Below are 1,153,433 nucleotides of genomic sequence, written 5' to 3' on the forward strand. Positions count from 1 at the left end.
CTCTTTCTTTCTTCTTTCTTTCTTTCTTTCTTTCTTTTTTTGACAGTCTCACTCTGTCACCCAGGCTGAAGTGCAGTGGCACGATCTCGGCTCACTGAAGTTTCTGCTTCCCTGGTTCAAGCGATTATCCTGCCTCAGACTCCGGAGTAGCTGGGATTACAGGCATGCGCCTCCATGCCTGGCTAATTTTTTTTTTTTTTTTTTTTTTGTATTTTTAGTACAGATGGAGTTTCACTATGTTGGACAGGCTGGTCTTGAACTCCTGACCTCTGGTGATCCACCTGCCTTGGCCTCCCAGAGTGCTGGGATTACAGGCATGAGCCACTGTGCCTGGCCCCCGCTCACTTCCAAACTTGCTCCAAGTCTTCAACGTTTCAAACAAAACAGCAGTGGTGCCCAGGCTCTCTGGAAGCCAGGCCATCCTCCCAAGTTGGCCCACTCCTCCACCCCTTCCTGCTCGCTTGCCCTGCCCTGCTGCCTTCCCGTCCTTCTTTTCTCCACTGCTTAGAGTGAGCTTCTGAAGTCTCCTGTCCCTAGAAACTGCCCTTTGTCAAGGTCATGAACAAGCCCTGGGGCCAAATCAAGGGGTGGAAAATGGAGACAGGCAAGGGAGGCAGATCTCAGGGAAGAGGGAGAGGGAGTGGCCTTGTGAGTGTGGACTGAGCTCAAATTCTAGCCAGGGCCTACCAGGAGACCTTGGTCTTCCCACTGGTCTTCTTCCTTTCTTGACCTCTCACAGCCTCATCCCCCACCCATTGACTCAAAACCCGTGTCTGTGACAACCTTGTCTCAACTTCTTGTCCTTGTGTCAGGGACCCAGGAGTCCCCGAACTGGAGACGTTACTGAACTTGTGATGGACTTTCCTAACTGGCTGCAAGGAGCCTCTGGTGGGGAGGGTGTCCTGAGGGGGGAAACGATGTGGAATATCATTAGCTCCCCATGGCCCCTCACTTTCCTGGCAGAGACTCCAAGGACGGGGTGCAGCAGCAAGTCTCATCCCCTCCACACTGTGGCTGGTCCTCAGGGCCAGGGCACCCTGCCCTTGAGACCTCTTCCCACGTGTCAGCTCGTCCTGGAACACCCAGAAGCAAAACAGGATCAGGCTTCTTGGAGTTTTCTTTCCAGTAAGGAGCTGGTCACTGACCAGCAGTGCACACTGAGCAGAAATTGCCATTGGTTTCTTTTTTAGAGATAGAGCAAGTGTGTGTGTTTGTGTGTGTGTGTGTGTGTGTGTGTTGTAATCAGTGAATCAAAAAGATTCAAAGAGGAGAGAGTAGTGACTCCACCAGAGCTCAGAAAGAGGAGGAGGAAGAGGAGGAGGTAGCGGTGGCCATGGCCCAGCTTGTCAAGGAGCCGGCTGGTGCCCCTGAATCACGGAGGGCCTCCCATCCACCCACGCCATCACCAGCAGGTGGGGACCGTCAGCCACTTTCTGGCAAATCTCAGCAAGTCAGCACTGCAACTTGAAAGGAGTCAGTACCTCTCCGGGAGAGCCTTCCCTCCAGAGCCTGCTGGGGAAGAAGGAGCCTGGGAGCTGACTTCAGGCAGCGAAGTAGAAGACTCGCAGGGCAGGAGAAGGCCCTGAAGCCCTGGCTCAGCCCTGGCAAGTCGGGCTCCACGGGGTGCTTGTCCTGGGCCTCGGCTTCCACATACAGGAGGTGCTGGCTGTGCCGCCTGACCCCTGAGCCGCGGGGATTAGATGACTTGCCCCGGGTCCTATTACTGGGACTTTTCAGAACCCAGCGGGAGCCCGGGCCTCAGACCTGGCTGCTCTTCTGGGCACCAAGCACTGCCACTTCTCTCACGTTCTGACTGCCCCAGGCCCCTTCTCTTTTGGGACCAGTGCTGTTAAGCCTCCGAGGGTCCAGGAACCGGGTGTGGTGAAGTGCAGGGGTCCTGACTATGGGTCTGACTCTGGATGGCGGGAGGACAGCGTTCCTGGGCCCAATCCCCTTCCCCTGCCTGCCTGCTCTGTCCCTGCTCCAGCTTGCGTGCCTCCACCCCCTGCTATCCCCTACTCTTAGCTGTCCTCTCACCCTCTCCACCCTGCCCCAGATCCTCCCTCACACACACAGGTTCTAGGCTGGCGGCTGGTTTGGTTGTCTCCCCCATGCTCTTGGAACCCCTAGGTGCCAGGTTATCATATCCGACCAAGAACAAAATCCACCCAGCAGTGAGCTGTGAGCACTTTCTGTTTGGCTGCTGAAGCATGAATTTGTTAGAAATAACGGCGGCTGACACCACAGTACGGCCCCTCAGCCATTCCTCCTGCACGGTGGAACCTTCTGGAAGGCTGGATATGAGCTACGCCTGCCTCTTTTCTTGGTTCCTCCTGCTGCCCCCAAGAACTGACTGCCTCTGGGGCTCACCCTTGGGTCAGAGCTGATGCCCTGAGGTTCAAGTATTGGCCCTGTCATTCTGGGAGCAGGTGTTTTCTTCCCACGCATCTGTCTGTCCCAGTTGCTTCAGGTCCACAGCCATGAGCAGAGCCATGACAGGGGCCGCTGCTGTCCATGAGAAGCACAGAACTTCTGGCTGGGGGTTGCCTCTTCCCTCCCAGGTATTAATTATAATAACTGAAATGTGCTTAACGCATGCTGGCCTCTACTTAAGCACTTTACATATATTAATCCATGCAATCATGCTACAAAATGGATGCCACTATCATTCCCATTCTACAGATGAGAAAACAAAGGCTCAGTGCAACTGTCTAACTTGCCAGGGTCACCCATCCATCCAGAGATCAGCAGAACTGGGCCACCCAACTGGCTGGCCTGAGTCTTGTCTTCTATCTGCCTCTCAGGATGGCCATCCATCCACATGACCATGTGGCTTTCAAAGAACCTGGAAAAAGACACCTGTTCCAGGTGGAACAGGCACTATCTGCCTGTTCATGTGGGCATAAGCAGCCCACCTGTGGGGACTGCTTGGTTCTCCAGCCTTCCACACATCCAGTGCCCACGATATGCCCATATACCATATACTGTAAGGCGCTTGGGGAAAACCTTATTCTTGGGTCCCTGGCAAGGTCCTTGCCTTACTTCTCCTTAGGACGGGTGAGGGGAAGTGGCCTGGAGGGTCTACTTCCTGGCCTGGGGTGGAGATGTCACCTGGACTCTTGGCAATGGGGGTTCCACCCCCAGGATAAGCTTACTACCTGAGTCTTATAGGTTGCAAGTATGCTTATGATTTTCCTCTCAACCTCACATAACATTATGTAGGCTTTGGAGTCCAGAACCTGCTAACAGTTGAAACAGCCACGTTGCAAGTAACTGTGCGGACTTATCCTGACCTTATGCAACAGATTCTACCACGAATATGGAATAATGTGGAGTCACTCAGCAAATGCGCCCTGAAGGCCCACTGGGCATTGGAGAAGCAAAGGTGAGCAAGAGAGACGCAAAACCCTGTCCTCGGGTTGCTTGGAGTCTAACAGGGCATTGAGCACCATGAGGGCCACGCTGTGTTGAGGACATACTCTGGACATTATTCATGAATAGCTTGGTTTATTACTGAGAAAAGTATACAGTGTAGGGTTCCCCTGCCTCTCTGGCTGTTTGTCAAGACAGTGAACAGCCGCCGGGCCTCCTTTTCAACAAACCAGCCAGCGCTGTGATGAACTCCGCCCCGCGTGCACCTGGGCAAGGCTCTGTCACGAGGTTCTCTCCATCACTGTATGGCTGGGCAGGACAGAAGGAGGGACAGAAAGCAGCCATGCCTGGGTTCTCCCAAACCTTTGACATGTCCGGGTTCTCCCCAGCTTTGATGTGGCAGAAAACAGCTCTCTGTAAGGCAGACAGCTGCACAGACAGAAAGCCCTGCTATTTGTCAGGGGCTGCCATAGACTGAGGCTGCACACTGAGAACCCTGTGTTCTGAATGCTGGCGCAGGCCTTAGGGGGATGCAACCCCACCTTCCTCTGGCTCGGGACCCCAAAATATGGGCTGGGCATCGGTGAGAGAAAGGATACTCTTTCATTGTCCACCTCCACCCCTGTTCCCCACCAAACAGATGGAAGATCAGCAGACTCGAGGGATCTGCTGGGCAATGAGCTTTTCTGCCTCAGTGGGTTTTCGCTGGAGTCTGGGGAATGGAGCATCCCTTGCAGGGATGGAGAGGACTCAGATTCAGGAAGCAGGGACATGGAAATGGCCCTATGGTGCCATTCAAACCTGAGGCAAAGGCCAAGGGGGAGGCAGGCTTCCCTGCCTATTGTCTCAGCGTCACCCTAACACAGCGGAGAGGGCACTCACTGTCTCCAGAAAACCAGACCCCTGTGAGGTCAAGTGGCCCATCCAAGGTCAGTGCCCTGCTTGCTTACTCATGATCCTCTCTGTACTAGTCAGGGTTCTCCAGAGAGACAGGGCTAATGGAATATAGATATATAGATGTAGATCTGTAGAAAAAAGAGACAGAATGTATTAGGGGAATTGGCTCACACAATTATGGAGGCTAAGAAGTCCCATGACAGGCCATCGACATGCTGGAGACCCTGGGACGCTAGTGGCGTGGCTCAGTGCAAATCTGAAGACCTAAGAACCTTGGTGGGCTGCTGGTGTAAGTCCTGGAGTCCCAAGTCAGGAAAGCCTTGAGTTTTTATGTCCAAGGGCAGGAGAACAGTGTATTCCAGCTCTAGGAGAGACAGCAACCAATTTATCTTTTCTGTTTGTTCTATTCGGGCCTTCATCCAATTGGATGGCACCCACACACATCGAGGGCAGATCTTCCCCCCCCTCGTCCACTCAAACTCATGCCAATCTCCTCTGCAAACACCCTCACAGGCATGCCCCAAAATAATGCTTAACCAGTTCTCTAGGTATTCTTTAATCCAGCCAAATGGACACCTGACGTTAACCATCACACGGTGTCGTCTATGTCAAGTTCACTAAGGAGGATAAATCATCCTACAGTATGCATCAGAAAGGTGTTTGGGGAAAACCGGACTTGTTGGAAGGAACTGTGGGCTCATCCAAGGGTTTGCCAGTGTAGCAAGTGAGTTGTGCTCTTCACGCTGGGTTGTTGGCACTCGCTGGTCTCCCTCCCGCTGCTGCTAACCTGGGATCCTCCAACCCTTGATGACGATGCCACTCAGGGGTCTGCTGGGCCACTCTCCCTGTGATATTCACAAGTGGGGACTTGAACCCCTGACTGGTGATTTGTGGGGGGCTTGCCGCTGTAGGATCCTCTTTCCACCCCTCTGAGTGGACGAGAAGGAGCAGGACAGGGAGCTGGCATTGTGTCCCTGGGTGGCTCCTTCCAGGTGGGCAGCGGGGAAGGGCTGCCCAGCCAGTCAGGGCAAGTGGGAGCTCAGGGCTGGGTTGATGGCCAAGGCTGTGAGGCTCAGAGCAGATGCCGTGAGCCTTCCTGCATGAGCCCTCGGGCCAGATGGAGTAGGTAGGCAAGGATCTCAGTCACACAAGGCAGTGTCCACCATGACTTCTGCCTCCTGTCAGCCACCCTCCCTCCAAGCCAGGTCTGCTGCTGGTAATCAAAAGAAGTAGGGTTTGTCAGAATTTCTGTTTGTGGGGCATAAACTTGTAGCACTACCACAGCAAAAGCATTTGTGTGTGCAGTTGTGTTCTTTATACATTTCATCTTATCACATTATGTTTTAGTGTCTCAGATACATCTGGTCCTGATGTCTGATGGCTCCAGTTAAAAGCATGCAAAACTGCCACCAAAGCAGTGAAATGCAGATAACAGTGACAAACGGATTAAGAGGCATTATCCCTTCAAAGTGTGTTTAATTAAGATGAATCTCTGTACAAGAAAACCTGAAAATGCCTGGAAACCTTACAGCTCATATAGAGAAAAAAACGTATTAGAAAAGGTCCCAGCCAGGTGCAGTGGCTCACACCTGCAATCCCAGCACTTAGGGAGGCCGAGGAGGGCGGATCACAAGGTCAGGAGATTGAGACCATCCGGGCTAACACGGTGAAACCCCGTCTCTACTAAAAATACAAAAAATTAGCTGGGCGTGGTGGCAGGCACCTGTAGTCCCAGCTACTTGGGAGGCTGAGGCAGGAGAATGGCGTAAACCCAGAAGGTGGAGCTTGCAGTGAGCTGAGATAGTGCCACTGCACTCCAGCCTGGGTGACAGAGTGAGACTGTCTCAAAAAAGAAAAGAAAAGGTCCCAAATTTGAGTCTTAAAAATGTACATGATATTACTAATAATGGATTGTGAAGCTGAAAGTTTTCTAAACTTTTAATTAAATTTATTATTTTGATGCTAGACTATCAATTGAACTACGTCCTGGAGGCTGTCACTTGTTTTTGTAAATACAGTTTTATTGGAACACAGCCATGCTCATTCATTTACAAATTGTCTATGGCCACTTTCCTGCTACAATGGCAGATATGGGTACTTAATACATAGGCTTGGTCCCCAAAGCCTGAAATATTTGCTTTGGTCCTTTACAGAAGACGCTTCTGGCCCCCTGTGCCAGATAAAAGATTAAGTTACCCTTTTATGTGTTGTATAGGAAATATGACCAAAAAACCTGCCATATAAAGGATGACTAAAGAATTTGTAGCCAAAAATGTAGGAAAACACGTATTATATAATTATGTCAGGCAGTCAGCTATAAAAAGATGTTATGTTATATTTCTGTACTTTACGATGTTTGTGATGGTTTTCAGCTCTTTAAAATTTGTAAGTTTTATTATTTTCTCATTCTAAATATTTGCTTTTATACCTAATTTTTTATTTTCAAAATTTTTAATTCTTAAAGGAGTCTTATGACTGTATAATCTCCAGACCTCACAAAACTTGGATCCACACCTAACCATTGAGAACTAACATACTACATTTGCATTTTAGAGAATAATTCCTATGCTGCATGCAGGAAATTGGTGTATCTCAATTTAACTTGCTTGCAAAGACTTCAGAGTCTTATTATTGCACAAACAACAGTATCTAAGAGAATAAAAGTCAGCGAAGCCTTAAAGGGGCTGATCAAGTGACAGTATGAATGACAATAAAATCACAACAGGGTGTGGCTGCAGACACCAAATCAAGGGGGTCCGTGGGACTGTCAAAACTGCCCTAGTTTCTATTATAAAAAGCCCCTTCCCTTTGCCAATTACAAAATGAGTAGCCTGCCCTGCCCTCTCTCATTCCCGTTGCAATGGGCATGGCAATGCCAAGGGGGCATCCTCCCTTCACATTTGTGCAGGGCAAGAACCAAATTCCTTGATTCTTGGAGCTCCAGAACTCCAAACAGTGAGGGGCCTATAAGGTACCCCCAGCATGGTCCCTTCCCGTGGACCTCAAAGGAAGAGCGTGATCCTCTCTGACAGGATGCCACTGACGGCAAGCCACAGAACGTCTGGTCATCAGTGGTGTCTGTGATAATGACTCTGAGGGACGCCCCTTTGCCAAGGCTCAGAAATGCTCCCATGGGCTGCTGGGCCTATTCAGCATGTCTGGGGTTTGGGGTTTCTCCCTCATAAATCACGGAGGGCTGCTCCCACCCTCAGCACTTCACACCGCACAGGGCCCCAGCAGGAGGGAAAGTGTGCTTTTTCCTCACCACCTGGAAAAGCTCTCACTGTAACACTCCTCTTCCTGCTCACTGCATCACATGCCCACCCTGAGCCAGTCACAGGAAAGCCCAACACCAAGCCAATCCCGATTCCCCGGGCGTCCTGGGCACACATCATTAAAGAAAAAGGCAATGGTGTGGAAACAGGTAACCCTCAGTGTCATGTTTCGTAGGCTCCAGGTACAAACCATTCCCATGGAAAGACTAAGCCTCTACAAAGGATTTGGCCCAGTCAGCATAACCCTGGGGAATCTTGAAAATATCTCAAGCTGGTCCATAGGACACGGAGGTCACTGCCCCAGCTCTGGGTGGGTTTCTGAGTGTGGACCTGGACGGCTCCCAAGGCTCTTTGGGGATGCTTAGATAGTATCTCCAGCAGCACCTGCGAGTCAGCAGAAGATGAGGGAGCTTCTGGAAGCATATAGACCTAGATGCTAAGATCAAACCCCAGACCACAGAGAACCTACCACAGCAGAGAGTGGCACTGTTTAGATCTTCTGACTTCCACTGTCACCTGCCTTAGAGACAGGTGAATGCCAGGAGAGGTTAGCTGCTGATGCCTGAGAAATCTATCAAAGGAAAAGGTGGGCTTGTCCCAGGAAGCCTAGGGCATGATTCTCTAAACAGCAGGCAGAATTACAGAATCTTGGTGCCAAAGGAACCTTCAGAATTAACTAATCCAGGGTTTGTCAAGTTTTTTTGATGACGAACAAATAGATTGCACTATGCTATGGTTCGAATGTCTCCTCCAAAACTCATGTTGAAATTTCATTGCCATTGTAACAGTATTAAGAAGTGGGACCATTGAGGGGTGATTAGGTCATGAGGACTTTGCTCTTATAAATGGATTAAATGCCACAGAAAGGAGGAGTTCAGTCCTTGCTCTCATTCTGGCTCTTTCTTTGCCCTTCCTCTAGGGGGTGATGCAGCAAGAAGGCCCTCACCAGATGTCAGTCCTTTGATCTTGGACTTCCCAGCCTCCAGAATCATGAGCCAATAAATTTTTGTTCATTACAAATTACCCCACCAGGCTGGGTGCAGTGGCTCATGCCTGTAATCCCAGCACTTCTGGAGGCTGAGGCAGGCAGATTACCTGAGGTCAGGAGTTTGAGACCAGCCTGACCAACATGGTGAAACCCTGTCTCTACTAAAAATACAAAATTAGCTGGGCCTGGTGGCAGGTGCCTGTTGTCCCAGCTACTCAGGAGGCTGAGGCAGGAGAAGTGCTTGAACCTCCAGGAGGTGGAGGTTGCAGTTAACTGAGATTGCACCATTGCATTCCAACCTGGGCAACAGAGCGAGACTCTGTCTCAATGAATAAATAAATAAGTAACCCCACCTGTGATATTATTATGTTATAGCAGCACAAAACACATCAAGATGCACTGTAAAAGAGTACATACACCGGGCATGGTGGCTCACGCCTATAATCCCAGCACTTTGGGAGGCCGAGGCAGGTGGATCATCTAAGGTCAGGAGTTTGAGACCAGCCTGACCAACATGGTGAAACCCCATCTCTACTAAAAATACAAAATTAGCTGGGCCTGGTGGCTCATGCCTGTAATCCCAGCTACTCAGGAGGCTGAGGCAGGACAATCGCTTGAACCCGGGAGGCAGAGGCTGCAGTGAGCCAAGATCACGCCACTGCACTCCAGCCTGGGCGACAGAGCAAAACTCTGTTAAAAAAAAAAAAAAAAAAGTACATACACAGGTATATAAAACTAAACAATGGTTACACACAAACAATACTTACTCTTTTATTCTATTTCATTTACACTTTAAGCACCATTAAAACAATTTCAAACCCATGGTGGGTAGCAATGCACAATGTGGACACTCCTCTTCTCACCCTGGTGATCCCCACAACAGACCACTGGATGTCGGTAAGAAAGAAGTGCTCCTGATGCCTAAGGAAGTGCTCTTGCAATGCAGTTTCAAGTGAGAAAAGGAGGGTACAGAAAAGGGGAGTAGGGAAGCGTGGGGGCCTGGGATAGAAGCCAGGTTCCTCTGATCACACTTTGTCTTATAGATTGGACTTTGAAATCATGTAAATGTTTCACATAACTATAAAACAAAATTAAGCCAAAAGGAAAAAGAAAGCAATTTCAAGGTCAAAAGTAACATGACAGACATAAAGCTATGAATCAACTTGGTAGCTTAACCCACGGAGAAAAATGGTTTCCAGGGCCCTTTAACACAAGGCCTTGTGTAATTGGGTGCTTCATCCCTAGTGAGATGTATCCTAAGGGCAAAAAGAACTGCAAAGACCAAAAAATCTTAAGCTCTCTTTAGTAATCACATTGTTGGTACTAATTTTCATATTATTGTCCTGAAATTATTATTGTTAGTTCTAAAGCTGTAATTCTCCAAGACATAGAAACAATGACTAATTTAGTCACAAATAACTCTCCTCAACCCTCCAACCCCACCCAGTGCCCAGACTGTGGTCTCTAAATTGCATTTTCCACTGAAAGAAGCCATGCTCTCAGAGAAATGCCTAACTAACTCCCAGTGCAGGGCAAGAAATGGACAACGTGAGCCTTGGAAAGACTCCTTAGAGTGAGTAAAAAGGACTCAAGAGCCAGCTTGAAGAGCCTCATTGGCCAAAGATGGGAGAGTTTGAACATTAAAAAGAATAAAACCTGAAGTATTCAGAAACATTTCAAATGTGAAAACAAAAGAAAACCAAAACCAAATATGGCTTCATCATAATGCTCAAACGAAACAAAAGGAAGCAATCTTAATTGATCACTTTTGGAGAATGCTGGAAAGTCAAAATATTTTCTGAAAACTGGTATATAACGGGGAAGAATGGGGACTTTTCTTGCCTTTTGTATATAAACAGTACCCCAGGAGAGCCAAACTGTGGATGAGCTAATCCATGCAGAGGAATGATAGAATTAGAAAATTCCACATTGAATTCCCCACTGGAATATCGGATGAAGGTCATGATTATCAAGGGCTAAAACCCCTCAACAAAAAGCTGATGGGTTGGCCGGGCGTGGTGGCTCAAGCCTGTAATCCCAGCACTTTGGGAGGCTGAGGTGGGTGGATCACCTGAGGTCAGGAGTTCAAGACCAGCCTGACCAACATGATGAAACCCCATCTCTACTAAAAATACAAAAATTAGCTGGGTATGGTGGCAGGTGCCTGTAATCCCAGCTACTTGGGAGGCTGAGGCAGGAGAATCACATGAACCTGGAGGCGGAGGTTGCAGTGAGCCAAAATCATGCGATTGCATTCCAGCCTGGGTGACACAGTGAGATTCCATCTCAAAAAAAAAAAAAAAAAAAAAAGCTGATGGGTCAGGCTGAAAACACCCGAACCCTATAGTATATCCTACCATCACTAAAAGAGATACAACCAGACATTATGTGTGTGCTGGTGGAAATGCCTAACATCATCTATGACACATTTCCAAAAACCTACACTGAAATCTGATGGGTCCTCCACGTCTAATCCCCTAAATATATCAGGAAATGCAGAGATGGAAGAACATGTTAAACAGAAACGGGGGTGCAAACAACATAATCCAGAATGTGACACATTCTTCAGGAAAAACAACCTAGGTTCTTCAATAAAGTACCATAACATTCAAAAGAGAGAGAGGCCCGGGTGAGGTGGTTCACGCCTGTAATCCCAGCACTTTGGGAGGCTGAGGTAGGCAGATCACCTGAGGTCAGGAGTTCAAGACCAGCCTAGCCAACATGACAAAACCCTGTCTCTAATAAAAAAAAATAAAAATTAGCCTGACATAGTGGTGCATGCCTGTAGTTCCAGCTACTCAGGAGGCTGAGGCTAGAGCATTGCTTGAATCCAGGAGGTGGAGGTTGCAATGAGCTTAAATCTCACCACTGCACTCCAGCCTGGGCAACAGAGTGAGACTCTGTCTCAAAAACAATAAAATAAAATAAAATAAAATAATAGAGAGAGAACAGAGGATCTGTAGATTTAAAAAGACTTAAGGGACATATCCAAATGCAGTGTGTAGGTTTATTTGAACCCTGATTCAAACAACTATAAAAAATAACAAAACAGAAACATTTATGTGTCAATTAGGGAAATGTAAACACCAAGTGGATATTGTCAATATTTAAAGATTTATGGTTAATTTTATATGCTATGATAATGGAATTGTGGTTATGTTTTTTAAAAGGGTGTATGGGAGGGAGTTTTTATATTTTAGAAGCATATTCTCTTGATACATTGCTACAGTAATGGCCCCCAGTGGATTACTCCTCATTTCTATGCCCTTATGATTCTCCTTCCCACATTAATGCTGGGCTTGGTTATGTGACTTGTTTTGGCTAATAGGATATTAGCAAACATGATGCAGGCAGAGACTTGAAAAGTGCTTGGGCATTTGGGCTTGCCCTCTCTCGGAAAGCTGCCACCATGAAAGCTTGCCGAAGCTAGCCTGCTGGAGAGGCCACTTGGAGAACCGAGGCACCTTAGCTAACTACCCAAACATGTGAGTGAGGCCATCAAAGACTGTCCAGCTCCAACCAAGTCACCAGCTGACTGCATCCAAATGGCAGAGCCCAGACATAACCAACAGAAGAACCATCCTGCTGATCCCAGCCCAAATTGTTGACCCACAGAATTATGATCCAATAAATGATTGCTATTTCAAGCCACTAGACAAAGCCACTAGATAAGAAATGTAATTCTGTAATATGTACAAATGAAACTACAGATGTCTGGGGATTTGCTTAAAATAAAGCCAGGGGTAAAGTGAGTGGAAATACACACACACGAAACAAGATTGATTATTTGCTGATAATTGTTGAAGCTGGTGAGGAGTATGTGAGGGCTAATTTTACAAGTCTCTCTGCCTTTGGTTTTGTTTGAGAGGGAAAATTTCCATAATGAAAAGATAAAACAGGCTGGGTGTGGTGGCTCATGCCTGTAATCCCAACACTTCAGGAGGCCAAGGCAGGCAGATCACTTGAGGCCAGGAATTCGACACCAGCCTGGCCAACAAGGCAAATCCCTGTGTCTACTAAAAATACAAAAAATTAGCCAGGCATGGTGGTTCACGCCTGTAGTACCAGCTACTTGAGTGGCTGAGGTGGGAGGATCGCTTGAGCCCTGGAGGTTGAGGCTGCAGTGAGCCGTGATCACGCTGCTGTACTCCAGCCTGGGTGACAGAGCAAGATCTTGTAGAAAGAAAGAAAGAGAGAAAGAGAGAGAGAAAGGAGAGAAGGAGAGAGAAAAAGAGAGAGAAAGGGAGGGAGGGAGGGAAGAGAGGGAGGGAGGGAGGAAGGAAGGAAGGAGAAGGAAAGAAAGAAAAGAAAGAGAAAAAAAAAGAAGAGAAAGAAAGGAAGAAAGAAAGAGAAAGAAAGGAAGGAAGGGAGGGAGAGAAGGGGAGAGAGGAAGGGAAGAGGAATTACTCTTCTGCCCACTGACAGATAAAGCAATCGAAACCCAAAGAAGGAAAGTGAGTTCTGTGATGTAACACAGCCAAGTCACAGCAGAGTTCATTGCTGAACTAGAGCTTCCCCGCTGGCTCCTGGGCCAAGCCCTTTCTATTCTCCCCCATGCTCATAGGCAGGGAAGTTGGAAAAAAGAAGCAATACGAGTAGGAATAATTTCTTCTGTTGCTTGAGAAAAGCCTGGTAGCAGCCCTAAGACATTAGAATATGATGAGACCGTTCATGACAAATGATGATCATTTGTGGGATATACTGTTTATGTAGTGTTTAGGGAAGAAATATTTGTTCTGCCATGTATGTGCATTACATTACATAAAAGGACAGGCAGGGAATCCCTCCTTTCCACACCCTGCCCTGTTTGGCACCAAACGCCTGTTCTGTTTTGAAAGGTTCGTAGATAACCAATCAGGGCTGTGTTATAGTGTGTCAGGACAGCAATACTAAAAAGCCATTTGCAAGTTCAAATATATTAAAGTTGTCTCTTTCCCACACATACAAAATGAGCAAAGCTTTCATTATTCATCAAATGAAAAAATTAAGCCCTGCAATTATCTGTCTATGGCCCCAGGATAGGCTGTGCATCATTTAATCAGACGTTACTACGTGAAGCCGCAGACTACGTCTGGCCACGAACAGACATAAAAGAAGGGCTAGTTGATGAAAAGAAGAAGAAAACCAACTTCCAGGTCTTAATATCCAATGTTGCTTTGCCTGAAAACTTCTGAGCCTTAAAACTCAGCTGGAGTTTACAAGGAGGAAGGGAGATTCCAGAAGGCGATAACTGGGCCCCTGACACAAAAGCCAAATACAACAAAGCTAATGAAATCTTTCTCATAACCAAACTGGCAGGGCCCCCGCCTTGCTTTTTTTGAGAGGATCCATAGGGCTCTGTGTTTATATTTGAGGATTTGTCTGAAATCCTAGAGGCTTAGAGCTAGTGGGCAGAGCTTGGTGAGGCCCATGTGTCATCAAGGCAGGAATTGGCACTCCTTGCTTTAGCTCAAATCCAGTCCTAGGCCAGGCGCAGTGGCTCACGCCTGTAATCCCAGCATTTTGGGAAGCCAAAGCGGGCAGATCACCTGAGGTCGGGAGTTCAAGACCAGCCTGACCAACATGGAGAAACCCTGTCTCTACTAAAAATACAAAATTAGCCGGCGTGGTGGCGAATGCCTGAAAACCCAGCTACTCAGGAGGCTGAGGCAGGAGAATCACTTGAACCTGGGAGGTGGAGGTTGCCATGAGCCAAAATCATGCCATTGCACTCCAGCCTGGGCAACGAGAGAGAAACTCTGTCTAAAAAAAAAAAAAAAAAAAAATTCCAATCATGCAGGAAAGTGTAATGTGGATGTGTATGATGGGGACCCCCAGCAGTTCTCCCTTTTTCTGAGGGGCCTCCACGACCCCTGCCCAATTCCCTGAGGGTACTGAGTTTCTGAGGGTCACACTCAAAAGAGATTTTTCTGGGCCGAGCGCTGTGGCTCACGCCTGTAATCTCAGCATTTTGGGAGGCCGAGGCAGATGGATAATGAGGTCAGAAGATGGAGACCATCCTGGCTAACATGGTGAAACCCCGTCTCTACTAAAAATACAAAAAATTAGCCAGGCGTGGTGGCGGGCACCTGTAGTCCCAGCTACTCCAGAGGCTGAGGCAGGAGAATGGCATGAACCCGGGGGGCAGAGCTTGCAGTGAGCCTAGATCGAGCCACTGCACTCCAGCCTGGGCAACAAAGCGAGACTCAGTCTCAAAAAAAAAAAAAAAAAAAAAAGTCACAGATTTTTCTGATTTAATTGCCATTTATTTAATATATAGAAGTTTTCAAAACAAGGGTCCCTGGATGAGGGTGGTAAGAAGGTTGGGGTCCTAGTCCAATGGGTTTAAGGTTCCTTTCACCTTGGAGCACCCAGGCTTGCTTGACCAGGGTGCCCACTGGCTGAGCACCTGCCTGGAATGGCCCAGTGGGGGTCTCCTCCTCCCTCCCAGGCCAGGGAGAGGGATGAAGCCGGGAAAGATGGCCCCCTCCCCCAGGAGAGCAGTGTCTGGCTCTCGGTGCAAGAGCCCCTTCTCTCCCAGGTGCTGGAAAAGGTCGTATTTTACTGATTTTCCCCTTCTCCCCATTCCCTCCTTCCTCTATCTGTAGGAGGCTTGCAGGTGTCCAGCTGTCCTCTCGCAGTAGACGCATGGTGGTCTCAGGAGCTAACATCGGCCCTTCTACAAGCCAGGGGGACACCAAACACTTGCCTGTCAATCAAGCTCCACTCAGCTGGGTTCAGACAAGCTCAGGGGCTACCCCAGGCTCAGCAGTGCCGACTATAGCCTTGTGCAGTTACTGCTGCACACACGTGAGGACACACAGGAAGGGTACGCATTTGGCACAAGCTTCCCATGGAAATACCTTCTCAAACCTGGAGCGGGGTGAGAATGTTGCAGCCCTGGGCCCCTCCTGAGTCAGAAGCTGGCTCAGCCCAGCGTTCACAGAGGCCAGCCTCCCAGAGCCTGAGAAGAGGCCTGCACCAGGCGTGGGCACAGAAGGATGCAGATTGTGCAACAGGAGCCAAGGGCTGGAGAGGCATTCTGGCGAGAGATTTGGAAAGCTTCTGGAACAGGGTGAAACATTCATCAGGTGACCCAGGGGATAGGCTCTCCAGGAAGGAGGCCCAGCTCCAGCAGTAGCCAGAGTTCTGGGCATGTTAGGACGGTGAGGTCCTAGCACGCGGGGGGCGGGGGGGCACAGGACAAGGTGTGCGGCAGTGTAGGAAGCCAGCTGGGGCACCCTGACCCTCCGGCCATGCCCTTCTGCTCCTGTGCAGGGGACAGCAGAGGGGAGCTTGGGGACTGACATCCCAAAGGCCTGGTCCCCTCCTTGCTCTCGCAGCCAGTCCTTGCTCTAGGACAGTGACCCATGTCTGCAGCCCGACCCAGCCCACCCACAGAGCCCGGCGTCCCAGAGCTGCTGGGGTGCACGGTGGTCGGGATGTGAGTGGCTGGGCAGTCCTCCGCAGGGCTGCTGCCAGGTATCAGCCTCGGAGGTTTCCCTGAAACAGAGCCAACGCCCCCCCAGACCTGGGCAGACCGCATGAGCGTAGGGGTCAGGGGACCGGGTCCCCCAGAGGTGTCAGAAAAATGCTCCCAGGAGGAGGACGCCAGGCTGCTGAGGCCTGTGGCTGACACCAGGGGGCAGGGCGGGGCGGCGGGGACAGCGTCCGGAGGAGGGAGCCGCCCAGACCTAGCCCGGGGGGGCGAACGAAGAGCGGGCGTGGTGGGCGCCTGCTAGCTCCGGCTCGCGGTGTTAGGCCTTGGGGACATCGCTCGGGGACAGGAGAGCCCCAGGCCCCCGCCGCCCCGAGCCGTGGCCGGGAAGGGGAACACAGTCCATGCGTGCGGCGCCCGACGGCCTCTCCCCGCACGCCCGAGCCCCAGTGCAGGCGGCGGCCCGGCCCCTTTGTGCCTGGAGTGTCACGCGCGGGCGCTCCTGCCGCCGCGCCTGGGAGAGGCCTCCGGCACCCCGGGCCCCTTTCCAAGCACAACAGCAGCCCTGCCGCGGCCCCGCGCTGACCCACTTTCCCTCCTGCCTCCTCAGCCCGAGGCCGAGAATCCAGCAGCCGCCGCCAAGCAGGTGCGAGCCGTCGGGCGGCGCGCGCGGGAGGCGGAGAGGATGGGCCCCTGAACCACCCCGCGCGCCCCACCTCAGCCTCCCGGGGCGAGCCAGGTTTCCGGGGCGGGGGCCGCGAGGAGGAGGAGGAGGGCAAGGCGGGGGAACGGGAGGAAGAGGACCCGGGGAGGGGGAGGGGGAGGGGGAGGCGGAGGGGAAGGGGGAGGCGGAGGGGGAGGGGCAGAAGAAGGGGGCAAGGAGGGCAGAGAGATGAGCGAGAAAGAAAGGAGGGGTGCGGGAAAGGAGGAGAGGAAGGAGCGGTGGGAGGAGGAGGAGGGGTGCGGGAGAGAAGGGCTGAGGGAGAGGCGGAGGGAAACCGCACCCCTGCCTCTTTCCTGGGCCGAGGCCAGCCGGGGAGGAAATGTTGAAATGGGCGAAGTGCACATCCGCCTCCAGGCCTAAGGGGTCTAGGGGTCAGGCCGCATCGACCCCGCCCTTCCCAGCCCTTCCTGCCAGACCTCTGCCTCCGATGGGCGAGCCCCGTTGCTGGGAGGCGGTTCACTATGGAGCCTGGACCCACCCCACAGTTCAGCCCGCCGGAGGCGTGTGCGCTTCCAGATGAGAGCACTTGTTCACTGAATGACCGTGCGTACTTGGGGGGACATCTGGCCCCAGAACCTCCAGGAGCAGGGTGGCTAATGCTGAGTGCCGTGGCCTGGCACTGGGAAGCGCCGGTCCTCAGTCCCTTTCCCTGCTCCTGGGCACCCCAGGCCCCTTGGGGCGTTCTTACACTGCCTGAGGCAGACCTGGAAGAGTCCCCTGTGCCAGGGCCGGGGCTTTGCCTGCTTGGTCCTTGTTCACCCCTGTGTATAGCTACTACCTATTACCTACCCACCTGTCCACAAGTGTCAGTGCCTGATGTAGGAAGTTACAGTAATTCACAAATAAATCTATCACAAAGGGACATGGATACTCACACTTCCTTCTTACCCCTACTTCCAGGCAGCCATTGTTAATGGGTGCGTGTGTACAGTTCTGGGCACATACCAACATGCACGGATGCGTGTTAACCTGCTTTGTATAGAAGAAACGGGGTCAGAATATCATAAAAAGAATTAATGGGTAATCAGTATTCATCAAATGCCAAGATCTTGGTCTGAGCACTTTGCAAATATTAATTTAATCACCACGAACCTCAGTAAAGTTTATTACTATTACTCGCATTTTTCAGATGAGGCGCCTAAGGCACAGAGAGGTTAAGTAGCCTGCCCAGGATCACATAGCTACTAAGTACAGAAGTCAGAATTTGAGCCTGACTCCAGAGCTCATAAGGTTAACAACGAGGCCTCCCACTTTTATATGCGTATTATTCCATGAATTACTGTTTACACTAAGAATATGTTCTTTTCTGCAACCAATGGAAGATTCCTAGAAGAGGAACTGCTGGCTATGTGGCATTGAGATTTTTCTTTTTCTTTTTTTTTCTGAGATGGAGTCTAGCTCTTTCGCCCAGGCTGGAGTGCAGTGGCACGATCTCAGCTCACTGCAACCTCCGCCTCCTGGGTTCAAGCGGTTCTCCTGCCTCAGCCTCCCAAATATCTAGGATTACAGGCCTGCCACTATGCCCAGCTAATTTTTGTATTTTAAGTAGAGATAGGGTTTCACTGTGTTGGCCAGGCTGGTCTTGAACTCCTCACATCGTGATCCACCCGCCTCGACCTCCCAAAGTTCTGGGATTACGAGCATGAGCCACCACGCCCGGCCGTGTGTTTGAGATTCCTAGAGACATTAGTAAAACCCTCCAAAAGAGTGGGGACCTTACACCAGCCTGCCCGTTCAAGCTCCACACTGGACCTCCACCTCCCCAACCCCCACCCCCGCCCCACCAGAAAAGGACCCTCCATCCCCTTCAGGTCATAGAGTGAGGAAGAGGGAAGCTTCAACAGGCCCATTATGGCCCTGGTAATGGGCACGGTGACATTTGGGCAGAGAACCCCAGGGCCCTGCATCTGCAGACCTGGGACACGCAGAGAATGTCCAATGGGGGTGCTAGTGGCATTGCCTGGCCATGACTCTGTCCAGCTGTGGCATCATGTCCCATGGCCAAAGTGTCTGAGCAAGCCTGCTTCTGCCATTGACCTAGGGAGGCCTCTTGACACCTGCTCATTTTCCAAGCCTGTTCCTCCTGCATCCTCAAGATTCGGAGTGCCCTCCAAAATAAGATCTTTTTCTGTAGTTGTTACTATGGGTTAAGAACCCTCCTGTCTGATACATACAACTGATTACAAACTTTTAATTTTTGCCAATCTGATAAGCAAAAAAAAAGAAAGTAGTTCATGGATTTAGTTTACATTTCCTTTTTAATAGGGAGGTTGGGTAGAGACTTCTTGGTTTGCTCATGCCTGTAATCCTAGCACTTTGGGAGGCTAAGGTAGGAAGATCGCTTGAACTCAGGAATTCAAGCCAACCTGGGCAACATAGCAAGACCTCACCTCCACTAAAGGGAAAAAACAATCCATGTTCTTTTCTTCCAGCCCAACAGATCTGTGGCTGGGCAGCAGCTGCTGAGCTCAGCTACAATTCCAGCCTGCTTTACAGTTAGGCTTGTCCACAGGACCAAGTTCTCAGTGACAGAGTAAGAGCAGACCTGTGATAGGAGCCTCTTCTGTACCTGGGCCTCCAAGCTGCCTAGAATCTGGCTGTGGCAGTGCCCAAGGGGAGGCGAGCAGCAGGAGAGGAGGGTCCTGGGGTTTGGGGGGACCAGGAGGAGCAGAGCTGCTGCTCAGCTCAGACCCAGAACCTGAGAAAGAAAGAGCGATGGCTCATTTTATGTGTTAACTTAAATATCTGGCCACATCGCTCAGATATTTGATTAGACACTATTCTAGATGTTTTTATGAAAGTATTGATTAATTGATTGATTGATTGAGACAGTCTCACTCTGTTGCCCAGGCTGGAGTGCGGTGGCACAATCTTGGCTTACTGCAACCTCCACCTCCCAGGTTCAAGTGATTCTCGTGCCTCAGCCTCCCAAGTAGCTGGGATTACAGGCATGTGCCACCATGCCTGGCTAATTTTTGTATTTTTAGTAGAGATGGGGTTTCACCATGTTGGCCAGGCTGGTCTCCTGACCTGAAGTGATCTGCCCACCTTGGCCTCCCAAAGTGCTGGGATTACAGGCCTGAGCTACCACAACCGGTGAAAGTACTTTTTAAGATAAGATTAGCATTTAAATCAGAAGATTTTGAGTAAAGCAGATTATTCTCCACAATGTGGGCAGATCTCATCCCATCAGCTGAAGACCTTAAGAGAAAAGAGACTGACCTGCTGTGAGCAAGGAGGAATTCTGCTGGCCAACTGCTTGTGAACTCCAACTTGTAATATCGGTCTCCAGCCTACCGGCTTACTCTGCAGATTTTGGATTTGCCAGGCCTCCACAACCGCAGAAGCCAATTCCTTAAAATAAATCCCTTACAACAGTTCCCTAAAATAAATTCTTCAAAATTCCTTAAAATAAATGTGTGTGCATGTGTGTCTGTATATATATATAGCCTATGTAATGTCTAATATAGATCTATAATATATATTAGATAAATATACACATACTTATCATATATATATGTGTGTGTGGGTGTTTCTCCTATTGGTTGTGTTCTCTGAAGAACCTAATACAGAAACAGATCTGTTTATTCTTCTAGCCTCTGTATCATCAGGCCTCTTTTTTAGAGCAGGTGAGCTTTACCCTAACTAATTCAGAGGTTGATTCGTTTTCATGCATGTAGATACTTGTCATTTAGCTTCTATTATCTGCCTGTATTTTAAGGTTCTTTGTCTTAAAATGTTATGACTCCAGGAATGTAATATATTAAGTATATTAACCTTTTGACTATTATATATCTTGCAAACATCTTGTAATCAGTCACTTGTCTCTTTATTTTATTTGGAGTGGCTTTCAACCTAGAGCAGTGGTCCCCAAACCCGGGGCTGCAGACTATTCCCTGTCTGTGGTTTGTTAAGAACCAGGCTACGTAGCAGAAGATGAGTAGCAGGCGCGGGAGCATGACCACCTGAGCTCCGCCTCCTGTCAGACCAGCAGCGACATTAGATTCTCATAGGAGCACAAACCCTATTGTGAACTGTGCGTATGAGGGATCTAGGTTGCACATTCCTTAAAAGACTCTTAATGCCTGATGATCTGAGGTGGAACAGGTTCACCCTGAAACCATGCCCCGCTCAGCCCGGGTCTGTGGAAAAATTGTCTTCCATGAAACTGGTCCCTGGTGCCAAAAAGGCTGGGGACTGCTGACCTAGAAGATATATTAGTTATGACTCTTGGTGCATACTCGTGACAGAAATCCCACTCAACCTAGTATAATGCAGAGGACAGTTCACTGAGCAACTCAAATAATTGCCACTTTTACAATATTGAAGCTTCCTATGGGAAACATAATATATCTCTCAATTTATGTCCTTTAATATGATTAAACATTTTTCTTCATGTAGGTTCTCCAGAATTTTGGTTATGCCTATGCCTAGATTATTTATGATTGTTGTTGGTATTGCAAATGTCCTCTCCTATTGATTATTTAATGGTATCTATGGAAAGTATTGATTTTTGTGTATTTGCTCTGTGCCCACTTACCATCTAACTGGTTGTTATATTTTATTGAACCTTTCAAAGGATATGAATTATGCTGATTTTAATGTCTTCTTCTGATTCCTGCATTATTATCCTGTTTTCTCCAGGGTTCTGTCTACTTCTTCTGCAGGCTGTTGGTTTCCTTCAAATGTCTGGGGATTCTTGATTGTCTGATCCCATTTGTAAATGAACGTCCAGAGAGTGGTTTTCAAAGTGAGATCCATGGACCCCTAAGGGTTCTTAAGACTCTTTCTGGGTGTCTGCAAAGCCAAAACTATTTAATAGGAATAAAAAAGACTTGTTTTTCCTAATGGGTGTTCAGGTGCTCACTTCAGCAGCACATATACAAATGGGTGTTCAGTGGAGTTTTCCAGAGTCTACATGATGTGTGTTATCACTACAGCTTGAAAGAAGGAGGTATGAAAATCCAGCTGTTGGCTGGGCATGGCGGCTCCTGCCTGTAATCCCAACACTTTGGGAGGCTGAGGCAGACAGACCACTTGAGGTCAGGAGTTTGAGACCAGCCTGGCCAACATGGTGAAACCCCATCTCTACTAAAAAAAAAAAAAAAAAAAAAAAGCTAGGCGTGGTGGTGCATTCCTGTAATCCCAGCTACTTGGGAGGCTGAGGCAGGAGGATTGCTTGAACTGGGAGGCAGAGGTTGCAGTGAGCCAAGATTGTGCCACTGCATTGCAGCCTGGGTGTCAGAGTGAGACTCTGTCTCAATAAATAAATTTAAAAAATTAAATACATAAAAATACATAAAAATTAAATGCATAAATACATAAAAATAAAAAAATACAACAACAAAAAAGAAAATCCAGCTATTAAGCCAGACATTGGGGAGTTTTTTTGTTTTGTTTTGTTTTGTTTTGAGACAGAGTTTCACTCTTGTTGCCCGGGCTGCAATGCAGTGGCACCATCTCAACTCACTGCAACCTCTGCCTCCCGGGTTCAAGCGGTTCTTCTGTCTCAGCCTCCTGAGTAGCTGGGATTACAGCCACGCACCACCACACCTGGCTAATTTTCTGTATTTTTGGTAAAGATGGGGTTTCACCATGTTGGTCAGGCTGGTCTCAAACTCCCGACCTCAGGTGACTCGCCCGCCTCGGCCTCCCAAAGTGCTGGGATTACAGGCGTGAGCCACCACACCCAGCATGTATAAGTGTTATTTATGTTAACATGCCATTATTATTATTTTAAGATAAATGAATATTTATTTTTTTTCCACTTGAACTTCTACTACCGTAAATATTGATAGATAAACTCATATGAATGAAAGCCCGCTGAGACCCTCAGCCATTTCTAAGAGGGTGAAGGGTTCCTGAATGCAGTGTGTTTGTGATCTGTCAGTCTCAACCAATCATTCTTGCTGTGCAGAGTAGTTCTTGCACACAACTAAACCACCACTGTCTGGCAACCCTGGCACCACTGGGCACTTGTGGTCATGGAGACAGGCCAGGACGTTGCAAAGGCAGAGTGCCTTCCTGGGCCTCTCATCTGGGCCACTCTCCCTGTCAGTGTGGCTGACAGTGCCTGGCAGTCACCTGGGCGGGCCCCTGCTTCTCTCTTTGGGCCAGTGTTGGCTCTGGAGGCTCCCGGTGCATCTTTGTCTTCAGTCTGAATGCTGCACTCAGACTTTACCCTGGGGACAGGCAGGACACTGCCTCAGCCACCTGGGTAGCCCTTTGTGTGATTACCGCATCCAAGCTCCATGACTCATTCCTTCTCCACTGCCCCCACCCTACCCCATTTCCAGACTTGAAATGGTCTCCCACCTGCAGGCCATTGGCTCTATTGCGTTTCACCATGAATCTGATCTCCTCTGCTTTATATCTTCCAGAAATTCTCCAATGTTCTAGTCTGTTGGTGGCATTTTTCCTGGTTTTCAAGGATTTCTAAGTGTTTTTATATTTATCCTACTACATCAGAGGGTGGGGGAGATAGGTAGGAGAGGTGCAGTTGAGCCTGGAACAATGTGAGGGTTGGAGAGCCAACCCCTCACGCAGTCAGAGCTTGTATAACTTCAGGCTCCCTCCAAACTTAACTAATAAATAGCCTACTGTTAACTGGAAGCCTTACTGGTAACATTAAAAAATCAGTTAACACGTACTTTGTATGTGTATTTATACTGTATTCTTACAATAAACTAAGCTAGGGAAAATAAAATGTCATTAAGAATATCATAAGAGAAAGCATTTACTAAGTGGAAGTGGATTATCATAGAAGTCTTCATCCTCGTTGTCTTCACGTTGAGTGGCTGAGGAGGAGGGGCTGGTCTTGCTGCCTCAGGGTGGCAGAGAGGAAGACATGGAGGAAGTGGGAAGGGAGGCAGGAGAGGCAGGGACACTTGGTGTAACTCTGATTGAAAAACATCCCTGTGGGTGGACCTGCACAGTTTGAACCTGCGTTGTTCAAGGGTCCGCTGTGCTTGAAAGTGTTTAGTCAGCAGTCCTGAACGACATGTAAACAATGGTTGAATGAAGGAGCAAGGGAGCCTAAGGGTGGGGAGAGGCGGGTGTCGGCAAGGACCTTCCTCCAAGACAGGGTTGTTGCGAGGGGCAAATGGTGACTGATGATCCACAAGAAGGCGTACCTGTGTGACAGCACCTGTAAGCTAGGTGGGATCAGTGCGGCCTGTCGTCTGCTGTTGTCATGTGGAGCTCAGCAAACGGTGGGAGTCCTAGGGGACAACATACACAGCTTAGCAGCAGGTGCCCCTCTCTTCGGGCCTAATTTAGCCAATGGGAGTTTAATTTAGCCACGGGGGCGTAACTGCTAGAAGCAAAGAGAAGAAAAAAACCTGATGCCCTCACCGCCTTCCAATCCTGACTCTTTAGGAAAAGCCTGGATCTCCGCGACATCTCCAGAGCGCCTGGCCAAGCGTGAGAAGGCGGGGTGTAGCCGGGGTGTGTGTGTCGGGGGGTGGCAGGATGCTCCCCAGAGGCGGAGAGCGGCGCGTGGGGGGTGCTGCAGGCGGCCTGGGAGTTTGGGGGCGCCGCCCTTCCTCCTGCCTTGGGCCCAACCGGTGGATACTGTCGAGTTTGTTGTGGTCCCCTTCTTAGGAAAAGCACAGAGAGCCCTTTAAAGATATTGACCTGACAGCAGCAGGGGGCCCAGGGTGACCACGGAGCAAATCAGGGAAAGGAAACTTAGGTCGCCACACATTTGATTTAAAAGAAAATAACTTCCCTCCTGAAGCAGGGGCTGGGGTAGGTGCCCTGTCACAGGCACAGAACCAGAGAGAACCCTTGCCGCTGCTCCGGAATGTCGGGCCACACCCTCCGGATATGGGAAAGGCTTTCTTCTCTATTTCAAATGACCCTGTTTCGCCTTTTTTAGATACAAATGTTTATTTGGTCTGACTTTGAAATACCTCGGAGCAGCTGAAATAATTGAAGGCAGCCCTGTAAGAAGCAGCACTTCCAGACCTTCTCACAGGCAAACCCTCTGCTGGGACCGCCAAAGGCCCCCGCGAGACACCTGAGGGGCAGCACAGCCCCTCCCTCCCTGTGCCGTGCTGGCCGTGCCGCAGCTGGTCACCCGCACGAGGACCTCGAGATTGCCCTGCAGACTGGCACCTCTCGAGGGAAGTGATCGCAGCTGCCATGGAGCCAGCATTTGTCGGGGACCTGGCACGCAGGCCACCGGCTCTGGGAGAGGGCTGAGGAGCCGTGGGGCTCACGTTTCAGGGATTAGCTTGTGTAACTTGACTTGTTCCCCCAAATTCTACAAGTACAGAGAATATGCAAAAATCTGTGAGAGAAACAACCTTCTGCAGCTCGTTCTTGTGGGGATTAAATTAGTAAGATGCCTAGAAAATACGATTCAGAAGGAGTGTGGGTGCGTGTGGCTTGGTGCTGGGTGGGCTCCACTCACCACCCTCCCTCCGCACCTGTCCGAGGCATTTGAACCAGAGCAACTCCATTTCGAATAGCGGCCGGTAAAATAAGGCTAAGACCTACTGGGCTGCATTCCCAGATGGTTAAGGCATTCTAAGTCACAGGATGAGATATGAGGTCGGCACAAGATACAGGTCATAAAGACCTTGCTGATGAAACAGGCTGCAGTAAAGAAGCCGGCTAAAACCCAAAATGGCAACAAGATGTGTCCTCTGGTGGTCCTCACTGCTACACTCCCACCAGCACCATGACAGTTTACAAATGCCATGGCAACATCAGGAAGTTACCCTATATGGTCTGAAAAGAGGAAGCACGAATAATCCACCTCCTGTTTAGCATATCATCGAGAACTAACCATAAAAATGGGCAACCCACAGCCCTTGGGGCTGCTCTGTCTATGGAGTAGCCGTTCTTTTACCCCTTTACTTTCCTAATAAACTTATTTTCACTTTATTCTGTGGACTCGCCCTGAATTCTTTCTTGCCTAAAATCCAAGAACCATCTCTTGGGGTCTGGATCGGGACCACTTTCCTGTAACACACCCACTGAGAAGTGCTTGCTGATGTGAGGGTTCACAGTGTCAGGGGCTGCCGTAGTGTCACCCCATTCTACAGATGAGAAAACAGCATCAGAGTTTTTTTTTTGTTGTTGTTGTTGTTTTTTGAGATGGAGTCTCACTCTTTCCCCCAGGCTGAAGTGCAGTGGCGTGGTCTTGGTTCACTGTAACCTCCACCTTCTGGTTTCAAGCGATTCTCCTGCCTCAGCCTCCCGGAGTAGCTGGGATTACAGGTGCCCGCCACGCCCGGCTAATTTTTGTATTTTTGGTAGAGACGGGGTTTCACCGTGTTGGCTAGGTTCGTCTCAAACTCCTGACCTCGTGATCCGTGGGCCTCTGCCTCCCAAACTGCTGGGATTACAGCCGTGAGCATCAGAGTTTTTAAGTCAGAACTGGAGCCTGAGCCCGACAGGTGACACAACCCGGCCTTCCCTGAGGGCAGCTGGCACGCCGCAAAAGGTCGCCAAGCTCTCCCTCTTCCGGTGTGAGGTGTAGCTCGCCGGTGCGTATGCACCGGGGGGGTCCTCTATTTTGCTCGGTTTTGCCTGGGACCATGTGCTCTGTGTGCTGCGTCATGGTCTCCAAAGTGGATCTCGGTAGGCACAGCTGGACTTGGTCCTCAGTTGCCTGCTGTGCCCTGCTGGAGATCTTTTTGCACGGGCCATTCCCCCTCGCAGTTGCCTTCCCTCCCCCGGTCCTGGCTGGCTCCCACTCGTGGCCGGGGCTCAGGCAGGATTCTCTACTAGACTCAGCAAGGCACCTGCAGTGGGCCTGTAATAGGAGGGAGTGGTGGGTCTGGAGTTGGTTCCTTCCAGTGGGATTGTAGTCTTGCTGATTTTGAGAATGGAGCCCCAGACCTTCCTGGTGTTACAGCTCTCAAAAAAGGCAAGGACCCAAAAGGTGAGCAGCAGCAAGAGCTATCGTGAAGAGCAAAAGAACAAAGCTTCCACACCATGGAAGAAGACCCCAGCAGGTTGCCTCTGCTGGCTCCGTGTGGAGAGGGGTTGGGGGGGAGGCAGCTTTTATTCCCTTATTTGTCCCCGCCCATGTCCTGTTCCTGTCCTATCAGAATGCCCTCTTCTCAATCCTCCCTGCGATTGGTTACTTTTAGAATCCTGCTGATTGGTCCATTTTACAGAGTGCTGATTGGTATGTTTTACAAATCTCTTGCTAGCTACAGAGCACTGATCGGTGAGTTTTTACACAGCACTGATTGGTGCATTTTACAATCCCTTGCTAGCTACAGAGCACTGATTGGTGCGTTTTACAATCCTAGCTACGGAGTGCTGATTGGTTCGTTTTACAATCCTCTTGTAAGACAGAAAAGTTCTCCAACTTCCCAGTGGACCCAGGAAGTCCCGCTGGCTTCACCTTTCAGTGGGACTGTGTTTGGGAGACAATTCCACTCAGGCATAGTGGCCCGATCATGGGGTGCAAAGCTGGGGGCCAGACAGCCTTCCAGGTGGTGACTTTTACTATACTGGGGATGTGGCTTTATGGAGCTATGCTGGCCCACTCCCTCCAGAAGGAGCCTGATGGGTCAAAGATGGAAACCAAAAAAATACTGGAAGAAAATGATTAAAAACAAAAAACGAACAAAACAAAACTGTTGGCCAGTTGCGGTGGCTTAAGCCTGTAATCCCAGCACTTTGGGAGGCCAAGGCAGTCAGATCATTTGAGGTCAGAAGTTTGAGATCACCCCAACAAACTGATGAAATTCTGACTCTACTAAAAATACAAAAGTCAGCTGGGCATGGTGGCGTGCTTGTAGTCCCAGCTACTCAGGAGGCTGAGGCAGGAGGATCACTTGAACCCAGAAGGTGGAGGCTGCAGTGAGCCAAGATTGTGCCACTGCAGTCCAGCCTGGGTGACAGAACAAGACTCTGTCTCAAACACACACGCACACACACACACACACACACCCCTGTAATCTTGCAAAGGGGTGAACTCTTAAATGATCTTGCAAAACCCTGTGGCCATAAACAACATAATTGATTTATTCTACCAGATAAGAAAAAAAATATATCTGCATGGCAGAAAACATCCTGCTTAAAGTTAAAAAAAAAAAAAGATAAACAGAAAAAAATTATGGCACATTTGTAAGATGGAATTTACCCTGCAGTCATGAAAAAGAATAAGGTATACTTATGTCTATGTGAAAACAGAATCACATGCATAATAATATATGCAACTTATGTCACAGGCAAAGGGCCACTAAAAATCAAAGAGAAAGAAATCCAACAACTGAATTGGAAAATGGGCAATGGGAAGAAATCCTTCCCAGAAAAGAAAAATGCCTCTAAACATTCAAAAATATGCTGACTGTCATCACAATAACAGAAACGCAAACTGAAATATCAATGAAATCCTACTTTCTGCCATCAGATCAGCAAGTTCCAAACTTTGACAATCGCCTCTCAAGTGAGCTGAAGGGACATGCTCCATGGGGGAATGTAGTCACATTTACCAGAACTGCACACATATGTGCTCTGGCCCAGCAAGCCCACTTCAGAGTCTTGTCAAGACATGTAATACAGAGGCTCATCAAAGCATTGTAGTGATTGGAAAAGGATAGGAACAACTTAAGCACTATCAAGATTAATTACATCACATCCCTAGGTCTGCATTACCATGCAGTCATTAAAAAAGAGGGAGGTGGCCATGTGTGTTGGCTCTCGAGGTGTAATCCCAGCACTTTGGGAGGCTGAGGCAGATGGATCACTTGAAGTCAGGAGTTCGAGACCAGCCTGACCAACATGGTGAAACCCCATCTGTGCTAAAAAATACAAAAACTAGCCAGGTGTGGTGGCGGGCACCTGTAATCCTGGCTACTTGGGAGGCTGAGGCAGGAGAATCACTTGAACCCGGAAGGCAGAGTTTACAGTGAGCCAACATCACGCCCCTGCACTCCAGCCTGGATAACTCTGAGTGAAACTTCAGAGTGAAACTCCGTCTAAAAAAAAAAAAAAAAAAAAAAGAAGGAGGTATATTTAGGTCTATGAAACACAGCAATCTTCAGAGTATATTGTTTCATGAAAAAGAGGAAGCTAGAGGGTATGTGTATAGATTTATCTCATTTGTTCGAATGAGTGTATGTGTGTGTGCACACAGAAACTCCTGGTAGGATGCATAAAATATGGACGTTAGCGTGTTTTCTCTGGTGCTATGAACTGAATGTTTGTGTACTCCTCCCCCCAAATTCATATGTAGAAATTTTCAGCCCCAGTGCGATGGCATTAGGAGGTGGGACCCTTGGGAGTTTAGGTCAAGAGGATGGAGACCCCAAGCTCTCTTCCTCTTTCCCTGCCATGTGGCCATCTGCGACCTGAAGAGAGCCCTCCCCAGGACCTGACCATACTGGCACCTTGATCTGGGACTTCCAGCCTCCTGAACTATGAGAAATAAATACCTGCTATTTATAAGCCACCCAGTCTATGGTCCTTTGTCATAGCAGCCTGAGCTGACTGAGACTGTCAGGTAAGTGGCCTGGGGTCTGGGGTGGTAGCATTCCTATTGTCTCCTTTATTCTGTTGGAATGTTTGACTCCAAGCATAAAGGACATTTTTAGTTCTTTTGTTTTTTTGGGTTTTTTTTTGAGATGGAGTCTCACTCTGTCACCCACGCTAGGGTGCAATGGTACAATCTCCACTGCAACCTCTGCCTCCTGGGTTCAAGCAATTTTCCTGCCTCAGCCTCCCGAGTAGCCAGGATTACAGGCGCCTGCCACCATGCTCAGCTAATTTTTGAATTTTTTGTAGAGATGGGGTTTCACCATGTTGGCCAGGCTGGTTTTGAACTCCTGACCTTAGGTGATCCACCCACCTTGGCATCACAAAGTGCTGGGATTACAGGCGTGAGCCACCATGCCCGGCCATTTTAAGTTTTTTAAAACAGTCAAAGCCATGCCTTGGGGAGGCTGCAGTCTGGCTCTGTCCCACCCTTGCCTGCTGCTGGTTGGAAGTGGGGCCAGCCCAGCTGCTCCTTGGGTCAGGGTCTACAAGGCCAGCCCTGGAAAGGCAGATCCACAACACAGCCAGTGCAGCACCAGGAAGGGTGCCCTGGGCTGAAGTCTGCATGGGGCAGCAGAGGCAGAGCCTGCCAGACCTGCAGACATTTCTGCAGTTGATTATGTTCTTACTTGTCCCTAAGATGAGCACTTACCTAGGCATAGCTGATGCCCTCTGGTGGGGCGGGGTGGGGGGGGGGTGTCCCAAATCTGATGCTGGAGCAGCAGAGGATCCCCTGTGGGTAGAGACCAACAGGCAGGCTCTGTGCCGTGGGCTGGCTGGTGTACCCAGGAGACCTCAGCTCACACCCTCCTGGGAAGGACTGCCGGCCACTTCATAGGTGGAGCACAGAGGTGCTGGCTCCACCCCCTGTGTGTGGGTGGCACTCTGTAGTCACCAGCCTGGCTGTCTGCCTCCGTGTTCCAGGCATGGTCTCAATGGCCTCAGACCCTCCCTCCTGAGCCTGGTTAAGAAGCAAAGCACCCTGCAGTAGAGGACACTCTTCTTAGGAGGAGGCGGCAATTCTCACTAATAAGTGCTTTTCTTCTACCACATCATGTACATTAAGTGTTTTTTTTTTTGTTTTGCTTTTTTGTTTTTTTGTTTTGTTTTTGTTTTTGTTTTTTTGGATACAGAGTCTTGCTCTGTTGCCCAGGCTGGAGTGCAGCGGTGCAATCTTTGCTCACTGGACCCTCCGTCTCCCGGGTTCAAGCGATTCTCCTGCCTCAGCCTCCTGAGTAGCTGGAACTACAGGTGTGCGCCACCACACCCAGCTAATTTTTGTATATTTAGTAGAGACAGACAGGGTTTCACCATGTTGGCCAGGCTGGTCTCGAACTCCTGACCTCAAGTGATCTGCCTGCCTCGCCCTCCTAAGTGCATATTTTTCTTTTTTTTTTTTTTTTGAGACAGAGTCTCGCTCTGTCACTAGGCTGGAGTGCAGTGGTGCCATCTCGGCTCACTGCAACCTCTGCCTCCCGGGTTCAAGCGATTCTCCTGCCTCAGCCTCATGAGTAGCTGGGATTACACACGTGCGCCACCAAACCCAGCTAATTTTTGTATTTTTAGTAGAGACGGGGTTTCACCATGTTGCCCAGGATGGTCTAGATCTCTTGACCTTGTGATCCACCTGCCTCGGCCTCCCAAAGTGCTGGGATTACAGGCATGAGCCACCGCGCCTGGCCATGTATATTTTTCTAAATAGACACCTGACCGTGCTTAGGTCATCCATCAAAATTCCCTAGCACTTGCTGGCTTCCCTGAATTCAGCTGAATTGCGCGTGCCCACTGCTGCCGCATAACCTGTGGCGGGCACAGCCATGGGATAAAGCGGGCAGTGTGCACACATTCCCCGCACAGTCTGTGGCCTGGCCAAGCCCCTGGGCATTTGAGGCTCCAGGCAAGGCTTCGTGTCCTGACAGTTTTGGGTAGGGGCACGAGGTGGGTGAGCCCGGATCCCAGCAGCAGGCATGGCTCCCTGGGTTTTCATGTCATCTGTGCCCCCTTCTACCAGGATCCTGCAGCAGCTGAAGGGAGACCCCTCTCCTTTTAAGGGTTAAACCCCCAGTGGCACAGAGCAACTTACCTGCCCTTGCATGGTGAACACTCCCATCTTTATCACGTCAGTAATTCTTGCTAAAAGCAGATGTAATTTTGAAGGTGGGTAAAAGTAACTAGAAAAGTCAGTGGGCAGATGGCAGAGAGCCTGCTCATCCTTCTTTCAAACTGTCATCAGCTGCACAGGTCTCAGCTGCCATCTCATACTATTATTATTGCTATTTTGCATGTGTGCACACCTCTTTCTGTGGGTGTGGAGGGAGGGGACTGAGCAAAGCCTCAGGGAGGCCACATACGTTCTCAGCGCCATGCTTGGCTGGTGACTGGTCATGCACCATTGGCAGGGCCTGGAGCACGTGCAAGCAACAGAGTTCCCGGCTCTGCACACTCAACATGTGTGTTTCATACTGTCACCTGGCTGGCTCCTCTTTCTGGGTCTGTGTGAGCAGAACAGAACACACACTGGGGACAGAGCTTGCCCGAGGGGCTGCCCAGGTTATTTCCATCTTGGTGATGATGACACCTCCCTGAGCTCATTTCTTCTTCACAGCAATCCCAGGAGATGGGAACCACCGTTATCCCCATTTTCTTGATAGGTAGACTGAGATGTGAGTGAGGGGAACAGATGGGACAAAGCTAGGACCCAGGGACAGGTGAAGGCAAGGAGGGACGATGCTGCTAATAATCAAGGCCATTCATTTGGTCCCACCCAGAAGCCTGGGCAAGTGGAGACAGCTGGCACTACAGAGGCCATGGGGCAGGGGCAGTGGAGGCCAAACCAGGGGGCTTGATCAGCACTCTGTCTGGGAAGCCATTGAGATCCCAGGTTCCTTCCACAGCATGCCTCAGACAAGCCTGGAAGTTTGTTCTTTGGGGAAATTGTAGAAAGGTGGCTCTAGGCTCAGGGACTGAAGGACAGCAGAAGGCAGGGGTGGGGTTCTGGACTAAACAGGGGTCGAAGTATAAGAAGAAAGACTTCACCTACACTGAGGAGATCCCCAAGACCCCCTCCCGACTCTACTCCCAGGAAGTTGGCAGCATGACCTACAAGTACCAGGCAGGACATATGTACCTAGAGAGGAGACCTAAACATGTTTGCAGGTAAGGGTTGCCCAACAAAGAATCTGCTATAGCCACCCGTCTAAAACCATCCCCTGCCAGCAAGAAGTCTTCAGTGAGCTCTTCAGGGCTGTGCCCTTGGAGATGAACTGACTGCCCGGGGTCACTGAACACAGGAGTGAAGCAGCCAACATGGAGCACAACCAGCAACACATAGGGAAGAGGCACTCAGAGGAAGCAGAGGGAAGGGGCAGAGCAAAGCTCAACATGAAGCCCCTGTCAGTCACATTCTTGGGAGCTGACAGAGGAGATTGCATCCAGGAAACAAGATTGGCATTCTAGACTGGGTGCGGTGGCTCACGCCTGTAATCCCAACACTTTGGGAGGCTGAGGCAGGCAGATCACCGGAGGTCAGGAGTTCGAGACCAGCCTGGCCAACATGGTGAAACCCTGTCTCTACTTAAAATACAAAAATTAGCTGGGCATGGTGGCGCATGCCTGTAGTCCAGCTACTCGGGAGGCTGAGACAGGAGAATCACTTGAACCCGGGAGGTGGAGGTTGCAGTGAGCTGAGATCATGCCACTGCACTCCAAACTGGGCAACAGAGCAAGGCCACAGACACACACACACACAAAAAAGATTGGCATTCTAGGAGAAAGGGATCATCAAAGCACAAGAAAGAGGACATTTAATAAGTAAGATGGAAGGTGGAGTCAAGAAAATTGCTAGAAAAAAGACAAAAAGATTGACAATAAGACACCAAAGACAACTAGCATGTCAATCAGATGATTTGGGGTTCCACTAATTAGAGTTACGAAAGGTGAGACCAGATACAAGGGGGAGACATTTTCAAATAAATAATACAAGAAAATTACCAAGTGAAGGATGGGAGCCTCTGAATGGAAAGAGCCTGTTAAGGGCCACCATTTTAGAATTCTACACCAAGGGATGTCACCATACAATCTGAAAGCATTCAGGATGAAGAGAAAGCCTCGCAAGCTGGAGGTTGCAGGGGAGAAGAACAATACACACAAAGATTTAAGGATGAAATGTCATTAGACTTCACGATGGCAGCACTGGAAGACAGGTGACAATAGAATAATGCCTTTGAAACTTTGATGGAAAATCATTTTCCACCTAAATTTCTATATCTTTCCAAATTATTTTTCAAGTATAAAATAGTATAACTGCATTTCTAGGCATACAACATCTTTAAAACCTTTGCCTTCTGTGTATCCTTCCTCAGGAGATAGTGGAGGATGCGTCCCACCCAAACAAGCAAGTAAACCAAGAGACAGGAGGACCTGGGGTGCAGGAAGCAGGACCTAGCCCAACGGGGAGACCAAGAGAGACCCCAAGGTGGCAGTTTGTAGCAACAGAACAGGAAGTCAGAGGGCCCTGGGAAGAAGGCCTCCAGGGAAGGCGGAACTGCCAGCCTATGGGATGTGCTAGAGTTTGAAGCAGTTGTTGATAGGTGTTTGGCAGAAATATGGAAGTATTTGGGGGAGAGTTAGCCTTAAGGACCTTGACAACTAAGTGAATGATAGAAGGAAGCATTTTCCTCTGGGGCAGGCGGCAGGAGTGGATAATGAGAAAGGAACAAGTTCATTGCACACTATTGGGCTCTGCAATTAACACAATTTGATAGTCCTAGTAATGTAAACACTGATTATTAACCCAAAATTATGATCTAAAGATATATTGGGATGATGGGTGGGGGAGGAAAGTGGGAATACAGTGGAAAGCAAGTGACGAATCACCACTATTATGGTAGAAAGTCAACAAATAATGTCAAAATATAGTAAATAAAAATAGCCATATTTCCTTATATTTTCCGAAGCAGATTTAAAGAAGGAAAGTGGTGGCCTCTGGACTCTGGAATGAGAGCGCCAGGGAGAGAATGCTGCATAACTGTTTGGACTGTATACTACATGTGTGCATCACTTTTCTAAAAATACAAAATTAATGAGGAAAGGAAGAGGCAGCCCTGCCAGTTGCTGGCTGCCATTGTGAGCTCTTTGGAGAATGGGATGCGGGTGCAGGAGTGAGGGCAGTCAGCATCAGGGGGGCCAGGAGACTCTGGGGAGTTTGAGTCTTTAAGAAATGGAAGACGTTTCCATCCAGTGGGCAACTAGAGGCAGACATCCTGGGTGTGAGAAGCCAGCGGGGCTTTTCTCTCTTCTGCAGGAACTCCTGCCAAGCTGTGGCAGTTGCATTTGTTGGTGGGAAATGGCCCGCAGAAGAATCCAGCCCCCAGTGCTGAGGTGCATGGGAGAGACTGTGGTGGGACTAGGAGAGTGATGGTCTCTAGGCAGCTTGGAGAAAGCAAGGGATAGCATGGCTCCTTTGTGGTGGGATTGGAAGGATGGAGGGGAAAGGAGGTTGGGTGAGGGCCTCTGCCTCTCAGGAAACAAGGCTGAGTCAAGGTGGTGGGAGCAAGGTCGAGGTTCCATCTCATGCCAGGAGACAGAGCCATGAGTCCCCCGAGTTCAAGGACCAGGTGAGATCCTGGTTCTCGTGGCCCTTCTCTTTCCTCCGTTGGGGTCTGTGCTGGCCCCTGTCAGTGGCCCTTGCTGAGGAAGGGGCAGAAGTGTGGTCTGCAAGGGAGGGAGGAAGTGGGAACCAGAGAGGTGGGAGGCAGAGAAGGGGCTTGACTGCTGGAGGCAGCTTAGGGGGAGGCTGAGCCCCAGCCCCAATTCAGCAGAGCCAGGAGGCAGAAATGTGGTTGGGTGGTGTATTAGTTTTCTATTGCTGCATAACAAATGGCCCCAGAACTTAACAGCTTAAAACAACACACATGTATATATCACATAGTTTCTGAAGGTCAGAGATTTGGGAGCAGCTTAGCTCATTATTCTGGGTGTCGAGGACACGTGTGAGATTATAGTTGAGCTGTTGACTGCGGCAGTGGTCTCTGAAGACTGGACTGGGGTGGAGGAACTGCTTTTATGCTTACTTACGTGACTGTGGGCTGGAGGCCTCTGTTCCTCTCCACATGGGCATCTCCAAATGGCTGCTCAGGAGGTGGCTTTTCCTGGAGCAAGTGATCATACAGAGATAGAAACAGAGAGACAGAGAAACACTGACAGAGAACATAACCAAGAGAGAAGCCATGGTGCCTTTCAGAACCCAGCCTTGAAAGCGGCATGTCATCACTTCTGCTGTATTCTCTGGGTCCTAGATGCAGTGTGGGAGGATTCCACATGAGGCTGTGAAGGCTGGGAAGCGAGATCACTGGGGGTCATGCTGGGGGTCATCTTGAAGGCTGACTGAGCGCAGCTCATCAACTGGGCACCTACTGCGTGAGAGACTCTGAGCTTCAGGCTGTGGCTGTGATAAGGTCTTGAAGAAACACCTGCTCCCAAGGTACTTAGGCTCTCAGTGGAATTCCAGTTCTTCTGTCTGTATCCCTCACTCCAATCAATCTATCTATATCTATATCTATATCTATATATTACTTTTTAAAATTGTTATCTATTTATTTTATTTTTGAGACAGGGTCTCACTCTGTCACCCAGGCTGGAGTGCGGTGGTGCCATCACAGCTCATTGCACCCTTGACCTCCTGGGCTCAAGTATCCTCCCACCTTAGCCTCCTAAATAGCTGGGACTACAGGCGCGTGCCATCACTCATGGCTAATTTTTGTATTTTTGGTAAAGATGGGGTTTCACCATGTTGCCCAGGCCGGTCTCGAACTCCCAAGATCAAGCAATCGGCCCGCTTCGGCCTCTCTAAGTGGGATGAGATTATAGGTGTGAGCCACCGCACATGGCCTTCAATTCTAATTTTAAGAATAGAATAGTTGGCTCCTATCTGCTTCCCCTTTTCAGTCTTATCACACTTACATGTTCCTTATTAGTCTCGTGCTATCTCTTTGCTGTAAGTTGGGCATATTTTATTAATTCTGTTCGTCAGATGGGAAAACTGAAGTTACAGAGATAGGCCAAGTATCGGCCAAAGACTTTCAGTGGTGATGAGCCCAAGGGTGGGAGGACCGGGAAGAGAGCTAGAGGCTGCAGGTTCCTTAGACGCCCACCTCCAGTGGTGGCTTTCCCATTCCTTCTTACGTTTCACAGATGTCTCTGTTCTAGGCACTGGGGACATGTCATGAACAAAAAAAACTCCAGCCCCTTCTCTGTGGAGCTTATGGCCCAGGAGCGGGACAGGCATTGGTCCAAGTATTTCACAGATAAGTACATAATTACAAATGGAAAACACCGATTTGAAAGCAAGTGCAGGATGAAATGAGATTGCACAGAGCCTGACTTGGCTCAGGGCCCGGGAAGCACCTCTGAGGAGGAGGCCTGGAGCCGCGGGTCATTCCCGCCTGACACTCAGATCAGAGAACAAAGAGGCCCCAAACCTTTCAGTTATCTTCAGGCTAATATTAGCGTGAGAGACATGTGAATAATTTACTCTTTCTCAACACATGTGGTTAATACTTAAGGGTAAAAAGGAAAAGATTGAGCCCGAAATTAAAAAATGAAGACAACCTTCAATGATGTATTTCTGCATCAGGCAAGGTGTCTTCTTATGGGAACAGCAGAGTCACCCAGAAACAAGGGTGTAATTATAGCAGTGCCATCTGTGGCACTAAAATAAGAATGATTATCAACACTATCTTTCAGGTTTTTCACTAAGTCAGAACAATTTGCTAAAAATAATCTGTACTGTATCCGCAACGCCCCCAAACAATGTGTGTTTTCCCGTCACCGCGGCTGCCAGCTCCCCATGGGCCGGGCCAGGGGGCCGAGGGGGCTGTTCAGCCCCGCTGGCAGCCTTGTCCCCTGTTGGCTGGCTTTCATTGTGAGCATTGTCACTGGAGCAGTGGGAGATGGGTGGAGGGAAAGTTAAGGCTGGATTCCAGCCAGCTCGGGAGGGCCACGCAGACACCAGCTTGATTGAAGAAGGCTGGGTGCATTTCCCAAGAGCCTCCTGGTGGTTTCAGGGCCCATGGCCAGATCATCAGTTCCTGGAATCCTGCTTGGTCCAGAGGGAATGAGTCATACCCCCAACCCCCAGCATAAGGGATGAAAATACAGAAGCCAGACACGAGTTCCCTTGTGCTCCATGCAGAGGTTTCCTTCCAGATTAGAATACTTAGGTCCCCAATCCAGAGCCCCCCTTCCTGAAGTCAGAATTGCCGTGGAGTCTGCAGGGTCACAAAGAGGCGCAGTAAGCATAGGGACTGAGCTCAAAAAGGCGGGTGGAGTGATGATGACATTTCATCCTGATCATAGGGCCACTGTTGCCTATATGGAATATTCGTGGGAAAAAAAAAAAAAGAGAGACCTAACCTAATCTAGTGCAGGGCATGCACTAGATTTCAGAACCTGCTTGCCCCCTGACTCAAAGGAGTCTTTGAGTAGTGTGCAACCTGTACAACTGTTCATGGTGCCCTGTGGTTGCCATAGTCATGAGAACTCCTGTATGCCCCACAGCACCAAGGGCCTCTTCCCCAAGCAAGAAGAGCCCCTGCCTCAGACTCAGCAACTCTTTTCCCCGAGCAGAGCAGGATGGACGCATTCAACACTGCCCTTCGGATTTCCTTAGGGTATGGGCAATAGTGAATTCATGTTGATTTACTAATCAACTAATCAACTAATTACTAAGTTCTTAGGGTAATGATTTTCGAGTCCCAGGAATGTTTCCAGGAGGAGCTCAAGGCTGATGGGGTAGGGGAGGTAGGCTGAGCAAAGAGAGTTCTGGACCCTCACCCCTGCTTCACCCGGGAGAGCTCATTTTTGATTTCTGCCTTACTTGTTGGACTGCTAAGTAAGAGTTACTTTGGAAGAAAAGATGCAACAGAAAAACTGCCCTTAAAGAGCCGCATCCCAAAATGTTCATCATGAGATAGGGACTAAATCATGTGTCCAGATGTGTCCAGAGAAAAGTAACAGGAAATATGAGGTGACATCATCTGGACCCCAGTCTGGGAAAAGGAGCTGGGTAATTCAGACAAACCTGCCTGCTGGAAACAACTGGAAATGTTAGAACATATTTAAAATATTCTTTAAAAATTTTGTATTTTATTTATCTTTTAATTGATGTATGATAATTTTAAATATTTTGGGGATACATAGTGATGTTTTAATACATGTATGGTGATCAAATCAGGGTAATTAGCATATCCATCATCTCAAACATTTATCATTTCTTTGTCTTGGGAACATTCAATATCTTCCTTCTAACTACTTGAAACTATATATTATATTATTGTTAACGATGGTCATCTTATAGTGCTAGAGACCATTAGAATTTATAATTTATTCCTCCTATCCAGATGTAGCTTTTTTTTTTTTGAGACTGAGTCTCACTCTGTCGCCGCCCAGGCTGGTGTGCAGTGGCATAATCTGAGCTCACTGCAATCTCTGCCGCCCAGGTTCAAGCAATTCTCCTGTCTCAGCCTCCCATGTAGCTGGGACTACAGGTGCACGCCACCATGCTGGCTAATTTTTGTATTTTAAGTAGAGAGGAGGTTTTACCATATTGGCCAGGCTGGTCTCAAACTCCTGACCTCGAGTGATCTGCCCACCTTGGCCTCCCAAAGTGCTGGGATTACAGGCGTGAGCCACTGAGCCCAGCCCAGATGTAGTTTTTAATCCTTTAACAAATCTCTTCCTAGCCCCTCCTTCCCCTACACTTCCCAGCCTCCAGTGTGCTCTGTTCCACTCTTTACTTCTATGAGATCAACTTTTTTAAGCTTCCACATATGAGTGAGAGCATGTGGTGTTTAACTTCCTGTGCCTGGCTTATTTTACTTAACATCATGTCCTCCAGTTCCATCCATGTTGCCATGAATGACAGGATTTGCTTCTTTTTTATGGCTGAATAGTATTCCATTGTGTGTATATATCACATTTTCCTCATCCATTCATCTGTTGTTGGACAGATAGGTTGATTTCATACCTTGGCTGTCGTGAATAGTGCTGCAATAAATATGGGGGTGCAGATGTACCTTCAATATTCTGATTTCCTTTCCTTTGGGTAAATGCCCAGTAGTGGAATTGCTGGATATATGGTAATGCTGTTTGTAGTTTCTGAGGAACCTCCGTACTGTTCTCTATAGTGGCTGTACTAGTTTACATTCCCACGAATAGTGTATAAGAGTTTCCTTTTCTCCATAGCCTCACCAGCGTTTGCTATAAAAATACTATCTTAAAAGTGCCAAAGAACCAGCAAGATAATGAAGAACTGCCAGGCCAGCTTCTGGGGAAAGCATGCATTAAGAGGGATAAGAATACTGGGGCCTTTGAAGGCTCTTTGGCCTTAAGGGACAGAGTTGAGGCTCAGGGGCCACCCAAGGTGGGGAGTCAGGGTGGAGGCCCTTCCCACACTGAAGGCCAACACCTTTGGGGTAAGGGTGAAGCAGCAGGCAGCCACCTCAGGCAGCAGTCGGGGCACCTGCACCAGGTACTTCAATCAAAGGTGACTGAAGACAGGGAAGTGGGAGGCAGGTTTCATAGGGCTGAATTTTCTACCCAGGGAAAAGTTTTTTCAAGAATAGGGGCAGTATAAAGACTGAGGGAGTTCATCACCAGCTGACTCTTCCTGAAGGGATTTCTGAAAGATGCATTTCAGTGAGAAGGAAAGTGGTCTCAGAGGAAGGTTTGAGGAGGAAGAAGGAGTGAAGAACAGGAAGTACTGAGAGGGTGAATAAAAACAACCATTGATTGCATAAAGCAATGTCTTAATCTGTTTTCTATTGCTTAGAACAGAATACTTGAAACTAGGTAATTTATATAGAAAAGTAATTTATTTTTTTCAGCTATGGAGGCTGAAAAGTCCAAGGTTGGGGGCCGCATCTGGCGAGGACCTTCTTGCTGGTGGGGACCCGTGGCAGAGTCCCAAAGCAGCTCAGGGCATCACAAGGGGAGGGGACTAAGCGCACTAGCTCAGGTCTCTCTTCCTCTTATAAAGCCACCAGTCCCACTCCCATGATAACCCATTAATTCATGAATAGACTAATTCTTTTATCAGAGCAGAACCTGCATGACCCAGGCACCTCTTAAAGGCCCTACCCCTCAATACTGCCACACTGGGGGTTAAATTCTAACATGAATTTTGGAGGGGACAAGTATTCAAACTATAGCAAGCAGTATTAATAATGTCTAGTGGAATTAAGAAAACCAAAACAGAATTAAAGATCTAGATGAGAAAACTTATATTCCAAGCACAAGTTACATGGAGTTCATGGGTTCCAAGGCCCTTCTATTATCTGAGTGGAGGGCAAAAAGGTATTGAGTTCAGAGTCTTATATACTAAGAATTCATAGTATATGTTAATACATTATTCTAATTCTTAATTTTATATTTGGAATTCTAGGGTATTCACTAAAAGATTGGAGCAAGGGTATGGAGAAGAAAAAAATAAGTATACTTAAAGAAGGGAGAAAAGATAAGGAAACAAAGCAAGTATACAATTACAGGTTAGATTAAAATCCAAATATATAAACAATTACTTTATATATATGGACTGAACATTCCAGTTAAAAGACTAAGTTGCTCAAACTAGATTTTTAAAATTACAGCTATACAGTTTTCTTTCTTTTTTTTTTTTTTTTAGACAGAGTCACTCTGTAGCCCAGGCCGGAATGCAGTGGTGTGATCTCGGCTCACTGCAACCTCTACCTACTGGGTTCAAGTGATTCTCCCACCTCAGCCTCCCACACAGCTGGGATTACAGGCGCTCCCCATCACGTCTGGCTAATTTTTGTATTTTTAGTAGAGATGGGGTTTCACCATGTTGGCCAGGCTGGTCTCGAACTCTTGACCTCAAATGATCCTCCTGCCTTGGCCTCCCAAAGTGCTGGGATTACAGGCATGAGCCACCTCGCCTGGCCAGCTATGAGAGACTTGTAAAACACAAGGTTACAGGACTGTTGAAAGTGAAAGGTTGGAAAAAACATATGGGTTCAAAGAAAGGGGATGTCATTATATTAATATCAGACAAAAGACTATTTTGGCATAAGCATTTTATTAGAGGCAAAGAGCATCAAGTAGTAACAATAAAAGACCCTGTTAAAATCGAGGCTTAGCCAGGCGCGGTGGCTCACGCCTGTAATCCCAGTACTTTGGGAGGCCGAGGTGAGCGGATCACGAGGTTAGGAGATTGAGACCATCCTGGCTAACAGGGTGAAACCCCATCTCTACTAAAAATGCAAAAAATTAGCCGGGCATGGTGGTGGGCATCTGTAGTCCCAGCCACTCAGGAGGCTGAGGCAGGAGAATGGCGTGAACCTGGGAGGCGGAGTTTGCAGTGAGCCGAGATCACACCACTGCACTCCAGCCTGGGCGACACAGCGAGACTCCGTCTAAAAAAAAAAAAAAAAAATCGAGGCTCAGACGTGCACGGCCCCTGCCATGGCTCTGTCCTCCATCGCACTAACACTTGGGTGGCAAACGCAGAGGAGGACTGGCATCTACTGGCCAAGTAACCTTGTCCATTTGATTACTTAGTGCCTCTCCTGGGTGGATTCAAACATCCTTACACCCTGTGCGCACCCTCATACGTCTATCCACTGCCTCTTCCCTGGGGCCTTTCTGTCCCTGAACTTCTGGTCTCCTCCCAGGCTCCTGACCATAAGCCCAGCCACTCCCCACTGCCCATAAATCCACGGATGTTTTTACCTTGGGCCTTGGAAACATGAAGTGAATGACCAGGTGCACCACAGAATGCTCTGCCCATTAGGAAGATGTTCATCGTCGGCAGATGGTGACTACTGCAGCAACCCTGCGTGGTGCTGTGGTGCAGGTACTGTCTGTCTTTGTCTTGCCCTGACATACTGGGTTGATCCATCCATGAACTGAGCTCGGGCTTTTTCCTCCACTGTTACCTGATCATGGAAAGCCCCATGAGGTGTGAGGAATGAAGTTAGAGGTGAAGGAAGAGATGGCAATGCCCAGAGTTGGATGATGGGATCTGGAGTCTGCCTGTGGTTCATCTAGCCCAAGAATCAAAGCTGCCTGTTCTGTAGTCTGGCTCCTGCAGAGTCCCTTCTGGATCTGGGAGCCACTCAAAACTAGCCCAAACTAGCAACATTCTGTGTCAACTGGAGAATGGGTAGACCAGTTGCCACATGCAGAGTATTATGCCTCCAAAACCGAAAAACCCCACTACTCATTGCTCTTTTTCTTCTCAGACCTAGAAGTCCAAGGTGGAACAACTCACCCTTTATTTGCAAGTGTAATACATCATTCCCTAGACTACTGGGCTCCTAGAAACACTACAAATGGGACAGGCCCCTGAATCCTTCTAGGGTTTATCTCCTACCCTCAAGAGGTCGTATCTTCCGTGGTATCAAGAGAACTTGTCACTTCCTGCTCTTCAGGTCTAGTTACCATGGTATCACCAACACAATGGACCAGTGAGCTGCTCTGCGGAAAGTTCATAGAGCCCCATTCCCTTCCTGAAGACCGTATTATATCAGAGGACAGGAGAATCAACCTACCCCATGGGCAAAGCTCTGAATGTTTGCTTTGTCTACCACACGTGAATACAAGCTGCTTCTGACCCTCTTTCTGATTGGTATGGAACAGATGGCGTTCACCAGATCAACAGCTACATACCCATACCAAAGTCTGTGTTCATCTGCTCCGATGAAGAAGCTCCATGTGGCGCAGCAGCTGCAACTGAGCTACTGCATGGGAAAGTTTATGGTAGTCCACTCTCATCCACCATAATCCATGCGGTCTCTGCAGGGAAGATACTAATGATTCAAATTCTAGTGAATTAAATGGGGATAGGATGGGGACCACCACCTTGGCACTCTTAAAATCTTTGATGGTGGTCCAACTAACTGATAGTCCTCCATTACACCTTCCTGGGCATAATATAATTTTTAAAGTTTTTTACTTTGTTTTTGTAGAGATGGAGTCTTTCTTTTTTTTGTTGTTTTGTTTTTTGTTGATTTTTTTTTTTTTTTTTTTTTTTTTTTTTTTTGAGATAGGGTCTTACTTTGTCACCCAGGCCAGAGTGCAGTGGTGCAATCTTGGCTCACTGCAGCCTCGGCCTCCCAGGCTCAAGGGATTCTCCTACCTCAGCACTCCCAATTAGCTGGGACTATAGGTATGTGCTATCACACCTAGATAATTTTTGTACTTTTTTTTTCTTTCTTTTTTTGAGACGGAGTTTTGCTCTTGTTGCCCAGGCTGGAATACAATGGTGTGATCTTGGCTCACTGCAACCTCTGCCTCCCAGGTTCAAGCGATTCTCCTGCCTCAGCCTCCAAGTAGCTGAGATTATGGGCATGTGCCACCACGCCTGGCTAATTTTGTATTTTTAGTAGAGATGGGGTTTCTCCATTTTGGTCAGGCTGGTGTCGAATTCCCGACCTAAGGTGATCTGCCCGTCTCGGCCTCCCAAAGTGCTGGGATTACAGGCATGAGCCACTGTGCCCAGCAATTTTTGTACTTTTTGGAGAGACAGGGTCTTACCATGTTGCTTAGGCTGGTCTCGAACTCCTGAGCTCAAGTGATCTGCCCACCTTGGCCTCCCAAAGTTCTGGGATTACAGGTGTGAGCTACCATGCCTGGCCTGAAAGATAGAGTCTATGTTGCCCAGGCTGGTCTTGAACTGCTGGCCTCAAGCAATCCTCCTGCTTCCACCTCCCAAAGTGCTGGGATTACAGGTGGGAGCCACTGCGCCTGGCCCCATCATTTTTGATTTACTCTCTGTCTTGGCTGACGGGGGAAATTCAGGGGCTTCCAATTGGCCTTCCCCAATAGGCTCCACAGGTCAAAGAAGCAATTTGTGGGTTCTGCCAACTGCCAAGTAAGTCCATACTAATTAAACTAATTCAGGACATAACCACTGGTGGTTTCATGGGCCCAGTGGACACACTGTGAGACGGATTGGGTCATTTGTTACCTGATTCCCACAGTCCCCGTCCTAACAGGAGAGGCATGATGGCACTTCAGATATGAGTATTGGCTCAGACCATAGCCAACTGCCCTCAAAAACCTGGTTACTTTTTCCAGAGTGTGGTGGTTACTCAAGTAGAATGCCATGGGTCTTTATGGAGAAAGACTGGAGGCCTCGCTACTGTATATGCTCACCATAGTGTTACGGGGTTCTTCCTAACAGAAACCAGGCCCTGCTTTAGTCAATGTCAATGGGTTCTTGGTCCAAAAACAGGTTCAAGACTGGAAAATGGGCAAAGGACCACGACTTTCTGTGAACTCCTCTTGGTTTTTTCTTTTTATAACATAAAATTCATCATTTTAGAGTGTGTAATTCAGTGGTGTTTAGTCTACTTCTCTTTGTATGGATTTTCCAGATACTGGACATTTCATACAAATGGAATCCTACAATGTGTGTCCTTCTGTGCCTGGCTTCTTTCACTTGGCATGATGTTGAGAACAGCTTCATCTGGGTTGTAGCATGTGTCAGGCAACATCCCATTTATGGCTGATTGATATTCCATGGTATGAATATGGGACATTTTGTTTGCCCATTCATCCACGGTTGGACATTTGAGTGTGAATCCATTCTTAACCCTTTTATTTATGTATATTGAGCAGTACTCTGGATAGTTGCCCATCTACTCTGCCTCTAGGGACATCCTGTCCTATTGGCCATCTTCAGTCCATGTATCTCTGAAAATTAGAACACTTACCCCCTTTCTCTTTGTTCTGACCTTGTGGCTCATTCTATTACAGTAATTATACCCACCTTGAAGAAGCAAGTGCTGCAGTGAAGTGCTGCTGCCTGGTCCTTGCTAGTCAAGAGTCTAGCATCCCTCCTGCTCCTGGAGAGCCCTGCTCCGTGGTAGCATCTCCGACCACCAGACCTGGCTTGTTGAGGATGGCTACCACTGAGCTTTTTAGCAATACTGGTGCTACCCTCACCAGCAAGCTCCTTGTCACCATGGTAAGTGTCCTCCAGCCCTTCCAAGGAACACTGGCAGATGGTGGGGTTTCCAGTCTCCTAGAGCAGACCAATTCTTCCAGCTGCATCTCTGAGCCTTTTGGTCCCTGATCCCTTCCTCCACAGTCAGCCTTGAAAGTTCAAGCGTGACTTCTCTGTTGCTTTTCTCTTTAGAAAGTGGGCCATTGCTTTTGCCCAAGCTTCCAGAGTCATTCCAAAAGCATACTGGAATCATTCTAGGGCCCTTCCCTAGATGTTAAATTTTGTGCTATGGTCGAATGCCCTCCTATCAACAAAGCTCTCTTCTCTGGCTCACTCTTCTGTTGCCCTTGACCCAGCCCCTCCAGCACCAAGTCTGTGCTGGTGAGCATTAGCCAGATCCTGTAGCTCTTTCTGTGCGTATCCCTCTCCTTCCTGGGCAAGCCCAGCACAAGCCAGGGGCCAGCTAGGACCCTGACACTTGGGATGGTGATCTGTGGATTTGAGAACCTTGAGCCCCCAGGTTCCCTTGCAACCCTCTGGGGCTCCCTAGGGTTTTGTCTCACTTGCTGGAAGATCAAGTCTTATTCACCATTTGAAGACAATGCAAAGGCCTCAAAGGTAGCCTTTTAAGACCATGCTGGCTCCCTCTGGGACTAGCCCCAGCTCCCCTCCTGAGCACCAGACCAATAGCTAGAGCTGGAGGCAGGCATCACAAACCAACTGGGCTGGCTCAGCAGAAAGGACCTTTCTTAGGAGGGTATTGGGCAGCCAGGCTGCAGAACCAAGCTGGGATCAGGACCAGGAACCCAGGGAACTTTGGAGCAGACACCACGTTCGAGGCCACGTCACTGGAAGGGGCCAGGTAGGATGCTGTTGCTGTTAATTTCTGAGGCAACACACTCCCCTTTCTGTGTACAGATTCTAACCATCTCTTCATGACCGCATCTCTCATAATGAGTCTAAGCCCCATGCAGGAGCATCCTGGAGCCTGAGCCTAAGCCCAGGTCACTGGCCCATGCCCTGCTGGGGTGGGTGGGCAGGTGAAGACGATGCTTTTGGTACTTGGGCTTCAGAAGTCACCTCCCACCCAATTCCCACCATGGCAAGTTCCCTTCCAATGCAGAAAGAGATGAGAGTCTTGGTCAAGTTGAAAAGTTTTCTTTGTATCTTTTACCTGTCACTCGGTGAGAGGCACATGGGTGGGGGTGCTAGGCTATTCCTTCAGCTTTGCCATCAGACCACATGCGTCTCTGCAATGTGGGATTTTCCTGAGGACTTTTCTATTCAGTGAGAGCATTCCAGACTTCATCTACAGGACTGAAGACCTGCTGGAATGTGGGAATGGTGCCATGGGGTACAGAAGGATGAGGAAAGATGCCAAAACCTTCTCAGCCTCCTTGGAATCACCACATGGGTTGGGGGCAGTGGCTTCTCACCACGTTTGAGCTTGAGGTTGGTCCTGCCCGATGGCCATGGTGTTGGCTTGGAGTGTGGAGCAGATGCAGGCCATCCCCAGGGACTTCCTGCAGCAGGGGGTACAAGAATGTGCCATGTGGGGCTTCCAGATTCAACCTCTTTGCTTTGGGTGACAGATGAAGTCAGCCAGGCATTGGCATGTGGGAAGTGGCCTGGGACCAGAGCTCTGTACTGGGTCGATAGACATGTCTCTTCAGGTCAGTAAAATGAAGCACAGCCTCAATAAAATAACCCAAAAGGGTGCTGAGTTACTGTACAGTCCATGCTCAATTGAGAAGAGGAGCCCGGGCCACAGCAGCCTCTTCATGCCCCCTCATTGCTGGGTGCTGCTGAGCTGGTTGTGCTGGGGAGGGATCATGTCCCCAAAACATATGGACTTGCTCCAGACAATAGGGTCACCCTAACTGATCATTTTGCTCTGAGCTCTCTGGCATCCCTGGCAACAATGGAAACCCAGGGACTTATGTAGCTGGCATAAGCAGGTGACAAACTTTGCTGGTGCATGTATTAGTTTACTAGAGCTTCCATAAAAAAAACCACAGACTAGGGGGAGCTTAAACAACAGAAAGGTATTTTCTCACAGTTCTGGAGGCTGGAGTCTGTGAACAAGATGCTGGCAGGTTTCTAGTGGTTTCTAGGGAGGTCTCTCTCCTTGGCTTGCAGATGGTCATCTTCTGCCTGTGTCTGCACATGGTGTTTCTCTGTGCGTCCTAACCTCTTTTTCTTCTACAGATACCACTCAGATGGAATTAAGGCCCCACTCTAATAATCTCATTTTAACTTAACTACCTCTTCAAAGGCCCCATCTCCAAATACATTCAAATTCTGAGATACTAGGGGTTACGACTTCAGCATATGAATTTGGAGGGAATGCAGTTTGGCCCCTAACAGCATGAAATTTACTTGCACCCTGACAAGGAACATTGATGGGCAGTTGGTCCTGTGTCTCCTCCTGGCTCTGCCCATCTGTGGACTGCAGCGCACTGCTCACGGGCCCTTGTTGGATGACGATTCGTGCTTCAGCAGCATCCTTCTGCTTTCCGTACAACCTCCCTGCCTAGTCACAGCTGAACGCAGCGTGGAGAGTTTATTCTCAGTAGAGTGTGAGGGGCTTATAGTTCCTGACGTGCTCTCCCTTCCTGAATGATACACTTTGGAAAGAGTGAGGGAGCAAGGTAGAGAACGTGGTTTTTGGACAAGAGCTAGGTCAGACTAAGGAGGGAAAGACTGTCTTCCAGTCGCCGGTTCCCTCCAAGCCCTTGGGGGACTGCTTGTATCACCGAAACCTGGAAACTGAGTCAGGGTCCCACTACAGCGCCGACTGCCTGTGGTCCTTTAATTGTTCTGAACATCGTTTCCCTCACCAGTAAAGCAAATGCTGCCTTCGTATCTACCCTCTGTGTTCTCATCGATGTGTGTGATGTTTCACGTGACAGATCAGTGCTTGTCACACGGATGCCGCAATACCCTGACTGGCCAGGGATCACTGATGAGGGCTTCCATGACCACTTGCCTTTTGCTCCCTCATCTCGGGATGGCCTCTGAAGGCACCTGCTCATGTTGGGGGCTGCGTCCCCTGCAGTTCAGCGAAGGCACCTCTGTGCTGCTGAGCGCTCAAGAGGTCATGAACCAGGCTTTGTAGGGAAAGTGTCAGCAGGATGGTGGCGCAGTCCTGGATCTTGGAGGAATGTTAGATGCTTTCCGTGAAATCCCCTCATTTTACAGCTGAGAACCCTGCACTTTGGAGAACCCCAGAGCTGCTTTCTGTGAAGCATGGAGAAAATAAGAATGTGAACACAGGCGCCTGGACTCCCTCCAGAGCCTCGGTTTCCCTCCCACTTCACTGAGAAAGAAACTATGAGGTTGGCTGGGTGCGGTGGCTCATGCCTGTAATTCCAGCACTTTGGGAGGCTGAGGTGGTCAGATCACCTGAGGTCAGGAGTTTGAGACCAGCCTGGCCAACATGGCGAAAACTTGTCTCTACTAAAAAAAGAGATCGGCTCATTTAGATCTTTGTGAATGATAAATACAAATTTTAAACACATAGCTGCATTTAACAGTTGAAACAAGCCATTCTGAGTTTGAGAACACAGCCTTCCCAGGTCCAGTTGAACTGGATGGGGCCTTGTGCCGGGGTCTGCTCTGAATAGCAGCCTTCATGGAGTTGCCTTGTCTGTGTCAGATGTCCCCTTGGGCCTTTCCATAGCCCAAGGGGACCAATGGTGGCACCAATGGGCTGACAGAGGAAGACTGGGAGCCCAGTGGCTGCACATGTCCCACGGACACCCACTTGTCTAATGACAATGTTTGAGCTGACTAAATCAGCAGCTGAGAGGGAACCTGAGAGGCGGGAGGAGAAGCAGAGCAAGGCAGAGTCGGGGGACCGAGTCCTCCAGGAGGCAGGGCCAGCCCAGCATGGGAATTGGGGGCTGGGGGAGGAAGGGCAGAGCCTGGCCCAGGCCTGGCACACAGCAGATGCCATGCTGTCAACTCAGGGCTGGTGTGGATAGGCTCAGCCTCTCTCTGGGGTCTCTCTCTGAGCCTCTGAGCAGGTGGGCCCTGCAGAGGCCCTCAGAGGCCATTGGAGTCCATGAACATTCTCCAGGGCCAGAGAAGACCATAGAGATAGCAGAAGAAGGAATGCCCTCCTTCCACCAGAAGCTCAGCGCTTTGCAGGGCCAGAGGGCCGTTATTGTGGTAGGGTGGTGGTGATGGTGACGATGATGACACTCAAATCCATGGACTAGGGGGAGACTGTCACCTCACATACCCCCTGACACCCAACTGCCAGCCCACGCTTGAGATATGATGACAAAATCTTCGTGCTTGGGCTCCACAGGCTTTTGCTCCCGCTAAGGGACAACTCTCCCTGGGATAGGGACTTATCTCATTGGGCTGGGCTCAGGGAGTTTCCTGGAGGTGTGCTTTGCTGGGGAAGATGGCAAAGAGCAGGTCCCTGGGGTAAAATAAGGAGAGAGGGGCTGCAGAAAGCGTTCTGTGCCCCAACAGCCTCCACCCCTCCCTGCAGCCAGCGAGGGCGGGTGGGAGGCTGTCTGCCACCAGAGCCTGGCCTGTGCCTCTCTGGAGGGCCTCCTGCCTGTGCCTCTAACACTGCACTGTTCACCATGCCTGGGCCTGGGCACACTCAGAGGGTGTGCCCAGCAGAAAGCTTCAAGAACACTTTACCTGCCCCAGGCCATTCCAGGTTGACCTTTAGAGGCCAGGCAGGCACAGGCTGCCCCTGGGCCACTCTCGGGTAGCCCCTGCAGATTTTGAATTAAACATTTGAGGATTTCACATAGCAGAAAACCAGTTTTTTATCCTGCCAGGAAAAACTTGATGATTTGGCATTCCCACAGGCTGCCATTGGTGGGAGGGGTGGGCTCAGGTCCAGGTTTAGTCCCTACAGCTGGCCTCACTCACCCACCACACCCCTGCAGGCCTCTGAGTAAGTGCCCTCCACTGCGGCTCCGTGCAGAGAAGTGTATTTTTTATGTATTTTTATTTTTATTTTTTTGAGACGGAGTCTCGCTCTGTTGCCCAGGCTGGAGTGCAGTTGCACCTCTCGGCTCACTGCAAGCTCCACCTCCCGGGTTCAAGCAATTCTCCTCCCTCAGCCTCCAGAGTAGCTGGGATTACAGGTGCCCGCCACCACACCTGGTTAATTTTTGTATTTTTAGTAGAGATGGGGTTTTGTCATGTTGGCCAGGCTGGTCTCGAACTCCTGACCTCAAGTGATCCGAGAAGTGTATTTTTTAAATAACGGAGTTGAAGGGAAGCTATGTTCCTTTTTCATCCCTCATGTTCATTCCTAGGGGCTGCATCACAATGGTGACGCTAGGACTCAACTAATAATGACAACATCAGGCCCTAGGTAGCACTTACCCTCTGCTGGGCATTACTCTGTCTCAGGAAACTGAGGCTCAGCGAACTTGAGATCCCTCACCTGAGCCCTGCAGCTGGTGAGTGGTGGAGCTGGGACTCACACCCATGCAGAGGAACACCAGAGCCTGAACCCTCCATGTTCGGGCGGATATTTTTCCAAGCATTCTCCTCCAGTCGGTCACTTCATGAGCATAAGGACATGGTCCTCCGCCTGGGAACCCCGGGTGCCTGACGGTTCCCACAGCTCACAGCCTGCCCCTCTGTGTAGTCTTTGGGCTGTGGTCCCCCTCTGATCTGAGGCCAGTCACCTCTGCATGTCCAGGTTTCTGCCTGATTCCAGTCCCTGCCAGGGCAAAGGTGGTCCCCATGTTGAAGGGCAGGGAGGGAGGCAGCCTGTAGCCTGTGCTTTCTGCTGTCTCCATGTGCAGCCTGCGTGAAAGCCAGCAGCTTCATGGTCCAGTCATGGCACAGTGTGACAGTCACAGACAGAGAGGCAGAAAAGACACACAGAACAGACAGCTATCTTTGTTTAGGCTGCCTCCTTTCCAGCCCTGATTACTGCAGGACGACTCTTGGATCTAACATAACAGAGTGGTCTCCACACTTGGACACAGGAAGGGGAACATCACACACCAGGGCCTGTCATGGGGTGAGGGGAGGGGGGAGGGATAGCATTAGGAGATATACCTAATGTAAATGACGAGTTAATGGGTGCAACACACCAACATGGCACATGTATGCATATGTAACAAACCTGTATGTTGTGCACATGTACCCTAGAACTTAAAGTATAATTAAAAACAAACAAACAAACCAGAGTGGTCTTCTTCTCTGCACATTCCAGTGGCAAGACAGAGTTTAGGGGATGCCAAGAGGCCAGCACCATCCACGACTCACTCCTATTTTCATGTAAAGACTGGTGTGCCAAGTACCGCCTAGATGTGAGCTGTGCTGTCCAGCATGAAGGTGAGACTCTCTAACCCTTAGCACCACTCCATGCCCAAGACTGGAGTCACTGACCCAGCCTGGGGCCAATGGCAGAAGGGCTGCCTGTACCCACACTTTACTTCTGGGGTCCTGAGAGAGAGGAGTGTCCCAACCTCTTATTGCCCCCTTGGGGCAGAGGTTGGGCCCTGAGGTGACAGACAACCTCAAATCCTAGGCTCACTTCGGGTCTTGAAACGTGGGCTTCTCTCCATTCTGCTTTAGAAACAAAAAAAGTAAAAATGCATGATTTCAAGGCGGAGAGGAAGTCTTTGGCTGTTCCATGTTCTTTTCCCTTGTCTCAGGCATGCAGCCTTGCCTGGGAAGGGGCCTGCAGACCTTGGAGGACTTGCTCAGTGCAATGGACAAGCAGCCCTTCTGTCAAACACTCCCCATAGGAAGGTAAAATCAGGTCCCGTGGGTTACCAGAGGGTCGAGCCTCTCCAGTGGGGACTTGCCCAAGGAGCTGTGCGTGCAACTGCACATCCTTGCAGGCAGTTTCTTGCATATTTCCAGTTTCCAGCAGCACCCTGCATTACAGAGCCTGCTTGAGAGTAAGCCCCTAGACCCAGAGCTGGCTCCCAGAGGAACAGGATCGCTAGAACTTATTAGAGCCCCTAATAGAACATCCTGCCACTGACATGCTACTCGCCTTCCAGAAAAACTTGAAGATCCTCAGAGATAGGTGCCCAGAAATCATGGGTTAAAACTGATTTTGGACTTCACAAAAGTTTGATTCTGAGCCTGGAGCACCCAGTCCTGAGCCGAGCATTCTCCTCAAAGCTGGGACTCCAGTCTCCATGTGCCCCATGTGCACTCCGAAAGGTGGCCTCCAGAGTGTTCCAAGCCACCAGGGTTTGAGCAGGGCCATATGACCACATTTGTTTGCATGTATCTCCAAACAGTGAGAGATCATAGTGAAGGGTGCCTTTGGCTTCAGTCTGGGGATAATGCTTTTAGTCCTAGGAGCAGCTGAATTCTTCCCCCAGATCCAAAATTTTGGTCATGTTCCCAGAAGGCAGCCCAGCTGGGGAAAATGATGAAGGCGGAGGCTGGCTTCCTGTGGGGTCACAAGAACCTGCAGGTGATGGGGCGAAGGTCTCCTCCAGCATGTTCTTCCACTGGTCGCGTTACATGCAAAATGCCTTCTCAACACCCCTTGTCTTCTCCAGCAAATAGATGTCTCTGGGCTGGCTCAGTTTAGACTCACTCAAGACCAATTCTCTACACATACTTGCCTCAAGTTATTTCTCCACAAACCTGGCATGTAGGTAATGATACAGATGAGGAAACTGAGGCTCAGAGACTTGAAGTGGTGGGGGCAGGGATTTGATTCCAAAGCTCACGCCCTTGACTCAATTGCTATCTGCCTCCCTGCTGTGTTGAACAACTGGCCCTGTGACAGATATAGTAGCATCATCTCCAGACTGCACGAGAGAGACTGAGCCCAGGGAGTTAGCTAATCAATTAGGATCACAGAGCTTATTAGTGATGGATCAGGACCCACCAGCTGTTAGCTGGCCCCGTGTTTGGTCCCCCATCCCCATTGTGATGGTTTTAAAATAGTCCACAAATGCTTTGCTATTCTTCCCATCAAATCTCCTCTCCATGAGTGTGGGCTGTACTTAGTGACTCACTTCTAATGAATAGTATGTAGAGAAATGATAGTGTGGAAAAAATAGTTACTTACGTTTAGGGGTTGTTCTCTCGCACAGCGTGTGTCTATCTGCAAATAACTCACAGCTCCTGGAGGACAGTAATCTTGTCATAGTCATTTCTTTTATTCCCAGTACCTTGCGCTCTGCCTAGCATATCATAGCTGCTTGATAATTATTTTAATACACAAATGAATGAAAGAAATCATGCAAAATGTTGTCATTGTCATTTCTCCAAAGATATTTATGGGTTCAGATACATCAGCGACTTAGAAATGTTGTTAAAGCTTAGATTTCACCAAGAGAAATCATTAGCAACTCTCTACCATGGTAGGGTCAAGCTGGGGGCTTACAAAATACAATGTTCAATGTGAATCCTCTAGCTTTTCCACCTAAATCTGTGAAGAGTCCAGATGCTAACTTAAGCCAGAATTATTTTCTTCTTTTTCAGGAAAATCAAAAAATTTTTAGACTCACAAATACTATGAACTCAGAGTAAGAGATAACTTTCCTATGAAGAGCTATTCCAAAATTTTTATTTTTCTTTTTTTCCTTTTTTTTTTTTTTTACACCGAGTTTTACTCTTGTTGCCCAGGCTGGAGTGCAATGGCGCAATGTCGGCTCACTGAAACCTCCACCTCCCGGGTTCAAGTGATTCTCGTGCCTCAGTCTCCCAAGTAGCTGGGATTATAGGCGTGCACCACCACACCTGGTTAATTTTTGTATTTTTAGTAGAGACAGGGTTTTGCCATGTTAGCCAGGCTGGCCTCGAATTCCTGACCTCAGGTGATCCGCCTGCCTCAACCTCCCAAAGTGCTGGAATTACAGGTGTGAGCCACAACACCCAGCCTTTTTTTTGGGGGGGGGGATGGGGGGTCTCACTATGTTGCCCAGGATGGTCTTAAACTTCTGGCTTTAAGCTATCCACCTCAGCCTTCCAAAGTGCTGGGATTACAGGCATGAGCCACTGCACTTATCCTCCAATGTTTTAATAAATAATAAAGCATTTAGGCCGGATGCAGTGTCTCATGCCTGTAATCCCAGCACTTTGGGAGGCCAAGGTGGGCAGATCATGAGGTCAGGAGTTCAAAACCAGCCTGGCCAGCATGGTGAAACCTTGTCTCTACTAAAAATACAAAAATTAGCCAGTCATGGTGGCTCGCGTCTATAGTCCCAGCTACTCAGGAGGCTGAGGCAGGAGAATCACTTGAACCTGGGAGACAGAGGTTGCAGTGAGCCAAGATCACGGCACTGCACTCCAGCCTGGGCGACACAGCAAGACTCTGTCTCAAAAAATAAATAAATAAATAAATAAAGCATTTAATAAAATGCTATTTTGCAGGGGGATTTCTTTTGTCATTTGCCAATGAGTGTTATATATTAAATATTTTAAGCAAACATACTAACTTAAAATTGTATAATAAAATATATATAATAAAATTATGCTAATCCAAAAACTTCTTATGCAAAGCATGAAAACTAATTCTTATAATTAATGCACAATAATATATTTAGCTATATTTTGAGTTCATTAAACAAAATGAATCATTATAGCACTTTCATACTGTATGCAGAAAATTACATTATGTGGAGAATATATGTATATGTACATCATATATACATAATATGTCTGTGTCACTGATCCTTCATTGAAATTGAATTATCTCAGGCAGAAAATTCACTATGAAGTTGGTGTCAGTGACACTACACAAATTGTGTTATGATATATTATTTATAAACAATAAAGTTCAATAAAACAACTTAAAAAAAAGAACATGGTAGAAGTGACTGAGTGTGACTCTGGAGACCGGGTCCTGAAAGGCACTGTGGCTTCCTCCTTGCTTGCCCTCTCTTGTCTCTCTTGCTCTGGAGGAAGCCAGCTACCATGTCTTGAGCATGCTCAATGGCCCATGGAGACCTCTAGTCAACAGCCACCTGGGTAACGTTGGAAGCAGACCTCCAGCCCCAGTCAAGCCTTCAGATGCCTGCAGCCCTGACCAGTGTGTCTGGACTGCAACTTGATGCAATGCTGAGACTGAACTGCAGAGCTGAGTAACTCCCAAATTCCTGACCCTCAGAAACTTCATGAGATAATAAAAGTTTGTTATTTCAGCTGCGAGGCTTGGGAGTAACTGGTTACACAGCAGCAAATAGCTAATAAACCCATTCCATTTCCCGTTTTTATGATCTTCTGTCATCATGTGCTTGGCACCACTCCCACTCCACTCCAGAGAAAGTCCATGCCATGAAGAAGTGAGGATGTTTTTGGACGTTCTTTTGCACAATAGCATGGTACAACTGCTCGAGCCGTTTCTGGAATATTTTCCAAGAAACTCACCTTCTTCCAAACGATGAAGAGATCCCAAGGCTCCTCCAGGCCACAGCCTAGAGCTATTCCTGATCTTTTTCATCCCAGAGGACACTCCAAGGCTCTAAAGTAACTACATTGAGTCGTAAATGAAAGGGAGCCATGCCCAGGGTACTGGTGCCTCTGGCTTGTTGCCTGGGGCACAGGAGCCCCCTGTGAGGAGCAATAGCAGCACCTCCAGGTTCTGAAAAAGTGGACAAAAAGGGATAAATGTGGGCCCAAGGCTAGACAGAGCAGAACAGTGGCGGCCACCATAGCAGGCTCATCTATGGGAGGAGCAGGGGCAGCCAGGAGCAGGGGCAGCCAGGAGCAGGGGCAGCCAGAAGCAGCCACAGCCCTCCTGGAAGCCTCCATCTTGGGTGACAAGCTGTGCCTCATTTCTGAGAAGAAACGCATGCTGCTACTGACAGCGGTTGCCTCTGGGGCGGGGGACTGGGTGGCTGGCCGGGAAGGAAGACACATTTTTTATTCTGTATACCTGACTTTGTCTATTGAGTGTTGTTCTATGGGCATGTGTTACCTCTTTAAAGATAGATCAATTACATATATTTAAAGTTATAACTAATCAATTACGACACTCTGCTTAGGTGTTCCTAAAAAGAAGGAGTTTGTGGTTCCATAAGTTTGGGGAACTGAGCTAATGAGCCCCCTTTATGGAGTGACACCTTAATGTCTTCAGGAGCTGAGAAATTCTGTAGTAGAGGATCATGTTTAATCTGCTTAAACCTGAATTTTCCAAGTTTGTTCTACCACATAACTATTTTTTCATAAACTCTGTATAAATAGCCCTGACTATAAATAGCTAGTTGTGTGTTTTATGTCACAAAGCTCGGGTCTGGGCCATTGACAACATAGTTCCAGTTACACACCCTTGGACACCAGGTGCAGGGCCAGAAGGAAGGACCTGAGGGAGGGCGGTGTGGTGTGGCCAGATGTCAGGACGGGAACTTGAAGCAATAGAGAAATTGGGAGTGTGGAAAGGGGATCTCCAGAGAGAAAATCCCCCAACCTACTCTATAATTTTCCCAACGGCAGGCCTGTGAGTTTTCACGCTGCCACCCAGGCTGGAGTGCAGTGGCGCAATCTATGCTCTCTGCAACCTCCACCTCCTGGGTTCAAGTGATTCTCCCCACTCAGCCTCCTGAGTAGCTGGGATTACAGGCACCTGCCACCAAGCCCAGCTAATTTTTTGTGTTTTAAATACAGACAGGGTTTCACCATGTTGACCAAGCTGGTCATGAACTCCTGACCTCAAGTGATCTGCCCGCCTCAGCCTCCCAAAGTGCTGGAATTACAGGCGTGAGCCACATTCCTTCATTCTTAATTCACAAATTCACTAAACATACACCGTGTTTATGGCCTGGGCCTAAGTGAGGTTTGTTTCCTGCCCTCAGGAAACTCACCTCTAGTGAGGAAGATGTGCAGAAAACAGCAGCAGGAGACAGTGCAGCCCCTGTGGGCTTAGGAAAGCCTCTTCCAGAAATGGCCTATGTGCCACACCCAGAGTGTGAGCTGCACTCAGCCCAGGGGAGAAGTGTGGAGGGCGTGCCAGCTGCCCTGGGGAGCCCGGGGCTTCAAGGAGCCAAGAGCAGGCAAGTGGGGCTGGAGCCTGGTTGGGGCTGTGCTGGTGGCTGCCAGGGTCGCTGCCCACACCCGCTGTCTGTGCTTTGCTCTGGGGCTCCGGGGTTTCTGCATGTGCCAGGCACCTCACCCACTGGCTTCTGGTTAGGCCCTGTGGTAGCACCTAACATAGGAGGTGTGGCAGGAGCTCCAAAGGCAGGAGGAAGAGAGGAATGTCCGTATCACAGCATGGCAGTTGTAGCAGCAGGAGCTGGATGATTATGGACCCCAGAAGCCTGAGCACAGGCGGCACCTTTATCAGCAGTCACAGCTCTGGCAAAGAAGGTGCATTCTCCTCGATACAGAACAGCAGTGCCAGCTCCTCCCACAGCCCCTGCTTCTCCACCAGGGCAGCAGCAGGTGCTGACTCTGGGCTCTAGCCCAGCGGTGCAATGGGTTGAGTGTTTGTGTCCCTCCCAATTTCATATATTGAAATCCTAACTCCTGTGGTGATGGTGTTGGGAGGTGAAGCCTTTGCTGGGGGTGATGAGGCCCTGAGAGTGAAGCCCTCATGAAGGGGATGAGTGCCCTTATGCAAGAGGCCCAAGAGAGACCCCTCGTCCCTTCTACTATGTAAGCACGCAGCAAGAAGTCACCGACTGTGAACCAGGAAGCCCTCACCAGACACTGATTCTGCTGGTACCTTGATTTTGGGCTTCCTAGCCTCTAAAACTATGAGAAATAAATTCCTATTTTTCATAGACCACTCAGTTTATGGTATTTTGTTATAGCAGCCAGAATGGACCAAGACAAAGGGTACTAGTGATTCTTATCTGTGGGTACCTCCCCTTCTTCCTCTTGTTCCCTGGCCTGCTCCTCCCTTCTACTCCTTTATCCTTCCAACACCTTTGTAATCGGTTCTCTGCATAATATGTGAAATACCTAGCATGGTTTCTGTCTCCCAGGCTGAGTCGGTACTGCTTCAGGAAACAGACCCTCCAAGCTGGGTCTTTGTGGTTGGGTTGTTGACCTGTGTGAGTATGAGAATATGAAAGCAGAGATAAACTCATTACCCATGGAAAATAGGACATTGGTGACCTGTGGCACTGCAATTACTTAGTTGTCACCTGTGGTTGCTTGGAAGGGAGCATCTACTGAAGATAAGACTTGGGGACAGCGGCCGGGCATGGTGGCTCACGCCTGTAATCCCAGCACTTTGGGAGGCCGAGGCAGGTGGATCATGAGGTCAGGAGATCGAGACCATCCTGGCTAACATGGTGAAACCCCGTCTCTATTAAAAATCCAAAAATTAGCCGGGTGTGGTGGCGGGCGCCTATAGTCCCAGCTACTCGGGAGGCTGAGACAGGAGAATGGTGTCAACCCAGGAGGCAGAGATTGCAGTGAGCCGAGATTGCACCACTGCACTCCAGCCTAGGCAACAGAGCGAGACTCCATGTCAAAAAAAAAAAAAAAAAAAAAAAAGAAGACTTGGGGACAGCAAGTTGCCACCATACTTGACCCTTATGGCAAAATTGATGTCCACAGGGACTATGGGTGGATGGCTTCTGAGGTCACTGAAGGGATTCCAAATAGGACAATAAAGATAAAGATGAGGAAGAAGAATAGAATGAGAAAGAGGAGAGGAAGAAAATGGATAAAGTGGACCATATTAAAATGAAGAACTAATTTCAAGAGATTTATTAAGAGAATAAAAAGAAAAACCAAACTGGGAGAATGTATATGTGACACACATATTTGATAAAGGACTTATGTCCAGAATATATAAAGAGCTTCTAGAAATCAACAAGAAGAGAGAAGATAATCCAACAGAAAAACTGGTTAAAGAGCTTGAGTGGGCACTTCACAAAAGAGCGTGTCCTAGTGGCCAACAAACATATGAGAAGGTGCTCAACCTCATTGGTCATCAAGGAAACACCTATCAAAACTACAGTGTGTCAAAACCACAATGAGATATCACCTCACACACAAAAGAATGGTTATAATTTTTAAAAAAGGAAATAAATGTTGGTGAAATGTGGAGGAATCAGAACCTTTATACATTGCTAGTGAGAATATTAAATGACGCAGACACTTTGGAAAGCAATCTTGTAGTTTCTCAAAAGTTTAACCTAGAGTTACCATTTGACTCAGCAATTCCACTCCTAAGTAGAGTTTCCAAGAGGAATGAAAATGTGTGTTCACACAAGAACCTGGACGTGAATGTTCATAGCACCATTAGTCATGTGCTGCTATGTTCATTGGCTGCAATGTTCACAGGAGCCAAAAAGTGAAAACAATCCAAATATCTACCCACTGATGAATGGATTAACAAAAAGTGATGTTTCTGTACAACAAAATGGTATTTGACCATTAAAAGGAATGAAGTACTGACAGACATGCCACAACATGAATGAACCTTGAAAACATCATGCTAGGTAAAAGAAGCCAGTCACAAAGACCACACATGACCTAATTCCATACATATGAAATGTCCAGAATAGGCCAGGTGCTGTGTCTCACACCTGTAATCCAAGCACTTTGGGAGATGGAGGTAGGTGGATGGCTTGAGCTCAGGAGCTTGAGACCTGCCTGGGCAACATGGCAAAACCTCATCTCTACCAAAAATACAAAAAAAAAAAAAAAAAAAAAAAAGCCAGGTGTGGTGGGGTGTACCTGTTGTCCCAGCTACTCAGGAGGTGGGAGGATTGCTTGAGCCTAGGAGGCAGAGGTTGCAGTGAGTCGGGATCATGCCACTGCACTCCAACCTAGGTGACAGAGTGAGACCCTGTATGAAAAGAAAAGAAAAGAAAAGAAGAGTCCAGAATAGGCAAATCTATGGAGACAGAAAATAGATTAGTGGTTGCCAGGGATAGGGAGAATCGGGTGTTGGAGGTGATTGCTACAGGTTTTAAGGTTACTTTTGGGGGTGATGAAAATGCTCTAAAATTGATTGTGGTGATAGCTGTATGACTCTGCATATACTAAAATTCATTGAATTGTACGCTTCAGATGGGTGTTAGAGCTCAGCTATAATAAAGAAAAATAAAGAGAAAAGGAAAGGGAAAGAAAAGAAGAAAGAAAAAGAAGGAAGGAAGGGAGGGAGGGAGGAAGGAAGGAGGGAGGGAGGGAGGGAAAGAGAGAAAGAAAGAGAGAGAGAGAAAGAAAGGGAAGGAGGGAAACAAGGAAGAAAGAAAGAAGAAAAGAAAGAAGAAAAGAAAGAAAAAGAAAGGATGGAAGAAATAATGAAAAGAAAGAAAAAGAGAAAGGAAAGAAAGAGGAAAAGAGAAGAAAGGAAAGAAAAAAGAAAAAGAAAGAAGGGAGGGAGGGAAAGAAGGAGGAGGGGAGGGATAGAGAGAGAGAGAAAGAGAGGAAAGAAAGAGAAAGAAAGAAAGAGGAAGAGAAGAGAGAAGAGAAAAGAGAGGGGAGGGGAGGGGAGGGGAGGGAAGGGGAGGGGAGGGAAGGGAGAAAATGCAATGCCACCACCTACCCACTAGAAAGGCTAAAATGTAAAAGACTGAATCCCAAACATAGTTGAGGATGGAGAGAAACCAGACTGCAGTGGGGAGAGTGGCTTGGCGTTATCACTTTGGAAGACAGGTGCATGACCAAAGCTGAACATGTGCTTGCCTATGACCCAGCAATTCCACCCCTAGGAATATAACCAACAGAAATACATATGTGTGTGTGTGTGTGTGTGTGTGTGTGTGTGTGTGTGTGTGTTCACCAAAAGATAGGTCCTAAGAATGATCAAAGCAGACCGGGCATAGTGGCTCATGGCTGTAATCCCAGCACTTTGGGAGGCCGAGGTGGGTGGATCATGAGGTCAGGAGTTTGAGACCAGCCTGGCCAATACGGTGAAACCCCGTCTCTACAAAAAAAAAATACAAAAATCAGCTGGGCTAGTGGCGCGTACCTGCAGTTCCAGCTACTCAGGAGGCTGAGGCAGGAGAATCACTTGAACCTGGGAGGCAGAGGTTGTGATAAGCGAGATTGCGATGAGCCGAGATTGCGCCACTGCACTCTAGCCTGGGTGACAGAGTGAGACTCTGTCTCAAAAAAAAAAAAAGAAAAAAAAAGATGAAAGCAGCACTTTGTAGTAGACAAACACCGAAAACTACCCAAATATTCATCAACAGTAGAATAGACAAATAATTGCTTTTATCCTCGTACATGAAATCTTCATAACTACGGGTATCAACCATGCACAATCACACAGAACCACAGAGATGACTCTTAGACACAGAGAGTTGAGAGAAAGAAGCCAGGCCCTAAAGTACAGACTATATGCGTCCATTCGTACAAAGTTCAAATAGGCAGAACTGCCACCTGGGGTTAGGGTCAGGGTGATGGTCACTCTAGGGGGTGGAGGGTAGGCCTTGGAGGGGCCCAGAAGGAGCTCTAGGGTGCTGGCCATGTGCTTTTGGCCTGGATGCTGTTACACAGATGTGTGCTTTATGTCCGGTTTCACTTACAATTCGTGTACTTTTTCTTTTTTTTAGGCAGAGTCCCACTCTGTTGCCCAGGTTGGAGTGCAGTGGCACCTGCATCGGTTCACTGCGGGCTCCGCCTCCCGGCCTCAAGCGATTCTCATGCCTCAGCCTCCTGAGTCGGTGGGATTACAGGCATGCACCACCATGCCTGGCTAATTTTTTTGTATTTTTAATAGACGGAGTCTTACTAGATTGTCCAGGCTGGTCTTGAACTGCTGGCCTCAAGGGATCCTCCCAGCTCAGCCTCCCAAAGCACTGGAATTATAGGTGTAAGCCATGAAGCCCAGCCCCTATAAGTAGTCCTGAGGCCTGTTGGCATCTACAACTTTGTGTGCCCTCCAGCCAATGCAGCTCTCCTTCGCCTTCTGCCTGCAGCTCAGCTAGTCGGGGCTCTTTACATGATGGGATCATTGAGGCTTTATTTGTGCCTTTGGTTGTTGCTGCACTTCCTCACTGACCTTTATGACCGGACAGCAGGTACTTGTAGGAACCCCAGAGACTCCCCCTGGCTTCTGGACCTTCCTTCTGCCTTGGTGTATAGCAGCACCCAGCTTCCCCTTGGTACTCAGGGTGGACCACCCCGGATGAGAGGGGCACTCAAGGCAGCAGGAACAGCATGTTTCAGGGTATAGAGCAGTAAAAGGCATGCACCTTTGGGGTAAGTCAGTGGAGCTGAAAGACGGAGCTTTGCAAGCAGCAGCGCCTGTGGCTGGCAGGGATCCAACCTCCCAGCTGTTGTTTGATGGGCACTGGGTCCCTTTCAGGATTCTAAGTCAGGAGGGACAAGGTGAGAACTCACCATGTTTTGTCAAAGATGCATGGATGGGAGATGGGGCCTGGGATCCGTGTCCTCCGCTTGCCACTGGCAATCCATGCTCCTTTGTTGCAGAGTGAGGGCTTTGAAATCTCAGAGATCTGGTCTAAACTTCCTGCTCAGCCACACCAGTTGTGTGAGCTTGAGGACATGAGTGAGCTCAGACTCCAGATTATTCAGGTGTAAAGACACAGGTGATTGTGGGGATTAATAAGGTAATGTAAGTGACATATGGCAGAGTAGACACGGTTTGCCTTGGCTTCCTTTGGCTTATCTGGAAGTTATTTCCTCTGTAAAATGAGGTAGGCACATCGATGCTCTACGGGGTGCAAGAGGACTTAGGTGGGTCAGTCCAGTGGGGAATCATGGGCTGGCTGTGGTCTGAGGGGCAGCCCACAGGAGTCCAGGCAGAGGAGGGTCTGGAGGTGGGAGCTGCAGGAGCCCTGAGTCAGCACCACGGGGCATCTTCACCAGCTCATCCCCAGCCTCTCCATGTATGGCCCAAAGCTGGCATTTCTGATTTCCAGGCTCTGCCTCTTGGCACCCAAGGTCTTTGTGGATCCCAGAGAGGCTCACCCTGGGATTCAGAAGAGGTGTGCTGTGGAGAGGAAGGAGGCCGAGGCAGCCTGGGGGAGGAGGAAAAACCCAGCATTGGGGGTGTGAAGACCCGTTTAGCTTTCAAACTGGTTCCAAAGATTTGTTCAGGAATTACTCCAGGGGAGGAGTCACCCCTGTCTTTGGGGATGTCTCTGGCGTGTTAAGAGTTTCAGGTAGCATTTTGCTTGGGGAAAAAAGTTCTTCAATAAACACACACACACACACACACACACACACACACACGCAAAAACAACCAGGGGCAAGTTAATATCTAAGCTCTCTTTCTAGTGCACATAACAGTGACCTATCACCAGTTCCTCCTGGATCCTGGGTAATCCCTTATGGACAGGGACCTTATTTTACATTGTACCCTCAGGGTACAGCCTGGTGTGGCAGGCAAGCCCTTGATGAGTGTTTACTGTCCAAGCTGAACACCTGAAGGGGTCACACTACAGGCCAGGCTTGTAGACATCCGACAAAAATCAAGAAGCCTATCTGGCCCTAAATCTGTTGCTGTTCATCCATGTCACACATATCACATGCAAACAAGGCTGCATTGAGATTCTGGAAGGCAAACACACGGCCATATGCCATCTTCTCTGGGCATAGTAAATCAGGTTCTGGGGTGCATGTATATGAGCCCCACACCTTCAGCGCCTCTCAGCACTTTCCTGGGGTCTGATCTTTCTGATCCGGATGAGGTGACTTTGCCCCAGCTACGCTGGATTAGCGCAGGGATGTGCACTTGACCAACCAAAGCCCCCTCCTCAGGAGTGCGGAACTGGCCCCAGGAGATCCTAGCTCACTTTACCGAGACATAAACTTGGGGGGATTTGGGACAGTCATTTCCCATGGCAGGGTCTGGGAGCACAGGGCATCTGTCTGCAGAGGAAGGAGCTCCAAGCCAACGCAGAGAGAGTTTGAGGTGATTCTGCTGCACCCTCCCCAGGGCTCTCTGGAGCTCCAGCGTGGCTTCCTTGTCTCAAGTTCCTCTTTCGGTGTAAAGTCAGCTAGAATTGGTGACTTGCAAAAGACCTGAATCATGCACTGACTTTTTTGCAGACCCTCTCTTGCTCTAGAGAATCTGGCCTAAGCATGCAGACCCTGGAAATTTATACCACAGCACGTGCATAGTTTTCGATGCGTCATTTACCCAATTGAGGCTGAACCTGGAATTGGACTTCTACCTGCCCGTCCTTTCCAGGTTTTAACTATGTCCTAGCTCTCTTGACTTGAGCTGGGAAATTCCCTATGCCACTTAGACTCTGCAGCTCAGCTCAAAGGCCCTGATGTGATGCCCCCCTGAAAGCCAGGGCAATCCCACCTCCGCAATGCTGCCACCGCCACCATGCCATCTTCCCGAACCTCTGCTCTCAGCTTGTCTCTCCCCAGCCTGGGTCCTGAAAAGGTTCCACTGAGCACAGTGCCTGCTCCCAGCCATCTGTCTTGCCCTCAGCTGTGTGCCAGCCACATGCTAGCCAGGCCCGGCCTGTCCTGCTCTCGCCCTGTTCCCTCCCTGGCTGATTCGAACCCCACACTCCCCTCCCCACCCAGCCAACATCTGGGGACTGCTTCTTCGGGGACCAGCCCCACTGTGTCAGGTCTGATCTCCACGTGTTTCTGCGGTGGCCCTTTCCTGGGTGACCCGTCTGCTCAGAGCAGAAACTGAGATGGGCAGGCCTGCGCCACCTTCCCCTTGGCGCCTTTCCAGTGCTGAGTGTTCTGCCTGGCACAAAGCCAGGGTTCCGCAAACGCTGATTGAACCGAAACCCACTGTGGTTGCCGGTTCCTGAGCTGGTCTTTCTTCTCGTTCCCATGCCCAGCTCCCAGCCACGAACTGTGGGCTGAGCCTGTGGCTGGCTCCCTGTCCTGTGGCCCAGAGAGTGTCTTCGGCTGGGGATCCTGCTGTCGGGGCCCTGCTGTGCCTGCTGCCAGGGCCTCACCAGCCTGCTCTGAGCAGCTGGGCCACACTGAGCACCTGCCCTGCCCTGCTTGGCAATCAGGAAGGACTTCCTGTTTCTGCTTCTGAAATGGACTGCCAGCTCCAGGGGGCGGCAGGGGACCGGCCCCAACACCCCTGCCATCCAAGTGGCACCTAGGCTGCCCGGCAGCCCTCCCTCACCCCTTCTTGTGTCTCCTGCTATGGGTGGGCTTCAGGAAACGTGCACTTAGCAGGCTGAGGCCTAAACTCAGCTATGGGCTTAGGATCCAGAGGAGGAGCCCTGGAGAGCAGCACGCAGAACCTTTTGGCTTTGAGAAGGAGGGGGATGAGGGGCAGGGGGCAGGGGCGACTGTGAGGTCCTGGGCTTGGGGACCCTAGGGAAGGAGTGGAGCAGCTTTAGGGACCCCATACAAAGGTCCCCAGGCCTCACATGAACCCTACCTCCCCAGCACCTCCCATGATCCCCATCTCCCCACCCTGGACTAAGCACTGGGAGGGGGCTGCCGGGAGGAAAGGCCCCACTGTGGGAGATAGGGGAGTAGGGAGTATCAAAGGGGCACAGACAGAAGGCATTTCAGGAAGCACCTTCACCAGGACTGGCCACAAATAATCCCCAGGCAGAGTCCATTCCAGTGGTTCTCACCTGCAGACCTGTCCCTGCCTCCTGCCTTTCCCTGTGCATGCTCTGAGCCAGAAAGGACAACTAAGAGAGGGTGACAGAGGGGCTTCAGGATGCCGCCTCCGTGGGGAGCTGGTGGGCTGTGGCATCCCTTAGGGGATAACCCCACTGCCCAGACTGCTGGGCTCCAGGGAGTGGAGGGGGCAGAGGGCACCCGCACCCACCTCTGCACTCGGTGGTCCTAGGGCCCCCGGTCTGCAGGGTCCATTGGGGCAGCAGCTAGAAAAATGTCTGGCTACAAGGGACAGGGGCCCACCCCAGAGGCTTAGGGCAGCAGCTCGTTTTCTGCCACAGAGAGAGGTCTGGGGCAGGCAGCTGTGCACGTTCAGCTCTGCTATTCGAGGGCCTTCCGGGGGGCCTCCCTCCTGGTGTGGTGCTCTAGACACTGGGCCACCAGCAAGGGGTGAGGAAGGCAAAGGCCTTGCCTGCTGCGGCACTGCTGATATCAGGGAAGCAATAGATTTTCCCAGCCGACCTTGTTTAGGGTCTCAGGCCACCCAAGCTGTGAGCTAGGCTGGGAGAGCGAACGGGGCTGTCGAAATGGACTTTGACCGCAGCCGCCCAAACAGCACTCAGGAGTGGGCGGGATATTAGGATATTGGAGGGTTCTCCACAGCGAGGGCTCTTGTGGCTGCCACCAAACAGGGCAGGGTCTGGTGGGGGGGCAGGAGGATCAGGGACCTGGAGTCTGGCATGGGGTGGCCTGTCTGGGCAGAAGCTCTGGGGAGTCCCTGGGAAGGCCCCAAGCCCCAGGGTCAGGAGTCTCTTTTTAGGCTGAGGGGGCATCCACACCCGGGTGCGGGAGTCTGCATGGGTTGGCCGAGCACACAGGTGTGAAGGCAGCCCTTTGATGCGCCTTGATGGTGCAAGGAGAGAGCTGGGTGGTCTTGCAGTCACCAGGCTGGGGCTCCAGCCCCACGTTGCAGCCTTGCTGTTGCCCTCTAGTGACCCCTTGCATCTTGGAAGTGAGGCGACATGTGGTAAACACCTGGCACCTGCGGGGACTCCCTGGGTAGCCCTCAGAGGAGGCCACAGGTTCAGCTGGGGACACAGAGGGTGAGACAGAAGAGAAACTGGGATGGGGCTGACTTCCAGGAAGCCGGGACATCATGGGGCCCCAGCTTAGTCTGGCCCAGCTGTCAGAGGGGCTGCTGGTTCAGAGCCTGGGGCCTTCTTAGTTGAGATGCCAGTGCCGGGCGACTGGTGATAAACGTGGCCCCTATCCCAGAGCAGTGCACACTGCCTTAGGCATTGGCTGTGTCCTAATCTCACTAGAACACCCCTCGGCCAGCGTCCCCCTCCACCCAGCACCTCTGGGGAACACTGGGGCTTCCTAATGAGTTAATCTGCTGGGAAGGAGTCCAGAGGCAGGCACAGCGCAGCACCCCCCCGCCCCGCCCCAGCCCCCTCCACTGATGACACTGTTGACACCGCGGAGAGAGGCCTGCTCAGTGGGTCGTTGTGCTGAGAAACGAAACATTGCCTAACCCCAGGGAGAAACCACAAAAAGACAAAAACACGCAATGTCGCTGCAGCTGGGCCTGAGGGCTCAGCCCAGATCCTGCTGTCTGCAAGGCGGGTGCAGCTGTTGTGTGGTTTGTGTTAAAGGCAAGAAAAAGAAGGGTGGGATCATGTTCAAATCCCCAAAAGATACCCCTCTGCCAGAGGACGAGTGGCGTTTGTTTAGGGACAGTGGGGCCTGGTTTCTTTGTCATTGAGTGGGTTAGTTCCACTCTCTGAACAGCCCTGACTGAGTCTCACACCTGCGCTGGGGTCCCCACTTGTTCAGAGCTGGGGCTGGAGAAGCAGTGCGTCCCTCTCCCGGACCTTGCACGCTCCCTCACGCCCTGCCCCCTCCCCCTCCAGTCGTGGGACACTGCTATATTGCCGAAGGGATCTCAGGGTACACTGGGACCTGCTCCGAGCAGCCCCCTCAGGCGTCAGAGCAGAACTGGGCAGTGAGGTGAACACAGTGATGTGCCAAGGCAGATGGCAGGGCAGAGGCCGCTGCAAAGGTGGCTCCAGAAATCAGGAGGGCTGGAAAGGAGCTGCTCTCATCCCGAAGAGGTGCATGTCATGAGTTTGCAGCTCAGGCTGGAGTCCACCATTCTTTATCCTTCATGCACAGGTCCCCCAAGGGCGTCTAGGGCCGGGGCTACTGACTGGAGGCCCTGCTGTGACTCCCCACCTTCCAGAAGGTGCTCCGGTCAGGCCTGCCCACTCCCACCCACAGCCCAGTCTCAGATCTGCCAGTTCTCCTCAGAAGGCAAAGTTCTGGGGACTTGGGGCCACTCATGGGTTGGGGACTGAGTTGGGGGCTAGAGGCATGCTTAGGGCCCAGCCTCCACGGCAGGGCCAGGAAGTGAACCCCAGCCATCAGTGGGGCAGGAGCCAGGTGCCTCCCAGCAAAGCCCCAGCCCCAAGGGCTCCTCCTATCCGCTGCTGCCCTCTCAGGGGCTGCCAGACCAGCTGCCCCACTCCCATGCTGCCGCCTGCCTGAACATCTCTTTTCTAGGCCCCGCCCAAACCCTGAGTCTTGGAGCCCACCTGCCATGCAGAAGCTGCACTGCAAACACAAATACACACACACACACAAATACACACACGCACAAATACACAAATACACACGCACGAATATACACGCACATACAAATACACATGCACAAATACACACATGCGCACACGCGCACACACGTACACACACAAGCACACACACATGCACACATGCACACACCCACACCGGGAGCTCCCTCCCTGGAGCCTCCCCTTCACATGGTCTCATCCTGCTTGTGCCGGCAAAGTCCTTTAAGGCCACACCTTAGTGATATGTTCTGTGTCCCTGAGGGTGGTGGCCCTGTGGTTCCTGGCTCCAGTCTGGTCTGACTGACCCCCCTGCCCTCTGCTCTCTTCAACACTTGGCACCTTAAGGCTGAAGGCCCCTGTGGAGACAGCGGCAGTCCGTCCACCCAGATAAGGGTAGCGTTTGAGTCCAGCTGCTGCACCTGTGGCCCTAACCTCAACACATGCCGCCAGTTGCAGACCTGGGGAACAATGCCAGTGCAGCAGGAGAATGTCACCAAATGCCTGCTTCATGACAGAGGAGGTCCTGAGGAGCTGAATTAGGTCTTGAAAAAGTTTTGTCCCACCATCGGGGACAAAATGGCATTGCTTTATGTGTCACTAATCCTTGGAGAGGCTCCTTAAAGATGGAAGAGACTAGGGGATCTAAACACAGCCTGGGTTGCCCAGGCCTCACTGGGACACACCCTGGTAGGAATGAGGGTGAGATGCCAGTGCTGGCCTCTTGCCTCTCTCCAAGATCAGCGAAGCTGGGCACTCATTAAAGGGGTGAGGACAGACTTTATTGAGTAAGAATGACTGCAATCCAGAAGAGGGGCCAGGGTGAACTGAGCTCAACTTCCCTGAAACAGAAGGCAGGGGGTAAAGGTGCATGTACTAAGAAGACACTGGGGATGTTAAGGAGCTTTGGTCCATGAGACTAGGCCACCTGGGTGTGATAGTGACTAGGCCACCTGGGTGTGATAACTGGTGCTCATCTGGAGGAGAAGCAAATTCCTTGTGTCTTTAGTGTCTTTTTTTTTTTTTGAGACGGAGTCTCACTTTGTGGCCCAGACTGGAGTGCAGTGGCGTGATCTTGGCTCATTGCAACGTCCACCTCCCGGGTTCAAGCAATTCTCCTGCCTCAGCCTCCCAAGTAGCTGAGATTACAGGCGCCTGCCACCATGCCCAGCTAATTTTTTTTTTTTTTTTTTTTTTAGTATACAGGCGTGTCCTGTATACTAAAAAAATCTCTTCTCTTGACCTCATGATCTGCCCGCCTCGGCCTCCCAAAGTGCTGGGATTACAGGCATGAGCCACCACGCCCAGCCTTTAGTGTCTTTATGACAATGGTGCAGGTTAGAGCAAGAAGCCCACCCAAGTCAGCCCCGTTGCCTCCCACAGGGACTGGGAGCAAAGCCAGAGTGAGAGCCTCTGGAAGTTCGCATTGCAGAGGCAGCTCCCAGGACCTTGTGGAGACAGTTCTGGGTGGTGGCAGATTTACATTCTCAAGGGGCAGCGAAAGGCTTCACAGTTGCAAGCTTTCCGAAGTGGCTGCTCAACAAGAGGTTTCAGGGGCCTATCCGCCTGTCACCAGGTTGTGGCTGTGACAAACAGTAAATTCTCCTGGCAGCACTGCGCTCTCTCGGGCAGGCCCCTGAGGGTGACTTGGGGCATCATCCTAGGGACACGCCTGTTAACAGCTATGCTGGTATTTTTATAAGTCTCTTAGTGATGGGTGGGGGGTGCAGAGGGACAAAGTCATTTGCGCTGAGAGTCTGCAGTTTTTATAGAACAAAGGTGATGCTGAGTGGAGAAGAGGGCTCAGTAGAGGCTGACTGGTTTGGTCAAGGAGAGATTCTTTGCCAGCTCCTGCTGCTGCCGTATCTGTAGACTCCTCCCCTCCAGGGGACATCACCCTGGCACTGCTGGTCACCTTCTAGGCACTGCTGTTCCCAATCAGGCATTGTTAACATGCACAGGAGCCCATGGTGGTCAAGGGAGGGCTAAGAGAGAGTGTCCTGGGCACATGCATTGGATGGGCCCCCAAAGAATGCAGTCTGGGCCCTGATGCTGGGTCATGGTTTCTCGAGAAGTCCTGAACCTTTTCACCATTTTCCTGAAGTCCTGCCCTCTCCTTCAGCTCTGCAGGGCACACAAACCCATGTTTCTGCACCATGTAAGAAGTCATATTGCCTTGGGGCCACCAGGCTGTGAGGAATCCCAAGCTAACCACATAGAAAGGTGATGTGGAGGACCACTAAGGCACCAAGCAGGTGAGCGAAGGCTTTGGGGACCTTCCAACCCAGCCTGGTAGCCAAGTGAGCACAGCCAAAAATGTGACTCTAGTCAATGCCATGGGATGATAGTAGCCAAGAGAATCATGAGAAATAATAGATCACTGTTTGGGGTGGTTCAGCAATATGTCCTCTGAACCCCAGTGAATGTCATCTTCCAGAGAATGCTATCATTAGTAAGGATGATGTGGCAGCTTTCAGGACCACATCGTGATCTTGTTTTTTGGATATTATCAGCAGAAATAAGCTGTGAGGGAGAAGAGTGAGCTGGGGAAAGAGAAAGAGAGTGAGCAGGGGAATGGAAGTAGTGTTCCCTAGAAGCTAGGGCCCCGAGCTCCTAGGGAAAAGGATTGGAATGACAGCAGCTCCCTCCATGTAGAAGCCAAGAGATCCTTGGGGTCCACAGGAAGCTGAAAAGGTGTAAACATGGAGGCCTCAGGCCCAGAATGGCTCAGGGAAACTGTCCTAGAAGGTCCTGAAGCATTGTGTGTTCCTCCCCACTGACCAGGGCCCCCAGGATGGCAGGAGCCTGTGCTTCAAGAAGGGTAAAGCATGGGCTAAGGGAAAGTGATTCCAACTGGGGTGAGAGTGGAGGGCTTTGGGTGCAAGTCCAGGAGGGATAGGAAAGAGGAAGGGCCCAGGATATGGTGGCCTCTGGAAGAACCAGGGGAGTTTAATGCCTAGGGGGTTTAATGCCCAGACCTGGAAACATCTAATTGGCAAACAACTCTATAATCAGTTAATTTCTAGCCAGGAAAACAGAAACTATCCCAGGCATTTTAAGCAGAGGGTATTTAGTGCTGGAATCGATGACAAAGATGTTGTAAAAGCTGGAGGAGCAAATGGGCCAAGAGGGTGTTACACAGAGATCTGAGGCTGCTCCTGCTCTGTGCCTGTATTGAGCTTCTGCAGACACCAACTGTGTCCCAGAGAAGGGGCCACCCTGATGCCCAGCCTCTTGTCCCCATTGCCTCTGTTACTAATGCTGCTGGGGCCACTCCCATTGTCACTGCAGGAGCAATCACCCCACTGCCACCATTGGAGCTACAGCCAGGAGCAAAGTGGCTTCCTCCTATCTCCCACCCGTCCACTTCCCATTGGCAGCACTTAACCAGAAACCAGTTGCAAGGGAGCCTGGGAAATGTAGTTTTCAGGCTTCTAGCCCCTTGAATACTAAGGAGAGCAGGGCGGGCAGGCATGGAGCTGAGGGCCAACAGAGTACTCTGGCACAGAAGCTGCCAACTTAACTCAATGGCTCTTATTTTTACTTTGAAATGCTCCCATCCTTCCAGCAGTACAAGCCATTTGTGGTTGCATCCCCCTGTGCACAGCAGAATTCATATAGTCAGAACCGGCCAGGGGGACTCTGGAAAGCACAAGTATGAGTCTAAGCGCTGCGACCTCGCAGGGACTTCTCCCACATCTGGGCCTCCACATGATGGTGGTGTGAAGCTCCAAGGTGGATATTGACCGAGTGACTCCTCTTGGGGCCGGGGTTCAATGTGGGGAGGCAAGAAGCAGTTTCTTTCTCCTCAGAAGACACTAAGACCAGTTAAGTCTTGGGAGTTGATGCAGCCAGATTTAAGAAACCAGAGGCCCTTGGGATAGCAGGCTGCAGATAAAATCGACTTACAACTTAGCCACGGCTGGGGCATGGTTCAGGCTGATGTTTAGTGTAGTGATGTAGAGGCCAAATGTGACCTCAGAAAGCACCCAGCAGGCGGAGTTTGAGACATCCCCGTGGGCAGAGCTGGTGCTGAGGCTCAGGCCGTGGGGTCGTGGAAGGGATGCAGGAAAGAAGGTTCTAGACCAGGGCTTGACACTTCACTCTCTGGGGCCACATGGGCTGAGGCCTGGGCATGCATCCCTGGTGCTGATCTGCTCTGTGGATATTAAGGTGCCTACTGTGTGCTGGCTGTAGTCTCTGTCATGCCGGGAGGTGACGGTGTCTTCTCTGGAGCCCCTTGCCCTGGCCCTCTGCCCAGTGGTTCTGCCTCTGCCACGTGGAGGCCTTCAGCTCCCAACAGGGGTGGAGGACCTCAGCTGCCCATCTCTGCCTCCCCAGCCCCAGCCCAGTGTCTGGCAGTGAGTGATGAATGCAGGCACGCTGACCCCTGTTTGCAAAGCTTGGTCAGGAGGCCCAAGTGGAATCTGGGCCAGCCTCGTACAAAAGGACATGATGGACACCTCAGGGGATCCTAGGCCACCAGAAAGGCTCTGGGTGGCCCAAGGTTTCAGTCCCAGAGCCAGCCTTTTTGTCTTTGGCTTCGAAAACCTCAATCGTAAAATGGAGCTAATAAAAACACCAAGCCCAGGTTGGAGGACGAAATGGCATATGGCCCTGGTGGGGACTCCACCAGGGGGGAGGCGTGGCCCAAAAGGCTTGGGTTGCGTCAATGATTCCCATTCTGTTTGCAGGAGCCTGGCATGAGCAGAAGTTCTGAACCCACTGGGCTGTGCGGTGGAGGAGCAGGTGGGCTTTCCACACAGAGCCTGGCCAGCATGGAGCAGGGGGAAAGGGAGACTCACGCTTTTCATTCCGGGGGCTGCAGGTGACAGTTTGGCAGAGGCCAGGCAGGTCTGGCTGCCAGGCTGAGGAGTTTGGACTTGGAAATCTAAGGCCCTTCAGGAAGCCTCTGCAGAAGACTGGCCTGTCATTGACAATTAAAAGAAAAAAATAGACCACAATGCAAGGCAAGGAGTGGCCTTTGGTAGAAGCCGGACAGGATCCAGGTGGGTGTGGCTGGGCTCAGGCGTGGGCAGGCCCAGATCCTGTGCATCCTGCTCTCGGGGCCTCCCACCTCCTTGCCCTTGACACCTGCCTCACCCTGGTAGTTTCCAAAGAAGCCCCAAGGCCCCCGCCGTGGCCCTGCCCCCACAGGTGGAGGAGCTCCAAGCCTCCTGTGGGAGATGGAGCTTAGCTTGGGCCAAGGAACCTGCACCCGTGGAGGATAGTGGGCAAGCCGCTCTGCCCTAAGCAGGGAGGCTATTTTGGGTTCAGAACCAGGCTGGATGAATTGTGTCCTTCTGCCGGCAGCCCTGGGAGCTCCATCTGCTCCAGGGAACAGGTTGAGAGCTTCATCAGATGGTCCTTAAAATCCAGGCCCTCTGCGGAGGCCTGCCTGGGCCTGAGCCACTTCTGACCACGTCCTCCTGAGGAGAGAGGCCATTTATTTTACTGTCTCCGGTCTCTGAAGGGAAGGAGGAAGTAAAAGTTGAAAAACAACAGGAATGAAGTCAGTGGCAAGACCAGCCGGTGCCACTGGTGACCAGGCCTGAGGTTAAAAGATTAACCCCGCCCCCACTCTAACCACATGTGCTCTCAATCTATCATGACCCTTTCACGTGGAACCCCTTAGATTTGTAAGCCCTTCTTGAGACGTGAGTCTGCCGAAGCTCCCGGCCAAATAAAGCCAAATCCTTCCTTAACCGGGTGTCTGAGGGCTTTTGTCTATGGCTCATCCTGCTACACTCTAGCTGGAATTGGAGACTGCAGCCCCTCTCCGACCTGGGCCGCCCCACCCAAACAGCGTCTCCTGCCTCCTGCACAGTGGCCAATACCAGGCCAAGAGCTTCACCTTTGTTACCCGGCTTCATCTTCACAAAACCCTGGGGGCAGTAGGTGTGATTTTAATCCCATCTTATAAATCTGGAAACTTCCATTTACAGAAGTGACACGATCCTCTCAGAGGATGAGGCCAGCAGGCAGTGGAACAGGGATTTGGACATGAGTTGTATCCCCCAGATGCCATGCGGTTGACCAGGCTGCCATCCGGAGCTTCCGTGGGGCCAGGAACTGCCTCTCAGGCCTGACGGGATTCAGATATGCACCAATGCACTCCTCAGAGGAGAGGTGAGCGAAGGGGGACCCCATGACCCTGAAGCCTACAGTCTCAAAGGGAAAGAGGACCCTCCACCCACGTGTGGATTGGCAGGCCTGAGTGAGGCACTGTTCTCTGTTACAAGTGCTGCCCTCCCCCGCCACAGCCATGGGCTGCACTTCCGTCCTTTGGGCAGCCTCGAAGGCTCTGCAACTCTCCCTAAAGACACTAATTTCACCCCCAGGGCCATCCAGGCCGGGGGAGCCTCTTGACAGAAACCTTGCATGTATGCGGTGTCTCTCACCCAGGCATCTTCCTCCTTCTGCACAGAGCCCTGTTCTTAGGGCTGCTTAGGCACACAGGTGACCTGGATATTCTCTCTTGGATGCAACCTACTGTGTGTCTTAAGTTTCTGGGGCACAGTCAAGAAAACAGCATGGGCCAGGCGCGGTGGCTCACGCGTAATCCCAGCACTTTGGGAGGCCGAGGCGGGCGGATCACAAGGTCAGGAGATCGAGACCATCCTGGCCAACATGGTGAAACCCCATCTCTACTAAAAAAAAATACAAAAAATTAGCCAGGCGTGGTGGCGGGCACCTGTAGTCCCAGCTACTCAGGAGGCTGAGGCAGGAGAATGGCGTGAACCCAGGAGGCGGAGCTTGCAGTGAGCCGAGATCGTGCCACTGCACTCCAGCCTGGGCGACAGAGCAAGACTCTCTCAAAAAAAAAAAGAAAAGAAAAGAAAAAAAAAAGCATGGTTTAGCCTCCTAAACCTTTTGGACAAATAAACTTCGCACCAACACGTGAAAGGGCAACAGCTGATGTTGAGGAAACATGGCTCTATTTGTTCTCATAATCTTTATTCACAATTTCAGTAAGATCTCCTTTGAAAACAAACAATAGAATAGTGTCCTGGGTGCGTGGCACAGTCAAGGGTTGCGAGAGCCTGCAGTCCTCTACTTGCAGGGCAGCTGTTAAGGGCTTGGGAGCTGCCCTCATTCACCTCTGCTGGGTGTCCCTTGGTTCCTGGTGTCTGTGAGGCTCCAGCAGACCCTAATCCAGCCTTGAGCATGTGAGGCCCTTTCTGAGCGCCCTCATGGGCCAGAGGCAAAAGCACTGCTCCTTTCTTCAGGCAGGGCTCCAGCCAGGGGCCCCACAGGAAGGGGCATTTCCTGAGCTCCCAGAACAGCTGGAGAAGGGGATGATGCATCTGTTGGGGAAGGTGGAGGAGCCTGTCGGCCTCATTACCGTCACTTCTCAGAGACCATGAGGCCTAGGGGTGGTGATTGGCTGGATGTAGATGCAGGGAGAATGGACTCATGCTTCTGCCCACTGGCCAGTTCACAGCGCCACAGCTCCTTCCCTGCTCTCGGTTGGTTCCCAAAGGAAAAAGTGGAAGCATTTTTATTATCCTGCTATCTGGCTCTGGAATTCCCCTTTGGAAGGAGCAATGGTGGGATAAGCCCCCATGGTGGAAGGAGGATCCCAGAGGCCTGGTTGGAACCGACTGCTCTGCTGCCCTGAGCCGCTCACAGAGTAGAATGAAGGAGAGGATTGAGTACGGGGCAGGAGAGCCCACCTGTGTGTCTGAGGGTGTGCGGCCAGTCCATCCATAGCATTTGCTCCACTTGCGGTCAGCACATGAGGGACTGTAGAGGAGAGGGACAGTGGCTCATGCCTGGACACTTATAAGGCAGAAGACGCAAAGCTGGGCTGGCAGCAGAGGGGCTGGAGGAATGCAAGCCTCACGGTCAGCTGCAGTCTCCAGGCCATGCCCCGGGTGCCTGTCAGCTCTTGAGTGCTTGGCACAGGCTCTGGGTGCTGCTGTGCAGGTTGAGTCCCACCCAGAGTCCTGCCCTTCATTCTACAGGAGAGGGGCCATTTCTGATTGGATCACAGAGTGGCCACATGGGCTGTGGGAGCTCTGCCAGGCTATTGTGCACAATGCTCCACTACCCCAGCCTGTCTTGGAGACCCTCCAGCATCTGCCCAGTTGTTCCCTAAAGTGATCCCATCTCCTAGGCCTGGAACAGTGCCTGCCCTGCTCCCATGTCAGACACGAACCCCACCCGGCTCCGGGTTCCCTGTCCTCTGACATGCATGGTGACACTCTCCAGCACCCCTTCCTTTGCCAGGTTCCCCCAACCTGGGGCTGGCCTCCTGCCCCTGACTCTAGGGAGCAGGCCTGCTGGACGCATCACCCCTCAGCTGGCTCCCACCGTGACCATGGCATGAGTGATTTTTATTTTATTTTTTGGACTTGCCAAAGAACCACCACATCGTTGTGTGGTGAGCCTGGAGGACAAGCCATCTGCGGGTAGAACCCAATAGACATGAATCATCCATTCATAGAATGACCAGATGGTCTGGGCTCCCCTGGATAACGGTGTGTTGTTGTCCACCCAACAGGAATACAAATTGCTCCTGGTCCCCCTCTTATGGGAATGGAAAGGATGACAGTCCCAGATGGATGGGTTCATGCCACGCCCCTGAGCTGCATTCTTCTGCTCTACCCTAGACACTGCTTCTGATGCCTCAGCTGCAATGGGCAGTACTTGCTTCAGTTTGGATGGTCCACTGCCACTGATATCACGTATCTGGTTTTTGTAGAAACTAGGCTTGTAAATTAAATGGGGATGTGACAGGGACCACCACCCCTGCACTACTGAACTTTTTGAGGGTGGCATTAATCTCTGCCACTTCCCCCCTGCCATGTGATACCATTTTTGATTTGCTATCCTGGCCAGGGGAGGGGAGACCCAGAGGCTTCCACTTGGCCCTCCTGCTCTGATGGCTCTTCCCCCACAGGTGAAGGAATCCATGTGGGTTCTGCTGACTGCTGGGAATCTCCATCCTAAGCATATGTGCAGGTGGTGGAGAGGTGACCCCTGACCACAGTGAGCCAGACCCGAGATCTGGTCCCTCATGCTCCTCCCCACCATGGGCCCATGGAGATACTGGGACCTCCACTCATCAATGTCAACTCAGATCCTGCGTCCAGCAGAGTCCCACACATTTCTGGATGTCTCCCTTTCCCCTGTGCATGGAAATGCAAGTCCATGGCTGAGGAGCCCCTTGGGGAAGGCCTGGAGGAGTCATCACTGCCCACACTTGCCAGGGTTTGCAGGTCAGTCTTCACAGATCTGGTATCTCCTTCAGTCTGGGTTCTGGGTCTGAGGACTGGCTCGGGGCCAGAAACCAGCCAAGGGATTGTGATTTGGGGGTGGGAGGTGGCTGCCCTCAGCCTCCTGGTCGTCCATCCTGGGTACTGTTTATCGCACAATTAAGCCATGCCCTTGTTAACTGCCTACCCAGCTTGCCTCTGTGGACTCTGGGTTTGAGGAACCATCTCTGCAGCTCTCTGCACAATGGGCCCCAGATGCTACTTGGAGTGGCCACCTGCTGAGATAATTGCATCCACCTCGCTTCTGAAGGTTAAGCAGCACCATCTGTTCTCTATGCCATCGAGACTTTGTCATCATCCCTGTTGCTATTAAGGTCCTCTAGAAACCTCTACTGTCAGCCCTGACCCTCAGAGGACAGGACCACTGAGCTTCTCAACCACGTGCCACCCCCTCACCAGTGCTCTTTGTCACTTTGGTGTATGGGGGTCCATCAGCCCTCCTGGGTTTTCCAGCCTTACTCAGAGCCTTTGGTCCTGAGCTGTCCCCTCCCAGGCATTCCAAGAATCACTCTAGCACATGGTAACACCATCTCCTGGGGTCCTGGCTGGGTTGTGACATTGCACATCAGGGGTCTCCTGGGGTGCTGGCCAGGCCGTGAAGTTCCGCATCAGAGATCTCCTGGGGTCCTGGCCGGCTGTGAAATTCTGCCTCAGGGTGGGTGTGCCCACACTGACAGGCTCTCCCTCATCCTGTGCTCCGGCATCCTCAGGCCCAGGCCCAGGCACACTCTACTGGTCTTCCTGGTCCAGCCTGGGCCTGCAGCTTCTTTGGCATCAAAGCCTTCCCTGTCCATGACCCAACTTGGATGAACCTTGAGGACATTACTTTGAGTGAGATAAGCCAGTAGCAAAAGGACAAATCTTGTATGAACCCACTTACATAAGGAACCCAGAGTAGCCAAATCCACAGAGACAGAGAATAGAATGGTGGCTGCCAGGACTGGGGGGGAGAGGGCAATGAGGACTTAGTGATGAATGGGGAAGAGTTTCAGTTTGGGAAGATTAAAAAGTTCTGGAGATGGATGTGGTGACGGTTGCCAGTGTATTTACTGCCAGGGAGCTCTACACCCAGAAATAACAACTTTTATGTTACATGTATTTCACTCCAATTCTTTTAAAAATCAAAACCAGGCTTCTACTCCCTTAGCAGGTCCAGCCCTCTCCAGTTGGGCTGCATTGGGGTTTGACCCTTCCCATCAGTCTGGCTGCCTGGAGGGATGGTGGAGGTGGGTCTGAAGGAAGCACTGTCTTGTCAGACACCACCAGCTTGAGGCCATTATGCAGTCTTCAAGCTGGCTGGGGGAAGGGACACTATTGCCTAAGGGGGAGTGGTCACTTCCACAGGCCTTGCATGTACATAGGAATCTGAAGCTCTAGGTCCTCACTTGCACCTCCCCAGACTCCCCGTCCCAGATCTCAGGGTCCCTTCCCTTCCCTACCGAGGTCCTGACCTAGCTTGGGACACCCCTGGAGGCTGAGAGCTCCACTTTACCTAGCAGTAACTTTGCGCCATGTCCTTGGCGTGATCCACCTCTCACTTCCATCCCCCAAATTCCCCAAATGCCGGAGATCAGGGAGGACTTCTGACTTTCCCATTTTGATTTCATTGGTTGTCATTCTCCATCATCTTCTGAGTGGTGCTCAGAGCAGCCCCGTCCTCCGGCTCCAGGTCCCTTACCCACTAGGATGTTGCGTCAGCTGGTCGGACCCCTTCCCCTGGCTAGAGTCCCCCTGGTTCACCACCCATGCTCCATACAGTGAGGACGGCAGGACAGGGTGCAGAGAGAGACAGGCTCACGATGCCCTCGCACCCTGAAGGGGCTGGTCCTCTGCACCAACAACATTGGCGGGTCATTGTCCCACTGGTGGCAGCATTGTCTCAGGAGGGACTTTCCCTGAGGCAGAGGACAATTACCGGGGAGGAACAGGCTGTGAACCAGTCTCTGCCCAGTGGGTGGGGTGGGCATGAGGGCTCTGAGGAAGGCGTGGGGCGGAGCACCTGGTGTCCACTCCCACCCTCCATTCAGCAGCCCTCGCTGTCTCCCCTCTGCTCTGCACTGTGGCTGCCTTGGGCCGCCTGGGGCTAAGGCTTGTCCCAAACCTCCAGTCCTGCAATGGTGCCCCATCCCTGGCATGGTCCCCACTCCACCCTGCCCCAGCAGGAGGCCAGTTTGTCCTGGATGGGAAGAAGCCCTCACGGGCAGGGGAGGCTCCCATGCATGCCACCCCTTCGGCCGTGCCCTGGGGTTCTGCTCTTGGGATTCTTAATGAGTTTATCCTTGAATGTGTGTTTTGTAAGTGAAGTCAATGGGACAATGGAGCATCCACCAAGGCTCCTTTCCCTGCTTCCTTCACACACCCTGTTAGGTGTTCTGGGCTGCCACCTGCCCTGCCACAGGCCCAGGCTGTCCTGCACAGACACTCCACGGATGAGACAGAGCCCTGGGCACCTGGGAGGTCTGCACATGCCCCACAGGGATCCCTGAGCCCAGGGCTGATTTTAAATAGCAGAGAAAAACACCCTTCCTGCTTTCTGAACAACAGCCCACACTTTCATTTGCTACCTGCCCTGCTCTCAGAGTGTCTTCTCAATGGACAAACCAGAAGGGCCTGCAAGCTGCTGACTGTGGCCCACACAGCCCACACACTGGTCCCCAAATCTCACCTTCTTCCCTATCTTCTCTTCATCAGGAAGAGGCTCAGCCCCTTTCTCCCTGCCCAAACCTAGAAACACACTCCAAGGCCGAGTCCTATTAACTTGGGGAGGGTGGGAGTGTTAAACTTGAGCTCACCAAAGATTTCTGTGATTTTCCGAGATTGCATATATGACCGATTTGGGAAAACTTGCAGGGAACACAAGCCACATCCTGCCCGTAGGCCCGGTTTCTGTAGCGCCTATGGTGACCAGGTTGGCACTGACACCGCTGTGCCGCTGCCCTGTCCTGGCCCAGACATGCTGTCATGGCCTTGGGTGCCAAGTTAAATGAGGTCTGTCACCTGTCCCCTGCTCATGGAGCTGAGTATGTTTGAAGTTCATTTACTGTGTATTTTCCCCTCGGGGTGTGACAAATGAGCCCTACCCCCAGACAACAGTGCCAGAAATCCAAACAGGGTTGGGCTCTATCCCATCTGCCTGGGGCTCAGGGAGTCCCTCTGCTGTCCCCAACACCCACTCCTCATGTCCCACCCCCCAGCACATGGAGCTGGAGCTGGGAACTCGCAGGCCCCTGGGGACCCATCTGCGCTGTTTGTTTGGGTGAGAGCTCTGTATTGACAGCAGCTCTCCTGGCAGCCCTCGGCAGAGAGGAGGCTGTGCCAAGTGGGTATCAAGCAACGGTCGGGCACACGCTCCAGATGACACATGCGGGGGTGGGGGCGCAGCCCTCTCCTACCCTGGGGGAGCCACCTCCCGATAATCCCTCCCATGGCTCCCCGGGGAGGGGCAGGAGAACACAGGATGATTGTCACAGATCATGTGCTGGGGAGGAGAGCCGCGCAGACCTGAGGCCGGGAAAGGGGGCAATGAAAACAGCCCTTTGTCCAGGGCCTCATCTGCCGCACACTGGGCTTGTGTTTCTTGCTTTATGACAATTGGGCGAAACATTAGACTGGGCATCAATTATTCAGATTTCACTGTGAGGTCAGAACACAGCAGCTCCGTCCTGTCCCCACCCAGAGAGAATGAGAATGCCGGGGGAGTCAGTTCCAGGCTGTGGGAATTTAGACAGACTCCTGGGTGGGGTGCCTGAGCCCCCTGCCCCCACACTTGCACCCTCAGGTCTCAGCTGCCCAACCCCCACCAGGTCTAACCCTCCTCGACCCCCACTGACCAAACTGCTTTCCAGGTATTTGGGTGGCACTGAACACTAGAAGGCATTTCTCCATTTTCAGGCAGAAAGTGCAATTGAAGGAATTCTCTGGTGCTCAGCGACCTTCTATCCAAACCCAAAACACACACACAAACACACACACACACACACATGCATGCACACACACACACGTGTGTGTGTTTGCATGTGCAAAAGGCACAGACATTTCTCTGGCTCTGTTTGCTTAGGACCCTGAGCCTGATCCCTTGCCTGGCCAGCTGCCCCTCATGTGCTGTCCTGGAGCCCCTTCCAAAGCATCATTCACACACTGCTGTGGTCCTGGCTGCCACCCACCTTTCTCCTTTCTAATGTAAGTGTTTCGAGCCACACGTTTCCCTCCAAGCACTGTTTAGCTGTATCTGGAGATTTCGACAGGTTGTATTTTCACTACCATTCAATTCGAAAGATTGTAATTTTTCTTGTTATTTCTGCTTTGACCCGTGGAATTTTTAGAAGTATTCTGTTTGACTTCCAACTATTTGGGGGATATCCAGACAACTTTATGTGATTTATTTCTACTTTGATTCCACGGCGGTCAGAGGATATTCTTGGTATAATTTCCAGCCATTTAAAATGTATTGAGACTTGTTTTATGATCCAGCGTGGAAATAATGTGTCGTCTGCAGTGGGAGATGAAATATTGTGTAAATGTCAATTCGGTCAAGCTGGTTGATGGTGTTGTTCAAGTCTTCTCGATCCTTGCTGATTTTCTGTCTGTTGGGTGTTGAAATCTTCCACTGTAATCGTGGATTTGTCTGTTTTCTCCTTTCAGTTCTAGCCGTTTTTGCCTCATATATTTTGAAGCTCTCTTATTATGTGCATGCACATTTAACATGGTTAAACATAACCACCATAACAAAATCCCATAGGCCGCGTGGCTTGAATAACAGAAATGTATTCTCACAGTTCTGGAGGCTGGAAGTCCAAGATCAGGGTGGCAGCATGGTTGGGTCCTGGTGAGGGCTCTCTTCCTGGCTTGCAGACAGCTGCCTTCTCACTGTGTGCTCATGTGGCCTCTCCTCAGTGCATGCATACACAGACCAAGAAGAGTCCCTCTCTCTTCCTCTTCTTTTTTTTTTTTTTTTTTTTTGAGATGATGTCTCACTCCATCGCCCAGGCTGGAATGCAATGGCGTGATCTCAGCTCACTGCAACCTCCATCTCCCAGGATCAAGCAATTCTCGTGCCTCAGCCTCCCGAGTAGTTGGGACTGCAGGTGTGCACCACCATGCCCAGCTAAGTTTTTTATTTTTAGTAGAGACAAGGTTTCACCATGTTGGCCAGGCTGATTTTGAACTCCTGATCTCAGGTGATCCGCCCCCCTCACCTCCCAAAGTGCTGGGATTACAGGTGTAAGCCACTGCGCCCAGCCTCTCTCTTCCTCTTCTTACAAATACGCTAATCCTTTCAGATCAGGGCCCCATTTTTACAACCTCATTTAACTTTAATCAATTCCTAAAGGCCCTTCAAATACAGTCACCACAGGGGTTAGGGCTTCAACATATAAATTTGTAGGGGACACAGTTCAATCTATAGCAGAAGGTTATACCTTTGGATGAATGGACACTTTTACTAATATGAATACTCCTCCTTATTTCTAGCAGTATTCCTTTTACTGAAGTCTATTTTATGTGATATAAATGAAGCAATTCTTACTATCTATGATTAGTGTTTACATTATACATATTTTTTCTATCCCTTTACTGTTTATCTCCCTGGGATTTAGATTAAAAGTATATTTCTTACAGATAACATGTATTTGGGAGTTTTTTTTAAATTCAATATGGCCGTTGCTGCTTTTAGTTTAGTTCTTCTTTTTTTAGATATTGAAATAGTTGGCTTTAAATTTGCCATCTTGCTGCTTGTCTACTTTTTGTCTATCTGTTCCTTTTTCTCTTTCTGTTTTTTTGAATTGTGTATTTTTCAATATTCCATTTTTATTTCCTCCATTGGCCAATTAGCTATATGTATTATCTTTATTCTTTTACTAGTTGATTTAGAGTTTACAAGATCTGTCATTAACTAATCGAATAATACTATACTTGCTTACATAAGGTGGAAAACCTTAAAGTGATATACTTTCATTTCTTTCATCCTTTGTCTTCCCATTGTTAGCCTTCCATCCCACTGCTATCGGATATATTATGTCCACATATTTAATAAATTCGACAGCATATTAATATTATTATTGTTGTAAACAGTCCATTGCTTCTGAAGACTTTTTTTTTTTTTGAACGAGAAAAGTTAACAAGTTGTCTTCCACAGCACTTAAAAAATATCCATTTGACTGTCTCCTGCCCTGCATTGTTTCTGATGGTCATTATTATTTTTGTTCCCTATACGTAAGGTACCTTTTTTAAAAAGAGACTTTATTTTTTGGGGTCACAGCAAAATGGAGTGAAAGGCACAGAGATTTCACAAATGCTGCCTGCCTTTACACACACATCACCTCCCCCCACATACGCATCCCCTGCCAGAGCGGTGCATATGTTACAACTGATAACCTACACTGACACATCACTATCACCCAGAGTCCACAGTTTACATTAGTTTTTATTCTTGGTGTCATTAATTCTCTGGGTTTAGACAAATGTATAATGGTATTTATCCACCATGATAGTATCATAGAGAGTAGTTTCACTGCCCTAAAAAAATCTTCTGTGTCCTGCCTATCTATCCCTCCTTACCTGAAACCCTTGACAACTGCTGACCTTTTTACTGTTTCCATAGTTTTGCTTTTCCAGAGTATCATATAGTTGGAGTCACAGTCTGTAGCCTTTCACATCAGCTTCTTTCACTTGGTAATATGCATTTAAGTTTCTTCCATGTCTTTTCATGGCTTGATATCTCATTTCTTTTCATCACTGAATAATATTTCATTGTTGGGATGTACCACGTTTTACTTATTCATTCACCTACTGAAGAGCATCATGATTGCTGCTAAGAATAAAGCTGTTATAAACATCCATATGCAGGTATTTCAGACACAAATGAACATCCAGTGGACTAAAGTTTTCAATTCCTTTGGGTAAATACCAAGGAGCACATTGCTGTATTGTACGCTAAGAATATGTTTAGTTTTGTGAGAAACCACAAACTGTCTTCCAAAGTGGCTGTAGCATTTAGAGTTCCCCACCAATAAATGAGAGTTCCTGTTTCTCCCCCTCTTCATCAGCATTTGGTGGTGTCAGTGTTCTGGATTTTGGCCATTCTGATAGGTGTGCAGTGGTAGCTCACTGTTGTTGTAATTTGCATTTCCCTGACGACATGTGATGTTGAGTATTTTTTCATGTGCCTATTTGCCACCTGTACCTCTTCCTTGGTGAGGGACATAATGTGTCTTTTATTGCTGGCTGATTTTGAGATGTTCTCTTTATCACAGGTTTTTAGCAATTTGAATATAACGACCTTGCCCATGATGCTTTTTGCATTAATTCTTCTTAGGTTTCAATGCATTCTTTAGAATAGTGTGTTTATATTTTTCATCAAATGCAGAACATTTTCAGTTATCGTTTCTCCATACATTTTCTCTGCCCTTGACCCCTTCTAGGACTGCAATTAGAGATAAGTTACACCCCTTGACATTGTTCATCTTTAGAGATGTTACACTCCTTCACAAGTTCATTTTTTTCCAGTCATTTTCCTCTCTGTGCTTTAGCTTGGATAGTTCGAGTACCTTGTCTTCCATTTTACTGCCTTTTCTTTTGTCACGTCACATCTTCTGTTAAGCCTATCTGGTGTTTTTTCAGACTTACGTTATTTTTTAAAATTAACGTACAGTACAATAAACTTTTTTTTTTTGGTGTACCATCAAAACTGACAAGCTGATCCTAAAATTCATAGGAAAACATAAGAAACCCAAAATAGCCAAAGCATTCTTGATAAAGAACAAATTTGGGGGTTCACAGTTCCCAGTTTCAAAACTTACTATAAAGTCATGGTAATCAAAACTATGTGGATGTAAAATAGCAGTAGACATATAGATCAATGTAATAGAATTGAGAGCCCACAAGGAAACCCATATATTTATGGGCAATTGATTTTCAACAAGCATGCCAAAGACAATTCAATGGAAGAAGTAATAGTTTCTATAATAAGTGGTACTGGGACAACTAGATACCCACACAGCATAAGAATGAAGATGGACCCTTAGCTCATACTATTTACAAAAATTAACTAAAAATGTTTCAAAAACCTAAACATAAGAGCTAAAACTATAATATTTTAGAAAAAAAATAGGCATAAATCTCCATCATTTTGGATTAGGCAGTGGTTTCTTAGATATGACAACTAAATCATAAAAGAAAAATAGATAAATTGGCATCAAAATTTAAAACCTATGTGTTTTATTTTTTATTTTTATTTTATTTTATTTTATTTTATTTTATTTTATTTTTGAGACAGAGTTTCACTCTGTTGCCCAGGCTGGAGTGCAATGGCATGATCTTGGCTCACTGCAACCTCCGCCCCCTGGGTTCAAGCAATTCTCCTGCCTCAGCCTCCCTGGTAGCTGGGACTACAGGCGTGTGCCATCATGCCTGGCTAATTTTGTATTTTTAGTAGAGATGCGGTTTCTTCATGTTGGTCAGGCTGGTCTCGAACTCCCAATCTCAGGTGATCCGCCCACCTCGGCCTCCCAAAGTGCTGGGTTTACAGGCATGAGCCACCATGCCTGGCCCTAAAACCTATGTGTTTTAAAGGACACTATTACAAAGAAAAAACAGCCCAATGGAATGGGAGAAAATACTTGTAAATAATATATTTGACAAGTGTCAAATATCCAGGAAAATAATATATATATACAACTCTTACAGCACAATAATTTAAAAAGCTAAATTATGAGCAAAGGATTCAAATAGACATCTCTCCAAAGAAAAGATACAAATGATCAATAAGAACATGAAAAGATTCTCAACGTCATTACCCATCAGGATAAATGCAAATCAAAATGATAAGATAACAGTTCACACCCACCTGGGTTGCTATAATCAAATATCTCAGACAGATAACAGCAAGTGGTAGCAAGGATGTGGAGGTATTAGCACCTTCATACACTGCTAGTGGGGATGTAAAATGGTACAGCTGCTTTAGAAAACAGGCTAGCAGTTCTTTAAACAGTTAAATACAGAGTTACCACATGACCCAGTAATTCCACTCCTAGGTATAGTCCCAAGAGAAATAAAAACATATGGCCACACAAAAACTTGTACACAAATGTTCCTAGTAGCATTATTCAAATAGCCAAAAGTGGAAACAACTCATGAATGGATAAACACAATGTGGTATACCCATACAACAAAAAATTCTGCAGCCATAAAAGGAAGTACTGAAACATGACAACATGGCTGAGCCTTGAAAACATTTAGCTAAGTGAAAGAAACCAGACACAGAAAGCCACATATTATATGATTCCACTTATACAAAATGTTCAGAATAGGTGAATCCCCACAGATAGAAAGCAAATTGGTGGTTTCCAATGGCTAGAGGAAGGGACAATGAGAGTCACTGGTAATGAATACAGGTTGTTGTTGCTTTTTAATCTTAGGAATGATGGAAATGGTCTGGAACTGGGCAGTGAGAATGTTTGCGTATCTTCTGAATATACTAAAAACAACTGAACTGTACACTTCAGAATAGTTTTATGGTGTGTGAATTATATCTAAATTTTTTAAATGTTTGAAAAAATCATTTGGCCATTTTCATGTGAGTCTATTTCTGACTCTAATCTATTTTATTGGCCTATGTTTCTGTCCCTTCACCAATATCATACTGTCTTCATTGTTGTAGCTATAATACATAGTAAGTCTTAAAACTGGGTAGTGTGAATCCTTGATCTTTATTCTTCTTTTCTAAAATTGTTTAACTATTCAAACATCTTTTGCTTTCAATATAAATTTTAGAGTTATATTGTCTATGTATATAAGTACTGCTGATTTTAAAAAATTTTTAATGTTTAATTTTTATGGGTACATGGTAGGTGTAGATATGTATGGGGTACATGAGATATTTTGATACCGGCATACAATGCATAATACTTACAGAGTAAATGAGGTATCCATCATCTAAAGTATTTATCATTTCTTTGTTCTGTAAACAATCCAATTATACTTTTATTTTTAAATGTACAGTAAATTATTGTTGACTGTAGTCACCCTGTTGTGCTATCAAATACTAGATCTTATTCATTCTAACTTTATTTTTGTACCCATTAACCATCCCCATTGCTGGGATTTTGATTGAAATTGTGTTGAGTCTAGAGATCAATCTGGGAGAAAACTGACATATAAAATATATTGTCTTCCAATCCATGAACATAGCATGTTTCTTTATTTATTCAGGGCTTCTTTTATTTCTTTTGTCAATATTTTGTAGTTTTCTGCATATAGATCTCAACCACGTTTTGTTATATTTATCATAAATGTTTCATTTTTTGAAACTATATGTAATTTTTAAAAAATTTGTGGTTAAACAATTTTTTAAGAGTTCAATTTTATTTATTTTTTCATGTGTTTCAAAGTCATTCACATGATCCAAAATCCTAAATGTACAAAAGAAATTTGTACACTGAATTCTTTCTTTCTTCCCAGTCTCTCAATCATCCAGTTTCCCCACAAGCCGCAGTGTTAGCATTTTCTTGGACAAGCCCATAGTTATATTTTATGCATATCTCATGCTCTTCCCTCTATCTTATTTCTCTAATAGTTCACTATATTCACTCTAAGTGATACCTCAGTGTAGTTAAAATTTCATCTCTCTTATTGTAAATGAGGTTGATTATACTTTCTGAAGCTTCAAGAGACATTTGTATTACATTTTGGTTTCTAAATGTACATTTCTAGTAAATAGAAATACAATTGACTTTTACATGTTGACCTTTTATCCTGAAACCCTGCAAGACTCATCAATTAATTCCAAAATCTTTTGTGTAGATTCATTAGAATTTTCCTCATAGGCAGCTACCAGTGAATAGGAACAGCTCATTTTTCTTATAAAATTGTTGTGCTTTTATTTCTTTTTCTCACCTAATTGCACTTGCCAATACTTCCAATACAATATTAAATAGGGGTGATGAGACCAGACATCTTTGCCTTGTTCCTGATTTTAGGGAGATGCATTCAGTAATTTACCATCATAGATGTCCTTGATTATATTAAGGATTTTCCCCACTATTCCTAGTTTGTGCAAAGATTTTTTTTAAATCATGAATGGATATTGAAATTTTTCAATACTTTCTGCATGAATTGACATTATCATATGGCTTTTCTTCTTTAGTATGCTAACATTGTGAATTATATTGACTAATTTTCAAATATTGAACCAGCCTTGCATTCATGGGATAAACCCCATTTAGGTATAAGGTATTTTTAAAAATATATTTCTGGATTCTATTTGAGACATTTTGTTGAGGTTGTTTGTGTCTCTGTTCATGCGGGATATTGGTTTGTAGTTTTCTTTTCCAGCACTGTTCCCTGGTTTTAGTATCAGAGTAGTGATGGCTTCATAAGTTGAGTAGAGAAGTGTTTCCTCCTATTTTATTTTTCTGGAAGAGATTGTGTCAAATTGGTGTTATTTCTTCTGTAAGTGTTTGGTGGAATTCACCAATGAGCCTAGAAATTTCTGTTCCAAAACAATTTTAATTGCAAATTTAATTTCTTCAAATGACATAGGACCATTCAGGTTGTCTGTTTCTCCCTGGGTGGGTTTTGGCAGTTTGTAGCTTTTAAAGAGTTGGTTCAGCCAGGCGCAGTGGCTCATGCCTGTAATCCCAGCACTTTTGGAGGCTAAGGCGGGCAGATCATGAGGTCAGGAGTTCGAGACCTGCCTGGCCAATATGGCGAAACCTGTCTCTACTAAAAATACAAAAATTAGCCAGGCGTGGTGGTGGGCATCTGTAGTCCCAGCTACTCAGGAGGCTGGAGTAGGAGAATCACTTGAACCCAGGAGGTGGAGGTTGCAGTGAGCTGAGAGCATGCCACTGCACTCCAGGCTGGGCAACAGAGTGAGACTCCATCTCAAAAAAGAAAAAGAGTTGGTTCATCTAAAATTTAAAATATAGGTACGTACATAAATTTGTACATGGAACTCCCTTATTATCTGTTTAATGTTTATGATGTGTAGTGATATCCCTTCTTTGCTGATATTGGTAGTTTTTATCTTTTTTCTTCATCAGCCTGACTAGAAGTTAGCTAATTGTACTGATCTTTTCAAAGAACAATTATTCTGTTTCATTTATTTTCTCTATTATTTTTCTGCCTCTGCTGATTTCTTCTCTCATTTTTATTGTTTCCTTCCTTCTCCTTGCTTTGGGTGTATTATGCTTTCCTTTGTTTACTTGATTAAGGTAGAAGTTTAGATTTAATAATTTTGAATTATTTCTTTTTTTCTAATAAAAACATTAAGTGATAAAAAAATTTTCTAACCAATGCTTTAGCTATACCCTCAAATTTGGATATATTTTCAATTATATTTAGTTAAAAATATTTTCTAATTCCCCTTGAGACTTCTTGTCCAATGAGTTATTTCGATGTGTTAATTTACAAGTGTTTGCTGACTTCCCACTTATTTTTCTGTTACTGATTTCTAGTTTAACTTCATTATTGTCAGAGAACATACTTTGAATTATTTAAATTTTTAAAAATTAGTTAAGATTATTTTATGATGCAAGATATAATCCATCTTGTTAGATATTCCACATGTACTTGAAAAGAAAAAATGTGTGCTCTGCTATTGTCAGATGGAGTATTCTAAAAGTGTCAACTGGATTCTTTTGGTAGATGGTGTTGTTCAGGTCTTCCAAATCCTTACTGATTTTCAGTTTACTTCTTCTATTGGTAATTGAGAGAAAGGTATTAAAGTTTCAAACTATGATTGTGAGTGTTTCTATTTCTTCTTACAGTTTTATCAGCTTTTGCTTCATTTATTTTGAAGCTCTGTTGTTAGCTGTATACATATTTAGGACTTTTATGTGTTCTTAGTGAATAGACCTTTATATCATTGCTCTGATGTCTACTTTTTCTAATATTTATATACCCACTCCAACCTATTTGTATGGTATATCATTTTGCATCCTTTTACCTTTATCTTATCCATATAATAATATTCTAAATGGGTTTCTTATAGACAGTATACAATTGGTTCTTGTTTTCTAATTCCATTCTTATAATCTCTCTCCTTTAATTTGTATGTTTAAACACATTTAATGTAATTTTTGAAGTTTGGGTTTAGATCTACAATTTCTTTGTTGGTTTTCTATTTGTTCCTTGATTTTTTTATTCTGGTATTTTCCCCTCCCTTCCTTTATTTGGATTATTTAAATATGTTTAGTATTTAATTTATATTTAATTCTTCAGATTTTTTAATGATATCTCTGTACTTTCTTAAGTGATTGCACTGTGGATTACAATATTCATTGTTATATGTATATATCTTTTTTGTAATCTACATAGAATTAGTATTTTACCACTTTAGGTGGAATTTTAAAAATTTTTTTTTTTTTTTGAGACAGAGTCTCACTCTGTGGCCCAGGCGGGAGTGCAGTGGCACAATTGCAGCTCTCTGCAACCTCCACCTCCTGGGTTCAAGTGATTCTGCTGCATTTGCATTTCAAGTAGCTGGGACTACCGGCGCGTGCCACCATTCCTGGCTAATTTTTGTATTTTTAGTAGAGACAAGGTTTCACCATGTTGGCCAGACTGGTCTCGAACTCCTGACCTCAAGTGATCTACCCGCCTCAGCCTCCCAAAGTGCTGGGATTACAGGCATGAGCCCCTACACCTGGCTGAAATTTAAAAATTTTACTGTCATACTTTACCCTTTTCCCTTTATCATATAGTTGCCATATATGATACATGTGTGATACTACCCCCAGTGAAAATCACATCAGTGTTATACTTTGACATTAAATGGTCATACATATTTTAATGAATTTAAGAGGATAAAGATAGTGTGTTATATTTACCCATATATTTGCCATTTCTGTTTTTCTTCTTAAATTCCCAATGTTTCAAGTTTGCCTCTGGCGTCATTTTCCTCCTATCTAAAAAAAACTTCCTTTAGATTTTTTTTTCTTAAAGGAGATCTACTGGCAATGAATTTTCTTAATTTTCCTTCATCTTACAATATATTTATACCATTTTCATTTCTGAGGAATATTTTCACTGGACAGAAAACTCTGGGCAGACAGTTTTGGGGTTTTTTTTTCAGTATTTTTTAAATGCTGTGCCACTTTCTTCTATCCTCTGTAATTTCTGATGAGAAATCCATCATCATACAAATACTTGATCCCCTGTTTAATGTTTCATTTCTGTTTGGCTGCTTTCAAGATTCTTTTCTTTGTCGTTGTATTTAGCAATTGATTATCCTGTGTCTGTTCATTAATTTGTTTAAGTTTATCTTGTTTGGGATGCACTGAGCTTCTTGAATGTGTAAGTTCATGTCTTTCACCAAATCGGGAAATTCTCAGCCAGTAGTCTTTCCTTCCTTTCTTCCTTCCTTCCTTCCATCCATCTTTCTTTTCTTTCTTTCTTTCCTCTCCTCCCCTTCCCTCCTTCCTTTCCTTCCTTCCTTCCTTCTTTCCTTTCCCTTCCCTTCCTTTCCTTCTTTCCTTCCTTCCTTCCTTCCTTCCTCTCTCTTTCTCTCTCTCTCTCTCTTTCTTTTTTCTTTTTCCTTTTCTTTTCTTTTCCTTTTCTTTCTTGAGACAGGGTCTTTCTCTGTTGCCCAGGCTGGAGTGCAGTGGTGTGATCTCAGCTCACTGCAACCTCTGCCTCCCTGGTTCAAGCAATTCTCGTGCCTCAGCCTCCTGAGTAGCTGGGATTACAGGCATGAGCCACCATACTCGGCTAATTTTTGTGTTTTTAGTAGAAACGGGGTTTCACCATGTTGTCTAGGCTGCTTTTGAACTCCTGACGTCATGTGATCCACCTGCATTGATCTCCTAAAGTACTGGGATTACAGGCGTGAGACACCACACCTGGCCTCAGCTGGTATTTCTTCACATATTATATCAGTACCACAGTCTTTCTCTTCTCCTTCTGTGTTTCAATAATACAAACATTAGATCATTTCATGTTATTCCATAGGTTCCTGATGCTCTGTACATTGATTTTCTTTCTTTCTGCTATTCAATTTCTATTGCTCTAGCTTCAAGTTTACTGACTTTTTCCTCTGCTCTCCATTCTGTTATTGAGTCCATCCAGGGAATTTTTAATTTCACTTGTTGCAGCTTTACGTTCTAAAATTTTCATTTGTTTCTTGTTTGTATTTTCTATTTCTTTGCTAAAATTTTCAATCCTTTCATCTCAAAAGTTTCCCTTTAGGTATTGCAGCATGGCTACAATAGCTGCTTTAAGTCTTTAAAAATTCCAACATGTGTCATTTTAGGGTTGATGCCTTTTGATTGTCTTTTTCCTTTTAGCTTGAGATTTTTCTGGTTCTTTAAATACAAGGCATTTTGGGTTGCATCCTGGACATTTTGGATATTATGTTATAAGGCTCTGTGTCTTATTTAAATCCCAAAGAGAATGTTGACATTTTTGTTTTAATACACGATTGACCTGATTAGGTTTGGGCTACAGGTTCTGACCCACCACCTGTGGGCTGTGGTTCCAATGTCAATTCAGTTTTCAAAGGCTTTGCAATAATACTATGTGACTCTGCTCTGCCTGTGCATTCTCCATGGGCTTGTCTGGGACCTGGGGTTGTGGTCTACCTGTAAGCTCAATTCTCAAAGCCTGTGGTGTGCTATGAGGAACAGATCCATGCCAACGCAGCTCAGAAGTGAGCCTAGAAATTCATACACAATTCTATGGGCTTTCTCTCTTGAGACCTTTTCTTTCCATTATCTCCTCTGGAGCCTCCCTTTCTCATCCTGTGGCCAGAAAGGCCAGGCTTTAGTTTCTCACTCTGCTACACACTTCCCACAACTGTGACTGCATCCAGAGCCAATCTGTGGGAGGATCCAGGGAGAGAAAAAACAATGACACTTTGTCTTACACTCCTGGTACCATGGTTCTTCTGGTCAGAGAGAAGGATTCCTGTCCATTAGAGTTTTAGGCACCCTTCCAACAGCCACTGCCCTTGTCACCCCTGCTGCTGTGGGATTGCTTGAGGCTGGGAGGGAGAGGACAGAAAAATAACCAGGGTATTCCTCTCACTCTCTGGCTCTCAGGATTCCCCTTTCCTGCTCTTTTAGCAGAAAGAGAAGGCTTCTCTTGGAGTGCTCTTTGTCCACACCCATTGTGCCCTCCCAGGTTTTGGGGGAAGGGGCTTTGAGTCCAGGCTGGGTAATACTGGAGGAAAAGTACATGGGAAATACATCACTAATTTGGTGGCCCCCCGGCTTCTGGCCTCATTCCCGTCAGCTTACCATTGCTTTTTCAGAGTTCTCAGGCGGCTGCCCCTTGCCTTCTGTCCAGGAAGCATCATTTCACTCAGTGGAAAGACAGATGAAAGGTGCTTATTTCATCTCGCCCAGATCAGGAACCTACCTCCATCTAGTCAATTTTTCATTTCAGATAGGGTATTTTTCCAGCTCTAGAGTTTTCTTTTTTTTTCTTTTTGTGATTTCAATGTCTCCCCTTGTTATGTTTGCATTTTTTTAAAAAATCCTTGAATATATCTATAATAGTTGTTTTAAAGTCCATGATTACTAATTCTATCACCTCTGCTTTTTCTTGGTCTGTTATTATTGATTCTTTTTTTTGTTTGTTTGTTTTGGGTTACATTTTCCTGCCTTTTGCATGTCTAATAATTTTTATGGAATGCTGGACTTGAGAAAATTGCGTTACTGAATATCTGGATTTTGTTGTCTTCCTTTAGAGAGTGTTGCACTTTGTTCTGATAGGCACTTAATTCCTTTGCGCATCAACTTGAAACTTTCAAGATTTGTTTTAAAACTTTGTTAGGGCTTTATCTAGGGTCATTTCTTTCTGTGTTCTCTATTGAACTACAGGCACATGCCACTATAGAAGGGGGATACATTCTGAGAAATGCATTATTAGGCAATTATGTTGTGCAAACAACATAGAGTGTTGAGTGTGCTTACGCAAACCTAGATGGTATAGCTTGCTACTCACCTAGGTTATGTGGTACAGCCTATTGCTCCTAGGCTACAAACCTGTGCGACGTGCTGCTGAATACTGTAGGCAACTGTGACACAATGGTAGGTATTTGTGTATCTAGACATATCTAAACATAGGAAAGGCAATGTGTTGTATTATAATGTCACATGGCTACGATGTCACTAGGTGAGAGGAATTTTTTAGCCCCATTATAATCTTATGGGACTCCTGTCATATATGTGATCCATCGTTGACCAAAAATATCATTATGTAGTGCATGACTGTAATTTGGTGTTCAGTGAGGACTCTCTCCTCTGGCTGGCCAGAACTTGAGGGCCTCCCAACCTGTGTGAGCTCTGGTTACTGCAATGTCTACAGCTGCCTATACCTGTGCATTGTGGTTGTATGCCCATCCCATGGAGTCTTGCCCTATATAGGTACACATCTGTGTTCATCTGAGACTCAGGGTGACCCCATGCAGATTCATGAACCCCTTTTTCTTTTTTGTTTCTTTTTTTTTTTTTTTTTTTGAGATGGAGTCTAGCTCTGTTGCCAAGGCTGGAGTGTAATTGGCATGATCTCAGCTCACTGCAACCTCTGCCTCCTGGGTTCAAGTAATTCTCCTGCCTCAGCCTCCCGAGTAGCTGGGACTACAGGCACTCACCACCATGCCTGGCTAATTTTTGTAATTTTAGTAGAGATGGGGTTTCGCCATGTTGGCCAGGCTGGTCTTGAACTCCTGACCTCAAGTGATTCACCCACCTTGGCCTCCCGGAGTGCTGGGATTACAGGCAGAAGCCACCATGCCTGGCCTATGAACCCCTTTTTCTGCCTCCTCAAACTCCAGTTGCAGTTTCCTCAGCTCGGCAAGACCACTGTTCTCTGCTGGATCCCCTCTCTGCCCCAGGGCTGGGAAATGCCTGCAGGCAAGAAGCCAGGTCGATTGTAGGGCTCATGCTCTCTGCCTGGCTGCTCTGAGGGATCATGTGCCTGCACTGCCTGTTATTTGCAAATAGTTTTTTCATATATTTTGTCTGGTTTCCAACTTGTTTGCAGCAGGAAGGCTAGTGTGATGCCAGTGCTCTGTCTTAACTGGAAGTGAAAGTCTGCTTATTTTAATCAGAATTATTGAATTATTGGACTGCTTTGACAGCATGTAGACAAAGCTCTAAGTTGCTTTTTAAATATGTTACCTGGTGGAGCATGATGACTCATACCTGTAATCCCAGCACTTTGGGAGGCTGAGCAGGGAGGATCACTTGAGCCCAGGAGTTCAAGGTTAGAGCGAGCTATGATTGTACCACTGTACTCCAGTCTGGGTGGCAGAGTGAGACCCTGTCTATAAAAAAAAATACATAAAATTAAAATGTTACCTGATAAAAGAGATAGCCTAAGAAATTTAATTGAAATAAATATTGTACAGCCTGATTGCATTTTCAGACTTCTGACACAGTCCCGTGAAACTGTCTTAGGGAGATCCAGGGAAGCCTGTTTCTTAGAAAAAGGCTGCCATACTCTAAGAAGCAGCTCTATGATAATATTTGCAAAGCAATTAAACACAAACTTGTACTCCTGATTGTTACTGCAAAAGTAATACCTATCCATCATTGAAAATTTAGAATGTAATGGCAAGTCCCCCAAAAGAATCACCCATAGTCCCCATCAGTTAGCACTTGTCACTCTTTTTATTGTAGCACTAAACATGTATACTCTGTTATCAATATATCCACACAAATAGTCTTGTATGAAAAAATTAGCTCATAATGTACGACTTCTACAAATGCTATGTTTGGGTCTCCCTAGCAGGGTGGATCTGATGGAAGAATTAGGGAGGTTGTTAATGATGCAAATTTACAAGCCAGTTATTTGCTGCACTGACCCGAAGTAGGCGTGTTGTTGCATGTGGATGGTGGCAGGATGGATGCGGGATGGACGAGTTCACTGAGAAGCCTCCGAGGGCTGTGGCTGCTGGGATGGCAGGGGAGTGTCCCTTGTTTCCTCTGGACATGCAGTGAGGCACAGGGAGAATCGATGCACGGGGAGAATCAATCCACGATCGGACCAGCCCCCCTCTCCTTCCCCCTAGGAGGTGGGATGGCAGACAGAGACACTTACGGACCATCTGTCCCAATAGTCCATAGAAGCCTTCTGGAGTCACAAATTTGCTGTAAGTTTATCTTCATTTAAAAAAATTATGTTGTAAACCAGAATTAAATAAAAGACACCAATTCAAGAAAGCTATATTGTGGAAATAATTTTTTTAAAGGCAAGTTATAAAAAGACAGGATAATTGTATTAAGAAACTTGAGACAAAGCCTTGTTGCTGTGAATAAGCTTAATTATTTAAATTTGACCTTCTTGGCAGTCAAGGCAAAAAAAAAAAAAAAGGAAAATAAAGAACATTTACAAAGCGCTTGCTATCTAACACAGTTCCGTGATTCTTTATTAGAAACCCTTGGGGGTGGATGCTTTTCTGATTCAGAACATTTGGATTTTAGACCAGTAATAAACTGCATATGTATGTTAAGTAACACCCTAACAGGATCGGGGTGGCAACTCATGACCAAGCACATTCATACATTTTTGCTGTGAAACATGCAAATATTCACACTAAGACTTTAACTATCCTTATATCTGACCAGGTCAGGTTTTGCCACAAACTTATGGAAAAAGTCTTGGTTTTCAGGAATATTTAGATTTTGGAACTGTGAGTTAGAGACTGCAGACCTGTAATAGAAGCTGTTAATTAATCTCTAGGGAGGGAGAAATGTTTTCCTACTTCACAAATCTAATACCATGTGGACTTTAAAGATATTGCACAACAAAAGGAGCAGGTTCACAGTGGATGTTTTACAAAAAAAAATGCATTGTGTCAACAAACTCAACTGAACTCTATTGGACGGGCATCTGGCCTGCCACCAGGACGCCGGGAGGGGCAGGAGAGGGCAGGACGCAGCCCTGGATGCGGGATGACCTTTGCCTTTCAGGTACACATTGGCGGGTGGTGTTCTGCCTCAGGGGGCCAGAGCACAAAGGCAGCAGGGATTGAGTCCTGGGAGGAGGCCAGGGACAGAATCAGACGAGGCTCTGCAGGGCAGTGCCAGGTGTAGGGTGTTTGTTTGGCTGCAAGTGACAAAGACCCAGGCTCAAGCTGGAGGAGCAACGGGGACTGAGGATCTTGTAGCAGAAAGTGCAGAGGCAGGGTGGCAGTGGGCACCCTATGCCAGGCTCCAGGGTGTCTCCCTGAGTGTGGCCCTCCTCAGGGTGTGGCCTCACCCTTGGCTGGTAAAAGATGTGATGTCCTGACAATGGCAAAAGTCCAGTGGAACATGCTAGACTATTTCTTCCTGTGGGTCTCTTTTATCAGAGAGGAAACCTTAGCCAGGAATTCCCAGCCGACTTTTGTTTATGTCTCATCAGCAGGACAGGGTCCTCAGCCCCTCTCAGCAAGTGGGGAGAGAGTCAAACAGCTGGTAGTGGCCAGCCAGGACGGTCCCCACATCACTGGCAGGGAGGAGGGGGCACATCAAGGTGAGCCTCAAATAGTGGGGAAACGGGGGTCACAGCCAATGGGCCGGCCACCCATTGAGCTCACCAGGGTTGGGGAGAAGGGTATGCGGGGATAAGACAGAGCTAGTGGGAAGTCAGCCTTAAAACCCTGGGGTGGGTTGCAAGGACATGGGTGATGACAACCAAGAGAAGTCCTAGGCCTTGAGCTCGTGGGGAAAGGGGCCAAAAGGGCCTGGGTGAGTCTGGTCAGAGCTGCAACTTCAGCATGGAGAGGCTTGGGAAAGCAGTGGGTTTGGGACTAGCGGAAGTGAGGGGCTGAGCCTCAGCTCAGGCAGTGATACGGGGGCCAGATCAAGGCACCTTTCAGGGCTGCAGGGCTGAGCGCACCCCAAAGCCCACCTGCTCCACACCTGTGCAGGAAGGGCAAGCCATGTGTCTTCTGTACCTGTGTGCACCACTCCAGTCTCTGGAAGTGTGGGTTGCTTCTCCCACACCAAGCAATGCAGTTCTCTACAAATGCCAAACAGGTGTCCTACAGTGTAACTCAATTCTGACTCAATCTACTTTGATAGCATCAGACCCCACAGGTTAAGGGCTGGGCTCAGTCCCAGAGAGCTGCCCCGCCCCGTCACATGCTGATTGCAGGTCCAGGTTGTCACTTCTGTTTCTGACAAACAGGCTGTAAATCAGGGGTTCCCAGGACTCCCTCCCTGGGTTCAGTCATTTATTAGAATAGCTCACAGAACTCAGGGAAACACTTTACTTACGTTTACCGGTTTATTTTAAAGGATCTTATAAAAGATACAGATAAACTGCCAGATGGAAGACATGCACAGGTGGTCAACGTGGAAAGGGGTGGGAGCTTCCGGGCCTCTCTACGTGCCACCCTCCCAGCCCCTCTGTGTGTTCAGCATAGGGTCCTCCCAACCTGTCATTTCAGGTTTTTATGGAAGCTCCATTACATAGACTGATTGATTACATCACTGGCCATTGGTGATCAAGTTGACCTTCAGCTCTTCTCCCCTCTCTGAAGGCGGGTAGTGGAGCTGAAATCCCAACCCTCTGATTATTGGTTGGTTCCCCTGGCAACCAACCCCGCTCCTGATTCTACCCAGGAGTCCCTAGCCACCAGTCCCTCCCATGAGCACCCAAAAAGACACTTATGGCTTTGGAGATTCAAGAGTTTTAGAAGCCATGTGGCAGGAAAGAGGGTGGGGAGACCACAAAGGCCAAATGCATATTCCTCATTATAGCGCAATGTCACAATGTCCTGGTGTAGGAAAGTGATGGGTTCAGCTACCGCACTGCTGATGGGATACCTTCTATCCGTTTACCTTGACAGCTAAGTCTTCACAATGACTGGAAGGCCAGCCTCAAGTGTAGGATCCTGGAATCCGTTCTGCACAGAAGTGTGGCCTAGGCCCCGCCGGTTCCCCTCGGCTCCCACTCCTTGCCCGTCCCACAGTCCCGCTAGCCCAGCCCAGCCGAGCCCAGCCCAGCCCACATGGGGATTATCACTGGAAACAGCTGCCCCTTCTGGCGCAAGGCCCACAGCTGTGCACCCCTATCAGGAAGAGACCCGGGGAGACCCATGAGGCCCAGGTGGAGGTGTCTGGGGGGAATTCTAGGCCCCAGGGCCAGCTGCATGGTCTAGAAGGGGCACAGGTCTGGGTGGGCAGATCTCCTGGGCCCACAGACTCCTTGTCTGTGGGGAGGGCACCACTGGAGGAGCGCCCGGAATAGGAGCTCTGATGGTGGCACTGGCCTCCATACAGGGGGTGACAGGGGAATGCAGGGAAGGAGGGGAGGGAGGACTCTAAAGGAATACCGCATCACCTGGCCTGGGCCAGGAGGAGCGTGGTACCCCCTTCACCAAGATGGGGCCTCCCAGGGAAATGGCTGGGCATGCATTCTTTTCTTTCTTTTTTTTTTTTTTTGAGACAAAGTCTCACTCTGTCACCCAGGCTGGAGTAGAGTGGCGTGATCTCGGCTCACTGCAACTTCCGCCCTCTGAGTTCAAGCGATTCTCCTGCCTCAACCTCCCGAGTAGCTGGGATTACAGGTGCCTGCCACCGCTCCCAGCTATTTTTTTTTTTTTTTTTTTGTATTTTTAGTAAAGACGGGGTTTCACCATCTTGGCCAGGCTGGTCTTGAACTCCTGACCTCATGATCCACCCGCCTCGGCCTCCCAAAGTGCTGGGATTACAGGCGTGAGCCACCGCACCCAGCCGCATTCTTTTCATGTTAGTGTGGAGTCTTGGTATTTTTGAATGGCATAATATTCCACCGTGCAGATGGTGCCTCATCACACCCGGGCATCCCCGTCACCCCAGGGTGCAGGCTGTGCTGTTGGGAGGTTTGGAAAGGAGAGGAACCCAAGGGTAGGCTCCAAACAACACTCGGGCCAGGGAGGGCTCTCTCTTCTCCATTTGGGGTGTTTCTTGTTGATTTGTTTCCTTGTTTGTGGGAGCCTTGAGCAGGACTGGGAGCTTGCAGGAAGGCATGGGCGGCATGGGCAGAGCAGTCTTGCTCGTTTTGTTTGTGTGAAAGCTGCGCTCCTGGAGGCAGACCCCCAGGTGGCTGCAGGCCCTGAGGTCTGGAGCTCCCTTTTCTCCTTGCAGCCGAGTTGGCCCGGGCTGAGGCTCTAAGTCAGAGCCGTCCATGCATCAACTGCAAGAGAAAGGGAGAGTGTGGGGGCCCTGGGCTGGAGCAGAGACAGAAGGACCAAGCTCTGGGCGAAGTTGTGGCCTGGGTGCTGGCCGCCCCTGGAAGGAGTGCAGCTGGGGGCCCCTGGATGATAGCCCTCCTCCAGGGTGCTATGATTACAACTCGGTGTTTGTTCATGCCCCCACCCAGGCCCCAGAGCCTGCCTGGCCTGGCTCCTGCTATGTGGGGTCAGATGCGAGGATGCTGAGCCCTGACCAGGAAGAAGGCAGTGGGGCACACCCGCCCAGCCCACCACCCACCCTCTGCTGTCACATGTCTGCCAGCCAAGAGGAGGCCCACAATGCGGCTTTGTGTGGCAGCTGGCTCTGAGCACACTCAGAGTGTCTGGGGCAGTCCTGGCCAGCAGTGCCAGCCCTGGAAGCCAGAGATGCCAGGTCAGGGAGGGAGGATCCACGCCGCCCAACCCCTCCAGGGCCTGGGGCCAGGCGCTCTCCAGGAAACACCTGGGCTGGCCAGGCTTCTTCAGGGGTCACCCAGGACCCCTGGAGGCTGTGTCTGGGGAACAGGAAACTTTCAGCGGAGGCCTGGCTGTCAGTCCCCAACTAGTAGGGCCTGTGGGGTACCCTGGGACCGCCAAGCCACTGGTTGGACCAACTCAGCCTGCCTTGGGATTCCTAACAGAGCTCCCTGGTCCTGGGTGAAATGAGAAAAAAGAGGACAGCTTTGCCCATGTCTGTAATGCTGAATGTTTCTATTATTTTTAATATGAGTTTTTTGAAATGTTAAAACATCCTTTTTAAATGAAATTATTATAGTGCCTAGAGATTGTTTTTATGACAACATCCTTAATCGGCAAAATTAAAAGTCTCCAACTCTATTTTCAGCCTGTATAAAAATGTGGCTCCTGAAGCCCCCAAACATCGACCCCTCAGTGCTGGCTGGGCTGGCTGGGCGCCTCGTGCAGGCGCAGCTGGGCAGCCGTGGGGAACAGTTGGTGGGCAGCAGCCGGGAAGTCACGTCTGGAGGGCCCTGTGTGGGATGCCTCAGAGTTTCCCAGAGCTGGGTGGGGGTGGGGGCTCTCCTGAGCTGGGATCTTCTCCCCTCTGGACCAGGGATGGCGTTGACTCTCCCTTCCCTGCCCCTCCCCACCCCCACTGCCTTTGTTCACCTTGAGAACGCACACTTGTGCAGCCCTGCACAGCAACCCTGCAGCCTGTGTGGGGCAAGGGCAGGGCCCTGGTGTCCAGCCCAGCTCTCAGGAACACCCTTGGCGATGCTGGGCAGGAAGCCCCTCCTCAGCTCCTCCCTTGGCAGATAAGGGTGGTGTCAATGGGCTCTCTACAGAGTCCGTCCTCTTTGGGTTGCCCTAGCATTGCTACAAACAGAGCATTCAGTAGGAAGGAACAGACCTTTTGCCCGAGTGACTTGGCCTGGATCTGAGAAAAACAGCCGTCCTTCAGCCAGCAGGGACCATCCCCTGCCTCGTGGGGATGGCTGCTGTGTGTGGGCAGGCAGGGACAGCCCATCTGCCACGGCTGCCCAGTGGCGAGGTCCCTTGGGGACCCTGCCGAGAAGTGAGTGCAGGGCCTTACTGTGACCAGCCCACCAAGAGATGTTATCGGGCCTGAAGCAGGTCCCGAGGGGATTAGGCCATCTGGAGTGAGGGGCTGGCAGAGAAATTGCTTCTCGTTCACAGAAATGTTTAAGAAACAAATCCAGGAAAGGCCTGTTTTGGTTATTTTTTTTTGAATGACACAGTAACGTGTCAAACTTAATTTAAGAAACACCCTCAGATATTTTTATTTTCTTTTTGCATTGGATTTGCATTGAGGTTTTTTAAAAATGCAAAAGGGCCTTTCTACTGGGCCTGAATCTTGCAAGATTTCTAACCCATTTCAGTCCTGTAAATAATTAGGTGCAATTGGTTGCTGAGACTGATTTTCCCAGACCCGTGGAGAAAGGCCCCGGCCATGAGGGGCTCTGGGAACTTAGGGGACAGCACCTTATGGACACCCCTACTCAGGAAGGGATCATTGAAGAGATGCTTCTGGGCCTGGAACATTCTCCGCCATCTGGACCTTTCTGTATGCATAGAGGGGACCAGTGGGAACTGTGGAACAGAGGGAGGTCTGCACACCCTCCCTGGACACCATGAGGCCCATCTTGGGTCTCCTGAGTCCAGACCAGCCCCCAAGAAGCTCACAGTCTGGTAGGAAGCCGAGGAGGCAAACGAACAGGAACAGCCCTAAATAACTGCACAGTGCCCAGGCTGCCAGGAGAGTGTGTGGGCAGAGAAGTCTCCCAGAGCAGAAAAAGGATGCTCAAGGATGTATTCCAGGCCAGGGAGCAGCGTGTGCGGGGGCCGTGCGGAACGGCGCATTCTGCAAAATGCAATGTGGCGTCTGGCTGGAGGGCCACTCCGCACTCCCTGGCCTGGCTATGAGTCCAAGCCACCCAGGGGTGAGCTTCTGTAGAGCAGGAGTCCCTGGCTCTTCCCTGAGAGGGGACGTCATGGCCCCAGGTGTGGCTGGCAGAGGACCTGCAGGCTAGGGAAGAGGGCATGAGGTCGGCAGGTTAGAAGTGGCTGGGGAAGCACACGCAGGTCGCCTCTCTGTGGCAGTTGTCTCTTCTGTGAAGTTGAGACCGATGGGGGAGATAAAGTAGTAAGCACTGCAAATACAGAGATCCTTGGAGAAATCGAGTCACTGGAGTCTCCTCTAGGAATGGGGGGCTGCTGGGGTGGGGCCAGTTCCAGGCACGGAGGGGGCTGAGGGACACAGCAGGACAGGCTCCAGACCATCCCCAGGTGGCCTGAAGGTGACCTCGACCCCCTCAGCTGCCTTGTGTGTGTCCCTCCGGCCCTGGCCCAGAAAGGAGATGGTGCATGCCTGTTTCTAGACCTCTAGACCCCTCGTGGGGTCCCTGGGCTCTCTCTGCCAGGGACAAGCAGGGGCACCTTGCTCCGTTTACAACTCCCACTGTCCAGCGAGAGTTGGAGCTCGCTGAGTGCCACATGCCGTTAGGACCTAGGTGGGAGATGGGGGTGCCGAGGAGGGGATGGGGACTGTGGAGAAGTAGATGAAATTTCCCTAGGCTGGCTGGACGTGCCGCAAGTGTCTGAGCAGGGGCTAAGCCCACCCCCTTGAATCTCAGACGGAGCCACTGGGGCCCGGTGAGGCCCAACAATTGTCCCCAGAGCCTCAGAGTGCCTACAGGGCACAGTGGGAGGCAGCACTGAGCTGAAAGGAGCATAATCTCTAAGCAGGTTTAACCTAAAATAGAGCCTGATAGCTCAATGACAGATGCTTAATTTGTCACAATATTTCTGTCATTATGCTGGGACAGATATTCTTGGTTTGTTCAAGAACAAGGTCTTTTTTTTTTTTTTTTGAGTCATTATACAGCCTAAAAGAGACCACACCCCAAACAAGATTGGGACAGCGCTGGGCCCCTGAGCCAAGCCAAGAGGAATCACCCCGCCCACACAACCACCCCGCCCACACAGCCTTCCCTTCCCGGAGCCACGAGCCACAACCAGGCCTGCCTGGCTGGAAGAGGGTCTTCAGGGGCTGACTCCACCTGGGAGTGGGTGAGGGGAGGTGACCTCAAGCTCCTTTAAAGCCTTGCCTCTCAACTCCTCACTCCCAAATCCCTCCAAAGGAGATAAAATGACTCCTATAAAGATTAGAGATCATGCACCAGCACGAATGCATGTGAAAAGTGACAGGAACACAAATTCATGCCATGGGGGTCTCAGACTTTTGTCTACCACCAACTGAGAGTGATAAGGCCCAAGAGGGCCCCCTGCAGAGCTGCCTGCAAGAGATGTTGCTCTGCCTTCAAACGTCATGGGATGATGTGTGCTATTTAGCATACTCCTGTGTTTGTTTTCACTAGTTTGTAAAAGGCGTTTTCAAGCACTCACCATTGCCTATGGAGTGTGGCTCACCCTCCCTGCCCACCCCAGAACACAGTTTGAGAACTAAGCTATTGAAGATGGACCCTTCCCCAAGCCCCAAGCCTAGCACCTCTCCGTTTCTAGCCCAGCTGAGGGATGGGACCATAGCCCTGTAGCACTAGTGTGAGTGGGAGCCGGAGCCAGCCTGGCCTGCACCCCCACCCCCCAGCCAGGCACAGCCCGGAGTGGGAGGGCACCGCCTGAGAACCTGCAGGAGGAAGACCACTGGGGACGTCGCCAGAAACTGGCAGCCATGGAGACAGTGGCCCTTCCCCTCGGTGAGGCCCTGAATAGCCTTGCTACTTCCTGCCCCCTGTATAGCCCACAAGGCCAGTCTCACCAGGGAAGATGGGACACTGCGTCCCAGGCCCATGGGGACAGAGGGGTGCTGCCCGCTGGGCCTGGCTGGGCTGGCTGGGGTGGCTGCACCCAGGGGTCAGAGTTCATCTTCGGCCTTTCTCTGCAGGGTCAGGCCTGGGAGGTGCTGGCCACCACGGTCATAGTCCAACCAGCTCAGCCAGCAATGTCCAGAGTGACGCTGGCTTCATGCCACGGGACAAGGCCAGTGGTCAGGGTGGTGCCTTCCTGGGAAATGGCTCTTTTTTGGAGAGACAGCCATGATAGAATGACTTTGCAAGCTGGAAGGGCTGGGATGGGGCTGGGGTTGGGGTGGAGGTGGGGGCGAGGGTACTTAGAAAGCAATGAACAGCATCTGGTGGGGACTCACACCTGTGTTCACACAGTGGGCACCTGTGGGCAGCTTGGCCAAATAGCCCCGAGAGACCAAGCAACTTTCCTGCCCAATGAAATGCAATCTGCTTTCTTCCTTTTCTCTAGTCATTATTTATTCATTTGAAAGATGCTTTTATGATAGAAATTCAGGGCTGCACACAGGCATCTCTAATGAGGGCATTCGGGAGCAGAGAAGGGGACCAGGCATCCCCCCTGGGCGTGCTGGGAGAGGCTAACAGCCTTCACGCTTTGGAGAGCCCTCAGCCTGCTTCAAAGCTCCTCCTAGCCTTTCTCAATTTCTCCTCCAAGGCATCACAGGGCAGCGGTGTGCGGATCAGATCCTACTTTTACAGGTGAGGTGGCTGAGGCCTCCATTCCCCGGGTTACAGAGACACCTGCCCGGAGGGAGCCCTGCTGGTGGCCTGCATCCTCTCCCTGGGTTCTGGCGCAGCTCACAGTCTGAAAATTACAACTCCCTGTTGTTGCTATGGTGACTGGTTGTGTTATTCTAGCCTACAGAGCTGTGTGCTCCACCTTGCCCAAGATGGTCTGTTTTTGCAGGAGAAAGTCTCTATCTCCAAGTCTCTCTCTCTCTCTGTGTGTGTGTGTGTGTGTGTGAGAGAGAGAGAGAGAGAGAGAGAAGAAAGGAGAGAGAGAGAAATGGGCACACTGCCCTTCCTGCTGCCCCCACATTTTCCCTGGGCCCAGTGGACCTTCTGTCCCTGCCCAGCAGGCTGCCTGGGTCCCCAAGATACTGGCCCCATTCCTTTCATAGGACACCGACTCTGGGCCACAGGCACTGGCTGTGCAGGGGTCCTTCCTTCGTGTCTCCTTGTGAGGTCAGATCCCTGTGTCAGTGCACAAAGGGCACCCCGTTCTTGTTTCATTTGCAGACTACTCTGTGACATGGATGGACAGACCATCATCTATTTAACCAGGCTCTCTAGATGGACAGTTGGGCTGTTTCCAATCTCTGGTCATCACAAATCTGTGAAAAATAACCTTGAACATATGTCATTTTGCACATGTGGGAATATGTGTAGAATAAACTCCTAGAAGTAGCATTATTGGGAAATTAGTATCTGCATTTCTAAGTTTGGAAATTTTTGCAAATTGCTGTCCTTTGATATCATCCATTGTGAGCCTAGTACATGCTGAACACTGAACTCAACATTTTATCTGGATTATTTTATTTCGTCTCACCGTGGCCCTAAAATGGAGCTTATTCCGATGCTGGTTTTACAGATAAGCACACAGATGCTCAGAAAAACTCAGCAACGTGCCAAATAGCCATCTGGGCTGGTGGGGTGGGGTCGGGATGGACCCTGAGTCTCCAGGCCCCTGTCAGGCCCTTTCCTAAGGGCACACAGGCCCAGCCCTGGGGCACCTGCCCCGCCCAGAGGGCCTGGACCCTTGACCTGTTCTCCAAGCCCCATTCAAGCATGCAAGCCTTGTGCACCAGGAGCCCGCAGACGGGCCCTCCTCACACCAGCCAGGCTCTCCTGGAACCAGTCACCGGCCACCCCATTGGGGCCTTGGGATGCACAGTCCTTCTGCCCCCGAGGCTCTCCCCCATGAGATGCTGTCCTCAGCCGGGCTGGCTGGTCCGAACTTGGGAGCTTGGCTTGCTCGGAGGAGTCTCCTCGCTCAGCCCTCTCCCAGCTCCCCAGTCTCCTTCTTCCAGGCCAGCTGCACACTTTGGGGTGATGTCCTCCATCCTCTGCATCTTTCCTGGTCAGACTGTGAGTTCTGAGCCTCAGGGCCTGCGTCCCAGGCCCAGCTTGATGCTCACCAAGCCGGGAGCAGGAGAGGACAATGGGAGAGGCAGGGCAGGCCCAGGGAAGCTAGGAGCCACCGCCTTTCCCGGGAGGGCCCTGGCTTCCTCTGAATCACAAAGTGGTTAGCATGCAGGGGAGTGCGCCGGTCCCCCGCCTGTATTTGCATGACAAAAGCGCCTGCCCAACGGCTCTCGGCGGCTTTGTTGAGAGCTGCAGCCTCGCTCAGGCTGAGCCTTGGGAATTGTTCCCCGACATTGGTTGTTCCTGGGCTCCACAGCTACCCCGGCCGACAAAAGCCACATTGTGGGGCTGACGGCAGCTGCCAGCACCTGCTCCCTGCACCGCGGCTGCCTCGAGGCTCTGCGCCGCGCCTGATGCCTTTGCTAGGACACAGCCAGGGGCAGACCCCGAGGCCCTGGGCATCATCCAGAACACATTGTGAGGGGTGGGGTGGGTGGTGGGGGAAACTTGCCTGGTTCCCAAAGGGCCTGGGGGGATGGCCTGGGGCTGGCCATGGCGAGGTGAGGACTCCAAGGTCACCAGTGTAGGCTGGAAGAGGGAAGAAAACCACAAACCCCAAGCGTGCGGCGCCCATGCTGCAGCATTGCATTATTTGATGCTTCGCTCACAACAGGTGTTTTTCTTACTCTTCAAATGGGGAAACAGGCTCAGAGAGGTTCACTAGCCAGCCCAGTATCACACAGCAGAGCCGAGGTTTGAAGGTCCCGGCCCCTCGGGGCATGCTTCTCACAGCGGTCCCAGAGTTTCCCCTGGCCCTTTCCCCTTTCCCTTCTGAGCTTCTCAGTCCTTTCTCTCTCTCCTCAATGGCCTTGCCACAGCATCCAGCTGCCTTGGCGGCAAGCACAGTGCCCTCCGCCCTCGCTGCGTCCCTGGGGTGCCTGCCGTCAGCGGCATCCCCTTCCTTGTGGAGCACTTCCCCCTTCCTCGCTGGTCCTGGGGCTGTGTCCATTACATACCACTCCCTTGTGTCTTTTATGGATCCACAAACTCCTGTTAGCCCGCCGAGCCCTGTGCACCCCTCCTCTTCCCCAGAAGCCCCTCCTGAGCCCTGCTGCCTTCTCTCCATGCATGGTCCTGTGTCCCGGCTGTGAGCACCTGCATTTTGGCACCTGGTACCTAGCCCAGAAGCTCCACCTCAGTGCCGGCAATCAGCCAGCACTCATGAAACTAAATTAACTTCACGACTGTATTCCAAATGCAAATGTTGTCGCTACTCTGACTTACAGGAGAAAGTCTTAACTAGTGCTTGCCTCTGGCTCACCTGAAGGGGCTAGGGCCGTGCCAGTCACAGATGCGAAGGCCTCCGCACACCCGCAGGCAGCGGCCCTTCCTGAGGCCTTGACAGAGACAGGAACTGTGTAGGAAAAGCTGTGTTGAAGGCCATCCCCTCCAGAGATCAGAGCAGGGAAGGGGGCCATTACCACTGAGTCACCCTGGGGTGGGAAGGCTGTGCAGCAAACCTGGAAACAGCATGAGGAGAGGAGCCCTGAAAGCCACCGCCTGCTCCTGAGGGACACAGCCCACCTGCAGAGACTCTGGGGGAGGCTCCCTCCTTCTTTCTCTGGGGATCTCCTGCTGGGACTCCCTGAAGTCCAAAACCAACCAGAGGGAGGTCAAAGGAGTCCATGATGCACCCAGTGGACTGGGGTAGAGGTGTGTCCTCTGAGGAGCCAGGAGCACAGCCCCCAGGGGAAAGGTTGGCCCAGCTGGAGGTGACACTATGACTAGGAAACAGGGCTGTGGGAAGGATCAACATGCAGCAGGTGCAGAAGCCAGAGCTCAGGAGGAGAAAGGCCCTACAGCCTCAACAAGAAAGGGAGGTGTGGGGAAGACCCCAAGGAGAGGCTGCAGGTGGGCCGGGCCAGCAGGAGAGCTGTGGGCGGGACCTCAGTGTCACAGCCCAGGAGGAGCTGAGCCCTTGCCTGGGCCCCACCCTCCCCTGCCTGCACCCCTGCTGCACAACCATTCAGCTTGTGGGGGAAGACAGAGCCAGCTGCAGGCTGTGGGGAGAAGGACCGGTGCTTGCCCTCCTTTTAGGTCCCAGGGACTCCCCCATCGCACCTGCGAGGAAGCTCTTGGGGGTCAGAGCTGCCTTGATCAAGCTTACAGTGAGCTTGAAAACCCTCAGACACACAGGCTAACAATTCTCACCAGGAAAACCCTAGGACATCTCAGAGAGGCAGAAGGGAGATGTGGAATTAGAAACATTTCATCCTCTGCTCCCCCACTACTGGGAAAGCAAAAACCCACACCTCAGAGCATGCTCATTTGCTACGTATCCAATTAAACCTTAAAGGGCACTTGGAATTTGAATGAGTTCCCCAAATTGTCCCAAGTTATGCAACTGAGTCAGAATTCAGGGTCTGTAATAAGACCCCGGGGGTGGCCCACACTGGATGGGCTGATCCAATGTTCGTGCCTAGCCCCTCTCCCGTGCCGCCTCCCCTATAAGAGCTGCCAGGTCAGAAACTTGCTTCCCCCATCTCCCCCAGTGCTGGCGGGGCCAAGCACCCTGTGGCCAGTAAAGTGAAGCAGAAGTCTTCTGGAAAAGCAGCTTCTTCTTACGGAGGGCACAGGTTGCTGGCTTCTACCAGCCTCCCCGGGCTTCTGACTCCAGCTGCAGACCTGGAGCAGTGACAAGTGTCTCTAGAGCAGAAAGCCAACACTTTAAGGATGGTAGAGGAGCCAGGTCCCTGTGGGCACCCCTGAGCCACTTCCCTGGCCCTGGGAAGGCCCACCTGCCAACCTCTTATGATGGGAGACCCCTGTTTGTTTAACTGGCTGTCAACTGATCTGACAGATCAACAGGCTCCAACATAGGTCCCGGGCGTGGCTTTGTGTGGCCCACTGTGTCTCTTGCAGCAAGTTTCCCTCCTGTGCAGGGGGCCTAATTCCTGCATCATGGAGTGTCTTATCAGCTCAGGAGGCTATTACAAAATAGCACAGACTGGGTGGCTTATTTCTCACTGTTCTGGGGCTGGGAAGTCCAAGATCCAGGCGCCAGCAGCGGCATGGAGATGGCCGTCTTCCTCCTGTTACCGCACATGGTGGAGATGTTCTCTCTCTCTCTTCTCTCTCCTCCCTCTATTCTTAAAAAGTCACGAATCCAGCTGGGCACGGTGACTCATGCCTGTAATCCCAGCACTTTGGGAGGCTGAGGCAGGTGGATCATCTGAGGTCAGGAGTTCGAGACCAGCCTGGCCAGCATGGCGAAACCCCAACCCTACTAAAATCACAAAAATTAGCCGGGTCTGGTGGTGGGCGTCTGCAATTCCAGCTACTCGGGAGGCTGAGGCAGGAGAATCGCTTGAACCCAGGAAGTAGAGGTTTCATTGAGCTATGATAGTGCCACTGCACTCCAGCCTGGGTGATAGAGCAAGACTCCATCTCAAAAAAAAAAAAAAGGTCACTAATGCTATCATGAAGACTCCGCACTCATGACCTAATCACCTCCCAAAGGCCACCGTCAAACTGGGGGTTGGGGCCTCAACATATAAATTTGGGGATGTGGGGACCAAATTCAATCTGTGGGGATGAGACAGGAGCCTGAGAAGCCTGAGTGCTTGGTGTCATGATGGGTGGACAAATGTAGACGATTTCCTAGTAATCACCAATTTCTTCCAGACATAACCCCCTGCCTTCTGGAGAGCACAATGGGGGAAGACGAGGGGTACTCTTTTTTTGTCTTATCTCTAAGAAAGGATGGGAGGGTGACTGGGTGGGGGCAGGGCTACAGATGGCTGTGAGCCTGAGAACAGCCCCATGGCCTAGGGTCGCTGAGAGTGGGGCTGGAGGTCTGTGGTCCTGGAAGCAAACTTCTTAAAGGGCAGGAAAACCAACGGTGCCTTTGTCAGAGCTTAGCTGTATCTTTACGGACAACGGTGCAGTGAGAGGATGAAATGTTCTGGTCCCTGCAGCTCCCTTCTCCACCCTCACCGGCACTCTCCCAACACACCCTGAAGAGGTGGGTAGGCTCCAGAAAAGCCCTAACATGGGGTATGACCAGGGTGAGAGTGCAGCATTCTGAAGACAGAGATCTCAGTTTGGTTGATAAAGAAGCAATATTTAAGCCAGGCTCAGTGGCTCACGCCTATAATCCCAACACTCTGGGAGGCCAAGGCAGGCAGATCACTGGAGGTCAGGAGTTTGAGACCAGCCTGGCCAACATAGTGAAACCCCGTCTCTACTAAAAGTACAAAAATCAGCCAGGCGTGGTGGCAGGCGCCTGTAATCCCAGCTCCTCAGAAGACTGAGGTGGGAAAATTGCTTGAACCTGGGAGGCGGAGGTTGCAGTGAGCCAAGATCACGCCACTGCACTCCAGCCTGGGTGACAGAGTAAGACTCCATCTCAAAAAAAAAAAAAAAAAAAAAAAAGAGCTATTTGGATAGAAAAGAGATTAGGAGTCCATTGCAAAAATGTAAATATGGTCTGCATATTATACAATATTCATAGATTAACAATAAAGTTCTTCAGTCCAATACAGGCTCTGTGGCTATCCAAGAGCAAGTCCTCCTTTTTTGCAAATGTGTAGGGCAAAGTGTTGTGATGTCAGCAGCTGACTTTCAAATCATTTCAAAAAATATAGAGATACAGACAGAGAGATGGAAAGAGAAATACAGTGAACATGGCAATCACTGAAGAGCCGGCAAATCAGAGTAAAGCGTGTTCTTTGCACTACTCTTTTGGCTTCTGGTTGATTTATTATTATTATTATTATTATTATTATTATTATTATTATTTTGAGACAAAGTCTCCCACTGCTGCCCAGGCTGGAGTGCAGTGGTGTGATCTTGGCTCACTGCAACCCCCACCTCCCAGGTTCAAGCGATTCTCCTGCCTCAGCCTCCTAAGTAGCTGGGATTACAGGCGTGTGCCACCACTCCCGGCTAATTTTGGTATTTTTAGTAGAGACCGGGTTTCACCATGTTGGCCAGGCTGGTCTTGAACTCCTGGCCTCGTGATCCACCTGCCTCGGCCTCCCAAAGTGCTGGGATTACAGGCGTGAGCCACTGCGACCAGCTGAAAATTTTTGAAACAGAATGTTGAGGAGAAAAACAGGAGCTGCTAGGCCCTCTGCTGCATCCCCTGACTTTGAAGGCATGTGTCCTGGACAGTCCTGGCATTCTGGGCACTGCCCTCTCACCCTGCTGCAGCCCCGGGTGGGCGTCTCCTGTGGATCAAGTGCCTTGCAGAGCCCTCTTCAGCACCGAGGAGATATTTATGTGGCAGCCCCATGAGAGGCAGGATGATGCTCCCCACTTTAGGATGAGGGCGCCAGGCATTTGGGGCAGTCCAGCCAGGACTCCAGCCCAGCCTCTGCCCTGCACAGCGCACCTTGGGCAGCCCCTGGGGGCCACAGAAGCTTCTTGGCTGCAGCTGCGTGCTTCTCACCGTGCTCCCCTGACAGACTGGATCTGAGATCTTCCCCGGGGCAGCCCACTCTGCTGACCAGGGCTGCATGGTGGCCTGCTGGGAGAACCAACGGCAGAGCCACCAGCTGCCCACCAGATCTCCCCCAATGGGTCTGTCCCTGCAGATTCAGAGAGTCAGCAGAGGGTGCTGAAGCTGAGCCATGAGGCTGCTAGGAGAGGAAGCCCTGGGATGCTAAGAGCCAAAGGGGCAAAGCCAGCAGAGAGGGGCAGCTGCAGCATCTGTAGGAGAAAGGATGAGAGCCAGGAGAGGGGGCTGCCCACAGCAGTCACTGCCAGGTGGTCCTCCTGTCTGAACATCCAGTTGTCCTTCCCCAAGCCTTGTTTCTGCAGGTCCCTCCAGCAGAGCTCCCAAGGCCCCCTGGTGAGCTCTGCTCACTGCATCCTTGCAAGGGGCTGCGTTGGGTCCAGACGTGGCACTGGAGAGGGCCGTATGTGCGAGGGGCAGCCCTGCTGCAGGAAGAGAGGACCTCCTTATTCTCTCTTATTACGCAGCCGGAGGACGCAGCAGGGTGGGTGCAGAAGCTCCTCTGCCCATGGGGGACTCCTGGACCACCGGCAAGGCTCTGGGTCCCAGGCAGTGGGTGGAGGGAGAGCAGAAGGCAGCAAGGGTTCCTCTCTCCCAGTTCGGGGTCTCTTGGAAATCACAGATATCGTGCTGGGCCCTTAGATCCCACGGACCCAAGTGTGGCCTCGTGGCACGCCCAGCTGCCAGGGAGGTTGGCGAGTCAGGGATTTGTATTTGTTTCCCCCTTATCTCTGCTCAGAGGCCCTTGGGAAGATATACCCACGGTGAAGGAAGAGGGCCTAGAAATACCATGATGGAGTCTATATAAGCCAGTTGTGAAAAAAGAACTATGGTGAGCTTATCTTTTAGGATCTGTGGGTTTTTTGCTTTTTTTTTTTTTTTTTTTTTTTTTAGACGGAGTTTGGCTCTTGTTGCCCAGGCTGGAGTGCAATGGTGCGATAGCTCACTGCAACCTCCGCCTCCCAGGTTCAAGCAATTCTCCTGCCTCAGCCTCCTAAGTAGCTGAGATTACAGGTGCCCACCACCACGCCCAGCTAATTTTTTGTATTTTAAGTAGAGACGGGGTTTCACCATATTGGCCAGGCTGGTCTCGAACTCCTGACCTCAGGTGATCCACCCACCTCAGCCTCCCAAAGCGCTGAGATTACAGGAGTGAGCCACCGTGCTCGGCCAGGATCTGTGTTTATCTGGTAGTAACCTTGGCTTAAATATCAAGAAATATTAAGAAATGTCAGTCCTCCACCCCCCTCAATAAAAGAAGTTCAGTGTTAGGCAGTCCAAGTAAGTTATGGGAGGCTCCATGATGTCACCAGGGACCCAGGCTTCATTCCACTTTCCCTTTGATTTTTAGCATATGATTTCCAGTCTCAGAGTTGCCTCATATTCACAAAATGGCTGCTGGAGTACCAGCTATCACATTTGCATTCCAAACAGCCAGTAACAGGAAGAGGCAAAGGGTACATTTTAGCTACTTGTTCCCATTCTTAAAAAGCTTTTGGCAAGCCTTACCTAACAACTTCTGTTTATATCTCAGTAACCTCCAATTCTTTCAAGGGAGGCTGGGAAATGTTTTTTAGCCAGGTACCTTGCTGCTTAGAATACAGTTACAGAAGGAAGGGAATAACAGATACTGGACAGGTGTGGTGGTTTTGAAAGATGTCTCCAAATGTTTGGAAGTTTCTCCCTTCAAAAGGCAGAGCCAAATTTCCCTCCCTTTGAATCTGGGCCAGGCTTAGTAACTCAGAAGAGCCAACTAATAAATAGGGTAAAAGTGATGCTCTGTGATGTCTGAAGCTAGGCCATAAAAAGAACAGCTGTTCCCTCTTGATCACTTGCTCTAGGTCAGGAAAGCCAGCTGCCATGTTATGAGGATGCTCAAGCAGCTCTGTGGAAAAGTCCAAGTGGGAAGGAACTGAGGTTTCCCACTAACGGCCAGTGCCAACTTTCCAGCTGTGTGAGTTACTGTCATGGAAGCAGATTCTCCAACCCCAATCGGGGGCAACAGCAGCCCCAGTCAATGTCATGACTATAATCTCATGAGAGACCCCAAGCCAGCATCCCCCACTGTAGCCACTCCCAAATCCACAGAAACTGCAAACATGGTAGTAAATGTTTATTGTTACTTTAAGCCACTAAGTTTTGGGGTATTTGGTTATGCAGCAATAGCTGCCTAACAGTAAACAATTAGCAGTGGCCGTCATAATGTATAAAAAAAGAAAACTAGTCTGTTGATGGCAGAAAAGAGTGAAGAAATGGTTCTTTCCTGAAGAAAATGAAGGTTATCAGCAATTTTTAACTTATTATGCTTTTAAGTACTTTTCCATTTAAATAATGATACAATAAGGAAGGTACTGAAGCATGGGGCTATGGAGACTGTGTCAGAGGGGCCAGGTCTGAGACAGCCATCATCCCTGTCATCTCCCTGAGGAGGTGACTGGGCCGCAAGGACCCCACGTGGACAGTGGCCAGGTGGAAGACTGGTGTGGGATGGGCACCCCTCCTCCCTTCAGAGGAAGCTGGCTGTGAGGAGGCAGATAGCTCACCAGCGGGGACCCACCCGGCAGCCGCAAGTACTGGGAAGTCTCAAGTCGGTCCCCAAGTCAAACGTGGTATAGGTCAAATCCCCGTGAAAATGCCTTAGCCCACCCATCAAGTGCAGACGTCAGACCCAAGGCCAGCAGCACCGGTTGTTCCCCCACAACTGATTTGGGACCTTGATCACATCTGCAAAACCCCTTCACAGAAACACCGAGTATTTGACTGACTGGGAGAAAGAAGGTGAGTACAGACCACAGGCAGGATGCTGGGGCCATCTTAGAATTCTGCCAGCCACAGCACGATTGCATCACTGCTTCTCAGTTTTTCAGTTTGGAGCCTGTCTGTTGACTACATTTGTTCCCCCCAGGGTTGAAAGGGATCCTTTTCTTGTGATTGAGCACTAGACCAGTAGTTTCTTGGTTTATAGAAACTATAGGCTGGGCGCGGTGGCTCATGCCTGTAATCCCAGCACTTTGGGAGGCTGAGGCAGGTGGATCACGAGGTCAGGGGATCGAGACCAGCCTGGCCAACATGGTGAAATCTCGTCTCTACTAAAAATACAAAAAAACAGTAGGTGGGTGTGGTGGCGTGTGCCTGTAGTCCCAGCTACTCGGGAGGCTGAGGCAGGAGAATCGCTTGAACCCAGGAGACAGAGGTTGCAGTGAGCCAAGATCGTGCCACTGCACTCCAGCCTGGGTGACAGAGGGAGACTCCATCTCAAGAAAAAAAAAAAAAGAAAAAAAAGAAACTATAAACCAAGTTGTTTGTTCCAGTTACTGTTGCTGTGTAACAAACAAGCCCAAACGTAATGGCCTAAAGCAATAACCATTGCTTCTGTGGGTCAAGAATTTGGACAGTGCCCAGCAGGGATGATCTGTTTCTGCTCCTCCCATTTGAGGCCTCAGCTGGGAGGTCTGTAAGGCTGGATGATTCCAACAGATCAGGGCTGGAACACCCAGGGCTGGAAAGCTAAGGACCTGCTGCCCCATGCACATGCCTGGCACTGTGTCAGGGATGGAGGGAAAGCTGGGCTCAGCTGGCCCGTCCCCAAACATCCACCAGATTGAGTAGTTGGACTTCTTACATGAAGCTCAGTGCCCCAAGCAGCGGTATGTGTGAGTGCCCGTGCCCAGGGAGCCAGGAAGAAGCTGCCCCACCTTTTATGACCCAGCCTTGGAAGTCACAAGGCTGCCCTTCTAGGCCAAAGCAGTCACCAGTGGCCCAGACTCGATGGCAGGAGCATCAAATAAGTGTGTGGCCATTTTGTTTTTTTTTTTAGACGGAGTCTCACTCTGTGGCTCAGGCTGGAGTGCAGTGGTGCAACATTGGCTCACTGCAACCTCCGTCTCCCGGGTTCAAGCAATTCTCCTGCCTCAGCCTCCTGAGTAGCTGGGATTACAGGCGTGCACCACTATGCTCAGCTAATTTTTTTTTTTTTTTTGGTACTTTTAGTAGAGATGGGGTTTTGTCATGTTGGCCAGGCTGGTCTCGAACTCCTGACCTCAAATGATTTTGCCTGCCTCAGCCTCCCATAGTGCTGGGATTACAGATGTGAGGCACCGTGCCCGGACTGGCCATTTTTTAAGAAACTGCAACAACACTGTATGAACAATCTCTGCCTTGAAGCAGGGGGTTCCTTCAGCTCAGCAGGGCCATGAGCTCAGGGGATCCCTGGTCCCTCCTTGCTTGCACTGAAGGTCTCCCTGAGATCAGGGGCAGCCCCCATGCCAGCCGGTCCTCTCTGTGTTGCAGGCACACGGTGGAGCCTGCAACACATAGTAGAGATGTGTGCACACCACTGGGGTGGTTACATTCATGGGCAGCTCCCCTGGATGTCTCACTGTCAGCAGGCCCAGGAATCCAGGCTGCAGTTCCTGAGCTGAGCTGTCTCAGTCCAGGATTACCGCTTCATAATGACACCTGGGCAGATAAAGGTCTTTGAGGAGAGACTTCAAGGAGACCACAGACGTGGCTGGAGAATTCCCCCATTGACTGGGCACCTATTTCCTGAATGGCTGCTCACCCAAGGCACCGGGCGCCAAGGGGAGATGGCTGGTGACTGACCCCAGAGCTGGCTGAGAGCCGTGGGCATTCTTACCCCATTGGAGAGGAGTTGTTTAAGGATCTACCTTGTATCCACCCACCAGACCCAATGCAGACCCCTCAAAGGGTCCCAGTCAGTGGTTTCCAGTGGGAATGATTTCTGGACTTTCAGGAAGTGACATCAGGTTGGAAATGGCAGCCTTGTGGCTGCTCTCAAGTTTCCTGTAATATGATTAAATCTGATTTTTAACTTATTCTCCTTTCTCTTTCATTGAGGGGAAAACAGTCTTTTTTTTATTCCTGGAATATTAACACCCCTCTTGGTGCAGTTCTCTGCTCTACACAGGAAACAAGTTCACACCCCATACCAAATCAGAAAGCTCCAGTTCAAAGAGGCTCAGATAGAAAGAGCTACTGAGACCTATATTCTGAAAATATTTTAAATCAATTTGTTGAACTATAAAATCAGGGCAAGAGCTCCTGACTCTTCAATATACTGTCCTACAAAGACAGCCCAGGGCCCATAAAACTAACTGAATACATGAAGAACATGATAGATTGAGGATTCACTGCCTGCCGCCCCCAGGTTAACAACAGACCATGTGTGCTGATTGCTGAGCTCAACCTGACCATGAGTGACCTAGCAGTTCATTTCCAGCTCCACTTCCTGTGATTTGATGGTGCCTAGATGCTACTGACTGGTACTCACTTTAGCAGTAACAAAAAGAAAAACCACTTCATGTGTATCAGAACGGCTAATCCTTGCCATCTTTCAGCTCTAGATGCAAACAGCCCAGAATTCAAGGCAATCATAGCCTACATTGTTCATGATAAATCCTCCCAATCCCATTAATAAGAACACTCATTAGAATGGATTCCCGTGACAGCCCAGAATGAACCAGCCTGGCTCTCCCTGAATTGATTTGGTAAGTCCCTGCGTTAATTGGCTAGCTTCCTGTAGGCTGGCAGTGGGGGCACCAGTGTGAGGTGAAAGGACTCTAGGCCAAGAGCCTGGGCTCTGCATCTTGCTACGTGTGGCTCTGGGAGTCTCTTGGCCTGATGGAGGCTGAGTTTTCTCACCTGGACATGTGAATGAATGGCACCTTCTGTGTAGAGTTCCTGTGTGTGTCAACGTGCCTGGTGAGCGCTGATGGGTGGGGGTTTATTGCCATTGATCAGAGGCTTGGCAGGAATCTCAGAGTCAATGGGATAAAACGCAGCATTTGACCCTGAGACCTAACTGGGGAGAGGATCACCAGTTACGAATGGCAGACAACCAAGGAGTGAGAGTGGAAGGGGACACGTAGAATGGATAATTGTCATCAAGGCTGGAGATCGTCCCAGATCACGACGGAGGGCAGGGATCCCATGTCAGTTTTCATGTTTAGGAGCGGGAGCCATCTGCTCTGGCAAGCCTAGAAGGGATCGTCCGTCATTTTCACATGCTTCCCTTGTACATTTGTTGCAGACACTGTAAATACCTCTCCAGTGTTTCGATGGCTCGGATTCAGAAGCATTGCTGGTTTTAATCTTTCCCCGTGTAAATGTGCACCAGATGTGAAGTTGGCTTTCGTCCTTTAGAACTTGATCAATTATTTTGCACTCTGGACTAATGGGAGACAGGGCATGAAAACAGAGTTTTCTACCCCAATCCCATGTCATACGACAGAAAATGGCTCGTTCTTTGTACAACGCCAAACCATCAGTGACTGAGATGAGGTTTTTCTCAGAAGTTCCTCATCCAACAACCCTATTCTGAAATGGTCAGGCTTGAGGGCTGCAAAAGCTTTGGGGTCAAAGCCCTCCTTGGATGGAAGGATTCCTTGGTGACATTATGAGTACGTTAGGAGACAGGTCAAAAGCAGATAGGAGAGTGTGTGGGGGGCTTGAGCACTTACACATGACTCCTGGGCTGAGGAGGACATTGCCTGCCCTCTGAATTGGGGGGCACTGAGCGCTGACGCTATGAGACATCCTGGATAAACCAAACCACCCTCAGCTCCAGGCTGGGCTCTGTGAGCAGAAGCGGGGCTTGCAGGCAATGGCTGCCCTGGGAGAAAGGGAGGACGGTGCCCAGAGTGGGCATCTCACAGCCTGGCTGTCACCAGGAAGCCTAGAGAGCCACACTCCAGAAAAAAGTCCAGCCCCACTCTACCTGGCACCTGTTGTTTTTCTTCCCTGTCCCATTTTCCACATTGATTACGGTAGGCTAAGTCCCAGTAACAGGTGGAACCCAATGTACATTGTGGTTCAAACACAGTGATGGTTCGGGAGCATGTTCTTGGCCAAAAGACTTTTGCGTCCCAGGCTCGTTCTATTTGGTGGCTCCATCATCCCCTAGAGCTCTGTCGCCATAAGCATGCAAATGGCAGGCAGGGAAGGGAAGCTACAGCATGGAGACCTGCTCTCTTAAAAGCCCCAGCGCAGAGGTGACAGGCAGCCCCTCCACTCATACTCCCATGTTGAGAATTAGTCACCTGCTCACAACTAACTACCAAGGTGTCTGGGAAGGCCGGGTGCTGTGGCTCACGCCTGTAATCCCAGCACTTTGGGAGGCTGAGGCAGGCGAATTACCTGGCTAACACGGTGAAACCCCATCTCTACTAAAAATACAAAAATTAGCCGGGCATGGTGGCATGCACCTGTAATCCTAGCTACTCAAAAAACTGAGGCAGGAGAATCACTTGAACCCAGGAGGCAGAGGCTGCAGTGAGCAGATTGTGCCACTATACTCCAGCCTGAGCAACAGAGCAAGGCTCTGTCAAAAAACAAACAAACAAACAAAAAGGTGTCCAGGAAGTGAACTGAGTCGCAACTGTGGAAAGAGAGGAGAGATTTCACTGGGCAGCTAGTAGTCTCTGACCCCATCTTTTGATTTTTGTTTTTCCTTACATCTAAGTTAACCATGCATATCACTTGAAGAGTCAAGTCATTCTACAAGGTTTGTTAGGAAACACAGCAGTCCTTCCCTCCTTTCCTCCCCTTTCCATCCCTAGAAATTATCTCTTTTTCCTCTTTTACCTAAGTATTTCCACGACTCAAACAGCATGGGTATTCGTTTTCCACTGCTGCATAACAAAACAACACAAGCTTAGTGGCTGGAGACAGCACCGGTTTAGCATCTCGAGGTTCTGTGATCAGAAGCCTGGGCAAGGTGCAGCTGGCTTTCTGCTCAGGGTCTCAAGAAGCTAAAATCAAGGTATTTCCCAGGCTGTGTCCTCTGCAGCTTGGGTCCTTGTGCAAGCTCCACGTGGTAGAGTCTTCTTTGTGGTTACAGGGCTGAGGTCTCCATTTCAGTTGACTGCCATCCGGGGGCCACTGTCAACTACCAGAGGCTGCTGGAGTTCCTTGCCATGTGGCCCCTTTGTCTTTAAAGCCAGCAATACAGACTCTTCCTCACTTCAAATCCCTGTCTTGCTTCTACTCTCTCTGAGCTCCCTGTCTCTGACCTTTGACCCAGATTGAAAGGGTTTACAGGATTAGTACAGGCCCACCCAGATACCGTCTCCCTGTCTTCCAGTCAACTGATTTGGGACTTTGATTACATCTGCAAAACCCCTTCAGTGTTTGACTAACTGGGAGAAAGGTGAGTACAGACCACAGGCAGGATGCTGGGGCCATCTTAGAATTCTGCCAACCACAGCACGATTGCATCGCTGCTACTCGGTTTTTCAGTTTGGAGCTGTGTCTATTGACTTCCCATTATGTAGACAGGGACTTCCCTCCCACCCCTGTGCCATGTGTACACCTGAGTGCCCAATTCCCCTACCAGATCCATGCAGAAAAGCTTGTAAGATCAGTGTTCAGTATTCATCATTACCATTATGAAAACACTATTTGCAACTGTGCCAAGTAGTCAAATATAACGGACTTTCCTTTTGTTTTCTTTGGAGCTCTTTATTGTCTTTTCTCTTCATTTAGTTTTCTGTCTACTTATTATTTCAATCCCAAACCCTTCACCAGTTTTCTCAATCTTCTCAAGTCAGATTGGGTATTGGAGAAACTCTTAATGTGTCCCTGAATAGCTCAGTTCCTTGCCTTTTGGGGACATCATGGGTCTACTCCTGGCTCCCTGTGGACAGGATGGTGTCTTAGTCTGTTCAGGCTGCTATTACATAATCACCAGAAACTGGGAGGCTTATGAACAACAAAAATTTGTATCTCACAGTTCTGGAGGCCGGAAAGTCCAAGATCAAGGAGCTGGCAGATCTGGTGTCAGGCAAAGCCCTACTTTCTGGTTCATAGAAGGCCATCTCCTACTATAACCTCACATGGTGGAAGGGGCCAGGGAGTACTCTGGGAGTACTCTGGGGTCTCTTTTTTTTTCTTTTTTTTTTTCTTTTTTGAGACAGTCTTGCTCACCTAGGCTGGAGTGCAGTGGAACAATCTCAGCTAACTGCAACCTCTGCCTCCTGGGTTCAAGCGATTCTCCTGCCTCAGCCTCCCAAGTAGCTGGGATTACAGGTGTGCACCACCATGTCTGGCTAATTTTTGTATTTTTTTTAGTAGAGACGGGGTTTCACCGTGTTGGCCAGGCTGGTCTTGAACTGCTGACCTCAAGTGATCCACCTGCCTCAGCATCCCAAAGTGCTGGGATTACAGGCAAGAGCCACTGCGCCCTGCCTGGGGTCTCTTTTCTAAGGACACTAATTCCACTATGAGGGCTCCACTCTCATGACCTAATTACCTCTCAAAGATCTCTCCTCCAAATATCATTATATTGGGATTAGGATTTCAACATACGAATCCTGGAGAAACACAAACGTGCAGTCTTTAGCAGACGGTCCATGTGACCAGTTATGAGCAGAAATGATGTGTGTCACTTCTGTGCCAATGCAAGACCTTACAGAAAGTCCCTTTTTCCTCTGCCATGGTGACTGTCAGGGAGTGGCTGCTTTGTTGATCTGAGTGCTGGGGTGAGGATGATAATGACAGACAGCAACGTCTCCATCCAACCCTCAATGTACTGAGAATTAGGCTTTTGTTATTTTAAGCCACTGAGCTTCAGGAACTATTTGTTATTGTAGCATACCTTAGCTGATCCTGACTGATCCAGAGAATAGTAACCAGGAATGGGCACTGCTGCAACAGAAAACAAGATATGTGGCTGATCAAGCAGGCAGTGGGAAAATGGATTCTGAAGGCTCGAAGCATGGCCATCCATGTATTGAATGGCATAATATTTAGTAAATTGTCACCTTGGATAACTTAAAAGGTTCAGGGAAAAGAGACTAAGGGTGTTACTCTACCATCAAAGACTGAGAGGCTCAGAGGATCTGCAATCAAGTTGAGAGACAGGCATGTCTTGAAAAGTACTGTGAGTAGATACTGACAATGAAACCAAGTGAAAGCAAAGAGACTAGGTAAGATGTTAACTACATTTCTGAGAAACTAGCAGTGCCCAAAACTAGGATTAATACAATCTGTGGCTGGAATACAATTTCCGGCCTCCAGAACTGTGAGATATAAATTGCAAAACGAAAAACTTCCCGAGGGTGGAGTAAAGTCCTGACTGCCCCATCCTCAAACTCCACAGTGAGCAGATTTGAGGCTATTCAAGGACTAGTCTCACTTTAGGGCAGGGGGGCAGTATCTGCCCAGCAGGGTTTCAGGATTGCTATGGATACTGTCTACTGTGTGTCTCCCCCTCCTCCCTTTTCTGAATTAGGCTGTTTGTTGTGTTATTCTGTCTCCTTGCACTTTCAGCATTGGGTGTGCATACGAGCAGCGGGGGCCCAGGCAATTCATCTTTAGGCCGTAGGTCTCTAAACCAAGAGGAACCACATGAGCCACGTGAAGAAGCCACTGTTCCTCCCACGGGGGTCCTGGGCTTTGACTGGCTGCTATAGAATGTCCCTCACCTCAAATTCCTGTTATCCTGTCTCTGGCCTCTAGACCCAGGCTAAAAAGGCATGTGAGATGGGTCAGGCCCACCCAGGGAGGGGTAAAATGTATTTCGTGTGTGGGAAAGAAGGGACAGTTAACACCCTTGGGTCCACGCTATCCCTTGTCTTCTGTGCGGCAACCAGCACATTCTAGACAGAGGCTGCTCCATCAAACTGCTGTCCCCAGGTGCCTCCCTATGGACACGCAGCATGGCCAGAAATAAACCTTTGAGCTTTGCAGTGTGGCCCAGCCTCTCCTGACTGATACAGGGACTCTGTTCATCCTACCTCTTGAAGACGTGTTCCTGGAGCTGCCGATCTGCTCCAGCCTGGGCTGCTGACCCTCTGCACCTGGCTGGGCAGCTATCACCTGGGACTTCCTTTCCCTTCCACCCTGCAATGACTTCCCTGCTTTCTGGATCACATGTCTCCTGCTTTCTTGGTTTACATCTTTGTTTTGATGAAGTATAATCTCTGGTGGCTTCCTACTACGAGAAAGGATGCATGGGAGATAAATTTTTTGAAACCTCATGCATCTGAAAAATACTTGGTTTATAGTTTGGCTGGGTGAAGGCTGGAAAATAATTTTCCTTTACATTTATTTCCCATGGCTTTGTTCCCGTCCTTCTAACTTCAACTGGTTGTTGTGGAGAGGCCCACAGTCATTCTGACCCGACTATCCGTAGGTGACCTGTTTTAATGTTAGGACACTTTTGTCCCCTGCATTCTGAAACTCACCAATGATATGCCTTGGCGTAGAGCTATTCTTTCCCACTGTGTTGGGCTCTCTCCCTTTCAGCATATGTCGTGAAGATCTCTCTTGGATTAATAATTCATTGACGATTTTCTCTCTTGTGTTTTCTCTGATCACCTGTTTGGGTCCCTACTCATTGATGAATAATTTTTTTGGTTGGTCCACTAATTTAGCTTTTCTCTATTTTCCATTTTTTAAAAAAAATTTTGGTTCTACTTTCAAGGAGGTTTTTTACTTTTACATTTCTGCTACCTTGTAAACATCTCAAGAACACTTTTTGTTTTTCCCCTGAATGTTTCTTTATATATGTTCTCCCTTCACAGGTTGTATGTCTTTTAAAATTTAATGACACTATTGATGGTTTTGTTGATGTTTCTTTCTTTCTGCATAGTCTGTTTCTTCCAACTTGCTTTTTCAAAACTCTATTGTGGCTTTGTATTTCATGACACAGGGTTTCCCGAGACGCCGGTCAGCTCTGGCTCCCTGCTTGTCCTTGGCCTGGGAGGGACTGAGAGGCTGATGAGAACTTCTGTGCACATGAGTGGCAGTGTTAACTGTGGCCTTCCCTATAGGGTGAGCTGGCTGTTTAATTGGGCAGCCACAAATGTTAGAATGTCTGGGTGTTTCCCCTTGGCATGGTTGGCTACCCCAGGAAAGACCCTTCTAGTCTCCTGGCTGCTTGCATTCTGAAATCCCAAAAAGGGGCTGTGGGTCTCAGCATCCAGTATCCACGTGTGTATTTAATCCCCTGATCCTATTACCGTACCTCTGTCCTTAATTGTGCCTGGTGTCCACCTACCCAAGATGCTGCCTTTTAGTTTTTTCAGGTCATAAATATCCAGCCTTTCGCCAGAACAAGGAAGGGGCAGTTGTCAGGCTGCATGAAATTGGGGTGCAGATATGGGCATCTGAGTGCTCCTCAAGCTGACGTTCTGCCAATCTTATTTTCACCCCCGTTTACTCTCACATTCAGAGGTACGTAGTGCCACCCATTAGTGAACCTTCTGGGGGATTCCATGGAGTATGTTCTTAGCTTTCCTCCCTAGCTACTATCTCAAGGTTTCATTTTCTTGGATCTGCTAAGTATTTTAGCTTCAAGAACTGCGTTGCTGTTACTTCCTCTCTTGTTCTCCCTGTCTTTGTGGATTTCTGCCTTCTAACAAATGCTCCAGAAGGAAGTTAAAGTCAATACATACTAACCATCCACCAACTTTACCCAGAAACTCAACCACCCTTTCAGCCTTTAGTCTCTATATTCCCCAGACACACCTGCTCTGCTTTTCTGTTGCTTCCATTTGAAACGAGACGACCCAGCCCTCACATATACATAGGCCATCTCTGTCAAAATCTTACTTAGAAAAGAAAACATGGACTCTTAGCTAAGAGAAGATTTTCTTTGGGGAAGAGCTGTCTGTCCGGAAGACCCTTCCACGTAGGTTTGGGATAGTCAGTGAACACCACGACAATCATCAAATGCTTGATGAGTGGATTTTTGAGAAACCAGCCAAAGGGCTCAGTTTTCTATACAGAATGCCACAGGGCACAGTCAAAATTCTTTGGGACCCACATTCTTGGAAAACTCTTGGGGGGGGTGCATCAGTGCAGAGGACCCTTGACCACGTAGGGCATCCCCTCACCCAAGGCAGGCCTGTTTTGTTCATGGCTGTAGTAGCCTAATACTAGAATAGTGCAGACTCTAGAGGGCCTACCATTGTGTATGCCGGCTGGGGTGACCCAGTGGGGAGACGTGGCACCTTGAAGATTGGGGAGAATTCTGCTGGCTGGAAAGGGGCCAGGAGGGTATGGGTGGCTGATAAGCTGGTGTAGGACCACTCCTTCCTTAAGAAGTGACTAATTGTGACATGTGGTGGGAATAGAGGAACATTCCGAATCATTACTTGGTCAGGACACACGTCTCTTATTAAATGTCATCAACACAATCTGCCTGGAAGAAACACAATTACTTTCTACCAAGCACAGACCCTCCTAAAGGGACCAGACCCAGTCCAGCACCTTTAGTCTCCCCAGAGGGTAGCAACTCAATCAGCGAGACCGCATTTCAGGGTTTTAGTTACAGATACTGAGGGTGCTCAAACATCCATGCAGTTTGCTGTTCACCGTAACACGCAACCCAGAATGGCCGTTTCGGTCCCTCGTCGGTTACCTGAAAACCAGTCTTACTGAGCTCCAACCCCAAATTAATTTGGTGAGAACTCGAACTCGGCTATTAACCTTAATTCTGAGAGAAGAATGACACCCCCCTCCCACTGCGAGGGTCCACTGAGGGTGAGTGCCCGGGCTCCTTCATTCTCCAGGCTCCTCTCAGAACACAGCAAGGGTGGCTGATTCCTTCGAACGTCCACTAAGCACAATGCACCGGGGCGAGGCAGTAGGGGGTTTGCTGAGCCCGGTTCCGCGGCGGTGGGAAGTTATTCACCGGCGTCTCCGAGGACGGCCCAGGCCTGGAGAATGGCTGGGGCCGCGGGCTGGGGTAGGGGTTACCGTGAGAGTCAAGGGCAAGGTGGCCCGGCCCGGGCTGGGAGGCGCGGGCTGGGCGCAGCCGAGCATTTCCTCCGGGAGGCCCAGACAGCGGGCGGGTGGGGCGCGGTGGGCGGGGTCCTCGCAGCTGGTGGCGTTTGAAGCCCCCCCGACCGCGGTGGGAGAGGGGCAGCCTAGAAGAGTTGGCAGCGGGCCTGCGGCGGGAGGGGGAGGAAGGGGCCCCGCGTTCCCTCAGCAGCGGCGCCGGCCGCCCTGGCACGTAGTTCGCTTCTGGAGGCACAGGCCGCGGTGGGCGCGCCACCCGGGCTGCCGGGCTCACCGCCAGCCGAGGCCAGTCCTGCTCGGGCTGACCCGAGCTCAAGGGCAGCGCGGCCGCACTCCGGACCCCGGCCGCCAGGAACGAGCCCGAGTCTGTCCCTCCCGCGGGAGCTGCCCCGCCCGGACTCCCGGAGCTCTGCAAGGCAGGGGCGTGGGGAGGGCGAGCGGCCTGAGGCTCTAGGCGCGGCCTCCCGGCAAGCCGGCGGCGGAGGGCGCGGCGCGAGTGCGTTCCGCCCCTAGGCAGCCCCGCGCCCGGCCGGGCAGACACGCCTCCCCGCCGGCGCCCATCGCGGGAGGAACAAATGGCGCCCTCCAGAAACCGCTCCCCTCCATGCCGGGGGCCAAGGCTGTCACCACACAAAAGCTCCGGCAGAGAAGTGCTCGCTGTGTCCCCGCCGCGGGGGGTACAAGCAGCCGCTCCGCGCCGCGACTACCCGGCCCGCCGCCCCCGGACGTCATGCGTCAGCGCGCCCCGCTCCAGTTTCCGCCCCTCCTCCCACCGGCCCAGGGGACACGCCCACTGGCGCGCGCAGGGCCCGGGACCGGGCACGCCCCTCTAACGGCCCGGATTGGCCTGGCCGTGCACTCACGGACCAATGGCGTCTGTCCCGGCCCTCTGTCACGCCCCCTTGCCCAGGCGCGGGCACGCGACCGCTCCGTTCCGCCGGTGCGCGCTCTGGGGTCCCCGCCCCCTCCGCGCGCGCAGCTCCCCGCAGCCGCTGCCGCCTGTAACCTGCGCCGCCAGGATGTGGCTGGGGGCTGACGTCGGGTCCAGATGTGGCCCCGGCCCCGCCCACCCCCGGGGCCGGGCCGCCCACACGGAGCCGCGGCGCGCACGGCAGCTGTCCCGCCTGCCACAATGCGCGGCGAAGCTGCGGCCGCGACTTGGCGAGGTGGTCCCTAACGTTGCCGCTCGGCATCCTTAGAACCGGCCGCCCCTGACGCCGCGCGGGGACCCCAGTCGCCCGCGCGCCCCATGCGCTCACTCTTCGGTGCCCGGCCGGGCCGGCGCCTCGCAGACGCGGAGCCGCGCGGGTGACGGCACAGGCGGCTGCGCGCCCAGCCCAGCCCAGCCCAGCCCAGCCCAGCCCAGCCCAGCCCAGCCCAGCCCAGCCCGAGGAGAGGGCGCGCCGCGCCCCCGCCCCCCGCCCGCTCTCCCGAGGCCGTGGGTGCGGATGCGCGGCTGACGCCTCGCAGCAAGAGCACCGCCGCCGGTCCCAGCCCGCAGCATGGCAGCCGCCGCCTATGTGGACCACTTCGCCGCCGAGTGCCTCGTGTCCATGTCGAGCCGCGCGGTCGTGCACGGGCCGCGGGAGGGGCCGGAGTCCCGGCCCGAGGGCGCGGCCGTGGCCGCCACCCCCACGCTGCCCCGCGTCGAGGAGCGCCGCGATGGTAAGGACAGCGCCTCGCTCTTCGTGGTGGCGCGGATCCTAGCGGACCTCAACCAGCAAGCGCCGGCGCCCGCCCCAGCGGAGCGCAGGGAGGGCGCCGCGGCCCGGAAGGCGAGGACCCCCTGCCGCCTGCCGCCGCCCGCCCCCGAGCCCGCCTCCCCCGGCGCCGAAGGCGCGGCGGCCGCGCCCCCCAGCCCGGCGTGGAGCGAGCCGGAGCCCGAGGCGGGGCTGGAGCCCGAGCGGGAGCCGGGGCCCGCGGGGAGCGGCGAGCCCGGCCTCAGACAAAGGGGCCGGCGGGGCAGAAGTCGCGCCGACCTCGAGTCCCCGCAGAGGAAGCACAAGTGCCACTACGCGGGCTGCGAGAAAGTTTACGGGAAATCCTCGCACCTCAAGGCGCACCTGAGAACTCACACAGGTCAGTGGGGCGGCGCGGGCGCCCGGATCGCGCGGACGGGGTCGGCGCGAGCTGCCCGACCACGCCCCCGGAGCCGCCGATGGGGCGCGAGGTGGGGGCCGGGCGGGCCGGGACGCCGGGGGCCTCGCCCCTTCCCCTGCAGCTCCGACCGGCGGCTGGCCCCGCGCGTCGCGCGAGGCGGGTCCTGGCTCTCGGAGCCGGCGCCCGCCAGGCGACCGCGCCCCCGCCGGGCACGCCCCCTCCCCGGGCGCGCTCGGGTGGGGCCGCGGGGGCGGATATAGTCATCTGGGCTGGGGGCGGGGACCCCTCCCGGCCGGGAGGCGGCGCGGGCAGGTGCGGGCGGCCTGGGTGTGGACCGCAGGCGGCACTCGTGACGGTGGGGCGCCCGGAGCGGGGGCAGGAGACGCTCTCCGGGGTCCCTCCTCGTTTCCTCCCCCGCTGCCCGTGCGCGCGCTCAGGAGGGGAGGGGCCGGCCCCGGCGCGCGGCGGGCGAAGTTCACGCAGGGACAAGGTTTCCTTCGCCACTCGGCACATTCTTCGCTCTCTTCTTCCTGTAATTTTTCCAGCGCTCTAAGGTTTAATTTGTCGTAACCAAAGTCAGCGGCGGCGCTGGGCGATGCGGGGGGCGGTCCCGGGTCCCGCTCCCCGCCTGCGGCTCTTTGTGGGAGCCCCCGCCCATCCGGCCCGGCGGGGGCGCGCCCGGCCCTAGGGCTCCTGGGCCTCGAGGCTCTCTCCGGAAAGGAATGCCCTGGCCGCTGCCCATCCTCCGTGCTGCCCTCTCGCCTGCCCACCTCTCGCCTGCCCACCTCTCGCCTGCCCTGGGCCGGTGCGGGGCGGGCGGCACCTGCGCCAGGGCGGGCGCTGAGCCTCCAGCCTGGGGATCACCGCCCGCCCCCGCCAGCCCAGCCGCAACAGTTCCCACGCGCGGCCCGATACTTTGTAGTTGATTCATCTGTGGCGGTTCCCTCCCCCCTTTTTGTTTCGTTTTTAACATAAAGATGAAAATATTTTAATGGACGGCAATCCTTCCCCATTTTGGTGGAAAGAATTGTATGCTTCCTCTGAGCTCACGTGAGTTCTTCTGTGACACTCACCTCTTCTACCTTGGGGGCAGGCTCAAAACCCGTCTACTGAATACTGTTGTCTAGTGACCAAGGGTGGTGGTCTCTCATTTGTAAAATAGTTCACATAGTGATTAAAAGGCATAAAAAGAAGCTGCAGCCTTGGATACCCTAGAGCTGAAGGCCCCTTTTTTTTTTACCATTTGGAACTGAAAGGGCCCAAGGTCTGCAGGTGAGGCTTTCGGATCTCGGACTAACTTTCCCCCGGGAGGCTTTTGTGGCCGCCCCAAACCACGTGGCAGGTGATGGGGTAGAGAGTGAGAGCGGGGCCACTTCTAGGCATTCGGGGTCAGTTAAGGGTGTGGGGGCTCAGAGTTCAGCTCGGGACGCGGCTGCAGGGTGGGTGTGGCCCTAGGGGAGGGGCCAGGCTAGGCTCAGCTCGGCTCCAGGTGGATCCTGAGTATCGGGTGGGGGCAGCGATTGGGGCGTGGCTGGGGTTGAGATCCGCTTTGGGGGATGATGCCCGTGCTGGGCAGGATACTTAATGTTTGGGAAATTTTTCTACGGCTCCTGTCAGGGTGGCCTGCCACTCGGCAGCACCGGCAGCGGGGAATTGAGGAGGGGGGTGGCCGAGGGGAGGGGCTCGCCGTCGTGGGCGGGGCCGGCTTGTCAGGGCCTCAGCCTTGGGATGTCTTCCTGGTGGGTTCATCTCCTGCTTCAGGCTCTGGCCCCGCGCGAGCCTCTTGACTAGAATATTGGCGCAGGGGCGCTGGAGACCCGGGCCTCCCACTGTAGGTGGGGCCAGTTTCCTCGGAGCGCCTGGAAACCGAAGGCAGGCAAAAGAGAATGGGACCAACCCTTTGAGTGTCTGCAGTGTGCTACAGTGCTCGTTCTTGAAGCAGAGAAACTATTCCACCCTTCAGGTTGCAGACATCAGAAGTCCTACCTCCACGGTGGAAGCCGGCCTCCAAGTTGGAAGTGCACAGGGCTCCGGCAGCGGGGTGGCGGGGAGTTGGGAAGAATGCAGATTTCCGGGCCCCTGATGCCGACCTAGTACACACAGTTCCAGCCTGCAGTTGGGAGTGCATGTTACCGGTACCCCAGGTGACCCATTATGAGAGTTGAACTGCCCAGAAACCTGCCTCTGGAGGGAGTCTGGTTCAGCATCTGGTGGAGGGCACCCCTGGGAAGCCCATTTCCAGCCCCTTCCCAGGTGTGCAGAGCGTAAGTAACTGGTGTTCCTCAAGGGAGAAGAGGAGCTTGCTGTTGGGGGAGAAAAGAGCATCTTGCAGAAGGGAGAAACCCAGGCAGGCCTCAGGGATGCCTGAGAAGACAGGCCACAAGGTGATGGCTTTGCTGCAGCCGTGGGCTCTGAGGTGTCCGTGGTTTGTGGGCCTCTAGCAGCATTGTGGGGTCTCTGCAGTCAGTGACTGAGGTCATGCCGGGCCCCGTACTCCATTAGGCTCGGGAAGGTGCCCCCGCCCCACTTCCCGCATTTCCAGGATCCACAGTAATTTCATGGCAGAGGGTGAATATCACAACCAGGAAGGTGGCCAGCTGCTCTGTGCTGTTCCTCTATGTGACCAGGGACCGGTTCCCAGATCTCCCTGCAACTTTGTGATGTCTGCCCTGACCACCTGCAAAGTCTTCAGGGAAATGAGGTCAAGTATGTGAAGACCCTTTGAGAAGTGCAAGGGTCAGCCTTGACTCTGGAGGCACTTGTGGTCCCTTGGCCGTGGCTCTGCTCTGATTTTCCACCCCCACTCTCTGAACAGCTGCATGCTAAGAGCTTTCTGTCCTGGTTAGCTGTGTAGCAGTGTGGTTTCCCACTCCCACTCTTCCAGGAGTTATTCTGTGGACACATTGGTCTCTGTCACATTTAGGTAATTGTTGATGTTATAACAATGCATAATAACACAAAACCAAGAAAAGCATCTTTGCAGCTCGTGCTACTTTATTATTTGGCCAATTAGAACTTCCGAGTCCAGACCTGGAAAGTTTGCTAAGAGGGGCTTAGGGGAGCAGCAAGACCAGGAGCAGATTTTCTTGGAACCTGAGGTGCTTTGATGCAGAAATTCAAGGACTCACCTTCGATAGGTCAGGCTGGGGCCCTCTTGAGGGCAGACTGGTTGCCCAGATCCTGCCTCTGGAGAGTCCTGCGTGTTGTCCTGAATGGGGAGACTTGGCAGGCCCCCAGCAGAATGGCCACTTGGTCTTTCTTGGCAGAGAGACCCTGAATGCATTTCTACCTATTTGTTCCCACAGAGAATTGTTTTCAAAACTGCTCTGTGCCCTGTTTTCCCTCCAGCGCTGGAGCCAAAACATCTCTCTGCATGCTGGGCCCTCTCTGGGTTCTGGGGGTCCCATGGAAAGGTGGGCACAGTGGCGTGCCCAGCCTTCCCTCCTGCAGAACCCTAGGCATGTTTGTGGTCACCTGGCCCTGTTTGGGGTGGAGGAGGGTAGTAGAGTAAGATCACATTCTGTCAGCCATTTCCTGTGATAATTTGGGTGGGGTTCACCTGAAATTTATCTTTACCCACTGAAGCAAGGATTTGATCCTGACAGATTATTGCGACCCCTCCCCCAGGGCACACTCTGGCTTTAGAGACTTGTTTCCAAGCACACCGCCCCCTGGGCTCCCTGCAGGTCCTCCCTGATGCTGCTGCCTGGGAAAGCAGAGCAGAGGGCATCTGGCAGAGCAGAGGGCATCTGGGTGGGATCTCCTTTACCCAGGGCAAAGCCAGGCTTGTTGGTGGCCTGTGCTTTGTTCAGAGACACACACAGGCCAGTGGCTCAGCACGCCCACCCCTCCCTCTCATACCCTCGCTGTCCCAGGCTGCCAGTGGCCCTAGTTGTGAAACTCCTCAAACAATGCAGAAGTGTATGCAGCATGGGAGGTGCCAGCCTGCACCACCACCAAACCACTGTTACCCCACGTTGGTGTTTTTCTTTACAGACCTTCTAGATGGATTTGCACGTATGCATACGTGTGTGTCCACGTAGACATTTTGAAACATACTTAAATAGGATCCTAGCAAGTATCTCACTGCTGGCATTTTGTTCTGTGTGTTTGCTTAAATGAGGCATCTTCATTCTTTTTCACAGCCGCATGGTATTCCAAGATGTGGTTATATGGCTGCATTGTAACTTATTTACCCTTCACTTATGGAAAGGACAGCTACATTGCCTTTTTTTGTTTTTTCTGCTATTACAAGTTGTGTAGCAGTGGACTCTGGTGTGTGTGTGTCTTGGTGCAGAGGAGCTGGCATTTCTGTAGGATTGAGACCTAGTGGTGGTATTGACAGGGTTGATAAGTGTTGGTTAAATTTGTTGTGGAGTTACTATGTTATGTTTTTCAAGGAAAGAGACCACACTTGTTAGTCCCTGCTCTGAGGGAGAGACCTATTGTGTCGCCACTCCACCTTCTTGAAAATGTTTACTTCTCCCAGTTCTCCTTTTGCATGTGTGAGAACATTGAGAACGTTTAAAACAGTACCAGCAAAACCACTGTCACTCCCGCACGCCTGGTGGCTGGCTCTCTTGGCCATCTTCAGTTCTGGTTTTACAGAGATTGGAAAGTGTGTGGTGGGCACTCAGCCCTGGAGCAGTAGGATGGGGGCTGGTGTGGCGCCATCTCCACCCCCCCCCTTCACCCCCTGCTGAAAGAAGGCTGGAAGCTGTGCTGCCTGAGCAAACTGATAGGACGCAGTTCATTAAACCAGTAGCCTGTGTCTGGGGCTTCACATGTCTGGAACACAGCAGAGATGGGGGCCTGATCCTTCTGAGTAGGTGCCCTGAAGCCCAATTCTCAAGCTTCTGACAGCCTCCTGCCCTTAGATCCTGTGTGCTCCCACTTTACACATAGCTTTAATCCGATTGGTTACTGGGGAAGGGCAAAAGACATGGATGGCAGCTAAAGGCAGGGGAAGAAACAAACCAGCAGGTTGTTAACATATGCGTGTGTAAGTGTGTGTGTTTAAATGGGTCATGAAGAAGCCCTACAGTCAACCAGCACTGGAACAAGCATGGGGCCATTTGTGGAGAGGCACATGTTTCTCCGCAGCAATCCCTGAGGTCTGCATGAGAGACCCTGGAATAATGAACACTCTAGCAGGGATCTTGAGATACCATGGCACTGTGAAGTGTGTTCAGTTTGTGCTTTCAGGAAGCAATTAAAATAGTTTTAAAAATAAAAACTTCTAGAACGGTACACTCAACTTTCACAATCCTAAGACTTCCAGACTGTTTGCTCTAGGGGCCAGGCATCGTTCTGTTTGTGTTAGTTTACATCAAGCTATCTAATCTTCACAAGGACCCTATGAAGTAGGCTCTATTATTAATACTAAATTTCAAATAAGGAAGCTAAGGCTCTGATGCCTTAGGAATCGTGCCCAAGGTCACACAGTAAGTGAGGGTGGAACAGGGATTGGAGCTGGGGCTTGAGCCTGGGCAGCCGCCCCCGAGGTGGGTGTACCTGCTGTGTCCTACTGCCACTCCTGTCTGGACCAGTGTTTCAGGTGACTGCAGGTGAGCAGGGCCCTGTGGTAGTAGAAATCTGGATGTCCCCAGCACACGGCTTCCCGCACAGATTTTTGCTGCTTCTTAAAGGTTGAGGGAGTAGTATAGTGAACACTCCTATACTCTTCCCATAGGGTCATTGGGTAATATTTTGCCACATTTTTCTCCTTTCCTCCTTCTCTTTTTCTTTCTAAAGAAAGAAAAATTAATTTTTTGTCTATATTTTTCTCCCTTTTCCATCTCGCCTCTCTGTTTAAATATTATATATTATCTGATACGCAGTCCATATTCAGTTCCCCTGGTGATTCCTAAAATGTCCAGTATAGGATTCAGGATCCAGTTAATCACACATTGCATTTGGTTGTCCTCTCTAGTTTCCCTTACTTTAGGATAGTTTCCCATCTTTTGGTCCTTTATTATGTTACGCTGGCATTTGAAGGCCCAAAGCCAGTTGTCTTGTAGAACAACTCACAATGTGGATTGGTCTGATTGTTTCCCGTGATCAGGTCTGGTTTAAACAAATTTTGGTCCAAAATATGGCACAGGTGATACTGGGCACTTCCATCGCCTCATGGTGGGGGGGCATGGGATATTAGCCTGTCCTACTGCAGGATCACATGGTTAAGGTGGGCGGCCAGGCTCAGCCCCTTCTGTCCACCTGGTTGGTTTCTACTCCATCTTCCAGCTTCCTTGACTGGAGAGATGTTGGGGGTTGGGTTCAGCTTTGGAAGGCTTTTGAAGTCAAAGGACCACCTGGAGGAGGCCTAGGTGCTCCTTTCCCCAAACAGACAAGACACCCTGATTTTCTTTTGAATGAAAATGGCTCCAGATGGTATTAATAGCCAGCTCAAGGGTAACTGTGAGTGTGTTCTTGGTCAGCCCACCTGAATGCTGGCCCTGTGGCCACAGGCAGCCTGTCTCCTAGGGCTGGGGAGGGCCTACGGCGGGTGACACTCTCTAAGTCCTGGTGAGTCTTTATGTGCTTTCAAGAAATAAACAAAAATTGTCCTAAGTCCACACACCTGAACCTGTTTTTCTTTCTTTCTTTTTTTTTTTTTGAGACGAAGTCTTGCTCTTGTCCCCCAGGCTGGAGTGCAATAGCACAATCTCGGCTCACTGCAACCTCCGCCTCCCGGGTTCAAGTGATTCTCCTGCCTCAGCCTCCCAAGTAGCTGGGATTACAGGCGCCTGCCACCGTGCCCAGCTAATTTTTGTATTTTTAGTAGAGACGGGGTTTCACCATGTTGGCCAGGCTGGTTTCGAACTCCTGACCTCAGGTGATCCGCCCACCTCGGCCTCCCAAAGTGCTGGGATTACAGGCATGAGCCACCACACCCGACCTTTTCTTTCCTTTCAAAGCCCCAAATGGGATTATTTTCTTGAGAAGTCAACTTCCTGTCGAGATGGGAATAAACTTTTCTCCAGCTTGGCAATTCAGAAGCAGCCACTGTGCTGTGTGGCTGATGTTGGGGTCATGGAGACAGCCACCAGTGCAGTCCTCGGGGTGGGAGATACTGAGTTCAGAAGGCTTTGGACACTTCTGGGCCAAAATAACAGAAACTCGAACTTGTTTTACTCTTGGCATCAATCGGGCACTGGGCACAGAAAAAATCCTCACCCAACCAAAAGCTCTGCCATTTGGCCATAAACACGTATGCCTCCATAGCCACGTACATGTGTAGAAACACATATGGGTGTGTGTGTGAGTGGACGTGGCACCCTGCTCATGCTTGCTGAATGGGGGAGCATCCACACCTGGAACATAGTGGCTATGTGGAACTTCTGATTTCTAGTTCAGTTTTAGATCTTAGGTCCGTCTTCATCCCCAGCAAATGTTACCAGCTGTTTGTGAGGCAGGCTTTTGGGGGAGACATGGAGTTTGTTCAGTTGAAACTAGGGCTGTGGTGGAGGGGCTATGCCTTCACACCCTGCTGCCCTGCCCAGCAGAGTGACCGGCTCCTGTGTCCTCCACACTGCTTCAGTTCCCCTCCTGATGCAGGGCCAGGCTGTGATCGCCATTTGCTGTTGGGCATTGTGTGTGTGTGTATGTGTGTGGGGGTGTGTGTGTGTGTGTGGTGGCGGGGCAGGGGGCGGGGGGAGGGCACAGCATGGCACCGAGCACCAGAAACACAGCCTTGACCAGTCCCTGGTTTTTACCAACATCTTTCTGGACAAACAAGACAGCACACTTGGCAGGGGGAGTATTCTGTTTATTGTTCTCCATTTTTGAAGTTCATCACACAAAAACACTTGCTAACCAGAAACTTGGCTGCACTCCATGGCCATTGGCCAGTCTGTCCCAAGGTGACTTGTTTGGGGAAGCACTGAAGCTTGATGTCTCAGATTAAATGTCCTTATGCTGGTGCCACAGGGGTGTGGCCTACTCTGCATGGATGGGTGACCCTGGGTCCCCAGGCACAGGGCACAGGCTCGTCTCCTTGAAGCTGGAGCCCACACTGCATCATGAAAGAGCTCTGCAAGAATTGAAGGCCCAGAGCAAAAATCGCTTATCAAAGAGCATGTGGCTCAGAGCCTACCTTGGCCTCCTGTCTCAGGAGAAGCTTCTAAAGGTGGAGTTGTGTCACGTGCTTGTCTCCTGTGAGCACAGGCCAGGTGGGAGGAAGCTTGGGAGTGGGGAGAGGATGACGTGGGCTCAGAGGAGCCACGAGCTTCTCCCCTGACCCCAGCGTACACTGGACACACATGGGAGGTGAGGTGATGCCTGAGCAGCCTGGCGAGTGGTCAGGGCCCTGGGTGGGGCCTCCTCATTCCCTTTTGGAGCACTGGCAGCTAATGCTTGGGGGGCCACCATCCTTTCCCGGTCTGGCCTCGTTGGGGGACACATCTGTCTTCCTCCTGGAGTAAGGAGAGCCTGTGAACAAAGCAGTGACCCCAAGACCTATGGCCACTGGGGATGGCAGGGGCCTTGTGCTTCCATATGTGGGTCCAAGCTGTGGATGGGGAGGCCAAGTGTCCTGGCATGTGGGAGGTGGTCAGGTGCTCCCTGGAGATCTAACAGGTATGCATGGGTTAGCGAGACCTGAGAGTCCTTCTTGGGCCACACCTAAGTATGTGCAGGGCCTGTGATACAGCCAGAATTTCCTCCTCTGATAAACTTCTCTGAGCCTTTCTACTTGTCTTTAACCCTTTTATTGTCTAAATGCTCACTAAAAAAGAAAAATAATAAAGGGAACTTGGTTTAGGGGTATTGGTAGAAGTTAAAGTTGATGGCAGAGCATGAATAGGGGTGTCTGCAAGGAATTGTTGGAAAAGAGATTGGAAATAGAGCGAAGGCGTATGTGAGTCTTAGAACCTGACTCCTTTGTTGACTGGGAGTGGGGCAGAGGGCATGGGTCCAGCAGGTCATTGGTCTCGGGTTACCAAAAAGGTTAAGGCTATTCACCTGGGCCACTGGCTGGGGTGCTGCTCAAAGCCAGGATCTGGGAGCCGGGGTCAGCACCTTGGGTGCACCTGGGCATCATAGCAACAACAAACCCCAACACATTTTCAGGGACCAGGGCGGATAAATGGGAATTAATGACATGGTTCCCACACATCTGAATCTGGGATATGTAAATGTGACACACAGTCTGAGCATTTGGCAGGCTCTCCATGGTCTTGCTTTGCATAGTTTGGCCTATCTGCTCTCCAGACGTACTGCCCTGTTGTCCTCACCTGCATGACTGTCCATGTCTGGTTTGTTTACTCGTCATTGAAGGCATCCACAGGGGTGCCATCTGCCCCCGTGTCCCTCTCCCACTAGGCATGCTAAGTGGCCTGCGGCAGGGCAGGCAGGGACTCAGATTCCCTCCATCCCATCGCTGAGGTCTTACTTCCTTCTTCCGCCCGCCTTACACGTGGAAGGTTTCTCCTGTGCTTGTCCACCAGTTGTTGTTTTTGTCTTCTAGCATGGATGGTGTGGCAGAAGGAGGCCTTGGACAGCAGCACGTTAGGACCCACAGGGGCTCTGGCCCCTTGCAGCTGTGCGTTCTGAGGGAAGATGCCCAAGGTTTTATTATCTTTTCCAGAGTGCCCTTTTTTTCTGCTTGCATGGCAGGCCCTTTCTAAAATTACAGTCATAGGTTGCTTAATGACAGGGGTGTGTTCTGAGAAGTGTGTTGTTAGGCAGTTTCATCCTTATGTGAACATCATAGAATGCACTTACTATGCACACCTAAATGGCATAGCCTACCGCACACCTAGGCTGTATGGTGTAGCCTCTTGCTTCTAGGCTGCAAGCCTGTACAGTATAGTACTGTCCTGAATACTGTAGGCAACTGTAACACAATGGTAAGCATTTTGTATCTAAATATAGAAAAGGTACAATTAAAATGGGGTATCGTCTTATGGGACCAGCCTCTCGTCCCACGTGGACTGTCATTGTTTGAAACGTCATTATGTGGTGCATGACTGTACTTTGCTGCTTGGCCTAAGGTGCCAGGGCATTCTCTGGGTAAGCCTGAGGGGCTTTGCAGGATACCATCTTTTATCAAGGTTGAAATTAGTTTTAGCACTTTATACTGTGTCCCCTTTGCGGCTGACAGAGCAGGAGCCTGTCAGTGTCTACTGTCACAGGTGTAGAGCTGCTGTGTTGGCGAGCAGGTAGGTGGTTTTCCTGAATTACTGTCAGGCTTTAGAGTCTTACAGGAAATACAGCCTTGGCTACTTATAGCTTGTGATTTGAAGTTTCCTTAATGATGGGCTGGGTAGTACACTTCAGCAGTTTGCTTTGGACAAATTGTATCATTCTTAAGTTCACTCACTTTAGCCTTTGAGAAATTTCTAAGTTTGTTTCCCTGATCTTCCTAGTTGCCCTGGATTATGAGCCAAGCGTTTGAATTCCTTTGCACATCTAGCACTGCACATGGCCTTGGAAGATGGACATTTATGTGAGTGTGTGCATGTGTATGTGTATGTGTGTGTGTGTATATGCCCATATTTGCAGCATGCGTGTATGTGCTTGTGTATGCGCATGCACACGTGGTCAGCCATGCAGCCAAGTCTCAGAACAGTCGTTCCACTGGAAGTAACCCAGTCTTGAGGCATCTGGCCAGGTGGTGCGGGCTGCAGCACAATGTTTGTTTCTCCCAGCCCTATGAACCCCAGTGGGGCTGCATCACTTAAAGGCCGGTCTCTACAAGAGCAGGGTAGGAAGCAGCAGTGTGTGCCCAGCCGTGGCTGTGTAGGCAGAACCAGCCTTCAGGATGGAGGGTGGGACCCTGGAGCCAAGCCAGAGGGTGTGTACCCTTGGTCCCTGATGAGGTACTCCATATTGGGCCATTCTGCCCCCTGGTCTCTCTGCTCCTCCTCTGCAAACCAGGGGGGCCAGCAGCCTGCTGGGATCCTGGCCCTGGCCGGGTTAATGGATGGGAACTGAGCTCCTTGGCTGCCAAGCTGAGGTTCAGTCTGGCCCCATTCTCACTTCCTCTACTCCCCCTTGTACTGTGGGATCTGAGCATTTCTTTAACAGCCTTCAGGGGTTTCCACCCCTCAGGACAAGCAGCAGGTGGGTATACAGGGGAGCAGACCCCAGGGGGGCCTGAGGAGGGAGGGCGAAGGCACCCCTCCTTTGTGCTGTCTGTAGCTGCTCATCCTGGGAGACACTGTGGGGGAGGCTGTGGCTTCCTCCTTCCGCCCTCTGGGGATGCCCTGGCGGCCTGTCCCTTGGGTGTTGGGAGGAGGTGGCTTGGCTGACTGTCCCTGCTCATGGTCAGGGTCCTCCTACACAGCAGAACTAGAGGTAAACACTGGGTTGCCTTGGCAACTGGGCTGTGCCATGGCTCCAAGTGCTCCTGGCTAGAGAAGTTCCCATTGTCTCAAGTTTCTAGGATGGGTTTCTATTTTGATTTTTTTTTTTTAAATTAGCAAGAATGACTAAGATACCAAAATGTCTGACCTGGTTTCTATAATTTCTTAATAAACATTTGTCTTCCCTTTATAGGAGGAATGTTTTAGTGATTCATTGACTTTTCTTTTAGACGGTGGCAAGGCCCTGGTGAGGCAGTGCGGGGGCAGCACAGAGGGCCCCCCACTGCCGACAGCTGGCACGGGAGGCTGGGAGAGCACTGGCCACGATCCAGGGACCAGGCGTGCTTACGTAGACACCACACCAGGATTTTATTGGCTTCGAGGCTAATTAAGTTCCATGGAAAATTTTGGGGAGATGCCTCTCCCCTGTTGGGTGTTCAGATACCCACAACTGGTGCTTCCAGAAGCTGTCTGAAGGCTGATGCGTCTGACTGAGCCCGAGGAGCGCCCTCCCACCCAGTGCTGGACTCTCCCGCCAGAGGCCTGGCCCCCTCCCTGCAGGTCAGGGCATGTGCTTGTTTATACCTTGTTGGTGTTTGCTGTTAAATTCTAACTGCTCACCTAGGTAGCCTGGGCTGGCTGCGCCCAGTGGATGTCCTCCCGCCCCCCGCCTGCTGTCTCGTGGGAGTGCCCCAGGTGGCACTTTGCTGTGGGAGATGCAGCAGCGGGCTCTCGTGCAGGCCTGGCCCTTCACCTTGGATTTCACTGGGCTTCCCTGCTCTGCCCACCCATGGGTTATCTTGTAAAGAGTCACCTGCCCCATGGAGGAGCCAGGTGAGGATCCAGGGAAGTGGCTTTGTTTATTTTACTGTCAGTAGGGCTGACCCAGGTTGCCCTGGTGGGTGGTGTGTCCTGTGAGCCTCTCTGCCTCTAGGCCTGTTTCCAGGGTCTCGTCTTCGTTGTAGGCCTGCAGGTCTATTTGGGTCCCTTCTCACGACTCAGGCAGGCTGAGGATGTACCCAGTTGGGCTGGGCTGCCTCATGGGTCCTCTCTCCACTGCCCTCATGGCCAACCTCAGGCGTGAACCTGCCTACAAAGCCTCTCTGTGCAGCAGCTGCTGTGGCAGTTGCCAAGGGAGCTCAGCACCAAAAAAGATGTTCAGATTTGCTGCATTTGTTTTGGAATGAGTGCCTGGTGTTGCTTGTGCACACCCCAAGCCTCCTGGCCTTTCCAGGTTTCCCTGTTGAACAGGCAGCTCTCCTGTGGTTGGGTGGCACAGGGCTGTGGTGAGGGCCCCAGCATCCCTCCTCACCTGGGTGCTCAGTTCCTTTCTTGTCATCCTTTCTCTGTTTGTAAAGCAGAAACAGTCCTGCTAACGTCACCCCCTTCAAAGATGTATGCAGAATTTGATTTTTTTTCCTGGAAAATATACTTTTTTAGTGTTTAAGAAAAAACTCGTGCTGGGCATGGTAGCTCATGCCTGTAATCCCAGCACTTTGGGAGGCTGAGGCAGGAGAATTGCTTGAGCCCAGAAGTTCGAGACCAGCTTGGGCAACATAGTGAGACTCCACTGGGCATGGTGGTGCACACACCTGTACCAGCTGCTCAGGAGCCTGCAGGCAGGAGGATCACTTGAGCCCAGGAGGTGGCAGCTGCAGTGAGCCACGATCTTGCCACTACACTCAAACCTGGGCGACACGGGGAGATCCTATCTTAAAAACAAAAGAAAAAAATCTCAAGTCAAAGGTATTGAAATAGTATTGGAAAGTGTTAAAGGAGTCCAAAACATGAGCACACTTGGGAGTTTCACGGGAGACCCAGCGCCCCTGTGCCCTGTGCTCATCCTGACAATTTGGGCTCTGGACCTGGAGCCCCGAGACATTGCTGTTTCTCTCTTATTGGATCGCCTCATGGAAGCTTGACTCCACAAATGTTGTATTTGCATGACCTTCCTTGGGAGGCTCTCAGTGTTTTATTTTTCATCAGAGAAAGGCCTTCTTGTCTGTTGGTTCTTTGTTATCTAAACAGAGGCACTGTGGTGTAGTAATGAGGAGCCCTGGCCTCAGAGTGGGACAGGCTGAGCCCATCTCTGGGTTTTCACTGTGAAGTGGGTCTGGTCATGCTGCCTCTAGGAGCAGAGGGGTAGAATGTGGGTGAGGCACCCAGTAGGAGGGGTGTGTGTGCGTGTGTGTTCACGTGTGTGTACGTGTGTGTGTCGGGTAAGTGGTGATTAACTTGCAAGAGCAAAATTTCACCCCCTGCAGTATTGTTCATGGGTACCTGAATGAACAGACAGGTTTGCTGTCTTCTCTTTTGAAAAGAAACAGACACATAGACAATTCAGAATCTTTTTTTTTTTTTGAGGCTGGGACAATTCAGAACTTTTTTTTTTTTTTTTGAGGCTGGGTCTCAGTCTGTCACCCAGGCTGGAGTGCAGTGGTGCGATCATGGCTCACCACAGCCTCAAACTCCTGGGCTCACACTATCTTCACAGCTCAGCCTGCCAAAGTGCTGGGACTCCAGGTGTGAGCCACCACACCCAGCCCAGAACTACTGTTTTAAAGCAGGTGCTGGGTCACTTTCCAGGATCCTCACAGCCTGCCCTGAGCCCCCCTTCCCAGAGTCACCCTGTGACACAGCATGTGGGGTGATGCTCCTGGCATCCCAGCCCCAGGCGCATCCAGCCTCAGCTTCCGCGTCTGTATCCTCCTGGATAAACCCAGACTGGCTGCAGAAAAGTGGTACAGTCTGTGAGCTTCTGTGAGCATCCTGTTGTTGCTATGGAGACCCTGTTGCTAGACATCAGGCATGCTCAGACTAGGGAGTGGTGACCCCGTCTTAGGTGAGCCTCACGTGTTACCAGGTAACCAACCCCTCTCAGGTACCAACAGGCTGTACCTGGCTAGACTCTTTAATTAGCAGAAGTAGATGAACTGAAACCTCAACCTCAAGGTGAAAGACTCAGTCACCAGTCATCAGAACAGTTTTGGACAAGTCCATCTCTCTGAGGTGGGCTTGAAAGTTGCCCTGCACCCTGTGTCAGTAGTCTTGGGCCGTCTTACAGGGACAGGAGAGATTGTGTCTGCAGGTGGCCATGCTAGTCCTGCCGAGTGACCCCACCCCAAGGGAAGGACTTTCGGAGAACAGGCATTCTCTGGGTGAGACTCCTCACACTGGGCAGTCTTGGGTGAGGATGTCGGCTGCCCTCCCAGGGACGCAGTGCCCTGCTGGGTGCCCCGCCTTCCCTCCTGAGACCCAGGCACCATGACGGGTTTCTTAACTGACAGCTCTTTAGTAGAGAACAGAAATCCTGTTTGCAGCAAAACTTGCCTCACTGGATCGCTTCATAACAGCTCCTTCAAGTGGGGCGAGCTCATCGCTGCCGTCGGCATCTCAGCCATCAGCAGCCCGGAGAATCCCACTCAGGACTTAGGTTTGCTATTTTTGTGTCTCGCCTGGGCTTCGCTCGTTTCCACAGGCATTCCACTTCTTGTTTACAGGAGTAATTGCCTTCATGAGCTTTGGGCCATCTGCGGATATATGTATTTTTTTCTTTATTTTCTTTCTTTTTTGGGGCAGCAGTTCTATGTTTGCAAATATGAGGATTGTTTCCTAAAGGGAAGCATGAGGCCTTCTTGAGGCTGGCCTCTTGGCTGCTGAGCTGGGCCTTCGCACCCCTTTCCTGCTTTATTTCCGTCTTCCTGTGAGTGTATTTTGTATAGAGGTGCTTCCTGTGGTCGGAGGTGAACATTTGGAGTGACTAAGGAGAGCATGGCCTTCCTCGCTCTCCCAGCGTCTGATTGCTCCGTGGACACTTGTGCCTGTTCCCCAGGCAGGGCCTGCTTGCTGGAGGGTGTCGGGGCCGCTCCTGGCCATGGAGTTTCTGCATCCCCCTGCTGGCCAGGCTCCTGTGCTTGGGGAGAGGAGGATGCCGAGGCACATACTGTCTCCGTGCCCTGCTCTTGTGGTCATGAGTGGCCTCTTCTCTCTTCTGCTTTGAGTGACTGGGTGTAGAGTGGCACCTGAGCTGGGGACTGTCTTGCACCCTTGCACAGAGCCCGCCGGCTCAGGTGTGCAGCAGACACCATCCTGGGAGAAACAGCAGCAAGGTCTGGGGTGGCCACATTTGCATGTTCTGCAGAGGCAGTTGCCTTTGGGACTTCAGACTTGCCCCCAGCCGTAAGGCGGGGTGCAGCACCCACAGACAGGCTGGGTGCACACAGCCTCCCAAACAGCATCCTGCAGTCTGAAGTCTGCACACCTCCCACCAGGTGTCGGCCCCCAGCAGTGGGAAGGAGACCAGCCTTCAGGCTGCTCACCTGAAGGGAGAAGGCAAGGAGGCATGAGGGGTGCATCCAGCCTCCAGTGGGGACCCACAGGTGGCCTGGGTGCTGATGGGCCCTGGCAGAGTCTGTGTGCCCACCCATGCCGTCAGTCTCCTGAACCGCAGGAGCAAGAACTGGATTTCATGTTAGGAGATGATTTCCAACTTCAAGAAATGACCTGGAAAAGTTTTCTACTTAAACTGCCTGTTGTTGTTAAGAGCTGGCCAGCTCTGGCTTTCCAACAGCACACACAGCCCTCGGGCCAGGCTGAGTCCTGATGTGGGGATGTGCCCACTGACTGTGGGTCACCATGACTCCATGGGGAAGGTCTCCTCGGAGAGGTCTGAGGCTCTGGTGCACGAATTAACCTGCTCATTAGTCTTCCCTGGGAGACCTCTTGATCTCCTGTCCCCACCCATACTTCTGGTCACTTGTCAGTCTTTGTATAATGTGTTCAGTGTTCCTCCCTCTGAGACGGCAGCAGAGACAGGAGAGCCACGCGTTGCAAGTGGCCCATGCCTGGTTGCTGCCCTAAATACTTACTGTGCACAAATGGCCTGGCTGTCAGGGGTGACTTTGGCCCTGGGGGATGTTTTCCAACCCCCCTGGGACAAACACCTGCCAATACTTAGCAGCTACCTCCTGCTAGCGCTGGGCACCCACACCACCCTGAGCCTGTCACTCCAGCTCCAGAGGTGGGGCTCTCCCCACACCCATACCCATCTCTGTGCAGATGGAGACATCCCAGATCCACCCCTCCAGCCTGTGTCAGGAGGGGAGTGGGCACCTAGGCTTTCCCCTCTTTGTGGCAGGACTGGAGGAGTGTCAGCAGAGTGGCCTCCTTCCCCTTCCCTTTAAACCAGGGCATGCTCTGAAAACACGCCATGGCTGGACGTTTTCATGTGTCTGGCTGGCAGGGGCTCCAGGGGAGGTGGCAGGGGTGCCAGGCACCAACGCCAGGAATCCCCAGCCACCCAGACATTTGCCAAGCTTGGCTCCTCAGTGCCTTGGCTGGTGGCCTTTGGGGGTGACTTCACCCTACTGTCATGGCTGGCCCATGGCGAAAGGGTTCACCTGCTGCTTAGGAGCTGAGACTGGGCTGGGCCAGGCCAGGGGCCCTATTTCTCTTCTGGACTGTGGGGGTTTGGGCCAGTGGGGAGGGAGAGCTCCCGCAAGGGACCATTACAGAATTTGCTGTAAGAATGTGGAGAAGGAGTTCTGGTCCTTGGGTTTACAGATTTTTATTCTAAACCTAATGGAACCTTTCTTTTAACAAAATCTCCTGGAATCCAGTGCAGAAAAGAGCTGGGAGGATTGCTGGGTGGGGCAGGATGAGGGTGGGAGGGGTTTTGACTTTGTCCTGAGGCTGCGCGGGATCCTCCCTGGGTCCCCCAAGGAAGCCGCCTGAGTGGGGAGGGAGGGGCCGCAAGTAACCAGGAGCAGGCCAAGGTTCCAGGGTTCAGCCCAGGACAGCCAGGCTAGGTGCAAGCCAACCCTGGGGGCTGGCCAGGGAGTGTGAGCTGTTGCAGTTTGGGGCAGGTGCCTTCCAGGCTCTGTGGGTCAGGGTCCTCTCCTGGCCCTTCTGAGGGTGCCACCCTGACCTCCCCGCCTTTGAGCAGGTGGGGGTTGGGTCTGGGTTCCATAGGGCTGGGCAGGAGGAGGCAGCTGTGAGATCCCAGGCAGAGCCAGGAGAGGAGCAGGACAGATGGCAGGCAGGCGTGCTGCATCGGGCTGGGATTGTGGGGTGCCAGCAGACAGGGGTGGAGTGGGGACTTGGGCATTCCTCACTCATTGCCTGAGTGTCATGAGGGGCCTGGCTTTGGCTGGTGTTTCTGTCCCTTGAGGGCGTGGTGTCTGAGGGCAGGGCCTGTGGCTCCACCCTGTGTGCTGCTCTGGGGGCCTGGAGGCCTGTGCCCCCGCCTCAGCCTGCCTCTTGCCCATTCGGGCACCTGCCTGGAGAGCACTGGGGTGGGGGCAGATACTGCCTTGAGTGAGCACCGCGTGCCCAGCAGGAAGCAGCAGGGGATCTCCAGGAGCGTGGCAGGGTCCCATCCTGAAACTGACAGGAGATCCGTGAGTGTGAGGGTGGGACGGAGAAAGCCCGGGAGGTGTACTGTTCCTTTGGCCCCCATCCCCCTCACCAGGGGACCCTGCCCTGCTCACTGTCTTCCAGTGGCCCTACATGGGCAGCATCCTGCCTGGCTGTTGTGGTTGTGAGGCCGCAGCCTGAGACTGACCACACCAGGGCTTAGTGTGCTTAGTTCTGACCCGGGTGTCTGCCCTGCCAGCCTGGTGTAAAGTCGTCAGATGCTGTGGGCCACGCGAGGTCATATTTGCACCGTCAGTTTACCGGGGGCAAATGACCTTCTGGGGAGGGCTGCAACTGCTCCCCACCTCTCACCCCTGGTTGTCTCTGTTTCCCGGAGGGTTCCATTTGTAGGCACTGATGGGGGTTCTGGTTCTAGAGGAAGAGTATCTGAGCTCAGAGGGAGTGCAGCTCCACAAGTGTGCCCCTCTGTGCCGGCATCTGGCTCAGGCATGCGTGAGCCCCTCTGTACAGATGCCTGCCTCACGCTGAGATGCCCACGGCCCAGGCATATCTCTCAGGAGCCCCCGAGAACCCTGACGGGAACCCAGAGCTGTTCCGCACAGAACACCAGGTCAATGATCTTGACTCTGTTTCTGGGAAGATTACCCATCTGTGGCTTCCAGAAAGCACCTCTTCCTTTTTCTGAAACTCACAGCCTTCTCCCCCGACCTCCTGTCCTCTGCTTTTCTCTGAGGCCAGAAGGAGAGATTTCCACATGGGCCCTTCACCCTGGCCACAGGCCTGAGCTCCTGCATAGCAGCTGCTGTCCTTCCCCTTCTGGACTAGTCCACTCTAACCTGACCCTTTGGTAAAGAGTATGATGGACCCCCCACCGCTGTTACCAGTATTCAGCCACCCTGGAGCTGCGGCCACCCACACAGCTGTGGAAAGCCCCCAGGCCACAGCCAGGCAGGAGCTCCTCCCCGGGTTCTCTTCTTCCTCTGCAGGAGCTTCCAGGCCAGAGCCCCAAGGCCTCATGCTGCCCCCTGCCCCAGCTTTCTCAGGACATGAGGCGTCCCCTCCTTGCAGGCCCCCCAGGCTGACTTCTGTGTCACACAGCAGCCTTCACTTCCGTATCTTTCTTTCTCTTTTAAAGGCATCACCTTCAACTGGAAGAAGAAATGAAAATACCACCTGTGCCTCGAAATCTTTCTGTTTCTAGCGAGGGACATCCCAGGCACTTGGTGGTGGGGCCAGGGCTCCTGCCGGCCATAGGTGGGCTATTGGCCTGCAGGCCAGGTTCCTGCCTGCCACCACTCTGCACCCCTCTGTGCTGGCGGCATCAGGGAGGGTCTGGGGAGATGCAGACTGGACGTGTGGGTTGGGTGGGCCAGCAGGGGAGAGGGACAGCGTAGGGTCCTGAGTCTGGGGACAGGAGCAGACTGTGGTAGCAAGCATGGGTGAGGACCTCAGTTCCCCTACCTGCTGGCTCTCATCGGGGCTGGGACAAGGTCAGGTCTGTGACAGGGCACGGCACCGAGCCCAGCAGGTAGGAGGATTTGAGGACCTGTGAAGCTAGAAGGTCAAGCAGGGAATTCAGGATTTGGACACCCTCCTGGGATCAGCAGGCGTTCCCCCCTCCATTGCTCTGCTGGTAGCACCAGCCTTCCCAGAAAAAGGCTTCTTTGGCAGGGCCTGGGAACCTCCTGGAGGGAGCAGGGTGACCAGCTTCTCTGCTGAGCCCCACTGGGACAGCACACCTCAGGAAGAGGCCGTCCTTGGTGCTCGTGGTGGGGAAGGGGAGCTGTGAACAAGGCTTCCCCCTGAGGCAGGGCTGGGGGTGGGCAGTGGAGACTGGAGGCAGGGAGGAGCTACCCAGGCTTTGCCGCACGTGGGTGGCAAGCCCGCTAGAACCTGTGTGTGCTAGCGTCAAAGGGCACCCTCAGGGGGCTGGGCTGGGGAGGGGCCCCACCTTGACTGTGGTGATGAGAGAGGCAGGATATGGGGCCCAGGAGGTGACTCTGCCTTGGAGGTGCTGCTCATGAGGGACAAGGGCATCCTATGGCAGGCCCTAAGCCAGCGGAGCCTCAGAGTAGGGGAGAGAGGCGGGGCAGTGTGACTTGGGAAGCCAAGGCAAGAAATGGCTAAAGGAAAAGTGGGTGTCACAGTGGCTGGGCCCAAAGGCTCCCATCCTGCCATCCTGTGGCAGCAGCTTGAGGGGGCCCCAACCTCTTCTGTCTGCCCTTCCACCCCCTCCAGCCTCTGGGGCCCTGGGGCAGCATATAGGCTGCAGGGGTTGGGGGCTGCCTCTGTTGTAGTGGCTGCAGCGCTGGTGGAACAGGAAGGTGTGTTGTTGGCTTCTCCTGGACCACACCCCCTGAAGGTGACACCCTCCTAACACGGAAGAGAGCTGCGCTTCTTAGTGCATTCCAGATCTTAGGCTTCAGTGTCTCCAGCCTGGCCTTCTTGGCCACTCCACATGAGTCTGCCTCAGTGTGGAGGCTTCTTCCTGCACTTTCCGGGGGGTTTATTTCTGAAGGCGGAAGGCAGGCCTCGAACCCCAGGTGTTCTTGCTGGTGGAGGAAAGTGGAAAACACGCAGGCTTTGTGGGAAGAAAGGACGCCACTCCTCCTCCCGTGGATTGCCTGTGGAGCTGGGACAGGCAGCTTGCCACTCTTGTCAGGATGACTGTGGAAGGTGACGTCTAGAAGAGAGAGCAGGAGCACAGGCGCCCCTCTTCAGCTTGGTTTTGCACTAAAGGGACAGCAGAACCCAGAGGGCCTGGCTCTGTCAGCCCAGCCTCCAGTGCCTTCCGAAAGGAAAAACCACGCGTGGTACGTAGGCACACACGCACGCCGCACCACATGCTTTTTATTGAAGTATACGTGTGCTACAGACCATTTAAGTACAGAAAAACTAAAAGAAGAAATTAAGTGGCACCCACAGTTTTACCTCCCAGACAGGACTGTTGCTTGGCCCGGTTCTCGCTGAAAAGCTGCCAGCATAGAGCCCAGGAAGCCCCTCCTGGCAGCCAAGGGTGTGACCCTGCAGTCACGGCAGCCTGCCTGCTCTGGCCACCGATGTCCGCATTTTTTAGACCCTGGGGTCCTGACTGCATCTCAGGCCGCAGTGCCTTGGGCTCCAGTGGGGTGTCTCGGTGCTGGCATTGTAGAGTTTAAGCACCGCCCCAGAGCTGTGGTGGAGGCTCAGTGTGCTGCTGTAACAGAAATACTGGAGATGGGTGGCAAATAAACAACAAGTTTATTTTCATAGTTCTGGAGGCTGGAAGTCCAAGATTAAGGCGCTGGCAGATTATTCTGTATCTGGTGAGGACCCTCTTCCTGGTTCGTAGACAGCTGTCTTCTTACTATAATGTTACATAGTAGAGGGAGCAAAGGGATTTTCTGGGGTCTCCTTTCTAAGGGTACTAATCCCATAAGGAGGGCCCTACAGCCTCATGACATTATCACCTTCCAGAGGCCCCAATTCCTAAGACCATCCATCAAGCTGGGAGTTAGGGCTTCAGGGTATGGGTTTTCAGGAGGCACAAACATTCAGCCTATAGTGCCCAGCGTTCTTGCCTAACCACGGAAGGCAGATGGCGAGGTAGGGTGGGGTACTGTATCCTCTGCAGGCCTACTCCCCCAACTCATGGCAGCTTTTTTGCCCCTTAACTTTGTAGGGCCGAAGCCTGTGACTGTCATTCCATCTGGGGGAATCCCAGGACCCAGGGCAATGCTGCTGCTGCCCATTTAGGGTGGGGAGGCTGACACTGCTTTCCCCATGAGCCGCCACCTGTGCAGATTATGACGTTTCCCCAGAGTATGGGATGGACCAGTGCCCGCTGGGCCACATGGGAGGCGGGTGCCCTGTCAGGCAGTAGTGGTACAGCAGCGCTGTCTTCGATGGAACAGCCACCATGCCGAGGACCTGGGGATCTGGAGGGCACTTGCCTCGTTCTGCACTGACCCTTAACATGAGTCTCTGGGACCCAGTCTGTTCCAGCTGGTGCCAGCCTGTGGTTAGTCACCTTGCCTCTGATACTTCACTGCCCTGGCTGCATGAGCGCAAGGGCAGTGCTGTGTTCTTAGTGCCTAGCATGCAGTGGGGAGGAATTAGGCTGGTGTCTGCAGGAGAAGTCCTCCGGGCCCATGTGAGGCGAGTATGGGCCAAGCCTGTGCCCCTGTGCCTGTGACCCAGGCTGGGAGCAGGGGGCTTCAGGTCCTCAGGCTGCTTTAAGCCTGTTTCTCCTGGGCCTGGAGGGCTTCCTGGGGAGGGGGTTCACAGCTTCCAGGTCCCCTCCTGCCAGTTTGAACTTGGGTGTGAATTAATGAAAAGCAGATGAGCTCAGATGTCCCTGGAATTCCACATGAAGTTGAATGGTATAATGTAACCAGCCATGTGTTCTTGGCGGAACCAGAAGTACTCAGAGTGTTGCTGAAGCTGCCAAGTCCTCAGAGTAGCCTAGCCTTTGCCGAATTTGTGCTTCATGGGATGAATCCCATTTCATGAGATGATGTGCTTTTCTCCATTGAGTGAAGCCCTAGAGAAAATGGCCCCTAACCCTCGGCCATTCCAGCCTTGGAGAGTAGTACAGCATGCGGCCCCTGCTTTTAAGCCAATATGCCCATTACAGGGCAGGAAGCAGCCAGGGTCTGCCTCAGTTATGGTAGGATATTGGGCATCCTGGACCCACGGATCCTGGACAGAAAGATGAAGCTTTGGGATTGGGGAGGGAGGGGATGAGCCGAGCAGGCCCTCCAGCGTGCAGGGCACCTGGATGCCGACCACATTGGTCCGTTGTTCGGAACCTCGCCCTAGCTCTCTTCTGCCAGGGCCTGATGAGAACAGTGGTCTCTCAGCTGAGCAGGTGGACACCTGTGAACTTCATCTCATTACAGATCTCAAAGGAGGGAGTCTATGTGGTTCTGGGCAAGGATGCTCCACTTCGCTTCCGTCTTCACCAAACTCTTAAAATATGAAGTGTAGGAAATTATGCCCCTGCAGGGTTCGGGATAAAGGAAATGACACCCAAGCCTTGGTTCTTTGTACCTGTTCCATCCACTGGGTATTTAGAGAAAGTAGCTTGGCGTGTAAGGTGGTCTCTGGCCCAACTTCACCCCCTTTTTTGGTGAAGTCTGGGACTTGCACAAGGACTGGTTCTTTGGCTCAGCTTTCAGACCTTGAAGGATCCGCAAGGAAGCTTTGGTCTGGGTACAGCCCTTGAGAAGGGCCTTAGAGGTGGCCATGCCAGTGGAGAAGGTGAGGCTAAGCAGGCTCTTGAGGTGCGCCCATGGCCAGGCCAGAATGCAGGCCTGGCACTCTTCGCCCAGGCGCCTTCTGGGCAGCAGCAGTTTTGAGTAAGTAAGGAGCCTAATGTTTAATGGCCTTTGTGTAAGAACATGATGATGATGGCGAGAGCAGGGAGGCTGGGAGGGAGTGTGTGGATGGACATCCGAGTAAGAGTTCCCCAGTGTCTCCAGGAACCACTTGCTTTGTAAAATGACCCAAATCCACCATCCCTGGACCTGGCGCAGATTCTGAGTTGGGCCAAGGCCTGGGAAACCTGAGTTGGAAAGTCTTTTCTCAGCCCGTATCATGGACTTGCTTTTGGTGCTCTGGGCTGGGGTCAGATTTGTAAGTGTGTTCCTGTTGTAAGAAGTTGCCTTGCCAAAAGATCATCATTTGAGTGCCTGGCATTTGTTTTTATTTCTATTTGTGAAAGTCAAGCATGTTAATTAAGGATGATTTGAGAAACAGGAAAGTATCAAGAAAAATTAATGAAGAGGAAAATCAATAACTTTAATCCCACCACTCACAAGTCACCACTGTTAAAACGTGGGATCATTCCATACAAGTCATTTTCTGTTCTACATTTTCCTGCTTTAACATCCTGTTAGGCTCATAACCCCAAGGCACTGACTGGTTTCTAACCTGGTCTGAATGGTTGCCCCGTGTGCCCTTGTCTTGCACTGAGAGCTCCAGTGATTGGCTGTCCTGGGACAGCCGTCCACCTCATTATTTTCAGGGGGAGTTCCCAGGAGCCTGCAAAGGAATGTGCATTTTCAGGGCAGGTTGCTTCTTTTCAGAAAGGAAGGATGAGTGTGCTACCCACAAGCAAGGCATGAGAGTGCCCAGGTACGCACCCTGGCAGGGAGAGTGGGCGGGTGGCTGTTGGATGTCTAAAAGGGTTTTGCACACCGGGCGCGGTGGCTCATGCCTATAATCCCAGCACTTTGGGAGGCTGAGGTGGGCAGATCTTGAGGTCAGGAGTTCAAGACTACTGGCCTGGCCAACATGGTGAAACACCGTCTCTACTAAAAATACAAAAATTAGCTGGGTGTGGTGGCGGATGCCTGTAATCCCAGCTACTGAGGAGGCTGAGGCAGAGAATTGCTTGAACCCGGGAGGTGGAGGTTGCAGTGAGCTGAGATCACGCCACTGCACTCCAGCCTGGGCAACAGAGTGAGACTCCGCGTCAAAAAAAAAAAAAAAGGGAGGCGGGGGGAGTTTTGCAGTGAACAGAAGTCACTGTTTAAGTAGAGTTTACACACAACAACAAAAAAAGGGTTTTGCAGTGAACAAAAGTCACTGTTGGAGTTTACACAACAGAGGGGTCGCCACGCTGCCCTGTACCTGGGAGCTTCAGACTGTTCCGAATAGGCCTCCCCTGGACCCTGAGATCTTGGAGGCTTTGTGATCCAGCCTTGGATGCCGGGTCCTGAGATCTTGCAGTCCAGGGAAAGGTGAGATTGTCTCACAGCAGAGGCTTGCGTGCTGCAGGCCACACTCAGGGGTTTCTACCTCCCTCAGTCCCAGTGTCTGCCCTACAGGCTCCCTTGGTCCCGCTCAGAATGCACAGACCTGACCGTACCAGTGAGAAAGGACAGGCTGTGTGAGCTCTGCCTGGCCCAGGTGTGGGCTGGCCATGGGCTCCATGCCTGCCTTCTCCATAGGCCATGAGGTCGGCCAGCAGCCTCAGCAGCTGCTGAGATTAGCGTCTGTATGTGGTGCCACTTGGTGTGCCTCTGGCTCCTGGCCCTGTGCTGGCCCCGTGGAAGGGCCTGTCAGCATCTACTCTTTCCTGGGGACAGGAGCAGTATCTTCAGGGCTGGGTCTACCAACCCGGTCTGTGCATTTCCAGCCTCCTGTGTGCTTCCCAGCTCTGAATTATGACTACTGGGCTGATTTATTTCTTCTGACATTTGCAAGCTGTTAGGTGGCAGAGATCAATGAATAAAAACTTAATAAAAGGCTGTATTTAATCCCATGCATCCTAGGCTGAGCCAAGTTCCCTTAGGATTGAGCATCACCAGATAGAACCCAGAGACCACTGGCATTGGGACCTCCAGGGTGGCTACTTGGAGTTTTTGTGGGGAGGGCAGTTTCTTGACCGTGGAGCACGACGAGGCTGGACCCACCTCCCCGTCTGTATGCAGCCACCATGCAGCCCACCTAGGCTGTGGGCTCTGTTGATGCCGCCTTGGAGTGTGCGGCTTACTCTGGGCGGGCCTTCCAGGGGAGGAGGGACTGCGGAGGTAGTGACAGGGAAGGGACCCTGGGCCAGGGGGCTGGGCTCAAGGGTGGCTCCACATGTGCTGACTTTGTGGCCTCATTTCCTGGTCTGTCACTTCGGGAGTTTTGCTGGGGCCTGTTAAAGGGGGATGCCTGGAGGTATCAAAGCAGGGGCTTGTGGCCCTGGTCATCCAGTAGTTACTGGGGGTGTTTACAGCCGCCTGTGCTGGGCCTCCCCTGGAGAGGAAGTCACGCCCACGTTAAGTGCGTGGGAAACCTGTCCCAGGCGTTCTGTAACCGTAGCTGCAGGTGCTCTGGGTGTTGCCTCCTGGCTGTAGAGGGCCCCCTTGTGAAGAGGGGAGCCCCAGGTTGGGGGGCCTGGGCTGGGCAAAGTCCCTGCCATCTGGCCTGCCCACTTGGGGCTGGCTGTGTTGGGCCTGGTCCCACCAGGGCTTGGGCTGCTTCCAGATCTGTTTTCATTTTCAATTCCCTTTATTGCTATAAAACCACTTCGGGGCTGCAGAGAACAAACTGTTGTCCTCAGCTGACCTCAGATTCCTGGCCTCAATTGTTTGCCTCTTGCTAATTTTAGCTTCTGATCATTTCCACCCTTATCCTCCCCCCAAAGGGAGACACAGACCAAGAATAGCTGCTGGGAAGGGGGGCTGTGGTGGCTGTGGCCAGAGTTCCAACAGTGAGCTGGCAGGGCTGTGGAGTGGCTCGCTGTGGCCAAGCCTGGGGCAGGGGGCTCTCGGCAGGCAACCCCCACACCCTTCCCCTCTCTCACCGAGGACTCTGTACTGCAGGCATGGGCCTCAGAGGAGAAGAGGACTTCACTGTTCCTTCTTTTAAACAGAAACCAGGCTGCTTCTGGGGAAAAAGTACACCCCCACAACCCTGCCTAGCTTGAAGACCCCTGAGAGTCCCTAACTCCCCTGAGCCCTTCAGACTCCAGGACCCAGGTTGTAGTGTGGGGTCAGACATGGCACTTGACTACAGCCAGGCCCTGGAGACAGCGTCAGTGTAGAGGCCTCAGGCCTATCCAATCCCTACCCAGCTTGGCCCCGGAGCCTGGCACAGCTCTGCCCTCCCAGTGAGTGTCAGGCTGCAGTTGACTGACAGCAATGTCCAGTCCAGGGCATCAGCCCAGGCCTGCAGGATGGGACTTTGCCTGCCTGGGGCAGGGAGAGAAGCAGCTGACCAAACCCCAAACCATGGTGTGCTGGTGAGCAGGCCTGGGGAGAGCCAGAGGAGGGATGGGCTGAAATCCAGCGAGGAGGAATGGCCTCCAGGCAGGGCCTAGGGTTGCAATCCTTGTCCATATATTAATAGTTCTGTAATTTTTGTTTTTGTTTTTGAGACAGAGTTACACTCCTGTTGCCCAGGCTGGAGTGCAATGGCGCGATCTCAGCTCACTGCAACCTCTGCCTCCCGCGTTCAAGCAATTCTCCTGCCTCAGCCTCTCAAGTAGCTGGGATTACAGGCACCCACCACCACACCCAGCTAATTTTTTGTATTTTTAGTAGAGATGGGGTTTCACCGAAATGTTGGCCAGGCTGGTCTTGAACTCTTGACCTCAAGTGATCTGCCCACCTTGGCCTCCCAAAGTGCTGGGATTACAGGCGTGAGCCACTGCACCTGGTCATATTAATAGTTTTTAAACTTCTGTTTGGAGAACTTCAGACAGATGCCCACATCTTCAGGACACCCACATCTTCAGCACCTGCTAGCTCCCTGCAGTCTTATCTCTGCCCCTCCCCCACCACCGTCCTCTCCAGTTGTTTTGAAGGAAATCCCAGATGCAATATCAATTTGTCCATAAATATTTCAGTGCCTTACATCTTCAAATGAAAGCCTGATACGTCTAATTTTAATACTGGGCTAACAGTAAGTGTGAAGCAAAGAATCCAAAGCCTGAAGTCACCCCACATGACTTGGTATTGGGAATTGTGTGGGTCCAGCCCTAAAACCCCCGAGCTTGGGGTTGGAGCCACCATTTAAAGAAGTGTTGGAGCCTATCTCACCATCCCTCAGCCTCGAGTTATAACTAGTCATAGGTAAAAAGAAGGCAACCAGGACACAGGTGTTTATGAGATCAAAAGCAACAACAACTGAAACAATCAACAGTGCTACTAAGGTAACACAGATAGGTGAGGAAGAGGCTAGGTGCTCAGTAAGTGTCTCCTGTGGACGGTCCCTCACCTCCCCTGAGCCAGAAGGGCAGGGTGTCATCTCCACATGCCTTGGGGAGATGGCAGGGCCAGCACCCTCCAATGGCTTCTGAAGAGGAGCTACTAGGAGAAGAAAGTGATGCTCTAAGGAAAGGCTGGACTGCCGAGAGCAGTATACCCATCCCATTTTGTAAATTATGTTAAAAATTGTGTTAGAGTAGTGCATGTGGTAATACACATAGCTTAAGGATCCTGTCATTCTGTACGTTCATTGTGATAAGCAGGTCACCCCCACCATCTGCCAGCTTCTTCAGCTACTGCCTTTGGTATTTACCTTTCCCAGCTCGATAACGTGCTCATAGGGGCTCTTCTTGATGGTAGAAAAGTGTTAGGCATTATCTCCTGACTTCCCGTGATGGCACATGAGCGCCTGCAGGCACCCTTCTCCCACCCATGTGATAATTGGATATTTAGGATGGAGCCAGCATGCGGTATTTTGGGGGATCATGACAGTAAATGCTAGTTGCAGGTGACCCATACATTACACGTGTTTCTTTCCCTTAGACTCAATAGTTGCCATTTCTGCTTGGTTTTCCCAGTGCTGTTGTCCCCACACCCCCAGCCCCCCATTTGTCCCCACACACCCAGTGTGGCCTGCTCCGTGTGGCCGGGATAACATCTCTGTGGGGGTTGGCTGTCATCCTGGGACCCCTCCCCTACCATCCAGGCCCCACTTCCTGGAGCCCCTGCCATCTGCTTCTTGGCAGAGCTCCTGCTGCATAGCCTCCTGGAAGGGGTGCACTGGAGGCCATTTTTCCTTTCCTTCTGACTTGTATTTTAGGTTTGGGGGTACATGTGCAGGTTTGTTACATGGGTAAATTGCATGTCACGGGGTTTGATATTCTTCTTTCATCACCCAGGTAATAAACATAGTACCCGATAGGTAGTTTTTCAGTCTTTCACCCTCCTCCCTCCCCGCTCAAGTAGGACCTGGTGTCTGCTGTTCCCTCCTTTGTGTCCCTGTGTACTCAGTGTGTAGCTCCCACTTATAAGTGAGAACTGGCCGGGCGCGGTGGCTCACACCTATAATCCCAGCACTTTGGGGGGCCAAGGTGAATGGATCACCTGAGGTCAGGAGTTTGAGACCAGCCTGACCAACATGGTGAAACCCTGTCTCTACTAAAATACAAAATTAGCTGGGCGTGGTGGCGGGCGCCTGTAATCCCAGCTACTCAGGAGACTGAGGCAGGAGACTCGCTTGAACCCGGGAGACAGAGGTTTCAGTGAGCCAAGATCGCGCCACTGCACTCCAGCCTGGGCGACAGAGCGAGACTCCGTCTCAAAAAATAAGTGAGAACATGCAGTGTTTGGTTTTCTGTTCCTGCTTTAATTCACTTAGGAGAATGGGAGGCCATTGTTTTAAGGCTTATATGTCTGGAAATGTCTTGATCCTGGTCTGAGGTTGATTCACGTTTCTCTGGGTTGAATCATAGGTGAGAATGGTTTACTCGTGCGGTTTGGAGCTCTGATGTTGCTGTGGAGAAGACTGAAGCTGTTCTGATTCTGGCTGTGTGCACCTCCTGGTCTCTTTGCCTCTCAGGGCCTTTTGGGCTTGTGCCTTTACCAGGGCTTGGAGGTGTGCACGTGTGTGGAGGTGCTTGGCCAAGCTCTGTCCTCTGCAGCGGGCCCGTCGGGTGGCATCTGGAAAACATTCTTGCCACTTTCTTCACGATCACCTCACCTCCTGTGTTCTCAGGGCTGCCTGCAGTTCCTTTTATTTGGAGCTGTTGGTCTGATCCTTACATTTTCATATTTTTTCCCTCTTACCCATCCATTTGTATTTTTGCTCTGTTTTCTGTGAAATTCTCTCAGTGTTCTCTCCCAACCCTGCTATTGGGATTTTTATTTCTGCCACATTTTTCCTTCTGTATCTTTATTTTCAGACTCAGGTTTCTAAGCCTTTGCTTTCAAACTCAGGTTTCTAAGCTTCCCTTTTAAAGGCGCATGCGGTTCTTGCTTCCGCCAGGCTGTCTATGCGGTGAGGATGTTAGTGACAGCTCTGGAAGTCTTCTCGTTGCGTGGCCTCTGCTCCCTCCACATCACCTGTCTCTGCTCCTTGGTCTGGGTCTCTTGCCCACCCACGTCAGGCTCTTCTGCATTGTCTGCTGATCCTTGATGTCTGGTGACACGGCCCAGAGAGCCTCGAGCTGCATGGGGGCTTCTGGGTGCCCATCAGGCTCAGCAACGGTGGCCTCCTGTGGGTGGTCTACTGGGCCATCTCCTTCCGGGTTTTCCCCCAAGAGGAGTGTTCTGCTCCTGCCTGGGGGAGGGAGGGTGGTCCTGCTGCACACTGGGAGAGAAGCTGGGAGGCAGCACTCTGTGAGTGGGCTGTTCCCCACACCCCTGTTCTGGAGGCTGCCCCACTCTGAGCTGGGTCTGGAGTCGTCAGTCCAGAGCTCCCTCCTGTGTAGACCCTCCCAGAAAGTCAGCCTCTGGTTCCTGGCAGGTGCAGGAAGGGCAAGCAGCCATCTGTAAGGTGAGGAAAGACCTTGTGTCCACAGCTGCTTTATCTGATGTTCAGGTGCCCCCCACCAACTGCACCCCCACCCCCGCCAGAGACTCCCGAGCCTTTGTGGGGAAACGTGGATTGCTTCCTTGCCTTCTCTGCTGTCTTTCTAATTTCTTGCTTCCAGATTATTTTTGTTACTCTCTTTCCCTTTTGCTTTGTCTGTTAAAATCCACTTTCTTTCATTGTAGTGGGATCTGGGGCTGGAAAGGTCGTGGGTGCCTGTGCCTGACCTGCCAGCTTTATCCAGAGTTCCTGTTAGGCCTTTGGTCCAGTGCAGGAGGCGTGGGGAGAGATGGAGGGTAAGGTAAGCACTAGGTAGGGGGTGGCTGAGAGTTGTCCAGCTGTTGGGCAGCCAGCATCTCCTTTGTTCTTGCCCAACAATGTTATCCAGGAGTTTGCCAGAGATACATCCAGCAATATCCTGGAAGCAACTGAAGGCAGCTCACAAGAAGACAGTTGTGCAGTGGAAGGAGGGGGTCCAAACCTAAGGTTGGCAGGTTGACTATAGTACAGTTGCGATTGTCTGCATTCTTACAGTTTCCATCAAAACATCGTTTTCCCAAGTGGCTGGTCAGCTCCCCTGTGGTTAACATGCTTGCAGCAATGGATGAGAGCTCCAATTGCTCCACCAGCATTTAGTATTGTCAGTGTTTTGGATTTTAACCATTCTCATAAATATGTATAGTGATATCTCGTTGTAATTTGAATTTTCATAATAACAAATGACACTGAACACCTTTTCACACAGTTGTTTACCATCTCTCTATCTTCTTTGGTAGAGTGTTCAGATCTTTTGTTCATTTTTTAAATTGGCATTTGCTTATTGTTGAGATTGAGTTCTTTATGTATTTTAGATACAAGTTGCCTTTACTTTTGATCGGCCTCAAATGAAGAGCATTTTTATCAGCTAAATAAACCTGGCTCTGTAATTGTGGATTCCAACCTCATATTCCTGTCTTGCCTTGTGTTTCAGAAAATCTCTGAAGAGGTGCATAGGAATGTCATCCCTGGGCTATCACCAGCCGTCAGGGCTGTGTTGGTATGCAAGCAGTCACATTGCCTCCCGATGCCCAGAACAAGGATGTTAACCGCACACTGGCTCCTGAAGCCAGGGAACATTCCCTTCAAGATGGCAGAGGAAAGGCGGGGGCAGTGGGGTCAGCTGGACATGCGTCACCCTACCGTGCTCAGGGAAGATGCTTCTGGCTTCCCCTGGGAGGCAGCTAGTGATGAGGGTCTCACAATGGAAAGGAAATGGAAATGTCTGTTCTTTGGGTTCAGCTCTCATGAGTCCACAGGTGGCACCGTTCATCTAGAGAAGGCCTTCACTTGCACAATCCATGATCTGGAAGCTTCTGTGGCAAGGGGCCGATATACGTCTCCCTACTTATCCATTCAGGAGCAATAAGGGTTGTGACTCGGGTGTGCGTGAAGGAGAGAAGCTCCAGAGCCCTTGTCTCAGGTGGCTTCTGGCCTTCTGTTGGCAGAAACCATTGGTATTCTATTCTGTTTTTAAAAGGGACCTTGAGAACGGAAATTTTCAAATGTGTTTTGTAACCCTTAGCAAAAGGAGAGCAAACACCTTTATGAAATTCTGGCATGTGGTCCTTTTAACCTTTCCAGGCAGTGTACTGGTTCATGCAAACTAGTGCTATTCCCTTCTTAGGGATTGGGGTGCTGGGTTCTGTGGAAGCAGTCCCAGTGGTGAGCTGGAGCTTGGGTGAAAGGTACGTGTGTGTACATACACCACTTTGTTACATAGTGTTATTGCATTAATTCTGACTGTCCAAAGTGATTCATTTGATGAAGACAGAAATGCAGAAAGGACAGTCACACACAAATCCCATCTTTCTGAGGTAACCTCTGTTTCCTTCCTGCAATTAGAGCTCTGGCATATGCATTTCATGTGTGCATTTGAGGGTGGGGCTCAGCCACTTGGTAGTCTGTTTTCTTCCCTGTCCACGTTCCCAGGGGCTGTTTATCAGCAGCTCACATTGGTGGTTCAGAAGAACATTCGAGAGAGACAGCTGGGCTGGCTCCGTGTGCTTACTCTCCCTCGTCCACCCCATCCAACAGATTGTGAAGCCTGGTTCCAGTAACCTTGGGGATGACACCAAGGAGCGCTGAGCCCTCCACCCCGCATGTTGTGGTCTTGGGGGAGGGAGGCAGGCAGGACACAGAACAGGGTTCCTGCCCCAGTGGCTCCTCCCAGCTCTTGCTAGCCCTCCCTTGGCATCAGGCAGACCTAGGTAGCCTCAGGTCTTGGAGTCCCGTACAGAGCTGTTGCAGAGGGGGTCACTCCAACCTTGAAGCTTCTGGGGGCCTGGCCGTGGGATAGTGCAGAGTGTGGCACTGCTTTTCTTCCCGGCTGGTGTCCCTGGGGTCAGCTGCCTTAAGGTTAGGGCCCTGTTCTAGGTTAGGACAGGGAAGGGCTTAGGAAACAGGGCCAGCAGGATACAGGGAGGAAGGTGTGGGCACGGACATGCGGCGGGCAGGCCTGTGCCGGGAAGAGGTGGGCTTTGTCTCCTGAGAAGAGGTGGCCCCCCAGAGCACTGGTCTCCCCACATGGCAGGCAGTGGGGCTCTGTTTCAGGCCCTCTCCAACGCACTTAGGCTGCGACAAGCCTGAGCAGGATGTAGGGGGCTACTAGACCTGTGGGCAGGGCTGAGGGACAGGGCCTGGGGCTGCCAGGTCACCTGTTCTCTGCAAGAGGGTTTTTGAACACAAGGGCTTTCCCAAAAGGTAGGGGGTAACTTGCTCCTAGTGGGCAAGACCGAGAGCCCCTGGTGGCTCCATGGGCCTGGGCTGCTGCAGGAGAGGTCTGGGGGCTTTCTAGCTCCTCCCTGGGGGTCTGGAGGTTCCTAGCAGAAGCCCTGGCACTGTTCACCTGTTTCAGAAAAAACAGACCGTTGTCTAATTTGTTGTTGTTGTTGTTTTGTCTCGGCTCCCTCAAAAACCAAAGGCGTTTTTTAGGCCCGTCGTCCAAATTCCAAGCTCATTTTAATTCGGATGTATTTACTTTGTGAAACCAACCCTGAAGAATATATTGTTTTGTTATATTCTGCTGGAAACCTTGCCACATTTTTCCTGAGAAAACTGAGCCTGCTGTGCACCTGGAGCCGGCCAGGTGGCAGGTGCTGGGCCTGGAAGAGGAGCCTGCCGAGTCTCCTCCAGGGCTTCTGAGTGCCATTGTTTTGAGTGCGCTGCCTGGTAGCGCTGGGCGCTTCCAGGGAACTGCCTGGCTCCTTCCTCAGCTGCAGCCTCCTGCTGCAGGGGAGCTGGGGACCGTGGAGGTCCCCCACAGGTCCTCAGGCCCACACGCCCCCAGCCTGGGCAAGCCTGCAGTGAAATAGGCCTCGTAGAGCCTGGCTGTGGGGGCAGCAGGGGCCCCTGGGTGCAGAGGGTAGCCTCGCCGCACTGTGGGTGGGTGCCCCTGCTTGCTCCTCCTGGAACGTGAACGTGGGCAGCAGTGTTCCTGTTCCATGCTGGGGAGGGGCTGTGACAATGTCTTTTCTTCCCGGTGTAGCCTAGCCTCAGGCCCACCCTTCTGGGTGTGTTACCTTGGTGAGGTCACTTGGTTCCTCACCTCTGACAAGGGTTTCACATCAACACTTTCCTGTCTTCCGGGTTGGTAGAGTCAGATGAGCCCAGTGCAGGCCAAAAGTAAAAGCTGCGCCCCTGTAAAGAGTGTACATGCAGCTGTTTGTGCCATTGAGTGTCTGTAGCAGAGCTTAGCAGGGTGGGGTCCCTGCAGGCAAGGTCCCCCCCAGGAGGCACAGAAGGAGAGGGCAGGGGGAGGAAATGAAGGCTGGGGGAGGGGAGACACAGGAAGAGGAAGTGGGCCACAATGGTTGCCAAAGGCTCTGCAGACGGGGGCCCCTCCCTCAGTTGCCTAGAGAGCCGGCTGGGAGCACGGGCACCTGGGGTGCAGAGCTGGGGCTGGCTGTGCAGGTGCTTGTTCATGTCAAGAAGCAGTTGGACTTCTCTGTGAGATTCTGCAGATCTCCCCTGTGACTGCCAAGGCTGGTGCCCCCCACCCCCCACCCCAGACGTCACAGCCAGAGGCAGGCCCAAGAGGCCTTTCCATACTGTGTCCTTTTCCCTACCCACCACGTGCTCTGCCCTCTTTCTTCCCTCCCTCCCTCCTTCCTTTTCTCTTTTGGTGCAAGAGAAAACCCTTTCCCAGTAGTCCACAGATTCCCTGGTTCCTACTCCTCATGAGCCCCTACAGTGGCACTTGGGATCTGCATCCTAGTGGCTGGATGGACTTGGCTCTCCTAGCTGCCAACACCTGCCCCATCCACCTGGGCTAATTTTCAGCCCACAGTGGTGTCACAAAGTGGTCTTATGGCAGGAGTGTGGTATTCAGGAGCCTGAAGGGGGCTTCTGACGTGGAATTACAACTCTGGAACTGCTTCTGTTTAAATCCTTTGCTGAATATTTGTCACTCATAGCCTTTTAGGTCTGACCCGTTCTAAACTGCTGGGCCTATCAAACAATTTATCAGGGAGGGCCCTTCTCCAATAGGACAGTTTGCAGCGTGACCCAGGGGCTCTAAAGCCCTGGAGCCCTGCCCTGGGAGCATCTCCTACAAAGCTAGATTGGACTTTATTGCTATTTTTGAGTTTCTCATCCTGGAAGCCACTGCCCAGCACATTCTGAGGAGAATCTGCCTGGGCGACCATTGTTATTTTAAGAGAGCTCTTGGGGTAATATGAGGAACTGTGCTTTGAAATAGGGAATACAGAATGGGGCCAGTAATGTGCCCAGAGTGTTGAATGTCTGATTTTTAAATTGGCATTATTGATGGCTAGCATTTTCTAGTTTGCTATGGATTTTTTGTTTTGAATTTAACTTTTTGAATAGGAAATGCATTTGTGTGTTTCAGAATCTAAAAGATTTAAGTAGTTTCCCCAGGGAAAATTCTGTCAACCTTCCCTGTTCTCCATCTGCTCAGTGTTCCCCTGGGTGATCTCTGTTCCTACTTTCCTAGGGACCCTCTCTCTGCACATACAGGCCAAGGCGCACGTAGATCCTTGCTGGTCATCTCTCCTCAACCTTGTTTTCCTCACTCAGCTTGGAGATCTTTCCATATCAGTTTGTAAAGAACTCATTCTACTTCTTTGCGATAGTGTTCTGTTATATGCGCGTTCCATAATTTATTTGACAGGCCCCAGTGGAAGGACATGAGTTGTTTTCAGGTTCCTGCTGCATTGACTAATCAGGAGCACATCCCATTTTGTAGGTGTGCAAATGCGTTTGTAGGCTAGGATGTCAAAAGTTCAGATGTGGGTAAAAGGGTGTGCACATTTCTAACTTTAATAGGTATTGCCAAATCGCCCTCCATGGAGGTTGTAGCAGTTTGTACTCCCATCAGCAAAGAATGCCTGCTTACCTGCAGCCTCACCAAGGTGATAGCTACCAAGCTGCATTTCAGTGTGTCTCATCTGCCATTAGCTCCTGATGGATGAGGTGGAGCATCTTTTCATGCACTTGAGAGCCATTTGTAGTTCCTTTTTTATGAATGGGCTTTGCCCATTTTTCTGTTGGATATTTTTCTTTTTAAAATTCCTGTGAGCTCTTTCTGTATTGGAGATTAGCCGTTTGTGATAGGAGCTGCAAATATTTTTTCTCTCAGTTTTGTCAGTTATCTCTTGCCTTTGTTTATGATGACTTTGTTCATGGAGAAGTATAGTATACTTTTTTGTGCAGTCAAATTGATTGATTGATTGATTGAGACTGAGTCTCACTCTGTCACCCAGGCTGGAGTTCAGTGGTGTGATCTCAGCTCACTGCAACCTCTGCCTCCCACGCTCAAGTGATTCTCCTGTCTCAGCCTCCTGAGTAGCTGGGATTACAGGCGCTCGCCACCACGCCCGGCTGATTTTGTATTTTTAGTAGAGACGGGGTTTCACCATGTTGGCCAGGTTGGTCTTGAACTCCTGACCTCAGGTGATCCTCCTGCCTCAGCCTCCCAAAGTGCTGGGATTACAGGCATGAGCCACCATGCCCAGCCTTTAGTCTTTTCTTTTATGGTTTGTGGACTTTGATTCATAGAAGGAACTTCTGTCTTACAGTTTTCTCCTAGAATGTTTGTGGTTTTATTTTTCACATTTGAATCTTTGACCCATTTAGAATTTATCCTGGTGTAGGGTGGGAAGAATGAACCCAGCCTTTCCAGATGCTACCGAAGTGTCCTGATAACATGTATTGACTGCTCCCTGCCCTAGGGGTTCGAGATGTCACTCTATCCTTTGCACAGTTACCACTACCTTTCGTTCTAATTCTGCCATTTCTGCTGGGCTTCACTGGCCAGTGATCAGCTTACGAAACTGTGTTGAATCCTGGTGGTCTCGTTTCCCCCACGTCATTGTTTTGCAGGATTTTTTCTGGCTATTACTGTGTGTTTTTCTGTATGAATTTTTAGGATCAAGTTATCCTATTCAAAAACAAAGCAAAGCAAAGCAACAAGAAAAATGCCTACTTTAAAAAATATCTTCGCAAGCATTGTAGAAATGTGGAGCCACACATTTGCCCAAGGAGGATTCTCTCATTGAAGCAGTGTTGCCTCCGACACTGTGGCAGTCTCCAGCCAAGCTTCAGCACCCTGCCAGCTCTTGCATGTGAAGAGTGGATAGTAGTGTGTGATCAGCGGCACTAGACCAGAGCGCCTGGGACAGGGCACACCTGCCCCCCATGTCTCTTTCACTACTGGGCGGCTCACAAACATGCTTCCCGGGGCCCCTTGGCCCATAGGTGATAACATTGTTATCTCCTCCAAGCACCACTGTGCAGCAGGCATGTGCCCCACGTATTCTCCCACTTAACCCTCACAGTGACTGAGAAACAGGCTGGATGACAATCCCTGAGGCATCAACAAAGGAGTGGAGGTGGAGCAGGCTGCTTCCTTGCCCCAGGCAGGTTCCAGCTGCGGCTCTAGCTCTGGCGCCAGCCAGCTGAATGACAGCTCACTCTCTTCTCCTGGGCCTCACTTCCCTTACCTGCTCAGTGGGTGGGTAAGAGCTTCCAACCTGGACTTCCTGGGAGGCCATGTGCATGTCAGCTCCATGTGGCTTAATAAACCACTAACATTTCTAGAGACGAGCAGGACAGTCAAATGGCCTCCTAAGGAGTTAGGAAGTCCACCCCCCACCACGGAGGCCAGGCCTTTCTGCTACCCCTAAGGCTGTATGCCTGAGTTTCATTGGAGGCCAGCAGTTGATCAGCCCCTGTGTTTGGCCATGCCGACCTGCTCCAGAACAGGAGGGTGAACAGTCTTCCTGGAGTGAAAAACATTGCACTCTTGAGGTTGGGAGCTAGAAGTGGCCCCAAACCAGTGCCCACAGGGCAGAGCTGTCCATCAGTGAATGACAGCCCACTCACTGGTGGGGAATACCTGGAGACTGGGGACAGTGGCCTGGGAGCCTGAGGGCAAGCAGTTTCTCTTTGGAAGCCTCTCCCTGTGCCTCCGTTTGAGTCTGACCAGCCCTGCCCCTGCCATTGCCTCCAGATACACACCCACATGGACCCTTGCGCTCCAGAGGTCTGTTGTATCCAAGACATCCCTGTGAGGGTGATGGCTCATTTGCCTTTCCAGGACCTCCCGGTAGGAGTTGCATTTCTTCCCTTCTCCCTTCCATGAAGGGGAGCTCAGCGAGGCTTCCTAGAGAAGACCCAGCAGGAGGCCGGCAGAAGAGGCCCTTGCGGCAGACGCTGCTCTGGCCCCAGCTTGGTACCGGGCATTGGAAACATTGCAAAAATGACCCCTCAATAGGCTTCCCACAGGAGGTTCACAGACAGAAAGATCTGCAGTGTGGTTTATACAGGTGCAGCTGGAGCCGGGTGGGGTGGGGGGGCCCACTCACCTGTGGGGGGGGGGGTGGGAGTTTGGCTAAGGCTGGATTGCAGGAGATAACTTGGAGCGTGCCCTTTGCGCAGGAGGGCAGAGCAGAGTGGAGTCCATGCCACAGCCCGAGTCTGAGCTCAGGCTTTGAGCTGGAGCACGCACACTCCTGAGCTGGCTGCATTTGCATGTGGCTGCTGTGGGGGAGAGGGGAGGGCCTGGGACTTGGGTGTTGAGGCGGATTGGGGGCTCAGCTGAAGGAGAGAGAGCCCCTGCGCCCCCCTTCCGGCTGGCTCTCTGAGAGAACACGCTGTCCCCGCCTGGGCCTGCGGCTTGGGCAAGAGCAGCATGTGGGACGCTGTGTTCCCTGATAAGATGAGGCAATTGCTCTCACTCGGGGCGCTGCTCCGCTCGCGGCCTCGCTGTGGCGCCAGGGAACATTTACGTAACGCGCAGCCCTGAGCAGCTGCCCCGCCCAACCATACTCCAATCCCCACCCACCCCACTCTCCCCGCAACTCCATGCGGTCCCCTACCCTGCATCACCCGGCCATGCAGCCTGGTACCCGAAGAGTCCCCCACTGCTTGGCACCTGTAGGACCCCCAAACCCCAGCATGGCTTAGCCCCTCTCCCAGCTCCCCACAGTTCCCCCAACCCTCCTACAGCTTCCCTTCAGGGCTCCAGGGCACCTAGTGCCCCTCCAGGCTTGACCCCAGCCCCCTTCCTCTCACCAAGTCTTCTCACAAGGCCTAACCCCGCCTTGTCCCACAGCCCCCACCCCATGCACAGGCACAGGCACACATAGCCAGAACTCCTGGGGCCCTCCCACCTGGGGAGCTGGAGTGGCTCTGAGATCCGGCAGGAAGGCTAGGAGCTCCTCTGCAGGAGTCTGGAATCTCCTACCAGTTCTCTTGTCATTTTGGAGCTAGAGGGAGCTCCTGTCCTGGTGAGTCCCTGTCTTGCTGTTGCTGTCTGTGTACCACATGCCCGGGTGGAGGCAGATGCAGGGTTTGAGCCCAGCAAGGAGGGTGCTTGGATTTGTTTAGGCCATTGGGCTCCCTTTGCCTTAGAATGGGAGGCGGGCTCACTCCCTGAAGGGCCGGGCCTGGCTGGCCCCTCACCTCACTGTGTGCCCCCCTGTGCTCACTGTACTCGGCTGCACGCAGCCCCGCCTGGAGTCTGTCCCCAGAACAGCAGTTTTTAGAGTGAAGCTGGAGGACACTCGCAGGTGCCTCAGACCCTTCAGAGGGGCCATGAGATCAAAACTGTTTTCATAACAATAGCACTGTTTGCCTCATTCTCCCAAAAGAGTACAGTAGGCTATTGCAGATGCTACAGGATGTGTGACAGCACCACGACGACTGGAATGCGTGCTTGGGTTGAAGACCGTTTTTCCATTTTAATTTGTAATTTCTAATACGATGAAAGCAGTGGCTCCCGCCCACATACAGGAAAGCTCCTGGGGCTCCCTGCGGATCATGTGCGTGAAAGTGGCCTGGGGCATGTTGCTCCCTGTTCCCGCCTCCACCCGTTCTCCCTTCTCTGGGCTGCTCCTTGTCAGCCTCCTGGGTGCTGCCTGAGTGTCACTACCAGGGGACCCAGCCAGACCCAGTGTTGCTCCTTGCTAGCCTGAGCCATAACTCCTGTTGTGGGCCAGTTCATTGGCCGTCACCTCTCTGCAGCAGGCTGAGGGAGGAGCAGAGAATGGAGCCGTGGGGGCCGCGTCTGCCTGGGTCAGGACCATGTCTCTGGGCCAGGCACCCAGTATGTGCCCTGTCAAAGCATAAAGCTCCTGATATATAGGGAGGCCAAGAGCTGTGCTGGTGGAGTGGCTGCACCCGACACCCACCTTCCTCCACTCCAGGCTGCCTGGCACCAACGTCCCATCCATTGGATGCTGCATTTCTCTGCGGCCCCAACACCATGTGGTCCACCTGTAGCTCTATGTACCTCACATGCTTCCCCAGCCTGCAGGCAGAAGAAGCTAAAGGACAAGCCTCCTCACAAGGGCTATTAGGAAGCAAGGCTGAGTCTGAATTTGGGTTGGCTTCCCCCCACATCAACAGGCCCAAATCAGAGGAGACCCAGTTGACAGGGCTAATGACTAAGAGCAACAATAACAGCTGAGATTTCAGGAGTGGACCTTTGGAACGTGCCAGGCACTGTGCTGAGGCCGGTTGTGCGCAGCCCCATGGGATCACTGTATGGACCCCCCGCATGAGGACGGGGCAGTGTGCTCACTTCCTGTGGCTGCTGTCACACATTACCGCAAACTGGGTGGCTGAAAAGCAACCGAAACTTACTCTCTCACAGTTCCAGAAATCAAGGTCTTGGCAGGGTTAATTCCTTCCAGAGGCTCTGAGGGAGAATCCACTCCATGCCTCCCCTTCCTTCCCCTGCCCCCTTTCTCCCCCTTCTCACTTGCTCCCTTCCCCCTCTCCCTCACTCCCCTCCCCTCTTCTCCATGCTCCACACTTGGGAGCTCATCTCCAGATCCTGACCTGATTACATCTGCAAAGACCCTTTTTCCAGATAAGATCACATGCACAGGTTCTGGAGGGTTATCACTTGGCTATATCTTTTGGGGGACCATTATCTGCCCTACTGCAGGCAGCACGGAGCTTTTTCGAGGCCATAGTGTCACAACTCAGGGCAAACAGGGTCTGAACCTCATCTGTCAGACCTGACATGGTTAATGCTAAACCATTTAATGCTGGACTTTCCCAAGCTTTTAATGACTAGTGTGCGTTGTGAATCTCCAAGAGTGGAATTACCATGCAACATTTTCACTCTTTAGTTGACAAAATTTTTTTTCTGGAAACGATAAACAGTTTTATACAATGATAACATTTCTTTGAACATGTTTTGGGAAATATTGGACTAGATATTTAAGGAACTATATTTAAACACTTCTTCTTATTGTTATGGAAGAAACAAATACATAGGATTTTTTTAAAAGACCCAAGCCAGGCATGTGGCTCATACCTGTAATCCCAGCACTTTGGGAGGCTGAGGAAGACAGATCACTTGAGGTCAGGAGTTCAAGACCAGCCTAGCCAACATGGTGAAACTCTGTCTCTACTAAAAATATAAAAATTAGCCGGGCGTGGGTAGGCGCCTGTAATCCCAGCTAGTCGAGAGGCTGAGGCAGAAGAATCACTTGAACCTGGGAGGAGGAGGCTGCAGTGACAGAGCAAGACTCTATCTCAGATTAGATAGATAGATAGATAAATAGGTAGATAGATAGATACCCATAACACAGAGGAGCTTGCAACAAAAAAAAATCCTCTCACCAGTCCAGCCCCACTCCCTAGACAGCAACACTTCTTTTCTGATTTTAGTTGTCTTGATGGTTACTGCCATAAATGAACTGTATTTTACTGCTGTTTCTTGATTTATCAAATTTAGATATTTTCTGTTATCCTCCTGCCATGAAATTTAAGGATTTACCTGACTCCTATCCCTCCCCTCCAACTCTTCCTAAATTGATGGATGTATTATTTTACTTATTTTGTTGACTGTCTTTGTAATTTTAAATCTCTGTATTTCATTTAGATACGTTCTTTGCACACTGTGTGCATTCCAACTTTTCCCTTAAATCCATGTTCTCTGCTGGGCCCACAGGTCAGTTGTATGGCCTTTGTTTATAGGATTGGTTCTGAAACATTGACAACTAGTGCTAAGGTTAGCATGACCACAACTGTGTAAAGTTTGCTTCCATCAGCAGGGCCTGTGCTGGGATTACATTTCCTGCCACCACCTCATGGAGTTGTTGTGAAGAATAAATAATAGAGCATAGGAAAAACCCCTAGAACCGAGCTTGGCTCGGAGCTCTTGACCCATAATCATGAGGCATTTTCGTTTACATCTAATTTGAACCACAATTTTTTTGTATGTCTTTTATTTTTCCTGGAGTTTCTAATTGCCTCTTTTTTCTTTTAAACAAAGAAGAGTGGTGTGTCTTTACTGTGTCCTGAAGTTTACCCAGCCTTTTGATGGTACTCTCTGGTGCACAAAACTCACTTTCCTCCTGGAATTTTCCCCCGTGAGTCTTGGTCCTGTGCTCCAGTGACCTCCCGGGGTCTCTGCCTCGCTCTTGTCATGCAATGGCCCTTTACTATTCAGTCATGTCCCTAGCTCCTTGGTTTTATCTCATTTTAGCTGGAGTGTGTGAGACATTAACTTGGAAGGCCCTGTTCCTTTGTCTTCAGGATCCAGTGTGACTTAGGAAAAGTCTGATGTCTGTCCCAGCCTTGTTCCTTTGTGGATGACCTGGTGTTTGTTTCTTCCCCCTCTCTCTATTAAGCTGTGAGAGCTCCTGTTTTTACTCAGTGTTCTGACATTGCAGAGCTTCTGGCAGCAGAGGTCTTAACTCATTTACCTGGTCCACCTCTGTGCAGCCTGTCTCATGTTAGTTTCCTGTCTCCTTTTTCTTCTTTTTTTTTTTTTTTACTCTTTGACAGAGACTGTTCTATTATTTCTTTTGTAATTTCTTCTCCATGTTTTCTGTTTTCTCACTTGATTGTAATTGTCATGTATTTGGGAAATCGTGGTGGCTACTTGATTTTGAATCCCCCCAACACCCTTTCCCCCAACATGTAAAATCAATAAAGAGAACAAGTGTACCCACACATGGCCCCTGCTTCAGCAGTACCAGGAGACGGAACACCGTGACATCCACATATTTTCCAGAACTGTTTTTTGGTTCTTTTTTTTCTCATATATTTGCTTTGAGTATATTTCCAGCTTTTATATGAAAGTTTTATATGCACACAATGCTGTTTTCAATTTCTAAATGCTGTTGTTCTTGCTTTTTTTTTTTTTTTTGAGACAGACCCTTGCTCTCTTGCCAAGGCTAGAGTGCAGTGACACAATCTTGACTCACTGCAACCTCCACCTCCCAGGTTCAAGTAATTCTCCTGCTTCAGCCTCCCGAGTAGCTGGGATTGCAGGTGCACACCACCACACCTGGCTAATTTTTGTATTTTTAGTAGAGACGGGGTTTCACCATGTTGGCCAGGCTGGTCTCAAACCCCTGATCTCAAGTGATCCACCCGCCTCAGCCTCCCAAAGTGCTGAGATTATAGGCATGAGCCACTGCGCCTGGCCGTGTTTGCTCTCTGAACTTCTTTGTATGGTATCCTCTTTGCTTTTGCATCAAATTTCATCTCAAATTCCTCAGAGAATACTAATCAGAAATTTCAAGTTAAAATTTTCTTCTCTTTCCTGGCTTCACTCTTTTCCTCTAGAGTTGGTGGTTGCATTGCGCTTGGGCTTTCTTTTCCATGCTGCTGGTTCTCCCTGGCTGTCTGGCCATCCCTGGGTATCTGCTTGTGTTTAAGGTGGGGGGTGAGTGGGTTTCCTCTGTTGAACATGGGTAGACCAGCTTCAGTGACTGGCAGTCACTTTAGGGTCTGTATGGGGGTGAGAGGGGATGAGACCGTGTAGGAAGGGCAGCCCTGCGGCCACCCCTAATACAAGAAGGGCTCGTTTCTGGGGTGCCAGAGCCCCCCACCCTGGTTCTTCCTGAGCAGTTGATGTCATTTTTGTGATTGAGAGTTTTGTGTGTTGAGTTTGCCTGGGTAAATGCTGGCCTGTCTCCCGCTCCGAGTGAGGGATGGGAAGGAGGGAGCAGCATCCTGACTGTAGCCAACCTTCATTACCTCCCACCCCATTGTGTTCTGCCTCCTCCCTACTGGCACAGGCCCCTATAATGGGGTGCTCTGGGTTGCTGCCCTTGTCTGTCACCACACTTGGGTCTGCAAGAGGCTGTTTCATTCTCCTGCTCTGCCAGCCATCCCTGGTTGGCCACTTTGGGACTTTTGTGAGAGAAGGAGCAGCAGACTGGTTGTAGAATTCCAGGCCCCGGAACTCACCTACGCTGACCCTCTCATGTTACAGACTAGACTGAGGAGGGTCAGAATGGGAATTGCCTTCCTGCCCTGCAGGGGTGCAGAGTGTGGCTCCCATGGAGCAGCATGGGTGGGTGGACTCCGGGAGGCCTGTGAAGCCAGGGCATGGGCCTGCAACCCCCAGGCGTTGGAGACCACTGGCCCGGCATGGGTGTGTAGTGCAGCCTGCTTTGTGGTGTACTTAGGGGGTCCACTGCCAGGAGCCTGGGGCCCTGACCTGTACCTACCCGTGGGCCCTGCAGCTTCAGCACCTGAAATGCTGTTTTATCCTAGGCCGTGTCCTCTGCCTCCATCCCAGGCGTGGGCGGGAGGGCAGGGGCCCACCTTCATCTCTGCCTTGATGGATTTGTCACAGAAGCTCTTGGAGGTGGGGCATGTGGGAGGGGTGTTGAGAGACCAGGGTGTTGGGTGTTGCGGGCCCTTCCCCAGAGAGGGTGTGAAGGCGGGGCCAGGTGCGGATACTGATGCTCTGCCCCTGTGCCCACAGGTGAGAGGCCCTTCGCCTGCAGCTGGCAGGACTGCAACAAGAAGTTCGCGCGCTCCGACGAGCTGGCGCGGCACTACCGCACGCACACGGGCGAGAAGAAGTTCAGCTGCCCCATCTGCGAGAAGCGCTTCATGCGCAGCGACCACCTGACCAAGCACGCGCGCCGCCACGCCAACTTCCACCCGGGAATGCTGCAGCGGCGCGGCGGGGGCTCGCGGACCGGCTCCCTCAGCGACTACAGCCGCTCCGACGCCAGCAGCCCCACCATCAGCCCGGCCAGCTCGCCCTGAGCCCGCCACAGCCATGAGCAGCCGCTCCCACCCCCTCGTGAGTCCCTGGCCTTTCCTTTTGTAATAAGAAAGAAGAGAGAGAACTTGATGCAAAGTCCACGAAAAAACAATTTTTTTCACCTCAGGTGTCAAAGTAAATTTGTTAAAAAAACAAAAAAACACACACAAAAATTTCAAAAAACACCACCCACCAAATTGCACAATAGATACACCCACAAAGTTGAGATTCAGCGTTGTTGAACCCCCTTTCTCAGGGATGGACACGTTCCACGAGGTCAGTGAGGACACCCCTTCCTGCCGCCTTACTCTGTACATAGATTTGCACTCTGGAGTTTTCTGTTAGGTTCGGGAACACGCTGGGGACAGAGCAGGCCAGCCAGTCTGGTGGAGCTCAGCGTCTGGCTGGCTGGCCAGCCTGTGGGTCTGTTGGGAGCAGATGTGCTCACTGACGTTTGTGCCTCCAGGGCAGATTCCTAAGCAGCTGGCCTGACCTCTTCCTGCCCAGCCCCCAACCCAGTCTCTGGCCTCTGCCCAACGAGCCTGGCTGGGCTTGCAACGCAGCTGATTCTGAGACAGGCCCCTGCAGAGGGATGCCTTAAAGCTGTCCCTGGCTGGAGGAGCACTCCACCTTGGGGACAGTGGAGGGGGCCTTCAGCCCTCTGCACCCTGCCTGCCTCACACCCCGCCTTCAGGAGCCCTCTCCTACGGCGCTAGGGAGCACTGGAAGCAGAGATGCCAGCCCTGGCTGAGCGTAGCACTGCACCGTCCGACCTCCGAGGCAGGGGCCGGGGTCACACCTGCCAGGACTCCGCTTCTCCGTGTCCCTGCAGAAGGCACGCAGGACCCTGTCACTATTATACCTGGGCCTCTGATGGGGAATTCTGGTCTTCTAAAAAGATGTTAGAAATTCCTGGTGGCACATCCAGTTCCGGAGTTTGCCCGCATGGGCACTTTTGTTGGAAACAGTGGGCAGGTCATGGGGCCTCCTCATCAGAGGGTCTGTGTGAGCGGCTGTGCATGTGGCAGCGCACCATGCTTCACAGAGACCATTCTGTAGCAAGAGACCGGAACATTGTGACTTGGACCTTTTCAGGAGTGGCGCGGATGTTACAGGAAATGCAGTCGGAGAGGGCGCATTCTATTTCCTCCGCAGGGAATGCCAGATAGAAAGTTGCAGGCAACACTTTTCTCAGACCCACCATGTCCCCAACTCAGACTTAGCAAACCTCCAGCCTCTCCGTTTCCCCTGGACTCCTCCTCCCTTTTCCTCCTGCTTCTCCTTGTCCTGCCTGGAGGCTCCAGGCCACACCCAGCTGGTGGGGCTGCTCCAGTGCCCCATCACCGGCCTTCTCCTGGCAGGAGAGGAGGAGCAGAGAGCTGGGTCCTGGGCTGGGATTCGAGCCCTGGGTGGGGGTCAGTCAAGCCGTGGTCCAGCAAACTCCTCTGCAGATGGCTGGAGTGTCGACCCCAGGCTTGTGGCCCAGGTATCACCTTCCCTTCCTCCTGAGAGTTGAGGCCTGTAAATACAAGGGCCCAGGACAGAGTGTGTGCGTGCGTGTGGGTGTGTGCGCGCGTGAGCACACACGCGTGTGTTGGGGGGGGTGGGGGGATTGGGGTGGACTCAGGGTATCTTGCCAGAGATACCTGTTTTGATGAGTACCTATTTTGATGCAAAGGAACGGCCCTGGGACCTCAGAGGGCCACAGATGGGCTTCCTGGGCCTAGCGTGCCTTGGTTGTGGCCATCCTGCTTCTACTCAGCCCTGCCATGCTATGGGGTGCAGCACAAACCCGGGACCCAGGCCTAGCCACTGCCCACAGCTGATGGTCACTGTTTTGGCTGGCTCCAGAGTGGACAGGTACGCTCTGTCCACAGCAGCTGCTCAGGCACAGTATGCCGTCAGGTGCCCGCTTCTTACCACTGTGTGTCAGCTGGGATTGGCCGACAGCGTGGTGGTGACTTCTAGATAGACCGATGGGCCCTAAATTGGGCGGTGGCATTGTTTCTGCTGTGGTGGGAACTGGCAGGGAGAGGGTCACCTCCACTCTGGTTGGATGCGGAGCTGGTCCCTCTGGCTGCCATGCTGTGTTGGGGCTCCCTGACCTCCCTGCTTGCATTGGGTCTGGGAGAGAGAGTGGAATATTTGGTAGGGACCTTGACAGAAGAGAGCCCTGGGTGCTTGTGGTGCAAAGATCTTCATGCCCAGTTCCAAAGTGAGGTCCCTCCCAAAGTTGTTTTCGTGTGAGGCAGAGAAAGCCACACTCTGAATACATTTTATGTCTCAGGAATTCACATTCCAGGTTCAGGAATTTTATTCCAAAGTCCTTTGGTGCACTCACCGTCCACCGTTCCCCAAGGCAGGGAGAGGGAGCGGCCCGTCCCTGGGAGGCTGGCAAAGTGCTCTCCAGGGAGGGGTCAGACGTCCTTGTGATCTGCCCAGGGTGTCACGGAAGGAGATTTTCTAGCTCCACATCTGTCTGCACATAGAAAGGAAAAGATAGGACTCTAAACCTAGTCATCTTGGAATAAAAAGAAGAGCTGGTTTGTTTTAGAGCAGGGCGGGGGGTGGGGGAGGGAAGCGGGTGTTGGCTGTTTCCAAAGAGAGCACTTAATTTAATTTTTCCTTTAAATGACCCAGGGCTGTTCCGTCTGATAGATGGAAGGGTAACATTGCCTTAAAACAGAAATATGCAGGCGTTGGCTATTTTTGGCATAAGAGTGTGTCTTCATTCCCAAAGTGGTTCTCTTTAATGGCAGGGTGCGGTCCTTAGGCCCCAGCCTGGACTGGGAAATGGGGGTAGGGCACCAGGAGAGAAATCCTCCTGGGTACTCCTGGCCAGACCCTCCTGAATCATCTGCGGCTTAAACTCATCTCGCTTGAAGGGCAGGGAGAAACCCATGAATCTCAGGCACGGTTCACACGGGTCCTCAAGGGCAGATTTCCATTTCATCATGAAGTGAGGGACTCCTGTGGAAGAGGGTGGTGGGCCTTGGAACGCTGCCTCCACTGAAGCGGGCACACAAGGCGGACCCTCCTGAAACAGCCTTCATTTTCTTCAAACATGCAGAATGTTTTCCCAGACTGCGTCTATTTCAGGGTCTTCCATTTTTGTGGTTTATGGCCATGCTTGCCAGTTTTGGTGGGGTTGAGGAACCCATAGGACTCATAGAAATAATAGTGAAAACTCAAACCCTTATTTTGGGACTTCAGTTCTCGTGGTCCATAGGGGCAGAGATGTCAAAGTGAAGGTTGCCTGAGTGAAGGGAGAGTTCCCCTATAAAAGGCCTAAAATTGATTTGGGGCTCAGCCATCAAGGGGCTGGTGTTGCTCCTGTCCCAGACAAGGAAGCCCCTCTTTACATCAGCCATATTAGGGGAACGGTTGTCAGCTCCCCAAATGCCTACTGGATCCTACAGCCATACAGGAAAACAGACGGACACAGCCCTTTCCTCAAAGAGCCCTGGGGTCCTGTCCTGCAGGATGCTGCGTAGGAATGGGCAGAGATGTCCTGGATGGGAACGTGGTCCTGGAGGTGCCCTACCTGCATCCTGCTGCACCCCCACCCACGACACTCGAGTGCAAGATCGCCTCACTCCTAACCCTGACTTTATTCCCAGGCCCCACACCAAGGCAGGTGCAGGATTCGCCACGGTGCAGCCTCCGGGTACAAACATCTGAGGCACTGGCGATCCCAGTCCTTGCAGCACCCTGAACACAGCTCAGACCAGTGAGGGGTGATTCAGAGGTGGGGATGGGCAGAGAGGGCTGGCCACTCTGCCTCAGGACTTGACCTCAAGTGTTCTGTCTCCCCACCCGGTGTGTCCAGAAGACCAGCCTCTTTCTTGCCAGAAGCAGGTGCTAAGATGGACTGCACAGGGTCCCGGCACTCCCTCGGGACCCATTCAGGATCTCAGCTGGGCAGGGGTGCCACCCAACAGGAAGATGTGATCTGAGCAATAGTGTGGCCTTGTTTCTCCGCTTCTGGTTGTGGCTGTGTGTACAGGGCTACCTGACTATTTTGACTTCTGACTGGTGTCACTAATTTTCTTTCCCCCATTTAAAAAAGGTCATTTAGTCAAAGACACAGTGCTAGAGGTTTAAAGGGTGTAATGTGTTGGTCACATCACAACCAGTAAGAAACGCTTGGTAGGTTATCCACATCTTTTGCTGACTGTTTCCATATACAATTCTGGTCACCATATTTTCCAAAGCTAAAATCTGAGGCGTGGGCTGATGGTTTTTGAAATCAGGATTACCCCAGGAAGAACCAGGTCCTATTACTAATTTTCCTGATTCTGAGGCTCTGAAGGCTTGTCTGAGACACATTCCGGAGACCTTTGTACCAGAACTTGGATGCACAGTCCACCTTACTACTGATACACGCCTGAGCACCCTTTAGGGCGAGGCGCCGCCTCCTGCCTGCTGTCCTGTCCCTCAGCATCAGAAGAGTAGAATTCAGCAGGAGACGGGAGCCCGGTGTCCATGAGGGAAGAGGGGTCGCGCTTGGTTTCTACTGACCCCCATGAAGATTTCAGACTTGCAGTGCGGCCACCTGGCCCTGCCCTGCCTCTCTCTTTCTCATACAGCTTTAAAACTTTACTACTTTTATTTAAAAATGAACTGGATGGGAGAGAAGTAGCGTCCCCTACCCTACAAGTCACACATTCCGGGGAGGGGGGTGGGGGGTGGAGGCAGGAAGTCATGGGGGTGGGGGTGGGAGCACGGGAACAGCTTTCTTAAGGCCTCAGGGTCCTGTTTTCCCTGGCCTCTTCTAGAGGGCCCGTGGACAGGTCGCAGTGCGTGCTTATTTGGAAACCAGGTGTGTGAGCCGAATGCCTGCGAGGCCATGCACTCAGCAGAGGAGCCCTTGTACCTGGCTGCCCTGAGAGGAGCAAGAGGCCACCTCCCATGTGGCTCTAGACACCACGTGGGCTCATTAGCCCCAGCGTCTGTGCCGGCTCCAGGTGCCTGCCTCTGGGTGTGTGAGTGGGAGACTTTGCTCCCTGGCCTCATCCTAGAGAGGCCCCTGGTGCCTAGTGCTGAGGCCTCCGGGGCTGGAAAGCCTCAGCAGAAAGGAGGCACTACTGAGCAACTATGCATTGTCATTGTCGGGTTTGGGGCTTGCGGTGGTTCCTTGGTGACTGGGAATTGCTTGTGTGCATGTGTTGGGTGCATGCTTCCGGGTCTCAGCTGCCCCAGGCCCGCACAGGCAACCCCTTCCCATCCAAAGCCATTGGTGGAGCTTCTCTGGAATCATTTGCCAAAAGCCCAAGGCAGAATCCAAGGGTCCAAGACCATTTCCATGGAGCTCATGTTTTTCTTTTCTGTAGGAACTTTTTTTTAACCAGCACCCACCATAATTCCGAAGGCCACGTTTCATCTTTCCTGGATCACTACAGTGAAGTATTACAGTTGTACAGTTCCCAGTCTGGCCTTGGCTTGCTCGGATAAAACTTTGTATGTATTTTGTATGGCATAGATTCTATATTGTAATGATGTCCTATGCAAAAAGAAAAATTAACGAAATTGTAAATTTTATTGTTTTAACGTGTATGCATGTTTAGTGACGTTTACATTTTGAAATAAAATTTATGATTCATTATTTTATTTGCTGGAGCTAGTTTCTTTGAAGAGCATGTCTTGCAGAGGCTCTGGGAGGGGAAGGGAACTGAAATGCACAAACTCAAGCAGTTGCAATTGACTGAGGGACTGAAGCTTGCCTGGAACTTGGCGGGTCCTATTTTGGAAGGAAGGCTTTGCAGAAGAGCTCTTGCACACAGTGGGTGCTCTTCTGGCTTCCCCTCCTGCCCATGGGAAGCTATTTCAGCTCTTCACATTCCCACCGCTCCGTCCATCCGAAGGAGCACGGAGGAGAACGGGATGTGGCGATGGCAGATTCCCTCAAAGGGCACAGCACCTTTCCCTCAAAGTCCCCCCAGAACACCTGGACTTCCTTTTCCTGGGCAGCAGCCACTGCTTCTTTCAACCCCAGATGCGCTGCTTGCCTCACCCGTCAGCCTAGAGTCTAGAAAACTCCCCTGTTTCTAGCTACCAAAGTTCCTACAACCTACCACGGGCACTGACCCCAAAGTGTGCTCCAGCAAGGACGGGTCCCAGGACCCTGGGAGTCTGGGGAGTAGGAAGGCAGGTGTTGATAGCAGAGCCCGTTTAAGTCCCCAATGAACACTAACTGCCCCTGGCTGTCCCCAGGGCAGATGATGTCCTCATCAGAGGCAGTGGGAAGCTGGCAGCTAGTGGAGGAGGTGGCTGCTGGGGTGGAGGTCTGGCCCGAACCCTGTTCTAGCCACAGCGCGTAGAAGGGAGGTGCTGGTGCAGCCGCATCTCAGCCTCACCCAGGGGTAGACCAGCGCTGCATCTGGGCTGTACACTGTTCATACATGACTACCTGTTCTTTTTTCTTTTTTTTGAGACACAGTCTCGCTGTGTAGCCCCACTTGTTGCTGTCACCGAGGCTGGAGTGCAATGGTGGCAATCTCAGCTCACTGCAACCTCTGCCTCTCAGGTTCGAACGATTCTCCTGCCTCAGCTCCCTGAGTAGCTGGGATTACAGATGTCTGCCACCACGCCCAGGTAATTTTTGTATTTTTAGTAGAGACGAGGTTTCACCATATTGGCCAGGCTGGTCTCAAACCCTTGACCTCAGGTGATCCACTGGCTCAGCCTCCCAAAGTGCTGGGGATTACAGGATTGAGCCACCATACCAGGCCTGTGATTACCTGTTCATAGGGTAAATGAAAACCACCACAAAATGTGAAGTGTTAATAACAAATACAGGCATCGCAGTTGATTAGACATGGTTTTTCCTGAAGCTACCCTGACACCAGCTGGCATTGCCTGATGAACGTTTGTTTTCTGTATCATAGACTGGGGGGAGGGAGGCGTGAAATGAATGCACCCAGGCACATACTGAACAGTCATAAAAACAAGCACACATTTTTCAAACAAAGTCTTTTTGGTACTGAGACGTTTGGAGCCCATTCTTGGAGTATTTTCCCAGGACAGCCACTGCTCCGCCTTCTCAGAGCCATTTATTGCTCAGTAACTTCCCCAGATAGCAGCAACTGCAGGGTGGATCCGCTTCCATAAATAGTTGTCAGAGGATCCCAGATGCTTAAAAAATATTGACAGGAAAAAAAAAAAAGCCTGTCAGTTATGTCACTGCTGAGATTTGAAACCCCTCCTAGTATTTCTTTCCAGAAGACTGGGGGACCCACCATTCATGGAGCCCCCATCCCAGGAATGAGGGGTCTCCTAAGGCCTTCAGAGGCCCCCGGTAATGGAGAAAAAAAGCAAGCAATAGATTTTCCCGGCGTTTGAAGAACAAATGTATGAGTGTCTCTGGCATGCGCATAGCACATTTTCTTCTCACACTTTCTTTTTGGACCAGGTCACAAAGCAGTTTCGGGTGGCGGGGAGGGTCTGTGGCTGACAGGTCCTCTGTGCTGAGCAGAGATGACAGTGTCCTGGAGGCAGGCCTGAGAGGCCAGCCTCAGGACACTCCTGGACCTGACCCTTTTTCCATATTTCTCAGGACTTGGATTAGAAGTCAGGTTTGTGGCAGTTAGGCGAAGTGCTGTGTCTGGCTGCATAGTGACCCAGGTGAGGGGAAGCATCTGGTGGAGGGCGGAGGTGCACTCCCCAAGAGGGTCGAGCCTGGCAAAGGTTCACAGTGACATCTGCCCCTCTAAAGAAAGACTTCTGGCCGGGCGCAGTGGTTCACGCCTGTAATCCCAGCACTCTGGGGGGCCAAGGAAGGCAGATCACCTAAGGTCAGGATTTCGAGTTCAAGACTAGCCTGACCAACATGGAGAAACCCTGTCTCTACTAAAAATTCAAAAATGTGGCTTGTGCCTGTAGTCCCAGCTACTTGGGAGGCTGAGGCAGGAGAATCGTTTGAACCCGGGAGGCAGAGGTTGCAGTGAGCCGAGATCACGCAACTGCACTTCAGCATGGACAACAAGAGCAAAACTCTGTCTCAAAAACAAATAAATTAATAAAGAAGGACTTCCCAACCCTTGGTGCTGGCCTGTAGACAGTGAGCACCCTGTCGCTGGAGGCATTCAAGCAGGGGCTGAAACACTGCTTGCCAGGAATTCCATGAAGGGACTGGTGTTCTGGATGGGGGCCCAGTTAGCATTCAGAGGAAGGGCCACAGTGTTTTCCAAGTGGACTCACTGGGGTGTAATCATCAAGACCCTCTGACACTTTTCTCCTAGCCTTGTCGGTCATGTTGGGGTGTGGACTGGCCTTTTCTGGGTTGGGTTTGGCTGCAGAAGGCCTTGAATAACAGACTAGGCGATGTGTAGCTTATTCTGGGGACATGGGTGGCTCAATCACCCCCAATCAAACCTCATCTAGGCCATGCTAAAATTCCTGCCATTAGCACCACTCCTAAAAAGTCTCCTACGTGGAAAGCAGTAAAGACATGCGGCTACTCCTGGCAGGGCTGCTATCTCTGCACCAACTTTCCTCCACCGTTACGCATCAGAGACCAGCATTCCAATGGTACATAGGACAGGCAGGTTTGTACAGAAGACAGTGTTGGAAACAGAAGGCCTGTATTAATTGCCAGTTGCTGGCCGGGCACAGTGGCTTATGCCTGTAATCCCAGCATTCTGGAAGGCCAAGGCAGGCAGATCACGAGGTCAGGAGTTTGAGACCAGCCTGGCTAACATCATGAAACCCCATCCCCACTAAAAATACAAAAATTAGCCGGGCATGGTGGCGGGTGCCTGTAATCCCAGCTACTCGGGAGGCTGAGGCAGGAGAACGGCTTGAACCCGGGAGCTGGAAGTTGCAGTGAGCGAAGATCGCGCCATTGCACTCCAGCCTGGGTGACAGTGCAAGACTCTGTCTCAAAAAAAAAAAAAAAAAAAGAATGCCTATTCCTGCTGTAACAAATTACCATAAGCAGTGGCTTAAAGCAACACAAATTTATTCTTTTATTCTCTTGCAGCTCTGGAGGTCAGAAGTGCAAAACAAGTCTTACAGGGCTAAAATCCAGGTGTCATCAGGGCTGCTTCCTTCTGGAGTCTGTTTTCCTTCCCAGCTTGTAGAGGCCACCTACGTTCCTTGGCTTGTGGCCTCCACTGTCTTCAAATCCATCAGAGTAGCGTCTCCTCTCTGACCTCCTAATCTCCCTCTTATAAGGACCTCTGTGATTACCCTGTGAGGCTGAGATGTGGCTGCACATCAGGCTGCCCCCAACCCTGAACTAGTCCAGGATGAGCCCCCCATCCACCCCAGCCTTCATGTCCTTCCTGCACTCCCCTGAGCTGGGGGGAGCAAACTGGCAGCTTAGGCTGCAGGGCTTGATGAACTCCTGCCTAGTGGAAGGAGCCTGCATCCCACTCTCCATGACCCAAGCAAATTCACAAAACATAGTTGAATTAAACTGGACTGAGCATCTCTTCCACCTGTGTTTTGTCATCCTTCATAGTATTCCCTATCAACTATTCAGCTTTAAAAAGTAGGAGTAATAGTAAAAATAATTGTCACTTCACTACAGTTCTTAAAAGCCGATCAGTTCTTGAAGACCTGCACCCCAGTTCACCTGCCGCTGCCTGCACAGCCGTTGCTCAGGGCGGAGAAAGGTCTGGTGTCTCCATGCCAGACACAGCTGGGCCTTCAGCTCTGAGCAGCCTGCCACGCAGCTGTGGAAAGAAGTCTTTTCCTGAGCCTTGCCTTCACCTGGGAAGCAAGCTTGGCATGGTCTGTGTGGGGTCATGGTGAAGTTCCCAGTGGTGTGCAAGATGTCAGATGCTGGGAACTGTACCCATGCCAGATACTCAGGCCCCCAGGCCAGGCCTCCACTCTCACATGCCACTGGGAAATGATCCCTGTGGACAGAGACTGGGACTGACCTGGGACACAGAGGAAGGCTGTCCCACACTGCACTCCCTGTCCCAGAGGCCTGCCGGGCAGCAGCCACTTGCCCAGATCCTGGGCCAGAGGGTTGCTTGCTGAGCTGTACCCTCTGAGCACTCTCAGAGGGAGGTGTGAGTAGTCCCAACTTAGGGCTGCAGAGGGTACGAGGCTCAGAGGGTTGAAGTGGCCTTCTCAAGGTCACACAGCTGGCAAAAGTCACGGAGGGACCCTGGCCTGATTGGACCACTGGCCACAGCTGCCTTTTAAGCTCTGAGTTCTAAAGGCTTCTAACCTGTCTAGGGGTACCTTTGTCTATTCTCTGGCATTGTGGGACAGGCCCAGAAGACTGACAGGCCCCATGACACAGGGCTGGTGACTTAGCATTTTTCTGGCTGCTGCATTTCTGGGGCCTGAACACTGGCCAGTGTGGGCCTGCACCTGGCAGCTCAGTGTGTCCAACACAATGTCCTCTAAAAAGATGAGCAAGCTGCCCTCAGGGGGGCCCAGTCCCAGGCACTGAGAGGTTCAGACCTCCCTTCAGGGCCCACCAAGCAACCAGGCAAAGCCCTTTCCCCTGCATAGCTGTGACTCCCTGTGCCCAGGCTGCCAATGTGTCTAGGTACCGCGTCCACTCACTCAGACCTCTTGGAACTCAGAGACAGACAGTACAAAGTCGTGACGGGCGTTGCCCTCATTTACAAGCACATGATAGGCCCAAGGAGCTCAGTCTGGGTGTCCTGACCCCAGCTCCAGGGCTCATTCTTGACCCCTGCCCCATCATAATGTCTTCCATTCCCAACCTCACAATTAGGTAATCATTTACTTATGAATGGGCCAGGGGACCAGGGAGAATCAACAGTAAATATCAAGATGGCCTGCATAATCAGCAGACTTCCTCTGCACCTCCTAAGAGGGGTCCTCACCTCAACACCAGCAACACAAGGTGTTTTGGGAAAGTGGTTATTGCATGCTTACCCTGATGAACACAGCTGCTCCCTGTCTCTTGTCTGTCTCCTGCTCTTTTAACCATAAACACACTCCAGTGGGTTTTCTGAGATCGACTGTTGGCCTGTGGGGGCTGAACATGCTCAGAGCAGGGAGGATGGCCTCCTTCCCGGGCTCTGCAGTGCTCTCCCACCGTGGCCCAGTGGACTTTGTACATGAACCTTCCACTTTGGGAAGACCAGCTACTAGTTTGTGGAACCTGGATTACAATGGAAACACAACCTCTAAATCCAAGAGAACAGGTGCCTCTGCAGTGAGGGTCACAGGGCCAGGAGAGGCACACACAGGAGTGTCAGCGATGATGACAGCCTAGTGCTGAGGACAGGGTCGCACTCACACTTTCATTACATATGTTCTTGTGAATGCAGCGAATGTCACATAAGAACAACATTAAAAGAAAGTTATCTGTTAAAAATATCAAGATGGGCCGGGCGCGGTGGCTCACGCCTATAATCCCAGCACTTTGGGAGGCCAAGGCGGGCGGATCACGAGGTCAGGAGATCGAGACCATCCTGGCTAACACGGTGAAACCCTGTTTCTACTAAAAATGCAAAAAAAATTAGCTGGGCGTGGTGGTGGGCGCCTGTAGTCCCAGCTACTCGGGAGGCTGAGGCAGGAGAATGGCGTGAACCTGGGAGGCGGAGCTTGCAGTGAGCCGAGATCACGCCACTGCACTCCAGCCTGGGCAACAGAGCGAGACTCCATCTCACAAAATAAATAAATTAAAAAATATATATATATATCAAGATGTTTCGAATAGCTTAAATGTCCAGGAATAGGAGACTAATTCAATGAACCACATAACCTCCATTATCACTAATACCCAATCTATTATTAAGTGAAAGAGGTGAGGTAGGTTGCAAAACAGTACAGAAGTATGATCATGATTTATTAAAACATTTTTCTCTGTAGCTATATTGTGTTTACATGTTTAAATGCATAGAAAAAGGGTAGGTAGGCCAGGCGAGGTGGCTCACGCCTGTAATCCCAGCACTTTGGAAGGCTGAGGCAGGCAGATCACCTGAGCTCAGGAGTTCAAGACCAGCCTGACCAACATGGTGAAACCTCGTCTCTACTAAAAATACAAAAATTAGCCGGGTGTGGTGCCTGTAATCCCAGCTACTCAGGAGGCTGAGGCAGGAGAATGGCTTAAACCCTGGAGGTGGAAGTTGCAGTGAGCCGAGATCGCACCACTGCACTCCAACCTGGGTGAGAGCGAGGCTCCTTCTCAAAAACATAAGGACAGGTAAGAGACAGAACCAACTCAAGCAATTGTTACCTTTAGGTAGAGGACAACAGATGATTTTTATTTACTTATTTTTGTATGCTCTCTAAATTCTCAAAACTACTCAGGTATCACTTTTGTCATTAAAACTCACAATAGCACTTTTGTGAGGCTAAGAGCTTGCCAAAGGTAAGCTGGCTCAGTGTGTCCCCACTTCATCCCCCAAAAGATGTCCACCAACATTCATGAGCGTACTTTTGGACATACCCCAAATGCCCTCAACATGTCCACACAAGGACAGACACGCCCAAAGGCTGTCCACACGTTGATGCAAAGGGATGACGTAGAGCTGAGTGTGTCATCCCAAAGTCACCCAAAAACCATGCTGCACCACAAAAGCAAGCTGCTAAAGGAGCACCAAACACACCAAGCAACGCCATGTGCTACTCATGCATCCATACCTGCTATGGACTGAATGTTTGTGTCCCTGCCAAACTCACGTGTTGAACTCTAACCCTCAATAGGATGGCATTAGGAGGTAAGGCCTTTGGGAGGTGATTAGACCATGAGGGTGGATCTCATGATTTCATAATCCTCATGAATGGGATTGATGCCTTCACAAGAAGAGATGTGAGAGGGATGATCTCTCTCTCATCCATATGAGGATATAAGAAGGTGGTGGCCATCTGCAAACAAGGAGGAGAGCCCCCACCAGACGCTGGATCTGTCCGCACCTTGATCTTGGACTTCCCTGCCTCTAGAACTGTGAAAAGTAAATGTTTGTTGTTTAAGTCATCCAGTCTATAGTAATTAGTTTTAGCAGCCTGAACTGATAAGTATCTATAGACCAAGAGCATGAAACCTACATGATGAAGGTTAATCCCAAAGTCAGGACAAGGTGACTGAGAGGGGCCCAAGGGAGTTGCAACATTAGATTTATTTAGGATTTACAGGTATACCTTGTTCTAGTGCACATGATTTTATTGCACTTTGCAAATATTGTGTTTTTTAGAAATTGAAGATTTGTGGCAAATCCACCTTGAACAAGTCTATTGGTGCCATTTTTCCAACAGCACATGCTCACTTTGTGTCTTGGTCACATTTTGGTATTTCTCAAAATATTTCAAACATTTTTACTATTATTACATCTATTATGGTGATCTGTGATCAGTGATCTTTGATGTTACTCTTGTAATTGGAGTGCCATGAACCACTTCCATATAAGATGGCAAATTTAATTGATAAATGTGTGTGTTCTCACTGCTCCACCAACCTGCCTTTCCCTGTCTTTCTCCCTCTCCTCAGGCCTCCCTATTCCCTAAGACACAATATTGAAATTAGGCCAATTAATAACCCTACAATTGCCTCTAAGTGTTCAAGTGAAGGGAAGAGTCACAGGTCTCTCACTTTAAATCAAAAGCTAGAAATAGTTAAGCTAGTGAGGAAGCCATGTGAGGAAGTCTCAAAAGGTGAGGTAGGCTGTGCCAAGTAGTTAGCCACATTGTGAATGCAAAGGAAATGTTCTCGAAGGAACTTAAAAGTGTTACTCCAGTGAACGCATGAATGATACGAAAGTGAAATGGGCTTATTGCTGATATGGAGAAAGTTTCAGTGGCTTGGATAGAAGATCAAACCAGTCACAACATTCCCTTTAGTCAAAGCCTAATTCAGAGCAAGGTCCCTAACTTTCTTTCAATTCTACAAAGGCTAAGAGAAGCTACAAAGCTAGAGAAGAAAAGTTGGAAGCTAGCAGAGGTTTATTCATGATGTTTAAAGAAAGAAGGTATTAGGCTGGGCGCAGTGGCTCATGCCTGTAATCCTAGCATTTTGGGAGACCAAGGCAGGAGGATCACCTGAGGTCAGGAGTTTGAGACCAGCCTAGCTAACACGGTGAAACCCTGTTTCTACTAAAAGTACAAAAAATTAGCTGGGCGTGGTGGCGTGCACCTGTAATCCTAGCTACTTGAAAGGCTGAAGCAGGAGAATCACTTGAATCTGGGAGGCGGAGGTTGCAGTGAGCCGAGATCGTGCCTTGCACTCCACCTTGGGCAACAAGAATGAAACTCCATCTTAAAAAAAAAGAAAAGAAAAAAGAAAGAAGGCATCTCCACAACATAAAAGTGCAAGGTGAAGCAGCAAGTGCTGCTATAGAAGCTGCAGCAAGTTATCCAGAAGATCTAGCCAAGATCATTGATGAAGGTGGCTTTACTACACAACAGATTTTCAATGTAAATGAAACTGACTCTATTTGAGGAAGATCCCATCTAGGACTTTCAAAGCTAGAGATAAGTCAATGGCTGGCTTTAAAGGACAGGCTGGCTCTCTTGTTAAAGGCTAACACAGTTGATGACTTTAAGTTAAAGCCAGTGCTAATTTACCATTCGGAAAATCCTGGGACCATTAAAAATACACTAAATCTACTCTGCCTATGCTCTAGAAATGGAAGAACAAAGCCTGGATGACAGCACGCCTATTTACAGCATGGTTTACTGAATATTTTTAAGCCCACTTTGAGATCTACTGCTCAGGAAAAAAGACTCCTTTCTGATGAAACTTGAATGAATGAGGAGTTGCTTTTGTATGGATGAGCAAAAACAGTGGTTTCTTGAGATGGAATCTACTCCTTGTGAAGATGCTGTGAACATTGTTGAAATGACAGCAAAGGATTTAGAATATTCCATAAACTTAGTTGATAAAGCAGTGCCAGGGTTTGAGAGGACCGACTCCAATTTTGGAGGAAGTTTTACCGTGGGTAAAATGCTATCAGCATTGCACACTACAGAGAAGTCCATCACTAAAAGACTAGTCAATTGGGTGTGGCAAACTTCATTGTTGTCTTATTTGAAGAAATTGCCACAGCCACCCCAAACCTCAGCAACCACCACCTTGATCAGTCTGCAACCATCAACATTGAATCAAGACCTTCCAGCAGGAAAAAGACCAAAACTTGCTGAAGGCTTAGATGATTGTTAGCATTTGTTAGTGAAAAAAGTATTTTTAAATTAAGGTATGTACATTATTTTTATAGACAGAATGCTATTGCACACTTAATAGGCTACAGTATAGTTTAAACATAACTTTTATATGCACTGGGAAACCAAAAAATGTGTGTGACTCACTTTATTGTGATATTTGCTTTATTGCAGTGGTCTGGAACCAAACCCACAATATCTTTGAGGTCTGCCTGTACTAGAACTGGGTGGTGGGAAAAGTGGGGCTTGTTTTTCCTTTCTTTGTATTCACTGTAGGTGTGAAATGTTTGACAATTTGACAGTCTGTGACATGGTTCACAGATGTGGTTCCTGCATGTTATCAGGGCTTGGCCAGGTTCAGGCAGGCCTGCAGGCTGTCCCTACAACGGGCAGATTGAAGTGTGCACAGATGTCTGTGACAGGGCTGTGACCAGCCTGTGATCAGGCTATGACCAGGTTGCTGCCTGGACCAGGCAGAGCTTTGTCCCATAATAGGGGTGCTGCCAGGGAGTCTGGCACCTGGAGCACAGCCACTGGCTTGGACATGAGCCATCAAACAGCATGGAATAAAAATAGAACTGCTTCAGCAGGAGAGGAGACAGGCTGAGCTCCTTGCTAGGAGGCCTTTAAAACAAGAACAGGTTTCATTGATCTGAGACTAGGTAAGGATGCTGCTACGAGTCAGGAAGGAGTCGAAGTCATCTGTCCTGGTACCTGGAAGTGCCTGAACATGATGGGGCTGGGTGGTTATTATTATTCTCATCAGCTGGCACTGTAACTTTAGGTAAGCATTAGAAACTGTTTGTTTGTTTGTTTGTTTTCCCTTCATGTCTAGGGTATAGAATGCATGCTCTGTGTACAGTTGGTGACAGTTGTAAAACTGAGAAAGTGCCAGTGAAAATGATTTTAAAAATGAAACAGAAAGGCTGGGTGTGGTGGCTCACGCCTGTAATCCCAGCACTTTGGGAGGCTGAGGCGGGCAGATCACCTGAGGTCAGGAGTTCAAGACCAGCCTGACCAACATGGAGAAACCCTGTCTCTCCATGTAAAAATACAAAATTAGCCGGGTGTGGTGGTGCGTGTCTGTAATCCCTCCCAGCTACTCAGGAGGCTGAGGCAGGAGAATCGCTTGAACCCAGGAGGTGGAGGTTGCGGTGAGCCAAGATTTCAGCCTGAGCGACAAGAGCGAAACTCTGTCTCAAAAAAAAAAAAAAAAAGAAAAAGAAAAACAGTAAAATATGTTTATTTTATGGAGTATTGAGTCATGATGTTCAAGGACTTTGGAGGTAATTTGATTGTTGGTTTTATTTTTAAAATTCAGGAATTCTAATCATACATACGAACAAGGTTAAAAAATACCAAACAAACAAACAAACAAACAAAAACTAATGATAAGAATGTCTCTTTACCCATTCCCCGCCCCCCACACCAGTTCTACCACCTTGGGACTAAACTTTTTTTTTTTTTTTTTAGGGGACTAAACTTTTTATCGCTTCTGTTTTTAATTTGTTTTTGTCGTTATTCCCTTCAGTGTCAATAAAATACTTGTCCTCCTACTTTGTGATTTATGAGTATTTGACAAAATACACTGGCTTCCTAATATGAAAGATGAATACCGTTGACCATTGAACAACACGGGTTTGAACTGCGTGGGTCCACTTCCATGTAAATTTTCTCTTGCCTCTGCCACCCCTGAGACAGCAAGACCAGCTTCTCCTCTTCCTTCTCCTCCTCAGCCTACTCAACATGAAGACAATGAGAATGAACGAACACCTTTATAAGGATCCACTTCTACTTAATGAATACTAAATATATTCTTTCTTATAATTATTTTCTTAATAACATTTTCTTTTCTCTAGCTTACCATATTGTAAGAATGCAGAATATATCTCACATACAAAAGATGTGTTAATTATCTGTTCATGTGATCAGCAAGGCTTCTTCTCGTCAACAGGCTATCAGTAGTTAAATTTTTGAGGAGTCAAAAGTTTTATGTGGATTCTTGACTCAATGGGGGAGGGGATCAACGGTCCCAACCCCTATGTTGTTCAAGCATCAACTGTAATTACCTCCAGTCCCCTCTACCCTCTGCACCTTCTCCCTCCTCCCCCTGTGTTTACATTAGAGGAGTGTTTTAACTCTTCTGCAGATTCTCTCTGAAACTTTACATTAGCTCTTACTCCCCTATATTTACTACCATACCTTTGGTCTGCGTCTTGACTCCCCTTCATGGAAGGTGGGAGTAGGATGGCCTCTGCTATCCACTCTCTCTAGGTCCCACAACACCATCCTCCTCAGCCTTTACTTTTGCAGCTTAGTCTATAGTAAAAGTGGAGCCCAGTGGATTCGAACTGCAACAGTGGGAGCCTCTACACCCCTAGGCAGTTGGGCATGTCACTGTTACATGTTACTCACTGCACAGCTAACCACTGGGCCAGGGGCACATTTCTTTCTCTATGGGCCTAAAGTCATCAACACCACCACCACCGTCTCCAACCACATAAGGAAGATATTCTTAGCATCCAGAGCAAATGGGGCGAACTCATTTTGCCTTCCCTCGGGAACTGAAAATCCTATCCTATGTTAGTTTGCTTTACAGTGGAAGTTGAATTTTGTTATATACATTTTCCCTATAGCTTTTATTTGCCTTTCTTCCTTTTTATTAACAGAATAATATTAATAACAGAATAATAATGTGCCTTTGATGTGGCCTCAGTTTTGCCACCCTTTTATTCTCAAGACCTCCCCTGCCCTCTCCTACCCCATGGATCTGCACCCCCACTCCTTGTCCCTGAGTGGGAGCACAGCCCCGGACTCCCTTTACCACCCTCTGGTGGATCACTCAAGAGTCAATCCCAGGTCTTTCTCTTAGCTTTCTTTCTCACTTTGCTGGAATACATCCTCAAGTAACTATCCAAGAAAGGATGCATGGGATGATGGGTTTCTGCTTTTTTGAGTCCTTGGAAGTCTAACAGTATCTTTTTTCTACCCCATGCTTGATTCATAATTTGGCCTAGTATAGAAAACAAGGTTCAAAATTACTTCCCAATCGTCTTCTTACAACCATTGCTACTGATGGGGATCTGATGCACTGCAGTTCTCAGCCTTTGCAGTGAACGTTTTATTTTTACCATCTTCAAAATCTGTCAACCAATCTTACTCCCTGTTGCTCTGCACTTTTGTTCAGATATTTTTAGAGGCAGGTCATTTTTTCCTTGATCCTGCATTCCACGGAGCACTCCATCTGCATACCCATGTCTCCTTAGGTCTGTTCCTTAGGTCTGCAACGCTTTCCTCTAATCTTGTACTGTTAATTGCCCTCCCTCTACATTCTTTTCTTTTGGAATTCCTATTAGTTGAAGGTGGATTTACTGAATCAGGCTTCTGTGTCCCTTATCTCTGTGTTCGGCATTATCCCTGTGTTTATTTTCCTTCTTTTCCTCTGGTCTGCTCCCTGAGCTGAAACAGGCTTCCTTACTCAAATCTCACTCATCCCCTAAGACCCAGACCACAGGTCATGTCTGGTGGGAGCCTTTCTGGCCATCCCTGTCCCCAAACAGTGTTCATGGCACTCTTGGCCATGGCATTTTGTCCTGACCCTTAGTAGGCTGTTGAGTCAGGAAAGGATGTACATTCTCAACTGCATGGGGCTTCTCTATGGGGTGGAGGGCTGTGGGGACTATGGCGGGGGTGGATAATGTGGGGGACTATGGGGGGGCTGTGTGGGGCTGAGGGGGCTGTGAGGGTCTCTGGGGAACTCTGTAGGGCTGAGGGGGTTGTGTGGGCCTCTGGGGGTGCTCTGTGGTCCTGTGGGGGGGCTGGGTATAGGGCTGAGGAGGCTGTGGGGGTGGATGCTGGGTGTTGGGCTGTGGGGGGCTGAAGGGGGCTGGGTGTGGAACTGTGTAGGCTGTGTGGGGCTGTGGGTGTCGGGGGTGTGGGGCTGTGCGGGGCTGAGTGCGGGGACCTGGGTGTGGGGTCTGTGGGGGCTGGGTTTGTGGGGCTGTAGGGCTGTGGAGGGGGGAGCTCTGTGGGGGGGCTGTGCTCCAAATTTCCAAAACTCCACGTTTTGGAAATTCAGTGGAGTCTGCTCGCGGTATTTTAACAATGGGGGCCCGGCACCGGCCCAAGACAAGGGTCAGCTCGGGGCTGGGCCAGGAGCCCCATCTGGGGCCCCACACCCATTTCTGGGATTGCCCCCCACCCCGCCCCCGCCCCCACCCCCGCCCCCACCCCCGCCCCCGACGCTTCTGGGAGGTCTAGGCGGCTGCCGTGGGCCGGTCCGAAACGGCTCTAGGTGCACTGCTGGGGGGCTGTGTGGGGGCTCTGTGGGGGGCTGTGGGGGGGCTCTGTGGGCTGTGGGGGGCTGTGTGGGGCTGTGTGGGCTGGGTGTTACTGCGCTCCTCAGGCAGTCAGGAGCCCTCGAGGAGTCCGCGGAGTTGGGTTGGGGGAGGCGGAGCCCGGCGGGAGGCGCTTCCCGGGCTTCCCAGGCTCTAGTAAGTTCCGGAATTCGTGAACTGCCGGCCCGGGGGAGGATCTGTGAAGGCCCCGGGAAGGCAGAGGATTCCTGCGCGGACTGCCGCGCCCGGAGGGCAGCCGGGACGGCTGGGCCGGAGGCGGGGGAGCCCTCGGCTGGGCGGGCGCCGAGCCCGGCCGGGCCATTCACTGCCTCCGAAGCGAGCGGCCAGACCCGCCAGCTGCCCGCTCGCCCCCGCCCCCCGCGTCGCGGTCTCCATCCCCCTCGGACCCCGGCCAGCCCCAGGCCCTCGCGGCCGCCGCAGTACGTCGTCTCCACTTCGCAGCGCCCTCTGCCCACTGCGATTCCTCCAGCCCACGGCGAGCTCAGATGACACAAGGATGAGGCTGTGGTCCGGGAGAGAACGATAAGGATTGTCACTGTGCTTTGCACTCTGTCATTCTAAGTTTCTTCTCCTCACGTGAGCTCATGTAACGCGGGCAGCGACTATCAGTGAGACTGGGGGAGACGCCACCTCTTTGGCCGCGGGCTGGGGCGCCGAGTCACGGGTCATGGGGACGGGGCGGCGGTGCTGAGCCTGGAGCCGCCCAGGCCACGCCCCTCCTGATGTGGCCCCGCCCTGCTCTCCCCGCTCTCACCCGCGTCCTTTTCCCCCGGGTCCCCTGCGCTCCTCAGGACCCTGACGGCGCATCCTGGGTCCTCTACGCGCGCGACTGTCCCGCCCCTGAAGGGGCCTGCAGGGTGTCCACGGGACTCGGCTCTTCCTCCCTGACCCCTCAGGCCTGTCCTGGGGGTCCGCCCTAGAAATAGCTCGGAGGAAGGAGCCAGTGACTTGGGTGACGTTTTGGAAATTCAGTAGAGTCTGCTCGCGGTATTTTAACAATGGGGGTCCTGCACCGGCCCAAGACAAGGGTCAGCTCGGGGCTGGGCCAGGAGCCCCATCTGGGGCCCCACACCCATTTCTGGGATTGCCCCCCACCCCGCCCCCGCCCCCGACGCTTCCGGGAGGTCTAGGCGGCTGCCGTGGGCCGGTCCGGAACCGCTCTAGGTGCACTGTCCGGCTCCAGCCAGGTCCGCTACGCCTGGAGAGCATGGAGGCAAGTTCTGCCGGCTCCACGCAAAGCAGATCCCCTTTCCACGACTGTGCAGCACCGCTCGCTCCAGCCCCACCATACCCGCCTGGACGGAGACCGACCGCAGCCTGGGAGAGCCTCCAAGCCTGGAGGCGGGCGCGCGAGCCCTTTCCAAGGAGAACCCACAGCGGCTTCCCCTCTTGCTCCAGGGGCCTCTAGATACCCCCCTACCTGGCACCTGCGTCTCTCCCAGAACTCGGCCTCCCCCTACCTTCCCGCCAGCCCCCACCCTGCTGGGGCTACTGGTACCTCCTAGCAGCATGCAGCGTTCAGTAAGCAGCCGCCGGGCCCGGCCTTCGGCCTTTGCATTTCCCGGTCGAGATATGGAGGTGACGGAGGTGTGCTGCGCACTCCCTGCACGCCTCTCCTCCACTGCTCCCCCGTGAGAGGCCTTCCCTAAACCCGACTAAAGAGTACCTACCCCGTCACCCCCGGCCCGTCCCCCCCATCCCCCTCAGACCTAGGATGCACCCACCCGCCAGGGGGTTTCAGAGCCAGGGCAGGGTGCCGGCCATCCAGCCCCATCCCAGCACCCTTGTCCCTCGGTCCTCCCACTACTCGTCTAGTACTCCCTACACGCCACTCCGCAGGGCTCAACCCCCGCTGTGCTCTGCGGTGGCAGCTGCAGCCGCTTTGGTGCTCCAAGACCAGAGAGGAAGCAAAGACAGAGCTTTCCCAGCCAGGCATCGCTGCTTTGGCCTTGAAGGTGAGGTGGGTGATGATGAGAGTTCCCACTGAGATCATGTTCATTATGGCCCAGGCATCGTTCTGAGTGCTGGACCTGTATCCATCCTCCCGTCTCATTACTACCACAGCCCTGTTCACAGAGCAAACAGAGGCCTCTATGGAGAGTCAAGGACATGCTGCCTGGCCGGAGGGCACCGGGTCGGGCTTCTGTCTGCGAGGGTGGTGGGTGGAGAGGTGGGGGGACAGGCAGCCGCATCTGCCAAGCCTGGACTGCCTTTGCCCTTGCATCTCAGGGGGCTCCCACAGGGATCACCTGGACAGAAAGGAAGCAACTTGCAGGCAAGGTTGTTCCTGGTGGCGCGGTCCATGAGGCTAACATCTCCACAGAGAAGCGCTGTGCACTGGCCAAAGAGAGATGCTGACAGCGCTGGGGTGCAATGTTAAGTTAAAGGAAAAAAAAGGAAGGTGCCAAGCAGTACATGGAAGACAATCCTACTTGAGTAAGAATGTAGGGAGTATTTTGGCCGGGCGCGGTGGCTCACGCCTGAAATCCTAACACTTTGGGAGGCTGAGCAGGCGGATCACGAGGTCAGGAGATTGAGACCATCCTGGCTAACACGGTGAAACCCCATCTCTACTAAAAAAAAAATACAAAAACAAAAAATTAGCCGGGCGTGGTGGCGGGCACCTGTAGTCCCAGCTACTCGGGAGGCTGAGGCGACACAATGGCCTGAACCCGGGAGGCGGAGCTTGCAGTGAGCCGAGATTGGGCCACTGCCCTCCAGCCTGGGTGACAGAGTGAGACTCCGTCTCAAGAAAAAAAAAAAAAGAAAGAAAGAAAGTAGGGAGTATTTTAAAGAGTGTGGGTGTGTATTTTATATAGATTTTGCTTATTTTTTCAAAAAGAAGTCCTGTGGATATGGGCAGAGAGGATGGAGGTGGAAGTGAGACTTCCCTAGGTGCATTTTTTCTATAACTTTTTTGAGATATAATTCACATATATAATTCACCCATTTACTGTATGTAATCCATTGGCCTTTAGTATATTCACAGACGTGCAACCATTACCACAGTTAATTACAGAATATTGTCTCAAAATGAAACCCTGTACCCTTTAGCTACCACCCGATATTCCCCCATTTTCCCTGGCCCTAGGAGCCACTCATCTACTTGCCTCTTCTGAATATCTCATATAAATGTAATCAAACAATATGTGGCTTTTTTGTGTCTGTCTCATTTCACTTAGCATACATTTTTAAGTTTCATCCATGTTGTATCATGTGTTAGTACTCCACTCCCTTTGTTTTGTTTTGTTTTGTTTTAGAGGGAGTCTCCCTCTGTTGCCCAGGCTGGAGTGCAGCGAGGCAATCTCGGCTCACTGCAACCTCCACCTCCTGGATTCAAGCGATTCTCCTGTCTCAGCCTCCTGAGTAGCTGGGATTGCAGATGCCCGCCACCACGCCCGGCTAATTTTTGTATTTTTAGTAGAGATGGGGTTTCACCACGTTGGCCAGTCTGGTCTCGAACTCCTGACCTCAAGTGATTTGCCCACTTCTGCCTCCCAAAGTGCTGAGATTACAGGCATGAGCCACTGTGCCCGGCCCCTACTCACTATTATGGCTTGATAATACTCTGTCGTATGGATATACTATTTTTTTAAAGTCCATTCATCCACTGATGGATGTTTGGGTTATTTCTACTCCTTAGCTGCTATGAATGCTGCTGCTATGAACATGTGTGTACAAGCTTCTGTGTAGACATAAGTTTTCTTTTTTCCTTATTTATTTATTTATTTTTGGACATAAGTTTTCATTTCTCTCGGGTATACACCTAGGAGTGGGATTACTGGGTCATGTGGCAACATTATGTTTAGTTTTGAGGAACTGCCAGACTGTTTCCATCTGCACTATTTTACATTCCCACTGGTGATCCATGAGAGGTCCAGCTTCTCCATATCCCCCGACACTTGTTACTGTCCGCCTTTTTGTTCATAGCCATCGTCACGGATGTGAAGTGGTACCTTATTGTGGTTTTGATTTGCATTTCCCCGATGGCAACATTTCATCTACAGTTTTGACATTTAATTTCACTTAATAATATCACATCAAAATTAATTTGATAAAATAAAAATGGGGGAGGGAAACCCCCAAAGTATACGGAATTGAGTTTCCCAAGTCATGCTGCTGCTTGGTGGTGGAGCTGAGGTTCCGGCCCAAGAAGTCTGCCTCAGAGTCCCTGATCCTCCATCCTCTGCCTACTGGACATTCACCAGTTTTTCTGGCTGTTGTCCCCTCAGGGCCTGTGATACACGTGCCCTGGGAGGGTTGGTTTTTTTTTTTTTTCTTTCTTTCTTTCTTTTTTTTGAGACGGAGTTTCGCTCTTGTTTCCCAGGCTGGAGTGCAATGGCGTGATCTTGGCTCAATGCAACCTCCGTCTCCTGGGTTCAAGCGATTCTCCTGCCTCAGCCTCTCGAGTAGCTGGGATTACAGGCATGCGCCACCACGCCCGGCTAATTTTGTATTTTTAGTAGAGATGGGGTTTCTCTGTGTTGGTCAGGTTGCTCTCAAACTCCCGACTTCAGGTGATCTGCCCACTTCGGCCTCCCAAAGTGCTGGGATTACAGGCGTGAGCCACCGTGCCCGGCCTAATTTTTGCATTTTTAGTAGAGACGGGGTTTCACCATGTTGGCCAGGATGGTCTTGATCTCTTGACCTTGTGATCTGCCTGCCTCGGCCTCCCAAAGTGCTGGGATTACAGGCTTGAGCCACTGCACCCGGCCTAGGGTTTTTAAGGATAATTTGGTGGCTGGGGGGCAGCCAGTGAGTTGGGAGTGCTGATTGGTCAGGGATGAAATCACAGGGAGTCGAAGCTGTCTTCTTGCACTGAGTCAGTTCCTGGTTTGGGGCCACAAGATCAGATGAGCCAGTTTATTGACCTGGGTGGTGCCAGCTGATCCATGGAGTACAGGGTCTGCAAAATATCTCAAGCACTGATTTTAGGGATCTTAGGCTTTACAATAGTGATGTTATCCCCAGAAGCAACTTGGGGAAAGTCAGAATCTTGTAGCCTCCAGCTGCGTGACTCCTAAACCATAATTTCTAATTTTTTGGCTAATTTATTAGTCCTAGCTACAAAGGCAGTCTAGTCCCTAGGCAAGAAGGAGGTCTGCTTTGGGAAAGGGATGTTATAGTCTTTGTTTTAAACTATAAACTATAAACCAAGTTTCTCCCAAAGTTAGTTCAGCTTACAGCTAGGAATGAACAAGGACAGCTTGGAGGTTAGAAGCAAGATGGAGTTAGTTAAATCAGATCTCGTTCACTGTCTGGGTTATAATGTTGCAGTGGTGGTTTCAACAGTGGCTCAGGGGCTGGTGCCTGTCCCTACCCTGAGCCCAGAGGACACTTTCCCTCCTCCAGTCCAGGTTTTTCATTTGACTTTGCCACAGGAACATTTGCCAGGGGTCATTTCCCAGGCGGAAATGGGCAAAGGGGGGTTGGGAACAAGCCTGAGGCCCTGAGGCCAAGAGGGTGTCCAGGTTCAGGGTGGGGCGGGGTGGGGTGGGGTGGGGCGGGCAGGGCAGGTCAGGGCAGGGGTGCACGTGGCAGGGTGGGCAGGCTTCCCCGCGCTCCGCTCAGGCCACGCCCAGCGCCAGCATAATTACCGGGAGAATAATTACGAGCCCAGAGAGCCGCCGACCCCGCCCATTGCCGACCATTCTGAGGCCTGGGGCGGTGGCGCCCTCTCCTCCTCAGTGACGCGCACTTGCAAAGGCTGCAGGCCAAGAGGTCCAGACGCCTCGGAGTGGGAGGGGCCGTGGCCTGCCAACGTTGTCTGTCCTCAAGGGAGGGGCGCTGGGAAGTTCCTGGGCCTGTTTCCCCTTTGGGGTCAGGGCTGCCTCTTGGTTCCAGCTCTAGCAGCTGCTAGCAAGTCCTTTAACATCCCTGAGCCTCAGTTTCCCCAGCTATAAAATGAAGATGGATTTGTTGAGGACTAAATGAGCTACTCTTTGTACAGTGTGAGGCTGATTTTGTAACATCATTATTATTATGTTATTTTCAACCATACCCAGTAGCCAGCAGCTCCTGGCACATCATAAATGTCAGAGGGATGAACTACACAGATGAGGACATGGAGGGGGTCAGAGTTAGGAGCTGGATGTGGGGTCTGCAGACTTCTCTGGTCTTTGGGGGCGGCAGCGGGGTGCGGGGGGTGGTGATCCACTCTCCCTGGGGAATTCTTCAGTCTTTCTCTCCTGGGCCTCAGCCTGAGGGCCTCTGGCAAGTGCCTCTCCAGGAAAACACCACCTCCCAGCTGCTCTCGGGTCGACCCTGAGTTTATCTTGGGTTTTACGCAGTCCTGGGCCAGTAATTAGCCTAATAAGGAGCCTGCTAGGCCTGCGTCTGTACTCAGGCTCCGATAGTTACCTAGTAATTTACCTGATCTCTCGGATAAGGCCTTTGCCTGGACAGGTTCCCACCACAAAGCACAGGATGCTCCTGCTCGGGCGGGGCCTTAATTGGTGGTGTTTTCAGAGATTCTCCAGCCCTAGTTGAAAGGAGCCCAGGCCTCAGAGGCACAACCATGGCCATCACAGCAAGGAAACAGCCCAGGTGTTAGGGGACAGGGCTGCACCAGGACACAACAGACCAGACACGGCAGCACTGACGAGTTTAGAAGGCGTATGGGGGTGGCAGCAGAAGCTGCCAAACCCAAACAGCTGCTGGAATTTCGTGTGTAGTGGCTGGGAGCAGAGCGTGGTGGGCAACGAGGGAGCCAACTTGGCCCTGGGGCCAACCCCGCAGCCTACACCCAGGCTCTGGCCAGCGCCTATTTCAGGGGCATGCTTGGTGCTGCTGCCTGGCCCCCAGGGTACTCCCAGAGCAAGAGCCCACTGGCTCCTGGACCCCAGTGGAGAAGCAGCGACCCCTTCCATCCCAGGGCTCAAGCTCAGGGCTCCGAGCCCTCCCAGCCACCTTTGTCCCCAGGCACAGTACCACATCAGGAGTGTCTGACTTTGGAGTAGGCCCCCAGGCCTTGGAAAGATCAAGCAGGAGGCCAAGGCTGTTGGAGCTGAGAAGCAGGAAGAGACAACCATGCACAGTGCCCTCCTCCCTCTCCCCCAGGGCAGCTATAGGACTCTGTGGGTGGGAAGAGCCTGCAGCCAGGCCAAGAAGCCGTGGGCAAGCCCTACAGTTGCCTAGTGCTCGCCTACACAGCTCCCTTTGATCTGCCCCACTGGGCGGGGCTGTGTCATCTACTAGGTTTTCCCTGGAGCCTGTGCCCAGGGAAGCTCAGTGTCACACAGCCCCAAGCATCCTGTGTGTCCCTGGCAGAGTGCGAGCCCCTTATCCTGCCTCAGTGAAGAGGACGGTGCTGGCTGCCCTAGAGGATGTCAGCACCAGATGGAGAAGCAGAGCAGAGACTCCACTGGGCAAAGTTGCAATCACCCTCTGAGAGGAGCTGAGCTCCCTCTGAAAACAAGGGGCCCCTTAGCCCCACAAATGTGGGGGCAACCCACATGGCAGGGAATTGCATCCCTGAGTTTTCCCCCTGCGGCTGGAGTGCAATGGCGCAATCTTGGCTCACTGCAACCTCTGCCTCCCAGGATCAAGCAATTCTCCTGCCTCAGCCTCCTGAGTAGCTGGGATTAGCCCAGCTAATTTTTGTATTTTTAGTAGAGACGGGGTTTCATCATGTTGGGCAGGCTGGTCTCAAACTCCTGACCTCAGGTGATCCACCCACCTCGGCCTCCCAAAGTGCTGGGATTATAGGTGTGAGCCACCGTGCCCAGCCTATCTCTGAGTTTTTTGCAGTCAGCTGTGCCAAACCACCACACACTGCCCTTGGTTTCCCAGAGCCATCCTGCCCACACAGGGGATTCCTTGACACCCACTGCTCCAGGTCCAGGCCTAGGCCTGCCCCCTCTACTAGATGAGGTCCAAGGGTGCTGAAACCTGCACTAACCTCCGCCTCGTGGCTGGGTGCGGGACAAGGGGTGTGGTCTCAGAGTCAGAGCTGGCTCACCTTGGGTGGATGTGTCGGGTGGGGTCGCTGTGGGGCAGAGGGGCACCAGCCACTGGGAGGGAGGGTCTTCTGGCTTAGGGCTTTTTTGTGCATGTGCACACCTGTCTTGCCCGATCTGCCAGGGCAGGCCACAGGGAGGGGCTGAGAGCCTGACTCTGGGCTCCAGGGCTTCTGCCATGCTGGGCCCACACCTTGGTGCCTTTTGCTTTCCTAGGCCCCTTTGCTCAGTGGCTCTTCAAAGCTTTAGCTGCCCCCTTTGAACTTGACTTCTGCTCTTCACCCAGGGGCTTCCCACTAGGGAGGGTGACTCAAACCCTCAGGCTGCCGTCAGCACTGCTTGGACCCACAGAGGCCACAGCACATGGTCTCAGGCCAAGCCAGACTGGAGCCTCCCCATGGGGTTCTTGACAGCCTGCCAGGAGACGAGTCCTACTCCTGTTCCACCCCCACTCTGCTCTCCCTCCACCTGGCCTTCCTCAATGGGGAAAAGGTATTCCCAAATCCATTTTCTGCAGGGAATCCACGGAGCGAGAGCGGTGAAACTGATGACAGGAAAGCCCTGCCTTCATGTTCATGCTTGTATTTTAACTGGGGAGAGGCAAGAAACCATCCTCAGCATTGTGTCAGATGGCAACCACTAAATAGAAAACAGTGAAGGACAGAAGGGGACCCCACATGGAGGGGGTGGCGTGCAGTTTAATTAGGTTGCTCAGAGAGGTCTCCGTGAGTGGATGACATTTAAATAAAGGCCTTAAAAAGTGAGTCAGCCAGCCTTACGAAGTGTGCCACAGGCAGGGAGAACTCAAATCCCAGGTCCAGAGCTGAAGGTGGCTGGTCCCAGAGCTGGGACAGCGGCAAGGCAGGGGGCTGGAGCAGAACAGGGAGGTCAGAGCTGGGGGTGAGGTGCCCTGCAGGGAAATGGGGAGCCTTGGGGCTTCTAGCAGAGGGGTGGCAGGCCCCAACTTGGGTTTTGGGTTTTACTCAGATCACTCTGCTGTGTGGAAGGTGGAGGAGGGTGGAGGAGGGTCGAGGGAGGGGGTGGAAGCCGAGAGACCAGGCAGAGGGCAGATCCAAGAGAGAAGGGACAATGCCTCGGACCAGAGTCAATTGTGCTGGTTGACTGCCTGTGAAGGTCTGGCTGGCTGGATGCGATGGCTGTGACATGTGGGAGAGAGGGGCAAGATAAGCTGACCCCGAGATTTGGGTTTGGGCACCTGGAAGTGTCGCATCGCTATCATCTTCTTGATGTCACCAGGTGACCTTCTGAGGCAGGTGCTGCAATGTGTCCCGTCGATAGATAAACAATTTTTTTTTTTTTTTGAGATGGGGTTTCGCTTTGTTGCCCAGGCTGGAGTGCAATGGCACAATCTTGGCTCACTGCAACATCTGCCTCCCGGGAGCAAGCTATTCTCCTGCCTCAGCCTACCAAGTAGCTGGGATTCCAGGCATGCGCCACCACGCCCAGCTAACTTTATATTTTTAGTAGAGACCGGATTTCACCATGTTGCCCAGGCTGGTCTCGAACTCCTGACCTCAGGTGATCCACCCACCTCAGCCCCCCAAAGTGCTGGGATTACAGGTGTGAGCCACTGCACCTGGCCGAGACAAAATCTTCTAGACTGCAAAGTTATGCTCTTTTCACGAAGTCCTTGCCCACCTGCCCAGGGTCCCTTGGGCCTGCTTTTTGTCCCCTGGGGGGGGTGTAACATCCCAGCTGGCTTGAGTCAGGGCACGGCACGGGTAGGGGTGAAGTGGGTAGTGGGCTGCCTGCTCTGAGGGGAGCAGGGGTCAAGGGTGTGCCTAAGGCTTGCATCCCGCCCTCTGGGCACAGGGCCTGTGCTTGGGGTGAGAGCCTGTGCTGTGGAGCAGGAGCCAGCATTGAGTGGGGGCCACCTGGTGTGTGGGGCTGGGCTGGTCCCTTCATGTGGGAATTTGATCCTCTTAATAACACTCAGCGGGAAAGACTATATTATGCCCATTTTACAAATGGGGAAACTGAGGTTCAGAGATGTGGTACTTGCCCAAGGCCATACTGGTGCAGGGACCTGAATGCAGCAGTGCAGCTCCAAGGTCTCTAGCTGTCCTCTGGCTGCATGGCCCACTTCAGCATGAGGGCTGAGTCTCCAAGGGCAGTCCCAAGAGAACCAGCAGACACTGTCTCACCATTTGTGACCCAGCCTCAGAAGCCACATAGCATCACTTACCTGGAGTGGCACGCGAGCCTGCCTAGAGTCAAGAGGAAGAAAGGAAACCCCACCTCTCAGCAGAATTGCCAGAATCTCCATGTCAGAAGAGCACGTTCGGAGGCAGATCCTGCTGCCATCCACTTCGCAGAATGCAGAGCGTGCCCGAGGAGAAGTGGGGTCTGGGTGAGCAGCACCAATGTCCACTCCAGTAGGGGAGACACCGCATGTCCAGGACACAACCTCTGAGTGAGGCTGTCAGGGGGCCCAAAGAAGGGCTGTGGGGGCTGGGCGTGGGAGCCACAGATGCGGGTTCAGCTCCAGGCTCTTCTGCTCCCTTGCCTCTTGACACTGGGTAGGTCCATGGCCTTCCTGGATGGAGAGCCCTCTGGGAGAAGATGTGCCCCGGCCAGCCTCTGAAATGAAGATGAGGTTTAGATGAGGAGGGGAGGTTGGAAGGAGCTCTTGGCTGGGGACCCTGCCCCACAGGGGCACCTCTAGGGGTGGGAGATGAAAGCAGTGTGCTTGGGGCACCTCAGATGCCGTGGAGATGAGGCTGGGCTGAGACTCAGTCAGAGGGTTCCCAAGTGGTCCCAGTGACAAAGGCCCAGAGAAACAGTTCCATTCAGGAAACATGTGACGGCTCAATGTGGAGAAGACACTCAGGAAGTCCACAGAGCCTGAATGTCCCCGCTCTGGTGCAGGGTCTCGTGCTCAGGTCCGACCTGGCTGTCAGCGGCACTGGGACCCAGGGCTGCCCCGCCGTCCCACCGCCAGGAGCGGAGGAGCTGTCTCCAGCAGCAGCCGCTGCACAGAGCCCCAGGTGGAGCCTGGGGAGGCAGGCTCAGTGTTCTCAGTTTATCACCAGACACTCAGTCCTGCGGCTCATTAGTCTAGACTTGTTTCCGTCAGAGAAGGTCCTCTTTCCCCTGGGATGTGTAGGCTGTTCTGGCTCAGCCAACAGCAGTATATGGGTCTTATCAGAATATGAAATACTAAAATGTGGGGGAAAAAAAAACTTTTTAAAGTGTTTGCCTTGGAGGGATGGGCAATGGGACTCGTGAACTGTTTTCTTCTTTCGTAAGCAGCCTCGCTAGCATCCCTTGCAGCCGCAGAACTGACGCACAGGGCCAGGTCCCTTGGGGCCCAGCAGGAAAAATGGATACCAGGAAGGGCATGCTAGTCCAGGCCTGGGGAACACAAGCTGCTTCCCATTTGCTCTCTCTCTACGGCTCGATTGCCAATTCCAACTGTCAGTCTATCTTGATCCCCAAAATGTTTGAGTATAGATATGTCTGCTGATTCCCCTCATTCTTTTAGTGTCTTTTCTACTGTGAAGCAGTTTTGGGGCAAGATCTTTTGCTCTGGTCCGGATCTCTGGGGCAACATACTCCAAGTCAAAGGCTACAGTGAAACTGGGTGACTGGCAAATAATCGATGAATCATGACTCCAGAATTCTTGTCTCTAGATGGGGGAGTAAAATCACAAACGAGATATGCTGTCGGCTGGGGATGCTTCAGAGGCCCCACCATACATGTTCCCATCTTTAATAATGAAACCCTTGATTTTTAGCTCAGCGTGTGGCTACCTGGACCAATTCTGTCTGATGGGGTATGCAGTAGTGTCATGAACAACTTCTGTCCCAGGAAGTAACTTGTAAATGAGTGGATGAGCCAATTCTCCTTCTTTCTCTTCCTGCTGGCTGAAGTGTGGACATGATGGCAGGAGCTGCAGCAGTCACATTGGACCATGGGTCATCGTGGGAATGGAAGTCACACAAGGGTATTTAAAGCCACACAAGGATAATGAGCACTGGATAGATGGAGCCCGAGTCCCCATCACAGTGTAGCCCCTGTAACAGATCTAGACTTCCTGCCTCCCACATTGAGTAAACTGCTCTCTTGCTTAAGCCACTATTACGTTAGGATTTTTTCAACCCATAGTCAGAGATAGTCCTAACTGATTCACCACCCTCAGAGAGTTTACAGCCAATTATGTTTCTCATGAGAAAGGTTAGCCAGTGGTTGTAAGTGATCCCGGACTGGAGCGCCAGCTGCGCTAAGGCAGTTCGTCTGTGGGATGGCTCTGTCCTTGTCAGGGAGAGGACCCCTCCTACACACTGGCATGTTACCACAAGTACAGTGGTAACTAAGCAGGTCGGCATAGGTGCCCACAGAGCAGACTGAACACCCCGTTTGCTTCCCTCTCCTCTCCGAACTCCCTGGACATGGCCAAGTAGCATACGCCAAGCAGAGGTGAGAAGGAGAGTGGGGCACAGGCAAGTTACCAGTGGGCCCGCGGCTATCATGGACTTCCAGAAAATAAAAAACAGGCATGATGGTGTTGGTTTATAAACCAAAGCAGAGGGCACTGGAGCCCCGTAAGTGTGCAGGAGTGAATGTATGTGGCAGGGAGAAGGGTAGAAGGGAGGAGGTTGGGTAGAAGGCTACCTCTACCAGCTGGAAATGAGTGGTGAAGTCAGCTGGACTTCTGGGTGGGGCGGGGACTTGGAGAACTTTTCTGTCTTACAAAGGGATTGTAAAATGCACAAATCAGCACTCTGTAGCTAGGATTGTAAAACGCACCAATCAGCTCTCTGTGGCTAGCTAGAGGTTTCTAAAATGGACCAATCAGTGCTTTGTAAAGTGGACCAATCAGCACACTGTAAAATGGACCAATTAGTGCTCTGTAAAATGGACCAATCAGACCAATCAGCACTCCGTAAAATGGACCAATCAGCAGGACATGGGTGGGGACAAATAAGGGAATAAAAGCTGGCCACCCTCCAATCAGCAGCAGGCAACCCACTGGGTTCCCATCCCTGTTGTGGTGTATTTGTTATTTTGCTCTTGGCAATAAATCTTGCTGCTGCTCACTCTTTGGGTCCGTGCCACCTTTAAGAGCTGTAACACTCACTGTGAAGGTCCGGGACTTCATTCTTGCGGTCAGCGAGACCACGAACCCACTGGAAAGAACCAACTCCCGACACGGAAAGGCTGCAAGGTTAGGGTCCACAGGTTGGGAAGAGTGGAGCCTAGGGTCTTCACTCAGGGGTATGGATGGAGAGAACAGTGGGGGGAGCTCTTTGCTCTAATCCCAGGCTCCACCCTGCCTCAAAGAGGCTACGAGTACTGTTTTGTAGTAGGATAGAACCAATGATATGCTTATGCTGTAGATGGAACCATGTGCCCCCAAAACTCATATGTTGAGTTTCACCCCAGTGTGATGGTATTAGGAGGAGGAAACTTTGGGAGGTGACTAGGTCATGCGAGCAGAGCTCTCGTGAATGAGGTTAGTGCCTTACAAAACAAGAGCCTGCGTAGTGGTGTGCGCCTGTAATTCCAGCTACTCTGGAGGATGAGGCAGGAGAATTGCATGAAGCCGGGAGGCAGAGATTGCAGTGAGCCGAGATCGCACCACTGCACTCCAGTCTGGCCAACAAAACGAGACTCCGTCTCAAAAAAACAGAAGGGAAAAAAAAGAAAAGAGCCTGGAGAACCCCCTCTTCTCTTCTGCCAGGTGAGGCCACAGCAAGAAGACTGCGGTCTACGAACCAGGAAGAGGCCTTCACCAGTCACCAAATCTGCTGGCGCCTTAATTTTAGACTTTCCAGTTTCTGGAACTGTGAGAAATGAATTTCTGCTGTTTATAACCAACCCTGGCTGTGTGATTCTATTGTAACAGCCTGAACTGACGAAAACATCTTCCTAGGAAATTGAAGTGAACTTAGGAGGGTTAGTATATGCTGGAGTAAAGCCTTCGGTAGTTTGGTCTTTCTGTAGAGATGAGGAAGCTGGGTACCCTCTGGTGAGGGCTGCCAGGTGTGACTCACCCGACTAAGCAGAAGTCAAGCCAGCCTTCCCAGGAAGGGGAGAGGCCTGCTGAGTAAACAGACCCCGGAACCACAAAGGGGACCCTTGGCAGCTATCTGTATGCATCAGTCTTATCTTTCATCTGTGTACATAATAGGCAAACAAGGAAAACAGTCACAAGACAGAAGGACCAAGAGGAACAAAAGTAACAGTTGTCCCTGGAAGAAATAGATACTAAAGGCAATGAATAGAATAAGAGTCATAATTAACATCTCAAGAGATGTTTGAGGAGATGTTGCATCCACAAAACAAGAACAGGAAACTAGAGAAAGGACAAATCAGGGAATCAAAAAAGTTTAGAGACATTAAAAATGTGATGATAAAAATTAAAAACAAATCAGGAGGAGGATAGGAAAGTAAAGTTAAACTTCCCAGACTGTAGGGCAAGAAGACAAAAAGCTGAAGAGTCTGACAGGGCAGGTGAGAGATGCATAGCATCAATCCAGGGTGTCAAAATGTGTCTGATAGGCCCGGCACAGTGGCTTACACCTATAATAGCACTTTGGGAGGCCAAGGCAGGCGGATCACCTGAGGTCAGGAGTTTGAGACCAGCCTGGCCAACATGGCGAAACCCCATCTCTACTAAAAATACAAAAATTAACCAGGTGAGGCAGTGGGCACCTGTAATCCCAGCTACTTGGGAGGCTGAGGCAGGAGAATCACTTGAACCCGGGAGGCAGAAACTGCCTTTCTGCTGTTTATAACCAACCCTGGCAAGATTACGCCACTGTGCTTCAGCCTGGGTGACAGAGTGAGACGTAAAATGTGTCTGCTAGGAGTTCAGAAAGAATGAACAGAAAAAAAAAAAGAATGGAGGGAAGTGCACTGTAACCAATAACCAATAACCAGTTGGTAACCAATAACCACACACTTAATGGCTGGCAACAATATAAATTTATTCTCTTACAGCTATAATGGTCAGAAGTCCTAAAATCAAGGTGTCAGCAGGACTGCATTCCTTCTGGAGGCTCTAAGGGACAATCTGTTTCCTTGTCTTTCCCAGCTTCTAGAGGCTGCCTGCATTCTTTGATTTGTAGACCTATACATTTTCAAGGCCGTCAGTGTATCCTCTTTAGATCTCTCCCTCTGACTCTGACTCCTGCCTCCCTCATTGCATCACCATCTCCTCTGCTTCTGCTGTCACATCATCTTCTCTGACTTTGGCCCTCTCGCCTCCCTCTTATGAGGACTCTTGTGATTACATTGGGCTCCCTGGGATAGTACAGAAAAATCTCCCCATTTCAAGATTTTAAATGACATCTGCAAAGTCCCTTTTTCCATGTGAGATAACATATTCGTAGGTTCCAGGGATTAGGATGTGACACCTTTGGTGCACCATTATTTTGTCTACTACATGGGGAAATAAAGAAATGTTTGGGGAATAATTTCCCAGAGCTAAACAAGGAGGAACAGTTTTTAAGTTAAAACTTTCTCAAGTTATTTGATAGGATGATTGAGAAAAGATAGCTGGGTGTGGTAGCTCACACCTGTAATCCCATTATTTTGAGAGGCTGAGATAGGAGGATCGCTTGAACCAAGGAGTTCAAGACCAGCCTGGGCAACACAGGGAGACCTCTTCTCTACAAAAAAGAAGTAAAAAGAAGAGAAAGGATCAATACCTGGGCATTTTGCCATGAACTACGAGAAAGATAAGGGGAGGGGGTGGCACAGGTCATGGGCAGAGAAACAAGCTCAGCAGCAGGATGTGCTAAGGAGAAATAGAAGGCTTCCTTCAAGGCTGGAGGGAAAACTGTCTTGTCTCAAAAATGATACAGTAAGCTGAACTATTAATCATGAAAGCAAAAATAATGTTTTATGTATAAGAAAAGATTTTAAAAGTTAACCACCCATGAACTCATTCTGGGGAAATACATACACTTGAGAAATACTCTGGTCACGAGAAAGTGAAAATCAAGAAAAAGAAAAATAAAGACTTCCCCAAACTACAGAACGAAATCAATATTGCAGTGAAAAGCAAATCCATACCAGGAACTCAAAGATGATTCAATAATAAGAAATATACTATAAAATGAACCACATTAATAAGTTGAAGGAGAAAAAATTATTTGACTCTTTCTACAGAGACCAATAAAGCCTTTGGAAACATTTTGCACCCATTTGTACTTACAGACTTGAAAAAATGAATGGATATATCCTTATCATGATAAACTATGTATATACCTCATACTAAAATCACTGATTTATTTAATGAGGAAACACTAGAGACATTCCTACTAAGGTTAGGAACAAGGCAAACATTTTCTTAGCTCTATTATTACTTAATATATTAACCAATGCAATCATGTAAGAGGAAAGAACTGGAGGCATAAAACTTGAAAAAGAAGAACTATCTCTGTTTGCAGATGACAAAATGGTACATCTGGAAAACCCTAGAGAGCAAAATTGTAAAATAGTTTGTAAAACCACCACAAAAAATAAAAGAATTCTGCAAGACAGCAGGTTATAAAATTAATAGAGCAATTAATAGATTTCATATGTTGCATATAATATATAAATTGCACATATGAAGTTAAAAGATGAATTGTTTCTCACCAGGTAGTCACAGAGAAGACCAAGGAGACTCTTGAAAAAGCTTCCTGTTCCTGGTGGTATAGGTCATTTCTCCCCTATCCCTCCCTTGTCCCTCACCATCCCTGGGAAAAAACTTAAAATGTGGGGATGGAGGAGTGCCAACAGTGTCATCCTTATGAGAAAGGGAAGTTAAAATTCTAGCAAAATAGCCCCCATTCTAAACACAAGGTAACAATAGAATTTGAAGTCTGTTATATAATGAGAATAACCATTGCAATGTTAAATCTCAAATCAAACTCAACTCCTGACTAGATTAATAGAACCCCCACATTAAAGACCTAGAAGGAAAGTTGTGCTCATTTCCAAGTATGAAAATTATTTACCTCTGTCACTACTGTTAAATGTTTGTTTTTAAACAAAAACTCTGAGCCATATGAGAAAGCAAGAGATGTTGGAACTATCGGACAGGGAACTTAAAATTGTAATGATTAGTGTGTTAAAGGCTCTAAAGGAAAAGCCGGTAACATACAAGATCAGGTGGATAATTCAGCAGAGAGGTGGAAACTGTATGAAAGAATCAACTGGTGATACTAGAAATGAAAAACACAGTGAGAGAGATGAAGAATGCCTTTGACTGGCTCATCAGTAAACTAGACACAGTGAAGATAAGAATCAACATGAAGTTGAACATAAGTCAATAGAAAAACAAAGAACAACAAACAGTTTAAAAAAAACAAACCAGCCAGGCATGGTGGCTCATGCTTGTAATCCCAGCACTTTGGGAGCCTGAGGTGTGTGGATCACCTGAGGTCAAGAGTTCCAGACCAGCCTGGCCAACATGGCGAAATCCTGTCTCTACTAAAAATACAAAAATTTGCCAGGTGTGATGGTGCATGCCTGTAATCTCACCTACTCGGGAGGCTGAGGTGGGAGAATTTCTTGAACCCAGGAGGCGGAGTTCACAGTGAGTCAAAATTGTGCCATTGCACTCCAGCCTGGGCAACAGAGCAGGACTCTAACTCAAAAAAACCCCAAAAAACAAACAAACAAACAAAACAAACCAGTTCATCTAAGAGCTGTGGGACAATACCAAATGATGCAATATATGCATTATACAAATCCCAAGAGGAGAAGAGAATGAGAATAAGGGGAAGAAATATTTAAGAAATGTTGGCTGGGAATTTTTCCAAAAATAATGACAGACACCAAGCCATAGATTCAAGAAGCTTAGATAACACCAAGCAGGAAAGAAAGAGAGAGAAAGGAGGAAGAAAAGGGAGGAAGAAGGAAAGAAGGAAGAGAGAAACCACACTTACGTATGTCATATTCAAGTTTCCAAAAACAAAAAACAAAGAAAAGACCCTGAAGACAGCCAGAGAAAAAGGACACATTACATACAGAGAAACAAAGATGAGAATTGCAGTGCACTTCACCTCAGAAGCCATGCAAACCAGATTACAGTAAAATGACATATTTAAACTACAGAAAGACAAAACTGTCATCCCAGCATTCTGTATTCAGCAAAATATCTTTAAAAAATGAAGAAGACATACTTTCTCAGATAAATAAAAACTGAGAAAATTTGCTACTAGCAGCCCTGCAATATAAGAAATGTTAAAGGAATTTCTTCAGGCAGAAAAAAATACGATACCAACAGAATCTTGAATTTACAGAAAAACATAAAGCATTCTGGAAATGAAGTAAATGTACATAAAATAAAGTCTATTTAAAAATTTTCTTAATTTTAATTGCTCTAAAAGACAACGGTCTCAAGCAAACTATAAGATCAATGTATCATGTGTTTATAGCATATGGAAAAGTAAAATGTGTGACAATAGCAGAAAGGATGGAGGAAATAATTGAGAATATAAAAATAAGCTCCTTATACTACATGTGAAATGGAATAATATTGGGAGGTAGACTCTGATTAATAAAATATGTATATTATAAAACCCAGGAAAACCACCAAAAGTATAAAGAAGAGTTATAAATAATAAGGCAATAATGGGGATCAAATTGAACAATAAAAAGTCTTCAGCAACCCAAAAGACTGCATTAAAAAAAGGAAAGATAAAAAAGTACAGAGGGACCAAAAAGAAAACAGGTAGCAAGATGAAAGATTTTAATCAAAATCTATCAATAATCAATTTAAATTGAGAGGGACTAAACGCATCAATTAAAAGACAGAGACCAAGTGGCAGAATAAAAAGGCAATCCAAATTGTATGTTGTCAACAAGAAACTTGCTTTAAATATAAAGATATAAATGAGTTAAACTAAAAAGATGGAAAAAGATATACCATGCAGACAGTAAACACCAACCAACACACACACCTATAACATCAAAGTAAAATTCAGAATGAGAAATATCATCAGAGATAAAGGAGGACATAATGTAATAATGAGTCAGTTTTCCAAAAAGCCACAACAATCCTAAACATGTATATGCCTAACAACAGAGTTCGAAATACATAAACTAAAAGTGAATCGAACTGAAGCGAAAAATAAACAAATACACAATTAGGCTGTAGATCTCCGGCCATACTGACCAGTATCAGGAATAAAAAAGTGGACATCATTACAGACCCCTATAGACACTGAAAAGATAATGTGAAAATGCTTCAAATAAGCAGAGTAAAATGGATCAATTCCTTAAAAGATACGATCAAAACTCACTGAAGAAAAAAACCAGTCTTCTATCTATAAAGAAATTGATTTTATGGTTAAAAGCTTTCTATATAGAGAATGCCATGCCCAGATGTGTTTTCAGGTTAGTTCTAAAAACATTTAAGGCAGAAATAATACCAATTTTACACAATCTCTTCCAGAAAATAGAACTCATCTTATCAGTCCAGTATTCCAATGAGATGAAGAAAACTACAAGCTGTTATCCCTCACAATTATAGATGCAGCAATCATCAATATAAATTAACATATTGAATCCAGCAATATATAAATCTTTTTTTTCTGTTTCAGTTGATGCTGCTATAAAGTCAACAATATATTACAATCTAGTGTGTCTATCCCATGAATGCAAGGCTCAATCAACATTTGAAATTCAATCAATGTAACTTACCATACCAACACATTTTTTTTTCTTTTTTTTTTTTTTTGAGACGGAGTCTTGCTCTGTCGCCCAGGCTGGAATGCAGTGGCGCGATCTTGGCTCACTGCAAGCTCCACCTCCCAGGTTCACGCCATTCTCCTGCCTCAGCCTCCTGAGTAGCTGGGACTACAGGCGCCTGCCACCACACCTGGCTAATTTTTTTTTTTTTTTGTATTTTTAGTAGAGACGGGGTTTCACCATGTTAGCCAGGATGGTCTCCATCTCCTGATCTTGTGATCCACTCACCTTGGCCTCCCAAAGTGCTACGATTACAAGCATGAGCCACTGTGCCCAGCCCAAACAAAAATTAAAAAAAAAAAGAAAACCATATGATTATCTCAATAGAAGTATAAATAGTACTTTACAGTATTCACAATCTATTTATGATGAAAAAATAAATTCTCAATCCAATCTGTCAATCTATTTGGAATAAATAGGACATTTCTTTATATGAAAACAGGTAGGTACAAAAAACCAAAGCTAGCATCATATTTGGTTGTGAAAGACTCAATATGTCTACCCAAGGATCAGACACAAGTCAAGGATGTCCTCTTTTACTACTCCTATTCAACATTGTGCTGGAAATCATAGCTAGCTGCTATGGTCTAAATGTTAGTGTCTCCCAGGAAGTTATATATTGAAACTGAATTCCCCAATGTAATTATGTTAAGAGGTGGGCCTTTGGGAGGGGATTAGGTCATGAAGCTTTCTCCTCTCCTCAGTGGGATTAGCGCCCTTATAAAAAAGGCTCAAGGGAGCTTGTTTGCTTCTTTCACCATGTGAGAACACAGCTAGAAGCTGCCATCTTTGAAAAAAAGGAGCTTTTGCCAGACACCAAATGTGCTAGCACCTTGATCTTAGACTTTCTAATTACCAGAACTGTGAGCAATAACTTTGTGTTGTTTGTAATGGTAATTTGTCTATGGTAATTTGTTACTGCAGCCTGAATGGGCTAAAACACCAGTGTAACATGGCAAGACAAGACATAAAATATCGTAGTTTGTAAAGGAATAATTTGCCTGTAGTAACAGATGACATGATTGTACATGCGGAAAAGTCCAAAAAAAAACCACTATGAAAAAAAACACTTCTAGAATTAATAAAAGAGTTTAGCTAGGATACAAGGATACAAGTTTAATAAACAAAAATTAATTGGTTTGCTACTAGTCATGCACAACTGCAATTAAAAATTTTAAAATCACCACTTTAAAAAGCAAAGAGGAGGAGGAACTTCTACATGTTTAGGTGTCACTGAAAGAAAAACTTATCATGTTCCACACCTCCAGCTCGTGATTTCTTTTTAAAAATTTTGCCCGATTGGAGACGAAGGCCGTAAAACAGATAGCTTCCAATCTCTTCTCATTGGAATTGACTTCTTGTGCAACAGAATGTGGAGAAGTTTAAACCCAAGGGCCTCTAGAGAACAGTGTAAGTTGTAGTGAAAGACATCTGAAAGGAGATTCATGAATTTATGAAGAGAAAGCCTAAACCAGGCTGGATAGTTTTCAGGACAGAACTGAGGAACATGACAGTTGGGAGGAGCACTTCTGAGTTCCTGGGGAAAAATATGAAGCTTAGACCTCAGAAACGGTTCCTTCAAAGGAATCACAATTTGATTGGATGTCTTTGCAGAGGCATCAATGCCCCAGGGCACTCTTGAAAACAAAAGAACAATCATTGAGCAATTAGTGGTTTCACATCTGGATGTGGCCAGAGACAGAAAGAGAGTGCTAACAATACCACAGTCAGCTCACTATTCAAGTTGAAGAACAGAGAGAAAATGAATGGACAAAACAAAAAACAAAAAACAAAAAAAAAACCAGCCTCAGAGATATGCGGGACACCATTAAACATAACAACATATACATAACCATGTACCAGAAGGAGAGGAGAGAAAGGAGAAAAAAGTATTCAAAGAAATAATGGCAGAAAACTTCTCAAATTTATTGAAAACAACAACCTACTCATTCAGAAAGGTCAATCAACTCTAAACAGGATAAATTAGAAAAGATTTACAAACAAAAACATCATGGTGAAAACCAAAGACAAGAAACAATCTTAAAGGCAGCAAGAGAAAAATGACATATCACTTAAAAGAGAACCCCAAATACATTAGCAGCTGACTTTTCATAACAAAACACAAGTCAGAAGGCAGTGAAATAACATATTTGAAGTGTTCAAAGAAAAAATCATCAAGGAAGAATCCTATATACATCACAGCTATATTTGAAAAATGAAGGCAAAATAAAGAAATGCCTAGGTTAAAAAACAAAACAAAACAAAAACCCAGAGAATTTCTTGCTATTAGGCCTGCCTTCAAGAAATACTAAAAAAAATTCTTCAGGTTGAAAACAAGTTACCTTAAATGGTAATTTGAATCCACAGAATTTGTTCCACAGAAACAAAGAGTATCAGTGAAAGTTACTGTCTTTTAAAAAGACACTATAAATGCATATTTTCTCTTTTGTCTCATACTTATTTTAAAAGCAATTATATAGAATAATATGTATAGCATGCATTGTTGACCCTATAACATATATGTCAAATATATTTGCCAATAACATCACAAAGGAGGTAAGTGGGAGTAAACATGTAATGGGCTAAGAAAATGATTATAACAATGTATCATTGAGTTTGTAAAATTAATAGATGTAATGCATATAAAAATAATACCACAGAAATGGAGGAAATGGAACAGGGCTGTATAGGAGTAGTGTTCTTAATAGATCACTGGAATTAAACTAGTTTAAGTCTCAAGGTGATTATGATCAGTTAAATATATATGGTAGGCCCTAGAACAACCACTAAAAAATGACATAAAAATATAGTGGGAAAAAATCCTAATGAAATTAAAATGCTACATTAGAAAATATTTACTTAATGCAGAAAAAGCAGTAAAGCAGCAATGGAAGAACAGAAAAAACACAGGACATATGTAAGACAAAAATAAAATAGACATAAATCTAATTATATCAATAATATCGAATGCGAGAATGAATTAAACATTTCTCAAAAGGCAAAAATTGTCATACTGAATTACAAAAAACATGCTTCTACTTACTATATGCTGTCTGCAAGAAAGACACTTTTAATTCAAAGATGCAAATAGATTGACAGTAAAAGGATGGAAAAAGATATGTCATGAAAACAGCAACCATAGGAAAGCTGGAGTGGCTACAGTAATAGACAAAATATACTTTAAAACAAAATATGTTGCTGGACATCAGTGGGAATACTTTATAACAGTAAAAGGATTAACCCATCAGGAAAATATACCAATTATAAATATATATTCAGCTAATAACAGAGCACCAATACATGGAAAAAACTGACAGAAATGAAGAAATAAATAGACATTTCAATATCCTCTCTCAATGATAGAATGATTAGACAGAAGATCAATAAAGAAGTAGAAGAAGACTTGAATGACACTATAAACCAACTACACCTAACAGACAACTATAGAACATGCTATGGTTTGGATATTTGGCCCCTCCAAATCTCATGTTGAAATTTGATCTGCAATGTTGGAAGTAGGGACTAAATCGGAGGCATTTGGGTCATGGAGGTATATCTTTCATGAATGTCTTGGTGCTATCCTCATATTAATGACTGAGTTCTTATTCTATTAGTTCCCATGGGAGCTAGTTGTTTAAAATAATCTGGCACTTCCCTTCCTCCCCTCTCTGTTGCTTCCATTCTCTTGCCATGTGATCTCTGTACATGTCCACTCCCCTTTGCCTTCTGCCATGAGTCCATGAGTGAAAGCAGCCTATAGCCCTCACCAGAAGTAGATGTTGGTACCATGTTTCTTGTAAAGCCTGCAGAACCATGAGCTAAATAAAACTCTTTTCTTTATAAATCATCCAGCCTCAGGTATTCCTTTATAGCAACACAAATGAACTAAGACAGAACATTCCACTGAATTACGACAAAATGCATACTCTTCTCAAGTGTACATAAAACATTCTCCAGGATAGACCATATGCTAAACCATAAAGCATACCTCAATAAATTTAACAGAATTGAAATAATACAAAATATGTTCTCTGACCACAATGGAATGAAATTAGAAATTTATAGCAGGAAAATAATTTGGTAAACTCAGAGATATGTGGAAATTTTACAAAACACTCCTGAATAACCAATAGGACAAAGAAAAAATAAAAAGGGAAGTCAGAAAATAGATTGAAGTGAGTGAAAATGAAGATACGACATCCCCAAAGTAAAGGAATGCGAGTAAAGCAGTGCTTAGAGGGAAATTTATAGCTGTAAATAACTATGTTAAAAAAGAAAAAAGATCTTAAATCAATACTCTAACCTTTCACCTTAAGAGACTGGAAGCTAAACCCAAAGCAAGCCAAAGGAAGAAAATAATAAAGATTAGAATAGAAATCAACGAAATAGAGAATAAAAAACAATAGATGGACAATAAAAATAATAGAAAAAATTGATAAAACCAAAAGCTGGTTCTTTATAAACATCTACAAAATTGATAAATATTTAATTTTTAGGTTGAAATTTTCAGCTTCTAGGTTGAACAAGAAAAACAAGAGGGCTCAAATTACTAGAATCAGGAATAAAAGAGGAGACATTACTACCGACTTTACAGAAGTAAAAGGGATTTTAAAGAAATGCTATAAACAATTGTATGCCAACAAGTTACGTAACAACAAATTAGATAAAACTGACGAATTTCTAGAAAGATACAAACTACCAAAACTGATTACACAAGAAATGGACAATCCGAATATACCTATAAGAAGCAAAGTAATAAAAAACTACCCACTAAGAAAATCTTAGGCCCAGAATACTTCATCACTGAATTCTACCAAGCATTTAAAGGAGAATTAATGCTAATATCTCACATTAAAAAAAGGGGTGGGAACACTCTCCAACTCATTATGAAGCCATTATTATCCTTATACAAATACCACAGAAGACATTACAAGAAAACTACAGAGCAATATCTGTTATGAATACAGATATAAAAAATTCTAAACAAAATAATAGCAAACCAAATTCAGCAATATATAAAAAAATTATACACCATGACCAAGTGATATTTACAGCAGAGATGTAAGGTTGACTTAACATTTTAAAAATAATTAATGTAATACATCACACAATAGATTAAAAACCAAAAATTACATGAACATCTCAAAAATCATTTGAAAAACTCCAACACCTTTTCTTGAGAAAAACACTTACCAAACTAAAAACAAGGAAACTTCTTTAATTAGATAAAGGCATTTATAAAACACCCATATCAAATATCATACTTAATAGTGAAAGGAAAAATGGACCAAAATACTCTCAAAGGAATCAAGAAAAGAGAGAAAAATTAACATAGAACAAATGAGACAAATAGCATCATTGAGATGGTAGCTTTAAATTGAAATATATTAGAAATTTCATTAACTTGTGTGTTGCATGTTTGCTTTGTCATGAACTGTTAATATGTTTCCTAGAGTTCGAATGTGTCCCTCAAAGTTCATGTGTTGGAAACTTACTCCCCAATGTAAAGCATTGAGAGGTGGAGTCTTTAAGAGGTGATTAGGTTATGGAGTGCTCTGCCCTAATACATGAATTAATGGCAATGTTATGAGTAATTATCGTGATTAGTTATCATGAAAGTGGGTTCCTTACAAAAGGATGAGTTTGGTTTGCCCCCTTCTCCCTCTGTCATCCATGTGATGCCTTCTACCACATTATGAAGCAGCAAAAAGGCAATCACAAGATGCTGACCCCTTGATCTTGGACTTCCAAGCCTCCAGAACTATGAGAAATAAATTTCTTTTTAAAATAAATTATCTAGGTCGGGCACAGTGGCTCATGGCTGTAATCCCCAGCACTTTGGGAGGCCGAGATGGGAGGATCACTTGAGGTCAGGAGTTCAAGAACAGCCTGGCCAACATGGTGAAACCCCATCTCTACTAAAAATACAAAAATTAGCCAGGCATCGTGGTGTGCACCTGTAATCCCAGCTACTCAGGAGGCTGAGGCATGAGAATTGCTTGAACCCGGGAGGCAGAGGTTGCAGTGAGCTGAGATCATGCCACTGCACTTCAGCCTGGGTGACAGAGTGAGACTCTGTCTCAAATAAAATAAAATAAAATAAAATAAAATAAAATAAAATAAATTATCTAGTCTCTGGTATTCTGTCTTTTTTTTTCCTTTTTTTTTAAAACAGAGTTTTGGTTTTGTTGCCCAGGCTGGAGTGCAATGGCGTGATCTCAGCTCACTGCAACCTCCATCTCCCAGGTTCAAGGGATTCTCCTGTCTCAGCCTCCCGAGTAGCTGGGATTACAGGCGCATACCACCATGCTTTGCTAATTTTTGTATTTTTAGTAGAGACAGGGTTTCATCATATTGGTCAGGCTGGTCTGGAACTCCTGACCTCAGGTGATCTGCCTGCCTCAGCCTCCCAAAATGCTGGGATTACAGGCATGAGCCACTGCGCCCGGCTTTCTGGTATTCTGTTACGGCAGCACAAAATGGACTAAGACAATGTTAAATGATCCAATTAAAGTAAAAAGTTTGTTAAAGTGTATTAAAAACCTAACAAACTTTACCTTTTTTTAAATGACAAAGTGCACATTCAACACACAAGGATACAGGGAGCTTGTGAATAAGAGAACTGAAAAAGATTTACTGTGCAAACACTAACCAAAACCCACCTCTATATATAAAAAGACAAAATAGAGCTTATGACAGAGCTTTACTTCTAAGTAACTCAAGGTTTAAAGAAGAACCGTAATTAAAAATTTGCACTCAATTACATAAAAGCTCTCCATATACTGCATATCAAATCTTGTTGGAAGCAGCTAAAGTTGTACTTTAGAGGATTTTTTTTAGCCTTCAAACATAAAAAGAAAGAATAAAGGCTGAAAGAGTGATTATCTATTCGAAGAAATTAGGGAAACAAAATATCCATTTGAAGAAATCAGAGAAAAAGTATATTAAATCTAAAGAAAGTAGAGTGAAAGACACAGGGATGACAAGAACAGAAATTAATGACATAGAAAACAAACATAAATAAAAGGAATCGACCAAACCAAAAGTTGCTTCTTTGCAAAAAGTAATGAGATGATATACTTTAGTAACAGTGTTCAAGAACAAAAACAAAGAGTGCACAAATAACACTATCAAGAATGAAAGCGGACCATCACTATCAATCCCACAAATAATAATATGAAAAGTAGAGGACATACTGAACAACTCAACACCACAAAACTGTGAAAGATAGTTAACTGAAAAAATGCTAATTACAGAAACAAACACAGTAGAAATAGTACTAAATAAATTTAATCAGTAAGCAAAATTTTTTTCTACAAAAATTTTTATACAAAGCTACCATGGCTTTCCTAGCAGGATTTATGTATCAGTCCATTTTTGTGTTGCTATAAAGAAATACTCAAGAATGAGTAATTTATAATGAAAAAATATTTAGGTTTGGTGTGGTGGCTCACATCTGTGATCCTAGCACTTTGGGAGACCAAGGCTAGAAGATCCCTTGTGCTCAGGAGTCTGAGACCAGCCTGGGCAACATAGAGAGACCCTGTCTCTAAAAATACATACATATATACAAACATAAATAAGAAAGGAGATCTAATTGGCTCACAGTTCTGCAGCTGTACAGGAAGCTTGGTACTGGCATCTGCTTCTGGTGAGGGCCTCAATATGCATACAATCATGGTGGAAGGCAAATGAGGAGCTGGTGTATTTCATGGTGCATCCCCCCAGAAAAGGCTTGAGAGGCCCCCAGAATCCCTAGCTGGGTGACTAGTGAAGATCTTTCCTTGTATAAAGCCAGGCCACAAAGACTGAAGAGTTGCCTGTTTTTCAAAAGCACAAATCCCAGTAAAAAATAATAAGGCATGTGAAGAAATAGGGAAAAATGGCCCAATCAAAGGAACAAAATAAATATTCAGGAACTGACCTTAAACAAAGAGATCAATTAATGACCTGAAAAAGAATTCAAAATAATTGTCTTAAAGAACTTCAATGTGATACAAGAGTACACAGATAGACAACTAAAAACAAATCCAGAAAACAATGCATTAACAAAGTGACAATATGATCAAAGAGACAAAAACTAAGGAAGAAAAAACAAATAGAAATTCCAGAGCCGAAGATTGCAATAACTGAATTATAAAATTCGCTAGAAGGATTCAATAGACAACTTGATCAAGCAGAACAAAGAATCAGTGAAGTTGAAGACAGATAATTTGAAATGATCAAGTCACAGGAACAAAAAGAATAAACGATTAGTAAAAGTGAAGAAAGCATAAGGGACTTATGAAAAATCGTCAAGCCTATCAATATACATGTTATAGGAGTTAAAAAGAAGAAAGAGAGCAAAGGGCAGAGAGCTTATTTGAAGAAATAATGGCCCAAACTTCCAAATCTAAGGAAGAAAATGGACATCCAAATTCTAGAATCTTGAAGGATGCTGACAAAGAAGAACCCAAAGATGCCCACACTGAGACATATTGTAATCAAACTATCAAGGACAGTTTGATGTATCAGAAGTCAAGGATAAAGAGAGAGTCTTGAAAATAGCAAGAGAAAAGCCACTTGTATGTACAAGGGAGCTACTGTAAGATTATCAGCTGATTTCTCAGCAGAAACATTATAGGCTGGAAAGGAGTAAGATGTTATATTCAAAGTGCTGGAAGAAAAAAACTTTTGTCAACCAAGAATATTATAACCAACAAAACTGTTCTTCAAAAATGAAGGAGAAGGCAGCCAAGTGGTCTCCTAAGACCATAACCCAGCCGCCACTAGTGTCGTCGCCACCCATAAAAGAGCCGAGCTGAGTGGGGGTGCTGCCCAGAGTCCTGTGGGCAAAAGACTACAGCAGGAGCTGATGACCCTCATGATGTCTGGTGACAAAGGGATTTCTGCTTTCCTTGAATCAGACAACCTTTTCAAATGGGTAGGGACCATCCATGGAGCAGCTGGCACAGTGTATGAAGACCTGAGGTATAAGCTCTTGCTAGAGTTCCCCAGTGGCTACCCTTACAATGAGCCCACAGTGAAGTTCCTCACACCCTGCTACCACCCCAACATAGACACCCAGGGTAACATATGCCTGGATATCTGGAAAGACAAGTCGTCTGTACTGTATGGCATCAGGACCATTCTGGTCTCCATCCAGAGCCTGCTAGGAGAACCCAACGTTGATAGCCCTTTGAACATGCATGCTGTTGAGTTCTGGAAAAACCCTACAGCTTTTACCTTCAAGAAACCTATTCAAAGCAGGTTACCAGCCAGGACCCCTGACCCAGGCTGCCCAGACTGTCCTTTTTTTTCTTTCTTTTTTTTTTTTTTTTTTGAGATGGAGTCTCGCTCTGTTGCCCAGGCTGGAGTGCAGTGGTGAGATCTCAGCTCACTGCAACCTCCACCTCCCAGGTTCAAACGATTCTCATGCCTCAGCCTCCCAAGTAGCTGGGATTACAAGCACCTGCCACCATGCCCGGCTAATTTTGATATTTTTAGTAGAGACAAGGTTTCACCATGTTGGTCAGGCTGGTCACAAACTCCTGACCTCAGGTGATCTGCCCCCCTTGGCCTCCCAAAGTGTTGGGATTACAGGCATGAGCCACTATGCCTGGCTTCCCTGCCTATCTTTGTGTTGCCTTTTTAAGTTTTCCTTCGATGGTCTGTCCTATCTGTGATTTCTGTATAGGACTCTGTATCTTCAGCTGTGGTATTATTTTTGTTTTGTTTTTGTCTTTTAAATTAAGCCTCGGTTGAGCCATTGTGATGTATATTAAATAAATACATTTTGGTTATTTAAAAAAAATGAAGGTGAAATAAAGACCTTCCCAGAAAAATAGAAGCTGAAGGTGTTTATCCACACTAAATCTACCTTACAAAAAAATGCTAAAGGGAGTTCTTCAAGTTGAAACAAAAGGACACTTGACAGCAACACAACGGCGTAAAAAATATAAAGCACTCAGTAAAGGGAGGTATATGGAAAAGTACAGAATTGTATAATATTCTAATGGTGGTACATAAATCACATTTAATCCTGGTATAAAATTTGAAAAAGTATAAATAGAACTATAATTATCAAACTTTGTTAATGAACATAAAATATAAAAATATGCAATTTGTGAAATAAATAACATAAAGTAGGCGAGATGTAAAATTTTTTATGTAATTGATATTAAGTTTTTGTCAGTTTAAAATAAATGGCTATAATGATAAGGTATTATACTTAATCCCCATGGTAATCACAAAGGAAATATCTGTAGAAGATATACAGAAGAAAATGAGAAAGGAATCAAACTTGTCACTAAAAAAAAATTAACAAAACCTAATGAAAGGCAGCAAGAAAGGAAAAGGGACAAAATAACTGCAAAGTATACAAAAAACAATCAACAAAATGGCAAAGTAAGTCCTTTCCTGTCAGTAATTTTTATATATGTAAATCAAAAGAAATAGAGGGCGGGCTGAGCGCGGTGGCTCACACCTGTATTCCCAGCATTTTGGGAGGCCAGGACGGGCAGATCACCTGAGGTCAGGAGTTCGAGACCAGCCTGGCCAACATGATGAAACCCCATCTCTACCAAAAATATAAAAAATTAGCAGGGCATGGTGGCGTGCACCTGTAATCCCAGCTACTCAGGAGGCTGAGGCAGGAGAATAGCTTGAACCTGGGAGGCGGAGGTTGCAGTGAGCTGAGACCATGCCACTGCACTCCAATCTGGGTGACAGAGCAAGACTCCATCTCAAAAACAAACAAACAAACAAAAAACAAAAAAAAGAAAGAAAAAAGAAATAGAGTGGTTCAATAGATTTTTCAGAACCTCAAGACCCACTCACCTTAGATATAAAGACACATATAGGCTGTGTATTAGTCCATTCTCACAGTGTTATGAAGAAATACCCAAGACTGGGTAATTTATAAAGGAAAGAGGTTTAATTGACTCATAGTTCTTCATAGCTGGAGAGACCTCGGGAAACTTACAATCACGGTGAAAGGCAAAGGAGAAGCAGGCACCTTCTTTTCAGGGCAGCAGGACAGAGTGAATGAAAGCAGGGGAAATGGTAGATGCTTATAAAACCATCAGATCTCCTAAGACTCACTCATTACCATGAGAATATGGGGGAAACCACCCCCATGATCAAATTACCTCCACCTGGTCCTGCCCTTGACATGTGGGGATTATTACAATTCAAGGTGAGATCTGGATGGGGACACAGAGCCAAACCATATCAGGCTGCAAGTGAAAGAATGGAAAATGGTATTACATGCAAATTGCAACCAAAAGAGAGCAGTGCTGGCCAATTTATATCAGACAAAATAGACTCTAAGACAAAAACTGTCACAAGAGACAAAGATGAACATATAACAATAAAAGAATCAATTTTCAGCTGGGCGCAGTGGCTCAGGCCTATAATCTCAGCATTTTGGGAGGCTGAGGTGGGCTGATCACCTGTGGACAGGAGTTTGAGACCAGCCTGGCCAACATGGCAAAACCCTGTCTCTACAAAAATACAAAAAAAATTAGCTGGGCTTGGTGGTGGACACCTGTAGTCCCAGCTACTCAGGGGGGCTGAGGCAGGAGAATCACTTGAACCTGGGAGACAGAGGTTGCAGTCAGCTGGGATCATGCCACTGCACTCCAGCCTGGGTGAGAGTGAGACTCCTTCTCAAATAAAAAAAAGCAAGAATCAATTTTCCAGTCATATAACAATTACATATATATACATATATATATGTATATATATATATCAGTAGCTCACTTAAATATATGAAGCAAATGTTGAAAGAATTGAAGGGACAAATAGGCAGTAACACAGTAATAGAAGGAGATTTTAGTACCTTGCTTTCAATAATGCATAGAATAACCAGACAGAAGATTAATAAAGAAACAGATAACTTGGGCCGGGTGCTGTGGCTCACGTCTGTAATCCCAGCGCTTTGGGAGGCTGAGGCGGGTGGATCACCTGAGGTCAGGAGTTCGATACCAGGCTGGCCAATATGGTGAAACCCCGTCTCTACTAAAAATACAAAAATTAGCCGGGTGTGGTGGTGGGTGCCTGTAATCCCAGCTACTCAGGAGGCTGAGGCAGGAGAATGGCTTGAACCCAGGAAGCGGAGGTTGCAGTGAGCCGAGATTGTGCCATTGCACTCCAGCCTGGGTGACAAGAGTGAGATTCCATCTCAAAAAAAAGGAACTTGAACAACATTATAGACCAGTTGGACCTACAGACATATACAGAATACTCTAAGAACTACAGAATAAATGTTCTCTCAAGCTCACATGGAACATTCTTCAGGATAGATCACATGTTAGGCCACAAAACAAATCTTAAATTTAAGAAAATTGAAATCATACCAACTGTCTTTTCTGATTTTGTTGGAATAAAACTAGAAATCAATAGCAAAAGGAAAATGGGTAGATCACAAATATGGGGAAATTAAACAATACACTCTTGAACAACTAATAGATCAATGAAGAAATCACGAGAGAAATTGGAAAGTGTTTTGAGACAAATGCCAACAAATTTGATAGCCTAGAAGAAATAGAGAAATCTCTAGAAACATACAACCTACCAATATTGAATCGTGAAGAAATAAAAAATCTGAACAGATTTAAAGCTAGTAGAGAGATTAAATCACTAACCAAAAACTTTCCCATCTAGAAAAGTCCAGGACCAGGTGGCTTCACTGGAGAATTCTACCAAACACTTAAAAAAGAATTAATATAAATTATTTGCAAACTTTTTAAAAAATTGAAGAAAAAGGAATTTGATGAGACCAACATTATTCTGATTCCAAAATTAGACAAAGATACTACAGGTAAAGAAAACTACAAACATCCCTGATTAATATCAATGCAAAAATCCTCAACAAAATACTAGCAAACCAAATTCGATGACACATTAAAAGGTTTATACACCATGACCAAGTGGGATTTATTCCTGGAATACAAGGATGGTTTAACATATGAAAATCAACAATGTAATATCACATTAAAAGAATAGAGGACACTATGTTCCAACTGTTCTATATATATATAAGTAAAAAAAGAAAAAAGAATGAAGGACAAAAACCACATGATCATTTCAATTGATGCAGAAAAAGCCTTAGAAAAAAATTCCACACCCTTTCATGATAAAAACACCTGACAAACTATCAATAGAAAGATATTATCTGACCATATTAAAGTGTATACAAAAAGCCCACAGCCAACATCAAACTCAGTGGTGAAAAACTGAAAGCTTTATCTCTAAGGTTAGGGACAAGACAAAGATGCCCATTCTTGCCACTTCTATTCAACATAGTAATGGAAGTTCAGCTAGAGGAATTAGACAAGAAAAAAGAAACTAAAGGCATCTAAATCTGAATAGAAGAAGTAAAAATACTTCTGTTTATAATATTATATGTAGAAAATTCTAGAGATTTCACACACGCACACACACACACACACAAAGCTCTTAGAACTAAAGAACAAATTTAGCAAAGTTGCAGGGTACAAAAATCAACACATGAAATTAGTTTTATTTCTATATCTAACAGTGAACAAATTTAAAAAGAAAATTAGGAAAACATCCCATTTACAAGAGCATTGAAAACAATAATATACTCAGGAATAAGCTTAATCAAGGAGGTGAAAGACTTATATACTGAAAACTACAAAACATTGCTGAAAGAAATTAAAGAAGGTATAAATGCAGGTAAAGATATTTCACATTTATAGATTAGAAGACTCAATGCTGTTAAATGTTCATACTACCCAAAGAAATTTGCAGATCCAATGCAATACTTATCAAAATCCAATGACATCTTTGAAGAAATAGAAAAAATTTTCTAAAATGTATATGGAATACTAAAGAATCCTAAGGAATAGCCCAAATAATTTTGTAAAAGAAAACAAAACTGAAAATCTCACACTTCCCAATTCAAAATATATTGCTACTCTGACAGTAATCAGAATAGTATGATACTGGCATAAAGACCTATAGACCAATAGAACATAAGAGAGATCCCAGAAATAAATTTTCACATATGTGGTCAAATGATGTTTGAGGAGGGCAAGACTGTAACCAAAGCCTGCTTTCTGGAATAGTACCAATGCCAGTGTGGAAGATCTGTGGGCCTTATTGATGAATATAAAGATTTCAGTGGCTGGGTGCAGTGGCTCACACCCGTAATCCTAGGAGTTTGGGAGGCTGAGGCGGGCAGATCACCTGAGGTCAGAAGTTTGAGAGCAGCCTGGCCAACATGGTAAAACCCCGTCTCTACTAAAAACACAAAAATTAGTTGGGCGTGTTAGCACATGCCTGTAATCCCAGCTACTTGGGAGGCTGAGGCAGGAGAATTGCTTGAATCCAGGAGGTGGAGGTTGCAGTGAGCTGAGATCGCGCCACTGCACTCCAGCCTGGCCAACAAGAGTGAAACTCCGTCTCAAAAAGAAAAAAATTCTAAATGCCTTTAACAGCACCCAAGTCACCTCTTGAATGCTTTCCTGCTTAGAAATCTCTTCCACAAGATACCCTAAATTATTTTTCTCAAGTTCAAAGTTCCACGAATCTCTAGGGGCAGGAGCAAAATGCCTCCAGTCTCTTTGCTAAAACATAACAAGAGTCACCTTTACTCCAGTTTCCAAGTTCCTCATCTCCATCTGAAACCACCTCAGCCTGGACTTTATTGTGCATATCATTATCAGCACTTTGGGCAAAGCCATTCAACAAGTCTGTGGGAAGTTCCACACTCTCCCACATTTTTCTATCTTTTTCTGAGCCCTTCAAACTGTTCCAACCACTGCCTGTTACCTAGTTCCAAAGGAAAAGTGTAAAATAATGAAATTTAATTCTTATATCATTTATAAAAATTAACTTAAAAAAAGATAATAGGCCTGAATATAAGACCTGAAACTTTAAAACTCCTAGAAGAAAACACAGAGGGAAAGCCTCCTGACATTGGACTTGGCAATACTTTCCTGGATATGATACACAAAACACAGGTAATAAAAGCAAAAATAGACAAATGGGACTATATCAAACTTAAACCCTGTGCATCAAATAAAACAATCAAGAAAGTAAAACGCAACCTACAGAATGGAAAAAATATTTGCAAGCCATTTGATTGGTAAGGACTTAATATCTAGAATATATAAAGAACATTTACAGCTCAACAACAATAAAAACGCATAACCTGATTAAAAAATGGACAAATGACTTGAGCAGACATTTCTCCAAATAAAATATATGTGATGGTTAATTTTATGTGTCACCTTGACTAGAGTAAGGATTGTCTAGAGAACTAATAAAGCAATATTTGTAGGTGTGTTTGTGAGGGTGTTTCCAGAGGAGATTGGTGTGCAAGTCAGTGGACCATATAGGGACAGATCCACCCTCACTGTGGGCAGGCACCCCAGGCAGCTGGGGTCTGGAAAGAACAAAAAAGGCAGTAAAGAGGCAATTATCTCTTTTTCTCTCCTAGAGCTGGGGCACCCTTCTTCTCTTGCTCTTGGACATCAGAACTCCAGTCTCTCCAGCCTTTGGAGTCCAGGACTTATGCTAGTGGTCCCCTGGGTTCTCAGGCCTTCAGCCTCGAACTGAGATTTACATCATCAGCTTCCTAAATTCTGAGGCTTTTGGACTTGGACTGAGCAACGCTATTGGCTTTCAGGAGTCTCCAGCTTGCAGACAGCCTATTGTGGGACTTCTCACTCTCCATAATCATGTAAGCGAGTTCCCCTAATAAATCCCCCATCTATCTATTATCCATCCATCTCTCACTGGTTTTACCTCTCTAAGTATATGAAAAGATGCACAGCATCACTAGTCATCAGAAAAATGCAAATGAAAACCACAGTGAAATACTGCTTCACACCCCTTAGGAGGACCACTGTAAAAAAAACAAACAAACAAAAAACAAAACAAAAAACAGAAAATAACAAGTGTTGGCAAGAATGTAGAAAAATTGGAACTAGTACGGCAATTCCTCAAGAAATTAAAAATAGAAGTATCATATGATCCAGCAACCTGACTTCTGAGTATAGATTCAAAATTGAAAACAGGCTTTCAAAGTGATGTTTGCACACCCATGCTTATTGCAGCAAAATTCACAATAGCCAAGATGTGGAAACAACTTAAATGTCCATGGACAGATGAATAGATAAGCAAATGTGGTATACACATACAATGGTGTATGAGTCCTTTCTCGCACTGTTATAAAGAAATACCCAAGATTGGGTAATTTATAAAGAAGAAAAGTTTAATTGCCTCACAGTTCTGCAGGCTGTGCAGGAAACATGGTGGCTTCTGCTTCCAAGGGGGCCTCAGGAAACTTACAATCATGGTGGAAGGCAAATTGGGAGCAGGTATGTCTTACATGGCCCAAGCAGGAGCAAGAGAGAGAGGGGAAATGCTATACTTTTAAACAACCAGATCTTCCAAGTACTCACTCACTATCATGAGACCAACACCAAGGAAGAAATCTGTCCCCATGATCCAATCACCTCCTAACAGGCACTGCCTCCAATACTGGGAATTAGAATTCAATGTGAAATTTGGGTGGGGACACAGACCCAAACCATATCAAATGGAATATTATCCATTCTTTTAAAAAAAGACATGTTGTCTTATACTACAACATCCATGAACCTTGAAGACATTATGCTAAGCAAAATAAGCTAGTCACAAAACGGCAAGTCTTGCACGATTCTACTTATATAGGGGTATCTAAAGTAGTTAAACTCTTAGAAAGTAGAATGGTGGTTGCCAGGGCCTGGGAAGAGAGGGGAAAAGGATCGTTGTTGTTCAGTGGGTATAGAGCTGCAGTTTGCAAGATTTTTCTTACCACAATTAAGAAAAATCATGTCTCTCGCACAACATGTGTAGGGATAAAAGTACAAAATATTTTGTAATGTTAAGAAACTTCAATATTAGGAGGAATTAACCATGTTTATGGATTGCAAGGCTCAGTATTCTAAAGGTCAATTTATCATAAATTCACCTTTAGATTTAATGTAACCTCAGTCAAAATTTCAACAGGTTTTTTGGTAGAACTTCAGAAGCTTATTCTAAATTTTATATAGAAATGCCAAGGACCGGCCGGGGGCGGTGGCTCACACCTGTAATCCCAGCACTTTGGGAGTCCGAGGCGGGCGGATCACAAGGTCAGGAGATCAAGACCATCCTGGCTAACACGGTGAAACCCCGTCTCTACTAAAAAATACAGAAAAATTAGCCGGGCGTGGTGGCGGGCGCCTGTAGTCCCAGCTACTCGGGAGGCTGAGGCAGGAGAAAGGCATGAACCCAGGAGGCTTGCAGTGAGCCGAGATTGCGCCACTGCAGTCCAGCCTGGGCGAAAGAGTGAGACTCTATCTCAAAAAAAAAAAAAAAAGAAAAAGAAAAAGAAAAAGAAAAAGAAATGCCACAGACCAAATATAACCAGGACATTCTTGAAGATATAGTGGAAGAAAGTAGCAAGATTTGCTCTACCAGAGTTCAAATTTACCATAAAACTAATTTACTATGAAACTATCATCATTCAGACAATGTGTAGTTGGCAAGATGATCTACATAATTTGCAGGACTCATACAAAATGAAAATGCAAGGCTCCTTGCTCACAAACTATTAAGAATTTTGGGACAGCACCCCTAACGCATTAAGTCAAGTACAGGAGTCTTCTAAGGATGGGGCGCTGTACAGTGCTGCATTCTGTATGTTCATTTAATTGATGACAAAAAGTGGCAGTGCAGAGCAGCGGGGAAAGGACAGCGTTTTCAGTGCACGGTGAGGGGACAATTTGTTATTCAGGTGGAAAAAAATGATAGACTTAAAACCATGAGAAGTCCTTAAAAAGGAAGGGAATTCTGACACTTGGTACTACACAGTTGAACGTTGAAGACACTATGCTAATGAAATAAGCCACATACAAAAGGGCAAATAATGCCCGATTCCGCTTACATATGATACCAAGAATGGTGAGATTCATAGAGATGGAAAGCAGAATAGCAGATGCCAGGGGCTGGAAGAGGGGGGAATAGTGAGTTATTATTTAATAGGTACAGAATTTGTCTTTGGGAAACTGAAAGTGTTGTGGAGATGGATAGTGGTAAAGGCTGCACAATAATATGAGTGAACTTAAAGCCACTGACTTGTACACTTAAAAATAGTTAAAATGGTAAATGTTATGTATATTTTACCAGAATTAAATAAAGATGAAAAGCAAAACAATGTATCTGTAGAAGAAAATACAGGAGACTAACTTTATGATCTTAGCACAGAGAAAGATTCTTTTATTTTATTTATTATTTATTTCTTTATTTCTTTATTTATTTATTTTGAGATGGAGTCTCACTCTGTCATCCAGGCTGGAGTGCAGTGGCGCGATCTCGGCTCACTGCAAGCTCCGCCTCCCAGGTTCACACCATTCTCCTGCCTCAGCCTCCCGAGTAGCTGGGACTACAGGCACCCGCCACTATGCCTGGTTAATTTTTTGTTATTTTTAGTAGTGACAGGGTTTCATCGTGTTAGCCAGGATGGTCTCGATCTCCTGACCTTGTGACCGCCCGCCTTGGCCTCCCAAAGTGCTGGGATTACAGGTATGAGCCACCGCGCCTGGCCTGATTCTTTTATTTTAAATTAAAGATCATGCTCTGTTGCCTTGGTTGGAAGGGGAAGATTGTTAAACAAGGTCCAAACAGCACTAATGATAAAGGAGACATTTGATAATTTTGATTCATTAGAATTAAGAAACTTTTCTTCATCAAAGGACACTATTAAGAGAGTGAAAAGCTAAGTCACAAAGTGAAAGAAGATATTTGCAGTACATACACCCGGCAAAGAGGTCATATCTAGATATATAAAGTACACCTAAAAATCAATAAGAGAGAGAACAATGAGTAAAAGGGGAAAAAATGGGTGTCTTAGTCTGTGTCATGCTGCTATCACAGCACACCAAGGATTGGGTAATTTATGAAGAACAGAAATTAATTTTCCTACAGTTCTGGAGGCTGGTAAGTCAAGATTAAAGGGCCGGCATCTGGCAAGGGTCTTCTTGCTGCATCACGACATGTTGGAAGGCATCACATGGTGGAAGGGCAAAGAGAGGGTGAGGGAGAGAGTAAAATACCCTTGAAAACAAACCCACTTCCATGATAACGGCATAGATTCATTCACTCGGCCCTCGTGGCCTAACCACCTCTCGTTAAGGCCCCACCTCTCAACACTGTTGCTTTGGGGATTAAATTTCCAACATATACTTTCTAGGGGACACATTCAAAGGTTAGCAATGGACAAAATGTTTCAACAAGTTGAAAGAGAAGATATCTAAATGGCCAATAAACATGTAAATGTTCCTTAATCATGTAAATTCAAATCACAATGAGATCATTCCATATTCTGAAAGTCTGACAGTGCCAAGTATTGGTGAGACCTTGAAGTCATAGGCACTCAGAACGCTGCTGGTGGTAGAATCTCCATTCTTTGGAGGAGGATGTAACAGTATCCACTAAAGCTGAAGACAAGTACACTCATGACCCTCCAATTCATCATAGCCCCTGCTATGGACTGAGTATATATGCACCACCCCAATTCATACGTTGAAATTCTAACCCCCAAGGTGATGGTATTTGGAGATGGGGCATGCAGCAGATGATTAGGTCATAAGGGTGGACCCCTCAGGTGGAGTTAGTGACCTTATAAAAAGAGACACAAAAGAGCTTGCTGCCTCTTTCTCTCACTCCACCATGTGTGGACACAATGAGAAGATGGCAGTCTACAACCTGGAAGCGAGCCCTCACCGAGAACCCAACTATCCTGGCACCTTGATCTCAGACTTACAGCCTCCAGAACTGTGAAAAATAAGTGCTTGTTGTTTAAGCCATCCAGTGTGTGGTATTATTATTTTTTATTATCTCAGCCCACACTGACTAAGACAGCTCTCAAATGGAAACAACAGAAATGTCCACCAACAGTAGGGTGGACTAAAAAATGTATATTCATATAATGGATTTTATGCTGCAGCAAGAATGAATTGCAAATGCCTACAGCAACATGGTTAAATTTTTTTTTTTTTTTTAGACAGAGTCTCCCTCAGTCGCCCAGGCTGGAGTGCAGTGGCGTGCTCTCGGCTCACTGCAACCTCCGCCTCCCAGGTTCAAGCGATTCTCCTGCCTCAGCTTCCTGAGTAGCTGGGACTACAGGCACCCGCCATCATGTCTGGCTAATTTTTTGTGTTTTTAGTATAGATGGGTTTTCACCGTGTTAGCCAGGATGGTCGCTATCTCCTGACCTTGTAATCCTCCCGCCTCGGCCTCCCAGAGTGCTGGGATTACAGGCGTGAGCCACCACGCCCAGCCTGGCCAAATCTTAAAAGCATAATCTTGAGAGAAAGAAGCCAGATCTCAAACCATGCAAACACTGCACGATTCAATTTCTATACCCTGCGAAGACTTGCGGATGCGACCTTATCATTTAGGGATGCTTGCTTATGTGGTCAACTCTAAAGCAACTGAAGGAAGGAAGTGTTGACTGGGAATGCCAGGTGGCAGAGATCTGGGGAAGGGCACGGGGATGGAGGAGGTGTGATACAGATGGATGCAAGTGGTGGCTACACAGGTGTTTGCTTTACAACAACTTGCTAAGTTGAACATTTGCATTTTAAACATTTTTCTGGATGTATGTTATATTTCACAATAAGGAGGAAGACGAGAGAAAGGAGGAGAGAAATCAGAGCACTTACAAAACCTTTCATGTCATTTTGCTGAAAAAGGAAGGTTGCTGGAAGGGGAAGTGAAGTTGAGAATTTTTTTTCCTGGAGCTCTTGCACTGGAAAGGGGGCTCCTTCCTGACCGCCTCTCTCTGCTCCCTGTTTTCCTATCTAGACATGGCCTCTGCCCTCTGTAGACGGTTCCATACCAGCCAACCGGGCCACACCTTCTCCTATACCTGGTCATTTTCTTTCTCTGTCTCCTTCCCTCCCTCCCTCCCTTTTCTTGCTTTCTTTCTTGTTCTCTCTTTCTTTCCTTTTTTTTTTTTTTAAATAAGGTCTTACTCCGTTGCCCAGGCTGGAGTGCAGTGGTGTGATCACCGCTCACTGGAGCCTCAGTCTCCTGGGCTCAAGATATCCCCCTGCCTCAGCTTCCTGAGTAGCTGGGACTATAGGCATGCACCACCACACCCAGCTAACTTTTAATTTTTTTTGTAGAGATGGGGCCTTGCTTTGTTGCCCAGGCTAGTCTTGAACTCTGGACTCAAGCGATCCTCTTGCCTTAGCTTCCCAAAGTGCTGGCATTACAGGCATGAGTCACTGCACCTGGCCTGGTCATTTCCATTTGAAGCTGGATATTGTGAATTTTACCATGCTGGATGCTGGATATTTTTGTATTATTATAAATAATCTTAGGCTGGGTGTGGTGGCTCATGCCTGTAATCCCAACACTTTGGGAGGCCGAGGCAGGCGGATCACTTGAGGCCAGGAGTTCAAGACCAGCCTGGCCAACATGGTGAAACCCTATCTCTACTAAAAATACAAAAATTAGCTGGCATGGTGGCACATGCCTGATTCCAGCGCCCACTGCACTCCAGCCTGGGCGACAGAGCGAGACTCTGCCTCAAAACAAAGCAGAAAAATAAACACATAAATAATCTTGAGCTTTTTTTCTGAGATACAATGAAGCTACTGAGAAACTGTTTGATCTTGTTGGGTCTTGCTTTTATGATTTGTTAGGTGGGCGTGGAGCAGTGCTTAGTCCAGGGCTGAGTTTAGGCTACCCACTGAGTACTGTGCCCAATGGCCAGTGAATCAGGAGTTGTGCGTTCTGGCTGGTGGGAGCCCCCTGGGAGCTCCAGCTACTGTTCTTTACTTCCATGCGGTGGCTTTTCCCTGGCCCCAGGCAGTTTCTCCACACACATGAGGTGAATAACCGAGGAGTCCCTTTGCAGATGTCCAGGGCTCTGTTTTGCCAGCTCTCTCTGTTTAGGTCCTCTGTCCTAAAAACCCTAGCCACCTTGGTCTCCCTGGGCTGTCAGCTGTGTTCCCTTCTCTCAGGGAGTCCACTCTCTTCCACCAGGGTCCCCCCCTTCCCCAGTCCCTGTGTGCTCTGCAGCCTGTACATGCGATCAGGGCAGTGAGCCAGGGCTGTTGAAGGACTCACCTGTTTCCCACCTCCCGTTCTACTGAAGGCTATGGGCTAGGATGCCCGTCCAGCCTGTGGGCTCAGACTATGGCACCTTTGTGGGCCCCAGGGAATGTCATCTCAAAGATACCCCTGCCCTGAGAGCCCAGCCCTGTGAGGTCTCCCTGAGCCCTTGGTCTGGAAGCAGTGGTGCCCCTGTGTGGGCTGACACTGACTGGCCACTCAGGCTCCATGCAAGGGACATCAGTCCCACGCCAGTCCCTGGCAGCCGAGGCCACAGCTGCCCCACAGCCGCTCTTGCCCCTCCTGCAAAAGGTGTGGTTTGCCAAGCTCAGGGTCTTAGCTGCCCTCACCATGCGAAGAATCTTCTGGCCCCAGACCACCAGGAGACACCACCCCTCACATTTCTTTTTTGAGCACCTGCCAGATGTAGGAAATCTTTTTAGAACTAAGAGAAGATGGAGAGAGAACAGCCAAGTCCTACCCCAGAGAGATTCCCACCTAGTGGAGGGTAAGAGGCCTGCCATCATTGCCACTGGTGGTACAATGCTGGTGCCAGGACTGTGTGCCAGGCTCGTTGCTTCGTGTCCGTTCCTTCATCTCAGCAGACAACTCTCAATATCCCCATTCTACGGATGGGGAAATGAGGCTCAGAGAGGTAAGTGACTTGCTCAGGTTCACACAGCTGCACACAGCTGGACATACAGCTGCCCACACAGTAAAATGCAGGATCAGTGACAGCAGGAGAGAGACTTGCCAGTTGGAGAGCCAGGAAGGTGCACAGAGGAGGTGGCATTGAGCTGGCTCTGGGGATGGGCAGGCCTTTTATAGAGGACTGGGAAGAAGGGCCGGGAACCAACAGTACCCCCCAAGGGAGGTTCGAATCAGGTGTTTGCCCCCAGTTGAGCCAGAGTTGGGGTGTGGAAAGGCTTGGAAAGCATGAGAGGCTGTGGATGGAGGTGGGAGAGGCTTGGAACTGGGTCTTTGCTATCTCAGGGGCATGGAAGGGACTTTTGAGTTTGAGAATGACGTGTCTGGAGCTCCCTGGTTCCACAGGGCTGGACCTGCTAGGGCCTGAAGCGGGTTAAGAGCAGAAATCAAAAACAGGTTTGTTTGTGAGTCAGTAGCTGGGAAAATACTGGGAAGCAGGCTTCTTGGAGCTCCTCTTCATCCTCAGCCCTGTGGATTGGGCAGCGGCCCACGCCTCCCCGCCCCGGCCACAGCCCCCCGTCAATGCTGGCGAGCAGCAGCTTTTGCTCATCCTGTCTGGTTCCAACCCCAAGGCCATGGGGCAGCCCGCTGGGCGCCTTCCTGCATGGGTGTACCCCCTTGCTGCTGTGTCTAGACTGCAGACACAAGTGCTGGCGGGGGCCGGGGGACTGGCCAAAACTAGGGCTGAAATCATGTTCAAAACCACAGTCAAGGCGGACTTGTCAGAAAATATTCCTTTCCTTGAGCCGTCGCAGCTCAGCCTCCTTGAATCACCCTGGCCACTTCCTTCCTGTGTATATCTTACGCACGCTAAGGGACGGGGCGGGTGCAACGTGTGTGTTTTTACTTCTTTTAAGTTTTGTCTATGTTTTGTCCTTTCAATGTGTTGTAGGCTGTGGGGGCGGGGCTGTTCCGAGGGGCTTTGTCACAGTAAGGGACACTGGGGACAGCTCCGGCTTTCTCTTCAAGCTGAAAACTTTTGGTTGTGAGAATGACTAGGAGAAGGGTCTCGCTAGGGTCATGCTTAGGACCCTTCGCAGGTGGTGTGTTTAATCTCAAAACGGCCTCAAGAGGCTCTCAATCTTTTACAGGTGACAAAGAAGACAAGGAAGACAAGGAAGGTGATCCGGGAGGCTGGAGAGCTTGTCAAGGTCACAGACCCACGGTTTTCCGCTCCCCAGGTCCAAGCTCTTTCCTGGACATCTGCAGGCAATGTCGACACGCCCTCCAGTGTCTGTGGCGGGCAAAGGATGTGTCTCCACCCCCAGACCTTCCGATCCTGTGCTGAAAGTGTCCCTCAGCCTGTTTCCTGAGAAGCCCAGGGGCTTTTGGCTTGTTACTTTTTCTTTCTCTTGAAGTAAACAGAATAAAAGAGAGTTGCTCAGATGTCTTTGGCTGTGACCCACAGGAGATGATGCAATCTCCACGGCACCCCCACATGCATGTGTATGCACAGGCGTGTACAGATATCTAAAACTGGCACCAATTTCACAAAAACACTCACCCTTATGCGAGACACATTCACCCGACACTCATCCCCCATCTCTACAGAAAATTAAAGTATACATTCATAGTTGCTGTATTCATGCATGTACAGATATATGTACATTTATTCATGTATGTGTATAACTGATGCCATTTTCATGAAACACTCACCCTACGTGTGATACACTCCTATTTTCTAGGAATCGCCGCCCACTGAGCTTATGTCCAAACCTTAGTGGATCATAGTCTAAGTTTGGCAAACACTGAGCCGGGAGGAGTCATGTCTGCAGGGCCCCAGGAGTCCCTTAATTTGGGTCCTGATCACTCTGCTCCACCCAGTGGAGCAGGCACACGCACTTGGCCCATAAGGAAGGAAAGGAGGGCGGGGGAAAAAGGGAGGGAGGGAGGGAGGGAAGGAGGGAGCACCTCCACCATCGTAGGCAGGACCTGTGAGAGCTGAACAGGGCCAGGCAGCTAGGCACCACTCTGGGACTCTGGGGTTTCTTAGGGGATGACTTGTTTCTGGGGTCCCAGTAAGAGGAACTCAGGGTGACGCCTCCGAGGATGTGAGTGCACGTGGCAGCCGGGCCCCTCAGCCCCTCTGTGTCCTGGTATCCTCTAAATGCAGATGATGGTGAGAATCCATGCCCAGACCGTGGCTCGGCCCATCTCTGGGAGAGTGTGTTTACCACAGCACTTGGTGTGGTAGGAGGTGAGCAGGGTGGAAGTGCTTTGCATTCACGTGGGACTTCTGGCTCTCAGTTCATCCCACCCCCAGGGCCCGGCATGAGTGAGGCAAGGGTGGGTGGGAGGGTGCAGGATGTGGGAATGCCATGTGCTGTGCACTGCTCACTTCACCCCTCGCTCGCCCCAGTTGGGGTCCCAGACCAGGAAGCTCCCTTCACAGAGATGTGGCCTGGGGCTACTGCACTGCCCAGCAGGTTGTGGGGTCCCTTTACTCTATGCTGTGTGACAATGTTACCTTCCTGGAAAGAACCCGACCAGCCCCCTTTTGCTAGTCATTACCACAGACAGGAGAGAGAACTAAATATCTAGCCAGCCATCCTCCCGGAGCTCCGGAGCTCAGGTCACCAGGCTTCAGGGACTCGCTGCCATCCTCACAGGCTTAGATCCCTGCTGCAGGGTCAGCTAGGTAACCCCTGAGGGTGGGGTGTTCAAAGTTCAGGCTGCCCCCCAGACGTGTGGAATGCCAGCCCTGACTGCCAGGGCGATCTGAGGTGGACTGACCATCCCCTGGACACTTTCATGAAGTGTGGGCACGGGCGGGACAAGTGGCCATTTATCATCCTTCCCTGCAAAGACTGGGCCAGGTTAGAGATGGACCCCAACAGTTTCATACCCACCAAGGGCACTGGGAGCTTCCACGTAGTCACTGCCAGTAGTGGCTGCTGGCTGGGGAGAGGATCTTGGAATGCTGGTCATCGGAGGCCCTCACAGGTGACTGGGAATGTGGAGGAGCAGCAGGGTGCCTCTTCTCTGCCATGCCTTATGTTGGGGTTTGCTCTGGTTCCCCTCGCAGCCACTTACAGCTCCCACATTGAGGATGGGGCACTGCCAGCCCAAGGCCTGCCTCAAAGTCTAAATATCTGTGGGGTGGGGTGCAGGGAGGCGTGCACCCCAGAAAGCAATCCTGGGATCTCCCTTTCTACCTTAACCTTTCTTCCCACTGGGGGGCTTCCTCCCATGAGTGTTGTCAGGTATTAGCAAATAAAAATACAGGATACCCAGTTATATTTGAATTTCAAATAAAAATTTGAGTAAGAGTTTAGTATAAGCACATCCCAAATGTTGCATGTGTGTTCTGCATTTTATCTGGAGCTGTACCTGCTAGACCTTGGGCTTTGTGGTCAGGTCTTTGGACATGACATCTGCACGGGCTGGGGGGCTAAGGCTGCTGGCCAGGGCGAGCCAGGGCAGGCCACCAGGCTGCAGAACCCACATGCAGAGAATGGATGTGAGGAGAAGGGGCCAGAGGAACCAGGCCCTGCAGGTGCAGGAGAGAGAAGCTGCGCACGCTCCCAAGGACCCGAGAGCACTCATGTGGGTGGGCCGTGGTCTCCTGCGGCCTGCTAGGAAATCCCCCTCCGCCTGAGCTCACTTGAGAAGGTCTCTGTTTCCCAAACCCTGTCCCCCATTGCACCCAACCCTGCAGTGAGTCACGAGGAGCTCTCCCATGAGGGGCAGATGAGGCTCACTCGGTGACCCCTGTGCCACCCCACATCAGAGGAGATGGGGCTCTCTAGTGGTCCTAGGAGCACCTCATTTCTGTCACATCCCCACCCCTGGGCCCATAGGACATGAGCTTGAAGGGAAATGGGAAGACTGGGCATGAGAGGGAAGGGCCAGGATAGACACACCCCCAGCAGAAGGGCCTGTGTCTTCCTGCTCCCACACAGAGGCCGGGTAACTTGCTTTTTTTACTAACAGGTTGGCCTTAGGGGAAAAGGGGGCCTCACCAAAGGAGTGCTACTAGTGGGTCAGCCTAGCTTAGGAGAATTCTGTGTTGGGCTTTGTACCAAAGACCAATTAGTAATTGGAATTTTTCATTTATAACTGAGGATATGGCTCAAGCTAGCTTAAACAGAAAGAGGACACGTATCGGCTGTGTAATGGGTCGTAGCTTCAGGCACAGTTGGTTCTAGAAGCTCAAGTTGGATCTGTATTCTCTCTCTCTTTCTCTCTCTCCACAATTCTATTCTGTTTCCCCCCTTTTTAGGCTTCTTCCTCAGACCAGCTTTCCCAGCAGCAAGCTGATCATCAACAACTCCAAGGTCAGAGAAGCTAGAGCTTCCAGAGCAGAGAGCTCAAGAAAGTCCCCATGGTCTTTCTGACTCCTCTCCCTTGGGTCATGTGCCCAGCCCTTTGGCTGGAGAGGCAGAACTGGGGCCAGCCCAGTTCTTCACTCAGCCCAGTCACATCTTCACTCTTGTACAGGTAGGAGGTCCATGTACCAATGGGGAATGGGAGTGACCTCTGCAGGCCACACCCATGCTGAATTCTCTGCCTGCCTCCCGAGTGCATGTGTTCCTAAGTGAGGCTGAGTGCGGCTTCCCCTGATCTTAAGTACTTCACAAGAGACCTCTTCTCCATAGCACTCTGCGAGCACCCATTGTTGTGACTTCTAACAAGCCAATCAGATGGCCATGTAATTACAGTTTCCAACTTATGATGGTTCCACTTATAATTTTCCTGATTTTATAATGGTGAGAAAGCAATATGTATTCAGTAGGAAGCGGTAAGATACTCTCTCGATGCTGGACACCAGCCACGTGATCACGATGGTAAACGACCTTATAGGGGACTGTGCGGCCAGACACTTTGCCCAGCTGTAGGCTAAATGAGTGTTCTGAGCATGTGTAAGGTAGGCTGGGATATGATGCTCAGTAGGTTAGGTGTATTACATGCAATTTCACCTTATGAAATCTTCAACCTACAATGGGTTTATTGGGATGTGACCTCATAGTAAGTCCAGGAGCACCTCTATGCAGCTGACAGGTGACAGAGTGCAGCCCCAGGCAGCAAGCCAGCCTCCTGTGAAAGCAGGGTGTAGGTAGAATCAGTCCACAGGCTCCGGCCCTTTGCTGATGGAGACTTTCAGCGCCGACCCCATCTGACTCTCCTCTCCTTCCAGACCCCTGGGAGATGACACTCCTGAATCCCTCACAGGGAGCGAGGTCATGTCATGGATGAAGGCTATGTCACCTCCAGGGGGGAGGCATTTACCCTCTAATCTGACTCTCCAGGTCCTCTCATTCTTCCCACCCACAGTGACCATGGAGGAGGCCTCGGATGGAGACCTGCCACCAGGGCGACTGCTCCTCCAAGAGTTGCCTATGTCTGAAGTGCACTTTAAGTGAGGGGAAACGCACGTTCGCTGTGCTCAGCCTTGAGGTTAGGTGCTGTTTGGTGCTGCAGCACGTGTTGGCCTCTCCTGACACCTCAGCTATCCCTGGGCAATCTGAGGCCCCACCGCCCCCATGATAGCTCCTCTGCTCCTTCTCTCAGTCTCTTGGGATCTGCACCCTGCCTCCCTTCTCTATCAAATATTCCTGGGCTTGCTGATTGAAATACTAATATGAGCTAATATCTTTTTTTAATTTAAATTGACGAAATTGTATATATGTATCGTATATAACATGATGTTCGATATACAGTATGTATACATTGTGGGTGTCTAAATCAAGCTAATTAACATATCCATTACCTCACCTACATTTTGGTGGTAAGAACACTTAAAATGTACTCTCAGCAATTTTCAAATCTATAATACGTTGTTATTAACTATAGTCGCCATACTGTACAATAGACTTCCTGAATTTATTCCTCCTCTTTAACTGAAATTTTGTATCTTTTTTTTCTTTTTTTTTTTTTTGAGACGGAGTTTCGCTCTTGTTGCCCAGGCTGGAGTGCAATGGCATGATCTCGGCTCACGGCAACCTCCGCCTCCCGGTCCAAGCGATTCTCCTGCCTCAGCCTTCCGAGTAGCTGGGATTACAGGCATACGCCACCACGCCAGGCTAATTTTGTAGTTTTAGTAGAGACGGGGTTTCTCCATGTTGGTCAGGCTGGTCTCGAACTCCCGATCTCAGGTGATCCGCCCGTCTTGGCCTCCCAAAGTGTTGGGATAACAGGCGTTAGCCACCGCGCCCGGCCGAAATTTCGTATCCTTTGACCAACATCTGGAACCCCTTCCCCCTCCCCCTACCAGCTAAGTTCTTAATGGCTGATGTGGGTTAATCGTGTTATGCTATTGGTTAGCCTTATTTCCCACCAAACCTTCCTTTAGGCTTAACCTAGCCCCTTGAGCTTCCTCCGGGGTCCTCTCCTGGGCCTGCGCTGTCCTGCTCCCTGCGTGGGCCTTGCTCCCGGGTGCACAGGTGCACTACGGCCATCCTTCAAGGCAGGATCAAATTCCTACTCGTGGACTTTCCCAGCGTCCAGACCCCAAGCCTGGGCTCTGGCAGCTGGCTCCTTTCTTGCAGGTCTCTTGGAATCGCTTCGCGCTTGCCAGCCTGGTTGTGGACTGAGGGCTCCTGGAGGGCAGGTCAGGGGTCCAGCCCCACCCCCCACGCCTGTGGATTCTCGTCTGCACTTGGGTCCCGCGTTGGCGGAACTGTGGAAGCTTCAGGCCACCCATCCGAGTCACGCGGACTAGGATGCCCCGCCCCAGTCTTTGGCTGGGGGTGGGAGGGTAGGGGGAAGGGCCGGAGTACCGGGGGCCGCTGCGCAGTCCCCGCTCCTGTGGCCGATGTGGCTGCCGGGTGGGCAGCAGGAGAGGGTGGTCCGCGCTGACCCGCCGGCCCTTCGCTGTCCCGGCACAGCCTCAGCGGAGCCAGCGGAAAGCGCGAGTCAGAGTCGCGCGGTTTCGAGGTCAGGGTGACCCGCGAGCGTGGGCGGCGCCTGCAGACCCGCTCCAGAGACGCCCGGTGCCCGCGCCCGGGACCCCGTCCACGCGGCCTCCGCGCTGCGCCGCACCTCCCCCCGCAACCCACCCGGCCTCAGCTTCTCCAGAACCTAGATTTAAATCGGGAAACTGGCTGGACACCAGGATGCAAAGAAAGTCCTTTAATTAAAAAAGAAGCACATGAATGAAAGGAAAAGCGAGGGACATTAGGGTGGGCGAGTTGGTCCCAGAAAGCCCTTAATGTCTTTTATTTTTTTTAAGACGGAGTCTTGCTCTGTCTCCCAGGCTGGAAGTGCAGTGGTGCGATCTCGGCTCACTGCAACCTCTGCCTCCCGGGTGCAAGCAATTCTCTGCCTCAGCCTCCCGCCACCAGGTCCGGCTAATTTTTGTATTTTTAGTAGAGACGGGGTTTCACCATCTTGGCCAGGCCACTCCTGACCTCGTGTAACACCTGCCTCGGCCTCCCAAAGTGTTGGGATTACAGGCGTGAGTCACCGTGCCCGGCCCTTTATTTTTATTATTCTTTTGAGGCAGTGTCTTGCTCTGGAGGAGTGCAGTGTGGCGATCTGGGCTCCCTGCAGCCTCAGAACTCCTGAGCTCAAGCAAGCCTCCTTCCTCAGTCTCCTGAGTAGCTGAGACCACAGGCACGCACCACCACACAGGTTGTTTGTTTGTTTTTGTAGAGAGGGGTCTCACTATGTTGCCCAGGTTGGCCTTGAACTCCTGGGCTCAAGCCATCCTCCTGCCTCACCTCCCAAAGTGGTGGGATTACAGGTGTGAGCCAGGGCGCCCGGCCCCTGTTGATGATGTTTACATGGCTACAGGGACAGGATAGCTAGTTCACATGAATGCCACTGGCTAAATACGTCCTTGCCAGTATTGGGAGAAGGGCTGCTGCCGGCGGTGGTGAGGGTGATGATGGTAGCCACTGTTTCTATCTTGAGCGCCTAGTGTGTCCAGAGACTTTGCTGAGCGGTTTGCGTACAGGGTCTCTATCCTGACTACAGCCCCGCGAGGGTATATCAATTCTTATCCTAACAACAACATTTTACATTGCTGTATAACACATATCAGTCTAAGGCACAATCTCTCGGCCTTTGACTTCACACTTGCTTTTCCTTAATTTCTTCCTTGGTGCCCTTTTGCAGTCACTATGGCTGTGTGCCAACCCACCTGGAAACTTAGTGGCTTGACAATGATAACATTTCTTTTACTCTTGAATCTGCAAATTGGGTGGGGTTGGCTGGCGGAACGGTTTTAAAGACCCTGCTCTGAGGAGTGTTTTTCCATGACAAAAACCAGTCTCTGTCTGGGGCCACCGAGGCTTGGAGGAAACTGACTGCCAGGACCCAGAGAGCCACATCATGTTTGATAATTCTGCACCCTAATGCTGGAGGGGGCGCCGATCAGGAGCCTGAGCCCCGCAAATAATAAATGACCCGATCCAAGTCATGCAAAATTACAAAGCAGTTACATTAGGTAGGAAGAGGGGAGACTTGGGTACAAATTGGTACCATAGGCTTCTCTATGACGGTCTGATTTACACTCATCCAGCAGATGGAGGGAGACAGGGAGCTCAGAGAGGCTTAGCTGTCAACAGCTGGGCTGGGATCCTAGTCTCCCCACCCTGTGCCTGCAGGGGGACCAGTTTCTTCTCAGAGCAGCCCTTAGTGTTATTTATCAAGACTAGATATTTTTTTCTCATGTAATTCACTTACAACTTTTGTTTTTGTCCTGACGTGTGTGTCTTTTAAAGCACATTCCTCGCATCTTATTTCTGTTTTTCTGACTTCATCTGTTGACTACGCATCACATGTCTATTCATTTCTTCTTGCTTAGTAATAAAAACAGGCTGTGGCCATGTCCCATAAGTTTTGCTGGGCAATTTTCTCATCATTCCCGTCTCATGTAAATACAGTTTTGTTTTTCTTGGTGAGCTGACATTTCTTTAGGACAGTGGTTTTATTTCTAAGTTTCAAGGGGTTAGGTGTTTAAAATTGGGGTGTGATTTACATACATAGCATTTTAAAAATTAAACTTTTAGTTATTGACTTGAAGATTTATTACATTGAGGTTTTTAACCTTATTACCTTTTTTGCTTTTTGGTATTTATTGAGGTTTCTCTGTGGCCCAATATTTCATCGATGTTTATAAATATTGCTTGAATTCTGGAAAGGAAAGTTCTCAGTCTTTGGTGTTTTTTTTTTTTTTTTTTTTTTTTTTGAGACAGAGTCTCGCTCTGTTGCTCAGGCTGGAGTGCAGTGGCACCATCTTGGCTCACTGCAACCTCTGCCTCCCAGATTCAAGTAGTTCTCGTGCCTTAGCCTCCCCAGTAGCTGGGATTACAGGTGCCTGCCACCATGCCTGGCTAATTTTTGTATTTTTAGTAGAGACGGGGTTTCACCATGTTGGCAAGGCTACTCTTGAACTCCTGACCTCAAGTGATCTGCCCCCACTTGGCCTTCCAAAGTTCTGGGATTACAGGCGTGAGCCACCATGCCTGGCCAGTTCTCTATTTTTATATAAAATTTAACATAGATATGACTCACATGTCATAGCCTATAACCACAAAGTCATATGCACACTCATGTTACACCCAGATTATGAAGGCCTGTTGAGACTCCCACCCTCCCTCCCTCCCGTCCCATTGCCAAGGGCACAGTCCTCCATGGAATATGGCTGATGTCCCTACAGCAGTGGAAAGATCAAAGGTACAAACCCTGCTCGAAGCTAGACTTTCTCACCTAGACCAAGTAAGGCTTCCTTTGTTCCCTAATCTGGCCTCTAAGACTTCCTCTTCAACAGTTAGATGACCTCAGACTATGACCTCATGGCCTAGAAATTTACCAGATTGCTCAAGAAAATCTTGGTTTTGGGCCCTCAAACCGATCTCAATCCCAGGAGCTCAAACAGAGCCCAAAAGCCCCAAGAGAGAACCTTTGCCATGGTGTTTCTTCAACCTCACCCACCCACCAGCCTGCATGTGGTCCTCAAGAAAGACTGCTTCCCTTAAAAAAAGAAAGATTTCACATGACAACTGATGTCTCTGAACAAACGTGTGTGTGTGTGTGTAGGTGTGTGTCGGGGGGGTCGGGGGGTGGGGGTTGACTTCATTAGCAGTGTCTATTCAATCAGCGATATTGATTACATTATTCAAGGCCTTCATATGCCTGTGGATTTTTAATATACTGCCTCCATCAAAAAGTGTGAGTGAGGCTGGGCGCAGTGGCTCACGCCTGTAATTCCAGCACTTTGGGAGGCTGAAGAGGGCGGATCACGAGGTCAGGAGCTCGAGATCATCCTGGCTAACACAGTGAAACCCCGTCTCCACAAAAAATACAAAAAATTGGCCGGGCGTGGTGGCAGGCGCCTGTAGTCTCAGCTACTCCGCAGGCTGAGGCAGGACAATGACCTGAACCTAGGAGGCGGAGCTTGCAGCGAGCCGAGATCACGCCACTGCACTCCAGCCTGGGCAACAGAGTGAGACTCCCTCTCAAAAAAAAAAAAAAGTGTGAGCGATACAGTAAAACCTCCCCGTGCAATTGCATTTTTGTCAATTTCCCTTTGTATTTTTTAAAGTTTTCATTTAATACATTTTAGTGGAATAATATTTCCCATGTAAGAAGGATTGTGGAAGTTGTCATTTCATGATTTAGAAAAATAAAATGACCACCTTTGCCTTATTTTCATAGTTGTTGTTTTAGATTCTATTTTCTGTGAATTTTTTTTTTAAATGTGACATCTGTTCTTTTCACTTACTTGTTTGCAGTTGACCTAGGACATTTTCATTTATTCCTTTGCTTTCATTAGCAAATCCACAGTGAGCATCTCCTATATGTATGCCACGTGGTGTCTCAGAACTGGGCTTTGCAGAGTGTCATAGAGACATGGTTCCTACCTTCGTGAATCACATTCCATGCCTCACTCTATTTTAACTGTATCTCTTATAGCCAGCATATAGTTGGATATTATTTTTTGAGTTTAGTCAACCAATTATGTCTTAGTATAGAGGTATTTGAACTACCCACATTTGTCACTATAACTAATACTTTCGGTATTATTCTTGTTATGCTGTTTCATGCTTTCTGATTTTTTTTTTTTTTTTTTTTGAGACCGGGTTTCACTCTGTCACCCAGGCTGGAGTGCAGTGGCACAATCTCAGTTCACTGCAAACTCCACCTCCCAGGCTCAAGTGACCCTCCCACCTCAGCCTCCCAAGCAGCTGGGACTACAGGCCTGCACAACCACGCCCGACTAATTTTTGTATTTTTAGTAGCGACAGGGTTTCGCCATGTTGGCCAGGCTGGTCTCGAACTCCTGACCTCAGGTGATCCACCCGCCTCGGCCTCCCAAAGTGCTGGAATTACAGGCGTGAGCCACCATGCCCAGTTGCTTTCTAATATTTATGCTTACTTACTCTTTCCTTTGTTTTCTGTCTTTCACTGTCTGGATTTTGTCATCTTTGGTTGTTACATTATTCTGTATTTTATAAGGCATCGTCTCTGCTTCTTTTCTATTAGTAGAGCTCTTTTAGATTATTGCCTATATTAAAAATAATAAGTTTAGAAAAGATTCCTCTTCACCTGGTCTCTTATCCACTCGCTTCTTGGTTCTTAACAAAATAAACTGGCATTGACATCTAGACCACTGGCATGGGACCAGTGCTATGATGTTATGTACTTTTAGCCTTAAGAATAATTCTAAGCATTCACATTCAGTTGTGGAACTGAATTCACAGCACCAGTATAGATTGATCTCTTCTTTCAAGTGATTTATCTGCTCACCATCCATCTTTGACATCATATCACTCTCGTTTTTTGAACCTTTAAATAATTTCATATGTTATTCAATTGGGGTTATGTTTTCAAGAATTTTTGGTGATATAATTTCTAAGCAAGATTTTGCATATAGTCTTTTAGTTGGCTTTTTCACATAAGATGAGATACAATTTAGTTAACTATATAATTCTTGGGTCACAGGCACTCCTTTTTGTAAGTTTCTTAGAAAGAACTTTACTGCCTTCTGATATTTAGCATTGTGGAGAAGTCCGATTCCCACCTTAATTTTTTTTCTTTATAAAGAAACTGTTTTATTTTTGCTTTCTGCTTAGATATTGGAAGGATGCTAAAAGTGAGGATGTAAAACATTATGGCCACTCTGGAAACCAGGATGGCAGGTTTTTTAAAAAAAAACAAAAGTAAGCATGCTAGAGGTTTATCAATTTTATTGTTTTGATTAACCAGCATTTTACTTCATTGATTTTAATTTCATTGGTTTTTCAATATAACAACTGTTTTGATATATAATTTGTATGCCGTACAAGTCACCCATTTAAAGTGTGCTGTTCAATAGTTTTAACAGATCCGCTTAAGCCATCACCATAATTTTAGAATATTTTCATCACCCCATAAAGAAACACCATATCAGGCTGGGCGAGGTGGCTCATGCCTATATTCCCAGTACTTTTGGAGGCAGAGGCAGGAGGATCCCTTGAGCTGAGGAGTTCGAGACCAACCTGGGCAACACAGGGAGACCCCACCATTGCACCACTGCACTCCAGGTTGGGCAACAAAGCCAGACCTTGTCTCAAAAACAACCAAACAAAAATCTTATTTGAGTTCGAAACGCATGTCAATTAGCAGTCACGCCCATTCTTCCCATCCCTCACAGCCCTGAGACAACCACCTGTCTCTTTAGATTTGTCTATGCTGGATGCTTCATATAAATGGAGTAATACAGTATTGGCTCTTTGCCACTGGCTTCTTCCACTTAGCGTGTTTTCAAGGTTCATCATGTTGTAGCATGTGTCAGTACTTCCTTTCTATTTTGTATATTATTCCATTGTATGGTTATACCACATTTCGTTTACCCATTCATCAATCAATGCATATTTAGTTTGTTTCCATTTTGGGGGCTGATACGAATAATGCTGTTATGAACATTAGTGTACAGGTTTTTGCGGGGCGTATGTTTTCATTTCTCCTGGGGATATACCGAGAAGCAGAATTACTGTGCCACACAGGAACTCTCCGATTAACCATTTAAAGAACTGCCAGACTCTTCTCCAAAGTAGTGGTATCATTTTACGTTCCTGCAACAGTGTATTGATATAAGGGTTTGATTTCTCCACATCTTTGCTGACACTTGTCATCTGACTTTTTTTTTTTTTTTTTTTTTGAGTTGGAGTCTCGCTCTGTCGCCCAGGCTGGAGTGCAGTGGCGCGATCTCGGCTCATTGCAAGCTCCGCCTCCCGGGTTCACGCCGTTCTCCTGCCTCAGCCTCCTGAGTAGCTGGGACTACAGGCGCCCGCCACCACGCCCAGCTAATTTTTTGTATTTTTTAGTAGAGATGGGGTTTCACCGTGTTAGCCAGGATAGTCTCGATCTCCTGACCTCGTGATCCGCCCGCCTAGGCCTCCCAGAGTGCTGGGGTTACAGGCGTGAGCCACTGCGCCCGGCCCATCTGGTTTTTTAATCGTAGCCATCATAGTGTTTGTGAAGTGGTATCCCATATCCCACTGTGGTTGAATTTGAATTTTCCTGATGGTTAGTGATATTGACCTTCTTTTTTTTTTTTAATTATACTTTAAGTTCTAGGGTACATGTGCACAAGGTGCTGGTTTGTTACATATGCATACATGTGCCTTGTTGGTGTGCTGCACCCATTAACTTGGCATTTACATTGGGTCTATCTCCTAATGCTATCCCTCCCCCTTCCCCCCACCCCACAACAGGCCCTGGGGTGTGATGTCCCCCTTCCTGTGTCCAAGTGTTCTCATTGTTCAATTCCCACCTATGAGTGAGAACATGCGGTGTTTGGTTTTTTGTGCTTGCGATAGTTTGCTGAGAATGATGGTTTCCAGCTTCATCCACATCCCTACCTTCACAGCACGTCTACACTGATGTTGTGGCCAGGCAACTCGGCACTATAGCCTAGCCACGTCGACACACAGAATCAGTCATCATAGTTCACCCCTTGTCACCTTGGCACCCAGACGCATTTCCTTTAAACTGTACTTCATCTCCAAACAGAGGCATTAAATAACAAGGTCATACTTCCACCTAGCATGATACAACTATTCTGCCTACAACCAAAAATGCACTAACCCTTACCCCAGAAAAAGACAGAAAGTCCTTGAATGACATTTACTTTTCTTTGATATCCTATAACTTAAATACTAAGATATAAAACTAATACATCTTATATGATAAGGCAATAAGAGATGGAAGAAAACAAATGCTTTTTCAAATACATACACACAAACATATTTGTAACAAAATAAGGAAGAAGCACTTATAACAATTACAGTCCTTGTTTCTGTCACGTGGTCATAGCTGGTATTTCCAGTTACCCTTGTCTTCTGTGCATTCTGTATTCCCTTTGCCTTCGGCGAGCACCTGATGAAGTGACCTGAACTTCATTATTAAAAGGTTTGGGCCATTAGTAGTTCTGCCTGCGTTGTGTTCTGTTTTTTTTTTTTTTTTTTATGGACTTTAATCACAGGGCATGGTAGTATTAAGAGATGCTCTAAGGGAGCTCTTCTATTCCACACTTGTTCTTCCTTATCTTCTGTGTGCAGTAGCGGTCCGGTTTCCTGTTTGTACTCCAGATCAGTTTCCCCAGCCAGTACAGTAACTCTCTTCTTTGCCTGTTAGTTCATTTGCACAAGGAGCTCAAAGTGGCCGGGTGGCAGTCTTAACTTCCAGTCCAATGGAATCAGTATTGTGTCTCTTGGTGGAAGCATTCCTTGCTTTGGAACTAAAACCTCTAGATGAGCAGAGCACAGCACAAAGTTGCAGAGACAGGAAGCAAACAATGTCCTAGTGGTTACTACACGTAATAGTGAATGGTGCCACTCCCATTTCCATCCTAGATTCCTGGACTATTGAAGAAATCCTGACTATCAGAGAAACAGCACCCTATATGGGACACGGATTCAGAGAATACACAGCCTGCTGGAGAACCTTGCCCCAGCCCCACAAGGTGTTGCCACCTAGTAGGGGCTGTAACTGCATTTTCAAAAGGCCATTCCACCATTCTATGAAGCCAGCTGCTTCAGGATAGTCAAAAACATAATAAGATCAGTAGATTCCACGAGGATGAGCCAGGGCCACACTTCATGTGCTGTGAAGTAAATTCCTTGATCAGCAATACTGTGTGGAATACCATGATGGTGGATAAGCCATTCTGGAAGTCCACAGATGGTAGTTTTGGCAGAAGCATTGTGTGCAGGGAAAGGAAATCAATATCTAGAATGTCTATTCCAGTAAGAACAAAACTCTGTCCCTTTTGTGATGGAAACTGTCCAACATAATCAACCTGCCACTATGTATTTGGCTGAACACTTTGGAAAATGGCACCATGTTGAGGGCTCAGTGTTGTCTCTGCTGAGGGTAGATGGGGCACACAGTAGACTGGGTATATTGTCTCTCTTGAGGGTAGATTGGACACACAGTGGGAGCAATTGCTGGGTCAGCCTTCGTGAGTGGCAATTCTGTGTTGCTGAGCCTGTGCATAGCTTCCATCCCTGCCACCATGGCCACTTTTTGCTCAGGAGCCTATGGATGATGACAAGGGTGGCTGGACAAAGAGGCTGACTGGTGTCATCCTATCCACCTGGTTATTGTTATTATTATTATTTTTGAGATGGAGTCTCACACTGTCGCCCAGGCTGGAGTGCAGTGGCGCGATCTCCGATCACTGCAACCTCCGCCTCCCGGGTTCAAGTGAGTCTCCTGCCTCAGCCTCCCGAGTAGCTGGGATTATAGGCGCCCACGACCACGCCTGGGTAATTTTTTGTATTGTTAGTAGAGACGGGGTTTCACTATGTTGGCCAGGGTGGTCTTGAACTCCTGACCTTGTGATCTGCCTGCCTCGGCCTCCCAAAGTGCTGGGATTACAGGCGGGAGCCACTGTGCCCCACCTCCACTTGATTATTAAGCTCCTCCTTTTCTGAGGTCACTGTTTGGTGAGCTGTCACATGGGACACAAATATCTTCACTTTTTGTGCCCATTCAGAGAGATCTATACACATACCTACCTTGACACATAATATCAGAGATCTATACACATGACCTCCTTGTCACCAATTTTCCAGTTATATTCCCTCCAAGTCCCTGACCATCCATTCAGACCATTGGTCATAGTCCATAATTGGTAATTGGTACATAATCACATGTCTGGCCATTTCTACTTCTAAGCAAAAAGAACGAGAGAGAGAGAGAGAGAGAGAGAGGCTTAAGGGGGAAGGGGAGGGAGAAGGGAAAGGGAAGGAAGACGGGGAAGGGGAGGGAGAGGGGGAAGGGAAGAGGAAAAAGGAGCGGGAGGGTAGGAGGGAGGGAGAGAGAGATTTTAAGAAATTGGCTTGCATTGTTTTGGGGACTGGCAAGTTTGAAGTACGCAGGGCTGGCTGGCAGGCTGGAAATCCCAGCACAAGTCAGTGTTGTAGTCTTGAGTCCAACAGCAATCTGGAGGCAGAATATATTTTTCTGGAGACCTCAGTCTTTTCCCTTAAGGCCTTCAACTGATTGGATGAGGTCCACACACATGATGGTAGGTAATTTGATTTTACTCAGTCTATTGATTAAATTATTAATTTGAATTTAAAAAATAACTTCACAGCAACATCTGGACTGATGTTTGACCAAGCAACTGGCCCCTGAGCCAAGTTAACCATCACAGTCATGGTGTCTAATCCTTTTTGTAGTTACTGGATTAGTTCTGCTAGTATTTTATTGAGGATTTTTGCATTTATATTCATGGGAGATACTGGTCTGTAGTCAATTTAATGGATTTATATTCCTCTACTTCTTATTTCCTTCTTCCTTGCTTTTGGTTTAATTTTGCCCCTTCCCCGGTTTCTTGAGGTAGAAACTTAGACTACTTATGGGAAACCTTTTCTCTATTATTGAAAATGTGGTATTGAAATCTATAACTCTCATTGCTGAATTATCTGTTTCTCTCTTCCTTTCTGTCAGTTTATGCTTCCTCCATGTTGGTGCTTCATTATTGGGTGCATATTTTTTAAATAATTGCTTTATCTTCCTGATAGATTAATCCCTTTATCACTTTTAAATATCTCTCTTTATCTTGACAAACTTTTTTTGGTTTGAAAGTCTAGCTTGTCTGATGTCTGTTGTTAGTATAGCCACTCCAACTTTCTTGCGATTGCTTTATGCATGGTGCATCCTTTTTCTATCCATTTACTTTCATCCCACTGTGTCTTTGGGCCTAGTGCATCTCCTGTAGAGAATACATAGTTAGATCATGTTTTTTTAAATCCAGTCAGATAATCTTTGCCTTTTGATTGTATTATTTAATCCATCCACATTTAATGTTATAGTTAGATTTGCATCTGCTATTTTACTTTTTGGGTGCTATATGTTATACGTCTTTTCAGTCCTCGATTCCCTTTTATGTTAAATATTTTCTAATGTACCATTTTAACTTCATTAATTTTTTTTCACAATTCTTTTAGTTATTTCCTTAGTGGCTATTCTAAGTCTTACTACATACGTCCTAAATTATTAGCATCAGTTTCATATTTATACTAGCTTAGTTATAGTGATACATAGAAACGTTACTCTTATATAGCTCTGTTCCTTTTATCCCACTTTTGGTGATATTACTGTTATACATATTACATTATTGTTACAAACCCAGAGACTCTTTAATAATTATTACATTATATAATTTTATGTCTTTTAAAGAAGTTTAGAGAAGAAAGAAGACTGAGTATATATTAATAGCTTCTGTTATATTAACCTTCTTCCTTATTTCTAGTTCTTCTCTTTTGTTCCTGTGGACTCAAGTTACCCTCTGTAGCCATTTCTTTAGCCCAATACAGCTTTGTTGCCACCTACCTCCTTTTTATTGTTATTGGCAAATATATTGCACTTCTATATGTTATATGTCCAACTATACATTCTATATATGTAACTTTATATAATTGCTTTTAAAATCAGTTAAGAGAACAATGAAAAAAACATGCATTTTATATTGTCTTTTGCAATTATACGATGTAATTACGTAATTACCTATACCAGCACTTTTTGGGTTTTTTTTAGGGTAGATTCTAATTACCCTCTGGGGTCACTTTGTTTTAGCCTGAAGAACTTCTTTTAGTATTTCTTGTAAGTGGGGAAGTGAAGTCGGGTAGCAACAAAATCTGTCAGTTTTTGTTTATTTGAGAGTTTATTTTACCTTCATTTATTTTTCGTTTTATTTTTTGTAGAGATGGGGTCTTGCTAAGTTGTGCAGGCTGGTCTCAAACTCCTGGCCTCAAGTCATACTTCCACCTCTGCCTCCCAAGTGCTGGGATTACAGGCATAAGTCACCATGCTCAGCTCATCTTCATGTTTGAAAGATAGTTTTGCTGGATATAGTTTTTTTTTCTTTTTGAGCATTTTATTTTATTTTTTATTTTTATTTTATTCATTTTTTTTCAAAGTAAACTTCTGCATTTATTTTAAATCACATCCTTGGTGTGACTGCACCTTTTCTGTCCAGCTGTCAGGTGGCCCAATAATGCCTTGGACTCCATCCCCTTGTCAGTGCCACTGGCTGTTCCTGACTCTAGTTCCCAGGGGAGCCTCAAACTGGGGCCTAGCCAAGAAAGCTACCGGCTAGCATCACATAGCTTCTCCAGCTCAAATAGCCCAAGGTCGGCATGTCTGCCGACCTCCAGGAATAACCGCAGTCACCGTGCCCAGACGACATATCCTCGTGCTATGGGGAGAAGCCTCTGCTGGGTGACCCACCAGCCAACCCTGGGCCAATTTAATTTAGATAAACGCTCAAAGTCCAAACGGCCACAGGAAACCCCTGATGTGACACCTGTTGTGCCGGCCAGCCGTGTCTCAGGAGCTGACTGCAGACACCTGGTCTGGGTCCCTCAAGCCCAGCAGAGCTTGTTATGTCCCCTAAGACAAAGGAGGAAAATGTGGCTCCCCGAGAGGAAGGTGCTGAGCACCTCACCCCAGGGTGTCACTGAAGATGAGCGGTGACAGCACCGTTGTTCCTTCTGACAGTGGTTCCTTCTGAACAACTTCAAGCTCTTCTCCCTGCTTGAGGTTCTCAGGCTGAATCCCACTGACCGCTGTCCTATAGTCCGTCACGGGCTCGGTTGGTTTGACTACTTGTCATAAACGCACTTCCCCTACTGGTTCATGATGGACACACGGGCGGCCACGCTCTCCTCCCCTTTAGGACTCACGCCCACCATCTCACAGTCCAAGGCTAAGGCTCTTGTCAGGCCGCCGAAGGCCTGCTCTTTCACGAGTCTGAGGCTGACGCTGCCCTCGCTGTGACCCAACTGTTTCCTCGCTATCTTGGCCACCTCTGGACCTATGGCAGCTTCGATATCCGCCGGGTCCACGTCGTCAAACCACATGTGTTCCTCGGTGGGTGGGGCAGGGTCTGCCTCCTTAGCTTTCTGCTTCTTATGCTTGATGTCCCCTCGTTCTGGAACAACACCACCATTTGTCCTTTCCTTGGTTCCTTTCTTATTGTGCTCTGCTCCACCGGCCTTGGTGCGAGGTACTGACGCCTTCCTGTCCATCTTGGAGCCTGAAGGAACAGAGCCCCTGCTGGCCTCTTGGTCTTTTCCCGCCAGCATTTCCTCTCCCTTCACTTGAGGCGAGATCTCTTTTTTGTTTTGCTGGATAATTTTGGGCTTCTTTTTGGAACCCATCTGAGAGATGACAAAAGGCTTTTCTGGGGCCTGAGATTTTTGTTTCAGCAGCCACTCTTGCAGCACCTTCCAGTTTTGAGAAAAGTCTTCTGGTGCCTTTGGAGGTCGCACCACAGCACCAGGGCCGCTTCCTGGCTTCTTGCTTACTTCCTGCGCCTTGCTTTTCCAAAACCTTTTTTTCTTCTTGTTTTTCTTCCAAGTGAGCGTCTTGACAGGACCCGGCTTAGCCACGGGGCTGCTCGGGGCGCGCTTGGAGGCGGGGACCTTCGCCTTCCCCATCCTGCTGCAGTCCAGCGCCTGGGCCGGCGGCCACCCGAGACCCCGACCTCCCCGGGCCCGGCGCCCTGGCAGCACAAGCGCCTGCCCAGGCCAGGCCGAAACACACCCGCCGCAGGGACCTATTTTTTATTTTTTTGAGACAGAGCCTCACTCTGTTGCCCAGGCTGGAGTGCAGTGGCACAATCTCAGCTCACTGCAACCTCTGCCTCCTAGGTTCAAGCGATTCTCCTGCCTCAGCCTCCCGAGTAGCTGGGATTACAGGTGTGTGCCACCACACTTGGCTAATTTTTGTATTTTTAGTAGAGATGGGGTTTCACCATGTTGGCCAGGCTGGTCTTGAACTCCCGACCTCAGGTGATCTGCCTGCCTTGGCCTCCCAAAGTGCTGGGATTACAGATGTGAGCCACCATGTCTGGCCTGTTTGAGCATTTTAAATATGTGATTCCAATGCTTTTTGGCCTTTTTTTTTTTTTTTCTGATGAGAATTCAGCTGTGAATCTTATGGGAATTCTTTTGTAAGGGACATGTTTTTGTTTTGCTTTGTTTTGTTTTTTTGTTTGCAGGTTTTCAAAATTGTCTACTTGATTTTGGCTTTCAGCTTTTTTTTCCTCCAGCACTTTTACTATTTGAGATATAGTACATTTTACTCTTTGTGGATCTCTGTGGTTATCCTACTTGGAGTTTGTTGAGCTTCCTGGATGTATACTGTTTTTCAATCAACTTAGAAATTTTACAGTCATTATTTATTTGAATATTTTTCCTTTTCTTCTGTCTGCTCTCCTGGTATTCTCATGATGTGTATACTAGTGTGCTTGATGGTGTCTCATATATCTCTGAAGCTCTGTTCACTTTTCATTTATTTTTCTCTCTGTTCTTTGGCTTGCATACTCTCTGATGATCTATCTTCAAGTTAATGAATTCTTTCTTCTGCCAGTTTTAATCTTCTGCCAGTTTAATCCACTAAAAACTCTAGTGAATTTTATTTCCATTATTGTACTTTCCAATTCCAGTATCTTCATTTAAAAAATAATTTCTCTCTCTTTGTTGCTATTTCCTGTTTGATGTGATATTGTCATCATGCTTTACTTCTTGAATCATGGCTTTCTTTAGTTCTTTGAACATATTATAATGGCCACTTTAAAGTCTTTGTTAAATCTGACACCTATTTAGCTGCTCTTGTCACAAAAAAGTAGCTATAGGAGATGACAGCTATGTTCATCTGCTACACTATTGTAACCATTTTTCTGTGTATACATATAACATCATGTTGTAAACCTCAAATATAGACAAATAAAATTTATTTTTAAAAATCTGACATCGAGTTACTCTCACAGGAAGTTTCTCTTGCTGTTTTTTTCTGAGGTACAGATGATGCTTTCCTGTTTCTTAGCATGTTTCATTATTTTTTGCTGGGATATTTTAGATAACAGATAATATATTGTAGCAACTCTGGGTGCTTGCCCCCATTTCCCCCAGAGGGCTTGCTATTTACTTATTTTTTAGTGACGGGCTGGATTGTTTAAGTGAAACCTACTCCCCCTGGTGTTGAACATTTGCTATTGCTTCTTCAGGCAGCTTTGGCTCCACAGTCACAGTGATGGCAGTGGTTTTGGCAGTCCCTCTTTGACTGTCTCTTTCTCTGACCACACCAGCTTTAAGCTCCAGTAATTGCTGGCTGATTGTGGTGTTGTTCTCATCAATGCCCTTGAGATTCAATTGCTCCACAGATGGAGTCAATCAAATACAGGATCCTTTGAAGGAGTGGTTCTGGAGGTTGGTACTGTTGGCCCTCCATATCATTGAGTTCCACAGCCATCATTTAACCAACCGCAGATAGAAAATACTGTTAGTTTGTTTTTTTTAAAGAAGATGATTGTGTCCATATTGAACTGCCTTTTTTGTCATTATTCCCTATGCAATACAGTATAACAAATATTTACCTAGCATGTATATTGCATTAGTATTTACCTTGCATAAGTAATTTAATGATTCAAAGTATATGGGAGGATGTGTGTATTTTATATGCAAATACTAGGCCATTTTATACAAGAGACTTGAGCACTCATGGATTTTGGTATCCTTGGGGAGTCCTGGAACCAATCCTTGTGGATATGAACTGAATTTGATATCTGTTCTGACTCCAGATGAACTCCTCAGGTTCTCTGGGAAAAATCTCCAAGCAATGGATATTGAGCTGGGGGTGGGGACAAGGGTGCACTTCTCTCCAGGTGATAGTCCCACCTCAGGAGCTAGGCACTTGATGGATGGAGGTGGGCAGTAGCTTTGGGTTTTTTCAGCTTACCTCTTCTGGTGGGGCCTCACTATTCTCAGCAGCACTGTGCCCAAGGCAGAGCCTTCATGTCATGAGTGGTGGCTGGACATCAGGGAGCCCCCACCTCTCGTCACCCTCACCTAGAACTTAACCTCAGGCAGCTGGAGGCAGGATAAGAAATGCTGACCTGCCTCTCCTGGGAAGATACTGCGGACCTCCAGCTGAGACTCCAGGTATAGGGGAATGTGGCTGCTTCTCCTGCATGCAGATGAATGCAGCTGCTTCCCACTCATAATTCTGGAACAGTTTGTCCCCATCCACTGCACCTTGCTCCTCAGGCTGGAGGGTCTACAGGGCAATTGGACTCAGCACCGCTTCTGGTCCTCTCAGCTGGTCCTGGATGGGCAAAGCCTAATGGGAATCTCAGTCTTATTCAGATGCCTGAGTCTCCTCAGCCCTCCTCTGCTCCTCCTCCCTATGGTGGTGCTGACTGTGGGCATTTGTCCTGTCTTCAGGGCATGCTGGCGCTGCTCCTCTGGTGCCCCCTGGGGAGTGTGGCTGAGGTCAGAGGCCCTGTGGCTGGTGTCTGGCCAGTTTTGGTGTGGACCCCTCGCTGGGCTCTGCCCACCTCGACTCCCCACGGCTCCAGCAACATCACTCAAACAAACTGTGTTTGCACACATGTGACTCAGTGATTTCTTCTGTAGGATTTTATTCTGCAAATGTGCTCATGATTGAGTAAAGACAATGACAAATGTGTTCACTGAAGCAGTGTTTGTGAAACGAAAGTCAGGAAACACCCAATGCCCACCAAACAGGATGACTTAAAGTATCATCCATTCACACAATGGCATGTGTCTTTCCAGAAAGCAGGATTCTGTGATCAAGATATTTGGACATGTGCACAGCATGCTCCCACATGTACAAAGCACTCACACAAATATCCTCACGCATGCGCATATGGCCTTGGCTGTCTGGAGGGACACGTGGCACATTGCAGGCTGTGGCTCCTCGGGAATGGGTGTCCAAACCCCAGTTCTCTGCACCACTCTCTTTTAACTAAATCAGCATTTCATCCCTTTTAAGCCTGCTTTCACCGTCCTTCTATTATATGTGTTTAAAACCCATTCATGACTTTATAAAAACATCTCTTTGGGAAAAAGTGAGCCTGGGAAGGAAGTGTGGATTAGGAGTTTTGTTTTTTCCTTAAGATGATCTATTTTCTCCCTGGTGTTTGCAAGTTATTTTCATGAGCCATTTGGGAATGTCCTTTTTATTTACTGTGGATTCCAGACAAACCCAGACTCTTGTACTGCACAGCACAGCCCGAAGCAGCCTTGGCCCAAGAAGCCGTCTGGGCTGGAGCTAAGAGTGTGACTCAGCTGGGGCCTATTTTTCCCAACCTGCCCTGCCTGCCGCAGGGGCACAGGCAGCTGTAAGTAGAGGTGGAGGTGCCCTAAGACAAAAGGGACCCCCCCCCACAGGGTGCCTTCTGGTTACAGAAGGGGTCTGCCAGGATCTCCGCCTGCAGCTGTGAGACACCTGGACTGGCAGCTTTTGTGGGCAGAGATTCCAGGTGCAACTGCGGAGGAAGAAAACCAATGGCCTCTTCATGCAAAGCTGCATCCCACGAGGTGGCCTGGTGAACCATGAAGAGCAGGCCTAGCCAGCTTTAGGACGCTGCAGGCTGGGGTGAAGGGAGTGCGGGGATGTTCTAGGTTAGGGGCCTCAGGGCAGGTCTAGTCCCATTTTGTCAAAGTCCCTCTGATGGCAGCACAGATGAGTGGTGTCACTGACTTTGAAGGGATGGACCTGAGTTGAAGCATATGACAAAATGAGCTCCAGCTAGACCTGGGGCAACCCTGGGGGTCTCCCCCAACTCAGGCTGAAGGGAAGCAGAGATATGCTGCAGCCTCTGCCTTTCTTTCCTGGATTTCTCCTTTCTCCAGGGATCCTGTTTCCTTTGATTGGAAAATGGTATAGAGCCCAAGATCTGGGCGCTGGGTATTCTCCTGGCCACTGGAGAGTTGTTGCTCTAGCCTCTCTTAGTGGACAGAGCTAGGACACATATGTATGTGTACTCACCCATTTGTATATCATGTTAGTCTATTTGCATTGCCATAAAAGAATACCTGAGGCTGGATAATTTATAAAGAAAAAAGTTCATTTGGCTCATGGTTCTGCAGGCTGTGCAAGAAGCATGGAGCCAGCATCTGTTTCTGGTGAGGATGTCAAGAAGCTTTCAGTCATGGTGGAAGGAAAAGTGGGAGCTGGTGCATCACATGCCACAGAGGGAGCAAGAGAGAGGGGAGGGGTGTCAGGCTGTTTTCAACAACCACCTCTCGTGTGGACTGACAGCACGAACTCACTCATTACTGTAAGGAGTCACCAAGCCATTCATGGGAGATCTGCCAACATTGGGGATCACATTGGGATCACATCCAAACCATATCATATCCTGTGCCTTTAGTGATTTCTCTCTGTCCCTCTCTTTGTCCACTGAACTAAGCCTGGATTCACACTGATGTCTCAGACTCAAGGCCAGCCCTACAGGACTCATTCCCGCCCCCACTGTTGATCCATAACCCCCCTTCCACACTCGCCACACTGAGACACTGGCTCTAACCACCCAGCATGCCTCCACTTGTTTGTTCAAGCCCAGTGTACCTGTGTGGAAGCTTCGGAATCATTCGCGGGCTCTCACTTGACATGCATGTGCTGAGTAGAGCATTGCTCCCTTTGTCTGCAGGTGTTTCCAGTAAGAACACCGCTTTCCCAACTGACTTAGGCCAGCTCCTCCTCCCACCCCCTCACGGAGGTCATGTTTGTAATTCAGTGAGTGTCTTGTCACAGTCTGTGTTCCATCCTGGGATTCCCCAACCTACGTTGAGGTTTTGTAATTTGCATGCACTAAAAATGAACTCTTTGTAATGTGTACAGTTCTATGGGTTTTGACAAATACAGAGATACTTGTAGCTAGTACTCCAGTAGCAGACAGAGTAGCTCCATTACCCTAAAAACTGTCCTGTGCATCCCCTTTATAATAGCCATCTCCTGATCCTCTGAATCTCATAACCCCTGATGTGTTTTCTGTCCTTATAGTTTCATCTTTTGCAGAATGTCATATGAATGGAATCATATGATATATAGCGTTTTGGGTCTGGCTTCTTTCATTTACGCTATTTCATTTAAAAAAAAAACAGTTTCAGTTTCACCAGAATTTTTAATTATGTGTTTTATCTTTTTGAAAGTAGTAAGCATAGCTAGTTAAAAATCTCCATGTGATATCCTCACTACTTGGGGCTTGTATGGGTCAATTTCTATTGCCTATTGTTTCTACTAGTTTTCGTTTGTGTTGATTTGTCTTCTTGAATGCTTGGTTCTCTTTCATTTTGAGTTGGATATTATGTATGCAAAACTTTATAAAAATACTTTGAAGCATAGGATAATGATATTATTGTTATTATTATTATTGTTATTTTTACAGAGACTTGCTTCTGGCAGGTTCATAGCATAAACATTCTCTTTAATCCAGCTCAGAAATTGAGGTCTCCTGAGCCACACTGATGACTGAAGCCAGGCTGTAGCCCTCATGAGGGTTAATTTTCTTGTTTTCTTAGAGAAGGCAATCTTTTGGTATCCCCATGCAAAGGGTGACACCCACCCCAACTAGTCTTTCTTTTTTTTGTTGTTGTTGAGACGGAGTCTTGCTCTGTCGCCCAGACTGGAGTGCAGTGGCGCGATCTTGGCTCACTGCAAGCTCCGCCTCCCGTGTTCACACCATTCTCCTACCTCAGTCTCCTGAGTAGCTGGGACTACAGGCACCCGCCACCACGCTCAGCTAATTTTTTTTTTGTATTTTTAGTAGAGACGGGGTTTCACCGTGTTAGCCAGGATGGTCTCCATCTCCTGACCTTGTGATCCATCCACCTCAGGCTCCCAAAGTGCTGGGATTACAGGCATGAGCCACCACACCCAGCCTCTTTTTTTTTTTTTTTTCTTAAAGATGGAGTCATGCTCTGTCGCCCAGGCTGGAGTGCAGTGGTGCGATCTTGGCTCAGTGCAACCTCCGCCTCCCGGGTTCAAGTGATTCTCCTGTCTCCCGAACAGCTGGGACTACAGGCACCCACCACCATGCCTGGCTAATTTTTATATTTTTAGTAGGGATGGGGTTTCACCATATTGGCCGGGCTGGTCTCGAACTCTTGACCTCAAGTTATCTGCCTGTGTTGGCCTCCCAAAGTGCTGGAATTACAGGCGTGAGTCACTGAGCCTGGCCCCAACTAGTGTTTCTATTCTTGGTGGGCCCTGAATTCTGCTTTTTGTCCCCTTAACCCTACAAAAGATCTTCATGTTTCTTTGTCACTCTTCCAGCATCAGCAGTCACCTCTAGACTTTAAATAGTCCTAAACAAGGTCATTCTTTATAATCTCGATAATCTCATATCTTTAGCAGATGTTTCTCATATTTTGAGCATTTTTTTTAAGTTGTTGGCTGGATTGATGGGTGGACAGATTAGCTGGGTTGATTCAGATGAGTTTATTCATCCCTCCTGGCAGTGGAGATCGCTGTTTCTCTCTCGGGCAAGCCCTTCCACCAGATCATTGGCCCCTGAGCTCATTCTCCACTGCAGGCTTGGGATGTGGACTTGTTCTTCACTCTGGGGCACTGAGACCCATTTCTGAGCGAGATCCTTGAACTGAATCTGAGGAACGTTCTTGAGGTGTTGTGCCAGATCCCTACTGACTCCAGTAGCGATGGCAACATGTCTAAGAGCTGGAGCCGGCGAATGAGACCTAGGGTTTATTGGGGCACTTCCAGTGGTGGCAAACTAGACAGGAAGATTGCTACCATTTGTAAAAAGCACACAGTTTATGTAGCATTTTCACTTAGCACCCTCCACCTAGCAACCTCTATTTAACCCAGAACAAAGGGCTCCTATCCCCTGTACAGTCTGCATTCCAAGGGATGGGCCAGGGGTTCGGATGTCCTTCATGGATAAGGAGTGAATCTCCAAATTGGCCACTCCTGGATACCTTAACTCAGAACTCTGCCAACACTCTTCTTAGACCATAGGACCATTCTCAGGGTAAGCGCCAGTGATGGCTGTCAGATGCCTCCGTCATACATAGAGGTGACTCACATACCCTGGTGTTCTGTGACTGTGCCGCTGCTGTTTGTGACCAGCACCCCAGAGGAGCTCCGAGGTGGGTCCTGGCATACCTGCTAACTCACCTCCTTCCTGACCTGCATGTGGCCCCACTCAGGGCTTGTTTCTCTTTTTCCAGAAGGTTAATTAATACATAATGTCCAAATTGAAAAAAATAAGTATTTCCACCATTTTATCACATACATTTTGGAATGACATTATAGAATGCTGTTACAGAATGCCATCTCAGGAGTTCAAAGTCAAGGTGGCAATGATGGAGTCATTTCCTAAAGGCTTGGGAGGGAAGCACAGAAGAGAATTCGAAGTCTTACCTTAAAGCCTTTGGATAGCGACATGAGCACAGCATTCCAGTTCACAGCCAGGTTCTGCCCAGGGCCCTCTGCCTCCTCCTCCATCACTGACCTTTCCTGTTTGCCCTTCAGCCTGATGGGGCTTGGCACCCTTAAAGCAGTGGGTGCCTTGGCCACAAAGCACCTGCTACACGGCGGACCAGAATAGCAACATGCGTGCCAGGAATAACCGTGAGCACGGACAAAGCAGGAAAGGGCCCGGGGTTTATTTCAGGAGCTTGGGGGAGGAGCCATAAAACAGACTCAAATGAGCCCTCACCCCCAGACCATCAAAACCACTTTTAAAGCATTTTCCTCCAGGGGACAGGGTTGGTTACTCTTATTCCATCTCCCCTGGGTAGAAATTCTCCTCATGGTGGCAGTGCTGAGGCTCTTACAAAAGGATTTTTAAAAACCTGGTACAAAAAGGAATCTAACTAATGAAGTTGATGATGATGATGATGATTTTTTTGCCCAGGAGGGAGTGCAATGGAGCAATCTCGGCTCACCGCAAACTCTGCCTCCCAGGTTCAAGCGATTCTCCTGCCTCAGCCTCCTGAGTAGCTGTGATTACAGGCATGTGCCACCATGCCCGGCTAATTTTGTATTTTTAGTAGAGATGGGGTTTCTCCATGTTGGTCAGGCTGGTCTTGATCTCCTGACCTCAGGTGATCCGCCCACCTTGGTCTCTCAAAGTGCTGGGATTACAGACATGAGCCACTGCGCCCGGCCTATGAAGTTGATTATTCTTAAAGAAGTTGTTTTTGAATATGATGTGTTTAGTATCTGTGGTGTTATTATATATATATGTGTTTCTGTCCACGGTTCCTGGCTTGTAACTCCCATAGCCTGTGTTAGGGTCTTTTGTTATAACGTTGGGTGCTTTAGGGCTCAGGAAACAGAATCTCTCTGGTCTTCTCCTGACCTCCTTTTACCTGCCCCAAGACAGGACTCTATTCCTCCTGCACCTTTCTGATTGTGGGTCACCAGACCCTCCCCAGAGGGAGTCCTGCCCTATACCTTGGGAGATGGAATGCTGATGTCACGGAGCTGCCATCAAAACCCAAAAGGAGGCTGGGCGCAGTGGCTCACGCTTGTAATCCCAGCACTTTGGGAGGCCAAGGCGGGCGGATCACGAGGTCAGGAGATTGAAACCATCCTGGCTAACACAGTGAAACCCCCTCTCTACTAAAAATACAAAAAATTAGCCGGGCGTGGTGGCGGGCGCCTGTAGTCCCAGCTACTCGGGAGGCTGAGGCAGGAGAATGGCGTGAACCCGGGAGGTGGAGCTTGCAGTGAGCCGAGATCATGCCACTGCACTCCAGCCTGGGCAATAGACCGAGACTCCATCTCAAAAAAAAAAAAAAAACCAAAAAAAACCCCAAAAAAAAAACAAAACCCAAGAGGACTGGGTTCGGGAGCTTCCCGAGAGCTGAACACGCGGAGGTTCCTGGAGGGTGGCACCCAGGGAGGGCATGGAAACTCCGTGCCCCTTCCCTCGATTTCATCCTATGCATCTCTTCATCTGTAGTCTTTGTAATATCCTTTATAATAATAAATATTATATATAATAGTAAACGTGTTTCTTACTGAGTTCTGTGAGCTGCTCCAATAAACTAATAGAACCCAGAGAGGGTTGTGGGAACTCTAACTTGAAGCTGGTTGGTCAGAAGTTCCAGAGGCCTGGACTTGCACCTGGCGTCTGGGAGCCGGGCAGTCCTAAGAGAGGATCTGCCCCACTTTCCAGGTAGACAGTGTGGGAGTTGAAGTGGAGGACACCCAGCTGGTGTCTGCTGCCTGGTGTGTAGGAGAAACCTCCACGCCTTTGGTCACAGAAGTCTTCTTCTGTGATGATGGTTGTGGTGGTGTGAGAGCAGAGGAAAAACACAACTGAGAGAGTTTTTCCAAAACAGTATCATTGCTCATTCCTATTTTCCGGTAGGAAATGTATGGGTCAGGCGTGTTCCTCCAACTGCTTGCTCGTGACAAAGGAGAATAAACTGCTGGGCTTTATTTGATAATAAACAAAGCATCAAGCCCAGCCTTCCAATTTTATTACTGTTGGGTGTAGCACAAGTAGGTTATGGATTCCAGATTATGAATTACTGATCAAAAACTGCAGTAAAATCTAGAACTACAGAATTAACTCACTGGTTAAGATACTAGATTTGAAAGGAGAAATAAATAATTGGTTGGCTACAGGCAACTTACTTTTTTTCTCCTGGGTGAGAAGAATAAAACATGAAAAACCCTGATGTGGACACAGCACGTGGCCAACCAGGGGTCTCTTCTTCCACGGTGCTCACCATGCAGGTGTCCAGCTCTCACCTCACTGCTTAGGGCAAAGCATTTTCTGCAAACGTGGGAACTCTGATAGCAGCTGTTCCTTGGACTGGCAGGAAATATTCTATGCTTCGCTGGTTCCTACCCCTGAACCAGCCTCTGAGGTGCTCCTGCTGGTCCTGGGAGGTCAACAGCAGACAGGCTGGGGCTCCCGCCTCTCCTCCTCCAGAAATCCTCCTTCCGTTCTGCTGCCGAAGTGCTCAGGTGAGGGCTGCTGAGCTCATCAGAGCAGGGGACACGTGGCTCAAACACCCTCACCCACCCCACAGAGAACTCCAGTTCCAGTGACTGGGATGAGTTATGGAAACCTGGAAAGTCAAAAACACAGAGCACAAATCTGGAACTGATGAGTGTTGGGACTTTGTTGAGACAGTCCATGGAGGAAGGCGAGCTAGCACAGTGGGAGCCATCAGTGGCCTCATGCTGCCCAGCTCTAAGGGCAGGGAGGCAGGGACAGACTTGAGTGCAGGAGGGCCATGCTGTCTCCTGCAGTAAAGCCTGGTGGGGACAAGGACTGCTCTGGTCACATTTCCTTCCCTTCATGGCCCCTGCACTGTTTGTGACAATAGGGTGGACACGAAGGGGCCATGGAGGATGGTGCCCGCCTAGCTCTGATGACCTGAGGGCTGGCCAGCACCACCAGCTACTGATGAATGGCCCCTCGTCACTTCTGGCTTCCTGTCCCTCTGCTGGCTTGTCCAGGACAAGTGCAGATTTAGGGACTCGGCCAAGTTACCCTGCAGCCTGGCTTGGCTCCTTCCTCCCTGTGTGACCCTGGGCAGATGATCTTATCCCTTCTGAGCCTCATCCACAAAGCTGCATTGGTGATCCTCCCCGTCAAGGATGTGAGAGTGGCCAGGCTGTGTCACGACAGCCCTGGGCTCACTGTAGGAGCCCCCAGACCCAGGGGAAAGTGGCCACCACCCTGGCTCTTATTGTCCCTGTTCCTTCTTGTCACAGCAGCGCCTATGCTAACTTTCCTGCCTTCTGTACCACTAAGGGAGGACACTGGGCTGTGTTATTCCTGGACAAATCCACAACACTTAGTGAGCCCAGCACAAAGCAGTCCTCAGGCAGTTTGTGGAAGGAGTGCACGTCCTATCTGCTGGGGTGCCCCTTTGTCCCCTTCTCTGTCTGAGTAGATCAGGGCCCTGTGCAGCCCTCACCTCCACTGAGAAGTCTTCCTTCCTGGGCAGTCCCTGCCTGGGGCAGAGCTGAGCCCTGGTGCTTTGTGGAGCTCCTCCCAGGGCACTCCCAGACACTCCCTGGGAATTGCATGGCAGGGAGTCACCTCTGTTCCCCGGGCAAGGGGCATGCCCAGGCTCAGGCTGCTTACCCAGCTCACCTGGGCGCAGAGGAAGGCTTCTCTTCTGCACCAAAGGAAAGGGTGCTAATCACACCATCGACTGAGCCTTCAAAGGCACAGGGGCAAATCAAGATCCTGGCACCCAGGAACCAAACACCTGAGGGAGGAGAGGAGGCACAGGTGAGGCTGACCAGGACAGAGGGCAGAATGTGAGCTCAACCTCCAAGAGGAAGGGAGTAGGGGGAGGCATGAGACAGGGGAGGCTCCTGGGAGGAGGAACACATGGCACAGGCCTGTGCAAACATGCCATGGGGCATGGCGGGATTCTGTGCTTCCATGCATGTGCCTAACTCAGATGTGGAAAACCCCATGTACAAGGAACAGACAGCTACTTGGGCTGCTCCAGGTACGTTTGTGGGGGCTACTGCATGGGCACCGGAAAAATGGACATGGTATGCTCCTGTCTCAGGTAACTGAATCCATTTGCTGGTGGAATGGAAAACCATGCAACCTGTTTAGATCACTGTTTGGCAATTTCTAATAAAGTTAAGTACACACTTCTCATCCTGTGACCCAGCAATTTTACTCTATGTATTTTTTTTTTTTTTTTTTTTTTGAAACGAAGTCTTGCTCTGTAGCCCAAGCTGGACCTTTGCCTCTGGGTCTCAAGCCATTCTCGTGCCTCAGCTTCCCCCGTAGCTGGGATTACAGGCGTGGGCCACCATGCCCGGCTAATTTTTTTTTCTTTGAGACGGAGTCTTGCTCTGTTGCCCAGGCTGGAGTGCAGTGGCACGATCTGGGCTCACTGCAACCTCCGCCTCCCAGGCCAAGCAATTCTCTGCCTCAGCCTCCTGAGTAGCTGGGATTACAGGGGCCCACTGCTACGCCCAGCTAATTTTCGTATTTTTAGTAGAGACGGGGGTTTCACCATCTTGGCCAGGCTGGTCTTAAACTCCTGATCTTGTGATCCACCTGCCTTGGCCTCCCAAAGTGCTGGGATTACAGGCGTGAACCACCGCGCCCGGCCCTGGCTAATTTTTTTGTATTTTAGTAGAGATGGGGTTTTACCATGTTGCCCAGGGTGGTCTGGAACTCCTGAGCTCAGGTGATCCGCCCGCCTCAGCCTCCCAAAAGTGTTGGGATTACAGGTGAGAGAGCCTCCGCGCCCGGCCCACTCTATGTATTTATCCAGAAGAACTGAAAGCCTGTGTCTACCAAATGCTCACAAATGTTCATAGCAGCTTTATTCCCAAACTGGAAATAACCCAAATGTCCATTAAAAAGAAAACAAACACAAATGGTGGTGTGGCCAATGCAATAGGAGACTATTCATCAAAAAACATTACAAACTGCTGAAACCCACAACAATCACAATGAATCTCAGAAACCTCAGGTTGAGCAAATGAAAACTGACTAGAAACGGCACATGCTGCATGAGGTTTATACAGAATAAATCTAAAGTGAGCACACCTGTGCAATCGCTGCTTCTGAGGGCAGGGGGCAGTGGGAAGGGCAGGAGGGTCTCAGGGGTGGTGGGAATGTTCTGTATCTTGGCTGTGGTGATGACCTGGGGGGTGTCTTTGCCAAAATTAATCAGACTATACTTTGATATTTGTGTATTTTACTGTATATAAAATACACCTCAATAAAATTAATTTTATTGGAAAACACTGCAGATTTGAAGGTGAAATTTCTTACTTAGGTAGCCATATTGTAGACTCACAGCAGTGCATCAGGTTTTCCAGAACTCCGGAGCCACCTGACAGGTATGGAGCTCCTTGACTAAACGTGAGCCAGGCCCCCTGGAGAAAAGTCCCTGGAGAAGGGACCCGGCCATGTTATCCCAGATGCCTACTGCCCATGAGCCTGTGGCTTTTCTCTAGGGTGACTGTGCCCTGGGGCAAAAAGAGTTGTTCTAACAAATGTCTCCTCCTCAATTACGGCAGGGGAAAGGAACGCCTTGATAATCCGGTGATTACCTGGCACTGGCTCTGAGATGTCACCGATTTGGGGGACTTCAAGACACTACCGTGGCCCAGCAGTCAAAGTGGGGGCTTATGGAGGTCAGATGATAAAAAGTGTTTGGTCCCAGGTGTGAATTTCCATGGGACGGTGTCTGCGGGCTCTCCGGGGGTCATGTCTCCCATTTCTGAATGTACAATTGAAATAGTTCCACTCGGCAACCAGCAGAGCCCCCACAGAGCCCCCACATTGGCTCTTCTGCCACGGAGTGAATGCCATTTTGGTAGAAAGTGGAAAGAAAGGGAAAGTGGAAAGAAAGGGAATTTTCCCTCCCTACTTCAATAGTAAATCAAAAGTAATTAACCCCACATCCTAGGGGAGTTGCAGAGATTAGCGCCACTATCAACTACTCGAGAGATTTCAGGGTGGAAGTTCCTATTATGTCTCTGCTTCCCTGGCCTGCTTAACCTCTACTGAAGACAGACGCGTCTTGGGGAAATACAGTGCTCCAGAGTGAAGGTAACCAGCTGGTGACTCCAATTGCAGCTGCTGTTCTGGATGAAGCTTCCTTTTTTTTTTTGAGACTGGGTCTCACTCTGTTGCCCAGGCTGGAGTGCAGTGGTGCAACCTAGGCTCACTGCAACCTCCGCCTCCTGGGTTCAAGCAATTCTCCTGTCTCAGCCTCCCGAGTAGCTGAGATTACAGGCACATGCCACTATGCCCAGCTAATTTTTGTATTTTTAGTAGAGATGGGGTTTCATCATGTTGGCCAGGCTGGTCTCAAACTCCTGACCTCAGGTAACCCACCCACCTTGGCCTCCCAAAGTGCTGGGAATACAGGTGTTAGCCACGGCGCCTTGCCTGAAGCTTCTTCATTGGGAGCCACAGTTGCAGCCCCGCAGCACTGAGAGTTGGCTCTTAATCTCTATGTCAATTTCCAGGAACACCAGAAACAGTCTGCTCATGTCTAGGGCACCCACAGCACCCCTTCCCAGTTTGCCTCAGGGTTATGCCAGTTTTCCTGCTCTCTCTGCCATGATAGCATCCACAGAGATGCCACAGAAAACCATAGTGGGCCACACCATTGACACTATGCTGATTGGTCCTGATGGGACAGGAGTAGCAAGTACATTAGGATCCTTTGTTTCGGGATCTTTGGGGAGTTGATTGGTGTTGATTTTCTTCCTGGAAACCTCCATGGCGTCTTTGTCCGAGTTCTCGTCCTGCATCTGGGAAGAATGAGGTACGCAGACAAGTGAAGGGTGAAGAAGAAGAAGAACTTTATTTAGTATTAGAACAGCTCAGAGAAGACCCACAGTGAGTAGCTCCTCTCTGCAGTTGGTCATCCCATCATCTCTCCGGCCTCTGGCTGACCGTCCTCTGTCCTGCTCTGGCTGAGAGCAGGGCTGTTATGGACCTCAGAGGGGAGGAAGTGCATGTTGACTGGTCCACTGGTGGACATGGGTGGGCCAGAGGAGGCACCACGAGTCCCCACTCTGGTCCATGGGACTGGTAGCCGGGCCCCAGCCTTCAGGCCCTCCTTGACCTGAAGGTGGGGTCTTACAGGGACCCCCCGCCCCCGACTTCTGCCCAGGCCTTCCGTTGCCATTCGTGGCCCCAGGGCTTGGCCCCAACCCAGCTTCGAGATTGGAGCAGGTGCCAGAGAGGAGAGGGGCCAGGCAGTGGAAGCAGACACCCCTGAGCCTGCAGGGATGGAGGATGGGGGCCGAGGCTACAGGCTGCAGAGATGCCCCCGTCCTGCACCTGGGAGGGCTGCGGCTGCACCTGGAGAGCTCCCGCCCCACCAACTTGGAAGGGGCGGGGGTCCTGCTTGTCCCTAGCGCCTTCCTGCTCTGTGGAGTGGGAGGGCCAGGTCTGTAGCCGCCGCTCAGGCAGCTGCACCCAGGAGGGCAGCTCCTACCTGCTCCTGCCCCCCTCCAAGAGCACAGGGAGGCTTGGAAGCACAGCTACAGTTGGGACGGCTGTAGCCTTGTCCAGGAGGGCGGGGCTCCTGCCTTCTTCGAAGCACAGGAGGCCTGGGTCTGCAGCTGTGGGTTGGGCGGCCACAGCGACTTTCAGGGAGCTTCTGCCCCAACTCAGAAGCGCAGGGCTCCCACCAGCTCCATGGAGTGTGCAGCCCCAGCCACCTCCCTTCTGCAGCCAGTGTGATGGCAGCAGCCACTGCCATCACCTTGGTAAGACACAAAAGTAGGAGATGAACCCCATAAATGCTCAGGGGCTTACCCACTTGGTGAAGTGGCTGAGGATCCTGTGGAGCATTTCAGGACACCCCAAGAAAGTGAAAGATAAGTGGTCATACCCCAAAATGAGGCATGATGCTTGCTGAGACTTTTTGCATTTTGAAGGCATCCTATACATGATTTGGGGGTGCTATCCCAATGCATTGACCAGGGTGACTTTGAGACTACTAGTTGCAGGTGGGGTCCCCTGGGCCTCATCACCCAACAGATTCAGTGGTGCTCAAGTGTTTGTGGCCAACAGCAACATAGCAGAGAGCTCCAGGAGGTGAACTGTAGTATTGAACTCCATATTCTGGAGCAAACCCATGCCTTCTTCTATATATACATTCTGCTTTCTAAAAAGCAGCTCCTGGCATACTCCTGGGTCCTGGTAAGGACTGAACAGATGACCGGGGACATCAGCTGACTCTGCAATACTAAGCTGGCCATCAAAGACTGGGTGTTACTCGACCCGCCCATCCATAAGGTTGGGCACACGCAGCTGTAAGCTGTCATCAAGTGAAGATCGGGTATGAGAGGATGGGTTGGAGAAAATCCAGAAGGCACGTGTCAGTGTGTGAACAGGTGGCTGAGACCCCTGTGACATGCACTCCTGCTTGTGTTGACTCCTCTCTCAATCTGTCTGTGGCTCACAGAAACTCCCGTGACCAAATGGCTGAGACCAGACTTCAGATGGTTATCTGGGATAGTGGGTACCAGCTGAGAGTGGGCCCTGGGAATTCTGGAGTGTCCTTGGAAGATGGCAGGGAAGGGAAATTGTCCCAGTGGATGGAACAGAACAAATGGCTCTCGCTTTTCTGGACCGAAAGACAGCCAGAAGAATTAACCTACACTAGTGATTCTCAGCAGTGGGTGCTCTCCAGTTCCAGTTCCCAGGGACATTTGGCAATGTCTGGAGACATTTTCGATTGCCATAACTAGGTGGGGGTGCTACTGGCATCCAGTGAGTGGAGGTCAGTATATTAGTCATGGTTCTCCAGAGAAGCATAACCAATGGAATATAGAGAGATACACAAAAACAGATTTATTATGAGGGGTTTGGTTACATGATTGGGGAGGCCGAGAAGTCCCATGAGCTGCACCTGCAAGCTGGAGGCCCAGGAAAGCCCCTGATGTAGCATCAGTCTGAACCCAAAGCTCTGAGAACCAAGGAGGCCAATGGTGTAAGTCTGGTCTCAGTCTGAGGGGTGGAGAGCCAGCAGAAGGGCAGGAGAAGATGGATGTTTCAGTTCAAGCAGAGAGTGTAAACTCAACCTTCCTCTAGGGGCCTTTTTGTTCTATGTGGGCCCTTAACGATTTGGATGAGGCCCACTCACATTGCTGAGAGCCATCTTTACTCAGTCTATGGATTCAAATGCTAACTTCTTCTGTAAACACCCTCACACACACCCGGAGATAATGGCTTACCAGCTAGCTGGGCATCCCTTAACCCAGTCAAGTTGACACGTAAAACTAACCACCACAGTCAGCTAGTGATGCTGCTGAACATCTTACAATGCACACAGGACTGTTCCCTACAGAAAAGAATGATCTGTCCCCAAATTTCAATAGTGCCACTATTGAAAAACCATGATTTACACTGATTCATGGGCAGGTGAAAACAATTTGACTAGATGCTCAGGAACTTGGAAAGAACAGGATTCCAAGGTTGGTGACAAGGAAGCATGGTAACAGATGTATGTACGGGAAGGTGGGGTAGGATGTATGTGGATGGATCGCTCAGAAGGTGTAAAAAGACTGGAGATATTTGGGTGGCATGTTTATGCTCACCAGGAGCTCCCTGTGCAGAGGAGGCTCTTGAGACTCAGGTGGACAAGAAAGCATGCTCTGTGATGCTAGCTGACCCTCCCACCAGCCATCCTGATGTTTATTCAATGCGCCCAGGACCATGATTACAGGGATGGAGGCTGTGAATGAGCACAATGACATGAATTTTCTCTTGCCAAGGCCAGCCTGGAGGCCACCACTGCTTTGCTGGAGTGATCTTCTGACAGCCTCCCCTGTGGTGCATTCCTGGGGAGGGCCAGCCAGATTCCTGTTGGCCAGCTGGACCCCTTCATAAAGGAAAATAATTTTCCCTCACTGGAATAGGTGTGCCCTGGATTCAGATTTGCTTTCCCTGTCTGCAATGCTGCTGCCAAAAGCCACTATCGTGGACTTAAAGAGTGCCTTATTCATCGCTGTGGTATTCTACACAGTGTTACTTCTGATGAAGAATTTCAATTTTAAAGCAATGAGATCATGCATAAGGATTTCACTTACTCCACATCCCACTGACCCAGAAGCAGCTGGCTTGATAGTGCTGTGGTCCTGCCTAGTGAAGACTCAGTTAGTATGCCAGCAGGGAGACAGCTCCCTGAAAGGTCGGAGTTCTACCTTACAGATGGAGTTTGGGATTTGAATCAGCAACTGCCATATGGTCTGCCATATGGTGGTCCCATGGCCAGAACACATGGTCTGGGAAACAAGAGGTGGGCATATGAGGAGCTCTTGTCACTATGAAGCCTTGTAACCAAGAATCTGTACCTGCCCCTGCCCCATACCTCGTAACCAAGAATCTATACCTCCCCTGCTCCACACCTTAGCGCTTTTCTGTTTTGTAGTTCTTACTTCCCCAGGGAGCTTCCCAACAGGCAGCACAGTGATTTCGCTGAACCTGGAGCTGAGACTTGGCCATTTTGGGCTTCTGAGCTAGGCGAATCAATGCAAAGAAGGTCGTTACTCTATTGGCTGGGTGACTGAGTTGTTGCTACGTAATGGGGGCCAATAAATGATGTCTGAAATCTAGGGGACTCTTTGGGGTGCCTTTAATTTTGTCCACATCCAAAAATAAGTTAATGGTAAATGATGGCATTGAACAAAAGGGCTTGTGAGGACTCAGAATCTACAGGAATGAAAGTTTGGATTGTCCTTCAGGTAAAGAATCCCAACAAGCTGAAGTCTGCCTGAGAGCAAAGCCAACATGGAATGGTTATGGAAGAAGGTAGTTTCAAATACCAACAGTGCTCTGTGGCCAGCTTCAGTTCCAGGGGGCCTGCAGTAGGGAGGCATATTTGCCTATCTTTCTTCTTGCTCAGTGTGCGTGTACACACACATACATGTACGTTCATACATGCATACATGCATATATATGCATGTGTGTAGGTGGGTCAAGACACATAAAGACTTGCTCATTCCTTTTGCTTCCAGTTTCTCTCAATGTTTTCTTAGCAGCAGCTCTTCACTTGCTAGCTGCAGTTTGTTTCAATTTCATTTTTCCCCCCACAGGAAAGAAGCGGCCAAATCACAGCCTCTACTGAGACACCGGCAACCCCTCCCTGGTGATCTGAGCCTAGCACTGTGAGCCTCCTCCTCTGGCCTCCTGAGGCACAGGCACCAGCTGGGAAGAGCTCCCTTTTCAAAGGTCTGACCTCAATGCGGTGGAGCCCCGCCCTATCTGCCTGTGGATTTTAACAACATGCCCTCTTTGCTTTGCCCCTGACCCTGTGAGGAAGCTGCTTCCTGTATGTTCTCTCCGTGGGACGTGTATGTCTCCTTTTTGTGTTTTTTAGGCTTCCAATACCTGCTTGACTAGTTTCCTATATTAAATTCTCTGTCAAAATAACTGAGGTGACTTTTGCTTTTCTAAATAATACACGGATTTTTTGATTTGGTGGGGAAACTTCAAGAGCCTTGAGTCACTTTTTACAGAACAGAAACCTGGGGCGAGATGGTGAGATGCCTTCCTCAAGGTCAATTCTGGGGCCAGCCCAATCCAGGGTTCCTACCACCATCCTATATAGTCTTCTAAGCACGTTTCAAAGCTTCAAATGCAGTATTTTGTCTTTCATATGGGATTCTCTGCTTGTCCTGAACAAACTAAGAACAGTTTCCTGTTTCCTCGTGTAGAAAAACATTAGAGCCAGAAACGGATGGTCCCATTGGCCTTAACAGGATTCCATGGGTATGTAGTGGCCATGGCTCCAGCAAATCCCACAGCCCCGCCAGGTATCTTTCCTGTCCTTCTCCCATCTGTGCTAACTCACCCCCCACCTGGAGCCAGATGGACTTGTGTGTCACCATCCCCTAGACTCTGAGCTCCTCCTGGGCAGGGGCCTTGCCCATTCCTCAGGATGACAATGTACTCTGATGCTGGGAGCACAGACCCTCATGTAAGACACACCTGAGCTGGAATCCTGGCTTTACGACTTACCTCGCCAAACCTTACTTTTCTTGTCTACAACACAGAGATTTTGCTATCTCACAGGGTTGCTGCATGGATTGAATTCCACTAGGCACAGAATGTGCCACCCCCCAATGATGCCTATTCAGTGCGTGAGACCCTGTCATTACCTCCTCCATCACTGTCCCAGTGCATGGCACACAGTGGGTTGGGACTGAGTCCTGGGTGCATCACACCTTCTTTAGATAGGCCTGTGGCCTGGACCCCACCCACAGCCTCCTGAGGGGGCTTCTTTCTTTTACAGAGGCAGCGCCTCTCCTCCATAGAAGAGCACTCACAGATAAAAATTCACGGCAAAATCCTCCTCCTCCTCCTCTATGCTCCCAGCTGCCATTCTCTTGCTTATGGTTGCAACCTCTGGTGAAGACATGTTAAGGACAACCCTATTCAGCTTTTGATATGGTTTGGCTGCGCCCCCACCCAAATCTCATCTTGAATTGTAGCTCCCATAATTCCCTTGTGTTGTGGGAGGGACCTGGTGGGAGATAATTGAATCATGGAGGCGGGTTCCCCCATACTGTTCTCGTGGTAGTAAGTCTCATGAGATCTGATGGTTTTATAAGGGGTTTCCCCTTTCACTTGGCTGTCATTCTCTCTTGCTTGTTGCCACGTAAGATGTGCCTTTTGCATTCTGCCGTGATTGGGAGGCCTCCCCAAACACGTGGAACTGTGAGTCCATTAAACCTCTTTTTCTTTAGAAATTACCCAGTCTCAGGTATGTCTTTATCCGGAGTGTGAAAACAGGCTAAATACAGCTTTCATCCAGATAGAATGTGTCATGGTCATTTTAGAAAGGAGAGAAACTATTTTCCTCTTATATGAATGAAACTTGGCCAGGCGTGCTGGCTCGCGCCTGTAATCCCAGCATTTTGGGAGGCTGAGGCAGGTGGATCACTTGAGGTCAGGAGTTTGAGACCAGCCTGGCCAACAACAGAGTAGTGAAAACCTGTCTCTACTAAAAATACAAAAAAAAAAAAAAAAAAAAAAAAAGATTAGCTGGGCATGATGGTGCGCACTTGTAATCCCAGCTACTCAGGAGGCTGAGGTGGGAGAATATCACTTGAACCTGGGAGGCAGAGGTTGCACTGAGCCAAGATCACGCCACTGCCTGGGTGACAGAGAGCTAGACTCCGTCTCAAACAAACAAAAAAAGAGAATGAAATGGTGACAACTGGGTTTACATCTCATCTGGCTGGGAAAACACTTAAAACAAAACAAAACTGGTATGGATGGATGTCTGATATAGTCCTCTTCCTCTTGGCAATAAAGCTTTTCTTAGATGGCATTTTACCAAGAACACAGGAGTCAGTGGGCAAATAATTGGACCAACCAATACTTTACAAACATGTTAATTTTATTGAGTAGGCATCAAAGCTTCTCTCTGTGTCAGGTAATGGAGAAGCCATGTCACACAGATTACAGAGCTATTTTTACTGAAATAATCTTTCATAAAAGAAAGAAATTAAATACAATTCTTCTATAAAAAGTGCAGTAGTCATTACTGGAAGTTTTCCAAAATGAAAGCAAGATTTACTACATATTGCAAAAACTGGTTTAGTGCTTTAATACTTTACAAAGTAATATCCCAACCACAGAAGACAGCTCTTACAATGGGTTTCTTCTCCAAGAATGGACCGGATTGAAAAGGATATTTGCATTGAATTGGAATTAATACCTGCAGGTAGAAAGGGGTTCTGCACAACTGGGTCAAAGTAATATGATTGACGACCTACTTTTGCCTCAGTGTTTTCCTTTGTCCACAGTAATCAAAGAAAATGGGAGAAATAAAGCAACATATATCACCCAAAAATCAGTCAAAGAAACCAAAAAAGAAAAAAGAAAGAGGAACATTCACTGACTTCATTAGGCCAAACGCACGTTTAATGGAACAAAGCAAACACAGGGTGAGGATGGTCCCTTGTTACAATTAACTTCAACAATCCTTAGTTAAAACAAGGCCAAATTCTCAAAGGTGATGGTGAATGGAGTTCAAACTCCGTAGATGAGGCAGTAACAGGTCACTAAGGAGCTTAGTCCCTCTGTGGACCCAGCTGAGCCTGCTCCTTGCTCCTAACAGCACCTTTACTTGTAGGACTAAGAGCCCAGCCTTTCCCACCTGGGGGCCCAGGGAAGACAAGCTCCTACTGAATGGTGACTGGCTCTGTCAGAGGTGGGGCTTGCCTCTGTGTGTACAGGGGCTGGAGGTCACAGCTGATCTCCAACACATGCTCATGGTGAGTTTCCTAGTTTTGGTCCTAAGTTAGTGGAGACAAGCTGCCCCACTCCCCACTGCCAAGTCATCATTCCATATCAGGCGTTTGGATTCCATTCCTGCAAGCGGGAAGAATGTGTGCAAAGAGCTGGACAGTCCATAGGGCCTGGGAGACCTTCATGGACACCTGCCATGGAGAAAGTTTGCATGGGCCAAGGGGGCAGGCTCTTGGGAAGCACACACTCCCTCCCTGAGTGCTGGCAGGAGCAGGCCTCCAGTCTGTTTGGGCAGCAATGAAAGGGACACTGTTTATTTGGCAATTCAAGCACAGGAATGCACATGTGTGGGCCCACTCACTGCTGGCTGGACAGCTGCAGAGAGGGCGTCACGATGGAGACCTTATGCCCCCTCCCACGAGGGACCTGAAAATATGGCATCAAGAGAAATGACAGCAAAACCACAGAAGTGGATTAAACAGAAGGACAAAGCCTTTAACCAGGCCACAGTAGGACAAAAGTCCCATAAGAAGCTTGTAACAGTATTTTGCCAACAACTCTTAGAAGAAAACGCATTTGGCCAAAGGACCTAGAAGTAAACACCAAAGTTAGGTAGTTGTGAAAATCATCTGGCAGGGGCAGGAAGGTCATCAGAGGACCCATGCCTCCCCTGCTGTGGGTGAGGCCACCTGCCAGCACTGGAGGGCCACCGTGCTGGGGCCTGGGCCCAAGGAGGTGTGTGTTGCTTGGCTCTGTGGTGTCAAGGCCCTGACCTTCCAGTGCACCTCCACCAGTGGCCAATGGGGATACCCAGGGGCCTTGGCTCTCTGGCCCTGCTGCTTCCAAATTTGTCAATGCAGTTACCCAGCCCTGAGCCGGTTAATGTTTGTGACAAGCTCCTCTTCCTCTGCAGCCTTGCTTTGGTGGCTGGAGGATGAGTCCTTCTAATGGTCAGGTGGACTTTCCCCGGGCTGGGCCACCTGCTGCCACCCGTGTTGAACTGGGAAGGACTGGGAGACACCTAAAGACTGATTACAAAGGATTCTCTGGAATGGTCCAGGTCTACAGTGACCTCATGCAGTGATGGGAACCCACTACTGTGCATCTGGCTACAAGAGCTACCTGCAGAAAACTGTCTTCATCCCAGCTGGTTCCAAAATGCTCCCCTGCGAACAGTGAGCCTCATATTTGTGAGGTGGGGCTAGCGGCAGGGCAGGCATTCACTTGTCTGTGAACAGAAGCCACCGCTGCTGCCCGGTGTATCTAACCATCTTGTACCCATAGGAGCCAGGTCACTGGGTCAGCTAAAGTTCTCACAATAATAGAACCTAGATTTGATGAAAGCTGAAATTGACATTTTCTGGCCTCTTAATAGTTTTCAATTTACTGATTTAATTTCCTTTTTTCAATAAATACTTATCCAGTGCCTAATATGTGTCAGGCACTGTTGTAGGCACCAGGATACAGCAATGAGCAGGACATATAAAAGTTCCTGCCCACATGGAGCTTACAGTCTATGGGAGATGGGGAGGCAAGAATCAAATAAATGGATGAATGATTAACATCTGCAGCACTCAGATGGTGATAGGTGCACAAGAAGAAGATGCAGAGAGGTGGGTAGGGAGGGAGGGTGGGGTGTGTTGTCCTTTTAAATAAGTCAGGGAAGGCCTCGTTGAAAGGTGACATTGGAGCAAAGACTGGCAGGTAGTGAGGGGTGAACCATGTGGCTCTCTGGGGGAGAATGTTCAGGTAGAAGGAATGGCATCTGCAAAGGCCCTGAGGCAGGAGGGTGCCTGTGACTAGAAATGGCAGGAAGGCCTACGTCCCAGGGCAGAGCAGCAGGCAGAAGTAGTACTGGGATGGGAGAGGCCTTTGTAAGGACCTGGCTTTTCCTCTGCCATGGGAGGCTGTTTCTTCGTTTAAAGGAGCACTCCTGTGTCTGCAGATAAATTCTAAAACAGCTGGTTTCACTCATTTGTCCTCATTAAATAGGTTGCTTTGGTCTTGAATAAATTCAGCCTATATTTACTCTTAAAACCAAATGGTACTCTTCGCCTTATGTTAAACTAACAAATTATGTATATATATATCCTTGATATGCTCTTTGGGAGGAATAAAAAGATGTAAGCAATGTGCATCATTCTGTATGTACATAATTAGGATTAGTGAGGCCCCCTTTTTTGGCAAGATTAAAATAGCAAAAATGCAATTTTCAACAAATTATTTGGCAAAATAAATAGAAACAGTAACATTACTAGCATGGTTGGAGATGATGGCTTCAGTGCTATTCTGCAATTACGTGTGTCTTCGGCTCAGCCTGGTGGGGCCAAGTTCTTCATACTGCACAGACTGCACATAACTGTTGTTCCCAAGGGGTCCCTGCAGGGCATCTCCCTCGCTCTTTTCTGCTGGGGGTGCAGTGGGGAGGAATAATAGATCTTTTGGCAAAGAAGGGACCTGCATAACTGCTAACAGGCCAATTTGCACAGTGCCCGGAGCTGTCTTTCGTGACAGAAGCTTGCAGAGTGGTCCAGCCTGGATGTGCCGCAGGGCCTCCTGAGGTGAGCGTGGGGGGCTCTCCCCATGGCGTGTGCTAGCCTCTCTATCATGAACTACCCAGGACCCACTCCCGAGTCAGTGAGGCAGCACTGGCAGAAATACACTCCGGGCCAACAGACCCAGAGCTGTGGAGAGGACACGGGCAACAGGGTGGACTTGAATTAAACAAGAACAAAGCTGAGCGCTGGTCACTGCCCCGGCCAGCCACACTAAAACAGGCCAGCTAGAGTTTAGAGTCAGGAGTAAATGGGAAGGTGGTGCCTCAGATCTCTAGAGAGCCACCACTTTAAGGCGTTTTGGAAGGGGCGACCTGCTCCCTGGCATGCCAGCCACCTCTAGGCCCTTTATACGGTGTGTCTGTCCTCAGCTGGCAGCAGAACCGGACTCAACTAGAGCAGGGGCCGCCTCTGCAGCCCAGCGAGGATGAAGCCAGGGCTGGTAAGGTCTGTCTGGCCCAGCAGGGCTTGCTCAGCCACAGAAACAAATTTCTTCTTATCTATTAGAAGCACTGAGGAAAGAAAAAGGACAGAACACTGGGGGTACTTAATTTTAAAGTCCACACCAAGATGAGGAGAAAAAAAATCATGGCCATAAAGAAAGGAGCCCCAAACATACAGTAGATGCCTTCAGCTTTTACTCCAGGTCTCTTCGTAAATAAAAGACTCACATGGAATGGAACTTACACACATGGATTTGGAAAAGTCTGTTTTTTCTTGTACAAATTTCCCACCACTGATAAGTACAGCCCTTTTATCTTAACTAATGGGAAATATATTTTAAGTTTATTTTTGCAAAGTAGAATAGTTCGCAAAATAAGTTTGTGGAAACTAAGTGGGGGTGGGGGTGGGGGTGGGTGATGGGCCCATGACCCCTCCCCAGAGACAGGGCGGGCTCTGCATGGAGGATGTCCACACCCTGAGGTGTGCACCTGGGGGGCATGGAGAGTCCTTTTATCTTCAGACCCCCCCAATTCTTGACAGTAAGCTATGAGAAGTAGTAAATTAAATCATTTGGGAAAACATTCGATTTGTAAATAGATTCAAATGCCACTGGGTGGTAATAGGTAGGAAAAGGTCCACAGTAATTTAGTGAATACAAAGTATTCATTTAAGAGGAAAGGTGCAGTACCAAAATCCATGAACAGAAAAAAGGAAATCAAGCTTTCAATAAAAAAAGACATTGATACATTCCCACTTTCAGAAGGTATTTGAACAAGCAGCAAAAAGCGTTTAACACCCCGGAGCCCAGAGTGGAGCTCCTTCCCACCTCCAGTTACCCTTCCAAGGGACAACCCTGTGACAATAACGGGTGCAAAATATTGCTCTGTGGCATGTTCTGAAAATAATACAAAAATAATTTTTATAGTACAGTTTAAACTTGGCTTGTAAAATTTCAACGTAACACAGCATAAAATCTACAAACAGAATACACTGAAAAACACCTTCCCTTAACAATATATTTAAAAAATCATTTACCCAGATAACAAATGTGCAGGAAATGTAAAGTAAATTTCTGAAATAACCTTCGCAGGGGTTTAGAAGTATCTGGGATCCTCTGGAAACCTGCAGTCCCTTGGAGACACCTGTCCTTCCTAGAAAGGGAAGTGTGGCCAGATCAGGTGGGGAAGGCTGCTCTCAGGCAGGGTCAGCTAGGGCAGCAGGGCCATGCACCCCGGTAGGACTCACCTTCTTCCCTTTCTCCCTGCTCCACAAAGGGCCCTCACGCCATGGAACATGAGGGAAGCCCTTGGCCCACATGCAGTCAACACAGTTTTTAATAGTTTCTGGCCAGCCTGCTGAAGTTGGTCTCTGGCCAGGGACAAGGTGTAAACGCCTCTTCTCAAGGAGCATGCTGTCGGTGCACGGGACTAGCACATTTAATATGACCATCGGCTCTCTCCCCTTTGCATTTTTAATACTGTTTAGAGGAAGGATGGATCCAGCTCTCTCACAAAGGAAATGGCTATTCCTAAGTCATGTGGACTGAGTGGTAATGTATCAGCCTGGAGCAGGTGTCTACAGGCGTCTGGCGCCTCGTTACCACATTGAGAAGCTGGGGTGCAGGATGCAGCCAGTGGCTTTATCTCAGGCTCTTATTTAGGGCACATCTGTCATCAGATGGTGATGGGTGGTGGTAACTTGGAAATGCAAGGGTAGAATAGGTCCTGGTGTTTTGATAATTACGTACTCTGCCTGGTTTGGAAGGTTTTCCTCTATTACAATGGACTGTTTTTATTCTGTTTTTTTTTTGTTTTTTTTTTTAATTAGACAAACCTGGCAGATAGCGTGAGAAAGAAAATATCTGAATTAGCATAGCCAGTTTTAGAAATTTCTGGTTGGCTGTTTTTACATTAAGAAATGAAAAAAACAAGCAAGAATTGACTTTATGCCTCCTTGACATCTTGTGCATATGAGTTTGGTTTCTGAACGGATTATTGGAGCATGTTTAAGGTTGGGTGTCTCAATCTTTTAAGAGCGACGAGCATGAGGAGTGGCCGGCATCCACACCTGAAGCAACACTTTCTGTGATCCCACAGCTTTGGATGCCAAAGCAGCTGCTCAGCGTGACACGAAGAATCAGTCCAGAAAGCTGCCACAGGCCCTCTCCATGAGATTTTTAAAAAACCACTTTTGTTTTCTGAGTAATAAAAGAAACCCCAGTAATATTAGGGACATGGATGTTAGTACAGTAATTACCACACATTGAAAATATTGTTCAGCAGGAAAAGTAAAACTTTCAAAAAATTTCTTAAAGATCCTATTTAATAAATAATTTTTGATTTAAGGAACCACTTATGCAAAACTTGAACAAATTACTGAAAACTCCACCTGCTGTAGAATAATTAAAAACAAAAAGGCATTACTCACAGGAGATACTCAATTATTTTATTATAATTTCTCAAACAAGTAAAAAAAATCCCCTCCCCCCCCCTTTTTTTGTTTTTGCTGCTCTTTAGTTAGGGAAAAAAGCATCGTTTCTAGAGGAGAAGCTGGCTCCAGTAAAGAGATGGTCGACCTCCTGCTTTTTCTGAGGATACACTCACAGCAAAGCCAGGCGCTTTCTCCTGTCCTAGGATTATTAGAAGCTATTCTAAGGCTCTCACAGGTTTTATAGTATTCTTTGTTAGTGAGGATTTTACCCATCTTATCCTCATTTCTTGGAAACAAGCTCGTTCCTTAGTGAGGCAGATTTAGCTCCTCAGTGTCCTTGGCCAAGAACGGTGTTCTCCGGAGGTAATCTTGGAAGGAAGAGGCTGCATATTGCTGCTCAAAACAGGGTAGCTAAGGACACATATTTTTTTTCCTCAAGAAATGTAGGAGGCACCAAAAAAGAGACCGCTCAGGGATCGGGCTGCTCCCTCATTGTGTCACGAGACGGAGGCAGGGTCGTCCTGCCCCGTGGAGGGGCCACGATCACAGTGAGTCCCTTTACCTGGCTGAACCCAGACAGATGCAGGTGTGGGGGTGGGCTTCCTTTCTGGTTCCCCCAGCCCCTTCCCTTTGGAAAGAGCAGCAGCCTAGTGGGGGCTTACACAGTGACCAAAGGGTCAATTCCTCGCTGTCTCCTGGGGCACCGATGGTCACCGCCCAGGGGCCCGCCAGCGACAGTCCACTGTGGAAGTGCCTTCAAAGGAGAAATGTGAGCAGGCTGTCCTATCTGCTCCTCTATGAGCAAATCCAAATTGTGAGATGGGAACCCTGCTTTTTGGACCCTAGGTGTCTTTGGAAAGCTCCTGTCACCTGAGCTGCCCGGCACTGGGAGCCATCGCTGTACCTCACGGCGCCCGCGAGACGGGTGGTCCAGTGCCCTTTCCACGGCCGCCCGCGGCTTGGATGGCAGTGTGAATGGTGCTTGAGCCGGGGCTGGGGGAGGAGGTTTTGCTTATGAAATGGAGCTGTGTGTTTCTAAAGGGCCACAGTGACCACCAGGGCGTCAGCTGGCGGCCAGGTACCCGCCTTCTCCTAGGCCCCGGGATGGGAGGCAGGTAGAGCTCACAGAGGAGCCTCCACCGCAGCCCCGGGTGCGCGCTCGCTCTAAGCCCTGGGTACTACCAACCGCGCACAAGGGACAGCTACCTGGAAGAGGTCATCGCTAGGGTGGGAGAAAAAAAAAAAAAAAAAAGCAAAAAAAAGCATGTAAAACACTCCCTTCTTAAAACAAAGGGCTGCGAATTTCTTTATTTCTCTTATTGAGGAACAAAAATACTCTTGCAATGGCTATTGAGTTTCCATAGGTACGAGGCAGATGCTAGGCTAGCACACCCACTTCCAACAGTATGACTTGTTTCCTATCCGTCTACTACCTGAGTGGCGTCAGTGTAGGTTCAGGCACCATTAGGAACGTTTGACCAAACACGTACACGGCACTGACAGAGGAGGCGCCGGCCTTCCGGTGGACCAGGGCATGTAAAAAAGACACCGACACAATGGAAAAGAAATCCTCGAAGGTAGAACCTCGCCGCCCGCGCCGCGCCGCTCAGGGCCGGGCCCCGCGCGCCTCGCGCCGCCGCCGCAGCTCCTCGCGGTAGCAGTAGGAGCAGTAGTGCTCGGTCTCGGCGCGCCCGTAGAACGCACAGTTCTCGCGCTGGCAGCGCCGCTGCACCGGCCCCGGGCCGCCACGGCCGCACTCACCGTTCGAGCGCGCGGTCGGCGCGTCGGCGTCGGCGAACTCCAGGCCGTCGCGCAGGGCGCCGAAGCCGTTGGTGTAGGTCTGCGACTTGTGCTCGGCCGCCCCCGCCGTCCCCGCCGCGCCCGGTAGGGCCCCGGGCACCGCGCGCGCCAGCGACTCGACCGTGTTGACGGTGCGCAGGGCGGCGGCGCGCGCCGGGCTGTAGCTCTGCGACGACAGCGAGCGGTTCTGCTGCGGGTACGTGGCGCACGGCCGCAGCGCCCCCACGGCCGGCGCGCACGCCTCGTCCCGCGCGCCCGACGCCTGCACGTGGATGACGCTCTGGCGCGCTGGCGCCGGGGGGCTGCGGCCAGGGACTGGTCCGCTGGCGCCCGCACGCCGCGCGCCTCCCCCCGGGGAGGCCGTGCCGCCCGCCGCCGCCCGCGCCGCACGCCCTGCCGCGGGCCCGGGGCTCGGCCGCTCCTTGAGCTTGAGCACCAGCTGCGTGGGTGGGCCCGGAGAGGCGCGCTCCGGGACCGGCGCGCCCTCCGTCTCCGGTCTGCGCGGCGGCCGCTTGGCCGTGGCGGCGGCGGCGGCAGCGGCGGCCGCAGTAGCGGCGTCGCGGCGCCGCTGCTCCTGCTCGGCGCTGAAGCGCTCCTGCGCGCTCGTCAGGTAGTAGCCGATCATCTCCTCGTGGAACTGGTGCCGGTGGCTGGTGAGCAGCAGGCCGGCGAAGATGAACTTGCGCTCCCCCTGCATGGCGGCGCGCAGGATGTTGAGGCTCAGCTTCACATCCGTGCTGTACTTCCAGGCGTCGCCCCGCGGCCCACCGCCCTTCTCCGCCGGCGACGCGCCCGCTGCCTTGTCTGTGGGCGACGGCGTGGTCTTCTCCGACGGCGACGTGCTGGCCGACGCACCAGACTCCTCCTTGCTGCCCTTGCGCGACTTGGCCTTCTTCTCCTTGCCCCGCTCGGCCGAGTCCCCGTTCTTGCCATTGGCGGAGTTGGCGCGGCCCATCTTGCCGTGCACCAGGCCGCCGAGGCCGCCCATGTTTTTCTTCAGCTTGATGCCCAGCGTCTTGCTGAAGCTGCCCAGCTTGTTGGCCACGGAGTCGGCGCGCGTCTTGTCCTTCTCCTTGCGCTGCTTCTCCTTCTCCTTGTCCTTGCCGTTCTTGCCGTTATTGCTGTTAGAATTGCTGCACACCGAATCGCGGTCCGAGTCCAGCGAGTCGGCCAGGGACTGCACGTCCTCCCCTGCCGAGGCCGTGGGAGACTCCGGCTGTGCCAGGGGCGCCTGTGTGGAGAGGGAGGGCCGGATCGAAGGTGGTTAGAGAAGAGCTGTCCACGCGCCAGCGAGGAAGACACACCTTGCCCCTGTGTTGCCGAGGCTAGGGCCCTGGACCTTCACTGTCCCAGTCCCCACTGTCGCTCTGGTGACTGTGACATCCGGATGGGCGGTGCTGAAGGAGCGGATAGGAGTGGGCTCTGATCTGCTGCGGTAGTAAAAGGATGTAGGGACCTCTTAACTGCGTGTGTCTTCTGGCCAGGGAAGCTGGGGTGTACTCATTCTTTCTCTCTGGGGGACCTCAGGTACTTGGTACCCTGGAACCCTGAGTGGGGTATTGCAGCAGGGTGCAGATACCCTACTTGGTCTTGGTCCCCAGAGCCTTGTCACAATTTAGAACAGTCAGGTTCAGACTCTGGCCTTCCCCCACTGGCAAGGCCGCCTGCTTGACCAGACACAGGTCCCAGGCTGGCCTCTGTAAGGATGGAGGCCTTCAGGTGGGGAGGACACTGGGCCTGCACAAAAGTGCCTCCTCTGAAAAGATGTCTCACCTCACGCCAGGCATGGGACAGAAACCTTGCACTCAACCTCATTCATCGGATCTTGGATCAAACACCCCCTTGATTCAGGGATGCCAAATCGCTTCAGGAGTTCCTTTCTCACTCAGTTTGGCAAGGTGGAATGCTAAATTGAGGAGGATTCTGAAATAGGCCTGCGCTCAGCAAAAAAGATGTTCCCATTCCCAGAAAAGTCCCCCTGGGTGGGGTGGGGTGACGCTGGGGAGCACTTCTTTGATGAGACCCACTGATGAGGTCAACCAGTCTGAGGGGGGCACGACCATATCTGGGGTGAGGGGAACCTGAGAAAAGAGGTGGGAGAGCAGAGAGGCAGGCAGCACCTACTACTACTCTGTAGGGACCTCCCTGGGTGAGGAGAGAATTCTGACCGAGTGTCATTGGACGAGAGGCAGGGCCTATCATGCTGGCCGCTGGGTGCTGCAGGAACTGGTGCTCATACCTGAACAGGCGTCCCTGGCTTCCAGGGGATGAGCCTGGGAGAAGGCCCATTGCTCTCCCACTTAATTTTTGTCCCCCCCTCAAACCCTTCAAGCAAGTTCAAGAGTCGGTGACTATCCTATGACCAGGTCACCCCAAAGCAAAGGTGGGCAGAACTGACCCTCACCACCTCCCACTCTGAAATTCCTTTCCCCTTCCCACCTGGGATAGGAAGGTGTGAAGTGTCTCAGACTCGTGCGTGAGACACTAAAGGGTGGACACTCGGGCTGGGCCAGGAAGGGAGGTGTGCCTGGTGCTAGCAGGAGCGCACTGAGAGCGGGCTCAGGAGTCCCTGGCTGGAAGGACCCTTCCCACAGTTGTCTGCTGAGAGCCCTGCATCTAACATGAAGGCACCGAGGCCTGGCAATTGCAGGCAGAGCTATTCTCAGGCCGAGAGCCTCCTGATTCTACATCCCGAGCCGCTGCCATCACTCCCCATGTGGGTGCTGAAGAACAGCCACAGCACTACGGGAGTGCTCCAGGCCTTTGAGACGCAGGACTCAAACTGCCACCGACTGGCTGTCACTTATGCCGTCAGTAAAATGGGGTATCAGTCCCTGCCTCATGGAGCCCTGGGAGATGACATACAGGCAGAGGCTGGAGTCTGAGAGCACTGAGCAGTGCTGGCCACCGCCCAACTCCTTGACTCATGCCACTCCTTTACTGATTCCTTGTGAGCCCCACTTTAAGACTAAGTAAATGTCTGGAGAGGACCAATTACTTGCAGGCTGTTTTTTACAAATCCTTTTCCCTGGCAGTTCACTACTGAGATTTCAAAAAACATCAATCAGTCAGATGCTTAAAATGAATCCCTCAGCGTTTGCAAGCAGGGGCAGCCCCGACCCTCTGGAGGCAGGCAGTCTCATGGGGCGTAGGCCCCTCTCCTCACCTTCCTGCCAGCTCCACCCACCAGTGTGCTGCCTCTGGGAGGGGAGGAAGGGGGCGCCGAGGAATCGCGCTCTCAGTTCCCTGGCTTTTTTTGAGGACCCACACAGTTTATAATTAATTCCGCTCTGCGGCAGCACACTGTGTTCTGATCTTAGCAGATAGTTTTGTGTTGTGACTTGCCTGTGGCTTGTTTTCTGAGTGGGCGTGTTTATTCCTTCTGCAGAAAATAGGGGGACAAAAAATCCCTTTACAAGAGCGCATGCTTGCATGCACACATGCCTACATGTGTGTACACAGCCACTAGGTCCAGCCAGAGCCACTTCAAGCCATAGCCAGGGTGGCCCCAGCTGCATGCAGCTGGGATGGCTAGGTCAAAGGAGGTGGGGGAGCTACTGGGCTGTGGGTATGGCTGGGGTGGGCGGCCGGGCAGGGGCAGGCAAGAATGTGGGAGCATTTGGGAGGATGCACCCTGGTCAGACTGGAGCTGAGCAGCCTGGACCCTGCTGCCAGGTCTGGTCCCAGCACAGCCAGGCTCACCCGTGTCTCGGAGGGGATCCGGATCCACGTCACGTTCATGTAGCTGTGCAGAAGGTTCAGCTTGGCTTCTAGCGACAGGATAAGGCTGGCAAGAGAAGAATATCCTATTGAAATGGTCTGAGCTGGCCCTTATAGCACCCAGTCCACTTGCATGCCAGCTGTCCCAGGAGGAGCAGGGGTGGTACAGTCCCTCCCCAGGATGCCCCAGCCATAGCCCTCCCTGTGGGCGCTGGGGAAAGGGACAGAGTAGGGTCTTACTGGGCCAGCCGGGCGTTATCGTTGTCGTCTTTCCCCCACTCCCAGTCCTTGCCAGGGTCCACTGCAAAGTGCAGAGGCAGCAGCTTGTGCTCAGAATCCGTCAGGGGGATCACGGCTGGAACAGAAGAGACAGAGCCGTGCTTGGAGCCCCGGCAGTCCCCAGGCAGGATGGCAAGGAAATTCCCAAGTCAGGTGTCCGGGTGACAAATGCACCGAGTGGACATCTACACAGATCTGTGCCAGCAGGAGCATGAAGACCAAAACCACTATTGCTAGTTTTTAAATTTTCATATTTATTGCGGACAGTGGAGAGCAGTTGGAAGCGTCACCTGGACCCTGGCTCTCTTTGGGTCTGTCCAATGGCAGATACTCCATTGGGCATCAGAATGGGATAAAAGCTATTGCTGCTTCTGCTATTTCTAGGAAGGATCTAGGCAGGTTAGGCACACTTTGGGAGGCCACCTTGCAGGTGGGCCTGGGGCTCAGCTCTCCTGTCTCATCCCAGAGAAGGGCCGAATGTGCAAGTCAGGTGAGCAAGGGTGTTGCTGACCTCTACTGGTTTGTAATTTTGTGCCACAAGTCTGTATCAGTGCCTGGGACCAATGGACCCACCCGCCCCTGCCCGTGGGAAGCTCACCTGTGCTGGGGACAGATAAGCAGGTTAACAAACATCTCATAATGTCAGGTGGTGATGAGCCCTGGAAGGGTAAACACCAGGCAGAAGGCAGTGATGGTGAAGCCTTTTTCGGATGGGGTCAGGGGGTCCTTTTGAGGAGGTCACATGTAGGTGGAGATTGCAGTGATGTGCCACTGGCTGGTCATTTCTCAGAGGGATTGACTCATCACAAAACTTCTGTGGTGAAACTCACCACCCGTGGGAAATCCTGGCTCACTCCAGAAGGGCTAGGGTGGAGGGGGTATCTACAGGTTTGGGATCTTCTAGGAGCTTCTGAGCTGCTGGGGGACCTGATGAGAGGAGTGCCTAGTGACATGGTTGACTCCTCCCAAGGGCATTGTCAGGGACAAGGGCAGGAGGAACTGGGAGATGGTCTCCCCAAGTCTTTCCTCGCAACAAGCAGCAGCCTCCTCCATGGGCTCCACTTAGCTCCCCTGCAGGCCCCACACCTGGGAGTCACACACAGCGGAGAAGCACAGCCACCTTGGACCAGCTGCTTTGCCTCTTTGCTGGTGCCCATGGTTCATGGCAAGGGTGTCATGGCAAGAACAAAAAGGCAAGGAAATAGATCAAATCGAAGACTGAACACCAATAGTTGATTTGGTAAGAAATTGGAAAAAACTGACTCAATGCTGCCCTCCAGTGTTGCTTAAGAGGAAAAGTGGGTGCAAGTGATTCCCCTCTCCACCCCCGCACCTCTTCTTCTCCAGCTTCCCCAAGCTGCCAATAAGGGAAATGCAGTTTTGCTGACCAATGACCAGCTCCGGGCTTTTCATTAATCTGGCTTGGGATTGGAAAGTGCAGTGCTCTGATTTGAGAGGTCAGGGGTGGCTTGGCCTGGCTTTGCTGCAGCCTGCTGGGTTCTGCCTTGACGTGGCCACCCTTTCCAGATCTGAGCTGCAGGGCAGACACACCCAGGGAGGGCTGCAGGGCTGGCTCAGAGACAGGTCTCCCTTGGGTGGTGCCCAGCAGCCTGTCCCATAGTTCTATGAGTCACTACACAAACAGAGAAGGGGTTAGCCTCGCTTCTTACTCATGGGGCAGGGGGTGGCACAGGCTCTCCCCATCCACAATGTTTCCCAGAATAGAGCAGTGCAGCTCCTGGGAGTTCCAAGCCCCCATGAATGGATGGGCCAAACCAAAGTGTCCAGGAAAGGGACTCAAAAAGCGACATTTTAAATAAGCATCTCCTGTGGCTTTTAAAATCAAGCAAATTCAGGAAATATTGTTCTAGAACAAGAATAATCTGTTAGAAGCAGTTCCTGTGGGTGCAACTTGGACATTTTGGGTCTGGCTGTCCACCCGCTTCCCAGGGTAGAATTGCTGTTGGAGAACATCAGCCCAGCCACCACTCCATGTCTTAGCCACCCCGCCCCCAGGATTTAGGGGGAACAGGCACCTAGCGGCATCCATGGTCTGTGGGCAGAAGCAATGTGGGAAGTGCTGGGTGATGTGCTCAGGCATGGGGGTGCCTCTCCCCACTCCCCTTCCATGGTGCCTGCAGAAGACAGCAGATCTCCACTGAAGAGCTGCCTGACAATTGAGAACACTCCTTTTAGACTTCCACTGTGTTAAGTCACTGTGATTTTGGTTTGTTTGTTTCAGATAAACCACCTAAGCTAAGACGGCACCCCAGACAGTCACCCTCACTTCCCTATCATGGGGTTCCTGGGGACTCCTCCCCTCAACAGCAGGGCTGGAATGGACTCCTTGGGCTGCCCAGGGCTCTGGTGCACGGTGGGAATACCCCTGAAGGGGCTAGTGCCTGTCCACCTAGAAGGGTCCGGCAGCCTTGCAGCCTAAATCTGGCTGGGGTGAAGGGCCAGGTACTGAGAGGCTCTACGGACATGCCTGCTCACAACTGAAGACACCGAGGGGCTCAAAGGAAGGCTCTGCAGAGGGTGAACTGTGGCCTGTGGTGAGGGCTGGGGCTGCAGAGCCCAGGGACAGTTCCGGCCAGGAGGCCATGAAAACAGGTCCTCCTCGTGAGCAGCGGCTGCTCAGGATGCCTCTGCTTCTCAACTGTACACCCTGACATTTCCCTATTGGAAACCTGGCTTTACCAGTGAGGAGCAGCCATGCAGCTGCTTGCCCTCTGGTGGTAAATGTCTAGAACAGCAACTGCTTTTCAAAATGAGCCTAGAAAGGCCGGAAAGGTGTTTTGTTTCTGTTTTTGAAAGGCTTCTTGTATGTCTTTTAGCCTGGAAACATATAGGCATCATCTCATGCTAGCCTGAATATATTCTGAGTACTTATTTTCTAAAAAAAATCAAGATTTCTGGTTTTTGTCTCCGATGTGAAAAGCTGGAAGAGCATTGTTCTGCCATGAAAACATTCCAGTCAAACTGCAAATTCACAACTTATCTTTAACCCACCAGACAGCTGAAGTCACAGGGAAAACGACTTATCCAATATCTAAGGAAAGACAGGTGCCTCCAAGGAGAGACAGACATGAGCTTAAGAAGGGCCAATTCAGCTGGACCCCAGTAAGAATCATTCAGCTAAAATGGTTAAATTGGTAAAGGAACAGTATCAGCTAGTGAAATAATATGGAACCCTGGGGGCTGAAGATATAAAGGAAATTCACACGCACCTGCAGGCTCCTCTCCACAGGACCTACCTGGTTCTCCCAAAAAAGACTGGCAGGAGTTCTAAGAGAGTGTCTCCATAGATATTTCCATCCTACCTCTACCAAGGAATAAAAGCTTAAACTGCAGAGTGTAGGGCAACAAACACTGGGTGCACTAAGGGTCATCTTCTGTTACTCTGATTAAGCATCTGTCTTAGGCAGGCACTGTATCCCTGGATCTGGGGATGGGGGTGACCTTCCTGGGCTATCATAACTAGACTGGTCCAAACCTAGACTCTAAAAACCTAGCAAAAGGAAAGGCATGCTTCTTTCCAGGAATAAAAGTGATTTACTGCAGTCTTTACTGTCCTACTCAAGATGCCTGGCTTTCAGCAACGACAACAAAAAACCTATGAGGCGAAAGGAAAGATAAAAAAAAAAAAAAACCCAACACATTGATAAAAGACAAAGCAGTTGATAGAACAAGACTCAGATATGACACAGGTGTTGAAACTATCAGACAAGGAATTAAAAATAACTGATTAATAAGTTAAGGACTAATAGAAAAGCCGGATACCATGCAAGATTTGATGGTGAATTTCAGCATACAGAACAAATCTACGAGAAAGAAATGAAAATGCTAGAAATGAAAAACACAATAATAGAGGTGAAGAATGATTTTGAGGGGCTGGTCAGTTGAGTTGATATAGCTGAGCAAAGAATCTGTAAACCTCGAGATAGGTTACTAGAAATTACACAAACTGAAACAGAAAAAAAGGAGGTGGGAAACTGAACACAGCATCTAAGAGCTGTGTGACAATATCAGCACCTTAAGTTCTGTATAAATGAAATCCCAGAAGAGAGAAAGAACAATGCAAAATAAAATTTTAAAGAAATAATGGCTAAGAATTTTTCAAAATTAATGACAACTATCAACACAGATCTAAGAAACTAAGAGAACATCAAGCAGAAAAAGTAACACCACCACAAATATTCCTATAATAGCCTCTTAACACTTCTGAAACCCAAAGACAAAAAGAAAGTCTTGAAGGCAGCCAGAGAAAAAAGAGGATACATTATACAGAGAGAAACAAAGATACAAATTACAACAGACTTTTCATGGTAAAACAGGTAAGCCAGAAGATAATGGAGTGACATTTTTAAAGTGCTGAAAGTAAAAAAAACAACTGTTAATCTAGAATTCTATACCCAGCCAAAATATCTCTGAAACATGAAGAAGACATAAAGAGTTTTTCAAACAAAAGTGAGCAAATCATTGCCTGCAGACCTGAACTACAGGAGATGTTAAAGTGCAAGAAATATGGTACCAGTAGAAACTTGTATTTACACAATTAAGAGTGATGGAAATGGAATAAATGGATGTGAAAATTCATTTTTTTCTTCTTTTTAATTGCTCTAACAGATAACTGTCTAAAGCAAAGGGCAGCAGTGCATTATGAATTTATAACAGATGTAAAAATAAAATGTCTGATAATAGCAAAGAATGGGAGGGAGGGATTGGTAATACACTGTTGTAATATCCTTATACAACATGTGAAGTCAAGTAATATTACTTAAAATAGAATCTCATTAATTAGACCAGGTGTGGTGGCTCACACCTGTAATTCCAACACTTTGGGAGGCCAAGGTGGTTGGATCACTTGAGGTCAGGAGTTCGAGATCAGCCTGGCCAACATGGTGAAACCCCATCTCTACTAAAAATACAAAAATTAGCTGGGCATGGTGCTGTGTGCCTGTAATCCAGCTACTCTGGAGGCAGAGGCAGGAGAATCACTTGAACCCAAGAGGCGGAGGCTGCAGTGAGAGGCTGCAAGATCATGCCACTGCACTCCAGCCTGAGTGACAGAGTGAGACTCTGTCTCAAAAAAAAAAAAAAAATCTCATTAATTAAAGATGTTTATTGTAAACCCTAGGGAAACCACTAACAATTAAAAATAGGGATATAACAGGTCCATAGTGGAAATAAAATGGAACCATTAAAAAGCTCAATTAACCCAAGATAAGATAGCAAAAGAGAAACAAAAGGAACAAAGAACTCATACAGTACATAGAAAACAGGTAGCAAGATGGTGGATTTTAATCCAAACATATCATTAATATTATTAAATGAAAATGGTCAAAACATATCTTTTAAAGGATAAAATTGTCAGACTGGATGAAAAAGCAAAACCCACATATATGCTGTCTACAAGAATCTCATTGTAAGGGCCAGGCACTGTGGCTCATGCCCAGCACTTTGGGAGGCTGAGATGGGTGGATCACTTGAGGTCAGGGGTTCGAGACCAGCCTGGCCAACATGATGAAACCATGTCTCTACTAAAAATACAAAAATTAGCTGGGCATGATAGTGTGTGCCTGTAATCCTAGCTACTTGGGAGGCTGAGGCAGGAGAATTGCTTGAACCTGAGGGGTTGAGGTTGTAGGAAAAAAAAAAAAGAAAAAGAATCCCATTTTAAATATAAAGACATATGGAGGTTAAAAGATATTCACTAATGGAAAGAGAGCTAGAGTAGCCATATTTATGTCAAAGTAGGCTCCAGAACATGGACTGTTACCAAAGAAAAAGAGGAACATTACATAATGATAAAGGGGTCAATTTTCCAAGAAGACATAATCATCCTATGTGTATGCATGCTCCTAACAACATAGCTTCAAAGTACATGAAGCAAATACTAACAAAAATGAGAGAAATAAACAAATGTATTACAGCTGCAGACTTTGCTACTTTTTGCTCAGTAATTGACAGAGCAAGTAGGCAGAAACCAGTAAGGATATAGAAGAACTGAGCTGTACTCTCAGAGAATTTGAGGTAATTGACATTTCTAGAACCTAACAAGAGCAGAGTATATATTATTTTCAAATACATATGGAATATTCACCAACACAGAACATATTCTTAGCCAGTCTGAGTGCATTAAAAAGAACAGAAATCATGATGTTTTTGCTCATGTCATAACTGAAACTATAAACCAGTAACGAATATTTGAACAATCCCCCAAAACTTGAAACTCAAACAGCCTGTTTCTAAATAATCCATAAGTCAGAGGAAGTCTCATGGGAAATTAACGAATAGTTTGAACAGAATGAAAATGCAAATATAGCACATCAAAATTTGTATGGTGTAGTTACAGCAGTACTTAGGGGAAAACTTATAGCATTAAAATGCTCATATTAGATGAGAAAACAAGTCTCAAATTAGTAATCAAAATTTCTGCCTTAAGAAACTAGAAAAGGGGTAGCAAATTAAACTCAAAGCAGAGAGGGAGGAGGGAAGTAATTATAGCCTGTACGTGAGGCCAAGGCCAGCCCCTGAGGATTGGGCCCCTAGGCTGGGGCATCAAGGCCAATGGTGGCAGACATACATTCTCTGGCCTAAAGTTTATATGTAGATAAGATATTTGGACTGGTCATTGGTCTATAGACTAAGCTTGCTATTGACTGAATATTTGTGTTCCTCCAAAATTCACTGTTAAAGCTTAGTCTCCATGTAAGAGTATTAGAAGTGTGGTCTTTGGGAGGTGATTAAGGCATGAGGGTGGAGTCCTTGAGAATGGGATTAGTGCCTTTATAACAACAGGCACGACAGCGCTCTTCTTTCTCTCTCTTGGCCATGTGAGGACACAGTAAAAAGTGGCTGTGTGTAGACCAGGAGGAGGACACCCTTACCAGACACCAAATCTGCTGGCTCCTGGATCTTGTATTCCCAGCTTCCAGAACTATCAGAAATAAATTTCTATTGTTTATAAGCCACCCAGTCTATGGTATTCTGTGGCAGCAGCCTGAATTGACTAAGACAAAACTGGAAAAAGTGCTGACCAGAATTAAGGAAACTGTACCGCTGAAAAACCTCTCAGGCTGAGAGAGCGTTCAGCATCTAAGACAATTTCTGGGCTCCTGAACTCATGCCAAAAGTGGGTGGTGAAGCTCTCAGCCCCAGAGGGTGCGCTCTGTGCACACATCAGATGTGGCCCTGTGGGACAATGACAACTGGGGTCTCCTCAGAGAGCAGAACCAGGATGTCACCCTGGCCCACCAAAAACTCGCTCCCCACATCCAGGGCAGTGAGTGCTGGCTGCTCCTGTCCTGCAGGTAGGACAGGTGGCTGGTGCTGCTGCCTCCCAGCCCCTCTCAGAAGCGGTTTTGTTGGAGCACATGTTCTCACTCCAGTACCATGCATGGGAGCGTGGAGTCCTCAGGAGCCTGGAGTGGCCAGATGGAGGAACCTGCACATCACACAGAGATGGCTGGGGCCCTCATTTGGGAATCAGGGGTGATGGTGGCTGGTATGCGCTTCCTGTGGGCATGGACGTCTTGGGGAGGTCTGGTGGGGGATCCAGGTGTCTGTGCCTAATTTGTAGCTCAGGAGGGGACAGGCAGGGCTCCTGGGGGGAGGCTGGCATCTGGGTGCACTCCTGCTTTCTCTTCTCTCCAGGCCTTCAGGCATGACTGAAAAACCCTCAGCCAGTTCTTTCCATGGAGTTAACTGTGGCTGGCATCCCTTTGGAACAGTGCTTTGGGTCCCTGAGTTGATGGTCACTGGGGTAGGGCATGAACCAATCAGCAGATGTATTGTGGATAAACACACCTCGTGCTTTTAATCAGTGTGACTCAGCTCTCTGGGCACGTGCCCACTCTATAAGCTGAGGACAGAGCTCCATAGCCATGAAGTCCCTTCCATAGCTCCTGGCCACCTCATGGTGCTTTGTGATCCGTAGGTCAACAATGTCAAAGATGACAGACTTGAGAAACAAAGGTCTCAGCTAAAAGTCTGGATGCCCCCAACCCCAGCTCCTCGGCCTCTCACCCCTTAGCCAGGGGCCTTTGCAGACGAAGGTTCTTCAGGGTTCTGTGCTCTGGGGCTCCTGAGAGGAGTGGCAAAGAAATATGGCCCAGTGAGACTGGCCACACACCACAAGGGTAGGCGTAGCTGTGCTTTTTACTCCCACTCTGACCCTATCTTTCAGTGGCAACTGACACTTAGAAAGTAGCCAAGAGAAGGGAGACTAATTACAAATGTAATTCAGTTTGGGGGCACTTCTGGTTTCTAAAACCTTCTTGCTGGCCGGGTGTAGTGGCTCACACCTGTAATCCCAGCACTTTGGGAGGCTGAGGTGGACAGATCACTTGAGCTCAGGAGTTTGAGACCAGCCTGGGCAACATGGAGAAACACCGTCTGTACCAAAAGTACAGAAAGTTAGCTGGGCTCGTGGCATGCGCCTGTAGTCCCACCTACTCAGGAGGCTGAGATGGGAGGATCTGTTGAGCCTGGGAGGTGGAGGTTGCAGTGAGCCAAGATCATGGCACTGTACTCCAGCCTGGGTGACAGAATGAGACCCCATCTCAAAAAAAAAAAAAAAAAAAAGTTAAAAAAAAAAACTTTCTTGCCACCATGAACTAAGCTGATTCTTACCGTAATGTCTCGTAATAGGCATTACATACTTCCTCCATTATTTTATTCAGATAGGTACACAAATAGACCAATTTGATTGGTATTTGATAAATGATTTTTTTTTTTTTTTGAGATGGAGTCTCGCTCTGTCGCCCAGGCTGGAGTGCAGTGGCACGATCTCGGCTCACTGCAAGCTCTGCCTCCCTGGTTCATGCCATTCTCCTGCCTCAGCCTCCCGAGTAGCTGGGACTACAGGCACCTGCCACCATGCCCAGTTAATTTTTTGTATTTTTTAGTAGAGACGGGGTTTCACCATGTTAGCCAGGATGGTCTTGATCTCCTGACCTCGTGATCTGCCTGCCTCAGCCTCCCAATGTGCTGGGATTACAGGCGTGAGCCACCGCGCCCCGCCGATAAATGATTCTTTAACACAATTATAAAATCAAGTTGAGCAGAATATGTAATGATACTTGTAACATGTAAAGATACATTTCTATTTAAAAAGAGATTGGATCTGTTTATTATAAATTAATGCTGCAAGAAAAAGCATGGTTCATTGTCAAACATATTGAAAACTGGAATGTTACATTCCATGTGGCTTGGGGAATAGTAGAGCATAGGTGAGCCTTTGATTTAACCACGAGCCATACATCAAATACAGATGGAAGGCTGCTTCCATGGCCCTGTGGGTAGCAGTACTCCTTTGGCTCCCAAGATCCCTAGCAGGCACTTATAAACTTGCTGTGTTGTTTCTAAGCAGCAAGAGACGAATTGGTAAGCTGCTCTTTGCAAAAACTTTTTTTTTTCAAGTATCACATTTCGAATGTGTTGAGTCTCTGTTCCCAATAAAGGGATGGCCAACCTTGGTGTGATCATCTGTAAGCCTCGATCCTTGCAGTCTGCAGCCGTTTCAGAGCTCTCTGTTCACACCAGCATCTTCCCCTCCATCTGTAACCAGTGGACTCCCTCAGGGCTCCTGTGTGCTGCTCTCCAGGTTCCTTAAGTGGGACCCTTGGGGGAAGGCACTGAGGACACACTGAGGGTGCCCTGACCTCTGTGTGGCCCCTGGATATGCCTCAGAGGCTCACAGGCTGTTTGTATATATGAGGGAAAAACTATTTAAATAATTGACTTATATATTAATTTTTTTTTTTTTTGAGATGAAGTCTCACTCTGTCATCCAGGTTGGAGTGCAGTGACGCAAGCTTGGCTCACTGCAACCTCCACCTCCCAGGTTCAAGAGATTCTCCTGTCACAGCCTCCTGAGTAGCTGGGATTACAGGCACATGCTGCCATGCCCAGATAATTTTTTATATTTTAGTAGAGATGGGGTTTCACCATGTTGCCCAGACTGGTCTTGAACTCCTGAGCTCAGGCAACCCACCCACCTCGGCCTCCCAAAGTGCTGAGATTACAGGTGTGAGCCACTGTGCCTGGCCAATAAATATTAATTTTTAAGAAAAGAATAGCCACAGATGGCATTGACACCTTCCATGAAACAAAGCACCCCCTCCCTACCCTCTTCGACCCTGAAGGTTCCTGAGTCCCAGGTCTGAGACGCTATCTTATCCCAAGCAGGCTTTGACTTGGGGTACCACTTCCTGAGCCTCTTCTCTTGGAGATGCCACTCTCTTGGGCCAAGTCTTTGTGGAAGCCTCGCCATCCACCCTCCCAACCCTTCACTGGCTGCAACCATTCCCTGGGGATGGTTCCTCCTTTCTCAATTTCCCCCTCTGTAAAGTGGGGAAGAGGAAATGGGAAGGGTTAAATAGGTATTCCTGGAAAGGACCTAGAACAGCCCTTGAGCACAGGAAGCACCTGCAAATATATGAGCATGAAGGTGGGGTGCAGACCTAGGCAGCACCTGTATGCATCCAGCCCTTCCCAGTGAAACCTGCTGGCCAGGCCGAGAGCTAACATGTACACATGGGTATGCTCTGCACGGCTCTATATCCACCCAAAGGGAAGAGGAGCTGTGGAGATGGGCAAGGCTGTGCTTGGCTTGTTTGGGACTTTACCAAGAGTTAGCTGCCATTTTGGACTGTAGAGCCTCCTGGGGTATTTGAGGGTATGCTCAGCACACCTGTGTCCCCTCTCTGTGTAACTGGGCACCCCACATATGGGTGCCAGGATCTGATTGCTTCATTGAGTTTTGCAGTATGGCTGTGTGAGAATGTTTTACAGAAATGCAGATTATTTTATTACATTGGTTTCCTTTGATTTCTCCTGATGTGGGGGTACTAAATGGACTTTATTCCAACACAGGTAACATTATCCATGAATTTCATTTCAGGATAATGAAGAGTACACTGGACAATGTTTGCTATAAAAGGAGGGGAGTTGGGATTGTTGCACTGGATGATTCCAAAGTTCTTTCCTAGGTTCTATGTTTCCAGGAACTATGCGGCACCTCTGCTTCTCCTGTTAATTGATTTGATTTTTCATAATGTACACATTTGCTCAGTGGCCAGTAGGAACTGATCTGAGCTGGGTGCTGAGAGAATGCCCAGATCTGGGTTTCACAGAGCTCCCCTGCAGGCCATTTTAAGATGTGGCTGCAAGGAGGCTGCTTCCTGCAAAAAGCTGAAGGCCCAAGGCTCAGGTTGTCAGGGAGCAAATGACTAATGTCCTCCCCAGGAGAAAGCAGGTGACCATCATGTGTGGAAGCTACCAAGAAAGAATGCATACATTTTATCTAAAAAGTCCTAAGATAAATTTGCAAAGCCTGGGCCACTGAGGTTGCCCATAGCTGACCAGTCCCACCAGCTCCTGACCTTCCACCTCAAGCCCTTCCCTCTCCCCATGTTGCATGCCTAGCCTGGGAAACGGGGGAGGATTCGTGAACTTGAAGATGGTCAGTGGCGGCATCAGCAGTAGCCGGGCCACGGCAGTAGCACCTATAAAAGGGGGCTTCCCTTAGAGGGAGAGGCACTCGATGAGAAGTTTAAAGAATGCTTCATGGATTTTTAAGCCTCCAGGAGCTGGACACATGTGGATGAGACATGATGGGGCATGTAAACAGAGGAGGAGGAAGTGGGTGGTGGGAAGAAGGGAGCCTTGTCTCAGCCTGAAATACATTTTTTATCTCATTTCCAGGCTCTCAAAGCATCGTTCCGCAGGCACAAGGATGCGGTGTCTGCTCTTCCTGGGGCCTGTGATTATTGTATCTATTAGCCTCTGTCACAGGGTGCTGTTTATAGGACGGACAGGGTACCATGGCAGAGGGTGACACCTGTGCTTCACAGTGGGGGCCGGTGGCATCCTGGGGCTCGATATTCTGGAGTCTCCCATCTCCTGCCTCCCACCAGGTCCTGCGACTTTGCGGTCTGGCCAGCTCACTCCAGCAGGCCTGAGTCTGCAGCTCATCCTGGAAGCTGCAGCCTCACTGTGATTTCCACGTCCCTCTCTGCTGAGATGTCGTGTGACTTGAGAGCACAGCTGGGACTCTGTCCCGTCCCCACAGTGTCCTTTGAGGCACAGAGGGAAGGCTGCAGAGGTGAAGGTCTAAGGGGGCACAAGGGTGCATGTGACAAAGAGCGGGGCCATGGCACCTGCCCTGCAGTGGGTCGTGGGGACCTTATGGGTGAATGTGCAGCCTGGCCACATGATGGTCTTGGAGGCAGGGACCTGCATCACCCCAGGAGGACCCCAGTGGGCTGCTTTGACTGTGAGGGAGCCAAAGACCCACACCACAGTGGCTCTGAGAGGTGCACTGGGACCAGATCCCAGTTTTTAGAAACCAGGTCATCAGAAGTGAAACCACCCACAACTCTGCAAGGCCCTCCTGAAAGGTCCCAAGCCACAGCGCCCTCCATGGGCATCCTTTGAAGGGAGGATGCTTTCATATGTGCCTTGAAAACACCAAGCAGCAGTATCTGGAAGGCCTGGAAGAGTACTCGGTGCCTTTTGGGAGGAGGGGGTCGGGTATCTGAACCCCATGCTCGGAACTGGGAGACGCTGGCCTTGGGACCATCATCTTCTGACCACAGAATCTCCCTGGGGACTGGACAGAGGGCCCCGCCCCTGGCCGATCCCACGTCCTGAAAAGGCCCTTCTGGTCTCCCAAGAGGCGGGGTCAGCCCTACGAAGAGCTAAATCCCCGGGAAGGAGGTGCAGGCATTCCGGATTGAAAGTGGGGAGACAATGGAAAGACCGGAGCACCTCCGAGGCCTTACTGATTAAATCTTTCCTTCTGTGGCCAGTGCCACATCTGCAAATAATAAAGAACCATGATGTGACATTCTTGTCACGGCCAGCTGCAGCCTCCAGTTGTCTCTCTTCCTGTGACTTGGGTTCTGCGGCTGCACCACGCATGTCAGCTCCTGGGAGCTCTGCATCTGCTCTTGGGAAGGGGTCTCAAATGCCCTGTGCATTTCTCACCTTCAGCTTCTGCTCCACAGCCCCAGCCTCATTCCCGACTCAATTGCCAGGCCAGGAAGTGACACGCTGGTGCCGCCTCTGGCGGAGGGCTGGGGGAGGCTGGGTTCTGTTCATTTGTCTGTGTCCTTTCCTTCCCAGCTGTCTACAGGAAGGAGTAGCATTTGGGAGTCCTAGGGGTGCAATCTTGTTGCTGTATTTACTTCCTGAGCTGCACACTCAGTGGAAAAGGTCAGAAGCAGACACCCCTGAGCTTCCTTCCCCGTTGGGCCTGGACAGGGCACTTCCCATTCTCTGGGACCATACCTAATGGCAGGGACTCTGAAATAGTTGGTCTTGCCTGTCCGTCTGTCCCCTGGGGGAGTGAGTCTCTGCCTATACTACAAACAAGAGTGACAACAGGAAGGGGTTTCCTCTCCACTCAGCTGGTCACACATCCATCAGTAGCTAACATGAGAAAACAGCAATTGTTCCAAACAAAATCCCCCTATTTCCCCAGTAAAGACATTGACTGGTGCCCTGGAATTGTGCAGTGCACAGCCTGTGGGCCGGCCCAACATCAGCAGCACTGAAATGGCTGCTTAGAGGAAACTCAGCTGCAATGCTTTGAACGGAAATGTTGACCTTTTGAGTTAAAAGCTTACCCCGGAGCAGGGGTGAGCAAACTCTTCCCATAAATAGCTAATTAGTAAGTAAATATTTTAGGCGCTGCAGGCCTTGGTGTCTGTGGCTGCTCCTCTCTCTACCACTGTAGTGCAAAAACGGCCACAGATGATGCATCTGTGAATGAATGTGGCTCTGTTCCAATAAAACTTTATTTATAAAAATGGGTGGTGGGCCATAGTTCATTAATACTTGCTTTTGAAGTTTTTTTCCCTTTAATTTATATCTAAGACTAATTGCATTCCTATAAAATATGTATACATGTGAAAGGGAAAACAGTAAAAGCTATTTAAGGGTAGGTTGCCTTTGTTTAGTATTTTAAAGAGAATGTTGTCTTTAACATTGTTATTTTCAATGAAAACGTTCACACATGCATAAGGTAGCTTTATGCAAAAACTGTCACTGCTGAGTGTGCACAGATGTGCTTCTAAGGGGAGGTCTCCACAATCCACCTCCCTGTGCAATGGGGTCCCTTCTGATGGCTCTGCCCCCACCCTAGGCTCCTGTGTGCACTCTCTTGGGAGACAGGCATACCTTGTTCTCTTTGCTGGTCTCTCTGTTCCATGGACACAAGGGCAGAGAAATGCGCTTGATCATAGGCCAGAACCAGAGGCGAGCAGTGGCATCTGTTGGGAGGGACCTCCAAGGGCAGGTAGATCCCTCCGAATGGGATGGGTGCGAACGCTGTGGACACAAACCAGGGTGACGGTGTGAGGAGCAGCCAGCTCGAGCTGGGAGGGGAGGCCCCTGCATCCCTGTCCCTCACTAGCCCGGGGGACTCCGTGGAGAAGTGGAGGGACAGGAGGGGTGGATGGAGGCGGTGCTGAGGGATGGGGCTGAGGGTTTCCAGAGTCATCTGTCTGCCCCAGGACTCCTGCTGCCCTGAGACCTGCACAGGTGTACAGGAGCCCCAGGGCTGGGATGACACTGTCACCCGAGATTGGTCAGAGCAGTTGCAGCCTGGAAGCCCACCTTTTTCTGGATGTACTTCTTCCTTTCCTAGTGTTTGGTAAAGCATTTGTATACAACAGAGTATGTGCGCTTCTCAAGGGTGTATATTTGCTCTATGTTTTGAGAACCTCTTCTATTGAATTTGAAGGAACCAGTCAGAGAGCTCCAGGACCAAGATGTAAGTCAGATGGGACCTGAGAATCAGAGGGATCAAGTCCTTCAGTGACAGGGACACAATCTCACTCATTTTCTTACTTGTAAAAAAAGAGGGCAGAAAAGCCTAACACCCTCAGCAAAATAGAATAACTTCTGGAAATATCTGTCCTAAAGCAGCATCTGCTTTGAGGTCATGAAACGTCTTTACTTTTGGCCCTAGAGTCAGTGTATTGCTGCACTCCTTGAGCAGAATTCAGGGACGGTAATTTCAGGGATGTCTTTGATGAACTCTTATGAGTTCCTCCGCCATCCTCACTTTGTCTAAATTGATCACTGTGCTCACAGGAGAGTCCCACTGAGAGGCGACAGGGTGGGGGTACCTGCAAGAGGGCTGTGAGTAGAATGGTAGGAAGCGTGGACCTTCCTCTGCCCCGCAACTCAGAGATCTGATGGTGCTGGGAGCTCAGTCCTGGGCTTACGCAGCAGTGCCCTGATGCAAGCCCTGGTGTTGCACGGAGACCTGCAGACCTCAGCAGGCCCGCGTCCCTGAGCCACACAGGGAAGGGGGTGGGCCAGGCAGGACCTGTGTCCTACCAGTTCCCTGGCTACATAACCATCGTGGCCACATCAGATTTTTTACGGCAGCTGTGATTTAGCATGAAGAGCCACATCCTGATTCGTAGAGCTCCCTGGAAGACCTAAGACTTTTGTTAAGGTGCAGGTGTAAATTCAAACTGGGCAGCTGCACGCTGGAGGGAGGACAGGCTTTGGATCACTCCCTGCCCTGGGCTGATCCCTGCTTGGGACATTGCCTAGCCTCTCTGGGCTTCAGTTTCATCTCTGTAAAGGGGGGAGGGTGGTGTCCACCCTGGGAGGTTGTAGCAAGGACTGAATGGAGGAACATTCGAGAAGGGGCTGTGCACAGAGTGTGGCTTTCGGTGGGCAGGCCATAAACTGCCCTTGCCTCTTTCTCTGCCAGTTCTGATTCTACCATAGCCTTTGCCAAATGACTCTATGCATTCTGTCTTCCTTTCTTTTTAGTCTTTAACACACATGTGGTCTGCGGAGGGGTGGGAACGCACCTGAGTGACTGAGTGCCTCCAGGACATGGCCCAGGGCTGTTGGAGGGCTGTGGGCTGTCTGCTATGCCCTAGGCACATGACAGGAGACAGGAGCCCCTCTGGGCTTGGTCCTGGTCCTCACACAACCAGATTTCTCCTGGCCACCTGCCGTTGATAGGCAGGGCAGCTGGTCAAGAACAATCCCTGCTGCCATCAGGGAGGAGAAAGAAACACGTCGAGGAGATCTTTGCACAGAGTGATGCTCTGTGGCCTCTGGGAGCTCGACCTTGTGCTGTGCTGTCTGCTTTCTAGCTGGGATGCTATGCTTTCTGTGTCACGAATACAACACATCTCTTTGAGGAACTTACCTTCTCCACCTGAGTCTCTTAACATTGTATCTGCCACAACAACGATGGGCCTTCTTAATATATGGGCTAGGACAAAAACGTGGAACTCTTCCAGGCTCTCGTACACGGGGTCCTCAGAGTTGTCCACACTGTGAAACAAAACAGAGCCAGCTGGTCACTGACTAAAACAGGGTGGAGGATGGAGAAAGTGGGGACTGCTTCATGCAGGGGCTGAGCCCTCCCCACTCTGGATATTATCTTCATGGACCCCGGCAGCTGCGCCATCCTGGGCCACTTCTCATGCCATCCGCCAATGGCAAATGCACAGGTCCCAGCTCCCCTACCCCACCGTGGGAGCGGTCTCAGAAGATGAGTTGGAAAGAGCCCGCAGGTGAAGGGTGCCGGCCGCTGTGAAGGCGAGTCTCTCTGCAGGCGGAGGCAGCCCACCAGAGCCTGTGGTAGCAGGGCTATTGGCTTTCTGGGGGTGTTTCACAAGGAAGCAGTGGGGGCAGGAGGGATGGAGGGGTTCCTCTCCTGTTTATTTCTCTCAGGGACCCAGGGGTTCCCTGGGCACATCTGATGGGCTGGTGGGGTCATTACCACCAAGATCTGAGGAGCCTTCTAGAAGACACTCACCCCAATGGAGGAGAACAGTGAGAAGGCTGTCTGGATTTCAATCCAGAGCTGGAGGGGATGCGACGTGAATGTGCAGCCCAGGTGGCCCAGACCCTCCCTGACCATGCCCAGGCTCACGTCTGAGGATCAGGGAAACCGCAGGCTCAAGAATGCTTCCACTCAAACCCTAAGACATTCGGGCAGAAGGTGGCAGCCTCGATGTCCCCCCATAGCAAGGCCACCCAAAAGGGAGGTGCACGTTGAGAGGACAGCCAGAGCTCACAGCGTTATGGAGCCTCGGCTGCACCTGCAGTGCCTGCCAGCTGAGATGACAGCACCAGCCAAGACTCCCCAGAGGTGGCTCTCAGACTTGTTCCTGAGTGTCTGAGGAATGCTCAGAATTAGCTGAGGGAGTCTGTGACGACGGCAGCAGGTGGGGCCAGGGCCGGCAAATGTGGCCCCTGGCATGGCCTGGGGAAAGAGCTTCATGGGTTCATGGGCACAGTTCCCAGCCACCTGGGACTTCCAGAATGCAGGTTGTGAATCCTAGGGAATGCATTACCATCACCTGTGGAATTTTGGTTACATACTACCCATGTTTTTTCTTTTTCTTATGACTCAATTTACCTTTTTTTTTTTTGAGACAGAGTCTTGCTTTGTTACCCAGCCTGGAGTGCAGTGGCGTTATCTCAGCTCAATGCAACCTGCTTGAAATGTTTGTTTTCTGGTGGTGTAAAGAAATAGCACTTGAATATAAATTTTTTTAGTAAGGCTATTTTTATATTTTCTGTAGAAAGGGTATACTTGCTCGCAGTTTTGTTATGACAGTATATTGAATAAAGGAGATAAGGTTATTTATAACCTGACATGTCCACCTTATTGCTGTGTCCAGTTTTTATTGGGTGGAACGGGATTTTACATTTTGTATTTGTTTTGATTGGTTAGTAACTTTGAATTTTTTAAAAGAGGCAAATGCAGAGGATAATAAAGGAAGGAATGTTGAGAAAGGTAAAAATACTTTTAAATAAGGAAGAGGAACAGGATGTGACTTACTGCTTTCTTGGACTAGTATAAGTATGCTAGGGCAAATATTTAGGCTAAATTGTGGGAGCTAAGAATATAAAGTATACTGATTTTTTTATTATGGCTAGCAGATATTTAAGAATCTTAGCACAGGTCTTTGAATAAATTTTGCTTCTAAGAGAAGTTACTATTTATTTTTAATTAGATGGGGAGGAAAGGCTTTGAAGAGAAACCTCTATTTTACTTTTTACAATTCTCCCTCTTATAATTTTTTTTTAATTTGTCTGTTTTAATAGCTTTAAGAGAAGTAATTTTTCGAATAGGGTGGAGAAGAGTTAGGAGTTAACTTTGTAAGAGTGGTAGAGATAAGTATTTGTATAAAATTTTGAAGGCAGGGAATAACATAATAGCTTATAAGTATATTAATAAGAGCGAACAAGGTGAGAATTGAAGTTAATTTTTTTTTTTTTTTTTGAGGTGAAGTCTCACTCTGTCGCCCAGGCTGGAGTGCAGTGGCATGATCTCGGCTCACTGCAAGCTCCACCTCCCGGGTTCACGCCATTCTCCTGCCTCAGCCTCCCTGGTAGCTGGGACTACAGGCGCCCGCCACCACGCCCGGCTAATTTTTTGTATTTTTAGTAGAGACGTGTTAGCCAGGATGGTCTTGATCTCCTGACCTCGTGATCCACCTGCCTCGGCCTCCCAAAGTGCTGGGATTACAGACGTGAGCCACCATGCCTGGCCACAATTTTTTTTTTTTTTACTTATCGAATTAATGTTTTATTATTTTAGAAAAAGGGTTATTTATTTTAGAATTTTTGGCAAGTTTATTGGATAGTGCTGTTAATTTTTGTAGTGCTTTTGTTATAGTTTTGTTAGGGGCAGTATTAGGAATAAAGGTACAATATTGAGTTTTAATTATGACTTTTTTTTTGCTGATATTATATTTAAAGCTTTTTTTAAGGCAATTTGTCTGGTAGGTCCTAATTGCTTAGCTATTTTTTTGATGGCGTTTTCAGTGTAATTTATGAATTGTTGCTGATTGTAACAGATACAGTTTAGTTTACATTTTTTTAATTCATACTTACCAAAATAACGTGGACTTAAATTTTGCAGCTATTTGATTTTGTGTTTTAAATTTATTTGGAATTTTTTTTACAGGATTTTAATAGCATTTATATAAACTTGAGGATTAAAGGACTTACAAGGAATTTTTTTTGGCCTGCGGTGTTTTGTTTTTATTTTTTTAGATTGATGAAATGCTAGAGTGAAGGACAGCTAATTGGATTAGTACTGTTTCAAATATTTGGCACAGCGTTTAGTAAAGGTCCTTTACAGTACTACCATATATTTGCTTGGGGATGGCTAAGCATGGATTGATGGGCGAGCTTTTGGAAAAGCTTGAGCTTCTTGCATTTTTTTTTAATGCTTTTAAGGAATATTAAATTTTTTTCTTGCCATGAGAGGCACAGTGTAAGTTTGGCATTTAGAAAAGGTGCAAGCTGGATTGTCCTCAGGGGCTGACCCGCAGAGTGTTAAATTTTAGGAAATAGCAGAGAGAGCTTGGCATGATGGATTATTTTAAGCAGTGGGATTTTGAAAAAGAGCTACTATATAGTTTATATTTGGTTGATGAGGTGACCATTTAAGTGGAAAGGGGATAATTTGGGCCTCTGGAATACCATGTGTACAAATGTAATAGTGTAATAATTGTTTTTAAAGTGTGAATGGAATATTTATTTTAGCTAGGCATTTGTATTTTGATGTATTGTTTTGATGGCTAAGGTCTGTCTTTGATTTTTTATTTTTATAATAGACATTCTACTTTTATCAGATGTAGGAGTAACTGGTGTGGGATTTAGAACTTAGGCTACTGAAGAAGGGGAAGATGGGGGAATAATGTGTATTTTAAAAATATTTAGGGTTTTTAAAAATTTATGTCAAATTTCTATATTATAGAAGTTATTAAGGGTAGGTTTAGAGTTAGTTAAGGTGGAGGTGGTGATAGAAGGACAGCGTTATATTGAGAAGGTTGAGTAGGTTTTTTAATGAAATAGATGAACGGTTTTAGATTTGTATTTTGTGTGTGTGTGTGTGTGTGGAAGTTTAACTTTGCTCTTGAGTAATTTAAAGGACGTCGTTCCATTTATTACAAGGTTGTTAGGCTGTAGTGTGTCCGGAGTTGGTTCCTTCCAGTGGCTTTGTGGTCTCACTGACTTCAAGAATGAAGTCGCGTGTTACACCTCTTAAGGGTAGCACGGACCCAAAGAGAGAGCAGCAGCAAGATTTACTGTGAAGAGAGAAAGAACAAAGGTTCTAAACCATGGAACAGGACCCGAGCAGGTTGCTGCCGCTGCTGGCTGGGGGCGGGGGGGGGGGGGTGGGGGGGGGGCAAGCTTTTATTCCCTTATTGGCCCCTCCCATGTTCCATTTCTGTCCTATCAGAATGTCCTTTTTTCAATCTTCCCTGTGACTGGCTACTTTTAGGATTCTGCTGATTGGTGCGTTTTACAGAGCGCTGATTGGTGTGTTTTACAGTCCTAGCTACAGAGTGCTGATTGGTGCATTTCACAATCCTCTTGTAAGACAGAAAAGTTCTCCAAGTCCCCACTCAACCCAGGAAGTCTAGCTGGCTTCACCTCTCAGTGGGAGCAGAAAATTAGCATTTTGGCTGCAGGTGATTATAACGATAAGTGTTAGGGGTAATTGTGTTAATTAGAGGGCCAGGACATAAATAGTTGTGTGAAAAGGCTAGCTGTCATTGATTTTTTAATATTTTTACAAGGTATGATAGAGCAAGCATTAAAGGCAATGGTTTGAGGTGAGTTAGATTTAGTTACATTAATAACAAGGGAGCTAGTAACAGAATAAGGAAAGGAAAGGAAGTAATAGAGAAAGTATATGAAAATTAAGCTTTTTAAAATTTTAACTTAGTAGGGCTTGATTTTAGTATAGTAACCTAAGATGTTTTCTTGGTTTGAGTATAGTGGGTCCATTTTTTCTTGGCTGTGTGGACAGGGGTCTTAGTGGTTAACAGCATAAAATAGGGTCCTTCCCAGCCTGGCTTGAGTTTTTTATTTTTTGATAAGTATGTGTTTTTTTGTTTTGTTTTGAGACGGAGTCTTGCTCTGTCGCCCAGGCTGGAGTGCAGTGGCGCGATCTCCGCTCACTGCAAGCTCTGCCTCCTGGGTTCACACCATTCTCCTGCCTCAGCCTCCCCAGTAGCTGGGACTACAGGCGCCTGCCACCAGGCTCGGCTAATTTCTTTTTGTATTTTTAGTAGAGACGGGGTTTCACTGTGTTAGCCAGGATGGTCTTGATCTCCTGACCTCATGATCCGCCTGCCTCGGCCTCTCAAAGTGCTGGGATTACAGGCGTGAGGCACTGCGCCAGGCAAGAATGTGGTTTTTAGGCTGGTGCTGATGTACTAGAAATTTTAGGGTTGGTACCTGTGTTAAAAGATTTTTAGTTTTGAGGAAAGGGAAAGTGGAAGATAAATTAAGTATATAATTTTTGTTGCGTATTCTGGGGCTTGAGGCCCCATGGTGACGTCTTCTGCTCCATTTCTGCTTAGCGTTGCCTAGGGGACATTGTGGCCCTGCCCCCTCTTAAGGTCTTGGCTTTTTTGTGGCCTTCACCGCCCCTGCGCGTTGTGGCCTTGGGGATGAGGGGCCTTGTGACTTATTCGGCCGCCCTCGGGCTTTGAGAAAGTTAAGCACTATTTTATATTTGATAATGCTTTTTGTATGATTTTATTTTTTTACATTAATGTGCTATTAATGTTAAACTTTATTTTAATAAAATTTTGCAGACATTATTTACTTTTAATGTCTGACTATAAGGTAAGGTTTTTATAGACTTTTTTAACTTTTTATTTTTGTTAAAGAGCAGGTTAGTGCTTTAAGAAAAATTTATTGTGCTTTTATTTTAATGTTTAGTTTACAGAAAAATTGGATACCTCTTTAGCTAATATGTTTACATACAGAATTTTCTTTATAATTAATATTTTTAAATTTGTTTAAACTTTTTTTTTTTTTGGAGACGGAGTCTTGCTCTGTTGCCCAGGCTGGAGTGCAGTGGTGCGATCTCAGCTCACCGCAAATTCCGCCTCCTGGGTTCACACCATTCTTTTGCCTCAGCCTCCTGAGTAGCTGGGACTACAGGTGCCTGCCTCCATGCCCGGCTAATTTTTTTGTATTTTTAGTAGAGATGGGGTTTCACCATGTCAGCCAGGATGGTCTTGATCTCCTGACCTCGTGACCGCCTGCCTTGGCCTCCCAAAGTGCTGAAATTATAGGCATGAGCCACCACACCCAGCCTTGTTTAAAGTTTTAAAACAAAATTTTTTTAACCTTTTAATGTAGGTAAAAATTCATATTTTTATGTCTTTTTGTAATTTTATTAAAAGTATATATTTTTACATATTTTGTATATAAACCGTTTTTTAAATAGTTTTACATTTAGGAGGCCTAATTACTTTTAAATTATATAATATTTTTTGCATAAATTTTTAAATAACTTTTATGACTTTTATAGACAATTTTTAACATGTTTTAACGTTCTGCCTTTTACATTATTTCTTTTCCTAATTTTACCGTGTCTTTCTTTGATTTTTGTCTTTTCTAGTTGTTTTTTTACTTACTTTTTTCTCCTTTTTTTTTCTTATTTGCACTTTATTTTCCTTTTTTTTTTATTTGCACTTTATTTTTCTCTCCCTCTCTGTCATTTTTTGTTTCCTTTTTTTTTCCCGGTCTTGCGGCGCAGGCTGGGCAAGGGACGGGCCCCGCCCGCATGTATGCGCTGACGTCTGTTTCCCCTGTTTTTTTTTTTTTTTCCCCCTGATTTATTTATTTTTTCTGCACTTAGTTTTCTGGGCTGGGTGGGATTTGCATGGCTGTAGTCTTGGCCCCCGGCCGGCTGTAGTCCTGGCCCAGGGCCATCACTGGCCCACAGGCTTGGCAGACACCTGTCGTTAGTTGTAAGAGTTAGGTCCTTTCATCTTGTTGGCTTTTCTTTCTGCGACAGTCCCCGCTCTCTTTTTCACACAGAGCTGGGGTGGGGAGAGGGACTTAATTTTTGGTGTGCCTGGCTGTCTGGCGTCATGCTTGGTGTTTTTGCTTTTTTTTTTCCCCTTCCCCTAGAGGAGCGACTGGCAGGAGTGGAGCTTAGTCTTTTTTTTTTTTCCCCAAGAAGAGGGGAAAGGGGAGTTTTGAATATATATATGTATATGTATCTATATGTAACATACATATATATGTATATCTATATGTAACATACATATATATGTATATCTATATGTAACATACATATATATATGTATATATATTTTACTATCGGAGGTTTGTGTGAGGTTCAACGCCCCCCCATGGGGATTTCTCACCTCTTTTTGAGGTTTAACCCCCGACAATGGGGATTTTTTACCTTGAGGCTTAACCCCCCCACCCATGGGGATTTCTCACCTCTTTTTGAGGTTTAACCCCCACTCAGTGGGGATTTTTTATACCTTTTTTTAACCTTTAAGACATCCTGGCTAAGAAATATTTTACCGCCTCCCATGGCTTTTTGTGTCTAGTCCTAAGGAATGTTTTACTGCCCCTGCAGTTTCTCTCTCCTTGGTATGTTTTAACTAAGGAATGCTTTACTGCCCCGCAGCTTTTTCCTCAGTCTTGATTACTAAGGAAATACTTTACCGATGTTTTTTCCTCAATCTGTGCACAGTTTTCTGGTTCACGTGATATGTGAGGATTTTTTTTTTTTTTTGCATTGCTGAGACTCTGAGTTTATTCCACATACCGGGTGGGTTTTGAGCTCGTATCCTTGAGGCCACTGCAATGAGACAGAGGAGCATGCTCCCTTATGAGGAAGGACTGGAGACCACCCCCGGCAGAGAATGTATCCCCATACGGGTCACGAAAATTGTTTGAAATGTTTGTTTCCTGGTGTCGTAAAGCAATATTACTTGAATATAAATTTAATTTTTTTTAGCGAGGCCATTTTTATATTTTCTGTAGAAAGGGTGTACTTGCCAGCAGTTTTGTTATGAGAGTATATTGAATAAAGGAGACAGGGTCATTTATAACCTGACATGTCCACCTTACTGCTGTGTCTGGTTTTTATTGGCTGGAACGGGATTTTACATTTTGTATTTGTTCTGATTGGTTAGTAACTTAGAATTTTTTAAAAGAGGCAAATGCAGAGGAGAATAAAGGAAGGAGGAAGTAACTTGTGGAATGTTGAGAAAGGTAAAAATGCTTTTAAAGAAGGAAGAGGACCAGACTATGACTTAGTGCTTGCTTGGACTAGTATAAGTATGCCAGGCAAATACTTAGGTTAAATTGTGGGAGCTAAGAATATAAAGTATGTTGATCTTTTTATTATGGCTAGCAGATATTTAAGAATGTTAGCACAGGTCTTTGAATAAATTTTGCTTCTAAAAGAAGTTACTATTTATTTTTAACTAGATGGGGAGGAAAGTCTTTAAAGAAGAACCTCTATTTTATTTTTTACAAGCCTCAGCCTCCCAAGTAGCTGGGATTACAGGCATTTGCCACCATGCCCAGCTAATTTTTTTGTATTTTTAGTGGAGACGGGTTTTCACCATGTTGGCCAGGCTGGTCTCGAACTCCTGGCCTCAAGTGATCCACCATCTTTGGCCTCCCAAAGTACTGGGATTACAGGCGTGAGCCACCACATCCAACCCAATTAACCTTATTTTAACAGTTCAAAAAATTGGCAGCAATCGAAACCTCACAAAATAGTTGCGCACATACAGTAAAAAGAGCTTTTGTTTCCCTGAACCATTTGAAAATAAACAGCCAACCTGGCACCCCATCACCCTGGAAAGTTCTTGCTCATTTTCTATGAACAGAACATCCTCCGACACAAGCACCACACGGCTACCGACATCAGGAATTCACACAGTTACATGCAATCACCAGACCCCACATGTGTGTGCCAGCTGTCCCAATAATGCCTTTTAGAACAAAGGTTCCTGCTCAGGATCAGGTGCTGCATTCAGCGGTGGCGTCTCCTTAGTCTCCTTCACCTGGAACATTTCTCAGGATATCCTTGACTTCCATGACCTTGACATTTTTGAAGATTACAGGTTGGGTATTTTGTAGAATGTCCTTCATAAGGGTTTCTCTATTTCCTCACAGTTAGATTGGATTGGGTCAAGCTGAGTCCTTCTTGTGACATCTTATCAGGTTGCGTGAACTGCAGATTGTCCCATCACTGGTGAGATTGTCCCATCACTGGTGAGGTTGACCTGGACCACTCCTTAAGGTCATCTTCCAGGCCTTGCCCCTGCAGACTACTAACTTTTCATTTGAAATTAACAAGCATTTTGTGGAGAGGAACTTGAACCTATGCAAATACTCCATTCCTCACCAAATCTTTATAGGTTTATTGGTATCACTATGGATTTCTGGTTTTCCATTTTATTCAGTGGGTTATAATCCATTAGTGTGATTATGTGGATGCTCAGATACTCCTTGATGTGGTCAGTGTGGCTTCTCTAAAGCTGGATCTGTGTCCTTTTGACATCCTCATCATTTCTTTTTTTCTTTTCTTTTTTTTTTTTTTTTTTTTGAGACAGGGTCTCACTGTGTTGCCCAGGCTGGAGTGCAGTGGTGAGATCATAGCTCACTGCAGCCTCGAACTCCTGGGGTCAAGTGAGCCTCCCATTCTGACCTCCCAAGTAGCTGGGACCACAGGCCACCACTATGCCCAGAAAACTTTTTTCATTTTTGTAGAGACAGGGGTCTCGCTATGTTGCCAAGGCTGGTCTCGAACTTCTGGGCACAAGTCATCCTTCTGTCTCAGCCTCCTGAAGTGTTGGGATTACAGGTGTGAGCCACCGTGCCCAGCTCCCATCATTTCTTAGAGCACTTTCTTGCTTCCTGGTGCAAAAAGATGGTTCAAGTTCACACTCACACATGGATACATATTTTTGCATGTTTATTTTCATCTTTCTCTCCCTCTCCATGTTTATTTTCATCTTTCTCTCCCTCTCAATATTTATAGAAAACCTTGAGTTCATTGATACCTCCAATTCCAATCCAACCCCACAAAGTTAATTCTATTTGCAACTTTCTTCACTTACTTTCAGAAAACTTGTTCGTATTCATTCTAAAGCATTTCCTTATTTGATCAGTCTTCCCATATGTCAGCCATCTCCCACCTCTGCTCCCCATCCGTGAGGTGGCCCTCTTCACCTGTGTGGCTGACATCTGGCTCTGGCCCCTGGTGTCCTCCCATCCCCCACCCACTCCAGATGCCACCTTGCTTTGCCCCGCCTAATGGCTTTAGAACTTACTTTTTCAGCAAGGAAGGAAAGGGAAGTAGAAGAGGAATGTTTTAAATATGTATTGACATGAATACATATTCACACATACACACACATATATTTTATGCCAGGTCTAAATGCAGTGCTCCTGGGTGTGCATTTTGAAACATTGCAGGTGATTAGCCTGCCCAGCCACACCTGAAAGCCAAGCTGCAGTGCCTGGGGGGTCAAGTGCTTTTGGAAGTTGCTTGTTTGTCCCTGTCACCTAGTATGCGTTGAGTGCCAGCGAGTGAATGGTTGAACAACATAATGAACAGCACAGGGGGAGAGAATACAGAGTTAAAACCTTCATACTTGGAGAAAGAAATACCCCAGCTAGAAATGTGGAGCAGTGTTCCTTCCCTAATTCAAGGAATGGAGGGGGCAGTGCTGGAAAGAGAGGAGCTGCTCTTGAGTCAGGTACTAATGCTGAGAAGCGGGCAGAGCAAGGTGAATGGTAGCCCTCTCAGGCCTGGGTTCTGAGTCCCATCTTCACTTCCTGGCAGAACACTCTGGGATCTGAGCAGCTACACAGGAGGACCCCCATGGTAACAACAGCATGAAGGCTCAGTATTAGGCACCTTTGTACTGGCACAGCATTCTTCTCATGCAAAACTTAAAGCAGGGCCATCATATTTCCAACCAAAAAACCAATAAATATTCATTGAGCACTTACTATACACTGGTGCTGTGAAAGGCACTGCAGAGGCCCTCAGAGAACCCTGCCTTCATGTAACATCTACCAACCTATCCATCCTTCTTCCTATCTATCCATCCATTCATCCATCCATCCATCTACCCACCCACCCACCCATCTCTCTTCCTTCCCTCCCTCTCTCTCTTCATCCATCCATCTATTGATCCACCCATCCACTTGTCCATCCATCCATCCATCCATCTGCTGTCTGTGCATCCATCTGTCCATCCATTCATGCCATCCACCCACCCACACAACTGTCCACCCAACCACCCATCCACCTGTCCATCCACCCACATGTCCATCTATCCATCCATCCATCCGTCCATCCATTCATCCATCCATGCCATCCACCCACCCATACACCTGTCCACCCACCCACCCATCCACATGTCCATCCACCCACATGTACATCTATCCATCCATCCATCCATCCATCCATCCATCCACCCACCCACCCACCTACCCACGCATCCATCCATGTACTCATCCTTCAGTTCTTCCATTCAACCATCTATCTGCCCAAGCACCTACTTGTCTGTCCATTCATCTACCCATCCTTCAAGTTCTGTGCTAGGGCAAAGGCATGGAGTTGGACCATGCCCAGCATGGAGCCTCCTGGCAGAACACTCTGGTATTTGAGTAGCTACGCAAGAGGGCCTCCAAGGTAACAACGGTGCAAAGGTTAAGTATTAGGCACCATTGTACTGGCATGGCATTCTTTTCATGGCTAACTTAAGGCAGGGCCATTTTATTTCAGCAGCAATGATAGGATGGCGGGCCCAGCTGAGAGGTGATGGAGGACAGCTGGAGCAGAGCAGCCTTTCTCCATTCCAGTTTTGGTGTTGAGCGTGGGAGCCATGTGAGCAACTGAAACCTGCTCAGTGACCCAGGGGGTGGCGGAGAGGATCCCAGCTCCAGCGGGGGGCAGCTTGAAAATCATAATGATGTTCCCTACTTGCTTCTGGCTCCTTGTCCAAGACTTAGGGAGGGTCCTGGTTCTATACCAGGAGCCTCAGTGTTGAAGGCAGCCAGAGAGCACCTGAGGGTGTAGAGGGTGTAACAGAAACAAAACAGCAGAGGTTGCTGCCTGGGCATTAGAAGTAGAACACCACACCCAAAGACCCAAGCTGGTGGCCAGAGATAAGAACTTAGAGGCGTCTCTCTGCCTAGCAGACTGGGCTTTCCACTTTCCCACCACTTCCTTTAAATGGACCATTCAGACATTTGCCCATGAACTTAAAGTGACCCACATCCTATTCCCCTATATATATTTCTAGCTGGATCTCTCTGCCTGAATCTTAATCCCTGCCTCAATGTGACCCTGGGATGGAGCACTGCCCTCCCAACTCATGATGGCCTCCATGCCCAGGATCTATAAGTAAAAACCTTTGAACTTGCTTCCCATTGTGGCGGTGGATTGAATTTGCACCTTCCATTGGAAGAAGCAGAGGCTACCCCAGGCCATGTTTTCACCAGACGCCAAGGAGAACACAAGGCTGGTCCCAGCCACAGAGCGATGGTCAGGTAAGAAAAAACTAGACACAGGCCAGACAGGAGCCACAAAGCCATCTGCCAGTACAAACAAGCTTCCCATGTGAGGGACATGGGTCATGGGTTAGGCAACCAGGCATTAGGACACCTGCCAGGTAAGAGAAGTATCCCATGAAAGGCACACTGTAAACGCCTATGTCCAGGTCCCTTTTCACTTCTCCTTATTGCAGGTTTTCTAGCTGCTCTGGTACTGGAACTCCAATTTAGCTGGGGGCTCTAAAATGGAGGGCAAACAAGATCTTATCTGGGACGAGAGTTTGGAACTGTGACCTGCACTCTGTGACCAGAGCCCATTGGTAGAAATCAGTTTCAGAAAAACCAATTCTGAAAATTCACTCCCACTTTTAGCCCTGAGACTTCATGTCTTCTTCTTGTGAGTTTGCTGAGCAAATGCGAGATCTGGGATTGTGGGGAGAATCTGGCCACTGAGCAAAGACATAACAATTCCTAAAACGCTTAAAAATCAGTGCTTACTGCAAAGAAGACTGACATGCAATATAATGACTTCATCCTCCAAGATGTGCATGTCCTGAGAACTTCCTAACATGCTTTGGGCCCCACACACTGAGTTCTCCAGGGCACCTACATCTGCTTCTCCAGTGGGTACTTGAGGAGGGAGAATTTCCAGGGTTAGGGATATACCGTCTACCCAATGAAAACACCCTGAGAAAGATGGGGGTGGGCAGAGGCTGAGGAGTCCCTCCTGGCAGGACCAAGAAGCAAAGGTCATGGAGCAAGGTCCAGATGGTATCTCAGGCCCCAGGGAACAGTTTGGGGGCACCCTGGCTTAAGCTGTAGCCACCATCCTTGGAGACCATCCTCGGCAAGAGCGCGTGTCATAGATAAGGAAGCCAGTCTGGGGCTGGCAGGTCTTGTTAAAGGGCAGTCACCCAGCCACCCAGACGGAGAGCCTGGATGAAGCCTCCCAGGTCCCTCCCCATATCCCCTCCTCCAGATGGGGTGTCCACACCTCCTGTTTTGCTTGGGAAAGTCCTGTTCACACATCCCAAGTGGTTAGTGCCCACTTTCCTTCCCCCAAATGAACCAGTTTGGATGATAAATTGTAGTCACCTCACCTATGGGGACATAGGTGTTGGTTTTTGGTGTACCCTTTCATAAAAAAAGTAAGTGCAAGGCTAGGTGTGGTGGTTCACACCTGTAATCCCAGCACTTTGGGAGGCCGAGGCGGGTGGATCATGAGGTCAGGAGATCGAGACCATCCTGGCCAACATGGTGAAACCCTGTCTCTACTAAAAATACAAAAATTAGCCAGGCATGGTGGCTTGTGCCTGTAGTCCCAGCTACTCGGGAGGCTGAGGCAGGATCATCGCTTGAACCCAGGAGGTGGAGGTTGCAGTGAGCCGAGATCGCGCCACTGCATTCTAGCCTGGGTGACAGAGCGAGACTCCATCTGATAAAAAAAAAAAAAAATGTAAGTGCACATCTGTGTGCACACACGTATGAATGTGAGTAAATGCGCATAAACTGTATGCACACATCCTCCCACCTCTAGGTAGCATCTTTATACTCACTATTCCAACCATTGCCTTTTCCTCCTCCTGATGCATCCTGAGACACCCACAGCACAGTATGTGGGGACGGTCCTTACTCCTTTTCACAGGTGCAAGGTTCTCCTCATGCACAGATCTCACGGGCAGCATTTCTGAGTGGTGTGCCTCAACCCCTCTCTCAGGTAGGGCCCTGCACAGCAGAGCCAGTCTGAGGAGGCTCAAGGGGCTGAACCCAGCCTATGTCCTGCTGTGGGCCTTTGCCCCTGGTCAAGGACTGTGCCTGCCCAGACAGGCACCTTTTACAAAAGACTCTCCAAAGGCACAGTACAGGCTAGCAGGGGCTCTGCTAAGAGCTATGGCCTGGGAAGCTGAGATGGAAGGACGGGGGCCTCCCAGTGCTTCGAAGGGACTGAATGGATCTTAGGCTCTGAAAGACCTTCTAGCAGTGGCCAGTGAGGCTTGAGGAACAAGACTTATTGCTTAGGATCAATAAGCTGAGGTCAGTCATGTGACAAATAGTTACTGATTATCCACTACAGGTCTAGCACTGTGCTGTGTGTGTGTGTGTGTGCACGCACGCACACTCACACTTGCCCATGTGTGCCCATGAATGCAGGTTTAGGTAGGGAGAGATACTAACACATGATCAAATAAGAAATTATCAGTTATTTTTCTGCATCTATCAAGATGATCATATGGTTTTTGTTCTTAATTCTGTTTACGTGATATATCACATTCATTGATTTGTGTATGTTGAATCATCCTTGCATCCCTGGGATAAATCCCACCTGATTATGGTGTATTATCTTTTCGATGTCCTGTTAGATTTGATTTGCTAGTATTTTGTCAAGGATTTTTGCATTCAATACAATTCAGCATCACTTCATGATGAAAATCCTCAACAAACTAGGCCTAGAAAGAACATACCTCAACATAATAAAGGTCTTCTATGACAAACCCACAGCTAACAGCATACTTAATGGGGAAAAGTTGAAAGCTTTTCCTCTAAGGACTGGAACAAGATGAGGATGCCCACTTTTACCACTGTTATTCAACATAGTACTGGAAGTACCCACAGCGCAGTCAGGCAAGAGAAAAAAACAAAAGGCATCCAAATTGGAAAAGAAGAAGTCAGATCATCCCTGTTTGCTAATGATACGATTTTATAATTAGAAAACCATAAAGACTCTACCAAAAACCTGTTATATTTGATACACAAATGTAGTACAGTTTCAGAATACAACATTAACATACTGAAAGCAGTAGCATTTCTATATACCAGTAACAGTCTAGCTGAGGACTAAATCAAGAAGGCAATCCCATTTAAATTAGCTACAAAAATATCGAGGAATATATTTAACCAGGGAGGTGAAAGATCTCTATAAGGAGGACTACAAAACACTGAAGAAAAAAATTGTCGATGACACAAATGAATGGAAAAACATCCCATGCTCATGGATTACAAGAATCGACATCATTAAAATGACTATATTGCTACAGTAATCTACAGATTCAATACAATCCCTATCAAGTTACCAATGTCATTTTTCACAGGATTATAAAAAAAATAAATTTCATATGGAACTAAAAAGGAGCCTGTCTAGCCAAAGGAATCCTAAGCAAAAAGAACAAAGCTGAAGGATAACATCATCTAATTTCAAATTGTACTACAAGGTTATAGTAAACAAAACAGTATGGTATTGGTACAAAAACAGACACATAGATCAATGGAAAAGAATACATAACCTATAAATGAAGCCACATACTTACAACCAACTGATCTTCAACAACACCAACAAAAGTATACACTGGGGAAATGACACTATTCATTTTGTGTCATTCACTATTTAGTGTTGGGAAAATTGCATAGTGATATGCAGAAGAATGAGATTGGACCCACACTTCTCACCATATACAAAAATTAACTCAAAATGGATTAAAGACCTAAATGTAAGACCTGAAACTATAAACATTCTACAAGGAAACCTATGTAAAACTCTTTTGGACATTGGCCTATGCAAATAATTTATGACCAAGTCTTCAAAAGCAAATGTAACAAAAACAAAAATAGATGTTGGTGAGGATATGATGAAAAGGGAACACATACTGTTGGTAGGAATGTAAATTCATACAACCTTTATGGAAAACAGTGTGGAGATTTCTCAAAGAACTAAAAATAGAACTACCACTCAATCCAGCAATCCCACTACTAGGTATATACCCAAAGGGAAATGAATCATTCTATCAAAAAGATACCTGCATGTTTACTCTAACACTATTCACAATGGCAAAAAGATAGAAACCACCTAAGTGTCCATCAACATAGGATTAGATAAAGAAAATGTATATACATACCATGGAATATGACTCAGCCATAAAAAAGAATGGAATCCTGTCTTTTGCAGCAACATGGATGGATATCGAAGCGATTATCCTCAGTGATATAACTCAGAAACAGAAAGTCAAATACTGCCTGTTCTCACTTATAGCTGGGGGCTAAACAACGCGTACATATGGACAGGCAGAATGGAATAACAGACACTGGAAGCTATGACAGGCCGGAGGGTTCGAGGGGGTGAGGACTGAAAAATTACAATGTTCACTACTTGGGTAATGGGTACGCTAAAATCCCAGACTTCACTACCACAATGCGATATTTGCATGTAAGAAACCTGCACTTGTATCCCCTAAACATATTTAAATAAATAATAAAATAATAAAAAAGAAACTCTCAGTAGAGTGATAAAAGGTGGATTCTTTAGACAGGAAGATCAGAGAAGGCTCCTAACTTGAGAACCATCCCTAGATAGTCAACTTTGGTCTTATTTTCAATTAGAAATGTCTTTAAAAATTTGAGCCGGGTCCCACATCTGCAAAGTGAGGACACCTTACGTTAGCAGATGCTCTTTCTGCTTGGTCTGCTGGTGGAAGTCATGGCACCTTCAGGAATACACATAAGAATGCCTCCTTTCCTGCACAAGGCCAGCCCATGGCCCGGGAGCACCAGGCTGTGGTGTGGGCATCTCCCAGGAATAAAATGCCTCTTGCTTTTCCTCAAAAGACTGACTGAAATTGACAACTCTCAGACTGTGTGCTAGGAAATCACTTGGGATTCTAGCTACTTCCGAAAAAAGCTAATAAAAAGAAATGCAGCAAACACATTGTCAGTGAAATTTCAGAAACTCAACTACAAAGAGAAAGCAGAGAGGTTAGCATGTGAGAAAAGTAAGGACCTAGACAGAAGATGCCCCCGGGGGCTGCCAGAGGGTCCCCCAAACGGTCCCTCTTGCTCTGCTCTCTTCTCCTCTTTGTCTGTCGGACTGGCCTCTCAGCTTCCACTTAGCCCTTCTCATCAAACAGAAAACAAATAAGTAGTTCTTTTAAAAGTTTAAAGAACAAAAATGATTATTTTCACCATAGTCAAGATAAGTTGTTGATTCCTACTCCTCATGCCTGGTCTGCATTTGTCAAGAGTGTGGGCTTAGGTTTCTTTGGTCAGTTCTAAGTTCAGGTTCTGGCTTTGTGTCTTTCAGGCTGTGGGACATTGGAAGCTAACCTGTGATGGTTAGATAGCTGGTTAAACGTTATTTCTGCATGTGTCTGTGAGGGCATTTTGGATGAGATTAGCATTTGAATTGCTGGAGAGCAGAAAGCAGAGGGCTTTCACCAATATGGGTGGGGCTCATCTGATCTATTCATGATGGGAACAAAACAGTGGCGGAGGGCGGAATAACCGAAACTGTTTGAGCTGGGACATGGACTTTCTGCCCTCGGCACTCCTGGTTCTCAGGCCTTCAGATTCAGACTGGATCCACACCATCAGTTCTCCAGCTCTTGGGCCTTCGTGTTACACCACTGGCTTTCCTGGGTCTCCAGCTGGCATGTGCCAGATCGTGGGAATTCTCAGACACCATAATCACGTGAGCCAATACCTACATTAGATCTCTTTATATGTATGTCTTTTATTGGTTCTGTTTCTCTGGAGAACCCTAATACATTATCTAATTCTCTGAATCTCAGCCTCCTTATCTGTGATTGGTGATGATAATGACAGCTCATAGGCCTGCCTGACACATAACATGGGCTCAGTAGATGACACTGTTCGCATTCCCATCTGACCTCACTAATCCCTCCCCAAGCCCTAGGGAAGGCCTGGTTCTTCCACGTGGCCGGGGCCTGGCCACTGTGAGTCCTCCTGGGAGGCACAGTGAGAGGAAGCAGGTCTAGCTCACACCCACACCTGGTCTCTGGTCCCTGCTGACCTCTTCAGATATGTGACATAGTTGCTTTCTGGGAAAGTAACAAGTTTAAAATGACTCCAGGCCATCATCTGTGTCAAGGACCAATAGTACAGGGGCTGCCCCATCTGTCTCCATACCAGGGGCTCCCAGAGCAGGATGCAGGGCCCGCACTGCACCCTTTACCCTCATCCGTGGGGAACAGGTTCTGGGAAACCCAGGCTGGGATGAATAAAGCCACCTTAGTTCTTCTCGCCATCATGCCTGCAAACTCTCCCTTGACTTGCTCTTTCCTATTCCCGGGTGGCACCCTGGAAATTTTGTGTGGTTCTTCTGGTTACTTTCCTGTGCAGGGGGCTATCAGCCCCAAGCTTGAGCCTCCTGAAAGACTGGGTTAGCTTCCAGCTGGCTTCTCTGTTTCACCTTTTGCCTCCTCCCCTTCTCTGGCTGCTGTCTGTGTCCCCTGTGGGGCCGGCACAGGCAGAGAGGAGGGGCAGGAGGGTGGCAAAGTCTTTCTTGCTGTCTTCCTTCAGGGCCCGCTGGGCTCGCTGGAGGTCCCAGTGCTGACCTGCTGTCTGAGGAAGTGCTTTTTTTGGGTCTTCAGAGCTCTCTGCCAGTTGAGGGGCTGTGACCTTAGGTCCCTGGGCTGCAGTGGTGGCTCCTCTCACTGACTACTCGTGTCCACCCTCAGCCCTGGCCTCAGGGGCTGGTCTTCTGTGTGGTCCCCACCACAGATGAGTCCTGAAGCCAGCCCGCTTGGGGCCTCCTCCCTGAATCCATGCCTGGACCTCGGGCAGCTCGCAGCATCCTGGCCTTACATCCCCTACGGCCCCATGTCCTGGCCTGCACAGCCCACCACAGCCCTGTGAACCCTGAGCTCGCCAGTTTCTGCCTTCAGGCCCTTCAGTCAGGTGTCAGAAACTCATCCCTGCAGCCCTCAAGCCCCAGAGATGATGCCCTACACCTCTCAGCTCAACATGGGGAGAGAAGACACAGGCAAAAGGCAGAGCAACTGTGCTTGTGCACAAAGGCCTCTCTTGTGGACTCTGAACCCCAAGTGAATTCTTGGAGCAGGTGACAGCTCTGGAGCACCCTGTTGGCGAGTCCTGCACAGCTGCACGGGTGCCTTGCTGAGGCGCTCTCTGTCCGTTACCCTAGTCCATGGGACTCAGCCAAAACTCCCCATTCCCAGGAAAATGTTTTATGCCTGGTTCCAAAGGCCTCCCTCCTTGACTGGCCATGCAAAGGTTCCAGGTAACCCAAGGAGGCATCTGGCTACAGAAGCAACTCTGTTTGATAGATTCCTATTGCATATGCTCTGTCCTCTTCTGAGTTTTTTGTGTTTTTTTTCCCCTTTTTCTTTCTCCACTGGAAACACCTGTTGCTGAAACCCTAGAAATGCCTCCTGCATCACTGGCACAGGATTCCGACCTGAGCATCAGTGGCATCTGTGGGGACCAGGTGGCTGTGTCCTTTCTACAGATTGCTGTATTTGAGGGATTTTGTTAGGCTGTAGAGCCTGGTCAAAAGAGGAGACTTAATGATCAGACCAAATTTTGACTTTTTGGCTCCTTCCATTTATCATTTTTGTGGTCTTGGAACAGTTACCTAATCCCATTGAGGCTCAGTTTTTGAATCTGTGGAAGGGGTACTGGAGGCTTGTGAGGCAGAGTTTGAAAGGAGGGGAGAGAGTGCCTAGCACAGGGCCCTCTTATGGTCTCCCCGACCCCACCCCACCCCACCTGTGCTCGCCTCCCTCCTTCCGTTCCCCCAACACCACCCATACCTTCCTGCCTCATCTCTCCATTCTTTCCTGATGGGGTCACTCCCATCCACCCTTGGTTGTTTAGTTTCCCCTCTCTGGCCATTCCCCGGGTTCTTCCTTCTCTTTTGTGATGTGGCAGCCAGAACTATGGCTCCCAGGGGCAGGGGACCAGGCTATCCTACATAAATGGGACAATGTCTGGGCCATTTTGGATATTCCTAAAGGGACCTAATCCTTTTGTTAGATTAAGGTTGATCACTCAGACTCTGTGGGAGATAGGGACAGACACCAAGTGGTCCCTGTGTCCCCATTAGCATCTGAATCCCTCGGGCCCCAGGGAGCAGGCAGCAGGGTACCAGACTGTGGCCTTAGGAGTCAGATGGGCTGACTAGCCATGAGACCTTGGGCGAAGCTCCTCCTGGATGGGGGTACTCAGGAGATGTGTATGTGATGGTCACCTGTGATTGATTTTCACCCACTATCAAAGTCATCATTGCTGCTGTCTTTCCCCACTCCTCCCTGTCCCTGGCAGAGACACCTGGCCTGGATCCAGTCTGCCAGCACCTATCAGGCGTCCTCCCTGTGGCAGGAGGGAGAGAGGCAACTGTGAAAACGATGTCGAGGAACACTTAAGACCCATCACAGGCAGGACTCGGGAGGCGTGCAGAGGAAGAGAGCAGTTTTCCACAGTCAACTGAGTCTTCAGAATGCTTGTCCTCAAATGTCCTACCAAGATAGACTGTTGGTATGGACATACCATAGCCTTAAAACACAGTGACAAGACAGCCCTGGAGGAAGGGTGTGCCAGCGTATGTGGGTTTCTAATGATTTCATCTTCAAACATGGTCTTGGACGCCACTGCTGCAGCTGCAGCTCTGTGGGAGCCTCTTTTCCAGCCGGGGCCTCCAGGGAGAGCTGGCCCATGAGGCACTAGGCCCTGCCTTGGTGGGTGGGTGAGGACCCAGTTGCCCGCTGCAGGGCCCATGAGCCTGAGGGCAGCCTGGAGCTGCATGCAATCCTCCTTCCATGGGTCTCCCTGGTGTTACTGCTCACACTTTCTCATGTTTGGCTGAGACCTTCTCTAGGAGCAACACCTTTGCTTTCAGGTTCCAGAGAATATGAACTGAAGAATAAGCCGTGGCCAAGGCTCTATGGCTGCCCCACTGGTCTGGCCACAGTCTTCATTCCATACTAGAACATCCAAGGTGTTTCTGTAGGAACAAGCTATTCCTAAACATGCACAGATGTGAAGTCTTTTTGCTGGGAACACATATAATATCCATGGAGCCCATCTGGGAAACACCAGGCTAGCTTAATGAGCTTCTGCTTTCAGGGCAACTTCTTGAAGCCACAAATTAATTAGTTGGGGGAGAAAACCCAAACTTCAGAGCCAGGTTCGTGCGATGGCAATGTGTGGGAATGCTCACCATCACGTGTGACCTCCAGAGGCCTGCTGTGCCCTGAAGGCGCACACCCCAACTGTTCTGCACAATAAAGTTCGAGGAAAGTGGCCTGGAGGCAGCTCATGTGAGCTCACCTCTGCCTGCATAGTGCATGTGGGGGCTGCATACCCTTCCACTAGCACCTGGCGGGGCCAGCCATCACCCACAGTCCTCCCGTGCGTCCTTGTCTTGAAGCTAATGCTGGAAAGCTGGAATCTTTCTGTCTTCCACAGCACAAGAGTCCCACATTCCCCCCCCGTGCCATCCCCCCATGCTGTGTGTAGCCCTGGGTGGCCTGGAGCTGGAGGTGACTTCTGGGGAGAGCAGGGGCAGCACTTACCCCCCGCCCGTGCCGCCATTCTTGCTGAAGTGTGTGCGCGGCTCGCTGGAGGCCAGCTTCAGCAGCTCCGTCCACTCCCGCTCCCACTCCTCCTCTGTGTACACCAGCCCTGACTGGCAGAGGGGAGCCGGCTCAGAAGGGGGGGTGGGCCACAGCTGCGCTGCCCTCCTCTCCTCACCCTCCCAATCTGGACCAGCCTCACCGGGACCCAGGCCAGGCACATCTGTAGGTAGCTACCAACTATACCAACTGCACCCTCTTGGCCACCTTTGCTATGCACACTATATTTTCAGAAGCCCCAAGCTCTAATTCCAGAGCTGCTGGGAATCTGCCCACCAACAAGGGTCATTCTCAGGGGCTGGGGATGACCGAGCATTAACCTGTGCCTGCACCTAACTGGGGCTGGCCGTTCAGATTCTTCTAGGAGAGCAAGGTCCTCATGTTTACCATGGTTGGGGACAATCGGGAATCCCTTTGGACTGAGCTCACACACAGGGGCTGGGGCCATGGGCTGCACCTGACAGCAGGCAGTCATATATATAATTCATCATCCAAGCCAGGATGCTTTTGGGAATGAAGGTAGGCAGCTTTCATGATTATGCCTTAAGGAAGCACAAGTGGACGCATAGTTGCTGTCTGCCAGGACTCTGCTATTTTAACAGGCTCCTCCTCTGTGGGCTTAAAAGCAGGAGACTTTCCTGATCCCAGGGGCTGTTTCTGCCTCCCCTCATAAGACCGTCTGGGGCCTGGAGGCCATGCTGTGGACTCGACCATGGCCCGAGGCTGCACCTGGCCTGGGTCCCGGGCTCTGGCCATGCCAGTGGATACCAACCTCCTTATTCTGCTGCGTCTGCTGCCACCTCCACCTCCGCTTCAGGGCTTCCCTCTCAGCTCCCGTCCTCATCATGGTATAGAGAGCTTTCCGTAACACCAGGTCCCGGTCGTGAAACCCCCACATTCCTGGAGCCAGGAGGCCAGGGAGAACAGAGGAGAGAAAGGACATGAGAAAAGACAAGCCAGAGGTGATGCAAACTACCACGACCCACTGGGAGAGCCTCCTGTCTGCACGCAGAGCAGCCTCCTTACTCAGCGGTTCTGTTAATTCCCCTCCAGCCTTCTTCCTGAGGCTTCCCATTAAGGCAAGTAGGTGAATGAAGCAGCACATCCTGTTCTTAACAAACTAATAGTGGGTGAAAATCAAGTGCTTTTCCTCTCTGGTGCCCTTCGCAACCCATTCTCAATGTTGCTGGTTTGCTTTGAGGACCTAATGGTCATTATTCAAGTCTTACATTTGGGTGGGGGACTGACTAGGGGACAGGGACAGGCTGTCCAGTGTCCTTATGGAGGGCTCCAGGCGAGGGAGGCCATTAGCATCCTGGCTTCTCCAGGGTCTGCCATTTCCCTCCTCTCCAGCCCTGAGGCATCTCAGCTTCCTAAGAAGCAGAGCGTCAGTGACACCACTGCACACACCTGGCCCAGGAGAGAGCGCCTGCTTCCTAGTGAGAGGGTCTCACCCTGTGTCAGGTGCTGAGAGGATATAGAGAGAAACCAGCCATCTCTGAGTATGTGCTCTGGGCAGCTTAGATGTGATCAAGAACCCCAACTCATGGGAGAAGTGCTCAAGAGAAGGGCAGCTCTGGCTACAAGGGAAAACACAGGGGAATCCATCCATCCATCCGTCCATCCAGCCATCCACCCACCCACCCACCCACTCACTCATTCTAGGTGCTGGGAATATATGTGGCAGTGGCCGGGACACATGAAGTTCCTAAAATCTCATGGAGCACATGTTGTGGGGAAGTGGGAAGTGAGGACAGCCACGAGGCTGGCACAGAGTGTATGATGTTGAGGGTGGCAGCCCCATGAGGAGAGGTGAGGCAGGCAGATTTGCTGTGGCGTGAATGGAGACATAGGAGCAAAGGCTCAAATGGGTGGAGGGAGGAGCCAAGTTGCTGTCCCAGCACAGGGAAAGGCCAGGGACAGACCCAGAGGGGGCAGTACTTGAGAAAAGGCAAGAGGGAAAGGTGGCTAGAGTGGGATCGAGGGGAGAGGGAGAGTGAAAAGGGGGCTCTCAAGGGAACTGTGAGCCTCTGGAGAGTCTTCAGAAGGAGAGTAATGTGAACTGATGTTTTCAAAGGCTCAACTGGCTGGGCATCTTTGGATATGCAATAGCCCAGGCCTGCCACAAGCTTCTAGCCAGCAAGGCTTCGCCTTTTTCTACAGGATGGCAGGGGAGGGGGAATGACCTTTGTCACTCCTCGCTCATCCTCAGACCTCTTTCAGCTGCCTCCTGGGACTCTCCCACAGCTCCTTGGGCAGGTCTCTCTTGCAGAGATGGCCTCCTTGTCCTGCATATATCTGCCTACAGGCCTGACTCCAAGATGACTGTCATTTCTATATGTGCCCCACAATCCTAGCTCAACGTCAGGCCAGGCCAACAGGGGTTCCACAAGGACTGCTGGTGAATGTCATGTGGCAGCTTTGGGCAGCCCCAGTCCTGCGGAGTTTAGCTATATGGGCACAAAATGAAACAAAGTGCTGGGATAAGAGGACAGATTGCTATGAGCTCTGGGCTTATTGTTGTACAGGGGATTCTTGGAGGGGGGTCTCACAGCCCTGGTCAGTCATGGCCCAGGCTCTCTTGCAGATGGAAATGACCAGCCTGAGGGAGGCTCTCTCTTCCCAGGCAGGCCTGGGAGGCCCACTGTGCTCACAGGGAAAATGCTGTGGGGTGTGGCCTTGCCCCGCTGTTGTGCTGATGGGGACAATGACTCTACATGCTGCAGTTGCTGAGGGACAAAAGCATTTCCATGCCCCAGACTTCACAATGAGGCTGCTGTTTGACACAGATGAGAGATTTATTCTTTTAGATTCTTTCTCCAGGTTTTACAAAGAACAAGGCAAAATATGCTCAATAACAGGGGAATAGTTAATGTTATCCAGTATGATAAAATATGACCCAACTACTTAAAATCATGTGTTTGAAGGATAACAGCAGGGAAAATTCTCAGATTGTAAGGGAAAATGTTGGATTCAAGACTGTGAACACAGCAAGATCATCATTTCACTTGAAGAACCGACAAAAGACCGGAAGATGATGACAATACCAAACTGTTAAGAGTGGCCGCGGCTGGGTGGGGGTCGCTGATTTTCATTTTCTCACCATGGTGAATGCGGAGTACTTTTGCAATGCCAACAAGCAGAATGTGCTCCAATGACATGGAGATGAAGCAGGTAAGTGGCTGCCTTGCCTTTCCTCACTGCAGGTCAAGCCTGGGGAATGTTTCCCTTGCCCTTGGTCTCCATCCTCCTCTGGAACCCTTCAAGACCCTGATGTATTTCCCTTGAAGCCCTTTACAGTCTTATCTCACCTACCTCTTGCTGAATAGCCCTCACCGCAGGTCCAAAGAGAGAGAGGTCTGGGGGCTGGCCCTTGATGTAGGTCATGGCACCCAGTTAAAGCCATGTTTGTTGGGGATGCAAGTTTGACCAACAAGGACTGCATTCCTGTGTGAGGGTTGTGTGTTTTGGAGAGGCGCTATCCTCCAGGGCGGGTAAGAAGCAACCGGCCCTGATGGTCCCTGGTGCAAACCCAGACTCACCTATCAAAATGGATTCAGCCTTGTGCATATAACGCTGGGCCTAAAGGGATAACTGAGGTTCCAGAAAGTCGATGATGATCCTCAATTATCCAAATATTTCTGTGTTGTGTGGCTTTGTGTGATCGGGAAGCTCACGTCTCTATTGGACAAGTGTGCTGATCTCTCTGTGGTATATTCTGACTATGCTGACTCCCCTGTGATTTATCTGAGCAGTACCTACGTCTGTTTCCATTAGTCCATGCCAACTGTTGACTGCTGTCAACACAGTGGACCCTCATTTACCCAACCTCATGCACTGCTCCCAAAACTTCCTACTCCAGCTTTACCTCGTTCACCCCTACCTCCAAACACCCTGTCCATTCCTGCCTTTATGCTTTATCTGCGGGGTCTCCCTGCCTGCAATGCCCTCTTCTAGTCTCTCAAGTTCTTCAAGTTTCAGTAAAGATCCCACCTCCTCCCAGGAAGTCCTTTTTATTTGTACCAGGCAACGGTCTCTAAGTCCCATCCCTGCAGCTATGCTCAAGGCCTCCTTCTATCACGCCAGGTCTTTTCTTATGTGTGTTCTGTCTCTCCACCAAGTGCTACTTGACAAGAAGGGCCAGGATTGTTGGCTCTGTCTCCTGGGGACTTTCTCATGACAGTGACATGGGTGACTCTATTTAGCGTATGCTTTTCCTTCCATAGTGTTTCCTTCAATAGCATATGTCTTTCCTTGCGCAGGCCTGGAGCCTGGCCACCCTCTGTCTGTGCTGTGGAGCTTACCCAGTGAGGCAGCATGTAAAAGGCAGTTCCCATCCCCTGTCGTGGCCAGAGGAAGAAGCCGTTTACAGCTCGTGCACACAGTGGACCACCAGTTCAGGCGACCTGGAAAAGAAGCTCACTTTAGAACAGGATCCCAGAAAAGGAAGGGGCCATTGGGGGTGTTTGCTAAGGAGGCATAAACATCAGGGACAGATTTTCTACAGCTTTCAGTAGAAAGGGGGAACATTATGGCTACTTCTCTCCTCAAATAAAATATAGATTTCTTTTCCCTTTGAAGACAACAAGTGGCCAAATCCTCCCATCAATTAGCATCAGCATTAAGAAACTCAAGGCCAGCACCTTCTCTCCTTGAATCTGGAAACGTATTTTACACAAGATAAAACATTTCTTTGTAATTTCCTTGAACACAGCTTTCCCTCCTGAAAGCTATTTTTTCCTTTCACCATCTTGCTTTTTTGAGGCACACATACCTTTGAAAGTATAGTTCATATTTCATTTGATTCATCAAAACCATTATAGTTACATAGGTGTAGTTATGTTAAATTTCATGAATATTTACATTTAGAGACTTCCACTTCAGGGAAGATAGAGCAGATGTACTTTTTCCTATTTCTCTTACTTAGTACAACGAAAAGCCCTGGAAATTATGTATAAAATCATATTAGAAGACTCTGAAAAGTGGAGAAGAAGTGGCAGACTAACTAGGGATCTTGAGACTTGAGGAATGACATAATGGTGGGTTCCCTGGAGTTTCTTTTTGCCTCTTATATCCCAGATTAGATACTGTAAAAACTGGAACCAATGAGAGTAGGCCACAAAAAAAAAAAAAAAAAAAAAAGATAGAAAAGAAAAAGCACGCTCTCTCTAGACAGAATACCAGGAAAGGGGTAGCTTAGCAAAACGGTAGCTGCTTAGACATTTCCTCTTCTATTCCAGCCAAACATCACAGAAAAAATTATGACCCGACCACCACCCCTGCCAGCAAAGGTCTAGTGAGAAGCCTAGACTTCCACCCTCACCAGGCTGTAACAAGGTGCTCATCACTGCCTGCTCCATCACCTGGGGAGTGTCAGAGAAGGCTGAGTACAAAGCCAAGACCTCAACCCCACTGGGTGGTAATAAGCACCTTGCCCTCTATCTTCAGAGGACACATAGGGAGCCTGAACTTTCACACTCATCTGGCTGTAATGAGAATCTCTGCCTCCTCTCAGCTAGGAAGTACCCCTGCCAAGAAGTACCAAGCCCATTCCCCAGGTATCAACAGGGGCAGAGGGGGAAACTGTACTTCAATTACCCTCTGGCAGTTGTCAGGCAATGGCCCTGTGAACCTACCAGAGTGGTGTCAGGAGGTCTGCTAAAACACAAGATTTAAGTAAGACCCAGAGTCCTATAACTTAATACCCAATATATACCCTTTTAAACAACAACAAAAAAAAATCACTTATACCAAGAACCAGGAAGATTTCAAACAGAACAAGAAAAGATATGAAAACTGAGATGACAGATGTTAGAGTTATCTGACTGGGATTTAAAAGTAGTCATCCTAAGAATACTTCAACAAGCAATTACAAACATACCTAAGACAAATGAAAAATTAGAAAATGTAGTAAAGAAATAGAAAGTCTTACCAAAACAATAGAAGATACTAAACAGAGCCAAATAAAGAACAAAAATATGGGCAGATATAATAGGGACTGAAAAATACAACTCTGATTTTAAAAACTCAATGGATGTGCTGAAAAGCAGATTGGAGAGAGGAGAAAAAGAATCAGTGTAATGTAAAGGTATAACATAGAAATTACCCAATTTGAACAGCAGAGAAAAATTAAACTTAAAAAAAAAAAACACATATACAGAACGCAACTGAGGAACATGTGGGACTGCGACAAAAGTCTGGAGTCCGTAGAAGAGGCGAAATAAGGTAGAGCTAAAAATGTATTCGAAGAGGCCAGGCACGGTGGCTCACGCCTGTAATCCCAGCACTTTGGGAGGCTGAGGCGGGCGGATCACGAGGTCAGGAGATCGAGACCATCCTGGCTAACACGGTGAAACCCCATCTCTACCAAAAATACAAAAAATTAGCCGGGCATGGTGGCGGGCGCCTGTAGTCCCAGCTACTCGGGGGGCTGAGGCAGGAGAATGGCGTGAACCTGGGAGGCGGAGCTTGCAGGGAGCCGAAATCGCGCCACTGCACTTAGGCCTGGGTGAAAGAGCGAGACTCCGTCTCAAAAAAAAAAAAAAGTGTTCAAAGAAATAATCACTAAATCACTAAAAGGTTCCCAATTTTTGCAAATGAACAAACAAACATACAGATTCAAGAAGCTGAGCAAACCCTAAACAGAAAAAAAAACCCATAGAAACTCATGCCAAAATATATCATAGTCAAACTTCTAAAAACTAAAGACAAAGAAACCTTAAAAGCTGCCAAGGAGAAACAACGCCTTACTTATATGGGAAAAACAATTCTAAAGACAGTGCATTTCTCATTGGCCACCGTGTAGGCCAGAAGGAAGCAGGATAAAATTTTTTTTTTTTTTTTTTTTTGAGACAGAGTCTTGCTCTGTCACCCAGGCTGGAGTGCAGTGGTGCAATTTCGGCTCACTGCAACCTCTGCCTCTTAGGTTCAAGTGATTTTCCTGCCTCAGCCTCCTAAGTAGCTGGGACACAGACATGCACCACCAAACTTGGCTAATTTTTGGTATTTTTAGTAGAGATAGGGTTTTACCATGTTGGCCAGGCTAGTCTCGAACTCCTGACCTCAAGTGATCTGCCTGCGTTGGCCTCTCAAAGTGCTGGAATTACAGGCATGAGCCACCACGCCCAGCCAAGATAATATTTTTTAAGTGCTGAAAGAAAATAACTGTCAGCCCAGAATTTTAAAGCTAGCAAAAATATTCTTCAGTAATAAGCGAGGAGATTTTGTTCCTAGCAAGCCTACCTTAAAGAAATGGCTAAAGGAAGTTCTCTAGGCAGAAAGGAAATGATAAAAGAAGGCATTTTGGCATATAAAGAAGGAAGAACATGGAAAGAACAAAAATATGGGCAAATATAATAGACTTTCCTTCTCCTCTTGAGTTTTCTAAATTATGTCTGATGGTTAAAGCAAAAATTATGACATTGCCTATCTGTTTATATGTTTCAATGTATGTTGAATAAATATTTAAAACAATTTTATTATAAATGGTAGAGAATAAAGAAGCAAAAAGGCAGGTAAGGTTTATATGCTTCACCAATAGTAGTAAAATGTCAACACCAATAGACTTTGATAAAGTATGTGTATATAATGTAATAACTAGAACAATTCCCAAAAAGGTTATACCAAGAGGTATACCTAACAACAACCAATATTATACAAGCTCCTCCAGAAAATAGCCAACATTACCCTGATACCAAAATCAAAAAAAGTACAAAGAGAGAAAAGTGCAGAGTAACATCTCTCATGAATATGATGCAAAATTCATAAGAAAATACAAATAAGTAGAACACAGTAACATATACAAAGAACTATATACCATGACCAAGGGATGCAAAGATGGCTCAATATTTGAAAATCAATCAATATAATTCACCATATTAATGGGCTACAGAAGAAAAATCACATAATCATATCATGAATGCAGAAAAAGCATTTGACAAAATTCAATACTCACTCATAATTAAAAATTCCCATAAAACTAGGAATAGGGGGATCTTCATAACTTGATTTAAAAAATCTACACAAACATATAGCTAACATCATACCTAATGGTGAAAGACTGAATGCTTTACCTCTAAGACTAGGAAAAAGACAAAGATGCTCCCTCTCTCCACTGCTATTCAACATAGTATGAGAAGTCCTAGCCAGTGAAATAAGTCAAGAGAAAGAAATAAAATCTGTATTCGCAAATCAGAAAGGAAGAGATAACACTATTCTTTTTAGCAGAGAACATGATAGTTCACACAGAAAATCATAAGGAAGCTACAAAAAACCATAACTAATAAGCAATTTGTTAAGGTCACAGGATACAAGATCAATATACACAAATCAATGGTACAGTCATCCCCAAGTATCTGCACAGGATTTGTTCTGGGACCCAGCCGACATACACCCAAATCTGTGTATACTGAAGTCTGATAGTTGGCTCTGTGGAACTTGTATGTATAAGAAGTTGGCCCTCCATATACATGGATTTTACATCCTGTGAATACTGTAATTTTGATCCTCACTTGGTTGAAAAAAATCCACATATAAGTGGAAGTGGACCTGTGCAGTTCAAACCTGTGCTGTTCAAGGGTCAATTGTATTTTACATACTAGCACAGATGTCTAAGGGGCCATGGAGCAACTGGAGTTTTCATACTTTGCTGTTGGGATTGTAAAAAGGCACAATTATTTTAGAAAAACTTTTGGCAATTTCTAATACAGTTCAACATACTCTGATACGGTTTGGCTCTGTGTCCTCACCCAAATCTCATCTTGAATTGTAATGCCCAGGTGTCAAGGGAAGGACCTGGTGGTAGGTGATTAGATCATGGAGGCGGTTTCCCCCATGCTGTTCTCATGATAGTGAGTGAGTTCTCATGAGATCTGATGGTTTTAAAAGTGGCAGTTTCCCTGTGCTGTCTCTCTCCTGCCACCTTGGGAAGAAGGTGCCTACTTCCCCTTCCCCTTCCGCCATGATTGTAAGTTTCCTGAAGCCTCCCCAGTCATGCTGAACTGTGAGTCAATTAAACCCCTTTTGTTTATAAATTACCCAGTCTGAGGTAGTATCTTTATGGCAGTGTGAAATGGACTATTACCTACCTTTACCATATGACCCAGCAATTCCACGCATGGATATTTATTTACCCAAGAGAAATGAAAACATAAGACTCATACAAGAAATTCAGAGCAGCCTTATTTCTCAATAAAACTAGTTGCTAACACATCTGGGACTGTGTCTCTGAAATAAATAGCCATTGGGAGTTACCTTGGGTTCTGTTTTTGTTTTTGTTTTTGTTTTGAGACAGAGTCTCGCTCTGTCACCCACGCTGGAGTGCAGTGGCGCGATCTTGGCTCACTGCAACCTCCGCCTCCTGGGTTCATGCCATTCTCCTGCCTCAGCCTCCTGAGTAGCTGGGACTACAGGTGCCCGCCACCACGCCTGGCTAATTTTTTGTATTTTTTTTTAGTAGAGACGGGGTTTCACCGTGTTAGCCAGGATGGTCTCAATCTCCTGACCTCGTGATCCGCCCGCCTCAGTCTCCCAAAGTGCTGGGATTACAGGCGTGAGCCACCGCGCCTGGCCGGGTTCTGTTTTCTAGTGAACTCATGTCAAGACATCTTCATTCACTCTTTCTCAGGAAGCTTCAGAAGGATGTACTCCACAAAATGAGGGTGGAAACCAGAACCAGAGAAATACAGGAAACAGGAGGGAAATGGGTGAATAGCACAGAAGCGAGGCAAAGGTAATCTCCAGGCTGATGGCTACAGGAGACTCTGTCCTACCTGATGACAGGTGCATCTGCACTCATGGCTGCTTTTCAAAAGAATGTGTCTATGGAAAGGATAAATAGCCTGGCTCATTTACATGTTAGGCAGGTGACACAAATGTCATCTTACATGTCACTTCTTGGATAATACTAAAATTGTTTAAAAATTGCTTCAAGCTTATGAGTGGTTGTATCAAGCTTCTAATGTTATGTGAAACTTCTAGTGACATATGTATGTTTTTATTTGGAGGATGAAATATAACATGCACCTCCCTAGGGCCTTCAACACTTTGGGAACTTCAATCAAATGAGAATGTTTATAATAGATATTTCCAAGAAATTGTAAGAGCATTTTAATCAAAAATTCTTTAAAAAAGAGAGAAATATTAATAGGATTTGAACAACTGAAGAAGCAGAACATGTTTTACATTTCTACATTCCATCTGTCAATGGCTAAAGAAAACGTGTAAATACACAGGAGAATACTATTCAGCTATTAACAAGAATGATGTCATTCATTTGCAGCAACATGGATGAAACTGGAGGTCATTATCCTAAGTGAAATAAATCATGCACAAAAACACAAATATTGTATGTTCTGAATTATATGTGGGAGCTAGAAATTTGATCACATAGAGGTAGAGAGTGCAAAGACAGATACCAGAGACTGGGAAGGGTGAGTGGTGAGGGAGGATGGAGAGAAGTGGGTTAAAGGGTACACACATACAGTAAGATGGAATCCATTCAATGCTGGATAGCAGAATAGGGTGATTCTACTTAACAAAAATGTATTGTACTCGGGTGATGAACACTCTGACTCAATCACTACACATTATATACATGTAACGAAATTTCAAATACACCCCATAAATTTGTACAAAAAATCTAATAAAAGGTGTTGTTTCTATCAGAATAGAAATAATGAAATATGAAGGATAAAGACTGCAAGTAAGCTTGAAAATTAAGGCCCTCAGGAGTATATTTATTTTAGAGTCAGAGAGTTATTGCCTAATGTGTTGCCATATTAACAAAGTTTAATATAAAAAAACTTCTTGGTTCTTTGTTTAAACTGAATCCTTATCCACTCTTCAGCGCTTTTTGGTTAAGATTCAGTGATTCCATTGTAATAAGTGGCATTACTGATAAAAAATAACTGTGCCCTTAATTCTAAATAAAAGCATGTATTAAAATTAACACTACAAAGTTAAGTAGACGAACGTATATTTATTATATGAAGATGTTAATGCTTACGCTAACAAATTGGTATATTCTTACCACCTACAAGTCACCTTATTAAAGCTAAATGAGAAATGCAAGTAAGGGCTTTAATTGACACTACCACTGGATGGACCGTTGTGGACGTCATTGGAAAAAACATGCAGTTACTTAGTCACTTCTTTTTCTCTAGGCTGTGAAATAGCAACCTGTCTCACTTGACTTTTAAAAAGTGTTTATAACAACCAGGCTGGGATACAGTAAAACTGGGTTGCCACAAAGTAAAATAAAATGGCAGGATCTTTGCTTACAAAGGCATAAAACTCAACGAAATGGCTGTGACACCTGGAAATCCGACACATTTGACACTAAAGTGGGCAGCCTCGTTCATCCTCTGCATTGATCTCAGCTGCTAGTGCTCTGGGCAGCCATCAGGGAGTATAGGGAACATGAGTAGACAATCAGGGAGAGGAGGGACAGGGAATATGCTAATGAGGCACGTGGTCTGCATTTCTGTGGCAGACCTTGTTGTCTTGCCCACCCCATAGCGTTTCCCTCCCATCCTTGCTGACAGAGCCCTGCTTGTGTCTGGGGCTTTTCAGGCAAGCCTCCTTGCCTGCCCCATGGGGCAACGTGCAAATGTTCATACGTCCAAGACGATCTGTGCAATTCCACTCCCCTTGCCATGGACTGCTGTTGCCTGGCTCACAAGATGTAACAGGAGACCTGCTGGGGCTTGCTCCTCCTTCACAAGGGCCATAATCAGGGGCTCTCTCTTGCTGCCCTGAATGATGCAGTGTGAGGATGTGTGGCCTGATGCGGCCACAGCTACACTGCATCCCCAGCTGGAGCTAGCACTGACCCGCTGGGGAGAGAAGAGCAGGGTGCTATGTATGCCTGGGTCCTCCATAACACTGTGCAGCTGCCAGCCCTGCCATGAACATCCCTGTTTTCAGACTCTGAGTTGTGTGGGATAATGATGACCTCACAGTTTAAGCTCCTGCTGGCTGGGTTAGTGTGTTCTCCTGCACACTGCAGGACCCTCAATAAATCAACCAGCTCTGTGTCAGGGGATGTGATTCCCATTTTACAGAGAAGGAAACTGAGGCTCACAGGGAGTAAGTAAACTTGCCCACGATCCGCTGAACCTCAACAGGAGCCCTCACACATCCAGGACAAAATCAGATCACAAAAAAGGCCAGTCTAATTTTGTTTCTTATGGTTGAGTTTGTGGCAAGCCAATTTTAACTTCTCTGACCTATATGATTTCAAAAGCCGTATTACTGAGTAACGAGCAAAACTGGAGCTCAAATTTTGTAAAGTGCCAAAAGAAACACACCCATCACCCAAAACCAAATGAATGTCACCCCTCTGCCATATTTGCACCAGCAGGTTCCTTTCAACATAAAAGAAAAGAAAAACGAGTAAAGATCAAGCTGAAGTTCCCTCTATTCGCCTCCCCCATTTCACTCTCATTCCTTCCTCCCTCGCTGTAACACCAACATGAATTTGGCAATTTTTTTCATTATATCACATGAAGACAGTATTTAAAAATACATTATATATTCAAATCTTCAGATAAATGATACTATTAAATGTTGACGAATATGTGCTGTACACAATGTTGATTCCTCTGCCACAGGTTCTGGGAGGCGCTGGCTTGGCCTCTCCCCTGCAGTAGAGACTGAGGATTCTTCTTTAAGACTTCTGACTTGTTATTCCTAGGTGGGGAGTGGCTATCCAATGGGTCCATATACTGAGCAAGTGCCTCAAATCCATGTTACCCCATTCCTCGCATATCTCTTCCTCCCCACACCCCAATTCCTTTCCCTTGAGCTTTCTCTCTCCCCAACCTGGCTCATTGCCAGTGTCTAGGCATAGCAGGACCTTCCCCTTCCTATCCCTACAGACTGTGCAGATCAGCAGGGCCTCTGCTTGTTCCAGCCTTTATTACAGATATAAGGAGAGTAACCCAGGGTCATATGACCCCGAGGTCTACACTTGGGAGAAGGGTGAGGAATTAACCCCACTGGGGCATTCAACAATGAGATATGACCACTGTACGTGAACTGGCTGGGAATCTTAAAATATCCATTTTCATGAAAAACAAAAGAAGAGAGAATGTTTTTTAAAAAGTGCATAAAGAGCCATAACAACCAAATGTAACGCATAAAGTTGGTTTTTTTGGAATGAAAATAAATCACAAAAATGACTTTGGGGCCAATTGGGAAAATCTGAGTATGGGCTCTACTAGTTGACATTACTAAGTTAGTGCTAATTTTCTAATGCTGTTAAGTCATATAGGAGAATGTCTTTATTTTCAGAAGAAGTGAAGTATCCACAATACACATTCAAATGATTCAGAAAAAGTGTATGTACTTCCATACACATAAAGAGAGATAAAGCAAATGTGACAAAGTCCTGAAAACTGGTGATTTTTGGTGCAAGATATATGAATACTCATCTTTCAATTTTCCTGTAGATGTGAAGATGTTCAAGATGAAGGAAATGGCATGTGGGTTTACTCTATAGTCTTACAATGGAGACATTCTGTTCTGGTGCCAAAGACAATTTCTATGTAAATTAATTCATTTGTCTCGATTAAGTTTTAAAAATGGGTTGAATTCAGTTAAAAATATTTTGGGCGAATGTAACTAATGCAAACTAATGCTAGTTTGACTAAATTTTTCTGCTGTTTCAATAGATTGAGTTGAAATTTTTACAGTTTGGTTATAATTTTCAATTTTTTTGAAGGCACAGAGCCCTGAAGCTAATAGGTGACTTCTCTGAAGTGTCTTCTGTCAATCCCCTCTATACCATAGCAAGCAGCATTGAAAAACCACCACACTTTCCATGGCAGACACGCTAACCAATCATCACTCTTCCCACAAAGGAGGTGGAAGACCTGATTTCCCTTTTCAATTCAGAAGTCTGTGCAATAAAGACCAACTGATTCAAGTTGAAAATGAGGATGAAATAGTGGCCTTTGGAACACCTACCCTTGCAGAATCTGGACTAGAGTGTCTAAGGTAGTCATCAGAGAGGCAGTCAGCAGACTGGTTAGACAGAGAAGCTGGAGTTAGACTTCCTGGGTTCAAATCTCAATTCCACTATTTCTTAGCAGTGTGGTGTTGGGCAAGTTACTTAATCACTGTTTCAGTGTTCAATTCTTAAAAATGGAGATAATAATAGTCCTGATCTAACAGAGTTTTTATGAACATTATATTATTTAATCTTGGGAAAGTACTTAAGATAGGGCGTGGCATATAGAAAGCCCCATATATGTGTTATGCATATACAGGTCCAAAATCCTGAGTTAAATAAAGGAGTATATTTATGCATATACTAAAGAATGAATGAATGAGTGAACCAAAATGCTTTGGCTTAAAAGGTACCTTTATACACCAAAGTCCTTTTTAGAGTAAGCACAACTGCTCTGACATTCATGCAAGAAAGACTATGAACTGCAAATAAAGGGAAGCTTTTGCACACAGAGTGCCTGGTGCTGCTTAAAGGGAGGTCAGCTGGTGCACAATGAGGCAAGTATAGAAAATGGGAGGAAGTGTTTAGGAGCTTTTATAGCAATGCGCTTTGCTGTAATATTTTTATTAAATTTTATAGAAGCATAGGGAGACAGTGAATTGGAAATCTAAAGAAAAGAGTTGTCCTTCAACACAGATTGCTTGAGAAGCACTGTCCAGAGGTTCTCAGAAATGCAAATTATGCTCTTGAATTGGGTAGACATCTAAATATAGCATGTTAAATTTTTTTTGGCCTACATTCATTGGTTAGATTGTAGTATTAGGATAAAGAAGATTTAAAGAAAAAAGATGAGTAGGTCTTGGGGAAAAGGAACCATGTGAGGAATGTGAGGAAAGACCTGGCCTTTAGGTGTTAAGCCTAATGAACCAAAGAAAGCAACTTTTTAAAACCAACAAAAAGATTTCTTATACCCCTACAAACCCTCATTGATTTTTACTTTTGTTAGTTACTCTATGCTTAATTATTCCTGATTTCTCTGTAATACTTAGCAAAAAAAAATTTTAAATAAGATCTTGTGTGGATGTGTGTAGCACTGCAGATAAAGTAGGGGCTGAAGGCTTTGTCTCTGGTCGTTTGAAAAGAGAAATCCCTCTCCCTAAGATGAGCAAGAGGGCACAGATTTAAAGAGGAAAAGAGGTCAGAAAATAAAAATACTTATTTTCAATAATCCTTTCAAATGTATATCCAAGCTTGAAAGAAAGTGTAGTAAATCTCCAACAACCAGAAATAAATATGGGATGGAAATTAGTATGCACCAAACCAGCAACTGCCAACGCGTGAAGACATTTAACTGTTTAATCACTTCATAAGAACTCGAAAAAAGGCTGGAGACCCTGAAATGTGGGGAATTGGGACTGGGGATGGCCTTTTCCTTCCACATAGAGTTAGGATCCTCAAAAACTATATCCTGAATGCAAAGATTAGAAATAATTTTGCTCTGGCAAAGGCAGTTGGGAAGAAAATTTGTCTCTTTTAGCCTAGGCTTAGCAGAGGAAAATAAAAACTTCCCCGGAAATGTTGGCTGTCATGAAGATTTGAGCTAAAATTGATTTGTGACTTGGAACCACTAAGCCAAGAAATTAACATAAAATTGGTTCTAAGTACCAAAAGTAATTCCTCTTGGGAAACTGGTACAAACAAACAAACAAACAAAAACAATCTCTCTAAGAGGAGTACACTCTCAACACAGGCCACACAAGAGTCCCACATATAACATCCTGCTCACAACCCAAAATTACAAACACAACAGAAAACAAGCCATTGTGAGTCAGAGTCATACACACAAAATCAGCAGTTTATAGATACCTATAAACTTGAGGTTAAAAATGATTAGAGACTGTAAACAAGTATGTTCAAAATGTTCAAAATACACAAAAGAATTAAACAAAATATGACCAAAGAATAAGAGGCAGATTTGGAAAACACATATAGAACTTAAAATGAAAGATATAAAAATTAAAGTAAAAAAGTAAGAATCAGTTTAATATCAGGTTGGACACTGTTGAAGAAAAAAGTTAATACATTTGAAGATAAGTAAGAAGCAACAAAGAGGGAAAGAGAAAAGACGCAAGAGAGTTTATGAGACATAAGAATAGACTGAAAAGATCTAACATTGTCCAATCAAAATTCAGAAAGGCATGAATCAGGCAATATTGAATACTGACTGAGGATTTTCCAAAATATGTAAAAATAAACTCACAGATTTAAAAAGTCTAAGACATTCTAAGAACAATAAAATTAATGTCTTCCTTAACATATCCTAGTGAAACTGCACAATATAAAAGACAGAGAGAAAAGATGTTAAAGCACCTAGAGAAAGAAAAAAACCAGATTATCTTCAAAGGAGTGATAGATTGACAGCCTACCTCTTCAAAGGAACAATGGAAAGAAGAAGCCAAAAAAAAAAAATCTTCAATGTGCTGAATGAAAATAACTGGCAATCTATAATACTAGACCCATGAAAAATGTTTTCAAAAAATGAGGGCAAAACAAAGACATTTTAAGACTAACAAAAACTGAGAGAGTAAAATTAGCACTCACCTAAAGAAACTGTAAAGGATGAACTTCAAACAGAAGGAAGATCTGACATGCAAGAAGAAATGAGGAGAAACAAAAAAGGTAAGCATATGGGTAAATCGAAATGAATGTTGACTATATAAAACACTAATGTCTGATGAGATTAAAAGTATACAACTAAAATAAATGACAACAACTTACAAAACAGGAGAGAATAAGGATGAATAAAACTAAACTACTCCAAAGTCCCTGTCTTGCCTGGGTGTAAAGTAGGTTAAGATGTTAATTAATTTGAGATGTGATTCATACGCATGTTTTAGGGGTAACCTCTTAATAATGGAAAGAGAGGGTATAACTTCAAAACTTGTAGAATTTTTAAAAAGACATGATTAAACAATATTTAATTGATTTAAAAGAAGATGTGTAAGGAGAGAATAAACACCACATTGAATGGGGGAAAATGGCAATTGCATTAAAAAAAATGCACCTGTTAAAAGACAAAGGCTGTGAAACTGATTTTATGAATAAATTAACTACATGCAGCTTGCAAGAGATAAATCTAAAACAGAGGAATACAAAAGTGCTATAGGTAAAGGTATGAAAGGTGGCAAATGGTACATCAGGAATGTTTTAACTTACGGAAAGCTAACATAGCTGAATCAATAGCAGATAAAATAAACGAAAAGGCAAAAAGCATTAGTAGAATTTAATAAGCACCCTCTACACTGTTCAACTGCTCAATTCATGAGGAAGAAATCAGTTTAATTGCTGTATTCAATAACATAGCATTATATTTATGCAGGATTAAAAATCCATAGGAATAAAAGGAGATATAGACAAGTACTCAATCATGATGAGAGATTTTAACACATCTCTATCGGTAACTGAGAGAAAAAGTAAAAAATAAACCAATAAATGTACAGAAGATGTGAAAAACATAATAAATGACCAAATGGACAAATACAATACAATGCAGCCAAAACAGAAGACTAAACATTATTTTCAAGCAAACATGGAAAGATTTTTAAAAAACTGATCATATTCTGAATCGTGAAGCAAAGTTCTCAAGAGATTTCAAATCATACAGACAATGCTTTTTGTCCACAATGGAAGTAAGAAATCTATAATAAAAATAACTAAAAATATTTAGTAGTTTTTACATACTTGCAAACAAAGAAGCACTTACAATAATTCATGGGTCAAATAATAAACCAAAATGAAAATCAGAAAATATTTTGAAACCATGTAATAACAAAAATATTACACTCCAAAATTTTGGGGATATAGCTAAAATAGTATGGAGAAAAAAATTAATAACCTTAAATACTTGCAAGAGTTAAAAAGAAAGGCTAGGAATTAATGAATTAATCATCCATGTTAAAAAGTTACAAAGGAACAGTGATTAAATCCAAAGTAGAGGGAGAAAATAATATAGATCAGGAGTCAGTAAACTTTGGTCTATAAGAGGTATAGAGGGAAGGGAAAGAGAAAGAGAGAATGAATATGTGATACAGAACTTACATGGTCTGTAAAGCCTACAACTAGCTGTTAAATATGAAAGTAAAATAATGCCATTTTCAGACAAATGAAAACCTGAGACTTCACTGCCATCGGGGCTGCATCTAACAAAACTTTAGTTTTGTTATTACACCAGGATGGTGTAATAATTCTGTCTATGCATCCACTAACACAGTTTCAAAATATATAAAGCAAAAGATAACTAAGGAAGAAACAGAGAAACACAATCATAGTAGGAGATCTTAACACACCCTGTTCAATAGCTGGTAGAATAAGTGGACAAAAACTTAGTGAAGAATAGAAAAGATCTGAGCGACAAAATTAACAAACTTGATATAATTAACATATGTAAAAAGTACTATACCTAAGAAGGACAGAATTCAAATTTTTTTCAAGTGCACATAGAATATTTATTAAGCTTAATTATATGCTGGGTCATAAAGCAAGTCTCAACAAATTTAAAATGTCTGAAATCATTCATTATACATTCTTTGACCACAGAAGAATTAAGCTAGAAAAAAAAACTCCTAGAAATATCCCCACAGTGATTAAGCAACATATTTCTAAGTAATTTATGAGTCAAAGGAAAAATTATAATAAGTATTTAAAATGATTTAAACTTAATGATAAAGAAGAATAACATCAAAATTGTTGATGGAACAGAACAGACCCAGAATCAGACCCACACCTACACAGTCACCTGCTGTATCTCAAGGTTACACTGCAGCATAATAAAGAAAAGATGATTTCAATAAATGGTACCATGTCAGGTTGATGAATATATGGGAAAATGGACTTTCATTACATAGCACATCATTTATGAAAATCATTTTTAGGTGGATTATAGATTTAAGTATGAAAGGCAGGAGAATATTTTCAGGACCTTGGGGTAGGCAAAGGTTTCTTAAGCTGAAATAGAGGCTCTCAAGTAAGGGGAAAAAAAAGGTAAGTTGAACTATTTTAGTTATGATCTTCTGTTCATCAAAGTGTATCAGTCAGTGAGTGAAAAGGGAACCAGTAGGGTGGGTGAAGATATTGGCAATACACACCTGACAAAGGTCCCATATCTAGAATGTATAAATAATTCCCACAAGTCAATCAAAAAGGCAATCTTAAAAATGGGTAAAAAACCTGAAAAGGCACCCAACAAAAGAGGATATGCAAATGGCCTATAACATGAAAAGTACCTAATTTTACTAGTCATCAGAAAATAAAAATTAAAACCACTGTGTGGATACTCCTACACTTTCAACACAGTAACTAAAACAAAAAGACAAAAAACATGGAGCAACCAGAACTCTCAACAGAGGAAGAGCAACTGGTACATCCACTCTGGAAAACTATTTGGACAACTGTTATAATGCTGAACATATGTAAATCCTATGATCCAGCAATATCACTCCTAAGTACAACTGACCCTCTGTATCTGTGGGTTCTGAATCTGCGAATTCAACTAACTGCTGATAGAAATAATCCAGAAAAAAAAATTCCATAAAGTTCCAAAGAGTAAATCTTGAATTTGCTGTGTGCCAAATAATATGTCAAATCCACATGGATGAAATGATGTAGGCATTGTGTTAGGTATTACAGGTAATCTAGAGATGATTTAAAATATATGGGAAAATGTGAGTAGGTTATATGCAAATAGCACACCATTTTCTACAAGGAACTCGAACATCTGAGAATTTCAGTATCTGGAGGGTCCTGGAACAAATTCCCTATGGATACTGAGGGATGACTGTATGTATCTTTAGAAATGTGTTCATGGCTTACCAGAAACCTGTACAAGAATGTTCATAGCACCCCACTTTTATTATAATAATGACAAAGTTGCAACAGCTTGTTATGGACTGAATGTGTCGCCTCCAAATTCACATATTGAAATCTTAATCACCAGTGTGGCTATATTTGAAGACGAAGACTTCAAGGAAGTAATTTAAATTCATTAAATGAGGTTATAAGGGTGGGGCCCTGATCTCCCAGAATTAGCGTTTGTATAAAAGACTCTAGAGAGCTTCAACTCTCAAACTGTCCCCCACCCCAAGGCATGCACTGAAGAAAGACCATGTGAGAATACAGTGAGAAGGCAGCCGTTTACAAGATAGAAAGAGAATCCTCACCAGGAACTGAATTGGCCAGCACCTTGATCTGGGACTTCTAGCCTCTAGAACTGTGAGAAAATAAATTTCTGTCATTTAAATCACTTGGTCTATGGTATTTTGTTATGTTAGCCTGAGCTAAGACACCAAAAAATCCATCAATAACATAATGGAGAAGTTATTTGTAATACATGTATATACATTGCAGTGCAATACACCAATGAGAATAAATAAGCTATATGGTAATTACACAACTCTATGAATGAATTGCATAAGCTTAATGATAAGCAGAAGAATCCAGAACTTAACCCATTCATGATTCCATTTATATAAAGCTCAAAAAGAGGCAAAATAAACCTATGCTATAAGAAGTCACTTTTCTTGATGTGAGTTTCTTGTCTGAGTCCTTGTTATAGGATGTGATCTGTTCTACACTTATGATTTGCACACTTTCCCACATGTACATTTCAATAAGGAATTAAAACAATGAAAGGGTAATGGGTCTAGCTCCAGAGATGACTCTAAGGGAAAAGACAGCTGGAAGCTGCTTGAACCTGAGACGACATTTTGAAGGCAAAGAAAGGATTCAGGTGGTGAATCTGCTGGATGGAATGTCTTCAGAAAACCCCAATTTGCAAATATTTCCACCTCATCTTATTTTTTCCATAAAATGCAAAAGAGTATGTCTGAAATATTTAAGGGGTACCTTAGATGCTGACTGAGTCTATAAACAAGGCTACAACATAAAACTGTGACTACATATTGTCATTAATATATGCTTTAACATCACACGTTTCTTATTTTTACCCAGAATTGTTGAACAGGCTGGCTTCTCATGGATCTGATACACTGCCAGTTTTATTTTACCACTTCTGAAGACATCTAAAGGTTCTATTTTCTAACCCTCCCTTAACTCCCACCTGAACACATGCTTTTCATTTCCAATACCTAGATTAACAAACAGATTTCTATTTCTTCCTCACAAAAATAAAAGTGAGAACATAATGACAATGCAATAGTGACTTAATGAATATTTTTTGATCTTACGAGCTCTGTTACAGCAGATTCATCACATGACTTGCTTCCAAACTTCAGTCTTGGTGGGTAATAGCACATCAGTAACATTATGTATCCCTGCATTTTACAGGACTGTTAAAGAAAAATAGAGGCCCCAGTTCAGACACACCCCAAGGCCAACCACCTATAACCATGTAGCCAAAACTTAAGTCATCCTGATTTCCCCGAGATATTAGCTCTAATCATAAACAAAACACAAAACATTGGCTAGTCCACATGATTCAGTGAACCAGCTGTAGACAAATCAGCTTAAACTAACTCTGTTTGCCCTAAAAAGAAGGTTAATGTGTAACAGTCAGTCACAAAAATGGTCAAAATGCTTCCTCCTTTACGTTTTCTCAGCTGTGCTGGAACTGCCGCAAGGTAGGCTTCTTGCCACGCTTGGTCTGAAGTCTCCTGGGCTTGTGAACTGTTCTTCTGTATGTACCATATACTCCTAAAAATTTGATAACTTCATTTGATTTTCTTCCTGACAGGACTTGGGGATCAGTCACTCTGTGTGAGGAGTGTTAAATGTAAATCTTGGGGACTGCCGTGATTTGTGGGCCTCCCGGGCCACCCCCATCATCTGTGGGCCCCCTGGGCCACCCCCCTTCACTTTGCCTCTGTCAGATGTTCCTGCGCGGTGCCCTCAGCAACGTGTCCCTCTAGAATTGTGTAACTCGGCCGCTGGCTTTCTACTTGGCCTCTCAAAGAGTGTTCCTTTGGAGATTTTCTCTGGTATTGGTGATTTATTCTTTTAAGAAAATCCAATAAATCATGCAATTCATATTTGGAATGGGTCACGTGGCAGTAAGTATCCTGAGGGAAAGAATGACAGCTCCCAACGCTCTGAGCTGAACTGAGGAGGTCTCGTGGCATGGGCAGGATGAGGACATTTCACAGCCAGGCAGCCATGGGCAAACCCTTCGGCTTCCCCAAGTCTCTTCTGCCTGTTCTGTAAAATGAAGAGCATCTTGGCAACTGCATGCAGCCGATGTGAGATCTGGACATAATTAAAATGGCGTATAATACACCTAGCACATAGGAGACCCCCAATATGTGAAGGCTGCTATTATCAAAAGCATAGTTGCCATAGTGCCCACCCCATCCTATCCCAGATGACCAGATCCATGGTTCTGATTGTCAAAAGAGCCCAATCAAAGGGTATGATATCTTTGGAGGGCACAGAAACAAGTTGTTTGAAATTTGAAGCCATCAAGAGTAGAATTCTGGCTGGACACAGTGGCTCATGCCTATAATCCCAGCACTTTGGGAGGCTGAGGTGGGTGGATCACTTGAGGCCAGGGGTTCAAGACCAGACTGACCAACATGGCAAAACCCCATCTCTACCAAAAATATAAAAATTAGCCAGGTATGGTGGTGCATGCCTATAATTCCAGCTACTTGGGAGGCTAAGGCAGGAGAATCGCTTGAACCCGGGAGACACAGGCTGGAGTGAGCTGACATCGTGCCACTGCACTCCAGCCTGGGAGACAGAGTGAGGCCTTGTCTCAAACAAACAAACAAAAAAAAAAAAAAGTAGAATTCAGTCCAAATGCATGCCTGCCTCCAGGCACAGTGTGCTGTAACATACCAATCCAAGTGAAATGGTTAAACGTGGCACATCAGGAAATCAAGAAAATTCCCCTGACCACAACATATTCAGTATGATTTAATCTCTCATTCTGGATCTTTTAGCATAGAAGAATTATCATACTGCAAGTAATGACACTGTATCTGTGGCAGGCAGAATTCTAAAGTGGTCCTCAGATTCCCACCTCCTGGGGTGTACTCCTGTGTCATCCCTTTCCCTTGGGTGTAGGTGGAACCTGTGACTCAGACGGGATGTCACTCCTGTAATTAGGTTATAATATGGGGTAAAGTGAGGGGATTTTGCAGATGTAATTACTTTACTATTCACTGACTCTGAGTTGATCAAAAGGGAGATTATCCTGGGTTGGCCTGACCTAATCTGAGGACCAAAAGAGGGTTTAGTGGTCAGAGAAAAGGAAAGTCAGAGAGATTTACAGAGAAAGGGTAGATGGTAGAATGTAAAGGCAATAGGGAAGAGGGAAGAGGGAAAGGGGGAGAGAGGAGAGAGAGATTCTCTGGCTGGTCTTGAAGCAGTAAACAACTGCCATGCCAAACAGTAAACAACCCGAAGCAGTAAACAACTCGAAGCAGTAAACAACTTCACTGCCATGCCATAAGAAGAGAGCTAGATGGCAAGGATGTGGTGTGGGGTCCTGGATGGCTTTGGACTGACCCCGTTCTTTCCCCTTTCCTGTAGTTCTCAAACATTACTGTAGGCAACATGCTACTACATACAAAATACTCTATTAAAATACAAAAATTAGCTGGGCTTGGTGGTGGGCACCTGTAGTTCTGGCTACTTGGGAGGCTGAGGCAGGAGAATCGCTTGAACCCAGAAGGTGGAAGTTGCACTGAGCCGAGATCGTGCCACTGCACTCCAGCCTGGGCAACAGAGGGAGACCCTGTCTCCAGGAAAAAAAAAAGAAAAAGAAAAAGAAAAAAGAATGTGCTGGGAATGCAGTATCCTGAGATCATGGGAAACTAGCTGGAACAGTCTGGACTCTGTTCTGGTCCCTCTGAGAACAGGATGTATTTCAATGTTTTAGCCCAATAATGACTGTATCCCCCAGGTATCAAACCCACAGCAGGCTGCTTTCTGGGGTCCCTCAGCTGCAGCACAAGACAGCATGCACCCTGGGCACTGCCCTAAGTCTTGTGTGACTGTCTTGCCCTGAACCCTATGCTGCTATTGTCCCTCACTGCCTGTCTGTAAGACACCTGCTTTGTGCAACCTGTACACATGCATGAGACTTGGCAAGGAAGCAGCGCACAGTGAACCTGCATCACTCCTGAGTCTCTTGGGTACTCTCTAGGCACCAACAGTTAGCAAGAAAATGGGACCTCAGTCATTCAGCCGCAAGGAACTAAATTCTGCCAACCGCAGGGAACTTATGGATCCGCCCCTAGATGAGCACACAGCCAGGGGACACCTTAATTTCAGCCTTGAGAGACTATGAGCAGAGTCTCAGACCCAGCTAAAGCACAGCAGACGGCTGGCCCCCGGAAGCTGTGGGATGATACACTTGTGCTGTTTTAAGCTGCCAAATGTGTGGTAATTTGTTAGGCAGAAATAGAAATGCATACAGCGTCCTTTAGCCCAAGGATATTTAAATAGGAATTCTGTCCATTCATTTCACATGTGTATCCTGGGAGGCGTATCCCGGGAGTGTTCAGCAGGTGTCTGGGAGGTTTACTCGTGTCCCTGAAGTGCATGCTGCTAACGGGAGCTATGCACAGAGAAACACCTGAATGCTCAAGGGCAAGCAGACAGCTCCTGTAACCTGTGCAGATAACAGTGTGGCCCAGGCTGTTGAGACCGTGCACACCTGGGAGAGGGCAGGTAGGCAGGATGCAGCCTGCTAGAGCAGCTGTGTGGATGGAGGGCAAGGCTTAGTGGTTTGATGTAAGCCGGCTTCTAGAAGTTAAGACTCTTACCCAGTTGAGAGCACTCCTAGGGCTGTACATCAGACGTGACCGCCCTGAAAAGATGGCCCAGCCATGGTAAATGCCAGCACTTTCCAGCCTCCGGAGACCCCATCATGGCCCAGTGCTATTCTAACATCCAGCAGAACCTAGAATGTGGTGCCCGAGATAAAGGTGTGCTCCATACAAGGAGTGCGATTGGGAACATGCAAAGTTTCATGGTTCCATGTTTCTATTCCTGGCTTTGACAGAGTGGTCATTCCCAACTCCCCATGACATAACCACAGAACAGGAACAAGACACGGGCACTGGCATTGTGAATAGCTTGAAAACTTGAGGTTCTGCAAATAAGAAAATCACAGGTGAACACCATTGAGGGAGGCAGGTGGTTTCACATGTGGGGAGCTATTAGTCACTTATTCTGACTTTTCTGAGCAATAGTCCTCTGATTCATCCATGATAATGGGACCAATTAACTTCAGCTTTGGAGCAGATGGTTACCACACACTTTAAAATAAGATGTCTTTTTGCTCATCACCCCACGACATTTTGATGAAAGAAAACAAAACGTGACAATTCTCTATCAGAAAGATGAGGGGATTCTTGCCCTAAATGTGACACTGTGACTCCTTTTAATATCACTGGAGTGCACCCTCCCCACCTGGGCCCTCGGATGTCCCCTCTCTGGGCATCACTGTGCTTTGCACGTGCTTCTGTGAGAGCTCCTGCCATGGGACTGCGGTATCGCCTTTATGTCCTTTGCTCCTCTGGGGCAGGGGCCTTGTGTTCCTCATCTTGGTTGTCCCCGATAATCCTGGTAGTTGATATAGTTTGAGATGTTTGTCCCCTCCAAATCTATGTTGAAATGTGATCCCAAATGTTGGAGGGGGGCCTGGTGGGAGGTGTTTGGGTCATGGGGGTGGACTCGTCATGAATGGCAGGGTGCCATCCTCGCAGTAATGAGTGAGTTCTCGTTCTATTGGTTCCCATGAGATGATTGTTAAAAAGAGTCTGGCACCTCCTCTCTTGCTCCCCTTCACATCATATGATACATCTGCTTCCCCTTCCCCTTCTGCCAGGACTGGAAGCTTCCTGAAGCCTTCACCAGAAGCAGATGCTGGCCCCATGCTTCTTGTACAGCCTGCAGAACTGTGAGCCAAATAAGCCTCTTTTCTTTATAAATTACCTGGTCTCAGGTATCCCTTTAAAGCAATGCAAATGGGCTATGACAATAGGGTTTGAGACACCACAGGTGCTCAATGTTTACTAATGAATAATTGTAATGCTGGAGAAGATAACTTAGTATTTGGTCACAATTTAAATTATTTATAGCAAAAAGTGTGAAGAAAGAAAAATAGGAAATACCACTCTATGAAAATAAAAAATTAGTAGAGGAGGCCATTTACTTGATGCTGAGTATGCATCCAGCCCTGTGCACACACGACCTCAGTTCATCTTCACAACAGCCCCACAAGGTGGGCTGCTTCATCACGACGTCACAGAGGAGAGCCTGACGCCCCCTCAGGGGGCTGCACAGGAACCACACTGTGACCACTATGCTGAGGAGATGTGAACCCTGGCCTCTGTCCCCCCACACTCTGGCCCAGGCCCTATGCCCAGGGTTGCCCAACGCTGCACCTGGCCCACAAAGGAACGTGGTATTTCCAGGCTTGCCCAGAGTCGCAGCTGCGACTCTGCCTGACTGATGGGTGGAGGAAGCTCCAAAGCACAGCAAGGATGGGAAGGCAAACTTGGCAACTGGCCATGGGAGGAGCTGCCTTTGGAAGCAAGGAATGGTCCCAGGTAGCTAGGAGGCCAATGGAAGCCTCACGAGATGGAAGGCAAGGGAGTGTAAAAGTAGCTGGAGGAAAGAGATGACTCACAGCAGCCGACGGTGAGATCTATAAGGAGAAGGGGAATGGAAGCCACTTCCTGACCTTTCTCTGTATCAAGCACAGTACAGCATGGCTTCCCTGAGAACCTTGCCCTCACAGTCAAACCCAGCGGTCAGTTTCTAGTGCACACTGACTTACTGGCATATTTGGCACCACTGATTGCTCCCTTCTTGAAACACCTTCCACCCTGGGCGTCAGGGTCACTATCCACCGCTGGTTCACCCTGTTTCCCAGGCCCGCACATTCCCAGTCTCCTCTGCTGGCTCCTTCTTCTGTTCCTGAGCCCTCAATACTGTAGGGCCCCAGCCTGAGTCTTTGGAAAGCTTGTTTTCTGTCCATGCTCCAGACAAGTGTGTCCAACTCATGCTCACCACTGCATGGAGCCAGGTTGGCGGCATGGTGGGAGGGTCCTACGAGGAGCTCACTCCGGGATCCCACGGGTTTCACTTTAGGGCACTAACTCCACATCCACATCCCCAACGCAGGGCTCTCTGTGACTCCAGACCCTCATGTTCATCTGGGCAGCAACTTTACAAGTCTCACTACAGTCTTGGGCTTTGCCTGACAGTGCTGGCCTCTTCTTCTTGCTCTTCCTCCAGGGGTCTGCATCTCCTCAGGCACCATTATCTACCCCCATGTTCAGGGTAACACTCTTAGGGCCATGCTGGACTCTTCCCTGCCTGCCAGAGCCCCAGCCCTCCATCATCAAGGCCTGTAGGTCTGCCTTCAAAACGTACCCCATAGCCGTGTCTCTCTACTGCCCCTCACCTGCACTACCACCCCCACGACCCTGCCAGCCGTCTCTCTCTGCCCTGGCCTGGAGCAGCCGCCTCTCCCTGCTCTTCCAGCTTCTTCTCTTACCACCCCATAGTCCATTCTCCAGCAGCCAGAATCTGTCAGATGTGAATCAAGATGCGTCAGCCCCTGGCTCAAAACCCTCCAGGGGCTGCGTATCTACCTTCAGTGAAGCCTAAAGGACGAGGCTCCCTAGGGCCCGGCTCCCATTCTCCTGCCCTCCTTTCCAAATCCTCTCACCCTCGCTCCACCAGCTCAGGTGACACTGGCTTCCTTAAATATGCCAAGACTTTGATGCTAGACTCCCTCTGCCAGGAAAGCCAGGCCCGCAGGTGTCTGTTGCTGCCTCCCTCCCTGCCCTCCAGCGGCATCCCGGGATTCCCTCTCCTTCCTAACCTCCCCAGAGTAGCCTCTGAGGCCCCACTTAATTTTCATGTTCCCCTTGTTCACTGGCTTTCTTCCACTGGAATTTCACCTCCCTGAGGGCAGGGGTTTCATCTGCCTGGAGTGTGGAGGTAGCCCCAGACCTGGATGGGGCATTTCGTGGGCATTCAACACAGGCTGACACTGGGTCAATCTGTCTCCATTTGGCCGCCGTTACACATCTCTGACTTTCAGAGGGAAGAAAGTGAGGCTCCAGCCGGCCAAGTGACGTGGCCAAGCTCCCCCTGCCAATCCAGGCCTCAAGCCAGGGTCGGGCTGACTCGGAAGCCCACGAGCCTCCTCTGTAACTTACCATTCTCTGGCAGATTCCCCTCAATCCAATTATCCTCCCCTGGAGCACAACTCAAAGGTGTGCCTAGAGATTTTTCAACATGTGTTTCCATCTCCCATGTATGCAGTGACTCCTGCATTACACAAAAATGCCTCTGCCCTCTGCCCCCAGACACACTGAAGAACCACACCATCTCACCCACATGGTGGTTAGCTGCTGCCACAGGCAGCAGATGATACTTCCCAACCCAGAGACCCCGGTCTCCGAGCCATCTCCTGTGTAAATCCAGCAGGATCAGCTGATGGCAAAAGGAGTGGTTTCTTGCCTTCTCAATGGCAGGCTAGTCATTAAAGAACGAAAGATGTTTCCCTTCCTCTCAGGAGGTCAGCTGGTTTTAGGCCCAGACGATCCGGCCTTCTGTTGCCCTGAGACTGTCATGAGGTGGGAGTGGGTTGTGTTTTCCAGGGTTTGAAGACTTGAGGAAGACCAGTCTCCCAGATCTGTGGGTTTTATGGGAGTTCAGACTGGCACCCCACTTGACACAGAGGCCTCAAAGATAGACGGGGCTGCCTATGTGGCTCGGGAGGCCAGGCAGATACCACGCAGGGCCCCAGGAGAGTGGAATCAGGCCCCAGGTTGGACAGCTGGATGGTGGGCAATGTTAACTGAGTGAAGGCCACTGTTTGCCAGTTTTCAGAACCACCTGAGCCCTGGGTTCATGTTCTGTCCAAGGGAAAAGGAAGTCCTCCACCCAAAGTCTTATGACAGAGATAATGTTTCCTGTCAAGCACAGCTAGAACTGTCCCTTAAACAAATGGATTTTTTTTTTTTTACTAAATAATTTTTTGACATCTGTATTTCAATCTCTCATGTATTCAGTAAAATAATACTGCATATAAATAGTTTATTCATAAAGATTCTAAGCACTAAGCTATTAGAAAGAGGAATTTACCCTTTGTACCCAGCAATACTGAGCAGCTTTCTTGGATGGCCACTTCATGATCGAAAAGTGGACTGTGACAGTGGGGGCCACGGGAGCAGAGCCTGGCTGTGGGGTGGAAGGTACAGGAGCTGCCAGTGCTTTCCAGTGACCAAACTCCTCACCCAGATGGGCTGTGGGAGACCCTTTAGCACTGGCCGGCTGAGGGTCTTCACGTGAGTCTGAGCATAGCAGGGCACTGAGAAATGACCTAGTCTAAGACCTCGCTTGAGAGCAGAGGAAAGGAGTTCGGAGGAGTCAGATGGATGGTGGGCAGGGGTCAGGTTCATGCTATCACCCAGCCCAGAGACTGCTTCACTCCTCTGAGGGAGCACACACACAGTTGTCTGCGTACCTCTGTTATTTTTCTTTTTTTTTCTTTTTTTTTTTTTTTTGAGACAGGGTTTTGTTACCCAGGCTAGAGTGCAGTTGTGTGATCATGGCTCACTGCAGCCCTGACTGCCCGGACTCAAGCAATTCTCCCACCTCAGCCTCCTGAGTAGCTGGGACCACAGGCGTGCACCACCATGCTTGGCTAATTTGTTTATTATTTGTAGAGATGGGGTCTTACTATGTTGCTCAAGCTGGTCTCGGACTTCTGAGCTCAAGTGATTCTCCTGCCTTGGCCTCCCAAAGTGCTAGGATTATAGGCGTGAGCCATCGCGCCTGGCCACTTTTATTATTTTTCAGCGTGAGGGACGAGGAAGACATGTTGGCTACTAGGACTCCTGTCCCAGGCAGATCCCTGATCTTCAGGCGCTAATTGCACCACAAGCACCTTTGACCACTCCCTGAAGAGTGAGACCCACTTCCTCAAGGCCTCCTGCGAGTGTAGACCAGATGGCTTCTCCACCGCTGGGTGGGAGCCTGCGCTTCCTACCTTCACTGATCTCTGCTTCCAGTTGGTTCTCTTCGTGGTGCCCAACATAAACAATGAGCTATTCATAATTTAACATCTTAACTCACTAAGTTTGGGTTTTTAAAAGGTATTTTTCAAGACTGGATGAAGTCAGAGTCCCATCTTAAAATGCTAGTCTGGAAGGTAAAATATAAGTGATAAAAATTAAAATGCAAAATATGGAAAAAAATAACAGAAAAGACATTCAAAAGAAGTGAAGGCTTTTGCTAAGCATGGTAGGGCTCAAGGAGAAGGTAACATGGTGGGCTCTACCTACAACCTTGCACGAGACTGTGCTTCACACGAAACACAGCACTCAGGCAGCTGCTATGATCACCCGAGCTATTAGCAATTGTCAGTGCTGAGCTGTATAAAGGTCTACGCCGCCGTAGCATTCAACAGAGAGTAACCCATGAAACTTGTTTCTTTCTTAACAAACACTAATTTCCACTTCTCTATGAATAGTGAGCTTTTTCTATTGAAAGTATCTTATCTGAATTAGTCATATAGAAGCGTCTTTAAAATAGCCAGCCCCCACAGTGAGTGGTTTAGGTTATTGCTAATCTAGCTGAATTGTTTTATGTTTGTTGAGTCTTGCTGAGGTAAGACAGAGCAAGGCTGTGGGTGCCAGTCATTGGGTTGCTCTTGATGGCTGTGAAGCAGCTGAGATGAGAATTTCTCCACAGTCACAACATGAGATCCAGCTGTTGGGAATGTAGAGCCTGTTCTAATGTCAAGCATGCCATTGGTGAGGCTTCTATGAGTCCTGTGGCTACGACCTGACTGCAAGCCTGCCCAACACAAATAAGCCCCACTAGGCACATCTCGTCCTTTGTCTAAACGCATCTTGTGCCTTCCCTCTTGAAAGTAGTGGATGACGACAGCCCTGGGCAAACAATGACAAGCAATGGCATGAAAGCAGGTGTACACGTGTACACAGAAGCCAGGTCTGGTAAAACTTCTCGGCACATTGACTTTCTGGATGTTTCCCATTGGCCCCACAGATCTACTGTCTATCCTTCTCCATGCTGCTCTGTATGCAGAGGGTGACCTGCGTGGACCACATCAGTGAGCTCCCCGCAATCTGCCCTTCTGCCATTAAGAGGCACTGGTCAGAACCTGGATGGTGGAGGAAGAGTGTGGTCAGAGTATTTATTTCCCCAGCATCTTCTCTCTCCCAGATGCCACACCTCCTGCCCGTGGCTATCTCCATCAGCCACTCTCATCCCTTGTCTTTTTGCCAGGCCTGAAGGTAGTCTCAGGAACAGTAGTATCCTTCACTAGTGTCCTTAAATCCTGCCCACTCCTTGGAAAGCAGTCCCTTTATGGAGTCCTTTATCTCACAGTTTTGTGCTGCCTTTTCTTTCCTACCAGGGTCCTGATTGGTCCATCCACCAATATCAGAATCATACCAACCTACAGGTACTTCTCCCCTGTCTTCTTCTGGAACTCTAGAAAGTGCTTGGTAATTTTATTGGGTCTTGGCCGAGGGCCGAGAAAAGCTCTACTCCCTAACAGTGCATTGCTGGCTGCAGCCCTAAACTCCTGGGATGACACATCCGGGGACGTCTCCACGGACCAAGCCTTGGAAGTGGAGGCTCCACTCCACAGTGGACATGAAGAGCTGGCTGAAGGCTGGGTCAGCACTGGAAGGCGATGCTTCCCCACCCAGCAGGAGCAGGGCTTCCCACTGGCTGAGGACATGCTCCATGTGCACTGTCAGCCCGTGCAGGCAGGCGGGGCTCCCACTGGGAGGGGCGTGGTGGGCCTGAGGAGACAGCCATAACATCTTCCACATGCGTGCCTGAGAAACCCCCAGATATGTGATTTTGCAATGTTTATAATGTGAATGATTATGAGTGAAACTGGCATTGCTTTGTCTCAGGAAGAACCTAAATCTGTTTTAGACATTTGTTTTGGACTCATTATTTTCTCCTTAAACATTCCAAAGAAGAGAGTTTGTCTTGCTTCTTGAACGCTTTCTTCATTGGGATGTTAGGGTGGTGAGGAAACACTAAGGAGAAGGAAGGAGACTGAGGTCAGGTTTTGTGCTTCCTTAACCTGGAAGCTGGAAGAGGCTGTGCAGGCAGGGAATGGACAGCTATGGAAAGCACATGTCACTTAGTACCCCAAAGCGTTGCCGGGTCAGCAGTCTCCTCATCTTTGCAGATGGAGAAACTGAGGCTGAGAGAGATCACCTGACTTGCCCAAGTCCACAGGAAGTGGCGGGTCTCCCGTTTTCTCTAAAGCCCATGGTCTTTCCTATCTTTCATTCAACACCCACGGAGGAGTTGTCTGGGGAAAGAGAGAAGCAAGGCAAAGAAGCATAGAGTTCTCCTTAAAGGAGGACTGGGATTTAGGAGCAAGGGGAAAAACTCGAGAGATTTCAGCACCACCTAGTTATCGGCCCCTCCATCCAGCCCATGCTGGCTAGAACACTGTCGGCCCGTAGAGCAGGAGGTGCGGTGCAGCATCTAGAATCCTAACTGAAAACTGCCCAGAGTCTGAGAACATGTGCCCTTCTCTTGCTCATAGAGTAGGTTAGGCCAGCTCACCATTCACCAAGCCTAAAGGGGGTGGGCCTGCTGGCAGGGGCAACTCACCTGCCTGCTCCAAAGCCACCATTGTTGCCTGCTCGATCAAGTCCCGCTCGATGAAGCTCCTGAAATCCTCGCTGTACACGCTCAGGTCTGGCAACTGGAATGTGTAGATTGGCATCTCCAGGGGGAACTGCTCGTTGTTGCATTCACTTGCCACGTGGGACCGGGCCAGGGAGACGATGGCTGAGCTAGCGTGGGAAATCCCCCGGGAAAGTCGCTTTTCTGCAGGGGGAGAAGGAAAGATAGCCCCAAGGGCTGAGTGGGTGTAGGTGTGGCTCTATGTACGTAAACACACATACTATGCACACACAATACACACACACAGGTACACATTCATGGACACAGACCACACACATGCACATACCACACAACACACAAAAATACATATGTGCACACATATGAACACACCATACATGTTCACACATATATACTACATGGCACATGCACACATACATATACATGTGCACACACACTTATAAGCAGAGATATACATGTGTATACACATACTGCACACATACGCATACACACACATGCACACACATAAATGCGCACACATGAATACAAAAGCATACACAGGATCATATGCATGCACACACTAGACACATATACACTGCACATCCACTTGTATACATACATGTGCACACACTACATAGCATACACATACATGCATGCAGACACACACATAGAAACAGATAGTCGGCACATATACTACACACATACATGCCCATGCACATACACTACAGACTATACACATACTATATATGTGTACACATATAGATGTATTTGCACACACAAATACACAGGACACAGTGCACATACATGCACATACATGCACAGACTATATGCATACACACGTACACATACATGTGTGCACACACATACACATGCACACCCATATTCTCTCTGCACCAGCCCTTATATCCTACAAGCCTTTTCTATCCTGCAGGCCTTCCTGCTGCTGGATTAATCACCACCACCTGGTATGTGGCACTTATTCACAAGAGTCATGAAACCACTTAGTAAGTGGGGAGCTGCAAGCCCACAGTACAACTGCACATCAGCACTGTCAAAGAGCACCAGGCTTGCTCTTGGGTCTGAAGTTACCTCTACCTCAATTCCACTGAGTTGTCCTCTCCCAGGACTAAATCGTACAAGGGAGACCGCTCTTTGTCTCGATGCATTTATGCACTTAATGCAAAGAAACAATCATTCAGGCATCCACAGTAGCTCAGGTTTTAAGACAGGTTGTTTTACTAAAGTTACGCTGATAAACGCCTCCTACGTGGCCCTCCCAGGACACACAATATTAAGTCAGTCCATGTGTTTCTCTTCTGTCTGGATATTCTTTTGCCGCAGCACTCTCAAAAATAATGCTCTCCTCTGGCTTTATTCTTCTTGGGCTTTTCAGCCAGGGAATGAGAAACGCAGTGTAGGATTTCTCTAAGGTACAATATGTTACCATGTTAGGAAGTCGATTACCTAGGAAGTAGATGTATCTTCTTGATGCTGCAAAAGCACGCTTGTTTTTATAAGCCCTGTGTTCTAATGACTAACATTGAACATAAAACAAGAATGCTTAAATATATGTTAAGAATAGGTTATCTTTTCTCATAGTCAGTGTTTTCAGTAAGGAGAAGTCTTTTTAGCAGGGCAGGAGATCTTTCATTTTTCTCAGGAAAGCATGGTCTCTGGTGTTTTATTCAAAAGCCTGCTGCCTGTGTTGCCTAAATTAAGTATAAATAAGCATTGTCTAAGCCCTGTGGCAAATTCCTGAGGCTGTTCCCTGAGGTCCCAAGGAATCCCACCGTCCTCCAGTTCAGCCTGCCCACTGGTGAGGTCTGTGCTCCTGCAATGCCCCTCTGAGGTCCACACTGACCAGCACACCACAGTCACACGGAAAACCCAGCCCCAGCTTTCACCCAGAACAGCAGCATTTTCCTTCCCCACTTGCAAGAGCACTGGACAGAAATGGCATTCATGGAGTTTTGTTACAACGGACTAAAAAGCATAGGCTTTTGATCCTATGGCAAGTTAGTTTTAAATCCGAAGCTAATTTCCAGAAGGTTCATGTATTTTTCCCATTAAAATGAATACAGAGTCACAGAGACAGACTACATTTCGCAATGGGTGGTTTAGATTCACCTTCAATTTCATTCAGAGACCAACAGGATTAAGTTCTTTGTATTTTGCAGAAAGGTAAAAAGAGAAGTTAAACCACACAGGACATTAGAAAGAAGAGGGAGGGAGCACATGGGCCCAGCTTGGGTGGTGGGGGACGGCCCATTGCTTCCCACACTGGTTCAGGTCCTTGAGTGCAGGAGCAGTGGAGGCTTGTGTCTTTCTGCCTCGTGCAAGCCATGCTGAGGCCACTCATCTTGCCACAAACTACCATTTTTGTATCTGGGAAAGAAGGAACTGCCCCATTTTTCGGAATCTGATGGAGAGGGACATCAGGCATTAGAGAATCGAGGTGCTATGTGCACCTGCAATTGGTGGGACAGACAATCTCAAGGCTGCTCTCAACAGTGGGCACCTGTTGTCCAGGGGCACCCATGCTCCTCCCGGGCCCATCAATCAGCACCCACATGAGACACTTCGATGGCCTTTGAAACACGGTGATTCCTAGGACAACATGATGTGGTTCTGCAGTTCTAAACATGAAATATTTGGAGTTTGAGGGAAAAAAGTATTTTTGAACTAAAAATATTAATAGATTGTGTTGAAGATTATATAATGAGAAATATATGCTCCTAATTCTAACATTTCCTGTGACACCCCAGGAATGCACACATATCATCTCTCACACACACACACAGAGTCACACACACACACACACACACACACATTCACACACTGATTCTTTAAACGTGAACTCAGTGATTCTACTTTTGGATGTATAAATAAAATGTTTTACAGGAATTACCATGATCAAAGTTATGTCTCAGAAAAATACAGAAAGATTAGAAAACAAAACAAAACATAGTACAAGAATGTACAGAATTTCCCTGCCACTGACAAAGGGGAGATGTATTAACTATATGTTCTTTTTTCATTTATTTTCCTTTTATTTTTAATTTTTACAGAGATGGGGTCTTGCCATGTTGCCCTGTCTGGTCTTGAATACTTGGGCTCAGCGAGGATTACAGGAATGAGTCACTGCATCTGGCCCTGCGTTTTCTTATTTTCTTTGTTTTTGTGGCTCTGGCACCTGGGACGTCCCTGACTGGGGAGAGGCTGCCCCTCCCAGGTGAGCCGATGTTAAGAGATGGCAAAGGCCTTGCCCCGCAGCACACCTCTCCTATGCGGAGCAGCCAATCCAGAATCTACACTCCTGACTACCCTCTCCAGCTGGCTCTTACTCTCCAGGAGGCAACGTGCCTTTGCCCTAAGCACTTCAGGCCAGGTACCAGGCAGCCGGAGACAGGCCCTTTGCCTCTGAGCTGGCTGCCGTTATGCACACTAGCTGGGGTAGGGGGCTGCTCCCCCTGCCCTGCCTTCCCATAGAAACCACCTCAAAGGCTTTGGCCCATGCTTCCCCTCACTCCTATCTCCAGATGACCGGCGCCTCCCTGTGTGGCCCTGCATGCTGTGCTGGGCCTCCTGTTTCCAAGGAACTGTGAGTTAAAAAAAAAAAAAAACTTCCACCTTCATGACAGTCATTTCTGTGTCTGTGTGTCTTATGACACCTGATTAAAACGGATCCTGGGTATATTTTAAAACAGGTGGACAAAACTTTTCCTAAAGGGTGAGATAGAAATATTTTAGGCTTTGTGGGCCATGCAGTCTCAACTACTCACCTCCATCTTTGCAGCACTAAAGCCGTCGAAGACAGTACATACATGAGTGAGCGTGGGGGTGTTCCAATAAAACTTTACTTAAAAAACAGCCCAGATTGGGCTCACAGGTCTTTTTCTGGGCCCTGATTTAGAATATGAAATGTTCCATTTTCCGTTTTGGCACACTATGGTTTCAGGAAGAACTCAACTAAAGGAGACATAAATTCAATTCAGAAACTCTGTAATTCAATAGGAATCGATATGATTGCTCGCAAGCCTCAATTAATAGGATTATGCTGGGATAGAGTCCTATTTTTTTTTTCTTAAATGATATCTAAGAAAAGTCAGATCACAGTATGTAACAGCTACACTTACTAGGCCCTGATTCTGCCAACCTCTCTGGTAGCAGAGAGAAGGGTCCTTCTAGCCCCTGTATCAGGAGGATAAGATAATGGGTTGGTTTGTTTGCTGCCAGCTCAAAAGAGCTGGACTGCCATGTGGCCATCTGTCTGGACTGCTGCTGCCTGAAAGATACCAGCAGCCTTAACCGTGTGGTGTAGTCAAGGAAGGCCCTGAGTACAAGACCGAGCCAATGACTGGAAGGGGTGGTTCCTCTGGAGACAGGTCTAATGGCAGAAATGAAACCGAATTTAAGAATAATCAACAAGAGGGGCAAGACAGTGCATAGCCTCAGTGTCCTGTCCTTACACACACCTGGAAATCCTCAGGGGCAGGAGGTGGGAATGGGTGAGGCCGACAGAGAGGGCCGGGGTAGGGCATCTTGGTCCTGCCTTTCCTCTCCTCAGCATGGCTCCAGCATGGCCTGCCTTCCCTATCATCCCCTAGCCCCAGCCCTGTGCCAGCTGGAGAATGTCAGGTGGTGCTGGAGCACAGCTGGGTGGGGCACCAGTCACCATAAGCACTGCTTCCCTCCTTTCCCTAACACACTGGGGAGCTTGGCGGTTACACCAGAGCAGGGCAGTCCCTACAGGAAACAACAACTTTCTAGAAGAGAGGAGCTGGGAGCAGCCCTCAGTAGACAATCCAGCTATGCAGAGGGGAACAGGCGGGGAACTTCTAGAGCCCAAATGACAACATCTAAGGCTCTCCAGCTTGAGTACCCTTCCCCGACTCTCATCTGGAGGAGCATCCACCAGAGCCTGTGCTCCAGCATAAGTGAAGATGGATGATAACTGCGTGCCCCAGGAGCTTCAGGGAAACTGTTAAAGAAAGGCAACAAAGTACTGGCCAGGAGGACTAGATTAAAAAATGAGCCTAGTAAATACGTGCAAAGAGATAAAGAGAATATCAGAATGCAAAATAATAATAATAATAATAATAATAATAATAATAATAATAAAGACAAAGAATTAACTTGGGATTAAAAAAATGTTAATGGGACTAATAATGCATTCGTGTGCAGAATAAATAGGGATGTGAAAACATCAGGTCAAGTGAATCTCTTAGAAGACATGAGAACAAGATGCAAGAACACGATGGAGGAAGGGTTGGAAAGTGTTCAAAGAAAATAATTTCAATCTAGAGTTTTTAATCTACTAAATGAAAATTTAAGTATACCATGTAAATCTTTTTAGGCACTCAAGGCCTTAGGAGATTCACCATGCAAAAACTGTTTTTGGAAGTAGTCTTTGAGGAAGGTTTTTCTTTTTTCTTTTTTTTTTTAGCAAAAGAGAAAAGAATACACGTGAATAAATAAAGGAGTTAATTGTTATCTAAATAAGCAAAGGCAACAAAAAGTATCTAAATAAGATTGAGAGCAAGTAGGGGCAGGACAGAACAACATAAAATCATATTAATACATGTATTTTGCAGGGGAAAATATAGTTGTTAAGTTTTTAAAAATAATAGGAAGAAAACCAAAATAATGATTTTAATAGAATAGCAGTAATTGCAATGTGAGTAAAAGTAGAATGTGTAACTTGCAAACCAGTAGAAAAATTTAACTAGATAGAGAAGACAGGACAGAAGAATGGATTGAATTAACCACTCAAAAGACAGAGATTCTTGGATTGGATAATAAAATGAAACCTAATAATAAATTGTCTAGAAGAATCACATTTAACATGAAAGGATATGGAAAAGTTGAAATTATATCAGCAGAAAAAATGATATTTCTGGCAAATATGAACCAATAGAAAGCCAGGGTAGCTGTTTAATATCAACAAAAGCAGATTTCAAGAGAAAAACCATTATATCAAATGGCTTGACAAAGAGACAGCCTATATATTGGTCAAAAAACACATAAGAGGAAGATAATCTAAAAAATTATGAATATACATATACCTAACAACATAGCATCAAAACAAATACAGCAGAAAGGATGAAACTCAGAGAAGACACAGATAATATGCATTTAAATTTCTATGGCTTTTCTAAACAACAGAATAAACAGTTGAGAATAATCCAAGATATAGATTCAATATAGCTTGAATAATAAGCTGAGCTAATAGAAACAAAGACAGCATTCATTCGCAACAGTTCAGGAGAGTCTACCTAATTCAATAAAATAAAAAACTGAATTAATTGTATAAATATGAAGAACATACAATTATTTCAGATGATACTATTGCATACTTAGATATCCAAGTGATTCTCTTAGAACAAACTATTAGAACTAATAAGAGAATTTATGTAGTTCACTGGATAAAAGATAAATAAGTAAAAAATGAGTTTCTTTTTTCCATGCTTAAAATCTGAACAGAATCTGAATATGTGGAGAGGCATACATAATGTTCTTGGATAGAAGAACAATATTATAAATGCAAATTATTTTTAAAATTAAATAAAAATCCATTCCAATTCCACTCAGAATTATAATTTTAAGGTTTAGATGGCAAAATAAATATTCAAAAACAGCACACACAGAAAAAGGAAAAGCATAGCAATAGAAGGTGAGGGTGATACCCTGTGAAACCACTGAGTCAAGTGTAACAGGGTGGCAGCCACAGGGGTGGGCAGAACAAGGTATGGAAATAGGTCCAGGTATGTTGACAATTTAATATAAGGCAAAGCTGGCATTTAGTTCAGTGGGAAAATGTACTTGAATAACTCTCTCTCAATCCAGGAGAAAGCAAAACCAGATTCTTTGCTATTTACAAAAATTTCAAATTGATGAAAAGACTCAAAGAACAAAATTTAAATTAAATATAAGAATATATTTCAGGCCGGGCACGGTGGCTCACGCCTGTAATCCCAGCACTTTGGGAGGCTGAGGTAGGTGGATCACAAGGTCAGGAGATCGAGACCATCCTGGCTAACACAGTGAAACCTTGTCTCTACTAAAAATACAAAAAATTAGCTAGGCGTGGTGGCGGGCACCTGTGTCCCAGTTACTCGGGAGGCTGAAGCAGGAGAATGGTGTGAACCCATGAGGCGAAGCTTGCAGTGAGCCGAGATTGCGCCCCTGCACTCCAGCCTGGGCGACAGAGTGAGACTCTGTCTCAAAAGAAAAAAAAAAAAAAGAATATATTTCAGTAATTCTGTAGTCCAAGAAACATTCCAAAGTGAGAGAGAAAGCTCATCAGCCATGAGAGCAAGATAATGTAAACATTGTGTATGGGAAAATATTCTGAAAAGAAAGTCATAAGGCAAGTGATATGTGGGAAAAACACATATACATATAGAGGAAATATATGTTTTAGTCTTTATTACAAAGAGAGCAACAAATTGATAAGAAAAGGCAAACCAATCAATAGAAAAATGGACAAAGTATGCGAACAGCCACGTTACAAGGGGGAAATCCAATGGCCTAAGAAGCAAATGACAAGATGAGACAAGACACCATTTTCCACTCTTCAGAGTAGAAAAACAACATAAACACATTTGATGTAGTCTGAATATTTGTCTCCAAATCTCAAGTTGAAATGTGATCCCCAATCTTGGAGGCGGGGCCTGGTGGGAGGTGTGTGGATTAGAAGCAGATCCCTCATGAATGTCTTGGACTATCCCCTTGGTGATAAGTGAGCTCTTGCTCAGTTCACACGCAATCTGGTCATTTAAAAGTGTGTGGCACCTCCCACCCACCACTCTCTCTCTCTTGCTCCAGCTCTGGACATGTAAAGCGCCTGTTCCCTCCTTGGGATTTTAAGCTTCCTGAGGCCTGCCATGATTTTAAGCTTCCTGAGGCCTCCCCAGAAGCTGAGCAGATGCCGGCACCATGCTTCCTATAAAGCCTGCAGAACCATGAGCCAAGTAAACCTCTTTTCTTTATAAATTACCCAGCCTCAGATATTTCTTCATAGCAATGCAAGAAAGGGCTAACACAGAAAATCAGTACCAAGGGGGTACCTGAAAATGTGAAAGCAACTTTGGAACTGGGTAATGGGCAGAAGTTGGAAGTCTGGAGGATTCAGAAGAAGACAGCAAGTGAGGGAAAGTTTGGAACTTCTTAGGGACTGGTTAAATGGTTATGACCAAAATATGGATAATGAAATGGACAACAGAGTCAAGGCTGAGGAGGTCTTAGATGGATATGAAGAAATTATTGGGGAATGGAGCAAATGGTCACGTGTTTTGCCTTAGCAAAGAGCTCAGCTGCATTCTGTTCATACCCTAGGGATCTGTGGAAGTTTGAACTTGATGATTTAGGGTATGTGGTAGAAGAAATTTATAAGCAGCAAAGTATTCAAGAGGTGGCATGGCTGCTTCTAACAGTCTGCATTCAGATGCTGCAGCAAAGATATGAGTTGGAACTTATATTTAAGGGAAGCAGAATGTAAAAGGGAAGCAGAATGTAAAAGTTTGAAACATTTGCAGCCTAGCCATGTGGCAAAGAAAGAAAAAGCTTTTTCAGAAGAATTCAAGCAGGCTGAGGAGCAACTACTTGCTAGAGATATTTGCATGACGAAAAGGAAGCTAAATGAGTGCTATTACCTAAGACAATGGAGAAAAAGCCTTGAAGGCATTTCAGAGACCTTCACAGCAGCCCCTCCCATCAAAGGCCTACAGGCCTAGTTGGAAAGAATGGTTTCATGGGCCAGGCCCAGGGCCCCGCTACCTTGTGTAGCCTTGGGACACTGCTCCCCACATCCTGGCTGCTCCAGCTCCAGCCTTGGCTCAAAAGGTCCCAGATACAGTTCAGGCTGCTGCTTCAGAGGGTGCAAGCCATAAGCCTTGGTGACTTTCACATGGTGTTAAACCTGTAGACATGTAGAATGCAAGAGTGAATGAGGTTTGGCAACCTCTGCCTAGATTTCAGAGGATGTATGGAAAAGCCTGGGTGTCCAGGCAGAAGCCTGCAGCAGGGGCATAGCCCTCACACACAACGTCTACTAGGGCAGTGCCAAGGGGAAATGTGAGGTTGGAGGCCCCACACAGAGTCCTCATGGGGGCACTGCCTAGTAAAGCCGTGAGAAGGGGGCCACCACCTTCCAGACTCCAGAATTGTAGATCTACCAGTGGCTTGCACCCTCCACCTGGAAAAGCTGCAAGCAGAGAGCAGCCATGGGGGCTGAACTCTGGAAAGCCACAGGGGCAGAGCTGCCCAAGGTCTTGGGAGTCCACATCTTGCACTGGTGTGCCCTGGATGTGAGACATGGAGTCAAAGGAGATTATTTTGGAACTTTAAGGTTTAATGATTGTCCTGCTGTGTTTTGAACTTGTGTGGGGCCTGGAGCCCCTTTCTTTTGGCCAATGTCTCCCTTTTGGAATGGGAATGTTTACCCGATTGTATCTTGGGAGTGAATAACTTGTTTTTGATTTTACAGGCTCACAGGTGGAAGGGACTTGCCTTGACTCAGACAAGAGTTTGGACTTTTGAGTTAATGCTGGAACAAGTCAAGACTTTGAGGGACTGCTGGGAAGGCATGATTGTATTTTGCAATGAGAAGGACATGAGATTTGGGAGGGCCCAGGAGTGGATTGATATAGTTTGGATATTTGTCACCACCCAAATCTCATATTGAAATGCAATCCGCCATCTTGGAGGTGAGGCCTAATGGGAGATGTTTGGATCACGGGGGCAGATCCCTCATGAATGGCTTGGGCCAACCCCTTGGTGATAAGTGAGCTCTCATTCTGAGTTCACATGAGATCTGATCATTTAAAAGTATGCAGCACCTCTGCCTTCCAACTCACTCTCTCCTGCTCCTACCCTGGCCATGTGAAGTGCCTGTTCCCCCTTTGCCTTCTGCATGATTGTAAGCTTCCTGAGGTCTCCCCAGAAGCTGAGCAGATGCCAGCACCATACTTCCTGTAAAGCCTGCAGAACCACGAGCCAAGAAATCCTCTTTTTAAAATAAATTACCCAACCTTAGGTATTTCTTTACAGCAGTGAAAGAACGGCCCAGCACACCATACATTGTAATTTCCAGTGCTGGCAAGATTGAAGGGAAACACCCGGTTTCACACATGGTGAGTAGCAATATATTAGGAAAGAAGCCCTAAAATTATTAAGCTAGAAACACACACGTGTTGGCACAGCAAATCCATTCTGGGAATGCAAACCTATAGAAACAAAAGCACCAGTATGTACGATTAGAGGTATAAAGATGTTTCTTTCAGCATTGCTTTCAGTGGCAATTAACAAATAATAACAACGACAAAAACCCAAGCAAAAACAGAATCACCATGAATACAGCAGTGATTAAAAATTAACACATTATAGAATAAAATGTAGCTATTGAGAGATTATGTTCATCATCTCCTGCTCAGTGAAACAAGCACTTTGCAGTGTGCTGTGCATTTGACTCTGATGTGTTTGATTTTGAACAATATAGCAAGAGGAGCAGGAGGAGACCACCAGAATGTTATCAGCCGTCATTACACTGGTGAGATCTGGGAGGTGTGGAGGCGAATGCTCTTAAGTTTTCCTCATATATCTCTGTATTGTTTCCTTTGTTATAATAAGCATATCTTACTTTCATAATGAAGAAAAAGGATAGAGAAGATGGAGCGCGTGGGACAAGAAATGTGATGCTGAACAGACTTGGAGACTGTGTTACTTTGGAAATAAGTGAAAGAACTAGAGATGTTTGGTCTGAAAAAACCAAGACTCCAGGAGGAATGCTGGCTTTTACTCACTTATTGGGCTTTTGGGGTCCTAGGAAATCAGACTCATTTTTCTGCTTTTCTGAGGTAGAGGTTGGAACCATGGATAGAAGCAACAAAGGACATTTCGGCATAGTGTGAGAAAGAAGGCACTGAGAGGCCAATTTGTCTGCATCTGGGAGGTGATGACCCCACCATTCTTTGTACCACGCAACCCGCCTGCAAGCTGTGGTGCACTGGCCTGGGCGGCTGTGCCCAGGCTCAGTCCCTCAGCGGTACCTTGGGCAATGTCGTCCTGCCTCTGCAGGCAGGGTCGCTCCACCTTGTGCCCGGGCTGTGGCTCTCGCTCTGGCTGCTTGGGACCCCGCCCTTCGTTGAACACATGTGGCAGATTGGCTGTGTGCACCTGGCGGAGCTGCTCATAGTCGCTCAGAGCGGCTGTCAGGTCCCAGTTTTTGCCTGTGGACAAGAAATGACAAGAGGTAACAATACGAATGCATGAATAATGGTCTCATCATAGAGAAGAACCGTGACAAGAAGGGTTTCCCATTAGGACATAAACTAATGAATTTTTACTAGTAGTTCTCATTTTTCAAAGGGGAAAAATGGCCCTCTGCATGACTCTAAAAGTAGAATTTCACACCCATAAGTGATGTCCATCTAAAATATGTGACTATACACAGTCTCAGAGCCTTTAGGTTCACACACACACACACACACACACACACACACACACACATCTAAACACTGCATCCCTGATTATCACATCCCCCTTTGAAAATCAAGTTGTAGAGCTTACTCTCTGAGGGGAACAAAGCATCAATTAAAGAAAAATGAATTGAAATAATTCTCAAAGTTTCTTTGGGCTTTTGCTCAGAGTTTTACTTTTTATTTTAAGCTTAATATGAGAGAAGCAGAAGCTTGGGAGGGATTCTCTTGTTAGTGAGCTTTGGTGGGAGATAGGCTTCTGAGCTCAGGCCCTGCACCGGGTGTGATGCCAGGCTGGGCAGGTGTGCCCAGCGTGGGTACGCACTCAGCAGGGCTCCCACCCCGACACGGGGTGCTGGACTGGCACTTTGCAGCACTAGGCACAGCTACACTGGGGAGTTGGAGGCAGCGTGGGCACTCTGATTCCCGACTCTGAGAGTCAGTGGGCTTGTAACGGCAGGAGGGAGTATCACACACTACACCCGATTCAGTTAGGCATCATCCTATAGCACGATTGGGCAACTATAGTTAACAATAACTTAATGTATATTTCAAAATAACTAGAAACGTAGATTTGGAATGTTCCCAACACAAAAGAAATGATGCATGTTTGAGGTGATGGATATCCCAATTAGCCAGATTTGATCATTATACATTGTAGGCTGGTATCAAAATATCACATCTGCCCCATCAATATGTACAACCATTATGTATCCATAACAATTAAAAATTAAAAATTTTTAAAAAGAAATCAAAGAATTAAAAACTTAGCCTTAATTTTAAGGAGCAAATAAAAATAAGCTCTCTTCTCATCTTTTCCATTTTAAGTTACTGGGAACCCCAACAGATGTCACATCAAGTAAGGATGAGAAGGAAAGGCGCAGAGGCCCATGGTGAAACCTGAGGCTGGAAGACTGGGGCAGCCACAGCCTACATGTCCCTGATGAAGGAATGCAACCCAGAAGAACAGTCAAGAACACAGGTTCTAGGGCCTGGTTTTGAGCCCTGGTTCCACCTTCTAACTAATTCTCTGATGGTGAATATATCGTTTCATCACCCAAGGCCTTGCATTCCTTCCTGTACAATTAGGATAACACAATCCATCTAATGAGAATTCTTATGAGGGTTAAATGAGAAAAGGAGATAGTGTTTGTAAAGTTCTTCCTTTATGGAAAGCACTAATACATGGTAGTTACCATTATTCTCATTAATTATAGGTTTCTGTTTAACTTCCAGCACTCAGAGTTAAAAGCCAGCTAGTAAGCGATGGAGCTGAGATTCAAATACATGGACTTATCTATACTCCGTGAGTTTCTCATTCGACTGTTACTAATGCCATCTCCCAAACACACTGAGGCCATAAAGTCCATGGGAGGGCAGTAGAAGCCTCATTCTAACATGGATATTTTCACACTTCCTCTTCTCCTGCACCCTGGGATACTCTATGGTCCCTTCACTGTTTCCTTTGCCTCTTCCTGCCCTTAAACCACATGGATTCCCCTAATTTTTCTTCTTGCTCTTCTTTTCTCTTAATTTATACCCTCCTTTGAAGATTAATTCCATCTCTATGAGAATAAGCTTAATTCTAGTTACAACTTACATCCTAGGTTTTAAAGCCAAATATTTGACTATGGGAGCTATTAGCTGACTATCCAATTTCTAGTCTCCTTATCTAATTCTATATGCTCAGAATTCTAATTTATTTTGGATAGCAATACACACAGCTGAAAAGATTCCTTTTCTCCTGCAGATCTTCAAACTATATTCCTGTTGTCCTATCTTTCTGTATTTGCTTACTCTGTTTCTTCTTCCGGGAATACTTCCTCCAAGCAGCAAGACAGTAGAGCTGTATGGAAGAAGACCTTAACCAAAAGAATTCAAAGACTGAGGAAGCTTCCTGTGAAGTTTTTCTCCCAGGATGCCTCAATTTCTGATTATCACCAAAAAGCAAGTTATTGGATTACTAGTAGACACAGATTTCATGGTAAGAACTACAACCTCTACTACAGTTTACTGCTGAAAATGTTTCTGCCTTAAACTTCTAAATCATTTGATTTTTTTCATTGTCTTAAGAGGCAGTGGATTTCAAGTTAAACTTAACATATGTATTTTGGCACTCAGAGAGGGATGAGCTGCTTTAATTTAGTACAAAAGTATCACAGCTCTGAAGAAAAACTATAAATCCGATATACATGAACTCACAGGAGGAGGTGAAACAGAAACTGACTAAACTCAGGGGAAAAAGGAGTCAAACTGTTTTAGGAATGAAGTTAAATTATAAGGGAGAAAAGAGAAAACAGACTACAGATAGCATAGTAAGAATGATAAAAATGAAAAGTAAAGTAGACAAAACAGAAATAAAGAAACACAGGGTTAAAGAAAAATGTTAGATACAGAGTATAGGTTAAAAAATCCAACATACTCATAATTTGAGCCCCAAATAAAAAATCTAAAATAATGGAAAGGAAAAAAAATAATTTAAAGACTTTAATTAAAAAAGCAAACTTTTTGAAATATTTGATTTTACATATTTAAAGGGCACACTGTATATAAGGAAACTGTTCTAGTATAGTCAATACCAACATATTTTAAAATTATCCTCTTTTAAAGATAAAGAGAATTTTTTAAATATGTAAGCAAAAAAGAAAGAAAATCAGGTTAGCAACATACTTCTTGGCAGCAACAGTCAATGCCAAAAGACAATAGGGCCACATCTACAAGATACTGAAGGAAAGAAAGCAATATGATCTAAGAAGGTTTTATGCCCATCCAGTCTACTCTTTTCTGTATAAAGGCTGTAGACAAACCATTTTAAACATGAATAGTTCAGAAAACATTTCTCAAATGGACACTTTTTGAGAAAACTAATAGAGGATGAACTCCAGCCAATCAAGAGATGAATAAGAGTTTGGCAAAGGAGCAGTCAGACAGCAGTAAGTTTATTTAACTGCACATCTAAGGAAAAGCAAAGGTAGAGATACAAGTGATGAAGAAGAATATCAATATTCTGTCAAAATGAAAATGACACAATCAACAAAAATGGTAGAATTCAGAAAGCAGAATAAATTTGCAATGCCTCAGCTGTTATACATGAGACTGCAAAGATAATGTTTGCAGTTGACAGGTCAGGCCAGGTGCAGTGTTTCACACCTGTAATCCCAGTACTTTGGGAGGCCAAAGTAGGCAGATCACTTGAGGTCAGGAGTTTGAGACTAGCCTGGCCAACATGGCGAAACCCTGTCTCTACCAAAAATAGAAAAATTACCTGGGCATGGTGGGACATGCCTGTAGTCCCAGCTGCTCAGAAGGCTGAGGTACAAGCATTGCTTGAACCTGGGAGGTGGAGGTTGCAGTGAGCTGAGATTGCACCACTGCATGCCAGCCTGGGCGACAGAGCAAGACTCCATCTCAAAAATAACAACAACAAAAAAAACAAAACTACAGTTGACAGGTCAAATATGTATATGTAAGCATATTTAATAGTAGAAGGGCAAACAATAAGAACAGACAAAAGATATACTATTGGTTAAATTAGATGGTAGAAGAGAGAGGGGAGAATGAAGGAAGAAGATAGAAGCTTGTTTTATTGAGGCATATAGGGAATAAACTGATATTGTCCCAAGAAAAAGGGATATAGGATATTACATAAAGGCAAACTTATATAACCACTAGTTATAAACATAATTGTATTGTTATACTAGTGGTTAAAAAAGTAACCATTAACATAGTTTTTTAAAATATCAGAAAAAATATTCTAAAATAAAAAGCTAAGATAACATAGTGAAAGACATTTAAAATATTTACACAGAAAAATAGAAACTATGACAGAACTAAAACCAACCATATCTGTGAGAGCAATAAATTTAAGTAGGCTTAATGCAACTATTTAAAGAAAAGCATTTTTACATTATCTCTAAAAAGAAAGATGAATCATTTGCTGTATATAAGAGACACACCTAGAGCAAAGTGATTTAGAAAGGTCACAACTAAAACAGATAGATAATAGTTTATCAGGTACACAAGACAAAGACAAAACAACAATAACAACAAAACTGAGATTATGATCTTGTATCAAACAAGGTAGAATTCAGGCCAAAAAGCATTAAGTAAGATGAGGAAAACCACTTTATAAGGCAAAACTGTTCAATTGGCAATGAAGTGTATTAATCATGTTTTTTATTCTTTGTATTTTATGACGCTTTGACATCTTGGGGCCTTTGTGACCTGGGAGAAGCTGCATCTCCTTGGGCTAGCAAATTCCTAGAGATGACAAACTACTTTTCTGCAAGCCTGCCTTTCATATATAAACCCATTAATCCAAAGCCCAGACCCCTCAACCACAGCCTTTCCTACACTGCAGGCCAATATTCCCCTCCTCTAATCAGCCCAGGGCCAGGTACCAGATAACTCAGGACAGCCCCTCCACTTTGGGCCTGCTGGAATTATTCAGACTAGCCAACCCTCAACCAGCTTAGCCTGCTTGCCCTGCCCTGCCCAATCCTTCCCATGGAAACTGCAACAAAGGCTCTTGCTCTGGTTTTCCTCCTACTCCCTCTGCCTCCTGACTGTGAAACAGAAACTGATTAAACTCAGGGGGAAAAAGGAGTCAAACTGTTTTAGAAATGAAGTTAAATTATAAGGGAGAAAAGAGAAAACAGACTACAGATAGCACAGTAGGAATGATAAAAATGAAAAATAAGTCAAGTAGCCAACCTAAAACAGAAATACAGAAACAGGGCTTCCCCATGTAACCCTGTGTGGTATGTTGTGCACCCTGCTTCCAGGGAATTGTGAGTAACAAACTTCTTCCTTTATAACAATAATTTCCATATCTGCATACCTGATTAAAACAAATCCAAAGTACATATGAAAACAGAAGATATAAGAGGTATGAATATCTGCATAGGAAATTAAAAGGCAGAAACTTTATAAAGTGGAAACTACCATGAAACACACCACACTGACACCACAATTACCTAGAGCGTACCATAAACAGCAGGAGTGACTATAACATGGTAACAAACAGCCTCCAAATCCTAGAGGTCGTAACAACACAGGTTTACTTTTTGCTTGTTCCACACATCCACCATGGGTTGACTGAACTCTGTGACATAGCTTGTCATTCCAGGATTCAGGCTTATAGAGCAGCCACTATATGCCTATGACTGTGGAAGAAGGATAAAAAGCCAGGAGCATCTCCCATCAAAAATCAAATACTCTGGTCCAGAGGTGATATCTCACCTCTGTTACAACCCATGGCAAGAACTAGCCACAGGCTCCCTCCAAACACGGGGCCCAGGAACTACAACCTCCCATGTGCCCACAAGCGGGAGGCAGAGAGCTGGACATAGTCCGTGAAGGGCATTAGTGCTCAATACACTGGATGTAAAATGAACACACATAAATAAATAGCCTTAATCTGTGAAGAAAAACATGTTAGAAGACATAATGGAAGAATATTCCATACACAATTGCAACTAAAATGATAAAGTACTGAGGGATACATTTAAAAGAAATGTACACAATGTGAAAGAAAAATAAATCTCAAGACCCCAAAATCACTAAGCCAAAGGGTGTCAGGCAAACCTGCCTCCCATTTTATTCCTAAATAAGATAGCTAAAAAGATAAAAAACACTACATACCTCCCTCACAATTTGCTCACAAGGAAATTCCTCATGGGCCTCAAGATCTTTCTTTAGGGATTCAGAGCCCTAAAACAGTTCTGTGGCATTTTACCCTGGCAATGTAAATTGATAGCTTATCTCCACAGGTGTGGGACAAAGGACAGACAGAACTCTAAGTCATCTCTCTGCTCACCTGAGACAAATGCATATCTGGTTGCTTCCTCTGCCCTATTGTTTATGTAAAAATTCAGATTTACTGAGTCAGACTAAGGCATAAGTGATTATTCCTCTACCTGCCTCTCACATGTAAATTGTGTATTCAGTGAAAGGCTGATCAAAGACATAAAAGAATGCAAACTTTTGTCTCTTATCTACCTATGACCTGGAAGCCCCCACTTCAAGTTGTCCCACCTTCCCAGACCAAACAAATGTACGTCTTACACATATTGATTGATGTCTCATGTCTCCCTAAAGTGTATAAAACCCCACTGTGCCCTGACCACCTTGGGTACATGCACTCAGGATCTCCTGAGGGCTATGTCATGGACCATTGGTCACTCATATCTGGCTCAGAATAAATATCTTCAAATGTCTTACAGAGCTTGAATCTTTTTGTCAACAACAACATAAATGTGGAAAACTTAGAATATTCCTGAAGGGCATAAAAGTTAAACTGTGTATACCGTAAACTGAAAATAAAATCCTAATCCCCACCAACTAACCAAATGAACCCTCTCTGGGCCAAGAGGACCTCAGAGATGCCTGAAAAACTGAATTCCTGGACATGGCTGGAAGGGAGGTCAGACACACCTTGTAATACCGCCTTTCTTTTGGAGTTTAGACACAACAGACCAGCATTAACATTAAAATAGAGATCATAAAATAGAGATCACCAAACAGACTGTGTAGCAATGAGATACCAAATTCCAACCTGACTCTGGTAAGCATCACATGACAGATAGCAGACTCTAAAGGAAATCAAATATATTTTACTCCAAAATATATTTCTTTGAAATATTTTAAAATGGCTCTGCAAAGCTATCTTTGTGGGGGAAATTTGCATCTGTAGAGACTCTCCGTTAACACAGCTAGCACTTTCCTGGATTCAGGAAAGATTAACTAAGAGTCTGACACGTTGTAAGGTCTGAAACATTTTCGATGTATTCTCTCTGAAGGCTGCTAGCTGGAGACTTCCTCTACATAACAAGAACCTCGGCTTCCACAATCCCCTTATCTTAACTCAAGCATTTCTTTCTACTGACTTCAAATCTTTAGGCAAAGCTGAACTCTTTCAACCAATTGCCAATTAGAAAATCTCTCTGAATCCACCTATGACCTGTGACCATCCCCACTCCTTGCCTTTCTAAGCATCTTTGAGACGTCCCACCTTTTTAAGCTGAACCAATGTATACCTTACATATATTGATCCATGTCTTTGCTTGTAATTTCTGTCGCCCTAAAATGTATAAAACAAAACTGTAACCTGATCACCTTGGGCGCTTGTTCTCAGGATCTCTTAAGACTGTTCCCTGGGTCATGGTCATTCGTACTGGCTCAGAAGGGCGACAGAGCAAGACTCCGTCTCAAAAAATATATATATATTTTACAGAATTTGGTTTTTCCATCAACAATACTATGTTCCTAGTTTAGGAGACTTAATGTTGTAATTTATTCCTCTAACTTATACATTTGATTTGATTCCAGTAAAAAAAAAAAAGAAAAAAAAACACAGAAGCAGGTTTTGTTTTCCTTCCTTGGAGTCAGACAAGCTGATTTTAAATTCACATCAATAAATAAGCAAGAATAACCAGAGAAACTCTGAAAAGTAAGTACAAAGAGAAGGAAGGAGCACTCTGAGACACTGGCATGAACTCTACTGCCTCAATGACTAGTCTCTGATCAGACTCAACAATGGAACATAATAGTGTAAACCAAAAATAAAATTTGAAGGCCCCCCGACAACCATCTAAATAGGCTCCCTCCTTGGCCAGGGTACCCTAAAATTTAACCTGAAAGACTGGTTCAGGCCAAGGTGGGAAGTAGGAGTCAGACAGGCCTCATTATGCCCTCCTCTTTTTTGGAATGCAGGAAAAGCCGACCAGCATTTAACATCCAGCATTTAACATTTAAATATCCACATTTAATATCCAGCATTTAAAAGCTGACCAGCATTTAACATCCACATTTAACATCCAGCATTTAACATCTAATTGGACTTAAGTCTGATAAGAAACATTTAAAATCTATTCTCTCTGAAGCCTGCTACCTGAAGGCTTCATCTGCATAATAAAACTTTGGTCTCAACAACCTCTTTATCACAAACCAGACATTCCTTTCTATTAATAACTCTTTCAACCAACTGCCAGTTAGAAAAATTTTAAATCTACCTATAATCTGGAAGCCCCCACTTTGCACTGTTTCACATTTCCAGACCAAACCAATGTCCTTTTTTTTTTTTGAGACAGAGTCTCACTTTGTCACCCAGGCTGGAGTGCAGTGGTGCAATTTCAGCTCACTGCAATCTCTGCCTCCCAGGTTCAAGCAATTCTCCTGCCTCAGCCTCCCAAGTAGCTGGGACTACAGGCGCCTGCCACTATGCCCAGCTACTTTTTGTATTTTTAGTAGAGGCGGGGTTTCCCCATGTTGGTCAGGCTGGTCTCAAACTCCTGACCTCAGGTGATCTGCTGCCTTGGCCTCCCAAAGCACTGGGATTACAGCCATGGGCCACTGTGCCTGGCCCCAGTGTACATCTTAAATGTATTTGACTAATGTCTCATGTCTCCCTAAAATGTGTAAAACCAAGCTGTGCCCCAACCACCTTGGGCACATGTTATTAGGATCTCCAAGACCTGTGTCATGGGCCATGGTCACTCATATTTGGCTCCAAATGTCTCTCCAAATATTTCAGAGTTTGACTCTTTTCGTTAACAATGAAAAAGCCCCAAAGAGAATCAAATATGCACAAAATGTTAAAACACAGTTGTCGATTTGGGAAAATGTTTGCAACTCATATCACATACAAGAGGTTTATATCTGAAGAAGGTCAGGTCCTGGAAAAATCTGAGGAAAAAACATGAGGCAGGAAGTTTGTCAGGGGATTGGGCAGAAAAAGCAGCAGGCCCACAGTGCAGGTGCAGTATATTGTAACAAATACTGTAATAAAAAATATTTTTTTCTTTAAGTCAGGAACTTTCACCTTTTCACTTAAAGGAAGCACACTATGGCTTCTCTTTGTCTTATCCAAATTGCCAGTATCACTGTTCTTGTACTTTGGGGCCACTATTAAGTAAAAGAAGGGTTACTTGAACACAGGCACTGTGATGCCAGGATAGCTGATCCGATAACTGAGATGGCCACTTAGTGATGAACGGGTGGGTGACATGTTCAGCCTGGACCCACGGGACAAAGGGATGATTCACATCAGAGTGAGATTTCATCATGCTACTCAGAATGGTGCACGATTTAAAACTTATGATTTCTGGAATTTTCCATTTAGTATTTTCAGATCGTGATTGACCACAGGTAAAACTGAAACCTTTAAAAGTGAAACCGTGGATAAGGGGGGCTATTGTATGTATGTGCATGTGTGTATGTATATATGTATATATGCACAGGTATACACATGCACACACATACAATAGCTCCCCTAATCCACAGTTTCAATACATATATACTCTCTCTAGATAGTATATATGTGCACTCATACACACTATATATATTATGTGTGCGAGTGCACGTGTGTGTATCTGTACCACACAATCCACTGTTTTGTGTCTTCCATTACTTGGAGCCCAACGCATTCCTAAATAATGTAGGGAAAAATACAGAGAACAAACAATGGCAGTGAAAACTATGTGCTATGTAGAAGTACAGATTCCACCAGGATATCTAGGAAAGAACCACCATAATTTTGGATCCAAGGGGCTCCCTGGGAGAAGTGTCATTTTAGTCTGAGATCAAAAAGAAGAGTAAAAGTTGTCTTGGCAAAGAATCCAGCAGGGTGAGCAGGGAGAGGGGTGTTACTGGACAGAAAGTTGCGTCTGGATAAACCTGAAAGTAGAATGGGCAAGTACATTCAAGGTACTGAGGTCATTAAGTGTGGATGAAGTGGAGGGCAGCAAGAGGAGAGGTCTGGTTAGGATGATGGTAGCAGGGCGGCAGGGAGGATGAGACGCCAGGAGAGAGATTCCCTGCAGGAATTGTACAGTGGGGTTTAGATTTGACCTCAAAGGCAAAGATGAGTCACTGAGGCATTTTCAATAGGGGTGAAACTTGATGAGATTTTTAATTTAGAAAATAAAGTATTTGCATTTAAGAAAAATTACTCTGGTCGCATAGCAGAGACTGCATTTGCATTTGTGCAATACTGGTGCAAAATGAATGTTAGGTGGACACCTGTATTAGTCTGTTCTCATGCTGCTAGTAAAGACATACCAAAGGCTGTCTAATTTATAAAGGAAAGAGGTTTAATTGACTCACAGTTACACATGGCTGGGGAGACCTGACAATCATGGTGGAAGGTGAATGAGGAGTAAAGTCATGTCTTACATGGTGGCAGGCAAGAGCTTGTGCAGGAGAACTCACATTTATATAACCATCAGATCTTGTGAGACTTATTTACTACCATGAGAACAGTATGGGGGAAACCGTCCCCATGATTCAACTATCTCTACCTGACCCTGCCCTTGACACATGAGGATTATTACAATTCAAGGTGAGATTTGGGTGAGGACACAGCCAAACCATATCATTCCGCCCCTGGCCCCTCCCAAATTTCATGTCCTCACATTTCAAAAATTATCATCCCTTCCCAACAGTCCCCCAAAGTCTTAACTCATTTTAGCATTAACTCAAAACTCCATAGTCCAAAGTCTTGAAGCAAGGCAAGTCCCTTCCACCTATGAGCCTGTAAAATCAATAGCAAGTTGGTTACTTCTGAGATACAATGGGGGTACATGCAATGGGTAAACACTTGGCCAAAAGGAAGGGGCTACAGGCCCCATGCAAGTTCAAAATCCAGCAGGGCAGTCAAATCTTAAAGCTCCAAAATGATCTCCTTTGACTCCATGCCACTTCCAGGTTATGCTGATGCAAGAGGTGGGTTCCCATGGTCTTGGGCAGCTCCACCCTGTGGCTTTGCAGGGTACAGCCCTCCTCCTAGTTGCTTTCACAGGCTGGCATTGAGTGTCTACAGCTTTTCCAGGTGCACAGTGCAAGCTGTTGGTGGATCTATCATTTTGGGGTCTGGAGGATGGTGGCCCTCTTCTCACAGCTCCACTGGGCAGTGCCCCAGTAGGGACTCTGTGTGGGGGCTCCCATCCCACATTTCCCTTCCACACTGCACTAGCAGAGGTTCTCCATGAGGGTTCTGCTCCTGCAGTAAACTTTTGTATGGACACCCATGCATTTCCATACATCCTCTGAAATCTAGGTGGAGGTTCCCAAACCTCACTTCTTGACTTCTGTGCACCTGCAGGCTTAACACCATGTGGAAGCTGCCAAGGCTTGGGACTTGCACCCTCTGAAGCAGTGGCCTGAGCTCTACATTGGCCCTTTTTAGCCATGGCTGGGATTTGAGACTGCACAAAGCAGCAAGGCCCTGGGCCTGGCCCATGAAACCATTTTTTCCTCTTAGGCCTCCAGGCCTCCTGTGATGGGAGAGGCTGCTGTGAAGACCTCTGACATGCCTGGAGACATTTTCCCCATTGTCTTGGCAATTAAAATGTGATGCCTCATTACTTATGGAAATTTCTGCAGCTGGCTTGAGTTTCCCCCCAGATAATGGGTTTTTCTTTTCTACTGCATTATCAGACTGCAAATTTTCCAAACTGTTATGCTCTGCTTCCCTTTTCAACATAAGCTCCTATTCCAAACCATATGTTTGTGAATACACAAAACAAAATGCTTTTAAGAGCGCCCAAGTCACCTCTTGAATGCTTTGCTACTCAGAAATTTCGTCGGCCAGATGCCCTAAATCATCTCTCTCAAGTTCAAACTTCCACAAATCTCTAGTGCACGGGCAAAAAGCTACCAGTCTCTGCTAAAACATAGCAAGAGTCACCTTCGCTCCAGTTCCCAACAAGTTCTTCATCTCTATCTGAGACCACCTCAGCCTGAACTTTATTGTCCATATAATTATCAGCATTTTGGTCAAAGCCATTCAGCAAGTCTCTAGGAAGTTCCAAACTTTCCCACATTTTCCTGTCTTCTTCTAAGCCCTCCAAACTGTTCTAACCTCTGCCTGTTACCCAGTTCCAAAGTTGCTTCCACATTCTCAGGTATCTTTACAGCACCACCCCATTCTACCACTACCAATTTATTAGTCTGTTCTCATGCTGCTAATAAAGACATACCAGAGACTGGGTAATTTGTAGAGGAAACAGATTTAATTGGCTCACAGTTACACATGGCTGGGGAGGCCTCACAATCATGGTGGAAGGTGAATGAGGAGCAAAGTCAAGTCTTACATGGCAGCAGGCAAGAGAGCTCATGTAGGGGAACTCTCATTTATATAACCATCAGATCTCATGAGACTTATTCACTACCACAAGAACAGTATGGGGAAAACTGCCCTCATGATTCAATTATCTCCACCTGGCCCTGCCCTTGACCCATGGGAATTATTACAATTCAAGGTGAGATTTGGGTGGTAACATAGCAAAACCATATCAATACCACAGCAATGTCAATGAGGGATGATGAGGATGAAGAAGTGGAGGGTTTGAGAGGAAATGAGGGCAGAATCTGCAGTGCTTGGTGACCAACTGGAGGGAGAAGGGAGGGAAAAGGAAGTGTTCATGATCTACTTGGCGGGCTGAATTACTGAAAGCCACATCTGGAGTATTAATCAGCATTAAAAAGAAGGAAGTTGCATGTACATATGATTTGAGGGATTTCAGTGAAGGATTGTTGAGTGAGAAAAGCAGTATGCTGGAAAGTGTGTTCAACGCAACCCAGTTTGGCAAAATAAAGCAACAGCGTCCTTGCCTGGTCCATGTTGTGCCTTACTGTCCAAGGTCAGTGTCAGTTCTGCACCACCACTGCCTTTCTCTATCCCTGCAGCACTGCAGGAGAGAAGCTTGCAGGACTTTTCCCAGAACTCTATTTCTGGTGTAGTCTAGTGATAGTCTCTAGCAAGAGGCATTCATGCAAGGTGGAAGATGAAGCCAGGCCACTTTTCTATGGATGCAGTTGCACAGATGCATGGCAGAGGCAGACATGAGATTTGCTGCAGCTGCCAGGGAAGCTCCTGTGAAGCACCTGCTTTGTAAATCCAGGCCACTGAGAAGGGTAGTGGCAGAGCTGCTGATATGGTTTGGCTGTGTCCCCACCCAAATCTCATCTTGAATTGTAGCTCCCATAATTCCCGTATGTTGTAGGAAGGAGCCAGTGGGAGACAATTGAATCATGGGGGTGGTTTCCCCCATACTGTTCTCATGGTAGTGAATAAGTCTCATGAGATTTGGTGGTTTCATCAGGGGAAGCCCCTTCGGCTTGGTTCTCATTCTCTCTCTTGCCTGCCGCCATGTAAGACATGACTTTTGCCTTCCACCATGATTGTGAGGCCTCCCCAGCCATGTGGAACTGTGAGTCCATTAAACTTCTTTTTCTTTATAAATTACCCAGTCTCAGATATGTCTTTATCAGCAGTGTGAAAATGGACTGTGTGATGCTCCCTGGGACTCATGAGGTGTCCATGACCTCCAGGGAACCCTGCTGAACCTCCCATGGTTAGCAACGCTTCTCTGATTTCATGCAGTTGCACTGGTTGTGTAAACCTCTAGTTCCCCTTCCTACTTGGAATACCTAGAACAGCTTCTGTCTCCTTAAGCAAATGTTGATGGATACAGAATTTCATACTGGAAATGGTTCCAGGAAAACAGAGCACAGAGATGAGATGAGGTCTCTGTCAGTGCAGGCAAATCAACAGCTGGTATAGATTGACAACTCTGATGAAAAGAAAGAGCACAAAGACAGCAGGGTGGGCTGACCCTTCATGACTGATCTAGAGAGCAACAGGAACACAAGGGAAGCTTTAATTCTCAGCTCCAGGTATAGCTGTAGAGTCACAGCTCCCAGTTCCTTTAAGGAAACTCTTAGCTCTTATAGCCATGGAGGCATTGACCCAAAGAGCCAGACCTTTCTGACACTGCACACTGATGAATTACACAAGTATAATTGAAAGCCTTGCTAGACCTCCTAAGAACATAGTATGGCAGTGATCACAAGACTGGGGCTTTGGAGCTGGATGGGATCCTGAGAACACTTAAGTGGTTTTTGACAAACCAGAGGGCCTTGAAATCCAACATCAACAGCAACTGACCCGCCCTGGGCTCAACAAAGCAGCCTCTGCTCACTTGACTGAGAGAAGCTTCTTCTTGTCTGAAGACCTGCTAATGACCTCGCCTGAGCAGACAAGTTACAGGGGGATGCCTGCGTCACCTTAAAACCCAGCTTGTTTTGGAATCAGATTCTTAACTACAAAGACAGCCTGGGAGGATATACCATACACATCCAAAGAATCGCAAGATTGTTGCCAGTAGAAATCTGAAGAAAGTACATAGGAACATGTCACCAGCAGCAACTAATGCTGAGCTCTTTGGATATGAAAGTCTGGGTGCTTGCTGTAGACAAGGGGTGCCCAATAGGTGCAGTGGAAAAGGGTCACAGACACATCAGCCGGAGTCTGCAAGGTGCAGTGTTCAAGATCATGACGGCCTGCCTATTTCTCTCTGGTTTGGTGATTTATCTAGTGGAGTATAGAAATCCTGTGCGCCCTCTTGCTTCCTTGTCATATGCCATAGGACCTATTGATGAGGAGAAATTAAACTCTTAATTCAGTCTTTAAGGTATAGTTTATCACAAATGGGTTGTGAGTGAGCTAGACGGCAAATGAACAAAACTCAAGATGGGTTTGGTGACTTAGAGGACATTGCGCCTCCCTTTGTTGGTGAGATGCATGCACATTTCCAGTGGAATGAAGAAGAGTAAAATTAGCAGGGCACGATGTTATTGCTGTTGCTTGCTGGTTAGATATGGGCCAAAGGATATGGATGGGTGAGGATTTGACAAAAGGGGTGGATGGTGCTGGAGAGCCTGTGCTCAACCTTTTCCCTCCCTTCATTCTCCTCTGCGTAATTTGGGAACAGCCTGGAATGGCACTTCCCAGAACTGCTTTCCAGACAAGCTCCAGGTTCTCAAATGACAAACATTCATGCGAGGCGTGGAAGGCAGCAGGAGAAGTCTTCGAACACCGAGGTTAGCTGCGAGCAGAAACAGACAGCTTCTGGCCCAGCTCTGGGGAATCCCATCCTCAGCAGCCCAGATGGTGACAGTGGTTCTGCCTGTGAGTCATGCTGCGCCCAGGAGAATACCTGCGGGTGAGCTGCTTCGGTGCTCTGGGGCAGTAGGCTGTGACAGCACAGTGCGTCCCCACCCGGCATCCCCAGGGTTGAGAGCTTGACCTTTGAGTTATGTGTTTCTATCTGTGGCTCCCCTGCCCTTCACTCCTCTACCCTTCCAGCTGGGGCGCAAGCCTCTAAGTGGTGGTCTGAAAATCCTTCTCACTTGCAACCTCCAGATTCTTACGTGCTCCAGAAAGAACCCTGGCTGTATTCATATGTGTATACATATATGTGTATACATAAAGATGTATATGTACATAGGTGTCTATAGACCACTATTTGAGCTTGGAGAAAAATATGAAAGAACACATACTAGCTTGCTCACATGGGTTTCCGGGAGTTGTAATGACATGAACAGAGAGAGGAAGGAGGGATTGGGATGAGCCAAGCAACAAAGAAGACTTTTTCTAGAAACAAATGATATATATGTTATGATACCATTCATGCAAAATGACATATGCATGTGAATATAAATGTATACATTAAAATAGAAGAAAGGCAGTTAGGGTCAGGATGGTCCCTCAGCAGGAATTCTGAAGGTGAGGCTATGCTGGTTCACCCTATGGAGAAAGGCTCCTGCCAGTTACGATTACTATTAACCCTTCCTATTACTCTAGGAGTGAATCCATTTATCCGGTTTCTTCCTCCAGGATAGAATGACCAAAGAAGGGAAATGCAGGCAGAACATAAAGACTGCAGACAGCGCAGATGTGGTGGGTGGGAGGCTTAGCCTCAGCTTTTATAGTCAATTTCTTTAAATGAATTAACCCTGAATTTAAATGAAAGTCTAAATTCCATACATACAGTGTGAATAGCTCACATACCTATCAATTTACAACATGGCTATGGTGTGTTAGATAGCAAGTCCTAGAAGGACTGAGGGGAGGGTTTTCTGCACAGCAGCCCCCCAGGGCTGTGGGTACCACATGCATTCACTCGGGGGTGGGAGTCAGAAGAGCGGGGAGTGTCAGGGGCCAGATTTTGGCCACAGCCCTGCTGTGAGCTTGCCTTGTGACTTTGGGCAACTTCTGCCTCCTCTTTGAGTCCCAGTTTTGGCAATGTTAAGGAGAGATGGTTGAGATTCATCTCTAAGGGGCAGTGTAAGTCTGAAGACTCTGAAAGTTAAAAACAACACGATTGGCCCACTCTCCTCATTTTCCTCTCATTCCCTGACTCCCACCACTCCCCTTACACCACCCATGTCCCTAGCACTGATGGCCTGCACTTTGCCAACCCCAGGAACACTCAGAGCTAGCCACTCCCTTAGCCATGCTCTTCTTGGCATCTGGGATGCCACATTCCCTTGGCTTGCCCCCTCTCCACTACTGCTCAGCTGGGTGTCCCCTGCTGGGTCCTCCTCCTCCTCCTGGCCTCTGCTTGCTGAAGGGCTCCAGCCCCAGGACCACTGCTCTTCTCCACCCGCATTGCCCGCCAGGGCTGCTCGCTGTGAGTGCCATCTAAATACTGATGACTCCTGGAGTTTTGTCCTCAGGCTAACTCTTGACTCGCACATCCAACTCCTGACTCAACACCTCCGCTCGGCTATCTAAGAGCATCCCAAGCCTAACACAGCCTAAGCCAAAGATCCATGCATCATGCCTGACTCTGTTCTTACCCTCACACCCGACATCAGCAAGTCCTTGCAGCTTCACCTTAAAATATGCGTTCTTGATCTAATCATAATCAAAATCTCTACCATTGCCACCCTAGGTTGGCTGCATCTCTTGCTTGGATTATTGCCAGAGGCTTCTGGTTCCTCTCCTTACTTCCACCCCAGTGTGCCCTGTCACCTGTTCTCCACAGGACGGCCAGAGTGGCCCTTTGAAAATGTAAATCTTGGCCGGGCGCGGTGGCTCACGCCTGTAATCCCAGCACTCTGGGAGGCTGAGGCAGGTGGATCACGAGGTCAGGAGTTCAAGACCAGCCTGGCCAAGATGGTGAAACCCCGTCTCTACTAAAAAAAAAATACAAAAATTAGCCGGGTGTGGTGGCAGGCGTCTGTAATCCCAGCTACTCGGGAGGCTGAGGCAGGAGAATTGCTTGAACCCAGGGGGAGAGGTTGCAGTGAGCTGAGATTGTGCCACTGCACTCCAGCCTGGGAAACAGACTGAGACTCCATTTCAAAAAAAAAAAAAAAAGAAAAAAGAAAATGTAAATCTTATCATGTTCCTCTCCTTTGAAACCCCAGGGACTTTCAATCACTTTCCAAATAACTTCGGAGTCTTCCCCATGGCCTCCAGGCCCTTGGCAATCTGGCCCCGGGCACCAAGCGACTTCACCTGCTGTCCCTCTTTGGGCTCCAGCCACTCTGACCTGGGCCAGGGCTTTCTGCCATAGGGCCCTAACGCTCACTGTTCCTTCTGCTTGGATTATGCATTCTCAAAATATCTGCACTCTTTCTCCCTCACTTCACTGTGGTCTCTCCTGAGCTATCACCTCATCAGAAAGGCTCTCCCTGACCTTTTTATCTAAAATACCCTGTGTCCTGGCATCCAGCAATCCCACTTGTTGGTATAATCCCTACAGAAATGCCCGTACATCTGCCATATGCACATAGAGCCACTAAAGATGCATACAGCAGCCCTGTTCATAACAGCACAAAAGAGAAACAAGTCAAATGTTCATCAAAAGTAGAATGAACAAATACATTTGGTTTATTCAAACAATGGAATGCTATGTGGCAATGAAAAAGCAATTTAATTCCATACAACAATACAGAGGAGTCTCAGGAATATCTTGTTGTAGGAAAGGAGAAAGTTCCTAAATATTCATGCAGTCTGGCTCCATTTATTTGAAGGCCAAAGCTTGCAATACTAAGCAACATATTGACTACAGGTGCAGACACACATGGCAACACGCTAAGGGAAAGCAAGGGAAAGGTAAACACAAACTTCAGGTGAGTGGTCGTTTCCCAGGGGGAGGCAACATGATGGGTTAGCAAGAAACACAAAGGGATTTCAAAGTTAATGACAAATTCCATGCCCCTCACCCTTTCTAAGCTGGGTATTTTCATAATGAATTCTGATAAATTAATTTTGTACCACCTCAATATTTAACAGAAATAATGAATCAGGGTAGGTTAAACTGTGGCAATCAGTAGAGCCTCCTGCCTCCCATCAGGAGCTTAAACACAAAAGGCCTATTCCTTTCTGCACACAGCAGTCCAGGGTGGAGTCCAGGCCTCTGATGGTTCCGCTCCACACACTCATCCAGGGATCCAGGTACCATCTTCCACACGTGGCTTCCAAGGCTGCCTGGGCGGCAGCAGCCCACTCAGCCAGCAGGGGCAGGGGAAGTCCCTCACAGCCGAGACTGCTTTTCCAGGGACTATGGCAGCCTGGAGGGCAGGGATTGCTACTCAGACGGGAGGAGGGCCTCTTCCTCTTGGCTTCACTGCAGACTCTCCTCAAACTTCACCTCCTCAGGCAGCCTATGATGGGCCAGCCTAGAAGGGCACATGTCACACTTTCTGTTGTTCCACTGTGGGGTGGGTGACATGGCCACACTGAAGTGCAAGGGAGACTGGGACATGAGGCCTCATAGCCTGCTTAGGCAGAAGGAAGGATGGGTTTTGGAAACAGCTAGTTGCTTCTACCTCAAACATTTGAAAAAGATGTATACCACAAATCCTGTGTATGTATACATATACATACACGCATATTACATCTACACACACGTGTGTATATGGATATGTGTATGGAGAACTGAAAGAAGAGATATCAAAATATCCTTGGGATTCTCTTTAAAGAGTAGGATCAGGAGTGACTTTTATTTTCTCATTTTGTTTTTCTGGGTTTTTTTTTTTTTTGAGACAGGGTCTCACTCTGTCACACAGGCTGGCGTGTAGTGACATGATCTTGGCTCACTGCAACCTCTGCCTCCCAGGTTCAAGCAATCCTCCCACCTTAGCCTCCTGAGTAGCTGGGACTACAGGTGCTCCACTGTCCTGGGCTTGTTTTTTTTTTTTTTTTTTCTGTAGAGATGGGGTTTTGCCATGTTGCCTAGGCTAGTCTCCAACTCCTGGGCTCAAGGGATCTGCCTACCTCGGCCTCCCAAAATGCTGGGATTACAGGTGTGAGCTACCATGCCCACCTGTATTTTCTCATTTTGTTTGCATTTTTTCAATGAATTTATACTAATATCCTCAGGGCCTCAGTTTACCTAAATGCCTGGCGGATGTGATTGTTTGGGTAACTAACTGGCTCCTTTTGGTTATTTTTAATGAATATGCAGACATCCAAAAGCTAAACTAAGTTGTGTACTCAACTATTTCAAACAATTGGCTAAATAATGTAGAAAAGTAAATCATTCAGTTTTAGTACTGAATGATAACTATTTTGTGTTACTCTGTAAGATTAGTATTGAAACTATCAATCTCATGGTAATGTAAAATATAATTAGTATATTCTTATGATAAAAGGATAATAATTTTGGGGAAAAAACCTTTCAATTTGGTTATATATATATCAACTGAGTGAAAGAAGAGCAAGTTATAATTATACACACACATACATACACACACCATCATGTGCTATATGACAATTCCGTCAATGACAGACCACATACAATGGTATTCTCACAAGAGTATAGTGGAGCTGAAAAATTCCTATTACCTAGTGACATCACAGCTTTTGTAACTTCATAGTGCAACACATACCTTTTCTATGTTTAGATATACAAATACTCACCACTGTGTTACAATTGCCTATAGTTTTGTAGCTTACGATCAATAGGTTATAGCCTAGAGCCTAGGTATGTAGTAGGCTATGCCATCTACTTCATGGAAGTGAATTCTAATATTTGTGCAATGATGAAATCACCAATCACATGTCTCATAAGGTATTTCTGTCATTCAGTGATGAATGACTATATATGTGTGTGTTTATTATTGTATATGTGTGTATGTATATAGTATGTGCATAGTGTAATTTGGTGTATGTGTATATACACATACACAATAATAAATTAAACACACATATATCATCATTCATCACTTGATGGAAATACCTTACACACACACATACATACATAGCAGGCATTAACTCATTGTTGACTTATTCCACAGACGAAATTATCTTATTGTTGTATGAATAGATAAAAGAATATGTACTTACAGCCTGAGAAATTCTACTTTTGGGTTTCACACACTCCATATCTTATAAACAAAGTGAATTCTTAAGTATTTCCAGATGCTTGGGTTCTCTGTACTCAGAATACAATTAATCTAAACAATGATGCAAATATATGGTAAAAGCGTTTTCATGGCAGCTGAAGAAATAGCTAAACTGAACAGCCTATAGCTACAGAAAAGGAAGTGCTCCATGCTGTGCCTTAGGGAAGGCTGGCTGGCTCGTGGCCATGGATTCACTGAGCATACCCCCACGAGGCTCCCAGTACGTGCAGGCATCCTTGGGTGCTGATAGCATGGATATGAATAAAGATGCGTATGTGCTTCTTAAGAGGCTGACAGAGTAAGAGGTAAGACAGACATGGGAACAACTGTCATGGACTGGGATGACTGAGAGGTATTGCAGAGGAGCCAGGGGGTCTGCACAAGGGCTGACACATCCTGCTATTTTTGAGCGAGGAGTGGAAGCTTCCCGGGAGAGGAAGAGGGAGGGCAGTATGGGGCATAGAACATAGAAAGGCTCAGAGGCTTACAAAACCACCATCTGCATAGAGGTGTTGGGGGTTTGAGAGATTTGGTGGCTTAACAAGGAAAAGAGATGAGACCACAAGCAGGCAGCGGCATGCACAAGCTTAACTGGGAGAGCTTGGAGTGGTCTGCAGCGGATACATGGGGAAGGGGCACATCCTCAGAGCAGGAGCTTACCTAGACAAGACATTTGCTCAGACATTACTCGAGGTTTATCTGTGAGGGTATTTCTGGATGAGATGAACATTTAATTTTGATTTGTAAACTGGGCAACGCACATTGCCCTCCCCAACATGGATGGGCCTCATCTAATCCACGGAAGGGCTGAGTAAAACAAAAGGCTAAATAAGAGGAAACTCACTCTCTCTGCCTGACTGTCATCGAGCTGGCCTTGGACTCAGCTGGAACTTACACCCCCAGCTCTCCCAGTTCTCCAGCATGCTGACTGCAGGTCGTGAGACTTCTCAGCTTCCATAACCTCATGGGTCAATTCCTTATAATAGGTCTGTCTCTCTCCCCCACTCTCTCTGTAATATACATGTACATGCACACTCACACACAAACATGTATGGATATGTGTGCATATTGCACATTCATGTGCCACTTAACAATGGAAATACCTACTGAGAAATGCATCACTAGGCGATTTCATCATTGTGCAAACGAACATCACCAAGGCACTTACACAAACCTAGATGGCATAGACTACTACACACCTAGGCTCTGTGTACAGCCTACTGCTCCTAGGCTACAAACCTGCACAGCATATAACTGTACTGAATACTGTAGGCAACTGTAACATAATGGTAAGTATTTGTGCATCTAAACATGTCTAAAAATAAAAAAGTACAGTAAAAATATGGTATAAAAAATAAAAAATGGTACACCTGCACAGGGCACTTACCATGAATGGAGCTTACAGGACTGGGAGTTACCCTGGATGAGTCAATGAGTGAGTGGTGAGTGAATGTGAAGGCCAGGACATTACGGTACACTACTGTAGACTTTAGAAACACTGTACACTTAGGCTACACTAATTTTTTTCTTTCTCAACAATACATTAAACTTAGCTTACTTTATTTTATAAATTTTTAAAACTTTTTGACTCTTGTATTACAAAGTGTTACTAACACTTAGACTAAAATACAAACATATGTACAACAGCACAAAAATATTTTCTTTCTTTATATCCTTATTCTATAATCTTTTTTTTAAAAAAATTAAACATTTTTTCTTAGCCTAGGCCCACACAGGGTCAGGATCATCTGTATCAGTGTCTCCACCTCCACATCCTGTCCCACTGGTAGGTCTTCAGGGACAGTGACATGCATGGAGCCGCCATCTCTTATGATAACAATGTCTTCTTCTGGAACACTTCCTGAAGGACCTGCCTGAGGCCATTTTACATTAACTTTAAAAAAATATATAAGTAGGGCCGCGCGGTGGCTCACGCCTGTAATCCCAGCATTTTGGGAGGCTGAGGCGGGCGGATCACGAGGTCAGGAGATTGAGAACATCCTGGCTAACATGGTGAAACCCCATCTCTACTAAAAATACAAAAAATTAGCCATGCTTGGTGACGAGCGCCTGTAGTCCCAGCTACTTGCAAGGCTGAGGCAGGAGAATGGCGTGAACCCAGGAGGCGGCGCTTGCAGTGAGCCGAGATCGTGCCACTGCGCTCCAGCCTGGGTGACAGAGCAAGGCTCTGTCTCAAAAAAAAAAAAAATATATATATATATATATATATATGTGTGTATATATATGTGTATATATATGTGTGTATATATATGTATATATATGTGTATATATATGTGTATATATGTATATATATACGTATATATGTATATACGTATATATGTATATATATACGTATATATGTATATACGTATATATGTATATATATACGTATATATGTGTATATATGTATATATGTGTATGTATATATGTATATATATGTATATATGTATATATGTATACATATGTATATATATAGAAGGCATGTACTCTAAAATGATGATAAAAAGTATAGCATAGTAAATACATAAACCCATTACATAGTCATTTGTTATCAAGTATTATGTACTGTACATAGTTGTATGTGCTAGACTTTTATACAAATGGCAGCACAGTAGATTTATTTGCAGCATCCCTGCAAATACATGACAGCTACAATGTCATTTGGTGATAGGAATTTTTCAGCTCCACTGTAACCTTATGGGACCACCATGGAATATGCAGTCCATCATTGACTTCAAAGTCATTATGTGGCACATGACTACACACAGGACCTACATCTCCTATTGGTTCTGTTTCACCAGAGAGCCTAGACTGAGACACGTGTCCAGGTGATGTCACTCAGAAGTGGGGTCTCGGGGTCAGAGCTCTGAGGGCAGCAGCATCTCGGGGCTTTATAGACACAAGGCTCTATCTTACCAGTGGGCAGTGGATGCTGGGGAGGTTTCATGCTGGACGCAAAGCTGGCAGGCTCTCCGTGGCGAAAACTCTGCTTATAATTGGCCTATGTTTAAAACAGCTGGATATGTAAAAACTTGAGTTTGGGGCGGGCAGACTTCCAGCAAATGGGTCTGCAGTGAATGGGTCCACCAGCCTAGGGGCCAGGACATGGAGGCCACCTCTGGCTCATGTATACAACAGGAGGTCAGCGGGGCTGGGCTGTAGGGCGGGACCAGAGAGGACCAAAATGATAGTCCAGTGGGGGGGACTTTTAGAAAATATATAATTTCATTTCAAAGTGTCAGATGAATTTTTAAAAAACATATAAGTTGATTTTAAAGAGAAATAAATGAATTCAGTGGCTATATTCATATCTACTCAGCCCCACTCTCTGCCATTCCCCCTGATGTGTAAGCAACACTGTCTCTACTATTGCCTCAGTGCAGGTGGGAACCCGTTGGAATAAAACGTCATGCTGCAGAAAGCCAGAGTTCACTTGCAAGTCAATCTTCTCACTGAGCCCGATCATCTTTCTAGACAGCCTAAAAAGCTACTTACTGAAATCAGCAACACCGTTAACTTCATTCACCAAAGTAAGGTCTCCTGGCCTTTAACCTTAAAATGGTTCTTAAAAAGGAATTGAAATACTGATTTTCATAAAAATATCAAAGACAGTGAAGCCAACTGTCAAAATGAATTCAGTCCTAAAAATTAAAGTATGCTTGCCGAGAGTGACAGCAGCCTTCTCATGTGGGATTTACCAGGCACTCTGCACCCTGGTTCTGAGATCTGCACGGTACTTAAGAAAGAAATCCATTCCTTTCAGTTAAATCGTTTCAGTTAAAAATTCCCGAGGCACCTTTTTAAAACTGAAATAAAACTAAATCCCAAAGACATGAGAAATAAATCACTTCATGTCTCTTGAGTGTTTTCCAATCTGGCTTCCAGGAGGAGCTTAATTTGTCACTTCTAAAGAAAGCCTTCTAGCTCTTTCCATCTTATTTTACCAGGAAGTCCACTCGCTTCCTTCCCACAGTGTCTGTGTACGCCAGGGTTAGCAGTGGAGTCTGCTGCAAGCCACCAGGGTCCAGGCCTCACACCCTGGCCAGGTCATCAAGCCCAGAGCACAGTTAAAGAGCTGGCGTGGGTGGCCAACCAGCCTACACAAATGACAGAAAAAGGCTGCTTGTCCTAGGAAATTTCCTGCTTGTTCAGATTCAATGAAATCCTGCTGGATCTCTATGTCTACAAAATAATGAGCCCCCACTCATAGAGGGATCAGAATTTGGGTGAGCAGTGCCTGCCCCGCTCTTCCCAGGTTGCCTGGTGGAGAAGGCTGGGTACCCAGGAGAAGCAGATGAGGGTGGTGACAGGGATGGGTGCAGGTGCAGAACCCACTGTGCTGTGTGAGCCTGAGGGCTGGGAGGCCCTGTCCACCCAGGAGCACTTGTCTTCCCAGGAGACTGCATCCCTCAGTGACCTGCATGCATCAGGGGGACTGTGTCCACCCAGGAACCATGTTCAAGCATTCATCAGAGATTCAGGGGGCACCTACTGTGTGCTGTTTTAATACTCAGGCACCAAACAGTTCCCTAATAAGATGACTTCAGGACAGACATCTGAAGAAATGAGGAAGGGAGTGATGTGGCTATTTGGAGGGCAGCATTCTTGGTCATTAGAACAGCACGGTCAAACTGTGCCCTGGGCCTGTGTGGCTGTAGAGTCTATCGATGAGTTGGACAGGGAAGCCTGTGCTTGGAGTGTGCAGCATGGGGCCATGGTAAGGACGCAAGATTTTACCTTGGAAGAGACCAGACCATTGGCAGATTCTTAGCTGCAGAAATGTTCTCACAGTCTTTCATTTAATTAAAAGTTTTAAAATGTGTCTTTCTGTGCTTGGCTTGTTTCACTTACACAATTACCTCCAGTTCCACACACGTCGCTGCAAATGACAGGGTTTTATTCTCTTTTATGTCTGGATAATTTGCACATGGTAGAATGAATGCCCAGAGCTGTGCCCAGCTGGGTGAACTTCTTCAAGTGTGCACATCACTGTAACCACTAGCATGATCAAGTAGATCACGGCTACATCAAGTTCATCATATCAGATGGCCCCATGCCCCTCCCAGCCAATCCCTCTGGCATCATTTCCTACAAAGTATCACACACATAGTAGCTTAAAACAGTGCAAATTTACTATCTCACAGTTTTGTAGGCCGGATGTCCAGTAGGCTCAGCTGGCTTCTCTGCTCTGAGTCTTACAAGGCTGAAGAGGTGTCAGCAGGGCCGCGGTCCCTCCTGGAGGCTTGAAAGAGAATTGGCTTCCAGCCTCCTTCAGGTGTGCCAGGACCCTGTTCCAGGTGGCTGGCTGTAGCACTGAGTCCCTGTTTCCTTGCAGGCTGTCAGCTGGAGGTCACTGTCAGTATCCAGACGCCACCTATGTTCCTTGGCTTGTGGCCCCTTTCTCCATCCCCAAGCCAGCAATGACTGATGGAGTCCCCTTCATACTTCAAGTCTCGGTGACCTCTTCTTCCTCTTCTCTCAGGGCCCTGTGTCTTCCTCTTTTGCTTCTAAAAGCCCTTGATATTACCTTGGGCCCACCTAGATAATCCAGGATAATCTATTTTAAAGTCACCTGATTAGCGACCTGAATTCCATCTTCACAGTGGTAACCAGAGCAAGTGTTTGGCTGAATGTCAGGGAACAGGAATCTTGAGGGACATCTGTAGAATCTTGTCTTCTACATGGCCCCTGTGCTCTTGAGCTCCATATAAATGGAATCATGCAGTAAGTGTCTTCCGTGTCTCTCCTGGTGTGCTCAGAATAAGGTCTCTAGTTTCATCTGTGTTGCAGCATACATCGGTAGTTCACTTCTTTTAACCATTGAGTACTATCTACTGTGCGGATGCGCTGCAGTGAATTCATCTATTCACTCGCTGAGGGATATGTGCGTTACTTCTAGGTTTGTGTGATTATAAGTAAAGCTGCTATGAACATTCCAGTAAGTCTTTTTGTGGACATATGTTTTCATTTTTCTTTAGTTAATATCCAAGAGTAGAATCGCTGGGTTAAGGGCTTAAATGTATTTTTAATTTTGTAAGAAACCACCAAACTGTTTCCCAAAGTGGTTTTATTATTTTGCCTTTGTAACATTGGAAAGTTCCATTTTTCCACATCATTCTAATACTTGGTATTGTCAGCATTCTTAATTTTTTTTTTGTTTTGGTGGGTGTGCAGTGATATCTCATTGTGGTTCTAATTTCTATTTGCCTGATGACCAATATGAAAATTTCCTCATGTGCTTACTGGTAATTCATGTATCTTCTTTTTTTCTGTTTTTAAGTCTTTTGCTCACTTTTCTATTGTTTGTATTTTTATAATTAATTTGTGGTTGTAATTTATTCATTCCAGATACAAGTGCTCTATCAGATACATGTTTTATGAAAATTATTTCCCAGTTTGTGGCTTACCTATTTATTTTATTTTATTTATTAAGACATGGTTTTACTCTATTACCCAGGCTGGAGTTCAGTGGCATGATCTTAGCTCACTGAAACCTCTGCTTCCCGGGCTCAAGTAATCCTCCTGCCTCAGCCTCCCAAGTAGCTGGGACCACAGGTGCATGCTATCATACCTGGCTAGTTTTTTTCTTTTTTTTGTAGAGACAGAGTTTTGCCATGTTGCCCAGGCTGGTCTGGAATTCCTAAGCTCAAGTAATCTGCCGGCCTTGGCCTCTGAAAGTGCTGGGATTATAGGTGTGAACCACTGTACCCAGCCTATTTATTTTAAGTGTCTTTTGATGAACCCAAATTTTTTGTTTTGGTGAAATTCAATTCATCATTTGTCTTCCTTTTCATAGCCCTTTTTTGGCCTCTCTAAAACATGTTTGCCAACTCCAAGTTCATGAAGATTTTCCCTCCGTGCCTTCTTCTAGAAGCTTTTTAGGTTTTGTTTTTACATTTAGGCCTAACCTGCCTTGAAGTAATTCGTATGCATGGTAGGAGGCAGAGCGTCAAGGCCCTCCTTTTTTTTTTTTAAACATACTATTTTACAGTTGTTTCAGCACCTTTGTTGAAAAGACTTTCCTTTCTTTCCCTTGCCCTTGGTGCAGGCCTCTCTCTGGACTCCACCCTGTTCTGGGATACACGGTCTCTGTGTATGCTCATATTACCCAATCACTTTAGCTGGAAGTCAGGGCCTGCAAGCCCTCCAGCTCTCTTCTGGAGGACTGTCCTCCCCTAGGTCCTCAGAGATTCAGTGCTACTCCAATCAGCTTCCAGCAGTACCCCACCCTGCCCAGCCCTTCTTGTTTTTGGAGAAACTGAATGACTTCTATTTTATATTTGGCTCTGGCTGCTGTCTGAAAAGTAGAAGCAGTGGGCAAGGCAAGGGGCATAGAGCCTGGGCTGTGGACCCCCACAGAGGGGCTGCTGGGCTTCTGAGGGGAGCCAGCAGGATTTCTGATGACCGGCTGTGGGTGTGAATAAAAGCAGTGGAAACTTTCGAGTTTTCAGACAGGAAGAGCAGCGTGTTTCCAGTCCCCGTGGCCAGGGCTGAGATGGGCTGAGTGGCCCTGGAGGTTTATATGATGGCCAAGGGAGCCTGGTCCGGGAGAGCCTGGGAGTTCTGTGGTGGTGATGCTGCCCCTAGGTTAGGGGAGGCTCTGGCTCTCCGCTCGCAGTCAGCCAGTGAAGTTCCACCTATTTGACATGTGGGCACGCCCTAAGATTTCAGTTGAAAACTATATTCAGATTGATGGCAAGATGGTCGAATAAGAACAACTCCAGTGTGCAGTTCCCAGTGAGATCGACGCAGAAGGCAGGTGATTTCTGCATTTCCAACTGAGGTACAGGTTCATCTCATTGGGACTGGTTGGACAGTGGGTGCAGCCCACAGAGGGTGAGCCGAAGCAGGGCAGGGCGTCGCCTCACCCAGGAAGTACAAGGGGTCAGGGAATTCTCTCCCCTACCCAAGGGAAGCCGTGAGGGACTAAGCCTGAGGAACTATGCACACTCTGGCCCAGATACTGCACTTTTCCCATGGTCTTTGCAACCTGCAGACCAGGAGATTCCTTCCAGTGCCTATGTCACCAGGGCCCTGGGTTTCAAGCACAAAACTGGGCAGCCATTCAGGCAGACACCAAACTAGTTGCAGGAGGTTTTCTTTTTCCATACCCCAGTGGTGCCTGGAACACCAGAGAGACAGAACAGTTCACTCTCCTGGAGAGGGGGCTGAAGTCAGGAAGCCAAGTGGTCTGGCTCAGTGGGTCCCACCCCCATGGAGCCCAGCAAACTAAGATGCACTGGCTTGAAATTCTCGCTGCTAGCACAGCAGTCTGAGGTTGACCTGGGGCACTTGAGCTTGGTAGGGGGAGGCGCATCTGCCATTGCTGAGGCTTGAGTAGGTGGTTTTACCCTCACAGTGTAAACAAAGCCGCAGGGAAGTTCGAACTGGGTGGAGCCCATCACAGCTCAGCAAGGCCGCTGTGGCCAGACTGCCTCTCTGGACTCCTCCTCTCTGGGCAGGGCATCTCTAAAAAAAAAGGCAGCAGCCCCAGTCAGGGACTTATAGATAAAACTCCCATCTCCCTGGGACAGAGCACCTGGGGGAAGGGGTGGCTGTGGGCGCAGCTTCAGCAGACTTAAATATCCCTGCCTGACGGCTCTGAAGACAGCAGTGGACCTCACAGCACAGCGTTTGAGTTCTGCTAAGGGTCAGACTGCCTCTTCGAGTGGGTCCCTGACCCCTGTGTATCCTGACTGGGAGACACCTCCCAGGAGGGGCCAACAGACACCTCATACAGGAGAGCTCTGGCTGGCATCTGCTGGATGCCCCTCTGGGAGGAAGCTTCCAAAGGAAAGAACAGGCAGCAATCTTTGCTATTCTGCAGCCTCTGCTGGTAATACCCAGGCAAACAGGGTCTGGAGTGGACCTCCAGCAAACTCCAGCAGGCCTGCAGCAGAGGGGCCTGACTGTCAGAAGGAAAACTAACCAACAGAAAGGAACAGCACATCCACTCAGAGATCCCATCCAAAGGTCACCAACATCAAAGACCAAAGGTAGATAAATCCACGAAGATGGGGAGAAACCAGCGCAAAAAGGCTGAAAATTCCAAAAACCAGAACGCCTCTTCTCCTCCAAAGGATCACAACTCCTTGCCAGCAAAGGAACAAAACTGGACAGAGAATGAGTTTGGCAAATTGACAGAGGTAGGCTTCAGAAGGTGGGTAATAACAAACCCCTCTGAGCTAAAGGAACATATTCTAACCCAATGCAAGGAAGCTAAGAACCTTGAAAAAAGGTTAGACGAATTGCTAACTAGAATAACTGGTTTAGAGAAGAACATAAATGACCTGATGGAGTTGAAAAACACAGCACAAGAACTTCGTGAAGCATACACAAATATCAATAGCCGAGTCGATCAAGCGGAAGAAAGGATATCAGAGATTGAAGATCAAATTAATGAAATAAAGCAAGAAGACAGGATTAGAGAAAAAAGAATGAAAAGGAATGAACAAAGCCTCCAAGAAATATGGGGCTATGTGAAAAGACCAAATCTACATTTGACTGATATACCTGAAAGTGATGGGGAGAATGGAACCAAGATGGAAAACACTCTTCAGGATATTATCCAGGAGAACTTCCCCAACCTAGCAAGGCAGGCCAACATTCAAATTCAGGAAATACAGAGAACACCACAAAGATACTCCTCGAGAAGAGCATCCCCAAGACACATAATCCCAAGATATATAATCGTCAGATTCACCAAGGTTGAAATGCAGGAAAAACTGTTAAGGGCAGCCAGAGAGAAAGGCCAGGTTACCCACAAAGGGAAGCCCATCAGACTAACAGTGGATCTTTCTGCAGAAACCCTACAAGCCAGAAGAGAGTGGGGGCCAATATTCAACACAACCCAGAATTTCATATCCAGCCCAACTAAGCTTCATAAGTGAAGGAGAAATAAAATCCTTTACAGACAGGCAAATGCTGAGAGATTTTGTGACCACCAGGCCTGCCTTACAAGAGCTCCTGAAGGAAGCACTAAACATGGAAAGGAACAGCCGGTACCAGCCACTGCAAAAACATACCAAATTGTAAAGACCATCAACACTATGAAGAAACTGCAGCAACTAACGAGCAAAATAACCAGCTAACATCATAATGACGGATCAAATTCACACATAACAATATGAACTTTAAATGTAAATGGGCTAAATGCCCTAATTAAAAGACACAGGCTGGCAAATTGGATAAAGAGTCAAGACCCATCAGTGTGCTGTATTCAGAAGACCCATCTCACGTGCAAAGACACACACAGACTCAAAATAAAGGAATGGAGGAATATTTATCAACAAATGGAAAGCAAAAAAAAGCAGGGGTTGCAATCCTAGTCTCTGATAAAACAGACTTTAAACCAACAAAGATCAAAAGAGACAAAGAAGGGCATTACATAGTGGTAAAGGGATAAAGGCAACAAGAAGAGCTAACTATCCTAAATATATATGCACCTAATACAGGAGCACTCAGATTCACAAAGCAAGTTCTTAGAGACCTACAAAGAGACTCAGACTCCCACACAATAATAGTGGGAGACCTTAACAACCCACTGCCAATATTAGACAGATCACTGAGACAGAAAATTAACAAGGATATTCAGGACTTGAACTCAGCTCTGGACCAAGCAGATCTAACAGACACATACAGAACTCTCCACCCCAAATCGACAGAATATACATTCTTCTCAGCACCATGTCACACTTTTTCTAAAACTGACCACGTAATTGGAAGTAAAACACTCCTCAGCAAATGCAAAACAATGGAAATCATAACAAACTGTCTCTCATACCACAGTGCAATCAAATTAGAACTCAGGATTAAGAAACTCACCCAAAACTGCACAACAACATGGAAACTGAACAACCTGCTCCTGAATGACTCCTGGGTAAATAATGAAATGAAGGCAGACATAAAGATGTCCTTTGAAACCAATGAGAACAGACACAACGTACCAGAATCTCTGGGACACATTTAATGCAGTGTGTAGAGGGAAATTTATAGCACTAAATGCCCACAAGAGAAAGCACAAAAGATCTAAAATCGACACCCTAACATCACAATTAAAAGAACTAGAGAAGCAAGAGCAAACAAATTCAAAAGCTAGCAGAAGACAAGAAAAAACTAAGATCAGAGCAGAACTGAAGGAGATAGAGACACAAAAAACCCTTTAAAAAAAAATCAATGAATCCAGGAGCTAGTTTTTTGAAAAGATCAACAAAATAGACTGCTGGCCAGACTAATAAAGAAGAAAAGAGAGAAGACTCAAATAGACACAATGGAAAATGATAAAGGGGATATCACCACTCATCCCACAGAAATACAAACTACCAGAGAATACTATAAACACTTCTATGCAAATAAACTAGAAAATCTAGAAGAAATGGATAAATTCCTGGACATATACACCCTCCCAAGTCTAAACCAGGAAGAAGTCAAATCCCTGAATAGACCAATAACAAGTTCTGAAATTGAGGCAGTAATTAATAGCCTACCAACCAAAAAAAGTCCAGGAACAGACAGATTCACAGCTGAATTCTACCAAAGGTACAAAGAGGAGCTGGTACCATTCCTTCTGAAACTATTCCAATCAATAGAAAAAGAGGGAGGCCTCTCTAACTCATTTTATGAGGCCAGCATCATCCTGATACCAAAACCTGGCAAAGACACAACAAAAAAAGAAAATTTTAGGGCAATATCTCTGATGAACATCAATGAAAAAATCCTCAATAAAATACTGGCAAACCAAATCCAGCAGCACATCAAAAAGCTTATCCACCATGATCAAGTGGGCTTCATCCCTGGGATGCAAGGCTGGTTCAATATACGCAAATCAATAAATGTAATGCATCACATAAACAGAACCAATGACAAAAACCACATGATTATCTCAATGGATGCAGAAAAGGCCTTCGACAAAATTCAACACCCCTTCATGGTAAAAACTCTCAATAAACTAGGTATCAATGGAACATATCTCAAAATATTAAGAGCTATTTATGACAAACCCACAGCTAACATCATACTGAATGGGCAAAAACTGGAAGCATTCCCTTTGAAAACCAGCACAAGACAAGGATGCCTTCTTTTACCACTCCTATTCAACACAGTATTGGAAGTTCTAGCCAGGGAAATCAGGCAAGAGAAAGAAATAAAGGGTATTCAAATAGGAAAAGAGGAAGTCAAATTGTCTCTGTTTGTAGATAACATGATTGTATATTTAGAAAACCCCACCATTTCAGCCCTAAATCTCCTTAAGCTGATAAGTAACTTCAGCGAAATCTTGGGATACAAAATCAATGTGCAAAAATCACAAGCATTCCTATACACCAATAACAGACAGCCAAATCATGAGTGAACTCCCATTCACAATTGCTACTAAGGGAATAAAATATCTAGTAACACAACTTACACGGGATGTGAAGGACCTCTTCAAGGAGAAGTACAAACCACTGCTCAAGGTAATAAGAGAGGACACAAATAAATGGAAAAACATTCCATGCTCATGGATAGGAAGAATCAATAGCATGAAAATGGTCATACTGCCCAAAGTAATTTATAGATTCAATGCTATCCCTATCAAGCTGCCATTGACTTTCTTCACAGAATTGGAAAAAACTACTTTAAACTTCATATGGAACCAAAAAAGAGCCCGCATAGCCAAGACAATCCTAAACAAAAAGAACAAAGCCGGGGGCATCACGCTACCTGACTTCAAACTATACTACAAGGCTGCAATAACCAAAACAGCATGGCACTGGTACCAAAACAGATACATAGACCAATGGAAGAGAACAGAAACCTCAGAAGTAACACCACACATCTACAACCATCTGATCTTTGACAAACCAGACACAAACAAGCAATGGGGAAAGGATTCCCTATTTAATAAATGGTGTTGGGAAAACTGGCTAGCCATATGCAGAAAACTGAAACTGGACCCCTTCCTTACACCTTACACAAAAATTAACTCAAGATGGATTAAAGACTTAAACGTAAGACCTAAAACCATAAAAATCCTAGAAGAAAACCTAGGGAATACCATTCAGGACATAGGCACAGGCAAAGACTTCATGTCTAAAACACCAAAAGTAATGGCAACAAAAGCTAAAATTGACAAACGGGATCTAATTAAACTAAACAGCTTCTGCACAGCAAAAGAAACTATCATTAGAGTGAACAGGCAACCTACAGAATGGGAGAACATTTTTGTAATCTTTCCATCTAACAATGGGCTAATATCTAGAATCTACAAAGAACTTATACAAATTTACAAGAAAAAAACAAACAACCCCACCAAAAAGTGGGCAAATTATATGAACAGACACTTCTCAAAAGAAGACATTTATGTGGCCAACAGACATATGAAAAAAAGCTCATCATCACTGCTCATTAGAGAAATGCAAATCAAAACCACAATGAGATACCATCTCACACCAGTTAGAATGGCGATCATTAAAAAATCAGGAAACAACAGATGCTGGAGAGGATGTGGAGAAACAGGAATACTTTTACACTGTTGGTGGGAGTGTAAATTAGTTCAACCATTGTGGAAGACAGTGTGGCGATTCCTCAAGGATCTGTAACTAGAAATACCATTTGACCCAGCAATCCCATTACTGGGTATATACCCAAAGGATTATAAATCATTCTACTATAAAGACACATGGACACATATGTTTATCGTGGCACTATTCACAATAGCAAAGACTTGGAACCAGCCCAAATGTCCACCAATGATAGACTGGATAAAGAAAATGTGGCACATATACATCATGGAATACTATGCAGCCATACAAAAGGATGAGTTCATGTCCTTTGCAGGGACATGGATGAAGCTGGAAACCATCATTATGAGCAAACTAACACAAGAACAGAAAACCAAACACCACATTTTCTCACTCATAAGTGGGAGTTGAACAATGAGAACACATGGACACACGGAAGGGAACATCACACATCGGGGCCTGTTGAGGGGTGGGGGGCCAAGGGAGGGATAGCATTAGGAGAAATACCTAATGTAGATGATGGGTTGATGGGTGCAGCAAACCACCATGGCATGTGTATACCTGTGTAACACAACTGCACATTCTGCACATGTACCCCAGAGCTTAAAGTATAACAAAAAAAGAAAGAAAACTATATTCAGCTGCTTCACAAAAATACTTGCAAATAGCTGCTAGAGCAGTGCCTTTACATAAAGTGCATTAAGTTAGTAACTGGCTCATGCATGTGGCCAGAGAAGTGGGTCAGAGGACAACCTGTGGCTCCCACTCAGGAGCCCAGGGGAGGACTTCCAGGGCAGGGTGGGGTGAGAAGCTCAACAAGATGGGCAAGTGTGCTCAGGGCTTGTGGCAAAGCTGTGCCCCTCACCTCTGTGCCCTGGAGTCCAGACTGGCTATTGGACTGGAAAGGAGGTCCTGCATGAGACTCGGGGTCTAACTGAGCCACCAGGGAGCCAGAAGCTTCTACAAGCAAGAGGCACGACGAGCAGAGCAGCCCGGGAGGCACAGGGCGGAACAAAGGTTCTGCTCTGGGTGCAGTGTGGCTAGGACGCATGGCCAGGCCAGGAGAAAGTAGGGCCTTCCACAGCGTTTGTTTCTTTGCTTTTATATTTGATTTTAGTTTGCTTTTGATGAGATAATTTGCATTTTGGGTGGGAGTTAGAACTTACTCTCTCTGTGCTGTGTAGAATCGGTGTGTGTGGGTGTGCAGGGGGAATGGGTGGTAAATATGTTATGTGGCATGTGTGTGGCAGGTGTGTGTTGGGTTATGTGTGCACAGCCTGAGGCTCTCCATCATTCTGGCTCCCTCTATCACAGCCACAGACATCAAGGACCCTGCATCAGAGGAATGTGGGGGCCACTCTGGACACACAGGGGTGTGCTGGGGACAGTGGCCACGCATCTGGTCACATGGGACCACAGGCATTTGGCACCTGAGTTCTCTCCTCTGAAACATCACCCTGGGCCCTCTGGGGTGGGTGGACGGCTGATTCTCCTTGGTGGCCTCTGGGCCTGCATCCTAACTGGGTAGGGCAAGGAGTGGCTCCAGCTAACAGCATGGAAACTTCCCTGGCTGTGCGGGGCTTCCTATTGGGCAAAGCCATTAGGGGGCGCCTCCGTGCTCACTTTCCAAAGTAGCCTGCAATCATGGAACAAATCGATTAAAGCAGAGCACAATCAGTTATTTTTTCAGACTCATTTTCTTAAATGGCTTAATCTATGCCTCAGGCCGCACAGACTGTTGGTTACGTAAGCAACTCCAGTGACTGCATTCCTGTGACATCGCTACAGTGCTGCATGCAAAAGCTGGCCTCTCTGCTCCTGAGCAGACTCTGCTCTTTCCACGCCCTCTCTCCAGCCACCGGGGAGACTGTGCCACTGTGCCCGTGGACAGGGAGTGACAAAGGACAGAGCTCCCATTCTAACCAGTGAACCATTTCTGCTGGAGCCTGTGGGGAAACCATAAATGCAAACATCAACAGGCCTTTCTGTATACTCTTAGAGTCCAGTTTCCATTTTAGAAGAACATTATTAAAAACAAACCTAATTTACCACAACCAAAATTAAACAGCTAGATGACCTTCAACCAATGTCTCTGGTTTGGATCCAGTGATCTGCATGTGGCCTCACATCCCCATCATAGTTGCTCTTTGCTTGCCATTTTTAGCTCAGTGTAAATGCAGAATAACCTATATTTCACATAAACAACTCTTGCTAGATACGCAGGGTTGTTGTGAAACTTTGTTTAACTATTTTACCATCTTCATGTGCAAAGCTCTGGCAGGTATGCTTTAGCCTCAGGGGAGGGAGAGACGAAGTGGTGCAGAACTGAGGTAGGTTTCAGAGGCCTCCGTTATGAACACACACGTGACCGTGCACAGAGTTAGTAGCTTGAAAAATGTTACATTCCCAACATGGAGTCACTTCTTAGTATTGGTGGCTTTTGGAGTTGTTTAAAATAAATTAGTCAGAAATGGATGAATAACAAAGTTAACTGGATTTTTTAGTATGACTAGTAAAATGTAAACCATAGCAGATCATCTGTGTTCATGACGTTGAAAAAAATCCCTATACTGCAAATATGTACTAAGTCAGACAGTAATGGAATTACACATCCTGTACCAAATTCATCTGTGTAAACTGTAACACTACAAAGCTGATGTCAACATCTGTCACATTAACTGTCTAACGCACGACTTCTGTTTTGGAAGTCAGCAGCCCTTTATTCAATTGGCAAAACCAGATACCCTCTAGGCATTAAATGGGTAATATTTACAAACACTTTTCTTCATGTGTGAGTTAAGTAATAACACTTTATTTCAAGATTAGTTATATAATGCTGACATTATATATCATATAAATCAGTTTAGAATTCTTTCATAAAAATTTTCATACACAAAACTACTACTGTCCGCTTATTCCAGCAATGAAGTAAGTGTTTATCAGTGATAGCACAGTAAACAAATTCAAACTGCCCTGGGGAGTTTCGCTTCTGGAAATGGTGGAGTAGGTTGTTTTACAACAATACTGACACTGGAATAACTAGGAAACATGGCAAAATATAAGAAAGAGATCTGTTTGATGACATCAGAGAGTATAAAGGCAGTGAGGAATGTTAAGCTGAGAACTAGGAGAGGATTAGAGACAAGAGAGATAAACTAGCATTTGGAGTTACTTTCCCCATTGGGAATATTGCCAGTGACAAAAGCAGTGGCTGAGAGGCTGAGGAGCTGAAGAGAGCTTTCAACAAGTCTTATGGATCTGGGCAGATAGAAACTAGTACTCAGGGCCCTCAATGAAGAACAAACCTTGGCCAACACCCCAGGCTTTTGGCTGGGAACTTGAAGGGCTATACCTCAAGAGTGAGAGTAAACTAAAAACAAACCAGCCATAGTAGGGAATCAAGGCCAGCTTCAAATTACTTAAATACCTGATTGGCTTAAAGTGGCCTTGGATTACTAATGTCCTCACCCCGGTTGCCTAAAATAAGCAAACTTCACCTTCTCAGGAAAAAAAATAAAATCACCCATAGCCTAAAATTATATCTCAAAATCTTAATATATAATATCCAAGACCCAATTAAAATTACCAGTGGTCCCTTAAGATTAAAATGGAGCCGAAAAATTCCTATTGCCTAGTGATGTTGAGGGTGACATAATGTTCTAGTGCAATGTATTACCTTTTCTATATTTATATAGGATTACATGCACAAATACTTAGTATTGTGTTACAATTACCTACGGTACTGAGTGCAGTAACATGCTGTACAGGTTTGTAGCCTAGGAACAGTAGGCTATACCATATAGCCTAGGTGTGTAGTAGGCTGCACCATCTAGGTTTGTGTAAATGAACTCTGTGATGTTTGCACAATGGGGAAGTTGCCTAACAATGCATTTCTTAGAATGTATCTCATCATTAAGTGATGCATGACTGTAGTCTAAAATAATTATATTTAATATGGTAGATGTTAAAGAATTTTGGGCTGGGTGCAGTGGCTCATGCCTGTAATCCCAGCACCTTGGGAGGCTGAGGCAGGCGGATCATGAGGTCAGGAGATCGAGACCATCCTGGCCAACATGGTGAAACCCCATCTCTACTAAAAATACAAAAATTAGCTGGGCATGGTGGCACATGCCTGTAGTCCCAGCTACTTGGGAGGCTGAGGCAGGAGAATCGCTTGAACCCGGGAGACGGAGGTTGCAGTGAGCTGAGATTGTGGCACTGCACTCCAGCCTGGAGACTGAGACTCCATCTCAAAGAAGAAAAAAAAAAAAGAATTTTGGCAGGGAATTGAATTGAGAAACATAAAAATAAGTCCAGTCTAGAACTGAAAAATAGATGAGCTAAAAATAAGAACTCGGTGCATATGGTTAAGAGCTGACTGGGCAATCAAGAAAAGAGAATAAATAAAGTGAAAGATAAGTTCAGAAGAAAATATTGTTTGAAGCAGACTTACAGACATGCAGACACACAGACACACAGTGGGAGGTGGAGGCGTGGAATGAGAGCTAAAAGCACAAGACCATACACATAAGCATGGGAAAGGGGCTTTTTGACACATGTGCACAGAAGCTCCTCAACTTGCCATGGAGTTATGTCCCAACAAACCCATCCTAAGTCAAAAATACTGTAAGTGCCTATTATAAAGTTGAAAAATCGTAAGTTGAACTATCATAAGTCAGTGACCAGCTGTAGCTGAGTTCCAGAAAGGAAGAATATACAGGATGGGATAGAAGCAATATTTTAAAAGATAATGGTGGACATGAGGCAGGACTAGACTGTAGCTCCAACTTGGAAGAACAGAGCAGCGTGCGGAGGCTCGCATCATGAATTTTAGATCCAGAATGACTGCAGGAATAAACCAGGAATCCATAGACCCTCTGAAAGAAGCAGACTGCTCCTGCAGGACCGGGGAGATGCCCCAAATACTGGGAGTGCCCAAACTGCAGAAGCAGGAAAGGGAAATCCTCTGCCCCCAAACACACACTCTCACTGGGGAAACTGAAGGTCTAGTTTGTGGGAGAAGTTTCTGACCTTACCTGGAGCAGAGTCAATTTAGAGAGCTGAGTGAAATACAGGGGTAGAGGAAGCAGCGGGAAAGGCCCCGGGAGCTCACTGGGTCCCCAAGCAGGCCATTCCTGCCTGTCACCACAGGGATCGGGGGGCAGTCAGAGGCAAAGGAAAAGGAAGTCTCAAGCTGAACTTTTTAACAATTTGAACTGGGCAAGAGCCTCCTGGCCAGAACTCAGGGGAAGGCGCGAATCTGACGTGTAGCCTCCACAGGATGGGGAGGAACTAAAGCCCTTTTCTTTTGCATCTGGGAGGTGGATAGCCTGGGGTAAGTTCTCAGCTTTGCTTGCCCACTGCCAGGAAACAAACTCGGTGCCGTTAGCAGGCACACGGTGGAAGTGAGACCGGCCCTTCAGATTGTGTGGGAGCTGGGTGAGGCCTGTGACTACCGAATTGCCCCACTTCCCTGACAGCCTGCATGACTCAGCAGAGGCAGCCATAATCCTCCCAGGAACACAACTCCATTGACCTGGGAACCTCACCCCCATTCCCTACAGCAGCCGCAGCACAGCAAGACCCAACGGAGAGTCTGAGCTCAGACACGCCTAGCCCTGCCCCCCATTGATGGTCCTTCCCTACCTCCTCTGGTAGCTGAGGACAAAGGGCATATACTCTTGGGAGTTCTAGGGTCCCACCCACTGCTGGTCCCTCTCCATACTAGCACAGCTGATGCTCTCTCGAAAGCGCTACCTCCCGTCAGGAGGCCAACCGGCACAAAAACAGAACATTAAACCACCAAAGCTAAGAACGCTCACAGAGTCCATTTCACCCCCCTGCCACCTCCACTGGAACAGGTGCTGGCATCCATCGCTGAGAGACCCATAGATGCTTCACATCACAGGACTTTGTGCGGACAACCCCCAGTACCAGCCCAGAGCCGGGCAGACTTGCTGGATGGCTAGACCCAGAAGCGAGATAGCAATCACTGCAGCTCAGCTCACAGGAAAGGGGGAGAATACTACATCAAGGGAACACCCTGTGGGACAAAAGAATCTGAACAGCCTTCAGCTCTAGACCTTCCCTCTGACAGAGCCTACCAAATGAGAAGGAACCAGAAAATCAGCTCTGCTAATGTGATAAAACAAAAGCAGAAGTAGCTGTTCTTATATCAGACAAAACAAACTTTAAAGCAACAGCAGTTAAAAGAGACATGGAGGAGGGGTATTATATAATGCTAAAAAGCCTTGTCCTGGAAAATATCACAATCCTAACCATATATGCACCTAACACCGGAGCTCCCAAATCTATACAACAGGTACTAATAGATCTAAGAAATGAGATAGATAGCAACACAATAAGAGTGGGGAACTTTAATACTCCACTGACAGCGCTAGACAGGTCATCAAGACAGAAAAGTCAACAAAGAAACAATGGATTTAAACTATACCTTAGAACAAATGGACTTAACAGATATATACAGAACATTTCATCCAAGAACTGTAGAATACACATTCTATTCAACAGCACATGGGACTTTCTCCAAGACAGACCATATGATAGGCCACAAAACAAGCCTCAATAAATTTAAGAAAAATGAAATTATATATATTATACACACACACACACACACACATATGTGTGTGTGTATAATATATATATATATATATTTTTTTTTTTTTTTTTGAGACAGAGTCTCGCTCTGTTGCCCAGGCTGGAATGCAATGGCGCAACCTTGGCTCACTGCAAGCTCCGCCTCCCAGGTTCACGCCATTCTCCTGCCTCAGCCTCCCGAGTAGCTGGGACTACAGGCACCCGCTACCACGCCTGGCTAATTTTTTGTATTTTTTGTATTTTTAGTAGAGGCGGGGTTTCACCGTGTTAGCCAGGATGGTCTCGATCTCCTGACCTCGTGATCTGCCTGCCTCGGCCTCCCAAAGTGCTGGGATTACAGGCATAAGCCACCATGCCCGGCCAGAAAAATGAAATTATACTAAGCACTCTGTCATACCACCCTGGAATCAAACTGGAAATCAACTCCAAAAGGAACCTTCAAAACCATGCAAACACATGGAAATTAAGTAACCTATTCCTGAATGATCATTGGGTCAAAAATGAAATCAAGATGGAAATTAAAAAATTCTTCAAGCTGAATGACAATAATGACACAACCTATCAAAATCTCTGGGATATAGCAAAGGAGGTGCTAAGAGTAAAGTTCATAGCCCTACATGCCTACATCAAAAAGACTGAAAGAGCACAAACTGACATTCTCAGGTCACACCTCAAGGAACTAGAGAAACAAGAACAAACCAAAGCCAAACCCAGCAGAATAAAGGAAATAACCAAGATCAGAGCAGAACTAAATGAAGTTGAAACAAACAAACAAATAAATACAAAAGATAAATGAAACAAAAAGCTGGTTCTTTGAAAAGATAAATAAAATTGACAGACCATTAGTAAGATTAACCAAGAAAAGAAGAGAGAAAATCCAAATAACCTCATTAAGAAATGAAATGGGAGATATTACAACTGACACCACAGAAATACAAATGATCATTCAAGGCTACTATGAACATCTTTACTCACATACTAGAAAACCTAGAAGAGATGGATAAATTCCTGGAAAAATACAACCCTCAGCTTAAATCAGGAAGAATTAGATACCCTGAACAGACCAATAACAAGTAGGGAGACTGAAATGGTAATTTAAAAATTACCAACAAAAAAAAGTCCAGGACCAGACGGATTCACAGCAGAATTCTACCAGACAAAGAATTGGTACCAATTCTTTTGACACTATTCCACAAGATAGAGAAAGAAGGGACCCTCCCTGATGCATTCTATGAAGCCAGCATCACCCTAATACCAAAACCAGGGAAGGACATAACCAAAAAAGAAAAACTATAGACCGATATCCTTGCTGAACAAAGATGCTAAAATCCTTAACAAAATACTAGCTAACCAAATCCAACAACATATCAAAAAGATAATCCACCATGATCAAGTGGGTTTCATACCAGGAATGCAGAAACGATTTAACATATGCAAGTTGATAAATGTGATACACCACATAAACAGAATTAAAAACAAAAATCATGTGATCATTTCAATAGATGCAGAAAAAGCATTTGACAAAATCCAGCATCCTTTAAGATTAAAACTCTCGGCAAAATTGGCAACAAGAGACATACCTCAATGTAATAAAAGCCATCTATGACAAACCCACAGCCAACATAATACTGAATGGGAAAAGTTGAAAGCATTCCCTCTGAGAACTGGAACAAGACAAGGATGCCCACTCTCACTACTCTTCTTCAACATAGTACTGGAAGTCCTAGCCAGGGCAATCAGACAAGAGAAAGAAATAAAAGGCATCCAAATCGGTGATGAGGAAGTCAAACTGTCAATGTTGGCTAACAATATGATTGTTTACCTTGAAAACCCTGAAGACTCCTCCAGAAAGCTCCTAGAACTGCTAAAAGAATTCACCAGTTTCTGGATACAAGATTAATGTACACAAATTGGTAACTCTTCTATGTACCAAGAGTGACCAAGCGGATAATCAAATCAAGAACTCAACCCCTTTTACAATAGCTGCAAAAAAATAAAATACCTAGGAATATACCTAACTGAGGAGGAGAAAGACCTCTACAAAGAAAACTACAAAACCCTGGTGAAATAAATCATAGATGACACAAACAAATGGAAACATGTCCCATGCTCATGGATAGGTAGACTCAATATTGAGAAAATGACCATACTGCCAAAAGCAATCTACAAATTCAACACAATTCCCATCAAAATACCATCGTCATTCTTCACAGAATTAGAAAAAACAATTCTAAAATTCATATGGAACCAAAAAAGAGCCTGCATAGCCAAAGCAAGACTAAGCAAAAAGAACAAATCTGGAGGCATCACACTACCTGATTTCAAACTATACTTTAAGGCCATAGTCACCAAAACAGCATGGTACTGGTACAAAAGTAGGCACATAGACCAATGGAACAGAATAGAGTACCCAGCAATAAGCCCAAATACTTACACCCAACTGATCTTTGACAAAGCAAACAAAAACATAAAGTGGGGAAAGGACACCCTTTTCAACAAACGGTGCTGGGATAACTGGCTAGCCACATGTAGGAGAATGAAACAGGATCCTCATCTCTCACCTTTTACAAAAATCAACTCAAGAGGGATTAATGACTTATATATAAGACCTGAAACTATAAAAATTCTAGAAGATAACATTGGAAAACCCCTTCTAGACATTGGCTTAGGCAAGGATTTCATGAGCAAGAACCCAAAAGCAAATGCAATAAAAACAAAGATAAATAGCTGGGACTTAATTAAACTAAAGAGCTTTTGCATGGTAAAAGGAACAGCCAGCAGAGTAAACAGACACCCTCCAGAGTGGGAGAAAAGCTTCACAATCTATACATTTGACAAAGGACTAATATCCAGAATCTAGAACCCAAACTCAAACAAATCAGCAAGAAAAAAACAAACAATCCCATCAAAAAGTGGGCTAAGGACATGAACAGACAATTCTCAAAAGAAGATATACAAATGGCCAACAAACATATGGAAAAATGCTCTACATCATTAATGATCAGGGAAATGGAAATCAAAACCACAATGTGATACCACCTTACTCCTGTAAGAATGGCCATAATAAAAAAATCAAAAAACAGTAGATTGAGGCATGGATGCAGTGATCAGGGAACACTTCTACTGCTGGTGGGAATGTAAACTAGTACAACCACTATGGAAAACAGTATGGAGATTCCTTAAAGAACTAGAAGTAGAACTACCATTTGATCTAGCAATCTCACTACTGGGTATCCACCTAGAGGAAAAGAAGTCATTATATGAAAAAGACACTTGTACATGCATGTTTGTGGCTGCACAATTCACAACTGCAAAATCGTGGAACCAACCCAAATGTCCATCAGTCAATGAGTAGATAAAGAAACTGTGGTGTATATATATGTATACACAATGGAATATTACTCAGCCATAAAAGGGAATGAATCAAAGGCATTCGCAGCAACCTGGATAAGATTGGAGACTATTACTCTAAGTGAAGTAACTCAGGAATGAAAAACCAAACATCATATGTTCTCACTGATATGTAGGAGCTAAGCTATGAGGACACAAAGGCATAGGAATGATACAATGGACTTGTGGACTTGGGGGAAGAATGGGAGGAGGGCAAGGGAAAAAAGACTACAAATAGGGTGCAGTGTATTACTGCTCAGGTGATGGGTGCACCAAAATCTCACAGATCACCACTAAAGAACTTACTCATGTAACCAAACACCACCTGCACCCCAATAACCTATGGAAAAATAGAAAAAAAAAAGACAATGACTGAGAATTTTCTAAAATTAGTGAAAGATATCAAGCCACAGATTCAGAAGTGGTATGAACCCCAAGGAGCATAAATATAAGAAAAATGCAAGTCTGCATGTTATAATAAAACTGCTGAAAACCTATGATAAAGGAAAATATTTTAGAAACAGTATAAGAAAAAAGACTACCTTGACTTTTAAATGGAAATAATAAAGGCCAGAAGAAAATGGAATATCTTCAGAGTTCAAAAATAAGTAAATACATATATAAATGCCAGTCTACAGTCCTATATCTTGTAAAATTATTCTTTAAAAGCAGATGCAAAATAAAAAAAATTTCAGACACTTATCACCAGGGGACCACACTATAGAAAATACTAAAAGGTGTTCTTTAGGTAGAAGGAAATAATTTCAGATTGAAGCTCAGAGCTGCAGGAAAAAATAAAGAACAACAGAAAATCATTATAGCCAAGTGGGTATTGACCCTATAGAAAATAACGTTGCCCTACGGAATTTGAAAGAGAATCAAATTATGGGACAATATTAATATACAAGGCAGAAGGGGCTAAATGGTGTTCAGAAGTACTAAGTTCCTTGAATTGTCCAAAGTATGGTACAAGTACTATTTTAAGGGAAACTCGATAGTCAAGGATGTATATCGTAACCTCTATCGTAACTACCAAAAGAATAGTAAAAGAATGTACTGGGAAGAAGCTAATAGAATAGAACATTAATAAATACTTTGATTTATACAAAATTATGCAGGAAAGATGAAAAAGGAAATGACAGGGCAAACAAAAGCAAATAATGAGATGTTAGATCTATAACCAACTAGATCAGTTATCACATCCAATGTAGGTAAACTAAAATGCTTCAAGTAAAAAACAGATGATCAGACTGGATTTAAAAAACCTTAATTTTACATTGCTTACATCTGAATCACAAACTGTCACAAAGGTTGAAAGTAGAATGATTTTAAAAATATATCATGCAAACACTAATCAAAAGAGCTAATGTAGAAACACCAATGTCAGACAAGTTGACGTTAATGAAAATAAAACTTTAGTAATGACAGAAAAAAGTTTATAATAAAATATCAGTCCTACAGGAAGCTATGACAAGTGTGTTCTTAACTTCAAATTATATAAAGGAAAAATCGACAGAAAATAAAGAGAAATATACAAGTCCACAATCATAGTTGGAGGTTTTAACAAAGTGCTTTCAGTAGCTGATAGAACAAGCAGACAAAAATAATCAGTATGGATTTAAATCACATGAAAAATATGATCCAATTAACATATACAGATCACTGCACCAAGAATCACAAAATCCACTTTTTGTTTCTTTGTGAACATGGAACGTTTACCAAAATTGATCATATGCTAGGCCATAAAGCAAGTCCCAAATTTCAAAAGGCTGAAATCATTCAGACCCTCTTCTCTGACCAACTGGAAGAGGACAGGGAATTGTAGGGGACTGGCTGTGCCACCGTGCCCAGGTGACCTTCCAGGTACCAACAGAGACCCCACAGGCACAGGCTTCAACCGCGGTCTGAGTCTTGGCAGAATGCCTTGGGATCCTTCTGGCACAGGGGCAGATGGGAGGTCTGTCAGGCACTGCTCTGAGGACATCTCTCCCTCACCTTCTCTCTCCCCCGCAAGGCAGTCATGAGACAGCTCCACCTGGCCTCACTGTTCTGATGAGGTATGGGCCTTTCTTCTCCCACCCCCTCAGGATGGTAAACATGAATGAAAATAAAACTGTAATAAAGCGGTGAAACCTCTTAGCTGCAGCGCAGAACAGGCTCCCCAGCAATGGGGTCTTGCACAACTCATGCAGCAGTCCATCCCTTTTGTTTCAGTGTCATGCTTTCTGGCATGTGAAACAAGGACCTGGGAGCTAGCACCTTGGCTACTCTCTCCTTTGCTGTCTATGTAAGTAATAAACCGTCTGCATCTAAAACTGGCCTGTCGCGTCCTTACTGGTTGAATCAGGCAGACCTTGCCCTTGCCTTGTCTGGTGTGTGCGCTTGACAGAAATCAATAACAGAAAGAGAAGTGGAAAATCCTTACATGCTGAGGAATTAACTGGAAATGTATAACCATTTATATATATATGTGAAAAGAAGAGGCCGGGCCTCAACAATCTAAGTTGGGGGTTTGCATATTATGACCCATGGGCCAATTCCACTCTGCCCCTGTTTTTGTACAATGCATAAACTAAGAATAACTTTTACATTTTATTTTTATTCATTTATTTGAGACAGAGTCTTGCTCTGTCTCCAAGCTGGAGTGCAGTGGCGCAATCTTGGCTCACTGAAACCTCCACCTCCCAGGCTCAAGCGATTCTCCTGCCTCAGCCCCCCGAGTAGCTGGGATTACAGACAACCACCACTGTGCCTGGCTAATTTTTGTATTTTTAGTAGAGACGGGGTTTCACCTTGTTGGCCAGGCTGGTCTTGAACTCCTGACCTCAGGTGATCTGCCCACCTCGGCCTCCCAAAGTGCTGGGATTACAGGCATGAGCCACCGTGCCCAAACAGCTTTTACATTTTAAGTTTAAAAGAAAGAATATGTGACAGAAAGCATGTGCAGCTTGCAAAGCCCAAAGTACTTACTATCTGTCCTGTCATGGAAAGAAGTTTGCCAACCCCTGATCTGAGTACCGATCTCAAACAGTTTTAAGAAATAGCAAATTTAACCAACAAATAAAGAAGGAAAAAAGGAGAAACAACAAGACCAAGAAAAGAACTCACAAATGCTGAGAGGGTAGATCTACAACCAAATATATCAAACATTTATGAGGATAACATCAGATTTTAATGGAACAGACGACAAATGATAAAGAGAATCGATGAAGCCAAAAAATGGTTCTTTGGAAAGACTTAGAATAATCGATAACTTGGCCGGGTGCAGTGGCTCACGCCTGTAATCCCAGCACTTTGGGAGGCCGAGGTGGATGGATCACGAGGTCAAGAGATTGAGACCATCCTGACCAACATGGTGAAACCCCGTCTCTACTAAAAATACAAAAATTAGCTGGCCGTGGTGGCGGGCGCCTGTAGTCCCAGCTACTTGGGAGGCTGAGGCAGAAGAATTGCTTGAACCCGGGAGACAGAGGTTGCAGTGAGCCCAGATTGTGCCACTGCACTCCCCTGGTGACAGAGTGAGACTCCATGTCAAAAAAAAAAAAGAAAAAAAGATAACTGATAACTCTGGCAAGACTTATATACATTTATATCTATGTGTCTATGTGCAAAAGAAGGCAGATACACAGGAATATATACTGCATGATTCCATGTATACAAAGCTTAAGCACAGGAAAGACTAACCTAAGGTGTTAGAAGTCGTGACTGTAGTTCTAGTTACCTCTGGGGAGAAAGAAGGTGTAGTGATAGGAAGAGGGAAGGAAAGAGATTTCTGGCTGCTGATAGTCATAGTTTGATTTGATTTCCTTTTTTTATTTTTATTTTATTATTTTTTAATTTTTTTATTATACTTTAAGTTCTAGGGTACATGTGCACAACATGCAGGTTTGTTACATATGTATACATGTGCCATGTTGGTGTGCTGCACCCATTAATTCGTCATTCACATCACGCATATCTCCTAATGCTATCCCTGCCCCCTCCCCCCACCCCAAAACAGGCCCTGGTGTGTGATGTTCCCCTTCCTGTGTCCAAGTGTTCTCATTGTTCAACTCCCACCTATGAGTGAGAACATGCGGTGTTTGGTTTTTTGTTCTTGCGATAGTTTGCTGAGAATGATGGTTTCCAGCTTCATCCATGTCCCTACAAAGGACATGAACTCATCATTTTTTATGGCTGCATAGTATTCCATGGTGTATATGTGCCACATTTTCTTAATCCAGTCTATCATTGATGGACATTTGGGTTGGTACCAAGTCTTTCCTATTGTGAATAGTGCCTCAATAAACATACGTGTGCATGTGTCTTTATAGCAGCATGATTTATAATCCTTTGGGTATATACCCAGTAATGGGATGGCTAGGTCAAATGGTATTTCCAGTTCTAGATCCCTGAGGAATTGCCACACTGTCTTCCACAATGGTTGAACTAGTTTACCGTCCAACCAACAGTGTAAAAGTGTTCCTATTTCTCCACATCCTCTCCAGCATCTGTTGTTTCCTGACTTTTTAATGATCGCCATTCTAAATGGTGTGAGATGGTATCTCGTTGTGGTTTTGATTTGCATTTCTCTGATGGCCAATGATGATGAGCATTTTTTCATGTGTCTGTTGGCTGCATAAATGTCTTCTTTTGAGAAGTGTCTGTTCATATCCTTTGCCCACTTGTTGATGGGGTTGTTTTTTTCTTTTAAATTTGTTCAAGTTCTTTGTAGATTCTGGATATTAGCCCTTTGTCAGATGAGTAAATTGCAAAAATTTTCTCCCAATCTGTATGTTGCCTGTTCACTCTGATGGTAGTTTCTTTTGCTGTGCAGAAGCCCTTTAGTTTAATTAGATCCCATTTGTCAATTTTGGCTTTTGTTGCCATTGCTTTTGGTGTTTTAGACATGAGTCCTTGCCCATGCCCTGAATGGTATTGCCTAGGTTTTCTTCTAGGGTTTTTATGGTTTTAGGTCTGACATTTAAGTCTTTAATCCATCTTGAATTAATTTTTGTATAAGGTGTACGGAAGAGATCCAGTTTCAGCTTTCTACATACGGCTAGCCAGTTTTCCCAGCACTATTTGTTAAATAGGGAATCCTTTCCCCATTTCTTGTTTTTGTCAGGCTTGTCAAAGATCAGATGGTTGTAGATGTGTGGTATTATTTCTGAGGGCTCTGTTCTGCTCCATTGATCTATATCTCTGTTCTGGCACCAGTACCATGCTGTTTTGGTTACTGCAACCTTGTAGTATGGTTTGAAGTCAGGTAGCGTGATGCCTCCAGCTTTGTTCTTTTGGCTTAGGATTGACTTGGTGATGCGGGCTCTTTTTTGGTTCCATATGAACTTTAAAGTAGTTTTTTCCAATTCTGTGAAGAAAGTCATTGGTAGCTTGATGGGGATGGTGTTGAATCTATAAATTACCTTGGGCAGTATAGCCATTTGACGATATTGATTCTTCCTATCCATGAGCATGGAATGTTCTTCCATTTGCTTGTATCCTCTTTTATTTCATTGAGTGGTTTGTAGTTCTCCTTGAAGAGGTCCTTCACATCCCTTGTAAGTTGGATTCCTAAGTATTTTATTCTCTTTGAAGCAATTGTGAATGGGAGTTCACTCATGATTTGGCTCTCTGTTTGTCTGTTATTGGTGCATAAGAACGCTTGTGATTTTTACACATTGATTTTGTATCCTGAGACTTTGCTGAAGTTGCTTATCAGCTTAAGGAGATTTTGGGCTGAGACAATGGGGTTTTCTAGGTATACAATCATGTCATCTGCAAACAGGGACAATTTGACTTCCTCTTTTCCTAATTGAATACCCTTTCTTTCTCCTGCCTGACTGCCCTGGCCAGAACTTCCAACACTATGTTGAATAGGAATGGTGAGAGAGGGCATCCCTGTCTGTGCCAGTTTTCAAAGGGAATGCTTCCAGTTTTTGCCCATTCAGTATGATATTGGCTGTGGGTTTGTCATAGATAGCTCTTATTATTTTGAGATATGTCCCATCAATACCTAATTTATTGAGAGTTTTTAGCATGAAGGGTTGTTGAATTTTGTCATAGGCCTTTTCTGCATCTATTGAGATAATTACGTGGTTTTTGTCTTTGGTTCTGTTTATATGCTGGGTTACATTTATTGATTTGTGTATGTTGAACCAGCCTTGCATCCCAGGGATGAAGCCCACTTGATCATGGTGGACAAGCTTTTTGATGTGCTGCTGGATTCGGTTTGCCAGTATTTTATTGAGGATTTTTGCATCGATGTTCATCAGGGATATTAGTCTAAAATTCTCTTTTTTGTGTGTGTCTCTGCCAGGCTTTGGTATCAGGATGATGCTGGCCTCATAAAATGAGTTAGGAAGGATTCCCTCTTTTTCTATTGATTGGAATAGTTTCAGAAGGAATGGTACCAGCTCCTCCTTTTACCTCTGGTAGAATTCGGCTGTGAATCCGTCTGGTCCTGGACTTTTTTTGGTTGGTAGGCTATTCATTATTGCCTCAATTTCAGAGACTGTTATTGGTCTATTCAGAGATTCAACTTCTTCCTGGTTTAGTCTTGGGAGGGTGTATGTGTCCAGGAATTTATCCATTTCTTCTAGATTTTCTAGTTTATTTGTGTAGAGGTGTTTATAGTATTCTCTGATGGTAGTTTGTATTTCTGTGGGATCGGTGGTGATATCCCCTTTATCATTTTTTATTGTGTCTATTTGATTCTTCTCTCTTTTCTTCTTTATTAGTCTTGCTAGCAGTCTATCAATTTTGTTGATCTTTTCAAAAAACCAGCTCCTGGATTCATCGATTTTTTGAAGGGTTTTTTTGTGTCTCTATCTCCTTCAGTTCTGCTCTGATCTTAGTTATTTCTTGCCTTCTGCTAGCTTTTGAACGTGTTTGCTCTTGCTTCTCTAGTTCTTTTAATTGTAATGTTAGGGTGTCAATTTTAGATATTTCCTGCTTTCTCTTGTGGGCATTTAGTGCTATAAATTTCCCTCTACACACTGCTTTGAATGTGTCCCAGAGATTCTGGTATGTTGTGTCTTTGTTCTCGCTGGTTTCAAAGAACATCTTTATTTCTGCCTTCATTTCGTTATGTACCCAGTAGTCATTCAGGAGCAGGTTGTTCAGTTTCCATGTAGTTGAGCGGTTTTGAGTGAGTTTCTTAGTCCTGAGTACTAGTTTGATTGCACTGTGGTCTGAGAGACAGTTTGCTATAATTTCTGTTCTTTTACATTTGCTGAGGAGTGTTTTACTTCCAATTACGTGGTCAATTTTGGAATAAGTGTGACGTGGTGCTGAGAAGAATGTATATTCTGTTGATTTGGGGTGGAAAGTTCTGTAGATGTCTATTAGGTCCGCTTGGTGCAGAGCTGAGTTCAATTCCTGGATATCCTAGTTAACTTTCTGTTTCGTTGATCTGTCTATCGTTGACAGTGGGGTGTTAAAGTCTCCCATTATTATTGTGTGGGAGTCTAAGTCTCTTTGTAGGTCTCTAAGGACTTGCTTTATGAATCTGGGTGCTCCTGTATTGGGTGCATATATATTTAGGATAGTTAGCTTTTCTTGCTGAATTGATCCCTTTGCCATTATGTAATGGCCTTCTTTGTCTCTTTTGATCTTTGTTGGTTTAAAGTCTGTTTTATCCGAGACTAGGATTGCAACCCCTACCTTTTTTTTGTTTTCCATTTGCTTGGTAGATCTTCCTCCATCCCTTTATTTTGAGCTATTTGTGTCTCTGCATGTGAGATGGATTTCCTGAATACAGCACACTGATGTCTCTTGACTCTTTATCCTATTTGCCAGTCCGTGTCTTTTAATTGGAGCATTTAGCCCATTTACATTTAAGGTTAATATTGTTATGTGTGAATCTGATACTGCCATTATGATGTTAGCTGGTTATTTTGCTCGTTAGTTGATGCAGTTTCTTCCTAGCATCGATGGTCTTTTCAATTTGGCATGTTTTTGCAGTGGCTGTACCAGTTGTTCCTTTTCATGTTTAGTGCTTCTTTCAGGAGCTCTTGCAGGGCAGGTCTGGTGGTGGCAAAATCTCTCAGCATTTGCTTGTCTGTAAAGGATTTATTTCTCCTTCACTTATGAAGCTTAGTTTGGCTGGATATGGAATTCTGGGTTGAAAATTCTTTTCTTTAAGAATGTTGAATATTGGCCCCCACTCTCTTCTGGCTTGTGGAGTTTCTGCCCAGAGATCAGCTGTTAGTCTGATGGGCTTCCCTTTGTAGGTAACCCGACTTTTCTCTCTGGTTGCCCTTAACATTTTTTCCTTCATTTCAACTTTGGTGAATCTGACAATTATGTGTCTTGGAGTTGCTCTTCTCGAGGAGTATCTTTGTGGTGTTCTCTGTATTTCCTGAATGTGAATGTTGGCCTGCCTTGCTAGGTTGGGGAAGTTCTCCTGGATAATATCCTGCAGAGTGTTTTCCAACTTGGTTCCATTCTCCCCGTCACTTTCAGGTACACCAATCAGACGTGGATTTGGTCTTTTCACATAGTCCCATATTTCTTGGAGGCTTTGTTTGTTTCTTTTTATTCTTTTTTCTCTAAACTTCTCTTCTTGCTTCATATCATTCATTTGATCTTCAATCACTGATACCCTTTCTTCCAGTTGACGGAATTGGCTACTGAAGCTTGTGCATTTGTCGCGTAGTTCTCGTGCCATGGTTTTCAGCTCCATCAGGTCATTTAAGGACTTCTCTGCATTGGTTATTCTAGTTAGCCATTCGTCTAATCTTTTTTCAAGGGTTTTAACTTCTTTGTGATGGGTTCTAACTTCCTCCTTTAGCTCAGAAAAGTTTGATCGTCTGAAGCCTTCTTCTCTCAACTCGTCAAAGTCATTCTCCGTCCAGCTTTGTTCCATTGCTGGTGAGGAGCTTCGTTCCTTTGGAGGAGGAGAGGCACTCTGATTTTTAGAATTTTCAGTTTTTCTGCTCTGTTTTTTCCCCATCTTTGTGGTTTTATCTACCTTTGGTCTTTGATGATGGTGACGTACAGATGGGGTTTTGGTGTGGATGTCCTTTCTGTTTGTTAGTTTTCCTTCTAATAGTCAGGACCCTCAGCTGCCAGTCTGTTGGAGTTTGCTGGAGGTCCACTCCAGAACCTGTTTGCCTGGGTATCAGCAGCGGAGGCTGCAGAACAGTGAATATTGCTGAACAGCGAATGTTGCTGCCTGATCATTCCTCCGGAAGTTTCGTCTCAGAGGGGTACCCAGCCGTGTGAGGTGTCAGTCTGCCCCTACTTTGGGGGTGCCTTCCAGTTAGGCTACTCAGAGGTCAGGGACCCACTTGAGGAGGCAGTCTGTCTGTTCTCAGATCTCAAACTCCGTGCTGGGAGAACCACTACTCTCTTCAAAGCTGTCAGACAGGGACATTTAAGTCTGCAGAGGTTTCTGCTGCCTTTTGTTCAGCTATGCCCTGTCCCCAGAGGTGGAGTCTACAGAGGCAGGCAGGCCTCGTTGAGCTGCAGTGGGCTCCACCCAGTTTGAGCTTCCTGGCCGCTTTGTTTACCTATTCAAGCCTGAGCAATGGCGGGCGCCCCTCCCCCAGCCTCACTGCCGCCTTGCAGTTTGATCTCAGACTGCTGTGCTAGCAATGAGCGAGGCTCCGTGGGTGTGGGACCCTCCGAGCCATGCGTGGGATATAATCTCCTGGTGTTCCATTTGCTAAGACCATTGGAAAAGCGCAGTATTAGGGCGGGAGTGACCCGATTTTCCAGGTGCCATCTGTGACAGCTTTGCTTGGCTAGGAAGGGGAATTCCCTGACCCCTTGCACTTCCCGGGTGAGGTGATGCCTCACCATGCTTCGGCTCATGCTCGGTGCGCTGCACCCACTGTCCTGCACCCACTGTCTGACAAGCCCGTGAGATGAACCCGGTACCTCAGTTGGAAATGCAGAAATCACCTGTCTTCTGCATCGCTCATGCTGGGAGCTGTAGACTGGAGCTGTTCCTATTTGGCCAACTTGGAACTGCCCCACCGATTTGATTTCAATGATATTTGCACCGATGCTACATTTTCTGAGAATTCATTAAGTTGTAAAGTTATATTGTAATTTCTAGAGGTATGCAATACTTCAATAAGAAACTTTGAAATATTTTGACTTTGTCTTATTGGCTTTGCTTTGTAGTAGGTTTTGCAGTGTCACTGTAAAGTGGCTACTTGGAATACATTTGATGTTAAAAAGCTGTTACTTTATAACAAAACATCAACAAGCAGGAACTGAGCACACAGGCATGTAGTTTTATATATTTGCACCATTTAGATTAGTCTGACCATTATGATTCACTCTTAGTACAAATTTAACATTAAATTAAAATCAGTGGTACTTATTCCTAGAGGCCTGATTATAATCAGCAAAATAATTCATGCTAAAAGCTGCAAGATTGCAAGGTAAGCATTAATATTTCACAAGAAACCATGGAGAATACTATCCAAGGAGTCACCATGACTAGTTAGGCAGAGGACACATAGAAACAGAAGGAAGAAAACTTTCCAAATATCAAGAAATAAAAACAAAACGATGATGAAGCTGGCTTTTTCAAAGGGCTTCTCAGTGGTGTACTGGGTTGGCCCCAGAGGGACTCTGGCAAATCTAGTCCTCAAAAGTAAAATGAGAGAAAATGACCATTGATGAAGGGCATAAAATTGCATTTTGTATGGAAATATTCATAACTGTTCTCTGTTCAGGCCCTATTATGTTCCATTTCAGTGTTGCAGATACCTTGTTTCATTCATTCATACCACCATTTTATAACTGCAGAAACTAAGGCTTGGCAAGTTAAACTACTTGGTTCAGGAACCCCAGCAGGCCAGAGAAGGGTGATAAATCAGACTCAGGATGTTCTGACTGGCTTCAGCAAACTGCACAGAAACACATGGGCTCCCTGCTGCTCCTATGGGTCCTGATTACAATCTGCCTCCCTGAGGCGGCTGCTTCCACCTTCTCCCCACAGGGTGGCCACCCTCCAAGATAGCCCCCAAGGATCCCTCTGTGTGGCCCCCTCCACTTTGTACTAGGGTTAGTCTGTATGACCGATGGATTATAGCCTATGTGATGGGATGTCACTTCCAAGATTACTCCATGACACACTGTGGCTTCCACCGTAAGCTGTCTCCTTATCTCTCTCTGATCACTCGCTCTGAGGGAAGTCAACTGATGCCTTACGAGGTTGCCCAGGCAGCCAGGGAAGAGGCTGTGGTGAGGCTCTGAGGTCTCCTGCTGACCGCCAGTGAAGAACTGAGGCCACCAGCAGCCCCGCGAGTGGGGATGGAAGAAGGTCCTGCAGCCCCAGCTGGACTGCAGCCTCGAGAAGGACCCTGAGCCAGTTATACCACACTTGGATTTATGAGCCTCAGAAATGGTGTAAGAAATATATGATGGTTATCTTAGGCTGCTAAATTTTGGGATGATTTTGTATGCGGCAATAGATGACTAGTACACCACAATATCAGACTTCAACTAAACATTCCTGATTTAAAAAAAAAAAAAAAAAAGAACTGCGATGGAATGACATACAAATGCACCAGAATGGCTAAAGTTAAAAAGACTGACAACACTAAACATCAAAGACGATGGAGCAAGCAGGACTCTCGTATGTTGTTACAGTGGGAGTATAAAACAATATGAACACAATTGAAAAGGTCTAGCAGTTTCTGTAATACTCAACATACATCTGCCTATGACCTAGCTACATCTACCTGGGATCCAGAGAGTTCACTCATAGGTGTTTACCCAAGAAAAGCAAAGCCACATCTCCATAAAAAGACTTTTACAGAAATGTCTGTAGTAGCTTTACTGATAGTAGCCAAAGCCAGAAACCACCCAGATACCCATCAAATAGTGATGGATAAAAAAACAAACTGTGGTATAGCCACACAATGAAACACTACTTAGCACACTTCATTCTTTCTTCAAAAGAAATGAACTGCTAATATACTCAACATAGATGAATTTCAGAAATGTGCTTGGTGGAAAAACCAGACACAAACCTTGCACACTGTACACTTTCATTTATACAAGGTTATGGAACAAGCAAAATCAATCTAGGAATGCAAAAAAAAAATTGAGAACAATGGTTGCTGAGGGGTGGGCTGAGGTGGGGAGGGGTCTTGACCAAGAAAAGAAGTGAGGAAACTTTTTGAAAGGAAGGTAGTGTTTGATTTTTTTATTACAGTTTCAGACACAAGGTGTGTCTATTTGTCAAAACCTATTAATGGCATACCTAAGGCTTGTGCATTTCATTGCACATAGATTTTACCATAAAGAAGAACCAAAAACATATTGCACTCCAGTTAATAATAGCCAGGCGGAAACATTTAAGGTGAAATGTAAGCTACATATCTACAACTTACCTTGAAATATATAAAAAATTAGATGAATTGATGGATTCATGGAAGAATGGATAGATGGATAGGTACATATATGTGATAAAGAAAGTAGGGTAAAATGTTAATTGTAGAATCTAGGTGGTGGGTATGTGGTGTTCACTGAGCAATTCTTTCATCTTTTCTGCATGTTTGAAAAATAGTATACTAGTGGGGAAAATATTTGAGAGTGGTGAGTTCTGTGTGTGCATAGAACTATCTGTAACTTGGAGGAGCTGGAAAAATCATTTGGAGAATGTGTTCATGGACTCAGAAAATCAGAATATAATTTTTTTTGAGGCAGGGTCTCACTGTGTTGCCCAGGCTGGATTGCAGTGGTGCAATCATAGCTCACTGCAGCCTTGACCTCCTGGGTTCAAATGATTCTCCTGCCTCAGCCTCCTCAGTTGCCAGGACTACAGGTGTGTGCCACCATACCTGGTTAATTTTTGTATTTTTAGTAAAGACAGGGTCGTACTATATTGCCCAGGCTGGGCTCCAACTCCTCGCCTCAAGTGATTCTGCTGCCTTGGCCTCCCAAAGTGCTGGAATTACAGGTGTGAGCCACTGCACCCGGCCTATATTTGTTTTTTTTGTTTTGTTTTTTTGTTTTTATGGTTTTTTTTTTTACACCTTAAAGATACTTTATTGTTAAAAAAAAAAAAGTGCTAACAATCATCTGAGCCCTCAGCAAGTTGTAATCTTGCTAATGGGGGGTCTCTCCTCCACATTGATGGGATCTGATTGATCAGGCTGGTAGTTGCTGAAGGTTAGGGTGGCTGTGGCAACTTCTTTTATTATTATTATTATACTTTAAGTTTTAGGGTACATGTGCACAATGTGCAGGTTTGTTACACATGTATGCATGTGCCATGCTGGTGTGCTGCACCCATTAACTCGTCATTTAGCATTAGGTATATCTCCTAATGCTATCCCTCCCCCCTCCTCACACCCCACAACAGTCCCCGGAGTTTGATGTTCCCCTTCCTGTGTCCATGTGTTCTCACTGTTCAATTCCCACCTATGAGTGAGAACATGCGGTGTTTGGTTTTTTGTCCTTGTGATAGTTTGCTGAGAATGATGGTTTCCAGTTTCATCCATGTCCCTACAAAGGACATGAACTCTTCATTTTTTATGGCTGCATAGTATTCCATGGTGTATATGTACCACATTTTCTTAATCCAGTCTATGGTTGTTGGACATTTGGGTTGGTTCCAAGTCTTTCCTATTGTGAATAGTGCTGCAATAAACATACGTGTGCATGTGTCTTTATAGCAGCATGATTTATAATCCTTTGGGTATATACCCAGTAATGGGATGGCTGGGTCAAATGGTATTTCTAGTTCTAGATCCCTGAGGAATCGCCACACTGACTTCCACAGTGGTTGAACTAGTTTACAATCCCACCAACAGTGTAAAAGTGTTCCTATTTCTCCACATCCTCTCCAGCACCTGTTGTTTCCTGACTTTTTAATGATTGCCATTCTAACTGGTGTGAGATGGTATCTCATTGTGGTTTTGATTTGCATTTCTCTGATGGTCAGTGATGATGAGCATTTTTTCATGTGTTTTTTGGCTGCATAAATGTCTTCTTTTGAGAAGTGTCTGTTCATATCCTTCACCCACTTGTTGATGGGGTTGTTTGTTTTTTTCTTTTAAATTTGTTTGAGTTCATTGTAGATTCTGGATATTAGCCCTTTGTCAGATGAGTAGGTTGCAAAAATTTTCTCCCATTTTGTAGGCTGCCTGTTCACTCTGATGGTAGTTTCTTTTGCTGTGCAGAAGCTTTTTAGCTTAATTAGATCCCATTTGTCAATGTTGGCTTTTGTTGCCATTGCTTTTGGTGTTTTAGACATGAAGTCCTTGCCCGTGCCTATGTCCTGAATGGTATTGCCTAGGTTTTCTTCTAGGGTTTTTATGGTTTTAGGTCTAATGTTTAAGTCTTTAATCCATCTCGAATTAATTTTTGTAAAGGGTGTAAAGAAGGGATCCAGTTTCAGCTTTCTACATATGGCTAGCCAGTTTTCCCAGCACCATTTATTAAATAGGGAATCCTTTCCCCATTGCTTGTTTTTGTCAGGTTTGTCAAAGATCAGATGGTTGTAGATATGTGGCATTATTTCTGAGGGCTCTGTTCTGTTCCATTGATCTATATCTCTGTTTTGGTACCAGTACCATGCTGTTTTGGTTACTGTAGCCTTGTAGTATAGTTTGAAGTCAGGTAGGGTGATGCCTCCAGCTTTGTTCTTTTGGCTTAGGATTAACTTGGCAATGCAGGCTCTTTTTTGGTTCCATATGAACTTTAAAGTAGTTTTTTCCAATTCTGTGAAGAAAGTCATTGATAGCTTGATGGGGATGGCGTTGAATCTATAAATTACCTTGGGCAGTATGGCCATTTTTACGATATTGATTCTTCCTACCCATGAGCATGGAATGTTCTTCCATTTGTTTGTATCCTCTTTAATTTCATTCAGCAGTTGTTTGTAGTTCTCCTTGAAGAGGTCCTTCACATCCCTTGTAAGTTGGATTCCTAAGTATTCTCTTTGAAGCAATTGTGAATGGGAGTTCACTCATGATTTGGCTCTCTGTTTGTCTGTTATTGGTGCATAAGAATGCTTGTGATTTTTACACATTGATTTTGTATCCTGAGACTTTGCTGAAGTTGCTTATCAGCTTAAGGAGATTTTGGGCTGAGACAATGGGGTTTTCTAGATATACAATCATGTCATCTGCAAACAGGGACAATTTGACTTCCTCTTTTCCTAATTGAATACCCTTTATTTCCTTCTCCTGCCTAATTGCCCTGGCCAGAACTTCCAACACTATGTTGAATCGGAGTGGTGAGAGAGGGCATCCCTGTCTTGTGCCAGTTTTCAAAGGGAATGCTTCCAGTTTTTGCCCATTCAGTATGATATTGGCTGTGGGTTTGTCATAGATAGCTCTTATTATTTTGAGATATGTCCCATCAATACCTAATTTATTGAGAGTTTTTAGCATGAAGTGTTGTTGAATTTTGTCAAAGGCCTTTTCTGCATCCATTGAGATAATCATGTGGTTTTTGTCATTGGTTCTGTTTATATGCTGGGTTACATTTATTGATTTGTGTATGTTGAACCAGCCTTGCATCCCAGGGATGAAGCCCACTTGATCATGGTGGACAAGCTTTTTGATGTGCTGCTGGATTCGGTCTGCCAGTATTTTATTGAGGATTTTTGCATCAATGTTCATCATGGATATTAGTCTAAAATTCTCTTTTTTGTGTGTGTCTCTGCCAGTCTTTGGTATCAGGATGATGCTGGCCTCATAAAATGAGTTAGGGAGGATTCCCTCTTTTTCTATTGATTGGAATATTTTCAGAAGAAATGGTACCAGCTTCTCCTTTTACCTCTGGTAGAATTCGGCTGTGAATCCATCTGGTCCTGGACTCTTTTTGGTTGGTAAGCTATTGATTATTGCTAAAATTTCAGAGCTTGTTATTGGTCTATTCAGAGATTCAACTTCTTCCTGGTTTAGTCTTGGGAGGGTGTATGTGTCCAGGAATTTATCCATTTCTTCTAGATTTTCTAGTTTATTTGTGTAGAGGTGTTTGTAGTATTCTCTGATTGTAGTCTGTATTTCTGTGGGATCGGTGGTGATATCCCATTTATCATTTTCTATTGTGTCTATTTGATTCTTCTCTCTTTTCTTCTTTATTAGTCTTGCTAGCAGTCTATCAATTTTGTTGATCTTTTCAAAAAACCAGCTCCTGGATTCATTGATTTTTTGAAGGGCTTTTTATGTCTCTATTTCCTTCAGTTCTGCTCTGATTTTAGTTATTTCTTGCCTTCTGCTAGCTTTTGAATGTGTTTGCTCTTGCTTTTCTAGTTCTTTTAACTGTGATGTTAGGGTGTCAATTTTGGATCTTTCCTGCTTTCTCTTGTGGGCATTTAGTGCTATAAATTTCCCTCTACACACTGCTTTGAATGTGTCCCAGAGATTCTGGTATGTTGTGTCTTTGTTCTCGTTGGTTTCAAAGAACATCTTTATTTCTGCCTTCATTTTGTGATATACCCAGTAGTCATTCAGGAGCAGGTTGTTCAGTTTCCATGTAGTTGAGTGGTTTTCAGTGAGTTTCTTAGTCCTGAGTTCTAGTTTGATTGCACTGTGGTCTGAGAGACAGTTTGTTATAATTTCTGTTCTTTTACATTTGCTGAGGAGTGCTTTACTTCCAACTATGTGGTCAACTTTGGAATAGGTGTGGTGCTGAAAAAAATGTATATTCTGTTGATTTGGGGTGGAGAGTTCTGTAGATGTCTATTAGGTCTGCCTGCTGCAGAGCTGAGTTCATTTCCTGGGTATCCTAGTTAACTTTCTGTGTCGTTGATCTGTCTAACATTGACAGTGGGGTGTTAAAGTCTCCCATTATTATTGTGTGGGAGTCTAAGTCTCTTTGTAGGTCACTAAGGACTTGCTTTATGAATCTTGGTGCTCCTGTATTGGGTTCATATATATTTAGGATAGTTAGCTCTTCTTGTTGAATTGATCCCTTTACCATTATGTAATGGCCTTCTTTGTCTCTTTTGATCTTTGCTGGTTTAAAGTCTGTTTTATCAGAGACTAGGATTGTAACCCCTGCCTTTTTTTGTTTTCCATTTGTTTGGTAGATCTTCCTCCATCCCTTTATTTTGAGCCTATGTGTGTCTCTGCACATGAGATGGGTTTCCTGAATACAGCACACTGATGGGTCTTGACTCTTTATCCAATTTGCCAGTCTGTGTCTTTTAATTGGAGCATTTAGCCCACTTACATTTAAAGTTAATATTGTTATGTGTGTATTTGGTCCTGTCATTATGATGTTAGCTGGTTATTTTGATTGTTAGTTGATGCAGTTTTCTTCCTAGCCTTGATGGTCTTTACATTTTGGCATGTTTTTGCAGTGGCTGGTACCGGTTGTGCTTTTCCATGTTAAGTGCTTCCTTTAGGAGCTCTTTTAGGGCAGACCCGGTGGTGACAAAATCTCTCAGCATTTGCTTGTCTGTAAAGTATTTTATTTCTCCTTCACTTATGAAGCTTAGTTTGGCTGGATATGAAATTCTGGCTTGAAAATTCTTTTCTTTAAGAATATTGAATATTGGCCCCAACTCTCTTCTGGCTTGTAGAGTTTCTGCCGTGAGATGAGCTGTTAGTCTGATGGGTTTCCCTTTGTGGGTTACCCGACCTTTCTCTCTGTCTGCCCTTAACATTTTTTCCTGCATTTCAACTTTGGTGAATCTGATAATTATGTGTCTTGGAGCTGCTCTTCTCGAGGAGTATCTTTGTGGCGTTGTCTGTATTTCCTGAATCTGAATGTTTGCCTGCCTTGCTAGATTGGGGAAGTTCTCCTGGATAATATCCTGCAGAGTGTTTTCCAACTTGGTTCCATTCTCCCCGTCACTTTCAGGTACACCAATCAGACGTAGATTTGTTCTTTTCACATAGTCCCATATTTCTTGGAGGCTTTGTTCATTTCTTTTTATTCTTTTTTCTCTAATCTTCCCTTCTCGCTTCATTTCATTCATTTCATCTTCCATCACTGATACCCTTTCTTCCAGTTGATTGCATCTGCTCCTGAGGCTTCTGCATTCTTCACGTAATTCTTGAGCCTTGGCTTTCAGCTCCATCAGCTCCTTTAAGGACTTCTCTGCGTTGATTATTCTAGTTATCCATTCGTCTAATTTTTTTCAAAGTTTTTAACTTCTTTGCCATTGGTTTGAATTTCCTCCTGTATCTCAGAGTAGTTTGATCCTCTGAAGCCTTCTTCTCTCAGCTCGTCAAAGTCATTCTCCATCCAGCTTTGTTCCGTTGCTGGTGAGGAGCTGTGTTCCTTTGGAGGAGGAGAGGTGCTCTGCTTTTTAGTGTTTCCAGTTTTTCTGCTCTGTTTTTCCCCATCTTTGTGGCTTTATCTACTTTTGGTCTTTGATGATGGTGACGTACAGAAGGGTTTTTGGTGTGGATGTCCTTTCTGTTTGTTAGTTTTCCTTCTAACAGACAGGACCCTCAGCTGCAGGTCTGTTGGAGTTTGCTAGAGGTCCACTCCAGACTCTGTTTGCCTGGGTATCAGCAGCGGTGGCTGCAGAACAGTGGTGCCTGTAGAACAGCGGTGGCTGTAGAACAGCAGATCTTGGTGAACCACAGATGCTGCTGCCTGATCTTTCCTCTGGAAGTTTTGTCTCAGAGGAGTACCTGGCCGTGTGAGGTGTCAGTCTGCCCCCACTTGGGGGTGCCTCCCAGTTAGGCTGCTCGGGGGTCAAGGACCCACTTGAGGAGGCAGTCTGCCCATTCTCAGATCTCCAGCTGTGTGCTGGGAGAACCACTACTCTCTTCAAAGCTGTCAGACAGGGACATTTAAGTCTGCAGAGGTTACTGCTGTCTTTTTGTTTGTCTGTGCCTTGCTCCCAGAGGTGGAGCCTACAGAGGCAGGCAGGCCTCCTTGAGCTGTGGTGGGCTCCACCCAGTTCAATCTTCCCGGCTGCTTTGTTTGCTTAATCAAGCCTGGGCAATGGCAGGCGCCCCTCCCCCAGCCTCACTGCCACCTTGCAGTTTGATCTCAGACTGCTGTGCTAGCAATCAGGGAGACTCCGTGGGCATAGGACCCTCCGAGCCAGATGCGGGATATAATCTCCTGGTGTGCCGTTTTTTAAGCCCGTTGGAAAAGCACAGTATTCGGGTTGGAGTGAACCGATTTTCCAGGTGCTGTCACCCCTTTCTTTGACTAGGAAAGGGAACTCCTTGACCCCTTGCGCTTCCCGAGTGAGGCAATGCCTCGCCCTGCTTCGGCTCGCGCACAGTGCACTGCACCCACTGTCCTGCACCCACTGTGTGGCACTCCCTAGTGAGATGAGCCCGGTACCTCAGATGGAAATGCAGAAATCACCCGTCTTCTGCATTGCTCATGCTGGAAGCTGTACACTGGAGCTGTTCGTATTCGGCCATCTTGGCTCCACCCCCCTGTATTTGTTTTAAACCAATTTTGATCTCTATCTTGGAGGGAGATCCAGTTCATTAGAGATCATTCCTATGGATGCCTCTCCAACTTCTACACTAGATATTCATTTCTCACCTTAGACCCTTCAGATGATCCTCTGCAGTGAATTCTTATAATGTTATGCTTTCTTGGTACCTATTTTGAATGTATGTTGGACTTTCTCATACCAGAAGCAGGGCTTAGTCATCCTTGAAAGTTTCCAGGTCTCCACCTCTTCCCAGGCCCTCAAAATGGTCGATCCAGAGATGTGCCTTATATAGCTGCCTCCTGGTGACCAAGTCCCTAAGGGACAGCTAGATGCAACCTACTTGACCCACCCTGCAGACCCTCACACCCAGCATGGACTGCCCAGATATGCTGCCATGACCACCCTTCACTCACAGCATGGCCTCCTGTAACTGGTGCCTACCTGCTCTAACCCAACGAATTACAACTCCTTGTGGGGAATCTGCTGGGTTGATGGCCTGGACCCCATAAAGGCTTCAGCCCTCAGGGCCCACACTCCATCTCTCTTGCTCCCCACCCGCTGGTGAGCACACAGGTCCTGATGGCTCCCCTAGTCCAGCGTGCTCTTCTCTCCAGACTCTTCTCTCCAGGCTCTTCTCTCCAGACCTGCGAGGAACTCACTGCTTCTGGTATTTCATAGGTTTTGTTGAGTGGCCTCCTCTGTGTCTCACTCGACCGACACACCTGAACCTAACTTCTTTCCAAATTCAGAACTGTCCTAAAGAGTGGCTATCTTGGTAGGCTAAATAAATAAATACACCAGACACAGACAAGAGACTCAAGGGTGTCTAAGAGGGTAAACAAGTTTCTCATGAGAGACCTGGGCACAGGTCAGACACAGGGATTCTGCCATCCACCAGGACAAAGAAGTACCCCGTGAAGGCACATCATAAACATGCACAACCACCTCCCCTGGAGCCCCGTCAGGGCAGGGCTGGACTTCACAGCCACTCTACAGAGAGAGGGAGACCTCAAAAGCAAACTAAAAAGAGAAAAATGCAACCCCCTCTCTCTGCCACTGCTGACAAAAGCCAGTCTATGGCAGTTTCCACAAAGCACGCAAACCAGCCATGACCTCGTGTTGGGTGTCTCCTCTTTCACGACGTTTCTCTACATACACTCTTCCCAGGGCACCTGGACCTACTCCCTGCCTTTACACAGCATACATGTCCCTGCCAGCACGCCACAGCACGTGCTCTGTGTTCTGCTGGGATGTTCTCCACCCGTCTCCACCCACCATGCCTCTGTCTGTCAAGGCCTTCCTTCACTGAGCTCTGTGCATGCTCATGGCCGGAGTTCCCTCCTTATCTCTCCAGGCCTCCCTTCCTACAGGCTTCTCCCGGCACAGTGCCCATCTGCCCTGTATACAGCAGGCAATGTTCCTGCAGGTCTGCACCAGGGCATGAGTGCCGATGACAGCGATGGAGTCCTGTTCCCCTGTGCTTCACAGAGCAGGGGCCGCCCCACACAGAAACTGCCCAAGGCTTCCCCAGTGTCCTCGCCTCAGTCTGGGGCCCTTTTTTCCTGAAGGTTTCTATCGGGCTCTGACTGAAACGTTTAACCAAAGGGAGTGTGAAGCAGGACAGAAGGACAGCAAGCTTTCCTCAAGGTTGGGACCCTGGGGACGCAGACAGGACTCTTCCCACCTTCTGGAACCTGCCTCTGGCACCCAACCATTCCCAGTCTTACTGGATGTGACAGGAAGGAAATCAGCTCTAACTTCAGTTCCACCTTAAACTCCAAAGGCACCATCAGCGAGTCCCAGGTCCTTAGTGGTTCTTGGTTTCTGCCTTCTAAAGCGAGGGGTTTGAGCCCCTCCAAGTCTGTGACTGAAGCTTTTAAACCCCAGGCAAAGCTCCCTTCATAGTCCTTCTTGGCAAGTTTTGACCCACTGCTAGTCCTTCCCTATCTAGAAAGACTCTCCTTTGTTTTGACCCCAAGTAGCCCCCATTTCCTCTTAGGAAAACCTGGTACTAAATACAGCACTACCTTGGTGCTCCTGGGACCTATAGGTCACCTTGCTCACTGCCCTCAATTTTACAGATGAGAAAACAGAGAGCAAGAAGATCAAGAAACTTGTTGAAGATTGCACAGTAAATTAGTAAGACCTAGGAGCTAATTTGCTAGCGGAGCAAATAATATTTCCTGCCTGAAAACACAAAGACCTCCCATCCAAACATCCTTCCCAGCAGCCAATGGAACCAGGCGGGTAGAGACCTGGGGGCAGAGAGCCCCGACACCGCCTTGCCGCTGCACTGAGGATGGCGCCTGGTGCTTCCAGGGAGGGTGTATGAAGGCGCTAACTCCAACCTGGATGTTTTAGAAAGCAGACAGTGGGGCGTGTACTACAACTCTCTTATTCAACATAAAAGAATGCAAATGATAAAATTCTAAGATGTCTAAGTGGGGTTTGAAAAAGTCGATGTAACTGGAGGTTAAATGTGACATGTGAAACCCACAAGCAAGTGAAGATCTGAAAACTGTCTTGTTAATTCACTTCAGGCTGCCCAGTTTTTGCAGGGACAGCTGTGGCTACAAACGGGGGCCATGTGGGAAGGGCACTCTCCCTGCACTGTCACCTGCATGCTCAGGATTGGCAAGAAGAGCCACTGCCCCCCACTTGCCGGCTGGTCTCCGGCAGCATGAAAACAGGGGGCGTGGCAGTTCCTGCCATAAAGAGGAAAATGATACACCTTATCCCAGACGCCAGGTGCTGTCTGCATCAGTCCTTTTAAAAATTTAATCGCTTTATACAATTGACACCGAATAAAATGCACATATTTAAGTTTATAATTTGAGAAGCTGACACGTGTCCATACAGACACACCTCGTTTTACTGTGCTTTACTGTACTGCCCTTTGAAGATACTGCATTTTCTTTTTACAAATTAAAGGTTTGTGACAACCCTGTGCTAAGCAAGTTTATTGGCATCATTTTTCAAACAGCATGCACTCACTGTGCATCTCTGTGTCACATTTTGGGAATTCTCACAGTATTTCAAACTTTTCCATTAGGATTATATCTGTTATAGTGATCTGTGCTCAGTGATCTTTGATGTTACTGTTGTAATTACAACAGTTCTGGTTCTGGGGCACCACGAACCACACCCACACATACCGATGAACTTAATAAACATTGTGTGTGTTCTGACTGCTCCACTGACCAGTGATTCTCCTGTCTCCCTCTCCTCAGGCCTCTGTATTCCTTGAGACACAACATATTAAAGTTGGCTATTAACAACCCTAAAATGTCAAGTTGTTCAATGGAAAAAAAAAAAAAAGAATTTCATGTTTCACTTTAAATCAAAAGCTAGGAATGGTTAAGCTTAGTGAGGAAGGCATTTTAAAAGCTAAGATGGGCCAAAAGCTAGGCCTCTTACACTAAACAGTTAACTAACTTTTGAATGCAAAGGAATAATTATTGAAAGAAATTAGTAGTGCTACTCCAGTGAATACACAAATGATAAGAAAGTGAAACAGTCTTATTGCTGATACGGAGAAAGTTTCAGTGGTCTGTGGTCTGGATAGATCAAACCAGTTACAATATTCCCTTAAGCCAAAGCCTAATCCAGAGCAAGACCCTAACTCTCTTCAATTCTACAGAGGCTAAGAGAGGTGAGGAAGCTACAGAAGAAAAGTTAGAAGCTAGCAGAGGCTGGTTCATGAGGTTTAAGGAAAAAAGCCATCTTCAATAACATAAAAGTTTCATGTTATTGCACTGGGGAAGTGGCAAGTGCTGATGGAGAAGCTGCAGCAAGATCTCTAGATCTTAGAAGATCTAGCTAACATCGCTGATTAAGGTGGCTACACTATACAACAGATGTTCAATGTAGACAACACAGCCCTCTATTGGAAGAAGATGTTATCTAGGCTAGATGAGAATAAGTCTCTGCCTGGCTTCAAAGCTTCTACAGACAGGGACAATTGTAGCTGGTGACTTTAAGTTGAAACCAATGCTCATTTATCATTCTGAAAGTTCTAGTGCCCTTAAGAATGACACTAAATCTACTCTTCCTGTGCTCTGTAGGAACAAAGAAGCCTGGGCACAGCACATCTGTTGATACCTTGGTTTACTGAATATTTTAAGCTCATTGCTGAGATATGCTGCTCAGAAAGAAAGATTTCTTTCAAAATATTACTGCTCATTTGACAACGCACCTAGTTACCCAAGAGCTCTGATGAAGATGTACAAGATCAATGTTTTCACGTCTGCTAATACAACATCCATTCTGTACTCCACAGATCAAGGAGCAATTTTGACTTGCAACTCTTATTACTTAAGAAATACATTTTATAAGGCTATAACTGCCATAGATAGTGATTCCTCTGATAGATCTGGGCAAAGTACATTGAAAACCTTCTGGAAAGGATTCACAACTCTAGAAGTCAATAAGAACATCTGTGATTCATGGGAGGTGGTCAAATTATCAACATTAACAGGAGTTTGTAAGAAATGGATTCTAACTCTCATGGATGACTTTGTGGGGTCCAAGACTTCAGTGGAAGAATTAACTGCAGATGTGGTGGAAGAGAACTGGAATTAGAAGTGGAGTCTGAAGATGTGACTAAATTGCTACAATCTCAAGTTGGGGAGTTGCTTCTTATGGATGAGCAAGGGAAGTGGTTTCTTGAGATGGAATCTGCTCCTGGTAAAGATGCTGTGAACATTGCTGAAATGACAAAAAGGATTTAGAAATTACAAAATGCATTTGATAAAGCAGCAGCAAGGTTTCAGAGGACTGACTTCAATTTTGAAAGAAGTTCCACTGTGGGTAAAATGCTATCAAATAGCATCACACATGCTACAGAGAAATCTTTCATGAGAGGAAGAGTCAATTAAATGCATCAAACTTCATGATTGTCTTATTTTAAGAAATTGTCACAGCCACCCCAACCTTCAGCAATCACCACCCTGATCAGTTAGCAGCCATAAACATTGAGGCAAGACCCTCCACCAGCAAAAAGATTATGACTCACTGAAGGCTCAGATGATTGTTAGCATTTTTGGCAATAAAGTATTTTTTCAAATTAAGTTATGTACATTTTTTAGATATAATGCTATTGAACACTTAGTAGACTACAGAATAGTATAAAGATAACTTTTTTTTTTTTTTTTTTTGAGACAGGGTCTTGCTCTGTCACCCAGACTGGAGTAGAGTGGCGTGATTTCCACTCACTGCAACCTCTGTCTCCTCGACTCAAGCAATCCTCCCACCTCAGCCTCCCCAGTAGCTGGGACTACAGGCATGCATCACCAAACCAGGCTGATTTTTGTAGGTTTTTTTTTTTTTTTTTAATAGAGACGAGGTCTCACCATGCTGCCCAAGCTGGTCTGGAACTCTGGGCTCAAGCTATCCGTCCTCCTTGGCTCTCAAAGTGCTGGGACTACAGGTGTGAGCCACTGTGCCTAGCCAACATAATTTCTATATGCACTAGGAAACCAAAAAATTCATGTGACTTTCTTTATTGCTATATTTATTGCAGTGGTCTGGAACTGAATCTGCAATACCTCTGAGGTCTGTTATCACTGCAAGATACCATACATATCTACCACTCTCAAAAGATTCCTCAGGCCAGATGCGGTCGCTCACGCCTATAATCCCAGCGCTTTGGGAGGCCGAGGTAGGCAAATCATGAGGTCAGGAGATCGAGACTATCCCGGCTAACACAGTGAAACCCCATCTCTACTAAAAATACAAAAAATTAGCCAGCCATGGTGGCGGGTGCCTGTAGTCCCAGCTACTCGGGAGGCTGAGGCAGGAGAATGGCGTGAACCCAGGAGGCAGAGCTTGCAGTGAGACGAGCTCGCGCCACCGCACTCCAGCCTCTGTCTAAAAAAAAAAGATTCCTCAGCTGCTTTGTAATCCCCACTGCTCACTGCTGCCCTCAGCCCTATCTGAGGCAATCACTGACCTGCATTCCATCGCTATAGATCAGTATGCATTTCCTAGACTTTACATAAGTGGAACTGCACAATATGTAGTTTTTTTTGTCTCACTTCTTTCACTTCATGTAATTATTTTGAGAGTCATCTCTGTTGTTGCACGTTATCAATAATTCACTCCTTTGGATTGAGAGCCGAGTAGCATTCCAGTGTATGTATCTACCACCATTTGTTTACCTGTTTACCTGTGATGGGCATTTAGGTTGCTTCCAGTTTTTTAGCTCTTACTAAGAATGCTAAAAACATTTGTGTACACGATTTGCTATGGGCAAAGGCTTTCGGTTTTCTTAAGTAAATAAACAGCAGTAAAATTTGCTGGATTGTACACTAGGTACATGTCTAATTTTGAAGAACTTGCTGAATTGTTTTCTGAAGTGGCTGCACCACTTTCCATTCAAAACCAGCAGCGTACAAATTTACCAGTTTTTCCACATCCTTGCTGAGATTCGGTATGCTCAGTATTGTTGGTTTTAGTCATTCTCATAGGTGTGTAGTGCTATCTCATTCTGGCTTTAAGTTACATTTCCCTATGGATTAATGATGTTGAGCGTCTTTTCACCTGCTATTTGCTATCCATGTATCTTCTTTGGTGAAGTCTGTTCAAACCTTTTGCTTATTTTTAATTGGATAGTTTTTACAAAAATAATTGAGTCATGAGAGCTCTTTACATATTCTAGAAACAAGTACTTTACCAGATATATGATTTGCAGTACTTTCTTCCAACTTGTAGTTTATCTTTTCATTCTCTTAGCACTATCCTCAAAAAGCAGTTTAAGTTTTTAATGAAGTCCAATTTATTAATTTTTCTTTTATGGATTGTTCATGGGGTATCATGTCTAGAAAATCTTTTCCTAAGACAAGGTTAAAAAGATTTTCTCATAAATTAATGGCATTTGAGCGATCTGGATAAGACTGGAGACTATTATTCTAAGTGAAGTAACTCAGGAATGGAAAACCAAACATCGTATGTTCTGACTTATAAGTGGCAGCTAAGCTATGAGGATGCAAAGGCATAAGAATGACACAATGGACTTTGAGGACTCAGGGATAAAGGACTACAAATAGAGTTCAGTGTATACTGCTCGGGTGATGGGTGCACCAAAGTCTCACAAATCCCCACTAAAGAACTTACTCATGTAACCAAACACCACCTGTACCCCAATAACCTATGGAAATAAAAATAATAAAAATAAAATAAAAAGATTTTCTCCTGTGTTTTTTTCTAGAAGACTTTTTTAGCTTTAGGTTTTATATTTAGGGATACCATCCATTTTAAGGTAATTTTTGCATATGAGTGAGATGTAAACCAAAGTTCATTTCTTTTGCATATGAAAATCCAATTATCCCACAATTTGTTGAAAAGATTATTTTTTGCACTGAATTACTTTTGTATGCTTATTGAAGACCAGTTGTCCATATATGTGAACTGTTTCTTAACTTTCCAATTTGTTTCATTGATCTAATTCTCTACATTTAAAAAACTACTTTATTGTATATATTAAGGTATATGATATGATGTTCTGATACACTTATACATAGTGAAATGGTTATTATAGTCAAGCACATTAGCTTATTCGTCATTTCACGGTTACCCCTTTGTGCATGTGTGTGTGTATGTGTATGTGTGTGTGCCTTGAAAGCAAATTTTCTAGTACACTATGCAATATTATTAATGATAGTCCTCATGTTGAACATTTGATCAACATCACAGTTTTGATTACTGTACTCTTATGAGTTTTAATATCAGGTATTGTCAGACTTCTGATATAGTTTGGCTCTATGTCCCCACTCAAATCTCACTTTGAATTGAAATCCCCATAATCCCCACGTGTCAAGGGCATGAGTGGGTGGAGGTCATTGGATCATGGGGGCAGTTTCCCCCATGCTGTTCTTGTGAATAATGAGTGAGTCTCACGAGATGTGAAGGTTTTATAAGTGTCTGGCCTCTCCCCTGCTTGCACTCACTCCGTCCTGCTGCCCTGTGAAGAAGGTGCCTGTTTCTCCTTTGTCTTCCACCATGACTGTAAGTTTCCTGAGGCCTCCCCAGTAATGTGGAATTGTGAGTCAACTAAGCCTCTTTCCTTTATAAATTACCCAGTCTTGGGTATCTCTTCATAGCAATGTGAGAACTAATACGCCTTCTAACTTTATTCCAATTTTTCAAAGTTTGTTTTGTTTATTCTCTGTCCTTGGATTTATGTATGAATTTTAAAGTCAACTTGTTAATTTCTACATAAAAAGCTGGCTTGGATTGTTATTGAGATTATACTGAATTTAAAGCGATCTGGGGAGAACCAACATCTTAACAATATTGAGTCTTTTGACCCATGGATATGGTACATTTAACCCTTTATTTAGGTTTTTCATCTCTTTAAGCAATGTTTTGAAGTTTCAGTTGTAAATTTATTCATATTTTATATTTTTGGATGCTACTGAATAAAGTATTTTTAAAATTTATTTTAAAAAATAATGCAATTATTCATTGCAATTGTAAAAATGCAATTGATTTCTCTATATTGATTTTGTATCTTACAACACTGCTAACTTCACTTACTAGTTCCAAAAAATGCTTTTAAATTCCACTAGATATTCTACATATGTCATCATGTCATCTGTGAATAAAGATAGTTTGCTTCTTCTTTTCCAATCTGGGTGCTTTTTAATTATAATTTATTGTTTGACTGCACTGGCTAGAATGTCCAGGAAAATGTTGGATAGAAGTGGTGAAAGAGGGCATTCTTATCTCCCTCTTGATCTTTGGGGAAAAGCTTTCTTTCATCACTAGGTTGTCAGGTTAGCTGTAGGCTTTTTTGTAAATACTTTATATAAGATTGAGGAAGTTTTCTTCTACTCCTAGTTTTCTGAGTGTTTTCTAAAAATCAAGAACGAATGTGGATTTTACCAAAAGCTCTTTCTGCATTTACTGAGATGATTGTATACCTTCTGTTTCTCAGTATGTTAATATGGAAAATTATGTTGACTGATTTTTGAATGTTAAACTAGTTTTGCATTCTTGGGATAAAACCCACTTGGTCATGAGGTAGTATCCTTTTTATATGCTGCCAAATTCAATTTGCTAAAATCTTTTTCAGTGTTTTCACACTTTTCTTCATGAGGAATATTTGTCTGTAGTCTTTCTTGGTTTTGTATTAGGGTAATGCTGGCGCAAAGAATGAATGAGTTGAGAAGTATAAACCCTTTTCAATTTCCTGGAAGAGCTGGTATAATTTTTTCTTTATATGTGTGGTAGAATTTACCAATGAAGCTATAGATGCTTGCAGTTATCTTTGTGAGAAAGTTTTAAACTACAACTTAGATTTCTTTAATAAATATAGACCTATTCAAATCATTTATTTTTTTTCTTGCATAGGCTTTGGTATTTTGTACCTTTCAAATAATTTGTGAATTTCATTTAACTTGCTGCATTTATTGGCATAGAATTGTTTATCATATTCCTTTATAATCCTTTTAATATCTTGAGAATCTGTACAGAGGTCATCTCTTTCATTCTTGATATTGTTAATTTGTATCTTCTTTTTCCTCTGATTATGTGGCTATGGGTTTATCAATTTTATTGATCTCAAAGAACCCACTTTTGGTTTCACTGACTTTCTCTACTATTTTTCCATTTACTATTTCATTGTTTTTTGTTCTGGTCTTTATTATTTCATTTCTTCTGTCTGGGTTTAATTTGCTCTTTTTTTTTCTAGTTTTCAAGATAAAAATTAAGGTAACTGATTTGAGGCCCTGCTTCTTTTCTAATAGAGGTGTTTAACTTATACATTTTCTTAGAGGTACTGTTTCCTTGAATCATTTCTTCCTATTGTTCATGCCTCTCCTTCAAGGATTCCAATTACACTTATTTTAGGCTGCTTACATTTTTCCACAGCTCACAGATGATTTAATTTTTAATTATTTTATTTTTTTTTAGAGATGAGGGTCTCATTATGTAGCCCAGGCTAGCCTCAAACTCCTGGGCTCAAGCAATAATTCTGCTTCAACCTCCCAAGTAGCTGGGATTACGGGTATGCACCACTGCACCTGGCTTTCACTGATGCCTTTAATATTTCTTTACTTCTATTTTTTTCTGTGTTTCATTTTGGATATTTTCCATTGCTATGTCTTCATGTTCACTAACCTTTCTCTTTTTTTTGTATTAAGCAATGTGCTGTTAATTCCACTGAGTTACTTTTTCATCTCAGATGTAGTCTTCATCTCTGGAAGTTCAACTCAGGCTTTAAAAAGTATCTTCCATAACTTTACTTAAACATCTGAACAGCATGTCAGTATGTACCTTATTCTATTCTATAGAGTACAGTTATAATAACTTTTAGTGCCCTTGTCTGATAATTTTAACATCTCTAGCAGTTCTGGTTTGACTTTGATTGAATAGTTTCTCCTCATTATGGGTCCTATGTTCCTGCTACTTTGCATTCCTGATAACTTCTGATTGAGTGCCAGACAGCAAGACTTTTACATTATTTGGTGCTGGACAAGTTTATATTTCTATAAATATTATTGAGCTTTGTTGTAGAATGAAGTTACATTTCTTGGAAATACTTTTGAGAGAGGAGGTAAAAAGAGACCAGCTAGGCAGATAGTTAGGGCAGAGAGTCCTCGGCAGAACTTCCCTTCTAACAAAAAGCAGCCCAGGAAATCACTCCTCTTCTAATAGAAAGCAGCCTGGAAGACCGGGCTGCAAACAGATAAGGAAGCTGGAGCTTGCATGGGGGGATGCTTGCAGCTGCACAGACAGAAAGGGGTACCTGGGGCCAGGTGTGTCCACCATGGAGGCTCCACCTCCCCCTTTGAAGCACATACACAGTAGGAAAGCAACGTGGAGTAGCTCAGGCAAAAGACCTGCCTGCATAATAAAAGGGTGGGTGGGGGATGCCAGAGATTCATGCTCCATGCAGATGGCACACCTGGGGTTTTTCACACCCTATGTAGGTAAGATAACACCTCACCTCCCCACTAGCTAGCTTATAAAAACCCTTGCATTTCACTGCTGAATGGCAACGTTTTGGGGGACCCCTCTCTGCTGCAGAGAGCTGTTATCTTTCTTTTGCCTAATAAACTTCTGCTTCTGCTCTAACCTCACCCTTGGTGTGGCCGTGTCCTTGACTTCCTTGGCTGTGAGATCAAGAACTTTGGATCAGGCAATGAGGCCATTTCACTGTGATCCTTGTGGATCTTGCTTCTTGCTTTTAAGGTTCATTAGGTATGATCAAAGTGATTTATTTACTTTTATTTTTTTAGAGTCAGGGTCTTAGTGTTGCCTAGGCTGGAGTCAGCAGTGTGATCATAGCTCACCATAACCTCGAACTCTTGGGCTCAAGTGATCTCCTCAACTCAGCCTCCTGAGTAGCCAGGACCACAGGTATATGCCACCATGCCCAGCTAATTTTTAGAAGATTTTTGTAGAGACAGAGGTCTCGCTATGTTGTTCAGGCTGGTCTTGAACTCTTGTCCTCAAGCAATCCTCCTGGCTTGGCCTCCCAAAGTGTTGGGATTACAGGTATGAGCTACTGTGTCTAGCCCTAGAAAAGTTTTCATTACAGGGCTAATTATTCCCAATTACTGAGGCAAGATCCTTCTAGGTATTATATTCAGTGATTGTCCGGCCTGGCTGGTGAGCACAGGCACTTTCCATGGCTCTGTATCAGCCCCAGGCACTGTTTCCTCTAATCCTCTCAGGTGGTTCTCTCCTCAGCTGCACACAGCTTCCTCACACACAGGCACTGATCGGCACTTGGCTGAGTGGCAGAGGCAAACCCTCTGTGAATCGCTGCAGTTCTCTCTGTGTAGCTGTCTCCGCTCTCAGGCTCTGACCTGTGGACTCCAGCCTCCTGGACTCCTGGGACTCTAAGCTCTGTCTCCTTCCACTGTGGAGTCAGGCAAGCTTCCTCTGGGTTCCTCCTCCCTGTACCATGGATTAGAAACTTTCTCAAGGCAGTGAGCTGGGCAATTATAGGACTAACCTTGTTTGTTTCCAATCTCTTGGGGACTACTGTCCTTCACTATCTAACGTTCAGTGTCTTGTTTATCATATTTATCTTTTTCTTTTTCAGGCAGGAAGGCACACCCACATTCTGATACTTCATCTTGGCTGGAAGTGGAGGTTTCCTGGTGCTGTCTGTTTTAAAACTTTTTATTATGGAAACATTCGTACATCACTTATAATAAACCTGTTTGCATCTACTATTCAGGTTTAATCAAAATCAACTCATGGATAATATTGTTTCATCTCCTCTCCCACCCATTCACCTGTCCCCAGAAAACCCCTGCATGATATTACTTCATCCATCCACGTCAGTATGTATCTTATTTTTCTTAGCACTATCATAATAAAAATATCATATCTAAAAGTAGTTATTCTTTAATATCAAATATCCAGTAAATGTTAAGTCCTCACATTTCCCAGATTGTCTTATAATTTTTCTTTTTTAGTTCATTGGAATCAGTATTCAAATAATGTGCATACATTATCACTGTTTGACAGATCTCTTAAGCCTTTTTTAATCTACAGCACAGGTTGGCAAACTACTGCCCATAGGCTGGCTGGCTGCCTGTTTTATAAATAAAAGTTTTGTTAGAACACAGCTGCCTATAGATTGCTTTAGGCAGGAAGGACCCTGAAGGCAGGGCCTACTCTTCTTTCTTCCTGGGTCTCCCACACTCAGCCCAGAGGCCCTCAACGCCTGCTTGGAGATTGGAAACATGAAGGTTTGACTTAAGTGGGAGTTCTTAATATGCAGCAGCCTCCTCTTTCCTGCCTAATCAAAGAAAATAGTTTAAATTGATTTCAGTTTGCACAGCTAATTTTTTATCTTAAAAAGTGTTTAACGACATGACTCTGAATCTGAGGGCTTCTGGTTGTTTTTTTGCTCCTTCCGTCTTCAGCTTGATTCAGTTACGCCCACATTACTGAGTGCCCACTCAGGACAGCTCATCCACAGGGCTGGGGCTCTCGGCCATGTGAAAGGGAATGGCATGGAATTCCTGGACCTCAGGGAGCCCTGGAGTGGTGGGCACATAAGTGAAGCAAAGTGGAAGGACACAAAGTGGTGGGGGGCACGGGGGAATGGGGAGGCTTTATCCATGCACAGACACCAAGAAAGAAGCTGGGATGAATATGACTGGCTTTCCAGAGAGGAAGTGTCTTTCTTTCTCTCTTTCTCTCTCTCTCTTCCTTTCCTTTCCCTTTCTTTCCTTCTTTCTTTTTCTTTCTTTTTTGTTGTTTTTTTTTTTTTTTGAGACAGAGTCTCACTGTGTTGCCCAGGCTGGAGTACAATGGTGTGATCTTGGCTCACTGCAACCTCTGCCTCCTGGGTTCAAGCAATTCTCCTGCCTCAGCCTCTTGAGTAGCTGGGATTACAGTTATACACCACCACGCCTGTCTAATTTTTGTATTTTTAGTAGAGACAGGGTTTCACCATGTTGGTAAGGCTGGTCTTGAACTCTTGACCTCGTGATCTGCCCGCCTTGGCCTCCCGAAGTGCTGGGATTACAGGAGTGAGCCACCAAGCCTGGCCAAAGTGTTTAATCTTAAGCAGCCACAATGGCACAGACTTTTGAGTAAAACCAACAAAATAGGCCAGTGATGGTACCTGGGGGTTACAAGCTTCCCCAATAGGAAGGAAATAAGATCTACTTAATTGATCAGCGTGACACAAGGAAACTCACTGCAAATGGTCTTAATGGGTCTGTTTAAGAGTATTTAAATACACTCATCTCTCTAAAGGAAGAATGTGTCTTCCTGAATGGGGCCAGGTGAGAGGGAGTATCTTAGAATTCTGATCTGGAGATGTTTACTTTTATTTTTTTTGACATTTTTTCCCCAAATATGTCTGGTCTAACGGCAGAGCTCTCTCTAGTGGGAACGGGACACTTGGAAGGGCAGCCAACGGTTTCCTTTCAGTATTTCTAGACCCACTGACAAGACAGTCCCAGCTCCGGCCAAGGGCCATCACACCTTGTGGTCGAGTGTTAACTCCTGCTTAGGATTCATGGTCCCTAGACCACCTTTTTGTTCCCATTCAAGGGTGTGGGATTTGCCCATGGCAGTCCTCTAATCGCACACACTTGAAAACGTCAGAGCCGTGAATTCTGCTAAATCAGTGGCATGTGCTCAAGACTGGGCAAATCCAGCTTGATAAGCATGTGATGAATTATAAAATAAGGCACAACCAAATACATGCTGCAGCAGAAGTCCACAAAGTTCCACAGGAGGGCAAGGAATGATCAGTGAATCCTTACCTCGTCATAGAAACTTCTTCCTCCAGACATCCACGTGGCTTGCTTTCTCACTTCCTCAAATCTTTGCTCAGATCCTATTTTTTTAAGTGAAGCCTTCCTTGACAACCCTAATTTAAAACTACACACACTCATACCTGCTTCCTTCTCCCCGACTTAGTTATCTCCACAGCACTAATGGCTAACACACTATATAACTTATTTCCATCTGTCTCCATGTGAGCAATTTCTGTCTGGCTGCTCATCACGGCACCTCAGCAGCTATTAATAGATCACTCTACTGAGGGACTCATACGTGCTGGGTGTTGGGCAAACAGTGAACAAAACCTTGTATGGTCCTTGCTGTCGGGGAGTTCATGATCCATCGTGGAGGGAGAGCTGAATTTCAACAGGGAGGCAGTGTGTGCAGGGGGAGGAGCAGCAGGAGCAATGGGCGCAGGCAGAAGCACAGAGGTGGGTGTCAAGTCAGGGAAAGGGATGGTGAAGAGATGCCTCAGATAATGAGGGGAGGGACGGAATAGGACTAGATGCTGAAGGGCTGGAGTACCAGGTGGAGAAGTTTATTTTGCAGGTAATGGGGACGGAGTATGAAAAATTGGAGGAAATGGAGTTACCTGACTAGAATTTGTTTTGGAGAACCACTTCAGGGACATGCAAGGGACTGATATGAAGATGAGATGGAGCAGAGACCCCTCTTAGGGGCCTGCCGGGCACCTGCCCCCAAGCATGGAAATAAAAGGAAATCTTGAGTTCCTTCAAAGGCATTTCCAGGCACCTAGCCAGCACTGGGAAGTAAATGAGCAACTGAAGCAAGAAGGGAAGAATAACTTAAAACAATAGCCAGGGAAGTTTAAGTCACAGAATAGACCAAAGTTCCCACAGAGACTAAAGATAACATTTTAACACAAGTCCTTGAGCTGATTTCCAGAAACCAAGACACCAATAAATGAAAAGTGCTATCCGCTGGCATGCAGACCTCAGACAGGGGAAACTGAGGACTGAGTTTGGACCACCACTCTTTGTTCTAAATTTCTTCCTGAGGGGCCTGGAGGAAGTCATGCCCAGAGACCAGAGCTAACGTTCTTTTCTGCTGATCACAAATTTGCAGACAAAGCTTCGTCTCCTTAACCCATTGTAAATCTGAAAATCTTCGAATCTACCTATGACCTGTGCCCTCCGCCCCATGTCTGGTTCAAGATGTCCTGTCTTTTTAGGTCAAACCAATGTACAGCCTCCGTGTATTGATTTATATCTTTGCCTGTAACTTCTGCCCCCTGCCTTTATTTTATTATTATTATGTTTTCAACATGGAGTCTCGCTCTGTCTCCAGGCTGGAGTGTAACGGTGCGATCTCAGCTCACTACAACCTCCGCCTCCTGGGTTTAAGCGATTCTCCTGCCTCAGCCTTCTGAGTAGCTGGGATTACAGGTGTATGCCACCACACCCAGCTAATTTTTGTATTTGCAGGAGAGACAGGGTTTCACCATGTTAGCCAGGCTGGTCTCGAACTCCTGACCTCAGGTGATCCACCAGCCTAGGCCTCCCAAAGTGCTAGGATTACAGGCATGAGCCACCACACCCAGCCTCTTCCTGCCTGTAAAAATGCTTACCTATATGGCACTGGGGGATTCAGGGCTTAAACATGAGCTGCCCAATTCTCCTGGCTTCCTGCCCTGAAATAAATGTCTCATTTTCTCTTACTGCAATCTTGATGCCAGTTTTTGGCTTTGCTGTGCCAGAGAGCCAGACCCAAGTTTGATCTGGTAACACAGGAAGCAGGTGAACAGGCAAGGCCACCCTCTTCTGTTTGGAGACAGGTCAGTGTTCACTTGCCTCAGTTTACCAAGGTTGTGATCAGCCTCTGCTCCTCCTTTCTCTTATTGGCCTCCCTCTGCTGTACTGTGATTCCCATCATTGCAGTGTTTTTTAACTTTTTTTTTGAAATAAATAAAAATACAAGAAGTTACAAATGAGGACCATGTACCTTCCGCTCAGCTTTTGCCACCAGGAGGATTTATTTCCCTTTAGACGTCTCCCCTCTAAATTCCTACATTACTGACATCCTCCCAATACACATCTTTCCAAGGACTTACAACAAAAATATTTCATTCTTTGAAACACTGGGTTTAGAGAAATCTTCACCCAAATAACTTTGACACCTTAAATAATCCATCATACACAATGGAACCACAGTCCTCTTACCTGTGAAAGCCAAGGGCAGGACCCAGCAGTGGGTGAGGTGAGTGAGCACTCACTACTGCCACCCTCTGTCCCACTGGGTGCAGCCGGGACCCCTGGACAGCGTGCAGGCAGCAGCGACCGGGCTCGGGAAGGTGGATCACAGTTGGAGGTGCCGATGCAGAAAGGAGACCACAGCTGGAAGTGCCACAGAGCTGGAGGTGAGCGAGACACTTCCCTTCCTCCAGTCTCCCCAGTGTGGAGTCAATGCAGCTCCTAACCCAGAGTGGGCACTAATTCCAGGAAAAGCCCAGCAACTCGGGTACAGAAGCAGGAAAGGGGTCTCTACCGTTCTGAGAAAGTCTGGAAATCTCTAATTTATCCTTTTTTTTTTTTTTCTTCTAAAATTTTTTCTTCTCTGTGCCCCAGAGCTCAAGAAATTTTGTGGCCCTAGTGAGAAATGGCAGATAATTAAAGTCATCAGGCCAGGCAAACTTCCTTTCCAACCAGAGAGTCTGAGGTCCCCAGAGGATGGGGAAACCTTCATGCTTTTTCTCTCTGGCTTCTCGCTGCTTAGCTCTGACATGGTTCAGTCAAGTGCACCAGAGAGTAGGGTAAATCAAGCCTCAACCACCCAAGCTGGCTGGAGGGCTGAAAAGGTAGAGCCCAGGGACCCAGACACTACTGGGCAGGTTACAAGGAGGAAGGGCTTCGGGAGAGCAACCCCTGAAAGTTGCTCATGAACTCTTGGGCTTACCCTTGAGCTCTACATGTATGGATCCGACCCTACACGGACCACACAGACTTTGAGTGCTGAAATGTGGGATAGATTACCACCAGAGTCCCAAGATGGCCACTAGGTGGCGCTTGTGTGAGACAGATCCACATCTCAAAGACTTTCACAGCAACCACAATCCACACAAGTCTTGCAGGAACTTGGAATTTGTGGTCTGAACCCATTTGGGGTGATTATCTTCTAAAATAAAGTTAATAATGTTCACTGTAAGATTTTAACAATAACCAGAATCTCAAAACATAGTATTTAAAATGTCTAGGATACAATTGAGCATACTGAAACCATACTCAGCATACAAAAAGCCAACAGCTACTCTGAGATGAAACAGATACTGGAATTATTTGACAAAGATTTTCAAGCAGTTGTTAAAAATATTGTACAACTAAAGGAGGGTACTCTTAAAACATATAGAAAGTTTTGCAAAGAAATGGAAGATATGAGGAAGAACTAAGTGGAAATATTAGAAATGAAAAAAATCAACTACGAAAATAGAAAACACACTGGCTGGGCTCACCAATGGGATGAAGATGATGGAGGAAGTAGTCAGTCAGTTTATAAATAAATTAATAGAAATGACTGAATCTGAATAACAGACAAAGTTTGAAAAACTTGAACAGAACCATAGAGACCTTAGGTAATAACAAAAGGGCCGAGCTTCCTATCATCTGAGTCCCAGAAGGAAAGAAAAAAAGGGCAGAACATAGAAACATGGAAAGAAATAGCTGAAAGTCTGGTTTACCACTAGAAGGCAATCAGTTTAATCTAGTATAGCAACAGTTTAAAGCAAAAAACCCACTTGATCTTCATTTTAAAAATTCAGTATCTATTTATTATAAAACTCTCAGCAAACTTGGAATAGAAAGAAATTTTCTTCACCTGATAAAGACCATCTACTAAAACCTATAGCCAACATTCTACTTAATGGTCAAATACTGCTTGTTCTCAGAGATTAAGAACAACACAAGGATCTTCTTTCTTAACACTGCTATTTAACCTTTTGAATAGTCTCCGTCAGTGAAATAAGACAAGAAAACCAGAAAGGCCTAGAGACTGGAAAGGAAGAAATAAAACTGTCCTTACTCACAGACAACATGATCACCTATGTAGAAAATCCCAAGGAACACACAAATACACACACACACACACACACACACACACACAGCCCTCCTAGAACAAACTGAGTTTAGCTTTAGCAAGATTGCAGGATGCAAGATCAACACACAAAAATCAGTTGTATTTCTGTATATTGCCAATGAACAAGTAGAAACTGAAATAAAAAATACCACGTACAATAGCTTACAACCCCGCCCCCCAATACACATATAACAAAACATGTGTAGGATCTATATGCCAAAAACCATAAAATGTTGACGAAAGAACTTAATGGAGGCCCAAGCGAATGGAAATTATGGCACTCCTTCGTGGACTGAAAGACATAACATAGGATTGAGTTGTAGATTTACTAAAATTGTAGTCAAAATCTCAGCAAAACAGTTTAGAGTAGATAGAGGTAAGCAGATCCTAAAGTTCACATGGAAAGGCAAAAAAAAAAAAAGAATAGCTGAAACACTCTTGAAAAAGAAGAATAAATTTAGAAAAATCACACTATCTGATTTTAAGACTCATTACAAAGTTATAGAAATCAATATGGCACAGTTTTGATAAAAGAACAGACATAATGATCAATGGAACAGAACCACTGTCCAGAAATATATTCCTTACAAATACCCTCAGTTGGCTTTTCATCAAATTGCAATGGCAATACAATTTCAATGAAAGAAGGAGGATATTTTCTATAAATGATGTTGAAACAATTGGATATCCGTATGCGTAAAACTGAATCTGGACCTAAATCTCACATATTATACAAAAATCATCTCAAATGGATCGTAGATCTAAATGTAAAACATGAAAGTATAAAACTTTTAAAAGACCAACTACAAGAAAATCTTCATGACCTGGAGTTATGCAAAATTTCTCAGATATGTCACTCAAAGCATGATCCTCAGAAAAAAGTCAGTTGGAACGCATCAGAATTTAAACTGTGCTCTGTAAAAGGCCCTGTTAAGAGACTGAAAAGTCAAGCACAGATTGGGAGAAGATATTCACAAATCACATATCTGAACAAAAGATTTATATTCAGAATATGTAAAGAACTCTTAAAACTCAATCAAACAACTCAATTTAGACATAGGCAAAAAGCCTGAACAGACATTTCACGAAAGAGAATAAAACGATGGAAAATAAACAGCATGAAAATTTTCAACGTCATTAATTATTAGGAAAATGAAAATTAAAACCATGAAGAAATACCATCACACAGCTATCAAATGGTTAAAATGAAAAAACAAAAAAGGAAGAAACACCAAGTGTTGACAAGGATGTGGGGCAGCTGGAGCTCTCAGGCACTGCTGGTAGGAATGCAAAATGGTGCAGCACTCTGGAAAACAGGTTGGCAGTTTCTTACAAGGTTAACATGTATTTAGCCTAGAAAAATTAAAACTAGGCCAGGCACAGTGGCTCACACCTATAATCCCAGCCCTTTGGGAGGCTGAGGCGGGCAGATCACGAGGTCAGGAGTTCAAGACCAGCCTGGCCAATATGTTGAAATCCCGTCTCTACTAAAAATACAAAAATTAGCTGGGCATGGTGGTGCGCGGCTGTAATCCCAGCTACTCAGGAGGCTGAGGCAGGAAAATTGCTTGAACTGGGACCCAGGAGGCGGAGGTTGCAATGAGCCGAGATAGCGCCACTGCACTCCAGCCTGGGCTAGAGTGAGACTCTGTGTCACCAAAAAAAAAAAAGAAAAAACAAAGAAAAATTAAAACTATATTCACAAAATCCTGTTCTTAAATGTTTCTAGAAGCTCTAGTCGTAACTGCCAAAAATGGAAAACAACTGAAATGCCCCTGGACAGATGAGTGGATAAATTGTGGTGTACCTGCAGAATGGAATACTACTCAGCAACAAAAAGGAACCGGCTACTGACACATGACTTGATGAGTCTCAAAATGATCTCCCTGCATGAAAAGGAGCCAGTTTCAGAAGATTAGGCTCTGTAGGACATTTATCTGACATTCTTGCAAAGAGACAAAACTAGTGATAGAAAACAGAGCACTGACTGCCAGTGGTTGGGGTAGGGGAGGGTCTTATTATAAAAGACATCAGGACAGAGAATCTGGAGGGGATGAAGTGCTTCTGTGTCCTGAAAGTGGTAGTAATAACACAAATCCATACATGTGTTAAAGTTCATAGAACTGGACACAAAAAACTCAATTTTTCTGTATCTTAATGTGAAAAATATAAGTAAAAAAAATAAAAGAGATGACAACTCTTGCTTCCTATTTAAGGCTGTCTAGACATTAATACTGATGTTAGTACTAATTACAATAATGGTCACCACAAGCATGGTCTTCTATACTTTTTTGAGCATCTGCTACATGCTGCTTCTTTACCACACATTTTATATCACAACTTCTAATATTCACAGTCACCTTGTAAGGTGGGTTAAGCTCAATGTAGAAGAAATCTGAGGGTAAGGGAAGTAAAACAATTTGTCCTATATCTCATAGTTGATAAGTGGCTGAATCTGAACTCAAACTCGGATTTCACTGCCGACCTTATTCCAAGCCTGCTTCTCCACTCTGCTGCCCACTTAATGAAAATAATGGCAACTGACAGGGAGAATAATATAAATAGCAGGAAGGTAGAATCATATTTTGATTTCCATAGATTGCAAAAACTCTCAGCATATTTTATTCTAAACTTGGAGTTGGTTTGAAATTCTAATAGGTTGGGGAAAATTTAAAAACTATGCTTTTGCCATTGCCATTTTTTGATAATCCTCCAGTAGGTGGTTCTTAATTTTCAATATGATTGAATAGTTCTCTCCACTTCTGCAAATGTACAATAATTCTTATTTTCCCTAAGTGACTTAAAGAATCATTGTGACTTACAATTCTTGACCAAGTATTTACTAACTCCACAAATTGCAGTTTATACATTTGAAGTAAAGAGTAAACATTACAAAGTTCTCTCCTCTCACACAGCTGACTGTCCTGAGAAGTTGTAACTGGTCCCTCCCACCTTTACATACCACTGCCACCATCGGAAAAAAAAAAGAAAGGTAAATCCATTTTAGAGACATAGAAACTACACTTTCATTTTAGTTCACTATGGTTATGGCTGAATACATATCTGAAAACATCATACATACGGAGGATGCACATTTCTCACGCAGCAAATGGTATCTACATGAAAAGCTGGAGGATGAAGGCTGTCTTCCTCCTTTGAATTACTCCCAGTGACTTTCCTGGATAGTAGGTGCTTTTTCTACCAAAAACCCTGGCCTAGAGTATTTTCGTCTCCGCTAACACAGAGATATGAAACTAAGGCCTACCACAAAAGTATTTTCTTGAATGTTTTATAATTTCTGCTCCATTGAACATATTTTCTTAAATATAATAATTAGTGATAAAATTTTGACTTAACATCGGTAAGATGTAACACAAAGCAAAGCCCACTTAGTGCTCAAGTACCACTGTCATCAGGTATTGGAAATCTTCTTATTTGGAAGGTGGTTATGCCCAGAATGGTGGTGTGGGGGACAAGGAGGTGGGCTTACCTTCCAGCAGGTCTCTGGCCAGACCAGGTTCTGCCCCCGTGGACCGAACAAAGTCTGACAGGACTGCGTCCATATCAAGAGTCATAGGATCATGTAGAAGTGCTGCCCAACACTCAGCCGAGGTGGGGTTTGGAAGCACACTAGAAACCATCCATCTGCAGGAAAGAAGAGAAAGGGCATTTTACCACATGATGGAAATGGAGCTGCAAGTGACAACTACATGCAGAGACCTGAGCGAGAGAACCCTCGAGGGTGGAGCCATTTCCACCTGCTGTCATATTTTTTAGAATTGGTTTGGTCCAACTGCCTGATTCTTCATGCAAGACATTATATTATAGAATGTGAACTAAAATATCATCCCTCTGTACATGCCATGTGAGAGAAGGGGTATTATGAGCCGAATGTTTGTGTTCCCTCCAAAAATTCATATGTTGATATCTAATCTCCAAGGTGATGGAGAAAGACAGTGCCATCTATGAAGCAGGAAATGGGCCCTTACTAGACACCAAATCTGCTGGTTCCCTGACCTTAGACTTCCCAGCCTTTAGTACTGTGTGGAATACATTTCTGTTGTTCATAAGCCTCCCAAGCTATTGTATTTTGACATAGCAGCCCAGATAGACGAAGGCAAGGGGTCATCACTATCTCCAGCGCTCCTGAACTTACATTTTATTAATTCCAATAACTGATGAGGAAAAAAAGACTATTTTAAAATTTCAATCACTTAAGTATACCTAGAAAAATTCAGTTGGAGTTGCTAGATTTCTAATCCTCTTCTGAATTGTAGAGACTTGTAATACTTCCACAATGTGATGAATGTTACCCACTCTATTCCAATTATGCCTTTATCAGTGTGGCATCCTACCACCTCAGCTCTCACCCCTTACTTGGCTATTAGGAAAGACTAATAGCCAAGGTTAATCCACAGTTGACGGAAATACCACACTTGCTGAAGATGGCTACTGAACTATCTACCATCCCTCTAAGAGCTGCCATCAATCTAACAACATTCTTAAGAATGTCAGATTTCCCAGGCAGCATGATCCCAGCCAGAGAAATACAACGGATATGCAGCAGGTTGACCCAGGCTGACTGTAGCAGCTGATTGCTGGGGAAAAGCAACTGTGACATTACAAGTGAGAGTAACTTACACTAGTGAATGGTGCTGGGGCCCCAGTGGGTGCTCAATCTTTGCCGGTGGAGTGCAAATGCATCCTTGTGTTTGTGTAGATAAGACGTCTGCAAGTTATAGACCATGGGCCACATGTGGTCTGCCACCCATTTTTGTAAATGAAGTTTTATGGGAACACAGCCATACCCACTCATTTGCATAGCGTCTGTGGCTGCTTTTGCACCTGGCTGAGTTGAGTAGTTAAAATAGAGACCCTTAAGGTCCACAAAATTGAAAAGATGTACTTCCTGGAACTTTATGGAAAAAGCTTGCAGACCCCATTACAGGCAATGGAAAATTGTATGCTAGGAAGTATGTAATTAATTTTACATACTGTGGGGTGAGTTTGAATCCCATGCTATTGATGACTGTCCTCTGTTCTTTCTCTCACAGTAACCCACTGGGATGGGTGCTGCTTGGTGGAGTAGGTCCCGTGTTAGTGACCCATGCTTTAGAGCCAGGCACATAGCCTGATTTCACCCTGGCCCTGCCCCTGTCCAGCTGTGACATGGGCTTCACCTCTCTGAGCCCTCCTGATTTTCTGTAGGAATGCAGGAAATGAGCTCACCTAACGTGCAAGACCCTGAGGACTGAGGGTCTCAGGCAGGGAGGTCTGTACCCTCAGGGACATTCACTGTGACCACCCCATCTTGCACACAGCTCCTATTGGGTATAATTTTTAGTTGATGTGGCTAGAAAATAAGAAAATTATTTGACCTGATGTATATGGTACCAATCAGGAAATTGATTTCTTCCTTCTCTCCATGCACTGGGGCCTCGGCCGGGAGAGTCTCTTCTTTCGTCACTGCCACCTGGGGGACAGATCAGAGAACAAGAGCATGTGATCTCCTTACCCTCAGACTGAGGCCGAAGGCTTGGCTTTTTGTCACAGGAGGCTGGATCTTGGCCTTGGCCAATTGCCTGAGGCATGTACTCTGTCTTCCTGGGCCCTACAGGTCCCCGCTTGCCAGCTGACCACCATCTCCCATGCCCGGGCCTGGCCAGGGGCTGTCTCAGCTTTCCTCGTTTTAGCAAGCACATCTATTTCAGTGAGGATTACTTGCACAGCACAGAGCTGTTTTTTTCTTTTTCTTTTTCTTTTTGAGACAGAGTCTTGCTCTGTCGCCCAGGCTGGAGTGCAGTGGCGCGATCTCGGCTCACTGGAAGCTCTGCCTCCCGGGTTCATCCCATTCTCCTTGCCTCAGCCTCCCAAGTAGCTGGGAGTACAGGCACCCACCACCATGCCCAGCTAATTTTTTTTTTGTATTTTTAGTAGAGACAGGGTTTCACCATGTTAGCTAGGATGGTCTCGATCTCCTGACCCTGTGATCCGCTCACCTCAGCCTCCCAGAGTGCTGGGATTGCAGGCTTGAGCCACCACACCCGGCTTTCCAGATGTATTTCTTAAACCTCACACTGCCACCATCACCACACCCTCACATTCATGTCCCATGATGATATGGGAGGGACTGGGCTGATGGGGACATTTGACCCCCGCCACCTGGGCCATCCTCACCCACTGCCCCGTGCCATCCTCCCAAGCATGCACTGTGCCTCTCGACCTGCCTTGTGTGGTCTAAAGCACTCACTCAGCCGCTTTGAACAGCATGAGGCTCTGGGTGGCCGTGCCCTGGCCCTGCATTCCTGTTCTCCTCAGTGCATCCTAGCCCTTGGACAGAACGTCTCTGAAGGTCTCATCAGCCACCCCAGGGACAGTAATGTGTCCCATCAATGCACGGTGACTGCCTTAGGAGGGGCAGTGCCGTGTGGGGACAGAGGGTTGGCCCTGGAATCAGTCTCTGGGGCCAAAATGGTTCCACCACTTTGTGTGACCTTGGGCATGTTATATCACCTCTCTGTGCCTCAGTTTCCTCATCAACACAATTATAATAATAATTGTATCTCACAGTTATTATGAAATTTTAAGGAATTCATGCACAAAATGTACTGGCCCATAGTACATGCTCAATATACATTAATTGTGAGCCAATGAATGAACTCTCAACAGGGACCCTGAGACCACCCTTGCCTTCCCAGGTCTCCACTGAGCAAGAAAACTGCTGCCACCAGCTTGCTGAAGGCAGGAATAAGGGGCCTACCTCTAGTGCCTTGGCTTGGAATCACAGAGGGTTAAACTGGTGGGGGCTCCTGCCTTCAATTCCGTCTTCTCTCCCGTATCCGAGGTTGCAGTGTTCATTGATTACTTAAGCAACCTTCACGGAGCTGCTAATCTGTTCAGGCCATGACTGCAGGGACTGTGTGGGAACTATGAGCCCCCTGAGCCTTCCCAGGATCTCCCCAGTAAGCAGAAAGGGACAGACACACACATACAGGTCTCAGAGACCAACTGCTGGATTTGGAAGACACTTAGTGGAGGAACTGGTCCAACCAGAGAGAGTAAAATTGCAAGACAGAGGTGTAGCAGGATAAAGACCAAACTACCTCAGGATCCATTTTTCATTAACTTCTGTTTTGGCCAGGTGCGGTGGCTCACACTTGTAATCCCAGCACTTTGGGAGGCCGAGGCTCATAGATCACCTGAGGTCTGGAGTTCAAGGGCAGCCTGGCCAACATGGTGAAACCCCGTCTCTACTAATTTAAAAAAAAAAAAAGCCAGGTGTGCTGGCAGGCACCTGTAATCCCCAGCTACTTGGGAGGCTGAGGCAGGAGAATTGCTTGAACCTGAGAGGTGGAGGTTACAGTGAGCTGAGATCATGCCATTGCACTCCAGCCTGGGCATGAATGAATGAATGAATGAATGAATGAATGAATAAATAAATAAATAAATAAAATAAAATAAAACTTCTGTTTCAATGAAGCTCAAATAAAACACTGCTGCATTATATTTGTAGATGTTATAACTTGACACTGGAAGGCAATAAAACGGGTGGATGGAGAATGAGACTGGGAGATGATGGCAGAGGCTTGTGGTCTGATCCCTGGGGACAGGTACAGGAAGACTATGGGTGAATGAGTGCCTGGAGGTTACTCTTCACTCTCAGGACAGCAAACAGGGTAGTGAATGCTTTTAACATCTCTTTCAACAGAGGGCCAGCTGCCTGAGAGCTGGGATCCACTTCATCCTCCTTTCTATCGTCCTGCCCACAGTGCCTGGCACACAGCAGGGCCAACTCTAAGGTGAGGCGAGGAGGCACCTGCCACTGCTGCAGAATCTAAGGGGGTGCAAAAACACTCAGGAATCGACATAAACAACATTTTAGTGCTATATTTGCAAAAATATCTTTGAGGAACAAAATATCAGCCTTTTAAATGAAGGCAAGGTTGGCATGACCATTTTTCCTTTGCCCCTGGCTCTGCAGGGCTGCCAGGCCCTGGCATGAGCTCAAAGCTGCTGCCTGGGAGGCAGGTGGTTGGGAGGCAGCCCAGTGAACACCCATCACAGCCAGAGAGACTGACCTCAGAGAGGGCCAGCGAGGGCCACGGGAAGGGGCACGCAAGTGAGTGGGGAGTGGGAGCTCACCCTCATCAGGTCTGTTTGATGATACAGCACACTGAACACAGGGATAAGGGAACAGAGGGGTGGATGAACAGATCTGGGGTCGCGCACAGGCTTGGGAGCTGATGGCCTGGCTGGGTGCAAAGCCCCTGCAACCCTGGAAAGGCTACTTCATTTCTTGAAGCCTTGGTTGTCACATCTGAGCAATGAGGGTGAGAACAACCCTGCCTCTTAGAATTGCAGTAAGGATACAGTGAGATGACACTGAAAGAACATGCACTATTACTATTATTACCATTGACATAGATTAAAACAATAGGCAAATGTGCTGTTCTGGTATTGAGAATCCACCCTTGACTACCCATACATTTATACATCCCTGTTAAGGGGGTGAATGGTTAAACATGAAAAAAGGTCAGGCATGCGTTCATCTTGTCCGGCCTGGCGAGGAAGCCCACCCTGGTGAGAAGATCAGATGCCTGGGTTCCCGTGGTGAAATGAATTGGATGTCTCAACTCAGAGGTCAACATTCCAAGAGCCTGCGTGACCCATCCCTTGCCAGACGCCACTGTGACCTTGGGCAAGCGTGGTGCACTAGGGGAAAAAGGCTTCTGTGGATGCCACATTAGGGAAACACATCTTCCAGAGCATCTTCACGGTTCAGATGAAAATTAAGAAAGCCCAGTGTCTTTCAGGGCGGGGGCATGAGTTCTGGGAAGGTTGGTTCTGCCAAACATTCATATGCGTAGAGCACATTCTCATTTCCAAAGCTTGGCCACGTATATTACTTACATAACCTCCACAACACCAGCTAGAGATAAAGATGAGTCTAAGAGTAATTTGGACTGTGATGAAGCAAGTTCTCCAGGAAATTCAATGTAAAAAGCCCTGGGTGAGGAGAGGGGAGGTGCTTCTTACTGAGGAATAAGAAGAGAGGTTTGGCCAGACAGCGACAGATAGGGCTGTGTGAAAATCAAACAAAAGTGGCTATAGGAATGTCTGTGGGGTACATTGAAGTTCTTCGCATTGTTGCAGGATCATTTCACTCTTTAGTTTTCCCCTTGTTGAAGCTGATATTCTCAAACACATTGTCTTGTAGGAACTGAGGAAGGCTCCAGCAGCAACAGTGGGCAGTGCTGGGACCCACCACTTGTACCTGAGGCTCGGAGAAGGCACATGTGTGGGCTTTGAGCCCATTTCACTTGTCCAGCAGGTGCCGCGGGCTGGACACCCAATGGGCCCAATGGGAAGGAGACATGCCTTCTGTTCAGGGGCCATGACTGGGCCTTGTGCCAGCTCTCAGAGCATCTGGTGCCTTTAAAATAAAATATGTGCATAGATGCATGATTGGAAGCAAAACAATTCCTTAGCTGACACTCACTTATTGTACTTTTTCATAATTTTCTCCTAGTATGGAAAGATGGAAGAAAAGTCTCTCCTAAAATGTATAACTTTGGGAATAGCAGTAAGTGTAGGATCTACTGGGGTTTTGTCTTATATGCATTGAAATGATATACTCATCAATGACATATCAAATTCTTCAATGGTTCTTAATACGAGTTAAACAGTAGTTTAACTGACAGGAGAAAGTGGGGCACTAGAAATTGTAAATGGCACCTCAACATTCCAGTCTCTCTACTCTTGAGCTTAGATTTTTAGGCTAACAAGGAGAACACAGAATTACCTGATGGTATATATTTTAAAAATATTTTTCTAATAAAAATTTAAATATGTATAAAAGTAGACAGAAAAGGATATTAAAGCCAATGTACCCATCCCTCAGGCATGACAATCATCAATTCTTAGCCAACCATGCTTCTTCTCTATCTCCAACCCTTCTCCTGCTCACATAACTTTGAAGCAAATTCCAGATAACACGTTATTTCATCCACAACTACTTCCATCTCTCTCTAAGACTCTTTAAAACATAACCACAGTACCATAATCCCACCTAAAAATAACAAAAATTCTTCAGTGCAATATCCAGTGTGCAAATTTCCAATGATATCAAATGTTGTAAGTTCACATATTTACTTTTTCAGTTTGTTTGAATCAGAATTCAAGTAAGATCTCTTATTGTAATTGGTTGATATGTCTTTTTTAATCTACAGATTTTGCCTCCGTCTTTTTTCCTCTGTTTGTTGAAAAATCTTATATATATATTTTTCTCTAGAGTTTTCTATCATCTGGCTTTTACTGATTGCTCGTATGGTGCCATGTCACATGCTCCTCTGTCCTCTCTATTTCATGTAAATCAGCACTGGGATATAAGACTCGATCAGATTCAGATTCAATTTGGGGCACATTTTGGTGCTGTCTTCTTCCATCAGTTGGCACTGAGTATCTGTCTCTGCCTGTGATGGTAGCAGCCACTGATGATTATTGCCTAGACTCAGCAATTCAAGAGGGGTTGCGTATACTGGCAGCATAATTCTTTTATTCATTCTTTATTTATTAGCTGGAATTCTTAAAGGGAAACTTCTACTAATCTACTATTTGGTCACCCAGTGGTAGACATCTAATAGAAAAGGCAAGATAGATGCTTTATTTATGACCTTTTAATTCATCATTTTACTTGGACAAGTTGGTTCACTAGCTTCCTTCCACGGGATCAATTTGTTACTTCTTTTTTTGAAATATTTTGCATTCGTCGATTTAAACATATTTTATGCATTTCAATCTATCCAATATAGAGCAGTTGTTGTCTTTATTGATGCTTAAGTCCTGAATCAAGTTCCCTTGACACTAGTGTAGCTGATAGAGTCTTTTCTACATATCTTGTGTGACAAAATGTTTCAGGTCCCTTTTCTACATTTACTGTTCCGGATCTAGAATTCAACATTTCTCCAAAGAACTATGAGTCTTTTTTATTGAGAATGGTTTTTCAAGACCACAATCTGAATGCTTGGTGTACCCATAACTAGTGGTTTAGTCATCATTTACAGGACTTCTTGGACAGCTAAGAAATATGTTTGTTTTAAAAACAAATTTTGAGTTCATTCTAATATTTCCAATTCAAATTGAAGACTTAGGAGTTTTTACTTAACCTAATCTCTTTTACAGATGAACCTCCTTCCCACACCAAATCCTAGTTCCTAATAAAATCAGGAATGATAGCATATTACACAGTTACTCTTTCAATTTATCCTGCTCAAATCAAAGCTATTGATTTCTGTGTGCTAAATTTATATCTTGCTATTTTACTAAGTTCTTACAATTTATAGCAAATTTCCAGTTTTTTTTAGTTTTCCAGATACACAATCATATCAAATGCAAATATAGTTTGTGTTAACTCTTTTTTTTGAGATGGAGTATCTCTCTATTGCCAAATCCTGTCCGATTTCCTTGATTAATGCATTCAATATAATATTACATACTATGAGATGTTATGGGCATCTTTGGTTTGCTCCTAACTTTAGTGGGAATAACTTTGGTGTTTCCACACTGAAAAAGATGCTGGGTGTGGGGTCTTGGGCTACACACACACACACACACACACACACGTACACACACACACACACACACACACAAGTTTTTAAAAATTTAATTTAAAGTTCCAGGATACATGTGCAGGATGTGCAGGTTTGTTACATAGGTAAACGTGTGCCATGGTGGTTTGTTGTACCTATCAACCCATCACCTGGGTATTAAGCCCTGCACGCATTATTTATCCTGATGCTCACCATCCCCCACATCCCCCCGACAGGCCCCAGGGTGTGTTGTTCCCCTCCCTGTGTCCATGTGTTCTCATTGTTCACTCTCACTTATAAGTGAGAACATGTGGTGTTTGGTTTTCTGTTCCTGTGTTAGTTTGCTGAGGATAATGGCTTTCAGTTCCAACCATGTCCCTGCAAAGGACATGATCTGTTTCCTTTTTATGGCTGCATAGTATTCCATGATGTATATGTACCACATTTTCTTTAAAAAAATTTTCTTTTTCCATAAGTTATTGGGGTACAGGTGGTGTTTGGTTACATAATTTCTTTAGTTGCGATTTTTGAGATTTTGGTGCACCCATCACCTGAGCAGTACACACAGAACCCTATTTGCAGTCTTTTATCCTTTGCTCCCCTCCCATCCTTCCCCCCAAGTCCCCAAAGTCCATTGTATCATTCTTATGCCTTTGCATCCTCATAGCTTAGCTCCCACATATCAGTGAGAGCGTACGATCTCATTCCTGAGTTACTTCACTTAGAATAATAGTCTCCAATCTCATCCAGGTCACTGCAAATGATGTTAATTCATTTCTTTTTATGGCCAACTAGTATTCCATTGTATAAATATACTATCGTTTCTTTATCCACTCATTGATTGATGGCATTTGGGTTGGTTCCATGATTTTGCAATTGTGAATTGTGCTGCTACAAACATGCGTGTGCAAGTATCTTCTTCGTATAATGATTTCTTTTCCTCTGGGTAGATACCAAGTAGTGGGATTGCTGGATCAAATGGTAGCTCTACTTTTAGTTCTTTAAGGAGTCTCCACACTGTTTTCCATAGTGGCTGCACTAGTTTACATTCCCACCAGCAGTGTAGAAGTGCTCCCTGTTCACCACATCCATGCCAACATCTACTGTTTGTTGATTTTTTTTTTTATTACGGCCATTCTGGCAGGAGTAAGGTGGTATTACATTGTGGTTTTGATTTCCATTTCCCTGACCATTAGAGATGTTGAGCATTTTTTCATGTTTGTTGGCCATTTGTATATCTTCTTTTGAGAATTGTCTATTCATATCCTTAGCCCACTTCTTGATGGGATTTTTTTTTCTTACTGATTTGAGTTTGTGGTAGATTCTGGATATTAGTCCTTTGTCAGATGTATAGATTGTGAAGATTTTCTCCCACTCTGTGGGGTATCTGTTTACTCTGCTGGCTGTTCCTTTTACCATGCAAAAGCTCTTTAGTTTAATTAAGTCCCAGCTATTTATCTTTGTTTTTATTGCATTTGCTTTTGGGTTCTTGCTCGTGAAATCCTTGCCTAAGCCAATGTCTACAAGGGGTTTTCCAATGTTATCTTCTAGAACTTTTATAGTTTCAGGTCTTAGATATAAGTCATTAATCTCTCTTGAGTTGATTTTTGTATAAAGTGAGAGATGAGGATCCTGCTCCATTCTCCTACATGTGGCCAGCCAATTATCCCAGCATCGTTTGTTCAAAAGGGCATCCTTTCCCTACTTTATGTTTTTGTTTGCTTTGTCAAAGATCAGTTGGCTGTAAGTATTTGGGTGTATTTCTGGGTTCTCTATTGTTTTCCATTGCTCTATGTGCCTATTTTTATACCAGTACCATGCTGTTTTGGTGACTACGGCCTTATAGTATAGTTTGAAATCAGGTAGTGTGATGCCTCCAAATTTGTTCTTTTTGCTTAGTCTGACTTTGGCTATGCAGGCTCTTTTTTTGGTTCCATATGAATTTTAGAATTGCTGTTTCTAATTCTGTGAAGAATGATGGCAGTATTTTGATGGGGATTGCACTGAATTTGTAGATTGCTTTTGGCAGTATGGTCATTTTCTCAATATTGATTCTACCCATCCATGAGCATGGGATGTGTTCCCAATTGTTTGTGTCATCTATGATTTCTTTCACCAGTGTTCTGTAGTTTTCCTTGTAGAGGTCTTTCATCTCCTTGGTTAGGTATATTCCTAAGTATTTGGTTTTATTTTTGCAGCTGTTATAAAAACGGTTGAGTTATTGATTTGATTCTCCGCTTGGTCTCTCCTGGTGTATAGAAGAGCTACCAATTTGTGTACAGTAATCTTGTATCCAGAAACTTTGCTGAATTCTTTCATCAGTTCTAGGAGCTTTCTGGAGGAGTCTTTAGGGTTTTCAAGGTAAACAATCATATTATCAGCAAACAGTGATAGTATGACTGCCTCTTCACTGATGTGGATGCCCTTTATTTCTGTCGTCTGATTGCTCTGGCTAGGACTTCAAGTACTATGTTGAAGAGGAGTGGTGAGAGTGGGCATCCTTGTCTTGTTCCAGTTCTCAGAGGGAAGGTTTCAACTTTTCCCATTCAGTATTATGTTGGCTATGGGTTTGTCACAGATGGCTTTTATTACATTGAGGTATGTCCCTTGTATGCCGGTTTTGCTGAGAGTTTTAATCATAAAGCGATGCTGGATTTTGTTGAATGCTTTTTCTGCATCTATTGAGACGATCACGTGATTTTTGTTCCAAATTCTATTTGTGTGGTACATTGCGTTTATTGACTTGCGTATGTGAAATCAACCCTTCATCCCTGGTATGAAACCCACTTGATCATGGTGGATTTTTTTTTTGATATGTTGTTGGATTCTGTTAGCCAGTATTTTGTTAAGGATTTTAGCATCTATGTTCAGCAAGGATATCAGTCTGTAGTTTTCTTTTTTGGTTATGTCCTTTCCTGGTTTTGGTATTAGGGTGAGGCTAGCTTCATAGAATGAATTAGGGAGGCTTTCTTCTTTCTCTGTCTTGTGGAATAGCGTCGAATTCTGCTGTGAATCCATCTGGTCCTGGACTTCTTTTGTTGGTAATTTTTAAATTAAGATTTCAATCACACTGCTTGTTATTGGTCTGTTCAGGGTATCTAATTCTTCCTGATTTAAGCTAGGAGGATTGTATTTTTCCAGGAATTTATCCATGTCTTCTAGGTTTTCTAGTTTATGTGTGTAAAGGTGTTCATAGTAGCCTTGAATAATCCTTTGTATTTCTGTGGTGTCACATCTTTTGTATTTCTGTGGTGTAATATCTCCCGTTTGTTTCTTAATGAGGTTAATTAGATTTTCTCTCTTCTTTTCTTAGTTAATCTTGCAGTGGTCTTGAATTTTATTTATTTTTTCAAAAAATCAGCTTTTGTTTCATTTATCTTTTGTAATTTTTTTGTTTCAATTTCATTTAGTTCTGCTCTGATCTTGGTTATTTCCTTTCTTCTGCTGGGTTTGGGTTTGGTTTGTTCTTGTTTCTCTAGTTCCTTGAGGTGTGACTTTAGAATGTCAGTTTCTGCCCTTTCAGTCTTTTTGATAGGTGTTTAGGGCTATGAACTTTCCTCCTAGTATCCCCTTTGCTGTATCCCAGAGGTTTGATAGGTTGTGTCATTATTGTCATTGAGTTTGAATAATTTTTAAATTTCCATCGTGATTACATTTTTGACCCAATGATCATTCAGGAACAGGTTATTTAATTCCCATGTATTTGCATGGTTTTGAAGGTTCCTTTTGGAATTGATTTCCAGTTTGACTCCACTGTGGTCTGAGAGAGTGCTTGATATACTTTAATTTTCTTATATTTACTGAGGCTCATTTTGAGGCCTATCATATGGTCTATCTTGGAGAAACTTCCATGTGCTGTTGAATAGAATGTGTATTCCGTGGTTGTTGGATGAAATGTTCTGTACATATCTGTTAAGTCCATTTGTTCCAAGGTATAGTTTAAATCCATTGTTTCTTTGACTTTCTATCTTGATGACCTGTCTAGTGCTGTCAGTGGAGTACTGAAGTCCCCCACTATTATTGTGTTGCTGTCTATCTCATTTCTTAGGTCTATTAGTAATTGTTGTATAAACTTGGGAGCTCCAGTGTTAGGTGCATGTATGTTTAGGATTGTGATATTTTCCTGTTGGACAAGGCCTTTTACCATTATATAATGGTCCCTCTGTGTCTCTTTTAACTGCTGTTGCTTTAAAGTTTGTTTTGCCTGATATAAGAATAGCTACTGCTGCTTGCTTTTGGTGTCCATTTGCATGAAATGCCTTTTTCCACCCCTTTACTTTAAGTTTACGTGAGTCCTTATGTGTTAGGTGAGTCTCCTGAAGGCAGCAGATAGTTCATTGGTGAGTTCTTATTTATTTTGCAGTTCTGTATATTTTAAGTGGAGCATTTGGGCCATTTACATTCAATGTTATTATTGAGATGTGAGGTACCATTGCATTCATTGTGCTATTTGTTGCCTGTGTACCTTGGTTTTTTCATTTTTTGTTTTTGCTTTTTAACTTGTATTTTTGTTTTATAGGTCCTGTGTGATTTATGCTTTACAAAGTTTTGTTTTGATATGTTTCTAGGATTTGTTTCAAGATTTAGAGCTCCTTTTAGCAGTTCTTCTAGTGGTGGCTTGGTAGTGGTCAATTCTCTCTGTATTTTCTGAAAGGCTGTATCTTTCTATCATATATGATGCTTAGTTTTGCTGCATACAAAATTCTTAGCTGAAAATGGTTTCATTTGAGGATACTGAAGATAGGGCCCCAATCCCTTCTAGCTTGTAGGGTTTCTGCTGAGAAATCTGCTGTTAGTCTGACAGGTTTTCCTTTATAGGTTACCTGGTGCTTCTGTCTCACAGCTCTTAAGATTCTTTCCTTCATCTGAACTTTAGATAATCTGATGACAATGTGCCTAAGTGATGATCTTTTTGAGATGAATTTCCCAGGTGTTCTTTGTGCTTCTTGTATTTGAATGACTAGGTCTCTGGCAAGGCCAGGGAAGTTTTCCTCCATTATTCCCCCCAAATATATTTTTCCAAGCTTTTAGAAATCTCTTATTCCTCAGGAACACTGATTATTCTTAGGTTTGGTTGTTTAACATAGTCCCAGCCTTCTTGGAGGCTTTGTTCATATTTTCTTATTCTTTTTTCTTTGTCTTTGTTGGATTGGGTTAATTCAAAGACTTTGTCTTCGAGCTCTGAATTTCTTTCTTATACTTGTTCAATTCTATTGCTGAGATTTTCCAAAGCATTTTGCATTTCTATAAGTGTGTCCAGTGTTTCCTGAAGTTTTGATAGTTTTTTCTTTAAGCTCTCTATTTCCTTGAATATTTCTCCCTTCCCTTCTTTTATTGTTTTTTGGATTTCCTCACATCGGGCTTTGCCTTTCTCTGGTGCCTCCCTGATTAGCTTAATAACTAACCTTCTGAATTATTTTTCAGGTAAATCAGGGATTTCTTCTTGGTTTGGATCCATTGCTGGTGAACTAGTGTGATTTTTGGGGGGGTGTTAAAGAGCCTTGTTTGGTCATCTTAGCAGGGTTGGTTTTCTGGTTTCTTCTCATTTGGGTAAGCTCTGTCAGAGGGAAGGTCTAGGGCTGCAGGCTGTTGTTCAGATTCTTTTGTCTCATGGCGTGTTCCATTGTTGCAGTACTCTCCTGCTTTTCCTATAACTGTGGCTTCCTGCCAGCCAAACTGCAGCGACTGCTCTCTCTCTTCTGGGTCTAGCCACCCAGCAAGTCTACCTGGCTCCAGACTGGTACTGGGTATTGTCTGTACAGAGTCCTGTGATGTAAACCATCTATGGGTGTCTTAGCTGTGGACACCAGCACCTGTTCTCCTGGAGCTGGTGGTGGGGTCAAATGGACTCTGCAAGGATTGTTAGCTTTGGTGGTTTAATATCCTATTTTTGTGCTGGTTGGCCACCTGCCAGGAGGTGGCACTTTCCAGGGAGCATCAGCTGTGGTAGCATGGAGAAGAACCAGTGGTGGGTGGGGCCCTAGAACTCCCAAGATTACATGCCATTTGTCTTCAGCTACCAGGGTGGATAGGGAAGGCCCATCAGGTGGGGGCAGGGTTGGGTATGTCTTAGTTCAGACTGTCCTTGGGTGCGTCTTGCTGAGGCTGCTGTGGGGGATGGGGGATGAGGTTCCCAGGTCAATGGAGTTGTGTACCTACGAGGATTATGGTTGCCTCTGCTGAGTCATGCAGGCTGTCAGGGAAGTGAGGGAAAGCCGGCAGTCGCAGGCCTCACCCAGCTCCCATGCAGTCCGAAGGGCCGGTCTTCTCCCACTGTGCCTCCCCTAACAGCCCCAAGTCTGTTTCCAGGCAGTGGGTGAGCAGAGCTGAGAACTTGCCCCAGGTTACCTGCTTCCCAGCTGGAAAGAAAAGGGCTTGGTTCTATCCCCGCCTGTGGAGAGTCTGCAGGACAGATTCGCACCCTCCCCTGAGTTCTGGCAAAGAGGCTTCTCACCCAGTTCAAATTGTTACAAAGTTCAGCTGGAGACTTCCTTCTCCCTGTGGTGTTTTTCCCCCCTCCTCTGGCTTCCCTCCCAAAGGATCCCTGTGGTGCCAGGCAGGAATGGCCTGCTTGGGGACCCAGGGAGCTCCCAGGGCCTTTCCCACTGCTTCCTCTACCGCTGTATTTCACTCAGTTCTTTAAACTGACTCAGCTCCAGTTAAGGTCGGAAACTTCTGCAAACAGACCTTCAATTTCTCCATTGGGGGTGTGTGTTCGGGAGAACAGGATCTCCCTTTTCCACTTCCGCAGGTGGGGCACTCACAGTATTTGAGGTGTTTCCTGGGTCCTGCAGGAGCAGTCTGCTTCCTTCAGAGGGTCTGTGGGTCCTCTCAGGATTGCTGGTTTGTTCTTGCAGTCGATCTGGAGCTAAAAATTCACCATGCAAGCCTCGGAATGCTGCTGCGTCCGAGTCAGAGCCATGAAGATCCCATATTTTCTTTATCCAGTCTATCACTGATGGGCATTTGGGTTGATTCCATGTCTTTGCTATTGTGAATACTGCTGAAATGAACACACACATGCATATATCTTTATAACAGAATGATTTATATTCCTTTGGGTATATATAGTAATGGGATTGCCGGGTCAAATGTTATTTCTGGTTCTAGGTCTTTGAGGAATCGCCACACTGTTTTCCACAATGGTTGAACTAATTTACATTCCCACTAACAGTGTAAATGCATTCTTATTTCTCCACAGCTTCACCAGCATCTGTTGTTTCTTGGCTTTTTAATAATTGTCATTCTGACTAGCGCGAGATGGTATCTCATTGCAGTTTTGCTTTGCATTTCTGTAATGACCAGTGATGTTGAGCTCTATTTCATGTTTGTTAGCCACCTAAATGTCTTCTTTTGAGAAGTGTCTGTTCATATCCTTTGCCCACTTTTTAATGGGTTTGTTTCTTTCTTGTAAATTTGTTCCTTGTAGATTCTGGATATTAGACCTTTATCAGATGGATAGATTATAAAAATCTTCTCCCGGCCGGGCGCGGTGGCTCACGCCTGTAATCCCAGCACTTTGGGAGGCCGAAGCGGGCGGATCACGAGGTCAGGAGATCAAGACCATCCTGGCTAACAAGGTGAAACCCCGTCTCTACTAAAAATACAAAACAAAAATTAGCCGGGCTTGGTGGCGGGCGCCTGTAGTCCCAGCTACTTGGGAGGCTGAGACAGGAGAATGGCATGAACCCGGGAGGCGGAGCTTGCAGTGAGCCGAGATCGCGCCACTGCACTCCAGCCTCGGGGACAAAGCGAGACTCCGTCTCAAAAAAAAAAAAAAATCTTCTCCCATTCTGTAGGCTGTCTGTTCACCTGATAACAGCTTCCTTTGCTGTGCAGAAGCTCTTTAGTTTAATTAGATCCCAATCTTTGCTTTTATTGCAATTGCTTTTGATGTTTTTGTCATGAAATCTTTGCCCATGCCTACGTCCTAGATGGCATTGCCTAGATTTTCTTCTAGGGTTTTTATAGTTTTGGGTTTTACATTTAAATCTTTAATCCATCTTGAGTTAATTTTTGTATAAGGTGTAAGGAAGGGATCCAGTTTCAATTTTCTGCATATGGCTAGCCAGTTTTCCCAGCACCATTTATTAAATAAGGAATCCTTTCCCCATTGCTTGTTTTTGTCAAAAATCAGATGGTTGCAGATGTGTGGTCTTATTTCCAAGATCTCTATTCTGTTCCATTGGTCTATGTGTCTGTTTTTTGTAGCAGTACCATGCTGTTTTGGTTTCTGTAGCCTTGTAGTATAGTTTGAAGTTGGGTAGTGACACACACGTTTAAAAGGTATACATGAACCTCTTCTACTGAGTGGTTTTATTATGGATAGATGTTGACTTTCATACTATTTTTTTCATAAAATCTACTAATATGATGAATTATATTAATGTGCTTCCTAATACTGAACCTAACTCATGTTTCTGGAATAAATCTCCTTTAATCATTCATTGATGTTTCTTTTTATGTGCTTTTTGATTTGGTTTTGCTAATTTTTATTTAAAACTCTTTTTTAAATGATTCCCATAATACTTGTTTATTTTTTTCTAACTTTTACTTTAGGCTCGGGGGACATGCACAGGTTTGTTATATACGTAAACTGCATGTCATGGGGGTTTGGTGTAGAGATTATTTTGCCACCCAGGTAATAAGCATAGGACCTGCTAGGTAGTATTTTTATCCTCATCCTCTTCCCACCCTCCATCCTCAAGTAGGTCCCGAAGTCTGTTGTTCCTTTCTTTGAGTCCATGTGTACTTAATGCTTAGCTCCCACTTTTAAGTAAGAACACATGGCATTTGGTTTTCTGTAAAATTCTTAAATTAATATTAATAAACTAGATTGAGCTATGGTTTTTACTTTTATGTGTAATCGTTGTCAGGCTTTATAGTTAATATTATATACATAAAACAAAATTGAAAGTTTCACTTTATTTTCAATGCTCTGGATTAACCTAAGTAGCACCAGGGCCATTCGATATCTGAAGGTTGGTAGATTTGACCCACAAATCAATCTTCCTGGTCCTTCTTTTTCAGGGAGCTCTTTTACACCTTCCTCTAATTTTTTCCTGTGGAAATTGCTCTGCCCAGTCTTTCTATCTCTATATGGTTTAATTTTGTTAGGTCATATTTTCCTAGAGATTTATCCATCTTAACTTGGTTTTCAAATTTATTTGAATGCAGTTAAAAAGATTCTTCCCATGGGCCTAAATCCCCTATCTATCTCACTAAGGAAAATAAATGTTACTTGCTGAGTGCCCACAATTACATTGATCGTGCTTACTGCTTTAAGGGTGAGTTAACTCTCATACAGGCAACAATTCCACAGGGACAGTGGTTTAGTTCCATTTTACTAAAGCCCAGAGTGCCCAGTGGCAGAGTAAGGATTCCCATATAGACTCACTTTGATCCAAAAGTCACCATTATTCCATCACACAATACCATCCCTTTACAATGGAACGGGGTGTCTTCAAAAGGTGTCAGGTCAAAACATCTGGTGCCTTTGAAATATATTATGTGCATAGATGCATGATTGGAAGCAAAACATTTCCTTAGTTGACACTCACTCAGTTGTACCTTTTCATAGTTTTCTCCCAGTATGGAAAGATGGAAGAAAAGTATCTTCTAAAATTTACATATTTGGGAATAGCAGTAAGTGTAGGACCTACTGAAGTCTTCTCCTGTGTGCACTGAAATGATATACTCATCAATGGCATATAGAATTCTTCCAGGGTTCCTCCTATGACAGCAAGTGTACAGCTGTCATTACAGTCATGGGCTTATGATCCCAAAAAGGTTACAGACTGTTCATAAAAACTACAGATGCTCAATTTATGATGGGGTTATACACCAATAAACTTATCTTAAGTTGAAAATACATTAAGTTGAAAATGAATTTAATATTCCAATAAATCCACCTTAAAGTTGAAATAAGTCGAACTATCGTTAAGTCCAGAAGCTCCTTGACTTATGATGGGGTAACCTCCCAAGAAATCTATCCTAAAGTTAGAAAATCCTAAGTCCAACCATTCTAAATTTGGACTAGTTTGTAGACAATTCCTAAAGAATCCACAAGGAATAATAATCAATAGTTTTGAAGAAAAGACTTAATCACGAAAGTGAACTTTGTAAGGCCACGAAACATGGTGACACTTGTTCTGACTTGTAGAAAACTACAATCTTGCAACAGTGTAATGTGCCCCCACCCTGAAAAGATCACCTTACAAGAGAACCTCCATGTCACAGAGATTATCTCATCCCTGAAAATGCGCAGCAGAGCTTGCCTGACAATTCTAAACCTTCAGCATTGGAATGCTTGCAAGGCCGCTTTGCTTTGAAAGATTTATGTTTTTATTCTTCAGGCTCACAAATCTAGCTGTTACACTGGCATAAAATATGTGCCTGAATCAGACCAATGTGCCATTGACAAGGGTTTAAAAAAAATCCAAAAATCTGACAAATCAGGTTGCTACTTTTACTATCGATTCCAATCATTAAATCAGTTCTTCTGGGTAAAGGCACCTTATTTTCAAGGAAAAGACAGCCTAATGGGTCAGCCTCTTTTCCCGGCCTGCCATTGTCATTGTGACAAGTGGTGGGGCACACTTTGCGCATTGAGCTGTCACCCCAACCTACTTGCCTCCTTCTTCTCTGTGAAGGCTGCCCTGGAGGACAGGGTTCATGTTTTATTTGTCTTAACATCACCACAAGCTGGAATATACCAGATAATAAGTATGCTGAATAAATGAACAAAAGGAAACTAAAAACACTAAACCTACCTTCATACTCCATTCTGATGGGCAGACATGAAAATACCCAAAATTCCACCTAGATTGGAATCAGTACTCTAATACTGCTTACAAGTAAACCCATTGGAATATAAGAAAGGAACAGTTCTCTGTGCCTGGCAGATGAAGACAGCTGAAGGTAAGATAAATTTTTGAGGAGGATTAAGGAAAAGTGCAGAGGGCATTCTGGGCTGGATGAGCAGCATGGGTGGTGGCCAGGCACAGATACCCCAGTGTGTCCAGGAAAGCCGGTGGCCAAGAGGCTGGGGATGAAGGTGAGGGTCAGCCCTGGGGGCTGCCAGGGTGAGTAGCTTACCTATGTTATGAGGCCAGTGGGAGGCTGATGAGAATTTCAGAAGACAGAACTGACAGGAATGACATGCTTTAGGAAAATAAATGAAGATACAAAAAATTGGCATCCAGAGCCTAGAAGGCAACAGGCAGGTGCTAGCCCAGCTTCTTAGATGTTGTCCACTGCATACCCTTGCACCTACTGCAGACTGAATCTTGGTTTATCAGGGAGCAGTTGAGACCCTGGATTTCAGAAAAGAAAGACAAAATTCCTAGCACCCAGGGATGAAATGCAACTGGTAAAAGCCCGTTATTCCCCGACTTGTGATTCACCAATCTGCATCTGCCATGCTGGATGACGATTCAGTCTACCTGATGGAAATGGCTGGGTTTCCAACTGGTTGGGTTGAGAGGAAAGCACTTGCTTACCTGATAGAAAGAGACAGGCTTAAATGGAATAGTCCTTTCTCATGATGCCTTTTTCCCCTTCTTTCTGCCTTGAGTGAGGAAATAACATCTGCAAGTCCACCCACCATTCTGGGAGTACAAAACATAATGCAAGAGGACAAAACCCAAGAAAAGTTGGGTGGAGTAGGAAGCTATTTCCGATGGTATCATGGAACACTTGCACCAGCCGTAGACAGTCCACCCATGGACTTCTTATTATACTTCTCATCTAAGTATCTATTTTTTCAAGCCAGTTAAGTCAAATGTCTGGTTACTTGTAGCTGAATGTATTCCTAATTGATAGATAAAGGTAAAATGACTTAGAGGTCTGAACTAGAAAAGAGGCAATAGAAAAAAAAAACCCAAGGCAAATACCATTTATAAACATAGATGTACAACTTAAAATTAAAGATTAGCAAATGAGTCCAAAACACAGAAAAAGACATAAAGAGACAAATTAGAGCCTTGGAGCTGCTGCAGCCATCTTGGGTGCTTGGTTGTGGGGGTTATTAGGGTGGAAGGAGATGAGTCTGTGGGGTTCTAGAGATGCCATTACCAACCCTGGAGTGCCTCATTCTCGTACATGTGAGAGAAGTGAATTCTCCTCTTGTTAAATCTGCCATAATGTCTCCTCTCTGTTACTAACAGCCAAACATGATTCTCATGCCAATACACTATCTTAACAAATTTGAGGAGAAAAACCATATGGTCATCTTAAAAGATGCCAAAAAGCCCAGTTATTCATTATACCACGTTGAAACAAACCAGGAATAGAAGGAACCTTTTTTCTACTTATTAAATGATATTGATTCTAATTTTTTAGGACTTATCAGACCTAATAATGAAAACTTTAGAAGCATTTCCATCAAGGTTTAGAACAAACTCGTGACTAAGTATTATAACAAATGAGAACATTTTAAATGGCTGGAACAAGATCAACATCCAAAAATCAACACTTTTCCTACATGTCAACATTAGCCAAGTTAGAAGTTTAAAAACAACACAAAAAGATCTATTTCATAATAGCCAACCAACCCCCACCAAATATCCTGTAAGTTAATTAGGAAAAACCCACAAAAAGAAGGAAACCTTTATTTTTTTTCCTTTGCAGAAAACAATAAATCTTTAATGAGGTATAGAAAGAGAACTTCAATAAATGGATGGGAAGACTATATTGTTAAGTTGCCAGTTCCTCTCTAATATGTATAATAAGTTGAATGCAATCAACACAGAATTTTTTTGTGGAAGCTGACAAACAGTTTCTAAAACTTAGAAGAATAAGCCAGTAATTCCAAGACAATTTTGATGAAAATAAGTTGGATGTTTGTTCTCCCACACTTCACACATAAAGATATTGTGACTAAAGTGATGGATACACAGGAACAGACAGACACATGGACCCGTGGAGGAGAACAGAAAATGCAGAGATGTGTGAGGGTAGTGGGGGAAGAGAGAGAGAATTTGGTAGATGATAATGGCAGATGCCCTTAACTTCCCATCCAATACCCATTCTCCTTCCTTATTGCCAACAGACCTTTGCTTTTGCTCATGGCTACAATGTGCTCAGCCCCATGTAGTAAATCTGCGGGCTTAATACATGGGCTGATGATTGGGCTAAGTGAATCAAGACAATTCTGACTTCTGCTTTACCAGTTTTTCCTGCAGCTAAAAGTATCCATGTGGCCAGTTCTTTCTCCTCCATGAGCTGCCAAAATGCAACAGGAAATCTGCTAGGCTACTTTTGGCAAATGTTTTGCTTTCCTAAGAGGTATGCATAGAATCCTCCCACCTTGAAGTGATGTGATACGAGAAGCTGTGCTGGTCTGTGACCATGAGGGACGGGTCAAGAGAACCTGAAAGATGCTGCCATGACATCACTGAGCAGTCAACCCAATGGTGCACTGGCTCCCAACTCTGTCTTGTGAAATTAAACATCTCTGACGAAGCTGAAAGCATCGCTAACTGACAGAATGACACACGTGGAGAATCCCAAATTTCTGAAAAACCTGTGGGAAAAGGACCACATTATAAAATTTATAAAATAAGTTGGAAACCTAATTGGAAAAAATAAAGCAAGATTCCCTACATCATATCACTGACCAACAAATTCCACAGGAATTAAATACACATAGACAAGAAGTAAAACTGTAAGTGTGCCAGAGAAAAGTATAGGTGAACACATTTATGACCTTGTGGTAATAAAGTGTGCTGGAGACCCTGCCTGATGTTGACCATGGCCCTTGCCTTTGTGTTTCTAGGTCACATTTCTTGGCCTCCCAAGGCCAAGCAAGGTGTGGCCACGTGACTTAAGTTCCATGAAAATAGAATACGGCATGGAAGGAATGTGAGCCATTTCCAGGCCTGGCCCTAGTCTCCCACTGCATCCCCACTTCTCCCTTATCTCTTATTTGCCAGCTCAGCTCATTAGAGAGGATTCAGCAGGGAGTCAGTGACTCCAGGGGATAGTAGAGCTGCTGGATGGGAGAAATGTGGGTCCCTACATGATGGTGTGGTCCCTATCAGGCTGGCACATGGCAAGAAATAAACCTGCCTTGTGTTAAAGCGCTGAGATTTGTGGGGATGTTCATTTTAGCATGTAGCCAGCCCTAACTAATAAATAAAGCCTTTTTAAGAGCTAAAAAGTGAAGGTCCACCTAATATGGTTTGGCTGTGCCCCCACCCAAAATGTCATCTTGAATTGTAATCCCCATAATCCCCATGTGTCAAGGGTGGGATCAGGTGGAGGTAATTGGATCATGGGGGTGGTTTCCCCCATGCTGTTCTCATGATAATGAGTGAGTTCTCATGAGATCTGATGGTTTTTATAAGTGCCTGGCATTTCCCCTGCTTGTATTTCTCCTTCCCGCTGTCCTGTAAAGAAGGTATCTTGCTTCCCCTTCACCTTCCACCATGATTGTAAGTTTCCTAAGGACTCCCCAACCATGCTGAACTGTGAGTCAATTAAATCTCTTTCCTTTGTAAATTACCCAGTCTCAGGCAGTTCTTTATAGCAGTATCAAAACAGACTAATAGAGTAAATTGGTACCACAGAGAGTGGGGTGCTGCTATAAAGATACCCAAGAATGTGGAAGTGACTTTAGAACTGGGTACAGGCAGAGGTTGGAACAGTTTGGAGGGCTCAGAAGACAGGAAGATGTGGGAAAGTTTGGAACTTCCTAGACTTGCTGAGTGGCTTTGATCAAAATGCTGACAGTGAGATGGACAATCAAGTCCAGGCTGAGGTGGTCTCAGATGGAGATGAGGAACTTGTTGGGAACTGGAGCAAAGGTGACCCTTTTTATGCTTTAGCAAAGAGACTGGTGGCATTTTGCCCCTGCCCTAGGGATCTGTGGAACTCTGAACTTGAGAGAGATGATTTAGGGTATCTGGTGGGAGAAATTTCTAAGCAGCAAAGTGTTTAAGAGATGACTTGGTGCTCTTAAAAGCATTTAGTTTTATTCATTCACAAAGATATGGTTTGGAATTGGAACTTATGTTTAAAAGGAAGCAGAGCATAAAAGTTCAGAAAATTTGCAGCCTGACAATGCGATAGAAAAGAAAAACCAATTTTTTGAGGAGTAATTCAAGCTGGCTGTAGAAATGTACATAAGTAATGAGGAACCAAATGTTAATCACCAAGATAATGGGGAAAATGTCTCCAGGGCATGTCAGAGGTCTTCACAGCAGCCCCTCCCATCACAAGCCAGGAGGCCTAGGAGGAAAAAAACGGTTTTGTGGGTTGGGCCCAGGGCCTTGCTGCTTTGTGCAGTCTCAGGACTTGGTGCCCTGTGTCCCAGCTGTGGCTAAAACGGGCCAATGTACAGCTCAGGTTGCTGCTTCAGATGGTGCAAGCCCCAAGCCTTGGCAGCTTTCATGTGGTGTTTGGCCTGCAGCTGCACAGAAGTCAAGAATTGAGGTTAACCTCTGCCTAGATTTCAGAGGATCTATGGAAATGCTTGGATGTCCAGGCAAAAGTTTGCTGCAGGGGCAAAGCCCTCATGAAGAACCTCTGCTAGGGCAGTGCAGAGGGGAAATGTGGGGTCACAGCCCCCACACAAGAGTCCCCACTGAGGCACTGCTTAGTGGAGCTGTGAGAAGAGAGCCACTATTCTCCAGATCCCAGAATGGTAGATCCACCAACAGCTTGTACTGTGCACCTAGAAAAGTCGCAGACACTCAACACAAGCCTGTGAAAGCAGCCAGGAGTGGGTCTATACCCTGCAATACCACAGGGATGGAGCTGCCCAAGGCTGTAGGAGCTCACCTGTTCCATCAGCATGACCTGGATGTGAGACATGGAGTCAGAGGAGATCATTTTGGAACTTTAAGGTTTAACATTGCCCTACTGGATTTTGGACTTGCATGGGGCCTGCAGCCCCTTTGTTTTGGCTAATTTCTCCAATTTGGAATGGCTGTATTCACCCAATGCTTGTACCCCCATTGTATCTAGGAAGTAACTAATTTGCTTTTGACTTTACAGGTTCATAGGCATAAGGGACTTGCCTTGTCTCAGATGAAATTTTGGACTTGGACTTCTGGGTTAATGCTGGAATAAGTTAAGACTTTGGGGGACTGTTGGAAAGGCATGATTGTGTCTTGAAATGTGAGAACATGAGATTTGATTTGGAAGGGGCCAGATGTGGAATTATATGGTTTGGCTATTTCCCCACCCAAAATCTTATCTTGAATTGTAATCCCCATGTGTCAAGGGTGGGACCAGGTGGAGGTCATTGGATCATGGGGGTGGTTTCTCCCATGCTGTTCTCATGATAGTGAGTGAGTTCTCATGATAGTGAATGAGTTCTCATGAGATATGATGGCTCTCTAAGTGCCTGGCATTTCCACTGCTTGCATTTCTCCTTCCTGCTGCCCTGTAAAGAAATGTGCCTTGCTTCCCCTTCACGTTCCGCCATGATTGTAAGTTTCCTGAGGACTCCTCAGCCATGCTGAACTGTGAGCCAATTAAACCTCTTTCCTTTATAAATTACCCAATCTTGGGCAGCTCTTTATTGCAGTGTGAAAACAGACTAATACACCATCAAAATAAAGTTGATAAAACTGATAATAGCAAAAACCAAAGACAATAAACAAAGTTCTATATGAGAAAAAAATCATAGATATTTTAAAGTTATATAACAGAATAAGAAATTCTGGAAAAAACATAAAAACACGGCATTGGTATTCAAAGGACCAATTAAAAAATTGGCATATTATATGAATGTGTAATTTACAGGAAACTCAAATGACTAGTCAACAAATGAAAAGAGAATCAACCTTAGTCATAATGATGAAAATACAAATTCGACAAGATAATCACTAACCACCCTCACCCAAGCCCTCATGCATCAAATTGGCAAGGGAAAAAAAGCCTGAAAACATCAAGTCCTGGTGAAGTGAAATAGGTCGTTTTTAACATTGCTAGTAGGAGAATATTGGGCTAGTGGTGAGGTCAGCAGGGGGCATTTTTTTAGTATCTAAAATTGTTTTTAATATAGAATACACATTTTAATATAGAATACATATATAGAATTGTAACTGTACAATTCTGCCATTCAGTATCTTCCTGAGAGAACACTCTGCTTATGTGTACAAAGAGGCATGTCTAAGGATGTTCCCTACAGCATAGCTGGAAATGTAAAAAAAGTTTGTCCATAGGAGATTGGCTGAATCAAGCCTATTATATCAGTACCTGGACTACATTACAGGTGTCATCATGAAAGTGTCTCTAAGATATTAATGTGTTATAGCGTGATTAAACAATACTAACGGAAAAAGGTCTCATGGGTAGAAAACTGTCCAGAAGGAAAACTGGCTATGGTCATGAGGGCTCTCAGGAGCTCAGGACCCGGGAGGGAAGGAGCAGGACACTCATCTCTACTTTAAGGCCTCCCAAACTCTTTGCCCCCTGCTCACATAATAAACCATGCTTCAAGCATCATTTCCTACTGAAGCTATTAAATAAGATACAGGAAATGACAGGGGACTGGGCTCCAGATGGAGGCAGATGCAAGCAAGAGAAGAGTAGAAAGGTGCACTTTGTTTAGCAGGTGAAGTGATGTGGGCTGGAGAATCCATGCAGGCTGTGCTGGCACAAACCCCGGGGAAAGGCAGGGCTAGTTTTGAGTTGAAGTTTTGCCATTCTCTTCAAGTGTGGTCTTTAGGAAGTCACTAAACCCCTGTGAATCCACTTCCCCATCAATACATGCGGAAGATACCATATCTTTCTTAGAAATTTGTTAAGTTTAAATAAACCTAAATAAAAATATACTATCGGTCTGCCTGCCTGTCTGTCCACCTATCATCTATCTTCAATCTATATTCTATCTCTCCCTTTCTTGTTCCACCCACCTACCTACCTACCTATGTATCTTTTGATATATATTTTTTCCTGTCCGTATGTATCTATCTTTCTTATTAATTTTCTCATTGTCTGTCTGCCTTCCTCTTTCCTGATTTTCTGTCTCCCCTTCTGTTGGTCATGTGTCTGCTAAGTAGATGTCTAACTATCCACGTTTCTTTCTTTCTGCCATCCTGTCTATTTCTACCTGTCTCCATCCATCCATCCATCCATGCACCCACCCACCTATGCATGTTTCTGGGTGTCTATTTGTCAGTATGTCTGTAGGTCTTTGTGCTATATATCTGTCTACATGACCACCTGTCTGTCTCTCTATGCTAGAAACTCTCTGTTTTTCTGTCTGTCCATCTGGAGTCTCAATGTTTTTCCTTCTTGTCTGTATGTCTTTCAACCTATCTTGTTTGTCTGCATATCTACCCATATGCCTATGAATGTATTTATCTGATTATCCAAAACCTGCCTGAATGTCTGTCTATATATCCCCCTCCCTCCTTTCCTTTCTCCCTCTATACCTTTCTGTCTGACTGTGTTTCACTGTCTAATAATGACTGTCTAATTTCTCCCTGACAGTCTAATTTCTATTGACCACTGTTGACCTACCTTCATGGTGCTTGACACAGAGCAGAGCCTCACTCAAGGCTAGTTTACTTCCCCCTTTTCAGTTCCTTTCACTCCTTCATTGCTCCATTCCTACACTCAGCTGCCATTAACTGGGCCATTGCTCTGTGTTATGTGCTAGGGATACAACCTAAAATTAGGCAGGGTCTCTACCTTCTAAGATTATTTGGGCTGCTGGCCTAAAAAACAAATTAATGAGGCAGTTATATGATGCTTAGAGCTATGAGAGACAAGATGGTGTCAGGCACAAGGGAAGGGCACCCATGCTAGACTGGAGTGGAGGAGAGAGTGAGAGAGGCTCTGAGGAAGTGACATCTCATCTGAAAACCACAGAGGACTGGGGATTTTGCAAAGCAGAGGGCTGAGCTCCATGTAATTGGGGAAGGGGTATGGACAGTGGTGCAAAGCTAGAAAAAGGGAACAGGGTCCATGTAGACCTGGAGAACAACAGAGCCAGGACACAGTCAAAAATTCTAACTAAGGAATTCACAAAATTCAGACAAAAGAGACCAAAATTGACCTAAATAAATAGAGAGATGTATTGTTTTTATGGATTGTAAGATATACCACAGTTAAGATGTCAAGTATAGTCACACTGATCTATAAATTCAGTGCAATCCCAGCCAACATTCCAGCAGGTTTCTTTGTAGGCACAGACAAGCTGATTCTAAATCTATATAGAAAGATAAACTAGATTAGCCAAAACAACATTGAAAAAGAAAAAAGTTAGAGGACTCGCACACTTGATTTTAAGATGCATTATAAACCTCCTGTGGCCAAGACAGTATAGTATTGGGATAGTAAAGGATAGACACGTTTATTACTAAAACAAAAGACAACTGATTTTTGACAAAGGCACAAAGACAATTCAATGGAGAAAAGATAGACTTTTCCAAAAAATGATGCTGGAGCAAATGGACTTCAGTAAAGTAAACTCAATCTACATCTTACACCATATATAAAAATTAACTCTGAATGGATCATAGACTAGGTGTGCCTGTATGTTTAGGTGTCCATGTGCGAGCATGTGCATGCATGTGCTGTGTGTGTGCGTGTCCATGTGAGTGTGCATGTGTTTAATAGTGTGTATGTGTGTTTGTGACTTCTGTGTGCATGTTTATGTTGAGTGTGTGTGAATATATGTGCATGTTTGCATGCGCATGTGTGCGTGAATGTATGTGCACATTCGCATAACTGTGTGTGACTGTGCGTGTTAAAAAGGGACACAGGGAAGGGTGTTTAAGGGACATTTGGTTAGAAATCCCAGTGGGCTGGTTGCTTATACTTGGAAGTTTCCAGACCACTTAGAGTAAGTGGAACCAAGACAGTCAATGGCAGTGGCTCTTTCCATTAAGAAAAAAGAATTTAGATTTCACAAATACAGGAAAATTTCAGCTTTTGGGCTTTCTCATCGGCCCATATTAGTGGACTACTTACACATGTCAGCGACTGGTAAAATTCAGTGTTTTATTTTAGTGTCTATCTTTTCAAATAGAATAAACAATTTTCCCAAATAAAAAAATAAACATAAAGGAAATAAATATCTGTCATCATGTATGGCTTTGAACTTTTAAAATAGATAACAGTGAGATAGGTGGATTCTGAAGAACCCACCCAGCTTTCTATAATACCCTGTCAACTTTATGACCTAATAGATTAATCTACTAATTGTTTTCTTCTTTAGTTTCTTGGGTTTTCATTTTTAGTCACTAGAAACACTTATATAAATACAAATCCATGCAGGTATTCCAAAAATTCCTGGGGACAATTTATGTGTAGTCCCTGGTTCTCACTGCCTCAGTTTTGAAATGAGGATAGCAGTTTCTATTTTAATATGGTTGTGGTGGTGATTACATAGCATAGTGCCTGGCACATAGCAAGTACCAAAAAAAGGATAGGTACCTCATAAATATATACATCTACTATACACCCACAGAAATAAAAAAATTAAAAAGATAGGTATGATTATGATTATTGTGGTCATTATTTATGTATTTATTTGCAACATATTCTTAGATTAATAACCTTGGAAACCTAATAAAACCATCTGGAGTTCTATTCCTTCAGAAGATTTGCTTTTGGTACTTTTTATATCAAAATAACATATAATTTTTAAAAGGTTGGTTCTGAATTGAAACTGATGACTATGAAGTCCAAGTTTATAGGATCAGCTGTTTGAGTCAGAAAGAAACTGCATTCTTAAGCAGAAAATTTATTTGTCCACACTCCCCTGAGGAAAGAATGGTAAAGCCAATTTCATTCAAACACTAAGCATTGGCTCAAGACCAAATAAGAAGCATTGCAGCCCTGGATGATGTAGCCACAGTAAGTTGGAAGCAATAGATTTCAACAAAGAAAACGACTTTGCTACTGGCCAAGGATGGGGAATCTTTCTGACCTGCACATTGTCTCCACAAATAAGGTGCCTCTAGTTAAGCCTCCCTAATCAATGGCCAAGGATGCAATTACAGTTGCAGAGAAGTGGAACTCAAATGGAGTGGGAATAAAGAAAGGAAGATTAATAAATAATAGGAAAGAGGGAGTAGAGAAGCAGGAGAAAGGAGATGGGAGAAGCCGGCAAAGATGAAACACAGCTCTGCTGAGAAGCATATATCCAAGAACAATCAACACTATAAATTTCATGGATGCTGCATCAGTTACCTATTGCTGTGAAATGACGACTCCCAGATTTAGGGACTTAAAATAACACATATTCATAATCTCACCATTTCTGTGGGGCAGAAGTCAGAGTGCACCTTGGCTCAGGGTCTCTCACAAGGCTGCAACCAAAATGTGAGTTGAGGCTGCAGTCTCGTCTGAAGGCTCAAATGAGGAAGCATTCTCTTCCAAGCTTACTCATGTGATCATTCACAGAATTGTTTCTGAGGGTTGTTGAACTAAGAAGCTCAGTTCTTTGCCACGTGGGCCTTTCCATAGGTGAGATCACAACATCAGAGTTGTTTCATCAGAGCAACCATGTGAGAAGAGTCAGAGAGAGCCTGGGCAAGACAGAAGTCACAGTGTTTGTATCCTGGTCTTGGAAGTGACATCTGTCACTTCTGCTGTATTTTGTTTATTAACAGCAAGTCACCATGTCCAGCCCACACCCAAGGGCAGGGGACAACACAAAGATGCGATGTCAGGAGGCAGGAATGGTTGGGAGCTGTGTCAGAAGCTGCCTCCCACACATGGCCTTGCAGTATCTACACCGGAGCTCAAGTGCATTGTGCAGGCCAAAAAGCAGCACCTTCACCTGGAGCTACGTGATCACTCACAACTTGTCAATCACCATATTTTAGCTGATTGTTATGGAAACGTTGATTCCAAACTTGAAAAAGGGAAAAATGATGACTTCTGGAATCTGTGATATTCTGCTAGAATGCAAATAAGTCTGATTGATCCCATTCTGAAGCTCTTGAGCAGTGTGACAAATATTTATCTAATCATTCACAATTGGTTAAAATAAAGAGGTTTACAGCCCTGTGAGATTAGCCTGCAGAATTGATAGCTTATGACTTTAACTGCCTAGTAAACAAGTTAACTCCAAATTTGGCATTTTTTTCATTGCTTTTAGAGGTTTGCCTTAACTTAGCATCTTATTTCCGCATTTGTTTCCCAACTGACCTTAAAAATCCCAGTTACTGGCTGGGTGCGGTGGCTCACGCCTGTCATCCCAGCACTTTGGGAGACCAAGGCGGGTGGATCATGAGGTCAGGAGATCAAGACTATCCTGGCTAACATGGTGAAACCCTGTCTCTACTGAAAAACAAAAAACAAAAAACAAAAAAATTAGCCGGGCGTGGTGGCGGGCGCCTGTAGTCCCAGCTACTCGGGAGGCTGAGGCAGAATGGTGTGAACCCGAGAGGTGGAGCTTGCAGTGAGCCAAGATCGCGCCACTGCACTCCAGCCTGGGCGACAGAGCGAGACTCCGTCTCAAAAAAAGATCCCAGTTACCAAATGCTTGTGGAGCCAGATCATTTGTCTTTTTGCTGGTTCCCTTATTGATGAGTTAAATAAAGCTTTGGAACATGGCAACAGACGACTTTGCCTGAGAATTGAGCTTTTGCACGCTCTAGGAGTAAACCAGAACCAAGATGGACATAGGGAATTCAGCAAAGTGCTGAATAGACACTGGGTTTCTGGCCTTCTCTTGACTGGCTGACCCACCTTCACACACTTATGGGGCACAATGTCTGTGTGGATCGCAAGCCCCCAGGGGATTTAAGAACTGCCCTGAGGGTGTGTCTTCAAGCCTTTTGTGAATTTATACTTATGCCATCTCACGGGGGACTGTGTCTCTTTCCATGGCTCAGCACCAGGGCTTTGAAGAGTAAGCCCCAAAACCAAGTTCTGGGTGTGAGGGTTTCCTGGCTGGTGATGCTGTTGAACCCACACTGGGGAACACATACTGCCAGGCTGCTGCTAAGCAGGAGAAGGGAACAGGAAGAGGGAGATGCAGGGAGAGGCCTGGCCCAGGGCTGTGGAGGAGGAGGGGTCCTTTTCCCCTGAGTGTGGCCAAGGACCTGCAAGCCTCCTGGGAGTGGGCCTCTCTGCAGGGGCTTTGCCTTGGCTTCCAGCCACCTCCATTTGGTTCTCCAGCACACAGGCCATGAGCGTGGAGCTCACTCAAGACTAGAGAGCTCAGGTTTCCAAGTGGATAGACATTCTGCAGGATGTGCTTTGGGAAACTGAAAAAAAGCAGCACTGATATTTCCATCCACACACTCAAGTGAAACTCAGTGATTTCCTTGGTGTTGATGCAGAAGCAGAGGTTTGCTTTCACCTGCACTTCACTCCTCCCATAACCTTTGGGTTTGCTCCTGGGAAAGCAGAAAAGACACAGTCCCATCTCCAAGGAGCAGATCCAGAGGACGAGGAGACAAGCAAGGATTCCTGGCATATAAACCGCTGGTAAGAAGGAAAAAGGAGATGTGGAAAGGCTTCAGGGAAGCCTGGGGCTGGAGCCCACCAGAAGAGTCCTCCGGTCCTGGCAAACCCCAGGCTGGCTGGGTTGATATCGCCCCAGAAAGCAGGGGAACCCCACAGGGCCATCCCTTCAAGCTCAGCCCGACAAGAAGCCGACAGAAAGCATGTCATTTGGATGCAGGACACAGAGCGGTCTTCTCTGTGAGCACCAGCTCTCATCTGCTTTTAAGAGTTGTGGGGAAGAAAATGAGGCAAGTAACCTTTTCAGAGGAAGTATTTTTAAGATATTAACATGTTTTCCAACAGCAATTTTTTTGAAGACTCAGTCTAATTCATATTCGTGTGTAGCTTCTAAAATAACCTATATTTTCACAAACTGTTTTCTTGGTAAAATTTTCAAAACATTCTCAAGGAAGATGCATTCTGTGGCAATGGGATGCCAATAAAACTAAAAGGACTTGATTTAAATAGAAAAAAAAACCCACACATAATCTTCAAATAAAAGCCAAATTGGTTACTGACTGAAAGGCAAACCTGACAACAGACCAGGGAGGTTCAGGCCTAGCGAGGGGAGGCAGTTAAGGCTGACCGAGAGCAGGAGGAGGAAGCCGATGGGGGAGTGCACATCGGGACAGTGTTCGCTGATGAATACTTCCTGCCATAGTGGTTTCAGTCCCTATGCAACCTTTTAACTGCAGGGACACAGAGCGTGGGGCCTCTGCTCTGTCACTCAGATTTATTAGCATTTTTGCTAAAGGTCTTATAAGAGATCTCAGGAATAAAAGCAGCATCCAGTGGCTCTCGCCCATGTGTCTTGTGTCTGATAATAATTAACAGCTACTGCTTAGCAAGGCCAGCCACAGGCTGTACCCTCTGCCATATGCCTCCTGCGATGGTCACTCCCAGTCTCCTAATTGTAATTATAAGGACACTGAAGGTTTGTGAGGAGAAATGTTTGCTCGCAGTCACCCGCCTGTTGTATGACAGAGACAAGATGCATACCTAGATGCCTATCTGAATGGTCTAACTTCAGAGTCCTCCTCTTGACCACCTCAGTATATGCTCCCTTGTGTGATGACCCCACAACCACAGAAAATGTGAAACATGAAGGACTATGTGACAAAGAAAGTCTGAGGTCCCAATAAACTAATGGGTTCAAAATCATAACACAACCATCAAGGGATGCTAAGATCACTGGATGAAAATCAGCCAGGGAAGAGAATGTTCACAGGGCTTCAAAGTTTGCCCCATTGCTTACTAGTAAAAGACAAAGAATGTAAAAAGTGACTTTATAGGCTGGACGTGGTGGCTCACACCTGTAATCGCAGCACTTTGGGAGGTCAAGGCAGGTGGATCACCTGAGGTCAAGAGATTGAGACCATCCTAGGCAACATGGTGAAATCCCATCTCTACTAAAAATACAAAAATTAGCTGGGCGTGGTGGCAGGCGCCTGTAGTCCCAGCTACTCGCGAGGCTGAGACAGGAGAATCGCTTGAATCCGGTAGGTGGAGGTTGCAGTGAACCGAGGTCGTGCCACTGCACTCCAGCCTGGCGACAGAGCGAGACTCCATCTCAAAAAAAAAAAACAAAAAGTAACTTTATAAAGAGAACTCTTGTAGAAACGACCTTAGCCCAGTGAACAAACTTATCACCATGAGCCACGGTGTGCCCACTGATGTGCTGGAAAGAGAAATGGAGGAAATGTCTATCTTAATCTAAGTATGAGGAAATAATCAGACAGGTCCAGATTGTGCAGCACTCCATAAAACAAGTGGCTCAGACTCTTCAAAGACGTCAACATCACGAAAGAGAAAAATGAAAGCAGGCCTTTAGTTCAGATAAAAAGAGACATAACTGAATTCAGTGAGTGATACTTAATTGAACACTAGGCAGGGAAAAACAGCTATGATGAATATTTGGGGGACAATCAGGGGTATCTGGATAGGGACAACATATTTGGATAATATCACTTTATCGATATTATATTTCACAGTGGTAATAGTGCTATACTTTTGTAGAAGGTAGCTGTGTACTTAAGAGATGATGCCAAAGTGTGTCATGATGTCAGCAACTTACTTTCAAATGATTCAGACAAAAAGAATCAAACACACACAAACACATATTTACCATCTGTGTGTGTCTGTTTGTGTATAAACAATTGGTAAATCTGGGTGAAGAATTATGGGTGTTCACTTTTCTATTCCTTCAAGTTTTCTGTAGAATTAAAGCTTTAAAATAAAAAGTAGGCAAGAAGGTATATAAAAATTTTTGTTCCAAGAGTCATAAAGCAAAAGAATGGCTATGCTCTCAGTCAGATTAAAATTGTATTTTTGGATAAGAAGTAAGAGGAAACAGTAAAAGTAAAAATAATTAGTGTGTTAAGATAATGGCACTATTTTTCTTTTGCTTATAATATTTAAAAAATCAATAATGGTTGCAACAGATGACAAATTTTGCACTGGTATAAATCAAGTCACTTGTCAATCACTACAGTTGTTTTTTTTTTTCCTTTTAAAGAATAATGCCTATTATTCCAATCTCAAATTCTAATGCAGTATGAAATACATTTCATGACTCTTTCTCAATGAACCTTACACTTTATCTGGGCTTTAGATCTGATTTCCAGGGAGTCCACAGAACCACTACCAGCTCTATTGTCAGAGGCGGTGACTGCACTTGCCCCTTTGGCCTGCCACTAAGACCCCACGAACACAGGACTTACTTTTCAGACACCTGATTCTGGAGGTGTGTGGCAGTCAGGCATGCAGGCCAACACTGCGCCGTCCCTGCTGGAAATGGCCCATTGTTGCCCCAGTGGAAGGTGAGACCACAGCGCCTGAGAACTCTGGAAAAGACAATGAGAATAAAAGAGAATGTTCACACTTCATGGGAAGTAAGAATTAACAATTTCAATTTTAGGATTTTTTATATTTTAAAAATTAAATATTAATGTTTCAAATTTTTAAATGATTTTAAATATTTAACATGCATTTGAAATTGGCTGGTGAATCCCACAGCCCTGAATCCCACTCCCAACACACAATCCCACCCTTTAATTTTTAAATGAATGTCCCATCAGGAGACAGATGAGGATCAATGGGAAAAGTCTCATCCGTGTGGACTTAACAGACGTGAGGGTGGGCTCAGAGCCCCTAGAAGCTGATGTGCCAGGGGAGGGGACTTGTGCTTCTCAGCGGGGCTCGAACACTGAACTCTGACTTCTGAGATTCTGGGAGAGAGGTTCTGGGGGTGTGATCTGCAGGGAACCTCAAAGTGAGGGGGCTGTTCATATTCCACACAGTGGAACCAGGTGCACCCAATCTCGACTGGGCATCCCCTTGGTCAGCGGATGTCTGTATATTTTTACCTTTTGAGGCCATTTATTTTATCTAATAACTTATACATAAAATTTAATTTTTACTCAGTCAAATAACATATACAACCTCTAATTTCCACATAGGATAAGGTCCCTAGTTCAATCTAATTCCCATCTCTTCCTCTGATACCTGCTATATTTTGTTGAAATCATTTAAAATGTTGATTTGAAATTGCTTTTGATTTTTGTGTTCTACTTTCTTAGGAATCATAATTCTTAACAACTACTTTAAGCTTCAGTTCTATATTATTACTTGTAACACAACTGTGTTTTGGTGTTTGCTAACTGATCATGAATAATTTGCACATCTCTCATTGGTCCTTTATTAATTTTTAATTTTACTAGAAGGCTTGAGTAGTACTTTCAAAATGATTTTGTAGGCAATAAATTTTCTGACTTCTAATGCAAAAGAACAGAATCAATAGCCAAGACAATCTTGAAAAAGAAGAATAAAGTTGTAAGTCTCACACATCTTGATTTCAAAACATACTATGAATCTATGGTAATCAAAGCATGTGGTGTGGGCATAAAGACAGATTTATAGTCCACACAAGGTAGACCAGAAATAAATCCTCAAATACATGGTTAAATCGTTTTCCACAAGGGTGCCACACATGGCCTCGCATAAATGGCCAAAGGTTTTCCACAAGACCATTCCATGTGGAAAGGACAATCTTTCCAATAAATGGTGCTGGGAAAACTGCATATCCACATGCAAAATAATGAAGTTAGACTCTTACCTAACATTGTATGCAAAAATTAACTAAAAATGGATCAAAGACCTAAATGTAAGAGCTAAACCTATAAAACTCATACAGGAAAATACTGAGGAAAAGCTTTATGAAACTGGATTTGACAAGTATTTCTTGGGTATGACACCACCAAAAGAACAGGCAACAAAAGGAAAAATAGATAAAATGGACTTCATCAAAATGAAAAACTTTTGTGTACCAAAGGACATTATCAACAAAGTGAAAAGGCAACCAACAGAATGACAGAAAATATTTGCAAATCACATATCTGATAAGGGATTAATATCCATAACATATACAGAACCCCTGTAACTCAACAGGAAGAACCTGAAAAAATGGAAAGATATCCCATGCTCATGGATTAGAAGAACTAATATTGTTAAAATGTCTATATTAACCAAAGTGATTTACAGATTCAATGCAATTCCCGTCAAAATACCAATGACATTCTTCACAGAAACAGAAAAAAGCCTGAAATTCATATGAAACCACAAAAGACCTTGAACAGCTGAAGTGATCCTGAGCAAAAAGAACAAAGCTAAAGGCATCATGGTTGTGTTTTCAAATGATACTACCAATCTATAGTAACCAAAAGAGCATGGTACTGGCATAGAAACAGACACATCAACCAATGGAACAGAACAGAGAACCCACAAATAAATCCACACACTTAACAGCCAACTCAGTTTCAACAAAGGTGGCAAGAACACACACCAGGGAAAACACAGTCTCTTTAATAAATGGTGCTGAGAAAACCAAATATCCATATGCAGAAGAATGAAACTAGATCCTCATCTCATCATATACAGAAATCAACTCTAAAATGGATTAAAGGCTTAAATATAAGACCTAAAATTATGGAACTACCAGAAGAAAACATTGGGGAAACACTTCAGGACATTGGTTTGGGCAAAGATTTTTGCATAAGATCTCAAAAAGGCAACAACAGAAAAATGGGTTTATATGAAGCTAAAAAGCTTCTACACAGGAAGCGAAACTAAGTGAAGAGACAACCCAGAGAAAGGGGGAAAATATCTGCAAACTTCCATCTGACAAGGGATTAATAACCAGATTATATAAGGAGCTCAAACAACTCAATAGCAAAAAAACAAATAATCTGATTAGAAAATCAGCAAATGACCTGAATAGATGTTTCTCAAAAGAAGACATACAAACAGAAAACAGGCATATGAAAAAATGCTCAATATCACTAATCACCAGGGAAATGCAAATTAAAACCACAATGAGATATCATCTCACTCTAGTTAGAATTGGCTTTTATAAAAAAGACAAAAAATAACAGATGCTGGTAAGGATGTGGAGAAAGGGAATGTAAATTAGTACCACCATTATGGAAAACAGTATGGAGGTTCCTCAAGAAACTAAAAATAGAACGACCACATATCCAGGAATCCCACGGCTGAGTATATATTAAAAGGAAAGGAAATCAGCATATTGAAGAAATATCTGCACTCCCATGTTTATTGTAGCACTGTCTGCAATAGCTGAAATGTGGAATCAACCTAGGTGTCCATCAATGGATGAATGGATAAAGAAAGTGTGGAATATATACAGAATGGAATATTACTCAACCATAAAAATAATGGAATCCTGTCATTTGCAGCATCATGGATGGAACTGGATATCATCATGTTAAGTGAAATAACCAAGGCACAGAAAGACAAATATCACATGTTCTTACTCAAATGTGGGAGCAAAAAAAGTGGGTCTCAAAGAGGTAGAGAGTAGAATAGTGTTTACCAGGGGCTGGGAAGGGAAGTGGGGAGGAAGAGAAGTTGACTAATGGGTACCAACATGCAGTTAGATAGAAGAAATACATTCTTGTATTTGATACCATAGTAGGAAAATTATAGTTAACAATAAACTACTTCCTGGGTCCCTTTCTTTGTTCACATTTTTTCCCTCAGGAATTTTCAAAATTCCTGTTTTCTCCTGGCTCCACTCAAGACCCAGCTCAAATGCCATGTTTGTCACGAAGCTTACCTAAGAACAGCCTTTGACCCAGGGGTCCTGTCTCCCATGCTGGACTTGGTCCCCTGCCCACCTCTGGGGTGTTCACTCCATGGACGTGCAGTCCCCTGGCTGAAAGAATGAAGGATGCCCATCCCCCACCACTAACAACCCTCACACACTTGCATTGGGACAGACACTTTTCCTGGCTTTATCTCTTGGTGTATGGCTTTATCTCTTAGTCTTCCTAAAAGCTTAAGAGAAGAGTGAGTTTCTAGGAAATGGGCTTTAATCCACACAGTGATCACTCGGTCTGTCTCTCAGGAAGGTGCAGGAGAGATGCTTAGGCCAGGTGTTCATCTCTGCCTCAGGCCTGCTGGTAAATGGTTTTGTTTATGGTTCCCTAATGGAATAAAAACTTCAGCATGTCCAGGAAAAATTTTCAGGAAATTTAAATTCAGGAGAAGTCTGTACCAACTTCTGGAAATAAAGAGGAGAGTCTCTTTTTTTTGTACTGTAAGATACTGTAAGTCCAAAATATGTCCGTAATGAATTATGTAAAGATCTGGAAGGCTGAAGTGCTTCTCGAAATGCCAATACCTCTAGAGGGAAATGCAAGAAAATAGCCATTGGGTAAAATAAGTTCAGATCCACAACAAAACAAAAGGGAGGGGTAAGGCTATCAGCTAAACTAAGGGTGGGATGAATGCTTCCTGCACATTTTAATCCTGGGGAGAACAGTAGTTTCTAAAACAAAACAGGCATTTTAGACCTGTATTCTGGCTCTGAAATGCAGAATGTGGCTGGATTGGATGTGGTGATGCCAGGCAGACACACCCTTCTCAAAGCCCCCAGGGCTGACAGCGGGCCCAGGGAGTGCGCTAACGCTGTGGACACACATGTCTGGGGCGCTCCAGGTGAGAGCAGAGATCCAGGTCTGTAAGGTGCAAGTGAAAGCCCAAAGAGGCTGTTCTAGCTGAATCCTCCTCTCCATCCAACCCCTTGGTGTCACTGAAGGCCAGCACACACGGGAAACCCATCAGCCGGGCTTCCCCAGGTCTGGGATCAGTACCAGCCATGTCCCCTACTTGCCTATGGTCTAAAAAGCCATCACAGCTGCTTTGTCCCTGCATCACCACGGGACTTGGGCTGTTCCAAAGGTCCTGGTGAAGATGAAAAGGGACCTCTGAAGATGCTCCAGGGACCCGAAGGATTCACTGCTCTAAGCTGACACTATTGTAAAGTAAAAATACAAGGCACTGAGAAGGGCTTAAGATGAAGGCAGGACTACAGGACCAGAGATGCTTCCAGGACTGACTGCTGGGAAACAGCAGGTACAAAATGAGCAGCAGCTACCCAGCAGGGTGCCAAGTGACCTTAGTGACCCCGGAGTGGCGCTCAGAAGCCAGGACACTGCCCTCACAGAGCCAGTGGAGGGGGCCCACGCAGCGCAGGTGTGTGAAGGGTCAATAGGCACTGGCATGCTCTCTGGCATCCCTCGGCTGGGGGCCTCCTCCCTCAGGCTACCTGGATCCTGGGCTCTTACCGCTCTCCTTGTCCCCCACTCCTTACCTAGGGTTTGCTGTCTTCTTTCATTCAGTTCTCCCTCTCCCTGTCATAACACCCCTCCACCCTTCACAAGCCCAGATCCCCTCAACCCCCTCTTCCCCCGGGAAACCTTTGCTCATCATTCAACCAAAAAACTTTTTGTAACACCAGTTTACTTTATTATTATCTACTCTCAGCAAGTTTCAAGAATTTTTAAGGATACATCGTTATAATAGTTACCATGTTATAATAGTCCCCATATATCCCTTGAACTTATTTATCCTGCCTAAATGAAATGTGTATCCTTTGACCAACATCTCAACCCACCCCACCTCCCCCAGCACCTGGCCAACACCATTCTGCTCTCTGCTTCTGTGAGTTCACCTTTTTCGGATTCCACACATAAGTGAGATCATGCAGTATTTGTCTTTCCGTGCCTGGCTTATTTCACTTAACATGATGCCCTCCAGGTTCATTCTTGCCGTACGTGACAGGATTTCATTCTTTTTATCACTGAATATTATCCATTGTGTATTTATACCACGTTTTACATTTTCTTTTTTTTTTTTTTTGAGACAGAGTCTTGCTCTGTCACCCAGGTTGGAGTGCAGTGGCGCGATCTCGGCTCACTGCAAGCTCCGCCTGCTGGGTTCACGTCATTCTCCTGCCTCAGCCTCCTGAGTAGCTGGGACTACAGGCATCCACCACCACGCCTGGCTAATTTTTTGTATTTTTAGTAGAGATGGGGTTTCACCGTGTTAGCCAGGATGGTCTCGATCCCCTGACCTCATGATCCGCCCACCTCGGCCTCCCAAAGTGCTGGGGTTACAGGCGTGAGCCACCGCCCCGGCCACGTTTTACATTTTCTTTATCCATTCATCTTTGGATGAGCACAGGGTGGTTCCATGTCTTGGCTATTGTGGATAGTGCTGCAGTGAACATAGGAGTGCAGGTAACTCTTTGACGTACTGATTTCATTTCCTTTGACTATATACCAGCAGTGGGATGGCTGGATTACATGGTAGTTCTAGTTTTATTTTACTGAGGAACCGCCACACTTTTTCCGTAATGGCTGCACTAATTTACATACCCACCAACACTGTACTAGTGTTCTCTTTTCTCCATACTTTCACCAACACGTATCTCTTCTCTTGTGGGTAACAGTCATCCAAACAGACATGAAGTGATTGATATTTCACTGTAGTCAGCTAGCAAAACTTTAGTTTATTATTTATTTGCATAAAATCCAGATCCTGCACAAACCAGCAACATTTTAATGAGCACTTACTATGCTAGGAGGTGTAGGCCACGAGGCAGAAATAAAGTTGAGTGGTTTTGCCGTCAAGAGCCCTGTAATCTGAAACAGGAGACAGACCTGGAGACCGACACCCGCAGCTCAGCCCGCTCCCTGGTGAACGCCTGAGATGCAGAGCAGTCCCCGTCCAAGGGAAGTCATGGCTTGCCTTGTCATCTGCCTCCGGGGAAAGGGAACTCTTCAGAGAGAAGGAGATACTTGGCTTGGGCCTTAAACTCTAAATAAGAGTTCCCAGAAGGGTAAGGAGGGCAGAGGTCTCTGGTGTTTGCTGAGGGCCTATTCTGTACCAGGCCTTCACTAGGCAGGCATTGCTAACTTCTCTCAGGTAAATTCTCTCACACACACCTGAGGAAGAGGGGCTCAGGCACACACAGGCCTGTCCTTCTACTGCCCCACGGAGGAGAATTCTCCGCAGAGAACCTCCAGTGCAGACACGGGTTGGGGGTGGGTGGCCTGCACATGAAGGAGTCCCCTGTGCAGGGGGTTGGGGAAGGATTTGGTGTAGCTGCGGGTGTGAGTGACAGGGCACAGGGTTGAGGGGGGCACAAGGGGCTGGGGGTGGACAGGCAGAATGGGCTGTCCCTGCAGCACCATTACAGAGAACTCCTCTACAGAGGGGCAGCCGCTGGCGTGTTGAGGTCAGCAAGGGCTCAGGCCAGAAGCGCATTTTGAGCGTGCCTGCTGGCAGCATGCTGGGGACTGCCAGTCGGGCAAGTCACAGGCAGCACCTAAATCTGCTGAAGGGAGAGGGTCTCTGCAGCTCTCCTGCAGTTCCCTCTGGTCTGAAATCTTGGTGCCTTCCCTGCACTAGGGCAGAATCTGGGCCCATCACCTTCTCGCCATCTAGATGATGCCTGTGTGCCTCTGCATCCGGGCCCCGTGTCCTCCATGGACTGTGCCTGCTCCACTTCCTCCCACACCTGCCTGCATCCCTCACCAACATATCACACATATTCCACTCCATCCCAGTGTGCGAGCCGGCCCTTCAGCTCCAGAGAGACCTCAAGGGCCTGTGTCCCAGTGCTCAGAGGCACGCGTCCTGGTGAGAGGTCAGACCCAACGGCTGCTGGTCCACCACCCAGATGACTCAGAGGGACTCAGAGGGAGTTAGGGGAGTTCCCATGAGTAGCAGCCTCTGTCACCCAGATGGGGGTGGGTGCCCACTTCGAGGGCCTGGGGCCAGGTGTCTGCAGCCTTTCAGAGCAAATGCAGCCAGGAGAGGAAAATAGAAGAGGAGTGGGGAGTCCAAGCATCTTGTTGCTCAGCAAAAGCTGCCTTTGTGCCCAGGCATCAAGGTCAGGGAGAGGAGACTGCTGCTCTGTCACCTGTCCTGGGTGTGGGGTGGCCTCTGCTAACTTCTTCCCTGGGGGAACTATAACTCTAAAATGTGTTCAAGTTTCCCAAGAGAAAGAGGGTGCTGGCTGCTCACCTCTGCTTCCTGACCTCACTGTTAACCCAACTTCTCAGAACCAAGATAAATCATCCCGTTTTTAGCTTCTACTTGTTTTCAATTGCCTAAGCACAACCAACATTGCATTTGACCCGCACGCCAACCCCAGGGCCCGGTGACATGTCCAGGTGACCTGGGATTTCCCGAGCGGACTCCTCCCCTCCACCTGCCTCCTTCCCCAGGCGGCCCCTCCTCACCCTCAGGTTTAATGCTGCTACCTCCTTAGAAAGGCCCTCCTTGGCTGCCCTTTATGAATGATGTTTCTCAACCTTTGCTGTCACTCACTCACCCACATTACTTTCTGTGGCGTTAGCAATCACCCTGTTAATCTGTTTACTCGCATGCTGTCTGCTGAATCTTGCTAGGCTGCTATCCCATTCGGGTTGTGACCAGGGTCCTCCTGAAGCCTGGCCTCCAGGGGGCCACAAAGACCCAGCGTCTGTGGTTTTAGGCTCAGGAGCCACAGAAGACAAGGGTTTCAGAAGAATGAGACTTAGAGCTACTTGGGGTTCAGGAGGTGAAATTGAAAAGATTCTTCTACCTGACCCTGAAGCAGAAGAGGACATTTCTGAGTGTCTCCTCGCACCAGGCATGCGCCATATTCTCTATCATTACATTTTCACAACAACCCCGCGCTGCAGGGGCTAGCTAGCATGCACACCTGCTTAAAGACCACCTGTCCTGAGCCCAGAGGAGTGAGACAACCTGCCCAGGGTCACACAACCAGTCACCTGCAACCTGAACAGCAAAGCCAATGCACTGTGTTAGCATTACGCCACTTCTCGAAATGTGCTGAGATGTGAACAATGCTTTATCCCAGCTTGAAGACACTGGTCACCTTATCTCCACAGCTCCTGAAGCCCCAGAGGCATCTCCGCCATCTAAAAAGTCATTCCCTGATCATCGAGCCCATGGTCCTGCTACTGCTCATCAGGCAGCTTCACTGACTCCCACCAGGACAGCAGCCAAGCATTGTTCCTTCCTCCAACTACACACATTCTTTCCTAACCCTTCCCTCCCCTCCAAGGATATTTTCTATTTCAAAATCGTTAAAATTATGCTAGTGACAATTCCATCTTTTATTAAATATAATTTTTTTCAAACTAGGAATGGAAACAGTCCCTTATTCTCTGGTTATTTGTTCAAATTTTCACCTCAAAGCTAAGCAGCTGAAACACATTTTACTCTAATACCCTGGCATTTATCCAACTTGGTCCCTTTTATTTATGTTCCTTCCCTGGTATCATGACCTGTTGATACTTCTGCAAAGAGACCACCAAGAGGGGTCCCAGAGAGTCATCCCTCCACCCCAGCTCTTCTCCTTCCAGTTGACCCAACCCATGTGGCACTGACAAGCCTGAACAGTGGTTCTCAAAGTGAGGCCCCTGGCCCACAACATCAGCATTGTTGGAGACTTGCTAAAAATGCAAGTTCTCAGGCTCCACCTAGACCTGCTGAATTGGAAGTGGGGGCACTGCCCAGCAAGCTGTGTTTGCACCAGCCCTCTGGGGTGGAGAACCACTGATCTAAAGGCTACCGAGGCCTGGGCCCCAGCCTCTGCTAATAGCTTCATCTTCTCTCTTTCTTCTTAAGCAGTCTCAGGAGCACATTTGTTCTCATTTCTCAGGAGACCCGCCTTTCACAGTTATCCCTTTGCTGCTCTCATACCTGCAAGCTCCTCCTCTCTAATCCTTTTTACTCTCAGCTTGTTTCAAACACACCCGGGGGCCTCTTGTTGTGAAGGCATCTGCCCTCCTGTCCCACAGAATCAGTTCCCGCCTCCCTTCTCCTGGTGGTGTTGCTTTGGCAGTGTACTTATTCTTTTTGAGCATCACATTGCCCTTCTTAAAAATAAGAGTAATGGTACCTATTTAACAGGATGGTGATAAGGACTTACTGAGATAACACTCGTAGAGGGATGTGCTAGGAGGGTTAATTCCAGCAGGTCTGAAATTGGCCTGAGCTGCTTTGCTGAAGTACGAGACATTCTGCATCAAACTATGAAAGGCAGTGATTAATACTTTTTTTTTTTTTTTTTGAGATGGAGTCTCGCTTTGCCACCCAGGCTGGAGTGCAGTGGTGCGATCTCAGCTCACTGCAAGCTCCACCTCCTGAGTTCATGCCATTCTCCTGCCTCAGCCTCCCGAGTAGCTGGGACTACAGGCGCCCGCCACCACGCCCGGCTAATTTTTTGTAGTTTCAGTAGAGATGGGGTTTCACCGTGTTAGCCAGGATGGTCTTGATCTCCTGACCTCGTGATCCGCCCGCCTCGGCCTCCCAAAGTGCTGGGATTACTGGCGTGAGCCATCGTGCCCGGCCAATACTGTTGTTTTTACCCGTGGGTCCGAGGTGAGTTTCAGGGTAGGTTCTGCCTGTTTGTCCTCATTGTTTATGGATGACTGTGAGACTGATGTTTTGCACGTGTTTGGGGAGGGGGCTCTGATGTTAGAGCTGCTCATGTAGCAATAATGTGCTTATGTGACCAGAAGGCTGCAAAAGCCCCACTGAGACTCCACTGGGCTGCTTGGATCTGAGGTGTTCCTTCCTTGCATGGGTATGTGGTTCTGAGAGAGAAAACACATCTGGCTCAGGCCTGCAGAGGGAAGACCATTGGAGGCAGCCCATATCGGCCTCAGTGTGTCCACACTGCTTGCTGTGAGGCAGCCTTTGGATGCAAGGCAGGTCCTTGCCTTCATGCTTGTTGCTCTATCACATCCCTTCTTGTCAATAAACCACAGACTTGTGAGCACTGTCATTCTGGGCCCTGTGAGTCTTCTTTAGCAATCAAATCTGTCTGACTGCACTGTTAGTGGAAGTGACGTTACAGTTATGTTTCCCTCTGCATCATTAACAAAGAAAATTCCCCGTTGAACCGCTCACAATAATTGCTGTCCACTTCTTTCTTCATCACTTACTGTGTTCTCTGCACTCTCCTATCCCCTGCCTACATCTGGATTCCATCCCTACCACCTGACTGAAACCACAGCCACAGAAGTCACCCCCTGCTAATGACGGAATCACTGACCTTCTAGCTCTTAGTTAACACAGTGGTCATGCTGCCATTGTGAACTCTTCCTTATACATGGCACCATCGTCCTTCATCTCCCCACGACTTCAGTTTGTCTCACTGATTCCTTTTCCAACAAACTATGGGTATTCTCCCAACTTTGTGCTTGGCTTGGCTCTTTCTGTTGGATAACTGATTTATACTCACTAAATATTCATAACACCTGTGTTCAGGTGACTCCCAAGTGGCCCTCTCTAGTCTTGTTCTCTTTTCCACCCTTTGCCCTGCTCTCTGATGGGATGTGTACTTATACGTCTCACAGGTACCTCAGATTTCTTAGAACCAAACCTGCCTTCCTTGCAAAACTTACCTGTTCTTCAAGTCAGTCAAGACTGAAAAATTGAATTCTCCCTTGACTTCGCCCTCTCCATCTCAATGAGTTCTGAACTTCAGATCTCTTTCTCTGTGAATCAGTCTTTCTCTTTTCCTCTATCTCTTTCTCTGTATCTCTCACTCCTCACCTCTTCTCCCCAATTCAGGCAATCATAAAATCATGATATTCATAGAGAATGGCCTTTTTCTGCTTTCCTTGTCCCTTGTATAGATGCCCCCATCACAGGCCACCTGATGTCATTCAGTGGTGTAAGAATATGTCTTCAGGATTTTCCTCTGAGCCCCCAAACCTTTCTAACTCAAAGGTGTGATGAGAAAAAGATACCTGCATCACAGTCTCAAAGTATCTCCTGCAAGATATTTACTAATGACAAATGGAAAAATGGTAACTTTGCACTGGAGAAACCTGACAGATAGCACCTTAGTCAAGGGACCAAGGTCAACATGCCAGTATAAGACATATCAATAGCATGTGCACCAGCACAGAAACAAGCAGAGCACATCAGCCGTCTCCTTCCCTGTAGTGCACAGCCTCACCTTGATCTAGTTGTGAGAAAATATTAGACAAACCCAAATGGATAGTCATTCTACCAAATAACTGACCAGTTCTCTTCAAAAGTATAAGGGTAATGGCAAGGAAAGACTCAGGAACTGTCGCAGATTAAAAGCGACTAACGAGACATAATAACCAAGTGCAGTGTAGGACCTAGATTGGATTCTAGAACAGAAAGAGGACATTAGTGAGAAAAGTAGTGAAATTTTTGTAATGATGTTGGTAGAATAGTTAACACGGTTGTGTCAATGTTAATTCTCTGGTTTTGATAATAGTACTGTGGTTTCGTAAAGTGTTAACATTTGGAAAAACTCGGTGAAAGGTAAATGGGAACTCTAAACTTTTTACAATTTTTTCCTAACTTAAAAAATTATTATTTAAAGTTATTATAATTAAAAAATATATTTAAAATAAAAAGTTTTTAAAAGATGACACAAATGATCAATATCTGGAATGAAAAAGGAATATTGGCCCTGGAGGCATCAAAAGGATAATAAGGTAATATTATGAACAATTCTACATATATAAATTTAGCAACTTAGATGAAATGGACCAATTCCTTGAGAAGCCCAAACTACCTTAATTAATCTAATATGAAACCGGTCATTTGGATAGTCCTACAACTATGGAAAATTAAATTCAGAATTTAAAAGCCTCCTCCAAAGAAATGTCCAGGCCTAGATGGTTTCACTGGAGAATTCTACCAAACATTTAAATATGAATTAACACCTATTCTACTGTCTCTTCCAGAAAACAGAAGAAATGAAAACACTTTCCGACACTTCTACGAAGCCACAATTACTCTCATACCAAAACCAGACAAACCCAGTGTAAACAAATAAAACTATAGACCAATATCCCTCATGAATATAGATGCAAAAATCTTTAACAAAATATTACTGATGGGATTCATCAATATTGAAAAGTAATTATATACCATTATTAAGTGGGGTTCATTTCAGAAATGTAAGTCTGGTTTGATCTTCAAAAATCAGTCAATGTAATCCACCATATTAACAGACTAAAAAGAAAAATCATATGATCACATCAGTTGATGAAGGAAAAAAATTCATAAAATTCAACATCCCCTTCATGAAATAAGAATAGAATACTTTCAACTTAACAAAGAGCATTCACAAAAAACCTACAGCTAACATCATATTTAATGGTGAAAGAATGGTTTTCCCCTAAGAGTGGGAACAAGCAAGGATGCCTGCTCTCATCACTCTTATTCAGCATAGTGCTGGATATTCTTGCCAGTGCAATCAGGTAAGAGAAGGAAATGAATGGCATGTATATTAGAAGAAAAGGAGTAAAACTTATTTGCAGATGACAAGATGTCTAATGCAGAAAACCTCAAGGACTCTGAAAACTTTTAGAACTAAGAAGTGACTACGGCAAGGTCACATGACACAAGGTCAACATAAAAATCAGTTGTATCTCTCTGTAATATCAATGAACATGCGGACACTAACATTAAAAATGTAATTCTATTTATAATCATTCAATAAAAATAGTTATATACCTAACAAAATATGCATAGGACTTGTATGCTGAACACCATAAAACATTAAAGATATCAAAATCTACTAATTAAATAAATGTAGAAACATACTGTGTCCACAGATTGAAAAACTCAATACACTAATGATGCCAATACTCCCCAAATTGATGTATAAATTGACAGACAATTCCTGTGAAAATTCAGCAAGATTTTTAATAGATATGGACAAAGTTATTGTAATATTTATATGGAGAGGTAGAAGAATTAGAATAGTTAAAATAATTTTGAAAAAGAAGGATGAAGTGGGAAGAATCAATCTAGCCAATTTTAAGGTTTACCATATGACTACAGTAATGAAGACTCTGCAGTACTGGTGAAGGAATAGAAATATAGATTGAAGGAACAGAATAGAGAACCCGGAACTGATTTTTGACAGAGGTGAAAAAGCAACTTGACAGAGGAAAGATGGTCTTGGCAACAAATGGTGCTGGAACAAGGGACAGGCATAGGCACAAAAAACAAGAAAAAAAGAAAGAAAGAAAGAAAGAAAGAGACTTGACCTAAGTCTCATACCTTGTATACAGTAAAAATTAACTTAAAATGGATCACAAACTTGAATGTAAAATATAAGACTACAAAACTTTTTGAAAATAAACATACGAGAAAATCTTAGGGATTTAGGGTTAGGAAAGAAGTCGTTACTAGACTTGATACCAAAAGCATGATACATAAAAGTAAAAATTGATAAATTTGAACTTTTTGTTCTGTGAAAGAGAGTAAAAAGACCAGCTACTGACTGGGAGAAAATACTTGCAAACCATGTATCTGACAAAGGACTACTATCTAGAATATATAAAGAATTCTCAAAACTCAACAGTTAAATCCATTAGAAAATTGGCAAAAAAACCACAAAGAGACATTTCACTGAAGAGAAGGTATATATGACAAATAAGCACATAAAAATGTTCAACAACCTTAGCCATCAAGGAAATGCAAATTAAAACACAACGAGTTATCATTACACATCTATCAGAACAGCAAAAATAAAAAACAGTGACAACACCAATAGTTGACAAGGACGCAGAGAAACGGATCACTCACTTGCTGTTTGTGGGAACGAAAATGACACAGCCACTCTGGAAAGCAGTTTCTCCTAAAACTAAACATAAAACTACCATGCAACCCAGCAACTGGATTCCTGAGCACTTATCCTAGAGAAATGGAGTCTTAACATTCACCCAAACACCTTTATAAGGATGTTCATAGCAGCTTTCTTCATAATAGCCTGGAACCAGAAATGATCCAGAACCCTCAAGGGGTGAATGACTAAACAAACTGTGGAATGCCCATACCATGAAATACTACTCAGTAAGGAAAAGGAATGAACTCTTGATAACCACAACAACTTGGATGAATATCCAGGGAATTATTCCAAGTAAAAAAAAAATCCCCAAATTACATATTATATGATTCCATTGATATAACATTATTAAAATACAAAATTGTAGAAATGGAGACAGATTAATGGTTGCCAGAGGTTAAGAATGAGGTTGGGTAAGTGACTGTGGATATAAAGAGCAGCACTGGGGATCCTTGTGGGATGGAAATGTTCTACATATTGACTACATCAACATTAATGTCCTGGTTGTGATATTGGACCATAGTTTTGCACAATGCTACCATTGGGAGAAAACGGGTAAAGGGGACACTGGAACTCTATTATTTCTTACAACTGCAGATCAATATACAATCATCTCAAAATAAAATGTTTAATTAAAAACATACTTTGCCCACTCCTGGAGACCCTTTACAGCTCTTCCTTAAATACTGATTTTTCCTTAAGTACTGCCTGTATCAGGGCACTACTGTCACTGAACATTTTGAGGCACTTTTTTTTTTTTATCTTACCAAGTCTCTGCCTAGCTTTATTGGGCTTTCACATCTTGACCTGTGCCGACCTATTTCTCAAATATACATATTTGAGTTACATAAGTTCTGAATTTTTGTTACAGTCACTCATAGCAGTTTAATCTGGACAAATCATGGACTCTGCCAATTTCTGTTTCCTCATCCACTTCCTTGCTGTTCACAGAGCTACTTTAATTAAAGATATCTCTTTAATTAAAGGTACTGTGAAAATTCAGACATATAATGTCCCCGGTGTTCCCCCTCAAAAACATTATCCAGAAAGAAAATGAAGTCAGACCCTATGCTGACTTCTAGCCAAGGCCATTGCAAGCTGACGGTTCACAAGATGCACTCTTTTCTTCTGGAGATCTGTCCTGGAATATTCTGTAACATTGACATGACTGCCGTAATTTGCAGAAGCAAAGTTCTATTCTTCCTCTTAAAACTCCTAAACAGTGTTTATTTTATGAAAATTCTCAGGGTGTGATCAAAGAAAAACCCCCTGGATACGTTGTGGATTTCATACAGTACTTTTGCCCAGCTGTGTTGGCATCTGCTGGTGCTCATCAGAAATTAACGTTCTCAGGCCCCACTCAGACCTACTGAACCAGAACCCACATTTCAACCGTATCGCCAGAGATTCTTACACACAGCAAAATTTGAGAAGTGCTGCTCTATAATGGATATAATGTAATCCCTGGCTCACAGGGTTGATGTGAGAATTAGCAGAATACCCGGTACTTACTCCTTCCTTTTCCATCACAGCCAGCCTAGTGTCAGGAAATTACTTCCCTCTAGCCCTTCCTTGCACTGGCCAAGAAATGAAGACAACCTTTCAGACACGATCGGCCCACAGGATGGAGAAGCTCAAGGCCCTGATGAGTTGGGACCCATTTATCCCGTTCTAGTTTCCTGCAGCTGCAGAAACTCACATGAAGTTGCTGGTTAAGTGACAGCTTTTGCTTCCCACTTGAACAGCTGTTTTTTATTTGCTTCTTTGCTTTTATCTTGTAGTCTATACTCACTGTCCCATTTCCGTCAGTACTGAATTTCATCTTGTTAGATTCAGTGCACAACTCCTGCCTAGGACAAGCCATCTGGACTCCTTTCGGCTCCAGTTGCCCGGCCTAACCTCCAGGCAGAATCACACACTCACAGCTCTGCGTACTCACAGGACCGGATCCACACCCCAGGGACCTCACTATCTTAAGGAGCATCCCATCTCATTCACCTGCTATCTCCTCACTGGGAAGTTCCTGGAGATCAAGAACTGACACATGCATATTTGCAACCCTACGACTTAGTGCTGAATAAAACTTAACCAAATAAATGACAATTTGATCTGTGGGCCATGAATGTTCTCACTGTGCAAGAGTAGGTGTCAGGGCACCTCAGCCTGCCCATCAGCTGCCTGTTTTTTATAAATTAAGTTTTACTGGAACACAAGCACAACTGTTCATTTATGTAATGTCTATTGGCTGAGTTGGCTGGTTGTAAACAGAGACCATAGAGCCTGCAAAACTTGCAATATTTACTGTTGATCCTTTATGAAAAACTTTGCTAACCCTTATTCTACAGCATTTAGAAAATGGCTAGATGGGAAGGAAGACACAGCCTCACAGCAGTCTGCCAGAGACCCCTTTCTAGGCTTAACTAAAGGACTAACAGACAAATGTGTTCTCTGTATATAGTCATTGACAATGGTGACTCCTATCTCATTAAAATGACATTCAGGCTACACTTTTCCCATCTTTACCATAGGACTGTCAAGAGGAATTTACAAGAGCAGAGTGTTATAGCTTGAAGGGACTTTTGAAGTCACTTAGATCCCAAACTTTCATTTTACAAATGGAAAATCTGGTCTTGAAAGTGAAGTGACTTCTCTAAAGAGAATAACAGGTAAGTGAGGGTTTAGAGATTTGAACTCAACTCTTCTAATTCCAAATAAACTTTTTTTCACAATTACACTATGCTACCTCTTTAATCAAATGTACTCCAAAAATTCAGATGTATAATGTCCTCGGTGTTCCCCCTCAAAAACATTATCCAGAAAGAAAATGAAGTCAGACCCTATGCTGACTTCTAGCCAAGGCCACTGCAAGCTGACGGTTCACAATATGCACTCTTTTCTTCTGGAAATCTTTCCCGGAATATTCAGTAACATTGACATGACTGCCATAATTTGCAGAAGCAAAGTTCTTTTCCTCCTCTTAAAACTCCCAAACAGTGTTTGTTTTATGAAAATTCTCAGGGTGTGATCAAAGAAAAGCCCCCTGGACGCGTTGTGGATTTCATACAGTACTTCTGCCACACATCTGCAATCAGCGCTTGGTCCCTGAGGTATCTTTGTTGCCTCTATCTTCTATTTATCCGTATACATGGGATGAGGAAAGGGTCCAATAATTTTCTTCCCAATTTATATGAAATGTTGCTAATAACTTATTAAACATTGTTTCTCCTTGGATTCTATGTATGAGCACCAGGTCTAGTTTACCATGTAGTGCACACTTGTCTTATCCTGAGAGTTGCTACCACGGTATCCCACGTGTCTTGCATGTCAAGATTCTATTCAGATCTATTCAAGATATTATGGAATGTGTTTTCTACTTTTGAAATATAATTTCAAAGAACCGTGGCTTGTGTTTAAAAATGGTAAGTTCTAATTAAATGACAGCACATGTATAAACTGGAACATAGATACTGAAATTACATTTTTGAAGTTTTATATTTCTTGGGGAAACAGGAAGTGAAAAAAATCAAGAGAAAACCATATATATTAAAAAACCTCAAGAATGTAAAACTGCATATGTAAAAGACTAAAGGAAAAGATGCTAAACTGTTTTCATATAGCCATATCTGCCACTCTATTTCTTTATCATTCTGGGATTCCTGCATTATTTAAGAAGACCTCTCTCAATTGAGATTATATGGATCACATTCTACTCTTTTTCCTACTATTTACATAATTGGATTTTTTTGCTCTACATTTAGGTTCAAAACCCATCTGGAATTTATTCATGTGCATGCCTCAGTGTTGGCATCCAATTTTATTCCCTTCCAACATCATTGATTACAACAAGATACTTATTAAATATGCCATCTTTTCCAAGTGAGTTAAAATATATCTATACTTTGATCTGTTTGCAAAATCTCTTCTTTCAGTGATTTTAATTTTTTTCATTTTTGGCACCAATACTATATTTTTTGATGAGTGTAGCTATGTGACACCTTTATAGATGACACAAGATACCTCTTACTATTCTTCTTGAAGAATTTCTTGCTGACATTGCTGGACAGCTTGGGTTCAGTTAAAACAAAAACCTAGAGTACTGACCAAAATTGCATTACAAATACATGTTAATTTCAAAATAACTGATGGCTTCAAATTCAGCTTCCCATCCAGGAGTACAGTATAATTCTTGATTTATCTAGATTTTTAAGTCCTTTAATAAAAAGTCATACTTGTCATACTTCTTGCTTTTGGTATGAATTCCTATGGTAAAACATAAATATAATATATACAAAGTAAAAAAGAGATTGGGAGAAACTTCCAACCCATCTGACCAAAAGTTAGAGTTCCTAATATATAAAGAGCTTGCACCATAGAGAATTAAAAGGAAGAACAGCCTTAGGAGACAATGGGCAGGAGCCACTTCTGTAAAAGAGAGGCTGGGGACAGCTGACAGCCTGTGAAAGCACACACCACCTGCCCCGCACAAGCAGTCAAGCAAATGTGAGATGACACAAGACACTTTTGCTTTTTAATCTAATGAGACTGTAAAACTTAAAAAGAGTTTCTAACATCCGGTGGTGGTAAAGATGTGGGGAAACAGCACTTCATACATTAATGGTGAGAGCATGAATCGAAAAAAGATGAAGCAGCAGATTTAAAAAGTTAAATTGCACATGCCCTTTGCATCACAGTGTTAGGATTTTATTCCACAGAAATTAAGAATTTTAATAAAGAAGAAGACATGTGTAAGAGGCTTTCCCCTCCTCAGCATTATTTGGGATGGCAAAAGCGTGACCACCATCCATAGGGGAGAGGCGGGAGGAATTTGGACGCAGCCGCACTATATTGTAATGAGCATACACTTTCGCACTGTCATATCTTTCTTCCTTAAGTCATGTTTCCTTTGCAGCCCTCCTCTTTAAGACTGATTTATATTCAGAATCAAAGAGGCCACTGATCAGCCCTGAGCCTTAGTGCTGACTTTTCTTAACCTCCTTAGCAAGAATATCCTCTAGAAATCCAGGTTTATTGGAGGAAGAGGAAGCAATTAACCAATTTTCTAAATTCCAATAGCTCCATTAGCATTTCAAGGGTCTTTTGAGGGAGACCCAGACAGAGAATTTTACCATCTGTCACGGACAAGGGGACTTCAAGACTCGATGACTAAGAAATGGAAAGCCCCACTTCAAGGGACTCTGACGGGGAGGAAGCTGGGGAAGGAGGCAGTGAGAGATACAGGTGGCCTGGGCTGTTTCTGGGCCCAAGGCCCCAGTGGAGGGGAATGTCAGAGAAGATGCGAAAGTGACAGCAGTCGAGGAGTAGATTACACTCTGCTCCTCTTTGGGATTGTTGGAGGAGACTAGACAGAATCCGAGCGGAATGCCACAGCATACAAGGTAATGCAAAAGACTTGCAGGACAGAGAGGGAGAGAGAACACAGGCCACTCCCAGGTCGTGCCCAGGAAGAGCTGAGTGTGCTCCTGCAGAGGGCTGAACAGGCCAGACCTCCTAGCTACGCCTGCTAGAGCAAGGATGCTATGGCCTAGGACCACAGGATGAATCCCCAAGACTCAGGGCTGGAAAAGCAGGACTGGCAGACTCAGAAGCAGAGAGCTGAGGGACCCAGGGGCATGAGCACTCACCGGAAAGGGCAGGAGCTCCATGAGATGCAGACGTCCACAAAGGTGCCAGCAGAGCACCACAGGTGTGGACAAACCCAGCATCATTCTCTGGACACCAGCCTGCACACACGTGGGGCACCTGGGAACCTGCATAGGGACAGCTATAAGATCCCCGGATATACTTGTGGCTCCAGTGTCCTTACTAAAGTGCCCCCTCACTCCCAAGAGTTTTACATTTGCACAACAGATGATGTGGCCAGGGAACCAGGAGGAGATGGGGTCCTGAAGAACCGGGCATTCACCAAAGAGGATTTACAGCCGCAGAGCATGGGATGACACTGATGGAAAGGCTGAGGGCGGGAAGAGACAGAACACAGAGCACAGGAGGACACATCAGTTAGAGGAAAATAAAGCTCCATTTGCTTTGCCTATCTGTGTGTGGTGGTTCTATATGCAGGCCTGCTGCCCATGAAAGAGGACTGTGCAGCTGCCTTAAAAAATGTTTTTGTATGTGTGTATATGCAAATATATGTGTATATATATATACACACACATACATTATACACACACATAAGTGTGTGTGTATCTGGGAATGCTTCCATAGTTTATTGTTAACTAAAGAAAACAAGTTGCAGAGGAATATATGGTCTAAGTCCTTTTGTTAAGACAAAACAAACAAAACAAAATAAAACCCTATAAATAGTCACGTTTGTGTAAGTACAGAAAAAGTTATGGAAGTATAAACTGCATCCTGGGAGATAGAACAGAAGTGGGAAAAGAATACGACAAATACAGAGTCACGAGTGTGCACTGATTTTGTAATAGAAATAAGTAATAAAAATGTTATCAGTCACAGCCATGAGTGATAGGATTCTAATTCTCACTTTTGTCTTTGTTTCTTACGTGTTTTCTGCACTTTCCCTAATAGACATCTGTCTTTTTTGTAATCAGAAAAACGTAGATATTAAACAAACACAAAGGCACTGAAGCCTTCAACTCCATTTGCTATTTATCACAGAAAGGGCTTTTTCTAGTCAGGCCACAATCAATTCAGCTGAATGAACATGAACTGAAATGCACACCTGCACGTGCTCCTGGGGTGAGTGTTCTGAAGGACAGGCACCCACCACTGGGCCACCAGGACATGAATTTCACCCAGCCGCACGGCCATGGGAATACCTGCCAGAAAAGTTCTCAGACATCCAGAATGGCCTCCAGCCCTGCATAGAGGTGCAGAGGGGGACAGCAAGACCTCAGGGCAGGGGGCACCCGAGGGAGACCTGGGAAGACAAGGCCAACAGCTGGGCAGTAAGAAATAAGAAGAATGTGTGTTCTTCCGCTGCCGGGTGGAATGATCTGTGAATGTCTGTTAGGTCCACTTGGCCTACATTGCTGTTCACACCCACGCTTCCTTTTTGATTTTCTGTCTGGAAGAGCTATCCATTATTGAAAGTGGAATACTGAAATCTATTATTGTATTGCTGTTTCTCTCTTTGCTGTCCATAGAAGCAGTCCCAGTCAATTTCTACAGCTTTACCTCCTGCAATAGCCAAGCATCTGGGGCCCCCAGGCCACAAACTTGGGGTAGGGGAGTCTTTCTTTCTAACTGCCCAGCTACCTTGTCCTCCCAGGTATTCCCATGGCCGTGCGGCTGGGTGAAAATTCAAGTCCCGGTGGCCCAGTGGTGGGTGCCTGTCCTTCAGAACACTCACCTGAGGAGCACGTGCAGGTGTGTATTTCGGTTCATGTTCATTCAGCTGAATTGACTGTGGCCTGACTAGGAAAAAAAAACCAAAACCCTTTCTATGGTGAATAGCAAATAGAGTTGAAGTCTTCAACACCTTTGTGCTCATTTAATATGTATGTTTTTCTGGTTACAAAACTGACATATGTCTATTAGGGAAAGTTCAGAAAACACATAAGAAACAAAGATGAAAATAACAATGATCTAGAATCCTATCACTTAAAGGCTGTAACTGATAACATTTTTATTCCTTATTTCTATTAGAAAATCAGGGCACACTCATGGTGATCAATGAATCTGTATTTGTCATATTCTTTTCCCAGTTCTGTTCTGTCTCCCAGGATGCAGTTTACACTTCCATAACTGGAAGCCCACATAAAACATGTTTTCCTTCCTTTCTTTCTCCCTCTCTCTTGCCTTACCTTACTTTATTATCACCAATCTCCAGAATTCTGCAAGCTTCACTTGCTATAAATCACCTTGAAGACACCTGACTCTCCAGGAGGATTAAATTCTAAATTATGCAATGATATCTGTAATACCTACAGAGTTTATGGAAAATGGAAAAATACAAACCAGGAATGACAAAGGCATCACCTCCCTAACATCTCTTAGAGCAAGATACTTTCCAAAACTGCACTGCTTTTAAGTTAGAGAGTTGATTCCATGTTTTATACTGAGGTTCAAAGAACATATGAAAAGAATGCATATTTGAGATTATTGGAAATAAAGGAGAAGAAATGCCTTTGATGTTTGTGTCATCTCAGATTAAGATACATCAACTGTATTACTTAAAGTGGCTTTCCCTGTGTATAAATGCTGAGTGGCTGGAAGGCCATGGCCACTTACCAGGACAATGGCCTGAAAGGTGATTTTTCCTGCTTCCTTGGCAGATGGCGGTTATTGTGTTTTTGTGTTTCTGTCTCACTTGAGCGTCTACATGGTGCAGCAATATGAAAGCTCAACTATGGCCCAGAGCACTTCTGGGCTAGTGGGAGGCTTCCCCTCACACAAGAGTGACCCTCCTGAGTGATCAGCTACCTCTGCCTAGGGCGGTGCAGAGGGTCAGTAGTTAACTGCTCAAAGGGAAACTGAAAGAGCAGGACTCTGGGGATGTAATCAAAATGCTACTTATTTATTTATTGTTTTAAATCTCTTTCTGGCCCCTTTAAAATGCATTTAGTTGAGAGAATTCCAAAGGTCCTTCCTGGGGAAGGTGCAGTGCCTGGCATCTGTCTTCTGCTAACTGCTCTGGGGTAGTGGTGTGGAGGTGGGGGAAGGAGCATTTTGGACTGAAGGGACTGCTTCGTGTCCTGTCTCTGGCTTGGGGTCCGGCCACTGGAGGAGGCTCAGCTGCTCTCCTGGGAGCCTCTTTGGAGATTTCCACGCTGGGGTCACTCACGTGCAGCATTCCTACCCCAGGCGGCTGCACGCCTCCTCTTAACAGTCACTTTCTGCAGCGTCAGCGTACTAGGCATCTGAAGTCCTCCTCTAGCTTCCTGCTACTCGGGTCCCTCTCTCCTTCCACGCGGCCCCAGTGACAGGGCCCAACACCACCCCTGCCAGCTCCCACAGGCACGGCCCATCCGGGAGCCATAATGGTCCTCACACACTCTGACAACCGTAAGGAATGCATCCTGGTCCCTTTTCTCACTCATGAGATGCCCAGATCCAAGCATTGGCACCTTTATCTTCAACACTCTGTTGATCCTCAGCCTAAAGGCTCCAGGTGAGGGGTAGGTCACCTTCCCCAAGCCCCAGAAACAGAAGGACATTGAGCTGACAGTGACATTCTAACAGCTTTTTCAAAAATTTCTCCTCACAGGATCCTTTCTCCTCCCTACATCTGATTCCTTCTTTATATCCGTGATCAGTTCAAGGTGTTCAAAAATGAGGGAAATGATCCTAGCTCATTCCTTCCTAACTGGGGCTTCTGGCCTGGCATCTCATTTTAGATGTGTCATCTGTTACACTTCCATATTGCTGTCAAACTTCAATACTGACATTCTGTTGCATGTGGCTTTATAGAGGTCATATTTGACAAAAATGACATTGTGGAGTATTTGAGAGAGTATTTATGTCCACAGTAAATGTGCTGAGTCCATGGGAAAGCCATATGAGAAAATCTGTCTTCTTACTTCACAGTATACATGAAAATCAACTCCAAGTTGATGGCGTTTCTGAATGTAGAGGGTAAAACAATAAATCCTCTAGAAAGCAACATGGAGGAGCATCTGCATGAACTTGGGATGGGCAAAGACTTCTGAAACAAGATGCCAAAACTACTATTGAAATGGCAAAGTACGCTGGGCATGGTGGCTCACACCTGTGATCCCAGCACTTTGGGAGGCTGGGACGAGCAGATCACTTAAGGTGGGGAGTTTGAGACAAGCTTGGGCAACATGGTGAAACCTTGTCTCATCTAAAAATACAAAAATTAGCCGAGTGTGGTGGTGCATGCCTGTAGTCCCAGCTACTCGGGAGGCTGAGGCAGAAGAATCGCTTAAACCCAGGAGGCAGAAGTTGCAATGAGCTGAGATCGTGCCACTACACTCCAGCCAGGACAACAGGGAGAGACTCTGTCTCAATAACGACAACAACAAAAAATCCTAACAGATAAAGTAGATACATTAAGAACTTCTCTGCACTAGCAAACAACCCAGAGAAGGTGAAAAGCAACCTACACAGAGAGAAAACATCATTGCAATCCATAGACTCAGTAAAGGACTGGTACCCTGAATAAACACTTCAGAAGTTAATAAGAAATAAACAGTCAATTCAATAGCAAAATGGAAATATATTTGTACATACACTTCACAAGATGACATCTGAATGGCCAAAAATCAATGAAAAGTTGCTCAACCTTATTAGTCATCAGTGAAATTAAATTAAAATGAAAATTAGATACCCACCAGAATGTCTAAAATTACAAAAATTGAAAATACCGAGTGTTGGCAAAGATGTGACGCAACCAGGGCCCTCCCACGGAGCTGGTGTGAGTGTAATTAGTAAGGCAACTTGGAAAAACCGCTTGGCAGAATCTACCAAAGCTCATCCTACACATCCCCTGTAAGCCAGTACTTTCAGCACTCGGTACCTACACAACCAAAATGTGTACACCTGTGCACCAAAAAATACGGGAAGTATCGCCATAGGACTAAGAACTAGAAGCAGCCCAAATGATAACCAATGGATCCACTGGACAATTGGAATATATGGATAAACTACAGTATACTCACACACGGACAAATAGTACATGAATAGCATAGTATGAATGAATGAACTGGTGGTACGCACAGCAAACATTATTTCATTCCATTCATCACATTGAGTTTAAAAATAGGCAAAACTGCAGGTGAGAGGTCAGGAGAATGGAAAGACTGAATAAAGGAGAAAGAATAGGGAGAAGGCTCAAGGGGGCAGATGCCTGCATCTCATGTTCTAGTTTTTGAGCTGGGCAGTGATTATTTAATAAAAAGGCATATTTAAATTTTTTTTATAATTCATGAAGTTGTACATTTGATGTGCATTTTTCTGTAGGTACATTATTCTTCAATAAAAACAATGAGCCGCAAAAATCTATGGGCCATAAAACAGCCCTTATGCAAAGCTAATAAATAAGCTTGTGAAGGACTTTTCCAACTTCTGTCAGCACACATTTTTGAAAAACAGCATTACTAGCATTCAGCTGGACATTTGCTGGTGTGCTATTGATCAGTTATTGATCAGTTCATTTAGTTTAAGTATTTTTACTAACATCAGCAAACCACAGTCTGCCCCTTTCTCCAATTTCTTCTCAACACAGCCACAAGAATCTTTAAAAGATATAAATTGGCCAGGCGTGGTGGCTCACACCTGTAATCCCAGCACTTTGGGAGGCCGAGGCAGGCAGATCACCTGAGTTCAGGAGTTTCAGACCAGGCTGGCCAACACGGTGAAACCCCGTCTCTACTAAAAATACAAAAATTAGCCGGGTGTGGTGGTGGGCACCTGTAGTCCCCGCTAACTAGGGTGCTGAGGTAGGAGAATTGCTTGAACCTGGGAGGCTGAGGTTGAAGTGAGCTGAGCGCACCACTGCACTCCAGACTGGGCAACAGTGAGACTCTGTCTCAAAAAAAACAAAACAAAACAAAAGATGTAAATTATGTCACATCCTACCTTGCTTGAAACCCAACAATAGCTTCCCACTGCACTGGAGTGAGACCAAACTTCTTTCCAAGCCTTCAACTGTCCTGCCTCACTTCGCTGTTCCACCTCTGCAGCTTCAGATGGCGCCTGGCTGTCCAGAACCAGCACTGCAGGCTGAGCCTTCTGTGTGCCCCACACACAGCCTGCTGCTTCCTTGGCCTCTGTGCCCTGGGATTGACTTCACCTGGAAGAGCTTCCACAGCGCTTCCCTTCCCCCTCCTTTTAGTTCAAGTGTCTGCTTCAATTTCACCACTGCTAAGAAGCCTTCTCTGACTTCCTTGCTGAACTACATTCCCCATTATTTTACTGCAGTACCAATCACTTCTTTTGTAGCACTACCATTGTCTGTAATAACACTACATACATCATCTGTCCATTCATTGATCCATCCAGCCAGTCATATATGCCATTCTGTTCCCTGGAGAATTTAAGTTCTGGGAACTTGCTTGTTTTGTCTTTTCTATCCTTGGGACCTTAGTACACAGTTCAGGGGATGCTGCAGCCACTCAGTGAAAACATGTTGAAGAAATAAATGAAAATTATAAAGTCAACTGGCCATTCAACACATTCCTCTGCTTTATCTCTGAGCATTTCATCCTTTTCCTAACTCCAAAGTGACCCTTTCTTGAAGGGTACACTGCTATTTCCATTCAAGAAAATTCTATCGAGTCCTTCCTACAGGTGCTAGGCTGTGCACTGTTCTGAGGGTACAATAAGAACAGGTGCTGCCCACAGTGCAGTGGTGCAGTGAGACGCAAATAGAGAGCTGTGGCTCATGCTGGTTTGTAAGGAAGTTAGATAGTTACAAAAACTATAAAAACGAATATATACATATTAAAATGTTTATAATTTATAATATAAATATGAAAACGATTTTTTGGCAGAAACCCAAAGAAACAGATAATAGCATGAGAAATATATTTTTTTTATATATATAAAATAATTTACAATTATATTATTTAAACATATTTTATATATAATAGTATATAAAATATGTATAACAATACACATGTATTATATATAATAAAATATACAAATATATTTTATATATTTATATACAACACATTATATAATACATACTACATATCATGTATTATATGTAATATTAATATATTACATACTGATTAATTACATATTATATATTATTACATATGTTAAGTTATTTCAATAATGGAATTTGTATTAACACCTTTGCTCTGTGTTCTAAAAGGAGATCATCTTGTTGAGATACATTAGCATTCAAAGATGGAGGAGCAAATGACGTGTGAGTGGGCACAGCCTCCACAGAGAGCAACAGGACAGCGGGGAGCATGAGCCATCAGACCACGGGCACACATGGACCAGCGATGGCTCCCGTGAGAATGTGCAGTGGGGAGAGACAACACATGTTCTGATACCTTTGTTACCGCATCTCAAAGGCACGCTGGAGGCAAACTGATGAGAATCCAACAGTGGGGAATGCTGCATGGAACCTGGCCTATCAATTTTAGTGAGATACTTTGCGGATTAAAAGTTATCAAAAGATGAAGACTTCCCAGGGCTAGGTACCTGGACTACACTATGCAGAATCTGTGCATATGGACAAAGGGAGGAGGCTGCATGGGGAAGTCCCTGGCTGAAGCTGCCCAGAGGCCTTCACCGTGAGGATGAGCCACAAAGCCTGTGGCCTGTGGGGCCGTCACACATCCTGCTTGGTAATGTGGCATAAAAGGCCTTCTTTAACTCTGCCTACTTTATTTAAAATTTTATTTTGAAATAATTTCATATATATAGAAAACTTGCAAAAATAGTATACAGAATTCCTACATACCTCACAACTAGATCCCCTCGAAGGTTAAAGTTTTACATTTATCATTCTCTCCACATACGAGTCTGTTCTACAGATACTATTCAGGTTTCATCCATTGTCCCAACAATGTCCTTTGTAACAAAATGGTTGTTTTCTGTCCAGGATCCCACATTGCATTTCGTTTTCATGTTTCTAATCTAGTTTTTGAAAATCTGAAACAGTTTCTCAGTCTATCACTTTTTTTTCTTTTAAAAAATTTTTATTGTACTCTAAGATCTGGGATACATGTGCAGAAGGTGCAGGTTTGTTACATAGGTATACATGTGCCATGGTGGTTTGCTGCACCCATCAACCCGTCACCTACATTAGGTATTTCTCCTAATGTTATCCCTCCCCTCGCCCCCCAATTCCCGACAGGCCCCAGTGTGTGATGTTCCCCTCCCTGCGTCCATGTGTTCTCATTGTTCAACTCCCACTTATGAGTGAGAACATGCGATATTTGGTTTTCTGTTCCTGTGTTAGTTTGCTGAAAATGATGGTTTCCAGCTTCATCCATGTCCCTACAAAGGATATGAACTCATCCTTTTTCATGGCTGCATAGTATTCCATGGTGTATATGGGCCACATTTTCTTTTTCCAATCTATCATTGATAGGCATTTGGGTTGGTCCCAAGTCTTTGCTATTGTGAACAGTGCTGCAATAAACATACATGTGCATGTGTCTTTATAGTATACCTTTGGGTATATACCCAGTAATGGGATTGCTGGGTCAAATGGTATTTCTAGTTCTAGATCCTTGAGGAATTGCCACACTGTCTTCCACAATGGTTGAACTAATTTACATTCCCACCAACAGTGTAAAAGCGTTCCTATTTCTCCAAATCCTCTCCAGCATCTGTTGTTTCCTCACTTTTTAATGATCGCCATTCTAACTGGTGTGAGATGGTATCCTTGGGCAGGGCTCAGTCTATCATTCTGCAACCCTGATACCCTACTTAGGGTAGAATGTCCCCAGTCTGGGTCTGCCCTGTGAGGCCTCATGATTAGAGTCTTGTGTATTTCTGGCAGGAACACTGTGGAAGTGATGCTCTGTCCCCTGTGAACCATATCAGGGACAAATCACGTCTACTTGGTCCATGTTGATGATGCTTATGTTGATCTCTTGGCTAAGGTGATGTGCATCAGGTCCCACCCCTAAATAGTTACTACTTTTGTGTTTGTATCCTGCAGAGATGTACTCTTTATAAATATTCTGTTTCTCATTGAATTTCTCCGCCATTGGTTTTAGCATGCAATGAAATTTCTGTTTGCAACAATTAGCACTTGGTGGTCATCAAATGGTGACTTTCTATTTCCTTCCTTTCTCCTACATTTATTAGCTGACACTCCACTATAAGAAAGCACTTTCCCTTCTCCCCCATTTATTTCTCTATTCATCCATTTCTTTCTTTTAATACAAACATATGCATTTTTCTTAAGAATCATCACCTATTTAATAAATAATCACCTGTTACTATAATTAGTGGTTTGAGGCTCAAATTGTCCCAGTGCTCATCACACAAGCCCCATCACTCTTTGGCCACTTGTTTTTTCCTGAAGTGCTAGTTCTGCAAACACATCATGCTTCTCTGCAGCTCTTCTGATGGCACCACCCACTTATTGGCTGAATAATTCCCAGCACTTGTTAAACAGCCCACTTAGAAGCTTTCCCCAACTTCTCATGTTCCCGTCCCAAATCTTGCTGCTACCACATGACTCCATTGTTATCATGGACTGTGCACTGTGCTTGTTTGTTTAGGCTTATAAGCAGTTGGTTTGTGATTCACATTTCTTTATTATCCTTCTAAGGCACCTCCCTGGTCCACATGAGGAACTCAATACATGTATGCTGAATAAGTGATTAGGAAAAAAAAAAACTGTTTAAACCCTCTGACTTTATATAACCTGCTATTCTACAGGCTTCTATTAGATAGAGTCTCATCACTTTGTTGTTGGGATCTATATCTTTGGTCATTTTTTCCCATTGTTTTACATTACTGAGAAATGCATTATTGGTTCACATTCATGAAAGTTCTGGCATTATATTTTATTTTTATTTTAGAGACAGAGTCTTATTCTGTTGCCCAGGCTGGAGTGCGGTAGTGCAATCATAATTCACTGCAGCCTTGAACTCCTGCACTCAAGCGATCCTCAGTCTCCCAAAGTGCTGGGATCACAGGCGTGCACCACCATTGCTCGCCCATGCATTATGTTTGAAATCCCTCCTTCATTGTTGGCTCCAACATACTCCCTTATTTTCTCAAGAACTTGGACATGTAATGCACATCTGAAAGTAAACATGCCAAAACTCAGCTGCAGAGAGGCTGGTATTTCCTTGCAAATCAAACTCTCCTGTAATCTTCCACATCTCTGATCAGGGCAACCTCAAGCTTCCATTTGTTCAGACCAAAGATGCAGGAGTCAACTTTAACATTTTTGACACCTGCATCTGGCCGATCAGCAAGTCCTGTTGGGTTCTAAATATAATTTGAAGAGACAGCCCTCCTCTTGTCACTGTTCCTCTGCCACCATCCTTGCCCAAGCACCGTCATTCCTCCCTTGCAATACTGCAGCTCTCTCCTTGCCAGCGTCCCTGCCCTGCCAGGCTGACTTCTGGTTTTCAAACACCAGCCACGGTGATCTTGTTAAACTGAACTGGATTAAGTCCCTCTGCCCAGGCCTCTCCAATGACATCACATCTTACTCAGAAGAAAAGCCAAGTCCCCCACATCTTACAATGCTCTGAATGATGTGATACCCTGTTCCTCTCTGATATAAACTACTTCCTCTCCCTTTCTCCCCACCAGCACACTCCCTCTGGCTACTCCCTGAAAGTGTCCCCTCACCCCTCTGACCATACACACTCCAGCCTCAGGCCTCGACCATCCTCCCCGTCTGGGGATAGCCCATGTCCCCTTCCTCAAGTTTCCTGGTGCTTCAATATATATGACACATATATACTATATTTTTTCCCTTTTAAGCTTAAACGCTAATATAATTTGTATTGACAAAATAATTAAGAAATTCAGCTGCTCTCTGTAAAGGCTTAATAAAAATGTAAATTGTAATATAATGGAGAATTAATTGAAACACTCCAAAGCAGAGAAAGAATCGTGGAAGAGTTTAAAATTGCTCACAAGACTAACAGGGAGCCCGGTGAATTGGCCATATTGTATAGAGTGTTTATGTAGCTTCCATCTGTGCCACATCCAATAGTTGTTACTTACAGTCATGTGCAGACAGATCATGATGTTTCAGTCAATGGTCTGCATATACAATGGTGGTCCTATCAGATTATAATGAAAAATTCTCATGACCTAGTGACATCATAGCTGTTGATAACATCATGGCACAGTAACTTCATTTTTTTTTTTTTTTTTTTTGAGACGGAGTCTCACTGTCGCCCAGGCTGGAGTGCAGTGGCGTGCTCTCAGCTCACTGCAGGCTCTGCCCCCCGGGGTTCACACCATTCTCCTGCCTCAGCCTCCCGAGTAGCTGGGACTACAGGCGCTCGCCACCTCGCCTGGCTAATTTTTTGTATTTTTAGTAGAGATGGGGTTTCACTGTGTTAGCCAGGATGGTCTCAATCTCCTGACCTCGTGATCTGCCCGCCTCAGCCTCCCAAAGTGCTGGGATTACAGGCGTGAGCCACTGCACCTGGACAGTAACTTGATTTTTAAAAATAAATTTAGTGCAGCCTAAGGGCACAGTGTTTCTAAAGTCTACAGCAGTGTAATGTCCTGGCCTTCACATTCACCACCCTGGCCTTCACATGCACCGCTCACTCACTGACTCACCCAGAGCAGCTCCCAGTCCTGCAAGCTCCATCCATGGTAAGTGCCCTAGACAGGTATACCATTTTTATCTTTTACGCTGTATTTTTACTATACCTTTTCTAAGTTTAGAAACACACATACTTACCATTGTGTTATAGTTGCCTGTAGTATTCAGTACAGCAACATTCCGTACAGGTTTGTAGCTTGGGAGCAACAGGCTATACCACATAGCCTAGGCATGTAGTAGGCTATGCCATCTAGGTTTGTACAAGTACACTCTACGATGTTCACACAATGACAAAATCATCTAAACGTACTTCTCATATTGTATCCCTGTGGTCAAGCAACACATGACTGTACCTCTATGTAATCAGTGTGTATGCTGCATGCACACATCTATGTATCTATACGTCTGGATACGCAGTGTGTGTGTACATGAATGCTTGTTGCTTTTGAGGTCAGCAGGGTGCAATATTTCAGTACAAGGCAGCAGATGGTTTACAACTGGGGAGAAGGCATTAGAACAGTATCATGAGGTTTGCGTGAAGGCCATGCTGATGCTGCTTCAAATGTCCACACTGTAAACACACAGAGCCTTTGGGCCACCACTTGTCTCCTGTGCAGTCATAGTAGGTGGCTTAGGTGATTAATTTCCACCAGAGATGCTGCCTTTCCTTCGTCAATGCAGGTTTTGTTTTCTCCTCCCTTACAGTGGTCTTCAGCCACAGTTAGCCTTTTCAAGCATTTTTAAAGAGTGAGTTGAAAATCAAGTAAAAAAGACAAAGCCCTATCACTCATTTCCTCCTCCATCTTTTGAGAAAGACATTAAGAACTCTGTCTAATAGAAAACAATGTAATCATTTCTAAATCAACGTGATCAACAAACAGTTGGTTTCCTTTTTCTGCCCATAAAATTAAAATTTTACCTTAAATAAATGAAGACCATTGAAAAACCATGAAAGTGTATCCCACAGAGAAGACCAGGGATGCCTGCTCCTCACAGCCTGGCTGTGTCACGGGACTGAAGGCAAATGCGCTGCACAGCAGCCTCCGCATCGGACCCAGGCTCCTAGGCCAGGGACTGCATCTTTTTCACTGAATTCCCCACGCCCAGTGCAGCATCTGGCTCGAAGTCGGTGCTCAATAAAACTCTGCTGACTGCCTGCCTGAGGGAATGGATAAATAACTGAAGGAGAAGAGGCGGGGTCTGCTTGTGTGAACTTAGACTAAGGGAGGATCTGCCAGGACTGTGCCATGAAGGCACAGTGGCACACAGTCTGTGGCACAGTCTCATCAGCCCTTGCAGGTTCTGGTTATTGAGCCATGACATACCATAGGGAGTGAAGGGCCCCCGATCCCTCTGAGGTCAAGGGAATCTCGGCAGGGACTGGGAGAGGGTGTAGGATGAGCTCTGATTGGTGTGGACACAGTCAGTCCCTCCTCACCTCAGCCACGCAGGAATGGCCCTGAAGTTTCCAAGCCTGCCACAGCTCCTATCTAGAGAAAACCAAGCTGTCCAGGTCCACACAGGTATATATTCTATGGCCATTACACAAGGCTTCTTTGTAGATATTCATGGATCTCTCAGAAAATGGGCAGCTTCTCACAGAACAGACATGGGTGCCCACTGACTCCAAACACTCTTACTGGCTGGAAATCGCAGGTTTGCAAACACACTCCTGAATGCACTGCCAGTTTCAATGCATAGCCACGTGGCATGGAGTGACAGTTTGCATGGAATGGTGGCCCTGTCAGGGAGATGAGGTTCATCACAGAAAGAGGCCTGGGGATGCTGGTTTGAAGATGGATGGAATGCAGACAGGACCACTGCGGCCCAGGAAGTGACCAGAGCCAGCAGAGTTGCCACCACCCAGGGCCCGGGAGGAACTGCTAATGAGCCAGGCTGGGCTGCAGGATGTTTGGGTTGAAAGGTCCCTAGCACAGTGGTCCTTGTCCACTTCGTGGTCTTACAGTTGGCAAAACAGAGGCCTAGACAATATAAGATTACATCCCAGAGACAGCGATACATGCAGAGGCCATGGGATTTCCAATTGGCTGTCAAAAAGGAAAGTTCTGAGTCCCTGGCCTGTCTGATTGCCTGGGCAGCTGTGACCCAAATCTTCTTAGCCCCCTGACAGCAGTGTGGATGGGAAGAGAGCAGGGAAGATGTTGCTGGCTGGAGTGCCTCAGCGTTGCTGGAAAGATGACCAGCAGTCCTTTCTACTAGCTAGGACAGTGATTCCACCATGAGGACCATGGGGCAGAAGTCAAGAGAGTGGAAGATAGGATGCAGGAGGGCAAGGAGGTGAAGGAGGCAAGGACCTGGAGCCCAGCCAGAAAGGAGGGGAGCTCCTGCAGAGCCTGAGAACTCGGGATGGCTGCGTGGCAAGGGATTGAAGCTGTTGGAGGAGGCCCGGAGGCCTGCCAGCCAACTACTCAGCTGATGGCGCAGCTCTGGAGGTGCTGCCCCACCTCAACACACAATCTGCCCTTGCTTGTGGTGCCAGTGCTACATGGGGCACAATTGCCCTGCTGCCTTCTGAAAGTATATGTACCACTCCCAACTGCCCCCCCCCCACCGCACGCCACCCCCACCCCCACTCCGTTTGCCCATGAAATTTGGCCACTTCATCTCGGAGGCCAGCCTTGCCGAGAGAAAGTAACGCAAGTCATACATCCTTCTGGACTTTCCCTTTACACTCAAGCCCTCAACTTTTTCAATGATATAATTAAGATCATATGATATGTTCTTGGGTGATTTGTTTTTCCTATGCCATAGATATTTCTCTGTGTCACCAGAGAGAGCTAATTCATTTCCCCCGACTTGCTGCATTGCTTTCCCTTGTGTACATGTACTGTGATTCCTTTAACCATTTTTGTTTCATGGGCTTTGTCTTCCTATTACAAAACAAAAGTAAAATTGGGGCACTTGTCTGACTCTCTTAGCCTGCAGAGGCAGAAGTTGCTGTTGAAAAAAAATCCTGCAAGTGGAGTTGCTGGGTCAAAATGGAATTGCAAAATTTAGACAGAGACCGCCATATTTTCCTTCAAGGACCATATACCAAGTAACGCATCACCAGTCACTAGCCAGGTGAGTGCCGTCTCCCCATACCCTCGCCAAGACTGGACATCTTTCTTATTTTGTTTGCCAACATAGTAAGTAAAACGTGGTACCTCAGAGTTTTGTTGTTGTTGTTAATTGGCTCTCCTCTGATTACTCACGGAGCTGGTTAACTTTTCACATGTTTATGGGCTATTTATATTTCTTCTTTGGTGAACTGCCTATGTATATATTTCCTGATTAATTTTACTTGCTCATTTTTCTTATTGATCTGAGGCACTCTGTGTATTACGGGCATTACATTATCATTGGTGGCTTGTCTTTTCATTTACAAAAACGATTTTCCCTACAGAAGTTGAAAATTTAATGAAATAAAATCTGTGCTGTTTCTCTTCTATGACTTGTGGGGTTTTGGGTTTGCTTAGAAAATTCTTCCCGTAAAATAAATACTATTCTCTGATATCTCCTTGTAATAGCTCTTGGGGTTATTTTTCTCCTAAATGTTCACACTTTAATACATCTGGAAGTAACATTTGCAAATGGTAAAGGGTTTCCCTAGTGAATTGCTTTCACATGGATGACCAAGTGTTACTACACAGTTACATGATCTGTGCTTCATCACTGATTTGAAATACCACATTTATCATACACAATATGCCTCTGATGCAATCCTAAGGAGATAGGAATGGGTGATAGAAGCTGGAGTGGGGCTTCAAGGAACTGGGATTGTTTCTGCTACTCACAGAATGGGAGCATACATAGAAGCTGAGCCATGCAGTTGCTCTCACACACCTGAGATCGCATCTTTCACAGTCAGAATACAAGGGCAGGAGTGCTGGGGTCCTAAAACCGATGTGAAAGGACCATCCAGCCTTTACCTGAAGGAATGTTCCCTGGATTATGGTTGTTCGAAGGCTGACTCACACACAGTGGAAAAACTAGACACGATGTTTTAGGGAAAAGAGCTTAAGGGTAGGTCCTCCTGCTGAAGCCAGCTACAATTAAGTCAAGAGAGGGCAGGGGTGGGGGGCACGACAGCAAAGAAATGCCACTTATCTGAAATCTCCAAGAGGAATGTGGATGGCAACTGGCACCTGCAGCTGATAGGGACCCACCAGATTCCAAGCCTCTGGGCTGTGAGTGATTGCGGGGCAGAGGGATCGGGAGCCTCATGTAGCAGAGACCTGGGACTGCTCCAGACACAAAATGAGCCCAGAGCCCCCCACATGACTACAGGTAGGAAGCAGGCTGAGAAAGCCGCCAGCTTGCAAGGATGCCATGGTCTCTTTAGTGCCCTATTCTCCAAAGAGGAGCTAAGGCCAGGAGAGTAGGAGATGGTGAAGTCCCTGCCCTGCTGGGAAACTGAACGACCAAGGGTGATGGGACCTCACAGCCTCTGCCCAGTGGAATTTCAGGGTTTCTATGGCCATTGACAGTCGCCTGTCTCCCAGTTATTCCGTTCCTGTTCTACTACTGCATGTTGTTGGGTGGGTGTGATTGTATGGTTGCGTGGTATCCGCTAACTTATTCTTTTATTTAGCCCATGGGTCTCCAGACTCAAAGAAGCTATATCTGCATCTTACAAAGAGACCACTGGGCATCACGCAGAAGCCCGTGACTTTGAGGCTGATGAGACTTTAGGATGTCTCCCACTACCTTTGATATTTGTGTAGCAAAAAGACTGAATCAAATATTCAGTGACCAGAAGGATAGACTGTGGTTGGCATTAAAACTGTTCACTAATATCCACTTTTCTTCTGCTTCTGGGCTCTCAGAAGAATTGCAGCTCCTGGCCTCCCCAAAGCTACACGTGGATCTGTAACTTGCTTTGACCAATGAAATATAAGTGGCAGATGTCATTTTAAGTGGATGCATTTAATTGCCAGTGCTTACCTCTCCAGTCCTTCTCTTCCTCCTGCCCCTAAGCCTGGTGACCTCCTGATGGCAGCGCTCCATCAGCCTGGAGGAGAATGGCATGTAGCAAGCCCTGACTTCCCTGTGCACCAGGAGCAGAAAATAAACCTTTGTGGTTAGAGCTGCCGAGATCTGGGGGCTATGTGTTACTGTATCTAACTTAAACTAATTGAAAGTATCTTCACTCATTCCCATGGACTCAAATATCTCTATATTGATGACTCTCAGATTTATAATTCTAATGCAGTCCTCAACCCTGAGCTAGACAGAGTTTTTTTTTTTTTTTTTTTGGTTCTGCTTTTCTTAACCTATGAATATTCAAGCACCCAGGACTCCGTGTTGAGCTCCTTTTTCTTCTCTGTCTACACTTTCCTCCCTTGTAATCTTATTCCGTATCGGGCCTTAAATATTTAAGCACCAGTGTCTTCCAAATTTAAATCTCTAGCCCTGACTAATACCTCTCTAGTACACATCACTTAATTCCTGGATAGTTCCTACATGACTCTGGACTCTTGAAACTGAATTTAAGCATTGTCTCTGTCTCTCGAATTTCACTGTTGAATCAACCATTATTATCTAATATAAAAAAGCTCCTTGAAGACATCAACACACACACACACACACACACACACACACACTTTGTGAAATAGTGTTTGCATTTTTCCCACTTAAGTAGTAAGACTGGAGCAAATTTCATAATTAAAAAAAAAATCCCTTGAACAGTGTAGCTAAGAAGAAAGGAAGGAAGGAAAAAAGGAAAGGGAGATCTAAGCTTGATCACATCAAACAGAAAATGTAAACACTACGGACAGAATGTTATTGTACCCCATTAGCAACCTGTCTTCAACAAATCATTTTGCAAAGCAAGAATCAGAACCTAAACTAGCCCCTTTCCCAAGACGTATATTCCTTAAGAAATATGCCCTTGAGAACACTGCTCTCACAGGACACTTCAGTCATCAGTAACTTCATGTGGGCTCCAATGGCTGCAATGATCCACTGCACCTACCAGCCAAGAGCACATTCTAGAGGAGTTCTCAATGTTAGAAGTGATGATGGCATTGCCACGGTTCTTTTTGTCAACAGTGTTCAATGGGAAGGTTGTTCCTGCATGGGTCAATTTCTAGGAAAATCCACCTGAATTAGAGATGGAAAACAGCAAAAACAGTAACAGAAAAACACATGCGGCCTGCTTCACTATGTCCTATTACGATACATGGAAACGTCTGAAATCTTCACTTACATCTCCCTATTTTGACTCCTCATCAGAGAGGTTAGGCTGACTGAGAGGGAGACAGGAGGCTGTGGACCAGGGCCATGGGCCATGCGGGAGCAGGTGCTAGGTCCAAGCGCTCATTCTCCCCTAAGAGACTCTCTCCCCTACCAGGTCTCAAATCCATCACCCCATCATGTCCAGCACAAGAACTTGGCCATGCATCCATTCTCAGCCTGGTATCCCATACTCCAAGTGGCTCAACTCTCAACCTCACCTCATATCCCCACCTTTCCCAACCTTCCCACAGCAGAGCTTGTGCTGATTTATAAGGCTGCCTCTATTTTGTACAAGTTCCTACATAGTCCAAGGCCTGTTCTAGGCTTTCCAGTTTCTCCCACAGTACCAGCCCAGGCAGGAATACCACATATTGTATTTACTGTTCATTTAAAATGTTGATCTCTCCATCCACCCTCCTTTTTTTTCCCCACTGCTGTCTCAGCTACTTAGACCTTTAGTATTCAATAGGTATTTTAGAATTATTTTGTCAAATTCCACAAAAATCCATGTTGAAATGTTGAGCACTTGGACTGTATTTTGAGACCAATTCATGAGGAACTGTCATCTCACCACACTGAGTCTTTTGATCTAGAATGAAATTCCAATGAATATCCTTCATTCATTCTTCAACCTGGTGCCAGCTGGCCTCAGCTTTGGCCTTTCCTCCAAGACTATTCTTGCTAAGATCCACGGGATGGCCCTGTTACCAATACTGTGGGTGTTTCATTCCCTGTTGTATTTGCCTCCCTGTGTTTGTTGTCTTTGATGACTTCTTCCTTGAACATTCTCCTCTGTTGCTGCAATAACACCTGGCTCTCCTGTTTCATCCAAGTACTTCTCAGCCGCCCCTTCTGACTCTTCTTGGCTGGCCTTTCTGTGGCTATCTGACATGTAAATGACACCCCAGGGCTCCACTCTGAGCTCCTTTATGCTCACTTATGCTTTCTCCACAGATGAAGCTGTCAGTAGCCACGTCTTTAAATATCACCCAAATGCCAACACTTTCCAGGTTTATATTTCAAGCCCCCAACTCTCTTCTGAACTTTACCTTGGTCTTGTACATCTGACCACTTAGTCTCCACTTGGATACCTCACAGTTATTGCAAACATAATGAGGCAAAAAGCACATGTGGCTGTCTTCTTTGAATTGGCTTCTCCTCCAATTTTCCTGAGTTTAGTAAAAGTTCTTCCATCTACTCAGTTGATCAAACCAGTATCCCGGGAGCCATTCTTAAACTGCCTTCTTTCACGATGCATCAGTAATTTCATGGCAGGATTTCCACCTTCAAAATAGCATTGAGGCTACTGGATTCTCCCCATTTTCACTTCTACCATCTGCCCCAGCACAGAGCAGCTGAGATGGCCCCTCATTCCTCCTCTCTGTCCCCACCTCAATCCATTTTCCGTTTAGTGATCTGTATGACCTTTTCAATGGGTTCATACTTTTCCTTCACCTTAATTCTACAGTTACAGAGAATTACAGAGAGAATTAAACAGAAGACCCTTTCTGTGACCTGGGCAGCCCCTGCCTAACTCTCCACCTCTCTACGCATGACCTCTCTTTATTCCTCATCCTCCTGCTTTGTGAGCTTTCTTCCCTCAACACTCTCAGGATCGTTCCTCCTTGGCCCAGAATCTTTCCTGTAAGGACTGACACATATCCTTTAGGTCTCAGGTGCTATGTCACCTGCTCAAATGCTTTCCTTGGTTAAATTATCTCAACGAAGTCCAACCTTTATTTTCTCACGAACCTACTTTTTTCCTTTACTATGCTTCACATTCATTGCAACTATGTGCATGTGTGTGTTACTAGCTTATCTTTTATTATACTGTGACGTCCAGGTAGGGATGGACTATGTCTGTCATTCTCCCCTGGAGATCCAGCAGTTGGCCTGATGCCCAGTGCAGAGATACCTAGAGAGCACCAGCTAAAAACAGATGTGTATACAGTAGTCCTGCCTTATCTGTGGTTTTTCTTACCCATGGTCAACCAGGGTCTGAAAATAGGTGAGTACAGTACAATAAAATATTTTGAGAGGGCGACAGAAACCATATTCACATAAATTTTATTATAGTATGTTGTGATAATTATTTCTAAATTATTGTTGTTAATCTCTTACTGTACCTAATTTATAAATTAAACTTTATCATAGGTAGGTATTCAGAAAAAAAGTTAGTATATATAGGGTTTGGTACTAGCTGCAGTTTCAGGTATACACTGGGGTTTCGGAATGTATTCTCCATGTATGGGGGTGTTAAGGGGTTACTGTATCTGTTTATTGAAGAAATAAATAACTAAAGTTTATAACCATGACACCCTGTGGATGAGCAAAAAAAGCATGGGCTGTTAGTCCTGGTTTGTAATAATAACTCTGACACTGACTGTCATGAGAAAGAAGAAATAACAGCATGGTGACTTCAATGCCTAGCATACGGCAGGCAATGGGTTATGGCCACAGTCACATTAATACGGAAGCTTGCATTTAAAGTAGTAAAGAACATGGCTACTGAGTGTGGCCCTTTTTTGGTTTTCCTTTTAAAGTTAAAACTGGTACTTAGATCTGATATCTAGTTTACCTTCACGGGCATTCCATGTGGTACCTGGGAAATAATATAGCTAAAATTGGGTATTATTTTCATTTTCACTTTTAGATTTAACCCTCTGCTTTCTGTGTGATTAATCCCACCTCACCCACATGCATGCCCTGAGGTCAATGCACCTTTCCATAAGCACACCTCACACTCTCCTTGGAGGGCAAGGCTCCTCCAAACGATGGTTGCAGCTGTAGCCTCCTGCTCGTTGTCAGATTTCTTAACCTTCCTATCCACATCTGCTCTATCAGTTCCTTCTCTCTACATGCTTCCCAGCCCTCTGCCCTTTGTCCTCCACTCTTATTCCTCCCACTGGGTCTCATGTGTGCTTTATTTTTCCTTCTCTCTCCTATGATACTTATGATTCCTGTTATGAACTGAATGTCTGTGTCCCCACCAAATTCATATATTGAAACCCTAGCCCCCCAGGGTAATGGTATTAGGAGGTGAGGCCTTTGGCAGGTGATTAGGTCATGAGGGTGCAGCCTCATGAATGGAATTCGTGCCCTGTTAAGAAGAGACATCTTGCTTCCTCTCTCTCTGCCATGTGAGGACACAGCAAGAAGGTGGTTGTCAGCAACCAGGAAGAGAGCCCCACCAGAACCAATCATGTTGGCACTCTATTCTTGGACTTCCCAGCCTCCAGAACTGTGAGAAATAAATGTCTGTTGTTTAAGCCACCCAGGCTACAGTATTCTGTGATAGCAGCCCACGGTGCCTGAGAGACAACCCTCTGCATTTAAAGCTCTTACCTCCCATTATGAGATTTTACTTTGTTTCCCCTTCTCCATAACTACCTTTAATGCTGGCTCCCTCCCTTCTCTAACTGCCTTGTTCTGAACGTGCCTTGCTTGAGAGAGTTCATCCATCCCTGTCAAAGGCATCAAATTCCCTCTATGAGTTTGGCTCTGAAATGTCAACCTTCTGGCCAGCCTCTCAATTCAAACTCAGTTCAGTCTCCAGTTGTCTGCTGCAGAATTTTATTTCCTGGCGTATACACCGAAGTGACCACACCAGATGATGAGAGGTCAGATTCAGCTGATGCCAAGGTGTAGTAAGAATGCAGTTGGGTGGAGATGACCTAGGTTAAATCCCAATGCTACTATTTCTCAACTGTGTGACCTTGGGCAGGATACTCAGGCTTCCTACAACTTCTTGTTCTCATCTCCAACATGGGGGCGGTGGCAGGATTGCTGTCATCCCCCAGAGCACTGAGCCCACGGCCAATACAGAGTGAGCCCCACATGGTCTACAGGAGGTCAGTGATGGACGTGATGGAGGGATGGAGGACCATTGATAGTTCAAGCTCAGGTACTGCATGCTTTCTCCCTGGAGAAGAGTTTAGTAGCACCTTGGTCAAGTTGCTGAAGTGTCAAAGGAAAAACTACAAAATATACGTACAAAATATCCTTAGGACTAAATCCAAGGTCCTCTCTTCTCCCTAATAGTTGAAATGATCTCTTGGGTCTCAGGGGATGTGCAGCACCAGACTCCTGGGATAATGCATTTGTGGCGTAATCTGTTTTGTTATAACTGTTTGATGTTTCAGTCAAATGCTGGTGAATCATGTGCATTTTCTCCTTCTCTAAAGGGTGATCTCTTTTTACATCCCTATGGAGTTTTCCACATTTAGGAATTGGGAGTATTTTCTGATTTTGCATTCTAAAAGAGTAAGATAAGAACGCAGATGTTTACAGCAGATTTATTCATAATTGCCAAAACTCAGAAGCAACCAAGATGTCCTTCAGTAGGTGAATGGATAAATAAACTGTGGTACATACAGACAATAGAATATTATTCAGCACTAAAAAGAAATGGGGTATAAGGCCACGGAGAAAACTTAAGTGCATGTTGCTAAGTGAAAGAAGCCAATCTGAAAAGGCTGCATACTTTATGACCGACATGTTGGAAGAGGCAAAATCACAGGGACAGTAAAAAGATCAGTGGTTACCAGGGGCTAGAGGGAGGAAAGGAGGAACAGGTGGAGCACAGAGGATTTTAGGGCAGTGAAACTACATAATCTACCATAATGGTAGATGCATGTCATTATACATTTGTCTAAACCCGTGGAGTGTACAACAGCAAGAGTGAACCCAGATGTAAATCATGGACTCTGGGCAATAATGATGTCTCAATGTAGGTTCATCAGTTGTAACAACTGGACCACTCTGGTGGGGGAGGCTGAGACAATGGAGGAGTCTATGCATGTGTGGGGTTGCGGGTGAACAGGGACTCTTTACACCTTCCTCTCAATTTTGCTGTGAACCTAAAACTGCACTAAAAGTAAAGCATATTAAAAAAAGGGTAAGATAGGAAATTATCCTCAATGAAAAAATATATAATCACATAAACAGACATTTCCCTTTCAGTAACACTTTTTGAAACTGTTCTAGTGCTTTGGGGGGAACAATGCCAACCAGGAGGAGGGAGATACAGGATCCTGAGAGCTAAAGGTGGGCTAAGCTCTCTCCTTTGTCTTCCCTGGAATTTCTACTTTCATATTAAAATCATGTCTAAAAACAGACTAATCATCCCCTCAGTCTCTCCTACACTTCATGGCCTTTTCCTACAACTATTTTTCTTTACTTAGTCATGCAAACAGAACACCTGGAGTCAGTGGAACTCATTAAACAGCAGAAACCATGTAGATGCATTCTACTGTCATGAGAGAAGTTATTCCTGACTGGTACACATGCGCAGAGCTGGTGTCTCCTCTGTCCCTGGCTCTGCTGTGGATAACTTTGAGGAAAATGAGGCTCTAAGAGATGCCTGATCTCCCCCAGGGGGAAGCTGGGGTTAAAAGCGTACATGTGGCCTCCTAGTTGTGATTTGATTGTGCCATGCTTCATATTTATATCAAGGAGAGGATATTTGTAGTTGCATGACTACAGCTTAACAGGCTATTGAAACATACAATTCATGTTAGAAAGCTGTTCATAACACACGGCTAAAACAACTAAAAAGTTGGTTCTTGGAGAAGTCTACTCTAGTCACTTGGAAACGCCACAGCGTGGATTTCAACTGGGGCATACGTAACAAGCATGCACTTCCCAAGTTTCCTATGTACAGGTGGCTCTATCAATTGCATCGCACTCCAGAAAATATTGTATTAGTGAAGCCAAATTCACACTGTGGAAATAATTCACCCTAAGGGGAAAGAATGACAAAGAAGACAAAGAGTGACAAAGAATTCTTTCCACCTCCCAGTCTTTCTTCCAGGGCTTCTTCACACAGAATACTTGCTTACTTGTTTGGTTTCTGTGTTACTCCCCACTTTCCTAGTTGTGCATTCCTTTGGATATCAGTCTCCATGTTTTGCTAGGGTTGCAAAAAATCTTACCCAAACCACAATCTTGATGTCCTCCCCTCAACTACTGGTTCAATCTCTAATTGCTCCTTCACACAGCAGACAAAACATAAGAATTAAAACTCAGCCAGTCTCCTGAAAAAAAGCTCTTTAACAGCATCTTAGTTTGCCACAGTGGGTTCTGGAGCCCGAGTTTCAGTCCTGACTCATGATCCTGGGGACGTGCAAACCTGGCCAAGTTGGTGATGTATCAGCACTCCATTTCCTTACATCTCAACTCAATGGATTGCTGTGAGGGTGAACTGAGACAAACACAAAGGGCTGAGAACAGAGCCCAGCTCAGAGCAAATCTAACCAGATGACACTGACATCTGTCACCATTACCTCCCCTGAGTTTGGTCAACTCTGGCTCTTTCCGACCCTCCACCAACACCCCCTCCTCTACCAGACTCACCGTGGGCCCCACTCACTATCTGAGCAACTGTAGGATTTGTGAATAAGCTGTTTCTTCTGCCTGGGTGTTCTTTCCACCCTCTACCTCCTCTACCCCAACATTCACATCCTGCTGCTCAGCCTGACTAATTCCTATTGGTCCTTCAGAGTTCAACTTAAACACTTTTTCCTCTAGGAAGCACCCCCTGGCTGCCCAGACCAGGTCAGCCCTCTGGCTCTCTATCCTGAGCATGCCCGTGGCTCTATTAGGGAACAGAGATTACATCTGTCTTGTTCACCACTGTCTCTTCAGTGTCTAGCATGGCACAGGGCCATAATACCCCACAAATATCTGCTGAATAAATGAAGTCATGGCTGGAACTGTCACCATGGGGTCAGCTATAGACAGGATGCTATCTGAGTGCTCTCAAGTGGCAAGTTTGTCAGAAAAAGAATTCAAGACTCAAGTCTTAGCCACATAATGGGGAAATACAATCAGCAGTCAAGAGAAAGAGGAGACCCAACCAGACATCCAAAACAAGAGTGTTCAGGGGATGCCTGAAAGCTACAGGTATGGAGACAGGACAAGCTAGAGAAGCTGATCATGTTTCATCAGGGGCAGGTGAAACACGTTAATATAAAAAATGTCAATTTTTTCAAAATTAACCCAAAGCTGGAATACACTGTCAATCAGAGTTCTAATACTGCATTTCGGGGAATTGGATACAATTATTTTGAAGTATGAACAAAAGAACTGATAAAAATAGTAGTAATACACCAACAACAGTCAAGCCAAGACCTAAATCAGGAACGTACTCCCATTCACAACTGTCACAAAAAGAATAAAATACCAAGGAATACAGCTAACCAGGGAGGTTAAAAATCTCTACAAGGAAAAATACAAAACACTGCTTAAAGAAATCAGAAGTGACACAAACAAATGGAGAAACATTTCATGCTCATGGATAGGAAGAATCAATATGATTGAAGTGGCCATACTGCCCAAAGCAATTTATAAATTCAATGCTATTCTTATTAAACTACCATTGAGATTCTTCATAGAACTAGAAAAAAGTATCTTAAATTTCATATGGAACCAAAAAAGAGCCTGAATAGCCAAGATAATCATAAGCAAAAAGAACAAAGCTGGAGGCATCATGCTACCTAACTTCAAACTATATTACAGGGCTACGGTAGCCAAAACAGCACGGTACTGGTACAAAAACAGATACGTAGACCAATGGTACACAATAGAGAGACCAGAAATAAGACCGCACACCTTCAACCATTTAATCTTTGACAAACCTGACAAAAACAAGGAACGTGTAAAAGACTCTCTATTTAATAAGTGGTGCTGGGATAACTGGCTAGCCATGTATGGAAGATTGAAACTGAACCCCTTCCTTCCACCATAGACAAAAATCAACTCAAGATGGATTAAAGACTTAAATGTAAAACCCAAAACTATAAAAGCTCTGGAAGATAACCTAGGCAATACCATCCTGGACATAGGTACAGGCAGAGATTTCATGATGAAGATGCCAAAAGCAATTGCAACAAAAGCAAAAATTGACAAATGGGATCTAATTAAAGAGCTTCTGCACAGCAAAAGAAACACCAACAGAGTAAACAGACAACCTATAGGATGGGAGAAAATTTCGGCAAACTGTGCATCTAACAAAGGTGTAATATCCAGTATCTATAAGGAACTCAAACAAATTTACAAGAAAAAAACAACCCCACTAAAAAGTGGGCAAAGGACATGAACAGACACTTCTCAAAAGAAGACATACATGTAGTCAACAATCATATGAATAAAAGTTCAATATCACTGATCATTAAAGAAATGCAAATCAAAACCACAATGAGATACCATCTCACACCAGTCAGAATGACTTTTATTAAAAATTCAAAAAATGGCAGGGCATGGTGGCTCATGCCTGTAATCCTAGCACTTGGGGAGGCCAAGGCAGGGGTGGATCACCTGAGGTCAGGGGTTCAAGACCAGCCTGGCCAACATGGGGAAACCCCGTCTCTACTAAAAATACAAAAAAATTAGTTGGGTGTGGTGGCACACGCCTGTAATCCCAGCTACTCGGGAGGCTGATGCAGGAGAATTGCTAGAACCTGGGAGGCAGAGGTTGCAGTGAGCCAAGATTGAGATTGCGCCATTGTACTACAGCCTGGGGAACAGAGTGAAACTCTGTCTCAAAAAAAAAAAAAAAAGTCAAAAAATAACAGATGTTGGCAAGGTTGTGGAGAAAAAGGAACATTTATACATTGTTGGTAGGAGTGTGAATTAGTTCAACCATTGTGGAAGACAGTGTGGTGATTTCTCAAAGACCTAAACATAGAAATATCATTCAACCCAGCAATCCCATTACTGGGTATATACCCAAAGCACTATAAATCATTCTATTGTAAAGGCACATGCACCTATATGTTCATTAAAGCACTATTTACAACAGCAAAGACATGGAATCAACCTAAATGCTCATCAATAATAGGCTGGATAAACAAAATGTGGTACATAAACATCATGGAATACTATGCAACCATAAAAAAGAATGAGATCACGTCTTTTGCAGGGACATGGATGGATGGAGCTGGAGGCCATTATCCTTAACAAACTAACGCAGGAAAAGAAAATCAAATACCGCATGTTCTCACTTATAAGTGGGAGCTAAATGATGAGAATACATGGACACATAGAGGGGAACGACACACACTGGGGCCTACTGGAGGGCAGAGGGTGGGAGGAGGGAGAGGATCAGGAAAAATAACTAATGGGTACTAGGCTTAATACCTGGGAGATGAAATAATCTGTACAACAAACCCCCACAACACAAGTTTACCTTTGTAACAAACATGTGCCCCTGAACTTAAAAGTTATAAAAATAAGATTAGTCGTAATAATGATAAAAGCAGTGAACACGTTTACACTTGTAGTTGCACTAGCAATGGGTGAGGGTAACTCCACCCCCCAAAAAAAAAGATTAGCCACAGCATGATAATTACAGAAGCTGGGTGATGGGTACATGGGACTCGGCATATTACTCTGTATATGTTTATATATGTTTAATATTTTCCATAGTTGAATGTTTAAAGATGTAAGTAAAACAAAATAAATTTAGCAGAAAACAAAAAAGAGGTGCTGTCTTAAGCTCTTCAGATATATTAACATACATCCAAATTCAAACAAGAAAACTGTAGAAAAGAATGACAGGGAGGGAGTGTACGCCTCACACTGAAGCTGTGCCGACCAATGCACTATGAGATCAATGTATGTTCCAGGTGCCATTTCCGTCCCCAGGGAAGAGTAGTTTATTTAACAGACAGAGCTGGCAGAAAACAAATTTATATCCTCCCACCCTCAACACAAATAAGTTTTGGATAAATTTAAAATATAAATGTAAAATAAAATAACCGTAAAAATATTAAAAGAAAATATATTCAAATATTTGTATGACTTTGTATTTGTATGACTTTGGCTTAAGACCTTCTTTTTTAGGGGGAGGGGGGACGGAGTCTCGCTCTGTTGCCAGGCTGGAGTATAGTGGCACAATCTTGGCTCACTACAACCTCCACCTCCCAGGTTCAAGTGATTCTCCTGCCTCAGCCTCCCAAGTAGCTAGGACTACAAGCACACACCACCATGCCCAGCTAATTTTTGTATTTTTAGTAGAGGCAGGGTTTCACTGTGTTGCCCAGACTGGTCTTGAACTCCTGGGCTCAGGCAATATGCCCGCCTCTGCCTCCCAAAGTGCTGGAATTACAGATGGCATGAAGACCTTCTTAAGCAATGTAGGATAGGTAGAAATCATAAATAAAAATAATAGAAATATTTAACCAGATAATGTTTCTTAATATGGCAAAATAAACAATATAAAAAGACATTAATATACTTAGAAAAATCGTTGAAACACATACACAGGCAAGGGACTAACAGCCCTCTAAACAAAGAACTGCTATCCACTATTGAAATAGAGACAGACAACCCCACAAAAACTCCAGCAAAAGACACGAACAAGCGGTTTACAGAAATGGAATCAAGATGGCCAGTAATGCATCAAAAAAGGTAGTCATGAAAAAACGACGCAAACTGCCAATGCCATATCATTTTCACACAAACTGGAAAAACCCTGGGGATGACATCCAGGGTCAGAGGGATTTATTGAGCACTGCATGCACTTGCATTTTGGGGGAAGATGTGAACTTCTATGCCCTTTTTGGAAAGTAATCTGGAAACGGCGATTCAAGTTCAATATCTAAGAACTTGTTGACTCAGTGGTCCCATTTTTGGAAATATATCTTACAGAAATAAGAGTAGGAGTATATTAGAAAGTGTTCAATGATATAAAGAATTTTTGAAGTGGCAGAAACTGGAGAAAGTCAGCATGCTTCTCAGCAGGAAATAACTGGATAGACTGAATGTGTTCATACGGGACTATCACACAGCATTCGAGAAAGAAATTAGACTGGATTTGCTCATCTGGAAGGACATCCATGCTGTACAGTTTCCTGAGGAAGGGAAGCTTCAGAATCATATGTATTGTAGGGAATCATGGACAGTCGGTTGTAAAAAAGTATCTATTTATAAAAGTGCATATTTATGTTCATAAATGTATAGGTGTAGCTGGTAGTTTGTACATAATATCTGTTAGCTCAAGGAAGTATAAATTGGGTGGTATTATTAACATTTTTTAGCTTCTTTTCATTGTTTCACTGGCTGTAAAAATGTCACTATTTTTGCGAAAAAATTAATTGAGAGCATTTTTGTAAAAGGTTAACAGTTTGCCAGAGAAAACAAGGGAGAGAATTTCCAGGAGGGAATAATTAGTTAAATAGGAGACAGCAAAGACAGAAGAACTTGGGCATGGGGGGATGGGGAGAGAGGGAGGAGGGAGAATGGCAGGGGGCCTGGAGCTAATGATGAGGATTCCATGGGGCCAGATGAGGACCTCTGTGGATCCCTTATCTCCCATCTTTATAACTGGCATCCTAAGTGTAAAGAGGAGAGGTGAAGAATTTGGCTGAGGATGGAGACCTGAGCATGCAATAAGTCAGAATGGAAGAGAAGAAGGAACTCCAGCCACCACTATCAGCGCTGAATCTACAAAAGAGGTCCAGGGAGGGAGATCAGTTGCCTGCAACCTCCTTGGAGCAATCCCATAGTTTCCAAGGGTCCCAGAGGCATTCTGATAGAGCATGACAGTGATCCCTAATTTGACAACCCAGGAGGATTATCTGCCGTGACAGTTTTCTGTGGAGGAAAGGACCAGCACCTATGCTGCCTCCGCTGATAGGGCTGTTACCACCTGTGCATGCACACGCTGCTCCTCTGCAGCTCTCTCCGCAAGTGCAGCCTGTTGACTCCTGAAATCCAGCCTTACAATCACAGTGGCCCCAAAATGATTGTTTCTTGGGATAGTACGCAAAGCCGCACTGCTGATCTGACAGTGTGGATGCCAAAAAGCTTAGAAGCAGCCTTCCTGATTTTAAGATGACTCAAATTACTCTTCAGCGGGCGATTTTAAACTTTCATTTACACCTATTAAGTATCCTTAAAGCAAGGGATTCCCACACCATGCCAGGATTCCCGTAAATGCCACATGGCATCAGATCAGATACCAAGTACAGAGGTCTCTGAGGACACTGGACCTGCTGGGGAAGGGGCTGTCCACTCGCTGGGGGCTTCAGAAAGGCCACGGTCTTATGAAAGCACACATTTCTGGGGAGCAGCCCAGACTTGTCACAGAGAAATTTCTGGATGTGGGTCTGGGACTGATTTACAAACACCCCAGGTATTTTTATGCCACTCATCTTGGATCAAAAGACTTTGGAAACCACTCAAAACTCTCATAGTACTGAGTGCTTGGAGCCAGTGTAGGGACCCAACAAACACCTGTGGATTGGCTTTCTATAATGAATGCAATTTGAGGTTCCATGTCTACTAGTCGCCTGATGTCATCCAGTCCAATGCTAAAAGTATTGGATTCAGTATATCAAAAACAACTGGATATTCACTCTTGGTTGTACCCTTTCTCAAAAAATTAATGAAATAAAATGAAATGAAATAATATCTTAAAAGTAGTCACAAGTCATTGCAAAATCCAGGAGGAAAATAACAGTTTGGCTAACTTTAGACTTAATTAGATAAATATGCACGTTGCCATTTCTATGGTAATGTTAACATAATAGACAAAAGAGACATAAAACTTTCAAATAACTACTAAGGTTTTTAAAATGCAATGCCCACATTTGCTCACCATATCTTTTTTTTTTTTTTTGGAGACAGAGTGTCGCTCTGTTGCCCAGGCTGGAGTGCAGTGGCACCATCTCAGCTTACTGCAACCTCCACCACCCAGAATCAAGTGATTCTTGTGCCTCAGCCACCAGAGTAGCTGGGATTACAGGCATGCACCACCATGTAGTAGAGATGGGTTTTTGCCATGTTGGACAGGCTGGTCTTGAACTCCTGGCCACAAGTGATCCACCCACCTCAGCTTCCCAAAGTGCTGGGATTCCAGGCTGAACCACTGCGCCTGGCCTCACCATGTCTTGAATGCCTACACTGGGCCAGGCCCTTCTGAGGCACTGCAATGTATCAGTGAACAGAAGAGGCAGAAATCCCTCATGTGGCTTCTTTTCTAAAAGGGGCAGACCCGTCTTTGAATGATGCTACACTTGGTGCTCCAAACAGGATTTTACAGGTGACAGACTACTACCACGGTGAAAAGACAACAGAAAAGGGCAGGCGAGAGGAAGGCCTAGGGGAGTGTGAGGACATGAGTGGGGTGGCCGGAGCAGGCCTCACTGAGAAGGTGATTCTGGAACAAGGATGTGGAGGAGGTGAGCTGGTGACTTGAGTGCCTGGCAGGGCAACAGCCCCAGAGGCTGGAACAGCTTCAGGTGGGCAGGTGCGTCTGAGTGCCTGGAGCAGAGGTGGGGTCGCAGCTGAGGCCTCTCGGGTTGCCGGAAGCCCCATGAGACTCTCCGCTTTCCCTCTGTGTGAAACCAGGAGTCGCTGCAGGCTTTGGAGCCCAGCTGCCTCATGCTAGAGCTCACATGTGATGGGGCTCACTCTGGCTGCTGCTCAGTGAGCAGATGGTGGGGGGAGGGTGGGAGGTGGGAGGAAGGAGAGAAGCAAGGAGGAGATGAGTCAGGAGGCCACTGCCTTCCCAGAGGAAGGAGGAGAATGGTCTGGCGAGGACGGCTGCCGTGGGGGTGAGACAAAGTGGTGAATTCTCAATGTATTTTGAAAAATTGGTTTAAAAAAGAATCCAAAAGAAGGCATAAGTGAGAGGGGGAAAAAAAACAGAAGATGTGAAACAAATAGAAAGTACAAGAGGAGCTGGGTAGAGGTGAACCCAAATGTGCCACTAATTAAATTAAATGTAAAGAGACCAGATGCTCCAGTTAAAAGTAATAAATTGGCAGACTGAACGCAAGATTCAACTATATGCTGTTTATAGAAGACATCTAAAGCATACACAGAAAGGACAAAATTAAAAGGATGGGTAAGAAATACATCATGTGAATTGTAACCAACAGAAAACTGGTGTAGCGACATTAATAACAGACAGAATAGACTTTTAGGTAAAAAGCATTTGCTAGTGATAAAAAGAATTACTTCAGAATGACAAAAGTAGGACACAGATGTGAATGTACTGTTGACAAACTTTACTTAAGGGTCATATAGAATTATACTCTCAAGAGCTGCAGAATACAAAATGCTCTTAGTACAAATGAAACATTTACAAAATATTTATCATACTCTGAGCCATAAAATGCATCATAAAAAATTTAAAAAGAAGAGATCATACAGACCAAGTTTTCTGACCATACTACAATCAACTTAAAAAGATAACTAGCAAATCCCCATATGGTTAGGAGATTTAACACATACTTCCAAATAACCCATAGGATTTGCTTCAAAATAATATAGGAGGTTGTGGTGGGAACAAGGATATAGAAAAAGTAAGATTGGCCACAACTTCATAATTTTTTTAAAAAAATTTTTATTATACTTTAAGTTCTAGCATACATGTGCACAATGTGCAGGTTTGATACATAGGCATACATGTGCCATGTTGGTTTGCTGCACCCCAGAACTTCATAATTATAAAAGTTGGGTGATGAATACATGGATATTCACTTTATTGTTCCATATACACATAGATATTTAATATTTTCAAGAGTTAAATGTTAGAAACGTAAGTAAAATGAATACAATCTGCATGAAAAATTATAAAAATAAAATAACCCAACAATGAAAGAAGAATCACAACTGAAATAATAAAATATTTTGAACTAAATCATAAAATATTTCACAAAAACGTAGTAAGAGACAATAAAAGCCATAGACAGAGAAAGTTTTATTGCTTTAGATGCATATACAAGAAAATAAAAAATACCAAAAATTTAGGAGCCAAATGTCCATTTCAATAAGCTAGGAAAAATAGCAAAATAAACACAAAAAAAATTAGAAGAAAGACAATGATGAAGATCAGAAAATTTTTAAAAACCCCAGAAAACAAATATATGGTAGACAGGACCAAGAAAATCAACCATTAGGCTTATGAAAAGAATAATAATATTGAGAACCTCTAAAAATAATTCTATGCAAATAAATTGGCAAATATTAACATAACGGATACAGTCCTAGAAAAATAAAACTTACCAAAGCTGATTAAAATAACAGAAAACTTGGATAGCCCTATAACCATTAAACAAGTTAAATCAACAGATACATACTTTTGTTTTTCTATAAAGGATCTCTAGGTGCAGATGGTTTTCTCAACAAATAAAGAAATAATTCAGTCTTACAATCTAATCCACAATACAAGAACAAGAGGGTACAATCCTAAACTCAGGTTATGAGACTAGCACATAATCTTGGAATGGAAATGTGACAAGAAGTAGTAAGAAAAAAGAAAAAAAATAACAGGGCAATCTCATCCACAACGATTGGTTATATACATTTATTACAATCACGGCAAACTTCTGTTTATTACAGGAATGCAAGGATGGTTTAACACTACAATATTTGCCACATCAACAGATTAAGGGAAAAAAAATTGTGTTTCAACACATGCATGTAGATAAGGCTTTTTAAAAACTGAACCACTGAGATTTTATAAATCTAAGCTAGAAATGGAAGGAAATTTCTTCTATCTGATATACGGCTCCTTAGAAAAAATCTGGCACAACATTGTTCATATTTGTAACATGTCAAAAGCTTTTCCTACCACAGAAAAATAGAACTAAACCTAAACATATACATAATTGAATTAAATGCTAATGGACAAACTGCAGAATATTATTTCCAAGTTGCATACAGAGCATTTATTTTAATTAAGTCAGAGATAGAAAAGCAAAACCTGAATAGACTTTATTTACAGATACTCACTTTAAATATAAAGACATAGGTAGCGCAAATGAAAAGGGATTAAAAATATATATGACATGCAAACTGTGAGCATAAGAAAGTTGGAATGGATGTATTAAAATCAAACAAAAGAGACTTCAAGAAAAAAGTATTACCAGAGATAAACACCTCACTATAATGAAAATATTAATTCACCAGGAAGACAATAAATATATATAAATACACGACTTCAAAATATATAAAGCAAAATATGACAAGACTAAAAGGAAATATAGACAAATCCATAACCATAGTGGATGATTTTGATGTTTATTTCTAAAGGAACTGCTAGAACAACTAGACAGAAAAGGCAGGGATATAGAAGACCAGAACATCATCAACAAATATAACCTAATTGTCATTTACAGAATACTCTAATTCAAAACTGTAAAATATAATTTTTTTCAAGTGCAAAAAGAGCCTTCATATCTTGGTGAAAAAGCCATATGCTGATCCACCAAACATGTCTCAATAAAATTCAAAATGCTGAGATAACACAGAATATGTCCTATGACAAAAAAGGAATTAATCTGGCAATCATGAAAAATGAGATATGTAAAAAAGTCCCAAATATTTGGATATTAAATAACATGCATGTAAATAACTCATGAGAGAAAGGAAAAACACAAGGGAGGTTAGAAAATAATTTTAAACTTGAAGATAATAAAAACATATAATTTTGGTAATGCAGCTAAACTGTGCTTCCAGTGAAAGTTATAGTATTAAACACATAAATGAGGAATGGCTTAAAATTAGTGATCTAAGTTTTCACCTTAAGTATATATGAAAGATAAGCAAATCAAGACCAAAGTAAGTAGAAAGAAGGAAAAAAGAAAGGTGAAATCAGTGAAATAGAAAATAAATAAAATCAACAGCTGGGGATGGTAGCTCATGCCTGTAATCCCAGCACTTTGGGAGGCCAAGGCAGGCACATCACTTGAGGCCAGGAGTTTGAGACCAGCCTGGCCAACATGTTGAAACCCCATCTCAAAAAAAAAAAAAGAAAAGAAGAGAAAATTAAACAATCTAAAATTTGATTCATTGAAAGATTCATAAGACTGGTAAACAAACACCTAGCAAGACTGATGAAAGAGAGAAATGAGGAGGTGAGGGAGGGAAAGAGGGAAAGCAGGAGCTCACTTATATCATCAGCATCACAGATGAAGAAGGGAACAGAACCTCAGATTCTACACACATAAAAAGAATAAGAAAATACTGTGAAGAAATATGTTCATAAATTAGACATTTAGATTAATTAGACAAATTTCTTTTAAAACACAACTTACTAAATGTGACATAAAAGGAAACAGAAAATCTGAACTGCATATTTTATTCTGAATCTGTATCTGCTAAGAAAATCGTATTTATTATGAAAATTCTTCCCTTAAAAAAGACATAGATGACTTCACTGGTGAATTCTATCAAATATTTAAGGAAGAAATAATAGTAATTTTATACAACTTTAAGAAGATAAGAGAAAGAAAAACTCATTTCCCAAGTTTGGCATGAGGCTAGCATACCTCTGACACTAAAAGAAGAATGTGAAAAGAAAAGAACAGATCAACAACCAACATGAACATTGCCATAATCACTCATACTGTATTAGTTGAGTCCTGTAATACATGAAAAATAATCAAGACCAAGTAGAGTGTATCCCAAGAACATAAGATAGGGCAAACATTCAAAAACCAATAAAAATTATTTACTATATTAACTAAAAAAGAGTAAGACATTTGCTAAATTTAATACCTATTCATTTAAAAAAAATCCTGCAACCTTGAAATAAGAAAGAATTCCTCCTGCAATACAGGGCATTTTTAAAAATTCTATCCTTGAATCTTACTTTATGATGAAACGTTGAATTATTTTCCCTTATGATTAAAAACAAGTTAGGCATATTTAGTCTTAATACTTGTACAAAAGATTGTAGCCAGTGCAATAAAGTAGAAAAGAGGGATAAAGGTTAAAAAGGAAAAATGAAAAGTTTTGCTATTTGTAGATGATATGAATGTCAGTGTAGCAAATTCTAAAAGCTCTATAATTAATAAATGCATTTAGTAAGGCTGCAAGTTACAAGGTCAATATGCCAAAAACATCAATTATATTTTTATATACTAGTAGCAAAAAGTTGGAAAATGATTATATACTAGTAGCAAAAAGTTGGAAAATGAAATTAAAAGAAATCAATTTATAATGGCTTTGAAAAAACATAAAATAATCCAGAATAAATTTAGCAAAAGGTGCCATGGCTTTCTACACTAAAACAAAAACCTCTGTTGAGAGACATTAAAGAAGACCTTACAAAATAGAAAAATATATTACATTCATAGATTCAAAACATCAATATTAGGGTCAGTTCTCCCAAAATTAATCTACAGATTCAAGACAATTCTATTTCTAAAAATCCCAGTAGGCCTTTTTGTAGAAACTGACAAAATTATTCAAAATTTTAAATAAAAATACAATTGATCTAGAATAGCCAAAATTATCTAGAAAAATATAAAGCTGGAAGTCTTACAGAACTTAAAGAGTTACTATAAATCTACAGTAATCAAGACAATATGATATGGGCATGAAGGCAAATATATAAATCAATGGGACAAAGATGAAGATATAGCTCAATAGTACAAAATACAGGAGAGCTAGAAAGAAACCCACAACCATGACAAGGTAATTCAGAGGTAGAAGGCTTCAGCAGAGGTTGCTGGGAATAGCTGCATTTTCATGTGGGAAAATAATGTACTTCAATTCCTACCTAATGCCACAAACAAAGATTAATTCAAGATGGGTCACAAAACTAAACATTAAACCTACAACTATAACCTTTTTCAGAAGTAAACACAGTCTTCTATCTTCACAATTGGGGGTAGCTACAGATTTCTCAGAACACAGAAAGCAGTGATCATAAAAGAAAAAAATGAACATGTTAGACTTTATCAAAACATAAAAACTTCAACTCACTGAAAAGCATCATTTAGAAAATAGACAAATCCCCAAATGAGAAAAAAATATTCACAAGACATAGACTTGACAAATGATTTAATTCTAACCTCTATGATAAAAGTCCTATGGCAACAATGAAAAGGCAGATTATCCAATTTTTTTTAAAAAATTGCCAAAAATTTGGAAGAGGAACTTAAAAGGAAGATATAGAAATGGTCAACAGTAGATGAAAAAGTGCTCAACATCATTAGTTATCAGGAAAATGAAAATTTAGACCTCAAACAGATACCACTTGATACCCACTAGAATGGCTAAAATTAACATCTTACAACATCAAGTGTTGACAAGGATGGGGAGCATCTGGAACTTGCTTACATTACTGGAGGGAACATAGAAATGATGCCACTCATTTGGAAAAAGATATGATAGCTTTCTATAAAACTAAGCAAACATCAACCCTATTATCCTGGAGTTTCCCCACTAGGTATTTATGCAAGAGAAATGAAAACATGTGTCTACACACACAAAGACTTGTACAAGAATGATTAAAACAGCTTTATTAATAGTGACACAACACTGAAAACAACCCAAATGTCCATCAAGAAGAGAATGGGTAATGACTGTGGTGTGTATTTATGTACATACACACACCACATACACACACATATGTATACATATGTTCTTTACAATAGAATACTTACTATTCAATGATAAAAAAAGAACGACATATGGATATACTCGGCCATATGGGTAAATCTCATAGAAGCTGGAAACAAGGTAAATCAAACTCCATAGCAGTTTTTACATATATATATATATTTTTTTTTTGAGACACAGTTTCACTCTCATCCAGGCTGGAGTGTGATCTCGGCTCCCTGCAACCTCCACCTCCCAGGTTCAAGTGATTCTCCTGCCTCAGCCTCCTGAGTAGCCGGGATTACAAGCATGCGCCACCACACCAGGCTAATTTTGTATTTTTAGTAGAGACAGGGTTTCTCCATGTTAGTCAGGCTTGTCTCGAACTCCTGACCTCAGGTGATTCACCTGCCTCTGCCTCCCAAAGTGCTGGGATTACAGGCATGAGCCACCAGGCCCGGCCTACCTGAAGTTTTAAAATTGGCAAAACAAATATAGTCTAAATAATTTTTAGAAAACTTGTTGCTTTTGGAGGGTATTAACTGGAACAGGGCACAGTGAAACTTTCTGGGGTGAGAGAAAATTTCTGTATCTTGGTAGGGGTGTCATTTATATTGGTAGATGCGTTTGTCAGAATCTGTTCAATTGCACACTTAAAATGTGCTTTTTACTGATGTAAATTATACCTAAAAATACTACCACACAAATGTTGAACTATACTTGGTTGATTTTTTTTCTTTAGTATTTGATGGCAATTCTGATACCACTTTCTGTGTATTCTAGATTTGAACAAATGAGTAAATATATTAAGATTATTGAAAGCAAAGTGTCTTACTACTGGTAAAAGGAGTTACCAAGATGGGAAGGGTTGTGCAGATCGGGGCTGAAAGTATCAATCTCATTTTTGATACATACCTACATTTCTTAATTATGACAAGGCCTAGAAGCAATGAGCACATCCAGCACCCAAATTTTTATTTCTAAATAACATTCCCTAAATAAAAGAAAGCAGAACTTCCTAGGAAAAGGCTGATTTCAGTGCTGGAGCAAAGACTGTAAAAGGAAATCCTAGACAACCTCCTTGCACCAGAAAGGAAGGAGGTGTTGAGAGAACAGTGGACACAAATCCAAAGGACAGAGAGCTAGTTTGAAGGGATTCCCCACCCACCAAATCTGGGGCAACCTGAGCATCACAATAAATAATGGTAGTAACAGAATATAATCTACTGGGTAAAATAAGATCCATAAGTCCATATAAATAGATGATTAAGTAAATGGAGAAGAAAAACCTCTTACATACAGAAGAATGCCAGTGTAGGAGGAATAATAGTTAGAAATTCATCAATGAGTGCTAAAGCTAGTAGATAACTACTAGATAAAAGTTTAATGAGCAAAATCCTATTAATTACAAAGGGAAATAATTTTACAGGGGAGAAACTTCCACTACCTTAACCAAGTGACCAAAATTAACATAACCAGTAATGGGACAAATCAACACCATACGCCTTTTTGATGCAATGCACTGAGGGACATAACATCACTTCCGTGGCATTGCTGGCAAAAATCCATAACAGGACTTTAAGAAACCTCAGAAAAATCAAATTGGCAGACATCCTACAAATTAACTTGTCCATGCTCTTGGAAAACACCAAATCAAGAAAGAGAAAGGCTTAGGATCTGTTCCAGATTAAAAGAGACTAAGAAGACATGACAATTAAGTGCAACCTAAGATCCTGGATTGAACCCCGGACCAGGAAAATAATGGCTATAAAATACATTATTGAGAGAATTGATAAAATTGAATATGGAGTGTAGATTAGATACTAGAATTGTATGTGTTAAATTTTCTGATTTTAATAATTGCACTGTAGTTATGAAAGAGAGTGTCCTTTTTATAAAAGAAAATATGCACTGAAATTTTCTGTGGTAAAGGGGCATGATGTCTCTACCAGTCTCAAATGGTTCAGAAAAAAAACCCCACGATGATATACACACACACACATATAAATATATATTCATAAATATGCACATGTGCCTATATATACACAAACACACATAACTATTATATATATTTTATATATATGACACACCATATATATAAAATATGACATACCATATATATAAAATATATATAGATAGAGCAAATGAGTTAAAAGGTATACAGTTGCAATTGGTTGATTTGAGTAAAATATATATGGGGTCCTTTGTGTCATTTTTGCAACTTTTCTATACATGTGGAAGTAGATCAAAATAAAATACACGAGAAGATTTATTATAATGATGGGACTGTAAATTGGGACAACTACCCATTGAAAACCATTAGGCAGTATCTACCAAAGCTAAACGTACAAATACCCTATGAACCAGCAATTTCATTCCTAGGTATTACTCAATGGAAATACATAGATATGGCCATTAAAAACATGCACAAGAATATTCATAGCAATGTTATAATAGCATAGCATTCCTTTGCGTCAATATATCACAATTTATTTTTGCATTATACCCTTAATAGACATTTAGGTTGCTTCCAGTGTAGGGCTCTTACAAACAGCATGGAAAGGTGCTGAACTTTATTAGTTACCAGTGAAAAAAAGATACTCAAACATTCACCATGGGAGCACACATTTTAAAGTCTGTCCTTTGTAGGAACATGGATGAAGCTGGAAACCATCATTCTCCGCAAACTATCGCAAGGACAAAAAACCAAACACCGCATGTTCTCACTCATAGGTGGGAATTGAACAATGAGAACACATGGACACAGGAAGGGGAACATCACACCGGGGCCTGTTGTAGGGTGGGGGGAGGGGGAAAGGATAGCATTAGGAGATATACCTAATGTTAAATGACGAGTTAATGGGTGCAGCACACCAACATGGCACATGTATACATATGTAACTAACCTGCACGTTGTGCACATGTACCCTAAAACTTAAAGTATAATAAAAAATAAAACAAAAAACAAATTTTGGTGAGGATGTGGAGTAAAGTGAGCTCTCGTACACTGCTGGTAGAAGTATACATTGGCACATCCACTTTGGAAAACAGTTTGGTATTCAGTGTGTGAATTTGAGACAGATATCCCCCATGAGCCAACAACGCCACATCATTATATACCCCTAGACTAACCTACGCACATAGACACCAGAGTACAAGTCTGAGAAGGCTAATGGCAGTGTTATAATAGTTCCAAACTGCAAAGAATCCAAATGCTTACCCAGTAGAGTGCATTTTAAAAGTGGCATATTCAAACATCACACTGGATGGGCAAAAGCTGGAAGCATTCCCCTTAAAAACTAGAACAACATGAGGATGCCCACTTTCACCACTCATATTCAACATAGTGGTGGAAGTCCTAACCAGAACGATCAGGCAAGAGGAAGAAATAAAAGGCGTACAATTTTTTTTTTTAAAAAAAGGAAGTCGAACTATCTCTCTTCATGAATGACATAATTCCATACCTTGTAAAACCCTAAAGATGCCATGAAAAGGGCACTAGATCTGATAAACATAGTAAGTAAAGTTTCAGGATACAAAATCAACGTGCAAAAATCAGTAGCGTTTCTATACACCAATAACATTCAAGCTGGGAGTCAAATCAAGAACACAATGCCATTTACAATGGCCACACAAAAAAATACAATACTTACGAATACTTAACCAAGAGGGTGAAACATCTCTAAAGCAGAACTCAAAAACGCTGATAAAAGAAATTACGGATGACACAAATGGAAATGCATTCCATGCTCATGAATTGGATGAATCAATATTGTTAAAATGTTCGACCGGGCATGGTGGCTCACGCCTGTAATCCCAGCACTTTGGGAGGCTGAGGCGGGTGGATCACTTGAGGTCAGGAGTTCGAGACCAGCCTGGCCAACATGGTGAAAGCCTGTCTACAAAAAATACAAAAATTAGCTGGGTGTGGTGGCAGGCACCTATAATCCCAGCTACTCAGGAGACTGAGGCTTGAGAATAGCCTGAACTTGGGATGCAGAGGTTGCAGTGAGCCAAGATCATGCCACTGCTTTCTAGCCCGGGCAACAGAGAATCTGACTCAAAAAAAAAAAAAAACAAAACAAAAAAAAAAAGGTCATAGTGCCCAAAGCAATTTACAGATTTAACACTATTGCTATCAAATCACTAATGTCATTTTTTGCAGAATTAGAAAAAAAAATCCAAAATTTACATGACATCAAAAAGAGCCTGAATAGCCAAAGAAATCCTGAGCAAAAAGAACAAAGCTGGAGGCATCTCATTACCCAGCTTCAAACTATACTACAAGACCACAGTAACCAAAACAGTATGGTACTGACACAAAAGTGGACACATAGATCAATGGAACAAAACAGAGAGCCCAGAAGTAAAGCCACACATCTACAACCAACTAATCTTCCCACCCTTTAATACTATGTATAATTATTATTTGTTTCAGGATAAGTTGAACTAGTCATTGTTGAATAGAAACAAAGTCGACAAAAATAGGCAATGGGGAAAGGACTCCCTTATTCAACAAATGGTGCTGGGAAAACTGGTTAGCCATATGCAGAAGAATGAAACTGGACCCCTCCCTATCGCCATATAAAAAATTAACTCAAGATGGATTAAAATCTTAAATGTAAGACCTCAAACTATAAAAATCCTAGAAGAAAACCTAGAAAATGCCCTTCTGGACATCAGCCTAGGCAAAGAACTTACGACTAAGTCCTCAAAAGCAATTGCAACAAAAACTAAAATTGACAAGTGGGACAAAATTAAACTAAAGAGCTTCTGCACAGCAAAATAAACTAACGGAGTAAATATACCACCTAGAGAAATGGCAGAAAATATTCACAAACTATGCCTCTGACAAAGGACTAATATCCATAATCTATAAGGAATGCAAACAAATCAATAAAGCAAGGAACAACCTCATTAAACAGTGGGTAAAGGACATAAAGAGACACTTCTCAAAAAGAGACATATGAGTGGCCAACAAACATATGAAAAACTGCTCAACATCACTAATCATCAGAGAAATGCATGCCGAAACCACAAAAAGACACCATCTCATACCAGTCAGAATGGCCATTATTAAAAATCCAAACAATAACAGACAGTGAGGCTACAGAGAAAAGGGAACACTTACACACTGCATGTGGGAAAGTAGATTAGTTCAGCCACTGCAGAAAGCAGTTTGCAAAGAACTAAAAAGAGAACTACCATTCAATCCAACAATCCCATTACTGGGTATCTACCCAAAAGAAAATAAATTGTACTACCCAAAAGATACATGCATACGTATATTCATTGTAGCACTATTCACAGCAACAAAGACATGGAATCAACCTAGATGCCCATCAGTGATGGACTGAAAAAAGAAAATGTGTTTCATATACACCATGGAATACTCTGCAGCCAAAAAAAGGATGAAATAATGTCCTTTTCAAACAACATAGGTGGAGCTGGAGGCCATTATCCTAGTGCAATTAACACAGAAAACCAAATATTGTATGTGAGAGCTAAATATTGGGTATGCACAGACATAAAGACAGGAATAACAGATGCCAGAAACTCCAAAGGAAGAGAAGGAGAGAAGGGGGCAAGGGCTGAAAAACTACCTGTTGGGTACTATGTTCACTATGTACATGATGGGATCAATAGAAGCCCAAACCCCAGCATCACACAATATACCCTTGTAACAAACCTGCACACATAGCTACTGAATCTAAAATTAAAATTTTAAAATAATTTATAAATGAATGTGGCATATTCATATACAAATAAAACACTGAATATGAAAGAACTCCAGGTACCTACAGTGATGCTTTGATTCAAAGTATATGTTGAATCAAACAAGAAAGAAAAACACAAAATATATACAGTATGATTCCATTTATGTAAAGTTGAAAACATGCAATGCTAAAGTATGATGTGTATGGATACATACAAATACAGTACAACTACAAAGAAAACTATGTTGTTTTGGATGACGTATATGAGGAAAATCTATCCTCATAGAGAAATGTAGTTGGAAAAGTGAGGAGTATTTTAGTAGGTTTTTCAAATAATTGTAGGATATTCTTTGATATCATTCTGAAACTTGACAAGTGATAGTTGCTTAAAAGCTAGTGGCACTGTGGAATCTAACATGACATCAATGAACATTTTGTACTCTGTTACTCTAAAATCCATTGGTCTAGCTTACACTTCAAATGAATCTTTTATTCATGCATAATTTTGCTACATCATGCATTAGTCATCTGGAAAACATTAGCTTGCTGAGTTATGAAACTTTTTCAAATGTTGACATACTATATATTATGCAATATCAAAAATCACATTCACTAATATTACCGCCAATATTAATGCAGAATTTAAGTGCTGGTAAGCTATTTAGGTCATGTTTTAAAGAATATGAATGTTGACTGGAAAGCAACAAATGGTATTAATTGTTTTAACTGAGAGACTTACCCTCATCATTTTTGAAAAAAAAAATCTTTGCCATATAACAAAGTCTGAGTAAACATAGTTTGTCAGTCATTCTTTCAGGTAAAAGTGGTGTTTCATGGAAAAGGGGGCCAGTTCAGCTTGCAACTGAAACAACTGCACAGATGGTGATTTCGTTTTAAGACCACCATCATCATATGCAGCAGAAGTGCTCAGAATATTAAAACGACTTGTAGTCAAGGGTCAATATTTAATAAAATGAATCATTTTTACTGTTTCATCAGGGACATTACTAAGGGAAATTAGCATTTACTTTTACATTGTGCAAAACAGTGAGGAATACAATGACTAATGGCGCAGTTTGATGCCACAAGCTTGATTCAAGCTAAGGTGCCAGCAGTTTTACCACCATTACTTCTTGTACCATGGCCCAAATGTTCACATAGTGAAAAAGGCAAATGACTTTTTTTTTTTAAGCAAACTCCCAAAAAAAGAAATCTCCAGATCCAGGCAGTGTCACTGGAGAATTCTACCAAATATTTATTTATATTTCCATAGGTTATTGGGAGACAGGTGGTGTCTGGTTACACGAGTAAGTTCCTTAGTGGTGACGTGTGAGATTTTGGTGCACCCATCACCCAGGCAGTATACACTGTACCCTATTTCTAGTCTTTTATCCTTCACCCCCTTCCCACTCTTTCCCCAAGTCCCCAAAGTCCACTGTGTCATTCTTATGCCTTTGCATCCTCATAGCTTAGCTCCCACTTATGCATGGTAACATACAATGTTTGGTTGTCCATTCCTGAGTTACTTCACTTAGAATAATGGTCTCCAATCTCATCCAGGTTGCTGCAAATGCCATTAATTCATTCCTTTTTATGACTGAGTAGTATTCCATCATATATATATATATATGTGATATATAACCTGTTTTATATCTATCTATCTCACAGTTTCTTTATCCATTCCTTGATTGATGGGCATTTGGATCAGTTCCACATTTTTGCAATTGAGAATTGTGCTGCTATAAACACACATGTGCAGTTATCTTTTTTTGTATAATGACTTTTCTCTGGGTAGATACCAAGCAGTGGGATTGCTGGATCAAGTGGTAGTTCTACTTTTAGTTCTTTAAGGAATCTCCACACTGTTTTCCATAGTGGTTGTATTAGTTTACATTCCCACCAGCAGTGTAGAAGTGTTCCCTGTTCACTGCATCCATGCCAATATCTACTATTTTTTGATTTTTTTGATTATGGCCATTCTTGCAGGAGTAAGGTGGTATTGCATTATGGTTTTGATTTGCATTTTTCTGCTCATTAGTGATGTTGAGCATTTTTTCATATGATTGTTGGCCATTTGTATATCTTCTTTTGAGAATTGTCTATACATGTCCTTAGCCTACTTTTTAACGGGATTTTTTTTTCTTGTTGATTTGAGTTCATTGTAGATTTTGGATATTAGTCCTTTGTCAGACATATAGATTGTGAAGATTTTCTCCCACTCTGTGGGTTGTCTGTTTACTCTGCTGGCTGTTCCTTTTGCCATGCAAAAGCTCTTTGGTTTAATTAAGTCCCAGCAATTTATCTTTGTTTTTATTGCATTTGCTTTTGGGCTCTTGGTCATGAAATCCTTGCCTAAGCCAAGGTCTAGAAGGGTTTTTCCAATGTTATCTTTTAGAATTTTTATAGTTTCATGTCTTAGATTTAAGTCTTTAATCCATCTTGAGTTGATTTTTGTGTAAGGTGACAGACAAGAATCCATTTTCATTCTCCTACATGTGGCCAGCCAATTATCCCAGCACCATTGTTGAAAAGGGTGTACTTTCCCCACTTCGTTTTTGTTTGCTTTGTTGAAGATCAGTTGGCTGTAAGTATTTGGGTTTATTTCTGGGTTCTCTATTCTGTTCTATTGGTCTATGTGCCTGTTTTTATAACAGTACCATGCTGTTTTGGTGACTATGGGCTTATAGTATAGTTTGAATCATGTAATGTGATGCTTCCAGATTTGCACTTTTAATATTATTATGAAAATCATTTTGACATTGTGAACCTCCTGAAAGCTTCTCAGGGACCCCAGGGGTCCACAGACCACAGTTTGAGAACTGCTGGAGTAGGGGTATGAAGGAGGTTCTCCTGGAATAACTGGTTGGTCTCCATATTAGTCTAGTTGGCTGGCACAGAAGGAAGAGGAAGAGAGTGAGAGAGACAGAGAGAAAGAGAGAGATGGTGTGTGTGTGTGATTATGTGTGTGTTCCTCTGTGTTCGTGTGTGTGTGTGTGTGTGTGTGTGAAAGAGAGAAGAGCGATAATTCTATTTAAGGAGGAGAGAGATGAAGGGAAGGTGGGAAGAGGGGAAGTGAAGGTGGGAGAGAGAATAAGGGAAGATAGGAGAGAGGGAAGGAGGAGGAATGGAAGGAGGGGGAAAGTGAGGAAGTATTAATAATATGTGGCATACATGGTTTTTTAGCCTGATGGTGCCAGAAGCATTTGAAAACACAAGAGAACTTCTTCATATATCTGAGGGCGAGCTAGAATGCTACAGGGTGAGAACTCTCAGTGGGGCCTTTCCTGTCCATTAGTATCAGATAGGAAGCATCATGTAAGGAAAACCTAAACTGTGCAGTCCTTAAACAAAAGTGCTAGTCTTTGGCTGGGCACGGCAGCTCACGCCTGTAATCCCAGCACTTTGGGAGGCCGAGGTGGGTGGATCACGAGGTCAGGAGATCAAGACCGTCCTGTCTAACATGGTGAAACCCCGTCTCTACTAAAAATACAAAAAAATTAGCCAGGCGTGCTGGCGGGTGCCTGTAGTTCCAGCTACTTGGGAGGCTGAGGCAGGAGAATGGTGTGAACCCAGGAGGTGGAGCTTGCAGTGAGCAGAGATTGCGCCACTGCACTTCAGCCTGGGAGACAGAGCGAGACTCTGTCTCAAAAAAAAAAAAAAAAAAAAGTACTGGTCTTCAACGTCAAAGAAATTTTCAAGTAAGAATGGTGTTTTCACTGAAATGCTTCTCAATCTACCTTCGAGCTTTGGCCTTGCCTGTTTGCTTGTTTTCCACACAGTGGCGGCCTAGGTCTGTTAACAGACTGGCAGCCAGGCAGGCAGCAAGGCAAACAGGGGTGTGCAGTGGCTGGTGTTGTCTACCTGGTGTCCGCTAGAAAGGGGTTATGGGCTTAAGCCCTTCTGCAAAGGCGCATCATGAGTCACAGAGCAAGGGAGCAGAGCTGAGGACTCCAGCCTCACCTCCAGTGGGGACTCCGCTGAAGATGAGGAGCCCAGCTGCTGCCCCTTGCCCAGTCTTGCCCCACTGGCCATGGAGTTAGCTGTGTCCAGTAACACTTCAGCGCCTGTGGACACCTGCTTTCAACTTCCACACCTCTGACTAAGGGCCTGTGGGTCCTCTGTTGCTTTTTCTTTCTAAACACAGAATAACTCTTTTACAGTGTATCTTTCTTTTTATTTTGTAGTTTGAGTTTTACATTATTACCATTCATCATTATTTTAACTTTCTCTTTACTTATTAAATTGGAACAGGGATTTCTCCTGCAAACAATAATTGTGAGAATAATGTAGACATTAAAGAAAACCTTTTTGTTTCTCCTCTCAAGGTACTTTTCAGGGCCCTGGAAATGTCTATAAGACAGTCTTGCCACTGTGGTCCCAGAGAAGGCCGTAAAGTCAGTGCTGACGCACAAAGTCACTGTCCTCGTGATGTAATCAACTATGGCCTCAATGCTCCATCCCCCAAAGCTAACATGGCCAGGGTGACAGAGACAGGGCTGCCCTCTCATCCATTCACTGGGTCCTTTCTGAGGACAGGAATGCATAAAAACCCAGTGTACCCAACACACACACACACACACACACACACACACACACACACACACACTGCTTTTAGTAACCCTGAACCAGCTCAAGTTAAATAAGAATATGGGGATAGCCTATGCAAGATAAATAAATTAGATGAGATCAGCTTACAATTTACCATTATTTGGAATTTAGACAAAACTTCTGGCCTCACACCAGCTACTGCGGACCTAACAACTACTCAGCATCCCTCTTGCTTCTAAGGAACAGTACGCACAAGAAAGCAGTAAAGATTGTATACTGGGTATGTGGGGGCCACCGAAGTTGCTCCATGACATAGAAATGATGGCAGGAAACCATCCTCTTCCTCAAAGCAGGAGATCTCTCCTGTCTCCTCGGAGCCACTGGAATGCCACTGGACTGAGCAGGGTTAGATGGCACAGGCACACATCACATGGAGGCTCTTTAACCTCTGTGCCTGTCCAGATGAACCCAACTTCACTGTGCTGTCATATCCACTCCCATACCCCAGCTTCTGCTTTTCTCTAAGGCAGAAGCAGATCTCATTAATCCTGCACCTCCTGGTGCTGAATCTCCAGGGATCTTAAGTTGGAGCCCAGACAGCCAGGGATCTAATTCTAACCCCAAAGTTTGGGGAAGTTACTTCATCTCTTCTTTTATACAATGTGGATAGAAATGGCACCTTCCTCATAGGGTTACTGCAGGGATGAAATGAAATAATATATATATTATATATATATAGGTTTATATATATAAAGGGTTCTTGGCACAGAGAAAGGACTTGCTAGAGGTTAGATCTCACTATACCACTCCTAGTACCACTGCTACTGCTACCACTTAAACACAATGGTCAAGAGGACAACTGCAATATTATTTCCAATAACCCCAGAAATACATAAATACATAAATCAATGTAACAAGGAGATTTGGGAGCCAGCCCCTGGACATTACCAGCCAGCCGCAACGTATTCCCCTGGAATTGTACCATGGGCAACCCTGGCCCTAAGGAGACAAAATCTCTCTTCCAAGACACAAACCCACAGTCACTAATGAAATGTCAATTACATTTCAAAGTGTAATTGTGGGTCACTTTCATCTGGACAAAGCAGTTTATATGGTAAATTAGAATTTAATAAGGAAGCCCTTTAAAATAATTCTATAGAATTCTTTGAGCATTGTCAGTGCCTTGAGTAAACAAATATTCCACAAAAATTAATATGAGGATGTGAAGAGGCTTTCACAAATGAGGTTGACCCACTGATGATCCTTAGAACAGATGTGGCAAGAACTGTGTCACCCCAAAACAATGGCCAGATTCTCACCTGAACAAGCATAATAATATTCAATGCTAGGTAGTTTGACATATTTTAAGGGAACTCACAAAAATAAATGTCTTCGATTTTTATTTCATATGAATCCTAAAACGTAGGCTTTCATTTACTTTTAATGTTGACAAATTATCAAAATGGACTGAGGGACCTTAAAAGTCATGTAGTCAAAGTTCAAAAACTGCCTCAAGATAGCTACCTCCTCTTAAACACATATAAAACTGTAGAAATGGATAGTATCATTTAGATAAAGGGAAATACCAACATGTCTGTCACACACACACACAAAATCAAACACACAAACAAGCAAAACAGGAAACAATAGTGCCTTCCTGCTAAGCATGTGGTCATTGCCCTCTGGGCACACAGCCAAGAACGGCCCTGCTGTGTAAGTCAGGAGCTTCAGCTGGTCTCATTCTACTGAGTCTTTCTCCAATCTGGGCCTTTGACTCTAAAATTAGCAGCTACGATCACACAAACTCTGCAGAAACCTCCCTTCCCCGACGCTCTTCTAACTGCATTTTACAAGCATCCCACATCAGTGCCAGAACTGTATTCTCCTCTCTAGCTATGGGAATACTGCTCGAACCAGAGAGCAGACATGGTCATTTATAAAGACTATGACTTGCACTGGAACATCACAAAACTAATATGTTCTAAAAATATATAGCAATCAACAATTCACCCATAGTGGGGAGGATTATTTTGCTTCAGCTCAAGACTTTGCCAAGCTCCAGACCTGGAGCTAATGGCTTCTTTGACATCTCCAACTGGATGAAGCACAACTTCCTCAAACTCAACACGACTCCATCAGAAATCATCAAATCTCCACCCAACGCTGCACCCCATCCAGTATTTACCATACAAAAAAAAACTGGGGAGCTTTTTTAATGTCCTGATTTAGCCTGGGCTTCAACCACAGTGATTTTGATGTAATTTTGATTTTGATGTCTGGGATGCTATCTAGGCATTGAAGTGTTTTTCTGACCTGCCCCCTCCAGGGTTTAGAATCACTGCTCTAGATATTTTAAATCCCTAATAATTTAATGGGTCTACACCTCCTCTCGTGGGTTGTCAATCTTAAAATGCTCTAAGATTGCTATAACCCTCCACCCAGGGACACTGCAGTCCATATCAATGTGCCATTGGGAGCTATGCAAGGCAGCAGCTCTGTATTTCCAGGCCTCGAGGTCTCCAGCACTCCACGCTCTCTTGTAGCACCCATCAGCTCTGTCTGTGTATTAGAATCACTTGTGCATCTTTTAAAAGACACTAATGCTCAGAGATCCTGAACCAATGGGCTTGAATCCCACTGATAAATTTTTTAAAGGTCCCCAGGTGACCATAATATGTGGCCAGAGTCAATTACCACTTATTTGGCACCTACCCCAAAGAGAATTACTAATTTCTGCAAGGTATCCAATGGCCATGTGTGCATGAGTCTGCCCTTCTCAGGGCCTACATTCTGCTAATCCTGTCACTTCTCACACTTTCCTCCTTCTGAGTCCTGCTTCTTTAACTGCCTCACCTAATAGATTGTGGCTTACCACATTGGCATGCATTTTTGCCTTTTTGTTTTTGAGATGGAGTCTTGCTCTGTCACCCAGGATGGAGTGCAGTGGTGTGATCTCAGCTCACTGCCACCTCTGCCTCCCGGGTTCAAGCAATTCTCCTACCTCAGCCTCCCGAGTAGCTGGGATTACAGGCGTGCACCACCATGCCTGGCTATCTTTTGTATAGTAGTGCAGGGTTTTGCCATGTTGGCCAGGCTGGTCTCAAACTCCTGACCTCAAGTGATCCTGCTGCCTCAGCCTCCCAAAGTGCTGGATTACAGGCATGAGCCACCACACCCGGCCAGAGTCATGCTTTTACACATAATATTCATGCTTTGTCCATGCTTCCCTCTACTCTGCATCACTTACTCTGGACTTGTACCAAATCTGAACATCACTGGAAAAAAATCTTAGAACTCTGATGACTAGGCTGTCTTCAAATTTATATCATATAGGCACTGAAAACTGCTAAATTGTTTTATTTTCATGGAAATTTCACTTTGTTATTCCCCAAGATGACAATTTCATACTTTTCTGTTTTTCTCAAATTTCCAACAAACTCTTTCCCTTCAGTCTCCCTTATAACTTTGCTACCTACTCCACACAGTGGTCTAATGGAGAACTCTTGATCTTCCTATCATTATTCTTCAGCTTCTGTACCCTCATCCTTCATCCTTCTCTCACCTTACCTCCCTTTGGATGCTACCCTCCTCACCTGCTAAAAGTTACTAAGGGACATCATCCTTCCAATTAGCCCTGATTTCCACTGTTTCATCACTTCCTTCTTCTCTATATGAGATGTTTATAAATTGCTCATCTTAAAAATCAACTTCATATCTCCCTCCAGCTACCAATCCTTTTTATGCTGTCCTTTATAGCAATAATCTTTGAAGATTTATCTATACTCTCTGTCACCAAATGCTCACTTCTTCTCCCTTCATTTTATAAAGATACTTTCACTGGAATTAGAATTTTAGTTTTGCAGGGTTTTGTATTGAACACATTGAAGTTATCTTCCGTTGTCTTCCAGTTTCCAGTGTTGCTGTTAAAAGATATCCCATATTCATGGGCCAGAAAATGCAATGTTGCTAAGATGGCAATACTCCTTAGATTAATGTACAGATTCAACCCAATCCCTTTCAAAATTCCAGCTGGCTTTTTTTTCAGAAATTGACAAGCTGACCCTAAAATTCATATGGAAATTCAAGGGATTGAGAATAGCCAGGATAATCTCGAAAAACAAAGGAGGACTCACATTTTCTGACTTTAAAATTTATGATAAATCCACAATAATTAAGATAGTATGGTATTGGCATAAACCCTTGCATTTATGTCTGGTTGATTATTTACAAGAGCAGCAAGATAATTTTGTGGGGAAAGAACAGGTTTTTTGGGGTTTTTTTGTTATTTTGTTTTTTTAACAAATAATGGTCGGGCAACTTAGTATCCACAAGTGAATGAATAAAGTTCTATCCTTACTTCACACTGTACACAAAAATTAAGACAAGATTGATCATGAGCCTCCTAAACCTAAGAGACAATAGCATAACAACACTTAGAAGAAAACATAGCAGTAAATCTTTGTAATCTTGAGTTAGGCAATAATTTTGTAGGTACAATAACAAAAGTACAATCAACAAAAGAACAGATAAATTGAACTTCATCAAAATTACAAAAATTTATAGTTTTTTCTCAAAGAACACTATCAAGAATATGGAAAAGCAACCTGCAGAATGGGAGAAAATATTTGCACAATGTACATCAGATAAGGGACTGGTATACAGGATATATACAACTCAATAATAAAAACACAAATAACCAATAAAAATGGACAAAGGATTTGAATAGATATTTCTCAAAAGAATACATAAAACCAGTCAATAATCACATGAAAAGATACTCAACATCACTAGTCACTAAGGAAAAGCAAATCAAAATCACAACGAAATATAACTTCACACCCACTAGGATGGGTATAATAAGAAAGACAAACAATAATAAGTGTTGGCAAAGATGTGGAGAAACTGGAAATCTTATACTCTGCTGGTAGGAACATAAAATGATACAGCTACTTCAAAAAATAGTTCAGCAGTTCCTCAAAAGTTAAGCATAGAATTCCCATATGACCCAGACATTCTACTCCTAGGTATATACCAAAGAGAAATGAAAACATATCTGTATATGAATTGTCATAACAGCATTATTCATATTAGCCAAAAGTAGAAAAACCCAAATATCCATCAACTGATTACCAGATACATGCAATGTGATATATCCATACAATTGAATATCATTCAGCAATGAAAAGGAAGAAAGTACTGGTACTTACTACAACATGGATGAACCTTGAAAACATTAAGTGAAAGAAGCCAAACACAAAAGATAATATATTATATGATGCCATTTGTATAAAATGCCCTGATAAATCTGTAAAGACAGAAAATAGATTAATGGTTGCCTACAGAGGGGGGCATGTGTGTAAGTCACTGGTAATGGGTAAGAATTTCTTTTTGGGGTAATGAAGTGTTCCAAAATTAAGTTGTGTGAATAGTTGCATATATCTGTGAATATACTAAAAATCAATAAACTGTACTTTTAGTGGGTGAATTAAGGTATGTGAATTATATCTCAACCAAATTGGTTTTTCAAAACTAACAGTAAAATCAATGATGTGGTAGCAATTCTGCAGTGGCAGGAGTGGTGGCCACAGCTTCCAGGCATGTTCCTAAAACTCTGAGGGAGGGGAATTCTCCTCTCTGCCCACAGGAGCTGTGGTCTCAAGGGCTTGGAGCAAATCCTCATTGCTTTTTTTCTCTGTCCTCCCACCATTTAACCTCCACACAGATAAAGTCATAAACTACAAGACAAAGCAGGGACACTAAAGCCCTGGCTATCTGATCAAAGGACACTGAAAGGAGCATAAAGAACCAGAAAGACTGTGAAGAGGAAAAGCTCAAGAAAGTAACCCTGTAAAGTGAGGTGTGATCTTCTGGCTCACCTCTGAGCTGTGCATGCATGAATCTAACCCTAAACAGTACACCAAAGGCTTTGATTATAGAACTATAGGACTAGCTATCATCCAGGTCCCAGGCTTGCCACTGAGTGGTGCGTAAGCTATAGAAGGATCCAAATAGCATTGCGAAAGCTCTGAAAACAGACTCAACTTTGGAACCACATCCCTGAAAGGGTCAGAACTTGAAGCCTGAACCTAGCTATGTAGATTGCCTGATAAAACAAACAAAATCAATATTCTCCTTATAAGACATAGAGTCTGATAACATAATATTCCAAATGTCCAGGATTCAATCCAAATTACTTGGTACACAAATGACCAGGAAAACCTTTACTACAAGAAAAGAGAAAAACAACACATGCTACTCCGAGACGACAAAAATATTGGCAAAAGCAGACAAAAGCAGCTATAATAACCATGCTCCAAGACGTAAGAATAAACAAATGTAAAGACAGAAGTCAGCCAGGTGCGGTGGCTCACGCCTGTAATCCCAACACTTTGTGAGGCTGAGGCAGGCGGATCACCTGAGGTCAGGAGTTCAAGACCAGGTTGGCCAACATGGTGAAACCCCATCTCTACTAAAAGTACAAAAATCAACTGGGCCTTGGTAGCATGTACCTATAATCCCAGCTACTGGGGAGGCTGAGGCAGGAGAATCACTTGAACCCAGGAGACGGAGGTTTCAGTGAGCGGAGATCGTGCCACCGCATTCCAGCCTGGGCAACAGAGCGAGACTCCATCTCAACAACAACAACAACAAAAGACAGAAGTCTCAGTAAAGAAAAAAGATATAAAGAAGAATCAAGTGGAAATTTTAGAGATGAAAAATACAATAGCTGACATGTAAAAAATGTTCTTTAGATGGGTTAAATGGCAGAATGGAGATAGCAGAGGAAAGTCATTGGACTTGAAGAGAAATCAATAGAAATTATCTAATTTGAACATTGGAGAGAAAAAAATGAAAAAAATTAAGAGACTCAGGAAACTGAGGGAAAGAATTCAAAAGGTTGAACATTTGTGTCACCAAAGTCCCAAGAAAGGAGTAAGAGTCTGGTGTGGAAAAGAAAATTTGACAAACCGTGGCTGAAATCTTCCCAAATTTAGTGAAAGTCAAATTTATAGATTTAAGACACTCAGGGAACCCCAAGCAAAAGAAAATAAAAGAAATCCAGGCCCAGACAAATAATAATCATGTGGCTGAAAACCAAAGACAAGATTTTTGACAAAAAGCCTGAATACAGCAAGGAAAAATCACCGCATTATAAATAGGAGAACAACCCTCTGAATGACTGCAGATTTCTCATCAGAAACCACAGAGGCACAACATTTTTAAAGGAATGAAAGACAAGAACTGTTAACCCAGAATTCTATACTAAGTACAAATAATCTTCAAGAATGGAGAGGAAACAAAGATATTCTCAGATGAAAGAAAATGAAGAGAATTAGTCAATGGAGCTGCTCTGAAAGATATGTTAATGGAAGTTTCTCAGACAAGAGTGACACGGGAGGGAAACTTGAAACTTCAGAAATAAAAAGCAACAGAAATGGTACATATATGGATAATATAATAGATTCTTCTCATAATTTTTTTGTTACAAAACCCCAAATAATTTTAATCTCAATTTGCAACATAATCGACATTTTACATATCTATAAGCAATAAAAGTTTTAGTATACAAATGCCTTAGAAAGAATTCAATTTGGTCCAATAATTTTATAGCCAGGATAAAGTCATATTTATAATTCATAATTTTCTGTCAAGGTTTTTAATAAAAATCAGTAATGTTAAATGGAACACTATCATTTTATAGAGAAATAGTATGAAATTACATTGAGAAATGAGAATAGTCATTAAACATTAAGATTTTATTACAACCCAGGCATTATATATTTCTTTACACTTAAGGAATAGATATGAAACAATCTTGAAGTAAAAAATAGAAGGCAACTTGCTTCAAGTTTGTACCAAGTCAATCAGGCAGAAACTGAAGAACCTTGTTTTAAGATGAGAGTCATTTATAGTTGGCAAGCATTTTCTTCCAATGTAAAAATAAAGTCAATGTGCCATTATCTTGACACTTATAAAAATGTTTATAAAAAGCATTTAGGCCATTGATTCTCACAGTTGGATGAATATTGGAATCACCTAGATTAAAAAAAAATACTAATCCCTATACAACATCCCCAAAATTCAGATTCAATTAGTATAAATTAGGCCCTGGGCATATAGGCTGTTTTAAAACTCCTCGGGTGAGTCTAATGTGCACCAGTTCGAAAACCACTAGCTTAGAGACCTGTTCCATCATCATAGAAGTCAGTCTTTAGCTGAATGATTCTATATGCCCTGATTTCAGTGGGTAATGTTGTTATTTTAAGCATCTGATAGGTGTATCTCCCTTGATTAAAAAATAAATACCTTATGGAGGAGATTATATGTTTTATTTATCATTGTCTCCGCATATCTGGAATAATGAAAGGCACATAGCAGTTGCTAAATAAATATCTTTTGAATGAATATATGATTGCCTTATACTTCTTTTACATCCTCATCTTCTAATAGATTATGAAAATTAGAATTCAAAATATATATATTGAACAAATGAATGACTGAAGCAGTTGGGGATAATATTTAAGGCAAAACCAAATCTGATAAAATATATACATATTTTAAAAACACATACCTATATATATAAATAGATCAAAAGTGGAAAAAGAACATATAGAAGAGTGCAACATTTGGCAGCTGAGAATTATTTCATTGAGTTTTCAAATATTCTTCACATTCTTATACTTAGAAACAAAGAAGTAACCCCAAACAACTAATTCATTAGCTAATATCTCAGAACTTGTACATTTGCAGATAAATTTTTTTTAAAAAAACAGAATTACAGTTTAATCCCTAACACAGCTCAGTTTTCAAAATTCAAGTAAATAAAATTTTAGCACACATCATGATAGCCTTACTGGATAGCTGTGTTAAAAACAAAAAGTATATGTTAAGTGCTCTCAATTGAGATCTAGTTAGTTTCCTAGGAGTATCACATTGATAAACATCTATTTTGGCACTACCTTACATCATGTGTTTATTTAGAAATACCTTATTAATGACAGACTTCCTTTTGAGTAGCTACATTCTCAGATATGGCTTCATTTATCAAAGTTCCACAAGTATTACATAATTTTTAATTCAGCTAGTATCTTAGACTACAGAACTTTGGTTTTCTTAAAATCAGCATTGGTTGCTTGATTGTAGGTTTGTCACCAAAAAGTGCTGCTTCACTCTCCATGGTTGGAAATCTTTTCTGATATATCAAAGGATATTCCTTCTGAAACTATTTTAGTTTTTTTCTTTTCTCCTTTAGAGGTAAACTCCTGTTTTTAACAATATTTTCTAAAAGTTCTGCAATTGCAGCTTGAGAGGTAGAAATTTTTTGCTCATCAAACTCCTGATCACTAATCTGCTTACCGTATGAGTAAGTTGGCAAAGGAGCAAATAGTCCACCTCCAGGACTTTCAATATGTCCCCTTTTTAAGTAGTCAAGATGTTTTTCCACTGCAGTCTGCAAGTAAGAGGGTACTTGAAGAATTTCCTGATCATGATCCATTAAGAAAGAAACTAATCTTCCAGCAAGAAGCTCATCAAGGTCCACTTCTTCAGCACAGCATAACACACATTGAGAAAAGGTATGTATCAACAGTGATCTCGCAGCCATTGCATCATGAAGTTTGGGCATATCAACATTTTGACTCATTCGGGAAATCATACGCATTAAAAGTTGAAGCTTTCTATGATTTGGTGGGGGAAATAACAAACAACATAACTGTAGAGCATCGATGGCAACCCTCTCTAAATGAGGTTGCAGCAAACTTTGTGTGCCAGTCAACACAGAAGAAGCTGGAAGTAAAGAATCTTCTGAAAGTTCTATTGTACTTTTGCAGAGTCTTTTATTGATTGTGGCACTAGACTCTCCAAGTTCACTTTCCATAGCTGTTTGCACACTTGTGCTGCCTTGTCCAACATTTGGTTTCATGGTAATTTCAGCCACTGGTGTATTGATAATAACTATTCCTTCTTGTACTACTTGTTAAAAGCAAACTCTGAGACCTACAAAGCTGTTCTGACTTGCATTTCCCATTACACAACTCCTCTTGGTCTTGAACAATCAAAGTAGAGGTTCTCTTAAAACCAGCACTGAATGGCTTTTGAATATTTTCCTCTGAATGAAGATTCAACAGGAATTCCTGTTTGGGCTTAGACTCTAAAAACAGTTTATTATTTTGTCCTTCTATGTTCGGAAAAGATTGATGAAAGACACTGGATGCCTCTTTACTTGAATTCCCTGACACATCTACAATTCCTTCCAAAGAATAGCACCTTGGTTTGCTGTTAGAGGATAGATCATGCATACTACTTAACCCTATTAAATTATGACAACTTCCTCCCATTATGTCATTAGCACTCACTCTTCTGTTTCTTAAATTAACTAGCTGCATTTTCTTAGCACATCTTTCTTGAAATCCTGGATTGCTTATCTGTAGTCTCTCAGTAGAATCTGATTCTTCTTTATTTTTTTTTTCTCTATGAAGCAGACTGAGAAGAAGGCACTCAGTTGATTTGAAGGAATTCAAATTGTTTAAGTGAAGGAATTTTGAAGACTGGATCATCTTGGATTTTATGTATCCCACTGGATCTATCTGAAACTGTTATGTAGCCACAAACAACTACCACGAAATGAAACAAAAATGAAGATGCAACCAAAATGTTCACAAGTAATTCGTAATATTCAAAAGTAAGTAGAGGTTCAGGGAGATCTAGAAAATAATCTGTGATTGTTCTGAATACATGTCGTACAAATCCAACATAAGTTGGATTATTCATATCATTGCTTCTTGGCCAATTTGCTAGGCACTTCATGGCAGATAATACCCAGTGAGGGAGGTCATCTGATTTGTTTTGTAGTATAACTACTCCATGTTTACTTGTATTGGCCCCATTATATATTGGGGAATTACTTGTTTTGGATTTATGACTTCTTCTAGGGATGGCACACCTAAAATAGTTTGCAGGTAGATCAGAATAAAATATCTCCAAACTTCTTCAACGTCTTCCTGGCTTAGTTCTCTATCATCAACTGCATTTTCTTGATCTTCATTTATTATTTCATGTTTTATTTTCTCGGCATTTTCCTGAGATAAATGTAATCCATGCTTTTCAGGAGTTCTACGAGATAAGTTTCGTAATTTAAAAATACTATCTTTATCTTTGGAAAAGTTCTCTATGCTGTTTTTTCTCAATTCTGGATGCCTTCGTGGTAGAGTTTTAAGTGGCAAAGTTGCAGGAAATCTGAAGAGCTGGTTGTTATCATCAACATTTTCTGATCCCCACCTCCCTTTGATATCTTCAATTATACGATTCTTAAGAAATTTCCTCAACAGTTGTTGCCTTGTAACTTCAGGACCAAAATTGCTATTATTTCTTAATAGGTCATAAAGCCAATCCACTGCTTCTCCTGCTGTGAAACAATTGCCATATTTTTTAAAGTGTTGTCTGTGTTTTCTTAGAGGCATTCCTGCTCGAAAAGATGTGGTAACTTCATTCTACAGCTTGGTGGCCCGATAAGGCCCAGGAGGCACAACCCGACTCTCCACAGGTCTGTCAGCGCCCGGTGGCATCCATGGCGGTGTAGGCGACACTCAAGACCCAGCAGCCCGGGCAGCGGCGAGTCTCGGCACAACCATTGGCCCTGCCGCCAACTTGTATAGCATAGAGGGCTGCGTGGATTGGCCTCATAATTTCTATACAATATCTATAAAGTAAAGGTGATGCCAGGCATGGTGGCTTATGCCTGTAATCCTAGCACTTGGGGAGGCCAAGCCAGGTGGATCGCTTGAGCTCAGGAGTTTGAGACCAACCTGGGCAACTTGACGAAACCCTGTCTCTACCAAAAATACAAAAATTAGCTGGGCATGGTGGCACATGCCTGTGGTCCTAGCTACTCAGGAGGCTGAGGTGGGAGGCTCACTTGAGTCTGGGAGGCAGAGGTTGCAATGAACCGAGATCGTGCCACTGCACTCCAGCCTAGGTGACAGAGACCCCATCACAAAAAAAAAAAAAAAAAAAAAGTGATAACACTGGTGGCACTTTCAGTGTCTGCAGATGTAATACATAAGACACCTACAACATAAAGGGGGTGAAGTAAAGGGACCTATATGGTGGTAAGGTTTCTACATTCCATATTGAATAGTTAAATGTTGTTCTACACAGACTGTGAAAAAATAAGTATGAATATTGTAATCTCTAGAGCAATCACCAAAAAGCATACAAAGAGAATATAAAAACAGAAAAGTTAAAATAGAATACTAAAAAAATTCAAGCATCCCAAAGATAGGAAAGGGGAAACAGGTACAAAAAAGAAAGAACAAACAGTAAACAAATAACAAAAAACTGTCCATCTAAGTACAAACAAATCAATAATTAAATGCAAAGGGCTGAAATATGCCAACTAATAGACATCGATTATTGGAATGAATTTAAAAATAAGACTCAACAAAATGCTTTCTTTATGAAATCCACTTTAAGTTCAACAAAATACATAGGTCAAAAGTAAATGATGGCCAAAGATATGTCATGAAAACATTAATGGAAACAAAGCTACAGTAGTTCTATTAACATCAGATATATTGTCATCAGATACAGTAGACTAGAACAAGGGAAATTCCAAGGATTAAGAGATATAATATGTAATGATAAAAGGTTCAATGCACCAAAAAGAAAAAACAATCCCAAATGTGTATGCACCTAACAGAGCTTCAAATTACATGAAGCAAAAAACACCTGGAATACAGTTGGGCAGTTTTTAAATAAAATTAAACATATACTTACGCATGACACAGCAATCTCATTCCTAGATACTTATTCTAGGGAAATGAAAACTTAGTTTTCCCAAATGCCTGTTCACGAATGTTCATAGCCACTTTATTTGTGATAATCCCAAACTAGAACCTCCCAAATATCCTTCACAGTGTGAATGAATAAACAAACGGTGGTGCATCCACACAATGACATACTTTTCAGCAATAAAAAGGAATGAACTATTGATTTCACACAACAAGGATAAATCTCAAATCTGCTATGCTGAGTGAAGGAAGCCAGTCCAAACATAATACATAGCATATGATTCCATTTTTATGACACCCTGAAAATAGCAAAACTATAGGGGCAGAGAGCAGATTAGTGGTTGCCAGGGGTTAGTTAGGAGTAAAGGAAGGGCTCACTACAAATGGGCAGCTTGGGGGAGTTTTGCCAGGTGATGAAATTGTTCTGCACACTGATTGTGATAGTGGTTAAATAAAATCTATATGTGTGTTAAACTCAGAACTATACAACAAAAAGTCAATTTTGCGGTATGCCAATTCAAAAAATAAAATTAAAAATGTAACTATATTAGAAAAGACAGGTATGAAATTAATAAGCTAAGCATCCACCTTAAGAAACTAGAAAAAAAGCAAGCTAAACACAAAAGCAGAACAATGAAAACAACGAAGACCAGAACAGAAAACAGAAAAATAAAATATCAAATGTTGGCTCTTTGGAAATATTAACAAAACTGACAAACCCTTAGTCAGATTACCAATAATTCAAGAGAGTACAGAAATCACAAAAATCATGAATGAAAGAGGGGACACTGCTATCAAAACTACAGACACTAAAAGTATTAATTACATGGGAATATGAACTACTTTATGTAAAAAAGTCAGAAAACTCATATTAAGTGGACAAATTCTTAGAAATATACAAATTACCAAAGATTATACAACAAGAAAGTAGAAAATCTGAATAAATCAATAACAAGCAAAGGAATTAAGCTGGTAACAATACTCTTCCCACAAAGTAAAGTCCACCCTGAAATGGTGTCACTGGTGTATACTACCAAGGACTTAAAGAAAGTATAATATTAATCCTTCACAAATGCTTTCATAAAATACTGGAGGAGGGAACACTGCTCAACTTATTCTATGAAGTTAGCTTTAGTCTGATATCAAAGCCAGACAAAGAAAAGAAACTATAGGCCAATATCCTTCATGAACACAGACATAAATGGTCTTAACAAAATATGAGCAAACCAAATTCAGCAACATATTTAAAAAGATACACCATGACCAATTTGAATTTATTCCAGTAATGGAAGGTTGGTTTATCATTAGAAAATAATGATATTATGTTAACAGAATAAATGAAAACACCAAATAATAATCTCACTAGATACAGAACATACACGAAAGCCTTTGGCAAAATCTACCATCTATTCATGATAAAAAATTCTCAACAGATTAAGAATATAAAAGGACTCCCTCAACCTGACAAAGGGTATCTTTGAAAACACACAGCCTATATCAGACTTGACGGTGCAAGTGTGCATGCAAGGATCCCCTGCGCTTGCCCCTCATGGTCCACATTGTACCAGAGGCTCTGGCCAATGAAATAAGAACAACAAATTAAAGGCATACATATTGGAAAGAAATAAATCTCAACTGACTTTACTCACAGATGAGTTTTTTAGAAAATTATAAAAAATGTACAGAAAAATTACTAGAACTAACACTTGAGTTTAACAAGGTCACAGAAGGGTAGATACTGAAAGAGGAAGAAGAATGTTTCTGTTCAGCTGCTTATGTTCTGTTTCTTGGTCTGGGTACCGGTTTATTGGACTATCTATTTGTCAGCTCCATTTAGATGTCTATCCAGCATCTCAAGCTTAATATGCCAGATAGAAATACCGACTTTACTTCCAAATCCACATCCACTGGCAATGGCCCATGAACCATCTCCCTTCCCACCAAATGACATCAACATTTACGTGATTGCTTAGGTCAAATGCTTGGAATTGTCCTTGATTCCTTTCTCTTCCTTGCATCACGTACGCAATTCACCAGTGATGCCAGTGGGTTCCTCCAAATACATCATGAATGCACGTCTACTACACCACTCTTCTCCAGGCTACTATCATCCCTTACTTGAATGAATGCAACAGCCACCACAAAGAACTTTTAAAATGGTTAACTAGAACCTTATCTCCATCTCCACCTCCACCCTGACCCCAGCCTCCTGGCCTAAAATAACCAACAGCATCACAATGTTTGAAGTCTAAGTCCAAAGTCACTAGCATGGCTTCAAAGCCCCTGCACCAGACCCCCCTCTCCAACCTCTTCAGCCTCTCCCATGGGACACTTCAGCCTTCTGTTTGGCCTTAGAGCCTGCCAAACTCCTTCCTGACTTGTAGTGTTCATCCATGTTGTCTTGCTGCCTGGACCTATATTTATTCTCCCTAACAGCCTCTTGTTCATGACCTCCTTCTCACTTTCCACAATCTTTAAAAAATATTTTAGAGTGTTGATTTATTTACCTGTAAACTGTTTATATCCCTCTGATAGACTAAAACTGCAGGAGGGCAATGCTATGCCTTTTTCATTCACCTCTATGTGCCCAGCATTTGCATAATCCCTGACAGATAGTTGGCAAGGGTACAGTGAGTAAAGGAATAAATGAAAAAAAATGATGAGTTGTGGGGCATACACAGACACTAAATCTGACGATTCTCCATGCACTGCATACACCAGGGATTCCCAAAGTTTGCTGCACATTAGCATTACTTAGGTAGCTTGGTAAAATCCCAATACACAGATTAAACCTTATTCAATCAGAATGGCTGGGACTGACAGCCATACACTAGGACATTTGAAAGCCCCCCAGCTGATTTCAATGGGCAGCAAAGTTGGGGAACTGCTGACATTTACTTTTTGAAATAAAAGCATATAAAAACAAACTCTTAAAAAGAAAAATATATTCCTTTTATGTATATTAAACATATATGAAGTTCAAATAGCACCTACAATATACTTTGTAAGCCCAAATATATCTATTTGCTATCTTAAATTCTAACTGTGGTTAATATGCACAACCATTTTTACCTGTTAATTTGCAATGTATTAAAGAAGTTTGTATATAATGTCAAGTAATGCTACAGGAACACTTTGTTTCAATATTAACAATGTTGAAAGTGGTGTTTTTCTGTACTATTTTCAATTTTTAGCTGATTTTACTGGTTACTCGATACTACCTGGCTAATATAATTACAGATATGTATATTTTAATATGTAGATATAAGCCTATCTATATATCTGTATATACGAATATAAATTCTATAAACATTTAGTGAACGATTATTATTTAGCATGTACTCCATTTAAATGACAAAATGCAGGAAACTGAAGATGGAGTTTTGTTTATATAAAACATTTACATATTGACATTTGCTAAGATGAGTGATATGTCCTTTGACAGAATTCATTATCTGGTGAAGCAACATCTTCCACACTCAGTCTAGTTAGTTCAGGCTGCTATAACAAAAATACCATTGAATATGTAGCTTATCGACAATTTCTCACAGTTCTGGAGGGTAGAAGTCCAACATCAAGGCACCTGCAGATTCCATGTCTGATAAGGGCCTGCTACCCGTTTACAGATGGTGCCTTCTCCCCATCCTCACATGGTAGAAGGGGCAATGGAATGTCTGGGGTCCCTGTTATGAGGGCACTAATCTCATTCATGAGGGATACACCCTAATGACCTAATCACTTCCCAAAGGCATCACCTTCTAATATCATCACCTTGGGACTTAGGATTTCAACATATGAATTTGGGGGAGGGGATACAAACATGTAATCTGTAATACCAGTTTAATCCCAGCTTCCACTATTAACCATCTATATAAATTTAGGGGACTTTGTTAATCTTTGTGTTTCAGTTTTTCATCTGAAATGTGAGAACAGCAAACTGGATGCTGGAGTTTTTGATGGGTTTAAATATATGAAATACACACACACATTTGCAGTCGACCAACAGATGCTTATGTAAATGCTCCACTCCTCAAAACATTTTAACATGCCATACAAATAGTGAATGAGATGGTGGGAGGCTGGGAGAGGCAATTTATAATCGACTCACAATCTGTTGACCAGCACCTTTAAAATTGACAACAAAAAGAAATAATTATCAGCAAATGCACTGTTTAATTGTCAAGAAGAACACTTTATCAGTCATTGAAATGAAGCTAATGGCACAGTGGGTAAAAAGTAAAAAGCAGGCTATCTGAAGACTGCCCAGAGCAGCCACACAGCCATGCACTATGAGAGAATAGTCTGAGAGGCTTCTTTTCTTCCCCAAATAAAGTCCTCCCAGTTAAGCTCCATGGAAATGCATTCTGGAGTTGAGGGCTGCTCAGTGGTTTCCTGGGCCATACAAAAAGCCATGGGACAGCAGCAAATTCCGATGAGCAAGGTGCTCTCTGCAGCCCAGGAACAGGCTGAAGCAGGCTGCCCACTGCCAGCTGAGTCAGAGTCAGCCCAGGGACAGCTCCATAACCAGCCCTGCGATCACCCTGTGCCTTGCACCTAGGGGCCTCCTGCCGGCTCTTCATGACGCTTTAGACTGCTTTAAAATGTCTTATCACCAAAACATTTGAACACCTTGGAAAATACTGTCCTCTATGGAGGAGAAAAAGAGAACTTTGAAAGACCAGCCCAGAAGGAAAGTGAATGACTATCTGCCTGCCATGAAACATTCTGGCTTGAACTTGCCACTCTGAAATAAAGCTCCAGCTCCAGCTCCAGCACACTCTGTTAATGAGGACATGTTAGTATCAGGCACATAAACGCAGTCAGGTGCATCTCCAGAGGGGGATCTCAGATACTTACTGCTAGTTGCTGATTACAGCAACATCAGTTTCTGTGCCACATCCAGAGATTTTTCTGCACACTTTTTATCAAGGCTTCAAACATGATCCCAGTTGTCTGGGAAATACTATCAGCCACTTAAGTTTCCCCTTAATTTAGGAAAGGAAGATGTATTTTCACCGTAACAGCAAAAGCTTATAACACTTGTCTTTTAAAATTAAGAGTCAACAACCCAGGGGGATCCACAGACCACCCAAGTGGATTGTGACGTTGTCCTGGCCTTCTCGTGGGGGTCAGGCCATCTCATCAGGCAAGGACGACCCAATGCCTTTTCGGTGGAACAGTTTTGATTGAAAAGATAGTTAAAAAAAAAAAAGTGATACTGCTGTAAAAAGAGACACAACATCACATCCAAACACATTATCCTCTCCTCTGACCTATGCATGCACGTGTGTATGCTCACATGTCCATGCATTTACACACACACACACACACACACCCCTCCCCTCTTCAACACTTACCCATTCCAAAGTTTTATGGAGTTTCACCTTGACTACACTAATCATCTTTATTCGCTTTCTGAAAGACTCAGCTGCTCAAGAAAATAAAATGCCAAAATATATGGACCCAAGGCAGTTTTAAGACCAACACTGTAGATTCATTTAAAAATAACAAAAGCCACATATTCATTCATTCAACAAATAATTATGTAATGAGGATTATTTTAGGTGCTCAGCACACATCAGTGGATGAAAACCTCTGCCTTTGTGGAGTTTATACTCCAATAAGAACAGAGAAAAAAATAAATTAATTAAACAATAGGTTATGAGTCTGTAAGTGCTGTGACTACAACAGAAGACCTGGCTTGCTGGGCAGGACGGGGTGTCTGAAGAGTGGGTTGTAAAATTGAAGAGACTCATTGAGATGACATTTGTGCAAAAGCTTGAAGATCAACTGTGCAGATATCTAGGAGGAAAATACTCTTTGAAGCTGAATTTTTTAAGTAACAAAACGTGATCTGTTTTCCCCACAGAGGATACTACTCTCCTAACCCCGTTCTACTGAATGGGCTTGTAGTTTAAGGGGAAAAGATTTGCTCCTGGACACCTGAAGGAATGAGTGTAGACATGGGCATGGCAGCAGGGGCAGGAGGCGAGAACGGGAAGAATGTGAGTGTATCCCTCAGGACAGGTTCTGAATCAGCTGAACCTGGGGCTGGAAAAGCCAAGCCACACCCAGGGGAGAGCCTTGATTTCTCAAATTCATGTTTGATTTCCAGCAGCAGTGCATTCAAAGCTTAATTTCAGTCCAGAAGTCACCAAATTAATATCTGAGGTTAAAACACACATACACATACACACACAGACACAGAACTGATGAACATTTCCAGGGAAAGACACACAGGGAAGAGTACAAGGACAGAGTGCCACTGCCACACAGCCACCTGCACCTGTCCACACACTGCAGAGGCGCCCCGTCATTGGGCAGGGAGAGGGGAGGTGCATTCTGGGCCTATGCTTCGGGCTGCCCCTGACAGCTGCCCCAGGCCAGGTCCCCTTACCGCCTGGTACCGCTCCCAGTAGGGCCTGGCAAATGGCCTGGCTGTGTCTTACGCTTATTCCACATAATACTTCCAGTGTGGGACTTCCAGATAGTGACACATGTACTTCCTAACCACTTGGGCTTTGCGGGAAGGCTCCAAAGGGCCAAGCCCTTGGTGTGACTTTCTGGTTGGGTCTTCTTGCTCAGCGTATTTCCTGGATGGTGGCTGCCAGAATCTGTGGGGAAAGTGGGAGCAAGGCACAGGGGCAGCCTGCAGCCTGTGGTGTGACTGGAGATCTGACAGCACATGGCCCCTCCCCACTCTCTCCTTCCTTGGTAAGAAGTGGCAGCTGCCCTGTCCTAATAAGGTTCACCTTTCCTTGCATTCAGCCTCAGGTATGTGGGGACAGGGGCATCCCAATTCAGTGGAGACCTGCCTTCCTCTACTAAAGCTACAACCCAATTAAAGGCAAAGACCCCAAGACTTAGGAATACTGAGGAAAACAGTGCATGCCTGTGTGTCAACAGCTTTGCAGTGCACTGTGACTGCCAGGGTCTGAAGGAACCGGGGGTCCTTACTCCTCAGGGGTGTGAGCTGAACTGTTCATGTTAGTTTGTCCCTGAAAGTGGGCATTTGCTAGTAAGTGAAATTGGGCTTTAAACGCATACTAGGGAGGCTTGCTATCTAATAGGTTCCTAACATTAATCCCCAGCGTGGCACACGTATACATATGTAACTAACCTGCACATTGTGCACCTGTACCCTAAAACTTAAAGTATAATAATAATTTTAAAAATGCTAAAAAGCAATCTAACTCTAAAAAAAAAAAAAATGGAGCATTTTGTTACAAGGCCACCTGCCCCCTAGCTCAGTGCATTTGGACAGCTGTAATGTGATACCATAAACTGGGTCGCTCATAAACAACAGGCATTCATTTCTCATGGTTCTGGAGGCTGGGGAGTCCCAGATCAGGTGCTGGCAGAGTTAAGTCTGACCAGGGCCCTGCTCCTGGTTCGAACACGGTGACTTCTCCCTGCATCCTCATATGACAGCCTTTTGGCAAGGGGTCTCTCTCAGGCCTCTCTTACAAGGGCGCTAATCCCATTCCACATCACCTTATCACCTCCCTAAGGGCTCACTTCCCAATCCCATCACCTTGGGGGTTAGGTTGAGAGGGACATAAATATTCAGTCTATAGTACCCCAATGACTGGTACTCCCTGGTTCAAGGTTATCCAAATGGTCAACGCTGAACCATAATTAAATGCAATCCTTACCCAGTGGGCATTAGGACCTTCATGTGGACCCTGGATGAACTGTGGGGTTGCCAGGATCTTGGGTCAGCGCTGGCACTCAGGATGGACAGAAAATGGAGGGAGGTCCTCCTTCTTCACCCTATGAAGGCAGCTGGGCTGCGGGCACCAGCACAGAGCAGGCAGTGTGTGTGGAGTGTAGTGTAGAGGCTGGGGTGCTACTGCAGGCCCCCCACCCCCCACCCTCAGCCCAGGCCCCCAGGCAGCCAGGCAGGGGCTTCCATGTTGGATGCACACGGAAGAGATCTCATGGCAGCCCCTGGAGTAGGTGGGTGCGTGGGTTCTGCCTAAAGGGGGCTGAGTGAGGGAGTTCTGGGGGCAGCCCACAAACTCTGAAAGCTGTGTGCAAAGAGGCTGAAGGCAGAGCCTGGCAAGGGGGCAGCTGCAGAATTGAGAGCAAAGAACACAAGCGGCTGCATTTGCAAGCACCCAAGGCAGTGGCAGAGGGCAGTGAGGGAGAGGATGAGCACAGCGGGTGACACAGGTGGAAATGATGGGCTGATGGGAGGAAATGGAGCGGCTCTTAGACACGGTTCTGGTGGCCGGCCATGGGTAGGACAGCAGGATCTAGGGGTATCATCAGTCTCCAGAAGAGGCCTGGGCTGGGGGATTGATCTGCCCAGTCATCAGCACCATGGGAATGTCCGAATGAGCAGAGAGTAATTCTAAGGACAAGAGCCCAAGAATACGCATAGAGAGAGGGGTACAAGTACCATACCCAAGGAACTCAATAGCCCACACCTTGTCTACAAGGCTGTTCTGCAGGAATTCCGGGGGTCAGCAGGGATGGCTCTGACTGGTCACTTTGTAGCAATAATCTTCACAGATAAAACCATGGAGAGAGACAACAGGTGAGGAGAAATATACCATGGGGTGCAGCTGGGGGCTTCCATCTGGATCCCTCAAAGTGATGGGAAGGACCAGGAATAGCAAACTCACTCACTGCAAATTGTATATCCAAAGGAAAGAGAGATGAAAAAAATTTCCATTTACCTAACGAAATAGCACATGCTCTAGTTGACCAATGCCCTGAACTACATACAATGCACACAGTGGCACGGAGTGGGGCTCTGTCCCTCGGGAGGCAGCCCTAGTGTTTAGGATGCCCACTCCAATGCCGCAGGTGCTGGTCTGCAGGCTACAGAGTGTTTGAGTGTGTGGATTCGTGGAGTGCCTGCCTGGGCAGAAAAGCCTCTCCTTAGCCAAGGGACATTAGGAAAAAGTGAAATTAATTCATTGAAAAAGTAAACAAGATGTGTGTGTGTCTCTCTCTCTCTCACACACACACACACGCACATACACACACACACACCGAGTGGGGGATTCATTTATTTCTCTGCTCTTCCTTTCCCCGCTCCCAGCCCCATCATCAAGTATAATGTCTTCACTATTCCGTTTAATGATTTAAACATGATTAGTGGAATGCAGATCAATGCAAACATGAATTCTTGGGGTAAAAATGCAGTATTTCAGCACTGTGGAAGAAAAACTAAACAGAAATGGAAGCCTGGGGAAACAGCTACATCTTGAATGAATAAATTCTACTTGATGAATGTGAAACATTATTTTAGGAATTTTTAATATATCTAAATACTCCATTTCCACAGCAGAGCTTGGGTCACATTTTAGAAGATTGTCTTCCCTCTGTAACTCTCTTCCAGAATTCTCCTCCAGAGTTAAGACTGTCCATTCCTCACCCAGGTGCCCTATTTAACCAAAAGGCCAAGGGCACCTCCTGGAGTCCCTGGGTTCCATTTCCTTTATGGCACTATCACCCAAAACAAAAACTGGGCTCAGAACTCTGAAAAACAGCTCTCCTCAGGAATCGTCACGCTGGCACTAACGCAATCTGAAAAGTACGCTTCACTGATATAAACTTTCACTGGAAGGCATCCAGGCAACATGTGCTTTTTATCCACATTTTTAGAGGCTACAGGAGACACCTCTGTTTCTCACACTGCCAACCTGTTACATTAGAACTATCTTGGTGTAATGGAGCAAATTATTTCATATAAACAGCATTTGCTTTACAATAAAAAACAATGCACCATTCCTGTGTACAAGGTAATTGACGGTAAAGAAGCAGGTAGAAGAAGAAATCTCCTTTCCGTGGCCTTTGTGTGTTGAAAAAAGTCTGGATCTCAGAGCCTGGGAAAGGATCTCAATGTACTGTTTTTCTTGTACAACACAGCTTCTGGCTCCTAGTGCAACTTCCTGAACATCGGCCTAGGTTGTCACTGTTAGGATCTGGACACCAGAGTCTTCTTTCCGGGCCACTTTGGAGCCCTAGGGGTGGATGAGAGAGAAATGGAGGAGGTGGGTGCAGAGGGTACCATGCACCAAGGCCTTGGTCCTCCTGGATCTGTTGTCGGTAAGATGGGGGTTTGGAACTCACTCTCTCCAAGGTTCTTGCCGACCTCAACCTGTGATTTGCAATCACACACTCTGACTGCTTCTGGTAAGGGCTTTTGGAGTCTTCTCAGTGCACCCCAGAAGCCTTCACAACCCAGTCCAGGACAAAGTGCTGGGATCTGCTCCCTCCAAGGAGGGAGCATGTCATCCTCAAACCAAGAAGAGAGTGCCTGGGGTGATTAACCAACAAGGATGGCAGAAGCAGACAGGCCAGCCGCGACAGCTGTCAGGAAATGACTCTTTCTGTAGTATCTGCCCCTCTGGTTTACAGAATCACTTAAAAATAAAGCAGCCATGCATCAATTTCACTCACATCAAGAGATTTCCCACTGTTTTCTTCACTTCCAGTAACACACACAATAAACATTTAACGTTCAAACTAGCTCGTATTTTATTTACATGTATATATGCATTTTTAAAATGGGGCTTCTTCTACAAAGTTAAGAAATGGCTGTCTTTTGGAAATTAAGAGGAGAAAATCAACTTTACTATAGATTAAATTTCTGATTTAAAATAAAAAGTATAAAAAACCTAAATCAAGCCTCCCTGGCAGGTAGGCAGGCCCTCTACTCAATACTTAGAAGCGCTGGCAGGAGCCGGCGGGAGCTGTGGGAAGGTGGCTACCTGACTCCAGATCTGTGGGCTCCGCAGCCCCAGCACTCAGTGGTTCTTGAAGACACCACCACCTGGGAAAGACACTAACGAGGGATTTCTCACAGAAAACCACTGAAGTACAGCATATGGGGAGAAAAGATGAGCTAAAGTGAGTTATTGAAAGAGATCTTCTTTAATAAGATCAAGAAGCAAGAAAGAGCTTCTCAAATTGCCTTCTGTATTGGAGAAAGGGCAAAGGGAGCCTCTGAGTATTCCATCAACTTTGCTTGCCAAGTACATCTCTATAGAAAAGAGGGCTGTCATTGGATCTGATGGCTGGAGACGCTAGCCACTGCCATTCAATGTCTTGCATGTTCATGTTCTAAAAAGTCAACAGCTTCTGTCAACTTTCCACAGGGGAAGGAATACAGTGACTGTAGGTACAAATATTCTTGATGTACTGAGCAGTTATATTTTGTATGGCAAATTTAGAAAGTGAGTTTATACATCGGCCTCTTGTTTAGTCAGTTAAATAATGGCCCTTGTGGCAAGCTGTGTTTTCTAAAGATGGTCCCAGCAATGTGTCTCTTCCACAATGTGACCTTTTCAGCCCTTCCAGTGAGAGGAGGGGTTCTGTGACCTATGCCTTTGCTTCTCAGTGGGCTCAGGACTGCTAGGATCAATAGAATACAGCAGACAGGATGCAGTGTGACTGCTAAGGATGGGTGATGCAGCCTCGTTCACTAGAACATGTACACTTGGAGTCCTGAAGCTCCATGTAAGAATGACTCCAAGGTCAGCATGCTGTGAGGAGGCCAAGCCACGTGTAGAGGCCACATGTGAGCACTCCAGTTAGCAGTCCCCATCTTTGAGTCATCCAGACCCAGCTCCAGAATAAGCCTCTGCATGAGCCCAGCCCCAGTCTTCAAGGCTTCTCAGCTGGGGTCCCAGACATCATGGACCACACAGGAGCCATCCCACTGCACCCTGTCTGAATCCAAGGTTGTATTAACCATTAAGTTTTGCAATCTCATTCATGCAAACATATTTTGAAACCTGACTGCACCAGTGTATACATCTTCAAAGGTAATGCACACCCCAGGCTCAGATAGCACCTCTCCTTAAATTCCGTCAGTCACACTTCTTCTCACTGCTCACCTGGCATCCAGTGCCCCCTATGGCTGGACATGACATAGTGATTGCAGCCTCAGGGATGCCATCTCTGCTCGAGCCACACAAAGCCACTAATCTCACCCATCACTGACTGATTTCACCATCATCCTATTCAGGGACATTTTCACTGCTTCCAATGAAAATGGCTGACTTTATCTACTATCAGATACATACCCTCCCATATACATCTGTATCCTATCTTTAGCCATTTCCATCAGAAAGATTCTTAAACGTGGAATCGTGGGAGACTGAGTATTAGATTTCAGGATCTTGGTGATACTGCCAAGTGGTTTTCCTGAAATCAATTGCTAGTGAGAATTGAACACAGTTATAAAGCTTGTTGCTCACTTTTATTTTTCTTTTATGAACTGTTTATCCCAGTACTTCAGTCATGTAAGGGAATGGGTTTTTCTAACAGACTGGTAGGTGCTCTGTAGGGGTGTCCTCAGACGTGACGCACAGTGACACAACCCCTCTATGCTGCTGTGAACAGGCAGGCACTGCTGGCATGGGCTCACACTGCAGGGGAACCTGGCAGGGTAGCTGATAATGCAAAGGGCCTGTGGTACTGAGGGAGGTGCCGAGAGTAATGTAAGACAGCCATCAACAGAGGGTGTGCAGGAGCAGCTGGGAGGAGCGAACCCCGGTCTCTAAACTGGACCCAAAGGAATATCACAGAAGAGCATAACCAGTCCTGGAAAGCCCAGAGGTGGCAAAAGACTAGGTATGTTCCCTGAATACGGCAAAGGTCAATGTGCTTGGATCTGAGACACAAACTGAGGTCAGAAAGCCAAGGACAAGCCAAACTAGGCAGGAGCCTGTAGCCACAGGCAGATGCTAGGATTCACAGGAACCACAGTGGGAGGCCCTGAGGGGTAGTGAGCAGGGACGGCCCCACCCAGGGGCACGGGAGATGATGTGGGTGACCCTGCAGGCCTGGTGAAGGGTGGCGGCAGCAGTACTGGCCAGAGGCGCTGGGACCCAGGAGAGGAAGCAGCAGATCAGTAATGATGATGGAAAGAAAGTAATTTGGTGAATAACTTCTCGTGACTTCATGACTGATTGGCTTGGGGGTACAGAGAGAGAGTAAGGTGTCAAACATGACTTCAAATTTTCTGATTATCTCAGTATTAAAGATGCCACTTCTAAAAAGAGGAGGCCTGGAGCAAGAGCTTGGCTGACAGCAGGATCAGAGGTCCCTGTGGAAACCATGGAGACATCAACGGGGCAACTAGTAAACTGAACTGGAGTTCAGTAGAAAGTTCTGAGCTGGAGGTGTAGCTTGGGGAACCTGCACAAAACTGGTATTTAAAGCCGTGGAACTTGAGACCACCCAACAAGAGCTGAGTTAAAAGAACACAACTCAGGGCTGGGCCTTTGTGAAGTCCTGCATTTAAAGGTCAGATAGAAAAGGAAATACCACAAACCAGCAAGGAGAAGGGAAGGGAACAGCCACTGAGCTGGGAAGAAACCAAAAAGCAGTGGCATTCTGGAGATCAAGGGAAAAGAATGCTTAAAGAAGACTGGCAACAAAGGAAAGAATTTCTCAGCTGTTAGAAACCAGAAGAAATGGAAAATCAGAGCTTAACACCAATACTTGCTGCTGAAGGAGTGTGGAGGGGATAATCTCTCCCCCGTCTAGGGGCTTACCTTTTAATGTCATGTAGGAATCCCAAAGCAGAGGTTCCAAAAGGTCAAGACTATTTTCATGATCATTCAATGATCATTCTAAGGAGAGATTTGCTTTTCGCTGTGTTGACATTCATGGTATCGAAGCAATGGAAGAAGCTGCACAAATTAAGGCAATAGCATCCACTGTGCCAGTAGTCTTCACATTCTTCACCATCAAACACTCAAACTTACAAAAGCCAAAGAACAAAACCCAAACAGAAACCAAAAACAGTTTAAGAATATCCTTGATGAAGCAGTGAAAAGTATTAATTGTATTAACTAGCAACCCTTGTGTGTAAGTGTTCCTGATATTCTAAGTATCTCTGCTGTATGCCAAAGAGCGATGGAGGTCCTGAGGCAGAGCACCTGTATGACTGCCTGAGTTGCACCCTGAACTAGCTGCATTTCCATGGAACATCATTTTCCTCACCTTCTATTCATCAAAGCATACTTGCAGGGTTTGAAAGAATAACTGAAAACGATCATTTTTCAGACACTGGTGTCTGGCAAGCATCCTCCTGAAAATGAATGTAGTGAGCCTGTCACTTTAAAGAGAATCCCAATAGTATTTTATTGTCGATGATAAAATCTGAGCTTCCCCATGAAACTTCTTGTATCTACTACTGTGAATCTGACTGCTCCCAATACTCAGCGACTTTTCTGATGAGACTAGTGGTGATATTAATGAATGTGATTTTCTGAGAGTGTGTAATGAAATGTGACAATGCTTAGAAGATCCACCTAACTCAATGGACCACTATTTTCCAAGCGATCAGTGTATCATGTTACAGATCATATGTAGATAAGTGCAAGACAGGGCAAAGAACTGTAATATAATGGAGTATGAAAAGTTTACCAATGTGGCTTCAGATTCCATGTGGCAACTAATTTTAAGAAACTACCTGTTGTTGAATTCAGATGTAGTGTCAAAGATATCCACAATTACCTGAAAAGTCAACTGAAATACTCCTCCCCTTTCCAACTACATAGCAGTATGAGGTTAGACTTGCTTCTCACAGTACAACTAAAACAACACACCCCAATACATGGATTGTGGAGCAGATATGAAAATCCAGCTGTCTTCTATTAAGCCAGTCGAAATTTACTAAAACATAAAACAATGCCATCCTTTTCGTGATATTTTTTGTTTTTGAAAAATTTTTCATAAAAGCTTATCTATGTTTACATGTAACAGGTTTATAATTGTAATTTTAAAATTGATAGGTATTTTATAAATTCTCAGTATTAATTTCCCATGCAGTAAATATTAACAGACATACCCCACAAAGAAAAGCTCTTTAGGCACCACGATAATTTTTAAGAATGTAAGGGAACCTGACATCAAAAATTTTGAGAACCAGCATCCTAAAGCATTTGCTTCAGGAAGAAGGAAGTTAAACCCAAAGAGAAGGAGGGCATTCCAAAAGCAGCGGGCTTTGTATTGTCTGAGTGCTTGAAATGTTTCACAATTAAAATTTATTACTTTTTCAAAAAGAATGAATAGAAGGTGAGGAATGGCACAGTGAAGGTAGATGATCCTCCTGAGTGTTTTATTGAGAAAGAGTAGGGGAAGGTGTGGAGGCAGAATGGGGAGGCTGGAGTTAAAGTAGGGTCAGTTCAGAAGGGAGCGGCACTGCCCACCTGTGCTTATCTCTTAAGCGCGGGCATACAGATAACATGAACACATGATCTATACCCTGCAAGTATGGCACTGATGCATGTAAATCCTGCAAGTACATACTGATGCATCTAGACCCTGCAAGTACACACTGATGCATCTAAACCCTAAGTACACTTTGATGGATCTAAATCCTGCAAGTACACTTTGATGGAACTAGACCATGCAAGTACACTTTGATGGAACTAGACCATGCAAGTACACTTTCATGCATCTAAACCCTGTAACTACACACTGATGCATGTAAACCCTGTAAGTATGCATTGATACATTTTCTCAGCTGGTCCTTTCAGAATTTTGGGTAAGCTTTCGGTACATTTGAATTTTTAAAAATAAATTCTAATCTGTAGATATTTTTATTTGAAACATGTCTCATATTTTTCTGTTTAGAAACTGCTTCTCTCACTCCAAGATTATACTAGCTTTTCTTTCTTTTTTAAATGAAAGAGGAACAGCAAAAAGGTGTGTCCCATTTCCAGACCTGGCCTCTGGAGCTCCCCACACCTTCCACAACCTTCTCTCATTACTGTAGTACAAGGGCAACACCTATTATCCTGACCAACTTGGAAGCTACTGGTGAAGATGGCAGTGCCCCCCAAAACTTGATGCCTTCCATGATTGTGACTCTGGCCCCCAAGCATCCACTCCAGACTGTAACATTCCTGCTGTACCCCAACCAGTGCAGCAGGCATGTGACTTGGGTCTGTTTGCAAAGCAGTGAGAGCCTGCCCTATTTAAGCCATAGATTAGCTGTGTGGCTTTGGACAAGTGAGATAAACATACTTTGCCTTAGTTTCCTCATCCACAAAGTGAGGAGAGCAGCACCTTCCTTGGCCAGAGAATTAAATAGTACACGTAAACACACAAAGCAGGTATGGTGCTATGGTTTGAATGTCCTCTCCAAAACTCATGTTGAAACCTAATTCTCAATGTGGCAGTATTAAAAAGTGGGGTCTTTAAGAGGCAGAGCCCTCAGGAATGGATTAATCCATTCAAATCCATTCATGGATTAATGGGTTATCATGGGAGGGGAAATCATGGCTTTATAAGAAGAGGAAGAGAGACCTGAGCCAGCACGCTCAGCCCTCTCACCATATGATGCCGTGCGCCACCTGGGGACTCTGCAGAGTCCCCACCAGCAAGAAGGGCCTCACCAGATGCAGCTCTTCAACCTTGGACTTCTCAGCCTCCATAACTGTAAAAAATAAATTCCTTTCTTTATAAACTACCTACTTTCATGTATCCTAAGCAACAGAAAACAAACTAATACAGCTGGGCATATGATAAGCACTAAATATTAGCTACTATTATTATTTATAATAAATGTTATTATCCAGTAGAACAAATTCTCTATCCTCCGACAATTTTTATTGCCAAATTTGCCTATGCACTTAAGGCAAAGAGGCCAGGAATGTGGACAGAGTGTCTCATTACTGGAACCTCCTTTTGTGTGTGTGGCACGTCTGTGTGTGAGACAGGGTGTGTGCCTGGACAGGGTGTGGATGTGGAAGCTGTGGGTGGGGCTTGGTGACGGGTGAGGGGTGTGTGGCTTTGTGGGCGTGTGGTGCTGTGGGATGTGTCACTGGGTTTTGTGGCCCTCATGCCCTGCTGCCCCTCCACCCTTTCACTTCATTGTTACGTGAGATGCCTGCAGAGAGGTGTCCCTAAGAAGGAAGCCAGGTAGTGAGTCCTAGAATGGAGGCTTCCAGCAAGCAGGTATAGTTGCCTTGATCTGGGAAAGGGAGGTGTAAGCAGGTCTCCCCCTCAGGAGCTCTGAGAAGGCAGCTATGTGGCTCAGAGTCGAAGCATCCCAGAGTTCTGACCCAGGACCCTGCAGTGATATCACAGACAGACTGTAACCGCCCCCCTTCATTCCATCTCATTATGAAATGTGTGTGAGGCCTGTCGTTCTACAAAACAAAGACCCTAAGGAGGAGGGGAAAATGTTGCTTTACATATAAAAGTCAATGTTTAGCTCTAGATATGTTTTGGGCTTTCTTAGTGGAGACACCGAAAGGGGACTAGTCAGCTTTTTCTCATCAAACAACATGGCATACATGGCCAGAGATGTGGCCACAGATGAGGCTGTTTGAACCTGCTCCAGAAATGTTGTACCAGGATGTGATGATGGAGAACTGGCAATTTGATCTCAATGCTAGACACTGTTTTTCTGAACCAGATGTGATGGCCTTATTGGAGCAAGGAAAAGGGCACTTGATGGTTATAAGAAGCATGAAGACTGTACAGTTATTGGTTGCCTCACCAAGTAGGGCTAATTGGTTACCTTGGAATTTAATTCTTAAATGAAACAGCAAGAAAGCATTTGGTTTTCTAATACGAATTATAAATTTTCCAAATTTGGAACCAAGATAGGAGCTAATCAGCTACGAAAAATGTTCACTTATAAAAATATACATCTCCTACTCTCCATCAAAGAATTAAAGATGGAGGGAAATTCAGTGACCTCAAGGAATGCTAAGCCTAGGTGGCAGCCTTAAAATACATTAGAGAGTTCATAGTGGAGAGGTACCCTATGAACATGACTAGTGTGGGAAGGCCTTCAGTGCATATCAACAACTTTCTCAACATCAAAGTACTTAGGCTACTGAGAAAGACTTTGAATGTGATAAGTGTGGAAAGTTCTTTTGACTTAAGCCTCAAAGTACATGATAGAATTCATAATGGTGAGAAACCCTTTGAATAAAAACAATACAGGAGGCATTGGAAATGGCAGGCAATATCATATGTATCATAGAATTCATAGCAGTGCAAACTCCTTTCAATGAATAGAACACAGGAAGTTCTTTAGGCAACAGTTCAGTCTTTTAGAGAAATCAGGGAGGGAGCTCACACTGGCATAAGACCCTAGGAATATATCTAACATAGGAAATCCTCCAGTAATGGTCCAAGCCTTGTTTAACATCAAAGAATTTGTAACATGCTTTATTTAACATGGAAAGCTTACTGCTATACAATTATCTTGTAGTTGGCCACTTTACTGTACACTCTCATAATTCTAAGTCATTCCACAGTGCCAGACCCCACATGGCACTCAATAATTAATTTTTGAGTAACTGGATTAACAGATGGGTTCTCTTGCATTTCTAGGTAAATTATATTGATTCTAAGAATAACAGTTTTGTTTTTGTCTTTCCAATATTTACACCTTTTTTCCCTTCTGTTTATGAATGCCTTAAATCAGCCTTGTAGACACTAAGAAATATGCGTAAGACTTTGCACTAATGTGCCTGACATGGTGTCATCATGCCAAAGGACTCTTTGGGCTACAAACCACAGGAACCCACAAGTTAGCATAAGCAAACAAGGGAAGGCCAGACACTCCAAGGGTCAGAATAGATCTGGGCTTCATGACTGGGCAGGAACCATGGCCATGTTTGCCATGTCTTCAGGTGGATGGTCCTTTCCTCATTCTCATCTCTTTCTTGTTTTCACTCCAAATGGCTATTGATGGGCAAAGAGAACAACCTAGTTTCGATGATACAGGTTAACCCACTCAAGGACAGAGGACTCTTCTGGGAAGCTATTTTCACATTCCCATGAAAGAATGCCCTACCCGTCAAGTAGCCCAACTTGGCCAATCATCCATAGTTGCAGGTGGGGATTGTGTTGGCCCCAGAGTGGGTAGGGTACCCATCACTGGGTGGCAGCTGCAGGAGGTGGAAGGGCCAGGCCCCTTTTTATAAACATTGCAGCAATGTGAATGGAGGAGGGAAAAGGTACCCTTAGAACAGAGACATTGAGAAAGGTACCCCAAAGCTATCCATAGCATACAGTAGATACTTCAGAGCTCTTTGTAGTTTAGAAAGAGCTTACTCATATAATCTTAACTGCTCCATCCTTCATGGTAAGGCTTTATTTTTAATGTTCATTTTGCATATGAACAGGCTGAGGCTCAAGGAGGTGCAGTGACTTTTCCAAGGCCATAGGATTACTAAATGCCAGGACCCAAACCCTAGATTCCATTCTATCTTCAGTCTCTCTGGATTGTTGTCCTACAGCCATTACCATAATCTTACACCCAGTTAGATCTCTGGCATCACTAAAGTCTTGAAGAAGTTGTAAATAAATTTCAATTTTTTTATACTCTGAGGGGAGATATACCATTGTAAGTACTATGTAATAGACACAGAATGTCTTCTAGCAGCCACTCTAAGCAACACTGACTGAGCATCTCCTCCAAGCCCACACCTTCCTCATGCAGGGTAGAAACCAGGAGAAACTGCTGGGCCTGTCACATCCAGCCTCTGTTCAATCAGATGGGAATATTTCTGGTTCCTCTCCCACTGTGGTGTTCCCCAAGAAATGCAATCATCTGAAAGTAATCCAAGATGTCTGAAAGTAATCCCCCAAATTTTAACACTGTAAATGTTACTAATACTAAAGGTTAATTTTAGAAATAAAAATTGAAGCCAGATGATTTTCATATGAATGTTCTGACATGAAAAGGGCAACACATTTCACTCCTCCACGATTATGTTTCCCAAAACTGAAATGCTTCCTGTCCAGTTCAGTGCTGTTGAGGCTCAACATCGCACCACTCATACAGTCTGGGCATCTTCGCTCATGGCTTAATTCTGATCTCAGCAGGGTGGCACATTCAATAGAAACATATCTGTCTCTGCAAGAAAAATTGCAGTTCCTGGGAGGGGCAGAGGTAGAACTGTGGAAATCCAATGCTGCCCTTTTTTTTTTTTTTTTTTTTTTGAGACCGAGTTTCACTCTCGTCCAGGCTAGAGTGCAATGTCGTGATCTCTGCTCACTACAACCTCCGCCTCCCAGGTTCAAGCGATTCTACTGCTGAGGTTGGGAGTTCAAGACCAGCCTGACCAACATGGAGAAACCCTATCTCTACTAAAAATACAAAAGTAGCCGATGCTGCATTTTAACCCACCAGCCTGGCCCTACCTGCCCATCACTGCCACTGTTATGCAGTTAGAGGTACAGGGTGCCAGAGCGGGGAGACTGGCTGACTAATGCCTAGCAAGCCTCAGGATCCTCAACAACTGGGAGAAGGAAGAGGATACAATTTAAACTCCACAAGGCCAAGTCCATCTCCAGATTCTACCATGTGGAGCCACCACCGCCCTATAAAGTCACATTGACGGGAGTACATCACACTTCCTAGATGTGTCAGGAACAACAGCAACCAGAGCCCTCTGACATCATGGCTCCTACATGGCGTCAGGATCCCTGCAGGGCCTGTAAAAACTAGGCGGCAGGGCCACCCCCAGAGACTCTGATTCAGTGGGGCTGGGGAGGCCCCAAGAGCCAACAACATGCACTTCTAACAAGTTCTCAGCTGATGCTGATGCTGCAGGCCTAGGGGCCACACTTTGAGAACGTCTGCCCTGATGTAGCTAAAAACCTTCATGTTATGAGAACAGTGAGGCCCTCAAAGGAGAGGCCATGTCTGGAACCCAGGTGTTTTGATTCAAAAACAAGAATTGCTTTATCAAGAGACAGGATAAATAAAAAAGAAGAGGGAGGAAGGAAGGATAAAAAGAGAAAGAGATTAAATAGATGCCCTTAACAGAGAAAACAAAACAGCTCCCTGAAGACTGCAGTGTGTGGGCAGGGCACAAGTCCAAACTGGGGTGGAATTTCTGGGTGTGAACCTGGCCTGTGACCTGGTTCTGCACCCACTAATGAGCTGCCTCCCACCAGCCAATATCATGGAAACAACTCAGAAAATGTAGCCATCTCTTGTGCCCTGAAGACCTCCTCTGGGGCCTCTGGCCCTCAATCCATGAATGACAGCCCTGGGAGCTATAGATGCTGCCTCATGATGGGCCCCAGAGCATGCAGGAGAGGCTGCCCCCTTTATGGAACTGCCTGAGAGACAGAGTCACAGGCTGAGGTCCCCTTTTTAGGTTAGGATGAGAACTTGACAATGGAGACACCTATGGAAGTGACATTTTTCCACAGTATTCATGGTAGAAATAGTGGACTGGGAGGTGCAAGTCTTGAGTTTTAGTCCTGACCTACAACTAATGGTCATCTTTTCTTGTTTGTTTTGTTTTGTTCTTTTGAGACGGAGTCTTGTTCTGTCGCCAGGCTGGAGTGCAGTGGCTCGATCTCGGCTCACTGCAACCTCCGCATCCTGGGTTCAAGCGATTCTCCTGCCTCAGCCTCCCGAGTAGCTGGGACTACAGGTACATGCCACCATTCCCAGCTAATTTTTGTATTTTTAGTAGAGACGGGGTTTCACCATGTTGGCCAGGATGGTCTTGATCTCTTGACCTCATGATCTGCCCGCCTCAGCCTCCCAAAGTGCTGGGATTACAGGCATAAGCTAACGCGCCCAGCCCAACTAATAGTCATCTTAAGGGAGTTGCTTGGTTCCTAGGAAATTTTTTTGTTAAATATAAGAAGTGGGTTGATGACTCCTCTGGGATTCTTCAAATTTTGTATTCCATCATCCCACCTTCTATTTTGGTTCTCTTGCTGTGTCCCTCTTTTGAGTAGGAGGGTCAATGAAATGCCCACATCTCTGCTTCTAGTTGTAGAATAGGGAAAGCTCAACTAAAGGGACGCATGTGACACAGGCACAAGATGGATGAGTAAGGTACAACACGTCCCGGACCAACCCCAGCATCTAAGAGGCTTTCTATTCAGCTTTGTGCTGGCTGGCCTTTGTGTTGATGTGGGTTTCTAGGATCATTCATGAAGTGTATTTTATATTAATTAGCCTTCAAGAGAATTCCATCCAGCTGGCCCCCTCCCTCCTTCTGAAACATGGCCTTCCTTTGGCTGTCTTGACACCCCACCCTCTCCTGGTCCTCCTCCTTTATCACTGGCTGCTCCTCAGACCCTGTTGACAAATGTCATGGAATGCAGGGCTCAGCCTGGATTGCATCTCATCTCCATTTATGCCCTCCCCAAATGCACTCCCATGAAGGCTCTAAATAGCACGTGGATGATGTAGAGAAGATACTCAGTCCTAACCGAGCTCCCCACTTCACATGCCTACTCACTGCAAACCAAGTACTGCCCAACCAGGACTCTTGACTTCCTACCACCACTCCCTCTCCCACTTCCTTCTTCTCAGCACCCACCAAGTTTCTTAAGCCAAAAATCAAAGCCCTCCGCATTTCTCGTCCGCTCCTCAGCAACCATGTGCAATCAGCAGGCAGATCCAGAACACGTCTCAAATCCCTCCACCTCTTGTCATCTCTCTGCCACTTTATTTACTTCATAAAACCTCTTGCCTGGCTGCCTGAATGTGTCTCCTGACTGATACCCCTGACTACATTCGATTCTCCACACAGCAGGAAGGGTCATTTTTTAACACAGAAACCAGATGCCATCACCTCCAGTTTAAAACCTCCCAATGACTTCCCACCACATTTGGGCCAAAACCCATACTCCATGGCCAGGCTCACAGGACCTCCACCTGCTCCAGTCCTGCCGCCCTCTCCATAGCATCCCTTGCCCTCCCCTCTCCCCATACTCCCTGACATGGGCCAGCTTGTTCATCCTGCACTGAGACACACTCAGTCCTAAGCTGGAGCTTCTTTTGTCCACTATTCCCTGTCTGGCCCCCACCTTTATTCAGGTTGCACCTTGACTTTCTTCTCCTCTGGGACCCTTGCTGACTCCTCAGTCTGAGGCAGCCCTCAGTCTCTCTCTCTCACAGCAGACTGTTTCATTCTCTGCACAATAGTGACCACCACCCGATAAAATTCTTCTTTATGTGTATGTGTGTTCTGCCATCCCCGACTGGCTTCTGAGCACAGTCCTCCATTGTGTGTTCACCTCTATGCCTCAGGGAACAGTGACTGGCCCCAGTGGGACACAAGGGCTGGGTTGAGGGGCTGTCCTCAGGGAGCTCTTCTGTGCAGCCCCCAGGGTGGGAGGGATACAGACTAGTGGCAGGCTGCCCCCCTGCCTGGCATGCCTGGGGATTCTAAGCAGTCCTGCCACACTGCCATGCAGATGCTCATCCTCCTCACCACCAGCCACGGGAGACACCACGTGCCTCACACCAAACACCAATTGACAGATGGCGTGTGGGCACAGGAAATGAGCCCCAAACTGATTCGACCCATGACACCACTGCACACACAGCACTCAGGAGACTGTGCGGCTGTGCTTCTGCCTCCAGCTTCCCAACCCCCCATGCACCTTCCCCGGAAGCAGCAGGAATGTCCTTTCTGATAATGCGGCAGAACTTGCTCTTCCTGCCCCTGCCTGCATCAGCATCAGGAGTCTCTGGCCTCTTCAGTTCCTACCCTCTGGGCTGATTCTGGCCTGGTAGTAACTGACGCCCTCCTGGGTTATCTGACCCCAGGTGAAGGAGAACCCCACACTGTGTCCAAGAGCATCACACAAGGCTTTTCCCTGCAGCCTCCATGGCTTCCCACTGGGCCAGAGGTGCACTTCCTGCCCCAACCTGGTCTCCCTGTGTCCTCTCTCCTCACTGAGTCCCCCATCCCTCCTCTATGGTCCATTGTTACCTTCTCCTTAGAAGGCATTCCTTCTACTTATTTTGTATGTCTCCTCCTACAAACCAAAAATACATGTTTCCTTCTCATTCTCCGTCATCCTTAAATTACAATACTGGAAGGGGTACGAAGGTGCCATTTTCTTAAGTCCTCCTGGGTTTGTAGCTAGAGCCACCAGTGGAAGGCTTAATGGACGGAGATGTCCCATCGTACTGTCATTCATAAAAGACCATTTGATTGCTTTCCATTGCACACTTCTCTGATTAAAAATGACTTGGAGCATGTTTCTTTCGCTTTTTAGCCCTGTGGCTTTCCTATTCTGTAAAATGCCTGATTATACACTTTGGCCATTTTTCCATGTAGGCTCTTCTTGGTTGCTGTTGATTTGAAGAGTTCCTTGTACATCATGCCTTGGTATTCCAGAGATGGTCTCCCAAGCTGTCATCTGTCTATTGATGCTACCAAGGAAGCCTATGTTGATCAGAAATTCTTAATTTTGATGTGATCAAATTAATTATTTTTGCCTTATAATTTGTGCTTTGAAGTTTAATTTTAAAAACCCTTCTACATCTAAGCCTTCTTTGATTAACATTATAGTTTTATCTTTCACATTTAAACCTCTATTTTTAACCTTCATGTAGTGTTTGGTATGGCTCTAGGTTCATTTTTCTCTACATGGAAAATTTTCCCTAATAGAAGCTTACCCTGTGGATATGTGGTTCTACCTTAACATGTATTAAACCTCAGCCACACAAATATCTGTCTCTAAGCTCCCTATTCTGTGCTATGGGCCCATTTGTCTGTATTTACATCAGGACCACCATTTTCAATCACTATAGATTTGCAGTATGCCTTAATATCTGTCAAAGTTTTCCTCTTTACATTGATGGTTATTTCTCAAAAGAGATTATTTAATGTTCCTATCACATGAAGCAGAAAGCAATGTGACAATCTCAATGATACATTCAAATATTCAAATATAAATTTGTCACTTCCTATTTTTGTTAAGTACCAAGCATCAAAGGTATAATATGGGGGAGGGAGGGTGGGAGAAAGCCACAAATTAGTAAATGTCTAATTGATTCATTCATTCAACTAATATTAATGAAGCACCTACAAGTGCTGGCTGGCCTTGTTCTAAAGGCCAGGAATAGAATAGTGAAAAAAAAAAAAATCCTAACTTCATGGAACTTACATTTGAGTGACAGAAATCAGAGAATCGCTTCATCCACCTCGCCCCCCAGCCCACCGTCTGGGGGATGCTCCTTCCCTACTGGGCCCACCTGGGCTCCTCCAGTGAGCAATTCATAAGAAGAGAGTCAATCTTAAGTTGCAAATAAATACAAAGTTATTGTTTCTCCTGGGGTTTACAATCAACCCAGATATATGAATTAATTTACTCAAGACTTAATTTTAAAATAAAAGTCAATGTATTTAGCTTAAGTAAAATAACAGGTCATTTCCTTTGTTGTCCAGAGTTTAGTCATTGGTCTGATTTTGAATAGAGATCTATAAAAATGAAAATAAGATTACTGTGGCTATAAATCTTTTAAATAATAAAATCTAGTTATTCTCATTATGCTTTTAATATTACAAATGAGACTATCCTTTGAAGAAAGTAACTTGGGCCTTAAAGAAATCCAGACAATTCAGATCTGCCTGCTCATTCGAATCCTAGGATAAAAGGTTAGTGGGTTACAGACTCAGTTCATTTGGGGCCCACAGGTGAAATGCACAGACTTTTATACAGGAAATTTCTCTGCAGCTGGCCTCTCTCCCAGTCAGTGGGAATCACGGTATGATTGAGGCTTTCATCTACTAGGCCCTTGTCTTCGGGAAGGTTGAACGGAGTTGCTAGCACCATCAGTGGCTGCACTTTCATTTTGCAGCCCCTAAAAACCTGGTTCAGACCTCTTCATGGGTCTCAGCCATTGTGAATATTGGAGTGCTGACCTGGAGGAGTGGGTTTCTGAAACTCCAAAGAGGTCTGAGTTGAGAGAGAATTGGAGTTGGGGGATGAGAAAATCGGAGAGTTGTAGCTAGCAGTATGATTGGCTGATCTCTTCTATCTTTCTGGGAAGTGAGAACAGTGGGTTGGAGTGCCAGGGCAGGTGCCATGGAGTAAGCACACCTCCCCATGGAGAGTGGGGCATGGGAATATGAGGCACAGTACAGTTACACACCCAGCCACTCTCCCGGGCCTGCAGGTTCCTGAAATGCAAATTTTGCTCTCTCTTTAAAGAACACTGGTGCTAGGAGCACAGCACCTGAGACAGGCAGGCTGCCACTCCACAGCTGGGTGACTGGAAGCATGCTTGGGCCTTTGTGGGCCTCAGTTTCCTCTTTGTAAAGTGAGGAACAGGCCCATATGTATCCCTGTAGGGCAAAGAAAGACAGCACAGGAATGTAGTCACACACACTACATGCCCTACCGGAAGCATGGTGTTCAAGCTTCTCTGAGCCTGGCCCCTAGGTAAACACTCTAACTGCTTCATCTCCTGAAATGTTCATGCGGACCCTGCATCATCCTCGTTTCATAGAAGGCTCAGTTAAGGCTTGGAGAGATGCACTAGAAGCAGAGAGTCACAGCAGGGATCACCACCATATGCAGTGAACTTGAGTCTCTATAACATTAGGGGTTCTCCAGAGAAGCAGAACCAGTAAGGGGGGTGTGTGTGTGTGTGTGTGTGTGTGTGTGTGTGTGTGTGTGTGTGTATCTATGTATGTATCTATGCATTATCTATCTATCTATCTATCTATCTATCTATCTATCTATCTATCATCTATCTGTCTTCTATCTTTCTAGAGAGATTTAAGGAATTGGCTCACATGATTGCGGGGATTAGCACATCCAAAATCTGCAGGGCAGATGGGCAGGTTGGAACCCCAGGGAAGAAATGATACTGCAGCTGGAGTCTGAAGGCTGTCTGAAGACTGATTTCCTTCTTCTTTGGGGAAGCTCAGTCTGTTTTCATTGGGCATTCAAATAATTGCATGAGGCTCACCCACATTAAGAAGGGCAATCAGTTTTATTCAGTCTTCTGATTCAAATATTAATCTCATCTAAAAATTACCTTCACAGCAACATTCAGATGTATTTGACCACATTTCTGGATATTACGGTCTAGCCAGATTGAAACAAAATTTAATCACCGTGATTGTTACACAATTAATGTAAAAGAGCATAAGGAAAAAAGTAGCCACCAAGTCAATGATGACCCAATGCTCTTCTATTGCTTCCAGTTTTTATTTCATACTTATATTTAGACAGAGCTTTCAAACATTCCTCTTTTTTTTGAGACAGAGTCTTGCTCTGTTGCCCAGTCTGGAGTGCAGTGGTGCAATCTCAGCTCACTGCAACCTCTGCCTCCCAGTTTTAAGTGATTTTCCTGCCTCAGCCTCCTGAGTAGCTGGGATTACAGGCATGCACCACCATACCCGGCTGATTTTTATATTTTAGTAGAGACATGGTTTCACCATGTTGGCCAGGCTGGTTTCGAACTCCTGACCCCAGGTGATTCAACTGCCTTGGCCTCCCAAAGTGCTGGGATTACAGGCGTGAGCCATGGCGCCTGGCCTCAAACATTACTCTTGCACTTGCACAAGCATGGGGGTGTGGGGGGAAGCAAAATAAATCAGTTAAGATGTTCCAGGAGCTCCTCATTCAGAGCTGCCCTAGTGGATGATGGCACCTCCCTGGTGTCATGCCCCTTGAACTCAGGAGCATGGGAGCCTGCGCTGCCTCTGAGACGTGATTCTAAACTGCCAACCCTCCCCAAAAAGCTGGGCGGGTGGAGGTGTTTTCTCGCTTAGGATGGCTGAGTGATCTTTTTTTATGTATCTTGGTCACAAAACAGAACACAAACCCCTCTACTCATAGGGACCTTCCTTCTTTAGGTTCCATAAAGCAGCAAATTTTGATTGGCAGTGAAGGGAATGTAGACTGGCGGTCACCTCTCAATGACGAGTACCTATTCCATTAATACTGAGTCTAAGCACAGCTGCCCTGTTTCTGGCTTTGCTCTCAGCACCCTCTCCCTGGGGCCTGTCTTTTCCCCCAGAGGACAAGCTCCAGGAGGCCAGGGCCTTGCCCTGTCCTTCTTCACTGAGGGCCCAGGCCCCACCATGCAGGCTGCCTGAAGGAACAGCCCCCATTCCTCAGGTGACACCTGCAAATCGCATGCTTTGTACTCCAAAGGGAGTCGCCCGCCTTCACTCCCAAACTCTATCCTAAGCCTGGACGCATGCTTACAGAATTTTAAGTGCCCTTCCAAAAAGCAAAGACATGTTCCTATCGCCACTGCCCCAACGAGTGGTCCCTGTGTGTGCTGATTCTCCGGTGCTGGGAGGAAGTATCACAGCACATCAGTTATGGAACGTTGTATTAGTGTCCCAGTGATGCCATAAAAAATCCCCAAAAACAGCTGGGCTTAAACAGCAGGCATTCACTTCGCACCGTTCTGCAGGTGTGAAGTTTAAGATCAGGGTGTCGGCAGGGTTGGTTTCTCCTGAGGCCTCTCTTCTTGGTTGGGAGACACCCGCCTTTTCACTGCGTCTTCACATGGGCATTGCTCTGTGTGTGGACATCCCCGGTGACTGATATCTTCTTATAAAGACATCAGTCATATAGGATTAGAGCTCACCCACAGGGCCTCATTTAAACATGATTACCTCTTTAAAGACCATATCTCCAAATAAAGTCACATTCTAAGGTATTGGGGTAACGTTAGGACATCAACACAGGCATTTTGTGGGGGGGCGGTCCCAATTTAGTCCATAACAAATGTGATCTTCCCCAAAATTCTGAGAGAGGGCGGCCCCATTTGAAGCCAAAGATACTGAGATAAATGCAGTGCCCGTGAGCTGCCTGCTGTCCTGCACACAGTTCAATCTTCCACTCAAGTGTTTGTGGTGTGCTCCCGATGCCCCCTCATGCTTGCTGTCCAGGTGTCCAGGTGTGGCCATGGACAAGTCAGAGCAGATGCCCATGCTCATGGACAGAGGCATAAAGGCAAAAGCACATAAAATGAACAAGGCAGCTCTGGCACTGACGAGTATTCTGAAGATGACCGGGCAGCATCAAGGAGGGAAGTGGAGTGCATGGGCCTGACAGTGAATTTCCCCTGCATGCTGCACCAACCTGCCAGGGAAGAACCAAAACCTCACTGAGGATAACCAGGAGTCAACTTGCTCCAACACCTTAAGTGCCAAAAGTAAACAACGAGGCTCACTGGACCCCAGCAGGACAGCTGACCCTTATAACAGAGCAAACAGCAGGGCATCAGCTACGTTGTTCTGGTTCCCAGCCCCCACGGCCCCAGAGGCCAGAAGGAAGCCAGGGGGAGGCTTAGCTTGGGGGGGCTCCTGTCATGGCTGAGGAGCTCTGTGCCTAGGGAACCCATTGCTTTGCTAGTGGGCAGAAAGCAGATTTCTCCTCTTTTTGCAGGGAGCTGCGATCTCACCTTTCAAGATCACCACTGGCAAAAAGAACTCTGAGACACAGCCTACTGGAAGAGGGGTCACAGGCCTTCAAGGAGGGGCCAGGGTGGAGAGGGCCCCACGACCAAGAGGCAGCCACACAATTATCTGGAGACAGAGATTTCTGAGCAGAGCAAATAGCAAGTGTACATGTTCTAAGCCAGGAGTGAGTCTGGGGTGGCTCCTTGAACAGAGAGAAGGCTGGAGTGGCTGGGGTGAATCCAGCAAAGACATGGGAGAGGAGGGCACCTGGACATGAATAGTGGGCTGTGCGGGCCTGCAGGCCATGGAGATGGCTGCGTCTCCTTAATCCAGACAGTAGCCCCAGAATAACACAGTTTCATTCTCAGTTTGCAGATGAGAAAACACTCTCAGAGAGGGAAGCAAGTCTCTCCATTACACGGTTCCTAAGTGGTGGATCTGGGGCTATGTTGGGGGCTGAATGTTTCTGTCCACCCCATATCCCTGTGTTGAAGACATAACCTCCAACGTGCCTGCATGTGGAGGTGGGGCTTTTGGAAGATAATTGTTTAGATGAGGTCATGAGGGTGGGGCCCCCATGATAGGATTAGTGCTCTTATAAGAAGAGATTCTGTCCCCTCTCTCTCCATGTGCATGCTTAGGAGAAAGGCCATGTGAGGACAGAGGGAGAAGGCATCCACCTGCAGGTCAAGAAGAGGGCCCTCATCAGACATGGAATCCACCAGCACCTTGACCTTGGACTTCCCAGCTCCCAGAACTGACTGTGAGAAATAAATGCCTCTTGCATATACCACTCACTCTGTAGTACTTTGTTATGGCAGCCTGAGCTTACTAAGACAGGCTGGAATCCAGATCTTTCTGGCTCACACCTAGTTGCTCTCAATGCCTGGCTGCTGCTTGACCCAGGACATGGGGCTTCCCTTCAGTCAAGGTTCACAGGCTGCGGTGGGACAGAAGGCTGAAGATACGGGGGAAGCACCACTGAGTTAGAGATCTCTTCACATGCAACCCAAACTTTTCTTCAGGTGAATGGGGGGAACCACACATTATGCTCTAATCACTGAAACCACACTTCAGATGCAAAAACAAGAAGGGTGTTTATTACACCAGAAACCGCAGGAAGTGAGAAGGCTGGCATAAGGTTGTGACTCAGGCAGAAATCTGGCAGTGATATTAGGAGCACACATCCCATTTGTGGCCAGATGATTATTAATAACACAAGGTACTCAGTGTGCACTGAAAACTCACCCTGGAATATGAACACGGAAGTCCTCCCATGAACGTCAGCTCACCAAGTAGGAGCTTTAGAGCCTGGAAATGAGCCCAGGCTGGCCTCACCTAGACACGCAGCATGTTTCTGCTCCCAGGCAAAAAGCCCGGGAGGCCTGTACTCTTGTACCTGAGGGTCAGCCAGATATGTGCACCTTGGTCCAGCCAAGGAGAGGCCAGGCACCTATGCCCAGGGTCCTGGTGGCCCATGGTCTCACCACCCCCATGCACTCTGCCAGCAGCCAATCGGGGACACTGAGCTTCAAGCTCATTGTGTGTTCCTGAAGGTCGGGACTCCCCAGGATGCTGTGGGGCCATCAGGATGCAGCCAGGAGGACAGGACAGCCGACCTACCCAATGGCCTCTGTGGCTGGTTACTGTGGTGGGTGTCCCCTGGTCACTCCTGGAGGCCCCAAGTTCCCATGCTCTGCTGCACAGAGCCAGGTCCGGGTCTCATCCAGCCTCCCATTCTTAGGCCCCTCTGGGTTACAGAGCTTCTCACCACCAGAATGAGCAGAAGGAGAGGCAGGGAAGGTGATACTGCACCTAGTTCACAGTGGAGGAGAAGCAGCCCCAGCGTTTTTTTGTTTTTTTCTTATTTATTCTAAGACCCCTGATAGGTGGATGGCTGTGTGCTTTGCTGATTCTTGCTGACAGCAGCCATGGCAGCGTCTACAAACAGGTCCCCCTTTGCTGTGGATTTCCTGCAGCCCCTGCTGTGCACATGGGCATCCCTCCATGGGTCTCAGAGGCATGCTCTCAGGGTCTCTGCATGCTGGGCCAGAAACAAACAAACAAAGCAGGAAACAACAACCTACAGAAAATACACACGCAGCTTAATGTACAGCATTATCCAGCAGCCTCAAAAAAAAAAAAAAAAAAAAAAGCAGAATCAGGTTTCCACAGATCATTCTGGAAAGTAGATATTCCCAGAAACTCCACACTGCAACTAGTCCTCCTAATGAACAATCACTAGCACATTCAACACACTCAACACAGGCAGGATGGTGTGTGCCAGGGCCAGCGGGCAGAGCTGAGTCGGCCTCGAACCCCAGGCAACTGGGAGGCCAGGTGCAAGGGCAGAGATAGGTGTACTACCCTCACAGGAGCTGGCCTGGCCTGGGGTCTAGCGGAACACCAGGAATCGCCCTAATTCAACTCTCCCAGCCTGATGGCAGGTGGCCAGGGCTCTGACTGCCTCAGAAAACAATTTGCCAGAACCCAGCCCTTCTGGTTTGCAGAGGCTCTGGTTTGCAGAGGCTCTGGGCAAACTCTGGGCTGGTTCTGAGCTGCCACTATCTAGGCCAGCAGCGGGCACATCACCTCAGATACAGAGGCATTTTCTCAAAATGCATAAAATTGCATTTTTGGTGCAATAATAACATTTTAAAGTATCGATTAACAAAACAAAAATGAAAAGAAACATCATCTACTTTGTGGGTGCTAAAGTAGCTTATTTCTGCTACATTTCTACATTGTGCTGTGTGTATGTGTGTATGCAAGAAATATGAGGTTTACTATTAAATTATTTTCAATCCACCACTAACAGCCAAGAGAAATCAGGATGGCTTTAAATCCTAAACCTATGATATGTGACTGATTTTTTACATAAATAAATAAAATTAAAATACTGTCATGATAAATAAATGTAAAATTATTTTTTATTTATATATTTTTATATAGACTGATCCAAAGAACCATCATTCACACAGCATAATTGACACACGTGGTGTACGCGTCTACACATTACACTCAAGTGACACTACTTTAGTATCCTGCAAGCTCCATGTACCAGGAGTGCAGTTACCTCCCATTTTGTTATGGGTTTTACATGAAATCACAAAAAAATAAGGTGTATTAGTTAGGGTTCTCTAAAGGGACAGAACTAATAGAATATATATGTGTGTGTATATATGTATGTGTGTGTGTATATGTGTGTGTGTGTGTGTATATATATATATATGTAAAGGGGAGTTTATTAAGTATTAACTCACATGATCACAAGGTCCCACAATAGGCCGTCTGCAGGCTGAGGAGCAAGGAGAGCCATTCTGAGTCCCAAAACTGAAGAACTTGGGAGTCCAGTGGTCGAGGGCAGGAAGCATCCAGCACGGGAGAAAGATGTAGGCTGGGAGGCTAGGCCAGTCTCTCCTTTTCACATTTTTCTGCCTGCTTATATTCTAGCCACACTGGCAGCTGATTAGAGTGTTCCCACCCAGATTAAGGGTAGGTCTGCCTTTCCCAGCCCACTGACTCAAATGTTAATCTCCTTTGGCAACACCCTCACAGACACACCAACGATCAACACTTTGCATCCTTCAATCCAATCAAGTTGACACTCAGTATTAACCACCACATAAAGTATAATAATATTCACTCTCACATTACACTTCATTATATGCTGATATCCAGATTATAAGTAACTACTTATGGAGTCAATTTGATGTTATTAAAATTCAGTCCTGCAATAGCACATTTGAGATGTGGGATTAAGAACGCTTTGAGGTACATTTAACATCTCACATCTTTTTTAATAGACTGGCTTATTTTATAGAAAATAATTAAATAAAGTCATAGTCACTTCCTTTTTTACTCAGTCTTTGAAAGGCAATTACCATCTCTTTGATATAAAAATACTACAAGGACTACTTCAGGTCAAATTCTTCAGGCCTGAATTGAACCCCAATCGAGTGTTGGTGCGAACACTGCTGAGGTTTGTCAGGCTCCACAGTGACGTGGAAGGAGAGGAATCTCTGAATTCACCCAGTCAGGAGGTTCTCCCAAGCCTCTAGGCGCCTGTAAGTGACCTTTGGCTGAGAGAGAGAAGGATCAAGGGGCAGGTCTGTCTGTTGACTTTTGTGGGTAAGACTTCACTTGAGCAGAGCATTCCCAGACAAATGAAAATAACACAGTTGAAAACCACTAAATCCACATAACCAATAATCATGCCCCAGAGAAGGGGACAGAAGCTCAGAGTGGCCCAGGTCATCAGGTCATTCAGCAGCAAACTTCAGACTAGGAATAGCATTTTCACATTTCCAGGACACACTGCCTGCTGCCCAGGGCACTAGAATAAAAACATCTTGCCGTATCAATCTATATCACTTCAACAACCTTAAAAAAAAGTTATTTGCTAAAATATCATCTTCCCTTCATTTCTTACCTATTCACAAAACATTCCTTAAAGATTGTATATTTTAAGCTTGCTTCTTATTGTCCCCAAGACACTGATGGCTCTGATTCTCCAGCATATACACCACCAACACACCACTCTGTGCACAGTGACCAAGCTGTCCAGAGGAAGGCTCAGGGGTGCCTCTGCCCTTGTCTTGCTGAGAACACTGGGGGAAGCACCCTTTTCAAGGCCTCAGCTAGCAGGAGCTCCACAGGGAGCACAGACTCCACTTCTTTTCCATAAGTGCTGCTGAGTCCCACAGCTAAAGTCACAGTCTTTTCATCATGACTCGGAAGACTGGCTGGCTGAGGTGTGTCACCCTGTTCTCAGAAAGTTTCCATCGCTGCAGTGAGTCACATAAGTGCCTTCCACTGTGACCATCTGAGAGCAACGCTTTAATACAGTGACCTCCAGAGCAAACAAACAGCCCTGGTGGGGTAGGGGACAAGGTGAAAAGCCAGTGGAGGCCCCACCCACAAGTGCATCTTTCAGGATGCAAGATGGAATTCACAATAAGTTCTCATCCCAGCTGAGCACATCTGCTAAAAAGCCCAAAGCTTCCTTCCCCATGGTTTCAGATCAAGGTGATGATACCAGATGACAAGCTTAATCCCCTTATTGGTGGGTACATCAGACGCCTCCCTAACTCCAGGGGAGCAGAGTATGACAGGGGGATGAAACAAAACATATTTGGTCTTGCTTGAAGTTAATCAATTTAATCATTATGCAGTCCTCAGCTTTTACCTACTATTCACCCCTAACTCTTCAGGATGGCTTCCAAACCTTCAAGGAACAGACCCTTTCTTCAACTGAAATTGCACAAACATAATTTCAAGATATAAAATAGCTTGAAGAGAAAATGTGTGGGACAATAGGAAGAGGCAGCTCCCCCTGGCATTGCTACCAATGTATGTCCAGGAAAGCTTCTTGGACGCAACCTTAAAACCACAGCTCTGATGGAGTGCCTACTTTTATGGTTCATTGGAAACACCCGGGTCCCCCGACTCCCTGAATTAGAATGTCCTTAAAGGGACCCAGGAACCTCTCCCTGAAGTTCAGGGCTGGCTCCCTCCTCCTTTCTGGACCAACCCCTCCCGAGGGACTAAGCCCCCTCCTCCCCTTTCTCCTCCATGGAGACCTCAGGATGTAGTGCTGTGAGGGGTCTGAGAATTTCTGCCTCGTTCTCCTACTGCCCCTCGACTTCACAAGTCTGAAGGCTGGTGCAGTGAATGATGACAGACTTCAGAAACCGACACCTCTCTTGTGCTGGGGAGGGGTGGGGCAGGGATGGCCAATCCCAGCCATGCTAGATGGAACCGAAGAAACTCTCCTTCCCCAGAGGAGCTGTCATCATGGGGGTTCCATAAACATCATCTCACCTGGGCTGGAAATCACCTGCTGATGCACCCATGACAAGTGATAAGTTTCAAACCAACCCACCTGGCACAAAGCTAAATCCTGTGTTTATATAGACCACTTTGGTTTAAGTGCCACTGAGCTATTTCTGTTGAGCTCTAGGAGAACTGTTCACAACATGTGCAGAAGCAATTGCTAAAGAAATAATGGGCACAGCACATAATAACATCATAATTGTCCCAGGCACCGTGTTGAAAGGCAAGGAAGAAGACAGGCATCAGAAAGCAGCTGTGTGCAGAAGAAGCTCCTCGGCTGGCCAGGCATCTTGAGCAAAGAACAGCCAGGAGCCATCCTTGGCCTTTTCTTGCCCGATCTCCACATACACACAGCCCCTGCAGAGGCAACAGGTCGGGTGAGTTAGTTTCCCTGTAGGGTCTAGGATCTGTTGGAAGGCTGGAAGACAGCACTAAAGAGGCCCATCAGCCCAGAGGCTGCCAAGTGCTGAGGGAGGAGTAGTGAGCCTGATTTGCAATGAAATAGAAAAGGCAGGTGTAACCAACCTGGTAACCTAGAGAGCTGGACAATTTGGCAATGGCCTGCACTGGCAGGCTCCTGTAGATGCACCTTGGCAAAGGACAGGCCTGGGCTCCTCCTGACCCTCCCCAGGGCCCACTGAATGCCTGGGATGCCAGCCCACCTCACAGGGCCCTGTATGCAGGAAGGGCCTGACGCGTGAACCCTCTCTTCTATCCACCCCAAAAGATAACTTCCCTGTCTGCACAGGGCCAGAGAGAATATAACCACATCACCACTAAAGGGAGGCCTGTGATTTATCAAAATGTGTCTGTCTTTAGAGAGAGGCATATTTGGAACTGACAGATTTGTAGTTGGCAAAATCTAAGACCCACTGACATCACATTCAGTGCCTTTACTTCAATCCAGATGAATGTGAAGAGAGTTACAGGGCAGGAGGAGAAGGTGTGCTTCTCTGCACAGGGAGCTGCCTGAGGTCCCTGACTCCCGCTTCAAGGCGGACAGCTAAGAGACAGCCTGAGTTCTCTGGAGATCTTCCTCCTCCAAAACCCAACAATAAGAACTACAAATATCTACATTTAATCAATTAACACAAACCAATTAAAATGTACTCTCAGCAACCAAGCAAGGGAGGAGACGAGTAATATAAATGTTTTTAAGGCACTGTGGTTTTGCAAAATATCCACAAGGCCATATTATTTAAAACACATTTTAAGGAGGTTTCTATATGGAACTATAACAAAATATATTTTAAAGATTTGTACATTTTCTAGAAGTTTAGGAATTACATTCCAACTAATCTATCATAATCTTAGCAATAAAATTCAAGAGTTTTATGCAAAACTCTTGTTAGCTTCCAATCCTGAAACCTCTGGAAGTTTATTCAGTCCAGAGAACTAAGATCATTTTCTACTGTTAAGCATTAGGGTAAGATTTTTGCTTCAGTTGATATCATTTTCTGGGTCTCATTCAATGCAAAAAGCACATGGCTCATCTTGCAATAATTGGTGCATCTCTGGACAGGACTTTTCCCTGGAGTGTCATTTATGTGCCTTTCAGAAGTACATTTGCACTAATGAGAGATTCCTCATGAATCAGTAGGGCTACCAATGTTATTGGCAACACATTTAAGAAGAGACCATCCAAGCCAGCCTCTTATAATCACTGGAAAATGAGTCAAAGCAGAATGTAGTCTGTTTAATATATTGAACCAGACATTCAAGACTTCTGTCATTAAAAAGGCCTGTTACAGTTTTTACTTAAACCCCATCCTTCCATGCAGACCCCTCGTGGAGGGTCTAGTGGGTTGCCGCAAAGCCAACAAGGACCCCCAATGACCACTGCTGGTCCTGGGGGTCAAAGGCTGATCATCCCATCCTTCAGCCACTGTCCCTCCATCAAGTAGCACAGCCAAAGTCTCTTGTCCCAGGATTATGTATAGAAAACAGTTCCCTCTAGCTAAAAAGAGAGAATTTATCAAAATATGTTATCAACAAAAGTGACCACAGAGCATTTCACAAGCCAATATAAATGGTAAGCAGGAGAACTGAGTATCTCACAGGAAAGGTATTCTGCCATCCGTGCCCTGCCTCTGGGGCATCCACTATGGACATGTGGTCTGCAACCCTGGGGATGAAGGCAGCAGACACATAGTGCCCTGACACTGTCCCCATCCTAAGCCATCACCTGACGTCCTGGGGATGTGTACTCATTCACTTTTCTAAGAAGTGGGGTGGCCTTGGCCACATGTGCCACTCTACCACTCTTCCCTCTCCCATCTGGAGATGTTGTAAGCCTCTGGGCTATTTCAATTCAATCTGTTCAATTCTCCCTTATTTGTCAGTTCCTATGTGCCTGGCAATGTACTAGTCTTTTTATAAACATGGCCTCATTGAATCCCCTTATAAGCTCAATAGAGTCAATAACACCGTTCCCATTTTGCAGGTGAAATCGAGCCTCGGAGAAGCTAACTAACTTGCCCACATTGGCTATGGTTCACACTAGATCTCCCCATTGCTGAGCCCCAAGCTCTTCACTGCCATCTCCCAAGAGACAGAGTCTCACAGGGACATGCATGTGTTTCACACCTGTGAAAGGGCTCACACAGGTGAGTGCATGAGTTACAAGTCATTAAAGTTGATGAACGTGATCAACGACATTCTTAACTCTAAGTTCCTTTTATTAAACTCGTACATGTTATTTTCTTTGACTGTCCCCCAAATTGCACACAAGACATGCCACAGGAAAGGCAGAAAAATTCCCAGTCTCCTATCTGGGGAGCTGGTAGTTAAGATCCCCAGCTCCAGTTTTGGCAGGATTATAGAGGGAGAGTTTGGGAAGTGCCTGTGGTGGATTTGGTGGGTTAAGGGTCCCTGCCTAACACTACGGCTATGCTCAGTAACACCTGTCTGCCTGAGATGGTTTAAAACCATCAGCAGAGCCCCCTGGAGCTGGTCTTCCAGGAATTAGTATGCTATATTTGATTAAGATGCTTTCATTCCTAAAGAAGTAAAATGGAAATCATATACCAACCACCTCCACTCCCTCAACCCCCCAAAAAAACCCACAAATACACTGAAGCCTCACAGACTGTTGACCTGAACCTTTCCCAGGAATTTAGAGGAAACCATCCAATTGAGAGAGCCGCTGTTACCAATATGCCGTTTCTTGTATTTAATAACCTCGAGGAAGCTTCCCTGATGCTGATAGGTGCCAGTTTCGTTTGTCAGTTGAAGTTAGCGACACTCAGAGCACGTAGTACTTTTACATAGAGGAGGGGCCAGAAGAGAGAAAACCCCAAAACATAATATTTTGTTATATAATTGAGCTAACAAATGCCAAACACACACACACACACACACACACAAATCCTCACCAGGTTTTTCCTTCACAAGGTTTCAACTAAAACACAACTCAAGAATTGACACTCCATCAGCAAGTGCCAGGATGAACTGTCAAAGCAATGAAATAAAACAGCAAAACCATCTTCCTACTTGAGCAGCACTGCCTTTCCATTACAGGAGCCCCTGTATGGAGCGCTGGGCTTCTTGAAACACAACTAAGCTTCAAAAGTGATACCCACTGCATTTCCCCAGCACAGACCTCATTCACAGGAGCACTTGCAGAGCATGAGCCGCGACAAGCTTCTCAGAAAACAGGCTCTAGAAAGAGGAGAAGGTGCCTGACTCGGAGGTCCAGCATGAGCTTGAGTTGTACCGTTGTTCTTGACACCACCTCCTTTTGGGTCAGCCCTGGCCTCGGGGTCACTCTCCACATTTACCTAGGACCTTGTTTCACATATTTAGAAGTCTGAGTGTAAGAGACCCTGATGCACTTCCCTTTTAAGGATGCCAGAGCATGACATCAGTTCTGCTTCATATTCTTGACTGTTCCAGACAGCATGATCCAAGGCCTCACCAGGCTCCATCCACAGCAGCACTCACATCAGTGTGAGAGTGGACAAAAGAATGAAACAAGATGCATATTCCCTCCCCTGAGCCTCACATCTGCAGAGCCAAAGTGTGGACTTCATTTAGCAGACAAGCCTGGAGTAGGGAGCTACAGAGCTGGACTGAAGGAGTCCAACTTCAGGCTGCGCAGGCCCCACACAGGCTAGGCGAGGCTGGGGCTTGCTTCCTTTTACATTGTCTAATCGTGTGTGGCTCCTGCCTTTCCTTTTTAAACTTGCTGGGCAATTGCTCAAAGTGGAGACTGAAAAGCAAAATCACTGAGAAGCCAAGGGACCAAGAAGTGCCTGGGGGACCGTGAGACAGGCTCTGACAGGAGAGGAAGCAGGCATAAGCACAGTGTAGACTGCAGGGTCAGCTTCCAACACCTCCATTCTGACTAGAGAGATACACACTGACTTCAAACCAGCTGAAACTCTGCTCTCGATTTGCATCCCTGGTGCTACTATTTTTAAGGAACACTGAGGAACGTTCCTGTAATAGAATCTGGTATCCTTTCACCACTGGCGATTCTGAATTCCAGCTCTTAGGAAGTAAAGTGTATCCTGGGAGATACATGACCATCCTTTGCTGTCTACCCAATGCCAATCCCTTTCTTCTGCCTTCCCATCAGAATCTGGCTTGAGCGGTAGTGGTGGGTTACTGTGTCTAGCGTTGGGCAATGGATATAGACTACTGTAAGACAATGGTGACAGTACTGTTTCCTGCTTTCCCTGCCTCTCTTGCAGTTAGTGCTAGTGCAATAAAACCTAAGCAGAAACCCAGTTCCAGCCAAAAAAACTTAAGCATAAACCTGCCCAGCAGATTTCCAGGAAGTATTTGCAATCCTAATAAAATAGTATCAGAAGCAGCTGGTACTGACCAGCTTTTCTTCCCTTGAACTAGGACACAATGGCTAGTGCTTCAGCAGCCACCTTGTGGCCATGTGGTCCAGAGAATTAGAGGTCAGCCTAGATGGGTCAAGCCTTTACACCAAAGCCAGTAACCTTGAGACTCTTCCTTGTGAGTGAAAAGCAAGCCACACTCATTGGTCAGTTTTCTGTTACTCAAACCTGAACAGATTCCTAAATAATACACAAACAAAAGCACTTTATTTATGCACATCAGTGATTCAGTGATAACAGCTACAACAATTCATTTCCTGTGTATAACTATTTCTTAGTCCGTTAAAGACTTCCACAAAATGTATCTAATTGGACCCAGTAACATCTTGTTACCAGGTGAGTGTGTCTTCCCCACTTCAGAGATAAGAAAACACACTTGGAGAGGTGAAGGGGTAAGTGCAAGGCACTCACAGCCAGATCTTCTCCAGGGCTTCTATGGAACCACCTTCAGCCTGCAAGGTGGTGCAGATGGTGCAGTTCTTCAGGCAGCTGGAGAAGGGCAGCTTCGGGAGGCCAGAGGGGTCCCTCCACACGGCAGCCCGGCACACTCATAGTTCTACGGAGCTGGGTCTACTTACAGAGAAGGTGCAGGTGGGACAACAGGGATGCTAAGGTGGGCAAGGGCCTACCTGAAGAACCAGTGGAGCCTCACTGAAAATTTCACCACTGTCATGAACAGAACTGTGTCCCTGAAAATTCCTATGTTGACGTCCTAGCCACCAACATGACTGCATTTGGAGATAGAGCATTTAAAGAGGAAATTAAGTATAAATGAGGTCATAATGGTGGGGCCCTAAACCAATAGGGTTTGTGTCCATATAAGAAGAAAAAGAGACACCAGAGATCACTGGTTCTAGCTTCATGCATGCATAGAAAAGAGGCCATGTGTGGGCACAACAAGAAGGCGGCTGTCTGCAAGCTGAGGAGAGAGCCCTCACCAGAAACTAGCCCTGCCAGCACCTTCATCTGGGATTTTCGGGCTCCAGAATTGTGAGGAAATCAATGACTGCTGTTTAAGCCACCCAGTCTGTGGTATTTTGTATGGCAGTCCAAGCAGACTAAGGTAGCCACCTCAACTAATGCCAGTGGCCTCTATGTCTGCTGCTCCAAAGAGCCATTTTAGTAATGGTTCTCGACTAACTGTTGGAGGCTAGGCACTACAAGGACTAGGCTGGCCCCTTCTGGAATTCTGTCCAAAAGTCAGTCTCTCCTAGCTCTGTGGTATCAGCCGGCTCAGGCCTCCATCCCCAGGAGGCTCTGAGCCCTAAAGGACACCCAGCAGGGCAACACAGGGTACTCTCTGATGAGAAAGTCCCCAGTCCATGAGGTGCAAAGCCAAGCCACTGCAGCCTGTATTGTGTGCCTGTGAAGGAGTGTGCCTTGCATCGAAAGTCTCAAAGCAGGGTCCAGGATCTCCTATGGAGCAGGAGGGGCTGCAGTGAGAACAAACATTATACACAGGTGAGGCATGCAGAGAAGGTGCACGGATTCAACCTCTGTCTCAGTCCCCACTTTCAAGGGCAATTTAAATCACATTTGGTGGAAAATATAATAATACTTCTAGCTAGGGAGAGACAGTGATGGCTGCATCTAGTAGAGCAGGAATGGAAAGAGGTAGACAGAGGGAGAGATGTTCAGGAAATGAATTATTGAGATCTTTTGGTTGATTTGATGTGTGTGTGTGTGGCATGGTGTGTATGTGCATGGTATGTGTGTAAGTGCATGTGTGTGTGGTGTGTGTAATATGTATCCATACTTGCATGTGTGGGGCGGTATGATGTGGGCTGTGTCTGTGTGTGGTATGTGTGAGTGTGTGCTTTGTATGTATGTATGGTGTAGTGTCTGTAGATGTGTGTAGCGTGATGTGTATGTAAGTGCATGGGTATGTGTATGACATCTGTGGGGTGTGTGTGCGTATGTGCATGTGAGTGTGCGTTTATGGGCATTTGGCACGTGTGGCTGGAAAAGGAGACAGTGAGAAGCCGCAGGAGTGAGCAGGATCTCCACCGCACTCCCGGGGCTCCGGGTGCTGGTTAAAGGGTAGTAGAGAGGTGCCTTCCTCCTGCCCTCACAACTGCCTCACCATCCTCACTCTGTAGGGAGGATACAGAGCACAATGAGGTCTGCCGCCCACCCAGTGCCGCCAGCTGGCTAGGCCCTGCTGCGGGCAGTCCACCTGGCCAGAACACCATGTTCCCTGGACTAGGGCAACCTGCTTTTTCCTATCAGCCTTTCAGAGCTGTACACAGAGCAACAGTGAGCATTCACTCACTCGCTCACTCTGCACAGCGGGAGGGGTCAGCTTCACTCTCGCTGGAGCCCACCCCTGAGGAGACCTGAGAGAAGACTGAGGCTGCGGGAGGATGCTGGTCACTGCTGCCTTGCTTCACCCAGCCTTCCCAGGGATGTGGCAGGTGGTGACCAGAGCAAGGCCTTCTGCATTGGTGGAAGCAGCAGGGGTTGAGGGAGCATTAACAAACAAGTGGGCTCTGCAAGTGGACCCCGGCTTCTGACAGTATCAGAGCCTCAACCCGCGCATCACATGGGCCTCATCTCCCAAACATGTCCTGGACCCACTGCCATACTAACCAGAACGCCCCAGCTGACCCTGTTCAGGGAGCCCAACCAGAGCTTCCACACTCCTCCACAGGCCCCCAGCTCACCACACAGACGTGCAGGAATCGGGCAGTTACGGCATCAACTGCCCTTCAGCTACGCCTTCCAAGGGTGGCCACATCAGCCACCCTGAGGTAATTTGAATGTGAAAAGGACAGAATTTAAATTACTCTGCCTCATTTACAGTTGTCCTTGCTGGAGGAGAGAAGAAACAGCCTTGGGAGAAATTTCAGGTGATGATTAATAGCAGCTTCCAAGAAAATGCACGCCCTGAAGCCATTTCATGGGCCAGTAAAAAGAGCCAAATCTCCCTTTTTGGTGCCTGAACGAATTCCAGAAGACCTGCCTCATGGAATGCCTATTTCTGGACCTCAAGAACCCACCTACTAATGGCTGCAATGAAATGCATTCAAGAGACGGAACACTCCAACTATACCATAAAGTGTCCCTATCCCCTGCTCCCACTCCCTGCAGTCTCAAATAGTGTCACCCTTCAGAATGTCCCCGAGTACATGGTATAACTGCCAAGTGTGAAGTTTCAATCCATCCACCACGTGAGGAGCTTTGCTAGTCCAAGCCACACACCCCAAGGTGAGTCTCCCCTTGGTCCTCAGGACCCTTGATCTTAACATGCAAGTGATAAACATCTTCTAAAATATAAGGGTTTAGCTGTCATTTCTAAGGGCACTAAGCTCCGCACACACACACAGGTATGAGGTCATGCCACATCATCTATTCTCCCTCAGGATGGATTCTCAAGGCCAGGCCCTTCCCTGGCCACTTTCGGAACCCAACCCAAAACACAGAGAAGGTAGAAGCAAGACACCTGATGCGGCAGCTGTCAAACGCCGGGGAGCCCGGGAATTGCTGGTAGCACGTGCTCAATAGAGATCCTCCAGCCTCATGTTAATAGAGTTCCATTCAGCAGGTAATGGTCCAGGCCAAGCACGTGCAGGTATACATACGCATGCCCTCCCCATGCCAATGCCGTTGCTGATGCGGATGCTGATACCTGGGTCCATGGATCAGGCACAGAGTGTTCCACTCACTACCATCCAGCATTGTTAGGCTTCTGTACAGTAGAAACTCAATAAATTTTGGTTAAAAGACTAGAAAAGGAAGTAATTATGTAAAGTGTCTTAGATCACGATGATTTACTGCATGACACACCATATAGCTTTCTGACATGAAGAACTATTCTACTGCTCCAAGATTCAGCAAATGCCACATTCGTGTCTTACCCTCCCCATAAACACTGGGACTGATAAATGTGTGGGGGAGGTCAGGGGTAAAGGAGGACATTCTTTGGTCAAATAAGTTTGAAGAATACTGGATTCCACTGAAATAAACAATTTCTATGTTGCAGGCCTTCTCAGAGCCTTTGACATGCTAACGGACATTGTGCATCTTTAAGAAAAAAATAGTATATAACATTCAAGCTTATTGAGTCAAAGAACCTTTATTTTGTAATGGAAGATATTTTAACATCATGAAACATAACTTGGGAAACTTCCAGTTTCACCATTTCACAAAGCTTTCTAGTTTTCAAAATGTTTCTGTAAATATCAATCTCCTAGAATATCCAGGCCCAATTCCTGCCTCCGCAGTGACACCTGGACAACAGTCAGGAGGCTCTACTTACGTTCACCTGAGAATGCTTGAAAAGATTCCTTAACTGGGAATTATGGAAAACCACCAGAGGAATTACTGTAATGCCTTAATTCTAAGACACATGATCAGCCTGATAAGAAATTGGAAAGAAAAAATAAAAAAAGAAACGGTGAGAGCATCAATCCATGTAGACTAGGTCACCATGGGGTAACAAACAGACCAGCCGAAACCCTAGTAGCTCATACCCACAACAGCTTATTTCTCACTCATGCTAATTATGCATTATAATCAGCCAAGGGCTGTGCTCCACAAACCCTCTTTCTGGGTTTCAGGCTGATGGAGCAGACCACCCAACCACTGGCGTCGGCCATGCAAGGGTGCTCTAAAGGATCATGTGCCAACAACTTACTCCAGCTGGAAATTACACACAGCACTCCCATTCACAATTCACCAGGCAGAATCATCCCCTAGGCCTGCCCTGCCGCAAGAGGCCTAGGAGTCAGCCCAGCCGAGTGCCCTGAAGAACTGAGAATCCCACCAACAGCACTGATGATGACCATGGAGGACTATGCCTGCTGTAGCCCTGTTCATGTGACACGTCCTAATTCAGGGATACTAAGACATAAACAAGAGCCTTAACATTTAAGAAAATGGAATTCAAAAACCATGCGTAAGTTCTTTTTTTTTTTTTGAGACAGAGTCTCGCTTTGTTGCCCAGGCTGGAGTGCAGCAGTGCAATCTTGGCTCACTGCAACCTCTGCCTCCTGGGTTCAAGTGATTCTCCTGCTTCAGTCTCTCAAGTAGCTGGGACTACAGGCATGCACCACCACACCCGACTAACTTTTGTACTTTTAGTAGAGATGAGGTTTCACCATGTTGGCCAGGCTGGTCTTGAACTCTTGACCTCTAGTGATACATCCGCCTAAGCCTCCCAAAGTGCTGGGATTACAGGTGTGAGCCACTGGGCCCAGCCTACAAATCATGCGTAAGTTCTATTCATGTTTACTGGGCAGTTATTTTTTTGCATAGATATGAATCTATGCAATATGGGCCAAGTATCTATTCATTATACAACAGCTCTGAGTAAATACCCTGCCTTGCCATGGCTGGAATGAACTCCTAGGGCAGAGTCCTGAAGCTCCCACATTGTCCCTGCCATGTTCCCTGACTCTCAAATCCCAGGCTGGCTGCAAAGGAGACAACTGGGTTTCTTCAACATTGGTTCCCTGTCTCTGAACAGAGGCACACAGAACTCCCCAGCCCTTCTGCTGCTTCCAGGGCCTTCTAGGGTGCTGTATCTAAATCTGCAATTGCACAAATCTATGCAATGTGGAAACTCCCCTCCAAACACCCCCTGCCAGGACGTTTGTGCTGCTGTAGCCATAGCAGCAATTACATACAGACCTCTGATTTTAGCAGAGAAAGCAACATGCCCAAGTGGACACTGAATCAGAGGGCTCCCAGCAGAATGACACTGCTGCAGAAACCAGAGCCACTGTCAGCTCCTCAGTCCCAAAGGTGAGTGACCATTCGCATCTGTTCTCCCATCTGATCATCACAGCCATCCCTCAAGGGTGGCTGGGGTGATGTACAATCATTCTGACTTACAGATGAACAAACATCTACCCAGCAAGGAACGAGCTCAAGGTCACTTAGCTAATTTGTGTCTGAGTTCATTGAACATCCAGTGCTTCTGACCTCTCTGCCACTGGCCTTCCGCCAAAGCCCGTGAGGGGCTGGAACTGTGTGAGTTCACTTTGCAAAGATCCTCTGGTCTATGGTTGGGTCCGTTCCGGAAACAGAGCGCTAGGCTATGAAGTGGTGGCGGCAGGATGGAGCCAGGCTGGGGGGCCTCTCCCACCATGGGCCATCTTCCTACCCAAAGCATAGCATTGGAATCCCACGGGGGTTGTTTTGAAAGTTGTGTGGTGACACATAAATGTACGCATTCGGTAACAATAATGAATAGAAAGCTTCTACAGAGATGAGGAACACTCTCTCACAAGGACATTTATTGGCAGCTCTCTCTCTTTGCCCATAGGACAGATGTTCTGGGAGAAAGGTCCCCACCATGTTCCCAGCCGGCACAGCAGGTGGTGACTTATACCATTTGCCATGCTCCTCCCTCAGCCAACAGTGACCGACCAGAGGAGGCACATGCCCCAGTTTGGGCCACTGATGCATGAGGAGATTCTGCTGGCCTCCAGGAAAAAAACCACTGAACGAGTGAAGCATTGCCTGCTCTGGGCACAGGTGAGGATGCTGCTTTGAGGGCTCCGGCCCCTTTCCAGCCCATATCAGAAGATGAAAAGTAGTGTGCCCTGGAATGCTTTTCATCCAATCACTCTGTGGTAACATCAAACCTTGGGTAGAGGGCCCACAGGTACACATGCAATTCTAGCATGTCCTTCCTGGACTAAACAAAGGAGATATTTGATTCCTTCTTCAGAAAACCAGAAAAGGGAGGAAAAAGCTGTCTAAAATACTAGTCAGTTTCTTCCCCTTAACAACGAATCCCATTATATTAAGAAAAATCGCTTTAAAAATTAGAATCACATGGCTGGGCACAGTGGCTCATGCCTGTAATCCCAGCACTTTGGGAGGCTGAGGCGGGCAGATCACGAGGTCAGGAGATTGAGACCATCCTGGCTAACATGGTGAAACCCCATCTCTACTAAAAATACAAAAAAAAATAGCCTGGCACAGTGGCGGGCACCTATAGTCCCAGCAATTCGGGAGGCTGAGGCAGGAGAATGGCGTGAACCTGGGAGGCGGAGCTTGCAGTGAGCTGAGATCGTGCACTCCAGCCTGGGTGACAGAGCGAGACTCCGTCTCAAAAAAAAAAAAAAAATTAGAATCACATGTTAAACATACACTGAGACATTTACTACTTAAAAGAATCCTAGGGTAAATCCTTTGGCAAACAAATTATTAATGCCAGAATTTAATTTATGTATATTAGATTTATAACTGTGTTATGTTTTTCATATGCACTCATGCCTGCATGTCCCATGGGAAGGGCGTTCTCAGCAAGGGCACTTGAGAGGGGATATGAACCGCAAGAAGGTGTCTGTCATGTGATGGTACATTAAGAAAGGCAAACTAATAAAGAAGCCAAATAACCCCAAAACTTGCCTCAATTCACTTAATTCACAATTACAACAAAATTTCAGAATTACATGTTCAGAACCCAAATGAGCAGAAAATAATGAAGTGATGCAGCTCTTGGGCACGCCATCATGCTGAGGCTGTGAACTAGTTTCTGTCTATGAGCACCGTTTCCCTGGGTCCTCTGCTTGATAGGTTTTAAAGGTCCAAATATTTCAACAGGGTGGCTCCCATTGCTGTCCATGCTTTTCTTCCAATTTAAGTCAGTTATTCACATCCAGTTTCTCCTGTTTGTATTACACCACCCTAGATCATTTCCCCATCACTCATGGCTTATCAGTGAGATTTTGCTGAAAGTCTAGAGAAGCATCCTGTGGTCAGGACTGATTAAAAATAACTCCGTTCTAAGGAAGGAGATGCCCTTCTGCAATCAAGAAATCAAACACCAGGAGATTAGGTGCCTTTTAGTGACATTTTTCTGTTTTGTTGTGCTCCATCCAGAAATTCAATATAATTTATGGACTAGAATGAATTCTATAGAATAAGTATCTCTCCTTTGGGTCTTTCCTTTTCTGATCTTTGAAAAACCCAAGGCTTTTGTTCTCCTGTGGGCTCCGAAAGTCAGGACATGTTGGCAATTTCTGAAAGCGTGGATTGACTCTGCATGGGAACCTAAACTTCCTGGGTTTTTGGTAAGTCCTGCCCACAACTAAGGTGATGTCCTGTGTCACCTCTCAGGCCAAGGGCCAGCAGAGCCTGAAATCCAGCCACCACCCATGCCCTTGGCCTGGGCTGCAAAGGGGCAGCACCTTATTCATACCAACCTGCTGCCCACCTGCCTTTCTCCAAGTTGTACATAGAGGCACTGCTGCAGCTTAATGGTATGTGTCCTTCCAACATTCGTAGATAGAACTTAAGCCTCAAGGTGGTGGTATTAAAAGCTGAGGCCTCTGTGGGTGATTAAGTCATGAGGGCCTCCCACTCCTGAATGGGATTCATGCCCGTACAAGAGAGCCGTCAGAGAGCTGCTCCCTCTTCCATCTCTTCTGCCATGTGAGGATGTCACGTTCATCCCATTTGCCCTTCCATCTCCCCCCAACTGAGGAAACAGCAACAAGGCACCATCTATGGAGCAGAGAGCAAGGGTGCATCAGACAATGAATATGCCAGTGCCTTGAAACTGGACTTCTCGGACTCCCAAACTGTGAGAAATACATTTCTATTATTTATAATTACCCAGTCTAAGTGATTTTGTTATAGCAGTGAGGATGGACTAGGCAGGTACCACATATGCTAGCAACAGCCTTGATGCCAAACATTTTAACACAGTCCTTCCAAGTCTCTAACTGTATCTTTAAAAAATAAAAGGACAGGAACAAAGAGGTACAGAGAAAAGATGATGTTCATTGCATCTCTCTTTATAGGGAGAAAAAAATAGAAACCACTAACATTTTCAACAAAAGGGTATAATGGTAGTCACAGGTGCTACTAACCAAGTGTGTCTGGCTTCCCTGCTTCCAGGTGAAGGGAGACAGCGGCCTCCCTGTCTTTGAGGGGTGAGACCATGGGCCTGGCTTTGACTGATAAAGAGTGGGCAGAGAGGTGATGTGCCTCTTCCAGGTGGAAGTCTGAGAGCCACGGCCTGACCTCCCACACTCCTATCTCCATCAGCCACTGTGCAGTGGCTGCTCTTTGGACCTGCAGTGTGACAGCCCCTGCTGACTGGGGATGGACAACGGATGGTAGTAAGACATAAGCTTTTCTAAACCACGGAGATTCTGAAGCTGTTTATTACTGAAGCATTACAGAACTCATGGTGATTGATACAGAAATGAGCATCTGCTAGTGGTCTGCTGCTGTAAAAAATTTAAAAATAATTTATGTAGCCCTGGTATCATGGGATGGGTGGAGAGTTTGGTAAAACTACTTCCTATGAGCATCTTTCAGGGCAGGTCCTCTACTTGATGAGAATAAGTGGAGGACAAAAGGTCAGTCCTGTGGGACAGAGGGACACTGACGGCTGGGTTTGGCAAGGTGATACAAGAAAGAGATGAGCTCAGAAAAGAACTGGCCAGTTTGTAAGCAGAAATGAATGGAGTGGTCCATGCATGTAGAGATTTATCAGGCTGGAAGATGAAACAGCTTCTCTTCTCCAAATAATAAGAGATTAAGGATGGACTTTGAGCTAGAAAACCACATTTTAAAAGCAAGGAGCTAATGAAGGGCAGAACCCTTGAATTGTTGTTATAAATTACAAATGCAATAAAAGCCCAGTAATTTCTTTTTGTTGGATAAATGGCTTAGGGGGAAAAGTATAACCTAAAAACTAAGAATATGACACTTTTGGGGAAGCCTGATGAGCTCAAGAAGGCTGCAAATAAGTTGGGTGCTAGAGAGAGGGAAGTAAGCATGCTTTCTGCAACTCTTCTGTAAGTCTAAAATTATCTAAAAACCAAAAAGTAAAAAAATGTAGACCTGCATTTATTAATGCACATGGATGTTTAGTAAATATTCAGAGAGAAAAGAATATGACTAGTGTGATCTATATATTTGTAGAGCTAAATAAATAAAATCTGGAAGGACAGATACCAGTATTGGTTGTTTGGGAATATGGAATTTTGAAATTCCAATGTATTTTATTTTGTCTATCTGTGTAGTCTGTTTTTTTCTAATGTAATCATATGTGTATAATTCAAAACCACTTCATTTTTATACAAACATATATGCTTATATACTTACATATACATACTTATATATTATACAGGTAACATAAACTAAATATACTACATTATATATAACATATAAGTAACATGTAACAAGTAGTTATATATTATGTCATATATAATGTATCAGTATATATGTTATTTTTATACGTAATATCAAATATATTCGATATATGTAATTATCAAAATTATAATGACAGTATTTATGGTTTTGTGATTATGGCCTAGGTATACAGGCATTTTAAATATCTAGTCCCTCACCTCCACACTGTGAAATGGTTATCATTCACATGGCAACTAAGAAGTTGAATACAACTCACATGCTGAGTGTCAGATGCAAAGGCTGATTAAAGAAAGTCCACTCCTGCCCCACTCCATCCTTAAACATTCTTATTATTTGCTTCTGCTGGCAACCACTTAATACTTCATATCACAGGAAGCAACAATGGAAAGCTAATAATAGCAAAACACAGAAATCAGTAAATTATCTTGCAAGCAGGCAATGGAGCATATAAATTACTACTGAAAAGTAACTGAGACTGTCTATAAGATGACTTCAAGTCTATACATTTAAAAATATAAGGTATAGATGTATCCCACTTAAACAATCACCCACACACCATTTGCCTTCAAAGTTTCAAGTAATAAAGTCAGAGTTAAATCCCGTTTTATCCTGGCACTTCTCTTCAGGTTCATTTAGGTTGAGATCATCACTTGACTATTTTTTGAGCTATATTTTCTACAAGATATCGCACGATTCTTCCCCATGTAAACTGACATTGATGCAATCATTGTGGTCAACATATACAGTGTGTCAGGCACAGTACTAAATGCTTCCCATGCATTTATTTATTTTAATCCTAGTAACAAGACACTATTGCTATCCTCATGCATGGATACCTATTGCTCTCTCTGCCTGCCTGCTTCATAGAAAACTGGCCCCACCATTTTCTGGTAGCTGTGCTCTTATAACAGGTCCCAACACTGGATCCAGTGGTTGGCTGCCCACAAGCTAGACCAGAGTACTTCTCCAGGAATTTGAAATCAGGGCTGAAAGATTCTTTTTATTTTTTCAATTTGTAAATTTTCATTTTTTAACCAGCTTTATTAAGATATAATTCACTTACCATAGAATTCACCCATTTAATGTGTACAGTTCAATGGTTTTTCGTATATTCACAGAGTTGTGCAACCATCGGCACAATCTAATTCTAGAGCATTTTCATCACCCTGAAAGAAACCCTGCACCCACCAGCCGTCACTTACCATTCCCTCTGAGGCCCCCAGCCCTAGGCAACCACGAGACTACTTTCTGTCTCTATTGGTTTGCCTATTCTGGGCATTATATAAATGCAATCATACAATATGGGGTCTTTTGTGACTGGCTCCTTTTGCGTAACATATTTTCCAGGGTCAATCATGTTGTGGCATAAATCAGTTTTTCATTTCTTTTTTTTTTTTTTTTTGAGACGGAGTCTTGCTCTGTCACCAGGCTGGAGTACACTGGCGCGATCTCAGCTCACTGCAACCTCCACCTCCCGGGTTCAAGAGATTCTCCTGCTTCAGCCTCCCAAGTAGCAGGGACTACAGGCATGTGCCACCATGCCCAGGTACTTTTTTTTTTTTTTTTTTTTTTAAGTAGAGATGGGATTTCACCATGTTGGCCAGGATGGTCTCAATCTCCTGACCTCATGATCTGTCTGCCTTGGCCTCCCAAAGTGCTGAGATTACAGGCGTGAGCCACTGAGCCCAGCCCAGTTTTTCATTTCTTTATGTTGCTGAATAATAACACAATATACAATATGCCATTGTATATTACATTTTATTTAACCATTCATCAGTTGATGGGCCTTGGATTGGTTCTAGTTTTTGGTTATTATAAATAATGATAATAAACACTCATGTACAAGTTTTTGTGTGAACATGTTTTCATTTCTCTTCCCTAGAAGTGGAATTACTGGGTCATATGGAAATTCTATGTTTAATTTTTTGAGTAACTACCAAACTATTTATCAAAGAGCTGTATCATTTTATATTCCCACCAGAAACATATATATGATAGTTCCAATTTCTCTACCTCCTTGTCAACACTTGTCTGTGTTTTTGATTCTACACATCCTAGTGGATGTAAAGTGCTGTCTCATTCTGCTTTTGGTTTTTGTGTCGTAATGACTGATGATGTTGACTATCCTTTCATGTGTTTACTGGCCATTTGTATATCAACTTTGGAGAAAGGTCTGGTCAAGTGTCTTTTCTATTCGTTATTGGGCTGTCTTTTTATTATTGGGTTCTAAGAGTTCTTTATATATTCCGGATATGAGTTCCTTATCAGACATGATTTACAAATATTTTCTCCCATTCTGTGGACTGTCTTTTTGCTTCCTTAAAGGTAGTATTTGCAGCATAGAAGTTTTTAATTTTGATGTGATCTAATGTATTTATTTCTTCTCTTGTTCCTGGTCTTTTGGTATCGTACAGTGGTAGCTCTCTGAAGTGAGGGAGCTACTGGTGGTCATCTGCTCCCATGTGTATGAGGAACTCAGTAGGGAGAGAGAAAATGGCATAGTGAGAAACGGAGCCATGTAGGCAGACACAGGCATGGGCTTCCCAAAGCGCTGCTCTCTGGGGGCAGGCATACCCTAGACCCAGCTGCACCTGACTGGGAACCCTTGGGCATCACGGACCCCGCACCCTAGCTCCCTCCAGTTTCTGTTATTTATTAGGAAACAGACAAAGAAGCAACAAAGAAAACAAGAAATTCGACCAGCGTACCTAGTTTACAGATGAGAAAACAGGTTCCAAGAAGGTCCAGTCAACAAAGCAGGTGCTGTGGAGGGACTGTGATTCAAACACAGGCCTGCACCCCCAGCCTGGCCACCCTGCCTCTTCGTGGGCAGAGAAGAAACATCACAAATAACCAGACAAGCTTCTCTTCACTTGCAAAGAGATTCACAGAAAACTTTCTTTAAATAGCACACTGCAAGTGTCAGTTGCCGGGACTTTCTTACATAAGAGAGATCAGCAATTGTAGAGCCTGAAGAGACTTCATCTCTAATCCAGGCAGACCCCTCAGGACCAAGAGGGCAAATCACTTGGGAAATGCACTGTAACACACGTTTCTGGGAATATCTTTGTATAGACTTGACCTCAAAGTGGAGGGGAAGGCTGCGTACCCTAACGGAGGACTCTAAGATCTCCATAGACAATAACTACTTAAAAAGACACTCTTAATTTTATAAATTCTCAGAATAAAACCTACAAGACGTATGGTTCCATGTAAAAACTACAGAGAGTAAAATGGGGCAAAAAAAATTTGGCCTGTGGGGCATGCATTTCAAGGGGTTGGAGAACAATGTTCAAAGGATGTTCCAGCTACATGCTGAAAACTTTGTCATTCTCTCTGCAGCCTGTGTTTCAAAGACAAAAAATACCATACACATAAAGCTCTGCTCCTCGATGTCTCCCCAGGACACCTCTTTCGCACACAAAGCCGGTGCTGTGGAGGGACTGTGATTCAAACTCAGGCCTGCACCCCCAGCAGAAATCGAGAAATTCACCAGGCAGGTAGGAGCATCAGCGACCTCCCACCAATCTTATTAAGCTGGGCTTCGAGGGAGGAGGATGAGTGTCTTTGCTCCATCCCCAGGGGTGTGGCCTTAAGAGGGAGCATTCCACATGTTAGCCAGTAAATCACAGCTGCTTAAACAAAATAGCTAACTTATGTATTTGATTGTCAAAATGCAGACTCCCACACCAAGCAATCTTTGCCAACAAAGAGGATACATTTATTTTAAAAGAGCTAAAATTACTCATTACCCTGTTTTTGAGAGTCACCATATCTGTTACATAAATATCCTTACAGCAAAGAATAGGTAAGCGTAAAGTTAGCAAAATCATTACACTCAAGGTTTTCAAAGGACACGCCTCCTGAACCTACCTGACGTAAAATATCTCAACTTATTTTCTTCTCAAGCAAATATAGACAAGAATCTTGGCTGTGAACTTCATTTCTCTGATTGCACGTGTACCTTAGAACCTAAAACTCAGAAGAGAAATTCATGTGGTTCACAAGAGGACGCCAGAATATCAAACTAGAACTGCCTGGTCACGAGCCCTCAGCAGCAGCCTAAATCCCATGCTGGAAAATTTGGATTTCATTGTGTTTCCAAAAGGAGGTCTACTTCAACAATGTCAAACTTAAAAATAAGAAACAGTTCATGGCATAAACTGTCATATGTCATTAACCTGACACCCTGAAAGAATTCATTCATTCATGGGTTATTTCATTCATAATGCATCTTTATACATTCATTGAACATCTTCCAGACAATCTTACAGGCTGGTTAGGTAGGCGAAAAGACGAAGACACAGTCCAAGGCATGAAGAGCACAGTAGGGGCAGCACTAGCCACTAGGCAGATCACCTGTTAGAGCACCAGCAAAGCAGGGACACTGAACCAAGGCCTTTGTTCAGTTTCTGGAACAGACTCCTTCATGCTCAGGACACTGAAGCCTGCTCCTTATGCCAGGCTGGCTCCAGCTCAGCATCTGGGTCTTATCCAAGCACTCCTCAGAGAGGCCTTCCTGAGCCACATCTCACCCCCGACCCTCCATCACTTCACCTGTTTTATTACCATAGCAACACCTGCCGCTTTGCAAGGATGCTCCATGCATGAATGCCAGCTCACCAGGTATCCTCCATGCCCACAACACACTGAGCATTCGGCAAGTCATATTTTTCACTACAAAGATAATGAAGGGAAAGGAAAGACAAGACAGCCAAACAGAAAGAGCTGCTAAATTTCAGAGAAATGCCTCTTTACTGTAAGAAATGTCTTCCTAAATGATTGTTCTAAAGATAACAAAAACATTATGAAAAGTCTTGAAGTTATCACCCTCATTTTTTAAAATAGCCTCTTCGACGTAGTGATCGTCAACTGTTTTGCTAAGAAAGATGAAGCCATTAGATACTCACACATCCGCTCCCTTCACCCAGCCAAAGACTCTCCTAAGTTATAATACTATTTGCAAGGTTTACATCATTTACATCACATACTTTCACTGTAATTCATGCAGATGGCCTGTCTTATTTTTATGTTTATACATATCCAAGGTTTGCCACCCATTTATACTAAGCTCTGTACTTTTATTCACTTCTATTTTGGCTGGATTTTGATATTCAATAGTTTTATTCAAAACCCTTATTCAAAAGAGCTCATAGCAGCTAAGCTCTCTGATTTATGGCAGGCTTGAAAAAAATCTATTATCTTTGTCTTTATACTTGGGACAATTTGGCTAAATAGGAAATCACTGAGGGCCCCATTGTTCCACTCAGAATTTCTCAGAAACCAGTATCTTTCAGAAAGTGTTGCTTGACAGACGCTGACCCAGTGTGATTCTACCTACCTATGTTCCTAACCTTTTCTGCTTTTGTGCCAGGTAAGAATCACCATGAAAATTGAGAAATTCACCAGGATGTCAGTCTTGTTCAGTCTTTTTAATGCTTACTTTATTAGTCCATTTTCACACTGCTGATAAAGACATACCTGAGACTGCGCAATTTACAAAAGAAAGAGGTTTAATTGGACTTGCAGTTCCATGTGGCTGGGGAAGCCCCATTATCATGGCGGAAGGCAAAGAGGAGCAAGTCACATCTTACATGGATGGAAGCAGGCAAGGAAAGAATAAGGAAGATGCAAAAGTGGAAACCCCTGATAAAACCATCAGATCTTATAAGACTTATTCACTACCATGAGAACAGTATGGGGGAAACTGCCCCCAGGATTCAGTTATCTCCCACTGGGTCCCTCCCACAACATGTAGGAATTCTGGGAGTACAATTCGAGATTTGGGGGGGGACACAGAGCCAAACCATATCATTCCACCCCTGGGCCCTGCCAAATCTCATGTCCTCACATTTCAAAACCAATCATGCCTTCCCAACAGTCCCCCAAAGTCTTAACTCATTTCAGCATTAACTCAAAAGTCCACAATCCAAAGTCTCATCTGAAACAAGCCAAGTCCCTTCCACCTATGAGCCGTAAAATCAAAAGCAAGCTACTTATTTCCTAGATACAATGGGGGTACAGACATTGGGTAAATACTACTGTTCCAAAGGTGAGACATTGGCCAAAACAAAGGGGCTACAGGCCCCATGCGAGTCCAAAATCCATTGGGGCAGTCAAATCTTAAAGCTCCAAAATGATCTCCTTTGACTCCATGTCTCACATCCAGGTTATGATGATGCTAGAGGTGGGTTCCCATGGTCTTGGGCAGCTCCGCCCCTGTGGCTTTGCAGGGTACAGCCTCCCTCCCAGCTGCTTTTTGGGCTGGCATTTGGTGTCTGTGGCTTCTCCAGGCCCATAGTACAAGCTGTCAGTGGATCTACCATTCTGGGGTCTGGAAGATGGTGGCTCTCTTCTCACAGCTCCACTAGGCAGTGCCCCAGTAAGGACTCTGTGTGGGGCTCTGACCCCACATTTCCCTCTGCACTGCCCTAGCAGAAGTTCTCCATGACAGCCCTGCCCCTGCAGCAAACTTCTGTCTGGGCATCCAGGCATTTCCATACATCTTTTGAAATCTAGGCGGAGGTTCTCAAACCTCAATTAATAATTTCTGTGTACCCACAGACTCAGCACCACATGGATATTGCCAAAGCTTGGGGCTTACATCATCTGAAGCCACAGCAGAGCTCTGCGTTGGCCCTTTTCAACCATGGCTGGAGCAGCTGGGACACAGGGCACCAAATCGCTAGGCTGGACATAGCTTGGGCACCCTGGGCCCAGCCCACGAAACCACTTTTTTTCCCTTGGCCTCCAGGCCTGTGATAGGAGGGGCTGATGTGAAGACATCTGACATGCCCTGGAAACATTTTCCCCATTGTCTTGGGGATTAACATTTGGTTCCTCATTACTTATGCAAATTTCTGCAGCTGGCTTGAATTTCTCCTAGGAAAATAGGATTTTCTTTTCTATCACACTGTCAGGCTGCAAATTTTTCAAACTTTTAAGCTGTTTCCCTTTTAAAACTGAATGCTTTTAACAGCATCTAATTCACCGCTTGAATGCTTTGCTGCTTAGAAACTTCTTCCACCAAGTACCCTAAATCATCTCTCTCAAATTCAAAGTTCCACAGATCTCTAGGGCTGGGGCAAAATGCTGCTGGTCTCTACGCTAAAACATAACAAGTCATCTTTGCTTCAGTTCTCAACAAGTTCCTTATCTCCATCTGAGACCACCTCAGCCTGGACCTTATTGTCCATATCACTATCAGCGTTTTGGGCAAAGCCATTCAACAAGTCTCTAGGAGGTTCCAAACTTCCCCACATTTTCCTGTCTTCTTCGGAGCCCTCCAAACTGTTCCAACCCCTGCCTGTTACCCAGTTCCAAAGTTGCTTTCACATTTTCATGTATCTTTTCAGCAACATCCCACTCTACTGGTACCAATTTACTGTATTAGTCTGTTTTCACACTGCTGATAAAGACATACCTGAGACTGGGCAGTTTACAAAAGAAAGAAGTTTAATGTGACTTACAGTTCCATGTGGCTAGGGAAGCCTCACAATCATGGCAGAAGGCAGGGAGGAGCAAGTCTGGTCTTACATGGATGGCAGGAGGCAAAGAGAGAATGACGAAGATGCAAAAGCAGAAACCCTGGATAAACCCATCAGATTTCATGAGACGTATTCACTACCATGTGAACAGTATGAGGGAAACCACCCCATGATTCAATTATCTCCCACCAGGTCCCTCCCACAACACGTGGGAATTATGGGAGTATGATTCAAGATGAGATTTGGGTGGGGACACAGAGCTAAACTGTATCATTTACCAAAATACAATTGTTCCTTTTGAATGACAGAGCCAAGTCTGGCCTGTATATTTACACAGTTTTCTTTTTATTGTATACTTTAATGTTCTCCTTCTTTTCTAAAACTCTTTGTTAGAAAATCAGGCCAGGTATGACGGCTCATGCCTGTAATCCCAGCACTTTGGGAGGCTGAGATGGGTGGATCACTTGAGGCGAGGAGTTTGGGACCAGCCTGGCCAACATGGTAAAATCCTGTCTCTACTAAAAATACAAAAATTGGCTGGGCATGGTGGCGTAAATCTATAATCCCAGCTACTCAGGAGACTGTGGCAGGAGAATTGCTTGAACTTGGAGGGGGCGGGGGTTAGAGGTTGCAGTGAGCCGAGGTCACACCACTGCACTCCAGCCTAGGTGACAGAACAAGATTCCATCTCAAAAAAAAAACCACATAAAATCAAATTATGGTGAGGCTTTGTTCCTTTTGTGTGGTCCTATCCTGTCCATGGTGTTTGCATTGTCAAGGAGGCTTCCTATTTTGTGGCTTCCTGGTTAATCTCTGTGATGGCATCATTTTGGTTTTTTCTTTTCCACTTTCCATCCTGAATTCTGTCAGCTTGGGCCCTACTTTCCTCCATCTCACTCGCTCCTCTGAATCTTCCTCCTATGCTTAAATTCTGCTTTAGAGATCAGCAGTTTCTTTTTGAGTATGGAAATTTATTTTTTTGAACTCTTGAGCTGGTCACTGAATCATTCAATTCTTCCTCAGACATTTGCTTATGTCTTTTTTTTTACATTTTTGTTAGTATTTTCTTTTTTAATTTTTAAAAACTTTTAATGGACACATAACTGTGTTTATTTCTGGAGTGCAATGTAATGTTTCAATAGATGTTTACATCGTGTAATGTTTAAATTGGGTAATTAGCATACGCATCAAACATTTACCATTTCTTTGTGGTGGGAACACACAAGATCCTCTCTTCTCATAGTATATTGTACAGTAGGATAACTATAGTCAATGACAAGTAATTATACAACCTCTTTCTTTTTTATGTTCAGGTTTTTCTGCATGCTTGTTCTTTTGCAGGCCTTAGTCATCTTTGAGATCAGCTACTCATGGAAGGACAGTATGGAGAAAACGGGTGAAGTAAGGTGAGAGAGTGTATGGTTCTGATTCAAATTTGCCTGGAATATTTTATCACCAATCTGTACTTTTTTCTGTCCTGGGAACCCATCTCCCTGAGCTTTTGGCCTTCGAGGGTAGCACTGGCTAATACAAAGCATTTATTGTCCCTGTCCTCTGGGCAGGGATGTGTCACAGCTGCCTCCGGCATCTCCCTCTCCCGCTTTACCCCAGGCAGGTCCCTAAGCCAGGGGCCAGAAGATGTACACTATGACTGGAGGAGGGCATGGTCCCTTCTTCATTGCTGTGCCTCTGAGTGTCCATGCATTGAACTGGCTCTATCCAAGCAGAGAAAAGTGCTCATGCTCATTTCCTTTTGCATTTGATGCCCCTGGTCCATTGTACATGCTCCATAAACATCTGTTAAATGAGTACATGATCATGTCAACTAATGAAGCAGATAAAACCAAAGAGACCAACAGAAAGGTGAACACAGGCAGCAGGCAAACAAACTATGGGGCAGTAGTGGAAGCGCCCACAGGTCAAGACTAGAGACATGAAGACACCCTCCCTCTCCTTGGAGGACAGGGGTGGCACTAGACCTGGGACAGGGTCTGCTGAGGCACTGTATTATTTTCTGTGACTCCAACAAATTCTCTGACTCAAGCGTGGCCTGGCACCATCAACATGATAAGGAACAGGTTCCAGACAGGGAGGCCTCCCACATTTGATCTTTCATCCATGCTGGTTTTGTTCTGGAAGTCACACCCTGTGAAGATGAAAGAAGGCTTCTGCCATCTTTCCTCTTGGTTCCATGGGCTTCTGCCCACTACTGGGTGAAAGCTCCAGGAAGTGGAGACCACCTTGGCATGATATGAGGATACTAGACATTGGGTTGTTCCAATAAAGATGTCAAACATTCCCAACCTTCACCATGTGCAGATACCTGTAATGCGAGGCAAGCAAATGCATGGACACTGCAGAGCCTGTCTGTGTGGACCAATGCCCACCAGCCTCAGGGTGGCCATTCCCTCTTGGGGACCTCCCCCTTTCAGTTCTGAAGAAAGATCCTATCTCCAACACAACCCAGGGAGACAGAAAACATCCAAAATGATTCTGGCACAGGCTGTGTGGAATGGGAGCTCAGAATCTAAGCAGACTCACAGAGAAGGAAAAGGCTGTTCCTTACACCTGAGTCTTTTACCTGAGACCCAGACACACTTAACCTAAGAGTTGGAAACACTTCCAAACAAGCCTCAAAGCCACTGCTCAGGGCTCAAAGTAAACACGGCAATCTCTGCTGCCGTGGTAGCCTCTTCTTGCCCTTCTCTTCGTCTTTCTCATGCCCACTGGTTCCTTGTCTGGGGCACTCACCCTTCCTCTGGGTTAAGGGACTTTGGGGCATTCCAAACATACCTCAAGAGGCATGAGGCTGGTGGCTGTACAGTCTCATCACCACCATCTGCTGCTTGCTTGAGTCCAAGCATCTGTGTCCCACAGTTCCTGTTTCTTGTTCAAACTTGCCCAGGTTTATGCCTTAAATCAAAACCTTCAAGAAGGCAACAGCTGGCTCTTTAAGTCTGTAAACACTCTTAGTCAATGATTTTAAACGTTCTGTTCATCAATGCCAAATCAATACCAAATCAATGAAGTGAGACCTCATATCTGAGTCAGACACAAAAAATGGAAATGAAACATCTGTCCTTCCCTCTGAATATCTGCAATACCAATGGAGAGAGAAAGGTCAAGACAGCATTTCAGGATGTTACAATGTTTTAGGTCCTACAAAGTGCTTTCACATGCCTGAATGGATCTGTGTCTGACAATGACCTTGAGGGGTACTGTCTTCATTTTACATATGACAAAAGTGAGGCTCAGACTGGTCAATTTTGAAAGATTAGAGAATGCTGCAAAATAAAATGGCCAAGGTCAACACTGGAACTAAGCAATTGGAGCTACATCTTTTTTCTCTGCTACAGAATGAAAGATCTTAACTAAAATTGTTTCACCCTGTTGTTCCTGAACTGACCTCCCACTTATACCACAATGATGTGGTGATAGTACACAAAGATGTGAGCTCAGTTTCCAGAATCCAGTATGAAGAGACACATTTACTGAAGATGTCCTATGTGTATGCTGTGCCTGATGTCATTGTCAGAATTTTCTTAGTCATCACCATCACTCAGTGACATCGTTGCCATGTTATGCACAAGGAAAGTGAGTGTGAGCCAACAGGTTAATATTACAAACTCAATCACATTGGAACACAGCTGAGAACATGGGATAGAAGTTTGGGATGTTAGTACAAGGGCATGGTAATCAAGGCAGTGTGGTAATAGCAGGACCAACAATGGAACAGAATAAAGGGCCCAGAAATAGACCCTCACTTACATGACCATTTGATTTTTGACAAAGGCACCACTATAATTCGTCATGGATAGGATGGTCTTTTCAACAAATGATGCTGAAAAAATTGGGTATCCACATAGAAAAAAGAAACCTCAATCCCTACCTCACACTATACACAAAAATTAGAGATGAATCACAATGCTCAATGTAAAAGCTAAATTATAAAGCTTTAATAAAGAAAACAGAATATCTTCATGCCTTAGCATAGGCAAAAGTTTCTTAGGACACAGAAACAACAACCACAAATAAAAAAATGATAAATCAGACTTCGTAAAAATTTTAAAATTTTACTTCCCCAAAAAACTAGCTGCAAGTCAACAACTACAACAAACCTAGTAAAAATCAGTAGAAGAGATGGATAGGTAGTTCGCAAATGAAGAGTATGTGAATGATCAATCAATGTCTTCAGCATCGTCAGATAACAGGGAAATGCAAATGAGAACTGCGATGAAACCCACTACTCACCCACGCCAATGCCCTAAGAAAGCAGGCTGCCAGTGCCAAATGCTGGTGAGGACACCCAGTGCCCAGAACCCTCAGACCTTGTGGGCAGGAGAAGAAAACAGTTTTGTAAATTTCTCTGTGACCCGATACCATTCCTAGGCATTAACCCAAGAGAAACTAAAGAATCCGTTCACAGAAAGCCTTGTACAAGAACGTTCACAGTAGCCTTATTCCAACAAGCTCCAAACTGGGAAGAGCCCAGGATTCTAGCCACAGGAAAGTAGCCAAGCAACCCCTGGCACGGTGAGGCAATGGAATGCAGACAGTGACGAAAAGGAGCAGGACACTGATAAAGCAGCGGCACAGATGGATCACAGGGGCGTTCCACCGAGCAATGACTGCCCATTGTGGATCCCTTTCATGTGAAGTTCTAGAATAGGCAAAATTAATCTGTGATGGAGAAATCAGACAGGTTGCCTGGCGGAAGGGCTGGGGCAGGGCATGAGGGAGATTTCTGGTATGATGTGAATGTGAGTGTTCTGTATCTTGATATGGACTTGGATTACACAGGTGTATGGATTTGTCACGGCTCATCTCATTTGTGCATTTCATTTTACCTCAAAAGAAAAAGAAAAAGTTGGGCTGGTAGGTTGAGAACCTGGGCCAGTGTTGCAGGGAGCCCTTCCTCCAAGCTTGACCCAGAGGTATCTCAGGCATCCTGCCTCCTCCGCTGGGGCTCTCTTGGCCAAACCTATGTCAGATGATGGGGAGCCAGAGAAAACCTACAGGGGTTCTTGGCATGGCAACCTGAAAGGGAACCTCATGTGCTCAAGAGTGTCATGTGACAGGGAGAGCACAGGCCCATCACAACACTACATCACAATACAGAAACATTTACACGGGCACAGGAAGGAATGAGTGGTCTTTCCATCTCCAGACAGACACAAATCATTGATACTTTAAAAAAAAATAGTGGTATATTATACATAACATAAAATTTACCATCTGCAACATTTTTAAGTGTACACTTCTAAGGCATTAAGTATATTCACATTGTCGTACAACCATCAACAGAACTGTTTTCATCTTGTAAAACGGAAACTCTGTCCCCATTAAACAACAGCTCCATATTACCCCCCTCATCCCTCGTCGCCCACAATTGTACTTTCTGTCTCTATGAATTTGACGACTCTAGGTACCTCATGTAAGTGGAATCATTTAAGTATGTGTTTTTTGTGACTGGCTTATTTCACTTAGCATAATGTCCTTGAGGTTCATGCATGTTGTAGCATATGTCAGAATTTCCTTTCTTACAAAGGCTGAATAATATTCCATTGTATGAATATGCCAGATTTTGCTTATCCATTCATAGATTGAGGGTCACTTGGGTTGCTCCCACCTTTTTGCTACTGCTGCTATAAACACGGATGTACAGATTTCTGTCCAAGTCTCCATGTTCAATTCTTTTGGACATATACCCAAAAGTGGGACTGCTGGATCCTATGGTAATTTTATGTTTAATATTTTGGGGAACCACCATTCCTATCAACAGTGAGCAAGGGCTCCAACTTCCCCAATTCCTTACCAGCACTTATTTTCTGTTTTTATTTTTGATAGTGGCCATCCTAATGGGTGTGCAGTGATGTTCTTGATCCTTTTTAAGAGGATACAAGCCTATGCTCCTTTCCCAGAGAAAAAATGAAGAGGCCTTTATTTCCAAGATGATTTCCCAGCAGAGGGCTGAGCTCCACAGCTGAGAATTGAGGCAGAGAATGCCCAGGGATGGCAGTGGAGGATCTTTCTCCTCAAAATGCCCAACTCAAGTGATCTCCCTACACATTTGCCCACGAGGTTTGGCCAATACACATTTGATGCAAGCATGTGTGTAATTTCTGGTTATTAGAAACTAAACAGATTTCTTTATGCTCCAATGCAGAAGGTAAGAAGCAGAGAATATTTACCAAATAAACCATTTCCATTTATAAAATCTGTATCCAGGCTTGAGGGCTGCAGAAACATTCTCACGAATGGCAATAGCCTTGCAGCAAGTGGTATTTATTTGCTTCCTATTGCATCAAAATTGTAGGAAAATATCCATTCTGACCACTGAAAGACCAATGCTTAGCAAATATGTATTTATGCAGTTTAACCAATAAAATGTATTTAAGTCAATATAAAAGTGTTGTAGTTACTATTTATTGACACTCTTTTAGAACCAGGCTAGATTTAAATATCTTAGAATTCCAGATATTAGCAGTTATCAAATTCCTCACTTCAGTATTTTGAGTGAATAGATCATTACAAACAAGATTTTAAACTTTCTTGTAAGTGAATTTAGCTGAAAATGGTAGAAATCTGAGAATCCATCATAAACTTGGGAATACTGGGCTCAGTTTTCACAAGCCATAGAGAAGATGGCCCTGGAGGCCCCGCTCTGCTTTTTGGGGGGTCCTCCCCTACTCATCTCTGTGCAGAGCCCACATTCTTCAGAGCCTTTCTAATGAAACAGGGAGGCCGTGGAGGGCCTTCAGTTTAGCTGCTGTAAAGCTTCCTATGATGTTTTTTCTAACTTTCATTAAGGACATCTGTCCTGAAAAGAGTAATATTCTTTAGCTTTTGCTTTGGGCAGAGTCATAATTTGAATGGCCTCAGGTGCCCTGAAACCAGCCAAAAGTGCTAACAAGAGTCACAGGCATTTCCTTCCTCTGGGTTGAAACAAATCAAACAGATAAAAGAATACATTCATAGCAACAAGGTTGGAGTTCACGGTGCAATTCTGCCAACTGCCTGGAACAGAACAAAGCAGAAAGGAACAGAACAGGAAGCTCCAGGGACCAGTGTTGCTGTAAAGAGAGATGGCAGGATGACCGCCAACAGCTCTTTCCCCAGTCAGTCTTCCTCTTGCTGGTATATGGTTTTGTTTTGTTTTGTTTTGTTTTGTCTTTAAATTGATCAATCATGTTTATTTAAAGTTTTCTTAACATTAGACATTTTTAATGGGAGTAAAAATATTAGTGAACATTTTATTTCTTCTCTCCTATTCTAGCCACATAAGCCAGTTTAATGGATGGTACAGATTTCAGATGTAATTTGTAAAATATTCCAGGAGCTGCCTCTTGCTGGATCTGGTGTCTCAAGGTGTTGACAGAGAAGTTCTATTATGTATGTATTCTTTAGGCCAATTGTCGAATCCAAGCACTATACATGACTCAAGACAATGCTTATGATGGTTGACAACTTAAGTAAAGCATGCAATAGATAAACGCTGTGTCTGCTTCTATATCTGACCCAGGAAGTATGTAAAAGTGGTTATCTGCAGTGTATGAACACTACTAATTCAGGCAGCATCCTAAAAGGGTAATTGCAAATAGGACTGAGGTGCAGATGTGTGGATGAGTAAGAATCTTTCTGAATAATTAGATGCTGGCAAGACAAATGAAGTGAGATCACTGTGAAGAGTAAGTGTGAGTGAGCAACGATGGTGCAGGACACAAACTATTATGGGGAGGGGTGTAACACCCCATCCCCCAGCCCAGGGCTAAACATCTTGCCACAAGCACCAGTGGAAAAAATTAAATACATATTACACAAGGTCTGCCAGCCTGTTCATCTGCCAGGAAAAGATGACTGTCTCAGTCTATTGCTACAGATTTTGATGCTCTCCCTGTAACTTATTTTGCTTTTACCTTGGATGAAAGTGAACAAGGTTCAAACACAGAAAAAATATGGAGAAAAGCTAGGTTTACCAGATAAAACAGGATGTCCAATTCATCTTGAACTTCAGATGAACAATGAATATTTTAGTATAACCATGTCCCATGTAATATTTGACTCAAGCATATGTTAAACCATTATTCATTATTCATCTGAAATTCAAATTTAACTAGGCATCCCGTATTATTATCATCTTCCAGCTGGCAACTAAAAGAAGCACAAACTTGTTTGACCTTCCAAAAACCATCTTTCAGCTGGGCACCATAGAGAATGGTGAGGCCATGTGCAGCAAATCCCCACTGATTTTTCACCGCAAATAATAAGTACAAGGCAGCCAGGGTTGGTCTTCATTGACAAGAAATGCAAGTATGCTGTTTTATTCCCTTTCAAAATTATATATTCCACTTTGTTCTCCAAACTGCCCTATTTTTTGGACCTAAATATAGATATTTCACATACGCACACACACATATACACACATACACATACATACAAACACACATACACATATATACCCACATACAAATACATAGGTATATACATGTACACACATATATATACATACACACATATATATATCTGTATACACATACACATGTATGCATACACACATACACATATGTAAACATACACACACAGACACACACACATGGGTTGAGTATCCCTTATCCAAAATGGCAAAATGCTTGGGACAAGAGGTGTCTGGGATTTGGGAATATTTGCAGTATACTTACTAGATGAGGATCCCTAATCTGAAAATCTGAAATCCAAAATACCCCAATGAGCATTTCCTTTGAGTATCATGTCAGCACTCAAAAAGTTTTGGATTTTGGAACATTTCAGATTTCAGATCTTTGGATTAGGGGTGCTCAACCTGTATATACACAAGTTGAGGAGACTAACTCAATATTTAAAGCATATCCCCTGTGATAACACCACTGAGAAACCAAAACTTTTTTTCCAAAACACAGCACTGTTTCATAATTCGCCTCTGATTCAAGACACATTTTCAAGCAAACTCCAAAAGTGATGTTCGGTGGTAACATTTTAAAATGCTCTCTCTAATGCAGAATTGTGGTGCAGAAGTAGTCTTTCACAATTATCCCCAGGGCAGGCCATTTTAGAATCTAAAAAAAGGGTACTTGTATAACTTAATCACTTTTCAGTTCTTCTGAAGTACTCTCCTTTTTTACTCTCTTTGCACTTTTCATGAACTTATATCACTTTAGATTCAGAAGATCTAAACAAAATTTACAGTATGGAATTTAAATCAAAATTCCTTTCTCAGAAATCCTTGCTAAGGATAATATTTTCCCAACTAATTTTATGAGGCTCATTTTAAGATACCAAAGAGAGTACAGAAAGAGTACCAAGATGCCTCATGAAGACAGACACAACAAACCTCCACAAAATGTTAGCCACTAGAATCTAGCAATATGTAAAAAGAATTACGTACCATGACCAAGTAGGCTTGATTCCAGGGATGCAAGGCTAGTTTGATATTTTTAAAAATCAAGCCATATAATCCACAATATTAACAGGCTAAATCTAAAAACCACCAGATCATATCAACTGTCTCAGAAAAAGCATTTGACAGATCCAACATATGTGCATGATATAAAAACACTCAGCAAACGAGAAAAGAACTTTCTCAAACTGATCAAGGCCATCTATAAAAAACAGATAGCTATATCATAATGAATGCACAAAGACTGGATGCTTTTTCCTTATGATCAGAAAACAGAAAAGAATGTCCATTCTCACCATTGCTATTCCACATAGTACTAGAAGTTCTAGCCCATGCAATAAGGCCCGAGAAGGAAATGAAACACATAATGATTCATAAAGAAGAAATAAAGCTATCGCTATTTACAGATAACATAGTCTACATAGAAAATAATAAGGAATCTACAGAAAATCTTCTAGTACTAGACAAATTCAGCAAGGTCACAAGATACAACATAAACATACAAAATAAATTGTGTTTCTATATACTAGCAATGCACCTATGAAACAAATTAAAACAATATGATTCATGATCACTCAAAATAAAATGCTGGGCCGGGTGCAGTGGCTCACACCTGTAATCTCAGCACTTTGGGAGGCTGAGGTGGGCGGATCATGAGGTCAAGAGTTCGAGACCAGCCTGGCCAACATGGTGAAACCCCATCTCTACTAAAAATACAAAAAAAAAAAAAAAATTAGCCAGGCGTGGTGGTGTGTGCCTGTAATCGCAGCTACTCAGGAGGCTGAGGCAGGAGAATCGCTTGAACCCAGGAGGCAGAGGTTGCAGTGGGGCAAGATTGTGCCACTGCACTCCAGCCTGGGTGACAGAGCAAGACTCCATCTCAAAAAAAATAAATAAAATAAAATACAATGTTTAGGTATAAATGGAACAAAACATGTATTGGACTTGTATATTGAAAGTCACAAAGCAATGATGAAAGATATAGAAGAATAAATGAATGGAGAAACATACCATATTCATAGATTAGATGACTCAACATAATAAAGATGTCAATTATTTCCAAATTCTTATCAAAATCCCAGCAAGGTGTTTTTGTAAATATGGACAAGCTTAATCTAAAATATTTATGGAAAGGCAAAGAAGTTGGAATAGCTAAAATAACTTTGAAAAAGAGGAATTAAATGAGACAAATCATTATACCTGATTTTAAGGCTTATTAAGTAACTATAGTAATCAAGACAGTGTAGTATTGGTAGAGGAACAGACACATAGATCAATGGAACAGAATTAAACAACATAAATAGATCCATACAAGTACAGCCAACTGATACTTGACAAAGTAGAAAAAGCAATTCAATGGAAGAATCACCTTTCCAAAAACAGTGCTGGAGCAATTGCACATTCATAAGCAAAAAAGTGAACTTTGATCTAAATATCATGTCTTATAAAAAATAATCAAAAATGGATCACAGCTTTACATAAAATGCAAAACTACAAAAGTTTAGAAGAAATTGTAGGACAATATGTTTTGTACCTAGCACTACATGAAAAGGTCTTAGATGTGACGCTAGTCACTTTTTTTAAAAGTACGTTAAAAGTAATAAATTGGACTTCAGCAACATTTGGCAACATTCAGCAACAAACAATAACAACTTTTGGTCTACAAAAATTTATTTAGCAGAGGCTAAAGGTTAGTCATCTCTACCTCAACCACCAGCACTGCCATCATCCAGGGACCAAGCCAGAGACCATGGCCCTATCCTCCACATCACCCTCTACCTCTCCACATTCAATCCACCCAAACCCACAAAGACCAGGTCTCCAAGCCAGGCCTCTCTTCCCATCTGCACCCACTGGTCTAAGCTGCCACATCTCTCTCCAGGAAGCCTGCAGAACCACCACTCCCAACTGATCTCAGGCTACCCCCTACTAATAATCTTGAGGACACCCACCACTGCTCACTGATTTTGAAGATGCTACACTATTCCTAACTGATCTCAAAGACCCCCCCACTACTCCTAAGTGATCTTGAGGGACCCCCATTACTCCTAAGTGATCCTGAGGGACCCCCATTACTCCTAAGTGATCTTGAGGGGCCCCCACTACTCCTAACTGATTTTGAGGGCCCCCTACTACTAACTCATTTTGAAGGCCCCCTACTAGTCCTAACTCATTTTGAGGGTCCTCCACTACTCCTAACTGATCTTGAACCCCACCTCCTTTATAATCCACTCAACAGTCAGAGAGACCTTTGCCAAATGCATGTTGAGTCATGACTGAGCCCTTTTCCTTTGAGATCCACAAATACCATAACAGATCCGATGGACTGGAGGACCCAGACAGATAGCTGGGTTGGGATGGGGAGTTCATGACACTGGTGTGCTGCTCTCCCAGCCCCTGCTCCATGGCACTCCATAGGGACAGCTGGTGGGAGAACCAGCAGAGTGGCTGGCCAGGTGAGCCCTGGCCTCAGGGCCAGGTTCCTCTGGCTTGGAGCACCGTTCGAAACACCATGCTGGGGAAAGGGGCACCCTCGTCCTGGCCAGCAGTGGCCCCAGGCTCCAGCAACTGGATTGCTTCCCACAGTGGGCAGGCGCTGGCCTCAATACTGGATGTCACCACTATTCAGTGACAAAGCCACAAGGCAGTGACTACTTTGGGGAACAGGACACATGCTCACATTCCCATTTCTTCTGTTTGCTCGTCAGCAGGATCCATGGGGCCAGGTAAGCACCTTGAGGGCCCTTGGACCAAATAAAAGAGTGGACTGGCTGTGACCAACAGGATGAGGGCTCACAACAATCTTATTTTAAACTCTAAAAGAAATGTAACCTAATTTGAGGTGGTAAAACAGTAGAGCCAGGCATATCCTGCCAAAGACACACCCCTTGCTGCAGCCTGTCCTGGCGTCCACTCAGCACCTGCACAGAAGCATGTGTGAGAGCCCTGCTCTCCTCTTCTATAAACTTCTATGGCTCCATATTCCAGGGCCATCCCGGCTCCATTGAACCAAAAAGTGGGTTGAGAAACCAACTTGTGTGTGTGAGGGGATTCGGACAAGCTCTAAGAAGGGTGTCACTGCACCATGGTCAGGTATAAATAAGGGCATCGGTCACCATGTGCAAAGCCTCTTGGGACTAAGTTGGGATATAAACTCTTATATCAAGGCTGGGATTCTTAAAACAACATTAAACATCTTGTAATAACTTCCCTGGGAGATACTGTGGGCACTCACTTACATAGATACAAAATATAAATGATATTTTGGAAGTTGTATTATTTACTTTAAAAAAAATTTTTTTTTGTTTATGTTATTTTGTCTTGCTAGCTCTTTAACTTGACCACACAAAATAAAATCTCTTTTTAAAATAAAAATGCCCTACAATGACTAGTAATCCCCATTAAAATTTCAAGACACAGGCAGCAGTTTCTGAAATAATTATATAGACTATTATAAAATTGAAGCTTAGGCCAGGCATGGTGGCTCACACCTGTAATCCCAGCACCTTGGGAGGCCAAGGTGGGTGGATCACCTGAGGTCAGGAGTTCAAGACCAGCCTGGGCAACATGGTGAAACCCCATCTGTACTAAAAATACAAATAAATAAATAAATAAATAAATTAGCTGGGTATGGTGGCACACGCCTGTAATCTCAGCTACTCAGGAGGCTGAGGCACGAGAATCATTTGAACCCGGGAGGTGGAGGTTGCACTGAGCTGAGATCGCACCACTGCACTCCAGCCTGGGCAATAGAGCAAGACTTCGTCTCAAAAATTAAAAAAATAATAAAAATAAAAAATAAAATTGAAGCTTAAAGCTCACTCTCTAAATGATAGTAGTCTATTCTATTAGAATGATGAAAGGTAACATTACACTCTAGAAGTTATCAAGCGTCCTTTAATGTTACATATAGCATGAAGTTAACTGGACTGTTTTTCGGTCTTTTTTTCCCCCTTTAATAGACACTGGTAGTTGTGGAAAACATGCTTTTAAGGTAAATGCTCAGGTTTCAGAAAATACCACACAAGAACAGGAAATATTAAAATGGACAATAATGCCCAAATATTTCTCTTGAGGATTTAGATTTCACATTACTCAATCTAGTACATCCCATTACGAGAGTTTCCTAAAATAACTTTATAGAATTTGCTATCTACCACGGAAAAGGAATAGAATCTACTATCTACCACTATCCATCTACTACTGAGGATACAATCTACTATGTGCCATGGCAAAGGAATACCCAAAGTCACAGGCTTGTCACAGTACCACGCTGGGAGGGCTTCTGACAGACCACAACACCCTGCTGCTGAGGAATGCCGTCACCTGTGCAATGTGGAGAACAGAAAGTTGAACCTCTGCCAAGCAACAGAAGAGCCTGTGGTCTAGGTGGACCTATTAATCATCACTATAAAATAAAGCACCACCTCCAATATATCTGCTTGGTACACAGAGGTGGGGGCTGTGGTGTGGCAGAATTGCCTGGGATGTGTGGTCAGAAGACTCAGGCTAAGCTCCAGCCCCTTTTTCTTCATCACAGAGTCCCTTGGCAAAGCACTCAACTTGGACTTCAACCCAGGACCAGAAGATACTGTTGGCCTCAGAGAGAGTGAGAGGTGATTCTGACAGAAGACAGAGCCTGGGTCAAACCATGAACTGCCTCGGAAATGAGGCTGCTGAATGGTGGATGTCCTCAGCGTCCAAGGCACACTCTGAAACACAGCCCTGACGATGCAGGACACAAGGAAGCCTCGAGGACACATGCAACAAGTGGTCAGTGACAATGTGGTGGCTCTACGCTGCCTCTGCCCCTCTACATAGTCACTTCCCTTACTACCCACCGAGTCAGTGTATCAGGGACAGCATGTGCTCCGCTGGTGGATGACACTGGCTGAGCATAGCAAGAAAAAGTTAACTGAGTTGCACGAACAAACACTGAACTAAAACGTCTTCATTTAAATACAGAATCTGCCTCTGTCAAGACCAGTACTCCTCTCTCAGATTTCTAAGAGTAACTGCTTACTAAAATGCCACTGTATTCCTGCTTGACCCAAAATTAATCCAAAATATACTCCAGGGCAATCAGAACACTTCATGTACTCTACCTGGAAACCTTATTCTAGCTTCTACCTGCTGGAAAGAGTATTTTTGGAGAGATGGAATATGTCCTATGCTGAAGACCTGCATACCTGCCACCCAGCAATTCCACTCCTAGGTCCACCCAACAGAAATGCATCCAGATGTTTGGCAGAACATGCTTTAGAATGTCTCTCTTCCCATCTCCACCCATGTTCTAGAATGTCCAAAGCCATACTGTTCATAATAGCCCAAACTGGCGACCACCTGCATGCCCATCAACAGTGAATGCTGTATATTTGCACTGCACTGATAATTAATGAGCTACAACCACACACAAGGCCCTGTATGAATCTCACACACATAATACTGAGTGAAAGGAGCAAAATGGAAAACATGCATCCTGCATGGTCCCACATACATAAAGCACAAAACAGGCAAATCTATGGTGTTAGAAGTGAGGGCAGTGGTGACCCCAGGGGGGGTATGAGGGGCTCCTGCAGTGTGGGTGTGTTCTGTGTCCTGATCTAGGTGTGGATTATGAGGTGTGCTCAGTTACTTGGCTGCATTTATTAAGCTGCAAACTTCTGACGTGGCCTTTGTGCATGAGATTCTGCTGCCATAAAAAGTGGTGCAGCCAAGGACTAAGGGAAAGAGAGGCTAGCAAGAGGGAGTGCCTCTCATGCCCTGCTCCCAGAACTTGTTTTTTCCCACCAGTTAAGCCAGCAAGAGATCAGATTTTCACAGCCGGAAGTGAAGCTGAATCCCTCTGATGGCTGGTTTCAATGGAGACTGTACTATCTACTCCAGGGAATGGGGGCTGGTGGGGGACAGAGAGGACACTGCACAGGCCAGTAATTAAGGTATGCTATTTAACAATATCACAAACGCACTCTGAATTCTGACAAGATTCGTGACTCTCCAAATTTACTGTGACTCACCTGTGATCTCCTCAAAACTGTGACAAAACCCTGACCTACTTAGGGCTGGGAAAGTGCCTGTAAATCACATCGCTGCCTCCCTATTTAAAGCATGTCTCTCATGACTTAAGCCATAGTAGAACAGAAGAAAATCCCAAATCCACTGTTGGGCCCAGAATTCCAAAAGATGGGCTTACATTTGCTACCTGCTCCAAAAACCCCAAATGCCAGTGCGACATGCATCCTAATTAATGCTCTCGGTTCCAGGAAGCCAAGGGCTGAGGGAATGGACGAGAAACTGCTGTGCACAAGCCTCCTAGAAGCACTGCTCCCTTCCTGCACACATCCAGGCTCACACCACTGCTATGCAGACCCTAGTCCCCATCCCACAATGGAAATGAGAAGGAGGACTGCCAGGCCTGGCTGCCCTTGTGCTCTGTCCTCACAGCACATGTGAGGAGTCGGGAAGTCTATCCCACTGGATTGCTTTCCTGAGGTCCAAGGGGCAAAATTCCCTAGGAAGGTGGCCTGGACGCTGGGAACAGTTACCTCCCCAACTTCTGGGGGAATTTCTCTTAGAAGGTTTAGTCTTCCCAGTGACAAGACATTTTTTTTTTTCTGATCATAGCATTATAACTCAAGACAATTTTTAAAATATTTTTTCTCCAAAAAAAAAAAAAAAAAACCCGACCATTAAGCCTTAACACAATCAGTCTTCTTGAAAACATGTTCTGGCAGTGATCCTTATTTCTTTTGACAGTGATTTTTCCACACCTATGCTACTTTTCCAGCTCTTCCTTTAAAAATGTACCATTTTGAAATGACAATCTGTACAATTTCCATTTAACACAATTACAGCAGCCTTCTAGGCCCTGGCACAGAAGCAAGGCAATGTCCACAGCTTCTGCAAACATCTGTAACAACATCACAGATGAGCCCTTGCTTGGCAGAACCCCTGCTGAGCTGGGTGACAATAAACAAACCCTGGCTGTGTCACAGTCATTGTTTTTGGCCTGTTTTGTTTTTTGTTTCATTTTTTCTGCTACGCCTAACTCAAACTTAACAGGTTAAGGACTAGCAGGGCCACCTGCATCACATAATGATATGATGTCCAGGAGCATATGTCTGTTCCCTGTGGGCAGGTTCCAAGCCCTGCACGAAAGCACTCTTTGATGGTCCCCGATACACTGGAGTCACGTTTACTCCCTGCTAAACCACACGGTTTACATTGTGAGGTTCACGGTTTACACGGTTCGCACTGTGAGGACCACCCAGCCAGGCAGGAGGGCCATGACCTCAGGGGAGCAGGGCCACGCCTTCAAGTTTTCCAATCAATCAGACCTCATTAATTCTCTCTGCAAAGCCCATCCAAAGTTCTAAGGACATACTCACTTCGACGGAATATTTGAAAATCAGGGGGAAAGAGTGAACTTTAATCATCTTATCATTTAAAGACACTTTCCACCTTTTCTCTGTGCCTTTTGACCTCTAGCATCCCAGGCACCCACACTGACACAGCACAGGATATGACAGAAAAGAAATCAAGAATCGCACACTGCACTGGGTGCGGTGGCTCATGCCTGTAATCCCAGCACTTTGGGAGGCTGAGGCAGGTGGATCATGAGGTCAGGGGTTCGAGACCAGCCTGACCAGCATAGTGAAACCCCGTCTCTACTAAAAATACAAAAATTAGCCAGGCGCACGCCTGTAATCCCAGCTACTCAGGAGGCTGAGGCAGGAGAATCACTTGAACCCAGGAGGCGGAGGTTGCAGTAAGCCGAGATTGCACCACTGCACTCCAGCCTGGGTGACAGAGTGAGACTCCATCTCATAAAATAAAATAAAATAAGAATCGCACACTGGTTCCATGAGACCCCTTCCTGATGACACTGGAGATGCCTTCTTGTCCTTGGCCTCCTAACAGCCTGCTGTGAAGATACCTGCCTGTGTCTCCTGGTTCCTCATATACAACTCCCAGAACTCCTGATTCCATAGCCAGTAACGTGTCCCTCAAAAGGTGGAGGTTCCTCTACACAGTTCACCTTACTAAGCAGAAAACATCAATTACAAAAGCAAAACCAACACTCCCAACCTTCCATAAAGGAAAAGACCTGATGCCACACAGGTGGATGGGTCCCACAGGAGGCCAGGAGAGGCAATGCCCTGCCAGGAACAGTGCAAATCCTTTCTTCCTGTCACTCAGGGCCCTGCTTACTGCCTCGGGGACCATTCCCAGGACTTGGTGTCCCCATCTGTGAGCTGGAGACATGGCTACCACTGGCAGAGCTCCCATAAGAATTCATGTGGGATACAAGGAAGACCCTGCTACCCCCAGCAAACAGAGAGCCTCCTGTATGAGCTCTTCTCTCCTTCACAGTCGATAGGAGGCACCCTCCATGGTGGGCTCCTGAGAGAGCCCCGAAATAGGCTGCCTTCTTGCCATTCAAACCCCTTCTGGTTCCCATGTTACAGCTGGTTTAAAATAATAATTAAAAAGCAGGATTCTTCAGCATGCCAGCCATCCCTCCTCCCCAGGCACTGGGCATCCTCTCACCTGCGCTAGGCGACATAAACCTGTTTCCCTCATGGCTCTGAACACACCTTGTTCCATGTCCTGTACCTCTCCATCTCAAGGGGAGGAGAATTGAAAAGGCTGCGGAGCCACACTCAGTGCAGATTCTGGCCCCTACTTCTGTCCTGATTCTGCCCCAGGTTTCAAGTAGGTGGGGTGCACACTCGTGCACATCAGAAACCACGCGGGTAAGCCACAGGAGTAGCCAATATTTACATGCACCCACCATCTCTCTCGTCCTCTGTGAAGCTGGCCTCATGCCGGCTCCAACCACACGATGCACCCAGGGCCACAGAGGATCCGGCTCTGGGCAGGGGAATCATGCTCAGCACTTGGCCATGTTTTACAGATCCCCAGCCCCCAACCAGCATGTTGAGGCCCCCTCAGGAAGGGCTGGCCTGGGGACTCTGCGAACTCCCACTGCTCTTCATACTAGGCCCCTCCTAGCACCTCTGCAATGCCATCTTCCACCCTGTACCCTCTACCCACTCTGGCAGACGTGCCAGGACCCAGTGGTATTCTAACCTGGCCTAAGCACTTGCCAGGGAGGGCCTGAGTGAGCATGGAGCACAAAGCGCTTGGAGTGCAACCACAGACAATCCGCAGACCCGTTGGGGGTTGGTGGCTCCCCCATGCAGGAGGAGGTCTGGGGGGACTCTACGGGACACCATGCACAAGAGAGCCCACAGGCCTGGGGTCTGATAAGGAGGATCTGTCAGGATGGCGGCCCCACAGTGTGGGATGCCAGGGACTCAGCTGTTCCAGGGGCTGCCTCCACCTGCTCCTCCCCTGCCCTTGGCTGGCTCTGCCCCTCTGCTGGACAGGCTCTCGGGCTTCAAGCCCCGGCAACTCCACAGCCCTGCTCTGCTCACCTTTGTCCTTCAGACTCTCTCTACCTCCTGTCTTCTGGGACTCTGCTCTTATTTCCAGTTGTCTGATTTCTTCCATATTTCCCAATTCAGATCCCCAAGGAATCCCACTTTCAGATATGATCAACATGACTCTTTCCTGAGCGCTTTCCACCAGATGGGTAAGTTGGCCCACTGGCCAGTCTAGAGCCTGTGGCCCAAACTGTCTTTTTCTTTTTTGGGTAGAGGTTTGTGGAGGAAGGGTATGGGATTACATATAAACTCTTTGGGTATGTTGCCAAGGACTAAGTTAAGAAAGCTGGAAGGAGCACATATTGCAGATATCAGAGTAAAATTGTGAAGGGAGCCCACTGAGAACCCTAAAGAACAGGAAAAAGGGGAGAACTCTGACAATGGAATAAGAACGGGCAGGAACTGGTATGGCTCACTTGTCTCCAATGACCTGCCAGGCTGCACTGGCAAGATTCATCTACTCAACCTGGAGCACCTCCGCAGCAAAGCCATGGTGCCCAGCCCCCGGTGAGCCCCCATCAATATCCAGTTCAACAACCACCGCACATTCAACACAGTGTCACATGGCCACTGAAACCTCGGTTTAAGAAGAATATTTATAACACGGAAAAGGCTCAATAAATGATGTCCGTGACAAGAAAAACCAAACCAGATAAAACATTTTTTAGCATATATGATTATTTACTTTTTTCACATATATGATTATTTATGTCTTCTCCAACGAGTAGGTATTTTTCTAAAGAGTACTTGCTACTTTCACGAGTTTAGACAAAAAGTCTGTTGAAAGAATAAGCAGATGACACAATGCCAAGGGCAGCAAGATTTAGGATAGACTAAATTTAGAGATAGAGACAATGAAAAGCCAAGGGTCGCCTTGTTGTTCCCTGCTAGGCAGGGCAGGGAAGGACAGTCCTCCTCCTCTCCCAGGCTATGCCAAGAGGGCAGGGCACCCCGCAGGCCTGCCGTAGCCTGGGCATCCTTGTGAGTGAATGGGCCTGCAAGGGGCTAGCACAGTATGTCAGGGCACACGGAGGGCGTGATGGGGCTGCAGTGGACCCTTTCCATAAATATGTGTCCCAGGTGTAAATACAGTTCATACATGCTGCATGCTCCTGAAACAATTCCACCCATTCCCAACATGCAGGAGGGCAGTGCCTAGAGCCAGGCCACTGTGCACACATGCCTGATGCTGAGTTGGTTGTGAGTACATGATAGAAATGAAAAAAGGGTGTGATCATAGTCAAAGAGCAAGACAGCCGCTCTCCTCCACTAAGGACTAGTGATGTTCCTTCTCGTTCCTTTACTACGAGAAGGAGGCTATTTGTAAAGGTCCCAGGTCACAGTGACTTGGTAATACATACTTTACTCCAGGGAAGCAGTAAAATGGCCTCTGACTCCCACATCTACTGGGGTTGGTTACTGCAGGGCTCTGTGGGGGCACTGAAGGCATAAGGGTTTGCAACACAGGGAAGACCTTGCTTTGGAGATCTGAAGAGCTCTGATAATGTCGTGACCATGAAAATCACTATTACCATGGATAAGATTCACAAAGCCATGCGGACCTGTGTCTTAGTCCATTCACGCACTGGTATAAAGAACTACTTGAGACTGGGTAACTTATGAAGAAAAGAGGTTTAATTGACTCACAGTTCCACAGGCTTAACAGGAAGCATGGCTGAGAGGACTCAGGAAACTTACAATCATGCTGAAAGACCAAGGATAAGCAAGCGCGTCTTACCACATTGGAGCAGGAGAGAAAGCAAAGGGGGAAGGAAGTGCCACACATTTTTAAATGATCAGATCTCGTGAGAACCCACTCACTATCATGAGAACAGCAAGAGGGAAGTCTGCCCCCATGATCCAGTCACCTCCCAGCAGCCCACACCTTCAACATGTGCAGATTACAGTTCCCACATGAGATTGGGGAGGGGACACAGAGCTAGACCATATCAACCTGCAACTTGCCCTTCAGGAGTGAGGTCCCTAACTGCAGAGTCCCTTGAAGAACACACATTCAGTGAGGCAGGCTCATGGCTTACAGGAGCGGCCTCACTGCCTGCAGGTGCTGAGCAAGGAAAGGCAGGGAAAGGCTTTGGGAAGGGAAACCAAAGGTGTCACACGAGAGGCAGGGGCTAGGGTCTTGAAGAGAAGGCCCTGCTGGGTACGCAGGGAGGGGTAATAGCAAAAACAGGGGTAAGGCAGCCATGACTGCTGTGGGATTGAGATGAGGGGGACGTGCAGACCAGTCTGCCTGGGGAAGCATCAAACCCTGAACTTTAAGTAATGCTTCCCCAATTTTAGGTAATACTCTAAAAAACTGTGCTTTTTATTTTTAAAAAAAACAGTTTTCTCTCATTGAGCTTGCAGAATTTAAGAAATTTCAGTCAGAAGTCCACAAATAGGCTCCAGAACATCCCAGCCATCAACCTCTAAGCTGCCTCTCTCCTTTCTTTGCCCTCCGGCCTTCCCAAAGCCTTTCCCTGCCTTCCCCTGGTCTGACTCAGCAGTCATCTCTTGAGATCACGTGCTCTTCCATATCCAATGCTTTGCATTTTTTAATCTCGTTGATAGCAAACAAATAGAGTTCTGAAAAATATGGTATGCTCAGTTGTGAAAGGCTGGTGAGTTCTTTGCCTCTGCCCAGCTGAGAGTTCCTGGAGGGGCCCACATTGCTCCAACAGTAGCTCAGCACTCAAAGTCAGAGAGCACGCACTGGGCACTCTCAGGCCTTGGCATACAAATGTACCAGTTGCTGCCCTGTCCTTTTATGGATCCACATCCCAAGCTATTTCCAACTTCAGAGTTAGAAACAGGCCTGCAGTTGCTTGTCTGTAAGGATTTTATTTCTCCTTCACTTATGAAGCTTAGTTTGGCTGGATATGAAATTCTGGGTTGAAATTAAGAATGCTGAATATTGGCCCCCACTCTTTTCTGGCTTGTAGAGCTTCTGCTGAGAGATCCACTGTTAGTCTGATGGGCTTCCCTTTGTGGGTAACCCGACCTTTCTCTCTGGCTGCTACCTGACTTTGAACTACACTACAAGGCTACAGTAACCAAAACAGCATGGTACTGGTACCAAAACAGAGATATAGACCAATGGAACAGAACAGAGCCCTCAGAAATAATACCACACATCTACAACCATCTGATCTTTGACAAACCTGACAAAAACAAGAAATAGGGAAAGGATTCTCTATTTAATAAATGGTGCTGGGAAAACTGGCTAGCCATATGTAGAAAGCTGAAACTGGATACCTTCCTTACACCTTGTACAAGAATTAATTCAAGATGGATTAAAGACTTAAATGTTAGACCTAAAACCATAAATACCCTAGAAGAAAACCTAGGCAATACCATTCAGGACATAGGCATGGGCAAGGACTTCATGACTAAAACACCAAAAGCAACGGCAACAAAAGCCAAAATAGACAAATGGGGTCTAATTAAACTAACGAGCTTCAGCACAGCAGAAGAAACTACCATCAGAGCGAACAGGCAACCTACAGAGTGGAAGAAAATTTTTGCAATCTACCCATCTGATAAAAGGCTAATAGTCAGAAGCTACAAAGAACTTAAATTTACAAGAAAACAATCGACCCCATCAAAAAGTGGGCAAAGGATATGAACAGACACTTCTCAAAAGAAGAAATTTATGCAGCCAACAGACACATGAAAAAATGCTCATCATCACTGGCCATCACAGAAATGCAAATCAAAACCACAATGAGATACCATCTCACACCAGTTAGAATGGTGATCATTAAAAAGTCAGGAAACAACAGGTCCTGGAAAGGATGTGGAGAAATACGAACACTTTTAGACACTTTTACACTGTTGGTGGGAGTGTAAACTAGTTCAACCATTGTGGAAGACAGTGTGGCGATTCCTCAAGGATCTAGAACTAGAAATACCATTCAACCCAGTGATCCCATTACTGCATATAAACCCAAAGGATTATAAATCATGCTACATAAAGACACATGCACATGTATGTTTATTGCAGCACTAATCACAATAGCGAAGACTTGGAACTAACCCAAATGTCCATCAACGATAGATTGGATTAAGAAAATGTGGCACATATACATCATGGAATACTATGCAGCCATAAAAAAGGATGAGTTCATGTTCTTTGTAGGGACACAGATGAAGCTGGAAACCATCATTCTGAGCAAACTATTGCAAGGACAGAAAACCAAACACTGCACATTCTCACTCATAGGTGGGAATTGAACAATGAGAACACGTGGACACAGGGTGGGGAACACCACACACTGGGGCCTGTTGTGGGGTGGGGGGAGTGGGGAGGGATAGCATTAGGAGAAATATCTAATGTAAATGATGAGTTAATGGGTGCAGCACACCAACATGGCACACATATACATATGTAACAAACCTGCACGTTGTGCACATGTACCCTCAAACTTAAAGTATAATAATAATAATAATAATAATAATAATAAAGAAAGAAAAAGAAATAGGCCTGCAGGCTCTCTGGTTTGTGGCTGGCCCCATCCTTCTGCTCACACCCACCACAACCCTGATGCATACAAAGCACTTTTACAACCTTGCTGCAGGCAGGACAACGCACCAATAAAGGGCACAGCTTCAGAAGGTTCTCACCTCAGAGAGCCACTTAAGGGTCCAAAACCAACAACCCAAGGAGTTAACATGCAAAGCAGCCCATGGTACCCTTGGAGGCCTGACAGAAGCAAATACAACCTCATTGGCCAGGCACATCCTGAAGCCAAGCCAAAAATGAGGCTGCAATCCAGTGACAAAACAAAAGCAGCAGTAATTCCCCAAGAATAAGAGCCAACAGACACAGAAACAGCAGAACCAGACAACAGCTCCCACTCCACCAACACCACCACCACCAAGCTCAGGTAATAAACGATTACTTGGAGACCAAAATAATGCTTTAAAGGTTGATTCAAGCATTTTTAAACATGATTAAAACACTAAGTAAACAGTATGGAAATATTAAAAAGACCAGGGTGATGAGAAATGAAGAGAATGTGTGTAAATGAGTATATAATCACAAAATCAAAGACCAAGAGGCTGGTTTTTAAAGTGGATTTGACATGGATTAGGTAGAAGGTAGATTCATGAAGTGGAAGGATGCATTGAGGGAATTATCGAGAATGTACCAAAGAGAGCTGGAAGAACAGGTAATGTGAGAGAATGGCTAAGAAATTAGAAGATGTAATGAAAAGGATCAATAAATGACTAATTGGAGATGGAAAGAAAAGAGAGAAGAGGTAGCAGGCAACCTATGAAGAGTTAGTGGCTAGTAATGTCATAGAATCAATGTCATACATGGATTCTCTACTTAGGAAAGGCCAGAGAAACTGATGGTTCATTCTCTAATCTTCTCAAGTAACCCAAAAAGATCAAGACGGCTAATTTTCCAAGATATCACACATTCTGGTTGTACAGGTGACCCCAGGATGTAGTGTTTTCCAAACACCAGTTTATTTTGTCTTTTCTCCACATTTGCAATAATACCATGATGGAGTTGGATGGAGGTGATCATTTGAACTAATCCTTTGGGTCCTGCTGACCTCCTGTTTACAGGGATGCTAGGGCTTGGCCCTTCTGGCTTCTCTAAAGCCAGAGTTCACCAGTTACACATCCCCATGATTGACAATCCCATGTGAACTCTACAAACTTGGAGGCAGGCAGAGAAAGAAAAGTATTTAGATACTTCAGCTGATTGCCATTTTGTGTTTTGTTTGTTTTGTTTTGTTTTGTTTTGAGACAGGGTGTCGCTCTGTCGCCCAGACTGGAATGCAGTGGCACAATCTCAGCTCACTGCAACCTCCGCCTCCTAGGTTCAAGAGATTCTCCTGCCTCAGCCTCCCTAGTAGCTGAGATTACAGGCGCGCACCACCATGCCCAGCTAATTTTTGTATTTTTAGTAGAGACGGGGTTTCACCATGTTGGTCAGGCTGGTCTTGAACTCCTGACCTCATGATCCGCCCTCCTTGGCCTCCCAAAGTGCTGGGATTACAGGCATGAGCCACTGCGCCCAGCCCTGACTGCCTTTTAACGCAAGGTAGACTTTTTGCCAGCAATTGAAGACAGTAAGTGTGGGTGCCCTCTCCCTTTCACACCACTTGCTGGCAGGAGCCCCAGGGGCAACAGACTGAAGGAGGTGCCCACAGGACATTCCACAGTAGGCCAGGCTGAGGGGAAATCTTCATCAACTCTTGTTCCTTGGAATTTAGGATTTCTCACTTTTAAGTCACCATGGCCTTTGAAACTAAGTTTTGCAGATGGAGAAACTAAAAAACTAAGGGTTGTTAACATATAACTATTTTAAACGGAGAATTTAAAACAAACAAATCTCAAATTATTGCAATAAACTATTCCAAAATACAGTTTGGGTTCACAGATTTGTAACTACAAATAGCTTATAATACACAAAGTTCATAACCTTCAACTCGATCTGATAAAGTACCTACATGCCTCCTTCATACAAAGGACCAAGTCAGACATTTACGAAGACAGCTTGTGCCATGTGAGTGGCCAACTGGCCAATTCTGTGCTCCTCAATGGGCTCATCTGTGAAGTGGGCTTGAACACTGATACCTGCCTGGCAGGGTAGCTGTGAAATCTAAACTAGATAATATAGGCAAAGCACTTGGCAATGATTGCTACTCTAATCACTTAGAAATTACAGTGCTAACTTAATATTCATTACATTAATGATTTAATTAAATTGCTAAAGCAGTAAGAAATCATTCAAGGTTATACTGATGAATACCCAAAAGGTCACAGACTTCCAAGAGACAGGTGGTCACTCCAAGGCCACCAGGACCAGGCAGTATACAGGGACAGGCTGAGGAGGTGGGGAAGAGTGGGGACAGACGTCCAGGGTGGTACCTGCCACCTCCCTTCCCCCCAGGCTGCTCTGCAAGGAAGGGCCTGGGTGGCCCTCGCTGGGATGCCAAATCTCTAATACAATAGCTTGTCTAATCTAACAAAAGAGCCTTTGTGAAGAATTGTTCTGGAGTCAAACAAAAACTCTTCTTGGAAAAGGAGCCCTAAAGTTACTACACAATGCTCAGCATCCGTGCAAAACAGTGACCTATTTCTCAAAGCACAAGAAGTCCCCAAAGATTACAAGCAAAACCCCTCAGCATCCACACAATCATCCAGCAGACAGCAGCTTCTCAGCTTCCAGCAAACAATCTACTCCTCCACACTTTCTTTGAAAGCCCCAGAAACAATGAAAAAGGAAAGGGAGAGAGAAAACTAGAAAGAGAAATATATTCCACCCCCAACAAATCAAGGAGACAGACACAACCACAAACCACAAACTACTGAGTGTACCAGAACCAATGCAATCAGGAACAGACACAGAGAGCCAGCACCCACCTCCTGAACCTGGGGAGGCACATGGGCCCCGCCAGGAGAAATGGCCTAGCCCCAATGTGGTTGGTCATGAAAGGGCTGTGTGGATACAGAAGCATGGCCACTGAGCGGGCCTCAGCCTGTGGACTCGGCCTTGTACAGAGAGAAAGGCAGCAAATGTAGGACAGAAACACAAGAGGTCTGCTATGAACAACACCCAACTTAAACCCTGAAATCTAGGGAACACAGCCTGCCTTAGACAAAGGGAATTCATGTGGAGTAAATGTATTTCAGACCACAAACTTGAATCCAGTGTGCATCCCGCCCTGGCTTCACCCTCATCCTTCTTCTTCAACAAAGACCTGACCCCATTCAAAAGTGACTAAAATCACAAAGCAACCAGCATGGGAATCAGGCACAGAAGAGAGGGTAGGGAAGGAGAAGAGCAAATGCAGATGCCTGAGAAAATACCCATAAAGAAACAGATAAAGTGACTTTATAAAAATATTTCCCATTTTTCTATTAGTTTTTTATTACTACTGTAACAAATTACCACAAACTGAGTGGTTTCAAGCAATATAAATTTATTTTCTCATAGTTTTGAAAGTCGGAAATCTAAAATCGGGTTAAAATCTAGCTGTTGGCAGGGCTGCATTCCTTCTGGATGCTCCAGGGAGGATCTGCTCCTTGTCTTTTATGCTTTTTAGAGGCTGCCCTCATTCTTTGGCTTATGGACCCCTTCCAGGAAACACATCACTCTGACCTCTGCTCTCACTGCCACAACTCCTATGCTTCCCTTGTGATGACCTGGGGCCCACCTGGGTCGTCCAGGATCATCTCCCTGTCTCAAAGACCTTCACTTAATCACACCTGAAAACTCCCTCTTGCCACATAAGATGACATATGCAGAGGTTCTGAGAATTAGGACAGGAACATCTCTGGGGGGTCATTATTCTGCCCACCATAAAGAGAAATGTTTCCCTCTTCTTTTACAGCTTCTGAAACCCCCATATGCTTCAGCTCTTGGTCCCCCACCTCCAATGATGTCAGGCAAAGTCCTGAAGCTGCCGTCACTCTGGTTCTCATCTTTCTGCCTCCCTCCTTCCACTTTTAAGAAAGACCCTACTGATTATATTGTGCCTATGCAGACAATCCAGGAATAGTCTCCCTATTTTAAAGTCAGCTGACTAGCAACCTTAATTCCATGCTCAACTTTATTTCATTTTTCAGTTCCAATTTCCTGCCATGCATGGTAACATATTCACAGGTTTTGGGGATTAGGATACTGACATCTTTGAGGGGTTGTCTTCCTGCCTACCACACTTTCCTAAAAAGGAAAAACAACAACAACAACAACAACAAAGAAGAGATCATAAACCAACAGAAAGAGAATCAGAGCATGGAAAAGAAATGAAGAAATAAAAATTAAAATAAATGGAATAGGGATGAAAACCATATTAGATGCAACTAAATAATAGAATAAAGGCAATCAACCCAAGAGATAAGCAAATGAAATGGAGAAGAATATGAAATATCAACTTTATCAAAGAGATGACAAATATAAGATAAAAGAAACAATGTGCATATAATTAACATTCTTGAATTGTTAACAGAAAAAAGGTCATAGATATAATACAAGAAAACTTCTGAAATAAACTGACTTATCTCTGTCAATTACAAGGGTTTTACTTTACTTAGTTTAAAAGAAAGTGATACAGCAATACCAGCATCCAGAAACATTCAAGTAAATTAACCGAATTAAAAGAATCACATGAACATCTAGGCAAAACAGGCTGACTTCAAATTTCTCATAACTCTGTGCTAAAAGACAGGAGAAATATCTCTATATAGTTTTAAAGGAAATTATGCAACTCAAGACCTTTATAATCAGGCAAGAGTTATTTTCAAGCTTGCAAGAATTCTTCAAGTTTGAGTGTGCCATGAGCCATGTGAGAAGAGAACAAGAAAGGAGGAAAACAGAGCCAGGGATTAAACAAACTATACAATGAACTCCAGACAACCGAAAAACAAATCGAAAAAAAAATCCTCAAGAATGTATCCATTGGAACTACTGATAAAAAGACTAATACTGTGTGATCCTGGAATCTATTTAAACAGAGCACTAAGAATAAGTAACTGTGGAAACAAGTTATCTAAGAGATGACCAATGTTATGTGCCTTGACAATGTAAAAAGTTATAGGGTGAGTAACAAAATAGGGAAATGGGTGGGAGGAAAAGGAAGCACTAATATGCAAATTTAGTAACCTTTCAATCCCTGAGTGAGCGGATGCCAACCCTAAATACACAGTAGTTTGCAAACAGCAAATGCAACATTAATAAACAGCAACAAGCAAACAGGTATTTCATAGTTTTCCCCTAATTTTACAGGGATTGAATGGAGGCTATAGTTGCTCCCCAAATCCATCTCTTGTTCCTGGGCACTCAGCTAACCCACAGGACTATAAGTTGAGTGGCCGGGGGACATTACTTCCTGCACATCAGTTGGCTCTGCTATAGGAGCCATGCCTGGGAGGGGCTGCTACGTCAATGGTAACTCCAGGCTGGTCTACCCAAACCAAGAAAGGGAACTTTTAGAAACTTTTATGCTCTAAGAAATAAGACATGTAACTTAAATTCAGCAAGTCTTTAATCACTAAATAAAAATATAATTTAACTGAGTACTTTTTTAGTTAAAATAGCATGTATTGTAGACTAAAAATGTAATAATCTCCAACAAGTATTCTATGTATGTTCCTATGTGTTTAATAGTCTTGGATATCCACAGACCATTTCTAGAAAGATGCACAAGGAGCAATTAGTAGTAATGCCTCCCAGGAAAGGTATGGGGATTGAGGGAAGAAAATGACTCCCATTTTACCATATGCTCTTGTTTTGTTTTGCTGAACTTATTCTTTTAACCTGTGCAAATATTAGATTTTTTTCATGAAAAATAAATAACTAAGCAAAGGAAAGAGTAAAAACTAGTATGACTCGATTTTTACACAACAATGTACTCCCACTGCCTTGCTGTATGCACAGAGAGGAGCAAAATGCTGAGAGTGTGGGGTTTGAGAAGCTCTGTATTAGTTTTATCTTTGTAGATGTCACTATTTTTCATGGAACATGTTTCACAAAGTTTCCCCCAAACAGATGGTTACACTCAAAACACCACAAGCAAAGTGAAGCTCACTCAGGACCGGCTTCTTCTCAACCCCTCCTCGCCACACATGTTAATTAAACTCATCTACAATCTATGTAAAAATTAAAGTGATGATGCACAGCGGACAAAGGTTTGAACAATCCTTTGGTATGCTCCCTAAAAAGGAAAGAACACAAGGAAATTCTGACGTCTGCCCAACGGGTCCAGATTGTCATTTCTGGCTCTGAGCTTTTTCGCAGCCGGGAGCATCACAGAAGTTGGTGGAGAAGGGGCTTGTTGGACAGAGCGCTGTCACTGGGCCAGCCCCTGCCCACTGAGCCCCTCTCTTTTTCCAGGTGACCTTTCTCTAATAGTTGACGGCCGGCAAACGCCAACCATCCCTCTGTTGTCCTCACAAAAATAATCCTACAAGAACAATCCTGAAAGGTACCTAGTCTTACCCTCATTCCACAACATGGAAATAGAGGCTTAAAGAAGTGAGACACTTCCTTGAGACACCTCAGCTCCCAGGCTGATTTTAGACCCAGCTCCTGGCCCAAACTTGCCCCAGCCCTGAAGAAAAAATGAATGCACCTGGACAGTCTGTGCTCTGTCCTGAAGGAAGAGGGGCTAGGAAAATAGCCAACGAGAGCCCACGGTAGCACCTAGGGCCTGCTGTCACCTGTAAGGCAGATGTCACATACAGGGACACTGGAGCTGGTAGCTGAACTGCCTTAGCCAGGAGCCGGGCCTCCCAGCAGGAGGCAGCACAAATGGAAAGCAAACCCAGTGTGTGGGCAGGGGCTGGGAGTATCTCACTCTCACCCAGGCCTGGCCTGGGCACTCGTAGTCCCCTCTGCTGGCACTTGGGTTCTCACGCCCTCCCCCTTACACACTCGGGAAAGGAAATCACATAGGGATGGCAAGCTGTCCTGGGAGAAGCCTGGGACCCAGGGGGACTGTACAGATAGAGTAAATGCAAGCCACAGGGCAGTCAGTGCGGCCTGAGCCGGGCCCCTCGATGTTAGGAAAATTGTGACATAAACAGCACATGCTCCAGGGCGGGGATGACACGTGACTCCAGACTGCCCCCCACGTCCTTCAACACTTGGCTTTCCCTTGCTCTGCTATCCTGGGCATCTCCTGGACCATGAAGGGTATTACCACTTGATTGCTCACTTTTTCTTAGCAATGTCTACTTTGGACTTTCAATTCTGAAAAAGGGCTTTTCTGCTGAGACTGCAGCACTGAACCACAAGCCCTCTCTATTATAATGTGTGCAGTAGTTCAGTTCCTTCTTGGGCAACTTTTCCAAGAGAAAGAACATTGAAAGGGAAAAAGAAAATCAACAAGGGAAGGTTAATTACTTAAAACCAGTAGTACTTTACGCAGAAAGCATGGTTTCCCACTCAACACCTTGGGGACAAAAGTATGTATATCACTGTGTCGTGGCACTGTTGTCTTCCCGGAAAGGGCAGAACTTATTCTCCTGCCAAGATAAAATAACAAGGGGGCAGGTGATAAGGAGTATTGTTCAGGGGCAGAAAGGTGAGGTCAAAAGGCCCGAGCAGCCCACTGAGGACCTCTTGGAGCAGGGAGAGAGCCTATAAGACAGGTGTGGCAGGTAGCCAGAGGGCAAGGGTGGCAAGGAGACTGAGGCAGACCACAGCCACTGACCAGAGTAGTCATAGTCAAGATGTTCTGGGAGGCCTGAATGCCTGAGCCCTGAGGTCCAGTGCCTCTTGCTGTGCAGCGTGGCTAGCATGGAAGGCTTCGTTCAAAGACCCCTCTACAAAGGGGAAATTCCAGACAGAGAAAATTGGGGCCAGAGGAAGAGGCAGCAGCTCAGCCATGTACATCTGCCAAATGCCCAAGTGCAGGGGGATGGGACCCACCTTGCAGAACAGGGCAGCAGGAATAGTTAAGGGCACAAAGACTCGTCCGAGGAAAACACTATTAAGGAGGGAAAGCAGGTATTTGCTCTCACAGATGTACAATGCTATACAGATGCTGCTGCCACAGAAGACAGCAAGCCTAGAGACACAGGAGAATGAGGCAAACATAACAAGAACAACGGCCAGGTTCCCCGTCTTGGCTCACATCCCCATCCCACTGCACACCACCAACCCGGCCAGCCCCACCATTCACTGGGCTAGCCGCTGTGTTAGCCTCGGGCAGAGTCAGCCTCACAGTCTTCATTTCAGCCTCCCACAGATGTCACTAAAATGTCAGGGAGGCAGTGGTGGAGTCCACCAGACCAACTATCACCAGGTGAGGGGCAGTCACATGGGGCCTGAAGACAGGGCATCCCAAGTGTGCCGGTCACTCTCACCACCGTGGAAAACCACAAACTGCCATCCTCAGTCTCCTCAACTGTAGAATGGGAACAACTTCCCTCCTGACAACAGAGTTATTGGGAAGATCAAATTAGATAATCTACACAAAAGTATTTTGCAAACTGCAAAGCACTATAAAACTGCAAAGACATGATGATATGCTGTATGCAAGTTAACAAACCTGGCAAACAGTTTGATTTCCTTCTGCATGGCTGTACATCTTACTATTGTTTGTTTTAGTAACAAAATTGTATTTTTTTGTTGTTATTTTATTTTTTAACTTGACAAAACTGTATGTTTTTGTTGTTTATATTTTGGTGTACAACACATCATGTTGTACATGGAAGGGCTAAATAGAGCTAATTAATGTATGCCTTACCTCACATGCTTATTACTTTTTATGGTAAAAACACTTCAACTCTACTCTTAGCAATTGTCAAGTCTATAATACATTGTTATTAATTTAGCCACCACATTATACAACAATCTCGTGAACATAAACATTTGTAAGCCAGCTATATATTCAGTTAAGTGATATAAAATTATCATTTGATCAAATAGTAAACGTTCTACCAGTTCACCTTGCAGATGTCTTTCAATTTTCTGCTTTAAGGAGACCAACTTTCTTTCCCCCTTGTGGGATAATATATAAGAAGAGAAGAGGAACTCATGGTCCTCCCTGTTTCTCCTGGACCTGTCTCCCTGCATTTCTAAAGTTACAAGAACTTCCTTGAAGCTAGTGGTTCTCAAACCCAGAATCAATAGGGGCTTTTATAAAAGTCCCAATGGGTTCCAAGGTTGTGGCTTGGTTGCTGATATCAGAACCTCTAGAGGAAGTGCCCAGACATTAAGATTTTTTAAGTACCCCTATCGTTTCAATAGGAAGTGGAGGACCTCTGGCCTGGGCCCTTCAGAGAGCCAGGACAGCCGCAACTCTGAGCACGTACCCAGCAGTGACACAGGCCTGGCAGTGGTATCTTCCTTTCTGGGGAGATATTAAGAGATTTTGAGGTTTAGGATTTGCCACCATTTTTTAATATAGGAAGGTATTGTAATCAATTATCTTAATCGATCACATGTCTTTTCTTCCATTATGAATTTTCTTTTTTCCTTAAGGACTGTTTCAAATATGACATATTCATGTGACCTTGCATTTTCTCTTTTCTATCACTAACATTTTCAAGGTAGTACAACTAATTTATTTCATTCCTAAAAATCTATGGAATGGAAAATCTGAAACTATAGTTCTTCTTTGAACTCACACTCTGCTGTATGACAAGCAAGTCCCATTACAACTAATCAGTAAATTATCTGGTTTTTGTTTATTTGCAACCCAAGTAAACACAATTTTGCATGCCACTGAACTGCAAGCTTAAGTATGAAATGTTTCAAATTTTATATAAGCAACTTTCTCAACTGCGATGCTTCTGAACTCATGGGAGCTAAGCAATTCGAGAAAGAATGATTAAATTTCTAATTTTAATTCCCATAGAACTATTAAATGCATTTAACAAACATGAATGGAGAGACTGTTCTGAACAAGGTGCCTCAGAGATGTAATAAAAAATAATGCATGAGCTTCTCCTCAAGGGCTTAAGAGTCAAAGGGAGGAACGATGTCCACACAACTCATTTCTAATTATAAATACTTGTTCAAATGCTCAATATTCTCCTCGACCCCAGAAGTGGAGATAAATATATATATATATATGTATGTGTGTATATATATATGTGTGTGTGTGTATATATATATATGTATGTATATATGTATATATTTTTTGGGACGGAGTTTCGCTCTGTCGCCCAGGCTGGAGTGCAGTGGTGCAATCTCGGCTCATTGCAAGCTCCGCCTCCTGGGTTCACGCCATTCTCTTGCCTCAGCCTTCCAAGTAGCTGGGACTACAGGCGCCCGCCACCATGCCCAGCTAATTTTTTTTTTTTTTTGTATTTTTAGTAGAGACGGGGTTTCACCGTGTTAGGCAGGATGGTCTCGATCTCCTGACCTCATGATCTGCCTGCCTCAGCCTCCCAAAGTGCTGGGATTACAGGCATGAGCCACCACACCCAGCCAGAGATAAATATTTTTAAAAGACACCTAATTTTTCCTACCTGTTCTCTCACAGCATTGAGCAGGGCTTCCCTTCCCCTTGATCAGTCAGCACTTTGGGAGAACTAGGGAATTAATTTTGTACAGAATCATGGAGTTGAAAGGGGTATCAGAGTAGGCAGCTGCGGTTCTTCATTTCACATGTTCAGTTAAGACCTAGAGAATATCCCCAGAGTGGGGACCCAAGCCAGAATGAGGCCTCCTCTAGGCTGGGGGCACTTTCTTTCCCCAGCCTGGACCAGGTTCTCTAGTCACTAGTGAGTCAACGGGCATGGAAAGAGTCTAATGTGAATGCAACCACACACCGATCTTCTAATAAACCATACATGCTAAGCAGTGGGCTGGCTCACCTGTATCCACTCCTTTTCTAGGCCCCTGAAGCACCTTTTCTGGTGATGCATTTCTGAACATACTGCTTGCCAGATTGTAAATGGGATAAGTCAGCTTTGGTAGAAGAAACCTTGTCTACCTCTTCCAGAACAGGCAGAGGACCCTGGAGGGATGTCCCAACTGGCTGCATGCCGTGTCTGAGAACCCAGAGTCAGTGGGCACTTAAAACCACGTGAACCCAAGAGCTGAGTTCACATTCAATACCTCAACAAGGTAGACAGAATAATCAAGAGATTTGGGGATGAACTGCAACCCATCCTGGCAATTCTAGGACATATTTCCAAGGGATTAAGTACAGCCTTTCAATGTGCCTACCCAATAGCTGCAGACCCACAATGCCAAGTTAAACAGACAACCAGAGAGTTTTCACTCAATCTAATAATCTAACGCTGTACTTGCAAAGGACCCACATCCTTCCTTGGGGGCCCATGTCATCCCACAGATGGCACAGACACCCCTGTGTCCTTCACCATGGCAGTCAACACCAATGGCAAGAGATGGCCAGTGGTCTCAGAGCCAAGGACATGCTCTGGGAGCAGCTCTAGGCTCTGCAAGGGAATATACTTAGGGTGGGGGTGACGGTGCAGACCCTAGCCTGGTGTCATGCCTCCCCCAGGGGAAAATGCCAAGACCACCCTCTCTGGCAGTACCTCAGGTCACAGTCACTGCCCACTCTCCTCCCTGAAATCTACTCCCCGGACTCTACCTTTGGAATGCTATTCTTTTCCTCTCTCCCACCCCCTAGTTTTTCATGTAAAGGACTAATCTTTCATCATCCCCAAGGATAAGGAAGTACGTTCTGTAATGATCCTGCCCAATGAGCCCTTGTATGCCTGTTATTCTTATGCACAGCAGCACCTGAGATACAGGAGACATAACTGGCTTCCTGGGGAGCTCGCTATCTACTCTGAGTGAGAGGAACTTCACTTAGCATTGCTTAACAGAGCTTGCTTGCATTAGTTCATTTTCACACCACTGATAAAGACATACCCGAAACTGGGAACAAAAGGAGGTTTAATTGGACTTACAGTTCCACATGGCTGGTGAGGCCTCAGAATCATGGCAGGAGGTGAAAGGCACTTCTTACATGGCAGTGGCAAGAGAAAAATAAGGAAGAAGCAAAAGCGGAAACCCCTGATAAACCCATCAGATCTTGTGAGACTTACTTATTATCACGAGAATAGAACAGGAAAGACCATCCCCTGTGATTCAATAACCTCCCCGAGTCCCTCCCACAACATGTGGGAATTCAGGGAGACACAATTCAAGTTGAGATTTGGGTGAGGACACAGCCAAACCATATCATTACGCCCCTGGTCCCTCCAAATTTCATGTCTTCACATTTCAAAACCAACTGTGCCTTCCCAACAGTCCCTGGAAGTCTTAACTCATTTCAGAATTAACTTAAAAGTCCACAGTCCAAAGTCTCATCTGAGACAAGGCAATTCCCTTCTGCCTATGAGCCTGTAAAATCAAAAGCGAGCTACTTACTTTCTAGATACAATGGGGGTACAGGTATTTGCTAATACAGCCATTCCAAAGGGGAGAAATTGGCCAAAATAAAGGGGTTACAAGGCCCAGGCAAGTCCAAAATCCAGCAGGGCAGTCAAATCTTAAAGCTCCAAAATGATCTCCTTTGACTCCATGTCTCATATCCAGGTCACGCTGATGCTCGAGATGGATGCCCATGGTCTTGTGCAGCTTCACCCCTGTGGCTTTGCAGGGTACAGCCTCCCTCCTGGCTGCTTTCAGGGGCTGGTGTTGAGTGTCTATGACTTTTCCAGGTGCACGGTGCAAACTGTTGGTGGATCTCCATTCTGTGGTCTGGAAGATGGTGGCCCTCTTCTCATAGCTCCACTAGGCAGTGCCCCAGGAGGGACTTGTGTGGGGGCTCTGACCCCACATTTCTCTTCTGCACTGCCATAACAGAGGTTCTCCATGAGGGCCCCACCCCTGCAGCAAACTTTTACCTGGGCATCCAGGCATTTCCATACATCTTCTGAAATCTAGGTGGAGGTTCCCAAACCTTAATTCTTGACTTCTGTGTACCCACAGGCTCAACAGCACCTGGAAGCTGCTAAGGTTTGAGGCTTCCACCCTCTGAAGTCACAGCCTGAGCTCTATGTAGGCCCCTTTTGGCCACGGGTGGAATGGCTGGGACACAGGGCACCAAGTCCCTAGGCTGCACACAGCTCGGGGACCCTGGGCCCAGTCCATGAAACCACTTTTTCCTCCTGGGCCTCCAGACCTGTTCTCCAGAGGGGCTGCCATGAAGGTCTCTGATGTGGCCTGGAGACATTTTCCCCATGGTCTTAGTGTTTAACGTTAGGATCCTTGCTACTTATGCATATTTCTGAAGCTGGCTTGAATTTCTCCTCAAAAAATGGGGTTTTCTTTTCTACTGCATTGTCAGGCTGCAAATTTTCTGAACTTTTGTGCTCTCTTTCCCTTTTAAAATGGAATGCTTTTAACAGCACCTAAGTCATCTTTTGAATGTTTTGCTGCTTAGAAGTTTCTTCTGCCAGATACCCTAAATCATCTCTCTTAAGTTCAAAGTTCCACAAATCTCTAGGGCAGAGGCAAAATGCCACCAGTCTCTTTGCTAAAACATAACAAGAGTCACCTTTGCTCCAGTTCCCAACAAGTTCCTCATCTCCATCTGAGACCACCTTGGCCTGGACCTTATTGTCCATATTGCTGTCAGCATTTTTGTCAAAGCCATTCAACAAGTCTCTAGGAGATTCCAAACTTTCCCACATTTTCCTGTCTTATTCTGAGCCCTCCAAACCGTTCCAACCTCTGCCTGTTACCCAGTTCCAAAGTCACTTCCACATTTTCGAGTATCTTTTCAGCAATGCCCCACTCTACTGGTACCAATTTACTGTATTAGTTTGTTTTCATCCTGCTGATAAAGACATACGTGAAACTGGGAACAAAAAGAGGTTTAATTGGACTTACAGTTCCACACGGCTGAGGAGACCTCAGAATTACGGCAGGGAGCGAAAGGCACTTTTTACGTGGTGGTGGCAAAAGAAAAATGAAGAGGGAGCAAAAGCAGAAACCCCTGATAAATGCATCAGATCTTGTGAGACTTATTCACTATCACGAGAATAGCATGAGAAAGACCAGCCCCATGATTCAATTACCTCCCTCTGGGTCCCTCCCACAACACATGGAAATTCTGGGAGATACAATTCAAGTTGAGATTTGGGTGGGGATACAGCCAAACTATATCATGGCTAATGACTTTTAACTCCAAGAATCCCCAAGCCATAGAAGCCCCTCCATTCTTTTTACCCACACCTCCTCTTCCTACACACACACACAAGTCAAAGCAAGTTCATCTAAGCAACGCCTTGGTTACAAGTGCAAACTATGACTACATCAACTGTCAAAGGATAGAAACTGGGCTGATGGTAAGTGAGACAAATACTGTCTCCAGTTCCTTTTATTGAACAACTTATCAATCTAGAACTTAAGAACCCATGGCATACACTCACTCATCTGCTCTACCCTAAAGCCTACAGGATGGCTCAAGAGATATTCTGCCCTTGTGTCCCCCCCTGGGGTTGTGCCCAAGGTCACACAACTGGTCATCAAGTCCAAGTGAGCTGGAAGCATGTCTCATTTATTTTTACTGTTCAGTGATGATTCTTTCAAGAGATGGTATATTATTTAACAGACAGTCAAAACAAATACTCCAATTCATACATTTTAAAAAGAAAAAGTTAACTATGTACCTCTTGGATGTCAAACAATTTTTGTAAAAGGCATGAAAAATTATACATGCAAATGTGTTGCCCACACTACAATAACACACGTTGTCTTGAAACCTCAAATCATTATTAGAGGAATTGTGAGGAAATGGGCTGCAACCATGGTATGGTTTTTAGACCCCCAAGATAAAAGGGTATTGCATGGACTTCAGGGATGATGTAAGGTGATCTGGGGAAGGAGGACATGCTGAGTCCCAGGACACTGTGCATTGTGTGGTCTCTTCTGCAACAAAGACATGACAGGCTAACAGGCTAACCCTAAGCTTACTGTAAAAACTCGGAGAACTTAATTCATAGAAAGTTCCTAAAATGTGAGCGCAGAAATTATTTGGGTAAATTATTTGAAGATGGGTGTGTTAGCCCTGGGGGCATGAAAACTGGGGTCTTCTCAGAGGTAGCAAGGTTCAACCTGTCTGCACCACAGACAGATGTCTGCTCTCACTCCAGGCAGCCACCTCCTCTTGAGTGAGCTCCTAAACCTTTGTCTCAGTAACTGAGAAACTTAATCTAATCTCACAGAGGGATGGGTGTATGGTCTGTTCACACCAATCCCCAGCACCATGTGAAACTTAAAAGTAATCTAACAAAACAAATGAAACGCTGAACAGACAAGGAAATGAATTTCCAAGGTCTAATTTTATATTTCATAAAAGTCAATACTGCATCTTACTCATGTGTATTCATTCAGACATCAAATTTCCATTATATTTATAAGGAAAACGAGATTAAGAATAAAATATGCTCAAATAGAAAATATTTCCTTGGAAGGAGAAACGCAAAATACTTCAATCCTACAAAATGAGTTTACTTTAGACTTATCTACTTAACTAAGAGAGATGTATTTAAAACTTGTATTAGCATTAATGTGTATTTGGCTTCTCAGAATGTGAGATGCTATAGAGCAGAAATTGGTAATAGCAAGGACTTGGGTTTTGTGGAATCATGCAATTTTACCAAACAAGGCTTTAGATGCATGGGAGACTAACTCTTTCCCTTTGCCAAGAGGAACCTAGAGCACGACAGGCCAGGCCTTGGCCAGCTGTAGCTGCTGCATGGCCCACTCCCTCCCAGTCCTAGTCTATACTCCCCCACTTCCTGGTCCAGAAATGCTGTGTGCAAACCAGCCAGCTAAACACGCCTCCACAACACAGGCAAGTAATAAGGCAGCGTCCGGCCCTTCTCTCCATTTCAGCTTTTTAAAGACTTATTTTTAACCCACTTCTCCCGCCTGTTACTATGAATGATGAAGAACACCATTCCAAAAGTGTGACGAAGGCGGTTCCCCCCTTGTGGCATCTGTGTTAAGGCCATCTTATTCTTGGTCTCACACACAAACTTTTTGGGAGACATGGCAGTCTACCAATAGGCAAATAAAATTCTTTTTCCAAGGTTCAAGGGTAAAATATTTTCACATTAAATACGTTACAAAAAAGAACCAGCATATCTTATTCCCATTTTGTCCTCAAGGATGAACAGCTTCTAAAGGGATTTGGCATCACCTATTTTACATGTAGTGGCGCTTCCCCTTTAACCATTTACAGTGTTCAATCAAGGTGAAGAGCCTGATTCACTAAAGCTGAAAAACATGTTATTCCCATTTGCCCCCTTGAAATCAGTAGTTCAGTTTTCCACACAATTTAAATGGAATGAGAAGCATAAAGAAATGCCCAGTCATAGCACTGGGCTAGTTCTCTAGTAGGGCATCTGTGAAACTTCTTTCCTTTTAAAGTGTGATGTTCCCTTTCGCATGGGGCCTCCATGAGGAACCTCAGTAGGAGAGAGGAGTCTTTGGTCTTCAGTAACACACCCAGATGCTGCAATGACCATCTAAGCATGGGAAACACCCATCCCAACTCACCAAAATAGCCCTGGAGCACAAGCTGGCCTCTCTGAGTTCAGTCCCTGCGAGGAAAAGTCTCCCAGGGAACATGTGGTTGAATAACCTGGCACACACTTAAAATCAGATAAAGCACATTTTAAGTGAAAAAGCACAGTTGCCTTTTTTTTTCTTGTTTTCATTTTATAGGGAAAAATAAAAGCACAGTAACGAAACGTTTTTCATCAGAGAAATTTTGAGTCCAAGAGCCCTTCCCATCTCATTTAGGCACGTCATGGAAATAAATGTGGCACCATCAGAAGGTCAGAGGCCATGACTTGCACACAGCTTGCTCAGAGCAAAGTGCCCCTTCCCTCCTCCACCAGGCTTGGGGGCCACAGGAGTTACTTCCTAAGTGGACATCCGCCACCTATAATTCAGTGCAAGGGGTCAAATAGGCCCCTCTGGGAAGTACCACCACACAGGGTCCCAGGGCCTAAGTCAGTCGGGAGTCAAAGCCAGGAGCAAACATCAAGGGTGTGCAGGAGAGGATTTCCACGGGGTTGCCCTGGCTGGCACATTCACGCCATGACCAGGACACCAGCCTGTAGTTCACTGAAGTCAACTTTCTCCTCTCCAAACTAACACTCACTTCCGCAGTCTGAGAAGGCACTCAATCCTGAGACTCAAAGTGTGCTAAGAGCCACCTTCCAAAGACATGGAGCCACTGAAGCAATCTCTGCTAGGGAGGCCTACATTCCAGACTCCACAACCTCCGGTCATTCAAGTATGTGCCCCCAACCCTTCCTTAAGTTTCCATCTCTTGGAAGACAGGCATGCGGGAGCGGAGGGGGAGGGGCGGAGGGCGGGGGCGGAGCACACCGGCGCACACACATGCACCCACCTCAACTTGGAGATCCACTCCCAAGGTGGCTCTGACACAGGCCCGCCAAGCCGCGTTTAGCACGCCCCCTGCTGGCCCACAAGAGCTGATTGAACCTTTCTTCCGTGGGCCTAAGGCATGAATAAATGACCTTAATATCCCAGAGGGAACAGAAAGAAAATCAGGGCAATTTTTACTTCTTAGAAACGGAAGATGTGACAGTGATCTCTTTTGGGAAGTCACTGACAACTCCCAAATTTAAGCACTCTAAACATACAAGCGGGATGAAGAGGCTTTAAAGCGGTTGTTTTAAAATGTTTTGGGGAAATAAGTGACCCATACCTAAAGATTTAGTGGAAACACTTGCATTTGAAGTTTTACAAGTACTACAGTGAGTTAAACCATAAACGTGGTGAATATTTTCACGAGTCTACAGGTGAAAACAAAAAGATGGATACGGGGCCAGATTGATTTCACAGACTCCATTTTCAAAGAGTTTGCAATGCAGACCCTGAAAAACCAATCTTCATACTATTGAGGACATGTTGTAAAGAAGAATCTCTGCCACAACTCAAGAGTTAAGTTCTAAAGCAACTACACACAGCGGGAGCAGTGTCATCCAAAAGCAGCTCACTGCTCACTTGGAGCCAGTTTCTCATCTCACTTAGGCACACCATTGGGAATAAATGCGGGACCATCAGGAGGTCAGAGGCCAAGAATTACACACACTTGCTCAGAGAAAGGTGTCCCCTCTCCTTCTCCACCAAGCTTGGGGGCCTCAGGAGTTACTTTCTAAGGGAAAACCTGCCATCTATGATCCAGGCCCAAGTGAGACCCGCACGTGGCAATACTTCGTAAAGCGGTGATTTCCACCCATTATCAGCCTGAACACTAAAGGCCTAAGTAACCACTGTTTTCCCATTCTTTTCACACCAATACAGGGTTCAAGAGATTGAAGTTCCTAACCAGGTCCCAACTTTTGAGTGGCATATGGTATTAAATTCCTTACAGATCCAATAAAATCACACTAACAATTCAAGGCATGCTTATTTTAACCAATTAGGAGGTGTCATTAATTATTAAATACAAAAATGTCAATACTTTTGTCCCTTATTGGATATCCTTTCGATATGATAGGCTTGAGTAGATACTCAGATTGCCTTGGGAACTTGCTTAGTTTTGTTCCCATAAGAATTGGTACTAATGGCACACTCACAATAAAATAATGGAGTGTTGATCCCATTTAGTGGGGAATGTTTATCCAGAACTGAGTGTGCCGTGCAGATCTACCTCTGTTCTCATGAACCCTCTTTGGGTCTTGAAGAGGCCTTTGAAGCTGGTGGGACACACGGCTGCTGGGAGGACCCTAGTGAACCTGCCTCCCAGCCTTCGCCCAGGGCAGGCTTCTCCCGGGCACACCCTGGAGGAGGAGGAGGAGGATGGTGAAGAAGGACACCTGCAGATTTTCCTGAAGCAATTAAGACCTGTAAAGATTTAGGCCCCGCTGTCAACCTTTTCCTGGACACATTATCTGCCTCATCATATTTTTAAAAATTGTTCCTCTTACAGCCCACTTCCATTTACAAAGCTATCACCTGGCGGTAACCATGTGCATGTCATACATGACTTTCCCCTGGATCCTTGTGCTGTGGATGAAGCGTTTCCCTGATCGGGGTCTCACAAGTTTCCCTTCAGCTACTCTTAAATCTATACATTCTCAAGCCAATAGACAGAAATAAAAGTCATTTGCACTTGTGTGAGGTAGCTGAGTTTACAGAGCAGAGGCAAATCCATTTTATTACAGAGATTCTCAAAGGGCTGCAATAGCTTCACCGGGAGGGAGGAGGATATACTTGAGCGGTTGTGTCCAATGAAGGAAAGTTTTAGTTAATGATGACATCACTGACATCTCCCAAATTTAAAGGAGCACTTAAAGCACCGCAGATGCAATTTTTTCCCCTCCAGTGAGGAGATGCTAGGGAAGGCCTCTGGGTTCACAGCCAAATTGCCTTAATGGTTTGCCTGCTGTTCAGCGAGACCCAGCAGAGCGAGCGGGACGGCGGTGCGCCGGGCCGCGGGGACCCACGCAGTCACAGCTCCGGTGCCCGGCGAGCGGCCTCGCGCGCGGCTCGGGGCCGGGCCCTGCCCGGCCGTCTGCAAGAGCCGCGGGACCCCCGACGCGCGCGCACGGACCGAGGGGTCGGTCGCCCCACGCCTGGCATCACGTTCCAGTGCGGACAGCCAAAGAGCTGAGCGGAGGCAGCAGCCCCGACCCAGCGGGAGCGCCGCGCCCTGCCCGAGAGAGGCGCGCCACGCCGGGCCGGAGCCGGTGGCCCGGGAGCCCGCGGGGTCCGGAGCGGAGCCCGCAATGCAGACGCGCCGGCGAGACCAGCCGGGGCCCGCGCCCCCCGCGTCCCCGTGCCCCGGCCCCGCGGTCGCCCGGCCTCAACGCCCACCTGCCTCTCCACGGAGCTCGGGAAGGAGACGGCGCCGGCCCCGCGCCCGGAGAGCGCACCTGCCTGGTCCGCGGGCCCGGCCCCGCCGCCCGCCGGCAGCACCGCGGCCAGCGCCGTCTTACCTGCCGCGCCGCGCCGCTCCGCTCCGCCAGCCCGCAGCGCCGCAGTCGCCGCTACCCGACTTCCATTTTCTCTCGCTTTAAAGGAAAACCAGATCAGCTGTTTTGCTCCCGCTCGGGCTCCGCGGCCCCCTCCCCAGCTGCCGCTCGCGGTCCCGGTGGCCTCTCCTCCCCCGCCTCCTTCCGCGCTCCGCTCCGCCCCTCGCGCCTCTCCGCTCCGCCCGCGGCCGCGCGCAACGCCCGCCTCCCGGCTCCGCCTGCTGCCTCCGGGCGCGCGCCCTCCTCTGACGTCACCGGTCGCGTTCGCGCCCCGCCCCCGCCCCGCGCGAACGTGCGCGCGCCGCGCCTGTGCCCCGCCCCCGCACCTCCGGGGCCGGGCACGGAGAGCGCGTGCTCGCGGCCGCGAGCCGAGGAGGGGACGCATAGCGCCCGCGCGCCCGCGAGCCCGCTCCGGCTCTCCCACGCTTGCCTCTCGGGGTGCCCCTTCTGCGCTCTCCGCCTGGACTGCAGGAAAGGCTGCTTAAACAGCCTGCCTTTTCCTGCTGCCTGACTCGCGCCATCTGCGGCCACCTGTCTCGTTTCTTCCCCCTGGCTGGCGCACCCTTCCTTCCTAAACATCCCAAACTTTCTCCCACCCAGGCTGTCCAGGCTGCGGTTTCTACGCCCTGCGCTGGGGCCTGTGCATCACGCCTAATCCAAAGCTGGTCCTTTTACCTCCCAAAGAGGTTCTCTGACCTTTTCCCATTTTTTGCCTTCCTCTAAAGACTTTTTCACGCCACCCCTTCAGATGGTTCCCCTCCCTGATGGCAAGACCTGCTCGCTGCTCTGGGCCCTTCTCACGTCACCCTGTAGATGTAGTCACGCTTCCTTATCCCAAACAGGACGTTATATTGCAGATGACCCATACCATCCTGGTGTACTTCTAAACAATCATTATTTTACTTTTAGTTTAGGACTTTTTGCTTGACATTAAACATTGTATATGTTTAATAGTGTTTAATAATTTATTTGACTTTTAAAATTGATATTCAGTAAAATTGGTTATTTGATATATAATCCTGTGATCTTGAACCCTTGTTTGGATTCATGTAACCACTAGCGCAATAAAGAGCTCCCTAGTTCTGCCGTTTTATAACAGCGCCCCCGCCAACCCTAACTTTTGGTAACCACTGATAGGTTCTCCATTGCTACGGTTTTGTCTTTGTGAGTGTGTCGTATACATGGAATTACGCAATATGTAACATTTTGAAACTGACTTTATTCCCTCATCATTATACCTTGGAGATTCATCCATGTTATTGTGTATAGTAATAGTCCTTTTTATTGTTGAGGGGAGTCTCATTATTTGTACCACATTTTGTTTAGTCACCCACTGGAGAATATTTGGGTGGTTTCCAGTTTTTGGCGACTGTGAATAAACATTCTATAAACATTTGCATGCAGCGTTTTGTATGGACAAAAGTTTTTAAATTAGTAGACTAAATATCTAGGAGTGCAATTCCTAGATCTTATGGTAAATTTGTTTAACTTTATAAGAACCAAACAGTTTTCTAGAGTGGCTATAGCATTTTTACAACTGTCAGCAAATATGAATCCCTTTCCTTCATCCTCACCAGCACTTGATATTGGCTATCTTTATCTGTCTATCTATCTGTCCATCCATCCATCCATCCGTCTATCATCTATAATTTTAGACATTCTAGTAGGCATATAGTGCTATATCATTGTTAATTTTCTATTTTCTACTGAAAAATTATGTGGAGCAAATTTTCATATGCACCTGTATATCTTCTTTGGTGAGATGTTTGTTCACATCTTTTGCCCATTAAAAAAAAATAGGTTGTTTTCTTATGGTTGAGTTTTAAGAGTTCTTTGTGTATTTTGGATAGAAGTACTTTATCTGATACGTGTTTTGCAAGTATTTTCTTCCAGTGGAAGCTTGTCTTTTCATTCTCTTAACAGTCCTGTCCTGAATTTAGGGGAAGTATCCAGTTTCTTACCACTAAATATGATGTTAGCAGTAGGATTTTTTTAGTTCTTCTTTATCAAGATTAGGAAGTTCTCTCTATTCCTAGTTTGCAGAGTTTTTATCATGAATGAATGTTGGATTTTGCCAAATTCTTTTTCTGCATCTATTGATACGGTCATGTGATTTTATTTTCTTTAGCTTGTTGATATGATGGGTTACATTGATTTTCAATTGATTTTCAAGGAACCGGTCTTGCATACTTGGGTCAAATTCTACTTGGGCATGGTATATAATTGTTTTTATACACCATTGTATTCAGTATGCTAATATTTTGTTGAAGACTTTTGCATCTATGTTCATGAGAAATATTTGGCTATAGTTTTCTTTTTTGTAATGTCTTTAATTTATTTTGGTATGCGGGTAATGCTGGCCTCATAAAATGAGTTAAGAAGTAATATTTACTTGTATTTTCTGTAAGAAATTGTAAAGAACCTATATCAATTCTTCCATAAATGTTTGGTAAAATTCCATGGTGAAACCATCTGAATCTGGTGATTTTTTTGAGACTTTATTAAATTATTAAATTATTGATTCTTTGTGGATACAGAGCTATTAGGTGATCTGTTTGCTTTTGTGTAAAATGTAGTTGTATCATTCAAGGAATCGGTCCTTTTTATCTAATATTCAAACTTGTGGGTGTAAAGTTGTTCATCATAAACCTTTATTATTCTTTTAACATCTATGAAATTAGTAGAGATGACTCCTCTTTCATTTTTTGATATTGGCAAACTATGCCCAATGTCTTTTTTTCTTGGTTAACCTGGATAGGTTTATTAATTTTAATCATCTTTTCAGCTTTTTCTTTGTTTTGTTGATTTTTTTCTATTGTTTTCTATTTTCAATTTCATTCTCTAATTTTTATTATTCCTCTTTGTTCTGCTTGTCTTAGGCTTAAATTGCTCTTCTTTCTCTATTATCCAAGGTGACAATTTAGGTTGTTGATTTTAGATTTTTCTTCTTTTCAAATGTATACATTTACTGCTATAAATATCCCCGCTTTTACTGCATCCCACAAATTTAGAAAAGTTGTACTTTAATTTTTATTTAGATCAGTGTTTTTAGTTATTCTTGAGATTCCTCTTTGGCCCAAATGTTTTTCAAAAATGTGTTGTTTAGTTTCCAATAATTTGGGACTTTCCAGCTATCATTCTGTTCTTGATTTCTAGGTTACTTCCATTGTGGTATGAAGACATACTTTGTTTAATTTCTATTTTTCTTTAATTTGATAAGGTGTGTTTTATAGATCAGAAAGTGGCCAATGTTGGTGATTATTCCATGCCAGCTTGAGAAGAATGTGTATTGTGCTATTGCTAGATCTACAAATATCAATTAAATAAAGTTGATAATGCTGTTTAGGTCAATTATATCCTCACCGATTTTTTGCCTATCTGATCTTATCAATCATGGATAGAGAAATGTTGAAGTATCCTATGATAGTGGATTGGACCATTTTTTCTTTCAGGTTTATCATTTTTTCCTCACATATTTTGACATTTTATTCTTAGGCACATGCATATTTAGGGTTATTATGTATTCTTGGAGAATTAGCCCCTTTATGATTATGAGTTTCTTACCTATCCCTCCCCTCACATCCCTGATAATTTTCCTTGTTCTCAAGTCCCTTTTATCTGACATTAATGCAGCTACTCCAGTTTTCTTTTGATCAGGGTTAACATGGTATATCTTTCTCCATCCCTTTACTTTTAACCAAACAGATACTTTATATTTAATGTCAACAAGATATAGTGGGGTCTTGTTTTGTTATCTACTCTAGCAATCTCTGTCTTTTAATTGGTGTATTTAGACCATTCACATTTAACACAATTGTTGATCTATTTGGATGAATATCAATCATATTTGTAACTGTTTCCTACTGGTTGCCAGTGGCGGCTTTTTCTGCCTTCTCTGATTTTAATTGAGCATTTTGTGTGGTTCCATTTTATCTTCTCTTAAAGAGTATCAATTATACTTTTTAAAGAATTTTTTAGTGGCCATTCTAGAGTTTCTTTTTTCTTTGCTTTGCTTTTTTTTAAGACAAAGTCTGGCTCTATTGCGTAGGCTGGAGTGCGGTGGTGCCATCTCGGCTCACTGCATCCTCTGCCTCCTGGGTTCAAGCCATCCTCCCAGCTTAGCCCCCTGAGTAGCTTACCATGCCCAGCTAATCTTTGCAATTTTTGTAGAGACAGGATTTCACCATGTTGTCCAGGCTGGTCTCAAACTCGTTAGCTCAAGCAATATGCCTGCCTTGGCCTCCCAAAATGCTGGGATTACAGGTCTGAGCCATCATGTCCAGCCTAGAGTTTCTAATATAGATTTTCTTCTTTTACTAATGTGTGTTCACCTTCAAATCATGGTATTGTTTCACATGTAACGTAGATATCTTATAAGAGTGTGTTCCCAATCCTCCCTCCCATTCCTCGTAGCATTGCTGTTAGTCTTTTCTCTTATCCATATGCTACAATGACCTGTTACTATTTTTGCTTTAAATAAGAAGTTATCCTTTAAATTATTAATGAAAATAAAAATAAAAGATTTCATTTTACCTCCATTTATTGCTTCTCCAACACTTCCTTTCTTAATATAGATCCAAGTTTCTGACCTACATCATCTTCCTTCTGTCTGGAGAAAATCTTTTAACATTTCTTGAAGGACAGGTCTGATGGTGAATTACCTCAGCAAGTAAGTCCTTATTTTTCTTCTTCTTTTTTTTTTTTTTTTTTTTGAGACAGAGTCTCGCTCTGTCACCCAGACTGGAGTGCAGTGGCGCGACCTCGGCTCACTGCAAGCTCCGCCTCCCGGGTTCACGTCATTCTCCTGCCTCAGCCTCCCAAGTAGCTGGGACTACAGGCGCCCGCCACCACGCCCAGCTAATTTTTTGTATTTTTAGTAGAGACGGGGTTTCACCGTGTCAGCCAGGATGGTCTCAATCTCCTGACCTCAAAATGCGCCTGCCTCGGCCTCCCAAAGTGCTGGGATTACAGGCGTGAGCCCCCGTGCCTGGCCTCTCCTTCATTTTTTAAGAATAATTTTTCTAGATATAGATTCTTAGTTGGTTATTTTTTGTCTTTCAAACCTTTAAATATCTCACTCCACTCTTTACTTGCTTGTATGGTTTCTGATGAGAAATTCCCTGTGTTTCTTGTCCTATTTTTCTATAGGCAAGCCGCTGCACTCATACCCCCAATTCAGCTTTTTTCAAGATTTTCACTTTTTCTGTCCTTTTTTTGTTTGTTTTTTGCTTCGGTATTCTGCAGTTTGAAAATTATATGCCTAGTTTCATTTTTTGTTTCTTTAATCCTGTTTGTTTTTGTCTGACCTACACAGCTTTACAGCTTGGTGTCTGTCATTCATGTTGGAACGTTCTCAGCTATTATTACTTCAAACATTTTATTCTACTATGTTCTCTCTTCTATTTTGGTCAAATAATTACACATATGTTAAAACTGTTGAAGTTATCCACAGATCTTGGATGTCTGTACTTCTTTTTCCATTTATTATTATTTTCCCATTTCAGTTTGGGAAGTGTCTGTGGACCTATATTCAAGCTCACTGATTCTTTTCCTCAGCCATGTCAAGTTGTGTGACAAGCCCATCAAAGGCATCCTTCATTGTCTGTCACAGTGCTTTTGATTTTTAGCATTTTTTTTCTTAGAATTTACATCTTTCTGCTTACATTACCCATGTATTCTTGCAGGTTGTCTACTTTTTTAAAAAATTTATTTATTTTTATCTATTCATTTTTTTTTTTTTTTTTTTTTTGAGATGGAGTCTTGCTCTGTCATGCGGGCAGGAGTGCGATGGCATGATCTCGGCTCACTGCAACCTCTGCCTCCTGGGTTCAAGCCATTCTCCTGTCAGCCTCCTGAGTAGCTAGGATTACAGTTGCACACCACTAAGCACAGTTAATTTTTGTATTTTTAGTAGAGATGGGATTTTGCCATGTTGGCCAGGCTGGTTTCAAACTCCAGACCTCAGGTGATCTACCCGCCTCAGCCTCCTAAAGTGCTGAGATTACAAGCATGAGCCATCGTGCCCAGCTGCAGGTTGTCTACTTTTTTCCATTACAGCCTGTATCAGCCAGTGTTCACCAAAGAGGTATATATAATACACACATGCATAAATACACATACACACACACACATATATATGTATAATACACACATATATTAATATTTAAACATAGGTATGTATGTTTAAGGTCTGGTGTGGCTGTAAGGATCAGAGGCTTCACATTGCTCTAGTGTCCTTGTTTCTGTCTCCTCTCTTGAATTTGGGCCTCCCTGTGTACTCCTCCCTAGAGACAGTCTGTGTTGTATAGTTCTTTATTTGTAAGCCATTGTGATTACAGTGGGGCCCTATTGGTGTGGTGGTAAGGTATGGATAAGGGGAAGTGTTGTATAATCTTCCAGTGAAATCTCAATCTGTTAGTGAGCCTGTGTCCCTGTCTCAGCCTGTTCGTGGGCCTGTGACTCTCATAAGTGTTTCTTCTGGCCCAGCATTCCTCCTTCCCGCTGCCCCCTTAGGTGAGACAGAGACATGCAGGCTGTGGGGCTGGGTTGAGAGGAATTTCCTTTTCCACAGCTCCGGGAAAAGACGCTGATAAAGGTTTTTTCCCATTAAGAGTAACCCTGTCACATGGAGAATGCTCTGGATACACTTCACAAGGATTGCTTTTTTCCTCTTTCTTCCAGAGCCAGGAGGGACTCTTCTTTGGCTTGCCACTGTGAAACCTGGTGATGTTGATGGAGGTCATGTTCCTGAAGGTATGAGGGCCCTCCCAAGACTGAGCCACCAGGCGTTTCTCACTCTCAAGCTAGACTCCAGTAATTTGTCAAAATTACCATTTAAGTGTTCCTATCAGTTTATAGCCCTAGCAGCTTCTTCAGGTGAGCAGATTTCAGCTGTGACTGTCTGGTTTCACCTGTCTCTTCAGATTTCTGGATGACAATTTGTCCTACAACTCAATTCTCTGATGGGTCCAAAAAAAGTCATTGTTTTCCCATTTTTCCAGTTTCTCTGATTGTAAAGACAGCTGCAACAACATCCAAGCTCTTTACAGTCAGAGCCCAAACCATAATTCTCACTTTTCTTGTGGTTTTAATACGCAATTTCCTAATAGCTTATGATATGGAGCCTCTTTTTATGGATGGATTCACCATTCTTGTATTCTTTTTCATTAACTTTCTGTTCAAGTAATTGTTTTTCCATTTTGATGGGATTTTAAAATATTCTTACTGTTGAGTTTTGGGGTTCTTTACACATATTCTTTATATAAGTCAGTTATCAGATATGTGATTTACAAACATTTTCTTCAGCTCTTTAGCTTGACTTTTCATCATATTAAGAGAAGTTTTCTTTCACAGCAAACATTTTGCATTTTTATGAAGTCCAATTTAGAATTTAAAAAAATTATGTGGCTTGTGCTTTCGGTGACACATCTAAGTACTCTTTGCTTAATTCCAGGCAACAAACATCTTCTGTGTTTTCTTTGAAAAACTGTATAGTTTTGCAATTTACATGTATATCTCTAACCCATTTTGAGTTAATTTTTATATTAGGTGTGAGGATTGGGTCCAGGCACATTTTTGGGGTCATGCAGATATCTAGATTTCTAGCACAATTTGTTGAAAAAGCTATCTTTTGTGCATTTAGTAATATTTGCACTTTGTTCAGTTGTCAAAAATCAATCATGTGGGTCTGTTGGGTTTGTTGCTGGATTTTGTTTTGTGTTGTATTGATGTATTTGTCTATCCCTTCAGCAACTGCATGCTGTCTTGACTACTGTGGTTTTTATTGATTTTTTTAATCAGATATTGTGAGTACTCCAGTTTGTTCCTTTTCAAAAAAATGTGGCTGGGCTAGTTCCTTTGCCTTTCTGAATAACTTAGAATCAAGCCTATGTGTACCTATAAAAACTCTTTCCAGGGTTTTGATGAAAATAGATTTAGATCTGTGGCTCACTTTGGGGAAAATGAAGACTTTTTTTTTCTTTTTTCTTTTTTTTTTTTTGAGAGGGAGGCTCACTCTGTCTTCCAGGCTTGAGTGTAGTGGTGTGATCTTGGCTCACTGCAACCTCTGCCTCCCAGGTTCAAGCGATTCTCCTGCCTCAGCCTCCTGAGTAGCTGAGATTACAGGTGTGCACCACCACACCTGGCTAATTTTTGTATTTTTAGTAGAGATGGGGTTTTACCATGTTGGCCAGGCTGGTCTTGAATTCCTGACCTCAGGTGATCTGCCCGCCTCTGCCTCCCAAAATGCTGGGATTACAGGTGTGAGCCACCATGCCCAGCCATTAATATCTTAATTATATAGGGTCTCCCAACAAGTATACATGGTATAGGTCTCTCCATTTATTTAGGTTTTCTTTGATTTTTCTCATTAATGTTTTATAATTAAACATTCAGATTCTGTACATGGTTAGGTAGATTTATTTCTATTTCCTTTGTAGATGTAGTCAATTAAAAATTTTTTCCATTTCTACCATTCATTACTAGTATATATAAATATGATTGATTATTGTCTGCTGACCTTATATTCTGCAACCTTATTAGTTCTAGGAGCTTTTTCATACACTCCATTGGATTTTTCTGTGTAGATAACCTTGTGTTCAGTGAATGAAAGCTGTTTTCTTCTTTTTACCCATCCATATGCCATTTATTTATTTTTCTTGCTTAATTACACTGGCTAAAACTTCTAATGAAAGAATGAAGAGAAGAGATGGGCATAGACATTCTTGCCTTGTTTCTGGCCTTAGGGGCACAAATTCAACCTTTCATCATTAAGTATGTGGTTAGCTGAAGGCTTCTGTAGATACCATTTGAGGTTGGAGATCCCTATTAGTTCTGGGAGGCTGAAGCAGTTGGGTTGCTTAACCCAGGTGTTCAAGGCTATGGTGAGCTGTGATTGCACCATTGCATTCCAGCTTGGGTGACAGAGTGAGACTCTGACTCTAAAAAATAAAAATAAAATAACAAAATGAAAAACCACAAAACATTTGTTGAAGGCTGAAAGTACTTATTTGCAAAAATATTTTTACATGTCCCTTCCCCTTTTGAAATACAATTTTCTATCTACTAGCAAGCCTTGGGATATAATGATGATGAAATCTGTGCAGTGGTAGGAAGTATAGTCAAGGAATATTATTTTGTGTACTACATAAAATGTATTTATGTATCACATGTACTACATCATGAAATGAATAAGTGAAATGGGGACTGTGACTTTAAAAAATTATAACTTTTCCAAGTATATGCAAAATTATGATCATTTTCAATGAAATTCATTGATTATGGCGAGCATATTGCAATAGACTGTGAAAAATGTATTAGCTTTCTAAGACTGCCATAATAAAGTACCAAATATTAGGTGGCTTAAAACAACAGATATTTATTTTTTCAGTTCTGGAGGCCAGAAGTCCAGAATCAAGAAGGTTGACCTTTTCTGGAAATTCTAAGAGAGCATCCATTCCATGCCTCTCTCCTAGGTTTTTGTGGCTGCTGGCAATCTTGGGCATTCTTTGGTGTTATGGATGGAATGTTTGTTTTCCCAAAAAATTCATATGTTGAACCCTAGCCCCAAATGTGATGGTATTTGAAGATGAGACCTTTGGAATCGATTAGGTCATGAGAGTGAGGCCTTGGTCTGGTGGGATTAACGCTGCTGAAACAAGAGCCTCCAGAACACTTGATATCTTTCTCTCTGTCTCTCTCTCTCTCTCTCTCTCTCTCTCTCTCTGTCTCTGCACACACCAAGGAAAGGCCATGTGAGCACACAGTGAGAAGGCAGCTGTGTAGAAGCCAGAAAGAGCCCTCGGCAGAACCTATGTTGGCACCGTGATCTAGGACTTCCAGCCTCCAGAACTCTGAGAAAATAAACTTCAGTTGTTTAAGCTACCCATTCTGTGATATTTTGTTATGGCAGCCAGAGAGGACTAAATATGCTTAGCATCTAGATGCATCATTCTAATCTCTGTGCCCACCCTTTCATCCTTTCTCTCTGTGTTCTTTCCTTTTCTTTCTCTCACAAGAACACTGGCCATCAGATTAGGGACCTATCCCAGGTCATCCAGATGATTTTAATCGCAAAAACTATAACATAATTTTATGGGCAAAGACCCTACTCCCAAAAAGGTGATATTCACAGGTACTGAAGGGTAGGACTTGGACATATCTCTTAGCAGGAGAGGAGGGACAGTTTAACCTGCTACAAATGGAATGGAAATAAATAGTTTCATGGGGGTGAAATCTAGGGGTGAGAGGACAAGACATTTTCTCATCATCTTCAATGTGTTGGGAGGGCTGGAGACATGACTGCATTTCAGTTGTCTTCATAGCAAAAGAGGTCATGCATAGATGACACTGACAGGTTTGTCTTTGACTCCTTGATAAAAAGAAAGTATGGTTAAGGAGCAGTATTTTAAGGAAGGCATCAGTGATGAACTACATTAAATAATACTGATACTGTGCCCCCGATGAAAATCACCAGCTGAATAGAAGAGTCTGAGAAGAAGTCAGCAGTATCGATTTGGAACCTCCCTAAATCCCCAGGTAAAGAGAGAGCAACTAATAAAATAAACCAAATATACTTATCGTATCCCAAATACCAATGTCAGAAAGAATGGAGACAAGCCATCAAGAAAGAATAGCCCAGTGCGGTTTCAGAAACTATGTGAAGAAGTGAAAGGAAGAAAAGGAAAAATAAAGATGGTTGCAGCTTGATGTAAATCCCTTCCATTTCTTTCTTACTAAGTGTATCATGCATGCACATTGACCTTTAAAAACAGTTTTACTGGCTGGGCGCAGTGGCTCACACCTGTAATCCCAACACTTTGGGAGGCCGGGGTGGGTGGATCACTTGAAGTCAGGAGTTTGAGACCAGCCTGGCTAACATGGTGAATCCCTGCCTCCACTAAAAATGCAAAAATTAACCAGAGATGGTGGCAGGCACCTGTAGTCCCAGCTATTAAGGAGGCTTAGGCAGGAGAATCGCTTGAACCTGGGAGGTGGAGGTTGCGGTGAGCCGAGATCATGCCACTGCACTCCAGCCTGGGCGACAGAGCAAGACTGTCTCAAAAAACAAAACAAAACAAACAAACAAAAAAAAACAAGTTTTACTGTATAATTGACATGCAATAAACCAAACATACTTAAAATGTACAGATTGATGGATTTTGACATACATGTACACTCAAGAAACCATCACCACAATCCAGGCAGTAAACATTTCCATCACCCCCTAAGTTTCCCTGTACCCCTAAGTCATTCCTTCCTCCAGCTTCTCCCTACTCTTCCCCCATCCTGTCCCCAGAACACTACTGATATGTTTTCTGGTGTTGACAATTTTAAAAATACTTTCTCTGCATTCATTGAAATAGTTTTTCTCCTTTAATATTTAATAATTTTTATAATGTTATTGCATACTATTTTCTAATGCTAATGCATACTATTTTATACCTTCTTTACTAATGTTCTGCTTAGGATAATAGCATTTATATTTGTAAATAAGATTGGCCTATGGTTCTTTCTCATGATCTTCTTCTCTGCTTTTGGTATCAAAGTCATACTAGATGCATAAAATGAGTTAGGGAAGATATCGGTCAGGATAGGTTAGGTTATAAGGCATAACAAAAGAGACTGAAAACCTCAGATAGTTAAAAACAAAACAAAACAAATGTATATTTCTGGCTCTTGTTACATATCCATCACTGATGACTAGGAGCATCTATGCTCCTCATAGGCACTCAGGGCCCACATGAGTTCCTTTCTACACATCTCCACCACTGCTGCAGAAGGCAGAAGAGAGCATCATGAACCTCGCAATGGCTCAAGGCCATTTCCACTCACATTCTATTGGCCAAACCAAATCAGACAGCTGTGACTTCTTACCAGGCGAACTTCCCTGATGACTATCACCATCTGCCCTTCTGTCACCAAATACTCAGTTCTGTCTTCTTTCTATGCACAGAAGAGTACACCTTTTCATCAAGTCCAGATGTGGCTCTCCTTTGACTAGAGACCTGTGGCCTGAAGTGACAAATTGCCTCTTTGCACTTCACTCCTCTGTCTCTCTACTTTCTCCACCCTGCTCTGGGCCCTGGGAGGACAATCTGCATCAAAAGGCTCCCTTCTTCTCTGGCTTCCAGTTGGGTTTGACAAGAGATGAGAAAGAGGAAACTGAGTGAGGTTGGGTTGCATATTGCTTTTGCTCCCCATTTGTGAGATGGCCACTGGCTGGTGAGCTAGCTGAATTTGGCCTAATTTCCAAGGGAATCGAACCTGCAGTCCACCTGTGCCTGAAAGGAGATATTTAGCATTGCATCCATGTCTACTCCAGGAAGAATGGCCTCTATTTCTCTGGTATTTGGAGATGAGGCCTTGCTCATATTACCTTGGGAGGTAATGTGAACAAGATGGAAATTAATGCTTATTGAACATTTTATGTAATGTGCTTATTAAACTATCTGAGGACTTATTTTTTGTTATTTCTTTTTGTGATGCCATTTGTTTACAGTACAAATACAGATCATAAATTTATGATTCAATGAGTTTTGTCAAATGCACACATGCATATAACCTGTACCCCTATCAAGATGTAAAACATTTTCAACACTATGGAACATTCTTTTTTCTTATTCAAGATATATTTTTACTCATCCTTAATCTTTGTATTTCTGTACATTTTAGAATCAGCTTGTTCATTTCTACTAAAATATCTGCTGGGATTTTTATTGGCACCATCTTTGATTCTATAGATCACTTTGAACATACTAAATATATTGTAATCCTAAACATATTGAATCCTCCAACCCATTAACATGATATATACATAATACATGTATTGACATCTTCTTTAATTTCCCTAAAAGTGTTATATAGTTTTCAGTTTACAGGTCTTACACATATTTTATTAAATTTATCCCTAAGTATTTAACTATCCTTAACTATTATAAGTGGTATATAAATGCTAATTTTTCAAATTATTTTTGGTAGGATGAAAAAATACACTCGATTTCATATATTGACTTTGTGTATTGCCACCTTGCTAAATTTACTCATTAATTGATTTTTTTTTCTTGTTGTGGATCTCTTAGGATTTTCTATTAATACATAGGTAATCATGTCATCTGTGAGTCAAGGCATGTTTACTTTTCTTATTTCCAGTATTTATGCTGTTATTTCTTTTTCATGTCTTAATGTACTAGCTAGGACATCTAGTACAATATGAAAATGAAGTGGTAAGCAGATATTTTGCCTGGTTTCAGCTTTTATGAAGACACCATTTGTTTTCTCACCATTGCATATGTTAGCTGTAGGTTTTTTCTAGAGATCCTTTATTAAATTGGGGAATTTTTCTTCTGTTTTTACTTTGCTGATAATATTATACTATGAATAGGTGCAAATTACTGTCAAATGCTTTCTCTGTATCTATTATGATGATTTATGATGTTTTCTTCCTTTAATCTGTTAATGTAGTGAAATACATTGATTTTTTAATAGATAAACCAATAATGCATTCCTGGGTACACCCCACATGTCCATGATGTATTTTTATATTTGATAGGGTTGATTTCTTAAGGTTTTATTAAGGATTTTTTGTCATTCTTCATTGTATTTGGTATCTAATTTTCATTTCTTGCAATGTCCCTGCTTGGTTTTATGTCAGGGTTATACTAGCCTCATCTATTCTCTCAATGACTTTGTGAATACTTCATCGCCTTTATTTAAGTATCCCATTTCTTTAACAGATACATGCAGACTTTATATATTAATATATTGCTGTGTCCATTTTGTTCAGCTGTACTTTACAAAGAATTTCATCTTTGTTTTTTAATTTATTTGCAAAAAAAAGTTTATTATGTTTTCTTATTATCTTATGTCCATAGGACCTGTAGTGATGTTGCATTTTTTCTGTTAGTGATATTAGCATTAGTAATTTTTATTTTTATTTTTTTTAGGCAAAATCTCATTTTGTCACCCAGGCTGGAGTGCAGTGGTACAATCTTGGCTCACTGCAACCTCGACCACCTGTTCTCAAGCAATTCTCCCATGTCAGCCTCCCAAGTAGCTGGGACTGCAGGGACATACCAGCATGTCTGGCTAATATTTTTAATCTTTTGTAGAGACAGGGCTTCACCATGTTGCCCAGGCTGTAAATTTTTGTTTTGTTTTGTTCTTGATCTATCTTGCTAGATAGATCAAGGGTACATTCAACACGATTTATCACTGTTGATGTTAACCTTAATCACTTGGAGATAATGTTTGATAGGTTTCTCCATTGTCAATTTACTTTTTTTTTTTTTTTTTTTTGAGACGGAGTCTCACTCTATCACCCAGGCTGGAGTGCAGTGGCGCGATCTCGGCTCACTGCAAGCTCCGCCTCCCAGGTTCATGCCATTCTCCTTGCTCAGCCTCCCGAGTAGCTGGGACTACAGGCGCCCGCCACCATGCCAGCTAATTTTTTTGTGTGTTTTTAGTAGAGACGGGGTGTCACCGTGTTAGCCAGGTTGGTCTCAATCTCCTGACCTCGTGATCCGCCCATCTCAGCCTCCCAAAGTGCTGGGATTACAGGCGTGAGCCACTGTGCCCAGGCTGTCCATTGTAAATTTACTTTTTTTTTTAACTTCTCCATACTTTATTCTTTGGAAGAAATTTACTATGCACAGCCCACACTTAGGGAGTAAGGCGTTATACTCTACCTCCTTATGGGTAAAGTATCTACCTAAGCTGTTTGAAATTCTTCTGCACATAATATATTTCTCTTCTTTCCCATTAACTTATTTAATCATTTATCTATGTCTGTATGGATATATGGATATTTATTTTAAACTTAGGGTTATAATCTAAAACTACTTTATTTTGTTTCTCAAGTTGTTCTAGCCTTGACCACTGGGGGCTTTTTGTGTTATTTTTATTAGTAGAATTTTTTATTGAAGAATAATTGAAGTACACTAAAGTGAACATACCTAAAGGGATCTGTTTGATCAGTTTTGACTTGCATATATGCCTATAAAGCCATTACCACAAACAGGATAACAAACATTTCCATTTTACCCAAAATTCTCTCTCCACCGCTATCCCAAAGCAACCACAATCTCATTTAGTCACTACATGTTAGTTTGCATTTTCCAGAAGTTATATAAATGTAATCACACAATATGCACTTTTACCTTGCTTTTCCACTCAGCATAATTGTTTTGAGATTCATTCAGTTGTTGTGTGAGTTGCTGAATAGTATTCCATTGTATAGATATACCACAATTTATAAATCCATTCACTTGTTGATAGTCATTTGACTTGATTCCAGTGGTTGGCCGTTATAAATAAAGCTGCTATGTACATGTCTACAAGTCTTCGTGTGGCCATATGTTTTCGTTTCTTTTGGATAAATAACTGGAACATTGACTTATATGGTAAGTGTATGTTTAATTTTTAGGAAACTATCAGATTGTTTTCCAAAGAGCATGCCAATTTGTTTATATTCTTGCTAACTCTTGGTACTGTCAATGATTTTTTAATATTTTGGTGATTACAATGGGCATGGATGGTATCTTATTGTGATTTTAATTTGATTTCCCTGAAGACTAATACCGTTGAGCATATTTTCATGTACTTGTTGGCTATTTATATTTCTTTTGTGTGAATGCTTATTCAGATATTTTCCTCACTTAATATTAGCTTGTCTTTAGTTTTTGTTTTGTAAGAACTCTTTCTTCTGAATACAAATCATTTGTCTGATATGTTTGTTGTAAATATTTTCTTTCAGGTTATAGCTTGCTTTTTTTCTGTTGTTAAAGTTTCTTAATGGTTACCTTTGTATGGCAATTTTTTATTTTGATAAAATTCAATTTTTAAAAATAATTTACCATTGTTGTGTTCTATCTAAGAAATCATTTCGTACCCCGAAGGTCACATAGCTTTTCTACTGTTTTTTTTTTTTAACAAATTTTATAGTTTTAGGTTTCAGCTTAGGTTTTTTATTCATTTGGAGTTGTGTTTATGTTTTGAAGTAATGGTTGATGTTTGTTTTATTGCAAATGGCTCTCCTATTGTTTCAACACTCTTTAATGAAACTGACTTGAAACTGTTGTCAAAATGAAATCTAGCCTCTCTGTTCTGTACATTTATCTATTAGTCTGTCTCCATGCCAATACTGCACTGTCTTGATTACTGTTGCATTATATGAAGTCTTGACATCAGGTGGAGTAAGGCCTCCAATTTTTTTTCATTTTGGTTATTTTTCTTGTTTATTTTTATAAAAGGCCATTGCATTTTTATATAAATTTTAATACTTAGTCAATTTCTTTTTAAAAGATTTCTGGAATCATTAACCTATATATCAATTTAGGGATATTTGACACATTAACAATATTAAACCTTAACAATATTGTGTCTCCTGTTTCTTAAGAGGGGCTTGCCAATATCTGGATTTTCATTTATTTAAGTTTCTTCGCTTTCTTAGCGCTCTATGGTTTTGTAGGTTGTTTGGTTTCTCGCCTTGTACTTTTTATATCTGTGCTGACTTTCTATATCCTAAGTAGAAGCAGAAGCCATTTTTCTATAGTTTATTTTTAGCCTCTGATTCAAATGGTTTATAGCTTCTTTTTAAAATTTGTTTTTATTATTTTCTTTATAAAATAGCTTTATCGTGATATAGTTGAAGTGCAATAGTGTACACAACATTTAATATGTACAGTTTGGTAAGTTTTAATGTAGTGAAACGGTAGGAGTTTTCCCTTATCCCCCCTCGCAGGGCAGCTCAAACCCCTAGGGGGAGCATGCAGACAGGCAGGTCGCGGGGAGCTGGGGCTCTGACCCCACAGCAGCCTCTGGGGTTGAGTGTTCACAGCTCCCGAAGCCCCAGTTGATGTGTGTTACAATGTGCTCTTTCAGCTTAGTCGTCCGCAGGCAGCTTGTGTTAATCAGATCAATTAGACCCTCTGCCTTATCGCAAGATAGAGAGCTTTCTGTATCCCAGGTTCTTGCCCTAGTGTATCAGAAAAATCAGATCACATGTGGGCTTGAAGAATGAGTGCAAGGTTTTATTGAGTGGTTAAGGTAGCTCTCAGCAGACGGATGAGTAGACAGAAGGGGGATGGAGTGGGAAGGTGGTCTTTCCCTGGAGTCCAGCCGCTCCATGGCCGGGCTTTCCTCTGACCTCCCTGGGCTGAATTTCCCTCTGTGACCGTGTCGCTGTGCTGTTAATGGCCTGCCGGCATCTGTCGGTGTGTTCTTCTGCCAGTGTGTTCCTCTCAACGCCCAGCTGTTTGTGTCTGTGCCCGCTAGGGTCTCGGAGTTTTTATAGACATAGGATGGGGTGTGTGGCGGCCACAGTGGTCTTGGAAAATGCAACATTTGGGCGCAAAAACAGGAGTGCCTGTCCTCACTTAGGTCCGTGGGGACAGGCCTGAGGGTGGTGCCCTCCCCAGGGACTGTCCCCCCTTCTCTACCCAGAACTTCCCTGCCCTGCTCCTGTATCAATAGTATACACCTATTAAGCTATCATCACAATCAAGATAATGAATATATATGACATTCTCCAATATTTCTTTATGTCCTCTTTGAATCACTCCAATACCACTGCCCCTATATCTAGGTAGCCACTGATCTGCTATAACTATGTATTGGTTGCATTTTGTAGAACTTAAATAAAATTCTGCTTCCTTCACCTGTCGTAATTATTTGAGATTCATCTGTGCTGCTGCATGGATCGTCTGTTCATTGCTTTTGTGGCTGAGTAGTATTGCATTGCATGAATACAGCACAGACTGTTTATCTATTCATCTGTTGAGGGGAATCTGGGATGTTTCTGAGTTTGAGGTATTAAAAATATGGCTTCTATAAACATATCTGCTCATGTCTTTATGTGGATGTATGCTTTTATTTAACTTGGAGAATAAATTCATAGGAATGAAAAGACTGAAATACATGGTATATTAATTAAGTGATTTTCAGATGTTAAATCAACCTCGCTTTGCTAGGATATATCCAAATTGGCCAGGGATATAATCTCTATTATATAGTGCTAAGTTTGGCTCGCTCACATTTTCTCAAAGATTTTTCTGTGTTTATGAAATAGCTTGATCTGTAGTTTTCTTTTCTTGTAATGTCTTCACCCGGTTTTGGCATCAGAGTACTTCTAGTCTCATAGAATCAATTGGGAAATATTCCCTCTTCTTCAATTTTCTGTAAGAGTTTGTGTAGAATTGTTTACCATCCTCTGTGAAGGCATTTAACCTTGGAAGATGTTTTCTGTTTATTTTGTTTGTTTTAAGGACGTCAAGTACAATATTAGTTTCTTTAGTAGATAGATAATTCATATTATCAATTTCCTCTTGAGTAACACTCCAGTTTGTATATTTTAAAAATATTATCCATTTCATCTAACTTGTCAAATTTATTAATATAAAATTATTCTAATAATTCATAATTATTTTGCATATCTATAGATCTGTAGTGACATTCTATCTCTAATTCCTGACACTGTAATTTATGTCTTCTCCCTCTTTTCCTGATTTGTCTGGCTAGTGGTTTACAGCTTTATTAAGCTTCTCAAAGAACAAACTTTTTATTTATTTATTTTTATTATTTTTATTTAATTTAATTTTTTTTTTTTTTTTTTTTGAGATGGAGTCTCACTCTGTCGCCTAGGCTGGAGTGCAGTGGCACAATCTCGGTTCACTGCAAGCTCCGCCTCCTGGGTTTACTTACGCCATTCTCCTGCCTCAGCCTCCCAAGTAGCTGGGACTACAGGTGCCTGCCACCACGCCCTGCCAATTTTTTGTATTTTTAGTACAAAAAATTATATTTTAGACGGGGTTTCACTGTTAGCCAGGATGGTCTCGATCTCCTGACCTCGTGATCCGCCCGCCTTGGCCTCCCAAAGTGCTGGGATTACAGGCGTGAGCCACAGCGCCCGGCCCAAACTTTTTAATTTTATTGACTTATTTCTATTGCTTTGTTTTTCTGTTTCACTGAGTGACACCTTTATCTTTTGATAATTTCAGTTCTTCCATGTACTTTTCATTTCATTTGCTTTTTTTCCCTGGTTTCCTAAAATGCACTCTAAGGTCATTGATTTGAGACAATTTCCTTTTCTAATTTAGCTGTAGTGGAAGCCCACAAATTTGACCTGCTGTATTTTCATTTCTTCATTCAATTTATACTTTCTCATTTCCCTTTAGAGTTTTTCCTTGATTTGTGTTCTTTAGCAGTGTGTTACTTAGTTTCTAAATGTTTGGGAATTGATTTTTCCAGAGCTCTTTCTATTATTGATTTTTAGTTTAATTGCTTTGTGGTTAGAGAACATACTTTGTATGACTTAAATTCTTTTAAATTTAATAAGATTTGTTTTGGGGCCCTGAATATTACTGACCTTTGTAAATGTCCTGTCGCATGTGGAAAAAATATATATTCTGTTGTTGGAGGTTGGAGTGTTGGAGTGTTCCATAAATGTCAACTAGGTCAAGTGAGTTGACATTTTTGTCAAAGTCTTCTCTATCTTTGCTGACTTCCTGTCTACCTGTTTTATTAATTATTGAGAAAGGTTTATTGAAATATTTGCCTATAATTAGTAATTTGTTTATTTCTCCTTACAGTTTTATCAGTATTTGCTTCAAATATTTTGAAACACTGTTAGTGGATGTACACATTTTTAGAATTTTTATGTTCTCTTGATAAATTGAACCCTTTATCATTGTGAATTAATGTTACTTTTGGTCAGAATATTCTGCAGTCCGAAATTGACTTATTCTGTTATTAATCTAGCAACTGTAGCTTTCTTTAGATTAATTTTAATACATTATATAATTTTCTGTTTTTTTCTTTTACGTATTTTGTTGATTTATATTTAAAATTATCCTTTTTGAAGACAACGTACAGTTGAGGCTTGGATTATCTGATAATACTGACTTTTAATTAAAGTTTTTAAACTCTTTAAAATTGCTGTAATTATTGACTTGCTAGCTCTAAATATTGCTATTCATTTCTATTTGTCTTTTCTGTATGTTGTTTCCCTTTTCACCTATTTTCTGCCTGCTTTGGGGTAAGATGAGTATCACTTATAATTTGATTTTAATACCTGTTGGCTTATTTGCTATAACTCCTCATTTTGTTGCTTAGTGGTCTTTTTAAGGTTTATAGTATACACGTCTAATTTATCGCAGTCCTCAAATGATGTTATTTCACTTCAAATATAGCATTAATTACCTTACGACAGTATATTTTTAGGTGTCTCAGCTTTTGTGCTATCCTTATCATACATGTGATTTTCCCTATTTTATAAACTCCACATTACATTGTTATTATTGTTTAAAAAGTCAATATATATTGTTTAAAAATCAATCATCTTTTCAAGAGATTTAAATACAAGGAAATAACCTTGTGCATTTATCCAAGGTGGTTGCCATTTTTGGTTGCCTTCACTCCTGTGTGTAGATACATACTAACATCTTCCTTCTGCCTGATGGACTTTTAGAGCATTTCTTGTTATGTGGGCCTCATGGTGATGAATTATTTTGGCTTTGCATGTCTAAAAATGTCTTTATTTTTTCTCATTTTGAAATGTATTTTTTTTTCTGGGTATAAGATTCTAAGGTTTTCTTTCACTGCTTTAAATATATTGTTCCACTGTCTTCCTGCTGGTCTTGGTTTTTGTTTTATGAGAAACTTGCTGTCATCCCTATTTGTGTTCCTGTGTGCATAATAAATCTTTTTCTTCCCCCCTGGATGTTTTTAAGAGTTTCTCTTTCTCAGGAATTTTGAGCAATTTGGTTATGGTGATTATGGTGCCTTCATGTGATTTTTTTCATGCTTCTTGTGCACAAAATTTGTTAAGTATCTTCAATAATTGGGTTTATAATTTTCATCAAATTTGGAAAGTTTTTGGCTATTATTTCTTCAGATATTTATCTGCCCTGCCCCTTTTATTAACACTGATTACACACATGTTAGGGCTCTGAATATTTTGTTATACAGATTACCTATGCTCTTTTCATGTATGTATTGAGTCTGTTTTAATTCTCTCTGTGTTCCTTCTTGGGTAGTTTCTACAGCTATGTCTTCAAATTCACAAGTCTGTTTCTCTGCAATGTCTACTTAATGCTATTCAGTGCATTATATTTTTTATCTCATTCTTGTAGTTTTCATTTTTCAAGTCTGATTTGGATCACATTTCTATTTAACCTTTTGAACATGGGGAATAGAGTTGCAATAACAATTTTAATATTCTTGTATGCTAATTCTAATATTTGTATCAGTTCCGTGTTGGTGTGATTGGTTACTTTTTCTTCTCGTGTTACCTCATATTTTCTGCTTCTTTGTATGCTTGATAATTTTTCATTGGTTGCCCAACAATGTTAATTTATCTTGTTGAGTGATGGGTTTTTTTGTTTTGCTGTAAATATTCTTGAGCTTTGTTTGCCACTAAGTTACATTGAAGCAATTTGATCCTTTTGCATGTGCTTTTAAGATTTTTATACAGGACCTCATGTTCAGTCTATGGCTACTTATTCTCTGCTACTGAGGCAAGACCCTTCTGAGTATTCTAGTGGCTCAGTCCATTTGTGCAGCCATAACACAATACATGAGAGTGGGTAATTTATAGAGAATAGAAATTCATTTTTCACACGAACATTCACACGAAATTTATTTTCTGAAGTCTGGGAAGTTCAAAATCAAGGCACTGGCCGACTTAGTGTTTGGTGAGGGTATCTTCTCACAGTGTCTTCACATGGTGCAGAAGGCAGAAGGGATGGAAGGGCCAAAGGCACTAGGGTGCTCCCTTCAACCTCGTTTATAAGAGCACTAATCCATTCATGCAGGTGACACCATCATGACTTAACACCTTAAGGCCCAGTCTCTTAATATCATCACCTTGGGGTTTAAGTTCCAACACATGAATTTTGGAGGGACACATACCTTCAAGTCATAGCATTTACACAAGGTCTCATAAATTATCTACCAGTTTGGACACAAATTTTGGCCTGGTATGAGTGCTAGGCACTGTTTAATTTTGGGGAGTTCTTTTCTTAGAGTATTAGTCAGGTTCGCCAGAGAAACAGAACCAAAATAGATATATATAGGATATATTCTCTCTATATATTATAATAAATATTATATTAATATATTGATATATTAACATTAATATATGATTATAATATAATATATAATTATATTAATATAATTATATAATATATTAACATGAATATATTATATAAAATGTTAACATTAACATATGTGTTATATATATATCATCATGATAGATAAATATATATATTTATTTGCTAATTATGAGGAATTGGCTCATGTGACTATGCAGGTGGAAGAGTTTCAGGATCTGCAGTCTGCAAGCTGGAGCCCTATGGGAAAGTAGATGGTGCAATTCAGTCTAAGTCCAAAGGCCTGAGAACCGGGGGGAGTCAGTGGTGTAAACCCGTGGGAGGGCAGGAGAAGTCAGAATGATATGTCTCAGCTCAAGCAGTAAGGCAAGAAAAATGGGACAAATTCTTTCCTCTGCCTTTTATTCTTTTGGACCCTCAGTGGATTAGATAATGCACCCCCACCTTGAGGAGGGCAATCTACTTCACTGAATCTACCAATCCAAATGCTAATCTCACCCAGAAACACCCTCACAGACACGCCCACGACAATGTTCCATCTGGGTACCCATGGCCCATTTAAGTTGACACATATAATGAAACATCACACCCAACCTCCGGTAGTTTATGCACATGCGTGCCTTGATCAGTACTGCTGAGCACTCAATGAGGACTCTATGCTGATCTCTGGAGTTTTCTCCCTGTGCAGCTCTGTTCTGTGCACGCTATCTGCCTTGTTGTCCTGGAATCTCAGCTGTCTCTTCAACTCAGGGACTCTTTAGGGTTCTGCCTGAGTTCCACTTTTCTATGCCATAGAGTGGAGACAATGTCAAGGCAACTGTGGAGTTCACCGTTTTCTCTCTCTCTCAGGAATCACTGTCTTTTGTTGCCTAATGTCTGGGGACTTAAAAACTGTTATTTTGTATATTTTTTCTGTTTTTTTTTCTTGGCTGTCTCAGGCATGAGAGTAAATGTATTTCCTGTTACTCCATTTTATCTGGAAGGTGAAGTTAGCGTTTCTTTTTTGCGGAGATTACTACCTCCCTGGCCCATTGCGAGGCCTCCTTTGCAATTATGATCCATCACACTTGTGACCACAGTATCTCCTTTTTTGTTTGTTGGTTCAGTGGGATGAACAGCCTCAAATTTAGGTCCCAAATTCAAAATATTGATCAATTTCAAATCCGTATAAATCAAATTATTTTAAAGTGCTAACTGTGCTGCATATCTTTTCAAGCCCGAAGACAAAGAAAATGACTCACTGAGGAGCAGTAGAAGCAATGACGAGGATGATGTCACACATTTGCTTCGTGTCTACTCAGCACTTGTGCTTGACATCTATGATCTCATTTGGTTCTGAATCCCCCAGAGTGGTGGGCACTATTACCATCTCCATCTGATGTATGAGGAAACTGGGGACACCGTGTATGGAAGGATGACCGAAGATTGGTTAAGACTAAACTCTCAGCTTTGCCGAAAGTAAGACAACCCATCAGGAAGGTGAAGAGCCTTGGACAACTGTGCCTCCATCAGGGCCTTGGTGGTAAGGTTGGCTTTTCTGGTGGGAGACAACCCACTGCTTTCTCAACCCTTTCTGTTCTTACCTTAAAGTCCTACCCAAGTAGACCTCATTTCCAGGAAGTCTCTTTAATAAAGGGTGGCTCCCTCCTATCCCAGTTCCTTAGTGACCTCCTGTAAGTGGTATCATTTTAGTTCCACCTCTGGGGAATATGTGCATAAAAACCTTGGGTTTTCAAAACAAGGCTCAGGAGAGAATATCTGAGAGTAAAGGACATGAACACTTCTCTTCATATTCCCAGGACGCTCCAGTGAACATGTCTTGTTTCCATCTGCCCATCACCTTTTCCCTCCTTCTTCTGATGTTAGGATCATTCTTTTCTGGGAGTGGACCACTTATAAGGATTTAGGTGGGTTTCCCAAGCAGATATCTCATGTTCTGGGTCTGCTTGGCAAGCCAGAGTGCCCCAACCCAGCTGATGAGCATGGTTCAGGAATATGCATGTAATCCATATCAGGATGATCAGAATCCACTCAAAACTTATTTTTTTACCAAAACTATTCAAAAGCCCTCCTCTCCTAGGGTTGGGAAGGTGGATATGGAGCTAGAGCTTCTACAGCATGGAAAGAACCTGTGAGCAGTGCAGGAGTCAGAGCCCAGGGATGTTACTGAGTATCTTGACCCAGCTGTGCTCCTGGACATCCAAGTTTTGGAAACCAATACTTCTAGCTTTTGTTCGTGTTCATTTGAACTTAATCTCTCTAGCTTACTCGTTTTTAGCTTTCTACTGAGAAGCCATATCCTCTCCACTAACTGTTCCAGGAGTGATTAATCACCTTACGAGGGAAGACCTTGCCTAACACCAATTTTCAGATAATATCCCAACATTCATGAGAGGTGGAGGGGAGTGTTCCTCCAACTTGACCCAGCAATCATCCCAGAGGCCCTGATGTCATCACAGCAGCCTGGGCTTGCTCACCCATGTCGTTGTGAGCCTCAGCGATGATGGTGCTGGGTCTGCAGAGTTCTGGCTGCAGGATGGAGTTGGAATATTGTACTCAGTGGAACTGAGCTGGGGCTGAACAAAGGCAAATCTTCTGCCCTGGGGATTAGGCATTCATCTGTGCCAACTCTCTTAAACATTTACAGATGTGGATTCGTGACAATAAAATTTGTATAGGTTATATTTAGAGAGAAAACGAGGAAACATCTGGTGAATCCCTGCTGTGTGCCATGTCCTGTGCTGGATGCTTTCTCAAGGTACTTCATCTCATCTTCACAAGCTTCCTGGGGGCTATTTTGGATGCTCCATTTTATAGATGAGGAAACTGAGGCCGAAAGAGATTATATGACTTGCCCAAGGCCATGCAGGTCAAAGTTCTAAATGATACAGCCAGGACTCAGCCCTAGGTCTTCTACTCTAAGTCAGGTTTGCTGTGAGTCGTGAAGTGGGTTAAAATGCATGTGACAGAATACCAACAAAATAGGGTTGGTCAGGAGATAGGCAGCCTACACTCTAGAAAGTCAGCAAGAACCAAGGTACCTTCTGACTGTCTCCTCTCCCATCCTAATCCTCATCCTCATCCTCACACACACAAGCTAGAGGCCACATCTTGTCCATATTCCAAACAGAAAGAAAGGGAAGGGGAAAGTCCAAAAATGGATGTTCCAGCAAAGTCTGCCCCAGTATGAGATTTCTGCTATTGCCATAATAGCTTACCAAAAATGTAGTCACTTTGAACAATGCAAAGTTATTATTTGAGAGTTCTTAACGTCAGAAGTCTGACACCGATCTCATTGAGCTAAATCAATAGAACAAAGGGGCTGCCTTTCTTTCTAGAGGTCCTGGGGGAACATCTGTTTCCTTGCCATTTCTAGCTTCTAGAGCCACCTGCATTCCTTGGCTCATGGCTCCCTTCTCTCATCATCATAGCCAGCAGTAGGGTGAGTCCTCACACTACATTTTTCTGAGTGCTTCCATCATCACATCTCTCTCTTTGAACACAGCCAGAAAAGGTTCTCCACTTTTAAGAACACATGTAACTAGTTGGGGCCACCTGCATAATTCAAGAAAACCTCCCTATATCAAGGTCTTTACCCTTAATCACATTTGCAAAGTCATTTTTACCATATGAAGTAATACATTCTCAGGTTCTAGGCATTAGGATGTGGGTTGGGTGGCTGTTATTCCAATGGCCACAGCCCTCTTCTAATAAAGTTTCCCTACAAGCTTCATGTAAACTGTCTTGGCCATAATAGAGTCGCCAAGTTATTCCTGCAAGGGAAGCTGGGAAAAGTAAATTGTTTACTTAACTGGGCACATTGGCTTCACCAGCAGGGAAGACTGAATATTAGGTAATCTACTTGCTATTTCTCCTACACAGGCCTAGAGTTACACAAAACGTACTTGGGAGTTAACTTTCTTTTCTAACTCTCTGAAAAGGTTTGTCCTTGGCAACACATCTCCTTCCCTTTCTTTGGCCCCCAAGTGATACCTCATGGTAGATGTATCCATATACTCACCTATAAGTGTATCTATCTATCTATCCCTCTATCTCTATATTTGCATTAAGTAGACACAGAGAAAATATTTGTTGAATAAATGGAGATTTGATCTCCTATATCTCATGTATTTAGCCTGAAAAAAATGCTAAGATTCTCTTAATTTCATAGAACGGTGATATAGATCTGTGATACAGCAGAAGTAACCCTGCAGTCTAAAGAGAAGATCTGAATTCAGTTCTACCTTTGCTGTATGCTAGCTTGGATGACAAAAGGCAAAATGTTTCACTGTCCTTAACTATGACATATAAACAATGTCTATCCCAGAAGACAGTTTTAAAATTAAATATACTAAATGGTACAGAAAATATTTCTGATTCCAGTAATATTTTGCTCTGCACAACTTAAAAACTCTTACAAAACTCTGTAAATACTGTATAAAATAGAACAGACATGTTTTAAATGTATAGGTGAGCTTTCAACAAGGAAGAAGAAATCCTTGTGTGATAGAATCAATAAGGCAGCTTAAAAACCAAAAAGGAAGCATAGAATGCTGTAGATAGGTTTCACATTTTTTCTTCTAATGTTGAGACCACATTTTTCTGGGAGTAGACCACTTATAAGGATTTAGGTGGGTTTCCCACAGCAGAGAGCTCATGTTCTGGGTCTGCTTGGCCAGCCAGAATGCCCCACCCCAGCTGTCAAGCATGGGGGATTACAGAAAATTCTAGGCCCCACAGGAGGCAGGTTTGAGTACTAGAACTGAGAATTCTGTATGAATGGTAGACCAAAAAAGAACTGTACCTCTAGAAAAGAGTGGCTTAGTAAAGAAATATAGTCATTAACTTAGAAAATCAACCAGAAAACTTACCTATCTCTGCTTGGACTCTGGGTAAGAGAAAAGGTTCAACACACATATTCAAAGCCAGAACTTGCATTGCATGGATTTGTGGAGATCAAATTTGCAATAACTGTGTCTTTCCAAAGCTCATAATCTAAAAAAACTAATATAAAAATAGGTTCCATGCCAGTTATAGCCAAAATCTCTAAGCAGGAGAAAATCATAGAACAGTTATGTAGTAGATCTTATAGGAGAAAAATTTACATGTCAAAGTTATACCACATTTGAGGAAATAATTCACAGTGAATGAAAGACAGCAGAAACAATATATAGCATTAGAGTTCCCTAGGAATATTAGAACTGACAAAGACTGTAAAACTCAATTAGTATTTAAAAAGCAGATTTGACACAATTGAAGAGAGAAATAATAAACTGGAGGATAGGGAACAGGAAATTACTCAAATGCAGTATAAGAAGATAAAGAAATGAATGAAAGATTAAGAAGTACCAAGGACAGAATGAATAAATCTAACATGTCTACTTGAAGAAAAGGGGAATAGCAAAAATGAAAGAGAAACAATATTCAAAGGGATAATTGTAAAAATAATGGAAAATATGAATTTGTAGATTCAATATTCATAACAGATCTTGGGACAAATAATTTAAAATATATTCATATCTGGACATGTAATTGGGTCAAAATTTGTATATTATTTACTGTATTTACTTTTATTTAATGTAATTCTCAAGCATTTTCTCATATGATAAAAACAGTTGTCCCACAATTTTAGTGTCTGTTCAATATTCTAATGTCTCATGATTTATTTACTCACTCACTGATATATAAATATTTATGGATTTATCCCTCAAACTAATATTTGTAGAGGTAACATGATGTTGCTCATCACTGCATAGAAATCTTCATATATTCAAAATTTACTTAGAATTCTAAAAGCAGAACTATTAAATGATATAACCTTTTTACGGCTCTTAAATTTTTTTTCAAACTTCTGGATTAATCTGACAAACACTACCTCAGGTGATATTCATCGATATCAACAGTGATAAGTCATTTTGACAGTATGTGATGAATTGATATGATATGGTGTGATGAGAATGACCTGTTACCTATGTGGTTTTCCTCCCAAATTCATGTAACTACAATATAATCATGGGGAAAACATCATACACATTTCAGTTGAAGCACATTATTTATACTAAATACCTGACTTGTACTCCTCAAAATGATCAAAGTCATCAAAACTAACAGAGAGACAGTCTCATTCTGTCACCCAGGCTGGAGTGCAGTGTGTCATCTCTGCTTACTGCAACCTCTACCTCCTGGTTTCAAGCAATTCTCCTGCCTCAGCCTCCCAAGAAGCTGGGATTATAGGAGCCTGCCACCACACCCTGCTAATTTTAAAACTAAGAAAATTCTGATTAACAATCACAGCCAAGAGAAGCCTAAGAAAACATGACAGCTGCACATAATGTGCTATCCTGAATGGGATCTTGGAATATAAAAAGAACATTATGTGAAAATTAAGGATATCTGAACAAAGTATGGGATAGCTACTATAAAGACACATGCACACGTATGTTTATTGCAGCACCATTTACAATAGCAAAGACTTGGAACCAACCCAAATGCCCATCAGTGATAGACTGGATAAAGAAAATGTGGTACATATACACCATGGAATACTATGCAACCATAAAAAAGAATGAGTTCATGTCCTTTGCAAGGACATGGATGAAGCTGGAAACCATCATCCTCAACAAACTAACACAGGAACAGAAAACCAAACACTGCATGTTCTCACTTATAAGTGGGAATTGAACAATGAGAACACATTAACACAGGTAGGGGAACATCACACACTGGGGCCTGTTGATGGGTGGGGAGCAAGGGGAGGGATAGCGTTAGGACAAATACCTAATGTAGATAACGGGTTGATAGGTGCAACAAACCACCATGGCACATGTATACCTATGTAACAAACCTGCACGTTCTGCACATGTATCCAAGAACTTAAAGTATAATTTAAAAAAATAATAATGTATAGCTCAATGTAAAGCCATCTGGGCCTGGGCTTTCTTTGTGGGAAGATTTTTAATTACTAATTTAATATTTTCCCTTGTTATAGGTCTATTAAGATTGTCAACTTCTTGCGTCAGTTTTTGCAGTTTGTGTCTTTCAGGAAATTTGTTTATTTCACTAATGTTATCTAATTTGTTGGCATACAATTTTTTCATGATATTCTTTTGTAATTCATTTTTATTTCTATAAGGTCAGTAGTAATGTCCTCTTTTATGTTTCTGATTCTATCAATTTAAGTCTTCTCTTTTTAAAAATTCTGATCAATCTAGCTAAAGTTTTGTCAATTTTGTTGATCCTTTGAAAGAATTGGGGTTTGGTTTCATTTATTTTCTCTATTGTTTTTCTTTTCTGTATTTTATTAATTTCCACTCTAATTCTTATTATTTCCTCCTGATATGGTTTGGATAGTTGTCCCCTGCAAATCACGTGTTGAAATGTGATTGACATTTCACATGTGAAATGACCCCCAGTGTTGGAGGTGGGACCTAGTGGGAGGTGTTTGGGCCATGGGGTCAGATCCCTCATAAATGGCTTGATGCCCTCCCTGTGGTAATGACTTACCAGGAGATCTGATTGTTAAAAAGAGTCTGGGACCTCCCTCCTCTCTCTCTTGCTCTCTCTCATCATGGGATGTGCCTACTTCCTCTTTGCTTCCTCCATGATTATAAGCTTCCTGAGGCGCTCACCAGAAGCCATGCTGGTGTCCTACTTCATAGCCTGCAGAACTGTGAGTCAAGTAATTTTCTTAAAAAATTACCCATCCTCAGGTATTCTGTAGAGCAATGCAGAATGGACTAACACAACTGCCTTATGCTTGCTTTAGGTTTAGCTTGCTCCTCTTTTTTCAGTGTCTTAAAATGTAAGTTTAGGTTACTGATTTGATAAATTTTTTCTTAATATAGACATTTGCAGCTCTAAGTTTCCCTGTGTTATATGATACTGCTTTTACTGTGTCATATAACTTTTGATATGCTTTGCCTTCTTTTTCATTCATATCAAAGTGTTTGCTAATTTTTCTTTTTATTTACTTTTTGACCCATTGACTATTATAATAGCGGTACTCCCCAAACTGATCTACAGATTCAATTCATTCCCAATCAAAATCCCAACAGCCTATTTTGCAGAAATAATAAGCTAATTCTTAAATTCGTATGGAACTGCAAGGAACGAGAACAGTCAAAACAATCTTGAAAAAGGAGAATAAAGTAGGAGAAGTCACACTTCCTGATTTCCAAACTTACTACAAATCAAGAGTAACTAAGACAATGTGATACTGGCACAACGATATACATATTTATCAATGCAATGGAATTGAGAGTAGAAATAAACTCAGATATCTATGGTCAACTAACTTTCAACAAAGGTCTTAAGACTATCCCACGGGGGAGGAATAGTCTTTTCAACAAATGTTGTTGGGACAACTGAATATTCACATGCAAAATACAATTTTTAAGAATCTATGATTAAAGGTGGAAAAAAATATTGGGCTAGAGGTCATAAGATTTAAAGTTTAGCCTTGGCACTGCCAGTAAATAAGAGTGTAACTTTGGAACAATTATTGTACCTCTTTAGGCCTCTATGAGGGTTTTGGAGCAGGTCACATGGCTGCTCAGGTCCTATCCACATCCAACCTCTTCTTAGCCTGTGATGACTGTATCTCATGAGCTGTGATGATGTAGTGACAGAACAGGTGGCGCACCTTGGTCCAAAGCCAAGAATACCATTTTCACATATTCAGCACTTTGCCCCACCATCTGATGCTACTTGGCCTCCTTTGCCTGACCCTAGATCCTAGAGCATTCCTCCAGGGATAGGCATTTGATATGGTTAGACTTTGTGTCCCCACCCAAACCTCATCTTGAATTGTAATCCCCAGGTATTTAGGGAGAGACCTGGTGGGAAGTGATTGGATTATGGGGGTGGTTCCCCCATGCTGTTCTTATGATAGCGAGTGAATTCTCAGGAGATATGATGATTTTAGAAATGCTAGTCTTTCCTGTGCTGACTCATTCTCTCTCTTGCCACCCTGTGAAGAGGCGCCTTCCGCCATGATTATAAGTTTCCTGAGGCCTCCCCAGCCATGTGGAACTGTGAGTCAATTAAACCACTTTCTTTATAAATTACCCAGTCTTGGGTATTTCTTCATAGTAGCATGAGAATGGACTAATACAGCATTTCAAAGTGTCTCCACAGTAACTACATTGTAGTTTATAACTTTGAGCAATTCCCTCATGTAGCCCGGTTATGTGATAGAAGGCTTTTATTTACTTATTTATTTATTTTTCCAGGCTGTTAGGCACAGAATGAGCCTTGTTCAAGTGACTATAAGGTGAAAAGTTTTATGTGAAAATATTGGTACATATGGAGAAACACAGGGTGTGTGATCAGCAGGGGATCTGGTCTTCAGGGGAAGTCACATACCTATTCAGGAGCCCATGGAAAGTCCTCACAGAGGGTGGTAGGCCTTGAATCAGGCCCCTGTGTCTGGCTGGTGGCTCAGGTGTCAAGCCTAGTGTTGTATCCAGGGTTGCACAGTTCCATAGCACAATGTGCAGCAACTCACCAGAAAAATGCATCTCAGAAGGGGGCCAAGGGCTTCACTAGACCTTGGAATCCCATGGAATATCAGAATGATGGTGACTCATAAGAATAGCCATTCCGTTTTGAGTAGTCACTTTCCAAACACTAGTTCCAACACTCCCATCCATGCAGGATATATGTTACTCTCCCTGTTTTCCAAATGAAGAAAGAGAGGCTCAGAGAAGTCAAGTGACTTGCTTGGTCACAGCCAGTGGGTTTCACAGTCAGGCCTCTGCCCTGATGTGTCTGACTTCAATCCTGGATATTTTGCCCTGCACTGTCTAATCTATTCTACTCAGACCTTGATTATTTTGGACCCAGCAGATGGTGTAATAATGTCTTGTTCTAAGTCATGATGCAGTGGAGTGAGTTGTTATGGCCTGAGTTGTGCCCCCTTCCCCACATTCTTATGTTGAAGTACTAACCTGCAGTGTGACAGTATTTGGAGACAGGGCCTTTAAAGAGGTTAATTAAGGTTATATGAGGTCATAAGGCGGGGCTCTAACACAATAGGACTGATGCCCTTATAAGAAAAGGAAAAGACAACAGGGCTGCAAATGCACAGGGAGAAGGCCGCGACAGGACACAGCGAGGATGCAGTCATCACAAGCCAAGGAGAGGCCTCAGGAGAAAACAGCCCTACTGAACCCTTGATCTTGGACTTTCAGCCTCCAGGTTGAGCACCTGGATTTCTGTGTTGTTTGTTTGTTTTGTTGTTGTTGTTGAGATAGAGTTTCGCTCTTGTCACCCAGGCTGGAGTGCAATGGCACGATCTTGGCTCACTGCAGCCTCCGCCTCCTGGGTTCAAGTGATTCTCCTGCCTTAGCCTCCTGAGTACTTGGATTACAGACGCCCACCACCATGCCCAGGTAATTTTTGTATTTTCAGTAGAGGTGGGATTTCACCATATTGGCCAGGCTGGTCTCAAACTCCTGACCTCAGGTGATCCACCTGCTTTGGCCTCCCAAAGTGCTGGGATTACAGGTGTGAGCCACTGTGCCTGGCCTGGATTTCTGTTTTTTAAGACCCCTACTCTATGATATTTTGTTATGGCAGCCAGTTCTCAACACTGAGAGAGAGTCAGGGTCAAAGATCTCTGCAGTCCCTTCCAAAATCTAACGTTGTGTCAGTCGAGAATGTTTGAACTTTTCATCTGCTTAGATCTCCGGACTACATAAAACTCCTAATTCCAACATCTTGTTTAAAACCTAGTGGTTCACCTAGCCCTTGAGACTGCAGGAAAAGTGTCCAGCACTCATTCTGGGCACTGTATTTGGGGATTTGCATTTGTCTGTCCTTCCGCAGAGGGTCCTTGCTGTGCAGAATGGCCCGGGGTTCTCTGGGTAGGTGGCGCACAGCAGGTCTTCTGAAAGTGGCATTTCCTGCCATAGGAATGAGCATGGAGACTGTCCATAAGGATATCCCTGGGTCGATGTCAAAAGCCCTGGGGCCCAAGTAACCAAGGGAAATCCCTCAAGACTGAATTGGAGGTGGAGTGCTGTATAACAACCAGATTGGTGAGTGAGGCTGCCTCATTAAAAAGATAGGTAGGTACAGTGCACCACAGAGGTAGTGATGTTCTGCCCCCGAAAATTCACATGATGGACCCAGGTGTGTGTTTGTTATGTTTTTAATATTATAAATGCTTGAGATACACTTTAAATTTCACAACTTCACCAACATGTTTCTTCTTCCTATATGTTCCCTCCAAATACTGGTGAGCCCGGGCGCCTTCCAGCCCAGCTCATCAGCATACACTTTGAGTACTTCTTTCCTTGCCATAGGGAGAAGCTCGGTGATTTTCACCATTGAGAGCCAGCCTGAGAGCCCAGAACAGCTCTGGTGTGTGGCTTGAGGGCAGAGCCCACAACATCCCCCACCCTCGCCTGCCACAGAAATTCATCCCATAGGTGAAGCAAGGGGGCTCCACTCACTCCACGATTAAGATGCAACCCCAGCCCAGAGCAGTATGAGACAGTGTGGAAATGCTTCGGGTTGAACTGTTGTATCAGCTTAGCTCTTAAGGAATAGAAGAAAGAGATAAATCTTGATGTCTAAATTTGAAGGGAGTTGGAGGGCTGAAGGGCTGTATGTGGGCAGTGTGAGGAAGTTAGGAAGAACTGGGTCCAGGTGAACCCACTGTCTTCCCCCAGTGTCCACAGTAGTCTCTGGGAGCCCTGCGTGGAGGGTACCCAGAGAAAGGGGGACCCAGGCAAAGCCCTTTGCCCTCCACTGTGCCTCTCTGCAGCAGGAAGAGAACAGAGACCATACAAAGAGAACACTCATACTAAACTTCTTCAGGTCCTTCCATTTCCCTCCAACCAGCCTACGCAGCCTCATGCTTCTAAAAAAGTCTCCCTGAAGCCACCGACATGACTGTACAGTCAGGACTGGCCACTCTGGAGAGCTGCTCCAAAACTTCAGGATGAAACCTGGTCTCTCAAAGTAATTCAGCCTGTGATTTTCAGCAATTCAAAACTCTATTTGTTATTAGTGCTACCAATAAATCTGATAGAGACAAAAAGCCCCTTCCAAATGGCATTTCAATATTTACCTCTGCAGTTGGTAGTAGGTTGATTGTTGATACCCAGAAACAACAGATTTCTTTTTCACAATGTGTCCAAACTGTCCCGCCTTGCCCCACTGAGGCATCAGCCAGCACCTCCTGCAAATAACATGCACGGTAGAGCGTAGAGAGAGACTTGGCATTTCAGAGTCTACTTTAAATTTTATCAGCATTACACTTTCGAGATTCAAGTTTGAAGCAATAGTCTGAAAGGAAAGAATTTTGAATTTCAAAAGCTGGGCCCTGAGAAACAATATGCCTTCATACTGAGTTTGTTTTCTTCACCCTGAAAAACAGATGATGTTTTCCTGGGTTGGGGAAGGGATGAAAGAATGTCAGAGGAAAAAGCGAGAAGTGGAGTCAGGAGACCCAGGAAAATGTGCAGGGCTCTCCCCAGTGCCTGAACCCTAGCAGCGAGGACAGGGTGGAGACAGTGGTGAGGCGGGGCGGAAAGGTGGAGCTAACCCCACTTCCTCTGAGTGCCCTCCCTTCTCCCAGTGTGGAGAAGGCTCTGGCTATCCTGCCACTTGGACTGACGGACACACACAGTATCACAGAGTTCCTTCCCACTCCAGAGTCGCCTGGGAGGCAGTAAACTACTTCCCCCTTGTCAGGAGTCAGGCACCTGAGTCCTCCCATGTTCCCTCTGGCCGCAGAGTGCCACAGGCTGCAGAGGGCTCCTTCCAGACCCCTAGAAGTGGCCTGAAATAGCTGGGAGGATGCTGTACTGGAGGGGCCCTGCACCCAGGAACAAGGGGTGACTGAGCCTCGCCCTGCACACACTGACGTTCACCCTGACAATGCAGCCTCAGGGATGACAGACAGGAGATGATGGGACAGACACCCAACCCCAGCCACCCCTAGGTCATGGCACCAAGAAGCCATCCAAAATAGCCACACTTGGTGGCAGCTGGGACAAGACACACACATACGTGCATGTGTGCATGTGTGTGTGAGGGAGACCTAAGTTCCTTGGAATTTCCTTTCTGCCATTGGTGGAAGGGAGCTTACAAAGTAACTTCTGTTGTATACACATAGAGCTGCATTTTTTGGAAACTTTGGGATTCATGTCCTACTACTTTCTTTCATTTATGCTTTACAGCTAATGTTAAGCACATAAAAAAAGATATTATTGAGAGTAAACTTTATTGCCAGCACTTTAGAGTACAAATAGATGTAATCTATTTCCACCTGCAGTTGAAAACTTATAAAAAAATTCACTATGGAGTGAATATTTTACTGCTATGGGAACTGTAAAACAAAACAAAAAAAAACAAACCTGTAAAAAATCTGTAAAAACAAAACAACTGTTAAAAAAAAAAAACAAAGACACATAAAATTACCATGTTTTTAAATCCCTGAGGCAAAACCATCAACAAAATAAATAAATCCATTAGACTTTCAAATCACAATAATAACGCCCACAATGATTTTCTTCTGCTGTACCTATAAAACCCCAAATAAGAAACGATCTCATCTATAGATGTAAGGCGATAACAATTCACTCCACCTAGCGTGAAGCCCACAGTGAATGTGGAAGCTCAAAGAGACATTTCTGTGCCCACTGGCAGAAGGGCTATCAGGGGATGTGACATTTGCTCGTGGATGTCAACATGGAGAGAAAGCAAATCTTCAGTTTAGAAGAACTGGGTTAGATCAAAGCCACTCACCCTTATGCAAGAGAAGGGAATCTCTTTTGAGAAGCCCGCAAGTCACTAGCAGACAATGAAACCATGAGAATGGCCTGGCGTGGTGGCTCACGCCTGTAATTCCAGCACTTTGGGAGGCCGAGGCGGGCGGATCATGAGGTCAGGATATCGAAACAATCTTGGCTAACATGGTGAAACCCTGTCTCTACTAAAAATGCAAAAAATTAGCGGGGTGTGGTAGTGGGCGCCTGTAGTCCCAGCTACTCCGGAGGCTGAGGCAGGAGAATGGCGTGAACCTGGAAGGAGGAGCTTGCAGTGAGTGGAGATTGCGCCACCGCACTCCAGCCTGGGCAACAGAGCAAGACTCCATCTCAAAAGAAAGAAAGAAAGAAAGAAAGTAAGAAAGAAAGAAAGAAAGAAAGAAAGAAAGAAAGAAAGAAAGAAAGAAAGAAAGAGAGAAAGAAAGAAACCATGAGAATGGACATGCATTGAATGAGGACTGCTACCAGGAATACTTTACATGTCCTATCAGTGTAATTCCTGCAAAGGCCCCTGTGAGTGGGCTTGGTCTGCATTTATTATGCGATTCCCCAGGGGTCCTCACTCTAGCAGGGGAGCCAGGATGATGCTTCAGGTCCCCAGGCATCAGTGTCACCTCAAAACTGCCCCTGCACATTAATGTTCTCTGCAGACTCACATCTCATGGACCTAGCCCAGTTCACGGCCTGTGCCCTGGCTTCTGGGGCTAAAGGCAGGAATGTCTGAACCCTCTTGGTTTCTGCCATAGAAAGCAAACCCCTGCCTCTCCGAGACTAGAATTTCCGCAGAGTCTCTGTCTTAGTCTGCTCAAACTACCATAACAGAACACCATGGACTAGAGGGCTTAAAGAACAGACATGTATTTCTCACAGTTCTAGAGGCTAGGGGTTGGGAATGGGGCGGAACAGGGTCCACTTCTGGTGCGGGCCTTCTTGGATGCAGACCTCTGCCTTCTCACTGACTCTTACATGGCAGAGAGAGAGCGAGCAAGAGCAGTCTCTCCCTACAAAGGCACTAATCCTATCCTGACAGCCCCACTCTCAGGACTTTAGTGATTCACCTAATCACTTCCCAAAGGTCCTCCCTCCTGATAACATTGGGCATTAGAGCTCCAACGAGTGAACTTTGAGGGGACACAAACATTTAGTCCATAACAGCTCCAAATATAGAAAATGGTGTCAGTTGTGCAACAGCCACAAACAAACAGTGAAGACCCCGATTCTCCCTCTCTCCAGCAGGGGCGGGCCCGTGGGTGAATTTACTTGAGTGGCCAGGATCTCATGTGGTACAAGACGCGGCTTCCTGGCACGGTTGGGAGTGTTAGGGATAATTTAAATGCTGGGAGGTTGGGAGCCTCAAAAGCGCAGACTCTAATCCTCACAGAGGGTCCAGCTTGCCTGCTAGTGGCTGTGGTTCTGCTACCAGGAAATACCTACAAAGCCAATGAGGTATTGGCTGCAAGCTTTTCATGTGTTCCTGGCTCCTGTGTGACTGAGGCCCCAGGTACAGGTGGACATTTCCTGTTTCCTGATACACTGCAAGTGTTCACACTTGGATGCCTTGGTATGTGCAGCTCTTTCGTCCTCGCACATCTTCCCCATTTGCCTTCCCAGCAAATTTTCTTTTCTTTCTTTGCTTTTTTTTTTTTTTTTTTTGAGACAGAGTTTAGTTCTTGTTGCCCAGGCTGGAGTGCAATGGTGTGATCTCAGCTCACTGCAACCTCCACCTCCCGGGTTCAAGCGATTCTCCTGTCTCAGCCTCCCAAGTAGCTGGGATTTCAGGTGCCCGCCACCACGCCCAGCTGTTTTTTTTTGTATTTTTAGTAGGGACAGAGTTTCACCATGTTGGCCAGGCTGGTCTCAGACTCCTGACCTCAGGTGATCCACCCGCCTCGGCCTCCCAAAGTGCTGGGATTACAGGCGTGAGCCACTGCGCCCGGCCACCAGCAAATTTTTGCTCACTCCGCAGCACCATTTCAAATATAACTTCCTGTGACACCTTCCACAGTCCACTAGGCAGTGACCACATCCACAGGTATAGAAACATACTTTGGCTCTTTCTCTTTTACATTTCTTTATAATTATAATTCTTTTGTATCGTGAGCCCTGGTTTTACATTTCATGCCACAGCAGATGCTGCTGGTGCCCTGCCTGTCCAAAGGCTGCTTCCCGCACACACCTGAGGTTGTTTGCCTGAATGCTGTGTGCTGGCGTTGGGTGTATACTTGAACCACACACAAGGCAAGCCAGAATGTGAGGTTCCAGAAGCAGCCCTCAGCCAGAGAAGCTGGTGGGGAGTGGGTAGGTGAGCACTCAGCCTCCCCAGCCTTGGGTAGGATGACTATGAGCATGCTCAGAGCCTCATCCCAGAATGGGCCCCCGGCGGTCCCCAACTCAGACAGGTCCCCAGCACCTAGGTCAATGTCTGACTTCAATTAGGTTCTGAATAAGTGTTTGATGAATAGAATCAGCCCTGAAGTTGATCACAAATTCATTCAGTTATTCATGGATGCAATTAACATTTCTGGAAGACCTATCAGATTTCAGCCACTGTACTAGAGGCAACATCATATATTTGAGTCATCATTTTAAACAGACTAAACCATAATATAGGAGATAATACATGCAAATACATAGTATAGTTATCTATCTTGGTGTAACAAATTACCCCAAAATTCAGCAGCTTAAAACAACCATTTATTATCTTACATACTTCCTCTGGGTCAGGATCCACATGTGGCTTGGCTGGAACCCTCCAGCTCAGGGTCTCCCATGGGGTTGTAGTTGGGCTGTCAGCTGGCACTGCATCATCTGAAGGCTGGGCTGGGGCAGGGGGTCCACTTCCAAGGCAGCCGCTCACATCGCCGGCAAGCTGGTGTTGGCTGCTAGGAGGAGGCTCAGCTCTTCTGTGGACCCCTCCATAGTCTGCACGCATTTGCTGACATGGATTCTAAGTAACTTGGGAAAAATGTCTACTCTCGGCTCTCAGCTTTGTTCTGTCACCCTCTTGGTACCTTGACTTCAGGAAGAAGTCAATAAGCAGTATCCCACAACTTTCCCTTGTTGATCACTCACTGGGAAGCTAAAAATCCCTTATGCACAAAGACAAGAATGTTAGAGATATGGAACCACTCAGCTCCACACTCCTGGGGAAGTTGGGATTTCCAGCAGAGCCAGGGAGAAGCCCTCCTATTTCCTCATTCTTGCCATACCAGCAGCCAATCACCTGGGCAGTGAACCACTGGAAGTGGCTGAGCACATGGGTGCTAGCTTGGCCACCTGCCAGCTATTTGACTTTGGGGAGGTTATTTAGCACTCTCTGCCTCAGTTTCCCCATGTGCAAACTGGGGATGATAATAGCACCCTGGGAAGCATCCCTGCTGCTCAGCAGTGTTCTGGTGTTCAGGTCTTTTTTGAAGCTATGGAGATACTAAAATCAAAAGGGTTCTTAGAATGAGATGCTCAGTTCCACTTGAATGAGGACTGGGGAAAGATGAACAGCAAGACTGATATGAGCTGAGTGGGGGCAGAGCTCAGGAAGTCTGGGTACCCAGAAGGCAGGGGGAGGGAAGGCGATGGAAAGAAGAGTGGCAAGCTAGCAGGCCGAGAGTGGCAGCTACTGAGGTACACTCCGGAGAGCAGACCACTTGCCTGGGCTGCTCAGTGGGTGGAGTGGTAGGCATGCTGGCCCATGGGGATCCTGGCAGGGGGTGGGTTCTGGGTGCAGCCACATAGATTTTTTGGGACAAGTGTGAAGTGGCTTGAGAATGCAGAAGGCATTCAAGTTTTAGGGTGGCTTTGGCGAAGCCTGAGGGAGTGTTGGTGTTCTTTCTCCAACATCCATCCAGGCACATCCATCATTGTACCTGGAAGATGCCGGAGGCTAGCATGGGCCTGTGGGCAGAGGACGATGGAGGGGGAGAGTCAGGAGCAGCATCCAGAGGAGGGATCACAGAGCACGCTCTTCTAAGCTGTCCCTTCTTCCCAGCAGTGTGAAGTCCCAGATCTGCCAATTTTTTAAGAGGTGCCCATATGTTAATTAATTATATTAATATTGATAACTACTTTATAGTTGAGATCTGCACTTGGCAAGCAGTGATGAGGCCTGTTTCATGCACTGCTTCTAGTCCTGACATTGCAATGCCCAGATAGGAGCAAGACACTTGAGCCTGTAGAGTTACAGAGCTTATGGGATGCCTCTGGCTCGCCTGCAGCCACCTCAGGTGACTAGCTTTAGGAAAAGACCAGACAATGCCTTGGGTCTAAATGAGAAGAAACCAGAAAGTCAGCAGCAAAGGCCCCACTTGGCAGAGGTGATAAATTCAGGTCCCAAAGCAGGAGCTCCTTGCTTTGTCCTACAAGTAAGTCACCCTGGGCCCATGGATTGATTGACACAAATATCCACAGGGCACTTTTTGTGTACCAGGCTCTGAACCAGACTTCTGGTGGTAGAGACAGATGAGTGACTACATATTCAAAATGTGTTGTGCTCAGTGGAGTAGACGTTTGCAGGACATGTGGTAGAACAGGGAGCAGCCCTGAAGGAGACTTGTTGGAGCATCAAGTTGCGAGAAACTGACCCCCAAACAGGTCTTTGAAAGGAGAATGGCAATTTGATATTAGGCAAGGAGGAAAAGGTCTTATCAGTGAGAGGATCAGTAAGCATGAAAGTTCCTGGATAAGCTTGGGAATTACCAAGTGTTGAGAATTCACGTGATGTTGAAGTAGAGGTGAAGCGATGATTCAATGTAGGAGGCTGAGGATGCTGCTGGCCAGATCACAGGGACTTCTTCTTGCCAAGAACAGAGAACTGTTGTGCAAATCAGTTGTGTAAACAAAACAAAAATGTCTGCAGGAGGAACAGAAAGCCAAATACCACATGTTCTCACTTATAAGTGGGAGCCCAACATTGGGTACTTATGGACATAAAGACTGGAAGGATAGACACTGTGGACTCCTAGAGGCAGGAGGGAAGGGAGGGAGCAAGGATTGAAAAACTATGCACTGGGGACTATACTCAGTACCTGGGGGAGGGGATCATTCATATCCCAAACCTCAGCATCACACAATATACCCAGTAACAAACTTGTGCATGTACCACCTGAATGTAAAGTAAACGTTGAGATTATTAAAAAAAAAAATTCTGCAGGTACTGCCCTTAATCACTTTCACTTGTGTTAGAATTATTTAACTGAATGTTAAACTATTTTGTGTTTAAATAAAAATGTAATAACTACAGTTGACCGTTGAACAACATGACCCATGAACAAAAAATTTTTTTTTAATTATACTTTAAGTTTTAGGGTACATGTGCACATTGTGCAGGTTAGTTACATACCTATACATGTGCCATGCTGGTGTGCTGCACCGACTAACTCGTCATTTAGCATTAGGTATATCTCCCAGTGCTATCCCTCCCCCCTCCCCCTACCCCACAACAGTCCCCAGAGTGTGATGTTCCCCTTCCTGTGTCCATGTGATCTCATTGTTCAATTCCCACCTATGAGTGAGAATATGCGGTGTTTGGTTTTTTGTTCTTGCGATAGTTTACTGAGAACGATGACTTCCAGTTTCATCCATGTCCCTACAAAGGACATGAACTCATCATTTTTTATGGCTGCATAGTATTCCATGGTGTATATGTGCCACATTTTCTTAATCCAGTCTATCATTGTTGGACATTTGGCTTGGTTCCAAGTCTTTGCTATTGTGAATAATGCCACAATAAACATACGTGTGCATGTGTCTTTATAGCAGCATGATTTATAGTCCTTTGGGTATATACCCAGTAATGGGATGGCTGGGTCAAATGGTATTTCTAGTTCTAGATCCCTGAGGAATCGCCACACTGACTTCCACAATGGTTGAACTAGTTTACCGTCCCACCAACAGTGTAAAAGTGTTCCTATTTCTCCACATCCTCTCCAGCACCTGTTGTTTCCTGACTTTTTAATGATTGCCATTCTAACTGGTGTGAGATGGTATCTCATTGTGGTTTTGATTTGCATTTCTCTGATGGCCAGTGATGGTGAGCATTTTTTCATGTGTTTTTTGGCTGCATAAATGTCTTCTTTTGAGAAGTCTCTGTTCATGTCCTTCGCCCACTTTTTGATGTTTTTTTCTTGTAAATTTGTTTGAGTTCATTGTAGATTCTGGATATTAGCCCTTTGTCAGATGAGTAGGTTGCGAAAATTTTCTCCCATTTTGTAGGTTGCCTGTTCACTCTGATGGTAGTTTCTTTTGCTGTGCAGAAGCTCTTTAGTTTAATTAGATCCCATTTGTCAATTTTGGCTTTTGTTGCCATTGCTTTTGGTGTTTTAGACATGAAGTCCTTGCCCATGCCTATGTCCTGAATGGTAATGCCTAGGTTTTCTTCTAGGGTTTTTATGGGTTTAGGTCTAACGTTTAAGTCTTTAATCCATCTTGAATTGATTTTTGTATAAGGTGTAAGGAAAGGATCCAGTTTCAGCTTTCTACATATGGCTAGCCAGTTTTCCCAGCACCATTTATTAAATAGGGAATCCTTTCCCCATTTCTTGTTTTTGTCAGGTTTGTCAAAGATCAGATAGTTGTAGATATGTGGCGTTATTTCTGAGGGCTCTGTTCTGTTCCATTGATCTATATCTCTGTTTTGGTACCAGTACCATGCTGTTTTGGTTACTGTAGCCTGGTAGTATAGTTTGAAGTCAGGTAGTGTGATGCCTCCAGCTTTGTTCTTTTGGCTTAGGATTGACTTGGCGATGCGGGCTCTTTTTTGGCTCCATATGAACTTTAAAGTAGTTTTTTCCAATTCTGTGAAGAAAGGCATTGGTAGCTTGATGGGGATGGCATTGAATCTGTAAATTACCTTGGGCAGTATGGCCATTTTCACGATATTGATTCTTCCTTTTCTCTCATGGGTAGAAAAATTCTTTTACACGGATTTTCAGTAGAGTTCCACTTTTACATGGATTTTCTTCTGCCTCTGCCACTCCTGAGACAGCAAGACCAATCCCTCCTCTTCCTCCTCCTCCTCAGCCTACTCAACGTGAAGACAATGAAGATGAAGACCTTTATGATGATCCACTTTCTTGTAATGAACAGTAAATATATTTTTTCTTCCTTAAGATTATCTTATAACATTTTTTTCTAACTTACTTTATTGTAAAAATATTGCATATAATACATATGACATACAAAATATGGGGTAATTGATTATTTACATTATCAGTAAGGCTATGGTCAACAGTAGGCTATTAGCAAAGTTTTTGGAGAGTTAGAAGGTATATGTGGATTTTCAACTAAGCAGAGGGTCAGTGCTCCAACCCCCATGTTGCTCAAGGATCAATTACAATTTAAATAATACTATTAAATATATATTTAATAGCATACATTGTGTATACATATATATTTATATATCTGAAATATATACACACATTTGTAAGCATTCAAAAATAGATATCTTATATTTTGTTAATATTTTATAACATAGTCATAAAATAAAAGGTGAAAAATATAGTATTCACGAGTTACACCTACACCTTGACCCTATTCCCCTGCTGTGTTCCCTCCTCGTTGGTGCATTTGATTGCAAAGCCAATTATTTGCCATGTTTTGCGGAGAGGAGAGAATGAAGGTAAGACCCTCCCACAGCACTTCCTTTGGCCAAAACATGGTCACCAACATTTGGGAAATATTTTTGCTAGATCAAATCACACTTTAAGTAAGTACTAAATTTATTACTTTTCCATCAAGTTCCTCTCTCAGAGTTTCCTCATGCATTCTGGAACCTGGGTGCAAACAGGCCAGAGTCAGGGTCTATGGGCTGGATGTGAGGAACGTTTCCAGAGTGGTGCACAGGTGGGGAGCAGCCCTGCTGAAGCCTCACTAACCCCCAAAGGCAGTGCTTGTCATGTCCCTACTGGGAAAGACTTAAATCCTGTCTCCTCAAAACACTAACAACCAAGGCTAAGCATAAGTGTGGTTTCCATTTCCATTAAAATGTACGTTTTTGCACCTGGCTATGTTAAGGCTCTGCCGTGTGGAATGTGATAGGCCCAGCTGAGCATGCTGTTCACCCGTGTCTGATAGCCTGGACAAGGAGACCAGTCACCTGGGGGTGACACATGGTGCATGACTCTCCAAGCTGCTCATTCCCAGGACATCCATCTGGAGCAAATAAGCAATAATGATGTTAGGAAAGGAAGTCTTTCAGTAAGTGCCTCAGGAATTCTCAACAGGCCTCCACGAAGATAAGATTACAAACATGTATATCCATAAACACACATCACTGCTTAAAATTTTTCTCCCAGTAGAGAGCCTCAATAGTAGATGCATTTAGACAAATCTTTTCTGTGGGAATACACTACTTCTGCTCTGGAGAAATAAATATCAAATGCAGTCTAATGAAACTGCATGAGGGAAACAAAGCATTAAGGAAAAGGAAAACCCAGGACAGAGAATAGATTTGGGGTTTGGGCTTTTCAGATGCAAAAGAGAGAGCCAGTCTCCTTTGAGGGGTAGCTGTCTGGCATCTGCTTTATTTCATCCTGTTAGTGAGATTTGAAGGAATAGAAAAGTGATTTCATGTTAATAGGATTGGACAAGAGAGCATTATCTAGGATGGCATTTTCCTTAGATGAGGTTTTGGGTACTTCTTATTGCAGTCAGTTCATTTATATTTTAAACACCTGCAAGACTACAGGGAAATGAACTCCCTCTTAATCATCATTATGGAGAATGAATAAATACATGCATTTATCTTGCACCAGGTAATTGGCTGTGAAGCATTCTGTGATCCTTTCATTAGGGTGATGAGATCCAAAAATAGATGGCAAGTAGGTTTATTAGAAACTAACAGGCCCACCTGAGGTGTAAAAAATCCTGTAAATGCAGTGGTTTGCAGCAATTGTGTGCATGTGTGTGTGCGTGTGTGTGCATGCATGTGGGTTTTGGAGGGAGCAGCAAGGAGGAAAAATGCAGGAACTACCTCATTCTTCTACCTGCCTTAGGTGCCCTTCTGTGAAATGAAGCAAAATGTTTAGAAAGAACGTATTTCAGTATTTTAAATACTGTTCCAGCCATACTTACATATGCTAGTCTCATATCTGTCCTATATAAGCACTCTGCGAATTTTAGAACACTATATAATTTCATAGGCTCTATAATGCTTTGATTAACAATTAATACTTTAATTAGCACATTGTAGTCTGTAATATAAAATGTAATTATCCATAACAGTCAATCTTGCATCATTAAATTGACCTAACCAGAACAACGAAAAAGCAAATAAACAGTGTAACTCACCCTCTTTGGAAAATCCCTGAGAGGGTTTCTCCACTCTTTCCTCTAGTGTTCCAGTTTGAGATCCTGTTGAGTAGATCTAGTCTGTTTCCATGAGCTCATCTTCGGCCAGCATTACCTGCCATATTGAAATGCTGCATCACTTCAGTTGAGGATTAGGCTTTGGCTAATTATAATGGTATATTCAGAGCTCTGACTTGGATCCTAGCAAGAGTGACAGTATGGAAGGTGGAATGTTGGTTCCCCATGATTCTGATCCTCCAATCTGGTGATATATCTGTGAATATGTCGAGATGGCAACAGAAAAAAATGAATACAGCCTGGGCGCGGTGACTCACACCTGTATTCCCAGAACTTTTGGAGGCTGAGACAGGAAGATCACTTGAGCCCAGGAGTTTGAGACTATCCTGAGCAACATGGCGCAACCTCGTTGCTACAAAAAATACAAAAATTAGCAGGGCATGTTGGCATGTGCCTGTAGGCCCGGCTGCTCAGGAGGCTTGAGGTGGGAGATCGCCTGAGCCCGGGAGATAGAGGCTGCTGTGAAACAAGACTGCACCACTGCACTCCAGCCTGGGTGACAGAGTGAGACTTTGTCTCCAAAAAGAAAAAAAAAAAAAAACGAAGAAGAATATAGAATTCAGTACCTGGAAGTGGTGTCCTGTTATAATAAATTCCTAAAAATGTGAACATAGATTTGGAATTGGGCAGTGAGCAGAGGCTGAAACCTTTTTGAGAAGCATGATAGAAAAGGCCTATATTGCCTTCCACAGACAGTAAAGATACATATTTTAAGTATTCTGGTAGTGAGAACTCAGAAGGAAGTAAAAGACTTGGTAGAGAAACCATAAATTCTCTTAGAGAGTAGCCATGTCACCACAAACATACTTGCAGTGAGCCAAGATCGCACCCCTGCACTCCAGCCTGGGCGACAGAGCGAGACTCCATCTCAAAATAAAAAGAAATGCTATTGAAAACTAAAGAGAGGGGATCCATGTCATGTATTGGCAGAGAGCTTAGTAAAATTGTGACCTGCATTTATATGAAATGTATAACATACACAACAATCTTTGTCATTTAGCTGAAGACATTTCCGAACTAAGTGTTGAAGGCACAACCCAGACTCATCTTGTTGCTTATAATAAAACATGAGAAGAGAGAGATACATTCAGAAAATAACTGTTAAGCAAAAAGGAACCATGAGTGAATGATTTGGGAAGTGGCAGCCTATCCAAATAGCAAACACTGCTAAAATGGAGAAAATCACTATCAGGAATGCATACTCTTGAGAAAAACTGAGAGTATGGTTTAACAAACTTTTGCTAGTGTCTCAAAAACATTAAAAAATTGACTTTATTTTTGATCATTCAGTGACACAAAAAGCTTTTGGAAGAGATTGAGAGTGTGTGAAATCAGTAATTTTAACAAATCAAGGAGGAAAAAGTTCAAAAAGTTAACATAATTGTGTCTATAAAAGTGTGGTGAATGAAGGTCGCAGAGCACAATGTTTGCCAAATAGAAAACTGTCTATTTAAGTCCAAGATCCAAACCTTTCAGCTGCCCTGGAATTGGTACCTTCCTTGTGTGCATAACACTATAATATTTTTTTAAACTACGTGAAAATGACGGAAACTAAAATTGAAGTAGAGCCTTCATGATTTCCATTTGTCTTTGGTTTTCAGTTCTTTGAATACGGTATGACTCTTTTTTGGGGGTATTTATTCTGCTTGATATTTTCTGAGCTTCATGGGTCAGTGGTTTGGGGTCTGCCACTAATTTTGAAAAATCACAATTGCCCAATTGTTACTTCTTCAAATGTGTCTTCTTTCCTGCTCCATTTTTCAGCTCTTCTGGGATTCCAATCATCCGTATGTGAGAGTGATACTGTTGCACAGCTCTTGAAACACCTGTTTTGTTGGATTGTCTTTAGTATTTTTTACTCTTTGCATTTCAGTTAGGGCAGTGTCTACCTCCCTAGCTTCAGTTTCAGGCACATGAATCTGGGTCTTGGGAGTATGCCTTGCACAATTGTTACAGCCTCACCTCCACTTGGAATGTGATGTCTAGCAGTATTTCTGCTCCTCTATTTAGGGTAGAGCTTTATTTATTTTCTTGTTCCCCTCTCCCATCTGAGGTGGAGTTTTATGAGAGCCTCAAGCTACAATTTTTCTTGCTGTTTCCCTTGCAGACTGGCTTTTGTATCATAGGGGAGATAGAGGAGATATTTCTAGGTAGAATTTTATCAGTTGCAGCCCTCTCATTCCTTAGTCAGTATTATGAGGATGAGGAAAGCTTTCCCAGGAACCTCCCCAGTCATCCCCATGAGTACTTGGTGGGCTTCCTTGTTGGGTGTTGAGGGGGTACCTAACAGAGAGTAGCAACCGCCCTGTGTCCACAGCCCCCAGGCACCTCACATGCCTACAGTAGTACCCTAATGACTCTTATGGTATCTGTTATTGTCTGCCCCTGGTAAATAAATGTGAGGGTCCTGTTTCTCCCCCTGGTAGCCTGTGTCTCTGTACATTTTAGTTTAGTGGCTTGGCCTGAGTTCTCAGTTCTCTGATGGGTTAAGGAAATCATTCCTTGGTTGGTTGTTCAGCATTTTTGTTGTTGTTGTAAAGACGAGTGTGAGATTCCAGCTGCTATATCTTGGGGGTGAAACTGGAAGCAAGCATATTGCCTTTCCAGTCCTTACCATGATGCAGAAACTTTGCATCCATCCAAAGAGTCAGGATAGGGTATTAAGAGAAACCACCATCTCTGTTTATATTATATTTGTTATGTAGAATAAGCATATCCAGTTGAATATGGAGAAAAATTAATAAATATAGTTTATCAAAAATTAAAGGCATTCCAGTTTTGTTTTGTTTTTACTGTGCATTTCTTTCAGAAACTGCATTGTTAAAATTGGATGGTAAATCATATTTTATTCCTAGAAAGAATGCTACAATTGAGGCTGAGTACCCAAGTAATCATTTAGGATCAAATAAATCACAATCATAATGATACACTAACCACTCAACCTTAAATTTTTCTGACCATTTGAAATGGCTAAAGTAGGCTCCAATCCCCCATCCCAAGTAGCCATAAATATATTACCCACTCAATTTTTTCTAGATTATTAAGGATATAAAATGATCTATGATGTACCACAGAGTTAACAGTAGAAATCTGAACTGTAGCACAATTAAACCTGAATTTAATAAGATATATTAACTAATATATTAATGAACTATGATTTCTCTCAAAATTTAGAAAGACTTCTAATAAATAATTTGTAAAACTTAAATCTCTTTACTGGTCTCATGAAGTTCAAACTGAGGTTTTCTTTTTCTTTTTTTTAATGAGACAGAGTCTCACTCTGTCACCCAGGCTGGAGTGCCATGGTGTGTCTCGGCTCTCCACCCACCGGGTTCAAGTGATTCTCATGCCTCAGTCTCCCAAGTAGCCAAGTAGCTGGGATTGCAGTCACATGCCACCATGCACCACCATGCACCACCATGCACCACCATGCACCACCATGTCCGGCTAATTTTTGTATTTTTAATAGAGATGGGGTTTCACCATGTTAGCTAGACAGGTCTCAAACTCCTGGCCTCAAGTGATCCACTCGCCTTGGCCTCCCAAAGTGCTGGGATTACAGGTGTGAGCCACCCCACCTGGCTGAGCATTTCTTTATGTTGCTAAAAATGCCCTTAAAATAACATGACATACTCGATAACTATTTATTTATTTATTTTTTAGAGACAGAGTCTCCTTCTGTCACCCAGGCTGGAGTGTAGTGGCACAATCATAGGTCACAGGAGCCTCCAATCCCTGGGCTCAAATGAGCCTCCTGCCTCAGTGACCTGAGTATCTAGGACTACAGGCACTTACCACCATGCCCAGCTAATGTAACTTTTTGTAGAGACGAGATTTTGCTATGTTGCCCAGGCTGTTCTTGAACTCCTGGCCTCAAGTGATGCTCCTGCTTTGGCCTCCTGAACTGCTAGGATTATAGGTATGAGCCACCACACCTGGCCATCAATACCATTGTTCAAAAAGTAGACTGCATTTTCCTGCAGCACCTCCTTGCATCATCAAAGTAAAGAAAGGTTGTGGATATTTATATACTAGGTTTCACAAAAATGGTAAATGAAGCACAGATTTCAAGTCCAGGGAAGGTTGTATAGCTCATCTACAGAAGTTCCTGCAATCCTCATTAGGGTCAAACCATTTATTATTACTGCCTTGAGAGCTGGACTTTTATAGGCTGCTTAGGTCCTCTTGGTTCCCAAACTGCTCTGGTGAATGTGCTTGTTGGAATGCAGGTCAGGGGCTGCTGAGTTCTCCCATTCGTTTGCGTCAGCTGCCCTGGAGCAAGTCACAGTGTTGGCTGTGCACCCAAACCTGGACCAGAGTCTTACAGAATGGTGGAGTGAGGGGGAAGGCAAATTCTCTCCCAGAAAGCAATGATAAAACTGAACAAAACTTTTGTAAAAAACATCCATTTCAGGACTCTGAAACTGGCCAGAGATGTACAACAAATTTATAACAGTTTATTCAAGAAAGACTGCTTTCAAGTAATAGCAGTGGAAATTTGGGGTGTGTTAGCCTGGGATTTCTCCCTCTTTATGTTAAACTTGACAAAGACCCCAAAGAAACTGTCATATGTATGTTCAAAGAACTCAAGGAAAACTTTTAAGAAGGAAAGGAAATAGGAATGTATGAAGATCATGTTTTCTTACCAACTTTGTTCAGCAATATTTTGTGGCTTTCTATTAAGCCATATGACACAACTTTCCTATCTGATATTAACATAGAAACACTGGGTTTCTTGTGGTTAGTGTTTGCAAGGTGTATTTTTTCATTTTTTTTTTCTTTCAACATTTCTGTGTCCTTGAATTTAAATCAGGTCTCTTGAAAACACTATATCGTTGGGTCAGCTTACCCTGTTTTATGATGTATTTTTAAAGAAGTGTTTAATCTATTTCCTTTTAATGAAATTTTTGATGCAAATGAGTGTACATCAACCATCTTGCTATTTGGTCACGATGTGTGTCATCTGACATTTTATCCTTCATTAGTTAGTTTTCTGACTTTTCTGGATGATGTATTTTTATTACTGTCTTTTTCATTGAGTTTTTAGCTATATCTATATTTTTTAATATTTCTCTTGAAATTACAACATGACTTAAGAAATAGAACTTATTTTTTAGACCAGTTTTAGGTTCACAACAAAACTGAGCAGGAAATACAGAGTACCTATCTACCCCTCCTCCCCTATCTTCACCACAGGCACAATTCCCCCCTTTATCATTCTCCTGCACCTTAGTGGTATAGTTGTTATAACTGATGGCCCTACCTTGATGCGTCATCACCACTCCAAGTCATAGTTTACACTAGGGTTCGCTCTTGGCGCTGTATATTCTATAGGTTGTGAAAAATGCATAATGACATGTGCCCACCGTTGTAGTATCCTACGGAATGATTTCACTCCGCTAAAAATGCTCTGTATTCTGCCAATTACAACATATATTCTTATTAAACATTTTGTCTTGAGATAATTCCCATGCAGCTCAATACTGAGATAGATTCATGTATATTTGTCGAAGATAATACAGAAAGATCCCGTGTACTCTTTACCTAGGTTCTCTCAAATACAATAATCTTGCAAAACTATACCATGGCAGCCAGGAAATTGACATTGATACAATCCACTGATCTTATTCCGATTTCTTCAGTTTTATAGTACTCACTTAGGTGAGTTCAAGTGTGTGTATTCAGCTCTATGCAATTCTATTACATGTGTGGTTTTATGTATCCACCACTTCAGCCAAGATACAGAAGAGTGCCACCACAGGGATCCCTCACTTTGCCCTTTTATTACAATACTCACTTCCCTTCCACACTGATCCCATTTCTAATCCTGGCAATCACTAATCTGTTCTCTGCCTCAGTTATTTTTTTAAAATCTCAATAATGTTATATAAATGGAATCATACAGTATGTAACATTTTTGAATTGGCTTTTTTCTTCACTCACTGTAACTCTCTGGAGATTTATCTAAATTGTCACATATATCAATAGTTTCTTCTTTTTTATTGCTGAATATTATTCCATGGTATTCACGTATCACATTTTTTTAAAGCCACAGACCTACCGAAGGACATTGCTTCCTAGATTTTGTTTTTCTTGTTATTATGAATAAAGTTGCTAAAAACACGTGTGTACTGATTTTTATGTGAACCTCAGTTATCGTTTCCCTGGAATAAATGCCCAAGAGTGCAATTGCTGGATCATATACTAATTGTATAGTTATTGTATAAGAAGCTGCCAAACTGTTTCCTAGAGTGACTGTACTAATTTACAGTCCTTCCAACAATGAGTAACTGATTCAGTTTTTCTGCGTGCTTGTCAGCATTTGATGCTGTCGCATTTTTGTTTTAGCCATTCTGATAGCTATACAGTGATATCTCATTGTGGTTTTAATTTGCATTCCTCTGGTAAACAATGAAACTAAACATTTTTATGTGCTTATTTGCCATCTGTATATTCTTTTCAGTGAAATGTCTATTGATATATTTGGCTTATTTCTAACTGGATTTTTGCTTTTTTACTGTTGTGTTTCGAGAATTCTTTACATGGTCTACAGAGTAATACTTTTTTGAGTATGTGTTTTGTAAATACTTTCTCACAGTATGTAGTCTGCATTTTCATTGTTTTTACAGGGTCTTGTGCAGAGTAAAAGTTTTTAATTTTGATGAGGTCCAGTTTTTATCTTTTTTTCCTTTAAAGGATCGTGCTTTTTGTGCCTAAAAAGTCTTTCCTAGCCCTAGATCCCAAACACCCCTCCTGCTTTTTTTTCTAAAAGTTATACAGTTATAAATTTAAGTCTGTGATCCATTTTGAGGTTTTTCTTTTTATATATAAGGTGTGAGGTTTTGGTTGAGATTCCAATTGCTCCAAAAGATCTACTTCTTCCATTGAGTTGCTTTTGCCTTTATGTCAAAAATCATTTCAGGATATTTATATGGGTCTATTTATGAGTTCACTATTTTGTACCACTGATTTACATGTTTGCTTCTTTACCAATACTACACTTTCTCCATTACTGTAGCTATGTAGTAAGTCTTAGTATTGGGTACAGTGTTTTCTGTCACTTTATTCTTATCTTCCAAGATTATTTTTTGTCTACTCTAGGGTCCCTGCTTGTCCATATAATCTTTAGAATAAACTTGTCAACATCTACAAAAACTTGCTTAGATTTTGGAGGGAATTATATTAAACCTATAGGTCAATTTGGAGAGAAAGTGTACTCACCATGTTGAGTCTTTAAATGAACATAGTACCTCTCTCCACTTATTTAGGTCTCTGATTTCTTTCATTAGTATTTTGTCATGTTCAGCATTCAGATACTGTACACTTTTTGTTGCGTTTATATCTAAGTACTTCATTTTCTTTGGAGTAGTTGTAAATGGTATTGTGTTTTTAATTTTGGTTTCTGCATACTCATTTTTAGTATATAGAAATATTGAGAGGTGAAGTCAGCTGGACTTCCTGGGTCGAGTGGCGACTTGGGGATTTTTTGTGTCTAGCTGAAGGATTTTAAATGCACCAATCAGCACTCTGTAAAAACGCACCAATCAGTGCTCTGTGTCTAGCTAAAGGATTGCAAACACACCAATTAGCACTCTGTAAAATGGACCAATCAGCACTCTGTAAAATGGACCAATTAGTGCTCTGTAAAATGGACCAATCAGCAGGACGTGGGCGGGGACAAATAAGGGAATAAAAGCTGGCCACCCCCAGCCAGCAGCAGCAACGTGCTGGGGTCCTCTTCTGTACCGTGCGTAGTTTGTTATTTTGCTCTTCACGATAAATCTTGCTACTGCTCACGCATTGGGTCCGCACCACCTTTAAGAGCTGTAACACTCCGAGCTGAGGTCCACGGCTTCGTTTTTAAAGTTAGTGAGACCACGAACCCACTGTCAGGCAGAAACATCTGAAGGAACAAACTTCGGACACACCATCTTTAAGAGCTGTAACACTCACTGTGAAGGTAGGCGTGGCTTCATTCTTGAAGTCAGCTAGACAAAACCCTCCGGAAGGAACCAACTCTGGGCACAATGTGATTAATGTTTTTTGTGTTGATGTTGTATTCTGTTACTTTGCTGAAGTGACTTTTAGTTCTAGACCTTTATTTTTTTATATTCCTTGGAATATTCTATGAAGATGATCATGTCATCTGCAATTGGAGGTAGCCTTATCTTTTCCTTTCTCTTCTGCATGTTTTCGCTTTTCTCTCCTTGCATTATTGCAGCAGATAAAACTTCCAATACTACGTTAAATGCAAGTGTTGAGAGGTGGTATCCTTGTTTTGCTCCTGATCTTAGAAAGAAAACATTTGGTTTATCACCATTAAGTACAATGTCAGCTGTAGGATTTTGTTGTAGGTGTTTTTTATCGAGGTCACTTAGTTCTTCTGTATTCCTAATTTAGGGAGTTTCTAGCATGTGTCAGTACTAAATTTTGTCAAATTCATTTTTGTGTCATTTCCTTCTTTAGCCTGTTAGCATGGTGGATTACATTAATTGATTGCAAATGTCAAACCCACCTTACATTCCTGGAATGAATCACACTTGATCACTATTTAAAAATGTTTTTGTACATTTTTGTATTTAATTTGCTAATATTTTGTTGATGGCTTTTGTGTCAAAGTTTATGAAAAATGTTTGTCTATATTTTTCTTCTTTGGTACTGTTTCTGTCTTGTTTTGGTATCCGCCTCATAAAATGAAGTATGAAGTGTTCCTTTCTCTTCTATTTTCTAGAAGAAATTGTGTAAAATTTCTGTCAGTTCTTTAAATATTTGGTAGAATTCTCCAGGGAAATGAAGTGGAGCTGCAAGTTGTTTTTTAGGAGCTTTTAAATTATGAATTCCATTTTTAAATAGTTTTCTTTACTAGAACCACTTAGATTATCTGTTTCGTGTTGGTTGCATTTTGGTAATTTTTGGTTTTTGAGCAACTGATTCATTTTTTCTACATTGTCAAATTTATGAGCATAAAGTTGATTATAATATTCCCTTTCTGCCATTTTAATGGCTGTGGGCTTTGTGGTTAGTTTCATTACTGATACTGTTGATTTGTGTCTCTTCTGTTTTAATTTTGCCAGTCTTGCTAGAGTGACATTGATATTTTTGAAGAAGCAGCTTTTTGTTTTATTTTTTCTACTTTCCTGTTTTCCGTTTAGTTGATTTCTGCTCTCACCTTTCTGATTTCCTTCTGCTTGCTTTGGGTTTCTTTGGCTAATCTTTTTCTAGTTTTTTGAGGGGAAAAACTTACTGTTTTGAGTCCTTTCCTCTTTTCTAACATAAGCGTTTAGGGCTATAAGATCCCCCTCAGCTCTGCATTAGCTACATCCCACATATTTTGGTCTATTGTCTTTTTATTCTTATTCAATTCTATGTGTACTTTTCGAAATTTCCTTGGATCTCCTTCTTGACCATAGACTATTTAAAGGTGTATTATTTAATTTCAGAGTATCTGGAGTTTTTTTCTGTTCTCTCTAGGTCATGTACTTTTAACTTATCACAATCTATCTGTGAATAGTATTGTGAAACTTCATTTTAAAAGTGTAAGAAACTTACAACAGTGTAATTCTATTTTCCCCTCAATCTGGAGTTGAGTTGTTTCTGGTGTGGGTTGTAGATTTAATTAATTTCAGTTTACCACAGGTTTCATATATTTGAAAGGTAGCAGCCAGGGCCCTCCTTTCATTAGGAATAGAGAGCTAAGACTCTGAGGTCTCCCTAAGCTTTCTCGCTCATTTCCAGCTTCCCGTACCTTGGAAGAAATCCATGTTGCATCCTGCCCCGGCTTCCGACTCCACAGGACCTCTCCTTCTGTCTGCCATCCTACCCTGTCCCAGGTGCCCAGCCATCACTCTGTATTTGAGATGAAATGTCTGAACGAAAAGATTTATGGGGCACGTAGATGAGTGTACTTTGGGGGCGCTTCTGGGTTTGAATCCATCACGCCTGGCCTACAGGGTCCTTCTAGATTTCTTTGGTTTCTTTTTGTCTCAGCCAAGAGCCGAGTCCTCCCTGCTTATGGCTGGCTTGTTCTTCCCACCACACCCCAGAGATAAAAGCAGTTGCAGGTTTTTATTGCTTTGGACAGGCTCGTCCCTCCCTTGAATGTTGTGCGTTTAGACTTCTATGCATTTTCAGGTCTCTACTGATTGTCATGTGTGATGATTGGAATAAATCAAGATTTCCTCATTGTTATATTGCGAGCAACAGCTTTTTACAACCTTTTACACTCTAACAAGAAGCAGAGCTCCCACTATTCTGTTTAACCAGCAAAATCTCTCAGCAACCTCATCTGTCACCCATGGCCTTGGAGTTTGGGAGCTAATGGTTTGGTTTTCAACATGTTTGAAATAAATGTCATAATGTCTCCCCCATAATTTTGTCACAAATCGTATCTGTCTTTTCCAAAGTGCTACTCTCAGAAAAAGATACCTCTATTTCACAGATACAAAAATTCAGGGAAATCTTAGTTATTCCAACAGGTTGAGTAATTCTACTTTTCTCATTCAAGGCTGGAATTGGACACCTATTAATATTAGACCCTCATGTAAGTGTTACCTAAATTCTCACCTCTCCATACATGAATAAGGTCACAACTTTAACTGCTATGTCTTGCTTCAGAAGTTGGGCTAAGTAGGACTTCCTCTAAGTTAAGCACTATTCTGAGCACTTCAATAGACCGAGTCTTTTATAAGACTTACCTATCAACAACCTTATAAGGCAAGTATCATTATAATCCCCCTTTCAATGCATAGATACCTTGAGTGATGTGGCTAACGACCCATGGTTAGAAACCGAAGACAGGAAGTGTAGAGTCAAAGACAATGATCTGGCCGAGCACAGTGGCTCATGCCTGTAATCCCAGCACTTTGGGAGGCCAAGGTAGGTGGATCACCTGAGGTCAGGAGTTCGAGACCAGCCTGGCCAACATGGTGAAACCCCGTCTCTACTAAAAATACAAAAATTAGCCGACTGTGGTGGTGCATGCTTGTAGTCCCAGCTACTCGGGATGCCGAGGTAGGAGAATTGCTCGAACCCGGGAGGCAGAAGTTGCACTGCAGTCCAGCCTGGGCGACAGAGTATACGCCATCTGAAAAATAAAATAAAATAAAACAATCAAAAAGACAATGATCTTTTCTTTTCCTCTAAGCTATATTGCCATGCACAGTCTGTGCCTCATTACCATTGGGTCATAATGTCTATGGCTGAGCCAATGAGGCCTAATTTAATCATTTTGAGGAGTATGGTCAAGTCAATTGCAGTCACAAGGAGAACACCTCTGGTTTGTACCATTTTTTATTTGTTTGCTTTGGTTCAGAATTATATTTTTTAAAATGATTTCTTTTACTCTTACTATTATTTTATTACTGTTACTTTAAAAATTGTCATTACCCCATCCTATCTCCTTATCTACTCAAAGCTAACCTTGACATTGGTGTGGGGAAGACTTAACTTTTTGTGAAAAGTGTTTGCTGCCCTTCTTGAGGCCGGGCGCAGTGGCTCATGCCTGTAATCCCAGCACTTTGGGAGGCCGAGGTGGGCGGATCATGAGGTCAGGAAATCGAGACCATCCTGGCTGACATGGTGAAACCTCGTCTCTACTGAAAATACAAAAAATTAGCCGGGCGTGGTGGTGGGTGCCTGTAGTCCCAGCTACTTGGGAGGCTGAGGCAGGAGAATGGCGTGAACCTGGGAGGCGGAGCTTGCAGTGAGCCGAGATCGCGCCACTGCACTCTAGCCTGGGCAACAGAGCGAAACTCTGTCTCAAAAAAAAAAAAAAGAAGAAAAGTATTTGCTTCCCTTCCCTGGGGGAGGAGTAGTTTCTCCACCTTGCTGCCATTAGGATTGGCTGTGTGAATTGCTTTGGCCAGGGAAATGTGGACATAAATGATCCTTGTCCCTTTCAGCAGAAGTAGTTTCACTTTTTCTTTTCCGTGTGCCATGAGCCTGGCAAACTCTGAGAGTGTCTGCTTTATCTACCAGATTCCAGAGTGAAGAGGATTTGGTTCCATGGTGTGGCTGATGGATATGTAACATAGTAGGATGGGAAAAAAAGCGGAGGGGCAGGGGTGTGGAGCATTATTTGTTATTGCAGCATAACTTAGCCTTTACTTATAAAGGGTGCCCTGCCAAGACATGTTTTTATGATTTTACTAAATGTGTTATATAAAATATATCTCTAAACCATATGTGAATTGGTTCTCAAAGTGTGATCCCTGGATCACAAAAGGGTGAAAGCAAGATAAAATGGTTTCAGTCTTTTGGGGGGAAATAAGATAAAATATATTTACATAATAATACTAAGACATTATATGAAATTTTTTTACTCTCATTCTTTCATGAGGATACAGTGGAGCTACCTAAAGGTGTAAATGCTCTGATGCCTAAGGAAATGAATACTTGCATTCTTGTGTTTCAAAACTTTTTTAGCTTTAATTTCTTATATAGAAAAAATTAATAAATGCAACCCAAATGAAATAAATCTCTTTGGATCTTCAATAATTTTAGGAGAGTAAGAGATTCCTAAAACCGAAAAAGAGAAACATTGATGTAGTTTGCTGTTTACTATATTTATAAATTTTACATAAGTGATATTTGGTGACTTGCTTTTTAAATTCAACATTCCGTTGAGGTCTATCCCGATAGGTCTTTTCTTGTAGCCTGCACGTTGTTGGACATGCCTCATAGAGTAACTCTGTGGTTTTACTTTACTTACAGGACTATTGTTACATCTGTGGGAAGGAACCACAAGACAGTTGCTGAAGTATGAAAAAGACAGTTACTAAACTGTCTTTAGTTCAGTAACTGTCTTAGTAAAGACCTGATAATTTACTTTTTTACCTTAGGTATTGGCATATTCCACACATCTGTACTATTCTTGAATTTGATCACTTAGGAACGAATATGATTGGAACTCATTCATGTTTAGAGAGGGTGTCAAATTGAGAACCAGGCAGATCCACCTACACTAAAAATGACCCTAAAGTAAATTGGTGGAAGAAATCAGATCCCAAAGACTACTGGTGAATTTTGAAGTCTTCGTCAGTATATCCATATTAAAAGGAGATGACAGAAGCCAAAATAAAAGAATTATGGGTTGACAGGACAACTGGATTAAAATAAATGTCAGTTTCATTTGAAAGGGCTAACTTGAAGGTAATTTTTGAAAATAAATTTTGACTCCAGCTCTTCAGAGGATCTAAAGTGACCTTGATGGGCAGTGGAAGAAATCAAAACATGAAATTCCTTGAATAAAAATTTATTGACTTTACAAAATAAGTAAATAAATAAATGAATTCAACCTTCTCTCGCTAAGGTGTATGAAAGTGGGTACACATAGACTGAGCTCATTCCTTTCAGCTGTTTATACTGCTATAAAATAGTTTCAAAAAGCGGAAAATACCTGCTCTTCAAAGTTTTCGGAGCATGTGACTTTATAAAGCATATGCATTTGATCACCTTCCCAAATGCCTTTCTTGTACCAATGAATAATACATTTGCTTCACAATTGAAGTAATATACTCTCCTGCCCTGCTTCCTATCCTATTGCCAAATTCAGTGACTGAATGGGCATTTTCATATTCAGTCCCCTAACTATGACCTCTCGATTTTACAGAGAAGCTTAATCCCGGTTAGTCTCATTCTCTCACTGGGGATTCTCTGTTTCCTTGAGGGGCCTCTGAGATGAGAACAGCTTTGCAAGGACTGGGAACCTGTGATGAGCACAGTGTTGGAAACACTTGAGGCCTTTGTTCTTCCAGAGTAGACATCTCCAACTCCCAGGGACCCCTGCTTTCCCTCTGTCACTGAATGCTGATTATGGGTCATAAGATTATGTAACAGACAGTTCATACCCTCTGCATGCAATTTTTTCCTGCATATTTTGTTAGGGAAAAAATAAAATATACACAGTAGAGAGACTAGTATACTAGTAACCTAGTGTACTAATAACCTAGCTTCAAAATTGCCAACACATGGTCCATCTTGTTTCATTCATTTCTTCACCCACTCCACACTCTCCCCACTGAGTTATTTTTAGTCAATTAGTAGACATCATACATAAATCCTACAGTACTTGTCTCCAAAACACATTGATTCTTTTTTAGAAAACATAACTGCTGGGGGCCGGGCGCGGTGGCTCGAACCTGTAATCCCAGCACTTTGGGAGGCCGAGGTGGGCAGACCACAAGGTCAGGAGATCAAGACCATCCTGGCTAACACAGTGAAACCCCATCTCTACTAAAAATACAAACAAAAATTAGCTGGGCGTGGTGGCAGGCACCTGTAGTCCCAGCTACTCGGGAGGCTGAGGCAGAAGAATGGTGTGAACCCGGGAGGTGGAGCTTGCAGTAAGCCGAGATTGTGCCACTGCACTCCAGCCTGGGCGACAGAGGGAGACTCTGTCTCAAAAAAAAAAAGAAAAGAAAAGAAAAAAGAAAACATAACCGCTGGGCATGGTAGCTCATGCCTATAATCCCAGCACTTTGGGAGGCTGAGGCAGGTGGATCACCTGAGGTCAGGAGTTCAAGAGTAGCCTGACCAACATGGTGAAACCCCACCTCTACTAAAAATACAGAAATTAGCTGGGCGTGGTGACTAACGCCTTAATTCCAGCTACTGGTAAGGCTGAGGCAGGAGAATCGGTTGAACCTGGGAGACAGAGGTTGCAGTGAGCTGAGATCGTGCCATCGCACTCCAGCCTGGGCAACAAGAGCAAAACTCCATCTCAAAAAATAAAATTAAATTAAAAAAATAAAAATTTAAAAAGCATAACCATAATACTGTTACTTATACCTGAAAGTCTACAATTCTTCAATATCACCGAGTTATCCAGTCAGCATTCAAACTGCTCATTTCGCATCAAAAACGTTTTTATAGCCGGTTTTTTGGAATTAGGATTCACAAAAGGTCCAGACATAGATTGGCTATGTCTCAAATCTATCTGTAGGTTTCCCCTTCCCTATTTTTATATCTTGCAAGGTGTCTGTTAATAAAACTGCATCCTTTGCCCTGTGGAACATCCCACAGTCTAGATATTGCTGATTGCAGCCCTGGAGTGTTGAACACGTTCCTCTGTCCCTTGTATTTCCTATAAACTGGTAGTAAAACATGATCTTAATTAGATTCAGGCTCAATATTTCTGGCAGGAACGCTGTATGTTTAGTGCATTTGCTTGCTATTATGTTGCATCAGGAGATACCTATTGTCTGTTTCCTTTTTTGATGTTAATATTGATCTGTGGGTTCAGATGTTATCAGGATGATCTATCCATTATAAAATTTCCTATCAAATAATAGTTCCAGCTGCCAATGATGACCATTACCTGCATACATTATTTCATTAGGGGTTTGAGAAAGCAAATATTCTAATTTGATCATTTCTTCTGAATTCATTAGCTATAAAGGAATGCATGCTCATCAGCTATTGGGTTACCATGAGTTATGAGTCAAAAGGCAAATGAGGTGAATTGTGCATGTGGCATTCCCCCACCCACTCTCCATGTGCTCAGCCTTGTCTGTGCCCTCATGGGCTGCATCAAAGGCTCTGTTGCCCACTGGATTCTGCTTGGGCATAGCTCATGGGAGTCCTGGAATGAGATCAAAGGGAGGAAGGAGAATGAGGATGGAGTTTATTCCCCTGTTTCCTGCCCTGTGCTGTGCCCCGGCTGGCTGCATCCATTACAGCTGTCTCTGCATAGACCTCTCTTACCTGGGTTTTGATAACCACTCCTTCCTTTGCTCCTCCGACCTGCATGAGATCATGGCCCCCTAAATGCCGTGGTGATCATGGCATCGCCACCCTGTGGTGCTGCCCTATTCCTTGTGGTTTCCCTACAAACACTGCCCGTAGCTTTTATACAACCCTTTTACTAAGTCTCATATTACAAAATTTGACTGTAGTGCCTGTTTCACATTGGGAGGTATATTATCCTTCCCCTCTTCCTTGTTTTTTGTTTTTAAATTTTATGGACATAACAGCTGTACATATTTATGAAGTTGATGTGATATTTTGGTACAAGCATACAATGTAGAATGATTGAATCTGGATAACGGGGATATCCATCACCTCAAACATCTATCATTTCTTTGTGTTGGGAACATTTCAAATCTTTTCTTCTAGCTATTTTTAAATATACAATAAATTGTCATTAACACCAGCCACCTTATTGTGTTATCAAACATAGAACGTATGTCTTCTATTGAGCTGTATTTTTGTACCTGTTAAGCAACACCTCTTCACCCCCTGCCTCCTCAGCACCCTTTACAACTTCTAGTAACCACCATTCTATTCAATTCACTGTGTCCATGAGATCAGTTTTTTTAGGTCCCACCTACGAGTGGGAACCTGCAGTATTTTTGTCTTTCTGTTCTGACTTAGTTCACGTAATGCCCTCCAGTTCCATCTGCATTGCTGCAAGTGATTTCATGCTGTTTTATGGCTGAATAGTATTCCGTTGTGTCTATCTACCACATTTTCATTTTCCATTCATCTGTTGATGGACACTTAGTTTGATTCCATATCTTGGCTATTATAGATAGTGTTACAATAAACATGGGAGTGCAAATATTTCTTTGATACTGATTTCTCTTCTTTTTTTTTTTTTTTTTTGAGATGGAGTCTCTGTCACCAGGCTGGAGTGCAGTGGCGCGATCCCAGCTCACTGCTACCTCCAACTGCCCGGTTCAAGTGATTCTCCTGCCTCAGCTTCCTGAATAGCCAGGAATACAAGCATGCGCCACCGTGTCCAACTAATTTTTGTATTTTTGGTAGAGCCGGGGTTTCACCATGTTGGCCAGGATGGCATCGATCTCCTGACCTTGTGATCTGCCTGCCTCAGCCTCCCAAAGTGCTGGGATTACAGGCATGAGCCACAGTGCCCGGCCTACTTTCCCTTCTTTTGGATGTATACACAGGAGTGGAATTGCTGGACAATATGGTAATTCTACTTTTAGTTTTTTGAGGAACCTCCAAAATGTTTTTCAGCGTGGCTGTGCTAATTTACATTCCAACAGTGTATGAGCATTTCCTATGTATTTATTCCTGTTTAACTTAAGAGAACTGAGAAAATATAACATATTCTCTATTATAACAATTCTATGAAGCTTGGTAAGACTACTTTATTGGTCGATACCACTCCACATAAGTGAGTTGTTGGCTACAGCACTTTCTTGTGTGCATATTAGATCAAGCTTGTTAATTGTGTTACCTTATTTTATATATTTTTTTACTTTTGTTGACTAGCTCCATCACCTCTTGAGAGAAATATCAGAATATCTCATTTTGATGGTTAAGTTGCCATTTTCCTTCTACATCTTTATTTCTTGTATTAAATATTCTGAAGCTATGCTATTAAAGTGTTTATACATTTAGAAATGTTAAATATCCACGATGAATTAAACCTTTTCTCAAAATGTAATCATTTTTATATCTACTAACTGCCTTTCAAATTGAAGTTTAATTATGTTCCATATGAATACAGTGTTTCTTACCTAGATTGTCTTTTTCATCCTATATTGATGCATAATGTTGGATTTTGGTTCTTTATCAAGTCTCAAAAGCTTTGTTTTTTAACTAGAAGTCATTCTGTATTTATACTAATTAAACCCGTTGTTATATTAGAGTCATTTTCTACCATCTTATTTTGTAGTTTTAATTTCTTCCTCCTTTTATTTTTTCCCCTTTTCTTGCCATCTTTTGGATTAATCAAGATTCCAAGATTCCTTCTATTTCAAATTTCCTCTAGTTTGAAAGATAATCTGTTTATATTTGTTTAGTGGTTACTCTAAAGGTTTTATTTACTTTATTTTATTTATTTATTTTTGAGATGGAGTCTTGCTCTGTCGCTCAGGCTGGAGTGCAGTGGTGCGATCTCAGCTCACTGCAACCTCCACCTCCTGCATTCAAGTGATTCTCCTGCCTTAGCCTCCTGAGTAGCTGGGATTACAGGCACACGCCAACAGGCCCAGCTAATTTGTTTTGTATTTTTAGTAGAGATGGAGTTTCACCATGTTGGCCAGGCTGGTCTTGAACTCCTGACCTCAAGTGATCCTCCCGCCTCGGCCTCCCAAAGTGCTGGGATTACAGGCGTGAGCCACTGCGCCCAGCCTCTAAAAGTTTTAAAAATGAATATTTAGCACGACAAATTATAGATTTAATAATGATCTGTATCCGTCGATGGAACAACAAAAGTAACAAAATTCTTTAGCTCCAATCAATACCCCTCTTCCCTAGTGCTTTGCTAATGTTGTCTAGTATTTTAGAATTGTCTTAATATTTTATCACTTCAACTTAGATCCCTGTTCATCATCCCTTCTTTTTTGACAAAATACTTTCCTGTGATATATGTACCTTTTAGACTTACTTTTTTGTGGTGATTTGCTGGTAGCATATTTGTTCCTTTTTATTTATTTATTTATTTTTACTGAAAATGACTTCTTAGTTCTTATTCTTGAAAGATATTTTTTCTGTGTATAGAAATCTAGGTTGACTGTTACTTTCAGGACTTTGAAGATACTATGTTGTGAACTTCTGGTTTCTGTTATTGCTGTTGACTGCGGGCATTCCTACTGTCTTTGCCTTGGATTTAACCAGACTCTTCTCTCTATTTTTAAAATCTGCTGTTTGAATATTTTGTGTCTGAATGTGTATTTTTTTTTTCTTGCCTGGGATTCCTTACAGTTCTTACCCTTGTGGATCATTTATCAGCCAGTGGCACTTGAGATACTGCTTCTGCCTCATCCTCACTGTCATCTATTTCTAGAACTCAGATTAGACATCTGTTCTTGTTCACATCTTCCTCTGACGCTTCTTTTCTTCTTTCTCTTTGTCTCTCTGTGCTGCAATCTGGATCATTGCTTCATATCTATGTTCCAGTTTACTAGTTCTTGCTTCATCTAGGCCTAATCTGTTGTCTAAAACTAATTTCTATGATGAGAGTTCCCATTTTTAGGAATGCTCCTTGGTTGCTTTCAAATGTGCTCTGTTTTTACAGTCTTGTCTTTCTTCAGCATACTTTTCACCCCCTCTTTATGACCTTAAACATTAAATGTGTGTATTTCATGCTCTGCAGCATAATTCCAATATCTTCAGGCTTTATGTATCAGATTCTGAAGTTTGTGGTTTCTGCTGACTTGTGTTCATGATGGCTTTTTTTCCTTCACAAATTCAGTCATTTGGATGAGCTCGTGTTCTTTGGAATTTTGTGGGAACTTTTAGGCCTGAGTTTAAAGCATGTTTTTGTGGAGAGGGTTTTCGAAGAACTTTTTTTCAGTACTCTATCCTGCAGCACCCCTGAGAGAGCTATATAGACCTGCAACCCGCTCTGCAGAGGAGGTGTCACCTGGTGCACCCACTGAGGAGCTGGGTTCCATTCAGCCCCTCTCTCCTCTTGCTGTGCAGGCTCTCTGTGCCTCTCCACCTGAGTTGTATGCTATAACTCTTGCTTTAGATTTAGACTAAGGATTTTTTGTTTATTGCACAGCTTGTCTGCAACTCATGGACTCAAGTGATGTTCCTGACTCAGCCTCCCAACCAGCTAGGATTACAGGCGTGAGCCACCACGCCTGGCTAGACTAATGATTTTCAGACAGAATGTTGCAAACTCTTAGTAGTTCATGCTTATTTTAATAGATTACAAACAGGATTTTAAAAACAGATAAGAATAATATAACAGAAAAATAAAATGTTTGGCTGCCTCACAGACAGGGTTGTTTTGTGAAATTCAGTTTTAGATATAAACGTGTGGGTGCATGTTCATGCATGCATGTGTGTGTGTGTGTGTGTGTGTGTGTGTGTGTATGTGTATTTGAAGGTATGTGCACTGGGTAAAGACATATAAAGTTAGAAAAACACTGCTATAGATCAGCAGGGACCAGAATATATCCTCAGGACAAACTCTAGCTCTTCGTGTTTTCTCATTTCTGACTACATTGTGTCACTGAAGAAATCTTTACTACTTTATGGTTATAAAGTAAATCTCCTATACTCTCTTTTTAAACTTTATTGCTTTGCTTTTTGCCTTAAATTTATAATCCACTTGGAGTTGATTTTTACGTATATGGTGAATTCAGTACAGTTGTTCCCCCTTATCCACTCCCGTGTTCTTTTGACACAAACCTATTAGTGTTTGATAGCTAACTTGCTTCCTGGCACACAAAAATCCCAGATTCATGTAAAGTTTTTATCCCAAACCTGTAATCGTTTATTTTGCCAAGGGTCCCTGGTTCTTTTCTTAAGGCAAATGATACATACCACAATTTGTGTCCCAGAGGTGTTCGCTTTTATGTCATAGGCATTACTTTTAAGTTTTGAGTGGGCAGAGCTGGGAAATGCATTTACTTTTTCAAAAGGAGAGACAAGAAAAGAGATTGTACTAATGTTTCCAATTCAAATGTAAGTCTATAGGAGTTTTACTTAACTTCTTCATACTTATGTTAGAAATCTTGGTTTCTGATGACAGTAACCACTATTTGCTTCATTATACTATATATGCACACACGTAACTGTTTTAAAACAATACTAATATTAATAATAAAAAGTACACTACTGAGTAACAATAGTTCTTTTAGTTCAGTGCATCTATCTCACTGAGGGTGTATAGTTAAAGTGTTGTGGTTGGGGTCACTTGAAATAAATCTTCCTGGAAAGGTTTTGCCACCAACTTCTAAACCATTGGGATTAGTCACATCCGTCCTTACTGATGGACTTTCAAGGTTGTCTTTTGCTGTCATAAATAGTGCTGTGATACATAACCCTGCACATATGTCACTTCATATATTTGCAGTGTGTTTTATGGATAGATTCCTAGAAATGGGATTCTTAGGGAAAAGATAAAACATTTTTCTTGATTATGTGAAATTCCCCTCTGTTGGCATGGGGGCATTTCATACCCCCACATTATATGACTGGGAGTGCCAGTGCCAGTTTTTCCACAGCTTTAATGTATATTTTTAAGCTTTTGGGACTTGCCAATCTGATAGGTGAGAAACGGTATCCCAGTGTAGTTTTAATTTGCATTTTTCTTATTATGGTAATATTGAACTCAGCCTCATAAGGTGTCTACTGTTAAAGTGAGGACATTGATGGGGAAGGAAAGGGGTCCTGTGTGGGAAGCCCTAGAAGACACACTTTTCAGCAATGCTTTGAGGAATAGGTTTGTGAGGGGACTCCTGCATCCTTAAAGAGCTCCCTGACTGCTCTTCTCTGCAGGCCGGACCTTACAGTGGGAACCATAGTTACTCAACTGGAAAGCTTAAATGCAGTGGGAATAAACGGATTACAGGAGGTCAGGGGCCAAGTTGTGGAACTCAACTGCAGAAAACAAGGTGGGCATAGTTACTGTAATGAATAGCAGAAACAAAGCAACAGTGAGAATAGTCTGACTCATGTAGACTCATGGCATTGGGTAATTAGTCATGCGTTCCTAGAAGTAAAGTAGATAGGAAGCCCACTACATTCTTCCTTCATATATATAAACAAAAAACTTCCAGATTAAATGAATGGAAGTCTAACTCAAATCCTAAAAACAGAGATTCACAGCCCCTCAATAAATTCCCAGACTTGAGCCAGTTTTCAGACTCAGAATCCCTTGAATGAAGGAGAAGCTAGATCCTCTTGAGGAAGAAGCCTGGCACATTACTGACAACTTATACTTTTAATCTTTCTGTTATCCTTCCCAAAGGGTCCTGGGACCTTCTGGCAGGGTAACTGCATTTCCAAAAAAGAAATAATCAGAACTTTCAGGGACTGCTGCATACTGTCCTTTAACTGACATTTATTCCAGGAGACCTGAAACATCACTGGCCCTCCAGGTAGAGTTGAGGCTTATGGAAGTCAGGTAATCAGTAGATTTTTAGCTCATGTCCAACTCACAGTGGGTCCAATGGGTTGTTGAACCCATCCTGCGGTTATTTCCCAATTGGAATAGACATACTTAGCAGCTGGCAAAATCTCCACATTGTTTCCCTGACCCGTGGAGTAAGGACCATTATAGTGGGAAAGGCCAAGTGGAATCCATTAGAGGAAAGTAGTAGATTTAAAGCAATCCTGCTACCCTGGAAGGATTACAGAGATTAGTGCTGCCATCAAGGACTTGAAAGGTGCAGGGCTGGTGATTCCCACCACATTTCCATTCAACTGTCCTATTTGCCCTGTGCAGAAGACAGGTGGAGTCCAGAGAATGACTGTGGATTATCATAAGCTTAACCAAGTGGTACTCTAGTTGCAGCTACTGTGCAAGATGTGGTTTCATTGTTTGAGCAAATTAACACATATCTTGGTACCTGGTTATGCAGCTGATCATCTGGCAGGTGCCTTTTCTCCATACCTGTCCACAAGGACTATCAGAAGCAGTTTGCTTTCCAGCAATACACCTTCATTGTCCTACCTCAGGAGTGTATCAATATGCCATCCCTATGTTATAATTTAGTTTGCAAGGAACTTGGCTATGTTACTTTTCCAGAAGACATCACACCGGTCCATTATATCGATGATAAACTGACTGCATAAAAACACTCAGCAAGAAGTGCAACTAGTGAATAAGAAGTACAAGTACCCTAGATTTATTGTTAAGACATTTGCATATCAGAGGGTAATAAATAAATCTGACTACAATTCAGGGGCATTCTACTAAAATTCTAGGGATCCAGTGGTGTGGGGCGTGTTTAGATATCCCTTCTAGAATAAAGCATAAATTGTTGCATCTGGCCCTTCTAAAACCGAGAAAAAGGCATAGTGCCCTTTTCTTATAGTGGGTCTATTTAAATAGTGGGTCTATTTAGATTTGGAGGCAAAATAATGGATCTATTTAGATTTAGCTGCAGTCAGTTTATTCCAGATTATGCATCTGGAACAGGGAAATATCCACAAGATGGATTCAAGGACCCACTGGACCAACTGCCCATCTACCTAGTGACTAAAAACGCTGCTAGTTTTGAGTGGGGCCCAGAGCAGGAGAAGGCTATGCAACAGGCGCAGGCTGCTGCGCAAGCTGCTCTGCCACTTGGACCACATGGTCTAGTGAATCCGATGGTACTTGAGGTGTCAGTGGCAGATGTTGAGGCTGTCTGGAGCCTTTGGAAGGCCAGTGTAGGTAAGTTGCAGTATAGGTCGTTAGGATTTTGGACAAAGACTCTGCCGTCATTTTCATATAATGATTCTCCTTTTGAGAGACAGCTCTCGACCTGCTATTGGGCCTTGGTAGAAACTGAATGCTTGACCATGGGCCATAAAGTTACTCTGCCACCTGAGCTTATCATGAACTGGGTGTTTTTGGACACAAAAAGCCATATAGCTGGGTATGCACAGCAGCACTCCATCATCAAATGGAAGTAAAATATACATGACTGGGCCCGAGCATGTCCTGAAGGTACAAGCAAGTTACATGCTGAAGTGGCCAAATGCACATGGTCTCCACTCCTGCTACACTGCTTTCTGTCTCCCGGTATCTATGACCTCATGGGAAGTTCTCTATGATCAGTAGAGATCACACTAGAGAAGACTAGAACCTTGTTTACAGATGTTTCTGCAGGATATGTAGGCATCACCAGAAAGTGAGCAGCTGTGGCACCATGCCCCTTTCTGGGACAGCCATGAAGGACAGTAGTGAAGGGAAATCTTCTCAATGGGAAGAAATGGCCAGATGTGCAATTGTATACCAGCTCCTGGGCTGTAGCCTGTGGGTTGGCTGGATGGTCAGGGACTTAGAATAAGATTGAAATATTGGTGACAAAGGTATCTGGGAAAGGAGTATGAGCATAGACCTCTCTGCATAGGGAAAGAATATGAATATATTTATGTCCCATATGAATGCTCAGCAAAGGCTTAAGTGAGCAGAGGAGGACTTTAATAATCAAGAAAATAGGATGACCCATTTTGTGGATACCACTCAGCTTCTTTCCCCAGCCACCCCTGTCATCCTTCAGTAGGCTCATGAATAATTTGGCTATGGTGTCAGTGATGAAGGTTTTCCATGGGCTTAGCCACATGAACTACTCTCACCAAGGCTGACTTGGTTACAGCACCATAATAAAGGGATAGCATTTTGTCCTCACCGAAATGCACATTTGCTCTGGATATAAATTTGCCTTCCCTGTATGCAATGCTTCTGCCAACACTACCACTCATGGACTTACAGAATGTCTTATCCACCATCATGGTAACACTGTGGGTGAAACCATTCAGATCTGCACTGTTTTCACTGGAAGGTTAATAAATCTGCATGTAAGTTTTTGTTGTGTTTCACATGTTTATCTTGTTTCAAGTATGGTAGGTTGTATTTTTCTAGAAAGTTGTCCATTTTATTTAATTTGCCTTTTTAGGGTACAGCAAATTCTTTCTTTTTTTTAGTTCTGTTTTTTTTCCTACTATTTCTTTTTTTGCAATCAGTTTTATCAAGGACTTATTAATTTTATTCATTTTCTCAAAGTACAAGCCAATTGTGTTTACATGTTTAGTTTCTATTTGGTTAATTTGTTCTTTTACTTACAATTTCCCTTTTCTCCATCGTATGTGAAAAAAATGGAAAGATATACCATGCTCATAGATTGGAGACAATATTGCAATACCATCCCAATCAAAACTCCAGCAGACTTCTTTATTTTGTGAAAGTTGATGACCTGATTATATACTTTATGTGTTGTGTATGAACAAAGCAAAAGAAATGACACACTGGGGAAAAGTATTTGCCTTTATATAGCAGACAAGTAATTTGTTTTCTTAATCATTTCAAATCAATAAGAAAAAGACCAACAAACCAATATTAAAACATGCAAAGGACTTGAATAGTCAGATCACAGATGAGAAGAGTTAAATGAGTCTTAAACATAGGAATGATGTTCAAAATCATTTAAAATATTTAAACTGAAACTTAATGAAGTAAACATGTACAGAATTACAATAAAAATGGACATACCCATAACCATGAAGAAAATTTTAGTATTAAAGAAGCCAATCAGACCAAAAGTTAGTAAAGATAAAGAACATTTGAATAGCATAATTAACAAGCTTGAATTAATGAATATATGTTGTAGGAGTTTGTACCCAATTAGGGATTATATAAACTTTTTACTGACATTGGAAAGTACTAGGCCACAAAGCCAACCCCAATGAATACCAAATAATCAATTTCGTACACATAAGATGATAGTCTCTAATAACTATTCAAAGATGAAAATCAATGCCAAAATATAGCCAAAAAGCCTTATCCCTTTGGAAATTAAACATACTCTGCTAAATAATTCAAGGGGTATATAAATCACAATTGAAATCATGAAATATTTATAAGTGAATGATAAAGAGTGACTGTATATCAATACCTGAGTGATGCTGCTAAAATGGTAATTAGAGGAAAATTTTGAACTTCAAGGGCATCCATTAGAAAAGAAAAAAGACTGGCCATTATTGAACTAAGTTTGCAAATCAAAATGCTGTAAAAAGAAGTAATCCCAATGAAAGCAGAGCAAAGTAAATAAAGCAGAAACAAACATGTATCAATGAAAGATGAAGCAAAGAAACCATGATGATAGTCAATCCATGAGCTATTTCCTCAAAAAGGGCCAGATGTAACTATACATCTGGCAAGACCAAACAAGTGAAAGAAAGAAAGTACCAGTAAATAATATTAGAAGGACTATATCATCAGATACAGTCATAATTTTAAAATTATAAAAGAAAACCTTGACAAAACAGTTTGTCATTACATTAGAAAAATTAAATGAAATATATAATTTTCTAGAGTATATGTAAAGTACCAAACTTGCCACTGAAATGAAAAAAAGAAGGCATATGAGTAATCCCATTAGCATTACAGAAATTACAATTGAAAACCTTTCTCGTGTTCTCCTTCAAATTGTACTAGGCTTATGGTGTTTCAAGTGGGCTTTAGAAAACTTTCAAATAACAAATACTAATGGCTTCAATTTCATTGCTACATAGAATACATAGAGAAGGAAAAGTAATCAGCTTAAATCACGAGGCTAACATAAGCTTCATGCCCAAACCTGAGACAGACAGAATACTAATTTTAATTACAGTAATGTGGGGGAAAAAATCACAAATATGTTAATACAGGATACACTTCAGAAATGGTTGAATCAAGAAAATTTTCCAGTGGAACTTACAGCACTAAAATATGACAAGTAAATATGTGATTATTTCAAGTTCTTGAAAATGTGCAATAAAAAGCCATTTATGATCAAATATTTATTATAATAGTAGATTTTCATCATGATCATATTACGTATTGAGATTAATATTATATAATAAAAATTAAAACAAATATTATACTTAATGGTTAAATTTCAGAAGCGTTTTCTTTATATTCAGGACAAAACAAGAATATCTGCTATGTTGATTTTCCTTCAACAATATCCTAGAGATCTTACCAAATGCAATAAGAAAAGAAAAAGGTAGATTAAAAAATAAAGTGTCTGTTCATATCCTTGGCCCACTTTTTGATGGGGTTGTTTGTTTTTATCTTGTAAATTTGTTTGAGTTCATTGTAGATTCTGGATATTAACCCTTTGTCAGATGAGTAGATTGCAAAAATTTTCTCCCATTCTGTAGGTTGCCTGTTCACTCTGATGGTAGTTTCTTCTGCTGTGCAGAAGCTCTTTAGTTTAATTAGATCGCATTTGTCAATTTTGGCTTTTGTTGCCATTGCTTTTGGTGTTTTAGACATGAAGTCCTTGCCCGTGCCTATGTCCTGAATGGTATTGCCTAGGTTTCCTTCTAGGGTTTTTATGGTTTTAGGTCTAACATTTAAGTCTTTAGTCCATCTTGAATTAATTTTTGTATAAGGTGTAAGGAAGGGATCCAGTTTCAGCTTTCTACATATGGCTAGCCAGTTTTCCCAGCACCATTTATTAAATAGGGAATCTTTTCCCCATTTCTTGTTTTTGTCAGGTTTGTCAAAGATCAGATAGTTGTAGATATGCGGCATTATTTCTGAGGGCTCTGTTCTGTTCCATTGGTCTATATCTCTGTTTTGGTACCAGTACCATGCTGTTTTGGTTACTGTAGCCTGGTAGTATAGTTTGAAGTCAGGTAGTGTGATGCCTCCAGCATTGTTCTTTTGGCTTAGGATTGACTTGGCGATGCAGGCTCTTTTTTGGTTCCATATGAACTTTAAAGTAGTTTTTTCCAATTCTGTGAAGAAAGTCATTGGTAGCTTGATGGGGATGGCATTGAATATATAAATTACCTTCAGCAGTATGGCCATTTGCATGATGTTGATTCTTCCTACCCATGAGCATGGAATGTTCTTCCATTTGTTTGTATCCTCTTTTATTTCATTGAGCAGTGGTTTGTAGTTCTCCTTGAAGAGGTCCTTCACATCCCTTGTAAGTTGGATTCCTAGATATTTTATTTTCTTTGAAGCAATTGTGAATGGGAATTCACTCATGATTTGGCTCTCTGTTTGTCTGTTATTGGTGTATAAGAATGCTTGTGACTTTTACACATTGATTTTGTATCCTGAGACTTTGCTGAATACTGGGGCTTGTTGTGGGGTGGGAGGAGGGGAGAGGGATAGCATTAGGAGATATACCTAATGTTAAATGACGAGTTAATGGGTGCAGCACACCAACATGGCACATGTATACATATGTAACAAACCTGCACGTTGTGCACATGTACCCTAAAACTTAAAGTATAATAAAAAAATAAAACATTTGCTATTTATAGACAAGTTTATTATTATTATTATTTTACATAAAAACCCAAAATAATCTGAAGACAACACATTTAGAACTGTTAACTGAGTTTGGGTTATCAGTTTCTGGATTCAAGCTCAACATAAAAAAATCAATAGTGTTTCAACACATCACCAGCAATTAGTAATTTAATCTTTATCCATTTTCTAATGACCTTCCATTCTTTATGTGATCAGAGTTCTGATCTGTTATTTTTCTTCTTGCTGAAAAATATATTTTAACATTTCTTGCAAGGCAGGTCTACTGGTGACAAATTCCCTCAATTTTTGTTTGTCTGAGAAAGTCTTTATTTCGCCTTCATTTATAAATAATAAGTAAACTAGGTACAGAATTCTAGGTTGGTGGCGTTTTTTTCCTTTAAACATTTTAAGTATTTTATTTCAGACTCTTCTCACTTGCATGTTTTCTGAGGAGACGTCTGATGTAATTCTTATCCTTGCTGATCCATAGGTGTTTGTTGCTGTGTTTTGTCCTCTGACTTGTTTTCAAGATTTCCTCTTTGTCTTTAGTTTTCTGCCATTTGAAAATGATACGCCTACATATCAGTTTTTTGGTATTTCTCCTGCTTGGTGTTCTCTGAACTTCTTGGATCTATGGTTTAGTGTCTATTTTTAGTTTTGGATAATTCTCAGTCATTACTACTTCAAATATTCTCTTTCTTCTCTCTCTGGTGATGTTTCTCCTTTTGTAATCGTTTGATGGTTTGTGGATATTTTGTTCTATCTTTTTCAGTGGTTCTCTTTGCATTTTAGTTCTGGAAGCTTCTTTTGGAATTTCCTCCAATTCACTGGTTCTGTTCTTGGCCATTTCCACTCTGTTGATAAGCCTGTCAAAGACATACTTCATCTCTGTTGTAGAGTTTTTAACTCCTAGATTTATTTTTGATTCATGGAGTTTCCATATTTCTGATTACATCAGTTATCTGTTCTTGCATGGTGGCTGCTTTTTCCATTAGAGCCATCACATTTTAATCATAGTTGTTTAAATTTCTAGTCTGATAATTCTAAATTCCCTGCCATATCTGAGTCTGGTTCTGATACTTTCCTCTGTCTTTTCAAACTATATTTTGTTTCTCTTTTCATGTGCCACATAATTTTTTTCGTTGAAAGCCAGACATCATGTGGTAGGTAAAAAGAACTGAAGTAAATAGGCCTTTGTGTGAGGCTTTATGTTTATCTGGTTAGGGGTTAGGCTATGTTTATAGTATGCTATAGCCGCAGAACGTAGCAGAACCCCTGGAGGTAAAACTCATGAAAATATGAGTTCCCTTTCCCCAAGAATGGGCATCCCTTGAGTTTTTATCTCTCAAGTTTGTCCATAGCAACTTTAACTCTGAGATTGTCGTCTAGCAAGTCATCAATGACAGTTTAGTTTTCCTACCCTGGTACTCGCTGTAGTGTTGGTTTCTGCTCCAGGGTTTTTGCTTTTAGGATATACGTGGGCTGAAAGTGAAGGGTTGGAAAAGGATATTATATGCAAGGAGTAATCAAAAGAGAGCAGGAGTGGCTATATTTATAGCAGAAAAAGTAAGCTAAGTTAAAAACTGTTATATAAGACCAAAAAGGTCATTACATAATGATAAGGTGGTCAATTCCTAAAGAGGATATAGTAATTGTAAACGTCTCTACACCTAACATTGGAGCACCTAAATATGTAAAACAAATATTAACAGAACTAAAGGGAAATAAGATAGCAACACAACAATAGGGAGAACAATACCCCTGCTTACAACAATGATCATCGAGACAGGAAACAGTAGACTTAAAACAACATTATGGACGACATTTACCTGACAGACATATACAGAATATTTTATTATATTTAAAAGCAGCAGAATACACATTGTTTTCAAACACACATAGAAAATTTTCCAGGATAGTTGACATGTTATGCCGCAAAACAAGTCTTAACAAATATAAGAAGGCTGTAATTATAGCAAGTATCTTTTCTGACCACAATGGCATAAAACTAGAAATCAAAAACAGGAGGAAAATTGGAAAATTAACATTTGTATCAAAGTGAAATAACATTTCTGAACAAAATTAAACAAAACTTCTGGTAAAAATCTAAAAAGAAATAAAAAAAGATCTTGAGACAAACTAAAATGGAAACACAACAAATCAAAACGTGTAAGATGTGCCAAAGGCAGTCTGAAAGGGAAGTATGTAATGATAAACAACTACATTATGAAAAAGAAAGATATGTAACAAACAATCTACACTTCAAGGAAATAGAAAAAGGAGAACAAACTAAACCCAAAAAGTTAGCAGAAGGAAGACAATAATAAAATTCAGAGCAGAAATAAATGAAATTGAGTAAAATCTAATGGAAAGGATTAATGATACTAAGACTTGTTTTTAAAAAGCAAACAGAACCAACAAACCTTTAGTTATATTAACTAAGAACAAAATGAAGAAGGAACAAATAAATAAAATTATAAAATAAAGAGGAATCATTAGAACTGATACCACAGAAATATAAAGGATCGTAAGAGACTGCTATGAACAATTATATGCCAACAAATTAAATAGGCTGGAAGAAATGGATAATTTCTAGAAACAAACGACCTTACCAAGACTGAATTATGAGGAAATATAAAATCTGAGCAGACAAATAATGAGTAAGGAGATTCAATTTGCAATGAAAATCCTCCCCAGAAAGAATAGGACTGGATGGCTCCACTGGTGAATTCTCCAAACATTTAAAAAATTAATGCCAATCCTCAAACTCTTCCAAAAGCTGAAGAGGAGAGAATACTGTCAAACTTATTTTAAGTCCAGCATTTCCCCAATACTAAAGCCAGACAAGTCCACCACCACCACCAACAACAACAACAAAAAAAAAAAAAAAAAGAAGAAGAAAAAAGAAAATTAGACCAATATCCCCCATGGACATAGTTGCAGATATTTTCAACAAAACATTAGCAAACCAAATTCCAAAAAGTCCAATGCCACGGCCAAGTGGGATTTATCCCAGGAAAGCAAGGATGTTTCAACATATGAAAATCAATAAAGGTAATACATTACATTAACAGAATACAGAACAAAATGCATATGATCATCTCAATAGATACAGAAAAAAGCATTTGACAAAACTTAACATCCCTTCATGTGTACCTCAACATAATGAAGTCCTTATATGACAGGCCCACAGCTAGTATCATACTCAGTGGTGATCAGGAACAAGACAATGATGTTTTTTGCTACTTCTATTCAATATAGTATTGGAAGTCTTACCTAGAGCAATTGGGTAAGACAAAGAAAAAAATGCATCCAAATTAGGAAGGAAGAAGTTAAATTGTCTGTGTTTGAAGATGACATAGTCTTGCTTATAGAAAACCTTAAAGGCTCCATTAGAAAAACTCTTAAAACTAATAAAAATTTAGTAAATTTGCAAGATACAAAATCACCATACAAAAAGCAGTAGTATTACTCAAACAACAGACAATACGAAAAAGAAAATAAAGAAAATAATCCCATTTACAATAGCATCAAAAAATACTTCATGATGAATTTATTCAAGGAGTTGAGAGATCTCTATATGGAAAACTATAAAACATTGATGAGAGAAATTGAAGAGGACACAAATAAATGAAAATAAATCGTATGTTCATGGATTAGAAAGCTTAATATTGTTAAAATATCCATAATACCCAAAACTATGTACATATTCAGTGCAATCCCTATCAAAATTTCAATGACATTTTTCACAGAAAAAGAGAGACAATTCTAAAATTCATATGGAATCACAAAAGACCTGATATAGCCAAGGTAAGAAAAATAAGCTGGAGGCATCACACTACTCAATTTCAAAATACTTTCAAAACTATAGTAATTAAAGCAGTATGGTACTGGCATAAAAACAGACATATAGAACAATGAAGCATAACAGATATCCCAGAAATTAATTCATACATTTATGATCAATTGATCTTCAACAAAAGTGCCAAGAATGTACAATTGGAAAGAATGGCGTTTTCAATAAAAGATGTTGAGAAAACTGAATAATCACATACAGAAGAATATCACTGGATTCTTATCTCATACCATATACACAAATCAACTAAAAATTGATTAAAGACTTAAAGGCAAGACCTGAAACTGTAAAACTACTAGAAGAAAACCTAGGGGAAAACTTCTTGAGATTGGTCTGGGCAACAATTTTTTGGATATGACCTCAAAACTACAGCAACCCAAGCAAAAATGAACAAGTAAGATTCCATCAAACAAGTTCTTTGCTTGCTCTAGAAGTATTCACATTTTCTACTTCTTTTTGAGTTAGTTTTGGTAATTTGTGTCTTTCTAGAAATTTGATCAGAGGATGTTTTGTCAGAAGTCAGCCTATTCTCAGGAGGGGGTTGTATATGGTTCAGGCTGAGAGTGGGCCAGAGCTCATTCAGGGGCCTGGAGGAAGAAGAGATGCTTAACAGAAGTTTGATTAGAAGCACTTCATTCTGACTGATCTTTGTGGACAAGCAGTACAGTGAATCATTTATGAAGCAAAGAGTAGGAATTCCAAAGGCCTATTTCTGACCCTTTCATAGATAAACAAGGGGACATCTATGAGTCTTATCAAAATCATTTGGGAAAGGGTCGTTTTTGCAGTAAGCCCTTTTACAGAACACTAAGGTTGGAGGGATTCTTTTTTTAAAAAATTAAATTTTATTTTAGATTCGGGGGTAAATGTGATTATTTTCTGTACGGGAATTCTGCATACCGGTAGGGATTAGGCTTCTAGTGTACCCATTACCCAAATAGTGAACATTATGCCCAATAGGTAATTTTTCAACACTTGTTTCCCCACCCTCCCCCTTTTTGGAGTCCCCAGTGTCTATTATTTCCATCTTTAAGTCCATGTGTACCCATTTTTTAGCTTCCACTTATGAGTGAGAATATGTAGTATTTGGTTTTCTGTTTCTGAGTTAGTTCACTTAGGATAATGACTTCCAGCTGCATCCATGTTGTTGCAAAGAACACAGCTGTATTCTTTTTTATGGTTGCATAGTATTCCTTGGTGTGTATATGCCACATTTTCTTTTTCAGGCAACCATTGATAGACATTTAGGTTGGCTCCATGACTTGCTATTGTGAATAGTGCTTCTATGAACATAGAAATCCTGAACAGATTAATAACAAGTAGTGAAATTGAATCAGTAATTTAAAAACTTCCAAAAAACAAAAGCTCAGTACCAGATAAATTAACAGCCAAACTTTACCAGATGCACAAAGCAGAGCTAGTACCAACCTCACTGAAACTATTCCAAAAAATAGAGGAGGAGGAATCCTTCCTAACTCATTCTATTAAACTTGTATCACCCTGATACCAAAATCTGGCAAGGACAAAACTAAAAAAGAAAACTACAGGCCAGTATCCCTGATGAACAGAGATGCAAAAATTCTCAACAAAATACTAGCAAACCAAATGGAATAGCACATGAAAAAGATAATTCATTATAATCGATTGGGTTTTATTCCAGGGATACAAGGATGGATCAACATTTGCAAATCGAAAAATGTGATTCTTTGCATAAACAGAACTAAAAACAAAAATCATATGATCATCTCAATAGATGCAGAAAAGGCATTCAATAAAATCCAACACCCTAATACCAGCCTGAGCAACATAGAAAGATCCCTGTTCTACCTAAAATAAAAATAACCAGGCATGGTGGCACACATTAGTGGTCCCAACTACTGAGGAGGCTGAGGCAGGAGGATTGCCTGAATCCAGGAGTTTGAGGCTGCAGTGAGCTATGATTGTGCCACTGCACTACAGCCTGGATTCCAAAGCAAGACCTTATCTCAAAAAAAAAAAAATCCAACATCTCTTCATGATTAAAATCCTCAGCAAACTAGGCATCAAAGGAACATGCCTCAAAATAATGAGTCATCTATGACAAACCTACAGCTAACATCATACTAAATGGGGAAAAGTTGGAAGCATTCACCCTAAGAACTGGAACAAGACAAGGATGTCCACCCTCATCACTCCTATTTAACATAGCATTGGAAGTCATACCAGAACGACGAGGCAAGATAAATAAAAGGCATCCAAATTGGAAAAGAGAAAGTCATGTTGATGACATGATCTTATATCTAGAAAATCCTAAAGACTTCTCCAAAAGACTCCTAGACTTGACAAATGATTTCAGTAAAGTTTCAGGATAGACAAGCAAGGTAAAAATAATTAGGAAGGATTTCTTAAACGTCATTGTTTTTCAGGATCATGGGACTCGGGAAAATTCAACATTGTTGCATTGTACAAAAAAAAGCAGAAAGGCAGATCCTTGGGAAAACATAGACTATTCCCAAAATGGTTCCAGGACAATTGGTTTTAGGTATAAAATAATAATAAAAACCATGCCACACCATAAATAAAAACCAATTCCAGAAGGATTACAAATTTAAATGAAAGTTATATTTTCAGCAATAGGGCAAACTAGATTGTCTGGAAAATCTCTCATTGTAAATCTCCTAGAAATGATGGATAAATTTTTTTAAAAGGGAAGATAAAACTTAAGAATAAATAAGAGACTGCACCAATATATAGTTGACCCTTGAACGACATGGGTTTGAACTGGCACAGGTCCACTTACACGTGGATGTTTTTCAACCAAACAGAAATACAGCATTTGTGGAACGTGAAACCCTTGTATAGGGAGAGCAGACTTTTCTTATACATGAGTTCCGTGGCAGGGGTGACTGCAGGAGTTGAGTATGTGCAGATTTGGGCATGTGCTTGGGCCCTGGAACCAATCCCCTGCATATACTGAGGGATGACTATATATATTAAATATTAATACAAGTACCTTAAATATGTAATTATAATTCTTATGCAACATATATTTACAATATTGGTATATGCATGTATTTAAGATATTTACATGCAATTTCATAACCATATATTAAATAAGAATGCATATCTATGTCTATATATCTATTAGAACTAACTGAAAGAAGAGACAGATTACCTACAAAGGAATAAAGCATAGAAACAGTATGAAACCAGTAGAAGTTAGAGTAAGTTCTGGGAGAAGATAACTGGCAACTTAGACTTGTATACTCCCTGAAACTTTCTTTCAAGCCATGTGGGCATGACCTTTATCCTTTGGAAAGATTTTTAAATACCAGGTTAATTTCTTTACTATTTTATTTCTTTTTTTTTTTTTTTTTTGAGACAGAGTTTCGCTCTGTCGCCCAGGCTGGAGTGCAGTGGCGCGATCTTGGCTCACTGCAAGCTCCGCCTCCTGGGTTCACGCCATTCTCCTGCCTCAGCCTCCAGAGTAGCTGAGACTACAGGCGCCCGCCACCACACCCAGCTAATTTTTTTTTTTTTTTTGTATTTTTAGTAGAGACGGGGTTTCACCGTGTTAGCCAGGATGGTCTTGATCTCCTGACCTCATGATGTGCCCACCTTGGCCTCCCAAAGTGCTGGGATTACAGGCATGAGCCACTGTGCCCGGCCTACTATTTTATTTCTAAAATAATTTCAACTTTTATTTTAGGTTTGGAGGGTACATGTGCAGGTTTTGTTACATGGGTATATTGTGTTGATGTTGAGGTTTGAAGTATGAATAGTCCCATCATCCAAGTAGTGAGCATAGTGACCAATAGGTAGTTTTTCAGCTCTTGGTCCCCTTCTTCTCACCCCCTTCTAGTATCCCTAGTGTCTGTTGTTCTCACCTTCATGTTCATGTGTACCCCATGTTTAGCTTCTATGTATAAGTGAGAACATGTGGTATTTGGTTTTCCATTCTTGCACAAATTTGCTTAGGATAATAGCCTCCAGCTGCATCTATGTTGCTGCAAAGGACCTGACTTCATTCTTTTTATAGCTCTGTAGTATTCCATTATATATATATATATATACACACACACACACAACATTTTCTTTATCCAGTCTACCATTGATGGGCATCTAGGTTGATTCCATGTCTTTGCTATTGTGAATAGTGCTGTAATGAACATACTAGCGCATGTGTCTTTTTGGTAGAATGATTTATTTTTCTTTAGTTATATACCCAGTAGTGGGATTGCTGAGTGGAATAGTAGTTCTAAATTCTTTGAGAAATCTCCAAACTGCTTTCCGTAGTTGCTGAACTAATTTACATTCCCACCAACAGTGTATGAGTGTTTCCTTTTCTCTGCAGCCTTGCTGACATTTCTCTGATGATTGGTGATGTTGAGCATTTTTTCATGTTTGTTGGCTGCCTGTATGTCTTCTTTTGAGAAGTGTCTGTTCATATCCTTTGCCCATCTTTTAATGAGGTTATTTGTTTTTTCCTTGTTGGTAGGTTTAAGTCCCTTATAGATTCTAGGTATTAGACCTTTGTCTGATGTATAGTTTGTGAATATTTTCTCCCATTCTGTAGGTTGTCTGCTCACTTGTTGATAGTTTCTTTTGCTGTGCAGAAGCTCTTTAGTTTAATTTGGTCTCACTTGTCAATGTTTTTGTTGCAATTGCTTTTGAGGACTTAGCCAAAATTTATTTGCCAAGGCCATTGTCCAAAATGGCATTTCCTAGGTTTCCTTCTAGGGTTTTTATAATTTGAGGTCTTACATTTAAATCTTTAATCCATCTTGAGTTAATTTTTGTAGTTGGTGAAAGGTAGGGGTCCAATTTCATTCTTCTGCATATGGCTAGCCAGTTATCCTAGCACCATTTATTGAATAGAGAGTCCTTTCCCCATTGCTTATTTTTATTGACTTTGTTGACGATCAGATGGATACAGGTCTTATTTTAGAACTGTTCACATTTTCCGCTTACTTTTGAGTTAGTTTTAGTAATTTGTGTTTTGCTAGCAATTGTTCATCTAGTTGTGTAATCTATTGGCATAAAGGTGATGATAGTATTCTTTGATAATTATTTTCATTTCTGCAAGATCTGAAAGAGAAGAAATGTCTTCCCTTTCACTCGTAATTTTGCTAACTTGTGCCTTCTCTGCTTTATTACCAGTCTGTGCAAAGGTTTAGCAATTTTTTAAAAATTTCATTTTATTCACATTCACTATTGTTTTTGTTTTGTCTGTTTAATGGATTTCCTCTCTAATCTTTATTATTTCTTTTCTCCTGCTTAAGATTTAGTTTACTCTTCCTTTTCTAGTAAATTAAGATGAAACCTTACTCTTTTCTTTTCTAAAAAAGTCATTTAAAAACCACGAAAATTTCTCTAAGCACTGCTGTATCCCATAAATATTGATATACTGTAATTTCATTTTGTTTGATACTAATATAGACACTCCAGTTTTCTTAGGGTTACTATTTGTATTGTTTATCTATTTCCATTCTATTACTTTAAACCTATTTGTGTTCTTAGATGTTCTTAGAAAAGGTGTCTCTTAAGTCTTATTATTTTTACCCAATTTGACATTCTCTAAAACTATTATTGAAATGTTCAATCTATTTACATTTGGTGTAATTATTTATGTGATTTAATGTATATCTTGTTTTGCTATTTAATTTTATATGTTCCATATCTTTTTAATTCATACATTGCTTTTAACTGTCTTTTGCGTTAGATACTTCTATTGTACTGTTTAATTCTTTTGTTTTTTTTTTTAGTATATTTTAAGGGATTTTTTATGGTTTATTTGTGGATTACAATATGTATCATCACAATTTGTGAATTACAATATGTATCTTAATTTATCACAATCTGCTTCAGATTAATACTAACATTTTTCCAGTAAAATATAGATATCCAATAGAACTCTATTTCTCCCCTTCTTTGTTCTATTTTACTGTTTATATGAAATTTACCTATTATTATAATCTATAAGTATAGATTAAAATCCAACAATTCTAATTTTTCTCTGCAAAGTGTTTAAAATAAGAGAAGAATATAAGAAATAATATACTTAAGCAGATTTTATATTTACCTGTGTAATTATTTTTAACAGTTTTTTTTTATATATACAGATTCAAGTAACTGGTGTCATTTCTCTTCCGTCTTTGTTTATCTGGTAATGTCTTTATTTTACTTTTTTTTTTGAAGGATAGTTTTGTTGAATACTTAATACTTGGTTGACTTTTCTTTTTCTTTTAGCACTTTGCTTTCTAGCTTCTGATTGTTTCTGATGGAAAATCTCATCACAATAAAATGTTAATTTTATTGTGGTTCCTCGTACTTCATGAGTCATTTTTCTTTTGCTGCTTTCAAAATTTTCTCTTTCAACAATTTGATTATAATTTGTTAAGGTGTGAATCTCTTTGAATTTATTTTAGTTGGAGTTTGTTGAACTTCTTGGAAGTGTAAATTAGTTTAAAAAATCATGTGTGGGATATTTTCAGCCACTGTTTCTTCAAATATTTTTTCTGCCTTTTTCTCTCTCCTTCTCTGGGAGCTGTGTTCAATTTTTAAAAAGAATTCTCTCTGTTCTTCAGATTGGATGGTCTATATTGATCTGTCCACAAGTTTGCTTATCTCTTCTGCCAGCTAAAGTCTGCTACTGAAACTCTTCAGTGAAATTTTCACTTGAATAACAGCACTTTTCAACACAATAATTTTTATTTTGTTACATTTTATAATTTCTATATAGTTATTGATAGTTTTAATTTCATAAGCCATGGTCATCATACTTTTGTTTTATTCTTAAACACCGTTTCTTTCGTTCTTTGAGCATATTTATAATAGTTGGTTTATTATCTTTGTGTGGGGTACCTCAGAAACAATTTCTATTGACAACTTTTTCTCCTGTATATGGGTAGCACTTTTCTGGGTTTTTTTGCTTGTCTCCTAATTTTTTCTTGAAAACCAGTTTAGATCATATATTACAACAACTCTAGATTCCGATTCCACTCTCCCCTTCCCCTAGGGTTGTTGTTTCTTTTTGTAAATTTTTTGTTAATTTACTTACTGACCTTTCCGTACCAATTCTTTAGGATGGTTTCTTCCAAAGTATGCATCCAAAGTTGTTTTTCGTCATTAAAAAAAATCTTGTTTTCAATTTTTAAGGCTGGATTCCTAGGGTTGCCACTTGGTCAGCATCATGTAGTGATCAGCCAATTACTGGTCAGCGTCTATGCTTAAACGTCTTGATCCACAAGGCTAATGGTTCCATGTCTGAGGTGGGAAATTCATTGAATGTTCAGGCAGTTTGCAGGTTTTCTCTGGTCCCTGCTTTCTGCCAGCTATTCCTGTTTCTCCTTTGAGCATTACATTCTGTTAGAGAGGAAAGGCATCTTATTCCATGTAGTGCTGCTATAATAGAATGCCTGAGACTGAACAGTTTATAAGGAACAGAAATTTATTTCTTACAGTTCTGTTGACTGGGAAGTCTAAGATCAAAGTGCTGGCACCTGGTGGAAGTCTAGTCTCTGCTTCAAAGATAGTGCCTTGAATGCTGCATCCTCCTGAGGGGTGGAACCCTGTGTTATCACATGACGAAAGAGCGGAAGAGACCACATCCACACCTGCAAGCCCTTCATACAGCAGCTCTAACCTTGACCTAAACACCTCCCGTTAGGCCCCACCTCCCAACATCACTGCTTTGGAGATTAAGTTTCTAACACATGCATTTTGGGGGATACATTTAGACCATAGCCAGGATCCTCTCCAGTCTGGTCTGGTACATTTCTGGATGTCAATAAATATACTTTGAAAACATAATACGTAATATTTCATAACATATTATTTTAAAAATATCTCATTTGATAACAACATTTAATCTTTTAAATAATGTTCAAGTGGACTTTCTTTTTCTTAAAAGTTTATTCATATTTGCATTTTTTAAAAGGCTGGGTTCTTATAAATAGACTGATAATACAAAAATACCAATATATTGTGGTCAATCTTAGAAACCCACAACTCCAATAAAAGTCTTTTAGACTTATCTTCCTCTCCCCTGTGTCCACAAAGTAGAGAATGCAATCCTTCAATTTTCAGGAGCTCATAGCTTATATCTGTTTTTGGCACCCCTTCCCCAATTCTTCCCAGTATTATATTTCCTGTGTCTTAATCACCTACTTGCACTATAAACCCCTTAGAGCAGAGGACCGCCGCTTTCTTCCATCTCTAAGCTTGCCCTGTCCCCTGCACCAAGTCTCACACATAGTAGGTACTCAGAAGGTGTTAAGTGGGATTTTAGCTGGCTGAAAAAGGAGCACTCGCTCTTGGCTTCCCATTCCGTATATGGGCCACGAAGCCCCTGTCTCCAAGGCCCTTTGTGTCTGTGACATTCTCGGGCTTATGCTTCTTGTGAACATTTGTGGGATATTAGTCATCTTATGTAGAACAGGATATATCTGTCACTTCTCCTCTGTGAATCCCTCCTTTCAACAAGATTTATTTTAAGAACTGTGTGAAAAGAGAAATTTTCATAGGCAACCCTGTGAAAACGCAGTCATTTGTCAACATATGGAATTAAGTGCCCTGAGTTCCCATCCAGCTGTCCTGGCCCTGCCCACCAGGGGGCCCCTCTAAGGAGGCAGCATCCAGGCAAGGGTCTGAGCCACAAAGGTGCATCTTAGGGCCCCTCCTGTTTCCCTGCTCTCCAGTGCTCCTGGCATGGTGAGTTCTCCGTTCTCTTGAACAATGCAGCTGAGGAGTACACGTGAGACCTCATTGAATCCTCAAGGCTGCCTTAGGAGATCAAAATGACCCTGCTACAGAAAGGGAAACTGAGAGCACACAGCTAGAATGTAGTGGAGCTGGACTTTGAGCTGAGGCCCTTTGCCTCCACATCCAAGGCTGTGTCCATTAGCCTGAGCTGCTGTGAGCAGCAGGGGCCACTGGCTTTCTCTCGAAACAACAAGTTGGTGATCTGCAAGATTTCATTGAGTTTGGAGCTGACGGAGCCAGATAGCTTTTGGGCAAGAACCAGAGGTCTTTGAGGAGATGCAGGAGGGAAGAGGTTATCACCCAAACCCCAGCTGGGGGCAAGGCTCCCTGACCCCTGTCCTGCCAAGGGAGGGAGTGTGGCATGTGGCCACTCCATGGGGAAGTGGTGCCCCATTGTCTTTGGCTATTGGCAATCCCTGCATAATGGATGGCAACCCTGGGCCTCAGTTTCACTATCTCTGAACTGAGGTGGGTGAGTTCAATAAGCCCTGCACTTTCCCTGAGATCAGAAGAGGGAAGGCTCTCTTTTCAAGGCTGGAGTTAGCAGCAAAAGAGTAGAGCGGCTTCCTCCTCCGCGCTCTGGGATGGCACATGTTGGGTGAGAAATGTTGGGGGCTTGATTGGGAGCTGCCATGCTCATTGCACACGGCTGCGTGCATCAGCTGCGAGGATTCACACCACATCCTCCAGACACCCCCACTGGGAGTTTCTATAGCAACTTTCTGAGAGGAATTTCCAGGGCTTGCAGATTCTGTCATAGTAACCCAGTGAGGGAAGAAAGCGCAGGGTGTGTGAGTAGGGGGCAAAGGATCCGTGTGTGCTGAGGTCCCTGTGAGGCCAGGAGGGCAGAGTGGGTGGGCTCTCGGAACAGCCACAGAGCTGAGCGGTCAGGGGCTATGGTCCAGTCTTCTTCCAGCTCCTTAACAACAGGCAGGTCACAAGTCATCCCTGAAGGTCTCACTTTAGATCATAAAATGTACCTCAAAGATGGTCATGAAGATTAAATGAAAGAGACCTGCAGACTTCTCATTTATCTTTCCTGAGGATTAGGGCAGGACAAGCTGGGAGTGTGATTCCAGTGGCGGGCTGCCTGTGGGTGTCTGTAGAATAGAAATGAAATTATGCAAGCAGATGGCTTGATGAAGAGACAAAAATATGAATATAAAACACTCTAGCCATGGAGATGCTAATTTATTTTTACTTTTAATAATGACACAACTTGGGATATCAAAGGTGTCTTCTTGCTTTTAGATATATTCAGCCCTCAAAATAAAATCTTTCAACAGAACACAGCTCCAAATCACACAAAAACATTCTGAATTGGAGGATCAGCATGCCTGCCTGTTAATATGCAAGCACTGAGCATGAGCAGTTTATCCCAACAGTGAATCCACACTGCAGATATACTACACACACAGCATTCTAGGGAATGGAGAAATGAAATGCACAAAGAGCTCTGCCCTTGAATTGGTAGTGACTAGTGAAACAGTCCTTACAAATGTTATACAATTAATCACGAAAAAAGGGGGGAGAAACAGCTCAGCATTAATCACTAGGTCAGCTTGTTCTCTGACCTGCTTCCTCATAGCTGTTTTCCGTCTGTTGCCCTAGAATCATGTAGATTCTAGATTATAGGTCCCTGTAACTGCTCTGTAGATAACAGCCTGGGCATTGTGAAACGTTAAGTTTTCCATCTGAGATATTCTTTCAGGTCTTGCAAACCAATGAAACTACTGACTCAGCTTGTCCAAAGGGCCCCATGAGAAGATGACTCACCAAAGAATGCAGTTTCCCACATCCTAATGATCTCATCCCCTTTACCTGGCCAATCAATGACCCAATTTTCCAGCCCCTTGCCCTCCACAATGATTCTTTTAAAAATCCCTGTCTAGACCTCCTTGGGGAGATGGATTTGAGGGTCCCTCCCATCTTCTCACTCAGCCATCCTATCAATCATCATTAAGCTCTTTCTCTGCTGCAAAGCCTGCTGTCTCAGTGTATTGGTCTGCACCTGCACAATGGACTAAGAAACCTGTTGGTCCTGTAACAATAACAGGGGAGATGAGACAGATTAACCATTGCAGGGATAGCTAGATATATTTAAAGGAATATAGAAATGCCTCTGGTGGCAACATCCAGCTGGGTCTCCAGTGTAGCAGAGCTAAGGCTAAAGCCAGGCTCTGGGGGAGGGTGAATCACAGCAGAAACGTGAAAGTGCAGGAGGGTGCAGATGGGGGTGAAGCTGCAGGCTCATCCCATTCTGCTTATGCCCCTCAAAGCAATCACGAGTAAGCCCCTAACCTGCAGGCCTCGGGTGTTTTCTCTAGCAGACAGTAGAAATACCTCCTCTTTAAGCCCATATGGGGATAATTTACTTCAAGAAGTCATCTCTGTTCCTGGCATACAAAAAAGCACTTAACAGATTATAAGACAAACAATAAAAAGTAAAAGCCATGCAAGTTGAAAATGAATTTAGAATCCTGCCTTACACTGTGTAGGGACAACAGTATCTGTGAGTGTGGGGGATGATTGGATGACTAGACCACTTTGGGACATTTTTCTAAAAATTCTCTGGTGAAACTTAATTTGTCCACTCACTCTCAGCCACACCATGCACTGCTCTGCCCTAGGACAGCCAGTGGAATGCACTTGGAGCCCTTCCTCAGGACCAATGTTGAGGCAAGCCTTCTTGCTCACAGTCAGGGGTGCTAAGTAAGTGATCCAAGCTTTGCAGAGATATGTCTTTAGTGTTTTCAGCACAGTGTGGATCATTCATACTGCTAGGCATTAGGGAGGATACAAGATGTGTTCTGCCTTCAGGGAGTTGGGATAGGATCAGAAAAGGAGTGTGTTGAACAGAGGAGCTGCAGAGCTCACATGATCCTGTGGGTGGGACAGACACCGTGGAGGAGGCCAGCCCTGTTGCTGTCCCACCCAGACTCCTTGGAATCCCATTGGTCAGCACTGGGCCTCTCCAAAGCTTACTTTTGTCCCTGATAGCAGGAACCTGTGATGCTTCTTCACATGACTTTCCCCAGGCTACTCTGCTCCTATATTCAGAGGACATCCCCCATGACAACCCTCAGCTTAGGAAACTTGAAAGGGAGTCTACATGGGATGTTTCTGAGGTATAATTTATACCCAGACTTTATCCACGGGGTGCATATCATGGCAGGCATAAGGATGACTGCAATTGGGGTTTGCAGTAGGGGAGAGAGATGGGGCTTATCTCTGAATGCAAAAGGAAACAGGGGAATTTATGGCCAGGGAGCATGGTAGGGATCAGAGGGTAGAAAATTACTAAGAGGTAATCAGGGCTAAGGAGGTTTTTTGTTGTTGTTGTTGTCATTGCTGTTTTTTTTTTTTTTTTTTTTTTTTTTTTTTTTTGCTAAAGTGACCTCACAGGATTCTTGCTGAAGCCAGGCCAAGGTGATCAGACATCACCTGAGGGATGGTGGAAGAGGAAGAACCTGATCAGATATCAAGGATGATCAGATATCGACGGTGGCATGTTCTGGCTAAACCAATTAAGAAGGATTCTTGCTAACACTGGACAATGCAAAGATGGACTCAGACATACCCATGTCAGAGCCTAGTTGAGAAGAGAATTTAAGAAGCCTGGCTAGAGTTAGGTCACACTCTGAGATCAATCTGAGGCTACTTATTCTGGGACTTTGCTTGAAATTTTACCCTGTTCAGCCCCTTCTCATTCCTTGCCCTGCTTCCTCATCTTGGTTTCTTCTGGTGGCATTTCCACCACAAATAACTCATAGAAATCTTCACCTCAGAGTCTGCTCCTGAGGAATGCAACTTGAGACAGTTGATATGGAAGTAGTCCTGGGAGCTCATCACCGATGACAGGAGCATGTGAATAGTTGTGGTTTATCTGGGGTAAATAGGGACAAAGTACAATTAGAAAAAGATGCAGTGGCTTGTGCAATAACTCTGGTGTGTAGGACATGTGGAGAAATAGTCACTAGAAGGACGTAAAATTGGTTGATGCTATGGATGTGTTGAGGAAATAACAAACTTAAGTGAGCCAATTACTGATTTAAGGCACAGTGGTAGGTCCAATTGCAGCTGGCTGGATATGCTGTCTTTACAAGGGTATTCAATGTAGTTTCTAGTATGTGGCATGCAGCTTTTGATCTGGTAGATGCATTTTTTATTAGACTTTAGAGCAATTTTAGTTTCAAAGCAAAATTGAAGGGAAAACACAGAGGTTTCCCACATACTCCCTGCCCATCTATATATAACCTTCTCCACTATTAACATACCCCACCAGAGTGCCAATTGGAGTGAAATATAGAAGCCTCACATTCCTTTTAGTCCCTTTATCTTCTACTGTGTATAACATAGTTGTCTTAAATATTTTCTATAATAGATTTAAAACCACATAAGATAGTGTTATAGAGGGTGTTATAATTTTTGCTTTGGCTGTCAAACATAATTTAGAAAACTCAATAGGAGAAAGAAAATGTATTATATTTATCTATTTTTAAAATTCTTTCCACTGTTCTTTCTCCCTTTCTCATGTTCCCAGTTTCCTCCTTTTATCATTTCTTTCTGTTTAGAGAACTTGGTTTAGCCATCTAATATACTTCGGATATTTGTCCCCACCCAAGTCCCATGTTTAAATGTAATCCCCAATGTTGAAAGTGGGGCCTGGTGGGAAGTGTTTGTATCATGAGGACAGATCCCTCATGAATGACTTGGGCCATCCCCTTGATGATAGATGAGCTCTTGCTCTGAGTTCACATGAGATCTGGTTGTTTAAAAGTGTGTGGCACTCCCCTCAAATCTCTCTCCCTCCTGCTTTTGCCATGTGAAGTGCCTGCTCCCATTTTGCCTTCTGCCATGAGTAAAAGCTTCCCTCCTCAGAAGAATGTTCTAGTATTTTGTTTCCTATATAGCCTGCATAAATGTGATCCAACTAAATCTTTTTGTCTTATAAATTACTGTATTAGCCTGTTTTCACACTGCTGTAAATAATGACCTGAGACTGGATAATTTATAAAGGAAAGAGGTTTAATTAACTCATAGTTCTGTATGTCTGGGAGGCCTCAGGAAACTTACAATCATGGTGGAAGGGGAAGGGGAAGCAAAGCATGTCTTACATGGCAGCAGAAGAGGTGGGGTACTGCCAAACACTTTTAAACCATCAGATCTCATGAGAACACACTCAATATCACAAGAACAGCATGGGGGAAACCACCCCCGTGATACAATCACCTCTCACCAGGTCCCTCCCTCAACACATGGGGATTACGATTCGAGATAAGATTTGAGTGGGGACACAGAGCCAAACTATATCAATTACCCAGTCTCAGGTATTCCTCTGTAGTGATGCAAGAACAGCTTAACAGAAAATTGGTACTGAGGGGTGGGGCATTGCTATAAAGATATCTGAAAATGTGAAAGCAACTTTGAAACTGGGTAATAGGTAGAAGACGGAAGAGTTTGGAGGGCTCAGAAGAAGACAGGAAGATGAGGGAGAATTTAGAACTTCTTAGAGACTGGCTAAATGGTTGCAACCAAGATGCTAATAGAATTATGAACAGTGAAGTCTAGGCTGCAAAGGTCTCAGATGGGAATAAGGAACTTACTGGAAAATGGAGCAAAGGTCATGCATATTACGCCTTAGCAAAGAGCTTGGCTGCATTCTGTTTACATCCTGGGGATCAGTGGAAGTTTGAACTTGAGAATGATGACCTAGGGTATCTGGTGGAAGAAATTTCTAAGCAGCACAGCATTCAAATGTGGCCTGGCTGCTTCTAACAACCTATGCTCAGATGTGGGAGCAAATGAATGACTTAAAATTGCAACTTATATTTAGAAGAGATGCAGAGTATAAAAGTTTGGAAAATCTGCAGCCTGGCCATGTGATAGAGGAAGAAAAAGCTTTTTTAGGACAGGAATTCAAACAGTCTGCAGAACAACACTTACTAGAGATATTTGAATAATCAAAAGGAGTCAAGTGGTAAGTGCTGACAGTCAAGACAATGGAAAAAAGTCCTGGTAGGCATTTAAGAAGTCTCTGGGGCAGCCCCTCCCATCATAGGCTCAGAGGCCTAGGAAGGAAGAATGATTTCACGGGCCAGGGCCCCTACTGTCCTGCACAGCCTTGGAGTACTGCTCCCTGAATCCTGGCTGCTTTGGCTCCAGCACCAGCTGGGGCTCAAGGAGGCCCAGGTATGGCTCAGGCTGCCATTTTGGAGAATGCAAGCCACAAGCCTTGGTGGCTTCCATGTGGTGTTAAGCCTGCAGGTGCACAGAGTGCAAGAGTGGTGGATTCTTGGAAGCCACCACCTAGATTTCAGAGGATGTATGGAAAAGCCTGAGTGGGCTGGGCATGGTGGCTCACACCTGTAATCCTAGCATTTTGGGAGGGCGAGGCCGATCGATCATGAGATCAGGAGTTTGAGACCGGCCTGGCCAACGTAGTGAAACCCCGTCTCTACTAAAAATACAAAAAAAAAATTAGCTGGGCATGGTGATGTGCACCTGTAATCCCAGCTACTTGGGAGGCTGAGGCAGGAGAATCATGTGAACCTAGGAGGCGGAGATTTCAGTGAGCCGAGATCACGGCATTGCACTCCAGCCCAGGGGACAGTGCAGGACTCGGTAAAAAAAAAAAAAAAAAAAAAAAAGCCTGTGTGTCCAAGCAGAAGCCTTCTATAGGGGTGGAGCCCTCACAGAGAACCTCTACTAGGGCAGTACGGAGGGGAAATGTGGGGTTGGAGGCCTCACACAGAATCCCCACTGCAGCATTGCCTAGTGGAGCTGTGAGAAGGGGACACCATGCTCCAGACCTGAGAATAGTAGATCCACTGACAGTTTGTACCTTGCACCTGGAAAAGCCACAGGCACTCAACAAGCTTTGAGAGCAACCTTGAGGACTGAAATCTGCAAAGCCACAAAAGTAGAGCTGCCCAAGACCTTGGGAGCCCACTCCTTGCACCAGTGTGCCCTGGAGGTGGCACTATTTTGGAGCTTTAAGATTTAATCACTGCCGTGATGGGTTTTGGACCTGCTTGGGGCCTGTAGCTCCTTTCTTTTGGCCAATTTCTCCCTTTTGGAGTGGGAATGTTTACCCAATGCCTATTTACACATTGTATCTTGGAAGTAAATAAATTGCCTTTGATTTTGTGGGCTCATATATGGAAGGGAATTGCCTCATCTCAGGTGAGACTTTGGACTTTAGACTTTTGAATTAGTGCCAGAATGAGTTAAGACTTTGGGGGACTGTTGGGAAGGCATTAATTGCATTTTGCAAAGTGAGGACATGGGATTTGTGGAAAGGCCAGGAGTAGAATGATGTAGTTTGGATACTTGTCCCTGCCCTAATCTCATGTTGAAATGTAATCCCCAATGTTGGAGGTGGAGCCTGGTGGGAAGAAGTTTTTGGATCGTGGAGGCAGATCCCTCATGAATAGCTTGAGCCATCCCCTTGGTGATAAGTGAGCTCTCACTCTGAGTTCATATGAGATCTGGTCATTTAAAAGTGTGTGGCCCTCCCAACTCCCTCTCTCACTCCTGCTTTTGCCATGTGAAGTGCCTGCTCCCACTTTGCCTTCTGCCATGAGGCCTCCCCAGAAGCAGATGCCAGCACTGTGTTTCCTGTATATCCTGCATAAATGTGATCCAGTTAAACTGCTTTCTTATAAATTACCCAATCTCAGGTGTTACTTTACAGCAATGCAAGAATGGCCTAAGACATAATCCTTTTAGGGTAAGTTTACTTTTGAAAAATTATCTTAATTTTTCTTCATCTGAGAACATCTTGATTTTCCTCTTATATCAGAAAGCTATTTTCACTGGATATAGAATTCTGAATAAACTATTTCTTTTGTTTGTTTGTTTGTTTTTAGCACTTGAAAAATCTTTTACCATTTCTTTCTGACCTCCAATATTTCTGATAAGAAATTGACAATAATTCAAATTGTTTTTCTCCTATGGGTAATGTGTTATTTCTCTCTGGCTGCTTTCAATATTTTTTTTCTTTCTTTTTAGTTTTCAGAAGTTTGTCTATGATGCATCTTGATGTGTACTTCTCTGCGTGTCTTGTTTAGGGCTGGCTCAAAGCTACAGTTTGGTTTGTTTGATCCTCCAGAGCTCATTTGAAATCTGATCCCCAGTGTTGCAAGTGGGGCCTAGTAGGGGACTCATGGGGGAAGATCCCTCATGAATGACTTGGTGTCATCCTTGTGGTAGTGAGTGAATTCTCACTCTATTAGTTCCCGTGAGAGCTGGTTGTTAAAAGGAGCCTGGCCCCACCCTTTATCTCTTTCTCATTTACTCACTTACCATGTGATCTCTGCACATACAGCTCCCCTTTTTCTTTCACCAGGAATGGAAGCAGCCTGAGAGTCTCACCAGGAGCAGATGCTGATGGCATGCTTCTTCTACAGCCTGCAGAACCATGAGCCAAATAGATCCCTTTTTCTTTATAAATCACCAAGCCTTCCATATTTCTTTATGGCAACACAGACTAAGACATGTACCTTCTTGAATCCTTTAGTTTATGGAAATTCTCAGCCATAATTCTTTGAGTTTTCAGCTTTCTCATATTCCTGCTCTTCTTTCAGGACTGTGATGACACACTCTTAGATTTTTGTTACAGTCCCACAAGTCCATGAGGCTATACTCATTTTTTAATAGTCTGTTTTCTCTGTCATTCAGGTAATTTCCATTGTTCCACCTTCAAGTTCACTGATTCTTTCCTCTATCTGCTTGTACTTGCTGTTGAGTCCATCCATTGATTTTTCTAAATTTTGTCTATTTTAGTTTTGTGTTCTAAAATTTCCATTTGGTTTTCCTTTCTATCTTTTACTTTTTTGCTAAGGCTTTCTAATTCTTATTTTTTTCTTTTGTCCCATTGTATTGTAATTGCTCAGTGAAGAATATTTATTATGCCTGCATTAAAACTTTTTTTTTTTTTTGAGATGGAGTCTCGCTGTGTCATCCAGGCTGGAATGCAAATAGTGCAATCTTGGCTCACTGTAACCTCCGCCTCCTGGATTCAAGTGATTATCCTGCCTCAGCTTCCCTAGTGGCTGGGATTACAGGCATGCGCCACCACGCCTGGCTAATTTTTGTATTTTTAGTAGAGACGGGGTTTCATCTTCTTGGCCAGGTTGGTCTTGAACTCCTGACCTCAAGTGATCCACCCACCTCAGCCTCCCAAAGTGCTGGGATTACAGATGTGAGCCACCATGCCCAGCCTCTGCATTAAAATTTTGTCAGATAATCCTAACATCTCTGTCATCCAACTGTTGGTATTTACTGATTTTTTAAAACTCAAGTTTATGTTTTCCTGATTCTTGCATATAACTAGGGACTATTTTTATTGAAAACTGGATATGTGCAGTATTATGATAGTCTTGGTATTATTTAGGTCTTCTCTTTCAGATGGTTGCTTCTGACATCACTCTGGTGGAGGAAGTTAGACCTTTGCCTTGCAGCAGCTGGTGGATGTAGAAGTCCAGGTCCCTCACTCAACCTCCATGAACACCCAAGGTCCCTCACTCAACCTCCATGAACACCCAAGAGACTCCCCATTACTGCTGAGTGGAGTGGGGTTTCTGACTCTCTGACAGGCCTCCACTAAAATCACCCTGGCTGGTCAGAATAAGAGTGCCTCTCATTCCCCACATGACCTGTGCCGACACCACCGAGAAGTGGCTTTATGATGCCCAGGTGGTAATGAAAGTTTTGGCTCCCAAGCAAGTCTCTTTTGCATCACCTTAGGGTGGAGGAAGGGCACCTCCTCACTGTCAGAGGAGAGTGGAAGTTCAGACTTCCCATGGGGCCTCCATGTGGCCTCCACTGACACCACAAAGGGAGAGGGACTATCGCCTCCTGGAGATGAAAATTCCAGCTCTTGACTTGACTATCTCTGATACCACCCTGATGTTGGGGAGGAGGATTGGGGCACCTGATTGCAGCTTGGTGAGAGTAGATCTGTAGGCTCCCTGCCACCCCTCACTAGTGTGGATGTGGGTGAGGCCACAGTTTCTTTTGTGGTGTATGGTGGAAGTTGAGTAATGACTGTTTTAACATTTTCTACCTTGCTAGGTTGAACCTTTCCTGACCTTTAACTAAAGAGAGAAGTCTTTTGTTGTGTTGTGTTGTGTTGTTTGCTTGTTTTTTTGTTTGTTTGTTTTTCTTTTTCCCCCCTTTTCACCCATGGTCTGTGAATTGTCAGCTTCTCTAGCTTTAAGCCTTGGATATGTGAAATGGAAAGAAATCCCAGAGAACATATCGCCATGTGTTCTTTTGGTCCTGGGGTTTCTAATATGTCTGTTGCTTTCCACCTTTCAGAGCCAGGGATTTTAGTTGGACTTAGTCGGAGGAATTGGGAAAAGTACATCGATTCCACTTTCCCAGAGGTGGAAGTCCCAAGCACATCTTTATGAAATATTTTATCTAGCTTTTATAATTATGTTTAAGGGTATCGATCAGAATTACATAGTCCACTTGCAACCATTGCTGTTTTCACATAGCTTCATATTTTTGTCTTTTTTTTATCATTTTAGAAATATGGGATGGAAGAAGGAGTATAGCATTTGGCCAGTAACCTTTTAAAGGAAGCCTTTGTTAAGCACATGCTGAATGGCAGTGAAGTCCAACAGTGACAAAGGAAAAAAACACTGCAGCCAGGGATATGCAGTCTAGGGAGTGGCTACTGCCCACAGTTAGGGTAGCAATGGAAAATGCTAACTTCTTTCTGAGCAGCTTTCACTCAGAAATGACACCCAACCAATTCTTGTGGGCAAGAAAGATTTTCTCAGGTTTATTAGTCGTAGATCTCCAGAGAAACAGAACCAATAGGAGATATCTATATCTCTATATTAATATATCTGTAGGTATACATATATCTCTATATCTATGTCTCCCTCTATCTACCTATCGATGTATTGTAAGGAATTGACTCACATGATTATGGAGGCTGAGAAGTCCCCGGATCTGCAGTTGACAAGGTGGAGACCCAGGAGAGCCAATAATATAGCTCCAATTTGAGTCTGAAGGCCTGAGAACCAATGGCGGGCCAATGACGTAAGTTCTAATCTGAAAGCCAGCAGGTTTGAAATCCAAGAAGTCAATGTCTCAGTTCAAGTCTAGTTGATGGCCAATTGATTATTTTATGAAATCATGATGAGAAACCAATGGAGAAAGGCATCTATAATCAATTATAGACCAAGGTGGCATAGAACAGTGGAGAAAGAATATGAAATGCTGACTCATTTAATATTCATGTGGAAAAAATTAATCTTTACCATCACCTCACATTGTACAGAAAAGTCAATCTCAAATGGACTTAGACCTAATTGTGAAAGGTAAGACAATAAGGCTTCTAAAGTAGCACAGAATATATTCCTGACTCTATGGTGAGCAAATATTTCTTTAAAAAGACACCACAAAGGAAACTACTTTAAAATTTTACTTTATTGAAACCAAGAATTTCTATTCCATAAAAACAAAACTATATGAGGCAGAAAAAAACGGCATATGAGAAGATGTTTGCAATACACACCTGAGAAGAACCTAAAAATTCTAAAGCGCTTTTACAGATTAATCAGAAAAAAAATACAACCCAATTTAAAAAATAGGCAATTGTCTTGAATATTTTATTTTTTAAAAATTTCATCCAAGTGCCCTCAAAACATATGAAAAGGTCATCAGTGTTACATAGTCATCAGGGAAATTCAAACTGAAACCAGCAGCTACCATTCCGTCCTCCATTCCCAAGTGGTGCAGTGTTAATGAGATTAAGGAGCAACAGAAACTCTCATACATGCATTTGGGAATATTACTCTTTGGCAGTGTCCACTAGACTTGACAAGGTAATAACATTTGTAGGTATATATACCCCATGCAGATACACCAAAAGATGTTTATACAAATGCTAATAGCAGCATTATTCATAATAACCCCAAACTGGAAACAAGCCAAATATTTATCAATGGTAGGATAAGTAAATATGTTCTGACAAAATCACAACAAAATACTTTAAATACCTGAAAAATAATAAACAACTTCAGTGTACAACTACATGGATGAATCTCCCAAGCCTAATGTTTGTCACAAAATGCCAGACGCAAGAGTATGATGTATATAATTCTATTTATGTAAGGTTCAAAATAGATAGGAGTAATCTATGTCGATAGATATTATAGCAGCGGATACCTTTTTTAGGATGGGTTTGACATGGGATGAGGGTGCCAGAAGGGCTCCTGATGTGTTGGTAATGTTTTATTTCTATAAATGGGTGTTGATTACATGAATATATTCAGTTTGTGAACATTATTGGAGGTAAAATAGAATTTGTGTGCTTTTCCGCATGTATGTTATTCTGCAATAAAAATTTATTTAAAATGTTTTGTATTCTTATTTTTTCAAGTACAAAAATTGTATGAATTGCATATTAAAAGCTCTCTTCCCCACCTCCCCGCCTACCACACATCATGGCCTAGAAAATGCCAACTCTTCGCAGGATTCAAAGAAATACAGTGGTGGTTCTGGATTCACAGTTCAGCTTTCTTCTGGTGCTTGCACTTCCACTAGAGGATACAGGGATACTCCACATTTAAACATGAAATAAAGAACCCAGTGAGGCTGGGGAATTGCCAGAGAAGTGTTCGTCAGTGACTTACAGGGTGGTATTTACCTTAACACACTTATTTCGGAATCTCAGAACCTCACAGGTAAATGTTTACCCTCAAGGCTTTAATAAGCATTGTTGTTGTTGTTGTTGTTAAGATCATTATCTTTTTGGTTGCTATTTTAATGGAATATTTAAAAATTCTATTTCTGGTTCTGCTTGATTTGGTAATTTAAAAGAATTATTTTAGTTTTTTAAAAAGAATTATATATTTTTTAATGCAGAAAAGTAATACAAGGTAATTGTAATAAATCAAAATATAAAAGTACATAAAGACGCTAATAATTCCCCTTTGTTTCCTTTCCCACTCCTGTATGTAATGATCCAAACTATTTTCTATTTTCAAACAACTAAATATGAATATACATGGATAGCCTTCTCCCTTATTTTTTTCACAAATGGAATTAAATCAACTGTATTATACTTCCATTTGCTTTTTAATCTTTTCAATAGCTGCATAATATTCCATAATGTGACAGATTAAAGAATGCCACAAAGCATTTGTGGATCCTTCCATTGAGAGGTCTAATGCCCTGGTCCTTAAATCTGGGTTGAACTTGATGACTTGCCTAACCGATAGAATGAGGCAGAAGTCATGCTGCCTGAAGCTTCTGCCTTGATCTCTGGAACTCAGGTGTCATGCTGTGAGGAGGTGCAAAAGTTCCACGGAAATGCATATGGAGAAGATCCAAAGCTCCCAGGTACAGCCCTGGCTAAGCACCCAGAAAAGAGTCAGCACCAATTTGCCAGCCCTATAAATGAACTTGGTTTTCATGTTAGTGAAATAAGTTTTCAAGCTGAATCCTCTAGCCACAGAAGAGCTGCCCCCATTGATGTTGCACAGAGCAGGGATAAGCTGTTCCTGTCATGTCCCACTCAAATAGCAAATTCTGAGCAAAATACACTGCCATTATTGTATTAAGTTGGTAGATTTAGGGACGTTTGTTATACATCCATACATAACCAGAATACATAGAATCAGAACAGCTTAATTTACTCATTATTAACTATTACACTACGTATAAACAGATTTTTTTCCTCCAACTTCTAATAGCTTGCAACAAACATCTTTGTGTACTTCTAATTTTTGCCATTTAAATAATACTGCATTGCCGCATTGTCGATTTACTTCATTTGATGCTTTTATTTTATGCTGTTAGTTTTTCTTCATATGTCTTATGACTTGTGTTTTGTGGTATGTAATTTACAGAAAAGACATAATATTTGGGGTGTTTCTAAGCTTTTAGGCTTGCCCTGCTTCTCTGCCAATCACTCATTCTATTTTTTTGGATGTGTTTTACTAGTGACAGATGCTGACTCCTTTTCTCACACATTAAGGAAAAACACTTATTTGATTTTTTAAAAAATCAACAGGATGAGTCATGATACTCTTTAAAATCTAATCTTTGAGAACTCCTCTATCTGCCATCTTGCTACATCAGTCTCTTGTTTGTTTCAGGAAAACTAGTGCAAGCAGCAAAGATAATGCTCCCTTGAAAATGCTTCCTGAAACCACAAAATATGGGTCCTTTGTAATTTATTCAGAATTTATTTGAACAAGGAAACCATGGCATTGGTATTTTTTTTACTGTCCACTGAGAAAAACAGTGTTTTTACAAGTTCTCCTCATCATCGTTAACATGATTTCAAAGCACAAGGCTGGAAGTGCTGTGCAGTTAGTCTAATTTCAACAAAATATGCTTGCTGCTTTCAGACGTAGCACATCAGAGCTGATTTGATGCCTGATGTAGCATTGCAGCATCTTTGTGCTAGTTTCTTTCAAGCTCCATGTGAACTAATGTAACAATTCCCCTTGAAATCATTTGATTCCTATTATTTTGGTATATTAAACATGAAAATAACAGTTCAGCTTTCTTCTGGTGCTTGCACTTCCTCTAGAGGATACAGGGAGGGACTCCACATTTAAACATGAAATAAAGAATCCAGTGAGGCTGGGGAGTTGCCAGGGAAGGGAAACTGCTCGTCAGCGACTTACAAGGTGGTATTTACCTCAACACACCACTTTACGAAACCCGAGTCTCACCTTGGCGAGATTTTCATCAGCAAATGGGGAACGTGGCCATCTCTCTGTGATGATTTGCCAATCGAGGTACGAGGGAGCACAAGTAAAAGTTGAATGTCAACTTGCTCATTTATAATGACTGATGAGAAACATAAATATATTTACAGGTTCTCTCATTTCCTATATAAAAATCTTCACTGAAATGTAATGCCTAGGGCAACCACTTAATAGTCTATATGAAGAAATCCACTCAAAACACTATAGAAAAATCAAACTAGAATTGTAAAAAATGTTCAAACAATCCACAGGAGGCAGAAAGAAGAAAACAGTAAAACAAAAAACTCGGAAGAAACAAACAGAAAACAAACAAACCTGTACGTTGTGCACATGTACCCTAAAACTTAAAGTATAATAATAATAAAATAAATAAAATGACAGATTTATTCCCTAATGTATATGTAATCACATTAAATATAAGTTGTCTAAATACACCAGTTAAAAGACAGAAATTGACAGAGTGAATTATAAAATGAGCTAACTATATGCCAGCTACAAGAAACTCACTTTCAATCTAATACTATGGTTAGGTTGAAAGAAAAGATTGAAAAACTATATTACATATAAACATTAATCAAAGTAAAGTTGAAGTGTATATGTTATCCTAGAGGACAGACTTCAGAGTGAAATAACAGAAAGGAACATTTCCTAATGGTAAAAGGATCAGTCCCTGAAGAAATCATAGCAATACTAAACATGTATGCACCCAACAATGGAGCTGCAACATATGTGAATAGAAAACTGATAGAAAATTGAAAGGAGAAATAAACAAAATTTTAATGGGAGACTTCAACACTCCTCTCTCAACAATTTATAGAACAATACCATTAGCTGACAGGATCTAAACATTTAGAGCACAATTCACCCAACAACAGTAGAATCCGCATTTTTTTCAAGCCCTCACAGAACGTTTACCAACTTAGACTGTATTCTGAGCCATTAAATGAACCACAGCAGATATAAAATAATAAAACTCGTACAGAGTTGGTTCTGTGACCATCATGGACTCAAGCTACCAAGCAATAACAGAAAGATAATAGGAAAATCTCCAAACATTTGAAAACTACAAAATGTGCTTCTAAATAATCTGTGACTCAAAGAGGAAGTATTTTAAATTTAAAAATAGCTTGAACTGATTGACAATATAACATAGAAACATTTATGGGATGGAGTAGACATGTTTCCCTATTCCTCCTACTTAGTGCAGCGAAAGCCCCTTAACATTATATACAAAACAAGACAACTCTGAAAGGTGGAGAAAGGAGGGCAGATCAGTCAGGGCCTTGTGTCCTGAAGAATGACATGATAGTGCGTTTCTTTGCTCTTCTTAGTGCCTTACATATCTCGCACTGAGTGCTGCAGAAACCTGAAAATGCCAATAGGAAAATACAGACTCCCTTATCCCCCAGAAAACAAACAAACAAACACACACACAAAAAAAAATCCTGCTTTCTGCAGCCACAGAACAAGAAAAGGGGCAGCCAAGCAAGACAGAACATTTTTAGACAATAACCACACTCCGCTTCAGCCAAACTCCATGGAAATAACCACTGCCCCAGCCCCACCCCAGTGGCAAAGGCCACCTGGCGAGCTTAGACTACCACCCTTGCCAAACTGTAGCAACTGCTCCTCCACGCTGTGGTGATGTCAGAGAAGGCCAAGTGGGAGGTCAGGACTTCCATTGCTGACCAGTGCTAGTGAGGCCCCGTCTCTGGCCGTGCCAGGGGAGACCAGTGGGGAGCTGTGGCCACGCTCCCTGCCTTTCATGGAACTCTTACCCCTGCCCAGCAGTGATGAGAAGCCCCTCCTCTTGGGGGCCACTGGAGCCCAAGCGGGGATCTGAAGTTTGACCCCCACCTTGCAGTAATAGGTGAAACCCTCTCTACCCATTCCTTCCTTCAGAGGAAGCCTGCTAAAACAAAAAATTTAAATAAGGTTTGGTCTCATAATACCTCAGATGTGTGGATATCATTGACAATCCCTCATCATACCAAGAACTAGGAAAATCTCAAATGGAATGAGTAAAAGTGATCAATGGACACCAATAAAGAAGTAGCACCGATGTTAGGATTTTCCAACAAGGATCCTAAGGCAGCCATCACAAAAATGCTTTTACTAAAAATTTTTTAAAAGAGAGAAAAAAGGCATAAATTACCAATATCAAGAATGAAACGGGATATCAATATAGACCATGCAGATGGCTTAAGGATAATAAGGGAATATTGTGAACAACCCTACACACATAAACTTGACAATTTAGTTTAAATGGACCAATTTCTCAAAAAACACAATTACTATAATTCAGTAAACATGAAAGAGAGAATTTGAATAATCCTATTGTTAAGAAAATTTAATTTGTAATTTTAAACCCCCCCAAAAAAATAAATCTTTAGAACCAGATGATTTTACTGTGAAATTTCCGAATTAACATTAACTCTAAAAAGTATCTTCCATAAATTAGAAGAGGAGGAAGCACTTCCCAACTTATTTTACAAGATCAGTATTACCTGATACCAAATCTAGACAATGATAGTACAAAAAGAGAAAAAAATACAGATCAATATCTCTCAAGAGTATAAACACAGGCCGGGCGTGGTGGCTCATGTTTGTAATCCCAGCACTTTGGGAGGCCGAGGTGGGCGGATCACGAGGTCAGGAGATCGAGACCATCCTGGCTAACTCGGTGAAACCCCGTCTCTGCTAAAAATACAAAAAAGTAGCTGGGCATGGTGGTGGGCAACTGTAGTCCCAGCTACTCGGGAGGCTGAGGCAGGAGAATGGCGTGAACCCGGGAGGCGGAGCTTGCAGTGAGCCGAGATCGCGCCACTGTACTCCAGCCTGGGTGACAGAGCAAGACTCCATATCAAAAAAAAAAAAAAGTATAAACACAAATGTCCTCATAAAATATTATCAATCAAATCCATCAATGTACAGAAAGCAGTGGAGTTTGTGTCAGGGGTGCAAGGCTGATTCAATCACTAAAATCAATCAATATAATGTGCCATATTAACAGGCTAACAAGGAAAAAAATTACAAGTTTATATCAAATGATGCAGAAAAAAATTTGACAACTAACACTCATTCATGACAAAAACTCTCAGCAATCTAGAAAAAGAGGGAACTTAGACAATTTGATAAAAAGTATTTACAACAATCCTACAGCCAACATCATACTAAATGGGGAAAGAATGAAGCTTTCCCTAAGATTGAAGACAACCCAGGATGTCTACTCTTACTATTGCTATTCAGTATAGTACGAGAAGCTCTAGCCAGTGCAGCCAGGCAGGAGAAGAAAATACAAAGACATATGGGAAGAAAGGAAGGGAGGGAGGAAGGAACGGAGGGAGGGAGGGAGGAAGGAAGGAAGATAGGAGGGAGGAAAGAAGGAAGGAATATAGGAGGGAGGAAGAAAGGAAGGCAGGCAGGAAGAAAAAAATGAAGGAGGGAAGGAAGGAAGGAAGAAAAGGTGGAAAGAAGGAAGGGAGGAAGAAAGGAAGGCAGGAAGGAAGAAAGGAAGGCAGGAAGGAAGGTAGGGAGGAAGGAAGGAAGATAGGAAGGAGGAAAGGCAGGAAGGAAGAAAGGGAGAGGAGGAAGGGAGGGAGGAAGACAGGGAAGGAAGGGAGGAAGACAGGGAAGGAAGGGAGGAAGGTAGGAAGAGAGGAAGGAAGAAAGAAAGGCAGGCAGGAAGGAAGGGAAGAAGGCAGGATGGAAGGAAGGAAGAAAGGAAGGCAGGAAGGAAGGGAGGGGGAGGGAAGGAAAACAGGAGGAAGGAAAGGCAGGACCCTAGGCAGAAAGGAAGGCAGGAAAGAAGGAAGAAAGGGAAGGAAGGAGGGGAGGAAGGAAGAAATGAAGGCAGGCAAGAAGGAAAAAAGGAAGGAAGGAAGTCAGAAAGGAAGTCAGGAAAGCCGGCAGGAAAACAGTCTCTATTTTGAAATGATATAGTAGTCTAGCCAGAAAATCCCAAGGAAGCTTAAAAAATAAATAAACTTCTAAAACTAATCAATGAGTTTGCAGGATACAAAGTTAACATATAAAAATCAATTGTGTTTATATATACTAGCAGTTGACATGTGGAAACTGAAATAGAAAATACAATGCCAATTATAAATAAAATGAAGTACTTAGACGCAAAACTGACAGAACAAGTGCAAACTCAAAACTCTATGGAATTGCTAACACTGTACAAACATGCCACCTATACATACATATAAACTCTACCTATCACATTTTGAAGAAAACCTTCTGTGCTTTGATATCAAATGAGTAAATCTGATAATATTTTGTGAATTCAATACTCTGTACTATTGTATTATGTTATCTTTTATCATTCAAATCCTTAAAAAGGCAGTGTGACAATATCACAGTGGATGAGGATACATGTTGATGGAACTTCTATTGCTACATGAATTGGCTCAGCCAATTCAGAGAACCATTGGCATTTACTTTGAATCTTCAAATTATATTTGAATTGATCAGACAATACAAGGGAACACTGTTTTATGCCAGGCAGTATCCTAAGTGCTTTTCCGATGTTGGCACATGTAATACCCGTGACACTCCGAAGTACTCACTACCATCGGCCCCATTTTGCAGTTGGGAAAATTGAGGAGCAAGAGAGTTAAATATTTGCCCAAGATAACACATTAAATAAGTGGCGGTGAGCCAAGATCCAAACTAAGGACGCCTTATTCTTCTGTCCACTCTCTTGTTCACTGTACTATGCAGCCTCTCACTCTACGGCCTCCAAACCCACTCCTAGGTAATATCTTTAAAAAAGTTTTAAAAGGCCAGGCACGGTGGCTCACACCTGTAATCCCAACACTTTGGGAGGCAGAGGCAGGCAGATCATCTGAGATCAGGAGTTTGAGACCAGCTTGGTCAACATGATGAAACACTGTATCTACCAAAAATACAAAAAAAAAAAAAAAAAATTAGCTACATGTGGTGGCATGCACCTGTAATCCCAGCTACTCGGGAATCTGAGGCACAAGAATTGCTTGAGCCTGGGAAGCAGAGGTTGCAGTGAGCCAAGATCGCACCACTGCACTCCAGCCTGGGTGACGGAGTGAGACTCCATCTCAAAAAAATAAAATGAAATAAATAATTTTTTTTTAAAAAGTTTGTTCCAGGAAGTATACACAGGGATGTGCATCGCAGCATTGCCTTGGATTATGTGTGGACAATTCAAATGTTTATAAACAGATCAATGGGAAATTCCATTGTGTGTGACATGCCCACACAATAGTTTTATACAGACATTAAATTAATGTCTATAATGACGTGTGGCAATATATATAAACTTATAAATGTAATGGTAAGTGAAAATGTGAAAAGCCACAGTTTACAATATAGGAATATTTAAGTAAAGCAAAAAATGAGTAAAACTAATGTATTGTCTAGGCATCCACACTACATGGTAAAAGCACTTAAAAAAAGGAGAACAAAAAAAATAATAACAGTGTTTACCACCAGTTGGAGTGAGAGGATAGTGGGCAAGTAGGAGTAGCAGTTTGCTTGGTGTGTCTTGGTTATGAAGTTGGGGTAGGTTCATGGGAGAATGCTGATTTGATGGTCATGCTTCATATCTTGACAAATGCTAAGTATATTTTTGCTTTGTATCAAATACAGAATAAATCCTTAAAAATTAAAGTAGAGGCTGGGTGCGGTAGCTCACGCCTGTAATCCCAGCACTTTGGGAGGCCGAGGCGGGCGGATCACGAGGTCAGGAGATCGAGACCATCCTGGCTAACACGGTGAAACCCCGTCTCTACTAAAAATACAAAAAATTAGCTGGGCATGGTGGTGCACATCTGTAATCTCAGCTACTCAGGAGGCTGAGGCAGGAGAATGGCGTGAACTCGGGAGGCGGAGCTTGCAGTGAGTCAAGATCATGCCACTGCACTCCAGCCTGGGCAACAGAGCGAGACTCCGTCTCAAAAAAAAAAATTAAAGTAGAAAACAAATAGAATAAAATAAAGATAAACAGTAGACAAAATAAAAATATGACCCTTTTTATCACCTATTGAGGTGAAAGCTACCATGGTCTGGATTTTACTAATGGGGGTTTTGGTGTGGCAAGGAGACAAGAGGTAGCCTCCGGAATTTACTCAGCTCTTAAGTGAACAGGTAGGGACTTGAACCTGGTTGTTTGGCTCCAAGTAAGAAATAGAGTCCAGGTGGTCTGGCTCCGTAGCCTGGGATGGTGACCACCCTGCTGTGCTGTTGCTTACCCTCCAGAGCTCCCCACCTCCCCCAGCAGGTCCTAGACCTGGACAACAACCTGGTTTCTTGAAGGAGGTGATACCCATAGTACATAAACAGTGTTGGAACAGAGAGACAACATGGAGAACCTTCATCCCTCATTCAATGATAGGGTGGGGGTCTGGGGACAGCCTAGGCATGGGCAGACACATTTTTTGTGGCAGACGGAGGAGGCTGGGAGCTGGGCATTGCTCATGGCATCTGTGCAGCTTCAAAGTGCTCACCGTCTGCACCCTCACCCTCACCACCGCCTGCTGGCCACTCAGCAGCCCTGGAGGCAGACACTCCTTTGACCCTGTTTGACAGGTGATGACGCTGAGTTCCAGCGATGTTGAGCCTCAAGGTCAAGTTACCCAACTCCAGGAAGAGGTGGGCTTGGGTGGGGGCAGCTGGACTCCCCAGCTGCACTGGAAATTCTATGCCACATTGCCAGGAATGATAAATAACTCCTTCTGCATTAGGAAACAAGCAGGACTTCCTCAAGACAGACAAATGATTCAATATATAGAATTGTCCAGAATCACACCCCTCTTAAATGGATATGCTCAGATACAGGAGTGGGACTGGAAGTGGAGGCCGGGTGAGGAGACGTTGGCTTTGCAGTCAATACACTTCTGTTGTTTTTTTTTTTCCAACAGATGTATTCATGTGTTGCACAATTTTTAAAAAAGGTAAAAAGAGATGGTGCTATGTATATAATAGAGCTGTTATAAAAGTTTAAATTAAGTTATATAATAGTCACAGTATCTGGGACATAGTAGGTGCTCAAAATAAACATTATTTTGCAAAGCGTCTTAGTCTGTTTGGGTTTCTATAACCAAAATACCATAGACTGGGAGACTTAACAGAAATGTATTCCTCACAGTTCTGGAGGCTGAGAAGTCCAAGGTCGAGGCACTGACACATCTGGTGTCTGGTGAGGTCCCACTTACTGTTTCATTGATGGCACCTTCTCCCTGTGTCCTCACATACTGGAGGAGGTTGCCGACTCCCTGGGGCCCCTTATATAAGGGCAGTAATCCCATTCATGAGAAACATTCAGACCACAGCATACATTTAAAATGCTTTACAGAAGCAGATCAAGTGAGACGATGATGGGCTCTCAGAGACCCATTCTCTTCTACAATCTATCTGCAAAGAAGACCTGGCTGGAGGTGGAGAGTGTAAAAGCCAATCAGGACTACAGCGAATCAGGACAATCTCTGATTAAAGGTGTTAACGACGTGACCTAGCCCTGGCTGGATGCAGTTCAGGGCCTCCCTGGGTCTTGGTTGCAGCCTTCGTGAATATAACAGCCCCCCACACCACGCAGAGCAGGTTTTGTTCACTCAAGCCATGCAAGAGGCATGGGCTCAGCGTGCAGCTCTGTCTTCTCCAGCAATCTGTCCGGTTTCTGTCTCTTCAGCTCCAGCCACCTCCATGCGCTGCATGGAGCCCCTCCCTGCACTGGGTCCCAGAACTTCTGCTTGTTTTCAGCGATCACACTCCTGCACTGTCTGTGGCTCAAAATCTGAAAATAGTGGTTTAGCATATTTCATCCACTTTTCTACCTGGACGGAAAGTGTAGTGTTGTTAGTTGGTCAGAGCAGGAGGTGGTTCTGTGTGTTTTGTCAGCCTTCCAGATGTCCCCAAGCAGCAAGAGAAGGAAGGGGCTGTGCACAGCCTTTGCCTGGGGCTTCCTCTGTCCATCGGAAAGAGAGTGGATCGCATAAGCTCTCACAGAAAGAATGAATGAGCGAGTCAGTTGCTTCCCTGAATGGCTTTGTTCTGTTCTGGTGCATCCTCTGCTTGGGACCCACCTGCTAGGGCGTGGTAGAGTGAACAGCTACGTGTCTTTGTTCAGCACCTGCTTAGTGCCAGGACCTTTCTCTCTGCTTGGGAAATTGCCTTCTTTGTTTCACAGAGGATGAAGCTGAGGTTCGTAGGCTGAATTCTGGTGGCCCAGTTTTCCGGCTTGGGCTCCTTCCACTTGTAGAGTGGCCTATCTCAGTGCTGCCTATGCCGTTGGGAGGGGTGGTGGCAAAGGCAGACCAAGAGTCACCAGGCAATTTCTTAGGAGCCTGAAGTCTGCAATCCTCCAGTGAAGCTTTTCAGATGAATGTCCTTCACACCCCAAGAATTCTAGAAATGCTGAGCCCCTAGCCTGGAGGGCAGGCTTGGTGCCTGCAACAGAGCATGGGCCCAGTGACCCCTATGGTCTGAGAGAGAGGGTGAGGTGGGAGGACCATCCACTCTGGGAGACTTGGGCTGGCCTTGCAGACTGAAACCTCTCCTGCAAAGTGATGTGTGTCCTGGACCTGCAGGGAGGGAGGGGCCTCTGGAAGTCAGGCCGATTGCCAGGGTCTGTGAGGCATCTTCTGAAGCCCAGGCCCTGTCTGGCTTTTTCTTGCCAGGAGTCTGGCTCTCTTGCTCCACATGAATGACTGAAGTTATTTGAAGAGGTCCCCCAGAGAGTCATCAGGCCTCTGGTGGAATTGCAGGGGCTCAGGGAAGGCACAGAGATAGGGCTGTAATGCCCGGGGAGGGAGCGGCCCAAGGCCTGCCCCAGACCACTGCCAGCCTGGGTGCTTGGAGAGGAGAGGGCCATTAGCATGGCTGTTAAGAGCCGCTGATGGGGGCACTGGCAAGGGACCTGTTCAACAGCTTCACCCACTGGGCCATGCACCTGACAAGCATTCACCAACCACTCTTTCTGTCTTACAGGAAAGTGATGGGGGTGGGGAGCAAGGTTGCTTTGGCCTGAGGTCAAACCGTCAAGATCTGCATATGTCTACAGTTATTGATCCTTCTATTAGGTAAAGCAAAGAATTGTATAAAAACCATTCAGAGCTGCTGAAGATGTTGTTACACTTGCCAGATCTGGGAACTGCGATTTTCCTTTGCAGCTTCAACAAGAGAAGAAATCTCACAGGGGAGGAAGGGGTACGCTGAGCGTCCTCGGCCCATGGATACCTTACTTTGTGGCGCCACCTAACGGCTAAAGGTTAAAATTGCAAATCTTAAAGAGTCCTCCGGCAGAGGAAGAGGTGGGAAGGGGCCGGGTTTTTGAAGAGCAGGCAGAGAGAGCTTTTTTGGAAGATTTGTTTCCTGCTTTCTGGGCACATGCACCTAATGACGATACAATCCTACGACCCATCTCTGATTCTTCCCCTGACCCACTCTGGTGTAGCCCTGCGGAGATAATTGGCAATTGCAAAGTCACCTGCCTTTGACTTTTGACCCAGTAACCCAGGAAACCGAGCCAAAGATACTCTAGCAAGAAATACGAGTCGGGTTTACACGTGCCACACCCTACGGAATTTTTTGTTATCTTAAGAGACTCAGAGCGATTTACATGTGCATCAGAGAGGGCACTGATGGAAGCAAACCTCGTGCATCCCACAGAGTTACAGCCAGCAGCGCTCAGGCTGTGTGGCTGCCGCAAGTGCCCCTGAGCCCCCTGAGCCCCAGTGGCTGGCGACAGCCCCGCTCCATGTCGCCTTCATCCAAGATCTGCGCCGCGGGGCGGCCGCCATCTGGAGCACGGCTGGCCACGGTCAGCCCTAAGCTGGTGGGTGACACTGCGTCTGCGCACACTTCGTTGCTCAAAGCCAACTGTGTGTGCTGACTGGGTGTGCCTTCTAGTGTCCTGTGTTCCTGCTGAGTGCCTAGCATGCATACTTCCTTTGTGCGCCCAGTGTTGTGTGCCCGTCACTGTGTGTCCAGTATTGAGTTATGTGCATGGTGTTATGCACCAGGCATGGTGTGTCTGACTTTGTTTGCCCAGTGTCGCGTAGCCAGCATCTGTGTCCAGCCTGTGTTCTTGCCATGTGCCTGGCCCTGCATGCCTAGTGTGGCACCTGGCTGTTCATACTCCGCATTGTATGCCGGGTTTGTTTGCTCCCGTCTGTGAGCCTTGCAGTGTAATCCTGGAGCGTATGCCCTGTGTTGTTTGCCAACTGTGTGTGCAGGTACTGTGTGTACCTGGCGCTGTGTCCCTGCTTGTTTGTGCCTAGTGGGCATGCCCAGTATTGCATGCCTGGTGTTGTGTACCTGGTCCTGTGTGCCCAGTATTGAGATCCCAGAGTGTCTGCCTGGCCTGGGTGCCTGCGTTGTGTGTCCGGCCCTGTGTGCTCAGGTTTGTGCATCCAGCTTGGTGGGCCCAGAGTGTGCCTGGTATACGGGCTTAGTGCTTTCTCCCTGGCATTTTGTGCCTGGCATGTTTGCCCAGCACTGTGTGCCCTGCATGGTGTCCCAGAGGCTGCGCCTACTATGGTGTGTCTGGCTTTGTGTGTCTGGCATTGCATGCTCATTGTTGTATACTTACTGTGTGTGTCCAGCATGGGGCGCCTGCATTGTTTTCCTGGCCCTGTGGTTCCAGAGTTCTGTTTCTGCACTGTATGCCTGGTGTTGTGTGGGTGGAATTACATGGCTGGTGTGTACGTGGCTGGTATGTGACCCAGCGTTGTGAGCTCAGTGTGGTGCTCCTGGAGTGCCTGTTCCGGAGTGCCTGCTGGTGTGTGTGTGGTATGTGTTTGGCATCGTCTGTCTGAGGTTTTGTGCATAGTGTTGTGTTCCCACAGTGTGTGCTGGCATTAGTGCCTGGACTTGTGTGTGCCTGGCATTGCACCCTGGCTTCTGTGCCCAGCATGGTGTGTCCCAGTGTTTTGTGCCCTACAGTGAAGCTCAGCATTGCGTTTGGTGTGTGTGTTCAACATGTGTTACAAGCATGGGTTCTTGCCGTGTGTGCATTGTGTACGTGATGCTGTGTCCCTAGAGTGTGTGTAGCATCTGTGCCTGGTGTGTGCCCGATGTTGTGTTCCTGCAGCGTCTGGTGTTGTCCCCAGTGTGTGCCCGTGTGTATTCCCAGTGGGTGTGCCAGCTTGTCGGTCATGGTATGCCTGACCTTGTATGCCCAGAGTTGTGTGTCCAGTGTGTCCCCAGCTTCAGTGTCTGTGGCTGGAGAGTGTGTCTTTCCTTCTGTGTCTGGTGTTGTGACCCAGCATGGTTTGTGTGGCTGTGTATGCTTGGCAAGCGTGCCCACTCCTGTGTGCCTGGTGCTGCGTGGCTGGCACGTGTACCTCGAATTGTTTGGCTGACAGTGTGTGCCCAGAATTTTGTGCCTACTGTGTGGGCCTGTGTTGTGTCCTGTGCTGTGTGCTCTGTTGTTAGCCCTGTGTGTGTGCTCTGTGTGTCTTGTGCTGTGTGTCCTATGCTGTGTGGCCTGTGCTGTGTCCTGTGTGGTGTGCCGTGCACTGTGTGCCCTGTAGTGTGTGTCCTGTGCTGTGTCCTGTGTGGTGTGCCGTGTGCTGTGTGTCTTGTGCTGTGTGTCCTGTGCTGTGTGCCCTGTGTTGTGTACCTAGTACTTCTGTGCGTCCTGGGCTGTGTGTCCAGCACATGTGTCTGCTGCCTCACTGTGCTGAGTCCCAACACCCACCTGTGCGCCTGGCACTGCCCCGTTGTTGGGAAGGACACCCTGTGTGGCCGTCCTCGCCACCTGCTCGAGCAGAGCTGAGGATCCCATCGTGGCCTCTGCCCTCACTTCCACCGCAGGTTGCCTTCCTTCCTGGGGACACTCCTGCCTGGCAGCTCCCCATGTTTAGCCTGTTCCAGGGATCAGCTTCCACCCCAGGCACTCTCCATTTATTTGGGGAGTTCCCACAGGATGAGGCCCTTAAGGGAGTCCCTCCTCTCTACTGGGGATACCCCTGAGCAGGTGGGGACTTCTGTCCTTCATTCAGCTCATCCCCAGCCCTGGCTGGAGCTTTCCCTGCTTTGCGGAGGTGGGCTCAGGCAGGCCTCGCTGGGGAGCTCACCAGGCCCTGTGCGTGGGGCTCTGCAGGCCCAGCCAGTCCTGACTCTGCCGTGAGCCCCGCACCAGGATGGGAAGTGCCCTGAGAGCTCATCTCCTACCACCTCCAGGACTGGGGCTGGCGCCTCCTCCAGCCTGGCATCTGGCCGCGGCGGTTTCCCCAAGCAGCCACCAGGGGGCAGAGCCACCCTCTGTCCACACCCTATCCTCCCTCACCCCTTCAATTGCTGGACAAGGGACCCTTGCCTGAGGGCACCCTCGGATCCCTCCTGTGAGACAAGGAGCTGCAGATAACCCCAACCTCTACACAGACAGAAAGGAGCAGATTTCATAAAAAGCAGGGAATTTTTAAAATGTGAGTAATTTTTAAAAATACAATCTCAGTGTAAAACCCACTTAGAAAACCTTGTGCTTTCTGATTAATAGAGAGCAAATCACTTACCCAGGGCTATTGGATGCTGTAATTTTTTAAGGTTTTAAATATGCTTTTATTTGTTTCCCCCTGATGGTCTGAGGCTTCTATTCTTGCTAACTTTTTAGTTCTCCTTGTCCTGGGGACACAGGGTATGGGGCAGGACCTCCCTGGATTAAAGGAAGTGAGTCAGACATGCCACCGCCCGCAGGTTCCAGGACAGTTCTGGTCTGAATGCAGTCCCGACGCAAGTGCTGTTCCCTGGGAGCTGAGACCCGCAAAGATGCCCTTCCACCACCCTCTCCCCACGGTTCTTTCGTGCTGCTGCGTTCCTGGAGGCTGAGCTTCTGTCCCATCCTGTCTCCTTTGTGTGTTTCAAACCTCTTTCCAATTTCTGTTATACTGATGCTGTTCTCCTTTCCAGTACTATTACATGATTTTCTTCCTATTTCTCATGATTCAGGGCCCATGGTGGGTGAGGGGGACAGTTGGGTGGTCCACACCTGAGACTTCATGCATCCTGTGAGGCTGAGTCACAGGCCTGGGGGTCCTTGAATCCCTCTTATCCCACAAGGGAGATCCTCCTGGCATCTCAGCAGATTGGAGAGCCCAGCTGAGAAGAATCTGCTGTCCTATTAGTGCCCTTGGTTTTGAGGTGGCTGTAAAATCCCCTGCTAGAGGCGGAAGACAGAGGATCGCACCCCAGTATCGGACTGCTGTGGGCAAGTTGGTGAAATCAAATGTATTGTTACTTTCTGAGAATCAGCACCCACATTTTCTGCATTTAAGGATTTTATGGAGCACAACGAAATCCACAGCAGTCACAGCAACTGAGAGAGAATGCCAGGCCACACTCCCTAGGCATTCCTGGAGAGGTGTTCTATGCCTTAAGGATGAACAATAGAGAATTTGATTTAAAAAATTGATGGAAAGTTAATGTTGAAAGAAGTCAGGGTGAAATAAAAGCATGAGATGCTGTATGGGATGTGAAGATTTCTAGGAGACAATAATAATAGACAGGCAAATGAAGACTGGTGTAGAGTGAAAGTTAGGTGGCCAGGATACGACAAGGGCACTGCAGCCAGGATTCCTGTCCCGGGGACAATCAGCACAAAGAGTCTGCACCTTCAGTGTGTGATCTGTACTGAGGGTCTGCACCTGAGAGGACAGGGGCTTTCAGTGTGTGATCCCTACTGAGAGTCTGCACCTGGGTGGACAGAAGCCTTCTCTATGTGATCGGTACTGAGGGTCTGTACCTCAGAGGACAGGGGCCTTCAGTGTGTGATCTGTACTGAAGGTCTGCATTGAGAGGACAGGGACCTTCAGTGTATGATCTGTACTGAGGATCTGCACCTGGGAGCACAGGGGCTTTCAATGTGTGATCTGTACTGAGAGTCTCCACCTGGGTGGACAGAAGCCTTCACTGTGTGATCGGTACTGAGGGTCTGTACCTCAGAGGACAGGGGCCTTCAGTGTGTGATCTGTACTGAGGGTCTGCATTGAGAGGACAGGGGCCTTCAGTGTATGATCTGTACTGAGGATCTGCACCTGGCAGCACAGGGGCTTTCAGTGTGTGATCTGTACTGAGAGTCTGCACCTGGGAAGACAGGTTCCTTCAGTGTGTGATCCGTACTAAGGGTCTGCACCTGGGAAGACAGGTTCCTTCAGTGTGTGATCCGTACTAAGGGTCTGCACCTGGGAGGACAGGGCCCTTCAGTGTGTGATCTGTATTGAGGGTCTGCACCTGGAAAGACAGATTCCTTCAGTGTGTGATCCGTACTGAGGGTCTGCACCTGGGAGGACAGAGGACTGGGACCTTCAGTGTGTGAACCGTACTGAGGGTCTGTACCTGGGAGGACAGGGGCCTTCAGTGTTTTTTGTTTGTTTGTTTGTTTGTTTGTTTGTTTGTTTTCTGTAATGAGAGTATGCACCTGGGAGGAGAGGTGCCTTTGGTGTTTTTTTTTTTCCTGTACTAAGGGTGTGTGCCTGGGAAAGTAGTGCCTTTTGTATGTGATCTGTACAGACAGCGTGCTCCCATGATGACAGGGTCTTCAGTTGTAATCTTCTCTTAGAGTTTGCAAATGTTTGGACATTGTGTCATCTTTTGATGTTTGGTATTGAGTGTCTATATGGGTGAAGTTAGGGGCCATTTTTTTGTCACTTGCACTGAGAGTGTGCACACGAGACCTGCGTTCCTTCCATGTGTTATTTGTGCTGAGAGTCTGTGTGTTCTGAAAAGCCCCTTCACTTTGTTTTTCACTAATACTCTGCACATTTGAGGACAGGGATCCTTCTTTGTGACCTGTAGCGACCATCTGCACCAATGAAGGAAAAAGGCCTCCAGCATTTGGTCTTGCTTAGATTGTTGCTTTGTGTGGATGGGATGGATTTCTGCATAGATCATTCTCAGTCTGTTTTTGTACAGAGATGATTAATTTGCTTTTCTATTCTCTGATCTGTGTCATCTCATGCTATCCTCAACTTTACTTGCTTTACATATAAATTGAGTATTGCAAAATTAAGTAAACTCTTAATAATGAGAAGTAAACTTCTTAGTAATTCTTAGATGGGCTTAATTACAACCTTTCGTCTTACTGCTTTGTCCTTGGCACACACTAATTACTTCCTGAGTCATCTGGTTTTGGTTTCCTTATGCTGTTGCTATGATCATTCAATGGATCATGGATGTAGAAAGAGTATCTTGCTCCCCTGGAATACTCACAGATGGAATGAGCTTGTTTTGTATCTTGGAATGGTTTAGGGAGCCACAGATGGACAAGGAAGATTTTGCCTTCTATGCCACAGTAGAAACGTGACAATGTACAGGGATGGGAACAGCCTGGTGTGCTCAGAGACCAGACTAAGCTTTAATTTAATTGTAATAACCCTGGTGATTTGGGGAATGAGGGTTAGAGATTGGACAATGTGAACTGGAGACAGATTCTGAAGGACTGGTAGAGTTTGGATTATGGAAGGGTTTAAGCACTTGCAAACAAAATTGATTTTTTTGTTCTTATTCACACCAATGTGTGTTCAACTGGGGAAAGATCGTAGGTAACTCCTGAAGAAATTACTGTGGTGGATCCAATGGGTGCAATAGATTTGGATCCATAGAACTTGTCCTGGTGGAAGATAAGGCAGGCATCAAACAGGGGTGGAGAGCAGATGGGAATACTGTGTTTCCTTATTGATCAAGGAGAGGGAGGGAAAGGAAGAGGGACTCCAAGTGTGCAGGGGCAGAGAGCAGTATAGAGCTCAGATGTCTTTCTGGTCCAGGGTTGACCTTGGAATCATATATCTGCTCACGTGTCTTTTTATTTAAGACATCTTTTGCCTATAGGTGAGGGGGCGAGAGGACCTTCTCCCAATTAAATAACAATAATAATAGTAATGACTTTTTAACGGCATGTCCTAAAGTCTATTATTAGAATATAGTATGCCTGCTGCAGGCTCATAACCTCATTAACTTGGAAATAATGCAGTATGGGCAATTAGGATGATAAACCACTTATGCAATTTCATAGTATGACATTAATGAATGTACTTGGGAAGCATTTCCTTAGCACCAAGGCCACAGGAAAAGTCAAGGGGAGACAGGTGCCAGTGGATGTAAAAAGTACAGATCAGTGGAGGGCCGTATATTTGAAAGCCTAGCTGTGTGTTGGTTGAGTAGGTCCCTTCCAAACTATGCTGTGCAGGTTATGATGGGGAAGGGAACAGAGACAGCCCAGCGCCTTGTGGACGGGGCAGGAAGGCTCTGGGCTCTATAGCACTGGACATCCAAAGTTTACTCTATGCCTGTACCCTGGGGTCTCTACCAAACCCGATTCCTGGGTAGAGAATGCTCACCTTAAAGAAATGCTGGAAATCCAGAGACCCTTACACCGGTTCATAATTAAGAAAGCAATGCTGACAAAATCCCAACAGGAGCCCCATGCAGAGGATCTTGGCTGGCTATGTCTTTTAGTGATCCAGAGCAGTGCCTGGAAAAGCCATTAAGAAATTACGAGTTGAAGATTAGCTGAGAAAAGGCAAGAAATTGAATGAAGTCAGCCTAAGTGTGCCATCAGGCATTTTTCTAGCTGTCTGCTCAGAAAGGTCTTTAAAGGGTGACCAATCAGCATGTCAGAGATGCAATTGGATGCTGTGAGCATCTCAGGCAAACAGCCCATGAAAAGGAGGGAGCTTTCCAGATATGCCTTCTTCCTGGAGACCTTTCCTCTCTGGTGCATGTTTATGGATGGTTCAGGATCCAGGGGCATAAAATTCAGCCAATTTACAATAAGCAGAAAATATTGGCAAGATTTCACTTAGGAGATTGCAGATCCAGGTGTGTGAATCAACCACAAACACCACCACAGAGTACTCATGGTGGATGGTGCCCCCACACCAGTGCCCAGGACAGGCAAACAGGCTGTCAGTTCTGCCCACCTGATGCTAGACACCCAGATGGAGCTCTGCACTGCACCAGGCCGTGTGTGATGCTCACTGGAGGGCCTACGCACAGCCTTTCCTCCCGGGGAACTATGGCCATGTCTGCCGAAAGAGGTAATTCTCTGACAGTACAGCAACTGGAAATGAGAAGGTCTCAGGGGAGCATGGAGTTATAGAAAAATGAAGCAGAAGACATTGAGGTTGTTTCCCAAGACCTGTTCCCAGAGACCTCATAAATATCTCTGTCCAAGAGCAGAGGATCCCGCTCCAGTGGCCTGAGCACTCCAGGCTCCAGTTTGCTTTTCTATAGGCTCTATGCTCTTTCCTTAGGCTTATGGCTTCTTCCTTTTTATAGGAAACACTCCTTTTTTTTTTTTTTTTTTGAGATGGAGTCCTGCTCCTGTCACTCAGGCTGGAGTGCAGTGGCACAGTGGCACGATTTTGGCTCACTGCAACCTCCACCTCCTGGGTTCAAGCAATTCTCCTTCCTCAGCCTCCCAAGTAGCTGGGATTACAGGCTTGCACCACCACGCCCGGCTAATTTTTGTATTTTTAGTAGAGATGGGGTTTCGCCATGTTGGCCAGGCTAGTCTCGAACTCCTGAGCCGGTGATCCACCCGCCTTGGCCTCCCAAAGTGCTAGGATTACAGGCGTGAGCCGCTGTGCCGGCCAGGAGACACTGCTCCTGATACATCCAAGCTACAGCCATGATGCTGTTGGCGTGAGCCTAGGAGATAGGTACACGCTTCCCACTGGCACAAGCTTCCCTGTAGCCTCTCGAACAGGTCTGAAGCTGTGACTAAGGAGCAGCTATACCAAGGCCTCCCACACCCATATTTGTTCTCCTTCTTGTGGAGTGCTCTGTCGACCTGATGCAGGGTAAGGATTGGCCAGAGCAGATCCCCGAAGTCGTGTGACCCTGGCCGTATGAATCACCATGGAAAACAACTCCTCCTTGGGGAAGGTGCCTAAAAAAGAGGAGTTCAAGACACTTTATGCATAACCTAATATAATAGCTAAGGAACCCAGCAAAGCTGCTTGATTAAAAAGCTCTGTGTGTATAGGCCGGGCGCGGTGGCTCATGCCTGTAATCCCAGCACTTTCGGAGGCCGAGGCAGGCAGATCATGAGGTCAGGAGATCAAGACCATCCTGGCTAACATGGTGAAACCCCCATCTCTACTAAAAATACAAAAAAAATTAGCCAGGCGAGGTGGTGGGTGCCTATAATCCCAGCTACTTGGGAGGCTGAGGCAGGAGAATGGCATGAACCTGGGAGGCAGGGCTTGCAGTGAGCTGAGATTATGCCACTGCACTCCAGCCTGGGCGACAGAGCGAGACTCCATCTCAAAAAAAAAAAAAAAAAAAAAGCTCTGTGTGTATATGCAAATGTGTGCACACATGGGAGGGAGTGCTGTGTGCATGCTTCAGCAGGGCTGAGAGGAAGAACGGGAAGCTGGAGACAAGTGTGTCCTTGTTTTTATGATTATCTCCTAATAGTGTGTCAGTCAGGATTCTACAGGGAAATCGAACAAACAGAACATTGCTGTAGTTTGGATATCTGACCCCTCCAAACCTCATGTTGAAATTTGCTCCCTAGTGTGTTGGAGGTGTGGCCTAATGGGAGGCGTTTGGGTCATGGCAGTGGATCTCTTATGAATGGCTTGGTGCTGTCCTTGTGGTAATGAGTCATTGCTCTATTATTTCCCACAAGAACCGGTTGCTACAAAGAGCCTAGCATCTCGCTCCCCTCTCTCTTGCCTCCTGTCTTGTGATCTCTGCACACACGGACTCCTCTTCGCCATCTGCTATGAGTGGAAGCAGCTTGAGGTTCCTATCAGATGCAGATGCTGGCGCCATGCTTCCTGTGCAGGCTGCAGAACCATGAGCCAAATAAACCACTTTTCTTTATACATTACCCAGCCTCAGGTGTTTATAGCAATGCAAATGGAATAATGCAGGTGTATACACACAAGAGGTGATTCATTATAGAAATTGGCTCACGTGGTTATGGAGGCCAAGAAGTGCCACAATCTGTTGTCTGCAATCTGGAGAACAAGGAAGCTAGTGCTGCAATTCAGTCTGAGTCCGAGGGCCTGAGAACCAGGAGAGCAGATGTCCAAGGACAGGAGAAGATGGAGTCTTAGCTTAAGCAGAGAGAGCAAATTTTCTCCTCCACCTTTTTGTTACATGCAGGCTCTCAGTGGATTAGATGATGCCCACCCACATTGGAGAGGGCCTTCTTCTTGACTTAGTTCACCAGTTCAAACACTAATCTATCCTGGAAACACCCGCACAGACATACCCAGAAATGATGGTTTACCAGTTGTCTGGGCATTCCCTCACCCGGTCAAGTTAACACATAACATTAGCTGTCACACATTGTAAAGGATGAAATTCAGATCAGAGGATTGTCGAGGGCTGGAGGTAGGTCCTCAAGCCCACACTCCTGCCTTCACCCAGGAGGCAAGAGAGACTAGAAGTCCAGCTGAGGTGAAGATGTAATGAGCCAAATAGAGTCAGGACTGAGACTCCAGCCTCCTGAATTCTACTGCATCAAACTTCCCCTGCACCTCTTGCGGATGCAGATTCCCACAGGCCCCTCTGCATCTTTGCTTAGGGTGCACTTCCCCACTCGCTGTCTGCCTAGATGAATACTGCATGGGCTGTTGAACAGCGTGATTGGGGTTGTACCGATATGCACATTCCATCCAGTCTGCCAATGTCAGTTGAATTAATTCCAATTTCGTTAAGGAAGCTGAGGACAACCTGAAGTTCTACTGAATGGAATCCTTTTCAGAAGAGAAGAACATTTAAGTAGATTACAGTTTGATATTGTTGGCCATTTTCTGTTGAATAGTGGAGGGATGCGGGTAGTGAGCTGCATCGCTTCATAGGGTGGAAAATGGCTTATTTCTGGCTCATCTGAAGTTCCGTGGCTTTTTTGATATGATTAAACAAGGCATAAATGAAGCACTGGCACATGTTCAATGCAACAACACCCCTTTGTGAATCTATTATACACTGGGAACCGAGCTGTGTCCTCAGGATCTAAAGCTGAAGGAGGCACAGGCATCAGGATGGTGGCAATCTTGCAGCATCACTCCAATAAAGGAGGCATCTGGCATTGTGAGAACACAGACTAGAGAGCAATGCATACTTCCAGGAAGTGGATAGGCTTGAGAAATGCTGGAGGCAGGAGGCAGCCTTTGACTGAAGCTTGGGGCAAACCAGTTGGGGCCTGGGACAGAGGGGGCAGATGGCCATGACTGCTGTGACTTGATTGGGAAGTGTCTGGACATGAGACTTGACAGGCCCGGGGCCTTCAAGGGGAGCCTCACGGGAAGCAGTCGTTGAAGACAGAAGTGGCAAAAAAAAAAAAAAAAAAAACGAAAGAAAAAAAATGTGGTTCCTTTTTTAGAACAAAGACTCTGGCCACAGTGCGGGGAGAGAGGGCACAGGCTGCTGTCTTTGCAGGAGTGTCAGGAACCTTGTAGAGAAGATGCCAGGCTGAGTCTGAGCCCAGCTGTGCAGGAGAGGAGGGACAGGTATGATGGATGTTCCTAGGGCAGAACAGACAGGAAGCGGGGGAGGGAAGGAAGGAAAGACGGAGGTGGGGATGCATCTGAGGTCTCCCGTTTGAAAGCTGGGAGAAGAATGACACCTTTTAATGAGACAGGCCAGTTGATGGAGGTTTGGGGAGAAACAGGGTGTGCTCATTTAAAAAGTTTTATTTTAGAATAACTAGACTTATGGGAAAATTTCAAAATAGTACAGAGAATTCCAGTAAATCCTTCACCCAGCTTCCCCTAATTGTGAGCATCTACAGTGCGATGATCAAAACCAGGAAACAAACAATGATACAATATTATTATAAAAACTACAGAATTTATTCATATTTTTCCAGCTAAGCGGCTTATTTTTAGATCTCTGGGTTGAGGTGCTAACAGACTTCCCTGGAGCCCAGGATTATAACATGTGTAATGAGACCTTTGCTTTCTCTTTCCATCTGTGCTCAGCTCCGCACTTCATTTCATTTACCTTATTGGCGGATAGATGATTTCTTTTTCAATCCCTTGGATGTGATTTTATTTTAGGTTATCATATAAAATGAAAGATACACACACACACACACACACGTGTGTGTGTGTGTGTGTGTATCCTCTTCCCCTCTATGATTTCAGAATTCTTTTTAACTTGCAACAGTTAAATCCACTTACCTCCACTGCGCCTTCCCAGTGGAACTCTCACAGTCACCAAGCACGTCCTGTGTGCTAGTGCGGTACTACCTGCTCAGTCCTCACACTAACCCTGCAGGCAAACCACGACACACTGGGATCCGGGAGCTGATCAGCTCACCTCCTGCAGGCAGCTGAGGAACCGAGTGTGAACCCCGAGCGCTGCTCCTAACTGTCATGTGCATAAGCATCTCAATGCACGTTTTGCTTGTGTTTCCTCGATTTCCTGTTCCTTATGTTTTCTCAATTTTTCTTCATGATGATATCTTTTTAGGCCCTTTTCCTTTCCCTTGTGATTTGGAAGGTGATAGTCTTTTCACCTTCGAGCAGTTGTTCTTATGTTGCTGGAACTCCCCTGCAAGCTCTTATCAAGTGCTTCCCTGCTGTCCCATCCAGTGAATTCACTTCATGTGGTCCTCATCCAACTCAGCCCCTGAGCAGCTTTGGGATTGGGGGACCATGCCTTCCTTCTCCAAACTCTTCCCTCACTCCTTCTATGACACCAGAGCTGCACCTGCCTCCCTGCTGGCACCCCCTGTTCTACTGCACTCTCTATGTCAGTTTGCCTTCAGCCTTGGACCTGGGGTATTTCCTTGTCTCTCTTTATCTGCACCTTTCCTGTGTGATCTCCTACAGTCGGTTGCTCTACGTCCCAGCCCCAATCCACAGCTCCAGGTGTAATCCCTCTTCTGCAAGACTGACTGCTGGAAAACTCAGCTCGGACGTCCCATAGGGGACTCACCCCTAACAGGCTGGTTATTGCACTCTTGTTCCCACATGCTTTCCTGTCCTGCCCCAAGGAGTCACTCTTTTTTCCTCCTTTCCCTCACTCCCCGCAACCAAGTCATCAGCAAGTCCTGCAGATTCTAAGAAAATGCATATCGCTTTATTCACTTCTCTCTGCTTGCCCTGCACCCATAGCTCTTCCAAGGTCAATTGCAAGGCCTAAGTCATCTCCTCTACCTCCCATGCACTCTCTTTGAGTGGACTTTTGTCATTGTAAGTCCATTATGTCACTCCTTTGCTTAAGGAAACAAGTGCTTCATCCACTGCTTGTGAAAATGCAAAATGTTACAGAACACAATGCAGGGAAATTGGGAATGTCTGTCAATATGACAAACGCAACTACCCTTTGACTCAGTAATGCCTTCCAGGAATTTGTCTTTTGTACATATTTGCACACATGCAAAGTAATAAATGCACAAACTTATTGTAAGCAGCATTGAAACAACAAAATTTCCAGACAACTCAAAATCCCATCAAGAGGAAACTGGATAAATAAGCTATGGTAATCAATACAATAGAACACTTTGAAGCAGTGAAAAAAATTTTGAGGAAGCCCTCCATATGCTGATATGAAAATATCTCCAGGATATACTGTTAACGAAAAAGAAGGTTGAAAATAGTATTTTATAGTATGCTATCGTTTTTATATAAAGAGAGAAATAAAAATTTATCTTTACTTGAGTGTGAGGGTGGTGAGGTCAACAAGAAAGAGAAGTGAGGCTTCCCATTGTATAATTTATGATAGTGTTTTTATGTGATTTTTGAATCTTGTTGAATATATTAATCACTCTCTCTCTTTCTCACATCCACACACACACTCACACTTCAGGGACTCCTACCTGCTTCATGCTTCTAGTGGAGATCCGCACTTCTTCACATGGGCTACTTAATCAGGTCTCCCCCTCCTCCTCCATCCTCCCACTGGATGTTCCCTCTCACTAACTGCTCAGCTACTTGGCCTGTGTTCTGTTCCTTGCCAACTTCAGGCCCCTCCAGTCTCCATGCCTCCCTGGAACACACATTTCCCCGCTCTTCACGTGGCTGGGTCTTCACCTTTCTCAGGGTGCAGCACACAAGCCAATCCTGCAGAAAGGGCCTCCCTGGCCCAGCAGTGCACAGGGCGTTGTCTCCTATCTTTCTCCATCCTTAACACCATTTGTTGTTGGTTTCTGGCTAGTTTCTTTTCCCCACTAGCCAGCGTGCTCCAGGAGAGCAGACACCACCTCTTATTCAAAATCCCAGGCACTCAATCTATTTTGGAATGTATAAAAAATCATGCTTAAGCCTAATTATTTATATTTATCTAATCACAAATTTTCTAGCAAAGTTATGAAAAAGTGACTTTTTATTTTTTTCCATATTCAATGAAGAATTTTGCTCACCTTTGCTTCCTTTGATGTTCAATCTCTCCAACTGCCTCACCCCTCTCCACAAGATACTTTGGAATCTTTGGGAATTTGTCCGATTTTTTTAAACAATGTATAATTGATCTTTGATATTTAAATGTTCTTTTAAAAAACATTGGATTTTGCATGCAATTTGTTACTACGTTTATAACATATTTATACCTAAAACTATATGTTCAAACTGTTTTGATGGCTACATCAACAATTCTGTCTCTTTCTTATCTTTGGATTCATTTTCATGTTTGTACCATGCTGCTGAAATATACCTTCTGTCTTCAGTCTGCTCAGGCTGCCATAACAAAATAACACAGGCTGGGCAGCATGAACAACTGAAATTTATTTCTCACAATTCTAGGTTCTAGAAGTCTATGCTGAAAACACCAGAAAACTTGGTTTCTGGTGAGGGCTCTCTTCCTGGCTTGTAGACAGCCACCTTCTCACAGTGTGCTCACATGGCTTTTGGCCTCTGTGTGTGTGTGCAGAGAGAGAGACAGATTGCTGATGTCTCTTCCTGTTCTTGCAAGGACACTGGTTCTATTGGATTAGGGCCCCACCCGTATACCTTATTTAACCTTAATTATCTTTTTAAAGGCCCTATCTGAATACAGCCACACTGAGGTTTAGGGTTCCAACATATGGATTAGAGTGGGGCACAATTCAATCCGTAGCATTCCACTCTCAGGCCTCCTCAAATTTATGTTCTTCTCACATACAAAATACACAAACCACCATTCCAACAGCCCCCAAAGTCTTATTCATTCCAGAATCAATCTAAGTTCAAATTCTCATCTGGATGTCATCCAAATCAGCTATGGGTGAGGTCCTCTCTAGCTGTAAACCTGTGAACAGACAAATTATGTGCTTCCAAACTACAATAGTGGGACAGGCTTAGGACATACATTCCCATTTCAAAGGGGAGAAGTCAGAAAGAAAAAAGGGATGATAGGTTCCAAGCAAGTCCCAGACCCAGCAAGACAAGCTCCATCAGATCTTAAGGCTTGAGAGGAAAATCCTCTTGGGCTCAATGCCCTACCTTTGGATCCAGTGGGGCAGCACCTTTGCCTCTGGGCCTTGTGGGGCAGCCCTGCTCCTACAGCTCTATAGGGCAGTCCCACCCCAGTGCTTCTGGTGGAGGCCATCTACCTGCTGAAACCAAAGTGGTGGCCTGAGCCTGACCCTTTGAAGACAACGAGGCAGCCCTGATGTTCTCTGAAACACCTTCCACGTCGTTCTTCCATTTTCTTGATGAAACAGTCCATGTTCACAGCCAATTAGCACCACTGTCGTCGCCTGCAGAGTTTAAGAAGTTCCACCACCCTCCTTCATTTATTCCCTCTCTCATCCCCTTCAGTGTAAGCCAGTGGTGTAGGTGTTTCTGCTTGTATTCCCTTCAATGAGCCACACCCTTGGTTCTCTCTTCAGGATACACTTTCTCATTTTTATTTTTTATTTGCCATGTGGACAGACTAAGAATTTTCCAAATCTTTAAGTTCTTGTTTCTTTTGATGTAATAATTTCTTCTTCAATTTATCTGTCTTCTGTCACATTTTACTACAGGCATATCCAAGAGATTTTGGTTTGGTTCCAGACCACCGCAATAAATGGTCTGAATGTTACAATAAAGTGATTTGCAGAATAGACTGCTATACTGTAATCTATTAACTGTGCAATAGCATGTTTTTAAAAATGTACACATCTTAATTAAAAAGTACTTTATTACTAAAAACTGCTAATGATTATCTGAGCCTTCAGTGAGTTGTAATCTTTTTGCTGGTAGAGGGTCCTCCCTTGACAGCTGCTGACTGATCAGGGTGGTGGTTGCTGAAGGTTGGGGTGGCTGTGGCAATTTATTTCTTTTTTTTGTTTTTGTTTTTTTGCGACTGAGTCTCACTCTGTCACCTAGGCTGGAATCAGTGGTGCAATCTCGCTCACTGCAACCTCCGCCTCCCGGGTTCAAGCAATTATCTTGCCTCAGCCTCCTGAGTAGCTGGGACTATAGGCACGTGCCACCACGCACAGCTAATTTTTTGTATTTTTAGTAGAGACGGGGTTTCACCATATTGGTCAGGCTGGTCTCGAACTCCTGACCTCATGATCTGCCTGCTTCAGCCTCCCAGAGTGCTGGGATTACAGGCGTGAGCCACTGCACCCGACGGCAATTTCTTAAAATAAGACAACTGTGAAGTTTGCTGCATTGATGGACTCTTCCTCTCATGAAAGATTTCTCTGTTGCATGCATTGCTGTTTGTTTTGGTCGGCGTGGCCGGGGGGAGCTTAGAAAAAAATGTCTTATATAATACCAAGACCTATTATTCAAACCGATATGGAGCCATTTCCATTCTTAAGCTTTATTTTGAAATATATGTCTTCATTTTTATAGGATTTGAGCAAAGCTTTGAAATTAAATTATTCTGTTTAAATTCAGCCTAGAAATCAAGGATAAATATTTATTCTATCAAAGTAGAGTTTGAATATTCTTCTCCATGTCTCCTCAGCCTCTTCCAACTTTTTCCTTCATTTCTCTCTGCCTATATTTTTTGCACTTCCCCTGCATCCATCTTTCTCCTACATGAGCCCACCTTTCATTTCCCTGTCGCTTCTCCTGGGTTCTTCCATCACGCTGTCTCTTATGTACAAATTGCTACCACTCTATTGGTCTGTCTCCAGATTCTTTCTGTCACTGTTTTTCTTCTGCTTGCCCTACCCTGTCTTAAAATTCTGCTGCCTTCTCTCAACTCTTGTCACTTTTAACTTATATACTTATTCAAATCTTTTTTTCTCATCTTTTTTTTTTTTTTGAGATGAAGTCTCACTCTGTTGCCCAAGCTGGAGTGCAGTGGCACGATCTTGTCTCACTGCAACCTCCACCTCCCAGAGTCAAGCAATTCTCCTGCCTCAGGCTCCTGAGTAGCTGGGACTACAGGTACACACCACCATGCTTGGCTAATTTTTTTGTATTTTTAGTAGAGATGGGGTTACACTACGTTAGCCAGGCTGGTCTTGAATTCCTGACCTCATGATCCACCCACCTCCGCCTCCCAAAGTGCTGGGGTTACAGGCGTGAGCCACTGGGTCCAGCGTTTTCTCATCATTTCTTAAGTTCTTATTATATGTGGGCCTTTTACCTTACCTCTTAGCTCTATCAGTGTTTTGCTTCCTATGCCTGAGAACACACACATTCCCTGTGGGAAGCAGGGGTAGAAAATTCACACAGCAAGCAACCAGGGGTGGAAGGGCAAGCTGTGGAGATATCCTGCTCAGCAGAGCCCTGCACAGCTTGCAGGCAAGGGCATTCCATCCAACTTCACACTGACATTTTGCTAAAGTAACCAACAGTCTTGGTTTGCCCAGGACTGTATTAGTTTGTCACTGAAGGTCTTGTGTTCTGGGAAATATCTCAGTTTCAGGCAAATCAGGACAGCTGATCACTCAACATCTTACTTTCTTTACATCTTTTTGCACAGCCCTTTCATCAAACTATGCTCACCTCAACATTCAGCCTTAGATTTTTCTTCTTTCTATAGTAACTGCCTGGTGGGACCATTTTTGTTAGCAAGTCTCCCTTGCACCTTGCCCAGATGAGTGCAGTACTGTCTCTTGATTGACACATTTTTGTTGTTGTTGTTGTTCCCTGGCTTTAGCCTACCCTGTACTTATCCTTTCTCTACCTGTTTTAGTATGTACCAGGCAGACTCAGTTATGGGAACCTGTGTGGCCCCATTGAAAGGATGCTCTTAATGTTGGGAGGTATCTTTCTCTGTACATAAAAATCACCCCTGGTATGTCATCTTGTTTATGGAGTAGTGCCAGAGATACCTGGCCTTACCTCATACTTCATCTCCTTTTACCTACTGTGATCTCTCTTTCTGCCCACCCTAGCTGGCCCAGGGCTTACTGAGCCTCCCCATGGCATTTGAGTATGGCTGTATTTATTGGTGTCTAATCTGGTTTTACCATTCAGCTTGGTATCTACCTAAATGACTCCAACTTGAACTTGACCTGCATACCAGGCCCTATGTGGCACAGAAGATGCTAGGTGCAGGAGGCAAGCCAATTTTCTGCCCCTGCTATTAAGTCTTCCCTAAGCCGTCTCCTTGAACTTGTGTTTCTCTGCATGTTGGTGCATTTAACTCTCCCAGTGGATCTGTTTTCATTTCTCAGAACCCTTATTCTCTCCTGCCCGGTGCTTCTGTTTCTTGGTGTTTTAGCCAGGGATGATTTGGTAACAGGAAGAAGGAAGCCACTCAAACTAACTTATAAAAAAGTTGATAGCAGGCAATAAAATAATAAATAGATAATATGAACTTCATCCAAATTTAAAACTTGTGTACATTGGACGACACTATCAAAAGAGTGAAAAGACAACACACAGAATGGGAGGAAGTATTTACAACTCATATGTCGATAAAGGATTATTATCCAGAATGCATAAAGAATTCCTACAGCTCAACAACAAAAAACAGTATCTGTTCATATCTTCTGCCCATTTCCTAGTTGTATTTTTTGGTTTTTTAAATATTGAATTCTTGAGAATCTTTATATATCCTAGCTATAAATCCTTTACTAGATAAGTGATTTGGAAATATTTGCTTACATTCTTTAGCTTATAGATTTATTCTCTTCAGGGGGTATTTTGTAGAGCAAAAGTTTTTAATATTCATGAGCTCCAAATTATCTGTTTTTGGCATCAAATTTGAGAAAACTTTGCCTACCCTAGATTCTGAACATTTTAAAATATTTTTTCTAAAACTTTTATAGTTTATATTTTCCCTTTAAGGCTATAAAGCATTTTGAGTTCATTTTTATATAAGATATAGGGTTTATTTTTTTCTTACCCAATGGATGGCCAATTGCTTCTACACCATTTTTTGAAAAGACTATCCTTCCTCCATTTAGCTGCTTTTATACTGTTGTTAAAATCAATTGGACATATGTGTTTGTGTCCATTTCTGGGTTCTCTATTCTGTTTCATTGATCTATGTTTCTCTCTCCTCAATACCACAATGTCTTGATTACTACAGCTACACGGCAAAACTTAACACCAAGTACCATGTTTCCTCCCACTTTATTATTCTTTTTCAAGATTGTTTTAGCTATTCTAGGGTCTGTGCCTTTCCATATAAATTTTAGAATAATACAAATTACAACTATATAAAATATAATAATATAATAAACATTACACTATGATAATAATTTTAAAATAATACAAATTTTATCTATGTCTACAAAAAGTCCTTGCTGAGATTTTAATAGGAATTGCATTAAACCTATAAATCAATTTTGGGAAAATTGACATTTTTGCTATTTCTGAGTTTTCTAATCCATGAACATGGTACACTGCCTATTTATTAAAAGGTACACTGCCTATTTATTATCAGATCTTCTCTGATTTCTTTCTTTCTTCTGTGAAGAAAGAAATTTTCAGCATACAGATCTTACAGAGGTTATAAATCCATAATTAAGTTTTAATTTTATTTGGCGTGATTGCAAATGTTATTTTGGTTTCTGCATACTCACTGTTAGTATACAGAAATGGGATTGATATTTGTGTGCTGACCTTGTAAACTAGGACTTTGCTGAACTTACTTATTAGTTATAAGAGTTTCCTTGTAGAATCCTTGGGATTTCCATGTAGACAATCAAGTCATTTGCAAATAGGAGCAGTTTTATTTCCTTCTTTCTGATCAGTGTGCCTATTTTTTTTAATCTTATTAAAGTGGCTAGAACTTCCAGTACAAGAGTGGTGATTGCTGAGATTTTTCCTCCTGTTTCCAATTTGAAGGAGGAGAAAAGTATTAAATATGATGTAAGGTATAATCTTGAGCTTTGTTTTTATTTTTCAAGTGGTCTTTATCAAATTGAGAAAATTTTTCTTTGTTCCCAACTTGCTGAGAGTTTTTATCATGAATGGATGTGGGATTTTGTCAATTGCATTTTACATCAATTATCAAAAGCGTATTACATCCATTGATAATAGCATATGGTTTTTTCCTTTAGCTTAATGACATGGTGCATTACAGTGATTGACTTTAAATGCCAAACCAGCCTTACATCCATGGAATAAATCCAAGTTGATAATTCAGTTGATAATACTTTTGAGAATTTTTGCATATAAACTCATGGGAGGTATTGGTCTACAGTTTTCTTTTTGAAAATACTGTCTTATACTGGTTAGTCACGGTAATACTGGCCTTAAAAAATGAGGCAGAAGATGCCCCTCACTATGTTATTTCCTGAAATAGATTGCATAAAATTGGTGTTATTTTTCTTCAAATGACTTTATAATTCATTGGTGGAACCATATCAGCCTGGAGATTTATTCTTCCAGACACTTCAAATTGCAAATTCAATCCTTTTAATGGGCATAGGGATACTGAGAGTATCTATTTTATCTAACATGAGTTTTTGTAGCTTGTGGAGCTTTTTTGGAAGTTTTCCATTTCTTCCAAGTTTTTGAATTTGTGAGTAATTGTTCATACCATCCCCCATAATATCTTTTTAATAGCTGAAGAATCTGTAGTAATACCCCCTGTTTTATTTCTATTATTATTTATTTGAGTATTCTCTTTTTATTTTTGCCAGTTTTGCTATAGGTTTACTAATGTTATTGGGTTTTTTCCCCCCAATGAACTAGCTGTTGGTTTCATTTATTTTCTTTATTTTTTGTTTTCAATTTCATTGATTTCTGATCTGTATTTATTATTTCCTTCTTTCTGCTTACTTTCCATTTATTTTGATCTTATTTTCCTAGTTATTGAAGTGGTAATATAGGTTATTTATCTGAGATATTTTCTAATTTTTAATGTAAATATTTAGCAGTATAAATTTCCCAGTAGTGCGGTAACTACATTCCATGAATTTTGATATGGTGTGTTTTTGCTTTTATTCAACTGTATGTCTTTTAAAATTTTCTTTGAGATTTCCTATTTAACTCATGGATTATTCAGAGTGTACTTTAATTTGCACTTGGATAGAAATTTTTCTGATATCTTCCCATTATTGACTTCTAGTTTAAATTCATTGTGGTTAGAGAACACACACACTCACCCAGTATTTTGGTTCTTTTGCATTTGTGGAGATTTTTTTTAACTAGGAAATATTTCTATTCAACACTAATAATGGAAGACCTAGCCAGTATCATTATACAAGAAAAATGACACTGTTCACTGACAAATGATTGTTTACATAAGAAACCCTATAAATTTTACAAAAACATTGCTAGAAGTAATAAATAAATGTAACGAGGTTGCAATAATTGTGGCCCATAAACAAAATACAACTATATTTTTATATACTAGTAATACACAATTAGAAAATAAACTTTTGCTTCTTTTTAAAATTTTTAGTTTTAGATTTACATATAATAATTGTTTGAAACTGTAAGTTTCTGTCTTTCAAAAGATTGGAAAAATTTTCCACCATCATTGTATCAAATATTCATTCTTCCACACTTTCTTTTCTTCTTCTAAGGCCTTGGTGGTACTATTTTTGAATGAATCTCTTGTTATTGTCCACAGGTCTCCAAAGGATTGTTCATTTTCTTTTGGTATATTTTCTCTCTTTTGTACAGTCTAGGTGACTTCTATTAATATGTTTTCAAGTTCATTGATTCCCTCCTCTGACATTTCCATTCCACTATTGAGTTCATCCAGTGGGCTTTTAAAACTTTCTCTTACTATGTTTTTCTGTTCTATAATTTCAAGTTAGTCATTTTTATACCATATGCTATTTTACTAAACTTTTCTAGTTTTTATTTTTATTTGTTTTGAGAGCATCTGTAGTTGTTGGCTGAAATATTTTTACAACTGCTTTAAAATCTTTGTCAAATAGTTCTAATACCTGTTTCTTCTTGTTGTTGGTGTCAGTTGATTGATTTTTCTCATTGAAGGTGATTTTTCTTATGATATAATTTTCAACTGTGCTCTGAAAATTATATCTGTTAGGCCAGGAGACTTTGAGTCCTATTTATTTATTTATTTATTTTATTTTGAGATGGAGTCTTGCTCTGTTGCCCAGGCTGGAGTGCAATGGCATGATCTCGTTCACTGCAACCTCTGCCTCCTGGGTTCAAGCAATTCTCCTGCCTCAGCCTCCCCAGTAGCTGTGATTACAGGTACCTGCCACCACGCCTAGCTAATTTTTGTATTTTTAATAGAGATGGGGTTTCACCATGTTGGCCAGGCTGGTCTGGAACTCCTGACCTCAGGTGATCCACCCGCCTCGGCTTCCCAAAGTGCTGGGATTACAGGCCTGAGCCACTGTACTGGCTGGTCCTATTTAAATATTAAATATTTTATTTTAGCATGCTGTCAACCGGTTCAGATTCAACATGTGGGTCTTAGCCTACTCTTACGGGTTGTGGTTCCAATGGCAATTTAACATTCAGAAACTTTGCAGTGTTATTTTCCTCTGCTTGATTCTTCCAGTGCCCATAAGGCTCCCACTGTAGTCTGCTGGTGATGCCTGTAGGGAAAAAGTGATTTTTCCAGGTATGGCAGTCAGATGTCTCTTGATGTGGGAGGGGTCTCACTTTAAGCTCCCTCCTCTCTTTCTCGGTGTCTCTGAGTGAGGGAGGAGAGTTTTGGGCTCACAGGATCAAAGAGGCTTCCAAAGCCTGATCACTTGATGTGACCAGGTCTTATTCTTTTCTGCCTGGCCGTCCCTGCGTCTGCACTGGGGAGAAGAATTTGGCAATTTTATATAAATTAAGCATCCACCTAATCTATGATCCAGAGTTCTATTCCTCTGTATCTACCAAAGATAAATAAAGATTTAGGGATGTGAATGCCCTTGAAATGACAAATGGATAAATAAACTATGACACATTCATATAATAGAATACTATTCAACAATAAGAAGAAACAGATGATGCATGCATGTGACAATAAGGATGATTCTTCAATGTATTCTGCTAAGTGAAAGAAGAAAGGTCCAAAGGCTATGCATCATGTGATTCAATTTATGTAATGCTGGAAAAGGCAAAACTGTCAGAAGGAAAGAAGATCAGTGGTTGTCTTGGATTGGACAAGGGGTTTCATATACAGGAGCAGCAAAGGGGAAATTTGAGGATGATGGAACAGTTTCATATAAAACTTTGGTGGCTGACACAGTTTTACAGACTCTTTTCATTTGTCAAAGAACAATTTACCATAAAAAATGAATTTCATTGACATAAATTTTTAAAAATCAACCAGGATGTGGGGAAAAGATTGAGTCCCCAGACTGTGATGATGAGTTAAACCATATTACAAATGAATTACATAAGCACAGTGAGGGCATGGGGAACAAAAGAGCTGACCTAAGTCATTTCAAAAAGCAGTGTTTTAAATGGTTACTGTAAGACTAAAGAAAAAAAGAACGTAAACGAAGACTGCTTTTGTTGGCATATTTGTTTCCCAGAAGGGCTGGATTAAGAATTCTGGGCTGGGCACTGTGGCTCATGCCTGAGGTGGGAGGATCGCTTGAGGCCAGGAGTTCTAGACCAGCTTGGTCAACATAGCAAGCAAGACCTCAACTCTACAAAAAAAATAATAATAATTAACACGGTGTGGTGGCAGTGCCTGTAGTCCCAGCTACTTGGAAGGCTGAGGCTGCAGGATCACTTGAGCTCAGGAGTTCTAAGCTGCAGGGAGCTATGACTGAGCCACTGCACTCTAACCTGGGTGACCGAGCAAGATCCTGTCTGTAAAAAAATAAATAAATAAGAAGAATTCTGAAACCACTTTATTTGTATAGTAGTGTTTAATAAATAAGTAAATATATTTGAAACAATGGAAGCCAGGTTCTCCTTATTGTAAGAAGTTACAATAAGGAAAGAGATAAGTCTAAAATGGATTAAGTGATGCTGCATTGAAGTTTGAGAATCAATATGAACTCATGAGTGTGCATGTATGTGTGTGTGTGAATATATGAAAGTAGATGCAGAAGTAAATGTAGATGTATGTATACATGAGTTAGCATATATATCCCCGAGCCCTATCCACTGATAGGAACTAGATGCTCTGACACCCCGTGGCAATGAGCATGCCTTCTCTTCAGCTCGTGGTTTCTAATTACCATTCTCCAACAAAAGGAGAACATGGTTCTTTGCAGGTGTGGTTAATTCCAGGCCTGTGGCAGGGAAGCTTCACAAAGATTCTGTAACATCTTGTAGTGCCAGTAGGAAGGAAGTGCTAAAATAAAACAAAACAAATTAAGCCAGCAAAGCAAAAGCAAAATGGTTTGAGGGAGTGTCAAAAGAGCACAGGAGTAAACCTAAAAGGGCTCTAAGCCTAAAGAACAATGACCTTGCAGTCATGGAAAAGAATGAGATCATGCCCTTTGCAGGGACATGGATGAAGCTGGAAGCCATCATCCTCAGCAAACTAACACAGGAACAGAAAACCAAACAGCACATGTTCTCACTCATAAGTGGGAGTTGAACAATGAGAACACATGGACACAGGGAGGGGAACATCACACACCCGGCGCCTGTCAGTGGGTGGGGGCAAGGAGAGGGAGAGCATTAAAACAAATACCTAATGCATGCGGGGCTAAAACCTAGATGACGGGTTGATGGTTCAGCAAACCACCATGGCACATATATACCTATGTAACAAACCTGCACGTTCTGCACATGAATCCTCGAACTTAAAAGTAAAATTTTAAAAATAAATAAGTAAGAGCAATGACCAAAGCATTCCCCATGAACAACTTGGACTAAAATGTAATGATCGTGTTGGAATATAATCCAAAGAATAAAATAAATGCCCAGGAATCCATCTAATGTAAATGGATAACTGAATACATAAATTAATAAAGAAGTGATCATTTTCCCTTTACATAAAAATTCCAGTCAGTAAGCACAGAAGAAATTGGGGATATTCTAAACACACCATTAGAACACTACAGGTACAGTTGTCATAGGCAAGATACATTGGTGAATTTTAAGTAGTGGGCAAATTTTAAGCAGAAAGTATTTACAATATGCACAATAGCCAAGACGTGGAATCAACCTAAGTGTTCATCAATGGATGAATGAATAAAGAAAAGGTGGTATACGTACACGATGGAACACTGTTTGGCCTGATAAATAAATCCTGTCATTTGTGACAACATGAATAAACCTAGGTGATATTATACAAAGTGAAATAAGTCAGATACAGAAAGACAAATACTGCATGATCTCACTTATACATGAAATCTAAAAAGTTGTTCATAGAAGCAGAGAGTAGAATAGTGGTTATCAGAGGCTGGCGTGTGGGTAGAACTGAGAAAATGTCGGTCAAAAGGTATAAAATTTCAGTTAGATGGGAGGAATAAGTTTAAGAGATCGCTTGTACATTATTGTGACTACGGATAATAACAGTATATAATATGCTTGAAAATTGCTGAGAGTAGATTTTAAGTGTGCTAATCATAAAAATATATGAGGTAATATATATTAGCTTGATTTTTAGCCATTTCACAATATCTATATATATCAAAACATTTTATAAATGATAAATATATATAATTTTTGTTCCTCAATTATAAACAGAGATAAAAAAGTAAAATCATTATAACAGAAACACAGAATACCTTTGATGGACTCATCAGTAGACTAAGCACAGCCAAGGAAAGAATCAATGAGTTTTAAGAAATGTAATAGAAACTTTCAAGACTGAAATGCATAGAGAAAAAGCAATTAAAACAATGGAACAAATTATCCAAGAACTATGGGACAATTGCAAAAGATGTAACATATACATAATGGTAATATGAGAAGGAGAAATAAGAGATATGGGAACAGAGAAAATTTTTGAGATAATAATGGCTGAGAATTCCCCAAATTAATGTCAGACACCAAGCCACAAATCCAGGAAGCTCAGGAAATGCCAAGTAGAATATATGCTGAGAAATCTACATGTAAGCATATCATACCCAAGCTGCAGAAATTAAAAGACAAGGGGGAAGTATTGAAAGAAGTCAGAGGGTAAAAACCACCTTATCTATTGGGAAGCAAGGATAAAAATTATATCGGACTTTAGAAACCATGCAAGCAAGAAAACAGTGGAGAGAAATATTTAAGGTGCTTATAGGAATAACAAAAAAGCGTAGGATTCCACACTCAGAGTAATTATCTTTCAAAAGTTACAGAGAAATAAATAACTTTTATAGCCAAACAAAAATGAGGGAGTTTGCCTAGCAGGATATATTTAAAAAGTTCTTCAGAGAGAAGGAAAATGACATAGGTTAAAAACTTTAATCTATATAAAGAAAGGAAGAGTATTAGGGAAGGAATAAATAAAGATGAAATGAAGCCTTTCATTTTTCTTTTTCTTAATGGATCTAACAGATAATAGTTTGTTCAAAGTAATAATAGTAAACAGTGAATTGTGTGGATGTAGCACAGAGATAAGTGCAATGAATGACAGCAATTTTATAATGAGTGGGAAGGAGAAACTGTAAACACTCTATTTTAAAACCTTTAAAATGATTTAGCATATTTGGAGACGAACTTGGATTGTTGTAAATGTATGCTGCAAACTCTAGGGCAATCGCTGAAAAACATTTTAAAAGAGTAAAAATTGAGTCAGACAAAATGCTCAACTAAAACCAGATGAAGCAGAAAAAGAATGGGAGACAAAAAAAAAAAAAGAAAGAAACAGAAACAAAGATATTTAATAGAAAACAGTAAGAAACTTGTTGATATTAATCCAATTATATCAGTAATCCCTTTAAATGTCAATGGTCTAAATACATCAATTAAAATAGTGTCCGAGTGAAGAAGAAAATAAGATGCAACTATATGTTGTCTACCAGAAACTCATTTTAACTATAAAAACACATATAGATAAAAGTAATAGAGTAGAGAAACATATGCATGCTAACGCTAATTAAAAGAAAACTATGGTAGCTATATTAATTTCAGAAGGAACAGACTTCAGAGCAAGGAAAATAATCAGGGATAAAAATGTACATCACATCATGATAAAGGGGTTACATCACCCAAACATCACAATTCTTGGTGTATGTGCACCTAAAAAGTGTCAAAATACATGAGGCAAAATATTATTAAATTTTGAGGACAAATAGATGGGTCTATTCTTATAGGTGGGGACTTAAATATTCTTCTATCAGTAATTGACAGACCCAGCAGGGAGGAAATCCATAAGAACATAGTTGAACTGAACAACACCATCAATCAACTGGATCTAATTGACACTTATAGAATACTTCATTCAACAACAGCAGAATACACAGTCTCCTCAATTTTACATGCTTACATTCATGAAATAGATCACATTCTGGACTATAAAACATACCTTGACAAATTTAAAAGAGTAAATGAAAACAAAGTGATACAATAACTATATTAGCTTTTCACAGCACTCAATTAATTAGTGGATGCAGGCACTGGGTGTCATTAGTTGGTGACATCAAAACAGTGAAAACCAGCCACAATGTGAAAGGCCACAACATAAACAGTGACCTTTCAAAAGGACTGACCCTGAGTTTGACTGAGCCTCTGGATCCCACTGTTATTTGGTAGAAAATAGGGCAGTGATACATGCTGAGCTACATAACCAGTTTGAAATCCACGCATTAGAAGACTCTACAGGTAAAAGAGCCCAGACTCAACAGACGAATTGTATATTAAAAAAAAGAAAAGGATGGAGGAGTAATCTCAAGATTGACTGAAAGATAAGTATATACCATAGCAAGCTGGCAAAATAGACATAACTGTACTATAGTGACTACTATACTCACTTGGTAAGATTATGAAGAAAGGCAAGGAAGTGTCTGTTACAAAAATCAATATAACATAGTTACATTTACAGGAAGCAATGTAATTTGGATGGGGCATGATGGAGGGCTTTTGGGTTTGTTGCAAAGTTCTGTTTTTTGTTTGTTTTTGTTTTTTTTCTGAGGCGGAGTCTCACTCTGTCACCCAGGCTGGAGTGCAGTGGCGCGATCTCGGCTCACTGCAAGCTCCGCCTCCCAGGTTCACGCCATTCTCCCGCCTCAGCCTCCTGAGTAGCTGGGACTACAGGTGGCCACCACCATGCCCGGCTAATTTTTTATATTTTTTTAGTAGAGACGGGGTTTCACCATTCACAGGATGGTCTCGATCTCCTGACCTCATGATCCGCCCGCCTTGGCCTCCCAAAGTGCTGGGATTATAGGCGTGAGTCACCGCACCCGGCCAAAGTTCTGTTTCTTGACCTGGGTAGTTGTGACAAAGACATTTGCCTTATAATCATAATTAACTAATCTCTACATTTGTTTGGGTCTGGTTTTCTGTTTCATCTTAAAATAAAAAGATAAATAATAAATAATGCATACATATATCCAAGGAAAAAAGTTAATGGGGCATGTGTTCTGGAAATCGAGGGAAGAAAACACATATGGAGCGGGGAACAGAGTCTCCTGTCTCTGTGTTTTTCTGCACAAATCACACCCCACCCCACCCACCACCCAGTGGCCATCAGCAGGGATAGTCCCTCACAATAAGTTTCTCTAGCTTCCAGCTTGTTCAACTGTAGAGGGAGCAATGGTCAGATCCTGCATGTTCTGTCCCTTGTTGAGTGTGTTTTGGGGTCTTTGTGCCTTGTGATATTCTGAATTCTCTCTCTATAATGCTGAATTAATTTTTTTCTCTATTTTTAGCATCTTATTGTTTGCCTATAAGAATTGCCAAGTCATTCAATCTTAAAACCATCAAGTTATTACATCTGAAGATTTCTGAGTCAATCTGAGAAGCATCATTATCTTATCCTTATTCTGTGCTCACTGTGCAAATGCTCGGCTATACCGATTATTGCCTAAGCAGTATCCATTATCTTTAAAAAGGACAAACAAAAATTAATCTCAATTTTGAATTTCAACTGTTCTGATAGATGCTATTTCTTCAATGAGCTGGAACTGTAGAATCGAATCCTCTGAGGAAGCCTCAGGTACATGAGTCTCGCAGCTGCAGATACAGCCCTCTTCATTCATGGTCAAACAAGTTAAGGCTGGCTCTAGGCATGAACATCCTTTGCACAATTGCTAGAGGTTCACATTTATGTTTTCTGTGTATTGATCACCAAAATAGAAAATCGGTGCCATCATATCAGAGAATCACTAAGTCATGGGTTTTGAATATCTACAGAATCATGGAATCTGAGATCTGCTGAGTCATGATATTTGAAAATTACGTTTGCACACAAGCCTCGATTTGCATTTTCAGGATATTAAAATCAAAACTGCAGAATCCCATAGTCATTCTCTTTGAAAACTTCTGCTTTGATTCAAACAGTCTGCAGCTGCCAATTCATAAATTCTGAGAAATTAAGAGTCAGACTGAGATTGTACAATAGCAGACACATATTCCATTACTAAAGGAAGTCCCTGGAGGGACTAAGATATTCAAAGTGGTGAGAGAAAGAAATACTAATAATTTGTTCTATGTTAGCTACATATCACTACTTCATATAGGTCCTCCACTGTATATGGTATTATCCCCATGTTAGAACTGAGGAAACCAAAGTTGAGGATGATTTGATATCAAGTAAGTTCATAGGTTCCAGAGCTAGGACTTCAACTGCACATCTATCAGAAACCTTGATTGACAATCATGAAATCATGGAGAGAGTGAGAGGATCATGCAAAAGTCAGCCTCTGTCTGGCCAGGGTCCCATCCCAGCTGCCTGCAAAGTCTTCTAATCACCTGTACCCATGCTCCATTCAGGCAGAATAACAAGACCAGACCTTCAGCTAGCTCATAGGGTTTGCAAATGATTTTTGCTGATTTATTTGATGACTGAAGTACCCACACATCCTTACTCTTCCCCTGCTTGAATTCTGGGGCTATTCTGGGAAAGGGTCTAGGAGTGGATCCCAAATTTGTGAGTATGCAAGTTACAATCATCTGCTGATCTTCAGAAACTCCCCAAACCCTGGCCACATCCAGACAAGTTAAACCACAATCTCTGGGGAATGGAACTCCAACATGGGCATTTTTTAAGCTCTTCAGATGATTGCAATGGGAAGAAAAGTTTGAGAACAATGGGCTTATCCTGTTATTCCTGAAAAGCAGTGATTTCATATATGAATCACGTAAGGGAGGTTTTTAAAAAGCACTGAATCCCAGGCCCAGAACAATGGGGTTAGAATCTCTAGGAGGCTGGGCATGGGTGATTAACAAAAGCTCCTCATGCTGATCGGTGAAATTTCTGGAAGGTCAAGGCAGGAGCTCCTTGAATGGTTTAATCCTTTCCATATGGAACTTTGCAAACTAGGTTTCAGGGCTTTCCTCCCTGTTAGTCAAAAAATCATCTGCTTTTGCTTAACTAGTGAGGGTTGGGTTTCTGTCACTTGCAAGTTCTGGAATTGACCAAGCATCCTGGTTTGCCTGGTACTCTCCTGGTTTCAGCTCTACAAATCCCACATACCAGGAAACCCTTCGGTCCCAGACAAATCTGGATGGTTTGTCACTCTACTTGTAATCAAAGTATTATGGTTATTTTCTTACTAGATTTATTGAGATGTCCTCTCTTTATCCTTCTAACCAGTGCTCATAAAACAACCACTACTAAGATTAACTACCTGGAACCCTGAGTACATGCCCCACATATATCCTGAGATGTCATCCCACGCATCACAGGCTCCCATTCTCCCTGCACAACTCCTTCTTCACTCCTGATCCTTACACAACACGACCCCTGCACCCTAATTCACTGACATTCCTAAGTCAGAACCACACTCTCAACTTTACCTCCACAAGCCATGTGAGGGGGTACGTGGCTACCCCACCATGTGTGGCTCATAGCCATTGCAAACTGAAGCATGAAGCCCTCCCTCTAGCTATATGTTCTTTTTTTTTTTTTTTGAGACGGAGTCTCGCTCTGTCGCCCAGGCTGGAGTGCAGTGGCATGATCTCGGCTCACTGCAAGCTCCGCCTCCCGGGTTCATGCCTTCTCCTGCCTCAGCCTCCTAAGTAGCTGGGACTACAGGCACCCACCACCACACCAAGCTAATTTTTTGTATTTTCAGTAGAGACGGGGTTTCACCTTGTTAGCCAGGATGGTCTCGATCTCCTGACCTCGTGATCCACCCACCTCGGCCTCCCAAAGTGCTGGGATTACAGGCGTGAGCCACTGCGCCCAGCCTAGCTATATGTTCGTATGCTTGACTGTGTCTTCTTGATCAAAGCTGGAGTCCACCTTCTAGAAAGTTAAGAAATCAAAGCAATGATTCATTGGGGCTTGCTTGCTTCATGGAACAGATTTTCTCACCCCACCTCACGTAAGTGGGAATATATTTTAAGGATTCATTTAAGAAAATGGAAAACAGGAATCTTAACCATGGGGTGGGTCTTCACAAGAACTCAGAGAAAACTGAACAACCAAGCTTCACTTCCAGGTCAGGAAGACCAGGCCGGCCACCAGGGAGACTTGAGTGGGATGGCATCCTGAGTGTTAATGCTGGAGATTGATATCCTCAGCAGTGGGAGTCCCAGGACCTCCACTCCAGGGTTCCGCTGGCAGATCACTCAGCTCTATGCTGTCTGTCCACTCCTCCCTGTGCGGAGCCACCTTCTGTTTGCCTACCAAGGAGCTCATTGCTACCAAACTTCTCACTTCAAATTCCAGACAGGTAGAACCTACCTTGCTCAACTGATATCCCTAACCCTGCCAGGGAAAATCTTTCCATTCCAGACCACACCTTAGACCCCTGTTAGTGTGGTTACCTTCAGCCCATCACCAGACTCTAGTCCATCAGCTATGAACTGGGAGTGGGGGGTCATGACATGAGTACCTAAGGCTGTCCTCTTAGAAAGGTCTATATGGGCACAACCGTGGGAAACCCTGTAATGGGCATGCCTAATAAGATAAAATCTTAGCACTGGATGAGTCCATGTGGATAACAGAATGCAACTCTAGCCTTTTAGGGATGAAGATAAGGTGCTATATATTGAAAAGAGTCAAAAATATTTGACCTTGGACCTCAGCTTCTTTTTACCAGTAGACCTTGTGCAATTTACATCACCTCTCTTGATCCTATCTGTAAAATTTCAGATGAGAATGCTTGCCTATTGTGTTTGTCATGAAGATTAATTTTTATAGTCTCCATAAGCACCTGGCATACAATAGGGCCTTCATAACTACTAGTTTCCAGTGTGGACTTAGGCACTTCATTCCCCTGTCTCTTTGTCCTCAGCCATCACAATGCATCATGACACAGCACAACAAGGGCTCTTCAATCAACTCTCAGTTCTACTTTGGATGGAACGCAAGCTGGTTGGATGTGGGCACCCAGCAGCCCTCCATCAATCTCCAGTCTCTTGTGTAATCCAAGCACATGATTTGAGATCCTCTACTTTAACCCCAGATCATCAATCTCAGGGCTAATGGAATATAGAAAAACGCTTTTCCCTGGAAGATTACTAAAAGGTCACAGTCTTGTTTTCCCCTGATAGATTTTCTGTCATGTTATATAGTAATGTTCCACTGGGTGGCAAGATTACTGTCGTCCTGAGAATAATGGTCATCTCTGTAGCTGTATTATCCAACTCTCCAACTGGGCTGTGAATTTCTCCACAGATGACTTTTAGTCACTAGCATCCAATTTATAACTGGTTTTGTTTTCTAAAATTACAGATGGGCTGGGCGCAGTGGCTCACGCCTGTAATCCCAGCACTTTGGGAAGGTGAAAGGGTGGATCACCTGAGGTCAGGAGTTTGAGACCAGCCTGGTGCCAACATGGTAACACCCTGATTCTACTAAAAAATTACAAAAATTAGGCAGGTGTGGTGGGGCACACCTGTAATCCCAGCTACTTGGGAGGCTGAGACAGGAGAATTGCTTGAACCCAGGAGGCAGAGGTTGCAGTGAGCTGAGATTGTGCCAGCCTGGGTGACAGAGCAAGACTCTGTCTCAAAAAAAAAATTACAGATGAACAAAATTAACTAGACTATATGCCCCAGTTTATGGCACACTTACCATCAGTCTGTACAAAGTTCCCTTTTTTCTTTCTTTTCTTCCCTCCTTTCTTTCCCTCCCTCCCTCCCTTCCTTCCTCCCTCCCTTCTCCTCCTCCTATTTCTTGCTCTCTCTTTTCTTTCTCTCCTTCCGTCCTTTCCTTCCTTCTTTTCTTTCTGTTAGTTATTTAATCCATCATTCCTTTTCCCATTCCACTCCCTACCCTGACCTTCACAATGTACATACATTCTATCTAAAGAGAATCTTTTCAAACCATTTTTATATATTCATGTAAATATATGTAGGATATAGAGTAGTTGTGTGTTTATGTGATTAATGTAAATAATGCTTTATTAGTCACACATATGTGGATATATATAAATCTAATTCCTTACATGGACCACTGTTGAGATCTAAACAGTGCAACACACATCCTTATCCATTTCTGTAAGGAAGGCTTTCAGATTAACCCCAGCTCTTTGCTCTCATAACCAAGGCTGAATGCATAACTTTGTAGAGGTCTCTCTGTGCTTACCACTGAGATTTTCTTTGTGGGATACATCCTGGAGAAGAATTCCCAGGTTAGGTGGCATACACATACATAATTTTTAATGATTGCCCTCCAGAATGGCTTCACTGGTTTTCAATTTCCAGAGTAAACAAAGGTTTCCATTTCTCCACATCCTCACTAGGATTTAACATGATCAAATTTTCTAATCTTGCCACTCTGATGTCAGTACGGCAATATGATGTTAGGAGTTGCATGTCTCGGATGGTGAGGTTAAGCATACATGCATCGGTTGGCAGGTATTCTGTCTGGTTTTCCACCTGAAGAGCTTTCTCACGTCCGTGGTCCATTCTTTTTCTATTGGATGGTTGCCTTTTCCATAGTGATTTGCAGAAGCACTTTGTGTGTTTTAGGCACTTAAAAGAGTAGACCTCCATCTGTTACCTGTATGTTAACTTTACCTTGGCTACACAGAAATAAATTCTGAGTGAGTGATGTCCATCAATCCTTCCTTTCCGTGTGTGTGATTCTTGGATCTTGTTAAGGAGGATTTATCCACCTGAGTTCACAAAGGAATTCTGCATCTTCACCCGTTAGTTTAGCAGATTTACTTTCTTTATAGAATTTTAACTTTTTCAATACTATTTTTGTTCACATGTAAGGTAGGAATCCAGTTTCATTTCACTCAGTGGGCACCCAGTCTGTTTATGCAACACCATTTATGCAGTAATAAACAAATTCTCGTGAATGGTAATGCAACCACCATCATACACTGTATCCCTGAATATATGGGTGGCTCTGCCTGCACTGCCCAGGCTATTCTATTACTCCTGTTCTAGTAGTACATTATTTTTTATTACAATAGTTTTGTACTATGTGTTATTTTAAGGTAGGATAACTGTCCAAACTTGTGCTTTATTTTCAGAATTTGTTTAGTAATTTACAAACTTCTAGAGCCATTGTTTCAATTTTCCTTAAAGAAGATTACTATAAAAATGAAGCCTGGTTATTAAAAGGAAGATTATTATGCAGAGTGCTATCTGGCAAAGTTATACCCAAAAATTAAAATGCAAATAAGTGGAATATCAATGAAGGGAATTGACATAAATGTACTAGATTTTTTTTAATTATAAGAAACTTCTTTTAAACATGACAGATTAAGCCTATATTTAAAATTTCACTGAAATCAGAATAAAGAGAAAAAGTAAAGCATCAGTGGAAAAGGACAGAGCAAATAAGATGACATGAGATATTACAAACTTTTAAAAGTGAGAAGCTCCATTAGTTTACTTTCACACTTTTAAAAGTTTGTAACATCTCTTAATGTTACAAACTAAGTCCACGGAAAGCTAAGTGCCTGTGGGGAGTGAGGCCAAGGAATAAAGCAGGATGCTTTTAAAAAGCACGCAGAAAAAAATTCTTGGAAATAAAAAAGTGTGATGGGAAAAACAAAATATTTGATTGAAGGGCCAGAGGATAGAGTGGAATTGTTCTCTCAGAAAGTTAAAGCAAAACAACAAATGAAGTATAAGGGAAAAGAATACCTCTGGAAGGGCCAATATCCAAATAATTACACTTCTGAAAGGCAAGGACAGATAAAAAGGAAGAAAAATGACAATGAAATAATACTAGAAAGTTTCTCAGATTCTCAGGGCATAAGCCTCCAGATTGAAAGGTCCCACTGCACACAGTGTAAGATGTGGAATCGCATGAAACTAACCACTGTGGTATTTTGGAATATGAGGGGAAGAGGCAACATTATGGATTTTAAAAAGACGAATAAAAAAGGTGACTCGTGGAAATGACCTCAGACAATAAACAATGCCTTGACCTTCCTACTAAAGAAAAGATATATCCAATCCAGACTTCTGTATAGCAGTCAGTCAATCTCATATGGGGACACAGTGAAGATGCTTTCAGCTAGGCCTCAAAGCGTGTGATTGCCAATTCTTGTGCACGCTTCCTTAGAAGTATTTGCTATACTAAAATGTGGCAGTAATAGAAGAAAGAGGTAAGTATGGGACCAAAAAAATTTCAGAAAACAATCAAAGAAGAATCCCCAGATGATGAAAAGAGAAAACTCTAGGATGACAGTTGGACATTTCAACCACAAGAGCACAAGTAAACCAGATTAAGAATTCCATTTGAAGAGTATCTGGGGAAAAAAATGGGATATTATTAATGGCTTGGAAGTACTCTCCTCTTAGAGAGTGAAGTATTTATTTTATATACACTTGAAAAACAATTTGATTTAAACATTTTTGACAACAATTTTATGAACAGCTATAGAGGACTAAATATAAAATTCTTCATGGATACAAAGATACAGTTAGATAGATGAAATAAGTTCCAGCATTTGACAGTACAGTAGAAAAATTATAGTTAACAATAATTTATTACATATTTCAAAATAACTGAAAGATTTATAATACTCCCAACATGCACAAAAAAGATAAATGGTTGGGGTAATGGATGTCCCAATTGCCCTGATTTGATCACACATTATATACAGGCACAAAATGTCACATGTACCTCAAAATATGTCCAACTATTATACACCAAGTTAAAAAAACTAGATGAAGTAAAAAATTTTATGAAAAAGCTTAAAATAACAAATTTGGTACCAAATGAAAGAAAAATGTTACAAAGGCCAATAGCAAATAAGAATATTTAAATGGTGATCAAATTTTCTCCTTGCCCAGAAGCTGCCAACCCAGACAATATTACATGGATAAATTCTACCAAACTGTCAAAGAATGTGTAACCCATATTTTAAATAATCTGTTATGGAAAACAGAACTTGAAGATGAGCTTCCAAACTCATTTAATGAAGTCAGTTCATAACCTTGGTACCAAAACAGAGCAAGTAAATTACAAGCAAAGAAAATGACAGACCGATTTCATGGGTGAACATACACTCAGAATCAGAAATGGAATAATGGAGTAGGCTAATTAAACCCGAGTGTATTTTTAAATTAATGAAACAAAATGATTGTGAAGCATTTATACCAGGAAAGCAAGAATGCCATCAGAAATGATTCAACATCATATTATTTTATTATCAGAAAAATCTACCAGTGTAATTTTTTACGAGTGCAGATAAAGAAGAAACTTACATGGTTTTTTTCTCAATGCATTCTTACAAACATCTTTACAGTTAAATGCTATTTGCATTGAAAACCCATAGAAAAAGAGACTCAATAGACAAGCTGTAAGAACAACAAAGAGAATCTGGAGACATTTCCAGATCCAAGACCAGCATATAAAAATGAATGGTATCCCTTGAAACCAGTAATAACTGTTAAGAAAATGTAATAGACAGTAAGACTCAATTTATAATAGAAACAAAATCTCTAAAATATTTAGTAAAATCCAACAAAGAAATTCATGCAATCTGTATGGAAAAGAAAATCACACTATTAAATAACTGCTCTTTTTTCATTAAACTTTAAAAATGTTGGCATAATTTTAGATTCATATGTAATTGTAAGAAATAATATGGAGATATGTTGTGTAGCCTTTGCCTAGTTTCTCCCAATGGTAACATCTCAAAAGTATATGTTACCCCAATTTTACATGCATGTACTCATTTGTGTGTGTGTGTTTTGTTCTGTGCAATTTTATCACATGCATAAGTTATGCATCCTCCACCACAGTCGAGATACAGGACAGTTCCATCACTACAAGGCTCCCCCATACTGTCCTTGTACAGCCACACCCACCTGTCCACCCCCAACCTCCATCCCTTGCCCTTGGCACCTGCTAATCTGTTCTCTGTTTCTATAATTTTGTCATCTAAAGGATAAAATGTAAATGGAATTATACACTATGTACTCTTTTAGGATTGTTTTTTCTTAAACTCAGCATAATTCCCTTAAGATCTGTCCAAGCTGTTTTGTGTTTATCAACGTCATTCTTTTTCACTGCTAAGTAGTCATCCACTGTAGTGATATATCGCAGTTATATTTAACCATTTTCCCATTGATGGATGTTTGGGTTGTTTCCAGTTTGGGGCTATTAAAAGTAAAGTAACTATGAACATGTGTCTACAGGTTTTTGTGTGAACATGAGTTTTCATTTATCTGGGATAGATGCCCAGGAGTGCAAGTGCTGTGTCTGTACTAATCATACATTTACTTTTATAAGAAATTGCCAAACTATTTTCTAGAGTACCTATGCCATTTTACATTACCACCAGCAATAAGGGCTAGTTTTTAATATAACAGCACAATTAAGGGTATGTTAATAAAGCTGCAAACATTATGAAAGGGTACAAAGGTAAAAGTGCCTCTTACCTCATTTCCAATCACTACAATTAATGACTGCCAACAGTTATTTAACTGGCTTTTAGAACTGTTTTACCCAAATGAGATAATATTCTATGTTTCATAAACTTTGTTAATATGTAGTTTTTTGTGTATATTCACTTATCTGAGTGTACATATTTATGTCCCTCTTTTAAGGTTACAAAGCATTCTAGTTCATGGGTATGCCATCCTTTATCCACTTGTCTCTTAATGATGGGTGCATTAGGCCATTTTTGCATTGCTATAAACAAATACCCGAGGCGGGATAATTTATGAAGAAAAGAAGTTTATTTGGCTCACAGTTCTGCAGGCTGTACAGGAAGTGTGGTGCTGGCATCTTCTTGGTTTCTGGTGAGGCCTCAGGAAGCTTACAGTCATGGCACAAGGCAAAGGGGAAGCTGGTGTTTCACATGGCAAGGGCAGCAGCTAGAGAGGGAGGGGAGATGCTACACTCTTTTGGATCCTGCAAGAATTCACTCACTATTGTGAAGACAGCATCAAGCCATGAGGGTTTTGCCCGCAGGACCCAAACACCTCTCACCAGGCACCACCTCCAACACTGGGGATTACATTTCAACATGAGATCTAGAGGGGACATACATTCAAACCATATCAATGGGCTTTAGGAAATGTGTTGTTCTTTTTTGTTAATGTAAACAAAACTGTAATAAATATTTTAACATATATCTTAAATGTATATATTACTCACTGTATTCTGTAGGCTAATTTATAAAATTATTGTGTTAAATAGGATGCAAATTCAAATTTTCATGTATATTCTCAATTCCTCTCCTAACAACCGTGCATGTGAGTGCACCTTTTCTTAGGCCCCTCAGACTTTGGCCTTCATCAAAATTCTTCATCTTTCCTTATTTGATGGGCTAAATGTGGAATCTCAACTTCAAGTCAAAGCAGCACTGAAAGAGCCTGTGCTGAAGGCTCCCTCTTCTCTAATCATAAAGATAAAATATGCATGGGAATAAAACCTAAAAATGTGTAACCAGGCTGTAAAACAGGAAAAGCATATCTGTGGCTGAGAAATCTAGAAAAGCAGAAGGTGCAGAGCTGATGGAAGCCTCTGGCACCCAGGAAGAATGGGAAGTGAGCCATCTCAGTGCTTAAAATGACCTCCTGCCCCCACAGCCTCCTGCTCTTGGAGGGTGGGGAGAAGCTGCTGCTTCCTGGGACAGCTGGGAAGTGTGAACCCCAATTGGGAGCACTGAACCTTGACATGGACCTGGCCTCTGCTGACCTGGGGATGGTATATGCAATGCCCCCAGGTTCACAGAGAAACACACACTGGACTCAATAAGATGAAATGTGGTTTCGGACTGAGGGTCCAAGGATGTAGATATTGTCAGTTGCAAAATTGTTAGGTATAGTAGAATAGGGAGGAGAGGAACATGCAAAATAAAGTTCCCAAACACATAAGGAATTCTTATGCTAAGAAAGTCTAGCCTCTTCCCACAAAATGCCAATAAATAAAGCATATTTTCACTGAAAAATCTAGTGAAAATAATAACATCATAAAAATAGGCAGCAGGGGCAACTAGTTCTGGAACCAAATGGAATGACAGAGTTCTCCCCATTTCTCCAGCTAAGCCCTGAACATCATACAGAAAACAAACATCAGATGCTGAAGGGGAGAGAGAAAAAGGGAGACCAACTAGGGATGTCAGGACAGAAGAATAACTCAGCAGCGAGCTCCCTGGGATTTATTTCTGCCTTGCATATTCCAAACACTGCCAACAGGTACAGACAAAACAAAAAGTCTCAACAAAAGCCCGCTTCCCTTGGCTAAGGACCAGGAAAGAGGCAACCTAGAAACAAAACAAGTGGAAATGAAATAAGATTAAGTGGACTCAAACAATTAAAAATAATAAAAGTGAAAACATATAGACAATGCCATTTATAAACCTCAATGGACAGAATGAATACATTTTAGACGATTAATGAATTCAAAGTAAAAGTGAGGATCACCGATCATAGATCATAGTGAGGACCTTCTAAACAGGGAAATTTTTGAAAGTGAAAAGGGCATAGTAATTTCACAGGGACAACATGCAGGGACCAAACTATCCCATGCAAATAGGGAAATACAGTCCACACACCCACCACCAACCTCAGAGTTAGAGACAAATAAAACTTAATGAAACGACAGTGGTTAGAAAGCAAAGGAAAAGTAAAAGTTTCCAACATAAATTTGGCTGGAATTTCAGAATAAGAAACCAAAGGAAATGGCAGAAAAGCAATTTTACAACAGAGAATTCAGATATTTTGTAAGGTAAGGGAGCTTTCAAATTAAAATTGACTAGGAGTATCAAGTGAGATAAATAAAAACATACACACCAAGGCATGTCTTAGTGAACCTGAAGATGGAAAAAAAAATCTTAAAAGCTTCTGAAGAGAAAAGATAAAGTAGCTACCTAGGAATGACAGAGAATGGTCATAGAGTTTGCAAAAGCAATTGTCAGAACATTGTGGAATAATATCTTCAAAAGGACTGAATATAAACAACTATCAAACTAGAATTTTATATACAGATAAAAAATTTTTTCAAGGGTTTTTGGAAGATGGTACAAGTAGCAGTATTGTTTTTGAATTTCTCTAGGCGCCCCCATGAACACACAGAAATGGAGATAGCAAAACACAAATTCAGTAGATATCTCCTACGGTAAAGCTAGATAACCCAGTGTCCCTAAGAGCTCAAAACACAAGAGGAGAGATATGAACCACTGACCTCCAAAAGACATGCACGGCTCTGGCAGAAGAGAGAACAATGGTTGTCTGACAGGCCTGAGGCCTTCAGTGTGACTGACTAGAAGGCAGGCCTGGCTTTAAGGCCCTGCCACCAGTGCCCAGAAGGGGCTCTCACTGGGAAGTTAGTGATTGATCAGCAGTTGCTGTCTAGAAATTCTTAATAAGTTCATCTTTAAACTTGTCCAATAGTACATGGAGCATGCACCAGGGGTTTGGAGACTCAGCACCTGTGTGGCCCTGGGTCTCACTGCCTCCCTGCCTCTGCATAATGTGTTCTTAGCCCTCTGCTTCCCTGCCTCTGCCCAAGGACCTCAGCCACGCTTCATCTCCTGTGGGGACCTGGCACCAGGAGGCCTGGGGTTGGGCATGTGTGCCCCAATGAAGGGAACTGTGGACTGGGGCTTTGGGGCCTATAAAGGTTTGCACTCACCCCACAGGTATTCCTGGGCTCAAGTGAGTACAACATTAAACAGCAAATAAAAGTCACCAGAACAGGTTCGGAGAGAGATCACAGAAAAAAGGGAAAACATTTTTTCTTTCTTAATTTGAACAAGGGTTTTACATTTTTGTTTTGCATTGGGTCTCACAAAAATTACATGGCAAGCCCTGTGTGATGGTTGATATTGAGTGTCAACTCGATTGGATTGAAGGATGCAAAGTATTGTTCCTGGGTGTGTCTGCGAGGGTGTTGCCAAAAGAGATTAACATTTGAGTCAGTGGACTGGGAGAGGTGGACCCACCTACCCTCAATCTGCATGGGCACCATCTAATTGGCTGCCAGCACAGCTAGAATAAAGCAGGCAGAATTTGGAAGGACTTAGCTTTCTGAGTCTTCTGGCCTTCATCCTTCTCCTGTGCTGGATGCTTCCTGCCCTCCAACATCAGACTCCAAGTTCTTCAGCTTTTCAACTCTCGGACTTACACCAGTGATTTGCCAGGGGCTCTTGGGCCTTCAGCCACAGACTAAAGGCTGCACTGTCGGCTTCCCTACTTTTGAGGTTTTGGGACTAGGACTGGCTTCTTTGCTCCTCAGCTTGCAGACGGCCATTGTGGGATTTCACCTTGTGATCATGTGAATCAATACTCCTTAATAAACTCCCCTTCATATATACATCTATCCTATTAATTCTGTCTCTCTAGGGAACCCTGACTAATACACCCTGCCAATGGCTACTTTCTGGAAATCCCCAGAAGGCCAACTTTTGAAAGCAGCTGGAATTGGGAAGGATTTGCTCATTCTTAAAGCCAGGGAGAGCCAGAATATCTCAGAAAGGACAGCAGAGCAGACAAGGTCCTGAAAACGCTCAGTAATAATAAGCGAACCTCCCTTCAGGACAAAGCCCCAAAATAGGAGGAAACTGGAAGGGCAGAGTTCAAATTGAACTGGATGGGGATAACAATAGAGAAAATGGGAATTAAAATCCAGTTATGACTGGGGAGGCGAATAGAGTCAGACTCCTAGAAAGCAAAATGCCATGTTTTCTAACACTTTCTCAAAACAACAGGTCACTTGTGTTAGCAGTCACAATTCAATCAGAGAAGCAGCACCACTAGCGTGTCTGTGTGCGTTTGTGTGTATGATTGTGTAACAGCAAATCTTAGGAGCTGGTTCACCGGCCTTTGAGAAGCTGTTATATTTGCCTCTGGAGCTGCAGTCTGGAGTTCACAGCGAGGCAGTTAGCCAGGAAGGGAAGATGTCTGTACAGTGGGGAAGAGCAACAGCAAGCAGGAACTCACAAGCACATGTTGGAACCTTGTGAGGATGGGCTGACATCTGGGTCAGACTTGCTGCCCCTGACATTAGTGGAAGTGGTATCCTGCAGAAGCTGTGGCTCTGTGTCATGGAGCTAAACACATGCTTGGCCCAGAAGATGCAGAAGCTGAAGGAAGATCCAGTGGAGGATGAAGCCCAGCCACTGCTTCACACCAAGAAAGTGAGTCAGCAGATCAGTTCCAATACCTGTAAGCTTCAAAATGGCTGGTGTTCCAGGTCTTCCTTCCAAAGCTCCCCCAAAAACCTCTCTAGTCGAGCCAAAAAAATACAGTGAAGGGAATTCTGAAAAACAGTTTGGCCTTGTCAAATAGGCACATTACAAAACTACCACAGTACTCGAGAGCTGTGATACAAGAAACGCTTCTAAATCATGCCTCCATTCTGAAAATTTAGAACTATAATGTCATGTAAAGATAGTAACAGGGAAATAAATCAAAGGAGTGCAAACATTCTATGGAAAAAATGTTAAATGCTTGCCAGAATGACATTTTGATGAAAGGATTAAAAGTGTACCAACAGAGGGATACACTTTGATTGTTTATAGAAATCTATATCCTATAACTTTTAAAGTAATTGTCTAAGAAAATAGATGGAAAAAACAAAAGAACAGTGTAAATTAAATGATAGAATTCAGGGGCCAGGCGCGGTGGCTCACGCCTGTAATCCCAGCACTTTGGGAGGCCGAGGCAGGTGGATCATGAGGTCAGGAGATCGAGACCATCCTGGCTAACACGGTGAAACCCCGTCTCTATTAAGAATACAAAAAATTAACTGGGCATGGTGGTGGGCACCTGTAGTCCCAGCTACTTGGGAGGCTGAGGCAGGAGAATGGCATGAACCCAGGAGGCGGAGCTTGCAGTGAGCCGAGATGGCGCCACCGCACTCCAGCCTGGGCGACAGAGTGAGACTCTGTCTCAAAAAAAAAAAAAAAAAAGATAGAATTCAGGGAAAAATAAACTTAAAAACACAATTTTATAAATAAACACAACAGAAATGCGAGTAATCACAACATAGTGTCTTAAGAAAAGTGGAAAAAGAGGACAGTTTAAAAAAAATTTTTAAAGATATGCCAAGAATTTGAGTGAAAGTGATAATATAAAAGACTACCACCCCAACCACAAAAAACACAACATACAGGTCCAAGAAGAAATCCCAAATAAGGGAAGAAAACAAGTACTAAGAATGGCATTTTGTTGAAAAAAATATTTTATAAACAAGAGATTTGAAACAATGAAATAATAAATTGCATACCTGGGAAAGTCAACTCAGAACAACCAACACCAAAACACAGTTAAAAAGAAAATGTCCTTTTTCTTTCTTTTTAAATATTTAGGGGAAAAAAAGGAAAAAAGTGATGTAAAACAAAGAGAAAATTAGCTTCTCAGACTTTCAAGAGCAGCATTTTGTGCCAGAATAAAAGGAATATTATAAAGATACTCAACTTTTTAAAAAATGAGCTGAGGATTTTATATCCTAACAAACTGACTTTCAAGTATAAAGGGAGCAAACTGTCATCAATATGGAATAACATACAGAATATTTTCCATGGGCCCTTTCTTCATAACGTACTGAGAATGAGGTTTAAATAATGAGCATTACTGGAGAGACAGTGGCGTAAAGACTGGCTGAGCATTAAATATATATTTCTATGGAGAGCTAAGACGAAATCTGCGATATGAGGGAGAGTAGAGCATGTAATAGTTATATACTTTGACAATGGGCGGACAGCAGAATTTTCTAAAAAGGGCAAGAGAAAATGGAAAAAGCATATGCAAAACAATTTTTAAATGCTTCTCTATAATCGTGTTGGTGACAATGTTGCTATTGCTACTCTCCTTATGTTTTGCTTGAAATGTGAGATGAAGAAAATAAGCAATACATGTGTTATTTGAATCCCCAGGGCCCTTCAGAACCAAGACTTTTAGAAGCTGCAAGTGTGAAATAGAAAAGATTAAGTAAGCACTCTGAAATCCTAAATTTGAACTCATAGGATATTTTTCATAGATAGATAGGTATCCTAAATCTGTCCACTGACAAGGCCCAAAAATAACATTTGGAACTAAAAGGTACCAGAGTTTCTTAGAGAAATAGTTGAAATAGCTAATTCTAGGTCTGAGGTGGGAAATATAGAAAATAAACAGAGGAGCTCAGAATATCATCGTACAACAGAGAGCAAGGGCACCAGCCAAGACCAGCAGGATTGCGCTAAAGGAACTCGGGAGTCAACCTGTAGAACAGGCACTCACCAAACCATGGGGCAACTTGAGGATCAGTAAGGATAACGACCGTAATCAAAACACACCAAACAGGGTTCTCTGTGAGCTCATAATGATACACTGTATTAGTCCAGATCCACCAATATAGAATTAAATGTGAAAGGATTTTATTGAAGGAAAAGACCCTGTGGGAAAAAAGTAGGGCGCATGCTAGAGAAGTCTGGAGATCTATCAGACTGCAATGTGTATCTGATCCCAAGTGAAGGAGGGAGGGAGGAAACATGGCATTGAAGAGTCTTGGACTGCCAGGAAGAAAGGTTCAGCAGGAGCATTGGGAGCCCTTGAGCCCAAGTTGGTTGTCAGCAGAGTTCAGCATCTCTTAGGAACAGTTTTCCTGGGAACAAGAAGCAGGATGTTGTGAGACATGGCCTATCACAAATACTGGGATGGACTTTGTAGCTCCATAGCTGCGACTCTTGTTGAATTATGCTATCTGAAGTTGGCAGTTGGCATGGACACCTGGACACACACCCACACACACACCCCTACCTGATTAGTTAACTTTATAGGACACTAAGGGACCAGGTATCTGTGTTAAAATCTCATAAATAAAGGGAACATGTATACTTCCTTTCCTGTGCAAACTACCACTCAGAAGCTAATGGCAGATGTGCGGATATCTTTAAAGGAAGAGGGAATGATAGAACTGGAGCATTACCACTTTGCAACACCTACAAATTAAACAAATCTAAGTACTGGCTTCTAAGAATCTATTGCTACTAATTACAAAAAAAGAAAGATAAGGCCAGGCATAGTAGCTCATGCCTGTAATCCTAGCACTTTGGGAGGCCAAGGTGGGCAGATCACCTGAGATCAGGAGTTTGAGACTGGCCTGGCCAACATGGTGAAACCTCATCTCTACCAAAAATACAAAAATTAGCCGGGGATGGTGACGGGTGCCCATAATCCCAGTTACTTGGGAGGCTGAGGCAGGAGAATCACTTGAACCCAGGAGGCGGAGGCTGCAGTGAGCCAAGATCGTGCCATTGCACTCCAGCCTGGGCAACGAGAGTGAAACTCCGTCTCAAAAAAAAGAAAGAAAGAAAGATAAGTATATATTGTGTGCCTCTTGACAATGAACACAATGAAAACAACAGCACCGATGGTGTAATCTTCCTCCCCAAAGTGAAATCTGAATCAGATTAAGTTTATAGATTCAACTACTAATCTGCAGGAAATCTAGAGGATAAATGAAACATTAAACTCTACCATGGGAATGCAATCAGCAGAATCAGCAGAATCTTGACTCTACAGGATTGGTTTCTAAAATGAAAAAAAAATCTTTCAGTTTAGGAAGATACAGAGAGAAATTTTTAAAAATCAGGCTAACCTAAACTCACTGTTTAGGGCTCCTCAACTAGATAACGAAACAATAATAAAGAGTAATAAGGGTATTTCCAGAAAAGCTAGAGTAGGAGTTAGTCTTGTAAGGGGAGGATGGTGCGTGTCTTGGGAAGGTGGCCTGAACCTTCTGTGGTTGCTGCCAAGTTCTCTCTAATTTATGGGTGGAGTTAAAGGGACATTTATTTTGTAATAACTCATCAAGTGGTACACTTGGTCTAAACTGTTTTCCGTTTTCCTTTATTCTGACAAAAAATACACAATTCAAATGGAAAATAAAGACATTTATAGACATATGATGGCAGAGAACTTACCATATAAAGAGACTCACTAAAAAGTAAAGATATATGTTTATAGAAAGAGTAAACATAGGGGGAAAGAGAGTGAATTAAGAAACCATATGTTGATAAAATTAATTAACTATGCCTATATAAATTATACTGGTAATCTTAAGTAAATAGCAGATATAAAAAGTAACTTTCCAGCTGGGTGCGGTGCCTCACACCTGTAATCCTAACACTTTGGGAGGCCAAGGTGGGTGGATGGCCTGAGCTCAGGAGTTTGAGACCAGCCTGGGCAACAGGGTGAAACCCGCCTCTAGTAAAATACAAAAAATTAGCCGGCACCGTGGCGTGCACCTATAATCCCAGGTACTTGGGAGGCTAAGGCAGGAGAAATGCTAGAACCTGGGAGGTGGAGGTTTAAGTGAGCCGAGATCACGCCACTGCATTTTAGCCCGGGTGACAGAGTGAGACTCCATCTCAAAAAAAAAAAAAAAAAAAGGAAAAGTAACTTTCCAGATCTAGTTCCAGGGAAGATGGGGTAAACACACCCTTTCCTACCGAATACAACCTATAAAACCTGAACAGAATGCATAGGCAGCAATTTGGGAACTCTGCAAAATAAACATCAGTAGGCAGATCAAAGGAAGAAACCATCAGAGTTCAAAATACACATGAACTGCTGGCGAGTTTAATCTTTTTTTCCTTGAGTTATTTCCCAGTCTGAATTCAACGCAGTTAGAAAACCAGAACTAAGCACTGTGGTGCAGAAATAGAAACAACAGAAACTCTCTAGCTCAGGCTCAAAGACCAGAAAAGGGAAATGTAGAGAAAGAGAGAGAAATCCCCCATTTTTTCTCCCCATTTCCTCAGTTCTTGCACCCTAGCCCCAGGCAATTGTATAATGTGGGTAGCAGGAAGAGCAAAGACAGCCAGCAATGGAAAAACTGAAGGAGTTAAGTATCTGAGAGAGGGAATCTCCCTCTAGCATTTGGTGTGGCTATAGTTCCAAGAGGGTAGAGTCAATCCCAGGTGTTTCCATTTTTCTTTCTGTTCTGCACTGTATGGGCCCGGTATAGACTGTAATTATGGAACAGAGCAGTTTTTGGTCAGAGGACTGAAAAAGAGAAGGTCAGGAAACCACAAAGTACTGGAGAGATAGCAGAGCGCAAGCTTGGGAAAGTGACCCCATAACACTGTTTATCAGCTCAAGGACTCACCTCTGACCTGTACATTCATGGTCCTGATCATAGTCAGCATACTAAAGACTCTGAGAACTGAGATAGCCAGTAGACCTTTGCTCATTTTCCTAACTGACCACTAAGTGGTACAAGTCTAGGACAAATGTGAATATTACTGAAAGGCTTGGAAAACTGGCTTGATATGGGAACCACAGCCTACGGAAGGCTAAAACATAAATATTAACACTTTTTATAGGATTTGAACAAAATTTAAACAAGAAGGGTCCCACAACATAATATTCAAAATGTGCAGTATAAAATCCAAAATTATATTGCATTTGAAGAATAAAACAAAAAAACCTTCAACTTTCATTAGAAAAGACAAGCAACAGACATCAATGATGAGATGTTGGCATTATCTAACACATCTTCAAAGTGGTATTAAAAAGTGCTCAGATAAGCAAACTTCTGAAACTTATGACTTGATTTTTCTGTTCATATGTTTCCACGGAAAAAATTACAAAATGAAGCCTTCTGACAGGGAAATATCAAGTTAGATGACTTCCCTGGTTAATTTTTCTAATAACTTTAGGAGAAAATATATACATAACACAAAGCTTACACACTTTCAAAATATAAAAAATGGGGAATAATTCCCAACTAATTTTATGAGGCCAGCATAATCTTGGTACCAAAATCTTACAAGCTTATTATTAAAATAAGAAAATATGAGGCATGTTTCCTTTGATAAAGATAAATGTAAAGTTCTAAGGAGATAATTGTGAAACAAATTCAACAATACTTTTAAAAATAATAACCAAATCTGTTACTTTTCAGAATTGCAAAATGGGAAGGAATGGGTAAACAGTGTGTCTGTAACTCATTCCTCCAGCCTCTGAGACAGTTTTAATTGTGACCCAAACTCCTAGCAAAGGATGGCTGATGAAACACACCAGCTACACCATAAGTGAAACTTCAGCAGGGGTTGCTAGGTACAGACTATGGATCCAGGAGCACTTTCAGGACAAAACACCTAGCTTGTCTATAATATTTGTTATAAATAGATCTGCAATTTACGAGCTGCAGTTCTGCATTGGACAATAGAAGTTAGTCATGTAGCCAGTACAGGGCTGCCTGCCTTGGAGGATATAAAAGCTGAGTGATAACTAAACCCAGTTGCTTTCTTGAACTAACTTGTCCTCTATGCAGTTTGCACTCCTCACTCTGAAGGCAAAATTCACTCTGAGTAGAAAAAGGAGACACAGAGAGCTGAGTGTGAAGAGCTCAGGGTCTCCCAGATATTGAAGTGGTGCATGTTGCTGCTCTTGCTTGCATCTTTTACTAATCATTAGTAAAGCTTGGTGCTGAACAAGACTTGAATTTCACATAAATCTGATCAATAATGTAGGTCTTTGTATTGTGTGTAGGGTTAACTCAACAATAAAAAGTCATTGCAATTCAAAATACTAATGAAAAAAGGATAAAAACAATCTCATCTTAATAGACACTTTACAAAGATGTAACTCTACCCTCATTTGTGATTTTTAAGGATTGTTATCTGAGTAGGAATAGAAGGGAATTTCCTCCTTGTGAAAAGGTTTATCTAAAAAATAAAATAACAAAACAGAACAACAAAAAACTATAGCTAACATTTTACTTAGTGGCTGTTGTGGGTTGAATTATGTCTCCAACAAAAGATATGTTGAAATCCTAGCCCCTAATACCTATGAATGTGACTTTATTTAGAAATAGGGTCTTTGCAGATGCAATCAAATTAAGATGAGGACATTAAGTTGGGGCTTAATCCAATATGACTGGTGTCCTTATAAGAAGAGGGAAATTTGAACACAGACACACAGGGAGAACAACAATGGAAGATGAAGGCAGAGATGGGAGAGACATAGCTGCCAGCCAACAAACATCCATGATGGCCAACCACCACCAGAAACTGTGAAGAGACGAGGAAAGTTCTCCCCAGAGTCTCAGCAGGGGCATGCTGACATCATGATTTCAGACTCCTAGCCTCCAGAACTGTAAGACAATACATTTATATGTTTTAAGCCACCGAGTTTTCAGTACTTTGTTATGGAAGTGCTAGGAAACGAATATAGTGGTGAATTATTGAAGGCCTTCTGCCTGAGACCAGAAATGAGACAAAGCAGTATGCTATGACTTCTACTCAGTATTGAATTTGATGGTCCCAGCTAGTGTCATAGTGAGTGAAACAGGCCAAGAAAAAGAAATAGATGAATAAGGATTGGGACGGATAATCTACAGAAAAACCATTATAATCAATAGGAGAGTTTAGAACTTCACTGGATAAAAGACCAATACGCAAATATCATGTATATTTCTATACATGCAACAGTTTTAAAATTAAATGTAAAAAATCTGTCATTTTAATAGCATCAAAAGACACCAATGTCTATGAATAATTCTTATGAAAGTGTGCCAAAATACCTATGTTGAAGACTACAAAATATTATTGTGAGAAATTAAACAAGATCTAAATAAGTGGAAGAAAACATCACGTTTGTATATTACAGGACTCAGTAAAGACATCAGTCCTTCCCAAGTTGATCTAAAAATTCGATAGAATCCCAGTAAAGTTAATATAAAATAAATTATTTTATTCAATTAAAATGAAAAGGGTCAAGAATATTCAAGACAATCTTGAAGAAATACTAAAAAGGAGGAAAATTAACACTACCATATATAAAGAGCTACTATAATGCTATAGTCATTAAGAGAGTGTGATATTGGTGCAAGTCTAAGCAAATAGACTGGACCCACATATATACACTGTTATGTGATGCACAAAGGTGATGTGGCAATGCAGGGAGAAAGATTACTTTTTCATTAAGTGGTATAGAGTCAATTTAATACTCATATAAGACAATGAATCCCTATTCCTACCATACTTCATAGCATACACAAAATTTAATTCTAGATGGGTGACAAATCTCAACATGAAAGGTAAGACCATAAAACTGTAGGAAGACATAGGATGTTACCTTCATGACCTTGGGGTAGACAAAGAGATCTAAAGCACAACATAAAAAATGCAAACTGTGATTGGAAGTGTTGATAAATTGGACTACACTGAGATTAAGAATATCTATTCACCAAAAGATACCATTAAGAAAGTTAAATGAAGCCAGAGTCCTAAAAATTATGTTCAATATAGATGTCTGACAAAGGACTCCTTCTGAATGAAGAATTAATTCCTACAAATAAATAAGAAAAAGGCAGACAACACAATAGAAAAATGGACAAAAAAACCTGAAAAATCACTTCACAAAGGATATCCAAAATAACAATAAACACATGAAAAGCTGCTCCACTTCTTTAGTCATCAGGGAAATGCAAATTAAAAGCCACATTGAGATCAAATTACCCATAAGCCAAAAACATCTGAAATTAAGTCAAAGACAAGTGGATGAATTATGTGAGGCAACTAGATCACTCATACATTGTGCTGGGAGTGTAATTAGAACAAATATTTTGAGAGACTGACAATATCTAAGAATAGTATATATCTAGAAAAAACTGTGCTGTTTTGGAAACAGAAAAGCACAATTTGAAGTAAACCATCGGTCAAAGAAGAAATCACAAAGAAGTTAGAAAATATTTTGAACTGGAGGTTATGAATATAGAACATATCAAAATTAGGAGGAGGCAACTAAAGTAGTGTTCAGATGGAAATTTGCATATTTAAATGCTTACATTTGAAAAGAATCTAAAATCAGCAACCTCAGTTTACACTTCAAGAAGTTTGTAAAAAATGAGCAAATTAAACCCCAAATAAGTAGAAGGTAATAAGAAACACAAGAATAGAAATCACTGAAATTTCAAAAAAAAAAATTGAGAAAAAGCAAAAAGTTGTACCATGAAAACATTAGTAATATCGTTAAACCTTAGTAAGTGTAATCAAGAACAAACAGGAGAAAACACAAATTCCTTGAAACAGTAATGAAGAGGAGGTATCACCACATAGCCTATATATATAAATAAGGTAATAAAGGCACATAATAAACAACTTTATGTCAATAAATGCAATAACTTAAATGAAATAAACACATTTGTAAAAAAAAAAAAATTTAGTAAGCTTTTCCCAAGAAGAAATAGAAACTGAATTGTACTACATATCTATTAAAAATTGGGTTAACGTTAAGAAAATAATCTTTCCACAAAAACTCCAGACACAGATACTTCTACTAGTTAGTTTCATCAAACATTTGAGAAACAAATTATATCTTGCACAAACTATTTCAGAAAGTAGAGGAGGAGGAAGCATAAGATCTTCTACCAAAATTAGATGATAAAATTACAAGAAATGAAAATGATGGAGCAATATCCTTCATGGATATACATAGAAAATTCTTTTAAAATCTACTAACAAATTAAATTCAGCAGTAATCAAATCCATGACCAAGTGAATTTGTGGTTTGATGTCTTTTGTCAATATTGAAAAGTTCTCAGAATTTATTCTTTGAATAGTGCTTTTGTCTTACATTCACTCTCCATTTAATGAAAGGATCTTTTATATCTGAAAGACCTGGGGAGGAAGGTAGCCACCCAGCAAAGTCATCTGAACTTTTTGATTGTGGTGTGAGGGAGAAAGAAACTTTCATTGTGGTAAGCCAATGAGAATTGAGGATTATCACTGCAACGGACATCACCCACTATGATAACTAGCTTTACCATTTTAAACGTACAAATTTTATTTATTTTTATTTATTTATTTATTTTGAGATGGAGTCTCGCCCTGTTGCCCTGCTAGTGTGCAATGGCATGATCTGGGCTCACCACAACCTCTGCCTCCCAGGTTCAAGCGATTCTCCTGCCTCAGCCTCCCGAGTAGCTGGGATTACAAGCGCCTGCCACCATGCCCGATTAATATTTGTATTTTCAGTAGAGACGGGGTTTGGCCACGTTGGCCAGGTTGGTCTCGAACTCATGACCTCAGGTGATCCACCTGCCTCAGCCTCCCAAAGTGGTGGGATTACAGGTGTGAGCCACTGCACCCGGCCACAAATTTTATAGTTTATTTTTCAGTGTCCTATTATCTCAAATTGTGAGGCACACATTTTCCTGTTTACTCTGCCTACTGACTTTCCCTAATTGACGACGGCCTAGGATGATGTAGAGTTTGTTTCCTTGAATGGTTTATATTTTTTATTTTGAACTTATTTTCATGGATATTGCGATTTGGGGGCATTTTTTGGAGTCCCATGTGTGTAAAGTTACTAAATCTTCCTCCAGAGGAATTCTTGAATTCTAAACCATATAATACACATTTGGACTCCACACCTAAGCCTAATGCACTTTTTGGTTTTTAAATGTGTAATTATCTTTTTCCCCCTATCCGGAGCCCAAGCAGAAAACATGCTTCCTTCCACTTCCCTGGCTAATGGTTGAGGTTTCCTGGTCTTTTTTACACTGGAAAGGAGATTACACCAATTTCTGGATTTATGTGAATATCTCAGTTCCAGTTCCCCACCTCTCATAGGCCCCAAGCCCAAGGTCACCTTACCTCCTGAGAGTGTGTTAAAATTTCCCTCTTACCCATAGAATCTATATTTTTGGTATGCCCAGGCATATATTCACATCCTGCTATGTTTTATTTGTTTTTTTGTTTTGTTTTGTTTTGTTTTGTTTTTTTTGCTTTGGGAACGGGAGTGAGTGTAGAACCTACATAGTCCCGTCAGCTCTATTCCAAGAATGTTCTGCTCTTTTCTTCGTTTCACAAATGAAAAACCTGAGTCCCATAGATGGGAGTCAATACGGCCAAACTCACAGACCTACCTAATGGCACAGGGGAGACTGAAGTTTATTTTCCAACTTCCAGCAGTCCTACATTGTAAGCTGAGTGAGTGGACTGCGCTTGCAGGTCCTCCAGGTGCCTAGCGAGAACAGAGGACAAATAAATATTTACGAATTGCTTGTCTCACCTGAAAATGGTTTATTTCTAGGTTTCTGATATTATGGGGTGCAATGGCGGTAAGGAAGCAGTTCTGGTTTCAGGAATGTGATCCTGATAGCCATACTCCAGAAAAAAATCAATAAATTCCCTTGGCCCCATGGGCTCATGCTCTTCTAGAAGGGAAGACAGGGCTCTTAGGTACTTTCAGCGCTTGTAGAAGAGTGTTGTTAAAGTCCCATGATCAGTGTAGGGGATGTGCCACTGAGAATCTTTTCACTAATGCTTCATGGGCTTTCTCTATTCTGCTACTGGGTTTTATTTCCCTTCTTCTAATTCTCCCTTTACCAACAACTAATCCCCTGTAGATAATTAATTCATCAAGTGCCTGCTTTGTGATGTCCGGACTGCTAGAAGTGGTAGGGGGACTCAAGAGCCAGACGAAGCTAAGGGCACGCCTGTCTGCTCTCCAGGGACCCCTGGCGTCCCTTTCTCCTGGCAGAATGACTGCTATCCTTTGAGGTGAATCCAGTTCAGCTGTCACTTCTTCTATTAACCACCCTCCAAAAACAGCTAATCCTTCTTCTAGGCTCTTACCGCAGTTATGAAAGCCTATGCTGACCATTTGTTTAAACATGTGTACATTAACAGTAATACACAAGACACTTCATGGCAAGGGCAATATACTGCATTATTCTTCCAAATCAAGTAGTTGGGCTCAGTCCCCCATTCCTGCTACTGGGGTACAGTCAAGCTCAGTCACCTTTTGGTGAGCCTTTCCCTAGTTCTTGGAGTCTTAAAAGAATCCCGTGGTTTTCGGCAGTTCAGAAACCTAGGCATTGCCGCTGCGTGGTCCACGGGAGTTGCTCTGGTGGAGCTCGGATGCCCGGGGGCTGCAGGAAAGAAGGTGGCAGCGCCCCCTACGCGGACGCAGGGCGCTGCTGTGCTCAGCAGAAGGGAGCAAATGGGATGGAGCTTCAGCCACCCTGGAAGCCGCCCCTTGGCGCCTTCCTCCCTCCCTTCCTCTTTCCAAAATCAAGCCCCCTCTTCAACATCAAGAACTCTCCGCACTCCCTGGACCTCTCAGAGTCTCTCCTCATTTACTCTTTCCAATGCGCTGGCTCAAAAGAGCCTAGATAAGAACACCAAGTTCTGGCTGTCCTTCCAGCAAAGAGTTAGGAGTTAACTTTTCAATCTTTTTAATCTCCTTTAAAAAAGAATGAGCCATACATTAGGGTAACCACTGGGAATCCCATCACACACATTGGCGGCATCTCTCCTCCCCGACAGGGTGCCTCCAGCACTTCAGATCCCAGCCGAGAGTCTGGCTGCTGGCGCCCAGCAAACGGTGCGGAAAGCAAACCGGGGCTCGCGGAAAGCGGGAGGAGGGGGGCTTCCTCGGGTCTGTTTTGTCTGGTTGGCAAGACTTCCGAAGCCTGGTTCTCTATCGCTGCCACCCGGTCGCTGGCGTGGAGGAGGGAGTCCGGGAAGACTGGACCCCAGAATTGTCCCGACTTTCTCCCGAGTGCCCAGCGCAGCTTCTGGCTGAGAGCGGGAGCGGGCTGAGTGGGGACAAAGAACGCAAGGGAGAGGTAGAGCCCGGCCTTGGGCAGCCCCTGGCCTGGCCAGAGGCGCGAGGCCGAGAGCCCGCTCGGTGGAGACTGGGGGTGGAGGTGCCCGGAGCGTACCCAGCGCCGGGAGTACCTCCCGCTCACACCTCGGGCTGCAGTTCCCTGGGTGGTCGCCGAGACGCTGGCCCGGGCTGGAGGCATGGGGGGGCGGGGACGGGGGCGGGGGCGGGGCTCGTCACGTGGAGAGGCGCGCGGGGGCGGGCGGGGCGGGGGCGCGCGCCCGGCTCCTTAAAGGCGCGCGAGCCGAGCGGCGAGGTGCCTCTGTGGCCGCAGGCGCAGGCTCGGGCGACAGCCGAGACGTGGAGTGCGCCGGCTCGCTGCAGCTCCAGGACTCAACATGCGCTGCTCGCCGGGAGGCGTCTGGCTGGCGCTGGCCGCGTCGCTCCTGCACGGTAAAGCCACTGCCTCCCCGCCCTCCACTCCTCCGTGGGATCCCGGGCACATCCCAGGCGCCTCTGTGCGCCCCGCGCCTGGGCCAGGTTTGGGATCTCCCCGCCGCTGGGGAGGGGCAGCGGGGGCGCTGCGGGGGCTGCTTGTCTGGGCTGCACCGGGTGGGCGGCGGGGGACGCCGGCAGGAGGGAGTCGGGGGTACCCCCGCCGGCCTGCCCTGAGCCCCCTGCCCGGGTCTTCTCTCCTTAAGTGTCCCTGCAAGGCGAGTTCCAGAGGAAGCTTTACAAGGAGCTGGTCAAGAACTACAATCCCTTGGAGAGGCCCGTGGCCAATGACTCGCAACCGCTCACCGTCTACTTCTCCCTGAGCCTCCTGCAGATCATGGACGTGGTGAGTCCCGCCTGGCTACAGGGCTGCCCTCTCCCCTTCCTGGGCTCCGAGGGGCTTTTTAGACAGCGTCGGGCGGCCAGGCGGTGGAGCTCGGCTGGGGCACTCTAGTTGGCCCCAGGCTAGGCAGGGCCATGGTCTGAATCTGTCCCCAGCCTGCCCTCTCCTGAGTGTCTCATTTCTCGGTTTCCCCTCCCGCCAAGGAGGGACCTGGTAAAGCTTATTCCATCACCCTGGCCACCTGTGCATGGTTACTTGGGTCCCACCTTTCTCTCAGGTTAGAAACTCAAGCCTCCTGAACTGGGACTCAGTAGCAAGAACAGGTGAAGTTCACTTTTTAATCTCCCTTATGGTGTAAGTGTTGACTTGCATTCCAGCATTGTCAATTTAGCCACTTCTAGACTTTTCTGCCGCCTATGGTATGTAACTTCTTTGGTGGGGGCCTGGCCCTGAGCTTTGCGGCTGGCGAATCTATCCAGGCAGAGGGCAAGAGGGCCAGCTGTGAACTTTCACTGTGACCCCATCTTAGGAATGGGCATGCTTTGCCTTCCTGGTGAGGACAGGTACTGGGAGTCCTGCTCCGAGGACTCAGGGTTCCCCGTCAGGAATACACGTGTCTGTCCCTCCAGGCAGCTGCCACCAGTTCCATGGGTCTCTTGCCTTGCAGCCTTGCTAGTGCCCACTTCAGTTAGCCAATCTGTGTAAACTTGCCTATTGTTCCTCTATGCTGCTTTGGATATTCAATATTCATGGTATATTCTCCATACAATACAAATACTTCACACAAGTGTTTAATTCATTATAAGTGGGTTTGGTGTCTTGTCTATACAGAGTATCAGATTCTATTGTGGAGCACCCTGGAGTGTGGCAGGGTGGGGCACAGGGATAATAATGTTCATTGGGAGGGAGAGCATGATGGGAAAGAGGTGAGAGAGTAGCCACAATTACTGGTTAAAAAAGAAATAGTGCTAAGAGCTACCTGGCAAAGTGGAAAAAGATAAGAGGTGATATTTCATAATCCTACAAAGAAACAGTTACCCGCACTATCATGTTGATGAATGGTATATCACTTAACCTAGTTAAAATTGCCATGATACATTGCCTCCTTTCCAGCACTACACTCGCCTCAAATGTGTTCTTCCTCCTACAGACAGAATTATGCTTTAAAATATTGAATGTATATGTGATGATGTGGAAAAGTTATCATGAGAGAAGAGCTGTAGGGGAAGGCAGGTTCAGTCTCGTGTTGCAGAGCAGCAAAAGTTGCTGTTTATGGAGCAGCTCCTCAGTTACTTTAAAGAGCTCAGGATTTGTACTTGGGATCTTTGGTGGGTTCTGGCTGTGTTGGTTTCTGGATGGCTGCTGTTAGGTAAGTTTCTTAAGCATCTTGAGCCTTGGCTTTCCGGCTAATAAAATGCACACTGTCAGTCATTGTGATCAACTAAAGAATATGGAAACAACTTGAAGAGACCTTAAAGCTAGATATGTGATTATGGTCATTTTCATGCAGAAACCACATGAAAAAGGACCAGGCAGCAGAGCTAACACACCCCGCAAGTGGTGTGTGACAGGGTGAGAAAGGGACAGTAGCCCCCTCTTCCCCCATTTATCCAGGGTCAACTCCAGCCAGGCTGTCACACTGTTTGTGTCTGCTCCACAGCTGTCTCTCTTGGAGTGGGTGACCCTGTATTGCCTGGATGGGGGTGATGGTGTAGTAGCCCCTCAGTAGAGGAACAGGAGGAAGTCAGTAGAACAGGCTCCTGAGGTTGCAAAGGCTGCGGCAGCGCCTTTTGGAGAAGAGACCACTCGCGGAGAAGCTTCAGGCTTTTTTCTGGGAACTTCTTCTTTAAGAGACTCTTAAGAAACCAAGTTATTATGAGGAGCTCTGAGTCTTAGGAGAAGTTTAGGCATAAGTTAGTGTTATACTACATGTACATTTAAAATAACTTTTGTCATGTTAGAAAATTACAAAAATAGCAAATTGGCACTTTGTGTCAATGACATTCCAGTGTCCTTAGGAAATGCATGTGAAGAAGGCTGTCAGCAGCCAGAGGTCATGGGAAAGGGGCGGGAGAAAGTTTATCTCTCACCTTAGCCGTGGTATTGGCTGTGAACACATTGAACTTCCCAGCCAGGCAATGCTGTGTTCATGGAGTGGCCTTGAACAAACTCACTTACCTTTCTAAGCTCTGTTTTCTCATGTGTTAAATGAGAATAATAATACCTGCTTCAGAGGGTTTTGAGAGGATTAAATGAGAGAAAGTGCTTGCCCACACTGGTGATTCACTGAAGGTCTGCTCCATCTTAATTATGTAACTACTCAACTCAGAGGTCAAGAAGTCCATGCCTAGAAGGGTGTGGTCACATGCCCAAGGTCACTCTGTGATTAGAGGTAGGGCTATGAGGAAAACCAACATCGGACAAGTCCTTTGTCTTTCATCTGCTGCTTCCTTTAGACTTGGTAACTTCGGCAGAACAAAGTCATTTAATTTATTTAAACTGGATGAATTGTAACTAATTTAATGTGACTTTCCTGAGATCCTGGATGAAGCCGAAGTCTCTATCAGACATAACAAAATATGCAAACATTTGTATTCCAGCCTTACTTGGCTCTGCCTGGTTTTTGAAGCAGAGCCAGGTCTCTCCAGCTGAAATCTCAGCGCTCTGGACAGAGACACAATGGTTCTCATAAAGGCTTCGTGTGGCAAAATCTTGGCTGGTATAGATTCTCTTTACACATTTGTTGCCCATTTTAACTGGGCTGTTCTAGAGACCATAGTAGTTGGTTTTCCTACTCCCAAATATTGTTATTGATTGCTTTTGTTTGTCAGCAGAGATTCCCGACTGGAGTGATAGGAAGACACCATATGATGTTACATATTTTATTTTTGTGAAAGATCATTTACTCTTTAATCAATTTATTCCACACGTGCTATTGAGCTACTATTGTAGACTTTGACAAATTCTGAGAATTAACAGAAAGATGAGGGATTATTTTTCCTTTCAGAGATCTCATGAGCTGGCTAGGGAGATTAAAAAGTAAATCCAAAATTACATGTGATGAAATTTAACGTAAATGTCTATACAAAGTGCTAGAAAACATTGTGTTCAACTAGAGCAGCTGAGAGTGGCTTCAAAGAGATGGTGGTTAGAGTTCTAAAAATGAGAAGGAGTTTGCCACTGAAAGTAGGAAATCTTTTCCAGGTTGAGGAAAGACTGAAAGTGCACTGGAGGACAGCTCACTTTCAACAAGGTGTGTTTTATGGGACACTGGCAACCTGTTGATCTTTACTACAGGTTTTGCTGCAAGACTTCTCAGAAAATTTATGCTATGTTTTTTGAGACATTCTAAAAGACCAATATAGTACTGACCAAACTACTGAAAGTTTTATAGACCCCTTTGTAAGAATTATATGCTTTAGAAGCACACCTTACAAGGGGGAGGCTATGATTTTTCTTTGGTAGGAGGTGCTAGGTGAGTGTGGGGACAGTAAGGTTGCAGTGTGTGAGGCGTCCTGAGTTCCTCTGCAAGTTTGCATTTCACCTGGCCCTAGTCTAGGCATCTCTGAGGGCATGAGGAGGCAGTGTGCCAGGGGTTTTGTGAAGCTGTAAGACCAGCCTGCCATAGCATATTTTCCTAGAAATGGAAATAGTCCAAACCATGATATTTGTATTAAATTCAAGTATAAATTATAGATTGGAGTGAAAAAACTTTGCATACATTTTAGAGGTACAACATGAGTCCTCAAAGGAATTGCTTGACCTGCTGTTATTCAACAGGCTCCTTCATGAAGCACTAGGCAGAGGGGGAAGATATAGTGGGTTGTTAAACAGGGGAGGGAAGTAACCGAATCTCTGCTTAAGCAGAAGATGCTGAGAGCAGTGAGTGTGAGACGGGTTAGAGAGGAGAGAAAGGTAAGGGACAAGGAGGTTGAAACTAGGATGGCCACTGTGGGAATGTGGAGAAGGGGGCAGATTTAAGAGATGTTTTGGATATATTGTCTATGATCTATAACTGTGTATATAAACATCATGAATATACATCAATAAATTTGCTAAGTGAAAGTGCCTAAATTATTCTTATATGCATACACTGACTTCTGGTGATTATTAATTTACTTCCTGGGCTTGTAACTGGGCTGGGAATGAGATAATACATAAGAAATCATTTTGAAGTGATGCATATGTGAGGTTCTAATCTGCCAAGTTTCCATAATGTTTCTTTCTCCTTTATTTGTGCTGTTTAGTCAGTCACCTGAGCACATGCATCTGAAGGCCATTCTAAGTGATTTGCATAAAATAAATATGCATTGGTTATGAAGCATGTCCAGAAGTCAAGTTTGTTAATAATATGAACCAACATGTAATTATATACAAATGTAAAACACATAATTATACAAGATTGACTATTTTGGTATTTTATTGATTTGAAATGCAGATTCAGGTTTTTGGAAGCTTTAGTCACAAGACTGTAGAACTAAGTGGTCATGCACTTACGTTTTGGCACTGAAGATGGCAGGCAGGGCTGTGGAGCCCAGTATCCTAAGGGCTTATGTGTTATCTAAATTCCTTTGGGGGGCCCTCTGCGTAGGTTTGCAATATGTATGATTTTACATTTATTAGCCACTGTTTAAAATGCTACAACTCCAACAAAATACTGTCAAATATTATAAAACCCACATACCTAGAATATATTGTAAAAAGAAATGCTGAAGGTATAATCAGGTATTGATCTTTATCATTTAAAAAAATCTTTACTTTTTTGAGCAGTTTTAGCTTCACAGCAAAATGAAGAAGAAGGTACAGAGATTTCCCACAGCTTCCTCAATTATCAACATTCCCCACTAGAGTAGTATATTTGTTACGACTGATGAACTTACATTAACATATCATCATCACCCCAAATGCATAGTTTATAAGAAGGTTCCCTCTTGGTTTTGTATAATCTATGGGTTTGGGCAAATGTATAATGGCATAATGTGTAATACCCTCATTATGGTATCATACAGAGTATTTTTACTCTCCTGAAATTTCTTTGTGCTCTCCCTGCTTATCACTACCTTCACCACAGCTCTTGGCAGCCGCTAACCTTTTATTGTCTCCATAGTTGAACCCTTTCCACAATGTCGTATGGTTGGAATCATACAGTCTGTAGCCTTTTCAGATGGACTTATTTCACTTAGTAATATGCATTTATGCTCTCTCCATACTCTTTCATGGCTTGATAGCTCACTCCTTTTTAGCACTGAATAATATGCCAGTGGTCTGGATGTAGCACAGTTCATTTATCCATTCACCTCCGGAAGAACATCTTGGTTGCCTCCAAGTTTTGGCAATTATGAGTAAAGCTGCTGTAAGCATCTTGTGCAGATTTTTACGCGAACATAAGGTTTCAATCACTTGTGTAAATACCAACGAGGGCACTTGCTGGTTCGTGTGCTAAGAGTATGTTTAATTTTCTAAGGAAATCACAGACTATCTCCCAAAGTGGATATACCGTTTTACATTCTCACCAGCAATGAATGAGAGCCCCTGTTGCTCTTTATCCATGTCAGCATTTGGTGTTGTCAGTGTTCTAAGTTTTAAGCATTCTAATAGGTGTGTAGTGGAATCTCATTGTTTTATATTTGCATTTCCCTGATGACATATGATGTGGAGCATTTTTTCAGAAGCTGATTGCCATCTGTAGGTCTTCCTTGGTAAGGTGTCTGTTAAGATCTTTGGCCAAGTTTTCAGTGGTTTTTTTTTTTTTTTCTTATTGCTGAATTTAAGAGTTTTTGTATATTTTTGATGACAGTCCTTTATCAGGTATGTCTTTTGCAAATATTTTTCCCAGTCAGTACCTTGTTTTCTCATTCTCTTTACATTGTATTTCACAGAACATACATTTTTAACTTTAGTGAAACCCATCTTTTCAATTCTTTCTTTTATGGTTTGTGCCTCTGGTATTGTGTCTAAAAAGTTATTGCAATATCCAACGTCATACAGGTTTTCCTCTATTATCTTCTAGGAGTTTTATAGTTTTGCACTTTACATTTAGGTCTGTGGTCCACTTTGAGTTAATTTTTATGAAGGGTGTAAGGTCCGTGTCTACATTTATCTTTTTTGCATGTTTTTGTCCAGTTGTTGTAGCACCATTTGTTGAAAAGATGATCTTTGCTCCATTTTATTGCCTTTGCATCTTTGTCAAAGATCAGTTGATTATATTCATGTGAGTCTTATTTCTGGGTTCTCTGTTGTGTTTTGTCGATCTCTTTGTCTATTCTTTCATCAATAACACAGTCTTGATTACTATAGCTTTATCCTAAGTCTTGAAGTTTGGTAGTGTCAGTCCTCCAACTTTGTCGTTCTTCAACATTGTGTTGGCTATTCTGGGTCTTTTGCGTCTCTCTGTAAACTTTATAATTGCTTTATCGATACCCACAAAATAACCTTCTGGGATTGATTGAATCTGTAGATCAAGTTGGGAAGAACTGACATATTGACAATATTGAATTTTTCTATTCATGAACATAGAACAGCTCTTTAGTTAGTTCTTCCTTTATTTTGTTTGTAAGAATTTTGTAGTTTTACTCATACAGATCTTGTAAATACTTTACTTGATTTTTACCTAAGTGCTTAATTTTTGAGGGGTTAAATGGTATTATGATTTCAATGTCAAATTCTACTTGTTAATTGCCGAAATATAGGAAAGCGATTTACTTTTACATGTTAACCTTGTCTTCTGCAAAGTTGCTGTAATTGTTTATTAGCTCCTGGAGATTTTTTTTTTTTGGTCAGTTATTTTGGGTTTTCTACATGAACGATCATGTCATCTGCGATCAAAGACAGCTTTATTTCTTTTTTCCCAGTCTATATACTTTTTATTTCCTTTTTCTTGTCCTTTTATATTAGCTAGTACTTCCAATGTGCTATTGAAAGGAGTGGGAGAGGGGACATCCTTGACTTGTTCCTAATCTTAGTGGGAAAGCTTCAGTTTTCTTATCATTAAGTATGATGTTAGCTATAGGTTTTTTGGATATGTATATATATAAAAATATACATATGTACATATATTTTGTGTATATATAAAATATGTGTACATGTTTACATTTTTGTATAAATATGTACATACATTTTGTATATTTATTTACATTTATATAAACATACATATATTTTGTATAATATACATATTTTATATATACATATGAAAAATATGTATATACACACATATACAAAAAACCTACAGCTAACATCATACTTAATGATATATATATTTATCAAGTTGAGGAAGTTCTCCCCTATTCCGTTTACTGAAAGTTTTTGTGATGAATAGGAGTTGGATTATGTCAAAATTGTTTTCATCTATTGATATAATCATATGATTTTTCTTTTGTAGCCTGTTGATGTAAAGGATTATATTAATTTTTTAATGTTGAGCCAGCCTTGAATATCTGGAATAAATCTCACTTGATCATGGTGTATAATTCTTTTTGTACATTGTTGAGATAAATTTGCTAATTTTTAAATTTTTGGTTGAGACGGGGTTTCACTATGTTGCTCAGGCTGGTCTTGGACTCCTGAGCTCAGTTGATCTGCCTGTCTCAGCCTCCTAAAGTGCTAGGATTGGAGGCATGAGCCACCACAACGTGCTAATATTTTGTTGAGCATTTTTGAATCTGTGTTCGTCAGTGATACTGGTTTGTGGTTATCTTTTCTTAGAATGTCTTTATCTGCCATTTGTATTAGGGTAATGCAGGCCTCATAGAATGTTTTAGGAAGTATTTCCTCTGCTTGTGTACTCTGAAAGAGACTGTAGATAATTGGTATAATTTCTTTTTTAAATTTGTAGACTTCACCAGTGAGCCCTTCTGGGCCTGTTGCTTTCTGTTTTGGAAGGTTATTATTATTTGATTCAATTGCTCCAATAGATATAGGCCCATTCAAATTGTTTATTTCTTCTTGTTTGAGTTTTGAGAAATTTTGTCTTTCAAGGAGTAGTCCATTTTATCTAGGTTATAAAATTTGTGAGCATAGAATTGTTCATAGTATTTATTTGTTATCCTTTTAATGCCCATGGGCTGTGTAATGATGTCTTCTACTTCTGATATTAGTAATTTTTGTCCTTTCTCCTTTTTTTCTTATTTAGCCTGGCTAGATGCTTATTGATTTTATTGATCATTTTTCAAAAAACAGATTTTGTTTTTGTTCATTTCCTCTATTGATTTCCTGTTTACAATTTTGTTGATTTCTACTCTAATTTTTAGTATTTCTCTGCTTATTTTGGATTTAATTTGCTCGTTTTTCTAGTTTCCTAAAGTAGAAGCTTAGAATACTGATTTTTAGATCTTTCATTTCTGTACATTTCAATACTGTATTCAGGGCTATAGATTTTCGCTTGAGGACTTCTTTTGCTGCATCCCACAAATTTTGATAAGTTGTGTTTTCATTTTCATTTCAGTTAAAATATTTCAATGTCTCTTGAGAATTCTTCTTTGAGACATATATTATTTAAAGGCATGTTGTCTAATCTCCACGTATTTTTGGATTTTTCAGTAATCTTTCTGTTACTGATTTCTAGTATAATTTCTTTGTATTCTGATAGCAGGCAATGTGTAATTTCTATTCTTTTAAATTTGTTAAGGCTCTTTCTGTGGCACAATTATGGGGAATATTCCATGTGAGCTTGAGAAGAATGTGTATTCTGCTGTTGTTGGATAAAATAGTCTATAGATGTTGCTTATATCCAATTGATGGACAATGTTTTGAGTTCAATCATGTTTATACTGGTTTTCTGCTTGCTGGTTCTTTAAATTTCTGGTAGAGGGGTGTTAAAGTTTCCAACTGTGAAAATGGATTTACCTATTTATCCTTGTAGGTCTAATAGTTTTTGCCTCATTAGTTTGATGCTGTGTTTTTGGGCACATACACATTAAGGACTGTTACGTCTTTTTGTAGAATTGGTCTTTTTATCATTAAGTAATATCCTTTTTTATCCCTGGAAACTTTCCTTGCTTTGAAGTACGCTCTATCTGAAATTTACATAGCTATTCCTGCTTTCTTGGATTAGTGTTAGCATGGTATATTTTTCTCCATACATAAGACACTTTTAATTTATATGTGTCTTTATATTTAGAGTGGGTTTTTTGTAGGCACATACAGTTGGGTCTTGTTTTTTGATCTACTCTTACAGTCTCTTTAAATTGATGCATTTAGACCACTCAGAGTGATTGTCGATATAGTTGGATCAATAACTATCATATTTGTTACTGATTCTTTTGTTTTCCTTGTTCCTTATTTCAGTTTTTGTTTTCCACTCTCACTTTTATGGTTTAGTTGGACATTTTATATGGTTATGTTTTCCCTCCTTTCTTGGTGTATCAGTTATAGTTCTTTTTTTACTTTTTTAGTGGTTGCCCTAGGGTTTGCAATGTACATTTACAACTAACCCAAGTCACCTTTCATGTTACATTATACCACTTCATGCGTAATGAGAGCACTTTATAATGCAAAATAACATGAATTTCTTCCTCCTGTCCCTTGTACCATTTATTTCTTATAAGGTGCATGTGTGTGTGTATGTGTGTGTATGTGTGTGTGTGTGTATATGTATTATATATGTATATATTATATATACACAAAGTATAATAAAATACATTGTTGCTATTGTTACTTTGAACAAACTGTTATCTGTTAGATAAATTAATAAGAAAAACAAAAGTTTTTATTTTGCCTTCACTTTTTCCTTCTTCAGTGGTTCTTTCTTTAATTTAGATATGACTTTCAACCTGTATCATTTCCCTTTTTTTAAAGAACTTCTTTTAACATTTTTTCAAGGCAGGTCTGCTTGAAACAAATTTCTTCAATTTTTGCCTGAGAATGTATTTTTTTCCTTATCTTTTGAAGGATGATTTCAATAATTCTAGATTTGTGACTTTCTCTCTCAACACTAATTATTTTACTCTACTCTTTTTGCTTGCATGGTTTCATGTAAGTCAGATGTAATTCTTACCTTTTTGGTCCTCTAAAGGGAAGGGTTTTTTGTCTGCCTTTGGCTTCCTTCAGGATTTTATCTTTATCTTTGTTTATAGTTTGAAATGATATACTTAGATGTTGGATTTTTTTTTCCCCCACATGTATCAGCTTGCTGTTTTCTGAGATTCCTGGATGTGTGGTTTGGTGTTTGACACTAATTTGGGGAAATTCTCAATCATTGTTTCAAATACTTCTGTTCCTTTCTCTACTTCAACAGTCCCCAACCTTTTTGACACCAGGGACCTGTTTTGTGGAAGACAATTTTTCCATAGACTGTCGGGGACCATGGTTTTGGGATGAAACTGTTCCACCTCAGATTGTCAGGCATTCATTAGATTCTCATAAGGAGTGTGCAACCTAGATCCCTTGCATGTGAAATTCACAATAGGGTTTGTGTTCCTGTAAGAATGTCACGCTGCCGCTGATCTGACCAGAGGCGGAGCTCAGGCAGTAATGCTCCCTGACCTGCCCCTCACCTCCTGCTGTGTGGCCCAGTTCCTAACAGTCCAGGGACAGGTACCGGCCTGTGGCCTGGGGGTTGGGGAACCCTGCTCTACTTCTTCTCCTTCTCGCATTCCCATCACACATATGTTACACCATTTGTAATTGTCCCGCAATCCTTGGATATTCTATTCTGTTGTTTTCAGTCTTTGTTCTCTTTGCTTTTCAGTTTTCAAAATTTTGATTGATATTCCTCATACTAGGGATTCTTTCCTCAGCTGTATCCAACCTACTAGTAAGCCCATCAAATATATTCTTTATTTTTGTTACATTATTTTTGATTGCTGGAATTTCTTTTTGGTTATGTCTTAGGAGTTCCATCTCTGTGCTTACGTTGTTTAACTGTTCTTGCATGATGTCTGCTTTTTCCATTAGAGCCTTTAGCGTATTAATCATAGTTGTTGTAAATTCTGATCTGATAATTCCAATACTGCTGCTATGTCTGGTACTAATGCATGTTCTGTCTCTTCAAATTGTGTTTTTTGTTTGTTTGTTTTTTGCCTTTTAGTATGCTTTGTAATTTTTTCGTGATTGGTGGCCGTGATGTACCAGGTAAAAGGAACTGCTGTAAATTAATAAGTTACTAATGTAGTGGTAAGGTGTGGAGGGAGGGGAAGCATTCTGTACTCCTATGATTAGGTCTCAGTTTTTTAGTGAGCCTTTCCCTCTGGACACGAACTTCATAGGTGTTTCTCAGTTTGTTTCTCCCCACTTGAGTGCGATAGGATGGCTAGAGTGGGTGGAGTTCAGTATTTCCCTTCCCTTGTGTCAGGTAAGCTCTCATAATACCCCGGAGGGTTAGACTCTGGTTAATTCATTTCTCCTGATGGCAGGCCTTATTAAAAACAACAGAAAATTCTGGCACATTTCCAAATGGTTTCTTTCACTTCCCTCTGGTGGAAGGACGAGGGAACATTTCTTCAGTATTTCCTGTGGGAACCTGGTAGAGCTTCTGGAGGTAAATCTCATGATATTTGGGAACCCCCTATGATTGAATCCTTTTGGAATTTTTAACTTTCAAAGTTGTACACACTGAGCCTCCAGGAATTTGCCAATTCCAGTTCAGGTTTTCTTACTCTGCTGCTGGTTCCTGTGGTGGTTTTGCTGATTAGTCTCTGCTCTGGAAAGTCCTGGCTCTCTGTATGTCCCTGTTTGTCCCCCTAATCTTGAGAGCAGAAGTTCATCCTGTGTGTTCCCCTCTTAGTTGGGCTCCAGGAAGAGCTGTTGTTTTTTTAGTGTGTTCACCTTTTTACTTGTTAGGACAAAGTTCATTCTGAGCTTCTTGCATCAGGAACCAGGAACTGGATCTAATAATGTTTTTATAAGATACATTTCTTAAAATGACAAAAGTAATATGTGTTTGTACAGGAGCTAAATTAAACAAACCAAAAAAAGAATCAAGAAGTTGAAAATCAAGGGGGTAAAAATCAGCACACACAAGGCATTCTGGCAGAGTTCATGCTATCTTTTCTTTATGTTTATAGATGTGTAGAGCAATATTTAAATATTTAAAAGTTAAAAGGTATAAACATGATGTATGGTGCCTTAAGCAGTATTAACAGGCATTGATTTTAAAGTGGTACACTTAGGCCCATTAGTAAACAAATACAGATTTTAAAACACATTTATATGTTTTCTTCATTAACTCTTACCATCACTGCATATTCAATCTATATTCCTTTTGTAATTTAAAAACCATTTTAAAAAATGTGTTTAAATGATTTATGATGATACTTATAAGTAACACATAGTTGGGTTTTTTAAAAAATTGAATTTGATAATCTTTGTATTTTAGTTATCCTTCATGTGGTTACTGATCTATTTGGTTTTAAATCTATCCTTCACTGTTTACTTCCACTTACCCTTGTCTCTTCTATGTTCTTTTTTTCCTCTTTTTTCTTACACTTTTCTGGATTAATTGCTCATTTTATATTATTCTAATTTTCTCTTCTATTAGTTTGTTAGTCATATTTCTTTCTTTTTGTCTTACAGTGGTTGATCTGGAGATTACAATAGGAATCCATGACTAAGTAAAGTCTAGTGAAAGTCGTCAACCTTTCTGTACAATGTGAGGACTTTACAACACTTTAATTCCATAATTCCAATTTATCTACTGTTATTGTCATATATTCTATTTCTATAAATATATTTAAACCTTATAAGATTATAATTGTCTTTTACAGTCAGTATTCTTTCAGATTTACTCGTATATTTACCTTTTTTTGTTACTTTAATTCCTCCCTGTATCTTCTAACTTTCATCTGAGATAATTTTCCTTCTGCCCTTTAGACTTCTCTTTCATGAGAGTCTGGAAGTAGCACAATTTCTCCATGTTTGTTTCAAAACTTATTTATATTGCCTAATTTTTATGTGATAATTCAGAAATACAGACTTTGTGTTGCCGGTTAGTTACAGCACTTTTATATACAGCATAGTGTCTATAGTCGATTACCCTAGTGTTTTCTGACTTCAGTACTTCTCTTAAGAGGTCAGCTGTATGCCTTATTCTTGCTTCTCTGTTCTTGTTTTCTTTGGTCACTTTTAAATTTTATTCTTTGTCTTTGATTTTTAACAGTTTTGCTATGATAAGAATATGTTTCTGCTCTTTTGTTTTACCTGCTTGGGATTCAGAATGACTTATTGATCTGTTCCTTGGTTTCATTCACAAGTTTTGGACAATTGTTGCCAGATCGATCGATCTTTTCCTCCTTCCTTCCTTCCTTCCTTCTTTTTTTGGGGATGGAGTCTCGCTGTGTTGCCCAGGCTGGAGTGCAATGGCACGATCTTGGCTCACTACAACCTCTGCCTCCTGGATTCAAGCAATTCTTCTGCCTCAGCCTCCCGAGTAGCTGGAACTACAGGTGTGCACCACCACGCCTGGCTAATTTTTGTATTTTTAGTAGAGACAGATTTTCACCATATTGGCCAGGCTGGTCTCGAACTCCTGACCTCATGATCCGCCTGCCTCAGCCTCCCAAAGTGCTGGGATTACAGGCGTGAGCCACTGTGCCCGGCCTAGATATTTCTTTAGATATGGCTTCTGCTCTATTTTTTCTGCCTTCCCTTTTTGGGACAATGATTACATGTTCACCACAGCTTTCACTTTATCTCGGTGATTCTCAACCAGGGGCAATATCTCTCCCCAGGGAATATTTGGCATCATCTTGAAAAAATTTCAGTTGTCCCAACTGGGGAGAAAGATGCTACTGACACTTATAGGGAAGAGGCTAGGGATGCTGCTTAATGACCTATAGTGCATAGGGTGACTCCTCAAGAAAAAGAATTATCTGGCCCCCAATTTCAACAGTGCTGAGATGGAGAAGACTAATTTATTCCATATGCCTCCTATTCTTTGCGGCAATTCCCATTACTTTGTCTCTCCATGCTTCATCCAGTCTGTTTTCTGTTGACATATATTCAGTATTCAGTCCTTGAATTCTCTCATTGTGTCTATCTGTTATTAGTCCCATTTATTGACTCCTTTTTAAAGTTTCAGATACTGCATGCTTTAGTGTTAAGAGTTTCCTTTTGGTTCTTAACGAAATTTTCTAGCTCTCAAGCTTGTTCTAATTTTCTTCAACTATATTAATAAGACTTTTTTTATAGTCCCTGTCTGATAATTCCATTCTTAAGACACTTTGTGCCTCTGTTTTTTATTAGTGATGGCTCTTTTTGCTTTTCTGTTACATGGTCTGTGCTCCTTCTGAGCCTGGTTGTGTTTGTAGTTTGTCCCAGACAATGTATGGGAAAAATGGTAGAGATGAGAGAACGGAGAACACTTTTACTCCTGTTAATATTTGCTTCTGACAACAGCCACCCCATGGGCACCAGCAACCACACATAACCTTAATTAGATTAGGGATTGAGAAGATACGAAGATGGGCTTCAGTCCCTTTAAGCGCTGGTTTGTTTCTGGTTCTTGCATATACATTCTAGGGCATAAATACAGAGAATTTACTAGAGTCTTCTCTCTCTTCAATAAGTTTTTTTTTTTTTGAGATGGAGTCTCACTTTGTCACCCAGGCTGGCATATGGTGGCACAGTCTCGGCTCACTGCAACCTCTCTCTCCCGGGTTCCAGTGATTCTCCTGCTTCAGCCTTCCAAGTAGCTGGTATTTTTTTTTAATACTTTAAGTTTTAGGGTACATGTGCACAAGGTGCAGGTTTGTTACATATGTATACATGTGCCATGCTGGTGTGCTGCACCCATTAACTTGTCATTTAGCATTAGGTATATCTCCTAATGCTATCCCTCCCCCCTCCCCCCACCCCACAACAGTCCCCAGAGTGTGATGTTCGCCTTCCTGTGACCATGTGTTCTCATTGTTCAATTCCCATCTATGAGTGAGAACATGCGGTGTTTGGTTTTTTGTCCTTGGGGTAGTTTACTGAGAATGATGATTTCCAATTTCATCCATGTCCCTACAAAGGACATGAACTCATCATTTTTTATGGCTGCATAGTATTCCATGGTGTATATGTGCCACATTTTCTTAATCCAGTCTATCATTGTTGGACATTTGGCTTGGTTCCAAGTCTTTGCTATTGTGAATAGGGCCACAATAAACATACGTGTGCGTGTGTCTTTATAGCAGCATGATTTATAGTCCTTTGGGTATATACCCAGTAATGGGATGGCTGGGTCAAATGGTATTTCTAGTTCTAGATCCCTGAGGAATCGCCACACTGACTTCCACAATGGTTGAACTAGTTTACAGTCCCACCAGCAGTGTAAAAGTGTTCCTATTTCTCCACATCCTCTCCAGCACCTGTTGTTTCCTGACTTTTTAATGATTGCCATTCTAACTGGTGTGAGATGGTATCTCACTGTGGTTTTGATTTGCATTTCTCTGATGGCCAGTGATGATGAGCATTTTTTCATGTGTCTTTTGGCTGCATAAATGTCTTCTTTTGAGAAGTTTCTGTTCATATCCTTTGCCCACTTTTTGATGGGGTTGTTCGTTTTTTTCTTGTAAATTTGTTTGAGTTCATTGTAGATTCTGGATATTAGCCCTTTGTCAGATGAGTAGGTTGTGAAAATTTTCTCCCATTTTGCGGGTTGCCTGTTCACTCTGATGGTAGTTTCTTTTGCTGTGCAGAAGCTCTTTAATTAGATTCCATTTGTCAATTTTGGCTTTTGTTGCCATTGCTTTTGGTGTTTTAGACATGAAGTCCTTGCCCATGCCTATGTCCTGAATGGTAATGCCTAGGTTTTCTTCTAGGGTTTTTATGGTTTTAGGTCTAACGTTTAAGTCTTTAATCCATCTTGAATTAATTTTTGTATAATGTGTAAGGAAGGGATCCAGTTTCAGCTTTCTACATATGGCTAGCCAGTTTTCCCAGCACCATTTATTAAATAGGGAATCCTTTCCCAGTTGCTTGTTTTTGTCAGGTTTGTCAAAGATCAGATAGTTGTAGATACGCGGCATTATTTCTGAGGGCTCTGTTCTGTTCCATTGGTCTATATCTCTGTTTTGGTACCAGTACCATGCTGTTTTGGTTACTGTAGCCTTGTACTATATAGTTTGAAGTCAGGTAGTGTGATGCCTCCAGCTTTGTTCTTTTGGCTTAGGATTGACTTGGTAATGCAGGCTCTTTTTTGGTTCCATATGAACTTTAAAGTAGTTTTTTCCAATTCTGTGGAGAAAGTCATTGGTAGCTTGATGGGGATGGCATTGAATCTATAAATTACCTTGGTCAGTATGGCCATTTTCACGATATTGATTCCTCCTACCCATGAGCATGGAATGTTCTTCCATTTGTTTGTATCCTCTTTTATTTCATTGAGCAGTGGTTTGTAGTTCTCCTTGAAGAGGTCCTTCACGTCCCTTGTAAGGTGGATTCCTAAGTATTTTATTCTCTTTGAAGCAATTGTGAATGGGAGTTCACTCATGATTTGGCTCTCTGTTTGTCTGTTATTGGTGTATAAGAATGCTTGTAATTTTTGTACATTGATTTTGTATCCTGAGACTTTGCTGAAGTTGCTTATCAGCTTAAGGAGGTTTTGGGCTGAGACAATGGGGTTTTCTAGATACACAATCATGTCATCTGCAAACAGGGACAATTTGACTTCCTCTTTTCCTAATTGAATACCCTTTATTTCCTTCTCCTGCCTGATTGCTCTGGCCAGAACTTCCAACACTATGTTGAATAGGAGTGGTGAGAGAGGGCATCCCTGTCTGTGCCAGTTTTCAAAGGGAATGCTTCCAGTTTTTACCCATTCAGTATGATATTGGCTGTGGGTTTGTCATAGATAGCTCTTATTATTTTGAGATACATCCCATCAATACCTAATTTATTGAGAGTTTTTAGCATGAAGGGTTGTTGAATTTTGTCAAAGGCCTTTTCTGCATCTATTGAGATAATCATGTGGTTTTTGTCTTTGGTTCTGTTTATATGCTGGATTACATTTATTGATTTGCGTATATTGAACCAGTCTTGCATCCCAGGGATGAAGCCCACTTGATCATGGTGGATAAGCTTTTTGATGTGCTGCTGGATTCCGTTTGCCAGTATTTTATTGAGGATTTTTGCATCAATGTTCATCAGGGATATTGGTCTAAAATTCTCTTTTTTGGTTGTGTCTCTGCCCAGCTTTGGTATCAGGATGATGCTGGCCTCATAAAATGAGTTAGGGAGGATTCCCTCTTTTTCTGTTGATTGGAATAGTTTCAGAAGGAACGGTACCAGTTCCTCCTTGTACCTCTGGTAGAATTCGGCTGTGAATCCATCTGGTCCTGGACTCTTTTTGGTTGGTAAGCTATTGATTATTGCCACAATTTCAGCTCCTGTTATTGGTCTATTCAGAGATTCAACTTCTTCCTGGTTTAGTTTTGGGAGAGTGTATGTGTCGAGGAATTTACCATTTCTTCTAGATTTTCTAGTTTATTTGCATGGAGATGTTTGTAGTATTCTCTGATGATAGTTTGTATTTCTGTGGGATTGGTGGTCATATCCCCTTTATCATTTTTTATTGCGTCTATTTGATTCTTCTCTCTTTTTTTTCTTTATTAGTCTTGCTAGCAGTCTATCAATTTTGTTGATCTTTCCAAAAAACCAGCTCCTGGATTCATTAATTTTTTGAAGGGTTTTTTGTGTCTCTATTTCCTTCAGTTCTGCTCTGATTTTAGTTATTTCTTGCCTTCTGCTAGCTTTTGAATGTGTTTGCTGTTGCTTTTCTAGTTCTTTTAATTGTGCTGTTAGGGTGTCAATTTTGGAGCTTTCCTGCTTTCTCATGTGGGCATTTAGTGCTATAAATTTCCCTGTACACACTGCTTTGAATGCATCCCAGAGATTCTGGTATGTTGTGTCTTTGTTCTCGTTGGTTTCAAAGAACATCTTTATTTCTGCCTTCATTTCATTATGTACCCAGTAGTCATTCAGGAGCAGGTTGTTCAGTTTCCATGTAGCTGAGCGGTTTTGAGTGAGTTTCTTAATCCTGAGTTCTAGTTTGATTGCACTGTGGTCTGAGAGACAGTTTGTTATAATTTCTGTTCTTTTACATTTGCTGAGGAGAGCTTTACTTCCAGGTATGTGGTCAATTTTGGGATAGGTGTGGTGTGGTGCTGAAAAAAATGTATATTCTGTTGATTTGGGGTGGAGAGTTCTGTAGATGTCTATTAGGTCTGCTTGGTGCAGAGCTGAGTTCAATTCCTGGGTATCCTTGTTAACTTTGTGTCTCGTTGATCTGTCTAATGTTGACAGTGGAGTGTTAAAGTCTCCCATTATTATTGTGTGGCAGTCTAAGTCTCTTTGTAGGTCACTCAGGACTTGCTTTATGAATCTGGGTGCTCCTGTATTGGGTGCATATATATTTAGGATAGTTAGCTCTTCTTGTTGAATTGATCCCTTTACCATTATGTAATGGCCTTCTTTGTGTCTTCTGATCTTTGTTGGTTTAAAGTCTGTTTTATCAGAGACTAGGATTGCAACCCCTGCCCTTTTTTGTTTTCCATTTGCTTGGTAGATCTTCCTCCATCCTTTAATTTTGAGCCTATGTGTGTCTCTGCACGTGAGATGGGTTTCCTGAATACAGCACATTGATGGGTCTTGTCTCTTTATCCAATTTGCCAGTCTGTGTCTTTTAATTGGAGCATTTAGTCCATTTACATTTAAAGTTAATATTGTTATGTGTGAATTTGATCCTGTCATTATGATGTTAGCTGGTTATTTTGCTCGTTAGTTGATGCAGTTTGTTCCTAGTCTCCATGGTCTTTACATTTTGGCATGATTTTGCAGCGGCTAGTACCGGTTGTGCCTTTCCATGTTTAGTGCTTCCTTCAGGAGCTCTTTTAGGGCAGGCCTGGTGGTGACAAAATCGGTCAGCATTTGCTTGTCTGTAAAGTATTTTATTTCTCCTTCACTTATGAAGCTTAGTTTGGCTGGATATGAAATTCTGGGTGAAAATTCTTTTCTTTGAGAATATTGAATATTGGCCCCCCACTCTCTTCTGGCTTGTAGGGTTTCTGCTGAGAGATCTGCTGTTAGTCTGGTGGGCTTCCCTTTGTGGGTAACCCGACCTTTCTCTCTGGCTGCCCTTAACGTTTTTTCTTTCATTTCCACTTTGGTGAATCTGACAATTATGTGTCTTGGAGTTGCTCTTCTCAAAGAGTATCTTTGTGGCATTCTCTGTATTTCCTAAATGTGAATGTTGGCCTGCCTTGCTAGATTGGGGAAGTTCTCCTGGATAATATCCTGCAGAGTGTTTTCCAACTTGGTTCCATTCTCCCCGTCACTTTCAGGTACACCAATCAGATGCAGATTTGGTCTTTTCACATAGTCCCATATTTCTTGGAGGCTTTGTTCATTTCTTTTTATTCTTTTTTCTCTAAACTTCCCTTCTCACTTCATTTCATTCATTTCATCTTCCATCGCTGATACCCTTTCTTCCAGTTGATCGCATTGGCTCCTGAGGCTTCTGCATTCTTCACGTAGTTCTCGAGCCTTGGCTTTCAGCTCCATCAGCTCCTTTAAGAACTTGTCTGTACTGGTTATTCTGGTTATACATTCGTCTAAATTTTTTTCAAAGTTTTCAACTTCTTTGCCTTTGGTTTGAATTTCCTCCTGTAGCTCAGAGTAGTTTGGTCATCTGAAGCCTTCTTCTCTCAACTTGTCAAAGTCATTCTCCATCCAGCTTTGTTCCGTTGCTGGTGAGGAACTGCCTTCCTTTGTAGGAGGAGAGACGCTCTGCTTTTTAGAGTTTCCAGTTTTTCTGTTCTGTTTTTTCCCCATCTTTGTGGTTTTATTTACTTTTGGTCTTTGATGATGGTGATGCACAGATGGGTTTTTGGTGTGGATGTCCTGTCTGTTTGTTAGTTTTCCCTCTAACAGACAGGACCCTCAGCTGCAGGTCTGTTGGAGTTTGCTAGAGGTCCACTCCAGACCCTGTTTGCCTGGGTATCAGCAGCGGTGTCTGCAGAACCGTGGATTTTCATGATCCGCGAATGCTGCTGTCTGATCGTTCCTCTGGAAGTTTGTCTCAGAGGAGTACCTGGCCGTGTGAGGTGTCAGTCTGCCCCTACTGGGGGGTGCCTCCCAGTTAGGCTGCTTGGGGGTCAGGGGTCAGGGACCCACTTGAGGAGGCAGTCTGCCCGTTCTCAGATCTCCAGCTGCGTGCTGGGAGAACCACTGCTCTCCTCAAAGCTGTCAGACAGGGACATTTAAGTCTGCAGAGGTTACTGCTCTCTTTTTGTTTGTCTGTGCCCTGCCCCCAGAGGTGGAGCCTACGGAGGCAGGCAGGCCTCCTTGAGCTGTGGTGGGCTCCACCCAGTTCGAGCTTCCTGGCTGCTTTGTTTACCTAAGCGTGCCTGGGCAATGGCGGGCGCCCCTCCCCCAGCCTTGCTGAAGCCTTGCAGTTTGATCTCAGACTGCTGTGCTAGCAATCAGCAAGACTCCGTGGGCGTAGGACCCTCCGAGCCATGTGCGGGATATAATCTCCTGGTGTTCCGTTTCCGAAGCCCGTCAGAAAAGCGCAGTATTCGGGTGGGAGTGGCCCGATTTTCCAGGTGCCGTCTGTCACCCCTTTCCTTGACCAGGAAAGGGAACTCCCTGACCCCTTGCACTTCCCGAGTGAGGCAATGCCTCGCCCTGCTTCGGCTGGTGCACGGTGCGCTGCACCGACTGTCCTGTGCCCACTGTCTGGCACTCCCTAGTGAGATGAACCTGGTAGCTCAGATAGAAATGCAGGAATCACCTGTCTTCTGCATTGCTCAGGCTGGGAGCTGTAGACCGGAGCTGTTCCTATTTGGCCATCTTGGCTCCTCCCCAAGTAGCTGGTATTACAGGCATGCACCACCATGCCTGGCTGATTTTTGTATTTTTAGTAGAGGCGGGGTTTCAAGACGTTCCCCAGGCCGGTCTTGAACTCCTGACCTCAAGTGATCTGCCCGCCTTGGCCTCCCAAAGTGCTGGGATTGCAGGCATGAGCCACTGCACCTGGCCCTCTCTTCAATAAGTCTTGAGCTCAAAATTTTCCCCTTTTCTCTTAAGTTTGTCAAGGTTTGTTTAAAATTTTAGCCTCTTAAGCATTATTAAATAATCACCACAGGCTCTGGAAAGGTGGCCTCAAATCTTGGTATTCTCTCAGGGCTCCCCTCCCTTCATGGATCTTGTCCCTGCAATTCCTCACTGCTCTATTAGTATTCTGGTGCCCTTAAGCATGATTTTTATTTTTCTTTTTTTCCCCAAGCTCTTCTAATTGTTCTCACTGGAGAGTTGGTGAGAACCACCTAGTTGATCATCACTGATAGCAGAACAGAAATTCTAAGTGGAAATAAATATCACATGTGCTCTCTAATTTGTGGAAGCTAAGAAAGTGGATCTCAGGGAAGTAGAGAGTGTAATGGTGGTTACCAGTGACTGGGAAGACAGTGGGGAGAGGAGAAGTTGGTTAAAGGGAGTAAGTTAGATGGAAGAGGCCAGGTGCGTTGGCTCACACTTGTAATCCCAGCAGTTTGGGAGGCCAAAGAGGGTAGATCACAAGGTCAAGAGATCGAGACCATCTTGGCCAACATGGTGAAACCCCATTTCTACTAAAAATACAAAAATTAGCTGGGGTTGGTGGCACATGCCTGTAGTCCCAGCTACTCGGGAGGCTGAGGCAGGAGAATCGCTTGAACCCGGGAGGCGGAGGTTGCAGTGAGCCGAGATCGTGCCACTGCACTCCAGCCTGGTGACAGAGCGAGACTCCATCTCAAAATAAATAAATAAATACAATTAAATAAAAAAGTTAGATGAAAGATATAGTTAGATAGAAGGAATAAGTTCTAGTATTTGATAGTATAGTAGAGAAATTATAGTTAACAATAATTTATTGTACATTTCAAAATAACTAGAAGAGCAGACTTGTAATTTTCCCAACATAAAAGATAAATGTTTGAGGTGGTAGATACCCCAATGATACCGATTTCATCATTACACATTGTCTGTGGGTATCAAAATATCACATGTACCTCCAAAATATGTACAGCTATTAGATATAAATAAAAAAATCTGTAATGCACCTTTATAATTGATACCAATTTATTATGGTTGAAATTTTGTCTCCTAAAACCTGAAGAGGTTTAGGAGACAGAGCCCTAAAGAGGGCTGTGGGAGATAAACCCACAAAATTCTTTTAATCTGTATAGACTGAGAATTGTAAGCACTTTTACTAAAGGAATCTTTCTTGTAAATGTTGCCTTTCAAGGCTACCACTGAAGATACTCCCTGAAGGGTTCAGCTCTCTCAGAGCTTCTCGTTTCATCCTTGACATGCTGTTAAAGGAAGAGAAATAGTCTTGTCATGGAGGAAGGCCAATGAAAATCTCTGCTGCCTTATTGATTTATTTTTAAAGTCAGGATTAGGTAGTGTTTTACTCCTCCTCAAAGAAGAGGGAAGTCATTTGGCATCTTCTAATTGCAGTTCCCATGCTCTTAATTTCAGTGATTTCCTTATTCAGTTAACATCAGTTATAAACCGTTATAGCCAAAGAAATTCAAAAAGTATTGTAAAATAGTATGTACTTGGGCATATTTATGTGTGTGTAAATGCACACTCAGTCACACACACCCCTGTTATCCTTAGCTCTCCTTGTTGATTTTATTTTTGATATCTCAAGACAAGGTATCATGTACTATGCTAATTAAGTTTCCAAGATCTAAAGCTTGAAGATACCGCAGAGGCCTTGGAGTCACAGCTCCCAGGTAGCCAAAACAATGGACTGAAACTAATATGAAATTAAGCAATGAATTATACAAAATCTTGTATTATGGGTTAAAAATTAGTGCAGAAGAATGGGCTGTGGGAAAGGCCTGGATGTGTGGCTGACTACTGGCTTTGCGTCAGCTCATAGGTGTAGGAGCTGACCTGTCTAAGCTGTAGGTGGCAGTGGACGAGGAGTAGGAAATTGCAGTTGTCATGGTTAATGAATGCCACCTGTGAGAGATTCTCAGCATGGGAAATTTACTCTTGCATCATTGGAAGTGAATTGTCTGTAAATATTCCTGTCTTGGGTAAAAGAGCCATGGTGTCTATACTGTGGGGAGAGGACTTAGAGAGGGAGGAGAACTTATTTACTTTATTTTGTGGAGAGAAGGCACGTGTTAGGCTAACTCTTTAGTTGGTTTCAAATTTCAGGATTGTTAAATGAGTTTATAATCTAAAGTATCTATTTTAAGAAGTCCACACAGAGAAGATATTATGATCAGAGATTTAGATTAAGCAAATTAGGGTAAGGCTGCTCACTGATTGCCAAAGTATATTTCATTAAGTGCAAATGGATGAAATTTACAATTGAAATCACTAGTCAGGAAACAGTTTGTTTAAGTTCTCCATTAAGAAGTTTTATTGTCATTTGAAGTAACCTTTAACACACTGGCTAGCTCGTAGAGAGACACACATTTTATTTTGGAAGTTATTCTTTAACCCTATTCTAAAACTTTAAATTGTAGTAGAGTAGATATACACTAATGTGGTATGATATCAAAACCAATTCAGTGGGTTACCACAAAGTGAACCCCGTTAAGCTGTCACCACCCAATACAGATCTTCGCTCCTCCAGAGCTAAACTGTTTGCCTTACTTCAAATGCCAGAGTCTAGTTTTGCCCTTCTCTGGAACTCTGTATAAGAGGAATCACCCAAGCACACAGCATGCGTTCTTTGGGATCTGGCTTTTTTGGTTCATTTTTATTTTTGTGAGCCACCCAAGTTGTTGTCTGTAGCTCTTCTTTCTTCATTTCTATTGTATGAATATAACAACATGTATTATTATATTGATGGCTATTTAGATTTCTTCTAGATTTTGTCTGCTTTCAAGAACACTTCAAGGAATGTGTTACATGTCTTTTGACGGGCAGGAGTATGCATTTCTCTCTGATACAGACGTAAAAGTAGATTGGCGGGGCCATAGGGCAGCATGTTTTTAACTTTTCTGGATGATGCTAAACAATTTTCAAAATGGTTATACCAATTAGCATTCCCACCAGCAGTGTATGAAAATTCTTGTTGCTCTACATACTCACCAACGCTTGGCATTTTTAGTCTATTAAATTTACCATTCTAGTGGGTGTGGAGTGACATTTTCTTGTGATTTTAATTAGCATTTCCCTGATTACAGCTAAGGTTGAGGAGATTTTCATTTTTTTGTTTTTCCATTTTGATATATTATTTTGAGAAGTGTCTAATCGTGTCTCTTTACTATTTCTCTCTCTCTTTTTTTGTTTTGTGTTGGTTTGTTTTTTTCTTTATTGATTTATATGAGTTTTTCTGTATTACAGATATAAACCCGTAGTCATTGTCTTTGTTTTGTGCTGTTATAACAGGCTGGAGACTGGGTAATTTATTAAAAATAGAAATTTATTTCTCATAGTTCTGGGGATGGGAAAGTCTGATATCAAGGTGCCAGTATCTGGCATATCTTGCTGCTTCACAACATGGTGGAAGGCATCACATGGCAGAAGGGCAAAGAGTGGGTGTGAGAGAGAGAGAGCAAGAGGGCTAAACCTGCTCCCTTCATAATGAACCCACTCCCACGGTAACTGCATTAGTCCATTCGGGAGGGTGGGGCCTTCATGACCTAAGCATCTCTTATAGGTTCCGTCTCCCAATACCATCCTAGTGGAAATTAAATTTCAGCATGAGTTTTGGAGGGGTCAAACATTCAAACCATTGCAGTTGGCCAGGCGTGGTGGCTCACGCCTGTAATCCCAGCACTTTGGGAGGCCGAGGTGGGTGGATCACGAGGTCAGGAGATCGAGACCATCCTGGCTAACACAGTGAAACCCTGTCTCTACTAAAAATACAAAAAATTAGCCGGGCGTGGTAGCAGGTGCCTGTAGTCACAGCTGCTCAGGAGGCTGAGGCAGGAGAATGGCGTGAACCCGGGAGGCGGAGCTTGCAGTGAGCTGAGATCATGCCACTGCACTCCAGCCTGGGCGACAGAGCGAGACTCTGTATCAAAAAAAAAAAAAAAAAAAAAAAAAAAACAAAACCATTGCAGTTATATGTTTTGCAGGTATCTTAGACTCTTTGGCTTATTGTTTTACTTTTTGACATTCTTTCTTTTCTCCTTTTGTAAACTTTCAATTGAAGTATGACATGCTTACAGATTAATGGTGTCTTTTGGTGAACAGAAATTCTTAATTTTAGTGTGGCCTAGTTTAGAAATCCTTTCTTCTACATTTAGTGCTTACAGTGTCATATTTTAAAAGTCTTTCCCTTCCGCAAGTTCATGAAGATATTTTTCTATATTTTTTAGAAGCTTTCCATTGTTGTTTTAGTGAATTTTTGTTACTGTTTTACCTCTCATGTTTATGTTTATAACCCACCTAGAATTGATTTTTGTGTATAAAGTGTATCACTTTTAAGCAGTTTTATGGAAATTGGACTGGTGACTAATTTATTTTGTTTTTCAAGAGTTGTGAAAGGGTTGTTATTGGAATGAATGCATGATTGTTTAACTGTATCACATTTGGACATTGTATTGTCCACTATGCCTATGCCCCAATGGACATTTTAATTATTTAATGTGTGTATGATATGAAAATAATGTATGGGTAATGGAAATTTTTAATATTTAAAAATGTTGACATCACACACATTATTTACAAAGTCAGTAGTAAAGAAGGGCTTATGAGAAGCCCTAGCCCCTGGCCCCAGGTTTCCCATCACCATCCTAAGACAGGTACTTTTAACAGGCTCTGTTTCAGGTCATCACTCATACTTTAACATTCTGCTTATGTTTCTATTTCTTGATTGATTAAAATATCAAATTCTCTGGATCTTTACTGAAATTAAAATGCCTTTAATTAAATATCTTCAGTATGGATATTCTTATTTTTAGGAGGGATTTTGTTAACAAAGAAAACATTAGGCAAATTCAATTTAGCAGACGTTATATGAGCAAAGAACAATTCATGAATCAAGCAGCACTCAGGACCAGAAGAGGTTCAGAGAGCTTGACCCAGTAGTGTGAGCAACCAGCTTTTATAGGCTGAACACAGAAGCAAATTAGATAATCTGATTGGCTACCACTAGGCACTTGTCTTACTTGGCATGGGGTGATGAGTTGGCTGCCTGTGATTGGCTGAAATCTAGCTGTTCATGGTTAGCTGAAACTCTGCTGTTATAGTCCTAAGTTAGGTTTTGGTTTGTTTACTTAATAAATTAGGTTGCCTTTGTTAAGTAGGAACTCAAAGATGGGAGATAGTCTCCAGCCAGTGGCCTTCTGCTTATTTCATTGAGCAGTTTGTTTATTAGGAATGGCAGTGTGTCCCTCAAATCAGGATCTGATGATGAAGGTTGTTGGCTAATGATTGAGATAGAGATGGGTTTTTTTGTTTGTTTTTGTTTGGATGCCTATCTGACTCTGAAGGAAAAGAAAAATATTTCCCTAAGTTTCTTAGCAAATCAAAAGCCTTCTACACTGACTGATTCTAAGGATAGGCTGTAATTAGGTAATGAATATTTTGGTGTGTTAACTTGGAAAACCCCAACTTTATAGCCATAGCTAATATATTCACTGAAATATATTTCGGGTTTTGAAAATCAATTGGCCAAAAGCTTTAAAAACATTCTTTTTAAAAACAACATTTAAAAACTTTCTTGCAGAGTTTTCCTTTAAAAATAAAAAGTGCTACTTTTTAAGCCTTTGATCAAATGTTGATATTCCTCAACTTTGTGACTGAATCATTTAGGACAATATTTTAAATTTGCCTAAAATATCTGTAGGTTAAAGATCAAGAAAATTTCTTGATTAAAAATGAAAGGATAACATATGTTGATAAAAATGGACAACGTCCATAGAATCCTGATACTTGCAAACATTCAGGTGTTTGTAGTTACTCTTCAGGGCCACATCCTATAAACAACTAGAAGTCAGGATATACATGTAAGTCAGGTAAATTTCAGACAGCCTGTAATGTTTCAAGCAGCAAGATGTCTCCAGATCTGTCTGGGAGGCTTCCCTGTTCTTTATATTACCAGTCTTGCATTTTACAACTTCAGACTAAACAGAAACTGTATCAGAGGCCTTTGTCTTAGTGATTTAGGCCAGGGAGTGATTTACACTGACTAATGGTCCTAGGAGCAGTAGGCTTTTAATTCTGCTTCCTGCACTCTAGGATTGACTGTCATGCTGTTGAAGATGATGTGTGGCTGCAGGGTGCACCTCCTTGCCTCCTTTCCCTCTGAAACATGCAGGGTTGTTCGGACCCTCCATCCTTCCATGCCCAAAGCAGTTAATGCAGATTCCGTGGTCCAAGACAATCCTTTGACAGTAACCATCAGTCATGCATTAAAACAGCAGTGTACAGATGGTACCTTCATTGTTTCTGACAGGGACAGTTATGGGCATTGGATTAAAGTAAAAACTGAAAAGGAATATTCATGACAGGAAATTTTCCCTTTCCGGGGTTGTTTTGCAACAGCGGGAAGCAGCTGGTCATTGATGTGTCGGCACAAGGCAGCTTCCTGGATTTCCACTGGCTTCCTGGATTTTTCCAGGTGTCACTTGGAAAGTGTACTGAATTAGTGCTTGAAACTTAGTGTTAGAGTGCTCAAAACTTAGTCTCAAATAGAGGAAATGAACACAGAGTAGGATACATAATGTGGCATTGTTTGGATTGGGAATGCTGTACTTATTTCAGAAATGCCACTCTTTTGGAGGAAAATTAGTTTCCTCCTTACTTTATTGTTAAATCTGCTGGGAAATCTGGAAAGGGCTGTGGGGGCAGAACTAGAGTGGGCTGGTATTCAGGGCCTCCTAATAGGTGGCTTTGGTTGTGTGACTTTGGATGCATATATCACTGTGTATATTTGAAAAAAGCCCTAAAGTAACATCATCTATATGTATATAACTTTAAAGAACTTTAACATTTTTAAAGCACTTTCACTGATGTTTGTCTCTTTGATGATCATGTGAAATGGTGTTCTTAATGACTGTACCTGTCTAGGCAGAGAACATTTTGGGACCTGAACCCAGGTCTTCTTTGTATTTTTTTTTTTTCTTTTTGAGACAGAGTCTTACTCTGTTACCCAGGCTGGAGTGCAGTGGCGTAATCTTGGCTCACTGCAACCTCTGCCTCCTGGGTTCAAGCAATTCTCATGCCTCAGTCTCCCGAGTGGCTGAGACTACAGGTGCACACCACCATGCCCAGCACATTTTTGTATTATTAGTAGAGATAGGGTTTTACCGTGTTGGCCAGGCTGGTCTCGAACTCCTGACGTCAGGTGATGTGCCCGCCTTGGCCTTCTAAAGTGCTGTATTTTTTTGTTTTCAGGATATTTCTGTTTATTTGCTCATTAAATGAATGGATTATGCAGTAGCCAAGATAATTGAAATAGGTGACCAGTGAGATTTTATTTTCAGTTTGAATTATTGATTTTTTTGGCATTTGATATGTTTTACTCCATTGCAGTTATTCTTTCTGATGCTTGAACTGTCAGATTGGCTCCTGCATTGTTTTGCTTTGGTCACTGTGATCCTTAATCATTTCTTCTATTTCCTGGCAGAAAATAAAATAAGGTGTCCCGGGCTCACTGTGTGTACCTCCCACCACAGACTGGAATCTGCCTTTGCTAAGGAGCGTTACAGTGGGAAATTAAATTTAGAAGCCACAGACTGACAGGAGGTATTGGAAGAAATACCAACTTGAGTCTAACAGATATCTCAGAAAGAGACAACTGAGCGAATGGGAAGTACAGATATAGAGAAATGATTTTTTGTTTTGTTTTGTTTGTTTTCTAAAAGCTTCTAGATTTGAGGGAAAACACAAACACTTACTTAGAAGCAGCAGACCCACTGCATCCTTCAATTCCAGTACACCAAGTGTAAGGAAAAAAAGGCTATTTAGGACATTACAGAGGGCTACAACGCCCAAGCTCCGATGAGAAACTGATTAGTATCCTAAGATCTCTGAAACGCCAAGTAGAGAGGCAAAAAACAAAAAGTGTTTTCATGTATGCAAGGATTCAAAGTTTACCACCCACAAATTATCTGAAAGAATTGCTGGAATAATGTAATCCAGTTATGCAAAACCAAAATCAAACTCTAAGCAGAATAAGTGAGATATAATAAATCCAAGCAGTTAGAGTCCAGAAAATTTGGCATTAAGCCTAATTGTCAGTTGTCAAACATCCCATGAAACATCAACAGCAATCTATAACTGAAACTTCAGAATTCACTCTACAAACGGTCCTGGAGGAGTGAGGGTAGTGTATTTCAGAGGTAGAAAAAGCAGAGAAGAAATGCATTCTAAGATACTTCTCTATATCTATATCATCTATTTATATGTATACCTGTATATACATACCTGTGTGTGTGTGTGCACGCACACACGCACGCATATGGACTGATTTATGAAGGCATATATAGAAAAAATAAGTTATGCATTTTCACATAACTTTCACATAAACTTATAAATAACCACTATAAGAATAGAAATAGGATATAAAGTTTTCAAACCTTGAAGGGCAATAATGGAACAAAGAAAACTGAACAATCCAATAAAACTAAGAAATGCTTTAAGAAAACACAAGAAAAGTCTGGTAAACAGGCAACATATTATGACAACAGAAACCCAATCTTATCCATAATCACCATGTTGTGAATTGGACATTTTCAGTTGAAACCATTTTCAGTTGAAAATGTTCCAGCTATGGTCACTTTCAAGAGATAGACTTAAGTCACAAATTCTCAGACAAAAATAAGTAAATAGGCAGATAGGCAAATGGAGATGGGGAAAAGCTGCAGCAAGCAGATATTAACAGTGGTTACAGAACTGTATCTTGCTGTAATGGGGGCTAATTGAGGAAAACCATCTGCGGCAGGAGGGCGTGTCTTCACTGAGGTGCGATGGCATTGTTGGCTGCTGAAGCAGGCATCAGAGTCCGAGAGGAGGACAGAAGCACGTAGCCGCAGGATGAGCACACCCGCCAAGGGCTGATACGCAGAGCTGCCTACCTGAGGAGCATTGTGGGCCAGGAGAGCTTTGGATTCATCACAAGAACAAGAGATGCATGGCAGCCCTGTTTCACAATAAGCATGTTATCTCACTCAGTCCTTGTGGCAAGCCCGTTGGATGTACTGTCATTCTCCCGATGTTGTTGATTGGATACCAATGCTGGCCAGATTCGTGGTGCTTGTAGGAGTGGAACCACCATGCTCAGCGGGACTAGACAGCTGCCAAACAGTGGAGGCTCAGGAAACCCCTTCACTTAAGTGCCAGCCTCACCCAGCCCGGACCTGGGAGGAAGCCAGGTAGTGGCAACAGAAGAGGAGGAAGGAAAGTCATCCAGGCACGTTTCCTGCGTGGAAAGAACAGCCTAAGATTGCTCAAGGTCTGGTTCAAATGGAGGTGTCCAGAAAGAGACTTCCAGATCCCTTCCCATCAGAATTAACCTTTTGCACTCCCACAATACCGAAATACTTTACTTATTTATATGTGGCTATTAGGACAATTCAGAGAGAGACAAAATGTTTGAATTCACAAGAACAACATTTAAAAATGAGATAAGGCCGGGTACGGTGGCTCACGTCTGCAATTCCAGCCCTTTGGGAGGCCGAGGCGGGTGAATCACTTGAGGTAAGGAATTTGAGACCAGCCTGGCCAACATGATGAAACCCCATCTCTACTAAAAATACAGAAATTAGCCGGGCGTGGTGGCAGGTGCCTGTAGTCCCAGCTACTGGGGATGCTGAGGCAGGAGAATTGCTTGAACCCGGGAGGCGGAGGTTGCAGTGAGCTGAGATTGCATCACTGCCCTTCAGCCTGGGTGACAGAGTGAGACTTCATCTAAAAAACAACAGCAACAACAAAAAACACGAAAAAAACAACAAAACAAAACAAATAAGATGAGACCCTCAGTAATTATGTGAGCTTGGGAAAGCTACCACACCTCTTACATTCTGTTCTTTAAAGTAATAATAATTCCTGTGATATTGTCACAATACTCATGATTGGTGATACTTTTTAAAATTAACATTTTGGTAATATAACTCTTGCCCATAGTTTAAAAGCTGAGATAATTCTGTGAGGATTATTGTTCTCTGCTTCCATTTACATTTCTCATAGACAACCATTTTTAACTCTTCTAGCTGTTTCTTTGAGATTTACGTGCATATCTTGAAATAAAATGCTTATATTACCACTTTTTGCTTTAGTTCTGTTGAACAATGAAGAACCTCACAATACTGAAGGTGAGGACTTAGTTCTCTGTTCACTCTCTACCTCCACTACCACGCATAATTAACACATTTCCCTTCATTTATCACATTTACCTAATGAAATTACATAATCATTTTTGTTTAAATTAATATATAATGTTTATATTAAAATCTGTAAACTCATGATTCACAGCTGAGCCATGCAATAGGCTATATTCCTTTTCCTTAGAGTTAATACTATTATCTTTGGCCGGTTGTTGAATTTTTCATGTAATGATCACTATTCTATCCCCAAACTCTCCAGTAGACGTGTAAATTTCTCTCCCCATGTTCAGACACGTGGATCTGTGTCTTCCATGTTGTTAGAGACATCTTTTGAAGCATTTTATCCTCCTGCTTGAATGTAAATTGATTGTTTCCTAGCCCTGTTCTGCAGCTGTCAGACTGATATTTTCTTTTATGATTGCCTTTTGTCAACAGCTTTCTGACATCAACTGAGTATTCTACGACCCAGTTTGATTCAGACACTACCTTGCACTTCTGCCTGGCCATCTACACATTTGAGGCTTCCTACAACTTCCTCACATTTGTTAATTTGCTATAACAACTCCCAGAACTTGGTGCTAAATAGTCATTTGATGATGAGGATGCATTCTGAGAAACGCATTATTAGGTGATTTCGTTCTTGTACAAACATCAGAGTCTACTTACACAGACCTAGGTGTTATAGCGTACTACACACTTAGGCTATATGGTAGAGCCTATTGTTCCTAGGCTATAAACCTGTACAGCATGGTGCTTTACTGAATAGTGTAGGCAATTGTAATGCAATTGTAAGTATTTGTGTATCTAAACATAGAAAAGGTGTAGTAAAAATACAGAGTAAAAGATAAAAGAATGATATACATATACAGGGTAGTTACCATGAGTGCAGCTTGCAGGACTGGAAGTTGCTCTGGTGAGTCAGTGAGTGAGTAGTGAGTAAATGTGACGGCCTGGGACATTACTATGTGCTACTGTAGACTTCGTAAACACTGTACACTTAGACTACACTAAATTAAAAAAAAAAGTAAATGCACTGTAATGTTATGACAGCTATGACATCACTAGGCAATAGGAATTTTTTAGCCATTATAATCCTATGGGACCACTTTCAGATACGCTGTCCATAGTTCCCTGAAATGTCATTATGTGACACATAATTGTCCTTGTGATTATCGTTTTATTATAAAAATGCAAATGAGCTTCCAGGTGAAAAGTTACATAGGACAAAGTCTAGGAAGTCCTAAGCACAGGGTCTTCTGTCTCTGTGGAGACCAGCAGTGCCATCCTCTTCATACATTGATGTGTTCACCAACCAGGTAGTTTCCCCAAGCCTTGCTGTCTGGAGTTATTGATGGAGTTTCATTTTGTATGCATGATTGATTGAACTTTTGACCACATGATTGAGCTAAATTTTCAGCATCCCTCCCCTTCTTGGAGGTTAAGCCTCAAGTTCCAGTTCTCCAATCACTTGGTTGGTTTCTCTGGCAACCAGCCTCCATCCTGAAACCACTTGAGGGACCCCTTCCATGAGCCACTTCATTAGCATAACAAGGAATTTCTGATTTCTGTCACTAAGAGTTTTTGAAGCTCTATGTCAGGAACCATGGACAAAGACCAAATAGCTACTTTGTATTATTCCAATAGCTATCAACTAGAGAATTTCCCTTGCCATTCTCCATTTGTGGATCCAGATCCTCTTTCCTGGTTTATCTTCTCAGTTGATGGATGGTGTCCTTTATTACAGTTTGGGAAAGGGAGCATAGCAGGATTTTGAAGACCTTATTTTTACCCTTACACTTGATGAATAGTGTGGCTAGGAATAAGTTGAATACTTTTTCTTAGAATTTTGTTGTTTCTTTTCTTATTCCAATGTTCCAGTTCCCAATAGCTTTGTTTTGCTCTCTGAATGTTTCTTGTTGGAAGTATCTGATTTTTGTTCGTATTTTTAAAGCATTGCCGTTGCTCTGTTATAGTACTGAAGTTGTCCTCGTCTTCCTCCTTCTTCTTCTTCTTTCTTCCTCCCCTTGACCCTTTCCCTTCCCCTTCTTCTGCTTTCTTTCTTCTGCTTCTGCTGCTGCTTCATTTTCTTCCTGCTCCTTGATCCTTCTACTTCTTGCTTTTGCTTTTTATGGAATTTTTCTCCTACTTCCTGTATTGTCTGCATCCTCAAAGTCCCTTATCTGTTGTTTATTTTGGTCTCTCTTTGTCATATTAGAGCCTTTCTCATGATGATAGGTGATCTTTGGTAGAAGCTGTGTGTGTGTAGTGTGTGTGTGTGTGTATGTGTGTGTGGTGTGTGCAGGCAGGGGGTTCCCATATGTCTGTATGGTAGTGGTGGTGATGTTGGAGAAGTGGGCTTCATCATAGCATGATTTGGATGGGAAGGTATTTTGGGGACCTTAATATGATTAGGTCTTTTCTCTTCGTTGGATCACATTTCCCAGAGAAAATTTTTCTGGTATGCTACCTGGGCAGTATGTGCCTGGCAGTCAGAGCTCTGGAAACCAAAACAAGGGAGGGGCTGGGGGTCATGCATTCTTAACCCACCTCTGTTGTCAGTATGCATCTGTGCTCTTGCTTTACCTATGCTCATCATACAGAGTCCTTCTCATATTTCCTCTTCTGAGAATAAAATGCTAATATTATGCCATGGTCAAGAGGGGCAGTTGCCACTTGTGCATTGTGGTTCTTAAAATGAATATGCAACAGAGCCTATGAAGAACTTTTAAAATATGAGTGTTGAGGTATGTATGTGAAAATAGCAGAATAGTGGCCTCGAAAATTATTTCCTCCATAAAATCAGAAAGAAGAAGGAAACTGCCAACATTTGCCAAAAGTAAGTTTTTCAAAACTTTAGAAATAAACTAAAAGGAGACCAAAAGCTAGCAGCAATCTGGGGAGCATTTATTTTTTATAAAAATAGGCCGAATCTTGGTAAGAACAGTGACTTTTGTGACATTTTAACCTGCCCTATTTCCTTCTCCCATCTCCAGCTCCCTGGTAGCCTTGAATCTGCAATTCAGGCTGCAATCATGATGAAACCATCAGCCTTTCTGTCACCAAAGTGGAGAGAACAGAGTTAAAGCTCCTCAGAGTCTCACTGTTGGAGAATTGTCAGTATTTGGTCTGTCTGGTGGTTCAGTAGAAGACCCCACTTGCAAGACTATTTTTACTTGACCAAATGCAGAGCTTTCCCAGTCTAGAAAGCCTTTTCCCTGGGTTGTTGGGTTGAAAATTTAGAAGTAATTGCTTAACCTTGGGGCTGCCTGAGGCAGTGGATATCAATTGAGGAAGATAATAAACTATAAAAAGATGAAAAGGAAAGGCTGGGGAATTCGATGTCCACAAGTTCTTTGAAAAGCTCCAAAAAACACATGTAAGGCTGTGCACATGCTCAGGAAAAATCTGAGAAGGCCGTAGACTCTCACCTCTGACTGACCTTGAGACTGTGCACAGGCAGGAAGTGAAGGCTAAAGCAGGGCTGTCAGCTGCCTGGCTGTGTGCGGAAGGTGTGCCCCAGCACACAACACAGCCCACTGCAAAAACTGGGGGCAGAGCTGTCAGCTGCCTGGCTGTGTGTGGAAGGTGTGCCCCAGCACACAGACATAGCCCACTGCAAACACTGGGGACAGAGCTGTCAGCTGCCTGGCTGTGTGTGGAAGGTGTGCCCCAGCACACAACACAGCCCACTGTGAACACTGGGGGCAGAGCTGTCAGCTGCCTGGCTGTGTGTGGAAGGTGTGCCCCAGCACACAACACAGCCCACTGCAAACACTGGGGACAGAGCTGTCAGCTGCCTGGCTGTGTGCCGAAGATGTGCTCCAGCACACAGATGCAGCCCACTGCCAACACTGGGGATTCATGGATGCCAAGCATTGAAGGAAATCTCAGTTTCCTGAATAGCTGGCAACTCATGTAACAAAGGAAAGACTTTAGTGAGTATACACAACAAAAGATACAGACTTTACAGAATTAGTTGAGAAAAGTTACTGAATAAACAAATAGCAGCAACAACAAACCTAGGGTTGGAGGATATACTTTCCAGATTTTTCACATTATAGTATTTTTTTTTTTTGAGATGGAGTCTCACTCTGTCACCCAGGCTGGAGTGCGGTGGCGCAACCTCCACCTCCTGGGTTCAAGCCATTCTTCTGCCTCAGCCTCCCAAGTAGCTGGGATTACAGGCGTGTGCCACCATGCCCAGCTAATTTCTGTATTTTTAGTAGAGACAGGATTTCACCATGTTGGCCAGGATGGTCTCGATCTCTTGACCTCGTGATATGCCTGCCTTGGCCTCCCAAAGTACTGGGATTGCAGGCATGAGCCACCACGCCCAGCCACATTATAGTATTTAAAATGTCCAGTTTTCAAAAAATATATGTGTGAGACATGCAGTGAAAATTTAAAAAGCACATGGCATATACAGAGGGAAAAACAAAACAGAGTCAATAGGAATTGTCCTAAGAAAGCCCAGATGTTGAGTTTACTAGCAAAACACTTTAAACCAGTTATTTTATATATGTTCAATGCAGTAAACACTGTCTAAAACACTAAAGGAAAGTATAAGAATATCTCACCAAATAAATAATGCCAGTAAAGATGCATAGACATAAAAAATTTGATTCTGGAGTTAAAAATTCCAATAATGAAAATGAAATATTAACTAATGAGTTTCAATAAAAGATTCGAACAGGTGGAAGAAAGAAGCAACTTAAAGACATCAACTGAGTTTATCCCATCTGAATAACTGAGAAAAAAAATGGGGAAAAATGAATAAGCATCAGAAACCTGTGAGAAAACAATCATAGCAACATATGCAAAAGATTTGTCCTAGAAGGAAAGAGGAAAGAAAGGGGCAGAAAGAATACTTGAAGCCAAAGGGAGTAAAAGCTTCCCAAATTGGGTGAAAAACATTGATGTACACATCCGTAAAGCTTAACAAACTACAGGAAGGATAAAACCAAAGATCCACACCTAGATACGTCATAATCAAACTGTTGAAAGACAAAGAGGGAATCTTGAAAGCAGCAGGAGAGAACCAACTCATCACATGCAAAGTAGCCTTAATCAGATGAACAGCTGATTTCTCAACAGAAACCATGGAAGATAGAAAGCAGTGGAAAAGGATATTTTCAAAGTGCTGGAAGAAAAGACTTTAAGAATTCTATACCCAGTAAAAATATCTTTCCAAAATGAAGGAGCAATTAATGCATTTTCTGATTTTAGAAAAGCTGAGACAATCCATTGCTGGAAAATTTTCCCTGCAAGAAAATACTGAAGAGTACTTTGGGTGAAATGAAAGGAGGGTATACAGTAATTGGGATCTATAAAGAGATAAAGAATATCAGGAAGTAACTACCTAGGTAAACATAAAAGACACTGTAAATATATTTTGTGTTCATAACTCTTTTTTTCTCCTCTCTGATTTGAGATGCAACTGCATAAAGCAATAATTATAAATATGTGTTGATATGCATACAGTGTATACAAATGTAATTTTTAATGCAACAACAACACAAAGGAGGAGAAAGCAGAGTTATATAGGGGGAAAGTTTTTGTACACTATTGCTTTAAGTTAGTATCAATCCAGACAAGATTGTTAGAAGTCAAGATGTTAATTGTAATTCCCGGGAAAAACAGCTTTACAAGAAGCAAGTGAAGTGACAAGGAAATGAAAATGGTACACTGGAGAACATCTGCTTAACAAATTAGAAGGCAGTAGGGAAGGATTGGTGGAAGCACACAAGGCATGTAGAAAATCATAAATAGCACCTAAGACATATAGAAAATAGCAAACTGGGCACAGTGGTTCACACCTGTATTTTAAGCCCTTTGGGAGGCTGAGACAGGAGGATTGCTTGAGGCCTATCGTTGGAGGCTAGCCTGGGTTACAGAGTGAGGCCCTATCTCTACAAAAAAAGAAAAATTAGGTAGGCATGGTGACTCCCACCTGTAGTCCTAGCTACTCAGGAGGTTGAGGTGAGAGGATTGCTTGAGTGCATGAGTTTGAGGCTACAGTGAACTGTGATTACACTGCACTCTAGCCTGGGTAACAGAGTGAGACCCTGAGGAAGGAAGGAGCAACCTGTTAGCTGTAAATTCTACTTTATCAGATTGCACATGAAAGTAGGTGGATTAGACACTCCAATGAAAATACAGAGATTGACAGAATAAATTAATAATTTGGCTGTATATGCAAGAGACACATTTTAGATTCAAAGGCACAAATAGGTTGAAAATAAATAGATGCAAAAAGATAATACCATGCAAACAGTAGTGAAGCTAGAGCTACAGTGGCTATACCAATATCAGACAAAATAGACTTCAAAGCATTACTACATCTCTACATGGTGGTGGGCGCCTGTAATCCCAGCTATCTGGGAGGCTGAGGCAGGAGAATTGCTTGAACCCAGGAGGCGGAGGTTGCAGTGAGCCGAGATCGCACCACCGCACTCCAGCCTGGGTGGCAGAGCAAGACTCCATCTCGGGGAAAAAAAAAAGAAAAAAGTGTTACTACAGACTAAAAAGAGCATTTCATTATAATAAAAAGTAAATTGGTCAGGAATATATCACAATTATAAATACATATGACCTATCAATGGGGCCCTCAAATACATGAAGCAAAAAGAGACAGAATTAAAGGGCAGTAATAGACAATTCAACAAAAATAGTTGAAGACTTCGGTACCCCTCTTTCAATAATGATAGAAACACTAGACAGTTAAAAAATAAATGGAAGACTTGAATGGCTTTCGTCTGCTAGCTAATGGACACCTTTTTTGTGATACCCTTGTTTCTTGTGTATAATTTTAAAACAACTACATAAAGCAATAATTAAAATCTGACTGACATTAGACTTAATAATAGAGTTAATAACCATTAGGCTTAAATTAGACCTAATAGACACATCTATAGGACACTCCACAGAAAATGAAAAGACAACTCACAGAATGTGAGATAATATATGAAATAATATATTTCCTAAGGGTCAAGTATCCAGCATATGTTAAAGAAACTCTTATAACTCAACAAAAATACAACCTAATTTAAGAAAGATCAAAGGATATTTATCCAATGAAATACTAAATGAGTAGACATTTATTCAATGCAATAGTAAAAGCCACTGAGGCTGGGCCTGATGGCCAAAACCTGTAGTCCCAGCATTTTGGGAGGCTGAGGCAGGAGGATCACTTGAGGCCAGGAGTTGGAGACCAGCCTGGGCAACCCATCAAGACTCAATCGCTACAAAAAAATTTAAAAATTAGCTGGGTGCAGTAGTGAATGGTTGTAGTCCCAACTCCTCAGGAGGCTGAGGCAGGAGGATCACTTGAGCACAGGAGGTCGAGGCTGCAGTGAGCTATGATTATACCACTGCACTCCAGCCTGGGTGATGGACCAAAACCCCATCTCAGAAAACAAAAACAAAAAACTAAGAAAACTCCACTGAATTCTGTACTTTAAAAAGATAATTTTATCATACATTAATTATAGCTCATTTTTTAAGTATAAATGCTTGTGTCCAAACCTTCTTGTATCTTGAATTGTTCAATGTGAAAAGAGATCTAGGTTGCTTTTTTTTGAAACAAAGCTTCCTGAATTGTCTGTTGTGAATATTGTGTTAGCAAACATAGATTTTGAAAATCAGCGAAACACCAGAACTTGAAACGCACTCTGGGCACTTAACTTGAAAGTACTACGTGTGCTATTTTTATAATTATTTTTTATCTGATTTTTCCCCCGCCCGCTAGATTTATCTCAATTGATGAAGTATTTATTGTGGCTTCTTAATAGATGTCTATTTAGAAGAATTATAAACCTTTTTAAAAAATAAACCAGCTTTATTGAAGCTGTAATTGACATACAAAAACTATATAGTTTAAGTATACAGGTTGATAGGTTGAGACAAGTTTGTATTGTACACTCATGAAACCATTCCGACAGTATAAATGACATTTCCATCATTTGTAATAGGCTGCGTTTTGTTTTGTTTTGTTTTTTGCCCCTCTGCAGTTCCTCCCTTACACCTCAGCTTCCTCTAACCTCCAGGCAACCACTAATCTGATTTGTCACTATGGATTATTTTGCTCACTATTTAATTGGATTTTTTAAATGTTGAATTTTGAGAGTTCTTTATATATTCCAGAGATAAGTACTTTGTCAGATATGTGGACTCTAAATATTTTCTCCTTGTCCATAAGAGTGGTTTCCAATACTCTTAACAAGGTATTTTCCAGCAAAAAAAAGTTTTTAATTTTCATGCAGTCTAATTTTATTTTTCTTTTACAGCTCATGTTTTTAGTGTCATGTCCAAGAACATTTCACTAAGCCCAGGACCCTGAAGATTTTTTCCTGTGTTTTCTTAAAAAGGTTTATAGTTTAACATTTACATTTAAGTCTGCAATCTATTTTGAGTTTTTTGTGTGTGTGTGAACATGAGAGGTTTAGTTCCTTTTTTTTTTTTTTTTTTTTTTTTTTTGAGACGGAGTCTTGCTCTGTCGCCCAGGCTGGAGTGCAGTGGCATGATCTTGGCTCACTGCAAACTCTGCCTCGCAGATTCACGCCATTCTCCTGCCTCAGCCTCCCGAGTAGCTGGGACTACAGGCACCCACTACCATGCCCAGCTAATTTTTTTGTATTTTTAGTAGAGATAGGGTTTCACCGTGTTAGCCAGGATGGTCTTGATCTCCTGACTTCATGATCCACCCATCTCAGCCTCCCAAAGTGCTGGGATTACAGGCGTGAACCACCGTGCCCGGCCTAGTTCCTTTTTTTATATCGATGTCCAATTGCTGCAGCCCCATTTGTTGAAAAGATTGCCCTTTATTATCCATTGAATTGCTTTTGCACATCTGTCATAATTATTAGGCTCCACTTCAGGAGGTCTATTTCTAGAGTCTTTATTCTGTTTCATTTATCTATGTATTAATCCCTCAACTAATACCACACAGCCTAGATCACTGTAAATCTTCAAATCTGGTGGGATGATTGCTTATATTCCTTCTCTTTCAAAGTTGTTTCAGCTACTCTTTTCCTTTTGTCTTTCCATATACATTTTAGAACTATCGTATGTATATCAACAGATATATTACAGGGATTTTGATATGAATTACATTAAACCTCGATACCAATTTGAGGAATGTTAGCATATTTATTATATTATTTCAGTTTGTGAATATGTCTGTTTATTTCTTCTTTGATTCCTGTCATTGGTGTTTGTAATTTTCAATATACAAGTCAAGTACACACTTTGTTGGATTTACACCTAAGCCATTTGATATGGATTGTCCCCTCCAGATCTCATGTTGAAATGTGATCCCCAGTATTGGAGGTGGGGCCTGGTGAGAGGTGTTTGGATGATTGGAGCAGATCCCTCATGAATGGCTTGCTACCCTCCCCAGTATAATGAGTTTATACAAGAGCTGGTTGTTCAAAAGAGCCTGGCACCTCCTCCTCTCTCTCTTGCTCCCTCTTTCACCGTGTGACACACCTGCTCCCCTTCACCTTCCACCATGATTATAAGCTTCCTGAGGCTTCACCAGAAACAGATGCTGGCACTATGCTTCTCGTACAGCCTGCAGAACTGTGAGCCAAATAAGCCTCTTTTTTTTTTTTTTTCTCAATAAGTCAGTCTCAGGTATTCCTTTATAGCAGCACAAAATGGACTAACAGTAAATTGGTACTGAGGAGTGGGGTGTTGCTATAAAAGATACTTGAAAATGTGGAATTAATTTTGGAACTGGGTATGGGCAGAGGTTGGAAGAGTTTGGAGGACTTAGAAGACAGGAAGATTAGGGAAAGTTTGGAACTTCTTAGAGACTGGTTAAATGGTTGTGACCAGAATGCTGATGGCAATGTGGACAGTGAAAACCAGGCTGATGAAGTCTCAGATAGAAATGAGGAATTTATTAAAAACTGGAGTAAGGGCACTCCTGTTACACCCTAGCAGATAACTAGGCTGCATTGTATTCATGTTCTAGGGATTTATGGAAAGTTGAACTTAAGAGTGATAACCTAGGGCATCTGGCAAAGGACATTTCTAAGCAGCAAAGCATTTAGGAGGTGACATGGCTGCTTCTAACAGCCTACTATCAGATGCAGGAGCAAAGAAATGACTCAGAGTTTGAAGTTACATTTAAAAGGGGAGCAGAGTGTAAAAGTTAGAAAATTTGCAGCCTGGCTGTGTGAAAGAAAAAGCATTTTCAGGAGAGGACAATAAGCAGATTGTGTCAGGAGAGGACTACAAGCACTAGTGGAGCAACTTCTCCCAAAAGAGATTTGCATGACTAAAAGGGAGGCAAGCACTAATAGCCAAGACAATGGGGAAAAGGCCTTGAAGGGGTCTCAGAAATCTTTGGGACAGAAGTTCCCATCACAGGTCCAGAGGCCTAGGAGGAAAGACTGGTTTCTGAGGCCAGAGCTGAGGCACTGCTGCCCTGCACAGCCTTAGGACACCGCATCCGTGATCCTGGAAGCTCTGGCTCCAGTCATGGCACAGAGGGCTCCAGGTACAGCTTGAGCCACTGCTTCAGAGAACATAAGCCGTAAGCTTTGGTGGTACCATGTGGTACTAAGTCTGCAGGTGCACAGAATGCAAAATTGAAGGAAGCTTGGTAGCTTTTACCTAGCTTTCAGAGGATGTATGGAAAACACTGGGTGCCCAGGTGGAAGCCTATTGCAGGGGTGGAGCTACCATGGAGGGCGTCTAATAGGGTAGTGCTGAGGGGGAAGATGGGGTTGGAGCCCTCACACGGAGTCCCCACCAGGTCACTGCCTACTGGAGCTGTAGGAAGGGGGCAACCATCCGCCAGACCCATGAATGGTAGAGCCACTGTCAGCTTGCACCCTGAGCCCAGCAAAGCTGCAGGCAGTCAACTCCAACTTGTGTGAGCAGCCACAGAGAGGGCACTCTCTCCAAAGCCACAGGGTCAGAGCTTTCCAAGGCCTTGGGAGCTCACCTCTCACAACAGTGTACCCAGGATGCGGGACATGGAGTCAAAGGAGGTTATATTGGAGCTTGAAGGTTTAATGTTGGCCCTGCTGGGTTTCAGACTTGTGTGTGGCCTATTGCCCCTTTCTTTTGGCTGATTTCTCCCTTTAGGAATGGGAATGTTTACCAAATGCCTGTACCACCATTGTTTCTTGAAAGCAAATAACTTGTTTGTGATCTAACAGGCTCATAGGTCAAAGAAATTTGCCTTGAGCCTTAGATGAAACTTTGGACTTTTGATTGAGTTAATGCTGGAATAAGTTAAGACATTTGGGGACTATTTGGAAGGGATGATTATATTTTGTAATAGGAGAAGGACAAGAGATTTAGGGGACCAAGTGCAGAATGATATGGTTTGGGTATTTGTTCCCTCTAAATCTCATGTTGAAATGTGATCCTCAATATTGGAGGCAGGGGCTGGTGGAAGGTGTTTGGGTCATGGGGATGGATCCCTCATGAATGGCTTGCTGCTCTCCCCACTGTAATAAGTTCATGCAAGAACTGGGTGTTTAAAAGAGGCTAGCACCACTTGCCCTCTATCTTGCTCCCTCTCTTGCCGTATGACACACCTGCTCCCCTTTTGCCTTCCACAATGATTTTAAGCTTCCTGAGGCTTCACCAGAAGCAGTTGCTGGCACCATGCTTCTTGGGCAACCTGCAGAACCAGAAACCAAATAAATCTCTTTCCTTTATAAATTACCCAGTCTCGAGTATTCCTTTTTACCAATGCAAAAGGGACTAATACATTGGTCTTCCTTCATTGTTTTCGTTCTTCCTGTTCCCATTTTCTCCCTTCCTTCATTGTCCTCCTTCTTCCTGTTCCCATTTTCTCCCTTCCTTCTTTCCTTCCTTCTTATTGTTAAAAATTGTAAATGTTAATGTATATTTAATTTTGATGTCCATATGCTCATTGCTGGTGTATATAAATCAAGTTGATTTTTGGTATGTTAATTTTGTATCCTGCAGCTTTGCTAAACTCACTTATTCTGTTTTTGTTTTGTTTTTGTGGATTCTTTGGGATTTTCTATGCAGACAATTACGTCTTCTGCAAACAGCCAGTGTTATTTCTTTCCTTTCCATCTGTATGTGTTTCATTGCCTTTTCTTGAACTTACTGCACTGGCTAAAACTTCTAACAGTATAACATAACATAACATAGTGTTAGAAGTTTTAGCCAGTGCAGTAAGTTCAAGAAAATAGAATAAAAGTAGCGAGAGCAAACGTCTTTGCCTTGTTTCCTATTTTAAGAAGAAATTATTGATTATTTTACTACTAAATATAACTGTAGCTATAACTGTTTTGTAAATGCTGTTTATCAAGTTGAGGAAGTTTGCCTTTATTCCGACTTTTTTGAGTTTTATAATGAATAGGTCTTGAATTTCGTCAGATGGTTTTTTCTGCAGCTCTTGATATGAATCATATTATTATTATTATTATTATTTTTTTTTTTTGAGACAGAGTCTCCCTCTTGTTGCCCAGGCTGGAGTGCAGTGGCATGATCTTGGCTCACTGCAACCTCCGCCTCCTGGGTTCAAGTGATTCTCAGGCTCCCGAGTAGTTGGGATTACAGGCGTCCGCCACCACGCCCAGCCAATTTTTTGTAGTTTCATTAGAGATGAGGTTTCACCATGTCGGCCAGCCTAGTCTTGAACTCCTGACCTCAGGTGATCCACCCGCCTCGGCCTCCCAAAGTGCTAGGATTACAGGCATGTGCCACCGCGGCCGGCCAGAATCACATTATTTGATATGAATTTTTTTGTGTAGTTTTTCTTCTTTTGCCTTTTCTATTTAAGTTTTATATTGATTGATTTTCAAATATTAAACCAGCCTTAAATCCCTGGAATAAACCCTGGTTTGGTCATGGAACATAATTTTTTGTATATATTGCTGAATTCAATGTGCTAACACTTATTATGGATTTTTGTGTCTATGAGAGATATTCATCTATATTTTCTTTTTTATACTTTCTTTGTTTCTGTAAGCAGGGTAATACTGGCTTAATAAATGAATTGAGAAGTGTTTCCTCTTTCAAATTGTGGAAGCAATGGTGTAGAATTGGTGATAAAATTATTCTTTAAACATTTGATACAGTGAAATCGTCTGGGCTTAGAGACTTTATTTTTAAGAGTTTTAAAATTACAATTTCAGCATCTTTAATGTTATAGGACTTTTAAAATTATTTATTTTGTATTAGGTGAGTTGTAATCATTTGTCTTTTTTGAGGGATTTATTCATTTCGTCTAAATCGTCCAATTTATGAGTGTAAAATTCTTCATAGTACTTTCTTATTATCCTTTGATATCTGCAGGATCTGCATTCATATCCTCTATTTTAGTCCTCATGCTGCTTATTTGAATCTTCTCTCTTTTTTCTTTATTAGTCTCGCTAAAGGTTTTTCAATGTTACTGATCTTTTTAGAGAACCAGCTCTTTGTATCATTGATTTTCTCTATTGCTTGCTTTCAATGTCATTGATTTCTGCTCTTACCTCTATTTTTTCCTTCATTCTTCTTGCTCTCTGGGAAATTTTTTTTTCTCTTTTTGTAGGTTCTTCAGATGGGAGCTTATATTATTTTTTGAGTCTTTTCCTTTTTTCTCATATATGCATTTATTATTGTAAATTTCCTTCAGCATTGCTTGCTTTCTATCTCACAAATTTTAATATGTTGTATTTTCATATTCAAAATATATTTTTAAAAATTATCTTGATTCTTTCTTTTTGACCTACAGATTACTTAGAATGTGTGTTTTTTCAATATTTTAGCCTTTGGATATTTTCCTATTATTCTTCCATTGTTAATTTGATTCCAAATTATACTTTGTGTTATTTCATTTATTCTACATTTTTGAGTTTTATGGTCCAGAGTATGGCACATTTTGGTATGTACTCCATGGCCACGTGAAAAGAGTATATTCTGCTTTTGTTCATTGGGGTGTTGTGTAAATTTTAGTTATATCTTGTTGGTTGATATTGTTAAGTTTGTCTGTATCCTTGCTGATTTTCTGTCTCTTTCTCTTTTAAATTGTGGAGAGACAAAGTATAAACATCTCCAGCTATAATTGTGGATGCTTCTGTTTCTCCTTTCAATTTTGTAAGTTTTGTCATCTATGTGTTTTGAAGTTTGATGATACACAATTAAGATTGCTGTGTTTTCTTGGCAGATTGGCCTGTTTATCGTCAGATATTGTCTCTCCCTATCTATGGTAATTTTCTTTGCTCTGAATGCTTTATTTGATATATCAGGCCACAACAGATTTATTTAGATTAAGGTTTACATGCTGTATTTTGTTCTATTGTTTTATTTTCAAATCGTGTGTATTTTATTTGATATAAGTTTCTTGTAGACAGCCTATAGTTTGGTCATGCTTTTTTGTTGCTGTTTTTAGTAGATTTTATTTTTAGAGCAGTTTTAGGTTTACAACAAAATTGAACAAAAGTACAAAGATTTCCCACATATCCTGTGTCACCCCACATGCATAATCTCTCTCATTATTAACATCCCTGACCAGAGTGGTACATTGTTACGATTGACAAACCTACACTGACACATCATTGTCACCCAAAATTCATAGTTTACATTAGTGTTTGTTCTTGGTGTTGTACATTCTATAGGTTAGGGTAAATGTATAATGACCTGTATCTACCATTATAATATCATTCAGAATAGTTTCACTGCCCCCCACGTCTTCTCTGCTCCACCTAGTCATCCCTTGCTCCACCCAACTCTTGAAAACCTTGGTCTTTTTATAGTATCTATAATTTTACCTTTTCCAGAATGTCAGCTCTGGGAATGTATGGTCCCACAGTTGGGAGCATACAGAATGTAGCCTTTTCAGATTGACTTCTTTCACATAGTAATATGCATTTAAAGTTCCTCCATGTCTTTTTATGGCTTGATAGCTCTTTTTTTTTTTTTAGTGTTCAATAATAATCCATTGTCCAGATGTACCACAGATTACCCATTTACCTACTGAATGACATTTTGGTTGCTTCCAGTTTTGAGCAATTATGAATAAAGCTTCTATAAACATCTGTGTATAGGTATTGTGTGGACATATGTTTTCACATCCTCTGGGTAAATACCAAAGAGGGCAATTGCTGGATTAAATGATAAGAGTATGTTTAGTTTTGTAAGAAAATCCTAGACTGTCATTCCAAGTGCCTGTACCATTTTCTGTTCTCACCAGCAATAAATGAGAATTCCTGTTTCTGTTTGTCCTTGCCAGCATTTGGTGTTGCCAGTGTTCTGGATTGTGGCCATTTCAATAAATGTGTAGTGGTATCTCATTGTTGTTTTACTCTGCATTTCCCTGATGACATATGATGTGAAACGTATTTTCATATGTTTATCTGTATGTCTTCTTTGGTGAAGTATCAGTTAAGATCTGTCTTAGTCCATTTAGTGTTCCTATAAAGGAATACCTGAGGCTGGGTAATTTATAAAGCAATGAGTTTTATTTGGCTTACAGTTCTACAGGCTGTGGAAGTATGGCACCATCATCTGCTTCTGATGAGGGCTTCAGTCTGCTTCTACTCATAGCAGAAGGTGAAGGAGGAGGAGCATGTGTAGAGATCACATGATAAGAGAGGAAGCAAGAGAGAAAGAGAAAGAGGTGACAGGCTCTTTTTAACAACTAGCACTCACGGCTCTTATGGGAACTAAAAGAGTGGTAACTCATTACCAGGAGGATAGTACCAAGCCATTCATGAGGGATTTGCCCCGTGACCCAAACACTTCCCCTTAGGTGCCACCTCCAGTGTTGGGGATCAGTTTTCCATATGAGATTTGGAGGGATCAGACAAACTATAGCAAGGTCTTTGGCCTATTTTTAAATTGGGTTGCTTGTTTTCTTTTTGTTGAATTTTAAGCACTGTTTGATGTTTTTGTATAACAGTCCTTTATCTGATTTGTCTCTTTCAATTATTTTCTCCCATTCTGTGACTTGGCTTCTCATTATCTTGAAATTTTCTTTTGCAGAGGAGAAGTTTTTAATTTTAATGAAGTCCAGTCTATCAATTCTTTCTTTCGTAGATCATCTTTTGGTGTTACTTCTAAAAAGTCATCACCATACCAAAGTCATGTAGGTTTTCTCTTGTGTTATCTTCTAGTTTTATAGTTTTGCATTTTACATTTAGGTCTGTGATCCATTTTGAGTTAATTTTTGTGAAGGATGTAAGGTTGTATCTACATTTATTTTTTCGTATGTGGATGTGAGTTATTTCAGCATCATGTCTTTTAAAGACTATTGGGACCTGTTTTTCTAGTCTCTGCCAACCTGTATTAAATTACTTTATTTAAAACTAGAAAACCTAGAAGAAATGGTTACGTTCCTGGACACATACACCCTCCCAAGACTGAACCTGGATACAGTCAAATCCCTGAATAGACCAATGACAAGTTCTGAAATTGAGGCAGTAATAAAAGCCTACCAACCAAAAAAAAAAAAAAAAAAAAAAAAAGCCCAGGACCAGATGGATTTATAGCTTAATTCTACCAGAGGTACAAAGAGGACCTGGTACCATTTCTTCTGAAACTATTCCAAACAATTAAAAAGGAGGGACTCCACCCTAACTCATTTTATGAGGCCAGCATCATCCTGATACCAAAACCTGTCAGAGATACAACAAAAAAAGAAAACTTCAGGCCAATATCCCTGATGAACTTCGATGCAAAAACCCTCAATAAAATACTGGCAAACCAAATCCAGCAGCACATCACAAAGCTTATCCACCATGATCAAGTCAGATTCATCCCTGGGATGCAAGGTTGGTTCAACATAGGAAAATCAATAAATGTAGTTCGTCACATACACAGAACTAAAGACAAAAGCCACTTCATTATCTCGATAAACGCAGAAAAGGACTTTGATAAAATTAAACATCCCTTCATGTTAAAAACTCTCAATAAACTAGGTATTGATGGGACATACCTCAAAATAATAGCCATTTATGACAGACCCACAGCCAATATCATACTGAATGGGCAAAAGCTGGAAACATTCCCCATGAAAACCAGCACAAGACAAGAATGCCCTCTCCCACCACTCCCATTCAACATAGTATTGGAAATTCTGGCCAGGGAAATCAGGCAAGAGAAAGAAGTAAAGAGTATTCAAATAGGAAGAGAGGAAGTCAAATTGTCTCTGTTTGCAGATGATATGATCCTATATCTAGAAAACCCCGTTGTCTCAGCTTCAAATCTCCTTAAGCTGATAAGAAACTTCAGCAAAATCTCAGGACAGGAAATCAATATGCAAGAGTCACAAACATTTCTGTATAACAACAGACAAACAGAGAGCCAAATCATGAATGAACTCCCATTCACAATTGCTACAAAGCAAATAAAATACCTAGGAATACAGCTAACAAGGGAAGTGAAGGACCTCTTCAAGGAGAACTACAAACCACTGCTCAAGGAAATCAGAGAGGATACAAACAAATGGAAAAGCATTCTATGCTCATGGATAGGAAAAATCAATATCATGAAAATGGCCATACTGCCCAAAGTAGACAGATTTAATGCTATTCCCATTAAATTACCATTGACATTCTTCACAAAATTAGAAAAAAAAACTACTTTAAAATTCATATTGAACCAAAAAAGGGCCCTTACAGCCAAGGCAATTCTAAGCAAAAAAGAACAAAGCTGGAGCAGCATCACTCTACCCAACTTCAAACTATACTACAGTCCTACCGTAACCAAAACAGGATGGTACTGGCACAAAAACAGACACATAGACCAATGGAACAGAATAGAGAATTCAGAAATAAGACCACACATCTAAAACCATCTGATCTTCTACATACCTGACAAAAACAAGCAATGGGGAAAGGATTTCCTATTTAATAAATGGTGCTAGGAGAACTGGCTAGCCATATGCAGAAAATTGAAACTGGATCCCTTCCTTACACCATATACAAATATTAACTCAGGGTGGATTAAAGACTTAAATGTAAAACCCTAAAATATAAAAACCTAGAAGAAAATGTAGGCACTATCATTCAGGACGTAGGCATGGGCAAAGATTTCATGTTGAAAACGTCAAAATCAATTGCAACAAAAACAAAAATTAAATGGGATCTAACTAAAGAGCTTCTGCACAGCAAAAGAAACTGTCATCACAGTGAACAGACAACCTATAGAATGTGAGAAAATTTTTACAATCTGTCCATCTGACAAAGGTCTAATATCCAGAATCTACAATGAACTAAACAAATTTACAAGAAAAACACAACCCCATTAAAAAAATGGGCAAAAGGCAAGAACAGACACTTCTCAAAAGAAGACATTTATGTGGGCAACAAACATATGAAAAAAAAGCTCCACATCACGAATCATTAGAGAAATGCAAGTCAAAACTACAATGAGATACCAACACATGCCAGTCAGAATGGTGATTATTAAAAAGTCAAGAAACAACAGATGCTGGCAGGGCTGTGGAGAAATAGGAATGCTTGTATTCTGTTGGTGGGAATGTAAATTAGTTCAACCATTGTGGAAGACAGTGTGGCAATTCCTCAAAGACCTAGAACCAGAAATACCATTTGACTCAGCAGTCCCATTACTGGGTATATATCCAAAGGAATATAAATCATTCTATTATAAAGATACATGCATGTGTATGTTCATTGCAGCACTATTCACAATAGCAAAGACATGGAATCAACCCAAATTCTCATCAATGATAGACTAAAGAAAATGTGGTACATATACACCACGGAATACTACAGAGCCATAAAAAGAAATGAGATCATGTCCTCTACAGGGACATGGATGAAGCTGGAAGCCATTATTCTCAGCAAACTAATGCAGGAACAGAAAAGCAAACACTGCATATTCTCATAAGTGGGAGCTGAAGAATGAGAACACATGGACATGGGGTAAAGCAGGGAACAACACACACCAGGGCCTGTCGGGTGGGGTCCTGGCAGTGGGAGAGCATCAGGAAAAATAGCAAATGCATGCTGGGCTTAATACCTAGGTGATGGGTTGATAGGTGCAGCAAACCACCATGGCACATGTTTACCTGTGTAACAAACCTGCACATGTATCCCGGAACTTAAAATATAAAATTAAATTTGAAAAATAAAAATAAATAAATTACTGTACTTAAGAGTATTTACATTTAATGTAATTATTGGTATGTTAGGGGCTTATGTGTGCCATTTTATTTCTGTATTTTGTTTATCTTTTTTATATTTTACCTGCTTTCCTATAGGCTATTTGAACATTTTTAAGAATTCCATTTGATTTATTCATAGTGTGTCCCAGTGGAACACTTTGTGTATATATAAATTATTCCAATGAGTAATACTCTATTGTTTGAATATTAGTCGTTTTTCTAGGTATTATATTATTTATGAATAGCTTATTCCTGTCTACTAATGTTATTTTACCAGTTTGCATGCAGCATAGAAACTTTACCTCCCTTTATCCTCTCCTGTAGTTACCTTTACTATTTTCTCCACATACATTAAAACCATCTCAGACAGTTTTATACTTTTTCCTTCAACCAACAAACATAATTTAGAATACTCAACAAGAGAAAAAAAGTTCCATTATATTTACCCATATTTTTACTTGCCATATTTTCCCCTCCTTTCTCTCCACTCTTCCTTCTTTTAATGTTTCCTTTCAATCTATTGAACTTCCTTTAGCTATTCTTCTGAAGGTAGATGTGGTGGCAACACAATCTTTTAGTTGCCTCAGTCTGAGAATTTCTTCATTTTTCTTTCATTTTTGACCAATATATTTCACTGTATATAGGATTCTGAGGTGATCTTTTTTTCAGCATTTGAAAAGGTTGTTTTTCTTCCTTCTGAACTCTATGGTTTCCAATGAATAATACTTTGTCATTTGAATTGTTTTTGCAGTATAGGTAATGTGTCATTTTTCTTTCTCTGTTTTTAAGGTTTTTGTGTGGTCCTTAATTTTTAGAAATTTGACTATGATGTGTCATGGTGGAGATTTCTTTGGATTTATCTTGTTTGGGGTTTGTTCATTTCTTTAATCTATAGATCTGTGTCTTTTATCAAATTTGTGAAGTGTCGGTCATTATTCATGTACTTTTTCAACTCCACCTTCTTCTTTTATCTAGGACTCCAATTATATGATTATTAGATTTTTTTTTGTAGTCCCATAAGTCTCTGACTTTTTTTTCAGTTTATTTTACCTTTGTTTTTCAAATTGAGTAATTTCTATTCTATCTTTGTGTTCACAATCTCCACCTGTAATTCTTAGTAAAGCAGGTTATATGTAAGATGAGAATGTTTTAGAGAACAACTCAGCATGAAAATAATCAGATCATATTTGTGGCAATACAGGATGTAAAATATGGGGATCATAGAATAGAACTTAACAGTTCTTTCAACAATTGGATAATGCAATTAGTACAACTTTATGCAATGTCTTCTTTCCACTGTATATCTTATTTTTAATATGATTGTTTTGAAAAAAAAACTAATTATATAATATTCCATTTTATGTATAAGCAATGATGTATTGCTGGGCAGTTAACTTTGTTGATAATATTGCAAGCCCTATAAATAACATTATAATGAACATCTTTGGGTTTCCATTTTTGTTAATGATCACTGTTTTTTAGTATAATTTCTTAAATGTGAAATTAGTAGCTCAGGCTGGGCATGATGGCTCATGCCTGTAATACCAACACTTTGGGAGGCCGAGACAGGTGGATCACTTGCGGTCAGGAGTTCAAGACCAGCCTGGCCAACATGATGAAACACTGTCTCCTACTAAAAATACAAAAATCAGCCTCGTGTGGTGGTGCACACCTGTAGTCCTAGCTACTTGGGAGAATCTTTCATGATAACCTGACTTTCTATAAAATATAAATTAGGGCAAATGTATTCCTTGGTGCTATGGTTTAAATGTGTCCCCCAAAGTTCATATGTTGGGATCTTAATTCCTAATGCAACAGTACTGGGAAGTGGGCCTAATAGGAGGTGATTAGCTAATAATGATTAATATTGTTATTGTAGGAGTGAGTATTGTGAGAGGGGGAGATAACAAATTATCTCAAGAGTGGATGTGTTAAAAAAGTGAGTTTGGTCCCCTCTTGCTCTCTCTCGAGTACTCTCTAGCCCTTCTGTCTTCCATCATGGGATGTTGTCGCAAGAAGCCCCATTGCCAGATGCCAGCACTTTGAAATTGGACTTCCCAGCCGCCAGAACTGTGAGAAATAAATTTCTTTATAAATTACTCCCTTCATGATATTCTGTTACAGCAACACAAAACAGACCAAGACACTTTATCAAATTGCAAAGAAACATTGTTGTTCTAGGTTATAATAAATGTAAAAACTAGTGCAAATTTATTTTGGGCTACATGTGAAGGGATGAGATAAGGAGGGTGGATGGTGTGGGACAGAAATTCAACTGTTAACTATTATATAGATTCAAACTTGGACGTCATCTACACGTAGCAATTTATTCCTAGCCAGTTCAGGGTTTATAATGAAAAAATATTTCCCTGACATATTAAGTGGCTCATATATAACAAAAGGTCATTTATGAAGGAAGGAATTACTTTGGAAATTTATGCAAACTATTTAATCATTTAAATTATGAAAAAGTTCCAACGCAATTTGGTTCCTGATTTTGTGATAGGAACATTTTTCTTGGTAATTGGTGTAGTGGCCTCATGTCAGGAGTCACTTCATTCTCCTTTTCAGAAGAAGAAAAGGGTTTATGAATGGTCTGTATTTGATTTTTTAGCACCTCACTATTCATCAGTAGAAGCCCTAGATTAGATGGGCAATGGAATTTTGGGCTGAAGAAGGGAGAGGTATAGTTTTCCTTGTGTTAAAACTCTGTTTGATTAATTAGAATGAACTGCCAAGGTGTTTCTGGACACCAGTAATTTATTATCTTCCTACAAGTCTATAAGAGAAGGATTAGAGCCTAAAAGTCTGTATGGAACTCGCTATTTATAAATTTTACAGAAAAACAAACATGTTGGAAAACTTCAAGTTTAATCAGATTCTACAGGACTTCTTAGAATCCCTGTGACAGCAATATGAACTAAGAATTGGTAGGAGGGGTTATAGTTCTTTCTGTTTAATGTCTGTAATTTACATAGGGCTCTCTTAGACCATAGATTTAGGGTGACCCCAGCCTGGTTTCACAAGGTAGGACTTCCATTGAATTCTCTCTCACCAGTGTGTTCCTCGTTTGGAGTTCAGCACGGGACTGACTGGGCGGCAATGTGCATGAGCACATACGGTCTCAGAACATGCACTTTGGGCAAAGAGCAGAGCCCCTTTAGGTCAGGGTTGGATTTACCATGGTGGCTCCAGTAGAGGACTGAAGCTTTGGCATATCATGCTCAATGTTCCTTCCTCTCCATCAGATATTTTTAATAAATGTGCAAGTCTTTAATAAATGTGAATCACCAGCGGTGGACATTTTGTCCAAGAATTGTCCTGAAGAGGAAGACAGTTTGGACCAGCTGCCCTGGGAAACTCCTCAGGCTACTTTACTCGAGTGCAGCCTCGCTGACTGCTCATGCTAGTGCATTAGAAGGTGGCCACAAGGACAGGCTGGCGCTGCCTGCACGGACTGCACTCATACCTATGCTCATCGGCTGACCTCTGACTCTTTTTTTTTTTGAGACGGAATTCTGCTCTTGTGGCCCAGGCTGGAGTGTAACGGCACGATCACAGCTCACTGCAACCTCCGCGTCCTGGGTTCAAGTAATTCTCCTGCCTCAGCCTCCTGAGTAGCTGGGATTACAGGCACCCACCACCACGCCCAGTGAATTTTTGTATTTTTAGTAGGGCTAGGGTCTCACCATGTTGGCCAGGCCTCGAACTCCTGACCTCAGGTGATCCACCTGCCTTAGCCTCCCAAAGTGCTGGGATTACAGGTGGGAGCCACTGCACCCGGCCTCCCCCTAATTCTTATATTTCAGCAACATGTCCCTGTAGGTCACTTCTAGTAGTCTTTGCTATTTAAATAAGCTTAGGAGCATCTGCAAACTTAGAAAGTTTCCTGCCTTTGAGATAATTTATAAAAATATCAATGTTGATTCTGGCAGAAACCCCCCATGTAGGCCCTTTATCCCAATTAATGTTTTTCAAACATTAGAGTGCCTGACATTGTGATAGATCATTAGCCGTCTCTGCTACTTTATATATTTTCTGTATCTTTATCCTTATGCATACAAAGAAACTTAACACCATATTCCATTCATTCTAAGATGCACATTAGTTTCACATTTTAACTTTTTTATTTAAAATCGGGCATGTCTTACAATTGAATAGCATCTTAGATTTGATGACATGTGAAACTAGAATAAATGCGTAGAGGATTAACAGTGGAATTGGAATTATCCCTTGAGTGTATGTTAAAAATAACCTGAAAAGAGTTTGTATTTAAAAGTATTTTCAGAGTTTCAATTATGCTGACTCCAATTTTTGTATCCCATTCTTCTGAATTCAGTTTCTCCTTCCAGGAGGACACCTGATAGTAATTACTCCAATGAAGTAGTGTCAGTAATGACATTGTCTTTGTTTATCTGAAAAACGTTTTTCTTTTAACTTTACTCTTGGACGGCAGTGTAGCTGGTCTTAGATTCCAAAGTTGAAGTCCATAATTACTTTCCATAATTTGAACATGTTACTTCATTGATTCCTGGCTGCTCTTATTGTGCCTTGCCATCTGCTCCCTGGCCAGTTGTTGTTACCCTGTAGATAAACTGTTTGATTCTGTACTTTTAAGATATTCTTTTTCATATTCTATCGTTTTGCTACAATGTGACTTAGTTAATTTTAAAATTATAAATAAACATATTATAAATAAATTCCCTTGTAATATCTTCAAGTTTTCTTTAAAGATAAACACTTTTGGCCAGGCACGGTGGCTCACGCCTGTAATCCCAGCACTTTGGGAGGCTGAGGCGGGCAGATCATGAGGTCAGGAGATCGGGACCATCCTGGCTAACATGGTGAAACCCCGTCTCTACTAAAAATACAAAAAATTAGCTGGGCCTGGTGGCAGGCGCCTGTAGTCCCAGCTACTCGGGAGGCTGAAGCAGGAGAATGGCATGAACCCTGGAGGCGGAGGTTGCAGTGAGCCAAGATTGCACCACTGCACTCAGCCTGGGTGACAGAGCGAGACTCCATCTCAAAAAAAAATAAATAAATAAACGCTTTTATTTTTCAAGTTCACTTTAACAGCTATCTTTAAAGAAAACTTGAAGGTACTGCAGGGAGTTTCCCTGGAGGCCACACAGTTTCCCCTGTGAGTATCCTCTTGCATCAGTGTGATGCTTTTTGTTACAATTAGTAATTGGATATTCATAGATATTTTAAACTGAGGTCCGTACTTTATTCACATTTTATTGGCTTTTTAAATCCCATTTCCTGTTTCTGTTCCACGATCCCATCCAGGATTCCATGTAGCATTTAGTCCTTGTGTCTTTTTAGGCTCCTCTTCATTGTAACAGTTTTTCAGCCTTTCCTTGTTTCTGATGATCTCGACAGTTTTGAGTAGGGCACTGGTCAGATATTTTGTAACATGTCTCTCCATTGGGATTTGTTGGATGTTTTTATCCAAGTTAGAATGGAGTAATGTGTTTTGGGGTAGACAGACAGCAGAGTATTATATGTTATCATATCATATCCAGTGTGCATAATATCAATATGACTTACTGTTGCTGTGGGCCTTAATCAAATAGCTTAAAATGGTATTCGTCAGGTCCCTCGACTGTAAAGTTACTCTTTTTCCCCTATTTATATATTGTACTCTTTGGAAGGAAGTCACTATGCACAGCCCAGGAAGTCACTAAGCACAGCCCAAATTAGGGAGTGGAAAGTAGTGTTTCATCTCCATGAAGGCAAAGTGTCTACATAAATTGAAATTCTTCTTCATAGAGAGTTTGCCTCCTTCACCCCATTTATTTATTTAATCATTTATTTATGTTAGTGTGGACTCAGCAGTATTTATTTTATATTTTGGAGTGTAATCCAGTATTACCTTATTTTGTTGTTCAAATTGTTTACTGGTTTTTACCACTAGGTACTTGTTAAATTTGCTGCAGTATCCCTCTGGCTTAACAGCATTGGTGTTATTTTATTTTTTTTCACTCATTTTCCTTCTTTCTGGCTCTGCAGTATGTTCCAGGTTCATCTGGTATATTTCCTGCCCAACACCTAGAATCAGCCCTTTCTCCAGAAATCCTGGTTCCTTGCATTGGTGAATGATTAGAAAGCAAGGTTTGGGTGCTAGGGGGGTTCATTGCCATTGGGGTGTCATCATTTCTAGGCCCTTTCTGACAGAGCAAAGAGTTATATGTGTATATAGTAGTTCATATATACACAAACATCTATAAGTATTTCTGTATGTAACCGTATGTATCCTTATTAAGCTAAATGGAATTCATGCTTAAGTCTCCAACTCTCACTCTAAAGTGAGAAAACTGATTTCTACACATGGCATCCATTTACTTAACTGTTCGATTGCAATATACATGTACAGTAGTTTCAGAATTGGTAACTTACAACTCTGTGAGGAGCAACTTCATCAACTAGAGTGCAATGCTGATACACAGTTCCTTGCAGAATACACCCAGTTTCAAAGTTACTTAGACCAGCACCTTTTTCTCCCAGTCATGTCAGTAAGGTCGTTTTATACTTTTGTAATGTATTTGAATCCTTTTGTTACATTTTGTATTCCATTCTGGATCACCGAATCTCCTAAGTATTTGTTTTGTATTTTGCATTCATTTTGGGTTACTCTTTGTATTTTAAAGTTCTATGAGTTTTGACAATGCTTAATGTCTTGTATTCACCATTACAATATGATACAGAATTATCTGCCCTAGAAGTACTCTGTGCTCCATTTGTCTACTCCTAACCCCCACCACTGGCAACCACGGATAAATTTACAGTCTCTAAAGTTTTGCCTTTTGTAGAATGTCTTTTTATTGGAATGATACAATATGTAGCCTTTTCAGCCTGGCTTCTTTCACTTAGCACTGTGTATTTAAGAATCACCTATATCTTTCATGGCTTGATAGCTCATTTCATTTTATACTTGAATAATATTCCATTGTGTGGATGTGCCATGGTTTGTTTTTCCATTCACCTGTTATAAGACATCCTGATTGCATCCAGTTTTTGTGATTATGCATTAGGCTGCTATAAACATGTGCAGGTTTTCTGTAGATATGTGTTTTTGAATCATTGGGTAAATATCTAGGAATATAGTTGTTGTATCGTATGGTAACACTAGGTTTAGTTTTGTAAGAAACCGCCAAATTGTCTTCCAAAGTGGTCGTACCATTTTGCATTCTTACCAGCAATGAACGAGCCTTCCTGTTGCTCCCCATCCTCCCAGCAGTTGGTAATGTGAACTTTTAAGATTTTCGTCTATCCGATAGGTATATGGTGGTATTGCATTGTTATAATTTACATTTCCATGATAACATGATGTGAAGCATCTTTTAATATGTTTATTTGTTATCTGTACATCTTCTTCGGTGAGTTGCCTGTTCATATCATTTGGCCATTTTTTAGTTAGGTTGTTTGTTAATGTATTGCTGGTTTCTTTCCTATATTTTGAATATAAGTTCTTTATCAGAGATGTGTTTTGTAAAATTGTATCCCAGTCTGTAGTTTTTCTTTTCATTCTTGTAACAGTATCTTCCATAGAGCAGTTTTTAATTTTAATAAAGTCCAACTTACTAATTTTTTCTTTGCATGGATCATCATGCCTTTGCTGTTGTATGAAAAACCATAATCACCAAACCCAAAGTCACGTATATTTAATCCTGTCTTTTCTTCTAGTATTAGAATTTTATATTTTACATCTAGGCTTATGATCCATTTTGATTTAATTTCTGTGATAAGAATAAGATCTATGTTGAATTTTTTAGACATTTATTTTACTTGGTGTCTACTGAGCTTCTTGGATCTATGATTTGTGTCTGTCAATGGTGTTGGGAAGTTCTCAGCCATTATTCTTTCAACTATTCTTTCTGCTCTGCTCTCCCTTCTGGTGATTCAACTATATATGTGTTATACCTTTCAAAATTGTTCCACAATTTTTGGATAATCTGTTTTTTTTTCTTTTTGCAATTCAGTTTTGGAAGTTTCTGTTGACACATTATCCAGCTCACTGATTCCTTGCTTGGCTGTGTCCAGGCTCCTCATGAGGCCATCAAACGCTCTTTCTTTTTTCTTTTGAAACTTTACAAGGCTTAAATTTCATTTAACTTACATTTTTGACACAACATGTTCAAATTGCATACAGGCATTCTTTATTTCTGTTACACTGGTTTTGATTTCTAGTATTTCCTTGCAATTCTTTCTGAGAGTTTCTTTCTGCTGATGTTACCCAACTGCTTTTGCATGTTGTTTATTTTTCCTTTAGCACCTTTAGCATATTTATCACATTATTTTAAATTTCTTATGTGATAATTTCAACATTTGTATCATATCTAAGTCCTGTTCTGATGTTTGCTTTGTCTCTGCAGACTGTTTTTTCTTGTCTTTTAATTGCCTTGTAATTTTTCTGTAATAAAGCAGAAATGGTCATGACATCATGAATTTAGATAAGTAGCTTTTTAGTGTGTGAATTCATGTGACAGGTAGTAGTTGGGCTTTATTTGATGTTTGCTGTAGCTTTAACTGCCAGAGCCTTCAGGTTCTTCTAGTGTTCCTGTTTTTGTCTTCCCTCTTGATGTCTGTCTTCCTTAATTAAGTACTCTTTCTCAGAGAATCTACAGCTTTTTGGACTGTAGTTCACAGTAGTTATACTGGACCCCTGTTGGTGGGGTGGTAAGTGGGGATGAGGGGAAGAAGTGTTCTGTAATCCTGTGTTACATGGTAGCGTTGTAGTAGGCCTGTGTGTCTGGGCTCTGACCTTCACAAGTGTTTCTCTAGTGGTATAGCAGTGGTATAGCTTTTTCCCCTCTTAGGTAAGACAGAAAGGCTACAGGCTGCTGGAGTGGGACCAGTGTAATTTCCCTAGCAGGGATAAGCTCTGAGAAACCCTGGAGAGTAGGCTTTTTTTGTGGAGAAGGCTCTGGGTGACCTGTTTCCCAGTGGTTACTTCTCCCCTTCTCTTGCTGGAGCCACAAGGAGATCTTCCTTGCACATTTACTATGAGAACCTAGTGGAGTTTCTAGACATAAAACCCATGAAATTGTAGAGGCCTCAGCAAGACTGTGGCTGTCTGGGGGCTTCTCACTGTCATTCATTGCTGGTTCACACTCAGCAACCAGAGATTCACTGAAATTACCATTTAAGCATTACCACAAGTTCATAGCTCCAGTGGCTTCTGCTTTGAGTGAGCAGATTTTGGCTGTGCCCTGAATTTCATGTCTCTCCATATTTCAGTGTGGTACTTACCCTGCAGCTTCAGTCCCTCCTGAGTCCAATAAATGTCATTGATTTTTCATTTCATTCATTTTTTTTCTGTTGTTAAGTATGAGAGTGATTAATTCTAAGCTATTTACTTGCCAGAGCTAAAAAATGATGGAAGTTTGAATTAGTCTTTGATTTATACTTATATTTTTGAGGAACTCATACTTCCTTAATCTGAGGATAAGTTGGCCAATTCTGGAAATTTCTCAGCCATTATTTCTTTAACCTTTCTTTTATGAAACTATTTTATACACATATTGAATCTTTTCATTGTGTCCTTCAAGTTTTTCAAGCATTCGCATTTTCCATCTCTTTATCTTTCTGAGTTACATTTTAGGTCATTTTGTTGAGTCTGTCTTCAGCTTACTAATTATCATTTCTGTTCTTTCCAATTCATTGTTTAACCCACCCATTGAGCTTTTATTTCAGTTACTAAATTTTTCATTTTGTAAAGCTCTTACTTTTGTTTTCTTCCAAATCTGCATTTTTACCCCTAGAATATCTTATTCTTTTACTATGTTTTTGATTTCTGTAGTGCATTTAATCACGTTAAACATATTTATTCAGTATTATCCCTCTGATATTTCTCTTGTCTGTATTTTTGGGGGCTTATTCCTCCTGACTTGGTTTTCTCTTTCACTCATGGAAAATGTTATACTTTATGTATTTTGTATCTTTGATCAGGAGGGTATAATCATTGTGTTTTCTATGCAACAATTTTTTGTTATTATTATTTTCTTTCTTTTGTCTTTTTTGTGGTTTGCTAATTTGTTTGTTCTCATTGCGTCTGTCTGGGTCCTCAAGTTTTACTGGTCTGGAACAACTTCTAAGCTAATTCCATGACTTGCAAAGTTCCTAGGCTTTGTGAATTGGTTACATTTGAATTCTCCATCAGAAAGAAGGCTGATACATTTTCAGGAAATAGAGTATACCCTGGTTCTCCACTTTCAGCCCAGAATGACACAGACTAACTTGCTTCTTTCTTGGCCAATGGTCTCTTCAAATTTCCTGGACCATGCTGGTGGAAGTAGGTGGGGGGTTTGGTTCAGCCCTCCACCTATGAAAGAGAATCTTTTCTATAGTCCCACTTAGGCATTGTTTAGGCTCTCTGTGAATAACACTGGCCACTGGTCTCCACACTCCTGCACTCTGCTATGGTGTCAGCTCACGTACTTACAATGTTCTTTTCAATTTCCTCTTGGATTTTTTTGTTGTTGTTGTTTTGAAGGATTTCTTGTGCTTTCTTGTGAGCCAAAATCAGCATTTAAAAAGACATTTGTTTGATTTTCTCCAGAATTTCCAGGTGTTTGTAGCAGGATAGTATTAACATTATAGAGTCTCCTGTTTTGCTAGGACCAGAAGCAGGGCCCCCATGTATTATCCCGGCATACTTAACTAGTTTCTCTGTGTTGTAGTCACCATTTCAGCTCTAGCTATGGCTTCTTTGTTTCACTTCCATTTCCAACTTCTGTAATGGATGTAATCTCTTGGTGTGTTTGCTCTGCAGACACTGTGATTATCTTACACCGTGATTATCTCAGGTCGTGCCTTCATGCCAGTAACTTAATTTTTTAGCTGTGTCTGTTTTGTTCCTTTCTGTTTCTCATCTAACTACGTAATAATTTGTTTTGGTTCTCAGTTTATTTGTTTAGCTCTGCAATGTTCCTTTTATTCTGTTATTTTATTAGCTCATCTTTGAAATCATGCTTAATTTGATCCAAGACTTATATAGTATAATATAAAGAACTCATGAGAAGCATGCCCTTCTTATTTGGGCTTTTTTCCAGGCTACTTTGTATATTAGTTGTGTGTGTATGCCTGGCTGCCTTTCTTCTTTGTGCTTGTTATTTTAAAATTTTTATTTATGTATATATTTAATCATCCATTCATTCATACTCATACTTCCTTCTTGTGGCTGTCATTCCAATTTGTTTTCATCTGGCCCATGCCTCATTCGTATTTTCTGTGATGTAGTAGAGATGCATTATTTTTATGTTATACTTTCCTGATTCGTGGCCTGATTTATTTTTGTCTTTGTTTCTTAAGCCAATTAACCTATATTATTTATAGAAGTATTAGAAATATCAAATGACAAAAAAAAAAGAAAAAGAAATGACTGCTTCTAAATCCTGCTCCTAACTTCCATTCATTCATCTTATCCCCTTCCCTTTCTATTGGCCTTTGGAACCCACTTTGCACCGGTTCCATACCAAGGGCTCTGTTGGGGTCTCCTTATCTCTAACTCAGTTCTTTAGAGGACCCCAATTGTGATGAGATTTGTTGCAGCTAGCTTTTTGACAATTCATTGAAAAAGCCTGATATTGAAATTACAGAAATTTTGTAACCAAGTCATTTGTGGGAGTCTGGCTGTGTGTATAGGTGTTTGCTTTGAGTCCAGAGAGATACAACTTGTAAACACTCAAGGAAATTCCTGAAAACTGATTCAGTTGGGATGATGGCTTAAACTTAAAGGGAGATTTATCCTTTCTGTTCAAGGGTAGTTCAGATGAAGTTTGATTCCTGCTCCACTCAGTATGCCGGAAACCCAGCATCTCTCTTCCTCTTTCTCCTCTACTCCACAATCTTCCTACCACTACCCGTTGTCAGCTCTGCTAATTCAAGATCGATTCCTTCTCTGTTAGGGTCTGCTCTCATGATCCACCTTCCAGGCTTCATTCCCCAAGAGGTAGGTCCTTTGAGGGAGATAGGGGGCCCTTTCTTATAGAAAGAAAGGAAACCTTTCAGTTGCAGTGAAAAGTGCATGCTTGAACTCTTCCTCCCTCCCTGAGAAGGATGGGGCAGCTCTGGGGATGGGAGTCCACCCAGCGAGAACCAAGTGGACATCAGGTTGGGTGGGGCTCACCTCCCCCGGGCAAGCTCTCTTATTCCTGCACTCACAGGCAGCTGAACACCTTGGTCTGCCTTGCTCCCTTCAATCTGGCATTGGGCAAATTGGATCTGGATTTCACAGGGGAAACAAAAGTCAGTGGTGTTGCCCGGATCCAGGTCCTAAGCTCAGGAAACCCGCCTGCCTCTGTTCACCTGGCATTTATTCTCCCTAAAGGAGCCAGGCTGATCAGCCAGTTTTCCATCTTGTCATCATGGGTCTTTCCTGGGATTATGTCTCAAGGAATTACATGCTGACCTGTTGGGAGGAAAAAAAAATGTATATAAATATACACGTATTACACTGTGGTCTGATTTTTTAAATCCCTTAAGCCTTATACTTTGCATTGTTCTTGAAATCAGTGTTCTCGAACTGTGCAGGATTAACTTTGGTAGTTAAAAATAGAATCAAAGAGTTCAGAATCACTCTGCTGGGGGAGTTCTAGAGGCAGAAGTTTTTCCAAAGACTGCAGTCTCTGCCTCAGTGGCTCTTTGGAGCGACGTCTCCAATCTCAGGATCTTCGGGGTGCTGTGTTTTAAAGCATAATGCATTTCCTCTATTTGTCAGGTTTAATGGTACCGTCAGAAATAAGCATGTATCTGTAAACAGTTCGGCTGTGATTAAGGAGCTCCAGAATCCTAGAAATAGTGAAGTTCCTTAGCTTAACCCTTTGCCAAGGTGGCTAGCTGGTGGATGAGGCCAGGATCCAAGGCTTGAAGGAAGTCAGGTTGCACACACTTTTGGAAAAGATTCTCATCTGCACATTGATGCATCGCAGAATAACCATGAACCCACTGGGAATATTAAATGCTGACCTCTAGACACTTAATTCCTAAGCCTTAATTTCAGTGGGAACCAAACCAACCAGGTTTCAAAGATGAGCCAATAAAATAACAGAATAAAAGGAACATTGCAGAGCTAAATGAATAAACTGAGAATCAAAACAAATTATTACACAGTTAAATTAGAAACAGAAAACCAACCAGTAATTATGTGCCACCCCTAAAAATAGGCAGCCACAGATAGTGAGGAGATATTGCCAGTTCGGGCCAATTCTCTTAGCCTTTTCAGTACCTTTCTATCAAAGGAACTTTTTTCCGATAATTTAACAGTGGAGAATTTTGCTATATTTTAGGCACTTTTCTTTTTCTTTTTCTTTTTCTTTTTTTGAGACAGAGTCTTGCTCTGTCGCCCAGGCCGGAATGCAGTGGCACGATCTCAGCTCACTGCAAGCTCCGCCTCCCAGGTTCCTGCCATTCTCCTGCCTCAGCCTCCCAAGTAGCTGGGACTGCAGGTGCCTGCCACCGCGCCTGGCTAATTTTTTGTATTTTTATTAGAGACGGGGTCTCACCATGGTCTTGATTTCCTGACCTCGTGATCTGCCTGCCTCGGCCTCCCAAAGTGCTGGGATTACAGGCGTGAGCCACCGCACCCAGCTCTTAGGCACTTTTCTTCGTGCTACCTATTCAGTCCTTACAGCATGCTGGAGAGAGAGCAGTTGACAGCCATTACCCTTGTTTTTACAAATAAGGGAACTGAGTCTCAGAAAAGTTCAGGGGATGGGACTACCCCTAGCCCACATGGCTAATGAATAGCAGAGCCCAGAGCCTGTGATATCTATATTTTTCACATTGTGTCCCCAACAAACAGACCCTGAGCAATCCCAAAATGTGAGCAGAGGTAGAGCCGAGCTCTGTATCCCGAGAGGGCCAGGCCCTGTGGTACGAGGACCAGGATGGTCCTAGAAATGCCAAGCTCCCCATCAGCGGCTCTCAGACATCCAGGCTTCAGGACTCCGTTGCTCTCCTTAAGGTTATTGAAGATCCTCTTAAGTTTTGTTTATGTGATTATATCTATCAATATTTACCACATTGGAGATAAAAGCTAAGAAGCATTTTAAAGTTCAGTAATTCACTTAATATAATAAGGCCATTCCATAAATAGCAAGATGTTAACATAAATAGCATTTTATGGAAAATAACCATATTTTCACCCAAGAAATCAGTGGGAAGGGTGGCGTTGCTTTTTATTGTTGCAAATCTCCTTAATGCCTCATGTAATAGAAGACGTCTGGACTCTCTGACCAGCTTCTGCATTCAGTCTGCTGCTGGTCCCTATGTCCTGTAGCCTCTGCAAAGCTCTATGGAAGACTCAAGGGAAAAGGGGGATGAAAGAGGGAAATAACGTCTAACCATTATGAAAAAAAGATTTGACTCACTGGTCCTCTGAAAGCATTTCAGAAACCCAGGGGTTCCAAGCCCATACTTTGAAAACTTCTGTCTTGTACAATTACCAAAGGGAATTATTTTCCGTGATCGTAATCACAGTGTTTGCTGTTACAACAAGGAGGACAGAATCACATCATGGTTCAAAACACAAGTGTTGAAAACTAAACTTTACGAAACTGAAATCCAACCCCCTAACCTCTTAAACAGGTTTCTGTACTTAGCTGTGTGACCTAGGGCCAGGAGCTTGTTTGTTTCATAATTGATATATTTATGCATTCCTCTTCTCCTTTCATTATAAAGGTAATACCTGCTCATAGCAAAGCATTCAAACAGAAAAGAGACATATAAAATTAAATTTGGGGGGTCTCCCATAATCTCCATTATTAAATGAGAAAAATAATAGTATTTTTTTTGCTGGATTATTGTCGTGAAGCCAAAATGCGTTGTTTGCGTGTGCATGTGACATTTAGAAATGCAAACTCTGTTTAAGGGTTAGCTTTGTTATTTTCAGGTATCGTCAATACCTGATACCTGATATTTATTGATATCCTCTTGGTAAAGTACTTGTTCATCTTTTGCCCATTTTTCTATTGGATTGCCTGCCCTTTTCTGATTGATTTTTTGGAGTTTATTTCTTATTCTGGATATGAGTCTTTTGTCAGACCTACTATCTTGCTGACTCAGGGAAAACCTCAGTTTGTTATGCTGTAAAACTAAGAAAAAAATATGGTTGGTGTAAAGATTAAACTAGATAAAAGAAGTCACCGTTTATAAACTTTAGACTGCTACACAAATATGAATTTCTATTATCCAGCTATTTTCTCTGCAACCAAGAATTTAGAAATGGTGGTGGTTAGGTCTATTGTTATGTTTTTGCTTTTTTTTTTTTTCTCAGCATCTCCACAAAGGAAAAAGAAATAACGTGATGGGAGCTCTGTGAAATCACATGGAATGATGTTACCCAGTAATTCACGAAAGAATAATTGCTGCAGAAATGCAAGATAGCACATTACGCATTACCACGACCGTTGTACTCTAAACCAGATAGACGATTATTCAGAGAGATTGATTTTAAAAAGCACGATCACTTAAATCAAAGCATGCCCTCAACTGAAGAGCTCCGATGGAAAAAGAATGAAGGGAGTTAGGCGCGTTGACTCGAGGGTGCCTTGCCACACCGGCCTTCTGGGATTCTGTGGCGGGCTGGGGACCCTGCCTCCTCCTGTCTTCATCCCAGAGGAAGAAGGGAGTGTAGATCTTGCAGGAGAGCCGTGTGTGTGAGTAGCCACGTGGTGACAGCCACTGGCACTGAGTGACATCGCACAGATTGCAGCATGCTCCTCCTCTTCCCACCTGCTGTAGCAGACAGGGCAGCTGTTTGCATCCCTGTTTCGGAGGAGAGAACATTGAAATGCACAGAAGCCAATTGCCTGCTGAGTCGGGAGCCCCCAGGTCTTTTGCCTGTGTGGACTCTGCTCCTCCATGCCCTCCTGCCCAGTTGGGGAGGGCAGGAATAGCCAGGGGGGCAGCTTGAGGATCTGAAATTGCTGAAACCCACTTTCACAGTGCAATGGTCTGAATGTTTTTTTCCCCCACTAAATGCATATGTTGAGATCTGAATCCCCAAGGCGATGGTATTAGGAGGTGATTAGTCCATGAGGGTGCAGTCATGATGGATGGTCCCATATATACAAGGCCCCAGAGACCTCCCTCGCCCCTTCCACCATGCGAGGACACAGTGAAAAGGTGGCTGCCTATGATCCGGGAAGCCAGCCCCCACCAGAAACCAGGGTTCAACCATAGTGGCAGGTTAATCATGGACTTCCAGCCTCCAGAACTGTGAGAAACAAACTTCTATTTTTTATAAGCTACCCAGTGTATGATATTTTGTTATAAGCGTCCAAATGGAATTAAACATAGAGTCTGTGCTACTTAATTGCAGGCCCCTAGGTTCCTGTGGAATACTGTTCTTCGGGAGACTAAATGTGCATATTTATTCACAGGCCTCTGGGCCAGGGTTGGATGTTTCTGTCCCCTCTCTTGCAGGAATCCCCTTGTTTGACCAGGGTGGCCTCCAACTTGGGAGGGAGTGACTGCTGTAGGCAGCTCTGCCTGCTGATTCATGGTTTCAGGCTCAAGTGCTGCATGGCAGGCTGGGGGCTCTGGCAGCAGTGGAGGATATTTGGGTGAAAGAGAAGGAAACTTCCCTCCTGGGGTGAGGAACTGGATTTTGTCCCTAGGTAAATTCTGGGCAGTGGGAGTGGAGCCCCTGCATACCTGCCCTGAATGTCCTTCTGCCGGGGGCCAGAGGGCCATGTGGGAACTATAATTCCATCTGGGGACTTTCCACACTCAGAGGTGTGGCCACCATCCCCAGGTCTCCCAGTTCACCTGCAGCCTGTGTGGCCAAGTACAAACCCCGAGGCAAGGAAGTTGAGTGCAGAGCTGAAGTCCTCCCCCAGGTCCTCTGTGCAGAAGCCTGTCAGGAAGCAGGGGGCTGAGCTCAGCTTTAGTGCAGCAGGGTCGGGACGTGCTTGCCAAGGATTGAGGAAGGAAAAGGCTGTGGGGAGAGGGGAGGGGACAGATGGACTCTGAACCTGCTTTTGGAGCAGCCCCTGGGGAGGGAGGGCTTTTCTTGCCAGCCGGTCAAGGTCTTATAGGAGAAGACACGGCACCTGCAGACCTATTGCTGCCAGAGTCCCACAGAACCTCTTTGAGAAGGGGGAAAGGGGTCAGTCAAGAGCCATTTTGCAAATGAGGAGACTGAGGCCTGCAGCAACTGCCTCTCATCTGTGGTCACAAGCGTGGGGGCCTGGAGACAGTAATGCCTGGATAGAGCCTTGGAAAGCAGATCTGGTGGTGGGAACCGAAGGATAAAGGCTCAGGACTGGGTGCACATGGTGGATGTGAGGGGATCCACATACTGTGGTATTGCAGGATCACAGGTGGTTAAAGCAGAGGCTCAGCCCCAGGATGCCACCTGTCTTCCTCCTTGTAGGGACCCTGTTTTCCCTCCCTCCGTGATCCTTGTTACCATTTGTTGTTATATGTTGTTATAAGTGTATCATTATTGTGTTGTATAATCCTACCTCATCCCCCCCCACCAACACACACACACATACACACACATACACACACACACACACAAAATTTTTATTCTAGGAGCTCAGGAGCAATATTAATTTCCACTGCACACATCAGGCAAGCATAATGCTGGGAACAGGAGGTGTTCCATAAATGTTGCATGAATGAATGAATGAATGAAAACTCGGCTGGACCATGGCTTGTAGCAATGGCTTGTGCACTTCACTCCAGATTTTTGACTTGATCCTTTGGGCAGTGCAGTTGGAGGAGGGTGATCTGATCATATGGATGGTCAGAAAGTCTGGTGTGAAGATGAGTAGAGGACAGCCTCTGTGTGTGTGCACCTGCATGTGCATAGGGGCAGCAGGCTGCACAGTGGGAATGGGAAGGAGGTGAGGGACCTTGTCACTGCAAACAGAGAGCCAAGAGACTCAGACCGTGTGTGGCCCGGACAGGTGCCAAGAGGAGGGAGATTGTTCTGGGAGAATGGTTCCTCATGCCCTCCTCTCTCCCTCTTGAGTCTTTGTGGGGGGCTCCCCTAACGGGTATCCCTGCATGCTCAGGTGGTGGTGGCTGCTGCTTGTTGATTACAGTTTGAAAAGCTGTACTTGGTCCCAAGCTGCCACACACCACTGAAATTCAGTGTTCTCTAATGGGGTTTCTGTTAGAATGTTGGAAAGAAGAAAGCCTTTTAATTAGATTCGTAGTAATTGAGCTCCCAAACCACAGAAGCCTTTCTCTCAGCAGATGAAGACACAAATGCAATTAAAAGAAGGAAAGGCACCTAAATGGAACCCTTGCTAATTTTAAGTCCATTAAAAACAACAACTCCTTAATAAGTTGAGGCAACAGATACACGTTCTGAAGAGTTTTAACAGTGCTTCCCAATAATATTGGAGCTTGAACTGGAACTGGAGTGCTCCAGCCACTTAAATGGATAGCTCTGTTGGGGATCATTTGCTCAGTGCAGAGTACAGAGACATGTTAGCTCTACAGCTTTTCCCACCAAAAACTCCTGGCACATTTTATTAGGAAAATGGGATATATTTTTTCCTGTAACTGAATAAATGTTCAGCGTCTTGTGGACATTGCCCCTGGCCTGGGGTCCCCTGAGACATCATCCCATGTCCCTCCCCAGGCAGCCCTCTCCTCTCTGTGGGATTTGCCCCACCTGGCCCATCTCACCCCAGAGGTGCCCAACATGTGAGCAACTGGGCTGGGGCACTGATGTCCCTGTCAACTGCTTACATGCTCAACGCATTTTCGTTTTAATGAGAGGCAGCATTCGTTTTTCATTTACATCCCTGCCCACTGACACGCCCCAGCAGATGCCACGTTCTTTCTGCCTTTGGGTCTTTTTGTTTTGAAACTTCCCATCGGTGAACCAGGCCAAGTAGATTCTATTGCGGGAGCTTGAGGTTTCAGCTTCTGGGAACATCTTCACAGGGGCATTAATTAATATTTTCCCTGGAGAGGGTGTCAATTGCTAATTCACAGAGTCCTTTAGGTTGGAGTTGATTATTTCATGCTGAATCACAACATTCTCAGTATAACTATTGTACAGAATTCACTCATTTGCCTCCTTTCACTGGGCTTGGTCAGCTGTACTAAAACGCAAGTTGCCTCCCATTTGGAAAGGCCAGTCTGGACGGGGCTCTTCTCTGTACGTCCTGTGCTGGAGCAAAGTCACAGCTGGTACACTATCCAAGCTCCCTGGTTAGTGCATAGGCTTAGCTGGAGGCAGAACTCAGGGAGGTGTTTTGGAAATGTAGGAAAATAGGCTCTGGAGTCAGAAAGATCCAAGTTTGAATGGCTGCTTCTAAAGTCACCTCATCTTTCTCACCTTTAGTTTATCACCTGGGTAGGCTTTACCTTCAGGTGTATTTCAAGAGCCTGATGTGCCTCCTAGAAGTTAGAGGATGAGAGAAAAGCCCAGATCTGCAGGGAGAAGGCAGAGTCACGGCCCTCATGGCACCACTCACACAGGGTGCAGCAGCTCCACACAGGGCCATGGCCCCTTTCCTGGGGGAGGGAGGCATAACATACTTGTATTTGTTTAAAAGCGTATATATTTTGGAAACAAACCTGACTTTAAAAACTTGTATTTTCACCTACTTTTATGTTTTTTTAAGCATATGAATTATTTAAAAATACAAAGATAAATAGCTAAATCATTAGCAGGCATCATTTCTGGATGGTAAGGTTGCAGAGTTTTAATTTTCTTCTTTATACTTTTCCATCTTTTTTAAGTGCTGTATAATAAATTTGTCTTACTTTGGAATAAATAGAAAAGCTTAACTCTAGGGAAATGCTGCTTGCATATATTGGAAGTGCTTGGTGCATTCTAATTTCCACACACAACAACGATCTCGAGAGTCAGATCCCCATGTGAATAATTGTCTCATTCTTTCTTTTGTAAACCATATTATTTATGCTGCTGCTTTTTTTTTTTTTTTTTGAAGGATGAGAAGAACCAAGTTTTAACCACCAACATTTGGCTGCAAATGGTAAGTTAAGAGAATGACAGTCTCTCCCATGGGCTGCAAGATCTTGCACCCAAGATTCTTGTCCTGATACCTGAGATGCTTGCTTCTGAGAGGTCCTGTTTAGGAAAAAAAACAAAAAAACAAAAAAACAAAAAAAAGGCCATGGCTGTCACACCAACTCCACACCTGCCAACAATGAATGCTGGCTGTATGACACTACAGTCTGCAGTGCTCAACACATGCACAAGATCAACACATAGGACCAGGTAATGTGGGGACACCTCAGAAGCACTTCAGGCAAGACAAGAAGATACAGGGCTGTGTGTAGATGTCCACAACCTGCACCACAGCCAGTCCCCAGGACTCAGAAGCTCCATCCCTGCCCTCTGTGGCCTCCGGAGCCGCATGTTTGAATCAGGTGGAGTGTTCCGAAACCAGAGGCCCTCGTACTTTGTGCTCTAGCAATGCTTATAAGAATCTTGAAATGCTACCTATCATTTGTAGATTTTTAACTTGACATCTGCAATACTAATCTAAATTTGATTAATTGCAAATGATGCCACTTAACATCCAGTTGTAAATATTAACACTGAAAAATGAAACAGTCAGTCTCTATTTTAAATGGAATTCAAAATACCATAATAATTTGGTGCCCATCTCATTCAAACACCATATGAACAAGCCTTTTTTTAAACTGTCAGATATTTAACATAGTCCCTTTTTTCTCTTTGCACATGCATTTCTATTCTAGTTTCTATATGGAATTTTATCCTAATGTAATATAATTTTATGTTTGAAAGTCTCTTTTTTGTTTGTTTGTTTGTTTGAGACAGAGCCTTGTTCTGTCATCCAGGCTGGAGTGCAGTGCAGTGGCGCAATCTTGGCTTACTGCAACCTCTGCCTTCCAGGTTCAAGTGATTCTCCTGCCTCAGACTCCCAAACAGCTGGAATTACAGGCAGGCACCACCACACCTGGCTAGTTTTTGTATTTTTTAGTAGAGACAGGGTTTCTTCATGTTGGCCAGGCTGGTCTTGAACTCCTGATTTCAGGTGATCCACCCACCTCGGCCTCCCAAAGTGCTGGGATTACAGGCATGAGCCACCATGCAGGGCCGAAAGTCTTTTATTAATCGTGCCTTGGTTTTTTCAAATGTAAATATTTACACAAGAATTATTCCTTTACACCGTAAGTATTAAATTTTGTTTCTTTTGGATTGATTTAAGTTTACTATTGTTATTGGTATTATAATTCATCAAGGTGACATAAATTAAAATTTTTAAGTAATTATAAAACATAAATTTTTATTGGCAATTTATATCTCTGCCCAAGATGAGTTTGTTTTAAATTAGTTCATGTATCCACAGATGACTTTTTATTACTTGAATGGAGAGAATGATAGTTTTCACTTCAATTCTGTTGCTGTTTTTTAACTAGGTGTAGTAACATGAGTAGTTGGACATTAAAGCCACTTTGTTAAAGCAATGTTACTCAATCTTTGAACTTCTTCTAGGTTATATGCCAAAAATAATGTAGTTTTTATCAAATGTATCAGCTGACAGCTTGATTAGTTTCTCCTTCAATTTTGTTGAAAACAAAGAATTAAAAGAATTTAAACCCACCTGACCTTTGAAAGTATTTGCCACCCAATTTGTAAGGTAATTCACACAGACACAAACGCTGATACTTTAATTGACCATTTGTTTGGTTCTTGAGTCAGTGTCCCAAGATGGGAGTTGAGGTAAGATAAGAGAAATGTGCCCTTCTTTGTAAAGTTGAATGGGAGAAGTGAAACTGGAGGCAAAGGATAGTCCCATGTGGTTCTTGGGCAATTGAGTTATCCTGCGAATACACGTGGAGTTGAGGGATAGAAAATGGATCTGCATCCAGCCTGGCCAACATGGTGCAACCCTGTCTCTACTAAAAATACAAAACTTAGCTGGGTGTGGTGGTGCACACCTGTAATCCCAGCTACTCAGGAGGCTGAGCCAGGAGAATCGCTTGAACCCGGGAGGCAGAGGTTGCAGTGCGCTGAGATTGCACCACTGCACTCCAGCCTGGGGAACACAGCAAGACTCAATCTCAAAAAAAAAAAAAAGAAAGAAAAAGAAAATGGATGTGCTTAAAGCCATTGCTAGGTCTCCAAGATGCACCCATAGCTACATGTGAGACTCCTGCAGAACCTAACATTAGTCAGGTGAGAGCCCTTGAGATATTTCCCTGCAGGATTTAAAGCAGCATACTTCAGTGAGCATATCCCTGCCCTTGCCTGTGCCACCTACTCTAGCTTCCCTCCTTTTGCCCAGGACACATGATCTGTGCTCTCCTGGAAGGCCCAGGCCTTCTTCCCATGGACAGACTCATCTCCTGGCCCCTGCTGAGAGCCTGGCGTTAATGATTGTCCTCGCTGCCAGTAGCATCAAAATAGTGTCCGTGGGTCATTCTCACTCTTGTCTCTCCCACAGACTTTTCATTTGGATAAATGTTAAAGCCATGGATCCATTGGCTCAAACCAAAAACCTTGAAGTCACCCTTAACTCTTGTCTCGCACACCTCACCTCTGATACATCAACAAATCCTGGCAGCTTGACCTGCAAAACCGATCCAGGATCTAACTACTGGGCATCAACCATGATGCTTTCACCCTGGTCTACATGGGCGTCATCTCTCACCTCCATTATTAGGAGTCCCCATCCAGCCTTCCTGCTTCAGTGTTGCCTCTTCTGGTGGTGTCTTGTCCTCAACATAGCAGCCAGCATATACCTTCTTGGCACAGATCCCTCCAGGGGCTCCTGTCTCCCTGGACAGCATAGGAACTGAAGTCCTCGAAGTGGCCTTGGATTCAATTCCCTCCTTGCCTGGCTCCTTTTTCCTCTCCCCTCCCCTCTGTTCTTTGCTTCCTGGCTGCACTCACTGTCCACTTGTTGGGTGACACACACGTCACCCGGGCACGTGCCCCCCTCAGGGCCTTTGCACTGGCTGCTCTCCCTGCCAGGAAGACTCGTCCCTAAGAACCACTTGATTTCCCCCTTACTTCTCACTGATCTTTTCCTAAAGGTCACCTCTTCATTGAGTCTTCTTTGAGCTCCGATGTACTGTCCCAAACCCTCCCCTCCACCTCCAGCCCACTCTGTTCTTTTTATCCTGTTTCATTTTTCTCCCAAAGGCTTCTCACCATGTAACCCGCTTTGTGTTCACTCGTCTATCTGTTCATTGGTTCTGAGTCTTCATCACCCTTAGAATGTGTGCACAGTGTGGGGGACAGGGCTGCAGGTGCATTCGGTCACTGCCGTACCCACAGCCCCTAGTTCACTGTCTCACCTGTAGCGGGCACCAAAGAACTTTTGCCGAATGAGAGAATGAAGCAAAAACTCAAGGTGAACCTTGAGGTGCTTGGGTAGTGTGACACAACATAAAGCCATCTCCTGAACGGCCGTGCAGCACTTTCGTACTGTGTGTATAAGGTCAGGCTCCGGAGAATGAGGCAAGTGCTTCCCTTTTAAATTAAAGTTGGACGTTTGCCATGCCCTCTAAGGAACAACGCTGCTGTTGACATTTTTCTTACAGAGAGAAATGCATGTTATGGAGAGGTCTCTCTCCCTGGTGCCTATCTTCCTTAGCCCTCAGTAAGTGACTGGTCTTCAGCAATGTATATGATTTGGCAATTTTATTTAAAGGATGGTGGTTTCCAAGAAAAATGTAACTGGATTATTACTTCCAGTATGGAATTCAGATGCTCCATAAATAAACATCCTTGCTTCTGAGGGTGTCACCAGAGACCTCTAAATTTATTTCAAGCACAGCTAATTTTAATTAAGGCTTACATTTGCAGAAGCATCTGCAGCTTCATTTGTTTGAAAACTCACCTTTTAACTCACCTCCTCTTGGAGCAACCTACTCTGTGGAAGGTATGAAACTGGGCCAGGTGAGGGGACCCAGAAATACATAACCCAGTTTCTACCTTTAAGCCATTTATGATCAGGCTGTGTAATTAACACGTTTAGAAGAAGGAGGCGGAGGAGAAGAAGAAGGAAAAGAGGAGGAGGAAAAAAGGAGGAAAAATGGAGGAGGAGTTGGAGGAGGTGGAGGAGGAGGAGGAAAAGAAGAGGAGGCGGAGGAGAAGGAGGAAAGGAGGAGGAAGAGGAGGAAAGGAGGAGGAGAGGAGGAAAGGAGGAGGAGAGGAGGAAAGGAGGAGGAGAGGAGGAAAGGAGGAGGAGAGGAGGAAAGGAGGAGGAGAGGAGGAAAGGAGGAGGAGAGGAGGAAAGGAGGAGGAGAGGAGGAGGAAATTAAAATAGCAAGAACAAGTATCTCCCCAGAGATATTACAGATGACAGCTGGTGGTCAGATAGTAGAGGCCAGACGTGGGAGAAATCTCTGCTTTAAAGAAATGGGAGAGAAGGAGAGGCACAAATTCTCCTAAATGTGAAGATCTGGGAGCACTGGCATTTCTGAGTATTTTGTCATTAATGTTTACTTTTAGGTGCCTACCGATTGAGAAACATGCTGGATTCCCTTAGAAGGTGTGCCCTCATAAAGCTGGGTGATAACATTTATCTGGAAAGCGGCACCTGTAGATGATCTAGCAGTTGTAACACTGTCTCCCAACTGAATTTTTAAGGGCTCACAAGAATCCTGGGTTTAAAACAAACCTTAACAGTCATCTAACCGGTGCCTGTGTCTCTCTGCCCCCCCGCCCCCACCCAGTGTTTCAGTCTGGAAGCCCTGGCATTTCTATTCATGTCCACAGCATGGACATGAGGAACTCAGGAGTCACCAGAGCAAGCTTGGATGCTGCCCAGAGGCCACTTCTAAGCAACCTTCCATTGATTGCTGTTCTTGTGTTCCCTGGCTGGGGACCAGCCTGGCTTGACCCAGCACGATAATGGACATGCACAAGTGAAGCTGGGTACTGAAAGCTCTCAGGACCAGGGTTCTGAGGGGAGTGCAAATGTGGGCCGGGGGCAGAGAGCCATAAAAACGGCTCTAGCAATGGGTTTTTCTCCTCCCGAGTTTCATGTTGCTGAATTCCTGTCCAGAAAATCTGAATCCACGTAATCTTTTCTCTAGGGTATTTAAACTCTGCAAATGATACATTTTCTATGCATTAAAAATGGAAAAGGCAGAAAGGTAAAAAAATGAAAAAAACTCTCCTTGACCTCCAGTTTGTTGGTTTTGTTCTTTCTCCCAGTTGCCCTTGATTTTGATCATTCAGAAACTTGAGGGAGGAGAAAGAGGCTTCATCTCTCTGTTCACCTCTTCATGTTCTGAGGAGGAAGCAGCTAGCTGGTTCCTCTGCAGCCGGTTCCTCTGCAGCCAGTTTTCTCTGCAGATTAGTTTTTATCATTTTGAGAGGGTTGTCAGACATAATCTGATTTAATCTATGAGAAAAAATGACAGAAGCCATTTCAGTTTCTGAAGAGACATTTGAACCATCCAGAGATTTACATTTGCTTTTAAAACATCTGTCTTCTCTTATTTTGCAATTGTGACCATTCTCCTGGCATTTGATGTCCCAGCCTTCCTGGGTCATTCTCTAACTTTAACCTCCTAATTCTAATTATGGTACTAATAGCATTCACACCATAGATGATAAGATTTTAAGCTGTTATTTTTTCTAAAATGTTTACCTTTTTAATTTCTGCCTTCATTATCACTTGATCTCTGACACATGGAAATGCCACGCTTCCTGTTTACAGACAAGCCAGCTAATGGCTTGCTTAGGGCTGTGACAGCATCTCAAGGTGAAGAGCGATGTTTCAATCATTATGTCTCACCAAGAGAAGAAAGCGTCAGGGTCAGGGGGATGGAAAGAAGGCTGCTTTCCTCCACTAACAAAATAATGGATGGGAATAATTTTGAAAAGATAAGTGTTTTCTGACATCAAACGTGTGATGACTTTTCCAGCACCAACAACCAATTTTCCACCAGCAACTGGGGGTCCACCAATTCAATTCATTTCTCACATTATCTACCTGGAGTTGCATCAGATCCTACAGGTTAAAGGGATCAGTCTCACTTCAGATACCAGCTGCAATTGGTGTACCCAGGCTACCCACATGTCTAGCAGGTGACTGAAAATTCGAGGGTTCCCATACCCTTCTCCCCCAGGTTCAATAACTTTCTGAGATGACTGACAGAGCTCAGAAAAATACTTTGCTTACTTAATAAAATTTTAAATAATATACAAACTTATTTAATATATTTATAAATAAAATATATTTATTAAATAAATATTTAATATCTACTTATATAAAATACCCTGGAGAAAAGATTACATGGATTCAGAGTTTCAGAACAGGACTTCGGCAACATGAAACTCGGAAAGAGAAAAACCCATGAGTTAGGTTTATTGGTTTATTCTAAAGGATGCAGCTCAGGAACCACCAACTGGAAGGACGTAGCGGACAGGGCGTGGTGGCCGGAAGGGTGCACGGAGCTGTCGTCGTAACTTCTCCCCAGTGGCCACCTTCCCTGCAAGTGGATGTGCTGACCAAGAGTGTTTATAACCCTGTCTCGAGCCCCTTTCTCACCCCTCCCCAGAGCTGTGAGTGCAATGGGCAGAAAGCTCTTTCCTCCAGTCACTAGGTGACCAGCCCCCATGAAAGCTATCTAGGTGCCCAACCCTAAGTCACCTCATCAGCGTAAACTCAGGCCTCAGGCATGGTCAGAAGGGGCTCTGTATGAATCACAAAAGGCACTCCTCTCACTCAGGAAATTCCCAGGGCTTTGGAAGCTCTGTGCCAGGAAAACCAAATCTATTTTCTTATTATACCATAATGTATTTTTTTTAATGAAAGATAACTTTCCTTTTTCCTCCCTCCCTCCGCCTCTCTCATCCCTTTCCCCTCCTCCGCCCTCCCTCAATGCTTCCATGCCACTAGCATCCACACACATTTAGAGTTTCCTGTGGGCTCGAAGCAGCACAAATGGGGCCCAGGTGCCAGAGCCATGGAAGAATTGGGATTCCCCCAGTGCCTTTTAGATCAATGGCCCCTTCCTCCCTTCAGTGTCCCCTCACAACTCCACACACTCTTCTTTTGAAGATGTAATGAGAAGGAATCTCACAGAAAGAGGGAGAGAAGGAAGAGCACACAGTCCTCTAAATGTGATTGTCTGGGAGTCTAGGTTCATTGACACTTCTTTTCAGATCCCCACTCTGTGGAAAATGTGTCAGGTGCTGTCTACAAAGATTTTGCCTGATGCCCCCTGTTCCAGAGGGACCTAGGAACCAAGTGCTTTCAGAGAACAACCTTTTTTCTAGAAGTTTGTTGTTTGTAGGGCCTTATTCCATATCCATTCTTGGGAAACCGTCATGGGAGCCTGTGGGGGTTGCTGGTGGGGCCCCCGGGCTCAGGATTGTGGACCTGGGCTCCCGGGCACACAGCATGAGGTTCCCACTGCATGTTGGCACTCACTCTTCCCCACCCTTGGCTGCAGCTATGTTATGACTGTTACTACGGCTCCCAAGTCCAGCAGGATTTTGTAAAATGGGGAAATCTCTCTCTCTTTTTTTAAGCCGCCATTCATCACTTGCCTGCCAGGGCCATATGTCTTTAATCTGCTGCTGCACACATTATCTCATCTCATCCTGTGAGGCAGGGTACATGTAAGGCAACTGCAGTTCAGAGACAATGATTTACCTGAACAAGCTCACACCGCTAGTCTCTGCCAGACCCTTGGTGCAAACCCAGGTCTGTCTGATGCGGATGCTTTTGGCAGCTCCCCCTACCTTTTCTGCCACTACAGTTACCTGAAAAGGGTTCCAATCCAGACCCCAAGAGAGGGTTCTTGGATCTAGTGTGAGAAAGAATTCAGGGCGTGAAAGTAAGTTTATTAGGAAAGTAGAGGAATAAAAGAATGGCTACTCCATAGAGAGAGCAGCCCCGAAGGCTGCTGGTTGCCCATTTTTATGGTTATTTCTTGATAGGCTGAACAAGGGGTGGATTATTCATGCCTCTCTTTTTTAGACCATGTAAGGTAACTTCCTGATGTTGCCTTGGCATTTCTAAACTGTCATGGAGCTGGTGGGAGTGTAGCCGTGTGGATGACCAGAGGTCACTCTCGTGGCCATCTTGGTTTTGGTGGGATTCAGCCGGCTTCTTTACTGCAACCTGTTTTATCAGCAAGGTCTTTATGGCCTGTATCTTGTGCCAACCTCCTGTCTCATCCTGTGACTTAGAATGCCTAGCCATCTGGGAATGCAGCCCAGTAGGAGGTTTCAGCCCTGCTTTACCCAGCTCCTATTTAAGATGGAGTTTCCCTGGTTTAAATGCCTCTGACACAATGGTCAGCCTGGTTTGGGGCAAGGGAAAACAGCAGATGGGCAGCAGCATCAGGGAGATTGAGCCAGAAGAACCAGCTCTGGTAGAGCCCAAAGATCAGTTTGCTTAAAGTCAAATAACACAGGTAAGCCCTGACCCAGTGACTGACTAAAACATCCTAGCTTTCTGAACCCTGGCTTCCTCTTGTAAATGGAAGCAGTCATATCACTGACCCCCCCGAACTATGGTGAGTCTGGACATACACAGGACACTGGACTAGCATAAAGGCTGTGATCTGGCCGGGGAGGGGATGAGCCCATGGTTTACGCAGTGGGGTGTGCGGGGTGTGGGGAGGCAGCGTACAGCTCTGGCTGTGCCTTGGACGAGGTCTGGGTTTGACCATCCAAGCACTCCCATTCCCATTCCCAGTTCCTGTCTCCCCTCCCTCTCTGGCCATCATTCAGCAGGCAGAGGAGAAGGAGAGAAGTGCCTTGGCCTGCCATGCCCACTTTCCAGGGCAGTTCGTGGAATCCTGTGGCCCTGACCTGTGTGGTAATAATGGTGAACGTGACTGGCTCTGTGATAATTAGTGACCAACCCAGAGAAGCATCCCAGGGTGAGATGCAAGACTGTGGCACAGAAAGCACAGGTGTTGGCTGTGGCAGGGCCTCGTGCCCAGGGCAAGGGAGAGAAATGAAGGGAAGCACAGGGCAGAGGTGCCACGTTGGAGCAAGCTGCAGGAAGCATGGCTTGGTTGGCGACCAGGCATCCCTGGAAGACAACTAGGACAAGACCCACCATTCTTGGGTGTGCCCCTCCTGTCCCCTCCCCAACCACTTCCATCTCATTAGAGACCCCAGCAGGCAGCTGTCGATCCTGAATGCCCCAGAGGATACTTCTGCACATCACCCATTAACACATCCTCATTCCTCGAGGTCCCTGGCTGCAAAATGATGTCACTCACCTGGATAGTTCCTCTCCTCTGATGTCAGATTAGATCCTTCCAGACTTGGGACCATCTTTCTGGATGCTGCCTGCCCTCCTCAGAGGATGGTTGGTCTGGGACATGCCCTTTGCTTCCCTTGTTGTATCAATAGCTCTAGGCCCACAGCCCCTCATCTGCAATTCCCAAATCTCAGCAGCTCTGAAAATCTTCCCCCCTCCTTTGATGATGTTTTCGTAACTTTGAGTCAAATTATTTTGGTCTAAAATCAAATTGAAATCTATGTGAATTGAGGCATTTATTTGTCTCACTTAGTGCAAATAGGCATGTTTTGCTGCAGAAATTACCATGTATTTGATAGTGAGGAGCCACCCTGGTCCCAGGTTGGGGTGGTGCATCACATGCCTTTCTGGATCTTGGAAAGCCTGAGCTTCAGAGCATGGGTGGTACCAGGGGCACAGAATACAGGATAATGGTGCAATTATAGGAGCTTCTGAGTTCACACTTGTCAGCCCTGAGCCTCCTGTGGGGTGATGCTGGTTATGTGGCAGCTGCAGGTGGGATCCCACCCGAGCATCCTCTGCAGAGCTTGTGGGCTCCAGGAAGGGCTGTTTAGCACCTGATCCTCGGAGGGAGGACCCCAGACGTGGGTATTCCTCTGGCAAAAGTCACTCGATAACCTCAATTAAGGCCTGGCCGTGAGCTTGTGTGAGTGCTTCCTGAGTCTTCACCTGCCTCCTTTCGTCCTGACTCTGTGTTTCACCATCAGGGCTCAGGATTTGCATTGTCGGGTGTCGGAAGCACTATCCCTGTGACAAAATAAAAATTCAAATCTGAAAACATTCCTTTAGAAATTCTGAGAGGTTCCCATGCAGCTGCACGGTATTGCTTTATGGAAATAAATATTCTACATTTCTCCAGCCCGGTTCATATTCCAGTGGAAATAAGTGAATTCCTTTTTTCGAAGTATTCTTACAGTGAAAACTTTTAAGGCAAAACAGTTATTCATTTGGCTAGAAGTAACCCATCCACTGCAGGAGGAGAAGGCTCGGGGACATGCAGAGGGTTGGAATTAACTTTAATGATACCATCTGAATGTGTTCATGGTGACAGCAGAACCTTAAATGTGAGTTTTATGCTCTTCACAGTCATTTTGGAAAGGATTATTGAATTCCCGTTTTCATTATATTTTATAAATAGCAATTCAGTTATAATAAATGTCTGGAATTCTCTTTGGTTTTGCACTTACCTAATAATCGCTTATGAGAAATATTAGTAGCCAAGGAAGTGAAGTGCTGCTAATGTCATTGTGTGTGTCAGTCTTGGACAGATCACTATTTACAGTGGAATGTGTCAGAATATCCAGGGGTGAAGACTGTTCGTTTCCCAGATGGCCAGATTTGGAAACCAGACATTCTTCTCTATAACAGGTAAGCATATTGAGCAAAGGAAAAAAATGATTTTATGCTTGCATACATGTAGCTATCACGTATATTTGAATATTTCACAGAGATGCTGGATATGTTATCTATGATCTGGGGCCACTGCTCCCTACACGGCTTTCCGAGCGGCCAGGCCTTTGAGAAGCAGCTCTGTCCCTGTAAGCCAGCATTCCCTGGTTTGGCATGCACACGTGCACACGCTGGCTAGCCTGCTGCTTAAGACGCCCATGAAGTTGTATGTTCTCGGGGCCTAGTGTTGTTTCTGTGCATATTGGCACATGGAGTATTCTTGCATAAGGCAGTACCTTTGTTCTCTGAATGGCAGCAGTTATGACCAACAGCAGGAAGTGCTGGCCTATGGGATGCACTGCTGGAGCCCACAGTTTGGACCCACATCCTCATCTATGTTCCCTGTTGTGCATTGGAGAGTTCTGTGGCAGAGATGGCTGCAGGTGAGCATGAGGACTGTCATCTCTAGCTGTATGCAGAAACTTCCCCTGCAGGGTATATACCTGATTTCTAATAGTCTTCTCCTGAGGTCAGGAAATAAGGGACACGTCGGTAAACCAAGACAGTCTGACTTGCAGACCAGACGCCTAAAAGGCAATTATTCAGGCAGGGTAAGTTTCTAGAAGCAGTAAAATTTCTCGTTAAACTGCATAGTCAAATAAGGGATCCCAGAACATTTCTGACTAATAAGGTGTCAGACCTCATAAATAACATCATGAAAAGAAAGTTATTTCCTAATCATGACCGCTACCTTTGGTCATGAAGAAGGAAGCCCAGGCTTTCCTGATGCAGGGAACAGTGTGACCAAATTGCCCTCCATGGTCACTCGGTGATCCCGCTGGACAAGCAATGTGTTGTCCTACATGGCTACTTCCAGAAGGCTGGGCGATGCTATTTCTTGTATTGACTTTTCATTCTGCCTCTGTCTTTGCATCTGGGGGCCACATTTCACTTGAATCATTGGGCCCGTTTCTAGAAGAGTATCCTCTTCTCATTTGCTGCCACTTTTCTGCTTCTCAAATTAGTTCAGACAACTGAGCTTTGAAAAACGTCTAAAATAGGAGTAAGTGGTCCCCTGTTGAATGGATCAAACATGTGCCTTTCCATGCCTGGACTTTGGGTCTTCTGTTTCTTGGGGGGCTGTATTAGTTTGCCAAGGCTGCTGTAACAAAGTGCTACAGACTCAGAGCCTTAAACAATAGAAGTTACCCTGTAACAATTGTGGAGGCCAGAAGTCTGAATGAAGGTGTTGTCAGGACTGGCTTCTTCTGAGCCGCTCTCCTTGGCTGGTAGATGGCTGCCATCTCACTGGGTTCACGTGACCTTCACTTGTCTCTGTCCGTGCCCTAGTCTCCTCTTCCTGTAAGCACTGCAGTCAAATTAGAGTAGGGCCCCACGCTCATGACCCTCTTTTACTTTAATTACCTTTTTAAAGGTTCTGTCTTCAAATAGAGCCACACTCTGAGGCACCAGGTATTAGGATTTCAACATGTGAGTTTGAGGGAGATGCAACTCAGTCCATAATGAGGGCATTGTATCTGACTTTTTGAGGGCAAAGGGTCAGGGTTGAAGAAGTCTCCGTGTTAATTTTAGCTGTAATATTTACAGTCTGTATAACCTTTGAGTCTCAGATTTCTCCTTTGAAAAACGGGGAAAGTGCCGGCTTCACAGAGTTTGGAGGACCGCTCTGTGGATGTGTGTAGCACACTTAGTCTGGCACTTGGAAGAGAGCACACATTCCATAAAGGCAGTTGTGTGTTTACAGGCAGAATGATGAGGATTCCTGCTTTTAGAACAAGATGGTAATTTAACAATTTAGAAAAAAATAATCAATGCTTTTCATTTTCCAATTCGGATTTTTTAAGTTTGAAATCAAGAATAAATTTTATAACATTCAGCCTGAGCAATGTACGAGACCCCCATCTCTAACAACAATAACAACAACAACAACAAAATTAGCTGGGCATGGTGACCTGCACCTGTAGTGCCAGCTACTCAGGAGGCTGAGGTAGAAGGATCCCTTGAGCCCAGCAGTGAGCTTTGATTATATCACTGCTTGCCATCCTGGGTGACAGAGTGAGATGCTATCTCCAAATATATATATATACACACACACAGAGAGAGCACCCCACCATATTATATGTATAATATGTTGGTGGAATCTTATTAACAAGGTTACAAGAGGCAGTTTATATGGCCTATGTGTAGGATCTTTAACTCCAAAATGTAAAATGTTTGATGATTCCAAATGCTCTGGCTAGTGAGGAATTTCCAAGTTGTAATTGAATTTCAAGGAGCAAAGATAGAGCAGTCTCTACCTGACAAATGTTACCAGGGTCCAGGCCCTCAGAAATGATCCCCCCCTCCACATGCCTGACCCAGCTGCCGGTGCAGAACCCCATCGCTCACACATCTGTTGAGCTCTACTGAAGGATCCTGCTCGTTCCTCCTTCCCATGGTGGACATAGACCACGTCCGCCAGGCTTCATCATGGAGGATGTAGAGGCTGCTTCAATTTCTGCTTTTGTTTTCCTGAGACATGGAATGTAGGACTTTCTTTTTGAAGTAACTACTAAATATATTTTGAAGTAACTGCTAAATATATGGCCCGCAGGTCCACATGAACCCAACGTGGAATGAATAGATTTCAGAGAATATTTAAACCACTCATAGACACTTATCTATTGCTACAGAACAAACTACTCAGAACTGAGTGACTTAAAGCAAACAACTCAGATTATTCCTCATGATGCCGTGGGCTGTCCAGGCCCATGTGGCTGGTTGTCTCTTTCACGTGGCATTGGGCACAGCCATGGGCTGGGGCTCCACTGGGCCGGTGTGCCGAGGGGTACCCTTCCACAGCAGGGCAGGACTGGGCTGAGCTGGTGGGGACGCCGGAAGCTCAGCTATTCAGCTGGGGGCTGTGCACCCACCCCTTCTGGGCCTTTTCCACAAGGCTCGGTGTCCCCCAGCTTGGTGGCCAGCAGTGCTCTGACAGGAAGGAAGGAGAGGCTGCTGGGACTCTTAAGGACTGAGCGTGAGGGTCCCGCAACAGCCCTTCTCCACATTCTGTTGGTCAGAGTAGGCAGGAGCCCAGCTTGGAGTCAAGAAAAGGGAAATCAGCACCCCATATCTAGGGCAAGAGGGAGGCCACAGGGCGCTCTGGGGACACTAGTGATCACAGCTAAGGAAGGAAAGCGGTGAAACTGCAAGGGTCAAAGTAAAGCCCCAGGAAACCGAAAGACCAGAAGAGGCGTGCATCGTGAAGGGGAAGGCACACTCCGCCATGTGCCCGCTGAAATTGGCAATGTTAGAGGAGAAGCAGGCAGGAGGAGAGAGCTTCTAAACAAGACAGATCTTGTCATCTCTGCCCCCCCTTGCTGGCTGGCTTCCCCTTCCTGCCTGGACACACTGTGCAGCCCCCAGGTATGTGCTGACCAGCCTATCCCTACCCTGTAGCCTCGTCCACTCTCCAGCCCTACTGCTTGTCCTTTGGCTCACTGATGCACCAATGCTTCCAGGCAGAGTGTTTATATGAGCTTCTTGTGGGGCGAGGAATGCCCACGCCTTAACTCCCAGTCAGCCAGGGAAACCTCCCTGACACCCTCACCCCTGCCAAGTCTAGAACACATTTCTCTGTCATGTAGAAAAGGATTCCTGTCCACGATGGCACTTAGGGTCTGCTACCTCTTAGGGGCATCTAGCAGGGCACTTGATACACATTTTTGCAAAGACAAGATGGAGAGAGGAAGGGAGGGTGCAGGAATTATTAGGAGGAGGAGCGAAGAAGATGGATCAGTGTAATACAGTGCGGCTAAGAACAGCCGGAGAAGAAAGAAAGCAAAGGAAAGAAATCATGTAGGCAACCTAGAAAACATTCAACTGAGACTGAGTCCAAAAATTGACACAGGAAATAGCAAAAATAGTCTTCACTAGTAATATCCTAACCCTCTGATATTCTGTTATTGGGGATTTTGAGAGATACCGAGTTTAATGCTTTCTGCCAGCTTCTAGGCGTGGAAAATAATATGTTCTGCTTAGTAGACTCATCTGTTAGTTCATTATTGTCTGAATGGAGTCGAGGGGCTTTTCCTAAAGGAGGGGGTTAAATGCATCCTGTGTAAGCCCTAGTTTTGAAAGCAGTGTTGATGTAGCTCAGCTGAAGCCTCCCAAACATGTCTGTCCTATTTCTCACTCTATTCTGGTTTGATATTGGAGTCCCCACGTGAGTCACCATTGCTTTTTGAGATATAATGCATTTTCCATGCTTTAAAGTGGCTGGGTCACTGCAAAACAGCCATCTCTGCATCATTTCTGGAATGGGCTGCTGTATTTCCTTGATGGATGGGTAACAAGTCGTGCTGCTGCTAGCCAGCTGGCCAGGTCGCTCTGAGGAGAGGATGGGCACGAATAAAAGCGTCTCTGTCTGGTGCTGATCCCAGTCATTTCTTTGTTGCTTTATTTTGCTTTACTTTAAGCCTGCGGCTCAAGGAGTTTTCTGAACACCATCTTGCCTAAAGTGGGTAGCAATTATGGATGGCTTGCCGTGATTTTCCCCTTTGGATGGAATTAAAGGCCTTGCTGGGATCAGCAGTCCGCTTGCAGAAGGACAGTCTGAATCCCGCAACTCTGCGGATGCCCCTACACCATGCAGAGACAGGCAACTGCCTCACCCTCTCTGGGCTTCTCTGTTTCTGAGTTGCTCGGTCAGAAAATTCTATTGCAATAATGGAAATCTTTTTTGATGAAGATATTTAAAGATGTTTTTGTTGGCTCTGAAAGTTTAGAACAGCATGGGGTGTCAGCCATCCATTTTCATTGAGTGTGCAAAGCTGCATTTGTCATCTGCAGGCTTGTGTCTTTCTTTCACTCATTTTCCTGACCCTGTGGCTTATAGCAGAGGCTGGGGAGGGGACCTCTATGCAGGACACACTTGAGAGCAGTGTGGCCAAGCCTGTAAGCGCTCGTAATTGTGCTCATCATCATTGCCAGGCGTCTTAGGGAACCTGGGGGAGCCAACCCAGGACAAGGATTCCTGAGCATGTAGCTTATTTGGGAAGGGATCCTGGGAAGCAGGATGAGGGGAGGGGGAGTGAGATAGGGAGGGCAGGCAAGCCATTGGAGTGAGCATTGAAAAGCAAATTGTACTGCGGGCAAACAGAGCCCATTCCTACTGGGGAGCTCTGGGAGACTGTGTATAGCACATCTCAGCCTTGTTCTGAGGAAACTGGGATGCTTATCTGCCAGCTGCCTTCCATCATAGGCTGAGAGCTGCTTCCAGGGGTGTCAGCTCCCTGGCACCTCTGGCTTGCCTGCGCCATGTGTGGATCAAGTGCAGAGCTGCAGATGCTTGCAGTAGGCAGCTGGCAGGGCCTTGGGCACGGGAGGATGATTGTCGACATGGTCTGCTACAGCGCAGATGAGCCATCCACTCAAGTTCTAGTTGCTTTCACACTGCTGTGATTGTAGATCCAATCTCAGCTTCTGGTGGGGAGCATAGCAACAATATGGGTGGAAGGGAGAGAGTCCTAGGACTTGAGGGTCCTAGGGGGAGGGTGTTCTCAGCCAGAGCAGAGGAGGCAGGCAGGTGGCAAATTTCACTGGACTAAAGAAGAGCCCAAGCCTGCATCCCAGCAAGGGGTGCCTATTCTGCGTGGGCTGCGATGTATCTACTATGGAGTCATGGCAGTGCACACATGGAATGGCATCTTAGGGAGTGAATCTGTGAGATGTAGTGTTGTCATGGTTAATAGCTCCTGAAATTGTGGTATCCCTCAGCCTAACCGAGGTTGGCCTGCTGGTGCTCAAAGGCTCATCATGCAGTCATGGCCAGGCTCTTGGAGGGCCCAAGGGCATCACTGGAAGGTGATATGGTTGCTATAGTTTGAATATTTGTCCTTTACAAATATTTGAATATCTGTCTTCTCCAGAATTTGTGTTAAAATTTAACCCCTAATATGACAATATTGAGAGGTGGGACCTTTGAAGGCCAACTGGGTCATGAGGGCTCTGCCCTCATGAATGCTTTAATCTATTCATGGATGAATGGATCAATAGGATATCATGGGAATGGGACTGGTAACTTGATAAGAAGAGGAAGAGAGGCCTGAGCCAGCACCTTCAGGCCCCTCCCCATGCGATGCCTGGTACCACCTTGGCACTACAGAGAGTCCCCGCCAGCAAGAAGCCCTCACCAGATGCAGCTCCTTAACCTTGGACTCCCAGCATCCATACGGTAAGAAATGAGTTCTTTTCTTTATAAATTACCCAGTTTCAGGCATCCTGTTATAAGCAACAGAAAACAAACTAAGACAGTAGTAGTTCCAGGTGAGCAGAGGTAATTTTGCTGCTGGAGATCTCAGAGAAGGAGTTTTGAGGATGTGCTGTTACAGCTTCTGTATTAATCAGATATTCGTACCTGAGCTGGAGGGGGGCTGTTTCTAAATCATGTGTTGTGGGAAGAGGGGGAGCAGCAGCTTGTTTTAAAGCAGTGAGTGGAGCCAGCCAACCTATGTTTGCATCTTCAAAGTCATCCTCCGAACTGTCCATCTCACTCTCCCAGGTCTCATCATGGTCGCTCTTGCTGTTTGTTTTTAATTTGTTCATTCACTCAACCAATATTTAGTGAAGGCTCCCTCAGCATAATCACACACTGTTCTGGGAACTAAGGATTCAGCTGTAATCCAGCCAGACCCAAACCCACCAGAGAAACAGAGACGGGGAAGAGAGGAGGGAGGCATGGGCCAGATTGTGGGTGCTCCCAGAAAAATGAAGCAGGAAAGGGAATAGTGAGGGCTGAGCCAGAGGTCAGGGAGAGACCAGGAGACAGACTAGAGGGCTGCGAAGGAACAGGCCCTGTGATATCAAGTGGAGAGTGTTCCTGACAGAAGGAACAGCCAGTGCAGGGGCCCTGTCAAGAAGGCTTGTGAAAGACTTCGAAATGCAAAAAAAAAAAATAGTGAGGGAAGAGAAAAAAAGACACCTCGGTTCCTACAGAATACTAGGCATGGTCACAGGCACCTTCCTGGTCATCTGAGTCTGTAGTGGACTGTGCCTGTCATGGTCTTCAAACTAGTTTTCAACTCTAACTTCTAGAAAACTGATGGCAAAACCAATGATTCTAGTCCACGGAGAAGCAAATGGGTTTTGCTGGTGGACCAATTCCCCTGTTGACAGATTCAGATTAGTGTGCCTGGTTGTCTTTGTATGTGTCTGCTTTTAGGATGCTCTGCAGAATTGGTTTTAACATTTTCCTGGTTCCTTCATTCATTAATGACTTAAGTAGTCTTTGACACACGATCACTTTATATTTGTGCAAGTGTCATGGTTTTATCTTTTAAAAAATCCATCAATTGCCCTGAGGCAGGAACATGCTGTCCAGGTCTGTCCTAGGAGCAAATTCAGCTGCTGTGGCTGGAGAGAATTGGTGGATGGGGAAGCCAGGGTTCAGAGAGAGGGTCAGAGACATGATGGGGGGAGCTGGGGACCAAGTCGTGGAGGCCTTGGCTTTGACTGTGAGACAGGAGAGGCCCTGATACCTTTGATAGAATTTTTGTTTCAGTTCCTTTTTGCTTTGAACATTTAAAAAAAAATATTTATTAATATTCTCCTCTTGACTTGTTAGCAATTGATTCCCATCAGGTGATTTTGTCCAGAAGTTATTATCTGTTCTTTTCTGCTTGTACACTCCTCCCAGCCTGTGGCAGTGGGCAGGTTTTGCTTTTGTTGTTTCTTCTGACATCTCAGCAAGAGGAAGGGAGGAAGGGCAAGTGCGTGTGTGTCCTTAATCAGCCTCTGATGGCCCAGCTGTTTGCCTCGGGCTAACTCGGAGCCCACCTGTCTGCACCAGAGTGAGTGGACTGTTGCTGGCTGACTGTTAATGCTGTCTGCCTCATCCGGTGCTTACTGAAGGTCCCATGCACTGCGTTCAGCCTACTTGCCCGCAGCTCCTGGTCTTCAGCACCCTGGAGCCAAGCCCCCTTTACTGGGCACTTGCCCAGTGCCAGCAGATGATAGCCAGGAAATTGTGGCTTTATGCCTTCTTTCTGGACTTTATGAAGTCTGTTTGAGCGTCCACAAATCTCAGGGCGGGAAGCTGGTGCTCAGAGAGGTTCAGCCACTTGCCCGAGGTCACTCAGCTGGGTCTGCCTGACTCCATAGTCTGACTCATTACTGGCCAGTCTCTCGACACATCAGGGAAGAGCTCGGTCTCTTGTGCTTTATTTTCTAAAGTTAAAAAGCAGAGAGATCCCCTTTCCCTCCCTCTGAGCTGGCTCCACTTTCACACCTGCTCTGGGCTGCTCTGCCAGGCTCAGCCTTCCACTTCCTAAAAAGAGTGAGTTTGTTTTCTCTGAAGCTGCTGTGGGGTTTTCTTTTCTTTTCTTTTTTCTGAAGCTGCTGTGGGGTTTACTGTCGCCTCTTGACTGGTTTCACTCAGCATCTGACATTTTCTTTTCTTTGACCAAATCCCCTGCCAGCCAGTGTGGGCCACAGGGCAGTGCCACAGCAGAGCGTGGAATGACAGAACCCAACTGCTGTCTGTGCAAGAGTTTGAGCAGAATTTCAAGCAGAGGACAGGTGCTGCGGTGAATAGAACTGTGTGGGGATGGTGTTGCATTGAGGTGGCCTGGGTGAGGCTGTCTTCTGGCATGTGGCAACGGGCCAGTCCACGGAGCAGCTCCCCAACCCTCTGCACCCCCAAGGGCTCTGAAGCTAATCGTGCCCAAGAGCACAGCTTTCGGAGATGAGCTTATTGATCTTTGTGATGTGGAACACAGAGCCAGCACGGTTGTAAGGGCTGTGTGATAAATACATGAGACAGGAACTCAATGGGCGGTTCAGTCTTCATCATGAGCTGCCTGAGGGAGCAGTGCGGGCAGCCAGGTGAGGGCCAGGGTCCGCCGCCACCCCGCCCCTTCCCGAGCCTGCTGTGGGGTCCCTGCGCGTGTCCACTGCCCACTAGAGATGCGCTCTTCAGCTGTCTGCACAGGAGGAGACTTAGGAAGTTGTGTGTGAGGCATCAGAAGGCAGCTGGGCCTCCCCAGCATGCTAAGACCTCAGCAGTGCAGGGTGTGGGGCCCGAGCTGGATGTGCCCCATTGCTTGTATCAAAACCTGGAGAAACAGAGCTTTCCTTGTGGGCCAGGGCCACATGGTCGGTGGAGCTGATGCTGTCAGTCGGCCGGGTGGTATTTTCTGGGGACCTACTCTGTGTAAGACACTGTGCTTCTAGGAAGACGCACATTCACTGCCCTCGAGGCATGTGTAATCAGTAGCAAATCAGTTTACCGTGGGTGGTCTCATCTGATGTATTTTTGTGTCCTTCAGTGAAGTCATCTAAAATTACTCTGCTTCACAATTGAGGAAATGGTTCCTGAAATTAAATGGCTTGTTGACGCAGTTCTGAGGCCTTGACTCCAAATCCTCGTGCCTTTCCCAGTCCTTGACAGGCTCTTTGTGGCTGTAAGACAAGGGCACAAAGTGCATATTGCAGAGCAGAAGATGACGTATGTCAGGGACATAACATCTTAGAAAGATCTGGAAGAGAGAGAGCCTCATCCAGTGGGAGGGTGTGGGCAACTGTTCACGGCAGGGTGGCCATACGTCTTGGTCTGTCTGGGACAGCCCTGGTTTGTGCCTGAGGTCCTGGCACTGCTGTTAATGGTGCCTTTTTTCACTTTTAAGATGGGGCATTTCATGGAAAGATATGTAAGTTAGGTCATATGGCACAGGGCCCTTAGCGGGGAGAGGGAGAGATCACCTTGGAAGGGCCTAAATGTGGCAGGACCCTCAATGCATATGCTTGGAATGAAAGGGAGAGGGAAAAGAACAGGATAATCAGGTCAGGGACTAGCTATAATCTAAGGAATCGCCACCAGTCCAACTGGACTTCTCTGGAAATCTGTCCCTGACGCCTGGCCACAGTCGCCTACTCTGGGCTGCTTTGTACCTTGGAGGACTCTTTGTAAACATCACACGATGCTGCGGGTGTGAGTTTGATACTCTTGTTTTTCCCCACTGTCCAGTGAGCTCCTTGGGAGCAACCATGTTCTATTCACATTTTGTAATCCCCCCAAGTTAGTGTGACAAGTAGCACATGGCAAGCAGCACATCGCAGTGGGTGAGGGACTAGTGGGGCCACTACCCTGTTCCAGGAGGGAGTTGCTGGAGGCCAGAACCTGGGCAGAACCTTGGAACTCAGGCTGTCTGGATCAAGAGAGCCATCTTCTAGCACCCTTAGATTAAAAATAAGTAAGTTCTGATTGTGTGGGGCAGGGATGTAGGGTATGGGTCCTATCCCGAGAAGCAGATTAGTCTAGAAATGATTCTCCTTTCTCCTCCACTACCCATACCAATCTATCTTGAAGGATTATGCATTTGAAATTACTCTGGTGATCTTTTCACATTATTTGTGGTCTTTTTTTAATATAAATTTTACATCCTTAGCTAATCACATTTTTGTGTGTTTCCTTTATGGATCCTTTATGGCTTTGGGGTCCCAGACCAGGAGACTATCCAATTATTCTACTAAATAGTTTGTTTTTTATTGTGTATGGTTTTTTTCCCTAAAATGTTTGTGTATGCTATGAGGTAACGGTCTAACTTTACTTTTCTTTAAGGGATAGAAAATAATTCTAACAGCACTTATTGAGCAATACATCTTTGTCGCCATGGAATTGAAGTGGGATGGTTATATTCATTTATGCATGTGCCAATACCATACTGAGAGCTGAGCAGGGTGAATAAAAAGAGACATATGTCTTGAATATCTTGCTGCGATTTTAAAACACTCATGATAAAGGCAAAACCCTTATAAGCTCTCAAAGCAAAAAAAAAAAAAAAAAATCACAGTAGCAAGAAACAGTAGCCTAGTAGAGGACTACTTTCAAATATTGAAGGGCAATTATTTTTAAAATAAAATATTTTGTTGAACTGAACTTTCTGGGCAAAAATGAAAGCAGTTTTAAGTATGTAAAGACTCAAGTCTGAAAGAATTACTCAGAATTGTATTCCAGCAAAATGAGAAGAAACCAAGAAAGAGGCAAACCTGGAATATAATCAGCACTCGTGAGTGATGGAATCACTAAAAGGCATAGTTCAGTCTAATTATTTGATGATGTTGTTAAATGGTTTTTGTTGGCAGGGGACTAAGAAGTAGAAGAAGTAACAGCAGACGTTTGGTGTCGGCCTTCTTTGGTTCATGCATGATAAAGATAAACCTCGTTAAATGCACAAAATGAAAAAAAGTACAAGTAAATATGTATGTTAAATATTTGAATAGCTATCAGAGTAACAGAAATAGTGTCATAACTTCCAGACCACTAGACATAAAATAAGGGACCAAAACCTGAAGTCGATACCTCTAATGCAAGAACAGAAAACTGAGAAACAGTGTAAGTATGAGGTCTCTCATGGATCCCCGGCATGGGTATGAACATTATTTTAAACTGAAGACATTTGAGATTAAACAGATAGGGAAAGAAGCTTTTTCAGAGCTTACTTATCAGACTACAGCAAAAACTTCTGGGAGCGAGCCTGGCATAAATCTCCTTTCTAGGAGAGTTTTTACTGGCTGGAAAGAAGATGGAAAAGACCAGTTGCACCTGCATGAACAAAACTTTCCCACAGACCTTCTTATCTCCCATTTGCTCCCCTAGAAACCGATTTGTTCTTTCATAGAAGCCCTTCTTCTCCCCTCTCTCTCCCCTGTGAAGTATATAATCTCATCTTTAGCTGTTTGAAGAGTTGCATTTTTCTTTGTGCCCCTGTGCCCACGTAGGCATAAAAGTCAGTTTTCTCTTGCTCATCTGTCTTTTGTCAGTTTAATTCCTAAGCTCCGCACCCCTCAAAAGAATCTATAAGGGTAGAGGAAGAGCATTTCTTCTCTAACATGAGAAAATCTGGCCAAAAAAAAAAAAAAAAAACAGCCTACAAAAAAACAGAAAACAAACCTACTAGCAGAAATGAGTTAAAACAATCACTAATCACAAAAATTCAAATAGGTTTAAATCCCATAACAGTTCTCAAACCAAAACAGACTCCTAGATGGGTTTCAAAAAACCAAAATCCAACTATATTGTATATACAGAAGGTAGATTTTAATCAAACAATCCAAAAGGTTGAAATGAAAAGGATCGAAAAACCATGTCTGCCAAATGCCATAAGAAGAAACAGACTTAGCATTGTTCTTATTTCACAAATATAGATGAAAGACAAAATACATAAAAAGGGACAAAATGAATATATTGATTAAAGGAAAATTTATTGAGAAAACAAAGTGCTCATGAATAATTATGTTGCAGTGTGACTGCAAAAAATACAATCAATGCTGATGAAAGTCAAAGGAGAAATTAACAAAAACCAGGATCTCAAGAAAGGTAAGTATGCTTACATGGAATGAAATAAAACTGGATAAAACTAACCCAGAAGATATATAGAAAGATTTGTATCTAACAAATATTTCCCAAAAGTAGTAATATTCACAAAAAATAAACTAAGACTGGAAGAAAATTCATAAGCAGATAAATGTTACTCAGAGGAAAACTGGCAAACAAAGCTGACTGTTGAAAAGTCAGGTGAATCCACCTCAAAGTCAGAGATAAGGCAAAGATGAGAAATGTTAGGGACTGAATGATTGTGTCCCCTCGAGAATTAGTATGTTGAAATCCTAACCCCCAAGGTGATGGAATTAGAAGGTGGGGCCTCTAGGAGGGGATTGGGTCATAAAGGTGGAGTTTCATGAATGGGATTAGTGTCTTTATAAGAAGAGACACAAGGGCTTTCTTCCTGTCTCTGCTTATTTGGCCATCTGAGGACACAAGGAGAAGATGTGTATCTGCAAACCAGGACAGTTGCCCTCCCCAGACATCAGATCCGTGGGTGCTTTGATCTTGGACTTACAGGCTCCAAAACTGTGGAAGATAAATGTTTGTTGTTTAAGCCCCCCATCTATGGCAGTCTGTTATAGCAGCCAGAACTGACTAAGACAACAGCTATCACTGCTTTCAACTGCCGGGTGGATGCCCTAGCCGGAGCCCTATGACAGCAAGTTAAAAAAAGATATCTAAATATTACGAGGAAGAAAAAACACTATCATTACTTCCAGTTGATTAGTCACCTAAAGGCAGACACAGCTGACAAACTTTGAACTAATAAAAGATTTAAGAAAGAAGACAATAGCTGAGCTAGGTGTGAGTGAAGAACAGTGAAGTGAAATGGAAAGAACAGACCTCATTTACCCTCATGATGATAACCATAAAATACCAAAGAATCAACCTGGTGCCCATGCACCAAACCCTTCTGAGGAAAACGATAAAAATTCACCAAAGCACCTGAAAGAGTAGAAGAGTCAGGAAGCAGCACGTGGGGTCTGCCAGCTCTCCTTCCCCTGCAGCTGGGCCATGTGTTGGAAGCCTGGAGTAGCAGCAGGGTTGCTGCCTGGGGTCCCAGAGTCAAGGACTTAGAACTGCTGTGCCCGGGCTGCCTAGGAGACTCTAGAGACGCTCCGCTGCAGTCTTCCTGGGGTCAAGAGGGGACAATCGGAAAGAGCTTTAAAAACTCTTGGGCTGCTCAGGGAGTTCTTAGATAGTGCTTTGGGCTCCATGTGGGGGATCTAGATCCTGCTTGCCTGGTTTGCTCTTCTGATTCGATGTTCCAATATCTGCTCTGGCTAAGAAGCTGCCGAGTGATTGTTAACAATGGAAACTGCCTCTTTACCTCCTCAGGGTCTGATACAGCAGGTGTGGAGTACAGCTCAGGAATCGGTCATACGTGGTCCCCCTGGATCACTTGTGAAAGACTCTGTCCTGCTGGGCATGAATGTCAGCTTGCATTCCTTTAATTAGATGGAAACTAGGAGGTATTTGGTGGCTGGAAGTCATGAATTTCAGCCCATACGCTTACTTCAATTACATGCTTGTCTCCCTCCTGCTGTCCAGAGAAAACCAACTGAATGATGAATGGTGCTCTCACCATTGGTAGCTGATGGCAAAAAAAAATGATCCAGAACTTGATTTTGACAAATGAATGCTTCTCCCTGATACCTTCTCCCTGATACCTAGAAAATGTGCTTCTCATTTTCCCAGGGATGCATTAATGCTAGAGAACTTTAGTGAATCACTACAGAATTATTTATGCATTTTGTAGTTAATAGGCAAAATATGTTGTGTCTGTTACATAGCTCCTTTGATGTTCTTAGTAAGCAGAACGTAGTATGGATTCTACTTTATTGACTTCCAGATGGTGCCTCTAAAGGTTATGACTATGAGCTAGTTAAATGTTTTGTCCCTACCAGTGGGTTCATGGCTTCATAAAGACCTGTGGTAGGTAGCATCTGAGTTTGTAGTTTGCATTTATTTCTGACTTTTAAGTCTACATTGACACAATCTCTTTATCTTGGCTTTGTTGAACTCTGCCTCATTTATTATGAAAGCTGACTTCAGGTTGAGGGCAAGGCAAAGAAAGAAGCCTTCGTATTTCAAAAGAACAAGATGGATAGCCACGACACAGTCAAATTGGTTAATTTCTGTTCCTCGTTCCCTAAACTGCTAAATTTCATTTTATATATCTTCCTTCAGTCCATCTACTTAATATATTTTATGTGGTTAGACGGACTGCATTTTTCACTCATCCTATTTTCCATGGGTTTTTCTCATCATCATTTTAATAGTGACATAATTCATAGAGATGATACTTTCTAGTTCACCATTGTTGGATTTAGTACGTTTCTAACAGATTAATAATTATAGGTCATAAGAAATGGAAAAAAAATTATAGGGAGGTACATTTTCATATTCCTCCTAATATTCCCCAGCAGTAACACCTTAAATAACTCTAGTGTAATATCAAAGCCAAGAAATTAACATTGGTATATTCCACAAAGTTTATTCAGATTTCACCAGTTTTACATTCATGCATTTTTGTGTAGTATATATAATTCTAAGCAATTTCATCACATGTATTGATTCATGTAGCCACCAACAAATTAAGATAAAGAACTGTTCCACGACTGTAAAGATCTCTTGCACTATACCCTTATAGCCACATCCCCCTTGTCCCTAACTACTGGCAAACACTAATCCATCTCTGTCATTGTGGCATTTCAAGAATATCATACATGTAGACTAATATAGTTTGTAACCTTTTGAGATTGGCTGAATAGTGGTCTGTGGTATGGATGTGCCACAATTTGTGTAACTATTAATCCATTAACAGATATTTGAGATGTTTTCAGTTTTTAGCTATTGCAATCATAGCTTCTATAACATCCATGTCCATGTTTGTTTGTTTTTGAAGATGTTTCCATTCGTCTGGTATAAATTACATAAGCACGCAATTGTTAGGTTGTATAATAAGCAGATGCTTCATTTTATAAGAGACTGCCATACTCTTTTCCAGAGTGGCTGTTCCCACCAGAAGTGATCAAGTAATTCCGCATCCTCCCCAGAATTTGGTGTTATCACTATTTTTTTTATTTTAGCCACGCTAGTAGGTGTGTAGTGATAACCCATTGTGTTTTTAATTTACATTCTCCTAGCGGCTAATGCTGTTGAACATCTTACTATGTGGTGGTTCGTCACCTGTATATCCTCTTCATTGAAATATATGTTCATGTCTGTTTGCCCATTTTCTAGTTAGATTGTGTGGGGTTTTGTTTGTTTTATTTTTACTCTTGAGATTTAAGAGTTCTTTATTCTAGATATGCCTTTTGTCAGATATGTGTTTTGAAAATATAGTTTGTCTTTCTGTAGTTTATCTCTTCATCGTCTTTACAGGGTCTTTCACAGAGTAAACATGTTCTTTTTAAAAATTACAGTGAAGTTGTTTATCAAATTTTACTTTGATGGATTGTGTTTTTGATGTCAAGTCTTGGAACTCATAGCCTAGAGTCCTGAAGATTTCCTCCTATGTTTTGTCCTAAAAGTTTCACATTTTTAAGTCTTACATTTAAGTCTGTTCTTTAAGTTGATGTCAATTTTTGGTATGATATCTGAGATTTACATCAAAGTTTATCCTTTTGCCTGTGGATTTTCAGTTATTCCAGGTCCACTCATTGAGAAGACTATATTCCTCTTCTGAATTGCTTTGAAAAAATCAGTTGGGTATATTTCTGTGGGTCTACTATTGGGTTCTCAATTCTGTTTTATTAATCTAGATAGCTCTTCCTCTATTATAGTCTTTTGCTTTCATTGTATACTAACGCTTAACATTGAGTAGAGTGTTTCTTCCCATTTTATTGTTCTTTTTCAAAATTGTTTTAGCTATTTTAGTTTCTTTGTTTATATAAATTTCAGACTGACTTTGTGTATCCATATGTACAAAACTCTTGCTGGGTTTTTAATGGGAATTTTGTTAAGCCTACAGGTTCTCGTAGGGACAATTATGTTGAATCTTCCAATCCATGATCATGGTATGTCCCTCTTATTTCAATCTTCTATGATTTTTCCATCAGTATTTTGTAGTTTTCAACATGTGAGATTTATGCTTGTTTTGTTAAATTTATATTTGTTTCATTTTTGACCAGTTATAAATGATACTGCATTTTCAGTAACCACATGTTTACTGTTAGTATAGCAATTAATTATTTTATGTTGATCTTGTATTTCTGACCTTGCTGAACTTACTCATTAGGTTTAGCAGTTTTTTTTAAATTGTTTTTGTTTTGAGATTCCTTTGGATTTTCCACATAGACCATCATGTCACCTGAAAATAGGAACTTTTTAAATTTCTTTCTGATTTCTAGGCCTCTTACTTCCTTTACTTTCCTGGCTAGGATTTCTAGTATTATGCTGAATTAGAATGTTAAAAGTGAACAACTTTATCTTGTTTCTGATCTTGTGGGGAAAGCATCCAGTCTTTCACTATTAAGTATGACGCTAGCTGTAGGTTTTTTGTGGAATTGCTTTTATCAGGATGAGGAAGTTTCCCTCTATTCCAGTTTTCTGAGACTTTTTAATATGGATGTGTTGAGTGTTATTACTTGCTTTTTCTGCATCAATTGATATAATCAGGTGATTTTTCTTCCTTGGCGTCTTAATATGGTAGATTACATTGATCAGTTTTCAATTATTGAACTAGCTTTACACTCATGGAACAAACTCTACTTGGTCATGTGTGTAATTCCTTATATATACTGCTAAGTTGTATTGGCAATATTTTATTAAGGGTGGTTTATGTATATTTATGAGAGAATGTGGTCTGTAGTTTTTGTTTTGCATTTTATAAATTTTTTCTACTGTCTTTGTCTAGTTTTGGTTATGAGGTTAATAAAAGCCTCTGTGTTTTATCCTTTTTTATTTACTGGGAGACAGTTATAGAATTGATATTAATTCTTCCTTAAATGTTTGTTAAAATTCCCCAGCGAAGCCATTCAGGATGTGGAGATATCTTTTTAAAAAACATTTAAAATTATGAACTCAAAGTGTTTAATTGTTTTAGGGATCTTCAGCTTATTTAGAGCCTATTGGTTGAGTTTTGGTAGTTTGTACTTTTCAAGGAATTGGTGCATTTCATTTAAGTTGCTAAATGTATGTGTTAATTTCTATGTAAAGAGTTGTTCATAGCTTTCCTCATCATTCTTTTGATGTCTACAATGTCTGTGTAGTGACACATAGAATACATACGTGGTATTAGTTTGTCAATTTTCTTGATATTTTCAAAGAAGATTTTCATTTCATTGATTTTTTTTTCTTTTTTTTCTCTTCTCCGTGTCAGTGATTTTATACTTTTATATTTATTATTTACTTCCTTCTACTTGTGGGGCTTGTCTCCTCTTTTCTAGTTTCTTACCGAGTGAGCATAGATATAGACTGGAATCTTTTTCTCTTTCTTAAAATAAGCAGTACTATAAATTTATTCTTAGCACTACCAGCATGTCATACATATTGATACATTGCATTTTTATTCAGTTCAGTGTATTTTTTTCCATTTCCTTGAGACTTTCTCTTTGACTCATGGATTATTTAGCAATTTGGCATTCAGTTTCCAAGTGTTTGGAGATTTTCTTGTCATCTTAATGCTATTCATGTCTAGTTTGATTCCATTGTGGGCAAATATCACACTTTGTGTGGTTTCACTTCTTTTAAATGTATTGAGGTTTTTCTTAGGCTCAGGATATGGTCTATCTTGGTATATGCTCCATGAGTACTTGTTGGTAGACAGTTTCCTAAATGCCAATTAAGTCCTGTTGTTTGATGGTGTAAGTTCTTTTATATCCTTGCTGATTTTCTGTCTAGTTGCCCTGTCATGAATTATTGAGAGAGGAGTGTTGAAACCTCCAAATATAGTTGTGAACTTGTCTATATCTTTTGAAAATTTCCATCAGTTCTGGGGTCATGTATTTTGAAGCTTTCTTGTTTGAGAAAGGATTTATGATTGCTGCATCTTCTTGGTAGATTGAGCTTTTATCATTATGTAAATTTATATCTATCTTTCATAATTTTCTTTTCTCTAAGATCTGCTTTATCTGATAATAATATAGTTACTCTTGTGTTTTTTGAGTAATGTTTGCAGGGTATGTGTGTCTGTGATATATATATTATATATATATATATATATTCTTCGTTTTTTCTTTCCTGCCTTTCTATGATGTACTTAACTTTTTTTAGAATTTCTTTTTTAGAATTTTTAGAATCTTTTTTATTTATAGTGTTTTTGAGTATGTCTCTTTGTACACCTATTTCATGGTTGCTCTTGATATTACATTTTATGTATGTAACTTATTACGTTACTGACTACTGATATAAACATCTTACTGGTTCAAGTAAAGTAGATAAATTTTCTCTTCCTTCTTTTATTGTTTTTTTCTCTCTTTCAAGAACTTCCTTGAGCCATACTTCTTGGGTGATTCTGCTGGTCACTATTTCTCTTAGTTTTTTCTTCATCTGAAAATGTCTTGACATTTCTTCATTATTCCTGAAAGATATTTTAACTGGATTTAGAATTTTGAATGTACAGTAAGTTATTTCAGCATTCGGACACTGTCATACCACCTCCTGCTGGTCTCCGTGGTTAGTGTTGAAAATTCTGCTGTCATTTAAATTTGTTGTTGTTGTTTAGTTTTGTTTTTCCCCCTTACGGATCATTTTTCTCTGGCTGCTTTCAAGATTTTCTCTTTGTGTTTAATTTTTAGATGTTTGATTATGATGATTCTTGGCATTAATTTTTTTGTATTTATCTGGTTTGGGTTTTACTCAGCTTCTTGAATCTGTAGATGTATATCTTTTGCTAAATTTGGAAAATTTTTAATAATTTCTTCAAACATTTTTCATTCTCATTTTCTTTCTCTTCTTTTTCTGAGACTCTCATAACACAAATATCAGATTTTGTTATGGCTTCACACCCCTGCAGGCTGTGTCGATTTTTTTTCTTTTTTTTGGTCTATTTTACCTTTGTTGCTCCGATTGCATAATTTCTATTCTGTCTTCAAGTCAGATTCTTTCCTTTGCTATCTCCACTCTACTATTGAGCCCAGCCTACATGTTGGTAATCCCAGTTACTGTATTTTTCAGTTCTAAATTTTCATTTAGTTTTTCTTTATATCTTCTATTTATTTGTTGAGACTTTCTATTTTTTCACTGGTTTCAAACATGTTCTTAATTGCCTACCAAAGCATTATTATGATTGAGGTTTTAAAATCCAGAGAATTCCAACTTTCTGAATTATTTGTATTGGCATCTGCTAATTTTCTCTTCTCATTAAAGTTGAGGTTTTTTCTTGATTTTGGTATTACAGGTGATTTTTAAAATTATATGCTGGACATTTTGGGTATTATTGTTTGAGACTCCAAGTCTTATTTCAGTGTTCCTTTTCACTAGGCCTCCTCTGACACTGTGCTAGCAGAGGGGGGAGGACACCACCCCTGCTGTCGTGTGGTTCAGGCCCCCCACTCAGCCTCTGTTGACACCTGGGAGGGATGGGGACCTTGGTACTGCTAGGTGGGAGTGGAAGTCCAGGCTCCCCAAGTGTTCTCCACTGAAACAGCAGGAGGTGGCTGGGTCAAGATGAGGTCACTGCTTGACCTTCTCTGACATCACCTCTTGCAAGTATGGGGAGGAGCGTCTCCCTTTTGCCTGGGGATGTTTGAATCTAGAATGCTCCCTGGGCCTTTGCTGATGAGGCTGCTGGTGGAGTCCAGCTTTTTCCTTTGGTGTTTCCCTGGGGCAGGGCTCTTGGCTAGACACGGTCCAGCTGTCAGGCTGCTTCTCTCCTGACCATTTGGCGAGAGAGGGCAAGCTTTCCTCAGGACTTCTTTGGTCTGCACCTGTTGGGGTTTTTTTTGGTGCATTCTTCTCCAGAACCCAGTTTGGAATAGGTAAGATAAATAGTAAACCTAGGGATCTCAGCACCATGCCGTTCTGCCTGTCACAAAGGTGTGATCCCTTCTGCCTTCTTCTCTGAACTGTTGACAGCCTTCTTATGTTTATTTATGGATTATGTGAAGACTTCTTAGTCATATTTAGCAAGAGTAATAATGATTACTCAGGTCAGGCTGTCATAACAAAATACCATAGACTGGGAGGCTTTAAATAATAGAAATTTATTTTCACACAATTCCGGGAGCTGAGAAGTTCAAGATCAAGGGTCTGGATTTGGTTCCCTGATGAGAACTCTCTCTGGTTTATGGCTTCGTTCTCATTGTGTCCTTACATGGCAGAGAGAAAGAGAGAGGGAGTGGGAGAGGGAGAGAGAGGGGCACGTGCTGGCTTCCCTCTTCCTATAAGGCCACCAATCCTATCAGAATAGGGCCCTACCCCTGTGACCTGATTTAACCCTGGTCATCTCTTGCTTATCCTTTTTAGCCGTATTACATCCTTATCGTTTTTCTTGTATTTATGCTGTCATAGCAAGTGGCATTTTTCTGAAAGCATATGCTTAGTTTATTTAGACTTTATATTTATTCAGATTAAGGTTGGTCAATTTCTTCACTCAATCTAAAGGAAAAGCTCTTTAAAAAATCAGCCTGGTCATTTTTCAATGAACCTCTGGTGTGGACTTTGGGCCTCCGATTGTGTAGGAGGCTCTCAAGGCTGGCTGTTTGCCCGGTCAGCATTGTCACTGGGGGACGAGCTGGCAGGGCGCAATGTTGTTCCCTTCACCTTTGTGTCTCCAAGTGACCCTTTCCTCATAGGGATGAATTTCCACCCATGATGAATAGTCCTTGTGTGCATAGTAATCCCAGTGTCAGAACATCTTCTCCTTCCACTGCTGGGGATAATTAGCTTCCTTTTTCTTTTGTTTCATACATCTGGAGCCAGAAAAGGCATAACAGGTCACATAGTTTAGAAATGGACATACTTTTTAAAAAATTTCATGAGCTCCTTCACGTCCATTTATCTAGGCTACGTAAAACTGTTAGAAGGAATGCCCAGGCTACAAGCTATAAGCAGGCAGGAGGGTGGGGCCCGTGGGGACCAGCTCTCTCCCACACGAGGCCCTGGGAGTTCAGTCAACCATCCTGGGTCGCAAAAGTCATTACCCAAGAAGGCGGGAGTAAAACTCGTGCTTCTGCCCTCTTGCCCTGTACGAGGTGGGTTGGAACTGAGAAGGCCAGGACCTTCAAAATGCTGCATTCTCCCTGAGAAGTTGGAATTGAAAAAAATAAAATCTACCATCCAGCGCAAGACGATGAAAAAGAAGCATGACTGTTTTAGGCTGTGCTCAGTCAGGGCTCAGAGTCTTCCATGGGAATTCACAACAGATGAGGGAAGGGGTGCCTCCTGATGCTGGTTTGATATGGCCAGCAGAACCCAGGAAATTCCAGCACCAATTGTAGTGGCATGCAAAGTGGTCTGATCTGTGAGGCTCTGGGCACCTGGCAGAATGGAGTGCAGGGCACCTGGAGAGAAGTCCCCCTCTGGCCAGGTCCACAGGATCTCCATAGACACGGTAGCAACACAGGTTGGGGATTCATTCCAGTCTGTCCAGTCAGCAAGCTTCATGTGCCATGAACATGCTCTGCGGATGGTGATTGGGGTTTGAGACATGGGTTTTCTGCAGCCTGACAAATATTCCATGCTCTGATAAGTGTCCAGGTGTGAGGCCAGGTGTGCAGGCAATGCTGTGAGAGGGCAGCCAAGGGCTCTGCCCCTTTCTCTCCTGCGTCCTCCTCCCTCCACATCCATCCTGTCCCACCCCTGTGACTACATGTGGTTTTTTTTGTTTTTTTTTTTTTTTTTCCTGAGACTGAGTCTGGCTCTGTCTCCCAGGCTAGAGTACAGTGGCGGGATCTCGGCTCACTGCAACCTTCACTTCCCAAGTTCAAACAATTCTTGTGCCTTAACCTCCTGAGTAGTTGGGATTACAGGTGCCCACCACCATTCCCGGCTAATTTTTGTGTTTTTAGTAGAGATGGGGTTTCACCATGTTAGCCAGGCTGGTCTCGAACTCCTGACCTCAGGTGATCCGCCTGCCTCGGCCTCCCAAACTCCTGGGATTCAAGCGTGAGCCACCACACCTGGCCTGCATCTGTATTTTTAAGCTCTTGTGCCATTTAGCCTCCATTAATTTTTTTTAAGAAAACATTACAGATGAAAACTCTATGAGGAATGAAACACTATAAGAAATAATATGGAAACTCGATTTTTAAAAATCAGCTAAAAATGAACTTCAAATTAAAACACATACAGAAACATCTCACTTTGAGCAAGCATTCACAAACATAGCAAACGGCAGGTTTGGACTCTTAAACAGTTAAGACAATAGAAACTGACAAATGATTTGAAAATAATTACGCTCAAGTAAGAATTAAAAACACAAATGAGAGAAACCCTTTAAAAAGCAACTTTGAAAAGAATCAAGTAAAATTAAGAGAGATGAGAAATAATATAGCCATCAAAATTAAAGACTGGAGGCATAGAATGTCAGATGAGACACAGTTGAAGGAGCAGAGGCAATTTCTTGCGTGAATCACAGAAAGCTAAATAGATGGAAAATAGGAAAGAATGATTTACGGTCATGCAATAATATCCAACACTTCTGTAGTGCTTCTGTGCACCAGGCCCTGTTTCAAATGCTTTACATATATGAACAACCTTCTGAGGAAAGCGCTGTGATTATTTTCAGATATGACAGCTGGAGCACACTGTGGCCAAGGTCATGCAGAAAGCAGGTCTGGAAGCCTGCACCCCCCCAGGAGAGGCTGTTTCTGACAAGGAGGGCTCCTTCCTCTCATGCCGGGGATAGGTGCTCCCATACACACTGGCTAGAATAGTAGAAGGCAATAATAAATTGCATGTGGGAGAAATGTTAAAAGATTATTTTCAGAAAACAGGTAAAGTTATGACTCACATACAGATATAAAAATGAGCACGTTAAAGAATCTATTTTACTCATATCACATGAGGAAACAAAGCAGATGTTCTCAGTTCAATGGGAAAGTCAAACTAGTACAAATTTATATAGAGTAAAGGAATTTCTAGATGAATTCTAAATGGACACAGAACTTGTTTATCTAAAGGGGCAGGAAGTCAAGGCACTACCAATTAAATCACTACTGGGCGACTGAGAACTTCCGCATCTATCAGCTGCTTACGGTCCACGCACAGTGGCAAAGCAGCTCAGACAGTGAACAGGGTGAGACTTGCTAAGTGAGATCTATGTGCTGTAGGGGACACATCGTTTTCCATTGAAATACAATGATTTTTTTCAACAGAAGCCATGTCCCAAAAGAACAGCTGAGGATGTAATAATATTGATGAAAAACATACATCCTCAGCTTCAGGAGATAAAAGTCTGAGGAAAGATATGTGATAGGAAATGAGCCCAAGACATATTGTGCAAAAAAGCTGCAGGAATGTCCAAAGCCAAAAAAAGATCCTAGAAGCGATGAGAGAAAAATAGATAGCTTGCTAACAAAGAGATGGCAATTAGACTGACTGCAGACCTTTTAAAGGCAACAGTAGAAGCCAGAAAAATAAACGAAAATAACGTCTTTTAAGTATGAAAGGAAATAATTGTCAACCTAGAGTTTTATCCTGAGCTAAACCATTCTTTACCTGGGGGGCAAAATCAAGACATTCTCGGGAAAATAGACACTAAAGGAGTTTACCATGCAGGGGCTGTGCTACTATTTTAAAAAACTACCAGAAGACATTTAGGAACTAGGCATGAGAAGCAGTGAGCGAAGCAGTTGGCAAAGATTCAGATACATGTAAACAGATTTGGTTATATAAAATAATAATGATAAATTTGAGAGTATTAAAAACAAAGTGGGACAGGGCGCAGGGGCTCATGCCTGTAGTCCCAGCACTTTGGGAGGCCAAGGCAAGTAGATCACCTGAGGTCAGGAGTTCGAGACCAGCCTGGCCAACATGGTGAAACCCCATCTCTACTAAAAATACAAAAATTAGCTGGGCGTGGTGGCATGTGCCTGTAGTCCCAGCTACTTGGGAGGGTGAGGCAGGAGGATCGCTTGAACCCAGGAGGCAGAGGTTGCAGTGAGCTGAGATAGCACCACTGCACTCCAACCTGGAACCTGGGTGACAGAGCAAGACTCCATCTCAAAAAAAAAAAAAAAAAAAAAAAAAGATGGAATTAAAATACTGGAAAATGTAGCATGAAATAGTAACTTGGACAGTGCTTGGAGCTAAAACCCTCAGGTGTACTTATATGACTCTGGAAGGCCATGGAGACGTCAGCTTTAAGTGAAATATACAAGGTTAAAATGTGAGAATAACCACCAGACCAGACACATTAAGAATACTATATTTAACTTCCAAACAAGTAGGGGTCGAATGGGGAAGGGATGAAGAAAACAGGAGAAACCTAAATGCAATCCAAGGAGAAAGAAGTCAAAAGCATAACATTAGATGGTAGAAATGAAAACAAATATTACAGTAGACAAAATAAAAGTAAATGGGATGGCCAGCTGGTTAAAACATAGATCTCCCCAATATATCTCTATGCATTTAAATCGAACGATAGACTGTTTAGATGAAACTAAACCATATATATGTAAAGGATGAACGCAAAAAAGGAAAAACAAAAACAGGAACAAAAATAAAATGTGAGTGGCTATGTTTACAACACCCCCCCACACACACACAAACACAGTAAGAAAAACAAGTATAATTAAGGTTAAATAAGGTCAGGTGATAGTGATTTTTTAAAACTAAGGATATATAACAAATCTTACATGTATATATCTAATAAAATTGCTTTGAAGAAAAATTGGTAGAATTTAAAGTTTACTGGATAAGTCCACAATTACAGTAGAAGATTTTAATGTACCTCTTTTAGTAATTGATAGTGTAACAAGGGAAAAAAATGTAAGTATGTAGGAGTTTTGAACAACATAGTTAACAAGCCTTATCCAATATATAAATATAGATACAGATATAGAAAAAATGCATCCTCATTCCACTAGAAAATAAATACATGGAAAACTGGATATCTAAATGTGAATAAAAACCTTTAGCATGTGTGGTGTGAGTTTGTGTGTGTACATGTGTGTGCACATGCACTCACATATGTATAGGAATGCAGGCAGACATACATAGCCTTTAAATGCTTATGTTAGAAAAGATACTTGTCTAAGCATCTTTACTATATGATCCAACAATTGTCCTCCTCAGTATTTACCCAAAGGAGCTGAAAACCTGTGTTCACACAGAAACCTACACACATATGTTGATAGCAGCATAGACATCTTTTTTAGGAAACCCTAAAGGCTTTTAATATCTTTTTTGGGAAAATGTGTGAGATAATTACCAAACTCAAGAAGTTATAAAATATAACATTAACTCCAATGAAAAAAAGAAGGAGGAATAAAGATAAACCTAGAAATGTATTAAATAAGAAAACTAAAATAGAGATCAACAAAGGACAAATTGGTTTTAAAAAAGAACTAATAAAATCAACATACCTCCGGAAATAATTACCAAGAAAACAAAGAAGGCACAAACAAACATTTACTGGATATAAAAGGGGTTTTCAACTACAGAAAAAGACTTAAAAATAGAATATTATGACATAATTTTATGCAAAAATTTTGGAAACTTAGATTTAATATTTTCTAGAAAAATAGACCAAAAAGGGAATAGACTAGCAAAAAAATAGACTTTGTTTTTTAAAGCAGTTTGAGGTTCATAGCATAACTGTGTGGAAGGTACAAGTTCCTATGTCCCCTCCCAACCCCCACCCAAGCACAGCCTCCCCCATCATCAACATCCCCGACCAGGGCCGTACAATTGAAATAGATGAACTGATGCAGACACATCATTACCACCCAGAGTCCATAGTTTACATCAGGGTTCTCTCTTGGTGGCGTATGGGTTCTGTGGGTTTGCACAAATGTATAATGACCTGTATCGACCATTATAGTATCATTCAGAATAGCTTCACTGCCCTAAAAATCCTCGGTGCTCCACCTATTCATCCCGCCCTCTCTCTGCAATCCATGGCAGCCATTGACCTGTTATGCTTTGTTTTGTTTTGTTGTTTTGTTTGGTTTGGTTTGGTTTGAGATGGTGTATCGCTCTGTCGCCCAGGCTGGAGTGCAGTGGTGCGATCTCGGCTCACTGCAACCTCCACGTCCCGGGTTCAAGCGATTCTCCCACCTCAGCCTCCTGAGTGGCTGGGACTACAGGTGCACGCCACCACGCCCGGCTAATTTTTGTATTTTTAGTAGAGACAGGGTTTCGTCATGTTGGCCAAGCTGGTCTCAAACTCCTGACCTCAGGTGATCCACCTGCCTCAGCCTCCCAAAGTGCTGGGATTACAGGCGTGAGCCACTGCGCCCGGCCTGATCTGTTTTGCTGTCTCCATTGCTTTACTTTTCCTAGAATATCATATAATTGGAATCTTACAGTCTGTAATCTTTTCAGATTGACTTATTTCATTTGGTAATATGCATTTAAGGTTCCTCCATGTTTTTTTCATGGCTTGATAGCCCATTTCTTTTTAGCACTGAATAATAATCCATTGTTTGGATATAGCACAGTTAGTTTATCCATTTCACCTACTGAAGGTTGCTTCCAAGTTTTCGCAATTGTGAATAAAGCTGCTGTCAACGTATGTATGTAGGTTTCTGTGTGAACACACGTTTTCTGCTCCTTTGGATAAATACAAGGGAAGGCAATTGTTGGATCACATGGAAAGAGTATGCTTCGTTTTGTAGGAAACTGCCAAACTGCCTTCCAAAGTGACTGCACCATTTCTCATGCCCACCAGCAGTGTATGAGAGTTCCTGTTGCTCTGCATCTTTGCTAGCATTTGGTGTTGTCAGTGTTCTGGATTTTGGTCATTCTAATAGATGTGTAGTGGTATCTCAGTTTTTTTTTTTAATTTGTATTAAATATGACAATGTGGAACATATTTCCATGTGCTTATTTGCCATCTCTATATTGTCTTTGCTCAGGTGTCTGTTAAGGTCTTTGGCCCATTATTTTAATTGGATTGTTTGTTTTCTTATTGCTGAGTTTTAAGAGTTCTTTGTATATTTTGGATTACAGTTCATTATTAGATGTGTCTTTTGCAAATATTTTCTCCCAATCTGGAGTTCATCTTTTCATTCTTTTGATCAGTATGTTTTTAAAAAAGAAATTCAAAAAGGTAGGTTTACAGGCAAGTTCCACCCAGCATAAAATATCATTTATGTTCATAAATGTATAAGCCTTTTTTATTATTATACTTTAAGTTATAGGGTACATGTGCACAATGTGCAGGTTTGTTACATTAGGTATACATGTGCCATGTTGGCTTGCTGCATCCATTAACTGGTCATTTACATTAGATATTTCTCCTAATGCTATCCCACCCCCAGCCCCCCACCCCCCGACAGGCCCCGGTGTGTGATGTTCCCTGCCCTGTGTCCATGTGTTCTCATTGTTCAATTCCCGTCTATGAATGAGAACATGTGGTGTTTGGTTTTCTGTCCTTGTGATAGTTTGCTGAGAATGATGGTTTCCAGCTTCATCCATGTGCCTGCAAAGGACATGAACTCATCATTTTTTATGGCTGCATAGTACTCATGGTGTATGTGTGCCACATTTTCTTAATCCAGTCTGTCATTGATGGACATTTGGGTTGGTTCCAAGTCTTTGCTATTGTGAATAGTGCCGCAATAAATATACGTGTGCATATGTCTTTATAGTAGCGTGATGTATAATCCTTTGGGTATATACCCAGTAATGGGATTGCTGGGTCAAATGGTATTTCTAGTTCTAGATCCTTGAGAAATCTTCCACTGTCTTCCACAATGGTTGAACTAGTTTACACTCCCACCAACAGTGTAAAAGCGTTCCTATTTCTTCACATCCTCTCTAGCATCTGTTGTTTCCTGACTTTTTAATGATCGCCATTCTAACTGGCATGAGAGAGGTGGTATCTCATTGTGGTTTGGATTTGCATTTCTCTGATGGCCAGTGATGATGAGCATTTTTTCATGTGTCTGTTGTCTGCATAAATGTCTTCTTTTGAGAAGTGTCTCTTCATATCCTTTGCCCACTTTTTGATGGGGTTGTTTTTTTCTTGTAAATTTGTTTAAGTTATTTGTAGATTCTGGATATTAGCCCTTTGTCAGATGGGTAGATTGCAAAAATTTTCTCCCATTCTCTAGGTTGCCTGTTCACTCTGATGATGGTTTCTTTTGCTGTGCAGAAGCTCTTTAGTTTAATTAAATCCTATTTGTATATTTTGGCTTTTGTTGCCATTGCTTTTGGTGTTTTAGTCATGAAGTCTTTGCCCATGCCTATGTCCTGAATGGTATTGCCTAGGTTTTCTTCTAGGGTTTTTATGGTTTTATGTCTTAGGTTTAAGTCTTTAATCCATCTTGAGTTAATTTTTGTATAAGGTGTAAGGAAGGGATCCAGTTTCAGCTTTATACATATGGCTAGCCAGTTTTCCCAGTACTATTTATTAAACAGGAAATCCTTTCCTCATTTCTTGTTTTTGTCAGGTTTGTCAAAGATCAGATGGTTGTAGATGTGTGGTGTTATTTCTGAGGCCTCTGTTCTCTTCCATTGGTCTATATCTCTGTTTTGGTGCCAGTACCATGCTGTTTTGGTTACTGTAGCCGTGTAGTGTAGTTTGAAGTCAGGTAATGTGATGCCTCCAGCTTTGTTGTTTTTGCTTAGGATTGTCTTGGCTATGCGGGCTCTTTTTTGTTTCCATATGAACTTTAAAGTAGTTTTTTCCAATTCTGTGAAGAAAGTCATTGGTAGCTTGATGGGGATGGCATTGAATATGTGAATTACCTTGAGCAGTATGGCCATTTTCACGATATTGATTCTTCCTATCCATGAGCATGGAATGCTCTTCCATTTGTTTGTGTCCTCTTTTATTTCATTGAGCAGTGGTTTGTAGTTCTCCTTGAAGAGGTCCTTCACATCCCTTGTAAATTGGATTCCTAGGTATTTTATTCTCTTTGTAGCAATTGTGAATGGGAGTTCATTCATGATTTGGTTCTCTGTTTGTCTGTTATTGGTGTATAGGAATGCTTGTGATTTTTGCACATTGATTTTGTATCCTGAGACTTTGCTGAAGTTGCTTATCAGCTTAAGGAGATTTTGGGCTGAGACAATGGGGTTTTCTAAATATACAACCATGTCGTCTGCAAACAGGGACAATTTGACTTCCTCTTTTCCTATTTGAATACCCTTTATTTCTTTCTCTTGCCTGATTGCCCTGGCCAGAACTTCCAACACTGTGTTGAATAGGAGTGGTGAAGAGGGCATCCTTGTCTTGTGCCAGTTTTCAAAGGGAATGATTCCAGTTTTTGCCCATTCAGTATGATATTGGCTGGGGGTTTGCCATAAATAGCTCTTATTATTTTGAGATACGTTCCATCAATACCTAGTTTATTGAGAGTTTTTAGCATGAAGGGCTGTTGAATTTTGTCAAAGGCCTTTTCTGCATCTGTTGAGATAATCATGTGGTTTTTGTCGTTGGTTCTGTTTATGTGATGGATTACATGTATTGATTTGCGTATGTTGAACCAGCCTTGCATCCCAGGGATGAAGCCGACTTGATCATGATGGATAAGCTTTTTGATGTGCTGTTGGATTCTGTTTGCCAGTATTTTATTGAGGATTTTTGCATCAATGTTCATCAGGGATATTGGTCTAAAATTCTCTTTTTTTGTTGTGTCTCTGCCCGGCTTTGGTATCAGGATGATGCTGGCCTCATAAAATGAGTTAGGGAGGATTTCCTCTTTTTCTATTGATTGGAATAGTTTCAGAAGAAATGGTACCGGCTCCTCTTTGTACCTCTGGCAGAATTCGGCTGTGAATTTGCCTGGTCCTGGACTTTTTTGGGTTGGTAGGCTATTAATTATTGCCTCAATTTCAGAACCTGTTGTTAGTCTATTCAGAGATTCAACTTCTTCCTAGTTTAGTCTTGGGAGGGTGCATGAGTCCAGGAATTTATCCATTTCTTCTAGATTTTCTAGTTTATTTGTATAGAGGTGTTTATAGTATTCTCTGACAGTATTTTGTATTTCTGTGAGATCGGTGGTGATATCCCCTTTATCATTTTTTATTGCATCTATTTGATTTTTCTCTGTTTTCTTCTTTATTAGTCTTGCTGGCAGTCTGTCTATTTTGTTGATCTTTTCAAAAAACCCGCTCCTGGATTCATTAATTTTTTGAAGGTTTTTTTGTGTCTCTATCTCCTTCAGTTCTGCTCTGATCTTAGTTATTTCTTTCCTTCAGCTAGCTTTTGAATTTATTTGCTCTTGCTTCTCTAGTTTTTTTAATTGTGATGTTAGGATGTCGATTTTAGATCTTTCTTGCTTTCTCTTGTGGGCATTTAGTGCTATAAATTTCCCTCTACACACTGCTTTGAATGTGCCCCAGAGATTCTGGTACGTTGTGTGTTTTTGTTCTCATTGGTTTCAAAGAATATCTTTATTTCTGCCTTCATTTCGTTATTTACCCAGTAGTCATTCAGGAGCCCGTTGTTCAGTTTCCATGTAGTTGTGCAGTTTTGAGTGAGTTTCTTAATCTTGAGTTCTAATTTGATTGCACTGTGGTCTGAGAGACAGTTTCTTGTGATTTCTGTTCTTTTACATTTGCTGAGGAGTGTTTTACTTCCAATTATTTGGTCAATTTTAGAATAAGTGCAATGTGGTGCTGAGAAGAATGCATATCCTGTTGATTTGGGGTGGAGAGTTCTGTAGATATCTATTAGGTTCACTTGGGGCAGAGCTGAGTTCAAATCCTGGGTATTCTTGTTAACCTTCTGTCTCGTTGATCTAATATTGACAGTGGGCTGTTAAAGTCTCCCATTATTATTCTGTGGGAGTCTAAGTCTCTTTGTAGGTCTCTAAGGACTTGCTTTATGAATCTTGGTGCTCCTGTATTAGGTGCATATATATTTAGGATAGTTAGCTCTTCTTGTTGAATTAATCCCTTTACCATTATATAATGGCCTTCTTTGTCTCTTTTGATCTTTGTTGGTTTAAAGTCTGTTTTATCAGAGACTAGGATTGCAACCCCTGCTTTTTTTTTGCATTCCATTTGCTTGGTAGATCTTCCTCCATCCCTTTATTTTGAGCCTATGTGTGTCTCTGCATGTGAGATAGGTCTCCTGAATACAGCACACTGATGGGTCTTGACTCTTTATCCAATATGCTAGTCTGTGTCTTTTAATTGGGGCATTTAGCCAATTTGCATTTAAGGTTAATATTGTTATGTGTGAATTTGATCCTGTCATTATGATGCTAGCTGATTATTCTGCCTGTTGATTGATGTAGTTTCTTCATAGCATCGATGGTCTTTACCATTTGGCGTGTTTTTGCAGTGGCTGGTACCAGTTGTTCCTTTCCATGTTAAGTGCTTCCTTCAGGAGCTCTTGTAAGGCAGGCCTGGTGGTGACAAAATCTCTCAGCATTTGCTTGTCTGTAAAGGATTTTATTTCTCCTTCACTTATGAAGCTTGGTTTGGCTGGATATGAAATTCTGGGTTGAAAATTCTTTAAGAATGTTGAATATTGGCCCCCACTCTCTTCTGGCTTGTAGGGTTTCTGCCGAGAGATCCACTGTTAGTCTGATGGGCTTCCCTTTGTGGGTAACCCGACTTTTCTCTCTGGCTGCTGTTAACATTTTTTCCCTTCATTTCAACCTTGGTGAATCTGACAATTATGTGTCTTGGGGTTGCTCTTTTTGAGGAGTAGCTTTGTGGTGTTCTCTGTATTTCCTGAATTTGAATGTTGGCCTGCCTTGCTAGGTTGGGGAAGTTCTCCTGGATAATATCCTGAAGGGTGTTTTCCAGCTTGGTTCCATTCTCCTCATCACTTTCAGGTACACCAATCAAACATAGATTTGGTCTTTTCACATAGTCCCATATTTCTTGGAGGCTTTGTTTGTTTCGTTTTACTGTTTTTTCTCTAATCTTGTCTTCTCACTTCATTTCATTAATTTGATCTTCAAACACTGATATCCTTTCTTCCACTTGATCGAATCGGCTATTGAAGCTTGTGCATGTGTCATGAAGTTCTCATGCTGTGGTTTTCAGCTCCATCAGGTCATTTCAGGTCTTCTCTATACTATTCATTCTAGTTAGCCATTCATCTAACCTTTTTTCAAGGTTCTTAGCTTCCTTGCAATGGGTTCGAACATGCTCCTTTAGCTTGGAGAAGTTTCTTATTGCCAACCTTCTGAAACCTACTTCTGTCAACTCGTCAAAGTCATTCTCCGTCCAGTTTTGTTCCATTGCTGGCAAGGAGCTGCAATCCTTTGGAGGAGAAGGGGTGCTCTGGTTTTTGGAATTTTCAGCTTTTCTGCTCTTCTCCTCATCTTTGTGGTTTTATCTACCTTTGGTCTTTGATGTTGGTGACCTACAGATGGGGTTTTGGTGTGGATGTCCCTTTTGTTGATGTTGATGCTATTCCTTTCTGTTTGTTAGTTTTCCTTTTAACAGTAAGGCCTCTCAGCTGCAGGTCTGTTGGAGTTTGCTGGAGGTCCACTCCAGACCCTGTTTGCCTGGGTATCACCAGCAGAGGCTGCAGAACAGCAAACATTGCTGCCTGATCCTTCTTCTTGAAGCTTCATCCCAGAGGAGCACCCACCTGTATGAGGTGTCTGTTGGCCCCTACTGGGAGATGTCTCCCAGTCAGGCTACACGGGGCTCAGGGACCCACTTGAGGAGGCAGTCTATCCATTCTCAGAGCTTGAACGCCGTGCTGGGAGAACCACTGCTCTCTTCAGAGGTGTCTGACAGAGATGTTTAAGTCTGCAGAAGTTGTCTGCTGCCTTTTGTTCAGCTATGCCCTGCCCACAGAAGTGGAGTCTATAGAGGCAGTAGGCCTTGCTGAGCTCTGGTGGGCTCTACTCAGTTCGAGCTTCCCGGCCGCTTTGTTTATCTGCTCAAGCCTCAGCAGTGGCGGACACCCCTCCCCACCACCAGGCTGTAGCCTCACAGGTCGATCACAGACTGCTGTGCTAGCAGTGAGCAAGGCTCTGTGGGTGTGGGTCCCACTGGGCCAGGCACAGGAGGGAATCTCCTGGTCTGCTGATTGCTAAGACCGTTGAAAAGTGCAGTATTTGGGCAGGAGTGTACTGTTTTTCCAGGTACAGTCTGTCACAGCTTCCCTTGGCTAGGAAAGGGAAATCCCCCGACCCCTTGCACTTCCTGGGTGAGGCGACACCCCACCCTGCTTCGGCTTGCCCTCCGTGGGCTGCACCCACTGTCCAACCAGTCCCAATGAGATGAACCAGGTACCTCAGTTGGAGAAATCACCCATTTTCTGCATTGATCTCGTTTGGAGCTGCAGACCAGAGCTGTTCTTATTCGGCCATCTTGGAAGCAACTCCTATGTATAAGTCTTAACTAAAATATCAGCATAACAAAGTCTAGCAATAACTTAAAAATAAATCCTAACAAGTTTAGGCCTCCATTAGGAATGCACAGTTTGTTTAACTTTCAAAAAAGTCTGTTAATATAATTCATTCTATTAAAAGATTGAGGCAGAAAAAAATAAATGATCATTCTGGTAGTTGGAGAAAAATCAGTTGTTATTTAAAACCCATTTGTAATTGGAAGAAGTTTCACCTAACCTGACATAGGGGTCTCACTTAATGCTGAAACATTAGAAGTTTCTAAACATAGAATAAAATAAGAATATCAGTGTCATCACTCTTTAAAAATATCTTAGTGACTATATGAATTTCAATAGTAATACAAGTAAAATAATAAAATGTTTATGAATAAGGAATAAACCTGTTATCATCTTTATAGGCCATATCTGTTTTTTACATAGAAAATCCCTAGAGACTGTCTAGAAAAAATATATCTGATACAAAACAAGATCTATCGAAGTATCAAATATGTTTCTATATTCTTACAACAGACAGTTAGAAAATGTAATTTCACAAATTTTATTTTCAATATCTGCAGGTGTTGAGTACCAAAAAATAAATTTAAGAAAGAACAACATAAATGTTGAGTTGTATCACATTTATGCCTGGGAAAACTCAATACCAGATGCCAAATTTTTCCAAAATAAATTGAGTGTGATTAATGTGATTCCAACTAAATTTAATGTGATTCCAACTAAAGTCTTAACAGGGACTTCATGAGACTGTACAAGTAAATTTAAAATTTACAATGATGAGCAAAGGGTCAGTAATGAGCAAGAATAGTAAAATAAGACAATTTTAAAGAAAAAGAACCAAGTTGGGGGACTTTCTGTGCCAAATGCAACACTTTCATAATGCTGTAAGGATTAAGATGATGTTTTGCTGGGTCAGGGATAGACATGTAACACAAGGAACAAAAATAGGGAGTCCAGAAACTGGATATCTGCTGTGTTAATCTTCTCCCATGTTACTTATAGCTTTGCTGTAATCCGTCCTATGCCATATCCAGTTGTTATAATATCCCATGTTACATTCAATTTAATATGCCAACTAGTGGGTAAAGAAAAGATTTCTGAGTGGGAGCTAAACACTGGGTACTCATGGACATAAAGATGGCAACAACAGACACTGGAGACTACTGTAGGGGGAAAGGAGAAGGGGGCCAGGATTGAAAAACTACTGGATACTCTGCTCACTGCCTGGGTGATGGAATCAGTTATACCCTAAACTTCTGCATCACAAGCGATATACCCCTGTGACAAACATGCACATGTATGTCCTGAATCTAAAATAAAAATCAAAATATGAACAGATAGCACGTGCCTGCAGTCCTAGCTACCAGGAGGCTGAGGCAGGCGGATGGCTTGAGCCCAAGAGTTTGAGGCTCCAGTGAGCCACGATCGCACCACTGCACTTCAGCCTGTGTGACAAAGCATGACCCTGTCTCAAAATAAATAAATAAACAAATAATATAAATAAGTAAATATTTTCTTTTTTTAAAAAAAAGAAATATTCTTGAATGCATTTTTCTGGAAGCCTCCTCCTGGTACCTCAGAATTCTGCTTCCTGGAATCTCTGGCAGGTAGAAATGACCATAAAAGTTTGATTCTACTCAAGACTTTTTTGGTCATGGACTGTGACAAGCCACATTGCTGGTTGCAGGCCCTCAACATTTTAGAATAAAATATAGAACTAAAAAGATTTATGACAGGGTGTGTCTCTCCCTCTGTCTTCTGTTCAGAAAATTTACCCATTCTCAACAGCCTTGCTTTCCCTCTGCAATCTGGGCATTGCTTCCGTCAGTGGTGTCTTCACATGGAATTGGGGAATTGGCAGCTTTTTTTCCCCTTTCTTCAGAGATTTAAAGTAAATGACACCTTAGATCAGATAGATGAGCATTATCCTTCCTCCTCCCTTCCTTTTTGGATAGATTTCATCTTCATCTCTCTTGCCCTTCTCTCTCTCAGTCTTTCAAGGTTGCTGAGAGCTCAGAGGGAATGGGATTGATTTCACATGAGACCTTACTATTTAGGGTCATCCTGAACCCATGCGAAGCATTTTCTTTGCAGCAGGACAGAGTGCCTGGATTTCTTCTTATTATTATTATTTTATTATTATTCATCTTTACCTGAATGCAGAGGCTCATTCTGGTGAACACGTGCCCTATTGGGAGTTGGTCTTGCTGGACTTCTTTGATGGCTGGACCCCTGGCTTTTTCTCTCAAGGTTATAAGAGCCGGGCTTCTGGGTCAGATGATGCTTTCTCTGTGGAGGCACAATCACTCTCTTCTTTTCTGGCTTACTGTTGAGGCCTCCCGTGCTCAGCCATAGAGGTCAATGCTACAGAGCTGACTGAGGCAGGAGGCAAGGCTGAGCCTAGGATCAGAGGGCTCTTGTTCCAGGGCCAGCAGCTCTGCAGGAATGAGACCAGGCACCATTGTGTGAGGATCCTAGGGGATGTGGAGGAAGGAAAGGTGTGATCTCAGACCCACCCACAGGGTCCACCTGTGCCCCATGGGCTCCCCCTGCCTATACTGCCATTGACGTCTGAAAGCACAGCTTGTAATCCCATAAGGATTGGGCTTCTGAATCCTGCCTGGGGGGCCAAGCAGTGGTTTGCTCCCAAGCCCGATTTCAGCCTCACTGCTTAGGGCAACATGGTGTAAGCAAACACCATGATCCGGGCAAGCCAGACCTTCCTGGAGCCTCCTTCGTTCTGGCTTATCTCCAAGTGTGTGATCCCACCATGCCCTCCACCAGGGGCCTGTCCACATCCGTTTCCGTCTTTGGGAGCTCTGGCTATCCTTTAAAGCCTATGCAGACACCTCTCCTCCTCCTACCCCCGCTAAGGACATGTAGCTTGCGTCCTACATGTTTGAGTTACATTTGCCCCAGTCACCCCCTCCATGGTGAGGGTAGGGCTCAGAGCTCTCCTCACACCAAGAGTGAGCCCCAGTCATTGCTGGCTGGGGGAGGACAAAGGCAGCCAGATAAAGGCAGCTCCTGCAAGGACGGAGAGGCCACAGGCCGGCATCTTCACAAACTGTGGATGTACTGTGTCTTCCAGTAGTCAAAATAAAGAATATATTTGGCCATTTTCAGACTATTTAATACAGAACAGTTTACACACAGAAGAGGAGTGAGGAGGAGAATGAATCCCTGCAGCCCCACCCCTGTTTCCACGGTTATGGGTGTTTGCCAGCACAGGGCTGCCCAGCACTGGTGATGGGGTCACTGTTGGCTGGCATCTGTCGGGCATCCCCGGGGAAGCTGTGCCGGTGCTGTGGCCACTGAGGTCCTCATAGGGGTTCTGGCCACTCACATTTCTGAGGTTCTTCATTTCCCACCTCAGATCGCTGTTTTCAAACTCAGTTTTCAGCAACAGGGCCCTTCTTCAAACTCATCTTATCTCCACCCCTAATGCTCAAAACAGATAAAGTAGTATTAGCACAAATCCATTACAAGAGTTTACTTTTATACTATGTACTTATCAAATCAATTTGCCTATGGGAAAGAAACGTAAAACTACCATCATGGGTATTAAGATTTGGATTTTGATAACATTTATGTGTTACAATTTCATGTAGCTCAATATTCTGTTTGGATGAAAAACATTCAGAAATCACTGAGTCACAAATCACTGAGTCACAGGTAAGCTGTTGCTAATGGCAACAGTTTTTTTATCTTGTTTTTACCTGTTTGCCTTGTGATCTCAAGAGTCTCTTCAATTAAATTGATCCAAATGCTTGAAAGAAAGGCTTGTAGGAACTTTTTTTTTTCAGAGTTGAATCACTGATCTAACAGATGCTCAGTCTTGATTATAAATATGAAAATCAGACAGGAAGAAACCCAAGCTTAAAATAAGCAAAACTTTGTTCCCCATAACATGCATCAAACCACACTATTCTTAATTTTTAATTTATTTTTATTTCAAAAATATTTATGTTTTTATTTTATTTTATTTTATTAGAGACAGGGTCTTGCTCTGTCTCCTAGGCTGGAGGGCAGTGGTGCAAACATAGCTCACTGCAGCCTCAAACTCCTGGGCTCAACGAATCCTCCTGCCTCAGCCTCCTGAGTAGCTGGAACCATAAGCTTATGTCACTGCACTGATTAATTTTGTCAGTGTTTTGTTTTTGTAGAGATGGGGTCTTGCTTTGTTGCCCAGGCTGGTCTCAAACTTCTGGCTTCAAATGATCCTCCCCTCTGGGCCTCCCAAAGTGCTAATATTATAAGTGTGGGCCACTGTGCCCAGACTATAGACCATGCTTTCTATGTTGCTGCTACTGAGGGTGATTGATGGGGGAACGCATCCCACGTCTGGTGCGGGTTAGATGCCATGTAATTGGAGGGACAGACTTTAATTTTTTAAAAGCAATGCAAAGCTGAAATCTCATTTGGTGACTCCTTTATAAGAGATTCAAATGCGTGCAAATTCATGGCCAGAGAGGTTTTAGTTTAACTTCCATGCAAAAAGGAGTTAAACAGGACACATAAATTAACACAATGGTAGTCTCTAAGAGTTAAAATTTTGTTAATAGTCATTTTGAGTGTGTGACTTTTATTACCATTTTCAAATTCAAAGGAACTAAAATATTGGAGGTAAATATTTCCAGAAACCTTGAGGCGCCTCCATAGGGTCTCGGGGCTCCGGAGAACCTAGCTTGAAGATCATGATACTATCCAGAGTGAGCTTGTGCAGGTCCACATTTTCAGCTATTTTGTGCCCAATCACCATTTATAATGTGACTCATTAACAGTCAGATACAGACTACGGTCAAGCAAAGAATATTTACATCTTGATCCTACCTCCTCCTCTCTCTTTCCCTATGTGTTTTTGGAAGTAAGGGGGGGATGTGTCCTTTCATGACAACTTGGCTCTCGCAGTCTCTCCCTCTCTCCTTTCTCTCACTCTCCCCCTTTTTCCCCCCTTATCCCCCTTTCTTCCTTCCCTTAAACTTCATCACGTTTTTGCTTGTTTCATATTCAAATCATGGCTTGCTCATACAATTACTACTTTTTTCCTAGAGTTTCTGGTTGCCTTTTTTCTTATTATAAGAATGTTTAAAACTGTGTCCTTAATCAAGTCCATGATGTTTTTCAGCTCATTATATCTCCTCTTTCTTGCTCTGAACCCATTTGGTTCTGTCCTCAGTACTTTAACGTCTTGCTGGGATTTGGACCCACCTTTTTCTAGGCCTCCTGCTCAAGTCATCCTCTAAATCTCTTTTATTGATCTCCAGGTTTAGTCTAAAAGTGTATTCTTTCTCAGGTTTCACTCTCATTGTTCCAAAGCTGACCAAGGAAATATATGTTGGGAACAAGCTCTTCAAGGCTTTAATGTTCTTGAAAACCCCCTTTTTTTTTTTTTTGCCTTCATGCTTGGGTGGTTTTTCTGCTGTGAGAAGTGTCTTCGTGTTATTTCTTAATTTTTTCCCTCCCACTCTCCCTGATGGAGCTTCTGTGCGTGAGGCGAGTTCCCCCAGCCTTGTCCTCTACGCTGTCTTCTTTCTGTGTTACGTTTGATCTCTGTGATTTCTATCAGCCAAACCTCCCACCTACTCATAAAAAGTTATTTCATAAATCATACCTTTAATTCCCATTTTTCTCTCTTTTTTCTAATTGCTATATCCTCTTGAATGTTGTGAGGAGATTACTTTTTTAAGAAGTGATTTTTCCTTCTTTTCATTGACTCATTCTTTTTGGATCTTTTTTGGTGTGTATCCTCCGCTGTGTGTCGCATGCTGAAGACTGTCCTCCGGTATCTGTGATTCTGAGTTTCCCCTTGAGGAATCTCAGACATGGGAGAGGCTGCCTGAGGCTCTGTAGTCATGGGCAGCTCCTGCAGGGGCCATAGTGGCCAAAATGAAGGGAGTTTTACTGTGGGGTGCTGGTACTTTGACTGGCTGCCTGTGTTTTTTTGAGGTGGTTTATTTTTCTTTACCAGTAGGGCTGTGTTTTAAGGGTACCCAGGGTTGGTTTTAATCAGGCATGGTGAGACACTTAGACACAGAAGTGACTGTCCTGAAGGAAAGCAGTTTTACTCACTGTTCCTTAGAAGCAGAAGGACAGGCTAGGCGCGGTGGCTCAGCCTGTAATCCCAGCACTTTGAGAGGCTAAGTGGGGGTGGATCACGAGGCCAGGAGTTCAAGACCAGCCTAACCAACATGGTGAAACCCCATCTCTACTAAAAATATAACAATTAGCCGGGAGTGGTGGCACGCACCTGTAATCCCAGCTACTCAGGAGGCTGAGGCAGGAGAATTGCTTGAATCCAGGAGGCAGAGGTTGCAGTGAGCCGAGATCGTGCCACTGCACTCCAGCCTGGGCAACAGAGCTAGACTCCATTTCAAAAAAAAAGGGAAGCGTAGCACATGCAGGGACACAGGGAGGCACCAGGGCCACGCGGGAGGCAGAGAGAGTGCGGGAAACCTGAGCAAGGGCCTTCCTTCATTGTGGCTTCTGCAGGAAGGAAGGGAGGAGCAGGGCCACGCGGGAGGCAGAGAGAGTGCGGGAAACCTGAGCAAGGGCCTTCCTTCATTGTGGCTTCTGCAGGAAGGGAGGGAGGAGCAGGGCACGCAGGCTTAGGTTTAGGATTAGCTCCTTAGAATAATTGCAGTAGGCCCTGGGGCATAGGGACTCTTCCTGGTTGACTGTTACCTGGTCCTGCAGTGATGAGAGCAGGACTGGTGTCAACCCCAGTGTGACAGCCTGATAAAGGATGTGTTTGGGTGGGGGTATGGGTTCTGGATTGATTTATTTGTGTTTGAAAGGCCAGAGTTGTTTACTATCTCTCCAGGGGGCCTCCAGAGTCAGCAAAGCCCCAGATGTCAACACATCAGAATCCAGAAAATAAAAGAAGACAAGGCTAGTACAGGCTGTTGGTGTAATTGCTGTTGGGGCTGTGTGTGTGTGGGTGTGTGTCCTTTATCCCAGTTGTTAACTCCTGGCTGCAGGAGGCTGGAACAGGGGACGGAGAGGGGCAGAGGTGCATCCGTCTAAAACTCGCACTTACTTCTGTTGTCTTCCCTCACTCTCCTTCTTTTCATCGCTAACTGTGGAGCTGGAAGCCCTCTGGGGTTGTGGTGTCCAGCTCCCTCCTGCACCTGCAGTTCAGTCATTCAAGATATATATGTGGGCTGGGCACAGTGGCTCACGCCTATAATCCCAGCACTTTGGGAGGCTGAGGCGGGTGGATCACAAGGTCAGGAGATCGAGACCATCCTGGATAACATAGTGAAACCCCGTCTCTACTAAAAATACAAAAAATTAACCAGGTGTGGCGGTGTGCACCTGTAGTCCCAGCTACTCGGGAGGCTGAGGCAGGAGGATGACATGAACCCAGGAGGTGGAGCTTGCAGTGAGCCGAGATCATGCCACTGCACTCTAGCCTGGGCAACACAGCGAGACTCTGTCTCAAAAAAAATATATAGATATATATATATATGTGAAGCACAAACCAAGTGTGGGTCCGCTTCAAGAGGCTGGAACTAGAGCTTTGGACACAGCAAGTGAAAACCCTGCCCCATGAGGCTCATAGGGTGGCAGCGTGCCTCACCCACCCTCTGTTCTTCTAGATACCATGAAAATGTCACATCTGCCGATGTCCTCCAGAGTTGTTTACAGGTTTCATTTGGTTAAGAGCTTGGTTTTATATACATTGTGAGAAAAATCACCAGTTCGGTGTGAAAATTGAAATGGGGGTAGACACTGGCCCTTCCAAGCTGTGCCCGGGGAAGACCTCCCAGGCCAGCCCCAGTGGTGCTCTCAGGCGGGGTGTGGGGTTGTGAGGACAGACAGGGGCCCCTCTCAAGGTCTTTGCTGCTCCATCAAAGACAGACCCCAGGGCTTCGGGAAATCCACAGCCTGGTGGCACTGGCTCATGCAGTCCTTTTCCTGTTTCTAGTGCTGATGAGCGCTTTGACGCCACATTCCACACTAACGTGTTGGTGAATTCTTCCGGGCATTGCCAGTACCTGCCTCCAGGTAAGCTGCACCTCCTTTGTCCTCTTCCAGTTAGAAAACTGAAGCGAGTTTGGGTGTCAGTCAGTCTGGCCGGTGCCCCCGTGTGGTGGACCAGCTCTTTGCTTCGCCTTTGCTCACTCCCACGTCTTCCTCTCTCTTCTCTTCTGTGCTTCTGTGTGCTTTCTACCCCCAGAAGTCCATCCTCCTCTTTTGTCTCAATCAAGCCGTCTTTGCCACTATGTCCTTATTTTCTGCCATGTGTGCCTTAAAGCCAATGTACAAGTACAGCGAGTCTCCTTTGCCGGGCAGTGGCCACCTCACCTTCCAGCCTGGCAAGCCACCTCTCCAGGCTCTGCTTCTCAATTCCAGCTTGCCATCCTCCTCCCTGCGGGACTCAGTGTCTTGGCAGGTGCAGCGCTCCAGCTGCCGGGGGTGAGATGTGACAGTTCCGGGATCCTGAGTGCGTGCGCTAAAGAGCACACGCAGGTTACAGGCAAGGTCTGGTGGTTTCAAGGGAGAGCTCTCTAGCGGCTGACTTCTTCCCAACAGTGTCTCACCTCCAAGGCTAAGTGCTCCCTGGATTGGTTCTTTCCCACCAGTCCATCTTTTCAGTCGATTCACAGGGCAAGGGAAATGGGTTTATGGCCTGGAGGTGCATGCAGAGTGTGCACTAGCATATTGATAGGAACAGCTGGGGTTTTTGATCTTTTAGAAGATTTTTAATGTGTTTATTCCAGGGTGATCTCCCACACTGCAGCTGTTTAACTTTCTGCTCAGAGGCAACCTGCAATTACCTCCACACCTAACTACCACTCACACATACGACTCACACACACACCACTCACAACCACTCACACACAACCACTCACACATACCACACACCACTCACCCCTCACACACACCACTCAGTACTCACACACACCACTCACACCACTCACACCACTCATACACACCACCCACACAGACTGTTCACACAACACACACACCACTCACAATCACACACACCACTCACACAACCACTCACATACCACCCACACGACTCAACACTCACACACCACTCACACAAATATACCACCCACACACCACTCACCACTCCACACACACCACTTACACACCACTCTCACACACCACTCATACACACCACTCACACACGACTCACAACCCTCACACACACCACTTACACACATGCAGGCATGCACACTCAAACCAGATACACTATTCACACCACTCACATACCACACATACTGGCTGTGCCTTCTCAGTTGCTGTCTGCGTGCCTTCCCTGTCAGCAGGTGACAAGCATCTGGGGGCACAGTCAGCCTTTGCTCACCTTAGCATTTATCCCTGAATGAACAAAGGAGCGAGTGAACCTGTCAATGGTAGACACCTCCCAATAATATTGGAAGAGATTGAAGAAGTCCAGCTGTTCAGGCTTCTCGAAGCATCCGCTTTCCTGCTAGCCCTGGCATTTCCTCCTACCAGCAGGACCCTTGCAAACAGGGGTAGTGGGGGGAGCCTTCCATCGCTCCCGAGGTCTTTCTCGCCAGGCCTGCGTGTTGCAGCTTCTGTTATGAGGGCTATTTTAGAAAACAGCCTCCGGTAGTCACCAGTGTAGAATATGCTGCTGCAGGTTGTTTGGAAGGCTGAGGCTATTTTCAGCTGCAGGACCAGCACTGCAAGCCTCGAGCTGCCTGAGTACAGCAGCCCCCTCTGGGGCTCCAGGCCTGTGTCCCCACTGCAGTGGCCCTGGATTCCGGTCAGGACGGGACACGTTGTCCTGTGACCATGAGGGGCTTCCTTACGCTGGCAGGAAAGGCCCAGGGCCGCCTGGATTGGGAAACCCCCGCCTGCTCCCTGGGAGTGTAGAACGAGTCCCAGGATGCTGCCCTGTCTGTAGTTAGAGGGGCATGGATAGGAAAGAATGTTTTGAGTTCAAGCTTTGAAATAGAGACTTGATCATAACATGACTTTCCCCCCCATTTCATGTGTTTATTTTTTAACAGCTTTATTGAGAGAGAATTTACATATCATGCATTTTAAGTACATGATTCAACAACTTTTAGTATATTTACAGACTTATGCAACCATTACCACAGTCTAGTTTTAGAACATTCCCATCACCCCACAAAGATCCCTTTTGCTTGTTTGCAGTTAATTCCCATTCCTACTCCCAGCAACCACTGATCTGCTTTCTGTCTCTAGAAATTCTCTGTCTCGGGCCATTTCGTAGAAATGGGCTCATGAAGTTACAAAGCTTTCCAACTAACTGGCAGACAATGTGGGTTTTGGGGGGATCCAACTATTAATGGAGGGCGATTGTCTGTGATGATTCCAGATTCCTATAAACATTTCATGTAAGGACGCAAAGCATACTTAAAGGAGCTTCAGGGGACAAAATGTGTATCTTTTCCCAACTCGGTTGTGAGGTGGGGTCCTTGTCTGCAAGGCTGTGGAGGCCCTTCCTGCGTGCACTCTTTCTGTAACTCAGTAACAGAAGTTTGCAGAGTGCCAGCCCTGCCCCAGGAACACCTGGACACCGAGTCTGTGCCTGTCTTCTTGTGCCATGCAGCCTTCCTCTGGGCAGGGAAGAGCACATGAGTGTAAATAACTGGAGTGGCCTCTTCTGGTTTCCTCCCCTTGGCCCTCTGGGAAATCCACTTCCAACCTGTCCTAGCCTGGAATAGCTCTTTTCAGCAGAAACTCTTCCTTCAAGCACCATCTCTTCAGCTTAAACCTATCTGTTCTTGTTTTTTTGTTTGTTTGTTTGTTTTTTAACCTTTTTTCTTACAGACAGATTCTAGGTGTGTTCCCCAGGCTGGAGTGCAGGGGCTCGATCATAGCTCACTTCACTTTAGCCTCAAACTCCTGGGCTCAAGCAATGCTCCTGCCTTAGCCTTCTGAGTAGCCGGGACTACAGGCATGCATCACCTCACCCAGCTAAGTTTTTTTATTAGAGATGTCTCACTATGTTGCCCAGTCCGGTCTCAAACTCCTAGTCTCAAGTGACCCTCCCACGTCAATGTCTTGAGTCACTGGGATTACGGGCATGAGACACTGTGCCCAGCTTGTTCTGTTCTTCATCTAGAATTTAAATTAGTTAAAATTCTAGCTTTAACCAGAATTCTAGATTGTATTTCTCGATAATCATGTGTTCTTCCCATTTTTAACCTAAAGAAAATGCCTACCTCACCCCGCACCAAACAGACACACACACACACACACACACACCTTTAAGATTCTATTTCTAACTTCATCATCAGGGTTATCACCTTCTCTGAGATATTTTGCATTCTTTACTTTTATTATTTAGAGTCTGAAGATGCTCATGGTAAATGCAGATTATAGAGCTAACTTTTTGCACAAAAAGCCCACAAAACAGTCTTTGAGAGAGCATGTCGGTGTTACGTTTGGATTTTAAAAGACAGTGAAGCTTAGCTGAGATTCTGTTTTACAGATTTTGCGAATAAATAAAAAGACAGATTCCGTTTGCTCTGGACTGTGTTAGCTGCAGTGCGGAGGGCGGAACCGGCTGAAGGAACTGCTGTGTATTTTCAGCACATCTCAGTCAGCTTCCGTTTCAGTCTTCTGTTTCCATCACCCACACAGGCATATTCAAGAGTTCCTGCTACATCGATGTACGCTGGTTTCCCTTTGATGTGCAGCACTGCAAACTGAAGTTTGGGTCCTGGTCTTACGGAGGCTGGTCCTTGGATCTGCAGATGCAGGAGGCAGATATCAGTGGCTATATCCCCAATGGAGAATGGGACCTAGTGGGTAAGCCATGAGACTAACCGCCTGGAAGAAAGCTTTCCTATTTCTGGGCAAGCTTTAAAAGTTTGGGATTTTCCACTGTCCTTTCCGGTGCGAGCATTTATTGAATTTTGCAGTAGTCTCCATAATTTAGTGAGAGCTACAGGAGGAGAAACAGAAAACAGTTAGGATATGCCATGCTTTCCAAGAGGAACTGGCAACTGCAGTGAGGATGCATTTAAACAAACCAATGTGAGGATAGATCTCTCTACGTTATGCAGATCCACTCCATTTCTAAAAGCAAGTTGAACAGCAAATTTCAGTTGATGGGAACCTATATTTGATTATTTTAAAATAGGAAAACAGTGATTACATTTATAACAGTGTAAAATTGGTAATGTATTATTTATAATTATTATAATCATGTGTTTCCAATCCACCAAAAGAATATCTACCAATTTGGCCAACTATCACTAAAATACTCTTAACTCTATAGTAAATCAACAAGGTTTTATTCAAGCTAATTACACCCCCCCCCTTTTTTTTTTTTTTTAGCACTTTGCAAACTTTAGGACTGTGCTTGTGTGTGGTATACACATTGAAATAAACAGGGTAATTTATTGTATTCTAACAATGGCTCCTTCTCTCCTCCTCCCTATGGAGGAATCCCCGGCAAGAGGAGTGAAAGGTTCTATGAGTGCTGCAAAGAGCCCTACCCCGATGTCACCTTCACAGTGACCATGCGCCGCAGGACGCTCTACTATGGCCTCAACCTGCTGATCCCCTGTGTGCTCATCTCCGCCCTCGCCCTGCTGGTGTTCCTGCTTCCTGCAGATTCCGGGGAGAAGATTTCCCTGGGTAAGCGCCCCAGTGTCTGGCGGGAGTCTGAGACTGGAGACCCTCTGCTGAGGTCAGCTCTGGAGGGCTCACAGCAGACAGCGCAGGACTCCATCAGGGTTCCTGGGGATTCCCTGGCTCATCCCATGGACCTCCAAGCCCACGGTGGCTCCAGGACACCAGAGGTCCCTGATTCGGGCTCCGTGCTGGACGGCTGTGTAATCCTGAGAATACTGGAGGACCCTCAGAGGATGGGGGATGCACAGGGAGGGGCCAGCTCCATTCTGCCTTGAGAGGCCTGTGCCTTCTTCCCTCCTGCCACCCCACCTGTTCCTCAATGGCGACTGGTCATCGAGGGAACAATTTAGCTTAGTATCAGCTTGCATTTGTATGTTACAGTACCCAGTGTAATTCTTACGATCACTCCCATACGAAGCGAAGGAAACCAAGATTTTGAATGGTGGAATGAGTTTCCCAATGTCTTAAAGAGTTGCTAAACATCAGATGTAGCATATGGTAGAAATCATTCCCAAACCCATATCTTCTGAGTATGAGGTTCAGAAAGGTTGAATGTTGTATCTAAGGTCACATAGCTGGCTGAGTAGCAAATGTAAGACCTGAAATCAGGTCTCCTGACTGCATATTTTCTTTTTCCTGCTACGTGAAACTACTTCTCAATAATATTTTACAGAGAATATGAGAGATAATTGTGCCAAGTTAAATTTTTCAGTTTGTGTTGATGCTTTTAAAATTCTGGGTCCTAAACTTGTCTCCATAAGAGACTCCTTTGGGACTCTGGTAAGTGGCATGGAATGTCCCCTGGAAAATGCACACGCCCATACATAGGGAAAACGTGCATTCCACGACATTCCCCCCAGCGCCTCCCTTTCTTTTGAGTGTCAGGTTAGGAGCCCTCGTTAGACAGAATTGAGGCCTTCTTGTCTGTTTTTGTCTGAGGAACCGCTGTGTGTTTATGTTTTAGGGATAACAGTCTTACTCTCTCTTACTGTCTTCATGCTGCTCGTGGCTGAGATCATGCCTGCAACATCCGATTCGGTACCATTGATAGGTAAGGCAAGAGTCGGGCTCCTCTCTTAGAGATATGGGGTTAGGGTTAGAGTGTGCCCAGGATTTCCCAGCAGATGAAACTAGAAGAAATAGGGCTGCACTGCCCCCATTTTCTCTGGAAGGTGATGATTTGCTGTAACTATTCAGAGTCACCCGGGCCCAAGTAAGGGGAAGGGGATATTCAGCTTTGAGGTTTGACTTTTATCTCACAGAAATGCCCCCCTTCCCCTCATAGTTCTCCTCCTCATGCTTGCTTTGAAGCCAGATATTTCATCATTAGAGATGCATCATTTTAGCTTAAGATGTTGTTTTCCCACAAAGCCTTTGTTAAAATGGGAGAAGCACACAGTTACTGTGTCCTGAGATAACTCAATGTCTCTGTATAAAAGTTTCTAGGGAAATATGAATGAGAAAAATATATTTTGCACAGGTATAAGGCATGATCCTCTACCCAGGGAGGGACAACAAAAACAAGAGTCTCCACTCCCACTGGGCAGTGAAGGTTGGAAGGAGGTATACAGACTGTCATTACACCTGCTGGCCCCTGCTGTTTGAGGACGCATGCTGTGTCTACCTGGGGGTGGGCTAGAGGGAGAGCCCTACCTGGATACCCCCAGGCTTTAGGAACCAAGCAGCAAAGGCCCTTCTTTGTGGAACTCCCTGTATGTACAGTATTTTGGCCAGAGAAACTGTTGGTATGAAAAGCCTTTGTGGGTATCATTTTTCTCTTGGTACCATCCAGACAGGGAAGAACCACCTTTCCACCTGATTCTGACTCCATTCTTTCTACCTTCCAGCACACTGCTTTCAGTAGAGATTTGCAGCCTCCCTTCCGGGGGCAGTCGTCAGGCCTTCTCTCTCTGGACTGATGACCCGCTGGGAAAGGCTTGGTTGGTGCATAGCCCACATCTCGAAGGATGGGATGTTGATGGCCCCAGGGACATCAGCTTTGCTGCCCTCTGTTGATGGAAATTCAGTCTGGGCAATCCTTTGACCCCCATCTCTCCAGAGGTGGTTGGTCTGCTCAGGCTGCCATGACAAAATACTATGGACTTAGGGGCTTAAATAACAGAAGTTTATTTTCTCACAGTTGCACTGCTGAAAGTCCAAGACCAAGGGGCCGTTAGGGATGGTTTCACCTGAGACCTCTCCCCCTGGCTTGCAGACAACCACTTTCACAATGCTTTGTCCTCCCCTGGTAGTTCCTGTGTGCACCTGCATCCCTGGTGCCTCTCTGTGTGTCCAAATTTCCTCTTCTTCATTAAAAGAACACCAGTCAGATTGGATTAGGGCTTACCCTGATGACCTAATTGTACTTAATTACCTCCTTAAAGACCCTATCTCCAAGTACAGTCACATTCTAGGGTACTAGGGGTTAGGGCTTCAACATATGAATTCTAGGGGGAAGCATAATTCAGCTCATAAGGGTCACGGTTTGCTCCAGTCTCCTTCCTTTTCTCAGGGGCCCTGATGCTAACTTTAGGTCTCAAACTTCCAGCTCTGGCAGAGCTCCTCCCAGGTACCTCTTGGTCTTTGTAGGAAGGCAGTGAGTTCCTTCCTGGCGTGAGGGCCAGTGAGGGCTAGCTGAATGCTTAGCGCCCTGCACTCTGATGCTTTCCGCTTAGAGTTCAGCCCCTTGAGTGGACAGCCACACCAAAGGTTTAATAATTAGAGCTGCCCACTAAAGAATGCCCCCTCCTTTCTCGTAGACATCTTGGCCTGTGTAATTGCTCATCATTGCACAAATCCTGCAAGGAAGAAGTTCCTATTTTAATGGAGGCTACCGTAACAAATTGCTGTAGACTGGGGGCCTAAGCAACAGACATTTATTTCTCAGAGTTCTGCAAGGCTGCACGTCCTCGATAAGGGTGGCAGCAGGGCTCTGGTGAGGGGCCACTCCCTGGTTTACAGCTGGCCCTCTTCTCGCTGTGGCCTCACGTGGCAAAAAGAGAGTGAATTAGCTCTTTAGCCTCTTTTTATGAAGGACTCTAATCCCATTCATGAGGGCTGCACCCTCAGGACCTGTTGAAGGCCCCTGAGAAAATCACTTACCATTTCTCTACTTACACAACACTTCTGACACCAAAGCGGGGCTTTTCTCCCACATCGACCAATTCTTGGAAACCAGCTGGGCGTCCTACAGTGAGTTCACTTCAGTCCTGACACCACCTGGAGTTAGCACAGCACTCACAGATTAAGGCTCACAAGACCATTTCCACTTGAGATGCCAGTTAGAAGTTCCAGCTTCCCATGCTTCTGACCAAGTGTCTATAAATCGGGGAGTTCCCAAAAGCACATCTTTGAGTTCAGCCATTTACTAGAGTGACTCACTCTAGTAAACTCAGGGACACATTTTACTGATATTTATTCATTAATTATAAAGCACAGATGAACAGTCAGATGAAAGAAATGCATAGGGCAAGGTATTTGGGAAGGGGCATGGAACTGCCATGCCCTCTCTGCCCTCCAAACACCTCCCCGTGTTCAGCACTGGGAAGGTCTCCACAGAACTCCATCCTTTTGGGTTTTTATGGAGGCTTCACTACATAGGCATGATTGATTACATCATTGGCCACTGGCGATCAACTCAACCGTCAGTACCTCTTTCCTCCCCAGGGGTCAAGGGTTGGGAGAGGGGACAGAGCTTGAAGGTTCCAACTCTCTAATTACTTGGCTGGTTCCCCTGGCAACCAAACCCCATCCTGAGGGTATCCAGGAACCTCAGCCATAAATCATCTCATTAGCATATAAAAAGACACTGATGACTTCAGAGATTCAAAGGTTTTAGGAGCTGTGTGCCAGGAAATGGGAGGAAGACCAAATACATATTTCTTATTATAAATCACAATCTCATACCTCCCAAAGCCCCACCTCCAGATACCATCCCAGTTAGGACTAGGGTTTTAACCCATGAACTTTGTGGGGACACAAACGTCATCCTTTGCACCACCCCCATTGGAGAGCTGAGGCCCGAAGAGGCTGAGCATCCACTCCAAACTCACAGCCAGTAGCTAGTGGACCAGGATGGAAGCACTCAGATGCTCCATGCTGCCCCTCACCTGGGCCCAGGTGGAAGGACACCCATGACCCATTAGAACCAAAGCTGAGACTGAAGTTCTCGTCCTGAAAAGTCCCTGCCACTGACCCCTTCCTCAGGCTGGACAGCTGGCAGCCAGGTGGTGTGCAGGTTTGCCCTCATTGTGCCCCTGGAGCACAGTGGAGGCCTGCATCATAAACACTGGATGGTTCCCATGCCCTCACATCCAGTATTTACCCACAGGAACAAGCTTATCACCATCCTGCCAGGCGATGCTAGCTCTTATTGACTGACAAGTCGGCCAGAGTGCACGGAAGTGCAATGAAGTGAGGGAAGGTCACTCTGTGGGCGGGAAGTCAGACCACACTGGCTGGTTTTGCCCACCCAGAATGTGGGCTGCAGGCCTGGACACATGGGCATCACTGCACCCTGAGGCCCTGACGGTCAGAGAACCTGATCAGGGTGTGCCTGTCCTGTGACGTGCAGTGCCACAGGATCCCCGGGTCTCACCCTGCATCTGTTCTCTCCACAGCCCAGTACTTCGCCAGCACCATGATCATCGTGGGCCTCTCGGTGGTGGTGACAGTGATCGTGCTTCAGTACCACCACCACGACCCCGACGGGGGCAAGATGCCCAAGTGGGTACGTTCCTCCCACCCCCGATGGAGTCGGAGCCCCCCTGTAAAGGAGGCTCCTCCTAGGGTTTATTTTTAAAATCACACAAAAAACGGGCATTCCTAAAGAAATAGCTTTGGGTTTTTTGTTTGTTTTTTTGAGACGGAGTCTCACTCTGTCACCCAGGCTGGAGTGCAGTGGTGTAATCTTGGCTCACTGCAACCTCCACCTCCTGGATTCAAGCAATTCTCCTGCCTCAGCCTCCCAAGTAGCTGCGACTACAGGCGCCTGCCACCACACCTGGCCAATTTTTTTTGTATTTTTAGTAGAGATGGGGTTTCACTATGTTGGCCAGGCTGGTGTCGAACTCCTGACCTCGTGATCTGCCCACCTCAGCCTCCCAAAGTGCTGGGATTACAGGTGTGAGCCATTGTTCCCAGCCAGAAATAGCTTTGTTTCTGTATTTCATCACCTATTGACGTGTCTTTGTGTAGTGTGCAGTCATGGTGCACGTGTTCCCGGATGCCCCGTGGCACTCCTGTCTAATCTAACTGCAGAGTAAGGCTCTCAAACTGGCTGCCCTGTGTGTTCTATCAATCAGCACAGTGTTTTGAGAAGCTAGTTTGTTTTTTGATGCATGCCGTGAAGCACTGTGCTGCAGTTGGAAGCAACAGATGAGACAGATGCGTAGCAACATGGTTGAGGCTTCACAACAGAATGAGGAGCAAAGAGTAAGAAACAGAATGAGCTGTGTACAAATATGTACGTTCAGTACATCTAGGGATATCATCCAACCAGAAGTCTATGAAACAAAGACTAATTGTCACCAGTGCAGAAGGGGGAAGGGATAAAAGGAAACGGATGAAAACAGAAAGGATGGCATCCCACAGCCTGTCAGCTTAGCCTGGGCCATACCACTCCTGCCCCAGCTGCTGGCACCGTGCCCGGCCACATCTGCGGATGCTCACCCACCCAGGGATCCTCTCCTGCACAGTGTCCAGAGCTCTGCATCCACCCTTGCCTGGCAGTCAGGAAACCTTGATGAGGGCCTAGGGAGGGCCTGAGCTTCTTCCCCTCTTCATGTGAGCTTTGTAAAGCTTCCCCGTCCTCCTGTCTAGAGAGCCTGGCCTAAGGATTTGGGAAGCTAAAAAGGCCCTCACATTCCAAAAGCTGTCTGTCTTTGGAGAGCACTTGTGTCCCAGTTCAGAAGGGAATCTAGGAATCACCAACAAGCTAAATGCAGCTGTAGGGGGTGAGATGCTGTCAGGCACCCTCCAGGAATAGGGGATTGCTGGGCCTCCTGAAACAGTCATTGTGGAGTTGTTACCTGAATGCTCACTTAGCAAAGACTGCTTCTTAAGAAATGCTTTACAAAATTACTGTTTCTTCTCAGAGTTTCACCCACATGGCCCATTCCCCTTATACACTATTTAGTAAAGACTTACCTGTGAGCCCACCACAGTGGTGTGTGGCTGTAGTCCCAGCTACCTGGGAGGCTGAGGTGGGAGGATCATGTGAGCCCAGGAGCTCCAGGCTCCAGTGAGCTATGGTGGTGTCATTGCCCTCCAGCCTGGGTGACAGAGCAAAACTCCATCTCCTAAAAAAAAAAAAAAAAAAAAAAAAAAAAAAAAAAAAAAAAAAAAAAAAAAAGACTCGTAGCTCATTACACAAGCAGTAATGTGAGCTCAGCCTACATGGTGATGTCTCACACACAGACCACATCACTACATTCCCTGAGGCTTGTTTTGTGAAGGCCCCCCCTTAAAACACTGGGGTACATTTGCACACATTCACCTGTATTTTTGTCTGATTTCCTTATAACCCTGACCCACACTTAAGAAAATGCAAGGCCAGAGGTGAGAGGCCTGAGAGCTGGAGGTTTGTTGGTTTGCTGCTCTTTCTGTCTGTCCATCCATCAGTTTGAAGCAGGTAATACATTTACCTGTTTCTAAAGTCAAAATAAAATTAAAATTATACATAAGGAAATCCTGCTCCCATTCCTTCCCCTTTACCCTGCATCTACCATCAATACTGATAACTGTTTTAATGAATTCCTTATTTTTCCTTCTAGTATTTATTTATGCAAATACAAAAATCTAAACATTCTCATTTCTTGTAAGTATTTTGACTGATGAGAAGATAAGAGAATTAAGACATTGAGACACAAAACCATTTTTAACGACCTGGAGCACTCTACTGCTCTAGAACAATCTTAATTAAGAACATATGCTAATTATTCACCTCTCAGCATAAAAGCTTATTAAAACCAATTGGCTGCAAATGAAAGATGAAGCTTATGCATTTCTCTCGCTTTATATAGCACACTGCATTTTTCTTTCATTCCATGTGTATGTGAAACACAAACAGCCTCCGAGGGACTTTTATTATGATCTGTTGCTATGAAGAAGATACTGCCGGGTGCAGTGGCATTATGTGACATTTGCACAGCCAGAAACAAAACTGTAGCCTAACAGAAGAGGTCAAGAGCACAATTTGAGGAGTGCCAAGAGGATAATTTTATCTTTTAAATGCTTTGGTTTTGAAAGTTAATGATTCAGGCCATGGAATTCAAAATGGACTTGGCAGAGTGTATCGTATGAGCTTGAGATGTGCACTGGGGGACGTGTAGACCCTGCCATGGGGGGAGAAGTGCCTGGTGCTGCTCGCTTCCTGTGTGCACTGCTGCCACTGGATGCAGGCACACTCACTGCCCTGCAGCCTCCCAGGAGAGCTGGCTCAGGCTTTCTGGTGCCTTCCCAGAGGGGTGGGGTTGTGCGAGTTTTGAAGAGAATCTTACAGACCCTTTGACAGATGAGGCTGGGAAAGGCTAAACATGTGAAGTGACATAACCACTTACTTACTCATTGTACATCGTTGGGCCAGTTTATTAGCCTCTTTGAACCTCAGTTTGTTGGTCTGTAAAGTGGGGGGATTATACTCATTTCACCGGACCCTATGACTTGTCTCATGAGCCTTGTATGGACGGCCCAACTCACCCAAGGTTTCACCTGGGGCCATATGTCCCTGCTCCTTACTGATCATAAAAAACCCTCCAAGGTCAGCAGACCCAACCTTTCCAGGACATGCAGAGTGCCGCCTGCTTGTAAAGTACAATGGGAAACAAAGGGTTATTTTTATAGCTGCAATGAAACTGGTCTTGTGCTTCCCTGTTCTTGTCCCCAGACCTGTTTGTTGCAGTTATCTTTGATAAGATGTTATAAAAAGATGACCAAGAATGAAAGCTCTGCAGATACGAACTGCACAATTTACTATCTGTATATTTCCTAAAGATAGGAAATAAACCTGTTAGGTTACTGATGGAATTTCCCCAAAATCATAAAACAAAATGTAAATGAAATCAGGATCTGGATAATTTCAGGGAAAGGGCCCACTTTTCATACACTTTACATGGATGGGCTTGCAAGAATGCTTCTTTACCTGGATTGAGGCTTCATTTGTCTCTCTTCTTTCCGTGAGAGGCAAAACCAGGATAAACTCCATGGTGATTTTTCTCCAGCTTCTTTCATGCACTCTAGGACACACTTTAGACCAGAAGTTAGCAAATTATGGCCTAGGTGGCCAAGTCCAGTCCACCAAGTGTTTTTGTAAATAAGTTATTTTAGAAAACATGCCCATCCATTTGACGCCTTCAATGTGTGCTACATCAGCAGAAGTGAGTAGTTGCCTGGCCCTTTACAGAAAGTTTGCCAACTTCTGCCTTCAACTTTTCAAAGTACTCTCCCAGACATCATCTTATTCGGTCTTCATTGAAGCCTACTGAGTTAGGTTAGAGGTTCCGAAACTTCCTTGGTTCACAGCACGTTAGTATCTCAGGAAATTTTTCACAGAGCCCCTGGCCAAAAGAAATAATACCCAAGGCTCTCTTTTTAAATAGATCAAAACACTTTAATAAGTATTTATGCCTTAACAATGTAGCACCTATGGGGCACGGCACCGCCTCTCAAATCTTGGGATCAGATTGGAGACCACTAACCTAGTTTCTGTTTCACATGAAGTTCCTTGGTGTTTGCTTTTTATCAGGGTACTTTGAAAAACAGCTTTGCAAAGTGGTCACGTCATCACAAGAGATGTGGTAATCTGATGTTGGAAGCCTGAACTGCTTCAAGCTTCAAGTTCACCTGGTGTCTCATGGATATCCTGGGATTGCATTTGAAAATGTACAACCTCCCCCAGGCACTCTTTGCGAATTTGCAGTGGCCTTCCAGGGCACCTAACAGGTAGTGTGGAAGCCAGAGTTAGATCTGAAGGTCCCCGGGTTACAGATGAGGAAGGATCAGAGAGGGAAATTGACTTTCCCTCTTTACACAGCTCAGATAGCCTTCCCCTTCCACGAAGCTGTCTTCCCTGAGATTGCAGTGTGCCTGCCCCGGAGAACAATTTAGCTTGTTCCCAGGGTGCATCAGTTTTAGTCTTGCCTCGCGTTGAACTCGACTGCTTGTCATACGCAAGCACTGCTTGCCTGCTAAAATCATCCGGGAGGCAGTGGAGGCTGCTACCCCCAGGACCAATGAAGCAGGGCTTGTATTGTAGGATCTTACTGCTGTTGGGATCAGCCCATGTCCGCCTCAGGGCTGCTCTTAACGTTCTGTTGTCTCCCCAGACCAGAGTCATCCTTCTGAACTGGTGCGCGTGGTTCCTGCGAATGAAGAGGCCCGGGGAGGACAAGGTGCGCCCGGCCTGCCAGCACAAGCAGCGGCGCTGCAGCCTGGCCAGTGTGGAGATGAGCGCCGTGGCGCCGCCGCCCGCCAGCAACGGGAACCTGCTGTACATCGGCTTCCGCGGCCTGGACGGCGTGCACTGTGTCCCGACCCCCGACTCTGGGGTAGTGTGTGGCCGCATGGCCTGCTCCCCCACGCACGACGAGCACCTCCTGCACGGTGGGCAGCCCCCCGAGGGGGACCCGGACCTGGCCAAGATCCTGGAGGAGGTCCGCTACATTGCCAACCGCTTCCGCTGCCAGGACGAAAGCGAGGCGGTCTGCAGCGAGTGGAAGTTCGCCGCCTGCGTGGTGGACCGCCTGTGCCTCATGGCCTTCTCGGTCTTCACCATCATCTGCACCATCGGCATCCTGATGTCGGCTCCCAACTTCGTGGAGGCCGTGTCCAAAGACTTTGCGTAACCACGCCTGGTTCTGTACATGTGGAAAACTCACAGATGGGCAAGGCCTTTGGCTTGGCGAGATTTGGGGGTGCTAATCCAGGACAGCATTACACGCCACAACTCCAGTGTTCCCTTCTGGCTGTCAGTCGTGTTGCTTACGGTTTCTTTGTTACTTTAGGTAGTAGAATCTCAGCACTTTGTTTCATATTCTCAGATGGGCTGATAGATATCCTTGGCACATCCGTACCATCGGTCAGCAGGGCCACTGAGCAGTCATTTTGCCCATTAGCCCACTGCCTGGAAAGCCCTTCGGAGAGCTCCCCATGGCTCCTCACCACCGGGACAGTTGGTTTTGCATGTCTGCATGAAGGTCTACCTGAAAATTCAACATTTGCTTTTTGCTTGTGTACAAACCCAGATTGAAGCTAAAATAAACCAGACTCACTAAATCCATTCCAATAATTGACTGGTGGAAGGAAAACAAAAAACAAAAACTAAAAACCTCTTAGCTTTTCTGCAATTCAACTTTTTATTTTTATTTCTATCAAAGACGGTAGAGAGAAACAGCTTGATGCTGTTTCTACATTTAAAAAAAAAAAAAAAAAAGACAGACTGTTGGTCTTACTAAGGATGTTTTTACCAGCCTGCCTGACTTCTGCAAACCTACCCTGTCAAGGAGATCAAAGGGACGCAGGTTTCTGTTTATTCTGAACAAGGGCCAGGCCCCGCGGAGTGTCTTTGGTGGATCCCAGATAACTCCTAGGTGCTGCTCTCAGACACTGAGGAGTTGAGCAAATCTGTTCTATTCTGCAGAACCCACAGGAAAAATAAGAGTTCTACTAGAATTAACAGCCCAAAAGAATAGCTAAAGCTAAGTGAAGCCACTTACGTGGGCTTTAAAAAAATAATGTGTTAGCTGATTCACATGCACTGGAGTTAATTAGTCTTAGAAATGTGTGCATCCATACAAATGCACAACATAAAGTGAACATATTCCTAGGCCCTTTCTGCCTGTGTCAGGGCCAGGAAGTAGAGGCTGGGAACTCTTCTGGTCCCCAGTATGGCAGGCGCCAGGGAGGGGATGGTGTGGCCCATCCCTTCTCTGGATACCTGGCCAGTGGCAGGCAGCAGGGAGGAGCTGGCCGACCCTCAGTGACTGACAAGCCAGCAATTCTGAGTTCTGGCCTTTGGGAGTCTGCCTGCTCCAAGCCAGTCCACCCCAGCTGCAGCCCCAAAAGCTGGCTCAAAGTTCTTGGGTGGATTCACTGGAGATGGGCAACTTAAAGCAAGAGAAACTTTAATTTTTAAACCTAAGTGATGATACAGCTCTTCCCTTAGATTATCGCCCAGGCTGGAGTGCAGTGGCATGATCTCAGCTCACTGCAAGCTCCACCTCCTGGGTTCATGCCATTCTCCTGCCTCAGCCTCCCCCCGAGTAACTGGGAATACAGGCACCCGCCACCATGCCTGGCTAATTTTTTGTATTTTTAGTAGAGATAGATAGGGATTCATCATGTTAGCCAGGATGGTCTCATTCTTATTCTTTAATGAGATCAGAGGGTAATTCACCAAGAAAGACCTCTCCTGTTCCATTGTGTCATCCAACAACTGCCCAGAGCTCAAAATTATAGAAGGCTTCTGAGCCCCTAGAGATTTTTAATTTGCTTCTAATCCCTGAGGTGGGAACATCATGAGGGAAGATTTGATTTTCAGAGTTAAATAAATTGTATGTGCTTTTCCAGCCATCTGGCTCACTCATTTCTGGGTAATGCACATGACTTTGTTTGCACTGGAGGAAGATGGAAGCTTGCATGTGTGCGGTGTGTGTGTGTGTGTAAGTGTGAGGTACCTTGTGTGTGACAAGAGACCTCACTTATGAGAAAGTTGGTGGATCAGGACATTCCAGCCTCAGGCGGCTTGGAGCAGGATCCTTCCTCAGCAGGCATTCCTTCCACATGCTATGGATGAACCATGCACAAGATTTTCGGGTTTTTTTTTTTTTTTTTCTGTTACAGTGTCTTTAGAAACAAGTAGAAGTGTTTTGATATATAAAAGGAATGCTTCATTTCTTATCATTATCCCAAAATTGATCCCTCCCACATTTTTGCTTTAAAAAGAAACCTTTTTGGTTTTGTATTTTATACAGGAACACATAAAATGCAAACAAGTTGTGCATATTTTGGACTCTCAAATAACTACTCTGTCCTTTAATAAAGTAATAATAAGGAATAGATGTGCACATAGTTAGAAAAGTATGAGTGGTTAAAAACAACAGTCTCCCATACTGCCTGTTTTCTCTCTCAGAGGGGACCACTAATGAGCTTCTAAGGGCATTTCTAGAAAGGAAGAAAAGAAGATAAGAGGCCAAAGAAGGAGGGACGGGGGTTATGGAGAGAGACCTTCCCTCTCCAGCACTAACGCTCTGTGAAGGGCGCTGCACCTTGCATTCTTCATGTGGAGTTTTGTCTTAGAGGCTGTCCCATAATAACATATAAAGATCTACCTCATTCCTGTTAGTAGCTGCTTAGCATTCCATTGTCTCAGCGGACTATCATTTATTTGAGTAGCCTTTTATTGGTGAACATATGGATACTTCCAGTTTTTATTTTTATATACAAATCTATAATTGGCATACTTGTACATACATCTTGACATAGTTTTGTGACTAAAACGGTATAAATTCCAACTTAGAAATGGAATTGCTGGGTTTAAGGCTACATGTATTTAAAATTTTGATAGCTATTGCCAGATTATCTTCTAGAAACTGATCGAAGGATGTAACTCCATCAAGAGTACAATAAAAGGCCCAATTTCTCAGCTTTCTATAATAGCACTGGGTATTTTCAAACTTAATGTTTTTCCCAATATAATTGGTGAAACATGATATTTATGAATATTATTCTGATTTTGGTTTATTTTGTGTATAAAATGGGACATCTTTTAAATTTTTTTTGTTGTTTCAATTTTGATACATTTATATATTTTACCCAGTTCCTAACTGGGTTATTTGGCTTTTTCTTAATTACTTTGCTCATTCACTTTGGGACATTTTTGTCTTATGTCTTGAAAATATTTTTATCATTTGTCTTTCGATGTTATTTATTGATTTCCTTATTTATTGGCATAGAGTTTAAATTTTTATGTTGTCAATTTGTGAGTATTTTTCTTTGTCGATCGTGGGATTTGTTTCCAGTTTTTAAAAGCCTTCCTCATTCTGAGATTATAAATAAACTTACTCGCATTTTCTTCTGAAACTTTATGGTTTTATTGGTTTACCTTCACATCTTCAGACTCCCTGGAATTCATTTGTTGCAGGACATGAGGGAAAAATCCATACTTTTTCCTCGAAATGTTGGTCAGCAGTATCAATAGATATGTAATAATGCATTTCTAAAATACAGTCATAGTGTTTTCCCCAGTTGTTCAAAATGCAGCCTTATTTGTAAACTAAATTTCTTTAAGTGTTTGGTTCTGTTTCTGTTCTATTTATCTCTATGAATGCCTTTCACTTCTAAAGCATTATTCATACTAATATCAGTATTTTCAAGTCAACACTCCCATCAACTCTGAATCTCTCTCTCTCATATGAATCTTTTTTCAATTAGAGTCACAATGAATTTACAGATTGAGTCTTCCTATTCAAAAGCATGAAATCTTGTGTTTAAGTCTAATTTTATGTAACTTATAGTGTTTTATGATTTTGTTCACTAAGGTGCTTTGAATTTATAGTTGTTTATTTCTAGATGTTTTATCATTTGGCTATCATTTTCAATGGAATGATTTATTCCACTTTATTTTCTATTTTATCCCATTGTATAAGAAAGTAGTTGGTTTTTATGTATGAATGTTATAATCAACCACAAATTGTGATTCCTACTTGTTTCTAAGATATACTTTTGACTTCTCCTTTCCAATGTGTCTCTTATTTCTTTCTTGTATCTAGTTGATTTGAGATCAGTGTTGAGTCACAGTGATTCAGGTGGCATGCTTATCTTGTTCGTGACATCAGTGGCACGTTTTAATGTCTCAGCGTTTAACTTGTATGAAGACATGTATTTTCCTTGCCATAATAAAAAAGTATCTGTGTGTTCTCAAACTATTAAGACTCTCTGGGGAAAATGTAGACGTTAGATTTTTGTCAAAGCCTTCTCAGTGTCCAGAGGGATTATCAGAAGGTCTTTTCCTTTGCTCTAGTAGTATGTTTAATTATATTAATAGAATACTTAAGACCAAATCATTAGTGTATTCCTGAGATGTTCTTTACTTGTTAGTATCATGACTTTGGTTATCAATATTTATAATTAAGATTCATCATTCTACAGCTTGCTTTTATGTGTTTTTTGTCCAGATTTGATTTAACTTTATGCTGACTTAAAGAAATATTATAAAACAAAAACCTCTATATTCTACAATCATCTATTGGTTTTGAATTATTTTCTGCTTAAGCGTAGAAGAACTAGCTGGGGCTGTCTGGGCCTGCTGTGGTATATTTCTGGATTTTGCTCATCAGGCAGGTTAGGTCCTCAAGACCTTCTAGAGTCCATTTTAATGACATTTTTAAAAATAAAATTAATTCCATCCACTTTTCAACATAGTTGCGTAGTTTCGTAATATATGCACTTCAGGTGTTTTCTTCCCTTTGTATTTGTGGTTTTTTCTCCTTTTTCCGTTTGTAATTGTGTGCATTTCTCCTTTCTCCTGTGCCTACTGATTTAGCTTGCCATGAGTTTTATCGGTTTATATTTTTAGACATCGGACCCTTAGACTTTGCAGTCCGAGGACCTGTCTGCAGGGTCTTGGGGGTCCCTGCGTTGACCCAGCCCTCCCAGGTGACAGCAGTGGGCCAGCACAGCAGAAGCCACAGTTGTTGCAGGTGCTTCTCCAGCCAGTGCTGGGCCCAAGACACGGTTCAGCCCTTCCTCTGGGCCCTGGGAGCCTGTGGGACAAACTAGTCGAGGCAGCATGGTGGGTTAGATGTAGCTGCTCATTGCACTCACGGGGACCCCAGTGAGTTGGAGAAAAGACTGACAGAAGCTTTAAGCAGAGCCCCCTGGAGGTGCATGCCTCAGGAAGGAACTCTTACATAATTTAACTTTTTCTCATTCCTTCATTTTTTTATGTGGCACAAACCCTTCCCAACCTCCCTAGACCTTCCGTCCATCAAAGTGTTTCTGACCTCACCATGGATAGCTCCTTTTCTAATTACTGTTTACTTCATATGCGTTTGACCTTCTAATGCCATAGCTTGTCCTGAGTTGGGGAAGGGGTCTCGAAGTTATGGCCCCTGGGGATGCGGCCCACAGATTCTATCTTTCTCAAACTCTTTGTGACGAGACGCCCCCTGTGTTTGCACACAGCCCACTTCAGGAATGCCACCTTTCTGCAGCGCTGCAGTTCCACACTCTTTCTTGTCTTCTCTCCACCGTCACGTGTAACATTCTGCACTGCTTTCTAAATTTCCTTTTTTTCTGCCAATGGCCTTCCTACCATTTCCTCTGCTGCTGTGTTAGAGTTCTGTGTGTTCACCTTTGATAAATACTTCCCATCAACAAATTCTGCAGGTATGTTTTCTAATTTTTAGTTTTCTGCTTTTATCTTTAATATTTTCATTCTATTTTACTTTTTTAAAATTATTGTATATTTTTAAATTTTCGTAAAATATACATAACATAAAATTTATCATTTTAACCAGTTTTAAGTGTACCATTCAGTGTCATTAAATACAGTCACATTGTTGTACAATCTTCACAACCACATATTCCCAGAACTCTTTTCATCTTCCCAAATTGAAACCCTGTCTCTATCAAACATCAACCATTCTTGTTTTGGTCCTTATTTTTTTTTTTTCTTTTTTTCAGACAGAGTCTCATTCTATCGCCCAGGCTAGAGTGCAATGGTGCAATCTCTGCTCACTGCAACCTCTGCCTCCTGGGTTCAAGCGATTCTCATGCCTCGGCCTCCAGAGTCGCTGGGATTACCAGAGCACACCACCAATCCCAGCTAATTTTTTATATTTTTAGTAGAGATGGGGTTTCGCCATGTTGGCCAGGCTGGTCTCGAACTCCTGGCCTCAAGTGATCTGCCTGCCTCCGCCTCCCAAAGTGCTGGAATTACAGGCGTGAGCCACCACACCTGGTCTCCTTTTGGTCTTTATAAATTTGGCAAGGTACCTGATACAAGTGGATTCATATAGTATTTGTCCTTTTGTGACTGACTTATTTCACTTAACATGAAATAAGATATCCTCAGGATTCAGCCATAATCCTTTTACTTTTTTTTTTTTTTTTTTTTTTTTTTTGAGAGGAAGTCTCGCACTGTTGCCCAGGCTGGAGTGCAATGGCGTCACCTTGGCTCACTGCAACCTCCACCTCCCGAGTTCAAGCAATTCTCCTGCCTTAGCCTCCTGAGTAGCTGGGATTACAGGCACCCGCTACCACTCCCGGTTAATTTTTTTTTTTTTTTTGTATTTTTAGTAGAGGTTTCACCATGTTGGCCAGGTTGGTCTCAAACTCCTGAGCTCAGTTGATCTACCCGCCTCAGCCTCCCAAAGTGCTGGGATTACCAGCGTGAGCCACCGCGCCCAGCCAGTTCTCTTCTACTTTTATTTTGTTGTTGTTGTTCTAAGTTATTCAATAGAAGCCTAATTCATGTGTTTCCAATTATTCTTATTTAATCAGATAAGTATTTTTGGCTCTGCATTTTATTCTGATCAAAGCTTTAACAGCTGTCCATACGTCTTAATATGCAATGTTTTCATTTGTATTTTCTGGATATTCTATAAGTTGAATTGTTGTACCTTCTGCAAGCTGACTTTTTAAATAAAGGCTAGTCAAGTGAAGCAGCAGTGGAAATGGAAAAGGAGCAAAGAAACCTGTAACTGGTTGTAATCAATTCCTTGTACACCCCACTGCACTCAGACCAGCCCGAACTGAGCTTTGTTGAGTGTTTTAAAATTTCCACATTTTTTTAACTTAAAAATTAATTTCTAGTTACATTACCTCATGCTTTAAGCAAAATGCCTTTTGTTCTATTTCTAATATTTATAATGTGCTGAGGTGTTTCTGAGGGGTTTGTATGATCAGTGCCTGTGAATGGGTCCCTCTCTGAGAACGAGCTGGGCGGGTGTGTGGGAGTTCCACCCCTGGCTTTGCTCACTGGCCTGGCTGGGGCCACGCTCCCTGTCAGCAGCATTCCTCTCAATCATCCTTCCATTTACCACAGGATGTTTAACGATTTACCGGATTTTCATTCTATTTTCAATACTTAACCTTGAATTCACATTTGTCTGCTTTTAAAATCAGCCCCACTGATTTCTTATGCTGAGATGCCTCTCTCGTTCATTCTTACACTCACACAACACCTCCCGTCTCCACGTGTGGGGAAAAATCCCACCCATTCTCCAGCACCAGCTGGGTGTCCTACCGTTCAGCTCAACTCTGACACTAACTGGAGTTAGCGCCAGCCCCACAGGGGAGGGGCTCAATTCCCAGGACTGCCCTGCTCCAGATGCCAGTTGTAAGTGGTGGGTCTGCAGGTCACCCACAGCTTCTGTCCAACTTGGCTATAAATCGGAGGTTCCCACGACCCCCTTCTTAGGTCCAGTCATTTGGTGGAACAGCGCAGAGAACCCAGGGCAACACTTTACTATGTTTATCCACTTATTATAAAGAATACAGCCAAATGGGAGAGAAATATAGGAAAAGATACGGTGGGGGTGGGTATGGAGCTGCCATGGCCTCTCCAGGAGCACCACCACGTGTTCCCCAACCCTGAAGCTCCCGCACCTGTACTTAGGAATTTTTAAGGAGGCTTCATCATGTAGGCATGATTGATTATTGATTCAATCTCCAACTCCTCTTTCCTCCCTAGAGGACGGGGTGTGGGGCTGAAAGTTCCAAGCTTCTAACCATGGCTTGGTCTTTCTGGTGACCAGCCCTCATCTAGGATTCCACCAAGAGTCGTTCATTAGAACAAAAGATGCTCCTATCACCCAGGAAATTCCAAGGGATTGGAAGCTCTGTACCAGGAACCCAGTCAAAGATGCTCCCAACCAATATTAGAACAAAAGATGCTCCCAGTACCCCCATCACTCAGGAAATTACAAGGGTATTAGGAGCTCTGTGTCAGAAACTGGAGACACAGACCAATATGTATTTCTTATTATTTTATACTCAATTTTATGTTTAACCTTTTTGAGGCACTTTGTTTTAGGTTTATTTATCTTGGATCTGCACTTATATTTTTAATACATATTGCTGATATATTTGGTTTAATATTTTTTTCAATATCTGTAATTAATATTTCTTTTGCATTCCCTTTTGGATTTTTTTTATTTCCCCCCTCCTTCTGATTATGTGCAATCCTTTTGTTAAAATGAAAGATTTATTGCTTTTATGTGTTTAAGTGGTTACCTATATAATTTTACATAATTCAACCTATAGTTCATGATTTATCAACCTGACAGTTTCTATTAATTCTCCACTTCTCACTTCAAACCCCAATATATTATTAGTTATCTTTTTGTTTTTAGGTTTTCTGCAGGTTCCTTATACAACGCTCTGTGATATGCTTTAATATTTATCAATTCAGAAGAGTATCTGTTGACTACTATTGAGGGAAAATTGAAAGATGTTTAATAGGATGGGCAATTCATTCATTTTGTGGTAATCTTCCCTTTTACCTAATTTTCATAGTGCAATTATCTTTGTTATTTTTACAAATTCATGAGTTATAACATTTACTTTCTGAAATTAATTTCCTACCATCACATACATGGTATATTTATTTATGCAAAATGAATTTTCCTTCTTTTTCCTCATTTTGGCTTGAATATGCAATGATGTGTTTTATTCCTCTTATTCCCTTTGGAGATCTGAAATTCTTCCTCTGTGATGGTAGCTTTGTTATTTTTGGCATTGTCTATTCTGTTTCCTGCTATTTACAGTTCGGGTAGGTTTTTTTTTTTCTTCCTGTTCTGAAATGAGTTTTTGCTCTTCAATTTGTTTCCAAAACTCTGCAATTTACCTTTCATTTTGCTTTTCTATCTTTTAGCTCTTTTTTATTGAAATCAATTTCTTACTAACTTCTTACACAACATTTTGGAGAACTTTCTTGCATGGATTCAGTTATATATTTTGCTGCAGAATGAAATCTTTGTCTTTCTTTACAGACCATGATCCACCCTGTGTTCACTATTCCCCTGCAGTGCGTTTGCAGGAATGCCTTGCCATTTATTTCACTCTTACTTTTGCTTAATTTGGGCAGCTCCATGTGGATCTTTAAATTCCTCTGAAAAAGCAGGTCTCAGCCCCTTTCAGACTCTGTGCTCCCCCTTCTTCCTGCTTTCCTGGCCTGGGGTTCTGAGAGGAAGGCCAGCCTCTAGGATGGACAGCCTGGGCGTTTTTGTCTTTACCTTGTTGCTGTTGATGTTGGTCTGTTGGTGCTCCAAAACATCTTAGGCATTACCCTGGAAGGAGATCTATATCATTATTTATTGCTCTAATTCATGAAATTCTGGGTCTTTGGGGTGAGTGAACTCTTATTCAGCTTTCTCAGTTAGCCGCGTACTCCCGGTGAAATTTCCCAACCTCTCTCCTTACACCCTTCAGCCTCCAGTCAGGACAGATAAAATGTCCATGGATTTGGCTGTTAGGGCTGGTAGTTGGAGGGCTGGTGGGAGCAGGAATCTGGTTATAGTCACATCCCCTTTCCTTCCTGCCCATAGGGAAGACACCTGAAGACCTCCTGCCTGTGACTTTCCTGCATCTGCTGAGATCCTTAGTGGGAGGCGGGACTTCTGCACTCATGGGCTCTCTTAAAACTTTTTCCCTCCAACTTACAACTTCCCTTCTCAATGAGCCTCACTCGAGACTGGCAGCGTAGGGTGGGGAGAGGGATCCGCTATTTGGGTTGGAGGGACACACGGGGTGGGTCGCACTGATTCAGAGTCTGTCCTTTGCAGGCCCACACCACCTTCTTCTCTGTGTCCTCCTGGCTGCAGCGCTTTGAAGAGTGTGGCAGGAGGCTCCATCATTCTGTGTTGCTGCTGCTGTTTGCTATTGTTGCTTTTTTGGGCAGCGATATCTCTGATCCTGCCTTCCTCCACTCGCAATGCGTTGATAGTCACTGACCACATATTCAGGGCAATGGGTAACAATGGAGAGAGAGTGTGTTATGTCTCAGCACCAAGGCTGCTGGTAAATTATATTCCCAGTAATTTTAGAAGATCGTGGCAGATGCTTTTCACTTCATGTTGAAGCTATTCATCTTTACATTGAAGGACCTTATGAAGCTACAGAGTTTAATCTTTTTCCAACTATATTTGCCCCCTTTTCTTTCTGTGGTAAATGAAAATGGCCAAGAATTCGCCATTTAGTATCTTTGTATTAATATTAATAGTGTAATTGTTTTTCAAACACATTATTTTAAGCTGTCATTTAAGATAAAGATAGTCTTGGTGAAATCAGTATGTCAGGGTTAAAGTGAGTATGTTTTTCTCCTACACATTTTGGTAGTTACTATACAGTCACCCCCATCTGTGGCGTTACTTTCTTTTCTTTTTGTTTAGACAGAGTCTTGCTCCGTCACCCAGGCTGGAGTGCAGTGGCGCGATCTCGGCTCACTGCAAGCTCCGCCTCCCGAGTTCACGCCATTCTCCTGCCTCAGCCTCCCAAGTAGCTGGGACTACAGGCGCCCGCCACCACGCCTGGCTAATTTTTATATTTTTAGTAGAGCTGGGGTTTTACCATGTTGGCCAGGCTGGTCTTGAACTCCTGACCTCAGATGATCTGCCCAGCTCAGCCTCCCAAAGTGCTGGGATTACAGGCGTGAGCCACCACACCTGTCCTGTGGTGTTCCTTTCTGTGGCTTCAGTTATCTGTGGTCAACCACAGTCAGAAAATAGGCGAAGACAATAAGATGTTTTGTGACAGAGACCACGTTCATATAACTTTCATTACAGCATATGGTTATGATTGTCCTATTTTATTGCTAGTAACTGCTGTTAATTTCTTACTGTGCCTAATTTATAAATTAAATTGTATCAATAGGTATGTATATATCAGAGAAAAAACATATGTAGGGTTCACTATTACCCAAGGTTTCAAGCATCTACTGTGGGTCTTGGAACATATCCCTGTGGATAAGAAGGCACTACATTACAATATAGACTTCTGTTCTATTTTTCAAACATCATAATGCTCAAGAAATTACCATCCACTTGGAATTAGAATTTGCTGCAGTCCCAGCCATACTTCAGCATGCCCCCTGTGCCCTGGTCAACCTTGTTGGTTCTCTGGCTCCTGTGTGACCATATTAAACCCCCGCCAGCATCCTCATTGCCAAGCCCCAGGTGGTGTCTGGAGAGGGACGTGGGCTTAGTCACTTAAAAACACAGTGCCTCAAATCCTTTGTGGAAAAGACAAGTTCATGCTATTCAATTAGATTCAGAATTTCCAAATATACAGAAGCTCAGAGCTCGTCTATGGCATCAGGTTCCAAACTTTTTTTTTTTTTTTTTTTTTTTTGAGACGGAGTCTCGCTCTGTCGCCCAGGCTGGAGTGCAGTGGCGCGATCTCGGCTCACTGCAAGCTCCGCCTCCCGGGTTCACGCCATTCTCCTGCCTCAGCCTCCCGAGTACTGGGACTACAGGCGCCCGCTACCACGCCCGGCTAATTTTTTGTATTTTTAGTAGAGACAGGGTTTCACCGTATTAGCCAGGATGGTCTCGATCTCCTGACCTCGTGATCCGCCCGCCTCGGCCTCCCAAAGTGCTGGGATTACAGGCGTGAGCCACCGCGCCCGGCCACTTTTTTTTTTTTTTAAGGTTAGTTCAAGTACAAAAGATAAAAGTATTTGTTCCAGAGACAGGTCTGGGGGACTTTGGTGTCTGGCCTTAAAGAGAAATTGTGAAGGAGTCATTTTGAAAATGGTGTTGGTATGTACTGGGGCCTCAGCCAAAGAGACTTGGGCTCAGGAGGCAGTGGGTCAGCCAGGCAGATGGGGGCTCATCCACGTGCCTGTGACTGGGGGAGACGGGGACCCTGCCATCAGGAGGGAGCAGGAGTGGCAGCAGTGGGGGCCAGCAGTAGGTGTTTGTTCCAGGTTCCCTGAGCTCTCCTGAGATTCTTCCAGACTCCTGGAAATAACTGGGCAGAGGAGAGCCAAAGCCAACTGGCTGAGGCCAACCCACAGCTGCAATTCAGATTCACATGGATGTGATCCCATTGAACTGCAGGCTGAGATTCAGTCCATTCACCTGAGACATGTGAGACCCCGTTGTGGTCTGAATTAAGATTCTTCAAATTTATATGTTGAAGCCCAACCACCGTACCTCAGACTGTGATCTTATTTGGAGAGGGCCTTTAAAGAGGTAATTGAGTTAAAATGAGGCCATGAGGGTGAACCTTAATCCATTCTGACTGGTGTCCTTATAAGAAGATGAGGTTAGGATACAGACACAGTCAGAGGGGTGATCGTCTGAGGCACAGGGAAAAGACAGCCATCTACAAGCCGAAGAGAGAGGCTGCAGGAGAAGCCAGCCTTGCCCACCTTGATCTTGGACTTCCAGCCTCCAGAACTGTGAGGAAATGCACATCTGTGTTTAAGCCCCCCAGGCTGTGGTTCTTTGTTGTGGCAGCCCCAGCCTCTAAGGCAGGCATCTGTCAGGTGCTGTCCCCTCTGCCAGACACAGGGGGCGCAGTCATGAGAAAGCTTCTCTTAGCTGGAAGGAGCTCGTTCTTAGGAAGGGAATTAGGTAAAAAGACAGTAAGGGCCACACAGGGAGGGATCCCAGCCTTAGACAATCATGGGAGACTTCCTAGAGTTGGTGGCGCCTCAGGTAAAATCAGATGAGGGGATTGAGGCCCACCCCAGCGACTTGCCCAGCCTCACACAAATAGCTGTTTGAACTGAGACTAGGAACTCAACATCCTGAGGCTGCTTTCATTAACCTCAAACTTACTTTGTCCATTCTTCTTTGTAAATGGCAGGGAATGGAGAATGGCACCCTGTGTTTTGGTGTCTGCAGTGGAAGGGGGTGTAGACCCCTCTGGCTGGCTTGATTCAAAGTATCGGTTCCGTCACTGGTATGTGCTGTCCTCTGTTGCTATGAAAATTTATGGCTAAAACCATCTTGCTTTGAAAGGTTAACTTTTTTTTTTTTTTTTGAATTGGAATTTGGCTCTTGTTGTCCAGGCTGGAGTGCAATGGCGCGATCTCGGCTCAATGCAGCCTCTGCCTCCTGGGTTCCAGCGATTCTCCTGCCTCAGCCTCCAAAGCAGCTGGGATTACAGGCATGAGCCACCACACCCAACAACTCTTTAATACCATGATTCCTGGGACACTAGTGGTCCCTAAAACTGCTTTTACTTGGGGCATGGGCAGGGCATGGGCTGAGAAGGAACATCCCCCGGGCCTTGCAGTCACAGTTTCCCATGGGATGTTTTAGCGCGGTTAAGCGCTGTTTAGCGTGTTAAGGCACTGCAGCAAGAATAAGCATGCTGGGTCCTGATTCTGAAAACCTCTCTTTAAGGCACTCAGGCCTTGCGGTTCTGTTTTCTCTACACTCTCTGTGGTGCCTCTAGTACCGTGATTAAAAACAGTGGCCCCACAAACACGACCTCACCTTCAAATCCAACTCTGCCCCCTGCCGACTGACCTCCAGCACACTGCTCACGTTATCCAAACTCGGGTGTCCCCACGTTAAAGGAGTGACTATAGTACTACCTGCCAAGACACTGTCTCAAGGACAGCCCAGAACACAAGAAGCACTCGAAAATGTCAGCTAAGTTTATTTTCCGCAGGATCAAACCTCACTCCTCCCACATAGGAGATGCCATCTTCTTGTTTTAAAGGCTTTATGACAAACAGGCACTCCTTTTAAGTTTAACAAATTCCTCCTGCCACCATGACAATGACGTCTAGCAACACATTCTCTGGTGAGAAAAAGGAAAGTTTAGAAAGACATTGTCAGTTGTCTCTTCCTAAGTGATATTTACCAGGACCCAAATACCAAAAAGCACAGCTCAGAAACACAGGGGCTAGGCCGGGCACAGTGGCTCACGCCTGTAATCCCATCACTTTGGGAGGCTGAGGCGGGCAGATCACCTGAGGTCAGGAGTCCGAGACCAGCCTGGACAACACAGAAAAACCCCATCTCTACTAAAAATACAAAAATTAGCCAGGCATTGTGGTGCATCCCTGTAATCCCAGCTACTTGGGAGGCTGAGGCAGGAGAATCACTTGAACCCAAGAGGCGGAGGTTGCTGTGAGCCAAGATTGTGCCATTGCACTCCAGCCTGGGCAACAGAGCGAGACCATGTCTCAAAAAATAAATAAATAAATAAAAATAAATAAATAAATACAGGGGCTTTGGCAGTGGGTCCGGTAGGCATCTGGTGAGGTCATTAGGGAGGGGTCATTACACATGGAAAGCAGCAGAGACCGTTTACTGAGTACATATTTGTTGAATGCTTTTAGGACATGAGATGAGAAGGGGGAGAAACACTCACGATGTGGAGCTGGAGGTGCGTGGGCAGCCGGTGAACAGTAATGGAACATTGACGCAAGCCAGGTGGGACGAGTGTGGTGGGAGGGCCTGCGAGAGCGGAGCAGAGGGGACAGGGCTGGGCAAGTACCCAGAGGCAGCCGCCTGGTGCACCTTGAGAGGTATGCATGAGAGGAACACCAGAGAGGGCCAGGGTGGGCAGGGTGGCAGTGGGCAGGAGGAGTGAGGGTGGGAGAAAGCACTGTCTGGGATGGGAGATGGGGGTCTTCAGGATTCCCTAGTGCTTTCCCTAAGAGCAGTAGGGGCGACTGAAGGCTCTGGGCCAGAGAGTGGTATAATTCAGTTGTTTTTAGATTCTGGAAAAATAACTGGGAGCTACAGCATATTCTTTCCACTTCTGCCCTAAGCTTTGTTGAGTCCCATATGCTGGGAGGCTGACCAGGTGTGGCAGTGGGAGCTGGATCTCCCTCCAGTCTTAAGGTGAGATGTAGGATGTGATTTATAGGTCAGATATGAGATGGAAAATGGCAGCCGACATGACTTGGCTGATGAGGGAATAACCTGCTCAAAGCCTGGGACAGAAGGACTAGGAGGAAGAAATGTTGAAAGAGGGTTTCAAGGCATTTTCCAGGAGAGTGATCTAAAGCATCTTCTCTATCTCCCCAGGTGAATGTTTGCTAGCGCTGCAGAGCCCCTCAGTCACTCAATCGGTGCAGATGGGTGGCAGAAACCACTGGAGTCATGTGAATGGGGACACTTTCCTATGAACAGTGGTTACACAGACAAAGGCACCCGCCCCTAAAAGAACTCAAAGACTTTTTTTCTGGAACCAAGATGGCCGAATAGGAACAGCTCCGGTCTACAGCTCCCAGCGTGAGCGACGCAGAAGACGGGTGATTTCTGCATTTCCATCTGAGGTACCGGGTTCATCTCACTAAGGAGTGCCAGACAGTGGGCGCAGGACAGTGGGTGCAGTGCGCCGTGCGCGAGCCGAAGCAGGGCGAGGCATTGCCTCACTTGGGAAGCACAAGGGGTCAAGGAGTTCCCTTTCCTAGTCAAAGAAAGGGGTGACAGACGGCACCTGGAAAATCGGGTCACTCCCACCCGAATACTGCGCTTTTCCGACGGGCTTAAAAAACGGCATACCACGATATTATATCCCACACCTGGCTTGGAGGGTCCTACGACCACGGAGTCTCGCTGATTGCTAGCACAGCAGTCTGAGATCAAACTGCAAGGCGGCAGCGAGGCTAGGGGAGGGGCGCCCGCCATTGCCCAGGCTCGCTTAGGTAAACAAAGCAGCCAGGAAGCTCCAACTGGGTGGAGCCCACCACAGCTCAAGGAGGCCTGCCTGCCTCTGTAGGCTACATCTCTGGGGGCAGGGCACAGACAAAAAGACAGCATTAACCTATGCAGACTTAAATGTCCCTGTCTGACAGCTTTGAGGACAGCAGTGGTTCTCCCAGCACACAGCTGGGGATCTGAGAATGGGCAGACTGCCTCCTCAAGTGGGTCCCTGACCCCTGACCCCTGAGCAGCCTAACTGGGAGGCACCCCCCAGTAGGGGCAGACTGACACCTCACACGGCCGGGTACTCCTCTGAGACAAAACTTCCAGAGGAACGATCAGACAGCAACATTCACGGTTCATGAAAACCACTGTTCTGCAGACACCGCTGCTGATACCCAGTCAAACAGGGTCTGCAGTGGACCTCTAGCAAACTCCAACAGAACTGCAGCTGAGGGTCCTGTCTCTTAGAAGGAAAACTAACAAACAGAAAGGACATCCACACCAAAACCCATCTGTACATCACCATCATCAAAGACCAAAAGTAGATAAAACCACAAAGATGGGGAAAAAACAGAACAGAAAAACTGGAAACTCTAAAAAGCAGAGCACCTCTCCTCCTCCAAAGGATCGCAGTTCCTCACCAGCAATGGAACAAAGCTGGACAGAGAATGACTTTGACGAGTTGAGCGAAGAAGGCTTCAGACGATCAAACTACGAGCTACAGGAGGAAATTCAAACCAAAGGCAAAGAGGTTAAAAACTTTGAAAAAAATTTAGACAAATGTATAACTAGAATAACCAATACAGAGAAGTGCTTAAAGGAGCAGATGGAGCTGAAAGCCAAGGCTCGAGAATTACGTGAAGAATGCAGAAGCCTCAGGAGCCGATGCGATCAACTGGAAGAAAGGGTATCAGCGATGGAAGATGAAATGAATGAAATGAAGCGAGAAGAGAAGTTTAGAGAAAAAAGAATAAAAAGAAATGAACAAAGCCTCCAAGAAATATGGGACTATGTGAAAAGACCAAATCTATGTCTGATTGGTGTACCTGAAAGTGATGGGGAGAATGGAACCAAGTTGGAAAACACTCTGCAGGATATTATCCAGGAGAACTTCCCCAATCTAGCAAGGCAGGCCAACGTTCAGATTCAGGAAATACAGAGAACGCCACAAAGATACTCCTCGAGAAGAGCAACTCCAAGACACATAATTGTCAGATTCACCAAAGTTGAAATGAAGGAAAAAATGTTAAGGGCAGCCAGAGAGAAAGGTCGGGTTACCCTCAAAGGGAAGCCCATCAGACTAACAGCTGATCTCTCGGCAGAAACCCTACAAGCCAGAAGAGAGTGGGGGCCAATATTCAACATTCTTAAAAGAATTTTCAACCCAGAATTTCATATCCAGCCAAACTAAGCTTCATAAGTGAAGGAGAAATAAAATACTTTACAGACAAGCAAATGCTGAGAGATTTTGTCACCACCAGGCCTGCCCTAAAAGAGCTCCTGAAGGAAGCACTAAACATGGAAAGGAACAACTGGTACCAGCCGCTGCAAAATCATGCCAAAATGTAAAGACCTTCTAGACTAGGAAGAAACTGCATCAACTAACGAGCAAAATAACCAGCTAACATCATAATGACAGGATCAAATTCACACATAACAATATTAACTTTAAATGTAAATGGACTAAATGCTCCAATTAAAAGACACAAACTGCCAAATTGGATAAAGAGTCAAGACCCATCAGTGTGTTGTATTCAGGAAACCAACCTCACATGCAGAGACACACATAGGCTCAAAATTAAAGGATGGAGGAAGATCTACCAAGCAAGTGGAAAACAAAAAAAAGGCAGGGGTTGCAATCCTAGTCTCTGATAAAACAGACTTTAAACCAACAAAGATCAAAAGAGACAAAGAAGGCCATTACACAATGGTAAAGGGATCAATTCAACAAGAAGAGCTAACTATCCTAAATATATATGCACCCAATACAGGAGCACCCAGATTCATAAAGCAAGTCCTGAGTGACCTACAAAGAGACTTAGACTCCCACACATTAATAATGGGAGACTTTAACACCCCACTGTCAACATTAGACAGATCAACAAGACAGAAAGTCAACAAGGATACCCAGGAATTGAACTCAGCTTTCCACCAAGCAGACCTAATAGACATCTACAGAACTCTCCACCCCAAATCAACAGAATATACATTTTTTTCAGCACCACACCTATTCCAAAATTGACCACATACTTGGAAGTAAAGCTCTCCTCAGCAAATGTAAAAGAACAGAAACTATAACAAACTATCTCTCAGACTACAGCGCAATCAAACTAGAACTCAGGATTAAGAATCTCACTCAAAACCGCTCAACTACATGGAAACTGAACAACCTGCTCCTGAATGACTACTGGGTACATAACGAAATGAAGGCAGAAATAAAGATGTTCTTTGAAACCAATGAGAACAAAGACACAACATACCAGAATCTCTGGGACACATTCAAAGCAGTGTGTACAGGGAAATTTATAGCACTAAATGCCCACAAGAGAAAGCAGGAAAGCTCCAAAATTGACACCCTAACATCACAATTAAAAGAACTAGAAAAGCAAGAGCAAACACATTCAAAAGCTAGCAGAAGGCAAGAAATAACTAAAATCAGAGCGGAACTGAAGGAAATAGAGACACAAAAAACCCTTCAAAAAATTAATGAATCCAGGAGCTGGTTTTTTGAAAGGATCAACAAAATTGATAGACCGCTACCAAGACTAATAAAGAAAAAAAGAGAGAAGAATCAAATAGACGCAATAAAAAATGATAAAGGGGATATCACCACCGATCCCACAGAAATACAAACTACCATCAGAGAATACTACAAACACCTCTACGCAATTAAACTAGAAAATCTAGAAGAAATGGTAAATTCCTCGACACATACACTCTCCCAAGACTAAACCAGGAAGAAGTTGAATCTCTGAATAGACCAATAACAGGATCTGAAACTGTGGCAATAATCAATAGCTTACCAACCAAAAAGAGTCCAGGACCAGATGGATTCACAGCCGAATTCTACCAGAGGTACAAGGAGGAACTGGTACCATTCCTTCTGAAACTATTCCAATCAATAGAAAAAGAGGGAATCCTCCCTAACTCATTTTATAAGGCCAGCATCATACTGATACCAAAGCCAGGCAGAGACACAACCAAAAAAGAGAATTTTAGACCAATATCCCTGATGAACATCGATGCAAAAATCCTCAATAAAATACTGGCAAACGGAATCCAGCAGCACATCAAAAAGCTTATCCACCATGAGCAAGTGGGCTTCATCCCTGGGATGCAAGGCTGGTTCAATATACGCAAATCAATAAATGTAATCCAGCATATAAACAGAGCCAAAGACAAAAACCACATGATTATCTCAATAGATGCAGAAAAGGCCTTTGACAAAATTCAACAACCCTTCATGCTAAAAACTCTCAATAAATTAGGTATTGATGGGATGTATCTCAAAATAATAAGAGCTATCTATGACAAACCCACAGCCAATATCATACTGAATGGGCAAAAACTGGAAGCATTCCCTTTGAAAACTGGCACAAGACAGGGATGCCCTCTCTCACCACTCCTATTCAACATAGTGTTGGAAGTTCTGGCCAGGGCAATTAGGCAGGAGAAGGAAATAAAGAGTATTCAATTAGGAAAAGAGGAAGTCAAATTGTCCCTGTTTGCAGATGACATGATTGTATATCTAGAAAACCCCATTGTCTCAGCCCAAAATCTCCTTAAGCTGATAAGCAACTTCAGCAAAGTCTCAGGATACAAAATCAATGCACAAAAATCACAAGCATTCTTATACACCAATAACAGACAAACAGAGAGCCAAATCATGAGTGAACTCCCATTCACAATTGCTTCAAAGAGAATAAAATACCTAGGAATCCACCTTACAAGGGACATGAAGGACCTCTTCAAGGAGAACTACAAACCACTGCTCAAGGAAATAAAAGAGGATACAAACAAATGGAAGAACATTCCATGCTCATGGGTAGGAAGAATCAATATCGTGAAAATGGCCATACTGACCAAGGTAATTTATAGATTCAATGCCATCCCCATCAAGCTACCAATGACTTTCTTCACAGAATTGGAAAAAACTACTTTAACGTTCATATGGAACCAAAAAAGAGCCTGCATCGCCAAGTGAATCCTAAGCCAAAAGAACAAAGCTGGAGGCATCACGCTACCTGACTTCAAACTATACTACAAGGCTACAGTAACCAAAACAGCATGGTACTGGTACCAAAACAGAGATATAGATCAATGGAACAGAACAGAGCCCTCAGAAATAATGCCGCATATCTACAACTATCTGATCTTTGACAAACCTGAGAAAAACAAGCAATGGGGAAAGGATTCCCTATTTAATAAATGGTGCTGGGAAGACTGGCTAGCCATATGTAGAAAGCTAAAACTGGATCCCTTCCTTACACCTTATACAAAAATCAATGCAAGATGCATTAAAGACTTAAACGTTAGACCTAAAACCATAAAAACCCTAGAAGAAAACCTAGGCATTACCATTCAGGACATAGGCATGGGCAAGGACTTCATGTCTAAAACACCAAAAGCAATGGCAACAAAAGCCAAAATTGACAAATGGGATCTAATTAAACTAAAGAGCTTCTGCACAGCAAAAGAAACTACCATCAGAGTGAACAGGCAACCCACAATATGGGAGAAAATTTTCGCGACCTACTCATCTGACAAAGGGCTAATATCCAGAATCTACAATGAACTCCAACAAATTTACAAGAAAAAAACAACCCCATCAAAAAGTGGGCAAAGGACATGAACAGACACTTCTCAAAAGAAGACATTTATGCAGCCAAAAAACACATGAAAAAATGCTCATCATCACTGGCCATCAGAGAAATGCAAATCAAAACCACAATGAGATATCATCTCACACCAGTTAGATTGGCAATCATTAAAAAGTCAGGAAACAACAGGTGCTGGAGAGGATGTGGAGAAATAGGAACACTTTTACACTGTTGGTGGGACTGTAAACCAGTTCAACCATTGTGGAAGTCAGTGTGGCGATTCCTCAGGGATCTAGAACTAGAAATACCATTTGACCCAGCCATCCCATTACTGGGTATATACCCAAAGGACTATAAATCATGCTGCTATAAAGACACATGCACACGTATGTTTATTGCGGCACTATTCACAATAGCAAAGACTTGGAACCAACCCAAATGTCCAACAATGATAGACTGGATTAAGAAAATGTGGCACATATACACCATGCTATACTATGCAGCCATAAAAAACAATGAGTTCATGTCCTTTGTAGGGACATGGATGAAATTGGAAACCATCATTCTCAGTAAACTATCCCAAGGACAAAAAACCAAACACTGCATATTCTCACTCATAGGTGGGAATTGAACAATAACACATGGACACAGGAAGGGGAACATCACACTCTGGGGACTGTGGTGGGGAGGGGGGAGGGGGGAGGGATAGCATTGGGAGATATACCTAATGCTAGATGACGAGTTAGTGGGTGCAGCGCACCAGCATGGCACATGTATACATATGTAACTAACCTGCACAATGTGCACATGTACCCTAAAACTTAAAGTATAATAAAAAAAAATAAATTAAAAAATAAAAATAAAAAAAGAAAATGTGGCGCATATACACCATGGAATACTATGCAGCCATAAAAAACAATGAGTTCATGTCCTTTGTAGGGACATGGATGAAATTGGAAACCATCATTCTCAGTAAACTATCCCAAGGACAAAAAACCAAACACTGCATATTCTCACTCATAGGTGGGAATTGAACAATAACACATGGACACAGGAAGGGGAACATCACACTCTGGGGACTGTTGTGGGGTGGGGGGAGGGGGGAGGGATAGCATTGGGAGATATACCTAATGCTAGATGACGAGTTAGTGGGTTCAGCACACCAGCATGTCACATGTATACTTATGTAACTAACCTGCACATTGTCACATGTACCCTAAAACTTAAAGTATAAAAAAAAAAAAAAGAAGAAGTCAAAGAGGGCTATCAGGTGTAACAGGCAACCATGGCAAGTGATTGCCAGCCCTGGGGCAGTGAGGAAAGGGCTGAGATTTTCCATTGTTTGATTTATTTCGAGAGAACCTGTCATGCTGAAGCATTTTTAATGGCAGATACTTTAGAGCCCTTGTCAGATAATTCCAACATCTGATAGTTGGGTCTTGGCAGCAGCTGATCGTGGTGCTCATGCTGGTGGTGATCTCTGCACTCTTGGAAGGATGGTAAGTTTTCAGTTGTTTGGTGGACATTCTGCCTGTCATGTTAGGTGACCTGGGTCCCCTGTGACTCTTTTGCTTTAGAAGGCAGTGACCTGTTTAGGTTTGGCACGTGGGTCCTGGCCCATCTTGCAGGCTGTGGTTCTACTGGCATCTAATTTCCAGAGTCGCTGCTGTGTTGTTCTCTCCTGCTTGGTTTCTCGGGGGTCCTTGTGGCTCTCAGGATCCCTCCTGATGCAGGCTGAGGGGCAGAGGGAGTTTCCCCAGGCTGTGCCCTGAATGTCTCCCAGTGGGGCCCAAGGCTCAGGCTGTCTGAAGAAGAGGCTTGGATCCCCTGCAGGTGCCCACCAACCAGATATTTCTGGGTGGGGAGGAGGGGCTGTCAGTACACAAGGAGGGGAGCCACCCTGGGGCCACTTATGCGGACAGGGCTTCAGGTCCCTCCTCCGTCAGGTGGCGTCAGGCTGGCCTGGTATTGCCAGAGGGCCCTGTTCCATCAGAGCGGGAGCAAGCCTAGCTGGCTGCCATGGGTGCTAGGCTGGGGTCACCTTCTGTTGGTCTTGGGGCCATAAAGCACCCTGTTGCTGTGCCTTCCTTCTCCCCCTGGGGTCCCAAAACCAGCCCGCCTTCCTCTGAACACCTTTCGGAGTTCTGGTTGCCTCTGAGCCTGGTTTCTGGTTGTGCTTTGAGCAGCAGGGAGGGGCCTGCCTATCTAATTGGGACCAGCAGTGAGAGGGGGTTTCTGTGTCCCTGAGGAGAAGGATGCAGTGTGAGGGGAAGGTGGGCTGTCTGGAAATGCTTGTGGAATGAAGGAAGTGTTCAGGTACTGGAGAGATGCAGGTGCGGCTTGTGGATAGAGGCTGCCTAACTTAGGGAACTACCTCGCTGTAGGTGTGTTTGGGGAAAGTGAGTTTCCTGGATACTGATGGGGACAGACACAATCAGCCTCCTGTGGTCTCCCAGGATTTGGCTCAGTGGCTACAACACATCATTGCACACTTGAATACGCAAGACCTGAATGGCTTTAGCCCAAGACCCTTTTATTACCTTTCCTTTATACATCCTATAATTTGAAATATTGTCTCCACCAAATTATTCCTTCCCAGCATTTCTGGAGAAAGAAATGTAATGAAATATTATTCAGTAAAATCCCACAGTAAACAAGAACACACAGTGCTAACTTAGTCCTGGTGTTCATCAGTTATTATTGCTCTAAGAAGACAAAGGTGGCCCCTAATATGCAGGAGCTGGCCTGGTGCCCACAGCTGGGCCTTGGTCTCTCCTGATGAACATAAACAGTTCACTGAACATGAACGGTCAGGGAAGCCACTTGGTGAGTGTGACGGAATAAGACAAGAACAAGACTGGCCGGGCGCGGTGGTTCACGCCTGTAATCCCAGCACTTTGGAAGGCCGAGGCGGGTGGATCACAAGGTCAGGCGATCGAGACCATCCTGGCTAACATGGTGAAACCCCGTCTCTACTAAAATTACAAAAAAATTAGTCGGGCGCGGTGGCGGGTGCCTGTAGTCCCAGCTACTTGGGAGGCTGAGGCAGGAGAATGGCGTGAACCTGGGAGGCGGAGCTTGCAGTGAGCCGAGATCGTGCTACTGCACTCCAGCCTGGGCGACAGAGCGAGACTCTGTCTCAAAAAAAAAAAAAAAGAACAAGACCATTATGTCATTAGGTCTGAACACAGACAAGGCAAGAACATGGTTCAAACCATAAAAGTGACTTAATATCCCCCTCTCCCAGCTCATGCTAGTGAGTGCTGCTGCTTTATAGTTAAAAGCCTGCTGCCTGGCTCTGGTCTGCCTTCTTCCAGGTAAGATTAACCCACGCATCGCATAGCATCCCCTTCTTCCAAACACCACCAAATCTGGAGCAAAGCCCCACTTCCTTGAACGCTCTCCCCAGATCACCCAACATGCCCCAGTTCTGTAATGAGTCCTGGCAAACCCCCTCTGCCTGAGACACCCCACAGTTCCCGCTGGTGTGCCCTGCGTGTAGTCTCTCTCCCTCCAACAAATAGTAAATCCAACTCGTTCAACTATAGGCCTGATCCTGAGGTCTTTGGCTGGAGGACGTTTTCACTTATAGGATTCATAGGCTAATTTCCAGAGCTCTTTTGAAATTGGTAAAATAGTTTACATTTTCCACCTTCCCTGGCCACCAGGCTCCTGATGGCATAACGTCAGGATTAAACCTTAGGATTTAAAGTCTATGATTCTGGAACACTCAGGATTTTAACTTTCCAGCTCAGGACATCCTTGCATTTTTTTATGGTGTCTGGTTAAGACTAGCAGTGACTTCATGAAGGTGGAAATCAATGCATTCTTCATTCATTAATCTGATGATTTCACTACTGACAAATGAAAACTACCCAGGCCTTTCAACTTCCCTTCCCAGCTCTCCTGCTGTCTGACCAAAAGACACACATTCTACTGATTTTCAATGACTATTTATCTGCATTGAAAGAACATTTTTCAGAAAACAGAAAGAGACATTATAATGGGTATTTACCACTGGTATGTTCATAGAACGGCCCCAAAATTATTAACTTCACATGCATATTAGCATAAAACAAAATAATAAATAGGTAAAATTTACTTTAAATTTCTGTTTACAGATTTTTAACAAAATGGCACGGAAAGGGGCTTCCAAGCCAGAAAGCCTTGGCACATCAGGTGAGCCTTTGACACACTGCCTGAGCAGCCTACGGGCTGTCCCATCTGGAACTGGTGCTGGAGTTAGGGAAGCTTCAGGAAGAGACCGTGGGATCTACGCAGCTGTTCTGTTTTTCCTTCCTGAGAGTGTGAGGCCGGGAGGAGACATCATCTGAACGTGCACTTTCTTTCTTTTTGAGACAGAGTCTCACTCTGTCACCCAGGCTGGAGCATAGTGGTGTGATCTCGGCTCACTGCAACCTCCGCCTCCCAGGTTCAAATGATTCTCCTGCCTCAGCCTCCTGAGTAGCTGGGATTTCAGGTGCCCACCAACACGCCCAGAAAATTTTTTGTACTTTTAGTACAGATGGGGTTTCACCATGTTGGCCAGGCTGGTCTCAAACTCCTGACCTCAGGTGATCTGCCCACCTCAGTCTCCCAAAGGCGTGAGCCACCACGCCCAGCCTGATTGTGCACTTTCTACAAGTGCAAGACCCGGCCCTCCTGGACTTCATGGTTGTGGTCTGTGCTCTTTGTATATCACAAATTTGAAGGCCTTTAGCCTAAGACCCTTTTATTACCTTTCCTTTATGCATCTTATAATTTGAAATATCATCTCCACCAAATTATCGTGTAATTATATAATTGCCACTTTACTTCACACGTCAATAAATTTAAAAAGCCTTTAAGTGTGTATTTTTGATATGATAAAATTGTGATAGGGTTCTGGAAACTATGTTCTTCAGATTTGGTGGAGGGGCTTGGGAAAAGGTAGGGCAATAGGTATTTTTAAAAAAGAAAGAACCTAAAAAACTTAAGTTGTTTATCTGAAATTCAAAATTGTCACTGCGTATCCAGTGTTATCTGCCCACCTGAGAGGAGGTAGAGTGGGGAGGTCATCACAAAAGAACCCGAAAAGCTGGGCAGGGGAAAGGGGTGTTCTGCATTAAGGAAGGCTTGCTCTGTAATAGGATCCAAAGTGTGTGATTCCTGACTGCCCTGCAAGTGGCTTGGAGGCTTTGGGCATCTCTCTTGGAAAATAGAAACTTCATGGATGGCTAAAAGAGACATGATAACAGTGTACATGGCAGAAGATCCTCTGCTGATGGGTTCTAGAGAGTCACTGATTCCTTAGGAAGATCTAGTTACAGGCAAGAGCCTTGAATAATCATGAGTCTGGGCCAGTCAAAGGAGGCAAACGCCCCACCTGGGAAAGGTAGCTCTCTGTAATCCAGGTGGTGTTCTGGAAGAAAAGGGAAATAAAAGGCCTGTGTCCTGCTTCTCCACCCGGAGGACTCTGCTCAGCCCTTAGGTCTTCTGAAGGGCTCTCCTGGAAGCCTACTGCAGCTGCAGGCCTGCAGCACCTGTCGCGGATAAGGGAAGATGGAGGTTGACAGAGGGGCCTGCCTCCTCTTACTTTCCCTGCCCTGGCCTGAGTCCTGTGGTTCGTGACTGTGCCGTCTTTAGTGGGAGCTTGCCAAGTCCAGCAGTGTCCTGGTGTGGATGAGAAATTACACACTCGTCCTATTCTTAGCCCAGGGGCCTCTGTGCATTGAACTGGTTGCATCAGCTTCATTTTTACTGCAAAACCACCCTTTACAATAGGTCAGAAGTATGATTCTGGCAGACAAAGTGAGGACAAGAGGACAAATGGGGCCAAAAGGAAGCAAGGTTGGGATAGTGGGTGGAGTGACTTCTAGGGATTGGGAGGAAAGTCCCTACCCTTCCCTCCATGGGTCTCCTGACCTGAGCAGGCTCTGGGAGGACAGGGCTGCTCAAGCCACCCTGAGAACCTCCCAGGCTGAGAGGATTCCAGGACGCCCACTCTGGAGATACTGAGACCAGCTCTGGGGAACACGGTGCCAGCCTGAGTGCACCCTGGGCCTGCAGCATGGAGAAGAATTTAGCATCCCAAGCCCCCACCCCTGAGATGCTTCAGGTGGGGCAAAGTGGCTGCAGCAGCCTAAACTTTAGGTTGTCAGACTGATATGGAGCTGCACAAGGCCAGGCACTGAGTGAGTGCCCTGTAAGTGCTGGTGGGGGAAATATGTGAGTTCAAACTACCCTTGAAATTTCAGATACTTGTCATCTGTAAATTATGAAAACGTGCTCCTTACTTTCTTAGCAATAGTGTTGTGTTTACATATACCTGCATTCCTCTCCTGTGGCTACTGTAAAAGTTACCACGAACTCGGTGGCTTCAAACAGTGGGAATGTATAGTTCTGGTGGTCAGAAGTCTAAACTGAGTCTTATGGGAACAAAACCAAGGTGTCTGCAGGGCAGGGCTGGTTCTACCTGAGGCTCTAGGGAGAATCGCTTCCTTGCCTTTTCAGCTTCCAGAGCCGCCTGCGTTCCGTGGCTCCTGGCCCCTTCCTTGCATCACATCACCTTTCCCCCGACTGTGTCACACTGCCCTTTCCCTACCGTCATCAAGTCCCCTGTGCCTTTCTCTTATATGAAAATTTATGATTACATTTAGGGCCCACCTGGATGGCCCAAGATAATCTCCCCAACTCAAAGTTCTTAATCACATCTGCAGAATCCCTTTTGCCTTCCAAGTTACCATATCACAGGTTCCAGGGACCAGATGGTGGACGTCCTGGGGGGCCACTATTCAGTGGACCACACTGCCCTTTTCTCAGATTGAACTGGTGGCCTTGTCTGTCCCTCTTCCTCGACAGGTAAAGGGATTCAGGGTCTCTGCTCTTCACAACGTCATCCATAGAGAGTCTCTCTCATATACATCTAAGGTGATCTTCAAAATAACCCACGAACCAGGGATCATTTACAAATGGGAAATTGGGAAGAAAACTAACATTTACAGAGTTAAATAATTCAAATTTTAGTTAAACACTGCTATATACAGCCCCATTATTGCTTCATTTGACCCTCCTGCCATCTGGGAAGTATCTGTTTTTACTCCTATTTTGAAAGTAGAAAACCTGAAATAGTGAGGTCATGTAATTGATCTAACACTGCAGGTCTTGGAAATTAGAAAACCTGAAATCAGTGAGGTCATGTAATTGATCTAAGACAGCAGAGCCAGAAGTAAAGGCACTGAAGTTTAAAGCAGACCTGTGATTTCCAACCCTTAGCTCTTCCCTGTCCCATTTTCCCCTGTCCATCACTCCCTCTGCACAGTCCTGCAATGGTCTGAGAATGGTGGCCAGTGCTGCAGGAGACCCATGGGTGTGCCTTTGGGGTGTGCATTGACAGTTTTCTTTGAATGCTTCTAGAACCACAAAATATCAGGGCAGAAAGGCATCTCAGAAAAACCTACCCCAAATAACTTCTCAAACTTCAATGCACAGAACTATCTGGCTGCTTATAAAAAAACAAGAGTCTGTAAGCCCCATTCCCAGAAATTTTAATTTAATAGGTCTGCACTTGAGGCCCAGGCAGGTTTTTTTTGTTTTGTTTTTTGAGATGGAATCTTGCTCCATTGCCCAGGCTGGAGTACAGTGGTGCGATCTCAGCTCACTGAAACCTCTGCCTCTAGGTTCAAGTGATTCTCCCGCCTCAGCCCCCCGAGTAGCTGGGACTATACAGGTGCATGCTACCATACCCGGCTAACTTTTTGTATTTTTAATACAGACGGGGCTTCACTGTGTTAGCCAGGATGGTCTTGATCTCCTGACCTCGTGATTCACCCTCCCAAAGTGCTGGGATTACAGGTATGAGTTATCCGCCTGGCGCATCTACATTTTTAACATGCCCCAAAGCTAGTTTTGAAACAATTTAACAGGAAAGAAAGGGTGAGAGGGGTGCATTTGTCCTTTCTCACACTGCTGTAAACATATTACCTGAGACTGGGTAATTTATAAACGAAAGGGGTTTAATTGACTCACAGTTCCACATGGCTGGGGAGGCCTCAGGAAACTTACAATTATGCAGAAGGCAAAGGGGAAGTAAGCACCTTCTTCACAAGGCAGCAGGAGAGAGAGAGCACAGGGGAAACTGCCATTTTTAAAATCACATCTCATGAGAACTCACTCACTATCACAAGAACAGCATTGGAAGTGATCCAATCACCTCCCTCCCTCGACACGTGGGGATTACAATTTGAGATGAGATTTGGGTGAGGACACAGAGTCAAACCATATCAAGGGGTAATACATTTTCTCTAGAATGTAGCATTAGCCTTTCTTTTTGAGGAACATGTTTGTGTGTTATGGAAGTTAATCACGGTGGGCCACATCATTGGAAAACAGCAAATACTGCTTTCTGGTTTTTTGGCCGATTAGGTCAGGTGAAGAAGTTTGGCAATCTGGCTCTGATTTGTGTGAGAGATACCAGTGAAAGGTGCATTTCATTGTGAGGTGAAACATCTGGAGAGGACTAGACTCCAACTTGTGCATCAGCTGGAAAGAAAGACTGAGGGGTCATGGGAACTTGCACATTACGATCCATGTAACTGCACTTGCCAGAATGTAGGATCAACCTGCTGCTGAAGAATATCCTAAATCAGAGAGTAGATAGGAACCAGAGGCCGTAAACTCACCAGAGACGTTAGTGCAGCCTTGAGGTTAACTGCTGCTTGCAACACAGAGACGTGATGCACTGAAACTAAATCTGGGCTGAGGGAGAGCATGTCCACACCAGGTGCCCAGACATCTGGTTGGCTTTGGCTGATTTGTCCTGCAGGCACCTGCCTTGTCTGGATTTGCACACTTTCCAAGTTGTCCATTACCCTGTGCATTTCCCAAGCTGCCTTCCCTGGCTCTGATGTACGATGAACCTGCTTGAGTGGCGTTATTTATCATAGTGCAATCAAGAGGCATGAGCCATGATTGATGACATATCATAAATGGGAATATGCGTATCATCACACTGGGATCTGACTTAGCAGTTCATTTGGCCTTACTATAAGCTGATTTCTTGAAAGAGCTCAGATTCCTGGCTCAGAATGCCTTTGATAGAAGAGTGTGTTCTCAATGGAAGGGAAGCAATAGTTATAATTTTTTCTCAGTGGACCAGTTCTCAAGTGAAGGCAGAATTTTAACCAGGGTTCAGCGTCTTCCATTAAAATCCCCAGCTCTCCATTTTTCAGTGTGAAAAAATCCAGGCCAGGGTTTCTGCAGACAGTAATTTTTGATGGCAGGGTCAGCAAATTGGGCTAAGTGTATGTACTGTGATCTCCATAAAAGGGAATTACTGAATTTTCTGTCCACTTAGCAGCGTCTTTTGTTAATGATGGGCAAGAAGCTTGTATTATTTATGGGGCACTTTGACATCTCAGCAGTTTATGGAGTATATATGAAGAATGGGAGCACTTTATCTTCTAATAAAATGTTGCATAACAACTTTAGTACTGAACTTTTTTAAAGAAGGAATCATGGATTATCCTGCAGCCAAGTCTTAACAGAAAGGACATACTGTGATCTCACATTCAAACTACTTCAAAGATAAGGAGATTTATTTTGCCCATTACAATTTTCTCCCAGAGCAAATAACCATTTTTATTAAAATGCTGTAAGTTCATCCAGGTAGGATTTGGGTGAAGATAATTTGGGACAAGCCACTGTGTACTGGTAATGAAAACAGAAATGAATTCAAGCTTCTAATGGAAAAGTGACAAGCAAATAAATTAATCTCCAGGTTATTCAATTTTAGAAAATGATATAAGATGTAAGATATAACTAAAAACTGAAAAGGAAAGTTAAAACAGTCTCCAGGTTTCCATATGGATGATTTGTAATTAAAATGATACTGGAGGGGAGTCCAGGACACATCTGAATATCAAGCTTTGCCCACAACCTTTCTGATTGCTGTTTCTTAGGTGTTTACTGCAGTGCTTCTTTCTCCATTTCTGCATAAGTGTGGACAAAATTCACATGTGCCTATTACTAGTATAAAGGGCACACACGGCCAGGCGTGGTGGCTCACGCCTGTAATCCCAGCACTTTTGGAGGCTGAGGAGGGGGGATCAGGAGATCGAGACCATCCTGGCTAACACGGTGAAACCCTGTCTCCACTAAAAAAAAAAAAAAAAAAAAAAAATTAGCCGGGCGTGGTGGCGGGCGCCTGTAGTCCTAGCTACTCAAGAGGCTGAGGCAGGAGAATGGCGTGAACCCGGGAGGCAGAGCTTGCAGTGAGCCGAGATCCCGCCACCACACTCCAGCCTGGGCGACACAGCGAGACTCTGTCTCAAAAAATATAAATAAATAAAATAAAATAATAAAGGGCACACACTGTTGCTTGCTGCCTGAGACTGGCCAAGGGGTCTCTTAGTTTTGTCTGTTACTTAAATTATCAACTCCACCTAACTACAGGAAACACAGAAATGGTGTGTTGCAGTCCGGACACTGTGAGCAGCATGAAATTCTATCTCGGTGTCTAGGAAATGGGGTAGGGAAGGGCCAGTCCAGGGCACAGGTAAGAATAGACTTTTGCCTCTGAGCTCTCCCACCTTTCTCTTTCTCCTTATGAGTTGCTCTTTACCCTAGGATTTCCAGACGCTCATGCTATTCTTTAGTCCTAAAAATTCCTCCTCAAAGTCTTGCTTTTCTCAAAATGCCTTATGCCCCATAGTTACCATGTGAGCTTCCTCTCACGTCCTTGGTCCCGCTTCCCTCCTGTGGGCAGCTTAGTCAGTGTGCCCTTCACTCCACACGCCCAGAGGGCTGGCTCCTGCAGGCAGCACCTTTGCAATGGCCTCCGAAACAGACTTGAGACAAGCGCATAAAAGGGAGGAGGAAGCAGCGCTCCCGTAGGTCTCCTGGCTCTTGCTCCAGCAGGATGGCACAGGAAGACACGTGAGGTCTTTTTTCTTAACTCAGATGTTCAGACCAGAACTCTTGTCTGGAGCCAATGAGCTGAGCCCCTGGGGAGCCAGGACTGATCCTGGTTTTAAGGCAGTTAATGTTCCCTATTCTTGCCTCTAGGTGTTTTTGAAATCCTCCCTACCCAGATAGGCACAAAAATAGATTATGTGTCTGGCTGCAAAAAAAAGCTATGCACATTCCTAAAAGCAAAAATGATACAAGCCATATTTCCTTCCATAAAACAAATAAACTAAAAATAAAGAATGAAAGGATAGCAAAAAAGAAAATAATTTATCAATAGATGCAGTTTTCAACAGATTACATAGAAATAGCAACAGAGAGAATCAGTGAGGTAGACATTAGCACTGAGAAATCACTCAGATTACAGCAGATATATAAAAAATGGCGACTGTGAATGATCATTTAGGAGGAATTAATGATAGAATGCACAATCTGTAAGAGTTCTAGGAGAGAAAGAATGGAGAGAAGGAGGTATTTGGAGCTAACAGCTGAAAATTTTCCGTAATTGAAAAATGTAATCAAATCAAAGAAAAAACAACCTAAAGAAAGCAGAAGCAATATAATAAGATTTAAACAAAATGATTTAGCAGCTAAAATTCACAGATTTCATCACTAAAATAAAAAGACAGTTCTTTGCAATGAAAAGAGCATTTAAAAATATTTTGTAATATAATATAAATACAAATATAATTTTAAAAGCAAGCTGGTATAAATATATAAATATATTTAAAATATGATATTAAATTAATATATTTCAATGTCTAGATTAAATGGACAGTTTTTGAGAACACTATAAATTATCATTTTTAACTTAATAAGAAACAAAATTCAAACAGTCAAAAGCATCTAAACCAAATTTAAAAGATAATAAAAAGAAAAAAATCTATCCATAATAATGAAACCAAGTTCAGGGATTTTCTTGAGTTAATAAATTTTATGAAACTTTAGCTCATAGATTAGATTATCCCTGTGTGATACAGACTTTGCTGTAGCATAAAACAATATGGGAAGGCTGCTACCTTATTCTGTGAGGCTAGTATAAAACTAACACCACAACTAGACAAAGCTGACACAAAACTAAATGAGATCAGCCAATCTCACTAACACAGAGAGCTGCAGAAATTAAACCCCAAAAAATCTTAGCAAATTTCACAGAATAATGATTTTTAAAAATGTGTGTGTCTTGTAAAATCAAGACTTAGATATGCAAACATGATTCAATAGTTTAAAAATCTATTAATTCAATTCTGTATGTCTTCAGATTAAAAGAGGAAAACAAGATCATCTCAATCAATATCAAGAAAGCATTTGCTAAAACCAACATCCTGATTACATTTCTGATAAAAATGTAAACAAAGCAAAACAGTGAAGTTAGAAATAAAAGAAAACTTTCTTAATTTTGTATAAGAGAGATCTAGAAAACTGGAGCAAACATAATAGCTAATGGCAAAATATCATAAATATTCATGTTAAAATTATACACAAGAAAAGGACACCTACTAGCACCACTTTTATGCAACAGTGAATAAGAAATCTTAGCAGTAAATACAGAAACATTGTACAGACAGCATGAAGAAAAGACAAAACTGCCATTTTAAAAAGTTTTATCTGATAATCTACCCCAAAATTTCACAGAATTAACTGATAAACTATATTAACTAGTAAGGTGGTCTGATATAAAATAAACATTTAAAAATACTTACTAACAATAACCAATTAGAAAACATGATAGAAAGAAACAAATGCCATTACCAATTGTTTAAATGCACACAAAACCCCAAGGAAGAACTTTTATTATCTAAATGGAACCTCTTCTAGCATTACAGAGACCCCAATATCTAACAACTCCCTTAGCAACGTGACGTTCCAGGTGGTTTCAGGCAGGTGTGGAGGCTCTGGGTGCACAGGTGAGCAGTGACTCTGCCATCTTTTATACCCTGCTTCCAAGGCTATCATGGAGTTGCAATCCTGGTTAGCCAGAGAGGAGGAAAGCATGGAAGAGTGTGTATGTAAGGTTGTTATGGGGTGGCCTGGAAGTGGCATTCATGTATTTCAGGGCTCATCTGTGGCATCACACCTTCTTAAGGTCACTGGTTTGATACTGATTAGGGTAGAATCAGCTGTAGTAACAGACTCAAACGTGTAACAGCTCCATCCAAGAGCAGTTCATGTTTCACTCATCCAAAAGCCCAGGGCAGCAGTCCAGAGGGGGAGGTTGGGACTCTGCTCCACTGCATCATTCAGGGACACAGGGGTTCTGTCACCTTCCACAGGTTTCTCCCAAGATCACCCTGGGAGTTGTCATCCAAGGCAGGAAGGAAAGAGAGCTTAGAGAAAGTGTGGGATGGTTTTAAGGTTCTGGCTTGGAAGTAACATCCATCACTTCTGCTCAAATTCCACTAACTACAACCTCAGTCATATGACCCCAACTAATTGCAAGGGAAGCTGGGAAGGGAATCTAACTGCTTGCACAAAGAAAAGGGTTGATTAAATTTTGAAGAGTTGCCAGCAAATTCTACCATAAACCTGACAAAGAGTATACAAGTCTGATGTGAATAAAATTGTAAACTTTGTTGAAGAATGTTAAAAAAAAAATAAGAGGATACATACCTTATACCTACACTGAAAGATACAGTCATGGAAAATGTAAATTATCTCCAGGTTAATCTATACATCTCATGAAAAACTGGATCCCTTCCTTACCCCTTATACAAAAATTAATTCAAGATGGATTAAAGACTTAAATGTCAGACCTAAAACCATAAAAACCCTAGAAGAAAACCTAGGCAATACCATTCAGGACATAGGCATGGGCAAGGACTTCATGTCTAAAACACCAAAAGCAATGGCAACAAAAGCCAAAATTGACAAATGGGATCAATTAAACTAAAGAGCTTCTGCACAGCAAAAGAAACTACCGTCAGAGCAAATAGGCAACCTACAGAATGGGAGAAAATTTTTGCAATCTCCTCATCTGACAAAGGGCTAATATCCAGAATCTACAATGAACTCCAACAAATTTACAAGAAAAAAACAAACAAACCACCCCATCAAAAAGTGGGCAAAGGATATGAACAGACACTTCTCAAAAGAAGACATTTATGCAGCCAAAAGACACATGAAAAAATGCTCACCATCACTGCCATCAGAGAAATGCAAATCAAAACCACAATGAGGTACCATCTCACACCAGTTAGAATGGCAATCATTAAAAAGTCAGGAAACAACAGGTGCTGGAGAGGATGTGGAGAAATAGGAACACTTTTACACTGTTGGTGGGACTGTAAACCAGTTCAACCATTGTGGAAGTCAGTGTGGCGATTCCTCAGGGATCTAGAACTAGAAATACCATTTGACCCAGCCATCCCATTACTGGGTATATACCCAAAGGATTATAAATCATGCTGCTATAAAGACACATGCACACGTATGTTTATTGCGGCACTATTCACAATAGCAAAGACTTGGAACCAACCCAAATGTCCAACAATGATAGACTGGATTAAGAAAATGTGGCACATATACACCATGGAATACTATGCAGCCATAAAAATGATGATTTCATGTCCTTTGTAGGGACATGGATGAAGCTGGAAACTATCATTCTCAGCAAACTATTGCAAGGACAAAAAACCAAACACCACATGTTCTCACTCATAGGTGGGAATTGAACAATGAGAACACATGGACACAGGAAGGGGAACATCACACACCGGGGCCTGTTGTGGGGTAGGGGTAAGGGGGAGGGATAGCATTTGGAGATATACCTAATGTTAAATGACCAGTTACTGGGTGCAGCACACCAACATGGCACATGTATACATATGTAACTAACCTGCACGTTGTGCACATGTACCCTAAAACTTAAAGTATAATAAAAAATAAAATAAAAATAAACTCCCCCAAAAAAAGAAAATTTTCAATTTAACTGAAAGTTTTATGAACTTGATAAAAGGTTTTTAAAATTCATATGGCAGATGTTTTAGTCAGTTTTGTGCTGCTATAACTGAATATCTGAGACTAGGTAATTAATACAGAACAGAAATTTATCTCTGACCGTTCTACAGCCTAAGTCCAACTGAGGTGCTGGCTGGCTTAACTATCGGGTAACAGCTGTTCTCTGCTTCCAAGGTGGTGCCTTGGATGCTGCATCTTCCAGAAGGGACAAATGCTGTGTCCTCACATAGCAGAAGAAAAGTGTATTATTAGTCCGTTTTCATGCCGCTGACAAAGGCATATCCGAGACTGGGCAATTTACAAAAGAAAGGGGGTTAGTCAACTTACAGTTTCACATGGCTGGGGAGGCCTCACAATTACAGCAGAAGATGAAATGCATGTCTCACGTAGCAGCAGACAAAAGAGAGCTTTTGCAGGGAGACTCCCATTTTTAAAACCATCAGATCTCGTGAGACTTATTCACAATCACGAGAACAGCACGGAAAAGATCTGCCTCCATGAGTCAATTACCTCCACCGGTTCCCTTTCACAATATATGGGAATTCGAGATGAGATTCAGGTGCGGACACAGCCAAACCATATCAGGTAGGAAGGGTGAAATGGGGCCAGACTTTCTCCTTCAAGCCCTTTTATAATGATATCAATTTGAAGAAACCTAAGCATCTCTCAAAATGCCCCATGTCCCAACACTGTTGTATTGGGCATTACGTTTACAACATATGAATTTTGGGGGACATATTCAGACCACAGCAGTGGAGAATGTCTAATTCATTTTTACAAAGAGAACGATAAGATGGCAAATTTACTTGTATTTCATTCCATTTTGTGTTCCCATAAAGGAATACCTACGGCTGGGTAATTTATAAAGAAAAGCAGTTTCTTTGGCTCATGGTTCTGTAGGCTGTACAAGAAGTATGGTGTCAGCATTTGCTTCTGGTGAGGGCTTCAGGCTGCTTCCACCACCAGTGGAAGGTGAAGGGGAGCAGGTTTATGTTGTGGTGAGAGAGAGAGCGAGAGAGAGGGCGAGAGAGAGAGCGAGAGAGAGGGCGAGAGAGAGAGCGAGAGAGAGGGCGAGAGAGAGAGCGAGAGAGAGGGCGAGAGAGAGAGCAAGAGAGGGCGAGAGAGCGAGCGAGAGAGAGAGCGAGAGAGCGAGAGAGGGCGAGAGAGAGGGTGAGAGAGAGCGAGAGAGAGCGAGAGAGGGCGAGAGAGAGGGTGAGAGAGAGGGCGAGAGAGAGAGCCAGAGAGAGGGCGAGAGAGAGGGCGAGAGAGAGAGCGAGAGAGAGCGTGAGAGAGGGCGAGAGAGAGAGCGAGAGAGAGAGCGAGAGAGGGTGAGAGAGAGCGAGAGAGGGCGAGAGAGAGGGTGAGAGAGCGAGAGAGAGGGCGAGAGAGAGGGTGAGAGAGAGTGAGAGAGAGGGCGAGAGAGAGGGTGAGAGAGAGGACGAGAGAGAGAGCGAGAGAGAGCGTGAGAGAGGGCGAGAGAGAGAGCGAGAGAGAGAGCGAGAGAGAGGGTGAGAGAGAGAGCGAGAGACAGGGCGAGAGAGAGGGCGAGAGAGAGAGCGAGAGAGAGCGAGAGAGAGGGTGAGAGAGAGGGCGAGAGAGAGAGCGAGAGAGAGGGTGAGAGAGAGAGCGAGAGAGGGTGAGAGAGAGCGAGAGAGAGCGAGAGAGGGCGAGAGAGAGAGCAAGAGAGAGAGCGAGAGAGCGAGAGAGGGCGAGAGAGAGGGTGAGAGAGAGCGAGAGAGAGCGAGAGAGGGCGAGAGGGAGGGTGAGAGAGAGGGTGAGAGAGAGAGCGAGAGAGAGGGTGAGAGAGAGAGCGAGAGAGAGGGTGAGAGAGAGGGTGAGAGAGAGGGTGAGAGAGAGAGCGAGAGGGAGGGTGAGAGAGCGAGAGGGAGGGTGAGAGAGCGAGAGGGAGGGTGAGAGAGAGGGTGAGAGAGAGAGAGCGAGAGAGAGGGTGAGAGAGAGGGTGAGAGAGAGAGCGAGAGAGAGGGCGAGAGAGAGGGTGAGAGAGAGAGCGAGAGAGAGGGCGAGAGAGAGGGTGAGAGAGAGAGCGAGAGGGAGGGTGAGAGAGCGAGAGGGAGGCTGAGAGAGAGGGTGAGAGAGAGAGAGCGAGAGAGAGGGTGAGAGAGAGGGTGAGAGAGAGCGAGAGAGAGGGTGAGAGAGAGGGTGAGAGAGAGAGCGAGAGAGAGGGTGAGAGAGAGGGTGAGGGAGAGGGCGAGAGAGAGAGAGCGAGAGAGAGGGTGAGAGAGCGAGAGAGAGGGCGAGAGAGAGCGAGAGAGAGGGCGAGAGAGAGGGTGAGAGACAGAGCGAGAGAGAGGGTGAGAGAGCGAGAGAGAGGGCGAGAGAGAGGGTGAGAGAGCGAGAGAGAGGGCGAGAGAGAGGGTGAGAGAGAGGGTGAGAGAGACAGCGAGAGAGAGGGTGAGAGGGCGAGAGAGAGGGTGAGAGAGAGAGCGAGAGAGAGGGTGAGAGAGAGGGTAAGGGAGAGGGCGAGAGAAAGGGTGAGAGAGAGAGAGCGAGAGAGAGCGAGAGAGAGAGCGAGAGAGAGGGTGAGAGAGCGAGAGAGAGGGCGAGAGAGAGGGTGAGAGAGAGAGCGAGAGAGAGGGTGAGAGAGAGGGTGAGAGAGAGAGCGAGAGAGAGAGCGAGAGAGAGCGAGAGAGAGGGTGAGAGAGCGAGAGAGAGGGCGAGAGAGAGGGTGAGAGAGAGAGCGAGAGAGAGGGTGAGAGAGCGAGAGAGAGGGCGAGAGAGAGGGTGAGAGAGCGAGAGAGAGGGTGAGAGAGAGGGTGAGAGAGAGAGCGAGAGAGAGGGTGAGAGAGCGAGAGAGAGGGCGAGAGAGAGGGTGAGAGAGAGAGCGAGAGAGAGAGCGAGAGAGAGCGAGAGAGAGAGCGAGAGAGAGCGAGAGAGAGAGCGAGAGAGAGGGTGAGAGAGCGAGAGAGAGGGCGAGAGAGAGGGTGAGAGAGAGAGCGAGAGAGAGGGTGAGAGAGACAGCGAGAGAGAGGGTGAGAGAGCGAGAGAGAGGGCGAGAGAGAGGGTGAGAGAGAGAGCGAGAGAGAGAGCGAGAGAGAGCGAGAGAGAGAGCGAGAGAGAGCGAGAGAGAGAGCGAGAGAGAGGGTGAGAGAGCGAGAGAGAGGGCGAGAGAGAGGGTGAGAGAGAGAGCGAGAGAGAGGGTGAGAGAGCGAGAGAGAGGGCGAGAGAGAGGGTGAGAGAGCGAGAGAGAGGGCGAGAGAGAGGGTGAGAGAGAGGGTGAGAGAGAGAGCGAGAGAGAGGGTGAGAGAGACAGCGAGAGAGAGGGTGAGAGAGCGAGAGAGAGGGCGAGAGAGAGGGTGAGAGAGACAGCGAGAGAGAGGGTGAGAGGGCGAGAGAGAGGGTGAGAGAGAGAGCGAGAGAGAGGGTGAGAGAGAGGGTAAGGGAGAGGGCGAGAGAAAGGGTGAGAGAGAGAGAGAGAGAGCGAGAGAGAGGGTGAGAGAGCGAGAGAGAGGGCGAGAGAGAGGGTGAGAGAGAGGGTGAGAGAGAGAGCGAGAGAGAGGGTGAGAGAGAGAGCGAGAGAGAGGGTGAGAGAGCGAGAGAGAGGGCGAGAGAGAGGGTGAGAGAGAGAGCGAGAGAGGGTGAGAGAGAGCGAGAGAGAGGGTGAGAGAGAGGGTGAGAGAGCGAGAGAGAGGGCGAGAGAGAGTGAGAGAGAGGGCGAGAGAGAGGGTGAGAGAGAGAGCGAGAGAGGGTGAGAGAGAGCGAGAGAGAGGGTGAGAGAGAGGGTGAGAGAGCGAGAGAGAGGGCGAGAGAGAGTGAGAGAGAGGGCGAGAGAGAGGGTGAGAGAGAGAGCGAGAGAGAGGGTGAGAGAGAGTGAGAGAGAGGGCGAGAGAGAGCGAGAGAGAGGGCGAGAGAGAGGGTGAGAGAGAGGGTGAGAGAGAGAGCGAGAGAGAGGGTGAGAGAGCGAGAGAGAGGGCGAGAGAGAGGGTGAGAGAGAGAGCGAGAGAGGGTGAGAGAGAGCGAGAGAGAGGGTGAGAGAGAGGGTGAGAGAGCGAGAGAGAGGGCGAGAGAGAGTGAGAGAGAGGGCGAGAGAGAGGGTGAGAGAGAGGGTGAGAGAGAGTGAGAGAGAGGGTGAGAGAGAGAGCGAGAGAGAGGGTGAGAGAGCGAGAGAGAGGGCGAGAGAGAGGGTGAGAGAGAGAGCGAGAGAGGGTGAGAGAGAGCGAGAGAGAGGGTGAGAGAGAGGGTGAGAGAGCGAGAGAGAGGGCGAGAGAGAGTGAGAGAGAGGGCGAGAGAGAGGGTGAGAGAGAGAGCGAGAGAGAGGGTGAGAGAGAGTGAGAGAGAGGGCGAGAGAGAGCGAGAGAGAGGGCGAGAGAGAGGGTGAGAGAGAGGGTGAGAGAGAGAGCGAGAGAGAGGGTGAGAGAGCGAGAGAGAGGGCGAGAGAGAGGGTGAGAGAGAGAGCGAGAGAGGGTGAGAGAGAGCGAGAGAGAGGGTGAGAGAGAGAGCAAGAGAGGGCGAGAGAGAGGGTGAGAGAGAGAGCAAGAGAGGGCGAGAGAGAGGGTGAGAGAGAGAGCGAGAGAGAGGGTGAGAGAGAGTGAGAGAGAGGGCGAGAGAGAGGGTGAGAGAGAGAGCGAGAGAGGGTGAGAGAGCGAGAGAGAGGGCGAGAGAGAGGGTGAGAGAGAGAGCGAGAGAGAGGGTGAGAGAGAGTGAGAGAGAGGGTGAGAGAGCGAGAGAGAGGGCGAGAGAGAGGGTGAGAGAGAGAGCGAGAGAGAGGGTGAGAGAGAGTGAGAGAGAGGGTGAGAGAGCGAGAGAGAGGGCGAGAGAGAGGGTGAGAGAGAGCGAGAGGGAGGGTGAGAGAGAGAGAGCGAGAGAAAGGGTGAGAGAGAGAGCGAGAGAGAGGGTGAGAGAGAGAGCGAGAGGGAGGGTGAGAGAGCGAGAGGGAGAGAGCGAGAGGGAGGGTGAGAGAGAGGGTGAGAGAGAGAGAGCGAGAGAGAGGGTGAGAGAGAGCGAGAGAGAGGGTGAGAGAGAGGGTGAGAGAGAGAGAGAGAGGGCGAGAGAGAGGGTGAGAGAGAGAGCGAGAGAGGGTGAGAGAGAGCGAGAGAGAGGGTGAGAGAGAGGGTGAGAGAGCGAGAGAGAGGGCGAGAGAGAGGGTGAGAGAGAGAGCGAGAGAGGGTGAGAGAGAGCGAGAGAGAGGGTGAGAGAGAGAGCAAGAGAGGGCGAGAGAGAGGGTGAGAGAGAGAGCAAGAGAGGGCGAGAGAGAGGGTGAGAGAGAGAGCGAGAGAGAGGGTGAGAGAGAGTGAGAGAGAGGGCGAGAGAGAGGGTGAGAGAGAGAGCGAGAGAGGGTGAGAGAGCGAGAGAGAGGGCGAGAGAGAGGGTGAGAGAGAGAGCGAGAGAGGGTGAGAGAGAGCGAGAGGGAGGGTGAGAGAGAGAGAGCGAGAGAGAGGGTGAGAGAGAGAGCGAGAGAGAGGGTGAGAGAGAGAGCGAGAGGGAGGGTGAGAGAGCGAGAGGGAGAGAGCGAGAGGGAGGGTGAGAGAGAGGGTGAGAGAGAGAGAGCGAGAGAGAGGGTGAGAGAGAGCGAGAGAGAGGGTGAGAGAGAGGGTGAGAGAGAGGGTGAGAGAGAGGGTGAGAGAGAGGGTGAGAGAGAGAGAGCGAGAGAGAGGGTGAGAGAGCGAGAGGGAGGGTGAGAGAGCGAGAGAGAGGGCGAGAGAGAGGGTGAGAGAGCGAGAGAGAGGGCGAGAGAGAGGGTGAGAGAGAGGGTGAGAGAGAGAGCGAGAGAGAGGGTGAGAGAGACAGCGAGAGAGAGGGTGAGAGAGCGAGAGAGAGGGCGAGAGAGAGGGTGAGAGAGACAGCGAGAGAGAGGGTGAGAGGGCGAGAGAGAGGGTGAGAGAGAGAGCGAGAGAGAGGGTGAGAGAGAGGGTAAGGGAGAGGGCGAGAGAAAGGGTGAGAGAGAGAGAGAGAGAGAGAGAGAGGGTGAGAGAGCGAGAGAGAGGGCGAGAGAGAGGGTGAGAGAGAGGGTGAGAGAGAGAGCGAGAGAGAGGGTGAGAGAGAGAGCGAGAGAGAGGGTGAGAGAGCGAGAGAGAGGGCGAGAGAGAGGGTGAGAGAGAGAGCGAGAGAGGGTGAGAGAGAGCGAGAGAGAGGGTGAGAGAGAGGGTGAGAGAGCGAGAGAGAGGGCGAGAGAGAGTGAGAGAGAGGGCGAGAGAGAGGGTGAGAGAGAGAGCGAGAGAGAGGGTGAGAGAGAGTGAGAGAGAGGGCGAGAGAGAGGGTGAGAGAGCGAGAGAGAGGGCGAGAGAGAGGGTGAGAGAGAGGGTGAGAGAGAGAGCGAGAGAGAGGGTGAGAGAGCGAGAGAGAGGGCGAGAGAGAGGGTGAGAGAGAGAGCGAGAGAGGGTGAGAGAGAGCGAGAGAGAGGGTGAGAGAGAGAGCAAGAGAGGGCGAGAGAGAGGGTGAGAGAGAGAGCGAGAGAGAGGGTGAGAGAGAGTGAGAGAGAGGGCGAGAGAGGGTGAGAGAGAGAGCGAGAGGGAGGGTGAGAGAGCGAGAGGGAGGGTGAGAGAGAGAGAGCGAGAGAGAGGGTGAGAGAGAGGGTGAGAGAGAGCGAGAGAGAGGGTGAGAGAGAGGGTGAGAGAGAGGGTGAGAGAGAGAGAGCGAGAGAGAGGGTGAGAGAGAGGGTGAGAGAGAGCGAGAGAGAGGGTGAGAGAGAGGGTGAGAGAGAGAGCGAGAGAGAGGGTGAGAGAGAGGGTGAGAGAGAGGGCGAGAGAGAGGGTGCGAGAGAGAGGGTGAGAGAGAGAGTGAGAGAGAGAGCGAGAGAGAGGGTGAGAGAGAGGGCGAGAGAGAGGGTGAGAGAGAGAGTGAGAGAGAGAGCGAGAGAGAGGGTGAGAGAGAGAGCGAGAGAGAGGGTGAGAGAGCGAGAGAGAGGGCGAGAGAGAGGGTGAGAGAGAGAGCGAGAGAGAGGGTGAGAGAGAGGGCGAGAGAGAGGGTGAGAGAGAGAGCGAGAGAGAGGGTGAGAGAGAGAGCGAGAGAGGGTGAGAGAGCGAGAGAGAGGGCGAGAGAGAGGGTGACAGAGAGAGCGAGAGAGGGTGAGAGAGAGCGAGAGGGAGGGTGAGAGAGAGAGAGCGAGAGAGAGGGTGAGAGAGAGAGCGAGAGAGAGGGTGAGAGAGAGTGAGAGAGAGGGCGAGAGAGAGGGTGAGAGAGAGAGCGAGAGAGGGTGAGAGAGCGAGAGAGAGGGCGAGAGAGAGGGTGAGAGAGAGAGCGAGAGAGAGGGTGAGAGAGAGAGCGAGAGAGAGGGTGAGAGAGAGTGAGAGAGAGGGCGAGAGAGAGGGTGAGAGAGAGAGCGAGAGAGGGTGAGAGAGAGCGAGAGGGAGGGTGAGAGAGAGAGAGCGAGAGAGAGGGTGAGAGAGAGAGCGAGAGAGAGGGTGAGAGAGAGAGCGAGAGGGAGGGTGAGAGAGAGGGTGAGAGAGAGAGAGCGAGAGAGAGGGTGAGAGAGAGCGAGAGAGAGGGTGAGAGAGAGGGTGAGAGAGAGCGAGAGAGAGGGTGAGAGAGAGGGTGAGAGAGAGAGAGCGAGAGAGAGGGTGAGAGAGCGAGAGGGAGGGTGAGAGAGCGAGAGAGAGGGTGAGAGAGAGCGAGAGAGAGGGTGAGAGAGAGGGTGAGAGAGAGAGCGAGAGAGAGGGTGAGAGAGCGAGAGAGAGGGTGAGAGAGAGGGTGAGAGAGAGAGCGAGAGAGAGGGTGAGAGAGCGAGAGAGTGGGTGAGAGAGCGAGAGAGAGGGCGAGAGAGAGGGTGAGAGAGAGAGCGAGAGAGAGGGTGAGAGAGAGTGAGAGAGAGGGCGAGAGAGAGGGTGAGAGAGAGAGCGAGAGAGGGTGAGAGAGAGCGAGAGGGAGGGTGAGAGAGAGAGAGCGAGAGAGAGGGTGAGAGAGAGAGCGAGAGAGGGTGAGAGAGAGAGCGAGAGGGAGGGTGAGAGAGCGAGAGGGAGGGTGAGAGAGAGAGAGCGAGAGAGAGGGTGAGAGAGAGGGTGAGAGAGAGCGAGAGAGAGGGTGAGAGAGAGCGAGAGAGAGGGTGAGAGAGAGGGTGAGAGAGAGAGCGAGAGAGAGGGTGAGAGAGCGAGAGAGAGGGCGAGAGAGTGGGTGAGAGAGCGAGAGAGAGGGCGAGAGAGAGGGTGAGAGAGAGAGCGAGAGAGAGGGTGAGAGAGAGTGAGAGAGAGGGCGAGAGAGAGGGTGAGAGAGAGAGCGAGAGAGGGTGAGAGAGAGCGAGAGGGAGGGTGAGAGAGAGAGAGCGAGAGAGAGGGTGAGAGAGAGAGCGAGAGAGGGTGAGAGAGAGAGCGAGAGGGAGGGTGAGAGAGCGAGAGGGAGGGTGAGAGAGAGAGAGCGAGAGAGAGGGTGAGAGAGAGGGTGAGAGAGAGCGAGAGAGAGGGTGAGAGAGAGGGTGAGAGAGAGGGTGAGAGAGAGAGAGCGAGAGAGAGGGTGAGAGAGAGGGTGAGAGAGAGCGAGAGAGAGGGTGAGAGAGAGGGTGAGAGAGAGAGCGAGAGAGAGGGTGAGAGAGAGGGTGAGAGAGAGGGCGAGAGAGAGGGTGCGAGAGAGAGGGTGAGAGAGAGAGCGAGAGAGAGGGTGAGAGAGAGGGCGAGAGAGAGGGTGAGAGAGAGAGTGAGAGAGAGAGCGAGAGAGAGGGTGAGAGAGAGAGCGAGAGAGAGGGTGAGAGAGCGAGAGAGAGGGCGAGAGAGAGGGTGAGAGAGAGAGCGAGAGAGGGTGAGAGAGACCGAGAGAGAGGGTGAGAGAGAGAGCGAGAGAGAGGGTGAGAGAGGGAAGGGGAGCTCAGGCTCTTTTAATCAACCAACTATCTCATGAACTATTAGAAAAAGATCTCACTCACTGCCAAGCAGATATCACCAAGCCATTTACGAGGGATCTGCCCTCGTGACCCAAGCACCTTCCACTAGCCTCCACCTCCAACGCTGGAGATCAAATTCAGCGTGAGATCTGGAGGGGACAAATATCCAACTATACCAGCTTTTTCTTATCACTATTGATCTGTTGTATTTAAAACATTGTAGTATTGTACCAAAGTAGAAAAATAAAACAGATAAACAGGCTCGAGGTTTTAGAAATATATCCTTAATATTACTCATCCTTAAAAAAGGAAGGAAATCCTGTCACGTGCTACAACATGGATGAATCTTGAAGCCACTAGGCTAAGTGAAAGAGCTGGTCATAAAAAGAATGCTGCATGATTTTACTTATATGAGATACATAGAGTAGTCAAACTCATGGAGACAGAAAGTACACTGGCAGTTTCCAGGCTTTCCAGGATTTTCACCCTTTTGAGGGTGAAATGATGAGTTATTTTTTAATGGGTACATGTTCAGTTTTGCAAATTAAAGAATTTCTAGAGATAGATGGTGGTCACGATTGCACAACATTGTGAATGTACTTAATACTACTAAACGGTACATTAAAAACAATTAAGATGTAAATTTTTATGTGTTTTTGCTATAAAATTTTTAAAACTCTTCAAAAATTAATATACTCTTCTGTTAATGAGATAGTAGCTTATGACAAAGATAATGGTGTTTAAAGTCAATAGTAAATGAATAGCTCATTCAATAAATAATTTGGAGATAATTAGATATCTATAGGAAAAATTTTTTCTTACATTATAAAAAATGTTCAGATATAAAATGGTACTGTAAACTTATTAGGAGAAAACATTATAGAGTGTTTTCATAATAGTGCAGTGGTATAAATGCCAGATAAAAGTTAAGATTGTAAATTTAGTAAAAGAAAATATACGGAGTGGTTTCATTATATTGAAGTGAAGTACAAGTATTTCTAGGCAATGTGCAAAAATCAAAAGTCCTACATAAATCTAATGAAACGTTTGTCTTCATAAAAACCTAAAATCTTCTTTAGTGAAAAAGCAAAACACTGTAAAGTCAATGGGCAAGTGGTAGATTGGTAGGTAATATTTGTAACATATTTAATCAATACGGATGAATATCAAGAATATATAAAGAGATCCTAAAATTGATAAGAAAGAAAAACATTTTAATAGAAAAATTTAGATCATGAACATACTCTCTCGGAAGAGTCAAACATAGTCAGTAAGCATATGAAAATGTGTTAAACTTACTCAAAAATCAAGAAATAGTATGTTACAACCATGAGACTTTTTCCTCATCTATTAGGCTGGGATTAATTTAGAAGAGGCAGGGTAATCAATGTTCTCATTCATCATTGGTGGGAGTGCAAATGTGTAGCCTTTCAGAAAAAGTGGCAGTAATTCTCAAAATTTAAATATGTATATATTTTGATTCATAAACTTTACAGCAGGAATCTATCTTAAATATGACGCCCAAGTGTGAAAAGGCATATATACATAAAAATGTTCATTTCAGCATTGTTGATTTAAGGAGAGATTGGGAAGTTAGATATTCATCGACAGGGGAATGAATAAATAAGTTTTGCTATAGCCATACTGCAGAATACTCTGCAGCCATTAAAAAGAATAAGTTTGGCTTATAGGTACTAACCTTGGAGGATCCCTAAGACATGCAGTTTAACAAAACAATGCATATAGAACGATCAATTGCGTAATTGTATAGTAACGTAATGGAAAAGATTCATGCTGTATTGGTTGGGTATGGCCACAATTCTGTTGTGTAACAAACTCACTGGTCTTGAGGAAAATAACTTACTCGTATGAATCTCTGGGTCATGGAGCAGCTCTACCCTGACACTGAAGCAGTGCTCTGGTCTGCTGCACCTGATTCTCAAGCTCCTGAGTCAGCAGGCTGGCCAGGATATGTACGTCTCACAGCGGTGGCAGAGGCGCAAGGGCCTGGACAGAAACATTTCAGACCTCTTAAGGTCTTGAAAGGAAGAAAGAAATATTTTTCCATTGCATTTAAGCAGTAGTGCATTTTAGCTAATTTCTACAATTACCATTGATGTAGTAGATGGAGAAATCTATTAAGTCCTTAAATTCTAATAACCTTGATGCCACAAGCCACATTAACAATATTAAGATTACTCCTTTGAAATGAACAAGTTAACCAGCTTTGCCCTTGTAGAGCTCACAAAGACCACAGACTTTATCCAGCCAATACCACTCAGTAAAAGCATTGGAGTTTTAAACGTAGACAGGTTCCCAACACAGCCACAATCCAGCAGGTGAGGGGTTTGCTGGCTCTCTGGGACACTTCCAGGACAGATGTGTACTGTCCTACAAAACAGCTCATGCAATTCAAAGACATCGAGATGGGGCTGATGTCAAAAGCACACTAAGTACTTAATAATGAGTTTGTATGGTTGTATAGTTAATAATTACTGTTAGGAAATCTACAATGGCTAAAATACACCCTTACATTTATCCAGTAAGTAGTGTTTAGATACCTATCTTTTTGAAGTCTAAAAATAAGTATGAACGCTAATATCATTTGGGCTCCTTCTTCAAAGCTGTTTCCCCTTGACTCTTTTATGAGTAAAAAAATATGCATAAAGTACAGAGAATGTGAGCCGTTTATGAACATCTGATGTGAAATGTTAGGGTTGACTTGGTATGTCCTTTGTCTTGAATGCAATGCTGAGTGGGAAACGGGATTCCTATAACCCAAGGCGTGCAGTGGTATTATGATTCAATTATCACCTCAGTTGCAGGGGAAGAAAGGCATATTGCAGCAAGTACCTTGGGTGCTGTATCTGACCTTCACGGTGGTGGTGACAGCAAGGCTTGCGTCATGTTCAGAGAATCAGACAGCTTCTCCAGTGACACTAAAACCAAAACAAAACATCTTTGTTTTACTTACAAGCAGCAAGGCAGATAGAGCTGTATAAAATAGATGCAGAATTTAATGGAGTAGGTACAAAATTACAGTGTAAGTTCAGTCCTCAGACTCGCCAATACATTTGTGTAAAAGTTAGGCTTTGATTGTAGCAGGGGGCTCTCCAAGACTTGGAATTGCGTTATCTGTGTGGATTCAAGAAAAGCTGGGAAATTTACACCCCAAGTCTCTCTAAGCCATCCTTGCCGAAGGAAGCAGCCTCCTCTCCCTGCCTGTAGAATCTTCCCTTATTTGAAGACCTTTTAATAACTTCACATGCTTGAGCTTCCTGGTAAGGTGATATCTAAAACTCTCAGGGCTCACTCCCATCACCCATTAGTGCATGAGACCCATAATTAGGGTCACAAATGTCAAGTATGTTCCACAGGGAGAAAAGCAAAGTCCAATCCAGAAGGACATGGTTTATAGGAGAGAGAGAAAAAAAAGAGAGAGGGAAGAAAAATGATAAAAAGGGCAATACTCACCAATTCAAAGTACCAGAAACATGGGTAAATGTAGTGCATGAATCCTAAGAACATTACACCACAGAGCACAGCATTCAACACTGAATAAGGCTGACCCCATCCATGTGAGAGCACTTACAGAGATTCTAGCTGAATGTGCTGATCTGGGCACCATGGAGCAGCTCTCACAGTTTGCATGGATGGTGGAGTGCATTTGAACTTAATGATGGCTCACATCTGAAGAGGCCAGACTCTCCTGCTCTCTGTGATGGACTTGTTCAGGGAAATCTCTGCATCCCAGAGAACATCTTCTTCCACCATACCCAGGACACCATCTTGGTTGAACCTGGTGAGCAAGCACAGCAAGAACCCTAAATGTCTTAATGAGACACATGTGTGGCAAAGAGTGAACAATAAACCCCATGAAATCTCGAGGCCCATGCCTTGGGGAGGTTTCTCATGGCCCTGTGGTCTGAAGCATGTTTGGGCATTTCTTCCAAAGTGAAACAGAAGTTGTTATTTCATCTATTACCTACCCCTAAAAAATGGGCACGGTGTTGAGAAAATGTCTTTGGAGGCAACAAATACCACATTTGAGAGTGCTGTCCCAACCCATTTATTGAGTAACCAACAAAGCTCCAAGGTAAGTGTCTGGGGCCATATGGACACACATAAAAGCATAATTGAAGGCCAGGTGTGGTGGCTCACAACTGTAATCCCAGCACTTTGGGAGGCCGAGGCAGGCGGATCACAAGGTCAGGAGTTCGAGACCAGCCTGGCCAATATAGTGAAACCCCATCTCTAGTAAAAATACACAAATTAATCGGGCCTGATGGCGGGCACCTGTAGTCCCAGCTACTGGGGAGGCTGAGGCAGGAGAATCGCTTGAACACAAGAGGCAGAGGTTGCAGTGAGCTGAGATCTCACCACTGCATTCCAGCTTGGGTGACAGAGCGAGACTCCATCTCAAAATAAATAAATAAATAAATAAATAAATAAAAGCATAATTGAATATCTGTTTTCAGGAGCTTCTGGCAAGCCCAAATGAGAATCGCAATGCAAATATATAGGGCTTTGGAGAAAAGCCATGTTCTGCTCTGCATATAATTATTATTTTAAGAATCAACTCTTATCTTGCTATGCTACTGAGCTTTGTCAAGACAAAATGAGAACTTCATGACCACTGTTCATCATGAATTGGCTATGCACCGACACACTAGGCCATAAGGTGGGAGGAGAATAAGATTCGGCAAGTCCAGAAACAGGTTTCATGAGCAGGTGACTGCTAAGTACTCCGATTCCATCTTTTCCTTCTCCATCTTTTCTTCCCATAATTTACACTTAGGACCTCATTGGGAGCTGCCTACGGCAGCTGGTTTGCAGATGGTTCTGTTATGCTGGCACCAGCCATAAGTGGATCGCTGCCAATGCTACTGTCTCACTCAAGGATAGTGCTGAAGAACAAAGGGAAAAGGATAGCTTCCCAGTGGACAAAACTTGTAGCAGTAAAATTTAGTTTTTCATTTTATCTGCGTAACAGATGGCCAGAAGTACAGATCTACACAAATTCATGTGTGGTGCTCTGAGTAGATGGTCAGAGACTGGGAAAGAATGGCATTGAATAACTAGTGACAGACTGAAGAAGAGATGTGTAAATGGACTTCTCAGAAGGGACACAGGGTGGGGCATACCTGTGTCCCACGTGAATGTTCCCTGAAGGTCATCTGCTACACAGGAGACTTTCAGGAATCAGGGGGATGTGATGACACATTCAGTGGGTGTGCTGGAAGGCTCTGGGGTGTTTGCTCAATGGGTCCGGGTATAAAGTGGCTAAGGAAGTGGTGATAGAAGCCACTCAAGGGTTCAGCAGCATTAACTTCCCGGGGGAACCACTCAGCCACATGATAGGGCAAGCAGATTGTAACACTGACCTCCACCAATTTCTGCCTTGTCCTGATATAATGGCACAATGGCCTGAGAATACTCAGTTACAGCGCCAATCAAGTGACAGCATTCTGGAAGTAGTATATGCTTTGAAGCAGCAATCAATCAACAGAATACAGGAGTCTGGAAATCAAAGAGGCATAATTGGAAATGGCTCTTCTCATATTTCTTCTGCAGGATTTTTGCTTCTCCCTCCAGAATCTTGTGCTTTGCTGGTTTGGAGATTCTAGTTCCTAAGACAGAAGTGCTTCTGCTGGAGAAAATAAGGCTGTATCTGTTGAATGGGATACTGAGGCTTTATTCTGTCATTTGAGGCTTCTTATTCTACTATAAAGAATAGAGTAACTGTCCTGGCTGATCCCTAAGCAGAAATTGGGTTTCTGCTCACAAGGGAGGTAGGAAGAACCATGTCCCCCTAAAAACCCAGGGGATGCTCTTGAGTGCTTCTTGGCTCTGCCACATATAATAGAAAATGTTAGTGGACAATTTTGTGGGCTAGATTGTGTCCCCCGAAAAAGCTATGCTAAAGTCCTAACCCCCAATACCTGTGAATGTGATGTTATTTGGGAGTACAGTCTTTGCAAATGATATCAAGGGTAGATGAGCTGGATAAGGGTGGGCTCTAGTCCATGTGACTATCGTCCTTATAAGAAACAGAGAAGGCCAGGCGCGATGGCTCACGCCTGTAATCCCAGCACTTTGGGAGACCAAGGCGGGCGGATCACGAGGTCAGGAGATCGAGACCATCCTGGCTAACACGGTGAAACCCCGTCTCTATTAAAAATACAAAAAATTAGCCAGGCATGGTGGCGGGCACCTGTAGTCCCAGCTACTCAGGAGGCTGAGGCAGAAGAATGGTGTGGACCCAGGAGGCAGAGCTTGAAGTGAGCCAAGATCGCACCACTGCACTCCAGCCTGGGAGACAGTGAGACTCTGTCTTAAAAAAAGAAAAGAAACAGAGAAGAGACACAGACACACACAGAAAGAGTGCCATGTGACAATGGAGGCAGATACTGGAATGATGAAGCAACAAGCCAAGAAATTACCAGGACGTGCCAGCAGCATCAGAGCTAGGAGAGGGGCCTAGGGAGGCTTTTCTTTCAGAACCTCCAGAAGGAATGCATTCTGCTGACATCTTGATTTTGGACTTCCAGCCTCTAGAACTGTGACAAAATCAATTTGTTTTTTGAGCCACCACTCAGTTTGTGGTAATTTATTTTGTCAGCCTTTGGAAATAGAAATGGACAATAATAGCAACCTCACAAAGGCAGGACTGCTAAGGACTCACACCCTTCGGGAATTAAGGTTTGGGTCACCCGACAAGAAAAAGGATCCCCAACTAGTTGAGTTAAATATTAGCTACGATACTGTGGCCAGAAATGAAGACTGTAGCAGCTGTCCATATTTTCTTCTTATAAATATGTGTGTGCACACATGTGTGCATATATGTGCAAGTGTGGGCATGCATGTTGTAAACTAAAAATAAAATCCAAGCTGGGCACAGTGGCTCACACCTGTAATCCCAACACTTTGGGAGGCCGAGGCAGGTGGATCACCTGAGGTCAGGAGTTTGAGACCAGCCTAACCAACATGAGGAAACCTCATTTCTACTAAAAATACTAAAAAAAAAAAAAAAAAAAAAAAAAAAAAGCTAGGTGTTGTGGCTCACACCTGTAGTCCCAGCAACTTGGGAGGCTGAGGCACGAGGATCGCTTGAACTGGGGAGGCGAAGGTTGCAGTGAGCCGAGATCATGCCACTGCACTCCAGCCTAGGTGACAGAGCGAGACTCTGTCTAAATAAACAAATATAAAATCCAGACTCTCCCACCTATTGAACAGACCCCCTTGTGGCCAAGGAGAGCCCAGAGAAACCTGAAAACTGAGTTCCTGGCCATGACACGATGGGACATCAGACATGCCTTGTTATGCCCCTTCCTTTTTATGGTTTAGTCACAACAGCCAGCATTAATGTTAAAATAGAGACTGTAAGAATGACAGAACAGACTCTTTGTGGCCATAAGATACCAAATTATAAACAGGACCTACCATGCCAAGCAAGAGGTAAGTCACACACCCCTACACTGAAAGGATAAACTATGTTCTCACAGCTTTTTCTTTTTCTCTAGCAGCTAAACCAGCCCTAGCCTCAACGTAAGCAATATTAAAACAATCACAATCCATCCAGCTCACAGACAGACACTCACTCACTAAACTCCTGTTCCACCAGCCATAGTTACAGCTTCGATCAGACAAGAGACTGATTTCAGTAACTTCCTCCTGATAAGAGCCCACCAATCATGGACTGGTTCTGGCTGGTTTACAGAGGTTGCACACTTAAGTGCCTTTGTCTCCTGATAAAACCTGTTGACATATAGGGCTAAACTGTAACAAATTTAAATGGTAACTCTCCACCCCAAGGTGAATATGGGTTGTATGTTACATGCATGTTTGTTCACTAGGCATGTGTCAGGACCACCTTCATGAATATTCATAGCTCCTCCTGTAACTTGTTGAATATGTGTGTTTAGTCAACCTATTCAGAATGAAGCTTCTACAACTCAACCCCTTCTCCTTCAAAGTGCCTGTCTCCGGGCTTCAGCCAGAGGCATGCTTCCCAGCCTGCAGGTTGGCCACCTTGCAGGATGTAACCCTTTATAAGAAAAAAGTCTCCTTTCCGTTTCTAAATTTAAAAATTGTGGATTTTTTTTTCAGTTAACAATATCCATTTAAACTTTTCAAATAGATGGTTTGCAAATGTTTGGCATGGGAAAATGCAGGCATATTTCATGAGCAGGTGTCAGAAATTAGGATCAATTTTACCAGGTGACTATCCAACAGGGACCAAGGAAGGAATCTCTGCCATTTTCATAGAGCCACTGATTGGCCCACTCATTGAAAATGCTGAGCAAGACCTCACCCTCACTCGCCCGGTCCTGAACCAGCCTGGCAGAGTTCTTGTCCCACTCAGAGATAGCGTTCTACATCCTATCTGAGTGACAGGATCAGCCCTGCCCTTATCAGCCCTCCGTAGATTCCATAATGAGGCTCCTACGAGTCTCTCTCATCTTCTCATTATCTCAACTACAATCCCTCTCCCTTTTATAGCACAAACTCCTCCAGTCCTGTGACATCTGTGATCATCAGGAAGTTTGATTTTACCCATGGCTTTTTCCTCCTACACTGCTTCCCTCCACTTATCCAGAAACCCATCAATCTCTAAATGCTCTGCTCATGTATAATATCTTCCCTAAACTTCTGCACATCTCTAACCCATTAATATCACATAGTTTATGCTTAGTTCCTCCCCATTCATTTTATGAGATTTTGTTTAGCCCTAAAGATTTTTTCCATCTGGCTTGAAATTCTTACTTCTTTCTCCTTTTCCCACTAAAGTTGATAAGTTACTAAGTCATATTTGCTTTTCTCCCAAATAGTCTTATTGCTATGTATTGCAATTCTTACTGCTGCTGCTAGCATTAGTTCTACAATTGCAAGGGCTGCTACCCGTAATTGCAAAGATAAGGACACATGATAAGTCCTTACTAGGCTCCAGACCCTGCACTAAGTACTTGTCATGCATCATTTCCACCATATAATCCTTACTGAGACCTCGTGAGAGAAGGGTTATCCTTATTCTCATTTTACTTATAGAAAACTGAGGCTTTTGGAAACAGGCTTATGGAAGTTAAGTGATTTTTCCATAGAGAGCTCACTGAAGTGTCCTGTTCCTTAAACAAAGTTCTTTTTTTAAAATTTTTTGCCAAATTCAATCTTTAAAATAGGGGAACGATCCTCTTTCCTTCAAGAGATTTTGATGTCAGAAAGCACTGACTCACGCAAAGGTCCACATTTTCAGATTCACTGGCAAGCTGGTTGGTGAGGACAAGCTTTTGACTGAATCAAAGCTCAGTGGTTTTAAAGTGGAGTTGGGCAGAGCCTAGGCTTTTTGTGAGGGCGCTTAGGTGTCACTATGAAGGCCAGACGAGGGAGAGGGTGAGTGTGAGTTGAGTGAGTGAGGCCGGAGCTTCAGCCAAAACAGCTATACTTTTGTCTATGTATATGCATATGTCTATATGTGTATATGTACGTATGTGTATGTGTACATGTATATGATATGCATGGATACATGCTCATGTATATGCACTTGTGCATGTATTTGCATATGTATTTGTATCTGCATTTGTATGTGTATGTGTATATGCATGTATATTTATATTAAATAGTGGGTAACTTTTCATTTCCCAGCAGGTTCAGATGCTTTAGAAACATAGTTTGAGATTCACTGCTTTAGGACCACATACTCATGATGAAAGACAAAAACGAAAAGTAAACAGAGTCAGGGAGATTAAATCTATAACCAAAGACAACATGAGTATTTAATGTCAGCTACTCAAGCTCCAGTTTCCCCCTTCTGGTGAAAGGCTTGTTCCCTGGGGTCTTCTCTCTCAAAGGTCAGCGGCAGGAACTCCTTGGGGACTGGATGAGTAACTGGCATCTTTCAGTCCTGGGGTTGGGCTGTGCCTGTGGCTCTGAAACTCAGAAACTCCTCAGCCTGTGACCTCATGGGCTGGATCTGGCCCTGGCTCTGCCACTCAGACTCTGTGACATCTCCTCAATCCCTTCCCGCTGCAGCAGAGTGGCTACTGTGCTGCTCTCCAGCCAGCCTGGGGACTACGGTCTCTTAGGGCTTCATTGTAGAATGCACCTTTTATCCTCTGGATAGTTTTTATGACTTTGTTTGTTATTTACAGGCCAAGTTCAGTGGCCCCTGTAAACACAGTCACAATCTGCAACCCTGCTCTTAATTATGATCTTATTAAGAAATAGATTCCCACACAACTGGCACAAGAATGCCAGAAGCCAATATTTCTAATTCATAAATGTTTAGACTTATTTTCTCTCACCAAAATGTGCCTCTGAAAGCCTCAAGAGAAGAGGAAATAAAGAAATAAAAGTGAAATATGCAACCAGCAATAAGGATGATTCTGTTACTTCAACTATGCCTAAGACAGCCTGACCTTTAGCTGGAAATGGCCAGTCCCTTCTGGACTGTTAGGCAGAGAACTAAAAGTCAGGGGCTTCATGAAGAGGGTGGAGATGAAGTGAGGCTCGCCAAGGCCTGCCTGCCGTCCCATCGCTCTGAGGTGATGGGAGGTTCTATCCTGTTTCAGAAATTAGCACACTGAGCCTTTGGAACCCTGTAGGTCTCTCCTAGATTGCAGCCTGTCAGGTGGTGTCCCTCAAGTGGCCCTACCTTCTTAATGTGAAGAGCAGCACTCAGGCAATATGACTTCCTCCAGCTTCAAAGGCAAACAAAACTTCAAAGGCTGATGCAGCCTTTCTTTTTCTTTACAGCAGATCACTAACAGAGCCTTTTGTACATTGCAAACATTTGGAAATATATATTAATATTTGTTCTAGTCCTGACCTGAACAGAACTTTTTGCATGATGAAATGCATAAACCTCATCCTAGAAATAAATGAGCATTCTGGATAAATATTTTAGCATTTTTATGAAGTTGGTTGTTTTTTTTTTGTTTTGTTTTGTTTTTTTCCGAGACAGAGTTTCACTTTATTGCTCAGGCTGGAGGGCAGTGGTGTGATCTCAGCTCACTGCCACCTTCACCTCCCAGGCTCACCCGATTCTCCTGCCTCAGCTTCCCAAGTAGCTGGGATTACAGGTGCCCACCACCATGCCCGGCTAACTTTTGTATTTTTAGTAGAGACAGGGTCTTGCCATGTTGGCCAGGCTGGTCTTGAACTCCTGTCCTCAAGTGATCTGCCCACCTCGGCCTCCCAAAATGCTGGGATTACAGGCATAAGCCACCGCATCAGGACTTTATAAAGTTTTTTTGTTTTGTTTTGTTTTTTTGAGACGGAGTCTCGCTCTGTCACCCAGGCTGGAGTGCAGTGGCATGATCTCGGCTCACGGCAAGCTCTGCCTCCCAGGTTCACGCCATTCTCCTGCCTCAGCCTTCCAAGTGGCTGGGACTGCAGGTGCCCGCCACCATGCCCAGCTAATTTTTTTGTATTTTTTAGTAGCGACAGGGTTTCATCGTGTTAGCCAGGATGGTCTCAACATCCTGACCTCGTGATCCACCCACCTTGGCCTCCCAAAGTGCTGGGATTACAGGTGTGAGCCATCATGCCCGGCCCATAAAGTATTTCAATGGGCTAAGAATTCTCCCAAACCTCAGCTGAACACCTGCTCTGCTGATTCCTGACAACTCCAGCTGGGTCCCCAGGACTAGACAAAGATTTCAAGCTTCCTTTAGCAGCTATGTTGCTCTTTGCACCCATGCCTGCAACTCTTTAATCTTTTTTTTTCCTGTAAAGTTTTCTAATGTCAGTCTTTGAATTAGCTTTCTAGAGATCTGGAAGATCCCTTGCACCATGAATAGCTAAAGTTAAAAGAAATGTATAACATAGTTGAAAAGGAATGGAAGGCGTAGTAGATGTAGATTGAATTTTCCCTGATGTTTATAATTATTTGCAATTACTCATGTCATTTTCATCCTTTTACAAGATCATGGCCCCGTTTCATAGGGGAGAAAGCTAAGGGTAAGAAGGTAAAGGGATCTGTCCAAAAGCTGACAACTAACCCACTAAAGGCTCAAGGTCTTACTTAGACTCCATTTATTTTCTAAACCAAATGTTTCTGCTCTTTCCCTCACATCACAAGGGCATGCAGAAGGATGCTTATAAATCACCATTGACTGCTGGGGTGGAAAGGAGAAATGAGTGCACAGACCAACATGCAGATTCACCTGCAAACACTGTACACACCTGTCCTGGAACTCTCTCCTTGCTCTGGAGCCAAGGATAATACAGAGAGGACAAACACTGAGGTTTTAGTTCCAGGCACCTCTGTGCCTGGAGACAGGCAGCACCTTAAAAACACATGATGAGGCAATTTGAATGTGAAACATCAGGGTGCTTTCCCTAAAGCATCCTTCATGTTCCATCAGCAATTGTTCTGTGGGTGCAATCGGTTTATGTTTTCTTCTGCTCTTTCCACAGTCTCTCCAGATATGTCTTCCTCCCTCTGTAAGGGAACATGAGAAGCATTGCCAGTTTAAAAAAAATTGTTAATAAACATACAACTTGCATGTGCTTGCTTGAGATGCCCATTACTGAAGAATTGGCTCTAGAAATTCTAGAATAGGAGCACTGATACAATTATGAAACTGATCCTCCCAAGCAAAATACTCTAACTTTTTGTTAACAGAAGAAAAAGTCTTTGAGCCAGCTTTCAAAATCTTTTCAGTTTGTGCCTTTGAACTTTATGGTGAGGGTGGGGAAGAGCAAAATCTACTAGTCAAGCAGAGACCTTGTCTGCTTTCCTTCCATAGACTCAGAAACTGGGTAGAAATTAACTGCCTTTAAAGACAAGAGGCAATTGCAATTCCATGAGCACCAGCCTTACATCCCCATCATTTGTGTGCTGAGAAAGGTGACAGCAGCCTTCCAGGGCCTTGGTATTCAGATTGGCAAACTCCACAGCAGGAATGCTGAATGAGGCAGAACTTTCTCGGAAAAGTGTTGAATCAGTACATTTCGATGGAACAGCCCCCAGAGGCATAATATTTAGTGATTTCAGCCTACATTATTTATTGACTCATCAGGAGTTTGTGGGTTTAACATTTTATTAATATGGCACCAGGTCATCTGAGAAAGTGGTAGCCATAGGAAATCTTCCTAGAAGCACATTTTCATATTATAAACAGTGCCCTTCGAGGACTAAACAGAGTCCCCACTGTGTCTCTGGGGAGAGATAGAAAATGCCACATCTTCTACAAGCCATCTCTCTCTAAGGAAGTCAAATGGCAGTGAGTAAAATCCATACCTACTTTAATTCTTTTGTTGATAATCTTGTAGTCCTTATTCTGTGACTTCAGATTTGTACAGATCTGGGGCAGCTGCAATCTCTAGGACCTAAGGTAGATTTGGGTACTTAAATGAGTCCCTGCTGTTTCATTTGTTAAGTGACCCCCAGATGTCTGGCATCAAAGAAAACTTTCAGTATTGAGAATGTGGAATCAAGATCAAACAAAATCCATATCCAAGGGAATTTGAAAAGGTAATCAATCTATAGTATCAAGTTTCAATAAGATACAATTTAGCCATTTTCCAAACAAAAGGAAAACTCAATACTCATGATTTTTCTCTCCTATATTACATTACATACTATTTTAAGATAATCACAAATACAGAACAAACCACCATCCAATATTCTTCTTAAAGAGATTGCTAGGGATTTGGCCTAGAGATTTGGTTTGGTTTAATCTCAATGATTAATATTTCTATAAGTTTATATTGATTGATATTACAACATTTCAAAATGCCATTTAAGAGCTCAAACAAGAAATAAAGTTGTTAAGAATACTTTTACTGTGTTAGTTAGACATTGATAAGATAGATAGACAGGTAGAATATATAGTCATGTACCACATAACAACATTTCAACCAACAATGGACCACATATATGATGGTGGTCCCATAAGATTATAATGGAGCATATATAGAAACCTAACTTATGGCACTTGTTATTGGCATTGCAGATCAAGTAGGGGAAATGACTGATATTTAGTAATGATGCTGGGACATTTGGTTTTCTATGGAAAAAAAATATATATAATAAGTATATAATATTATAAATATATAAGTATATAGTATTATAAATATATATAATATACATATGATAATATGCATATACATCATCTAGGTTTGTGTAAGTACACTCTATGACATTCACACAATGACAAAATTGCCTAACGTTGCATTTATCCGAATGGCTCCTCATCATTAAATAATGCAGGACTGTATGTAAACAGACAGACATATAGCATGCATGATAACTTTCTCATGCATGGCTGAGAACAGGGCTCTGGAGCCAGATTTTTTAATTCAATTCCTGGCTCCACCAGCTGTGTGGCCTTGCCTAGGATGACTTGCCTTCCCATTTTGAGCCTCAGTTTCCTCATTTGTAAACTGGAGGTATTTCTAGCACCTACTTTGTATGTCTGTAAGAGCTAGCACAGTACCTGACACATGGTAAGTGCTAAATAAGTGTTGACAATTATTTCTATGTGTTTATTTTATTATCAATTCTTTTTTGGACCTCAGGTGCACAGGACATCAAGCATACCACTCAGATCAAGGCTCCTTATTAACTTGAGAAGAGCCTCTCTTTCATTTTATGTTTTGTTCCTGTATTATTCTGTTCTCCCATTGCTATGAAGAAATACCTGAGGCTGGGTAATTTATAAAGAAAAGTGGTTTAATTGGCTCACCATTCTGCAGGCTGTGCAGAAGGCATGATGCTGAGTACATAGCTGAGAATCTGCTCAGCTTCCAGGGAAGCCTAAGACAACTTAAAATCATGGCAGGAGGTGAAGGGGGAGCAGGCACATCACATGACCAGAGCAGGAAGAAGAGAGAGAGAGTGAAGGGGGACGTGCTATACACTTTTCAACAACCAGATCTTGCAAGTACTCACTCACTGTCATAGGAACAGCACCAAGGGGAGAGTGCTAAACCATTCATGAGCAACCACCCCCATGATCCAATCACCTTCCCGCAGGCCTCACCTCTGACACTGGGAATTACAATTCGACATGAGGTTTGGGCAGAGACACAGATCCAAACCTCATCAGTCCCCATCTCCTGCTTCATTCTACCCCTGAGCACAGGTTTCATTTTAATTTAATTTAATGTAATAGTTGGCATGCATTCTTTCCTTGTAGATGACATCATAAAATGTGTAGACCTGTTTTGTATGCATACATTTTAAATTACGTAAATGCAATTTTGCTTCTTCCTTTTTCCCTCAGATAAGTGTTTTTAAGATATCCTTGTTGCTGTGTGCACACCTTGTCAGTATCATGCATTCACCATATTTTACATGTCTATTACCACAGTTGTTGGTTGAATTGTGTCCCGCCAAAAATATGTTGAAGCCATAACTCGATATAATTAAACTAAGATGAGTTTTTATTGTATTAAAATCTAAATCCTAAATCCCTAAATCCAAAAACTTTTGTTCTTATAAGATGAGAGAAATGTGAAGACATAAACAGGAAAGAAGGCCATGTAAAGATGGAGGCAGAGATTGGAGTCATGGTGCTACAAAGCAGGGAATGTTAAGGATGGCTTTCAACCATCAAGAATTGGAGGAGGCAAGAAATAATTCTTCCCTAGGAACTTCAGAGGGAGCATGGACCTGCCAACAATTTGATTTCAGACTTCTCATCTTTAGAACTGAGAGATAATAAATTTATTTTGTTTTAAGCCACTCAATTCAAGACAGCTTGTTATAGCAGCCCTAGAAAACTAGTACAAAGTCTCCAACCATTTTTGTAGAACTATCTATTTCTTCCCTTAATTCTGTCAATATTTGTTTCATATCTTTTGGGGCTCTATTGTTTGGTACATATGTATTTACAATTGTTATATCTCCTTGGTGAATTGATCTTTTAAATCAATATTTAATACCTTTTTTGTCTCTTGCAACAATTTTTGAATTAAAGTCTATTTTATCAAATATTAATGTAGCCACTCTAGCTCTATTTGCATGGACTATCTTCTTATATCCTTTCATTTTCAACCTATAATATTTGTGTCTTTGGCTTTAAAATGAGTCTCTTTTAGACAGCATATAGTTGGACCATTTAAACAAAATCTATTCCGCCAGTCTCTGTCTTTTAACTAGTGAGTTCAATCGTTTGCCTTTAAAGTGACTACTGGTGATTTTTTAATTTAGTTCTTGCATGTCTTGTATCTCTTTGCTCACTGATAACCTCCAATACTGCTTTCTTTTGTGTTAGATTGATTTTTTTTTAGTTTGTCATTTTAATTCCCACCTCATTTCCTTTTATGTATATTTTTAGATATTTTCTTAGTGGTTACCATGGGGATTACATTTAAATCTGAAATTTAAAATAATCTAGTGTGAATTGATATCAAATTAGCTTCAAGAGCATATAAAAACTCTGTTCTTGTACAGTTCAGTATCCCCCTTTATGTTGTCACAAATAACATTTTTATACATTGCATGATTATTAACACAAAGTTAAAAGTACTATTTATGCATTTGTTTTTAAAATAAAATAGGATATAAAAAGAGGAGTTATACATCAAAAATTTAATAATACTGGCTTATATATTTACCTGTATAGTTACCTTTACCAGAGCTCTTATTTCTTCATATGTGTTCAAATTCCTGTCTAGTTTCCTTTTATTTCAGCCTGAAGGATTCTATTCAGCATTTCTTAGAGGTCAGGCCTCCTAGTGATACACTTCCTCAGCTTTTGTTTATGTGGGAAAGTATTAATTTCTCATTTCATTGAGAATGATAGCTTGCTGGACATAGAATTCTTGGTTGACAGTTTTATTTTATTTTAAGCTCTTTAAATATGTCATCCCACTGCATTTTGCCCCCCACAATTTCTTATCCCTTAGGTTCTATAAATTTTTCTTTATTATTTTTTCTTTCTGCTCTCCAGACTGGATAATTTCAATTGTCCTAGCTTCAAATTCACTGATTCTCTCATGCCTGCTCAAATCTACTAGTGAACCTCTCTAGGTTAATTATTTATTTCAGTTATCATGCTTTTCAGGCTCAGAATGTCTACTTCATTCATTTTTTATAATATCTATTGCTTTGTTGCTATTCTCTATTTTTTCATATGTAATTCTCCTGTTCACAGTTTCCTTTGTTCACGATTTACTTTAGCTCTTTGAGCATATTTTAGATAGTTAATTTAATTTCTTTGTTTAATGAATCCGATGTTAAGGCTTTATCATTGACGGTTTCTGTCTGTTTTTTCTTTGTTGTGTGTGAATAGGCCATACTTTCCTCTTTTGTATGCCTTTGATGTTTGTTGTTGATGTTGAAAACTTGACGCTGTGAATATTATAATATTGTAACTATGATAATCAGATCCTTCCCCCTCCCCACGGTTTGTTGATGGTGATAGTAAAGAACTGCATTCTGTTTTTTGATTTTTGCAAACTATTTTTATGAAGACTGCATTCTTTATTGTACATAGTCTTGCAATCTGTTTCATTATTTCCTCATTTGACCTGTGACCTGACAGAGATTTCCTTAAATGCCTGGAGCCAAAACAAAAAACAACAAAAAAAAGATTTTGGTCTTTTCATATTGGCCCTGAGCTGGTTCAGTACTTTATTGTTTAGACAGGACACCTATAACTCAGCCTTAGCTTTCATGAAGCTCCATGCCCAAAGATACCCAGAGTTGCAAGTCTAGGGCACTGTCAGTTCTTTTTATGAGAATGTATTTATCTTTGGGTGTAGACTTTACACTCCAGATTACTCATTATGTGCAGTGCCTTTACTTCCTCAAGAGTCTACCTCAGTAGCCACCTCATTCCCAGACCTTTAGGACCATCTGGTATCTGCTCCGTCCTCCATCACTTGTCTTAGGTGGCTATGGGTAGCACTCCAAACACTTTCATGAGATGACACCTGAAAGGCTCCTCCAGCAGAAAGAGATGAAACAATGGTCAGCCTCTGTGCTGGTCTCTCAGGGAACTGCCACATAAGTCAAAACCTACAACTACAATTTATTTTCAGAACAAGGTCTATATTCTGCCACCTACCACCCAGGTAGTGGCACCAGCAAGCCACATCATAAATTCATGTTGTGATTCCCAGGGCCACTGCTGATCTAGGGAATCAAGAATTGTCGGTGGGTCAGAAAAAAGCCACAGTTTTTTCTTACTAAAATTCAGCTTTCTCTTTTTTCAATGGATACTCTCTGATTATTGTAAGTGTTGAATTAGATTGCAGAGTTTTAGTAAAAGTGGATTCTGCCAGTTTTTCTAAGATTAATGGTGGCTCCAGTGGAGGAACCAATTCTTGGAGCTCCCTACTTAACTAGTCCTATCATGTAACCACACTCCTAATCTTTTAAAATGAAGAGCAGTAGAAATGAACAAAGGTAACATAAAATTTACTGGCTTTCTCATTTTTGATTTCTCTAAAGTCTTACTATTTAAAGCAAAAATAATAACAGATTTTGTGTTGAAAGCATATGTAAAATTGTAGTGTATAAAAATAGTACATAGGTCAGAGGGAGGATTGGAGATATATATAGATATATAGAGAGAGATATATATACACACACACACAAACACATTCTTATAATATGTAATTTTAATTTTATTTTTCCCTTTATTCTTATCATTGTATATGTAATGTTTTTGCAGCCCATTTTTTGCCACTTACTATGTGTTGAAGGACATGAACCAATCACAATATTTGTAATGACTTCATGATAATCCCTCTGTGTGTCAGTGAAAATGTATTCACAGATAAAAGGCTCCTGGCTAACTAATTTAAGCAGAGAAGGACTTTGCACAAGGCATTAAATTGCTTAATCCATGACAGGAGTGAGACAGCTGGATTTAATGTCTAGAAATGACACCCAAAGACAGCCTGCACCACTAAAAGCCCAGGAGAGTTGCTTCTTTGGACTTAGCATTAGGCCACTTGTATTAGTCACAGTTCTCCTAAGAGTATTACACACATCTCTCTGTCTCTCTCTCTCTCTGTCTCTCTTTCTCTCTCTTTCTCTCTGTCTCTCTCTTTCTATATATATATATATATATATATATATTTGATGGTTTCTGTTTTTTCTTTTCTGTGTGTGAATAGGCCATACTTTCCTCCTTTGTATGCCTTTCGATGTTTGTTGTTGTTTGCTATATATATATAGAGAGAGAGAGAGAGAAATACACATAAAATACACACACATATATGTGTGTGTGTATAATATACAATATATTACATATGTTATATGTAATAAGGATTTGGCTTGCACAATTTTGGAAACTGGCAAGTTCAAAGTTCAAATCTGAAGTAAGATCCAGGAGAACGGATGGTACAGATGAAGCCCAAAAGCACTCTTTTGGAAAATTATCCATTACTCAAGGTATGGTTTGCCTTTTGTTCTGTTCAGGAATTCATCTCCAAACACCCTCATAGAAACACCCAGAATAATGTTTAACCAAATATCTGGGCACACTATGGCCCAGTTAAGTTGATACAAAATTAATCATCATAAGCATCCCTTGTCAACTTGACAACCATGCACATCTTGAAGAGATAATAACAAGGTCATTCTTCTGCCTAATATGGTGCAAACATCCTGTGTACAACCAAAAACACACTAAATATTTCCCCAGAAAAATAAGCAAAATAATTGGATGATGTTTATATTTTTCGTTTATATCCCAAAACTTAAATATCATGTTGTAAAATGACAATATTTAACTACTATGAAAGAAAGTCAGCCAGGCGCAGTGGTTCATGCTTGTAATCCCAGCGCTTTGGGAGGCTGAGGCGGGCAGATCACGAGGTCAGGAGATGGAGACCATCCTGGCTAACATGGTGAAACCCCGTCTCTGCTAAAAATACAAAAAATTAGCCGGGCGTGGTGGTGGGTGCCTGTAGTCCCAGCTACTCGGGAGGCTGAGGCAGGAGAATGCCATGAACCCAGGAGGCGGAGCTTGCAGTGAACGGAGATCGCACCACTGCACTCCAGCCTGGGTGACAGAGCAAGACTCCATCTCAAAAAAAAAAAAAAAAGTCAATACTTGTTATGTTACATAATAAGGGAATAAGAGAGAGAACAAAAGATATATATATACACACACACAGAGACACATACAGACATATAAATAACAAATTAAGAAAGAAATACTCAGTCAGGCGTGGTGGCTTATGCCTGTAATCCCAGCACTTTGGAAGACCCAGGCAGGTGGATCACCTGACGTCAGGAGTTCAAGACCAGCCTGGCCAACATGGTGGAACTCCCTCTCTACTAAAAGTATAAAAATTAGCCGGGCATGGCAGCGCACACCTGTAATCCCAGCTACTCAGGAGGCTGAGGCAGGAGAACTGCTTGAACCTGGGAGGCAGATGTTGCAGTGAGCCTAGATCGTGCCACTGCACTCCAGCCTGAGCTACAGAGCGGGACTCTGTCACAAAAAAAAAAAAAAAGAAAGAAAGAAGAAGAAAAGAAATACTCATGACAATTACAGTCCTTACAGTCCTTGTTTCTATAACTGGTCATGTGGTCGTAGCTGGTGTTTATAGCTACCTTCCTCCACTACCCATTCTGTATTACTTTGCCTTCAGCAAGCACCTCAACTGGTTGTAGCTCTTTTTTTGGGGGGATGACTCAAACATTCATTCCTGGAGAGTCATCTGAAACATTAGATTGGGTTGTAGTTTTCTTCTGATTTTAATCACAGGGCATGGTAATACTAAGAGATTCCCTAAGGGATCTTCTGAATTCTAGATATACTTTTCCTTACCTCCATTGTGGAGTAGCAGTCTAATTTCTCCTTGATAATCCAGCCAGACCAGTATCAATCATTCCAGCCAGCATGATAACTTTCTTTGGTAGTTAATTTAGAGGCATGAGGAGCCCCAGATGACTGGGTGGCACTCTTAACTTCAGGTTCAATGGAATCATTTTGTTTCCTGGTGGAAGTATTCCTCCCTTTGGAACTAAGACCCCTAGCCCAGCAGAGTATAAAGTCATGGGAACAGGAAGCAAACATTCCACTAGTGGTCACTAGGGGTAATGGTGAGTTGTGTCACTCCCATATCTACCCCTTGATTCTTGGACCTATGAATTTGGCCATGGGAGAAACAGAACCATATATTAGACACTGATTTAAAGCATATTCAGCCTTTTGGAGAACTTTGTCCCAGCCATGCAAGGTATTGCCATCTAGCTGACACTGTGACTGAGTCTTCAAAGAGCCTTTCCACTATCTTACCAAGCCTGCTTTCGTAGCATGGTGGGGAACATAGTAAGGCCAATGAATTCCATGAGCATGAGCCCGTTGCTGCACTTTGTTTGTTGTGAAGTGAGTTCCTTGATCAGCAACAATGCTGTGTGGAATAACATAATAGTGACTAATGCATTCTGTAAGTCCACAGATTGTAGTCTTAGTAGAAGCATTGCATGCAAGGAAGGAAAAATACATATTCAGGGTAAGTGCCTTGTCTAGTAGAAACAAAACCCTGCTTTTCCCATAATGGAAGCAATAGAATGTAATCAACCCGCCCCAGGTTACTGACTGATCATCTCGAAGAATGATCCTGTATCAAGTAATCAGTGCTGTGTCTTCTGCTGACTGATTGAGCATTCAACAGTGGCCATAGTCAGGTCAACCTTGGTGAGTGGAAGTCCGTGTTGCTAAGCCCATGCATAATCCCCATCTTTGCCACAATGGCAAAGAGCCCATTGGACTATGACAAATGTGGATGGGGAAAGAAACTGACTGTATCCACAGAATGAGTCATTCTATCCAATTTATTACTAAAATCTTGGTAAGCATTCACATGGGACACAGATATCTTCATGTTTTTCTCCCATTCAAAGAGGTCTACTCTCATACCTCTTCTCCATACTTCGTTTTCACCAATACTCCTATATTGTTCCTTCTAAGGACATGACCATTAAGCCAAACCATTTGCCACAGCTCATAAATCAGTATAGAATCTCATTGCTGGCCATTTCTCGTTGTAAATAAAGTGAACAACCAGGTGTGCTGCTTGAAGTTTTGCCCATGGAGAGGATTTTTTCTTTATCAGTGTTCTTCAGGAATGATCCAGAGAGGGTCGCAGTGCTGCAGCTGTCCACTTTTCAGTAGTGTCTGCATATGCTGCAGAACTATCTGTAAACCAGGCTTGAGATTCGTTTCCTCTACAATTGATCATAGGGAACTCTCCATGAGGCCATAGGTTCAGGCTTCTACGGAAGGCATGGACATTTGTGTCATTTCTTCATGTAACTTAACTGTGCCATTAGGGCCTGCTCAAGCTCAATCTTACATATACTACTTCCATTTGATGATAGATTGTTATTGTGCACATCTAACTCTTGAGTTGGTGGGTAAGAAAATACCCAGCTCATAATGGCCAACTCAGCTTGCATGGTAATTTGATGGACCAGGATTAAGTGTTCAGGCTCTAAAAGGGCCAAGGAATAGGCCAAAAGCTGTTCCTCAGAAAGACAGTAGTTATTCACAGGGGATGGCAGATCCTTTCTCCAGAGTCCTATGTCTGCACTGCGATTCACTTAAAAGGGCCTGCCAAAGGCTCCACACAGCACTTCTCCCTGCCACTGCCACTTCAAGTACCATTGGATCTGATGGCTCATGTGGCTCAAGGGGCACAGCAGCTGCACAGTAATGTAGGCCTTCTGCAGAACCTTCTCTTTTCTAGGCTCCACTCAAAACTCGCAGCTTTTTAGTTCACTTTGTAAATGGGTTGGACCTGAATGAGGAATATGTTGCCTCCAAAATACTAAGAGGCCTCTAGGCCTTGAGCCTCTTTCTTGGTTATAGGAGGGACGGGATGTTGCAACTCTCTTTCACCTTACAAGGGATATTTTGACACACCCCACAGCACTAGGCCCCTAGAAACTTCACTGAGGTAGAATGCCCTTGCATTTTAGTTGGATTTATTTCCTACCCTCTGACATGCAAATGTCTTACCAATAAGTTCAGAGTGGTTGCTACTTCACACTCACTAGGTTAAATCAGTATAATGTCATTAAGATAATGGACCAGCGTGGTATCTGGTGGAAGGAAAAGGCCTCAAGTTCTGTATGAACTGAATTTATGACACAGGGCTGGAGAGCTGATATACCCTTGGGATAGGACACTCAATTTGTATTGTTGGCCTTGCAGGTTGAAAGCAAACTGCTTCTAATGGCCTTTCGAAACAGATACAGATAAAAAAAGGCATTTGCCAGATCTCAGATACCAGGTACCAGGGGATGTGTTAATTTGCTTAAGTAATGAAACCACATCTGCTAAAGCAGCTACAATTAAAGTTAATACTTGATTAAGCTCATGAATCCACTGTCATTCTCTAAGGTCCATCTGTCTTCTGCACAGTCCAAATAGCACAATTGAATGTGGATATGGTAGCAACTGCCACCCCTGCATCTTTCAAAGTCCTTCACAGTAGCACTAATCTCTATAATCTCTCCAAGAATGCAGTATGGCTTTTGGCTTACATTGTTTAGGTACAGGCAGTTCCTATGATAATGGCCCTCACTCCACAGGTCAGAGAACCAATGTGGGGATTCTGATAGTTGCTGAATATGTCCATTCCAATTATGCACTCTGGAACTGGAAAATAACCACAGGATGGGTTCAGAGATTACCTGAATCTACTATAAGATGAGCTAAAACTCCACTGATCACCTGATCTGCATAACCCCTACTCTGACTGTTGAGTCACAGTGGTGTTCAGTGCCACCAGGAATTAGTGTCAATTCAGAGCCAGTGTCCAGCAGTCACCAAAATGTCTGATTATTTACTTTTCCCTAATGCTTAGTCATCTTGTTAAAAGGCCATAAGCTCCTCTGGGGAAGGCTGAGAAAGAGATTAACATTATAAATTTTTGGCAGTGTCATGGGTTTCTTCCTCAAGGGGACTTGGCTTTTATCCCTTACAAGAAGAATAAAGGCCTTACTTTGCCTCTGATAATTGATTGAGGGACCATGATTCTCTGTTTTTCAGTATTAGAGTTAGACTTTTATTCACTTGACCTACAACTTTTTCTGCTTATACAGATCAAGTAAGAATTTAGTTGGCTTCCTATCTATTTCACTTCTAGGAGCACCATGATCAACTAGCCAATGCTATAGGTCTCCACGAGTGAGACTATTCTAGTGGCTGCTGTGACATTGCTGTCCACTCTGTCAGCTAGGCCCACCTGGATTTTGGTGGCTGAATGCTGGTACTTGGCTCCTGCCAACCTGGGATCCAGTTACTCCCATTACATTTAGTTTTCCCAATTCAGTGACTCTAGTTTCCACTAAAAATCTTGCCTATAGAGAACAAACACATCAAGGATGCTGAGGCTCTCCTCAAAAATTTATTTCTCACCATGTTGGTGAAAGGTATGTCTTTTGAAGCCTCCCAGGGCATATAAGTAAGTCTTAAAGGGAAAATCCACTCTAACATCCCAATGTCTTTAAGCCTTTAATCCCTTCTTCGACATTAAACCAAGGCACACCTGGCATTTATATTATAACTCCCTTGCTGTGGGCCACCTTTTGATCCCTTTTTGGGTCCACCAACCAAATTGTTAGAGTCCTTTCTGACTCCCCAAGCTACAATATTAAATGCAGAGTCTCTGCTTAGTGGGCCCATATCAATAAACTTACCCTGATCCAACTTTCTCTCATTAGCCCACACACTTACTATTCATTTCTGCACATATAGCCTGGATTTTTGTCTGTATAAATAAGAAAACACAACTAATTCCCTTGGAGTGTGTCACGCCTCTTCATGGGTCACACTTTCTACCTCGCCTTTAGAGTCCTGTTGTGATGTGAGTGTAGTTATGGGGTGGGTCCTGAAAAAAATCAGCTGTGTTTTGCATGGCAACTACCTCAGGGGGCCCATTGCAGTCACCTCAGGCTATACAGTGTTAATTGCCCCAAATAGGTTCAGAGCCAGCCATTCCTACTGGGCTGGAGAGTTGTTTCTACTGGCAAAGAAGATTCATCAGAATGTAGGGGCTTAACGATCCCAGCTTCATCAGAGTCTTGTCCCACATACCCATTCCAACTTTCAGGATGCTCTCAGGGCAGCTATTAACTTAAGACAAAGCAGGCTTCCAAAGAAAAAAAAATAGCAGGGATAAAGCAGAGACTTACACAAAGATTGATGAGGCTAATTCTCCAACAAGATGTAAGTTGAACTGAACTGAACCATCAATCAACTGAATCTAATTAACATTTATAGAATAATTCATTGAATGACAGCAGAATATACATTCATCTCAAGCTCACATTGAAACACTCACAAAGACCACATGTTTGGCCATAAAACACACCTTAACATATTTAACGTATTTGTTTAAATAAAAATTAAATATAAAATATAAACTCAGATGACAATAGAATTAAAATAGAAATTAACAACAGAAATATACCACAAAAATCCTAAAATGCTTATAAATTAACCTCAAATAACACATGGGTCAAGAAGGAGCCTCAAGAAAAATTTTTACAAAATATTTTGACCTAACTGAAAATGAGAATTCAAATTATCAAAATATATAGAATGCAATGAAAATAATACTTAGAGAAAATTTTATAGCATTAAATGCATATATTACAAAGGAAGAAGATTTAAAATCAATAATCTAAGCTTCCACATTTGGGAATTATGAATAGAAAAAAAAATTTAAGCCTAAAGCAAACAAATAAGCAAAATTAGAGCAGAAGTCGATGAACATAAAAAATGGAAAATAAGAGAAAATAAAATCAGAAGCTAGTTCTTTAAAGAGATCAATATAATTGATAAACTTCTAGTCAGACTGAGAAAAATACAGAGAAGACCAAAATTATTAATATCAGAAATTTAAGATATGTCATCAGCAGGAATCCCTTGGATGTGAAAAGATAGTAAAATAATATGATGAATAACTCCGTGACCCCGAATTTGATAACTTATATGAAATGGGCCAATTACTTGCAAAATGCAAACTACCAAACTCATCAAAGACAAAATAGATAATCATTACAGGTCAATATGTATAAAAAATAAATCAGGAGTTAATAACTTTCCAAGAATGTCAGCAGAAGGATCAGATAGTTTCACTGGTGCATTGTATCACACATTTAAGACAGAAAATACAATAATTCTCTACAATCTCTTCTGGAAAATAGAAGCAGAGGGAACACTTTCTAATGCATTCTATGAGGCCAGCACTTCTCTGATACTAAAATCAGATAAATCATTATTAGTAAGAGTAAGAAAAACTATAGACTAATATCTCTCAGGAACAAATACACAAATCCTCAAAAAATATTTGTAACTTGAATCCAACAAGGTATAAAAGAATTGTATTCCACAACCAATTTATTTCAGATATGAAAAGCTGGTTCAACACTGGAAAACAATGCTATCTACCACATCAACAGGTGAAAAAATAAAATTTATATGACCATATCTGATATGGTTTGGATTTGTGTCCCTACTCAAATCACATGTCAAATTTGAGGAGAGGCCTTGTGGGAGGTGATTGGATCATGGGGGCAGATTTCCCCCATGCTTTTTTTGTTGTCAGAGTGAGTTCTCATGAGATCTGATGGTCTACGAGTATGTGGCACTTTCCCCTTTGCTCTCTCTCTCCCGTCACCACAGTAAGATGTGCTTTCTTCCCCTTTGCCTTCTGCCATGATTATAAGTTTCCTGAGGCCTCCCCACCATGCTTCCTGTTAAGCCTGCAGAACTGTGAGTCAATTAAACTTCTTTTCTTCATAAATTACCCAGTCTCAGGTAGTTCTTTATAGCAGTGTGAGAACAGACTAATACAGAAAATTGGTACTGGGAGTGGGGCATTGCTATAAAGATACCTGAAAATGTGGAAGCGGCTTTGGAACTGGGAAAAGAGCAGAGGTTGGAACAGTTTGAAGGGCTCAGAAGAAGAAAGGAAGATGTGGGAAGGTTTGGAACTTCCTAGAGACTTGTTGAATGGTTTTGACCAAAATGCTGATAGTGATATGAACAACGAAGTCCAGGTGGAGGTGGTCTCACATGGAGATGAAGAACTTGTTGGGAATTGGAGTAAAGGTTACTGTTGCTATGCTTTAGCAAAGAGACTGGTGGTATTTTACCCCTTCCCTAGAGACCTGTGGAACTTTGAACTTGAGAGAGATGATTTAGGGTATCTGGTGGAAGAAATTTCTAAGCAGCAAAGCATTCAAGAGGTGACCTGGCTGTTTCTAAACATGTACAGTCATATGCATGAACAAAGAGATTATTTGAAACTGGAACTTACATTTAAAAGGGAAACAGCACAAAAGTTTGTAAAATTTGCAGACTGACCATGTGATAGAAAAGAAAAACCCATTTTCTGGGGAGAAATTCAAGCCTGCTGCAGAAATTTGCATATGTAAAGAGGAGCCAAATGTTAATAGCCAAGAATGGAGTCTCCAAGGCATTTCAGAGACCTTTACAGCACCCCCTCCCATCACAGGCCTGGAGGCCTAGAAGGGAAAAATGATTTAGTGGGACAGGCCCAGGGCCTAGCTTCTCTGTGCAGCCTTGGGACATGGAACCCTGCATCCCAGCCACTCCAGCACCAGCCATGCCTAAAAGGGGCCAAGGCGCAACTCAGACAGTGGCTTCAGAAGGTGCAAACCCCAAGCCTTGGCAGCTTCCATATGGTGTTGAGCCTGCATGTGTGCCAAAGACAAGAATTGAGGTCTGAGAACATCTGCCTCGATTTCAGAGGACGTATGGAAACACCTGGTGTGCAGGCAGAATTCTGCTGCAGGGGTGGAGCCCTCATGGAGAATCTCCACTGGGGCAGTGCAGAGGGGAAATGTGGGGTTGGAGCCCTTACACAAAGTCCCCACTGAGGCACTGCCTAGTGGAGTTGTGAGAATAGGGCCACCATCCTCCAGATCCCAGAATGATAGCTCTACCAACAGCTTGCACTGTGCACCTATAAAAACCAAAGGCCCTCAACACCAGCCCATGAAAGCAGCCACAGAGGCTGTACCCTGCACAGCTCCTCCCCAGGGGTGGAACTGCCCAAGGCTTTGGGAGCCCACCCCTTACGTCAGTGTACCCTAGATGTGAGACATGGAGTCCAGGGAGATTATTTTGGAGTTTCAAGATTTAATGACTGCCCTGCTGGGTTTTGGACTTGCATAAGGCCTGTAGCCCCTTTGTTTTGGCCAATATCTCCCATTTGGAATGGGAGCATTTACCCAATGCCTGTACCCTCATTGTATCTTGGAAGTAACTAATTATTTTATTTTATTTTTACAGGCTCATAGGTGGAAAGGACTTACCTTGTCTCAGATGAGACTTTGGACTTTGGACTTTTGAGTTAATGTTGAAATGAGTTAATACTGGGGGACTGTTGAGAAGGGATAATTGTATTTTGAAATGTGAAAAGGACATGAGATTTGGGAGGGGCCAGGGGCAGAATAATAGGGTTTGGGTTTGTGTCCCTGCCCAAATCTCATGTCGAATTGGAGGAGGGGCCTGATGGTGATGGGATCATGGGGTCACCCTGGTAAGACGTGCCTGCTTCCCCTTCTCCTTCTGCCATGTTTTTAAGTTTCCTGAGGCCTCCCAGCCATGCTTTCTGTTAGGTCTGCAGAACTGTGAGTCAACGAAATCTCTTTTCTTCATAAATTACCCAGTCTAAGGTAGTTCTTTATAGCAGTGTGTGAATGAACTAATACAATATCTATTGATGCAGAAAAAGCACTAGACAAAGTCCAGTACCCATCCTTGATATAAACTTTCAGCAAATAGGAATAGAGGATAACAGCTTCAACTTGACAAGGAACATCTGCAAAAAACCTACAGCTAACATCATACTACTTCGTGGTAAGAAACTGGAAGCTTTCCCCCTAAGTTCAGGGACAAGGCAGGGAGATCTTTTCCCTCCACTCCCATTTAACATTATACTATAAGTCATAGCTAATACAATAAGACAAGAAAGGAAGTAAAAATTGTGTAGGTACAGAGGGAAGAAATAAATCTGTCTTTATTGATTGTGTTAGTTTCTTATTGCTGATGTAGCAAATTATGACAAAGTCCATGGTTTAAAATGATACATCCTTATTCTACTACATTTCTGGAGGCCAAAAGTCCAAAATTAGTCATATAGGGTGTCATGACTTGAATGTGTACCCCAAAGTTCATGTGTTGGAAACTTATTCCCCAATGCAACAATGCTGAGGTGGGAACTTTAGGAGGTGATTAGGTCATGAGGGTTCTTCCCTTATGAATGAATTAGTGCCATTATTGTGGCAGTGGGTTAGTTATTGTGGGAGTGGGTTCCTGATGAAATGATGAGTTTGGCCTCCCTCTTAGCTCTCTCACCATCTCTCACCTTTTGCCTTCTGCCATGGGTGACATAGCCAGAAGGCCCTTACCAGATACTGTCACCTTGATATTGTACTTCCAAGTCTCCAGAACTGTGAGAAATATAATTTCTTTTCTTTATAAATTACTCAGTTTGTGGTATTTTGTTATAGCAACCCAAAACAGACTAAGACATAGGACTAAAATCAAGGTGTTATTGGGGTTGGTCACTTGCAGAGTGGACTCTGTTCCTTGCTTCTTTCTGCTTCTGGTGGCTGCTTGCATCCCCCGAAGTGTGGCCACATCACTCCAATCACCATTTCTCTCATCGCATTGCCTTCTCCTACCCATAATCAAAGCTACTTCTGCATCCCTTTTATAAGGACACTTGCAATTATATTTCAGGCACTCTGGACAATCTCAGACAATCTCCCCATCTTTTAACCACATGTGCAATATCCCTTTTGCCACGTAACATAATATTCACTGGTTCCAAATATTAGGACTTGGTTAGCTTTGGTAATTATTATTCAGTCTATTGCATACACAGATGACATGATTATTTATGTATAAAATCCTAAGAAATGGTCAAAACAAAGTCCTGGTATTGATGTGATTACAGCAAGATCACAGGATAAAAGGTCAATATTCAACAGTCATTTGTTTTCCATACACCAACTACGGACATTTGGAATTCAAAATTATACTCACAAAAACATTTACAATGGCACCAAAAATGACATTCTTAGGTAAAAAGCTAACATAATATGTACAAAATCTATATGCAGGAAACTACTAAACTCTGATGACAGGAATCAAAGAATATTTAAATACATTGAGAGATTTATTTAGACAAAAGAGCCTTTGGGATCCAGGTGGGAGGTTGTGAAACCCTGGTCTGGCTTAAAACCTAGGAGGTTGAGGAAAGGGGAGGCCTGCATCTAGGTGGCAGGCTTGCTGACTGTTGGTGCAGGCAATAGGTCTGGAATCAGCCTCATCTCCTTGTGGGCTCGGCTATAAGCCTGTTTGGCCTTGATCCTGCCACCACAATCATCTGCCAAAGGACTGGGGTGGAGTCACAGGCACTGATCCCTCTGGTGATGGGCTCGCTGACCTCAGCCTGGGCAGTGAACTCTGAAGCAGTCCTGTAACTCAGCCATAGACCCTCTCAATTGTGTTTTGAGAGCATTCTTGCCCAAGCACAGTCTTGCCAGGAGATACATCTATCTGTGCATTCAGAGAAGGTCTACCAATTTCAGACCCACAGAAGGTCCTGTAATAGTTTTATAACTTGGCTCTAGGCCTTCTCATCTGTGAGCTGAGAGCAGTTTTTCCCACTCATAGACCCCCCAGGAGGCATGCTCAATCTTTCACACCCAGGGAGGCAGGCTTGTTTACTTTGATACCACAGTAGACTCCAAAGTGGCCCTGTAACTCTTCTCCAGTCACTCTTACCTGTGCAGTCATGCCTGCCCAGGGACTTACCCAGTGACCCAGGAGGAGCTATCCCAAGGACCTAGAAGGATCCACACTGGTATACACACCTGGTAACAACCAACTATGGACCCTGAGTAGACAGAAACTTGTCCCATCACCAGCCCTACTGACCAAAGTCATGGAGGTATAATCCATGCCAGCTTGAGCACCTGGGAAGAGGCCCACTAAACATGGTCCCCACTGTGGGCCCAGCAGCAGTTGTAACTCAGCTCTGACTCCACTTGACTGCAATCTCAGAAGTAATCCCATTAGCCTAGGGACCCAACAGAAGGTCTTGACCTTCTGTCTAACAGCAGTAGCGTACTTACTCTTCTCCAGAGCACATGGAACATTCTTTAAGATAGATCATATGCTGGGATATAAGACAATTCTTAGCAAATTTAAGAGTGTTGAAATCATATCAAGTATCTTTTCTGACCACAGTTGTATGAAATTAGAAATCAATAACACAAGAGATTTTGGGAAATTCACAAATATGTACAAATTAAACAGCATACTCCTGAAATCAATGGCTCAAAGAAGAAATCAAAAGAGAAATTTTAAAGTATCTTGAGACAAGTAAAAATAGAAACACAACATACCAAAACGTATGGGATGCAGGAAACACAGTTTTAAGAACAAACGTTATAGCAATAAATGCCTATATTAAGAAATAAGAATAATCTCAAATATACAAGCTACTTAGCCCAAAAAAAACCAGAAAAGCAGCACAAACTCAGTCCAAAGTCAGAAAATTAAAAAATATATATTAGAACAAAAAGAAATAAAATAGAGACTAGAAACACAATAGGAAATATCAACAAAACTAAAGTCGCATTTTTGAAAAGATAAGCAAAGTTGAGAAAACTGTAGTTAGAGTAACCAAGAACAAAAAAGATGGCTCACAATAAAGAAAATGTAACGAAAGAGGAGTCATTACCACTGATACCACAGAAATACAAAGGATCATAAGAGACCACTATGAACAACTACACACCAACAAATTGAATAACCTAGAAGAAATGAATAAATTCCTAGAAATGTACAACCTGCAAAAAGTTAATCATGAAGAAAGAGAAAATATGAACAGAACAATAATGAGAAAGGAGATTAAACCTGTAATCTAAAACCTCAAAGAAAAGAAAATCTCAGGACTAGATGGCTTCAAGGTGAATTCTATCAAATATTTAAAGAAGAATTCATGGCAATTCTCCTCAAAATCTTCCAAAAAATTGAAGAGTGGGAAGGACTTCCAAACTAATTTTATCAGGCCAGCATTATCTTTATACCAAAGCTAACTAAGAACACTACAAGAAAAGAACACTACAGGACAAAATCACTGATGAACATAGATGCAAAACTCCTCAACAAAATGTTAGCAAACCAAATTCAACAACACATTTAAAGGATCATACACTATAATCAAGTAGGATTTATCCTGGGATGCAAGGATGTTTCATAATGTGCAAAACAATAATTGCGATATACCACATTAACAGAATAAAGGATAACAATCATATGATCACCTCCATAGATTCAATAAAAGCATTTTACAAAATTCAACATAAATTCATGATACAAACTTCACAAATTACATATGGAAGAACTGTGCCTCAATATAAGAAAGGCCCTATATGACCATCCCACAGCTAACATCATACTCAGTGATGATAGCTGAAAGCTTTTCTTTTAAACTCAGGTACAAGAAAAAGATGCCCACTCTTGCCACTTCTGTTCAACATAGTACTGGAAGTCTTAGCCACAGCAATTAAGAGAGAAAAGTAAGTAAAAGGAACCCAAATTGGAAAGAAAAACATTAAATTATCTCGGTTTGAAGATGACATGATCTTAAATATTGAAAACTCTAAAGACTCCATGAAAAAACTGTTAGAACTAATAACTAAATTAAGTAAAGTTTCAGGATACAAAATCAACATACAAAAGTCAGTAGGTTTTCTATACATCAACAACCAACTATCCAAAAAATTAAGAAAACAGTCCCATTTACAATAGCATCAAAAATGATAAAATAGTTAGAAATACATTTAATCATGCATGTGAAATATCTAGATATGTATGCTGAAATGTATAAAACACTGATGAAAGAAATTAAAGGAGACACACATAACTGGAAAGATAGCTCATGTTCACTAATTGAAAGAATTAATATCGCAAATAGATCCATACTACCCAAAGTGATATACAGATTTGATGTAATCCCTATCAAAAATCCAATGACATTTTTCACAGAAATAGAAGAAATAATCTTAAAATTTGTACAGAATCACAAAAGACTCTGAATAGGCAAAGCAATTTTGAGAAAGAGCAACAAAGCTGTTAAGAATTATACTTCCTGATTTCAAACTATATTGCCAAGGTACAGTAAATAAAAACAGTATGATACTAGCATAAAAACAGGCTCTTAGAACAGACAGAATAGAGAGCCCCAAATTAAATGCCTTTGAGAAGAGTCCTAAGAATACACGATGGGTAAAGGATACTCTCTTTAATAAATGATGGGAAAACTCCATAACCACATGCAAAAGAATAAAATTGAACCATTATTTTATACCAAATGCAAAAGTTAACTTGAAATAGGATTAACAACTTATATGGGCCAGGCGCAGTGGCTCATGCCTGTAATCCCAGCATCTTGGGAGGCCGAGGCAGGTGGATCACCTGAGGTCGGGAGTTCGAGACTAGCCTGACCAACATGGTGAAACCCCATCTCTACTAAAAGAAAAAAAAAATTAGCCAGGCGTGGTGGTGCATGCCTGTAATGCCTGTAATCCCAGCTACTCAGGAGGCTGAGGCAGGAGAATCACTCGAACCTAGGAGGCAGAGGTTGTGGTGAGCTGAGATCACACCATGGCACTCCAGCCTGGGCAACAAGAGGGAAACTTCATCTCAAAAAAAAAAAAAAAAAAAAAAAACTTACATGTAAGACCTGAAACGATAAAATTCCTAGAAGAAAAAAGAGAGAAAAAGTTTCTGTACATTGGCCTTGGCAATATTTTTTGGATATAACACCAAAAGCACATAGCATGAAAGCAAAAATAAATAAATGGGAATATATCACACTAAAAATCTTGTGCACAGCAAAGAAAACAATCAACAAAACAAAAAGCCAAGCTACAGAATGGGAGCACATATTTTAAAACTATATATCTGATAATGGGTTAATATTCAAAATACTGAATACACATACAACTCAATAGCAAATTAATAATAATGATGATGATGATGATGATGATAGTAACGTATTGAAAAATGGGCAAATGCCCTGAACAGACATTTTTTCAAAGAAGACATACAACTGTCCAACGGGTGTATGAAAAGCTGCTCAATATCATGAATCATCAGGGAAATGCAATTCAGAACCACAGTGAGACTGAGACATCACCTCACACCTGTAAGGATGGCTATTATCCAAACGACAAGAACTAACAGGTGTTGGTGCGGATGTGGAGAAAAGAGAATCCTTGTACACTGTCAGTGGGTATATAAATTGATATAGTCAATTTATATAGAAAACATTGTTAGTTCTGCAAACTATTAAAAATAGAACTACTATATAATCCAACAATCCTATACCTAGGTACATATCCAAAGAAAAGGAAAAGGATAGTGAAAGGAAATAAAATATCTTGAAGTGCTATCTACACCCTCATGTTTATTGCAGCATTATTTACAATAGGGAAGACATGGAATAACCTGTGTCCATTGACAGATGAGTGGATCAAGAAACTATTGTCTATATACACATATATATGATGTGTATATATACACTTATATATGATGTATATATACACACATATATACAATGTGTATATATACATATATATGTGTATATATACACATATATATGATGTATGTATATACATATATATGATGCATATATACACACATATATACAATGAAATATTATCCAGCCATAATAAAAGAAGAAAATCCTGCCATTTGTGACAACATAAGTGAATCTGGAAGACATTATGCTATGTGGAATAAGCCAGATACAGAAAGTCAAATACTGTATGATCTGACTTATATATGAATCTAAAAAGTGCAACTCATAGAAGCAAGGAGCGGAACAGTGCATGCCAGTGTCTGAGGGGTGGGAAAAATGGGGAGATGTTGATTTAAGGGTACACACTTTCAGTTATAAGATAAATAATTGCTGAGTATCTAATGTACCACATGATAATTATAGTTAATAATATTATTTACTAGAAATTTGCTAAGAAAAAGTATCTTAAGTGTTATCACAACACACACACACACAAAGGGTAACTCTGTGGTGATGGATAGGTTGATTAATTTGATGGTGGTAACCATTACACAATGAATATGTATAGTATATGCACATCACATTGTACATCTTGAATGTATATTATTTTTATTTGTCAGTTATAGTTCAATATAGCTGAAAGAAAGAAAAAAAGTAACTCAAAATGAATCATAAACCTAAATGTAAATAGCAACACTTTGAAACTTTTAGAGGAAAATAGAGGAGAAAATGTAGGTAACCTTGGGTTTGGCAATGAGTTTTTCAACACAACATCAAAAACATGGTGGATGAAAGAAAAATAGGTAAGTTAAACTGTATTAAAATTAAAAGCTTATGCTCTGCCAAAGACATTGCAAGATAATTAAAAAATAAGCCTCAGACTTGGAGAAAATATTTGCAAAACATATGTCTGATAAAGAACTTATATCTGAAGCTTACAAAGAACTTTTACAGTTAAACAATGAGAAAGCAAACAACTCAATTAAAATGAAGTTAAAAGATCTGAACAGAAAACTCAGCGAAGAAAATATACAAATGGCAACCTAAAATAATTTTTGAAATCATTTCCCAATTGGGAATTGCAAATTGAAACCACATACCAGTAGACATGCATTAGAGTAGATAAAATCTGCAAAAATTGCACCACCGCATGCTGGAGAGGATTCAGTATGGAGGAACTCTCTTTTGCTGCTGGTGTGAATGAAAAATGGTGCAGTCATTGGAAGACAGTTAGGCAGTTTCTTGCAAAGCTAAACATAGTCTTACTATGTGATTTAGCAATCAAATTCCTAGTAAGAATTGATTTGAAAACTTATATTCACACCAAAAGCTGCATGAAAGTGTGTTTTAGCAGCTTCATTCATAAACTCCAAAACTGAAAGCAACCTAGGTAAACAAAGTAGAGAGCATCCACACAAGTGACTGTTATTCAGCCATAAAAAGAAATGAGCTATCAAGCCATGAAAAGACATGGTTAAATTTTAAATGCATATTACTAAGTGAAAGAAGCCAATTTGAAAAGGCTACATAGCATATGATTCCAGCTATATGAGATTCAAAGAAATGCAAAACTATGGAGTCAGTAAAAATAGTCAGTTGTTGCCAGAGGGGATGGGAGGGGTAAATAGGTAAAGCGCAGGATTTTTATTTTTTATTTTTGTTGGTACATAGTAGGTATATATATTTATGAGGCGTATGAGATGTTTTGATACAGGCATGCAATAAATAACAACTGCATCATGGGGAATGGGGTATCCATCCCCTCAAGCATTTATCCTTTGTGTTACACACAATCCAATTATACTATTTTAGTTATTTTAAAATGTACAATTGAATTATTGATTATAGTCACCCTGTTGTGCTATCGGATGCTAGGCTTTATTCATTTATTCTATTTTTTGTACCCATTAACTTTCACCACCTCCCCTCCACCCCCCCACCCCACTCCCCTTCCCAGCCTCTGGTAACCATCCTTCTACTCTCTATCTCCATGTGTTTTGATTTTTAGGTCCCACAAATAAGTGAAAACATGTGATGCTTGTCTTTCTGAAAGCATAAGTTTTTTGAGTGCTGAAACTATCCTAGTGGGCTTAAATCCCCACTCCTTAAGCACGAGGTGCTTCGTTCCAAAGAGTATGGTGTGGACAGTGGGAAAAAAAAGAGCAACTTTACGTGAAGAAGCCTGACAAACACTCCCTGAGCCAGGTGACCAAGGTCCACATCAGCAGTGGTGGGCCATGCTGGCACCTGCCTAATCAGAGAAAGAATTCACATCAATTCCATTTGAGGGACATCTTACGAAGTATGACCATTACTCCTCAAATTTATCAGTGTCATCAAAAACAAGAAAACTCAGAGAATCTGTCACCACCAAGAGAGCCTAAGGAGCCATGAGAGGTAAGTGCAGTGTGGAGTTATGAACGGACACCTGGAACAGAAAAAGAAGTTCTACAAAAAATAAGGAAATCTGGGCCAGGGGCTGTGGCTCACACCTGTAATCCCAGCACTTTGGGAGGTCGAGGCGGGCGGATCATCTGAGGTTGGGAGTTCGAGACCAGCCTGACCAACCTGGAGAAACTCCGTCTCTACTAAAAATACAAAATTAGCCGGGCATGGTGGCGCATGCCTGTAATCCCAGCTACTCAGAAGGCTGAGGCAGGAGAATCGCTTGAACCCGGGAGGCAGAGGTTGCAGTGAGCCAAGATCATGCCATTGCACTCCAACCTGGGCAACAAGAGCGAAACTTTGTCTCTAAATAAATAAATGGAAATCTGAATAAACTGTGGTATTTACTTAATAACAATCATATATCACTATTGATCCATTAACTTTAAGAATGTAAGATGCTAATAATAGGGGGAAAAGGTTATGCTGGCATGTGCAAGATCTCTGTAGCTTCGCAATTTTTCTGTAAATTTAACACCATTCTAAACAATAAAGTATTTTTTAAAACACTGCTTTATGCTATTTCTATCTCACTTAAAACAGATCCAAAGTCAAATCACACATAAGTACATCTCATTGGCAGAGCTAAGTCATGCCTGTAATCCAGGCAGCTTAGCAAATGTAGTTTCTGGCTTTCTGGTCTCTGCAGTCCAGGGAGACACAAGGGAAGAAGATTGGAAATGAGCCAGTCCACAAAATTGCCTATCAGTTATCATATCAAAACTCATTTAACCATTGTCTTTTAGTAGCTATTTAAGCTCTATCCAATTTTTTCTCTGTTACCAACAGTGCATCTAAGTAAATGTTTCTAGAAGGTAAATCAGAGGTCACAGGATTCGTATATTTTAATAGATATCCCCTGAAAAACCACCAATATATATTCCCATGCAAACCACTGCCAACACAGGTAGTTAATACTGGTTCATAATTATATGAATCCATTGGGTAAAAATATTCCGTATCATTGCTGCTTCAGTTAATGTTTCTCTGATTACAAATGAGGTGACTGTTCTGACCACTTGCATCCACCCTGCGGGACTGGACAGATAAGCTCATAGCGGTTTGTTGCTTACATATGCTCAAGGCCTTGGGGAGGAGGACATTGCATTTTACACAGGGCCATAAGGGACTTGCACATGGGAACACAGAGAGCCTGCAGGGACTCTACTGAAAAGGAGGCAGGCTTTGAACTAACAAGATGCTGAGGTGCCTCCAGGCCCCATGTGAGGATGTGACTAGCTTTTTTGAATAATTTCATGAGCTGGCAGGGAAGCGAAGCCCATTAGAGTGAGGATCAGGTTAAGTGAAGCTAGTCCAGCTAATGGGGAACTGGCCAGGCAAGGAGGCTTTCCCACTGGCAGGGGTACATGTCTGGTGTGAGCATAGGGACTTAGGATTAGACCCTTGGGGCCTTGTGAGGGTCGAAGGCGTTAAGGTGGGAAATGAAATTTCAGGCCTTACAATACAGTGACCATTTTTTCATAGATTTATCGACTAATTGTATCTCTTTTTCTTTTAATTGTCTGCTTTGTTTTCTAACTAATTTTATTTATGTTATTTCTGGAAACATTTTGAAAAAAATACTAGTTTTTAACTCTCTTTTTTTGGTTACACATATTAAAAACACTTTTGCCCGGTCTGTTGCTTTTTGCATTAAGAATGCCCTTTGACAACTTTAAATCTGATTTTGACACTGTGCTGCTTAGAGCACTTCACTGACTTTTGAAGCAAATTCTAAAAGTTTTCACCTGGCTGGGTGCCCTGCGTGAGCGGCCTCACTGGCTCTCACTTACACTCCCGCTGTCCCCACTTCTCGCCCGGTTCCTTCCAGCCTCCTCTGCTTCTTCGCATCCCTGCTTCTTCCACCTCTGGGCCACCTGCTGGAGATTCTCTTCTCTTGGTGCATTCCTGTGAGAGACTGATGGGCATTGAGGGGTGAGCAGTAGCAGTTGTAAAATTGATCAAAGATGGTCGTATACCCAAACATTGTGGGGTTTATCACATTTCTTGTATTGTTCTTCACTGAGTTTCCAACAGCCATTTTATTGATTAATGCTAAAATGGAAACATATATCTATGGTTCAAAATTTAAAATATTTAAGAATCTGTAGTAAAAACAAAAACAAAAACACAGTGTTCTTCCCCCAGGGCTGGCGGCGGGGACAGTGAGAGGGTTAGAAGCACCTGCTGAGAGCCGAGCTGTCCTTGTCTATCTTGCCCTCTCCTGGCCATTGTTTTGCGAAAAGCATTTTTAAGTTCCCCGGTTCTCTTTAATACGTAGTTTATGAGATTTTCCCAGGTCTATTTGTCAAGACCTCATGATATCATCTGTCTTGTTTTTCCTTTGTTGTCGCTTCATATGGATTTTTTATTTCTGCAGTGTTCTTCCTCCTTTCCATGTCCTAATGGACTCTGACAGCTCTGTTCACATCCTCTCCCACTGTCACACGGCCTCTTACTTGAATATCCTGACTCTTCCGTGACAGTTCTCGTTTCAGGTGCAGAAAATGCTGCCTGCTGCATAGAATCTTTGTGCAGAATGAAGCACTATTGGTGAGAATCCCTCTCTGTGTCCTTGAAAACTGTCTTTCGTGATATCTGCCCCGATGTGCCTCTGTCTTTCCTTTTTTCCCTCCATCAGGTATTTGATGGATGCTGCCAATTGATTGATTGATGGCAGTTGTTCTCCATGGGCCCAGGCCGTTCTTCTCAATATGACTCATCTTGGAGAAGGGACAGTCAGTAGCCCCATTGGCTGAGCTAGTACTGCCGAGGGGTGGGACGGGAGTGTGGCGGGATGCGGGATAGGGAAAGCTTATCTACGGCTTTCACGTGGGTGTGTTCTTGAGTGCCCCCCAACAAACCTGCTCTTTCTTCGCCCTGGGGACACTCCTTCACCTTCCCCAGACTTAGACTCTTAAGCCCTTCCAGCTTCTCCACTTTCCCGCTGTGTCCCTCTGGCCCTCTTCCATCAGGGAAAGCAGCTGGGGCCAGAACATACAAGTGAACACGGAACCTGCCCTTTTAAGAGCACGTGTATCCTGGCCCAAGGTCTCAGCTGGCAGAGATCAACTTTTTATTGGCTCTCGAGCACCAGTCAAGATGTTTTGAGAATGTAGCCATTTTCTTGTTATATATAAATTGGATTTTTTGCCCTCTATTTTTTATTGTTGATTTGTGTGCATATACATGAGTGTATAACTATGTGTGTATATATACATATGTGTATACATTCATATACATATACACAAACAAATCAACAACAAAAAATATATATGCACATGTGTGCATATATATATTTTATATATATATTATATATTTTTATATTATATATTATATATTATATATATATTATATATATTTTTATATATATTATATATATATTTTATATATATTTTATATATATTATATATAATATATATTTTATATATATTATATATATTGTATATATATTATATATATTTTATATATTTTATATATATATATATATACACACACACACACACAGACACACACACATACCTAGTAATACATATATATTTGTGGGTTTTGAGAGATGAGATTAAGGAAAATCATCTTTAAACAGAAATCAATTTATGCTTTTTCTGAGTAAATTTCTATCCTCATCTTTGAATTTCCCTTACATAATAATGTAGCTGACATAAGATTAAAATGAATCAAAACCACTAAAGTAGTTTTACATACTTTCAAAAAGAGGATGTAGAGCTTTAATATCATCATTTTTTGGAAGAACCTAGGGTCCTTAGCTCAGCATTTATTATCTGTTAGGAACCTGATGAAACCCACCGAGACTTTTCAAATTGGTTCTTCCCCATGTTTTTCTGAGGCTATATAAATGGGCAAGGAGATAATACGGATAGAAGGAAGTTGCTGTATTTGGAAGGAAACAGGAATTGGAGGCCAGGAAAGGAGCTTAGCTACAGCAGAGACAAGAGGATGATCAAATTCGGTGTTTTTCTGTGACCAAGTTAAGAATTGCATTCATGATCTGCAACACTTTCTTTTTCTTTTTCTGTTTTAACACAACAATGTGGACGGAGAATCTTTTCTGTCATGATTATAATCATTAATATAATTGCTGTGACTATTCAACCTGCAGAAAGCTGGTTTCCATCCAGCCCTGGCTCTGGGGCTCACTGGCTCTGTTGCCACATAAGGAAGCAGCACTGGGCAAGTTCCTGGGCCACTTGCACCAGCACCATAGGGAGCATGAATCCACTGGTGATTTGTGGTTGTTCATTTATTTCGGATAATGAGAACAAACTCCCTGCCACATTTAAATAAAAGCCTAACTACATCTCCATTGCTACAGATGCTATTACCTTTCTGACTGGCTATAAAAGTTAATTAGTTTTTTATTGCTTTGCAGAGTTTCAAAATAAAATGCAAAGTTTAGAGATAGATGCTATATAAGGTGAGGTCCACTCTGCTTTGCTCTTTTTGAGGGAACCTAGAACCTTAATTTAATGCTTTTCATTTTAGAATATGGCCTGCTTTGCATTATTTCCCATTTTTTTGGACAGAAGTATGGCACAGGGATTAAATATAACTAAGCACCATTGAAGAAAATTGCATCAAATCAGCTGAAGATAGGTGAAGAATGTTTTTATGAGCTACACGTTTTTGAAAGAGATACACAAGGCTGACAACCTAATAAAAGTTTAATAATGTGTGCTCACCCATTTGCTGTGCTTTCAAGGTCCTCTGCAACACTGATGTGCTTGGGAACTTCCAGGATGGATTTCCAACTGTTAGTCACCAACTAGCAGAGGTTAGTTGTATTGTGCTGCCAGTCTCATATATGTAAACCTGAATTTGTTTTTATTCCTTCCTGCATTGCTTGATTTTTAAAAATTCAGTTACTCTAGGAAAAGAAAAGCCAAAATAAGCCAGAAATTTATATTTTTTCTTCATATTTCAAGAATCATTCTAAAAGCAAGTGATAAAGTTAACTAATTTCTCTCTGCATTTAGTACAGTTACTTTATCTTCCCAAAGAGGAAACCAAGGCCTGGAATCAATGCCATGTAGGCACGTGCCGGTCTGTGTGCTACACTGTGGTGGCACCTCACAGGGCACCTGGAAGCACAGATTTGAGCCTGGTCTGCACAGAAGAAGCCTGCTTTTCAAGAGTTAAACGAGGCAAAATAACTTGGCACAATGCATTTCACATGCAGTGCTTACTGAATGCCATGAAAAAAGCTGGCACTATGCCAGGGATGGAAGTTCAGGGGCAAAGACATTGTCCCATCTTCCAGGGACTCTCCCTCCACAGCTGGGGCTTAGGAATCATAATGCAACCAGCAAGTCAACTTCCAGGATTAAGGTTAGAAGAGACACCTAAGTTGAGGAACCACCTGGAGGTCTTCCTGGGGGCTAAGGAGTTGGCTAAGGTTGTAGGCTGAGCTAGTAGTGGTGGGCAGGTGAGTATGGAGGAGCCGAGGCTGCAGGCTGGTGAGCCCCATTAGCAGAGGCTGCAGGGCCAGCACTGCTGGCTATGGATCTGGTGCCAGACCTTGTTGGGGTGGCAGCTGGACCAATGGGCAGGGAGCAGGTGGGGCATGCGTTCTTCGGGCTTCAATCATGTGCCTCAGGGAATGGGGAGACGTGGAGGATTTCAAGTGGAGGAATAGTGTATTAGATTTCCTTTTCATAACAGTCACCCTAACTGCCATTTGTACAAGTGTTGATATGTTTCAAAACTAAATGCTGGATACCTATGAGGAGTAAGCCAGACCAGACTTTACAAACTTCAAGACTTAGGAGAGGCAGGAAGAGAAAGTGGTAGTTGATAAGGAACAAACTGGAGATGAGAAATAGGAGTGTGTAGGTCACCCCTCTGCCCCGTTTTTGTCAGGGACGGTGCACCTATCAAGTACCAACCACATTCTGGATCCAACACCCTTTCATTTTGCAATCAGGGATGGGTCAGAGTGTGTTTCCTTGGTCATCTCCATGTTTACCTCCCCACCACCACCTGTGCTTAGACTCAACTGTGCAGAACTGGTAGAAAGATGAACTTATCCTCAGTGAGAAATCCCGGAGCTCACACCTTAAAGCTGCACTCTTGCCAACCCCACACCTACCACCAGAACCTGGAGACCTTCCTTCAAGTGCAACAGTGATTTATTACTCAAATGTTTACTGAAGATGCACACAGACAGGTTCTAAATGATGCTCCTGCTTCGAGGCTATTCTTCCCAATAAAAATGCAGGGTTTTCTCTTGACCTTCCTGAGTGATTGGATCAAAAGACATTTTATATCATTGCCAGAAAATCTGGATTCAAAAACTGTTGAGTGTGTGGGTTGGGGTCAGTGCCTTTCTTTTTTAAAAATTATTTTTAAGTTGTGAATCCACATAAAAACTCATCATCTTAGTCATTTCTAAGTATATAGTCCAGTGGCATTAAATGCATTCACCTTTCTGTGCAACTATCACCACCAACCATCTATAAAACTTTCATCTTCTTAAAATGAAATTTTGTACCTATTAAATGCAAACATGCTATCCCCAACTCCTTATCCCCTGGCAACCACCATTCTATTTTCTGTCTCCATGAGACTGAGCACTCTAGACACCTCATTTAAGTGGAATCACACAGTGTCTGTTCTTTTGTGCCTGGCTTATTTCACTCAGCATAATGTCCTCAAGGTTCATCCATGTTCTGGCGTATAGAAGATGTCCTTCCTTTCCGAGGTTGGGTAATGTTTCATTATACACATGGACCACATTTTGCTTATCCATTCATCCACACAAGGACACCTGGGTGACTTTACTTTTTGGCTATTGTGAATAACGCCACTATGAACATGGAGTCCCCTGTATTTCTAATCATAGGTATTGGTCTTCGGTTTGGGGACTCATGAAATTCCACTCCTACTTCTCTGTTCTTCTACTGCTCCTCCACATCTTTGTTCTTACCATGAGTGGTATTTTGTTTCTAATAAATGAAAAAGTATGATAGATATGATACTTCATTTAATGAAATGATCAACACAAACCTCGGGCAAATCACTTCATTTCTTCGAAATTTGGCCTTCTCATCTGTAAAACAGTAATGTCATTCTTTACCTCTTTGGCTTATGAGGAAGATAAAATGAGACCATGTCTGTAAAGAGCTTAGCACTTAGACTGTCACGTAGCATCTGCCCAGCAAGTTGAGGTTGGTACTTGGTTCCCCACAGTGAGGAGCAGGGATTGAGGCAGAACTCATTCATGTGGGCATAGGGAACAGATAGAGTCACAAGCTCAGAGCCAGAGGGACTGTGAGGGCAGGTGCACCCTTAAAGATCTTCAGGAGAAAAGATTTCCTGCCTTTGTCACTGGGCACTGGAGTTCCCTGATAAATTCAATTGGCAACCAGTAGGGTTTTCAGGGTAGTAGTGCAAGACAGAACCCCCCAAGCCTGGTAAACAAGGGCTCACAATTCTTCAGCTCCTCTGGCCCTGTTACCCTTCCTGGGATGGTTTGGGTAACACAGCCCCAGAAGGGGAATCCACCCTGTGATGGGCTGAATTGCATTCCCCCCAATTTCATGTTAAATCCTAATCCCTAATACTTCAGAGCATGATCTCATCTGGAGGCAGGATTTCAAGTGAGGTCATTAGGATGGACCCTAACTCAATGACTGGTGTCCTTATAAAAAGGGAAATTAATAAGGTCATTAGGGTGGGCCTTAATCCAATATGACCTGGTGTCCTTATAAAAAGGGGAAATTTGGACACAGAGATACACATACATACAGGGAAGATGATCTGAAGAGACAGAGGGAGAAGGCAGCTGTACTAGTCTGTTTTGTGTTGCTATAAAGGAATACCTGAGACTAGGTAATTTACAAATAAAAGAGGTTTATTTTGGCTCATTGTTCTGCACACTGTACAAGAAACATAGTACTGGCATCTGCCTCTGGTGAGCCCTCAGGAAGCTTTTACTCATGGTGGAAGGTGAAGGGGGAGCAGGCATGTCACATGGTGAGTGAAAGAGTAAGAGAGAGAGGGAGGAGGCACCAGGCTCCTTTAAACAACCAGCTCCTGCATGAACTCACAGAGAAAGAACTCACTCATCACCACAGGGAGGGCACCAAGCCATTCCATGAGGGATCCGCCCCCATGACCCAAACACCTCCCTCCAGGCCCCACCTCCAACATTGGGGATCACATTTCAACATGGGATTTGGAGGGAAAAAATAACCAAACTATAGCTCAGCCATCTACAAGCCAAGGAGAGAGGCCAGGAACAGATCTTTCCCTCACAGCCCTAAGAAAAACCAACCCTGCCACCACCTTGATTTTGGACTTCCTGCTTCCAGAACTGTGAGACCATACATTTCTGTTGGTCAAGCCATACTCAGTATACAGTATTTTGTTATGACAGCCCCAGGAAACTAATGCACACCTCTACAACCCTTTCAGGGACAATGGAAGATGCTGGTGAGAGCCCCTCCAAGCCAGTGGAACCCAAGGAAGCAGAGTGACTGACAAAACAAACTTCTGGCCTTCAAGGACAATTATAAAGTCTGTATAAGCTTCTAAAGTGTGGCTACGTTGCATAGTAGTAAATATCCTTTTTTTGGCCAAAGTATTTTATTTTACTATTATACTATATGTAATTTGCAAATCGTTTCACAAGAAATTTTTAAAGCAAAGTTATAAAAATGTATATAAAAAAGTACAGAGTTGACAGGAAAATTACTTTTTTTAATAGTTCAAATAAAATCTTTTTGTTTTTCTTATGCTGGCTGAAAATTGTATTATCTATTCTTCCATAGATAGTTGCAATATTACATTTTAATGAGCAGTCTCATAGTTAATTCATTTATTAAAAACAGATTCACCCTTTGGATGATGAGAATCAATTGCTTGATTTTAAAGAGAATGATAATAAAATTTGTCATATATGACATGAAGTCATAAATAGCTCTTCAAAATTCAGATGTGTTCAGCCTTGTTTCTCTATTAAATTCTTCACAGTTCTAAGTTAAGGAAGTGTCTTTTACTTTAGCCTGACTTCAGAGCTAAAGTCTGGTTTAACTTCAGAGATCCGGAAGTTGTGGCTGTGAGGCATTTTATGGCAGCAGCTGGTCTGATGACAGTGGCTGCTCCCTGGCTATGCTTTTCAACCCCCATAATCACAGAGAGGCATTTTGCTTAAATCTTCAGGTTTTTGCTGTAGCATTGTCATAAAATATTCTCTAGCTTTGTCCACATGCAGCCCATGGAGGTCTGAGACATTTGGTGACAACAGGGAGGCGTGATGAGCTTTGCACGTCTACTCTTGGGGACTGACCTGGTGGGCATGCCCTCCACTTCTGTAGGTGCATGAGGGCATCTCCTCTGCAACCATCCAATGCCTAGAAGTGGTCCACTTTTTTTTTTTTTTTTTTTTTTTTTTTAAGACAGAGTCTTGCTCTGTTGCCAAGGCTAGAGGGCAGTGGCGCGATCTTGGCTCACTGCAACCTCTGTCCCTAGGTTCAGGCGATTCTCCTGCCTCAGCCTCCTAAGTAGCTGGGACTACAGGTGCCCACCACCACGCCCCACTAATTTTTGTATTTTTAGTGGAGACAGTGTTTCACTATGTTGGCCAGGCTAATCGCAAACTCCTGACCTCAGGTGATCCGCCTGCTTCGGCCTCCCAAAGTGCTGGGATTACGGGCATGAGCCACCACGACCGGGCCCACTTCGTATGTCTTGAGTCTCTTTCTTTGCCTTTTCTCTTTAGCCTTCCATTCAGCAGAAGTGACATTTGCATTTTCATGAAAAACTCCTGTGCTATAACTTTTTGTAAACGATTCCTTTCAAGAACAGTTTTAAAATTGCACTGTATGTTCTAAGAAATAACTGTGGTCCTTGAAAATGTACACCTCCAAATTTTGGTTAATGGCAAGGAGTAACTTGGAGAGCTGCTGCTTCTTCAGTCTGATGAGACATTCTATTACAAAGATAAGTGACTTCCTTCTTAAGTCGTGATTTTTCCTGTAAGGCAATTTCTTCTGTTAGCTATTTCTGTGAGTGACACTTTTTTTTTTTTTTTTTTTTTTGAGACGGAGTCTCACTCTATCGCCCAGGCTGGAGTGCAGTGGTGCGATCTCGGCTCACTGCAAGCTCCGCCTCCCGCGTTCACGCCATTCTCCTGCCTCAGCCTCCCGAGTAGCTGGGACTACAGGCGCCCGCCACCATGCCCAGCTACTTTTTTGTATTTTTAGTAGAGACGGGGTTTCACCGTGTTAGCCAGGATGGTCTCGATCTCCTGACCTCGTGATCCGCCCGCCTCAGCCTCCCAAAGTGCTGGGATTACAGGCGTGAGCCACCGCGCCCGGCGTGAGTGACACTTTTAAAAACTTGAGTATTCCGATGATCCAATTAGACAGAGTAACACTTCAGGTGCTGCTAAAGTCTGCAGTAATTTCTTGTTCTCTGAGATGAATTTTGTTCAGTATGATCAAGTCCAACATGCCCAACCAGGGGAGGGCCTCCCGTAAGCTTGCCATAGGACACAGCTTGTTTTTGTTACTTCTAAACACATGTACAGGACAAGAGATTGGCAAAGGACGGGTATATTAGTAAATATATTTATATTATCTTTTCTAGAAATCATTTCCCCTTTTAGAATTGTGACAAAATCATTCTTATTAAATGTAAGTCAACAAATAAAGCTGGATAAATAAAATTGTAAAGTGTGACTCCACTCACCGTGGTGGAGCTCCAGGACACCTATGCGATCCCTCCACTTAAGAGAATTCGGCTGCTGCTTTAAAAAATAAAAACTGTTTTTAAAACTCAATCAATCAGCATTGCATTATTTAACTGAGAGAGTAAAAATCTCACTGTTTCGAGTTTTTTCCCCTCAGAAACAATCATTCACATTAAGTTTCATCACTAATGGTATAATTTGCCTAATCTGATATTAATCTAAAAACCTAGAAAGAGGAAAACAAAATCAGCAACGTGTTAACTGGTGAAAGTTCTCTCTCAAAATCAAAATTCAATAGAATTATTTCATGTAATGTGGTTTATTTTGTTATAGAAAGTAAAGGTGACAAAATGAGCACAAAAGGAGTTCTTCATAAAAAGAAACCTGCCAAGAATTCTTGCAATTTCTCATAAGTCACTTTTGTCAGGTTCAAATCTACATGAACTAGACTATCCTCAACTGTTAGAGACCCTAAATCCATTCCAACATGGCCAAATATCATGTGTTTCTTAATGATAGGAATATGTTCTGAAAAATGCATTGTTAGGTAATTTCATCACTGTGCGAACATCACTAAGTACACTTACACAAACCTAGATGGCATAACCTACTACACGCCTGGGCTCTGTGGTACAGCCTACTGCTCCTGGGCTACAAACCTGCACAGCATGTAACTGTACTGAATACTGTAGGCAACTGTAACACAACGGTAAGTATGTTTGTATCTAAACATGTCTAAACATACAAAGAGTGCAGTAAAAAATACAGTATAAAAGACACACATGGTACACCTGTTTAGGGCAGGTACCACTAATGGAGCTTGCAGGACTGGAGGTGGCGCTGGGTGAGTCAGTGAGTGAGTGGTGAGTGAATGTGAAGGCTAGGACATTATGGTACACTACCCGTAGACTTTATAAATACTGTGCACTTAGGCAACACTAAATTTATAAGAAAATATATTTTTCCTCAGTAATAAATTAACCTTGGCTTATTGTAACTTTTTTACCCTATGAGCGTTTTAGTATTTTTTTGTTTTTGTTTTTTACTTTTTGACTACTCTGTAATAATACTTAGTTTAAAACAGATTGTCCAGCTATAAAAAAAAATTCTTTCTTTATATTCTTATCCTATAAGCTTTTTTAATTTAATTTTTACTCTTTCGACTTTTTAAACTTTTTTGTTAAAAATTAAAACATGAGCCCACACATTAGCCGAGGCCTACCCAGGGTCAGGAGCATCAGTGTCACTGTCTTCCACCTCCACAACTTGTCCCACTGGAAGGTCTTCAGGGGCAGTAACACGCATGGAGCTGTCACTTCCTAAGATAACAGTGCCTTCTTCTGGAATAACTCCTGACAACCTGCCTGAGGCTGTTTTACAGTTAACCTTTTTTATAAGTAGAAACATACATTCTAAAATAACAATAAAACCTATGGTATAGTAAATACATAAACCAGCAACATAGTTATTGCCATTATCAAGCATTAATACTGTACATAATTCTACGTGCTACCGTTTTATAAGACTGGTAGTGCAATAGGTTTATTTTCACAGCATCACCGCAAACATGGGAGGAATACACTGCACTACGTTACGATGGCTACAACTTCAAGAGGCTATAGGAATTTTTCAGCTCTGTTATAATCCATGGGATCACTGTCGTATACGTGGTTTGTCACTGACTGAAACATTATTACACAGTGTCTGACTGTAATTCATTGATCTGGAAAGCCAGTTCAGCAGGTGTTGGCACCTCCAGACAGTGGATGGTAGAGATTTGATCATCCCTGGCATGGCAGTCAACATATCAGCCTAATAATTGTCACTGACTCTGGCTGACAAAGTACCGCATGATATTAGAATTTTCTCCATTTCCTGTTCATCATCATTCATAAATTCTTCTGTGTTTATCTAAAATTTCACATAATCTGGCCCGGCGCAGTGGCTCACACCTGTAATCCCAGCACTTTGGGAGGCCGAGGCATACGAATCACCTGAGGTCAAGAGTTCGAGACCAGCCTGCCCAACATGGTGAAACCCTGTCTCTACTAAAAAATATAAAAATTAGCCGGGCTTGGTGGTGCATGCCTGTAGTCCCAGCTACTTGGGAGGCTGAGGCAGGAGAATCGCTTGAACCCAGAAGGCAGAGGTTGCAGTGAGGCGTGATCGCGCCACTGCACTCCAGCCTGGGCAACAGAGACTCAGTCTCAGATAACATAAAATAAATAAAATAAAATAAAATAAAATAATTTAAACAATAAAATAAAATAAAATAATTTAAACAATAAAATAAAATAATTTAAACAATAAAATAAAATAAAATAAAATAAAATAATTTAAACAATAAAATAAAATTTCACATAATCCTTTGGAAATCTTTCATTTTTTTCTTTCTTTTTTTATTATACTTTAAATTTTAGGGTACATGTGCACAATGTGCAGGTTAGTTACATATGTATACATGTGCCATGCTGGTGTGCTGCACCCATTAACTCGTCATTTAGCATTAGGTATATCAACACAATTAATTTCCTCATTTAATTCAAGATGTGAAGAGCTCAACACAGAGTTCAAAATATCACACAGATTCAAAGAAGAATGTATACTGTGTCCAATGTCTGGAGCTACTGGGTTCTTCTCCATTCCATTCATGTCTTTAGGGGTTGTAGCGTTTAGATGCCTAGAAAAGACTACTTGATGCTATGTAAGCCTAAAAGTTCTGCCTAACTATTAGGGAGCAGTTCGTTAGTATTCTTTGGGTCTACAACAGCATCAGGAAATATACTTGCTATTAATTCAGTTTTTTTGTTGTTGTTTTTATTTGTTTGTTTGTTTGAGGCAGAGTCTCCCTCTGTCCCCCAGGCTGGAGTGCAACGGCCCGATCTCGGCTCACTGCAAGCTCCACCTCCTGGGTTCATGCCATTCTCCAGCCTTAGCCTCCCGAGTAGCTGGGACTACAGGCGCCCGCCACCACGCCTGGCTAATTTTTTGTACTTTTAGTAGAAACCGGGTTTCACCGTGTTAGCCAGGATGGTCTCGATCTCCTGACCTTGTGATCTGCCCGCCTCAGCCTCCCAAAGTGCTGGGATTACAGGCGTGAGCCACCACGCCCAGCCTATTAATTCAGTTTTTTCAGAAGTTACAGCTTTTATTTCTGCTTGTTCTGAGCTTTCCCTTTCTGCATCTTTGGTAGGCTCTGCATACATTATTGTTACTCATTCAAAACTGAATGTGAAGTTAAGGGATGTAAAGTGAATACAGGAAAAATTTCCTAAATTTTTATTATTCAAATTTGCATTTTGTGTAGAAATACATATAATACTTATAAACTCACTTGAGTCACAAAGTATTAACATCTCGTTAAGGCAAAATGAATCTATTTGGTCCTCGGGAAGAAAGTTCAATTTCTTTTCTTTCTTTTTTTTTTTTTTTTTTTTTTTTGAGACAGAGTCCCACTCTTTCACTCAGGCTGGAGTGCAGTGGCGCCATCTCGGCTCACTGCAAGCTCCGCCTCCCGGGTTCATGCCATTCTCCTGCAGCAGCCTCCCAAGTAGCTGGGACTACAGGGGCCCACCACCACGCCCGGCTAATTTTTTGTATTTTTTAGTAGAGACGGGGGTTTCACCGTGTTCGCCAGGATGGTCTCGATCTCCTGACCTCGTGATCTGCCCGCCTCGGCCTCCCAAAGTGCTGGGATTACAGGCTTGAGCCACCGCGCCCGGCCAAGAAGTTCAATTTCTTAAAAGCATTCTCGGTGAAGGAATCCAAATCTTCGATTCGCTACATGTCCAAAAGTGAATCCACGTTTGAAGCTTCACTCCCTTCTTAAGAAAGCCACTTTTCCATGATCTCACTTCCTGATGCACTCTCCTGACTCTCAGAACCAATTCATCTGCCCGAGAAGATTCTTATTTCAGATAATCTTAATAGACAATCTATTGCCTTTCAACTGAGAGGATTGCTGTGCGGACTAAACGAGATAATCCCTAAAAGCCTGCTGTGTAAGAAGACTGGCACTTAGTAAGCACCCAGCTACGTTCCCTTTGAAGTCACATTCGGAGCGCATCCAGTACACAACATCCAGTCCAGGTAGAAAACGTCTCTGAGACACTGGGGAAGAGCGCTTTCTGATCTATTTTTGTCTCTTCCATACTTTTTCTTTCAGAAGGAAGATACTGTCAATGTGACATTTCACCACTAAAAAATGTCCATTATATATCTCCTTAAAATGGAAATATCCTGCTATAAAATGACACCCCCATAATCAAAGCTAAGAAAATTAAACTAATCCCCAATATCATCTCGTACACAGTCCATATTCAAATTTCTCCAAGTGCTTCAAAAATGACTTTTATAATTTTATTAAAACAAGAATACAGTCTACATTCACATATTACATTTTGTTATTGCATCTCTTCAATAAAGAAAGCCCTCTCCTTTTTTCTTTTGTCATGGTATTGATTTATTGAGGGAACTGAGCTTGTGGAATATTTTGTATTCTGGATTCATGGTTGAATCTTCTATTTTCCATATTTCATACAACTGAGAAACTAGATTTAAAAGCTTGTTTAGATTTGTACTAAATATTTTTGGCAAGAATACGGCTTCTGTGTATTTCATACCACGTTGCACCAAGAGGCACATAATATTAGGAAGTTTCTGTTAGTGATGTTAATTGTATTGCATAGCTAAATGTGTAACGGTGCTCCGTTATCTAAGGTATGTTTACCCTTTCCAGTCCGCAAGCACTCTATGGGGTGATGTTATGAGACTGCAGGAATATCGTGTTCCTTATCACCCTGCCTTTAGTGCTTTTCAGCATCTCTTGATGATCCTTATCTAAATCCCTTATTTTACTAGTTTACACTATGGTGATTTTTCTATTTTGTTCATTCCTTCTACATTTATTTACTGATTTTCCTCTTTTTCCCCCTCATAATGACTACTGAAATGCTTCTATTAAAATATCAATTATCAAAATATTTCAACCCCACACTTCTCCACCGAGGCTGGCTTTGCTGTACCTTAAGCCTGAGTTTATGGGGGTAATCCAGCCCCTTGAGCAGGGCTCCTTCACCTGAGACCCCAGCTAGGCTGCTCAGTTCAGGTTCTGGAGACAACTTCTGAGTCATCTCCAAATTTTAGTGGTAGACTAAGCGCCAGTATATGAGGTATTTATACATTTTTTACTCTTTATTTTACGACAATTATAGATTCACATGCAGTTCTAAGAAATAATCACATCCCATAAACTCTTCCCCCAATTTCACTCAGTGGTAACATATTGCATGACAAGAGTACAGTATCAAAAGTGGGACACTGGCATGGATGCAATCCAGTGCCTCTAGTCAAATTTCACCTGCTTTACATGCACTCATTTGTCTGTGTGTGGATATTTATTTCTATGAAATTTTACCTTACTTATAGATTGTGTGACCGCCGCCACAGTCAAGATACAAACAGACCCATCAACAATTCTTTACTAACCTTCATAGTCACAGCCTCTCCCTGTATCTTGAGCCCTTGGCAATCATTAATCTGTCTTCCAACTCTATAATTTTGTCATTTTGAGAGTGCTATATTAATGGAATCATATCACATGTAACTTCTTACGATTGGCTTTATTTTTCTTTTTTTTGGTGGGCACAAACTCCTGGAGTTCACCAAAGTTGTTAAGCATATTAATAGTTTGTTCCTTTTTATTTCTGAGTGTTCCATATGCATGTACCACAGTTGTACCATTTGCCCACTGAGGGACATTTGAGCTGTTTCCAGTTTTCAATTATTATAAACAAAACTGCTGTGAATATTCACATACTGGTTTTTTGTGAACATAAGTTTTCATTTCTCTGGGATAAATTCCCAAGAGTGTAATTCCTGGGTTGTATAATAAGTATACTGTAAGTGTTTTGTAAGAAGTGTTTCTGCTGAACCTTTCCCAGAGAGGCTGTACATACTATTGTCCCATTTTATATTTCCACCCAAAATCTATGAGTTATCCAGTTATGTGGCATTTTTGCCAGGATTTGGTGTCATCACTGTTTGTTTGCCTGTTTGTTTTAGCCATTTTGACAGGTGTATAGTGATATTTCACTGGGATTTTAATGTGCATTTCTCTAACGGCTAACGATATTGCACGTCTTTTCATATGTTCAGCATCTGTCTGTCCTACTTAGTGAAATATATTTTGCTAATTTCTCATTGGATTGATTTTTAACTGTTGAGTTTTAAGTGTTCTACATACATTATAGATACAAGTCATTGTTTAGATACGTGGTTTATAAATATTTTCTCCCAGGTTTTTATTCTTTTCACATAGGCTTTCACAGAGCAAAAGTTTTGGTGAAGTCCTATTATCAATTTTTTCTTTTTCTAGATCATGATTTCTGTGCCAAGTCTAAGAAGTTTTTGCCTAGCCATATATCGTGGAAGATTTTCATTTGTCTTTTTAAAAAGGTTTTCTAATTTATGTTTTGCATTCGTGTGTGTGATCCACTTTGAGTTAGTCTTTTGTGTAGGCTGTGATGTTTAGGACAATGTTCGTTTTTTGGCTTATGAATGCCAAATTGTTCCAGCGTCGCTTGTTAAAAAGACGATCCTTCCTCCACTAAATGGCTTTATCATCTCTGTTGAAATGAATTCCTTTATTAGTCAGTTGGGCTTATTTGTGTGGGTTTATTTTTGGGTTTTTTATCCTGTTCCATCTATCTGTGTATCTATTATTTGCTAATAAACATTGTCTTGATTATTGTAGCTACATAATATCCCTTATTGTGTATATAATAAAATATGCATACAATTGACCCTTGAACAACATGGGTTTGAACTGTGCAAATCTATTTATATGTGGATTTTCTTCTGCCACCCCGAGACAGCAAGACCAAACCCTTCCCTTCCTCTTCCTCCTCAGCTCACTCAACATGGAGAGAATGAGAATGAAGGCCTTTATGATGACTCGCTTCCACTTAATGAATAGTAAATATATTTTATCTTCCTTATGATTTTCCTAATAACATTTTCTTTTCTCTAGCTTATTTTATTGTAAGAATACAGTACATAATACATATAACATACAAAGATATTTTTCACTCACCTGTTTGTGTGATCAGTAGGTCTTCCACTCAACAGGGTATTAGTAGTTAAGCTTTGGGGAGTCAAAAGTCATATGTGGATTTTTGACTGCACAAAAATCCACATATATGTGGGGGAGGGGAGCTCCTGATGCTCACATTGTTCAAGCATCAACTTCATGTACAGTTATCCCTCGATATCAGTGGGGCAGAGTTCCAGAACCTCCCACTGATAATCCGAATCCCCAGGTGTTCAAGTCCCTGATATAAAATGGCATAGTATTAGCATATAACTTATGCGCCTCCTCCCATATACTTTAAATCATCTCTATTATTAGTTATATTGCCTAGTACCATGTAAACACTATGTAAATAATTATTATACTTATACAGTATTATTTGCAATAATGATAAAAGTCTGTATATGTTCAGTACAAACTCCATTTTTTTAAATATTTTTGATTCATGATAGGTTGGATCCACAGATGCAGAACCTATGGATACACAAGGTGAAATATATTTGGTTTTTGTCCCTGGTTCCTGGCACAGAACTGCAATTTCCTGAGTGATAGGCGTGTCTTTTGAATGAGTGTTGGATTGTGTCATATTTTTCTGAGGATATCTATATGATTATATGATTTTTCTTTAGCCTATTGATATAATTATTATATTAATTGATTTTCAGATATTGAACCAGATATATATCTCCGGAATATATCCCACTTGGTCAAACATGTAATTCTTTCTATGCATTTGGATTTGATTTGCTAATACTTTTGAGGATTTTTGCATCCAAGTTTATGGGAGATATTGGTCCATAGTTTGGGGGTTTTTTGTACTCTTTGTTTAATTTTTTATTAGGGTAATACTAACTTCATAAATGAGTTAGTGTTTCCTTCTCTTCTATTTTCTGGAAGTGACTGCATAAAATTTGTGTCAATTCTCTCCTAAATGTTTGGTGGAATTCTCTAGTAAAACCATCGGGGCCTGAACATCTCGTTGCGGGAGATTTTTATTATGTATTCAATTAATTTAATGATTGTAAGACTAATCAGATTTTCTATTTCTTCTTGATTGAGTTTCATAGCTTGTGACTTTTGAGAAATTGATCCATTTCTTCTCAGTTGTTGAATTTATGAGTGTGAAGTTGTTCATAATATTCCCTTATTCTTTTAATGGCTACATGATCTGCAGTAATAACTCCTGTTTCCTTCCTCATATTGGTGACACGTCTCTCTCTTTCATATCTTTGTCAACTTGCTAGATGTTTATCATTTTTTATTTTCTTTTTCAAAAAAGCTGCTTTTGATGTATTGGTTTTCTTCCATTGTTTTTATATTTTTAGTGTTATAAATTCCTGCTTTTATCTTTATTATTTCCTTTCTTTTGCTTACCTTAAATGTATTTTGCTCTCCTTTTTTCAGTTTCTTGAGGTAGGAACCCAGACTAATGATTTGATCCCTTTTTCTTTATCTAAACTTTGAGAATTGTTATTGTTTCTTCCTTGAATGTAGAAATAATCAGTGGAGCCAGGTACGTCTGAAATTTTTATTGTGTGAATATTTTAACTATGAATGCAATTTTAAAAATAGATACAGAGCTATTCAGAGCTTCGATAATTTGGATATTCCAAGAAATATGTCCACTTTATCTAAGTTACCATACTTACCGTAATGAGGTGTTTATAATACTTTAAAAATCATCTTTTTAATAGTTGTAGGATTTGTAGTGATGTCCCTTTTTAATTCCTGATAATAATGAACTAATTTTATTACTGCTTTTTAAAAAGTGGATTTTAGTTTTATTTCTGATTGTTATTCTATTTCATTGATTTCTGCTGTCATGTTTATTATTTGCAAATATTTGAAGATTTTTCAATTTTCGTGTTACTCATTTCTAATTTAATATAATTATTGTCAGAAAAATTGTGGATGATTTCAGTCCTTTTTTATTGAGAATTTTTCTATGGTTTATGATATAGTCTATTTTGGTAAATAGTGCATGTTCACTTGAAAGGAATATGTATGATGGAGTATTCTATAAATGTCTATTAGGTCAGGATTATGGTAATGTTGCTTAAGTTGGCTATATTTTTACTGATTTTCTATCTACTTCTCACTGATTATTGTCAGTGGGATGCTGAGATCTCCAACTATAAATGTGAATTTGTTTCTTCTTGTAATTCTCAGATTTTTTTCCTTCATGTATTTTGAAGTTACGTTATTAGGAGCATAACATTTAGGGTTATTATATTGTTTTGATGAATTGCTCCTGTAATCATTATGAAAGACCCTCTTTTTTCTTGGCACCATCCCTTGTCCTGAAATATACCTTGATATTAATATAGTTTCCCATCTGTTCTTTGTTCTCCTTTCTTATATTTTTCTGCCTTCACTTGGGTCAACTGAGCACCTTTCATACTTTTAATTTATCTTCTTAGTTATTTTTTCACTGATGGCTATTTGCTCTTAGTTTATAATGTGCATCTTGACTTATGAAAGTCTGATTTCAAATAATATTACCACTTCAAATCTCGTATAAGAGCTTTACAACTGTATACTTACATTTTCCTCTCCCATTATTGCATGATTGTTGTCACATTTTACTTCTGAATTTGTTTTAAAATTAAAATACATGGTTACTTTGCTTTAATCATCTATTTTCAGAGTGATTTCAAAATATAAAAATGTCATTGTATTCACCCAAATATTAACACACACATTTCCATTTCCAGTGTTCTTCATTCATTTAGGTAGATGCACATTCCTATCTGCTTTTATGGAGAAAGTCAATTTCTGGTTTTTCTATTTTTGTTGGGTGCAGAATTCTAGGTTGCCAGATTTTCCTTCAGTACTTGAAAGAAGTTTTTCCACTATCTTCTGGCTTATTGTTTCCACTATTTCACTGTTGTTTTTCTTTTTCTTTCTTTTTTTTTTTTTTTTTTTTTTTTTTTTGAGATGGAGTTTCGCTCTTGTTGCCCAGGCTGGAGTACAATGGCGCAATCTCAGCTCACCGCAACATCTGCCTGCCTCCCAGGTTCAAGTGATTCTCCTGCCTCAGCCTCCCAAGTAGCTGGGATTAAAGGCATGCGCCACCACACCCACCTAGTTTTGTATTTTTAGTACAGACGGGGTTTCTCCATGTTGGTCAGGCTGGTCTTGAACTCCCGACCTCAGGTGATCCGCATGCCTTGGCTTCCCAAAGGGTTGGGATTACAGGCATGAGCCACCATGTCCAGCTGATTTCTTTTTCTTTTTTCTTTTTTTAGAGATGGGGTCTTGCTCTGTCACCCAAGCTACAGTGCAGTGGTGCAATTATAGCTCACTGTAACCTTGAACTTCTGGGCTCAAGTGATCCTCCCACCTTAGCCTCCCGAGTAAGCTGGGACTGAAGGTTAATTTTTTAATGTTGGTTTTACTTTCTCTGCCCAATCTGAAAATCTCTGCCTTTTATTTGGGAACACATTCAATTAAACTCAATTAGATTTTACTTGCTAAAAAGAGTCCAAGGCACAGACACAATGGTAAACCACATAAACTCTTCAGGTTCCCTGTCAGTTCCAGACATCAGTTTTTCTTCCCCCCAAAAAAACACAATAAAACCCTGTCTCTACCAAAAAGGAAAAAAAAAATTTTTTTTTTGTAAAGACAGGGTTCTGCTGTGTTGCCCACGCTGGTCCCAAATTCATGGCCTCAAGTGATCCCCTGCCTTGGCCTCCCCAAGTGCTTGGATTACAGGTATGAGCCGCTGCACTTGGACTTCTTATTCTTATCTTCGTTTCTCTGTATGTATTGAGTTTCAGTATGTTTTAATACATTACTGTATTTAAAAATAATTTTTAGTTTTGTTTTAGGATGCAGATAAGTTATTTAGAAACAAATCTGATCTTTTCTAGCTTTGCTTTTAATCTTTCTTAGGTGGGATAGATCAAACCTTTAATCAAGGGCTATTTTTTTTTTTTCTGTTACTGAGCCAATGTATTTCCAATTACTGTACCCAATATGTCATGCATTTTAACAGTTTGCCTTTCTGGCTGATAGAAACAAAATATCCCTAGTTCCATGTGATCCCTGGAAATTATTATGCCTGCTTCATTAGACTGTACTTTGGTCTTGGATATTTTCATACACATGCACTTATCAATACTAACCTGGAGACTCAAGTGACATCTTTGCAGATATCTGGAGTTCAATGTCTCTCTCTTCTTTCCTCTCTTCCTCTCTTCTCTTCCTCTTCCTTTTGCTCTGCCTCTTCTTCTTCCTCTCTCTCTCGTTGTCTCTTCCCTCGTACTCTGTCCCATGAACTCTAGCTACGTTGGTTCCCCTGAGCCAACTCTGTCCCAATTCTGTCTCCTCAACTCAAATGTTGGCTTAAGTTATCCCTCCCTGGGCTCTTTCCTTAAGCAAGTTTCCTTTAATAGCATTTTATCCACTGTAGAACTTCAATCAGAATTGAAGTCAATCCTCTCAAATCCTGCCACTTCTTTACTAACTAAATTTATGTAATATTTTAAATCCTTTGTAGTCATTTCAACGGTGTTCATGGTATCTTCACCATGAGTAGATTCCATCTTAACTAATCACTTTCTTTGGTAACTCATAAGAAGAAACTCCTCATCCATTCAAGTTTATCAAGAGATGCAGCAATTCTCCACTTTGAATTCTAGTTCTCTTGCTATTTTCACAACTGCAGTTACTTCTCCCACTGAAGTCTTGAACCCCTCAAAATCATCCTTAGGGTTGGAATACACTTCTTCCAATCTCCTGTTAATGTTGATATTTTGACCTCCTCTCAGGAATTACACATGTTCTTTGTGGCATCTAGAATGGTGAGTCCTTTCCAAAAGGCTTTTTATTTACTTTGCCTGGATACATCAAAGCGATCACTATCTATGGCAGCTATAGCCTTAGAAAATGTTATCTATGTAATGTATCCATGTTCAATTCAATTAAACTCAATTACATTTTATTTGCTAAAAAGAGTTCAAGGCACAGACACAATAATAAACCACATAAATTCTTCAGGTTCCCTATCAGTTCCAGACATCAGTTTTTCTTCCCAAAAGCGTTGTTCTGGATTGCAGGCCCAGGTCAGGTGAGAGGGTACCAGCAGAGGGATACCTGCATGCCTGCTCCAAATCGGTGCCTCCCCAGCAGTCCTGAGTTGCACTAGAGCATTTCACAGTCGCCCCTCCTTTGCCATAGCAAAACTTGGTTTTGTTTGTGCCTCAGTAGAGGCTGAGGGCCATCACTGAAGAAAATCCACAATAACAAGCAGACAGGAAACCAATATATGAAGCAAAATAATTCTTTATTTTAGAATAAAATTATCTACCACAAAACTGAAAGTTTATTCTGACTTAAGGGAAGTCAAATGAGAATCCAAAAGTTTTGTGGTGCATATAGATTCACAGCAACGGGAATTAGTTAGAGGTCTTATATGTAAGTTCACTCAGTGAATGTGTATGGCCCCCAAGCACAGGCCTGGAAGGAACTTCACTGACATGTTTTCTTAAATGACCTTCAACTTGCATCTCTGATTATGCTTCTTGTAATCCACGCTGGACTCTTTTCTTCTAAGTGACACATTACTTCTTCAGGTAGATCAATATCATCAATTAACATGCAATTTTGTCTTGTTTTTGCACGGTCTTTTTTTTTAAGTCTAACTTTGCATACTTACCCACTTACCTACACTTTAACTAAAGTGTGTTTATTAAACTTTCCAAACTCTGGGATGCCTTGCTTTCATGCCTACTTATAATTACTTTATGTGTGCTAAAAAGTCACAAATAGCACTTTTTGCCCTATGTTCTTTTCTTCTTTGTACTCTGGAAGAAGAACCAATGACGACAATGAAAAGCAGGCAGTAGCAGAGTTGAAGAAGAGCATAGGACTTGGCAATGCACAGCATGAGTCCTCAGTCCTTGGCCAACAAACGTCATCATTTCAACAGACCAAATCTATTGTCAAGATGTGTTTTCTGTTAAGTCTCCATTGGCCCAATGAGAAACACTTAAATTGAGCTTCCCTAGACAACATTTTGCAAAGGGACTGTGATGCTAGCTCTCCCTTGAAAACATTACAATTTATATATTAATAAAATCTTCTTATTTTCATGTTTTAAAACTTCAGCTTGAATTTGAGCCCATTAAGTACAACTGGCAGTAATTTCCTCACCATGGTCATGTCCAAATGTTGTGATGAACACAGAGATAAGGCTAATTGTCATAGATTTAAATCATCTAAAACAATTGGGATTGCTTCATGTCACCGGTACTCTATGCTCCAGGCTCAGACATGATAACTTTATGATCAGCGTCTAAAATATCTCACATCTCTCAACTCAATTCATATCTTGAGATTGGTTCCAGCTCCAGCATGAATTTTGAAGAGCTCCCTGTGGCTACAAGTCTCTGATTCTTCCCTGTCTGATAGGGGAGCTGGGTCCTGCCCACTGCTGTGTCCTGTGTTCCAGTCCTCCTGGAAAGTCCAGTCCCCCAGTCCCTTGTCATGATGGTCTGTGTCTCTTGGCCAGCTAGGGTTAGGCTCAGAGTTAAGCTAACTGTTGTAGACTCTAACCGTGGCTTGCTTATTTGCACCTGTCTTCTTTGGCTACTAAATAGTTTTTTTTTCTTTTGACCGATTGCATCTGCCTTCCCCACCTGCTCTGTGCCCCTAGTGTATTAGTTTATTAGGGCTGCCATAACAAAATACCACAGACAGAGTGGTTTAAGTGACAGAAGTTTATTTTCTTGCAATTCTAGAAGCTAGAAGTCTAAGATCGAGGTGTCAGCAGAGTTGCTTTCTCCTGAGGCCTGTCTCTTTGATGTGTAGATGGCTGCTATCTTCCTTTGTCTCTGCCTGTTCTTCCCTTTGTGCAGGACTGCATCCTAATCTCCTCTTAAGAACGGAAGTCATATTGAATTAGGACCCAGGCATATGACCTCGTTTAACCTTAATTGCCTTTTTAAACACTCTAGCTCCAAATCCAGTCACGTTCTGAATTTTGAGGCACCAAAGGGGTGGCTAGAACTTCAACGTCTGAATTTGGGGGGGATGCAATTCATCTCACAACACCCAAGATGGTTCTTACATCCGTTCTCAGCCTCAGATGTCCTCAGTCCTGGTGCTGCCTATGCAGCGTGCCTGAGGGCAGAGCTCACTGCCAGCCTGGTGGTCCACAGCTGAATTTCTGACTGTCCAGCAAAGTATCCTCTGTCCAATTTGTACCCACAGGTAGGCTTTAGCTTCCAGGCCAATGTTAGATTCTTCTCCTGGCTTTAGAACAACTGGGTGGTCTCCTCCAGTTTCTAGGGACATCTCTATGCCTTTCAACTCCTGATTCCATTTGGACCCATCTCTGTATGATCTCTCACAATGCGAGCTTGGGTATCTTTCCCTTCTTATTGTGACTCACCACTAATAGCAGTACAAAATCCTGTTTCATAAAGTGGGTTCCTCAGAACATTAGTTATGTTGGATATAAATAGATTTCATGTAGGATACCAAGAATGTTTGAGAAATGTTGCATGACAGAAAATAAAGTTTCTTTCATGCAAAACTTCCTATATGTCCACAGGTGGGAAAGTGGGAAGATAGACCTTGCATGATTTCCAAATGTTTTTGTTTCCAAATGTTTTATTTGGGTTGGGGTGTGAACTGTGAACTCCCAAATGACCCAAAGGACTTGCCCACATGCAGTGCTGAGATCCTTGGCCACACTTCAGCCTGGCTTCTACCTGCACTAGTCGTGTGCCTAAAAGTGACACAGCCCTTGTGTGAGTCTCTGCTCAAGAAAATGCAATGCTCCTGAACTGCCAGATGTAAATTGTCCCAACCCACAAGGCCAAACCATTTTCAGTAATCCTCTGCAACTCCACTCTGTAGCTTCCTACTTATAGCCCCCAGTCTCTTTTCTGGTCCCCCTTTTTTTACTTCCCATAATCTCGTTGTGTGCCCTATCAGGTCTCCCTTTGAAAACCCCAGTCACCTTTGTCTTATTTGGAATTAAACTGATTCATACTGGAGCCTCTCTGCCCTACTGCAGTAGTCTGAGTGAAATCTGTCTTGCCGCCTCTAACAGTGTCCAGTGCTCTTTCTCTGACAAGGGGAGGTGCCTCACCAACCCTGAGATATCTGTTAGGAAAATGCTGCTCTGGCATTATGCTCCAAGTGAACCAATTCCAAGATATTCTGCAGAAACTATGGCCCAAAGACACTGAGAACACACAGAAATATGCTTGTGCTTTCTATAAGTTTTCCACTTTGTATTAAGTGAAAAAAATTCTATAATAAAACAAACAGTGAATTCGTGTCACATGTCAGGTATATATGAGTGAGGGCCACATGGCCTCACAGTACATTACACGAATGATGACGCCATGATAACCTGAATGATGAAAGGACTGAGCCTTCCAGGGAACATTCCCATGCTGAGGCCAGGGTCCCCCCTCTGCCACACTGGCAGGATGTGCTGCCACATCCACATTGCAGGCAAATGTCAGCTGGCTGCCCCTTGAACACACACTGACTTGGACATTCACTGACAGTCAACATAATTGTCACTGACTGGACTGCAGAGGGAGTGTTAGGGCTCCCTATGTGGATGTCAGCTCTTACAAATAAAGCTACCCTCATGTTTGTATGGGGGCAGCAGTCTGCAGTCTGTCATCCAGGGGTAGGGGAATAAACCTGAGGATCAACAAAGTCCATTCAATATTAAATAAACCTAATTACATACAAAAGAGGGGTCATGTCTTAGTCTGCTCAGGTTGACATCACAAAATGTCATAGATTGAGTGCTTCAAACAACAGAAATTTTTTCTCACAGTGATGGAGGATGCAAGTTCAAGATTAAGTTTCTGGAGGCTGGAAGTCCAAGTCAAGCAAGTGACACCTGTGACCACCTCCAGCAGCAGAGTCCCACTAAACAGTGGAGAACAGAAAGCATAACAATGCCTGCCTCCAGGAGCAGTAATCCCAAGACGTCAACCCACCACATGATTTTCAGGCACGACTCATGCAGGCACTGGATGGAACAACGCTTTATGCACATAGAGAAGACACAGAGCAAGAGCAGCTTCAGTGCCGACTGTTGATCCCTCATGGCCTGTGGGTCTCACCCCACAGCCAGCACAGGGAGATGTTCCACACACTCATGCTATAGACAAAGGCCCCTGTTCCCAGCAGTGGGGTCGTTCAGGTGCCATATGATGCACATGTTTTAGTAGAACGAAGAAGTACGCCTCCAGTCCAGAACAGAGAAAGAGGTTCCCCATAAAGGGTAATGGCCAGCACAGGCTGTGGAAGCTCTTTATCTCTTTGTAAGAAAATGTTCCTAACCCAAGGCACACTCCTATGCAACTGTACAGAGGTCAAAAGACTACGTGTGTGTGACTGCTTCTCTCAACATGTTCCTGGTGAGGGCTCTTTTCCTGGCTTGCAGACAGCCACCTTCTCCATGTGTCTTAACATGGTCTTTCCTTGGGGCTTGCATGAAAAGAGACAGAGAGATGCTGTGAGAGAGCACTGGGGTGTATCTTCTTATAAGAACACAAATCCCTTCGGATCAGAGCCCCACCCTTAAGATCTTATTAACTTTAGTTCTTTATAGACCCCCCTCCCCCACCTCCAAATATAGCCACACCGGGCATTATGGCTTAAACCTGTGGATCTGGGGGAGACACAAACATTCTATGCATAATAGGCCAAGATGCATAAACAGAATAATTGACTCAGGAGAAAGATGGCAAAAATTCAAAAATTCATCAAATGTAGTACACTTTTAAAATATTCTAACTTGTATCTTAAAGAGAAGCTGGACAATATTGCACCCATTAAACAAGGGCATACGGCAATGAAAAAGAGGAAATCAGAAAATAAAATATTCTTAAATATTAGAAATATAATCATTACAATAAAGATACGATGTCTGAAAGAAAACTTGAAGGACAACTGTCAGCATGTACATAAAAAGAGAAAACATGAAGAGAGATATGAGAAGAAAAGTTTAATAAGAGCATTTAAATCCAGGAAGTCCAAAGAGTTACATAAAGAGAAAATACAGAAACTGATAAAAATGAAATGATCAAAGAATAGCCTATTAGGAGAACATTTTCCAGAGCTATGAGGAGGTGCTACATGCATCTCGACTTAAAAAGTCACCGACGGTTGATCAGGAGATATAAAAAAATCACCCACCCATAAATGCATCATTGTGACGTTTTAGAAGAGAAGGAACAAAACAGGGCATCTGTAAAGAAATCACAGTCAAACTCGCATCAGATTTCTCATTAGTAACACTGGAATACAATGAGGCAGTAACTTCAAAGTCCACAGAGGAAATTATTTTCAACTTAGAATTCTACACCTGGTAAAAAAAAAATTATATTGAGTGTCGATGCCAAATAAACACATTTTCAGTCATCCTAGGCCTCAGAATGTTTACCCTTTATGCATCTTCAGTGAAAAAGATAAATCCTTGATGATATTCTGCAGTAAAACCAATAAAAATCCTAGACAAAAGGAGACATAGCCCCATCCTCAAGACAATAAAGGACTATCTCAGATGACAACTGAGCAGCAGACTTAGCAACTGGTCTACCACAGTGCAAGGTCAGGGGAGTGCAAGTGCAAATGTTGCTAGGGAGAAACGTTTAAGAAGAAAGCAGACTTGTGAAAGCAAAAGCATCACGATGGTGGAAAATCTTGGTGATAAGTCAGAGGACAAGTTTAAAACAAAGGGAAAACGTTGGGAATTCTAGGAAACTCACAAATATGTAGAAGAGAGTCATGCTTTAGTGCAAAGCAACAAGCACATGCCATGGGCTAGCAGCATGGACACCTCCTGGAAACTTGTTAGAAATACACATCCTTAGGCCACCCCAGACCTGCTGAATCAGGAACTGTGGATGGCACCCAGCAATCTGCCTTCAGCAAGCCCTCCAGGGGTTTTTGATCCTCTGCTTTAGACCAGGGTTTGGCAGTGGCCTCTTTTTGTAAATCAGTTTTGTTGGAACTCATGACACTTATTTTATCCTGCAGTTTCTATGGCTGCTTCCACTCTGCAACAGCAGAGGGTAGTGGCTGTGACAGACACCCTATGGCCCCAAAGCCTAAATATCTGCTATTTGATTCTTTACAGAAAATATTTGCGAATCCCTGCTTTATACCTTTAGATAGGCTACAAAAGTGTTTGAGACTTCATTTGACTTGACTTTGAATTTTATATATGCTTCTTAGATGTATCAATCTGGGAATCCCAGGTCCTTCTATCTGCAGCCAAGTGCACTACACTCCTGTTTGCAGTGACAATCCTCCTAATATTGTGAAGGCTGCTTCTTAGTTTTCAGTCAACATCTAGAGCAAGCCCAGGAGACTAGGGATTAAGGAATAGGAGTGTAAGAGTTAAAACGTCATAAATGTGAAAGTCAGGTACAGCTCCGGAAACTAGCAGAAGGGAAGCACAGGGAAAAATATTTCCTCATCTCAGATAAAAGGGAGACAAGAGAGACTGTCAAATTGGTGCAACCAGAAAAATATGCTCACACAACTCATAAAAAGTTTTAAAGGCAAAAGAAGTAAAAATCAGACCATAACCAAGAAAAATTGAGAGGGAGTGGAAAGAGAGAAGAGGCAAGGAATAATAGAAAGTATCTAAATCAAGAAATGAGGGATAGAAGATCCTCCAGAGGAACAGAAGAAGAAACAGAAATAAGAGCTGGCTTTGAGCAGGCATCCCAGATGTTGGTTTGACATGGGGCAGACTTTTGTTTTCATTTCTTTGTTTAGTTTTTGTGTGCAAATGTACATTTGACTCCAATGATAGTACAGATTTTGAAAGGTAGAGATAAACACTGGCAGGGCCCTGGCCCATGGAATTAGGAAACTTCCAAGCCTCACTCTCCAGCCCTCCTGCCCCCACCAGGTCTGCCCAGTGCTATGTGCTCCCTAAGCCCCCTCTTCCCCACAAACTGCCTTCTGTCTTTTTTAACTGCTGTTGCTTTAATGTTTGTTTTGTCTGATATAAAAATAGTTACTCCTACTCACTTTTGGTCTCTATTTGCACGGAATATCTTTTTCCACCCCTTTACCTTAAGTTTATGTGAGTGCTTATGTGTTAGCTGAGTCTCCTGAAGACAGCAGAAACTTGGTTGGTAAATTTGTATCCATTCTGCCATTCCTTTTTGTTTGTTTGTTTGTTTGTTTTGAGATGGTGTCTCACTCTGTCACCCAGGCTGGGGTGCAGTGGCATGATCTCAGCTCACTGTAATCTCCATCCTGGGTTCCAGTAATTCTCCCACCTCAGTCTCCTGAGTAGCTGAGATTACAGGCATGCACCCACATGACCAGCTAATTTTTTTGTATTTGGGTTTTCACCATGTTGGCCAGGCTGTTCTCGAACTCCTGACCTCAGGTGATACACCTGTCTTGGCCTCCCAAAGTGCTGGGATTACAGGCATGAGCCACTGCACTGGGCCCATTCTGTATCTTTTTTTTTTTTTTTTTTTTTTGAGACAGAGTTTCGCTCTGTCGCCCAAGCTGGAGTGCAGTGGCATGATCTCGGCTCAGTGCAACCTCCGCCTCCTGGGTTCACACCATTCTCCTGCCTCAGCCTCCCACAGGCTGAGGGCACCCAACAACACGCCTGGCTAATTTTTTTCTATTTTTTTGTATTTTTAGTAGAGATGGGGTTTCACCGTGTTAGCCAGGATGGTCTCGATCTCCTGACCTCATGATCCGCCCGCCTCAGCCTCCTAAAGTGCTGGGATTACAGGCATGAGCCACCGCACCCGGCCCCATTCTGTATCTTTTAAGTGGAGCATTTAGGCCATTTACATTCAACGTTAGTATTGAGAAGTAAGGTAGTATTCTATTCATCATGCTATTTGTTACCTGAATACTTTGTTGTTTTTTTCATTGTGCTATTGATATACAGGTCCTGTGAAATTTATGCTTTAAGGGGGTTCTATTTTGGTGTATTTTGAGGATGTGTTTCAAGATTTAGAACTCCTTTTAGCAGTTCTTGTAGTGCCAGCTTGGTAGTGGTAGATTCTCTCAGCATTTGTTCGTCTGAAAAAGACTTTATCTTTTCTTCATTTCTGAAGCTTAGTTTCGCTGGATACAAAATTCTTGGCTGATAATTGTTTTGTTCAAGGAGGCTAAAAATAGGACTCCTATCCCTTCTAGCTTGCAGGGTTTTTGCTGAGAAATCTGCTGTTAATCTGATAGGTTTTCCTTTATAGGTTACCTAATGCTTTTGCCTCACAGCTCTTGAGATTCTTTCCTTTATCTTGACTTTTGATAACCTGATGACTATGCGTCTAGGTGATGATATTTTTGTGATGAATTGCCCAGGTGTTCTTTGAGCTTCTTGTATTTGGATGTCTAGATCTCTAGCAAGGCCATGTGTGGGGAAAAGCAAGAGAGATCAGATTGTTACTGTGTCTGTGTAGAAAGAAGTAGACACAGGAGACTCCATTTTGTTATGTACTAAGAAAAATTCTTCTGCCTTGAGATTCTGTTAATCTATAACCTTACGCCCAACCCCGTGCTCTCTGAAACGTGTGCTGTGTCAACTCAGAGTTAAATGGATTAAGGGCGGTGCAAGATGTGCTTTGTTAAACAGATGCTTGAAGGCAGCACGCTCCTTAAGAGTCATCGCCACTCCCTAATCTCAAGTACCCAGGGACACAAAAACTGCGGAAGGCCGCAGGGACCTCTGCCTAGGAAAGCCAGGTATTGTCCAAGGTTTCTCCCCAGGTGATAGTCTGAAATATGGCCTCGTGGGAAGGGAAAGACCTGACCGTCCCCCAGCCCGACACCCGTAAAGGGTCTGTGCTGAGGAGGATTAGTATAAGAGGAAGGCATGCCTCTTGCAGTTGAGACAAGAGGAAGGCATCTGTCTCCTGCCCGTCCCTGGGCAATGGAATGTCTCGGTATAAAACCCGATTGTATGCTCCATCTACTGAGATAGGGAAAAACCGCCTTAGGGCCGGAGGTGGGACCCGCGGGCAGCAATACTGCTTTGTAAAGCATTGAGATGTTTATGTGTATGCACATCTAAAAGCACAGCACTTAATCCTTTACCTTGTCTATGATGCAAAGACCTTTGTTCACGTGTTTGTCTGTTGACCCTCTCCCCACAATTGTCTTGTGACCCTGACACATCCCCCTCTCGGAGAAACACCCACGAATGATCAATAAATACTAAGGGAACTCAGAGGCTGGCGGGATCCTCCATATGCTGAACGCTGGTTCCCCGGGCCCCCTTATTTCTTTCTCTATACTTTGTCTCTGTGTCTTTTTCTTTCCTAAGTCTCTCGTTCCACCTTACGAGAAACACCCACAGGTGTGGAGGGGCAACCCACCCCTACAGCCATGAAAGTTTTTCTCAATTATTCCCTCAAATATATTTTACAGACTTTTAGATTTCTCTTCTTCCTCGGGTACACCAATTATTCTTAGGTTTGGACACTTAACATAGTCCCAAACTTCTTGGCAGCTTTGTTCGTTTTTTAAAATTCTTTATTCTTTGTCTTTGGTGGATGGGGTTAATTCGAAAACCTCGTCTTCGAGCTCTGAAGTTCTTTTTTCTGCTTGTTCAGTTCTATTGCTGAGACTTTCCAGTGGATTTTGCATTTCTATAAGTATGTCCTTGATTTCCAGAAGTTGTGATTGTTTTTTATTTATGCTATCTATTTCACTGAAGATTTTTCCCTTTATGTCCTATATCACGTTTTTGATTTCTTTAAGTTGGACTTCACCTTTCTCTGGTGTCTCCTTGATAGTTTAATAATCAACTTTCTGATTCTTTGTCTGCCAATTCAGTGATTTCATCTTGGTTTATATCCATTGCTGTTAAACTGGTGTGATTTTTTGGGGGTGTTAGAGAAGCTTGTTTTGTCATATTACCCGAATTGTTTTCCTGGTTCCTTCTCATTTGGGTAGACTATGTCAGAGGGAAGATCTGGGACTCAAGGACTGCTGTTCAGATTCTTTTTTCCCACAGGGTGCTCCCTTTATGTGGTTTTCTCCTCCTTCCCGTAGGGATGGGGCTTCCTGAGAGCCAAACCGCTGTGATTATTTTTTGCCACTCAGCAGAGCTACCAGGCTCAGGCTGGTACTGGAGAGTGTCTGCAAAGAGTCCTATGATGTGATCTGTCTTCAGGTCTTCAGCTGTGGATACCAACACCTGCTCTGGTGGAGGCAACAGGGGAGTGACGTGGACTCTGTAAGGGTCCTTAGTTGTATTTTTGTTTAGTGTGCTGGCTTTGTGCTGATTTTGTGTTGGTTGGCCTCCAGCCAGGAGGTGGTGCTTTCAAGAGTGCATGAGGTGCGGTACTATAGGGAGGATGCAAACTTGGCCTAGGGTCACCTGGTTAAGCATTCAGGTTTCTCAGGTGTTGGGCAGGGCCACAGAGCTCCCAAGAGACTATGGCCTTTTTCTTCAGCTACCAGGGAGGGTAGAGAAAGACTACCAGGTGGGGACAGGGATAGGCATGTCTGAGCTCAGACTTAACTGGGGCAGGGCTTGCTGTGGCTGCTGTGGGGGTGTGGCCCCCAGGCCAATGGAGTTATATTTCCAGGGAGATTATGGCTGTCTCTGCTGCATTACACAGGTTGCCAGGGAAGTGGGGGAAAACCGGCAATCATAGGCCTCACCCCACTCCCATGCAGCCGGCAGTCCTAGAGGCCAGTATTACTTCCACTGTGCCCCGGCAACAGCACTGAGTCTACTTCCAGGCAGCTGGTGACCAGGGCTGAGAACTTGCCCCAGACCACCAGCCTCCCCACTGAGAAAATAAGCAGACTCATAGTTTTTTGGCATCTCAGGGAGCCTGTAGCAGGGATCCAGTTCCTTCAAAGGGTCTGTGGATTCTCTTGACTTTCTTGGTAGATTCCTGTGGTACTTCTTGGAGCAGAAGTTCACAATGTGAGTCTCCACACACTGCTCTGTCCGTCCAAGTGGGAGCATTAAGCTAGTCCTCCTCTCCACCATCTTAATCTCCTTGCTGTCTTGTGAAAAACCATCTCCACGGCTGCCCCCTGCCTCCTCTGCAGGATGTGAAATGGTAGCTGGCAAGGTGAACATGAGCACCGCAGCTCCAGCCAATCCTGCGTTGCCACCAAATGACCCTGAACACTGGTGTCCCTCTTCTGCAAGCCCCTCTGAGCCCATCCATCAAGATACACTTCTTGATTCTCCACCCCCATCCAGTCCCAGAGACCATCTTGTTGCATATTCTATGACAACACATCCTTCTCCTTGCTGGTATTTATCACAAATGTAATTATTAACTACATGTGCAATTATTTGTTGAATGTTCTCCATATCCAGCTGGGCTGAAGACAGAGAGACGGTGTCTGGCTCATAGACAGCTGGACCTGCCACTCCTCCCCGATGCCTGTGATACAGGGAGGACTCAATCAGTGCCTGTTACTGGAAGGAGCGAATCCTGCTGGCAGGCAGGCCTCAGCACAGGGCCTGGCACTGCTCTGCTGCAAGACTCAGCACCTGCATCAAGGCACACAGGGAGAGAGGTTGTCAGAGTGTTTGGGGGTAAGATGATCTTTGAGCCTCAAGGTGACAGTCTGTCTGGATTGCTAACAACTTTGGCAGTGGAAAGGGGATGTTGCAGGCTGAGTCTGTCCATCTTCCTAGTGATGTCCTGTCACATCCTCCATATGGGCAACAAAAACTGTTTTCAGGGACATATCAGAGGAGCTGTTTCCAATTTTGTGAAAATTACCTTTGAGATTCCAATCTGAGCTGGGAAATCATTTGACAAACATCAGTGGGGACGGATGTGCCAGCACTTCAATGACAAAATCAGATGGATCCCTGGGGCCAAAATATAAGCAGCAGCCAAGACTGGCCCTGGGCCCCCTGTTGTCCTGTGTGGATGCTGGGTTGCCATAATCAACAACATAGTGGCCACACTTTAGAAAACTACTGGAATGAAATGATGAAGGGAATGAATGGGCTGGGAAGCAGTGTAGACCTTCACTATGGAAATTCAGGCAGATCTTCCAATTATAGGCAGGCTTGGTGCCTGTTCTCATGCAGAGCACGCTGCAAGCAGAGACTCCTAATACAGTCATTGAAACAGCTCTGGAGACACAAGCATAAAGCAGAAAAAAAATTGATTTGAGTGTCATGTGCAGACAGAGGTGAGGTTTAGGCCACAAGAGAGAATAAGCTCTCCGAGAGAAAGAGAGGCAGAACCTTGCAAAGTATACCTGTGACCTTGTAGAATAGTACTAGGGCAAACTTCCCAGGTTGCTGAACACTGAACCGTTAGTGAGGAAATAAATGTTTTTCAAGAATCACAGTGGAAGTGAGGCTGAAGGCCCACATTTCATTAGACAGAAGAGCACACTCCTCCCGTGCCCCTATGAAATGTAATGTCTGATGAAGCCCAGCAAGAATTTTACTGACCCTTTGGGGCTTTGCAATTTGGCTGAAACAGGTTGTGAAGTCAGCAGCCATTTTCTTCAGCCTTCACAACCTGAAAATCTTTCACTCAATCCAGAAAGGATAGGAATGAGAGGGTGAGGATTTGTGAGCGAGCTTCTCAATCATAGCAAGTTAACCAGATTCGAAATGGAGGAACGTGAGTCTCTCACGCACCAGTCTTAGGTACAGATTTTGCATCTGGCTTTTCAACAACTGTGCAGAACTTCAGAGGTCCCTTCTCTCTTCTGTATGCCACGGGTCTTCCAGCACCAGCTGACCAAGAGCCACTGAATTTTTATATTTCTGATATCTCATTTTTGATAAATTTTTTGCCTTTGGAGGGCTGTTTATGTGTTTATTATTTCTATGGTGACAAAAGTGAGGAAGGATCTTATGGGATTTTAAAAGAATGCCCTTTGGAGGCTATTTTGATTACCAAAAAGATTGAACAGGAGAATGGGCTGTTTAAGAAAAGCCCAAAAGTTCTCATGGTAACTAGAGCTGTTATTGACAGAAGGGGATTGGAGATGGAGGTATCTCTGCCCAAATTAACCCATTAACATATCAAATCCTTTAAAAGAAAAAAAAGTCCTACATGATTCAATATTTGAGAATATTTTCTCATACAGATGGTATAGGAGGGTTCGGGTAAAATAAACAGAACAACAGCGAAGCCCCAGGAACCCGGACCTCATGGCGAAATTCACACCCTTTTTGAGTTTTTGTCCATTCTGCAGCTCTGAGGGCCCCCCCACCTCTACGCGCCTCTGTCAGGTTAGAAAGCAGAAGGGTCTTCCGAGCCCAGGGCTTGGCTGGACTTCAGCTGTGCGGGGATGCGGAGCTGCAGGAGAGGGGCGCCCTCTGGTGGCCGCTACGGGCTGTGCTGAGGCCGAGTGGATGGGAAATGGGCAAAGGGGCCTAGAAAACCCTTCCTGCAGACTCGCGGAAGGAGGAAAGTAGGGAGGCAAGATGAGAGCGCTCATGAGAGATGAGTGGTAACCACAGCTGTGGCCAAGCCGCTTTTTTACAAGACTGAGATTCCCCCAGGGCCTCGGGTCACCCTGGCTTTCCTCAAGACACCCCCGACCCAGCCCTACTCCCTGAGGTCCTGAAGGGACCTCTGGGGTCCTGGTTGCTACGGATTCTGCTTGATTCGTGTCGGGGTTGATGCTTGTCCCATGTGGTGGTTAAGGATTTGGGACGTGAATCCCTGGGGAAGCTGGTGTTTGGGACAGATTGGAAGAGGTGAAGAAGGAAGGAGAGGAACTGTTACACTCAGAAAGGGAGGCAGACAGAGTAGTAAAAAGAACCGGGCGCTCCCAGGCTGAGCTGAGACCTGGCCTCTGTGTGTGGCGCTGGCTATGCTCCCAGCGAGGATGGAGAGCCTGTCCTTGGCACTCTCTGGACACTTCCAGCGGGGGACGCGTCCATCCATCCCGCGTGTCTGTGTTACGGTCCACATGGTGGGGCATACCTGGACACCTCTACACGATCTGGCACATATGTCATCAAACTCCTTAGGATGGATTCTGAGCCTCCTCCAGGTAGCTCCTGGGGAGACGGGAGTCCCTGCCTCAGCAGCGCCAGGCGGCACAGGTGCGGGAAGATCTGGACACACTGGGCTGCAGCAAAGGCGCTCTTCGCTGGACCTGTCAATGTCTGTGTCTAAGGCAAGGAGCAAGCTGGTAGGAGGGGGAGGGCGACGGAAAAGAAGAGCCAGGAGAAAGGGCAGTGCAGGAAAGGGAAACAGATCCTAGGCACAGGGACCCAGGACATGCCCTCCTGGAAGAAAGATGAGGACCAAGAGAACAAGTGCTAAAGAGGGGACGGAGGGAAACAGGGCGAGGCTGGAACGACAGGCGGCCAGCCGGGGGCAGAGCAGGATGGGCTCGGGGAAGCCATGAAGCTAGAATGGTGCTATTTACCCCACACTAAACTGTCTACTGGGCAGGCAGCCTTAAATTCGTCCCCGTACCTGGGAGGCTGAAAATACAGTGGTGTTTTGGCAGAAAAAAATAAGTGAAGTGGCTGAATCCAGTACTGAAGGAAAGCATTAGGTGTGGAGCCTCATTTTTATCTCTGCCAAGTTCTAAATGCAAGAGTGCTGCCTGGCTCGTGTCACATGGCTGTGGGCAGGTTCACACAAGAGAATGCAGGGCAAGGTTCTTCAAATCAGAGTGCTATATTGTATAAAGCTGTATTATTTCCAGCATAGACATTTTTGCACATGTAAGTCATTTTCTCAAATATGAAGAAACTGGATTCCTAGAACATCATTGCTATGATTCCATCACCTTTCCATCATCTTTCATCCTTGTTGGGCTGAGATGAGAATGTGTCAGCTGCTAAGGGAACCCATATAGCTCAGGCTGTCACCTCCATCTCCCAGTGTACCGGGAGGAGTGGCTCCCCTGGTCCTCTGCCCACAGCTGCCCTGCAGCACCAGCCACCTCCAGCACGCTGCCAGCAGACCCTGGGAGAACTGGCATACGAAAGAAGTGCTAACTCCAGAGGTAGCACTAGGACCCACAGGTGCAAATTGCAAAAGAAAAAGTTCAGTTGCACTCTGACCCTTGGAATTTTCCAAACCAGGACAAGGAGGTCTCTGCAGCTGATAAGCCCCATCTCAGGAGTGGCCATTGCTTAGAGCCCGCACAGCTCTATGGCCTGAGCCTAGTGTTCATGGCATTATCAACAACCAAGGCTGGTGGCAGGCATGAATGTAGGGGTGGTGACTATACAAGGCTTAAGAAAGAGAAACGTTCTGTATTTTCACCAGTACTGTAAATGGTATCCTTGTTTCCCACAGAGCCTTTGAATCTGGGCAATAGGATCTCTTGTTAAGAATGGGGCTGGGCTGAGTGTGGCCCAGCACTTTGTGAGGCCAAGGAGGACAGATCATGAGGTCAGGAGTTTGAGACCAGCCTGCCCAACATGGTGAAACCCTCTCTCTACTAAAAATACAAAAATTAGCCAGGCATGGTGGACATGCCTGTAATCCCAGCTACTCAGGAGGCTGAGACAGGAGAATTTTTCAAACCCGGGAGATGGAGGTTGCAGTGAGCCAAGATTGCACCACTGTACTCCAGCCTGGGTGACAGAGCAAGACTCTGTCTCAAAAAAAAAAAAAAAAAAAAAAAAGAATGGGGCTGAGACAGTACAAGCAGCTTGAAGCTCTGGACTTGGAACAAACAGCTATGTTTAACTCCTTATCATTCACCATCTGTGGGCATTTAGCAAGGCATTTTGCAACACTTTTGCTTTCTTGTAAAATAAAGTTCAAATAGCTTAATTTACAATGTTATTATACAATTCAGCTAAGCTTATCCTTGTAAAAGTCTCGAGTAAAAAGTATAAAAACTGTGTGTCATTTATCAATCGGCATTATTGGGATGTGAATATGCACACTGCATGTGGGCTCAGAGAATATGGGCTAATTACGGGCCTTTCCAAGAGAAGTGGGAATCACTCACCACCTTTCCCTCCTTCTGCAAAGGCAAATTTACAAGTCTTCTTTTAAGCATGTCATATTGATGTATGCATAAAATTTTGGTTTTTTAATTGAATTTATTATTGAGATAACTGTTGATTTATATGCAGTTGCAAACAATAATACAGGGAAATCCTAGGTACATTTAACTCACCTTCCCCCAGCAATAACCATTTTAGTATATCACACCAGAATATTGACATGGATACAATTCACTGATTTTGTTCAAATTTCTCCAGTGTTACTTATACTTATCTGTGTGTCTGTGTATGTATTTAGGCGCGTTTAGTTCTAGATAAATTTACCACCCATGTTAAGTTCATGTATGCACCACCAAAGTTAAGATTCTTAAGAGTACTGATCAATAAATACCTACATTAAAAGAGAAGATGGCCCCAAATAAATAGCCTAACATTACACCTCAAGGAGCTAAAAAATGAACAAAGCAAGCCCAAAGTTACAAGAAGGAAAGGAATAACAAAGATCAGAACAGAAATAAATCAAAATAGAATAAAAAACCATAGAAGAAATCAATAAAACTAAGAGTTAGTTTAAAAACAAACAAACAAAATCGACAGACCCTGAGGTAAACTTAAAAAAAAAAAGAGAAAAGCCTCAAATAAATAAAACCAGAAATAAAAGGAAGGACATTACAACAGATGCCTCAGAAATAAAAAGGATCATAAAGGACTATTGTGAACAATTTTATGCCAACAAATTGGATAACCTAAGGGAAACAGACAAACTCCAAGAAAAATTTAACCTACCAAAATTGAATCAGGAAGAAATAAAAAGCCTACAGAGACCAATAACAAATAAAACGATCAGAGTAGTAATTAAAAATTTCATAACAAGTACAACAACAACAAAAAGCCCAGAATCAAATGGTTTTGCAACTAAATTCCTTCAAACATTCAATGACAAATTAATACCAACATTTCCTAAATTCTTCCAAAAAATAGACCTAGAGGGAATACTTCCTAACACATTCTATGAGTGCAGGATCACCCTGATACCTAAGCCAGACAGATACTGTAAGAAAAGAAAACTACAGGCCAGTATCGCTGAAAATATTGATGAAAAATACACAATAAAATATTAGCAAACCAAATTCAACAACACATCACAATATTATACATCATGATCAAGTGAAATTTATCACTGACATGGACCCTCATTTAACATATACTAATTAATCAATGTGATACATTAACAGACTGAAAGATAAAAATCACATGATCATCTCAATTGATGCAGAAAAAGCATTCAACGAAGTTCAACATTGTTTCTTGATTTAAACTCTCAACAGTTTAGGTATAAATGGAAAGTTCGTCATCATAAAAAAGGCTATGAAAAAGCCACAGTTAACATCATAGTCAACGGGAAAAAAATTAAAGCTTTTCCGCTAAGATCTGGTACAAGGCAAGGATGCCCACTCTTGCTGCTTCTATTCAGCGTGGTACTGGAAATACTAGCAAGAGCAATTAGACAAGAAAAAGAAATAAAAGGCATTTAAATCAGAAATAAAAAACTCAGATTATCTCTATAGATGGCATGATCCCATATTTAGTAAACCCCAAAGACTCCACCAAAAAAAACAATGTTAGAACTAAAAAACAAACTTGGTAAAGTTAAAGGATACAAAATCAGTTGCATTTATGTGCACAAATAACAACCTAGATGAAAAAGAAATCAAGGAAACAATTGTATTTATGAAAGCATCAAAAATACAGTTAGGAATAAGTTTAACCATGGAAGTAAAAGACATGTACACTGAAAATTATAAACCATTGATAAAATAAATAGAAGACACAAATACATGGGAAGATAACCCATATTCATGGATCTGAAAACTTGATGTTGTTAAAATGTCCATATTACCCAAAGGAATATGCAGATTCAATGGCATCCTTATCAAAATCCCAATGGCATTCTTCACAGAAATAAAAAAAATCCTGAAATTTGTATGGAACCATAAAAAAACTAAATAATAAAAGTAATTTTGAGAAGAGAAAATGACATTGGAGTTATCACACTTCCTGAGTTAAATTAGATTGCAAAGCTATAACAATCAAAACACTATGATACTGGCATAAAATCAGACCACAGACCAGTGGAACAAAAGAGAGAGCCCCAAAATAAATAAATAAATATATATATATATATATACATACATACATACATACAGTAAACTAATTTTTGACAAAGGCACCAAGAAGACAAAATGGGAAAAGGATAATCTCTTCAATAAATGATGCTGGGGAAACTGGATTTGCATGCACAAAAGAATAAAACTGGGCCCTTGTACGATACACAAAAATCAACTCAAAATGGATACAAGACCTAAATGTAAAATCTGAAACCATAAAACTCCAAGGAGAAAACATAGGAGAACAGGTCCTTGACATTGCCCTTGGCAATAATTTTTGAATATCACACCAAAAGGCTACAAAAGCAAAAATAAATAAATGGGAATGTCAAACTGAAAAGCTTCTGCACAGCAAAGAAAACAATCAACAAAATGAAAAAGTAACCTATAGATTGGAAAAATAATTGCAAGACATATATCTGATAAGGTTTAATATCCAAAATTTATAAAATGTTCACACAGCTCAATAGCAAAAAACATATAACCCAATTTAAAAATGGGCAAATTATCTGAATAGTTATTTATCCAAAGAAGACATCAAAATGACCCACAGGTTAATGAAAAGATGCTCAATGTCACTAATCATCAGGGAAATGCAAATCAAAACCATTATGCGTTATCACCTGACACCAGCAAGTGGAGCTTCCTAAAGAAATTAAAGTTGGAAGTACCATAAGATGTAGCAATTCCTCCTCTGGGTATGCATCCAAAGGAAAGGAAATCAGCACTCAGGGAGAAATCTTCACTGTCATGTCCATTCCAGCATTATTCTCAATATCTAAGATAAGAAACAACCTAAATGTTCATTGGCAGGCAAATGGGTAAAGAAACTGTGATATATATGTACAAAGGAATATCCTTCGGCCTCAAAAAAGGAGATCCTGCCATTTGCCACAACATGGATGGAATTGCAAGACATTATGCTAAGTAAATATGTCAGATGCAGAAGGAAAAATATTGCATAATCTCACTCATATGTAAAATCTTTTAAACAAATTCAAATATACAGAAATAGAGAATTACACCGTGGTTACCAGGGGCAGTGTGGCAGGAAGGAATTGCAGAGATGTAGGTCAAGGGTTACAAAGTAGCAGATAAAGAGGGTGTACAAGTCTAGAGATCTAATGTGAAACATGAGGACCGCCAATACTAACAGTGTCTTGTATTCAGGATTTTTGCTAAATGAGTTGATTGTAGATACTTCAGCCCCACACACAAAACATGGGTACATTAATTTGCTTCACTATATTAACCAATTTACTATATATATATATATATATATATAAACATCATGATGCTTACCTTAAACATACACAATTAAATGTATTTAAAAAATCCATCATGATGTACAACTTATATACATGAAATAACTAAAATAAAATTTAAAAAATAAGATTCTCCCCCTCCCACAACAAGAAAGGCTTTGGAAGGACTCGAATATAAGATGGCAGAATAATTTGGTAATAAATGCCATCGACTGAGATCTGGGACATCTGTTGACTGAGATGCCAGGTGCCACGTTGCATGGCATGGCATGAGGCCAGAGCCATGGGGCAGGCATTGTAGGATATGTGCCAATGTCCAGTCTCCTCCACGGTGACTCTCTATGTGCTCAGACCATCAGGAACTATTTTCTTTTGCTCTTTTGGTGTCTCTGTAAATCCCATCTTATCTCCCAAAAATTTCCTCCTCTCCTCTGCTTTAAATGCAATGTCCTTTGAGGCCCAGCTCACAGGCCACATCAGCTACGCAGCGACGCAGCCCTGGAGGAACAAGCCCAGAGCCTGGGCTGTATCTCATGTTGCAGATTTCTGGCATCTTGAATCTTCTTATCCTGACCTCTCCAATCGCTGCCACCCTTCATCTTTGATCCCATTGGTGGGCTTGTGCAAGTGTGCAGGATGGAACCCGAGTTCCAGCCCCTTACGCTGACAATTACAGTAGTTGCTTAGCAGCATCCTATGTCTGGGCCCTCTTCCCCTCAGAGGCAGGTTGCCTGGAAAGAACAGAAAGAACAAAGGGATCCATTTCTGTCTTTCTCCGAGGGACTGTCTGGAGCATCTCCAAAGATGGGGACTACAAAATGCGATTTGCATCACAGCCCACAGCAAACACAAAACTGCACACATCTGTGTCCGGTGGCGTATTAGCCACGTGGCTCCACCTCCAGAGGAGGATATCTGATCAGCCTCCAGGGCTTCATCCCCTAAGTCCCTGGCAGGTGTTGCAGCTGTTCCTTTCCTCAGGCTGCAGGTGAACAAGTGGGTGGCCATGCTTTGTTAAGTGGCATGGCCATCGAGAGTCATCCGGCTCTGTTGAGGCATCATTGTCCTTTCTGCTGGAAAAGTTGAGTCTTCCTGAACCTTGAAGACAAAACCACAAGCTCATTGGTTGTTGTTTGTATGCATGTGTGACAGAAGAAAAAAAATTTCTCTTGAGAGAGGTGTTCAGTGCTCCCCTCATCCTCTTGCCCAGAAGGTGCCCCTGTTAGCACAGAACACCCAGTATCTGTGAGTGGAGCAGGGGCAGGCGCTATGCCCCTGGGGACAGGCCACTTCATCTTTATGGGCCTCGATCTCCCCACCCGCAATGAGATCTGGATCACACTTCTGAGTGACTGCTACCAGGTAGCCACTGGCCCATGTTTCAGTGGAAAGGAGAACAGGAGCCCAAAGATGACAAAAGACACAGCCCCACTGTCCAGAAGCTCACAGCTAGGAAATGAGATGCCCTTTCCTTAGTTCCTAATCAAAATTCCCATTTCAGGCCAATAACCATGAGCTGCTCTGTTGGGGTGATGCTGCAGTTAGCAAGACGTGCATCCCACCCTCTGGAAATTCATGGCACCAAAAGTTGTCACAGAGTGAGTCGGGGGCAAAATGACACTAAATGGTGCATCTTTAACCTTACGTCACAGATGTCAGCAAACTCAGTCCAAGAAAAAAAAGGCAATTAGTGCTCGCTTCGGCAGCACATATACTAAAATTGGAACGATACAGAGAAGATTAGCATGGCCCCTGAGCAAGGATGACACACAAATTCGTGAAGCGTTCCATATTTTTTATTCACAATAGCAAAGACTTGGAACCAACCCAGATGTCCAACAATGATAGACTGGATTAAGAAAATGTGGCACATATACACCATGGAATACTATGCAGCCATAAAAAATGATGAGTTTATATTCTTTGTAGGGACATGGATGAAGCTGGAAACCATCATTCTCAGCAAACTATTGCAAGGACAAAAAACCAAGCACCACATGTTCTCACTCATAGATGGGAATTGAACAATGAGAACACATGGACACAGGAAGGGGAACATCACACTCTGGGGACTGTTGTGGGGTGGGGGGAGGGGGGAGGGATAGCATTAGGAGATATATCTAATGCTAAATGATGAGTTAATGGGTGCAGCACACCAGCATGGCACATGTATACATATGTAACTAACCTGCACATTGTGCACATGTACCCTAAAACTTAAAGTATAATAATAATTTTTTAAAAAGGCAATTAATACTGTTTTTACACATTATTTTGAAAGGCATTTTGATGATGCAAATAACCCACATTACATACAGAATAATTATGAAATATAGGTAAAAGGAAAATGAAAATTACAAAATTACGGATACCTGGAAATATGTGCTTCTGACTGTGGGTCTGTCTCTCCATCTTCACTTGCTCAAAAGTAAAAATAATGACATCTTTGCTGCTCTGCAACCTGCTTAGTACTTAAATGAATTTTCCATATTTATATAAATGATGAAATCCCAGCACTGCTGTTTTAATGAATGCAGGATGATTCAGTTCAGATGTACCATGATTTGATTATCCTAAAGAAATTACAATAACCATCTTTACATCTATATATCTGTACACATCCTTATTTATTTAGAAGGAATTCTTAGAAACTGAATTGCTGAATAAAGGCACGTTTTATACATACTGCAAAACGGCTAAGTTTTTTGGGTAATCTACTTCGTGGATAATAAACTGCAATATGGTATACTAAACCTGACTTCTTCCCAGCATGTCACAGATCCGCCTCCACAAGTTACCATTCTGACTTCAAATGACTTGCTTGAACAAACTCACGTGCCTGATGTTGACTCACCTATGTTATTGCACCATGAAAGATGTGGAGCGCATCATGTTTTCACACGAATCAGCATGGAAAGGTGGTAACTTTATAGTTTTACCACCTCAAGCTTTTAATACCTTTCTTGCTGCAATGTATTGCCAACCAATGTGAACCATAACAGCACCGAGAGAAAACAGGATGCAGGAGGGAAGGAAGAAAAGTAATATTCCTTAAAACGTGCAGCACCGTGTTCTCTAAATTTTGAAATACTGAACAAAAAGCATTAACAAGTTTGTAAAACTTTAACACAAATTGAGGTCTATTTCCTCTGCTGGCCCCTGGGAAGGGTATGTGGCCCAGTGGTGGGGACCTGAGACTTGGCTGGAAAGGCAGGGCTCTGGGTCTTTTTCCATACTTTAAAGCTCAGTGAGCAAATTTGAGCAGATCAATTCAGTTCCCCATCTGGAACCGGATGAAAAAGCTTGCCAGATCCACCTTACGTGATACCACAATTTCCTATGAAGATTACTATTAAATTAAGGAGCTATGATGAAGACCAACTGGCGTAACTGCTTGGGTTTAGTTATCTTCCAGAAATGATTCATGCTATACGTATTTAATTAGTTTTTTTCAGTTATTTGAAAGGCTCCTTTCAGGAGGATGTTGGAACACAATTACATGTGACATTTGGCTGAGAGCAGTGACTCCTAGGTCGTGACCTGTCCACCTGCGTGTGCCCGTAGCAGCATTGAGCAGGTCTTCCCAGAAAAGCCAAGACAGTGGGAAAATGATCACCTGGTATAGCTAAGTGTGAGTACAGGCTACAACATTGTTGAGCTACACATAGCCACAGACACCAAATGCATTAGGTCGTTCTAAAACCATAAAGGATTCCAATGTTTCATAGCTACATTTGTGGACTAGAAATGATGGAGCTACCTAAATTCCACAGATATTCTGATTAGAGTCTCCTACTAGATGTAATTTTTTCCTCAAGCTATCAATAGCAAAATTAACAAGTGAGCAAGCTCCTCTCCATCTCCCTGTGGAACAGCCAACAATTAGGAGAAAGAAAAGTCTTATAGCTGGTGAGAGACTAGGATGTGAAGGCTGGAGGAGCTGGGATTGGTGCTGCAAAGGAGATAGCACGGACAGGAGTGGCTAGTGCTGACCTTGTCCCAGGCACTGCAGCCAAAAGAAGTTTGCTTGTGACCAAACTTCTCAGTCATTAGGATTCATCTCCATTGTACAGATAATGAAATAAAGACTCAGAGATGAATCACTTTCACATGCATCCACAGTCAGTCAATAGATGTTTGAAGTAGTTTTCTGTGTTTCTCTTGTGCCAAGTACTAAACTGTTTCTTCTAGAGAAGAGAGATCTTAAAATCATGAAGTCCAATAATGGCCAAGGTGTAGCTAGGCAGAGCTGGGGCTGTTCAAATATGAACATCATTAGGAATGATGACAGGAATAATCATTATTATTATAACAATAATAAACATTTGCTGAGTACCAACTATGGGCCAGACACGAGTTTGGGCACTTTAGATTCTGTTTTCCTTAAGATGGGGGAGGCTGGCCGGGCGTGCTGGCTCACTTCTGTAATCCCAGCACTTTGGGAGGCCGAGGCAGGCGGATTGCCTGAGGTCAGGAGTTCGAGACCAGTCTGGCCAACATGGTGAAACCCCATCTCTAATAAAAATACTAAAAAATTAGCCAGGTGTGGCAGTGTGCTCCTGTAATCCCAGCTACTCTGGAGTCTAAAGCAGGAGAATCACTTGAACCCGGGAGGCGGAGCTTGCAGTGAGCCAAGATCACGCCACTGCACTCTAGCCTGGGTGACAGAGTGAGACTCTGTCTCAAAAAAAAAAAAAAAAAAAAGATGGGGGAGGCCATATTGCAATAATAAAATATCATCAATATTTTCTGGGACCTAAACCGACAAAGTCCCAGAAGATTTTATGGTACTATGTGTCAGTTTTGGACTGGCCAGGCTGTGCTGTATGTCATTTTGCACTACCTGGCAGATAAAGAGAAATATCAAATCACACACTGTCTCCTGAAGCTCCAGCCAGAAGTGAACAAACAGATACCACAAGCCAAAGCACAATCCCAAGGCCAGGCCTGATTTGAAGGGGAGCAGGCTGTGCCTAAGGGGAGAAGGATCAGAAATATTAGGTGCCAGCAGCAACGACCCCCATACATGTGTTCTGTCATTTACCTCCCCAAAAGACTTTTACAGAAGAGAAAATGCGGCATGGAGAGCTTCAGGGACCTGTGTAAATGCCACACAGCTAAGTAGAGACAAGCTTGGCCTTGACTCCAGGCAGCTGGACTCCACAGTCTGTGCTCTGTTTGTAAATTTTTACTTATTTATTTATTTATTTATTGAGAAGGAGTCTCGCTCTGTCGCCCAGGCTGGAGTGCAATAGTGCGATCTCTGCTCACCCCACCTCCGCCTCCCAGGTTCAAGTGATTCTCCTGCCTCAGCCTCCCAAGTAGCTGAGATTATAGTTTTGCACCACCACGCCCGGCTAATTTTGTATTTTTAGTAGAGACAGGGTTTCTCCATGTCGGTCAGGCTGGTCTCAAACTCGCAACCTCAGGTGATTCGCCCATCTCGGCCTCCTGAAGTGCTGGGATTACAGGCGTGAGCCACTGCACCCAGCCATAATTTTTTTTTTAATTGACGGACACGAACTGTATATATTTATGGTGTATGACATAATGTTTTTTCTTTTTTTGTCTTCATCGACTGTCCTAAGAAGAACATAATGTTTTGATATACAGTATGCGTACACTATGGAATGGCTAAACTGAACTAAGTAACATATGCATTGCCTCACCTACTTGCCAGTTATTTGTGGTAAGAACACTTAAAACTACTCTCTTAGAAGTGCTCAAGAATAAAAGACACTGTGTTTAGCTGTGGTCACCATGCTGTACAATAGATTTCTTGAAGTTTCTCCTCCTAACTGAAATTGTGTATCCCTGACCAACCTCTTCTCAGTCCTTCCCCTGCCCCAGCCTCTGGTAAGCACCATCCCACTCTCTGCCTCTGTGAGTTTGACATTTTTAGGCTCTGTATATAAGTGAGATCATAAAGTAGCTGTCTTTTGGCACCCAGCTTATTTCACTTAGCATAATGTCTTCCAGGTTCATCTATGTTGTTGCAAATGACAGGATTTCCTTGTTTCTTAAGGCTGAATAGTACTCAACCGTGTATTTATAACACATTTTCTTCACCTGTCGATGGACACGGAGGTTGATTCCATATTCTGGCTGTTGTGGATAGTGCTATGATGAAGATGGGTACAGGTAGAGTAGTCTGCACTCTTTACCGTCATTCATTTCTCTCTCTCTAGCTATTGTCGACAGCACCAACTACGTACCAGGCATGGAATGCAATATTATTTATATCCTTTACTCCTCCCAGTCCTGCAGATTTTATTCATCACATTTTACCCGTGAGGACCATGAATCTTTCCATGAGGACAATGAAGATGTAGAACTTATTCTAGTATCCTAAGCAGTAGTCAAAGTTTGAACCTTAGCTTGCCTGACCCCAAAGCCCATGCTCTTCAGCATTACATTATGAAATTCTTGGGAGACCTAGCACAACTCTGAATTCGAGAAATATTAACTCAGCACCTACTCTGCACAAGATACATGAAACTCAACCCTCTCTCTTGTTGGCTTGTAGTCAGTCATTAGTGATATTTGAGAACAGTAGGTCATCTGGAGAGACTGGATGCAGCAATCAAAGCAATCACAATTGCTGGATGCAGCAATCAAAGCAATCACAGTCCATGAGCTGTCTCCATGAAGATTAGAAAAGAGGCACTTCTTTCTCAAGACATGTTACTTCTATCTCTTGGGATGCTGTCATATTACACTGTTTTGTTAGAATAAGATCTCCTACTATCATCTTCTAGAGAACTGTTGTAAAGCACATGTGAGTCTGTGGAAGTTGTGATGTGCATGGGGCCTGCAAGGATGTGCACCAACACAACCTAAATGGGTGGCCTGGCTATGCTCACCAAAGGGCTTCTTGCTCTCCTTCCACATTTTTACCAGGCTGGATTCCATTTGCATTTTGTATTCTAGGACACACAGAAGCAGCTTTGTTGTCATGATGCAATGGCAGTGATCAGAAATGATCACCCCTTCCATGAGAAAAATCATGAGAATCTAAAAATATGCAGACTTCCTACCTTACTCTAATGCTGAAAGAGAGTGATTTGAAGTCACCACATGTCTACTTTTTTTTTAAACAGGTTTTCACTTTGCCTCCCAGGCTGGAGTGCAGTGGTGCGATCTCAGCTCACTTCATCCTCGACCTCCCGGGCTCAAGCGATCCTACCACCTCCGCCTCCCAAGTAGCTGGGACTATAGTTAAGACTATTTTTTCCAGCCAGGTGCAGTGGCTCACTCCTGTAATCCCAGCACTTTGGGAGGCCAAGGCAGGCGGATGACCTGAGGTCAGGAGTTCAAGACCAGCCTGAACAACATGGTGAAACCCCGTCTCTATCAAAAAAAAAAAAAAATTAACCTGGTGTGCTGGTGGGTGCCTGTAATCTCAGCTACTCAAAAGGCTGAGGCAGGAGAATTCCTTGAACCCGGGAGGCAAAAGTTTCAGTGAGCCAAGATCGTGCTGTTGCACTCCAGCCTGGGCGACAGAGCAAAACTCCATCTCAGTAAAAAAAAAAAAAAAAAAAAAAAAGCTATTTTTTCCCCTCTTTTTAGAGGTGGGATTTCACTCTGTCACCCAGGCTGGAGTGCAGTGCCATGATCATAGCTCAGTTCAGCCTCAAACTTCTGGGCTCAAGCAATCCTCCAGCCTGAGCTTCCTCAGTGGCTAGGACTATAGGCACACAGCACAATGCCTGGTGAATTTTCTATTATATTTTTTGTAGAGACAGGTCTTGCTATGTTTCCCAGGCCAGTCTCAAACTCCTGGCCACAAGAGATCCTCCTGCTTTGGCCTCCCAAAGCACTGGGATAATAGACATGAGCCACCATGCCTGGCCCTGCAAATGACTTATAGTCTGCAGATCTGAGTGTTCATTTCAGCTTTGCCACATTCTTCCCAGTGACCCTTCACAAGTCACTCTACTTCTGAGCATTCAGTTGCTTCTCTTTGAAAAGGAATTGTGTCCCCAGCCTGTGTGCCTCACATCGGGGCCACGGTTCTGCTTTGTAAGGGCTTTGAAGCACTAGGGGAATTGGGATGCACCACATGCCTGCTAGTTCTGCATCACCAGGCTCTCTTCGGAGTGCTCCTTACCTTCATCACACACATGTGAGTTCCCGTTACCAAGCCAGGGTCTGTGTCAGATGTTGAGATACAAGAATGAAGAAAACTTTACCTGCATAGTTAACTAGTGTCTATTCACCAGAATGAGTCGTTTGAGAGTAGAGAGTCTACATTAAGCTTTTCTCTGCCACCCCAGCCTTGTACCTAGGACAGCTCCAAGGTCTCCAGATGTGCCTAATGAGCTGTTTTTCAGTTAGGAAATATTAAGAATAAATCTCTGCATATGACCCAGTGTCTCTGTGGTGTTAGATTTTTCTGTGGTACCAGATGACCAAACCGAAGTTAACCTTAACTAGTTTCCTCGTTTCAGAAAATAAGGACTTATTATCTTAACCCAACCCCTTATCTAGTTTTTAAACAATGAACTTGGGAGCATTTAGAGGATAGTGTATTGATTAATACAAACTGATAACACTAATACTAATGTGTACACTTTGTCGAATGATTCCTACATATCAGCTTTACAGCTCCAGGTTTACCAGGAGTAAGTCCGTTCTAACGGGGAAAAAAAACTGTTATTGCCCTTTAGAACAGAGTGTGGTATGTATCTCTACTTCAGCCGAGTACTTGACACTGTGTCTGTATCTTGATAGATTAGTGAATTTCCTGGGTAAAGAGAATTTGCCTGGGTTTAGAGATCAACCCAAGTGATTTCCTGGGTTTAGAGATCCTAAACTAGATCTCTAAAGAGTATTACTACCAGGTCTGTGTCAAATTGAAAGGTGATTCTGAATGTTGGGTCATCAGCATATATTGTTTAGTATGTTTATCAGAAGCTCAAGTGGAAACAGATTTGCAGCTCTGCTGTAGAAGACAGCTTCAAGACTTGTAAAATGACATTGACAGATAAGAATGAGGAGCTACAGAAAAATGAAATAAAATTTATTAGGAAAAAGTGTGATAGCCTATATTCCAGAAAGTCGCTTGCAAGGTACAAAAGATTCCTGGCTTGGTGATGACTCATGTGAGGAAGGAATGAGATTTAGGCAAATAAAACCTCACATAAGGAATCCTGTGACAAGGCTGCCAAAACAGTGAGAACAATTGAAATCTACCACCCAATTAAAAGGTGGCAATAGTTCTACTTTCTCTGTGAATATTACTATAAGTAGAATTATTATTCCATTCTGAATTCATTTTTACATTCTAAATACATTTATATCTATTGAAAATTTTCCCATCAGATAATGATATATTATCAATGGATTTGAAAAATTAGAAATATCTTAATATTTCAAAATAAATATTTAACTCCAGAGAATAGGATAGCTTTTCTCATGTTCATCATTGTTGAAAACGCTTGTAGCAGTTACTTATATACATACTTTTAAAATAATTTTTATTAGTTCTGTTAATTGACAATTTATAATCTGGGAAAGATTATAAATTCCTTTTATAAAGAGAAAAATGAAATTGACATGTGACCCTGTCATAGTAACGCATTCAGGAATCTCATATAAGCATTGCTAGATGAGTCATTTTGCTCGGAGCAGGGCAGCTCATTTTAAGGATGATATTGACAAAGAGGGTATAATACAGATGGCAGAAAACATGAAAATCATCTTATGTGTAGAAACCTGGAATATTTATCCCAGGAGTCATAAATAATAAAGGTTTTCCACTATGTGATATCACAGCCTGTGAATAAGTAATCCCTGTGTTCTTAATATCACCAAATGTCAGCGCTACGAGTCCCAAACAGGATGATTAAAACAAGTTATAAGAAATAAAGATAGAGAGAGGAGCCAAGATGGCCGAATAGGCACAGCTCCGGTCTACAGCTCCCAGCGTGAGCAACGCAGAAGACAGGTGATTTCTGCATTTCCATCTGAGGTACCAGGTTCATCTCACTAGGGAGTGCCAGATAGTGGGCGCAGGTCAGTGGGTGCGCGCACCGTGCGCCAGCCGAAGCAGGGCGAGGCATTGCCTCACTCGGGAAGCGCAAGGGGTCAGGGAGCTCCCTTTCCTAGTCAAAGAAAGGGGTGACGGACAGCACCTGGAAAATCAGGCCACTCCCACCCGAATACTGCGCTTTTCCTACGGGCTTAAAAAACGGCGCACCACAAGATTATATCCCGCACCTGGCTCGGAGGGTCCTACGCCCATGGAGTCTCGCTCATTGCTAGCACAGCAGTCTGAGATCAAACTGCAAGGCGGCAGCGAGGCTGGGGGAGGGGCGCCCGCCATTGCCCAGGCTTGATTAGGTAAACAAAGCAGCTGGGAAGCTCGAACTGGGTGGAGCCCACCACAGCTCAAGGAGGCCTGCCTGCCTCTGTAGGCTCCACCTCTGGCGGCAGGGCACAGACAAACAAAAAGACAGCAGTAACCTCCGCAGACTTAAATGTCCCTGTCTGACAGCTTTGAAGAGAGCAGTGGTTCTCCCAGCACGCAGCTGGAGATCTGAGAACGGGGAGACGGCCTCCTCAAGTGGGTGCCTGACCCCTGACCCCCGAGCAGCCTAACTGGGAGGCACCCCCCAACAGGGGCACACTGACACCTCACACGGCAGGGTATTCCAACAGACCTGCAGCTGAGGGTCCTGTTTGTTAGAAGGAAAACTAACAAATAGAAAGGACATCCACACCAAAAACCCATCTGTACATCACCATCATCAAAGACCAAAAGTAGATAAAACCACAAAGATGGGGAAAAAACAGAACAGAAAAACTGGAAACTCTAAAAAGCAGAGCACCTCTCCTCCTCCAAAGGAACGCAGTTCCTCACCAGCAACGGAACAAAGCTGGACGGAGAATGACTTTGACGAGCTGAGAGAAGAAGGCTTCAGACGATCAAATTACTCTAAGCTACGGGAGGACATTCAAACCAAAGGCAAAGAAGTTGAAAACGTTGAAAAAAATTTAGAAGAATGTATAACTAGAATAACCAATACAGAGAAGTGCTTAAAGGAGCTGACGGAGCTGAAAACCAAGGCTCGAGAACTACGTGAAGAATGCAGAAGCCTCAGGAGCCGATGCGATCAACTGGAAGAAAGGGTACCAGCAATGGAAGATGAAATGAATGAAATGAAGCGAGAAGGGAAGTTTAGAGAAAAAAGAATAAAAAGAAATGAGCAAAGCCTCCAAGAAATATGGGACTATGTGAAAAGACCAAATCTACGTCTGATTGGTCTACCTGAAAGTGATGGGGAGAATGGAACCAAGTTGGAAAACACTCTGCAGGAGATTATCCAGGAGAACTTCCCCAATCTAGCAAGGCAGGCCAATGTTCAGATTCAGGAAATACAGAGAACGCCACAAAGATATTCCTCGAGAAGAGCAACTCCAAGACACATAATTGTCAGATTCACCAAAGTTGAAATGAAGGAAAAAATGTTAAGGGCAGCCGGAGAGAAAGGTCAGGTTACCCTCAAAGGGAAGCCCATCAGACTAACAGCTGATCTCTCGGCAGAAACCCTACAAGCCAGAAGAGAGTGGGGGCCAATATTCAACATTCTTAAAGAAAAGAATTTTCAACCCAGAATTTCATATCCAGCCAAACTAAGCTTCATAAGTGAAGGAGAAATAAAATACTTTACAGACAAGCAAATGCTGAGAGATTTTGTCACCACCAGGCCTGCCCTAAAAGAGCTCCTGAAGGAAGCGCTAAATATGGAAAGGAACAACCGGTATCAGCCGCTGCAAAATCATGCCAAAATGTAAAGACCATCGAGACTAGGAAGAAACTGCATCAACTAACGAGCAAAATAACCAGCTAACATCATAATGACAGGATCAAATTCACACATAACAATATTAACTTTAAATGTAAATGGACTAAATGCTCCAATTAAAAGATGCAGACTGGCAAACTGGATAAAGAGTCAAGATCCATCAGTGTGCTGTATTCAGGAAACCCATCTCACGCGCAGAGACACACATAGGCTCAAAATAAAAGGATGGAGGAAAATCTACCAAGCAAATGGAAAACAAAAAAAGGCAGGGGTTGCAATCCTAGTCTCTGATAAAACAGACTTTAAACCAACAAAGATCAAAAGAGACAAAGAAGGCCATTACATAATGGTAAAGGGATCAATTCAACAAGAAGAGCTAACTATCCTAAATATATATGCACCCAACACAGGAGCACCCAGATTCATAAAGCAAGTCCTGAGTGACCTACAAAGAGACTTAGACTCCCACACATTAATAATGGGAGACTTTAACACCCCACCGTCAACATTAGACAGATCAACGAGACAGAAAGTCAACAAAGATACCCAGGAATTCAACTCAGCTCTGCACCAAGCAGACCTAATAGACATCTACAGAACTCTCCACCCCAAATCAACAGAATATACATTTTTTTCAGCACCACACCACACCTATTCCAAAATTGACCACATACTTGGAAGTAAAGCTCTCCTCAGCAAATGTAAAAGAACAGAAATTATAACAAACTATCTCTCAGACCACAGTGCAATCAAACTAGAACTCAGGATTAAGAATCTCACTCAAAACCGCTCAACTACATGGAAACTGAACAACCTGCTCCTGAATGACTACTGGGTACATAACAAAATGAAGGCAGAAATAAAGATGTTCTTTGAAACCAACAAGAACAAAGACACAACATACCAGAATCTCTGCAATGCATTCAAAGCAGTGTGTACAGGGAAATTTATAGCACTAAATGCCCACAAGAGAAAGCAGGAAAGATCCAAAATTGACACCCTAACATCGCAATTAAAAGAACTAGAAAAGCAAGAGCAAACACATTCAAAAGCTAGCAGAAGGCAAGAAATAACTAAAATCAGAGCAGAACTGAAGGAAATAGAGACACAAAAAACCCTTCAAAAAATTAATGAATCCAGGAGCTGGTTTTTTGAAAAGATCAACAAAATTGATAGACCGCTAGCAAGACTAATAAAGAAAAAAAGAGAGAAGAATCAAATAGACGCAATAAAAAATGATAAAGGGGATATCACCACCGATCCCACAGAAATACAAACTACCATCAGAGAATACTACAAACACCTCTACGCAAATAAACTAGAAAATCTAGAAGAAATGGATAAATTCCTCGACACATACACTCTCCCAAGACTAAACCAGGAAGAAGTTGAATCTCTGAATAGACCAATAACAGGAGCTGAAATTGTGGCAATAATCAATAGCTTACCAACCAAAAAGAGTCCAGGACCAGACGGATCCACAGCCGAATTCTACCAGAGGTACAAGGAGGAACTGGTACCATTCCTTCTGAAACTATTCCAATCAATAGAAAAAGAGGGAATCCTCCCTAACTCATTTTATGAGGCCAGCATCATTCTGATACCAAAGCCAGGCAGAGACACAACCAAAAAAGAGAATTTTAGACCAATATCCTTGATGAACATTGATGCAAAAATCCTCAATAAAATACTGGCAAAACGAATCCAGCAGCACATCAAAAAGCTTATCCACCATGAGCAAGTGGGCTTCATCCCTGGGATGCAAGGCTGGTTCAATATACAAAAATCAATAAATGTAATCCAGCATATAAACAGAGCCAAAGACAAAAACCACATGATTATCTCAATAGATGCAGAAAAGGCCTTTGACAAAATTCAACAAACCCTTCATGCTAAAAACTCTCAATAAATTAGGTATTGATGGGACGTATTTCAAAATAATAAGAGCTGTCTATGACAAACCCACAGCCAATATCATACTGAATGGGCGAAAACTGGAAGCATTCCCTTTGAAAACTGGCACAAGACAGGGATGCCCTCTCTCACCACTCCTATTCAACATAGTGTTGGAAGTTCTGGCCAGGGCAATTAGGCAGGAGAAGGAAATAAAGTGTATTCAATTAGGAAAAGAGGAAGTCAAATTGTCCCTGTTTGCAGATGACATGATTGTATATCTAGAAAACCCCATTGTCTCAGCCCAAAATCTCCTTAAGCTGATAAGCAACTTCAGCAAAGTCTCAGGATACAAAATCAATGTACAAAAATCACAAGCATTCTTATACAGCAACAACAGACAAACAGAGAGCCAAATCATGAGTGAACTCCCATTCACAATTGCTTCAAAGAGAATAAAATACCTAGGAATCCAACTTACAAGGGATGTGAAGGACCTCTTCAAGGAGAACTACAAACCACTGCTCAAGGAAATAAAAGAGGATACAAACAAATGGAAGAACATTCCATGCTCATGGGTAGGAAGAATCAATATCGTGAAAATGGCCATACTGCCCAAGGTAATTTACAGATTCAATGCCATCCCCATCAGGCTACCAATGACTTTCTTCACAGAATTGGAAAAAACTACTTTAAAGTTCATATGGAACCAAAAAAGAGCCTGCATCGCCAAGTCAATCCTAAGCCAAAAGAACAAAGCTGGAGGCATCACACTACCTGACTTCAAACTATACTACAAGGCTACAGTAACCAAAACAGCACGGTACTGGTACCAAAACAGAGATATAGATCAATGGAACAGAACAGAGCCCTCAGAAATAATGCCGCATATCTAAAACTATCTGATCTTTGACAAACCTGAGAAAAACAAGCAATGGGGAAAGGATTCCCTATTTAATGAATGGTGCTTGGAAAATTGGCTAGCCATATGTAGAAAGCTGAAACTGGATCCCTTCCTTACACCTTATACAAAAATCAGTTCAAGATGGATTAAAGACTTAAATGTTAGACCTAAAACCATAAAAGCCCTAGAAGAAAACCTAGGCATTACCATTCAGGACATAGGCATGGGCAAGGACTTCATGTCTAAAACACCAAAAGCAATGGCAACAAAAGCCAAAATTGACAAATGGGATCTAATTAAACTAAAGAGCTTCTGCACAGCAAAACAAACTACCATTAGAGTGAACAGGCAACCTACAAAATGAGAGAAAATTTTTGCAAGCTACTCATCTGACAAAGGGCTAATATCCAGAATCTACAATGAACTCAAACAAATTTACAAGAAAAAAACAAACAACCCCATCAAAAAGTGGGCAAAGGACATGAACAGACACTTCTCAAAAGAAGACATTTATGCAGCCAAAAAACACATGAAAAAATGCTCATCATCACTGGCCATCAGAGAAATGCAAATCAAAACCACAATGAGATACCATCTCACACCAGTTAGAATGGCAATCATTAAAAAGTCAGGAAACAACAGGTGCTGGAGAGGATGTGGAGAAATAGGAACACTTTTACACTGCTGGTGGGACTGTAAACCAGTTCAACCATTGTGGAAGTCAGTGTGGCGATTCCTCAGGGATCTAGAACTAGAAATACCATTTGACCCAGCCATCCCATTACTGGGTATATACCCAAAGTACTATAAATCATGCTGCTATAAAGACACATGCACACATATGTTTATTGCAGCACTATTCACAATAGCAAAGACTTGGAACCAAGCCAAATGTCCAACAATGATAGACTGGATTAAGAAAATGTGGCACATATACACCATGGAATACTATGCAGCCATAAAAAATGATGAGTTCATGTCCTTTGCAGGGACATGGATGAAATTGGAAATCATCATTCTCAGTAAACTATCGCAAGAACAAAAAACCAAACACCGCATATTCTCACTCATAGGTGGGAATTGAACAATGAGATCACATGGACACAGGAAGGGGAACATCACACTCTAGGGACTGTTGTGGGGTGGGGGGAGGGGGGAGGGATAGCACTGGGAGATATACCTAATGCTAGATGACGAGTTAGTGGGTGCAGCGCACCAGCATGGCACATGTATACATATGTAAATAACCTGCACAATGTGCACATGTACCCTAAAACTTAAAGTATAATAATAAAAGAAAAAAAAAAGAAATAAAGATAAACAGGCCAGGCGCAGTGGCTGATGCCTGTAATCCCAGCACTTTGGGAGGCCAAGGCAGGAGGATCACAAGGTCAGGAGATCAAGACCATCCTGGCTAACACGGTGAAACCCCGTCTCTACTAAAACTACAAAAAATTAACCAGTCGTGGTGGCGGACGCCTGTAGTCCCAGCTACTCGGGATGCTGAGGCAGGAGAATGGCGTGAACCCAGGAGGCAGAGCTTGCAGTGAGCCGAGATTGCGCCACTGCACTCCAGCCTGGGGGACAGAGCTAGACTCCATCTCAAAAAAAAAAAAAAGAAAAGAAAAGAAAGAAAGAAAGAAACAACAAAGATGTTTTCAGAATGAGATAAGCTGCCTCTTAGAATAGTCTTCTTTACTAGGTTCATTCTGGAGAAAATCTTTAAATTTTAGGGTAATCTATGGGGTGATTCATGAGGTCCTTTCTGACTACAGGGTTGTGTGCCCCGTGGTGATGATTTCTGGAGCCAAATTATCGTCTGAATACTAATCCACATGTCTGAGCTCACCTTTGCCATGACAGCCACTCCCTTTGCCACAATTCCAAAATGTTTTTGTTTGCAAACTCAATCTGGTGAAGTATTGAAATGTTTGAACAAATTCTGTGTTTCTCGATATGAGGCAACTTGTGGAATGTGTAAGTGACTTGAGGTTTCCAGAAATATTTAGGTTCCATTTCTCTCCATGTGTACAGATGCTTCCCTATTCTGGTAACAGTGGATTAACTTTGTGGGAAATAGCTAGGTTGTGGCTGAACAAAAAGCAAAGTGTTTCTAATCATCAGTGTGTTTTTTTCTTCCCATGAGAAAATATACTTACTATAAACTTAGGAGGAAGTCAAGCCACCTCACTTCCTTTCTGTTTTTTTTTTTTTTTTTAGGTTTAAAATACTCCATTTTTGCTATTCACTTTTACTTGAGCAAAAATAGTTAAAGAAAGACCCTGGAGATACCTAAAAAAGGTACACTATTTAGGTTCAGTTCCATGAAAGCAAGGCCTAGAAAGCAATAGTGTCTTTGTGATCACACAGAATTTGGGAACAAGGCTGAGAGAATTTTCCTTTAAGTGATATTTCATAGGACTTATAAAACATAAATAAATAGTTATAGAATAATAACTACAGAAAACACTCTATGATACCAGCTGACAAGCTGCATGAGAAACCTTATCTATCTCCTGCATAAATCCCTATTACAAACAGACCCACGGCCAGGAGGAAATCAATATAATTAAACTTCACAGCGGGGAGAACTTCCTCTTCCAAACTTCAAGATCAAAGAAGGCTTTGCGGAAGAGATGGCATTGGATCTGGTTCTGAAAGATGGGAAGAATTTGAAGCATAAAGCGGACTATTACTCAGCCATAAAAAGGAAATCCTGCCATTTGCAACAACACAGATGAACCTGGAGGACATGTTACATAAAATAAGCATAGAAAGACACAGACAGACAAATACTGCATGATCTCACTTATGTGTGGAATCTAAAAGTGTCAAACTGGGCCGGGCATGGTGGCTCACACCTGTAATCCCAGCACTTTGGGAGGCCGAGGCAGGTGGATCACCTGAGGTCAGGAGTTCAAGAGGAGCCTGACCAACATGGTGAAACCCCATCCCTACTAAAATTACAAAATTAGCTGGGTGTGGTGGCACATGCCATGCCTGTAATCCCAGCTACTCGGGAGGTTGAGGCAGGAGAATCACTTGAACCTGGGAGGCAGAGGTTACAGTGAGCTCAGACTGTGCCATTGCACTCCAGCCTGGGCAACAAGAGCAAAAATCTGTCTCAAAAATAAATAAATAAATAAAAGTGTCAAACTCATAGAAGCAGAGTAAAATGGTGATGCCAGGGGTGGGGGAGAGGGGAAACTGGGTGAGAGGCTGGACAAAGAATACAAGCTTTCAGTTACAAGATGAATCAGTTCTGGGGTTCTCATATACAGCATGGGTGGTGATGGATGTGCTAATTAATTTGATTTTGGTAATCACTACACAATGCATACATATGTCAAATCATCATGTTGCACACCAAAAATATTCAATCTTTGTCAATTAAATATTTTAAAATTTAAAAAATACATTTTTAAAATATAATAATGAAATGAACTGTCATCATGGTTAAGTAACCTACCCAGATTCAAAGGAGACATAAAACTAGATATTCTCAAGTATGCAGAAAGAGCCACTAACACTACGCAAGTCAATAAATGCAATACACCACATAAACAAGATTAAAAACAAAAATTACATGATTATCTCGATAGACGCAGAAAAAGCATTTGACATTAAGCATCCCTTAATGATTAAAGCCCTCAGCAAAATCAGCATAGAAGGGACATAAGGTAACAAAAGCCATCTACAACAAACCCACAGCCAACATAATACTGAAGGGGGATGAGCTGAAAGCATTCCTCGTGAGAACTGGAACAAGACAAGGATGCCCACTTTCACCACTTCTATTCACCACAGTACTGAAAGTCCTAGCCAAAGTAATCAGACAAGAGAAGGAAATAAAGGGCATCCAAATGGCTAAAGAGGAAGTCAAACTGTTGCTGTTTGCTGATGATATGATAATATACCTAGAAAACCCCAAAGACTTCTCCGAAAAGCTCCTAGAACTGATAAATGAATTGAGCAAAGTTTCAGGATACAAGTTTATTGTACACAAATCGGTAGCTCTACTATACACCAACAGCAACCAACCTGAGAATCAAATCAAGAACTCATCCCCTTTTACAATAGCTGAAAACAAAACAAAACAAAACTTAGGAATATACCTAACCAAGGAGGTAAAAGACCTCTACAAGAAAAGCTACAAAACACTGCTGAAAGAAATCATAGATGACACAAACAAATGAAAACACATCCCACGCTCGTGGATGGGTAGAATCAATATTGTGAAAATGACCGTATTGCCAAAAGCAATCTACAAATTCAATGCAATTCCCATCAAAACATACCATCGTTCTTCACAGAACTAGAAAAAACAATCCTAAAATTCATATGGAACCAAAAAAGAGCCCACGTAGCCAAAGAAAGACTAAGCAAAAAGAACAAATCTGGAGGCATCAACTGATATACCCTAAGGCCATAGTCACCAAAACAGCATGGTACTGGTATAAAAACAGGCATATAGACCAATGGAACAGAATAGAGAACCCAGAAATAAAGCCAAATACTTACAGCCAACTGATCTTCAACAAAGCAAACAAAAACATAAAGTGGGGAAAGGACACCCTATTCAACAAATGGGGCTGGGATAATTGGCAAGCCACCTTAGGAAAACATTACCAATATAAAAATCCACGGCAATATACTAAATTGTATTTTATAACTGATTAAAACAGGAATTGGGTAGTAAGAATTGGCAGTATTTAGTACTCTCCAGTTGAGAGACATGTTGGGGATAGAGAGTAGTCTGGCCTTGTCCTATATACCTATATGGATCTGGGGTAGTCTTCCAGATTCATATGACTTGTGTGAAATATCCCTTAAGAGTATCCAATTCCTCCTGGGCCAGGCCGTGTTGCATCCAGGTCACTTGTACCTCCCCTCTTTCTCTCCGAGGCTGCTTGTCCTCTCCCTGCATGCTCCAGGCCTCCTTGGACTTTCAGGGAAGCTCTAGTTGGGAAAGAGAGCTATTAATTAACCACCCACTCGCTCAGCAATTCAGTGTTATGCTAGTTTGCTTTCCTGTGGGGACAACCTCAAAATCTCGGTGGCTTATACCAACAGCTATATTCCACTTGGGTTAGATGAGGGCTGCATGTTGTCTATTGGTCTGATCCATGGGTTGCTTTTGCTCCAAGGTCCAGGCTAAAGGAGATGCCCTCTCTTGGGGAATGTCATGCCCCTGCTAGAGGTAGTCTCTGCTTGGACTGGGCACACTGCTACTTCGCTGCTCATTTCATCAACCCCAGCCAACCACTGTGGGGCAAGCCAGTGTTCCTTGCTTGTCAGAGATGCTGTACTTTGCATACAATGGTGAAGAGAGTGAACAGCAGGGTGTAATTAAACAGTCAACCACAGCCTGAAGCCACTTTCCCTGCTAAGTGGACCTCAACTCAATGGTCTCATTCTGAAAGATGTGGCCTAAATTCTTGCTTGGAATGGTAATTCCTCTCTAATAGACTCTGCTGTTCTCTTGCCAGTCAAGAGGACTGAAGGGGATTGAAGCTCTGAACCTAGGCTCAGTGGCTACTGCCCCTCCTCCACAGCCGCTGGCTTCCAGCAGACATTCCTGATGCTGATGTGCTCCTTGGAGTGCTGAGCTTTGGGGGAAATCCTGTTGCATGGTGCCAGACCCTCCTTCCCCATCTCATAACTCCATCACAGAGTTGGTCTACCATGGATGAACTTATCCTAGGTTCAAGATATTCTGCCCAGGTGACTAGGCTTCTCCAGTGACAGATGGACCACTGCTCTTACCCCCTCATACCTGCTCCATCTGAGCTACTGGCCAGCTGGCCTCACCCGCCAAAGGCAACTGGGCCATGACGGCTGAGTAATAAAAAGTAATGCTGTGCTTTGCTTCCAGACTCACCAAGAACCCTCTGGCTACTAATTTTGTGTAGCAGATTTGCATTTTGATCCACATCCTTAGGTGCTTATGAAATAAAACTTGGATGCCTTTTGATAATCATGTTCTGGGTGTGTACCCAAAAGTGGAGTTGCTAACTCATAGGGTATGATTTTGTTCAAAACTGACATACTGTCAATAGTTTTCCAAATTAATGGTAATAATTTATACCTACACCAGTAATATAATATGTTTCTGTCAATCCTTAAATTTTAGCCATCATGAAGTTAAGTAATGTGATGCCTCTGGTTTTATTTTTCTTAGAATGACTTTGGCTCTTTTTGGGTTCCATATGAATATTAGAACAGTTTTTCTAATTCTGTGAAAAATTGCATTGGTAATTTGATAGAAATAATGCTGAATCTATAGTATGGACATTTTAACAATATTGATTCTTTCAACACACCAGCATGGAATGTTTTTCCCTTGGTCTGTGTCATCTATGATTTCTTTGAGTAGTGTTTTGTAGTTCTCCTTGTAGAGATTTTTCACCTCCTTGGTTAGATGTATTCCTAAGTATTTTAATTTTTTGGGGGGTGGTGCTATTTTGAATGGGATTTCACTCTTGATTTGGCTCTCAGCTTAAAAACTATTGGTATATAGAAATGCTACTGATTTGTGTATGCTGATTTTGTATCCTGAAGCTTTACTGAAGTCATTTACCAGGTCTAGGAGTTTTTTGGTAAAGTCTTTAAACTATTCCACAAGGCTACAGTAACCAAAACAGCATGGTACTGGTACAAAAAGAGACACATAGACCAATGAGACAGTATAGAGAACCCAGAAATAAGGTCACACGCTTACAACCAACTGATCTTTGACAAAGTCAACAGAAACAAGTAACGGGGAAAAGACTCCATATTCAACAAATGGTGCAGGGAAAACTGCCTAATAATATGCAGAAGAATGAAACTGGACACTTAGCCCATATACAAAAATTAACTCAGGGGGATTAAAGACTTAATTGTAAGACCTGAAACTGTAAAAATGCTAGAATAAAACATAGAAAATACCTTTCTTTAGCATGGCCTTGGCAAAGAATTTTTGGCCAAGTCCCCAAAAGCAATTGTTACAGAAACAAAAATTGGTGAGTAGGATTTAATTAAACTAAAGAGATTTTGCACAACAAAAAAAAAAATCAACACAGTAAACAGACAACCTACAGAATGAGAGAAAATATTTGCAAACTGTACATCCAACAAAGCAGCATCTATAAGCAACTTAAACAAATCAACAAGCAAAAAACAAATAACCCCATTAAAAAGTGGGCAAAGGACGTGAACAGATACTTCTCAAAAGAAGACATATAAGTGGCCAGCAAACAGATGAAAAAAAAAGTTCAACATCATTAATCATTAGAAAAATGCAAATCAAAACCACAATGAGATATCATCTCACATCAGTCAGAATGGCCAATATTAAAAGTCAAAAAATAACAGATGTTGGTGAGGTTGTAAAGAAAGGGGAAATTTTATACATTGTTGGTGGGAATGTAAATTACTCCAGCTACTATGGAGAGCAGTTTGGAGATTTCTCAAAGAACTAAGATTTGAGGTACCATTTGATCCAGCAATTTTATTACTGGGTGTATGCCCAAAGGAAAATAAGCCATTTCACTGAAAAGACACATGAGCTTATATGTTCATTGCAGTGCTCTTCATAATAGCAATGACATGGAATCCAGGTGCCCGTCAACTCTGGATCGGATAAAGAAAATGTGGTACCTATACACCACGGAATACTATGCAGCCATGGAAAAGAATAAAATAATATCCCTTGCAGCAACATGGATGCAGTCGGAGGCCACCATCCTATGTGAGCATAAAGATGGGAACAATAGACACTGGGGACTCCAAAGGAGGAAAAAGAGGGGAGAAGGGCTAAAAACCTCCTATCATGCAGTATGTTCACTACATGGATGACGGGATCAATAGAAGCCCAAACCTCAGCATCATGCAATATACCCCTGTAACAAACCTGTATATGTACCCCCTGAATCTAAAGTAAAAATGTAAGCAAATAAAATAAAAAATGTAGGCCTCTTGATGAGTACACAGTGTTATCTCTTGATTGGTTTACTTTGCAGTTTCCTGATGATTAACGATGTTGAACCACTTTTAATGTGAGCATTGATCATTTGAATACTCTTTTATTATGAAGTGCCTATCCAAACGTTTTCCCAATGTTTTAATTGAGTCTTTTTCTTACTGGCTTTTAGAAGCACTTTATATCATCTAGGCATAGGACCTTCGCTGCCATACTTAAAATATTCTCTCCTACTCTGTGATTTATGTTTTCATTATTTAAACATTGTATTTCATTGAAGATATATTCAATATTTTAGTGTAGTCTAACTTATCAATCTTTTTTATGTTTAAAGTTTCCTATATAGTGTTTTAAAAAATCTGTTCCTACACCAAGATCATTAATATAATCTGTTAGAATATATTCTAAAATTTTTATTGCTCACTTATTGCATTTAGATTTAAACTCCACAAGGAAGTTATAGTGTGTGTCTATGAGATGTAAAATAAGGCTCAAATTTCTTTTTTGAACATGAATACTCAATTAAGCCAACACTGTCATTAAAATGACTGTTCTTCCTTCAGCATTCTGCAGTGTTACCTTTGTCTCCATCGAGTATGCATGCGGCTGGTTTTGTTCTTTTGTCATGTTCTGTTGGTATGTGTGTTTATATTTATGTCCCTACCATACTGTCTTGCTAATATATCTTTATAATAACTTTTAATATTTAATATTGACTTCTTTACGAAATAAGCTAAGCACAGAAAGACAAATAATGAACCAGGTGCAGTGGCTCACACCTGCAATCCAACATTTTGGGAGGCCAAGGAGGAAGGATCATTTGAGCCCAGTAGTTTGAGACCAGCTTGGGCAACATAGGGAGACCCTGTCTCTACAAAAAAAAAAAAAATTTAAAAAATTAGTCAGGCATGGTGATATAGCCTGTGGTCCCAGCTACTTGGAGGGTGCTGAGGCAGAAAGATCGCTTGAACCCAGGAGTTCAAGGCTGCAGTGAGCTATGATCACGCTACTGCACTCCAGCCTGAATGACAGAGTGAGACCTTGTCTGAAAGAAGGAAGAAAGGAAGGAAGGAAGGAAGGAAGGAGAAAGAAAGAAAGAAAGAAAGAAAAGAAAGAAAGAGGGAGAAAGGAAGGAAGAAAGGAAGGAAGGAGAGATGAAAGAGAAAGGAAGGAAGGAAGGAAGGAAGGAAAGAGAGATGAAAGAAAGAAAGAAAGAAAAGAAAAGGAAAGAAAAGAAAAGAGAGAAAGAGAGGAAGGAAGGAAGAAGGGAGGGAGGAAGGAAGATATCACGTGATCTCACATACATATGAAATCTAAAAACCTTCTAAGAGTAGAGCGTAGAATGGTGGTTGCACAGGCTAGGGAGAAGAGGAAATGGGGAGATAATGGTCAGAGGACACAAATTTTCAGCCAGACAGGAGGAATGACTTAAAGAGCTCTATTGTACAACATGGTGACTGTACTTAACAACAATGTATTGTATACTTAAAAATCACTAAGGGAGTAAATATTAAAAGTTCTCATCACAAGACAATAATAAGTATGTGAGGTGGCGCATATATTAATTAGCTCCATTTAAACATTCTACATTGTATACATATATCAAAACATCATTTTGTATACCTTTAACATACAATTTTTTTTGTCAATTAAAATTAAATATAGGCCAGGCACGGTGGCTCACGCCTGTAATCCCAGCACTTTGGGAGGCCAAGGCAGGTGGATCACCTGAGGCTGGGAGTTCAAGACCAGCCTGACCAACATGGAGAAACCTCGTCTCTACTAAAAATTATCCAGGCGTGGTGGCACATACCTGTAATCCCAGCTACTCGGGAGGCTGAAGGAGGAGAATCACTTGAACCAGGAGGCAGAGGTTGTGGTGAGCTAAGATTGCACCATTGCCCAGCCTGGGCAACAAGAGTGAAACTCTGTCTCAAAAAAAAAAAAAAAAAAAAAAGTAAATATAGTTCATGTCCTTTGCAGGGACATGGATGAAGCTGGAAGCCATCATTCTCAGCAAACTAACACAGGAACAGAAAACCAAACACTGCATGTTCTCACTCATAAGTGGGAGTTAAACAATGAGAACACATGGACACAGGGAGGGGAACATCACACACTGGGGCCTGTAGGGAAGTGGGGGGCAAGGGGAGGGAGAGCATTAGGACAAATACCTAATGTATGCGGCGCTTAAAACCTAGATGACAGGTTGATAGGCACAGCAAACCACCATGACACTTCTATACCTATGTAACAAACCTGCACATTCTGCACATGTATCCCAGAACTTGAAGTAAAATTTAAAAATATATATGTATAAATTAACTAATTTTAAAAATAAATACATACATACATAGAAAAAATATGACTTGTTTAATCATGGCCACTTAATTTGCCATGTAAGTCTTAAAATAAGAGTTTTGTGACTTCTTTCTTTTATGTAATAAACTTTTTACTTTTGGAATAATTTTAGATCTACAGAAAAGCTGCAAAAAAAGTAAAGAGAGTTATCTTATCCAGCTTCCCTTAAAGTTAACATGTTACACAACCATGCTACGTTTGCCAAAACTAAGAAACCAATATTAAATTCTGAATTTTCATTAACAGTAATGTATTTGCATTCCACTAAGTTTTTACACCAATGTTCTTTTTCTGTTCCCAGTATCCAGTTCAGGATACTATCTGGCACTTAATCACTACGTTTCCTTGGGTTCCTCTGGCCTGTGGCCAACTCTTAGCCTCTCCTTGTTACTGTGTATCGACAGTTTGAAGAGTACTGGTCAGGTCCTTAGAATGCTCTTTGTGTTTGTCTGATTATTTTTTTCCTGATTAGGCTGGAATTATGAGCTTTTGGAAAAAATTCTGCAGAGGTTAAGCTTCCTTCTCATCACTTCATATCAAGGGGATGTGATACCAACATGCCTCATTACTGGTGATGTTCACCTTGATCATGTGGTCAAGGAGGCGTTTGCTAGGTTTCTCTACCACACAGATACTCTTTCCCGGCTTTCAATACTCTAGTCTTGCATGTGAATCACTAAGTCCAGGCCAGGCACAAGGTGGCCTGGGAGGTAGACACTAAGGTCCAATTCCTGGAAGAGACAGTATCTATTCATATTATCTGGAATTCTTCTACAAAGAGTTGTCCTTCTTCTTTCTTTTGTATTTACTTGTTCATTTAATCATTTATTTATATCAGTGTAACCTCATGTATATTGATTTTATACTTTGGGTTGTAAGCCAATACCATGTTATTTATTTTATATCAGGGTCACTTCTATATCTCTCTGATATGCCCCATCCTTTTTGCTTTTTTGAGCATTTTCGTTATTCCGGCACTTGAAAATGATACACGCTTTTCTGGCTATCTCTTGCCTCAGTGCACAGACTAGCACCTCCAGTATCATGTTGAATAACAATGGTAAGAGCAGACATCCTGTTGTTTTAATTTCTAATCTCTGAGAATGCTCTTACAACATTTTTTCATTCAATATAAAAACACCTTTCTCACATTTAGAAAGTGTATTCCTATTTCTAATATAGTGATAGTTTCTTTTTTAACAATCATAACTAGACAGTTCAATTTTTTAAAATGTTTTTTTCATGGAGAATTATGTTGATTGATTTTCATATGTTAAACTAATCTTGTATCCCTGGCCCCCAACATGACCATGACGTATTTTCCTTTATGTATATGTCACTAGACTCAGTTTGCTAATGTTTTTATTTGGATTTATTTTGTAGTTTTATGTTTTGAGACACAGTCTCACTTTGTTGCCAAGGCTGGAGTGCAGTGGTGCAATCTTGGCTCACTGCAACCTCTGCCTCCCAGGTTGAAGGGGTCCTCCTGCCTCACCCTCCCAAGTAGCTGGGATTACAGGCACCCGCCACCACGCCTGGCTAATTTTTTTGTATTTTTAGTAGACATGGGGTTTCACCATGTTGGCCAGGCTGGTCTTGAACTCCTAGCCTCAAGTGATCCGCCTGCCTTGGCCTCCCAAAGTGCTGGGATTACCGGCATGAGCCACTGCGCCTGGCTTGGATTTATTTTTAAGTCATATTCAAGAGAGAAATTGTCTTTCAAGAGTTTAGAGTAACTTGTTAAGAATTCAAGAGCAATTTTATTTTTTCCGATACTCTTATTTGGGTTTTGGTTGTGACCAAGATTATCTTTCCCTCATTGGAAAGTATTTTCTCTTCTTCTATTCTCTAGAATGATTTGTGTAATATGACTTCTTATTTCTTCCTCAAATGTTTGGTGGTAAAAATCATCAGTAAATCCTTTGGGACTTGGCATTTCTTGATGACAAATTGTTTAATTACAGATTCAATTTTATAATTATAGGGTTGTGAAGACTTTATATTTTTGAATGCACTTTAATAAATCATATGCTTGGAGGAAGTTGTCTGTTTTTCAGCAATTTTTGTATAAAGATTTTCATAGTATAAAGATAATTTTGTATAAAGATTTTCATAGATTTACTAGTTATTTTTTAATACCTGTATGATCTGTGGCCATATCCCTGTTTCAGTCCTAAAATTTGTTATTTGTGTCTTAATTACCTTAGAATTCATTATAAATTATTTTCATATAATTTATATTTATAATAATTATTTTTATACTTATATTTATGTTAAATATATAAATTATGTAAACTATAAGTAACTGTATAAATCATCATGTATGATTTCGTGTGTGTGTGAGTGTGTGTAATGAGTGAGACAGAGAGTGAGAATAATATAATCAACCACCATTAACCTATCACCCAGCTTCAGAAATTATCAACTCAGGGCCAAGTGTTTTATAAAAAACCCCATAAATTCTCTAATATGAACAGAGATGTAAAATTATGTTAAATACATTACAGAGATCTTTTCAAATGTTTATTGGGCATTCAGTTTATTCAATCAAGAATCGTCTTTTTCTTTTTTTTTTTTTAATTTTGAGACAGTCTTGCTTTGTCGCCCAGGCTGGAGCGTAGTGGCAAGATCACAGCTTACTGCAACCTCCGCCTCCCAGGTTCAAGCGATTCTTGTGCATTAGCCTCCCAAGTAGCAGGGACTATAGGTGTGTGCCACCACACCTGGCTAAATTTTGTATTTTTAGTAGAGGTGGTGTTTCACCATGTTGGCCAGGCTGATCTCGAACTCCTGACCTCAACTGATCCACCTGTCTCAGCCTCCCAAAGTGCTGGGATTACAGGTGTGAGCCACCGCGCCCGGCTGAAAATTGTCTTTTTCTATTGGGTCATTTTTCTATTCTATACTGATTTTTACATAACCCATTGGGTTTAAAATTATTCTTTTTATGAACAGCCAATCTAAAATAGCATCTCCCATCTCTCACGAAGCTCTATTCTCCCACCTGCTTTAGTTCTCTCCTTGGTACTTTCTGAAATCTGAGGTTTATCAACATATGTAATGATGTATTTATTAGTGTCTGCCTCTCCTATGAGGGGAGGATATTAGTTTTGTTTCCTACAGTTACCCTGATGACTAGAACAGGGCCTGGCACATAGACATTCAATAAGGATTTGTTTGAATGGATTAATTAACTTGATTGATGTATAATCTGAATATACTAAGCCCCTGTCAGCTATATCACATGGTTAGAGATACATGATACCTAATCCTTGCTGGCTTATGGTGTCTTTTTGCATACAGGTATGTTTAACTTTAATGTTGTCAAATTATTATAATGCCTATTTTCTTATGATTGTCTACATTAGTAAATCTGTCCCCATCCTGAGAACAAGAACATGATCCTTATTCTTCCAAAGACATGCTTAATTTTGCTGCTCACTATTAGGTTTTAATCTATCTGAAACATTTTTATAAACGGTGTCTGATAAAAATCTACATTTTTCCTGAATAAACAGTGTTTGGATCACTTTATCCCATAATTTACCTCTTACTTGCTGATCTGCAATGCATTTCTTTGCACTTAAGGTTTGATTCTCTTTTGCCTATTGGCTATGTCTATGCACTGCCACGTTCTTTAATTTTCATAGATTCCTAGTAGGTTTGATAGTTTTAGTTGGTGAGTGCCCACCCACTTTGGTTCCAGTGCACGATTTGCTAGAAAGACTCACAGGACACAGACAGCTGTTAGACCCACAGCTATTGTTAATTACAGTGAAAGGATATAGATTAGAAGCAGCAAGGAAAAAGGTGCACACAGCAGAGTCCAGCACTAAGGAGGAGGCATGGGCTTCCAGTTGTGCTCCACATGACTGACCTCAACCACTCAGTCTCCAGTCAGCTGTCTGCCACTCCCAGAGGTCAAAGTGACACAATGTGACCCAAGGCCCAGGCATACATAAACAGGTGTTCACTATAAAGCATGTTGATAGCATGTGGTGTGACCCAAAGCTTCAGGTTTACAAAGTCACTCAAATCACACAGAATATTACAAAGGCTCAGAGGTTATCTCCAGGAGTCTGTCAGGGACTGTCCTGAAGCCCTTCGGAATATGCAGGGTTTGGGCAGCCCAGGCCTGCTGAGTTAACACTTTACTGCACAGTTCTTCTTTTCCAAAAATTTTTTTTTCTTGGCCCTATACACTTTCATATAAATTTTATGTTTAACTTTTTTCAATGAAATACCCTGCTGGTATTTATATTTGAATTGCATTTAATTATTAAATATCTTCATAATATTTAGGCCTCTGATACAAAAACTTTGCCTATCTACTCATTCATTTTTAGTTTATTTTCTGTGTTGAAAGACAATGCTACATTTACTTCTGCATAAATGTTTTGCATATTTATGTTAGATTTAATTTTAGGTATATTGCTTTCTGTGAGTAAAGTATATACTTTATTTTTTTAAATTCAGGATATTTGCATCTCTCTCCATAAATGAGCTTGGACTATAATGCTTTATTCTCACATATTTTTATATATTTATTTCTGTTTCTTTTTCTATTCTCTAGTACAGATGATATAAGACTAGAAGTATCTGTACCTTGAATAGAATTTATTAGCAACACATCTTTGGTACTTTGTCAAAGTTAATTTTCAAGAGTTGATGTAATTCATTTAATTCATGTAGGACCATTAAAGTTTTCTATCTCCTGTAATTACTTCAGCTGGTATAAATTTTTCTAGGAAACAGGCAACTGTAATTTGCCATACTGTAGGTTGTCTAGTGGACCTGTAACTTCTGCCTGGCTCTCCCTGGCTCTTACATCTCTTCATTTCTGGAAGAAGTCAGCCACCACCCTGAGAGGACACTCAAGCAGCCCTGGGGCAGGAGGTTGTGTGGGAAGGAATGGACTTCTCAGAACCTACTTCCCAGAAATGTGAGTTAGCTGCCTTGGAAGTAAGTTCTCTAGTTCAAGTCTTTTTTTTTTTTTTTTTTTTTTTTTTTGGCCGATGCTGTCGTTCATTGCGCGGAATGGCGGTGTGGGGGTTAATTGGGCGTAGGGGCCACGGTGGGGGCACTGCTGCCTCAGCTCGTCAGTACATTCATCACGGTGGCGGGACCCCAGCCTCGCCCCCGCGCCGGGCGCAACCAGGCCCGCCCCTCGGTGCCAGTGCTGGAGGGAGCTGGGGTGCTGCTCCCCAAGGTCACCGCGGGACGCGCGTGGACGGGGGCCGGGTCAGTTATTGCATGAGCGCGATGGGGGCAGCGGGAAGCCGGTGGGCCAAGTATTGCACTTAAAAAACGATCCTCATCGGACGGCGGGCCACCTAGAGGGCGGGGGGCGGGCGGGGCTCCACAGCCGGCTCCTCTCAGCCACTGGGCCGCCCCGTCCCTGTTTTACAGCTGGGGGAACTGAGGCACTGAGGTGAAGGGAGCCCCCTCGCACGCGAGGCCGCCGCCGGGGGCAGGGGCGATGGGAGTGGGCGCAGGGCGATGAGGGGGGACGGCCGGGGACGCGGAGGGGGCTGCCCCGCCGGCCCTGCCCGTCAGTCCAACTACGGCTACCTATGTCTTGTCTGTGGCTTCTGGGAGGGCTGGCGGCCGGGGCAGCGCAATGGCATGGCTTTGGTCTGGATGACGGCCCCGCCTCCGGCCCTCCTGGGCCCGCAGGGCGGTTGGCGAGGGTCACAAGTTGGACGAGAGGCGCGAGCGCGCGGAGTCCTGGGGGTCCAGGCCGCTGGTGGCGCCGGGTGAGGCCGAGTCCCTGCGATCCGGGCTGGGCGCGGCGGCCCGGGCAGCAGGCGTGGGTCCCAGGCGCGGTGTGGAGCTGCTGGCCGGGCGTGTGGAGGCCGCTGGGACAGGCGTTCCGTGGGGCAGCGAGGGCTGCGAGGCGGACAGTGGGCGCAACGCGCGGCTCAGGCGGCGCGAGGGCAGGGCGGTCCCAGCAAGGGGGGCGGCGGGCAAGCTGCCGTAGGGCGAGGTCCGCGGTGCCCGGGGGCTGGCGGGCGCGCCCAGGGGGCTGGCGGGGGGCGGGGGCCCGGGTGAGGCGGCGGCAGGTGCGGGCCCCGGGGGCGGGCGGCGCACGAGGCGCGGCGAGCCGAGCGCCAGCGGCCCCACGAGCGGCCGCGCCACCTGCGGGCAGAAGCTCATGGCCACGGCCTGCTGCAGCGTGGCGATGGCCGAGGTGACCTGCGGCGGCGGCGGCGGCGGGAAGAGGCCCAGGCGCTGACCCAGCTCGGCCTGCTGCACCATCTCGCCGTCGTACTTGACGATCTCCTGGATGATGGCGTTCTACTGGTTGTTGAATACGCCCGAGTTAAGGTCATGCTGCACCTTGTGCAGGAGGATGGAATTCTTCTTGCCGATGCGGTCCAGGCGGTCGATGGCCACCGTCTCGAAGGCGCGCCGCATCATGGGGTACTCCTCCAGCACCTCGTTGAAGTTGTCCACGCTCAGCGAAAGGAGGCGGCAATAGGTGTTGGCCCGCACGCTCGCCATGCGGTGGCCCTGGGTGAGCAGGCAGATCTCCCCGAAGTAGGAGCCATCGAACAGCTTCATCTCCTTGTTGCCCTTAGTGAGCACGCTGACCACGCCGTGCTGGATGAAGTACATCTTCCCGATGGTGCCTTCGCGGATGAGGTAGTCACCCGGCTGGAAGACCTCGAACTTGAGCTTGGTCAGCATGGCCGTGACGAAGTTGGGGTCAGCATTGGCGAACAGCGGCATGGAGGCCACCAGCTTCCGGCAGTTGAAGTTGACAATCGCCTCCTGCAGGGGCCCGTTGAGCTCGCCCAGGATGCTGTCCTCGTCGAACATCTTGCCCTGGTAACGGTGCTCGTAATAGTCGTGGATCTTCTGGCGGAAGTCGGCCGGCAGCTTGTGGAAGGACATGTACTGCTCCACCTGCTTGTACTTCTGGTACTGGCGCCGCGAGGAGTCCAGCGACTGGATGAGGGCAGTGGCGTGGCCGATGAACATGGCGTAGCAGGTGGCACTCACAATCATGCTGAGCATGGTCAGCCAGATGTCCGTCATGCTCTCGGGCGCCTGCCGGCCATACCCAATGCACAGCATGTGGCTCATGGCCTTGAAGAGTGCGAAGGAATACAGTTCGCTCCACCAGTGGTTCACCATGCCATTGATGGACACCCAGCAGATGCACGGGAAGTCCTGCAGCATGGCCACCAGGAACTGCAGGCAGCCATCCCAGTGGCAGAGCAGCAGCATCATACTGATGAGGTTGCAGAACCGCATCACCGCGCTGGCCAGGTCATAGGTCATGTGAAAGATCTCCTCCCACTGGTGGATGTAGCGGATCAGGCGCGAGAGGCGCAGCAGCCGCAGGAGGCTGAGGATCTTGGTGAAGCGCACGATCCGCAGGGTGCACGCCGTCTTGTAGACCTCGGAGTCGATGCCCTTCTCCACGATGAGGAAGATGTAGTCCACGGGGATAGAGGACACGAAGTCCACCATGAACCACGTGCGCACGTACTTCTTGATCTTCTCTTGGTCCAGGATGATCTCCGTGTTGTCCTCGATCACAATGCCGGTGCGGAAGTTCAACACCAGGTCCATGAGGAAAAAGGTGTCCGAGACCACGTTGAACACGATCCACAGGGTGGTGGTCTCGTCCTTGAAGAAGGTGATGCCCACTGGGATGATGATGAGGTTTCCCACCATGAACAGCAGCATGGTGAAGACCCAGTAGAACCTGAAGTCGCTGTACGGGTGGATGATCCAGGCCCCCGCTGACTGGACGCGCTCCTGCTCGCGCTCCACGGCCTTCTGGCTGCCGAACATCCGCAGGGAGAACTTGTTGACGCCCAGCTGCAGGAGCGCGCCGAAGTGGCGCTGCATGAAGCTGGCCCGGCTGCGGCGCGGCTCCGCCGCCGGGCCGCCACCTCGCTGCCGGCCTCCTCCGCCGGCCCCGGCCCCGGCCCCGGCGCGGGCCCCGAGGCCGCCCCAGGGCACAAGAACTACACCTTGGGCCCCCGCGCCGGGCCCTCGGGCCCCGCGGGGCTGCACTGCGGCTAGCCGCGCCCGCGCTCGGCCGTTCCGGCTGCCCTTGGCCGTGCTCGCCGTGCCCGGGATGCCGGGGCGGCCGCACTAGCTGTCGCGGCTGCGGAGCCGGCCCCGCGGGCCGCCCTCCTCCGCCGCCTCCGGGGGCAACGCCTCGGCCCGGGGCGGCTGCTGTTGAGGGGGGCGCGGCGGCGGCGGGGCTCTCCCCGGGCCGCCCGCCGCCCCCGCGCGCGTCCATGGCGAGGCGGCGCCCGGCAGTGCGGAGCGGAGCCGCCGACCAGTTCAAGTCTTTACGTGGCCGTTACCCCAGACATCTGCCTGAAGCCTCCTGAGAGCTCCCAAACCAGAAATATATATTTGAGCTGCTCCTAAGTACATGACCCACCCACAAATGAGAGATCATCAAAGATTATTGTTTTTGAAATCACTAAGTAGGGGGGCGACCTGTTATGCAACAGTATATTACTAATACAAATGTTTTCTTATGATTACAAATAAAAATTGTTATTTGACTAATGACTTATGAGGATTTTAAAATATTAACATATAATCTTTGTTATTTTTTATTTTGATTTCTAATTGCATTGCCTTACGACTGAAGAACAGTTGGATAACGTCTGCATATCTTTATTGAAAATTTTCTTGTATTTATGGCACATAGCCCATTTTTATAAATGTTCCATGAGTGAATGAGAATATGTACTTTCTAATTATTTGTTGCAGTTAAATATTGACACACTTGACAAATATGTGATCACTTTACTTACCAATTTCTTCATGAAGTTCTGACTGTGCATAGTTGATATTATGTTCTTAGGTTTAGACAAAAACTGTTGTCTTATTTCTGAGTTGTATACTTGACCCTCATGTACTGAATGTATTTATTCCTAATGATACATTTTACTGTATGGTTTATTTTTCTGGATGGTAATAATACCATGGTGGCTTTCTTCTGATTAGAAAATGTCTGCTATATATTTTCCTTCCTTTTATATTAATATGTCTATTTCCCTATACTATATACATGTTTACTCTCAACATTTTTCTGTTATAAAATATTTCAATACGAATATCTATGTCTTTTTATTGGCATGTATCCATCTCGTCTCCATCCCATTTGTGGAGGAGAGATTCCCACACTGGGGTTATGGAAATGACTGGACACATGACACCCAACACTAGACAGATGAGTTCACACCAGCTTATTAGTCACAGGCACACACGGCCCAGGGGAGGATGGAACCACATGATGTGGGGCCACATGAGGGCTGCGCTTGGAAACAGAGTGAACAAGCAGGAGCTGAGGGAGTCAGGCTTTGTAGTAACAAGAGGGTGGAGTGACACTTGCTTCCGGGCTCTGCCACCCATGATAAGGAAGGTTGTCTAGTGGACCTGCCACTGGAGCAGGGTGGGTAGGGGCATTATAGTTAGGCTATTCAAGGTCCTCCAGATTCTACGTATAAAGTGGCAGATAATGTTAATTTTGTGCCTTATAAGAAACATCTTTTGATCATTTATATTATTTTACCAATACATTTAGATGTATTCCATTCTTTTTATTATATGCTATGTATTATGCTCATTTTTCTGTTTTTGCTGGAGAGCTATACATTTTATTTTCCCTATTTTTGAAGATTCCCTTTCATATTTTAATACATATAGTTAACTATACAGTTTTAATTCCACCAGTTAACCAGGATAATTCAAAGACCTTAGGATTCATGAATTCTAATCAGCTCCCTTTCAAGTTCCATTATTTAAAATCTGGTATTTTAGCTTCACCTGGTTTTTTAAATCTGATATTAATTATGCTGTAGTTACGAGAACTGCCATCATTTTCTATCTTTATCCTGCTAGATGGGTCAACTGGAATCCTAGGTGGAGGGCCTGCCCTTCACAGCTGCCTTGTGTTTGCTTCTGCTAGAACCCTGTGGTGACACAGTGATGGCCACCCTGATATCCCTTCAGGAGTAAAGGGCTTATTGCCCCGAGACTGACAGTGCTGCCAGCAGAAGCCCTGGACAGACAGTCCTTTCAGGAGTAAGGACTTACTGCCTGCCCCATCTGACAGTGCAGTCAGGTGCCAGCCCTTCCGACATGGCCCCACCACCCAAGGTCATGGCCCCCTCCCAGAGCATCCCAAGACTGATTCACTTGGAGCACTAAGGGCCTCGCCTCTCGCCCTACTCCAGATAATTCTTAAGAGCCACGTAATCTTTAGAACTCCCTGCAAGGCTGGCTGAGTCTTGCCCTCTTCCTCGGCCCAGTCCCAGTCCTGCTTTCTACTCCTCACGTCCAGGTGGAGATTCCAAGAGCATTCCCTCATCCCTCTCCTGCATGTCAGTCTCTGTCTCAGAGCTTGCTTCCCACAACAATGTCACAGTGGTATTACCATCCAGGAAACAATTCCTATCAGTGTCTTACTTTGTCCACTCCCAAGCCACAAGAAGAGCATGAATTCACACGTGAATACACTGGAGGCATCAGCCTTTGCCTATAAATTCTTAGGGGAGACTTTACCACCTAGAACCTGCGATCAGTCAAACAGGCTCTCTGTTGTTTCTCTGAACCCACAGGAGGTTGAATGTTTTTCTAGTCTCTGGCTTACTGGGAGGGAGGGGCAGTGTCAGCATATAGGACAGGCTTACTGTGGATCTAGGTCTAATTTCTACCTGATGCAGCCCAGAGCACCACCTCCTACTATAAAACGAAGATGTCAGTGAGGTCCACTCATGTGCTTTACAGTTGTGGTTTGCAGATTCGTCTTAAAATGTAGTCTTGGGACTTTGTTGGAATTTCAGCTCTCCATTTGAAACTGTTTGCTACAGTATCCAGTACTTCTGAATGTTCTGCACTAGGGAGATACTCAATTATCTGCTCTGCCCTATTGCTGGGAATGAACATCTTCTCATTATAAATGATGTAAGCATTGTTTATGCATTTTTATGAGCTTGATTTGTGAGATTCATCCTTTCAGAGATATATTCTTGTAGGAACTGGTATAATGAGGTTTCTAAATCTAAAATGCATAGAATCTCAGGCTCTGCTGCTTGTGGAAACTCCTCCAGGTACAGACACAATTGTACAGACAGTGCAGCGCAGCTAATATTCTCATCTCAAAGAGATCCGTTTAGTTGAACACATTATCTACCAAAGAAATCAGGCCCTTGCATTCATTTGATAAAGGAAGTCCCACTGGATTGCATATTTCCATCTTTTTCTTCTAAACTCTATGACTCCAGAACCAGGCTCAGGGCCTGGAAATCATAAGGGCTTAACATAGTTATTTTGATGAATTTTTTAAGAAGTGATTTTCCTCATTCTGTACTTTCTTCCAAAGAGTGAAAAAGAATCGATTTTGCTGAGTTTTTGGAATAAATCAAATATGTCAGATATGGTTTTTCTACCTTATAGAGGAGTAACGGTACCATGGTTTCTGAAAACTTGAAACAGCACAGAAGTGGCTGCTCTCAGCCTAGACAGGAGTTCTCCTGAATATTATCTGTGAGTAATGACCTTCAAGTTCATATGAACAGCACTTTTCAAATGGGCCCTAAAACATTCTTCTTTAACTTTAAAAAGACTTGGAAGTAATATTTCTCTGAATTACTGCACTGCACAATGAATGTCTTTCTTTGCCAGTGAAGGGTGTCTCTGGACTAAATAATTTTGTTTTGCACCAAAAATAAATGTATTCTACTAAGGAATTATATTGGAGTACATGTAAATGCCTAGCTTAAAAAGAAATGGCTCACATTAAGGTAAAAGCTCATAGTTTAAAAATTAGACTTCCACCTTCTTATAAGGAGTAATGCCGCATCCTTTCCAACTGTCCTTTGATGAAGAAGATTAGCAGATGAATGGATACAACTCTTCCAGCTGAAAGAATCCTTAGAGGTCATTAAAGGGAACTCCTTACCTAATATGAGTATTGACATTACAACAGATGACAAAGAATGGGCTTGGGAGGAATCAGACATGGATTCTTTGAAACCAGAGCCATCCCTTCTTGCCTTTCTCTGTGCTCGGCTCAAGATTACCATCAGTAATTTCCTCTTTCCTTTCTTCCATCAAGACAAACCTGATCTGTCCTGTGCTACACTTTCTCAGTTCTTACCAGGTGACAGAGTGCTTCATGCTAAGTTGCTAATAGTTTTTCAGTTTTTTTTTTTTTTTTTTAGATGGAGTTTCACTCGTCTCCCAGGCTGGAGTGCAACAGCACAACCTTGATTCACTGCAACCTCCGCCTCCTGGGTTCAAATGATTATCCTGCCTCAGCCTCCCGAGTAGCTGGGATTACAGGTGCACACTACCATGACCACCTAATTTTTATATTTTTTAGTACAGCCAGGGTTTCGCCATGTTGGCCAGGCTGGTTTTGAACTCCTGACCTCAGGTGATTCACCTGCTTCAGCCTCCCAGAGTGCTGGGATTACAGGCGTGAGCCACTGTGCCCAGCCAGTTGTTAATAGTTAATAATACCTTGATCTCATACCACTTTCCTGCAGAATGTTCAAGTGAAACATTAACTTTATTTCTAATTTAAAATAGAGATATTTGGGGCTTATGTAGGCTATTACATAGGGCTGAATCAGATAATTTGGTTTGATGCTCTTTTTAATGCTCCCAAAGTCAGAATGCCTGTACTCTACCTGTGAGGCTAGTCCTGACGTGGCCTCCAGATGGACTACTCCAGAAAGGTTTTCCTTCATATCATTTGCCAGTTATCTGAATCCCTCTGTCTTGGGATGAAGATTGAGCACACACTCAATATGCATTAAACACAAATGACCTAAGTGAGCATTTAAAAGCTGATCTTGGCAACTTTGGTAATGCTGGGAGTAATGTCAATTATTTTTAAATTATAAAATTATAAAATTACTCTGAATGTACCACACTGACTTGCTTTTCACTATAACATTCTAGAAAGCAGCGTGGATCAAGGCTTTTTCTTTTGCAGAATCTATCAAATTTCAGGAGGGAAAGACATGAAGGACCCGAGCACAGACTGGGGTAGACGGTGTCTCTGATGGGTCCTGGTGATTCCTGCCTCCTGGTAGGCAAGCCCTCCCCTGAGTTTCAGCTGGACTTAGTGACTCACTTCTAACATACAGAACACAGCAGATGTCACTTCTGAGATTAAGTTATAAAAAGGCAGTGTCTTTTGCCTTGAGCACTCTCTCTTGCTCTCTGCTCAGTCTGAGGGAAACCAGCTGCTATGCTGTGAGCTTCCTAATGGAGAGACCCACAGAGTGAAGAACTGAGGTGGCCTCAGCTAATAACCAGCAAGGAGCTGAGCCCTCTGTCCAATAATCTGAAAGGGGCTGAATCCTGCCAACTCTACAAGAGTTAAGTTTGGGTGGCTCAATTAAACCTTTAGACAAGATTACAGTCTGAGCTGACAGCTGGATGGTGACCTTGTGAGAGATTCAGAGCTGAAGATGCATCCAAGCCATATCCAGTTTCCTGGCACACAGAAACTGTGAACTAATGGCGGTTTTAAGCCTATATGTTTGGGGATGATTTGTTATGCAACAATTGATACCTAATACACAAGGTAAAACATATAGAACTATTCTGATTTAATCTTTTCTTCTGGAACTAACAGCAAGAGGAGACCAGTTCTGGTTAATAAAAAAGTTAAGAACTGATGTGGCCAGTTAGCAATTTTTTTGTATTTCTTTAAAATATTGCATGTCTTAAGTATTGTATGTGCTTATCTCAGTATAAGGCAAAATACGTTTACAATTGTGTTTTAGAATTCAGGCTTCACAGCCAACACCCAGGCACCATGGTCAATGATTGCTTTGGACTCTAAATGAAAAACCATTGAATGTTAAGCTTGCAAATGCAGCATTATAAGATATCAATTGTGGCAGGCATCAGAATTCTCCTGTCTCTAACTTAAAATTGGGGGCTCAGCATAGCTCCTCCCCCATTTTTTATACTCTTCATCAGATACAGTCATCAATATTTTTCTAAACAATTATTTGAATTTGCTCTGCTTAGCAATACCTATTACTAGACCCTCATCACCTGAACTCAAGTAAAAAAAAAAAAAAAAGGGAGAGAAAGATATCTTATGAGCACCTGTCAAGTACGAGGTCCTACACCTGATATTTATAGAGGCAAAGATGGAGTGGTCTAGTGTCTATGCTCAGATAAGTGGCTGCAAATTAGGGATAAAGTAAACACTACACAATGCATCTAATATGAGGCAGGAGATGTCCAATGCCACAGAGACATACCAAAAAAGTGACATGAGGTTTCAAACCAGAGAGACTTCAGAGCTAGTCGAGAAGATCAGAGACAATATGTGAAGGGTCTCATGCCCAGCAGCTTGGTGCCTTGTCAGCTCCACGCAGGGATGGATTATTCTGCAGTCACATGAGAAAGTGGCCCAGCTTCTCAGGGAGCATCTCTTCTAAGGCCATGTCTTCTTTTCTGTTGACACCCATCACAGTGAGTTGGTCTCAGGTCCATCTTTGACCTGCCTGCCCGAACTCCTCATTGGATATGAGGTTCTGTTTCCCCAGTACTCTGGGACCTGGTCCCATTTCATTCCCCACATACAGTGTTGTGCTTGGTCACGGAGGGAACAGGTAGGCCACACTTCCCAAGCCAGCCCCATCTGGTTTCCCAGTCCTGAGTTCTCTGCTTACTTTGGAAGGCAGCTCAGACAGAGTTGACATTTGTGATGAGGAATGGGGTAGATGGCAGTGTAGAGGGAGATGCTCAACCACCTTGGAGTGAAAAACACCAGGCACACAGCTTAAAGCTGGAGGTATGTAAATACTGTACCCTCTTCTTTGTGTTCAATCTAGGAAGCTTCCAGGATCAAATATCATGGTTTACAGAACTGTCCTTGCAATTGAAGGTTTTATGTAATGGATAGTGTTTGTTTCTAGGAGAAGGTCTAAAGGAATTTGCCTCTATGGCTGGTTTTATCCTCTGTAATTTAGGGGACACAAAAGGGGTACTTAAAAATGCGTGCTTTCAGTAGATTTTATTTAAAACAATCTACATAACTTTGGTATGCTGGGAGGCAAACAGGGGGTCTAACTGCACTTTATAAAGTATGGGATGGCAAAAGATGAAAAACATACCAGCAGTTTTCCTCTTGGACTCTAATTGAATTCACTCTTTTGCAATATAGGTCATTATAGTAACAGCAGGGGCTGTGGAATTATGAGAGTGGAGAAGATATTATAATTTTGAGATCCTTAAATTCATGGTGAATAGAGTTTTCTTTCAGTCATATTTGGTGAGGAATATATTTGACACCCAAGAGAAATTTGGAATATCATTAAGTCAATACATTCTGTGAAGACCAAAATTCTTTTCTCTATTATCATGGAGTCTTAGGACAAAAAAGTATTGTGAGAAGTCAGAGGATGGAATAGATTTTGGGAGCAGTGTGAATAACAGTGCTGTATTGGGAAAGAGTAGATTAGGGTGAGGATTGGAATTTAAAGATCTATTGAAGGGAAAAAAAGACATCACAGGGTTATCAGTTTAATAGAACTGATCCAAATATCAGAAAAAAAATGATCAGACATGGTGCCCAGTATAGAATGAGTGAAAAGAGGATGATGAAGATAAGTTATTAGGAGGCTACTGTAATAGCTCAGGCCAAAAGAATGAACATGTATTACTGTGCCTGCCTTAGTCCAAAGGTAAGCAATGATCTCTAAGACCATTTAGTGTGCTAAATTGAGAAGCCAGTAGGAGACAATTTTGAACCATTACTAAGTTATTTGAGCTTTCGATGAGAAAAGCATGCAATTCCCTTACTCAGGTTATGTTGGGATTTGAAATGTAGACTGAAGTATTTCTAGCTTCCCCATAATCAATTTCAATTTTGCCAAGCTTTGAGGTGATAGGAATTCAATGAGGGTCATTAATCCTGCTGAGAATAAAGCAGACACAGTCCACAGAGTTTCAGGCTGCTTTTCTGATTGTGTGTAGACTCAGCCATTGTGCATAGGCCATGGTCCAGCCAGCTGCACAGGAGCTCCGTGGAGGCCCAAAGGCAAAGTGAGAAAGTAGGTATCAAAAAAATTGGGATCATGTCTTTGTTCCAGCCACTGGGTCCTCAGCCCCGTGGGGCATGGTTGTCCTTCTCCTCTGACCAAAGCACATGTGCACTGCCAGCCTCTGGTTCAGGAACCTTCTGCCCTGGTGAGCTCTCACTCTCTGGGCTACTGAAAAGCTGTCTGCAACCATCATGTACCTGTTTTTAGTTGTGACTGCTTTGCTGGATGAAATGTTCGGGCATTGATATAACCTCAGCAAACAGTAAGGCATAATTTGTTCATACCATGTCCTCCTTATTAGAACCATCAGAGAACTGTGAGATCTCAGAGTTAGATATCTATGCTTCTTTGGGTCTTAAAAACCCTTTGAATCATATGAACAGTGATATTTCCTACTTACACTAACTGCTAGGAAGTTCTGGATCTGTGTTCTCAGTTCTAACAAAGTGTCCAGAACCTGAGTGGATACTTTATTTTTTTCTGTACTCATTTGCCTTTTTCTGGCTTTATCTTCCTATCCTTTTTTTTTTTTTTTTTTTTGCCCTTTTCCCATTTCTCTGCTTTAATTTTTTTTCTGAATTTCAAGTCCTCGTTGAAAAAAAAACTGGTGATACAAAATTATGTTTACAGAAAAAAGCAGCCCTTCAGCTTATTATACTTTTATTTTGATGAGCACCAAAATATCTTTTTCTTTAAATCAATACGTGAGGCTTTTTTACTTAACAAGTTATTTCCTAATTTGAGACATCCTTTCTCACATATGATCATCTTTTGCAAGTTAAGTCACCTACACTTATTTATCAGCTTTGAGAAATCTCCTCCAACCACAGTATTTCCACGATGAAATGCACATTTTCATGAAACACACATCTTTTATAAATGTGCTGTGATCTGCAGCCATAAAATGGCCATGCCACTGAGCCTGTCTGCACCAGCACCTCCCCTGACCATCTGTTGCCCAAACCCATGCATCCTGTGAAGGCATTTGTTCACTGGCATTGCTTCCTGTCAGCCTCCAGCCTTCTCTCCTTCTGTCTAGTCATAACCTTGTCATGAGTTCTAGTGCCAGGAGAACTGTAGAACTATGATCTGATTCCAGGGCCCAAAACGTCATGGTAAGCTTGAGACCCCTGATTGCCACTCTTATGGAAGCCCCATTGGCCACGCTGGCATCTTGTATTTGTGGACCACAGGGTATAGAGATTAAACCATCTCATTAGCACCCTTTTGTGAATAGAAAAGAGAACCCCAGAGACTGGAGAGAGAATCCAGCCCAGACTGAGGGATGGGCAATCCTCAACCAGCCTCCCCGCAGCTAGGATTCGAAATGTAGACTGAAGTATTTCTAGCTTCCCCATTATCAATTTCAATTTTGCCAAGCTTCGAGGCAAAAATGGACACTTTTGTCTGTCCAGACACAGACACTTCTCCATAAGCATCTTTGGCAGAAGGAATTTCAGGATCAATTTTCTTCACATATGCATGGAATTGGTTTGAAAAGAGCCACACCTGTTTACTCGCAATGCAGCTAAAAAGGAGCCACACGCAAAGAAAGAGTGGGATATAGTGAAAATACCATGGGATCTGGTATCAGTGACCCTGGAGCCTACCACGGCAGAGTCTGAGCTGGGGGTGTTGGTTTCACCATGTGAAAATATGGCTAATAAGGTGTTCCTTATTTTTTTAAAATGCAAGGGATAATGTATATAAAAGAATGATGAAATGTTTGGTTTCATATTTTATGGTACTTATTTACATACTTATTATTCCAAACAAGAGGTTATACTTTAAAATCTGGAGAGGTATTTCCGACCTGGTTTCTCCAAACTTATTACTTTTATGGAGAGGAGAAAATAGGAACCTATCTTATCTATTAAGATTATAAATTAAATCAGTACTTGATACCCTCAGTAGCAGATTTAATTGCCCATATAAAAAGAGAAGGTAAGTTTTGACAATAAATGTAAATGTAAACAAGGTCATCCTGAAACATCACAGCATTCTGGCACAGTTATTACCTATATTGATTATTTTGTTTCTGTGATAGTTAATTTTATGTGTCAGATTGGCTAGGCCAACCTACTCAGCTATTTGGTCAAATACCAGTCTCGAAATTGCTACAAAGGTATTTTTTAGATGAGCTAAACCTCTAAGTCAGTAGACTTTCAGTAGGGCAGATTGCTTTCCATGTGTGTGGGGGCCTCATCTAGTCAGTAAAGGCCTTCAGAGAAAACAGACTGGAATTCTCTGGGAAAGAGGGAATTCTGCCTCCAGACCGTCTTCAGAGTCTAGATGCAACTCTTTCTGGGGTGCCCAGGCTTCTGGCCTGCCCTGCAGATTTTGGACTTGCCAGACTTTATGATTAAAGGAACAAATTATTATATAAATTATGAATATAATTCTTTATATGAATCTCTCTTTATCTCTGTCTCCTGCTCTTCTCTCTCTCTATAAATAATATATATATGCAGTTATCCATATACATATATATACACATATATACATTCTGTGAACATATATAAACACACACACACATGCACACATCTTATCGGGTCTGTTTCTCTGTAGAACCCTGACTAATACAGTTTCCCTCCTTTTCCCCAAGAACAGGAGAGACTGAACTGTGAGTGCAACAAGCCACAGGGAGACAAGAAATGCTGTCCCCTCACCTCTCTGCTCAGCGTCTTCCCAATGGTAGTAAAAATGTTTCCCTGCTCTGCAGATGAGCTGCTCAAGCTCCCTGGTGGGTGCAGGGAAGCTCCACTGCCTGTGTGTGACTGTCTCTCTCTCCTCTCTCTTTCTTTCCCTTCCCCACCCAATTCCTGAGTGGGAGGCTGACTCATCTTGGGGCGGGTGGACCAGGGAGATGCCCTGTGGCAATGGCCTGTGAAAAGGCAGGGGTCACACGCACATGGTGCTCTGAGCTCTGGGAGGAAAAGCACTTCCAGCAGGGGAGAGCAAGTCCAGGCCCCACTCCAGAGCTGGCCATGTCCTCTGGCTATGTTTCATAGCCCTAAGTAGTGTTCAGATTTCATTTAGATGAAAACAAACTTTTGACCTAATTGATATTTATTTAGATATTCATTTCATTTATCCACTTGATCCTTTGGATTTGGAGCCTAGCAGAGTGTCCTTTCTCTCCAAATCACCATCATCACTAACTGAGGCAGAAGCAACATGCCAGCCAAGTTGGTGGCCTCCCCACAACAATGGCTTCCTGGTGCTGCAGGTGGAAGGGAGCTGGAAGTACCAGCATTCATTCCAAACTCACACACTATCGAAAGCCCACCGGAAAATGACTTGCTCATAAATTACCCTGAATTTGTGTTTTAGATAAGATGTGAGTAAATTATAGCTATTATCTATTTTCACTGTTTCTAGTGTAAGTGAATGATAAATCCTCCTCCTCCCTTTCCTCTTCCTTCTTCTTCTTTTCTTCCCCCCCTTTCTTTTTTCTGTTTTTGGAGACAGAGTCTCACTCTGTTGCCCAGGCTGGAGTGCAGTGGCACCATCTCAGCTCACTGCAACCTCTGCCTCCTGGGTTCAAGTGATGCTGTGCCTCAGCCTCCAGAGTAGCTGGGATTACAGGCGTGTGCCACCACGTCCGGCTAATTTTTGCATTTTTAGTAGAGACAAGGTTTCACCATGTTGGCCAGGCTGGTCTCAAACTCCTGACCTCAAGAGATCCATCCACCTTGGCCTCCCAAAATGCTGAGATTACAGGCATGAGCCACCATTCCCGGCCTCTTCCAATGTTATAAAACATGGTATCACTCATTTAAGCTTCTAGAGCTAGTTGTCTACACACCTTCATTCATTTACTCAGCAAATAATAATTGAGGGTCTGCCACTTTATCAGATACTATTAGACCCCATAGTTTTCATCACAGGCCAAAAAACCAAGTTTCCTTGATTTCCAACATTCTAACTGATCATGGCAGTGGCGGATACAGAAGAACCAAAAACCCCAAAATGTACCACATGAGATCATAAGTACTCTAAAAAAAAGAGAAGAAGAGAGAACAGGTAAAATAAGGTCATGTGGGAGGTGGGTGTGAAATGGTGATGAGTGTAGGCCTCCCTGAGAAAGTGACATTTAAGTCAAGACTTGCAGGAGGTAAGGGCTGTGCCCTGAGGATCCCTGGTGAAGAGCAGTCAAGGAAGAAGGAGCAGCACTCACAAAGGTCCTGAGGCTGGAGAGGAGGTGCTATAATCCACACAACTGTAAGAAGCAGGTGTGGGCCTATGCAGAGGATGGAGGGAGCTAACAGAAAGTGAAGATGAGACTGTAGCTTCAGTCTGAGGGAACATAACGAGCCACTGCTTTGATCACTGGAAAGATCTTTGCCAGGACTTCAATACTCTACTCTAGGAACCAAGTTTTGAGCCTACTTTGGCATTTGTAGGAAGAATGTGTATCTTTTCCTTTATTGCAACTAAGGCAGAGAATTCTCTAACTCTAGGAGAAGAGCTCATGTCCCCTGGCATTTTCCTGACTCCAAGCTGAGATGCTTGGCATGAGTTAAGAATGGAAAGAGCTGTTTCACTAAATTTGTACCAAACATTGGGTGTTGTTTTGGATCCGTGGAACAGTGGGTGACACCAGCAGCAAAAGAAGAATGTTTTTCCCACTGGAGGTTGGGACCCCAGATGAAGCAGCAGCTTTAATCGGCTTTGAATCAGCTTTGAGTAACCAGTGAGCAAATCCATGTGTCTCTGAACAGGGAGCTGTTCATGCTGCCTGGACCTCCTATGTGTCTGAGCGAAAGAAAACAAAACAAAGAAACAGAGAGAGAAGAGGGAGATAAAGTGTGAGTTCTAATGAGCTTTGTTTTTCTAGGAACATGTCTTTTTCATATACATTTTCAAATGCAAGATACAAAGTTGTATATAACATCGTCTTACCATTATGTAATGTTTTAGAAGACTATACTGAATTCCATGTATTATTTCTGTCATTGGTTGTGTCCTTGCCCCTTTTTCCTCAGTCAAGCTCACTGGTATTTATCAATTTCATGAGTAATAAGATTGGTATTATTCTTTCTTATATATTTAGCAAAATTTACTGGTGAAGCCTCTAGGTCTGGAGATATTGCAGAAGTAATATTTTTAATTTAAAAATGTATTTTCTAGGCCTGGCATGGTGGCTCACACCTGTAATCCGAGCACTTTCGGAGGCCAAGGAGGGCGGATCACCTGAGGTCAGGGGTTCAAGACCAGCCTGGCCAACATGATGAAACCCCATCTCTACTAAAAATACAAAAACAAATTTGTCAGGGATGGTGGTGCATGCCTGTAATCCTAGCTACTTGGGAGGCTGAGAGGGGAGGACTGGCTGAACCTGGGAGGTGGAGGTTGCAGTGAGCTGAGATCGCGCCACTGCACACTCCAGCCTGGGCCACAAAGCGAGACTCCATCTAAAAAAAAAAAAAAAAAAAATGTATTTTCTTATTAGCCATTGGATTATTAATGTCTAATATGTCTTAGGTCAGTGTTGGTATGTTACATTCAAATTTTGAAAGGAACCACTTTTGGCCTTATTGAACCTCTCTATTACATGTTGTTTATGTTAATTAATTAATTAATTAATTAATTTTTGAGACAGAGTCTCGCTCTGTTGCCAGGCTGGAGTATGGTGGTGCAATCTCAGCTCAATGCAACCTCCGCCTCCCGGGTTCAAGTGATTCTCCTGCCTCAGCCTCCCGAGTAGTTGGGACTACAAGCAGATGCCACCTTTTTTTTTTTTTTTTTTTTCTGAGATGGAGTCTCACTCTGTCACCCAGGCTGGAGTGTAGTGGCGCCATCTCAGCTCACTGCAACCTCTGCCTCCCAGGTTCAAGCAATTCTCTGCCTCAGCCTCCTGAGTTGCTGGGATTACAGGTGCCCACCACCACGCCCTGCTAATTTTTTGTATTTTTAGTAGAAATGGGGTTTCACCATCTTGGCCAGGCTGGTCTTGGAACTCCTGACCTCATGATCCACCCACCTCGGCTTCCCAAAGTGCTGGGACTACAGGCGTGAGCCACCACACCCGGCCCAGTGCCCAGCTAATTTCTGTATTTTTAGTAGAGACAGGGTTTCACTATGTAGGCCAGGATGGTCTCAATCTCTTGACCTTGTGATCCGCCCGCCTTGGCCTCCCAAAGTGCTGGGATTACAGGCATTTGTATTTTTCAGAGTACCTGTAGGAAATAGATGGAACATGCAATTTAAATTATTTGAGAATAATAAAAGGACTTTTACGCAAGTATGGGCCAGGATGGGAAAATCACAGGGATGGATAATACAGTATCCTGAGAGGTGACGCTGGGGTTATAGTTACAACCTCTGGGTCCAAAAGGGCAAGGGAAGGAGCAACTGCAGAAAGCCAGCGCCAGAGGTCTGGCAGAGAGGGAGGCCTGAGAGGAGGCAGTTGGGCTGTCCACGTGGAGAGAGAGTGGGAGGAACCAATGTTACGGCCCCACACTCTTACCTTCTTCCAGGGCACCACAGAAAGCCCAAAGATGAAGGAGCCCACAGATATGGTCAGCCTCCCAAAGGGCAGATGTGAATTGAGAAAGGTCAACTGTAAGTCTGGAGGGGCAAACAGAAAGTGCTCAGCACAGGCTCCTCTTGCTCCTCTGTCTACATACTTTTTCCAGGTAAAAACTCTGTGTCCTCATCACAGGAAAGGCAGCTTGACCATTTGAGGTAATGCTGATTCTGTCATATGCCCATGTAAAACATATACCCAGACCAGCATTCTCTAGCATACCCAGATGGATAACCTTAAAAAGTACTTCAGACACTAAAAACACTAGAACAAAGACTAAAGGATTAATGAGGATCAAAGCAGGAAGCCCAAAGTTTGACTAAAACGAGTTCCCAAAAGAGAGAACAAAGAAAATGGAGAGGTACAAATTGCCTAAAACAATGGATAAATGTATTTCAATGTTAAAGAAAGACAAGGGTCTTCAAGAAAAGGCCCACCAAGCTAAAAATATAAAAGAAGAAGATACAAATTGACCTTCATCTAAAGATAATATCATAACAAAAATATTCTAAAAATCTTTTGAAGAGAAAACAAGAAGGGAAGCTATAAGAAATTATACAAAGCTTGTCATTTGAGAGAAAAGCCACATTTTTAGTTGGAAAGTTTTAACTGTTAAAAGTCAGCTATCTTGAAGTTTACCCAAAACTTTCATACAAGCACAATAAAATTGAAAGGTGATTTTAAAATTCATATGGAATTGAAAATATAAAAATATGCATGAAGCAATTTTGAAAGCAATCTTGCAAATCCAGGCCTTAAGAAAGAAGGACTAATTAAGTCCTTATTTAAGAAAGAAGGACTAATTAAGTCCTTATTTAAGAAAGAAGGACTAATTAAGTCCTTATTTAAGAAAGAAGGACTTTTTCCTACCAGAGAAAATAATAAAATGTCAAAACCTACTATTGAATTCATTAATTTTCCATAAATAAGTTTATGTAAAAACCACATATTACATAAAGTGTATTACTTTGAAAATACATTCTTTCAGTCTCCCATTTCATAAAATATATGTAGGATGGCAGGTATTCAAGGGTATTGTAGAAAAGATAAGAGACACTAAATATCATTACTGCTGTATCTTGATGAAGTAGGGGGTATCATGGCTAATGCATATGGCTGTGCCGGTCACACACTGCACAGCTCCAGAAGAGGTCTATGTGATTAACACTTCCTAATGTTTTTAGTAGACAGTTTGGCCTGTAAGCTGTGATGGCCCTGAATGAGGTCATTAGCTAAAAGACTGAGAGTGTATCTCAGAATCTTCAACAATAGATTTTAGGTCCTATCATTAGTGGTTTAGGAGCATCCTTACATAAAATAAGACTGATGCCTCTGGCATCTTCAATTCCTTCACAAGCTCCAAGGAGGAAAATGAGGCTAATGTGCAGAATAAGGCAGAATTAAGAGAGAAAGCAGAGTGATGTTAACGCGGTGGTGGAATAAGAGCGTTCTACCATTATCCCCTAGCAGAAGCATCAAACTTGACAACTATCTATGAGAGCACTTTTGTGAGGTCCAAGAATCCAGCAGATAAAGTTTTAGCACGCCATCAGAACAAAAATCTGAGAATAGATGCACTGAAAAAGATAAGAAAAACAGTTTCACTTTACCTGCATTACCTTTCCTCCAAGGCATCATAGCTCAATGCCAAGAGAGATCATTGCAGTCCATGATTTCTCCTGGTGGGTGGGGAGAGTGCAAGCATGGTTCATGAGTGCCCAGCTCCCCCAGCTTTGTAGGATACTGAACAAGACACCCACTTTCTCATCTTATCCAAACTACAATGGTGATTGGTATGGTTTAGTGGTTGGAAGAGAACAGTGATAGGGAAGAGAGGTGGGGATCTAATTTACTGCTCTGTGATTCCATCAGGAAGTGCATCTATAAGGCACTTGGAACGCATTGTGTTTGGACCCCCTGAACTGGTGCATGGGCACTCAAAATGTTTGGCACAACTCGCTCCCAAGATTGGTTCCCTAAATGCACCTGCGTGAACAGCAAATGCAAGCATTTCATGCAGGTATCTGTATCAACTATGCAGAGTTGGAGGAAGACACACAAACTTGAGCATTTCAGTGCACCACTCTAGAAAATCAAAACAGGAAGCTCTCAGCCCTGGCCTAGCTTTGCAAGATTGAAAGAAAGTGCATAATCTTAAGCATTTCCCTCCCCCAAAATGGATAAGAAGTGTGGAGTGGGTGAATCCACAGAAAAAGTCTGAGAGAGCCTCATAATCACTAACCAATCTGGTTGGTGAAGGTATTTATAGTAAGTAAAAACTGAAGGAAGTTACTCCTTCTTCAAATGGAAAGACAGCAGCAGAAGACTTCAAGAAACATGAAAAATCAAGAAAACTTGATTTTTCCCAAAGAAATTGAGATCTACAAATTGCCTGACAAAGAATTCAAAATAACTATTTTAATGAAGCTCAGTGAGCTACAAGAAAATATAGGTAGACAACTAAATGAAACAGAAAATAGGAATCAACAAAAGAATTCCAATGAATAGATAGAAATCATGAAAAGGAAACTGAACAGAAATCCTAGAGCTGAAGAACACAGTGAATGGAATTCAAAAAATGCAATAAAAACACCAACAGACTTGATCAAGCAGAAAAAAGAATCTGTGAACTTGAAGAAAAGTCATTTGAAAATATCCAGTTAGAAAAGGAAAATTTTTTTTTTAAAGAATGAAAAGGAATGAAGAAAACCGATGAGATTAGTGGAACACCATCAAGACAGCTAACATTTGCATTATGGATGTTCTAGAGGAAGAACAAAGACAGAAAGGGGAGAAAGCTTATTTAAAAAAATTATGGCTGAAAACTTCCAAAGTCTGGGGAGAAATCTGGACATTCAGGTATACAAAGTTTGCAATCTGTAATAAGGTTCAATCCAAAGAAGGCCTCACAAGTCACATTACAGGTTGAGCATCTCTAATCTAAAAACCTGAAATCTGAAATGATTCAAAATCTGAAACTTTTTAAGAACTAAAATGACGCTTAAAGGAAATGCTCATTGGAACATTTCAGATTTCAGATTTTCAAATTAGGGATGCTCAACTGGTAAGTATAATGCAAATATTTCAAAATCTAAAACAATCTGAAATCTGAAACACTTCGATTCTACGCACTACAGATAAGGGATCCTCCACCTGCATAACGAATTGTCAAAAACTGAAGACATAGAAATTTGAAAGCAACAAGAAAAGAGGCTTGGCACATACAAACAAACTCTGATAACACAATTAGCAGATTTCTCAGCAGAAGCCTTACAGCCAGAAGATAGTAGAATTATATAGATATATTCAAACTGGTAAAAGAAAGAAAGATACTGCTAACCAAGAATATTTTACCTAAAAAAGTTGTTCTTCAAAAATGGAGATCTAAAGCCTTCTAAACAAACAAAAGCTGAGGAGTTCACCACTTTAGACCTGCTTTATAAGAAATGCTAGAGAGTTCTTCAAGATAAAATGAAACAAGGCTAATTAATGACATGAAAACATATGAAAGTATAAAACTGACAAATGGAAGTTTATCAGAATACTCTAATAATATTCTAATACTCTAATAAATTCAGAATATTCTAATACTGTAATGGTGTGTAAATCACTTAAAGTTTAAAAACAAAAGTATTAACAAAACTGTAAATACAATAGTCTATTTGTGGATACATAATATTAAAAAGATATAAATTTTGACATCATAAAAAATAAGGGGTGTAAAAGTATAGAGATTTTGTATGTGATCAAAGAAAATTTGTTATAAGCTTAAAATAGACTTTTATAACTAAAAGGTATTTTCTGTAAGCCTCACGGTAACCATAAACCAAAAACCTCTAGTTGATATATAGAAGAAAAAGAGAAAGGAATCAAAGCATACCACTCATTACAAAAAAATCATCAGTTCACAAAGGAAGATAGCAAGCGAAGATGAAATGAACAAAGAATCTACAAGGCAACTAGAAACCAATTAACAAAATGGCAATAGTAATTCCTTACCTATCAATAATTACTTTAAATATAAATTGCTTAAATACTCTAAAGATAGACTGCTCAATGGATTGAACACACACACACATACACACACACACACAATATGGTACCTACAACGGATTCACTTAAGCTTTAAGAACACACTTAGAGTCAATGTAAATAAGGAAGGTTATATTCTATGCAAATGGAAACCAAAAGAGAGTAGGAATAGCTAAATTTATACAAAATAAACTTGAAGTCAAAAACTCTCGTAAGATACAAAGAAGATCATCATATAATGATAAACAGGTCAATTCATCAGGGGATATAACAATTTCAAATATATATGCACCTAACATTACAGCACTTAAATTATATAAAGCAAATATTAATAAATCTGAAGGAAGAGATAGACTGGATACAATAATAGTAGAAAACTTTAATACCTCACTTTCAACAATGGACAAATTGTTCAGATAGAAAGTCAATGAGAAAATATTGTAATTGAACTGCATTTTAGGCAAAAAGAGGGCCTAACAGACATATACAATGCATTCTGTCAAAAGGCAACAGAAGACTTTTTTTCTTGTACATATAAAATTATTTCCAGATTACTTTAAGTATTAGGCCACAAAACACGTTTTAACAAATTTAAGACGATTGAAACTGCATCAAGAATATCTTCTGATTACAATGGTATGAAACTAGAAATCAATAAAAAGAAAAACTGGAAAACTCACAAATATATGCAAATTAAACAACATTCTTCTGAGCAACCAAAGGGTAAGTGGTAAATTTTCCAAGAGGGAAATTTAAAAAGATCTTGATGCAAATCAAAATGGAAACACAGCATACAAAAACTTATGGGCTAGGCCGGGTGTAGTGACTCATGCCTTTAATCCCAGTACTGTGGGAGGCCAAGGTGGACAGATCACCTGAGGTCAAGAGTTCGAGACCAGCCTGGCCAACATGGTGAAATCTTGTCTCTACTAAAAATACAAAAATTAGCTGGGCATGGTGGCATGTGCCTGTAATCCCATTTACTTGGGAGGCTGAGACAGGAGAATCACTTGAACCCAGGAGGCAAAGGTTGCAGTGAGCAGAGATCGTGCCACTGCACTCCAGCCTGAGCAACAGAGTGAGACTCCATCCCAAAAATAAATAAATAAATAAATAAATAAATAATAAATTATGGGCTACAGCAAAAGCAATTCTAAGAGAGAAACTTTTAGTGATAAAATCTTACGTGAAGAAAAAAGAAAGATATTAAATAAGTAAGATAACCTTATACCTCAAACACTAGAAAAAGAAGAACAAACTACAATGTTAGAAGGAAGAAGGAAATCTTAAAGATCAGAGCTGAAAAACATGAAGTAGGGACTAGAAAAACAACAGAAAAGTAAACTGAGTTGTTTCTTAAAAGACATACAAAATTCACCTTTTGCTGGACTAAGATAAAATGTGACAGGACTCAAATAAACAAAATCATAAATCAAAGTGGAGACTTGAAAACTAATACCACACAAATAAGAAGGACCATAAGGGTCTATGATGAACAATTATATGCCATAAAAAAGATAATCTAAAAAAGTAGGTAAATTCCTAGAAACCATATCTTACCAAGTCCAAAGCATGAAGAAATGGAGAAACTAAACATACCAGTAATGATTAAGGATATCAATTTGGTTGTTTAAAATCTCCATCAAAAAGAAGTCTATGGGCCAGGAACAGTGGTTCATGCCTGTAATCCCAGCACTTTGGGAGGCCGAAAAGAGTGGATCACTTGAGGTCAGCAGTTCAAGACCAGCCTAGCCAACATGGTGAAACCCCGACTCTACTAAAAATACAAAAATTAGCCAGGTGCGGTGGTGCACACCTGTAATCCCAGCTACTCAGGAGGCTGATGCACAAGAATCATATGGCTTCACTACTGAATTCTATCAAGCATTTAAAGAAGAATTAATGTCACTATATCCCAATTGCTTCCAAAAAAACTGAAGATGATGGACCACTTCGAAACTCATTTTACTATGCCAGCATTACCCTGATATCAAAGCCAAACCAGAACACTACAAAAAAGAGAAAATCACAGACCAGTAACCCTGATGAAAATAGATCCAAATATCTTCCATAAAAGACTAGAAAACCAAATTCAATACCGCATTAAAATGGCCACAGTTCTGCAGGCTGTACAAGAAGCATGATGCCAGCATCTGCTTCTCCTGAGGGCTTTTGTGCTGTGTCAAAACATGGTGAAGAAGGTAAAAGGTGAGGCGGGCATATGTGAAATGAGAACAAACCCAAGGGGTATCCTGGATTTGTAACAACCTACTCCAAGGGGAACTAATTTATTACCCCAAAAACCAATCCAGTCTTGCAAGATGAGAACTCACTATTGCAAGATGGCACCAAGCCATTCATGAGACCCCAAACACCTGCCATGAGGCCCTACTTCCCAATACTACCAAATTGGGGATCAAATTTCAACATAAAATTTAGTGGGGCCAAATAAACCAAATCCATATCATACCACCATGATTAAGGAGATTTATCCCTGGGATGCAAGAATGATTCAACATACAAAAATCAGTAATTGTGATATGTCACATTAACAGCATAAAAGATAAACATCATATCATCATCTCAATAAATGCACAAAAAGCATTTGACAAAATTTGACATCCTTTCCATGATGAAAAAACGCTCAGAAAGGCTCATGCCTGTAATCCCAGCACTTTGAGAGGCTGAGGCAGGAAGATCGCTTGAGCCCAGGAGTTCAAGACCAGCCTGGGCAACATAGTGAAACCCTATCTCTAGTTAAAATAAACAAACAAATAAGAACATATTTCAACTTAACAATGGCCATTTATGACAACCCGACACCAACATATTTAATGGTAAAAAGCTTTCCCCCTCATATGAAGAACAAGGCAAGGATGCTCATACTCGTCCCTTTTTTCCCACATAGTACTAGAAGTCCTAGCCAAAGTGATTAAGCAACAAGGATCAATAAAAGGCATACACATTGGAAAGGAAGGCATACAACTGTTTGTTCACTGACGTCATAATCTTTCATACAGGCATACTTCATTTTATTGTGCTTCACTTTATTGTACTCTGTAGATATTGCAGTTTTCCTTTTTTTTATTATTGTTTTTTGTTTTTTTGTTTTGTTTTTTGTTTTACAACTGAAGGTTTTTGGCACCTCTGCATTAAGCAAGTAGATCAGCACCATTTTTTTCCAACAGCATGTGCTCACTTCATGTTTCTGTGTCACATTTCGGTAATTCTCACAATATTTTGAACACTTTCCATGACTTCAACACATCAACCTTCCGTCTCAAAAGAACAGCATCCCATGCACAAACACGCCATGTCCAAGGTTGTTCTGGGCTTGTTCCCACGTTATTTTAGGAGCCCAGAATATCTGCTTTTCACCAGTCCTAATCTGACATCTCCAAAGTCCAGTCTCCTACCTTTCTAGATTTCCCTCAAAGCTGCAGTCCCTTGTTTATTATTTTGTGAGGGGAAGATGAAAGGGTTCATGATCTTTAGTACAATGGCTGCCTGACCCACAGAAAAGGTTCAATGTTTTCTTGCAGTTTATTCTACCTGAGCTAAACTGCATAAAAACATTAAACTCTCATTCTTTTTTTTTTTTTTTTTTTTTTTTTTTGAGACAGAGTCTTGCTCTGTCGTCCAGGCTGTAGTGCAGTGGCGCAATCTCAGCTCATTGCAAGCTCTGCCTCCTGGGTTCAGGCCATTCTCCTGCCTCAGCCTCCCAAGTAGCTGGGACTACAGGCGCCCACCACCACACCTGACTAATTTTTTGTATTTTCAGTAGAGACAGGGTTTCACCTTGTTAGCCAGGATGGTCTCGATCTCCTGACCTCATGATCCACCTGCCTCGGCCTCCCAAAGTGCTAGGATTACAGGCATGAGCCACCATGCCCAGCCTAAACTCTCATTCTAATTGGACAATTTTAAGAAGTATTTTACTCCCAGACTTATAAAACAAGCCTACAGCCAGGCACAGTGGCGCACGCATGTAATCCCAGCACTTTGGGAGGCCGAGGTGGTGGATCACTTGAGGCCAGGAGTTCAAGACCAGCCTGGGCAACAGAGCGAGACTCAAACTCTACAGAAAATTTAAAAAATTAGCTGGACGTGGGGCACCCGCCTGTAGTTCCAGCTACTCAGGAGGATTGCTTGAACCTGGGAGTTCAAGGTTGCAGTGAGCCGTGACCATGCTACTGCACTCCAGCCTGGGTGACAGGAGACCCTATCTTTAAAAAAACAAACAAAAACAAGCCTACAACACTCCTTCTTTAGTTCTGAAGCACTGTAAAGTATATTTTATATTAATAATTTCCAAACCAAGAAAATGAAAGCCTAAATGAATTATAAGACCCCAAACAGAAAAAATCTTGTAAAACGATCAAGACCATAAAATTCACACACCTTCTATTTGGTCAATGCAGAGACACAGATCTTTGTTCCGAAGTTTGAATTTAAATGCAAAGCTTCAGAGCCTGAAAATGTCTAAAATTAGACCCATACTGACAACTGGCCTAGGCTCAATGTCTTTGGAATGTGCTCTACTAAATTTGCTACCACTTGAATGTGTTCCCTCCAAAATTCAGGTGTTGCCAATGTGATGATATTAAGAGGTAGGACCTTTAGGAGGTGATTAGGCCAAGAGGGCTCCTTCCTCCTTAATGGGATTAAGGCCCTGATGAATGAGGCTTCACACATTGGACTAGCTTGCTCTCCTGCCCTTCTGCCTTCTGCCTTCTACCATGTGAGGTGGCAACAAGAAGGCCCTCAGACACCAAATGTTGGTATTTTCATCTTGGACTTTCCAGTCTCCAGAACTGTCAGAAAATAAATGTCTGTTCTTTATAAATTACCCAGTCTCTGGTATTCTGTTATAGCAGCATAAAACAGACTAAGAGAAAATTCCTTGATGATTTTTCAATAAGAGACAGTGTCACTACTTCTGGTGAGTAGTCCCCAACATGTTCTCAAATTCTCCTTTTATGCAAACATAACATTTTTTAAACTTAGTTCCTTTTCCTAAAAATAACCAAATACAGGTTAAGGACTGATAAGTATTAAATATAAGTACAACTTTGGTGCTAAAAGTTAAGAGCTTTTGTTTTCCAGAAAATCAAATCCAAAGAATTCAGATAAAGCAATTTTCTCAAAGATGTATCATCAGTTAAAGGTAAAGCCAGAGGTGAGAAATTATATTCCATTCCAAATACAATGTGCTTTCAATTATTCCACATTAATAGTAGTTTACAAAGGAGATTTAGAGAATTCTTCAAATCAAAAATGACGACATTTATGAAATGTCATTCTTATATAAAATACCTACTTCAGCCGTCTCCTCTTCTTCCTCTTCCTCTGAAGTCACTTCTTCTGTTGTCCCATTCTGAAACAGAGAAAGAATCTGCCAGGGCTACACAGGCTGAATACAGGGTGAGTCCATTAGAAGACCGGTGCCATAGCTTTAGGGACAAACTCTCAACCATCTGTCACTGCAGTGCCACTAGCAGAGAGCTTATTAAAATTAAATGTTTATTTTTAAATCCAACTTTGATTTGACAAACAACAGTTATCAGCTTTTAAAAACGGAACAAAGAATAAAAGAATTAGGAATAAAGAAAAGCAATCAGTCAAACACAAAGCAAAACCGAAAAAAATGTTAAAATGTAATCTAATTTAAAATAAGAAAACATTTTACTTACATGGCTATGTGTATAAGATCAATGGCTTATTTTGTTTAAAATAAATATCACAAACTATCCATTCCTTAAAATAACTACCTTTTTAACTTTGAAAAGCCTGAATCATTACATAAATTCAATTGCCTTACATTTTAAAAGATCAGATGTGTTATTTATAGACACTTGACAAAACTAAGAATTATGAAATGATTACCACCTTACTAAAAGGCAAATTTTAGTTTTAAAAACATGTTATTTACTACAAAATACCTCCCTACAAGACAGAATTTACCAACTGACACAATTTACAATGATCAAGTTTAGAAATGAATTTAATGGGGTTTTAAGAAGGGCCTTCATACGCAGTTTGGGCAAAGTTCAAAAGATAAGCTTCCTGGCTTGGGCACAGTATATAAATGCTTCTTTAACCATGAAGGCCAGTACAGGTTAAAACCCAGAATATGTAGAAGATCAAAAAACTAGGATTCAGAGATCAAGTAAGACCAACAAAGGTCTCAGCAGTATCTAAGCATCTGTTCTTAGATACTCTGATGGAGTAATTCTTAAGAAAAACAAACCCATGATCACAGAGGGTATTAGAACTCTTCTGGATTAGTCAGCTGGAGAAAGCCACGTAGATAAACATACCCATGAAGAATTAACTTATATTTCTTTTAAATCTGTATCTCTTTAGACATTCTTTGTCTTCTAAAAACTAAATGGAAAAAGGAAGCAAGCAGCAGCTTC

The 1,153,433-nt window shown here is 43.9% G+C and overlaps 3 protein-coding genes, 2 long non-coding RNA genes, 2 other non-coding genes and 4 pseudogenes across 13 annotated transcripts; 6 read left to right on the forward strand and 5 right to left on the reverse strand.

Annotated features, from left to right (window-relative positions):
- The first annotated feature begins 15,190 nt into the window (after positions 1–15,190).
- On the forward strand, positions 15,191–25,565 carry LOC117975981 (uncharacterized). Its single transcript, XR_004666445.3, has 3 exons — positions 15,191–16,595; positions 19,852–24,095; positions 24,553–25,565. It is a non-coding gene; the product is annotated as an uncharacterized LOC117975981 (long non-coding RNA).
- Positions 25,566–126,940: 101,375 nt separating this feature from the next.
- KLF13 (KLF transcription factor 13) lies at positions 126,941–273,756 on the forward strand. Of its 3 annotated transcripts, none has more exons than XM_034938455.3 (3): positions 126,941–128,345; positions 172,524–172,850; positions 273,533–273,756. In XM_034938455.3, the coding sequence occupies exons 1-2, from the start codon at positions 127,769–127,771 to the stop codon at positions 172,811–172,813; spliced, it is 867 nt and encodes a 288-aa protein (XP_034794346.1). In that variant the 5' UTR covers positions 126,941–127,768; the 3' UTR covers positions 172,814–172,850; positions 273,533–273,756. The 3 variants fall into 3 exon arrangements, with proteins under 3 accessions (XP_034794346.1, XP_034794345.1, XP_034794343.1); XM_034938454.3 differs by lacking the exon at positions 273,533–273,756 and adding an exon at positions 235,834–236,128; XM_034938452.3 differs by lacking the exon at positions 273,533–273,756 and having other exon boundaries at positions 172,524–178,421.
- LOC117975982 (ubiquitin-conjugating enzyme E2 C-like) lies at positions 220,594–221,455 on the forward strand (annotated as a pseudogene).
- LOC100973468 (RNA exonuclease 4-like) lies at positions 252,709–255,948 on the reverse strand (annotated as a pseudogene).
- A 7,737-nt stretch (positions 273,757–281,493) lies between the features above and the next one.
- Positions 281,494–669,863, reverse strand: OTUD7A (OTU deubiquitinase 7A). Its single transcript, XM_034938456.4, has 14 exons — positions 669,636–669,863; positions 488,867–488,989; positions 456,513–456,607; positions 454,625–454,779; positions 369,331–369,510; positions 358,271–358,489; positions 329,970–330,071; positions 326,438–326,565; positions 325,606–325,718; positions 304,116–304,243; positions 302,114–302,263; positions 287,885–287,999; positions 287,627–287,711; positions 281,494–285,155 (listed from the first exon to the last, which is right to left on the reverse strand). Exons 4-14 carry the CDS (start codon positions 454,773–454,775, stop codon positions 283,731–283,733), a joined length of 2,796 nt encoding a protein of 931 aa, XP_034794347.2. The 5' UTR covers positions 454,776–454,779; positions 456,513–456,607; positions 488,867–488,989; positions 669,636–669,863; the 3' UTR covers positions 281,494–283,730.
- On the reverse strand, positions 559,386–570,094 carry LOC129393967 (DEP domain-containing protein 1A-like; annotated as a pseudogene).
- Positions 669,864–727,531: 57,668 nt separating the features above from the next.
- LOC112437338 (small nucleolar RNA SNORA18) lies at positions 727,532–727,663 on the forward strand. The gene has a single exon (XR_003025962.1). It is a non-coding gene; the product is annotated as a small nucleolar RNA SNORA18 (small nucleolar RNA).
- A 106,719-nt stretch (positions 727,664–834,382) lies between these two features.
- LOC100977072 (neuronal acetylcholine receptor subunit alpha-7) lies at positions 834,383–973,772 on the forward strand. 4 transcript variants are annotated; one of them, XM_063596513.1, is made up of 10 exons: positions 834,383–834,630; positions 834,792–834,931; positions 905,167–905,211; positions 915,713–915,822; positions 957,541–957,620; positions 961,206–961,373; positions 962,013–962,207; positions 963,169–963,255; positions 966,824–966,933; positions 971,528–973,772. In XM_063596513.1, the coding sequence occupies exons 1-10, from the start codon at positions 834,489–834,491 to the stop codon at positions 972,044–972,046; spliced, it is 1,596 nt and encodes a 531-aa protein (XP_063452583.1). In that variant the 5' UTR covers positions 834,383–834,488; the 3' UTR covers positions 972,047–973,772. The 4 variants fall into 4 exon arrangements, with proteins under 4 accessions (XP_063452583.1, XP_003826096.1, XP_054954232.1 ...); XM_003826048.5 differs by having other exon boundaries at positions 834,384–834,543; XM_055098257.2 differs by lacking the exons at positions 834,383–834,630; positions 957,541–957,620 and having other exon boundaries at positions 834,838–834,931.
- Positions 961,178–1,007,950, reverse strand: LOC103782875 (uncharacterized). 2 transcript variants are annotated; one of them, XR_004666446.3, is made up of 4 exons: positions 1,007,872–1,007,950; positions 968,352–968,503; positions 965,307–965,423; positions 961,178–961,312 (listed from the first exon to the last, which is right to left on the reverse strand). It is a non-coding gene; the product is annotated as an uncharacterized LOC103782875 (long non-coding RNA). The 2 variants fall into 2 exon arrangements; XR_008621057.2 differs by lacking the exon at positions 961,178–961,312 and adding an exon at positions 961,414–961,509 and having other exon boundaries at positions 1,007,872–1,007,949.
- Positions 1,007,951–1,097,148: 89,198 nt separating this feature from the next.
- On the forward strand, positions 1,097,149–1,097,255 carry LOC112437378 (U6 spliceosomal RNA). The gene has a single exon (XR_003025997.1). It is a non-coding gene; the product is annotated as a U6 spliceosomal RNA (small nuclear RNA).
- A 26,880-nt stretch (positions 1,097,256–1,124,135) lies between these two features.
- On the reverse strand, positions 1,124,136–1,129,211 carry LOC100989417 (potassium/sodium hyperpolarization-activated cyclic nucleotide-gated channel 2-like; annotated as a pseudogene).
- Between the last annotated feature and the right edge of the window lie 24,222 nt (positions 1,129,212–1,153,433).

This window comes from Pan paniscus, chromosome 16, assembly GCF_029289425.2.
Source record: "Pan paniscus chromosome 16, NHGRI_mPanPan1-v2.0_pri, whole genome shotgun sequence".
In the NCBI taxonomy this organism is placed as follows: Eukaryota; Metazoa; Chordata; class Mammalia; order Primates; family Hominidae; genus Pan; species Pan paniscus.

What these genes read in the sequence shown, in the direction of transcription:
- OTUD7A (XM_034938456.4), bottom strand. Translation starts at nt 454,775, where the DNA reads ATGGTTTCTAGTGTGCTTCCAAACCCCACCTCGGCTGAGTGTTGGGCA. An exon ending in TTTACATGCTGCCTCACTGG is followed by an intron (nt 326,566 to 329,969) that starts GTAAGCTCCACA and finishes TCCTGGCTCCAG; the next exon opens with GAATGTGGGGGTTTCACGAC. An exon ending in AAGAGACTCAGGTGGAGAAG is followed by an intron (nt 302,264 to 304,115) that starts GTAAGTTCCTCA and finishes TTGTGTCCACAG; the next exon opens with CGTTCGCACCCATCCCATTC.
- KLF13 (XM_034938455.3), top strand. Translation starts at nt 127,769, where the DNA reads ATGGCAGCCGCCGCCTATGTGGACCACTTCGCCGCCGAGTGCCTCGTG. An exon ending in GCACCTGAGAACTCACACAG is followed by an intron (nt 128,346 to 172,523) that starts GTCAGTGGGGCG and finishes CTGTGCCCACAG; the next exon opens with GTGAGAGGCCCTTCGCCTGC.
- LOC100977072 (XM_063596513.1), top strand. Translation starts at nt 834,489, where the DNA reads ATGCGCTGCTCGCCGGGAGGCGTCTGGCTGGCGCTGGCCGCGTCGCTC. An exon ending in GCGCCCCGCGCCTGGGCCAG is followed by an intron (nt 834,631 to 834,791) that starts GTTTGGGATCTC and finishes TCTCTCCTTAAG; the next exon opens with TGTCCCTGCAAGGCGAGTTC. An exon ending in CGATTCGGTACCATTGATAG is followed by an intron (nt 963,256 to 966,823) that starts GTAAGGCAAGAG and finishes TTCTCTCCACAG; the next exon opens with CCCAGTACTTCGCCAGCACC.